This window comes from Xylocopa sonorina, chromosome 14 (assembly GCF_050948175.1).
Source record: "Xylocopa sonorina isolate GNS202 chromosome 14, iyXylSono1_principal, whole genome shotgun sequence".
In the NCBI taxonomy this organism is placed as follows: domain Eukaryota; kingdom Metazoa; phylum Arthropoda; class Insecta; order Hymenoptera; family Apidae; genus Xylocopa; species Xylocopa sonorina.
The window spans coordinates 3335255-4212754 of record NC_135206.1 but is presented as its reverse complement, the minus strand read 5'-3'; the positions used below and the strand labels follow the sequence as shown (position 1 = coordinate 4212754).

At 42.5% G+C, this 877500-nt stretch overlaps 70 protein-coding genes across 98 annotated transcripts in view; 31 read left to right on the top strand and 39 right to left on the bottom strand.

The window, feature by feature from the left end:
• Positions 1-14301: 14301 nt before the first annotated feature.
• Positions 14302-32443, bottom strand: Garnet (adaptor-related protein complex 3, delta 1 subunit-like garnet). Of its 2 annotated transcripts, none has more exons than XM_076906841.1 (14): positions 32440-32443; positions 19926-20023; positions 19681-19809; positions 19175-19585; positions 18691-18764; positions 18016-18459; positions 17523-17750; positions 17281-17443; positions 16817-16999; positions 16312-16693; positions 15790-16058; positions 15078-15656; positions 14582-15007; positions 14302-14507 (listed from the first exon to the last, which is right to left on the bottom strand). In XM_076906841.1, exons 3-14 carry the CDS (start codon positions 19801-19803, stop codon positions 14415-14417), a joined length of 3375 nt encoding a protein of 1124 aa, XP_076762956.1. In that variant the 5' UTR covers positions 19804-19809; positions 19926-20023; positions 32440-32443; the 3' UTR covers positions 14302-14414. The 2 variants fall into 2 exon arrangements, with proteins under 2 accessions (XP_076762956.1, XP_076762955.1); XM_076906840.1 differs by lacking the exon at positions 32440-32443 and adding an exon at positions 20156-20479 and having other exon boundaries at positions 19926-20021.
• LOC143430525 (uncharacterized) lies at positions 20918-24235 on the top strand. 3 transcript variants are annotated; one of them, XM_076906844.1, is made up of 3 exons: positions 20918-21237; positions 21764-22108; positions 22222-24235. In XM_076906844.1, exons 2-3 carry the CDS (start codon positions 21806-21808, stop codon positions 24160-24162), a joined length of 2244 nt encoding a protein of 747 aa, XP_076762959.1. In that variant the 5' UTR covers positions 20918-21237; positions 21764-21805; the 3' UTR covers positions 24163-24235. The 3 variants fall into 3 exon arrangements, with proteins under 3 accessions (XP_076762959.1, XP_076762957.1, XP_076762958.1); XM_076906842.1 differs by having other exon boundaries at positions 20919-21257; XM_076906843.1 differs by lacking the exon at positions 20918-21237 and adding an exon at positions 21313-21330.
• Positions 25449-26549, bottom strand: LOC143430457 (uncharacterized). The gene is made up of 4 exons (XM_076906764.1): positions 26414-26549; positions 26129-26320; positions 25845-26032; positions 25449-25724 (listed from the first exon to the last, which is right to left on the bottom strand). The coding sequence occupies exons 1-4, from the start codon at positions 26504-26506 to the stop codon at positions 25538-25540; spliced, it is 660 nt and encodes a 219-aa protein (XP_076762879.1). The 5' UTR covers positions 26507-26549; the 3' UTR covers positions 25449-25537.
• On the top strand, positions 27456-27983 carry Borcs7 (BLOC-1 related complex subunit 7). The gene is made up of 2 exons (XM_076906784.1): positions 27456-27619; positions 27717-27983. The coding sequence occupies exons 1-2, from the start codon at positions 27482-27484 to the stop codon at positions 27894-27896; spliced, it is 318 nt and encodes a 105-aa protein (XP_076762899.1). The 5' UTR covers positions 27456-27481; the 3' UTR covers positions 27897-27983.
• LOC143430511 (ubiquitin thioesterase otubain-like) lies at positions 28226-29942 on the bottom strand. Its single transcript, XM_076906826.1, has 5 exons — positions 29621-29942; positions 29502-29554; positions 28970-29269; positions 28691-28891; positions 28226-28633 (listed from the first exon to the last, which is right to left on the bottom strand). The coding sequence occupies exons 1-5, from the start codon at positions 29661-29663 to the stop codon at positions 28436-28438; spliced, it is 795 nt and encodes a 264-aa protein (XP_076762941.1). The 5' UTR covers positions 29664-29942; the 3' UTR covers positions 28226-28435.
• Positions 30318-30964, top strand: Pole4 (DNA polymerase epsilon subunit 4). Its single transcript, XM_076906779.1, has 2 exons — positions 30318-30584; positions 30757-30964. The coding sequence occupies exons 1-2, from the start codon at positions 30351-30353 to the stop codon at positions 30895-30897; spliced, it is 375 nt and encodes a 124-aa protein (XP_076762894.1). The 5' UTR covers positions 30318-30350; the 3' UTR covers positions 30898-30964.
• A 281-nt stretch (positions 32444-32724) lies between the features above and the next one.
• On the bottom strand, positions 32725-36679 carry LOC143430468 (uncharacterized). Its single transcript, XM_076906776.1, has 6 exons — positions 36378-36679; positions 34390-35944; positions 33848-34289; positions 33531-33746; positions 33026-33255; positions 32725-32938 (listed from the first exon to the last, which is right to left on the bottom strand). Exons 2-6 carry the CDS (start codon positions 35928-35930, stop codon positions 32812-32814), a joined length of 2556 nt encoding a protein of 851 aa, XP_076762891.1. The 5' UTR covers positions 35931-35944; positions 36378-36679; the 3' UTR covers positions 32725-32811.
• Positions 36680-37077: 398 nt separating this feature from the next.
• LOC143430497 (uncharacterized) lies at positions 37078-38027 on the bottom strand. Its single transcript, XM_076906808.1, has 5 exons — positions 37889-38027; positions 37681-37803; positions 37453-37563; positions 37290-37369; positions 37078-37216 (listed from the first exon to the last, which is right to left on the bottom strand). The coding sequence occupies exons 1-5, from the start codon at positions 37941-37943 to the stop codon at positions 37079-37081; spliced, it is 507 nt and encodes a 168-aa protein (XP_076762923.1). The 5' UTR covers positions 37944-38027; the 3' UTR covers position 37078.
• A 125-nt stretch (positions 38028-38152) lies between these two features.
• Scf (Calumenin B scf) lies at positions 38153-39902 on the bottom strand. The gene is made up of 4 exons (XM_076906815.1): positions 39656-39902; positions 38894-39461; positions 38698-38813; positions 38153-38632 (listed from the first exon to the last, which is right to left on the bottom strand). The coding sequence occupies exons 1-4, from the start codon at positions 39752-39754 to the stop codon at positions 38444-38446; spliced, it is 972 nt and encodes a 323-aa protein (XP_076762930.1). The 5' UTR covers positions 39755-39902; the 3' UTR covers positions 38153-38443.
• A 771-nt stretch (positions 39903-40673) lies between these two features.
• On the top strand, positions 40674-42125 carry Tsp2a (tetraspanin 2A). Its single transcript, XM_076906773.1, has 5 exons — positions 40674-40774; positions 41236-41433; positions 41499-41675; positions 41754-41939; positions 42044-42125. The coding sequence occupies exons 1-5, from the start codon at positions 40688-40690 to the stop codon at positions 42119-42121; spliced, it is 726 nt and encodes a 241-aa protein (XP_076762888.1). The 5' UTR covers positions 40674-40687; the 3' UTR covers positions 42122-42125.
• Positions 42126-43049: 924 nt separating this feature from the next.
• LOC143430427 (uncharacterized) lies at positions 43050-46473 on the bottom strand. The gene is made up of 7 exons (XM_076906711.1): positions 46305-46473; positions 45981-46216; positions 45740-45904; positions 45184-45562; positions 44941-45100; positions 44269-44848; positions 43050-44189 (listed from the first exon to the last, which is right to left on the bottom strand). The coding sequence occupies exons 1-7, from the start codon at positions 46333-46335 to the stop codon at positions 43050-43052; spliced, it is 2691 nt and encodes an 896-aa protein (XP_076762826.1). The 5' UTR covers positions 46336-46473.
• Positions 46474-53342: 6869 nt separating this feature from the next.
• On the top strand, positions 53343-55715 carry LOC143430428 (tRNA (carboxymethyluridine(34)-5-O)-methyltransferase alkbh8). The gene is made up of 7 exons (XM_076906712.1): positions 53343-53450; positions 53552-53783; positions 53894-54016; positions 54127-54324; positions 54430-54815; positions 54895-55050; positions 55147-55715. The coding sequence occupies exons 1-7, from the start codon at positions 53418-53420 to the stop codon at positions 55693-55695; spliced, it is 1677 nt and encodes a 558-aa protein (XP_076762827.1). The 5' UTR covers positions 53343-53417; the 3' UTR covers positions 55696-55715.
• Positions 55716-55763: 48 nt separating this feature from the next.
• On the bottom strand, positions 55764-58852 carry LOC143430429 (uncharacterized). Of its 2 annotated transcripts, none has more exons than XM_076906713.1 (7): positions 58485-58852; positions 57680-57756; positions 57291-57453; positions 57076-57194; positions 56860-57002; positions 56609-56783; positions 55764-56517 (listed from the first exon to the last, which is right to left on the bottom strand). In XM_076906713.1, exons 2-7 carry the CDS (start codon positions 57713-57715, stop codon positions 56455-56457), a joined length of 699 nt encoding a protein of 232 aa, XP_076762828.1. In that variant the 5' UTR covers positions 57716-57756; positions 58485-58852; the 3' UTR covers positions 55764-56454. The 2 variants fall into 2 exon arrangements, with proteins under 2 accessions (XP_076762828.1, XP_076762829.1); XM_076906714.1 differs by lacking the exon at positions 58485-58852 and adding an exon at positions 58342-58364.
• A 703-nt stretch (positions 58853-59555) lies between these two features.
• On the top strand, positions 59556-61595 carry Rrp45 (exosome complex component Rrp45). 2 transcript variants are annotated; one of them, XM_076906763.1, is made up of 9 exons: positions 59556-59716; positions 59801-59895; positions 59980-60202; positions 60286-60503; positions 60593-60820; positions 60905-61038; positions 61115-61194; positions 61294-61420; positions 61503-61595. In XM_076906763.1, the coding sequence occupies exons 1-9, from the start codon at positions 59651-59653 to the stop codon at positions 61562-61564; spliced, it is 1233 nt and encodes a 410-aa protein (XP_076762878.1). In that variant the 5' UTR covers positions 59556-59650; the 3' UTR covers positions 61565-61595. The 2 variants fall into 2 exon arrangements, with proteins under 2 accessions (XP_076762878.1, XP_076762877.1); XM_076906762.1 differs by having other exon boundaries at positions 61294-61426.
• A 90-nt stretch (positions 61596-61685) lies between these two features.
• On the bottom strand, positions 61686-63315 carry Sap30 (SIN3-associated polypeptide 30). Its single transcript, XM_076906851.1, has 3 exons — positions 62780-63315; positions 62184-62411; positions 61686-61988 (listed from the first exon to the last, which is right to left on the bottom strand). The coding sequence occupies exons 1-3, from the start codon at positions 62948-62950 to the stop codon at positions 61860-61862; spliced, it is 528 nt and encodes a 175-aa protein (XP_076762966.1). The 5' UTR covers positions 62951-63315; the 3' UTR covers positions 61686-61859.
• Positions 63316-64623: 1308 nt separating this feature from the next.
• LOC143430496 (uncharacterized) lies at positions 64624-72521 on the top strand. The gene is made up of 5 exons (XM_076906807.1): positions 64624-64729; positions 64872-65009; positions 65083-65088; positions 65195-65392; positions 71205-72521. The coding sequence occupies exons 1-5, from the start codon at positions 64624-64626 to the stop codon at positions 71279-71281; spliced, it is 525 nt and encodes a 174-aa protein (XP_076762922.1). The 3' UTR covers positions 71282-72521.
• Positions 72522-72674: 153 nt separating this feature from the next.
• On the top strand, positions 72675-80996 carry LOC143430531 (high mobility group protein DSP1). The gene is made up of 5 exons (XM_076906850.1): positions 72675-73643; positions 78045-78272; positions 79439-79602; positions 79714-79888; positions 80020-80996. The coding sequence occupies exons 1-5, from the start codon at positions 73035-73037 to the stop codon at positions 80128-80130; spliced, it is 1287 nt and encodes a 428-aa protein (XP_076762965.1). The 5' UTR covers positions 72675-73034; the 3' UTR covers positions 80131-80996.
• Positions 80997-82902: 1906 nt separating this feature from the next.
• On the top strand, positions 82903-115195 carry Msps (msps cytoskeleton-associated protein 5). 2 transcript variants are annotated; one of them, XM_076906864.1, is made up of 31 exons: positions 82903-83159; positions 83627-83693; positions 83800-83993; positions 84115-84321; positions 84408-84527; positions 84616-84791; positions 84872-85095; positions 85172-85366; positions 85456-85636; positions 85725-85837; positions 85944-86154; positions 86229-86389; positions 86465-86616; positions 86693-86911; positions 87000-87387; positions 87466-88473; positions 88572-88775; positions 88857-88992; positions 89075-89268; positions 89349-89557; positions 90261-90428; positions 90533-90704; positions 90781-90939; positions 91016-91203; positions 91330-91492; positions 91577-91750; positions 91843-91992; positions 92070-92244; positions 92314-92457; positions 92585-92603; positions 115185-115195. In XM_076906864.1, the coding sequence occupies exons 2-29, from the start codon at positions 83637-83639 to the stop codon at positions 92430-92432; spliced, it is 5817 nt and encodes a 1938-aa protein (XP_076762979.1). In that variant the 5' UTR covers positions 82903-83159; positions 83627-83636; the 3' UTR covers positions 92433-92457; positions 92585-92603; positions 115185-115195. The 2 variants fall into 2 exon arrangements, with proteins under 2 accessions (XP_076762979.1, XP_076762978.1); XM_076906863.1 differs by lacking the exon at positions 115185-115195 and having other exon boundaries at positions 92585-92971.
• LOC143430541 (putative divalent cation/proton antiporter TMEM165) lies at positions 93651-95902 on the bottom strand. Its single transcript, XM_076906862.1, has 6 exons — positions 95515-95902; positions 95233-95431; positions 94848-95023; positions 94554-94736; positions 94367-94472; positions 93651-93756 (listed from the first exon to the last, which is right to left on the bottom strand). Exons 1-6 carry the CDS (start codon positions 95653-95655, stop codon positions 93680-93682), a joined length of 882 nt encoding a protein of 293 aa, XP_076762977.1. The 5' UTR covers positions 95656-95902; the 3' UTR covers positions 93651-93679.
• Positions 96697-98975, top strand: LOC143430540 (KICSTOR subunit 2). 3 transcript variants are annotated; one of them, XM_076906860.1, is made up of 10 exons: positions 96697-96745; positions 96897-96984; positions 97103-97249; positions 97327-97478; positions 97540-97680; positions 97740-97878; positions 97960-98153; positions 98238-98388; positions 98478-98588; positions 98678-98975. In XM_076906860.1, the coding sequence occupies exons 2-10, from the start codon at positions 96904-96906 to the stop codon at positions 98846-98848; spliced, it is 1287 nt and encodes a 428-aa protein (XP_076762975.1). In that variant the 5' UTR covers positions 96697-96745; positions 96897-96903; the 3' UTR covers positions 98849-98975. The 3 variants fall into 3 exon arrangements, with proteins under 3 accessions (XP_076762975.1, XP_076762976.1, XP_076762974.1); XM_076906861.1 differs by lacking the exon at positions 96697-96745 and having other exon boundaries at positions 96812-96984; positions 97960-98024; positions 98088-98153; XM_076906859.1 differs by lacking the exon at positions 96697-96745 and having other exon boundaries at positions 96812-96984.
• Positions 98912-102862, bottom strand: LOC143430539 (WD repeat-containing protein 3). The gene is made up of 14 exons (XM_076906857.1): positions 102670-102862; positions 102394-102603; positions 102128-102325; positions 101871-102038; positions 101586-101788; positions 101365-101500; positions 101091-101281; positions 100814-101009; positions 100513-100740; positions 100160-100429; positions 99835-100077; positions 99600-99760; positions 99281-99503; positions 98912-99199 (listed from the first exon to the last, which is right to left on the bottom strand). The coding sequence occupies exons 1-14, from the start codon at positions 102838-102840 to the stop codon at positions 99035-99037; spliced, it is 2763 nt and encodes a 920-aa protein (XP_076762972.1). The 5' UTR covers positions 102841-102862; the 3' UTR covers positions 98912-99034.
• On the bottom strand, positions 104048-106131 carry LOC143430510 (uncharacterized). Of its 2 annotated transcripts, XM_076906824.1 has the most exons (3): positions 105866-106131; positions 104437-105693; positions 104200-104318 (listed from the first exon to the last, which is right to left on the bottom strand). In XM_076906824.1, exons 2-3 carry the CDS (start codon positions 105660-105662, stop codon positions 104315-104317), a joined length of 1230 nt encoding a protein of 409 aa, XP_076762939.1. In that variant the 5' UTR covers positions 105663-105693; positions 105866-106131; the 3' UTR covers positions 104200-104314. The 2 variants fall into 2 exon arrangements, with proteins under 2 accessions (XP_076762938.1, XP_076762939.1); XM_076906823.1 differs by having other exon boundaries at positions 104048-105693.
• Positions 115196-135610: 20415 nt separating the features above from the next.
• On the bottom strand, positions 135611-136633 carry LOC143430498 (uncharacterized). The gene has a single exon (XM_076906809.1). The coding sequence runs from the start codon at positions 136604-136606 to the stop codon at positions 135611-135613; it is 996 nt and encodes a 331-aa protein (XP_076762924.1). The 5' UTR covers positions 136607-136633.
• An 11329-nt stretch (positions 136634-147962) lies between these two features.
• LOC143430444 (uncharacterized) lies at positions 147963-148872 on the bottom strand. Its single transcript, XM_076906746.1, has 3 exons — positions 148577-148872; positions 148304-148508; positions 147963-148241 (listed from the first exon to the last, which is right to left on the bottom strand). The coding sequence occupies exons 1-3, from the start codon at positions 148870-148872 to the stop codon at positions 147963-147965; spliced, it is 780 nt and encodes a 259-aa protein (XP_076762861.1).
• A 1882-nt stretch (positions 148873-150754) lies between these two features.
• Positions 150755-152874, bottom strand: LOC143430495 (uncharacterized). The gene is made up of 9 exons (XM_076906806.1): positions 152725-152874; positions 152499-152624; positions 152318-152438; positions 151949-152210; positions 151742-151864; positions 151540-151630; positions 151334-151470; positions 151025-151204; positions 150755-150965 (listed from the first exon to the last, which is right to left on the bottom strand). The coding sequence occupies exons 1-9, from the start codon at positions 152866-152868 to the stop codon at positions 150755-150757; spliced, it is 1395 nt and encodes a 464-aa protein (XP_076762921.1). The 5' UTR covers positions 152869-152874.
• A 1263-nt stretch (positions 152875-154137) lies between these two features.
• Positions 154138-162861, bottom strand: Gyc88e (Guanylyl cyclase at 88E). Of its 4 annotated transcripts, none has more exons than XM_076906730.1 (13): positions 162739-162861; positions 157945-158138; positions 157594-157807; positions 157168-157441; positions 156955-157078; positions 156709-156850; positions 156487-156613; positions 156207-156411; positions 155820-155966; positions 155512-155644; positions 155213-155440; positions 154747-155076; positions 154138-154679 (listed from the first exon to the last, which is right to left on the bottom strand). In XM_076906730.1, exons 2-13 carry the CDS (start codon positions 158110-158112, stop codon positions 154270-154272), a joined length of 2502 nt encoding a protein of 833 aa, XP_076762845.1. In that variant the 5' UTR covers positions 158113-158138; positions 162739-162861; the 3' UTR covers positions 154138-154269. The 4 variants fall into 4 exon arrangements, with proteins under 4 accessions (XP_076762845.1, XP_076762844.1, XP_076762846.1 ...); XM_076906729.1 differs by lacking the exon at positions 162739-162861 and adding an exon at positions 159708-159944; XM_076906731.1 differs by lacking the exon at positions 162739-162861 and having other exon boundaries at positions 157594-157637; positions 157700-157807; positions 157945-158073.
• Positions 162862-163687: 826 nt separating this feature from the next.
• On the bottom strand, positions 163688-166219 carry LOC143430445 (sugar transporter SWEET1). Its single transcript, XM_076906747.1, has 6 exons — positions 165916-166219; positions 165273-165350; positions 165008-165131; positions 164327-164482; positions 163933-164052; positions 163688-163853 (listed from the first exon to the last, which is right to left on the bottom strand). Exons 1-6 carry the CDS (start codon positions 165990-165992, stop codon positions 163746-163748), a joined length of 663 nt encoding a protein of 220 aa, XP_076762862.1. The 5' UTR covers positions 165993-166219; the 3' UTR covers positions 163688-163745.
• Positions 166220-166608: 389 nt separating this feature from the next.
• Positions 166609-221704, top strand: Sem1 (Suppressor of exocyst mutations 1). Of its 2 annotated transcripts, none has more exons than XM_076906751.1 (4): positions 166609-166766; positions 166862-166958; positions 167120-167195; positions 221690-221704. In XM_076906751.1, the coding sequence occupies exons 1-3, from the start codon at positions 166667-166669 to the stop codon at positions 167166-167168; spliced, it is 246 nt and encodes an 81-aa protein (XP_076762866.1). In that variant the 5' UTR covers positions 166609-166666; the 3' UTR covers positions 167169-167195; positions 221690-221704. The 2 variants fall into 2 exon arrangements, with proteins under 2 accessions (XP_076762866.1, XP_076762864.1); XM_076906749.1 differs by lacking the exon at positions 221690-221704 and adding an exon at positions 214903-214917.
• On the bottom strand, positions 167250-171122 carry LOC143430450 (uncharacterized). Its single transcript, XM_076906755.1, has 9 exons — positions 170923-171122; positions 170064-170738; positions 169662-169992; positions 169247-169569; positions 168948-169173; positions 168522-168860; positions 168280-168433; positions 168035-168198; positions 167250-167963 (listed from the first exon to the last, which is right to left on the bottom strand). The coding sequence occupies exons 2-9, from the start codon at positions 170678-170680 to the stop codon at positions 167676-167678; spliced, it is 2442 nt and encodes an 813-aa protein (XP_076762870.1). The 5' UTR covers positions 170681-170738; positions 170923-171122; the 3' UTR covers positions 167250-167675.
• LOC143430509 (uncharacterized) lies at positions 174449-177381 on the bottom strand. Its single transcript, XM_076906822.1, has 10 exons — positions 177287-177381; positions 176786-177182; positions 176474-176704; positions 175999-176414; positions 175631-175893; positions 175384-175535; positions 175162-175309; positions 174877-175105; positions 174599-174798; positions 174449-174512 (listed from the first exon to the last, which is right to left on the bottom strand). Exons 1-10 carry the CDS (start codon positions 177310-177312, stop codon positions 174472-174474), a joined length of 2103 nt encoding a protein of 700 aa, XP_076762937.1. The 5' UTR covers positions 177313-177381; the 3' UTR covers positions 174449-174471.
• On the bottom strand, positions 177962-179609 carry LOC143430460 (venom acid phosphatase Acph-1-like). The gene is made up of 7 exons (XM_076906766.1): positions 179596-179609; positions 179348-179540; positions 179089-179264; positions 178758-179004; positions 178565-178691; positions 178297-178499; positions 177962-178234 (listed from the first exon to the last, which is right to left on the bottom strand). The coding sequence occupies exons 2-7, from the start codon at positions 179534-179536 to the stop codon at positions 178091-178093; spliced, it is 1086 nt and encodes a 361-aa protein (XP_076762881.1). The 5' UTR covers positions 179537-179540; positions 179596-179609; the 3' UTR covers positions 177962-178090.
• On the bottom strand, positions 181682-183673 carry Acph-1 (venom acid phosphatase). Its single transcript, XM_076906816.1, has 6 exons — positions 183544-183673; positions 183305-183415; positions 182973-183238; positions 182617-182900; positions 182335-182543; positions 181682-181996 (listed from the first exon to the last, which is right to left on the bottom strand). The coding sequence occupies exons 1-6, from the start codon at positions 183649-183651 to the stop codon at positions 181763-181765; spliced, it is 1212 nt and encodes a 403-aa protein (XP_076762931.1). The 5' UTR covers positions 183652-183673; the 3' UTR covers positions 181682-181762.
• On the top strand, positions 188223-190304 carry LOC143430512 (venom acid phosphatase Acph-1). The gene is made up of 6 exons (XM_076906827.1): positions 188223-188318; positions 188465-188581; positions 188837-189050; positions 189111-189319; positions 189445-189786; positions 189999-190304. The coding sequence occupies exons 1-6, from the start codon at positions 188223-188225 to the stop codon at positions 190263-190265; spliced, it is 1245 nt and encodes a 414-aa protein (XP_076762942.1). The 3' UTR covers positions 190266-190304.
• Positions 190340-193038, bottom strand: LOC143430494 (uncharacterized). The gene is made up of 3 exons (XM_076906804.1): positions 192711-193038; positions 190861-192278; positions 190340-190794 (listed from the first exon to the last, which is right to left on the bottom strand). The coding sequence occupies exons 1-3, from the start codon at positions 193036-193038 to the stop codon at positions 190345-190347; spliced, it is 2196 nt and encodes a 731-aa protein (XP_076762919.1). The 3' UTR covers positions 190340-190344.
• Positions 193782-194612, top strand: LOC143430467 (mitochondrial import inner membrane translocase subunit Tim13). Its single transcript, XM_076906775.1, has 3 exons — positions 193782-194000; positions 194078-194146; positions 194478-194612. The coding sequence occupies exons 1-3, from the start codon at positions 193896-193898 to the stop codon at positions 194574-194576; spliced, it is 273 nt and encodes a 90-aa protein (XP_076762890.1). The 5' UTR covers positions 193782-193895; the 3' UTR covers positions 194577-194612.
• Positions 197183-200443, bottom strand: LOC143430476 (uncharacterized). The gene is made up of 6 exons (XM_076906785.1): positions 200270-200443; positions 200068-200121; positions 199641-199910; positions 198753-199551; positions 198475-198683; positions 197183-198163 (listed from the first exon to the last, which is right to left on the bottom strand). The coding sequence occupies exons 1-6, from the start codon at positions 200363-200365 to the stop codon at positions 198086-198088; spliced, it is 1506 nt and encodes a 501-aa protein (XP_076762900.1). The 5' UTR covers positions 200366-200443; the 3' UTR covers positions 197183-198085.
• Positions 200716-201662, bottom strand: LOC143430464 (EEF1A lysine methyltransferase 1). The gene is made up of 4 exons (XM_076906772.1): positions 201470-201662; positions 201248-201395; positions 200962-201171; positions 200716-200897 (listed from the first exon to the last, which is right to left on the bottom strand). Exons 1-4 carry the CDS (start codon positions 201617-201619, stop codon positions 200764-200766), a joined length of 642 nt encoding a protein of 213 aa, XP_076762887.1. The 5' UTR covers positions 201620-201662; the 3' UTR covers positions 200716-200763.
• Glnrs (Glutaminyl-tRNA synthetase) lies at positions 201841-205252 on the top strand. Its single transcript, XM_076906847.1, has 10 exons — positions 201841-202126; positions 202330-202634; positions 202706-202896; positions 202966-203221; positions 203362-203659; positions 203728-204107; positions 204195-204513; positions 204577-204797; positions 204868-205060; positions 205136-205252. Exons 1-10 carry the CDS (start codon positions 202004-202006, stop codon positions 205184-205186), a joined length of 2337 nt encoding a protein of 778 aa, XP_076762962.1. The 5' UTR covers positions 201841-202003; the 3' UTR covers positions 205187-205252.
• On the bottom strand, positions 205483-206595 carry LOC143430529 (parkin coregulated gene protein). Its single transcript, XM_076906849.1, has 4 exons — positions 206278-206595; positions 205900-206218; positions 205673-205822; positions 205483-205577 (listed from the first exon to the last, which is right to left on the bottom strand). The coding sequence occupies exons 1-4, from the start codon at positions 206380-206382 to the stop codon at positions 205573-205575; spliced, it is 579 nt and encodes a 192-aa protein (XP_076762964.1). The 5' UTR covers positions 206383-206595; the 3' UTR covers positions 205483-205572.
• LOC143430527 (DNA-directed RNA polymerase III subunit RPC1-like) lies at positions 206738-212791 on the bottom strand. 2 transcript variants are annotated; one of them, XM_076906846.1, is made up of 20 exons: positions 212534-212791; positions 212132-212267; positions 211924-212073; positions 211509-211844; positions 211101-211433; positions 210891-211028; positions 210623-210820; positions 210308-210544; positions 209880-210213; positions 209555-209804; positions 209266-209495; positions 208827-209177; positions 208601-208769; positions 208197-208536; positions 207937-208124; positions 207716-207863; positions 207485-207637; positions 207226-207426; positions 206996-207134; positions 206738-206884 (listed from the first exon to the last, which is right to left on the bottom strand). In XM_076906846.1, the coding sequence occupies exons 1-20, from the start codon at positions 212575-212577 to the stop codon at positions 206877-206879; spliced, it is 4083 nt and encodes a 1360-aa protein (XP_076762961.1). In that variant the 5' UTR covers positions 212578-212791; the 3' UTR covers positions 206738-206876. The 2 variants fall into 2 exon arrangements, with proteins under 2 accessions (XP_076762961.1, XP_076762960.1); XM_076906845.1 differs by having other exon boundaries at positions 206738-206891; positions 207001-207134.
• Gnf1 (germ line transcription factor 1) lies at positions 213172-217706 on the top strand. The gene is given in 15 exon segments (XM_076906754.1): positions 213172-213218; positions 213276-213416; positions 213618-213767; positions 213829-213931; positions 214060-214436; positions 214612-214791; positions 214897-215458; positions 215532-215747; positions 215860-216083; positions 216165-216502; positions 216572-216790; positions 216877-217050; positions 217149-217221; positions 217292-217468; positions 217547-217706. Coding segments are annotated over 15 exon segments (3078 nt in total). The 5' UTR covers positions 213172-213209; the 3' UTR covers positions 217682-217706.
• LOC143430434 (angiotensin-converting enzyme-like) lies at positions 217688-222662 on the bottom strand. The gene is made up of 9 exons (XM_076906733.1): positions 222454-222662; positions 220755-221118; positions 220364-220682; positions 219944-220168; positions 218983-219346; positions 218699-218860; positions 218380-218634; positions 218109-218284; positions 217688-218011 (listed from the first exon to the last, which is right to left on the bottom strand). Exons 1-9 carry the CDS (start codon positions 222462-222464, stop codon positions 217899-217901), a joined length of 1989 nt encoding a protein of 662 aa, XP_076762848.1. The 5' UTR covers positions 222465-222662; the 3' UTR covers positions 217688-217898.
• A 2866-nt stretch (positions 222663-225528) lies between these two features.
• On the top strand, positions 225529-227385 carry LOC143430442 (actin, clone 205). Its single transcript, XM_076906744.1, has 2 exons — positions 225529-225688; positions 226187-227385. The coding sequence occupies exon 2, from the start codon at positions 226208-226210 to the stop codon at positions 227336-227338; it is 1131 nt and encodes a 376-aa protein (XP_076762859.1). The 5' UTR covers positions 225529-225688; positions 226187-226207; the 3' UTR covers positions 227339-227385.
• Positions 227386-230088: 2703 nt separating this feature from the next.
• On the top strand, positions 230089-232766 carry LOC143430522 (actin, clone 205-like). Its single transcript, XM_076906838.1, has 2 exons — positions 230089-230241; positions 231360-232766. Exon 2 carries the CDS (start codon positions 231386-231388, stop codon positions 232514-232516), a length of 1131 nt encoding a protein of 376 aa, XP_076762953.1. The 5' UTR covers positions 230089-230241; positions 231360-231385; the 3' UTR covers positions 232517-232766.
• Positions 232767-234801: 2035 nt separating this feature from the next.
• On the top strand, positions 234802-236727 carry LOC143430523 (actin, clone 205). Its single transcript, XM_076906839.1, has 3 exons — positions 234802-234900; positions 235449-235599; positions 235689-236727. The coding sequence occupies exons 2-3, from the start codon at positions 235474-235476 to the stop codon at positions 236691-236693; spliced, it is 1131 nt and encodes a 376-aa protein (XP_076762954.1). The 5' UTR covers positions 234802-234900; positions 235449-235473; the 3' UTR covers positions 236694-236727.
• A 4152-nt stretch (positions 236728-240879) lies between these two features.
• Positions 240880-243095, bottom strand: LOC143430474 (annexin B9). Of its 2 annotated transcripts, none has more exons than XM_076906782.1 (7): positions 242929-243095; positions 242734-242788; positions 242117-242498; positions 241890-242042; positions 241641-241814; positions 241378-241559; positions 240880-241308 (listed from the first exon to the last, which is right to left on the bottom strand). In XM_076906782.1, exons 2-7 carry the CDS (start codon positions 242761-242763, stop codon positions 241255-241257), a joined length of 975 nt encoding a protein of 324 aa, XP_076762897.1. In that variant the 5' UTR covers positions 242764-242788; positions 242929-243095; the 3' UTR covers positions 240880-241254. The 2 variants fall into 2 exon arrangements, with proteins under 2 accessions (XP_076762897.1, XP_076762898.1); XM_076906783.1 differs by having other exon boundaries at positions 242734-242785.
• A 606-nt stretch (positions 243096-243701) lies between these two features.
• Positions 243702-245504, top strand: LOC143430443 (ribonuclease H2 subunit B). The gene is made up of 5 exons (XM_076906745.1): positions 243702-244124; positions 244331-244569; positions 244653-244938; positions 245006-245226; positions 245301-245504. Exons 1-5 carry the CDS (start codon positions 244037-244039, stop codon positions 245391-245393), a joined length of 927 nt encoding a protein of 308 aa, XP_076762860.1. The 5' UTR covers positions 243702-244036; the 3' UTR covers positions 245394-245504.
• A 391-nt stretch (positions 245505-245895) lies between these two features.
• On the bottom strand, positions 245896-247423 carry Bys (Bystin). Its single transcript, XM_076906741.1, has 3 exons — positions 247261-247423; positions 246263-247194; positions 245896-246172 (listed from the first exon to the last, which is right to left on the bottom strand). Exons 1-3 carry the CDS (start codon positions 247402-247404, stop codon positions 245944-245946), a joined length of 1305 nt encoding a protein of 434 aa, XP_076762856.1. The 5' UTR covers positions 247405-247423; the 3' UTR covers positions 245896-245943.
• A 422-nt stretch (positions 247424-247845) lies between these two features.
• On the top strand, positions 247846-250939 carry Mcm7 (minichromosome maintenance 7). Its single transcript, XM_076906759.1, has 10 exons — positions 247846-248013; positions 248106-248314; positions 248388-248551; positions 248635-248815; positions 248872-249009; positions 249065-249250; positions 249337-249550; positions 249630-250107; positions 250171-250322; positions 250410-250939. The coding sequence occupies exons 1-10, from the start codon at positions 247974-247976 to the stop codon at positions 250823-250825; spliced, it is 2178 nt and encodes a 725-aa protein (XP_076762874.1). The 5' UTR covers positions 247846-247973; the 3' UTR covers positions 250826-250939.
• A 927-nt stretch (positions 250940-251866) lies between these two features.
• Positions 251867-324238, top strand: Dally (division abnormally delayed protein). The gene is made up of 8 exons (XM_076906735.1): positions 251867-252166; positions 255388-255528; positions 273410-273980; positions 276047-276248; positions 304758-305026; positions 320906-321050; positions 323694-323895; positions 324044-324238. Exons 1-8 carry the CDS (start codon positions 251935-251937, stop codon positions 324151-324153), a joined length of 1872 nt encoding a protein of 623 aa, XP_076762850.1. The 5' UTR covers positions 251867-251934; the 3' UTR covers positions 324154-324238.
• A 10361-nt stretch (positions 324239-334599) lies between these two features.
• Positions 334600-338753, bottom strand: Ipk2 (Inositol phosphate kinase 2). Its single transcript, XM_076906743.1, has 5 exons — positions 338625-338753; positions 337313-337635; positions 336793-336969; positions 336388-336648; positions 334600-336062 (listed from the first exon to the last, which is right to left on the bottom strand). Exons 2-5 carry the CDS (start codon positions 337479-337481, stop codon positions 335374-335376), a joined length of 1296 nt encoding a protein of 431 aa, XP_076762858.1. The 5' UTR covers positions 337482-337635; positions 338625-338753; the 3' UTR covers positions 334600-335373.
• A 628-nt stretch (positions 338754-339381) lies between these two features.
• LOC143430508 (zinc finger HIT domain-containing protein 1) lies at positions 339382-339933 on the bottom strand. Its single transcript, XM_076906821.1, has 2 exons — positions 339792-339933; positions 339382-339712 (listed from the first exon to the last, which is right to left on the bottom strand). The coding sequence occupies exons 1-2, from the start codon at positions 339931-339933 to the stop codon at positions 339390-339392; spliced, it is 465 nt and encodes a 154-aa protein (XP_076762936.1). The 3' UTR covers positions 339382-339389.
• A 40-nt stretch (positions 339934-339973) lies between these two features.
• Positions 339974-341201, bottom strand: Tfb5 (transcription factor B5). Its single transcript, XM_076906820.1, has 2 exons — positions 341057-341201; positions 339974-340160 (listed from the first exon to the last, which is right to left on the bottom strand). Exons 1-2 carry the CDS (start codon positions 341089-341091, stop codon positions 339974-339976), a joined length of 222 nt encoding a protein of 73 aa, XP_076762935.1. The 5' UTR covers positions 341092-341201.
• Positions 340195-341014, top strand: LOC143430506 (meiotic nuclear division protein 1 homolog). Its single transcript, XM_076906819.1, has 4 exons — positions 340195-340428; positions 340502-340607; positions 340670-340816; positions 340875-341014. Exons 1-4 carry the CDS (start codon positions 340205-340207, stop codon positions 341010-341012), a joined length of 615 nt encoding a protein of 204 aa, XP_076762934.1. The 5' UTR covers positions 340195-340204; the 3' UTR covers positions 341013-341014.
• Positions 341202-341628: 427 nt separating the features above from the next.
• Cytc (mitochondrial cytochrome C) lies at positions 341629-344015 on the top strand. Its single transcript, XM_076906748.1, has 4 exons — positions 341629-341780; positions 342877-342926; positions 343255-343396; positions 343467-344015. The coding sequence occupies exons 2-4, from the start codon at positions 342888-342890 to the stop codon at positions 343610-343612; spliced, it is 327 nt and encodes a 108-aa protein (XP_076762863.1). The 5' UTR covers positions 341629-341780; positions 342877-342887; the 3' UTR covers positions 343613-344015.
• A 552-nt stretch (positions 344016-344567) lies between these two features.
• On the top strand, positions 344568-349053 carry LOC143430448 (uncharacterized). 2 transcript variants are annotated; one of them, XM_076906753.1, is made up of 2 exons: positions 344568-344873; positions 347546-349053. In XM_076906753.1, the coding sequence occupies exon 2, from the start codon at positions 347548-347550 to the stop codon at positions 347788-347790; it is 243 nt and encodes an 80-aa protein (XP_076762868.1). In that variant the 5' UTR covers positions 344568-344873; positions 347546-347547; the 3' UTR covers positions 347791-349053. The 2 variants fall into 2 exon arrangements, with proteins under 2 accessions (XP_076762868.1, XP_076762867.1); XM_076906752.1 differs by lacking the exon at positions 344568-344873 and adding an exon at positions 345174-345537.
• Positions 349054-352558: 3505 nt separating this feature from the next.
• On the top strand, positions 352559-447405 carry LOC143430432 (rap1 GTPase-activating protein 1). Of its 4 annotated transcripts, none has more exons than XM_076906725.1 (10): positions 352559-352837; positions 408331-408436; positions 408523-408615; positions 438410-438718; positions 443141-443323; positions 444532-444770; positions 444887-445165; positions 445472-445637; positions 445740-446582; positions 446666-447405. In XM_076906725.1, the coding sequence occupies exons 1-10, from the start codon at positions 352608-352610 to the stop codon at positions 446825-446827; spliced, it is 2610 nt and encodes an 869-aa protein (XP_076762840.1). In that variant the 5' UTR covers positions 352559-352607; the 3' UTR covers positions 446828-447405. The 4 variants fall into 4 exon arrangements, with proteins under 4 accessions (XP_076762840.1, XP_076762842.1, XP_076762841.1 ...); XM_076906727.1 differs by lacking the exon at positions 352559-352837 and adding an exon at positions 370598-370755; XM_076906726.1 differs by lacking the exon at positions 352559-352837 and adding an exon at positions 387111-387325.
• A 5522-nt stretch (positions 447406-452927) lies between these two features.
• On the top strand, positions 452928-462183 carry Dlg5 (MAGUK family member discs large 5). 9 transcript variants are annotated; one of them, XM_076906720.1, is made up of 13 exons: positions 452928-453061; positions 453727-453832; positions 454445-454462; positions 454796-454943; positions 455070-455418; positions 455746-456165; positions 456379-457461; positions 457553-459497; positions 459669-460695; positions 460782-461023; positions 461100-461329; positions 461622-461841; positions 461918-462183. In XM_076906720.1, exons 2-13 carry the CDS (start codon positions 453790-453792, stop codon positions 462022-462024), a joined length of 5832 nt encoding a protein of 1943 aa, XP_076762835.1. In that variant the 5' UTR covers positions 452928-453061; positions 453727-453789; the 3' UTR covers positions 462025-462183. The 9 variants fall into 9 exon arrangements, with proteins under 9 accessions (XP_076762835.1, XP_076762833.1, XP_076762834.1 ...); XM_076906718.1 differs by having other exon boundaries at positions 453592-453832; XM_076906719.1 differs by having other exon boundaries at positions 452932-453566.
• Positions 462184-470908: 8725 nt separating this feature from the next.
• Positions 470909-473632, bottom strand: Spz4 (Spaetzle domain-containing protein 4). Its single transcript, XM_076906736.1, has 6 exons — positions 473579-473632; positions 472904-473082; positions 472379-472534; positions 471549-472313; positions 471229-471351; positions 470909-471159 (listed from the first exon to the last, which is right to left on the bottom strand). Exons 1-6 carry the CDS (start codon positions 473606-473608, stop codon positions 470913-470915), a joined length of 1500 nt encoding a protein of 499 aa, XP_076762851.1. The 5' UTR covers positions 473609-473632; the 3' UTR covers positions 470909-470912.
• Positions 473633-476259: 2627 nt separating this feature from the next.
• LOC143430493 (monocarboxylate transporter 14) lies at positions 476260-479610 on the bottom strand. Its single transcript, XM_076906803.1, has 7 exons — positions 479519-479610; positions 479109-479379; positions 478373-478617; positions 477835-478093; positions 477340-477567; positions 476522-476716; positions 476260-476441 (listed from the first exon to the last, which is right to left on the bottom strand). The coding sequence occupies exons 1-7, from the start codon at positions 479597-479599 to the stop codon at positions 476260-476262; spliced, it is 1461 nt and encodes a 486-aa protein (XP_076762918.1). The 5' UTR covers positions 479600-479610.
• A 3314-nt stretch (positions 479611-482924) lies between these two features.
• LOC143430438 (monocarboxylate transporter 2-like) lies at positions 482925-668793 on the bottom strand. Its single transcript, XM_076906738.1, has 10 exons — positions 668790-668793; positions 485703-485807; positions 485260-485386; positions 485049-485192; positions 484755-484882; positions 484525-484659; positions 484164-484455; positions 483419-483574; positions 483155-483346; positions 482925-483084 (listed from the first exon to the last, which is right to left on the bottom strand). The coding sequence occupies exons 2-10, from the start codon at positions 485781-485783 to the stop codon at positions 482933-482935; spliced, it is 1407 nt and encodes a 468-aa protein (XP_076762853.1). The 5' UTR covers positions 485784-485807; positions 668790-668793; the 3' UTR covers positions 482925-482932.
• On the top strand, positions 490802-494265 carry LOC143430461 (uncharacterized). Its single transcript, XM_076906767.1, has 9 exons — positions 490802-491018; positions 491110-491236; positions 491860-492074; positions 492132-492222; positions 492393-492661; positions 492724-492980; positions 493222-493514; positions 493596-493790; positions 494002-494265. The coding sequence occupies exons 1-9, from the start codon at positions 490824-490826 to the stop codon at positions 494178-494180; spliced, it is 1821 nt and encodes a 606-aa protein (XP_076762882.1). The 5' UTR covers positions 490802-490823; the 3' UTR covers positions 494181-494265.
• LOC143430451 (cytochrome P450 4g15-like) lies at positions 494625-497639 on the bottom strand. Its single transcript, XM_076906756.1, has 8 exons — positions 497519-497639; positions 497241-497451; positions 496884-497180; positions 496334-496748; positions 496188-496256; positions 495216-495384; positions 494969-495143; positions 494625-494820 (listed from the first exon to the last, which is right to left on the bottom strand). Exons 1-8 carry the CDS (start codon positions 497637-497639, stop codon positions 494625-494627), a joined length of 1653 nt encoding a protein of 550 aa, XP_076762871.1.
• Positions 495479-496063, top strand: LOC143430452 (cytochrome c, testis-specific). The gene is made up of 2 exons (XM_076906757.1): positions 495479-495605; positions 495879-496063. Exons 1-2 carry the CDS (start codon positions 495479-495481, stop codon positions 496061-496063), a joined length of 312 nt encoding a protein of 103 aa, XP_076762872.1.
• On the bottom strand, positions 500923-507751 carry LOC143430499 (uncharacterized). The gene is made up of 3 exons (XM_076906810.1): positions 507123-507751; positions 506636-507042; positions 500923-500977 (listed from the first exon to the last, which is right to left on the bottom strand). Exons 1-2 carry the CDS (start codon positions 507749-507751, stop codon positions 506649-506651), a joined length of 1023 nt encoding a protein of 340 aa, XP_076762925.1. The 3' UTR covers positions 500923-500977; positions 506636-506648.
• Positions 555966-556949, bottom strand: LOC143430470 (uncharacterized). Its single transcript, XM_076906777.1, has one exon. The coding sequence runs from the start codon at positions 556866-556868 to the stop codon at positions 555966-555968; it is 903 nt and encodes a 300-aa protein (XP_076762892.1). The 5' UTR covers positions 556869-556949.
• Y-y (yellow-y) lies at positions 630722-635377 on the top strand. Its single transcript, XM_076906802.1, has 6 exons — positions 630722-630983; positions 633351-633480; positions 633955-634117; positions 634295-634654; positions 634729-634917; positions 635159-635377. The coding sequence occupies exons 1-6, from the start codon at positions 630722-630724 to the stop codon at positions 635375-635377; spliced, it is 1323 nt and encodes a 440-aa protein (XP_076762917.1).
• Positions 641364-761121, bottom strand: LOC143430439 (lachesin). Of its 2 annotated transcripts, none has more exons than XM_076906740.1 (10): positions 761058-761121; positions 677724-677821; positions 657899-658106; positions 657532-657690; positions 653841-653969; positions 653631-653768; positions 644954-645103; positions 643978-644043; positions 643810-643911; positions 641364-641611 (listed from the first exon to the last, which is right to left on the bottom strand). In XM_076906740.1, exons 2-10 carry the CDS (start codon positions 677775-677777, stop codon positions 641400-641402), a joined length of 1218 nt encoding a protein of 405 aa, XP_076762855.1. In that variant the 5' UTR covers positions 677778-677821; positions 761058-761121; the 3' UTR covers positions 641364-641399. The 2 variants fall into 2 exon arrangements, with proteins under 2 accessions (XP_076762855.1, XP_076762854.1); XM_076906739.1 differs by lacking the exon at positions 761058-761121 and adding an exon at positions 736299-736487.
• LOC143430513 (abaecin) lies at positions 747019-747937 on the top strand. The gene is made up of 3 exons (XM_076906828.1): positions 747019-747035; positions 747522-747709; positions 747813-747937. Exons 2-3 carry the CDS (start codon positions 747545-747547, stop codon positions 747822-747824), a joined length of 177 nt encoding a protein of 58 aa, XP_076762943.1. The 5' UTR covers positions 747019-747035; positions 747522-747544; the 3' UTR covers positions 747825-747937.
• A 41068-nt stretch (positions 761122-802189) lies between the features above and the next one.
• Positions 802190-877500, top strand: part of LOC143430437 (zinc finger protein Elbow) — a 219128-nt gene continuing 143817 nt past the window's right edge. The window contains exon 1 of the mRNA XM_076906737.1: positions 802190-802194. The gene's annotated coding sequence lies outside the window, so the exon portion shown is untranslated. The remainder of the gene's footprint in view (positions 802195-877500) is intronic.

Below are 877500 nucleotides of genomic sequence, written 5' to 3'. Positions count from 1 at the left end.
AACCTAACCTAACCTAACCTAACCTAACCTAACCTAACCTAACCTAACCTAACCTAACCTAACCTAACCTAACCTAACCTAACCTAACCTAACCTAACCTAACCTAACCTAACCTAACCTAACCTAACCTAACCTAACCTAACCTAACCTAACCTAACCTAACCTAACCTAACCTAACCTAACCTAACCTAACCTAACCTAACCTAACCTAACCTAACCTAACCTAACCTAACCTAACCTAACCTAACCTAACCTAACCTAACCTAACCTAACCTAACCTAACCTAACCTAACCTAACCTAACCTAACCTAACCTAACCTAACCTAACCTAACCTAACCTAACCTAACCTAACCTAACCTAACCTAACCTAACCTAACCTAACCTAACCTAACCTAACCTAACCTAACCTAACCTAACCTAACCTAACCTAACCTAACCTAACCTAACCTAACCTAACCTAACCTAACCTAACCTAACCTAACCTAACCTAACCTAACCTAACCTAACCTAACCTAACCTAACCTAACCTAACCTAACCTAACCTAACCTAACCTAACCTAACCTAACCTAACCTAACCTAACCTAACCTAACCTAACCTAACCTAACCTAACCTAACCTAACCTAACCTAACCTAACCTAACCTAACCTAACCTAACCTAACCTAACCTAACCTAACCTAACCTAACCTAACCTAACCTAACCTAACCTAACCTAACCTAACCTAACCTAACCTAACCTAACCTAACCTAACCTAACCTAACCTAACCTAACCTAACCTAACCTAACCTAACCTAACCTAACCTAACCTAACCTAACCTAACCTAACCTAACCTAACCTAACCTAACCTAACCTAACCTAACCTAACCTAACCTAACCTAACCTAACCTAACCTAACCTAACCTAACCTAACCTAACCTAACCTAACCTAACCTAACCTAACCTAACCTAACCTAACCTAACCTAACCTAACCTAACCTAACCTAACCTAACCTAACCTAACCTAACCTAACCTAACCTAACCTAACCTAACCTAACCTAACCTAACCTAACCTAACCTAACCTAACCTAACCTAACCTAACCTAACCTAACCTAACCTAACCTAACCTAACCTAACCTAACCTAACCTAACCTAACCTAACCTAACCTAACCTAACCTAACCTAACCTAACCTAACCTAACCTAACCTAACCTAACCTAACCTAACCTAACCTAACCTAACCTAACCTAACCTAACCTAACCTAACCTAACCTAACCTAACCTAACCTAACCTAACCTAACCTAACCTAACCTAACCTAACCTAACCTAACCTAACCTAACCTAACCTAACCTAACCTAACCTAACCTAACCTAACCTAACCTAACCTAACCTAACCTAACCTAACCTAACCTAACCTAACCTAACCTAACCTAACCTAACCTAACCTAACCTAACCTAACCTAACCTAACCTAACCTAACCTAACCTAACCTAACCTAACCTAACCTAACCTAACCTAACCTAACCTAACCTAACCTAACCTAACCTAACCTAACCTAACCTAACCTAACCTAACCTAACCTAACCTAACCTAACCTAACCTAACCTAACCTAACCTAACCTAACCTAACCTAACCTAACCTAACCTAACCTAACCTAACCTAACCTAACCTAACCTAACCTAACCTAACCTAACCTAACCTAACCTAACCTAACCTAACCTAACCTAACCTAACCTAACCTAACCTAACCTAACCTAACCTAACCTAACCTAACCTAACCTAACCTAACCTAACCTAACCTAACCTAACCTAACCTAACCTAACCTAACCTAACCTAACCTAACCTAACCTAACCTAACCTAACCTAACCTAACCTAACCTAACCTAACCTAACCTAACCTAACCTAACCTAACCTAACCTAACCTAACCTAACCTAACCTAACCTAACCTAACCTAACCTAACCTAACCTAACCTAACCTAACCTAACCTAACCTAACCTAACCTAACCTAACCTAACCTAACCTAACCTAACCTAACCTAACCTAACCTAACCTAACCTAACCTAACCTAACCTAACCTAACCTAACCTAACCTAACCTAACCTAACCTAACCTAACCTAACCTAACCTAACCTAACCTAACCTAACCTAACCTAACCTAACCTAACCTAACCTAACCTAACCTAACCTAACCTAACCTAACCTAACCTAACCTAACCTAACCTAACCTAACCTAACCTAACCTAACCTAACCTAACCTAACCTAACCTAACCTAACCTAACCTAACCTAACCTAACCTAACCTAACCTAACCTAACCTAACCTAACCTAACCTAACCTAACCTAACCTAACCTAACCTAACCTAACCTAACCTAACCTAACCTAACCTAACCTAACCTAACCTAACCTAACCTAACCTAACCTAACCTAACCTAACCTAACCTAACCTAACCTAACCTAACCTAACCTAACCTAACCTAACCTAACCTAACCTAACCTAACCTAACCTAACCTAACCTAACCTAACCTAACCTAACCTAACCTAACCTAACCTAACCTAACCTAACCTAACCTAACCTAACCTAACCTAACCTAACCTAACCTAACCTAACCTAACCTAACCTAACCTAACCTAACCTAACCTAACCTAACCTAACCTAACCTAACCTAACCTAACCTAACCTAACCTAACCTAACCTAACCTAACCTAACCTAACCTAACCTAACCTAACCTAACCTAACCTAACCTAACCTAACCTAACCTAACCTAACCTAACCTAACCTAACCTAACCTAACCTAACCTAACCTAACCTAACCTAACCTAACCTAACCTAACCTAACCTAACCTAACCTAACCTAACCTAACCTAACCTAACCTAACCTAACCTAACCTAACCTAACCTAACCTAACCTAACCTAACCTAACCTAACCTAACCTAACCTAACCTAACCTAACCTAACCTAACCTAACCTAACCTAACCTAACCTAACCTAACCTAACCTAACCTAACCTAACCTAACCTAACCTAACCTAACCTAACCTAACCTAACCTAACCTAACCTAACCTAACCTAACCTAACCTAACCTAACCTAACCTAACCTAACCTAACCTAACCTAACCTAACCTAACCTAACCTAACCTAACCTAACCTAACCTAACCTAACCTAACCTAACCTAACCTAACCTAACCTAACCTAACCTAACCTAACCTAACCTAACCTAACCTAACCTAACCTAACCTAACCTAACCTAACCTAACCTAACCTAACCTAACCTAACCTAACCTAACCTAACCTAACCTAACCTAACCTAACCTAACCTAACCTAACCTAACCTAACCTAACCTAACCTAACCTAACCTAACCTAACCTAACCTAACCTAACCTAACCTAACCTAACCTAACCTAACCTAACCTAACCTAACCTAACCTAACCTAACCTAACCTAACCTAACCTAACCTAACCTAACCTAACCTAACCTAACCTAACCTAACCTAACCTAACCTAACCTAACCTAACCTAACCTAACCTAACCTAACCTAACCTAACCTAACCTAACCTAACCTAACCTAACCTAACCTAACCTAACCTAACCTAACCTAACCTAACCTAACCTAACCTAACCTAACCTAACCTAACCTAACCTAACCTAACCTAACCTAACCTAACCTAACCTAACCTAACCTAACCTAACCTAACCTAACCTAACCTAACCTAACCTAACCTAACCTAACCTAACCTAACCTAACCTAACCTAACCTCTACAACAATATGACGTCACTTCCGGTGGTCCCGAGTGTGATGACGTCACTTCCGGTTGTCCCCGAGTGTGATGACGTCACTTCCGGCGGTCCCCGAGTGTGATGGCGTCACTTCCGGTGGTCCCCGAGTGGGGGTGACGTCACTTCCGGTGGTCCCCGAGTTGGGTGACGTCATTTCCGGTGGTCCCGAGTGTGATGACGTCACTTCCGGTGGCCCCGAGTGGGGGTGACGTCATTTCCGGTGGTCCCGAGTGTGATGACGTTACTTCCGGTGGTCCCCGAGTGTGATGACGTCATTTCCGGTGGTCCCGAGTGTGATGACGTCACTTCCGGTGGTCCCCGAGTGGGGGTGACGTCACTTCCGGTGGTCCCGAGTGTGATGACGTCACTTCCGGTGGTCCCCGAGTGGGGGTTAGGTCACTTCCGGTGGTCCCGAGTGTGATGACGTCACTTCCGGTGGTCCCCGAGTGGGGGTTAGGTCACTTCCGGTGGTCCCGAGTGTGATGACGTCACTTCCGGTGGTCCCCGAGTGGGAGTGACGTCACTTCCGGTGGTCCCGAGTGTGATGACGTCACTTCCGGTGGTCCCCGAGTGTGATGACGTCATTTCCGGTGGTCCCGAGTGTGATGACGTCACTTCCGGTGGTCCCCGAGTGTGATGACGTCACTTCCGGTGTTGCCCGAGTTGGGTGACGTCACTTCCGGTGTTGCCCGAGTTGGGTGACGTCACTTCCGGTGTTGCCCGCGTTGGGTGACGTCACTTCCGGTGTTGCCCGAGTTGGGTGACGTCACTTCCGGTGTTGCCCGAGTTGGGTGACGTCACTTCCGGTGTTGCCCGAGTGGGATGACGTCATTTCCGGTGTTGCCCGAGTTGGGTGACGTCATTTCCGGTGGCTTCCGAGTGGGATGACGTTACTTCCGGTTTGCGCATGCGCGAGCAGATGACGTCACTTCCGGTTTGCGCACGCGCGAGCAGATGACGTCACTTCCGGTTTGCGCACGCGCGAGCAAATGACGTCACTTCCGGTTTGCGCACGCGCGAGCAAATGACGTCACTTCCGGTCTGCGCACGCGCGAGGAGATGACGGGATGACGTCACTTCCGGTTAGGTTAGGTTAGGTTAGGTTACAATACTTGCCGGAGGGTGTAGGGTTATCTAAGTTACTTCCGTAGGGGTTGGGATTGTGTTAGGATAAGTTAGGTTAGGTTAGGAATGTTCCGGAGGGGTGAAGGTTAATTTAGGGTAGGTTTGGTTACATCCGGGGAGGTACAGGTAGGTTTAGGATAGGTTAGGTTAGGTTAGCTTACTTCCGGTTGCGTTTGGCAAGCGGTTAATGCATTACTACTTGTATTTTGTGTCATTGGTAGGGCCAATTTCATTGATGGATAGATCATTTCTTACCGTGGGCGTACAACGCCCTTCTTTACTTAAGAATCATTACATAATTTCATGATTAATTAATAATTTCATAATTATAATTCAATTTTGGCGCCATTGTGGCGCCATCTCTTCGGTAATTTTCGAAACAGAGGTGAGAACAGTTTAAGCAGTTTCACGAGAGATGCCGCCACCTGTCAGTAAACAGTACTTCCTTGTACATTTCGATTAAAGTTAATAATTATAAAATATGCATTGCAATAGCTGTTAGTTACTTAAAATTTAAACAGTTTCTTCATTGTTAATGTAAGGAATATGTTATTGTGCAGTGATTCCATGTTTTATCCCGTTCCAAACAATTATTGAATGCACGTGCTTATAGTTGTAACATGTGCATTATTTTTTTTTTTTTACATCTGTACCCCTACTTTTATATTCAATTCTGCTGGTTTCTGTGTTCTGCAAGTAATCTCCATAAGGATCAACGTATTCCTGAGTAATCTGCATGCGCGTTGTCTAAAGCGATTCGTTAATTTCTTTCAGAAAGTGCATTTTACAAGTTGTTTCGTGTTTCAGGATTGAAATGGGTCATTCTTGGTTATTTACAAGTGTTATTAACGATTAATTGGTGATAATAGAACATTTATTTCAGATGCTTGACAATTAAAGAATACAAAAAAGTATCCGTACCTGCGTAAGCTTATAAATTAAATTTATAAATCCACGTATACATAGTATGTTATTAAAAATTTTGATGTTAAGTCTTACCAGGTACATTTTACGCCATTGTCTTTGTAAACAAGTGTAAGATACATCCTATGCGAATAAAAGCGATGCCAATTTATAATGGGAACCTGTAGATTAACAATTTATATTGCTTCTTCTTCGTCGTTGATCCAACAGTCCTTCGTAACTGCTTCAAGACATAGAAAATCTTCTTCTAACTGTGATAAGAGACTGACTGTTAATCTCTTCTATCTGGTTATTGTAGTTCTTGCACCGTTACTCTCAGCTGAACACATGTAATTGTTAGTCGTAAGTCCTTGGAGATGCTTCGGCAGACATTTGTACACGCGATTAAAGGCATACCCATGTGCACAATTGATTGAGATACCATACTAAACAAGAGAAAAGTCAGAAAAAAGGATTACAAGTGTCAGAATGTTATTAAATTTCATTGTTTAATGGAAGAAATCCTTCCAATTATTTATTTTTTCACCACTTACGACATAGTCTCGTAGTAGAAACGCATTTTTTTAATGATTATACGTATTCTATTATCGTTAGGATTCTAACATTGCTGATTAAATTATTAATTATCATCATTACTTTATTTACGAAATGGTGGCGCCATCTCTCATGGAACGGCTGAACCCTGAACGACGAACAGTTTCAGCACTTTTTACAGAGATGGCGATACCAGTCTTCCTAAGTGTCGAAAAATGTGAATAGTGGCTATTAATTAATTAACTCGCACTTTCTTTCGTAATTAACGAGGAAGGAGCAGTAATTTGATAGTGAATGTAAATAAGATGTTATTAAAAAAAAATGATTTATCGTTTTATTCCCCTCCAGACATTACTCTTGTGCTTGCAGTGATTACAACGTATCTGTGTAATATTTGTATATTTATGCCCATTCTCTTATAACTATTTTTATTAGTTTCTACGTTTCTGTGCTTAGTTCTCTGATTATACGTATTAACAGAAAGTATAAGCAATCTGTCCATGCAATTGAACGCATTCCCTACTAATTTCTAGACACGTGGTCGCATGCAATTCATTTATTTGGGTTTGGTACAATATTGTACTATTATTTCGCCTCAGACATTCAAATAGGTTATTCCAGGAAAGTTGCGAAGGTGGTTGAGTAATTGAACAGCTCATTAAAGGTAACAGAACATTTATTGCAACTTCTTGTCAATTTACAGAATACAAAAGTGTTAGCTTATAAATTAACTTAATAAATACGCATACGCATAGTATATTACTAAAATTTAAATGGTAAGACTTAGTAGATGCATTTTACAAAGAATCTCAGGAAGCCAGTGTACGACACATCTACGCCTAACACTCATGTCAATTTGCAAGGAGATAATGTAGATCAGCCATTTCTGAAGCTTCTTCTTTGTCGTTGATTAAATAGTCCATTATAACTGCTTCAGGACTCTGCGATTCTTGTCTGAATAGTAATCATAGGCCAACTGTTAGTCTTCGTTGCATGGGTATTATAATTTCATTTCTGTGACTCTTATCCGATGTAGACATGTAGTTGCTTGAATAATAAAGTCCTTTGGGATGAATCGTCAGACATCTGTGCATAAAATTAGAAGCATACACATGTAAGCAATCGTTTGATGTAGCATGCTAAACAAAGGAAAGGTCAGAAAAAGGAATGATTACAAATGTCAGTACATTATTAACTTTCATCATTTAATCGAAGAAATCCTTTCAATTATTTTGATGCATCTACCACTTGGAACATATTCTCGTAATAGAAACGCGTTTTTAATGATTATATGTATTCTATTACCATTATAGTTTTAATATTGCTGATCAATTTATTAATTAATGTCACCATTAATTTTTTACGACACGGTGGCGCCATCTCTCGTGGAACGGCTGAACCGTGAACGACGAACAGTTTCATCATTTTCCACAGAGATGGCGCCACCAGTCTTCCCGCGATTTTTTTCTGACGTAGTATCGAAAAATGTGAATAAACATAAAACATTCCTCGTTGCAGCTATTAATTAATTAGCACGCAGTTTCTTTTGTCACGTAATGATGGAGGGAGGAACAGTAACTTCATAGTTCGTGTAAATAAAATGTTATTGAAAAATGATTCGTTGCTTTATTCCCTTCCAGTCATTACTCTCGTGCTTGCAGTGATTGCAACGTATGTGTGTAATATTTCTATAGATTTATACCCATTCTCGTATATCTACTTCTATTAGTTTCCCTGTTCTGTGCTTGTTTCTCTGAATATACCCATTAGTAGAAAGTACAAACGATCTGTCCACATAATTGAACGCACTCGCAACTAATTTCTACACACGTGGTCGCAAGCAATTCATTTATGTGTGTTTGGTAGAGCATTATACTATTTTTTCGCCTTAGACATTAGAATAGATCATTCCAGGATCGTTGTGGAGGTGATTGAATAATTAAACCGGTCATTAAAGATAACAAAACGTTTATTGCAACTTTTGACAATTCACAGAATACAAAAGTCTTAGCTTATAAATTACCTTAATAAATACGCATACAATTAGTATAATACTAAAATACTACACATAGTATATACCTAAAATTTAAGTGGTAAGGCTTAGTAAGTGCATTTTACAAAGGATCTCAGGAAGCCAGTGTACGACACATCTTGTGTGACTAGCACTGCTATCAATTTGTAAGGAGATAATATAGATTAGCCATTTATGCAGCTTCTTCTTTGTCGTTGATTAAATAGTCCATTATAACTGCTTTAGGACTTTGCGATTCTTGTCTGAATAGTAATAATAGCCCAGCCATTGGTCTTTGTTCCATGGATCTTATAGTTTCTTCTCTGTCATTCTTATCCGATGTAGACATGTAGTTGCTTGATTAATAAAGTCCTTTGGGATGCATCACCAGATATCTGTGCATAAAATCAAAAACATACACATGTTCACAATTGATTGAGGTACCATACTAAACAAGAGAAAAGTCAGAAAAAGGGATTATTATAAGTGTCAGAACATTATAAACTTTGATCATTTAATCGAAAAAATCCTTTCAATAGTTTTGACGCATTCACCACTTGGAACATTTTTAATCATTATACGCATTCTACTATCGTTATAGTTCTAACATTACTGATTAATTTAATAATTAGTATCATCATTAATTTATTTACGTCATGGTGGCGCCATCTCTCATAGAACGGCTGAACCCTGAACGGCGAACGGTTTCAGCACTTTTTACAGAGATGACGCTACCAGTCTTCCCGCCATATTTTCTGACGTAGTGTCGAAAAATGTGAACAAGCATAAAACATTCCTTGTTGTGGCTACTAATTAAGTAACACTCAATGTCTTTCGTCGCGTAATTAACGAGGAAAGAGCAGTAGCTTCATAGTTCGTGTAAATAAAATGTTATTGAAAAATGATTCGTTGCTTTATTCCCTTCCAGTCATTACTCTCGTGCTTGCAGTGATTGCAACGTATCTGTGTAATATTTGTATAGATTTATACCAATTCTCGTATATCTACTTTTATTAGTTTCCCTGTTCTGTGCTTATTTTTCTGAATATATCCATTAGTATAAAGTACAAACGATCTGTCCATACAATCGAACGCACTCCCAACTAATTTCTACACACGTGGTCGCAAACAATTCATTTATTTGTGTTTGGTAGAGCATTATACTATTTTTTCGCCTCAGACATTGAAATAGGTTATTCCAGGATCGTTGCGGGGATGGTTGAGTAATTAAACAGATCATTAGAGGTAACAAAACGTTTATTGCAACTTCTTATCGATTCACAGAATACAAAAACTTTATCTTATAAATTACCTTTGCAAATCCACATACGCATAGTATATTACTAAAATTTAAATGATAAGCTAGAGTAGATGCATTTTATAAAGGTTTTTATGAAGCCAGTGTACGTCACATCCACGGTTAACACTGATGTCAATTTGTAAGGAGGTAACGTAGATCAGCCATTTCTGCAGCTTCTTCTTTGTCGTTCATTAAACAGTCCATTGCTACTACTTCAGGACTTTGTGACTCTTGTCCGAATAGTAATAATAGGCCAAACGCTAGTCTTCGTTGCATGGATATTATAGTTTCTTCTCTGTCATTCTTATCCGATGTAGACATGTAGTTGCTTGATTAATAAAGTCCTTTGGGATGCATCACCAGATATCTGTGCATAAAATCAAAAACATATACATGTAAGCAATTGATTGATGTAGCATACTAAACAAGAGAAAAGTCAGAAAAAAGGATTATTGCAAGTGTCAGAACATTATTAATTTTGATCGTTTAATCAAAGAAATCCATTCAATTGTTTGGACGCATCTACCACTTGGAACATATTCTCGTAATAGAAACGCGTTTTTAATGATTATATGTATTCTATTACCATTATAGTTTTAATATTGCTGATCAATTTATTAATTAATATCACCATTAATTTTTTACGACACTGTGGCGCCATCTCTCGTGGAACGGCTGAACCGTGAACGACGAACAGTTTCATCATTTTCCACAGAGATGACGCTACCAGTCTTCTCGCCATGTTTTCTGACGTAGTGTCGAAAAATGTGAACAAACATAAAACATTCCTTGTTGTGGCTACTGATTAATTAACACTCAGTGTCTTTCGACGCGTAATTAACGAAGAGAGAGCAGTAGCTTCATAGTTCGTGTAAATAAAATGTTATTGAAAAATGATTCGTTGCTTTATTCCCTTCCAGTCATTACTCTCGTGCTTGCAGTGATTCCAACGTTTCTGTGTAATTTTTGTATAGATTTATACCCATTCTCGTACATCTATTTCTGCTAGTTTCACTGTTCTGTGCTTGTTTCTCTGAATATACGCTTCAACAGAAAATATAAGCGATCTGTCCATAGAATTGGACGCATTCCCAATTAATTTCTGCACACGTGTTCGCAAGCAATTCATTTATTTGCGTTTAATACAGCATTCTACTATCTTTTTGCCTCAGACATTAAAATAGATCTTTCCAGGAACGTTATGGAGGTGATTGAATAATTAAACCGATCATTAAAGTTAACAGAACGTTTATTGCAACTTCTTGTCAATTTACAGAATACAAAAGTCTTGTTTTATAAATTATCTTTATAATGCACATACGTATAATATATTACTAGGACTTAGATGGTTATACGCCTACAATTTTCATTATAATCTCCAACATCCTTGATTAATTAATTAATTAATATAAATTTATTTGGAAGCGTTATCGACTTCCACATCTTAGCAGATTCGTTCACTGCCACCTACTTCCGCCCCTCGGAAGGTACAATTTCCTACAAACAATAAGTCTTTAACAAGTAAGGTAAACTGAAGTAGAAGCTTAGAAAAATCGCGTATATGCGTCCATAGAGCTCTAAGGGTTCAACACAGCTAACGTAGCCGCACGAGCTATCGTGTCAATTGCATGTCCAGCGGCCTTGCAGTCTTCGCTACTGGCTTCGGTTATTATCTGCGGTAACAAAAAACTTATCCGCGAACCGTACAATCACTGCCTGTCGCCGTGTACGTAATTAATTTTGTTTCGACTTTATTGACAGAGATATTTGCACTGTTTGAACGTGGACTCGAGAGAACGTTCCTGGAACATGGTGCTGGTTCTCAGTTGATAATCGTGATACAGGATTAAACGTCGCGTAAAAAGTAACTTCTTATATTTTCATGTTTCTTATAGAAAGCGTAGAAATATAAGCTAAATATAAATCTAGATTTTGTAAAGAAAAATTATGATGTGATGTCTTTGATGGCGCAGAAATAAGCGAATAATATATTTTAAAAATGTGTAAATTTGAAAGACGTAGCAAACGAGAGTCTCTTTTTTATAGATGGCACGAATTAATCTTTAAACAATTTCCTACTGAAAATGTACCTTCCGAGGGGCGGAAGTAGATGGCAGTGAACGAGTCTGCTGAGATGTGGCAGTCGATAACGTCCCTCGGAGGTAGATGGCAGTGAACGAGTCTGCTGAGATGTGGCAGTCGATAACATCCCTCGGAGGTAGATGGCAGTGAACCAGTCTGCTGAGATGTGGCAGTCGATAACGTCCCTCGGAGGTAGATGGCAGTGAACGAGTCTGCTTAGACGTGGCAGTCGATAACGTCCCTCGGAAGTAGATGGCAGTGAACGAGTCTGCTTAGACGTGGCAGTCGATAACGTCCCTCGGAAGTAGACGGCAGTGAACGAGTCTGCTGACATGTGGCAGTCGATAACGTCCCTCGGAAGTAGACGGCAGTGAACGAGTCTGCTTAGACGTGGCAGTCGATAATGTCCCTCGGAAGTAGATGGCAGTGAACGGAGTCTGCTGAGATGTGGCAGTCGTTACCGTCCCTCGGAAGTTGATGGCAGCGAACGAGTCTGTTGAGATGTGGACGTCGATAACGCCACAATTTACGTCGTAGAGTGGCCCCATATCTTTAAGAACGACTGAACCTTGAACAGCGAACGGTTTCAGCACTTTCCACAGAGATGGCGCCATCGGTCCGAAAATAATAGTTTGTCCCATAAAATTGGAAAATATTAATGTAATAGCTATTATTTACTAAGCATGCAGTGCTTTTCGTCATATTATGAAGGAAATTCAAAGATAATTCAAACCAATTATTGTTATTGAAAAATAATTCGTGCCTTTGCTTCCTTCTGAACAGTTTTCGTAATATTTGTAAAGGGGTTCTATTTTTATTGTAATAAAATTGTAATATAAAATATTTCCCAAGTAAAATAAGATTTAATTATTGGTCATAATAGTTTGAGAGAAAATAACGATTTTATACATTTTTAAATGAGAAATATAGCTCTCTACGTAAAATATATTGTCAAAGATAAGATCCATTTTTTCCTTACGTATCTAGTATATAAAAAGTAAGACAGTTTTTTTTATCAGTAAATTTAACATTATTATTATTCGTAAAAATGAATATTATAAACATCATTATACAGAAACGGTAGTTAATGTGAAACATGATGTCAATAATCATTGTAAAGTAATAATGTATTCGATATTATGTATAAATGCAAGAAAGAAACGAAAAGTTATTGGACTTAAGTGTATTATCATACTGTAATGCTTGAAGGACAAAGTTTGTTACCGATCAGTTATCTTTTGGCACAGTAAATATTATTGTAACGGAAAATGAGAATGTATATTTACGTTTTCGCAAGTATAAGGATAAAAAAGAATAAAGATTTGAAAATTTGCACAAGAAAAAGTGTTTAAAGTAAGAAATTTAGTGAAATACCAATATTTATGTTATTGGTACACGTAATACTTGTATCTATTTCTTAAATGTATCTAAACGGTATGATATTATACAATCTCAATTATCGCAAGTCATGTGATACTGACATTTATACTCTGTTATTTTTGTTCGCAAATGCAAATATAATTAAATAATAACTAAGTTGTTCAATGTAACACGAAGAGTGATGCTATGCACAATCGAATTACTTATGGAACGTAACTTCTTTCGTGCACAAGTAAACGTGAAATTGCCTTCTTTTGGAAGATATTTAAAATAAAGATATAGTTTATCAGAGCACATACAAGTATTAACTATTTACATTTGGTGTTTCATGTATTACTGTATATTACGTATTTATATGCTTATTATAAATCCTTATATATATTAAATTATTGATATTACAAAGTCATTACATGCAGGAAGTATATACTCTGCTGAGAGACATCGATGTACGTACACACGAGTCGCGAGTATCCATGATGTATTTTACAATTTAGTAAGGAGTTCAACAATATAATTATATAATATTAATCTTCTAATAACGCGAAATTGAAGATACCAGTGTATAAAGTAGTTAATTTCCAATATAAAATGTTTGTAATTATTTTTCATTACGATATTTTAGATTACTTTACAATTGAAAAAAAAATATATTCTTAGAAATAAGATGCGTAAAAGTTTTATCGCGCTTTTCCTTTACTTTGGCAAAATAGTTTAATATTTTAATGTTATGAACTGTACAAGTATCGTTTACTTATAATTGTATAAAACAAGACTAATCTTTAAGCGGATTGTTTTCTTAAAATTGCCACAAAAATTGATAAGTAATATTTACAAAGCTTATTACTTAAACGACCACGAGATTGATTAAAATAAATATTTTCATTTTTATCGTTTTCTACATTATGTTATTGCACTTAAACTTGCGACGCGAAATTAGACGTAAATAAAATAAACTACTTTCATCCTGATGTCTTCAATTCTTGATAATAAATCTCTTTCTTCCATTTTCTTAAAACGTTACCTCTTACACACATGTATAGATAATTACACGTATGCCTAAATATATGCATGTATACTTCCACATGCATATATTAAAAATTTGTTTACCTAAATTAGATGTATGTAAAGTTTAGGTAAGACTTCTCTCTGAAAATATTCGATAAGTTTGGGGGTAGGCATTATCGATGCTGTCGAATGTTCGTTTCCATATCGAATTATGTAATGAACACGACTGCAATTAGTGAGGACAGGACTCGTAAAATACGGACATTTCATTTCATATCGATATTATGTCAGGATCCTTAAAATTTCTTCTCCAATACCTGACAGTAACGTGTTATTATCACCTTTACCTTCGATTACCAAGTGACTTGACGATTTCTACGAAACAAATTTAAGTGAAAATCATCGTTAATATTAAATGTCACAAAAAGTAAAGTGTGTATTTTACTTACGCTATATTTTAATAAAAGGCACACATGATGTCCTTTTAAGGAGTGTCCATACAAAGATGCGGTATCATTAATTTGTTCCACGAGACTAAGATTGCATTTGCAACATATTAAATTCAAAGTGACATCGAAATCTCGGGAAAGAACAATTTCTTTTCGAACTTTATGTACAAGTTGACCACTTTTAAGTAATTCTGTTAATATATCCTTGTGTGAAAGATGGCCGATCATGAACTTACTGCACGTCAAATGCATAGTGAAATCAAGTTTCTCTTGCAGTGTACTTTCCTTGCTTTCTAACATGTACGTTAGCGTGCCTCTCAACCTCTGAGCAAATGTTACGTCTGAAATTAAAATAGTGAATTGTGTTTCTTTAGTAGTTTGCGGAGGCAATTGGAACGGCAGTTTTATACCAAATTCATCTCCAATCTGAAAAAAAGTGTATGCATATGTATAAAACATGTAAAAAGTGAAATTATTTTTTATCGTAGCAACTTACATTTCTCACTAATCTCAACGACGATGTATCTGGAACGTCAAAAACTAATTCCTTGACCAGTTTCTGACAATTATTTTTAATGAGTACCGACGCAGTTAGTTTGTTAGATTCATGGGGAATTTGCTTTAATTCGTACATTATATAAAGCTCTTTGTTTTTAGCCAATTCTTCGTACGAGGTAAACGATTGCACCAAAGTTGTATTATCTTCGGAATTAGTAAAATTATATGTTAAATCCGGTAATATCTCTTTCGACGGTGTTGAGATTCCAGCGGTTTCTTCGTAGTCTGAGGATTTTTTTGAAGATTCCTTTCTGCTTTTAGACTTCTTAGATTTTCGATGCTTCGAGTCCTCGTTGGTCGTTTTTTTATGCTTCTCTTGACTTTTCAACTTTTTCCGTTTAACATCTTTTCGTTCCGATTCTTTTTCACTGAAAACCTCGGTGTACTCATTAGCAACGGGAGACTGAATTTTTTCAGTGGAAGTACTATTTTCCAACCACATATCTGTAAATTCTAATTGATTGTCGTAACGTTTCTCTCTAGCTTCCTTAACTCTTTTTTTCGATTTTTTATGTCCCTAATAAACAAAATGTAATAAATAAAATAATACATGATTTTCAATTACTTTCTTTCGTCAAAAATAACTAATATTTTCAGTAGAGATATATATTTTGCCACATTTAAAACATAAATGATAGAAAAAATATTACTTTTTCCTTTTTCTTTCCTTTATTTTCAGTAGTTTCTTGGACTAAATTATTTTCGATAACTCTATGTTCTAAGACAGGTAATCTTTCATCGTCCCTCAAAGGTAGATCTAGATTAATATTTAAGGCTCTGTGTGGATCGTTTACGTCCACCTGATCGTAATCGTCACTATCGCTTAACTCTGCGCCTGGTGGTAACTCGCCGATACCAGTATTTACCACTTGAACAGGATAAGTATCATCCTGTTCATCATCCGAAGCAGGCTTTTTACCTGATTTCAAAATTACGCTTTAAAGTCGTATAATTGACGCGAGATGTATAATATACACACGCACACACCTTTCACAAGTTCCGATACAAACTTTTTTCGTGTACTACCACGTAGATATGTTTTTTAAACTTTTTAATAAAATATTTATGAACTTCCATTGTATGACATTTCAATTTTATTTTTAATCATAGAACACGGTAAAAAAATTTGTAAGGAAACCGATAATGAAATGGAACGATATACTTGAACATACTTTTCTTAGACTTCTTCTTCTTGCCGTGTATTTTATATCTTTTATGTTTGTCTGTAATCTTTAACGAAACTGGAATATTTAACTCTGCTATGGGAATGTTCTCGAACTCCTCGTAAATACTCGATGAATTGTGATACGATGTAGAATTCTTGAATGTGCCTTTTAAATAATGCGGATTGTTTTGCTGTTCCAATTTTCTAGCCTCGCGACGCTTTTGAAGTTCTTCTGCCGTTGGTTCGTTAAATTCTTGTTTAGAATAAGAGTCGTTCATCTTTTCGGTCTTAACAAAGATATCATTCATGTCTAAATCTTCTGAATCCGAACTTTCCGATGGCGGATCATTAATCCACGAATCTAAATTTAAATCTTCAGGAATTGGCACCTAAGGATAAAAATATAATAAACGAATAATTACATGATACATATTTATTACTTTTATTAATTGAACAGAAAAGACAGAGAAAAAGTTTAAATAACATAAAATGAACGCATAAATAATGTTTACCTTTCTTTGTGCTTTTGGAGCAACAGGGTTCAGCTCTCCTTCGAACGCTTCCATCAACTCTTGCGCCAAACCAGGATTTTCTTTTAAACACTCAAGTAAAACTAATGCAGAACTAGACCTTTCTTGAACTTCTAAGTCCCCACTGCACACAAAAGCTGCTATTTTATCTTTCAGTGCAAAAATCTATAAAATATAAAAAAAAATCACATATTCTAATAGCGTCATAATTCTGAACAAACCCGATCGACATTGTTGAATAAGTTAATAGCGCGTGTTTAAAATACAACGTAATTTTAATAAAATGAAAAATATATCGACTAAAACAATTATATTAATTGCGCGGTTGAATAGTATAATGGAAAATTAATTACAAAAGATACTATTACCGTTTACCACTATTATTAAACATTCGAGAAGCATTTCGTAAAAAGGAAAATACAAAAATTATATAATTAATAACATACCTGTTCCATAGTCTCTGTGTCTTCGTCTTGTTCGGCCTTGCATAACGTTGCTGTCGCAAGCTTCAAAATGTTATGAACATAAACTGCTTGAATATGTCCTGGCAAGCTGGACGCTTGTGATCGTAACATTGATTGTAACGTTGCTATAGGATTTTCTAGTTCGCTGTCAATTTAATTTGTTATCGATTACACATTAACATCAGAGAAAATGAATGTGAACTGATAAACAGATTGTACCGTACCTAGAAAATTCCCCGCAAATCCATGCAGCAGCGTATAAAACTTCGGACATCGTTGCTCTTGGTTGGCCTGTTAGAAGGTACGAGTTTTCTAGCAGTAAGGCACATTGTTGAACTGCGTATTTTCGTATAGCTTGTACGCGAATTGCTACATCGAGCAATTGAGTTGCTACTAATGGTCCATGTTTGGTACCTTCCATTCGAGTAAGTTCAACTAATACAGATATGTACCTATAAACAATAGTTGAAAAACACTACACACGTATAAATGAAATGCATATTGTTGGTAAAAGATGTTAAGTTCGCAAACGCTGATTTCTACTTTACGACGAGGAAAACACATGGAAAAGTTAATCGATCTTTTTTTTAGGATAAGTGAAAGAAAACCTTCGGAAACTCGATTTCTGAGAAATTCTATGGTATGCGGATCTAGCATCTTTTACCGGTGTTATCAAAGATATTCGTCAATAGATGTAGATTTAACGGATTATTTTACCATTCGAAAAAAGTGACAAACTGGTAATTATTTTGCGAACAAATTTGAATAATTTTCGACAGTAATTCATCCCTGTAAGCAGTGCCTTCAGCTTTATCCATATGCACCATCAACTTCTTAACTATTTCCATTAAATTTTTCTTTGAAACCATTCCGTATAGTAAATCCAAGGCACGCAATCTTATACTTTCATCTTTGTCATCCAAACATTGCATTATCAGATCCTTATGAGCCTGTACACTTTTCGGATGAGTTTTTAATATCTTCGACATTGCCAACAGTCCCAAATACTTCAGATTTTGATCGGAATCTTCTATTAATATCCTCAATTTTTGAACACATAACTGTATCGAATCAGAGTGATTTGGCATACCGGATGAAATTGAAATTAATACAGCTATTACTGTATTTATACATTCGTACAGTAAGGACATTGCCGACGTACTAAAAATCAGTAATATCGTGTAATCAATATCAAGTTAAACGATCGATGGTAGATTTAATGGTAATTGTAAGTGATTGACTATTTAAAAAATTAAAGTAACGGCGAACTACGAGAAAGAAATTACATTAGAAAAAAAATGTCAGAGAAATTTCTAACAATAATAAATCGTTAAGATACTTTACAAGCAAAATGATAAACCTAGTATGATAAACCTTAAGTACATTAAATACCTGTGTATCAAATTTGTAAGGGGTTCTATTAATTTTTTGCCAAGCCTAGGTTCTAGAGGTGTCAACGCGCCAAACTGGAAATATAATTACAATCTAAGAAATATGATGATATTTAACATATCGAACGCTTCTAAACACAATTTACGCAATGTACAATGTACGGGCGGATATTAAAAATAAATGCGAGCTACTGATGCGTACTGCTAAACTAACATCTATAAATTGGCTATATATTTAGTAAAACGGAAAATAATCAACTAATATGAGAACCTTGAAATCAGGTCAATTAGCGGTTGCGTAAGTCGCCGACCCATTTTTGGTTCGATCAGTGTTATAGTGGAGAACTGAGTAGGTGAAACAAGACCAATATTATTTGGCTCGTGTTAATCATAATATAATTATTAATTATAACAATGAGCCTATATTTCGATTAATCTGTTTCACTTTATTCGTACAAGATTTTAAAAAGATAATATTTACTTACCAATTTAATAATTTTTATTAACATCCAGTTGTTGGTAGAGGTGGTCATGAGTTTGAAAAAAACAGGCGCTAAACTTAAATAGTTTTTCGGATTTTTCCTTGCTAATTCACAGACTACATTGACAGCAGCGCTTTGTACGCCGCTATCCGGATCTTCCAATTTCTCTTTCAATCTAGGAAAAGCAGGCCGTAAGGCCTCTGGAAATCGCAAGAAAACCTTGTACATCATTAACACTGCTTTCTTGCGTAGATACGGCTTTGTAGACGTTAATAACGTCATTATATCGTTAACTAAGTCGCGTGCAAGATCCGAACTTATAAAACAAGAAAGTCCACTTAGAGCCAGGCCAGCGTCGTATTGATTTTGGCTGTTTAGATCTTTGCGTATCATATTGGTAGTTAACATCAAAAGCTGGAATAAATTGCATCGATAATTTGCATTTGTTAGAGATGATCAGATTCCTTTGGGAATTAAATTTCATCTAAATTTTAACAACAATGTCGTACTTCTGTATCTGCGTGAAAACTTTGACTCGCTGCTAAGTATCCGATTCGTTTGTACGTAAACTTTGCAGATGACATCACCTCGATTATATTGAAACCAGCCCAGCTAATATCGTATCCCAACATTTGTAGCTATACAAATTAGAATACACTTATACACGTATATATACGTATAATATATAGATATATACGACATTAATGATATTAGAAACGCAACCGAGGATAAATTATATAAATGGGAAGCTTACATATGTTAGCTTTGCAACGGCATTTGCCTTGACCGCAACATTATCTTGACGTAATTCTTGTTTAATTTCTTCTATACACTGTGCGATATACTTTGCCTATAACCATATAATGGCGTGTAGATTGATAAAAAAAAGTTGTATTATTAACCGAAACGAAGAAGGTTATGTAAACTGAGAAATAGAGATGTTTTCTAGTGAAAGACTAAAGGATATAATTAGAGAAAGTTTACCTCGTTCTCTTTGTTATTTCTAATCCCACGCACTAAATCAGTCAAATTTTTGTCGAACATGCGTTCAAAATTCCCTTTTACTTTACGAAGAGCCATAATGGCATTTAAAAAATAATAGATATATTTCGAATATCGCTTAAAGGGTTTCTTTCTACATCCATCCAATGTTCCGACTTAATCGGATAACTTGCACCGATTGCATTACCGTATGTTAAAAACCTTAAACTTCAATCAGTTTTACATTTACATTTTTTGACAGATCGGCGGATAAGAAAGTCCAACGACGATCAAACCTAAGAAATATCGCAAATAGACTAACCACTTGACAAAATTTTCCGACTATAAAATTCCCAAGGTGTTGTACATTCGTAGGTCTGCGCTAGTTATAAATCGTTTGTGTACGATTGGTCGTTCGATAGAAAAATGTTAGGTGTTACGATTAATGCAACCGGTTTCAAATCAATTTATCTATCGTAGTTAATTGAAAACGTTACTACAAGATATAGGGAGCAGAAGGGAGTTTCAAATCCGGTTACATAAATGTATACAACACTCGAGGAGTACATCGCTCATACACATCGTTCTTATTACGAATTACATTTAATATTTAATGAATATGCATTCGCTCTATCGCTTACTATCAATTGTTAAGTAAGTAAGTAAGTAAGTAAGTAAGTAAGCAAGTGTAGTAATATAGACTTTCATTGTATTGACCCATTCACATTTCACCAAGTTCCCTAGTTTCATACGTTCGTGAGTTCATTTCAGATTGCTCTCAACTTTCGTGGTAGTTGTTTGCAGATGTACATATAGAGAAGCCATTGAACAAAGAAATAGAAAAGTGTTATATTTTTTTGTAGACAAGTGTCGCGTAAACGAACATTAGATAACTAATAATGAAATTACTCGTGACATTGTTCTTTAGCGTGTGGTAACGATTTAACGAGAATTGGAGGATTGCAAAGATCTGAAATACACAAGTTATCTAGAAGAAGGTCCGATGTATTCGTCTGGGCATCACTGTTGTTGAAGCATCGTCTTAACATCGTGGCATGTTTTCGTGGTACATAAAAGATCCGAAGGTTGAGAACCTCTCATTTTTGTACGTTAATTTTTTTTTTTTTGTTTACGTTTAAAAAATAAACTTTTTCGAATAAACTATTTACATCGTACATGTACGTTTCTATTTTCTTTTCATTTCTTTTTTTCCATGTACATGTTACCAAGTAGTACGTTCACTCGTCTGTATATTCGCTACTCTCTCAGAATGTTTTCAAACTTTTCTAATTCTATTTCTTATAATGTGTTTTTAGTTTCGTTATTTTATTTCCACTATATATATATATATATATATATATAATACACATGTATACGTATCGAACAAAATATTTGTGATTTCCCTCTAGTGAGATCAATATGAATGGATTACTACACGTACAAGCTTGGATTTTAAACGAATCCAATGTTTATGTTATAAACTATATTTTTCTTTTTAACAAGTTTAAAATAATGTAACAAGTAAAATCGAAGCGAGTATTTCTTTGGCCAAAGTAATTGTGTTTGTCGATGAAATCGTTGGGTGACATTATTTACATGGATTATTTCCAGAAAGCACATTACGGATAAATTGCTTCTTACTTTCGACAAAGAATGACGGAATATTTTGACTTACCGCTCAACATGGACAGAATATGCAGAATTTGCCTTACGGAGGGTACCAATTTGTCTCCCATTTTTTGTACCGATCAAGAAGTAAACGACTTTTCTAGTCTTCCACAAAAGATACAAGTTTGCGGATCGATAGAAATTCACGAACAAGATGGGTTACCTTCGTTAATTTGTGATATCTGTATTTATAAAGCTAGCGTCGCTCATGAATTTAGACAGCAGTGTCAACATTCTGATGCCAAGTTAAGAATGTATTATAATAAACCGCATAAAGTTACTATCGTGGTAAATATAGTACATTATCTAGATAATATATCTATCAGTAATGACATTTTTTTAAAATAAAAAATGTATTTGCGACAGCGTACAATGGAATTAAATGTTTTTAAATATTTTAGGACACGTATACGCAAACAGAATCAAAGATACCGAAAAAGCATGTCGATCAACAAGATTATTTTGTGAAAGAAGAGATGCAAGCGGCATCAAATTCCCAAGAATACATTCATAGTAATGATTCGTACTGTAGGGATGAATCTAGCTTGACCACCAGCCAAATTGATATGCAAAATGAGAAACTTTTTATTTGTTCTATCGGATTTGATGGATCCAAAGAAATTGAAAAAGACCCTTGCACCTCGGAAAATAGTATAAATGAAACGTCGATTACAGAAGAGAGTAACAACGTTATTCCCGGAAGTATAGATCTGGAAAATAAGCCAGAAGATAGCCGAGATATCAATCAGAACTCGGAGGAAGACGAGAAGAAACAAGATGTAGAATATTTTGATGAAACAATATTGGATGAGAATGTCAAAGAGGGAGAAGGTATTTTACAAAAACGCACTTCTACCAGAAAAGTGAAATCAGTGCCTAATAAAACTTATAGCGAGGACGAAATTGACGACAATTATTACGACTCGAGTAACGATGGTCAAGATTCCGTAGAATCGAAATTTAAATGTAAAGTATGCTCAAAGTCTTACAACACGCAAAGGGGCTTGAAGAAGCATTCCCTTGTCCACGAGAAGAAGCATAAATGCAACATTTGTTCGAAAATGTTTTACAAATTAGAGAACATGGAGAATCATAAGAAAATACACGCGTCGAAACCTCTTGCTTGCCAATTGTGTCACGCGTGTTTTTCTAAACCTCAAAGTCTGGTACGTCACTTAAAGTCTCACACGGAGAAAGTGAACAACATGATCAAGCAAATCAGTACCGACGAACAGAAGGATACTAAAGAACCGAAAAGAGAGATGAAACTGGAAGACGATACAGACGACGAAAGTGGCACTGTGAATGAAGTTTACGATTTTGAGAATGCACCTGAATTGTACAAATGTGAAATTTGTAGTCAATATTGTTCTTCTTTGAAAAATCTGAAAAGACACACCCTCGTACACGGAGATAAAAAGTATTCCTGTACCGTATGTAAAAAGTGGTTCTTCAGGCCGGACACGTTGAAAAAGCACGCCGAGAAACATGGTCATGGATTGTTAGATAATTTAGTAGACGACAATAAATTTTTCGACTCCGACGATGATTCTTATCCAAGTGGTACGCAAAACACTCTGCGGGAAAGTGAGAATGTTAAAAAGGAAGACAGCGACGAGGACGGTTCTGGCGAATACAAATGTCAACATTGTGATAAAATCATGGCTACGAAGAAAGGTCTCAGGCGACACGTATCGATGCACAAGCCGAAAGCTGAACCGGTTACTTGCGAGATTTGCGGGAAGGTATGTGCTAGTCAAGCTCGTCTTGTTCTGCATCAAAGGACACATAAACCGAAAGAAAAGGTTCCACGAGAATATTTGTGTCACATTTGTAGTAAAGTGTACCCGAGCAATTCTTCTCTAACGTATCATATGAGGACTCACACTGGCATTAAACCGCATGTGTGTAAAACTTGCAACAGTGGATTTACTACGACAACCAGTTTAGCTAATCACATTAGGATTCATACCGGCGACAAACCGTTTGTCTGTCACGTATGCAGCGCAGCATTCGCTGTCAGTTCGGCGTTTAGGCGACATTTAACTCGACATACCGGTGAAGCGAACTATTTGTGTAAAACATGCGGCAAAGCGTTCAAAAGGCTAAGTACTTTAAAAGAACATACTTATACTCATTCTGGTGAGAAACCGTACGTGTGTAAAACATGTGGTGCTGCTTATAGTCATAGCGGTAGTCTATTCGCACATCAGAAACGTTGTCGAGCACAATACGGGGACACGGTTGTAGATGAACATCATCACACGGTTGCTCATCATATCCATGTAAATAATATGCAGTCTGCAGTACGATCACTTGCTGTGATAGGACAAATGTTTTAAAATAACAAAATTTATATTGTATCGACAAACAATAACTTTGCTTGCGCGTTATCAAGCTATGATTCTTAAAATATATATAATACAATACATTACCATAAAAATTGTGCACTTGTGTAAATATATGGGCAGCTCTTTTTTTTCTTTTTTTTTCTTCTTCTTTTGCAAAGAAAAATCACTTCAATAATCGTATTCTTAAACTATGCAAATTACTAAATATTTTATCGCAAGAATATTTATCGTTTCCTTTAAGCAATTATTTAAATATTATCCTGTAACCATCTGGGGGGGATTTTCCTTCTTTTTTTTCTTTTCTTCTTTAATCCGGCCAACATCAAGATAATATGTTTAGTATGACTTAAAACGTACATATTTATTTACAGAGTGTCCGAAAATCATATTGAATATGAAAATGAGTAGATTACTTAATTTTTTTATATGTGTACAGTTAAATTTAGTTTGAAATGTATTAAATTTGCAATACAAAATATTTAAATTTCAAGTAATTAAACACGTATTCATATGCAAGGGTTGCATGCGATATATATTTTATTCTTATGTACTATGTACAGATTTAATTACATTTTCGATAACTTTAATGTATATTAATCGTGTCTTACTAACATCAATGAATTATAATCGTACGATATATGCATTTTGATTTTCCTCTGGTAAGATATGACACATCAATAATTTGTTAATCGTTTAAGTTTCCATTTTTGGATTTTAATTTACTGAATAAATGTAATGAATAAGATGTAACTTTTATAATTCTATTATTAAAAGTAAACATGCAGCATGATTTCGGTCATATATTATAATTGCATAAGCATACGCGATTAAATTACTCGTATAATCTTCATTCCAAATTCCATATAGTTGTATAAATATTGTCAAAGTAATCTATTAAATTTTTGCAGTATTTTACATTAATACTCTTGTTAAATGTCTCGCACTTGCAGAAATTATGTTTTATATCTTTCGTATTACTTGCGTGATCATCATATTTATATAATAAGTAAATAATGCACGTGTCGTGCCATTGAAAGGAATACAAGTAATACAAACTCGGGCAAGATTATTCTCTCAAAGTATATATGTGTATATACCGCATTAAAATACTGTTTCAAAATTTACTTTTACCTTTTTATTTTAATTATGTTAATATACAAGCTATTTTTTTAATCTTAAATGAGATTTTTAAATTAATATATACAGTGTATGTGATTTTTTAACACAAAAACACAATGCATAGTTACTCGGTATTATTGTATATCACATACTCTATGTTTAATAATATTTAAATTTATTTAAACAACTAGGGAGAAAAGAAAATCAGTTGATACCTGCTAATTAACGTATAAGCTATCGTACAAAGTTAATGTAAATTGTATGAGAACTTGGTGCTTCTCTTATGTTCTTTCCTAAGCAATTTGTAACGGCGCCAAATAGCAGCTCGAGTTCGTTTTAAAACTTTTGCCAAGTCCGAATACTTTCGTTTCTTATCAAGGTTTACATTGCGCTCTAAATGATCTAAAATCATTTTATCCTCTTCCGGTCGGAACCTTCAAATATAAAACAGAGGAGTTAAATATAAAGGCAAATAAGTATTATATTATTGAATGTGCAAAGTAAGTTATAGAAAATTCGATTCTAAATTATCTAAAATGTTTCGAAAATTCTACCTTCTTTGTTCAAGGTCTGAATACAAATTCTTAAATCTGTGATATACGCTGTATAAAGTTCTGTTTGGTAGACCATCCGCTAAAAATTGTACAAACTTCCTTCTTTGTTTTTTACTGCGAATATGTGTCTTTTGATTGTCTCGCAAAAGTATAAATGGTTCCACTTTTTTGGGATCCCAGTTATGTAACTATGAATGTAGAAGCGACGAAATGTTTTCAACTTAATTACTCCGCATGCGTATTAAAATGCATAAACACGCAGGAAATATTTTTGTCGGGCATACTTTACAGAATGTTGTCCAGTTATGAGTAATTATTTGGTCCTCCGCAAAGTTATAAGAACCTTTCTTAATAGCTACCAGTTGCTTGAATTTCTTTGTTTCTTCTTGCGTCGGAGGACGAGATCCGGCACGGGATTCAATTTCGTGTTGCGGCAACACAGGATTCCTTAAGTTTATATGCAGGTTTTTTAAAAACTATATAACAAACAAGAACTTTTCATTCTTCTGAGTCTAACGAATTAACATTAATATCAATTAACTACTAAAATACATTACTAAATACATTACGTGTTGATCGTCCATGGACAGTCGAGTCGATTCTTTCATTTGTTGAGCAAGTAAAGTAACATCGGTAATCTCCGTCTTTTGATCCGTCTCCATTCCTTATTTTAATTCCTCCAGTGTAATGCTCTACATATTGAAAGGAATTAATCTGTTAATAATATATTATTTGTGCACAATAAGAAATATAATAGAATAAAAATAATATATTACATTTTATAAATACCACTAAAATATTTCACTCGATTCCTTTTATATAAACGTATTTTATAGATTTTTTTTTTTTACGTAAACACACTGTTTATAAGTTTCTTGTTTTGCACCATATAATGAAGTATGTAGTGTACAAGGTTAGAATTTTGAAGGAAATACGGTTACACGACGATATCAATACGCGTACGTATATTTATATATATATATATATATATGATATTTGTTTAATTATTGACGCAAAAACATTAACGTAAAGGTATCGCGATGATAACACAGTGATAGAAGTTTATAGAAAATGCGTAAGTATAACCAAGTATTGCCTACTTCACAGTACATGACACATACAGTTATCGATACAGTTTTGAACACATCGCGTTGAGAAATGTCATTACGTACAATATCTATTGTCTTTTAGATAAAAGAAGAGTTATGTACATCCACGTTATGTATAGTTAACCAGAATTTTATCGATTTAAATCTAACATTACATATTTCGAATCGAATATTATGAAAGTATTCTGTATGTTTTGAGTACAGTTCTATTTTCTAACCCGATATATATGTGTGTGTATGCGTGCGTGTGCGAATACATATATATGTATATATAAAGTTGAAATATAATTAAATTCATTGAATGAAAATGGACGTATAAATTATTTGGTACACAAATAAATATATAGTTTTGAACGAGTGCAGAAAAGTATAAAATAAAGAATATTTTGTACATTGATTATCATTAAACTTATCATTAACCATTGCAGATGATAAAATAATTAAGTTGACAAAGATATACGTGTATAACAATCAATTAAGTAAATTGAAATTTATCTTGAGAATTGAAGGACAGAATTGATATACGGCATGGCTTCAGCTTCGAGTACAAGCGCTAGGAGCTTATTTGTTGAATCTAAAATGAGACTAGCCGATAGAGTACAAGTTAATGTAAATAATATCGCATCCCTAGCAAGGCAAATACAAAGAGGTTCGAAAAGTAGTGAGGTAATATTTTATTATATTTCTCTGTATGTGATTATACTACTCGTATATTTTTAATACTTGAATGGTAGTTTTGTTTCTCGTTGTAACGTACGTATAGATATTGATGCATAGCGCGAGAAACTTTGCACAGCAAGAGCATGGTTTGGAAACTGCGGAAGCTAATTTAAAAAAAATTGCTCTCGTAACGAATCACTTGGAATATCAAATGGAATCCATTAATCGAAATTCTATGATTTTGGAAGAAGTTACAGAACAAGTACGTGCGATGCAAAGATAAAACATAGTAAATGTTTATCGTATGTTACTAATATAATAATTTACCACTGTATATTTTGTATACTTACATCTTATTGTTAGCGACTAACGAAGAAAATTATTTATTCGTTGAATCTAAAGTAATGACGAGTATATAAAAATGTATGTTACTTAAAATTAAGTTCCAAAAGCTTGTATATCGTTGTACAGTGTACAATTTGTATATAATAAAATTTAAAGTATATTATATATAATATACTTGATTCGCAGTCTGAATTCGTATTACAAATAATAGAGATGGAATTAAATTTATATTTTTTTAAAAAAGATACAATACGTATACAAGTACACTTTCTCTTTTACGTAAAATTTTATAATTTTATTGAATATTCTATAACGCTTAAATTAATTACTTACAACTTTAATGTTACGTTAAACCAAACCAGATTTTTATGAATTTCGATTACATACACAAGATATAATAATTTGCTAAATAATTAATCTTTGTCATGAGAAAGATTGTTTTTAAAAAAATTGTATACAAGTTTAACGCACAATTTATCAAGGATATAGAATATCGTAATGACCAGGACGATAAAGTAAATGAACAGCTGGAGTGGCACCTTCTGGGAAATCGTGTGCAGTTACTTCAGTTCCCGCACCTCGATCCATATAACGAACGCGTACCCCAGTTCCTAAAGCAGTACTCATAGCTATAATGTGAATGTGATCGGATTCTTTGTACATTGGTTCTACTTCCTAAAAAGAGAAAGATTTGTAAACGGCGATAGAAATTAATATTTAAAGTATACCTACTTGACGACAAAATTCTGAAACTGTACGTTCTCCTTCGATAAAATGCTGATAGAAATCAGCTTCGCGCCGTAATTGACCAGAAGTAATTAACCTAAGATATACAACGACATAATCGGAACAACCTTGTTCGTTGAAAAGTTTGTGTAGTTCAATGTAACCCGAGTCTGCGTCGCCTCCCACTTTATCAATTACGTCCATGAACTGAGACAGAAAAATTGAAAATTTCAAAGCAATATGTATATATGTATTGTATAGAATTATCGTTAAACGAATATTTACCGTATCATGGAAATCTTCGACCGTAAATTGAGGAAAACCTAACGCTACCAAACTGTCTTTACTGTTTAAAGCGAGTTCCCTAAATTTCTCATACTCATCTTTGTTTCCGATTAATTTTTCAAGATACGCGTAACTAAAAGCTCTGAAAAAGCAATTTCCATCTGGCCTAGTCCTCCTAATATGTGAATACTTTTGACCCAACGCTTTAGCTTTCGAAAGATACACTTCATCCTCCGAATATTCACGTTCCAAACTTTTTATGGATTCTTTTTCTCCGACTAAAGCAATGGTTTCAGAAATCTGAAAAATAATACAATTTAATTCCACATTTTCTTCTCTTATCGATACAAAGACGATAAAGGGGGAAATTGTGGTGATACTTGTTGATTTACTAAAAGAAAAGAAAAGAAAATTATTATTAAATGTAGTAAACGGTAATTGGTAATTTTTAAATAAAAACAAAATGAACGTTCGTTGAGAAGGAAGCTTCGAATACAAATGATTTTCGAAAGTGACGAAAATACATATTAACCTCCATTTCGATTCGCCTTTGTTGCTGAAGAATCAACTCATCTTGGTTAACATCTATAATAAAACAAATATGATAAGTTATGTATAGACCCTTTCGAGTCGTATTTTATATTTAAGAACCTGTATTTTCCGTTAATTGCTCTTTGCAAGATTTCTCTTCCATATTTCAAGAGGTTTTCATAAATTTTGAAACGACTGTCAAATTATCAGTCGTAAATAAAAGCCCGATGTCCATGTGGAAATTGAAAAGACATTTACCGTTGTATCAAAATGTTTTAGATTGGTAACTATATCTCTCAAAATAGAATAGGCGCATAAATATTTATTGGGACATACTTTTCAACAATTTCTTTTACACTCTTGTACGTGTTGTACACTGAAAGTTAATTAAAAGAAATCTCACAGAAGAAATTGCAGTCACACGCACACACGCACACACATACACACATACGTGTACAGATATGCACGTAGGCGAACGCACACGCAAACGCTTTCTTTTAAAAGCAAACGATGTAAATATTATATTCCACCGCTAGAAAGACGTATCTATCCTATTATTGCTATTATTACTATTATTACTATTATTACTATTATCACTATTATCACTATTATCACTATTATCACTATTATTACTAGGTTGCTTCGAGCACGTGTAAAACGTTAAACGAACCATGAACATTTCGGTGATATAGTAATCTCCAATAAAATGTTCAATTCATAATATAATGGAAATGAAATTGAATAACATTATTTCTGACCGTTACAGATTTAAAACACTCGTCATTTTCAATATTATTTAAACATGTTTAATATTATTTAATGTCAATCGTCGACATATCTAATTTTTAACATGGAAAATTTTGAAAACGAAGAAAGTGTAAGTGATAAAGAATTAAATGAAAGTATTGGAGGAGAAAATTCTCACGATTCTCAAGAGGAAGTTGAGAATAATGCTCGTATCGACGAAGAACAAAAAGAGAAATTAGTAAGGTTACCATTAGGTAGGATAAAAACAATAATAAAAATGGACCCCGAAGTAAATATTATCAATCAAGAAGCTGTTTTTCTGATTGCAAAATCTACGGTAATTCTAACATACATGCTATTTATTCACAGACTATTCGTATATAATGTAACCCTCATTAATAAATGTTAAACAATTTTTGATCGGTTAATATTAATTGTAGGAATGGTATTGTATTCAAATTGTCATGTAATACGATACTAGTGTGTTAATATTGGGCGTTACGTTGCAGGAACTTTTCATCGATTCTCTTTCTAAGGAGTCATACAAATATACAGCGCAAATGAACAAAAAGACGATACAAAAAAGAGATGTAACAAGTGCGATTAATAATGTTGACGCACTTGTATTTTTAGAGGGAATGCTTGATTAATGAAACTTAGTGTCCTTTAATCGTTGCATTATAACATTATGTAATATGATATTACTTTTATACCTTTGTAACAAAATTGTATCGTTGTACTAAAAGAAATTATACGCTATTTCCAGAGTTCTGTACGTAACGCAATTATAAAACATACCGATAACGTGACTGAATAACAAAAGTGACATATATTTTTAATTTAAAGGTAATATTTTTGAAAAATTCTTATTAAATTTATTGCATGCATAAATTTGATTGAAAGAACTAAATCCTTTCTAGTAAGTAAAAGTAAATTTGACATGCTTTATTCTATGAATTCTTAGGTGAAGGGACAGAATATTTGTCTTTTTTATTCGATAAAAAGATTAAATATTGGATGTATTTGTTTACATTTATATTAAAATTTATATACTGCATCTTTAACATGTATCTTTATTGCAAAACTCGTTTGATACACAGTCATATAATTTCATCTGCATATACAAAGCATTGCGTAATTTTATTACTATACAAATAAAATATATATTTTGTAAGCATTTTATTATTTTCTCTTAATATTTTTCTAGATTATCGGTAATATACATCTTGTATAATGCAGAATGAAATATGTACATTGTAAATAATTTTAATTTTCAATTTAATTATAGTATCCATCTAGAATTTAAAGAATTAACTCTTTAATTTCTCTTATATGAAATATTAAGAATATTCTTCACGCAGGAAAAGGAGTATTTTAAAAGTTTCTATCTAAAAGGATACGCAACTTATATACGAGTAACATATATTGAGAAAAAAATCAGTCTTATTCCACATATGCCAATTATTCAGTTTTTATGCTACCAATTGCAAGCGTTTAGAGATCATGATTTAAAATAAATAATAATACAAAGATATGTAGCTTTATAGCGAGATAATATACAACGTAAACCTATGAAGTGAAAACAGTTACATTCTTTCATTACACTACTGAAAAAAAGGAATAAATATATTTTATAAAATTAAGAGAAAAAGATTTGGAAAAGAAGAAAGATGCGAACCGTAGCTGTGCTTTACTCATTATATTAAAATGCTATTTTATCATTAATATTCGAGTATTTTATTTAGAGTAAACTTAAAGACCGTTCATATCTCGTCGAGTATTGAAATTGTTATTATTGTATATATATTTCTGTGTTGATTGCAATTTGAAATCTAAAACTAATGTATCGATAAAGTTTGCATTTATATAAATACAGCGTGAAAATGATTCTTATACGGGGTGTTCTCATTTTGTATGGATCAAAAATTAATTATTAATTTTTCTGAAATTTTAATTCACAGTACACTTCAACAGTACACTTAGTACGATTCAAATTTGTATTTTAAAATACATCCAAGTTGTATATCTCTTATTAATCTAGAAAAGTACAAGTAAGTTTTCGTTATTCATATATAAATCATTAGATAAAATAATTACGTTTCAAATAATTTTTCTAATGTCGAACGGGTATTCGTCACATGGTTGTCAAATAAATTGTACTTTGCAATGTTTTTGCGCAAGTGTATTCTATACGTTTTCTTTCCGAAAGAAACTTTTTTCTCAGTGCGATAACAAAAAAAATATAGATATATATATATATATATATATATATGCGTGTGTGTGTGTGTGTGTGCGTGCGTATACATATACAATACGTATACATACATGCATATATATATAGATATAGATATAGATATATAGATTTGTGACAAAAGTACCGTAAATGTACATTTAAAAATTCAGCCTAATACAGTTAAAATATTGTGCTAAAGTTAATGAATATTATCTAGATCTTTACGAAGGAAAGAATATAAGAATTCGTTAAAGAAGTATGTATATTACTGTATAATTATACATAACGGACACTAAAAGTTAGGAAGTACTCAACTTGCCATGTTAGTTTTTTACTTCTTGCGTTTGGCTTTACGACGCTTACAGTCCCCGCCAAAAGAATTTTGATCCGGTGTGCTTGTATTTCCGGTCTTGCTATGGTTGTATAAATTATTTAAGAAGTCTTCGAAATCTGTTTCACTATTTAACGTAGACAATTATATACAGTATTCGTATAGTATTTAGAAGAAGGACAGAGAAACATAAATATAATTAAATGTTTAATACCTCGTATTTGGGTCTATTTGTTGACGTCTTTTACCATTATTGGCCGTTTGCGATGGCGGCCGTTGACCTAAGACAATTCTGTACTGAACACTATGCGTATTTGCTCTTAGATGTTTCAAATTTCCAGCTTGACAAGCTGCCCAATCAGTAACATCGTATACCGCTCCTTCCATACAGGCATAATAATGCCAAAGAAAACCCATTAAACGAGACTCTGCCCATATGTCTCCCTGATATCAATTTGAGTAAAATCATTTACCAGATAATTCAATAAATTTGTTCATTTTATCGTCTCCCTTATGTAATTTAATACCATGAATGTACAATTGCGTAAATTCTTCAAATTGAGATAAAAAATGTCTCCAGTGATTTTAAAGTTAAAAATGACAATTTAGAGTTTAACCGATGATAGAATATCAATCATCATTTATTTGTAAATGACGATGCGAATTTGCACACTCATGGTTTGGCATACGCGAGAAAGATATGTTGCTTTGATAATTACTTCTTTCGCGCTATGGCGTATTTTACATTGAGCACAAAATCGTGCCGCGTAACAGGGACGCTGCGTTGGAATTCTTTTGTGCCTCAGGCCACAATTTGTACATCTTATCGTATTTGCCGCCTGTTCCATCTTTCTGTGAAGTTGCGAGAGCAAATCGCTTAATACACCCCAAGCCGCTTCAACTTGCCTAGTTTGATCGAATGCTTGTCTGCGCTCCTAAAATATATGAGGAAGCGTTTCATTCAATTATAGCGGTAATTGGAATGTTATAGAAAAAAAAAAAAAAATATATATATATATATATATATATATAGTACCGGTTCACCAATTATATCGAATGCGTGCACGAGTATTTTGAATGCTTCCTCTGCACCAGGTTGATTATTTTTATCTGGATGAACTAGAAAAGCTTGTCTCTTGTAATACTTTTTAATGTCATCGTCCGAACATGTCGGTGTAACGCCAAGTATACTGTAAGGATCTTTCCCTTTGCAAGCTAACAATCTTTTCATAGCTTCTTCACCGGTACTGGGTAACGCGATATTAGCTTCGAGACCACCGTGAATCCAATTGCTGTTTTCTTCTTTCTCTTCAGTTTTAGCTTTTATTTTACGCCAAAAAGCATATTTACTATTACCAAACCAACTATCCAGTTGTTTACCAATAGCATTTAAGATACGAATTTTTGAAAACGTCATAGCCATATAAACCCACGAATACTTTAAATATAGCGTGGTATGATACCATCCACATTTGCCACTAAAAGTGTAAAATAGTGTAAACATATGTATTAATTATTACAAGTATTCCAAGTATATATAATGGAATCAGAACAGTTTTCAAGTTAAATATTACTTACAGAAGAATCATAAGATTAGCGCTCATACCAACTACATCGGATACTAAATGTAATAGCCAATTAAATATTTTTAATCCAATTTTTATCCAATGACTGGCGTATTTATTGAAATTCTTATATAAATCTTTGACCGGAGATTCTCTATTCTCTCTTCTTCTGTTTCTCTGAACCTTTTTCATTTGTTGCGTCTTTTCAGCTTGGAAGCGTTTAGAATTCTTTTCCTTGGTTACCTTTTTCCCTTCTTCTTTGTTCCCTTTATTCGCAACTTGTTGGTTTTTCTCCATTTTTTCCGGAGCAACTGTTTGGCTAGAGGTGTTTATTATATTTAAATTATTGTTTATTTGTATAGGGCGTTTAGGAATATTTCCAGTAGATTTAGGATTATTATTTGGAACTTTTGAGTTATTAAGCGTTTCACCTTTTTCCACCTTTTTATTAGGCATTTTCGAAACTTTTTTCTTCTCGAATTGATTGGTTCTATCGAAAGTATTAATCTCATTGGATTCGGTTGGTGTACCAAGATTATCCAACGATACCCAACGTCGTGGAAGATTCGAATTGTTTTTCTCCAGTAAGACTTTCCGTGGTATTTGCATTTTCGGTGAACTATGATCATCGCTTCCGGATGAATTTTGTCTCTTGAATGTCGTGGATTTCGATTTATTCTTGGAATTCTTATTAGAAATCTTCTTACTTACTGATTCTGGTTTCGGTTTCATGGATTGAACTGTTAAGGGAGACGGAGGTGTCGGAGCAGATTTAGTTAGAACATCAGAATACGAGGGTCGCATGGGTTTCACCTCCGCTACGGCACGAGGTTTCTTGTGTTGAGACTCGGTTGAATTCCTAGGCAATTCTTCAGACTCCCTAAGGTCTATGTTCGACTGCGGTACTGGTGTTACGTTCGGTGATCCACCGAAGGGACTATAAGTACCAGACTGATTCGGTACCCAGTTGCCGACTAAATTTTCAATTAATTGCTTTCCGTTAAAGTTTTGAGGTGGTAATTCGGGTGGAACATTTATATGTCGATCGTTGAAAAGACCGTATTCTCGATCGATCGTATTTTGATTTCTATAAGGTGTCATATTCGAGAGTTGACACTGTTCTGCCATGATTTGCGAAGCATTCCCGTAAATTACATTAATGTAATTGCCTCCTCCGACGTCTATAGTACCGATCAGATCGTTGTTTTCATTTATACCTAAATGATTTACGGCTTGAGGTGGAAAATAGATCGAGTCTGTTGTAGAGTCATAGTTTGGGATATCTTGCATATAAAGAGGAGCGCCCATCGGTGTCATCGGTGTTCCGCAGGATTGCATCGTAGCTGGATTAGAATGAGGCGGTTGACTAGCAATGTAATGTCTGGTTTGACTCGACGAATAATGTCCCCAGTTATGAGATGTAGTTTGTTGCGGATTTACGCCGAATTGAACGTAATGGCCGTTGGAACTTTCCAAATCTGAAGTCATAGCTTCTATAATTTTATCTAAAGACATACGTTTAAAGCCAGAAGGCGACTGTTGCTGCTCTGCCATATTGCGGTAGGTTTCTTTAAAGAAAAAGAATAACATCACTGAAATGTAGATTGTAGAAAACAAAACATAGATTGTACAATTGTTCCGTCTTATTCTGAATTATATAACGAAAAATAGCGATCTACGAGAAAAGTTAATCCATAGAGAGATAAATAGACAAAGCTTTCTACAAGTTAGCAATAGCAAGCTACTCGGTGGTAAAAACTTTTAGTTCTCGTTTCTCTTTGATAGGATAAGGGATAACTAGAAACTGTTTATGGGTTATATACAAAACGAATGCAAGAAATTTGTATAATAAAGAAGAAAAGCATTAAGAGAGATGTAAATGAGTTTAATTGTAATCATTAGTAATATATAAAACAGATTGAATTTTACAGAGTTTAGTAACCTAAAATAAATGTTTCTTTGTAAAAGTATAACAAGTGTAATATGTAATTCAATGCTTACATCTGTCGATAAGTATATCACTCTTGAATATTCATTTACATTATATTCGAAATAAATGGCTGTTTAACATATTAAAAATAAGATATCATGTATTTGGGTGATATATACCATTTTAAACTATATACCATGTGGTTAATACAAAATCAGTCACTATATTTTTTGTTCGTGGTCCACACTACCAGCAGATTCGTAAACGCGGATCACATAAATAGTTTTCTCTCTGTATACACACAATCTTGTTCGTATACAACGTAACTGCGAAAAGTTCCTAGATAAACGGACGCATCTAATTGCTAAACTATTGCGACTTCGATTTTATTCAAATTCTTACCTTTCTACGTATCGTATATTCCATACCTCTGCGTATGCGTTTTGCCCAGAAAGCAATCAAATACAAACACAAAATACATAATCGTAAACGATAAAGGTTACACCATTTTACCAGAGTTCTATCATTATATTTACTAGTCACTAGTGTGTATACGATATTTATTATTTAAACTTTGCTCTTATTATAAAAAGGTAAAATTTTATATGTGCGACATTAAAAGCGGTAAAAAGTAATGATAAATACAGGAGGAACAAAATGTGTCGTGCGATATAATGATGAACGATGATATAAAAATACAGTACAACATAAGAATGTTGGAATTTTCGAAAAGTATCCCTGACAAAGTCTTGAAAATTATTGTCGAATTATATTAAATAAATCTTGCAGATATAAAAAGCAATAATGTAATAACTAAAGTAGTGGAATATTTTAATTCCACTGACATGTTACAAGGTTCCTGGCCTTTTCTAGGTAGGCAAGCACACATTCTAATTGTAAAACCGTTCACCTACAATGTAACAACAGGTTCAGGTTTACAAACTATAATGAAATTAGTAATAAAAATAATGATGCCTACTTACATATTGTTCGTAGCATCCTGTTGTAACAGGCCCTAGTCCTTCTTCTATTACTTTTCCAAAAAACAATGTTGTATTAACGACTGCAAACATTTTTAATTCTATAGAGACCATTTTAAATTTTCCTCTTCGGTACTAATTATCGCAGTGTGATGCGTATACTTACTCTTGTTATCAAATATATAAGTATATTTTATACAAACATTGGAAAGCGGAGGTGTACGATAATACGTTTCATTTCTTGATTTCCATAACTCTGACGTATTTGGTGGTGTTTCTAATGATTAGTTAGGTAATTAGGCTTATTACTTCTAATGCTTGTATTCGAATCCAAACGATGGTGTAGAGACATGTTTTTAATGAAAAACAGTTGTAGCGAGAAGTGAAATTTTACCTGAGAGAATCAGAGGTTCAACGCAGGGAAAACCTTTGTGTTCTTTACAATCGTACATGGATATATTATCGTATTTGGGTTCTACCCATCTGTATTTAAAGCAGTACGTATCGTTTGTTTCATCTATAAAATAAATCAGAAAAATGATTTTAATACTTTTTCTTAAATTCATACACACACACACACACACTACTTTAAATATAATCACCCGCTAATAAAAATTGTACACAAGTAATTAAAACTAGGCACAAAATTTGTCTCATTTTGAAACGTACAATATCTTATTCTGACAATTACTGTACTCTGATTCATTCTCCTCATCATTCTGTACAGTTTCTCTTATCTCACGAACGTGGCCTTTATCATAGTGATCAATCACATATCAGATATTGAAACTGTTGTATAGTTTCACGTTACACGTAGAGCTGATATAGAAAATATATTTCTTTAACTCGCAAAGGATTAAGGCAGATTAATATAAAAAGATTATTTTTTATTAAGAATAATATTTAAAATACATATTTTTCAAATTTATTACAGTGACTAACACATATATACATTTTTAGAAGAATGATATAATCATTTTTAAGCTTAAAATATCAGGAGATAAGTAGAAATCAGCCATTATAAAAACAATCATGGTCTATAAGTAAAGATAAATATCATTAGTAAATGCTTGGTACCTTTTGTTCTTTTAATGATCGGATTACATCCTTCTGTTTGTTTATAAAAGTACTGTTTAGGAGTTAGGTAAAAAATTTTGTTAAAATTCGTCATGCCTAGCTAATGCTTCGCCGAAATCAGTTGCTTGAGAACCAACAAAAATATCGTATTTTTTCAATATTTCATCCTTTGTAAGTTTTTGATCTGCATCCGTATCTGCTTCAAATATGAGATGTCGAGATTCAGCTTCTGCGTGATCAAAATCGACTGGCATTATCCAGGTTTTCACCTAAATTGAAATTTATCATTTTATATACACGGATACGTTATATTGCATGTTAAGATATATATTACCTCGTCAAAATCTAAGAATCCATTACCATCTTTATCGCGGTACATAGAAAATTGTTCTTTTTCATTTTTTACCCATTCTGGTTCTTCTTCTCCTTCCGCACCATCGTACATATCACCTGTTACAAAATAGATACATCTCGGTTACGACAAATGTTATAAATTACGAGGATTTATATGCACGATGCAAACTTGTTACCGATATACTCTGAAAGAGATATCTTTCCGTCTGTATCTTTATCCATATCTTCCATAGTTTCTAGTACCACGACATCCTTCATGTGATCTGCTTCTTCTGCGTGAACGAAAGCAGAAAATTCTTCTTTCGTAAGGGCATTGTCACCGTCCAAGTCCGCAGCTGACCAACGCCTGCGATCTTTCTTCAGCATAGCAACATACGAAAGAGTATTATCTTTGGATTTGTCGTCGTTCTCTGCTTCGTGTTCATCCATATCTCCGTAGACCATTGCTAAAAATTCTGTCCATGGAAGTTTCTCTTTCCCTTCGGGGTTATGAGATTTCCATTGTTGTTCGATATTGTCTCGTATGTAGCGTTTTTGCGTATATAATATCCAGTCTTTGAGTTCTTCTCTGGTAACGTAACCATCATTATCTTTATCTATTTTATCAACTATTATTCCCAATCTCCTTGTGCTTTCCTCGGGAGTAAGCTGATCAAAAGTTTTTGCCTCTTCGCCAAGAAAAGCTTCATGATCGTAAGCTGGATTATGTTGAGAATTAATATAATGTTCTTCCTTGTTTGGTTCCTAAAGGAAACGAAAGGATTGAAGAAAATCGAGAACGTTAAAAATCGAAAATCGAGAATATATCGCACGGAGAAGGTTATGATTGTAGATTTGTATACTGTTCAGATTGAATTACGTATGATTTTAAGCGATCCGAATAAAAAGTGTTTCACGAAACACAATTAGAGAAATGTTGAAAAATTTTAGGGACGAACCTTATTGATGACTCGGTTATCTTCGTTACCCGGCTTCGGAATCGCTGTCGCTAAGACAGAAAAGCCAATTAAAAGCTGGAGGAGCATAAATTCTTGCATGACTCGCGTGAACACAAAAGGAGATTGTGTTGATTACGAGTAGAGAAAATTGGTAAACGAACGTAGTTAGTAAAATGGTAAACGGCAGAAAGGTAGTTTCGTTTTTAGCTTGAGATCAGCTTACTCGAACTTCCACATCAGCAAAGCTTAATGTCTTGCTTGACGCAGCATCCCCACTTCCCAGCTATACATATTCGTTTTAGAAATCATTTCTGATGCTGATGCTCTGGCGTAATATATCATGTATTTGCAGCAGGTCGCAAGCATCGTGACCGATTCTAGCTCTCTGATCGATATCGAATTAACCCGCCTATGATTACGCGTATTGCACCTGTGCTACTCTACTACACGTAGTCCACGTGATTGTCGATAATAAAATTATATAATCGAAACGACATATTTTAATGGTTTATTTAAAACTAGCGAAATTTGATTTATTATTAATTACGTGGTATTAAGGAGGTACTTAAAGTATAATACTAAACTAATTAATATTATTAATCTCTTAATCTTAATATTTTTCATTTATATCATTATACAATATATATATATATATATATGTATCATGGTAATCAGATTGTTTATTTGTATCTTTCAACGATATACGCTGCAAATAATTTTAAATGCCGTTCACCCCTTTTCCAAAACTGGCAACCTTTTGATGATAACAATGTGATTTCGTGATATGAATGAGTCACTTGCAACGATTCTTTTATCTAGGACGCCCTTATCCGGTTATCTCATATTTGTCGATGATAAAGAGAATACTAGGCGGAATGGAAGAATCAGGTATACATCGTCGTGTATATGTTCATAACTGCGGAGTTTATTAAGCTATTTTAACGGAATAATTCTGCGTTAATACACGTGTATAATTCGTTTTCATAAAATTTGTTTGGAAGTTGTACCAGCGTTGAGATTAACGCTTAAGAAATGGTTGCGAAAACTTCCGGTCCTCAATTGGAACAACGTATTCAGTGTATAAAGTTTACCATCTTCTGTTTGAATGCCATCATATGGGTAAGTGGAAGAATTCAAAGTAAATGCAAGCAAAATTTAAGCAACAAACAAAAGGCTTATTAAAGAAAGAAACTTGTTACGAATTGAAAGGTATTAAAAGATGCGAACCCCTTTTAAAAGTGGCTGTGTCTCGATTTCTTTCTTTTCTGTACTTTTGTATTTTTTTATATCTTGGAAATCGTCTATAAAGATATCTTGGACGAAGCAAACAAGAATAGATTGTAGTCGATGCTGTACTATGTAAATGTACTTGTTGCAACATACATCCTCGTTACATTTGAATCAATGTGAGTCAGATCCGCGGTTTATAGCAATCGTATCTGTATTTATCAGCATGGTGACGAATACGAAACTTGAATGGCTTAACAACTAAATGCTGAAACCGAAACTATTTGATAAAAAAATCCGTTGAATTTTTACTGCTAAATTTACTGTTGGGTAAAAGTGGAAAATGTTTTTAGTTACTGGGAAGTGCAATGTTCGGATTGTGTATGTGGCTAAGACTGGATTCAAGTTTTCAAGATTGGGTCGAGTTCCTCGAAATATATGAATTTTACATCGGCATCTATGTTTTACTGGCGGCTTCGATATTCGTCGTAATTATCACGTTCATTGGTTGCGGAGTCGCTCTTATGGAATATATTCTTGGTCTCTACATCGTAAGTGACATTGTATTTATCTCGTATATCAATGGAAATATCTATTGGATTGGTTTCTTTTCAAGTACGCTGGACTGCAATTATTTTCGTACGCCCTCGGTCTGGCGGGGACTACGGTTCTTCTCGATTACTCCACCTACGACAGCAAAATTCAACCGCTTATACGGCGATCTATGACTGCGCTTATCAATAATTACCACGATCAAAGAGCAACGTATATTCTACAGTTGATACAAGAAAGCGTAAGGAAAACGATTCGTTATTGTTTGGCAAATATGATACGATGCAATGATTTTGACGATCGAGTGATTTGAAAACAGATCGGTTGCTGTGGCGCTGATGGCCCAATGGATTATTTGACTTTGAGGAAACCATTGCCCACCGAATGTAGGAATACGGTTACTGGGAATACTTTCTTTTACGGATGCGTCGAAGAGATTTCATGGTTTCTGGAGGGCAGATCTGGCTGGCTCGCTGGTTTGGCATTGGCCCTGTGTATGCTTCATGTAAGGAATTGAACGTGTTTTTCATAAAAATATTTTTTTTATACCGTACGCTGGTACGGATTTTCGAACAAGTATCTATTTTCTTACCGGATGAAATTTTTCAGGTAATAATAGCTGCCCTTAGTCTAACGCTGATTCGAGCTATTAAAAAGGAAGAGCAGTATGTAACGAGTAAACGCTAATTTTTGCAGACTTGACACCAATTTTTATACATTTACATTAGACGTAGAGGCTTGCATATCGCTAAAAAATAGCATAATATCGATCTCGTTAAATGAATTGGAAAGAATAACGACGCAAATTCAAGAAGCACTGAAATGATATGGTAATTGTCTCGTATGCTCTTTAATTTTGTGCAACAAAATAAAAGACCTGCGATATTTTTAGGTGGTTTATTTACAAAATTTCTAATATATCAATACAATGAACGCTACATGTAATTGCTAATTTATATATGTACAATGTATCTGTTGTCAACGAATAATACCGTCGTTGAAACATTTAAAACATTGGAAAGAGAAGAGAAAGGAGAACGAGCGCGGAATTCTCCGCGTACCGATTACCGACGAGGATGAAAAGATAATGAGAAATAAGGAAACGGTCACGCATTTTTAAGTTTTTACATTTCGGTATATACCGAATAGTGGATCCGCTCTCTATTCCTCGAAAGTTGTACGGCAGTAGTGTGTAGATTGTACCTTATGTGTTAATATTAAATGCTAGATTTTAAATAGCTTAAATAAAATTCTACTAGACTAAAATATTAAATGCCTGAACAGCAGCAAATAACGATCGATCTCGAGATCGATCGAATTAGAATGGAATTGTAAAAAACGAATTTTGACGATTATTATCATATTTGGTTAATTTATATTACATCTACTTTCGAACCATGCCTTCGCACCATGATAGCGATGGTGGTAGTCGTCGCGGCGACGACGACTTTGCTTTCCGACCTGCACCTCCAGACCGAAGAAGGGTGGTGGTTCAGTGTTCATGTTCAACAAATTGTGTGTACTTGGAAAATATCATTCTCCAGGCGTCAATATGTTAAGAGCACGTTATATCTGCAGTTAATCCGCGCGTTTAGCGGGATTCGATGCGACTGTTTTATCCAACAAAGGGAAAAGGTGGATAGCCGACAGGTGGAGGATAGTACGCGGGGAATGGTGAAACGGTCGGTTGTATAGGCACGGTCGTCGTAACGTAGGTGGTGATTTCAGTTGGGACAACTCTGCTGGAGAAGAGCGTGGTATAGGCCGTTTTCGCGCCAAAGGTCAACTTGAGTATCTTAGATTCGGAAAGAGTCGCTAACGTTTGCGTGACCAGTGGAGCGCTGGTCACCGTGAACTGTGGTTGTTGCGGGAACAGGGGCAATTGCGGCGGTAATTGCGGCGGTGGTAATTGAGGCGGCAGAACTGGCGCGATCGTGGACGTTCCAAATTCATAGGACGTCCGTGGCACAGTGCCCACTGGTCTGGATAACGTCGAGTAAACGGTGTTTCCGTTGTTCACTACTGGAATCACGTGCGATTCATAGACCGTGTCGAGAACAACCACCGGTCGCGAGGTGGTGATTACCTGCGGCTGTTGTTGGCCAAAATACTTTAGCAGGGCCAATTGGTCAGGGGTTAATTGCGGTTCGATGGAGCTGGCTGGTGCGTCTGATTTTAATTTCGAGGGTGAGATCGATTTGAATGGCTCCAAGTCGGAATCCATGTCCGCGCTTGGAGCCACCACTCTCTTGGGTATGTCATCGTCGTCTCGACCTTGGTCGCCATCCTCTAACTCGAGGTGAAGTTCGCTACCCGCTTCGTCGAGTTTCGAGTTAAACTCGTTGAGTGCTTTGCTAGGAATGAAATGATAAATGTCCATTGGCGGAAGGGTTTTCGTAGCAGTGACCACGCGTGCGATATTGTAGGTTTGTACGAGAGTCAACTTGGTTGTGTTGCCGCCGTGAATCACTGGAAGTAAATACGTCTTCAACAGAGTCTGAGTAGTAGAGAAGGTTTCGGTAATGGTTTCCAATGGTGGAGTCGCTTGGCCCGATTCCAACGATATAGCTGGTAAAGTAGCTACCGCTGAATCGAGGGGTAACGTTGTCTCGTACGCTGCCGCGGTATTCGCTAGGAGATTTTCGGTCAAAGGTTCCGATGGTGATGCCAGAGTAGAAGTTGGATCTATCGTTGAAAATAGTTTCTTCATCGTCGAGGTAATCGTGACGTAGCGCGTGTTTCGCAAGGTTCCAACCTGTCGAATCCGGAAAGGTTCGAGTTATCTTTGCAATGAAAGGGAAGGGCAGAGAAGAGAGGTAGAAGGGAAGTCTTACCTGGAACGTGTACGGGGATTTAATGGTGGCAATTTCAAAATAGACGTTACTCATATCGGCAGCCGTCGATATTTCAGCGTTGATTGTCTCGACCGGTAAAATTTGTTCAGCGTGTTGATCTTGAACGCTGACGCTAGCCACATCCTCGCTTTCGCTCGGGTCTAGTTCGTCATCGTTCGCCGCCTCTTGAATTTTCCTCTGTACGTTGGCTGGCTGAGCCGCCGTACCGATGGTGGTTGTTGTCGTGGACGTGGAGACGGTCGACGGTGTAGTTTTGCTGTCATCCACGTTCGTTGGGCTCTCGGTTATACTAAAAGTTTCCGATGTTGAACGCTGCTCGTCGTCAACGTCGATCTGTTTTCGAATAGCGATTCTGGGTTTAGGGGTAGTTTTGTAAGACCAACGACCCTGCGTTCGTGGCAGCTTCAACTTGGGCACGGGATTCGGACTGACCGGTTGTTGTTCGTTCTTATTCTTGTTCGTTTGCTTCGACGGCAAACTTGGCTGATTGTTGGGCCGAAAACTGCTGCGACGGCGTGTAACAGGTGGTTCTGTCGTGGTCGTCGGAGGACTTCGATTTCTGATACAATTTATATCGCGTATTTTATATTAGCGTACGTAACTAAATGATAAATAAAACATTACGTCTATGCGATGTATAACGATACCAACTTGTAACCTGGTCTAGCAGTGGTAGGTGTTCGATTTTTGCCCGGCTTGGTTTGCTGCTGCACTTCACCACTCCCATCGTAATCGTCGTTAATTTTGTTGCGGAACTTTGGACGCGACAAGTTCGGAGCAACGTTCTTTCGTGTACTTCTTACCGTGGAACCTCGAATATAGAATAATAATAGAATTAGAAATCCGTTCGATTACGATTCGCGAGTAACGCGAGTGAACTCTCTGTGCGTTTACCAGCTGGTGCACTGAACAAAACTTCCAAGGGTAACGATGATTCCTCTTGGTGATTGATCGGTGTCGGTTCCAGTTGCGGTCTTAGCTTTCCCTGGTGCGGTCCGATAGTTTTCAAGATCCGTTGCGTGCCAGAAGGACGAATTTTCCCTTCAGGGATCGGTGGTGTACCGGCAAGAATTCTCGACGAGCTTTGAAGCACCTGGGCATACTTGCCATTTATATAAGTACCGATCACGCTGGTTTCGTGAACGGTAGTCAGTCCATCTTTAACGATAGTACCACCGAGTTTCGTGACCAGACCAGTTGGATTCTCCTTCTCTCGTCGCGGTGTGGGTCTGGGTTTCGTATGTGCCTTCGAAGAAGGTCTCAAGTTAATCAGCTGTAACATTGAAATGTCGTCAAATTACGTAGTATACGTATATTCTAGTATACGTAGGTGCGTAATGTGAAGTTAACTTTCACGCGGTTCATGGCCGAGTATCGGTATGTAAATAATGTAAATATTAGTATCTAATTTAAATGGGAAATATTTGCGAACGAATTAACGTAAGCTTACTTTGTAGGTCTCGTCGACCACTTCTGCAGGTTGCTTCGAGAGAAAATCGTATTCAGGTTCTGCGAGATTATTCTTAACGACTGCCGTTTCGTCCTTTGATTTAACTTGCACTTGCGAAGATACCATTGGACTCTTGGTCATTAGCGAGGGTTGAATCTTTGCTTCCTTTAGAATATAATTAAATGAAATATAAGAAGAATGTAAGGAAGAAGTTTCAACAACAGCGAGAGAGTAGTCTCACCTGACTTTTTGGTGATCGTAAACCCTGATTATTATCGTCGGAAGGATTAATCACGTTCTGTTCGATTACGGAACTGACAACAACCTTTGTGCCTTTAGCCTGTTTTTTCGTTTCTTCTTCGGAATTTGTCTTGTGCGTTTTGCTCGGTTGAATATCAGGAACCGAGGGTTTTTCCTTCGTCTCGGTTGGTTTCGTTTGAATAATGGAAACGGTGGTTTTCTTTTCGTTTTCACCGTCTGAAAAAGACGGGCGGGATCGATGAGTAAAAAGAAAAAAGAAAAAGAAAAAAATCGGGCGTTTACTCTACATCGACTAAATAATTACCTGGTGGTGCAGTTTGCGGACTAAACACCATCACCGTGTTCCCAATGGTAGTGGTGAAATCTAAGAATCCGTAGACGGTTTGCGTAATAAAATCATCGTTTATAATCGGTGGTTTGATTACCGCAGCAGTTTCGACCGAGTGACTCTTGTAAACTTGGGCCGCGCATTCTGTAACTGAAAGTGGAAACGAAATATTCGATATGAATAGTTGTTAATTTAGCATCCGAATAGCGTGTCTCGAGCAGCAACCGATGGTGCAACGGCAAACGAGCAAGGCCCTGGCTTACGAACGTGGCAAGTGTGGGAAAGAGTAGCCATTTGGTAATAAAGAAGAAACGCCTTAGGCATTCCAACTAAGGAAACCTTTTCGACGAACGACAGTGAAGTAATGAAAAATATACTCACCGTATATCAGCGATACGGTGACGATCAAGTATATCGATGACATTGTATTCAGTCTGATTTCATTCTCGGTTGAAACGTGAATTTTCGATCTGAAACAGAAGGGGTAAAAAAATATGTTGGCATAGAATGCGCAAACAGTTTTACGCAATAGAAATGTGGTGTAATGGAGGATTCCGAGAAGATAATCATGGTGAATGCCATGAATAAATAATGGGATTTTCAGCGATAATTGTCTCGAGGAAAATGGACGGAAGATGACGCGGTGTTTGAAAGCGTATGAATGGTGGATGAGGAGAGGATGCGCTGTCTCATCACGCACGTAGCCACGAAACTCGTGCACCGTTAAGAAGGTAACGAAATAATTGCATAAGAGATCGTAGGTAATCGGTTAGCGTGAAACAATAGTAAAAGGCAATACCGTTCCAAGTTGGATGGTTAACGGGCATGACTGGAATTCTATTATAGAAACGGTATCATCAATTATACGTAGTTTGCACGCAAACGGTTATTTAATTGGAACGTTGGGATTTCTTTTCTTTTTTTTTCTTTTCTTTTTTTTTTTTTTTATGCTCTTTTGCGATTTTTCCAGCCTATACAGTCTGTACAGACGTACTACTTGTAGAGAGATGGATATATAGACGTTGGAAACCCAGCATAGTTGGAAGAAGTATCGCGAGTTCCTTTCACTCGTATTCTCTCAAGATATTGCAGCAAGTTGTTTGTTTGTACAATATAATCCTGCAAGCGTGCGGTAAAAAGCGCGGGTAATCGTTGATGGAATCTGAATAGAATAGTGATAATAGAATAGTGAAAAGTACATAGAGAGAAACGGGTTGAAAGAGATTTGGATGAAAAGCAACGCGCAGAACCAACCGTGGCTGCTCCCGATCGCTCACGTGCCCGTTGCATTTCCTCGTTTGGCGCAATACTGCTGCTGCCCGTGTTTCGCAAAGAAAAAGTGAGCGGACAAGCAACTATCTCGAGGCGTTCACATATCTCCCTGGAGCGATTTGAAACGTGGTCAAATTTATGTCGTTCGATCGGTAGAAACTTTCCAGTTGCCAACCAACAACCGACAAACTAAACAAGAGAGAGAGAGAGAGAGAGAGAGAGAGAGACTCCAAGTAATATCCCTTTCAAGGCGATCCGGCTGAAAAATCTCTCTTCTCTTTCAGTTCAATAAACGATATCTGGTTAAACATTCATTTATATGATAAACATATTGTTACGTATAGCATTGTATACTTCCTGAACGCTGAAACGCGTCAAAACCGGTCATCAATGGAGAACGGGATTTCTGGCCAAGATCCAAGATCATGGCCGTTTCTCGGACCATCGACCGGTTCCTGTCGACGAATACTTTCTTAATTCTATTTAAATGAATTTCAACGAATTTTAGAATATTTACTAATTGGTAAACGCGACTGTAAACGCGACTGTAAACGCGACTATGAACGCGCGATTGTGAGAATCGTTGGGAAAGTACTTTCCCATGGATGAGATGTTGACGATACAAGTTGGATCTTTAAAGGAAAGGGAAAGGTTAAGGGGGTCAGGTCAGGGGGAAGTCGGGGGAAAAATTCTGATAGAAATGTTTAGTCCCCTCGCAAGGTCAAGAATCGCGTGTGTATACTCGAACCGAGGACGTATATTTTTGTTCCGTTCGAAACAAGTTCTCGAGAGTTGAAAAGAGCAGCTCTCCTCGAGAATTTTCCTCGAGAATTTTCGAAGAATGAACAATCTTCCACGTTCACCTGGTGTACCGAGAGCGAAGCAGATTCATTCAGCCCTTCGCTGAAAGATGTTTTAACGTTTCGTTGACAGAGAATGGATGTCGTTGCCACATCGAGTCTAGTTTGCGAAGCGAGCGTTATTTTAATTACTTCCCGTTGAAGCGTGGCAGTTTTGGAGAGGCAATCGACCTGAATATTTTTCAACCAGTCTCTACCAAATACCGGATGAATCTCGATGGCGGAAGCTTGATTTCACCTCGGAGCGTCTGTTACGGCAAGTAGATTCTCCATTTTCAGACGTAACGAGCTGTTCGCACGCTTTACTTGAAAACTTTTTCTTCGTTTTCCGATATTATTAGAGAAGATCTATTACTTCCGTTTTTCTTGGAGCAAGTAAAGGAGAAGGAGAAAGTAAAGAGAATGAAACTTTCACTCGATTATAAATTGGTAAGATATTGAATTAGCGAAACGTAGTCGCGGGCCGGGGCACGTGTCCGTGTGGAGAAATATCCGCGTGGTTTATGCGGCGGTGCACGTGACAATCGGCGTTAGAAAGCAAACGCCGATCAATCGCGGCAATGCCTTCGAATGGAAACCCGCGAGGCTGCCTGACAGAGGAATGCACCTTACCAATCGAATCGGAAAAATCGTTTTCTCAAAGTCACCAGTAGAGTAGCTGGCTAGCTAGCTGGCTAGCTAATCAACTTCTGCTTTCCGTTGCGCTTTCGTTGTCACTTTGCAATGCACATCCTCTAAATGATAATAAACCTAATGTCCCAATTATATAATTAGAGGAACGCACTTTCACTTGGATCTCGTCGAAGAACAGACGGAGGTAGTAGAGAAAGATACATTTCCTTAGTTAGTGGAACTGGCAAGGACGCCGGTTGAAAAATAACATCAAATCATTCGACATTTCATTCTTTCCCCCTTTTTTTCGCCGAATTTAATTACCGCTACTAATTAGTTTCTAAACGATATTGTATCAGTACCGTTACATAAAACTGCTTAAACGATGCTCAACGCGCTGTAACTTTTGTTACATCTATATCGCGTATGCACCTTTCATTAATCGGTTTACCGTACAATTTCCCCCAATTAACTTATCGTATTAATCGTATTAAAAAACAAGCTAAAAGTAAAACTAAATAATGTAATAATTCAAAATTGAGAACGTAAGACCAGACGTATACGAAATTCATTCGTTTCTACGTACCATGTAGAGTCCGATTCGCTTGCAACATCTTTTCTCGAAACAAGTTGATTAGAGAGATTTTTTTGGAGGATGGATGGCACTCACCGAAGATGCGTCGTCGACGGTTGTCGTAAACGAAACGCTGATTGACGAGAGGGACGTTCGATGCTCGTTGATGTTCGTTGTTGTCGCGATACACGCCGTTCGACATTCCTTTCAGCTTGCCTTGGAGTAACTGGACGGCAAAGCGGTTTCCCTCTCTCGATTCGCATCGGCTTCTTTACATTCTACTCCAGCCTCGATCATGGCTTTCACTTGATCCGTCGAGGAAATGCTGAGAACGAACCGTGATCCGTGTGACGTCGCGCCACGGTGGTGTTCTTCTTGGTCCAGAGACCCTCGCCGAGTAGAACGTAGCGGGACGCTTTCCCGACCACGAAACACAAAGTATTTTATCAACCCTGCCATTTCCCTTCGAACAACAATTCATTAACGGATCATCATTTTTATCGTTACATATTATTAATTTTTATAGATTCGATGAAACGAGTTATCGTATAGAGAATAAACCCATTTATTCTTTCTCGCTTATGTTCCACATATATATAGATACATTGATACCACCGCGATAACTTTTATTTTTGCGTTAATAAATTTCTATCTATACGTACGCGGTACAATATGATATATTTAAATAATGCTTTTAATTTTCGCGCGCACTCCACTCACCGTTGCTGGCGCCATCTCTGCAAAAAGTGCTCAAACTGCTCGCACAGCGTTACCGACAGCGAACTGAACTACCCTCGACACTAGCGCCATCTCTGTGAGGATCGCTGAAACTACTCGCCCCCTTTAATTCCACCGTTTCTCACAGAGATGGTGCCACAGGCGCTGAAAGCGCGCAAAAATTAAAAATCTTAATGAAGCCGTATAAATGAATTACATCATTAAATAACGAGAAATATGGCATCTATCATACACCAAATGCTACAGAATACCCTAATTAACAATAATTCGTTAATACATATCAATTAATAAGCGACTATTACTGCTGTAGTTACAAACATATTCCAACACGTTTTATACATGAAAATAGTTGTTAGAATACGAATTCTGTTAATTCTAATCCTTTAATTAAGTACATGGAAGCTTCTTCTATTAATTAACGCGAGAAATTTAATTATAAACATTGTCTGTCAAAGGTAAAATAAATAAAACGATGATACACTAAGCTATCGTATTTAATTCAATACAGATTGAATAAAATGCATTCCCTATTCATTAATTAATGCAATCTAATTGATTTAGTATGTTGAATATCCCCTCTATCCTGTTTTTTAATAATATAATTAATTTAAATGATTTCAATTATCTTTTAATTTTTGCGCGTATTCAGCGCTGGTGGCGCCATCTCTGTAAGAAACGCTGAAACTACTCATCAATTTAGTTCCACCGGTCCTCACGGAGATGGCGCCACCGATGTCGAATGCATGCAAAAATTAAAAATCTTATTGAAGCCGTATTAACGAGTTATATCATTAAATAACGAGAAAAATGGGATCTACGGTACACGAAGTGCTACAGAATACCCTAATCAACAATAATTCGTTAATACATATCAATTAATAAGCGACTATTACTGCTGTAGTTACAAACATATTCCAACACGTTTTATACATGAAAATAGTTGTTAGAATACGAACTCTGTTAATTCTAATGCTTTAATTAAGTACGTGGAAGCTTCTTCTATTAATTAACGCGAGAAATTTAATTATAAACATTGTCTGTCAAAGGTAAAATAAATAAAACGACGATGCTGTAAACTATCGTATTTAATTCAATACAGCTTGAATAAAACGCAATTCCCATTAATTAATTAATGCAATCTAATTGATTTAGCATGCTAAACATCCCCTCTATCCTGTTTTTTAATAATATAATTAATTTAATTGATTTCGATAATCTTTTAATTTTTGCCCGCTTTTAGCGCCGGTGGCGCCATCTCTGTGAGGAATGGTGGAACTAAATTGGCGAGTAGTTTCAGCGTTTCTCGCAGAGATGGCGCCACAGGTGCTGAAAGCGCGCAAAAATTAAAAATCTTAATGAAGCCGTATAAATGAATTATATCATTAAATAGCGAGAAATATGGCATCTATCGTACACCAAATGCTACAGAATACCCTAATTAACAATAATTCGTTAATACATATCAATTAATAAGCGACTATTACTGCTGTAGTTACAAACATATTCCAACACGTTTTATACATGAAAATAGTTGTTAGAATACGAATTCTGTTAATTCTAATGCCTTAATTAAGTACATGGAAGCTTCTTCTATTAATTAACGCGAGAAATTTAATTATAAACATTGTCTGTCAAAGGTAAAATAATTAAAACGAGGATGCTGTTAACTATCGTATTTAATTCAATACAGCTTGAATAAAACGCAATTCCCATTAATTAATCAATGCAATCTAATTGATTTAGCAGGTTAAACATCCCCTCTATCCTGTTTTTTAGTAATATAATTAATTTAATTGATTTCGATAATCTTTTAATTTTTGCCCGCTTTTAGCGCCGGTGGCGCCATCTCTGTGAGGAATGGTGGAACTAAATTGGCGAGTAGTTTCAGCGTTTCTCGCAGAGATGGCGCCACAGGTGCTGAAAGCGCGCAAAAATTAAAAATCTTAATGATGCCGTATAAATGAATTACATCATTAAATAACGAGAAATATGGCATCTATCGTACACCAAATGCTACAGAATACCCTAATTAACAATAATTCGTTAATACATATCAATTAATAAGCGAGTATTACTGCTGTAGTTACAAACATATTCCAACACGTTTTATACATGAAAATAGTTGTTAGAATACGAATTCTGTTAATTCTAATGCCTTAATTAAGTACATGGAAGCTTCTTCTATTAATTAGCGCGAGAAATATAATTATAAACATTGTCTGTGATAGGAAAAATGAATAAAACTATGATATTCTAAGCTATCGTATTTAATTCAATACAGATTGAATAAAATGCATTTCCTATTAATTAATTAACTCAATCTAATTGGTTTAGTATGTTAAACATCCTCTCTATCCTGTTTTTTAATAATATAATTGATTTATATGATTTTAATGATTTTTTAATTTTTGCGCGCATTCAGCGGCAGTGGCGCCATCTCTGTAAGGAACGGTGGAACTAAACGGGCGAGTAGTTTCAGCGTTTCTCTGGTAGATGGCGCTATTGTCGATTACAGGAGGGTTGCAACAGGTATTAAAAGTGAGAGGATTGTCGATATTAGTTATAATATTTATACTTACGTATTAATATAACTTGAAGCGCCAATTAGCACCCAAAAATTAGGAATGCCAATTGATTGTCACATTAGGTAATGAATCAGAGAAATATAAACGTTCATTATGTACACACATCGTTTGACATGTCAGGTATAACCTTAGTTGTATGTTACATGAATTTTAATTATTCAAATATGTGCCACAGGCTATAATAAAGTAGGTATTATAAATGTAGGACAATTGTGACAAAATATAGGGAATGTATTTCTTAATTTCTATTCTATATTTTTATCGTATATACAACACGTTACGTGAAATGAATATGAACATGGTTTTCTATCGATATGTACAGGTGCATATAATTCAGCATATTTTAATGTTTTTATAAATGGAAGGAATGGAAGGTACGTTGGAAGGAAAATTAAATAAGAAAAGCCGACGCAAACAAAAACGAGCGTATCACAGATTATTTCAGGATATGCATATTAGGTGCTGTGATAATCTGTCACAGGTTAATATATCTATTTGTTAACATACCGACAGTAATGTTTAACAAATTATTTCATAACTGTACCGACAACATATACATTATTACTTACCATTTTTCTATAGTATATAATGATTTGCAATGCTGGTTTAGTCACGGGATTACAAAGAGAAACATTAGAAAGTATAATAGATCAGTTTGTTACTAACTATGATCTAATAATGCCACAGAATAAATCGTATTGTTTCATTAAATGTCAGTCGACGAAAGATGCTGACTGTGTATACAATAAAATTCATGGTAAAGTTAAAGTGAACGAACAATGTACACCCCTGTATGCGACATTTACAGAATCAGGTATTCGATTTTAAATTTAATTCAATTCTAAAACTTTCAATGAATTACCTAGTAACGATTAATGTATCGCACAAATTTCATGATCCAATGATATTATCGTTCTGCTTTAGTTCCTGACTTAGGTAATTATACATGCCATCAAGATTTTCCTTGTGGTCTTAAATTAATAGAATACTGTCTTACCGAAGAAGATGAAAAAATGTTGTTAAATACAATCGATTGGAGTAACGAAGGTGATGAAAATCTTATCATATTCGTAATATTAATATAATATTATGGGTAACTGATAAACAATAATTTAAATAATTGAAACTAAATAAATGTATGCTTTCAAATGTAGCAGAATCATCCGATTTAAAGCACAGAAAAGTGAAACATTTCGGATACGAATTTCAATACGGTTCGAATAAAGTAGATCCAGATAAACGTATTACACCTATTCCTGACAATTATCACTTTTTGCAAGTATTATTCAAAAAATATCACAACGTTCCTTACGAATATGATCAACTGACGATAAATCATTATTTGCCTGGCCAAGGTACGTTATAAAAGATTTATCGTTTACCGATAATTACAATATTAATCTATTACAGTATTATATATACATGTATTTATATAAAACTGTAACATTTTATGCTTCGAGGTATTCCTCCGCACATTGATACGCATAGCGCTTTCGAGGATAGTATACTATCGTTGTCGTTGAGTTCAGCATGCATAATGGATTTTAAAAAGGACGATGAGAAAGTTTCGGTTCTATTACCACCGCGTTCATTATTAATTATGTCAGGAGAAGCTCGTTACGCGTGGTCACATGGAATTTGCCCTAGACATAATGATATAATAAAAACAGCAAATGGACTTACAAGTCAACCGCGAGGAACGAGAGTATCGTTTACATTTCGGAAAGTACGAAGAGGAAGTTGTTGTTGTAACTTCCCAAAATACTGTGACGCAGAGCGAAATAACACCATTACTTTTATTGATAATAAAATAGCTTCAGGAATAGAAAATTCTTATGTACATAATGTATGTATTATAAAATATATACGTATTATATATATGCGTATATATATAGTTGAAGAAAATAGCATAATTTTTCATACAGGTTTACGATCAAATTTCAAATCATTTCGATGAAACAAGGCACAAGCAATGGCCCAATGTATCAAAATTTCTGCAGAGTTTAAACACAGGTGATATTATATTAGACGTGGGATGTGGGAATGGCAAATATCTGTACCAACAGGAACATATATTTAAGGTATACACTGTTTGAAACGTACATTCAATTTTATACACTGCGATAAAATATAAAAAATAATACACAAGACACTTTAAATAATGTGCACGTTGGCAGATTGGATGCGACAGAAGTTACAATTTAATGAAAATATGTCAGAGTAAGAATTTTGAAGTACTTCTGTCCGACTGTTTATATTTACCGTACAAAGATGATAGTTTGGATGCCGTAATATGTATAGCTGTAATTCATCATCTTTCAACACATGAACGAAGAAAACAAGCGATCCGTGAATTAGCAAGAATTCTTAGATTAAATGGAAAATGTTTAATTTACGTATGGGCAAAGGAACAAGAAAGGGATTCCACTGAAACAGCTTACTTGCGATACAAGGGTACAAAGAGGAAGGAGAACGTTTCTTGTACGCAAAAATTAACGGAATACGGTGTATCATTACCAGTTCACGAAAATCGTACTAAATTCCTCTCGAACGATATGCTTGTTCCTTGGAAAAGGAAAGGGGGAGGGAACTTTCTTAGATATTATCACGTATTCGAGGAAAATGAACTGTTAGAATTATGTTCAAACGTGCCTGACTTCATCGTTAGAGAAGTGTATTACGATCAAGGAAACTGGTGTATAATTTTACAGAAAAAAATGGAATAAATTGATGGAAATAAACTTTTGTCGAAACCTCTTTTCAATCATAGACATTCGTCGATATAAGTTAAAAATGTTTTAAATGATTTTATCTTTATTGGAAAAAGAACAAAATACATGGAATATGTGTTCTATACAGGGTTTTAGATATAAATAGTCCCTGATATCTAATTTTATCATTATAAACATGAATAATGCGTAATTAGACAAGAAAAGTGCACTGTACAAAGCTCACTCTGCTTGACTTATACTTGCTATTGTGCTTCACTTGTGTATAACATATTTTTAATAGCAATATAGATTATCATTTTTATCATTATCATCATCATCATCATCATCATCATCATCATTATTATTATTATTATTATTATTAATATTATTATTATTATTATAAGCATTATAATTTTCATTATTATTTTCAGCATTATTACTATTGATATTAATATTATTACTTGTATTAGGTATCATTTGCGAATACATTAGCACACCTTATTCACAAAAAGATTGAATCCAATGAGTAAAATGAGTATAGAGCAACAAAGTTGTTTCCGAATGCTATTATCAAGAATTATTACAACCAAATCTGCTGAAGAGTAGTAAATAGTTTTCTTTAGGTTCGTCAAATGTCAACAGTGTATGTAACATATACAACGATTGACAATACTAAAAACTATTAGTAAAATTGTTATACATTTTTAATTGGCGAGTGCTTGATTTAGGACAAAATACACTGTCCCATTTTTCTTTCTCGATAGATGCAAAAACTTATACAGGTCCAACTTCTTCGGGATCATAATTTTTTACTCTTTTATTGTACGCAATAATTTCCTAGATAATTTCAACATTTTTTAAAGTCTTGCCTTAAATATTAAATTCAATAAGAAATATCAGTGGGCAGATGGTAATATTTTAAACTCACTCTTTCGTATCTGGCTCTATCTTCCTCTGCTATTGCCATGTACTTTGATTTAGTTTGAAGATCTGTACTCATCCACAGTTTGCCCAGCTCTTTAGCAATGTCGCCTACTCCCATTTCTGGATGCAATTCCCTCATCTTTCCACGCAATTCTTGGCAAAAATAGAAGAAGGCAGACCTGAAATAACACATATGAAAGCTGCAATACACGCGATACATGCGATATACAAACTGCGATACATGCAAACACATACAATGCCCTTTTAGGTGCATCCTTATCTCTGTATCTTTTTGTTCCCCTGCGCGTTGGTCTCTCTGTTTCTTCATGGCTAGTATAATGTCTATCGTAATAATACATTTTCTTATTGCAATGTGCTCCGTCTTCGAGGTGAACGATCTAGAAATATAGAATATTCCATTAACGTACAAGTTTCTAACAAGCAACTCGTTGCTCACACTTTTAAGCTTACTTCATTTTTCACTGGTACCGCGTTAATAATAAAATTTTTACTCTGAGTATTTGACCACTTTGCCTGATTGTTTGAAACACTGGAGACACTTCCAGGTTTCATTACAGCCTCGCCACATTCTAAGAATCAAACAGTCGATCACATACTTGTCCTCTATAATTTAATTCTTCGATTCTATCTATAATATTCTTACGTTATACTTTTGGTACTATTACCTGATGTCATGTTTGTTTGACCGACGATCATGCCAGAATTTAAAGTATTATCACCCGTTTTTGTAAGATAAACATTTTTCCTGTCATTCGATTCCATGATCATAAAATCTTGCTCAGAACTTTTTGCCCAACAAATTAATGATTTATCCAAAATCACAATAATCTAAATACATAATATTTATATAATGATACCATATTTATTGATCCATTACTTTTACAGTTATTTCATGTATAAAAGATGTAGAAATGAAATAGCGTATAATGAAACTATTTTAAAATATTTGAAAGTATAAATTTTCAAGGGGTATAATATAATTTAAAGTCGATTGTAAGCATCGCTGTAGAGAAAAAATAGATGAATGATTTAATAATAACAATTAGGTACTTACCGCAAATATAGAAAGCAGATAACAAACTGTTGTCATGACCTTAATAAAACAGCATCATGGATAACTATTTTCAAGCTCTGCAGAGATATGAAAATATTCAAAATTTATTTAATCTCGCAGCTAATGAAATTCTTGTTTATAATATTTCACTTTAAATACGCATACAATTTGAGATATATATTGTAAATAAACTAATAGTTTATTAATATTTGTAACAGTAATGATGCTTTATGTTTTCTATAAACATATGTACATTTGACAATGATACTTTGACAAAGAGAAGAACTGCAGAATTCTATAAACACGAAATTCTTCCATTCGGACGTAAACCGAAAGGAAGGTATACATTATGTATATAACGTGTATATACATGTGTATAGGAAAGGAGGGAGGGAGAGGGTGAGGGAGAGGGAGAGAGAGAGAGAGAGAGAGAGAGAGAGAGAGAGAGAGAGAGAGAGAGAGAGAGACAGACAGACAGACAGACAGAGAAAGAAAGAGAGAGACAGAGGATGAATTTGAAAAAAGGAAAATATTAAACAAAATCACTAATAAAAATAACATATAATATTACTAACGGGTAAGAAACAATTGAACATTGAAATATGATAAAAATGAGCATATAGAAGTGATGAAGCTGGTGAATGTAACATGTAGATATTTACCTACAGATGACGTACAAAGGCAATCGGTGTTACAACAACACACAATATAAAAGCTGTCTTTTGATGCAGAAATCGTAAGAATGAAAGAATGGTAAACGGAATAATATTAAAGAGGGGAATACGATGATAATGGAATAACTTACCGGTAATAATTAAAGAGAAGCGCTCTAAAATAGTTCGAAAAAGGTGATTATAAGCAACGCGAACCGTAACTTATTAAGCATCCATTCCACAGATCGACCCTATCTATACGCATCTATTCGTACGTATCACGCGTACCGTGATCAGCATTATATACGGAACGCGTATGATACCTAACTGCACGACTTTTACCAAACACTCGAGTTGAGTTTCGTTAAAATTCTAAAATATTCCCTCGATACAATATATTCTTTAGTTATCAAACCATGGAACTCGGATTATTGACGACAAGGCTTTACGTTAAAAAAAAAAAACAGATCGTATAAGCCAAGCTGATTGAAGTAGATATGACCGGGCATGGCCACTTGTGTGGTATGCATATACATATACAATGCGCGCGCGCGCCTGCACTCATACATGCCACACACGAGTTTTATGCCAATTATTTACTTTAAACAAATTTTAACATTCTGTATTTCCTCTTATTGTTCGACAATTGTTCACTTTTCTTTTCATTCTCACTATTACAAAATACATCAAAATCTTTAAAAGGAATTCAACGAAAAACTACGTATTCCGATTGTTAAAGGCAGTTCATACGTCCAAGTATAAAAGAGATGGTGTCAAATATTATGATGTATATATATATATATATAATGCCTATATACATATTTTAGACAATATTGATCAGAACAAAATCGTCTATTATTGGCGAAAATCAATCCAGTAACTGCCTTCTATTAAATCGTAAACAAAATAACGCAATATTAATCACGCTTAAAAATCAATCGTTATATTTATACGAATCTTATTTCTATTCGTTCAAATATATGCTATATATATATATATATATATAATATATGTATATATGTATATGTATAGCTGTAACAATTAATTTTTAAACATTCTTGTACTAGGTATATTTTCTTTTGTATACACAGGTACACTAAAATTTTAAAAATAACAAAATATTCATCTATCGTATATATGTAAATAGGTCTTACATTTGTGGAAATCGAAAAATTATATATATCTATTTGGATGCTATGATTGCTATGTATGTAACGATAAAATTTATCTGACAAATTATACTATTACTTGAATTAAAGGTTATATTTACGTTGAATATTTTACACGTGGTTCACGTGTAAATAAATATCTTGGAATCATGAAGGAAGTTTTATTGTCAAATTGTGAAAGAAATTTTGTAAATAAAGCAGTAGAACGTGGGACGGTACATGTTTTTTAATACTTTAATATCTGGTAAAGTTATAATATAGATGTATATATTGATAAAATTAATTATTCTATTTTTTAGCGGTTAGATGGTAGAAATTTATTAGAAGCGCGTCCTGTCAAAATTTATTTTGGATCGAATTGGGGTAGTTGTATGGTATTGCTTGGTCAAACTCGGTAAGATGAAACTTTGTTCAACAGCTTAGTTGATAATTCATTAAAACAAGTTACCTTACAAGTGAAGATGCGCAATTCTTGCAGAGTCATAGCGCAAGTAACGTGCGACATTCAACAACCAAAGACTTCGCGTCCTAACGAAGGAATGTTGCACATAAATGTTGAACTTAATCCACTGGCTGCGCAACACTTTGACAGTGGTAGACAATCAGAGTTTTCAGTATTGATTAGTAGGCAACTTGAAAAATGTTTTCAGGATTCAAAGTGTGTAGATTTAGAATCATTATGTATTATTGCTGACAAAAAGGTAAACAATTTATTGCTTACCTTTTGTGTACGAATAATAGCAAGAAACATTAAATGTTTGTAAACTTTTTAAACAAAACATAGGTATGGAATTTAAGGGTTGACATTAATATTATTAATCATGATGGAAATTTAATTGACTGCGCTTCCATTGCAACATTAGCCGCCTTATCGCATTTCCATAGACCCGATGTAACTTCGAATGGTGAAGACATTATAATTCATCCATTTTCTGAAAAGGATCCTTTGCCTTTAACATTGTATCATTATCCAGTGTGTGTTTCTTTTATTACATTCGAAAGGTTAATTATTTAAACTGTTCATTAAATATTTCATCTTTCAATTATATCCTTATTAAATAATTGTAATAAAAAAAGCTGTACGCTTTCAGTGGAAACACAGTTATGGATCCAACATATTTAGAAGAACGAGTCGGAGTAGCACAACTTACTCTTGGTATAAATTCATACAGAGAACTTTGTAGTTTACATTTTAATTATATGACTAAAACCATGACCGTGGAGGATGTAATATCTGCAGTTTCTAGCTACGCTGCAAACTATGCTGTAAAATTGGTACAACAAATTAAGGAGGCAGTAGTTTGTGATGTGGAAGCAAGGTGAAAGTTTAAACTTTTCAATTATTTCTCACCCATTTAAAGCTACCTGCTAGATTCCTTTTTATTCTGAACATGCGCGTTTAGGTACAAAAAAGATGATCGTAATACAAATCGTTTCAAGGAATGTATAGCGATGAAGAAGTTGACTACAATGAACGGTGAACATATTAGTATTAAATTACGGAAATTGAATCAAGCGGAGAAGATAGAATCTCATGGTAAACTATTCTTTGGTTTTAAAAGTATAATATGAAAGAGAATATTGTAATATTTATGTTTAATTGTCTTTACAAGTTGATATGGAAGAAGAAGAGGAAAAAAAATGTACAATTATAAAACCTGGTGAAGGTTCTGCTGAATTAATAATGGATACAGTAAGTATCTGTTCAATTGAAAGATAATTAATAATTAAGGTGATATCGATGATGTAATATTTAAAAATTGTTTTCTTACGTGTATGTATGTATGTATAGGGTTTATCATTTGGCGAAGGTGGACCTAATACATGGAATATATCAGAATCATCCGGAGAAGAAGCAAGCGATGTCGAGATTACTGCTGAAATAAAGAAAGATGTAAAGGAAGCTACAAAGGATATAGGTATAGGTATTTTACGGTATACTGTATTTATTAACCTGTTGTGCTTATTGAGTAATTAATATTTTAATTATCACCATTTTAGTGTTAAGTGGAGATAGTGAAGAAGAAACAACCGAAATGTTAGAAAGAAAAGATTTAATATAATAAACTAATAATATCATCGACAAAATTTAAATGCAATGGTGTACAAACGTTATTTTAACTCTGTTTACTTAACCAATATATAAACGTATTATGCGATGAAACAAACGGAAATCAAGAGAAGTAAATAGACAATATTTCAGTATGTATCGTTATACATATATTTTTTAATTTGTTTTATACATAGATCTTATAAAATACCTATGCCTATTAACAAGTAAAAATCCATACATATATTTTTGATCTTACTAATAAAATATTATTACATTAACAAAACTGACGAGAGATCGAGTCTAGGCTATGTAGTATCATTACTCAAGCCATTTTTTTGATCCAGCTTATTAGCATTAGTCTTTACTGTATAAATAAAAAAACTTAATGCTTCTTTTTCAACTACTGGAATAGTCTTAAAATGCTTCATAAGAGTCTGAAAAAACAACGTAATGTGTTAAGAATACACATGTATTTTTGAAAAGCTTTGTAATGCATTTATTATCTGTAACTTGGCATCTTTCACAAGGAAACGATACAGCATAGAGAGGGTAAAGTACTTTTAAGAAGTGATACGTACTACAACTTTTAAAAAACTTTCTAAAGTTTATATTTTTTATTACGTACTTACATCAGCTAACTGAGCTTTATTTAAACCTGGACGTGTAGAAACTTTATAATGCCTTTTGTATCGCCTTAGTGTACCAACTTGTAACTGGAAAAGATCAACTTCAGGAAGATCATTATCTGTTTCACCCGAGTCTTCCTCTGAATCCTTACGTCTGCGCTGTTGCTGTTGCTTCGATCTTGCGCATTGTATCACTTGCTTATGGTAGTCACAAATGTACGTATGGCGTGCCTACCAGAAATAAGACATGAAATGGCACGTCTTCATTATTTAATTACACGCACGCACTTGTGTACACACAATAAGGTTTGATAAATAATCATTTTTCCAATTTGTTATCTTTAAACAATTACAGAACTGATAATATTTTATCGCATAACCGTACAATTTACACACCAATCCGTATAATTTGTGAAGAATGTTAAAAATTGAATTCCTATAAATACCAAGGTCATATTACAATCTCTACAAGAATAACAACAATCTATTCTTTACCGATGGAATCTAATGTTGAAATTCATAGAAAGAGAAAGTAATTTCGGGCCTAATTAAAAGATTTTCTTCTTCTAAATTAAAAGAAGTTCTTAAATATTACTTACCACTTGATCGAGATTAAGTTTCAGTCGCCGTTGAGTTACAGTTTTTTGAATACGTTTGCTATAAGAAGCGTTGCCAGCTGGCCGAGTGCATCGTTCACCCTCATCTACAAGGCAACAAATTTGATCAGCAGCTCCTCTGGAATCTTCTTCACCGGTGCTGAATCCATTCATTTTTTTTTTATTCTTAACATCAACAAAAGCGGTATGAAGAGTATTTAGAACTTTAACAACCTCGAAATGTTTCAACTTCGATGTATGTGTTTTGCGTCAAAAAACAGCGTGTCTGAAAGTAAAATATACTCGGCAATCTCTACTTTTCACAATCATAATTTCCCGTCGAATCTCATTTGTTATCAACAATTTGCCAATAAAGTGCAATATACAATATATCTCGGTTGCCGGTGTAAAAAGGTTTTTAATATATAATGTTTACTTTCTTGTTTAATGCAAAGATTCAAGTTCGCAAATCGATCATTTAAATAGTAGAGTTTGCGTATTATAAAGACCTCAATGTTAAAAGAAGTATATATATTGTTTCACTATGTTTCACTTTCTTTCGCTTTCAAACGATTTAACGTATGAATTATTTTTATTACTTCTATTATTGAAAATGCTCTAAAAATTATATTAAAATGAAACGTTTAACACTATTTTCACGCAATGAGTCTATGTTCTTACAGATTTCTTTAAAATTTTACGCTACAGCACTTCACCCGTCTTCACCGCGTTTTATTATTTACACATTTACACTGACTCACACGATATTGCGCGAAGGTGCATACGTATATAAACATCTACGTGTCCCCATACGAATAACATGGTTTAGAGCTTTGAGAAATTTCTATCTAGCCAAATTCAATCTTGCCAACTTTAAGTTTTGTCACGCGGCTATTGACAGAAGATAAAACATTTTTAACTACCGATATATTATTAACATTTTTTTTCCTTTCCTTGCTGTATTTGTTGTACCATATGTCTCAATTTGCCCAATTTGCCAAGTGACTTTACTTAGTCATAAGATGTATAGTAAATAATATTTAGTTTTTCAAACGAAATACTTGTAGGGATTTTACTTATCATTTAAAACGTATATAATACTTAATAGTTTATTTATTAATCTATCGATACATTTATTGGATAAAATTTCTTCTGGTTAATCCGCCACGCTTCGTGTCCGTTTGTCATCTCGAAACAGTATAGGTAGATGTATACCTTGGCAATGAAACTGTATTTCACTGTATAATACTTTACGATGGCTCGGCAAAACGGTCTTCACGTGTATTTTTCAGCAATTCCTGACGATCCTTTTTACAAAGAACAATATGTTTCATAGTAACGAGAATACAAACAAATAGTTTGGTTTCTCGTTTAGTGCGACAGCAACGCCAGGACTGCAGCTCGTCATTATGGAGAACTGTACGCACCAGGACGATATCAATCATTAGTTATCATTGCTTCGGAAGATCAGCGATTTGCGCATACGCAATGGACAGTCTCATGTTACAGGAAAGCGAGGTAAATGATTTTTTTAATTACACGTATACAGGCTGTTACTTACTTCCGATTGTGTTCGTTAAAGTTTTCATAACGAAATTTGTTCTATGCTTTTCTTCAAGTGAATTATGCATTATTCGGATAAACTTTTATGGGAATAATGAACAACGAAGAAAATTTCATTCGATTTTAATCTGTTGTATTCATTGTTTGATATAATTTTTGTTAAATATCGATTCGATACATTCGTTTCGATACATCATACCTTGTTTGCTCGAGCTCGACTCGAGCGCTCTGTGATTGGTCATTGTTCCCCTCTGGTTTGTTTCATTAACGAAACCCGAATCAACATGATCGTAAAAGAAAAATTTCAGAAAAAGTTCACAAACCATCCGAAAAATAATCTGTTAAACTATACCCGCGTCATTTTTAGGACAAACTGTATGTATGTGTCAAGTTGGCGGTACTGCGATTTGCGCCTTAACTTTTACCTTTAGGAATGTGACGCCATCTACAATAATAACAGACTCTAACCTTAATAATATAAACTATTTATCCTCTAAAAGCGATTGCTATTTCAACTACGTATGATAAATAGGATTTATTATTGGAATAGTATTTACTGAAATTGCTAAAAATGAAATATTGTTTATTAGGAAACGAATGATAGAAGATGGGCGGTTTTCCACGCATGATTTTTCCCGCCCTTTCCACCAGCAGACATTTTATTGGGGGGGTAAAAAGAAACGCTTCAAAACATAAAAGGTTGATGCTGATTGGCTTACTTTTTGCGGCTTATCTGAAATAAGCCAATGGTAATACAGATTTTCCCCATACACTTTCATATGCCGCACAAGTGGCGTGGGGTCGCGATATTCGAAGCTGAGAATCCTTTTAGCTGTAGAGGACCGTCCAGGTAAGAAAAATCCAAATATTTTTCTTTTCGAGTGTTGACAGATTTCAGCGACCAACAACTGATTACTAGGCTTTCACCGTCATACGATACGCCTAATATCAACAATTATTTTGTGAAGTGCTACTGTGCTGCGTACTGTGCATATACCTTTTATTTCTACACAGCCGTCATAGCAAATGGCTGCCCGAAGATGTGTTTAGCAAGTAGGTTCTCGTGTACCTTGTTATCGTTACGTGCTGATATGTGAAGAGACTTAATGTGACAATTTTTGCTGTTGTGGAAACCTAGATGTTGTAGATTTGCAATGTAAAATGTCGGCGTGGCTTGTTTCACGAGTGTTTCGTCATAAATCAGCCGTCAAGGCTATAGTCCGCGTACGATCAGTCTCTGTTTGGCTACTTGCGCCATGCATTGGCATATATGGGATCTTGTAGTATAGTACTCGTCATAGTTTTATAACGAATAATTTGCTGTTTAATGTTCAAGTTACGGTGATGACCACGATGTTGTTGGAAAACTTGTAAAAAATAAGAGGGACTTTTAGTCATCAGTTTGTTATCCATTGCGTAGTTCACAATAAATCACAAAGCTTTTGATTTCCCGCTCGCATCCAATTCTCTAGATTCTCTGAAAGTACTGTGTACGTGATCAACAGTATCAGATTTATGCTTTAGGTTATTAGCTGTTATACGATAGTGTAAACTTGGTAGCATTATCATTAAGTTATTCACGTTGTTTTCAGTGTTAATCGTGTTAATCGAAAAGTTAGAAGTTAAGTAGAAGAAAAAGACAAACGTTATGCACAGTATGTTTACACGTAAGCGTCTATTTTTTTGCTTCTGCCATATCGATAGAACGTACATATGTTCTATATAAGGCGCCAAAATAATTTTGCTTTCGTTCTTCGACTGATATTGAGATTTGATCATTTAGCGTACGATATTCTTGTCAGTCTCTGAAATTTGTCGACGTTGTTCATCCTTCATATAAAATTGTGTACGTGTAATATAAAAAATTTCTACTCTTTATTATATATATATATATATATATATATATATATATATATATATATATATATATATATATATATATGTATATGTATATACACACACACACACATATATGTGTGGTATATATGAAGTTGATTATATATAAAATGGTGGGAATATAATCAATGTACGGAAGACATGTTTGCAATACGCAAACGTCACCGTACTTGTGTGTGCGTAATATGAGCTTACATGTAGCCCGGTGGGAATGTATACGTGATATTATACTTATTCGTCTTTTTTACTCGTATTCACAACACGTTATCAAAGCACAATTTTTTTTCTGAGATATACATTCTTATTTTTTTTATATCAATGATGCTTGAATATTAGAATCGTTGTTCGTTGAGACTACAATATTTTTTTTTTTCGATATCGCCGGTCCTCTAAAACTATACGTTACATCTATATTTACGCATCTAGTTGAAAATTGAACTGACAGAGAAATTAGTGTAATGTTTCAATAAATTAGAGTATACAATTCGCGTCGTTCTTTTCGTGTTCCAAACGATGAAAGTAGAAGTCTGATAAATGTAAAACACGGAATTATTATAATGTATTGTAGTATTTTGAACGCGCAAGCATTCCATTTTACATTGAATTCTTATTTTATGCATTTTTATTTCGTGCATACTATAATATTACCTTATCTGGGAAACGTAATAAATTTACGTACGTAAAATCTGTCTGACAGAGAGCATACAATATTATGAAATCGAGAGCAAACCAGTTATTTAATTTTAAGTACATATGTATGACGTAGGTACATTATAGGTAGATAGACGACGGAGGGTATGATATTACCATCGTTCACATAAATCGCCAATTTTATAGTATAAATACTTTTATTATTGAGCTGGTACGAAAGACCACTACTAATGGATCAATGTCGGGACAATGTGAAAACTAATTGTGAGTAGATTGCACCGTGTAGTATGTTCTCAGTTCAATTCTTATTTATCCATATCACTGTAAAGTGTATTCAGCTTCAAGTTTTCAATATGATTTCTACATATACAGACATATCAATTAAAGTATGAATTCATAATCGTTCCTAATAAAGTAGAAACTAACGCAAATAAAGGAGAAATAATTATATATGATATTTATATTTTTCAGATTGTATATTTTGAGCTAGTAAAAGGAACTGATAAGTGAAATTTTGTTTACCGTGTCTGATTAATAATGTATATTGAATGTTATTGTCGGTATCCTATTATTCTACTAACGCTACTTATACGACAATCTGATCTATACGATTATCTGATGTAAAGTATAGCTATGTCACACGATACCTCCACACGTAACGTATATTAACAATCGATTATCGAGTATCAACATTTAACCGATGTTTATATGTTATAAAATTTCTACGTCGCTATTATTAATACTCGGCCTGCATTGTTAAAGTTGTATAAATTTTACGTAAAACTGTGCAAAGCAGTGTGTTATTGAATTGAACAATCATGTGGTAACTAATGCGTTCTGTAAATAAAAATTTAGGAAATATGCAGGTATCGAAAAGTAACAAATCATAAGCTTCTTGTTAATACAGATTTGATAGTGTAATGTAGTATTTTGTGTAAACTTTAGATCAATATTGCATCCCATCAGAATCATTGAAGAAATGTAAATTTCGATAATTTCCTATATTTGATATTGTTGGTAATAGTTGCGTAACATTTTTCGTAGCTTTATCATAGTTTTATTTTCATTTTATACAGCATATTGATGCAATTTAATTGTTCTGTTCTGGAACACACTGTAAGAAGTATCGTAATTGTCACGTATATCTATCTATCTATATAACAAGTCATTGATTTAAAATGTATTTTTTACTACATTTTAATAATTATTTTATCAAGTATCGATTATAAGACATACTTTCATATTTCCGCGGTCCATTGACCTACATAAGAGTTCCTGATACTGTCTAATTGACGATGTACATCTATCTGTTCAAAGATTGTAGTTTCAAAGTTATATTGCAGTTGCCCAAATGAAAAGTGGTCAAACTGGTAATTACAAAAAGAGGGAAGTCGCACTTAGAAAAGAAACTGTAAACAATTATTTGTATCGCTCGAAGAAGAAGCTGTTCTACAAGGAAAGAAAAATGTTTACATATTTTTTTTTGTAAATACTAATTCATTACAATATCTGCTACCGAGACTTTAAATTATTCATAATTTTATGAAGCATTATTATCTATGTAAACGTAACTGTACAACTATGTAAGTATGTTTGAACGGAATTTATATGTTACAAGTTTTTCGTTAAAATATGTTGAAAGACTTTCGCTCAAGTCGAAGGAATTATATTTACACGAACAATATAAATGATTGTATACAATTGTTATTCCTTTCATTTTGGTAATTACCTGCTTGATCAGTTTTTGTTTAGGTAATTCCAATGTATGTTCGTTTTTTATTTAAGTACAAGTGTTGCTTCCCAGGAGTATATACACAAAACATATCGTCTTAGTTGCTATATAAAGGAATTATGTTATTCGCATACGTATTACGTATTATTGCGTAACATTTTTAGAATTTGTACATACAGTTTTCAAATGATCTAAATGTTTCGTGTGTAACATTGTAGATGTTATATTTTCTTAATTGCAAGTGATTATTTTAGCAAATAAATTTTATTTGCTATTCAGTCAATGATTCTTTAGAATTTATAACGTTAAAAAATTCAATTTTTCACATAAAAACATTCTGCTTGAATTATAACGGGACGCAAGAGCAGTTTCAAATATAGGAATAATAAAATTGAAAGTGATCTTGCGTAATACTGACTGGCACGTTCAGCGTTATATACGTGTAGTTCGCAATTACCATTTATTCGATGTTAAGAAAAAAACAGGAGAACGTTACATAGAGATATATACACATGATGATGATGAATTCGCTCGTATGAGAAAAAATACATTTACACGGAAAAAGATATCAAGTATTTCACATTGCCTCTTTGTACAGGTGCATCGGATAAACGCACATATGTACGTGTATAAAGCAAGTATGTATAAATGTGTACATACATGTATTTGACATTGGTCCATACTACATGTATCACATTCCTTTTCTTCGGTCGTAAAACATTAAAATTTTGAATCGCGTGGTAAAAAGTTGTAACAAAGCATTTATTATCGACTAAATTGACAAACGGACAAACGGTGACAAAGAATTTTAAATCGCAATTTCATAAGATTTGTAAAATGTTGATTTTTAAAAATCGATATAATGGAAATGCTGTTCTGAATGTTTTAAACTCAACTGTGTGTCATCTATGAGTTTATCATCTATCAATACATATATTAGCTGCCTAGATTGAAATACTAATGCGAGCTCAGCTAATAATGTATATTTATTTAACTAGATATATGCGTGTAATGATTGCAGTCTCGTAAATAATATTGTATCTTGTATAACTACATGGCGATTAAGCAGATACGATTATCGTAAGACATTTCTTATATTTTCTGGCCAATTTCCAAAATTCTTTTTTACAAATTTTCGTCAAAATCTACAAAATCTGTCTCCGCTAATCCACGTATAAATCGGTGTTCTGTTTCATTGAATCTGTTGCTTCTTAATATCGGGGTTTCATCCTAAAATCATTCGATTAGGTATTTTTCATTCTGACAGTCTTTCAGAATCTCGTGTATTTCGAGGGAGATCGGTTTGTTTCGGACAAAATCGGTTGGCTTCGCTTGAACGAACATCACCGGTACCAACACGAGTTGAGAATTTGAAGCCAGGACTCTCGTTGCCTGCTGTGCCTTTTCTCTTTCGTCGTATGTTTCTTTTTCCTTTCTCTCTTTCTCCTTCCTTTCATCATCGGTACCTCTCTTTTTCTTGCCATTCCACCATTTCCCTTGTTCACCGTGCCCCTTCTTGCATTCGTTCGTTCGTTCGTTCGTTCGTTACGTTGCCTAGCCCTGGGAATGCGCGGTCTCTCTACCTCTCTCTTTCTCCAATGCGCTTGCTTGCTCACACGTTCTCTCTCGGTTTGTCTCTCTCGTTCCATCTCTGTTTCACTCGCTCATGCGTCTTATTGACCCGGACCCGGTTCTCTTCTCCTCTCTCTCTCTCTCTCTCCCTCTCTCTCTCTCTCTCTCTCTCTCTCTCTCTCTCTCGATTTGCCGGGTTACCTCCGACTCACCCGCCTCTTGATTGGGGGTTGAGTGGGAAGAAAGGAAACCCAACATAGAAATCCTATGATATACATTTTTATTTTGTCTTGTACGTGTATGATTTGTAAAAAATAGTCGGAATTCTGAAAGTTTACGCAATTTCATATTTCTTCTTAGTTACGTTAGAAATTTCTCGTGGAGTTCAGGTTGGCTGTTTAACATAGCAACGCACGGTGATCGTTCCCACGATATGTTTCCATATTAATAGATTTGATCTTTATTCTGATAATAGTTGGAAAATTACGGGGCATATGTTGGTTATGAGGTACGAGTTTATGGGGTACACGTTAGAAATAGCGTTTAATATGTGGCATTATAGTTTACGTTCTGTTTGCATAAGCCTGATATACTTTACTTGGTACAATATTCTTCATTATCGTGGTTGTACCGTGTAACAGGTAAAGCTATGTTGTTTTTACGATTTTCTCGAGGATTTGACAATTGTACAATGTATATGTTGCATCGAACAATGGATGAGAAAGGTATATCTGTCTAACAAATATTTCATTTTCGGTTAAATTTCTAAAGTTATAACAGGAAAGGTTTTTAACGAGCATCGAAAAGAGAAATTTGTAACATCAGAAAATGTACAACGAAATGTTGCATGATTAAATAATGCATACGTTCTATGGTATATATAATATGCAGACTCTAGTATCACATTTGAATACATTGGTATAGGTACTCGGGACTTATACAGAAAAGTGAAAGCATAATTTAGTCCAGCTTAAAGGAATATTATAAAGAGTTGTTTCGCATCTTGTTCTTCAGTAAATTTTAAAAGTTCTTCCCTATCGACTGACAAATGGCACGGAGTAAGAGGTCTTCGGTCGGTAAAGCCGACTTGACACGCAGGAAAAAGGGTGCGCGAAAAGCAGGAAGTACCAATGTGGAGCAAATTCCAGTGACCGTAGCAGTGTAACGAAACTAAGAAGGGTAAAAAAAGGCGCGAGAAGAAAGAGCGCACGGCGACAAGTCAGAGTTGGTATCTTCCTCTCCCTTTCGCTCTCTTTCTCTGCCTAAAAGTTGACCTCGAGTTTCAAGGGTAGAGAAGGGTTTGCAGTCGTTTGCCCCTCTACCTTACCGGGGACTACGAGCCATGGCTCTCGAATTCTCTACGAACGGAAGAGAGAAAGCGACGTTGCCCTGATGTCAGTAGTGGTAGACTCCCGCCATCCCCACCATGGCTAAAATGTAGTTCGATTGGTCGACGTACTCGGGTTTTCCTTTGTGAGCGGGCGGGTGAAAGCGTGGCTTGGCAACGCTGCACAAGTTCGCCGGCGTCCGCTGGAAGGAAGGCTAAGCTCACGCGAGTGGAAAAAAGACAGAGAAACGCAGAGAAAGAGACAAACAGACAAGTAGCGAGTGAGACTTGGAGCCAGAGTGGAAGGGGACCGGGTTGGAGAAAGAGAAAGAGAGAATATACAAGCGTCCAGCCAGCCCGTCCTCGCCAGCTTCGCCCTCTGTGTGTGCGGCATCGCGTGTAGAGTCGGTAGCGAGAGAAGCAATCCGCGCGTAAGCTTCTCCATGTGAAAAAGCTATTACGCGTTCCACTACCACTGTGCAACAGCTAACGTCGGTGTGCATATATACACGTAAAAGAAGCATCGCGTCTCTACGCGAGCGTGGTGTCGCATAGAGTGCGTAATTAGCACTGTGTGTACGAGCAAGTAGGAGAAGAGACGTCACGTTTCCAGGGAAGAAAAGAACACGATGTATATATATATATATACCTTTGCGTAAGGGAAACGATAGTGCACGCATAAATGAATGAAAATATACACTTATGCCTAATACTTTTATCGGTGTCTCCGGGAAGGAAAAACGTTATGCCTCTCGAATGAAAGGCTCCGTGAGTACTTAGGGGAGGGAAGAAAAAGGAGAGAGACGGAGAGAGAGAGAGAGAGAGAGAGAGCGAGAGAGAGCGAGAAAGAGAGAACGAGGAGAGAAGAGACGGCAAGAGAAAAAGAGAGACGGAGAGACGCACTGTATCTGTCGATGGTGGGGAGACAGAGGGAAAAAGAAAGAGCTAGAAGGGGAGAGAGCGCCCTCCCCTACCCACCCGCCCGCTCTCCTCCTCTACCCGCCATACCTACTCACGGAGCTAACGAACGGTTGAGCGTAGCGTCGAGTAGACCGCATCCCAAGTATAACGTACGTATTCACGAGGACCTTCTCTATACATCGTGGAAAAAGCGTGTATGAAGCCGCCTGTGCTACCAGGAGTACTAGTAGTGATCGTGTAGTGCGCCGGCTGGACAAGAGAAACGTGGTGTGACAGTGAGAGCACGGTAGCGCGTGCGGTGCGTGTCGCGATACACGACGGTCACGAACAGGACCCCGTACGAATGTGTGGGTGCGTGTGCGTATGTGTGTCTCTATAGAAACCTTTTCGTAAGAGCAAGCGAGCGAGTGCGTGCGCGCGCGCGCAGCGTTCGCGTGCGTATGTGTGCATGTCCTGTATGAGGGAGACAGAGGAGCGTATGTGTGGTGCGTGAGTGCGTGTCGTGTAATTTCTTCGTGCATCCTTCTTTTCCTTGTTGGTGGTACCGTTTGGTAAACGAGGCTGAAGTGACAGACCAGACCATCCGCGTGTACGATATGTCGGAACACCACCGCGTAGCCGGTGGCTGGGGCACAGCGAGCCCAGGAAGCCGCGAGGATGCCTCCGGTGGTACCGCCTGGTGGCCTTCGGGTTTGAACACCGTATCGGCCGAACAACAACAGCAGCAGCAGCAACAACAGCAGCAGCAGCAGCAGCAACAACAACAACAACAACAAAATCTACATCAACACCTGATGAATCAACAACAGCAGCTTTCGCAACAGCAGCAAGCACAGCAACAGCATCATCAGGATATCGTTAGGAGTACCGCTGCCGCTACCCAGCAGCTTTTCTCCTACAAGATGGCCTCCAGCTTTCAGAACCCAGCCACCACGGGCACGCAGTCGAATCCCGTCTCAACTTCAACGCCGGTTGGCTCCTGCATGAGGGGAGGCTATGATTATAGATTAGGAACGGGGCCCGGAACAGGCGGAGGTGTACCTGGTACACCTTCCGCACCACCGCCTGGCGTACAGTGGTGGTACCCAGGTGGAGTTATGGACGCCGGACAGAACAACCTGCATCAGCAATTGCAGGGCCAACAACAGCAGCAGCACCTCTCGCCCATTACCACACAAACGTCCACGCCCCCCGTTATGTCCCCGGTATGTTACGACCACGATCGACCCCCTTTATGCTTCCTCTTTTTCTCATCATTGCTTGCTTCTCAATTTTATACTCTTAGTTTTTTCATCCTGTATAATTATACATTTATACGTGCAGCTTACTACTATTTGCGCGGGATTCTTTTATGCACTCGAAGGAAGAGCGCTCGGATGGATCTTTCATATATTTCTTATCAATCAATTTTGCTTTGGTAAAACCTTTTGTATTCTAACTTACTGAATATGTTGCAGTTTCTTTTAAATGGTTACATCTCGTTCTTATATCAGTCTTTCTTTTTTTTCTTTTTTTTTTCTTTTTTTTTTTTTTTTTTTTTTTTTATGTAGATCGAGCGAGAAATCTATTGGCGATCTGTTAGTAATAACTATTCAAAACACAGAAAACACGTTTTCTAGCGTATTTTTCTTTCAATATGCGCTTACTTACATACACGAAGTAATAATTGTAGCAGATGTTCGGGCTTAATGGACTTTTTCTTCTTTTGAGAACTAATCGATTTGAACTAGTTGGGCAAGCATCAGTATTTCATTCTGTCTTTGAAATGAAAAGAAGTAAAGCAACGAGCATAATTACAGTAATTGTGATGTAACACGTGACCGAACATCAGTCTCTCCTTAGTTGTAAGTATGTAATATCTTCTTAAAGATATGCTTTAATACAGAGGCATAATTCTAAGAATTTTGAACTTTTATTGTTCTATTTGTCTTGGTTATAAAAGTTTAAACGGTTGTCATCGTTACGGTTATACTTTGACTTGAACCATGTTTTGAATCATTATATCCTCGGCCATGTGTCGAGCTATTTACTTTAGCATTATATCAGGGAAAAAGTGTTTGTTGAGAATAATCTAAATTGGTTTGTATTTAATTTCAATTTGTATGACATCTAGTGTAATTACACTAATGAAAATGACGTATTTGATGATTTCCCATCGTCGGATACATCCCATTTTTAGTAATTGTTAATCTCCGGTTTTTTTTCTATTCTATTGAATTCTAATAACAATTCACCACGGTATAGTCGGTAAACAAACTGTTTGATGATATCCAAGTTACATAGATATCAATCTTCAGCTGTATTCATGTTCAAAAAATCTTAATAACCGATTCTATCGTGCTTGCTTTCGTACTCTACCTACCGTCTGCGTTTCATCCTGACTCGCGTCTCTTGCCCCACCGACCGTTGTCCGCTATTGATTCCGGGTTTCGTGCGGCCTTCTTCGTATACGTACGTTCGTTCGTACAGCGGCTCTTGCCGCGCCGGTTCCCTTCTTTTTTTTTCCTTTTTTCGATTCCTCCGATCGAAGTGTTTTAGTCATTCACGATTAAAAACAAGAATTCCAATCTATTGTCCCCCTCTTAATAAACTATGACTGTTTTCTCTTTTTCCTGTTTTAACGTAAAAAATCCCCCCCCCCCCCTCTCTCTCTCTCTCTCTCTCTAACTCTCTTTCTCTCTCACTCTCTCACCTTGATTCTTAGTCTTCATTTACTTTTAATCCAATTTTCGTCGTATTCCTTCATAAGATTCATCCTCTTGAGGAGATGCTCTTTTATAAATGCTTTCACATTCTTCGGGAGATCTTTCATTTCAAAGTTCATTTTTGTCTTCCTGATATGTGCTGTAATTCATGTTCACGGTTAAACAAAAATACCGAATTCCTATCTTCCATATAGGATAAGAAAAATATGAAATTTCACAACGTGTAAGAAAGAATTTCATGTTTCAGAAATTCTGGCCGATTTGAGATTCATTGGTAATCTTCATTCACAAATTTGATATCAATGAATAAGAGAAGTTCCAACTGATCGTGTTTTCAAATGTGTCGTAAAAAGATATTGTCGTGAAGCGAATATAAAATTTATTTCTATGGTTCGTATTTTGTTCATTTCCATGAAACGTAGGGAACATTTAAGATTATTTATAGATTAAAGTAATCTGCAAGCTTTTCTTGCAGAATCTCTACATTTTTTCGAGAGAGAAAAAGGAAAGTAGAAAAATGAAGAGAAATCTTCGTCAATGATCTTACAAATTTAAACAATTTATTTCCCGATTGCTTTTCTTTAGATCATCTATCTTTTTAGATTTTATTTTCGCAGTTATTCCTATCCAGAATAGAGTAGTATATGTATTTTTTCTTCGTTCATTTCCATTTGTTATATCTTTTTGGTTTGATTAAGATCAGTTTCACCACACTATCTTGTGAAAATTTCGACAAATAATTTCACATGTATATTATTGTATAGCAATTGTTGAATATTGCAATATTCTTCAAATTGTTTATTCGTTTATATTATGATTGTCTCGGTATTATCTCAATTTGTACAATTTTTATTTCTTTCCGTTTACGTTCTAGTCTAATTAAAGAGGAACTCGACACGCGTTTAATAATACAATTTAATATCTGTATTGCGTATCTTTTAACAGCAAAATTAATTGTCTGTTTATGAATTATTTACGAGTTGAAAAGCAAAAAATGCACGTTAATTAGACTGTTTCAAATGGCAACACTGTTTCTTTTTCTGCATCTTTCAGCGATAGAGATTTAAGAATCGACTTAACAGAGGTAGAGATAGAGATAGAGATATGTTGATTTGAACATTCGTACATTCGAAGCACAATTTAGTGTATCAAGTTCGAATTCGTGAGAGGATGTCAACAAGTTGTCGTCGAACCTCTCGTATACGTACGTGATAGACGATAAATAGATTTTTTACTATATTATGCCATTAAAGGAAACTATGACGATCCGATACGAGACAGACAGTGTCATGCTCTGGCTATCGATTGAGAAATATAAAAGATTCTTTTCCCACTGTGAAGTGTTCAGATATAATGCAGAGGTATCGAACATGTATTTGGAACGATATTAAAAGTGGGAACCAAATGAAAGTTAACGATTAAAGTCGGTATCCATCAGGTGAGGAGAAAGTCGGAAAGTGGTCCGAAAATTTCAGATTACAGGAAATAAACTTCCATTAAAAGTTGCCGGATATAAAAAGTTGGAGAAATGTTATTCGAAGAAAACTACTGTGATTGATCGCATTTTGATATCACAAAATAATAATAGGCTAATTAAAGCTAACGAATATTTGCAATGTTAATTAAAACGGCACGTGACGATACCTTGGAATGTATATTTAAAATGCAATGATAAATCTTAGCTTAAACTGTATGAAATAATCCAACATGGATATCAATTTCTGTTTGGTCGTATGGGTAAATGTTTGTTAGGTGTACGTAGTAACGTGCAATCTAAAAGTAATTTTAGCTGATGCCGAAAACATGATCTAATTTAACGAAGTAACGAATTTTATGTCTATATCACTAACGATATTCGTAAAATTGTGTTACTTTCTCGCGGTGTCTAGTGTTCATTTTGAAAATATACCTCTTTCATAGTATTTCTGCTTTCATTGTGATATAGAGTGAAGTAGGAGATGAAATTCTCTTTCCCTGTTAATGTGAATTGCATTTCGGAACATGATTGAGATGCGCTACAGAATAAATTTCTTTCCAATAGCTATTAGAGAAACAATAATACGTATGTTGTTATAATTTAAGGTATAATAACTTGAAATGAATGCTCTAATTGTGAAATTCTCACATTAGATGCATTCCTTGTTCCTATTTTAAACTATAGTGAAACATGATGCACTCTGATGGCGAGAAATTGTATATGTAATACGAAAGGATTTTGTTTCTTGCGTACATCAAATTTTAAACACCTGGCTTCATAGAATGATAACATGGCTGCACGCAATACTATCATGCTCGTGGTACTATTATTTTAGTCTACGAACGAACGCTTTGCACGCAGGGAGGAGATCTGATTAGAAATAGAGATTAGAGAATTTTCTACAATTTTTACTAGAATTTCCATTAGAAGTTGTATTAGTAACGTTTAACTATCAAACTAACATAAATCCTAGGTAGGTCTCGATACGCGGATTAACTGTTGAATGTATTTTTTTTTGTAAACACATTTGTTGAGACAGTGGAGAATCCTTGGAGGTATTGGTACATTTAAGATTTCAGATGATAAAATGTAAAAAATTGGCAAAATGTTAAACAGGAGAAACAATAGTATAAGTATGCCTAACAGTTTTAATACTGCGGCTTAAACCTGATAATTTTTTATCAATCTACATACGCACGTACATATATACATACATACATGCATAAATAACGTAGAGAGAATAAAAGCGAAAAAGTGTTTTTAATAATCCCTCCTTTTACGAGTTTCGTAATAGATGTAAAACACCAGCTGCGTTGGAGTCCTTTGAGAAATATTGTTTAAACGAGGGTTAAGTGGATACTGAGAATTGCCGTTGTTGTTACGTGCACTAACGCTGTTCTTCTTCTTTGTTTCTTCGATTGCAGCACCAGATACAACAGTTGTCGCAGCAACAAAATAATCTTCAGCAAAATAACGCTCAGAGCTTACAACAGCGAGACAACATGCCGAGGGGAAAAGATTCGAAGCCAAGGGGACGAATGACCGCATACGCGTTCTTCGTACAAACCTGTCGTCAGGAACACAAAAAGAAACACCCTGAGGAGAAGATCGTTTTTAGGGAGTTCTCTAAAAAATGTGCAATGAGGTGGAAGGTAAGGAACGCCATGAAATACAATAAATATACACAGTTGTTGATTTTTATCCAAAACTTTATCCTCGCGTAAACCGCACCGAGAGAGAAAGGAAGCGATATTTTAAGCATTCAAATTTATATATCTTGACTTGTCATGAATACGGGATCTCGCGATTGAGTAAAATTAGTGAAAGCAGATGGGCATTATTACGTAAAATATCTGATCGCTATTAATTATTTTTATTAAGCTTTTCTATAGAGCTTTTCAAAGAAATAAATTGAACATGTTTCCGACGTTATTCGCTGGAGTAAAAGTGTAACTAATTTAAGTAGTAATTTACAGTTAACTGACCTCATCTGGAAGTTGCTGTGCGTTGATTTCTTTTAAGATAACTTGCCTGTATCTTTTCATACGTAAGGCCGACTTTAAGATAGTTCCAATAAACGTACAAGACTTTACAATAGCGGACCGAATGATTTACATTTTCGAACGGATGAAAAATGCTTAGCATTTGAGCACAAAAATTGATTGAGAAATTGACAAGTGAGAGTTATATTGTAAAATATCCAAAGAAATATAGTTTTTCGGCGAGAGGAGTTGGAAGTTGTGAAATAACATCGTTTTGAACAGGTGCGAGTACAACACATCTGGCCATCCCAACCCTCGCAAAGGGAGACACTTTCAGTACACTCCTCTTTTAGACTTGAGACCAGATGGTCTTTAGGATTAAAGACATTGACCTCCCGTTATCTTGGCAAAATGTTTGTTTCAGCAGCTGCAAAATGTTCTTGCACGAGCTATTATTTCGTTGTCAAGTGTACTTTTAGAAACAGTATGCTGATTATTGCTTGTAATTTTACCAATTTTTAGTTTTCAATCAATTCTGAAGTCAAGTTTCGTCCTCCTTCTCCTGTCGTACGATACGAAAACTTAATTCCCCTTACAGTGTTGTCCCAAGCTCATCGCCTACGATATCCTAGTTATCTAACTGTTAAACATTTCCATAAGAAGACATGGCCAAAAAAATGTAGGTACAAGTACTCGAATGTATGGTTTTCTGTACTACTTGCCTCTTTTGATTGGACAAAAATCACATTTACCACATACGCTGCTGCATATTTCGAATTGAAAAGTACTAGAAAACTCTTTCCGATGATACACGTTCTTCTCTCGTGCTTGTGTAGACTATGTCGGACAAAGAAAAGAAACGTTTCCACGAAATGGCAGAAAAAGATAAAAAGAGATACGATACCGAGATGCAAAATTATACGCCACCGAAAGGGGAGAGCAAAGGCAGGGGCAAAAAACGCAAACACATCAAAGACCACAATGCTCCTAAAAGATCGCTGTAAGTAAAAGTGTGATGAGATTCGATTAATCTTAATCTAATCGCGATTGGATGGATACATTTCCCAAAGAATAAGTATTTATTAACGATCCTATCATTTTCTCCTATCAGATCTGCCTTCTTCTGGTTCTGCAATGACGAGCGTGGAAAAGTGAAAATGTTAAACCCTGAATTTGGTGTAGGCGATATTGCCAAGGAGCTTGGTAAAAAGTGGTCAGACGCTGATCCTGAAACCAAATCGAAGTACGAGGCTATGGCGGAAAAAGACAAAGCTCGATACGAAAGAGTACGTATACGTATGATTATTGTTTATTATTATTCAATGTTAGATGTAGATAGTTTGATCAATGATAGATGTTTAAATAGTGTTGGTAGAAATCTATTAAAAGGATATATGGTGTGTCTGTTACGCTTTAGGAAATGACTGCGTACAAAAAGAAAATGAAAGATGGCGCACCTGTAGTAGGAGTACCAGTAAATACTGTAAAAAGTGACAGTGAAGAAGAGTATAAAGAAGATGATGAATAGCGGATACACGAAAAGATGTCATCTATCACCCCGTGTCCTTGATCCTGAAAGCATACCTCACCTACTGTACGTACCATTGATCTTAGCGTGAGCGTACTTACACCACTAGGAAAACAAATAACTAATCACCAGTCCCCGATTATTTACAATAATAATTAAATACCCGCGATTATGATAATTATTTTAAAATTGTGCGTATGAGTGGTGCGAGAGAAGACCGTGTGAATGACATTTGTATTTTAACATATTGATAGTAACATGTAAAATGGCGTAGGATAGCAGAATGAAAAGATATGGTGCCCACTTTCTATCAGGTGGAAGGCGCAGGGGCTCAATCACTGTTGACGTTGTCTCCATATTATGTTAAAACTTATAAATATAGTTAACAAATAAAACGAGGATACGGCGGCTCCATAGTTGGGCTGAATCATTCGAAATAGTTTGATGATATTTATCAGTTCAGTTCATTCGCTGCCAGTGTAAGAAGACTTATTGTATATCCTTGTACAGAATATATTTCTTTAAATCAAATCTGTCGCAGGTGGGGCATGGGGCTGCTTTGTATGAATGTAATTGATTTAAGTACGTGTCGTATAGTTGTAAGTATTAGGATAAGTATATATATTTTAATGCAACTTCGATTCTACATCTGCGTCAACATGTGATAGTTTCCATGAACAATGTATTCTAAACCACGAGATTGAGCCTTATAGCTTATAAGTAATTGGAATCGAAACACACAAAATGTCTAACTCGCAACTTTACTAAATCAAAATTGGGACGATAAACCCAGCCATGGAGCGGTGGTATTTGTAAAGTATTACATACAAAGGTACGATACGCGGATAGTAACTTTTATTCGTGAGAAAGTGGAGCATAGAGACGAATCTAACTAATTTGTTTTACACAATTGATAAGAAATTTCGATTTTATGTTATTTTAGTAATAATTATAATTACAATTTTTGTTTGTTTCTTTCTTTCTTTCTTTCTTTCTTTCTTTCTTTCTTTCTTTCTTTCTTTCTGTTCTTTTCTTTTCCTTTTTTTTTAATAATACGAAACGATGCATTTTTGTTTGTTTTCTTATCAAAATTAATGACACTCATTTAAGACAGACTAAAGTAATAGAAATTTTATTTTGACTTTTAACGAATTGAAGTGGTCCCCCTGCCCTTACCATCGTCATCATCCTCCCTCTCATATTCATTTTCCAATAAAAGAAAACGGAAAAAAAAAACAAAACAAAACAAAACAAAAATACTTTAAAATCCTTTCAGAATCATGTGATTCCGTTCATCGTTTAAGAAAGTAAGATAAGGCGTGTCTTGTATTGCCTCGAGTCATCTGGTGTACAGCAGGCTGTATTATAATAAATTATTATTGTGGTTTCTTGTAATATTAACATTCCTAGATCCTAGTATGTACAGAACTTAATCAATTGAGATTAGAGTCAACTGTGTAAGAAGCATACCAAAAAGATGCAGGCTAAGTAATGCAAATATGAATTTCTTCGTGGCCAAGGTATGCGAAATGAATATACAAGAGGCTTCTTTACAGTCAGACTGACTTGCACCTTGATTTGGCTCAACAGGTAAACACTACATTTTTGACGTGAAAGCTTTTCATCTCCCCTGCACATTGTCATGTAACGGATAATTGTATGATTATATAAGCAAAAACTTGTTCTAGAGGGAGCTAGAGGACGAATACTGTAAAATATGAAATTGTAATATTTTAATACTGATTTGCAGATGTGCATAATTTTAACATAGCTGGTTAAAATGAATTGTACTGATACAAAGGTATCCATTTGATGGAGATAATTAATAAAAACAAATATTGAAAATTATGGCAGAATTTTCTGTGTTATTATAGGGGAATTATAACAGTTACGAAAGAAATGTTTGTTTTGTATATCTCTTAGGATAAATAAACTTTTAAAAAAATGTGAATATGTTTCTGGTACTGCTCCGAACGAACCTGTTTACATGTATCTGAAATAATTGACTTTTAAAGCAGTACTAGATTCAGAGTAGTAAAAGTAAGTATATACCGTGTGTATATCTACAATATTTGATTATGCCATAAAGATATAACAAATTTGTTTATGCTGGTGCTGATAATCGAGTTTCAGATTAACTTGAACCCGAACAAGTAACGAGTGTCGGTACTTTTTTATAGATCCCAGTGATTTTTTATTATTTCATAAGCATAAATCATCGTTGATTATAAATGTACCATTTTTACATATTATAATAATACTCTTAACGATAGATTAATAATTATTGTATATTATCGATATAATTTTTTTCATTCGCAGCTGCTATTTCGTACATACCTACATCGCATACTACATTAGTTGACAATGTGGATACGTAATACGCTAACAAATATTATAATATATATAAATATTCGCTTGATTTATAATTCTGTTGTAATAAAATGGGAAACGAAACGAGTAAAGGATTTACTTGAAACATATACGGTACTGGACAGAGAATCAATCCTACGTATTTAGTAATTGTAATCTATGGGATAAATGCTGCTGCTGCTGCTGCTGCTATTATTAACACGTAATATGTCAATTGTTACCTTTTAGCTTTACAGCTTTTTACCCTTTACTTATCGTATCGTTATAGAACATTAATTGCTAAAAGATTCCTAAGGAATTGGCTAAGGTTTTCGCGCGTACTGTTATCAACGGAAGAATCGAAAAATAACTAGAAGAATCGTTGAAAATTTGCTCTTGGTACCATCTATTGAGACGAGTGGTAAACTGCAACATTGACCGGGTTCAGAAATTGGTAGTTTCGAAAGATACAGTTGTCTTTTTGTTTGCGTTCAGCTTGACGGTTGTAACTTGAGGACTTGTATTTGAAAATTAAATGTAAAAGACTCAACGGCCGCTGAAAGGTCACCACGGGCCTTGCAGTCTGGTTGCGTGAGTGAGACTCTAATGAACTGAAACGATTGTCCTGAGAACGTTGAGTCTCCTGTCAAAAGTGTCCTCGTATATATCCCTTTTGTAAGGTACGTTCGAATTTTTAATTACGTATCCTTCCTGTTAAATTCGATGTCCGAAATCTCCTTTGTCCTAGGCTATCGTTAATCTTAGTTTTTCGTTTATTTCACCAACTACGACTATCCGTGTAGTAGGAAACAGTAATAAAGCAATTAAATATTTTTGTTTGGCCCATACCACGAAACATTCAATACTAAAATACGTTAGGTATTGTGCAACAAATTTATCTACAATTTACAACACTTACCAGTTCAATTCTCGATTTTTCATACAGAAATTCGTTCGTATCGCACATAGAATTCGAATCTAATTAGAAAATTGCCAATTGTTTATATATAATGTATCGTTTATAAACGTTATAATTATACGCAATTGCAATGAAAAGGTACAGCTATCGATAGGCATATGAATTATTGTTCTGCGAATGTGTCTTCATTATTGATTGTATGCTTTCTTTTAATACATATCCGTGTAGGTTGCGAAATATGGAACAAGACACAGAGTACGTTAAACTACCGCTAGAAGAAAGATGCGTTCATAAGGTGATATGTTTCTTAATATAATATTGAAGTTTTTGTATTTATCTCTGTAAACATTGACCGTCTATTATTTGTATTATTTCATTATTTAATCGCCAATGTTTTGTAGTTATGGAGAGCACGGTTGCACGGTTACAAAGAATGCGTGAACACATTCCAATGTATAGATGATGAAAAGTCACCCGAGTGGAATAAATTTCTGGGATTTATCAAAAAGTTTGTATCGGACAGTAATGCAGCTGCTCAAGAAAAAGGATTGGAAGCGACACTTGCTTTTGTTGAAAATGCTGCAGTTGCAGGAAAGTAAGTATCATGCCTAAAAGACAATGTGCCTTGTATGCAATTTATTTTTGTGATATCCCTGATAAAAAAGTGCTATTTATTAGAAATTCTGAGATTTTTAACAAGAACATTCATTTTGCAGAACTGTCGGTGAAGTTATGAATGGAATAGTTACTAAATGTATCGCTGCACCCAAAGCTAAGACAAAAGAACTAGCAGTGCAAATAACATTGATGTACATAGAAATTGAAAAGCACGATGCTGTCCAGGAAGAATTATTAAAGGGAACGGAAGCAAAGAATCCAAAAATTGTCGCTGCATGTATATCTACGCTAACATTGGCTTTAAAGTAATTACACAATGTTTACATTATTATTGATATTACTATTATTATCATTATTATTCTTTTTTTATCCGGGTCCATTTACTTTATAGGCAATTTGGACCAAAAGTAATTAATATAAAGCCTTTGATAAAAAAGATTCCTGGTTTTCTCGAGGACAGAGATAAAACTGTTAGAGATGAAGGCAAATTCATGGTCATTGAAATATATAGGTAATCTATTAATTTTATTTCCATGAACATTAGGTGTAATACATAATTTTACTTTATCGTTTTTACGTTTTTACTTTATCGTGTCTAGATGGATCGGTGCGCCTTTGAAGCAGCAATTAAATACATTGAAACCAGTACAAATTACAGAATTGGAAGCCGAGTTTAATAATTTAACACAAGAAAAAGTTGCACCTACTCGATTTTTGAAATCGCAAAAACCAAAAGCTGTCTGTATTACGGATTCTACAAGCGATGCTGGGGAAGGTAAACAGTGTTTAATTTACTTCTCGTTAATTTCGTCGTCCTCGTCCTTAATTGCAGTCCTAATTTATTGTATTTTATAGAAGGCAAAGATGACGCTGATGGCGGCTTGGTACCAGAAATTGATGCTTATGAATTGTTAGAACCTGTCGATATACTTTCTAAACTTCCAAAAGATTTTTATGATAAAGTAGAAGCTAAGAAATGGCAAGAGCGAAAAGAAGCTTTAGAAGCTTTGGAGACTCTTGTGAAAAATCCTAAATTGGAAAATGGTGATTATGGAGACGTAGTAAGAGCTTTAAAAAAGGTATGATGTAGTGTGTATGGTTTTTTTTTTTTAGTCATTAATATTTTATTTATCTTTTTGAATGTTGTAAACGCAGATCATATCCAAAGATATTAACGTACTAGTTGTCGCATTGGCTGGAAAATGTCTAGCGGGGCTAGCAGGTGGTCTTAAAAAACGATTTCAACCTTACGCAACTGCATGTCTATCGTCGATTTTGGAAAAGTTTCGCGAAAAGAAGCAAAACGTTGTGCAAGCACTCAGAGAAGCCGCTGATGCTATTTTTCTTAGCGTAAGCGTATACGTTATATGATGTGTGCGTAATTATTGGGAAATCTAGATCAAATAATATTTTTTTCATATTTTTTGGCATGGTATTAGGTATCTATCGATGTTATATTAGAGGATACACTTGCCGCATTAGAAAATAAAAATCCCGCGGTAAAAGCAGAAACTGCCGCTTACTTGGCGAGATGTTTCTCACGCACACCACCACCGAGTTTAAATAAAAAGTTGCTGAAGGCTTATACTGGTGTACTTTTAAAAACATTAAACGAACCAGGTATAGATTTGATAACATTTATCGAGTGTACCGTGTGTGTCTAATAGATATTTGTTCAAGTCTACGATTATTCCGTTATTCGTTTTAGATCCAACTGTTCGAGACAGTTCCGCTGAGGCTCTTGGCACAGCTATGAAATTAATCGGTGAAAAGTCTATGATGCCGTTTCTTACAGATATAGATAATTTAAAAATGACTAAGGTATTTTATGATTAATCTTAATGGTATTATGGGACTATGTTATACATATTCTTTATTATAAATCTGTATATCTTAATTTTTGCTCTTCGTCCGTTTCGCGCATTAGATAAAGGAGTGTGCAGAAAAAGCCGTAATATACGTTAAAGTTCCTAGTGCACCGAAAGTGGCTGTAGAAAGACCAAATACAGCACCAAGTAAAATTGAATCAACAGCAAAAGTGAAAGAACCAGAGTCAAAAGCTACAAAGAGGCCTAATACCGGTGCAGCTAAAAAACCTTCGTCTAAGAAACCATCTGCGTCGTCTTTAACTAATCTAGGTAAACAGTAAAGTTTAAGGCAATAATAAAAATTGATTACTGTTGCATTTAACTGTTGTTACATCTGGTTACAGCTGGTTCTAAAAAATCATCTACCAAAGTCCAAACAGAGAAAAACTATAGCGCCGAAGAAGTGGAAGAAATGGCTCTTCAATTTTTACCAAGCGATATTCTTTCTGGCCTTGTTGATAGCAATTGGAAAACACGATTAGCTGCAGTCGAACAACTTTTAGAGGTAATTGACAGCATAAGCGTTTGTTTTTTAATTAATGAACGTGTATAAATAATAAAAATGATGACATTGTTGTAGTTTGTAAAGCAAATGGATCCAGTAGAAATACCGATACAAGTGATCGTGCGAACTTTAGCAAAGAAACCAGGTTTCAAGGATACAAATTTCCAAGTTTTAAAGTTGAGATTGGAAATAGTAAAATTTTTGGCCGAAAATTACCCGTTTTCAACGTAAGTTAATTATATTTAACGTTGTATTGGGAGAAACGGGAATTCGTACAAATTGTATGATTATCTTTCGTTATAGTATCGTTTGCGAATATTGTATTATGGATATAACTGAAAAGCTAGGAGATGCGAAAAATAGTGCAATCGCGGGTGAAACCCTTTTAGCAATAGCAGAAGCGATAAGCTTGGAATATGTGGCAGATGAGATAACAGCATTTGCCTTTAATCAAAAAAATCCAAAGGTTCAACAGGAAACGTTGGTATTGCTATGCAGAGGTCTTACAGAATTTGGTTGTGCGTGAGTAATAATTTGATTTAATGTAATAATTCCTGCATAAATAAGAATACACAAATAAAATAATATACGTAATAAATATGTTTTATAGTATCAATGTGAAGTCGTTAATGGAAAATATCAGAAAAGCAGTTGCAGCAACGAATCCTGGTGTTCGTACCGCGGCTATTACATTGCTAGGTATATTATATTTATTTATGGGTAAACCATTGCTTATGTTCTTCGAAAATGAGAAGCCTGCTTTACGTCAACAAATCGAACAAGAATGTGAAAAGCATAACGGTGAAGCACCGCCTATACCCATTCGAGGAGTAAAAAGCAAAAAGGATAAATTAAGCGATGACGATGAAGATCCAGAGATGGATAAAAAATCGAGCAGTAACAGTGAAATTGATATTAATAATCTTATTCCACGTGTCGATATCAACAGTCAAATAACAGAAGGTCTCCTTAACGAATTATCTGATAAAAACTGGAAGGTAAATCTAACGTTATTTAACCGTTTCTGTTTGATATTTGTCCAGTGAATAAATTTTGTCGAAATTTGTCTGAATCAGGTGCGAAACGAAGGTCTACAGAAAGTAAGTGCTATTATATCCGAGGCAAAATTTATAAAAGGCTCTATTGGCGATTTACCGCAAGGTTTAGCATTACGATTGGTCGACAGTAATAGTAAAATAGCTCAGTCAACATTAAGTATTTGTCAAGCGTTAGCGATAGCTATGGGCCCTCCAGCAAAACAGCATATTCGAGCCCTTTTCCCTGGTTTTGTACAATGTTTGGGCGATAGCAAGAATTGGATCAGAACTGCAGCTATTTCGTGCATAAACACGTGGGGAGATCAATGTGGTTACAAAGAATTTTTCGACGGTGAAATGATTGGTGATGCTTTGAAATCTGGCTCGCCCATACTCAGAGTTGAAGTTTGGAATTGGTTAGCACAAAAGTTACCGTTGATCCCAGTAAAACAGATTCCAAAAGAGGAACTTCTTGTATGTCTTCCATATTTGTACAACAATTTAGAGGATCGTAACTCTGACGTACGGAAAAATGCTCAAGAAGCAGTGTTAGGATTTATGATTCACCTATCGTACGAAGTGATGGCTCGAAACACGGAAAAGTTGAAGCCTGGATCAAGGACAGTTGTACTTGCCGCGCTAGATAAATCGCGGCCAAACTTACCTATCAAACCACTATCATCGAAAAAACAACCGCCGGAAGGGAACAGCCAGAAAGTTGTTAAAAGCGCGGGAGCTGTAAAAGCAGCCAAGGCAACAGTGAAACCTAAACAAAACCAAGCAACCTCGAAACCTGGTAGTGCGCGTAAGAAGGACGACGATATCGACACTAGTCCTTTGTTGGCTATCAATAATCTTAAGCATCAAAGGTTGCTCGATGAACAAAAGTTGAAAGTGTTAAAGTGGAACTTTACCACGCCTCGCGAAGAATTTGTCGAACTTTTAAAGGATCTTATGACTGCTGCAAATGTGAACAAAACTTTATTAACGAATATGTTCCATTCAGATTTTCGATACCATCTTAAAGCGATCGAGGCATTAACAGAGGTACAATCAGTTTAAACGCTTTATTTTAATTTCATTGCTTTCTCAACTTTAAATTAAAATATTTTTAATATCTCCTTTTTGTGTGTATTACATTACAGAATTTGCCTGATAATAATAAAGCATTGGTGTCGAATTTAGATCTTATTCTCAAATGGTTGACGTTGAGGTTTTTTGATACCAACCCTTCGGTATTATTAAAGGGTTTGGAGTATTTGCGAATGGTCTTCAATTTGTTAATAGAACACCAGTATCATATGTTAGAGAACGAAGCCGCATCGTTTATTCCGTATCTTATCATCAAGGTAAAGTATTCTCCATTATTATATATCGTATATTTTTATTAACAATAAATGTTAACGTATGATAATTTATTTTTCGTTTAGATCGGTGACCCAAAAGACGCAGTACGCAATGGAGTTCGCGCGTTATTTAAGCAAATAGCGTTGGTTTATCCAGTAAGCAAATTATTTTCATACGTAATGGAAGGCTTAAAATCGAAAAATGCTCGACAAAGAACAGGTAAACGTGTAACCTGAAAATAAACAAATTCACGTAGAAAGTATGAAACGAACGAATGAAATGATTAATGATTTATTTTCAGAATGCTTGGACCAGTTGGGTTCACTCATTGAGAATTATGGATTGTCGGTTTGTCAACCGTCTCCATCTGTGGCGCTAAAAGAAATCGCAAAACAAATTGCAGATCGCGATAATTCTGTTCGAAATGCCGCTTTAAATTGTATCGTTCAGGCATACTTTCTTCAAGGAGAGCGTATATATAAGCTTATTGGTCAGGTAATTATTACTTTCTTCGAGTTGATCTTTATTTAGATCTTTCGAGACTTTGCTTGAACGGACTTTTAACTAACTTTTAGATATCCGAGAAAGATCAGTCATTGTTGGACGAGCGTATAAAAAGGGCTGCAAAAAATCGCCCAACAAAATCGGCTTCTACAACTACACTATCGGTACCGACAAACGCAACACCTATCCTTTCCAGTGAAGACGTTAAAGCAGAATCTGAAGAGGAAAACGAAGACGTACCCGAGCCAGAAATCCCTGCACCGCTTCAAACAAATGAATTGTACGAGATGAATTTCCTTCATTATATTTCGCGATAAAACTATGCTTTCAATGGTTCAATCTCATTACGCGGTTTTGATGGAATTTTTAGAGTACTTTTCTAATAATTGCATTTTAGTTTCTTTTCTTTTTTTATTTATACATTTATTTATTTATTTATTTATTTATTTATATTGGTATGAATTTGTTTTTAATGATTCTCCAGGCCACATGTAACAGAGACTGCAAATGTAAAAACAAAAGACACATCTGACGAAGTACAGGACTGTACTGAAACTAATGAACCTTCTCCAGAAATGTTACCAGAAATACATATCTTACCTCTAAATGACCATGAAGACGATACCGAAACGTTTGTGCTTCTTGTGATTTGTTTTCAGTGTGTGCTGTTTATGAATGGTGATGGGTATATGGGAAATTGGTTGTTCCGTTTTCAGCGAAATTGTATAACTTTGTTTGATATATGCGTATTCCTCTTTTTTTTTGTTTTTTTTTTGTTTGTTTCTTTTTTTTTAATATTTTATTTCCATTTCCTAGATGAAGAAAAGAAACAAATAACGGTAGATATCGACTAGACACGTGTCTTGTGGTCTAAAAGTGATATGAGATATGTAATGTGTTAGATTAGAATTATGTGTAGCGAATATCACGTTTCATATGTGACGGGCAATTTTACATAATTTCTATGTAATTTTAACTTTTAGACGTTCTCCAACATCGACGCAACCAAAAGTATCGGGTCCATTTGGACTTGATATGGATTTGTTACAAAGAATTGAATTAAACGCGCCTGTGAAGTATACAAATCCTGTTCTTCTAGAAGTTAATTTAGATTTGATTGAAACTACAAACATGAATCCACCTAAAGTACCGTAAGTACTTATTTATTTCCTTATTTTAGTTTGAACTAATTATTTTATACCGTGTGTCACATTACACGTTAATTAGTTACATTCGATATTTGATGTTTTTCCAGGGTAGTCCCTATATCTCCGCCAAAACTATTGGTGTCAAAGTCTGCGTCAATTACGCAGCAACAGTTAAGCCCGGCAAACCCTAGCAAAGAGGACAGTCTTGAACGTAAAATTCTTGCAATGGCTAGTTTAGATTTGGCAGTCGCGATACAGTCAATGAACGGTATAGAAAATGTTCGTATTTCGAATACGTATTTCCCTATCGATTTACAGACGTTCGTGGTTCTAATTTGAAATGAAATAATTTTAGCTAATAAAGTCTCATCAAATTTTGAGTCTTCAATCGAAAGAAGACAAATTTATTGGTTCTATAAATATGCAATTGAAGCTTCTCCAAACTTATCCTTTACAACAAGGAGGGGCAGATATATCTAAAGGTTTTAGGAATACGTTTATGGTTTTACTGGTGGTAAGAATTAGTTATACACGGTACACGTAGCGTAACGAATATAAAATTTTATTTAACATACAATTATCTTTAATAGTTCTATGATACCGGAATCCTCGGAAAGAATGTCCCGTTGATACATTTGAAAGAGCTTGTGGATCAAATGATCAGTTTATTAGCAGAGCACAAATTGCACCATTTACCTCAGGCAGAAGCGTATTATCGTGTAATTAACAATATTATGTGTAAAATAATAGACAACTCGAATCATACTACTATCATATGGTAATAGCTTTAAAAATTTTTATCCTGTATATCAGTTGCTAATTTCCCTATACAATATATTTACATTTAACAAACTCTTAATTAATTTGAAGATGATACTCAAACAATTTATTCGTTTAATTCTAGTGTTTTAATAAAATTACTCCATGGATGCGCTGAATCTACTGCTCCACCGAAATATGAAGAATTGGTTATGAAGTGTTTGTGGAAAATAGTGAAAGCAATTCCAAATTGGGCTGCGGACTTGGATTACGATACGATTCTCTTAGAAGTGCATCGCTTTCTCAAGGTATAAAGGTTTTCATAAGGAAAAAACCATTGGACGGGATAGATGTTACTCTACTTTTTTTTTTTTTTTTTTCAATCCCCGCAGGATTATCCGAGCGTGTGGTGGAAAAAACAAAAATCTGACACACCTTTACGTACAATTAAAACAATTCTTCATAGTATGACTCGTGTGAAGGGTAGTACGATACTCAGCCACTTGACGCGAATAAACAATACAAACGAGTCGGAATTACATTCTTATCTCATCAGGCTAATTGCGGTTAGTTGATTTAAACATTAATAAAACATTAAATATTACAATGTGTGCGCAAAACTAAACTATTTAATATATTTCATGGTAATGTTTGGCAGACTTTTAAGCCAGACGAGATTAACAGCAATTCCAGGACGACTGTTAAATCTAGCAGCACCGGGAAAACTCAAGAACACTTGTCAAAATTTACTCATCAACAATTGTCCGAAATATTTAAAAAGATTGGATCTAAAGAACATACACAAGAAGTATAACGATTAATAATAACTCTAATGAATGACTAACCAATACATTTTCGATTTCATGAAATGTATATTTTGTACAGGGTTTAATGCAACTTTATGATTTTAAACTTCAATATCCTGAAGCGGACGTGCAACCGTTCTTGGTAAAATCTCATCAATTTTTCCAGGATTTTATAGAACAAGGATTAAGAGATATCGATCAAGCACGAAAAAATCAAAATCTTATAACGCAAACTAATAATCAATATTCGACAGGTAAAGATCGATGTACGGTATGCGTAATTTTAACGAGAAAAGTTTAACCGAGGAATCGATGATCTATAGGGACCGCTGAATCTACTGGTTCTGAAGAGAAAAGCCTAATGGATCCACTGCACAGGCTCGAAAAACTTCGAGCATCCGAAGCACAATGCAGAGCTACCAGTCAACCGAGTCCAACATGAATTAACTTCAATTAATACTCATTAGGTAAGAATCAAATGATTACGAATGAATAATAGCTTAACAATTCGTGAATCGTTTCAATCTGTTCGCCTTGGAAGGAAATTGAAGATGCATTTATTATTTATGCAAGTAGATGAATTTTATTTTACAGGGTTGCAGTGCTTAAATAATTTGTTGATTAAGAACCGATACATAAAATACAATATTAAAGAAAATAGAGTATAGATCATGAAGAGTAATTGTACCTAATGTATTGTACGTAATGTTACGCTGTCCAGTGCAACATTAACTGTGTAGCATTTACGTTTCGATTTTCTTAATAGCTACGTACACATCAAAATGCTACTCTAATTACACAAAGTTTATCCGTTCTAACACACTTGATATAATTGTGAACGTGTTGTATTACTCGTATTTATCGATATTCGAAAACGATTATTAAGCTGTAAGAAGCTAGTATTATGCTGTCCGTAGACTGATTTTACAGCCAATTTATAATTTCGTTATTTCATTTAAAATAAATCCACTCATTAATGTATATCGTTAATTCTATATTTATAAAAAAAAAAAGTTATTACATAATCTTTGTTATTTAATTAATTAAAATTTAGCCTTAATATGTTTCTCTCCATATTTATAATCCCGGTATACGATTGTAGATTTAATATGTTAATTTTTCATGAGGAAATAATGTGTTGTTAGTAAATTAATAATGAGGATGATGATGATAATAATAATTATTATTCGACATAAAGCGTCTTTACACGTTACTTGAACAAATTATGTAGTGTCGATAGTATATATATATATATATACATATACATATATATATTCTAACATCTCAAATATTCAACAATAAAATATCCAACGATAATACTAATCATTATTTGTACACTGTAAAGTGTTGTTTCAATTCTTGATTGCTACATGTTACAAGTAATATTTTCTGAATATGTACATATAAGTACTTTTCCGATGAATTTGTATGAAATTTATCAATTGTCTTTCTTTTTTAATTTATTATTTACTTTAACCACCATGAATAATATCATTGTTTAATACACAGAAAATAGTTTCGGATATGATGAAAAATTGATCATTGATTAAAACTTTTTTCTCGCATTATTATGTACAATTTATTTTTAAAAAATTTAGAGGCTATTCAAGTAAGTGTTACTGTATGTACATTATTCTGTAGCAAAATATCTTTAATGATGTACAACTTTATCAATACTGTTTATTGTTTTTATACATTCTCCATGGGACTAACAAAAAGTGCTGTTACGGCAAACAGTAAGAAGACAAATCCACCGATTATGGTTACTGTAAAAAAAAAAATATATATATATATATATATGTAGTTTATTTGTTTTAAGTTTCATCACTGTATCGCTAATAATTATTGATATATTTATTTATATACATATATTTACAAATTGTAAAATTGAATATGCTTCTCAAAGCGTTACATTAAATATTCCAAGGATGTAAAGACAAGATCATCGCGGAAGATACGAATGCTCACACGTTAGCGACTTCTTCTTCGCGAGACGGAAAAGATTAAAAACTTAATCAAAGATTGAAAGCTATCAGTAAGATAATATTAATGCAATGATAAAACTTTATTATTATCTTTTTGTTTTTTTTTTTTTTTTTTTAAATAAAGATTTCATCACATTAGACACTGCGATGATAAAATGAAGATAATCGTGTTATAATTCGGATCATTTATAATTCATTAAAGAGCAACTAATAATCAAATAATTTAACAGCTAATAATCAATTATTTTATATAAAAGTGTTTCATCATCGCAATAATATTATTACACTGATATAGCCGATCTTTAATCTTTTTCGTTGAATTGTTCGCATCCATCCATCGAATATTTACTGTTTTCGCTTTAATATGAAAAAAAAGGGACTCTCGTTTTACCTGTTCGTACTGAAATTTTTTGAGCTATCATTCTACCTCCTAATACTGCTAATCCTGTACAAAATGAATGTCCTAATATCCCACCTATTATAACACCGTAAACATCCTAAAAGAATAAGTAAAGTAATAGATAACAGAGCTTGTTAAAACTGAAGGCAAATCAATTGTAATGTAATGTTAACTTTACTTCTCTTGCAGCGAGTATAATAGTTGTAAGCTGCGAACGGTCACCCCATTCTGCAAGAAATGTTAATGTAAATGCTTGAAGGAATATCCTAGAGAGGAGCATCAGCGCGCTAATTTTTGTCGTTTTTCTTACAACACCGGTTTCTGGATCTTGTACTAACGTGCTAACTGTTTCCTTTTCATACTGAAAGTGATGATATTTAAAAATTATTTAATTCCTGTAAAAATGTTAAACGAATAGTTTCAAAACAATGATCTCTCGTAAAAATTTAAATTCTTAACGGCGACGATATACCTCATCATCTCGTTTTCTTAAGTCAGATTGTACTTCTTCCAATTCCTCTTGAGCTTCGGTTGCGGACATCTTATAACCATCCCTTAACATTTTCAAGCCGAACAATGCGAAAAGAAGCGTAGAAATATAGTATGTGTAGACACGAGGAATTATAGTTACAGCATATCCGAAAAAGACTAGAGATCGGAGAGAGAAACATAAATGATTTTTATTAATTTTCATAAACGAACATATGTATATATATATATATACATGTATCAAGTTTCAACATTCAACAAGACAACATTTCAATATTGGATGTGTCCTAGAAACTTGTGTGAGATATCTAGTGTTGTGCATGTATATACATGTACAGGGAAATGAAAATGTTTTCGCGTATCCGTACCCGAAAGGATGGTCATCACAGCTAAAGCCATGATTGCTCCTGCGAAGACTGTCAATCTTGGATGTTTCATAGCCATAATAGCAGCAATAAAAAAAGTTTTATCTCCCAACTCGGAAACAACGATGACAGACAGAGAAGCTATAAACGCATGTATAAAATTAAGATCCTTGTTTTGAGGTGGCATCGTATCTTCGGGTTTCTAAAATCACGCATATAAATTATTGTTAAAATTAAACTCGGAGTAGTGTATCGGATATTTAAAATAATGAATGAAATACTTGCCATAGACGTGATAATTTTTCGAAATCTATCATCGTATATAGGTTCGCTCTCGGCTGACACAGTAGACGAAAGGAAACAATTAATCACGTGTATAAACAGAAAACACTGGATCGTTGTTGTTAAAAATTGGTTAAAGCCCATCTTCCTTGATTTAATATGATAATACTGTGGGCTTTAACCTTAATTTTCTGTAGAAGACACGTTATCAACACATCTAAACTTGCGCACGCCAAAGTAGGAGAAATATAGGCTATCTTTCAAGCTCCGCAAAGCAAATTCTATATTATAAAATCTGCACGATTGGCATAATCGTTATCTAATGTTTCCAAGATAAGCCATCTTCGTACGTAGAAATATTTAATATAAACATGGTAGGTGCACGTATCTCTTTACTTCACACAAATCAGTATTGGTAGGACTCGCCAAGGTTTGAAAAATATGTCAGCCTTTAATTTTAAACAGATTTATTTTATCAAACATATGTATCAACATTGTGCAGCTATATATACACACTTGAAAAGCATCAGTGTATCACGGTGGCGCCTCCAGGTTCCATAACGCCGCAGGGGCATCACCAGGAGTACGCGCGCTTGTTTTTCATATTTTTTATTATCCAACTCGATGCAGCGATTATTGGTTGCGAGTGAGAATGTAAAGCAACGTAAATATTCTTTATATTATTAATTATAATTTTGTAATTTCCCGCTTTAGAGGTAAGAGAGAGAAAGATGGTATAAGAAAGCTATAGGAAAGAGCGAGACGGATGATGGTGAGTCTATTGTAGAACCCGTGGCGCCATCTCTGTAAAAAGTGCTCAAACTGTTCGCACAGCGTTATCGACAGCGAAGTGAACTACTCAAGAACTACTAGCGCCATCTCTACGGAGAGAAATGAAACTGATGCCCGACCAGTTTCACCGCTCTTCCAAGAGATGGCGCCAGAGGTTCTACAGTAAGGTCAGCATCATCTGTCTTACTCTTTTTTATGGCTTTCTTATACCATCTTTCTCTCTCTCTCTCTCTCTCTCTCTCTCTCTTTCTCCCTCGTACTTCTAAAGCAGGAAATACACAATATCTCTTGTCCAATACCTCTTGTGTAGGTAATGTATAATGATAATTAATGATTGATAGTATTGCGTTAATTATTGTAACAGTAAGATGGTATGTTCACGATATTTAACTAGATAAACGTAACTAACCAATGAGAAATGATGTCATTACGTAAAGGTTAGGTAAGGGGTCGCTGTAATCGTAAATAAGTAGCATACATCGAAATGAACCGCAGTTTAGTTTAGCGCAGCTATACACCACCAGAAGATTTTTTCTAATATTTAGAAATATGAATAACGAAAATAATTATAAGCAATTTTGTTATAAAAATAGATAGAAAATGGATCACGAGGAAGAATTTCTTAATACATTTTTTGCTCAAGTTGCTCAATTATGTACCGACAAAGCTAAGGAATTAGTTGTAAGTAATCACTGACACACACACACACACACACAAAAGTATGTTTATGTTAATTTATTATAGTTCTTCCCAATAGTTGTAGCATGGGTAAGAAAGGATGATGTTTTTTAATATTTAGGAAAAGGAACGTGGATCGTGTCGGCAGGCGCAAATGGGCCCTTGGGGAATGTTACTTATGCATTTGCCACAAATAGCTGTAGCAGAACATTCGTACGCGGATCTAGGTTTTCTCCATACCAAGAACAAAGGATTTCTGAGGAAAGATGTAAACTAAACAAAGTATTTGAGTTTAAAGAAAGACTCATGGTCTTGAAATGTATATAGCGGATACTTTTTTTCTAGAATTCGCTAAGAACAGTATACGAATCGTTGAAATCCGATTTGAAACGAGTCGAAGAAATGACTAGAGGAACCAATTCTATTGGTGCAACGGTTGCCGAGGTTTCTAATCAACTGTGTCAATATATTACAGCAAAAATACAGCTGATAGATTTGTTAGTATATTGTTGATTCAACTTGTTTTTAAATATCTCATATAATATTGTTTTATTACAGTTATGAAAAAATGTACAATATGAGTATCAATAGTAAAATAATGAAGTATCAGGAATTATTACAGTGCGTCGAAGGAATAGTAGATGTTCATTCTTTGTCCTGTTCGCATCTAGCCTTAACTGCTATTAAAGCGAGCTTAACGTAAGTTACTGAAACTGAAAATAAAATTATCATCGGGAAATTAAATTTACTTTCATTAGTTTAGAGTGCGAAATATTACTGCAACTAACGAAAGCACAAGTTGAACTTCAACATTGGAGGTTTCTATCGACATTAATGGCTCTTTATGGTGCCCAAACACGAATGTCAGCTTGGGAGAGAACTTTACAAAGTAAAGAGGTGACTAATATTGATAAAACGTAGAAAGGTTTAAGAGTAAAATTAAAAAAGATTCTCAATTTTGAAATATAATGTTTTTAGTCGTGGAAATTAGGATTCAGTGCTTCTTTTTTAAAAGCAAATCAACAGCCAGCATTGTATCAATGGTTAGTGAAACTACGTAGTAGCATATTAGCTAAATGCTCTTTATATTTTCATACTACTTTAAGTCAGCAGGCTAGTCCAGGAGAAATGAGAAGTATCATGAGCAAACAGAATGTGGATTATTACCATAAGTAAAACATTTCTAATCGTTTAATTTCAATATTTGTACAGCGTTAATCATCGAGAATAGATATATTACTGTATTTTTATTTTAGAATTCAAAGTTTTCAACGCAAGCATGATGTCTTGGCAGTTTTAATAGTATTCGACTCTCGAGGTGTAGAAGATGCAGGTCCAGGTTACAGGCATCCTCAGAGAGAACCAAATACATCTGAACAATTCCCTGTTGTTCTTTGTTGTCCTAGCGTAGGTTTATAATTACGTGAAATGAACAAGCAGCAGTACTGTCACGTACAGTGGTGCGATAAGTTAATATCTCTTTATTAAAATTTTAGGTATTTGTACAAAAACCATCGATTCACGTAGATAATATACAGAAAAGAATTAAAGAACGTCATACGGAACTCCTTGCCATGGATAAAATTATCTATTGTAAAAATGTAAAAGTATGTTAGTAAATATATTCCGAGAGAGAGAGAGAGAGAGAGAGAGAAAAATCAAATTAAATTTGAATGCAAAAACTTTTTCTTTTTAGGACATGTGTACATATGCTATGTATAATACCGATCCTAGGATGACATTGGTCACCGTGTTTGAAAGTGGCAAACAAAAAGACAAGGAAGCTCACGTAACATCATTTATGATCGACTTGTGTGTGCAAATTAGGTGTAATAAAATATATGAATCGTTGAGATTGTCAAAGTGAAGAAACACATAGATGTGTATAAAGCTGTTAAAAGTACCACCAAAGATTAGAGCGAAGGAAAAATCAAAAGTTACTCGAGTAATAACAAAACTTGTTGTGTATTAATAAAATTTTTATTCTTGTTTAACCATGTACTAAATTAATCTGTATTAAGAGGAAACTCTTTTCATTGCATTTTAAACAATTTCATAAGGTCATAATTGCTCTCTTTAGCGCTTTTTCCTTATTTCTTTTCACTTTTTTCTTATGTTTACTAGTTCGAGTCGCATCTTCGAAAAGCTGTATTCCTTCTTTCTCTTCAAGAACCCGTTGCATATGCATCATTCCATGTAAGTTGAATCCAATCATATCCTAAGCAATTAATTTTAAATTAATTTTTAACTTTTCGCTTCAATTATACAAGTACAATGCACGTAACAAAAGTATCTTTACCCTCAGTTCAGAAACTTTCTTAATAGCAAGTTTTTCAACAGTTTCCAAAACAGGCAAAAGTTCTTTAGTAGCCGTGACTGGACCATGGTGAGCTTGTACCAAACATAATGCTAGTCTTGCAATTAATTCCGTATGATAGTTTGATTCCAACAATTTAGGAAGTATCTTGAGAATTTCACAAGCAGCTGAATATGGCAACAATAGTAGCGTCTCTTCTAAATCGCTGTAAAATAAATTGTATCGCGTATTTTATTTTTATTATATTTCTATTTAAATACAAAAAAAAAAAAAAAAAAAAAAGAAGTTTAGGAAATCTTACCTGCCTCTAATTCGTCTAACTGTTTCTAATAAATAATCTTGCGTAGTTGTACAATTATAAGCTTGCATTTGTAAGGGAACAGCAAGCGTTTTATCCGCTGCTTTGAATAGTTGCTCGTTATATTCTTTGGATACCTCTAGACATTCTAATATCAGTTCAGCCTGGAAATTAAATAAAATTGATTATATACAGCGCTTCAAATGGAGAATGGATTATTAAATTTAGTTGTACTTACCCCTTTTTCACTGGATACGGTTTTTCTCGAAGGTAAAGATTGTTGCTTTTGTCCTGGAACAACTGTACTTTCACCAGTAGCTAATTCATTTTCTTGACGTTCCCTTTCCTCTTCTTCTTCGTCTTGAAGAACTAATGGCTCTGAGGTTCGTTCGTACAATCTGACTACTTTATCGGATCCGCAGGAGACGATATAAAGACCGTTCGGTGAAACGGTACAATTCCACGCTTCACCCGCATGTCCCTATATACGAGAAGATTTCATATACTTTATTGCAATTGTTAGCTTGCTATTTTTATATATTGTCTTTTAGAAAATTAGCTACTTGTAGCGTCACAATTTTTTGGAAAATATCGGCATCCCATTGTTTTACTTTCCCATCTTTCCCACAAGTAAAAATGTAATGTGTTCCAGGTACAAACAAAAGTCCTGTGACGGAGTCATCATGAGCGAATATTGATTTGTGACAATCACCAAAATCTAAACCCCAAATTTTAATATTTCGATCAGCAGAACCAGTGGCGATAAGCGTTGAATCACTTGATATATCCATACACAAAACAGGTAATTTATGCCCGTAAAGGGAAATGAAAAACTGAAATAAAGTGGTAAAAATATTTAAATATCGTACATGCCGTGATAAAGTGCACAATGTGCTACTTTTAAGAGAGTATTTACCTTAAATGTATCAAGAAAAAAGATTTTTACAGTAGAGTCGAGCAGTGAAACTGCAACAAATCTGTTGTTAGGACTTATTCTTACACATAACACGCTATCTTCCAGTTTCAAAGTTCTTAAATGCAAAACAGACAAGACTTTTGCTTTTATTTCTCTGTCAGGATCTTCGATAAGCTCGAAATTCCAAAATTTTACTGTTTGATCTCCACCACCACTAGCCACTCCTTTCTATACGAAATAACAAAAGAGAATAATTATAAAATTTTAATACATACGCATATATATGTATACAGAAGTCTACCTTATCGGGAAACAGTGTAACACTCCAAAGTTCTTTAGAATGTGCAGGTACTTCCTCTAAAATGTCACCAGATGCGATATCGATAATTAGCATTTTACCATCTTTCAAGCCTACGATTAAATGCCTGTCCCCTGGTACAAAAGTTGCTGTCAACGCATAGCCACATTGTACAGTACGTAGACACGCCAGAGTTGGTCTGTCATAGAAATCATTGCATTGTAATCGACAAAAAGCCAACAAACTTATTTATAAATAGTTATACATTTTATTTTACTACCTATTCCATAATTTTACGGAATCACCGCTTGCTGTCGCAAAAGCTAAATTATCGGAACTAAAACAAACGGCACGGACGTCCGAGCGATGACCGTGATTCGTTATCGATCTTAAATGCTTCACATCAGCATCTTTATCCTCCGTCAACAGGGAATACAAGTCGATAGAATTGTTATTTATTCCTATACAAATCTAAAATAATAAGATTATATAATAAGAGGGCGAAATTTTCAGTTATCTTCGAGGGAAACTAACAATTATTAACTCGAACTTACTCTAAGTTCACCATTTCTACCCATTACCATACTTAGTGCTTTGACCTTGGCAGATACTTTGATAACAGGTAGACGAACGATTTCATCCTTTATAGTTGGTGTTTCTGAAGCAGTTGCTTCTGTACTGTTCTCACTCCTGTTTGACAAAAATAATATAATGTGGCGGTAAAATATTTGAATTTTATGATTATATTACGCACATAAAAGACATTTTTGCATACCTTTCTTCCTTCTTCTTCTTCTTTAATCGTTTACGAATGTTGTCCTCTACTTTGGCATCGGGTAACAAATAAAATAATTCGACGGTATTACCCAAACCATAACATCCTATAACAGTATGGGTTGTATCAGCTTCAAGGGACACGACTCGCCCGTTACCGCTCCTTAATATACTTCCAGCCTTTTCACATCTTAAAGGATGTTTCTATACAAATGTAATTTTATTACGTATCTATGAAAAAAATCATATATCGTATAGACAAATATGAATTCTAGAAAATGTATACCATGTCGCTAACTTCACTATCATCGGTGATGGTTAAATCTTGTAAATTAGCACCAAAATCTGTTGCATTACTACTCTCACCGAATGAAATTTTCCATAAATGTAGTTCATTATTATTACAACCACTTATTAAATACCGATCATTTTTAACTAAAGCAAGACTCCAGACCTTAAACAATAAAATTATAATATATTTAAATTTCAGTTTGCATTTGAACATTATATATATATATATATATGTATATATATAATATTTACCTCACTTCGATGACCAACAAGGGTTTTAAAGTTATGTTCTGTGTCTAAATCCCAAAATTTGACAAACGTATCTTTGCTGGAACTAACGATAATATTATGATCTTTCATAAATGCTAGTTTAGTTATTACACCTTTATGTCCAGTTAATCGACATATTCCTGTTTCTGCTACTACATCCCAGATTATAATATCTGTATCCTTAAATATATTTTATAGGGAAATAAAATTATAATATATTTCCTGTGTATCATATCACATTAGTTTACCTTAGAACCAGAAGCTAATCTATGCCCTTTGTTATCATATGCCAGAGTTGTAATTTCAGATCGATGTCCTACAAATATGCTTACATTTTCTCCGACATTTAAATCAAACGTTTTTACAATACCATCCGCGTAACCAACTGCTAAGTGTTGCTTATTGGGAGATGCTGCTAAATGTGTTACATTTACCTTATCCCCCGATAATACGCGAGCCTAAAATATAAAGAGATTATTTGATCATTTCTTATACAAAGAATGCATAGATATTTCATACTTTACCTTTTCTCCTAATCTTAAGTCCCATATAAAAACATGTTCGCAGGCTCCAACTGCTACGAATCTACCTTCTTGGCCTTGTAACGTTACAAAGACGATGTTACAAGAGGAACTAACGATTATATTCAAATTTCCAGCAGGTACATACTTTAAATATTGTTTTGTTAAACCCATTTCTTAAATTTTCTTATCGTATATTATACACACGTGAAGAAATATATTTTATTTAAATATATTTCTATAGTAATAGTAATAATAATAGTAATGTAATATTTAATGGGGTTTAATTATGTGCTATGCAATTCATATTTTATTAACGAATGATTTTCTTTCAAATAATTGTTAATATTGTTGCAATACTGAAAACGTTAAGCATGCTTTATCATTTAGGTTAAAAGGCGCGCGTGGTGAGTGTATTTAAATATTTACTACTACTACATAATGAAAATAGAGAGCTATGATTGGTTGACGTAGAACCAATGATGACTCGATACCAGAAAGGAAAGGAAAGGAAAGGAAAGGAGTAGGAGAAGGACGACTTGTTATTCAAAATGTTTGCAAGCAGTTCGGGTTGTTTACTGTGTTTATTGAACAAGCTGCGTTGTTATTTAGCTGTGAAATAGTATTTTGGATTCAAGTGAGATAAGTAAAGTCAATTTCTCGTATCGTCAGTCAGTCTTCGAAGTAAAGATTGCTAATATTGTTTGCCTTTTAGCATGCATTCGTCGCAGTCGTATTAGACGAGCGTCGATCAACATCGCCAGCGTTGTCCACTTAAATGGTGTAAGTTTTCGAAACAAAGTTGCTTTTTTTCGATAAAATACACGAATAAATAAAGTCATACCATAACATATCCCCTTACTTTATTTAATACAAAGGAACTGTAGAAAAAATTACGTTACAGGGTATGTATGTATACTTTAAGAAACAGTTAAATTTCCATCAGAATTCGTATTTAAATAATATATACATATGTATAAATATCGTTTGAATCACATTACAAATTGCTTTTGTAAAACAGTGAACGAAAAGGCACTGTTAAATCCTAACTCTTTACAATCTTAACATCTTAACAAACTTTTCTCTCTAGCTTGTATCAACTAGTATAACATTACAATATTACTATACTTTTTGTACACAGACATGCACACCGCACGCATACATATATCTTAAAATATCAAATACTTTTTAATTATCGTAATTTACCACCGACTTCTTCTTTATATCAATAAATATATTAAATAACAAGTTTTAACATTCCCGACGATATATAAGACGATGCGATTGTATCTAATTGAAAATTTAAATTACACTTAAGATTATTATATGATATAGATTGCAATGGTCATAGAATACGGTTTGCTATTGTATTTGGGCGTAAATACAATATATCTTAGGAGAGACACCTACACCTAAATTATACGCGATACAGATACCGTATGATTTGTTTTACGTATAGAATATCGTTCAGAATATCTATGTACATATTACCAAAGGTTTATCATTAGATCAATTTTTTATCCATTACTCTCCGATTGAGATTTGACGATTTGTTCTCCAACATGAACCGGTTGGACTAATGAATTTTGGAACCACATCATCCAGTTGCTCAAATAATGACCACCCAATTGATTATCAGGATTCTCCTTTATCTGCACATTGTTTAATTCTTGAAAATTGCGAACCGTTTGAAGTTCAGTGAAATTGTTATTCACCGAATGTCGTCCATGCATTCTTACCTCCCTCTTTCGAAGAGCATCTTTTACTAACCTTTGTTTCCGCTCCTCTTCCGTTTCAATAGCAGATCTAGTGAATCTCATTTCTCTAACTCTCAGCGCATCTCTTTTCAACCTTTCTTTCCTCTCCTCTTGCGTTTCTTTAGCATACTGATTGAGACGAGCCTCCCGTCGTTTCGCCGACTCTCTGTTTAATCTCTCTCTCCTTTGTTCGGGAGTTTCGCTAGCGTACAACGATAGTCTTTTCATTCTTCTTCTCTCCGCTTCGCGATCTAACCTCTTCCTCCTATCTTCGGGTGTTTCATTGTACATTCTATACTCTCTTTTCCTCGCAGCTTCGGCATCTAATCTTTTCCTCCTTTGTTCCGGTGTTTCGTAGTACATTCTCATCTCACGCCTTTTCGCCGCTTCTTTGGCCAATCTTTGTTGCCGTTGTTCTTCGCTTTCTTGCTCGTACAATTTCTTTCTTTTCTCTCTCATGCACTCTGCCTTCCTTCGTAATTTCTCTTTATAATCTTGCAACGAGTTTGATCTTAATTTTAATTGCCTCTTAGGTCTCTCCGCGTTACCCTCGTTGGTATTCGAGTTATTAACATTTTCCACTGTCTGGTCCTTCTGTTTGGTCAATAATGTTATCGTGGCGTCGATATCGGTAGGAACCTCTTGAATCTTGCCCTTGCTATTCTTAGATACTTTCAATCGAAGATCAGTCTCATTGTCCACGTCGCATAACCACTCCGTAGTATAAACTGCTTCTTGCTCCAGCTCGTTCTCCTTTTTTATATTAAGATTTAGCCTTAACAGTTCACTGGGTATAGTGACTGTTGAAACGCTGTAATTGGTCGTTTGTGCTTCTTCATTTTGATCGATAAAAACTTTGGCAATTCTATTTGTCGGTTTTTGTATCTCTATATTTATATTCTCGTAGTCTAAGTCTTGTAAATATACAGAACCATTTAAGATACCATTGATATTACAGGTTTCATTTTGTTGGGCAACATTTAACGTGGAGCTTGAATTATTTAAGTTGTTTGCGTTTTGTATATAATCTTTATTGTTTACATACGATTCTCTATTGTTATTAATTAGAGTACATACTTTACTTTCTTTAATTTCAATAGCACAGAAATTTTGAGCTGCACTGATTATTTCTATGTCATTGAAATCTGTCTCGCGTTCATCGTTCTCTTGTTTAATATAAACAGGTATAAGATCTATGGAACAATCTCTTATTTGTACGCTAGTTTCAGTCAATTCCATGACCTTATAGTCCAACGAATGGCGCCAGATACTGAAATGTTAAACATACAAATAAATTGCGATGAAGTTAAATTATAACATTTACATTATACAATAATTTCATACCGATAGCGTGCTTTAAACATTTGTTTGAAATTATGAAAAGTGTTTATGAAAAGGAAACATTAAAATTCGTAGATAAAGCGTCAGAAGATAAAGTTTACCTGCGTATCGTCTGCTTATGACAGCTGATTTAGAGACGAGATGCAAGTGTTTAGAACATGTTCATTTTTGCTGCAGATCGCAGACTTTCAACCGTTATCATTTTCCTGTATGTCACATGTTAATGCAGCGTAGTCGACAGAACAAATAAGTAGCCATAAATACGAGCTTTTAATTTCCCACAGTATCAGTTTGTACGTCGAGCTACTTGCTGCTCGTTTATCCACGTCGGCCGACATTAGGTTTATTCGCATTGACTGCATTTACTGCACTTGCGCAAAAAGTAGAACCAACTATTGGCTCATTCTTGTAGTTCGAAAAAGTAACCAATGTTTTCCGCATAGATTATAAGATATCGAATCGACCAATCGCTGAACGTAATTTAAAAAACATATGCATCACGCCGCATGCGCGGATCAGTGTTCGTGTGCATTCGAAGGAAAGTCAGGTACGCTCTTCCATATTTCAATTTGGTTGCTTTTAAATTAATCTACCGTTTACCAAAGTTGACTAAACTTGTTCCTAATTGTTCCTAGCGAAACATCGAAGTCAATACGTGAGTATATTCAGAGAATCTAACGATAATGTTTCTAATTAGGGTTATTTAGCACCATTTTCTGTTCGAATACCTTTAGTTTAACAACAGACTATTTCACATATATCATTCTATGTATTCTATACTTAATCATTATACACATGTTGTCGTGTTATTGTGGTATGTCACGAATATTGTAAAATCATCGAAGTAAGTTGATGAAACTAAATTTATTTTTCTATTTAGGATAATCGGAACTACCGCCATTTTATTCTGACGCGTAGGCAACCGAAAATCCTATTACTCGACGCGTCGCCGGGTTGCCAACATCCAGGCGCAGCTAGAAATACTGATAAGTAGGTAACATAAATATATACGTTTACGTACATATTTGATAAGATAGAAATGTAAATGATTTTCCGATTTTTCATATTCCTTTTCGTTAAAGCATTTCCTCTCCACTCCACGGGTTCATTCGTGACATCCTGCTCATATCCTCTAGCACGACTTCTTTTCGGGTATCCTGCTCGTCCTTCCTGGTGAGTCGCATGTTTTTAAGTTCCTTAATGATGTCGTGGGATAAAATCGTTGTTAAAATCGACGCGGATGACTGGTTGTATTATCATAATACATTACCAAAGACATTGGTAGAGTTGACAAACGTTTGGTTACATGTCATTCGATTACACCCAATTACCTCGGTGTATCTCACTTCCAAGTCAGTGGCGGATCAAGTATTCGAGCGTCTTACCCTTTTCGTACGAGGATCTTACCCGTCTTTGATCTCGCTTTAACCGTCGCGGATGTATAGCGGATGTATAGCGCCGCTGAGAGACGGTCCTGGAGTCTCGACGGTGGTTTTTGTTGGCCACTACGTGCTCTGATAATTAAGACATTTCCATTTAAAGTTGACGTCCGTTGACATGCGGCGATGTACCAGGCGCATGTACGTTTTCGGCGGTCCGCGGTTCAGAAAAACCTAATCCTCATGCATTGTGTCGATAATTAATGGTGTATGATCGAGAGCCCCGTTCCTGGAACGACGGAACATCGGCCGCATAAGAAAGAAACGATACGTGTGTATCTACCGCGAGAAAGATTTATTAGTTTCGCGTAATAGCGAGAGAACCGAGGACCGATACCCTTTTCGATACCGAGTGGCATTTAAGGAAATAATTGGGCGCTTATGTTTTGTATAGCAAAACAAGGAGGTTGATCTCTTTTTCTCTCTTCTACTTTTGCTTGGTTTTCACTTTGGTCGTTTTACTATCTTTACTGATGCGAATTTAAAAGTAAAATAATGTAATGATTTTCAGAAAGTTACGATCATTAGGGAGTAGGAGTTTCGTAAAGAGGCATGATCCAGGCTTTATCCAGAAAAACTAGTCGAGGCGTAATTAATGAAATTGAAGGATGTTGAAAAAAATCATTCTACTGTCAGCTATCTCTCGCGTATAATTGTATTAGGTGACGGGTTACGATCCGTGAAGCGTAATTTACGAGGGGAACCCCATCGGTTAACCAAGCGTGGTTACAGCGCCAAATTCGAATGCAGAACGAGTCACGACGGAATGTTGGCAGGTTCTTTTCATCCTGGCTTGACAAAATCATTAGGGGGCTAAATCCAATAAAGGGGTCCGGTCCCCTTGCCTGTCCAGAGATCTTGAGGTAAGAAAACATTCTCGGTGAGGTGATCGGTTGCATCGTAATCGATATCAATCGATTTCTCTACGAGAAATGTCGCATCGATAGTTGAAAAAAAATTTCCTTCACACACGTATCCCGTCTATTATTATTCTCTGTTTTAGATAATTTAAATGTTTTAGTAGACTTTATTATTAACTTATGGCAAGAGTGTTGATCTGAAATAATTCTCTGGCGCGTTTCATTGAACGCCACGCGTTCAAGGGAACCGGTTCTAACGATGGTTACAAAACATGCTCGCAAATGGACTCCTTTCTTTCTGTTACACCTTTGGCCAATCTTTGGTTACTCTTTTATAATTAACCAACTAAACGACTCGTCTCTGATGTTTCTGAAAACATCAGGGTACACAGAGATATATAATTGAATAAATATTCAGCTGGAGGATAAAAGTTTTTAATCAGAGTGGAGAAAAAGCGCGGCAATCCTGAGGGGAATCCGTCCGACTGGGAAGATTGAAAAAATCAGCCCGAAACGACACTCTTTAACGAATCGTAGGATGGATCGTGTGGTCTAGAAACAGGAACCGCGCGGACATTGGCTACTCGGCTCGATCGGAATTGGCCCGAAGGCTCTGCTTGATGTATGATCGGCGCAGAAATGGCTGTCGTCGCAAGGCCGCGTCCCGATAAATCTCTTGGCTTTTTCTCCGCGGACGGACTTGTCGTTCGCGTATAAATGTATCGTTTTCATCAATATTTATGTCGGGGTGGGGATGGGAGACCAATTGGACCGAAGTTCTGTTGATCTGCCATAGCGGAACGTCGTCGTTGGGACGATACTACCATCGACTTTACCTCTCCCTCCGATAATAAAGATATCCATTATACCCGCCGGCTTCTTCTTCCACGGCCAAACATTTCGTTTTGTCGGGCCCACGATGCGTCCTCTTGTGTCTTTCGTTCCCGTTGCGGATTCTACCACCCTTTCAACGCACTCCGGCTCGCCGTACGATGAATATTGTATACAACGTACGCCCCCTCATGCGAACCTAGCTCGGCATCGTTTGCATACCAGCTAATAAAATCCGTTCGATCTCATTAAAATCCATTCGGGCTGGCATTCATATTATAGAATCTATCTTCTTTTTCCATCTTTTTTCTGTATCACAGTTTCGTTACAGTGTACATCGGGTAAGAAGCAATCAAGGCGAAGTCGAAGCGCTGACTCTAGCCTATACCTTTATTCGTACTGTCTTTCAGATTGAGATTGATGTATCGTTATCGATCAATTTCAGGATACTTGAATCTAATCGAAATTGAATTACACGAGGCGATAGAATGGAACAGAATAGAATAGAATAGAATAGAATAGAATAGAATAGTTGGTCGTCGTCGTCGTACGAAATTCGGAAAGAGCGTAGAAGCGTGTTGCAGGTTGGAAGATCGTTGCGCGCGTTTCCATATTTTCAGCCCGTTCGTCGGCCACGGTTTTTGCCGTTTCTTTTTCTTTTCTCGTTTCTTTTTCACAGACAAGTTTCCTTTCATCCGCACCACTGTCTCCCGCTGACACAATGCCGCTGGCATTAGAAGTAGATAATAATATAGGAGTCTGGCTGCATTCTCGGCAGCCCGAGTTTGCCGTGAAAGGTGATTGCACACGATTTAAAGAAGGGGTGAGGCGCAGCAGACCTCTTCTCGGTTCGTGGTTCATTTTCTCCGTCGGTCGCCAGTCTTCATCATCACACCATCGTCTCTGTTGGTGTTTCTTCATTTTTCTTTTCTCCCTCTTTTTGCCCGCTGTTTTTTCTTTTTTTTCTTTTTTTTCTTTCTTCTCTTTTCTTTTCTTTTCTTTTCTTTTCCCCCGCTCTTTATATCCCCGTCTCCGTTGCTCCGTTTCCTCGGCTGTTCTCGTCGTCACGCGCCTCGGATGCGGTTTCGTGTCTCGTGTGTGGAAGAAGGCCACCGTCACGGTGGTTTTTCAGGTGATTCGCAATACACACGCCGCGAATCAGGGCCCGCTTCGCCGGGTTTTATTTGGTGGTTCATCACGATAGAAATCACAGAAGGGACACGCATCCGTTGGTCCTGGTATATACTGTCTGTAAACAGTCCGTCCTCGCGAAATTGATCGGAAGGATCCTAATTTAATCGAAAATTGAGATTACCACGGGATTCGGTCTTGTCCTGAGAACTGGTAAGTTACAGGGCTGCTGTAATGATGATAATATTTTTAAAACCGTATAATAACGCTTGTAATTCTAGCGACGATGGAGATTCTAGATTCGTTTATTGTTTCTGCTGAATCATCAGAGAAAAACTATAGTATATCCCATTTAGCTTACTCGATTCGAAAGAGTTTTATTGCGAGAATTTTCAATTGCTGCTTTCTATTCGTTAATTTTTTTTTGTGCTCATAATATAAGTTTATTAAATTGAAAATACGGAAAGTTGCTTGCTCATGAAAGATTTTATGGTACGAGCGTTACAACTTGTTCGAGTAATGCGTAAAAATCAATTTCTTTTGCGTGTTGGATTGGAAAAGAAACCATATGGTATCTTACATACCAGTTTTCCACTTAACTTCATTATTCGAATATTACTATAATTCTTTTTTAGATTCTCTCTCTCTCTCTCTCTCTCTCTCTCTCTGTCTGACTTTGTCGTGGAAATATTATTTATTAGACGTACGCGTATGTACGTGAATGCTGTGTTACGACGATGCTCTCAAAGGACTGGATGGTTCTACCTTATTTGGATACGATATAAAGTGTGCCATTTGTAGCTGTAAAGTACGCTATCCTTGGTATACGGATACATGAAATTAATGTACGACGTCATTGATTCTTGTTATCCAAGCTAATAGGGTAATATTAAATTATTATAATACTTTATCTTTTAACCCACGACACCAATGGTAATTTCAATCAACGTTACGATCGTATCCAACTTGCGACGAGTATCTATACATAAATACCTCGAGTGTTTAACTTTGAGTCAAGTTGAACGATGAGTACTCGAAAACTCGGTCTTTCGAAGAAATAACTGTGCATAAATGCTGTTTGCTCGCAGCTAATATCTTTAACGGGTATTCTTAAAGCGGTTGTGACAGCCACCGTTTTGATCCTCGCGTACGAAGTGATACTCTGTAATAAATTATATCTCCGCAACGGTGGTGGGTATTCTCTTGACCACGAGGAGGAACGTGGAACATTTATTTGTCATTTTTTGGCGAAACGTATCATTCGAAATGAAAGCGGTCTGACGAAAAGTAGGGAACGATTTTAATTCGATTAGAAAGCGCGGGCAAACGTGTTCGTTTAGTTAAACGCAGGGTGACATCCAGTGATTTCACTGTTGTACCGCGTATAATTACGTGATCGGTTAGTAAATCTTGGAAAGTCTGGCGAGCACGAGGATTGAGAAAGAGGCGGAAAGGGGAAAAACTTGTGGTAAATTACACGATTATCCGCGCCGGTCATTAATGTTCCTTATATTTCACGTGACCCGTGTAAGTCGTAAGCGCGTATATATTATTGCCAAGTTTCTCGATGTGTTTCTCTCTACCATTAGTCATCGGAACAATGCTTCCACCGCCGCATAGCTATTATTTTACTCCACCTCCGTACTTCGAACTATGATCTATACGCTCGAATGGTACAGCCTCCATACTCGTGATATATTTTCTCTCGTTTCTTTCCTCGCTTTTGTCGCCTACCATTTACATTCGAGCTACCAATTAGAAACTATTCCCTCTTAAATTGTGCGTAAATTCGTCTAATGCCACACACGCGAGCAACTGGCACTCGCAACAATATTTCACGAAACGTCACCGCTTAATGACTTATTCGAGTTGATTGCATTCCTCGCGATGACTAAGTGTTTTCTGAGTTACCTTTGCGGCTTCCAACATCAAACGGGACTATTAAAAATTAGCAGAACGCAGCTGATTACTCGATACTATGCGGTACACGGTCTAACAGTAAATACTTTTTTTTTTATATCGCCGATGAAAAGCGTTCTTAACTGTCCAACACGGTTCATGGTGTATAATAGTTTGGAATGTTGCGAACCGGAATCGCCGTTTGTAGAAGTTACAGGAAACATGTCCGGGTTCAAACGGTCATATTTCACGAGGCGAACTCCCGTAAGGAGAGAATCCTTTCAAAGGATTCCAGCCAACAACAATGTATTTTTGGTGTTATTTTCCTGTGCTTTTGTAGCAAGTTGCCAAGCGGCAGGACGCGTAGAAAAATGACTACGGACACGATGTAAAGGCAGACGAATTTCGGTGAGCTCGAGTTCGAGGAACACATGTGCCGTCTGGTAATGATCATTACCGTGTAATGACCGGACGAATCGATTGGCTTCGATCGGTCTTGTAAATTGGTGGTTCCCAACTTTGACTTCTACTTTCGTAGAAACCATTTTCCACCCTAGATTTCCGTGCGTACGCCAACGACATTAAAGGATATGAAGAGTATCTCGATGTCCCGATCCGACGGATCAATCGTAGAACGTGGTAGGTTTCCTGCGTAACCGTGATCAGATTCTGGCGCATCATCGGCGATTAAGGTTGAAAAACACTGGGTGCGTGGAAAGTTCGCACCTCCGCAAAGAGCCATGCCCTACCGCGCAACACTGCTCGTTAAGCGAATTAAGTAGTTACGGTTTGTTTAATCGGGGCTACGGAGGCCTGAATTAAGTTGTTACCGCGAATTAGCTGATTATACCGAGGGCCGCGAGGTGTCGAGTTGATTTGTTGTTGCGAAATATGGCACGAGGTTTGTTTATGCTCGCCACGCCCCACACCCCTTTGCCGACCTTTCAGCTCGTTTACGGCTGACCTTAAATAAAGGTTTCCATCTGGATCCTCGAGGAGCCCACCCCTTTCACTCACGCTGCGAACGAGGGGATGGATAATGATTGTCTATAATGCTATGATAACACTCCGCGCGCATGATATATCACTAATGGTAGGAGACGCGCGGTTAACCGTGCTCCACCTTTTTCGAGAAACATGATACATTTTTTCGCCAGGCTAAAACTAATATTGACCGTGGCGTGCACTCTGCATTTTATTTTCTTTTTTTTTTTTTCTTTTTTTTTTTTGCAGTTAAACAGCGGTATCGCTTCTCGATGGGGTAGTTTAATGGCTGACGGTAAACGTTTCGATCATTGATGAGCAGTGCTCGACGGTAACTCGACGGAGGAAATACATTTGCATTAGTTGGAAAAATTTCACAGCTCAATTACCAAGTTTATACAGATACGGTAAAAAAGGAACGCGACGACAGCGAGGAATTCGTAGTGAAACGACGCGTTATGGAAGCCAAGAGGAAGGAAGCGAGGAGGAGGGAAGGTCATCGACGTGTCGCGTTGAAGTGCGGTAAAAGGGTTCTTGGCCATTTTCCACGAAAATTATAGCCATCTATGCGCGTAATCCCGTTTATAGCCGCGTTGCATCAAATTATAACTGCAACGGCGCGCGCTTCCAGCCTCGCGTTTCTCCGCGCTTCTCCTCGTTCTCTTCTCTTTTCCTCTTCTCATCCACGTCCGTCGTTTTCTGCTTTTTCCGTCTCCTCGTAGGTACGCGTCCTCGAAGCCTCGTAAAACGGCACATTCCGCCAATCATCGCGGCACATCGACCAGACACGTAACCCCTCGACCCTGAGTCGCGACCTAGCTTAACTTAACCCCTAATTCCGCCGTTCGATCCACGTGGACACAACGATAAATCGATAAGCCATTGGTATCGGACGGAGTATCTGCGTCCGCGATTCGATAACTGTACGCGGAAACTGTACGGGTCTCTGGAATAACGCGTGTCGCGTCAAATTCAATCGTTTTTAGCCAGGTTGAATTATTTTTTGAAATATTTATCCATCGCTAATGTAAAAACTACTTGGAGCGATCGAATGTTTACACGTTCGAAAGCAGGTGTCTGTATTTAGTAGTTGCATCGAGGCACGCGTGGTTAAATTACGAGCATTATCGGGGAGATTAAACGACGGATATCGATTCGAGAAGTACGAGGTTTGTAATATATCTATAGACGTATCGACCCACGTCGATCGATCCACGGTTCGTAAGATTACTCGCGGTTAACGACCGTGAACGCGAATAATCATGGGGGGTAATTAAAGGCAGTTGATCAGAACACGGACGCGGACGCGTTATGACCATGCTCGTAAATTTAATATTTGATGCGCGATGAGATACGAGCTGTTTTCGAAATATGAAGTCGAATCGTTGAACCGTAATAAAAATGTCTTCGACCCACCCTCTCGCGTCTCTCGAAAACGTTCCTGAAGACGTTCTTCAACTCGGAATCCCGTGGATAGAAAAAGCCACGATGGCACCGGGAGGACGTGCCAACCTGTAATTGTTCTCCGATGTAATTGCCCTCTCGGCTTCTCCGGTTCGTGCTGCGTGGAAGACCTGGAGTCCCCTCGAGTCCCCTCGAGTCCCTGTCTCTCTGCTTCGAGCTGAATTCTCAGGAGAAGGATTGGGAGTCGTTTGATCGTTATGAAATCGGGAATCATTCCTCGACGCGAATTTGTCTCGATTCGGATCGAAGGCTGGAAGGGACTACTAGACAAAGTGCAAAACGGAGAGATGCGAGAAAAAGGATGAAGAGTAAAAGAAGAGGAAGGTTAAGGAGAGGTGGCTAAGGATACGATGACGAGGGAGTAGAAGAGAATCGGAAGAGGGAAGAGGGGCCCAGACCTGAATCGGGAGAACAGTTCGATACGTTTATGGAGAGGTTCGAAGTCGTGGAATAAGGGCCGGGAACATAATTATCCGCCAAGTCAAGGAACCCAATGGCCGAGACGGAAAGGGCGAGAGGGAGAGAAGAAAGAATCTTATTCTTTGGTGCGGCTGGAATCCGAAATGTTCGGAGGGCGCATTATCTTCTTGCCGCGGTCGGTCAGCGCCACTCGCGGATTCCATGATACGACGGTGTATACCTATACAATCTTCGATTATACGTGTATGTCCGTTCCCATTACAACCGTGTTACATTTAACGAATTGAATTAGACTACTATATAGAGCTATGGTCGATCGACGAGTCGTTGTCGTTGCCACTGCTCCGTCACTTTCGATGAAGAGAGCTTTTCGAAGCTAAAATTCAGTGGTCCTCGATTAAGAAGCATGGGCATATACATATAAAACCGTGTCGGGTTAGCATCACGCCATATTCCAAGGTACATAGCCGGTGACTTTTTGCCGTCCCCCGCGGCAAGGTGAGAAATTGAAAAGTGGCTGTCCGGTTGATAATTAAGATTTCGGCTCTTTGTATCGTACGAAGAGCCTACGATCGCTGATCCGGTACGGTCCCGGTATAATAACGCGTTATTATCCAAACTGTATTTCCGTTGTAACGTGTAAATTGCTGATCCTCTTCGCTGCATCCTCGATTAGGGCACGCGTCTGGAAAACTACCGGTTCTCGCGGATAATGTGTTAATTTGAATCCGATTCGTGATTGAGGAGAAAAAGAAAGGAAGGCGAGGCTGGTGGATAGAGTCGCCGATTGACCCCGTGAACGAATCCGGGGAAGAGGTATCGCGGGCAGAGTGCCGATTCCGTAGTGGTAACGAGTCGAGATGGCCGAGAACATCGGCGGTGCCACTTCAAAGCGGGAATCCCGCGCAATCAGATTCTCTTGCTCTCCCTGCTCGCTTGAAAAACCGAGCGAGGGGCTACCACTCTTCGGCTCTTCCTTCTTCTGTCCTCTCTTTGGGCTGACCGTTCGCGCGGATACCCGAAGGCAACCACATCGAGTAACGATCATCTAGTGGCCGTCCAGCGATCTTCTTCTTCTTCTTCTCCTTCTTCTCCTTCTTCTTCGTCATGTATAATATTTTTTTTAACACCACCGTATTTCCATCATTCCCAACTCCTGCAATCGACGATCTTCGGGAAAAATCTTACAGACGAAAGTTTTCTTTGATGCGTCTAGGGGGTTAACGATATTTTTATGAGGTAAACGCGTTGCCCGTGCATTTTTCGCGCGCGTAGGAAAATATTCCCGTAGGCAGTTACCAGTAATTATAGTCGTATAAAATATTGCACCTATATTAATACCAAGTAAGTACCCCCATATAATTGAATGCATTTACGCGTTGACGTCATAAATTCGCGGTTTAATGTCCATCGTTTCTTCGCAAATCTAATTCGGTGTACTTTCGAACTCGTCACTTGGCCAATCAGCCAACAGCTTGCGAAATATTCTTAACGGTATTTTTTTTTAACACTCGGATAATTAACGTGGAAAATCCACGAGAACGCGCTTTCAGATTCGCGTTCCCCTCCGCCTTCCGCCTTCGATTTGCCCTTATCATATTTCTTTTTTTTTTTTTTTTTTTTTTTTTTTTTTATCATTACGATACGTTTTATATGCAATTCCGTTAGAAATCAACATGTGTGAAATAACTGGTGGAACGATTGCTGTTCGTTGGATTGTCCGTTGTACGTTGAAGCTTAGAAAAGTTCGGGCCGCGCTTAGAAAAGTCGCAGTAAATCTGATACGGCTATAAACGATGATACTGTGCGCATACAGCTCGTGGTATACGCGTGAAAACCCCGAGAACATGCTTGTTATACCTATCTATAAATTCATTTTAAATCACGGGATTTATATACCGCGTACATTTCCGAGGGCACGCTCGTACCGTGAAAGATTTCAGATGTCAGGAAAGATTAATCGTGCAATTAAACAACAGACCACGGTTCGCCACCGATAGTAAAAAGTCCCGTTTTGACCCTCTAATTTCCTTATCTGTAATACGCGTTCCCGATCTACTTCGAGATTTTTCGGAAATCTATTAGAGAGTAAGGATTCTCTATCTATTATAATAAGAGATATTGCAGAATCACCTGTGCATCCCCACACGTCGTAACGTAGATATCAAAAGATATCTTTCGTTATCTCGCGGCTCGTACGAGACTAAGATTGCTTTTATCGATATGATAGTTGCTCGCTGTGACTAGTCGAGGCCTTGTTTCTCGATGATTTTCGCTGATCTTTCTCCAACCCTCCTTCCTTGACTCCTTTCTTCGTTGATTGCATCGCTTAACTTAAACGTCGGTATAGACAAAGCGCAACTATTGTTCAATTTTTCAACGTGTCAAACTCGAAATTCACTCGGTTCGTTTAATCGATGGATTTGACACTCTCGCGTTGCTATCTCTGGATTATTAATTGTCTGTCAACGTTTATGTGTTTCATAATTTGGAATAATACCACCTCGGGCATTTTCTGTGTCGGACATAAATTATCTTCTACCTTGTAATCAGCCGTGTTCGAATAGCAAGTAGTATTTGGATGTCGAACGGTGTTTCTATGAAAGTTTTTGACGTTTACAAAATCCCGCGGAACGTGTCACTCGATAAATACGAAACTATTAATTTAATAATAGAGCCGGTTCAATAACCCCGTATCATCATTTCGCGCCTACTTAACGTCCATCATCGGAATCGTATAGCACCTATCACCCGTGCTTTTTACCGTTACACTGCCGGATAAATAAGATATGATGTAAAACTATAGCTGTAAGAGTTATTAAAAAGAGGCTTGTCACTGTTTGACAGATAAGGAAGCTAAATCATGGCGCGGATCGTCCGGTACTCTATTCACTCTGGTATGGGTGAGTCGATTGAAATAGGGGATAGGGTGGGATCGAGGAAGGGTTAAGAACCAGTGGACCAGACGGGGCAACGACGGTAGCAATGAAAACGGGAACTGTGATTACGATCGACGACAGCGGACGCGATGGCGACGACGACGTCGACTATGACACCGATGATGAAAGATATATGAACGACGATGAATATTACCTTGACGCATGTAAAAGTACTTTCCGCGTTGTCTCCCTTTATCCGCCGGTCCTTTTACCTCGTTACGAGCAAATAAATCGGCGAGGTCGACGCCGAGGTCGGGTTCTATGGTCGCGAATAGGAGGTCAGCTAACGCTGATTCACTATTACCAGGGATATGGACGTCGCTTCTGGGTGGTAATTAGCTCCAATCCCAGTAACGGCGTCGTATATCTCGTGGCGATTTTTACACGACTCGGAGGCCCGACGTGCCGGCCCCTCTGTTCATTATTTTTATGCTATCGTTACGTATCCAGGGACAGGGTAGTTGGCAAATTTCAGCTCGTTCAGATGCAGTGTGGGACATTGATTTTCTTCCGAGAGAACCGTTCCTGTTGATTAGAAATGTTTCGTGTGAAGCATCGAACCCGTTTCTTCCACTTCGCCCTTTGGTGAGGTGTGGAAATTGTAACGACTCTATCATCGCGATGATCGGTAGGGGAAAAAAAAAAAAAAAAAAGATACCGGGGTAAAAGCGATGTGGGAACAAGGGTGAGCCTCTTGAAAGAAAGTGGGAGGTGTAAGAGGAAAAAAGGAGGAAGCGTAGGAGGAGCCGATCGAATAGATGTAAAGAGATTTTATTGAGAGACTATCGCTAGACGGATGACAAAAAATGGGGCAAAGGATGATCCGCGTAACAGGTGCCTAATTGTTATTTGTCAATCATTAAACATCGAGCCTTTACGAAGGCTTTCCTTCGACCGACTCCATCTTTGATCGACTGGGAAATGATCGCTCTATAATTATACTTAGATCGTGAATGAAGGAAGCACACGTTTTTTAATTGGGCCTCAGGTCCACTTTTTCTATTCTTTGATTTTTTGTTGCGATCCTTCTCTCATTCAGGATGGAGCGACTTGATAGTTGTCGACCGAAAGGGTCTCTACTAAATATACCGACGTAACTTCCGTTTTTCCCTGTGCTATCCAGAATAGTTTGGATAGTAATATTTAGGTGGTCCAGAAAAGATACAGTAGCTTAGTCGAGTCGGTGGATAATAGCGACCGGAATCGCATTAATTTCGACTTGGGAGGCATTTCTTTCGTCCGTCTGTTAAAAGTAGGAAGTTCGACGTGTCGAATCGCTGAGAATCGCGTCGATATAGTTGCGTTCGGTATATCTGTGAATTGCGTGGCTACCGAATGACATTGGCTGGCCCTCCCTTTTCAAGGGAAACACCACGGGAGGAGAGATGTGCAAACGAGACGGTTGAAAGCTTTCCAACGAGTCATCCTAGTCACGATCATGGAACATCCAGTCAATCTGACTTGGTGACTGTGCGCGAATCGAACACGAAAAGACATCGAAGGAAATCGAGGTAAAATCGCGCCGAAGATCTTATGAAATCGAAGCGGAAGTTCGTTCTCCGGTCTTGTTCGATTTCTCCTGTGAGAGATGAAAATATCTGTGGAGCATCTCTGGTTTTCAATTTTTCCTCGGTGAGTAGATTTTTATTATCGTTGAACAAGATGAATTTTCACATTTTTTTCCCGATGTCCTTGCTCAAGGACATTTTCTTGCTTTCTCGAGAGGCGCTTGAAGCGACTCTAGGGAACACGGAGGGTTTCATGGAAGAGTACCGTTGCCAGGTTTATTGACAGATCTTTCGCTGGATACGCGTACCTCGTGTCGTTGTCGATGCGTCTCCATAAATCACGTTCGTGAAGATCAAGGACAAGAAGTCAGCGCGAGCGAACGACCGGGTAGTTGACGTGTTTTAGCCGCGGAAGCGGGGAAACAAGGGGAGAAAAATGTCAAAAGTTATAAATTAAAAGTCCTCCTAACTGTCATTTCCTTATAGCCAATCGATGCGCGTCGAACCAATGCCTCGTCGAACATTCGAGCCGTTCGTTTCGACGGCTTTGCAGGTTGCGAACAATCAGCTGCGTTAGAGGCTGGTTTTAAAGCCAAGAGAAACATCTACAATGTTATCCCTGTGCGGTGGGGATCAGAATACACCCACAGTATCCCCTGCTTGTCGTAAGAGGCGACTAATAGGGGCAAGAAAGGGTTAACGAAGATGTAGAGAAGAGCAACAAATTTCATTTCAATTGAATCAAAAAATCCAGTAGAAGATACTGAACCGTAAATAATTAAACGGTATCTAGAATATTCCCTCTCCTTCGCGCGACTTCTTTCTTCGAGCTTTAATGAAAGGAACACGAGTTCTTTACGGCCGCAAGTCGATACCTGGTGGTTCGGAGGAACTGGACCAGTGTTCTGGCACAGCCATTATTTCAAAATTTCCAGATCCCATAGGTGCATTGTGACTTGATTCACCTTCCCGCTACGACCACGATGGGTGGTCGGTCGGTATAGATTTCCTTCGTATTTCCCATAAGAGCGCACCCCGTTGAGCGTGCACAAACCACAAAAGGAAATGACCCTACTGGTGCATCGTTTCTTCCAATTTGATGTGCTGTGTCCGACGAGCAGTTTCGATGTTCCTGTATTTTTTAAATATATTTATTAATTGCGCAGGATAATTAATTGTTGTAATATTATAAATTTGCACAGCTAAACAGACAGAGATGATGAAGGAAATGTTATTCTGCAGCTTGGAAATGAGTTTCTCTCGGCTCCAGTATCGTGAGAAGGCCATCGCATAAAGGATTGAAACGAAATGGAGGCTAATAGATGTATTGTATGTAGGGCACGGGGGAGGAATCGCGTGAAAACGTGACCAGTCGACGCACTGCCCTTTTCCACGTGGGTGGCTCAACTGGGCGCATTACACGGGCTTTTAGGGCAGTTTAGAAACCGCTTACGGGCGCCCTGTTAGACAATGCTAAATCTTCGGCACCGAAGATGCGCTGCTTTCTTCAGCCTTTGATGTTGCGAACACCTACCATGATTCTCGTGAACGCCGCACGGAGACCCACTGATCGAGTTCTTGATTCAGCTATAGTTTCACGTGAAACATCTTCATCGGGCCAGATACTCCCCTTTCCTTTCATCTCCCACAACAGAGAGCGTTTTCATTCATTTTCGATTGTAGGCCATGCGATGACTCGTACGTTCTTTCAGGATGTGGCATGCCAGATGTGTCCCATCAAACTTCCCGATCGTGTGCACCGGAACAGGGTCCGACGCGATCTCGGAAGGACTTTTACTGCGGCGAGAAATTCGATTACGATTCCCTTCTGGGCCGGGTGTAACGTGTTAATCTCCACCCACTGTTAGCTTTTCTTTCTGTCTTTCTTCCCTTTCTTTTCACGAGAGGAAGACACGAGAAGAAACCAGGTGTGATCTTCGCTAGTGAAACTTTATATCTTCTGTTGCGATATTTCTTCTCCCCTGTTACCTTCTCCCCCTCTCTAAATCCTGGACCCCGTCCAAGTTTCCTTTCTTCCTCCAATTTAACTAACTTGGAGAGAACCTTTGGGCCTCACGATCGATCCCTCCTGCGTACAGTGTGTAATCACGGTCTTTCTTCTCGTTGCTTCCGTACCGCGCGATACCCTGTAGTTTCGGGTACTCGCTGCGACGACACCGGACCCCGCTGTATGGAACACAACAAATCCATCCCGGGGCGTACGATGCGCCCTCGGGATTCTCGATTTTTGCGGAAGCGAACCGATCCCCCCGTCTGTTTCTTCTCGCTTATTTGTTCTTCCAGAAAAACAAAGAAACAGAAATAAGAGAAAGGTGGAGAGGAGAAGAGCAGAACTCTGGGATGCTGGCGTTGGAATGAATAAACGGATAGTAGGTAGGAAGAGAAAACGAAGAGAAGGAGTGAAAGTGCATCGAGTGACGAGACAGGCCATTATACGCGTGTACTGGAGGTCTGTTATAATTTTCGTGCGTTCATAACACGACCGGAGATTGCATGCCTTGTGACGTGCACGCTTGCCAGTTAGGCAGGGGTTCGAGGTGCTTCGATGATTATGCAATTGCATCTGGGGAATATTGATGGGCCAGCGCCTTTGGAAAGTGATTTCTTTGATTGGTTAGCCGGCGCTTCTGTCGCGTCACGATTACAATGATTAGCAAGCGAGGAGGGGAAGGTGTGGATCTGTTGGGTTTTCATTTTTTTTTTTCGGGAATTCGTATTCCGTCGGCTTTTCGTTGAGGAACAATTGAACGGATTGGACGTCACGTATGCTCGATACGAATAAAGTTATTAAAAAGTTTGCCAACATTCATTACTCTCTCGTGTCTGTTCGGCATTCTTCTCGCAACGTTTTTATCCGCGGTTAGGTGGCATGGTATGACGCAAGTCCGGATCTTCGGGACTTGTAATTTCTCGTATCCTTTATCCATTCACTCTATTTCGAGCGGCAGCATTGTACTCGCAGCTTGTTGTCAGGTGCATCCCTCAATAAGACCCGAAGAAACAAAGAGTTGCACACGCACTTCCGTTTACGCAACATCCTTCCGGTACCGTTTTGTACGTCGCGCTTACATTGTTTCTGGACCGCAAATTTCGCGTTCGTATCTGGATTTTTGTCAGTATCAATTTGTCAACGACAGAAATAAGAAGACGCGCGGTACTTTGGCCATTCCGCAAGGTGAGGGTGAGGTCTACGCGAAATCCGACAATTACTAATTTCCCGATGCTAGTACGAGATATCCCGATAAATCTTACATTATACCCGGTCTATTGCTCCGCGTGAGTGCCGTTTAATGGAGGGAACGTTTACTTATATCTGCCCAAGTACACACAGGGTGTACCCCAAAAGTCCATCACCGCTAACTGGCAAACGATCAATCACACTCCTCGTCTCCTCCTCGTCCTTCCCGAAGATAATCAAACCTTTCAAGTCAATTTTTCCATCGTACGCGGCAAAAAGACTCGACTATACTATCGTCGAGGCCGAAATTGATTTAACCCTTGCGTGTATTTGAACGAGACCACCGTGTGCATGCGTGCGGATGCACGCGCGCGCGTCAAGATCTATGCGGAAATGCTTAACTTATGAACTCATCCCGCGGATTGCCAGCAATACACCACGGAACCACGCGCGGCACACTGAATAGAAACGTCTTTGGACGCGGATTCCCGCGTTGGATCTCTTCGTTTCCTGGATCATTGCCAAGGTGAAAACATCGGTACGTCACAGTCACAGCGAGCGGAATGATTAACGATCGTTCGACAGCGGCGCGGAGCGAAGAGGAACGGGGCCTTGCGCATCGAGCAGCGGAGGCTACCCTTGCCAAGGGACCAAACGAACCTCCGCGTTCGGAGTAATCAGCCACTGCTACCGATTGGTACCGCGAAGAGAACTGTACTGGGAATTATAGTTCGGTGACCTGCTGCTGGCTGTCGTTGAGCGTCACGCTACGACGATGCATTGTTGGATATTAGCTCCAAGTAGCGAAGACAATTTTTCAAAAGGGAACAAATTACCATCGAATAATCGGAACGAGAGTCTCTCACCGACGTGCAACGATACGTACGATACCCATTCGTTCTTCGAAGGAATCGACTGTAAAAATATCAGAGTACGTATCGAGTCTTCTACTAATATATCCCCTATCAACGGAACAAATTTATCCTATCGTTCCTCGTATTGGCAGACTCTACAACAAAATACCGTTAGTGGACGTCTAAGCTATCGTGGATTATTGATTTACATACGTATGGAAATCGCGTAAGTTGACGTTTATGCCTGTAACCATTCGGGTCCAGTGAGATATCGCTTGCGATTCATGGATGGTAAAAAAGATGAATGATTCGGCGGTGAATCTGGATCGTGAGCCGGTGACGATCGCATGTATGTATCTATGTAATACCTTCGGAAGCCGTCCTTCGCAGCAGAGGTCAGTCGTTAACGCGTCACGAAAAGATGGACGAGCCACTGCCGGTGTCCGCGGGCGCACAATGCCATATTAATGGCTGTCGGTAGCGGTGATAAATTCCTAGGCCGAACCCGCTCTCCCGCAAAAGCGTTCCTCTTCAAGTTCGCGGCTTGCCTCGCGTCGCATTCCCGTCCTCTCTCCCCCTGGGGCCGGGCAGCTTGGAACGGTGACAATGAGCGGGAATAAGTCAACTCGATGGTCGGTCGAGGAGGAGCAGATAAAGGAGAGGAGACGAAGAATGTTCATTATCGGTGGGAGGATAGAACCTGTTGTTCTTTGCGGTCTTGTTTTCGCTTCGGACTGATCGTTTAAGGGATGTTGCGCTATGAAAATTGCACGTCCCGTGGAAATTGGACAGTGATGTGATAAATGTTTCCAACTCTGTGCATCGCTGTTGCGAGCAACAGTCTGGTCATAGAAACCCACTGATGATGTCATAACCCAGATAATAATCGTGACATGGGAATCCAGCGGCGGCCCAGAGTCGAGGATAAAAGTGTAGCCCGGATAAAACGTAACTACAGTTAAATGGGTTGGATGGAGAGAGATAGTGGGACTTGAGTTAATTGCCGCTTCTAGTTCTCCATCCTGAGATCGATGCTAGTTAACCCCCTACCACCAGCTCGCACGGCTTTCTTCGCTTTATCTCAAGCACTCTTTCCCTCTTCCCGTGCGATGAGCAAGATTACGCTTAAGCATTCACACGACCTTCGTCGCGTGTACCCGCGCGTATCTCGAGTGCGCGGAATCGCGACATTTCCGACGAGAACTCGTTGGGGAAGGTCAGTGGCCGTTTCAGAGATTTCCACCGTGGCCGTACCTACGTTCACCTTGCTCGACATTTTTTTCTACGCATTGCGAGCAGGTTCGTTTCGTTCCTACGTTTTTCTTGCTTTTTCTTTCATCGAGAGACGAACCGTGTACGTCGTTGAAGTAATCGCGAATTACTACACCACTCGTGCAACCAACAAAGATATCTACTTATCGCGCGCGTTGAAACGATCGCAGATAATTGTTATACTATATATAATAAACGCAAATCTCTCTCCACGATATGCCTGATGCGAGATTCCGCGATATGCTTGATCCCGTCAGAAGAGGAACGAGAGAACCTGCATCGAACAGTTTCGAGTTAGACGCGACACCGCGCATCTGTTAATTGCACAACTCTTAGCCGCGCATAGAGTCGCGAGCTAGATCGATGGATTGATTATAAAGCGGCTAATTTCAATTTCGAAAGCCCGGTAAACGTGAATTATTAGTTGGGCGGAAGAATAGAAAGTACAAGTGAATTATTTCGCGTTGTAATATCGTCTCACGCGAGACGGCAGCCAGTGTTTCGAGATGCGGACGAGCTGATAATATGAATCAGCGTGCGTACTTACTTCCTACTCTGTGCCCTCGCAGAGAGATCACAATTTGCCGTCGTCGGCGAAGCAAATCTACTGGGCAATATTGCGTCACTTCAACTCGTCGAGGAAGAATGAATCGCGTTACTTTGCATCGCTATAACGCTTTATGGCTCAGAAATTATTCATCGCTTTGGCGTACTTTTAAAGCTTCGTACATTGATTTTCTTTGCTCAGGGTGTTCAGAGGAAGAACACTTTCCCATTGAATAGTGTTTAGAGGAATCGGAAGGTCGGGATATTAAAAAACTAGCAACTAAGTGTAAAATTAAAGCCCTGGTTTTTGCTGTTTCGGCAAATAAAGGGGTAAGATCCGCGGGCACACTCCCTGCGACGCTCGAGGCTACGAACCACTACCTCTGGATGCAGAGGGACCTTCATTAAGTTGTTACGTTGGTTTATCTTCTGGTGCGCTGGGCATCGTCAATTAATCACCGTCTCAGTTCGATGCAACGAGATTTTGCGATCCCTCCGTTGTGTTTTATCCAAGGGGAGCGTTAAGGATCTATTTACAAGTATCAACGACAGTGACAGTTCCGTGTCAGTGTGAAGACACGCATTTATCCCTTTCGATGTTCAATTCAGCCTGAAGCGCGTAGACGAGTCGAAGAAGCGCCAGTCGAAAAAGGCGTTCAACGACGACGGATACGAAGGTTTACGCCCTAGGACCCCTTTTGGGGGCCGTTTTCGTGATAGCTCAGAGCCGTTTATTAAGAAAGGTTTACTCGGTTGGGCCGTGCTTTCCTCCGGGCATCAGCGGGACGTTTCCGACCGATTTTTGGGTTTTTGACCGCTCTAGGAATTCACCTGGACGCGGATGAACGTTCGTTTGATGGTTCCTTCCCTGGCATTTAACGTGACTCCGGTTTCAAGAATTTTGTCCTCCAGTTAAAGGGTTCATTTCGCGGATTCTTCTTCTCTGAATTCGATGGTCGTTTCTGACCATGCGGAATTCCATTGCTCTTCCTTTTTTTTCTCCATGAATACCACTTTCCTACTTGGAAAAGTTCGTCAGTTTGATTCCTCTCATGTAGAAGCAGGTTTATGTACGAATTGTCGGTTCTATGATAGTATTGGGAAGCGTCATTTTCGAGGGACATCCGGCAGAAGGCGCGTGCTGTTTTTTCGCAATCCGCTCGCTACCGCGAGGTCCTCTTCTGCGAATCCTGTTCGGTTCGGTCGAAAACGTTCGGTTCCCGTTGCTTGTGCGGCTCTTATTTTACGGCGCTCTGTGCAAATTGCCCACGGATTAGAATCGCGAGCATAGGCTGCGTGCTGCGTGCCCCGAGGCGATGAATTATTATTGTCTCGTGCCTCACGCAGCCACGCTTCACGTTTTATGGAACCGTACGAACGTCCTCCGACCGTCGAAATAGCGAAAAATAATATGGAATAACTGGCACGGTCCTATCGTGGCGCGATTAGTGTGTTGGTAAAGCGAGAGTTCAACAATGGTCGCGGTGAAAGAAAAGGTTGCCCCGCGAATACGGCCGGCCGGTTTTCTGTTTCCTCGATCAGATCTAGTCCAGGATTTTTGCGGTACGACGACTGTTTTACGCTGGTCGCGAACACGAGGAATGTCCCGTGGCTCGAGGTTCCGATTCCATGAAGACATATCAACGCACACGTGGCTGCATGCGCGAATACGCGCGCCAACCTCTCGACGATACGTCACCGTGCACCCACATTCATTGTACGCCACAGCGATTTCTCATTGTAGGTGGAGGAGGCACGGTACGAGTTATTGACTTGTTTGATCCTGGGTTACGCCCCGACCTACCTTAACTCTGACTTACTATCTTGCCACGAGAGGTTTCGGCCCACGACCAGGGCCGTTCGCGAGCACGGTAACGTCGGATCCTTTCGATTTCTACGATCGCACTCGAGGCCACGGATAACCGTGCCACTTTGTACTCGCATATAATAGTAACTACGAATGTTCGCGCAACGGGTCCAGCGAATATTCTGGCACGGTACGAAGCATTTCTCAAAGGATCCTTCGGTGCAGGACTTCCCGACAACGCCCATAGGCCAATAAGATCGCGAATGCAAACGATAAGGGCCCATCGTGGCTGCCGGGTGCCGTTTAACAATGAACCCTCGGTAAGCTCGAGTTCGCCTACCGCGGACGCGGGCCCGATCGATGATATAAATCGCCGGGTTCGTTAGTGAAATCAGCGCAACGGGACCGGCGGCGCTTAAATGCACGCCACAGGACGAAAGAGCGATAGCGTGTTGCGTTAACGAGAGAAAGAGGCGCGAAAGAGAAATGGGTCGGCGTCCGCTGAAGGCATCGCGCTATGTATCTTTGGTACTTGGTGCCCTTTTCGACTGTCCCAACTGGTACCGTCCGGCCTACCCGTCTCACGCCACTGGCAACACGGTGCAAGTAGAGAAAAAATGAGCCGACAACGTGTCGGGGTAATGAGAAAAATGGTACGTCGGCCCTTGTAATGAAAAACTCTTCGATGGAATTATGGCGAGCGGGATGCCGGCGGAATTGATAATCATTCTTCGCGCGTGAGATATTGCCCTTTCTGTCTGGCGGTAGGATTTTAGGCGCGACGAATCGTATTGTGGAACGTTCTTCTGCACGCGTCGCTCGTCCATCGATGTCTTTAAATAATTGCAACCGGAGCACTATATTCCCGGACGAGTGATATCTATACCAATATTTCTCGAACAAAGAACCTATACTCGCCGATAGCTAAAGGGGGTCAATCCTTCGCATAGTGATTACTAAACAATTTTACATAGACACCACGCCGGCTCGACAGATCCCTTTCTCTCTCTGAGAGAGAAACGTGTTATTTCCGAAATGTATGCATCGTGTTTTATATTCGACGTTGTACAATATATTATCACGAGAGGCGAGACGCAGACGTACGACTTGATCCCCTTGGAGGAGATGGTGAAACGGAGGGGTGGGAGCGAGGCGAACAGGATGCACGCCACCCCAAATGGAAATGAAAGCGGATCAAGGCGTCGACGTGGCTAATTGGCGCCTCTTTAATATTGTAAAACAGTAATAACTCAACGGTAGACCGTGTAATTAAGCATGATAAGTCACGGTTCCAGTAGGCGAGATGCATCCCCCTCCTAGAGACGAATAATAATTTGCATCCCTGGAGGCGACTAAGACTGGGAAGATGGAACGCACGGGCGAAAGAGGCGCGCGTAACGCCGCGCGAAATCAGTTTCAGGATCTGCCACCGATCTACGACCGTGGCCCTGGCCACGGGGATCCGACCTGTTTTTCGCGCTCTTTTTCGCGCATCCATCACAATGCTTAACTAGGCGTGTCCGCCGGCTCCGGGCGCATCTTGGAATCTGATGTTCGGTACGCGTCGTCTAGAAACTCTTCCCTCGGAGGCCATTTCTTTGCTCATCGATACACCCGATACGGCAGGTGTGGCTGACGTTGTCGACCTCCGGGCAACTACCGACCGAATCCTTTGATTTTTCGCCCTATCGCGATCGTCACCCGCTATTGCGTCTACGCGCGTTTATACGCAGTATCGTTCGTAAAGAAATACGAAGAAAATTAAGACAATTAACGAGTTCGTTCAACTGAACTTGATACCAAATGGCCAATCGAACGCTACTAGAGGGAATGGGTCAACAGTTTGACTGGTGGATCGTTGAAACGTTCGCAGGCTCGGAGGCGTAGGAAACGCTAGGAATTTCAAGATCACGTCAATCGGACGGGCACGAAGCGTTTCATTGCCTGGACCGTGAAATAGGGGAACAATTTAGCACGTGACGTCTTTCTCCGTGGTGAACGTCCGCGAACGGACGTCCGCGATGGAAGTTGGGTACCAAAGATAAGAAGAGGCGCGTGGATGCTCGCGCGCTCGCGGAACCGGCTATTTAATTATCGACGCGATCGAGACCAGTCGTATATTCGCACACGATAGGCGATACGGATCGACGGTAAACCGTGGTTCCGATCTGTTATTACGACTGTACGTACACGCATGCTTCTGCCCGCGACTATTTATAAAGCTTTGATTCAGCGCTGCGATACGCGAGACTGTGTCATAATTTTGAGCAAAGTATTCGATACCAAATGAAAAGATTGCTATCGTAACGTTTAAGCGATGGTTTCGTGGCAATTGTACAGATCTGGTCGACAAAGATCAAGACGGTTCAGCCAATTCCAAGTAGTCCAAGTAAATGCAGCTCAAGTAGATTCGGTCAGGCCACGGTCTTTAAGTAGATTTTTATGAAATCAGTCGGACATCCGGGCTGCACGCCTGGTGCTGAGACCACTTACGGTCAAGCAAGCAACCGGACAGTGGCATAGAGGGTAGGCGAGGGTAGAAAAGAGAGACGGGAACGGAGATAGCTTCCGTGTTCGAAGCCGAGAATATCTGCGAGCGAACTTGAATTAATGATCGTACGGCCGCGTATTATCGCCCGCCCCTCATCTTCTTCCCTCGTCCCGTATTTCTTCTCCCGATATTCTTTCTCGGGTACGCGCGTCGTTCGCCACCGCTTTGTCCGAGGCTGCGGCGCGGCAACGGTTACGCGGTGACAGTGCGAAAACGCACGGTCAATGAATCGCGACGTGGATGACGCGCGAAAGAGAGATGTACGCTGAACGCTACTCCATCAAATTATAGCGCCGTGGACACTGCTCGGCCCGTCGAACCGTTAAATCGATTAATCCCAGTAGGAATGCACCGACCGGGCAACGCGTTCGCCACGGCCGCGCTTCTTCGTTGCTTTCCCTGCTGCTTCTACCAGCGACGGGACCTGTTAGTTTCTCGCGATTCTATGCGTGCATCGAGTCCAACTTTTGTCAACTCGACTACGCGTTGTCTCCTGGGTGACCGTTAGCGAGGTCTGCTAGCAACTTTTCAAGACCAACGGCATCAGCTGCCACGTTGGAGATTGTCCACCCGAGCAGGACATGCTCCGCGCTCCGCGAGATGCACAGTGCGTATTGTCAGGGGGTTCGTTCTGTGAACGCGTGGCTAGAGATTTTGTTATTCGACGACGGATGTGGAAGGATTGAATTGGTACCAGGCTGAATGGTACTTTCCCGCGACAGATTGCTGAAACTTTCATCTTTTTGCGGTTTAACGCGAGCAACTAATTGATATTTGTAAACGCTCTGAAATGAAATTTAGGCATAGAATTGCTTTCTAATGATAAGTGAGCATTGATGGTTTCTCAACGACGGGCACGAGCAACGCACAATACAAAAGCTGACGTGTACCAAACGAGATCGAGGAGGGAAACGGCAGAGTCATGTAGACATTAAGAAACCCGGACTTGTCCTACTGTCCCGCGTGGTGTAGGTCCGGGGAATTTAAAGAGATTTACGTACGAAAATCTTTGCACGCAGAGTTAAACTAGTATCGAATTCCATTGATACTGACTCGATACATTTATTTGCGCAACATTTTCCAAAGGCGTTGCTCCCCGACGTTTCAATTTTCTTATCACCCTTCGTGTATTACTATTTGGACAATATCAAGGGTCATTAGACTATCATACATTTAACGCGTCTCTGCATGGTAAGGGTAAATGTGTGTTCGCTCGCGCGGACTATTAATTTTCATACATCTACGCAAACATTCACGGGTTCTCGCATTTGAAAGCGTAATTCATGCTCATTCCCGCTCAACGAGCTTACCCCGAGCAATCCTCATAATTGCAATAATAACAGTAATTGTGATAATGGCGGTTTACTTCATTGTACGGGGAGTACGCGCATTAACTTTATTATCGCGGCTTGCAATCGTCACCGACTGAAACACTTGAGGGCTGCTACGGTGTATCTAATTCGGCAACAAATTGCGGGCGCGTCGTCGCAGCTGCTGCACGATACCGATGTAAATTGAAACGATGAGAAGTGGTACGGTTGGAGTTCGCTGAGAAGAGAAAACCGGGAAAGTGTGACTCGAAGGTGGAACAATAGATCGAAGGAGAGGATCGAGGCTCGCTATTTCGAGGTTTTTAATACGGGATTGTAAGCGGTGTATAAGCTAGCCGGCTCCGATCTTTTCCAGCGGCGGCGTATCGAGGTCTGCGAGTTATGCGCCCGTACTTACTGGAGGTACGTAAGATACCCCCGTGTACAGGCGGGAAAGATAGGGAGAGTGAGTGCGTTGCCTGGTATCAATTTGTCTGGCTGGTAGCAGGTTCACTCGACCAGACGAAGGTCGCTTTGTGCGAGCCGCTATCCGGCATTCTATCAAACCCAACAACATTCGCTACGATCGATTTATTCTCCCAACGGCCGCGTAAGATACCAATTACCTGTTGCGCGTACGCTACTCACCTTCGGATGGAAATCGGCAGTTAAGCGATCTTCTTTCGTTTTGCGCGCGTTTAGCAGCGTTGGATTAAATTCAATCCGACCGAGCCCTTGTTCAGATTACTCGAGAGTCGAGTTATTCGACTCGAAGTCGCTCGAAAGTTATTTACGCGACTTTAACTTAAACTTGAACTTAAAGTGGATACGCTGTCGTGCGTCCTCGGGGTAGAAAGGGGGAACGTTTAGAATATTCGACAAATCGCTACTTATTTTTCGTCGCGTCCGCGAAATCGTTGCCGCAGTTACGTTCTAGGCTTCCTAGAAAGAGGCGATGGCCTCGAGGAACAGTTTAGGCGGTCCTGCTCTCGGATGTGCCCTCAAAGTCAAGCAGGAATGTGCATCCTTATGCACTACGGTCGTCCACGTCGATCGACTCGTTCGTCCCGCGAGTTAGAAATTCGAAAAAAAAATGGAAAAAGAAAGGCAGACTCGATCGATTTTGATAATCTTCCAGGTCCCAATAGTATACTTACGAGTGTTCCCGATGATCCGGTGGTTCAAACGCGCCCCGCGAAATCTGCATAATTCTCTCTATCGTGTCTGATATATCTAGTCGGGCGAACAGTTATTTTGTTTCCTAATTTTTGTCGATAAACTATTCGTTTGCATGGAGAACAGATGGATCGCGGTAGAATCAGGTCTAATACTAAAAGTACAAGTAGACGGTTTCAATTTTTCAAAGTGTTTTTATTCAACATTGCACATTCTTAAATACATTTGGTCTCGACAGAGGAACATGATTGGTGGGAATTTGTTTTGCCTATTTGAATGGAATCTCCTCTTAAATTAACATTATCATCTAGGATAAGAAATATACAATTTATTTACAATATTATTCGATGGCAGTGTTACCGGTCTGAGATATAAACGCATCTTATAATCTATAATATAATATAATAGGTGATCCGTTCGCGTGAGCAGACGTCGGTCATTTCTGCTGATAAAAGAACAACGATATTCGTTACGACTATAGTTCGATCACTTCTCGAATCTCCATCCAATACTTTTGAAAAACACCGTAATTTGAAGGGCGCCGCTCGAAAAATACCCCTCAGTTTCTTTTACGTTTCTCTCGTCGCTGGTCTGCAAATTAGAAGCGAGTTATGATAATATCGTCTAAGACGAGCACGCGAGAGGAAACGAATCGCGCATTTCATCCAGAAAATGAATGGAAACGACGGGACTTGATTCGAAAATAGGAGTAATCTTGCTAATCGTTAAAGTCGCAAATGTCGACTTCGAAAAGAGAACGCCTTATTAATCCGGGCTACGTCGTGTTTTATGGTATCTTCAAATATTAACTATCGCAAACCATTCGACCTTCCACCGAGAAGAAGCTACGATAAGTTGGGAAAACAGCTGTTTTAGCTCGAGTATTCTAACGCTTTGAACATACGAGAAAAATGATACAGTAAACCGATGGAAGGTCTGTAAACCGATAGCAGCAAATAAGTGAACTATAATAGCTAAGAAGGGCAGTCTATTTCTTTGTATCTAGATGGAATACTTGGAAACAAATTTTGCTCTTTTTAGACGATTGGAATGCTACTTTGTTCCAAAGTTCTATGGACAGACACGCCCAGGAAACTCTCAAACGAATCAATCACGTACGTCTCCTGAGGATTTCTACCCCGAACGCGTTCCGCTCGGGTGACACGCTTTGCTCCGCGACGTTTGCTCGCTTGCACGCGCTACATTTGCGCGAATAAACAAAACCCCGCGTGTCGAATGTGCATTTTCCACGGCGAATAACAAACTGCCTGCGTTACCGGAATCGGCCGAGCTATAGTAGGAAATCGTTTTCTTTCGCACCACCGTTTCCTCCTCGACAGCCTCTGTGCTCTCCTCCCAAACTTAACACGTAACTATTACCTATAGGACACGAAGCGTACCGAGTATCCTCGCATTACTTGGCCGTGCAAAATCCCGGACGGAAGACAAATAGCCAGGCTATACGATTGAAACGCAACGTGCAACAAATGAAGACGTTGCGACTGATTAGCGCCATCCTGCGTGCATTGTTTCGCATGCTCGACACCACCCTCTCGTAAAGAGTCAAGCAGATTAATCAGGTTACTTGAATTCTAATCGTTTCGCTTGAAATATTCGAATCGAAACGACTCGAAGCGAAGTTAACTTGACTAATCTGAACAAGTCGTGAACGAGTCGATGAATAATTAGCCTTTTCCCTCTAATCGACGAGCGAATCGCATAAATTTCTATCGGCTTAATTGAGGAAGCTACGTGGAAATAGATTCGCGTTTAGCCGCGTGCAAAGAGGCTGGGTTTCCCTTTGTTCGAGCCTCGATTAATCGCGACTATCGTCTCCGGGCTACCTGGCAACCGGCTAATTTCTAGGGCTTAATTAGGCACGCGCGATAATGCCGCGTTCGCGTTTTTTCGCAGGTTGATCTTTTCGCTTCGGATGATGCTGCGGCCGATTAGTTGGCCTGCGTGATTACGATCGCGTACGTTGATGGTTGTGAACAGTTTTAATCAAGTTTCTTTTAAGCAACCACCTCCCCTTTGACTCGAAGATGGAGAAAATCATGTTTTCTCTGACAACCATCGAATTGTTAATTGAAAGCTTAGAACACAAAAGTGCTAGGTGATATTTCTCAACTCTTCAGTAAAATTAGAATACCTTAAGTAGGAGGATTTACGCGCAGCGTCGTTGTTCCGTGGAAAGATCGGTTTGCGATTTTCTCCGGATGGAAAGGATTAGCGATATTGGTCGGAGAAATCGGTTCGGTGTGCTTGTACTACCGTCAGTCGCCGCTTGACTTTTGTGTTTCCGTCCGTCCTCGCGTTTCTCGGCTCGAAACGAAGAGAAGTAGCTTTCTCACAGCGTTCAGGGAAGGAAGGTAACTCTCTTCCGTCTCTATCTCGCTCTTTCGCTCCTCGACTTCAACTTTTCTTCTCCCTCACTCTCTCTCTCTCTCTTTCTCTCTCTTTCCTTTCCCTTCTTTCTCGTTCTCGATGTTTTCGCGTCTGGCCGGCACCATCTATCATTCTGTCAGCTAGGAGATTTCAATTTGCTCTCTTTTTGCGCCATTACCGGACCCCGAAGCTCGCGCAAAATTGTATTTAATTGTGATTGACTGCTAAGTGGAGGTGGCCGACCGTCGCCATTTGTCCTCTGATTTTTGCATATCCCTAATTGCGAGAGGAACATCGCCGCTGAATCGCCGCGCCGAATGAGACTCCGTATCATCGTTCTAGCGAAAAGGAAGCTTTGAGTAAGCTTCCCTCCGCTTCTAGTTTTCAGTTTAGTTCGGAATTTTCAGTTGAAATCAGAATTTTTCTTCAGAACAGTAATCAGGGCGGCACAGTGTCTTCCTTAGCACCTACGAATTCTTTGGTGTGCCTCGGTGTTCTTTACAATCGATAAGGTACTCTATTTTTTGCGACGTCGTTCGAAACGATTCGACCCTTCCACCGTATCGTGTGTATTGTACAGCATCGTAATAACTTAGTCGCGTCTAATCAGATATTTACAGAAAGCTTACAGGTAAAACACGCCACGCGATAGTCTATTTACAATTACAACTGTTCACGCGCAATCCTAACCAAAGAAAGAACCCGTCTCGGATATGCTTTATGCCGCGTCTTCCATTTTCACTCCCTTGCGGTAGCACCCCTTAGGCTACCGAGCTCATCGGACTTGTTCCGTTTCGCGTATCAACGATGTTATCGCGGTTTCGATCTGCTGGAAAAATGCCCTGGAATCCGCCAACAAGGCTGCACGAGGGAAAAGCATTAGCGAGGAGCAACGCGCACCGTAATTATTGCTAATTAAACTATCCGCCGAGATCGAAACTGAAATTCTTTCCTCGAATGCCTCGAGAATTGCGGCTCGACTATGGTCTATCTACGAGAAAATTGGGAAATTGAAAACGCGTATGCTGTGTCCTACGTACCACTTGATTTGGTGGACCGATTAACGTCGTTCAGTTGGATCATCGATCCGTAGGTATTCCCATTCTTCTTCGACGTTAGACGATTCACATTCGCCCAGAGAAAACCACAGGTGTCTTCCTCGACGACCATCCTCTTCGTCTCTTCGTCTGGTTTCTATGATAGAGGACTTGGCCGAGGGGTTGCAAGTTTGCCGAAAACTTTTAGACTTATCACTTATACTGGCATCGTCACTCTCTTTGCAGCAGTTCGTAGAGCGCCGCGATGTACGTCTGTGCCATTTGCAGTGTCTCGAACTTGCTGAGCTTTCTGTCGTTACCGAGACTCGGCACCACGTCTCTGAGCCTGTCGAACGCGTCGTTCAGACTGTTCATCCTCCTTCTTTCTCTGGCGTTCGCCGCCAATCGCCTTTTCCTCAGCACCTCGATACCCGGCGTGCCGTTTTTGATCTTCTGCATGGCCTCCTTTGTCTTTTGTCCGGCATACTCCATCGACGCGATGCGAAGGGAGTCGGTTTTTTTATGATACCTCGACGGCTCGCACTTGCCGTCCGGCTCGTTCTGAACGTAGCTCTCGTTCCTGTGGACGGTGTACGCGGCGCCCAAATAAAGAATGTCGCCCCTCTGCCCGTATAGATTGCCGTTATTCCTAGGCAAAAAACTGTCACCTTTCGGAATACCATAACTCTTCGCGGCGAAGAAGCTCTCCTGGTTCTGGCCAAAGTCGCACCTGCCGTTACCAAACGTATTGCTCGCGTGGTGGTGCTCCATCTTTGGCGGGACGTCCGGATTCTGTTTGGTCGTCGGACTCTCGTTGGAGAACTCGGTTCGGCCGGGGACACCTTCGTAAACGTTCTCCGTACACTCGTCCATCCTGAAAATCACCTTGCCCGGCTCCTTGGCCGTTCTCACGTTGTTCGGATGATGGCCGATTTGGTGCTCGTTTCGGCAGCCTTCCTGGTAGTAACCCTCGTAGAACTCGGTGAAGTTGAAATGACCGGTTGCGGCCACGTGAAAGCTGCCATTCGCGGTCCCGATCTCTTGGTACTCGCGATTCTGACAATCGATCGAGCTGACGCTTCCGCAGCTGCTACCCCTCGACCTAGGCGGTTGAGGGTAGATCTCTTGATGGTTCCAGCCCCGTGGATTCGATTCTGGGCTACTCGCGGACCCATAACCCTCGGAATCTAATAGATCGTACTGTTGGAAACTGGCGTAGGTGGTCATTCTCACGGAACGTCTCTCTCTCTCTCTCTCTCTCTCTCTCTCGCTCTCTCTTCTCTTTACTTTAACGATTGCTACTATGGCTGGCGTTTTAAAACATAATACACTAGAACTGCCCGATGGATAGAATAGCTTCTCAATCAACTGTCATCTCGTTTAGACGAACGATATTTTCCGAGACATTCTCAGACGATCTGGCTGATCCTGTCGCGGGATCTCATGTTTCCTCGATCTCTCTCAGACTGGTCGAAGGAATCGAAAGGACTCTCGGGATCCTCTGGATGACCGTGTATGCTTCGCGTACGGAAGCGTTGCGTAAACTGACTTTACCTGGCGATCTCGTGGTCTGGACCATGCTGCCCAGTTTTCTTAGGGCCCGATGGTGGGGACGGAGGACTCCTGGGACCCACGTGGAAGGGATTCCGAAGGAGTGGAAGGGGTCCACAGGGAAGTGGGCATCTCTTTGTAGAAGCCGCGCGACCGGACACGCCCCTCGTCTTCCTTCGTCCTTCTTCTTCGCTGGGGGCTCTCCGAGTCGGAGTCAAAAGACGATCGACGCGAAAGAAAGGCGCTCTATCAAGTGGGCACGCACAGCCACGGGACGAGGCGCCGCGTTCTTGACATTTGAGACACGGCAACTAGCCCTTTTTTGGCTCTCTCCATTTCGATTTTCCCCTTCGAACTCGTCTCGATCCTTCAAAGGATATTCCTTCTATTTACGAGCTAATGTTCCATTCTTATCGCAGATCCATTTTCCGTAAAACACGTTAATCGCGTTACCGTCATCGAGTATATATTTGTATTACAAAATGCGACTTGTATAATAGGAATAATAACACGGGTATTGCATAACGAACCTAAAAATAGCGACAAACTAAAAAAAGCCGTCGACATTTCAAGTTCACGTATTCCAAGCCACGTGAGATTTACGTTTGACGTGTTAGCTGGTTAAAGTTTGCGCGAAAACGTCTTTATTGACGAATCTTATTGTACGTGATTATTTTTACTGACGCAAATAGCTGCGTTGGTCCCCGAGCTTGTCGTATCATTTAGAAGTGCGACAGGAGTTTATGGACAATTCTATTAGTTTTTGACCTTACATTAACATATTGACCAAATTGTTAGAAACACGATGTTAATTCAATTTCATTGATCATGTAGAATTCAGTTAAAATCCGATTACTAGTAATTGCAAAGTTACACACCTGAAAAAATTCTCGTAAAATTATTTATTGTCGTGTACACATTTAAATTTATTTAAATCTGCTTCTCACACATGTGAAAAACACTGCACGAACCAAAGAAAAGTAAGTATGCGTCACGATATCGACGACCACGTGAATCAAATATTTACGCTCTTTTTACCTCTTCGGATGACACAAAACATATGCAAAAAGACTAACCAGAGAGCAGAGTGTCTCGAAGATAAGAGACGAGAAAGAAACGAACGAGGTGAAATCGATTAACTTTCGCTCGGTTGCGGACGCAAACCCGTGATTTTCAAAATTCTCGAATCCCACAAAAACTCTGGCCAGGGACCAGGGTGTGTAGGCGTACCTCGTTTGCTTTTATCCTTGTTTTTCGGAAACTCGAAGTCACTCGGCCGTTCGCAAAAGGGCGGCAGCCTCGAGAAGCTCATTATCCTCTGCTAATACGCAACAAATGAGCCGCTTCCCCGTACCCGACCCAGAACGGAGAAAAAGGAGAGCGTACAAGCCGCGGAACACCGACGAGTTTACGCCCATGGCCGCGTTTTAATTTGTAAAAGGGTGCCTGTCGTCGGAATCTGCTCCGATGCGCGAGTTATCTCGTTGAAATCTTCCCATCTTTTCCTTCTTATTTCCTCCTCTCGGAGATATTTAGGAAAGCACTCTCACCGCCTCTCCGTCAGTTTGCTTTTTCTTCTCTTCCTCTTTCAGAGTACTAAATTTATCGTTTGAAGCATCGAAGCACAGTTAATTCTGCATTCTGCGTTAGGGATGGCGACAAGTAATTATCGTGTCTTGTTTACGAACTTTATCACAAAGAAGCGAGGCGATGAATGGTATACAAAGTATCATTGGAGGCTGTCTCCTCTACGTCCCATCCTATGTATTGATTTTCATACTTTTTAATGCTGAATCGCGTCTCACAATTGAGCGATAAGTTTAAGCATCGCGATAGGGGTTTCATGACCGAGACATTATTTCGTCGAGACTTGACGCTATTACGCTAGACAAAATTGGTCAATCATAATGAATACGAGTAATTTGCGTCAAATGAACCCCACCAGGAACTGTCCCGGGCTCGAGCGTGACCGTCGATCGATCTATCGATCCTCGTATCCACTGAAGGACCATTATGTTGCAACTTCTTTTCTGTGCAAAAGGATCTAGCGATGTTCGTACATCTATCGGGTGTGCTAGAAATTTATCTAAACGTTTAAGACTAGATGTACGCCAGTCGCGTCTTTCAATTCCATCGGACGACAATAGGAGATAGAAAGAGGCTTAACCGCGAAGATAAACGTGTACCGATCTCGATTCTGTTAGCTGGCCAAGGTTTGATTTTCCCGATGATTTAAGACAGCAATTCCTCGGGGTTCATTCAAACATGACCTCCGTAACAGGGCTAGATTTATGGCAAACCCAGGCCCTTAATTAGAATCACACCGAGGTGTCCTAATTATAGGCTTAGCCGAAGCTGCGCCCTCGGCGCAAAACGATGCCGAGTCCTGCCAATTTCTGCCCTTTTCCACAAACGGCTCATTAATTGTAGAAAAAGTAGACAGCCGTGGGCGTTGGCTACTTTGGAATTTACATCTGATTAGCTCGCACCATATCTGACACTTTGTTACAGCCGCAAATGAACCACTTTACGGCATCCTTTGTTTGTGATCTTTCACAGCGTATCCGGCTTTTCCGTTAATTGCCCCATAAACGAACACTATACGAACATTTTCTAGTACAGAACCGAATCGCACACGTGCGATCTGCATGGGAAACGATCAATTTCACGGTCGCAGGATAAATTGCAGGAGTAATAAATTTTGTCGCAACGAGGTCGATCGTCGAATCAATTTTGCGCAGTTGGAAGACATTCATTAATTTCTCACATCTAACGGTTTCGTATCAACGATTGCAGTCTGAGAAAGCTGATCGAGAGAAAACGACACTGCCGGTTCACCATTATCCCGATGGATCCTTCCCGCGATACACGCGTTGAACAATATGCTCTCTGATTTCGGTGGACGAAACGAGTACGATACGTAATCGTGCAGATTCTATAAGAGTAAATGATGGCAGAAGGGTCAATTATCTTTCTGTGGAAGACGTAACGCACGTAACGCTGGAAATGATATAAAGAAAGCGCGGAGAATCTCTCTCGACACGGTTCTCTTTGAACGTTACGCATTAACAAATCCACCGAAACTTTTGTAATAATTCGCCTCGAGCGTTTTCATTTCCGTGAAATCACGGTCCGTACGTTACGTCGCCCCGGAAGATAGATGTACGCGCGTTGACGTGACCATTTTTTACAGCCGTGTCTAGTGTTGCAAACGTACAATCGATTCGAAAATCGGTCATTCAACCGGCACGTAGGTTCAGCGCTAAACAGTAATTTGTTGCATTAATCGAGGAATCATAGGTGCAACGACGTTATCCTGGTCATGGATAACGGGTGACCAGGTGCTTTGGTACCATCGCCACCTAGGAAGTGATTCCGACGGTTTGCTTCGTCATCTCGAGGATACTCGTCGGAGGACCCTCAAGCGAGGCGCTGCCTTCTTCTTTAATTTATGTCCCCCGAGTGATTACTATGATCGCGGCTTAAAACAGCGAGGTGCCCGTTTTTCTTTGACCATTACCGCTCGTCACGATTCGTCACCCTGGTGCTCGAGAAGCTACCAGTGGTGTAATGTCGTCGCGTTCGAAATATTGTTCTGCGGATGATCAGCTGTTAACATTATAGGGATAACTGTGTATCTGGTGAATTAAGGGTAAACGAGAGACAAGTGCGAGTAGTATAATTACTGGCAAGGTGTACCCAGCGACGTGTAAAGATGGCAGACGGATCAATTAGAGCGATGCCTCTTCTCCGATAAGTAAAATAAAAAGAAACCTGGTTGCTCGTCTTCGTTGCCCACTGTTTCTAGCGGTAACTTCTTCGTTAGGGACAGAATAGCTGTGTACAAGATATAAGGAGTGGTTGTCTGGAGATTATCGATCGCGTGATCGTGTTACCGAGAATTGAATGGCGATGGGGCATGACAGCGTTCGCGTGGAGCGATTTTGGCCAATTTATAAGTCATTGGTCAGAGTTATGGATCAAATTGGAATCGATCCACCCTAAAGAAGAACAAAATTTGGTCTCGAATGCGCTATGGTAGATGACAAATAGTATCCGTAATTATCCCTCTGGAGGAGTCAAATTTCACTTAGCAGAAGCGATGGTAGTCGGTAGAAAGGCAGATATGTATGCAGTGAACTAATACGTCATGGTTGAGAGAGAACGGTCTGTTTTGGCGGGAGATTTTATAGATTAGCCACGAACGAGTGCAGCCGTCTCGAGCGTAACGGTCGAAATACATCGGGCTCATTGGAATTCACATGTAGATACAGTGAATAATATACCTTCATCGACGGCATCCTCTTCAAGGCATTTGCACGGGTCGTTACCCACGAGTACGCAACGGTCGCGTGATAGCTGTAAATCAAATTGCTCGAATTAAATCGCTTGGGTCCTCGTCGCGTGTCCTGCAGAATCCTCCGAGTCAAGCGTCGGTTTTAACACCTCGTTGCTTTTTCCAGTGAGAAGTTCAAAGCTCTGTTCCGTTTTCATTTCTCTAGGAAATCTTGCGATTCTTGCCGTCGATGATATATGGTAAACGTTTATGCTCGAAAAAGACGATGCCGTTACACGAGATCGACTCTTCCTTTGTAATCACACGCGTGTTGTTTAACGATACAATGTTTTTTCTAGAATAATTATACATTTGTGCTGATTTCACATTAATCTTCCCTTTATGTCCAGCCTTTTGATCGTCTCGTTTACCGTTAGGAAGTTTTAAAAACGTAATTATTCGACTTTTTTGCTCACATTTTCTATCGTCGTTCTATTAATATTGATTTATTATTGGATTATGGTATTATCGACGCGAGAGTATTAACTCTTTGTCAGCGTAATCCCTTCGATATAATTAACGTCGAATAAAATTACTCCGGGATGATCGAGGAGACGTCAATCTAGAAATTTCACTTGGAAACATTATTAGCACGTTCATGAAGAATGCGTTCCATATATTTCTTTAGAAAGTTGTTACTCGAAAGTAGATACTCGAAGAAAATGTTCCAAATATGATGTTGAATGTTATCACGTGCTTCTTCTCTCGAACAGTTACCTTGTGGCAACGATAAAAAATGAAGAAGAGTTTGATTTCTAATCATGGTATTAGTCATCTATGCGCAAAATTTCCGTTCGCATAGTATTACAGTAAATGGAAAGAATGTAAATCATAGCTTGATAGCGATGAAAAGCGGGAGGACGGAAGAGAGGTGCGGAAAGGAGACAGAGGACGATACTTAAGATAATCATACGGTCATCATCTTCCCGTTACTAGCAATACATTCTAAACGAAGAACAACGGATACGTAATTTCGAAGAGTCACGATGTCTCATGCGTTAATTTCTCGCCATCTCTAACGTAACTTTTAAATGTCCAAAACTGCCCGAGACTTTCTACATTGTTAGAAGCAATGTCGAGTATTTTTCGACCTATTTACCGGAACAGTGGAAAAAATGAAGAGTTCGTTGGGCCTCGTAGAAAGCTTGCCGATTCAAACGAACCTCTTCAGAACATCATAGTGTAATAAATCATTTCAGCTACAACCGCTAATCAAACAGTATCCATCCTCCTACTTTCTGCGCGCGGGTCTATTTGCACTATTCGTTTAGAGACGAGCCGATGACAGGCCCATTTCGAACGGATGAACATTTTTATATTTTCTCGCGTACAAGTCGAAGAAGCTGAGATAGCGCTAGTCAAGCTCGACACGGCAGAAGTTTAGAGCATCGGAAGTTCCCTCGAACGAAGCGGTGAACGCTCGCTCCGCATAAAGAGGAGGAAAAGGAGAAAGGCAAAGAGAGGAAGAAGAAGAAGAGGCTTCCGTGGTCGCGTGCCGTCGTGCTCCGGTGAGCTCAACGATCTCTCGCACATGACATACCGGAATAGGACATTACGAGATGGCGAGCGACATCGCGGGCCCCTTCGTCGGTTGGTGCCACGCGACCGGCACGTGGCGTGGGCCGCAATTGCACCAGCCTGCCCCTCGGTCACGCCCCGCTGATTCGCCTCGGTTGCCCTTCGCGTTCGCGTGAACCTACACGATCATTTCTACTCGCGGACTCTGTTAACCCTCTGTTACCCCTCGCGGATAAATGGACCCCCGGAATATAATACCTCTCCCGGGTTGTTATTTCGCGCCACGAACCGCACACTTCTGCCAGACGACACCCTGCCGCGGATATATGCCCGGAATTACAGGGCCACGCGAACCGTCATGTGACGCGAGGAAGAACCTATCGTTACCTCGAAGGGAAGAAACAGGTACCGCTTCTCAACCGGAGGAATCCTCTTCCACTCTATTGTCACGCGATATAGAAGTACGATGGTAATTGTTCTTGCGATATTAGCCAAGACGTATACCCCCAAACCGTCGATTCGTCGATTTTTCTTCCTCGTATCGTCTCGCTTCTTCTCGTTTCTTCACCTCTCGAGGTCGGTCGACAATCGGCGGCAAGAGCAGCGGTAGTCGAAAATGCGTGCTCGAACACGGTACTTCACTTAGCCGGGACGTCCCGGACAAATTTTCGGCTGATCCTGTTTTATGACGGGTGGCGGAACATCGTTGTAAAATTACCTGACGATTCGGGAGCCTTGCTACGAAAAGCCCTGGTGTTACCTGTCGCCCGTTGCTCGCTGATAACTGCGACTTTCGTAGCAATTGTCGGATAAACGAGAACAAGACCGGCGTGGTGAGGCAGAGGAATGAAAAAAAAAAGAAAAAAAGAAAGAAGAAGAAGAAGAAGAAGAAGAAGAAAACGGGTACCGTGCCATAAATCGTCGTCTAGTGGCACGCTAATGGACATTTCCTGTCGAACCTCGAGGAATCGTCGCGAGCGTAGCCGCGAATATTCTCCCGACGACATTGTGCGAAGTGCCGCTCGACAAAGCGAGGATAAAGACTTGCCATCGTTATACCAGGCTTCGTGTACGGTACTTGGCTTTGGATACACGCGACTTAACCCCGACGAGATAAGCTCTCGGAACGCGACCAGCTTCGGGGTTGCTGGTTTTATCGCACCCCGTTGTACGTACTCATAGGTTCCTTTGGGTTCGCCAAAGTCAAAAGGTATATATATACGTATCTGTTCGGAAGAGAGTGCCGCACGATCGTAAATTAGGTATACCGATGACGTGTCGGAAGATGGTTCCACGTGGACGAGGGGACGAGCCACATGGCACGAGTCTATGGGGCGGAGAATAAATGCGGTATCCCTGGCGTAGTGATAGCTTGGGTGGTGGCATCGAGAAGCCGGTGTCATCTGTTGCATCGGTTACATCCTGACCGTCGAACCATGACCGTGCTTTGAAACTGGCTGCTACGTATAAACGAGGTGCACAGGGGATTAATTACCTCCTAATTGCCCAGTGCAACGCTGTCTAGACTGGGGATCGACCGTTCAAAATTGTTTTATAACGAGCGTTGTTCTTTTGGCGAAGCAATTCCTATTTTATTCTTCTGAATCTCGTTCGATCAGTTCGGAACACTTGTTTGACACACGAAACTTATTCATCTTCCAGTAATTCTGGCATCATCCTCCACGGAACGATGCCTACGTGAATGCACCTACTGTTTTCAGGGCATTCATCGTGGTCATCTGTTCGCCATATTTCGGACAGGGCGCGTGCTGTGCCCCAGTAATACGATGGTACGTGTTCAATGACAAACGGTAACAAAATTACAGCTCCGAGGAATCGATGTCGAGCCAATAATTTATACGAACAGTCGGACGCATGATTCTACGGTTCCGCCGAATTTTAATCAGGCAATGCTTCTTCGGTAGCGACGCATCTGCCATTTTTTAACATTATTATAAAATCTATAGTTGAAAGTCTTTTCACTGTTAGTGTAATAGAAATGATCATTTCACAAGCGCGTGTATCGACACGAACATTTTTCTTTCCACCCTTAACCACCGCCGCCTCCCTAAAGTCTGCGGTGGCACACGGTCTGCTGAAAGCGTCGTCTAAATTGCGCTTCGATTAGAGTGATCATCCCAAGGATTCCTAATATCCAGTTGCGCTCTCGTACGATAACCGCAAACGGCAACAGAAAACGAATTATGCCACTGTGCGACTTTCACATTTTTAGAAAAAAATGGTTGCTTCCCTTTCAATGCGAGTTTCGTATGCCCCTCCCTTTCATCCTATTCTTTTTCGCGCTTTTTCAACCCCAATCGACTCGTTCTCATTCGTTCCCGCATAATTAGAATTCTTCGAGGTGTAGCGTCAGTTGTTGCAAAATAACAGACGAGACATTTTCACCGCGTGATCCCTTCTCCCCTAGCCGAATTTATTTCGCTTTTATTCCTTTTTTTCATTACACCGATAGTGCTATTATTGAGTACAATGTGTAGTCTTATCGGTTGCTTATCATTGCCCCTAACGATAGGCTAACAATTGTAGGAATGTTTTTCAGCGCGGTATACAGATGTCGTAAAAGTTGTAACTTTCTCGTAAGTACTCGATCGAGATACTGGTTAGTATATAATAGAGAATCGCGGTCGTTGTTACTCGGTGGGGTCCGTGACGTTTGCAAACATAGCGAACGGCATTCCAATGTTCTCGCAATACTTCTTCCCTTCCTTCGTCCGTCTCCCTTCCATTTCCGTGTACGGCTCTTGTGTCTCACCCAAGTGTCCGCGTCATCATCGTCATCCGAGTGTGTGAATCACAGGCCCGAATGGCAGTGACCATTGGTCTGGGTTCCCTCTTTACACACTCAAAAAAAAAAAAGCCATCACTCAATGAAATCTTTGAGCGAGCAAAAAAATAATTTGGTTAAATGACGTGTGAGCGAAAACCATCTCCCTTGTGTTGTGTGAGTACGAATATCTGCTATTCGTGAACGTGTATGCTGTTCATTCAGCATGTAAAATTCTAGTTCAGTGCGAAATATATTTCGTGCACAGAGGGACGATGGTGTTAATTCCTCCATTACATTGCCGCAATTCCATCGGAAAGTGCCTGAGAAACGTCACGGTACACCCCACCTTTTGCTATTATTGATTAATTTTTGGTAATCGCTGTGAACTTCCCAAGTAACGCAACGTAGTGGAATGTAGAGAAACGTGGCGCCATGGGAGTCTTCGAGACGAATTTTGGCGGCGTTGTTCTTCCGAAGCTAGGCAACCGTAGATTCTCGAGCAAGAAACCCCCATCCCTTCAGATCGGTCAACGAGCGTTTTAATCACAGAAGGGGTTAACGAGTTCTGCGGTCGATCCGTAGAGAAAGAGAGCGGTGGCAAAATCTTTCGACACGGTGTCAGGTGGCTGGAATCGTAATTCCGTCTAGGGTGTTGCCTTTGACACCATAAGGGTAGCGAGGTGTCGCAAAGTCCTCGATGGCCCGTTCGATGGTCTCGCAGTCTGGAACGAATCGCCCTTCCTTTCGAACTTGGGCATAGAACAGCGGCTACGGCTCGTTATCGAACAACACGTTCCAGTAATAAGGGAGTAATTTTTCCTGGAGATTCTTTGGTCGTGTGCAAGTTTAACCCTGAAACCGCCCTTTCGTCGCAGTTCTAACTTTCGAATCGTATCGAAACGCGAGACATTTTAATTGTTTCGAGTAAACGACTTCTCTTAGTAGCGGAGAAAATTTACCAAGAAATCAGCGAGAAGTGGCAAGATTCCTGTTTCGTAGCTTCAAATAAACCGACGAGGAAGATCACTGGCGGCACGAACTTTACCTGAAATAGCAATTTCGAAAACTCGACTATCTTTGGTCACGCCCAAAATCGAACTCTGCACACGGGCAGATTCGTTTCGGGACTTTTCTTCTCGCTTATTCCGAAGACAGCGCTCGAACGTGTTGTCTTTTCCGCAAATTTCACGATTCCACTCCTTTGGCAACCTTCGTTCTGGTCGCTAACTCGATCACACGGAATCGGGTCTGTCATTATAATTAGTGCTCACTAATTACCAGGCAGCTGGGATTCAAAGGAATTCTTATTTGCTACAGAAAGATGGATCTTCGTTTGGAGAAAGAGAGAAATAGAATAAACACGAGAAACCGCTAACGAGTTCTATTGTAAGGCACGTGCTCAGCTATCCACCCACACTTTTCGAAACGGAAATTTTCTCTTCCAAACTTGCCAATCTACCCTCTGGTAAAGGGTTACCGATCACTGTCGTCCCTTTCTTTCCATCCGATCACCGCCCACCTTTCTTTTCAACCCTTTTCATTTTATGATGTTTGGAAAATTTCCAGGGAAACTTCTTGCGTGATGTTGATTCGTTTGAATATTCGGGTACTTTATTTACAATATTTTACATTCACATCAGTTTCGTCAATCTTTGTCTCTTAGTCTATTAAATAATTATAAATATTACCGCAAGTTCGGCATCTATCTAGCGTTACGTTACTTAACTATAAATTATCACTTTTAAGATATATTAATAAACGTACATGATTGTTCTTCGTTACATACAATCATTCTTTGGCTTCGTACGATGCTTATCCTACTAATGGACGGTTCGAAAAGTTATCGTTCCAAGTCGTACGAATTTTGAAGTCGCTTTTCAAAATATCCCTGACTAGCTACACGATAAATATGGTATAAAGATATATATTAATAAACGTACATAATTCACTAGCATTTATAACTCATCGTCCTCACTCTTACACTCAATTAAATAATAAATCCAATGCACTTATGGTTTCGCAAATATTTCTTTGGACTATTAGCCGTCTTTGATCGTGTATGATTTGTGACCAACGATACAACGATAGATTACATGCAAATCAAATCTCGTTAACACTACAACACACATTACACGCTCGTAAAAAATTAAAGGATGAATAAAAGTAAAGACATTCGTTATATTCTATTTTACATTTTCGTAGCTACTTACGATACTTAACGATAATTAAAGTTAATCGATGGATCACTTCCAATCACCCTCCTGCATACTCTGATGCAACTTCAAGTTTAATTATCTTACATTACGTCGAACTATCCGAAGGTTACAAATATCGGAATTCGTTGCAGAATTACTATCAAAGATGATCACTGTGCAATTTCACTGATCGGATCATTGCCACTTTTCATCGTGCCTTTGAAGAAGATCGCACAGCGCCGCTATGTAGGTTTGTGCCATTTGCAACGTCTCGAATTTGCTCAGCTTGTGATCAGCTCCAAGGCTAGGCACAACCTCGCGTAATTTATCGAATGCGTCGTTCAAACCATTCATGCGACGCCTTTCGCGTGCATTTGCAGCCAAACGGCGACGCTTCAACACGCTCGGCGATGGTGGTATGTCTCTGGATCGGCGTCTTCCTTTCCGAGGGCTGTTAGTAGGTGATATTTGCTTCTAAAAATGGCCAAGGGATCGTCAGTATCAACCCCTTCACCGAGAACAAGTCTTTTGCTTACCTGTGCGGATGTAACAGGTTCCCAACAGTTCCTCCGCTGATCGGCCATCATTTGCATCGACTCCCCGCCTTCAAGGGATTGAAACTTTTGCTCCTGAGGCGGCGTTTCGTAGCAATAAGCTGGCGGATGATATTCCACGGAATTGTCCTCGTGTAGCATCGATCCTGGTGAAGCATTGTGGCTTATCGTATGCTGTGACTCGTATCTGTTGAAACTGCAACGAATCTCGTGAGATCCTTCCTCGTATGGTTCTCGAAACCGAGGCGCACTTACCTCTGAGGTGTTACAGGTGTCAGAACGCTAAAAGAGCTTCTGTCGTATGTCTCTGGTGTCCTCGAATATCTCGCAACAATCTCCTTGCCATAATTGATCGCCTCTGCTTCTTTTCGCGGGGTGATCTCACCTTTCTGCGGGTAGTTCTCTCCGTACGGAACTTTGATGGTCTCGTAACTTGGGGAATTGTACGGCGAAGGATACAAAGTGTCATTACTCCTCGTTGAACTTGGATACGTCGTTGTTATCATCTCATTCGGGATTGGGTACTCGTGATGATTTGACAGAAGAGCCATTTTCTTTACGATTGCCAGTTTTATCTTTTCCTGCGATTAAATATCACTCGCATTTCATGAACTCGTTTCACATGTATTCGTCCGCAAAGCCACTCGATTTCACTGCCAATCACTGTCGGTGTCCCCTCACGTTACACCAAACTAATCTAATGATCATCGTTCCCAATGGCGTATCGTCATCGTCGCTAGAAATGTTACCGTCGAGGTGTCGTATCCTCGAGAAATCCAGCAGAAACACGGTGGAATCACGTAATCGGGTATGGATAGAGCCTCGATGGCCCTGTCATCGTTCTAGCAACACTAGCGACAGCGATAATAGAGAGAGGAGTCAGCGATCCTCGCGATGTAAAGGCTCAAGTTTGAGTGTGGCGCGTGCCGCGTCCTTCAGCGCATCAACATATGGTTCCCACTTCGTTTTATGTCCATTCTATAGGTGCACCTGGTGGCCCATTCTGGCTACTTCTGCATCTACCCTCTCCTCGTCTTCGCAGACACCGCTTTACCCCGTAGGAACCCACCACCACCACCGGCGGCTCGCGGGCTCTTTTTCGTTTTTCCTTTCCTGCGCCGGGCCCTTTATCCTGCGTCGGCCGTCTACACAGGAGCTGAACGCTTCCTGGAGAACAGGGGAAAGGAGTACCTGTTGATTTAGATAACGGACGAATGGGAGGGAGTGTACGCGTTGCGATAGAAAACGGGGGGTACGGGGTGACGATGCATTCCACGGTGATAATTTATTTCGAATTTCCGATTTTCCGGTCCCGGTATCGTTTGGAGGAAACGCTGCAACAGACTTTCATCGCTACGCTCCTCCATTTCGGTTGAACGACAGATGCCTTTATAATGGAGGCTGCGGAAATATAGTAATTGCATGTAATATGCGTAACTTATTCGTCGGTGCGAATAAAAAGAAGTCAGCGAGGAAGTGAAAACAAAGAGTAGCCGGTATACTTACACAGACACGCGAATCGTCATGGTACATTCGGTATCCATACATTTTATTACATATCCGTTACACTGATATTGGTATCACGCTATCGTTAACAAGTTACAAGGTAAAAACGACTAATACTAACTCCGACAACTTTGTCCGCAACTAAAATTCCACGAAGAGAATTAACCGTAATTAATTTAATTAACCGCGCGATTGGTCGCAAGGAAAACGACGGCGAAATGGAAGGAAAATTATCGGAATGCAACGGCCGTTCCTCGAAGGCGAATCGCCTTGAGACAATTAGAGATATCCATCTTGGAGCGGGATCTACCCCTGGTAAGAAGGGGCCCCTGGTCCCAGACACGGCGCGTGCCCTACGCCAACGAGCAACTGGGACGCATGACGAAAGGAGCTGCAAGGTGTTACCCTGGTGAACGCGGCAGATTTAAGGATAAAGAGCACCGACCGATCGGGTAGAGAAAAAAAGACCCTGTCTCGAGAGCACTCGAACGTGAACGGGCAGTCCTTCCGAGGATTCGAGTCCGTTAACCCAGCAAGGACGTAATTTACTCGGTAACATGCTAATTGGTGAGGGAAGGTTGCGTTGTCGAGTCCTCTACTCTCGAACACCCCAGTTAAAACCTACGAATGAATTCATTTCACCCTTCGATGATTAAAATTGCTTCCCGATGACCCCTGTATGTACCTTGTGCTACGCGCTGAGTCGTTAACAAGTTTCGATCGACATTCGAATGACTTGTTCAATAGATAGGTGAACGAAAATCAATTAAGCCCAGGTGGGAGGTGTGGCACGTGCCGGGCTCGTGATAGATCGGTGTTGCCGTTTTCCGGTGTCGACAATCTATTTTTCTCGAAAAGGAATCGATCCCTGGAAACCATATGGTACACCAGACGTATGATACGATTTTTTTCGAGCATTTAATGATTTCAGAATCTCTCAGAATTCCTTCGGAAAATAATAAAAAGTAACAAGAAGTATAACATCGGTTGCTCTATTTTTGTTTCAAGTACATAATAAGTTTTCTTTATAAAATACACTTCTTTTGGTATCAATGAACGTTGGATGTATAAATCATCGTTCGGATAATTATTGAAGGGAGCATAGAACCATGGTGTAAGAGAATGACGTTCGTGCAACCTTAAACAAGTCCCAATAAAAATGTAAAAATCGAAAAAATTAAAAAAACAGATTATTACAATCTAGAAAGACGTAAGTAATGATGGAAACGTGACGCAAATCTTACCGCACTGAAACTCTCTAAATTTAAAGTGTAGAGCTTGCAAGCTGTTAGTTTCAAAGGTGCTACACTCTTTGATAGCATTATCATTAAAAGTTTCCTACAATTAATTGACGATTGATACCATTTGCCATCTGTCCTGAAAACATGCACGCATCTCTGAATTCTTAATTTTGAACAGTATCGTTTCTTCGTCCAAGCCTTCGTTAAAATAAAATCAATACAAGCTGTTGCTGTTCGAGGTAATCAAGTAAAAAGAAATTCTTACGTATATCGAAAGATACGCTCGGTATAATCTGATAATTGTTGCCCAGGCCAGCTTACAAACAGAAGATCGCACAACAAGCAAATGGAAACTGAAACGTATCTGAGGACCATGGCTGGGTCTTCTAAATTTATTACCGCCTAATTATAAAGGAAGCAATCACTGAATATTTCATTTCCAGTTGTAGCACGATTACAATCGAAACCGACCTGAAACTGTGTGAAGCTCACGCAGATCATGTTCAATCCTAACTGAAGCAAGTAAGACGTTGTGTTTGCATCCTCGAGTATCTTTGCGAATCTTCGTTAGCGAACATGAGATGGAAAGATCGATATTTTTATTTCATTTCAATATACGTTTTTTCATTTTACTACCCTTTGAGAGTAATTTTAGATAGCTAGTAGTACTGACTCGATTATGTGTTTGTGCAACAGTACACACTCCCTGGCATTTCGATACCATCTGTCTTCGTGCTTGTCGGGATGTAGATTTATGTCCATACTGTCATCTTCCACGAATTTTTCTAGTTTGATTCTAAACAATTAGGACTTTTTACATAGAGGAAGGTTCCGTGTAACAGCACCAAAAGCTACGTTGAGGACTAGTAGTTAGGATTACCTCAAAATTTCGCAGAGTCCGCATTCGTGTCTGACGTATACAGCTATTATCGAATTGATAGCTACAACAATCGCGGTGTATGCTACGGTACCAAAGTACGAGTGTACCAAAAGAGGGTAGTAATATTTATCCACGTCCAGGAAATGTTCAACTCGAAACGCCAGCGGTCTATTGTCGGATAAGTTGCACAGTCCTAAAGCGTCAGCTGCATTGAGCAGCAGTGGCATCGCCGCGAACGGTGTTATTAACCCAAATAAAAAAGCTGTTATTTTGCTTTTTAGCTACTTTTTGTCAGAAATTTTTATATACCAACATTCATATAAAGCATCCATATTTACTGATGGAAAAGAAATTAGAAAACCACCTTACTTGCGAGAGTAGTGGTGAGCTTTCTTCCGACCGCGTATTGTTCACAAAAAATGTCGAATTCGTTTTTAGTCTTCGTGTATATTTTCCAGTCTTCTTGCATTATATCCAACAAACGCTTCATCTATGCGATTACAGATGAACATTAACGTTAACGTCGATACCGGAAACGTGACGGACGTACCTGGTCAAAATTGTAAAAGAAATTGATATACTTAGCGAGACACATTAGACTAATGGTGACTGGTGCGAAACTTTCTAAAAACGATTCGATATCACCATCGACCATGGCTGTAATCATCCCACCGATCTGTAAACGTCACGTAATCTCTTTAAACAGGACACACAAGCAACAAGGTACACTAAGTATCGCGAATAGTAGATAAGAAGCAAATCATTTCAATTGATACCTGTACAATCACTTGAGTGGAAATGATCGAAATGAAAATAATCCCAACGAAAATCCTTTGCAGAACAGTTTGATAAGGCCACGTACCGATTGCAAACAGAAGGTACTTATTAAGTCGCAAGTATTCGTACTGAGCAGTGTCCATCCTCGGAAATCTTGTCTCTCCGGTGATTTCTAGTCAAATACTGGCCTAAGAACCTTTCCTGTAGAACGTCGACAATCCATTCGTGAGGGATCATAATTATTCCCATCGTATATTCTCTTTGAGACCGTGGTATTCTACGAATAATTACGCAGAATCGATTCGTTCAATCATTCAAGCAAACTGTTGCAACGGACTGTCCAATCTCGCGGATACAATTTTGTCAATTAAACTGTGTCGTATGTTCCAAGAAATGAATAGCGTAAACGAGAAATCTGAAAAGTAATATTCCCGAATCGATTACGCACTAAAGCCCCAGTCGGTCTTTGAAAACGTGGACTTTGATTCAGTTTGTAATTGGAAAATATAGCATCGAGAACTAACGTACGAACAGGTATCTGCTTGTGCAGCAATCTCTTAAAAAAGCACACTAATTATTATTTTATTCCTCAAAGTTGCTAGGTGGTTTATTTGTGTATAAAGTTTAAGTTTAAGACGAAATTATAAAAAGTATTAAAAATATCAGCAGCATGGATCGTAAATAATTTGTGAAAACAAAAAGCTCTGTAAGTTCTTTCCGTATTCTTTGCTATTCATAAGTACTTGGTTTTTATACATTTTGTATCTTATTTGATCGTAACGTTTCACGAAACAACCCGTATAAGTTGTTTAAGCCCCGAATGGGCTACAAAATTAATCACTCTGAAATGAAAGTGAACCATTAATTTTAATATAATTAAACGTATCGGGTAAAAGTTAAATCCAACTTGAACCCAGAAACACACTAATTACTGAAAAAGAAACTAAATATTCGGTCCTCGTGTTCGAGAATTTTGCCATTCGTTTCGCAGCACTTCATCTATCGCGCAAATCTTTTATCGGTCAGTGACAAAGTTTTCCTATGTTCGACAAATTTAAAGCTATCTACACAATTAATCGTATTCGTGCAATATTTAAATGGAAATCGAATTTAAGGGGGACACTTTTCACGGAGATTAAATTATCTGAAACTCCTGTTGCACCACTACTCTTGCATTTTTCAACTATTCAGTTTAAGGTGCTCGATATACGGTCATATCAAGATTAGATTACCTGACAAGAATATACCATATATTTTATTTAAAACACCTCTGAGTGCAATCTTCGTTAATCGCTGAACGTAGGTGTCACTTAACAGCACATGCACACACACACACACACACACACACACACACACACACACACAGTCGATCTTTATAATTATAACAGTGACTATGGCTAAAGCAGGTTTCGTCTTCTAAAACGATCGGATCGTTAAGGATATCTGGGAAGTCGAATGTAAAAGATCTACCCTTAAAGTACGAGTTCGTTCGCGGTTTAAAAACGAGGTCGACTCGAGAGATTCAACGAGAATCCCCCCAACGTTTAGGCGATGCTGCACCCGTTATTTTGGTGGCGCGTTTTTCCGCTCTTCGTCATCGTGAAACCGGGACAGCATTGGTCCTGTTGCGTCAATGACTGCGAGTTGCTGATGTCGCTGTGGAACGTCGAATAATACTCTTTGCCCTTCTCGCAGTGCTCGTTTTTCTCACGTTTCGGGACCTCCACCAAGTCAACGGACGCTGCTCTGTCCTCGTGGGACTCCACCGAGGACGAACTCGAATTCCCGCTCACGCTCACTTCCGGTTTCGAATGGATCCCGGCCGATCGATTCTCCGCGCGAGGCGATAGACTGTCCCTGTGCTGTCTAAAATGTTCCTCCGTGTCGCTCAGAAGGGATCCGAACATCTCCGAGTTCCTGTTGATCACCGCTCCCATTGAATTCGACCTGGACTCTGTGAACAGGTTTGCGTATAAAAAAAAATTCAAAGGTGGCTCGATGGAATGGCTCGGTCACTTTACCTCTCGTATCGTTATTCTTGGTTGGTGAATTTGCAACCGATCTACGCGCGACATCTTGGAACGTAATGGGCGAGTAAATTCTTCTCTCTTCGGGGAGGAATGACGAGTCTGTGGGCGTTGGCGAAGCTATCTTGGAGCCTCTCCTAGAAGCCGTGTCCAAAGAGTTTTGATTCTCGTAGACGGTTGATGCCGTGAAGACAGCGGGCGTCGCCGCTGAAACTCTTTTCTCGGTGCTCCTCGTGTGCCATTGCGGTGGTTCTTGAATAGTGATTCCTTTCGTCGACGACGATCTGTGCTCCCGTTTTTCCAACCAATAGGTTTTCATAGTCCCTAAAGTATAAACGCTGTCAGTTTAGTGGCGCTACTGTAGTATTAAGTTAACACGGCATCATCAAGTTTGCTTCAGCATCTAATACTCTCTTCCCAAGAGACGCTCCTGCCCGCCAAAGCGATTTAAAATTCATACCTTTACCCTTTACTTCTATCTCCCCCCGTTCTTTAACTTTGTAAGAGGGTGACAATAGTTCCCGCGTAGATTGTGATATGTGTATTTGCATCGCCTGACTAGTTGCTTCCATACGAGATGCTGTGTTCACCGAATCGCCGAATAAACAATATCGTGGCATTTTTAAGCCCACTATACCAGCCACCACGGCACCACTGTGAATTCCAACTCTTATTTGAAGATGAAGACCTGAAATAAACGGTAAGGATCACGTTGTACCATTCGCGGAATTATTTTTCTGGAATCACGGGCAATCTTACCTGTAGAACGATCTTTGAGATCGGTTATCGCCTCGACCATATCAAGTGCCATATCGCAGACACGATCCGCGTGATCGTTTTCTTTTACTGGAGCACCAGACACCACCATGTAGGCATCGCCAATAGTCTCAACCTGACAAGAGAGAGGGAAAGCATTGATACGAGAGTAAATCGAGTATTTTTAATATCCTAGGTGAGAAAATCAAGAGTCAGAATACGTTAGAAAGATTAGAAGTTAACAATCGAAAGAAAGAAAGCGAATATGATACGAGGACGAATAAATGCTAACTCTTACTACCTAAGAATACCTTATACACCCGGTTCCTTTCCGTTAACGTGTCGAAAAGGGAGTACATCGCGTTTAGCATGGACACCACCTCCATCGGTGTGATTCTGCTGCAGATCTCTGTAAATGTTACTACGTCCGAGAATAAAATTGAAACGCTGTCGAACATCTGAAATAGTCATGATAGTGAAACGTGTTAATTAACGACAGTCTGAGATCGCTAATTCCGACATCTATCACTGTCGCGTGGACATAGCGCAAGTGTTTATTGGAGAGTGGATAAAAGCGTCTTGTTGGTCTTTAGTCAGGTCAGTTTTAACGTCATCGGTCATCTTTTTAGGATAATTGTACATCGAAGACACGAGTGAATGTGGAATTCAGTGTAAAAGTAGGCAATAATGTCTCTTACCTCGCACGTATCTATCGGGCTCTCTCCGTTTCTCAAACGATCCGCCACCTGTTTCGGTATCATTTGGTACAGTAATTCATCGGTACGTTTCATTTCCTCGTCCAGCTTTCTCATGGACTCTTCTAGCTTTTTGCTTTTCAATTGCTCCTGGTCCAAAGCTAATTTCAGCTCGACCGATTGCTGTGTACCAGCCAACATCAGATCCCTGTAAAAGGGAACAATTTCCTATGTGCTGTGGATTTAACAAAGAAGTAGAATAGTAGATAGAATAGTAGGTTACCTGCTAAAGTCATGCATAGATAAATCGTTTATATAGAGGCCCGTTGCAATTAATGCGTTCAAGTCTGGCATGACTGGGGTCCCAAGGTACATCATCATCTTCCAATTATCCATGTATATCATTTGACCTAAGAATTGAAATTTCGATAAATTATAAAAATACAGCAATAGTATAATGTAAAAATATTTTTCTCGCGAGTCTCGAAAGAAGGAGGAGAGATACCTTTCAATCTCAATGTTCTATCGTCCACCGTACCAAGCTCGTCGCTCAATAAAATTTCATTTCTGTGTCGATCTGACGGTCTCTCCGTGAGAATTGGCTCCACTGTTACTAGCTCGAAAATGTTATTCGTTCTGTTTAATATCTGCAACAGATACGATGCTTACTCCGGAGAAAATCGTTCCGAACGAATCGAACTAAGCGCGAAATGTAAAAATATCAAAGCGAAGCTACTTTAATCGTCCTTACAGAATGAAACTTGAACGCAATTAATGGTCTGACAAGGTCGAAAAAATGCGTTATCTTTTTACCAACGAGGTCGGGTAATATCACCATCAGCGAATTTCCAATGCTCCTTACGATCATGTCCGATCTGAAAGAAGAACGCTTCGAATCATACACGGTGCGTCCAAGTAAACGACGTAATCTAGTATCTAAATTGTCTTCATCTATGAAACGCACCCGAAAACGATACAGAAAGGGAATATTTCGAACAAGACGGAGGCTCCTATAGGCAAATGCTTCTCCTCGCGTGTCATCGCCAATGAAGCCTGCGTGAATGCCCTGTTATCAAAGGTGAGCTGAAATGTGACGTGCACCGTGTCGAAGAGGACCTCCTCGCGCACCAGCTCGATCTGTAATTCCTTGTGATAAAAATGACGAGCCACCTCTCTTATCTGACCCATCGTGTAATAAACGAATCCGCGTCGTTTGCTTCTGTAATGGAGGGTCAGGCCTGCAATAGGGTGGTTGGATAAAAGTAAATTTAGATCGCGAATTCTATTGTTAGCCGATGATATTTTCAATAGCCCGTCTATTTTCTGTACGGGCTATTTCGGACACCCACAGCTCGATCAAGCTAAGGGAGAGACTAGAAGGGCTCTTTACCTTGCCGCGTCTCGTTTTCGCAAATAAACGAAGGAGCTCTCATCCTGGGGTAGGAGAATTTCAGATATTCGTGTAAATTGTCCAAACCGTTAAGGAAATCTCTTACGTGACGTCCAAGTACTGAAAGCACACGATCATAACCGTACTGGCCAACGAATCCTACGAAGTGTACACCCATCTGATCGAAAAATTCTTTTTCCGTTACGCCAAGTACCTGTGGTGTGAGTGAAAAATGTATTCGATTGAATTAAACGACACGCAACACGGAAGGTGTACACAAATGCCTGATACCTAATGAAACATTGAATGAAATTCATGAGAAAATTGAAGGAAATCATACGTATCGCCTACCTGAATAGCCTTTTTCGCTAATCTCGGTATAAGATTCTCAGGGTAAACTTGATGAACGCTGAAACTAGGTTGGTCTACGGACGCTTGTCGCCGGATTTCTTCCCATCTATCTTCCCCGTACATCTGCCGTATGTACTCGGACATGTTTTCCAGAATTAGGCCGTACATGTTTGCTAATTTTCACTTGCCTCCAACTGCAAAAACAATGTCCGTTAAAGACGCGAACCTCTCCGAACTTTATTTTCACTTGATGAGCAATCTTGCTCACTCTTGCATGGCAGATCACTTTTTGAGGACAGTATAGTTTTCTTGTTCGCAAGTCTTACTTATGAATTTAGTTTAAATACGATGAATATCACGTACCTACTTAGCATTCCGATTAAACGTCAAAGCAGAAAAGACCGATGTTATAAAAATTAAAAGTTGATGCAAGGCGTGTGCGATTAACAACTCTTGCTTCAGTTTCAATAAACGTGTATACACGGTACATAATTTAAAAGAATTTTTCTGTAAAATATAGCTTCCATTTCGAAATGAAGAGTCCTCTATGAATGGGTAGCGCAAGATTTACGACACAAAGCTCATAATATTTCACCACTTTACATCTGTATAACGATTCAGCATGGAATTAGAATGAAATGCTTGTCAGATATGGGCACGGTGCATTTGATTTATTTTCGTAATACTTTACATTTCAAATGTTTCAAGTTAATCTTCTCTCTTTTTTTTTTTCAAGTACTTGGTACATCGTGTACGAAAAGAAGCAAAAAACCAGAAGAATGAATATACGTGGAAACAAAGACAGTATAGGCTTTACATTCCACTTGTGAACGGAAGTGTACAGGAAAGACGTACTGATTATCATCACGGATGATGCATCGAAGCTTCGCTCGCTATTTTCATGACAATGAACAATTAATTTACGTCGTTTTCCAGAAGCGGTAATATATGGTTCAATTATTTTTCTCTCCATTTTCCTCTTGTACTGGCTACTGCTGTCTCGATGGCGTCGCGAGACGAAATCTTTTTACCATAACCGACGAAAATAACTCAAGATCAAGGAATTCGTGTGGAACGATCTTTCCCGTGCGATTCGATGCGGATGATTTTGACCGTTTTCGGATGCTACCCGCGTTTTTCGATTATGATGATCACTGACCCCGCGCACCAAAAAGGACGAGGTCTGGGCCGACGGTTTTGCTTGAATTAAAATCAAGCGTCCATATAAGTAAGAGTCTGGTTATTATTAGACCGTTCACAATTTCGCTCACGTATGCACCTTCATACCGATGGATATACCTACATACGCGGCTAGATTCGACCACGTATGAAAAACGAGAGTCCTTTGCGGGTGCACGCTCGCTCGTCCCATCGCCAATTTCCTCTGTTCACTTTTACTTGTCACACTGGGTTTATAAACAACTGCCATTCGCTGCCAGCACAACATTTTGCGATTGCACGGGCATTGCCATTTCTGTTGCAAACAAAATTAAAGAGGTAAACTCGCAGCGGATGTTGGCAGCGAATGGGTTATTGAGTAATGAATCAAGTAATGAATCCTGTAATATCTAGAATAGTATCGCAGTCTAAAATCTGAAGAAACAAGCTTACTACTACATCTTCCACCCCCTGGAACTATCCTTCTAAAGTTGCCGTGCAGTCAAAGTCGACAGGGTGGTGACCCAGAAAATCGACAAACCAAAAGCTGCGGTACAAACACGAAACAAACCGATCAACGGGCGGGAAAACAATCTCACACTCACGTTTCATGTATTTACGGAAGGAATTGCAGCGTTGTCGCGGTGCAAAACGATATCACTCGAATTTCATAATACCATCGATGCCCGTTCTCGCTCGTCATTCGTTTTCCTCCCTTCCCACCTTTTCTATCCTCGCGATCAATTTCTAACGATCAGTAGAAGCACACATATCTCGCCAGCTGCATCTGCAACTTCTATTTATATGATCGACTAGCGGAGGACCGCGGAGTCACTAGAAAAATATCCTGAAATAAACACCCTCCCGATTAATGATTTTGCTTTGACGAGCAGTGTCGCGAACCCCAACTACGATACAGTTAAATTTCCGGCTGAAACTTTCAACGATTTAGGGCAGAGAGATGAGGAGTCGCAAGTGTCGAATCGGGACTCAAAGATCTTTTCCTCTTCCTAATCAGAAAAAAAAGTAGTAAGTAAGTTCGAAGGTAGGAGAGTAGGAAAGATTAATTACAAGTCTTTTTCCGATTCTACTTTTTCTCTTCTTCGAAAAGCTCTACGATTTTATTCCTCTGTCAGCTGGAAGGATTTTAATAGCCTTCGTGTACTCTCGATGCTATACCGCGGCATTTCGTTCCACTTGTATTTAAGTTTTTGCATTTTTTGTAATAACGCATGCATGCCTTGAATACTCGCTTTTTTCGAGCACACGTCACGAGCATGTCCTGGCGATTTTCATCTTTTAACCTCGAGTGAACGATACCGAGATAATCCTGTCTCGTTTCTCATCTATCGGCCATTCAATTATTCCTCTTCAACCCTTTCACTGTCGTCGCAGAGTATCCCCAGTATCCACTGAACCTTTGATTACAATCAGCTGGGCAAACTCCTACAATATCATCTAGAGCAACTTGACCATAGAGAGACAAGTTCTTTTTTATTCTGGATAATGATAAAGAAATATAAGAAGTACATAAAATATTGGTAGCGTAAGCCTACCCCTAGCCTCTTGTAGGAAACCTTCAATTTCCCGCAATATGGTACATATTTAATCAGAAACAAGACATATTAAAATAGAAAATAGACATATTAATCAACGAAAATCGATACGGATGATTTAAAAAAGAACGAAAAGATTGATCGATAGACAATCAGCGTCACTTACGTGAACTCTTCGGAAATGGATCGACAGGATCGGAAGCCACGATCGGTGGTAACGCGGCTAGGAGAGGTGTTAAACAATTACCGGTGAGGAGAGATTCTCTCCAGGACACGGTGCGACCGTAGCGATCTATCGACGATGTCACTTCACTTGCGTCACTCGTTCTGGTAAAGAAGAGCCGGAAACTCACGCGCATAAAAAGGAATCCTCGGTGAAACTGCTCGAGGATGAACCGCGGCAGGAGGCGGACGCTTCGTGACGGGCTGGGAAACGAAAAAGGGAGAGAAGACAGCCGTGGGTTTACAGTGATACGTTACACATTTCGCGAAAGCGTCGATTCACGTGTTCTGCGGGATAGTGTGCCGTCTACGGAATAGCCGGCTACCTAGGATCTCCCTCTTTTTCCTACGTCTTATCCTACTCATCCCTCGTGCCATATCCTGGCCCTCCCCGCTCTTCTCCACCCCTCCATAACTTCCTCCTACCCTTCGTTGCTTCCTTCCCTTCTGTACAGACGACTCGTCGGGACTACAGAGTCGTCAAAAGTTGCAGATCTCGGCGTATTTCTCGGGAAACCATTCTGTTTCAAGCCAGAGCCGACCTTAGCAATTTTAGCGTCCTGCGTGAATATTTTCACAACGCTTCTGCGTTCCCAACTACCATCCAACTTTTATTTAAACCGACAGGAAAATCATGGACTAATAAAACTTTCGTCATCTGAAAGTTTCCATAAATATGAGTCAGAAACAATTTCGTAACATCTGTCACCGCACTACAATATCTAACTTTGGATTCTGGGTGCACAGTAGTTGCGACCTACATTTAAAACGGAGGATAATTAACCCTTTTTTTTCCAAGAGTTTGGAAATTAGACCGACGACGCCATTTTGGTCCCCTTCTATCTTGAGATCATCTAGACGTACGTACACACGTGCACCGTTTCCCTTTCTTATAATCCATTTCTCTCGTCCCTGTTTCATTTTTGTTGGGAATTCAAGATTTAGCGTGTCTTGTTAGCTAATAAGATCTATAAGGGCGCGTGTTGCAACCGAATGAGCGACTCGTGCGGCCTCGCCTTTATTGGATACGGTTATAATTGTCCTGGTATACTTAACGAACGTTCAAACAAATTACACGGCATCGAAATACTCCCTGTATTGTGCTCTAAATTGATATTAAGTCTAATGGAAGAGAGGCTCCCGTTTCTGGATGAGTTTCTGCCATGTGAACGCAAGGGGGAAACCTTCTAATACTTCCCGTGACGGTTATAATTTTGCGGACTTGTCTCGAAAGTACGACTGAAAAATTACTTACGTTCTTCACGATGACAACCGGAAAGATATTTCTAAATTACACGAAGGGTTTAGATTTTAGTAAATGTCGTTCTCGATAAGATCTAATTTATTAATGTCCACGAAAAGTCGATATTAAAGTTAAAGCCATCGTTTCGATGTTTCGGCTGATTGTTTTTTAATTGAGATTTAATTGACTCTTGTTTGATAAATACTGCAATGAACGGCCCGCTCTTGTAATCACATAATCGTATACGCATTGATATATGTATCTCGTATCAAGTGGAAACATCAAGTAATTTTTTATCATGTTCAAGCACACATATCAACCGTATAATTAGAACATTGTCCTTGTCCAATAATTATAATAATTGGCATGTTAGTCATGCAGCAAATTGGCAATACATGCGAATCTTATCAATCTCACGTCAATCATTTTATTCATGCTCGAAATCGAATTCGCATACATTTCCCATCGTGTCCCAAAAAAAGAAAAGAGCGAGGGGAGCACGTGTACGCGCAGGATCATCGACGCTCGACGATTCGAAATGCTCCAATTCGCGAAAACTACGATTCTTATCGTTCTCCGAACTCCTTATCCGAGGGTATGTCCTCTTATACGAACCATCAGCTGATCCACATGACTCGAACGCGACGAAAGCCACAGAGGATGCAGCAGGTGTTATAACGAGCCCACACCTCCACACAACAGAACCACGTTCACCGTTAACCAGTTGGTTTCTTGTGTGTGAACATACCAACAACCAGCCGGGGCGCACACTCGGGATCAATCACGTAGAGAAAACCGTGCGCGGACATGAATTTCATGGATGCGCAACATACACACACGCTTGTTCCTCTTCAGCCGCGATCGAACCACCCTCGTGAATAGATTTTTCGCGATTGAAAACCATTACGCTAGAATCCCCCCTTTCTTCGATATATATATATATATATATATATATATATATATATATATATATATATATATATATATTGCTTGTAAAAAATCTTTTTTGCAATCTCTTTCATTTGCCTATTCGATCTCAATCGACCGCAGAAGTGTGTAGAGTAACCGGTGTCCGTCGAACGATCGGACTGACGTTACTGCTGGCCACGATATACCAGATGCACATGCCACTGTCTGCGTAGAAGGTCACTGTTTCCTGCTATTAGCTGGCAAACTCGATCGGAAAGTCGATGATGTACGTCGCTCATATAATAAGCCGATACCAAGAGCGACTACTAACGAGCCGTCGCAGACGTAAATCGCGGCCTGTTGCCAGGAGAATCGCGTTTGCATGCTATGCAACGTGGCCCCCGCGGAAAATAAAATGGTAATCACCTTTCGTTATTCTTAATAGCGGCAGATCCATCCTGAGACCCGTGTCGGCCATTCAGAGATATTAGAGTTACAACTGAACTTATACACAATGAATTCTATTCAGGAACAAACGCTTCTCTGTTTACGGCTAGTGTCGCAATGTTTATATACGCCTGTTTAGGATTAAAAAACTTGCGCGAATAATTAGAAAAAGATATCGTTTATTTCAAGATAAAGTAGTGTGCTTCTGAAGACACTATTCTCTAGGGAATTGTTACGTACATTTGTATTTGTACAGTGCATCGTAGTTACTCGATTTTCCCTTGACTGGTAGTTTTGCCTTTCGATTTGGATGGATATATTACGAACAAGGACATTTGCGACACGGATAAAACAAAACCTACACAATTCTGGAACTGCAAAAAGCACCGCCAATTAGTAATAAATAACATATAAATAGATTGAAACAGTAGAGGGAAGAAATGATATACTTACGATGACGAAAAAGTCATTAATTATAAGACCGTATAACAGCCACAAGAATTGAACAATAGTTCCCATAAATATTAAAGGGAACGGTAGTATATCCGTATTTTTGGTCCTTATGATCTCTTTCTAATGAATGAAAAGAAAAGACAAGCATTACTTCGATGTAATAATAATTTAGAATTTTTATTGCAGTTTCACTGCTTCTATTCGCGTAATTGCACGCTTCTCGCATGGTTTATCATGGCTTATGACTTTTTAGAATTCCTTGTCGCAACGAAGGTACATTGCGCAATGATTGCGCAATTCCTGATTAACTTTGGACGAAATTATTTTACGGGAGAAATGGAAAATTTATGCTTTTTTTATTATTTATTTGAAATAAATGAGGAATTATACTTACGAGATGTATGAGAGGTGAGGCTATTAAAAGCAGCAGTAATACTGTTACGATTAAACCGAATCTGAATTCGATGTTCTCGGGCTTTTCCATTTGTGCATACGCTAGGAAGACCATTACAAATGCTGTTGCTTTGCCTATCAAAGCAAGCGTATCCTTCTAAAAATGCGTAATACATGATATTAAACGTTTATTCCATATACTCCCATTTCAATTATAATTGTTCAAAATTAAATAAAAGTATGCATGGCTGCACGTTAAGCCGCATATTTGCTAGCCTTCCAAGAAGTCACGTAATCATACGTAATGCGTATCGACGATAACAATGGTCTCGAAATACTGATATCGAATTACTCGTAAGCGTTTCGTGAACACTTACGGACTTGTTAGGCAGCCAGTCGATACGCGACTTTAATAGATTCACCTACATTTGTATGATACATAATATTATTATATAACAGAATATTACAAGTGTATGGAAATGTGGAAAACGTTTCAAACTTTATACACGCAACACGTAATAGCAAAAATTTTATTAACTTGGGTTAATGAAGATTGCAATCACTCTTACAGTCCTTGTGCGTGTTTCCCCTCATTGAAACTAATGGATAGTAAAGGAACGTGAAGTTCATTGGAGGAAGAATGTAACAATATGCGTTTTAGTTTAGCAGTATAAACTCGTACCGTGTGTGGAGAGTAATAGTAATATACAGTCATGTACAATGCGTTTGTGAGCACTCCAAAGACATTGACATTAATCATTGCAGGATCCCTGACAATCAATGCATATTGAAGCATCAAAATACACCTACAAAAAATCAATCGGTTCACTATGTACAGCATTTTTGCGATTACAATTGCATTTAAATTCCAGTTATTTAAGAATGAAACAAATGGCCAAACATTTTGGATATTAACTTTTTTATTAATATTGAAATATTGTACTTACATGCCTGTGCCACCCAAAAAAGGCATGGGATCAAAACCTTTGGATGAACCCTTCCGATAAATATCCTTACATATCAATCTATAATTAAATCACAAGTAGATTAATGGTTTTATTTTTAATAATTTAGTTTGTATACTTTAGTACAAAGAAACAGTAACAGTTTTCTAATTCCTTCCTTTTCTAATTTCTCTAATAAAAATTTGTTATTAAATACTTCAAATAACTGTACGAACACATAAATATAAAATACATGAAATATTAAGGTGATGCAACACGATGAAAATGCGATAACTTTAAAGGAAGCCAGAACGAACGTTTAAAATCGGTGTATCAGCTTTCTTAAGGATTCTTTCATATTTTCTGAATTACATAACTTATAGTTCATAGTATTTTGCATTAATAACACATTGTTCGTTAATTTCTCGCTGATATATTACGGATAGAAGAAATAAATTTTCGAATGTGTCACGTGGAGGCTCTGAAAGCAAATTCGAATGTCAACGATTAAAGTATAGTTACAGAAACTACGCATTTTATTTCTCGGGTATTTTCCACGTTTTAACATTAACATAACGTTTTAACATAACGAAATATAAAATGAACGAAACGAAAAAGAATTTAATTGAGTATTTTTGCAACTTACGTTCCGGATAACATATGACCCATCGTGCAAATTGTGGCACACGACGCCACAATTTCTTTGTAGACCTCTAAACCCATTGTACTTTAACCGTTAGCTTCCTCTACACTCGGACAATCGCTACGGATAACTGCATCACCGTGAAATTGAACGAAACGTTCCCGGTACGAACAGGGAGATTACGAAAAAAAAGATAATAACGATTAGTCGTTTGATTTCCATCTACATCGGTAACGTGTCGCCTCACTGCGACGCGAGAGCACACTTTTTGGCTTCTCGGTACATCCATCTTTAATTTTCGGTAATGTAAATATATTTTAGACGACAGTCATGTTGCAACACGTAAGACAGGATATAGGAAAATTTCCATTACACGTGATAAAGTAATCAAACGTATGTAATTATCTCTAACGTTGAAAGCATTTGCTCAAACTCAGGTATTCGATAAGGTTAAGTCGCGCGTACACAACATAATTTATAAATTACATCGCGTTTTCATAGAAATACTTTTCTGTGCAACGTAACGTAATTATAGAATTGTATATTTGTTTGCTTTTATACTTGAGAAGACAAGGAAATAGTATAGAAATAAAAATTAAATTATTTTTCTTTATGTCTAAGTTAAATCACGGCATATCGATAATTCATGTGCAACGTGTATTTATGTACATGTCATCTGATTAAAAGGTAATAACCTTTGGAGGAGGACTCTTCTAGAAAATACAAGCTCGTCTGGTCGTACAGTACGTGTTTTATGTCAAACCTCACCATGTCGGAGAACAAAAACGATAAAGCAAAAGTGGATTTAGGATTATTGGAAGAGGACGATGAATTCGAAGAGTTTCCCGCAGAAGGTCGGAGAATTTTAATATCGTAGATATCTAATATTTCCCGTTGAAAATACTCCTGTCCAATATCCTAACCTGAATTTTGCTACATGACTCGGTAGATTGGACCGCGGTTGACGAGGACAATGAGGATATTAGTGTTTGGGAAGATAATTGGGATGACGATGATGTAGAAGATGACTTTAATCAACAATTAAGGTACACGATTAATCATCTCTCATCTGACAAAGCTGTCATCTTATTAAAATTATCTTGTAAATTACTAAATTATAATATAACAAGAACGTAATGCGGATGCCGCGTGCGGAACCCGCGGATAATGTCGAGGACCAGTTCTATATTATAAAATTATGTTTCAGGGCACAATTAGAAAAGCAAAAGGCCCAAAACAAAGGAAAGGAATCTTAATTAAATTATGAATAAAATATTATATTCGTAATAATAAATATATACATATATTAATCTATTAAGATTTTACATACATTTAAATTTCATATATTAATAGACTTTTATTAATTGTGAAATATAATAGTTTTACGTAAACATTTGTACAAAACTTAAATACAAATGTACAATTTAAATGCGTGTAGTACCGAGAATGTATAATGTACACCATACAACTCGTGTGTCGTACATTATATTAATGGAAAAAATACTTGGCATTCTTGTTGTAAATATGTAATCAGGTACACGGTCTGTTTTTGAATGTTGTATATAATTCTACTACATTATCAAATCAACAAATTTAGTACATATGGCACGTCAATTCCTTTTTGACTAAAATATATTTAAAAAATATAACAAACAACTTTTAATGTCAGTAATTTAAAGAATAATGTTTTGGTAAAATTAGGAATTAAATTCGATCGATGTCATTAAATTAAAATAGGTGAAAGAAATAATAGAAGAGTCGCACTATACGTACGACCTACACGAAATTAAGAGTTGCGATGCTAGAACGTCTAATACTTGTAGAATTAAGTCTATATTAATTTTTTTGATTTCACAAGATGCAAGTAAATACTTGAGAACATTTAATGTGTCGTCCTCGCCAAATATTAATTTTATATCATTTGGAATTTTAACAAGTAACTCTTGCAACAGTCTTTCTTTTAACAGTGTGAATGGTTCGTGGGAAAATTTGCTCTGTATATTATCGAGTGTCATATTACCCAAATGATCAAAAATTCGTGAAGTGGCAATCTGTAAATTACAGGCGATTTGTAATTAAATGTAAAAGTAACAGTGTCTGTAACAATTGGAAAAATTATTACTTGTAGTATAGGTTCGGTAACATTTCCAAAAAGTAATTTTGTCCACCTAACAACAGCTTCCTGTTGGAAAGTATTGCTACTTCCAATTCCAGTCAATAATTCACAAATAAGGTCTACAGCAACAGACGTTAACATTAGATGGGAATCTAATTCGTCAACATCTTCTGCAAAATAAAAGTAAAAAAATGCAAGCACTTTAGTTGTGTGTACTACATCTACTCTGATAGTATACGTACTATGTTTACCTTCGTAAGAACTTTTTACTGTTTCCCACCAATGATTTAATAATGCAGAATCATTGGTACCCTCCATCGAGTCGACTGCTTCATAAGCCGAATCCACGCAAGAATACACCGTTCTCTCGGTTATTAATTGTTGAAGCTCTGTCGCTAAGCTTTTCTGTGTTACGAGACAATTTTTATTTAAAATTTTTAATTGTAATAAATTGTATCTCCATTTTTAGGAATCGGTAGATAATTTATATTACCGATTTAATATCCTCGACGAATCTCCATGGTATGTCGGCCAAAGACATTAACGTAGGTAACGGGACAGCCTCTTCTTCTTGTTCGATTTCGAAACCTGGAACGACTGTTTTCAAGGTGTTGAAAACACCACTTACTGTTTTCACTAAAAATTTATCAAATCGTGGCGCAACCACGTCTGCCTTTTTATTGGCACTACTACTCGGCCGTAGAAAATGTCGCAACTGTGGTGGACATTCATTAGCCAACCGTGTAGTTAAAGTTCTTAAATATTTTTCTAATTCTACACGACCACCTTCTGGTAATATCAGATTTGACATAACAGATGCCAGTTCTGGAATCTATAGATTCATTAGGTATACATTGGATGAAATGAACCGTGCAAAGCGGAATAGAAAATAATTGAAAATAATTGAAAATAAATTCACCTCTTGTAGACTAGCATGTAACTGAGCAAAATCGCGGTATTGTCTTCTAACAGTAGCGGTTGTAGTTTCAAATAGATCAACCCCGCGTTGTTCCACATCATCAAATTGAATACAATACAGTAACTGTTGCGAACCATCAAGAGCCGTATGAAATTCTGTCCAAGGAATAGATAAATTTGTAAATTGACTACCATCGTATACTACGCAAGACTTCTCCTCCACGTGTCTGGAAAGTATTACATCGGAAGATATTCAATTAATTGATAATAGAGTAGAAAACCCATTATATTGATACCCACAAAGGTGTATTCACAGTTGACTTTTGTTGTAAGACAGTTCTAAGTCTAGCAATGGTTGTAGCAAAATCTGTAGGTTCTTCGTACATGGGAGAAATTTTATCCTCTTCTATTTCAGAATCCATTTCTGTTAAACTTTGACCCCAAAGACCTCTGGGTTCTACAGCTAGACTATCTAAACGTAAAGTGGGTCTCGTATTATTCACGGGTAACGAGGTGCTACTATTAATCTCGGTTAAAGGTGAACTGAATAATTCAGATTTCCGACTTGGTAGTGACTGTGGAATCAAAGTTGCTGTTGCAGACGTTACACCATCTCCCGTGGTCTTGGATATACTTTTCTGAAATGTTTGATTCGTTAAATGAGATAGCGATTCGATGAAAAAATTAATCGGACGTTACAACTGCGCGAACATACCTTCGTATGTGTTGGATTTTTTTTCTGTTCCGTTTGAATTTTGGCGAACAGTTGTGGTACAGGTTGCAGTACATCTGATAAACTTCGAAACAGCCAATTCGGAGAACTTACTGTTTTAATACCTATTAACAGCTTTTTCGCTACGATAGACAGTAGTAGTTTGCACGGCAATGAACTTGTCAACTCCCATTGTAAAAATTCTTGTGCTAAGATATTAACCATCTGATAAAGCATATGCTCTAATGCCGTTGTATTACGAGAGCCAGGGTGTAAATACTTGAATGCTTCCTCTACGCTTGGCGCAGTTCCTTTCTCTACACGGCGTAGTGCTCTGTAATTATAATTTCCACTTTGGCGAAACAATAGTTTACTCCAGAAAGGTGTATAGAAAACATTGTATACCTGTGGTATTCTTTTAAATGTAATAAGAACACATTAGACAGCTTATGGGTAAGCTTTGTTTTGTCCATTGAACTGATCTTATCGAACAGTGTGGTCAGTAATTTTCTTAGTAGCTCTTGTGCTTCGTTAGGGAATAATTTATCGTCGCTGATGGATTTGTACCAAACATTTACGCATTTTAAATTGATCTCCTTTATTAAATTATTTATATCCACTGCTCTTTTCCTCTTCAAAGAGATATCCTCTTTCCTTTTCTCGCTAGATACTGGCACAGAATTTGTATCTTTATGTACTTCTATCTTATCTCCACGATTATCATTGTTTTCGCTTTCCTTTTCTGAATCGTACAATTTCAGATTGCTCGCCAACTTCTGATACAGCCAGTTATTAAGAAATTTAAAGTCCAGTGGATCATTAGCTTTCAACGCCAGTTGAAATAAGAAACAACTTAGCCATACGGACGTAATAATAACAAAAATAGCCCACGAAATGGAAATGTATATTGGTAACGGCGTGAGACCAGCCCATTCTTGAACAACTAAAGATAACAATGCGCATAATATACTTAACAGCAACAATATCTGGTTCAACCAGCTCATTGGTATAACTTTCTCCATTGTAAATGTAATAGAAGAATATTTTTAATATTACATTTTGTGCCGATAGAATATAAATCTGAAAAACAAATACCTTTAATTCCTTTACAGTGAAACATATTATTCGGTAAATACAAAGTGCTAGGATCACGTGCTTCGAATAAATTAAGCATACGCGCTAATTTTTTTTCTTTCTTTATCAAACTATGTAAACGTTTCTTTACATTGCACACAGAAAGTTAATTAATATTCGTAACAAATACCTTATACTCTTAAAACATTTCTGCATTACTTGTACTGATATATTGACGTTTTATACTGTAACCTCGGCATGGTTAATTCTCACTGGCATTCGATCGCCAACTTCTTGCAGGAATGTTAGTCATTGTAACTTTAATAAATACAATTCACAGACTTATACCATTTGCGCAGATACGTATTTGAAGTAGTACAAGCATTGTACTTTTATTTCTATACGATAACACATGGATTACATTGTAAAAGAATGGCGGTCTTCGTCATTGTATTATTTTTATCTTGACATGACGCATATCATAGCGATAATCATTCTATTCTTCAGATTTTCTACATATCTAAACGTATAACTGTTTATTTAACAGTAATATAGGTACAAGAAATAAATAATATAGTGCCAGTCTAAATTGTCACAATTAAACATTGTTAATTCTGTCTATCTCTCAGTTTCTGATATGGAAAACGATTTATAAACAGAAAGGAACTGCAATTAATTAGTCAACATAATTTAAAGTATTTAATATACCCAGCATCTGCTCTCACACTCTTCCTAATAAATTAAAACCTATATATATATTATAAAAATTCTGAAATAACATTAAATTTTAAAATTCCCGCGCCTATAACCCGTGGCGCCATCTCTGTAAAAAGTGCTCAAACTGGTCGCTCAGCGTTACCGACTGCGAAGATAACTAGCAGCGCCACCAGCGCCATCTCTGTGAGAAACGCTGAAACTACTCGCCAAATTAGTTCCACCGTTCCACCAGAGATGGCGCCACCGGCGCTAAAAGCGCGCAAAAATTAAAAATTTTATTAAAGCCATATAAATGAATTATATTATTAAATACGGAGAAATACGGGTTCTATCGTACACCTAATGCTACGGAATACCTTGATTAACAATTATTAATTATTATATATCAATTAATAACCAATTATTACGCCAGAAGTAACAGACATAGTAAAACACTCTTTATATGCGATAATACTTGTTATAATAGGAATTCTGTTAATTCTAATGCTTTAATTAAGTACGTGGAAGCTTCTTCTATTAATTAACGCGAGAAATTTAATTATAAACATTGTCTGTCAAAGGTAAAATAAATAAAACGACGATGCTGTAAACTATCGTATTTAATTCAATACAGCTTGAACAAAACGCAATTTCCATTAATTAATTAATGCAATCTAATTGATTTAGCATGTTAAACATCCCCTCTATCCTGTTCTTTAATAATATAATTAATTTAATTGATTTCCATCATCTTTTAATTTTTGCCCGCTTTTAGCGCCGGTGGCGCCATCTCTGTGAGAAACGCTGAAACTACTCGCCAAATTAGTTCCACCGTTCCTCACAGAGATGGCGCCACCGGCGCTAAAAACGCCCAAAAATTTTATCAAAGCCTTATAAATGAATTATATTATTAAATACGGAGAAATACGGGTTCTATCGTACACCTAATGCCACAGAATACCTTAATTAACAATAATTAATTAATATATATCAATCAATAAGCAATTATTACTGCAGAAGTAACAGACATAGTTAAACACTCTTTATATGCGATAATACTTGTTATAATAGGAATTCTGTTAATTCTAATGCTTTAATTAAGTACGTGGAAGCTTCTTCTATTAATTAACGCGAGAAATTTAATTATAGACATTGTCTGTCAAAGGTAAAATAAATAAAACGACGATGCTGTATATTATTGTATTTAATTCAATACAGATTGAATAAAACGCATTTCCTATTAATTAATTAGTGCAATCTAATTAATTTAGCATGTTAAACATCCCCTCTATCCTGTTCTTTAATAATATAATTAATTTAATTGATTTCCATCATCTTTTAATTTTTGCCCGCTTTTAGCGCCGGTGGCGCCATCTCTGTGAGAAACGCTGAAACTACTCGCCAAATTAGTTCCACCATTCCTCACAGAGATGGCGCCACCGGCGCTAAAGCGCCCAAAAATTTTATTAATGCCTTATAAATGAATTATATTATTAAATACGGAGAAATTCGGGTTCTATCGTACACCTAATGCTACGGAATACCTTAATTAACAATAATTAATTAATATATATCAATTAATAAGCAATTATTACTGCAGAAGTAACAGACATAGTTAAACACTCTTTATATGCGATAATACTTGTTATAATAGGAATTCTGTTAATTCTAATGCTTTAATTAAGTACGTGGAAGCTTCTTCTATTAATTAACGCGAGAAATTTAATTATAAACATTGTCTGTCAAAGGTAAAATAAATAAAACGGCGATGCTGCAAAACTATCGTATTTAATTCAATACAGCTTGAATAAAACGCAATTCCCATTAATTAATTAATGCGATCTAATTGATTTAGCATGTTAAACATCCCCTCTATCCTGTTCTTTAATAATATAATTAATTTAATTGATTTCCATCATCTTTAAATTTTTGCCCGCTTTTAGCGCCGGTGGCGCCATCTCTGTGAGAAACGCTGAAACTACTCGCCAAATTAGTTCCACCGTTCCTCACAGAGATGGCGCCACCGGCGCTAAAAGCGCCCAAAAATTTTATTAATGCCTTATAAATGAATTATATTATTAAATACGGAGAAATTCGGGTTCTATCGTACACCTAATGCTACAGAATACCTTAATTAACAATAATTAATTAATATATATCAATTAATAAGCAATTATTACTGCAGAAGTAACAGACATAGTTAAACACTCTTTATATGCGATAATACTTGTTATAATAGGAATTCTGTTAATTCTAATGCTTTAATTAAGTACGTGGAAGCTTCTTCTATTAATTAACGCGAGAAATTTAATTATAAACATTGTCTGTCAAAGGTAAAATAAATAAAACGGCGATGCTGTAAACTATCGTATTTAATTCAATACAGCTTGAACAAAACGCAATTCCCATTAATTAATTAATGCGATCTAATTGATTTAGCATGTTAAACATCCCCTCTATCCTGTTCTTTAATAATATAATTAATTTAATTGATTTCGATCATCTTTTAATTTTTGCCCGCTTTTAGCGCCGGTGGCGCCATCTCTGTGAGGAATGGTGGAACTAAATTGGCGAGTAGTTTCAGCGTTTCTCACAGAGATGGCGCCACCGGCGCTGAATGCGCGCGGAAATTTAAACATTTACTAGAAATTTTTAAATATATTATATTATTAAAAACCAAGAAGTAGGAGATGTTTAATACACCAAATACAATAGATTACGTTAATTAACAATAAATAATTATATATATTTCAGTCAATCGGCAATTATAACAGTAGAAGTAACAAACATAGTTATACATACATAATAAAAAAAGATACCTGTTACAATATGATTTTTAAGAATATTTATGCGTATTTTATAATCGAAATCCTATATTTACACAAATTGTTGCAAATTATATAGATATATAACAATCTTATAAAGTATTATCTTATTTATTGTTATTTCTCTTACGTTAAAGCTAGCCTTATAAATAAAATTAGAACTAAAAGTATATAGACATCAAAACTGTTTATTTTTTACATATTTCAAAGAATTTGTATTACTTTTTCTTCTTGTTCCTTAAACTTCTTCGTACTGTTCCTAAAAAGGTTAGCGACACTAGATTATTTCCAAATAAAATACTCAATGTATTGTAATGTAAAAAGTAGACTATGCAATACGTATACCTGTATTAGGTTCCTTTTTCTTTTTATATTTCTGATTTCGACGTATTATATTATTATTTGACGGATAAAACAAAGCTGGCATCCTTTGAAAACACTTTTGCATAGGAGTTGCTATTGTTTTATCCAATGGTATCCATGGGTGGTTTTGTAATGTATGGAACTTTTCATCGTACATTGAATGCATATCGAAAATGTTCTTCCTGTAAATAATAACTAAGTGATTAATCGTGTCATAAATGTCAATTATGCGAAACAACTTCATATTTTCAATGGCTTACCCTGGACTTTCTACTGCTTTGAAAATAGTAGCAAATGCACCGTTTCTTACCGTATGTCTGATAACATACTGTCCTGGTGATAAATTTGCAACAATCTGAATAGTATTATGCAAAATTATCAAACAATCTTCAACTTTGATATCATAAAGTCTTTTAACTTCGTTACTTATAGATATTGCTGTACGATGTTCTATTTGTAAAACTTCCGACGTTTGTGCGAGTATTCGAACTAAAATCAACAATATTATGTTATCTTTGTAGCCTTATTAATTATAAATAATTTACCTCGTGCAAGAAATGTATGAGGCCTAAATGTTAAAGATATCCATTGTTTCAATGCTTCTTCTAATGTTACAACTTCAGCTCCAAGATCACCCTGATGCTCTAATTTCGGCGATAATTGTAACAATCTCTGTGTATTATTTTTTAAAGTCTACAAGAAAATTAAGCGAATGATCCTTTATTTTCGAGAATTATGTTCAATTCAAACATGTTCAATGTACAAACCTCATATCCATCTGTTTTTGTTCGAACTAATATTTTATATTCTTTAATAACATCTTTCATTAAATCGTTCTGTTCCGACAGTTTTGGCCCAATAGTAAACAATTTGTATGATACATTGTCTTTTGCCAACTGAGGTTTTTCATTTTTTGTATCTATTAATTCGTCAAACATTTGAAATATAATTACTTTTGTTGATTAAAAATTTCAGAAATATAATGCCAGAAACACAAAAGGTAGATACTATTACCTTTATTATTATTTATTGAAGTGTCAGAAGAATTAGGAGTAGTATGTAAACATTCATTGGAATTTAATGAATTTCCTGAAGAATTTGCATCACTTTTAACATTTCTGGGTTCTGAACTATCTTCGATATGATCATCTTTTTTTGGTACAGTTGAACACGATTCGTTATTCACTTGTGCTGAAGTATGCTCATATTTTTCTTCTAATTTTAATATTTCTTCAGAATTAAAATCACCAAATATATTATCATTATATTTTTCTTTACTTTCTTTACTATCTTTACTATTGTACAATCAAAAGTATAAATTATCATAATATTAGTAAATGGAATAATGAAGAAATATAATTTCAATGAAATTTTTATCATACCTTTTGAAAGTTGAATGTATACTATTAATACAAAAGTATTTAAGAATATACTTATACACCAAATTATTTTTTTCTGGAATTGTACTTCCAACTGGTGGTGCTGCCTTGTCTATATAAATGACATTTTTATCATTATGTCTTTTTATAACTATTGGTAAAAGCCATGAATTTGAATAATTTGGTCCCATATTGTTCAATAAACAATTAAGGCCGCTCGACGAAATTACTAAATCCACATTATTGTCTTCAGCCAATTTCTGACAATTTATGTCTTCACTTACAGGTAATTTAAAACAAGCTGATGAGTTGTTGGAAGTATTCTTCTTAGGAGGAAATCTTTTTTGTAATTGTACCAAACTTACACGTAACATGTATGGCTTTGTTAAAGGTGGCAATATTATGTCTGGTATCTCACCCTAGTAAATAAATTTATATAAATAATTAGTGTGTAAATAGTTAATGGTTCGTTACTCACCATTCGTAAGCACTCGGAAATAAATTTCATTTCAACATTTTTATTTGTTACGAATGGAATGTCTGTTACTTCGGCATAATACTTTGGTAATTTACGAATATGTTGTAATTTCGTATTCCAACGTAAGTTTATATACTTCTCATGCATGATGTGAAGAGACCTTTCACTCCATTTGCTTCTCGCAAAATTTAAAAATTCATCTTGCTCCTTGGATATTACTTGTTGTAAATCCTGTAGCACAAATTATACAAGGTTTCAATGTATAGGAAAAAATAATCCAAACAACTCTTAGTAGCAATGTATTTTATGTACCATGTATATTTGTAACTCTTCCCTTTCCGTTTGTGTCATTTTTGGCATATTACGTGCAGAAAATCTTAACAGAACTCTTAAACATATCGCTTGCTGTTCTTTGTTTAATTTAGACCTACAAGGAAACCTAAATCCAGGTTTAACGATACCAGGTATATAAGGCTTCTTTGCTTCTATAGGTTCGCCATTTTCATCTAATTCATTCGTATCATTTTTTTCCACTAACTCTGGGAGAATATTTTGTATTAAATCAATTTTGACATCCTTATAGTCATCTTCGATATCTTTAAACGGGTCTGTAAAGTTCCCAGTCATAATTCTATGCATGACGCTTTCCTTTTCTAATCTTTCTTCGTTAATGAAATTATTGTCTATTATGTCTTCCAATAAAGGATTCCTATTAAATATTAATTATGTTATTATATACATAGATCAACAATTTTATAACTATTTTATAAATAAAACGAGTATAACAAAGTTAAATTAATATTTCGTATTTACCAATCGATATTTAAAAATCTATCCATGATAAGAAATTTAAAATAACTTATCAATAAATATTATAATACGTTGAAATTATTTTGATAAATTATTTTTAATTTTATTCGATCTTTCTGGGTGCTGCTTGTTGATTGGTCGAGGTTATGGTCCTGACGTCACACAGTAGCAGCTGCGAGTCCAGTAGTGTCATGGACGTCGAGCGGTGTGCGTCGTACGTGTGGCTGGGAGTAATTTCGTTGCTTCGTATGGTTATTTTACGAATAATTTGTGTCTCCTGATTCCCATCACTCGATCCTTATTAATTTACAAAACCGTATACAAAGAAATCAAGATACAGGCTCTATTATTAACGAAGTAAGACATTTTATTATGATTTTATTTTTAATACGACGCTGCGTGTGTTTACATTTGATACTGCGCGGTCACAGTATGTTAGTTTATTGTTTTTCTCTGCAATTTTTACTGAAATATACTTAAAATAGTTTGACCGAATTTATATGTATTTATATTTTATTTCAATTAGTTTCAGTTTACGAAAATTTAGAATTAAACTTTGTAACAATTGCTGGAGAGTTACTTTACAAGGGAGAGAGAGCGTATTTATCTGAAGAAGGTCATCTTTACTGGATGTTCTTTTACTCAAATAATTTCTCATTTTGTGTACGATTTGGAAGCTTAGAGAATTGAGCATTTAATAACAATGCTATATTTATTAATTTAGATTTATACGAACAACTTATAAAACATAACACAAATCCCTTTCACCAAACCAATTATAATTTAGTGTTAATTCGATGTATTCTTTTAAATGTATTTTCCGCACATTGCTGTTGGATTTGCCGGTATTATAGGCTTTACAATTTTTTTGAATACGTCTAATGGACACATTTTATCTTCGCAACCAGGAAATTTAAGATTTCGAACATTACCCTCGTTTCTATAAAACATCTACAAAAAAATAATAATAATTTTGTTTGTGCGTATATATATGTATATAATTACATAATTACCTGTATATAATACTCATTATTTTCTTTGTGTAATTCAAGCATGAGACTACTGCTATAAGAAGGAATTTTATTATCAAAGTTGTCCAATGTTGCAAGTATAACAGCAATATTTAGTTCGTGTCCTGCGTACATTAATGCCTTTCGTGTATCATTTTTATTTATATGATTATCGATGTGGTTTAACCATTCTTGAATCCATACCCCTATCAAACAGAACAATTGTATGCACGACAAAACATTCTAATAGTAACGATATCATTCTACTTACCGCCAAATAATTGTTTCAATTGCGTTGTACGTGTTCGAATGTGAATATCATACGCTGCTAGTTCATCCAATTTCCCATGTGGAAAGACTGATTTTGTCCATTCGGGTAATTCTAAACCAATATCTTGCTAAAAAGGTTTACATTATGAGTTTGTGTTTTCCATTTCTATATCAATCCTACGAGTATCGAATACCTGTGCATACAAGAATGAGCGCAAATCGAACACATTGGATTGTGTAATATTACCACCTGTATGTTCAGACAAATACTTGTAAACATGTTTGTTCTCTTTTTCAAATTTTGTGACACCCGTATCCATTTTCTCTACGTCATCTCTCCATTTCTTATAATTTTCACAATGTATGCCATTGAATAAATGATCAGTCAATATTGGCGGTGCCCACACAGGTATAGGTTGCCAATTTAAATCAGTATTCCATCTAGAAAGTTTATTACATTTTTATAAATCACCTTATATAGACTGTGGCTGCCTTAATGGTAAAAAAATGAGTTCAATTCACGACCTTTGTTCTTCGAATGGTGGATATAACCCAGCTGCCACTAATTGTCCAGTCATTACAATTCTATCTATTTCATCAGCACGAAACCAAACATCTTTCTTTGTATAAATTCGATCCAAAAAGTGATCATATCTTTCACGGAAGTATTGGCCAAGCTTATATGAGGACATTTTGCCAACCTACGTTGAGATAAATACAAATTGACATTGCAAAGATATTTTGTTCAAGACAGTATGACAAAGACTATAGAAAAATAACATACATTCGTTAAACCTCCTTGTCCTTCTGGTTCATAATTATGATTAATGTGAGGATCTTTAGGATAGAAAGAATGCTTCACAGGCATTCTGTTTCCATGTCTAAATAATGTCTGAACAAGTTCTAATTCGGCAAAAGTTACTTGACAATAAAGCAAGCAAATTAAAATCCCTAATGCCCGTGCAACGATCATCTTCCTGAAATCAAATAATTTCTAGAATTAAATAAGTTATTTATTAAAATATCAATTACCTTTGTATTATGGATCCAACAGATTATATTACCCTACAGAATCTTGATGGATATAATTTGTTCAATTGGTTTATATATACTTATGCTATAGAATCTGATAACTGACAAAGATAACAGATAAAAGTAACACAAATTAAATAGATTGCTTAATGTAAGTACCTTGATACGAAACAAACAATGTACTTCCGGAACTTCACTTCAATATTTCAGTCGTCACGAAATGAAATAAACTACTAAAAAGTTTTGCTTGATAACGAATAAGTAGATAATGCACTGTGAAAGAAATACATACACTAGGTACGTGTGTATATATATATGCACAGGAAGACATCTGTCTCTTTGTATACACAATCTTTTTTATAATTTTTTTCAATTAGTCTTACACATGTCTATTTTGGTCATATATTCCATCTGCTGCACGTGTCGACACACTGACATTGAGAAACATATAACGAACAATGTTTTTACAGCTGTTTTATCTGTATTAAAATTTTGATAGCTGTGAAGTTACTTCGAGTATGTTTAGAAAGTACACCTTAGGTAACTAATCCTTGAAATTACCTTTGTTAATTTTCATAGGCATACAGCACCGTACTGTCTTAATCTACAATCAATTTATTCCATTACACGATAGTGGAATATATAGAAAAGTTTTTATATCTGGTTCTGCAAAGTTTAATAAACTTTTGCTTGCCACTTGCGATCCAGACAAAAGCTGAGTTGTCTTGGCAAGTGTACCATCTTCTCTGCACACTTTTACGTAACAAAGTGTACCACAATTTACAGTCAGTGTCATTTCAATGTAATTTAATGACACCTAATTAGATTTATAGATGTGCGGCAGTTTAACATGCGAACGTAGGTGTAGGATCCTTCACCTTTAGCTTAGTTGAAAAGAAGAAAGAAGATACGCTGGACACCAAGTTAATTTAAGGCTGATTGATTACAACATACTCTTTATAAATTAATTAACATAATTTAAAGCACTTAATACACGATGCATCATTTCTCACGCTATTGTTAATAAATTTAAATAATTCTAGTAATGTTTGAAGTTCCCGCATGTATGACACCTGTGGCGCCATCTCTGTGAAGATTGCTGAAACTGGTAGCCGATTGCTATGTTATCGGCAGACCCGTGGCGCCATCTCTGTAAAAAGTGCTCAAACTGGTCGCTCAGCATTATCGACAGCGAAGTGAACTACTATCGATACTAGTACCATCTGTGCAAGTATCGTTGGAACTAAATTGCGAGTAGTTTCCGCAGTTATCTCACAGATGGCGCTAGTATCGCAAGTAGTTTACTTCTCTGTCGATAACGCTGAGCGACCAGTTTCAGTACTTTTTACAGAGATGGCGTTGTACACGCGGAAATTTTAAAAATTAAATATTTAAATTTATTCGTAATAGTTTGAGAGGAAATACTTCGTATATACTTTCAGGAGTCGAATAAATCATTCATTAGACTATTTACGTCTGTAAATACATTAAATATAGAATAAATTACACAATATGTGTTTAAATATGATATTATTAGCTTAAATTAATGTAAATTTTACAAAGTGATAATAATTTCACCATGTTGCTTACACGTAGTATAAATAATTAATGTACGAAAGTATTTTGTACATTTATTGTACGATGAAATTTTGTAAATTGTTTAGTTGTATATATAAGTACATGGTTTCTCTCTCTCTCTCCAGTATTCCTTTATGTTCAGTGCAAAAATCAAATTCTAAATCTAGGAATATGACAAAAATACTTTTAAAAAATATACTATAAAGTCATTTGTATTGTTTGGTCAATTAACATGAAATCATTCGATCTTAATTCGATGCGGTGATATTAAAAGTTTAAGGAATGAAACAAAACCAAGTTTAAGTGCAATAGGTGGAGCAGAAAGTGATAATTTTTGCAATAATACTGTTTCTACGCTTAAACCTGGTTAAGTAATACCATTTTCATAAATTGACCAACTGAACAAACGGATATTATTTATAAAATGCTCTGATATAATTAGAGAAATTGAAATTACAGTCTTAATATCTAATGCTACTGCAAGAGATCAAAAAGATGTGTAATTTTACGTCGCTGACTTATAAATTTCCAACTATTTATACTTCCTTTGGTTTTAAAGCAATAAAAATTAAAGTACGTGTACACGTCGTTAAACTTTAACAGTTCGTGCTGTTCTTATCAAGTTGTACTTCAATAACTCTAATTCTTCGACCGTCTTCTTATCTGCGAATTCTTTCACCAGGCCTTTGTTGCAAATCAAGTCGTCGTTTGACGGTATTACTTGCTCGATCAATTGAAGATACTTGTCCAAGGGGCAGTATACCCCACAGCCAGGCATTCGAATTTCCCTTGCTTGAGCCGGAATGCCCAAATAATTCAGTATCTGCAATAATAACCAAGAAAAGTTTCAATTTAAAGCGTTCACCGTATAATAATTCACATTATCACAATTGTAAAAGTATCATGAACCATAAATGTTGACTTTGATTTGAGCCTCTGTATCCACACATTTACGAACGTATCTTTACAAGCAAAGCATCAGAACAAAAATGAGATAAGTTATTAATACATTTATACATTTCCATGATTGACTCTAGACTTTGACAGTTAATCGCGCAAAATATATTCATGTCTCGTCGCTCTCTTGATTCTCTTACACAAAATTATCTTGTATATTGTAACAAATTCTTGAATTGAAGACGTTCAAGCGTTAGGACGTACCCTCACGTAATACACTTTCTGGATGTAATGACACTCCATAATGAGAGCACTGGAATATTCAGGCACATGAGGATAATAAGCACCGAGAGCGTGTAAAACAGCGGCAATGTTGCTCTCGTGTCCACTGAACAGATGTATCTTTTCATTGCGCTGCTGTGTACCCGTTACTACATTTAACATATTTCTCGTAACAATTCTGAGGTACGGACCTGAAATCGATACAAATATTTTATATTCAAAGAAACATCGACCAGTGAAAAGATGATTGAATAACGATATTACCTCCATAGAGCTTTCTCAGTAACGGAGTCGAGCTGGCAATGTTATACGAAAATACTGTCGCATTCCATAATTCTCCGTATGGAAATATATTTTTAGCCCAAGCTGGCAGAGTAAGACCTAGGGACTGTTCCGCCATCAGTGTATGATAAACGTAATATAAATCCCATGGTGTACTTATGTTTTTCCCGGTCCATCTCGTTAATTGTTGCATTAGGTTGTTATATTTCGACAGTTGTTGCTTTCCTTCCGGCGATTGCAATACTCTCTCGTACTCGATTGAAAACCTGAGCATTAAGTAACTATTTAAAATATCTAATTCACTCGTAAGAAGTGCGCTGGAACTTGGTTTCACTCACAATAAACAATTTTCCGGAAGGAAGACATTGTCCTCGTATCGTCGCAAGTATGCAGCAGGGATAGGTTGCCACATTAGATTATTGTTCCATTGTAATAGTTTATTTGGCGGGTAAAGCCCAGCAAGAACTAATTGCAGAGACATTTTCGTCCTGTCGTAATCAGAACTAAGAGCAGAGACGGACTCTGGTGTATATAAATCTCCTAAGAAATCTCCATATTTGCTTCGCAAAAATTGTCCCAATGCGTACTCGCGCATCTTTCCATTCTAAAACGCAAACACCGTTCGAATATTATTAATTGATGCGTTTAATAGATAGAATACTATACTCACGTTGGTCAGTTGACCACGACCCCAAGGGAAAAAGTCATCGTTCAGGTAAGGGTCGTTCGGATACCTTTCGTCGTCGGTATCGTCCGGTGTTCTATCTCCGTGTCGAAATATCTGTAAATTAAATATACATATTTTTATAGAACAACACGTTATGCGAATTTTGGATGAACAAGTTCAATATCCGGACGAATGTGCCTGGCAAACTGAAAGCTAAATATAAGTAACCGTGTTATACTTACCACATTCACTAGTTTAAGTTCTGCATGAACGGCTGTGACACCAATTATTGCTGCCAAAGCTACGATTATACAGATCGAGGATCGTCTGCGGTCGTTGAACGAAAGCATATTGTTTAATCTGAAACCAGAAAAATGTTCAAATCACTTTTAACATCATTGGTAAAGTTATTCTTGTTCTTCGAGTCTCTTTACGCTTCGTATTTCTTTCTCACGATCGAAGGAGTCGAAATGGAAATAAAATAAAAATTTCATTTGTATCGTTACCACTTGGTCTCTCTCGATATCGATTCGCAATGTCTCGTTCTTTCAACTCGTACGTGCAGCACAGTGATGGATGAAAAGTAAAGTAAACGGTTCGCTTATGGTCCGCACTGTTCGGTTTAATGTCCAGCAGGGTAGGCAATAAATAATAGCAATGCGTAAACCGTGAGACCGCTCGACAAACTACTGGGCATATGGTCTCGGTGGAAATTATTTAAATGGTGAAAAATGCGTCAAACGGGACATATCTTTCCACGGAACGGTTTGTCAATTGTCGATTTCGATGTCGTTAGGATTGCACCGCGGGCATAAAAAATGGAAGTTCCCATTTCTTGGACGTGTGCGCGGTGTATACGTACGGGCCGTCGTCATATAATTGTCCGCAGGACGATAAGGAAAACCGTATTAGAGGTTTTTAAATGGTGACGTTAGCTGTAGAACGCGTTCGTATACATCATGGGAATTATCGGGATATAGCCACGCATAACAGGAACATTTCGATAGAGAGCCAACTTTCCTGGTTAGCTCATTCCTTTAGTCCATTTCCGCCTGGTTTTCTTTTAATTGCTCAACGAATCCTACGTACTACACACTCACCTATATCGTCATACAATGACGATCGAATAATTTTTCAATCCTTTTTAAAATTCGTCTTCAAACATCTTCTCTCTCTCTCTCTCTCTCTCTCTCTCTCTCTCTCTCTGTTAATTCATTCAATTTGAGAATAACAACGTAACGAGTCCTATAATTATTAAGTATAACGATACAGTACTAAAAACTGATGACTAATTATAAACAGTGAAACGTTATTTCATGTAACTACTTCAGAAGGAAATAAACTTATCGCGAGAAGTATTTGAAGATTTCTCTCAATATTGATTTAGAATATTGATATTCGCTGAAATATTGCACCAAGAAACAAGTCATCATCGATTTATGAGATACGCGAAATCTCGTTCAAAATCAGAGCATAATTATTTTTAGATTCGTCATATCTTAAATACGTATTATCGTTTATAGACATCGATTTCAATGATTAATTATATATTTTTATCAAGGAACGTTAGGCAAATGTTTCACAAATTATTGCAACCGAATCGATCGATCAAATGTAGAGAGAAAGGGTTGATAAAAAAAAGTGAAAGAATTATTATGCATCGAGTACCTGTATAAAAAAAAAAACATGTTCACAATGTTTGTTATCGTTATCTAACTCAAAGAATACACATGCTTAATAACTGCTTTACGATGGATAGTCTATCATAAAATGAGGAAATGTATAAACAATTTAGTGTCGGTATCTGCATTAACTTCAATGTCAATGTTGAGAAATTCAAGGCTACCCTTACTTCTACCTTCTCTTCGGCAACAAAATTGTCTTCGAACACATAATTTCATTATCTGACCTGTCAATTGCGCGTACTCTAGATAAATAATATCGAGCCAATGTTTCAAACGTCTCCTTCATAATTTATGCATTTAATAATTGTGAACTTAAACATTTCAACGAACTCTTGTTAGACGGAAGTAGTATACCGTATAAAATTAGAGACTGAATGGAACAAGATCGTCAACACTTTCCTTTCCTTACGCTATTTCAACATTGTACACCGCAAACTCCGAGCAGAGCGTACAGTTGCGATTAGAAATTTTTATTTCACGCGTTACACTCGATTTCCGCTCAGGAAACAACGATCACAGGTATCTTTGATTATTTCGACGAGGCGTAAAAAACGTGCAGGCAACTATACGCGACTCTCGGTAAACAATAAAATTGCGACCTAATCTTTAGCTGAATCGTTAAACCGTAAAATCTATAGAAACGATGTTCATGAAAGATAAGCCGAGAATTTATACGAAAAGTTAGCCGGCGCGCGATTTCGTAGATACAAGTCTCCAGTTACGTAAATTGAAAGAAGTGATGAATAGGACGATCGCATAATATATTATAGCAGTCTGATTGGGATTTAATGCCGAACGAATGGCATCGAGGAATCGTTGGCTCTCAATCAAACAAAGACTTATCGGCAACACGCCAGTTTTTGTCAGGATAATTATGACTAATTAAACGGACTGTGTGCAAAGATCTGATCGCGCCTGCAAACTTGGTTTCATCTTAATCGGATTTAATCACGAAACACCATAAATGAATCTGCTATCACAGAGTACGTTCGTTAACAATTGTTTCATTAATCATATCGCATTCCAATATTGTATATCACGGTAGAAATAGTCAAAGTACAAGCTCGTTGTCTTTACTACAGTATAAAATCGTTCCGGAACTAACAGGGTATCGAATTTTCGGCGAAAGATTTACATTCTCATTAAAGTCCACGACAGACATTGCGCATAATATTTGAAATATTGACAATATTCGTAGTAGAATAAAAATAAAACAAGTTTTATGATATGTGTATACATATTTCACTGATATAATAATTATAATGAAATGTAGTAATATCTCGATAATTATTTGACTAGCATTTTGCAATAGCTTCTTGGAACTGTACGTGGTAACGTAAACTGATTTATGTTTGCGATAAATTCGAAATAAAATTCAAAATGGGAAATTATTTAAGTAACTTTAGTATATAGTGAATTTTCACAAAGAGTAGCAAGGTAAAGAAAGTGGAACAATATCATAAAGATTATTCTTGAAGTGGATAATCGCGTAGAATCAATCACGTGAAGTGGATGATGTAAAGCATTTCCGTGCTTCAATGAATTTCTTGTTTAATGCCAGCATCGTAAAGACCGCAATGTGCCTATTATTGTAACCATTTAATGCATGCTTAGCACGTGGCAGCGTGTTTTATCACGTGAACAGAAGCTTCGAAGTTGAAATTTCTGAATGATAAGGTCCACGATTTACACTATCACTAGTATACGACACAAGAACTGGTTTACAGAAACTGGTTGACGATAAAGAAATGATTACCAGGATAATTGTCCTTTTCACTATTGCCACGGATGAGCAATGTATGTTTTGCATTCTGTTGAAATAAATGGAGGTACTTAAAAAGGTCGGAAGGCAATTTAGTGCTACAGATATACAGCGTGTACAGGAAAATTGATCTTCCACTTTCCTTTCTTCATAAATCATTGAAACGCAACTAAGCATTTTTTAATTACGATGCGAGCAGCCAAAATCTCGTACCAGTTTAGATTAGATTAGAGGAAGAAATAATATTTATTGATTCCACGAATAATGTACGTGGAATACGTTTTATCTGAAATTCTATTCAAACAAATTTATGAAATACCTATTATCTCCTATATTGTTCTATCTGACGTCTAAGAACATTTTCTTAGAGATTGTTACCCTATATCGTTTTGTATAGATTTATCTAGTTTTAATTGACTGTTGCAGAATTAAAAGTCCTTGCAATTTTTTCGCAAAACTTCACTTTCACTTTCAAAAAAAAACCTACAACGAACAATCCGTCGACTTGAAGTTTAAAAGAATTAATTGGTTTGTAAAAAAAAAACTTGGCGAGACGTCGCAGTAAATCGGTAATGTCTTTTCAAACATATTCAATTGCAAATTTCTCACGTGTTGTGTTCTTCGTGTACAAAATAACAATGTTGAACAATTGTCTTCCTCGACAATTTTCTAGAGTTAACTATTATTATCCTGTAATTCTATTCTCGACTAATCCCATTTCCAAACACGCGAGGAACAGGTCGAAGGAAATTGTAACAATCTTGAACAGCTTAATGTATCGTATTGCAAAAAGCAACAAACGATTAAGTGAAAACACTCTTACCGCGGGCTCGTCGGATCTCTCTCACAAAACCAATGTTAGATTCGTTGTGTGTGTCACCAGTCTAAACAATCCGGACGGAGAACGCTTTCATTTTATAAGATCCGTGATCTTTTGATTGCGAAGCTTTATAATTGAAACCGAACTGATTGCCGGGAATTATACAAAGCTCGTTAGATTGCCTACTTATGATAAGTTGACGATTTCACGCGAAGGTTACCGATATTTAACGCGACCAACGCACGAACGCCGGTGGAGGTACATCGAGGAATGCTTTATCTGATTGCTATCATCGCAGACCAAGGAGCAGACACCGAGATGCGGTTACCTGGGTAGTTGGAACAAACGTTTACTTCATTCCTGTATTGTGGTGAACACAAAAACATCGTCTGGCAGCCAGCTATAAACGCGCAGACGAATACTCCAAGTCGAATGCAGTAATTGTGTAACTGTGCACAGAGGCAAACTATGGTTCATTATTAACAAAAGCTCGAGAAGTAGGTGAAAGCATTTAGAAGAAGTAAAACGTAATCCAAATGGTTCCTAGTTTTTTGCTATCTTAGATAACAATCGCTAAACGTACGCATGCATACGTAGAAGAAAGGAAAGTGGAGTTCTGTCCTGTATCACCAAATAAAAGATCGATATCGAAAAATGAGAGTGGTCGTGTCTGTGCTAACGATAAACAGCGTACTATGCATCTTAACGAATCCTGCTAATTGCATCCCAGAATTACAGCTACTGCAGATTGTGAGAATCCAAATTCTTAAACGCGATAAAAATATAATCAAATCAAATAGTATTTGATAGATTACATTTTTTTTTTGTTTACGTCAACGAAGTGAAAGACTATAATTGAACGAACGATTGGTGTAACAGTTGAACTATTTTTCCAGGTGTTTGCCCATAAAACGTACGCACCAATCTTGGACTTGATAAACGGCAATGACACGAATTTACCAAGCAATTTAACTTACGAACACTTTAATACCGCTCCACTCGGCATGCCTAACGTAAGTTCGCATATTTGTTCGGATCGTTAAGTTCATTACGATCAATTTGGAATGATCTCTTTTTCATTAATTTCTTAAACGAATAGGATTAATATTTGGCATTGAAAGATACGTCTACTCCCAATATTTGCATGTTGTTACATACAACATTGATAAGCGAGCAGACATACTTATTATCGCAAACTTCTTTTTATAATGTTCCGAACAACAGAAAAGAAAGCTTAGTGGGTACCTTAAATTAATTTCCTTCGTTAGACCGGCATGCTTAACATGTACAACCTAGGAGTCCATTTACGTGAGGTGTACGATGAATTTTTGGGCGAGCTTTACACGCACGAAACGATGAAAATGCAAACGGCTGAATACTCGTTGTCGATGATGTCCGGTCAATTGGTGAACGCTGGTCTTTGGCCTCCGTCAGGGATTCAAAAATGGAGCGACGATATGAACTGGCAGCCAATACCCACAGGTCGGTAATTAACGAACCACCTGCAAGAAAATAAACATTCGAGCTCTATCGTTTTTCTAGATTACGTGATCGCAGAGAAAGACACTCTATTACTCGGTGTACAGTGTCCAAGTTTCGTCCTCGAAATGGGAAAAGCGTTGAACGCGGATGAAATGCAGGAACGATTGTCGCGTCATTCACTTTTGTTCCATCACGTGTCCCAGTACACTGGAAGAAAAATCGAAAAACCGACAGAAATAGCTCTATTGTACGCTGTTCTTGAAACGAGAGTAAGATAGATAAAGTTTTTCATTTTTCTACCTATGTAATTTATTTCGAATTACCTTAAGAATTACGCGAGCCTCACTAAGCGAAAATACGTACCGGGACTAGATGTAAATAAGTGGTATTACAGGCTGATTTGAATCAATCGCTTCCAAAATGGGCAGAAGATATTTTTCCCGATGGCGAAATGTACAATGTGTCTTTGCTGGAATACGATCTCCTTGGGCAAACCCTCCTGCAAAAGCAGCTGAATGGTGGAACGATTATAAAAGAAATATTAGCAAATTCGTTAATGTACATTCACGGAAGCATACCTAAAGAACGAAAGCTTATGATGTACAGCGGTAACGATAGAAATATCGTTGGTATCTTAAAAGGTTTAAATTTGTGGACACCACATATTCCTAACGAGGCTGCTTCTGTCATTTTCGAACTGCATTATGACAATGAGACAAAAACTCATGGAATTAAGGTACATTAGGTATTGAAAGTAACTGAAAGATCTGTCTTGTACTAAAAACTAGTGTAGTACAGATAATAGTGTACGTGTATATCTTGGGTGGTACTGACCTTGAGTTTACATAACTTCCTAGTTATTCTATAATTTTTTGTATTACTCCATGCATTTATACATCACTTTTAACGTCACTTTTACGTTTTCATAGATGCATATTATTATTTCAGATCAATTATTACACTGGAGTGGATAATATCACTATTCCTCTGAAAATATCAAATTGTACAGAGATCTGCCCCATCGAAACATTTTCATCTTTGATGTTGGAAATGTTACCAGAAAATGCAGAACGATTATGTAATTGGAGGAAGATCGATCTCTCTGATAATCAGGTGGTATTGAATGATGCTATTTACAATAGATCTGCTGTTTCGCATAAATTTGAAAGTATTTTATTTATTCTTTTACTGATTATTACTACGTCTGTAGCTTAATAGACTTTGTCTAAATTCATTGCCGCTGTAAATGTTTAAATGATTTTTAAAACCTTATCAAATGCAGCAAGAAAGTACTCTATTTGCGTTCGAGTAAATTGACTAAGTTTCGCGATTTTTTAGCAAACTGAACAAAATCCTTTGCAGCGATCGCTGTAAAGTCGACAAAAATCTTTAACCAACGTTGTTCTCTTATTTTGATATTATCCTTTAGTATTTCACTTTCACAATTGATTCGTTTCTTCCATAAATCAACGACAGGCGGTATACTTTTCTCTTCGTATAAATTGGTTTCTTTGTTCGGGAAAACCAATCGATATTTTTGTAAGCAAGAAGTTAATGCGAAAAACATAATGTGTAACTGATTGTGTATATTATGCACACTTGCCATTTTATCATCCGTTACGGCAATTAAGATATTCTCATAAGATTTTAGTTCTTCCGTTAAATAATTTATTATTTCGACACAAACTTGCATAGAAGTACAAAGTTGTAAAATAATAGAGATTTGATGGGTCAATATTGTAACCTAAATAAAAAACATGTAATATTGAAAATATTCATTCTCAATTATAATACAAGTTATATAATTTACCTTATTCATTTCAGTAGTTTTTATACTCTTATTCAAAAGGCTCTTCACTACCCGAACAATTTCTTGCGTGCACGCATTAGTTTTATTGGTGGCTTCGAAGACATCGCAAAAATTTAATACCGCGTCTATAGCCTGTTCCTCTAAGGTATCCTTCCAACACCTTATTCTCATATATTGTTTCGCTATCTTCTCGTTTTGGAGAACGGAAAGTATCATTTTTACAGACTGAAAAACAATTTCGTCCGCGTTTAAAGCATCAAACGTAAACTTTAACCATTTCGACGAAATCTTTTCTTCATCCTCGTTGGTTGATTCATGAACAAAGTTCAATTTTCTTTTTTTAATTTCACTTGCTGTATATTCATCATCTTCAGTGAAATGTTCGCATCCTTGTGACTGGATACTACTATAATTCTTCTGTTGCGAAGAAGATAAATATTGTCGAATGTTACCGGAATACAAATTATTCTCGAGCATATCAAAAAATTCTGTATCGTCTCTGGAAAGCATTTCCAAGTCGCACGTGTCACTTAAATACTCATCTTTCCGATAGGGCGTAATGTTATCGATTTTTTGGCTCAAAAACATTACATCCTCTTCTTGCTGAGTGCAATTTGACATTGAGTTACGTTCTGCGTGCAATTGATAAGTATCATAAGCGCTATCTTCTTGAAGAAACTTGGTAGCGTTAATCTGATTCGGAACGATAGGATCTTTGCTATTAGAATTTGAATCACAAGCTTTCCGTGCTAATGTCTGTTTGTTCGATTCTAAGATTAATTGCCTGCTTAATTGATCGTAATATTGTTTGTACGATGAACGATCTTTACTGAATAAAGTAATACACGAAAAATTAGTATCATCTGAAGAAATCGATGCAACGTCTTTGGTTTCCTTTAAATTTTCGCTATCCTGATAAGTCCATAAAAACTCTGTTGATGTTCTTTCAATGATAAGATTTCTATTCTCAAGTGCGTTATGATTTTCTTCAATTTTTACTGAGTCATTGACTTCACGACTCTCTTGAGAATCTCTAAACATATCCGATTCTGAACTGTAGCTATTCTCTCCACACGAATCCAAAATAATCCGATTCTTCGATGTTATATTTTCTTGTTCAAAAGATTCCACGCTAAAGGATCTTTCAATGGTTTTGTAAGAAGTAACGTTGAAAGGACTGTTATTTTCTTCAACAAGAATTTCATTTTCCTTCGGTTTCTCTTCCCTCGACTTGTAATCATTTTTCTTACGCGATACATCGACTAATATCTTAATACTACTGGTGTCGGTGTAGTCACTTGAACTGTTTCTGAAATTCATACCATCTTTCTGGATGTTGCTTAATTGAGTAATCGATTTCAAATCAGTTTCGTGAACTTCGGAAATTGGACTACCACTACAAGAGCTAAAATTGTCTCCTGCAAAAGAATATAGTTGCAAGATACAATTTCCATATCTATCGATTGATCTATATATATATATATATATATATATATATATATATATATATATATATATATATAAATTATTTCGTCATCTGAAAAAAGTATCAATTAAATTGCAAACGATATTGACACGATAGAATTTGTACGATAGTTGGAGTTACCCCTGACGCACAGCAACCCTCCGTACAAGCTCGTAGAACAAGTCACCGGGTGTTTGCTGTTATGTAATAAAAATTGCTTAATCCTCTGATATTACTTAGCATTAATCAGCAATAAATTTATCTAATGAATTCTCGAACGATTGTTTTACGAATGGATAATTAGAAGGTTTTTTTTCCTTTGTGGGGTTACTCGTTTCAATTTCATAGTTTACAAGAATATAAAACGTATATCGAATCTTGTTACCTGTAGTCAACATATTTTGCCATTGTTTGTGAAATGCCAAATGAAATTGTTCTACGGAGATGTCTCTCATGGACATTATAGCTGACTTTAACCAAACTATAGCTTGTACGAAATTTAAATCAGCCATACATTCTTCCGTCCAATCTGATATATTTTCACAAGTGTCAGAGAGATTTCGCGGTACATTTGAGAAATGTTTGCAACGATAACAGTGCATATTGTTATCAAATTCCTTTAATTCCATCGTGTTCGTCTCTATCGAAAGATCTTCGGTAACAGACGAATCACACTTTTTGTTTCTTACCGATAAATTATTTATGCCTCGCATTTCTACTTTACCTGAATTAATTAATTACATGAAACTTATCTATCGACGTGTATTATCGAACTATTTGATAGAACTTTTTTGGGTAACCTGAATTATTTAAGCGAGGGGGTAGATACGTTTCATATATTAGTTTTAATTCGAGGAGTATTTTATTTCTACCTTTACTGTGAACTTCCGTCTGTTTATCAATAGGATCGCTCATCTAAAACAGAACACATTGAATAATAAAACTAAAATAATAAAAATACCATTCTACGAGCAGTGCTATATACATATATCGTGCGCCAGAATATTTTTTAAGTAATACACGCACTTTGTTACATACAATCTTGTACAATGCGTCAGATTATTTAAAAACAAGGAGCACATTAATCAATTCGTTAACGCAATAGTATTAAATGTTTAAATAGAATTAAAATTTTACGAATACTCGTGTACCAAATTCCAAACTCCCACATTTATGATCGTAGAAAGACTAACGGTAATGATCACTTGAATAGTCAAGACGACCAGTAGGAAATAGTTTCATCTAGTATTATCATTTGTGATTGGACGAGAAAATTATTAATTTTCTAAAATCAAAACATCCAATGATAATATGAATAATTGATTAAGTATCGATAATTCAGAAATTTCAGTTATTTTCGTGATTAAAGTTATAAATGCAATACACATTGGATAGTCCTAACTCGAGGACGGACACTGTAAATGGGATTTTAAGGTGCAGTTTCACGTGCTTCCGGTTTATCGATTAAACCCGGTAAGGACATGGTGGTTTCAGATTTGTAACGGGGGCAAAGTGTGATTTTGATATTTAATATTGCTACATAAAAAGGATTTAATAAACACTTGTAAATATGAATGCACTTGCGCCCGAAACCTTAACCGAAAAGGAAAAAAGTGAACTTATGCAACAAATTAAACAAGAAGTTGCCGTTGCAAATGCACAAGAGTTACTTTCGGTACGATTACATTTCTCTCTTTTCTTCAGGCTTCGAATGTGTGAATGAATAGTGGATGTTTGATCTTATATTTTCAGAAAATGTCAGAGAAATGTTTCAAAAAGTGCATTGTCAAGCCAGGCACTTCTCTCGATAGTTCCGAACAGGTAATTCTCCACATTCACGGAACCTAACCTAGTCATAAACTATAACCTTTCACGTTTCAAGCGTCTTAAAACCTAGCTTCTTCGATTTGCACTTTATCCAGGAATAAAATGTTATTTCTACTACTACTTGGCATTAACTAATAAATGGTATAAAAGCTAATAATAATATATTTATACAAAAATGATTTCCATAAAATTTGCACAGTAAAAATAATATTTAAACAATACCTTTGGACTAAAGTTATTAGTTAGAGAAAGAGAGGCTAATTAAACATGAACGCGCAAGTGCGGGTTCGCTAAAATTAACGAGTAATTTTTAATTTACTTACAGAAATGTGTAGCAATGTGTATGGACCGATATATGGATGCATATAATCTTGTATTAAAAACGTATAGCGCTCGAATACAAAGAGAGCATGACAGAATGTAACAGTACATATTATTAAATAAATTGTTTCTGGTTGTACATTTTGTAGTTGTGTATCAACTATTTTCCAAATATTGTTTAGAAAACATAGCAATTGTAATTACTATGTACATTTATCATTAGGTTGGTATAAGACGTTGTAAACCTATGCTGTTTATAAATATTAAATAATTTTGTACATAAAAGCATCAATTTTAATTAATTTATAAGATGAAATAGATTTTTATATTTGTAAATTTTAAAAACTGAATTACAATGTTACACAGCACTGCCATCTTTGTAAACGCATTAATATTATTAAATAAATCCACATAAAACAATAAATGCTTAACACGAAACTTACTTTCTTCTATAACTTTAAATAGGAACGAATGAAGTAATGTAGACAAGATTTGCAAAAGAGAAAAATCTTTATAAAATAAATAACATATACATGAATATTGTTATACATAGTACTTCAAAATCATAAATAAGTAACTTAGTTATTTTTGTAAATTCCGCAATTCCATAGTATGTATTTGCATTGTTTCTTATTCATACATACTAAAAGGCACGATATAGCTACCAATACTTCAACGTGGTTACAAAAGTAAACCTCTAGGACTATGTGAAAAAATATTGTGAGTGGCTCATTAATACTTCATCTGTTCGACTTGATTATTATAAATTAGTAAATAACAATGATTACAACTATTTCATATCAGCGTTTGTAAAATCTATAATTAATTTGCATACCAGTGCATTAAATGCTGTTATCTTATATACAGATCAATACAGACATTTCATAACATAACAAATCGATGTCATTAGTTATACATGATTACTTTTCTTTTTTTCTTTTATCAAAGACAACTGCAAACATATATGTATATGTATATATCAAAAAGAAATTAATACTTTTTCCAATTTGAAAAAATATATATTTTCAACTTTTTGACTTATACTGTATTTATTTATACATTTGGAATAGAAGGTAAGAGGTGTATTTATTCCGCCCATTTTAATTAAAAATCCTATCTATCATTTCTTGTTTCCAAAATATTCTTAATCGCTTTCACTTCTATATGTTTTTTACATTTTTTAATGGAGTTAGTATGTCCTATGTATCCGTAGGGCTTTAGAGATAATTTGATTTAATAGTCTTAACTGTTTTACAGTTTGGTAGTTTCATTAGTTTATAGTATCATTTTGCTGAGACGTTCGAAACAGTTAAGCTAAAGAGGACAGCATTATGTACTGTGTACACAGACACCTTGCACATTTTCCAAAGGAATAAAAATATAAGTATAACAAGATGATTACATTTACTAAAATGCGTATAGAATGTGTGACCACATATTAATCGGAATAAGATTAAATACGAAATCATTTTAAAATATATAAGTATAAAAATGTTTATGTACCCTGCAATAGAAATCCTTATAAAAAACAATGTTTAATTTTATCAGAATGTAAATTAAGGTCTGTTAACATACTGTGATAAGTTTTGTGAAACATTTCTTAAATTACTCTCTCACTCTCCCTTTTTCTCTCTCTCGCTCTCTCTCTCTCTCTCTCTCTCTCTCTCTCTCTCTCTCTCTCTCTCTCTCTCTCTCTCTCTCTCTCTCTCTCTCTCTGCCTTTTTGTAATATTTTCTAGTGAAAAATACTTATTATATAAATTTCTTTACTAATGCTAACAATACAACAGAAGTGCAATAATCTTAATAACAATGGAATGTATGTAATGTTTTACATTCTATAAAGTGTAGGAATGTTCAGTATCATCCTGAAATTGTTTTTATAAAATTATATGCTATATATCAATATTAAAATGTAACCACGTTGATTGGTCAGGAATTCACCTGCTTTAATATATACATAGAGATAAAAGTTGATTCAAACTAAGGGATTTCATCATATCCAATATTTTAGAAGTAAAAGTACCAAATTTTATAATAATATCATTTAAAATTTTCAAACTAAAACATTCATTTATTTTATTTTTGATAATTATTTGAATGCAATTATTTGAATAAGTTCAAATATAAAAATTTGATAAAAGAAATTGATCTCGTACAGTTAAAATTAAAAAATGTGTTAATCAATTCTGAAATCTCTTTGTTTGAATCGTTTACAGTATTTACTATTGATGACGCTACAATAATCATGTGCTACTAAAAGTTTTGTGAAGGAAGCAGACTGTACAATCGTTACAAACAGATTTTGATTTGTCAAGCATCCAGTTGATCCATTATGAATTGTACTTAGTTATTGCATCTTATTTGGAGCATAGTATATTTATACCAATATATGTTTATATCAAAGTACTGGATTGCCCAAAAATCGTATTACTTAATCTAAAATTTCCATTAGTTATCGGATGCAAGAAAATGTATAAGCACCTCTAATCATTTATTGAATATCAACTTCAACTTTTATAAATACTTTTAGTTTTATGCATTTAGCACCATTACCCTTGAAGAAAAATAATTTTATGTATATTTTTTAGGCAATCCACTTTTAGACGGATGATTTACTGATATTGCTATCGATACTATACCAGTAACTTTAGTTAAATGAGGTAATTAATGACGTATCAGTCATAAAATCAGACACAGGAATTATTCTGGTAAATACAACAAAATTGTTACAAAACATTTTTTTAGAAAGATATAACTAAGTATTCAACAACCATTAATGTAACTGATTACTTTTCACTTTGTTTAAGGTATTTTAACATTGAGATAATTGGCTTTAAGAGTAATAATACTATATATATTTACAGAACAACGTAGAAGGCAGTTTGTCTGAAGGTATGCAATCAAGTTTCAATATTACACTTCTAGATTGGTTAACAATGTATCATAATTAATCAAACAAAAATACAATAGCATAATCGATTCAATTAAATTCTGTTACTTTCGAATAATGTAACTAAAATTTTGTTAAATAATTACCGTTTAACTAGAGTACAAATTTATAAATATGCGTACAACACGTATCTTATAGAAATTCTTCCTTGGAACTTTTACATTTATAATTACTATTTTTAATACCCTCGATTACAAAAAATATAATTTAACATCTTATTACAGTAATAGTAGAGAGCGATGGCAGTCGGTTTAGTTTATAATATTTGATTCCTTTCAATAACATTTTTATAAAAAGTTGAACATTTTCATGTGATAACCAATGTGCTGTTAGATCCATAGAATGCTTATTTAAAAACTGTCATTTCTTAAATACTGCTAAAATAAGGTATCGTGATTTATAAAAATATGTTTCTGACAAGAGATATATGTATATATATATTCAGACATTTCCCTTCTACGTTCTTTGCGGAAAAACTTATAAGTATTGAGCCATAAATGGCAGTGCCACGTTAAAAAACAAAATTTTGCAAATTTACGAATCCATAGCAATTTGCATTAATATATTTGATGCCCTGGCATAGGATATTGAATATTAATGTTATAAACGAAATAACATTTTAAAGTTCTTACAGCAACTCTGTAGCGATACAGTCCACGATTATAATTCCTTTGCACAATTTGCTGTAATACCCGCCGCAAAATTTGATATATTTTTTTCCATATTTATGTCTTCAAGCTAAAATAAAATTACACATGCAATAAACAAAATACTTGTCGTTAGGTTACTCAGGTCAGAGAGAAATTTTAATACTCTCAGTGTAGATAATGATATATACACGATGATTAATTTTTGTAACATCGCTACATGCTCGCATGCTTATCCGTTTGTTTAGACCGAGCCTTCTTAGAAGCAATTCTGTTACAATACACTTTTTATTTTTCTTATATACAGCTTGTAGAATAATTCTTTAAAATTTCTCCCTGGTGTGACAAAACACTCTGCATATTAAAGGACAGATTGAAATCCATGCAAAGCTTCTTACTTACACACGATGTACTGCTTAGTATATCATCTATATCTTCAATTTCTTCGCTTATATCCTCGCTATGAGCACTGTGAATTTTATCTTGTTTTTTCGTTTGTAGTTTTATCGGACTATCCGGCTTTTCAGGATCCTTAGAAGGGCTTTGATCGTAAGCACTGCCAGACGCGGATGAGATAAAATCCTCTTCGTAGTTATCTGTTCCATCAGTTCCTAAATGCATTACATTCAAGCTAAGAATATTGTAAGAAATACGTTTAATTAAAATATGCATCAACATACCAAGCCCGATATCCATCAGTTCTTTTAAATCATTAATATTAGTTTTTTTACCATTTAGCGGTGGAAGATCGCTAAGTATAGAATGTGACTTTTTATTTAAAGATGGTAAATCTTGTAAAAAGGTTTCGGTATTACATATATCATTAATATTCTCTCTTTTTCCATCAACAATAATTTCTTCAAAGTATACAGTTTTCCCGTAACTATTCCCGGTATTAAGTGGCTTTTTGTTTTGTACATTATTTGCTATTTGTAATTCCAAACTATTTATATTATTTTGCATACTTATATCTTCATTTTGATTTGTTTGCATCTCAGTAACTATAGATTCGTCAAACTTAATTAAAGGCTCGGTTTTATTTAGTAAATTTGTTTGGACAGGTGTGTCTATCTCAGTCTCCTTTGTTGTATGATTCATCACTGTACTTGTGCCATTTGGACTTGTAGGGAGTGTATCAAAATTCATACTATTGTTCCCTTCGCTATCAATTCCATTGTTCTTTTCATTGTAATCCAAAGTTGTATTATTCCTGAGAAGATCGGTTTGCTTTTCACTATTCGAGTCATCCGTTGAAACGTGAACAGATGTTTCTTTGTTTTTTTTATCAGTTATTGTCACATGTATTGGAACTTTTGGACTTTGTTGTGAAAAACTTTCTAATTTATCCGATACATCATTATCATTTGACAACGACGCAGTTTCGTTATTTAATACTTTTGGAATGGTAATTTCAAACGTTGTATTAGCAATATTTGTTGTAGTTTCATCAGTTTTACTAAGTTTACTGTCGGTTTCGTTCTATAAAAATATTTACAATTGTAATAGAAAATATTTTATCTTTTACCGGTGCTTAAAACTATAGATTATCTCGATGCACATGTAGATACCTTTTGTGTGTTATTAAAGGCACTGTTCATGCTATTTTTTAAAATCTCTCCAAGCAATGGCTCATTCGATTCGATACCTAATTCCTCGCATAATTTATTTCTTCCAACATAATTATATTCTTTTCCAAAGTAGGTTTCTGGATCATATACAGATATTGTATAGTCAAGACCAAAATATTCTAGGAACTCCCTAACCAAGGAAAACAATAATTTTCCTTCTGAATTAGCCAGGTACTGCTTTACGGTTTTGTTGAGAAGTGGTTCTGGATTCTGAAATAATCGAAGGTCTTAATTACGGTAGACAACTTTTATATCTTGTGGGTCATAGTAATAGGAATATGTAGAAAATATATTTCTATGAAATAGTGCATGAAAGGAATATTTTTTTTTTATTTATCTACTGTAGAACACTCTGAAAGAGACATACCATTACAGATTCTTGTTCCTCTAATGCTAAGAACACACTTGCCCTGAGTTCTGCCTATAACATTACAAGAAATTTAACGCAATCAATCTTAGAGAAAAAAAAAAAAGGGAAAAAGATAAAAATTCTTATGGTAAGAGTTCTTTGACGTGATCTACATAACCTATGCAAAAGGCACGATTTTTAAAATATTTTTTTAGCATACCCGCACTTTTGCAAGAACACCATTATTTTCAAGTGTTTGCACCACCAAATCCCGTAATTCTGTGTCCTCCTCCATGGAAATGTTTCCGTCTATCATGATTATAAATAAAAATTACTCTCGCAAACACTCAAGAAATGTAAATATTTACGCTTTCCATCGCGTGTCTTCTTTTCACATCTGTTTACCTAGAGATTATTTTTTCCTATCTAGGGAGTTCGAACATAGAAACTCGAGAAAAAAAAGATACTTTATATCTATACAATTACCTTAATAATTCTTTATTTAAATTAATATTCATTATATATCGGTACATGTAAAGTTAAAACAGTAGAAATTATTTAAAACGCAGTACAATATTGTTCTGATATTATAAATGCAGTAATGTGATGTAATTCTTCTCATTCTAGAAATTATTTAAATAAGTTAAAAATTCTAAATTAATAATACATGATACATTAAAATTCTTTGGTATAATTTGTTTATTACACATACTTTTATTTTAACATCTTATCAAAATCAAAATTTGAATAACAAGAAAATTCATTTGCAAGATTATTCCGATGGTGAGGTACAAAATTGCAAATCTTTACATCTAACAACCTTTCTGCTAGTTCGCTCATAATAGTGCCTGTAAAATAGAAATAATTAATCACACGAACATACAGATATATACAAATATTTTTCAAACGTACCTGTACAGAGTACAATATTCCTCTTGGCTAAAAACTTTATCGTAAGGGCAGTTTTAGTTAAACATTCGTCAGAGAGAAATGGTGGATCAGCTATGACCAAGTCATAGGAATTTGACGATTCTCTGGGTATATTCAAAGGGAACTTATAGTCATAGGGAACAAAGTCAGAATCGTATACTTTAAAGCGTACATCATACTCAAAAAGAGTAACTGTCAATAAGAAATTAATTTAGTATGTTTAATAATATAAAAGAGTCATTAGGTGGCTAATAATATAACTTGATACCTTGTCTATCACCACAATTCTTTTTAAGTTTATTGTAAAGTGTAGGGCATGATATGAGAGCAATTTTTCCATTTGGCTCTGTAGAGTTTATAGCACCTTTTACAAGAGCGTCTGTTGTCTCATCGTCATACCAGAACTGACTTAATTGCTAAAATTTAAAGTAACAAAGCATTAAGAACCTTTAGTTGATTTTACTGTCACGTTTAATAAAAATTAATTTACCCAGTCTTCCTCAAAAGAAACATCTAAATTTGGATTCTCTAAACTACATTTCAGTTGATTTTCTCTTTCTTCCTTCTCTTTAAGAAATTCATTCAAAGCAGCAAGTGTCGTAGGGCATAATTGTAAATCATCGTCATCACTTTCATACATTTTTTATACTTTCTTTTATATCCATGAAAATTCATATATTTTATTAGTAAACAAGAATTTTCTAATCTGATTTATCAATGCATTGTTCTTGTTATTTATGTGATTATTTTGATATATGTGTTCAAACTATTACTCTTTAATTAATGAAGAAAAATAATGTTTCAACATAAAGTTATAATTTGTTGCATGTACAGGGAGTAATAACCATAAACTCACAAGTTTTGAAGCTCAGAAAATGAAAATGATCTTTCGCAATGAAGTCTATATCCCTTCTCTTTCAATTATAACATAACCCACGTATTTATCAAGTATTTTGTACACGTAACAACAGATTTGCCGGTTAGAAAATCATATCAAATCCTGCTCTGAAGAAAAGAAGAAAATATGACGATGGAATCAGAAGAGGACTCCAAGCTGTTTCAATCTATTGGTTTAAGCGAATTGAAGGCGAAAGAAACTTTAAAAAACAAACAAGTTTCCAATAATTTGAAACTTGCTATAACAGAGGTTAGCTAATCATTTAAGGATATGATAAACACACATTGAATGATATTTGTTTCTTAGTTATTTAAAGAAGAAGCTGATCAGCATTAGATACATGTACCAAATATCTTTTGTTATTGTTCATTGAAATAATTATGTTGTATTTATTACTAAATGTTACATCTCTGTATATCTAATTTAACGTACCATATGTGTCTTAATTCTAGGCTGATAAGCACGGTATTATTACACCAGAAATTGGAATTTTGCTGTATCACTTAGCTTCAAAAATTAAGAATCAAATTGCGGATAAATCGCCGTTTCTCGCTAAATACATAGCTGAAAAGAAATTGGATACGATTCAAAGAGTAGACGCCGGTTTAAGCTACTTGCTTAATCATATAAAAGAAGATGTTAATGTATCTGATTTTGAGAAGGAATGTGGAGTGGGTGTTGTTGTATCACCAGAGGAAATAGAATGCGAAGTAGAAAAAGTAATAAGTGCACATAAAACAGAAATAATAGAAAAAAGGTATGTACCCTCTGCTGGATATTTCATTCACATACATGGTTCATATGGAGATTAACTCGAATTTTGTTCAGATATCACTTTAATGTAGGGCCGTTGATGCAACAAGTACGCAACACTCTAAAGTGGGCAGATGGGAAAGCAATAAAAAATGAATTTGATGTTCAGATGCTTGACTTATTGGGTCCAAAATGCGATTCAGATCTTGCACCACAACCTAAACCAGGAAAACAAACAAAAACAAAGAAACCAGAGAAAGAGAAAGGTAAATTGCTCAATTATTAATAAAAAATGTGTTTAAAAGCAATCATTGAAGTATCACAAATGTCTTTAGTACAACAGAAAAATGTGGCAGTAGCAAATGAGAAAACAGATGTTCAAACGATAAGCGAGTTAATGAAAACCAAAGTTCACTTCCATAAGCCAGGAGAAAATTACAAAACTGAAGGATATACAGTAACGCCAAATACTCATAAATTACTTAAAGAGCATTTAAAAATAACAGGTGGCAAAGTGGTAACTAGGTTTCCACCAGAACCTAATGGAATTTTACACATTGGTCATGCAAAGGCAATTAATATCAATTTTGGGTATGCTATTTTTAAATGCAGTATTATCTCCAAATGAGCTATCTCAAATTATTTGTGTCAGTTTATCACAGCAAATGAAAGGGCGGAGAATGAATAATCTTGAAATTTGTTCAGTCTGTATAAGTATAATTTCATTACAGTTATGCTGCAGCTCATGATGGGGTATGTTATTTACGTTATGACGATACAAATCCCGAGAAAGAAGAAGAAAAATTTTTTACCGGTATACGCGAAATGGTGGAATGGCTCGGTTATAAACCTTATAAAATTACTCATTCTTCAGATTACTTTCAACAGTTATATGAGTGGGCCATTGTGCTTATAAAAAAGGGTTTAGCGTACGTCTGCCATCAGACTAGTGAAGAAATAAAAGGTTTCAATCCACCTCCGAGTCCGTGGCGGAACAGACCCGTTGCAGAAAGTTTACAATTATTCAGTGTACTTATTTTCTTTTTTCAAATATGATTTTGCTCTAAATAATGCTCTAATATAATATTTATACATAGGATATGAAAGACGGATTACTAGAAGAAGGTGAAGCTACATTACGAATGAAAGTAACATTAGAGGAGGGGAAACAAGATCCGGTTGCATACAGAATAAAGTACACTCCACATCATAGAACAGGGGATCAATGGTGTATTTATCCAACTTATGATTTTACGCATTGCTTATGCGATAGTATAGAAAACATTACCCATTCCCTTTGCACCAAAGAATTTCAATCAAGAAGATCGTCGTATTATTGGCTTTGTAATGCCTTAGATATTTATTGTCCTGTACAGTGGGAGTATGGTAGATTAAATGTAAGCTATACGGTTGTTTCTAAGAGAAAGATTGCTAAACTGATTGAGGAAGGCATTGTATCTGATTGGGATGATCCCAGGTATACTTATATATTTCGTAAACAAAAGTTTATAGTTACTATCTTGACAGCTGAAAATGTGAAACACTAAATTGAGACTTTTTACAGATTATTTACATTAACAGCTCTTCGTAGACGAGGTTTTCCATCTGAAGCCATAAATAATTTTTGTGCGCAAATGGGTGTAACAGGCGCTCAAGCGATTGTTCACCCAGCTGTTTTAGAGGCATGCGTTAGAGATGTTTTAAATTTAACTACAAGTCGACATATGGCAGTTTTAGAGCCGCTAAAAATAACCATTAGTAATTTTCCTCATGAAAATCCTACAAAAGTAACAGTATGTAACTTTCCTAATGAACCAGACAAAGGGCAACACGATATTGTCTTCGATGAAATTGTGTATATCGAAGCATCCGATTTTAAGGAGGTATGTAATACATTTTTAATTCAGTGTATAATAAGTGAAAAATGATCCATTATTCTTTTACAGAAAGCAGAAAAAGATTTTAGACGTTTGACGCTAAATCAATCTGTTGGTTTAAAATACATAGGAGTAGTATTGACAGTCCAAAATATCGAAAAAGATGATACCGGTAATATCATAAATGTGGTTGTTAAACAAGAGTCTATTTCCGAAACCAAAAAACCTAAAGCTTTTATACACTGGGTATCCAATCCTGTTTTGGCGTCCATTAGATTATACGAACGTTTGTAAGTGTTAAATTAACATCTGCATTTGTTATTATAATAATTTTCAGCTTATATATAATACAACTTCCAGATTTAAACATAAAAATCCTGAAGATCCCAACGAAGTACCGAATGGTTTCTTAAGTGATATTAATCCACTTAGTAAAAAAGAAATTGTCGGATATATCGATGCGAGTTTGGCAAATGTAGCGAAACCTTTTGATAAATTTCAATTCGAACGTATCGGCTTTTTCTCAGTAGATCCGGATACTACACCAGGAAAAGTAATTCAATTGAAACTATAAGATTCAAATTGAAATAATATCACGTACAAAAATAATTCGATTCGTTTGTTACAGCTCGTCTTTAATAGAACGGTAACATTAAATGAGGATGCAGGAAAAGTGTAAATAAAGCTGCCCTATAATGGCGAAATACTATAATATATGAATAAATCAAGTTGACGGCTTCTATAATTTGTTTGTAATATTTGGTATAATATTTATATAAACAACGACTATACATATATATTTAAAGGAGACGATATACAGGTTCTTTTTGACATTTTTAGAGTTTTACAACTTAACATCATTGTTGGATCATCGGTGGACAATATATAAACGGTGCTTAATTCATCATGCATGATTCATATGTAGGAACCATATATTTTATATTTATAAAAGCATCTTCGCCCCCATATATTTCAAGTAATTCAAGTGTTTCTTGAATAATATCTGCAACATTCTCTCCTTTTTGTTGCGAATAATCGATACCTTCTCCAAGATTTACTGAAATTTTAAACTTAATTTCTATTGTTTTTGCAGAGGTATTAAGTTATCCAGTAAGTTTACGACGATTTAAAGTCAATTTCATATAAATATAAATTACAATCTTACCATTTTTATCTTTTAATAAGTTTAGAACTGGTAAAATTTGTCTAAAATACGGTACCAATGCTTCTCCAACACAATCTGCCGAGCGTACAAGATTCTGAACAGCTCTCAACGTGGTACAAATAATTACAGGCATTTTTGTATTTAAAGCTTCTACATAATATGAATTTTACACAAAGAAATATAAATTGATATTGTAAAATTATATAGGATAAAAAATAGCAAATTACTTTTAATAGGAATTATCAATTGTGGTACAACCGGTAAAATTTTTGGACCTCCATTTTCTAACATATCGGATATTCCTTGTTCTACTATAAATTTAATTGGTTGTTCAGTTTCTGTTAAGCCATCGAAAAATAATGGCAAATAATGGTGAAAATCTAAATCCTCGATATTAACTTTCCAGCTAAGTTTTGTACCATATTTATCCTTTTCTAACGCAACTGGAAATACGCCCCATTCATAGAATTTTCGAAAAGTTGATGGTTTAGGTGGTTGAGGTTTGTATAGTCCAACACGGGGAGGTTTTTCAACTACGGTATTTTCCTAAGTACATGTAGAAAATATAATCTAAACCGAAGTAAAATTAAATATAAAAACATTACCTGTAAAGCTTGAATCGTAAAGGCAGGTACAACTCTGGGTTTCCTCTTTTTATATTGCGGTATATCTTTTCGTATTTCGTGCCACAATTCTCGTTCATTTACCATTACGATGTTTTTCTTTTTTTTTTGCGTAAATATTTAATAGGAAGGAGACTTTCCAAATGAATCGTTAAAAAGTGGTTTAAAGAATTTTATTCATTCGAAAGGTACCAAAATCTTATACTAAAAGCGCGTAGCTGTATTCAGTAACATTGATTTATACTAGATGATGTATCGCGGTATAATAATTTAATGCATAACAAATATGGATCAAACACGTTGTTTCTTAGCAACTACAGATAGCTTATTCGATGAACTATGTAGTAATACACTTATGTTTGTTTAAAACTCTATTTTTGTTTGAAGAGATAAGCTTTTTTCCAAAGGAGGAAAACTACGAAGTATAAAAATGTTAGTCACATTAATATACATCTTCCCATTTATATACATTAAATATTTTATTACAAAGTAGATAACAATTATTTTACAATTTCGTTGCTGATCTGCTAATCTTCTTGTGAAATTGTGGATCATCAAATATTAAATCCCTCTTCTGTGGTTCATCCTTGTCACCTGTATTTTATTGATAAGGAAAGTAATGTGTATAGAAAAATGTTATTAATATTCTAAACAAAAAATGGATTAGTTTTGCTGAATGTACAGAAATAAGTTTGAAAAGGATATTTGTGAAGCAGTTTAAATATTCCCGTCCCTACAGGAACTGGTATGCCCATTATGATCGATTCAGATACGCCACAAATAACATCCTTTTGTCCATAATACGCTGCGTCGAATAAATGATCGGCTGTTTTCTCGAACTGTTAAATAATTATTCGTTAGTATATTTCTAACTTTTTAGTTGGAAAAAATTTATATTAAGAAAATAGATATGTAAGTAACAAGTATTACCGATGCCAAATTTAAAACAGATTCCTTCATTTTGGCTAAACCTTGTCTCGTGATACCTAATACTTCTCCTCTGCTAGTCATCAAATCTGCTACAAGCATTGGATGTCTTCGATCAATGCTCATTCCATGATTTTCCATCACTAATTTAATTTCCGTCATTATAGTTGCTCTTGCAGCCTCGATTCCCAATGTTCTGAAAACCTGAAAAGTTCCATTAATACGCATGTTTCTAATAAACGTGCTTTAATGTTATATTTACCTCAATTGTATTGTTCGAAGTGGTCTTTTTCCCTAAAACACCGAGAGTTGCCATTACTTCTCGCATATTGTCTCCTTCTACGAATAACTTATATCTCGTTTTACCACTTGAATCATCATTATGAATTACAGCTCTAGAAACTGATGGTAAACCCTGCAAGTTGTACAAATAATGTTTACGAATGCAGAAAATATTGCTTAAACAATGTGTATAATTTTCCATATCTCTTACTTTTACAACAATATTTGGAATTGTTTCTTTTAGTTGTGTGAGAGCATAATTTAAACTATATTTGGTTTTGCTAGGATTCACAGTAATAATAGAATCCCCCCTAACATTCACTAATTTTGGATTTAGTCTTAACTTCGATGTACAAATTCTGTAAGAATTATTATGTAAAGAATTTAAGCGTATATTTTTATATATGCAATTCTTGCTTCATGCACACTTACGAATAACGTATAGAGTTGACATCTACTTCTAATTTCAATAATTTTATTCTATCAACGTCTAACTTGATCAACAAAAAACAATCGTCGGGTAGATACACCTCTTCGATATATTCTGTCACTTCTCCTAGTGTAGTTTTTTCGATTCTACCCTTTACTCTTCTGGCATATTCTGGATCTATGTCATTTTCCTAGTAGCATAATGAAGTAAAAAATTGAAAAATCATGCTTAATTTCAGCGCATGTAGAATGTATGAACTTACTAAAGCTGCTGTAATGATCGGAGTACTAATTTTTGGATTTGCATTGATAATTTCTTTAATTCGTGGTACACCTTGAGTAATATTCATTGATGCTACACCAGCGAAGTGAAACGTTTTTAATGTCATTTGCGTGCCTGGTTCACCAATACTTTGTGCGGCAAGCGCACCTACAGCGGTGCCTGGTTCTATCTTTGCTCTCATATACTTTTCTTTGCAGGTATGAATGAATTCCACTAACTGAGAAACTGTGAGCCGTTCAAGTTGTAATATTATGGGTACATTCGATGGAGCATTATGTCGAAGGCGCGCTATTTTACGTGCTACAGTCTTAAGGAATGTACTGCAAAAGTAAGTTAATTATCTTTACTATTATTTAACTGAAACAACAATAATAATATACTCACGACAATTCTTGCTTAAATTCTTCACTGAGACATTCATATTCTTCAGAACTTAACAACTCGGTTGTAGCTTTAATTACACTTGGGCCATCTAATGGTTTCTCATTTTTACACGGTGACTTAGCTCTTACATGATCCAATACTCTCTTATAATCCACTGGACAGTCTTTCCCTATTGAAATGCTCGTCTTATTACTTTGTCTTTGATGCTATAAATTTGTAGTCTTACCTTCCATGTATGTAGGATCTAAAGCATCTCCACCGTATAATATCTGTACAATATCTCCCACGGAATTGCGAACCGTCATATCATAATGAAGGCACAGATCTTCTAAACTCTTAACTAGTCGCCGTTGCATATAACCAGTCTCCGCAGTCTTAACTGCTGTATCTACAAGACCTTCCCTTCCACCCATTGTGTGAAAAAAAAATTCTGTAGGCGTTAAGCCAGAGTAGAATGAATTTTCTACGAAACCCTTGGCTGCAGGAATTTTCGAATGCCGTTCAAAGTGTGGTAAAGCTCTGTCTTCGAATCCGTTTGGTACTCTATGACCGCTAATAGCTTGTTGCCCTACACATGCTGATAAAAGAGGATATATAATAAATAACAAACACTACTCAATAAGAAATGTACAAAAGGCATTATATGTAAAAGTTGATAGGCATACCAATCATTTGAGAAATATTAATGAAACTTCCTTTGCTGCCAGATAAAGCCATAACTAACGGACTATTGCTTGGATGAAGCTCTTTTAAACACGCTTTACCAGCGTGATCACGAATTACTGAAAGTTCCCTTAATATCATCGCTTCCAATGTTTCTTCTTCTGTACAACCTGGTTGACATACAAGGCGTCCTTCTTCCATTTGACGAATATATTCTGTACATTTAGAGTATCTAAAACGTGATAAGCGATAAATATACGCTTTCTTTACAGCGTTTCAGATTACTCTTACCCCGCATTTAATAGTTCGTGTTTAGCTTTCAGAAGTCCTTGTCCTGGAGTAACATCACCGATACCGATAGAAAAACCTCTGTTCATAAGAAAGTAACTTGCCATTCTCGCTAATCGCCACATAGCTATCGTTGCAATATCTTCGCCCCAATCACGTAATAAAATATAAAATATATTCTGCTTTGACCCCGAACCTAAAGTCGACTTGTCCATAGATCCTGCTAATAATTCTGAATTTCGAATGATAACATCTGCAATTTATCGTTACTTTCATTATTTCTCTATCACTTTAATACATTATATTAACAAATATATTATATACGTACAAGAATCATTGATACATAATTCTTCGTTAGTAGTGTAAGCTCTTCCTTTAGTTTTTAAATTAGCTTTAATGTTACAAGTATTATTAGGTCTTAATATTAAACTAAAAATTTGTTTTCCAGTCCATAACGTAGTTGGTTTTAATATAGCTGGTTCGGGAAGATCTATAGACATGCCAATATCAGGTCCTGCTAGAAGACAACCAGCTAAACGATTTGCTTGAGCTCTATTTAAAAACATATCCTTCTGAGTCAAAAGGTATCCACCAGTAATAAAATCCTGTGTTGCAGCTATTAGTAATTCTCCATTGCGAGGTGTAACTAAATTTGATTTATTCTAAAAGTAAGTATGTAATATCATCATTTGTATGTTAATAAGATATACAGGGTAATAAAAAAAAGGTATAAGATTGTAGAATCGTGCTAGTTACCCCCATTAAAACTAAAGCTTCTGCTCTTGCTTCTTCAGTTTGTGGTAAATGTAAATTCATCTCATCGCCATCAAAATCGGCATTATAAGGAGTACAAACACATTCGTTAAATCTAAATGTTCTATGATCCAATACTTTTGCTTTATGCGCCATAATACTCAATTTATGTAAGGAAGGTTGCCTATTAAACAATACTACATCGTCGTCTCTAAGATGCCTTTCGACGATGTCGCCGTACTATTGAACAAACAAGGTATTATTTATATTGTCATTTGTTGCTTATAAAACATACAAATATTTTTTATAAACAATTACCTGTAAATCCTGTGCAATTTTCTGTCGATTACCGTATCTCAAATATTTCTTAAATTGTGTTTTCCCTTGTTGTATAAAATTTGCACCAGGATGTATATCTGGACCATTTCTAACTAGCTTTCGCATCAATTCTATATTTGATGGATTTACCTTCTCTGGATACGTTAAAATTTTGGCAACATGAATAGGAACACCAACCTATGATAAAGAATACATTATATGTGCATCCTTTGAGTGTTTAAAATAATTTATTAAAGTAAAATCTTACTTGTTCAATTCGAAGATTAGGATCTGGTGAGATAACAGTACGACTAGAAAAGTCTACGCGTTTACCGGATAAGTTGCCGCGAAAACGACCCTGTTTCCCTTTTAATCTTTGAACTAATCCTCTTCCTGATTTCTTGGGCTAAAGATATAATCAATATTCAATTAGTGATTTCTTTTTATAGAAGGAAATATCTAATTATTAAGAACTTACTTGCATGTTAAGGGGTATACCAGACATTTCACTATTTATATAAAGGGCACAATGCAATTGCAGAAATTCCCAATCTTCATTGTACATTTGTACTTTAGCTCCACTTTGTCTGTGTTTTTGAATCACATCATTGATAAAAACTATTTCTGATAATTTCATTGTTAAATGATCCTCTGTCGTACCTGCTTTCAAATCAGATACAACACTAGGTCTGATACAAATTGGGGGAACAGGTATTCTTGTTAGTATTAAATCTTTTGGTAGTGCACATTCTGGATTCATCATTAACAGAGGAATGTCACTTTCTGGTATTTTTTCCAAAATACTTTGTACCTTAAATTACAACATTTGGATTTTTAGGGTGAATATCATATAAATGTCATAAGTCATATTCTTTTTATGGTTTACCTCCAACGGATTTAATACATTAACTAATCCGCTTTGAAGTACTCCCTCTAATGCCTTATTATCTTCAAGCACATTGTTGTATTCTGCTAACTTCTGTTGTACAATCGCATCGATTTTCTTTTTTGCTTTATACTTTTCATGCACTATTTTAAGCAAGCCAGCCTTCTTAACAGTCCCATTAAGATCCCCACAATTCTGACAAATTGTAGTTTTCTTAGCTTTATCCAAAATTTGTTTACGTAATGCTTTGCGGGCTAGATATCCCAAGTTAGGATTTAATACTCTGGTTAAATAATGTTTTTTGTCTACTTTAGATAACATGACATGAGAACAATTCTATAAATGAAAATATTATGATTATTGTTATGTTTTATGTAATAAGTAAGAAGTTCAAATAGAGTTGATGATAGATTACTTTACAAATGGACTGAAGGATACCAATGATAGACCTAAAGTAACCAACATGAAAAACTGGTAATTCTAAATCAATATACCCAAAATGTCCAATACATTCGTTCAAAGCTTTACCACACGATACACAATTGGTGGTATTATTACAAGTGCCCTAAAAATAAATAACAATAATTATTTAAGAAGCCAGTATTTATAATTATTTTAATTACCATTCTTCTGTCAAGAACACCATATGGAACTGGAGTATGTTCGACGTCCTGATTATACAAATTTTTAGCAACAACATGCATATGAGCCTGCCTTTCCATGTTGTGGCGGCTGTCCACTCCAAATGATACATGAGAGCTAATCGATTATAAAAGTAGTTTAAAGGTATATGAATAAGACAGGTCGAAAGTAACGGATATGAATTAATTTACTTTAATTACTATAAGAATTATAACAACTTGTAATCTCTACAGAATTCCAATTAATTAAGTAAGCATAAGCATAAATATTCAAAGAGAAAATGCAATTGATATTTTGTTCTTTTTACAAAGTATGTAGCATTGAAGATACGGAAGGGATCATAGAAAATTCATTTTTTAATAGCATTATAGCAGTATACGTACATTTTTCTCGCTACGTCTGTTTCTCTAAATTGTTCTTTAACCATCGTGGAGGTTATACTTTATTCCCTCTGATGTTTAATATATTATTTAACACGAATTTTGTTTATGTATGTTATACAGTAAAAAATATTAGTAAATTCTAAGCTATTCCGAGATGTGCACTAGTTTTTTGCATAAATAATTTAAACGCTCAAAAGAATTCAGAGAATTCTTCAAACACGTGTTGTTCTCTGTTCGTAGTGCCATCTCGAATTTGACAGTTTGGTACGATCTTATGCCATATTATAACAAATGCGAATCATCCGGTTATCGTATCATACCGATACAGAGATTTTCTGTGAGTATTCAATGGCAAGTCATTCATTATTTTAAATCAATTAGACTTTATTTGCGACTGGGTTATGTTTCGTAGAGAATAAAATTTGTAAACAGGTTTCATTTCATCGTCAAATATATTGTTTCAGGTTATATAATATGCGTGTATACAGACGCGCGTTTATATGCGGCAACCTCGTGAAAACGCGTGTGAATTACATTTCTTATCTCTTCTAAATGAAAGATATCCGGTTGTTTCAAAGTTTTCGATTTAGTTTGAGATTCAGTTGTTTCTTCTAAGCGAAAGACATTAAGTTGTTTCAGATATTGCGTTCGTATCGAGTTATAATCTACCTGAAACATGCCACGGGTAAGTTTTGTAGTTTCCAATTAAATAATAATAATTAAATTCAATCGGATTTTTTAGGATATAAGATCCTATTTTCAATCTACGAAAGCGAATACTACAAAAGCACCGTTAAACATTGCTTCACCGAGAACGAAAAGACGAGTTATTTCATCCGATGAAGATGATGAGAGGAGACAATCTCCGATTAAACGATCCAAGGTTTCAAACATTTCTTTATGTATGGAGAATATAAACACTTCTGTATGGGCTGAATTAATTTTTATTGTTAAAACGAGTCTATGATTTTCAAGTTGTATTGTTACATTGTCATTATGTATTTCATTTCTGAATTATTATTACAGTACTAGCATGTACTGATAAGATTACTTTACCGATAACAAAATATCTTTTATATATTAGAAAAGCAAGACATCGGAAAAGAGAAGTATTGGATCTGATTCTGAAGAAAATGCTAATAAAAAAAAGATTGTTTCCCCTGCTGCTATGTTTGGTAATACTCCAATAATCAGACAAGAAGCACCAAAAATATTAAAAAGAGTACAAAAGCAGGTAATATAATATATTATTGATATTACAAGATAATTATTAACTTTGTTTAATAATATTATAGGAATCTAAGACTCACAATGATCAAGATTTTCAAGCTACTTTAAGTCAATTAGATACATCTGATATTGAGCAGCAATATTTAACAGAAACTAAGAATGATAAAGGTATTGATACAAGCAAATTATGATAAATATAATAACTTTGATCATTTTACATATCTTCGTTATTAAGTAGAGATATGGGCCAACTTTTTTTACAAATTCATTAAGTTATTAATAATTTATACTTGTAGATTCTGAATTAGATGAAAATAATGTGAAAAGTAAGGAAAAGAAAAAGACACCTGTAAAAAAGAAACAGAATATTAAAGAAAAGAATATACCTGATCAAGTAAATGTAGAGAAAACTGGCAAAAAAAAATTACCTACTCATGAAAAACATTCTAACAGTAGTTCAAGTGAAGATATCGAGCAACGTTCTAAACCTTCCAAGAGTATTTTTACAATGGAAGTGATATATAAAGAAAAAAAGGAAGTGTCCCCCAAAGAAACAGAAGCTTCCAAGGTATTTGAGGAAAGAAGTGAAAGGCGAAAACAACGTCTTGAAATGTATCAGCAGTATCTTCAAAGAGGAGGACCTAAAAATCCAGGCTCAAAGGAAATTCCTGTTGTGCGTAATAAATTCACAATACTATATCTATAAAGAATACTAAACTGTTTTTCATTTGTTAGAAACTAATAAAATTTAAATGTTTATAATTCTTTCCATAAACATTACAACTCCTCCCTTTGTTTGTGATATTTATATATTTCATGCTTCTAAAAAGGATCATCATTTTTTCCAGGGTGCTGAAGATTGTCTTGCAGGATTAAGTTTTGTGATAACTGGTGTGTTGGATTCATTGGAAAGAGAAGAAGCTGCCAAGCTTATTGAACAGTACGGTGGACGAACTGTACATCAGGTTTCAAAGAAGACTAGCTATGTTATAGTAGGCGACCAACCTGGTCCTGCAAAAATAGCAAAGGTAATCTGCAATCAAATTCTATCAATTTGTATATTAATTTTATTTAAATTTATTATATTATATATTACAAAATGTTTTTATTACTTATTTAAAATATACCTTTAGGCTAAGAGCTTAAATATACAAGAGATATCAGAAGACGGTTTGCTACAGTTAATTCGAACAAGGCATGCGAGTCAGATGGAAATAAATCAATCTCATATAATAGCAAAATACAAAAAATCTAAACAAAAATCTACAGATTCAGAAGAGGCATCGCTACTAGACGATTCAGATGTGATTGTAATTGAAGAAACACCAAAAAGAACAAAAGCACGTCCTACGGGGGAAAAAGAATCTTCTGTTAAACAAACAGAAAAATCACCGCGGAGACAAGAACCTAGCAACACGGAGGTAGAGAAATCATCGGAAAAAACATTACCACAGAAAGAAGAATCCAGTAATAAGGAAATAGAAAAATTATTGCTTTGTGTTATTTGGATTTTGTTCTAGATGAACGAAGATACGTCAATGCAGGCGTTGGTTGAAAAATATAGACCAAAGTCTATGAAACAGATTTTGGGGCAGCAGGGAGATAAAAGCAATGCCAAGAAATTGTACACTTGGTTAATGAATTGGCATAAAAATCACAAAACCAAACGAAATCAAGCAAAACATACCAAATCTAGTAAGCTAATTTTTTATTAATAGATTGATATATTTTTGGTACCTGTTTGTAATATTAATTTTATTCATATCAGCTACTTGGTCAAAAAGTGATGATGGATCCCTCTTCAAAGCTGCGTTATTATCTGGTCCTCCTGGAATCGGAAAGACCACAACTGTTGAAGTTGTTTGTAAAGAGTTAAACTTGGATCTTCTGGAATTGAATGCTTCGGATACTAGAAGTAAAAAACTTTTGCAAGAACAAGTATCCAATTTTTTATCTAATACTACGATAAAGAGTTACTTTAAAGGTATGTTCATTATATTGGAAAGAAACTCTAGTAATAGATATATTAAAAGATATATTATGTACAAAAATTACAGCAAAATGATACTGATATTTTCAAATGTCTTATATTGCAGATATTAACAAGTCATCATTGAAACAAGTGTTACTAATGGATGAAATTGATGGAATGGCTGGTAATGAAGATCGTGGTGGTCTACAAGAATTAATTGCTATGATCAAATCAACTGATATACCTATTGTTTGTATATGCAATGATCGATATAGTTCTAAAGTGCGGACACTCGCCAATTATTCATACGATCTTAGATTTACATCACCTAAGTTGCTACAGATTAGGGTAAAATAATATCAAATTGAAACTAACAGCTACTTGTTCGTTATCAGGATTCTTTATTTAACATCATTTTTTAAAATTTAGGCTGCTATGAAATCCATATGTTTTAAAGAAAATATTGATATATCAAACGAAGACCTTGATCGTTTAATTGAATCAACAAATCTGGATATTCGACAAGTCCTGAATCATCTGTCATTATATGTTGGACAAACAGCAGCTCCTCAAAGCAAATCTAAGAAGAAACATGTTAACAAAGACGTGAGACTGGGTCCTTGGGATGTTGTGCGACAAGTATTTTCCGCTGAAGAACAGAAAAATATGAATTATTACGATAAAAATGAATTATTTTTCCAAGATTACAATGTAGGACCATTATTTGTACAAGAAAACTACTTACGAGTGGTACCTCAAGCTCCAAAGTACGTATCCATTCTCCCGTTTATTTGTTGTGATATTACGTAGATTTAATTTAATTAATCGTTACATAGGGAAGAGTTATTGGAAAGAATAGCACAATCTGCTGAAAGTATAGCTCTGGGTGATATAGTGGAAAACCAAATGAGAAGCAATAATTTATGGTCTCTTTTACCAGTACAAGCTTGTTTTTCTTCTGTGATACCTGGAACAACAATGGCTGGCCATATTGATCGACAAGTTACTTTTCCAGAATGGCTTGGACGCAAATCAAAAGCTGGCAAAGTTGATCGGTATTGCGATAATTATTAATTTGAATTATTTTCCTCTTAAGTTCCCTATGTTATAAATGAAAAAATTTTAATAATACGATTTGTAGATTACTGCAGGAAATTAAAGTACATACACATTTGGCTACTGGTGCAAGTAAAGAGGCTATAAACTTGGATTATATTAAACCTCTTAGGAATGCTATTCTCAGACCTTTAACAGTAGGTGATACTGAGAATGTAGATGCGGCAGTGGATGTTATGAATCATTATCACTTACTTAGGTTAATAGTTTATTTTATTGAACCCTACGATACGTACAACAATTCGAATATTAACGTTAATTATTATCCTTAAACTACATTGTATTTGTTATTAATAGGGAAGATTTAGATTCCATAACAGAAATTTCTACATGGTCCGATCGACGACCACTACCTGCTATAGACAGCAAGGTATGTTATTTTTCGTGATGACCGAAATATTCTATTACGAAAAAATGTAATATAAAAGCTGATCTTATAGGTGAAAGCTGCCTTTACAAGGGCATATAATAAGAATTCCAAGCCTTTACCATATGCAATAAGCACCATGTCAAAGAAGAAAACTGCAACATCTAATTTACAAGACGAAGTTCTTTTAGATGAAGAGGCAAACTCTGATGAAAATGATGATAACATTGATATTGATAAAATGATTAAAGTAAACAAAACAAAAAAGCTTCAAAATTGAGGCACGCAACTACGATTTCATTTATTAATTAAAAAATATATTTTTCAGGCGAAGAAGGCTAGCGCAAACAAAAAGGCTGATGCGAAAGATAAAAGTGATAAAACTAATAAAACTGAAACAAAAGGCAAAGGTAGTAATGACAAATCTAGTAAACGTGGAAGAGGACGAGGTAAAAAAAATTAACGCAAATATTGGAAAACTGGAACGTGTTTTTTACTTGGAAAAATGTAAGAATACAATATTTTGAAATTTGCTTGTTTATTATATTCAGATTTGCATCAGGTATATATTTTTGTTGTCTATTGTACGAAAATGAAGTCGAAAATTTCTTAACGTAGCTCTCACGACAAAATATAGAGACGCCTTTTAAGAGGCAATACTATTCACAAGGAAGTACTTTTTATTCGTTTGCTTCAGTTGCTTCAATTGTTTCAGTTGTTTCAGTTGCTTCAGTTGTTTCAGTTGCTTGAGTTTCTTCGAAAGTCTTGAGTTCCGATCTGGTTTGCACACATTCTGAAATAATTAGCACGTATCATATCATAATTACTAAAATACGATGTTATACATTTCTGTATTGTATGGGGGAAATACGAGTTGTATGTTATCGTACTGCTTGCTCTAGGTTTCCATCCAATGTACTCGTTAGTTTTTTTATTTTCTTCTGTAAGCCAATCGGTCAATGGTTTGAAGTACTCCAGAAGTCCTGCCGAGTCCATGTTTCTTTGGCCCGTAATCTTTTGCATCGCGTCTTGCCAAGGTTTCGAAGAGCCTAACTCCAACATGGATCTATGTTACAATAATAAATTTTCATGAATTTCAATATCCATAATTTCACGAGAAATTCGTTCTGTAGAGAGAAGATAGAAAAAATAGAGATTTACTTCAATAAGTTTCCTGCTGCTTTGTTATTATAAATATCACATTGGTGTAGTGGTTTTGAGTCGGGATTCTGTGAGTCATACTGATTTGCTTCTATGCAAAGCGCTTTGTGGAACTGGAATTGCACAACGAAGCTTACATAATATCTGATATACTCTACATTTGCAATTATATGATACTTCGCGCCAGGATCAAAGTCGTCTTCTGATCGATGCACTGGCGGCTCGATACCTTGAAATTCTTCAGCTAGATCCCACCTAAAAGTTAAATGTGGAAAAGGATAAAGAAATTAATTGTGTTAATAGTAAAAACGTTACTAACCAGTTACAATTATAATTATCTGGTGTAACTGCTCCTTGGAATACATTCCAACGCCATTTGTCCATCATATATGCAAATGGTAGAAAAACGATCTTTTCAAGTCCTTTCAAGTAAAGATGATTAATATCGGCTTCTATATCGGTTGAATCATCATCCAACAATCTAAAATATATATATTCTTAATAGCTTGTAGTCAGATTATATATGCATATTCTGTGAACTTTAAAAATTTGTTATATGTTAAACAATGTTTTCAAATTATGTACAACCAACGTTTTATTTACTTGATAGCTTTCAGATGGCTTGGAGTAGATGCGCTGAGTGCTATAACATCGCCAACAGCTTCGTGGAATCCGGGGTTCGCACCCTCTTTATAGACTGTGGGCTGATTCTTGTATTGCAAATAATACTCAACGTGACCCATTTCATGATGAGCAGTTAGCAGATCTTCCATGTTGACCCTAGTACATTGTTTAATTCTAAAGTCCTTGCCATCATAGAAGTCCCAGGCGCTGGCATGACAGATCAATTCGCGACCTTCTGGCTTTTCCAATATCGATCGTTGCCAAAATAGATCCGGCATCGCGGTAAGATTGATCGAGGTGAAGAAATCCTCCGCCACGCGGAAAATCTTTGTTGCATTGTAGCCTGCGAGAAAACGGTTTTGTTAAAATCGGAAGAATCTATTATATTTGTAAGTATCACGGTTTCTAACCTTTTTAGGCGTTAGAAATAATTACTCATTAAATACAAGAAAAGTATGCCGGATCTGATAATATTTAAGAAGCGTAGCTGTTATAGTAGTCTTTAAATATTATTTTGTTTCAGTTATTATATTCCCTCAAAATATTTTCATCATTTTTATTTTTGTATTATACAAAAACGTAATACTTTTATTTTTGCATTATAATTCTGTTTTAGTATTTTTCATCATTTTCTTGATAATATTGGCACGATGTAAATTATATATTGTCGCGTATATTGAATGCAAAACTAAAATCTCAAAAAGAATAATGAGAAATCTGAGAATACAGTATTATGAGTGAAACATGTTAAACCTTGAAATATTCTGCTTATTTATAATAAAGGGATTTTGTATTGAAAATGTAAAGTACGCGAATATACAAACAAACTAAACCTATTTAAAATAAATACGAGTTTGTATTGATAATATTTTTTATGGCATAAAAAGCGTTACTTATCCTATAAGTATGTTGTCAATATGTATTTAAGTGCTAATCAAACCTTGTTTAATCATCGCATCAGTGACTTGCGGCAATTGTTTTCCCGGGTATGGAATCGTAAAATCTGCGATGTTGCTCCAACTCTGGGCCCACATATTGCCCAATAAATGTGCTGGAATAGGCCCATCCCTCGAGACGATGTCTTCACCATACTTATTTCGGAGTTCTCGGCGAACGTACGCGTGCAGTTGCAAGTAGAGTGGTTTCAATTGCTGCCAAAGAGCCTCTGAAAACGTTTTATTATTAAGTATAATATCGCACATTCGTTATTTGCCATTCCTGTTATAATGTTTGAGAAAAGCAAATTTATGTACTAACATTATCTTATTTTTAGATAAGAGCCTGAGGCATGCTGTATGTTCCGCAGTGATTCGTCTCATTGAATCAAAATTGCGTTATCAACTTTTAATATTTTATTTACCTATTTGATCAGGGAAGTCGTCAGCCTCGTAATCTTTCATCCAATAAGCCGCGCTGTCGGAATAATTATTCAACGTGGCAGCCATATTACTCAATTGAACATATCTCGTGTATAAAGATTTCATCTTTTCACCGGTTGCTTTCCTCCATTCTATCCAGATATGTTTCAGTTCTCGAGGATCTCGGCTTTTCATCAGGATTTCTGTAAGTTCTGGTTCCAAAGCAAGATCGCATTTATTTTTATCTTTGTAGTCGCAAATTTTTGCGGTGCTATAGATGTTTTCCATATCGCTAATAATTTTCTCATATTCTTGGTAAAGCTGTAAAAAGTTCTCGACTAGCTCTCATCGATCATCGTACACAGGCATACGCTTAATTGCTCTAATTATTACCTCTTCAGGAAGTGCTGCGGTGCCCAAGACGCTGAGCTTTGAGAATTGCCTCCTAATATTTTCATCTTTAATATCCCTCCAAGGGAACTTGTTCACTTCCTGCCAAGCGGATTTGTAATACCGTGCCGCCTCGGAGGACACGTTCAACTTCTTCGCCAAATTCTCAGGAGTCAAATCGGACGCGTAGTTCCATTCGGTGACCGTTTGCTTGTTGTTCCATTCTGCATATTCCTTGTCAAGTTTGTCGAGGAATTCTTGGGCCTGCTTCAGTATATCTTCTGGTGTTTGAGTAACTTCATGTTCGGTGACGTTCGAGGTTGCCGGTATTCCCCAAGCCAACGTCACTAGGGCTGCCACTAGTAGTCTACAAATTTCACGTGAGTTTTATACCATTTAATATATATTTTTTTGAAATATATTTATTTTCTGAAAAGTAAAAAGATTCGCTTGTAACATAAACTTTGCCACGTTCTATGTAACTACACGAAATCGATTCGTTCCTCTAATTACAGTATTTTTATATATAATGATATTTAGACATATAAAATAGTGCGCAAAAAGCTCGACTTTAAACTGTTCAATTAGTGCCATTGCTGCAGATTTTATACTCGATCATATGTGACGTTGGACAATTAAATAGTCGGTGGGTTGAGTGCAATCGTCTTGGTTCACCGATTCGAAAGTCGTTGCAAGTGCATACGTTCGATGCAACTATATCGCAAACAAAAGTTCCTTAAATAGTTTCTACCTGGCCCGCCTCTATTCTTTTAACTATAACAATCGCTACGTCGGTGCATTCCTGTTATGCATTAGCACACACGAAAACGGATCATGGCTTTAAGAGAAGACGGTAGAAATCGTCCTTCGGTATATTTCAATCTAAACTCACAGTGAAATCTTACCTTTTTCTCGTTTAAATTACGGTGGAGGGTAAGGGTATAAATATACATTAAAATACTGCGTTGATTGGGAAATAAATGGTTGCATTGAACGAATAAACATTCGGGCATGAAAAATACAAAGCATATTCTCTCTCTTTCACCGTTTGCTACGTACAGCATGGCTGCAGGCAGTAAAAGGGTGCTTGTGGTCATAGTGCCTTAATCAGACGCAGTCTTTGTGTTTTCCAATCGACTTAAATAAGATAACTGCTTCTAACAAGCGATTGTGTGGTATGTACTGTAACATGATGGGAATAATGGTACAGATCTTCCAAAAAATTTGTTTTTCGGCAAAGTATATGGAAGAAACATCGAGTAATTGTGTCACACTAACGAATCCGGAGATCAACTCTATAAAGCATATTTATCTAAATTATTCTTCAGTTTTTTTATCAAGAAATTAAACTTATTGTCGGTAATTTATTTCATTCATGTTAAGGTCTGTATATCTTGGATTCCTCTTCTTAATATTACGTCTATCTGTATACGTATATTTAATATAGATAAGCCACGAGATTAGTATTTTATCTTGAAGAAACAATCTGTTGCGCATTTCTGAGCGATTTTAACAAATATTGGTACTTCCTGACTATTATATCATCGTAATAATCACATAACACTATCATAACTGTCAGAAACGCCCAGATTGGAGAGAGAGAAGAGCGAGAGAGAGAGAGAGAGAGAGAATGTTTGAATAATGAAATATTTTAGATATTTGTATATTTTGTATATACGCGGGAGTGTCTCGTAATACTCACGGGAGCAGCATTTCCTTTCGAGACCCGTTGAACTTTGCCGAATCAATGGAGAACAGTTGACCGACGATTGTGGCCGATTAAGGAGCAACTTTCACGAGTCTAACCAAACGCCGTTTCCCTGTACAAAGTAGACCTGTCTACCGGCTGACGAACACTCGTCGAGTGATGTCGAACCGCGAGATATGCTAACTTTTATGCATATTCCCCACTCTTTCGTGTTAGTGTTTTCCTGACCGCGGGCAAACGCGACGTTATTCGCAACGGACCCATTTGACTCTTCGCATTGATAGATCCACCGTCTCGCATGGTAATGGGAATTTTTCCCCTCCAAAGGAAGACTATATTTTTTTTTTTCATCAAGTATCACTCCTTTTTATCTAAAAGTTTTCAGCTATCAATACTTAGAATGATAAAGATCCAATGATAAAGAAGGCAAGGTCTTACAGATTCATTTTTATCGTTTATTCCTAGTCGAAACCAACGACCCCGGTTGTTTCGCATTAATAACCTCCCGTTCAACCATGTCAGACCAGTTTTACATTCCTGATTCGTAAGATCGAATGTCCTTGCCTGGTCACACCGTAACGTCCTCCAGTTTCTTTTCCAATGTCTGCACGCACGCCCACGATCGTGTTCTGTACTTCCACGGGAACGTGCCATCCTCGACGATCATGTTCATTTCAAGGGCTATCCTTACGGGAATTGAATGCAAAAAGTCTCGTGCATTTATCAGCATCGTTGCCCGTATAGGAACCATTGCTTCCTAGGAGATCACCTATACACGGACAATGGTAACATGAAAATTCGTTTTGTAGTTCAATTAATATACAGTTAATATACTGTTTCGTTACATGTTTTAGTGCCATTTCAAATGGTATGTGGATATATCCGAACAGAGGAATTCAATTTGGTAGGAAAATAAATTTGATGACCCTAATGTTACTCGAAAGTTTATTATTGGCGCTAATATATACAACACCCTCGTAAACCACAGTGGAACCAGTTTCGACTACCACCATCGCCCAAGTTCTTTCTCAGCGGCTCTAAAACTGCAGTTTATAGAATAACTTTTATTCGTCCCATCAGTTGCTTCTTCTTAGAGAGGTATCGTAATTGCTTTCGCTCAAACATTTATTATTTATAGTATAAAAATAAAATAAAATTATTCAATTCATATGCCCAGAACAATTTATCACCCGTAAGTTGTATCGAATGCCGCGAAAGATCGAAGGATCAGAGAAGAGTAATTATACTGATTTATGAAACACATTACTGTATATCTTAATTTTTTCTGCAGGATGAAATCACAATTTTCTTCACTTGAAATATTATTATCCCTCTTTGACAGGATAAAAAAATGTTAAACGACAAAAATGGCCAGTGTTTGACCATGATATTCTTTTTGCAACTGGAAGTACAAAAAGGATTTCAAGGTTAATTCGATTTTTTTGTTTAAATATCTGGGTTACCTTCGAGTTCTTTTAATCGCTACGCGGATTATTTCATCACTTCTCTGTTCTCGGCATAATAATTGTTAGCGCACGAGTACATTTTTAGAATCTACTTAGTATCATTTTGAAATAAATTTGTTTGCTCCACTAAATTATGTACTATCAGAGAGTAACTATTAACATTCAATAGGCAATTTCTCTTCTCTCACTTGTGCATACACGATTATCGACGAATAACGTAAAATTGTTTGTCCTCGTGATCGATCCGCTGTTTTCAATACAAATGTTCTAGTGCGATCCATTATGGAGATTAAAATTTGCAGTTTTATTTAAGTCTTCTATCTGGTACAAAATTTTAGGCTAAAAATTTCATAGAATAGAAAATAATAAATCATTTATGCACAACATTTACTTCGAACAAGTAAGAAGAATTGCAGCAGTTTTGGTATACCATGCATCTACATAGGAGGTCGACGTAAACTTTAAAATAGCACACTCGACATAGTAAAAGCATTATTCATGATCTTACTCATATTAGTGAATATAACAGTGTAATAGTGAATATAATAAATTCTAGAGTGCATGAATAAAGGACGGGAAACAATGAAGGCTTGACCATGCCCATTGACAATGAATGCTGAAATTAAGTGAAACGCATCCTTCACGAGTCAGACACAATGGAACAGTGAATCTCAAGATTTACGCGATTAAACAAAAGTAGGGATGTTTTCAGTGATGCTTTCACGAACGCGATGTAACAAGGAAATAAATATAATAAATATTTATTTAAATATAGGGAAAGTTTGCTGATTTGGAAGACACTCGAGTTACATAACGATGCGCCATTACTCCGCGCGCATATTTTTGTACACGATATCCGAATGACGAGTGTAGCAAATTTAACACGATAAACGACCAACTTTTCTATTATTTGCAATGTCCTCCAAAATATAGAAATTCCTTTTGTGCATCGCTGGATTTATGCGTACAGTTTTAACTTGGAAACAGAAAGAAACATTTGGTACGAACCTCGAGTGGTTCACTAAGTCTGTTTGAACACTAGGGAAGCTATAAAAAATGTTACGAGTTTTCCAACAAAAGCACTACAAAGATGAATACATGAAAACACATCGACTACGTTATCTGTGTCAACAATATCCGAATTCCCAAACCATACTAATCTGGAAGGAAGAAACGTCAAAGGGATGTAATCTTACCCGTTAGAAAGCACAATTATCCATCGTGAAACGTACAAAGAAGACACACCAACCTACACGATGGACGCTATCAATTTCCATAGTTATACGCTGTTTATATATAATGGATTACTCAGGAAGCAACAATTTGTATAAGCGTCATGCTCAAACTCGAATCTTTCTTTGTTCAAAAATCGCAGATACCAATGGGTAAATCGAAAGACTAATTCTAGCCAAGATTATGCGGTACTTGGGTAAGATTGGAGAGCCGGTGGGAGGCAGGCACATACATAATTCTCACCGCTGTTCTCGGACGGCTAGGGCCGTCCAAATTCGTAACGCTGTCCACCCTCTACCGAAATTCCTACATCGGCGCTATACTAATTTCCTGGTTCGTAGCGTGTCTGATCCGCAGACATCGTTACACGAAGCTTTCGCGTGGGCAGAGACGCTGGCCAGCCCTGGAGGCGTCCCGCGTGCCCATCTTCGGTAGCGTCGCGTACGCTGCGGATGTTATATCTGGCGTCGCGGCGCCGCCGAGCCTCAGCCGCTCCTCAGCCGCCCGTCGATTCACAACTCACCCCCACGGTTAGTAATTCTGCGAAGTACTTGCTACTGTTACACTATACTTTCTTTCTGATCCGCAAAAGCGAGCTTTTAACGAAGTTGTGTAGTGTCTGATCGCCGGTGGTCGGCGCTTTGTGGTGACACAAGTGATCAACTAGCGAATCGATCGATTACATTTTCTAATTGCCTTGTGGGAATAGCTGTGCGAACATATATTGTATCAAGTGCGGAGGATTATTATATTGGGTTGGATAAAGTAGAGAAACCTCGCCGAAAAGTGTGAACTCTAGTACATGTATCGAATTTCATTCATTTCATTCAAAAATGACCCGTGAATCGATCGAATTATTATATAAGGATAAAAGTTCGATAGTTGAGAAATTTGTATTCGTTTTCATTGTATTCGAAAAAGTGGCATTATAGAAAATAATATAAACGCATTAGAATCACGTTAGTTAATGACTGGAGCTAGTAGGAAAGACGATATTATTATCTAACCGAAACAACATATTTTTTCAGAGATACTAAAAAAGCAGCAAAATGTGCGACGACGAAGTAGCAGCCCTTGTTGTCGACAATGGATCCGGTATGTGCAAGGCCGGTTTCGCCGGAGACGACGCTCCTCGCGCCGTCTTCCCCTCGATCGTTGGCCGCCCCAGACATCAGGGTGTGATGGTCGGTATGGGTCAGAAAGACAGCTATGTCGGCGACGAGGCCCAGAGCAAAAGAGGTATCCTCACCTTGAAATACCCGATCGAGCACGGCATCATCACCAACTGGGATGATATGGAGAAGATCTGGCATCATACCTTCTACAATGAACTGCGTGTCGCCCCCGAGGAACACCCAGTCCTTCTCACCGAGGCTCCCTTGAACCCAAAAGCCAACCGCGAGAAGATGACCCAGATCATGTTCGAAACCTTCAACAGCCCGGCCATGTACGTCGCTATCCAAGCCGTGCTGTCCCTGTACGCTTCCGGTCGTACCACCGGTATCGTTTTGGACTCTGGAGACGGTGTCTCTCACACCGTACCCATCTACGAAGGTTACGCTCTTCCCCATGCCATCCTTCGTCTGGATTTGGCCGGTCGCGACTTGACCGACTACCTCATGAAGATCCTTACCGAGAGAGGCTACAGCTTCACCACCACGGCTGAGCGAGAAATCGTCCGCGACATCAAGGAGAAACTCTGCTACGTCGCCCTGGACTTTGAACAAGAAATGGCCACCGCCGCTGCCAGCACCTCCCTCGAGAAGAGCTACGAGTTGCCCGATGGACAGGTGATCACCATCGGTAACGAGAGGTTCCGTTGCCCAGAAGCTCTCTTCCAACCATCCTTCTTGGGTATGGAATCCTGCGGTATCCACGAGACCGTGTACAACTCCATCATGAAGTGCGACGTCGACATCCGTAAGGACCTGTACGCCAACAACGTACTCTCCGGTGGTACCACCATGTACCCTGGTATCGCTGACCGTATGCAGAAGGAAATCACCGCTCTCGCCCCATCGACCATCAAGATCAAGATCATCGCTCCTCCCGAGAGGAAGTACTCCGTATGGATCGGTGGGTCCATCTTGGCTTCTCTGTCCACCTTCCAACAGATGTGGATCTCCAAGCAGGAATACGACGAATCCGGGCCAGGCATTGTCCACCGCAAGTGCTTCTAAGCGCATCGTCGACGATTCATCAGCGTCGCACGAACGTCGAATAAATATCGATCGACTACTAGGAAATCGAGCGTACAATCCATCGGTTTCCTGCCAGCAATTATCATGCTGCAATAAGGAAACGTTTTTGGAGTATCACAGTATCCGTATCATCATCAGATCTCATCGAATATTCATCATTGTGATCATTTATGCCGCTGTACAAAATATAGCGAGCTGATTGATCACAGTGTTGACTTTGAAGCTCTTTGAGGAGTTTTGAAGATCACGTTCATCTGTCACTTCATCAAGGCCGAGGAAGCCGGCGAAGGTGTTGGTTCTCGAGACAGAGCTCACTCGTGGATGGCCAGTTCTCATCCAGCATCGAAACGAAGTTCGTAAACGATGCCAGATCGGCTGACATATCTACCAAATGCATCTTTCGATCGAGAAAGGGACATTCTGGATACGTGGAAATGAAAATGGGATCTACCAGAGAATTGGACCAACTTCGGGGGAAGCTATGCTTTTTTCACTGTTTACGAGATTCCTGCACCTCCAACAAATTTCTTAAAACTTACCACAGCTAGAGCCTGCTAATCAAAGCAAATTCACCATGAATAAACTTCTATTTTAATTTATTTTGTAAATATTATACACTATATTGCTATATTGTTATACGATATATCAAAAGGTGGAATTAAATATACATTCTCTCATACCATTATTTATACCTTTTAGGTTCGATGATTTCAATTATTCGTCAATACATTCTTCTTCGATACGATCAATGTCCTGATAGAAGTCCTGTTTGAGAAAGTTTCACTCACGATTTCACATTTAAAAAATGCTACGCGCCATTACACTATCCTCGTGGTATCTGTTGATGCAACATCTGTAATATGGATTTGCAGTACGTCGAATTCCGTAGTGCACCGTCAACGTCACGGAATTCGTATTATTTATAACTAAGTTTGGGATATAGGCATCCACGAATCGACATATACATGAATTACAAACAACGAGGAGTATATTCTCATTTTAAGCGACACACGAATCGATAAAATCGACATCTGTTATCTGTTGCCAAATATTTACATGAGAATTTTTACCTGCCACCTTCCATCAGCGATTTACTTACGCGTGTCTTCTGTATATATCTTTTACGTATCTGTGCGCACACATAAACACGAAAACATATACAAAAGTTTATGTAAGAAAGAATAATCGTGCTGTTTTCTCAATCCCGAATTTGTTTGTGGGAACAGCGTAAAGCCGACATTCAAGTAGTTTTAAAATAACTATTGTGACGTCGACTTGACTGATGACCTTGGCCTATTATGACTAATCTACTCTCGAATGGTTCCCTTTGCCACACATTTTCTTCTCAACCCTAGATAAGTACCGCCTAAAAAAGAAAGGAAAAAGAAAACACTACTGGAACTTTATTTTTCGCCCAGCTGATTTACGATCCCAAGCGGTAGGGGAAGTTTGGTAATTTTTTACCAAGAATCACCTCGCTGCATTCCACGAAAGCCTTTTTCAACGATAAGCATGTACGGTCGGCCGATAAAAGAGCCAGAGATCCTGCGATTTATTTTCGTCCCGGTGCGTAATCTCGAAATATTCCTCCTACTCTGATATCTGGCGGTAAGAGGAACGTGTATCGCGCGAGTGATCAAACTCGATCCTCTATCAGCCTTCAAATTAAATTAACTCCGTTCGAAAGAATGTGGAAATATTGGAATTCCAATCAATTACTGTCTTCGTCCAAATATATATCCAATTAGATTAAATTCAATCGAATGAAATGAAACGCCGAGATTCTGATCAATTGCTGCCTCCATCTAAATGTATACTTACTTTATTGTATTTAAGCGTGCGATGTGTACATTAATATGGGTTACAGAAACATCGAAGAGTGTACTTTTACAACGGTAAATGATAGATAATGTTAGAAGATATTAGATAGTTGGATACTTAACGTTTGAAGTAGATGATAAATAGCGATAAATATGAGAACACACGTGCAGATTTTTAGTGATAATGAAAGGTACAACTAATTTAATTAGTTTCACATGCTACGTTGAAATGATTTATTTAGCGGAAAGACCGAGACATTTAATTGTCGAATAATCTGCGAAATTTCAGCAATATCCTATTTGTTCAATGGATAATGAATCAACGTTCACGCTTTCTGCTTACATCATTACCTATGGAATCAAATCGCAGCCAGCTCTCTTACATTACTCGGCAGCAGTGTCTCAAACAAGACAACTTAAGCATGAAATTCTACTTCCGTAACAAAACAAGACCAGCATTAACACGGTACTTCGACTACTTGGAGAACCAGCAACACACGCTCTCAATCGAACCGCTGTTAGCGTTGTAACAACAAAAAGAAGCTGTGGAGAACAAGTCCGGAGCACAAGTAGTTCGCCCCCAAAGAATTCGATCTGGACGGTCTACCGCTGATCGAACGCTTCGTCATCCCTTTCTAAAACAGGAGAAGAAATCATGACTACGCAGGGAACAAACTTCCACGGGAAATCCTATCGTGGTACGAGAACCCACCCAAGTATCAGCCAAGTGGAATCGAGAGCTCCTCTATTTTAAACAAACTTTTTTCTCGAGGGAAATAAAGGGTCGAGAAGAAGAGTCGGCGAAAAAGCGGCGAAGAGTCAAAGAACTATAAGAAGAAACGGTATTGAGCGTTTCCAAAGCGGCGCGTTTACCTCAGCTCGGTTAGGGCCTGGGGCCGCCTAGTTCGGCGAGCGTCGCGACGCCACGCGAGGCAAGCCTTTTTCGTGCCTGTCGGGCAAGCACCATCCCACGAGAATGCGGGGGCGTACTGACGAGAGCATATATTCGACGTCGCGACGCTCCCAAGGCACAGACGCCACTCCAACTCTGTCCCGTGCACGGTACGTAGAAACTGTTCTCTGGAAACGATATTTCGTACGCTACGGATACTATCGGATACCACCAAAACATTTTCCCGCGGTCGTGTTGAATTTTTTTTTTTCTTTCGTTTCATCGATCGTCCAATCGCGAGTGGAAGAAAGTCTTTCGGGGGCGTAGCGGCGCGCTGGTGGACTTTTAAGGGAGCGGTCGAGTTTCCTTCCGGTGCCTCGGATCTGGAATAGCACCGATGGTTAATTGCATTCGTGTGTATTACAAATAGAAAGTAATACCGTAGTTGTATCGATTTAACGTAATGGATTCATATCTTTTGTTCTGATTCGATTGATACTTTGAATTCATTCCAATCGGATATCGCTGCAATTAATTAATCTTATTCTCGTTTCTGTAGCCGGAAGTATCCAATGCTATATTATCGCTTAACAGTAGCGTTTAATAAAAATTTCGTAAATAGTTGCAAGCGACTAACTCTTTGAAACGAGACATTTGTGTAAAACTATACCGTTCGTTCGACCATGGATATCTTCTCCAGGTTTTGAAATTGTTCTACGCAAGCAGCTAATCATGGCCGCTGAAAATACGCGTACGGGGCGAATGGCCGACCGTATCGTCATGTTTAGGCATATTCGAGGTCTTTGCCCGTGTGTGAGGCTCGTCCTTTTGTGTGCGGAGCATAATTTTGGCACGCGCGGGCCTCGTCGTTATGCTTTATCCCTCGGGCTGGCCGAAGCGGAGACGGTGTAGTCCGCCATAATCGACGCTTGCACTTATTAGGGATCGTCCGTCGGTCGTACGTCTAAAGTTAGCGTCGCGGCGCACCGAAATAGTGCCGCGACGCCGGAGCCGCTTGCCTATCGTTTTATAGGCAACTGGGTCAATTCTGGCGAGCGTCAGCGCTTTCCGCGAAAACTTCACAGCGACTTTAACAAATAATTTTTTATATCTGACTCGACACGAACACACGTACCACGCATATTTTACACAATTTTCGCGAGGAATCCGGGAAGCGTCTCAAAGCTAGAAATGCAGAGTATTTTGAAGACACTAATCGCCAGCCTAATCGCAAGATACCCAGCAAGCGACAGCAAAATATCAACAGCGACCACAATTTTTGTTCCAGAGCATTAAAATCGAAGAAGAAACAAAATGTGTGACGACGAAGTAGCCGCCCTTGTTGTCGACAATGGATCCGGTATGTGCAAGGCCGGTTTCGCCGGAGACGACGCGCCTCGCGCCGTCTTCCCCTCGATCGTTGGTCGCCCAAGACATCAGGGTGTGATGGTCGGTATGGGTCAGAAAGACAGCTATGTCGGCGACGAGGCCCAGAGCAAGAGAGGTATCCTCACCTTGAAGTACCCGATCGAGCACGGTATCATCACCAACTGGGATGATATGGAGAAGATCTGGCATCACACCTTCTACAATGAACTGCGTGTCGCCCCCGAGGAACACCCAGTCCTTCTCACCGAGGCTCCCTTGAACCCAAAAGCTAACCGCGAGAAGATGACCCAGATCATGTTCGAAACCTTCAACAGCCCGGCCATGTACGTCGCTATCCAAGCCGTGCTGTCCCTGTACGCTTCCGGTCGTACCACCGGTATCGTTTTGGACTCTGGAGACGGTGTCTCTCACACCGTACCCATCTACGAAGGTTACGCGCTTCCCCATGCCATCCTTCGTCTGGATTTGGCCGGTCGCGACTTGACCGACTACCTCATGAAGATCCTTACCGAGAGAGGCTACAGCTTCACCACCACGGCTGAGCGAGAAATCGTCCGCGACATCAAGGAGAAACTCTGCTACGTCGCCCTGGACTTTGAACAAGAAATGGCCACCGCCGCTGCCAGCACCTCCCTCGAGAAGAGCTACGAGTTGCCCGATGGACAGGTGATCACCATCGGTAACGAGAGGTTCCGTTGCCCCGAAGCTCTCTTCCAACCATCCTTCTTGGGTATGGAATCCTGCGGTATCCACGAGACCGTGTACAACTCCATCATGAAGTGCGACGTCGACATCCGTAAGGACCTGTACGCCAACAACGTACTCTCCGGTGGTACCACCATGTACCCTGGTATCGCTGACCGTATGCAGAAGGAAATCACCGCCCTCGCCCCATCGACCATCAAGATCAAGATCATCGCTCCTCCCGAGAGGAAATACTCCGTATGGATCGGTGGATCGATCTTGGCTTCCCTGTCCACCTTCCAGCAGATGTGGATCTCGAAGCAGGAATACGACGAGTCTGGCCCTGGCATCGTTCACCGCAAGTGCTTCTAAGCAGTTATGCTCGATCCAAATTATTATTACTATCAATATTGTTATTGCTACACCTTTCCCCAAAGTACACCGTTCACTGCCGTACCGCTTCGTCTAGTTGTGTCTCCGTTAGTTCAATTCTATCGGCACTGTTTCTACGTGGCGGTGAGATTTTTTCCGACGAACATGGTCCGAACATATACGTCATCTTTTGTATATAAGTTTACATCTACGGAATAAATCAGTCTTATATTCTTACAACGAATCAAAACCCAGCACCTCATGTTAGGAGGACTCCCTGCACATAAATTGCTACTCGATTCTGTTTTATATTTTTAGAATATCGCTTTGCACTACGTTCTATACATTACGATAAGGTGCGGATCTGGTCACTTCTTAACGTGCATATACAATTGTGCATAGTAGTAACAGGAAAGGAGGACTGATCATTAATACATATATTAATATACATGTACAAATGACTGTGGCTAGATAAAAAATGCCACATAAATGAAGAAAACGGGACGAGAAATAGAAGCAACAGGTTCAAATACTGTCAGGGTTCTACAAGAAGTTCATTTATTAAATGCTCGTACAAAATGCTATCGATACTTTTGTACTGAACATGAATAATATTTTGGGAGGGGTAGTAGCATACATGATCTACCATGCATGGGTTGAATTATGCGGAGAAATGACTCATTGCTTCTATCAAAATTACCGGGCTATCCAAACGAGCTTCCCCTTGCCATATAACGAACGTTGGTGCCAATTTCTGAAAGATAGATGCACGCTCATCCGGGAACACACCCCCTCGTACTACTGGCTTTCTTCTTTAGCGTAGAAAACATGTTGAGTGCTTGTATTGCTTGTGTCTTGCGTACTTCGATCTCTGCAAAATTAGATTCAAGATGTCAATCATAAGATGTCAATTATAAGATATAAAGTTCCACTGGCTGTTCAAAAAAATACTATTAACTGTGATATTAACATCGTACATAAATGAACCAACAGTTTGAAGAAGAGAATAAGAACGAAGAATCATTAAATGTCTTGCTTTTGATACATCGAGAAATGATACTTGTCGAAGAGAAAAAGTTTTTAGAAAAACTACGAATTGAATTGAAAATCTGGTCACCTCGTTGAAAGATTCCTGTCATCTTGAAGCACGATCAGGAAAGTTGCGAGCCGTTCGTCGATCGATCTACGTGTCTCGCCAGACGTATACGCAAGGGGTTCCGTGTGAAAGTTCGTTTGCGACAAAGACGTGCCGCGTTTCGGGGTTGAAACTTAGCAATGCGAATCTGCGAATCGGTCTCGCACGGTTCAACGACGGCTCTTGCAAAAAGGTGGAGGGGATCGGTGGTGGATCGAGCTACGTGGTCGCCCTGTGCATTCCCAATTATAGAAAGCAGCCTAATCGCCCAATAATTTCAATCTATATACTTGTCATCGACCGTTTAATGGAGCCATTTGCATTGACAGGTGGAACCACGAAATTCGGACCGTTTACCATTGAAAATGGTGCGAGTCCACGACTATAATCAAAATTATTATTGTTGGCACACCGCGGCACGTGAACCTATACGCTTATGAGCATGAATGACAGCCGCGAAACGAAGACTTGTACGCTAGTTTCTAAAGGGATTTTAATATTACGCACACGTACACGCGCAGATCTTACAGCTGACGTTCACCTGATGTTTTTCCCCCATTAATCGAGTACTCTCATACCTCTCATCAATTAGAATAGAACAGCCTCCGCCACACGTCTCATAATTATCCCCATTTATCAAAACCAGGCTCCATTCCAAGTCAAGCATCTCATTGAAAAGCAAACCAGTTCAAAGGTCCCACGCTCGGGTTATCATTAAATGCACGCATCATCGGCAACGAATTTCATCCAATCTATATCTTATCTCGAACTGTTCGAAAGTGTCTATTTAAAACCAACGAAAGAATCGCGTTCGAAGCTTATGCGATGATAACCATGCAGAAGTTGTAATTAGTACAGTTGGGCATGAAACGAAGGGTGAATCGAGTTGAAAGTCGGTGCCCTTCGACCCTAGATCGATCAGCGCCCATCGAACGACGCCCCTGGCGCGTGACGAGTCCTTATTTGGATTGGGGGGCCGTCGGCCGCCGCCTCGTCGCGACGCACAGCGTCTCTCCCTCTTGGCGTCGTTTGGTTAGGGCGGCTAAGGACTAGGCGGTGGCGGCGGGTCGAGACGAGTGTTAATGCACGATAGATTTCCATCTAAGGGGCGGATCGCTATTTTCGGCTGCGAACCGATATGGATAAAGGGACCCCACAGAGCAGGCACTGTGCCACTCGCCGCTCTCGGTCTCTTGCACAACGTACGCCCTAAGCGACTGTTGCCGATCTCTCGAGTCATTAGCCAACGGTAAATCGAACGTGCATCCCCCGTTAATTTGCATCCACTCTGAGAGGTGTTTCCGTGCATGTCCTGTACCTTTCTTCCTCGCTCCTCGAGGCAAGGGTTGCGCGTGGTGCACGCGGACGACTGCGGTTCGGTCCTTGTGCCTTGGAGAACGGAAACAGTGCGTGGAGAACGGTAAAACACGTACAACTCGCAGCGTTTCAGTGACTTTGCGAACGAAATCGGTGACTACATTCTCCGTAAGACTGTTGGAAGGACCGAGCCTAGTCGATCGTTTCCGGGGACCTTGCATGCCAACGTAATCGATTTGTGAAGTGAAGTTTTCCGCGTTTGTGTTGCTTCGATGCTTGTGCTCTCGTAACTGTTCGACGCTGCGACTTTTCATTCTATTCGTTTAACCGTTAGATGGTAGATTTTCGAACGTTTCGACGGACTCGAAACGTTTAACAGACGGTTGTGAGATTAACTGATTTGACAGAGAACTGAAACATGTAACTAACAAGAAGTAAGGAAAAATACGTATCCTAATACATTTCATTCAACTTTCACAGAAACTAACAAAAGTAAACAACCAAAATGTGCGACGACGAAGTAGCGGCACTAGTCGTGGACAATGGGTCCGGTATGTGCAAGGCGGGATTCGCTGGAGATGACGCACCGCGTGCTGTCTTCCCCAGCATCGTTGGCCGACCACGCCATCAGGTACGTCAACTTCGTCCACTTCGAATAATTATATAGAACTCTGATCTCTTAACGCGCGGTGTTACTCACGATTCAATCGTTCGTTCCAGGGTGTGATGGTCGGTATGGGTCAAAAGGACAGCTACGTGGGAGACGAGGCCCAAAGCAAAAGGGGTATACTCACGCTAAAATATCCTATAGAACACGGTATAATAACCAACTGGGACGACATGGAGAAGATCTGGCATCATACCTTCTACAATGAACTACGAGTCGCTCCTGAAGAACATCCAGTCCTTCTAACCGAGGCTCCCTTGAACCCAAAAGCCAACCGCGAGAAGATGACTCAAATCATGTTCGAAACCTTCAACAGCCCGGCCATGTACGTCGCTATCCAAGCCGTGCTGTCCCTGTACGCTTCCGGTCGTACCACCGGTATCGTTTTGGACTCTGGAGATGGTGTCTCTCACACCGTACCCATCTACGAAGGTTACGCGCTTCCTCATGCCATCCTTCGTCTGGATTTGGCCGGTCGCGACTTGACCGACTACCTCATGAAGATCCTTACCGAGAGAGGCTACAGCTTCACCACCACGGCTGAGCGAGAAATCGTCCGCGACATCAAGGAGAAACTCTGCTACGTCGCCCTGGACTTTGAACAAGAAATGGCCACCGCCGCTGCCAGCACCTCCCTCGAGAAGAGCTACGAGTTGCCCGATGGACAGGTGATCACCATCGGTAACGAGAGGTTCCGTTGCCCCGAAGCTCTCTTCCAACCATCCTTCTTGGGTATGGAATCCTGCGGCATCCACGAGACCGTGTACAACTCCATCATGAAGTGCGACGTCGACATCCGTAAGGACCTGTACGCCAACACCGTACTCTCCGGTGGTACCACCATGTACCCTGGTATCGCTGATCGTATGCAAAAGGAGATCACCGCCCTCGCTCCATCGACCATCAAGATCAAGATCATCGCTCCTCCCGAGAGGAAGTACTCAGTATGGATCGGTGGATCGATCCTGGCTTCCTTGTCCACCTTCCAACAGATGTGGATCTCGAAGCAGGAGTACGACGAGTCCGGGCCAGGCATCGTCCACCGCAAGTGCTTCTAAGGTGTTGCACCCAGCGCGGGGATTCACGATTGTTCACCTGCTTTCTTTTCTTTTTTTGGATGTACGCGGGAGGGTTGAGCGAAGAAAAAGGGAAGAAGGTAGAGGGGGGGTTTAGGGGGTGGGAGGGACGAGGTTTTATGGGAAAGGAAAATTACTAAAGTGCTTTTATTCTGAAACATTTATCAGACTATACTTTACTTTGTAGTTTGTACAACACGACTGTTTGTTATTGACGTTAATTAATTTATTGATAATAATCTCCTCGGGCATTGCAACGAGCCCTTCTCGGCCCTATTAGACACACACGTAACACACGCACACGCATACAAAGTCTTTCTTGGGATCGTAAGCGCACGTAATCTGGCATTTGCGATACGCACGGGGTGGTAATCGACGAGAGTGAAGTATACGATATGGAAAAGCATAACCAGGCGCATCGACGTCAGCTCATATTGCTGCCTGGCGTATCCTTCTTATTATATCATATGATTAATGGTAATAAAACTGTATTATATAATAATTTCATGTCGGATTAGCTGTGAGAGCTTCGTTGACTAAATTTTCATTTAATTCAATAGTCCTAGAAACGGATGCCAAACGCGAGAGATAACAGCGACGAGTTCTCGAAAATAGAAATAATATTATTTATCTTATTTGTTCCTTCCCTATCCTGGAGATGTAATTGTTCTTTACCAAAGGGATTCTATCTTGGGTTGTTGATTTCGTCGAGAGGAAAGCCGTAACCGAAGACGGGCGGTAAAACTGTGGTACAAATAAAGAAATAGCAAAAATAGAGCGGCTACGTGGATGTCAGAGGGTGCACGCCGGGGGTGCCCGGATTGCCTCCTAGCCTTACAAGGCCCCCGGCTGACTTACGCTTATTCTGAAGCTTCGCCAACTAAAATTAGAGCCCGTACTCTTTGGGACGCGTATGCACGCGTACGTGCACCTGCATGGGGTGGACGTGCACCAGTTTAATCCGTCTCGAGAACACGTGCTAACAACGAGTAGCTTTGCTTACTACCGCTACGATTACCACGATTAGCAGCTCTTTAAACCATCGTTTTATGAATGGAGGGATCCAACCAGGGGAATGTATACGAATACTATTTAAATGCCTGTACGACTGGACGCGTATCAAGTGGGTAAAAAGTATTTGCTCGTTACTATTCGTTTAAAAGATAAAGAATCGAAGATATACTTGGATTTAGAATATTTCTTTTCAAGAGATCAAGGGGGAAACGGTAGTCTATTATTTTTCTCTGTAGAGAAATATTTCCAGCTGCTGTCTCTTGCCTGTCTGTATGATACCCATTGGTAATTATAATTATTTATTGATCAATTTGACAGTAATTAGTCTCGCAGACTTTCTATATCTCTCCTACTTACGTGGATGTCCAGAAACTGTGCGATGCAGCTGGATTTCGTTGGAGAACATTAAGAATTCGTTGAGGAATTAAGACAAGAAGGACCAAGACACCATTAAGCAATGGTAGTTAACTTCTTCATCAGGATTGAAGGCGAATTTAGGAAAATAGATACAAATTTTAATTACATAGGGTCTATTGTATATAGGTTTAGATAAATAATTTATAAAAATCAGCAACATAGTTAAATTAGTAACATTACGTAACAGAAAATGTGCAGTTTTCATGTTCAAAAACTGCAAAATTTGCGATTGCATAGTATTACGTTACATTACGTAATATTATGTAACACCAAATTTCCAATTCTTGAAAATTTTACTCTACATCAGGAGAACATGACGTTTCTTTTCGAAAATGAAGTCATTCATTATAAATAATAAAATATATAATAAACTACGAACATGAATAACTTACAAAATAATCGTTTTCGCACTTCGCTGTACAATTAAGTATGAATTAAACGCTATAAAGTAATCCACTGCAGAAGGAAAACCTCTGAGAGTTCTGAAATATGACATACTTGTTGAATTTCTCTACGAATTTGCTTGCCAGTGGCAAAATAATCTATTATTATAATAGATAATTAATTAAAACATATTTCTTACTAATCAATTAACGTAAACTAAAGCATTCAGTGTACAAAGCACCTCCTCTTTCTCATTTTTTAATCATATAACTTATTCATATGGTTTCAACCATTTTTAAATTTTCGCGGGCAATTTAAACTTGCGAGCTGATTGCGCGCAACAATTTAAAATCACATGGAAACAGAATAAATGAATTATATTATTAAATAACGAATAATATGAGACGTTTTGTACACCAAATGCTACAGAATACCTTAATTAACGATAAATAACTAATATATATCAATTAATAACCAATTATTACCCCAGAAGTAATAAACATATCTAAACACTTATTAGACACGAAAATTCTTTTTATAATACGAATTCTGTTAATCCTGATGCTTTAATTAAGTATATGGAAGCTTCCTCCATTAATTAACGCGAGAAATTTAATTATAAACATTGTCTGTCAAAGGAAAAATAAATAATACAAGGATACTGCAAACTATCCTATTTAATTCAATACAGATTGAATAAAATGCATTTCCCATTAATTAATTAATGCAATCTAATTGATTTAGCATGCTAAACATCCCCTCAATCCTGTTTTTCAATAATATAATTAATTTAATTGATTTCAAACATCTTTTAATTTTTGCGCCGAAACGGTGCCGGTGGCGCCATCTCTGTGAGAAACGCTGAAACTACTCGCCAATTTAGTTCACCGTTCCTCCGAGAGATGGCGCCACCGGCGCTGAAAGCGCGCAAAAATTCAAAGATGAATGAAATCATTTAAATTAATTATATTATTAAAAAACAGGATAGAGGGGATGTTTAACATACTAAATCGATTAGATTGCATTAATTAATTAATGGGAAATGCATTTTATTCAATCTGTATTGAATTAAATACGATAGTTTACAGTATCGTCGTTTTATTTATTTTCCCTTTGACAGGCAACGTTTATTATTAAATTTCACGCGTTAATTAATAGAAGCAGCTTCCACGCACTTAATTAAAGCATTAGAATTGACAAAATTCGTATTCTAACAAGTATTTTCTTGTATAACACGTCTTTAACTATGTTTGTTACTTCTACAGCAATGAATGCCTATTAATTGATATATATTAATTAATTATTGTTAATTAGGGTATTCTGCAGCATTAGGTGCATGATAGAACCCATATTTCTCGTTATTTAATAATATAATTCATTTATACGGCTTTAATAAAATTTTTAATTTTTGCGCGATTTCAGCGCCGGTGGCGCCATCTCTCGGAGGAACGGTGAACTAAATCGGCGAGTAGTTTCAGCGTTTCTCACAGAGATGGCGCCACCGGCACCGTTTGGGCGCAAAAATTAAAAGATGATTGAAATCAATTAAATTAATTATATTATTAAAAAACAGGATAGAGGGGATGTTTAACATGCTAAATCAATTAGATTGCATTAATTAATTAATAGGAAATGCATTTTATTCAATCTCTATTGAATTAAATAGGATAGTTTGCAGTATCCTTGTATTATTTATTTTTCCTTTGACAGACAATGTTTATAATTAAATTTCTCGCGTTAATTAATGGAGGGAGCTTCCATATACTTAATTAAAGCATCAGGATTAACAGAATTCGTATTATAACAAGAATTTTCGTGTCTAATAAGTGTTTAGATATGTTTATCATTCCTGCAGTAATAGTAGCTTTTTAATTGATATATATTAATTAATTGTTGTTAATTAAGGTATTCTATAGCATTAGGTGCACGATAGAACCCATATTTCTCGTTATTTAATAATATAATTCATTTATAGGGCTTTAATAAAATTTTTAATTTTTACGCGCTTTTAGCGCCAGTGGCGCCATCTCTGCGAGGAACGGTGGAACTAAACTGTCGAGTAGTTTCAGCGTTTCTCACAGAGATGGCGCCAGTGGCGCTGCGAGTTACCATCGCGGTCGGTAACGCTGAGCGACCAGTTTGAGCACTTTCCACGGAGATGGCGCCACAGGTGTTAGACACGCGGGAATTTAAAACGTTGGTATTATCTACATTTATTAAAAAAGCCTAAGTAATGATGTCTCTAATGTTAAATGCTGACGTCATTTATGACTCATTTAATCACTTTTCATAGAAAGTTCCATGCACTATGGAACCACCCATTGATACCATTGGATAAAACAACATAACGAGATAACGTTTTATAAGATAATTGTATTTGTATATAATTCACAACAATTTGTATAAATATAAGATTTCGATTATAAAATACGCATAAATATTTTTAATAAAAAATAGTGTATAACATTAGGATGTGATTAAACATTTCACAAAAAATAAATTTCAATTCGTCGTAGAAAGCATATTACAGCACTGCTGAGATTTTGAGATTCTACAATTATTTAAAAAATGTAATAAAATGCATGATTGTATATATAATTAATTGATAGAACTGGCAGAAGCATTTTAAGCAAATGTGTTTCCCCGTAATATTAAATATAAATTTGTCACTCATTTGTGCTAGTAACGTTTAACACTTATAAATCTTGGTGGAACCATTTAACTTTGATTAAGTCGAAACAAGCGAGAGTAATGCTTTCTTGTAATCTCCAGACGTATCACCCTAAAATAAAACAGCACATCAGAGTGATTTAATTATAAAATGTTGAACAAACATTACACGAATACGTACAGCAATCCAACTTTCCAATGATTTTCCATATCGTTCTTCGAAAGCCTTTTTAATATCACCTAAATCAATTTCACTACGAGAGACGATAATGCGGATCAATGTTCGATCTTTTGTACCGATACCATGCATGCTGGCGTACAATCTTTCAGCAAAGAAACCAACTTTTGATTTCACACATTTCACTGTTACATAAAATTCGAAAAATTTATATTAATACATATAAGATTAGATTACTACTTGATTTTTAAACAGAAGGTACTGACCTATTCCAAGCAGACCTTTCTCAATGCTTCCAGAGAACTCTTTTTTAATAGCAACTTCGATATCGTGTCCAGATATCTTTTCGTATTCAATAAAAGTCTGTCTTAATTGATGGTAACTACGGGTTACTAATATAGCATTAAACTGTGATTCATCTGTGCCCCACTGCTTCTCACCTATAGAAATCATGTTATCGTACGATAATTACCAAATAATAATTTATTAATTTAATAATTTATTAATATTCGTACCAGCTTCGTAAAGTACTTGAGCATCTGCTAGAGCTTGAGCTTGATCTATTCCTTGGTTCTCATCTCTGTTTGCTTGGACAAGGGAAACTAGCAATCTCTTGAAATGTCCAGAAGTGTCACCCTTCAAATCACTTTCAAGACTTTTACCATATACTGTTACAATAATACGTAAACAAAATGAATTACAGAAATTTAAACAATGAAAATATATTAATTGCAGAGCTTACAGTTTTCATAGAATGCCGCAATGGTTCGTATTCCATAATTGCTTAGAGTGCATAAAATTTCTACGATCGCTTCTTCGTCTGTTCCTAACCCACTGACAGCATCGTGCAATTCTTTAGCATAATAATGCGGCAATGGTGTCATAAGAGCAATTATAACGTCTTCCAATTTCCCTGTTAATTCACTTTTCAATTCGTTGATCAAATCTTTTCCGTACAAAGTTTTATAGGCCTCTGCGATTTCTAGTCGTTGAACAATTCCCCTTCGTGTAAGTACATCGATGATAGTTTTCTCATCAGTACCGAAACCTTTCATCGCTTTACGCAGCAGTGCAGCATCTGCATTTGCATCAAACGGATCTGCAGGGTATACTGTAGGAGTGCACTGTAATATAAAATCGAACGTTAAATAAAATTGTTTTTTTTTTATGTAAATTAATATTTTCTGTGCTTTGCTTGTTTCTATAATAATATATATATATATTACAATTTATCGACTCAATACGCCGATTGCTCCGTTCGAGCAAAGCGACGTTAAAAATACAGCTAATCAATACCCACGCCAAAAATAGATCAATCTGATGAATAATTCAATTCCTCAATAATTAGAACATACTTACTTTAAACGGGTAATATTGTTGTTGTGACATTTTGGTCTGCGTAAAGAACGGCCTCCTTCGAAAAAGTAAAGATAATTGTTTAATCAATGACGAGAGACGAAGTATTATTTCAGTGCATTATATACCGTCGTATAATTCGTAATATTGTATTTTACGTTTACTCGACACTGTCTACGTGGAATAAAATGTACTTACAATTAATAGGTGGTAAAGAATTCGACTGATAAGAATTTTCAGAAAGCAAAACCGCAGGGAGCCTCTCCGTTTGATAGACGATTAACCAATGGTCGGAACATTGGGCACACCCACTTTCGCATCACGTCATCCGTGGTTCTTTCAAGGTGCTTACACTACCAAGAGAATGAGTAATGAGTAAGAAAAAAAAAAAGGCCGCAATGCTTCGAATGACAACATCGAGAGATATAAGTGCCAAAGGTCTATATACTTGCTTCTATTGTACTTACTCATCCAAACAAATTTAGGATTCGCGGAATGTCTGTTAATATACTCTGTACATTGTCTCGTACGTTTATTAATATACTGGAATATCTGCTTTAATACGTACTTAAAGAACGTACTTCAAAATTACAGACTTATTTCCTACATTTTCTTTACTCGAACATGGAGATGCAACAAAAACAATTATATTTAAATATATACCTAAAGTCGAGCTGTAAATATAAGGATAACATAAAAATTGTTGTATATCCAGATATATAAGATAGTATATGAGTATAAAAAAAATATTCTTTGGTAACAATTTACCTTTAATTATACAGTTAAGTTAAAATGCATTAAAGTCAGAGATGCAGATGGTTTCTTTTGATAAACCTAAAGAGAATGGGTAACGTTTTATATATAAAGTTTCGTACGAATTAAGATATACTGTGAAGATATACTGTGAAAAGATATCTGTGAAAATAGTTTAAACCCTTCACACTAGAGTACGATTTTAATACATCTTTCTTTTTTAAAAGATGGCTCGTTAGCGCGGTAACGCCTCTTCTCTGCTGATCCTCCGATCATCGACCATTCACTGATGTTCGACTACGCATCGAGATTTCAAATGTTGTTTCCTATAACATCGGCGGCATGTCGCGTTTAACTTGTTTATTTATCAGAAGCGATACGCAGTACAGTACACGCCGACCGTCAAATAATAAGGCATTAAGATTCGGTTGTTCTACGAAAAATGGCTGATCGCTAAATTTGTGTATGTATATGTATTAATACACGAGGGAAAATTGTGTGAAAGGAATAAATAACCTAACGTAATATCGATTTGTGTAAAACGCGGGTAAATATGCCGCGTACCAAAGCATCACCAAAAAAATGTGTCAAAACAACTAATTCACATCCAGGCACAAACACATGGGTTTTTCTAATGAAAGGTGGGTAAATAAAGGTTGTCTGTCACTTAATAAATGACCATGCTTTACATTTATTATAATAATTATAGATACCTGCGTGAAATTTCCTTTGTGGCATCGAATATTTTCTCTTCTTTATTATTACTAACTCGATTATATTGTATACTCGAAAAAGTGTAGCCATAAAATAGATCAATATATTCTTTGTGTGTGCGTGTGTGTTTTAGGTGATAGCTTAGATGATACAGATGGTGGTGTACCTGATGTTATTAAGTTAAGGCATCCAGCCTCGAATCAGCCTGCAATGTTTGTATTTAGTCCGGGTAATTTGACAGTACAAGAAGTTTTAACATTCGACGAAAACAAAAGGTCATGGTTCATAGATGATAATGTCAAATCCGATGGGAAACTACACTTATCCACTCCTTTCGATCCGATATTTTTAGTATTACCTTACTTAAGAAAGGTAATCCTACGTGTAGATTGATACAGTTACAATTTAATAATATTAAATACCAGTAAACAAAAGGTCAAATATTACACTTGTAGTCGCAACATGCACAGCCATTAGAACAATGTCTTTGGGATGAAGATTTTCCAGAAACGTCTCGTCTTATGCAGTGTCAGAATTTAAAACTGGCATTAGTTGCCGATCGTAAAGGGGATGAATCGCTGCATGCTTATAAATTTAACGAGGAGAAAACATTGCTCTGGTTACGTAAGAAAGTAGAAAGAGTAGTTGAAGTATTAAAACAGAAGGGTATTCATGTATCACAGGGTGCTATTAGTGCTACTTACGTTAAAAGTAGTAAGCTTGAAAGCGCTTCAGAAATTGGTAAGAAATGAATTGAACTTTGTACAATTCCTTTTACAAGCGTTTAAACAATTTCTTGTTTGTTTAGAATATTTAAAATATGCGCATGGTATTGTATCAGAGTATCTTGCGGAAGATTTATCAAAAAAGTTAGCACAGCATTTAAATTTATCAGATGAAATGGAACATAAAAAACGCAAATTAAGTAGTCCTAAAGACTCGACCGATGAAAAGAGATCTAAGAAAGATACGACTGAAAATGAAACAGTATTAAAACCAAAAACAACAGACTCAACCAAATTAGAGAAGGTAATAATTTCATTTCTATGTATTCGAATACATTCTTAAAGCATATGTTTTTACAATGTTCTTCGATTATATAGCCTCAAAAAACTGCTATTGGTAAGAAGGAATTAGCCAGACAAAAAGCAGCAACTGGATCCAAAAATATTACTAGCTTCTTCAAAAAAAAATAAATCTTAAATAATTAAATAATTTAAGGTACATATAAACTTTGAAATTTCAAATATTGCAATACATATACATTCGACTTTTAGCACTGTTAAACAAAATAGATAAAAACTGTGCGAATGGCACGCGAAACGTTTATTTGAAGTACTTATAATTTTTGTACTATTAAATATTTCTACATTGCTATCCCAAAAATGAATCTACTAGTACAACCACAAAAATAACATCTGTTTTTAGCATTTAAAAGTCGTCAATATTTTTGTATATATTTTGTACATCCATATATGTATAGTTAAGTATTTCAACATTTGAAAGCATTTGTATTTATTTGGCATATTTTTACTCTTAACATAATTGTAATCGATCAGTACTTTTTAATAAAAAGATAAAAAATTCAGTAGATTGTATAAATGTTTTTAAACAGTTACTAGTGTAACAAATTTTTCTCTTTTTATTCAAAATGTGATAATAATGAATTATATATGCATTTATATATTCAGTATTAATTTTTACCTACATAAGTTTAAGTTAACAAATTACTTAAGATATGGTCATTTAATAAACCATCGGCTCTGGTTTAGGTTCCGTGATTTCTAGATCTCTGCATTTCGCATGTTGTAGTTCTCTCCGTATTTCGGGTGTAATTGCGTGATGCGATTGTTTTTTCAATAATTTTAACAGAGCCTCTTTCTGTTCCGAACTAATATCACCTTTATAACGTTGTACAAAAGTTAATAATGCCTGATGCCATAAAACGGGTAGCTCTCGAGGATCTTTTTCGAATCTAAAAATAAATATTATAATTGTAACTCGATTGCTACTGGGAAATTACAATGTACACACAATGTAACTGAAACTGAAATTGAATTTTTACCTAAGGAAATGAAATACTACAGCATCTATAACTCTGTATGGTAGTGCATATTTTTTGTCAAAAAATATTCTAAGAAAAATACTATTAGCCCCGGTATAATCCATTTCTGCAATTTTTAATATTGCAGCAGAAGAATGTAAAATTGGTATTGAATTTTTTGCAATTACAGATCCGATAATAACAGCTTCTCTTAATGTGCATGTTCCAGATTCTAAAAGTGGAAGCAACACTCCTTTCATGAATCCAGCAGGTTTAAATAATGCTTTCCGTAATGCTTGGTATAAATGAAAATTCAATCTTTTGTATTCAACTAAGTCATCTCTAATTCGAGGTAGCAATACCAAGTTGTAAAATCTTTGTGCCATTTTTTCTTTAAGATTAGAGGCAAATATTCTAGTAGCTTGATACATTGCTGCAGCCGACCATTTTGGTGGATCGGTAATGTACAATATTTGTTCCCAATTTCTTAAACTAGGAACAATCTTGAATGCTTTGGGTAATTTTCCACTGCGATATTTTGTTAATACATCTCTGACACCTTCGTACATTGCTTTAACTCTTGGATCCAAGTCTTGCATTTGAACAGAGCCTGCATCTGAAAATTGAGTTTCAATTTCTGTTTTCTTCTCTGTTAACTTTTCCAATATTATATCAGCTAATGTTTTAACAGGGGCAGGATCTTTGGACATGAACATTTGTATAGCGCGTTCATCTTCTTCGTTTATTTCAATGTTCTCATAATATTGTGAAACATTAGTTTCATCTTCGCTAGAGAGACTTTCTGAGTCGCTAATATCAGCATTGCTATTGAGTGATACCAGCGGCTTTTTTGTGGAATCTGATGTATGCTCAATTCCGCTTTCCTCCTCAATTTCCAATTGTTGTTGTCTCGCTTGAGATAGAATTCGTTTCGTGAGGGAAGGGTCCACAAACTGCACAGTTTAAATTGAAGACCAATTATTTATAAACTTAAATACTGTAAGTATAAATAGACTAACCTTATCATCCTCATCTCTACGAAATCTGATTTTGTGCCTGTTTTTTGATTTTACGGTTTTTTCCCTTTCTATTTGATCCGCTAGACCCACTTTAGGTTGCTTCGATTCACCTTTAGAAACCTTTATCTTTTTCGCTTTTCCCATATTGTTATTTTATTGTGTTATGAAAGAACCATGTGATATGTAAATCTAACTTTTAACTCAAACGATTCAATGAAATTATTTCTAACTCGATATTTTAACAATACAATCGCATAGCTGCATTTATATAAACTTTAAAACAATTGAACGTTGTAGAAATTTAATCATTTAATAAATAAATTTTTAATTATCCTGTAGATTGTTCCGCACTCTCCGCATAGATGGCATCTGCGGGGAACAAGATAATTAATATTGCGTTTAGCTGTAGTTTAATTTGATTTATTTGCGTGAGTTTTTATTCCTATGTATTCTTAAATGTATTGATTATATTTATAGATTAATTATGTCTGTAAATAACACAAGTTTTTATTTTTATTTATTAGAACAACCGTTTAGTTACAACAGTGAAGAGTATGGTACACACATCCGGTTGGTTTAGGCGGGAAGAACCTTGAGAAGTATATGTTTTTCTAAGTCCACCACAGTTTTGCCAGAAATTGAACTATTTAAGCGAATAACAAGAGTATAAAGTAAATTTTGGAATCTGTAATTGTAAAAATAAATCTAGAAATATGCCATCAAAGGTTGTAGAGGATTATGCGAAAGTGAGAGGTCGGTATTTATACTGTAATTGGTATTGTCTAACCACAACAATTTAAATTAAATATTTGATGTATTTCTAAATTGTTATCATACCATTTTAGAACAATTTAAAACCTTTTTGACGGAGTTTGTAATAGTAAATGATACAACAGGCGAAAAAACGTTTAAATACCGAAAACAGCTCACTGATATTGCTCACCGTGAACAGGTGGATTTAACTATAGAATTAGATGATTTACACGAGTTCGACGATGAATTAGCAGCGTCTGTTGCAGAGAACAGCAGAAGATATGTCAATTTACTTTTAGATGTAAGTTTGTATTCATAATGTGCGTGTAATGTATATACAAATGTTTGTATGTTGTACACTTACACTTACACAGCTTATTCAAGAGATGTTGCCTGACTTTAAAGAAAGGCATGTACCATCAAAAGATGCTTTGGATGTGTACATTGAACATAGATTACTGATGGAGAGTCGTAATAGGCATCTGGGAGAGCAGCGTGATCCAAGAAATAAATATGCTCCAGAATTAATGAGACGCTTGTCAGTTACTTTAATTGAAATTGCTATTTTTGTATACATGTACATATTTATGAAATACTAATGAATACTTATGTATTTTACAGTGAAGTATATTTCAAAAATTTTGATACAGCTAAAGAATACTCGGTGAGAGATATAAAAGCTAGTAAAATAGGAAAATTGGTTACAGTGAGGGGTATAGTATCTCGATGTAGCGATGTGATGCCACTACTTGTTGTTGCTACGTATACGTGTGATCAATGCGGTGCAGAAACATTTCAACCAGTAAGGAATCAATGATATTTTTACATCGCAAGATTTAGTAATACAAACATTTTTAGGTCCATTCACTCAAATATATGCCTTTACGAACATGTCCTAGTGAAGATTGTCGCTTAAATAAATCTGGTGGTGTGTTAGAAATGCAAACAAGGGGTTCGAAGTTTGTGAAATTCCAAGAGTTGAAGATACAAGAACATGTAGGTTTTTGGAACTACAGTTAATATTTATTAGTAACTTTTATAATTATTTTAGAGCGACCAAGTTCCTGTAGGTCACATCCCAAGAACACTGACAGTATATTGCAGAGGTGAAACTACAAGAAAATGTTTACCTGGAGATCATGTACTAATCACGGGTATTTTTCTACCTATTATAAAATCCGGTTTTACTGCTCGCGTGGGTGCAGCACTTCTAAACGAAACATATTTAGATGCACATGTATGGAATTGTATATTGTCATAATTCTTTTATAATGATTCATTTAATTTTACTTGTTTAAATGTAATATATTTTCTACGATTTAGAGGATCGTTTGCCTTAGTAATTCACAAACTACCGATGAGAACTATACGGATTTAACAGAGGCAGAAATGAGTTTGTTAACTGAGAACGATTTTTATGACAAATTAGCTCATTCAATAGCGCCAGAAATTTACGGGCTAGAGGATGTAAAAAAGGCATTATTATTGTTATTAGTTGGTGGTACAGACAAACACAGAGATGATATTAAAATTAGAGGTTTAATTTTTTACACATTTATTAACGTCATATTTATGTTATTCTTTATCTTTTTCACTTCACTGTGTGTTATTCGTAGGTAACATTAATATTTGTTTAATGGGTGATCCGGGTGTTGCCAAGTCTCAGTTACTTTCATTTATAACGAGATTGGCTCCTAGATCTCAATACACGACTGGTAGAGGATCATCTGCAGTAGGTTTAACTGCTTCGGTTATGAAAGATCCTTTAACTGGCCAAATGATGCTCGAAGGCGGAGCTTTGGTATTAGCTGACCAAGGCGTTTGTTGCATCGATGAATTTGATAAGATGGCAGACGCGGATCGAACTGCTATTCACGAAGTAATGGAGCAACAAACCATATCAATTGCCAAAGCAGGAATTACAACTCGCTTGAACGCAAGAGTTTCGATATTAGCCGCGGCAAATCCTGCTTATGGCAGATATAATCCAAAGAGGTCGATAGAACAAAATATTCAATTGCCCGCTGCTTTATTATCCCGATTTGATTTACTGTGGCTAATTCAAGATCGAGCAGATCGTAATAATGACTTAAAGTTAGTATCTACGGATATGCGCTTACATTTCCGTACTATAATTCTATCATTGTACTTTTTCAGGATGGCTCAACATATTACCTACGTTCATCAACATTGTATACAACCACCTACTAAGAGTCAAGCATTGGATATGCACTTAATTAGGAAATATATTATGATTTGTAAAACAAAGCAGCCTGTTATTCCAGAAGATTTGACTGATTATATAGTTGGTAAGAGTATTATTAAATATCAAATGTTGAGGTTTTTTTTTTTAATCTGTTGTATACTATATGGTGTACAAAATTGATTATTTTTAGACTCCTATGTAGAAATGAGACGAATGGCGCGTAATAGTCACGACAAGACTTTTACGTCCGCGCGTAATTTACTAGCGTTATTACGTTTATCGACTGCACTCGCACGTTTGAGATTATCAGAAATCGTCGAAAAAGCGGATGTCATTGAAGCGAACAGATTAATCGAGATGTCTAAGCATTCTATTAACTTTTCTGAGCTAACATCGGGTAACTTTAATCAAAACCCGATCGGTAGAATTTTCCGTGTTATCAGAGAAGTAGCGGGCGAGAAGAAAACGGTGAAAGTCTCAGATATATTGGAACGGTGTACTGCCAAAGGATTTAAGCCCAATGAAATTAATGATTGTATCGAGGAATACGAGGCATTGAACGTATGGCAGGTGAATCAAACACGAACAAGAATTACGTTCCTTTAAGTATTTAATTCCGTGTAAATTCGACGCGCGACGTATGTTGCTTTTTATACTAAAATAATTAAAAAAGTATTTTGATCTATATTTTTACTCGATGCTCCATAAATAAACTTTATATCTTATAAAACTTTTTAAATGTTGTATTACTTACAATATACGGTCAGTTGCAGAAATTTACATGTACCTTCTAAATTGAATGATTATAAAAAAAGAGTACGCGTAAGCTGCTACGACTGACCGTGCGTTTGTCAGTAATGTTATTGTGTATCCTATTTTAATGAATAATTAAAATGAATATAGGAAAGAAGAGAACGGTCAGTGGCGGCACGTAACGTTTCTTGAAGGCGTCAGAAGCGTCGGATCGTGTTGATAAGTAAGAGTACGTAGGAGAACGAAGGGAATTCAGGACGGATTGAAAGTATGGCGGGAGGGGACACGGAGTATTCGGTCGTCGGTCGAATACGCCGCGCCGCTCTCGGCACTTCAGTTGCATCGAGCTACTCGTGGAGCGTGTGTCGTGTGGTGCATGCATGCATGCTTGCGTGCGGTTAAACGTGCGTGCATGTGTGTGCTTATTATTGTGGTGTATTCGAAGTGATCGCGTGTGCATGTGTGCCCGTCGTAACACGGTGTTGCGCGGTTTCGACAGTGCATGTCGTGATTATTATAGCCGTCGTCGTCCCGTCTCTCCGTCCATCGCGATCGCACCAAATGCACGTCTCGTGCTCCTCGAGATCTCACAGTAACACCCGTGGTCGTTGCCGTGCCGTTTGACAGCGCGGCCGATTCGAAGAACGAAGAGGAACAGAGGGGAACCCGCGTCGTCTCGTACCGTGGTTGATGACTCTTCGAACGATCGTGCCGAATAATCTACGACGAAGGAGGAGAAGGAATTGAATTGTCTCGTTGCTCGTGCTCTGTTTCTTTCTCTCTCCCTTTGCCTCTCTCTTCTCTCACTCTCTCTCTCTCTTTCTCTTTCTCTCACACACACTCTCTCTGTCTCCCTATCACGGTCTTGAGCACGATTTTCGGAACTTACCCCACGGTTTCTTTTTCTCTCGCTTTTTGCTACTTGTTATCGGTTCGTCCTGCCGATTGGCCATTTTGCCAAAATGAAAATAATCCAGAGGCATCGACGTGCTATTCTGGCACCTGTGTCGATCGTGATATTATTATGCGTTTCCACCGATCTCGTCTCGTCGCGGTCACCGCGTTCCGCCGAACATCCAAAAAACGAGACTGACCTTCAGCCCGCCGATTGTGATCGCGTCAAGCACTTCTTCGAGAGCAAGAACATCACGATCGCGATTACGAAATCAAGTACAGCGGAGGATGTTGCTAAAAGTAAGTGATATTGTTGTTCGATTATACGGACAACTTTCTGTTGCCTTCCTGATAATTCATATTGGTTGAATTGCGCGTAATAACATATTTGATTATTTCGTCGCGCCATAATCTTAGCGAGATGAATCGAATCGAATGGCGTCGCATTGTACAGATGGCTATCGTTTTAAATTGACCAATCGTATCGCGTCCGTGAGGTCAGGCTGATTTGATTATTATCTAAAAATTTTGCAAACGCGCGAAACTCGTAATTGGCGGTGTTTTTACAATTCGTTGGAGGAAATGAGCTGGAAGTCTTGATTATAGCTGCTTGACTCTAATTACGAAGTTTTATTTAGTAGTCCTTCAGAGTCGTTCCATTAAACGACACTTAATGTTATTACATCAAATAACACTTGAGTACTTCTTGTAAAAACCCGTTTCAATTGTCGTGTGAACGATAAATCTTACATCATAGATAGGGTTAATGTGGACATCAAATGGTTCATGAAAAGTAAGGGAAGAAAAAACTAATGCGTACGCTTACATCAGCAGATAAGAGTGTTAGAGAAGAAAGAAGTAAATATCCGCTGAAAAATCATGATTTAGGAGATTGTAGATGAGCAGAGCGATCATTTGATAACCAACACCTACTGCGAACGTAATCTTAAAGTATACGGGGGAACACGATTATCCTGAGATCTTTTAAACGATAGTTTCGCTGTCTGCATAATACATAAGCTTGTAAACATCCTGATAAAAGTTAGATAAAAGCACAACGTGAAAATGATACATTAAACGGAGTAATCGACGATGAAATTATCAATGAGGCGGAGGAAGGATGGAATAAATGTAAGAAGCTTCGAATCAGATTATAATGCGGTAGTAAAAAACCACAGAAAGATAATAAGTTTGAACCAGTTCGGAACTTAGCTTAGAACTAGCTCGAATGTCGCGAAGATGTATGGATGGGACCACGTTGCACGTTAATTACACGCTACAGCTTCGAAAATCTAGTTAACTATTGGCGATCTCCAGTCATAATCGATGCGAGGTCCACAGTCGTATGTAAACGAAACCGATACCGCAGTATGCGGTGAGGTGGTTAAGGATCTCGTTTATTCATCCCAGGTTCTGTGGAATAATCTTGAGCTGGCCGGAAGTGGATCGTTAATTGGTAGCGTTAGCAGGGACCATTCGGTTTGTGAAGCGTTTACTGCTAGATCACCGATTGGTTCGCAAAGTTACGAACGATATTAACCGCGGAAGGTATCGCGTGCCGATTTCCTATATGTTACGCTGGTCGCGGGAGGGTTGAATGAACGAATGGCTCTCCCTGGACTATCGTATTCTAACCCACTTTACACAACTGTAACCACTCGTCGAATCGAGGCCGAAGGGTCGCTGATGTAGCTTCCGGTTTTATGCACTTCCCTGCGTCAAGTGCCGTACATCACACCTACCGGAGAAAATAGAGAGAGACAGCAGAGAGAGAGAGAGAGAGAGATAATTGTATACGCGCGCGGAACGGCCGATTCGAGTGGCATGAGGCTAATGTTCTCAATTTAAACCGATAAATCGCTTACAGAATCACTTCGTCGCTCTTTTCGGCGGTTAACATCGTTAACTCTCCCTTGAAAAAGTATTGAAACCTCTGTTTAATTGCAGTGGATGCGATATAATCGTTGGAAAATAATTTATTCCTAGTTTGAGTTGTTTTTCTGAAATCGAATTATTTTTGGTCAGGCAAACACCGGTTTTCGTCGTTTACTCGAGGAATTTCAACGTCTTCGTTTTCTCTCGGACACCTGGATGGAACGTTCCATAAAACCGGCGTGGAATCGTAAAGTTTCCTGTCACGGGAGACACCGTCCCAATGTCCTTCCTTCTTTTTCTTCCTCGCCTCTCTTCGACCCTTTTGTATTCGCCACTAGGAATACCTTGACCGATCTGGGTAGCGCCACAGAGAATGGCCAGGTACCAAGAAAGAAAAAAAAAATTCCTCTCCTGTTTTCCACCGCGATTTTTCATGATTCATCGACCGCCTCGTATTGTTCGGACGCGTCCACCAGGGTTGAAGCGGTCTCACCCTGACGATTTCCACCTCGGTCGTGTTACTGCGCGAAACTTCTGGAGCTCGCAATTGGGTCTTTTCATTTCGAGGACAGTGTGCTCGCTTGCCTTCTGTTATTTTGGCGGTTGTTGCACCGGGACAGTTTAAGTGATACTAAATGAAATTAAATTGAGAGAAGCGTCTGGTACTCATGCTTGCGAACGTTTCAACCATAGGTGTGTACACGCGTTGCTTTACGATTTGAAGAGCGGTGGACGAAAAGTAGAGTAAGGCGAAAAGTAGCTATTGAAACGAGTGCCAGGATCTCTCGTTCTATTTGTCCGTTCATGACCTTTGCGACATAGATGCTGGTCTATCGTATTTTATCGAGCAATCATCGTCGCGCCCTGTAATTGCATGGGGTGAAACGAGGGCGCAAGACGGTCCCGGTTGCACCGTTTTCGTGTCACGGTAAATTGCCCTGTGGAAAGAACCGTCGAACGATTATTGAAATCGTTTTTCACCGTTCCCCGATCGATTAACGTTTCACCGTTGAACGACTGGGGCTACGTGCCCCTCGAAAACAGCGTTACCTATTTTATTTGCCCGGATGAAGTGTCATTCGTTAGGCCGCCGTGGTACTCCGGAGACGGATAATTTTATGGTTTCTTTTTACGGTTCTGGTAAAAGTCCTTGGATAATTCTAGGCTTTACGACGGCTATAAAAAGCATTTGCGCGCACTAGTGTTTCCTGTAAAACAGTCGGTTCCTGTAGACACTGTCTGCGTAGACAGAACTCTGCGCGTGTATCAGAAAATTGCATAGTTTTCGATTCGTGCAGGTGGGCCTAAATATCGAATCACCTGCACAGTTCTACCTGCGCGGATTTGACCGTGTCTACGAATAAACGACGTAATTTATAGACCCCTGCAAGCTGGTCTAAACGTTCAATCGTCCTTTGTACGACCAGTTTGCAAGTCAGTTCTACTTGTGCAGGCATGACTGTGCAGGTCATTCGATTGTGTCCAGCGCATCCACTCAGGTTGTGGGAAAAGAGGGAAGAAAGTGGAATATAATGGGATGGAATGGTGGCCTGAAAAACTAACCTGCGCGAACTTGACTTTCCTATCTATTTTAACCAAGTGTCCGTGGACTTGGGGTGAAATTAATAACGCGAACTTTATTTCAGCAACTTGCAATGGCATGTGCTGCGATCGAGACACCGAGGAGCAGTTAAGACACCAAGCCAGGGCAGATTTTCATAGCTTGATCCATCATCACAGCAGAAGTTTGCAGGGTCTTCTAGCAACAACGGCGGTGGCATTAAGGGGTAAGTCCAACACATTTCAACGCATAAGTTGAACGACTAAAACTTCCTAACAAGCAGATAGAAAACCAGAAGATTCTTCTGCAAAATGTTACGCGATAAGTAACGATGTCGACGAAGTAATATATTGCTAAAGATAAAAGGTATCAGAGGGAACAAACAAGTATAGCAGAAATTATACAGAGAAGTTTCCTGTTTTCTATATTTTGCATAACGACAAATTGGATCGTTGATCGTTGAATCATAACGTAGAAATTACTTTATTTGAAGTATTTTTCATTCCTGGAATCTGGCTCGTTTATTCGGAGTTGTATTCAGACCATAATTGTTTTTAGCGACGCAATATTTCCTTCTGCAGTAACATAACGAGAAGATTCCTCGGACGGTAAAATATATCAGTCACAGCAGTCAACAGACTGCTATAACCAAGCCGACTGGGTGGAAACCAGGGAAGGAGCACGGTAACGATAGACGATCGTACGAATAGGGCGTTTTGTAGCCTCGACGAGAGCTCCAGAAATGGGATTGAGCGAAACAGTTTCTTAAATTGGCAAAACCAAACCGAGGTTACTATTTTTACGTGCCAACTGGAACGTGCGGACGTTCTCTATCCATTTTCACATACGCTCTCTTTATCGCTCGATCCCTCCATCTTTCTCTGCTGCTTCCTCTTGTTTTCCATCTCGAGTCTTTCGATAAGTATCGTAATTGTCGAGCTATAGATTTTGAAAGTATTCCAACCGCGTACCCGTGAATTATAGCTTCGTGCCATGGAATTTTAAATGGTATCCCATTGCGCGTAATTAGATTGCAAATGTTTGCGCAGATATAACAAGTCACGATATAGATGCAATGCGCAAGATATCTTGGCACGTGGATATCGCTAACAAATTTTGCGATTTTCCGTGAACGTTATCAAAAATATGACTAGGCAAACGTCGGACTATATTTAATTCCACGTGTCTTTCGTAAATCTGAATTTTTATACCTGCATCCCCTTGCGTGGGCGTTAGCTTTCCATTTTTAAAAAATAAAATTAAACGCAGGTTTTTTCGTTTGTTCTAATTTTTATTGAAACGGATTTAAAAGCTGCCAACAATATGGATAAAAGAGAAGGGACAATGTCGAATTTATATGACGCAAACTGCGTAATACCATTGATATAATTGAACCGTGGAGATTTTCCGTGGCGCGATGCGCTTTTCCTTGTTTGTCAATTGTTTTATATGGTCCGATTTTCCCGAACGAGATGGACAGTTGTACGAATATCCGCGAAACATGCGCACAATGTGCGCGATACGTGCCAAAACGCGTACACGTATTTTGCAAAATGTGCAAAACACCGAATAGAGAGCTTTTTGATCAGGGATTTCCCCGTGCAGATCCTATTACTGCTTCCTGCGTTTTCTACAAAAATACGCTTTCGCATAAACATCCGCGTTCTGCGCATAATCCATATTATTTGAAATAACAAGAAACCGATGAGATGGGCCTTGAAGAGCCTCCAAGAAGCTCGAGCGTTTCTTTTCCCTCGGCTGGCTTCTAATTTATTGAAGTACGCGTATCAGGGCTGTATCGCCGGCGAGATTTCCGTAAAATCAGAATCCGCAAAGGCTTTGGAGAGTCTTGGCGGGAAACGAATGAACGCGGCTAAATACGAATCGAGCTCTCGATAGCAACACTCGAGCAGACGTAGCGCCGGCGGCCGTGGCGTTCGCGGTGGTTTTTCCGCTCTTTTCTTCCTGTTTTTCTTTCTGCCCCGGGGCTCTCCAGTTTCTCCTCGTCCATTTTCTCTTCTTTCCAGACACGTTCGGCTCGCGTTGCAGCTTTCAAAGTTTTTACTTTCCCCCTTTCTTTCTTTTCGCGTTTTTCGCCCTTCCGATTCATTCCCTTCCCCTGCAGTCGGTCGGTCCCCCTCGATCCTCTCGCCTCGTCATTTTTCCGCCGCCGTTCGATTCATTTCACGATACGACAGAGAAACGGCGCGGGTCCCCCGTTTGAATTTCAGAGAACGGTATCCGTGAACGCGTGGCCGAGGTAAATTTAAATTCGCGAGTCGGGACGGGGAAATGGCAATGCTAAAACTACGCGATATCGTTGGAATAAGAAATGCACGGAACGGTGAACTTGAAACTTGGCTAGCCTCTATCGAAAGAAGTTGTTCGATTCGATGGCAGCGTCGGGTGGAGCTGAGAATTTCCGCGAGAAAAATAAGAAACCCTGATCGCGTTTTGAATACTGAACAGTGCCCTCGGAACTTTTCATACGAGTGTTTCCATGTTACGCGTTCTGCCTTTAAATTCCCCGCGTATTAGTTTATGAAAAGTAACGTGGCTGTACGCGCCACTGAAATGGATTTCGGCTCGTCATCTCGACGAAGCGAAACGTCCGCGGAAGACCTAGGAAGTAACGATAATAGAGGACGAGATCTAAAAAAAGGACAAGAGGGACAGAAACAAGTTGAAAATAGTCGGTTTCTAATCCTGGCGAAGTTCTTCTGCAGGTTCTCTCTTTTGACGTTCCAACGTAAGAATAGAAAAGCTTTGTGCAGCAAACCCGATCTATTTAGTCTATTTGACTTGAGATTTCTTTATTGTTCTTTAATCCTTCTATTACGAGCGAACTTAAGAGGATTGGACAATGGTGGCTTCCATTTCTCTGCTCTAAAAAATACCATTCGATCTCTGCCTTGAAAAGAATCACAGGTCGCACAATTTTTAGAACTCCTTTCCGTGCAAGAAGAAGAAGAACTCGATCGTGAACGCGTGAAAAGATCTCCAAAATTGGGCAGGCTGTGCCGCAAGATCGACAGCGATCTTGGTGACAATTTTTCCCACCGCCTCGCTCCTTTTCTGATCCCACGACGATCGATAAATGAGCGTATCCTGCGGTCGCAACGGCGGCGACCTGTCGATTGCACCTGGTCCGGTCCAGAGAGCTGCTCGTACACCAGTTCGGAGCCGCAGCATGGCATATCTGGTCCTGTTTGATGTCCAGGACCAGGTTCCACGGTCCGGATCAGAAGGGTTAACGACTTTGGCGAGAAGAGGCCGGGGAAGGAGGCAGTGAGAACCTCGGCTCGCTTTCTCGCGTCCGTATAAGGCCTGTGCGTGTATCGCAACTTCTAACGGTGTTCGAGCAGCTCTCACCATCCCCGTCTCTTTTCCACCGCGTGGAAAGTGCAGCTTGCACGAAACCTCCTCCGGGCCACGAATTCGAGACTGACCAGCCCATTCGACCACGAAACGTGCTGGTAGTAATTATCGCGTGGAAGGTTGCTTCGCCCTCTGGGCTCTCCCCTGTTCCTCCGTTGCAAAACGAGACGCATCGCTGATGCCTTCGTATATATAGGTGTTATTGAATTAACCGAACACCAGGGACCCGGTTTCAGACTTCGCTCCGTTTCGACTCCTGTCCAATTCGAATGTTCGCGCAGTGCCTTTTGTTAAAGGGATGTCGTAAACTTTGTTCGCGGTAACCGTGTTACCGCTAATGCTTCGGAAAGAGTCGGGCCAAAAGTCGTTCCGAGTGTATCCATGAATTTTCAATTAGATTCCGAGCCGCGCGGCAGCCCGTGGCGAATTGATAGTAACATTAACGCTGACGAGGCAGTCGGTACAATCGGAAAATAATTAAGTGGCAATTACGCGGATATTTTTTAATTAGCAGAGTGGACTCGCGAGGAAGGAGTTAGTTTTGTTCGTGCAAAGAAGGAACGGAAGAGTCGTCGAATTTATATTCAGAGGTAGGCCAAAAGTAAATTCATTTTCGCTGAGGCCAATTAATCTCGCTAATTATTGGACTTCCTTCCAAGAGGAGAAGATATACGAAAAATGTAAATTGCAATTAAATTTTGAGATATTACGACGGATCATTAATCGCGATTCATGGATAATCGACGGGCTGAATTTAGACCAATTAAGCGGCCTGAAACGTAAGAAAACTAATTATAAACACCGGAACCGAGTAATTGGTCCGTGATACGTGTATCTTCAGTGTGTGTGCCGGCCGTAAAGTGTCGGGGAGACGTGATATAAAAAGAATTTCAGACTGTACACAAAGGTCGAGCAAATATCCCTTCCTTGAAGACCGAGCTTATCACGTATTTGTACGATATCATTCTCGTAGAGGCGAATTTACATTAGCGAAACTGGGCGGAGCACGGATGCGCGTTTTACAGACCCATCAAGAGCTGTATCAAAGTTTATTACGTACAGTCGCCAGCGGAAAAACATGGTGTAGCTGGAACTCGTCGGATTTAATTCAGCCAGATTAAAATTCTAACAAAAACAGTGACCTTTTCAACTCGAAAACTTTCCTATAGCTCTGACGATATAATTAACATGTCGCGTTAACTTGACGGCGATTTTCGGTATCGCAGTTTCCGTATTACAATGGTAATGACAAACAAGGTGTTCAGAGGAAGGAAAGCTGTAATGATCGGAGAGTTACGTTCGTGTACGCAACTTTTACATCAGATATTACCAGTTGACCGTTGCGTAACGATTTTGTAGTTGCAAGATACACGGTGGATGATTAATCTAACAACATAATAGCGACGGGGCGACTGTGTTCTTTAGAGACGATGGAGAAAGACAAATTGGGTGAAGGCGTGGCTTACAATTTAAATTATGTGTAATCTGATCTTAATGCACATACCTTTCTGAGACTGAGCACGAAATTAAATGAAGTATACACAAGATAAGAGAGAAAACTCGTGTCTTTTCCTATTACGTGCTCGAATATACCATTGTAATAGCAGGGACAAGTATTTAGTATGTGTTGTTAGAAAATGTATGGCTGATGTTCGTCTCGAGAGAGGAATTTGTTATGAAAAATCACCTATTTTCAGATTGTTGGAAAACAGATAAACTTTCAAAATGTTACAATTGTAACATTTTCCATCTTCAGCAATTTATCGCTACAAGCTCGCTTCATCTTCGAACGGAACGTCTAAACAATTCAATTAACGACTTGGTTCAGAGTTCTCCACCGCCTTTTGGCGTATTTTCAAATATGACGAAGCTTGCAAGAACGCTCGTAATTTAATGCAAACACAAATTGAGTTGTTCAGCAACTCGAGGGAAACGTTCTCCACTGCTCGACTCTTGCTATTCAGGGTATGATAACGAATCTTGTAAATTAACACGTACGTTCTTCGTTGTTTCACTTTAACGTGCTTAAAAGGGAGCGTAATTAAAATTTTACAGCATTTTAATTATTAATCGCACAAGAAATATATACAGTGGACGCTTTAGTATCTCCATGATGCAGGGTATGCGTGCTGCTGGTGCAAGTAAAGCTTGGTCGCACGTTTACTCAATTTTTACCTGCAATTTCGTGTCCTTATTCGATCCGTCGTTGTTTATGCACAGTTGTAAACGTCTTTCATATGCCAAAGTATCCGAGATTTCCCTACAGAGTTGTTACTTATTTTACGACGCTTTCAGCTCTTTGAGCTCTACATTTTACTCCATTTTATATCCGCCTGGAATTTGCCTCTCCAATTCCGTATCCTTGCTAAACTTTCACGGTACACAAATTGCACGGTTGGGGTATCACATTTGCCGAGATACCGTCACGAACCGTGGATTTCTTGGACGACCCGATCCGATCTATCGAGATAATCGATCCGTCAATTCGAGGTGCTATCTTTCATTAAAAAAGCAAGCAAGTACGACTACGTAGGCGGTATATAGGAAGCGCAAAAGGGTACGAGAAATCAGTGGTCGCGACGCGTACCAACGATGCACGCAGTCTGAAAAGTCGAGGAGTCTCGATGCAGTCGTCCACCCTCAAGACGTTCCACGACCGGCACGATGACGGCCTTACAAAGGCACGCACCTTCTGCGCGGTGAAACGAGAAAATGGAAGGTGGAGGCGAACGACGAAACAACGCTCGAAGGTGGTGGTCGAGGAATCCGGAACGAACCGCCTACACGAGCGAGCCTCTCGTCTAGGGAATCTTGAACTCGTGTCCTGCGCTTTTCCAAGCACTTGCTCTCATTTTCTTTCCTTCCTCCGCGTCCTCGTCGTCTCGATGGGCGTGAGAGACGTCGCACAGCTACCACTGATCGTTCTTTGAGTGATATGGAATATTGGGGACGATTTATAGTATCGAAAGGGGTAATAATAGGGGAGAGCACGCTTCGAAGGGGTGAAATTTCGTTGGAAGCTTTATCGCGTGCGGAACTTTTCACCCACATTGGAAAGAGGAATTTGCCCACGCTTTGTTGGTCGCATAGAAGATATACTGAATACCTTAAAAACATGTTTATAGATATTTGTGGAGTTTCTATACACCGTATTTTTCGTTCGAGCCACCATCGACCAAACATAAATGTCTTCTGCGACCGACAGAAAATTTACTATCAGAAAGTTACTTCCTCATATAATATAGACTTTCGACCTTCGGAACTTTCTATGAATTGTATATGCAGGCGACAGAAAATATTTTACGGCGAAAACAAACTGCTGGGATACGAAAAAGTACAGAGTGGTAAGTTCTCGAAACATATTTCACTCTGTCGCAACTGGTTGTTGTTGCTGCGGAAGTATTCGAGAGATGGAACCATTTATTATCGTAGAACCAAATGTGCAGAATTGCAATTAGGTGTCGAATACTTGCTGTAATGTATATTACCCAAATTGAGTCGGATATGAATCATTTCATCAGCCATACTGTTATGTAAATCACAGAGTGATGCAAGCAAAGATTTCCATTTCGACGCGTGACAAGGAAGCGCAATTGTTCAATTTTTCTTCGCGAATGTATTTTATTGCTAATTTCTAAAACTTCCTTCAAGTTTTTCAAGCGCCCGTATGCATACGTTAAATGCTGCTTCTGGCATTCATCGTTGTTTGTTCTTACTTTAATGCGCGCAATATTTATCAACCGTTTTCTCGTATACAAAAAGTCAGAGATAAAAATATCAAGCTTGTATCGAACGTAAATACAGAGATTCAATGCGCATCACTGCATACGTATAATTCGATGCGTATCACGCCGATAGGAATGCATGCCAGGCATGACGATTTAATTCAGTCGTTATTCGAATTCGTAATCACGGATTGTATCAATAATACGATTTCGTATTGTTCGGCATTTTGCTGCCGGGCGAACGAAACAATCGCATCGTTTTTCGTTTCCACGTATTTTTCCTCGACATAGTTCAACGTTAGACTCAATCGAGGAGTGTAAGGACAGCTGATGATTTTCGACAAAATCGTTGTGCAAACTTAGGCCTTTCGCAAAGAAAAACCATAGATCTTGAGAACTTTTCAAGGCACGTGGAATCTCGCAACACCTTTATCGCGCCTCGATGAACACGAAATACGCCTATTGCATTTAGAAGGAATCATGGAATGATTTTTAAACGCGTAAACACCGCTGAACACGCCATTTATTGCGTAGAACAACCTAATTTAAAAATTTGTAACTAGTCGATTAGTAATCGAAGCGAATGTAATTGGTTTTGTTCTACCTTTCGATGAGTCGAGTTGTTTAACAAAACTTTCCTCTATTCATCGTAGTGTATCGATGATAACTTCAACAGGAGTATGCGTGTACACCGTGGGAAAGAAGAAAATACGGAAGAGTGCAGTTGAAACGCGTTTAAAACGACGCCCATGGTATCGCGGTGGCGAGTTATTTCCATGAAGGAGTGGCTGAAGGAAAGCGAACCGCCGTGGCGGAGAAAATGTACAAAATGCTGTGTTCGTAACTCGTGGCATTAAACCGCAGGTGACAATTAACGTTGGCGGGCCATTAATTGCCGGGACGGAAGAGGGGCTGAAAAAAGGAAGAATCGAGGCCCACCCCCTCTCGTCTGCCATCTTCCTGGTCTTCTTCGCTTTTGTCCCGGCCACTGCCTATTCTTCTATCTCATACGAGTCACGTTTGCAAGCGTACAATGGCCAGCTCTTATCTCTAATGATCCTCGCGGATCTGTTGTCCCCGTGCGGGGTAAAAAAAAAGGGAGAAAAAGTATCTATTGAAGCGATCCGCGGCGCTCGAAGGCGCGGATAAGTATCTCCGGAAAGCCTGGCTTCGCGGGGCTCTTCGGGATCTCGATAAATTCTGGGTTCGCGGCTTGGGGGGAGAGAAAGGGGTGGAGCCGCTTTGCCTCGTAATTTTGAATGCCGTTCGAAAGAACGCGCGCTGGGTGTGCCTCCGTGAAAATTCGATTCGCGCCGCCGTGCGAGCCCCTCCGCGATTTATCGCGATCGTTTTCAACGGTTATACGGGAAACTTATGAATTCGAAACTGCAGCGAAGGATTGGTACGAGTCTAATAACAGTGTGTCGTATGAATAACGAAATCTCGCGTCGCTTACCGTTCGGCTAATTCGACTGAAATACCAATTTGACGTTCGATCGCGTATAATGCCACTTATGAATAACAGAGTCGAGGCAACTATTAGTCCGGCAGGAGGGCCATGGAGGCTTGAGCGCGGCGCGATTATAAATTACATTATCTGCGAAAGATATATCGCGGGCACGTAGCTGTCATCGCGACGTTCGTGCGCTAACGTAACAGATGGTAACAAAAACAATTCATAAATTCATGAGGCCAGGTGCTAACGATCGAAAGCATGCGTTCCTCGCGCTCTGCCCGCGCGCGCTAAATGCGGCGCGCTGTAAGCAGCTTCGATGATGCAGGAGGTGGGACTTAATACGTGGGAAACGTTCGAGGAACGGGTAGTTCGGCACTTAAAAAGTCGTAAAATAAGTCTATTTTAACGTATACGCTACTGTTGGTAATTATTCGAGCCGTGGAAATTTCGTGCCTCGCTCCTGATCTGGCTTCGAAAGATAAAACAGAGCAAACGCTCCTTTCTTCTTGTTTAAATATTTATCCCCGTTTTTATCGCGCACTCCTTGCTAGCTACTGCGTTTTATTTGTTCCCAAATATTTTATTCTTTTAAACGACCTTATTTCAAGAAGGTCTAACAATACGGTACAGTCATGCTCGGCTAAAAAATAGTCTCCTTAGTACCATTTTTCTTTCACCCGATTAATAGTCGCGATAAAAAGGCTGCAACAACCCATCGAGTGTGTATAGAGGCATAAAAAGGCGTCGATGCGCCGTCGTGGACAATTAATCGCCCTCATCGAAGGATGTTATCGCGGATGGCTCGTAAACTGTCGCGTTTCGCCACGAAATCCCTCTCTAAAAGCTGATATTAATGCCCGTGTGTATATTACATCCCCTGCGTGCCAGCCAGCCGGACAACCAATATTGACGTTATTGACCGTGCGATAATCAAGACATTTGCGTAATTAATGTAACGAGCGCTGAGGACCCGACGGCGCAGCATCCGAGGAAACAATGATCAAGTTTTATCTCGGCGATGACGAACGCTCGCTCCATTAATGCCGGCAGATCGAAACGCGGCTCGCGCTATTAAAAGCACGGAAAAACGCGCGCGTTTCCGGCTTTCATTCAACCTTATCGAGTCTTGACAAAACAAGAAACTATCGAGTTTAATGGGCTCTTTGTCAAGACTTTCGCGGGCCGGTTTAAGTGGCTTGAAATTATTGTCACGTAAATATGGAATCGCCGTTGGCCCTCGGATAGATTTACGAGAAAGTCTTACTGTTCGAGCAGTTTTATGGTTGCGCGCCACTTATTTCTTACAGGTTTAAAAGATCCAATTACTGTCACCTTAAGCCTCATGGATTGACTTCGATATTCTTCGATACTCTCCATCGAACGCGCCAGTTTTTCGTTCGACGCGCGTTATTCCATAAGGAATTAGCAATTACACTCGGTTTTTGGATCGACCGGTTGGTAGCAGGGCGCGGAAGCGTTGCTCCTTTTCAATTTCCGCCCTCGAGGGATAATCCTCGATACTGGCGCAATTCTACAAGTCTCTGAGGAACTTGACGCGGTTGGCAGGGGGTAGTCGTGGTGATCAGGTAACACGTACGGGGCATAATAAAAGCGTCCAAGCGAAGGTATCACCTGTGTTCGCCCCTTGTACGTGTGTCGCGGTGCTAAACGGCTGGTTAAGCCGGAGATAAGCGAGATGACCCGTGTCGTCGGTAGCTTACGGGGCCATCTTTCTCTTATTTCGCCGTTGCCACAATGCCAGCGCTACTTTTTCACTCGACCGCCCCTATCTTTAGTGCCGTTTCGCTGGAGCTAGCCAGGGTTCCTTCGCGCGATCACGTCGACCATCGTTGCTGGAATTTGCGAGGACGATACTCCGCGACTTTGCGCAATTATCAACTCCTGGCGATCGTCGGATGTTTGTTTTTTGCGATGGAGATAAATACTCTTTCGCCTTCCACAGCCTCTCCCGAAAGTATCGAAGTGTTTTATCGCGCGCAATGAATGTCAGCGCATTATTCCGCTTTGTATTTTACTGGAGAACACCGATAATCGCGTTAATAAATTGTGCACTTCTTTTAAATCGTATCGTTAAAGAAAAGATTGGTAAAAAGGAGTGAAAAAGCGGCGCTGATAGAGTGACTGAATGTTAGTTAGCTGCAATGTGTTGTACGTGTAATGGGCTTCTCAGAAATTAAGTTATTTGCGTTATATTGTGCATGGTATCTTAACATATTACCAAGCGTTCAAGGAAATCGTGAACGAACCGAATGGGGAGATTTCCTATCGTCCACCGCGTCATTCATCGTAATCGATAATATTTCATTCTAATATCTTCTGTAAGTTCATTCTCTGTAACGTGGTACAACGAGCTTCAACCGTTTACAATCAGAATTTTGGTTAGAGAAAAGTTACTTCGAGTGTATATCGCCTGATAGCAGAACAATGATAATAAAATGCAGTGTCGCGGCGCTTCGTGACAATGCCCACTGTTCCTTTTGGAACAATCGACTGCGGTTGTGCCAGGCACCACAAAACCACCAATCTTTAGCAGCAAACCACTCTGCTATACCCTCAGCCTTTGTATCTGTCTTCGTCACGATTTTAACTTGGCTTTATTCCGCTCTACCTCTTATCAATTCATGCAGACTATATACACCACAGCTATCCAACTTCTACCGGTATTTTAACTTTCATAGCCTGTACCAGGTATACACTGCATCTTGTACAGCAAAACGGACAGACTTGCACCAAGTTCATCAGCATGTGGAGGATGAAACGACTGCGAAGGGGAAGACAATTTTCCGTATCTGCAATTTTAAAATGACGCTTATTTTTTCAAACAACTTAGTCTGGGGAGGTTTTGCGCGCGTGTGGCGGTCGTATATGCTGGGAAGTTCGTCTACGAAGAAGGAGGAAGAAGGACAGTATCGGATTCCCGCATTTACATGATCAGACTCCCCAGGGCTGCAAAGTTAGTCAGCCGTATATACACGAGCACACAGTCGACAATGCGGTCCACTCTAACCGAAACGAGGGGGGATTCTGGATGTAGCTAACCTCGTTGTATCACGTTCCCCCGCGAAATTCGCACCCTCAACTTCACGTCCGACTATACACGTCTCTATTCGCGCCGTGAGAATTAGACCGCCACGCGCACGCACGGGAACGTTTACCCTGGATGCGACGACCCCACAAAATTCTAACGAGTCCCGCGAAACTGCTGTTTCAACGGCCACCGGCTACCATGCATAGTCAATTGATTTTTTCCGGGAAGTTTAGAAAACCGAGATGCGTCGACGAATTTATGAATTGCAATTGAAAGCCTGACTCATAGTGTTTAAGAGAAAATTGCGCACAGAAACGATGCTCTCGTATATTCAGTCAGTGATCGAGATTACAAATTCGAAGATTGATCGAATCTTCATCCCTTCTGATTCATCCCACGCATATTTTCCGACTTTCCTCTCCAATTTCATTTGAATGCCTCGAGGTGTACAGAAGGGCTGGCTCGCGACTGCAAATTGGAACACCTTCGTCGTAAACTTTCACTCGTTCGTGTTTTCGAGAATTGCGTGGAGAACGAGGGAGGCATTGAATCGGAATCCAGAAACTGGATTCCCTCTACGTACGCTTATCCCGCGTCTGAGCCGTTTTACGTTACGTTCGCGGGCTCTGGCGTACGTTCTGCTGGATTTATTTAAACTTATGATAATGCAGTTAAACGGGAATCCGCATTTCGAACCCGCGCACCCTTTGCACTTTTCCGTTCGCGTCGCGTCGCGAAATCGCTGGGGTGGCGAACTACTAACCTGGGATTTTCGGATTTGCATCGACGAGGAGCGAAGGGTGCCTCTCGCACCCTCTTGGCGCAGTGGCGTCTCATAGATTTCTTGGTCATTAATGCATATAATTAATATTTAATAGACTATTAAAATTAGATATTAAATATTGCAGGCCAAGTTTCGCGTCGTGAGAGTTATAAATATTTATAAAAAAATTATCAGGTAGGCTGGGCGTGACTCCTCCTGAATAATTTACACACTTTATCTGGTCAGAATTTTACAAGTTCGAAATAACTTTTATCAGCGTGGCGTGTACGTATGCGTGAAAAGTGAAGTCGCGAGCAATTCTTCTCACACTCGAAATAGCTAATATTAACTCGTTCTTGTCATCCGATGATACGCGTCAACGATAAACAAAATATCTGCTGGGCGAAAGACTGTATTTTACATTAGCAATATTTTTCGCTATACACACGCTGGTACACACGCTTGTACACAGTATTTATTGTACACTGTTATCTTTAATCAGAGTCGCGTTAAAAGGCATCGATCACTCTATCGTTCGTTGATTCAGTTGTTAATCGAGTAACAGTGTATTTAACTGATACGCGCGTTCTCAGGAACGCAATCAGACCGATAAATGCGTATCGTCTTTATATCTGAATATTGCAATGCCATTCAAGCGGATTGGAATTTTCCTCTTCACTCGTTCCGCACAGAAAACGATTCTGTTTTCAATGTTTATGATTAATTTACACGATGCGCTGCGACGAAGCGTGACAGAATAATTGGAGCGAGCATGAACGCGCAATCAAAAACGCTTTGGACCCGTCGAAGGAAGTAAGAACGTCGGAACGCGGGTCTGGTTGGGAGTTTGGAGTTGGCATCTGGTAGAAAATCGCTGGGACGGTCTCAGTCTTGGACTGTACTTAGATAGACACGTAGGCAACGAGCAGGCTAACCCTTTTGGCATCGCTCGCGATAGAGGGACAGAGAGGAAGAAGGGAAACGGCGAGCGAGGCCGCGTCGCGCGGTTCGGCTCGTTATGTCGTCGTATACCCGTGATTTTCGTGCCGCGCGCGTTCCCAGCCGGGCGTACAGTCGTCGTTGGGTACGTTCGCCACGGTGGTACGGTAATTTCACACGGTGGAAAAGGTAAAACGGACCAGGACGGCACGGAAGTAGCAGAGACTCTGCGAAGAAAAGGGAGGACAGCAGAGGGAAATAGAGGGAGAGCAGACGAGAGTCGTGGCTGCGCGTGTCGTTGCCTCGGCAACCTAGTCTCTAGGCTTTCGTCTGGCCCGTTTCTATTTTCGATACCTGCTCGCGGAAAACGAGTTTCCACCGCGAGTTCGAGATGTTTATCGCGGCTGGTGAGCGCAAGCCTTTGGATTCCCTTGGCGTCGAATCGAAAGCACGACGCTCCGAAAACCTGCGGAGAAACCTGGCTCAAAATCGGATCCTCTGTGAAATTTTAGACGCTGGGTATTTGCATTTTTATTTCAACGAGACCAGTGAAATCTCAGTGAAAAGCTGCGAACAAATGATTCTTTTCTCACGCTGGAGCGCCCTCCGAATGTAGAACCAATTTATTATTTTCGAGCGAGAGAAGAGAAAGAGATATGAAAATTACAGAGCCTTCGTTCGTAATGAATAGCGAATAAATAACAGCACTATGATTTTCGATCATATTCTTTACGGCTTGGGAACACCGTGGCATCGTGCGCCGCGCCCATCGAGCCACGCTAAGGTCGTCGATGCCCAACGTGGGCGTTGATTCGTCCACGATTGTTCTTTCGGTCGAACAGGTTTCGTGGAAGAAGTAACGAATTAATTAGCATCGATTTCGGCTGCATTTCACGGTGCACACCTTCCATCTAGCCTCCATCGTTTGAAAACCGAGGATTTCGCACGTTCTGTTCTTAACATTTTGCTAGGAGTCAGTCCACAAATTCTGCACTTTAAAATCTTTCATTAAAGTCAAGCCTATCGTCGGAGAAGTATAATAGAGAACTTGTAACGAAGCTCAGAGTTCGAAAGCGGCCCTTTGACGATTATTTAACGCCATTCAACCCCCTCGAGATGCTAAGGTATCTCCTACGATGGCTCGCGAGCGGTTGAAAATTTCTCAAAGTAATTCCCCCGTAATCCTATTTAATTTTAATCTTATCGAGTGCGCTGCAGAGAGGCGAGGCCATAATGGTGACGGAAATTAGATTTTCGTCCGGCTATGATAATGGATAATTAATTAGCCTAATGGTAATCACGATCGAGTCTCCTGTTAAGAGACCGCGGATTATTTCGGTAATAATTATTCGTCGAGTGGACGACGTGTTCGCTACTCCTCGCCGCCACTTGAAATGGATAAGAGCACCCTCGTCGAACTCTCGAACCGACTCTTCTTTCATTCTATTGCGCATCCGCACGTAATTAAGCTTGCCCGTGCCACACGCCTACTTGGAAAAGTGTCACCCATCGCAGGCCACCATATATGTACGCGTTGGGTGCTCGCGTTACCGCAGTGCACCCTTCTTCTTGCAAACGATAAGCGTGCGGAAGGAACAGAAGAAGAAATGAAAGATTTTCTTGATTTTTTTTGACATCTTCGCTTTTTCGATCGAACAATTCAATCGAGAAAGTGTTCTAATTCCTTCGAACGAAGGTGTATTTGAAGATCGGCTACTTAGTCGCATACACGCTACGCGCACCTGTTCTATCTTCATCTTGATGCATTCTATTCTGTATTTCTGTTCAATGGGGTTTAGCTTGAAATAGTACGACGTCTCCCTCGTTTTGCGCCACTTTTGCGACGAAGCTCGTCGTATTTCTGGGTATTACATCATTGTTACAACAAATTAGCAAATTCTATAGGATAATCTTTACGTTGCTAAGGGTTTTTATTTTTTCGCATTTATATTCGTCGCTGGGGACAGTCTTTATCGTTTATCGCCAGTGAAAACGATTATTTAAACACATGTTAACACGACATTAATGATAACACATGTTATCGACTATCTGCTGTATCACATGTGTGTATATATTTTTTCAAATAGCTTCTATACAACTTTCGCAGTGTTTTTTTTCGCTACGGTATTATTCGATGCTTTAAGTATCGTTCGCACAAGTAGATCGTCGTCGTGTATTGGAGAAAAATGTCCTAATAGACGGACAACATTACCTTCAACCTTGACGCGCGATTTATTCTCTAAAATGTCCCCTCTGTTTGAGAAGTTTTGGACGTGACCGTTTATTCTATTCTTATTCATGCTGTCCAGCGAATTCCCCTTGCGTCGTTGTTCGTCTCTAAAGAAGAAATGTGGAGCGGACGCAACGTGGATATGTGTAAATCGACTCTAATTGCCGCATTAGTGTATGCATACACATATGCTTGTAATGCAAGACAGTCTCGAGTTTATTAGGGTGTACGTACGTAATATACTCGCATCTCTCGCGGGAAGAGTTACAGGGGCATAGGTCAGACTCGTATCGGCGTCCAAGTTAATCGAACGTGAATTAAAAGTTAAACATAATTGTGCGGCAGTACTCTTTTCTTTCTCTTTTATTATTGGCTGTATTTTTCCAATGCGCTCGAGTACACTGGATCATTATGCAACGGATTGCAGTACGTTTCAACGTAACTTCGTACACTGTCCGTGCAGTCAGACGTTGCGTGATTCTCGTCTCTCTCAGAAACGTTCTGGTAGAGGCATAAAAATTGGAATAATCAGCGATAAATCATCGACGAGGATCGAATCGCCTTGTCCATGGCGGGTTCTCCGTGGCTCGGATACGAAGCGGTTAAAATTTCGTTTGGTTCGAGGCCAGGTCCAGGCAGAGCGACGAAGTTGCGTGGTACAGTTCCCACGTACCTTTTGCACCCCCTCCGTGCTCCGCAACATGGCCACCACGCCGTTGGGTACCCATGCGAGCACACCGACATCGTGGTCCATCGGCCTCGCACGGACGAGCCTACGTGGGGTAGGGAAAAGGATGAGAAGAGAAAGAACGAGAGATGGAGAGAGGGACAGAAAGAGCTAGAGAGAGAGAGAGGCTGCACGGCGTGGACGGCAGAATCCGAAGAGAGGAGCAACCAGGCGGTGTTGGACAAAGAGAAGGACGGCGTTTCGGTCGACCGTGGCGGTGAAAGGAAGATACCCAGCTGGATGGAAGGAGAGCAAGAGAGACGGAGAGGCGTTCTCCCACACGGTGGCGCTAAAATAAAATGACCGGCGAGAGGAATGCCGAAGCTCTCCTCCGTGCCGCGGAATGGCCTCAAGTGCCTCAGGACGAGACGCGCCAAGAGGCGACCAAGAGGAAGAGGAGGAGAGAGGCGCTGAAATCGTGTGTATGCGTAGGTAAAAGAAGCCCTTCGAGGCGAAGGTGCCGGGAAGAGGACGGACGGACGTTCGAGTCGTATAGCAGGATAGTGGACACCGTGACGATGTTCTCTTCCTCGGCTCTCTCCTCTAGGTCCTCCTCCTCGTTCGACTCGCGCGCATAGTTTTAGCCTCCCGTTACTTCTTTTGCGCTCCACTAGCCGTTCTATCGTTCGCTCTCTTCTTTTACTCTCGATTTCCTCTTTCGCGGGGTATGCGAACAGTCGCAGGACTGCGAGCCGGAGCTGAAAGAAGACGAATGGAATGTTACTACTATTGGGGACCAGGGTGCGCGTTGGCAATTTGCTCTTAGTCATCGTCAGAGGGCTGCTAGATGGTCCTACCCGGTTTACACCGTACGGTCCAACTCCATTATTCTTCGATGGCCGCCGTAATAGGCTGATATTTGTTTTCACCCGTCGGGGATTCGAACCCCGTGCACGAATTCGTAGGCGTCCGCGTCGGTCTTTCGACGGTCCGGTTGTTTGATGTTTGGATAGCGTTTTCACTGGATTTTCAGAAGGATCCGCCTATGGGGGCCACTGTATTGGAAAACCGGTCGAAATTCAAATAACAGCGCGGCCAAAAATCTTGTTAGCGACGGATTCGTTGGAGGTTAGTTGTTTGAGGTTCGATTGTGTTTTATACACGGTCCTCGTACCTTCTGCCCGTGCACACACGCGTGTATTGTAAACGTCTGTGTGCGCGCGAAATTGTCTATTGACCGAGGAATTTATGCCAGTATCAGTTTTTGAACGCAGCTTTTTTTATATTCCTTCTTTATTGAATTTCACGCGATACGTTGGTTGAAAATAATATGTAGCTCGAACCCAGTAGAGTATTAAACGGAGGGCGATGCCTGATTTTAAGAAGCACCAGTTGCAGTTATCTTTGCATTCCAGCGTACAATGCTAGCGGTGACTACGAGATGTTCCATCTCAATAAATTCCGATTACCCCGGTAAATGTTCTCGTTAGCGTTACTACCTTCCCGTTACGATGTACGCGTTGTTGAGCTAACTATAAAGCCTTCTCGCCCTTGTAATTCCCAGCTACTTCGCGGAACTTGTTACTGTTACTGCGATACTTTTACGATCGATGTACCCGGGCGATAACTGTGAAATTTTCTTCCCTCTGTAGCTACCGCGTACTTCACGATCCTTTTACTCCTCCGCGTTATTAAAACGCGTTACTCTCGCCAGTAATTTGCATCTAACATAAAACAAAACTGATTCACGGTAAATCCAAGAAGAAGATCCAAAATCTCGCTGCAGAGGCGATCGACAAAAACGGATTTATTATCTTTTCCCGCGGCGGGTTCGCGCGTGAAATTCGCTGGGCCGTAGTTCTTGCAGGCCGCCTTTAACCTCGACGTTTTTGTTTTCCAGAAACCGTGACGATGCTCGCGAAGCAGTCGGAGAACAAAACCTTAACCCTGTTCGAGCAAGTGTACAGCACGATGGCCGTGTTGAGCAGGCCCTCGATAAAAGCGCTCTACCAGGCGATGATCGAATACGTATCGCCAAGCAACACGCCGGACACCTTGCAGCAGCCTCTGACCCGTGACATACTCCAGGAGCGTTTCATCGAGTTCTTCACGAAACTGTTCCCCATCGCGTACCACAAGGCGGTGAACCCGCGGCAGTACGAGCAGGATTTCACGGAGAAATTCAAGACCTGCCTGTACGAGACGATGGACGAAATCCAGCCGTTTGGCGACATACCGAAGCAGGTTGCTAAGTCGGTCAGCAAGAGCCTGGAGGCGACCAGGGTGCTCGTGCAGGCGTTGACTCTCGGGCAAACGGTCCTGGACAAGACCGACAGCGTGCTGTTCTCCGGTACCAGCCCCCAGCAGGAAACCTGCTACGGTGCGCTCCTCAGAATGACCTATTGTCCTAGGTGCAAGGGCATGGGACCCACCGTCAGGCCCTGCAGCGGATTCTGCACTAATGTCATGAGGTGAGCACGATTTATCCAACTTCAGTAATTACCACCAGCCTCGTGGCTGGCCTTTGTTCATTTTCAATCGCATTAGTCATCGTGACGGAGCCACGGCCCTGTGGGAATCGTTTCGAAGGCGGCGCGGTTCTCGAACACTTCCGGTGGCCTACGGTCGCGCGAATCTTTATGCTATCCTGCGAAGTTTAGAGAATTATTCGATGCTATTTTATTCGGCTAATTTAATATTAGTTGGTGTATTATATTATAAAGTTCATTTACTCGGAAATGAGTATTGCAATGATGTAGAATTATTTTCGTGAACGATCGTGGATTCTCGACTGCGATCGTGTCATTCGATGGAAAATTCTCAGTATTCTTGTTGCTGCTCGACGAGACTGTTATTACGTTTCCCACGCGTAACGCGACTACGATTCTTCGAAAGAATTCGCTCATATTATTTACGTTATTATCAGGCGTTTGCGTTTGCTATTCGGAGGACGTAGAAGACAGTTCAGTACGCATTCAGCTCTCGCGTGTAAGGCACGTATATACCTGCTATTCGTCTCGCAAATTATTCATCGTATACGTTAAGTGGAGTTAATTTTGAAGAACCGAACGAAGAAGCGAGTGCGTCGCGACGCAGTTGCAAACTCTGGCTGCATCGTTATTAAGGTAACAGCGTAGATGATTGTATCAGAGGTTAAGCGATGTCGGAGGACGCGTTTCTTGCACGTCGAGCGTCCATCTTGGCTGCAACAACTGCGGAGTCGATTCTTTTGCAGTTAATTTACCGTACACGTGTTCACGTCCGATGAAACCAGTGAAATTGCTCACTCGAGATCTAAATATACTCAGGGCACGTGGGTGTGAACCAAAATGCATTTTGAGCCGAAACCACCTCGTGCCTAGGATGATTTCATCGTGCCGGTTTTCGTTCCGCGAAATCGTTGTACGTGCAGCTTTCGTTTCTCGTTTTCTTTGTTTTTTTTTTAATCGTTCCTTCGAAACGTTCCAGCAAATTTCGCAACATCGATCGTGCCTGGCAGAGACGTACATTTAAGCAGTAGAAGAACGCATCGACATTTTTTTTTAACACCACTGTGAGTTAGAGAAGAGAAGAGAAGCCAGAGTTAGCTGTGAATAACCTAGTTACACTTCGCTATCGCCTCTGCACGTTGACACTTGGTTGAAAAATTCGATTTCGCCGTGGAAATTGCTTTTACATGCCACCTGACAAACTCGTTGAATCTATTTTAAATGATTTCCACACTTTTAATTGAGTTACAAGTTACTTTTGGCTCGCCCCAAGATTTAATATGCACGCGCGATCGATGAACTCGGTCTCATCGTGTTACACTGTTCCATCCGAAAGTACACTTTTCAGAAATTCAAATTAAAAAAGGAACTTCTAACCAGGTTAAGAGATAGCTGGCAGATAGCTGGTCGTATCGTTTCACAGACTCGTGAATCATTGCGAATGGAAAGTAGGATTGTGGGTTTACGTAGCCAAAAATGGTATTTAAAGTTCCGTTTCCCTCGTTGAACATGAATAAAGAACGACTGCCACGATGAAAGATGGCTCGTGTAATGAATAACCCCGAGAAGTTGTAACGATTTCAATGCAACTCTACTTGGTGACACATTTGTACAACTTGTTGCGTAAACTTGTAATTGCTTTACTTGGGACTTTGAATAGTAGTTGGTTATGTAAGCACGCTATGCTCGAGGAGAATGCCATCCTTCGGATATAAATCTTTTATTAAACCTTTACTTATGCCCGTTGTAAACTTCCGTTCGGTGCAACTAGTCCAAGGCATCGTTTCGATACTTCGTGCACGAGAGACGTAGCTTTAATTATTCCTCAAATTACACAGTGTCAGCTTTTTAATGAAGACCATCAGTTGAACGTCGACTGGTTCTGTGGATGGTTAAAATAATTGTGTAAATCGTAACGTCTGCGTGTTGGTACGCACGAGGAGGGACGAGAAGAGCGTCGAGGAAGAAGTTAGCCGGGAAATGTCGAGCGGATAAAGCGTCGTTCTCAGTGGGAGTGAAAAGCGACGCTGAAAATAATCTGATTGCAGGGGTTGCCTGACGAAGCCGGCATCCGAATTGGACCTCGCGTGGTCAGGCTACGTGGAAACGGTCGAGAGGCTGGTCGTGGCGGTCGACGGTCGTAACGACCCGTTGGGCCTGAATGCCGAGGGGGCTGTCAGACAATTGGACACCCGCATTTCGGCCGCCATTATGCACGCGATGGAGAACGGGCCGGCGCTCGAGGAGAAGGTGAGTACCCGCCAAAAGAATTCTAACACACACGTGTAATCTCCGCCGGATACACGGGGTGAATCCTCTCTCTGGTGTCTATTTAGTGTAGATACATTTGCATCGGTTTTATTCCTCGAAAAGCCCGCCCTTTTTATTCTGCCGTCCTCCTTTTAACCCCTTCGCAGTCCTGTATGAATAGATATGAGAGAGAGATTCCTGGTCCGCCCTGTCGAACACGGTACCGCGAGTTTCATACGCGCGATTCATCTCGAAACTGATCTTTGATTCTGAATACGTTACAATCACGCGTATGCAGAGTTGATAACTGTTTTAACAATCACACCGATCGATAGAACATTCACCTCTGCGAGCCGTTTCTACGTACGCAAGTAAGACGAACACAGTCCTCTCAGTTAATAGCCTCGCAAGAAACGAGCAAACACGTACAATTTTCGTTCCCCGTCGAATCGACTATGCCCAGCAATTAACTCATTTGCATCGTTAGCGAGTGTACACGCGACTTACTTGGCCATTATCACCAGAGCGTGCATATATACGTATTCACGTGCAAACATGCATTAGAACTTCTTTCTTCGTCGCATTGTATGAATAACGTTCGTATGAAATGAAAATCGAGGGTAAGGACGCGTCGTTCGTCGGTTGAACGGTCGAGGTGAAGTTTGAAACACCCGGTAGACGGGGAGAAGACCGCACGGGCGGTAAACTCGAAAGATTTTTCGGCGTTCCTTCGTAAAATAAACGGCGCCGCTTACGGAGACCATTCCAGGCGATTTCTCGAGCGCGCCATGGCTCGCAGAATTCCACCGATCCTTTTGATCCTTTTGTCAGTCCTCGATTCGCATCGCGACCGCTCGCGTCTACCTGCTCTCCGGCTCCTCCCGTGCATGCCGTATTTTTGTTCTCATTGTTATTGATATTAGCGCCGCGGATAGCCGCCCCAAGGAACGCCGTGGCGTTATCCCTCCGTTCCACGTATTTCCATAAATTCGCTTTTTATTTAGGCGGCCAGAGGCGGACGGGAGCAATTTGCGGCCGCGATATATCAAACCCCGCGCGGATTAGGGGGCTGTTAATATAAATGATCGCGGGAACTTTCCGGAAACTGCACCACCGCCTCGTTTAATCGTGAATTTAGGAACGGACCCAGGCGTAGACGCGAGCCTCCGAGCGCGTCGAACTTTCGAAAGGATTCGTTTCCATGCGTAATTGTCAACTCGCGCGGCGTTCTCTGGAATTTATGCGAATTTTCGAGCGACCTGTACGCGGTGCTCGTTTGAATTTCTCTGCTTTTTATCAATGTTTCTGGTCAAAAGGATGACGGATCGTACGAGTATTTTAACTGGAAGCAGCAAGGCGATTTTGATAAGTAAGAAATAAAGACATAGGCTATTCGAGCGTTTGTCGCTGCGTGCACAGAAGAAAGGATCGGCCGCGGGGCATGTTTGACGCGTATAACATTTCTGAAATTCTTTAGTGGCGTAGTTCCGTTTGAACAGGAATGCCCTGCAACGTGTACAGCGAGAGTGTGCGAAACGTATCGCACGGTAGCTGCCCGTATTACGCCTCCGGGTTATTTCTCGCATCGTTACTTCCTTTGATATCCTTTATCATACAGTCCGCATGCATCATGCAGTTATTGCATATTAAGCAGGCTAATTGCGCCAGGAAACGAGTAAATAAGCAATCGTGTCCCGAAATTGAAAAAGAATTAGTCGCGCGAGACGCTAGTGGCTAATTTACGATGGCCCCAAAGCTCCCATTATTATCCTACAATTCAAATTAATTCAGCGAGAATGTTGATTCCTCCACTCTTCTTTACTTGTACGTAACAAGTATTGGTGCAGGAAATTTTAAATCGCTGGTAGAATTGAAGGAGACGTAAGAAATAATAATTAAAGGGTGACTCGAGACTTTATGGACGGCTCTTCATCCTCGATCTGGTTCTGACGTATGAATAAACCAGGAAAAGCAACGGACAGCGCGATCATCTCTTCGATTCTTCGTTTTTCGTCCCCGTGATAGGATACATCAGACGTATCAGTCGTTAGACGGCGTCGATCAATCGCGCGCGTCAGCTGTTTTTGCCGGATGATCGACACTTCTGGCTCCGAATGGGAAATGCATGCTTGGCGCGGATCGCGAAAAAAGCAAAACCGGCTGGGAACGAAACGAATGCCGGCTATAAATTCCAGTGCGTGTTATAAATTTCGCAGCGAGACGCGATCATGCGAATTTTCGTACCGCGAGCCATCAAGCCGCGTTCATACGAAGGCAGCCAGCAGCATTGAAACGTGCGATACGCGAACGACGGCTAAGGGCGCCTTAACAATGCACTTTGAACGACTCGTATCGAGGTGGTGGCGAAAAGAAACGATTTAAAAACCGATTGAAATATCCACCCGCGTCCCGTCAATAATTATAGCTCGCAGATTGCGCGTTTTATTCCTCGCGCCAGATGTGCTTGACACGCGCAATCTGGAGTGCATTGTTAGCGAGGAAATTTTCGAGATAGAGTCGTTTCGAAATGCGCGGAATCAATCACGGAACAATAGGGTCGAATGTGCGACGCGATAGACAATTTTGTCACGTAATTTATCAAATGTATCTTCTTTATTGTGCTCGATCGAGCGCGGACTTTATTCACGGGAGAGCGTGACGTTATTAAAACTCGAGCGTTTTCCCTTCGTTCGATGGTAAAACGTCGATTACTTTTTCGAACTCGAGCAACCCGGCATCTTATTGAAACTTTGAAAAAGTTGTTCGAACCTCCATCGCCCGCGGCAGGTATTCATGCAGGCTGTTAAGATGCATAGCCATTTATTTTAATGGCCAGTCATCAGAAGACTTTTTTCATCCTGCTATAAACGGAAATGAATGATAACAGTTATTGAACTACTTCAAAGTAGTAGTGCGCCAAGTTTATGCGGATATTATACAATGTAGATATTCTAAACTGTTAATCAAGCATTTTTTCCATTGACAATCGGCTCGCGTTGCTCGCCAGTAAATGGCCACTCGCTAATCCCAAGCAAGATATTTATTAACGCAAATTTCCAATAAGACTGTCGAAGCACGGTGCAATTTTCTGTCGTTCGAAGTGAAACATTGTTTTCTTCTTATGATACAACGAACAAAATTAGAAAACCAAGTGTCAGTCAAGTGCTCTGACACTAACACTGGGTGCTAAGTTAATTGCATCTGTCTGATTAAAATCACTTAGGAATTAAAATCACTGGGAATATTTATTCCATCAATTGAATATTCCACGCGTTATCCTTTCGATCTCTTTGATTATTAGAATTGGAAATGTAGTATTTCCATGATATTTCTTTCACTCGTAAATACATAATGTATTAATCGCTTGATCAATGTAATGCAATCAAAGCATCGATAAGATTTACGAATACGATGTTCCTCATCAAGGTGTACGTATTTAAACTGGGAGAAATTGCCGACTGAAGGCTTTAATTAAACATAAATAGGAGATATTATAAATTGTAATGGTTTTCAAATATTTGAGGGACGACGGTCCGCTTTTTGCTCGTCGAGAGAGCAAATGTCTCTAACGAGATATCGGATAACTTGTTCAATCCCGCTGGTACTCGTACTTCTTTCAAACGTTTCTGGCAGCGTAGGTAAAAGCATTTTCCTGATATTAGAAGCTTTTCGGAAGTTGATTAAATTGGTATACCTGGCTGGAAGTATGTTTTCAGAGCGGATATCAGAGTGCATACACCTCTTACCATCGCCCTCCGCCCACGCTTTCTTCTCCATCTTCTGCCGCATTTACCTATGCTTGTTCCTGGCCCTTTGTTAAGCTGTTTGCCCTTTCGTAGCTGATATTGGATTCTTTGCTCGTGTCCCTTCGTCCCCCTTCTATCCTCGACGATTTTAATCCCTGGTAAAACACTTTGAATTTACATTACTATCACTCTCTTAAATATATCGTCACAACGACCCACGATCCGCAGTTAATACGTTTACACGGTTTCGAGCCGAGAAATTCCTCCTTCTGCTATAACTGAATTTATGCAAAATTTAACGACGAAAGTTTCAGTTTTTACGGGAACAGTATTACTCGATTCATAAAAGTTACACTGCTGAAGAATATTGCGCTCGCCCTGGAGGCAATGCACTTCCTGTTTAATTACGTTTAGCAATATTTATTCATAGAAAAAGTTGTGGCGTTATGTTAATATACTTTTTAGACGGACGTTTACCAGTGCGGCACAATACGTATATCAGAGGTCGATATCGAAGGCCCTCGTTCCTAATCGAGGCTACCTAATCTCCTCGAAGGCACTTGGTCCCACCAGACCACTTTTCTCCTCTGTCTCGCCCTTTCTTCGGCCCGTGTACCGCGTCGAAATAGGCGGCAACGCGTGGAACGCAATTAAAAGTTTCTCAGCGCAGACAACGACGAGATCGATCCCTTTTCGAGGGATTCCTACCCTCCTCGGACGATCCCACGGGCACGATGCCGGATCGATTCACAAGTGCATCAACCATTCCGGTTATACCTTCCCCCTCCGGCCGTTTAAAAAGGTATTACGCGGCCAATGCATTTTTAATTGCGACGATTATTCGGAATGGCTTTTAGCGGCTGGGATACGCGCATTATCCCGTGGACCAGGCTTTCTGATTCGAGTTTGCTTTATGGAAAGCTGGTCTCCGTGTACGCGATAGAGCCACGTTTTTTCTTTTTTTTTTTCATCCTCTCGCCATTCTATTTCCCGCGTGTTATTAACTTACGTCTGGTCGAGGAGCACGTGGAACCAGATCGATTCGTAATGAGCCTGGCTGACAGCGATTGGAAATTGAAATATTCAACGCCGTTTTCGCGCATACGCTACAGACGCATTGTCCGCGTTTCGAACCTGTTATTTTCTACGCTCGTTACCGTTTCATGCGACACGATTGTTTCCTAGCGGAATACTAGATTCGACGCCGCCGCTGCGTGTCAATTATTGCTCGAGCGCGATGTCATTAGCGTCTTGAAATTTTAAATTACATTCTCACAAACGTAATTTCGAAATTCGCAGCAGTGTTTTCCAGCGCGATCGATGCAGTTTTTAGATTCAAATCGACAGCTTCGTGCATGCTAAATGCGCCAAGTAATATAAGCGACGAACGGAGGAGGCAAGCCGTGTAGTTAGAATGTTAATTGGGACTGGCATTAAAATATATCCCCTCTTAACAAGACAGTTTCATTCTTATCTCGCTCGTATCTCACTTCATCTCTCGAGTTCCAATCTCGTGGCTCGAGCATTCCGCGTAATCGGCATTTTTTCTCATCAGCAACGGGAGGACACGATTTCTGAAGATTCCACGACGCAGCTGCAGTTTTCACGCAGGTATGCAGGGGAAATTTCTACGTGGTCGATCGTTAAAATCGAAGGCGTTTCACTTATTATATCCTAGTGCAATTTACGCCTTCGACAGATCGTCCTAATTACTTAAACGCGATCGATAGGAATCGATCTGTTCGGATCGAGGACAAAGGCGTAGCCAAATGACCGTGTGGGTGTGTGCATGCGTTTCGCGTGGTGGGCAGAAGCGGATAAAAAGTGGTACTTTTTGCAGGGTCCAAGGGACGACGGTGGGACCCGGGAGTTCGCGTACCTGTTACTACCTGGGGACTCATTCTCCTGTTCGTGCAAGTTTATACTTGTACGAACATTCTCTCGCGACCCTTCCCCGTTTGCGCGCAGGAACGGAGCCGCGTGCATGGAAATTCGCGTTCTACCTCGCGACACACTCCAAGGGCTTCGTTAAACCTGTCTGCGACGGATGCTCGTTCCCGTCGGGTTTAATTCGCCAAATTATTACCCTCGCCGCATTTTTTTCACTTTATCCTCCACGCTGAATGTTTAACTGCAAACTTTTGAGTCACTGTAGAAGTAACAGGAATTTTTCTATGTCTCTTTGAATTGAAGATTGTTTGAGAGATGATCAGACGAGAATAATTATCGCCACGCGTAGTCTTCTCGAGAGTGGATCGCGAAAAGAGCAAAAGAGAGGACTCTGGCTTCGTGTCCCTGGTCGTACCTGTTCCTAAGCCCACGCCCAGGGGGTCCCATGGGTCCCCTCGAATCCGGCAATAATTCCCTCGGCCAGGCGGACCGTGAGCGCATTCTGGTTGCGTTACGTGTCTGCATTCCACGTGGCCTTTGGCCCCACCCCGCCGCGGGGCCTCAGGGATCGTTAAGGTAGCACCTTAACGGCCCCTTTTACGAAAAGGCGCCCGGGGTGGCGTTCTCGCGGCCTGCCGTCCCTCATTATTATTCACCCTGCGTCCACCTAGCCGCCTCTATTCCAGTGCTGGAGCTACGTCTCGATGTGTTCGCCCTCGACCATCGTATATACCTGTCCGTCGAGCCGTGGTTCTTGTCGCAACACGGACCTTCGCTCTTGTTAATTCGCGCGAAAATTCAATCAGCCCACGGTCGCTGGTCCTGCCACGCTGATCACCGCCAATCTTTTTCGTCCCGCCATCGCTGTTCGTTCCCACGGTGGTGCCTTTTCTTTTTGGAAACTCCCAGAAATCGCGACCTCGGCGTCTCAACAATATCTCGTTGCCCTGCAGAGCTTCAATCACAGCTCGAAATTATCTTCAACTGCAACAACAACGATCACTCGTCGATCGATCTCGCACCGCTTGCCGCGTGTGCGAGGCATTGTTATGTACGAACAGCGTCGTCGATAGACCTCATTTCCTGTACTCCGTCGATCGCGCCCCGTGACTCCTGCAGCCGCTTTTCTCAACCGTTCCGGTAATTGGACGAGCGAAAAAGGTGGCATTGTCTCTGTTCATCCACAGCCGCTAAGCAAAAGGAATCATAATCCCTCATTATTATTCCTAGTGTTCCTCCTTTCCCACCTTCCCACCACTCCCCCTTTCGCTTCCTCCTTCTCCTCTTATCTCCATACAATGCAAAGGTCCTTCGCGTTACCTTGCTCCCTCGACCTCTCCCCTTCAAGCTCTCTCTCAGACTTTCGCCGCCTCGTCTTCGTCGTCTTCGTCTCGTCGTCTGGGACCAGCGCGTCGTCATTGGATCCATCGATCCCGGATTATAATGACCCGTGGATCACGGCAATCCGAGAAATCCTCGAGGCGCTTAGGCGGCTCGATTCTCCTCCTCAGCGACGCAGCCACTCCTGCGATAGTTTGTCTTTCGCGAAGTAATACGGTCGACGTTAATGTCTCGTGAAATTGTCCAGCGTTGTTTCAAGGGGCCTCGAAACGGCCAAGTTCGCTCGGTTGTGACGCGTCCACTTAATTGGGTTCTTTACAATGTCGATTAATTTACCGTGGTTGTGTCGCATTGGTGTTCAAATTGAATCATAGCCACGTGGCTAAACGTCTAACTTTGGCCAGGGGGTGGTTATGAATTATGCAATCTCGCAGAGACATATTCAGAGGAGTAATCGTCGATAACCGCTCGATTTCGAGGGTAAAAGCGTAGTCGTGTTCGAGAAACGTTTGAAAAACTTCCATAGAATCTTGAATATTATTGAAACGCACGAGGGCTGATATCGATGAGACCTCGCGCAGGCATTGAAGGGAATATTTAGAACGAACAGATCGAGAGAGCGAACGATTGGAGTAACTGGATCGTTCGTATAACAGCCGCTCGCGGATTACCCTTGCTACTCGTAACTTTTCATTCGAATAATCGGAGCTCGCATTCAAACGACTCGGTGAATTTACGTATTCTGTTTTTTAATGATGCGCGAGAGAGCCAGCTCTGATTTCTTCCCCCGGAGCTGGTATAATTGGGATAATGCTCGACAGCAGTTGAGATAATAAGAGGTCAGGGATTTATTGTAATTTTGCTTAATTAAGCTGGTTCGTACCGCGAATGCGTATCTTTCTTTATTAGCGGATGAAAGACGCGGACATCGCACTGGCTTTTAACCCCTTCGATCGGTATGTTTCTTGGTAGTTGAAAGAATACGACGTATAAGCTGCATCTGCATAAGAACGGTAAGCTCGAAACGATCTTGGATTATCCGATCTAGGCTGCTTTCAATGTCAAGATAATTCCACGGCGGGTAAAAAGAAAGGCGGACTCCCCGACGCGCAATTAGCGAGTTAGATTTCAACGGATCGTTAAAACCGGATGAATTATTTATAAAGTTCCTGCTGGTTTCCAGGCATTTCGAGCGCGAGGCTCCCTTCAGTGCATCTGGGCGCGTTCGAAAGGAATGCTCGTCGATCGGTACCAGCTCCAAGTGGCGTCGTTCTCACGCGTTATTGCTTGTCTACCATTCGGAAGCGCGTCTATTAACATTCCTCGTTATTATTCCGCGATCTTCCACGCGATTCTTTTTATCGTTCCGTCACGCAGTCCGTCACGGAATCGCCCTCTCTCCTCGATCCTGGCACCGCGTTTCGACGTTTCACTTCGCGAGCAGGACGCGAGCGGAGGAATTCGCAGTCGAATTCAATTTGGTGCACCGACGTCGTGTCGTCGTCATACGTGCACGGAAAAGAATATCGAGACCCTGCTGCCTCTGCCAGGACGCAACCGTCGCTCTCTCCTCCTTAACCCAGCACACGCTGCTCCCTGAAATTTTTTGGCATCGCTCGTCGCGGCCGTTTCCTACCCTCTTCCGCTATTTAGTTCGCTACGCTTTTACCCTATAAATCTCGATACATATTTCGCTCCATCCGCTCTCTGGGTCAGGTCAGCGATTCTCGAATATCGCGCGCAGGTCACGTCTCCCGAGGAGGACGACGATGGCTGTTGTAGGTGGCCTTTCGGTGATTTCACTTCTCGGTTGAACTGTTCGTCGCCCACGATGATTCACCAGGGGACTCTTCGAAAGTCCAGATCGAGGATTTGGTATTTTCGACCTGCAATAACGCGGATAAAATCCAGGTAAATTTGTGGTAATTGCAGGCAGCTCCTGCGTCGCGAATCAATTGTGTTACGGGCCATAGCACAGAGTCGTATGTATCGTCGACACGTTGATAATGTGCATGCGAACTGGTTGAGAACGTTCGCAAACATTTGTATTTCCCAGCGGAGGTCCCTGGTCGCGCAGGAATATTCATAGCTCGCGCGAGCGGACGTTCGTCAAGTTCAGTTGCATCAAAGAGATACGTGGTTCTCTGGTCAGGACGATTAAGCTACGCTGGTAGCCACGATTTCTGAATCGTCTGTGTAATGGAAAAATGTGGCGTCCACGTGGCTGAGACGAGAACGATTATGAAACTAGGAATCTTTCTTGGACTCTTACAAAATCTTGGCGCTCCCTCTTCGCCCTCTTCTTTCCGCTTACTTCAATAATAGGTGGTGTTAATATATCGCTGAAGTAGACTCGTAGGCCATCGTCGTGCGAACAATGAGTGTCTGTGCTCGAATAAACGAGAGCGAATGATTTATCGAACGTTTCTTGGAAATTATGACTCGAATGGATCTTGGAAGGGATGCAAGGGGTGAAACTCGAGAAAATTGCAGGCTAATAAATATAAACGCTTCTATTTTAGCAGGCGAGACTCATCGTTCTCGCAGCCACTCGTATTTTCATTAGGTTCATTGATTCATTATGAACATATCGAATTAAAATAACTGAAATAGGCGATAGATTTTTTGGAGGCGAAAAAAGACACCGCGTGATCGAATCTCCATGCGCGCGAGTGTGTTTGGAAGGTTCGATCCAGCAACAGAATTATAAATCGTCCGATATCCAAGAGGAGTTCTGTTTCCAAGCGGTCTGAGCTGGCTGTTCGTGATTGATGAGTAATTTTAACTCGTGTCCTCCTTTCGCCGGAATTTAATAGAGGCGAAATATAACGCATTCGAGCAGCTGCAAAATATAGATTGCCGGACGAGCGATCAGTGTGTTCGAGATAGAGCGTTAATCAGTGACAGTTCAATTATCGGGTGGCTCGTTTGTGATAGCGCGGGGATCTTCTTATTATGCATTCTCAGGTGTCGATGTTTTGTTGAACGCGATACAATAATAAGTTGGCATGATTCTATATTTATCACGAGAAACGATTCTCTATCGTCGTTTAAACGCTTAATTAGAATTTATGAGTGCTCGCTGCAACGAACTTTTGCAATTCTGCTTCAATTCTATCCGGTTCGAAGGTTCAACGACACGCTATTTGTCGAATAAAATGGACAGTGAAATGAAAAGTTGTTTGAATGGATTTACGAATATTTTTTTATACGCGAGAGGAATTCAATTCGCTGAAAGTCATCGAATCGAATGTTGTTAAAAGAGACATGAATTTTTTTGCAAATTTACCAGCCTTCTTCCAACTTGTTTGCATTGGCAAATACGCGTGCACGCGGGAATAAATATCAGCAACGAGCCGTTTCGAGGATGGACAATAGCTCACGCGCGTTATCGAGTCGCAGCTACGATCCATCAGTTTGTCCATCGTAAATCGTGCGAACACTTGCGATCGATTATCAGGAATGCACGCGGAAGTCGGGCATGAATTTTCTAGTCAGATCAGCTTGACGGTGCTTGGAGGTTCGTAATTCTCAGATGACAACGCGCGTGACTGTAAATATTCGAATTACAGCCGCGATTGCTCGTTTCGCACGCGAGAAAATTAAAATGGCACGCAGCAAAAAAGCAAAAAAAAGGAAGAAGAGAAAATAGCGGTCGACCAACTCGATGTACAGCGTAGAATCGAGGCGAATCGGGCGGAGAAATCAGCGACCTGGTACAATTCTCACTTGGACGTCCATTAATTAATTGAAACTCGATAGTCAAGAGATTATTGCTTAATTTGCATACGAGAGTTTACACGGCGTACAGTCAATCGGTTAATTAAACGTGAAACGTAATACGTCTGGTCCCCTATGCCGATAATCGTGGCCTGTGTACTGCAATTTAGTTGGCTGGCAGATCCGCGGATAAACAGCCGATTCCTTTAGGAGTTGTTGATTCATCTGCTGGTGCACTTGGACAGACACGCTCTCTCCGCGCTGCAATAACTTAATTATCAACCTATTTCGAAATGGCCGCCTAATGCCCTTACGATATTCCATTTCGATAATCGATGCGATCACGGATCCGGTCGAAAGTACCCTGGGTCCAGTTATCGCGTTGATAGGTTTGCCATGCGCCGTTGCAATCGCATTTCTCCTAACAGTCGTCCCCATTTAATGTGTTCGTCCAGCGAAACTGATGTTGCTTTTTAGTAGAACTCGAAATGTTTTAGCAGAATTTGCGTGGTCGTGTCTCGCGCGAAAGGTAACTCGGTTGAGAAACTTGAAATGATTAAGGAAGAAGTTGGCGTTCTCTCGAGAAGTTGACGCCGTTTTTCGTTCACAGCGAGTTACATTTTTTCCCCGTGGCAGAAGTTCGTTATAAATTACGAAAACCAGACCTACTTTCCGGCGGCTTTATACATTTTTAAGAAACGACGTTTCCGCGAAAGTCTGGACTTGCGCTTTCAGCGGTAAATACGTGCAACCGCTGCTCCAATTATTCTTTTACGTTCTCAGAAAAAACGTGGGCCAAGATTCGACTGTTGAAACGCGTTTTCACATTTTTAGCTTCCGCCAGTGGGCTCTTTCAATTATATTTTTGCTGGATGCCTCGCTAAATAGTATTCCAAAAGTTATCGTCCAGGCAGAAATGGGTATAAATGTTGTTTCACTGTTAGCACAATTATAAATGAATCTAATTATCGAGACGATGAAAAACCAGCGTTACTCCACTTTTAATCACCCCTGGCAACCTATATTTACCCAATAATCAGCCAAATATCCAGACAGCCTCGCCTAGAAGTAAAAGATGGAACTTTCGCTGGAAGGAAAATCAGTTCTCTCGATTATATCGAAATGGAATTAAAATTCCGTTAGCGAGATCGAATATTAAACGGGACGGTTATTTACCGCGCGACCCAAATCTGGAATCTCGTTTGAAATTTAAACGAAAACCGATACCACGAATAAAGTGGTCCTCGAGCGTGGATCGACCACGATGGTGGGTGGTTCGCGTTCGTATCGACGGTTGTTTCGACGTGGTGTCTGCTGAAAATCCGGGTGGACTTATTGGCGAAGGTCGCTCGAGGCTGGGAAAGCTCGATGGTCCCTTGGAGCGGCCAGGGGGTGCGATAAATATTTTTTTCGGCTCGAGATATACACCGAACTTAGCCACGACTTTGCTGGCTCCGCTCCAGCCTCCTACGCGGTCGATATAATCATCCGGCATCCACGACCCACGAAGAACGACGCGTGGAGACCGGCGAAAGGGGAGAAAAAAAGAATGGAACGGAGCAAGGGGGAGAAAAAAAAGGAGAGAGGCGAGAGACGAGACGGAAGAGACGGACGAAGCGGAGGAAGAAGAAGTATTGGCACGATGCCGGCCCCGAGGAATCAATGACCCATTCCTCCATCGGTATTTTCGGTGCCTACTTGGAATAATTGCACGCTGCGACCGCGGGTAAGCGACAAATTCCCAGCCTCTGCGACAGTGGTTCTTTGCCGCGACTTGGACGGGGTTGGATTAATCGTGTCGACCAGAGAAGCGTAGAAATTTGTGTGAGACGCGGTCGCAGCCAGGAAGGAAGTGTGTCGAGTAGAGGATCCGCGAATCTTCAAATGGAAAGGGGAGTGGCTTACGATTTAATAAAATGTAAATAGAGTGGGACGAGACTGTCGTAAGGAAGGAAGGCAGCGACGGGGGTAGTTTCTGACATGAAAAGAAGCTTATGCCCCCGAACGTGGGGGTATAAAACAGTGTATCCCGGCGTTGTAGTAAAATTTCATGCGGATTAAAGGGGACGAGCACGAGTTGTTGCGTCTGCTTACCGTGTACGCCTCGCGTCGGTGGCATTTTGATAAGCTTCGTTAAAAATTGATTAGATTTATTATTTATACACGTTGATGCACTTTGCCGCACTTTCACGCTCTCACGTTGCACAGTCAAGTGCACTCGTTCAATTTTAGGATTCTCTCGAAAACAGAGCCTTCTTCGTTCTTGTCTGAGATCATCGTCGCTCTTGGGACACTCTGCAGGATTAATTGATGATTGTCGTTCGATTAATCATCTCTTAGATTTTGTGTGAAGATGAAGAAAAGAGATGGAACCGCGTGCAACTTAGCCAGCGTTTACCAAGCAACCAAGGCAGAAAACCTGGGCTCGCGTAAATATTATTGCAAACAAACGTCGCGCAAAGTTTTAACCACCTTCGTGTGAACATCTTCGCCCGTGGAAGTTGGGTAAACTCGAAAATTCGAGCAAACACCCCGACACAGTTTATGAACGTTTACGTGTCCCCGATTTAGGTCGGAATTCAAAGTACTCGGGAGATCGACCATGTTAGAAGCCAGAACCACTCGAGTCGAGGAACTTTCCGACAGGGAAAGTAGAGAAGTAGCCACGTAGTTTCCTCTGAGGATATCGAGGCGCATCGCGTTACTTTCGAGTGCAAAAATTAGTCGAAAACGTGGAGTAACAATTTCTCGTTCGAGCTCTCATTTTTGAGGATACTGAGACTGAAGATCTGTTGAACGTGCGCTTGGCTAACTGCTCCACGGTTCGTGCAAATGTCGAGGGATTCGAATGCTTACGGATGAGTTTCGAGGCTGTATTGACACGTTTCGAAAATTAATTCCTTGGGCATTTAATCCATTTGAGTGGTTGGAACTCTCTGTTGAATTAATAGAACAGTAGCGTGCCATACATCAAAGATAATGAAATGGGTTGAGGTGAAATTCAGTTAATTTCCTCGAAAATGAGCGGAATTTCCATAAATTTTTTCGCATAGAACAATCTTCTTCATGGTTACGCATGCTGTGCATCAGAAGACACGGAGCTGCATACCTTCGGTACTTCGAGCTAACGACTGAACCTATTTGAGGTCTGTTTCGAGTGAAGATCGTTGGTTCTATTTGCATCGCGCGGCTAATACGTACCCGTGCAACGTGTTCTAGAATTAATTCATCGAGTTATGCTCTCTGCAGATTACAATACACACACCTCGCGCGTGTTATGGTATTTCATTAATTTGCCAAATTGAAGATTCTGGAATTAGGGGAGCATAATCGAGGGATCTTTGTTATTGGTGTACGCTGTATTAGAATGCGCGATTACGATCGACGATCTTATCCGAGGAGATCGTCAATCGCGATACAGAGAAAATGGTAAAAGGTTGATTTATCAGGCTGAAAAATGCATCGAAATAAATGATCTACAGGCCTTTCAAAGCATGCGTCGCTGGTGCACTTAATTTTCACGCGCGATTTAACAATAACTAGAAACAAAGTGTTCAATGGTATGTCACGAAGCAGCCCAATGAATATTCCACTAAGAGTCGAGCAGGAGATAAAGTAGAAATGACTATTTTTCATCGACGTATCCCAGTCGCAATTTACCGATACGAAGGCAGCTATGCTTAATCGGTTGTTATCGCGACCGACTGCGGAAGAATTTATACGGTGAAACAATTTTACGAACGTCTCAGTGAACCGTATCACCGAGCAGATACGTGTCGCATACTCTGGATTCGAAGCGCATACCTTGATAGCCGATTCCAGCGGGGCCATATTGTATCGACCGATGGCCAGACGGCTGGTCGATCTTCGTGGAAGCATTTGGACGTAACGTTGCTTTTGCTGAACGGAGCCACGGGTAACTTTGTCTGAGAAATCGTTATCTCGATGCAGAACCGCGGGCTCCTCGGCTCTCCTCTCTCTGTTTGCTTACGCGATGCAATTTATCGCGATACGTCCCTTCGCAATGGCACAATTGCTCGTCAGATCGGCTTGCAGATGCGATAAAACGCGATGTACGATCGCGCTGGCATGTAACGATGACGCACGATAACGTTTAATAACAGCAAAGTGGCGAACGGATAACACGCTGCGCGGGTACCTACATCGCGAGACGCATTTGCATATCAGATGCGTTTAATCAATATTTTAAGGCGCGATGCGCTCGTTTCTCGCGAGTTTTATTCGCGACAGACAATTAGCGCGGTACGTGGCATCCACAAATATTTAATTGCACGTTTAACGCGCCGCTCGCGATTTATCTCCAGCAAACAGAGGAGCTGTTATCAGTAAAAATATTGCAAAATTTCAGAGAAAATTTACGATTTAGCCCAATGTTTCTCAGAAGGGAATCTCGTTTTCGTCATCGAGGAATATTTCATCCGGTGTTCGCATAATTCACGAATCGATCCCCACATCGGGTATGTCAGGCTCTCTCGAAGATCGCAGCTGGGGTCACAGTCGATAATTCCACGGGTGTAAGGAACCGCCAGGACCCTCGAACTCCTGGTGTTACGAGCGTGTGTTCGCGGCAGAAATTCCCGAAAGACACGTATTAAGTCTCGATGAGTCGAGGACCGGGCTTGACGTTGGTCGTTGGCATGCGAACCTCGAAGGTGAGGAGGAAGAAAAAGGCAGAACGGAGGAGGGAATCGACGTGTGTGTGCGTGGGTTCGCGTGTGCAGGTACAGAGAGAGACACAATGGCTTGTATCTATATGAACGAGAGAGAGAGAGGTAGTCTTCCTTAAAAAGGGAGCTCGAAGCGAACCTGTTATACCCGAACGATCCTTCCACGCATCTAACTGTTCCCTCTCTCCCTCCATCTTCTTCCTCTCTTCTTTCTGAGCATACCTACCCGTGGTTCTCCACGTTGTCTTTATCGAACCTCCCACCTTCTCGCGCGCCTCTTTACCTTGTCTCATGAAAGTCCTCCTCTTCCTTTTCTTCGAGCGTCTCTTTCTTCTTCTTCTTCTTCTTCCTCTTCCTCGTCCTGGAGGTCCGACCCAGCGTTCTCCGTCCTCGTTCGTTGGGTTGGCTGGCCAGGTAGACCACCGCGCGGGACCAAGATGGAGCGCGTGGAATAGCTGAATGAGAGAGGGTTGGCGAACGGTGGGAGATTGCTGTTGCCATGTGACTGCGGACGCATCGACGACGATTTTTCCAGCCAATCGACGACCTTACGATTTTTCTTCGTCCACGCTGGTTCTTTCGCCCTGTCCTTGCGCCGTTCCTGTTTCTTTGCGCCTCTCCCACCTCTGGTCCCTTAACGTCTTGTTAAGCGGTAGTCGCGGGTTCGATTGCGACTACCACGCACGCTGGCTTTCAAAAGCATCGATCCACTGTTGGGAGTAAAAAACGTTTGCCTTCGAGTTGCAGGCTTCGAGAAAAGTCGTGGCGAACGAAAAATCCTATCTTCGTTCTATCAGATTATTAATCGAACGATCGTTCATCCTCTGCGTTCAATTATGTAACTAATACCACGGGTACAGGAATTTTGACGTTCACAGCGGCGATAATAGTCTCTAATTAACATCGTAATTAACGAATGCATAATTGATTAAATCGGGGAACAAGTGTCAATATTTAATTGGGTCGCGATGAAAGGTGGAGGATCTGGATGCTCCCAATAAAATCGTCGATAAACCGCGGTTTCGCGTATATATCTGCGATATCGGTCCACGGTTGGTTAATTACCTTCGGAAATTAATAACAATGCAACAATGGACAATCAATGGACACGGTGTAGGTAAAGCCACTGGTTCAGGATCGATCAATGAAACAACGATAAAACGGCACTCATTGTCTCGTGAATTAGTGCTCGTTGCTGGCCAATGCTTCTATGCTAATCAAGTTCCGTAGAGTTATCCGTTTTAACGAAATAAGTCTCGAACGAGACTGTTGTAGAAACAGAGGGGTTGAATTATCGTTTAATCAAACGGTTCCATTAACTTTGATCCAACAATAACGCTGTTAACTCGACCAAGTGGAGGACAAAATGCTCGAGTATAAAAGGTAGTAATTAAATCGTCATTTTCACTGTTCGTCCAGTTTTGTAATTTTGTAAATTCAGAAGCAAGTGTTTCGAGCGCGAGAGGTTAATCCTCAGCCACGGATTACGCGTTGGTCTTCGACGTAAAAATAGCGTTTCTCGGTCATTCTCGTCATCTCTGGCTTTAATTGCCAGCGAATTGTCAGCTCGCGACGAGTTAATTAGAAGCAGGGCAAAGTATAACGGAGCAATGCTTACTCGATCAACCGTGTCTGAGTTTGGCTCGAATCTGCCAGCGATTCGACGTGGATTCTCGTGCGTATCCGTTTTCAGAGACGTGTAACGAGTTCGTCGAGTCAAATTCATCGTTCTTTTTTTGTATTTTTTTTTTTTGCTCGTCTGGTTAATCCAGATGATCTAGTCGCGTCGAAAAAAATCGCCTGCCAGGTCGGTGACTCGTTTGCCTGGCGTGCGACGGCTTTTATAGAGACGTTCTCTGCGCAGGGAAAGGTCAGACCTGTTGGTCGCCCTCTGGAAAAGAGGGTTAACACTCGTCGAGCAAAAAGAATCGATTTCCAGCCGCTTCGCCGTACTCGACTCGAGATATCCTCGAGAGTGGATTTTCAATCGATTCGAGCCACTCTCATTGTTGGCGTGGAGTGGGTTAACGTGGAGGGAGAGGAAAGTTCGAAAACGTTGCAGTGGGTGTCACGTTGAAAAAATTTAATTAATTCGAGTAAACACGCGTGTCCGCTTTTTTAAACGGGCGTACTCTCTCGTGTCACGTAACGTTATTGCCTTTTTTGCTCGGACACTGTATTTGTTCAAGGATAAACGCTTCATTTATTTATCAGTTATTTTCCAGAAGTCAATTTTCTATTACCTCGAGCCGAACGAGAGTGGAAATCGTTTAACGAATCGCTCGCTTGTAAATTAATTCTTTAATTAATTAAATAAATTGCCAGTTGCCTCGCCATGGGCTCTGGCGTTTGTGTGTAATTTCGTATTAAAATTCGTCGGTCGTAAAAATATAATTTGCAGTGGATATTATCAGGAAATAAAGCGTACAGTGTAAGCGTTTTAATTTAAAAGGTTCGAACAGCGTTGATTAGTTTAAAGAGGCTTCTTAAACAGGGTTTTAAATCATTTTAGAAGCATTTAACTTAATCAGGAACGTTGTTCCATGCTCTTAGTGGTAAGGGAGATAATTGGGTGTCTTGTTTCGTTGAACCATTTTACCTAATTAGCGTTGGTGTGACTTAGTGGCATGGTATTACATTTCTGTTAAAATATCGTTAATCGCAGGACGATGCGAAGCCACAATCACTGTCTCGCTCCTTCCTCCATTATTTTCTGGTATTAAACGATAGACAAACCGTTATTTACGATTATTCAATTAGAAATAAATAGAATTCCTTGAACGTAATTAATTGTTCCCAAGCTATTTAGCACTTGTTCCACGACTATTATTCGTATCGCCAGGGAATTTACGAGTTCTCGACCGCGATAGCGTTTGATTTCGTTGAAAGGAATAACTGGTCGTCGTAGTTTCGATAAAAAAAAAAGAAACTCGTTTAAGAGGCCAACAAAATTATCGTACTATTTAAAGTTGCGCAATTACCGTTCTCTGTCCATTGTAGCCATTTAAATACCGCATATTTACGTCGCTGGTGGCTCGAACGAGGAACGGAAGCTCGTACGAACGACAGACAGCAATCAGCCTATTCTTTTTTCACCAATTAACCGAACATCTCGCTAATGATAATGAACGCACGCGTGACTACACAACGCGACACGCTTAAAAGCATCCGTCGCGAGTAGATCGCGTTATTATCTGACTATGTAACAACTGTGTAACAAAACAGACACCAACTGTATATTACATCCGAGTTACATCGATTCTGGAATCAACGTCCTTCCAGCCCCACCACTCGTTTCATTTACATTTAACACTCTAATTGTCTAATTACTTTACGCGAACGACTCTCTAGTTAATTGACGCGATCGAGGCGGAAGATACATCGAACGCTGCTCCAAGGGAGATTTCTTGCCACGGCCAGTCGCGGAAGCGATCCATCGGAGCCTCCTCGTTATTAAACATCCGCTATTTGTCTACGCGCGCGTACTATTTTGCGTGCGTACGCGTATACGTGCTTTTAATTCGACGAGTCACGATCGGAAATTTGAAATTGTGCTCTGCTTTGGAGTCTTTGAGGGTCGAAGGGTTAAGAAGAAATTACTGGAGGAATTAGAAGTCCCTCGAGCACACTTGAAAATGAAATCTGAATCGATCGTTGCCACCCTGGGACGCGCGAATCTCCTCGTGGACGTCCGCGTACCTATCCATGGGATATCATCGGGGAAAGTATTCTACGAATCGATTGGGAGAGTTCAACGTACCAACCGACAGCGGACAAGGGTCTCGCTGGTGAAATATAGCGAAGGAACGATGCAACGTCCAACCGACTGCCGATCGATTCGCGGATTCTGCTCGTTCGAATTCGATCCTCGTCTCAGCGGCCTCTCCAGTTGAAACGGCGTGTACAGGGTGAGTCACCTGGAGCGGTCTGCACGCGTCTGACAATATTGATCGAGCCTGCTCGTCGATAACGCTATCGATTTAATTCGACGCTTAAAGCAGTCACAATCGATGATTTTTTTCTATACTTGTGTGTATTTTAATATTCCAATGAGTTAATCAAATGATCGTGAACGGAATGGTCTCTTCTGTGATATAAATTCGTAGTTGGTCGTTAAGAGTAGCAGAGGCATTCTCGGTTCTAATCTTCCACGACCCATCCCATATGTGCATGCGGTAAAGTTCGCAACTCTGGCTGCTCGCTTGTAATTTTTTCATTGCCTTCGCCAGCTCGCCTCTGGACGCGATATACGAGTGTTTCGCTCCAGTTTCACAGACTTATTCCAAACTACAACTCGCTGGACTTACAATTAGCCGGGGAACTTACAGCTGGATCATTCGCGGATGCAACCACGCTGCAGTATAGTTGCCACAACTTTTTATCGGTAAAAATAGAGAGGAATGCTTCAATTTCCATGGACGAGAAACGCATCTGCCATATTTCAGTGCTCGACTGGTCATTGTCGCGCTGATTAATTCTCCGAAAAACCACCCTAAAGAAGAACAATTCACGCGGTGAAAAAAGGGTCCTTCTAGTATCAGATTCGAAATGAAGACGTCGTTGTTCGTCGTCCCAGCAATGGTTCGCAATCACTGATCGATAGCAGCGTAGAGATGCCTCGACTGGATACTCGTCGGTTGTAATAAGCCGAATTCCTCCAAAAGGGGACGGAGGTATCGTTGGAACGCGAAAGGTTAACGATTTCACGGAGAGCCGTGGATCGAAAGGCAAATCTGGAAAGAATGCGGCTCGTTTGACGAGGGAGAGAGAGAGAGAGAGAGAGAGAGAGAGAGAGAGAGAGGGAGAGGAGGAGAGAAATGAAGCTCGAGAGGCGGCTGGAGAACGCGCGCGCGCCGCGGTCGCTTCGACCTCGAGGCCCAGTCGCGAAGTGAAGCGGGAGCGGGTTAAGCCAGACCGGAGCGGAGGCATTGTCGGCTCCGCAAAATACCTACAATCGATAGCGTTCGTTCGAGTTCGATCCTCGACTACGGTCGGCGAGTCAAAGCGGCTCGCAGCGGCGAAGGATGCGTGGAATGCAATGGGCGCGCCGCGGGGTGGTGTTCTCTCCTCCACCCTCTACCACGCGTCTCTCCCCTCGCCTCTCTCGTCCAACCGCGTCCCTTCTCTCTGCTCACCTTTCCCGATACTTCTTCTTTTATCGTTTCTTCTGCTCGTTCTTCTTCTTCGTTCCTCTCTCCGCGTTGTACAGGGCGCGACGAGAATAACCGATTTTTGATCCCTTCGTAATTAACAGAAGAGATCATTGGAAGTTACATTCAAAAAGCTGTTCTTCTTACGTTTTACTGGTATTTTAAAGTTTCCACACGACTTTATTATCCTTTCACGCGCATCGCAATTTCGATTCGCCACGTGGAAATTACCAGCTCGTTCTTCTTCTTCGTTCCTCTCTCCGCGCTGTACAGGGCGCGACGAGAATAACCGATTTTTGATCCCTTCGTAATTAACAGAAGAGATCATTGGAAGTTACATTCAAAAAGCTGTTCTTCTTACGTTTTACTGATATTTTAAAGTTTTCACACGAGTTTATTATCCTTTCACCTGACGCAATTTCGATTCGCCACGTGGAAATTACCAGCTCGTCCTTGGTCCACAGGGTCCAACCATCCTACTTTTCACAGACACGCGATGCCGTGTCTCGTCGCGCACCCTCAATTTCGAATGTACAACCCCCATGGAAAATACAAACACTTTCGCTTTCATCGTCGTTGCGTCTCCGTCGTCCGCCACCCGCTTTTGTCGCCCAACCCCCGTGGCTGGTGGTTATCGCGAGGCTGCACGTAGCCAGCATTTGTATCGTTACGCGTACAGCGCGCATAACTACGTTGTTTATAAAGGGTTGTCTCCGGAGCGTAATAAATACTCCCTCTCGCGGGTTGCCAGCGTCCCGTGAAAGGGGTACGAGGCGAGACCGCGTGCTCTCGAGTAGGGATGGGCGCGAGTTCAATACGTACTTGTGAATACAAGTTAATTTCAAAGACAAACTTTTCTATAGCCCGTTTCGCGTCTACTTTTAACACCTCGTACCCATTGTTCTGTGTGGTTTCAATTCGCAGACGGTCTCTGAAATTATTCTTCGAAATGGTACCTCTATCTTTGAGCCATTTTATTTTTTTTTTTATTTAAACTGAAGGGACGAAGGAATTTTTGGGTTAGCCTCGACGTTGCTTAATCCCATTCGTAGTCTCGTGCGAAATTTTCGCCAAGAACGGGACCAGGCTCCTTCTTTCCAGCCGCTCGACGCCTGAGGGGGTTGAATCGAGTTAGTTGCTCGACTGCTTTGACGATCATTCGCACGGTTAAGTCCCGTGGTCGCCGCTAATTCCCCCGGAAGATTTTGCATGATCTCGTTCGCGTCCACGCCCCCCTGATTCTTCTAAATTGGCCAAATCTGATTCGCCACGCTTTGGTTAAACTAATTCCCGAGTTAGAGGCTAATTAAGCGGCGCACAGTGGACGACGTCGAGATTTATGCTGGTCGCTGCATGAAAATCAAGGGCATAATGATCATTTCGTTACGGTTACTTAACCGTCCGCGGTTTCTCAAAGAGGAAGCTTTAATTCGTTCTCTGGCGACTGCCAATTGAACGAGCGATTATTACTTTCCTGGCATCCGCGTCCACTTTTCATGCGACGTGTCCCGTACAATTGCTCTGCAACTTCTCTGTACAAGCACGCTGCGAACGACTACTCGAATGGAAGAAACGAACGCGAAGGGTAAATTAGAAAACCCGTTTGACATCGGTCCATTGACCGCGAACTTCCTGAAACGGCGCATGTGACTTTCGAACCGCGATCGATTAAAACGGTGGGGAAAAAACGGTGCTCCTTTGAAATAACATCCAGCAAAGTGAAACTCGGTATAAAGTCCGTCCATAGGAGGAGCAGAGCGGCGTGAAATAGCTGGGAGCATTCGTTGCTCTCGGTTTAATCGAATCGCTAATAACGAGTATCGACTCCTCGCGAATCCAATTCCGTAGCTCGATACCACCCCCTTGGACGGGTGTCTCCAGCGTCGACTATGTTAAATTGGCTGAACTTTTGAACTCGCGAGTAATCTCGTTCTTCCTGCCAGCTGGTGGAAGTCGAGGGACCACAGCTTCATTTTAACTCACAAAAACGAGGGACTATTCCTCGATTCGTCTTTGGTACACGCACGTGCGTATCGCAGCAAGGTGGCGGAATTGGCCACGAAGACGACAATAGCATCGCGATTATTGGATAATACAGAGAGCAGAGGGGTTGTAGAACGCGTATACGCGTTGCACATGGGAAATCTTAACTGGATCAGTACTGAGCGCACAGAGAGACGGACCTCTGCAAATGGGGATAATCTGTAGTTCCTGCTTAGGCGATGCTTTTGTGCGGCCGTTTCCCATTGAAATATCCCCCTCTGCTCGCGGGGGTCGGCCTCGTTTGTAGCTGGTTAAACGAAACGGGCATTTAAACAACGCTCGCGTTTGATAAACGAGTCGTTTCTGGGTGAAACGGGGGAATTAATTCGCAGCGTCGTCCGCGTCGTTCCTTATCGAATCGCGGCGCTTGTTCGCGACGCGTTTAATATTAGCTCGGAGAACCGGGTGCCAGCGGTCATCGCTCGAACCGGGTTAACGACCCGCGGAATGGAACACCGCGAAGGACCACCGTTTTCCCACGACGATCGATATTTATCCTAGCGACGATCCCAGGCCACGTTCCGGTAATGCTCGTCGAATGGGGAAGGAACGATCGCGCGCGTCGCCCGCATTGTTGCGTTCGAACGCGTGATGGATCGACGCCCGTGCGCCCATGCAAATCGCCGCGTTTTAACGAACGCATATACGCGAGCGCGTAGCCACGCGCGGACCGTCGCGAATCGAATGAATATAAATTGGACCGAAAGAGAAAGGAGCCTCGACGGTTACGTGTAACGCGTGAAATTACTTTTATTTATTTCACTTTTCTTTTGTGAATATTAATAACGCGCGGCTGGCCACGGGGAATTTCGAGCGAGATTCGTTCCAGATTAACTCGTTCACGGCTCATCCGTTTCCGCGCGAGGGCTAATCACGCGTCGAGGAACGCCGCCTCCGCCGTTATCCTTCGTCAGCGCGCAAGGAAGAATCCCAGACGCGGTTCGAAATATCCTCCAAATGTTCTGGAAATATGAAACATTCATGGTACACTGTGGAACGCACAATGCACACGCCTCATCGTCCCATTCGAATTTTAATTAACCCTCTCTTTATCCGTAATTTCCATAGACCGCGTCGCGACTGCCTCGCGCAGCTCGATTCGAAAAGGGTCCTCTCGCGGGCGGCGCCGTTACGATTCTAATTATCAAAGGCGGAGCTCGCGTTCACGGAGGAAGGGTTGACGTTCGTGTAAATGCATATGCATGTGTGAGGGCCCTGGTGGACGTCAGGCCATCCAATAGATATGGTATTTTATATTCCTCGCCATGGCTCGAGCCGTCTGGACAGGACACAGGAGGCGTCTCGTGTGTGGATAGCCAGAGAGGACCCTCGCCACGGTATTGTCTCGTAGGTAGGCCAGGATGCGTTATTCATCGGTATTTGAGGACAGGCCTTGCACTCTCCGCCTATTCTTTCCCCTCGATTTTTTTCCATTTCCATCGCCTGTCATAACGGTATGAATCTTTCAAATTCCGACTTCCACTTGTTGACGGAAGGAATTCAAATACGATATTCCATCGGGCGAAAGATACGTTTGGCTTTCACCGCGTGTCCTGCGCTGTAACAGCCACGTACGCGTGTATTTCTTGGAACAATTTCCCGTGAAGCATTGTCGTGACCAACAGAACACATCGAACCAGCCCTTCGAGTTACCTTCCTGCGGTTAAATTATTACAGGAGGTAAAGAAGCAAAGAGTCAAGTGAACAGATTCCACAAATTTCCAGAAAAAAAAGGAGGAACAAGTTCTATTCCTGCAATCCTCTTATATACTTTCGATCAATTCCCAGAGCCTCCTTCGAGCAAACCCAAAGATTACCAGAAGCGTCGCGGAGAGAAAGGAAGAGGGAAATTTTGGCGAAGTTCACCAGCAGCGGGTGAATTCCACGATCGATTTAACGGGGGACAACGAGGGCGCCGCGAAACGACGTCGTTCGTACGAAGAAAGTTTTCAACGGCGGGCTCATCTTTCATCCGCATTAGGATTCCCGCGAGCTACCAGGTGCGTTCAACGTTCGTTCGCTGGTGTGAACGTTGAACGGGGGCTCGCGTTACACCCCCTCGTACAACCCTGTACATTCCCCGCAATTATTTTCCGGGGCGAAAGTTCCCGGCACGGGGATGAATCTCCCGATATCGCACCCCTAACCGGTGAGATTCTTGTTGTACCAAGTAATGATCCCCGTATATTTCAAACCGTGGAGTAGAGGAAACTTTGGGTATATTTCACGTCGCAGGATTGAAAAATCGCCCTGCAGCCTCGATCCTGAAACGTTCCAGCCACTGCCACGTTCGATTCCCTCGAAAATCCGTGATTTTATGCCAACCACGAATAAATGTCCATCGAGTCAAGCGTTTAATAGTTGCAAGAATCATCGATTATGTCTTCCATCAACCCTTCCATGAACTAAATTTTTAAGCCAACCACGAATAAATATCATCCATCGAGTCAAGCGTTTAATAGTTGCAAGACTCGTCGATTACGTCTTCTATCAACCCTTTCAAGAACTGAATTTTGTTTTATTCGCAAAATAATGATTCGATCAGCGTCCAACTGTGACTCACCTGCGCGAGGGTGTCCCTGCATCGCGTGGATGCCATCGAAGCGAGAAAGAAAGGGTCAGAAAGGTAACCGCGGGGGTGGCGGCAGGAAGGAAGTGCAGGGGTGGCTCCGAATGAATCACTGTTGCAACACGTAAGAAATATCGCGTTACCTGCGAGCAGTGAGATTTCACGTCCGTGTCGCCATTAATGACGTTGCTCGTTCGTTCGAACGTCGTCTCGTTCACCCTTTCCAGTGGTCTCGTTACCGATATCGCGTTATCACGAGGATCGATGCCACGTCGTTGGTTTGATTTCGCGGTGACGTCGACCAGTTCATCGATCATTGAAAGAAGCCACCCTCTAACGATGGGGTGCGCAGAGTGTTTCAATCCGAAACGTGCAGTAACAGTAAAGAATGTAATAAAAGTAAAGGCGATTATCTTACTTCTCTATTCGAGTTCGAGCACCTGTATGGAGCAAACATTCAAATTATACGAGTTTCGCGTCTTATTACAACCCCTTGCGTAATCACAGCGAGATTTCTATCGAAACGAGTACGTAACGCGTGAGTAACAATTAGCTGGCAATAAATTAACAGGGAACTTTGAACAAGGTGCCAATAAATACTCTTATATAATGGTAACAAGTTCTCGCAGGCGCGTGGCACTCGAATGGTCGCTCCTTGGAGCTGGAACACCCTGTAGAGACGCGCACGAAGGGGATATCGTGTCGACGGGTTTTCTCAGTGTAGTTCGGTTGTATTTTTCTTCTCACGTCGGCGATCACGTAACGAGAAAGTTCTGATTTCGTGGCAGCGGCGATTATCGCGAACGAGGCTGCCACGTCGAGAACTATGGGGAATAATTATTTCCACGCTGGGCTCTCTGCGTGTACGTTTAACCCTGCGCAGGAACGTGTGGAAGTGGCATTTACTTGCCCGTTAAATGTCGCGAGATATCTTCCTCGTCTATCCATTTATAGCGCAACGAACATTAAAAATAATGGACTTTGAAGGATTGGTTCTGTGGTGGAGTAAATTAATAGACTTTGAAGGATCGTTGCAATATTGGAAAAATAATTGTTAGGATATTGTAAAAAAAGAATTTCTCTGTTCAATAATATAAAATGGAATCCTTTGCATTGGAGGATTCTGAAACTGAGTCATTTAAAATTTGTAGTGGTCGAGGAAGTAAGCACAACACGCATTAGGTTGATTATATTTTGCTCGCACTGAGATGCCCGCTAATTCTAAGAAATACATTTCCAAGATTCGAGGCGATGTCCTTTTCGAAAACAACAGCAGTCAGTCCCGCGTTGCCCTCGGGATCGGTCGCACCTCGTCGTCGCGCTTCTACGCGTTATTGTAAGTGAAATTTAGTGCAAATCATATCGAATTCGTACGCTTTTTAATTGTATCGCGTGTGCGATTAGTGACGCGTGTAGAACAGTGCATTCTGCAGCAGTGTTTCAAACTTTCTGGATCTAAACACTTCAGGATCTATCCTAATTCAACTTAGTTACGATGGCTGTACCTCACTGTACTACTCTACTTGCTGATTCAACTCTCGATGCAATGGTAAGAGTGCGTACATACTTTATTTCGAAGTGCAAAGGGTTATTACAAAATTTCCATCGAAATAAGAACCGTCAAGGGTACCAATATCGTTCCTACACTTTCCACGATCCATGGTACAGACTATTGTTCATATTCCACGATAAATCAGTGTGAAACGAGTAAAGATAAAGAGTAGAAGGATCGTGGAAGCGATCAGAGACGTATCTGGTGTGTTACTCAGCGAGTCTTCTCCCACGCGAGCCTGTGTCGCGAGACGTCGTTCTCCATCGTGATGCAAAATCGTTTCAAGTCCCCGACCACGCGGGCCATTATCATACATTATTAGAGGCGGCTGACGGTGTGCGCGCGCGCTTATCACGGCATAATCCGGCAATCTTCTAATCATCTTCATTTGAATCGCGGCGCAGAAACGGAACACGTTGTTATTATCGTTTACGCAGCGGGTCAAGGGTGACGACGTCTACCCAGCCGCCTCCTTTCTTCGTTCCTCGCGAAGGTGAACCGCCGCGTCGGAGGCGCGCGTGGGCGTCGCACGAAAAGTTAGCTCGTAACGAAGTAGCACGCGCGTCAACTTTAACCCCTTCCGGCCGGATCCTGGCCTATACGTGCGTGAACTCGCGTTTGAGTTTCGAACCTTCGAAACTCGCGTTAGCTGACGCGAGATACGCGTCTGCCGCGCACCTGATTCGCTCGTCGATGCATAATAATTGAGAAAAATGGCACTCTCTGGCGACGAATTTCATCTGTCGATCCTGAATAATTTCTTTAAGCTTCGAATCGATTGGTGATTGCATTTAATTAGGTGCACTCGTACGTGGGAACGAAACGTGCGTGCGAGCGTCCATCGAGTGGAAATCGATGGCACTCGAGAAGGAAACGAGCGTCGGATAGACACGACAGGTTCTAATTTTCGCGACGAACCGCTGGTTCTTCGACCAGAGAGAGGAAAAGAAACGGGTCGCCGTTTATCGTTCTCCAGTCATTACTCGTCGTTTCGCCGGTGTAATTGGCGTTGCAAAAGCACACGCGGCATATTCTTTGCTCCAGTTTGAGTTAACTGAAACTAATGCGCTGTAAAGTGAAAAAGATTCAACGTAGCCGGATCCTTCGCTCATCTGGCGATTACTGTATCTAGGCGAGTTAACTAGAACATCGATGCTCTTTTTCTTCTCTCATCCAGATCACTCGTGTCTCTACGTAATACCACATAATTAATAAAATAAATTGGTCGAGTGATCTGAATTCAACAAACTCGAACTGGCCTTTAGAAATATCTGGTGTCTTTTCGATAATTCGTTCGTAAATCGCAAATCGAGCGAAACGTCGATCGTTAACGAAGATCAGGGGCTGATTCGCGGTGGGCAGCGTTGACAAATGGATAGGAAAGTGAGAGAAGGACGCGAAGGTAACAAGAAGATAAAAAGTAGAACGGTGAATATGACGAGGGCGACGTTTGCACGCCCACGCGTGCCGTCTTAATTACAGCAGAGGCCCGCCGGCTGGTTTTACGATTATGCCGGTTCGAGGAGCTCGGCCCGCCGGCTTACTTCCTTTTATAGTCGACGTTAAAACGTAATTAGGACGAAGAACCGTGGAGAAGCGTGCAGGCAGATACGAACGATAACCTTAATGACGATCGTACATGTAAACGTCCGCGAGATAAAACGCGTCGCGTCTGTCGCATGAGAAATTCTCTCTCTCTCGATATTGCCAGCGATGGTCATCGAACGATCGCGTTAACGACGTGTAGATTTATCGAGCAAGCTTCGAGCGTCAATTTTTCTGGCTAAAACGTGGACATTGTGCGTTTCAGGTGAGAAAAGTCTGTGGTCGAGCAGAGCTGCAGCCATCGATTGGCGAGGCCGTGACGGACGCAGCTGCGAAGACGACGTCGAACGGACCCGAGGTGCACGCAGCTGCGACGTCTGGCACGCATCGAACACTGCCAACGCAGTTGCACGTGCAGCTGGGCAACTTCTTGGCCAGCGTCGTCAGGTCCCGGACCTTCTACGGCACCCTGGCGGACACGATCTGCGAGGAGTACCCTGACAAACGATGCTGGAACGGCGAACGCGTTGGAGAGTAAGTAAATCCACCAATTTCTTAATTACCACACGTTTATACTTGTTACTTGTTCATTTGCGAATTGCAGGTACCGTGGCTGTACTTGCTTCGACGTTTTGCGTAATGATTAATTGCATCCAGATGTTCTATTCTTCGTCGTATACGTGATAGAGCTTCATGGTCGAATTGAAATATCGAATAGCTTTCGAAAACGATCGACAAGAAGGAACGTAGGCTGTTAGGTTTAGTAAACCTTGCGTTAGGGATGAATACGTGAGATAAACGCTATCGAAAGCTAGCTTACGTTGCAGTCGCGATATCTTCTTTAGAAACGACGACAGAGGCGAGCATTGTGAATGCTATGCGACAGTTGCGAACACTTCTGAATTTTTTTACGTTCCTTTGGACACTGTTCGATTCAATTTGGTGGTAGACTTTGGCGAGCAATTAAAAGTTAAGACTGTTTCGCTCGATTCGAGTAGTAACTGGCGGTGAACAGGTGCGTGCGATCGTTCGCGAGTGAATGGCGCTCGGCACCGGAAAGGATCGGCGAGAAAGACGACTGGTACGCGCGGAGCATGTTCGTCAATGATCGAGTCATCGTCGAGGAACGATTTCCGAGCACGTACGCGGTTCCTCGCCTCCTCGTCCCTCTCGATTCGATCGTACGGTTTCACGCCCGCGATAGAATCGGCTTCGTGGACGCGTCCAACGAAAATGAGCTGTGTCAGAAAGCGCGAGGAGGAGGAACGCCCGTGACATTCGCGTCCCGTGATCGGACTTTGGATTTCGAGCGTCCACGCCTCGATTGTTCGATCCTAGTTCTTCCTTTTTCTCTCTTCTTTGTTTTTTTTAAAAGACAGCGTAAAGCACGGGGTGATTTGTAGTATCGAGCACGGATTTCAACCCAGCTCTCTTACGGGAATGCTAATCTTTAAATCGAGTTTGTTGTTTCAGCCTTTCTCTCGTCTGCTCTTCGCGCAGTCTTTTTTGTCACGCCGTCGAACTTCTGATTCGGTTCTTTCCTTTTGCTGGCTTCTCTCGAGATTCTCTAGGGAGGGTTGGACTTTGTATGTGACGCGAGTAGGGACCAGTCGCATGACTGGATTATACTGAGTCTACTCGCGACGCTCTTTCGACGAAACCCGAGCTATTCTTCGTTAAAATCGTCCATAAAGGATGTGGAAAAGTAGCAATTCGAGGGAGCAGGAATTTCAATCGAAATGCTCGCGAAAATTGTCTCGATCGTGAACGCAGTGTCCACAGAGAAACCAAAGGGGTGAAAAGGGCGAGGAAGATTTGGAAAAGTAGAAATTTCAATCGAAATGCTCGCGAAATTTGTCTCAAAGGGGTGAAAAGATTTCGATGCATCGTGTCAGAGTCGTTTAGGGGAACAGGAACAGGGATATCACCAGCGTCGGACATGAATATCAAGCATGTGTAAATTCGGAACAGGAAGCTGTCAACCAAGCGCAGCAGAGAGGATCGCTAGAGAAGCGAGCGAAGTCGCTGCAATATTTCACCATCGACAAAGCAAATTTTTTTGCTGCGCCCTCCCCAGCGTACATTGTTCCCAGGAATAAAACGAAACAACGACGAGGAGGGAAAAAAGCGATGGTCGAGGGTGGAGAGAAGAGGAAGAGAGAGGAACAGAGAGACGATGGAAGTAATGCTCGCAGGTTTTAATGCAACGTTTCAATTAATACGAGTGTTAATGATAACTGTGGGAACCGATGCGTGAAAAAGACTTTGTCAAACCCGACGTGAGCGTCATAATCAGAGCGTCAGTCGCTGGTGAAGGTTGCACGTGAATGAATCGCGCGCGATTTTTCTCAATTACTTTAATCCCATAGTTTTAGTTGGCTGGAATAATTTGAACGCCTCGTTACCGCTGCCAGGAATAACTGTTCCGCTCCCGCAAAGAAAGCAAGAACTTGGGGGCACTTGAACGAGAATTGTTTCGTCCTCAGAGCGAAACTTTGAAGCTCCGTAACGAAGGTTAAGTGCTCGCGCTTCACCCTTGCACGTTCGCCAGCGGAATTGGTCGGCACAAAGGGAGGACTCTCCAAGATCTGCCTCTATTTTCCTGTCCGTGCGCGAGCCGCTGCCAATGTTGACATTTCAAACCCGTTTCATCGTTGCATCCGAGGATCCTGACCGTCTCGCGAGCCAAGAAGACGTTCACATAGTTTTGACGAACGTGAACGACGATTTGGTGACGGAGAACGTCGAACTTCGTCCCTTTACCTCGTGTGGATGCCTTCGTTGCTTGTAATAATGTCGCGGACGAAGAATAAGAAGCACCAGTCGAGAAATATTTTATTCGAACGCCTTGCATTTATTCAGAATACGAATTCTAACTCGTGAAACGAAAGAAACAGAGTTTCTAACAGCTGAAGAGAGAATGGTTAATTCGCGGAGAGAAACGAACGAGCGGGGACGTTTATCGTTTAGGACCACCGATACGAGCATAGTAATTAAGCGGGGCGAGTGAAAAAGGCATCGTGGCAGTTTATTCGAGACATGCTTAACGAGCGAAAAAAGAAAGATTGCGAGGCTCCCGTTCGCCGCGTATTATAACGCGACCGTTTCTTTATTTATTAAACGGGGACGTTTCGAGCGCCTGCGGCTCGCGTTGCTTGTCATTTCTTATCGTATAATGTTCTTAATGAAATATCGCGGGATGGTAACCGGAGCAGGCTGGGGGGGACTAAAAATTCCGGTGACGCGGACGGAAAAATGTGCCATTGCTCTCGCGACACGCTGTACACTGGCAATGTTCGACGGGAATTTGGCAACACGTGTACATACAGCGCGTTGCAAAACATTTATTTTCGTTAATTACATAATTATAATCTGCTGACAGTTTTTTCAACTACTCTGTGGTGTTGGTTAATTAACCGGATCCAGTGAGCAGAGGGTGCACCACAAAGAAGAGGATCGACGCACGAGATTGTTTAATAAGTAAAGGAAAAAGTGGAGTTCGAGAGGACCATTTTTTGGTACCCAACGATTAACCCAATTTCGATTAGACGGTCGAGTGGCAGAGCTCGTTCGCAATGAACGTCACCCAGCGATATTTCGCGGGGCGTTACGGTTCGAGGGTTTGGAAGAACACGACGTAAGACGCGAACGAGGGTGGAAAGAAAGAAGGGGTGGGCGAGCACGCGTCGAAAAATAGCACAGAGGGAACGTTGCGACATCGTGACCTCGTAGCCGAGGCGTTTGGCCACGTTCGCGGCGAGCACATCAGGCCACGTCTCTGTTCCTCCTCCCGTACGTGTATACACGATTATACGCGCGCGTATACATATATACATATGCATATGTAACAGAGAGACAGAGGGAGAGAGGGAGAAAAGAGAGACTGCAGAATGTAGGCGACGTCGTGGCGCCCGTTTGCTCTCGTTGCCAGACTCTTTGGCGGCTTGGCGTCCCACAGGCTGCTGCAATTCGCTCCATCTCTCTTCTGCCCTGTCCTCCTACTGTTTCTTGCCACCCAGTTGTTTCTCAAGGCGAATTTACACGGTCTACTTTTTCCTCGAACTAGGACTCGCTTCGATTCGAACAGCGTCGCGGATGAGACGACGAAATCGCGTCTTCTTCGTTTCACCAAAGTCCACCAACTCGCGACTATTAATCGAGTCGAGTCGACCGCGTTTTGACAGTCGAATTAACCAGTGCGATCGAGGCTTTATCTTCGCAGACGCGTCCTCGCGAGCTGTTTGCTCTCTGCTTTGCAAACTTCGCCACCCACGCGGCTCTCGCAGCCGCCATCGAGGAGGACCTTCGACGAACCTTCCTTCGTTCGATTCCACCGATCATTTGTCATCGCGACGCGCGTCGAGGATGCAACGTCGACTCACCTCCTCGAATTCCTTTCGTTTATGATAGTGCAGGGTGAAGTTTAATTCCAGATGGTATCTCTGGACGCGATTACCTCTCTCGTTCGTCGCGCACGCACCCCCTCAGCTGTCTCACCCTTCCGTTAACCTCGCTGCCGCGTAATCACCGCGACATTCCTTTCGCGGTCTGTTTAGTCGTTCGTAAACCATCGTCGAGGCTGATTTCAGATACCAGCGACGTTTTACAGGCTAGATGAACATTTAGCAGAACAATATTTCGAAAAATTGCTGCTCTTCTTTTGGTCTGACTGCACAATTGACTCGCATCCCTGTTTCTTCTATTCTCACGTCAGAAACGCGAACTTCAAAGGGTTACTCATGCAAGTGGTTTATTAATTCAGTTAAAAACGTGAGGATCTGTTTAATTTTAATTAATGCTATGGCTCGCGCAGTAGTACGACCATATAATTCACTCGACGATTCATTTATTTTTAAGAGTTACACAGGAAATATGAAACTATTGAACTTCTCGAAGGTATTTTAAAGAACACATGTTCATTCGAGTGTAATATGTCATTTGACGCAGGCATCGCGACCTTTAAATTACCTATTTTCGTATTTCGTTGTGCAGCCACCAGGTCTGCGCATCTTATTGCTCTAATTTCTTCGCTTTCGTTGACCTGGATGCTGCACTTTTTTGGAAGACTGCCTTACTGCATACTATACATATCGATACCCTTTTCTCGCTTGCAATTGCGACGAACGTGTGCCTGCAATGCAGTGCTTGATGACGACGCGACAATCTTTAGCTTTAAGAGTGTAAATTATGAGTACAGTCATTGATCGATGGATCATCTTTCAGTGATGAATTTCCAGCATGCTATTCGCGTTTTCGAGGAAATATGCATTTGAAGGGGTAGCTTTTCGAGGGAGGCACGAGAACGTATTGGAAAATTCAATAAACCGAAGTGGGCAGAAAACAAAGTTGCGAGTCTTTTGACGAGGGACCGTTTTACAGCTGGCAATTTCGAAATGGAAAAGGATATTTTCGAGCACAAGGGCCCGCGTGTTGTTGATGTCGAAATATACGCGAGCGCGAAAAATAAGCCGTAAATTTCGCGGGACGAATGAAAAGAATTTTCGACGCGCCATTTTTCACCTTCCGCTACCCCCTCGTCACGGTGTATATGAAAAGTGTTGCATCCGTTTCGAGCAGCCCCTTGTCATGTAAATTTCTATTCGCAGCGCAACACTCTGCCGCTCGAATGGAGATTAATTTATATTTCCAAATGAAAGGTGGAATGGAAAAAGCTTGTTCCCGATTGATAGACTTCTCTGTTATTATTATATTAATGCGCGGAGAGCGTGGATACGAGCAAATAGGGAACGGTTCAAATGGAAGGGGTAAAAAATTGGAAACGGACGATCCTCGCTTTCAAGAAAACACGCCACGCGAAATGGATATACAACCGCCTGTACGCTCAGCTCAGAGCAATAGCTTCCCTTTATTTCCTCGTATAAATATACGAACGTTCCTAAAGCGTGTCACGCATTTCTGCGCGCGTATTCGTGGACCATGCATCGGTATCGTCCGACAGGGCCCTCAGTTTTCTCCACCTTCTTCTTACACGAACACCTTTTCCGGTTCCGCAATCCTCTTTCTCTGTTCTTTCTTTTTCTATCACCGTTCAATCTCATTTCGCGATACCCTTTCTTCGAGATACAACGAGCGTTCCATCTTTCGATTCGTTTCATAAATTTTTAGCAGAATCATCGTGCGAGAGGGTGCAGAAGAAATTGAGGGAGAGGATGGAAGGGATGATGAGTGATAAAAGAGAAGAACGATGGGGAATATGGGTTTGTTAATAGCTCGATAACTGCTGGTTCGAAGCATGAATCGTCTTGAAAATGGGGTTGCTAGAATTTTATCGACAAGCATAGATTCTGTCTTCAAATTTCTCAAAGTCGTGTGTTGCTAAGAACAGCTGATAACCCATATTTTCTTTCTCCTTTAATTTATTAATTTCTTACTGAGTCGCAGAAAGAAGACTAACGAAATAAGCGCACCGTGTGAAACATAAGAAGCGACACACCCCAGCTTTTATCCAACTCCAACCCCCTCCTCGACGCTCAACCCTGATACATTTTTCTGGGTAAAGGAAGAGCGTAACGCCTTCCGATTCGTTCGATAAATCTCGCGAACAGGCTTGCCTCGTTCGAGGATTATGCAGAGATCAGGCCTTGAGTAAAAGGAAGGCACGGACGATAACGGAAAGTGGGACTGTTGAGCGTCGAAGAGGGATGGCCTGTCGTCACGTTAACCGTCCGATCCTCGATTTCTACCCAGCTGAATTAATCCCCGCGGATTATTTGTTGAACGCTCGCGTGCATAATGCCGTTTCTTACTCGCCCAACCCTCGTTCCCTCGATAATAATAATTGTTTGTCGTCGCTCGCTGGAAGCTACGTACCGATCTAATTATCGAACGCGATCGCGTGAATCACGTTCGAGAAACACACGAGGTTGAGAGACTTCCAGAGCCGCCTGTGCTGGTTGAATTTTACGGTTTACACTGTGGTTATGGATCCTCTATAATGTATTGGTAAAGTGGTGGAGTAACTGCCAGAGGAATAATCTATTACCATAGTAAATCAATGTGTTATATAGCTCAAGATCCGCTGCGAGCTGTGCAAAAGCTTCTCGTCGTATCTGTGGTATGGTTAATTGCAATAATAATAACGCAACGAACGGTGAAATCGTTTGCGAACTAAAGTAATCTACCTTTTTACGATAATAAATTTTCTGTCTGCCAAAAATATATAAAGCAGAACTGATAATTCGCTTGACGTTGACTGGAAGCCTCGTCAAAGGGGTAGATTTTTCGTTTCGTTAGGTGACTCAGAGAATTCACGATTTTTGACCGCATTTTTGAAACCACTGTGCGTCGCACCCCTGCGTTCTCCACGCGCTTCAATGAATGTCACGCTCGGTTTTCTTCGACGCGAATACGTATTCCCCGGGTCATTTTGCGCGAAAGAAAGCCGCACACGAGCGTAGGAGAACGAGGGTTGCTGGAAGGAGAGAAACAGGAAGGGCTCAGCCGGAAACGAAGAGACTGGCAAAGAGGGTGGAGGAGGAGAGGCCCTGCGGAAGATCGAATCGAATTACCGTGGAGGGCGAGAAAGGCGGTTTCACTTTTCCCTCGATTGGCTACGAGGATTGAATCGTGGAAGCTCGAGGCTTCCTGGATCGAATCTCGTTTAGATTTTCATCGTGCGATACTAGACGCTTCTCTGCTCCTCCACGCGAACTGCAACCTGTCTGCGCGCTAATCGTCCGCGATTTAAGATCTCTTTGCACGTATCCGTTCCATTTTGCAAACCTACGTCAGCGATAATGTATATAATTTTACGTGCAAGCAAATTTGGATGCAAACTGGTGATTTCTCGAGCAGCTTCGTTGGAATTTTCAAAGACGTTCTCATCGAGAACGCGAAGCCTCGCACGCGATTTTGTCGTCCTTCATTTTTGCTTCGTTCTCGCCTCGAGAATCAACCAGCGAAGTTTCTCTCTGGGTCAGTGGAACACTGCGTGTAATATTAAACGAAAACTGGACCGACACACTGACTTACATAAAGTAATCTCGCGCGACAGTGTTCGATTTAAGTTTTTCGGGTCTCTGACTCTATTTAGCGTCTCGTTTGTTAAACTCCGTGGAACAGGTGGTGTAGCCCCCTTTTTCTCTTCAGATCACCTCCATTTCTCTTTGGTAACTCGCCTCGTGCTTACATTTTGCAGGCTAGTTTCTTGTTCAATTAGACGCGATGCATTATTGAACACCGTTAATGCGCCTTTACGTGCACGTGGCTCCATGGACCCCTTTTATTTCCTGGTATTTATGCGATACAGAATTTCCAGTCGCTTTCAATGCTCCTTAATTGTATTTGCCGCTTTTGTTTATTCAAACCTGCTATTTTCGCTGGTAATAAAGATCGTAAATTGAATGTAAAACAATGAGAACTTGGGAACGCTTGTAAAGCTGGCTAAATAGGTACATCGAAGTCGTTGAATATTCCTGGCGAATAATTTGTGTGTGATAATTAGTTTGGTTTCGTTTTAAAGTCCAGTGAATTCAGTTTCCAAGCAGTTATTGCTGGCAGAGACTGCGTTACTTAATTTTACAAGAATCTTCTGCTTCAACGCGAGTAATTATCGCGAAAAAATTTATTAACTGATAAAATATGGAACGATTCTTAGCGCAGGGAACGACAAGCGGAGGAAATTTATATATTTGCGATATAATCCGTGGAAATGTAAAATAATCGGAGAAATATAGCAGAAGAAGCGTATTTTATCAGCTCCTCCTCCCACCCCGAACAATATTTCACGCGTACGTATTTTCGCGAAATAAATAACGCGAGGCAACTTTGAAACAAGACAGCGGCTCTCTTTTTTTTTTTTTTTAGATATGCAGAGAACGAACGGTGACCCCCGCTATGTTCAGAGCGCGTAAAAATATTTCGAGGATGAATTAGTGTGTGCAAAAAAATGTTGACAACGATGACGACGAATATACTCTTGGTGAGAAATGTGAAAAAGTTAGGTCAACCAGAAATAATATACGTACCTTGCAGAATCTTTTTTCCATCGTTCTCTCAGTTAATACAGACGCGTTAGAATCGATTTCTTCTTTTAATCATCGCACGATACGACTTTGTGGTTCAAGATGCACATATTATTTATTTAATTTCTGTCTACCGCAAGCTTTTAAACACCCTCGCGAGCAGTTCGCCACGAAATACCAATGTAACGTCAAACTATACTTTAATGTTATTTACACTGCGCCCGTAAAAGGCACCCCCTCGAGCTTCTAATAATTTTCATCGATTTACGATGTTGTCGTCGCGTTAAAAGCTTCTCGCGCGTTCACCAGCCCTGAACAACCCCTTTTGATACTAAAAGCCGTCGTGACGAACGAACTTAATCGACAATAAAAATCATAGATTAATCGTAACACGTTCGCTCGAGAACGCTTCAATTTATCATCGAGCTTAGGAGGAACCAAGACTGTTGTATAAATTTTCTCACCCCCTAAGCACGCGTCCCCTAAACTTTAACCCTGATGATCGAATGCGTCGTACCAAAAAGTCTTCTTATTTTTTTTTGTACTGTGTAACATTTGTGTTAAAACGTGTACGAGTGAAAATGTGAAATTTGCAAGTAGCTACAGAGAATCTCTAATTGACTGTAGCTCGTTCGTTCTTCAGAAAATCGACTTCCGCCATTCCATCCGTCCGCCAGTGTATTCCTGGCTTCCCGTTCTCGCAACGAGCTATCGATTAGTATTCAAACAAAATACGGATATAGCTCTCAGGCTGGCGGTTAAACGCATTCCTTATCGATCGCGTTGCGGGGCTAATTTCGTGCAAGTCACCCGGTGATTGGCTCCACCTCTCTCTGTCTCTCTCGCTTGGTGAAAGAGCAGAGAGAATGAAAAAGGAAGACAGCGAAAGAAGGTAGAAAGAGTAATCATCGCAGATGGGTGTAACGTTGGTTTCGGTGTGACGGTGGCTTAAAGGGCCGCCGCCTGCTCGTTGATTAATAATCCCGCGAGCGCAAGCTGCTTTCACACAGTCTCCACCCTTCTGTGTCTTTCTCCCTTTCACCCTTCGGTTCCATCGCGTCTTTCTCCGCTTCTCTTTGTCTCCCTCTCTCCCACCCTCTCCGCGTTTCTTTCAACTTTGTTCATTCAACGAAGCCTGTCTCTCCATTCGCCCTGATGCCTCTTCTTCCACCCTCCTTCCTCCCGTTCATCCCTTTCCTTCCACTCTTCCACGCTTCTGTCCCGCTTTCAACAGTTTCCCGCCACCTACCCCGACTATTTCTCTTTCTCGCGGCTCTAGACGGACGTATGCGTGCACAACGGCTCGCTAAAAAGCATTCGATCGAGAATTATTTGTGAAATATTGGCTCGTAGTGTTAAAGTTCATCTTTCGAATATTTTGTACAGCACGTGAGCTTTGTTCCGCTTTCAACTGTTTCCCGCTACCTACCCCAACTCTTTCTAGCGGCTCTAGACATACGTAAGGGTGCACACAGGCTTGCTAAAGCATTCGATCGAGAATTATTTGCGAGACTTCGATTTGCAATGTTGAAGTTCACTTTTCTACAGCACAAGATCTCTCATTCGCCAGGATTCTCCTCTGAGAAGAATTCCTTAAGCGTGGATCATCTGGGTTCGAAGACGAACAGTTAATTACAGGGGGTGTCATTAATAATGACGGAAAGGAATTTGGGTTCTAATTCGTAGCCAAGAGTCGAGGGGTGGATCCGTGTTCCCGCTTGGCTGGCAGCTAAAGCGTGCTCAGCTGGATGAGTCCCGACGAAACGACCTGGATTCTTCGCTAATGGACCGGAAGCGTTCGAACGCGATCCGTAGTTGTCGCGAAATTGGTTTTTCTCGCGTGGGGTGTTTATTTGATATGGAGTGAGATATCGCGACTGTACATTCGAGACCCAAAACTGACACAAGCGTCGCCAGGATTAACTGACGACTCTCGCGTCTGCGAATCGAAATGTTCGCGCCTTCGTAGTCGACGTAATTGGCGTTGGAATGAAGTTATTATTTCAAAGATTAATGCATCGAGCACGCGATAAACGCCTCTCGCACAAGCTATTTAAGAGTAACAACGCGTGACCACGTTATGTACCATAAATTCGAACTTCGCCAAAGCGGAAAACAACATCCGTCGTTCTAACCGGATTGCAGGAAACTTTCGAGCATGCTTTCGAGTAAAACCTTGAAGAACGATCTTCTCGAAAGAAATTTATGCAAATTATAGCATCTGAAAAAAGGAGAAATTAATTAAGAATTATTTTCGATGATCTTCCACGCTAGATCTGGATGAAACAGAGATAATTCCATCAACCCCTTGACGCCTGTTTTTCCACATCCCAGCATTATAAAACCATTAATATAATCGTAGCAACAACGACGTCATTAATCAACGATCGCATCTAGAATCGCTCGCCTTTTTCCTTCCTCGCGTTTCTCGCGGCAGGTTCTCCGTTTCTCGAGGAAGGCTGCAATCCTCGCGATAAGGAGTCGACGGTTAATTAGGCAGACGGTGATCAATTAAGGGAGCAGCCGGACGTTCAGGTGTCTATTTTTCCGCGAACTTAACTCAGCTCGCAGCCTCGAAACCGAGACGCGTTTATTGATCGGCTCGTTTCGAGAAAACGTTATTAATGCTTCGCATACATCACAGCTCTGATAAGACGCATGATCGAACGTGTTCGAAACGAGTTACTTGTAACTCTGCGATTGGAATCCCGCGATAGGGCCACGAATCCTGCTGCAGCCTTTTAACAGCTGTCACGTTGCGCAACCACGCTGTTTCTCGCGTTTCTTTAAATAGCAATCGATCGCTCTAGCGTTAATTAATTTGCAGCGTTCGAACGATCTGAGAACTCGATCGTAGCGACTTTTCGCGAGGAAGAAATGGTTCTATGAAATATTTAAATTACGCGATCCTTTCTCGAGAGAATCTCAGAGAAGTCGAGCAAAGTGGTGCGTCTCGTTGGTTCCTTCGCTGGAAAAATGTTGCTCGCGCGTTACGCGTCGACAGTCTCTTGCGTGGTCGATTTTTCGTCCGCTCCTCTTTGTTTCTGGCGTAATTGCATTAGAGGGACGGAAGGGTGGAACAATAGTTCGAAACGAGCGGTTAAACAAGCCGAAACCACTCGGGGCACGAATGTTTCATGTGTCGCGGGGCTTCGCTACTTTTTCTTCCATTCAGTGGGACCCATAGAAACTGCGCGAACCTTGGAATGCGTAATTGTGCCTCGCTCGTTACTCAAAACCGTCGTCCATTACTTAGCTCGAGGCTACTTTTTCTATTTGCTCGCGTTAGATTATTAAACCTCGATTTAACGCATCGATATCGACTAATTTACACTCGAAATTATATTCACCGCGTGGTTACTTTGTGTTCTTACTTTGCTCGAGGCTGCATCTTCTACTTTCTCGCGTTAGATTATTAAACTTCGATTTAACGCATCGATTTGGAGTATCGAAATCGACTAATTAACACTGGAAATTATTTTCCTTACGTGGTTACTTTGTGTTCTACAAATCGGTTAGAGTATAATAAATTTTGCGATCTCTCGAGGCATAAATCAGGGCTAACAGGCGTATCAGTCGCGACTAGGAGAAGCGTACGAACAGAAGCCCGTTATTAGAATTACATGAGAGCAAATTAGTTCCGACGCGAGGCTCAATTAAGGCAACGCGGAAAAATCGTTCTTAGTAGTACCTCGAGGCGAAGAAGAGGATAGCTCGTGGAATGCGCGTACGTTGGTAATATTCGCGACGGCGCATCGACGCGTAAGCCAATTCCATTCGCTTTAATCTACACCAGCGTTGGACGTTATTCGTAGCCTGCGACTTGTAGCCGAAGAGGAAGGGTTCTTTGAATTATACACGAAGCCGGAGATATCCCGGGTTTTCGAAGTGTCTGATTGTGAGCCACGCCGCCTGACGCCATTGAAATATTAATCGGACGTGAATCACGTGCCATTTCGACTTCCTGCGCGGATCGATCGGCATGCGTGCATTTTTCCGCGCCTAATGTATGCGCTAATTACTTTCAAATCACCTCGAGACTAAATCGTATTATAATCCTTGCACCAAACACATTTATTCCTCCAAACTCAATCAAAATTCGTGTCCTTTGGACTCGCAGATCCTTCGATTCGCTCCTGAGAGACACGAACCCTCTAATAATCGTGACAAATTTCTTCTTCGCGTCTAACTATCTTGTGGAGAGGAGAGAAAAGCTCGTAGATAGCCAGAGAAATCGTAAACCGTCGGTTCACAAGCTATCAAACATCCATTACAGCGAGCGCCGCGTGTCAATTTCCTGTCACGCATTCCCAGGCGCAGACAGCACGCCACAAAGATGGCACGTATAGCGCATGCAGCTAATAGAGGTACGTGGTCGAATCCGGAAGGTGGGGCGTGCAGAGAGAGACACTCGCCTTTCAACAATTATTTGGTTTACCGCAATCGCGAGGGCACGAGCGGCTCGTTGTTCGCGACACGAGCAGACCGTGCGACACTCTGATCCTACTTTGATCCTGTCGCAGAAATACAGCGGCTGTCCGAGGAGGAACGGCTCTATCTCGAGCCGTCCTGGTAAAACCACTGAAGCCAACCGAGATCAAAGCCACCCAGAGCAACTATCCGCCATCCTCGTGGCCGAATATAAAGAATTTCGAGGAGAAGGTCCTGTGGTCCTTACATCCGCGTGTCCTGGCCACTCGTCGCCTCTGTCAGAACGGAGGATCTAAGGATAAAGAGATTCGATGGCAGTTTTTTCTTAAAAATACGAAAGTCCATTTTGTACGTCTTTGATTGAAGTGGTTTCTCGAAGAAACCGCAGGTAGAGGTTATGCAGCGTCATTCGAGGATCGTGGCAAGGTTAATCGAGTGTGTAACCAGCTCGTGACAGTCACGGATCGACGTCGAGCAAGTGCCATTGTCATTGACTGACCTGAATGCCATTGGGGGACCATCGCGAAATTACCCGGCGATTAACTGTCATAGAAACGCGCAAGGGTTATTCGCGTTGCGAGCGAACTGTTGCGCGAATGCGATCCAGAAATTCCACGCTGGAACCAGTCCAGTACTCTTTAAATCGCACATGCTCGAGAGTAGGGCGGAGGACTCGATAGCGTTCGATCGAACCAGTTTTTGCCCTCGCTGTGTTCCTCTTCTTGCTCGTTCCCGTTTCGAGACCGCCTGGAGATTGCATCGCTTCGCGAATTATCCTCGTTAACGAATGAGAGAGCGAGAGAGTGAGAGAACGTTCGATGTTTCGCGAAGGGGGTGGCGGAGAAGTCGAGGAAGAGAAAGGGTCGGTGAAAGGACGAGCGACCAACTGGAATCGACACGGAAAGGGAAAAGGGAAATAATAGGAAAGCAAAAGGAGACAAAGGCCGCGCGGATGCTCTTCGAACCCGGAACACTCGCGCAGAGGCGGACATGACAGGGCTGAGAGACGCGCGCGGATCGCGTTCAACGCTCGGTATTCCCGAGGATCCTTGAAATACGCGAAGATCGACTTAATTAACGGGCAGAGGCCGTGGTTTCCTCGACGTGCATGCCTCGGTAACGAGAGGAAAAGGAAGGAGCGCTCTTTCGAACGGGACTTTGACGATACGTTTCTGCCTTTTTTAACATCTCCTCCTCGTATTATCAGTTCGAGATCGCTGAAACGATTTTCTAAACTCTTTGCTAAGCATTTTACTACAAACAAAAGAAAAAATTGCAATTGACTTGGCAAGCAGTTCCTCTAAGAAGAAGACCTCGATACAGAATTAATAAACCACTGTGCGCGACCAATCCAGCGCTCGAACGATCGGCAATGAGGGCAATATCGAAACGGCATAAAGCGTGAAATGAAACGCTCGCCGACTACGCTTAATTAAATTTCGAAATTAAATTAGATCCCTCTCTCTCTCTCTCTCTCTCTCTGTCTGCATTTGACAAGCGCGCTTTCAGACGGGATAAACGGAGCGAAAAAAGGAAGCGACGGGAACGCGTACGCGCGTTAAAGAGCGCGTGCAAGGAGGGTGCGCGCGCGTATAAATACGACGTCGCGCCGCGGTGGAAAAAACAGGGGCGGAAGGTACGAAAAAGAGCCGAGGAGCCGGTAAGAAAGTAAATTAAAAACCTGGGATCTTAGACAAAGCTCGAAGGGAGACCTGCGAGGAGCGCATGGGAAAATAATTCACAAAGTGAGGAATAAAATGCGAAATGAAGCGCGAACAGGAAGGGGTGGAGAGGGGCCCAGGAGGCGAAACCAGGAAAGAAACGCGGTTTTCGCGTGATCGTGTGCACGTGTGTGTGAATGCCTGCATTGAGAAGCGTCGAGGAGTGCAGCTGCAGCGCAATGCTTGCACAAAATGTTTCCCCGTTGATACGCTGCCCCGCTGGTTCTTTCGAACTTCTCAGGCATTTTTCGCCTCCTCTTTCACGCTCCTCTTCCGTCGAAAAAAAAGCGCCAGCGTTTGGATTTTACGCGATCGAGCCGCTATTTCACTGTCGAATCGTTAAACAACCGATTCACACGGTTTTGCGCTTGTGGCTGACGACGAAATTAGTTTGAAAGGTGCTATTCCTCGCGAGTGGAGGCTTCGAGGCTCTGAAGGCGAGACGAGGCGTTCGCGCGTGCAACGCTCGTCAGGGTAATCGAATATTGTTTAAACATGATCGCGCAGCAAGAAACAAACAGATGGCGACCATACGCGCATCCGTATTCCATCGAGAACACCGAGCGCGGACGTGGCTGCTAATGAGCCGCGCGTGGTTAATGAAGTTTCTTGCTCGATTCGCGGGAAAAACGCGATCGATCATCCTGCGATTCGATATTAATTTGCAAGCGCGCAACACTGGACGCGATCGATCAAACTGTCGCCAGAGATCGAAACGAGGAGGAGGATGAAAGAAACTGCGAGCTGATTCGACGTGGATTAAAGAACGGCACGCGATACGCGAAAACGAAAAGCGACGATTCGAGAATCTGCGAACGCGAATAAAATGGCAGCTACTTCGCGTCCCTATCTCGTTCATAGACAACTCTTTTCTTCGAGCGAGGAAATAGCAAACGCTCGCGCCGCTGGGGAGATACCCGTAGTTTCTGCCCTTCCAGACGCTTGAACCCGAATACAACGTCGACTGTGACTTGTTGCCGCGCAACCTGCAACTTTCCACCGTTTCACGGTTAATTAACCGCCTCCCTGTTATTTACTGCTTTTGCGGAATCGTTAAACGGACCTGCTGATAAAGCGTCGAGGAAGAACTAGAGGGACGAGGTGGAAAGAAAAGTGGTCTATTACCGTGGAGAAGTTCGTTGTCGAGGAAGTGTTCGTTGCTACGAATTTTTCTGAATCGCACAGACCTTTGGTTCTCTCGCAATTTATCGCGTTTGCATAATTCAAAAAGAAATGAAATTTTTTAACGCGTATCGTACAATGATTTCTGTTCGCAGATACACGAAGACGGTGGTGGACTCGAGTTTGACGGCGCAGAAGTACAACCCAGAGTTCGCCATAACGACAGCGTCATCGACGACAGCTTCCTACGGCAACACGAACACCAACGTGCTCATTGACCAATTGAGGCACATTAATCAGGTGAGCCCAACCCGTAATTTGTTCCTCGAGCTCAGCCTTGGCTGGCCGCGTTTCCGATTGAATTGTGTCTCTCGTTCGCATCCTGTTTTCGACTCGAGCACCCGGATGGAGAAGATCGTTATCGTTTGCGAGAGATATTAGACCACGTCTGCAGAGAAATTTGTAGAATTCCAGAAAGATAGAGAAGGTACACTTTGAAAGCTTCTCTACGACTGCTAGATAAGTTTCTCGAGAGCCACGTTTTGTTAATCCACCCTCAAAACGCTTTTACATCTTCCACAATGGAGTAGTCGTCGGTTGGTTGTAATTACGAGGCAAACGGGGCATTCCACTGGCACTTTAGCTTCGCTTAATCTGGCCCGCGATTATTAGTTTAACGCGAAAATCGGTTTAAGCAAACGCGGATACCTGGCGGCGTTTAATCCAGCGTAATCCAAATGTACCATCCTGGGTCAGACAGTGTCGAGCATTGCGGTTCTGAGACGCGTGAAAGTTTAAGCTAACATCGCTCGTCGTTAACCTTGGAACAATCTTTGAAAAATAGAAAAAATATTCGAATAATTCTTTCCAAAAAGTGAACAAACTCTCCTCGATCCGTCTCGTCGAATCTTAGAGTTGAACACGGCAAACACAGTCGCGTGCTGCGACCAAGCAATCGCTTGGACGATCGAGTCGCGATGCAGAGAGCGACGTAGCCACCGGGTAGCCATAAATTACCTTCTAATCTCGAATTATTCATACGAGGTGAGCGCAACCGGTGGCAGAAGTCGTGGACAGACGGTAGGTGCGAAAGATCCGACTAAAAGCCGCGCGTGGGTGAAATCGGTTCCGCCATCCTGGCCAGGATTGTCCGTGATTACTGAACAGGTGCGATCGGCAGATATCCGATTGTACGAATGGAATTCAGAACGTCGACGTTCGATTCTTTCCGGTGAATGGGCCTGGTGATCGAGTGGGCGAAAAGAGGGTGTCCTCTCGCGTTCCAGGAATTTCGTTTGGCGAACGATTGATGATGCATACCAATTCCGTGGTATCTAAACCCAGTTTAACCCTTCTCGCACGACAATTCGTTCGATTCGACAAAGCGCAAAAAAAAAAAATCATTTTACGCATATTTTCATTACACCAGGTATAAATACGTGCAATTAAACACATTCTTTCTTCGCTCTATACATTCATCTAGTAATTAGACAATGAGTTTTCACTATTTAATAGAATTTAATCACCAAATTTTCAATAGAAAGCTAATTAAAGTCCTTATTATTTCGTATTGAAATTAGAAAAAATTCGAGGCGCTATATCTCCGAAGATAGAAATGGTTAGTTAACGGAACGGTGCTTGTTGGAAGCTGGGAACCTTCCTCTTGAAAACGGTTCTTGAATCGTCTCGATCGGACTTCCGGTTCCGGAGATACGATCGTGTAAAGAGAGGGGTAATTTTTAATCGGTTACTATCTCTGTCCTTGTCGGAAGGACTCGGACCTCTCGCTCGCTCCCAGACACACTGACCTACCTCAATGAACTGTCACGTGACCTGTCTAGACAGCTGCCAGACGGTTTTTACTATTACTATTAGTGCGTAAACAATTCCTGGAAACCACGTGGTCACGTTCATTCATAAATCCGCCCACCTGGGGCGTCAATGGGAAAAACTTTGAGCCCTTATATCTCAGGAACGGCTTGAGATATCGAGATGAAACAAAAACTGATATTATTGGTATCATTTTCTCTATCCACTGACGGGGTCTTGGTGACCAAAATTTTTCGACATCTCTTAGAGCTGTCTTATACCACGGCTGGGTGTGAACAGATTAAAAATTGAACTTTACTGAAGGAAACTATTTCGTATTTATTATGTATCCAGAGATGTTGACACGCTTCGAACCATTTATTATATATTTTATGTGCTCTATAACGCACGCGTGTGTCGTTAACCGGAAGTCGGCGGTGTTAGCTATTAGCAATTCGCGTTGTGGTGTCGATTAGCTGAATAAGTTGGCCATCGTTCATCGTGGCAGCCTCGTTCCATCGTTGGACTCGCGCGTAGAAATCAGGTCGACGGGTTTGGCTCGTCGCGTGTGCGACACCTGCTCGACGTCTCCGTCGAGCACCTGTGTAATCCAATTGGAACTCGCGCAGGGCCAGAAGAAGGCAACGGATACGTGCGACAATGTGCGAACTCATGAATGATTTATAAACGAGTCCACGCGACAACGTCCCCGGCGTCGTTCCTTCTGTTTCGCCTCTCTTCGCCGGCAAAACAAACGTTTATCCAGTTGCGATCTACATGCCGCGTATTATTCCTGCATATTGCATGTTACACGGCCGTGGTCGAACCGCTCGTCGCGCGCGTTGAGGTCGACCGACGCGGAGTCTGTAATTGACACTCGACACAGGGGATTCGTATCGTCCCCAGGGAAATTTTAGGGGATGATCCCTCTCAAAGTAAGACGGAAATCAAGAGAATAATAAAATTTCGTTTGCGAGGGAGAACAGTCAGCTTGAATAACTCTTTGCGAGAGTGGAAATGAAATTCGTCTAATTCTTAGCGGTTCGATCGAGTTTCCTATTTCTGTAGTCCTGTTCTGTACTTTTTAATCGTTGCGCTATTGTTTTGTAAACGTTTACGCTTCATCTTTCGCAGATCTTGCAGACTCAGCTGGCATCGACACCGGATAGTGGAATATTGCTGGCTGATGAAGCACGAGACGGTTCAGGAAGCGGCGATCGTCCATGGGATCGTAATCACGAGAAAATATACGAAGACCCTGATGACGAGGGCGGTGATCCTTACAATCGCGATGGCGACGAGGCGTCTGGGTCAGGAATGGAACCCACTACACTGGGTATGTTCTCCAACTTTCCACTTCTGTCGACAAATAGAACTGTGACCCCCAAATCGTGACTTTCTTTGCGTCTCAATTAGTTCGAAGCGAGTTGCTCGCGATAATTTCTATAAAAATTGCGATTAATCGAATCGAATCGTTGTTGCAGATCCAATATTGGAGAAGAAGCACGAGGACACGCACCCAGCCGGTGGCGCATCGAGCACCGTGCTGTCGTTGCTCGCGTTGGCGGTCGCCTGTGCGCCATTGATCGCCTAAATCAAATCCACACGTCCACCCCCTCGAAAGAATTGGGCGACGCGTCGGCCACCCGCGACCCAGACAAGACCCAGAGACGAGAAAGAAATAAGAGAACAGAAAAGAATAAACGATTTCCCGTGCCCGCGTCGGAGAACAGGATGATCCTGCTCAGAGACGCGGGATCGATCCGATCCTTGAGTCTTGAAGCTTCGTAGGTATTCATCGTGCCGCCTGGGAACGGAAACAGAGCCGCGAGGTCCTGTCGAGAGGGGAAAGGGGATGGAAACGAACGCGCGAGGGTGTCTGTTTTCGTTTGCTCGAGGGTGGTGATCGAAAGTTCGCCGCGCGTGCCGATCGATCGATCGAACGAAGACTGGTGCGCGTTCTAATCGAGGCTCGAGGTTCTGGGAATCGTTCGCGATCGACTGCTCGACCGGTTGTCGTTCGTACGCGACGCTGAACAGATATTTCTCCGGGAGGGGAGGGCAGGATACGTTCGACGCGCGGGAAGATCTGATATTTCCATCCGATAGCCGGAAGCAAGAGGGCGGACAGATCGAGACAGAGGGGACGTCGTCCAGCTTTCGACGATCTACAACGCTGCTCGCTGTCGCGACGAAACAAGGACGGAGAAGCGTGTTCTCGTTGCTCGATGGAATTTCTATTTAGCAAACTGTTCCTGGAGGAAATTAAAAAGTCGAGAGTCGGTCGAGATTGTTCGTGCGCAGAGCAGAGGATCGATTCGAGCGACGCTGATAGAAACGTTGCCTGTTCCTGTTCCACCACGCGACTGCGAGAGATTTTAGTGGGAGACCTCTATGAAATTGGACGCATAACTCTCGAAGGACGTACGATATTGCGTCCATAAGAAATCAGATTTGGTAACAACGGAAGGAGCCTGGAGGCGAGGAAGAAAATCTTTCTACGTTCAATTCCATTGTACATATTTATTCGAGATCATACTTGAGATAAAGAGAATGTCGAACATCTGAGTCGCTTGGAGAACAAATTGAAGAAGCGAGGATGGGAAGAGGAGGGGGGCCAGGCATGCAAGGTGCAACCAGAAGCAATAAACTCCATCGATAGTACGCACCCTTCGCTCAGAGAGCACTTTCTAGGCAACAAATCAGTGTCTTTCCGCTTTTGAAAGTACGAGACTCTTGGAACGGCTCGATGGATCCGCGGAGCCCAACGCGACGCTGCAACCCTTGTGCCTCGCGCGGCCACGCTTTTCGTCGTCGATACACGGACTAATCACGGGCTTAGCTCGTCGGTGATATCGCGCGTACTTTTGCCGTACGTCGAAGCTAACTGCCAGAACGACGGTCGCGTGGTCGAAGCTGCTTGCACGAGCTGGTCTGCTCGAGTTTCGCCAGGATCGTTGCTCCTCGTCGAGGCGAGGGTGCTCGCGAGACGAGACCAGCTTCGCCCTCGCGATCGCGTCGTTTCCTCGCGACCAAGATCGCCTGATCCCAACCATCAGGTGGTGGAGATGGAGTCGTCCTTTGGACGTCGATTATTTCGATTTTTTTATGAATCATCGAGTAGCATATTTACGCAGGGGTGCTTGATACGCTGTGGAAGAGATCGCGGATCAAGGACTCTACCTCTTGGACGTCTAATCGTTGAGGAGCTCAGGACCCGATGACGAGTGATTCGAGTCGTAATTGATTGGACTTGGGTTTTTTTTTCTTTTTTTTTCTTGTGGGTATTCCTAACGACGACACGATAGTATTTGAGAAAGTGAAGCATTCGCATGTTCGCGCGTTGTTGTGCAGCATTCTGTCTTCTTTTTTTTTTAACACTGGAATAGGGTGGAATAGGTGTTTCGAATTTTTTCTTTTATTTTATTCGTCGATGGAAAGTATCCTGTCTGGTTTGAAGTATCTGTTGCACGATGATCACGCGTGTGTCTGAAGTAAGCGCAGACCATGGAAGCAGAGATTCTAGTGTTGAAAAAAAAACGAGTCAAACTTTTGATAATCAACTATCCAGTGCCATAACTTTAATTATTATCTAATCGCAGCTCGTAGGAAAAAATCATCCGCATTCGTCGACGGTGACGTTCGATTACCGCGACGCAATCGCTTTTCGTTGGTCCTGTTTACGCTACATCGTACGTTTAAATATCGTCAAGTGCCAAAAGGAAAAAGAGTAAAACAGAAAAAGGAAAAAAAAGAGGTAAACGAAAGAAGGAACACGCGAAGTAGAGCGCAAACTGTGAAAGTTGTCTCGCTAGGCGCAGCAGCGAGAACTAGTTCCTCGATACGTCAACGCTTTAGACGTCTGAGCTTCGATTTTGGCGGTTTGCTCTTTCCCGACTTAAGATTAGAGCGAGAGGAAGGCGAAAAGGGGAAGAAAGGAGGAAGAGAAACGGACTCTAGGCTAGTGTAAGAAACTAGGGTGAGCCTGTCGGTGTGCAACCTCGTATGCGTCGACTCGTATGCGGCCGCACTGATTTTGTACATTTGATTTTGTCGGATCTTTGAGGGTTAGTGCCTTTCTGAATATCCCTGGCCGTTACGTCGTGCTATCATCTCACGCCCGACAGAAGGAGACGCGAGAGTGTGTGAGAACGAGAGTGCGAGAGAGAGAGAGAGAGAGAGAAAGCCATCGATATAAATACGACTGTACAGGGCATTCATGCTGAAGTAAAACGATGTGTGCGCGTGCGACCTCTTCTTTTCCTCCCTTCGAACTAATTCTGACAGGAGGGAGAAAATGGTTGCGAGTGTTTTTAACCTAGATAATCCTTAACCATCCAAGAGGGCTGATTACGTGGACGATGCAGCAATGATCGAGGTCCACTGCTGGACACGAACACGTAGCAACGACACTCGAATGAGGAACGATGATGGCGCTTCCTCTTCTGTCTCTTGACTGATAGAATCGCGAAAGAAGCTTCCGTCTCGCGTGTGAAACCAGTTAGTTTATCAGACGAATTCTTTTCGTCAATCATCGTCTCACGTTTGCTTTATCAATCAGGTCTCGCGTTTGCTTTATCAATAAATACGAACGTGGGGGGATAGGGCGGTTGGAAGTCAAGGGAAGAAGTACGACCAACGCGAGAGGAGCGATGGAGGCTAGCCAGGACATCGAGAGAGCGAAACCATGTACCATCCCTCAGCGGTTCGAGAATAGATCGAGCCAGTTTCAGTCGAATTGCAGCGTGATCGTGTTAAGCGAGATGGGCCCAGAATTATTACTCTCGTGTCAACGATCGCGGAATCGTTCGACGCTCTCTGCGGACGTGGAAAGATCCCGCGATCCTTGGGGGAAAATTCAGACGAGTCTGGGTTAATGACCACTGACGCGAAAGGAAAAGAACGAGCGACGCGTTCGAATCGCGTCGATTCAGGAGGGAGGAGGAGGAGGGGACATTGAATTTCCCTCTGAACTCGAACGCTGCGATCGTTATCGTTGGATTGGGTCCAGACTGCGTTTCGAGCGCGAACTTTGTAACGAGCAGACTTTTCGATCCAACGTCTCTCTTCTATTTTTTTTTTTTCTCTCTTCTCTTTTTCCAGCGCTAACGAGCGCGTGGCTTATTACTAAGGTTAATCGTGTAAACAATAGACGATACGCGGAAGAAACTAGTCCGCAGACTAGAGCAGATAAGATTAAATTATTTGCCTCGCTCGAAACGATGCTGCGTGGAGACGTTGATCGTTGATACTCGAATATTACTGCGCTCGCAGGGTTGATCGTAGACTAATCCGTGTATTTTCGAGGGGCAAATTGGAGTCTACGATGGTTCAACTTGCAGCAGTTTCGTTGAGAATGAAATTATTTGGGAAAATAGAGCGGCAGCTTCGAAACTGAGAGACTAGAATCGCGATTAATTCGACGAAATCGACTGCAAAATCCGTCTCGCTCGCAGCTAATAAATCGTGCTAACGCGGTTCGACACGCGACGAGCCTTTTCTCATCCTGAAAGTAACCCAGAGATTTCCTTGGAGTTCGAAATGTTCGCGTTGGGCGAGTTTGAGCAACGACAGAGGGTGAGGAACTGGTGTCGTTGCCCGGACGGTGCACCGTGACCTCTCTGATCGCGGTGATATTAATTCATCGTCCCTTTTAATGGCACGTGCCTCCCGTTAATCGCGCGCAGTAAGAAGGAAGTGGCCTTACTTTCGAGTCTCCTTCGCTTCGACCATTAAAACGCGTCGATCGGGACTCTCGACGAGAATCGATTCAGCTATTTATAAAATGCTCTTTGTTATACATGTTTTGTGGTGCTACATTCAATAAAATTGCGACTAAATAAAAGGTGATATATATATATTTAAGAGAAACGAAACTGTGTGTTGGTGCTCGGCTTAATTGAATTCGAGTTGCTCGAATTGACCCGCTTTTTTCTTTGATGCGAGCTGATCGAAGCGTCCTCTCTTCGACTTCGATTCGACTCGAAACACGTCCCCTTGAGTTTCTGAAATTGTGTGTAAATTAAAAAAAAAAGCCACGATCGAGGCTGTTGCTCGTTGGAGACGCAGGTCGAGCGTGACGGATTTCTCATCGAAACGGTCGAGGATCCTGGCTGAATCGTCCATTTATTCGAATCGAGGCTCTCTAACGAGACGTAGAAAAATTCATTTCTGTTGAATACAGCCGGGCAGAGCCGCGGGACGCGAACGAACGGGCCGGGAGCATTGAATGAACTTATTGTGCACGGTTAAATTGGCTCGTTGAACGTTGAATGGCTCCGATGGCGAATTTAATTAAAACGATACGCATTAGCCGTCTTGCACGGCTGCGACAGCTGCTCGCCGTCTCGGTTACTTGACAGAACCGCGTGAAACAGCGGAAAGTAAAGACGCGTGGTAGACACGAGGCGTCCGTGGACGCTGACACGCATCAGCGACGTGTCATCCTCTAATTACGCGTCGCGATGGCTGGCGGTCTTTATTAAAGTAACGCCGCGTAAATCCCGCGGGTTTCAGGCCTAATTCAATGTTACTCGTATTACGTTAATCACTGCGCAACGTACAATCGCGTGGATTTAAACCTCGAAACGATCCTCAGTCTGGCGTCATCGACGAAGCGCAGAGCCGTTATCTGGCTGCTGTTATCACATGTGTGTCTTGCAGTAAATCGCGTCCGAAATAGAAGCGTAGAACGAGCGAGCGAGCTCGTCGAGGCGACGCTGAGCAAAATCGCTGTTCGAGCCTCGCGAATGGCCTAGCAATAATAGCGCGAGCGTTGTCTCGTCGCGCGAGGATTCGAAGGGAAGTCGAGCCTGCGATTTTTCATCGCGCGGAGAAATAAACGTTCGTGGACGAGCGCGCAGTCTGGACTCTCTCCAAAGGGGAGACGACGATCGTCGCGTCGATGGGACACAGGGAGGGAAGAGGAGGCGTGTATGAGAAGGAGTAAGAGTACGAATGGAGCCGAGGGAGCCTGTACATATGGTGGATGCGTGATGTATTTATATGTTATACACGTAATATAGGAGCATATACGTATATACACGTGCGTGTACCTACGCGAATATTAATGTCGTCGACCTAAGAGTTTAGACGTAAGAACGCCGGAGAAAGTGAACGCGTTCCCGAGCAGGTAACCAATTAACCGTAACCGCAATTATCGCGCTAATTTACGTGGAAATAACGATGCCGCGAGGCGACTTGGAAGGTGCTTTAGAAGAGTCTCTAATCTCAGCGCTTTGTCACACGGAAAGCGGGGACGAACGATTGGAAGGATCCATCAGCTTCGAGTGTGAACGGTTGCGATTCGTTCTTATCATAAGAATTCTTTTTATCCCGTCGCTTTCGCTTTCAATCGATCGATTCTGTCGCGCGAAAGAGGGGAACAGGAGAGGTTCGAGATCCCAACAAGGACTCGACGAACAGAGACATTCTGCAACGAGGAAGTGTACGATTTTCTGTTCGTAGTAAAGTTAAGTTTATAGTTTGCTTTCTTCAATCAACCGAGAGTAATTCATTTTATTGACTAATTCATTTACAACCCCGAAATCTGCGATCGAAATGATCGATCAAGGGTCTGTGGCGAGTGGTCAACGAAGGACAACGCCAGGACACAATTACGAGATCCAATTTTCCACTGTTCAAGACTGTTACTTACAATTAGGATAATCACGGTGCGAAAGAAGAGAATTAGGTGCGGATAGCGTCGAGGAACGTCCTTGGAGAGGACGTGGCGGGCCCGTCAATTATTCTCGAATGGAACTCGAAACTCGCTTGGTAATCGCGACATTTCCCAGCGCGACTGTCCAGTTTGATATCAGTCTCGCGACCAAATTCGTTCCGACTCGTTACCCGCGACCCGCTTTTTACCACCAAACGAAATGTCAGCTCGCGTTAATCCGCGCAGGAGACGGGAGTTCCCCTTTCGACCGATTTGCATCGCTTCCGCCGCGACATTTCGATCCTAGGAGAGGAATAACAGCTCGAAGAAGGTCCTCGAGATAACGCGAGAGGATCCATTTCGTCTCGTTTGCCGCGGAAGCGTTTCGTTTCAGGCTCTGTCGCGAAATATTTTCGTAAATGCACCTTTTGCGTTCCCGCGGTAATGGCGGATTAGGTCCTCGCGGGATATGAATTTATGAAACACCTTCGCGTTGCTCCTTGTCCCTTTAGACTCGCTCATTTTTATTACACGCGAATCGATGGTTTACTCTTTTCTGTACGTCGTTGAAATCTGTGCCTTCGTTTCAATTTCACATATCCCCGTTGCTCGACTTTCTACGTTTGCATAACTCAACGAAAGTATAAATTTAAGCACGCGTTTTTAATCGTGGGATAAACTGCTCCATCGATGGCTCGAAAAACGTGGCCTGCGAGGATCGATCGACAGCCACATCGTTCTCCTAGTTAACGAGTGAAACGACCAAACAGCTCGATGTGGACAAAAAAAGATAGAAAAAGGGTCGTGCAATGTCTATTGAACGACGGTCACGTCCGAATTACTCTGCTGCTGGCAGGGTAAACGCAAAAATCAGTTCACCTGTAACTGACGCGGGTGGATCGAACCCCTCGCATGGAACCGCGGCAATACATCTTGCAATGGCGATCGTGTTAACCCGCCGCAAACATCATACGGCTCAGTATCGCGAACGATTGCGCCCAAACACGCGTCCAAATATATATATTTGCGAATCGACGTTCGCGGCGAAACGGCTCGAAATTATCGATCGACGCCCAGCCCAGCGTCCATTTTCAATTTGCTCGCGTGGACCGCGATAAATAACCGGGCGAAGGATGAGGACGCGTCGCGATTCGACATTATGCAAACGAATTCCAAACGCGGACTAATTTCTGCGGACCATGTTCGCGCGATGGGTTCGTTACCCGTGTCGATTCTCGATGACAGAGCTGCACTCGTCGATTATTGGCTCGTCGAGGGACCGGAAGTCATCCTGGCAGCCACTTTTCTGTGATAGCGCGAGAGGCGGATAGCAGGTACATATCTTTGTAGAGATAGCTGGGTCTTTTTCGTTGTCATCTCCTGGCGATTGATCGATTAATTTTTGTTGAAAAATTGTTTGCGATCGCTCGTTTGCCGTTAGACACACTCGCAGTCGTTAATTCCTGGAACGACGTTCGCACGCGGGACTGGAAAATTCCGTAGAACACAATTACGAGATCGATTCGAGCGTCGACGATTGTCCTCGAAGTGGTCCATTGGTTGCCTGGGGGGAAAAAATGATTACGCGGCATTGAACAGACTTGGCACGCTTTATACGCGTGTTCATTAATTTTATTCTCCGCTGCGATGGCCCCTTTACCGACTTTTCCGTCTTCGTCCGATTTCCACGCGATCCTCGCTTCTCCTTCCTTATTCGTAATCGATCTCGAATCTTTCTCTTCCTTTCAAGCCTCGAAATTTCTACAAATTCGTCGAGATTCATAATCGTTTCCACTTGGATAGAATGCAACTTCGAGAGCACTTTGATTACGATAATTAAATTTGTTTTCGATCAGACTCGTTGAAATGCAAGTCGATGGATCGTACGTGCCGTTGAAATTTTTGATACTCATTCAATGCGTAATTTATTATTAACGCACACGTGCCATTAATTAATCGTCGCAGCTATTTCACTTATCTATAATACGACGATGTAGGCGGCTTTATTATTGGACGGTGAAATTTAACATTGTGCAATTATACGATTATGGTACAGCATACTTGCTGTTGAACAAAGGAGCCAAAAGTTCACGAGCAAAAATTAATCAGCTGATAATTGTCGCAGATCATTTCTATATCATTTCAGAGTAGCAGAAATCGACGAATCGGATAATAAATATCTTCAACTCGATGGAACAACTTTGTACGCTAATCAATTAAAAGCAATGTGCAACCGATAAATTGCTCGCGCGTTAAGTAAATGATTTCTATGTATAGACACGTAGACACGCAGACGTAGACACTAATAGTTCTCTCGTTAATTGTCCTTCGAGTGAGTTGCATGCACTTTTATAAAGGAGTGATTCATCGTTCTTTTTCTATCAAATTTTTCGCCGATTAGTTTTCGTCTCGCAACGCTTTCCGGTGCGCCTTGTCGCGTTACCACGTACGAAGTTTCGTTTCGAAGTTTCGCGTGCAATTTTCCAAAGTTTCTAAAACAGCAAAAAAGAGAAGCAATTTCTAACGAACCGCGTAATCGACGTGCACCCTTCGCAACATCGTTCAGGGCCACGAAACGTGCATATATGCGAACGTTTCTTCCGGCTCTGAAAATAGTCCGCCACCTAATAAGCCCGCTCTAATAATAGTTTCCAATTTTATCCAGCTGCAATGTATTGCCAATTCTTTAACCGAGCGCGGCTCCCAGGCTGGTTGCTCTCGCGATAAATTTCGATTCCCTCGAGGCAGCGTCTCCGACAGAATAATTAAACGGTTTCGTACAGGCCCGCGATTAATTGCCAGCCGGTAATCTCGATATTAAACGACGCGCGCGCGCCTCAGCCAAGAATTAGACGTTACTCAAGCCTAACGCGACGCGTTGCATTCGTCATGCTCGGGTTTCTGTTTCGTTCGCTCGTTACTTCCGCCGTTTATTACGCGACACGACGTTACGGTTATTAATATTGATACGATCATCAACGCTGGTGCCATTAACGCATCGATTATCGTTCGTTATCGGTTTCTGTGCCGCGTACGCGTGGTTCGGATCGATGACGAGGCTTCCTGGAGCAACACCAACCGACGCATCGACGCTCGTCCCTGCGATATCAGACACTTTGCCGCTATTCAGAACGCGTAATTCAATTTGAGCCGCGAGGTAATCGCATTCGCGGATTGATTAACAGAAACCCCGCGCCCCGCGCCGCCATTAATTGCGCCAGCTGTAATTACGTTAGGTACCGATACCCTTCGAAGGCGGCCTCTCTCTGCTCAGCCGCTAATAATCGCCGCGAATTTATCGCGGCCGCGGTCCCAAACGGCGTGGAAAATTTATTGCGTTAGGAAATCGCACCCGACGATATTTGGCGAACGGGTCGAGATCGGTTCGAGCTCACGGCGAACAACCAGCCGTGTATTAAGTCCTGTTCTACACACTCACGGACATCGCCTGCGGACGTGTCCCTCGTTTACTGCCACTACGACATCAATCGAGCAGCCTGGCGCACGATTGTTTTTAGGATCGTTCGAATTTCTCAACTTCTCGACTCTCTTCTTTTCATTTCACGTTCGTTTCTCTGTGTCTGATCGAAGTTAATGTTCGAACGGATAACTTGTCGCTCCCATTGCGAGCGGAAGACAAAAGGCATACGCGAGACGCAGTGTCTGCGGACGCGCACAATAGACATTAGCTAGCAATTACCCAGGGAACATCCTCGACACGAGGCCGCCTCGCGTTCGATTTCTACTTGCGAGCGACGCCCACGCTTCCGGTCTTTGTTACACTTTGTTACGCGTTTCCTAACGGTGACTACCTTCGTCCAGTGTGCGTTGTTTCGAGTGGCGGTCTTTCACGTGAGAGAAACTTGAATCGTCGACGTTGTAGAATCGCAAACGAGGGACGATCGAGCTCGCGAGGAGTGCGAGTAAAGCGTGAGAGGGATGACAGGGGGTGTAAAATGGCTCGCGAGGTGTTTAGTGTACGACCAGGCGAATGATGTGCCACGTAAATCACAGTCGATGATCAAGCAAGCAATCTTATACATATATATATATAAAATATAAATATAAATACACAAATATAAATATTATATATATATATATATATTATTATAAATGTTACGAGAGATTAAGCAAATTATGAATTATTATTATCAGTTGACACGTCGTGCCCGGTGCGCTCGCGCGACTATTCGAGCGACTATGTAAAAACTGTTTACGAGTGAATGACGAATAAAATATACGATAACGAACGAGTCTGTTTAATCACCTGCTCTACGCGACAGGCTTAATCATTAATTTAATCGCTTGCGAATTCGCTGAACTCGTTACAAATGAAAAAGAGCATCGATTTCCATCAACACTTTTTATTTCTTCTCCTCGTTTACTTATCTTGATATAACAATGTACATGTTCGGTACACATGATTACAGTAATCGCATGGAAAGAACATAAGAAAAGTAATAGTACGAACATCCGATGGATACAACGATCGTTGCGCGGGCAACAGATTCACGTGCACGTACGGATACGTTTGTAGATATAAAACCAACTATTATATGATACGATCGTCGATGCCTGCCTTCCTCAGCCGAATTGTCGCAGGGATTTTTAAACGCTCGTAGACTGAACCAACCCTTCGAAGTCGTGCGACCATTTAAACCTCGCGTCTCGAAACTCTGAACAGTTTTCTGGAATAGGGTTAAGAAGGGGTGGAGACGCGTTCGATCCAAGGAAGGCGACGCAACGTGGAATCATTGACAAGTGAAAGGTGCGGTAAAGAATGCGAACGTTACATCTGGTGCGAAACAATTAACACTCGGCTCTGTTCGTTAGCTGAATCGCTTGGGCTACTAAAAACGTCCCGCGAAACGGCCCTCGACACGGTGAATATTTTACTGTCCGCTCGAGGGCGCACGCCACCCCCGATAAGCTTTCACGAAACGTTTCCTGGGCTGGTGGTTTACTCGCGAGCTAATGCGTATATATCGTCGCGGAGTTACGGCTTCCTGCTCGCGCGTCTCTGACCTAACGTCGAGGGAAACGGTCTAATTTTACCGGGTGGATAGAAAATGTACAGTCGCGGCAACGTGTCGCGTTGCGATTTTAAAAATGAGACCCGTTCACGAGCCCCTACTCCGCGACCGTGGCCATGGCTCATGCAGTCGCGTCCTTGGATACCAGGAACATCTCCACCAGCTTGATCAGGTTCTCGATGCCCTCCAGGTAATTTAAATCGAGCGTGTTCCGGTCCTCCGCTGGGAAGACGTGCGTGAAGTCGATCATATTGATTCTGACCCAGTTCTGCTTCTCCTCGGAGGAGCTGGTCAGCTCGTGGAGCAGGTCGTCGTAGTCTTCCTTCATCCTGATCATGTCGTCGTCGAAGTTGTTCGCGTACGAATGCGTACGACATATACCACCGACTCTGAAGTCAGGGCTACACGATCCGCTTCTGTTCAGAGTCTTCTCTTTAACCGTGGACTCGCAATCGTTGCTTAAACTGAAGCTTCTCTTCACGAAATGCACCCTCTCCGTCGCCCTGTTTCTACTGGGTCCTACGCTGCTCGCGTTGCTCGAAATCGAGTCGTTGGGCCCATCGTTCGCGTGTTTGAACACGCTGGACGTGGACACTTGACTGCCTGGTCCGTTTGGGTTCCTCTCGTTGAGGCGAAGGTAGTGTCGCAGCCTCTTCGTGTCGTACGCCACCAACAGGGAACTAGAATAGAAGCGGAAGAGCCGCTGGGCGCGAAAGAAGAGTAGGATCTTCCATAGAAAAGACAGGAGCTTCACGATCAATTGACGGCAGGGCGGTCTTTCTGGACTTATGTTCAGGAAGATTTTCAGCGCTGCGCAGCAAAGAAAATAGAGATAGGCAACGTTTCGAACGAGGTCTGAACGAGGTTAAACGAGACGGAAACAAACGCTACGCTTTTCGGGAAACACCTTCCAGTGTCTCGTTACGAACGTTCCTCGCAACGTATCCGAGCTAGCGATACTAGGCGCACGTGTGGTTCATTAATTCACGTATCAACAGACACTCGAATTATGAAGTTAGCTCACGTGTCACGATTGCGCAATGCTCGTTAATTGGTAACAGCCTCGTATACACACGGTACATAGACACACGGTTTTTCTTTCTAAGATAATTGAAGAAGTGAATATATGGTATACCTTCCACGACACCCTTCGCATCAAGGGTCTTGCCGTAATGCTTGCCAAACTGTTTTAATTGCCCGGAGGAGACGTTATACACCTGGAAGCCGGTTATACAGAATCCATAAGTGCGTTTAGACTCAGCGTACTTTAACTCCTCCGTTGCCCTCTTCTCTGGCGTGGCCAAAGGGTCCCACGTACGTCTACCTATCTTTATGTCCATCATGCACGGCTCAGCCATACCATCGGTAATATCTTTCAGCGTAAGGAATGTTACTCCTAATAGTTCATCAAAACGATTAATCTTAGTTGTCTGTCGGTTCTGTTTCGTTACATGCAATGAGCATTTGAAATGATACACTGATAAGGCGAATGAATGAAGCAAAACGGGGGTGTGTAAGGAGAAATTGGTCGATATCTTACGTCTGCCAAATATTTGCAGCTCTGTCGTGCCGTAATATCGTGGAACGTAATTCTTCAATTGCAACAAGATTGGATTTTTCGATATTTGCAAGTTTTCGTAGAACGAGATCTCCCTCTTACCAAGCAAGGGTTTAACGACAGGCTTAAATATACGGCCGTCCGACCTACGTAACATGCCTACAACATTTATCGTACAATCTTAATAATTATCGATCTTGAAGCAACTAAAAAAAAAATATTAAACAATCACGAATAAAAGTTTTAAAAACGATCGTGAACGTAAGAGGAGCTTCTATCCAGTTTATAATGAAATTTCTGAGAAGAAAAAGGATACCAGACGCTTGGTACCGTCTCGCGGAGGTCGCAAATTACATTCTCAGCGAGTTAAAAAGCAATTAACGAAAAGTATAACGCTGGTATTTTCCTCTCTCGTTAGCAAACAGTGAAACAGTTCAAGTTGAAACTGGTTCCAGGGTGTGTGTTTCGTCTTTCAGCGTGTTAAATTCGATCAGTTGCTTACCAATCGTCTGTCGCTCTTTGTCTAACGACGGATGTCCGGCGACCCGAGATTCCAACGGGCTTATCCCAGCAGGAAGTCCGCAGTCCGACGGGATTTCATTTAACTCCGTGTTCGAGTGCTTATCAAGATGGCATAAAGTTTTATCGGACTGCGAGTCTAAGGTCGTCATCGTTATTGCACTGAGCGGGGCGCAGTAATTACTTCTGCAATTAAAGAGTTTCACGGTTCCGCAAAGATCTTATCTTCGCTGCGAGATCCACCTCAGCCACCAGCGGTTACTCATCGAAGCTTATTCTAATTATCTTCGGCTGCCTTATTTCCGTCTATAAATACAAATTTCAGTTGATGAGGAGGCTCAACATACCAGCTAGATATACATCGCAAAACATACTTATAGATTACGATATTATTAAACTAGTTAAACGATAGCAGATTATCCGCCTACACCGCTAAAAAAAAATCGTCGATTACTAACATTTCTCGCGCGTAACTGCGTATTATTCGAAGCGATGCGTCTCAAAGTAGTCGCGCGGATAAAACGTAACAAGAACAGTTTACTTTCCCTCCATCGCGTGTAATTATGAATTAAACTCGTAACGAAACGATAAACCTTTAAAAAAAAAAATAAACAAACAAACAATTGTACATTTCCATCACCAAATTCCAGGTGTTGCGTGTAGGTAGCGTTTAAAGGGACAGATTGACGATGAAAATACGTCGCCAGGCGTTTTCACGTTTCAGTGTGAAAAACTAACGCGGAAATGGAAATTCTAGCCGCGTTACAGTGTGTCGAGTAAGTTGATTCTTAAAATAGACGTTACCTTCGATCGTTCCTTTTTCACTCAACCGTTGAAAATCGTCGATGATCGCAGGTAAATAAATTCGGTAGGCGCATTCTCGCATCGCACTGAATAAAGAACGGACACGCGAGCGCGCGCGATGCTCTTTGAAAAATGATCCGGAAACGAAAATATAAGTTCGCGAACGAGAGATTTCGCGCGTACACGTTTGAGAGGAGCGTGTCGAGTTGCGCGCGCGGGCCAGTAGAGGGCAGACCGTGCTCGCGAGAACAAGGGGCCTCGAAAATTCGCGCTTTTACCAACAAATCCTGATGCTCGTCGATGCTTTTCGAAAAACCGCGTACATCGCGTCGCAGAATGGATCGCGAATTAAATCTCGAAGGTTCACTGCGTCCACCGCGACGTATGCATGACCGTCGACTGACACGAGGTGCTTCCTTAAACGTTTCAGGAATCGACATTTCGAGCGCAAAAATGAATCATAAAATGCAACTCATATAAGGTATACGTACATTTATTGGAAATAACAGGTGAACAATTTATTATAGCCGCTCTTCTCTTTTACAATTGTTACATCTATGACATTTTAACATGCCTATTGTATTATTATAACCTATACGATTAATCGGATTCACAGCACAACAACAACGTACACGGGTACGCGTAACACTTTCACGTGGATCACTAGGCTCGTGTCCGTCCGTGCATCAGGCGGAACAGAGAGTACGTACACGACTTGAAACCTCACATAATTATAAACGTTCGCACGTCCTTCCACTAGACGTGTTTCTACTTTTGCTGTCTCTTTCGTCACACCACCGACACACTCCTCCAGACGCCGCCAGAGGGCTATTGTTTTTATGAAATTGACGCCGTTCCCGCCACGCATCCAGCACGAATTCTTAAGTAAGTCACTCGAAACTGTTTCCTTCGTTTTGACAGCGAATTTCGTACTTTCGTCTCAGCTTATTCTAACCTAAATAATTCAGAGCACCAGAGACAGGTCAGTGTTTATAGGATGTACATAATGGTCTCTTCTCGCACGTATATTTCACGCACATCGAATGGCATTGCAAGTACAAAGCCACAGATTGGGCCTCAGAAGGGTTCTCTCGCGATGCGAAGTAATGTCTCGACGAATAAATAAAGTAGACGAGGCATTGATGTACAGATTTCTTATTTCTAGTAGCGTCGTATTTACAATGAACAATCGAGAGTTGAAAAATATATTTCACGTGTGCGTATAACATATGTATTTGTAAGAAGTATTGTACATATTAAACTGTCCATTTCAAGCACCTCGTGTCGAGATGGGTGCCCAAACATTTCATGCTGCAATATCTAGCGCCGCAAGGGATACACGTGTAGTTGCTAGGGAAGCCACAGACGGCGCAGAACTGTCTTTCGGGGAATCGAGAGGGCGGTGCTTGGGCAGATGCGTAGTTAGGAGGAATCGGATTGATGTTCAAGTCTTCTTCTACCAACTGAGCAAACGTTTTGCGAAACCGTTGCTTGTAATACTCCGCTGATCTGGCCTTCTTTCTTCTGCCACCTCTGTTGTCTAATGTTTCTTGGAACTTGGGAACCTTCTTGCTCATTACTGAAACAATTATGTTTCTATGAGATCAATATATATATATCTAAATATTGGAATAGAATTATTTGAATCATATGCTTGCCTAAGTCAGCATGCGGGTCATCGTGAAAATTGTCTTGCTCCAAAGCTTCCAATGCTTTCTTCTGTCTACGCTTACGAGCGGCATCGTCTAGTACCCTCTTCTGATACGCATCCTTTATTCTACCAGATTCTCGTGCAGCCATGTTCGATTGTGTTAGAATAAATTCAATTTCTGTATGGTAATTAGATTCCCTTCTCTGCTAGAGGAAATGATATCTGGTCCATAAGATCGTCCACTTTGGTTTGTAAAATATCTAAGATATCAGCAGAGATAAACAAATGTCTCTCGTCCAGATCTTGAATAATGAATTTCCTTCCCAGAGCAAATGTCTCGTCCAGATGTAAAAGAAATTGCTTCATTGCTGCATCGCTGTGAGAATAATAAATAATATTCCTCAACAGTTAAGAATAAAAATGTCTAAACGAAGAGTTTCTCTGGATGAAAAACGCATAAGGATGCTTCAGATATTCTATGAGAAGAAAGAGTTCTTTACCTTGAAAGAATTAGAAAGAATTGCACCTAAAGAGAAGGGCATTGTAATGCAGTCTGTGAAGGATGTGGTTCAAGCTCTGGTAGACGATGGATTAGTGAGATCAGAAAAAATTGGTACTACTATATATTTCTGGACTTTTCCAGGGTAGGAACAAAGTACTTTCATCTTTCATGTTATACTCTAATACCATACGATTAAATCATATATCATTGTTCAGAGAAAATATTACCGCAATAGAACAGCGAATATCGGAAGCAACTAAAAAGATAGTAGAGGCAGAGTTTAAACTTCAGAAATTAAAAGAGGCTTGTGAAAAAGAAAAGGTAAAGAATCATTGAACACTATGCAGATTATTTAACATTTATTCTGGCAATGAAATATACAGGTAGGAAAGGAAGATACAGAGGAACGAGAACTTTTATTACGCGAATTAGAAGAATTAAAAGCCATAGAGGATCAGTTGAAGAAACAGGTTGCAAAATTCAAAGATGCTGACCCAGAAGTTATAGCTAAACTCGCGGAGAAAGCACAAGTATAAGACGATAAAAAAATATTTAATTTACATTAACCATAACTGGATTATTTTTCAGGAATACAAAGATGCCACAAACGTGTGGACAGACAATATTTTTGCTATTCAGAGCTGGTGTAAAAGGAAGTTTGACATATCTGAGGATTGCCTGAATAAACAATTCGATATTCCCGAGGATTTAGATTATAAAGAGTAAAAGTATTTTTAAGTATAATTTAGTTTTTCACTTCGTGTACGTACCACTCAACTAAAATTCCTTTCATAACGTTTACCATGTCTTTTAAGTTTGCGTTTCTTTCAGAAGAAACAAAACGTGCATTTCGTATTTACTTCGTATCGTCGAATCCTTTTGTATCATGAAGTTACTGCAGAAGGAGCAGAGTTATCACTGACTACGTTCAACTTTTATATCTAGAGGAAAGAACCGGTTTCGATGGTTGGCAGGCTCGGTTAATCGCTAGAGACGCTAGTAACAAATCTTGATGCAACTATATTTTTTAATCCCAAAGTAGAATACACACGTATAGCATAAATAAAAATGAGAAGGTTTAAGTTACAACAAATTTAGAATATTACTATATCAATCTTCCATTATGCAATCAAAAATCATAATGTTCCATTAAATATTAAGCACTGCAACTTGTGTGTTTGTACAGAGGCAAACGTTGCAAACTAATTGTTTATTCCTTTATCTATTTAATTAGAGAACAGAATTAGTTTCAGTAAGGTCTGTATTTAGTGGGAATTATTTTGCCAATCGTTGGAGGATTTTCGTTGGTATCGCACTTGGCTGCCCCCTTGTGACGAGTTTTACAGTCCTCGTGAAATGGTTGCATCAGCCATTAAAATACACTGAATTCAAGCCCAGAGGAAACCAGTAGTTACACATCGATCGAAGTATCTATTCACTGTTAGGCTACAGACGTCTGCGATACTCTGTTCACGCGGGTGCTAGTTGGGTAAAGTAAGTCTGTTATCCTTTTTTTTGTTTTAAATTCGAAAGTATCAATTATACCGTGCTCGTAATCTTAATTGAGTTGGTATCTTCTCGTGCGAGTTTAAAAATTTGTACAAGTTAACAAACCGTTTAATTCTGAATGATAATATTCGATGCGATTATCGTTCGTGCGAATGAATTATGTTTGTACAGTCCTGTAGCTAATGAAATTAAATATTCATTACATTTTCCTGCTCGTCTTCGGTTACTTTATCGAAGCATAGGATTAGTTACGTAACGCCATTAATTTTTAGCTATTCTATTATTACATTTTCATTAATGAAAAATTCGACAATTTCACGTAAAACTTGAGCCCCTTTATCTTAAATAATTTATATTAATAAAATTACCAGTAACATCTTAAAATGTGCTTTATTTGATTAATCATTTGTTGATATTCATAGAGCTACAGAGAGTGTTAACAATGAACTGGATTTTGTAGATTTCTCTTACATTTTGTGTGCTGATCTATGTTTCTTAAAATTAATATATGCAGTACTAATTACTACAATTCTTCCATTCATTAGATTAGATTAGGATCGGTCGTGTAACTGATATATGTACCTAACACACCCAGGTACATATATTTGACCTTCAAATGTTAGTTACGTCAGTGTCATCGTGGCACTTTTGATATTTAATATTCTTATATTTTAATTTAATCGTAATATTGTTCTAACGTGCGCTATCTCGTTTCCTCGACGTTAAAATAATCGTTCGAGCAGTATAACTTGGATAACCACGTTCTCTTTACCATACTGCCATGTTGGACCATGCTCTGACACGTGCCAAGTGGAAAGTCAATTATGTTTTAACCGTCGACTTGTTAATCCTGTCATATATTATATTTTCCTTCGATAGTTATTATCGTCGTACAAATATATGCAGGTTTCTTGTGCAATGATATTATGAAATCCAAGATTTTTGTTCACGCGCGTCGTGCTTACGTAACAAAAGAAGCATGAATTAGAGTTCGCGAGGATGTATCTTGCGAGCATGGTAGCCCAACGAAAAAGCGTTAATATGCATCTTACTGAATTTATACATAAATATTTCATTTTAGATTAGAGAGCAATGGGTGTACCGGCTGGAGATCCAGAGAAAGGAAAGAAGGTAAAAAAAAAATGAATATATTCATAAGTCTCAATGAAGTTATTTCATTGACATCAACTTCCTTGTTTTACGTATAATTGAGGCAGTTTGGAATTTGAGTCGCTTGAAGCTTGCATCCGATATTACGCGCGGAATTCCGATCTTGTGACGCGCGAAAACGTGGACGCGTGCACGTGATTGTACGTCACGATAATCTGAATTTCTCTGACTGTATGAATGCAGAGTTTTGACTCGATTCTAATGCTCTTTGATAATCGTACAACCCTTGCGAATACTTAGCTGGAATTCAACATTTCCGTGGTCTAAACAGAAAAATTTCTTTCGCTAGCTTTTCGTACAGAAATGTACGCAGTGTCATACAATCGAAGCTGGCGGTAAACACAAAGTGGGACCTAATTTACACGGGATAATGGGCAGGAAAACTGGTCAGGCTCCTGGCTTCAGTTACACGGAAGCGAACAAACAGAAAGGTACATCTTCCAGTCGCAATGTTTTCTCGTACGTTTGAAAGAGAGTAAACGCGAATACGTGCTGTTTTAGGTATCACTTGGAACAAGGAAACCCTGTTCGAATACCTCGAAAATCCTAAGAAGTACATTCCTGGTACAAAAATGGTGTTCGCTGGTTTGAAAAAGCCGCAAGAGCGGGCTGATTTGATCGCGTACATTGAACAAGCGTCGAAGTAAGCTCGATACACGTAAAAGGATGGTAAAGCACGCTAGACGTGCTCAGCGGGTATAGAGGAAACTAGTACTATTATCACTTAAAACCTCGCGAATAGCCCGCTACATCTCACACAAATCATTCATTAATTCTCCCCATCTGGTACTCAAGCGTTCGCAAAGTCTGAATAGTGACAAATTATTGTTCTTAATTATAAGTAGGTGTATCATGTATGTAATTAATGTACATTGACAGGAGTCAAGACGGAATCAGCTAGATCTGACTCTGCTTCATCATTAAAGATATTCGAGTGCTCTCTCGCTGTGGCTGAGCCATACGCAAATCGTGCACTGTTATTTATTTGTGGTTATATACTGTTTGAATTGACTGTAATGCAAGAGTATGGGAAATACAGGTTGAACGATGGATTTGTAACGTTCATTTTTGGTGCATTAAACGACTCGAAAGACGCAATTAAGTACAAAATGAAAAACAAATAATAGGGGAATACAGTGATACGCCCTGTCGATAATTTGGATGAAATTTTATTGATATTAAAAGAATTGTATTAATCACACGAATGAGGAGATAGTGTCAATAGTAACAGTTTAAGATTTCTATTCAACAAACTGAATGGAAGTAAAATAAAAGTTGAATAATCGAAAACCATTTTAATTGTAACGTTTGAATGTCGAAATCCACTCTGTAACTATTAGTTTAGTTTAGCCTTTTGCATTATTTCGATAAGCAAGGAGGAAGGATGCGGTTAACAACACACCAGGATGCGGTAAACAAAACCTAGCGCGAGACCTTTATATTACCTCCTAACACGATCTATCGCATTTCAATTTTACAGTTCGCGAAGTTACGTCCTGCGGAGTTAATGCCTTGAATTCGTATCGAAGCCAGAATGGAAAGTAATTGCGATCCCTGCGAAGAGCAGAAATCGTGCGATACCGACAATCACACCGCGTCGAAGGATAAAAGTAATTCTTTGAGACTTCGTTTCGCTCGAGTCTTCAGTTCCGGATCGTTGAAGAGCCCAAAAAGCCCTGCCGTTTCAAGCTCTCCAGGCTCGAGTCCTGGTTGCAATAGTCCTCACAGAAAAACGAGATACTCGTGGAACCTTCCCGTGTCTAGCGAGGAGTGTCGCATTCCCTGTTCATTGAAAAGCGGTCTTTCGTTCTCGTCTTCGAAGTCGAGCGTGAATAGTGCTGTGAATTCGCCAACCACCTCGCCCTCATCCCACGGGTCTTACTTTTCAAAATGGTACATCAACGAGGGGTAAGTGTCTCCAAATTTCCAACTGTACACATTCTTTCAAAGCGTACACCTGTAAGGCTCGATAACATACATCGCATATCATTGGAACTTTCTCAGCGAAGTAGCATGTAACCCTGACAGCGTTGCGAAACGTTTCTCAAAGCAGAGCCACGCGTTAGATTCGTGCTGCGGATTGGAAAGGAAGATCAGTGGACGTAGGATAATTGTAACAGTTAAACGGATGACAATCGAACAGTCGTCGATCGCACGCAGCAATCTGTGCGAGATACAAAAAAGAAATTGGCGCTTCGCAGCGAGAGAGCACACGTCGATGGCAAGGTGCAGATGGGTCGATGCAGCGCCGGCGCTGCAGGATATAACCAAGAAGACGAGCCTCCCCACCAGCTTGCTTCATCGTGGAAACGATCGCGTCGACGTGTACCCACTTTTCCCATCTAGCGCGCAAAACAGAGCGAGAAGAAAGAGTTTCTCTCTGCCTCCTCGATCGCCCGCTCGCCTCCTCGCTTCCCGTCTCCTGGCGGTCGCCGCGCGAACGCACCTTGTGCACCGCAGAGCATTACACGAAGCGCTTCGAACCAGTGTAGAACGGTTTCCAGCTAAGTAGAGCTGTTCTCGCGTACGCTTCCTCGCGTGGAATTAGGAATTGAATAAAACACTCGCACAGGTATGTACCAAACCGCGTCTCGTTTCTGCGCGTCGATTACATCTCGCTTGATTAGTTTCTTTTCGATTCTCTGGGAATTGTACGATGCACCACTCGCACCAACCGAGTTGCCGCGCTTTTACATCGAGCATCGAAGAGGTCGATTCGCAGAAATTATCCCGCAAAACGATCGCGCGCCTCGCGCAGAGCTCGCACGAACACGGATCGCGACAAGCTTTTGCTTGGACTCTTCCAAACATTGCGGAAAAATACCTTTTTTTCTGGTGATTCCACGGTGGTTCTGTTTTCAAATTAATCCATGGTCTTGACGCATTGCGTGGGTTTATTCGAAAAATCTGCCAGCCACTTACTCATTCGCGTAACGGTTTCCATCGAATACCGTGATGATAACCCATTATGGTTTATAATATATAATAAGTTCGTGCGTGCAAGCTGTAGTTTTGCTGAAATAACGAACGTTCTCGTTATCCTTTGCGTTACACATCTCTGTTCATCATTTTTCTAATTCGAGGTAACATTTGCTGAACGTAAACAGGACGATAGAAGGAATCTGCGTTCACAGAGCAAAGGCGTGCTTGATACTTTCGATTTTTCGAGTGTCCTGAGAAAGACCTCGAGCACAGAGAGCATAATTTAGGGCACGCGGCGTTTCCTAAAGTACGTAGGTACACTGTAGGACGAGGGGCACACGCATGCTCGTCTGCACACCCGCGTATTCCTCTTACTATACCTATTTGTAGCCTGCATCATCGCGCAAAAAGTAGGTCTAGGGAATCAGCTGTGCGAAAGAAGCGCGTGCGCTTCTGTAAAACCAGAGCAGACATTTGAAACGCCCACTAGACACCACCTACTCCGGAGGAACCCCGGAAAACGGGAGTCCTCGAAACGCGGCCACTGATAAAACCGCGGAAAAAAACCGCTTAATCAATCGCTGATTACACCAGCGTGCGCGAGGCACGTAAAAATACCGTTTTATATTTAGAAATATAGGCCGTGCATGTTTGATTTCGAGTACGCAGCCAGTGCTCGCGTGTCTCGCGCACCTGTAACGCGAGACGAGCACGAAAAGAATTATGCATTTCCATTAGACACGCGTAGGGGACGTATCGTGGAAATTTTAATATGGCCAGAGCGGCAGAACGTTCCTCGAGCTTTGTTTCCTGCCTTTTTTTCGCTCGCCAAGGAGAAGCTTTAAATTTAGACGTGATCCGTCTCTATTGTCGAACCGTTATATCAGCCGTACTGTGCACTGCACGCGTAATGGATCTTTGGCCATGACCGAGTGAGCGTTTGGCATTTAGAAACACAGTCAAGGTTGATACTGTACCGATATTTTGGTGAAAGAACGCCGTGGAATCGCACGTTTCTCTGGCAAACTCCTCTCCTTTTTGATAATCGAAGATAATCGACTTTTGTGTTCGTTCACGCGGGTCATTCGCAACACTCTCTTCCCGTTGCATAAAGCGGCTTTCTTAGACAAAAGAGGATTTGCCAGTGAAAGGAATTTCGCTGTTGGTCGTGAGAAAAAGAGCAGCGTGGTGACATACGGGAAAATCTCATTACTTAACCATACCGCCGCTGGCTTACATTCTGTGCTCGTAAAATCGTTAGACTGCCTTCGACCTCCGCGTCTCGCAGCTCGTTACATTCGATGCGAGTCAGTTTTCGACAGTTTTTCAAAATCATTTAACTCTGAAACTTCTCGAGCCAGCAAAGTAAATTCCTTTATTCTCAATCGAAAGGAGACTGACTCGCGTTTGAGAGCGCGCAACGAAAGCAAGTGACGAGTGTACATTAAGCTAATTACCATGCGTAATTTTCTTTCGTTCGCTGGTCTCAGAAACGAGTGAAACGCTTCCTTAAACGCGGCGCGCGGCTGCTTCCGCGTGGAACCCTCTCGCATGAAATCGCGCGCGACCTCTTCCCATGGTTACATCAGCCGCGTCAGGGCTCGTAGCTCGCGTTAGAACCGCGCAATCCTGATTAATCGTTCCCCTGATTTATCCAGCGATGAAGTACTCGCCGCAGCAGCAGCAGCAGCAGCAAAAGGAAAGGAAGTCGGAGAGCGACGTGTGCTCGATCGACGCGACGCCTGATCGCGGACCACGACGAGCCTCGACGTCCGTCGAGTGCAAAATCCAGTCGTCGAGCAGCACTGCGAGGAGCTCGATCTGTCGTTCACCGTCGACGGGGATGTTCGCCTGGATGCGCGTGTTTCGACTCGCCTCGATGCTCCACCAGATCGGCTGTTAGAGTCCAGGGCAGTGTTGTTTACCAGTTTGAGCGAGCTGAGCCAGGCCACGTGCTGCAAACGCAATTGATAGATGTATTTAACGGATTCAAATAAGAAACAGAGGACCGTGTGTACACGTGCGTGCGATCGTGGACGCGCCCCTGCGGTTATGCAACCCGCGGGACCGCGTTGCTTAACCGCGCCACGACGCGAGGCGACACGTGTTCACAGCTGCGACCCTCTCTCTCTTCTCGCTCGCGATTCTACCCCCATTTCGTAGAGGGTGGTCGGCTGGTTACGTAGCCACAGTCGACGGTAGCTCAACTAAGCGAACGCGTTACGCATAATTACGTGTTTAACAGCCACTGGCTACGTTTAACGCCTACTTTTCCGTAGAGATGACCGTCGCATACGCGTGTGCGTGCACGCGCGTGTCGACGAGGCACACGCGCGCACCTGGTCACGCGTTTTCGAACCGCGTGCGCAGCCGTGTGTCGTCGTTAAAGAAAAATTATGAAAAAGAAGAAAAAAAAAATTGTACCACACAGAGTAAATATTATAATTGGAGCGCAGTCCCAGTTAATCGATCGGCTCGTCGGCTGGTTAATTAGCCGGGAAGCTTTCGTTGCGGTCGCACGGTGCAGATCCATTCCAAGTCTGTCTCCTCCTCCTGCTCTTCTGTTCTCGTTTGTTTTTCGAGTCGAGTCTGCCATTGTGGATGACGGTTTTTTAGATTACACGAACAGTTGGATGAGGATACAACGTGGTGCTACGATTGAAAACATTCCGTGATCCGTTGCTTTGCGTACGATTAACTTCTTCGTTCCACCTTTTCTCTATGCGAGTATCGATTCTTTTCTGAATACGACAGCCTAGTGTATCGACTATTTTTGTACCTACGTAAATAATCGTACCATTTTCTACGTTCCCCCTGTTATCGATCAGGTTCGTTCGAAGCTGGTAGCTCCGTCGAACAAAAAATCAAAGCTGTCTGTAATTCGACGTTCTGTATTTTTCAATCCCACTTCGAGGGTGTCGTCTCGAAGCGTTTTAAAGTGTCGCGCGCGCTTCAGGTATCTACGTGTTATCACTAATCGATCGATATATATTTCTGACCACGCAGATCTCGAAATAAACCCGATACTCGCGCGATTCGCTGTTCCACGTGCGACAATCCTGCACCTCAGAGCAAGATCTCCGTTACTGCGAAACTCTGCTGGAACTGCGGCCAGGATTTTTAGAAGTACATTTATCTTTGAATAATAAAACGTTGTTCCGTGAAAAGAGTGATCGTGCTCGTTAATTATCCAACCAGTAGACGTACGCATCTTTCGTTTTTCGTAACTTGTTTGTTAATCGTTTATCGTTCTCGATGCGACAGTACGCTCGAGAACTGGGCTTGCAATTATTTTTCGTTTCGCCACTGTTTTTCTTTCTGAGACCCACGCACGCTTCGAGTTAAATCGCTGATGGAACGAGCGATTGAGTAACAGCTATGAACCATTCGTGGAGCACACGGGGGCAGAGAAATAATAAACGAAAATGAGTCACACTTGCGGGTTAAGAATAGGTATGCTCCTTTACATGGCTCGCGTTACAACGCGCGACGAAGAATAGAGTGTTCAGCTGTTAATTTCTAATTAATTCCATTGTAATTTCGATATTAGAAATTCATATGGTCGTCTCGCGTGTGTGTCATTCGTCAGCTCTCGCATGACGTATGCAAATCTATACAAAATGATTCATTATTCGTGTTAGAAATTTTTACAGCTGATACTGCACCTCAAAAGCAACAAAAAAGTTTATACAAACTTATATCCAATTTGCAGAATTAACAGAGAAAATTGATTTTATTGTTTTTGTCAGAAAAACAGCTGTTTCGCTCATATTTTTGATTGTATCTTCCAAACCGTAAGTCCTACAAGAAAATGACACACACTATCGAAAAGAGCAATCAATTTTCTATTAAAATACATCCTATTTTCTCTTTAAACTCGAAAACAGGCGGAGTAATTAAAGATTAAACTTATCTTAGCAAGCAAAGTTTATTAGTTACGCAAACTTTGATCTCCTATTTAGGTAATAATTCTTAGTCGTAGAAGACTGCAAATTGCACAAAAACTTCTTTGATCTCTAAGCTTTACAGTGATCCAATCAGTTTTTTATTTCACTGCACAGAAGCAGAGATATTTTGTGTTTTGTGTTAAGAGCACTTGAATATTTAAAAAAGTTCTTATTAGAACCCCTGGCGCCATCTCTGTAAAAAGTGCTCAAACTGTTCGCTCAACGTTATCAACAGCGAAGTGAACTACTGAAACACTGGCGCCATCTCTGTGGAAAAGGCTGAAACTACTTCTCGATTTAGTTCAGCACTTTTCTCAGAGATGGCGCCAGGGGTTCTAACAGAGTCGATATCATCTGTCTCACTCTTTCCTATAGCTTTTTTAATATACCTTTCTCTCTCTTACCTCTACAGTGATAAATACCCAATAAATTATAATAAAACTATTTAAATATATGTTAAAATACAATAAAACCATTTGATATACATAAATAATTACAATAAGATCAATATATTGTAATTTATTCCACATTTTATAAGTTTTATCATAATTTATTGTACATTTTATTAGCTTTATTGTATTTTATTGTAAATTCTACTTGTTTTATTGTAATTTGTTGTATATTTAAATAGTTTTGTTATTATTTATCGCTTTACAAGTAAGAGAGAGAAAGGTATATAAAAAAGATTATAAGAAAGAGTAGTACAGACGATATCGACTCTACTTTAGAACCCGTGGCGCCATCTCTTAGAAAAGTGCTGAACTAAATTGGCAAGTAGTTTCAGCACTTCTCACAGAGATGGCGCCACGGGTTCTAAAAAAAATTTTATTCAAATTTTTGAGTGTTTCTTCACCTTCTGAATTAAGTTTAAACTTTTATTTCTCTACCTGTTTTCGAGTTTCAAAGTAAAATAGAAACTATTATCATAGAAAATTTAATACTCTTTTCGATACTATGCGTCATTTTCTTGTGGAACTTATAGTTTTGAAGATACAATCAATAATATAAATGAAACAGCTGTTTCTGTGATAGAATCGAAGAATCCAATTTTCTCTGTTAATTTTGCAAATTCGATATAAGTTTATATGAAGTTTTTTGTTGCTTTTGAGACGTAGTATCAGCTGCAAATATTCCTCAGACGAATAGTGAACGCACGAAGTCTTTATACGACAGTGATCTCACGTTGACGGCTCTTTGCGTCATCGCAGTACAAGGTCTCACTTTTTTTCCTTCAAATTCCACAAGAAAAGAGCTAATCCTTTTCTTTATTACCCAGAGTACGAATAATTACAATAGGACTGATTTTGCATTGACAATAAAGCTTTTGCTAGTGGATTACTCAATTTATTATCACATAGTTACATAAGTAATGTATGTACTTAAACATTTCGCAATACAATTGCTAATTGAAGACATCTTCACAATCGACTTGTGTCGTATACTCTGTGAAACATTTGAAACTAGTCTCGAGGCAATGGTTTTCTCCAGGTTTCCAATCAGCATACATCTTGTGCTTAATTAAGAGGAAGGTTTGAGTGATCTTCGTGCAGTTTTTCCACTGTCAAAGTTATTGACAAATAAGTATGGTGCATTGGTAAAAAACAGCAAGACAGTTACGCAAGGGAAAATAATTAAATGTCCCTTCTTCCTTGTTTCCACTGTGAGGTAATGTCAGGAGAGCGTTTGTGCAATACTTGCAGTGCGATGTGCTTAGTTAATTCAAACCTGCGAACAAGAATCATAAGTGTGCAATTATTAAAGTTTAATGCATTTAATAAAATGAGTGCTCAATTATTAAACTTTAAAGCATTTAATAAAATGAGTGCGCAATTATTAAAGTTTAAAGCATTTAATAAAATGAGCGTGCAATTATTAAAGTTTAAAGCATTTAATAAAATGAGTGCCCAATTATTAAACTGCGTTTAGGTCGATGGATCGTTACTGCATTTAATAAAACAAGGAATACTCGTTTCAGACGTGCAAATGATTGCATCGATACATTATCAGTGCGATCCTCTCGCCTTATCTACTGTTTGTAAAGTAGGTCGTTGCATTCTGGTGCATCAGACAGTGGTTTGTTAGACTAGCTTGTTTTAATCATCCAACTATCATTTGAAGAGAAACATAGCAATCAGTAGCATTTGAGAGGCATTTTTCAGATTCCACTTATAGTTTACTCAACATTGCTATAACTTTCTGCTCGTATAAGATAAGAGAAACTGTGTTAAATGATAAGGTATCACCCTCTTCATCAAGTCCACAGCATTACAATTAGAAAACCTTTAATTACAGTTTGTGAACGCAGTTGATAAACGAAATATCATGCGAGTTTTTAAGTCCTGAACGAAAAGCAGCCACGATATCCACGAGTATCGATAAAATAGGGCACGGCTGTATCTTCTGCAGCTACCTGTCGCACCGACCAGTCACGTTGGGCATTCGGTACGGTTCAGAACAGTGGGTGGCAGGTAAGACAAATAGTTAATAGGGCTGGAGGGTGGGAGTCGCACGGTCGTAAACACTCGCGCAAGAAGTACGTACATAGTCTGTCGAGGACTCGTGCCGCGATTACGTCGTCGCAGGACCACTCGCGTGACCGACGTGCAGTGACAAAACGTGGACCAGTCTCGCGTCTCACGCGCAAATCCTCCTCGACTCTGCTCTCTGAAGGCTCGTCTCGCGTCGCGAACACGGATCGAGGGGATCCTGGTGCGATCTATCGAATTCGCGCGTCAGCATTTCGAATGTGCCGGTGAAACGGAGCTCTGGTGCGATGCGTCGTCCCCTGATTCGCCATCTCTCAGAGGGTGGTGGCGGTGCAGGTGACAATGCTGGGCCCAGGAGGCAGCAATCCATGAAGGAGGACGATCGCAGCAGTTACACGTGGAATTGTCGGGAGTACGGGCATCATCTTTCGTCCTGCGACCTCCTCAAAGTCCCCACGGCTCTTGGTTGTCGTGGACAGACGACGACGACGTCGCAGCCAAGGATCACGATCCACAGGTAGGCAGATTTCGATCATCGTCGCGTATAGCGTGCTGTGCGCTCCACGTTGGGAAGGGGAGGCTGGCCAAGGAATTGTCCGGGTCAGTGCCATCCTTTGGGGGCTCATCCTGGGGAACTGCGCGAGCGCACTGCACTGGTTATGGTCCAGGAAGGAGTTCGTTTGGCACAGTTTCTCTTGCGATTATTCGTTTTAGTGTCGATGCTTTCTGGGGCTGCTTGTAGGGGTTGCAACTTCTTGGATCGCGTATTCCATCTTCTTATTCTTTCCCAGTTAATGCCATTTATTTTATTAATGGTTCTCATGCTCGTGACTTGCACTATCGAGGCAGTGATTATGGTTCAGGAAGGAGTTCGTTTGCCATACTTTCTCCTTGCGCTTCATTTTGGTATCGATGCTTCGTAGGGGTTGCAACTTTTTGTATCGCGTATTTCATCTTCTTATTCTTTTCCAATTAATGCCATTTATTTTATTAATGAGTCGTGCTCGTGACTTGCACTATCGAGGCAGTGGTTATGGTCCAGGAAGGAGTTCGTTTGCCATACTTTCTCCTTGCGATTATTCATTTTGGTGTCGATGCTTCGTAGGGGTTGCAACTTTTTGTATCGCGTATTCCATCTTCTTATTCTTTCCCAATTAATGTCATTTATATTATTAATGGTTCTCCTCGACATTGGATCACATTTTCTGTATCTCATTTCACTGTCAGTCTTCCTATTGATATGAAAAATTGCTGTAAATATGCAGTAGTTTTTTTGTAGAGTATGTAGATTAGTATATTAGTATTCTAGTGTCCCTAGAACCTCTCTAGTGCCTCTATTGTACTTTTATCTGTGATAATAATCACGTTTGTCGATCGTGAAGCATCCCCTGCGATAGATCCAACAGTGTCCCTCTCCTGTATGTATCTCCAGGACGTACAAACAATTTTAGCTATCTCCAAATCAATGTCTCGTATATTTTTTTAAGTCCTGTCCAAATCCTGCAGGTAAATTGAGAGCCCAAATGCTTTGGATATTTTCGCAAGGATATTTTCGTATGCCACGTATTTTTAAGAGTGTTTCACCAGCACAGATGAATAAAATTTCGAGGGATAAGTGCCATACTGCTATTAATACTTGGTGTACTGATTCGCAAGTATATCTGCCATCGATTTTACTGAAACTTGGTACACTTGTAGAACAGGTGAAAATATTGGACACGTATTTTTTTTTTATTGGCAATGGCCAATGGTTAACGAGTGCAATCGACCCAAAAGTGGAAGGTGAAGGAGTCACAGGGTATTCCATGGAACCAGTGGACATAAAATCGACATAAAATCAATCGACAAGTGGTGTACAACATTATATTCGAGAAGTTTGAAGTTTTGGAGTACAAACCAGGATGTTATTCGCAGGATCATCAGATTTTTATAAGAAGAGGAGTCAGTGCATCGATATCTTCAAGAGGATACATCGCCTACACTTTGGATGCGTCACAAATTAGTTTTTAAGTCGTTTATATTATTAATTAAGTACTTTTATGTGTTAATATTAAAACTATTACCGTATTATATACACCATTTAGTTATAAGTCAATTAGTTACGTATTTATTGTATAGCGAATGTGAGAGCCTTAGTATTAAGTAATATCATTGTAAAATAAGTATAATTGTAAAGTAAGTTTACTTTAATTGTAAAATACCATTGTAAAACAAGTTTAACTGTAGAGTAAGTTTACTTTAATTGTAAAATATCATTGTAAAATAAGTTTAATTGTAAAGTAAGTTTACTATAATTGTAAAATATCATTGTAAAACAAGTATAATTGTAATGTATTGTATGTCTTATTAATTATTATGAATAAATTAACTATTTAAACTGCCTTAAATACGTGTTATCATTGTTATCCAAGTGCAACACTCCTAGAATAGCCAATCCCAATCCTTAAACGAGAAGAAACTCGTAAAAAATAGTCCTGAACCAAGATGAATTATTTCTAAGTCTCAATACTGATGCTTTCGTTCGAGAATTCTTGGAAAATGACGTCATTTCCGGGAATCGCCAAAATTCCAGGAATCCCCGATGACGTCATTTCCAAGAAGTGACGTCATTACTTAGCTGTTGTGACGTCATCATGGTCCCCTTTGCCAAAATCTGAATTTCAAAGTCGAAAATTTTGCTATTACGTAATATTACGTAATATTACGTAATGTTACGTAATATTACGTAATCGCAAATTTCTAACTTTTGAAAATGAAAGTCGAAAATTTGCGATTACGTAATGTTACGTAATATTACGTAATGTTACGTAATATTACGTAATATTACGTAATAGCCAATTTCTGACTTTCGAAAATGAAAATCGAAAATTTGCGATTACGTAATGTTACGTAATATTACGTTATATTACGTAATGTTACGTAATAGCCAATTTCTGACTTTCGAAAATGAAAATCGAAAATTTGCGATTACGTAATGTTACGTAATGTTACGTAATATTACGTAATATTACGTAATATTACGTAATAGCCGATTTCTGACTTTTGAAAATGAAATTGCAAAAGTTACTATGACGTAATATTACGTAACATTACGTAATATTACGTAATATTACGTAATAGCAGAATTTTCGACTTTGAAAGCCGCAATTCGCAAAGTGGAACCGGAAGTGACGTCATCGAGAGTTCTTGGAATTTTGGCAATAACCGGAAGTGACGTCATTCACCATGGATTTACCGAACGAAGGCGCCAAAATTCTATCTTACAACTAGTTTAATTGGGCCCAGGGCCATTTTTTACGAGTCTTTCCTCGTTTAAGGATCAGGATTGGTCTTTCTAGGAGCTTTCTAGGCTTACAGGGTACTCAAAACACCATTGTATTCTGTTTAAACCATTAATTTATTCATAATAATTAATAAAATATACATTAAATTACAATTACATTCGATTTTACAATAGTACAGACTTCATACACCTATAATACAATGGTATACACTTCATACACTTATAATACAATGGTTTTTGCTCTCACGATACAATAAATATATTGCTAACGCACTTACAACTAAGTATAATATAATAATACAATAATAAGTTTAATATTAATACATAAAAGAACTTAATTAATAATATAAACGCCTTAAAATCTAATTGGTAGCACGTCCAGGGGGTGCGCGACGCCTCCTCTTGAAGATATCCTTGCAAAGGCTGTCCCTCTTGATGAAACTCCTACGCGAACCATCTTAAAGTCCCTCGCAGATGCAATTCCAGTGATGAATTAGCAAAATGCATCGATGAACCTTCGATAACGCTGCTCTTATCGTTGCTGGAGACTGCGCAATCCATCTTAGAGTCCCTCACAGATGCAATTCCAGTGAAAAAGTAGCAAAACGCTGCTCTTATCATTGCTGGAGACTGTTCGATCCATCTTAAAGTCCCTCACAGATGCAATTCCAGCGAAAAATTAGCAAAACGCTTCGATAACGCTGCTCTTATCGTGGCTGGAGACAGTGCGATCCATCTTAAAGTCCCTCACAGGTGCAATTGCACCAAAAAATTAGCAAAACGCATCGAAAAATCTTCGATAACGCTGCTCTCATCGTTTCGAGGAGACGGAAACAGCGAGCATTTCCTGGGGCGGTTTATTCCCGCAGCGATTAAGGCTGCGCCCCATATTCCGCGACCCAAATCCCTTTGGGTCACGTCCGTGGAAGGCGCGTCTTCGAAATGGCGGCCGCTGCACTCGAGTGCGACCCCCTCTGGACTCGTCCAGCGGATAAATCGTTGGTCTCGCCACAGGAAATGTCCGCGACTTCGTTTTCAATCGTCGATCTCCACTTTTCGAAAGTGCTCGCAAGGTAAATCGCGTCTTTGGTTCGACTGGCCACCCCTGCAGCCTCGTGTTTGTTGCCTGATCCAGGCAAACAATCCTGGAAATGGGTCAACAGCGAGTTTACGACGAAACCATTGCCCATTGGACCAGCGAGCATTAAAAAGGGGAGGAAATTTCGCGTTAGCGAACCTCCATTTCACGATACTCGCATCATAGCACAAGAAAAAGACGAGGGATCGAAGAAATCGATGGATATTAATCCACGGTGCGTGCAACTGGCGCAACAATGGCGCTCGTTAAAGAGGAAGTCGAGAAAACAGTAAAGAATCGACGGAAGTTTGGAACTGGGGCCGCAATTCTGTCTCTTGTTCGACGATTGATATGTAAACGCTTTCAGGGTAGTTTCCTGAGCTCGCTGAATAAATATGAGGGGCTGCTGGGTGGGAGCTTATTCCAGCGTCTTCGAGGGGAGCCTCTGAAGCCGAGTGAAACACGAAAACTGTACAATTGCCGCGGCTAATTCCTTCGAGAGGAGTCAGAGGAGGCCTCGAGCGACCAGGTGCGCCAGTGGCGACTTCGCTTCTCTTTGGAATCGCGTTTGATCAGCCGCGAGGCTCTCTCGAAATGCTTGCTGCAACGCTGCGCGTTGAATATATTTGGTTACTGATAGCGATGATAGGCTCAGCGCGAGGGGAACACGCCAGAGCATTCATTTATTAAAACTTCGATAAAAGTGTCAGTGATATACGCTTGGGAAATTCTCGTTTTATTGATTTTGGGTGGAGTGGAATACCACTTTCTTCTATTTTTTTTTTTATCGGGAAACTGATAATTCCAACGTCGAATCTCTTTCAGTTTTCGATTATTCAGTCGCGCGATCGATGTTCCTCGATATATTTCCTGTATTTTTAGTCGAACCCCATTTTTCTCCCCTCTCGCAAGTTTTAATCGCGATTTTTCCATTAATAAAACACACTGACGGATAAAAGCAACTAACGTTAATGAGAAATACTTTTCTAGACGATATAGATGGAGTAAATGCTAAAAATACTTTGAGAATGTTCAGCAAGAACTTCATCCCCTAATCGCGAACGAGAGCCATCAATTGAAACCGATCAATCCCACACAAAACAACGTTCGAACTGGGCGAACAATTTTCAACTGATGGCTACGCGTTGCAGAATAACTTGACCCAGTTTAATCATCAAGTAATTCTATGGAAATAGTTTGAAATTGGTCGTCGAGCGTAGCCAGAGCTTCCAACCCCTTCGATGGCCGCTCCTCGACACTCGTTCATTGACGCTCTCTCGTTTAATATTTCTATGCACAGAGAGAGAGAGAGAGAGAGAGAGAGAGAAGAGAGAGAAGAGACGCTCTCTCGTTTAATATTTGTACGCACAGAGAGAGAAGAGAGAGAGAGGAATCATTCTTTTGCGTGCGATACGTGGCCACTGACGCTCTCTCGTTTAATATTTCTACGCACAGAGGGAGAAGAGACGCTCTCTCGTTTAATATTTGTACGCACAGAGAGAGAAGAGAGAGAGAGAGAGAGAGAGAGAGAAAGAGAGAGGAGTAATTCTTTTACATAATCGAGGGGGTCGCGAGTACCTCGATGCGGAGGACATCCTCATTCCACGCTGGCGATAGTCGATCGCTCGAGCGGAGATGATCGTTGAGTAATAAATTAGTTTTGCTAGGAGGTAACGCGGGAGATTATGCAATTGGTGCCAATAACTGGGCCAATCTGATGCCGGAACAGGGGATGACCTTGACTCAGCCCCGGAAACGGAAGCTGGGATGGGGTGGCTACGTTTGTTTTCGCGTTGAATCGAGTTCTCCCCGGGTCTCGCGGTGACTGTGGTCTCCTTCGACTTCCTCGACAAGGCAAATCGAATTTCGTGGACTGAATCGCTTCGATGAAGCAGTAACTCGTGACTCAAATTAGAGAAAGATGCTTCAATGCTAAGATTTTGATCTTTACTATTTGAAAATTACTGAAAACCTCGTCAAATCGAATTTCGTGGACGTAAGCCGCTTGGACGAAGCACTAACTCGTGATTTAAATTAGAGAGATTTAAAAATTACTGAAAACTTCATAAAATCGAATGTCGTGGACGTAAATCACTTGGACAAAGCTGCGACTCGGAGTTTAAATTAGAGAAAGGTGCTTCCATGCAAAGATTTTGATCTTTGGTATTCGAAAATAGCTGAAAACCTCACAAAATCAAATTTCGTGGACGTAAATCGCTTGGACGAAGCAATGACTCGTGACTCAAATCAGAAATGGATACTTCCATGCAAAGATTTTCATCTTTGGTATTTAAAGATTACTGAAAACCCCTCTCGCGACAATTTCAAACCCCAAACTCGAGTATCTTATCGAAAGGGTATGAATTTCCGCTGCAAACGTTTGCGTTTGATCGCGTGCCCCGCAGGGTATGAATCCTGGAACTGGGTCGCAGGTGGGGTTCGTCAGGATTAAGGGACAGCTCGGAAATTCGATTTGGCTCGCGTGCATCGCCATGGCTTCCACGAGCAAGGGAGAAAAAGGCGAATCCATGGGGAGCGTCAGGTGTGGTTGCACCGTGACACCTTTGATCCTCTGCTCCTCGTCCTAGGTAAATGCATCGCGTCCACTCTCTTTCTCTCTCTTTCTCTCTCGAAGCATCGCGAGCCACAGCCGCGCGCCATCGCGAGCGGATCTCGTCCTCTCTTTTTCAGGAATCGCATGCTTCAGGAATCGTCCGAGAATCCCGCGGAGGATCGTCCCAGCCGTGCGATTTCGCTTCGTAGATGGTAGCGTGGCCGAGTCAGGAAGTAGTTTCCCGGGAATTTCGTCTCGAACGAAAGAAACCGCGATACAGTTATCGCTGGGCACGTTTCCGTCTTGTAATTAACAAACTATCGCCTGATAATTCGACGAACGCTATCGATATCTCCACTTTCCTTTGAGACCTTTAATTATTCAATTTCTTCGGCTATTTCCTGGTTTAAATTTGGGTTAACGAAGGGAAACGACAGAGGGTTTGTATGCTGGAATAATACAGCTGATCAGAAGTCATGATTATTAATGAATCGATCGTGAATGGTTAATTGGACTTCGTAGGAAGAATAAATATTTGTGACTTGAGTTTGAAAGGAATATTTGATAATACTTTGTCTCTTTCGTTAAAAAATCGAATCGACAAGATTGTAGAATGGAAAATACAATTATTCGATTGCCTTCAGAAGTGAATGGACCGTTAATAATTAGTCCCTTTAATAATTTAGTTCTACGTTCGTCGTTGAGCCACGTTCGATCGAAGGGGTTGGCGCGAAACCAATCAGAGCTCGACTTCCTGGCGAAAATCGATTTCTGAAGTGGATGTTAAGCTTTTATTAAAGTTGCCATTATTCTCTTCACTCGTCGCGCGTTCGAATAATTTCTATCGCATTTTTATTACTCGACAATCGCGACTTTTCGCTCGACAGTTCGCTAAATTTCGAAGAACAGAGGGCTGGTTTTTGAAATCAGCGATGGGGGTGGGGATCGTGATTCGTCACGAAATCGAAATGAATCGTAATGTGATCGTCGCGCGAGTAATTACAGGCGACGGTGCATTTATGTTTTCCAGCCGATGAAATCGAATCCATTCGCTATTGGAATTTTAATTAAACCTTTCATTAGGGATGAGAGCTGGGTTTTCAAGTAACGCAGCATTTCAAGCGGGACTCTTCGCTGCCTTTTATGGCGTTATTGCGCGGGGAACGTGAATTAAATGTTAATTTCCTCGAATTGGGTCGCGCGGGATAAGACATTTGATTAACGCGTTGTTCATCGATTGTGGAATTGAAACTGTGTCTCTAAATGAAAATCGGATATCCTGTTCTCTACAATTGCATTATAATCTCGCTTAAGTATTCGTTTTTTTTTAGTATAATTAAATATACGCTTGGTGGTCGTGGAAAAAGTTGACGAGCCCTCGTAACCGTATTCCCTTAATTAATTGATCGCAGAGAAGCAAATGTGCATCGAATATACGAAAACGGCACGCGTATCGTTTACTTTAATAGCCCCATTAGAAAAATTCTACGTTCAGAACTCGATTTATTATCGTAGAGCCTCGACTCTGTTTAACGTGCTCTCATTAGAAGCTCATTATGCCGACCTTTACTCAACTGAATTCACCGCGGTAACATTGAATTCGTGCTTGGATCTTAGTTCGTTAAAATCGAGTCGCTGGCTTTCCATCGTATAATTTTCCTTTCATCCATTTCTGTCCTTTCGTTCGCGAACAGTCCTTCGCTTGTCGACGTTGCACACATGGGGTGGTTTCTATGAACTTGTTGCAACGACAGAAACAGAATTAATTTATCAATTGGACATCTAAGCACCAAGAACCTTCCATTAACCCCATAAACGCGATTTTTCATAAAAAACTACGCACCTCATGGTAGGCTTTTTCATACGAAGTGGACAGTTCATGGCTCAGACTTAACGTCGAGCTACCTAGCGCTCAAAGATTAAAATATTTCCTCTTTCTCACAATTCTCGCTAGCTAAAAAGCAACAGAAGCACTGCCCTCCACCATCGCTTCCAGATTACCCCCTTCGAACATCATCGAGCGTGTGGTAAAAAAAATAAAGGTAGAAATCCGTGGATCGACGGTTCTTCAGTCTCGAAATCGATACCCTCCGTTCCTGCGAGGTTCCTCGATTTTCTCTGTTTTTTAATCGTGAATCGATGAACGCGGCGGGGCACGCGGTTCAAGGACACTCGCAGCTTTCAGCGAATGATTAATGGTCGCCGTCAGAGGCGGAGGGAGCGAGATAATTCCGGTAAATTTCGCGTGCACAATGCCTGGCGAGATTGCCAGGAGGAAAGAAAAGCGCGAGCCACGCGCCCGTAATTGACTATTCTAGTCGAAATGCGCATCCCCGTTTCACCCAGTGGTCCCCCCGTTTTTTTCACCCCCTGTTCGAGCGCTCGCAGCCACCCTTGCGCTGGTAATTGAATCGTCCGAAACGAATCCATTCTTTCCGCCCTGCTGTTCCACTGCGAAAGGGTTGCGCGCGGCTCGATTTCGACCGCGAAACCACCCCCAATCGCGAGCCATCCTCCTCTCGATTCGACTTAGGGTGTATCAATTTAATTAATGATCCAGACACGTCGATGCGAGGATATCGAGAGGATTATGGGTACTAACCCTTTCATAGAACGCTGTGAGGATCGATATAAACTGGTATCATCAGCTACAGAAATTCGAGAGGCCAGAAACGAAATAATTCTCGCATAAACAGTCACGAATCGTAGGTAGATATTTTTTGCTGAGAAACAGTGATCGAATCGTGGTCGATGAAACGCGCAGTGTCTTAGTAAAGGACCGTGGGTGATCTCTCGATCCACGGGTCCAGATAGAGATCTTCTCGTAGGATGCACGAGGGTGCCTCGTGCACGTTGGAAAAAAACCGTAGCCACTGTGTGTGCGTGCGTTGCGCAAACAAGAAAAAGGGTTAAACGCGGAGATTTGTACGAGGTGGGAGGTAACCATTTATGGCTTCTCCAGATAATGCTCCCGTGGGGTCTTGGCAGGGCCGCTAGGTGTTCGTCAGATAAGAAACATCGAGCTACCTTGAACAACTACTAATCTCGCGTCCACTGTTACTCTCGAAACATTCGAAAGACCAACGAAAATAAAAAGAAAGAAAATTCCAATTTCTATATAGACACGAGTGAAGTATAAAAGGTTGACGTCACGACAAGAATACGACGCGAGGCATAAAAAAACGGAAGCGTTTGTAACGTACTAAAGTTTCTTCCGCAGCATGGCCGCTTTATCTGTTCCTCCTCGCGAGGGCAAAGAAATGTCGCTCGTATACGCGGGTAGCGGAACTTCCTCCCTCGTTATCTCTGGATGGCTTCCCCCGGGGGAATCTACCGCAAACAAATATTCGTACCTTCGTTTCTGTTGACTCGAGATTGGAAGAACGTGGCGCGCACGTTGCGAAAGGCCGTTGGTTTGTTTTTTCTTCTGTGATACCATTGGTCTCTTCGTGTAAACTGTGATTAGGCGAACGAGACGCTCTTCTTCAAATCACAGACCATTTTTTCCAATCGACTAATACCTTCTATCGACTAATTTCCATGAAAGCACAACTCAAGCTTCTAATTAGCAAAATAATTATTCGTACTGGTTTTAAATAAATAGTTTCTGGTGGAAGAAGTCTTTAGAAATATTCGCGCACCATGGGAAGCCTCGATGGACTCTCGCAGAATCACAGACGATTTTTTTCCAATCGACTAATACCTTCTATCGACTAATTTCCACGAAAGCACAACTCGATCTTCCAAATAGCAAAATAATTATTCGTATTGGGTTTAAATAAATAATTTCTGGTGGATGGAATCTTTGGGAATATTCGCACACCACAGGAAGCCTCGATGGACTTGCACGCAGCTCGTTGCAAGAACAATAAGGCATCGAAGACGCGTAACAACTAGCGCCATCGAGAGGGATTCATTACTTCCAATCAAACGGCTGTACCCAGCCTGTATCGTCGTGTTCCGATCTCTGATTGAGTCAAGGTGTACACCTCTCATCGCGCACGCCTCGCGTGTCCTGTAAATACTAATTACAAGAATCCCAACCGCGAGGGGTCTTGTAACGCGAAATGCAAACGAGACGCGAGCGATAATTGAATCTCGCGTAACATCGCTTGCACGCGTCGATCGCGATACGTTTACTTTGTTAATCGACCACGATTTTGGGTTACTAAATTATGTTTCAGAGAGTATGATGGTCCCTTTTAAGCTAGTCGATGGATTTTCAGAAGTCAAGACGATCTCAGATTCCAAGAAGCAATCGAAATCTTGAAAGTTCTCTGACAAATCGTGGAGGTTTGAAAGTCAGCCTTTCTCCTACGCTCGTTCTCGATCGTCATCGCTTGCCCAACGTCCTCTCCTCAGCTGTTCTCGTCGCGTATTTACCTTGATTCGAGGCGACGTAGCCGTGGCTTTCGAACTTATCAACACTTTCAAGGCTTCGAGAACTTCCTGTACTTTCGACACGCTTCCAAGCGATACGATTGTTCGTTGCACGCATGCACACAGTCACAGTGATTGCGACTGCTTTCAGATAACCACCTCGTTCTTTACGTTTCCGTGTCGCGTGTATAGAGAATTGTTTTTTACGACGAATTTAGAGGCGATCGAAGGGGCGACAGAGAAGTAATTTGAAGATCGTTGGTAATTGTGAGCCTGTGCAGGGTTCTAGTCGACGGTTAAACAATCGCGTTGCTTTTATGCTCGATTGCATTATGAATTTTACAACTGGCAGCGGACGAACTCGACTCGTCTCTGGTTGAGAGAGTTTCGCGACAGAGCCGCATGAATTATCTCCTTTCTCGAAAGAAACTGACTGAGTCAGTTCTTCTATTGGTTTAGCGACAGCTGCGATCTTTTTTCCGATGAGGCACCAAGTGGCTTCGATTAATATCTCTGCCTCGCGAGTGGCTGCAAATTTTATTACCCCGCGACGATGGAATTTAATGGTTTCTTTTAATGACCGCAAGAAACCTTATTAATGATTGTATTTCGAGGACATTTGTCTGAATTACGCGGTTATCGCGATGTTTCTGGATGGGACAGTGGTTTCCTTGGTCCCGTTTGACCGCCATCTTCCAAAGAAACGATCCTTTTTTACGAATATCGCGTCGTGTCGCTTTCGAGAAAGCTGAGTCAAGTTTTTCTTCCATTTTCAACGCTTTTCTTTCTTGCACTATTGCCAGAGTAAAACGAAGCAGCGTATTAATTGGAAACATTCTATGGTTGGTCCACAGTTTCGTGGAATTCAGGAAAAAGTGCTCGAAAGTAGTTCAACCAGCGCACGCAGATCGACGAAAATTAAAAAGTTCGCTGTTCTGAAACGTTGTTCCGCGAAGTTTCCGAAAAATGTTCGCCAGGAAGCGTCCAGCGTGCCACCGTTTCCCTTTGAAACGCGACGTGTCACTCTGCATCATTTACACGCGCGTCCTACATTTGGAGTGAGTTTTCGAAAAAGTGGACACCTCTGCGAATTTTCCTAGCTCTCGACCCTTTTTTTTTAATTCGTCCAGCAGTAAAAAACTGACGCTTCGCGAGAGAAAGTGTTGGTCGATTGTTACCAAGCGTTAATGTTGTTCGACATTTTATAAAATGTAAAATGTGAGCCACGATGATTTCTTTCGGTTCTACAGTGTATACCAACGCGATCAATACGAACGAGATGTTTATGGGTTTATGATTATGGCTTTTGGCATCTCCGGTGCATGGTGGCTGCATTCTTCTTCGAATTCGTCGACGACGTGGCCAGATGTCGACTGGTTTTGGTCATAAGACGGTTCCTGAAACGCTTCCACGGAATATTCTCCGTGTAATCATCGAAGCAACATTCCATTTCTAATTTCAGAGTGTTAATTCAATCGTCGCGACGTTTCCATCGACACGATCCACAGAAGAGTCACCCAAATCCATCGAACAACCGCTAGAAGCCCCAAAAAAACGCGCGATCTTCGAACGCACGAAATTACACGTCGATAAATAAACCATCGCGAAGCACTCGCCCCGAAATGAAGCCGTCGCGCGATGATGGCAGTCAGAAACTAATCGAGGACAGAACTAAAGACAGACTTTCCCATCGAGGCTAATTTTTCATCCAACGCGCATAAATACCATTATTTCGAGCCGCTCGACGTCAGATCCGTCAACGAAAGAGGCAGGATCCTTGTCGAGCCAATGGGGTTATGGGATGGTTAATCGCGCAGAGCAGGCCATTTATATTCAATGAACGTTGACGCGGTTAGTACAGATTCCGCAGCGAGCCGTGTGGGTACCGCGCGTCCACCATAAATATGCGATACCACCGTGTTGGTCGCCCCTGCAGACGCCACAGGCCCCCACGGTCTCACGAGTCCCCCCAGGAACGAGACGCGAGGGGACTAGCGGAGAGAAAAAAGGGTGAAACCGAGGAGGAGGAAGATCGCCGCCGCTCGAGGGCTGAAAGAGGAGGACCGTCGCCTGTGGCGATGAATTTCTGGAGAACCGAAATCCTCGAGGTAGCGCGTGTCCGCGGACGCGTCAGGGGTTAACCGCTTCTTTCGACGCGGTGGACTCCCTCGTTGACGATGAGGAATGCGTTCCACTTTGTGTGGTTATTTCATACACAGATTCTTCGAGCTTCCGTCATTGGGTTTGCTCGAACATCTTTAAATGGACAAAAGATAAAGGCCATGGAAGGATATTACAGTGAAGTTGAAGAAGAGCAAGAGTTTCGTTAATTTCCAGGTTGAATAATTCCGTCAGAGGCCTCTTTTAGGGGCTCTCGACTGGCAGACGCAAAGAACGATACTTGCACGAGTCCAGGCTGGCTTCCCTTGTTGATGATGAGGAATGCGTTCCAGTTTGTGCGGTTATTTCATGCACAGATTCTTCGAGCTTCCGTCAATTGTTTGACCCATTGGGTTCGTTCGAATATCTTTAAATGGATGAGAGATAGAGAGTATGGAAGGATATTAGAGAGAAGTTGAAGAAGAGCAAGAGCTTCGTTAATTTCCAGGTTGAATAATTCCGCCAGAGGCCCCTTTCAGGGGCTCTCGACTGGCAGACGCAAAGAACGATACTTGTACGGGTCCAGGCTGGCCGATACCCGCGGGAACGCGGAAAGTAGGTACCACTTCTTCTGCGTTAAAGAGGAGGAACGAATAATATGGAGCGAAAACTCGCGTTCCATTGAATCGAGTCGTATTTTCTGCTCGCTGGGGTTTCGAGCCTCTGCTCTTGTCTGTTTACCTTCTCTTCAGGGCGAAAGTCAGAGCGTAGGTGACGCTTTGAGGGTGGATAATGGCGGACGAGAACCGCGAAGGGGTTGAGGGTGAAAGAATCGCGCGTTGGATAGACACGTTTCACTTAAAGTAACAAAATGTAACGAACAGAGCTCTTTAAACGCGTCAATTTTTTGTTACAAGTAGCTTTTCCCTACTCGTTTTCACCTAGAAACGAGGCGCTAGAAACTCCCGCTTCCGCGTGACTCGTGCAGCCCGTGAAATGTATAATTTATAGTGAAAACCAGTAAAAACGGTTAATCGACTTTCAGAATTTCGCTGAAGTCAAACAATCCTCCAATACAGTAATTAATCGACGATTCTGATTTAAATCGCTGGTAACACTCGCGTCGAGCGTTAGATTTCGCGCTCGATTCGTCTTCGACGGTTATCGTCGTCGCAAATTGCCCTCGTCGACGAATCCACTTTCCATCAGGCGTACGAGCGTGTGGCTGCGGGTCTACGCTCGCTGGTAGCAGAGGGGCCTTTACAAGCGGTTAAACCGATCCACGTTTCGCGCGTTCCCTCCACTCGAGAGTGTCTCTCTCTCTCGACTCTTTCCCACTTTCGTGTCCCTCTGTCGAGCCTGCGGCTCTGTCAGACGGGAGGCGAGCGGAAAAGAGAGAAGAGAGCGCACCGTGTCGGAGGATCGAGAGAAGGGAGCGGGACCGCCACTGGCGATGCATCGAGCGGGCACTAAAACAGTCCTACGGCGCTTCGATCCGTTGTCAGGTCGAGTAGCGCGTGCCGATCGAGCGCAGACTCGCGCGTCAATCTCGAGGAACGGTCGATCGATCGATCGTCGCGCGCAGACCCGCCGGAAACCGTCGATCGGTGTTGCTCGCGCGAGAAACTGTCGCGAGCTTCAGCGAAACGTTCGATCGTCGTGTTTCGATTGGTAAACAAAGATCGAGGAATGGATACAGTGGCTGGCACGGAAGTCTGCGCAGGTGTGCGGTGCCTGGCCGGAAACGATCGTGGAAGCTGTCGCGGATCGAGTAGAATCGCGAGGGACGCGCAGTGACACTGGTTTCGAGCAATCGCGGTTCCCTCGATCGTTTCGCGCAGTGGTAAACAAAGATTCAGATACCAGACGTGAGTAATTCGACGGATATGGTAGAAATTCGTGGAAACTCGGCTCTGAAGGCTCCATCGTTCCGCGCGACGGACAAAGATCCAGGAATCGGCAGTGAGTAAGGCGGAAGCTCGATGCATACGCGGTTTCAACGACGGAAACGCTCGAGATAGTATTCGAGAGCCGATAAACTCGACTTGAAACGATCGCGTCGATCGCAGAGAAGGCGCACATCGATCGAACGAACCTTCGATCGAGTGTGGAAGACTATCAGAAGCTGGACGAACCTGTCGATCGAGAGAGCATCTTATTCGAAGGATCCTCCACGCGCACGAGAACGATGGAGCCCTCGACGTATCGTGGCCAATTGACCTGCCAGCTGGCGAACAATGTTATCAGCCAGTTGCTCGTAATTGCTTGAACGACAACTAATTAGCGTCGACCGATGTAGCGTACTAGGTTAATCTGTAGAGCAGCGAGATACTCGAGCGGATACCACCGCGGGACTGGAAAAATCGCATTTCACGCGACCGTAACGAGTCACTCGGCTCGCGGTAATTACCGCATCGTTAACGATATAATCGTGCCCCTTCGAGGAGCGTGATTCGCGAGGTGCGAAGCTCAGAGCTTCCCTCTTGGTCCCTGGCGTCCTGTCGCGTCCTTTTCTCGCGCTGATCGTCGCGTAAATCGGAAGTCGAGGCTGTCAGAGGGGAGGACGGATCTGTCGCGGTCACGGAATGCTCGAGGCGCGTGTAAAAAGGGACGAATGCCGCGGTTAGGCGCGAGACGCTGCGAGCGCGAGGAAAAAAGGCGTACGCGTCGTGCCTGAGCGTCGCTGGTACGCCTTGCGGACTTCCGGCGGGATGCGAGCGGCGGGGACGTCGCCGCTGCGTTAGTCGCGCATCCGATTAAATCGAGAAAGGAAAACGGGGAAGGAGAAGAAGGCGAAACGGGAAGAGGAGTATGCAAACGCGGGGCAAGTGTTTCCCGCGTGTCTGAAGGGGCGCAGACCATTCCAGAGCTGGTCCCAGCGCAGGGATCGGCCGCCATGCGAGCCTCGCAGTCTCGCCTAGAAAAAGGAAGGATAAGAAAGCTTCTTCCGTGTCCGCTACGCGAGCCAACGAACACATCGATAGAGTTAATCGATCGAGAACGATAACGGGACCATCGACGCATCGCGAGATCGAGTAACGAGTCCTTTAACTGCGAACCTACCCCCTTCGATCGATGGTTAAGAAACACAGCGATTTCGAAACGATCAGCCTGCGATTTCTGGTATTCACGAGGGTCGACCGCGTTTTAATTAAACCAGCACACCACGGGAGACCGCCTCGCTGCCAATCGGATGTACGCGCTTTTTAGCAAACAAGTGGAAACGTGCCTGGAGAAAATTGCGAGCCCAGAGAGAACGCGACTAAACGTCCTTCTTTTTTTCTTTTTTTGCTTCTATTCTCTAGAAAAGGGGAATTTAATTATTTGTTCAAAACTTCGAGCGTGAAGTTTCCTATCGCGCAATTAAACTGTATTCTTCCGCGGCTGGTTAATTTGAATAAGCTTCGTCGAGGAAGGGGAGGGTTCTCTCGAGCTCGAGGTTATCCTGGAGAGGAGGATCAGGAATATGTATTCAGACGGATAAGCTGGGGAGGCTTTAAGACGGATCGTTCGTCTTCAGTTCGCGGAGGGGGAGAGAAAAATGGGGGCTGAATATATTGACATACATTAGCCCCTTTTAGGCTGAAATTCAATTTCTTCTTGGACGTCGAACGCGGCTCGTTTCATCGCGTTTGCGTTTCACCAAGTTTTTATTTCGTTAACGAGGGAAAGAGGAAAGGGTGCAGGTTTCGAGTTCGACGTTGCGTCGATCGGATACGATCCCAGGAGAAGCTCTGCCTCGAGAACGGGATAAGAGGGCGCGTTTTATCGGAATTGTGTCATTCCTGGAGGAAGATCGAGAACGAGTCGCGACGTGTAATCCCATTTCAAAGGAGATCGAACGTTGATTAAATTTCAATTCGAGTATCTCTGTGTACTGAGCCTTATTGGCTGATTTATCGAGCGATTAGCTATCAAACGCGTTAATTGCAGCCGCTATTTTTATTTATTTTGCGTATTAACGCGCGATCGATCGGATACGAGCACGATATAGTTATTAAATTTCTTGTTAGTAAACGAGAGCTGATATCTCCATATTTCTCTCAGTTATTGCTCTGAAATAAGCTAAACTAATTTCTAGAGTTGCTAGATTACTGTATTTTTAGTCGTGTTGGTAGAAAATCGAGCAGTTTCCTCGCGAAAATTTCGACGAATAGTCAGGTGTCCAGCAGCGGATCGAGGCATCCGTTTCTGGCGCGATAACGTAATTGAAATGTCTCGAGGCCGCGGTTCTCGGAACGCTCCCGCATAAATCACCGCTGTCCGATCAACTCCTTTAAGTGGATCATTCGCTGAATGTAAATGTTGCAATAGAAATCTTGCCAGAGTCTGGCGGTTGTACAGATTTTTCTCTCTCTCTCTCTCTCTGTTCCTCGCGAGCCGATTACGTCCGTCGAGGCTGCTTCCAGTCCCTGATAACGCTCAGAAAACGTTCTCGATGCGCGTGCTTTTATCTACGCCTTTAAAGTGAATCACTCTGGTTCTTTCTCCAAGATTTAGCCTCTCTGCTTAACGCTCTCGAGCCTCGAACCCTCGAACTCTCTCGTTTCTCGTCTTTTGGCGATTTCAATTCGAAGCTGAACGACTCGCGAAACATCATGGACGCCAGGGATCCTCGTGACCCAACTTCCTGTCTCTGCTCTTCGCATCTCGCGAGTCTCTGACGCGAATAATCGTTCGTGTTCTTCGCGAAGGACAAGGCTGAGCAAAGACGAGCGACAAGGAAGATTCACAGCTCGCGTGGCACCTCGAGCGATCGAAATTATTCTTCGAGTGCATACACACGTGTCAGGGACGTGAGTCACGTAGAACTTGTGTCCGATTCGAGGCTTCGGGGACGTGGTACCGTTCGATTCCTCGTGTTAGACCGCGTTCTTGGACGATCGCGGACGGTGCTCGCTCGAGCGGAGGATTTCGCGACGCGCCAGACGACTTCGACGCGGTCCTCGTTGGATCCTCCTCGTATGGGACTCGTCTGCCACGCGACCACCCCGCGGAGATGCTGAAGATACGCATGCTGGACTACATCGGGGACACTGGGTGAGTGTTGTTGCCTCGCCAGATTCGTTGCCTGCGATTTAACTCGATTCGCATCGATGCGAGAATAAAAGTGAGCGCACGAAAGTAGACAAGATCGTGGTTTTGCTTCGAAATCTTTGCCTTCCACGAGGTGCACTTTTTAAGAACGCTGGTGTTTGCCATCTGAAATGGAATTATGATCGCGACAGAGAGAGGGACGCCAGATATCCACCGCTTGGAATACTAATGAACGCGTCGAGGAACAAGACCGATATTCTTTTTCCACTGCGGGTATAACGACCAGCTCTTCAGCTGGGTACTTAAGGTAGATCAAATTTAAGACGGAATTAGAACGAGACCCCATTTTGTCAAGGATCCACTGGTCGACGTTAAGACAGCCGAGCTTGCGCATCCCAAGGATTTGCGAGCCTGTTTGCCACGTAATTACGTCCCTGCTCTTTACATATCTGTCCTGGGATATTCTAATAAATCTCGAGATCGATGGATTACCCTTTGACGCGGTACAAGTTTGAATGCGGGTCATTCGAAAAGCAGCGGCAAAGATATTTCAATTGGTGGAGGTAGCGTGCAGGCTCGAGGAAATATCTCGAGTCGAGTGTAATTAAAAGAACGGAACAGGTTCGCGTTAATAAAATATCGAGGCAGCTGAATTAAGGTAGAAATTGTAGAGGAGGACAACGAATCGACGATTTTCTTAGCCGAATAACTTCAATTTCAGCGACTCTGTCGAAATAAATCAGATTACGGAAGCTGAATTCAGTTGACAGGCTTATCTGGAAGCGTTGTTCATTGACTGAGGCTTCGAATCAATTATTGTCCAAAAGAACTGAACAGGTTCGCGTTAATAAAATATTGAGCCAACTGAATTAAGGTAGAAATTTCAAGCTAGCTGAATTAAGGTAGAAATCGTAGAAGACATTAGCAGAGACGTGGACAACGAGCCAACGATTTTCTTAGCCAAAATACTTAAATTTCAGCGCCTCTGTCGAGACAAATCAGATTACGGAAGCTGAATCCAGTTGTCAGAGTTATCCGGAAGCGTTGTCCATTGACCGAGGCTTCGAATCAATTATTGTTCGCGGTCCATTCGGCTAATTTCGCGAGGGTAATTTTCCAATGGAGGTAAATGGCGTGGTAGTCGGGGGTCGCTTGGAATACGTTTCTAATTTCCTGTTTATTCATCGCGCGCGGCCCACACCGCGTCGATTTGTCCGCGATGGAAGTGACGGCCGGTTTGTGGGTGCCGTGCGTTGGCAAATTGATCTAACGAGGGCGTCGATGCTCGGCCAGGAAGGCGAAGAGGCCGTCAGGCGGTTTCACTCGGTGAAACTTTTCCGCGCGGGCAGAACGAGAGCGCACGCTTCGCGTCGCGTGTTTCTCAACTCGCTCTGGCGAGTTGTACGTCGCCGGGAGGATCGAGTTTATGTTCGAAAGCGCTCGATTTCTATGCGCGCGTGGAATTAATTGACCAGAGACAGCCAGGGGTAACGAACTTTCGGGATTAATTGAATTTTTCGATTAATAATAACCTCGCAGTGAATTCATCGAAGCTGTAGCATCCGTCTCGTTCCAACAACGACATTTAAATGGATTTTCGCTCGATTCGTGGGCGATTTTCAGGGTTGAAAAATAACCGCACCCTTTCAGAACGTTGACAAACTCAAAAATTCGCAATTTCGAATGAAAGAATACGATATCACCTCGAGTCGAACCTTTCGTGTCGAAATGTAAACGGAGACAGCAATTTCGTTTAGCCTCTTCTCTTCCTCCACGATTCGTGATCATCGCGGACGATCCGTCGTGATTAAACGAGGACTTTATGGAAGACGATACCACGCGATAGGTGACGCGAAACTTTTGATCGGTAATGTAGGCACGTAGAAGCGTCGCGGTCGTTCCGTGCGAAAGGAAAGTTGAAAAAAACCGCCGTGGCGGGTTTCTGAAGCCACGGTTACTTATCAGTGGGTGAAAACGAATAAATTCCCGCGAAATATCACGCGAACACTGTACACCGCCTCTCGTCTTCCCCCCTCGTCTTTATTTCGTTCACTAATCCACGGCCTGTAGGCATATGGACACGATGGTATTCATGGAAATGATACTTCGCGGGCAAGGTTGTCCGGTTCGTATAAGTGCGTTAGGTGCTGCCTACGTTTTCATGCGCCTAGCTTCTACAGAACGTTTCAAACTGGGAGTGGTACAGGCAGACGTTCGAGAATCTCACGTTCAATAAGTAGAAAAGTCCCCTTTCACGTTTAATTTTCACGCTACAATGCTACCAATATTAACGTACAATAATTCGCGTAAAAAGTGGAGAATAAATTTAATTTTTCGCCATGGTCGCATTTTAAATTCGATCAGCGATCCTTTCAATTTTACAGCGCGCTCTCGCAGATTTTTTGCTTCCTCCTAGATCGGCCAGATTATCCTGCGACTGTGAAATTGCATATTTTTCATACCGACTAAGCATACCGTTATGGCTGTTAGCAAAATCAGGATTTTTAATTTCATACACCTCAGCGTTTACTACTGGCTATGAATTATATCACGCGGTACAGTATTCGTTACCGCTAAGTATTAATTATTGCTCGAATAAATTATACAACCGCCGCTGCAAATTGAACGCTCGCCCGCTTTCTACGCTCGAATCTCGCTGGACTTTAATTTGAATGCCTTCGATTCTCGCGTGGAACAAAACTATCTCTTTCTAAATTAACAAAAAAAGAAAAAGAGGAAAGGAACGCGCCAAATCTGTTATCGATTTTTTTCTCCCCGATACGAATAGGAAACGTAAAGCAACGCAGTCGCGCACCAACGAGAAACTTTCTACGAAAAATGATAATTCAGAATTTCCTTCGAACCACGGATTCGCGATATGAAACTCCGCTGAAAAGTCAGTTGAAATCGCTGGCGAGAAGAATCATAATCGAGTGTTTTCTACATTTATTTTTACCAGGTCGTTCCCCTCGCAAATTGCATAGCTTTTTCTTTTGATTCGATGCGAGCAGGAGACAAGAAATCCGCTTCCGGACGCGAGTTTCTAAAGCAACGTTACTCGAGCGATCTCAATTCGCGAGCGTTAAAATGAGAAGAGTATCGTTAACGATCGATAAAATTTACTGGCTAAAAATCCGATCGAGCTCGCGGCTGCGGACGATTTTTCTCGATCAGAAGCCTCGTTGATCGACTCGAAAGTGGTGGGTTGTAATTTTCTATCGAAATAAATCGTGCACGCGGTCGATGATCGACCTTGCGCGTTCTAATGAATGGGTGAATGTGTAATTGGCTGGCGCAGTGCGATCGATTCGGTTTCAATTGAGCCAATGAATCTGTCGGCGCCAATGATACTTGGAAGGCAATGACGCCAGCTTTTGTCCCGTCAAGGCCGCGTCATTTCTTCGCCATCCGTTTCGACGGTCGACGCGTTCGTTAACGCGGAAGCTTTTGATTAATCAGTCGAGTGGAATTAACTGGGTTCGCAGAAACTAAAAATTCGAGGCACTAACTAACGACTGTACATCTGTTTCCATCGAAAGTGGTGAGAAACGTGGAAAGAAGAGGAATTCGTGAAATGTCGAGCGATATTTTCGATCTCTTCTGCATTCAAATTGGACGCGATGTTAAAAATCGTCGAGTGCTTTCGAAACGTGACAGCAAAAGCAATCGAATTGTCGCGCGCATCAGTTGTTTGCCTTTTCCAAAATTAAATCGTTCTCCACTTGAGCCTCTTCTTGCCGAGTCTCGTATGTAATTATAGAGACGTTAATCGACGTGAAAGGTGGGACGTAAAATTGAGACATAAGTTAAGAACCTATGAAAAAGGTGGAAAAAGTGTTTCGAGGCTCTGTTCGTAAATTCGCGAGCAAGCACACGTCGTTCGACGCGGACGACGTAAAACGAAACGACCAATGGTCACAAGGGGAGCGCATTACTCTTCCGCGTGGACGAGAACCGCTTAATACGCGGCCCTTGTAATTTTCGAGCGTTCTCAGGCGTCATTATGCAGATATTCGACTGATTTCCGGTGGAATTTATGGGCCAATTTCGAGGATGGTCCAGCTCTCGACCTTTTATCGCCGCGATAATTACCTCCCCGTGTCCACCGCATTGATCCACCCGTTTATATGCAACCGCGTGCACAGATTACTCTCTACATTGTAAGCAATTTGTACGACCGTTACTCGTTTCAATCACACGCGACTCGTCCTCTTTTCACGCGTATTACAAGGAACGAGCGATACACGCGAAGCCTGATGCAACGCACGTCCCGCGGGTCAATCAATCTTCGAAACTTGCGCTGATTACTTGCTTGCCAAACTGAAACACCGAATACCGTGTATTTGCATAATGAACAGTTGCTCCAGCGCGCAGGATCGGTTAACTTCTCTTCCCCTCTTTTTCCAAGTACTCGTTTCGAGCTGAGATCGAGCACTTTGGATATTCCTGAAGAAAGCTCGAAAGCTTCGCGTCTCAGACGCTTCGTCGTCGTTTCAGATCGGAATCGAGAAACTTTTGTCGCGTACTATATTCGCAGCAGATTTTTCAGTCGCGTGAACACCCCATAGAACGATCCTCGGATCGTTACGAGCCACGACATTGGCGTGGCTCGTCTGATCGCCGCGGTATGCAAATGCCAGTCGAGACCTGATATTATCGTTCTTAATAACCTTGTCGCGATCTTTTCGCACGTGTAATCGCGCGGTTGCGAGCCAGCGAGGTTGCAGCGATCCTCGACGAGCAGCGCCACCCTGGTCACTCGTCATCCCTCAGCCATGCGTGCACCAAGAATGGTCCTCGCGCGAGAACGCGTTCTCCACTAAATTCATTCGCGCAATTAATACGGATACGTTTAAAAATGAGTGGATGGTTGAATTCGAAAGGTCATCGACTGGTTCTTCACCAGTGAGACTGAATTTCGCAGTCGATATTATCCTCTTTAACGTCCTCGAGCGTCCACCCCTTTGAAACGCGCAATTTCGCGTTGATGACCAGTTGAAAGAGGGATATGAACTTTCCACGGTTGTTCGATGGTTTCATAGGAAGAGATATCTACGCTCCACGTGAATATCAATCTGGCTTGTATATCTCGAAGGATTTTCAATTGTGTTTCGTCTCTCAATGGCCAGAAATGCGTCGCATGGACTTCGACTTGGCAATTGCGAAATGAATGAGAGAACTCTCGATATCTTCGATGAGTAACGTTTAGATTCCATTATCGTAGAATATCGAGGTGACGAAAGATTCGAACGATCGCGAAATCGATGTTGGTCTCCTCGCGATGCGTTCGTTAATCGCATCGCGATTTATCGCCCTCCGTGGCGCAGCTGTGCGGAAACACAGCCTGGCGAGGACGCTAAAAAATCGGTGGGTTCCACAGTTTTCGATATCGCGCTTATTAATAACCGTGGATGCAATTCTCTCAGCGTGGTCCCTCCTACGTGGAAACAGCAACCGCGAGAGCCTGGCAACGGCCGCGAAGACGCGATTTCAATTTAACCAGCGTCCAGCCGTACACAAAGTTTGAAATATCGCCGGGATTCCGCGGCTTTATACCAAACAATTACGGCATTACGTCGGGTATTAACGAAATAACACGCTGCGCGCGGAAACTTGGCATCGTTGCGATGTAATTAACTTGATTGCGGGCATAAATCGCGCTCGATAGAAACTGGTGATGTCGATCGAGCACTGACGCGGATAATAACTTTATTCTTCCCGTTCAGTCCAGCTGATTTATCGCTGGCTCCCTCCCGATACGTGTACACTATCCATATCGATTAACGTCCACGTATGCGATCGAATTCGGTGTTTTAATCGAGTCCCCGCGTTGTCGCGAAATTGCTGCACGTTCGAAGGACGCTTTCTTTCATTTTTCTTTTCCAATTTCAATTCCTTTTGTCGACCACAGCTCGCTGCATCGCACAGAAACGCCTGGTCGCCGTTGAACGCTCGTCTCATTACCGCAAATGTATAACGATCGAGGCGTTGGTACAAAAGCGCGCGAGGCGAATTGACCGTAAGAACTGGGCCCACGTGCGAACTATCGATCTGCCGTGGTCCCCCTTTCAGAAAGGACGCGGAAGGAGCCCGCGGTGGGAACAAGATTTAATGGCGTCGCACGCACAGCGATATTATCGCAGCTTTAATAACCTTGTCGCAAACTTTTTCTCAGCGGACGGCGAGCATTGTGCGCCGGATGACGTGCGGAGATGCGAAATCTGTTCAACCGTCGCTCAGCTGGGCCTCGCGAGAGAGAGAAAAAAAAAAGGTGGAGGCCCTCTCTCCGCCTCTGGAATATTGAGGAGCGAGTCTCTCCGCGGGTCCTTTCTCTCTCGCGAGGCCCCAACGATATTTTCATGCACGCCCACTTCATTTTTACACTCTTCTCGTCTTACGTCCGCGGTGAAAAGAATCCACTCGTTGAAACGAGTCCGCGAGAATATTCGTCTACCTCTACAGGGTGTGCGTATGAAAATCCTCAGCTAAACCAAGAGAAACATCGAGAGTGAGAGGACTTCGTCTCGCGAAGAAATTACTTTGAAAGTGATTGAGATGCGAAAGTGGACGCTTGCGTCACTCGTTTATAAAAAAACCAGAGCCTCGATTCTAAATTTCTCAAATGAGGGAATAAATGACAAGAGTTTTCAGCTAGGATTGCAGTGCCACCCGGTATGCTAGAATTTAATCAAACGCGTTCAGAGGATCGTAGACGAACGATGGAAACCGGGACTAAACTGGCCCAGTACCTGCTGAACCTGCTGCTCTTTGTCCCAGCGCGATCCGTACCTGGTTAAAAAGGAAGTTGCAACGAAGAAGGGGGCGTGCACTGCATCCGGTGACCAGTTTCATTCGCGAGGGAAACCTTTTGAAGTGGCCCGGGTCTGCGCTCGGAGACGAGACGGTTACACTTTGATCATTTCGCAGCCTGTACGTGAAAAGGATTAAGAGTGGATGCGCCTTTCAAGTTGGTCTCGAAAAAATTGCTTTCCTCTCTCAGCGAGCTCTCGCGAGGCTGTTCAGCGGTGATTAATGCACTTCTGTCGCGTCGCGCGTGGACGCGTTAATTAATTGAAACTATGATCCAATGGGGCGGTTCAAAATACTTATCAATCCTCTGAGTACTTTCGAGCATCTCTTTGCGATCGAGTTATTGATATTACTTATTGCCAGTCATGGATCTCTTAAACCGTGCAATTAACGCGCGACTCTTCTCGGTTATGTCACTTTTCGCAGAGACGTGGCGGGAATTCGAAGCGAGCAGCGTTGAAACGTGAGCGTGGAATCGGTGGGAGAGCTCGCTGGGAGTAAAACTGTGTCAAGACGTGTAATTACCGAGGTTGACGCGGCTTTAACCGCCACGCAGCGTCCAGGAAAGTCGCGAAACCAGTCGCGACTGAAAGTAAAGACCAGAGATAAGATAGAATCGGATGATCGTCTATTCTCTCCTCGAGAATTCTGTTCGAATAGGAAACATGGTCGATGAGGTCGCTCGAAACGCCAGGAAACGCGGGTGTGTGTGTTTTAAAACGACTCGCGAGCGGCAAAGTAAGGAAACGCAATTACACGGGGCGATTTGTCCGATTGACAGCCCCTTGGCGCATTATTTATTATCACGCGGCGGAGGAATTATCGCGGGTGCCAGCTCGCCGCTTTTCAGCTGGCGGAATCCGCGGTTAAAGTGAAAAAAAAAAGTCAATTTGTATAATACAATGCCGCAGTTAATTTCCATAGCGGATACCCTCGGAGACGTTTCGCGGATGCCTCGCGCAGCGAGGGAGCCATCCTCTCTCCTTTCGCACGGCGAAATATAGTTAGGCCATTACCGCGGGGCGCAACCGCGTACGTACGCCATACAGCCCACAATTTCTCGAACAAAGCCACTAACAAGTGAGCGGTCTCTTGTGAATGAGGCTATATCTATGAAGTGTACAGTGACCCTTGCGGTGCTCGTGAGTTCGAGCAATAATCCCTTGACACCGGCCAGGAGAGCCTCCGTCGTCTGTACGTGTGCACGACCGTTCCACAGCGCACCCATCGCCTCTACAGGGTGTACGGGAACTGGTGTGAGGGACTCTGACCAGTCATTCTTCGCGAGAGCAAGTAACGAGCAGTGGAAGGCACGGAATTGCGTGTAACACGCTTGCTGCTATCGATACGGATGCGAGCCATTTTTTGGTTCACGTTCAAAGTATCGATTCCATGCGAATAGGATGATTCGTTGAATAAATTGTTACAGTCTGCCGTTTAAAAATTGTGGCAACGAGTTTGCAGGTTCTCTGCTGTTGACTAATTGCGAGCAGGACAAGATGTACTGGCACGTTTCCTAATTTTCAGCCATGGGTGCACCAAGAATGGTCCTCGCGCGAGAACGCGTTCTCCGCTAAATTAATTCGCACGATTAATACTCGTACGTTTAAAAATGACTGGATGGTTGAATTCGAAAGGTCGTCTACTGTTTCTTCAGCAGCGAGACTGAATTTCGCAGTCGATATTATCCTCTTTAACGTCCTCGAGCATCCACCCTTCTGAAACGCGCAATTTCGCGTTATGACCAGTCGAAAGAGGGATGTATGATCTCGAGCAATTTTTTGTTTCACGTTTAAAGTATCGATTCCATGCGCATAGGATCCGTTGAATAAATTGTAGCAACGAGTTGGCAGGTTCTCAAACGAGGAGTTTAAATCTGCTGTTGACTAATTGCGAGCAGGACAAGATGTACTGGCACGTTTCCTAATTTTCCACGCGCGTTACGATGTGGTCGCGGTTTTGTTAGCCAGAAACGAAGCTGGAATAGTTTCCCCCCTTTCTGTTCGTATTGTTCGCGGTTAAACGGGGCCTCGTGACAAACGGGCGAATTCCATGGTAGCCCACGACGCCTCGCTTCCATTGGACGCTCGCTTGGCGAGGAAAAATCGGCGCGGAACGCCCGTTTAAAAGTGAAAGCGATTTATACGTTGTAAACCGGCACAAAAGCCGCGAGATCGCGCGATAAGCCGTTTACACGCGATACCAGCGGACGCTGACGATCGTCGCGAGGAATAGCTTGGTTTCGCGTTGCGAAAACGAGTCGAACGAAGGAAATTCGAAGACCGTTTACGACCTCTCTGTGAACCGCATTACTGCCACTCGTTGATTGATTTACCGTCAGTCTCGCCAACTGTGTGCAACAGGTGCCCCTCCTCGACTCTGTCGCTCGATTTTTCTGCATCCACGAGTCCTGACGATGCAGCTCTAAACACGTAGAAAAAGAAAAGCGAGTGGCTGCTGGTGTGGCCAAGATGTGGAGCAAGTGAATCGCCTCTGAGGCTTCGTTTCTGAACAAATTGATCGGACGATAAAAGCGGTCAGCAGGCAGAACGAATCGCCGTGAAGGAACAGCAAATAGAGCGACGCGATAAGCGCGTTACTCCCCTGATTCACGTTCCTTTCCATCATATCCCACTTCCACGGCAAGTGTCTTTACACCTCGTTAGTCACTGTCTCGATGGAAACGGACGTCAGCTCGATTTACGAACCGCGGACAGGAAGAGGGATTTCCATTCTCGTTTTATCAGCGAAGGTGGGAAACGCAACGCGACGGCTCACACAATCCTGTCCGTTGGTTTTTAGCAGACTTATCAGAGGATCGATGGACCACAAATGAACGATGAAAACGCGCGACCAGCTTTCGACGAGATTCCACGCATTTCGTTCGTGGTTTATTTCGCGAGAGAATCAGAACGTTAATTAAATGAAAATTTCTGTGTGGAGTCGTCTGTGCGAATCGTTGATGCGGTCCCCAAAAATGGCTCGCGCTCCAATTGGGACGCAGCAGCGGAGGGAATCGATCGAGTACGCGTTACATTATTATTTCGATTGTTCGTTCGCCACGGTCCACGTGCCTCTTTCGAACCCCCCTGTCGTTCTGCATTGGCACTGCTTTTCGAAATCGAGCAGCCGTGCCGGAGCTCGTGTCAGAATTCGTCAAGCGCTGTCAAAACGGTGGACGCAACCGCGAAAAGGGGCTGCCACCCCTTTGTTTTCTTCTTCCACCATCGACGCTCCGCCTTTTTTCCCTTCTTTCATTTTCCTGGCTGTGCAGGGAGAGTTCCATTTGTCTGTGTTCCTTTTATTTGTCCCGTGTTCAGAGCAAAACACGTATGCATCTGATACAAAAGTAGTGATTCTCGATGAAAATCTTGCTCTTGCAGTTGCTTCTGTTGGCAAACTCGCACCTTGCGCTGGAGGATGATGAAGTGAAGTCGAAAAGTCGCTCGAAACCAGACAGTTAAACGAGGATTTAGCGAGAGAACCGATCCATTGTGACCCCTCTGGCAGCGACGCCATAAAAGGTCTGCCAGAGTTTCACAAAGGCTGGCAAGCGAGACTTAACTCGTGTCTGCAGCAGGTATCGAAACAGTTTGCGAGTTCCACGAGGACAAGTGCGTCTTCTTCGACTGTCGATCGATCGACAGGCAGTTCGTCGTTGCATTCCGCGCCTTACGCGACGAACGCAACGTGTCACAATGCGTTGCGCCATTTTGCGGTTGGCTCATTGTTCTTCTCTCTGGCTCGCTTGGTTTTCCTTGGGCAGGTTTCCACGCTGGTATCGTCCGTTCTCGCTGCGAGAAATCGCGGGGTACCGGCGAATATCATTTTCATATTAACAAGGATCGTGATTCACGATACAGGTTATCGCCTACGGCATCTGCGTTATCCGCGGCTACGCTCCGCTGTCGCCGCGTCCACGCCTCTTCGTTTATCGCTTCGTGCTGTAATCTTTACAAAATCCATCGTACGATCTTTACTTTATCTTCAACTACGAACAGATCATACGATCATATTAATCGCAGACTAATTTCTTATCCACGATACCTCGCATTGCATCGCAGAAGGTCCACAGTGATTTCACATGAGAACAAAAAAATCGTGGAACCGTGCACGCAGCTATGAACAATTTTTTCTTCTGCTCTTTTGTTCGAAGGCTGCTCTGTTCACAGATGAACTATTTAGACTGCAGTTCGATTCGCGACTGATCGTGGAACGGCGGTATTCGAGCCCTTTCTGCTGGCGTTAACGCTCCGCTCGCGTTAAGCGAGGGCAAAGCGGCGAGGAAACGGGACAGGTTAGGTGAATGGACACGTACGAGTAGGTGAGTAGGTAGGTAGGTAGGCAGATAGCTGGGGCAAGGCGGTTGTCGTCGTGTAGGCCGAGGGGACGTGCGCGCACATTGATGCACACGTGCCTTGCTGGCACGGTGATTCGAAATGAATGCACAGGATGCAGCTACCGAGTGGCATAATGGCCAGTCGTGGCGTTAATATCTGCTCATATCGCTTTCGAAAGAGAACCTTTGTCAGGGACGTCCGATCGTTCGCGCTGCGTCGACTTCCTCGAGGATTCGCGTGCTTTTCGCCACCCCGGAAGTAAGGTGATTCCCTCTGAGCTCCATATCAGTGCTTACTTCATGCGTATGCACTTTCATCTTCTTTCTTTGGCAATATTTTTAACGAATAAACGAGAATTTAATTTCGAAGAGGGTGAGAAAGAAATGATAGAGGATTTGGAGAAGATGCTCGACGTAGACAATGCATTTATCACGTGGATGGTATTTCAGACGCTCTATATCAGTGCTTACTTTATGCGTATTCTTTCTTTGGTAATATTTTTAACGAATAAACGAGAATTTAATTTCGAAGAGAGTGAAAGAGAAATGATAGAGAATTTAGAGAAGAGTCTATGCATTTACCACGCGGATGGTATTTCAGAGCGTCGCGAGAGCCAAGTGCCGCTTGTACACGTCTGGAACAATAGCAATCAAATCGAAGAGCCGCTATTGTACGCGTGTAGTTTACGAGTACCGCACATATGCTCGAACCTTTACCCAGTGTGCCATTACCGGTGTCTTCCGCGTCGGGACACTATGTCAGCTGCGGAGGAACCTGTAAATCACCACCGTGACGTTACTCCCAGTCCCTGCGATTCACTTTCCACCGTTCAAGCTCACGCACTCGTATTTCATTCCATTTCGTTCCATTTAACATTCTCACGAGCGAACTGTTCGTGTTAACTTAAAGCCAAAGACAGTTCCGTGGACGCGAAAACCCTCGAACTACTTGTACGATTTAATTAAAGCATCCCTCTGTCTGTTGCCTGAAGCAAGAGCAAGTATTGTACAGAAGATCTGCTGGAATAACTCGACAGAAGAATCCAATTTGATAAAACGAATGGAAATCGCGCGGCGAGTGACCTGGTGGAGGAACAACGAGTATAAAGGGTGGGTTAAGCGGTGGATGAGGGTAAAATGGCGGCGCATAATTGCTCGAGGGGACGAGTAAGGCACGATAATGATTTCTAACCGAAATATCCGGTTATTTCGAATCGAAATCGCTCGTGTTACCCTGTTACAGCGATTCGCAGTTTAATTTTCTCTCCCTGGTCGGTTTTCACCGCGGTCGCAGCCGATTTTCCAGCGATTTCATCCCCCACGATAAAACTAGCGCGCATATGTCGCGTGGCGTCGTCGAGTTCCCCTCGAAAATCGCCAGCTTTGTTCGAAAAAAGGGAAAAGAGGAAAGGCGAAGGGTTTCGAGCGCGTTTTTCCACTTATGTGGAAGTTTATGGACCGCGAATAATGGCGCGACAGTCGTTGAATCGCAGAATGCGTGCAGAGATAAATGTCCTTTGCGGTTTCACAGATTTCGAGGACTGTCTGACCGCGAAATATCTACGATTGCGATCATTTTCTGTTCTTTAATCGCTGCTTTCTCGAGGCTCCAAGAAGCAGGCGTAGAGCAGAGGCGAACTCTAATTAAAATGGCGTGCCACGTGCACGCGTAGCCGGTGAAACGCGTGAAAATTCGTATCCGCGAACGCTGCGGAACGGCGTTCACTGCGAAGCCTCGTTCGAAGTGGTTAAGCTACTTAAATTCAATTAGACGGATTTAATAGTCCACGCGAGCGGAGATACTTGGCTCGTTTCGATTTCAAGTCGAGATCCAGCCGCGAAATGAAGCAACAGACGATAGAATTGAACTTCAAACGAGCGTGTTCAAGTCGAACGAACAATGGTCTCGTGTATCGATAATTATTGAGGACTGGAGTCGATTCTATTCGAGTAACTCGACTAATCCTCGCGGATCTTGAGGCCAGTTCCAACTGTTCATTTGCATAAATGGAAATTTGTCCGGGTAATTGAACGAGACGCGTGCTGCATTTGATTTGCCACTGCTGAAACGCTATAATTAATATGATCCTGTTTTCTAGCCTGCCTGTGCTTCTTCTCGCTCGCCATTGGCCGCGAGACGAGGCACTGGCGGAATATTAAACGGCTGATTATTACCATCTAAATCCTTGTTTATCTCATCGTCTCGCGTGCCGCTAATTACTTATCGTTAGCATAAAAGAATAGTAGGAACAGTGCCGTCAATTAGTTATCTCGATTCTTCCGTCTCGAACACTTTCTACTCGCATCTATGGTTATCCACGAATCTTCCACACAGTGCTGTTCACAAAGTCTACCAATTTCCACCAGTAATTACACACGATGCGTAGCGATATGAATTATTGCTCGAATAAGTAACCAGCTAATGAAATTTCACAGTTATCTAACATAAAATAATTCTGCGAAACTCTGTTCCACGAACGTGCTTTCGTTTCACGATTTATCGTCGTTCGTAAAATAACGAAAAAACCTTTGAAATGGTAATCGAAACGCGACGAAACGCGACAGTAATTAAATAGAATTTCGCCAGCACGGCTCGAAGCAATTATCGTCGCGAGTTATCACCCGAAACGGGTATAGCGTAATGCATAATCGCGGTATCGCGAGTGGAAAAGAGGTCGTGGGTGGTCAAAAGTCTCCTCGATTTACATCATCGGCGATTACCACCTACGGTACCGAACCTCGCTGCCAACAGCCGCGGAAACGTATTATGCACGCGCATATTTAACACATAACGGCACACACGGTGCTCGAGACCGTGACACGGGGTTAACCTACAGAAAGTAATGGACGAGAGGCATAGAAAAAGCCAGCTTCAAAGGAAGAACAACGTTCGACATTCTGAAACACACGAGAGCATCAAACACCAAAGAACTCTCATTAAAAAAAAAAAAAAACTCTGAGCTATTCGAACGTTTTACTTAAACGCAGAGAAGATCGAGGAGGGCGGAAACGAGGGTGTCGAACGAGGAGCAAGCAAAGGGTGACGCGAAATAGATGGACATTGAAAGAAGTAGAAGACAAGAGAGATCCAGAAAGAGAAGGGAACGACGGTAGAGGAGAAAGATATTTCCACCCTGAGGGCCCGCTCGTTCATTTTCCCCTCCGCTTGGCCAGCGTCGTGCCCCCCTCCTGTGCAGTTGTGTCACTAGCACTGGGGCCTTACGAGCGCGTGACGCATGCCTTCTTGCTTCATACTCGGTTCGTCGAGCTGCGCGTACGCACGTGCACGTTCCTCACCGAGGCCCATTCAGCTGTACGTGCCGGAATCCTTCGGGCCTTGCTGCGCGTTTCCACGAGAACTCCAGCTCTTGTCTGCGCGAGAGAAATCCGGGAGATTCAAAGTGTTACGCGAGACAATACGATCATTTTCAATGAATCATCAGTGGAGAACTTTCGAGTGATATTCAATTTGCCACGTTTCTGCGTTTTTTCATCCCACGCTGAGATTGCGGTTCTCCATGCGTTGACTAAGTTCGTTGACTGTGTTTGGCTAACAGAAAGTTGACCAAGCAAGTGATTAAACGAGATTAAATCACCGTTAAATCATCAGTGATATTAAATTTACCACGTTTCTGCATATTTCATCCCACGCTGAGATTGCGGTTCTCCATGCGTTGACCAAGTTCTTTGACTGTGTTTGGGTAACAGAAAATTGACGAAGCGAGTGATTAAACGAGATTAACTCGAAATTGGAAGAAAAGAGTGGACGCGTGTGGCAATCATCGTCGAATTTCCCTGGACTGCTCGTGGGATTGTGACGGAGGCAACGTCTCGTTGATATTGGCGCAATCGTTCGCGAGCGTATCGTGCAGGCGCGGGCAGAAGCGTCGCTCGCCGGTATCTATCAACGTCTTGCAGCTTTTTTCCTCGCCTCCTCGAGCTCTTGTTGACTTTTGCCATTGGACTACCCGAGGAGGAGCTCCCCTCTTCTCTCGCTCGACGTATTCCGCCACGATCGTCCGACGATCGGCACACACGCTCATACCAAGCGACGCGACCATCGCGGTCGCCTCGTCGAGAGTCCTACACGTTTCTCGATCGTCTCGAGCGTTATCGATCAAGATTAGTTCGTGGTTCACCGTGGACGATTATCGCGAGGTTGGATCGCGAAGACCAACGAGCAGAGGTGATAACGTTCCGCGAAGACGATTTTCCATCGCGAGTGCTGTTGGACTGTGATACAGACTCTCTAAAGCTGTTCCTGAACTGGCAAAAGTGACACGAATGTCCCATCGAACTTCGATTCGTCGATCAAGAACGACTCGCAGAGTGTTTCATTCAGAAATTAGAACGCGAGGTTGATAAGCGTGACGCTATCGTTGGCCCGTTTGCGAATAAGACCAGCGACTCCTCGCGAATAATCCTGAGTTTCTCGCACGGGGACACATCGAGTGATAAACCAGTGGCCGCGGTTCTTTGTGCAGGGGTCGAGTGATTAATTGCTGGTGCACGTATCGTTCGTTCGCTCTCGCGAGGAGGAACGACGACCCTTGCGTGGCATCTCCGCGCGATAAGCTCGCCTCTTGGCTCTATCGTTCTGCGAGCGTTTCACGAGCAGCACCTGAAAGAAACGGAACCCTCGAAGGTGGACCCCCGTGGTACAATTTCGCGCGCGTTGGAACTCGATTCTCAGCAGAAGCTCGCTCTGTCAGCGCCGCTTTTGATCTCTGAGGAGGAAACAGTGGCTTCTTGCGAGCCGCGCTCGCGCTTATCTAGCGACGACGGCATTGCTGCGGGTCGAGGCGCAAGAAGCGCGTGCTTTTTTTCACCGCGCGGCCATCTTGGCTTGGTCGAATGGCTCGCGAGTAGATCCGCGGGGTGGAACGCGTCAAGAACTTGCTGTCCATCGCGAGAGGAGAGTTTTCGGTCACGAGGATATCGCGGTGGTTATATCGAGGAGGATCGTGGGTGTGGAGAACGAGCTCGCCTCCTCTCGATAAGGCTGGTGTATACCAGCGAGGATCCGTGGCGGTAAATCACGTCGCTGGTGGCTAGGAAAAATAGCCGACGATATAATTACCTGGTGCGTGAAACGCGATTAATCGTCCTTTCGATTATTCCACGCTCGAGCTGGCGAATCGTGGAGGCCTTTTTTTTTTTTTAACGAAGCGGGTGAAAAAGCGTGGAACGAGACGCGTGGGAGTGTGTGCTGTGCGCGGCTCGTTTATTCGTGGGCGGTGTTCAATGATCGCGGTCAGTCCGTCGTCGATTTTCACGTCCATCGACGCGCCTCGAATCAGTCTGGATGCCAGTTTTAGAGGGTGGCGTGGCTAAGAAGCGAAGCGTCGACAGGACAGCTCGCAAAATGAGGATGAGGCTCTGCACCGGGTCCAAGGAGTCGTACACGCTCCTCTCCAAGAAACGGTAACCTTCGACCATTTTTCATTTCGCCTTCAGTCAGACAAAACTTCGCGGCATCGCGTTCCACATTTTATTGTCGACGATAATTCCTTGTGTTTTGCACGCTCGCCTCATAAATATTATAATGCTGTTCCCTGGAATATTTAGCATACCTTTGCATATCGTCCGCGTGGTATATCAAATTGCCCATAAATGCATACAAACATCCGCGGTTGAATCAGCGATTTTTCACTGGTAAATACCAGTCGATCGAGCCGTGCAATTTGAATTGCACCTCGGGTAGGAGACAGACGAGAGCAGCGTGTCGTGTGATCGATTTCGAGGCTACCGTACGTACACGATGAGTAGGATGTTCACGAGACAACGCCTCGGTTAGTTTGGCTAGCTCGTGTACACGAGACGCGAGTTAGGGTAGCGTACAAATATCCTTCCCCCTACGGTGCATGTCGTTAAAAGTTTCGAGCATGCCCGTTACATCCTGGACGGGAGCGCACGAGCGTCGTCAAGTTTGCATGAAGCCACGTAACGAGCCGTAATCTCGCGGTAATTTACAAAATGACAGTCCATAAATATTTCGTTGGTAAATTGTGATTATGGGTTCGATCGACTGGTCGTCTCGCTCCCTTTCCCAACTGTAATCGCTGTTGGTACTGCGCGCGTGTAGCTGAGAGGGTTCACGAAGAAAAAGCGCCTCTGCTGGAGGGGGATGAAAAGCCAAGCGTCTCTCGAGCGTTCGAACCATCGAGTCGCGTTAAAAAACAGCTCCAACTGGGTCGTATCTCCGGCGTTCGAAGCGATTTCATCCAGCTCGTCGCTACGTCATCAAGTTCTGCAACACTGACCACGCTCAAACGACTCATTCACCGGCAGAAGGCCTACGCACGCGTGTCGCCGCGATACGCGTCACGGAGCCTCGTGTGTCATCAATGGAAATGTCCTCGTGTCTCTCAGTGTCTCTCAATACACCAGAAACCAGCTGCTCGAATAATTTCAGGCAAACGAGGTGCCTCTCGATCGCCATGGTCGCTTAAAATCCTCGAAGGACGACAACCGTCGCGGAAGGGGTTGCAGGAAGAGCCTGGCCTCGTGGCTTGGGCTCACGGCGCCCGATGGTTTATCGCAATCGATTTTAAAGGCAGACAACCAAGCATACCGATCTTCTTCCCGTATTATTCGATCCGCACGGACGTGCGCGTTCCTGGTGCCACTTCAGCTCGGTTCAAACTGTGTACACCACGTATACGTAACACGCGAGTCGTATCCCTCGTCGAGCAGAGGCATTCCCGGCGGTTCAGAAAATCGGAATGCACGCTGCAACGCGATACACGCGGATGCACCGTGTTCCCCGGAAACGTGCTCGTTTTTCGATGCGCCGCGGCGAACACGAGCGATTTTTTATGGCCACGCGTTTCACGTTAAGCCACGATTGTCCTTCGACCGCTTGGTTGCTCCTGCGCTTCGGATGGACGTCCATGAAGTAGCTCTGCTCTCGACTAGAGTCTTCCGTTCCAAAGTACCTTCGAATTATTCCATTAAAAGCAGTTGGTCGTCCAGTTTCCGTGCGACGCGACTCATCGATGGTATTTCAGAGGAAACGACGAAGAGGATGACTTGTGCTTCTCATTAATCCACTGCCTGCTGTTTTTTCCTCAGTTATTCACTGGTAAATCCGGGACTTTCGAAACGCGCGACACATTTATCGGATATCCGTCAGCTAAAACGGTCGATTCGAATGGAGACCCTTGTGCGAGGATAGATTCTATCCTTAGATGCGAGCAGTGGAACTAAAAAAAGAAGGAACCACGCTGGGATGACACTAATATAACTCCAGACGCGTCAGTCCCTTTGGCTTCTGGTTTCGCGATAATCCGTGAAGACAAACTGATCGAGTCGTGTTTTAATGGTTGAAAAATTCATCGACTGGTCTCTGTTTTCTATAGTGCTCGCATTTCAGTGTGCTTCCAGTAGTCGTGTCTTCGAGAAACGTGCCACGATTGCAATTTTCACGCGTCCGTCCCTTTAACTTCTGCTTTCGCGGTAATTCGTGAAGACAAACCGATCGAGTCGTGTCTCGATGGCAGGAAAATTCGTCGACTGATCTCTGTTTTTCGTTGCGTTTGTATTTCAGTGTGTTTGCAGTAGTCGTGTCTTCGAGAGACGAGTCACGATCGCAATTTTCACGCGTCCGCGTGTGAAAACGGCTCGCATCCTCGGCGCGCGTCTCCAACGGGGTAACCAGAAGTTGTTTTATGGCCCCCTCGCGCTTAAAAGGCGGTCCCCGCCGTCTGGCTCGGTCTTCTGGCGAGCACATTGCGCGCTGCGTCTCCCGTATTGTTGTCAGGGAGAAAGTTTCCGACTGAAAAATAGAGGAACGCGAGTAAAGGTGGCTGGTTCCTCTTTTGGTGACCACGCGGATGCAATTAAACGAGCCATCCGGACGTCTGTCTGGCGGAATCTTCTCGCGCGAGGGATTCGCGAAACGAGAAAACGTTGCAGCTATTTCTCAACATTTTTCTCTGGCGAAAAAAAGAAAAATCGCTTCGTTCATCTCGCGCACGCATCGGATGCTAGCTTAGAGGTGCGAGAGATGAATGGTCTGGCGAGACAAATGGGGTCCGCAAACAATGTCTTCATTAGAATAAGTATCTGCTCAAACAGAACCGTGTAGCTTTCTACAGAGGATTAAAGATCCTCTTTAAGCCTACTTAATACCTCGTCTCGAACGTATAAATTAACGCGTCCTATTAAAATATCGAACCCCATCAATTTCCCTTTTCACCACGATAAATCACGCAAAGAACTGTACGATAGATACGAGGATCGATCGCTGCCAGCCGATCCGATGACTCGAATTTTCCTTTCATCGACAAGGCAGAAGGGAAACGCGACGATTGGGCAAATTAGCCGACACGTTGCATTCTGACGAGAATTATGATATCGAATGGCAGCGTTCGACTCCCCAAGGGACATCTCTGGGCCATTAATACCGATTTAGTCGGGAAGAGGGCGGAAAGGGGTGAGTCTGGGACGCGTGCAGGTATATAAAAGGCGAACACGGTCCCCGTGTCGCCCTTTCGATAGGTTTTACGCGTGTACCTTCCGCAACGCGTGTCCCGCTCATTGAAAAGTCCGTTTAAGCCGGTCAGCGTTAAAGTCGACGGTGAACCAATAAATCGTGGGCCTTTTTCTCTCGCCGTGAACGCACGTCGCGGCGCCGCGAGCGCCCTTTGAAGTCCCATTTAACGCGAGAGACATCACGTGTACCTACATATGTGCATACCGTTACAGATGTATTACCCTGTGTATTTATCCTCGATACTGTTCGGTTATTTATTGCGTGTCGCGTGATAGATCCATTAGGGTCGCTGGGCTGCATTAAACGTCGCGTTTTCCTCGTCGTGCGTGGAAAAATGCGAGTAACGATGCGTTTTTAAGCGAACACGAGACCAAACATTCGAGTAACGATGGGACATTTGGCAGAGAATGAATTATCGCAAGTTCTCGTTGGCAAAGAAAAGTTTATCGAGAAGTTTAAGAAGCGTTTTGCGGGCAACTGTGACCACAAACCACGCCTTGCTTATGCTCGTTTAACATCTCCAACTGAATATACACCAAAACAGTAGAGGAGAGTGTGATTTATCTCGTTTTGAAGCAGTTCTGACTAAAAATGACGATTTGCAGTAGGTGTCGTTAACAATCAGTGTTAAAGCCTTCGACTGAGGAGATATCGTGGTAGACTTTGTAACGTGGTTGAAGAAGAATGTTCGATCGATTACTGGCGGAATAAAAAATTCGAATACCATAGCTATTCATGCGTGTACTCGCGGTGAAAAACTCGGTGGAATTCATAGGAAGATAAAATCGCGCGAGCGCATTTCAGAAACGAATGAAACCAGCTACTAATAACCGGCTAACAGAGTTGCACACTGTGCTATAAAAATGAGGGCGCGTCGCGCAGATGTCCGCTTCGAAAGTAATTTTCCGCCAACGGACGCTCGTTTCGCAGTTTCCATCGTTACAAGCTCACCAGAGAGGAATAAGTACTTGTGTTCTTCTCGTTGCTGGTGTCCCGTACCTTCTTATTATCCTCTCGATCGTCGTAAGCGGTGCGATACAGATAACCACGCTGATATCATCGCGGTTATTGGGATCGCTTTATTAGCTTTCATCGTCGTCTTCATCTCGCGAGCTCGTACCAAGTTTTATCGTCAGCAAGGATCTATCGACTGGCGAACCACGCAGGACAACGATCTTGTTGGAAACGTCTGTTCGTCCAAAGGGTTCGTAAAAGGATTAACACTATTCCTAGTCACAGTAAAAAATTCTAGCAGTCTTCATTTCCACAATCACTTCAATTCTTTTTTCTTAAACGTAAATTTGCTGGCTGGATAACCACTTCCGTCGAGTTCTATATATCCGCGAAATTGGTAGTCGAGGTCGTATAAAATTAACATGTAAGTCGCGAGGAACAAGTGACCGTATGTTCGCGATATCTCTGCGCAGAGTTCCCTCCCTTATCCTTCTCCTCGTCTTCTTCGCAGCTGCCAGAGTTCCGTCTCCGCCGTGGCTTTTTTCCGTCTGAACGCCGCCTCGCGTATCCGCCCTTTTGCGAGGCCTCGATCCCTCTGCGGATGAATCGAACCACTGTCAGAGTACGCCAGATTTCTCGATCGAACTTGCAACCGTCGCGAAGGAAGCCGTGTCTCTTAAAACACCGTTCACTTCCTGCGAGACGATGGGGGACGGATATATCTTGTAGGTGGCAGCTTTCGTCGCTGAGATAAGTTGCAGTTGCACGTAGCTGCGATATGCTGGAGTGTTGGCGACGTGATTATCGAGGTGGTTGGTCTCTCGCATGGAAATTGGGCGACACTGGCCTATTTTGCATGAATTAATTCGAGCAAGCGCGTCGAGGCGCCTCGTTTCTTAACTTGGTCGCATCGCGACGATACTCTTATCTGAGGTTTTCGTGGAAACGAGGAATAATGGAATAGAATGGTTCATTGTGTAATAGCAGTGACGATTCCTCGTGATTCCCAGAACTGCGAATCCCACTCGACTCTGCGATTTTTCAACTCACGATATTGCGATCGAGTGAGTAATAGCCTTTTTGAGAAACCACTTTCGTAACATTTTTCTCGCACCAACAGTTGATCCTCCGCAACGTGACGCTGTTGAAACTCTCCAAGTCTACGACTAGTCGTAAGTTTTTAGATAAATGTCGCTGTGGCTCGAAATTACCCCTCGTTCGTGGTCCACCATTTAAATCATTCATCGACCAGAAGTCCCTGCCACGCGATCGACCCTTGATTCGAAAATCCGGATCACGAGGGAGGATTAGCAGCGGCTTAAGTCGGCTGGGGAAGCCCCAGGATTTTTCTGAAGCCTGCTGAAGCGAGCTGCCAGCCGAATTCATCGTCCTCTAATGTATGCACTTCACTTTCCGCGCTCGTACATCTTCCGCTCTCGAATTACACGCGTGCCTTGTATATTTAGCTGTCGCGCGTTTATTGATTTTTCGGGTATTCCCGCTGATTCACCTCGATCCGCGTTCCTTTCTATTTCGGATTACCAGATCTGGGTCAAAGCTTCGACTGGGTCTGCTCGAGAGCTCAGTTTTTCGATAGCGCGTCGTTTTCGATGCTTCAAATTTTTACGAATCGCGCAGCTGGCTTTCCAAATCATCCACAGCTCTGTTTCTGATTCCATTATTGTTAAACCTGACGATTTTACTCTGGCTTGTTCCCCTCATCGATTTCACAGACAATTTTTCCAAACAGTCAGCGCAGCAGCATATGTCGCGCCATTATGCATGCCTGCAGCGATCTTTCTAACGCGTGCCCAAATTTTTTCGTCGATTCGCTACGCTTCTTTGCGTCAGACATCGCAGGGAATCGCGCACGCGTTTGCTTGGCGCAAACAAATCGCAGTAATCGATATCTTTTCGAATCTACTTTTTTCCGCGATATCGATTCGAAAGGAAACGAGATTACGATACAGAGAAGTGGCGTTGGTAACGTTTTGTGGAATAGCGTCCTCGTTTCGTCGCGTGAGACAGACCGGAAGGGAGTGACACGATCCGGGAGGAATGTGGAACGCGTCTGAAAATTGGACGGAATTAAGCCGGGTCAAAGATCCAGGGAGACGAAGCGAGAAAAAGAACGGTTTTTCAAACCATTGCGTCACCACTTGCCGGATCAGACGAAACGTATTTTATCATTAAGACTGGCGAGGAATTAATTAAGCATCTGCTTCCTCTCTCGCGACGCAAACGCACTGTCAGTCGCGCTCGTTCCGTCCCAAACGAGCTTTCTCAATTAGCAACAAGTTGGACTCTCGATTTTTGGTCCCCGCTGTTATCGAGAGAGGTAACTGTCAGCTCTGGCCTCTGCACAGGCGAAGACAAAGAGGAGAAAAGAGCAGAGGAGATCGTAAAGTCGAGCGTGAATCGGCACGAGACCCGTGCGGTGCGCGAGCACGAGCGCCCTGTAAAACGATCATGATTGGAATGCCATAAGAGCCGATCTCGAGGGCTACAGGCCCCTCTCTCGAGCCTTCGCGTAATAAAATCGGTGATTTAGTCGAGGCCCGTGCGCTGCGAGAAATCGAATAATCGAAGACGTGTAAAATTGATTTACATCGGTGATAGCTTGCTCGAGATAACGCAGCGCTTTTTTCTTCCCCTTTTTCCCTGCCACCAGGTTTTCCGTTTCCAGAGGGGTCGTGCTCGCGAGAATTTGCCCCTCTCGCTGTTTCAGTCGCGCGTTGTTCGCAGCCAGGCGTCAATGATAAATCTGTCCGCTGTTGATTTTATGCTGGCAACAAATTACACGCGCGCGATTATATTTTACGCTGCTCGTAGGTGCCAGAGCGTTCCCGCGAAACGCAGGCCACGGTTAAACGTCGTTGGAAAAACGAGACTGCAGTATATCGTGGCGAAACTGGCTGAATGATCGGGGATACTCGGTTTTTATGGCTCCACTGCGTGCCACGGTGCCACAGATTTCTACGCAAATACGCGTCGCCTTGGTGCGTGCGCTTTTTGTCGCTCGCGATCGTTTCAATTCGCAGCTACGTGTCACTTTGTATATTGCCACGTCGTTTTCTAACTGTCCACGAAATTAATTTCGTTGTACTCTCTGTTTGCGTTAGTACTTTGTCGCGGATCGTTTAATTAACCGATTAAGCAAACGCGATTCTCGCTCGAGAATCGATCGCGAGGTAAACGGAGCGGAACCAACAGCCGGCAAATGTACGATAAAACCGTCTAATCCCGTGGAATTACAGGGGAATCTATTCGCAGGGATCCCATATACGCGAAATCTAACCGAGATAAGCAAACTGGATTACGTGAACCGATCGTTCGATGCGATCCGCGCGTAGAAGCCTCAGAAACCTCGAATAATTACACTTACTGTGGCAGAAAAAGCTTTTCTTCTGCGTTGATTCACTGCTCTACAAATTACCTTTCGCAGAGTGAGCTAAAATTGCAAATAACGCAGAGAGATCGAACGCAACCTACCCTTAATCTTTAAAATCGGTCAGAGTCGCGATCAGCGCGAAGAATCCTCAGAGCTCTCGAATAATTACACTTACAGTGGCAGAGAAAGCGTTTCTCTCGCGTTGATTCATTGTTCTACAAATTGCCCTTCGCAGAGTGAGCTAAAATTGCAAATAACGTAGCAGAATGCTGAGCGCTAAGCAAAATCGAACGCAAGCCACCCCTTAAAATCGACCATAGTCGCGATCCGCGCGCGCTTTATTAAATAAATCCGATTAAAGCGGACTGGGGAGTCATGTTTGCACAAAACAGACGTTATCGAGCACGTAATCTTGGTGAATGGAGTCGTCACGCGTAACCGCAATTCCGTCGCATGTGGAAGCAACGGGCATAATGGCAGCGGGGCCCTCCCTTTCGACAATGCGAACGAGAATCGGCAGGGTGGGCACTTTGTGAGTCACGCGTCACCCACTGGCGCGCCCCTCGCGAGATCATCGTCCTGCGCGACCCCTGCGGCGAGCCATCGCTACTTTCCTCTCCTGGCTATCAAACTTTCTCCCCTCTCTCTCTCTCTCTCTTTCTCTGCAGAGTTCCTCTCTTTTTTCACTTTTTTTACCCGTAAGCGAGACTGACCGATTGTTATTCAAACGAAGCAGGGGATGCTGCTGGTGTGGCTCTCGTCCTCCGTTTTTCAGCGGCACCGTTTCGTTGGCTATGGATTTTTCATGGACCATGCGAGCATCGCGATAAACGGAAGGTCGAAAGTGCTTTTTTCGAGAGAATGGAATTTTTCCGCGATACCTGCAATTCCATGGATATCGTTTTCTATTATTTCCCTGGCGAATTTGATTTTCAATAATTTCATTCTAACAACAGAGAGAATTATGCAAGCCAGCAGGCTGATTTATTCAGGTTATTGCGTTTTCATACGTGAAATATGAGTTCCATTACGAAACGAACAGCGTAGACTGGTCACTGGACCCATTGTAGTCGCACGGTAATGATAATCGACGGGGTGTACAGCACAGTGGGCACTTTGTGAGTCATGCATCATCATCCGCTGCAACGACCCCAGAGATCATCATTGTCGATTCATTTTTTCCTGTTTTCTACCCTTTCTTTCGGCTGGTCGAGCTCGTAATCGATTTACCAACCAGTCAATCAGAAACTATATACATTACACCCCTGCGAACTTTATTGCGTCGAGCCAGAGCTCGGTGAACCGAACACTTTCGCTTCTGCAGTAATTTCTCTCGATTATTCATACGCGCATAATTCTGATCGATGCTAAATTATTTATTCACGCTGATCGCGATAATTTTGTGGCTTAGCAACAAGTGAATAAAACGAGAGACAGTGCTCGCTTCGAGCGTGAAAGGGGAGGACGGAAACCCTCGAAATATGTTCTCTCACGACAATAACGCTTTCCCAGTAACGCGACCGCTTTCTAATTGGCTCTATCCTGCTGACCGTGCCAGCAACGCGATCAAAAATCCAACGAATTTCAGTCCTCCCGCAAGTTTCTCGTTCAGGACCTCGTTTAATTCTGAATCAGCCTCTACGCGAGCACGTTCCGCTCGTGTTAACTACTCCACGTCGTGTTCGAGTTCCACGGTTAATACGAGTATGATCGTACGTGTCTGTATTTCACTGGAAGCTCGATGCTTGTGCAGTGTTGCGAGATAAACGAGGGATATAGACGAGCACCTTATCCCTTGGAAGCATCGAGGATTTTTCAGACCGCGTAATTTCGTTGCAGAATCATCTTCTCCATTTTATTTGGTATTGGCGTTTCTAAAGACTGTTGCTAAGTTTTAGCGAGCAACTCGAGTCTGTCTGAGGGTTATTAAGTTTGAGAAAGAAGAGAATGGGTGACAGATAGCAAATAAATTGGAGTTTTTCTGAGACTATCGAGTCTGAGAAAGAAGAGAGTGGGTGACAGATATCGATATCGATCGCGAGTCGTTGATTAATTAACGCGTTTCACCAGTGTTCGCGTATTATTGCCGCGAACCAAGCGTCTGATTATTTATGGGCGTTGCGTTCGATGTGCAACGGCCATTTAGGTGGCCGCGTGTAAACCGCAGAGGAAATCTGTTGAGCGGTCGCGATCTTGAATTATTGCTGGTATTAAATTATTGGTATAGGTTGCATCGAAATAACAGAGTACCGTGGATATTGATAACCGCTTTTTATTTGTAAGCAAGGGTTGCGATGCGGCGGCGGGTGCGTTACTGATGGCTTCGTCGATAGCATCGGAAGCGGGCATTAATCTCGCGCGAGGAGGTCGAGAAAAATCGAGAGGAACCCTCGATCGTGGTTAGACGGTGCGTAACAGATGTTCGACTTTCTCGATTGACGGAAACCCTTTTTATTTAACTCTCCAGGAGCCTAATTCAACCCTCGACCACTTCTCTATTCTGACAGACAAGTAGATTTTCAAGAAAAAATGTATTTCTGATGGTAACAGTGAAAGAGTCCTCTACGAGTGAATTAGAACGAAGCAATTACTTGTACAAAAGTGATCACTGCCTTTTGTTTAACGCTGCAATTAACGAAAGTAATTTTGAATTGGGTGGTGCCCTTCTTTTTTTTTATCTTCGATTTCACGTTGATTGGGTTCGATTAGTAATTAAGCTAAACGGGTTAAAACGTTCCCAGCAGGGTTAATTAATATTGTTTAACGGATCGAGCTGGTCCCTGTTACTGGGGCTATATTTGTGTAATTTATAATGGCGCGTTTCGAGCAACGGGGCTGAAATACGCGCTCCATTGTGAGCGGGGAAAGAGGTCACGTGAAAAATGAAATTGGAGGAACAGCAGATGTGTAAAATTTAATGCACATTTTATCCAATTTGCGCGAGAAAGGGTCGTGGACGTATTCAGTTGGAACGTAGCATGAATCCCTTTATTTAATTGAAATTTCCCGTGTAATCCTATAATTTATATTTGGGTCGCCAAGTGCAACACCCAGCACTGTATCTTTTATTTATCAAGGATTTAGCTCGACACGTAGACTAAATGCAGCTAACAAACGTGATGCAATGTAACGTGAGATTACACAAAATTTCGTACGTGTTTCGTAAACGAAAAAGCGGTATACAAAGTGGTACCAACGCTATGCGACAGCTTAGCAAGCGTTAATAATGTAAATACGAAATTCTTTCGATATTTCCACGTTCGAAATGCAGTGATACGATTAACTTTGAGAGAACACGTACGAAATGCAAGCAGAAGGAAGGTTAATCGATATCAACCCCTTAAAGAAGACGTTCGCGTCGCCATCAGGTACCAAAATGGCGGCGCCTCGTACTTCTTAAACACCATTCGGTAAACTGATATTGCGATCCAACATATGGGGGATAATGGCGTGTAAATAACGCGGGATTACAACACGTAGCAGCCGTTAATAACGGCGAGACGTGCCGCGTCTGTCGTTGGCTACTCGATGGAGGATTTCAGCGCGTCGATCGAACACGCCCCAAAACGTAACCCCCTGGCGATAAAGCGAATTAGCATCGCGATGGCCAGCCACGTAAACGGGCCCAATACGTTGTTTAATAATGAGGAACGCGTTGAATCATCGCGTCAGGCATTGTCTGCCATTCGCGTGCGCGTAAAATTACGCGCGACCTTTTCGAGCGTGTTCCTGGCGCATATGTGTCTGCTCGAACGGACTGCGTGTACCTGTTGCGTTCGTTCTCGTTGCAGGACCCAGATACGTATCTGCTCTTATATTTCTCTTTCGATCTGGAGCTGGAAAAACTGCTGCACAATTACGTCCACGTCGTGACGTCGATTAAATTCCTCTCGAGTGCGTACGCGAGGTTTGGTTATAGCTTGAAGAGCTTCGCGAAATAATTGTTCCTTGCGAGCTGCGATGAAAACTAGGTAGGATAGAGCAAGAGTAGCAAACGCAACGAGAGATCGAATACGAGAAACGTACGGTTAAACAGTCGCTACGTGCTTCGATCCACGGTTCGATCCGTTCAAGGTCTTGGCGATCTGTTGCCGGGCTTACAAGCCGTCCAGGTAATTACCAGCGTGGCACGAGGCAACGCGATATCGTACACGGTGTCGTTGCATGAAATCCCACCGCCTCGCAATAATATATTCCAGGTTGAATCATAGTCTCCAGGCATATGGGCATTCCATATGGTACTGGATGGTGTGGATCGGTTGCACGCGCGCGTCGATCGTTGAAATCGCGTGCCACATCCCGCGAGCAGTCGGCTCTGGACACAGAGCCCAGCTAAAGGTCCGTTCGCAACGAGAACGACCCGCGTTTTCCATCCTGACTTCTCAAGGCTCTCGCGTGCAGTCGTCGTTGAAATGCGACGCCAGTAGTCGCTTGTTTGGTGGTTTGACGCGTGCATACGATACGAGGCGGTGTCGCAGGCTTCGAGGACTTTTGTTCGCGACGATTCGATGGATAATGAACGGGGCACCTGTGTCGCGGTTGTAAGGAAATCGAGTCGCTTGGCTGGCTCGAGAGCTGGTACTGAACGAGCTCTAATTTATGGCACCCATCGTTACGTGGATCTTGGTGCACTCGATACGATACGACTCTTCTAGACGTAGATTAGAACAGTACTACTCGTGCAATAAACTATGGTGTATGATTGGCTTCTACAGCTCTATGATCCGTCCACATATGGCTAGAGACGATTTCAAAGTCCAATTACATGGAGATACTCTTCTCTAGATCTTCCTCAATCCTTTCTTGCCCCTATTAGTCGCCTCTTACGACAAGCAGGGGATACTGTGGGTGTATTCTGATCCCCACCGCACAGGGATGGGCCATGGAAGACCATCAGGGCCCATGTGCACGACGCTTGACCACGATAGAGGCGCGTACCGTGTGTGCTCGACAATCGTTCGCGTTTCGGGCGTCATCTGCACGGAACTTCGCTGGCTGTTAACAAGATTTCGAGCCGCACGCGCTCGTGACACTGCTCTGGAATGCGTAGAAATGTAACAGCACGCGACCATTCGCTAGTTTACGAGCGGTATCGCGGAGGATCGGCACGCAGGGCCCTCGTCACGCGGGATTGTTCCTCGTTCGTCCCTGTGCTCGCGTTTAATTAGCCTCGACCAGTCTGTCGCTACTCTCACGAGGCATTTTTTCGACTGCACATCCTCCTCGAACGTCCCCTCGATATTCCAAGGCAAAATCTTCGCGGTTGGATGGAGTTTCATCTGCTCTCCATACATATGCTTGTCCTCGTTCAGAAATATTGCAAATATTGCAAGTATTCTTCTGCATTTCGAATTATAAAAGGCTACCCTCGTTTCTGTTATCTGTTTCCGGTACACAGAGCCCAAAGAACGTTTCACTGGCACAGAGATATGTTTCTCCATCGTTGCGTCTAGTCTGCGACGCATGGATCTTCGAATCGGTTCGTTATCAGTTGACACGGGGGTGAAACGTGTCGTGGAGTTTGCGTGCGAGTGATAATGGGACGCGAGGATGATCTCGCGAGGCTCTCGAGCGGCGGGTGAGCTTCAAGGGTGCCATCGAGAGGCGTGAATGCTCTCTTTGTCGGCGGATGCAAATGTCGCCGGGTAGAGGGCCATTATGCTCGACGCACAATGCCGAAATGCTCGTAATAATGGTAATGAACGAAGAAATATGGGCTATGCAAATGCGTCGAGCCTCCAGAGACAGGGATGGCCGTGGAGGAACGTGGAGAGGGCTGAATTTTTCATATTTCTCTCCTCTAGATTAAAGGCACGCGTGCACAGGCGACATATGCTCGACGCGGGGTTGCGCGTATATATCACGTCGCTGTCAACCCCTCGAGCAGCGAGCTAACCCCCGAAATTACGGGGGCCACTGTTTATTATTTCTTCCTCCTCTTCCTGGTCGGCACCCTCTGTCCAAACATACGGCGCGCGACGACGATGCGCCTTTCGACCGATGTTAATTCCTGTTTAATCGTTTCTAGATAAACAAATCTGCCCGTGCCACGTTCCTCTGACGCCCCTGCTATTCCCTTTTTTTCTTCTCGTCGATGTCACGCGCGTACGTTCGAGAGGATTCAATCGTTTCGCAATTTGCTCGCGAAGGGTGCCATTCGACAACGTTGGACAAATATGAAGGACAGGGTTTAAATCGCAGCTAAATTACAGAGCTCGAGTGACGAAAAAAATGCTAAACGTAATCGAGAGTGGATCCTAAATGGCCGTTCGGAAGCGTCCGCCTGTTGAATCGATTGGAAGTGAGGCGAGTGCAGGAGCGAACCGACGCGCATCCGGGACGCCGTGTTTTTCACGAGCACGTGGGCGTCTGGGGAATTACGCAAGCGAGCTGGCGGCGGTTTCGACGGGACAATCGTGGCCGTTTCGATTGTCGAGGCAGGGGTCAACCCGGAACGGATCATCGGGGCCCATTCGAGGGACCCCCTGTCCGCGGAGACGGTGTCGTTAATATCGGCAAACTTGCTGGCCATAAATCACCAGGGGTAACGCCCGTTGCCGTTTCTCGCGTCGCCCTATCGATTCACCGGATTTACCGTGCATCCTAATGAAGTTGTCGCGAGGATCGGCTCGATTCCAGGTCGAACCAAGCCCTGCGTCGAGGGTTCGCATTTCTACATCGCAACAGCGTCTCACTCGCGCCATAATTTTTGCGAAATCGTACCTCAAAGCCAGACTGACACTTGGATTTTCATTTTCCAACGAAACAGCGTACTTTGCTCGCGGCCTACATTCCGTTAATTTATTATAATACGCGATAGTTAAGTGTAAATTTATTTCAACCTCTAAATGTATTGGAACGCGCACTTAACTTTTTGACCTCGCATGCTCATTTGCATTCTGCTCTCCTTCCTACGGTTCAATTATCCATAATGCATAAGCCAGCGGCCTGGTAATTATAAATATTTTTTTGCGCGGCATGTTTAAAGGATGAGCGAAATTCCATTTAAAAAGCTGGCTGAATTAACTACCAAGGCTGCTTGCATTTACTTATGTATACGCGGAGATAAAGTTATTACGGTTTCTATTTTAAAGACCACTTACGTTCCACGAGATACTCTGCGCTCTATAGCCAATGACTTTTAACAAGGAAAGAGCAGCGAGATGTGTAACATGATTTTAGCGGAAAATGGATTGTCTGGCTCGAAGGCAGGGCATTACAATTTCAAAAAGCGCGTCGCGTTTCCGTGATTGATCGACGTCGATGGGGTCTCGTCTCTGGTAAATATTTGCGCGCGGAATCGAATTCTGATGGGCATCGATCCATCGACGACGAGCCCACGCGCTCGAAATTGATTATTTTCTCGCCGTTTCCCGGAATGAGGCTCGCCAGAGCGATGTTGCAAAAATTTCTGCCCCAAGCTCGCGTGTATTTTTGCACGCTCGACGTACCACGGACTTTACAGGACAAAAAGCGTAAGCGCGACAGGCTATTGCTTGGTAATATGGCGGAGGCTTGGCTCAGCGTCGTAAACTCCGACACGATATTTCCTGATTTCCTTTATTCGTCTGTATTATTCTATTTTATGTCTCGCGTTAGGTTAACCGCGTCTTGGTCTCTCCTCTTCTACCCTCGTGTATATTCAACGATCGAAGTGTCTCAGTCGAACACAGACGCGTCGATCCTTTAGACTTACTAATAAGAACGACTTCGAAAAGGAAGGAAGTTGTTAACCTTTAACAGAAGGAACTTTTAGCGATCGAAAGCAACGACGTACAAACTCGGGTGTGTCCCCGTAATCGCGGTTGCCCTCGCGGCAAGAAAAAGGGTGTCTGGTGGGGAAACGATCGTATGAAAAGAGGAAGAAGAAAAAAAAAGCATCGAGAGGAAAGAGAAAGTGCGTTCGCGCGCGGTCGAGCTTTGTAATCCATCATCGAGCTGGCTTGTCGAGCAGCGACCGGCTGATACGCATTAACATATTCATGCGTGACATCGCGAGGATGCTCGCACCCTGGGCGCATCTGTCGCGAACCCTCAAAAAGATTTCTCAAACCGTCGAGAAATAAAACGCAGCGATCGAGGTTCGTCAACGAGCTCTGGCAGCCAGGCGTGCTCGAATAAATCGAAAAAAAGTGTCGAAATGGATGGAAAAAAGAGGCAGCAACGGGGTCTCTCGCGTGAAACTGATTTCGTAACGCGAGCGTTTTATCAACAGGGCGAAACATGCGTGGGACTGCGGTCCACTGTTCGGTGAATCGGTCGTTTCTCAATTGGGAATTGAAAAGGTCCGCGAGGCCAAGTGCCGGTGGACCGATTCGAAACGAGGTGAGCCAGGGCGTTTCGCAGCGTCCGCCTCGAACCCTCTGCACCACGATAAACCTTAATCGCAGGCGTTGGTAAATCTAAATGGTCCGCGGCGATAACTTTCACGAGATAAAATTGCTGCCGCTGGTTGGCCGCCGATTGATTTATAGAATCGTCCGTCGAGAAATCGGCGGCTGCTTGCATTAGACTTGTGCGCGAGTTTGGTGCCGCTCCAATTGCCTGTGGAACGTGCGCGAAAACGAGAGATCCATTAGGGTGTTTAGTCTGGCGTGCGTTAACGCGCGCCCTTTGCAGCAGTGCGTGGTTTAAGCTGGTCCAAAGCCTGGTCAGTGCTGCTACTCGTCACGAGCGCTTATTAAATTAACTCGTTTAATTGGACCCGTCCTTTTATTTCAGCAGACGAGCGCACGTGCAGCCTCTCTCGTGGAAACCCGATTCCTATGGGAACAACGACCGTCCCGCACAGTTTCCTTCGTGTCTCCTGCTGGCTGCCTTCCCCTTCGCTTCTTGCAGCGCCCTAACTGTTCTCAGCTTCCAGATGCGAGGCTCGTTCGTTTCAGAAATGCTTGGCAAGTTTCGCGAGACGGTGCAGTTTCGTTCGCGTGATAGATCTTTGGAGCACGCTCGACGATCTGGCGGTCGTCGATCGTGGTTCGATCGTCCTCGATCATCTCTCGAGTGGTGTGCAAGGTATACGATGAAGCACGCTGCTATCGTAGCTGAGGTTCTTGCACAATGCTTGCTTTTAGAGGGACTTATCGCCACGCAGTTGACCCACGGAATATACGTGACTTTTCTCAAAATTTCCATCGAGTATCTCTTAATAAATAGAACGATTTATCATTCTAGATAGATTTGGAAATTCACTGGGCACCAGTTTCAGTGACAAGCCTCGTCGCATCGTTTGGTTATCGTCAGTCGTATTAATTTATAATCGCGAGGGGGGAAAAAATGAAACGAGGCCGTAAAATTTCGAATTTCACGCGTCAGCTGTATTCGGAAGCAGGGATTACGACCGCTCTATAAGCGAGGTGAGAATGCATTCGAGATAAGACCCGGTATTTAGTGCGGTATAATTGAATTTACAACCGGATAAGACGATAACGTGCACGAAATACCGTGCTCCTGTACGGTAGCCGATGAAAAGGAATGCGCGATTATCGATAGCCTGGACGATAAGCTTGGCGAGCCACTTTGGATTCCGGCTCATTTGAGGATTAACAAATTGTCTTCTCGCCAACGGGACGTATCAATTACGCTGGGCCTTATTTGGATAAAAGGCGTTTCGCGTGTCTCCAGACAACTTTCGACTGCAACGAATCGATTTAACGATCTCATTGTTCCCACAGAAATCTTGATAATTGTGCGAGGAGTTTGTGTTTCTCATGGGAGGAGATTTTCGGACCGTATGGATTAACAGTTGCAACATTCATGCTTCAATAGAGCGTTCCTCGCGTTCAGCGAAAGCAGCAAAAGCACCAGTCGGAAAGTATGAAATCTTGATGCGATCCTCTCGACGGGAATTCATTCTGCTCTACGATCGACCGATTCCAAGTTCCGTGCACGAAGCGACTGCGAAATTTGTAAAAATAACCGCTATTTAGGTCGGCGATTGTGCTTGTCCAGCTACCTTCATAGTTCGTTGCCAACTCTGGGCACTTATACACGGTGTTCCCAAACAAATAGCAGAATTAACTCAGCATCCACGTATTCTGCATGCAAAAACGAGTCGAAAATGTAGAACAACATTTCACAGTTCTCCACTTCGTTTCTGAAAAAATCGCGCTCGAACACTTGCAACTCCACCTTGCAAACCCTAAACTCCACAAACTTTGGAGTTTGATTATCTCGAAAACGAAAGCAAGAATCGCAAAATTCTGTTCCACACTTTCGATTGACCTTTTCGCGTAGAATAATTGTGCCACGTCTGTTTAAAATGAATCCATTCGATCTGGCAAGACTCTGTTCGAGACTGCTCGCGTTTCGAGACACCCTGTACGCGAGAGTGAACTGCGGTACGTGCAGTAGCAGCGAACGTGAAATTCTTCCTCGCGGAAAACAGGAATTCCCCGTGGCGGTCTGTGTACACAATGTATGAATAATCGGGAACGGCTGTATCGGTGATCGTAGCCGATCGATCGAACGGCCGAATCGATCCGGCTGGGGAGCATAACTGTATCCCCCTGTCGCGCTTTGATTAGTCTTACTATCCGAGCTAACGACCGTTATTACGTGTGCACGTTTTGATCGATGTCGCTGGCAACGAGTCCGACGAGCTGCATCGAAAACGCTCACGTTCCCGTTCGACCGTCCCGCGTAAATGCCCGCCCGTAATTCCAAACTAATTGCCGACAGCTCGCCTCTGCGTCGATAGGATACGAGCATTATGCGCTGATGCATATCACGCGTTCGTTACGACCGGGATAATTCCAGAAATTAAGTCATCATCGCGTACGACGCTCGACTATTTCCTTCTTCTTCCCACCCTCTTCCTCGTTCTGTCCTCTTCTCTGTTTTTCTCGTGTCCCCTGCGATTCTTTTCGCTGCATTGCTTTCTGACGAGAGTGGAGCGTTCTTCGATATCCGAATCAGTATTCGGATGGCATTTTTGCTACTTAGCTGAAGCGAGTCTCACGCGTTATTAGCGAGATCGTGGTCCTTTTGCGCTCGAGATTATCCTACGGCCAATTTTCCGTCCTTTTTTTCGTTCCTCTCCAGCCTGTTCCAAGATCGATCTATTGTAGGCTCTTTTGCGTTCGAGCCACGTATGGGAAGTGCGAGTCTGCAAAAACCTGGGGGATATATATAACGTGGAAAAATGCACTGGTTTTTATGCTGGACAACTTGTTCTGGTAATTCTGTGCCCATTTTCTGGGGCACTCGATACGTTTGGTAAAAAGTTAATTGAATTCATAATGAAAAACGTACATTCTGATGTTATCTGTAAAATCTAGAGAGCTAATCAACGTACAGGAGAATTATCCAAATCCAAGTGGTTACAGAATCGTTTCGTGGCTTGAAATAATTTTTAAACGAATTTCGAAGGCGAAGCATTGTGTCTGAACGAAAGAGATCCTCCCATCGTTTCTTATTTTTGGTTGTTATTTATTTATTTATTTATTTTCTTTCTTTTTTTTCCTCATCGAACGTCGTGCGTGCCGTTTTCGCGTGGCGAGCCAGCTATGGCACGACACCCCGTGACTCGAACCGTGCGCCATTGCTCCTTTATGGCGCTCGACGAGGCGGAATGCGCGATTATCGACAGATACGACGATAAATGCCAGTCGCAGAAAGATTGCAGTTCGTTTTAGAAGCTCGCCTATTTGCCTTGTCGAGGCAGACCGGCTGGCTGGCCGGCTATCCGCTTTCTCGCTGGTTCGACCTTCTTTCGCAACGTCCAATTCCCGGCTACGTGCGCGCGTTGTTATTGAATCCCTAAATCATCCGTGAAAATCGCAGCAACAATGATCGTGCGCACGTTTTCCTCGTCGAACGATGGTCCACGATCTCATCACTCTGCACCATCCCTCGAAATCGCATAATTTTCAACAGCATTCGATAAGAAGAATCCTCTTCGTCTCTGGTCTCGATGGTTCCGCTAGATCTTGCAGATCTTGATAATCAAATGTATCTGGCAAGTGCGTATCCGTTTCGAAAGTTCCGATGAGTCTTGAAAAGCCTTGTGGCGTGCGATTGTCGATGGATCTAGCAAGCCTTGGGGATTTTTCAGGCCACATGGAAATCTCGATAGCCTGGAAAGTTGTTGGTGCTCTTAAGAGTTGTTGGAATCTTGATAAGTCTTGATAGATCTTGGCGAGTCTTCGAGGGTTTCCAACTTCTTGATAGATCTTGATAGGCTTCGTGGACTCGACGAACCGCTAGATTAGAATTAAATACGAGCATCTGGAGAGCTATCGAGGAGCCCTCCAGAGTTTCGAGTGCGAGATTATCGCGTCGAACAGCTTCGATTCGGATCCCCCTCGAAATCGAAGCTTCTACGCTCGTCCTTGTCTTCGTCTCGCGAAATTTCGCGTCGAACCACGATTTCGTGCGGTAATTATAACGTATCGCGATCCTGGCGTCGCCTTAAGGCGCAAAACCAGCCAACGAGAGAGACGTGCGCGCGAAAAACGAGCAAACAGGCAACAAAAAAAACTGCAAAACAAGGGGATAGAATTACCTGGTTTCTCAGCCGACCTGGCCACTTTGTATCTGTAATCGAAACGACAGGAAAATAAGGAGCAATCACCGGGACACGTCGATGCGAGGCTTGTTTGGACGCGGATTATTTAAATTACTGTCACGTCACAGAGCCCTCCTTTCTCTGCGATTGAAAGGACTGGCCGCTCTTCCTTTATCTCGCCTTGGTTGCGCGTTACGAAATACTGACGAGTGCTTGTCGGTTCTCCATTTGAGACACGGCTCTGACGATCGCGATCCAACTGGTCGACAGGTTGAGCCAGTCGCAAAAATACGTCTATCTTTTGCGATTATCCCTCGCGACAAAGCGATGACCGCGTTTTCAGGTCAGATCTCGAGGGATGAGATCTTCAGATGTTGAGAATGTCTCGTTGCATCGCGTTTCTCTTTAACTTTCGATACATCGTCGAGGCAAACGAGAAGTAACACGGTTAGATGGGATCGTGATGGTCGAAAAGTGAACAGCTGTTGCCAGATGGTTGTTTCGAGCCGTCTCCATAGGGGGGGCTTGAATTAGTTGATCTTGACGACTTTTTCGAGAGCGCAGAGAGTGATCTTCAACGACTGGATGCTCTCTGGGCCATCTGCTTCTTCGTGTTCCACGTCTAAGCTGACTCTAGCCTCGAAACCGTTCGATATGCACCGATAACGGATGATGGATGGTATCAAAAATAGAGTTGAGCTCGATTAGAAGGGCTTGGGAACGGAGGAACGTCGAACGAGAGCTTTGGACGATAACGAAACGTACGCGAGGATGATTAATTGGACGTGGGATTGAATCAAGTCGCAGACAAATCGGTGGAAGAAAAGTTTCACTCGACTAAACGTTTTCACGATCGATCGTGGCTGTGGTTATCAAAAATTCCATTTTCTGACGTCGCTTTTATAGAATATCGAGAAGCTTTGCGTTTCTCTTCTTCGAGGGACCGTTTCTTCAGCGATCGTATTGCAATTTAATAAAATCTCTGCACGATACACGCGACACTTTGCACGCGAGCGTGTGCATGTCGCGGATGGTCGACTATAAAAATGTTGAACTGGAATTTTTAATTTTCGTTTCAGGAGACAGCAGCTCGAACAATCCGTATATTGTGAGGCTGAATCCCGGCGTTCCACCGTCGAGGATGAAAGGCAAGATGTTCAAGGTGCCAACCAGGAGAAAGTCAAGGTACGAGGAAGCTTCTGTGCACGGATAATTGCCTTGGAAAAACAGTTAGAAGAGCTGGAGTGGATGTCGTGTGGTTTTTGTTGCAGAGTACCACGCAAGATTTGTTCGAGTTACTCGAAAGGGTGCAGAGTTCGCGTCTCGATGATCAACGATGTGTCCTGCCGCCTTACTTCTCTCAGGTAGGTGACGTATTAAGACATGTGTTTACCTTTCTCCTTGGTAAATGGAGTACTCGTGCTTCTGCAATTTCTGAATCGATATTTTAAGCGACGATCGATCAATCGTGCTTCTGATGGATGAGTACTGCTGCCACTCTTCTTTCCTTCCATCACGATTACTTGTAATCTCTTAAATTCACAGTGGCCATTTTTACTGATCGTTCACAAAGTAACTAGGAGTCGTATGCTAATTTGGATTAATTATCGTCGCGATAACGTGGGTGATTATTTAATAAAAAATACATCAGCTGGGCGACTCGTGTTAACGTCGAGAGATCCCTGTACTGATGTGAAACGCAACACGATACCCGTATATTAAATTAAAATGCCACCCGTATATCTCTTGGATCGCATTTCTCACACCCTCATAGTAATTACCATGTGGACAAATTTTGGAAATTTATCGTATCGTGACCGGTTAACAGCCTCGTAAACTCGTCGACGGAATTGACGATGATTTATCCGAACCCATTACCTGCCTCCAAGGCTTCATTTCATCCGAGCTCGAAACTGTTTTCAGTGGAAACTTTCTCACGAGAACGTCGATACGCTCGCCTCCTCTCTTCTCCTTTTTCCAGAATTTTTCGCTAAAAATCGTAGCAATTCGAAATTTACCCGAGCGATGGTTTCCACGGTCGACTATTGTTCAACGACAGACCACAATGGCGGAAACTAACCAACCGAGCTGGCAGTAAACAACGAACTTTCGCGATTCCACCGCGATAACAAAAAGTAAAGGGAATAAAAAGCGAGTCCAATTCTGTACATCTCGTCTGGCGAGAGGAAGGAGATAAAAAAAAAGAAAAAACAGGCCAGCAGGAAACATTGGCAGGAGGCCCGCGTAGTTAAGGGTCCATTGTGGTTGAAAAATCAGTTCGTATGCAGAATGAGTTTCGCCTGGCGTGCTCTCACTTGTCCAACCATCCACGCGCGGCTGAGAATCTCAATCTGTCTGGTTCGAATGACTCGATGATAAATGGACGTCATCATCCACGGTGCGAGAAGCAAAAACCCTTAGGACGAATCGTTTGGTCACGCGCTGCTTGAATTTCAATCAGGCTTGCCACGCAGCCCTCCTCTTCCGTTTCACTTCGCGGTGTCTCGAAAATTTTCGGTCCGCTGATCTCGAGGGGTGAATAGTTCCCAGTCACGTGTTAAACCGCCCCGAATGGAGGGTCCGCGTGACCAAAAGTGATCGCAGTGCCTCGTCCCTTTCGCGTGTCTCCGTTTCGTGTTGCGGTTGTCTATTAGACTAACGATCCAGGCTCCATTTGTCCGTTTCAGAGTGGAGAGGAGAGTTCAGCGGATGTCAGCATGATTTTGCGAAACTGGACGCTGACATACTTATTGGGGTGCATGGTGTAGGGTGCGCAGAGGGTGACTTTGGGTGCTGACTAAGAAATCCGTAAAAATCTTCAACTTTTTCCTTGCATCCCCCTCAAATCATTGACACTCTGTGATTCTCGAAGGTGTTGGACGAGGAATTTCGAGTGTGCTTATTTTACGTCACGAATGTAAACCTTTTCTTGCGCTTTGTACATGGTGGCAGGTTTTTTGTGACCTTTCTTCATGTGGCACCCAAATGTGACATGTGAGTAACACGTGTGGTGGCAGTGACGTGAGAAATTTGCACTGGCGAATGTTGGGGTAGAATTCCAAGTGTTCTGGTCTTCCATTTCCGGTCTCTGGTACTGTACTATGAATCGGTATGGTAGGTTTCTTGTGGAGATAGAACAGGAGACCTGCAGTAGATAAATGGGACTGTCAGAGGCAACTTCTCGACAGCAGATATGACGTACTGTCGGTTAGTATGGAATCTTCTTTTTCCATGGTGATCATCAGTCGTTGCTATGCTTTGAACCATCATATGGTTCTTATTTTACCATTTACCCACTTTGGATAAATCCTCAATTAAACTCAAAAAACTTGGAATTTAATTAAAACAAAACATACTTTTGAAATGGTTATTTAAATAACATATGATCTTATCTAAAGATTGTCTTAAGCTTTAATTGGACATGCAAATGATTTTTCTTTCACTTGTTGATCGATTATATCCTGCTTCTATTCAGATAAACATTTCCAGAACCAATCTCCAGGTCTTTTGCATGTCAATTGCGTCAGAAGTACAGATTTTCCCACAGTGAGTCACGCACAAATGCTTCCACGCCTACTAACTACCCAGCATCGATGCACTCTGGGCACGATGTTCAATTGTTTCATAAACGAACTTAAAGTTTCGTTACTAAAACGCCACGATCCACAGTTTCTTACAGAACAAATGGCCATAAAAAAAAAAAGAAACTGTAAAATTGTAAAATTGCTCGATGGTTTAGTGGAAAGGTTCGAAATGCGAGCTGTCGCTGGTAATACAAGGTACCAAATCAATTGTTTCATAAACGAACTTCAAGTTTCATTACTAAAACGCCACGATCCAAAATTTGTTACAGAACGAATGGTCTTAAAAAAAAAAGAAACTGTAAAATTGTAAAATTGCTCGATGGTTTAGTGGAAATGTTCGAAATGCGGGTCGTTGTCGCCAGTAATACAAGGTGCATATGCGATCCCCAAGAAACAAGGGGGAGGCGAGCGTTTCCGGCCGTGCAGGTACGCCGCCGGAAGCGTTGGATGAACCGCCACGGCTGGTCGTCATGGTGTGACTATAACCGAACGCTGGGGAACGTTTTCTGATTTCTGTCTGCTCACGAACCCGTGAAGATCGTAGATCCGAGTTTGGCGACGCTCGCAGTGAACAACAGGTTATTGTATCCGACGGTTTTTACGTGGGAACGGCCCCGAATCTAACGCGAAACAGAGACTGAACTTGACATCGTTGCGCCTTGGGGGTTTTATGAAATCGTACGCTCGTCTGACTCCACCAATTCTCTTTTTTTCGTCCGTATAATTTCATGGACGAAATTGTTCGTAATAGACATAATAGACATAAGCTCTATGCAAATGAACGTGACGGACAATTATTCGTGACGCATTCTAATTGAGCTGTTGATCACAGATAGCTGGATTTGTCGTAATCGATGCTTTCTAACAGCTATGTAAAGAGTTGGAAAAGGAGCGTTCAGTGATTCACTATCTAAATGGTGAGAAATTAGAAGAAATCTGAAAATTATGCTAAATGTGAGAGACTTTTTTTTGAATAGGGGTCATTCAATTTTCTGATATCTACGCTAACAGTTAGACGTGCGAACGACTATTGTCATGGTAATGAGCGGCACTCGTTTCTGTTACCCAATTTCGATTATTTCTGTGTCAGCAATGAAACGTAAATTACCTCTTGATCTGATACAGGCAAACGTTGCAAATGAGAAGGAAATTTTATTCGTCGCAATGCATATCTTGGACTACTTGCGAGCGACTACCTTGGTGCTTGAAATACGCGGTACGACACTCGTTCTATTCGAAAATCGGAAGAGGGATTAAAGGGACGCGTGCGTGATAATGTCTAATTAAGGATTCACGCGTGATACAACTAATTTCCAGAGAATTGTTTACGTAATTGCTCTCTCGATTGCCGCAACGGATTCTAAAATATTTTAAGCGCATTAAGATTATATTACTCCCGAGCGAAGGAAACCGACAATCAATTTCTCTTCTCCTGACAGTTATCGAGGGTCCCTACGATTCAAAAAGAGAAAGTAACAGACGCTCGATTGGTCAAATCCCAGGCTGGAATAAAATATCTGTGCATCGACAGATAGCCGCGCGTTGCTTTTGGACGATAGTAATTCAAATCGAGCGCACAGCTGTCTGTTATCTTGAATTTAAACCGTGTCCAGTAAAAACAGAGGGGATAAAAAAAAAGCGGAGATGAACAGCGCGGCATCGATGTCCATTCACACTGGCGGATGAAATTTTTATCGAGCTCAGCTCGCTCGAATCTCCGCTCGAGGCTTCCCCGTTCGCCCACTGATTGTAAATTACGACACGAATTTCGTCGCTGGAAAATTTCTCAGCCGACACCAGAATCCAGAATAAGACGAAAAGCGAGAATAACAAAGTTCAGCGCGGAGCCTCGTTTTCTAGAGACACGGCTTTTCGAACTCCGTCGAGCACACGCTTGGCACGTAGCCATACACCGTGATGGACAAACAATCGTTTATACGAAATTGCTTTTTAGATACTATAGACCCTCCCTGCTCGCTCTTCTACATAATCTTCTCGTTTTTTATCCTCTCACGTGACGTACGTGTTTGCAGAAAGTCTCGAAACGCGTGCCTCCGTTTAATACGAATTAATCGTCCTTCAAATTTCTACTCTTTTACTTTTATTAGTCGCGAGGTGAATTTCAGAAATATTGCTCAGCGATAAATTCCAGCGCAGCTATTTCCCTCTCTATTTTCGCTGTTTTTCTCGCGCTCGAAAATGGTGTCCCGGTGGCGAGCGTTCAATTTCATCGAACCATCAACCGCGTTGTTCGCCTCGGAGTTTCGAAAAAACGAAGCACGGAACGCTGCATCGTCGGTCACGTCGCCACTCGAATCGCCCCTAAAACTTTGCTACGAAACTCGTTCGCCAAACACCCGGTATACACACCCCAGGACCGGCTATTTCCGTGGAGAGAGTAACTTTGATGTCCCAGCGGGAATAAAGAAGGCGCTGTTTACCCACGGATCGAGACACCGGTTTCGAGATCGTCGACGCTCATTGCCCAAAAGTCTTTGACTTCAGCGAATGGTCGTTAAGAATGGAACGAGGTTAGCGTTTTCAAAGAGTCGCGACGGTGGCGCGCGAAGAACGCAGCGCAAAAGGGTGAGGAAGAGGGTTTGGTCGTGACGAGGTTAGAGGACGAGAGAAGAGGAAAACTGAGAGGCTGCGTAATAGAGATGGAGAAATATCGATAGTCGTAATCATTGGCTGTTTCGTTGCCCTCCTATTCAATAATTGACAACCATCGTTTGCCTCGAACGCAGTCGGATCTGTTTACTTCGAGCAATTTTTTGTCTAATCCTGATTCTCGCGAGTGCAGTTGGGGTTTCGTCATTTTACGAAGCTCGCGATAATTGAATTTCTCTCGTCTTATTCGGTTAATTAAAAGGAATGGTTCGATAATCAACCGTGCGTCCTGTCCTCGTGTTTCTTCCAAGGGAAATTAAGCATTCGATGCATATTCGTCTGTTGGAATCCATGCTTCTTGGAAATTCTTTACGCGAAACGTCGAACTTGCGAGTCGCGAGTGTATTCTCGAACGTGGATTCGATGTTCGAGTCGTTGAACGAAAAACGAGGATATTAGAGCGGAACGTTGCATATCGCGACATCCTGCGACTGGTAATTTCCTTCGTACGAATTTCATTAACGTTTCCGCGGGGATCAGCTGTCGAGGCTCATTTAGAGTGGCGTTGCGTCGTTTTTAGGCGCAGGAAGTTGGGTGAAATAATGAAAGAGGTGGACACAAAGGAATGGGAAGCCTTGATACTACCTACCTGCCTACCGGCAACGAAATAAGTCGACCACGAAATGACATCCGTTCTCTTGTCAGTGTCTGGCCGCCATGACAGTCCGTTTCCTCTTGGTTTCACCTTCCTTCACCTGTCGTTACCTTCCTTCGCATCGTGGACGGAAAAATTCGCCGTTTCGCTTCTTTGAATCGACGGAAGCGCGTCGTACGATCCGGCGTTTCTGATTTGCCAGGTCAATTCCTCGTCGACGTGCTCGCAGATTGCTTCAATTGGACGAATGCGTTTCGCGCGGCTCCTGTTTGGCAGCATCGAATCGCGGGTTGCTCGTTTGGTGAACCAACGATGGCTGCTTCATCTCGTTGTCTCGATCGATGCCTTTCGAAAATTAGAGAAAAACGTGGTAAAGCACTGTAGAGTAACGCACGATATTTCGTATTATTTGGCAAATCACCGTTTGATTACAACAGCTATTTGATTACTCCAACGGTACGGAAACATTTAACAAATGCGTTTCAGATTGATCGTGGTCGGGGCTAATTATAACTCGATATTCGTTTGTACGCTCGCACACTCGTTAACTGCGTTACTCGAATAACGAGACCGCATAATAACGCAGCAAAGGATAACGATGTGATTTTTTTTCGCGCAGTCAAAATCAGTGGGATCATCAAAGCGATGGAGAGGAGGAGGTTCGACTTGCACTCGATGGTTGTCGAACAAAAGCATCATCCTAGAGGGGTTGTCTCGCCTGTAAAGGAAAGCTCTTGTTCGAGTGTTTCACGGAATCTAACGAGAGTCCTGGCGCGCAATTATACCGTAAAATTACCAATCAATGTCCCCCTGGTTCAGACGTATCAATTATCGTTGGTGCTCGCGACACTGGCTTATTATATTTACGCGAGATCGTTGTATTTACACGTGTACCCGAGTTGGTTCCTGTTGGAAATAATATTTTGAAACCCTGCTGGCTCTCCGAGCCAACGATTTCCTAACGGCGCTAATCCAAAACCCGCTTCGATCGAGCGGGTCGATCGTTAATCGTGTCGCGGCGGGTGGGGATGGGGAAAAATGATCGAAGTTCGCGTGGAACCGAGTTTACGCGGTTGATGGCGACCATGGCAACGTTTGTTCACGACACGATAGCAGGATGGTGGGAGTTTTAAGAACAGCAGGACGTTCAAAGCCTCGGGTCACAGAGGGGTGGCGAGGAGCCAAGGGGGCGTTTGCGGTGGGGAAGCGGAGACGGCAGACGAGGCAAGCCTCGAACCGTACGGTCTCGCTTGCCAGTCGCGCTCCTGCACTTCTGCGTAACTGAACTCTTTGTACGCGTTCGTCTGCCGTCTACGTGTCGAGGTACATACCATTCGTCGAACGCGCCCACGGTGTAAACACTTTCTATTCTGACCTCGCTCGGCTGCGCGAAACGTGGGCGACGAAGAGAGCAGCCCAGGAAAAGTGACACGCTGCCGCTGCGCGTCGCGTTTCTTCGGATATCGTGCCGTGAAAATGACAGTGAACTTTAGTGAGGGTAGAAACGGACGCGGCATCGAATTCGACGCGAGCTACAAGAGAGTAGGATCGTAGTGAGACACGTACGAAGCGAGTTTCGGGTAAACGTGCGCGCAGGCAAGCCTGCTGGCGCCCATTGAAATTCCCATTTCGATCAGTGTCCGTGGGTACACACCTATCTGTGCGCTCGTAACAGTCAGTTCCCGCGCGTTCTTCGCCTCGAGCCAACGGAAAAGTGCTTTCAGAGTTTGATTTTACGTATGTCCCGGACGAACAGCCGTGCGGCTTGCGCCGACTTGCGCTTAGAGTCGAGTTCTCGTCGCAGTACGTCGACGTCGAGGCGTCTAAGCGGTTCGAGGATCAGCGTAGCTACGTAAAGGGTGCAACAGGACACTCGCGTCAGGTTAGGTCGTTGCGTCGGGATCGAACTGGTTCCCCTTCGGTGCGGACTGTCCTGCGGCTCTCGCAGGATACGTTAGCGCGCTTGGTGGAGGTTTAAAGCGCTACCGTGGGTCGAAACGAGCGGTTATGATGGGTGTACTGAGGTGGAGGCACGATCTCAGATCGGATGCCGGACAACAGCAGCAGCAACGGCCCAACAGCAACGCGGAACGCTCCTCGACGGGACACAACAACGTCGCGCACGCGCACACTCACACACTACCGAAACTGATATCGCAGGTGAGTTTTTCCCGCGCTCACTTGGAAATCCACCCCAGTGGAGGTCCCTTCGTTCGCCCTTCGTTCTCGTTCCCGCGAATTCGGCTCGTGTTTCAAGGTTCACTTCGATCGCAGCGTACCAGAGTCAACCATGCACTCGCATGGCCACATGGCAAGTTGTCTTATTTCCTCTTCTAATTTTGCATACGAAAGATCGCAATTTTCAACAAAATACAATCCTTTTTATCAGCACTGAAAGTTCCTGGTTCATTGAAAATTGCCTTCTAATAACGGCTGTTCATTTTCCCCATATTTTTCTTCCTCCCCCTGTGTCTTTTTTTTCTGTCAGTTCCACGCACGGGATTAGGCGGAATTTTTTCAGGGGGATCATGGGATTAGTTATCGTTCGAATCAGATTCGAACGGACAGAGTTTTTATTGTCGACAGATGTAGATCCGTGAAAGGGAAATATTGTATAGCTTACTGGCAACCTTTACGTTTTATGAATGGAACATATGTTCCACGAGTAGAGTTTTTGTAGGGACTATCACCGTGAAGTGGTACTTTATGGTCCTTTTGTTTGACTGCCTTTTTTAATGAAACTTCTGATCGACAACTCGGTAATACCCAAAGGGTTAGAACAATACGAGGATTTGCTTTTCGTTCTATTGTCAAGTCGCATCCACACCCTGCATCCTCGCGTGTGCCCACACAATCTAACCCAGCGAACGTTTCGCAATCCTGCTCGCAGATTTCTCAATAGATTCGCAAAGTTTACCACGGATCGCAGTAATTTTATCACGGTTACTGTTTACTCGATCGACTTCCGTAAACAAAATATAATTGTCAGCATTTCGAGGGGAAAACATCGGCTGAACATCTGGCGAAATTTCCTGATGTTTGGCAATGGTACAAAGGTGATCCAACCGAAATAATCCGCTATTATCCCTGCAACTTCCTCGACTCGAGACAAGCGTATTTCACGCGTCCAACTGATCGAACCTTGAGTTACTCGAATTCGAATACATTAGCTCTCTGGTCCGCCAGCTCGATTTCCGCGAACAGAAGCTTCGAATCGAGTCACTTGAATTCGAGTAATCCGATTAATCCGTGGTCTGATAGTCTTTACCCACGCAACGTTCGAAGCGGTTGTTCGCGCATTCCTGGACGATCCGTTCGCGATCTTAATTCCCCTTGGTCGCGCATGCCGAACACGCTTCCGCGTGTTTCGTTTTCGTGCGCCTCGGTGAAAAGCTTCGAGCAGCCGTTGTTACGCTCGTTTTTTGCGCGAGCTTTAAGCAGGTCGGCAGGAAAAGTAGCGGAAGACTCTAGGAACGTGGTGGACAAAAGAAAAGGGTTCGAAGTAGAGGGAGGTGGAAAGGAAAGGAAAGGAGCAGTGGCAAGAAACAAGCGCTCGGTAACTGTAACCACAAAGATCGGCTTCGCGGTAATTTTCCTCTAACAACCCGTTACTTCATCGTTCTGCGCCGCGAGACGCTTTAAAAAGTTCTGTTTTCCCATGACCGCCCGGCTGGATAGCGATGGGAGCGAGTAAATTGCATTCAGTTCGTATACGACTCTTCAACAGTCGAGAGCCAATGCTTCTCCGCTCGAGAAGAGCAACTACGCAGGCTCCAACCCTTTGCCACTGTGCTAGGTGTCCATAAATGATTGATGTGTATTTAATTCGCTGTGCCAGATGCATTATACATGCAATTTCAATGTTCTCCATACGAGACGCGGTATTTTCTTCCGCCTCGCGTCAGCTGGATTTTTGGTGTACATTCGTTTTAGTTGGCAATCGAGTTCTCTCGTCTGGTTGTTGCACCACGTCCAAAATTCGATGAATCATAGACGAACGCATTGAAGCAGTGTCTGAACTTTACCTGTGGAAAATTAAACACGTCTGGTTGTTCGAGCAGGTGCTTTAAATTGAACATCACCTCTCGTCGATGGTACAGTGAAGCTCCATTTGCTCAGCTCCGTTAGAGTACAAGCGGTTCATATACAATGGAATTCCATTTATCCGAATACGTTTAGCAGCCAGCAGTTCACATAACAGGAGTTTATTCTAATTCCTTCAATAGCTGCGATGTTCCAAGTCAAACCTCGAAGAAACTTGCTGAACTGTAGTTTCGCACAACCCTTGCAAAGGGGTGGTTTTATACACAGGGCACAGATTTTTATTTCACTGGACACAGCGTCACTGTGCACTCGAATTCCACGGAATGGGACCCTCGCCACTACGGTTTCACTCGAATTCGCGGGTGCATATCGAGATTGGCCCCGTCTCCACGGACCGGTTAAATTACGCGCGCGTAAGATGTTCGCCGGCGACACTGGTCCGCTTCGCACGGTTACACGTGAAAGCCCCTCGCGCGTAATTGCTCCAAGGGCCAACGGATAGCCAGCGAGAGTTAAAGGCTCGCTTTCAACGACTCGCCAGCACGTGCTCCCGGCACTTTACGGGCACTTTAATTCTCGTCGAAGACGAAGCGAGCCTGATTGGCAAGAATTACACTTGTCGCCGGCTCGAACACACCCGTTTTACCCTTTCAAAAGACGCAGCAGCGCGCCTGGTGCATCGTGCTTTCTTTTCTCAGCTCCTCCGCTCTGTATCTGATCGTTTCCTCTAATGAAACTATATTTTTGGGACGCGAGGTACGCGAAGAGGTCTTGGAAGTAGGAAAATACTCCGCGAGAGCATCGAATAAACTGCACTGTATCTGAAACAAGCGAAATTTCCATTCGTCGAACCTCCCAGCCAGTTATTTCCTCGATGTGTTTGCGATTCGCGCGAATTTAACGCGCACCAGGGACGACGTTGTCGCAACTCGGTGGAGAACAAATTCGTAAAACTTCCAGGATGACCTACATTCGGTTATTGGAAATTTTCAGCCAGAGTTTCGAATCAATTTTTCACGAACTCCTTGGGAACCATTCCCCTTAATGGGTCCATCGATTTTTCATGATCCAACGTACCTATCTTACTGTTATGGGGGACAGCACGAACCTGGTCTGTTTAACGATGAAACGGCATGTTCAGCGGCGTGTTCATTAGCAGATTGTTCCTCCACGAGGCAAGAACGAACTCGAAACCAGTTTGATTGGCAAGAATCCCTGATCGAACGATTAATAACTGAATAACGATTCAATTCTAAGGCCCTGACGCGTCGTTTGGCGCGCGACGAATGCCATTTATCGATGGAGATGGCTCGCTAATTTGTATTACAGCCACGGTATTGTTAATCGCTTTATCGATACGGATCTGATATCTCTCGTTTAATGCCATCGATGATAACGCGTGGACGGTGGATCTCGAGTGGCCCAGCGCTGCGAGATTCCTTCCTCTCGTCCATCTTTCTGTATCGCGTTAATTACGAATTACTTACACCGCGAGCGACTTTCGTTCATGAATTATTTAAACGTTATCGTAAGCGCGTGATCCGCGCCTCCGTCGAGGGGAAAACTGGAACGCGAACTTTTGCAGAAAATATTTCAGCGCAGACGTTTCGACGTTGGATAACTCGCGACAAAAGAACTCGTCATGCCCTTGAAATAGTCGATTCCCCCCCTGGCGTGATTCATTGCCTCTGCCCACTTCGCATTACCATGACACTGAGATCGATAATAATTTACGTAATCGACCGGCTAGTAATTTAGCTAACAATCTTTCCTCCGCAGCTTCTACGCGTCCGCAATTTAAATCGTCCTGGCTTTGTCTCCGCACGATCTTCTACCTGCGAGCGCGTCCTAAGTGCCGCGGCGTTCTCTGGTTTCCTTTTTAGACGACTCGCGAGAGAACCCATCCACCGTTAGGCCGCTCGTTAGCACTTTACAACTAATCTCTTGCATAAAGAAGTTTCCGTTTTTTTCATTCAGCGCCGCTCGCTTTATCCTGCTCCGCCTTAAATGGGTCGACGTGCTCGCATGGCTCTTCTTTCCTTCTTTTTTCTTCTCACGGAATCACGTAACGCTAATCTCTGATTCAATTATGTAATTCGACAGTTTCGATATCGACGTATCGAGCCGACTATGGATCGATCGCCTCGCCCTGCTCGCGCAATCTTTTCTGTGCCATGCCTCGCGAAACTTTTTCACTCTTGCACTCAGCTCGATTGTATAAAAGGAAGCGATTCTTTTTCCTAATTGCGATCGAGGATTTCCGTAACGATATCCGCGTTCTGTTCGATCCAAGAGAAAGAAGGCGCAACGATTAAATCGGTAACTCAATGAATCGCTCCACGGCGAAAGCTACGAGCCAGAGATTTTGCGCGTAAAACCCACTCTGGTTCATTCGATTTTCTATGAAATCCTCCATTTTCTCGGCTACTCTCTAGACGCTCCTCTGCCCCCCACTTCGTTCAGCCTGGCGCATTTTGTATCGACGTTCCATTCACTTTCAAATTTCCTTTTCAGAGCCGCTGGGAGATGCTTTCATCTCTCGTAACCTCCCCAGTAGTAGCTGGTAGCCCTCTGAATGCCTCGTGGAAAACAGTTGTGGCTGGTAAATAGCTACAACCGCGGATTCGTTCAAAGTTCTTCGTCCGCGAGGGTGTGTCTCGATAAAAGATCGCCACCACTGCGTCCACCACTGATACTTCTTATCCCTGTGTGCTGCGTTATGCTAATGCTCGTTGAAAATTGTCCTCGTAATTTGTCAGCTGAAAAGGCGAACTGGTTTCGTCCGACGGAAGTCGCAATTTACTCTGCGCAATTATTTCGTGTGTCGCGAGAACAGTTACTGGCTTATCATCGGGGAATTGCTTTCAGATAATGCTGGCCTTCTTACACGGAATTTCCTGTCCGCTAATTGTTCCGTTTGCGGAATACTCTGCGGTGTTATTTAGCGTATCGCGCGTTTCGTTTTGCTTTTCGCGATCGTGGAACCCCCTCAGCAGAAAGTGAAGGCGGGGTCGTAGAACGCGAGCGTGGATTACCATTAATTTCGCTGGTGATTTCATCGCTTTCGATTCGATTACGTCAACGAAAAACGAGCCGCGCCATTTGGCTTGAATAGTTGCACAGATAGCGAACGGGGTTTCCCTGCAATAACTGCACAACGGTTGCTCCAATTTCGCGAGTCCACACGCGTCTCCACACCTTCTCGCGTTTTCATATCGCGGTCCAGAGGCGATAAATATTAAGAGAAAATATATGGCAGTGCACGTAGCGAGTGTCGCGGTTAGAAAAGATTAAATTCCGCGGTGGATCGGACGTGCACGGTCGACGAGAACGTCTGTCGCAGCCGTGAAAGCCGCCTTGGTGTAATAGCAAGGACTAGTTTTAAAAGGAGCCACTGCAAAATGAAAAAAGGAGCCGCTGTCACTCTTTATGCGCACGCACACCTCTCGAGCCAGTTTTTATTGTGCGCTACTTCTCACGGACGATTACGCGCTCGTTAATGGCATAATAATATCGAACGTTTCGATTATTCAAGAACGTCGCGACCGTGAGCGACGCGAAATCGGTCGTTGCGACATAAACGGTCTGTCCTGCGAGCTACGCGCGGTCTTTTTAACGATAATATTTATTATACTTAATCTACTCGCTTTAAGGGAAACCCCAGCCGCGAGTACCAATTTTCACGACACGAATTCGCGCGCTAAATGTTTCGAAACTCTTTTTTTGCGCTGTCGTGGCCTTGATCGTATCGATACACGCGAGTTTATCGAGCTGCCGATCGCGAAATAAGTATGACAGCGTTCCCGACGGACTTGAACCATATTTGAAAGCAGCTCGTAATGGATTCGAGGATCGATGGCCAATGGTGACCTAAAAATTTCATTCAAGGAACGTTTTTTCGTCGTTTCTTCACGAACCAACTCGTGATACACCAGATAAAAGAGTTCCCTTGGAATTGTCGCGCGTAACGTGGAAAAATAATATTTCCAGAAGCACCGCGCGATAAATGCAGCCGTGGAAGAGAATTCTTTCTCGCGACTGCGAACAGGGCCACGCGTGTACCGCATCGGATGCATTTTAAAAAAGCAACGTGCAGCCTGTTTTAGATTCTCTGTTGCGCTGCTATTTTTCTCTTCCGCGCAAACTCTTTTAGAGTCACCGCGCTAGAGACATTCCATCTATTTTCAAGTATTTTTCTCTAGACACGATTGCACACGTGGGTTCTCTTTTTCATCAGCGATTCATCTTCCAGACGATCTGCTCAGCAGCTAATTGCTTCTATCCTGTCCCAAAGAAATCACTCTTACGACGTGGCTCATCTTTTTTCGGCGGTTGGTTTCCTCAGCTTCGTCTCCGCCTTCGTCAACCCTTTCTTCCCCCTTTTAGTCGCCTCTTACGACAAGCAGGGGCTACTGTGGGTGTATTCTGATCCCCACCACACAGGGATACGACACTCATTATCTTATATTTCGATATCCAGGCAGTATCGAATTATTCGTAATTCTTCCATTTCCTCGATTTCCCATAACTCGAGTTTACCAAGAAAGTTGTCGAAACCCGCAAGTATTCCGTGGTTCTGCTTTCAGTTTCTTAACTGGAATCTGTCCGCGAGTTAAGAAACTCTTCTGGGAGGACGAGGAAACTTCGCGAGCGGATGATAAAAATTGTATAAAAATTGTTTCCCCATTTATGCAGATTTGTCCAATTACGAAAGTTTCCAAACAGCGTCGCGACTTCGTTTCGATCTTCCAGCGAACTGCTTTAAAATCTCGCAGAGACTGACGCGAGCAGAGATCGAGCCACGTGAAAAACCGCTGCGTTTCGAAGCCGTAAAAGCCAGTCACGCGTGCGGATTGTTCAGCAATGTTTTTAAAAGGCGCTCCTCGCAAAAGGGGCCGCACAGCTGTTCGTGCATCCCCCCTGCTCGTCTCTGGACCCAATCGCCCCGCCGTTTCGACGTATAAGGCCCGAACCAGCCAAGGCGGAGGCCCTCGCGCGTATACTAGCTCACGGTTGCTCCAGAACGGGCAGATTTTCGAGCATATAACACAACACGACGTTGTAACGTCACGTCTCGAGCTGCTCGTCCGCAGTATGGACAGCCAGGTGCGAACAGTATCGCAGCTGTCAGCCCTTCTGCTTCCCGTGCAGCGAAAACGTTGTAAAATCGATCCATCCTAGACTGGTATCGAGCCTAGACCCAACGACTGACTCTGGATTACCCTATAAACCATCTGCAACGACGATACGTGTACGCTTCGCTGGTCTGACGCGAGGAACCAAGATGGTGGTGTGTTCACGAGTGTTGGATGAGAAGGACGTAGTCAAAGGGGTGTGAAAGATATTTCTTTATTTCTGAGTTAAAAAATAGGGATAGATTTGGTGTGTATAAAAATTTGAGGAGGAGAGTGAGTAACGAGGAACGACAGCTTGATAGTAGATTCTTGATAATAGCGCAGGAATAGTAATTAAACGTAACGAAGGTACTATGGCGTACACTGTAACTTAACTGTACATTTCAAGCACTCTTTACATTCCACCGTCCCGCGGTTTGTTAAGGATTGTTAGCCTTCGGGTAATTGAAAGTTTTCCCATTTGAAACGGAATGTTGACGTTGCATCCTTGCAAGTCGGTTCTCCCATACGTCGCCTCGACTCGATGCTCGCTTATTGATCATAGCTGGAGAATTAAAGAAGGGAAAAAGAAACGCGTACGCGTACGCGAACGTAAATTTCTCTCTAAAGCAGCTGTATGGTAATGTTCGTTACCTTCGTTTTACTTTCGCAATAACGCTGGTCGACTAATTTTACACGGCAACTCTTACATTTTACGATATACTACACTGTTTCTCTTTACATTCGCGGCTGAAGGAGGCTCGAGACGAAATATGGAAAGATCGTTTCGTGTAGAATCGAATTCTGAGGGAAATCCATTTCCTTGCGTAAGAAAAACGACTTCCTCTGACCACGCGAAAGCAAAGTGTCTCCTCGAGCAGGCTGGTATGGCTTTTCCTTGGCGATACAATAATGCATAGCATCGGTGTAATTATCGATCTTATCGCGGAATTCAAATGAACGAGCCTCGCAGGTTTGCGAAAGGTTATCGCGGCGGATCGAAAGATAACAGGCTCGAATTAGACTTAAAAAGTGTCTGCGTGTACGTGTGTGCACGTGCAATCTCGTATCGAACGTTTTATTCGACGCTTTCGTTGGAAACGGCTTGATATTTTAACTAGGCGTGCGTCACGTTTACGGGGGAGTCGTGTAACCGCTAAATTCACGTTTTCGACCTTAACCCGGTTTTCGAGCACGAGTATGGACGCCTGTCCGCGTCTCTCTTAAAACGCGCCGCTGGTAAGCACAATAAAAATTCCCATCCGCTGTCGGATAGGATTAATTAAGTTAGATTACAGCGAGAGGTTCGTGCGAACGATTAGCTTTCATTTTCTCTCTCTTTTTTCTACTCTTTGCACGTGAAATGAACTTGCAGCGAATTTGCATACGCGCAGTTAACTGTCGCGTAACACAGTTTCACTCGGATAAAAGAATATTTGAGAATTTATAGGCACGATCAGATAGGAAGAGTCGATAGAAATATGCCTCGACACGTCGACTATAATTATCGCTGATCTTTAACGCTCGTCGATTAATTAGCAGGCGAACGTTTTTAATCGAAGAGCCGCTACCAAGTTTCTAAATATCATATGGGCGCAGTTTTTGAAACCCGACTCTTTGTTTCGCAACGCGGGAATTGGTAAAGCGAGAACTAGTTGGTGGCTGGATTTCGAAAATGGTGAAACCAGTATAGCCGCGCCACGATTGGGGGCCATAGTCGGACAGCTGATGGCCTGATAACTCTAAATGCCATTCGCTCGATAGAATTGCCCATTAATCTCTGGCGGCTAACGAACCGTTGCGTTAATTGGTGTTGTACGTGTTCGATTGGTGCCCTGTTAAGCGCTACGTCTAACGTCTCGATCTTTTTCCGTCAGACCCGCTCAGCGACGATATTAAACGAGGAAACTGTGTAGATCTCACGCGAGGATGATCAAGATTCTGTCCTCCTGCGCGTAGAAACGGTAGAGAGCCAACTGTACTCTTTGAATTTCCCATCGGAGACACTTTTTAATGGCGTGTCTCCGAGAGAATGATTTATTAGAAGAAACTTGTGCAAGAACCAGACTCTTTCTCTCTAGAAATATTCTTCCGTTCTACCTTTTGCGAGCAAGCGTTCTACGCGATCTTTAATAATCTGCTCGCGAAATCGTCCCACCGGTTCTTCCTCAGCCGTGCTCCAACGCTGAAAGAGGTGCACGCGCCACTTCTGTGCACTCCGTTTAATTCTTCGTTCCGCAAATTAAGACGGGGATCCTCGACTGGTAAAAATGAGTCACGCGTGTTGCGCGCACCTGCAGCAGCGTCGCACACGTTTACGCAGGACTGACTAAGCTGGTAGAGTTCCGTTTAAACGCGTCTCGATTTAAGGAAGCGACATCTTCTCGCAGTGGTGGCGCGTCGAGCGCCAGCGCGAACGGAAGTCGACCGTTTCGCAAATTAAAACCCGATAAGGCCCGAAACCCGCGGACGCGGACCATTCGTTTAACCCGCTGGCACACGGATTGGGTGTCGTTAGTGGAAATGACCGTGGTTAACGACGACAATTTCATTCCTGGCACACCTTCCGCCTTTATGTATATACGAGAGACTGTACATGGGCGCGTCCAACTATGCGCGCCCGTCCTGAATTATTCATCCCCGCGGGAGACAGCGTCTCTCTTGTTTCTTTCTCCTCCTCAGGCCCATCGCCAGGGAGGAGAGCTCCTTTTCCCCTCGACTTTTCTTTCCTTTTCTTCCGCCATCCTTTCTTCCCCCCACCCCTTCGTTTTTTCTACTTCACTCGTGCAACCTGCGCCAGTAGGAAATCCGCTCTCTCAGCTCGCGAAATATCCCGAAAATTCTTCGAGCGGTATCGCCTTCTTTTATTCTCCTCCACGGTCTTTCCCTTTTCGTTGGTCCACACGAAGAGGCGTACTTTGAGAAGCGTTCGCAGAAGTTTGGGGAGAATTCGTCAGTCTGTTTCGTGAATGGAAATTCTCGTGGAGGGAACGCTTTTCTGACCTCTTTCGCGGTCTTCGCTGAAGGCGTTGCAGATTTTTTTGTCTATCTGCTGGATTTTTAAGGGAAGAAAAGTTACCACTCGCAAGTAGACATTCCGCTGATTAGTATAATCACGAGCAACGTTGGCCTCGCAAAGATTTCTTGCGGGAGAGGAAAGCAAAGCGGCGCACTATGTAATTAGATTTCTTCTTCCCTGAACTTGGTCCAGTCGCTCCTTTTTCCTGGTCGTGGCTCTCTCGCGAAAAAACACCGATCAGAGCTGATTGTTCTGCCTACGAACGCAATCTTTCCATCCAGCATTGATTTGCTGCAAGTTGTTTTACGTCGCAACATGTTAGTACTTAATTAAAACCGTGGTTGCACCGTGTTACGCGCTATCGTCACGATAGAGTTATCGGTTATCATACTCGATGCTGTTTAACCACGCTAAACCTAACCGCGAACAGCGTAAAAAACGAAGGTCGTCGATACTAATTACTCGAGGAGGTATAAGATTAATTGCTGATCGATGATACGGCACCCTGGGTTACAGTGGAATTAATTATCGCGGGTGATCGGTGCGTTCTCGATCACCGATACAATTAACGCAGACACTCAAGAGGTTTTTGCGTTATTCTCTCCCTCTTCTTGCACGATTCACGAGAATTTCGTGGAACGCCACTGGTATAAACCTAATTGTTCCGTTTTTTCTCGCGACACAGTTGCTTGGGTGTATAAAACTCGTCCACGAGCGTGAGACGTGTCTTCAGGCGTCGTATAATGAGTTCTGCAAGGTTCATACGAAAATCTGTGGTACACCCTGTATGTACAGTTCCGTTTCCTGTGGCTCTAACTCAGGCGATACACGTACGCTCGTGAATGGTTTTTCAATTTACTTCCATGTCCGTGAGAATTTACAAATTACGCCCTTCTCCCTTATCGTTTGTTGTTCCACCCCATCCCTGGCTGTTCTTTTCGTGCACGGTTCCTATTTGTCCGTTTCTTCCTGTTAATTTTACGTTCGCACGTGCAGACAGTGCGCCCTTTCCGCGTGCCTCCCATTCAGCCTTTCCGTGGAAATTGAATTTCCTTCGTGCCTTCGCGAAGAAAGGAAGCGTGACTCGTTTAAAAACCGCGAGAATACGCTGAAAACAGCTGCGTAACGCGTTCAACCCGGCACTGTCTCTTAAAACGCGATCCTCTCGCGTCCGCAGTCCTCTTTGCGAGCGAGTTTACGCGTTCGCGTACAATTAATCCGTCCATTTCCGTGCCGTTACTCGCCTCGAGGCGTCCATTAGCACTTATTCTACCGCGATTCGTATTCCAACGATAAATATCCCTCGTGTCCGCCGGTTACTCGCTGCTTCCGTCTGCCTGTCCGTTTCTGTCATCTCCGTATCACAATCGCCACAGGTAAACCGCTCGTGTGTACGCGCGGCGACGCGTTTCGACGCGCGTCTACGACTTTGTACGCTCGAACTGGCATCCACGTGGACATACACGTATGCACGTACGTATGTAGATCTCGCTGAGCATCGTAGAGGATATTTGCGGATGCATTTACGCCCGTTGTGCCGTGTCACTCGCACGCGGCAGCGAATCAACATCCCCTCTGACATGCACTTTCATTTTTTACTTAAAAGTCTCGGAATCATCCATCAGGGTCCAATAAAATTGATCGTTACACATCGTAGAGGATGTCTGAGATAACTAAACGAGGGTACCATTCGTATGTAACCACTTGTCGCCTTCTTTCGAAGAAATATTCGCTTTTAATCAACCTCGAGAGGGGTTGGTAAGGGTTGGCGTCTCTAAAAGCGAACGTACACCACTTCTAAAGTAACGAACGACTCTCGTGCAGCGGGATAGAAGAGTTGCCTCGTGAAACGCCAAGAAATATTCGATCTCGAAGGTGAGGGTGCAAGGGAAGTTGGCAGAGGCGATCGCTGCTGCATTATTCGCGACGCGATTTAGTCTTCGACTCTTCTGGTGGACTCGCGACCTCCTCGAAAAATGGGGGCGTGCAGCCACGTTTACGAGAGAGTACCTGGTGCACAAAGGTACGTAAATACGAATCACACGAGCAAAGTATGCAACACTGTGCCCCGTCTGTGTGGTCGAATAGACGAGACCATGGTTCGTGTACACGCAGAGGCGCTCTGACTAGGCGAAGGGGAGAAGAAAGGTGGAGACGGAGGAAGAACGATGAATCTGCACTCACGCAGTTTGCTTAGGGTCGAGGGATAATGCAGCAAACTCCCCGGTTTGTCAGGGGTTAAAAAGGCCCCTCTTTCTGCCGATTTTCCGTCTCGCCCTCGCCGCTTGCGTTATTAATACGCGAGTTGCGTTCAGCCTTTTTCCTTTCCACCTTTTCTATCTCCTCCACCTCTTCAACATCACCACCCCTTGCTCCTCTGTTCCCTCCATCGTCCTGTTTCTGCTCGATTTTTCTCTCTTTTTCCCTTCTTCCGCTCTCTTGTTTACCCTCGTCGGTCCTCGGCTAGCTAAACTACGCTCTCGAAGCTGCGCCGCTCGAAACTCTCGTTCGATCCACTGATTTCTACGATTCGACGGTGAATACGAACGTTGGGAGAAGTAGACGAGGTTTTGAGTCGTTCGATAAATACTTCTGAATTAAAGGGGGCAGTGATTCCTTAGAGAAGAGTTGAGTTTTTTCTATGGAGAAAAAGGTTCGTCGCGAACCGTCGAAATAAGAGGAGAAAACGAACGGATACGCGCTGTGTGTTTCAGGTATTTCACGCTGGATATCTCTTCCGCCTACGTATTAGAAAGTCTTGCATTATTTACTGATGAATCTACCCGGCGACAATCTGTGGTATTTAGTTATCGCGAGAGGAGTCTCTTTAATTAATATTTATTAGCGACGTATCGACGAGAAAATGTGACGCGTACGCGGCGCTGTGCAAAAGTGTTACAACGGGTCACTCGGCAGAAACACGTTTTACCATTTGAAAAAATGAAACGAAAGGTCTGACGCGGTTCTGCGACTTGAATTCGAAATTACACGCGTCGCGTTCTACTCGTTACATTTTAGTGGCACAGCCGCGAGCAGGACTTGCCATTTTTACGAGAGAACGCTCTTTAACTTTGAGCTTCCACCACGGCGCATCATACTTTGCAATTATGTTCGACTGCGTCATGCTTCCTGCTTAAAGAGCTTCTACTTCTAACTTGCAATTAAGAAGGATGTAAGTAATAAACCCCAAGCCCCATTATCTCATTGTTATAATCCTCTGGCGTCTCGAAAAGTCTATTGTTTCACAAAAACCGTGCTCGCTGGAAGAAGTTAGCTCCTCCTTAATTAATGCTGATTCCATTAAAGCCTGATTTGATTAAAACTCTGAAACAAGATTTCATTGAACGCAAAAAGTTTCCACGCAACTTTCAATATTCCGAGTGCGGCTCGACCGCGTTGCACGATACAGCAGATTACATGGTCTCCATAGAAATGCCAATATTTGAGTATAATAGACCCCGAGTGTCACAAAGGGACTGCTCAAGTCTGGACGAATAAAAGGAGAACCAATAAGGCTACGTGTACACACAATTTTCCCGCCGCGTCCCAAAGAAAAATGGCTCTCCTCGAAAGAGAGAGAGATAAGAATTCATAGGGCCCTTTTAACAAGTTAAATATCAGCCCCACCATAGATACATTTGTTCGACTCGAGTTTCGCAGGCGCACATTTCCGTGATCGAGCTTTATCAGAGTATTATGCCGCCTCAATAAATTCGACGTGGGTATTGCTCGCAATACATGAGTCAGACACGAAATTGGCCTCTTATCGTGACTACCCGCGGTTCAATCGATTCGTGGAGCCGCTGGTCTCTTCCTTAGACGCGTACATAAGAATCGTATCGAGGGTTGCACGCAGACGTCTATTACTGGTCCTCGCCTAGGAAACTTTCCTTTTTCTTCTCCCCTCACGGTCGTTTGCATTCTCCCCTAAAATTCTCCGAACAGAGATATGACTAAGATATAGCCAAGGGTGTCTCCCCCTCGTCTATCTTTGCCTCACTAATGACGCACGCGGTTCTACCTGGTACTTGTAGACTAAGCATTTTGTGGAAAAGAATAGAAGACGAGGGACACGGAAGCCAAATTGATCACCTGTATCGAGGGTTGTCGCGTGGTTTCTTTACAGTTAGGTGTCAAACGCGCATGGCTCCTAAACATACAGACACTTTTCGCGAGCAACTCTGTGCACACTCGTTAAGGCAATTAAGCGAACAATAGACTGGCAATCGGTAGATTTTGATTATTCGTTTGTACAAACACGCTTCACTGTCAGGAATACACGGCATCTGCGAGGACAATCGCCGTAGGAAATTACGCGGTACTTTGTGTTTTCCAGAGAAACCGAATTAACCACTATTTAACCGGGAAACCAGGAATAGACTGGTCGCATTTCCCTTGCACGCCTACGACACATCTAATTAAGCAATGAATGAATCGGATGAACACGCGAGCCGCGCGCGATCGACCATCCCAGCTGAGTCACCCCCAGGATTCTCCACTGGCCAATCGACATGGAGATCCTCGAGTTATTGAAACCACTGGTAAATTGGAACTGTAAATCGAGTCTGAGAAGGAGGAGCCAGTCAGAAGACACTCTGTCTACGCACGACTGTATCACGAGGGGGACTTTCTCCTAAATACAAATGCTCGCACGTTTGCTCTCGATCCAGCTTCCTGGTCCGCCATCCACTCCGCGAGTTTGCCCAGTTTCCTCGAGTTATAGCGTGTCCTCGTATTCCTCGACGCGATGGAGGATTTTCTACGGTTGCCACTCGATGACTCATGTCGCGCACCACGGTTATGCCTCTTGCTGAAGTCTTATCCCCTCGTCCTCGCCTCTTCTCCTCACTTCGTCATCTTCCTTGGTCTCTTTCTTGCGCTCAGTCTGCGAGTAGACGACTCGTCTTCTTGTCTCTTGCGCTCTCTCCTCGACGCTTCCCCTATATTTCTTTCAATTTCCTAGCCGAGCCCATTAAAACACGTCCATTAGTCTATCTCCGTCTAGAGCAACGGTTCTTTCTGGGTTAGCGAGGAATTAACGAGGCTCGCTCCACAGAGAGATTTCCTTTAAACGAGCACGATTTTTAGGATACGTACACTAGACAGAGGATGCGTCCAGCACGTTATTTCAGCCAGCCACGGGCGTCGTTATTTATAATTCAAGTGGATACGCTTCCTACTCGTCGATGTACAGGGTGGCATACATTCTGTATGACACGCATTCGCCTCGTTATGGTTTCTGAATATAAACAAGGAAATAACAGTTGTTGCGGATGAACGAACCGTGTACGGTTGTAGTCGCATGTCAGCCATTGACTGGCGTGGATTATCAATTAAATCGACTAATAAAATACTATTCACGATAACGCGTAACCACCAAGCGTCGAGAGTGGTTGCTGTTGGTACGAAGTTAGATGTGGGTTAGAGCTAAATTTCGTGATCAAATTTTAGCCTCTGCTTTTTATCTGCATCACGATTTTGTACGTACGTTTCTGGGCATCATCTCTGTTTCGTTTTTATCGCAGTCTATCAGTCCACCGCATCTCTCTCGTTTGCCTCAGGCTTGTTGCTTGCGCAGTTTATCGCGCCACGCCACTTTTTGTACCATTTTTCGACAGATTTTTCCAGGTCGTTTTTCTGCGGTTATCCGGTTTTCCCTTGGGCCAGCCTCGTAGTATCGTAATGGACACGCGAGCAAGTGCCATTGATACGGTAATTAAATGGTGCGCTCATTTTTAATTATGTTATACGGCTGTGCTTTCCGGAAAGCAGCAAAAAGGCTCGACAGAGTTACGCTTTTTTTTGCCTCTGACCCTCCAATTGTGTCCAATTAGAATGGCCACGATAACCACGTAGCTCAACCGTAATTAGCGTAGAAAAAAATTTGCGAACGTGATTACACGTGGAATAGACTAGCCAACGTTTGCAAGTGTAATCGTAGTTATCGCCAGTGAACACGGCCGACGTTTTACTTCGCAGTAAGTTAGTTAATTGTATGTTCATTATCGACAGGGGGATAAGAACAGGAACTAGAATTATCGCGTTAAAAAATTACTTGACGTACTGGCGACGACCTCTAACACGTGTGCCATAACGTGGTATGTACTTAGAGACCTGCTCGTTCTAAAAATTTCATCGACGTATAAAATAACAAATTGTTCGAGCTTTTTTAAAATATAATTGCTTAGACTCGGATAGTTCGACGTGAAGTCTCAAACGCACGGAATCATTGAACTTATTGTACTTGCTTAGCGATACCGTGGTTATCTCTGAAAAATGGCCACCTCTATCTTCTCAGATATTTTTAAACGCGCGTGTGAACATTGCGCAACGAAACGGACCCACGAAGTCGAGCCGAAATTGCATAAACGCGTGGCAGATGTCGATTGACAACAGCCTTTCAGTGTCGTCGCTCGAGAGACACTTTCCAGCTGCGGCAGTGACAGCCACTCCGTAATTAATTATGCCAGAAAGTAAATTTATGAAAACTGGAGAACAGTCGCTGAAGGGGCAGGAAATTAAATGCGAGGGAAAAATTCAATCATTTTTAAACACTTTTCGTACTTTGTTCGTGACTTTCTGGCGTGTACAAAAAATTATGCATCTTCAATATGCAATGACAATCGAGTGTAAATTTTAATTAACTTCGAACTGCGATCGAACTCGATGTCTCACGTTGCATCACGTTATACGGAAGTGGCTTTACCTGCATATATCTATCGCACAGCCGTTATAGGTGATATTTATTTAAATACCAGCCTGGTATTTGCAGCAACTCCAGTATCGTTCGATAGAAAGACCGCAGCGGGTTTTGAACCTTGCATTAGCGCGAGTACACTGGTCTCTAATACCACGTGGCAAGTTTCTAACACAACTTAATCGCGGGGTGCCTAACTTCGTTTCGTACGAACCCCGCCACTGTGTTCCACGAGTAAAAGTGAGACTAAAATGTCACGTAACGGAAGGTCTTTAAACAATTTACCCCAAAAACTACGCAGAAATGTGAGACAAAAATCTAGCTGAAAGAATATTGTACCCTAGGTTACTTCCACGAGATGTGTAACGAAGAAAGATGAATAGGTAATTATTCTAGCGATGTATCCAAGTAATTTTGACTCGATGCCAGATCCCCTGTCAAACCATCTGCGCGGAGACACTCGAGTGTACGTTCCTCGTCAAAGTGGTTGCCAGAGAGTCTCTGAAATTCGTGAAAGCTCGCATCCGCGGTTCTTTCGGTCCCTCGTTAATAAAAGATCGCCAGGGCGTGCATACAAAATGGTATTTTCCCATCGCTACACGCCATGGAATCGTACTTTTCGTATGCACACAGCGCGGCGTGTATAAATATTTGAATCGCGATTAAGGTCATCTCGTTTGTTGCTTCTGGAAGCACCACGACACGGACGCCCCGCGGGAAAAACAGGCACAATGGACACTCGTGTAATTGTTTTTTCATCCTCCCAGTGCAGTCAGCACGCGAACGTTATAATTTGTAACTGTTAAACGCAAGTGGAACGCCTTGGTCCCCCTCTGCGTCCGCGGTTCCCATCGAAAAAAGAAAGTTGCCGCGTGAAATTACCTCGCTCGCGATCGTACCCTTTCTCTCTAGTCGCACTCGCGTCTGTTCGAGCTTAGCTGAACGCAGCAACGCATCGCTAAATTGTCCAATGGACTGCGAAATTCGTAATTGCGCAGCTGGCTGGAATTATTCGGTGTAACGCAGCTTGGCGTTCGGACGGGCTATTTGTTTCGAGCATTAATTAAATCCGTAAACGAAATTCCGCAATTGAACCGCTCGTTCCGTTAGCTTTTCCATCATCCACTCGCGCAGGGGCATTAACGAAGGAAACAAAGAGAGCGTTTCGCATACAAAATGACAGCGCGCGTTCGAATGCGAGCAGAAGGAATATAATTTTCGAACCGTAAGACTTCTCCTTTTAAAGGCCTCGAGATTAACGAGCCTACTTAACGTGCTGCAAAAAGCAGCGGGCGTAACGCGATTGAAAAAAAACCGGAGATCTTTTTTACAAATCTCGCTGTACGTTGTGGACACGGTAGGAGGAATGAAGTGAACAAAAAAGAGAGGAAAAAGGAAAGCACAGCTTGTCCCAGCAAAGAACCTTTGCCCTCGAGAGGGTGGGGAGAAGACTTGGCCCGTGCGGGCCAAGGTTGCCCATGCCTGACTTAACCCCTTGCAGTCCTATATCGAGTCGAACTCGACGTTCTGCTCTCTCCTATTCAATTTCAACGTATGACGAAACATACAACGCCACCAAAACTTGATTTAATACGAACGTAAGCGTGTACTACAGCAGGATCTCGATAATTTAGTGTACAGTGGTTCAACATGCCCGATAGTAGCGCGACGCGTGTAGATTTGGTCACGACTCAGCCCGATGAACTAATTATTCGACGACACCAGCAACTAATTAGACCTCGCAGACTGATCGACGAGAAGAAAAGACAGAAGCAGAAGCAAACTGGCAGCGAGAGGGAAAATGTTAAATAGTAGGCGAAGAAAGGCGAAGGGTTGCTGGTTTCGGTGGCGGCGATAGAAGAATGGGGTTGAGGAGAAGACGAAGGGGCGCGAGACAACGGTGGAGTTTAAAAGTAATGCGGATGTAGGCGCTCGGATTACGTTTCAAAGTCTTCGTCGTCTGGCTTTAACTTCCTGCCAAGTTTCAGATCCCAGCTCGCGCCCTGAGGAGACCCGTTTCCCTTTTCGCCCTTCGTCCACTAATTTAAGTGCCTTTAAACGCGTGTAGAGAGGGGGAGAGGGTGGGGAAAATAGGAGAAGAAGAAACGTGCGAGGTGGTCTAGTCCAAATAAGAAGAAGGAGAGGATGGAACTCTCGCTTCCACCGTCAGTCTCCGTTTCTCTGCCGTTCCTTCACCGCCAAATATAAACTGGAGCCGTTCGATGCTTTGGGGAAGACGCGAATGGCGGCCAGCCGGGGAAAGGATCGTGGAAGTGGAACGGAAAAAGAAACGTGTCGAGCGGTGACAGTAACTCCATCGCGGCTACCGTTCGACTATCTTTAGATGGCTCGATTTTGGAATGGAATTCCGTTCGCTCGAGTTTTGTGATCGAAGCATCCGCGAAATCTGAGGTGAGACGATTATGGTACTCACGCTGGTATGGCCTGCCTCTACACCTGGACTTCTGCTGCCCAAACACGTCCACTCTTGGCAGCAATAATGCAAGTCTATCGTCTATCGAGTAACAGAAGCTGTGATCGATCAGAAACTAATCGACGTAGCTTTGAGCGCGCGCGGCCGAATTATTCAGATATGTATTAACGAGAACGTAATCTCGTTACACATAATTGGAAACGAAATGAATAGCGCCGGGAGCCGATGTTCTTGGCCTGTTAAACCGTTGCCCAGGAACAGCCGTCGACTATTTAATTAATGGGGGTAAATGTGTTTCCGTCACGCGCCTGAATAATCGTTTAATTATTTATTCCATGCATCCAGTTCGAATACAGTTCGAGCTCGAAAGGAGGAATAATGGAACGTCCAATGGTACCGTCGCGATGATATTCGCAACAACGAGGGGAACAAGAAGCCGCTAACGTGGCAGTTGATCGAACATTGGACAGGCGGGAAATAAATAAAAAGAGACCACCCATGGATCGAAATAGAAACGACGCGTATGCGGGGACACAGATGGAACCGCTGCTCTTTGAGTCCATGAACGAGGTCCATTCCTTTTTGCTTACGAAATATCTTCGACGAGAAGAGCGTCGCCGGCGCGAGGAACCAGCTGGAAACTGAAATAACCGATTGCCTGTTCAATATCGCGCGAGTAGCGATATTCACGAGCAGTCGTTCATATTATGGCACCACCTGCCGCAAACACCATATGCTCCTATTATTAGCAGTTGCGACCCTTTATAGTCGGCTCGTGTCATTCTCGTGATCGTCGAGCACCGTTCGATTCGAGTTTTCGACGAGACGATGGAAATATCGTTAACAAACGCGCGGACATCGAACGTGTGGCCAAGTTTACGCTTCGAGCTTAGATAACAACGAAGGCTCTGCGAGAAGAAAGTGTTTCGTCGCGCCAGGATATAGTTACGCAAATACCATTTCGCGCGACGATTCGATAATGTCCCAATGGGACGTTCGATAAGTAAACTATCGATATTTCTATCGGCTGTTTCCTATCTGCGATGGCATTAGAGACGCGCTAGAGTGTCGCGAACGTTGTGCATTTTGAATATGCGCGTGTCACACGTTCTGACACGTAGACGCATTCCAATTTGAATTTCTGTCCCTAAGGGAGCTGTGTCTCACTTCTCATTGACAGTTATGTAAATATACGTTTCCTTTTCCAAGTCTATACATAGTATTTTAACGATGATAGTGGCTGACTGTCCCTCGATGTTCTTGTTGCACAATTTATTGCTAGCTTCCTACATTTTTCTTCTGTTTTTTTTTTTTTTTTTTTATGGTGAAACGTGACGTTCCGGTAGACGCGAAACGAGAACGTCGGAATGCTCTAACCTTTTAAATAACGCGCCTGTAAAGTTCCATTGGGCGCCGAGAACGGCCTCAACAGTGGATTTCTAAATGGTCGTAGCTCCTATTCGCTCGCCAGAAACGTAGACCAATGCCTGGCCGTTAAATTTTCTACTAGGTGGTGAAATTAATTGGAATTACCAGGTTGGAAACGAGAATTTACGATTATAGTCGCGACGGGATCTGCGATTAGCAACATGTATCACGATATTGCTCCTGAATGGGTTATTTACCACGGGCTGTTGACTTTTTGGAATGAAATTGACCATTTTATAGCCGCCTGAATAACAATCATCGCACAACTGAGATTTGTTTGTCAAAATAACAAGTACTGGTCGTACTTGTATTTATTTTTAATAAAATATTCTACATATGTTTCTGTATTATCAAACTCGATGCTGGGTGGATGCGGTATCGTTAATTCACCTGATTAAATATTTGCGTTCGTAAGATATTATCCTGTAATTAGCTATTGCTGAATACGCGCTTTCCTTTTCCGCTGGTGTTATTTATTTTAGTTATTAGGTCATCTCGAAACATCGTCGTTAATTTATCACGTGCAGAGGGAACGTACGCGAATTATATCCGCATTAACATTGACCTTAATTTCAGATCTGCAATTACCGAGTAATTTAAAATTGTAATCCTTCTGCTGGAAAGCAGCAATCGCGTAATAAGCATAAACTGCCGTTACTTTTAACCTAATTAGGGAAACAAATAAAAGTGTATCGAAGTATTCGCGTATAACACATTGTCATCAAACGTGACGGTTTAATTTCCCTCATCTATGATCATTTCATAAGTAACACTCGAGCCTAATTGCTAAATGAAATTCATTGGCGTTTATTTTCTGCAACGATGATGTTGCTCAGTCGAATCATCGATTATGGGATCGACTTTTGGGATATCCTATAGAATCTGTTCGAAATTTCCGTCGACTGACGGTCATTGATGCATTTACTACGCTTCCTCTTCCAATCCGCGAAGCCATTCAATCGTTCCGGTCTCATGGACACGGTGAATTGTCGAAGACGTCTCGATTTCCGGTTACACGACCGTTTCTTTTACCGCTTCCTTTCCGCTGGGTCGATCGATCGCGTCGGAACTGCACGCTGGTCCCAACTGTGCTTTTCATTTATGTAAGAGACGAAGAAGCACGGTGCAACGGGGTATTAGATGGTAACGCGATCCCCCAGCATACATCAGGAATTTAAACCTATTACATAGTTGAGCAAAAGTTGTGTAATTGCACGTGAATTACATTGAAACCCAAGTTTCTCTTGTCTCGCGGCTATTGTCCTCGTTTATATACGAATTACACGATAATCGATTTATGAATTTGAAAATAAACGCAGTAAGGAGTGTTTTTACAAACGTATGCTTCGGTTATTAATTAAAATCTATGTTTATCAGTCCATTCTGATACTTTATTCTATCTCTATCTTCCCAGAGCTTGAAATTACGACCAGGCAAAGGCCTGAGAGCCTCTCGCGTACCTCTCTTTGAGGTTCGATTTAAAATTCCGGAAAGCCTTTTAAACGGTAGACTTTAAAGGAGCCGAAGGTTAGTCCCGTGAGCTCATATCGAACTGGCCCGTTCCTGATTACAGACCCCGAGGGAGGACAGGGCAGCGTCGAGTCCTGGTAATCAGAATAATCACACACCCACACCGTCGCCGTCACCAGTAGGCGATGCACCCGTTGGCAGGGCTCTTATGGAGGCTGCGCTTCAGCAAGCCACTTCCGGATCTCAGCCACCTCTGGTGGTGACACCGCCTGGTTACTGGGTCGATGGTACCGATCATCGACACGCCCTGGACTCAGCTGGCAGGGCACTACTTCCGGCGCAGCCTGCATGGCAACCAAGGATAGACCAGGACGACACAGCCAAATGCTACAGGCGGTTCTTCGTTGGCAGGGTAAGTAAATTATCACTTTCTTCGTCGTTTAATGTCTCTCTTCGTGGTGATCGTTCGTGTCTATCCTTTAAAACGCCGTCTCAATATCGAGTTCAGCTTCATTGTCGCGAGCACTTTGACGAAACGCTGATCGATAATAAAGGTCAGTAGTTATACTTAGTTCTAGCATGACATCTGCACGTGTAGAGTATCGAAATATAAGCTACTTAATCTTATTTGCAACACGGTTCGTGTCATTTTTCTACTGCTGAACTCGTTGTGTTTAAAAGTTAGAAGTCTCTATAATTACGAATAAATTCCCGTCGTTACGGTGAAATTGCGATTTTTTGAAAGGACGCTTTTCATTATTCCTATTCTGCTTATTTTCTCGCGAAGCATTCGTTACTGAACGTGAAACGCGTACACAAAGCTTTGAAGATCGCAATTATATCCTATCGGACACCGTTGTTATACCTTCCACCGAAATTAAAACTACCTACACACAGCCAACAAATAACATCGTGTCCAGCACAATCGTACAGAACGCCGCCCACAATTCATTCGCGTTTCGCAAAAAGTTGCAGTAATTTTCGACACGATAAAAGTTCATTACTGGTCCAACGTAGAAACGACGCGAATTGTAAACGCGTTTGGAGTTTCATAAATTCTGTTCCAGCCACGTATAAGTTCGGTATTGGTTATCGATCGAGAAAGAAGGAAAAATGGACGGAAAAACGGATACTTTGAAATTTATAGGGGAAGAGATTTTCTTCTGATATTGTTGGGGGAACGGACAATGCGGCCTGGGTAACAGAATGAATATCGTTGTCGAAGAAAAATGCGTACGCAACGGGAAAATTACTACGCTAACGTTGTACGTTGGTAGGACTTCGAGCATTTATTTCCACCTGATATACATCAAACTCACGGAAACGCATTCTTTCCAGAGAAGCAGCCTGATTGAAAAATTGTAAACTGTGCGATTTGAAATTCAATGAGAGCCAGGCTTTTTATGCGACTCATGGCGATTTTCCGCCACGATTTCTCACTGTTATTGTTATCACCAGAGAAATCAATACTAAAAGCATCATTATATTAAAATGCACAGGTGTTCAAGAGAGTACCTTCGCGATTTCTCGATGAAAATGGAAGCAACGTAACGCGAACAAATTACGAGTGAAATAGTATTTCGTATCGGTTAAAAGATCGTTTCCACGCGAGCCTGTTTTAATCGAATTCGGCTCGCGTCGAAGCGGTTCCGAAAAATGCATATGCGTTTCGTAGCACGGTCTACTTTAAATCGCAGGCTTACTTTGCAATCACCCCGTATGCGAGGCTGGCGTGTGCGAGGCGTTCCGCACACGTACGAATCAGCAGGGTGGATGAAAAAGGACGACGAGTCGCAGCAGAAAGGAAAAGAGAGGAAAAGAGCCGCAGGAAAAGGAAAAGAGCACTCTTGGGCGTGGGAGTGGGAACGTTCTCATAGTCTACATGCAATGCCTATATAAGACGAAACTCTCCTCTCTGCTCCTCTTCGACATGCCTGATTTTCATCCACAGCCGCTTTTAAGACGCCTCCGCGTTTCTTCCGCTCTTCCTAGGCCGTCGACACCCTCTTCGCGAATTATTTCCATTTAATCCACACGCGTTACGCGACCAGGAGGAACGTTACAATCGATAAGAATTACGATAGTTACTACGTGGCCTGATATTTTCATTGAGAACTCGGATCGGGTACTCGTTGAACCAGTTTCTGGATTACTCGATCCACGCTTCGAATAATTTATCCGCGCAGCTATCTAGAAAATGCATCGATCTGCTTACGTAAATATCTTAATCGTTTAAGTCGATGCGCCCTCCACGAGTTACTGGTTTGGACAAATTTTCCTGGTGCTTCTCTGGAATTGATTCGTACGGAAGTTACGTCTCGAAGGGGTGGCTGAACCATAATTTTCCGCGTTGTTAGCGTAGCGACGAGGATGTGTTTTTTTGAGGGGAACCCTTCGAAATGGTCAGAAGTACTTTTATTAAGACTTTCTCCAATTACTTATCCCCGTTTATCTATCGTTCGCTAGCATGTATCTGCGTCTCGATAACCGAGAGTGAAATGCCAGGGAATCGTCGTAAATATGCCAGCGATACACGATAACCATAGTTCACTCGAATATAACCAAATGGAGAAGCCTCGCACGAGAGAGAAAGCGTAGAGAAAGAGACGTGGTGTATTTTTTACACGCCTGTTGACAAAGTAACTTCTATCGGCAATATTCGAAGCGACAGAGGGTGGAGAGGAGCAATTAACAGCGTGGCGATAAGAAAATGATGTTAATGATCATATAAAAATGTTTTTCTTTGACAACTTCGTTCGAATCTGCACACTTCGACTTATGAATTTATGCGAATGCGATACTCTGCTCTTACTTTTTCACTTTTCGAGTTGGAAAAAAAATATGAACGCTGGCGCAACTACGCCTTGGAGCTGGCTGCGATACGACGTTACGAAAGTAAGAAACTGAACGAACGTGGCGTGAATGGAGTCCACGATAAATCTTATTAACTCAATTAAAAGTAATTAAAAAGGTCGCAGCGGCGTTTCGCTTCCTGGTTCGTTTCGAGCGACTGATCCCCGAACCTGAAAGCACGCGACACACGTTCACGCAGAAAAGGCCTAGGACAATGTTGGTTAGCATATTCTGCGCGTCAAGCAATTTACTAATAGCGTGCTTCTATTGTATTCAATATCGCCCGTCTAATTAACTCTTTCGCCTGACTGCTGCGCGCATTATAACGCAAAACCATTCAACCGTTCCGTCAATCGTATAACTTTATTAAAACATTATTCGCACAGCCAGTCACGAATGCTGGCTGCAACACGTATTCCTCAATTTATTCACGCACTGTTAGAAGTTGGAATAGATCGCTAAAAATAACAGAAACGAGTGTCAACAGAACTCGATTAATTATGTGAAAAAGGAAATAGAATACCGTATCGATGTTATCCTGGTTAAAAATAAACGTTATCGTTGAAGTCTGTTTTTAATAATTCCGCGTGGAACTGACCATCTCTTGTTGCTGCTTTCGAGAATTTAGAAACAGTAGAGTCGACGTGTACAAGCTATCTTTAATTAAAATCTTCGAAGAACTTAAGAACAGCTTCCTTGCAACGAGGAATTTCAGTTTCTGTTGGAAGAGCTCGAGCGTGTTTCAATCTGCTACGCGGCCAAATTGAGACTGCGACTAGTTTCAGCTAATTACGATCAACGCGGACAATCAATGCGAACTAATCAGGAGTAACGGGCGGGAGATCAAGCGGCGCGTATAATTATTTTTCTCGTTTTATGCGCGCAATGTGGGAGTTCCTCGACGGTTGCGTCACCGCGTAGATTTGTGGGCTCATTGTGCGTGCAAGCGTGCACGCATCCTGTTCTCGTTGCAGGGATACGAGGCAAGATATTTACGGTGCAACGCTTTCCTGAGTCGCGAATCAGGTCTAGGAAAAAATTCCGGCTCGTGAGACACGCTTTTGAAAGGTACACTGATACGGTTGATACCAGCGTTTCCATTTGAAACGCCAACTAAAGTTCATTCGCAAGGCCGCTTGCGAAACGATTAGTATTAACGCCAGGAACATTTTAGAGTATCTACTGGGACGTTAGATCTCCCATGAGATGCTGGCATCAAGAAATTTTGCTGTTAATTGCCATCCTGGTAACTCGTTGCAAATGACATTGCATTTTAGGGTAAACAAAAGACGCGATTGAATTATGCATCAGCTTGTAGCGTACGCAGAAGTACAATGAGCAGAATATTCAAAGTAAAGTAGATATAATAATATTTATTAGGGTAAAGTAAATATCTACTTGGGCCTCGTTCTTTAAGCTGAGCTCGTGAAAAAGTATATTTCAACTCTATTGATAATACAGGACACGATAACGCTAATTAATATTCTTTTATCTCATCGCGTACCTAATATTTCACACTGACACAAATACTTGTCTCCCATTAAATTCCATTATTTCGCGGTACAGTGATGTGTTACTTTAATAGGTGTTGTAATATACCGTAACGCGTTATCCTAACGTATGATAATGACACATCGCGGCGTGTTATGCCATAACGCGTATTGTGTAACGCGAAACACACGATGCATCGTGTGCAATATACATTTTTAGACACCATGGCGCGTAAAAGTGCCGTACGAATCATTAGAATTAAAAAGAAAGCCACTAAAAGGAAGTTTCTCAGGGGAACAGTTGTGCTGGACTTGATAAGAATCGCGGTAAGCCGCGCGTCCTGTCTTGCAAATGATCTCGTGGCTCTCTTCGTTTCTTATTCCAAATAACGTTCAGCCAACCACCACGCGAGGACGGTTGGCTTCGATCGTAAAAAGGCCCCGCTCCGTTTCATCCGCTCGACTTCAGCATCTCTCTTTTTCTTTTGCAGGAGCACGTGAACCTGGTTGGAAGAGACGGGGAGAACGGGCCGGTCCTCGTCTCGGTGAAGGCCGAGACGGTCGCAGGACAGGAGCACTGGAGGGTCCTGCTACGATTGCGAGCGGGTTCGACTCACGAATTGGTACCAGCCGCGAACCTCGGCCCAAATCCGTCACCCGCGAAAATGGTCAAGGTGAACTTCCGCTCTTTTCCCCTCTTCTTTCGCGTTTCCTCTTTTTTCTTCCCATCATCGACGAACTATAGAGAAGTTCAAGTACCCCTTTGTCTGTAATCGCGCGCTTTCACCGCGCCGCGAATTTCTCCTTTCGACGCGGTGTTTCCCCGCGCTTGTTTAACGTCCATCGAGCGGATGCGTCGTGCTATTTAATCCTTTCGCGATAACGAGTGCGCGATGGAAGGTCGTTTGCTCGAGGAAGAGACGAGTAATCGAATTATAATAACAGGTGCTGGTAGCGAAAATATTGTTCCCAAAATGGCGTTCACCAGCATTTATCGTACGACCTTCTGTCGCAAGTGTATCGTGCCGATATTTCATCGTATTTAAAAAAAACAACTGCGTATAAAATCCACGGTAAAAAAACAACTTGAACGTGCGGAACATTTTAAATTGCAAAGTAAACGGTGAACCCGCGTAACTGTGTTTTTATCTGCCTTTAATTTATGCGTCTGCTACACGTTAGCCAGTAGTAGATTGTCCAATAACGTGTTGACTTTTTCAAAGGTCTTTAAGGACTTTAATCGTGAACTTCTAATTGTCCTTAATTCAAAGCCATAAAGTAGCAATTCTAGTCTTCTTCCTGGGTATTAACTGCAACAGCATCAGCGTTTCCATTTATTGAAATTTATGAAGTTATGCACGTTACGCAACCGAGCATACTTTATATGCATATTGCTCTGGTAATTGCAATAATTAACTTTGAAATTGTGTTACGCATTTACAATTTAAACGATTAAGCAGAACTCCGTATTTTATGCGCGTACACGTTGCAAAAGTTCTTCACGTTTTCAGGAACAGCGATGTACACACTGTGAGTGTTGCTGATTAATTACCATTCGCTTAATTCCCCAAATTAAATTAATTGCATTAAAATTCGCACGCAATTATATCTGCAAGTGCTCTCCAACAGTAGATAGGTTGAATAGTCACTGCGAAACCAGTAATACAGGTGATCCGAGGCTTTTTCACAGTCTTGCATGTACTAGGAGGTTTTCGCTATAGCGTATCTTCATTTGCATAGTATTTCTGTTCGCAACATAATGGTTGAGAGTTCACTGCAATCGTACACGCAGCTTAAAACTAATTTCTCTCAGTTCCCTCTCGAGCGACTCAGCTGTTCCTCTTCGTGGACGCAAATTATCATTTTTCCTTTCTTTTTACAGGCGATCAACGAGTCCCTGAACGTGAGCACGTTGATGCCAGTTGTCTGTTCCGGTGCTGGCACGTTAATAGCGAGATATGACGAACACGCCTTGGTCTCGAGGTTTAAATTCGGTGTTCTTCATCAACGCGCTGGTCAGGTCACAGAGGAGCAGCTGTTTGGAAACAGGCAAATCACACCAGCCTTCCAAGAGTTCCTGGACTTGTTGGGTCAGAAGATCGATTTGAAGGATCACAAAGGGTTGGTATTTATCGTTGATAAGCGCGATGAAACCTCAGAATTGTTAAAAATTGTATCGTAACGAATTACGAGCTTGTTGGAACGCAGTGTTCAAACTCGAATGTCAATGTTCGCAGATATCGCGGTGGTTTGGACACACGACACGGTCAGACCGGCGATTCCGCGGTCTACGAGGTATTTCGAGGTCGAGAAGTGCTCTTCCATGTCGCGTCTCTTCTACCGTACAGTCCTGGGGACTCTCAGCAATTGCAGCGCAAGAGACACATCGGCAACGACATCGTCGCGATAATATTCCAGGAGGAGCCAACCCCTTTCAGTCCAGATATGATCGCCAGCCACTTCTTACACGCATTCATCGTGGTACAAGTCGTCGACCCCTGCACTCCTAATGCGAGGTATATTCTTAGATTCGTGTACACTCTGTGTACCTACGTATGTAGCAAGATCGCGTAAAATTCGGGTGCGTCAGTTACGAAATCGCTATTCCTAACTTCGAGCGAACAGGCTGATTAAAATAGCCCGCGGAGCGTTTGTTTTCGTCGACGTGAAAGAATGGATTCTTCTTTTCTATCACTTGCTGGAATTCAAATCCATCTTCTTTTATTCCAATTATTTCCAGCTCGAAATGGTTTCTTCTCATCTCGAAACGTTCTTCATTATTTTCTTTGAAGTAGCATTACTCACGCGAGTTCTATATGCAGGTACAAGGTCAGTATAACAGCACGAAACGATGTTCCCTGGTTTGGACCAGCTCTGCCAACGCCAGCTGTATTTTTGCGAGGAGTCGAATTCAAGGAATTCCTCCTGACGAAATTGGTGAACGCTGAGAATTCAGCGTACAAGGCTGAGAAGTTTTCGAAACTCGAGGTAATTGTTTCCACGTGCAGATACATCCATTTGCCGTTTGAATAATTAAGATCCTGCTATATATCTGTTCGAGCTCTAACGATATCCTGTTTGAACCATCAGTTGAGAACGAGGTCAGCTCTATTGGAGTCCTTAACAGAGGAGTTACAAGCGAAGACCGCTGAATTTCTTGGTGGAGCGATCGGTTTGGGAGGACCTGGTTTGGGATTCGGCGGGAATTGTCCAGTAAGCCCGACAGCGAGCGATGCGTCTGGCTCTGGAAGCGGTGGAAGTGGCTCTAGATTCATCGATACGGTTCGAAAAGCGCTGATATCGCGCGTGAGGAACGCCTCGACCGAGAGCGTACCTCAACAGTTATCGAAAAAGGGTCAGTCAGAGTCGAGTCCACCCAGCAATCGACAATCGACCACGAAGATCAGCAGCAAACGGTCCGTGGAGCCGTCGAGTCCCCTGGGATCACCCGACTTGACCCTCAGAAGAGATTCTGAGCGTGGGAGCCCCAGTTTAGGAAGTCAGGACAGCAGTTTATCCAACACAGACAATCAAGATAGCAGTTTAGCCACCCTGCAGCAGGACGAGGTCGACCGCAGAGAGTCCACAGCCTCGATTTGCGCCAGCAACGACACGACTGTGGCGGACAAGACCTCTGCGTCGTCCGTTCAAAGACTGACTCACGAGAACCTGCGGAAACAGGACAGATCCGAGAAGACGGAGACGACCCAGCGAGTTATATCGGAAAGTGATGACAGCTCGTTAAACAGCGAACTCGAGCTGGACCAGGCTGTGTACCCGGACAGCGATACGGGCCTCGAGTCGATGAGTTCTGCGGAAACTCATGACACCACGAGGTGTACCACCAAGGACGGTGTTTTAGAGAACGAGAACCTGCGGATGGAGGTTAACAGGCTTAAATGCGACAAATTGGAGCTGCTCAAGCAGAATGTTGTAAGTATAATGAAAACTTATACCAATTGGATGAATTAGCTTGCGACCAACGACGACTTAATCGCTCTTCTTACTTTTCATAGACTTGTCAACGTGATATAAAACGTTTACGAGAGAAGGAACTCCAATTGCAGTCGGATCTTGCGGCCGCCTCGAAGGAGATCCTTCGATTACGAGCCATGTTAAAAGAATGTTCAACGAGTATTCCATTGGACAACAACAATCAGCAAACGTCTACCGTTTAGAAATCTCTTTTTTTCAGCCAGGTTCGGCACGCCTTGCCGGCGAATAAACTTCCCGTTGCAATTATTAGATTTTAATGATTAGTTGGCCGCAATTGTTGAAAACTCTTGTATACATCACTTCCTCGAGTTCGCTTCTTTCAAAGGGGACTTTCCGAAGTAGTCTGACGGCAGAGGGTTCGAGAACTTGCAATCGAAATGCTTTACGTTAGGTTTTGACTCTGTGGTTGGAACTTCTTTAGATAGAAATTGGTACAAAACGCTGTGTATTATAAGAGAGAAAAGGGTCAGTGAAAGACGCTTAGGGAGGGAACGTTTCGTGCGATACATAATTATACATATAGCAACCGCGTCGTTTCGAGATATTTGCAGCGTAGGACGCTAATTGTTACTTGTAGAAATGTTTGTTTCACTTTTAATCATTATTATTTATCTATTAATTTATTAATAGACGTAAGTTAATCTCTAATAGTCAATATAGTTATATATAAATGACCACACAAACACACGCAACACGTAAATATGAATAGGAATGTTTAAAAAGAAAAAAAAGTAGGTACATCTTGTCATTACAATAGAGAGAAAGAGAGAGAGAGAGAGAGAGAGAGAGAGAAAGAGAGAGATAATTTAGAATAAAAAGTAAAGATGGCCTTTAGACTTAGCGTTTCCGAAATCGAGAGTAAATACACAGAAATTAATATAACATATTTTATCTGTAATAATTAAATGTTCATAAATCAAGATCGAGATATATATATATATATAATAAGTATTATATATAAAGCAGCAGTTAATAGCTCTCGTGTCGTTTTCAAGCGAGATAACTACGCGTTTGTCCCATAAAAAATAAAAAAAAAACAGTATAAAGTGACTGATAACAAAATGTCCACACACACACACACACACATATGGGCTGTAGAAATCTTTTATGGGCTATAGAAATCTGTGTTTTATCGATATATCTCTGACGTCTCACATTGAAACAAGGATATGTATCGTTAGTTACAGTATTCGCCGCGGTAAATCTACCGAAACCATTACTAGTTCTTCTTTTTTAGTATTAGTCCGAGGAAACAATTTTAGGAGATACGAGAACACCTCGTTAGTTAAACTTCCGGTAACGTTAGCCAATTTAAATAGAATACGATTAGGTTTTCTAGCCGTCTCAACGGCCGTAATGATTTAATTGCACCAAATTGTTTAATGGCACATAACGTATTAATGTGTCAGTAATATACAAGTAGGATACGTATTATCGTTCATTGTTCACTAATACGCAATGTAAACTAAGTGTACTTTCATTTGCTTAGTTAACGCACTCTTATCATTACTTTTCGACCAATGGTATTAATACGATTTATTATCATTATTATTATTACTACACATATTATTATTGCATTACTATTAATATTAATCTCGTTGTATTTTATATAGTTTTCTTTTTTGTAAATATTCGGCTATCTTTCTTACACGCGGAAAGATCAAAAGAAGTGTTGAAGAAAGAAAAGGACAGAGGGACACGAAAGTTCACTCATATATAATACCAAAGTTTATCATAGTTAAATCTACTTCTGTTAGTTTTCTACATTCCTTTTCATACTGATATTTGCCCTCTAAAAAAATCTGCGTATAAAATAGCATGTATACTTTCTCTCTCGAGAGCAAACAGTTTTTTCTACAAGTACAATTCTTCTTCTGAATTACAATGGAACTTTGTAAATCTTTACAACTACTTTGCAGATATATTACGATTTAACACTGCCTATACAATGTCGTTTTGGAGTGTCTCACGTTTTTCCATTATATACGATTTTTCTCTCGTTTGCCATTCGCGCGATGCAGCACGGTTCTTTCAAATTTCTTCCTACTATTTGCTTCTGTCAGAAAAAAGGAAAAAAAATGAAAAAAACACGTTCTTAAAAAAAAATCTTCTAATTCTCTGAGAGGATGGTAGTTTATGAAATCGAAGGGGGAATTGTCATTATAAAGAATGCTAAAACCCGAATAATGATCTTTGTAACGCCGGCTGAGTTATTTAAGAGAATAAAGCCTTCAAGAAGATGTATAAAAGCGAGAAACCGTTGCGGACACTTTCTGGTAATACTATTTTTAACTGTCGTAAAGATAACACACACGGTATATTTTGTACGGTTTACGATCGATGTATTTTTACAATGTTATTTTACACTGAGCGCAAAGTATGTAGGTCATCCGAAAACATTTGATTTCGAAGCGAAGTATATACTCGACACACTGTAAACTGGGGGAAATATTCTACCATCGGTTATTTTCAACGCTCAAAGTATAATTTTTGTGAACGAAACGGAATTCATATGATTCGAAAGAAGCACGCACATACACACACACGATACGCATGCGATAGAAAAAATCTGATGCTGCGGGGAAATGGGGGAAAAACATTTTAAGAGAATCTATTTTACTGCACTTGATAAGTACAGGTATCCAAAAAGATTGTATTACTGCGTATTAAATTTCGCGTTTACGAAGGAGCTCGTGGATTAATCGTGATTAATTTTACAAATGTATATAACGTTACAAATGCGTTTAAATAATGGGTCATCCGATGAGAGCGTCTCTTTGTCTAAAATTTAGAAAAAAAAAGACTAAGTTTACCATTCTCTAGTGTGATTTCTATGCTGGCCTTGCAAAATCAAAGAAAGATTATCTATATTACAAAGAGATATGTGTTATTATATTATGAAAGAGAGTGAGAGAGAAAGAACGAGTGTATGTGTGAATGCGAACGAAAGAGATAAACAAAATATTACTGCTATAAATATATATTTTGTATTTAATATTAATCGCCCAAATCTATCTAACAGAACTGCGAATACTATTATTCTCTAAACACTACGACACGAAAATATATGTTTCTTATGACTGGTGTAAGTATTCGCATTCTATTTTTTTTTTCTTTTCTATGCACGACTGTCAACTTGAAAATCAGTGGTAATGACGTTCGCCAATAAATAAAGTGATTTAAACTGAAACTAATTTCCAGTCCTGCTTTACGTACCAGATCCTTTCATACAGCTTAAAGCAATTTCTAAGCTATGGATTCCTATCAATATGTTGTGCACGATGCACTAGCATGTTGGTCTCAAAAAAAATCTTACAAATTAATGAAGATCATCTTATCCATCGTATTTCCCCATCCAAGTAGCAAATGGCCACATGAATGGCGTTTCTGGTGATGAACACAGCTTAAAGTAATTTCTAAGCTACGGATTTCTATCAATTATGTTGTGCACGATGCACTAGCATGTCAGTCGCAGAAAAAATCTTATAAATTAATGAAGATCATCTTATCCATCGTATTTCCCCACCCAAGTAGCAAATGGCCACCTGAATGGGGCTTCCAGCGATGAATATAGTCCAAAGTAATTTCTAAGCTACGGATTTCTATCAATATGTTGTGCATGATGCACTAGCATGTTGGTCCCAAAAGAAATCTTCTAAACTGATGAAAATCATCTTACCCATTGTATTTCCTCATCCAAGTAGCAAATGGCCACATGAATGAGATCCTTGGAGTGAACATGGAAGGAGTTATACCTGCAAATCTTGATGTAAATATGATTAGTATATCATACATTGTATATAACAAATGAATATCTTTCAAATTTATTCTTTATTTCATTTCTTTATTCAAAAGATTAATGTAAAGGAGAGGAGGATTGAGAGGATGTAAGGGAACTAACTACTTAGCATGTAATAATCTAGTATATACTAATTAATAAATAAAACGTAATTGTATGACCGATTTCGTCATCAAAGCAAATATTTGAGAGCATGAAAATAATATTTAAGTTCGACGTTTCGATTTTGAAATTTACTCAAAAATTATCTTTCCAACATTGCCCTCTATTCGTACTAAATGCTGTATCGCATAAAGATTGAATGACTAAATCACTGTACATGTGCAATAAATATACGTTAATTAATTTCTATGGTATGACATTGATATGAATACTAAACGACTAATACATGTAATATTCTCAGAAAATATGAACCACATAACTTGTATCTATTAGTTAAATATTAAGTATTATGTCACTGACGAATAGAAGACAATTCACGCAAAAGTATTTATATTTGTCACGAGTAATGAATCGCGTAAGCGTTCGTTAAGTAAAGTCGTTAATAAAATAGTAATAATCGTGAATACTTACGTGTATAAATTGTGCAGCAGGTTAGACAGTTCGACGCACGTTCTTCCGCCGGCACGCCAAAACAACAGTGTCCTTCCATTCGTATTTACGCATGCCTCTCCCCACCGCGACGCATTCTTCCGGTCACGCTGTCTCTCACTTCATTATCGTACGCTGTAACAGTAACATTATTCTCTCTTAACACACATATTTCAATATATATCGTACAAATACAAATATAACAACGCACATGTCACAATACATGCATCACAATACACTTTTACGTACGACAAAGAAAAGGTATAGTCAGATTTGTATTCAGTAACTTTTATCGTATATAAAATAACCAATTATATTAATTTACGATTCATATGATGAATATTACGAATATCGAAGCATATTACGTACTAAAATATTCGATTAGTATCGTAAAAAGACGAATATACAACAAATATTTATCTCTGAAGAGATAAAGCTCACGAGTTGGGAGAACGAAATATTTCAACTTACATTTCTCTGTAATTAGCTGGAAATTTACGTCGCAAATTAGCCCAAGATGTTCTCACAACTGTATTCTCACTTCTTTTTAATATTTCAAGCGTTGGAAACACTTTTTGTTTAACTTAAACGTGAAAATTTGAAGGAAGGACGCGAAGAGACGCTACTGCCATGACAGCTCGGGCTATTCTACGATCTTGCTACTATTTGAATTCTCAGCATTGAGATTGCTCGAACGTGATTGGTCGAAACCATTACGTCACATCATGGCTTCTTTTATAGCTATTGCAAATATACGTATTTCAATTAATTTTTATCGTATAAAGTAATTAACTATGCAGAAAATACTATACACAAGCTAAAATATAATAATAAAATAATATTTCAGGAAATTTTCTTATCGAGAACGAAATATTGTCTTAGAATTTTGTAATAAATATTGAAGAATTCATTAGCGCTCGCGATATTTAAGCAACAAAATTTCAGCTTAGATTTCGTCGAAATTAATTGCAAATTTATACGAAAAACTGCCATAAAATGATTTCGATGCTTACCTTTCACTCGATTTAAACATTTCAACCGTGCGAGAACTTTTTAATGCACTTAAAAATAATTATTTAAGGTGGAAGAACGAGGAGAGATGCAGTAACGATGAAAGAACGAACTAGTTTGCGAACAATTTGAATATAACAAAGGGAAACTTGAATACTTACAATTCCCACCATAGTTAGCGCTATAATTCGTTTCTAAATTCTGTTGATAACATTGTGGACGACACTAAAATGATAATTTGCCATTAGATTCCAAATTTCGGCAGCAAGGATACGTTGAATAATTCGTCTATTGTATAATTAACCTGTGCTCAAAGTCCTATTACAAAAAGGTTATTAATTAATTGATATTTTCTACAATATTCACCTATACTTTCTAATACAATATATCAATCATCATAATAACTATTATACTTATAAATTTGTAGATGTAAAACAATTTTTTAATTCGTATTTCGTTTGATTTTCAGGAAAAATGTTGAAGCATTTTAACAATTGCATACAAAGTTTGAAATACATCAGGTTAGCCCAATTTTATACCATTTATATTACCAAAAGAATATTTACTCGTAATCACGTGTTGTAAAACAAAAGATACACGTATTTCTCTGATTATTGTCCAAGGAAATATATAAAACTGTTATTTACCTCATAGGATAACTCGACTTTAATAACACGTGGACGAGAAACGTAGTTATTTGCATAAATCGATCCACTATTTCCGAATTACTCGGAAATAATTAGAAAGCATTGGACACACGCGAACGTACACAGGCACAGCTGGCGAAAATGTAAACATAGGGAAAATTTTGAAGCCAAGAGACGCATTATTCGAAGAAAACATCGCGCAAGGACGAACCTCTCCGAACGACATAATCGACTGATTCTACGTGGATGCTAGCGCTGCGTGGTTCGGTAACAAGCTCGTTCACAATGTATGTTTATTATCGACAATGCGAAACAGAGTGTAGTGGCGGAATGAAAATGGCTAATTGTCAGGTTCGTTGGTGCAGCAGGTGAGCGATCAATTATCGTTAATATCGGGACATTAGCCGCTTCGGGATGAACGGTGCGCAGTTCGCGGCGGCACGTACAGCCGGAATTAGTGAGAATTGTGTCGATTTTAGTGTTGTCGAGCGAGTTAATGGATTATCTGAAGAGGTGCGCGATCGAGATTACTGCTGAAAGGCTTGTTGGGCTCCCTTTTTTTTTTTTTTTACCACAGTGATAACAAGTTTTCAGTTTGTCAGATATGAGCCAGCCGGCGATCGTCGCTCGTCTACGCTCGTTCTCGCACTGGGATCAATAATCCCGCTGTTTGACAGGGAGAAAAAAAAAAGGAACGGACACGACGCGGTCTCGAGAGATCGGGAGACACATCAGCAAAACGTAGTAGATTAATTTATTACGTCCATTCAGAAAACATACGTCCACCCGTTGTTTCCTCCCGTATCAGTAACCGCGCGGAAAAAAGTGATGCATGAAAAGTCTCGATATTGCGGGGCACGTGTTTGTATTGGAGTAAGAGTCTATGTATGTGTGCAAGGTGCACTGTTGCATCCCTCTGATGAGCGCCATGCACCGTTTAGACCATAGCCGTAATGTCATCCCGAAGGCTACTTCTTAATAATTCACAAAGGGTTCACTCTTCCGTGAAGTACAGCGCATGGATACTTTCCAGGCAATACCTAGCGCGTACCTTGCTAGAGAAGTATTTGTGGTAGATCCTCGGTGAATCAAGAGTATGGCTTCTGGTGCGTCTTCCTTGGACAGTGCTGGAAGTAGTGGTGAGTGGGATTTTTACGTTTCAACCGTCGAGTGTTCATGTATATTTTTGCTTGCCAGTCGTCTACTTTTGTGCCGAGAGAGTTTCACCCAATAATTCCGATCGTAGTAAAAATGGTTAGTGTTAATTCCTTCTCCTTGAAACCACAGGAAAGTAATGAAAACAGGAGTATCTTAATTATGTTTCTGAATAAGAAGAACAGTGTCGTTACATAATTATTATTGTGTTATATTGGTTTATGTTATAGTATTTCATTTGGTATATTTGTCTGGTGTTATAAAAGTTTATTGTCAAGGTGAATTTAAATAAATTGTATAATATGTAAGCTGGCGAATAATGTTATAGCTCTAGACGTAATTAAAGCATCGTAGGTGATACTTAAAGACTATGCTATAATTTCACTTTGCAAAAAACAGTGAATCATGATGCTTACATGCGTGACATAGAGTTTCTTTCCTGGTGAAAGCTAACTAGACCTCTGATTATATTGTTCTACCAATTGTAACAATACAGTGTATCCAGTATAAATACAATCATTTCCCTTTTATGTTTACAGTGAAACAAACGCTATAGCAATAATTGATTACATTTTTGTATTTTTCATTTTTTACAGATGGAGCACTCAATATGGGTAAGTGCAATGCATAAAAAAATATATATATATATTTTTGTCAATCAAGTAGTATTGAGAACTGAATCACTCGTTGTAACTAGAGCAAATTGTTTGTTAGCAGTAGTTCACTAAGTTTGCTATTATTTGTTGTACGTTTTGTCGAGATATTTATTTAGTATCACGAAAGATATAAATCAGTTCTACACACAAACATTTGGTATAATTATTTTCAATTATTGCACTAGTGTTTTTTCTTTATACGGACATAACACCTTCCTTATATTTAATTGTATTATGTTTATTGTTTTATAATTTATATTATTGGATGTGACTTGCGTGTATCGCATGCAGAAAGAGATAGCGGAGGCTATGGCAGTGTTGGCAGTCCTGTCGGCGGTCCTGAATGTCGTAGTGATTATGACGGTTTGCAAGCTCAGTGTGATCAAGCCATGCATCAGCTTCAGCTACTTAGGCATAAGCACTCCGATACTATAAGACGGTTTGTCCTGGTTTTTTGTTTAACGCGATACTGTTTCATTTGCTTCTCTGTTGCCGTGTTTCATGTTTCGCACAAAACGAATACGGAACTGGAACAATCTGTTTAACAAATTGCTTTGGTACGCAGGTGTGAACATACTATGAAGGAATTGGAATACTACAGGGGACAACATATAGCAGTCATGAATCAGTTAGAGGCAACATCACAGGAGAGCTCCGCGTTGCGGGGCAAGTACGGAGATTTAGTAAATGACAAGCAACGCCTTGACCGGGAAGTTCAGGCGTTGCAAAAGGAAGTGTCCGAATTACGGTGTCAGAATCAAGAAGTGCTTGTTTCTGACGCTAGTAATAGCGATACTATGAATCAGCATTATTTATCCGCGCTTCGAAAATATGAAGCCGTTAAAGACGAGTACGATGCCCTTAGGAAGCGATACGATGACTTAATATCGTCGCATTCGTCAGCCGTTAACAAGGTAACTATATAATATTAATTCCTGTACACACGTTAGAGTCGTTTGAACGTTTCATACCCCAAGTGTGATGAAACACTGTTAGGTATTTGTACTTTGTGCTATATTCGTATCGTGAACTTTCCAATCGACCCTCGCAATACTTTTCTGAGCTAAAACGAATTATATTAAACATGTGTGCATATACGTACAAGTTGTTAATAAAAGTATCGTGTATTTTTACAAAATCGATATTAGATATTGAAATGGTGAAAAATATTTAAGCGTATAAAAGTTCCTTTGAAATTTTGTAATCTTTACATGTGTACATATATATGTAATTAAATTTAGTTGGAATTGTCTCAAGAAGAAGCCGCCAGATTAAAGAAACAATATGACGATGTTGTTCAAGAACGTAATAGCGCAGTTCGCGAGCGTAATGGTTTAAAACAACAATGTACCGCTGCGATTAGACAATGGGATATTGCGTTAAGGGAGAGGAATGAATATCGTGAAGCGCTAGCCAAAGTACAACAACAACACGAAGAAGCGGTAAAGGAAATTAATCATGCGATGGTGCTACGCATGAAGGCTAGTAAGGATATGAAACGATTAACAGAAGAAAGAAATGCTGCGTTACAGGAGTACAGTTTAATTATGGGCGAGCGAGATACGGTGCATAAGGAGATGGAAAAACTTGGTGATGATCTCACGCAAGCGTATACAAAGATAACGCATTTAGAAAATCAGAATAAGCAATTTATGGAAGAGGTGAGTTTACTAAAAATGGCTCGACAATATTTTTATTTAAATCGTTCAAGAGCGTGTTATTAATCAAGTACAATAATTTCTGCCCGGCATTGTTTTCTTCTCGTTGACTTTATATTGGTTTTAGTTATTTATACACCGTACATTACTTGCTACCACATGTACTATTTTTAAATTAGCGTTCTGTGTTTTAATACCTACTTTCCTTATTTTTAGAAAAAAGCTTTATCCTATCAAATCGAAACTTTAAGAAGAGAAATTTCATCCGCGCTGCAAGATCGGGACGAGGCTTTAAAACAATGTAACGAGCTACGTCAAAAGTTTGGCGATTACTCCGAAGGTTCGAACAGAGATTACAAAAACCGCATGGAATTACATTCGTATAATCGCGAACGTGATAATTCGAACAAAGAAGCCGAGAGGGAAAATAACGCAGCAGATTATACAAAACGTGATAAGGAACGTATGGATAACTTGGATCAAGCGAACTTGGAGTTGGATAAGCTTCGAAAATCTGTCGATAAATTGCAAACGGAACTTGAAGAGGCTCTTCAAGAGGCAGAGGTATCGAAACGAAGAAGGGATTGGGCTTTCAGTGAAAGGGATAAAATAGTTTTAGAGAGAGAAAGTATTAGAACTCTGTGTGATAGGTTAAGGAAAGAACGTGATCGTGCCGTTTCAGAATTGGCGAGTGCTTTACGTGATTCGGATGATATTAAAAAGCAACGGAACGAGGCGTCGAAAGAGTTGAAAGATCTCAAGGAAAAGATAGAGTCTGGCGATCACGCGTTGAGAGCAAGTCAATTCGCGCAAACTTTAGCACACGATTCAGCGATCGATGCTGATGTTAGCGATTGGGAAATATTTACTGTTCATTTGGATCTTAGTCGGCTCTGCTTAGACTCTGATCGCGATTTAGGACTGGCTCTAGTTGGAGGCCGCGACAGTCCGTATTATCCGAACGATACAGGGATTTACGTTGCTCAAGTAACATCAGGAACTGCCGTTGACGGCAAACTAAGAGTGAACGATTGTATTATGCGAGTAAATAACGTAGATTGTACATCCGTTTCCCCACGTGTCGTTATGGAAACGTTACGTGCCTGTTCAGCGGGATCAGCTACGTTGACAATAAGAAGACGACGTTTGACTAGACGATCATTAAGGACAACTCAATTGTCCGTTGGTTCAGTTCCTCATGGTATTTCTTTGGAACTAGGAGTATACATTTCGAAGATTTCACCTGGTAGTTTAGCTGCTAAGGATGGCAATCTTGCCGTCGGAGACAGGGTTTTGAATGTAAGTTCGTACACCTTTAAATTCATTTGTAAAAAATTACTCTGACACTGGTACAGGTTTTTTAATCGGTATAATGTTCTTGTTTCTGTAGATTAATAGTAAGAATATGGAAGGAATTAGTTCCAGTCACGAAGCGATGGCAACCTTAAACGATACGAGCACGGACGTACTAACTATAACTACCTTGAAGGGAATACCGTTACCTTCAGCAACTAGTTCCGAAACGATGACGATCGACGGTAGCTTTGGTACGGAGAAACAAAAAATGGTTAACAGTTGTTCGCAAACGGAGCAAGAAAGAATGTTGTTAAAAATTCCGTCGGATGATTACGAAAGGAGGCACGTCGCGGCGAACTTCGGCGATAGGAGTTTGAATAAAGTTTCGAAATCGTTGAGCGGCGAAAAGCCAAGCGGGATCAGCAACGCTTGGGACAATATACGCGAGAAGATCGATATAGTTCGAGGACGTAAGCACAGCAAGGACCGTGAAGAGAAGAAGAAGCGACATCGGAACTCAAGTCCGAATACCTTCGAGCAGGAACAGGATGCGATAGCGGAGCTGGATTCGGTGATAGAGAGCTATCATAAGAAAGCGAATAACGGAGTACTGAAACGAAGTAAGCGAAGAGGAACCGAGAAAGTTGAAAAGAATGGAGGTACGTGGCCAAAAGCGAGAGGTGGTCCTCTGATACAAAATGGTACTGGTACCATTTTGCATTCACCTAAGACAAAAGAAAGGCTGCCCTTAAGTGTACTCCTTAATCAACCGCCAAAGTATGAAAGTTATAATTATAATCGTATATGTAATCCCATCCCCTCAACCAATTTCTCCAATGTGAACAATCGGCATACAGTTTACAAACCTGTAGAAAAACCATTACCAAATTTCCTTAAGACTGGACCGTTATTTAGTCAAAAATTCGTTACTCCAGCTGTGCAGTTCAAAGATATACCGATAGATAAGAAACCGGCGACCGAGTTCGAGAACACGGAGAATAGGCTCAGTTCTACGCTGACACCCTCCGAGACTAGTATCGATTTCTCCGTCAAGTCGGGTAACACGGGCAAAGACGTAGAATATTTATCGAAGAAGCGAGCGCAAAAGTATACGGCGAGCAACGAGAGCCAAGTAGACACTCTCCAGCATAACAGAGCACAGTCTCAGCTCTATTCCGGTGCCGGATCGTCCACCTCGTCGACTAGCGGCCCCAGACAGCAATTGATTGGTAATTTTTCATTTCCCCCGTATACGCATCCGCATCCGCATCCCCATCAACAGAACTCTTTACCATCGAGATACCCGTCTCCTCCGTCTTTGCCGTCTGCACAATCCGGGGAGTCGATAGGGCTTCCCGATGCACGATCTTACTGTTTCGAACCCTCGTATAGCCCTGGCCCGCAAACGGGATTCGGGCATCTGCACACACCCTCTGTAGATTTGCATTATCCCAAGTCCCGCGCCCCACCGATCGGCACTGCGTACGACGTGCCAGCGTACACGCATGGTTACGAGGGCGGCACGTTCCCACGAAAGAAGGAGAATCAACGGTTTCGAATACCATCGAATCCTAGCGTGACATCGAAAAGCAGCGTCGGTAAATTGTCCACCGGAAGTATAGAGAGGACCTCGGAAAGAGGCAGCCCGATGCCAACGTTTCACGTGGAAGTACTTAACCCTGGTACTGGCGGAAGCAGCTCTGGTGGCACTGTCAGAGGAAGTAGCGGCAACAAACGGTCCAGCATGCCGGACTATTGTTACTCTGGCCCCAGGCCAGCGCCTGGAGAACTGCGAAGAGTTCACATAGACAAGTCGGTCGAGCCTTTGGGTATCCAGATCTCCTGCTTGGAAAGCGGCGGTGTATTCGTCTCCACCGTTAGCGAGCACAGTCTAGCGTCCCAGGTTGGCCTTCAGATCGGCGATCAGCTGCTCGAAGTCTGCGGTATCAACATGAGGAGCGCTACTTATCAGCTCGCTGCCAATGTGTTACGTCAGTGCGGTAATTCCATTACGATGCTGGTGCAGTACAGTCCAGACAGTGAGTACAGTGTTTTTCTGTTACACCGTGTAGAATCTACTACCCTGTCACAAGCTGCATTTTCGAACGAATTTTTCTTGCACCTTTCTCGTTAAATGTGATCATTACCATTATTTGCATGGTTTCCACGTTAATACAATATCATGCGCATATGTAATTCTTTTCTGTTAGAATACAACGAGTTAGAGGAAGGGTCTGCTTCTTCAAGTTCGTCGGAAGCTGGCGGTGCTGAAGGTGGTAGTCGTAGCGGGTCGCCAACTCCGTGCAATAGCCCTGAAGCACCGAGGAAAACAACCATCGAGCCATTGGAGAGTTCTGAACCTGAACGCGACGCTTCTACTAGTTTAAGTGCTGCACGGGACACCTCGAATACCTTAACAATTATGCGCGAGACGACAAACACGCTGGAACCGCCTCGTACGATCCGAGAGAGAGACATCAGAAACTCAGCTTCCTTGGAAGTACGAGGCACTCAGGAAAGAGAACGAGAAATCAGAGCGTCAGCGTCCTTGGATATCAATATCAGGAAAGCGGAACTTCGTAGTTCAGCCACATTGGATAATATGCGCAATTCCGTAACTCTCGATACGTTACGCGGTACTACCAACACTCTTACACGCGCGCAACTTAATCAAGCGGCGACCACGTTGCAACGACAGAATGCTACGATCAGAAGTCCGACGCAGGAGGACCAAAATCGTAAGAGTCCACCTTCGAGTGAACCTAGATACCTCTTCATCGAAACGAGGAAGTGTTCGAATCTAGGTATATCGCTGGTTGGTGGCAATGGTGTTGGAATATTCGTACATTCGGTCCAGCCAGGTTGTCTCGCGGAGGATGCAGGTCTCCGTACAGGCGATCGTATTTTAGAATATAACGGTGTAGATCTCAGGCAAGCAACGGCAGAACAAGCCGCCTTGGAATTGGCCAGACCCGCGGACAAAGTAACGTTGATCGCTCAATACGTACCTGAAAGGTATAACGAAGTAAAGGATAAACCTGGTGACAGCTTTTACGTGAAAGCAATGTTCGATCGAGTAAGCGAGGTTGGGGATAGCCTACAGCTTAGATTTAATAAGGACGATATTTTGTACGTCGATAATACAATGTTTAACGGGACACCTGGTCATTGGAGGGCTTGGATAGTTGATCAGTCTGGAAGGAGACAAACCTGCGGTATAATTCCGAGCAAATTCAAGTAAGTCGAAGAATACAAAACTTGGAAGTATTAATTTAGGATCGCGTTTTGTATTTCTATGCTAGCTAATGTATGATGAATATTAGGGTTGAAGAAGAGTTACTCTTGCGACGTTCATTGGGCGATTTGGAAACAGACACTACGAGAAGAGGTAGCACAAGCGCGAGGAGAAGTTTCTTTCGTCGAAAGAAACATCAACGTTCCTCCAGTAGGGACAGCAAAGAGTTATCGCATCTCACGGGAGTTAATTTGGGTTGGTACAGTGACAGTGGAACACTGAACGAAGAAACTCTTCTTGCAAGCTATCAACGCGTTGAAAGATTGGATTGTAAGTGTTCGTCGTGTCGAATAACTAGAAATAATTTTCTAATGTACTGAACTGTTAATCATTTTATTTGATGTAGATCCAGCCTTGAGACCAGTGTTGATTATTGGACCGTTAAGCGAATGTGTAGTGACGAAATTATTACAAGAATTTCCAGGGCAGTTTACTAGATGTCTTGCAGAAGCTATGCATTGTTCGCAAGCAACGCTCGAACAAGGTTTACGCGACTCGTTATACGTGGACTATAGAAAAAAAGGAAGCTATTTCGAGTGTACTACGGTACAAGCTGTCAAGGACATCTGTGAGAAGGTACTTTTTTTATTCAATGCGTATGCATTATTGATAACGCTATTTATAGTAAGCGTATAAACATACTAGATAGGTGAAACACCTAAAACTAGATCGTATAAAATTTATACAGTGTCCTGGTTTTTTTATGACCAAACTTTACGATTACATTTTGCGGGTATAAATAAAAAAAGAAAAATATTACATAAACATAGGTCGTTGAAAAAAACTGGGACATCTCACGTGACCCCATGGTTTTATTTTTAATCCTCCGCTAGGTTTTATCAAAACTTTATCGGGACTTTATTTACAGAATACTCATTGCATTTTGGACGTATCAATTGCTTCGATCGAGCGTCTTCATCGGCACCAGATTTATCCTATAGTTTTGTTGATTAAATTTAAAAGCACCAAGCAAATCAAAGAAGTGAAAGATTCGAGATATCCAAGCGATAAGGTTAGCGCCAAGGCAGCCAAGGAGATGTACGAGCAGGCATTGAAATTGGAAGCCGAATATAGGCATTATATTTCTGGTAAGAATATTAAATACAAATTTTTTTTATTCGCAGCTTGCTAAACTACTTATACACGTATCAAAATTATTTTCAGCTGTAATTCCAGCCGGTGTAAATGTCGCATATATATGTACGCAAGTAAAAGCTGCAGTAGACGAAGAGCAGAGCAAAGCGCTGTGGGTTCCTAGAGGGCCTCCCTGACATTTAAGGGGGGGTTCCCACAAACCACAGTGGAAATCAATCTAAATTCCACCAGGGGGCCCTTACGACGTACGATTGTACAAAATTGTTACAAGTTTATTTATTTATGGTCTCTTGTTTTTTTTTTTTACAGCACGCAAGAATCTTTCTTCATGGTTTTGTTGCTAAATCGTTTCAGTTATACGTGGACGCTTACTCTTACTTCATTTGTGGCGCAGCTGTGCAAAATTTAAGATGCTTTGTTTCCCCCTTCGCTTTCAGTACATTTTATCTTACTTTGAGGTTTGAGATACGAGTTAGACGTCTTACTTTGATAATCTTTTCCATATCTCGTGTGTATTTAAATGCTTAAGCAAATACTTGAACGGCATCCAGTCATAAACTAATACATATCGTCTCCTATGGAATTTCACGATACATACAAGACTTCGTATCGACAATTTTGATATTTAAACATATCGCACAGATATCCTTCGCATTGATCCTATGCTAGATTTGAAGTATAACGCCATTTTCTTCCTATGAGAATAGCAAACCTCTGTGGTAACGTTTGGGAAGCTTTTCATAAATCAGAGGGAATAAAACGTGTCGCTCGTCTACTACTTTGCTTCGAACCTCGATCGATCATAATTTCTCGGTAAGGACCGCTGCAATATGAAAGCTTGATCTATTACAGTTGATGCGAGACCATAAATGAATCGATGGTAGCAGATTCTATTATTCATCGTACCGTGGCCCGTAAAACAATTGGTGGATGAATTTAACCCTTTCAACGGTGAATAATTTTTCACTCTTCGTGCAGAATATATCGATCGTACCTGAAGTTTATTTGAAAATTAAAAAACCAGAGAAAAAAAACTCTAATAAAGTAAATATTTGTTGAGCGTGGAGGGAAAAAAGATAGTTTGTGTCGCTATTGTTTCTGTTTTTATTCTTAGACATAAAAGCAACAATATCGGACGCGTATGTAGCAGCGCTGAAAGGGTTAAAGTTGTTAATAGCGAATAAGTCTCAGCCGATTTCACTCGGCTGATGTTATTAACCCCTCAGATCGTTTTTGTTGTACAGAATAATTTCGCGTGATTAGTATTATTGTACAGAGGATGTAATATTATAAATTAAAAAAAAGTTACTTATTTGTATATAATTTACTTACAAAACTTATGGATTATATGCTTATTAATATTTAGTATAGTCAAATCCTTTACCGTTAAGCGATACTTTAGTCGTATTGTTTTATGAAAAAAATTGTTTATAATCCATTTGTTTAAGTTACGCGGTAACGTATGCGGTTTGAGGGGTTAACATCCTAATGTTGGGATAAAGGAGAGCATGGAATTGATCAAGAATTTTGCCATTCTCTGAGTTTGTAAATATCTAAAATGGTAACAAACGGTATATATCGGTGAGATAAACTAACTCGATATAAAATGGTACATAACGATATCGCGTTGCTGCTTTTCTATTTCTCTAGTTCGAATTAGTTTATGAATTTACACTATTACAAGGTTTCTTCAGTCGAGTTTACAGGCGCTTCGCAAGGTGCAGTAATTATATTTTCGGAAAATATATTTAATACGCGGTTACGTATCGTTACGTATCCGCGTTTAGAATTGAGTACACATATCTAATTGCATTCTAAAATTGAAAGATTACAATTTTCTCCATCGTTGATATAACGTTTGAACGTTCAAAATGAAACTTCGGTCGCACTCTTAGCTCTTCCGACATTTTCGCAGACACGGTGGAATTTTGTACGTTGTTTATAGTATTTAAGCGTAGATAGAAACTATCGCGAATGCTATCAGGAAAAGCAAAGGATACGTTAAATGGTTCTGAGAAACGTGTGACGTAAAAATCCACTATCGATGCTACGATACTTAAACGTATTATCTTCTTTTTCTATTCGAGGGAAAGCCTTTCCGATTCCAGAAGAATGATATCGACGTATCTCGAATATCAAATTGAGGGAGAGCGTGTTTTGTTCAGAATTAAGAGAACAATGTGGTTCGCGTATACTTCCGTAATTGTCACAGGTGAAAAGGTGATCGTTTAAATTTGTAACGCGACAGAGACATCCGAGTAAGAGCGACAAGCAAGAGGAATTTGATGTTAAACCGTTGCTTTTTTGTAAAACAGAAATTTAGTTTTCTAATGAGACAATATTTAGGCGTAAGTTATCAAAGTGAGACCAAAAATTAAGGGGATACTATGCTAATTCATAAGGATTACGATTAAATTTATTCGCCTGGTCGATGGCGTCGGTGTGATTGATGCGAAACAGCGTAGATGTATACTATTTGATATATTTGCGGGGTCATCGATACGAATTTCGCGATAGAAAAGGCTCGAAATGAAGGAAGAAGGGAGAAAATGTATGAATCAACAAGGGAAAACACCGAACACAGTTGGCAGCTTCTATTAAAACAAGGAATTGCGTTTCGATTCCAGGGTAGATAGGTCTTTTAAAACGCGATTGCGGACAATCTAGAGATTAAAATTAAGAATTCAACCTAGTTAACTAATATAACGAGATATTTTTCGGGAAAGGATATTTAATTCTTATTCTTTTAATAAGTAGGACGAATGCGATAATATATACATATATGTGTGTACATATATATTCTATATGTATATATTGTATATATTTGTACACATGTACGAATCTTGGACGTTATACATGCGTGGGGTGAAGTGTGTAAATTTTTATTTAAAATCACAGTCTTAACTATATTTATTCGACGACGATATTTTATCAATTCTGTTCTTCTCTGCTGATCGTTCTAACTATTAAATATGAGATATTATTTGCAGTAAAGGAATCGATTAAAACACTTAATTCTAAAGAATAATTAAAGATTAACGCGTGTATATATTTTCTTTAGTATACGATATTTAAAAAAAAAAAAGATGTGATCGAAAAATAACAAGCACAAAGTGCGGTATATTGTAAAAGTGGCGCGTGTCGTTCTTCTTAAATCCCTCGAGCAACTAATATATGTGCTTTTCGAAAATTTCGTTTCGCAATCCCTCAGATTGCCACGAAGAAAACAAAACTCTCACCCTTACATAAGAAGGTTGTATAACGCGTAAGATTCATTTATGGACAATTGAAATTGCGCAGCGATTATGTTTTCTCCCTCAACGCGTTTTTAAATGCTGTATCGCGAAGAAGAAGCATATGTAATTACACTATCGAGAGGAGAGAAAAATGAATTAGGATAGGTCGAGGGCGAAGCGAAAACGCCAGAAGAGTAAATTAAACGAGGATGAAAAGGAGAGGGCGGTGTCGAGGAAGGAGGGAGAAAAGATTAACTTTGTATTACGATTTATTCTCAATCACAGCACTGTGATACGTACATATAATGCTACTGTTTCAATGACATATCAATCTCACAATCCTTTTACACAACTATTATACATATACATACATAGTACGGAATTCATATTTTGGGCAATACTTATATATATATATAAATGTGATATATATATATTTAACTACGCACTTTTAATATTTTTCATAAGCACGTGGTTCTGAATCATTCGATACATTCGAGAGAGAGAGAAAGAGGGAAGAAAGAAGGGAGTGATGCACTTGCAAGCAGTTGGGTGTACGATAATGAGAAGAAGCATTAATTACTGACGATTATTGAATATATTTACGTAGGCGAGAAGCAGAGCTTTGGCGATTTGGTTTGAAGAATACGTGATGCAGATCATAGACGATCGTCGTTTCTGATTACGATTCGTTCAAACAGCGATCGCGACTAGTCTTCAATAGTATTCTATTTTCTATAATGAATTTTCCCCTCGCAGTATGCCCCTATCGAAATCCAGCACACATTCGCTACTTTTTCTGCTCTGTATTCACACGTATCGCATCATCTGCTTAATTAGCACCTTGTTATCGCTGAGAAGAACTTAGTCTCAATTTACGAAAGCGTATCGAACTCTGCGTTCGCAGTATCTCTTTAAAAATATTTTTTGCTAAAAATCTAGCAAAAATTCCCTGATGTTTTTATACAGTATTTACAGAACATTAACGAACGTAAATGTTAATCCAATTTGCTATTCGAATCGCGCGTCAGGAAAGAAGAAACGAGAAGTTGAACGTTCTCGCGAATGCGTGGCTGTTTGGTTCTCGAAGTTTCATGTCGACCAGCTCGAAATCGCCATATTTATACGCGTACACGCACCTTTTGTTAATAGACACACGCATATCTCGATTCTTGGCATAATAACGAACGATATCTGGTAGTTGTTTCACTTCTTCAAGCAGAATTCTGCAAGACCTCTTGCCTCTCATCTTGTTCGTCTCTCCTCGTCAGCCTGACTCAGAATATTACCTCATCAGCAATGAAATCAACATTTTTCTACTGCAGAAGAGCGTAGCATACGTAAAGAAGAAAATTCGACGTTCAATTCTTTTTATTTGCACAATGTCTGTCGGTCAGAGTCGCAAAGGAAGTTGCTACTCCTTTGAATGTACCAACTACGGTTGTTTAACGAGTAATAATAGCTGATATTTAGAGTGCATTAGATTCTAGTAAATTCGAGGCAAGCACAGTTTTCTAAAAAGCTAGATCACACAGTCGACACTTCTAGTTTTCTTTTTAATGAACATATCCTTGTGTTTCTACACAGAGTGCATTATTGAAACGGAATTGCATAGTAGCTAAGAGCATATAAACCTAGACTGATTTACGTGGCAATCGACCATCAATTAATCGACATAGAAAATTGAGAAAAGCGTGTCAACGATTCATCGATTCGCGATTAGAAACCATAACTGCGCGCTCCACAGGTTGTCGAAGCTTCCGTTTAGCGATGAGGAATCAGGATGAACGGTTGTAACGTTTCGTTCTGTAAACGCATTCACTGCCAAGTATCTATTTAATTTTCTCGCGAGAAAGTTAAACATTTACGACGCGAGAGAAGCACAGGAAGCGCGAGAAAGATCAGGCGAGCCGTTCGCATCGCGGTGGGAACCAGAAAATCGTTCTGTACAAAAGTGATGATTGTTCATAAGTGAATCTTTGAGTTGAATGAAAAAAACCGAAGGAACTCTTTTTGTTAAACTGTATTATATTGGTATAATATTATTCTACGCGACAGCACTAAACGATATTGTTCAGATAATATTATAGTGACATAATATCACGTTTTATAAATGCGTGTTGTACATACATGTGTAGCATATGCTGTGCGTAATGTATTATGGATTGTATAAAGAGATCATTTCTCGTATTAATTTTTAAGCGTGTCGTTTAGAGGAATCATTTTAATTTTGATCGGTAACGCGGTTATTTCATATGCTTCCACGAACGCGAGTATCGTTCTTATTAAGTTATTATTCCTTAGTCTATTTATTATTTATAATTAAAACCATTGCATATAGTCAGCAATAAACTCGATTGTTTATGCGCATAAGCAAGTGTTTTCTTGTTTTTCAAGCAGTCGTCCAGCGAGCTAATTGACGAGATCGAGTCCTTATGTCGCAGGTGAAACACGAAGCGGTTGTACATCTCTTATTTTACTCTTCGTCGAGCGTTGTAACGTTGTTTACCTGCCAATGCGAGCAATGACTAACAAACTAAAACCAGACACACTGTCAGAGATAATTCTAACCGAGTTGAATGTTTCTCGGAACGTTTAATCACCGAAGGTTGTAATCAAGACGTCCATTAACTTACTATCGATTAACTGAATGTCGCGTGATGTACATTTTGTATAAAATCCTACGTAAGTATCGCTTGTACGACTTAGATGAATTCGATTTCTCCCACCAGCGTGCTTTCCATGCGTCAGCTTTGAACAGTGAATGCGTGCATAATAATCGTCGATACCGTAGCAATCGCCTTTCGTTCGCCATCAGGATCAAATCGGATAGGATACTCGAGAAACTGTGATCAATGTATATCGACGCTCGTAGCCGGCACGAAAGCTTGTGATCGCATTAAGATGCAAATATTTTTTATATCAATTGGTGTACGACGTTAATCAGGGTTGCCAATCTGCTCGAGTGCGAAACGATCGAGCAGGATCTGTTCCCTGAAATGTATTGAACTTTAGATTTTTCACTCTCTCAAACAAATTGTCGCATGATTTCGTAAAAAAACTAATGTAACCATGGGATTAAAAGAGTAATTTAACGTTCTGTGAATTGTTTCAATCGTCTTGTGCTAGTTTAACAAGTAGAAAATGTCGTAGGACTCGTTAAGAGGATTTGACTCAAGATAGGAGAGCTTTAGTTAAATGATTTGAAGTGAAGTTCAAGTTCTAGCTGGAACTTTCGTGAACGTATGTAACGCGTGATCCAAATGTCCAGTTTTACAGAGTTTCCTTGAAAAGAACATCGTCTTCCTGCGTCTATTCCTGCCATGCGTTGACTGCCCTGAACATACTGTTTAACAGACTCCATAGTTCATCAAATCCGAGTACGAATAGATATTGTAACGTCACTTGAACAGTCGAGAAAAATAATTTAAACAATTTCTTATCAATCGCAGGCACCACATCGTAGTGTAAGCTAGTGTCACTCATTTTTCAATTCGTAGACGAATCAGCTGACGCAGCTGATCGTATCAGATACGATAGACTCTAATGCCAAATTGTGAACTGTAAATTAACGCGATACGAGTACAATTGCAAAAACGAGAAGCAATCTTAGCTCAGAAACATGCTTGCGAAGTTTAACGATTAATAAAGGTAATTTAAAATTCGTAGAAGCTTAGATATTGCTAAATTAGTCTCGAGAAAAGTGTGAAGTTCAGTTTCGTCAGGTTTCTTTTCGAGTAACATGAAAAATTCGATACGTTTCGTCGTACCATTCGATTCCCTCCCTTTATTTTGCAATGGTTTTGATACCAAATGTCCTAGCCCATAATTTATAAATATACATATAAATATATAAATATACTTCTATTTATAAGCATCTTCTTTATACACGTATAGATACGTATATTGGATATGTGTGTGTATATATATATATAGGGGCTATATGATATGTACATACATATATTTGCAACGCAACACGGATAATACAATCTTTGTAATATTATATATGTATATGTGACACATTGATTATTATGTACGATATATAACGGGTGCATCGTTATTGCTGTCGAAAGATTGTTACGACAACACGCGAATGCCCGCGAAGTATTAACGTATCGACGTTCGTTATTGTTTGTAAGCCTTCTTTCTTGTAAAACGTACAAGTTCTCTTATGTAAGAAAGCAAGGAAATAAAATCGATTGTAACGAGATAGCATCACCCCCAATTACTCTTTCTAGCAGAACTGGAGCAAGAGAGATTTAACTCTGCACGTAGATTCGCATTGTTCTTCGTCTCAGAGTTGTATTTCGTTTCTATATAATTTTTGGCAAATTCTTGCAATTATTACGTGCAGATATGCGAATAATTTATTTAGAAATCGTGGCTTTAGCGGAGCTTTGAATTTGAATGTTGCCGCTGCACTCGTGCGAGACCTAGCGGCAAGTTGTGGAACTAGAAAGAGCGCAACAGCCATGTTCAAACTCTGATTCTGATCTTTCGTACGGTTTCAATGATTCTGTTTGGATTTTAATGCGTTTATTTCTCGTTACAAATTAATATCGATACATGTGTAATCGCGTATATAAAATCAGTGAACAGAATGCGTTTTTACGTCCATTTCTTTTGGTATAAAACATTCATATCCTTGTAAATATCTAGCAACATTACAGATATAACAATATTAACGATAAATATGGTTTAACGTTGAAAAAAATACCGTTCCATTACCGACGTTTGTTACATATTGTAAATATAAATAATCGCGGTGATTAAATAGATATTAATTAGACGGAAATCATTAAGTATAGACAGACCAAAAACATGGCTTATACAGAGTCGTTCACGAGCCTTATTCATTTACGCAGCAAATGTTTAACAAATTATGGTTACTCCTACGTACGTATATTTATGTTACCACTTTGCGTTCAGTATTCGTTTCTTGTGATCCAACATGTAACAATTTTAATCACTTTTATTGTCACTTCTGTGCAAATAAGAGGAACACTGAACACACACGGGTAAAGTACAAAACAATAATGGAAATATTCTAGCGATAACTTAGCAACAAATTATATATCATAGAGTAATAAATTACTTTAGCGTGTTATCTATAATATCGAACCATAAACTGGTATTATTACTTTTTTTTACTGAATATGTTAGCTTTTAGTGCGTCCATTAACGATTGCAATGATTAATAATTCGACATGCAAACCTTGAAACATTAAACAGTGCCTTCACTTTCGAGCAGCTTCTCGAGATCGAAATATATTACAAATGTGAACCGATAGTCGAGGCACAAGTTTATTGTAAAGCAATTAGAGTGGCGATATCTGTAGAAACTGTCCATATGTACAAACTATAGCTCGAGTGGCATAAAACTAACACTTGTTATGGCAAATTGAATCTGCGCGAGAGAATGTCTTCGTTGCTCCAAACAGCAACGAAGACTAAAGTTCTTGACTAGGCTGGAGCCATTAAATTTTCATGAATCTTCAAACGTCATCGCATTCATATATTTTTCTTTTTCAGATTCCACGGCAGCACGTTCTTCTCTTCACACAGGACCACGTATCGAATCCTATTGGCACAAGATCAGGTTCGTGGTGCAACCGTGGACAACGTCATCGATCGAAGAAAACGGTAATTAACTCAGAACAGATTAAAATCGTCTCAATTTCGGTTGCACCATGCGGCTACCTCTTTATCTTGCGAGTTTCGCGACTCTTCGCTAGATCTCTCGTTTTCTGTAACCACGAGTCACTGTCCAGGTCGATGAGATTATTTACAGGATGCTTGGGACTGAGCAACACTCGTTAATGTCTTCTGGCTTACGTGTAACGAGCTCTGGGCGGTTGTACTTTGATTTCTTGATTCTGAGTGCGAGGAGAACGAGAGGTGACTCGAAATTCGAGGGGCAGATTGTAACAGCGACAGACGCAGCAGCTTGGGAACTTGAACCAGTCGCTGAAGATACCTCGACACTCGTTGTTAGGGTCGTACGCCAACAGTCGATGCAGTCTGTACTGCTGCTCGCATTTGCATCCGTCTCGACAGTACATCTGCTGATTCTCGTGCCTTTAAATAAACAAGAGTTCAACCTACGTCCATTTTATTTTTATAAAAAGGATATGCTTCGATACTCACGTGCATTTTTCCCAATGAACGTATTGTTCAAAAGGATACAAGTTCAGAAGCGCCAGAACCTCGCCTCTAGTATTGTTCGCCCAAAATGGCGCGACTACTTCCTCTTTCACTGGACAGGCATTGCTGTAATTAATGTACGCACACAGATTAATCCAGATTTATCTCAGTAAATATCGAGGACGCTTTAATCGCCTGGTATCTCGACTAACGATTTATCGTTCTAATTAATCAAGGGAAGAGAGACCAACAAGACCTGCGTCAGACAAAAGTGAAACACCCTGAATTTCTAATCGAACGCGAATAAAACGAGCGACACTTACACTCCTCTCAGCTTCAGAACCGGTTGTTCCTGTTGATCTTTCGCGGCGACGTCCTGGTACAGCTGGCCTTCCATAGTCGCTGCTTCCGGCTTGCTGGCGGGTCGATATTCCGGCCGTGGCCTGAACTCCTCCTGTTGGCTCGAGCTGGACGTTTCTGCTTGAACAGTCGTCTCCTTGGGCGTCGCGAACAGATCCTCCGCGTTCGCCAGCTCGACTGGCACATCCGTCGCCCCTGGCGAGTTCACGGTGGTCGCATCCTCGAGGCTCGCCTCAGAAATCTCCGCCACGCGATCCTCCACTGTCTCATCGATTCTGTCGATCTGCTCTGGGATCTCGTTGATGCTGAAATTCTGCTCCTTCGCTGCGTAAGAGCTCGCGACGCTGGGCGTCGTTATCTCTTCTGTCGAGTTCTCTTTTCTTCCTTCGTTGGTATCGTTCGATGGAGTAATTGTCGAGGGGGTGGACTTTGTGGTGGACTCACGAGTGCTCGAGATGGTCGTTGTTGTTATGGTTGATGGTGTTTCTTTGCTGGTGGTGGTCGTTGACGACGTGGTTGTCACTGTGGACGTCGACGTGGTGCTCTTTTCTGTTGGTCGAAAGTGTGGCCTGGTGTATTCGCTTAGTTTCGGGAATTTGTTTAAGCGCTTCGCTGCGTTGTCGTTGAAGGACCTGCTGGTGAAGGATCGCCCCTCGAACTCGTTGCTGTTCATCCTTAAACTATCCTCAGCCTCGTAGTACTCGTAATCGTGCGTGTATTGGTTTTTTCTAAACAGTTAGCGATAGTTGCGTGTGAAGATGGTGCAATGAGGGTTTCTTTTTGAAAAACTCACCTGTGGTCGTCTGAGAAATGGTGGTAGTAGTCGTCGTGCTTGAATTCGATGTCGTTCTTGTCGAACTCGGCTCGTAAAACGTTGAGATGCCTCTCGTCGCCGTACATGCGTCTCATTAATCCTTGGTTCTCCTGCACGAAACGACGCACCGCGTGCCTGAAATTGAGAAAGTGCTTTTTGTAACAAGAGACGAGTCTTTTGTATCCTCGAAGCCACGAGACTTCAAATCGAGCTGAGTACTATCGAGAGTAAAAGTAAAAGCAACAAGTCGCTTCCTCGACGCTCTCGCATTTCAGTCACGTACGATTTTAATAACTGAAAGCATTCGATACCTCGCTTAGAATTCACATCATAACAGAGTGAAACTCTCTACAACATTTCTAGGCGCGTTCTATTAATCAGCTTTCTATTTACAGCAGTTTTTCAGAAACGTTGCTGCTCGAGTCTCTCCCTAAATTTCACGTTGATCGATCACGATATTTAGTTAATTAAAAATCGATATCTTCAGGTCGTTCACCAACTCACCAAGGATAAGCATTGCCAGCGACGGTGCACCAGTTTTGCCGTCGAAAATCGCAGGGGAGGTTCGCCAGCCGTGCGCGACCTGCACGTGAAAACGGTTTACTGCAAGCTGAGGACGCATCGTAGCCGAAGGTGCTTGGTCCACCACCTCCTTGACATCTTACGAGCTGATATGCGATCACCTGTGCAAAGATAAGTATTTACTCCACGCCAGACGAAGGCAAGATAGAAATTCGTGACACTTTGGACTTCGCTTTCGTCCACCTTGCAGAAAAAAAAATCGACACCTTGGTGTCAGTGAAAGTTCTTATTTCTGACCATCGATGACCCACAATACGCGATACGCGTTCAAATTTTTTAAACCATTCCAGAACTACGATTCTACATTCCTGTAAAACCTTTACTTGCATGTTTCAGATCTCTTGGGACCCGATTTTCACGATGTCCAGGTCAACGTCCCTCTCAATTCGCAGTATACGTACAACCATCGCTCCAATTAAACGCTAAGTATTTTTATATACTCTCTAGATGCTCAGAATAAATCCTAAACACTTGCAACGATCACTCGACAACAGATAACCCTTCAAAACCTTAATCTCACCAGTAAACCCATAAAAACGCTCAACAATCAAGCTCGCTCCAGTTCCCGTCAGAGACGAAACGAAGCAGTCAGCTCACCTGAAGAACGAGATGCACGACCACGTTCATAACTCGCGTTTAAATGGAATGGAATCTCTGCTGGACGGGTCCAGCGACCGTGTAACACACTGTCTGCTCGCACGACGTACTCGATGACCGCGCGTTGAAGAGGACGAGTGGTGTCGTGGTCGTGGTCGATTCGCGGCTACATGACAGCACCACCACGCGCGATGAGGACGCTTTCATTACTGGCCCGTGTAATCAGTCGTCGTCGCGTGCGACGCCAGTTCGAGGAGGGTTTCGGGCCTGGTAAAAGTCGAGGTAGCGGCGGCGAGCAGCGGGGACGCTCGCGTTCGACGCTCGCTTGACCGAGAACCGAAAGAGGCGGCGGCGTAGCCGTCGAGCCGCGAGGAGGAGAGAAGGTGGGCCCGTTGAGGACGCGCGAGAAGGAACGAGGGACGAACTGTTGAAGAGAGAGCGCGCGTACAGTCGAGAGTAGGTCACCCGCGGCGGGTACCGTTAGATTTCGGCCCATTGATGTGTGTCACGGGCCCCCCCCCTCCGTCAGTGACGTAGCCAGGGCCTTCTGCGAGTCGCAACGGACCCAGCCTCGCGGTCAATTAGGAGAAAGGTGGCTAATGCCAGCCGTCCTGAACCAGCGGACGTCGAGATCAGGCTGCGGAGGACCAGCCAGCTTTTTCTTTCGTCCATCATCGACCACGCGCACGCGCGATGAATCGCGGACGCGTGTCCTTTCTCTTTAGCATCAGCTTTTGGTCCGCGATCGCGCCGTTCGAGGAAAGTACAGATCGCGTTGGGCCCTGATTCCCTCCTCGCCACTGTTTTCTTTGCACAGGCTGCGCGTTTCCTCTTCGATGCTTCGATTTTTCGTCGTTCTTCGCCGTCACGGTTCTCCTGGACGTCGTCGATGTTGACGTCGACCTCCAGTCGCGCGGAATTTACGACGCTTGTGTAATAGACCGGAAAAGAATGCGATTAGTTATACTTTAGCCGCTGATTCGCTCGCTGACGATGTTTTGAACCAGACTACTATTTAGTTTTACCTACCTACTTGGCCAATTGCGCGTGTAATCTTCGCTCTGCTACTGGACTGAGGCTTGGGATGTTTACTTCTGCGATGGGTTTGGTAATTAACGCTTCGATGAGAGGCAGTTCGTTAGAGTAATTAGAGACGTTGATAAATGGATTAGCGATTGTTAACGATTAATTTTAGTTGAAACGTCGCGTCTATTTAATTATTAAATGTCAACTGAATTCTGTTTTTAATAATAGATATGTACAGCTGATTGAAAGGTTTGTTGGCTACGATTGTTCTTATTGTACGTTAAGTAACAGCCTGTTGAGTAACGCCATAGTAAAAGTGGACTAATCTCGCGGTTGTGCCGTTTTTCTGTCGACGCGTTTATTTGTTCAAAGAGAAAGAAATCGCGGGGGTGACGATGGAGGGGGACTCTGATCGTAAATGCCGTTTAACGCATCCCACGAAACTTTCCGCGTGTTCCACTGACCTCGAAACCACTGTCACTCGGAATCTCTTTCACTGAATTTCCTTGCTTTTCTGGGATGCACCAAACACGCGACAAAAGGTGCCGCGCTTTCGTCACCAGCGCGCAGACACGCGCGAGGACGATCGAACCAACAGCCACGCGTTTGGTTTCGATTTTCTTCGTCGCAAATTCTATCATTTACGATCGAACTGACTTAAAATCGAGTCCTCGAAAAATACAGTTGCTCCACTTTCTTCGATACTCAAGTGGGCCAATATCGCTTTATGTATTTCCAAATATCCTGCTGAACGTGCGCACAGAATTACTTGAACATTTCTCTTGCTTGACCCGTCTCGAGTCCACGCAGACAACGTTTAAGCAGAAAATTTAGCACAATAAATCGTGGAGCGATTTGCATAGACGATAAAACGGTCGTGGATATTCCGTGCGATTCGAATGCGAACGTTTTGCACGCGCTTCCGCTCCCTCCGTGGCCTTCTCCTCGCGCGTTTAATGATACGTCTTAAAATCGCGGATCGCCTCGAGGTAATCGTATTATACTCCGCCATTCCGTTACGTGGATAGCATTGGATTATTGGAGCATCGTTTCGCCCGATTACTAGTTGGCAAAATACCAGTTTGCCGCAGCCGGCGAACGCAGATACTGGTTCTTGCATCTTCACCTAGAAGCAGAAAAGAAAGCTGCTCGTCGCGCGAGCACATGTCGTACCATTGACGATCGTTCGTTTTTTTTTTTAGAAATCGTTCAGCCTTTTTTCAAGTCCACGATTGCTCGAAATAGTTGCAGCACTCGCTCTAGGGCTTGGAATTTCCTGGAATATCAACTTTTACTGGAATCATCGCATCCAAATAAAATGCAGTGCTCCCGTTTCTGTTGGTCTTGGACTTCGAAACGAGTTAAAACGTGTTCTTTTAATTGTAAAGTATTTTATTATACAAAGGAGGCACGTGTAACAATATCATACATCAGTCGAAAATAGTTTCGTTTAACGCCATCACTACACAAGAGTAACAAACCTTAAACTACACTTAAATACACATAGGACCCATTTAAATCGTTGCCTTTTTGGTTTCGTCGATTTGGCTTATATTTATACTCCCTTAGAAATTTACATTAATATCCATTTAATACTATTTCAGGTATTCGTCACCTGCTTGAACACTTTCACAAGAAGATAATTCTCGCAATACTTATGCAGCCTGCTCGACAGCGTTCTCCACCTCGTCAGTTTTTCTTTTGCCACTGGAGCTTGCACTTGGCTCGCTAAACCTCCACAGACCTCCTATGTACCACAAGATAACGCAAGAGAGGCTCAGAACCGAAGTGAAGTGGAGGGCAACCACGTAGCTCATCATTAAGTCGTGCACCAGACCTGAAATGTACGTAAAAAGAGGAAGAAATGATTGTAATTGCTGGAAATTAAACAGAATACTGTTGTACGCAGGCACAGACCTATAAACGGACCAATGGCGATGGACAGTATACCATTGCAAACCATCTGCATTCCATACGCAGCTGGCAGTCTCTCGAGAGGCACGTAATCAGGAATGATCAACGTCTGGAAGACAGCTTTCGTCCCTTTCGCGACGCCAATTAGTAACGACACGGCAATTACCACCGCGTAAGTACTTCCCCAGGTCGACAATACTGAAATTGACGATATTAGCTTCAATTTTGGTCCATCAAACTCTTGACAATAACTATGTGGGCGTAATTAGTCATTTTTACATGTACAGCTCTCCATATGCGATCGACTACTAAGTTTGAGCTAAGAAATTTCGAATCAGTTGTGGAAGATCGTCTCGTGGCAAGAGGATCGCTTTCGTAATTGTTCGAAGTATATTTTAGATTTTAAAAATTAACAATTGCAATTAATTTTCAGAAAAAACACTGTTCGAGCGAGTAAACTTCGAGTAGATTCAGTTAAACGCTTTGTCAGTTCGAGAAGAGTGTCTGACTGAGCGTTTTGTGGCTGAATTCACTTGCAAGTAGCAGGACTAGCGAAGAAGAGGACACTTCGCAGGATGTAAACAGATTTTTGTGCGATTATTCACTACAAAAGCGATCCATTTGTGTAATATAAAACATTATTCGCTCGAGACAAGGTGAAATTGGTCGATGAACGATCCAGTAGGTCCAATCGTATCCAGATTAATTGGAACCACGTGAATTACCATAAAGCTGAAATCAACACACCCAGCAGATCGTAAATTGGTCGCCGTGAAGGGGTCGATTTCTCGTTTTCGAATATTTTACGTTGCTGTACGTACTGGTCCTTCCAAGGGTGGATCCGATCAAGGACAATACGTAAAGGTTCCTCGACGTCCATCCAGCTTTCTGCGCGAGAAACGGGACGCAGAGGCGTCCAACGATGTCTGAGACCGCTTGAACAGACATCACAGTAGCGATCGAGGTCCTTTCGAGTCCTGACAGCTCGGTCAACACGAAAGGAATCATCGCGTTAAAGTTCGTCTCTGCTACCAACGACACTCCCATACCTATCGCAAACAAAACCTGATAGAAACACTGTTTATACCAATTCTTTCTTCTAATTACACTTTCTTCCAATTATTTTTAGATCGTACAGAAAGCGTTTCATGTTCGTCCACCTCAAGTGTCCTTATCGATCTCTTCTTACTCGATGCTCCAACTGATACATCGATTCTCTTATCGATCAATGCACTCTCGAAACCTAATATTGATCGTCTATGTGTTCCATCGACAGATTCGATTCGAGTTACTCTCATTTTTTAAATGAACTTTACCTAATATAACTGCTACGTAACGACTGTCCTTTAGAAGAGCAAGATCCAGGTTCTCAGAGATCTTTGCGAAGATCGATTTCCTCTCAACCCTTGTTTCTTTATTTTCTTCGCATTTAGACATCTGTCGTCGCGGCTCCAGCAATCGACAATCAGCAATATCGTTCTCAGTGTCACTTTCGTTCTTTGCTTTCTGCCCTGCATCGCCGCCATTGCATTCTGCGGAAGATGGCGCGATGGCGTCCTTTGGTCTGCTTGTCTTCTGTCGCAAACCAAATCTGTCGGTGAACGTTAATCATTGCTGTCTGTAAATAACTTCTGCGATTTTAAGAAGACACTGAAAGGATGTGAGATGAGAATCGAGGAGATGAAAAGTCGACCAAGCTGGCTGATTTACTTTTAACAAAAATTCGAGGATCAAGCAACGACAGCAACGATAATACGTTGATTTGCAAAGCAACGATTGCTGAGAAATGCAGATTTTTCAGTGTCTTCTCACAGTAAAAATTACTACCCTTTCTAATGCCACCTCTGAACTCACTCTGTCTTCCTCAAATGGTTTCAGAAGCGACGCTCCAACTAGCGAATGCATAGCAATGCTAGCAAGGATCAGCAGCGTTCCTGTCGTAGCATAATCTTCCAATAGTTTAGCAATTAACAGAGGCATCAAAATTGGACCAAGACCAGTCAGAGTTACAGACAATCCCATGGCGATGTTTCGTCTTTTGCGAAAGTAAGTATTCATTGCTAGATTGGTGGCTGGGAATACGATTCCATGTCCAACACCTGCGAACAAGAACGCACCATTCGTTAATTATTTAATTAATTAGACTCTAAGTTTAGCAGGAGACTGCAGGATCCGTGAAAGTGTTCCTTGTTTGTGAACACGTGTTGCAATCTATTTAGGTTGAAGTTTACTGTCAAGATACTGCCTGGCTTCGTCGAAGTTGTATTATTGTCACATCCTTATCAGCTGTTTAATCTTTTATCGCGTGTGGTTCAATAAATCAGTCTTGTCGAGCCAACTTCAACTGACTCGAGCATGTAGAAGTCTTCGTTCGTGTATGTCAAAAATGTAATTGAATAACAGCAGATTATTATTAGATATCAGATGATAAGTTTCAGATCAATTGAATAATATATTCCATAACATTAGCTCAATGATAATTAATAATAGATCTTCTCGAGGTATTGCGATAATAAAATTGATTACTCGTCGACACTTTTTTCGAGTAACAGAGAAAAATGAAGGAGAGATAAACGAGTGGATTACTTACCAACGATAATGCAATAAGTGATAATAATGGTGGGCAGAGAGACTGCGAAGGCAGTGGCGCAGATGCCAATGGCCACAGTGAATCCACCAAGAAAAGCCACAGTTCTAAACGCCAACCTCTTCATCATGGGCCCGCTTATCAGGCCCAAACTGCAGGTGATCGTCCCGTTCAGATGAAGAATGAACGACGTCTGCGTGGCTGTGATGCCAAGCAAGAAGAAACGCTCTCTGAAGATCAGTCCAAAGCTCTGCTGTATGGGCAGTATCGCCAGCTGCAACAGAACTTCGATTTACCAATTTGTGTCTGTGTAATTGGCCGATTTACAGAAAGCTACGTCGAGTAGATGAATGCGACTTCAGCATGGCCAAATAGAGGGTGTCTATTTTTCTTTTGCACGCCAGAAAACTCACGTTGATGATTGTCACACCAGCGACGATTATCCATGCCCAGCCTCTGTCAGCTTCCTCTCCACGTGGCGTTTTGTCGATCATGATCAGAGGTTCGCTTCTGTTCCTGGTTAGCTCGTCTCCTCTGTCTCCTTCGTCTTGCCTTCGATGCCAGACTGCTAACTCAAAGTGTCGTCTAAATATAAGATGGGATCGAGCGGACGATAAGATAGCTGGTAGGCTGGGACAACTAGTTAGACGTCTGAATACGCTCGCGCAGACACGTGCGAGGGTCGATTGTTGTTCTTTATTTAATAATTGGAGCCCCTTTCTCTTTTTTTATGCTGATTATTAGCAGACGTCCACGTGACGAGGCTGAAAAGCAGCTGGTGCCATTTCTATCGAATCCGAGATCCAGCTTTATCTTATCGAGGCCTTTATTTTAATATTTGCGCTCCTGGGCTAAATTGTTTGGGGTAAAATCAGTGATAAATCGTGTTCACGAATTTGTGAGCGTACTTTGTATTATTTTATGCGACATACGAGTGAGTCACTCACTATTTTCCTTCTCTTTGATTAAATATGATTCTCGTTCGAGTGATTAACTTTTGGTGCGCGTATCTTGCCGATCTTTTATCTTCTATCTCTGGTTAAACCTTGACATCAGCTTCTCTGCTGATTCGCGAGGCGTTCTCTTGATTAGAAACGGAATAATTTGTGCGACGTCGACGTCGTCTGTGAATTATGATTGATAAACGAGTAGTGGAAACGTCCCTGAGTGGTTACATTTCAGTTTTGGAGTGCGAGTTCCTCGATGCTGCCTGCAAGATGAACGATTAGTCTCCTTTTAATAATAGCAAGCTCATTCGATACAAATAAAATTATTCTAAAGAAGCAAATAATAGATAACAGTAATAAAATGGCTATTCATAAATAACGACGACACGATTCTGATAAAATCGTTATCGCTTCATTTTTACGACTGCAACTTCCGCAAAAAAAAATAACGTACACATTAAAATACACTTTTAACAATAGAATATTTATTATACAACATTAAAAACAGACAAAAACGTTTAAAAACTCGTGCTTTCCATCGACTGATAATTAGCTCACGAGATCGCGAGAAATTTGTGTGGCGTGCACGCTGCTTTCGCATAAATACATAGTTAATAGGTCATTGAAACAGTTATCGATAAATGTGCTCGTTCGATACGTTTTGCCAGTGATCGAGAACAGCTGTAGCTTTAATTACGCGAGATAAACAGTGTACCTACGGTTAAATGGGTGACTGATTAAGTAACACGCGTAAGAACTCTGTTTACCAATTTCGAATCGACTACAGACACGACTACGAGTAATTAGAATTAACCTCTGCTCGTTCGAAGCGAGCTGGAGTGATAAAACGCGAGAGCAATCTGAAATTTCACTGAACGACTTCAACTATCATCTCTGATGTGTCCTATTTTAACAGATCGTTTAATAATGGTTTGATGACCCCCACAACTGGTCCCTGCAAGGATGGCTCAAGTGAAAACGATAAGGTGACAAATTTTCTTCAACTGGGACATTTAATAGGGTTCAATTGGCTGAGATGCTTTCTCGAAAGAGTCGATTATCTCTGCACACGCGCTTATCGGTATTTAAAACCGATACCACTCGGAGGAGGAAGGAAATCGTTCGTTTGTCAAGAAAGATTAAATTCCTATGCATTTCCGACAATATCGAAGAAAAAAGGCAGAATTGGACGTCGATTTATCAAAGAAACGTTCGTAAAAACCGCCAATGTGCGAAGCACGAATCATGCGAACACCTGACGCGAATATCCCTATTAATAAATCCGTTTTACGTAACGCGATGAATATTTATAAGCCAGTTTCCACGAAAACAACACGCTCAAACAGTCATTGTTCTCATCGATACGAGTCGCAATAGATCGCCAACGATCGCTCGAGGCTCACTTACGATTCTTTGGACGAAGCAGACTGGAATTCCTCATCTTCCACTGATTAGTCCCGAATTACGCTCGCTAATCGTGGCCAGCATCGTGATTCGCGTCGATCGCAAGTAAGCACGTCGTGTCACCATTGAAATCACGTCTGGTTTAACGAGCAGCGACGCTGTTGCGTTCTTATCAGCTCTGTCTCACTCGAGGGAACCGTGTCCCATGGCGGAGCGCGTTTCGAGGCGAACAGTCCAGGCTGAAACGAGATGATCTGACCGGCACCGTCGACTATTCGTGACTGGCTCGATGAACAGGCCTCCGTCGATTAAAACCGGCTCCGTGACTCGACTCGGGACTGGTCTTTCACTCGCTGCTTTATTTATACGTGCACGCGTGTGCGAGCGCCTATGCACTCCCGTTTCTTGGACGATTCTTGCATTTTTGATGAAGATGCGCTCGATTTTGAGGTGGTCCCTCGAAGTAGAGCTCAAAAAACGTTTTCTTTGGGATTTTCTGGTAGCACGCGTTTGATTTCGAGATGGTCCCATCATGTGGAGCTCGAAGAACGTGAATTTTCTGGTACCACGCGTTAAATTTCAAGATGGTGCCTCCAACTGGAGCTCGAGGAACGTTTTCTTTGAAATTTTCTGATAGCACGCGTTAGATTTCAAGATGGTACCTCGAAATGAAGCTCAAAGAACGTGTCCTTTGGAATTTTGTGGTAGCACGCGTTAGATTTCGAGATGGTACCTCGAAATGAAGCTCGAAGAACGTTTTCTTTGGAATTTTTTGATACCACGCGTTCAATTTCGAGATGGTGCTTCGAAGAACGTGTCCTTTAGAATTCTCTGATCGCAGCGTACGCGAAATTTCGATCGTACGTGCTCCAAAGCACGATTCACGGATGCGAACCGATAACGCTCGCAGCCTCTTGCGGAATTCATGTAAATTGATTTTATAATCGATGCAGCTCATTTACATACAGAACAATGAACCAAGAACAGCAAGAAATAATTGTCATTCTAATATTATTCAACAGCCTTGACAAAGTTCAAGTGAAATGATTCGCGATTTTCAATTCAGATGTCAAGGTTGCCATCAGAATGGATTAATCATAAGGGTAGACATTTCTTCTATATTTGTATGCTTTGATTAACAGTGACATTTAATTACAACGAAGATACAATTCCTCTTATTAACTCCTTCGTTTAGTGTTACGTATTAAAAGTACCTACGATGGTGCGAGATGTCAGGTACGTGTCATTCTATGGGGTGGTAATATACAAACGTGCTCGTAGAAAATCTTATAAGTACATTAAACTGAGCGCAGAGTTACACGAGTGTAGAACAGCTACTAGCTAGCTCGAGATTGATTAATTAGAAACGAATCGAAAGTGTTACTTGCGGCTGTGCCATTCGAACGAGTACGAGTTTCACGCGATTTTATCTGGCATGGTACAGGATGTTTTCCATGAGGCAACATCGTTGCTTTATCAGACATTCGCCGAGCTGCTGTCAGGCAGATACTTTTTTCGTAATATCTTGTACAAAAACTCGATACCCCACGTGACAAAAGTTATGCTTATCATTAGTGTCATAATGTGTATGCAAAGCGAGTAGCTCTCGCTGAGGTCTCTGATGTATCCTGAAAGAGAAGCAGAGAAATCAGAGAATATTTTGGTATTTATGGTATTGATTTTTTATGTTATACGTACCAATTAAAGGGCTCATTATCACGACGAACAAACCTTTGGACACCATGTAGATCCCAAAGGCGCTTGGCAGTTTCTTCAGCGAGCAACATTCAGAAATATTCAAGTTTAAGTTAACCAGAGTGGCGCCACGTAGAAATCCTATTATCACGAATGTTATGATCAACGATATTCCTTTTGATTGCTCAGCCATTACTGAAAAATACGCGCATATTTTTATAAAAATCGAGAGAAAAATAGCAGAAGAAATATTTAAAAGAGACATACTGGATCTTCCAATTCCAACGCATATGCAAAACGACCAGAAAATGGTCCTCTTCTTGAACCCAAGCTTGTCGAACACAGTCGGAAGCAGAAGCCTCGCAAGGATGTCTGTGAACGCAGTCAACGACAAACAGGAGGCGATTTCACCCTTGGTCAACCCTGTCGACCATCAATGTCTACCGAGATCCTAAAAAAAATGGCTCACAGTGGAACGAAACCCGATGGAACGCGATGAACCGCCAAAAAATCGCTTGTAGCATTTCACAGTTCAATTATTCAATTTAAATCGATCAGAAAAGGCAACATTATGATTATTTATTTTTATTGACTCGATTAGAAATTCTACGGTTGATCTCTTGATTGTTTCTCGCGTTCCTTCGGGTTTCGTTCCACTGTGCGCCGTAGCTGGGATGTCAAGCGATTAACACTTTGACGCAAATGACGGTTATAGCCGTCAGATAGATCTATACGCAAATGACGGTTATAGCCGTCTAAAGTTTTTTTTTTTTAGAAAAACTGGCAAAATGTGATAATTTTCACTTCCAAACATACAATCGAAAAAAAATGTTTCTAAGGGCGATCGTAAAGTGAAAAATGTTCGTCAAAGTGTTAACTGATCAGCAAACACGCGAATGGTAATTAATCAAGGAATTACGATCAGTGTTCGCTTCGAATTTCATTGTTTCTCGACAACATCCTCTGCTACGGTGTTTACTGTCTCTCAATTAATTCTTGAAACATCGCTTACCTATGCTGGCGAGAAAGAAAGGCATCATCAGTTTAAAATTCGACTCTGCGACATAATACAGACTCGAGCCAGCGATCACGTTCAGATAGACGCCATTTTTAAGCAGATCTAAATCGAACGTCTCTTTTATCTTCCCCAAAAATACGTTCGTAGTCTTCTTTTGTGTTTCTTCCGTTTTTCCGTTCATTACGATATTGTTTTGAGGGATGTCTGCGCCATTTTCCATTTTCTTGACTGCCCCGTTGCTGTTTGGGTGCAGCAACGTGTCCATTTCCGACAAATTGTGCGAATTCTATGAGAAATGGTAAGAAGTGATATTTTTTTATGTTCTTTAATTAATAATTGATGAATTGTGTGTCACCTTTTTCGCAGGTTTTCTTTTTTTAACCACGAGTGGTCGCAGCAAACAAGCGCCCACGATGGAGTGCATCGCCCATCCTCCAACGACCAACATGGCTCCTCGAAATTTGTAGGCGTCCAAGAGAACGCGTATGAACTGTGAAAAATAGAAATAATTGAATTCTTATTGTTATTTGGCTCTTTAATCGCGTTAGATGCAACAATTTTCAGGTAAAAAGTAAAACTTTGTACCTGGGGTACCAGCATCATGGCCAGGGTGGTCCCAGCCATCGAGAAACCAACAGCTTGCCCCCTCTTCTTGTCGAAATACGTGTTCAGCGCGACGAAAGCTGACGCAGTCGCTAATCCAGTTCCCAAACCTGCAACAAGCGCTAATTACGTATGCATATATACTTGAATACGATCGTTAGACAGAAAATCTCGATGTTTGCTGTCCAATGATCGAGTGAAACGATAAATTAACATATACGTTATTTAATCACTCTACGTGTTTCCTTTTTTTAAGTTGACTAAACTCGTTCGTACCTCCCAAAATACTGTAAGTGCAAATGATGTGGAACATGCTGTTGGCTCTTGACGTCAGGATCAGTCCAGTGCAGCTTAAAAGAGACCCGCAGAGCGCCACTGTTCGATACGAATATTTCTTTAACAGTGGTCCAACCAGTAGACCTGCGACAATTAAAGACAATGCAGACGATTATACGAAAATTGAAAATAATAAAAATCAGTTTCATACCTGAGAAATTGAAGATAGCGTCGAAGATGCTCATGATAAACGAAGCTCCAGTGGAGGCTATGCCAAGCTCCTCCAAAGGATCGTGGAAAAGAAGACCAAACGAGGGGTCCAACGACTTCAACGAGAACTATTTCCATAAAACGTCGATCAGAAAAATTACCTTCCGTATCTTCGAATTCATACGCTCACCAGCACGTGATTGAAAATGATCGAGCGTGATTAGTCCACAGATACGATATAAGAATGCCATTATATAACACAGATTTGCTTAAAAGCTTAAGATCGATCGTGTCACTGACTCAGTCGTTCGATAACTTAAACGCGATTACATAATCTATTTCTAATATCTTCGATTTTTATAGGAAAAAGGCGTGCATGGATTTGGAGTTTTGAGAAATAAATGAAGCTTGATTCGAAGAAATATCGAAAGTAGAAGTGGTTACCGTGATGAGGCTGCTGCCAAGGCAGACGAACCACCCCCAGCCGCCATCAGGCGCCTTCTTCTTCGCGTCCTCAGCGTTCATCCTTGCGTGCGAGTGCTTGAGAGGCTTCGTTGGCGACAAATGTTGGCCACTCGCGATTCTATCGGTCGATTATTCCATATCGCGAGGTACAGTTCGGTCACCGCCTCTTCATTCACTGCTTAACGATCCGATACGCGATCCAGCAGACCGGCTTGGCCGTTTCCCTCACCTCGACGCTTCAGCCGGAAGCACCACGGGACGATTCGTTCCGCGTCCACCCCTCTTTGCTCTGACGGCACGTGGAAAAATACGCGTTTAATTAATGGCTATTCAAGTCCGAGAAACGGTGATTCTGTTCACCAGCGACACTCGAAGCTGCGTTACTGACCACGATGCAGACAATTTTTTTACCTTTATTGCAACTTTTACAGACAATTGCGTGCGTTAAAATTCTGTCAAGGGCGCGTTTCACTTTCTCGAACGATTTAAACGAGGATAACCATCTATCACCTCCTCTCGCGATCATGCAAATTTATTATCAACGATTTTTAGCCGCAAGTAAAAAGTTAGAATATTAAATTGAATGCAGAACAGCACAGTTTCTTCGTCCAAAGTTTCTTTCGCTCGCACAGTATTCTAACTAATTAAATCTCTGTTTGAGCAGCTGCACAAATAACAGCAGAAATTAATTTCTAGTCGATAAATCCTTCGTGTTAAGCGATTTTAATGGTTTTTTGTGTTACTCCCAGGTCTCTTTTCGAAACGGTTTTTCAAGCTCCTCGTACGCAACTGTACGCGCATCGCTCGCAGCTCTTTATTAGCCTGGGCGTGCAATTTGCTCGTTTTCTTGATACGCGGCGAATTATCATAAGGAAATGGAAATTGTCGAGCGTGCTCGCGCGTCTTGCGCTCTATCGTCAGAGCTGCGAGCAGTAATTCCAGTTAGTCGGTGTAATTGCTTACGGCTAATGGAAAAACACTATACAGATGAAAAGGACGAGACTGCGAACGGTTCTTCGATCATTTTTCAGTCGATTTTACGAGATTTCACGCCTGATCGAGTTCTGAACTCGATGGTATCGCAAGTGTCTCGACAGACGCCAATCTGAAAGCTTTTCGAAACGAAAAAAATTGCTCAACCGTGCGTTACTTTCGCACAGCAAATCTAATTGCATTCGAAAGTATTTGGACACTTGTTAGTCGTGAATTTAATCAGCAAATTTGTTAAAATTAGCGTCGATTTCAGCATGAAATTTTCAAGAATTGTGCCTTCTATGCTTGAAAAATGATGGAGAATATTATGTGACAAGAATAGTATTTGGACACTTGTTAGTCACGAATTTAAACAGCAAATTTGATAGAAAAAATTTGTCAAAATTAGCGTCAAATCGCAAGACGTCGATTTCAACGTGAAATTTTCAAGAATTGAATCTTTTATATCTGAAAAATGACGAAGAACATGTACTAAATTTCACGTTTTTCTTGCAGATTCGCGCGTTCGATGGGACGAGGACAGAGTAAAACGATGAAGAGGAACGATGTCGAGATTTTTTCGAAGGAAGACAACTGTGAAGTATTTCGAGAGGAAACAATATTCCTCCAATGCCACTTAACCGCAGGAAATCGATCGCGAAAGATAAAACGGACACCCAGGCTTGAAATGGTGGAAAGGCCTTTTGCATCAGGTAAACAATCCTTTATTAATCAAATTAAAAAAAAGTCATTTATCGTTACAGACAAAGGTGCCACATTTCTGCATTCAAGACGCTATTTTATTAAAAAATAGCCAACTGGCGAGGACAGAGGATCTATCATGGCTACTCGAACCACCCTTTCGCGACGATCTTTCGTTTTAGACGCTCGCGTGTCGCATAAATCGCGGCGATAGTCGAAAAAGAAACGCTTTACTTACAACGACAGCTTTGACGAGCAAACGACGAGCGTGTGTCGATAAGCGCACTCATTGTCAGTCTTAAAACCGCGCACAACTGTTCGATATTCCACTATCAATATGGCGGTTATCTCTCGCGCGTTTCCATTAAAAACACAAGCAGAGTCCATCGAAGCGAGCGAGCTGAACTTATCCACCCCAAAAACTGCGTGTCCACAGTTCCACCCTTTCTGCACGCTCGCAGAAGTCTCGCACGAGCCACTCTGAAGCCGATTCCACTCGATTTCTCGATCTCGTTCGCTCAAACGAAACCAGTCACTGTTTTATCCTCTTCGTCAGGGTTTGACTTGCGTCGAGGACGCAGTGCATCGAATGGCGCGGATAGAAATGACCGTCTGCCTCTTCGTTTATCGTGGAGGAGGCAGAAGCATCGAGCAGATTAACGATATCTCGCCACTGCTCGTCCATTCCGTCGCGTCTCGCGATCGAAGTGAACGCGATCGATCGATCCGTCTCGAAAAGTTCCTCTGCGACTTGTCTTTGAAGCGTCGTCCACGAGTTTCTGTTATGTCCAGCGGTGGATCGAGTCAGCTGATCGCCAAGAGGATCCACGCGACGATCTTCGACTCGCGAGTGCACCAGTGACGAGATGCTGGATCGAAATGGTTCGCGTCTCGTTCGACGAGCTGTGGACCTTGTTGGCGGTCGTTTACTTCATTGGATGATGTAGAGGAATCGAGATGAAGATGGCGTATCGCTGGACGACGTGATAACGATTATGAGTTACTATCGATCTTTTCACTGATTTCTTGCGAGTGTCTGTTTTTTTTTTAGTTGGATAGCTGGACGTTGTCTTCGTTGGCGACGATATTGTCAGTAGTCTGCTAATTACTTTAAGGCTAATTTACTTGTGCGATTCGAAACGATCTGAGTGTGCAGACGTTGCAGATATGAAAGCTACGAGGCGTTGAGATTCAGTGGAAGTTACTTTTCTTCCATCGAAGAAAATACACTGCATTGATCCAATTTCAAGAAGCTTCTCCCTCTCTCTCTCTCTCTCTCTCTCTCTCCCTCGATCATCTTTTTATTATTTATTCTCCTTATCGTAGTATATCTCGACAAGTCCGTTGTGCATGTCACGTTAAAAGTTGATAGCACACGCGAATAATGGCCTATTTGTAATTGGATACTTTTACAACTAATACGTTGCACCAGCATCCTGGTTCTCGTACGAATGTGTGAGTAAAACTTAATCCTTCAGCTACTCGCGATCGCAGAATGCGTGTCGATCGGGTCGTCGCGATTGTTTGTCGAACAATCGCGGCACAGTTTCATCTCTCGTTCAATAATTATCGAATAACATCGTTCATTATCCGCGTGCGTCGTAAACGAGCGTTCGACGGATTAATTAATCCGCTAAGAATATTTTTTACCGCTGGTTTGAGTTACCTGCGGTGTCGACTTGCGGTCTGAACGGACATTTATTTCTCTGATCGCGCACGTCGATCGTGATCGCACGTCTCTCGACACCTTTGAATAATAATCTCGATCCATCAACGACGATGCTTTCGAGATCTCGAGCGAGCCTCTCGAGACGATTTTAAGGCGTCTCGTTCGAACGCCACGCTCGATTCGAAAGGAGCAGGCGAGTCGAAATGAAGATACTGAGTGGCAAAAGTATTTATGCTTCGCAACATAATTGCAGAGAGCAAGTTGTAGATCGCTCGACAATGTCAACAGGCGTTTAACGCGTCCCACGAAGCCGATCGATCACGCGACTCGAGAGCATCTATATGCTTTCTATTTTATCACGTTCGTACGTGATAAATGCATTCGCAACGCGTTAATTGACGTTGCTGAAGCCGCTGAGGAATCAATTTTATTCGCAACCGTGTCTGCGATTTTGTTCTCGTGTCGAGATTCATTATTTGGATTTTTGATAACGAATATTACGCTGGGCAATTTATTCGTGTTTTATGAAAATGATAACACGCTTTATGTAGGGTAGAATATTTATTACAAGTAAATGAAGTGGAGTTTTATTGATTTTCTCGAAGCATTTTAGAAAGATCACGCCTTGTCGTCTGCAACCGTATCGATGCTGCTGAAATCGTGCTGACATAATTCAGGATCATGTATTCTTGTTGAACTATTGAAATGTTCGATTTTCTAACAAGCAAACTAAATTTTGAGGAAGAAAGTAGAAGCAGTACAATTTTCTTAGAAAAATTCAATACAAAATTTGATTTTAGAGAGTAATTTAATGTCCAAAGCAGCAGTGCTATTAAAGGGGTAGTTTTATTTACTAATCATCCATTAAAAAAATTATTACAGTCTCTTCTTATCGTATAAATGCAATATACGTCTCTTATTCACCAAAAACATTGCAAGATCATTCGATAAAAATTAAAACAGAAAGAAGAACTCCTGTAAGAGCAGTGCTATCGCAGGGGTAGTTTTATATACTTTCAATTCACTAATCATCCACTAAAAAAATTATTACAGTCTCTTATTATCGTACAAAAGCAATATACGTCTCTTCTTCACTAAAAACATTGCAAGATCAGGCGATAAAAACGAAAACAGAAGAACCAAACGGAGGGGGTTGGTTTATCAGGCGCGTGAGAACGAGTCTCGCGACAATTTTTCCTATTATCTGAAAACTTAATCAGCAGAGCGTTGCAGAGTTCCGTTTGCAACGCGGCATTATTTTTTCTCTCTGATGATTTCCTAATTCCAGATGCTACGGTAGCAATATTTCATTCTCATTAAGGATAGGTACTTAGTACAGTGACATTGCGTACATAGATAAGAGAGAGTCTTCGAAATCGTTGGTACCCCGTTTCCGTTCAGTCGAAAACCATCCGGAACGGCTGTCACATGCTCCAGTAAGCTCAATTAATCGCGACCACAGCTTCTTTCCATCGAAAATCGAACGGTAAGATCTCTTCGGCGCGAGAAACTCGTTGAATCGCGATGCTGTTCATTCAGAGATGCGAATTTGCCATTCTTATCGAACGCAGACGGTCGTAATTGTTTTTGCGAACGCTCGATACGTCACTGTGCTGAATACATTCTTCTTCTTTCAAGTCACACGCGAGGATACCAATCGCAGAAATAATTCAAACTGAATGTTTCCTCACCCTTCGAAAAAACGTGCATCGAATTGAACGTTTATCTTTTATGGCGTGCACAGGCTAGATAAAAATATGACTGTAGCTAAGAGCAATGGCACGACGATGGGACCAACCGTGGACGTTTTCAACGAGGACGAGAAGAAGCTTCAGAATCACGCACTGTCTCAGAAAATAGACGACGACGAGGAGGACGAAATTACTTTGGAGGATTTGGCTCCTGATGGCGGATGGGGGTGGATGGTTGCGTTTGCCATGATCGTAGTGTTCGTTAGTGTCCATTTTGAGATAGAATACAATTTCTTCTTTCATCAATCAAAACTTGAACACTATTACAACGTGTAATTAATTTTTTTCGCAGATTACAGCGTTTGGACCATCCACGTCGTTCACAATAATATTTGGCGACTTCCTGGAAGCGACTGGCCAAGCTGGAGTAGCGATGACGCTTTTCAATTCCGTTTTTATGATCTCGTTTTCCACCGCTGGTAAGGAAACTCGTTTATAGCCAAGTAAAATGAAACAATTAATTAGAAATGAGATGAAATATTGTGAGCAATTTTTGAGTGAAAATATGACAGCATATTTAGCGTGTTATTCGCGTGACGAGTCGAAACACACGTTCTGTTTATTTGACGTGGACGTCCTAGGCGCCAGGAAGCGAAAATCGCGTCGTCGCGTACAAATAAGAAGGCAGCGTTGTAATTCACATCGTAATTACTCCGTTCAATGTCGCGTTCGTGTCACAGTAATTTACAATACTGGAAAAACTAACACGTATCCTTTAACAGAGCAGAAAATCGAACAGACAATTAATATATTGTGATTCCCATCGAGCTATCAACTGAAAACATATCCTCGCGTCAACATACGTGTGTCAATATTGAATAATTTTGTGCGTGGAAGTTTTCACGAGTCTGTATTCGTATTCTTGGGTGCATTGATACTGATAACAGTTGATTCGTGATAATAATAGCCCGTCCAGATGAACCACACTGTACCAATCAAGAGAACCAGTTCTCCTTTTATCTCTTTTATCATCGAAGTTCCCTAAAAATTCTCATAAAATCGCGCATACTTTTTTTTTAGCATCGATCTCGTACTGTTTCAGGTTTGATGACCAACAAATTGCTGAAGAAATATTCGATGAGACCAGTGGGACTTTTTGGCGCAGTGATCTTCTCTTTATCGAACGTCTGTCAGGCTTTCGTCACGAACGTCTACGAAATGGCATTCTTAAACTTTCTTCAAGGACTAGGACTTGGTTTGATCGTCACCATTTGCAATACGAACTTCAACGCGTACTTCGTGAAAAGAAGAGCTCCAGTACGTGAATTCCTCTAACGCAACATCCTTCGTTTCTTCATAATTCTTCTTTTTCAGGTGATGTGTGCAGCTCAAGTGATAGTTGGCTTAGGTGGCATCGCGTATCCCATTTGGATCGAGAGGATGATGAAAGTATATGGCTTCAGGGGTGAGTTCGATCGATTTATTAACCAGTTAACTGTGTTCAACGAGTATACTCGTCACAGAGAAGTGTTGGACACAAAACGGTGCCCTCTCAAACAAGGGCTCCACAGTTAGCTGGTTAATTAAATATCTCAGCCCAATTGATGCGAAAGAGAGATTGGCAATGTTAAACAGGCACAGCGTTGATGACAGGCGCGATGGGGTTGAACTGCATCGTTGGAATGACGATGATGCACCCCGTCGAGTGGCACGCGAAGAAACCGGAAGAGGTGCGAGCGCAGAGGGCGCGCGAGAAGGAAGAACGCATGTTTCGTGGCATAGTACTTTCTGATCGTCGTTACAGCGAGGTTTTGAGGGCACCAGCGAAGACCAGGTGGAGCAGTTTGACGAGTTTGAAGGGCGAGAGTGGCAAACAGGTCCCTCTTCTCATCGAGACGTTGAAAGTGAGTTCGAACTGTTCTTCGTTTCGATGCATCGCGATAATCGGTTACCATTTGGATCGCAGTCACCAGCAAAGAGGGTGGCCTCGATCTCAGAGCTCGAAGGCAGGGTCTACAATCGCATGAAGTCTGGATCGATGCGAGAATTGCTGACCAAACGACTGTCCACGTTCTCGTCGTCGAGTCTGATGAATTTAGTGACAGGCATTGGCAGTTTGGGGGACGTGAAGCAGCACCATCCTGAGAGGATCAAGGAGAGAGTGGAGAAAGAGGCGGATGTAATTTCGAGCGAGGAGGATGGCATTGGCAAGGGTCAATTGGAGTGCGTAAATTATGTTTCCTCTGATTTTAGAAACGCTTCTTCTTTTACTCTCCATTGGGAGCAGAGGCTTTGATTAATATCGCGAGATCGTGTTTGAACACTGATAGGCATCGCTATCGTATCTAGGACGCGGTTCGATAAACGTATGCAAGCCTATAAATGTTTTACGCGATGAAAATGGCGTTCGTTTCGACTCAATTAAGAAAGAGTAATCAGCTGATCGATATTTTCGTCGACGCAGAGAACTTTTTCGAGAACTGCTGGAGGTGTCGCTGCTGAAGAACTGGGGCTTTTTAAACATGTGTCTGGGCATCAGTTTCGTTCTGTCCAGCGACTTCACGTTCTCTTCTCTCGTGCCATTGATGATGGTCAACAATGGCTACGCGAAGAGCCAAGCAGCCCTCGCGATTACCATCAGCGCCACTGCAGAGCTGGTGTCCAAGATTCTGCTGACCATTTTCACTCTGGTGGTCAAAATCAAGCCAAAGTATCTGTTCTTCGTCGCCATGATTTGCATGGCGTTCGCGAAAGTTGGTCAGTGACTCGAAACGACGAACCAGAACGAAATCTTCAACGATAATCTCTGTAAATTATTTATTTAATTTACTTTTTTAGGATACTTGATGTACAACGATACGTTGACAGGCACGTTCGTGATGATCGCGGTTATTGGGATGGTTAAATCGTGGCTGTGGGTGCCTCAGCCATTAGTCGTTATCGAAGACATCAGTATTGATAAATACGCTTCAGCGTATGGGATTTATGGCGCTATAAGCGGTATTATCTCTATATTGTTTGGTCCAATCGTCGGTGCGTTAAATACACTGCATTTTAATTACTAATGATTAGCGAATTATTCGATGTTCGAATTTTTTTATTGCTACAGAATGATATTTAGGACACTCGCTAATTTCTAGAGACTTCTTCCATTGAATTGTCAAGGAGAAGCGTGCATTGAACGTTTTAAAATGGCGACAGGCGGCTGAAAGGGAATCTTGATATGTAAATGATCTCTTTTTAGGGTTCTTGAAGGACTGGACCAATAGTTTCGTGGTCTGCCAGCTTGCCCTTTTACTAATGAACGTCCTGTTCGTTATTCCATGGGCAATACAGTTCCTTTCAGTAGATTTACTAAAGAGGAGGAAGGAACGGGCGGATAAAATTGCTGCCCAAACTTCCGGTTCCCTTTCTGCGGATTGACACAAAAGGAGAGAGAGAGAGAGAGAGAAAGACCTTGTGCTTCGCGCACGTATTCGAATTTACTCGAGGGCAGAGATTTTTCTCTAAGAAAACTCGAATTAATACAATTTCTACGGAACGAGGAACAGTGTACCTGGCGAATGTGCACCAATTCATTTGTCTCTTCTCTTTTTTTACACACACGTCGAGTTAATTGTCGCGATTCACGTTTTTACGTTGTACATAGATTGAACGTTGTAAATGGAATTTGAAATAAATATTTTTTATTCGAATCGCTCGCCAGAGGATCCTGTTTGCAGCTGCTGTGAGTCAGATTGGGAAATGAGAAGAGAAGGAAAGTAGTTTGTAGCGTCTTGATAAGAATATTCTATTGCTTAGAAATTATCAGAGTCGTCTGGCTTTCGTTGTTTTCATTGCTAATTGATAATTCGATGAGAATTTTGTTCAGACTGTAGCCTTCTCGCGGCTCTTGTTTCGTGGCTCGATTTTTATTCGAAACCCGTCCACCCTCTTCAGAATGATATCAACCTTCAACCAGAAGTCCTTTTCCGTCAGATCCGACAGGATTCTGTAGTTTCTCAGGACCGTCGACAATAGGACCTTCAACTTTAGCATCGCGTACTTCCTTCCCACGCAGGATCTACAAAAAGTGTGCGATTTAGTCGCATCGAGCTTGAAAAAAAGAACTATGCTTCTGTAAATTATTTTATTTTTTTGCAATACGAATATCTCAAGTTTTAGACAACAAAGTTGTTAATTTACGATGGTTAATTATTTTTTAAACTCACCTAGGCCCAGCACTGAATGGAATGAAAGAATAATAATGTCTGTTCTGTGATTTCTCTGGCAGAAAATTGTCAGGATCGAACTTCAACGCGTTCGGATAGAATTCCTCCAATCGATGAATTAAAAATGGTAGAATTATAGCAGTGGCACCTTTTGGCAGCACGTAATTTCCTGTCACTGCGTCAAAAATAATTATTCAGCATCCTACGAGTTTCTAAGTCAAATAAAAATTATAAAATCGAAATATACCCAATTGCACGTCTTCGTTCAGCGTCCTGGCGATCAATGGGACTGGTGGGAACATTCTGAGAGTCTCGAGGATCACTCTTTCGAGGTACTTCATTCGCAAAGTGTCCTCAAAGGTGCAGACCCTGTTCGTTCCTTCGAAAATCTCGTCCAACTCCTCGTGGACTCGATTCTGTAAAATGGCAAGCTTGAAAATCGATACCAGAATCGAGCAACTTCCGATCAGTCGCGTAAACAGCTGATGATTGCATATTTTTCTCTCGAGAATGGGAAACGCAGAGAATGGAAAAGCGTTGTTCAAGAAAATGTGCGCGATCTGTCACACCACTGGCAAAGATGGCAAACACAGAATCGGTCCAAATCTCTTTGGGATATTTGGCAGAACTTGTGGCAGTACGTAAACGACAATATCCCCCTCCATTTGCGTCCAAAAAATAGTCTGCCATTAAATGAATACCTCAGTTTCTTCAATTTTCATTTAACACTAATAGGTTACACGTATAACCAAACAAAAACCATTTTCGATTCGTATTCTAAACTAAATCACTGTCATTTTGTAAGTACAATCAAAGACAAGTAACATTTATTCACGTTACGTTATTTGATTCGATCTTTCACCTCTTCACGCGCGATTTAACCTAAACGAGAGTCTCGTGGCTTCTTCAGCCGCAGTTGGATTCAATTATACGGAGCAGATGCGAAAAAAGGGCGTCGTTTGGGACGAGAAGACTCTGAACGAGTACTTGGAGTACCCCAAACAATTTATCCCTGGGACCAGAATGATGTTCAATGGCATTAAAAAAGCGGAGGAGCGCAGAGACATAATCGCTTACTTGGCGACGTTGAAGTGAAACTTGTCGAACGACGCGTCCTTAGAGCTCGTTCAGATCGAGAGAAACGAGTGTACGCACTGAACGAAATAAAATAGAAATAAACTAAACGATCGCGCGTGTGTTTACGTGTCTTATCGCTCACCTGGACGTCTTGGTGGATCCCAAGCAGACACAGGACGAAGCTCGAGGCTGCGGCAGTTGTGTCGTGTCCCTTGAACAGAGAACATCGTCGCATCTCGCGTAAGTACCACGGATTTTCCACGATTTCCACGTCGATTCTTTAATTACCTCGAACATTATCGTGTCCACTTCCTCTCTGACCTCCTCTTCAGTCAACAGCGTTCCGTTTCGCGACATCTCGATCATCAGATCCAAGAAGGCGAGCCTCTTCTTCTCGCCAACGTCGTTCTCGTCGATCTCGTCCAAATCGTCGTTGATGTAGTGCATCCTCGTTGGTTCTTCTTTCTCGTTCTTTGGCAGATCCTTCACTGGCGTTATTTGATCCTTCGATTTGTCCTCGTCCTCGTTTGTCGAACGATACTTCTGATAATATTCTTCTTTCTTCTTCTTGATCACTGTCCAAGATAATTTGTGGATCGTTTCGAGAAGCTTAGCTTGTCGTTTGTAGTTCTTCGTGCAGTTGAAGATAATGTTGCTTCGAAGTTGCATGTTGAAGTGTCGTCGATGGATTATGTCGCACATGCTGTGTTCAATGGCAAGAAATATTTAGTGACAGCTCATTGAAATAGTAAAAAGACACTGTTTAATTTCGTTTCACAAAATAGAGAAAGAAAATCTGTAGAAAAGAATTGAAGTGAATAGATTTAATTATAATTACTCCATAACTGCAGTGGCGTATTCGTAGCCATTATTGCACTTTTCAGTCGCTCGCATGCCCATCGCAGTGTCCAACAAAATGTCCACAGTGACTCCAGACATGTAATCGTGACAATCGAATTCTTTGCCAACTTTCTCGCGAAGTCTTATCACCAGATCTCTGCTATTCTGATAAAAGAATGGAACGAACGTTTTTAATATACTCTGATGGAACGTGGGCGCAATGATCTTCCTGTGCTGTCGCCATTTCTCACCACTGCTGATTAACAAACCGTTTCCAAGCCACGGTTTGAAGTAACTGCAAAAGAAGAACAGAAAATTAGCTTCTTCTTTTTAGCATCGAATTGTAGTGTCGTACTCGTAGTCTGCAGATTTTTCGATGTTCACTGTGCTCTTCAGGATCAGTTCGACGTCGCGTGGGTGGTACAGGAAGACGTACAATTTGTTTAGAATGAACGCTTTGACCACAGGTCCGTAGATGTTGTATTGAAGCCCCTTTTCCATGATGTTGTTTGGTTGCAAGCCAATGAAAAATAGCACGTGTCCTAGAAGAGGAAGTTTTCTTGGTCCTGAAACGAAGAATGGACAAATCTTTGCATTAAAATTAAAATTTCTCGTGTCTCAAGACTTGCATACCTGGTAGTTTATTTCCAAATCGAACGATGCGCTGATTCTCCACGTAAAGATGCATCGCGAGAAGAATTGCAGCCACGATTAACGAATAGAAAGTGAGCGTCTGAAAATGCGACGCAATCATCTCGACTTCTACCATTTTTCCTCGCACACTGCTTGGAAAAGTGTCGTTCTATTTCACTTTCGTAGAGTCACTGCGAACGATCGAGCGTTGTACTTTGAAGTGGCGACTGATTTGCATGGGATTCGAGGGAAATGTAATTATCGAACGGTATAACTCACAGATTAACGCTGACTAAATTGTACGACCGCTTTTATAGCCCACTCGCGCGCGTTTTAATGTACGTAAAACATTCCGCTGTTAACGAATATCCTACAGGCATATTATACGGTGACCTTAACTTTTTACCGCGCGTTTTCTTTCATAAATGATTATCCGGTCGAAAATATATATGCAAAAAGGGCCTCAGCTAACGACTGATCGTCTATTTTTACTTTTCACCCTCGAAAGTCGTAGAACGATGGAGCTAGATTTCTCTATGCGTTAATATTAATGCCAGAGGCTTACATTATAGATCATTATAGATTGATTATTCTAATTTAATCTGCCTCTTTAAATACACTTTGAATATCGAAAGTTTTATAATATTTCCAGTCGAGCATTTCTCTAGCCTTTTTTGCTTGTCACTTATTACAGCTGAAATGATCGAAAGTAATAATAATCGTATTTAACAGCGTTAATTATTAATAATCGAGACTCCATCGCACAGTGAATGTCCTGCAAGTGAAATTAAACAATTGCTCAATCATTCTTCGCTATCGAAGCTTTTATTAATTGCTCGAGGGACTGAGGGGCGGTTGCAACGATCAGGAAGTGACGTAGCGACCTGTTTCACCCCCAGCGCGAAGCGTGCCCGGAAATCGACCCTCGAGGATACGACAGAACGAAAGAGAGGCAAGAAAAATACAGAGAACGACCAGGGACAGGCAGACTGAGAGGGAGAAAGGACTTTCCCTCGCCAGGTTCGACTGAGCGCGACCAATTTCACGAAATTACGAAATTATCGACGGACCACCCTTTATTGCCACGATGCAGACTTCCTGGCGATTATTCACGGTCGACTGGAACGCATCGAACTCGAGCTTTTCGAGTTTCTTCGTTCTCTGCTCGCCTCTTACAATTTTTAATCGACAGTTAACATTTTTCATGAACAGATCGCGAAGGATTTGGCTCAATATTTCGTCGATGACGATAATTTGAATGCGATCGAAATTCAGACGAAGTCGTCACGAGTCTACGAGCAGAGAATATTTAATAACGCAAACGTGTAACTAAAGTTCTCTTTAAAATAGATCAACGTGCCCTGTGGAAGGAATATAATTAATCAACGATGGTAACGAATGCGAAAATTTCCTGTTGAGTTGTCCGGAAATAAACACGTGTAGACGTTCGTTTGAATTTTTGGGGGAAAGCAGCCGGTCAACGGTGCCATTTATTCGAAAACGAGGATATATTATTCAGCAAGGAAGTGAATTCGCTGCATTCTCAGCCAAAATTCTGACAGTCATTTAAATTGTCATTGTCATTCCTTGCTGAACTAATAAGAAGCGCGAGACGCTGGCTATTTATTTCGTTCGTTGGACGAAATTAATTAACGCTCGCGCGGTGGTTGAACTTCGACGCGATGATGAGTTGGAGGATGAAAGTCAGTACTCGAATCGTTCATCGATTCGTCGTCAGATTTCGAGTGCAAGGTTTGCATTCAACGAACAAGGATCGAGTCGTATAAATAATAAAATGTATTTTAAATATTTCGTAAAAACTGTTACAGAAGATACAAGTAGAATGCTTATCGTAGATGTGATTAAGGCACTTGTATTTACAGAGTTCTACTCATCGTGTCGCGCAACCTGGAATAATTTAAGACCTTTGTGCGACAGTCTCCATTTATACAATCGAACGCTCCAGCGCGTTTTACAATTTAAGCTCGCGTTTCATTAAGTTAATCAAAATTGATCAAGTACTTTAGGCTGAATCTATGTTTCTCGTCCTAACGAAAGAGGCGTTAATAAAATATATATATATTTATATAATAGTATACAATAAAAAACTCGATGACGTCTGCTTAGTGGATTACGAAAACAGTTTCCACTCGTGTAATAAAATATTCTTTCACGCAGTGGCGATTATTTCGAGAAAAGTTTCTCTGCGCTTCACACACACACACGCTCTCGAATCTCTGCAAAACATTCTTGCAAACCCACTGCAATTAAACGACGCGTGTAATAATCATTCAGACGATGGTAAAAAAGTTGAGAGTAGAATTTATAACAATATCATACAGTTTTGATTTTCTTTTCTTTTCTTAAGTAACTCGTTTCCTGTGTACGTACTCTTAATACTGAACGATCGAGAACCGGAAAAGCTCGCTTAAGTTCACGTTCCTCCTGATAACGACGCGTACTGACCCTTAAAAGTAGTTAATTAAATAATATCGCGGGGGGATTAACAGTTTCCATTCCTTGGCACGCGTGATTACCATTTCACTTTCGCGAAGCGTATCCATATCTTAGCTGCTAGTCGCGTGATGGACGACGTCCCGCATGGACGCGCAAAAATGGCGGCTACGTTCGTTTAAATGTACATTAAAAAATGTAGAGTAGAAAAAATACTTTCGTCGACCAGTCGCGATCGATGTTGGTCTTACTTTTAAGGCACACTCGTATCTACAGAACCTCGTCGATTTTGTTCTCCTGCACCTAATTTTTTCTTTATATTGCCTCTAAATCTAAACGATAAACTCGCGAGATACTAACATACGAACGATTAAACGTTATTCATCCTGGACGTGCGATTGTATATCACTTTGCGTAGATTTATTGCTCGATCAACGTCGCTAGAGTCAACTTCAACGGGAATACCGATTTTTCGACGCGCACGTGTGAACGCCTCTTAATTCTAAGTCGCAGTATCTTTTGAACGCCACCTTTCGCCAGCTCTGAAAATTAACGCGCATCGTTTCGATTGGTTTTCAAGGTATTTACAAATTTGTTTGGTCGTAGATGCCTTGAAACTCGCTCGATCGCGATCAACAAGATGGATTCCCTTTAAACGAGGAACTTTTGCGTACTTCCGTGAAATTTTTCTGTTCCTTTCGAATCGAATTAACGTGTTATCATTTTTTTTTTTTTCAGACGATCCTTCAATTAACGCGAGTATACGCTTGACAACGAGCGGATGAGTGGCAGCTGCGCAGTGCAAAATCGATTTTCGTACGTGTCGTCGAAGAGGAAGAAGAAGAGACGACACGGAAAGACATCGTAGGCAGTGCTGTCTTCGAGGAAGTACTTTCGTGCGGTAAGTACGAACTGGCGCCAAGTACTCGACTTTGATTTTTCTTCTCGAACCAGGTCTTCGTTCCGTGAGATCAGTCCAATTAGTCGCGCGTACAAGTTTAGACACTTCCAACCTGCGAAAATGAACAGAGAAATTAATAAAACTTATTATAACAAATATTCTGAACTCTTACACGTTAATAAAATTTCTTTCTTCTTTTAAAAATACACACATGTGAAGAATAATTATTTTTATGTTCTCAGATCGATTTTATTTGCTGGAGAGAAAAGAAGAAATGGAAAGCTATGGATTCAGAGACTATGCGACTGGATTCATCATTCGAGTTAATAAAATTTCTTTCCAAATATAATAAAGAATAATTATTTTTGTTATATTTTTGTGTTTTCAGATTGATTTTATTTGCTGCAGAGAAAAGAAGAAATGGAAAGCTATGGATTCAGAGACTATGCGACTGGATTTATCATTCGAGTTACTATAATTGCTTTTTTATTTTAAAAATACGTGTAGATAAAGAATGATTATTTTTGTTGCGTTTTTATGTTCTCAGATCGATTTTACTTGGTGCAGAGGAAAGAAGAAATGGAAAGATGATTAGCTATGGATTCAGAAGCTACGCGACTGGATTTATCACTCGAGCAGGGGACCGTTATTCCCTTGGAACCCCTGAAATCCATCCGTGTCGTGATTTATTTCAGAAAACAGTTTCCATATTCTTGGAGGGGAACGAAGGGTGACACGTATGACCCTAGGACAAGGTCCCACAGCTGGCCATTGTACTTAGGATCCTTATTTACCTGGATCAGTACGAATTGAACACGGAATCCTCGCGGACACCCTGCTACGTGCATCCCCAAAGGATCGTGGGAAAGGTACACGCATCCGGAGTGAGTTCTCAGCATTTTGTCACTGAGAAGAAAAATCTGAGAGCGTACTTCCTTCTTCCTTGTCGCAAATTTGGTACATCGAACACGTTTTCGAATTATTCTATGGTCTTTGAGTTTGCTCGCAAGATTAGCAAGGTTGGGATACTTTTTTCTTCCTTCTGTGCACATCAGCACGACTCTCAGTCCTTTAAAAAAATTCTCGAACGAAATAAATTTGCTCGCAAGCTTGAAGAACTTTTTTATGGAAGTTGGAATACTTTTTCTTCCTTCTGTGCACGCCAATATGAGTTTCATTCGTCTAAAAAAATTCTTGAACGTTCTTGAGCGTCCACAAATTTTCTTGAAAGCTTAGAAAATTTTTTTATAGGTGTTGGGATATTTTTTCTTCCTTCTGTGCATGCCAGAATGATTCTCATTGCTCTAAAAAAATTCTTGAACGTTCTTGAGTGTCCACAAATTTCCTTGCAAGCTTAGAAAATTTTTTTTCTAAGAGTATGGATATTCTTTCTTCTCATTCGTCAAAGAGAATTCTTTTACGTTCTCGAGCGTCCACAAATTTGCGAAAAAACTCAGATCTCGTTCGCGGAAAAGGTTTAATCATCGCGCAGCGTAATCGGCTACGAACCGACGCCGATACGCGCCGTCGCATTGTCATGCTGGTAATGTTCGTTGATAAGATAGTCGGCATGCGGGTTACCAGCATGACAGACCTTTAAAACTCTTTTGTTCCTCGCGAAGCAAGAGTCGAAGGAGAAGGAAAAACAGCAGGCGGCTGTTGGAAGCCCTCGTTCACGAGTTTTACGACGCAGTTCCATCTTTCGAAGGGTGGAAACGCGAGCGTCGTTAAAAACGAACAAAGCCCTCGAAATTTTCACAAAATTTCCATCCACCATTTCTCTTAAACCTTCCAAATCATTTCTCTCTCACTAAAAAAATTTATTTATTAATAAACAACGCTGGAGAAATTGGACTTTGTCAATTGAAGACATTTGCTTGGGCAATAAATAGAAGAGTCGCTGCCTTTTGGCCTTCCACCGCTTTAATCGAGATTATTCTTCACCAGGGATACCCGGAAGCCGTTCGACGCGGTTTCTTTTTCTCTTTACGAACTAATGATCGCGCGTCCGCGTGCGAGCGAGCGAAATTTCTCGCGGCTCGAGTAAAAGTACGCTTGGTAACGTCTCGACCCCTCGGTTAATCGCGCGGATTTTTCATGCGGACGCGTGACACAGAACGCTCGATTACCTTGGCTGGTAAAATGATAGGTACAAATGCGACTTTTACGAACGGACGCGAGCGGATATTACCGGTGGAAAGTGTAACGAAATCGCGACAGTATGTTAATCTCTGGCCAGCGGGGAGAAATACGCACGATTAAATTTCACCGTTGGACAATAATCATGTTAATTTGTTCCTGGCGTGCTTAATGCGTTCGCGTTTTAATAATTTCGCAAGCTCGCGACCCGTTGAATAATGCGATTCTTGGTGGAGCGTCCTGCATCAGCTGTTTGGGGGATTTTTTCGCATCGACGTCGAGACTTTTGAAGAGAAGAGGGTCGAATGGTTGTTCTATGTTAAAAAGAAAGCATGGAAGCTGTCTCAGAACGTTTTCAAAAGCAAAGAGATTCTCTAAAGAAGACAAAACTTAGTTCTTGTTCTTTTGAAGTGGTGAGAAAAATAGAAGACGCAACTTCGTTTAAAGTGATAAGAAGAACAGAAGCCACCAATTAGTGCCCATTTGACATAGACAACCCAATTCCTCCACCAAAGCAGACAAGAATCGACCAGAGAAAGAAACGACTAACCGAAAAGAGAGCCGATTCGCCTTCTCGTCGCGGTTAAACTGGGCGATAGCATCGCTCGCGGTAGCCGAGGAAGGAATTTATTAAATTAATTCGCCGCGGCGACGCATCTCGTAAATTTCATAGATGACCTCACTTTATAATTGTCGTGAATTACTTGGGGGCCACGGAGAGCTCTCGCGTGAGACTCCTCGGCTGCGTCCTCAGCTTTCGTCGACCGCCGCGGTGTCTTGGAGAGTTTCTCGTGAACTGGGCCTCCGTGTCAAAGATCGTGCATACAAAAACGACGCGACGAGGAGGACGAAAAAGGACGTGGCGGGAGGGCCTGAGCGGCGAGGTGGACCGCTTATTACCAGAAGCGGAACATTATTTTAATTCGTATGATTGACGCGAGCAATTCGTTTTCAGGCCACGGTAATTGAGCGGCACTGGTCAGGGGCTGCTTTCGTAAGGACCGCGAGGAACGCAAACACGTTAATGGCTGCTCTGGAAAAAAGAAAACAGCGAAAACCACCGCCTTATCGAGTCTGATCCGCTCGACGGGGTGCAGCGGAATTAAATCGCGAATTACGTGAAAGTTCAAATTGTCGGTTATTGTGCTTGGCTCACTGGCAGTTATCGAGACAAAAAATTGATGCGCGGATACGTACACATATTTTACGTGATACATCGAGAAGATTGCTGGGCTGTCTCGCGACTGTTTTCAAACGAAAGCAGCGGGCAAAAATTTATTTAAGAACGTTCGTTGCTGGACATATGGCAGTCGATCGACTGGAGCTTCTTAATCGCGGGCCATTACCCATATGCCATTGAAACTCGAGTGTCTTGCCGTCTAATCGAGTACAAACGTAATTATCGCCTGTTAATAAAATCGATCCAGAGTAATACGTTAAACAGCGCGCGGTTTTTCGAACGTTTCATCGTCAAGAGTCACGCGAGGATTCTCGAACTTTTCAATGTTTTATCGAGCTGAATACAAACGAAGAACGAGGGATCGCTAATTGATATGCGATTCGCGAAATTTGATCAGCGATTTATTATTTAAAACGAAAGCATCGCGACGGTTAGAGAAATTACAGCCTGCGTACCCGCTCGTTTCGAGTGGATTAAAAAAGATAATTACCACGGATGGTAATAAATGTCTTAATGCATATTATACGACTATATAATGAATCATAACCGATTCTCAATTTGATGCCAGATAAACGCGAGCTCGAGCGTGGTAAATATTATTATAACCCCCTCTCTAATTACGAATTACTGGCGAACGAGAGGCACAGAGGCGAAGGTTGGTTACAATTTAGCCTCGAAACGGTTTCCCGTATCCCGCCCTTAACGATCGCTTTCCTGCTGCCCATATGTTAAGAATACGAAAAGCCTCTGTCGCCTTATGGCAGCGTAAGTGCCGATACTCGCACACGCATCGAACGTATCCGACTTCGTTGCTTGGCACGTGGGTTACGAATGTTTCGAAGGAAATCATGACTTCTATTTGTGGCTCGTCGACTGCGCGCCCACCAGACCCGTTTCCTTTTTTCTCCCTCGATTTCTGCACCGCGCCCTCGTCTACTGCGCCACCAAGGGCAAAAATTGCTTCCACGCGACGCTTTTTTAAGCCATCTCCGCTGAATACTTGGAAACGCGTCGTTTCGCGACGATTTTCATCGCTGAAACGTCGAATTGAGAAGGTGGATGGTGTCTGGCTGGGATGTTTGATGTTAGAACGTTCAGAAATTTACCGAGGTGAATAACAGCTCGCCACGAGGATTGAGAAAGGTCTGGTCGAGAGATATTTCGAGGATAACATATGGCAAAACGGTGAGCCACTTCCGTTTGTGCGCCAGCGGCGTTTCGAAACGCGAGACCAGCCTGTGCGAGCCTGCGTGAACTTGAAATTTCTCTGCCACGTGTTCCTTGGAATGCTTGGCTTCCTCAGCGACCTCTGATTCTCGATTCCAAGACCAACTTCGAATTCTATGCAGATTTCTCGAAATTGAAACGAGGAGGAGCGTTTGAGGAAGCTTGCAAGCGATTGTACGCGCTCGAGGAGTGGAATGGCGATGTAACGCGGTGGCAAGTGCCGCGCAAAGTGGTTACAACGCGTAAAAGTTTATTTTCGGGAGCGTCGCCAGCCTGGCACGTGTTCGAGAGGGAACGGCGGACACGAGTTTCCACTTGGCGACGCTTCCTCGGAGTAGTTGTCACGTGCGTTGGCGCCGATCAACAGCACAGGCAGTTTCGAGCCACTTAAAGTGCCCACTTCGACGCGAGCTCTCTTCCTCGAGCCGTGAACATTTTACACGCCATTGTCGGCCATCCGGTGTGACGCGAGCGAAGCACGTGCAATGTGTCCCTGGTCCTCGATGGTACCCAACTGTTTCTTTATCGATAATTACTTCAAATAGTTTAATCAGTCTTTTGAACTTGAAAGTAACTTTGTTGCTTAACAACCCTCTTAAATTTCGTAAACGTGGACGCACGTGCAATGTGTCTCTGGTCCTCGATGGTACCCAACTGTTTCTTTATCGATAACTACTTTGAATAGTTCGATCAGTCTTTTGAACTTGAAAATAATTTTTTTGCGTAACAACCCCCTTAAATTTCGCGAACATTGCGAACAACAACGCTCGATTGCGATGCATGTGTAATGTGTCCCTGGTCCTCGATGGTACCCACGCGTTTCTCTATTGAAAACTACTTCGAATAGTTCGAGCGTGGCACAGATCAGTTTTTCGAACTCGAAAATAATTTTCTTGCATAACAACCCCCTTAAATTTGCGAATATTGACACTCGATTGCGATGGACGTGCAATGCGACCCTGGTCCTCGATGGTACCCACGTGTTTCTCTATTGAAAACTACTTCGAATAGTTCGAGCGTGGCACAGATCAGTTTTTCGAACTCGAAAGTAATTTTTCTGCATAACAACCCCCTTAAATTTCGCGAACGTTGACGCTCCATCGCGACATGTTCCTAATCCTCGATGGTACCCACGCGTTTTCTTATCAATAACTACTTCAAACACTTATTGACCTCAAAAATAATTATTCTGCACAACAACAACCCCCTCAAGTACGAACCTTTTTCCATTACACATGCGTGAGACGTTGAGCGTGTTGTTGATGCACCATTCTGCCTTGTTCCTGTTCCCACCAGCTGACAACGTCCATGAATTCACCAGACTCAGTGATCTCCTGTTTGTAATATAGCGCTCCAGAGAAGGTTTCAGGACTCGCAGCGTAAACGGTGGCTGCACCCTCCTCGCTGTCGCCACCTCCACTGTAAGGCGATAGAATCTGCGGCTCCAAATTCTCCTCGTTCTGTCCATAATACTCTGAGGGTGGCGACGCAACTGAATTAGGGGACAAACGAGAGAAACTCTGCGCGTTCGACAAGGTCCTCGGTTCTAAATTCTCTTCATCCCCTATCGAGGAAGCGTAATAATTGCGAGGCGATGGAGCCGTGGTTCTGTTTGGCGACAATCTGCAATTCGTCAGAAAAAATTGCAATCATTAGTATCCAACACGACACCAATTCGTTCTATCTGCAAATAAGAAAATTACTTGGACGTGGTCTTCAGCTTTCCACCCTCCTCGTCCTCCTCGAGCTGTTCACCCTCGTCGTCCTCGACGAGAACGTCGTCTTCTAAAACAAGCCTTTCACCAGACCCGTTGTGACTCGACGAAACGATGCTGCTGGTTGGAGAAGGCACGCATTGAGTCACGCTGACACTCGAGTCGTATTCAACCCCGTCAGCCTCTGCGAGCAGCCTCTGCAACCCTCTGATGTACTCCACCGCCATTCGCAGCGTCTCCACTTTCGACAGCTTCTTGCCTCTGTCTCCGTAGCCAGCTGCGATGTGGCTTGGAATATGCTGTCTCAGAGTCGCAAAACCATTGTTCACTTGCTTCACGCGGTTCCTCTCGCGAGCGTTCCTCCTCGCGACAGCCACTGGCGGGGGTTGGCCATTTTTCCCGTGCTTCTTCAGCCTCGACGGATCGTACGGTGGTAGAACAGTCGCAGAATTGATGTCAGAATTGTTGTTGTTGTTCTTAGGGACGATCAGATGAGGCTGGTTGCCGATTATGTTGCTCTCGTTGTCTTGCAGCGTCCTCAGCAGCATCAGCTGTTCTTGATCGTTGCCATTTATCTGCACCCTGTTGCAGAACACTGTAACGCCCATCGTAGTCATTTTGACGGGTCTTCTGGGTCTCTGGATCGAGAAGAACGTGTCGAATCTGGGATCGTGGACTGGGATTGAGATGGTCGTTTCTGGAGACTGTTTTCATCAGTTTCAGAGTTGATATACGCGGTCCAGATCGTCGCGATCGTGGAACGTCGTTTACGTCGTGAGAATAGCGAGGCTTATCGACTCTAATGCCTGTCGAGGACGAGTCTAATTGATAGACTTATAAATAAAACGCGGCTACCCTCGAAGATGATCGTAGACGATTGTTCGATTTCACGCTTGAATCTGGGTCGGAAGATTTTCCATCGATCGAGATCGTCGAACTTGCTTGCTTCTTACGTCGAATTTGCACTTTTTGTGCTGTGGATACAGCGACATCGAGGCACTGGGGTTTCATTAACGTGTAAACGAGTCAACGATTGATTAAATATCTCTCCAGCGAACAATAAACATCGAGATTACTTTTAACGATCGTTAGAATTGAACAGGTACGACGATTAGAGCATATCGTGGTTGAAAAATTGGCGAACGTGCAGGTTTCTGTCGTCGACGATCGTCGAAGCAAGCTTCGTCGTAGCTTTCGATAGTCCACGGGTTCTTTTTCTACCAAATGACGAAGCTGATGACCCGAACCAAGATCCAATTGTCTCGTTGTCGGTCAGAACGGCTTAAGTAAAGCATGAGGTCACCGTCTATTCTTCTCTCGCGACGGTCGTCGACTCCTTGGAAATTGTTCCTCGCGATCTCTGCGAGTAGTCGTTGCTCCTCGAAACGGCTCGAAATCGTTCGAGAATCAGCTCGAGCCACTCGAGAATCAGAACCAACGATCTCTGAATCGTGTTATCACAATATCGACTATAGTAATCGCGTGTAGCACCAGTTGAACGACTCGAAACAGAGACTTCAAACAATCATTTCAATGGTTTATCAAGGCACTTGTTCACGTAAGGCACGAATGCTTCTCGCACAGGTTTGATCTTCTTCAGAGGGTCGAACGACGCCTCGTCGACGCGACTCCATCCAGAAACCGTCGACACCCTCGAGATCGCTACCGATCAAGCAGTCGTGGAAGTTCGCGAACGCATCGCCTCGCGGTTCGCTGCATCGCGTTCGAAGTCGACAACGAGCGCGCGTGTTCACCAAACGGAAGACCTCGACGCGTCTAATCGTCGTCTCTGCGCCACGAAGCGACGCGGATGGACGCTCGAAACGGAAGACAGCAAAGGGCTGGAGAGACGAAGACAACTGCCACTCTGGTGGGGGTTTTAAGCACGCGCCGTAGCCGTCTAATCCAACGAGCAGGCAAATTGAACTGTCCTCGAGGTCGTCGTCAGCTCCAGTCCTCTCGATCCGCGTTCTCCAATCGCGCGCGCGACTCTGCACTCGCGATTTCCTCGCGATCTCCTCGTGGTCACTCACTGCAAGCTTCCTCTTCGGGTCACCACGGTATCCAACATCGATCACTGCTGCCTTTTTCCTCTTTTTATTCACGCGTATGCGTCTCGACCCTGATCAGACCTCCGTGCTACGCACCGCATGGCGTCCGCGTTGAGAATGAACGCGGACGTCCGATAGATGGGTTAGGTTTCAGCGTTTTACAGAGCGAGACGGAGGGCTGGTACCGCAGGGTGGCACGCAGAGGGGTTCGAAGGGCAGGGGAGGCTGGTGGGCCCTGCGAGGGACGGAAAGGACAGGATATGACACGACGGAGCGGGATAGAGACGATGCCAGAGGCGGTTGGTGGGGATTTTGAGCACGCGCCGCAGCCCCCTCGTTTCTTCTCCCCCGGAACTGAAAAGGGGACCGTGCGCGCCATATGCTGAGGGGGAAGCGCGTGTGCCAGTTGCGTGCGCCTCGTACGTGTCTATGCCAAGACCCGTATGCACTTATACGAGCGTGTACAAGCGTGTACGAGCGTGTGAGAGCGACGCGAGGCTCGTTTCGAGCGATCCAGCGAGTTGAGCCTTCTTGTTCCTTCGAAATGCGAGTTTCCTTGGGGGTGGTCGACGACCATTTTGCGTTCAGATTGCATTGAAATTCATCGCGTTTGGTAATCGCGAATGAATATTTAAGTCGCGTCCTTGAAGATAGGCGACCCTTCGAGCGTGTCGATAACGCGAAAGGAAGCGCAGAGCAACTGCTTTGTAAACGTGACAAACGATTTCGTGGAAGTTCGCAAAAATTACGAGGCTAATCGCGTATAGTCGAACCGTAATCTGGTTTTTCAGTCGATCGTGGATTATGCGAGGTCCTCCAAGCAGATATTCAAATGCAGACGCGTTTTCAGATCTAAATGGAGGGCAGATTAGCGAAACTGACTGTGCTGAACAGAGTTTCCCTCGCGAAAAAAGATTTCAGACGCGGAGGAAGGATTATTCCGTTGATCCGATTTACTTCATCCCTTTGTGCTGGCAAGTCGGTTGCGTAAAACGAAAACAATTTCCTCGCGCATCTGTCGATCGTCGACGGTTTTACGACGATCGAGAATCAGATCGAAGCGAGAGATCTCTTGAAGAAAGCTTGAAAAACCTTAAATCTCGAGTTATTCTTTCTCAAACGCTTCTACACGTATTGAACAAATTTAGAAAAAAGAAATCGTGCACGTTTTAACTTGAAATCAGTATAATTCTCATCGAAAACAATTTCCTCGCGCATCTGTCGATCGTCCACGATTTTGCAACGATCGAGAATCAGATCGAAGCGAGAGATCTCTTAAAGAAAGCTTGAAAAACCTTAAATCACGAGTTATTCTTTCTCAAACGCTTCTACGATTAAAAAAAAAGAACTTATGTACGTTTCAACTCGAAATCAATTCTATTGAATAGAATTCTTACTCGAGAACGTTGCTCTCTGGTTCGTTTCTAACGTAACGGCGCTTTCTCCTAATTCGAAAGGAGCAGAAGAAAAAAAATTGAAATAAATTCTCTCACAATTCGTCGAAGGGTACGCAGGAGCGAACGGCTCAGAGGGATTTGGCCTAGATCCAGTTTATATTCTGTATACCTAAGCCTGAGAGCGCGACCCAAACCCCACATAATGGGGGGCACGATTCAATTTATAGTGTGAAATATACGGACAACGCGCGATCCCTTTACGGTCCTCTCATTATAATAATAATTTGCGACTGGATTTACCGACAGAATTTATGCGAACTCTCTTCGTGGGCTTGAGAAACGAACCATTGCAACAACCACTCATTTTAATTTAACATTGCACAGTTCATCGACAACATTTCAATACAAATGTCTACGAATCGCAAAATTTCTGGTCTGCAATTAAAAAAAAATGATCGCAATTATCCTCTGACGTTTCATTTTGCAACATTTTGGAAACTTTGAAAGACACTCTCAGCTAGCGTCCTCTTTCAGAGACCCCATCTGCGATCAGAAAACTCTGAGGGTGGCTAAATAGATTCGACGACGAAGATGGTCTACAATTAAATATAAAAAATGCTCGCAACTATTCTCTGACGTTTCATTTCGCAACAAAGTGAATCTTGAGAACCTTGTAAGACACTTTCAGCTAGCGTCCTCTTTCAGAGACCCCATCTGCGATCAGAAAACCCTGAGGGTGGCTAAATAGATTCGACGACGAAAGCAGAGATGTCAGCTCCGCGAATTTATAATAGAAAACACGTAGGAGTCGCTGTGAATGGTCGAGGATCTTTGATCTCGCGCAGGATGGAAACGCCTCGCAGGATTACGAGCTTGAAAATCCTGGAGACTGCCAAAGTAAGGCCAGCATCGTTTTCGTGTGGGCTGCGGGGAATTCTCGCGAGCGTATAAAGTTATCAGGCCTCGAAACGGTCGAATAATCGCATCGATACCAGCGCGGATAATACCGTGGCTCCTAAATATATACGTGGTGTGAACGAGGCCTTAGCCACGATCGGATTCTACGCTGCGTTTGTCTGGATACGTAAATCCGGATGATAATAATTTATTGAAAGACCCCTTTTTACAGGGCCGTCTCTGGCGCCTCTTCTGGGAATCTTTTTCACAGCGCGTCCACGGTGGCAAGAATTAGTCCTCCTCTTCGTTTCAGACGTTCCTTTTCTACTGGATCAACATATTACTGGACTTTACAGCTTTTTGACAGGAGTTTCCTCGGTTGAATCGAACGGTGGCCATTTTTGGGGATTTTTGGGTGGGCTAACACAATAATCAATAATTTAAAGCTCGAAGAGATCGAGAGTGATCGAATTAGTCCCTCGACAACGTTTATTTTCTGCTGAATCGGCATATTATTAAACTTTATTGCTTTTTAACACGAGCTTCCTCGATCGAATCAAACAGTGGCCATTTTTGGAGATCGTTGGACGAACTCACGCAATAATCAATAATTTAAAGCTCGAAGAGATTAAGAATAATCGATTGCAACGACTGATGGTATTCGAAAAGATCGTCTCTCGAATTTGGCAAGGGTTGAACGCGATCTGTTGCTTCCTCGAGATGAAAATCGTCGGGGTGGAAAACTCGACGGGCGGTGGAAGAGTGAAAAAGCAGTAATAACGCAACGAGTGGTTCCGGCTGAGAACGTGTCGATGCGAATAGTCGACGGGGTCCTAGGCACGTACAAGAGGGAAAAAGGGATGGATAAAGTGGGGCAGAAAGGGGGTGGGCCCGTCGGGGCCTTTGTTAGGACGCGTGCCCTTGCACGTGTGCACGTCCAATGCCTACGCACTTCTGTTACAGGGTGCAGGGGCGGTTTTCGAAGCCGTAAATATTTTTTTACTTATCGCCAGCAACGATATTCGCTTTCGTACGCGTGCAACAAGTAATTTCACAGAGTTAAACCCAAAATTTATCTTCTAATATTCTTCTACAAGATCTCTCAAAAATTCAATTCAAAGCTCTCGTTTAAATATCCACTATTTAATTAGAAAATTAAAGAAGAGAATTTTCTGAGTTTCAGCATAAGAACAGAGGTATTATTTAGCTTGTAGTATTCAAAAATTTAATTCAAAGTTCTCGTTTAAACGTCCACTATTTAATTAGAAAACTGAACACAACAATTTTATAAGTTTTAGCATAAGAACAAAGTATTCCTCTTCACGATCTCTCAAAAAATTTAATTCAAAGTTCTCATCTAAATCTCCACTATTTATTTAGAAAATTGAATACAACAATTTTATAAGTTTGAGAATAGAAACAAAGGTATTTCAGCTCTTCGAGCAGAGAAACTAGAACGATATCGTTTACAATAGGAACCTCGCAGCCCAGAATCGAAACGGAACGGATTGGTCCCGTGGACAGAGGGTGGTAAGCCGAGCAGGGTGATCGTATAATTTTGCACAATGTAAACGGTGCCCATGTAGCCTCTACCGTGCCAAGGGAGGACTAGAATTACATTTTCCTAGCTGAATGGAGCGCACCTTCGTACCCAGGATCTCGCACAATCGCGCGTAAGTACACGTTGCGAATCAGGGGCGGATTAATGAGAAGCTCGAGCGGTAGAAAAAAATACGAACCGTGTATTTTCGAAAACACTGAACCACGTGGCAGGCACGACAATCGAAATCAGAAATAGTTGGATCGCATTGCGAGTGTTCTCCGCGATAATAGAGCTTTATCTCGAGGGAGTAATTGGTCGAGTGGGACACGCAGAAGCTAAAAATCCGAAGCGTTCCTCCTGGTTGGACTTGATCGACCGCAAAACGAGCAGAAGAAGACAGCAGAAGTCTCGTTTTTGCTCAGAGCAGTCGGAGGTATACGGTTTAATCCGCGCCAACGGATCTAACGCGAGTTTTTTCCACCTCCGGCGAAAATACCATCGCGAAGCAGAGCCAGGGCTTCCACGAACAGCCATGACGCATGTGCGACAAAATTCTGCGGAGGGTACGTGACTAATAATAATAATCAAGGGTCTGAGCTCTGAAGCCTCGCCGCTGGAAATCGTTCGAGTTGTTCAACTCAACTTCGTTTCGATTCTGCCCACAAAACTGTATCGAAGATCGATCAAAGCTATCCACAATTTATATCCTTCGATCGTCCACGGAATTTCGACCAAGTGCACGCGTAATGAAACTCCCTCGAACGTTAATTAAAATTCCACAGCGTAAATTCAACCCCATTGTCCAGTTGGACGTGAGGCAGCTTGCTTTCTCCTGAGAAATAAAATTTAACGAGACACTCGTATCGATCGTTAATTGACGCCGTGCTCTCGATTTCGTCTGCGCTGACCAGAAGCGTTGTTCGTCTTGGCTCACTTTCGCTAGGCCTGCGAGGCGTTTAAGTGCTCGCGTTACGCGCGCAGTTGTAAGTGCACGCTCGCGTAAAACGCTCGATATTTCGTCGAGTTTCAGGTCGTTCGAGTCTGGCTGTTATCGAGGATCGCCCAGAGCCGCGGGGACCACTTACGAGTTACGAGCGCACGGTGCACCAGAGACTTCCATATCGATTGGAGTCGCGTGGCTGAAGCGTGGCGCGTCATCCCTCTTCTTCGTCGCGTACGCGTTCCTGCGGCTCGCTCGAGGAGGTGCGACGAGGAACGCGTGTCGCGCGACGCGTACTCGAGGAGGACAGACCTCGTGAAGGGCGGAAACAGGGGCCAGAGGGGCAGAGGGAGAGGAGAAAACGCTTTCAGACACGCTTCGTTCGTGTGCCTGAAACGTCTGACGTGGGACCAGCTGCCCTTTGCCGTGGCTGTTGCGACCAAACGGAATCTCGTTTACCTCGCGACAATGCGACGATCCTTCGTCTCCCTTCCAGAGGGATTTAAAGGGAACGGACGCTCTGAGATCGAACCAATGGTCTAACATCTGATCGAAGACGAGCCTCGAGGTTTGATGTCGTTGCGAAGGGTACCAAGTGATTCTTTTGTAGCAATTTCTATATTAAAAGTTGCATAGTAGTCTGACTTGATATTTCCATTTCATTCGCCTCTAAATTTGGACTCTGAAATTTTTTAATCATTTTTAGATAGTCAGAGAAATCTAACATCTGATCGAAAATGAGCCTTGAAGTTTGTGCGTCGTTACGAAGGGCATCAAGTGATTCTTTTGTACTAGTTTTTATATTCGAAGTTGCATAATGGTCTGACTTGCTATTTCCACTTGATTCGCTTCGAAATCTGAGCTCTGAAATTTTTTAATAATTTGTAGAGAGTCAGAGAAACATTTCAACCCCTTCAAAGGCTTGCAAACGCTCAAGATAAATTCTTCCACTTATTTTTAACACTCGTGCATTCCAGTATCCTTCGATAAAGGGCGAAGAAAGTGCGTTTTACCTTGGCGTTGATCCTTTCCTCCGTTTGAAATGCGAGAGAGGCACGAAGGCATGCGAACGATTAATAATGTCGCGTGACTCACCTTTCGGTGGACGTTAATTTATGGCGCAATTTGTCGCCAGAATTTCCATGCGAAACGTATCAATACGGTTAACAAGAGCGTAATTGAATATAGGTTCGCGTAAAAAACACAATGGCTGTAAATTCACTATGAGACGAGGAAAGGTTGACTCGCGGGAGAGAAATTTTGTGGAAAGAAAAACGCGAGCGCGATGGATCGCTTAAAAATACAGGCCAGGTTTACGCAATGGTCATTAACTCAGGCTCCAAGTCATTTTGCACTGATTTGAAGGCTGTTTACTCGTCAGCGGCGTCGATAGTGAAACGCACTTTCGTACCCGGTGACTTGCAGGTACCGCCGCGCAAAGCAGGTGAGAGCTACTTGCACCTGGACACGCTGAAATTAACCGGGCAACAATCGAACGGACGGTTTTATCGGCACCAGAATCGTTTCGATTAATCGGCTAATTAAATAACCGCGAAACGTTCTATGAGAAATTTCGCAAAACCAATGAAAACGCCTTTAAACATTTTCGTTTCAACGTGGACCTCTCTCGATGCTTTCAAATTTAATTAATACACCCTCGTTCGACGTTACAAATAATTACAGCAATGCAAAAAAGAATGGCAAGAGAAATTTCGCGAAACCAATGAAAACGCCTTTGAACATTTTCGTTTCGACGTGGATGCTTCCAGATTTAATGAACACTCGTGGATGCACGTTCGACGTTACAAATCACGATTTGTGTAATGCAAAAAGAGTGACAAGTCGAGCGAGCATGGTCGAAAAATCACGCAACCCCAAGCGGAACCAGCGTGGCCCCTGGTGACCGTGAAATCCTCGATTTCTGCTCGAACCACGTTCCCTAATTAAGAAAAACACGCGTTTCCTAGTGTTTTGGGGGCTCGTGGCTTCCGACTTCCTCTGCTGGACGGACAGATAGGTTGGTTCCTGGTTTCCAGTGAACGGTTCTCTCTCGCGTCCAATATCCATGGAGCATAACATATGCGGGCAGATGGTTTCTGCCCCCTTCCAGCTCCCCCTGGCCACGTTCGATTTTGATCTTTCCCTCTTTCTTTATCTCCCTTTCTCTCTCTCTCTCTCTCACTCTCACTCTGTTTCTGTCTCGCTCGCGTCGTTTCCTTTCGTTCAATCGTACGCGCAGCGACCCGATCCAAAAAAGCCCGGGGCACCCTCTACGTAGAGTGCTCTTGCCTGTTGCCCACCCTAAAAATATCCTGGACTCATCCAACCACCCTGTGCACCCATCAGCCACGTGCGCAGTGGTTCTCTCTGTCGCTGACAACCACTTGTGGAGCCTCGCTTTTTATAGACGAGTCGTTGGTGCGTCCTCGATGTCGCGAGAATTCGAAAGTAACCACTGCCGATATAAATTTGCTCCCTTTAGAATAATTTTTGGCGATGTTGGTAGTTGAAGTAGTAGAAGAAAAAATTTACCAACAATTTGATCAAGTTTTGCAACGCTGAGGCAACCTTGCGCACGCGAGAGAAGCGTGGAATGAATTTTAGGGGTGGATTCAACCCTTTAGAATTATTTTCTAGCAACGATGGTAATTGAAGCGGTTCAAGAAGAAATTTATTAACAATTTGACCAAGTATTGCAACGTTGAGGCAACCTTGCACACACCAGAGAAGCTTAGAATGAATTTTAGGGGTGGATTCAACCCTTTAGAATTATTTTCTAGCAACGATGGTAACTGAAGCAGTTCAAGAAGAAATTTATTAACAATTTGACCAAGTATTGCAACGTTGAGGCAACCTTGCGCACGCAAGAGAAGCATAGAATGAATTTTAGGGGTGGATTCAACCCCATGGCATGCGACGTTATTCTTTTATGTCTTCGACCCCGCGCGTTCGCACCAGCGCCACTCTCTCTCTCTCTCTCTTTTACCTCGTCGAACCCACCCTGAGTTTCTCCTCGTTCCACTTCACGTGATTCTTTCTTCCATCGTCGTCCGTCCTCTTCCACGCGCGCTCGTGCGTCAGGGGTGCCACGCAACCCTCCATTTATCTGGGCGAGTGCCTGCACATGCGTGTTCGCACGAGGCCAGTGGTTTTCAAGCGATTAACGACCGCTCAGATGTTTGCGATTTTTTATTTTTTTCTTTCTTTAAATCCCAGCAGAGCAGACATCGTCTAATGACGGTACTGCGAGGAGTTATGTTTGCGCGACGAGAGTCGATCGTCGCTCTTCCGCCATCGCTGCTGCGTTATTAAACCGTCGTTGTTAAACTCGACGAATCGTGGAGAGAAAGTATTGTAAATTCTAACTGAGAACCGTCTTGTTATGCAAATTGATCTAACTGTTTCTTTGGGGTAAGACGAACTTTTTGATTGACTATGTGAGAGAGAAATAAAGGAAAACGCGTGGCAGAGAAGCGTTCAATTTTCTCTCGCTTCCTTCATCTACTATTTTTTTTCTTCTCATTCTAATTAAAAAATTAGGAAAGTACTGCGCTCGAAAGATAAAAGAAAACGCATAGCATAGCAAAGAAGCGTCAAATTTTCTCTTGCTTCGTCCATCTACTATTTTTCTCTTTTCGCGTTCCGATTAGAAAATGAAAATTAGAAAAATGCTGCGCTCGAAAAATAAAAGAAAACGCGTGACAAAGCAAAGAAGCTCTTATTCTTTTCCCTTCTCATTCTAATTAAAAAATCAGGAAAGTCCTGCGCTCGAGAGATGAAAGAAAACGCGTTGCAATGCAAAGTAGCGTCAAATTTTCCATCCCTTCGTACAGTTTCTATCTTTTTCTCTTTTCTCGTTCTAATTAAAATATTAGAGGGTGATAAGAAATGTAATAATTTGCGTTAATTCGTTTGAGGACCACTGTGTCACCGCACGAGATCGGTGCAGTTATGCCGGATCACGGTTCCCGTATCGTCGCGCGTTTCTGTCTGGGGCCCAGCACACATATGCCACCTGAATGCTGGAAATCAGTGGAGAGGGGGCTTCAGAGCAGTCAGGTTTCTGGATCAAGTCGAACTTTTCGGGGATGCAAATTGGGATTAGCCCTCCTGTGCCGGTTCTGCCAGAATGTGCCCTGCATACTGCGCGCGTATGCATTAGTCACGTATGCATACCTAATTTATCATTTTATGCGCCGATACGACTGAAAGGGGTGCCCCTCACGATTTTTTTCTCTTCCCTTCGATCCATTCTCTTTCTATTCGACCAGACTTTATGAAACGGTCGTGCGTACTCACAATAAACACGAGTCGCACACCAGACGACGTGTTTCCAGTATGTTTCGCTTTTGGAACGCGAATTATTTCTCGTTTGTTGGCTAACGTACATCGCGACGGTTTCTATTGCATTGTCCACTGGCGATGGACGTCGATAAGAGCTTCCACAGGCCTCACAATTCAACGTACGACTCGTAGTTGCTTACTTTACTGAGCACTCGTAAATTAGATTCTCAGAGACGCGTTATTTTTTTTTTAAATTAGACAGCACGGTGGTCGCGAATTTTTGAAACGTAAAACGCAACAGTGTGGACGTTTCTGAGGAAGGGGACACTCGCGTGCTGTCACAGGCGAATTAATGGCAATATTAAATAACTGTATGCAGGCGGCTGTTGGTGCGTGCGCTCGCATAAATAATTCACTGGCCTGGGTGGTGAGTACGGGGAAAAGTATCCGCCTCAGTCGAACGTTCTGTCGATGGTATCGTTCGAAAAATAATAGCAATGACCGTCGTGTCGTATTTAATGCGCTTAAACACGATATTTCAACCCTTCGATGAGACACGCGCGCTTCGAGTCGGAAAATGAGACATTTGCGAGCTCAATGTTCATAAAACGAAGCACCAAGCCTTTAAAAATTCTACAGAAATTAGATTTCTAAGGCTAATTGCTCAGCTCAAGGCAAGAACGTCAGTTACACGCGTCTGAGAGGAAGAAGAGGCTCTCGAAAGGACGCAGAGAGACGAAAACGCCACTGTTGAGGATCGACAATGTTTGTTCGAAATGACGCGATCGAAGAGTTCAATTTTCATAAAACGAAGCACCAACCCTTTAAAAAGTCTACAGAAATTAGATTTCTAAGGCTAATTGGCTGGCTCGAGGCAAGAACGTCAGTTACACTCGTCTGAGAGGAAGAAGAGGCTCTCGAAAGGACGCAGAGAAACGAAAGCGCCGCTGTCGAGGATCCACAATGTCCGTTCGAGATGACGCGATCGAATCTGGACAATAACGCGTCCCAATCGCAGAGATAAATCTCCATATCTGACACAGGGTGGAATGGATCGTTTTTCTGCGAGCAACCAAGGAAGAATACTCTTTCAGACCCAACGCCAGGCCCAACGAGAATGAAGAGAGACGAAGAGGTTCGCAGGAAAAAGCGACCAGACGTTTTCTAACATCGCTGCGAAAGAAAGCCTGCACGAGCCGTTGAGGGTAGAGAATGAAACCGTGCGAGTGAAAAGAGGAGAGGAGACAGGCCTGGGGGAAAAGGAGGAGAAAACTAGTGGAAGTAGCAGTTCATTCTCCCGTGGCACGGGGACCGTCTCGAATCCGCCTGTTCAAAGAGCTCTCCCTCGGAGGAAAAGGAGCGGAACCCTGGCTGGGATCGACTCCATTCGGTGTCTCTCGTCTGCGAGAAGCGGTGGAAGTGTCGTTTAATTTTTGTGCCCTTTCAGTGGCTACCAGATGGAAATTGATGGGCTATGATTCTTGTGGCTGAGACTTAGAAGATTATTTATAAAATATTCTGTTTAATTCATAACTTTTCTAAATTTCCTTCATCCTATCTAATAATTAATCGTTTTGTACCCTTCACTTGCTAATTAATTTGTAGTTTTGAGCAGATGAATAATCGTTGATGGGCGATGGTTCTTGTGACTGAGACTCAGAGGGTTGCAGGATCCAGCAATTTTTTAAAAAATTGTATCTTCTGTTAATTCACACCTTTTCTAAATTTTCTTCACCCTATCTAATAATTAATCGACTCGCAACTTCCTCTTGCTAATTAATTCGCATTTTCAAACAGAGGAATGATCATTAATGGCTGATGGTTCTTCTGACTGAAACTCAGAGGGTTGCAGGTCTCAGCAATTTTTTTTCATTTAATTCCCCCTTTTTAAAATATTCTACACTCTCTCCAATAATCAATCGTTTGGTACCATCCTCTTGCTAATTAATTTGCATCCTGAAGCGCAGATACGATCGTCGATCGCCCAGCTTTCGATTTTCAAGCAACGACACCCGACAAATCGTTTTATGGGCGCGGCCAAATTAATCACAGCGACAAAGTAACGCGACAGCCCCGTTATTTGCTGAACCAGCGTCGAGCCATATGTTTGAGCTTGAGATTTGCCAGGACGAAGGGATCGAAAGAAGTCCTCGCGGCTCGATTCCGTCCCTTTCAGCCGATTTAATCCTGCGAGACTGTGCTTGCGTAGCTGAATCAACTTCCGTCGCGTCGCGAGCTCAGTTTCGATCGCGATCTTCGAGTCGAACGCGGATAACCGCGTTTCACAGGAGTCTCAGAAGGACCAGGGCGAGTTTCGAGCGACCAGCTGGTCGCTGAATGGTCCAGCGCGATAAAAGCTGGGCCCTTGCAGATTTTACTCCCACGTCGCTTTGCAATTTATATGTGAGTTTCTCTCTCTTTCTCTCGAGAAAGCCATCGAGCGTTGACTGAATCGCAAACTCGAACAGTGTTGCAGGGTAAAATGTAAATTTTGCATCTTTTATGGTAACAATTTTAATCCAAACACTCACAATTTCGATTCAAATCTGATTGCAACAGGTTTCAACCTTCCACTCTTTACTCTTCTATCTCAAAATGATAAGAATTCCCTGCTTGAACAAATACACTTACACTGTAATTAGTAAAATAAGAAAAGCTAGCCACAAAAATGGCACAGACTCTCCACCACCGCAGGATTGAGTGGTAGCAAGAAAACAATTCGAAGTAGACCGCAGAGACTGTCCTTAATGATGCCCCTGTAGATTGGGATCGGTGGCTCTTAATGCGATCAGAAATCAACACAATTAGAGAGAACATGGCGGAGGGGGTTGCGCAGCGTTTTTCTACGCGGCTAATTTTCTGTTAGCGTGCCTCCGCGTCTCGCGCAGGAGCGTATTTCGAAGCGAGCGTGGCACGCGCCGGGGTACGTGGAAGCCACGAGAGAGAGAGAGAGAGAGAGAGAGAGAGAGAGAGAGAGAGAGAGAAGTTGCGGCGCAAGAAGCGGCCAGAAGGCTCTCTCGGATGGACGATCTGAGGGGGAGGCGGGGTTGCGCGAGAGGGGAAGACAGGTGCATCGCACCGCCAATTATATTTCGGTAGGGAAAAACGAGCGGCGCATAAAAACGGGAAAAAAGTCCGCAGGCGCGCGTACCGTCGCGGAGTGGGAAATCGAGTGGAGGGAGAGGTGGTTGCTGAGGGAATCGATGTAAATAAAAAAAAAAAAAAAAGAAAATAAAGTGCACTGTGAAAATTGAGAAACACCAGGAGAAAGTATATGTCATAGAGAGATCGAGTAAAATGCACCCTTAACGAGAGGGTGCCATTCGAAGTCTATTGCTTGCTGAGAGAATCGAACTAAATAAAAAGAAGAAAAGGAAAACAGAGTGCACTGTGAAAATTGGGAAATGCCAAGAGAAAGTATATGCGATATGGAAATCGAATGCACCCTTAACGAGAGAGTGCCATTGGAAGCCCATGTGTTCCAGTTATGATTAAAAGAACTATTGAAAGTGGAGTTTGTGGCTTCCTTTCGAAAGATATTTAAAAAAAATAAAGGAAAACAGAGTGCACTATAAAAATTTTGAAACTCCAAGGGAAAGTATATGTCATACAGAGATCGAGTGCACCCTTAACCAGAGGGTGCCATTGGAAGCCTAAATCTTCCAGTTACGATTAAAAGAACGACTGAAAGTGGCGTCTGATGCTTCCTCTTCAAAGATATTAAAAATCCATTAAGCTCGCGTGCGTTAATGGTAAAAGTCCGTAACAGGGTGCGACGCGTGACCATCTGAGCGCTCTGGTTCCACTCGCCATCGACTTCGAGGGTCGTTACCTTCTAAAAACAAGCCTCGTTAGAATTCGCAAGAGATGGTACCCAAAATTGTCCCTTCGAATACAAGTAAATGTCTCTGAAAGAACAACCAACGCAAAATAGAAAGTTTGTTACGCGAGTTGGTGCAGAAAACGGGACAAGAATAACCGAGAGACAAAGAGGATGCCGCGAGGTGGGCTCGTGAGACGTTTTAATCGCTCGAGCACGCGTTCCGCAAAGACAATATAAATTTTCATTAAACGATGTCCCCGTAAGAAGAATTCCGGTTGGAGACGCGGTCTGGTTGGCCTGGCAAGAAATCGAATCCACTCGAACCTGTCCACAGGCGAAAAAGCGTTGCGAAAGCGTCGATAAAAGGAGAACTGACGAATAAAAAGGCTCGATATATACGTCGAGTCGAGGAAAAAAAGTTAATAAGCGCGGCACGCGCCTTGCCTCTCCTTCCCTTTCTTTAATCGCTTGGCTCCGCGATATTCCACTTTCTTCCACTCACTGGCCATCCTCTCTGACCGTTTATTTTTTTTTTATTTTTCTTCCCACCAATCTCTACGAACGTGATCGAAATTGATATTTTCGTTATTACAAGCAACGACGTCCGCGAGTGTCTATTAATAATGGCCCTTGGCTGGCTGTCGTTGATTACAGGATACTCAGCAGCATTCAATAACTATATCCTGAGCTTCCTCTCGCTCGCGTAATTACAAGGAATTCCAGTCATTTGTTCAATTGATTCGAGCTACGAAAGTAGCTGCTTATTAAACGATCGCTCGCGGTTTTAAATCGAGGATTACTCGCGATTGCTTTCACGAATCCTTTCTCGATCCTGTTAACGAGTCTCCTCAGTGGTTGCACCCTGTCTCGCTGCACCTTTTCTCGAAATAAAACGAAAAAAAGGGTGACAGAAAATTGTTGTGCATCGAGTGCAACGAGAGCAACAGAGTCTGCTTCGTTAAATCGCAAGAAAACGAGCAGAATGAAAATGGCACTGATATTCGAGGAGTCAATTAAGGGGAATTAAAAACAGCGTCGACAGAATTCCACGGTTGCAATAGAGTGGAAGCGTTTATTGTCACAAACGAGGCGACATCGTGGATTAATCGAGTCTGGTGCCCATCATTTGATGGTTTTTCGTGTCGAGAGAGGAGGATGAAAGCACGTGTAGTCCTCGAATGAGGAGGAAGGAGAAAGCTGGGGTTGAAACAAGGGAGAACACGATGGAAGAGGAACGACTGGAGTTGGTGGCGTGCAAACAGCAGCTGCTCGACCTCTTCGTGAAAACTGCCGCTTCTCGAACACTCCTCATCTTTCCCTCTCGTTCGACTATCGACTTCGAACGGTTCTGAATGCCTCTGCGATTGGAGCCCTCTTCGAGGATTACGTCGTAACTCGAGGAGTTCAGAGGGTGCCAAACGTCCTCGCGACGCGAAGATCATCCCTTGAAATATGCCATAATATCGTGTTAACAATTTTTTAATAATTTAAGTTTCATTTTAAGTGTCTTTTTGTAGTAATTCAAGTTTTATTTTAAACGTTTCGAGGAGTTTGAGATTCCGTGGAGCAGAAGTGACGTGGATCGCTATTCGATTGGAATTCTGGCTGTCAATTACACAAGGATCGTGCTCAGGGGCTTCTTAAGGTTAATGATTGTTATTACTGGTAAATTCCTCCTTTCGTGCACGATCGCCTCGGATTTCAGCGATCTTAATATACGACTTCATTCCATCGTTTCGCGACGTATAAGACGGTAATGCGGATACTTTTGATGGTAACGAGAGATCGAAGCTTTCAGGAGCTGTTTTAATCCTGAAACGAGGAAATTCGATGAGTGCTGTGGTTGCAATTACTTTACTTGCACGTGTGTTTCTTGAAAATTGATCTTGCTGGATCGATCAATGGGAGTTACATCAATCGCGTTGCTGTGCGTTTCTCTTTTCAATCAGTAGGGGTAGATTTCAAAATACAAATTTATTACGCATACTTAGACCACGATTTTGAAGTAATTTTTTAGAAGAAATGCTCTGGTTGTACAAGAATTTTCAATTTTCTTCTTTAGACGTGTGTTTATTGAAAATTACTCTTGTTGGTTAAATCAAAGGGGGTTGCATTCGTCTACTCTTGCTTGAAACAGTTACATTGCTATAAGTTTCTTCTTTTAATCAGTAGGGGTAGATTTCTAGGTACAAATTTCTTTTAAAAATCTGTGTGCTTAGGCCACAATAATCGAAGAAATCCTTTTGAAAATTGCTCTGGTTCGTGCAACCAAAGAGGGTTGCATTCGTCCACTCTTCCTTGAAACAGTTGCATTGCTGTGCGTTTTTTCTTTCAATCAGTAGAGGTAGATTTCTAGATACAAATTTCTTTTAAAAACCATTGTACTTAGATCACAATTTTAAACAAATCCTTTCTACTAAAAACCTGTGAACTTAGATCACAATTTTAAACAAATCCTTTACAAAAAATACTCTGATCGCAACAAGACTCCCCAAAAATCGCCCCAGACCACCAGAATCCTCACAAAACAATAAACGAGCAATAATCTTGGTACGTAAAATCGGTTAATAGCAGGTCGTGTCCACAGTTAAATAGCGGGTATGATTAAAACCGAAGAGGACGATTGCCCCCGCCCCGTCAGGGGGGTAACTTTCGTAGCAGCCTCGCGACTTGGTCGTAATTAAAAAAGATAAAACTGTAGGATTACTTTCGCGGTTTCCGTGTTTATCTCGATGGTGTGCCAATCCATCGAGCGTTGGTCAGAGAGCACGCTTGCAGGCGGTGGACAGAGAGAACGCGTAGCGGTTCCAGCGTGGCTCATTAGCCCGCTATCGCGGTTGGCGCGAGCGAGTGTGTTGCCTTGGGCGATGGCACCTTGCGATCGCGACAGACAGGTGCATCTCGTATTTTCGTCCTTCTCGGTTGTGTCACGCGTCTGCTGGTCCCGTCCTCGTCCACTGGTCCGATAACGAGAACGGACTGCCGACGAGGAGGCCCTCAGCGGTTGAACGAGGACAGTCGAGGCACGTGGCACAGAAATAATCGTTTAAATTGCTCTCGCGACCTGCACGATATGCAGATGCCTCGAGGAATCGTCGAGCTTCCCGAGAAATCGTTGGGATTACATTGCTCGTTCAATTTCTCGAACCATCGCCGTGTCTAACGCAGCGGCTATTATCCTGCTCGTCGACAAGCCTCTGCAATTTACGCTCCACTCTGTCGAACCCTGACGAGCTTCCGATCGCGTTCTCCAGTCGAATCGTACAACATTTGATCGATTGTCACTGTCGATAGCCTATTTTTCAAGCCTGCAGACGCTCAAATGAAGAGCAGTGCTTCTTCTGGACGTTGAAGAACGATGGATAATTAAGTGAAGGGGTGCAAACGTCTCTAGTTAATGAGAAGGATCTTTATTGCAGTCGTCGTGTCTGCGGATCATTTTTATCGCGAATTAATTCTAGCTGAAGCATTACGTAATTACTTGACGTGTAATTGGTGAGGTACCACGAAATGGTTGCGCATTGCGGCCAGTTTGCACTGTACTTAGCCGCCATTATGGCGAACGAGTCGCGTCGAACTTCTTGTGATTTATTGCTCGCGAGTAATTTCCATATAATAACAACTGCACCGCTAACAGGATTACCATTAAGCTCTGATAATACTGTTAAGGTTGAGCGTGAGTTACGACGATTCCTGGCGAACCCACGGGACTTTACGAGCGCCGTGTCGCTGGTAATTCATGCGGCCATAGATCACGCGGCGTCGCGGATAAAACGGGGCCACGATACTGCGTATCGCGAGCGATTTCGCTCGATCATAATAAATTCCAGCTCGAGTAAAGAGGAGAAAAAACTGGTCCAGTCGGCAGTCACCCTGGAAAGGACTCGTAGAAAGTTTTATATCGCGCCTGAACGAAGACTGCACCGCGGTGCATCCGCGATGCAGACGCTCCTATCCTGCAGGCGGCCATTGAAAGCTCTCGCGTTCGCTTTTATGTTAACTGCATACTGGCTGGGATAAGGACAAACGATTGCTTTAATGGCTTCGCATCGTTAATCGTGCGAAAAACACCATAAAAATTTTTCTTCTATTCTTTAAAATCTTCTCTGCACTCGTCATTGATCCTCGCAAAGTCCAGAGACGCGAATGGAGCTTCTCTTTCTTCTAATTTTGCATTTTAACTGGTTTCGTGGGTTGTTAAAGAGATGGAAGGCTTCGAATTGTTAATCGTGCGAAGACCACCATAAAAATTTCTTTTCTATTCTTTAAAATCTTCTCTGCACTCGTCATTGATCCTCGCAAAGTCCAGAGACGCGAATGGAGCTTCTCCTTCTTCTAATTTTGCATTTTAACTGGTTTTGTGGGTTGTTAAAGAGACAGAAGGCTTCGAATCGTTAATCGTGCGAAAACCACCATAAAAATTTTTCTTCTATTCTTTAAAATCTTTTCTACACTTTTCATCGATGCTGACAATCTTCAGAGACGCGATTAGGTCTTCTCCTTCTTCTAATTCTTGCATTTTAACTACTTTCATGGGTTATTAAAGAAATAGAAGGCAAGAGACACAGTTTGTCACATGAATTTTGTAACAGATGTGATTCTTGGACAGTAAAATACAATTTATTGTGAAATTTTGTGGTAGATTTCTTGGTTAGCTTAGCAGAAGTGAGAAGTAAGTACGATATAGTCAGACGCTAGTAGTACAGCCACACGACATGGTCAGACGCCAGTAGAACAAGCAAACAATATATTCAGTCCAAAAAATTACATTTTTCAATACAAAAAGATACTGTGCCAGCAAAGTTAATATACAATGATACAAAATTAATAATATAAAGCTTGCAGCTTATTATTCTTCTGAATCATCTCTTTTGCTACACTTTTGCGAAAAACAAACGATCGATTAGTTAAGATATCGACGTTGCAAAGGGTTCCAACGAATTTGAAGAACACCAGCATCCCACGAAGACACAGAAATTCAGTTCCACCCATCCAGAAGCTCTTTTTCTACGTAATTCCCGTGGCAGTTAGAAGAGAAGAAGACAGGGGCCAGCTAACGACCAAAAAGTAGCGGCTGGCTCGCTGGCGAGGGGGTCGAGGGCCCCTCGAAGACGAATTCGTTGTCAAATTGTCTAACAGCGGGGTATTATTATCAAGATGGTGTTGTTCGAGCGCTATTGGCCGAGCCTGCACTCATCTCCACGGCGTACATACTCGAAACTGTGTTCGATTTATCGCTGGAGAGGATCTTGGCTATGTTCCTGCGCTTCCTACCCGGGTGTAACGCGTTCGAGGGTCGCCAGACGGAAAATTTGTCTTCCACCTTGTCCCTTCGTTGTCTTCCACGATCAATTCCAGTCGAATACGACTCGACTCGCGACAGTGTTGTCCTCTTCTTCGAGTTGACGTGTCAATTTGAACGCGTGCTCAGAGCATAAACAGTTCATCAGCGTCTCTGTTAATGAATCTTTAATAAATCAGAGACTCGTCAAGCACGCAAGCACGCGTGCAAAGCACAATGTATCCACGATAACAGTCGAGATTGAGTTATCGATCATCTGCAGAAGATCTCGATGAGATTGCCGCGCGAATCGACGATGGAAACGGAGAACGGTCCGTGGCGGAAGATCGACGACTGCGCGGATCATCCAGGATTTATCGAGCTCGAGGATCTACGGAGAAAAAGACGAACCAATCGCGGCTGGCTCTCGAGCAACCGGAGAAGAGACGGTGAATTTAACAAATAAGGTACACAAAAGATTGAAACGGGCTGCCATTATTTTCTATCCAAACGGAACCTTTTCAGGACGCCCCTCCGCTGCAACGAGCCTATTATTCGCGGGTACGGATAAAAATCTTGCTTTTTCCACGAAGAATACAGTCGCAAATTCTTTCATTTCGAGTTACACAATTTTAGAAACGAGTTAACAGAGTTTTATTCAGCTCTTGTTTGAAATGAAGCGTGCGTGAGTCAAAAACGAAGCAAACTAAATTGAAATACCACATTTTTTACGTGAAAATTGTCAGGAACTCTCGAGATTCATCGACGAATCGTCTTCGACTCTTTCCCCTGCAGTTACACAATTTCAAAAACGAGTAAACAGACTTTTATCGATTTCTTCTTTGAAACAAAGCATACTCAACTGAAAAACCAAGCAAACTAAATTGAAATAGCACATTTTGTACCTAAAAATTGCGAGTTCCTCGCGAGATGCACTCGACAGATAACAGTTCCACCCAGGCGCGAACAAGTGCTGGTTCACCGTTACCAGAAATCGAGGCACGATGAGCAGAGGTCATAAATCGCGATCAGAGGACTGCTCGTCGAGGATCGCGGGCAGGAGCTGGCAATTACTCAAAAGCAAACAGCGCCAGTAATTGCCTCTCGCGTGGCTCGTTCATTATTCGAAATAAAAGTGTATCTCATTGGCGAGATCTTCTGGACTCGATCGGATGCCGTTCGATTCCCTGCAGGATTCCTCAGCGAACGTGGGGTCAATTCTGCGCGCGAGAGTCCTCGAAAAAAGAGGACCACGCGCGCGCTCGCGCAGGAAGTGACAAGGCGGTGCAGCGGGTCGATAGAAGAGGAAAACCTGCTCGAGATGAGACGAGAACGAGCTGAGAGCATCGCACGCGAGTCCATAATGATGCATCGTCCTCAGAACACGCTCGCCTCTGATCCTGATGGCCAAAGCGAGTGGACAGTCCTCGCGAATCGATCCTCGAGGATCCTCAGCGACTTCTGCTAACTTTTCAAGAGAAACAGCCAACATCTGCGACGTGCGAACGCTCGCGATTAATGGTTCGAGGATGAATATCGTCTCGTAACAGTAATTCGTTCGTTTCAGACGGCTCGTTAAGCGAGCGCTGGCAAAATCAATCGTTCGACTGTTGAGGAAAATTCAATTACGATGGCGGACATCCTCGACTTCTCGCGACGCTCCACTTCGCAGAGGTTACTCGTGTAAGTGGAATATGCTCGTGTACGAGTTTACTTTCTATCTCGTTTCTCGTTTACAAGCGTCGCCCGTCAATTATTTGCATAAACTCCCGTGTGCCAGGGCTTCGTGGCCTGTTCCTCGTAATTGTACGGTTATGCCCCGCGGGTTTCCAGGAACGCTGTTCGTGGCTCTTCAAAATTTCGCCACCGATCATAAAAATATACTTCAGTGCGCTGTCGATTAAATGCACGATTCGTGTATACGTTTATTCGTCGCGTACACATCGAGAAACAATTTTGAAACAAACCTCACACGTGTGTTTCTCGATACTATAAAGTTCTTTTATTTTTAATATAATTTTTTTTATTTTTAATGACACTCCTGCTATTTTATTCCAATGATTCGTGCGTACGTTTATTCGTCGCGTACACAGCGAGAAACAATTTTGAGACGAATCTGAACACGTGTGTTTGTCGATACTAAAGTTCTTTTATTTTTAATATAATTTTTTATTTTTAATGACACTTCTTCTATTTTATTCGATCGACGCGTTTTTCCATTCGTGTTATTTTTACGTATCCAGTTAATTAAGTCGCCTCTCGCGAGCTGTGACAGCGCGAAATTACGACTGGGTAATGCACGTTTATTATAAAGCAATCAAATAGAGGGTCGTTAAAAATCTGGCCACCGACGTAATTACGAGACCCCGTACCCCTCGCTGTTTTTACGCGTCTCGTGTGCGAAGGCTCCTTGGGAAGTAAGTATCGCACGGTTTAATTGACACGAATGTCACGGCTTTTCGAGTCGTCTCGTTGCCTTGCGAGAGGGTGCAAAACGCGTCTCGAGGTGTCGCGTCCAGTTTTATCGTCGCTGTTACCATTTTAATGACCGTTTAGCCTGTCGTGATTTAATTGCGTACTCAGATCTCGCGCTGCGATACTCGCCTGTCGCGAGATATCGAGTTCAGATTGAAATTTTAAATCGGATGACAAGGTTGAGAGGGTTGAAACGGAGAGGGTTAGTCGAAAAATAGAGCTAGAGCTTTGCTTTTGAGAAGAATTTGATTAAAAAAAAAATTATTTTGAAGGTTCAATGGTGTTCATTTATAAAAAATTAATTTAAAACGTGACTGAGCAAGATTCTAAGGCGATAACCAAAAGGAGAACGAAAATAGCGTTGCTACTTCCTTTTGAGAAGAGTTTAGCTAAAAGAAAAGTTATTTTAAAGATTCAATGATGTTAAAATTTGTAACAAATTTATTTAAAACGCGACTGAGCAAGATTCTAAGGCGGTGAACCAAAAGAGAACGAGAATAAACGACGACTGAAGTACATATATACCTTGTAAACAATTTGGAAAGTCCCGTACAACGTCGCGTGTGTTCCCTCGCATATTTCACTCGCTTTGAACACGTGGTTCCGTGATTATCGATCGAAATTGCGGATCGATTGATAAATATCGATCCGTTGCTGCTCGCGAAAGCTCGTACAGGCGAAATCGACCGCCAGAGGGGCCCGTTTTTCTTTTCTTTTAATCCCTCCGTCTCTCATTTCGAGGCCAATAAGAGAATTGCACTTAAAGAAAGTGCTGTTAACGAGCATTGCGTAACTTCGTGCAGCGACAACAGATTTCCGTCGCACGGAATTAAACTCGAGTCCCTCGATAATCGAATAATCGCGACACAACTCGAGATCGGTTATTAATTTTTTGCCCAGATCGCGAGAAGCGCCAGGCTCACGTCTTTCACTCGAGATCCAGTTCTCGAGATTGCACGTATTATAATATTCAAAAATATATTTTATTACACTCGTCGCGTTATTTCTCAACGGTTCGCAGCGAGTTTCAGAAAAGACAGAGGCCACTATCCTCCTGCGTAACCACTTTCCCGCTTATTTCAGCGCTAAGTTATTCCCACAGCGCGACGATAATTCAATCGTCGAACGAGAGGTACACGAGTGTACCATTGCGCGAGGAAAGGGTGAACCTGGCGCCACTTTTCACCTCTGTCGTCAGTGAAAATAAAAATTGCTCGTCAACGAGATCAATTTCTCAAATAAATTCATTCACAGAAAGTACACTTTTCATATTCGCGTTCAGTTGGCGCCACTTTTCATCTCTGTCGTCAGTAAAAATAAAAATTGCTCGTCAAACGAGATCAATTTCTCAAATAAATTCATTCACACAGAGCACACTTTTCGTATTCATAATCGCGCCACTGTTCATCTCTGTCGTCATTGAAAATAAAAGAGATCAATTTCTCAAAAAAATTCACTTAAAATAAAATAAGTACACTTCTTAACTTAAAGTAAAATGAGTACACTTTTCAAATTCATATTTGCGTGCAATTCGCGCGCGATGCTCCAATTAAACGAGCGCCAAATCACTGTTGAAGTCGAACCGGAAGACGGGGTGGTTTGTACGGTTGGTGGGCGTCGCGTGGAATGAGTTACGCGCTTAACCCACCCTCTTCTATTTTGTTTCCCCGTGGCCGCGGTTACGTTGGTGCCGATTCCACCTGAGGCTCGTTTATTTTCACGAGGCAACAGTGTTTCAGCCGCTGAACGGAGGGCGAAATAAAAGGCAGGCCGCCTCGGGAGCGCGCGTTTCACGATACACCGGCTCATCGCTGGAGAAAAGGGTCGGGCACGGCCAGACAGAGACGAAGGATCCGGGTTCGGTGGGAACCCGAGAAGTTGCTGCCGTTCCCGCTCCCGTCGTCGCTGGGCTAGCGATGGCCACTGATCGCCCTCGAAAACAGTTCAGAACCAGCTCTGCCATCAACCATTTCCTCGATAATCGTATCGATCATCCACTGTACCAGTTTGAAACGCTTCAAATTTATCTAATTATCGTTAAAATTGAAAATTGCAAATATGGTAACTTTGAAATGCTCAGTGTCACGTCAAGTTCTCCAATGAACGGTTCAGAACCAGCTCTGCTATCAACCAACCTCGATAATCGTATCAATCATCCACTGTACCAGTTTGAAACGCTTCAAATTTATCTAATTATCGTTAAAATTGAAAATTGCAAATATGGTAACTTTGAAGTGCTCAGTGTCAAGTTCTCCAATGAACGGTTCAGAACCAGCTCTGCTATCAACCAACCTCGATAATCGTATCAATCATCCACTGTACCAGTTTGAAACGCTTCAAATTTATCTAATTATCGTTAAAATTGAAAATTGCAAATATGGTAACTTTGAAGTGCTCAGTGTCACGTCAAGTTCTCCAATGAACGGTTCAGAACCAGCTGTGCCATCAACCATCCTCGATAATCGTATTAACCTTCTACTGTACCAGTTTGAAACTCTTCAGTCTTGTCTAATCAGCGTTAACCTTCCACTGGATCAGCCTAAAACGCTTCAAACTCATCTAATTATCCTTAAAATTGAAAATGGTAACTTTGAGGCGCTCAGTGTCACAGCAAGTTCTCCAAACGAACTTAAATATCCGCAATCAAAGAATAAAACCTTGTTCTTCGTTATCAACGCTAATGAATCTGGGAATTTGTAGCATGTAAACGTTAGCCAGTGCAGAAAGTAACGCCATCGCTGGCTGGCGAACAACGGACGCGAATAGAATGCAGTCGAGTCGCGTTCCAAGCGGGTGTACCAGCCGTGTACGTGCAGAGAGGATCGCCTGAAGTGAGCGGCACATAGGCAGAGGCGTGCGAGAGTGAAAGAAGCGAGTCGAGAAGGCGAGTAAATCTGACGGCGCCCTCGAGGAAGGACAGAGAGAGGAGGAAGAGGAAGAAGAGGCTCTCGAGGGCGGCTGAGAAAATGGAAAAGAAAGTCGAGGAAGAGAGTGTTCCTCTCGCGAGAGGGTGGAGGTGAACCGAGATACTAATCGGTATTTCTTGATAGCGGGTCGAACAGAGAACAGAGACGAGTGAGAGAGAGAGAGAGAGAGAGAGAGAAAGAGAGATGAAATTGGAAGATAGCGAGGGTGGCGGTCGCGTGGCCGCGGTACCAGCCGCGCATCTGCATACGCTAGGCGTCACGCTCAATTTACCGTCTGCTTATCAACGCGCTAATCGCATACTAATTTTCCGTGTTGCCTCTTGTAATCGTTCGCCTCTTGAATATTCATTTCTCCTTTTTTCTTTGCACGTGTAATTGCGACTGAACACGATGAGACAGCAGGTATCATCCAGGAGAACGCGATTCCACCCTTTATTCTGCAGCTACGAAAAATTGATTTAATCTAGGTTAAAGTCAGACTGTACTACTGTTTATATGTAACAGTCTGCTGATTATTCATTTCTCCTTTTTTCTTTACATGTGTAATTGCGAGTGAGTGCGATGAGACAGTAGGTACCATCCAGGAGAACACGATTCCACCCTCTATTCTGCAGTTACGAAAAATTGAATTAACCTAGCTTAAAATCAGTCTGTACTAGTGTTTATATGTATAACAGCTTCTTGAATGTTCGTTTTTTCTTTCCTTTTACACGTGTAATTGCGATTGAATGCGACGAGACGATGGTACCATCCAGTAGAGCACGATTCCACCCCTTACTGTACCCTTAAAAAGATCTGCAGCTATGAAAAACTAACTTAACTTATCTTAAAATCAGACTGTACTAATGTTTATATGTAACAGCCTCCTAAATATTCATTTTTCCTTTTTTTTTACACGTGTAATTGCGATTGAATGCGACGAGACGATGGTACCATCCAGTAGAACACAATTCCACCCCTTACTGCACCCTTAAAAAGATCAGCAGCTGTGAAAAACTACCTCGACCAATCTTAAAATCAAACAGTACTAATATTTATGCCTAACACCATGAGAAACAAAAAGTATCTTGTCAATGAAACCTCGTCGCGACACGGGGGTGGAAAAAAAAACAGTAAAAAGCTCGCCTCTTTCACGTCCTGTCCTTTCCACCAATATTTCGATGACAGGAAAAAGCGTCGCGGCTACTCGCAGGAATGAAACAAGGTCTATCGGAGAAACGTGCGAGCAGTCGCAAGAACGACGAAGTGAAACGAAAGGGCCAGCGGAGATCCTCTCGACCCAGAAGCGTAGACGCCGCGGAAGAGGGACAGTGGCACGCGCGTCGCAGCAAAAAAGTATCCGGGGGAAACGCTACCGTACTTGGCGGCTCGGCTCGAAAACGAGTCGATGGTACTCGCAACGGTACCGAGAGTACTACGGGTGGCACGGCAGTGCCGGTGAAAACGAAGAAGAACCGGTGCGTATGCCATGTTCGGTAACTGTTACCGCGGCGCGTCGTCACGCAACAGCGCCTATGCGCCAGGAAAGAGCCAGCAGCGCTCGTGCGCCGCTGATCGAAGCTGGAAAAAAGCGGGCAAAAAGTCTGACCGAGTTGAGCGTATGCACGCGCGCACGGAATACTGGCGCGTCCCTCCGCCTTGGCGAACAGGTGTCGTCGAGCGAGCCTCCTCGCGAGGACGACCACGAGGAACGTACGTCGTTGTCGTAATCGGTCGACACGGTGTAAGTAGGCTTATTGGATGGTAAAACGTATGATATGCGAGCATTTTGGATTGGTACTTTTGATGGACATGAAGAATATGGAAACAGAGGGTGTAGCACTGTTGGATGGGTCGTTGAGTGGTTGATTTCTATGTACAATGTTGGTCCACGCTGTGGATCGAGTCTTTGGGTTTATAGTCTTTTTTAGAAATCATTTGTGCCATTAGAAATTGGCGTTGAAAACGTAAGTCGCAGTCGAGGATTTTGTACTGGTACTTTTACTGGACGAGGAGAATTTGGTACCAGTGAGTGTAGCACTGTTGGATGGGTCGTTGAGTGGTTGATTTCTATGTAGAATGTTGGTCCACGCTGTGGATTGAGTCTTTGGGTTTATAGCTTCTTTTAGAAATCACTTGTGCCATTAGAAATTGACGTTGAAAACATAAGTCGCAGTCGAGGATTTTGTACTGGTACTTTTACTGGACGAGGAGAATTTGGTACCAGTGAGTGTAGCACTGTTGGATGGGTCGTTGAGTGGTTGATTTCTATGTAGAATGTTGGTCCACACTGTGGATTAATTCTTTGAGTTTAGAGACTTTTTTTAGAAATCATTTGCGCCATTGGAAATTGGCGTTGAAAGAAACTGAGATGAAATAAATGTTTAGCTTGAATATCTTTAGTTTTTCGAAAGTCCAATGTTGGTCCACGCTGTGAATTGATTCTCTGGATCCACAGCCGCCTCTAGAAACCATTGGTGCCATTAAAAATCGAAAAAAAATTGTAAATCTTTAGATTTTCGACTATCATTTGCAGTAGAATTTTTTTTAGATGGATTAGAAGAGAAGACAGCGCATGGAATACCACTAGAAAAGTGAGTTTCTCAGTATCCTCTACTCCTTGACACTCGAAAGAAAATTCAACCACCTCTAGAAATTATCTGTGCCATTGGAAATCGAAAAAAATGGTAAATCTTTAGATTTTCGACTATCATTTGCTCTAAAATTTGTTTAGATGTATTAAAAAAGAAGACAGTGCATGGAATAACAGTAGAAAAGTGAGTTTCATAATACTTTCTGCTCCTTAGTCCTTTCAAGAGAAAATTGAAGCACCTCGAGTGCATTTTCAGCCGCAATCGACACGCTCGCACCAATTTCTTGCACTCTGCTTGCAGAACGAAGTATCCATCCGAACGTCGATCATCCAGCGACCTCAGATCCCGCTGGAGGAAGGATTAATTGGCGCAGGGCGCACGCTGAAGACTACTCCGTTTTTACCAGCTAAGATTACGAACTTTCACGAGAACCAGGTGAAGTACACGAATTATCCTAAAATGCTTATAATGGTATCCGTTTCAGAGCAGTCAGCGAAGGCTTTAAAAAAAAACAGAAGACGTGGAGGCGCGTTGGCTTTCGATTGGTACAAAAACCGACTTTTAATCTTCCTCTTTCGACCTCGCGTTGCATTCAGAATGTTCCTGGGTTCTGCCTCGTTACGAAATCACCGGGTAGATGCGGTCCAGGTATTGTTTAATCGTGCACGCACGCACAATGAGCGACTGGAATGGGTTTTTTCGAGGTTTCCAGCACGATCGACGATGCTGCTCGCGATTTATAGCGTTCGTGCGCCACGATGCAACTTTGCTCTCTTATTATACTTCTTCGAGGGCACAGCTATTGGGTTCTGCTTCGTACAAAGTGGCACGAATTGATCTACAGGTACGTTTGTAATTTTTCTTGGACTGTATTTGGCAGATTTACTCGAGAATATTGAAAACTGTTTATTAATTCTTGCTTTCTATTTTGTCTATAGATTATTAGGACCATGCATTGCACTTCTGTTGGAATTTTTAATGGTGCTGGTCGTTGGCAGACAGCTAAGTATTTGTGCAACTCTATTTTATTTGCTATTTCTTACTATTTTAGTTCTCTTTGGTTTTTTTTTAAAGTAGTATCGTAGAATTGTTATATCTACTATAAATTTCAATCATTAACTTGGAAATGTGTTGCAGGCCCTTAAGAATGAACAGTTGGAGGCATGCTCGAGAAAACAAGACAGCTAGGTACTTGTGCAACTCTATTTTCTTTTTAATTTCTTATTATTTTAGTTATTTTTGGCTTTTTTTTTAAAGTAGTGTCGTAGAATTGTTATATTTATTATAAATTTCAATTATTAACTGGGAAATGTGTCTCAGGTCCTCAAGAGTGGACAGTTGGAGGCCTATTTGAGACGACAGGACTCTTTCGCTGCTCCTCTGCAGGATTCAACAGTCACTTCATTACTTCTTCATCAAGAATAAAGAAGAATTTCAAGATATGTTGAAGAATATCAAGAATATGAAGAATATCAAGATGTAGTTTATATATTACGAACTTACATTAGTCTTAGTTGTATAAAATGTATTGTATATAAGTTTTATAACAAATAGTTTATAAAAATTAGCTCATAAGCCTTAGCTATTAAGTTCTAACTGCATAAGATGTATTTTACATAATTTTTATAAACTATTTGTATAAAATTTAGCTCATAAGTTATAGCTTGTAAGTTCTAATCGTATAAAATGCATTATACATAAGTTTTATAACAAATAGTTTATAAAAATTAGCATATAAGCCTTAGCTATTAAGTTCTAATCGTATAAGATGTATAGTACATAAGTTTTATAACAAATAGTTTATAAAAATTAGCTCATAGGCCTTAGCTATTAAGTTCTAATCGTATACGATGCATTGTATATAACTTTTATAACAAATAGTTTATAAAAATTAGCTCATAAGCCATAGCTATTAAGTTCTAATTGTATAAAATGCATTATACATAAGTTTTATACAAATAATTTATAAAAATTAGCTGTAAGAACAATTTGTAACAATTTGTAAGCTATAAAAGTTTATAATAAATGCTTTAAATATTGTTAATTAATTGTTCAATCATTGAAAAACCTGTCCAGCGCTCCTAGAAGGACCAATCCCACTCCTTAGACGAGAAAAGAACTCGTAAAAAATAGTCCTGGACCAAATTAAACTAGAATTAAGTCTAAATTTCATGGCACGATTCAATATTCTCGACATTTCTTGGAAAATGACGTCACTTCCGGTAATCGACGAAATTCCAGGAATCCCTGATGACGTCATTTCCAAGAAGTGACGTCTTTTGGAGTGACGTCATTTCCAAGAAGTGACGTCACAACACTATGAAGTCGAAATTCAAAGCTGAAAATTTGCTGTTACGTAATGTTACGTAATATTACGTAATATTACGTAATATTACGTCATAGCAACTTTTGCAATTTCATTTTCAAAAGTTAGAAATTGGCTATTGCGTAATATTACGTAATATTACGTAATATTACGTAATATTACGTAATCACAAATTTTCGATTTTCATTTTCAAAAGTTAGAAATTGGCTATTACGTAATATTACGTAATATGACGTAATATTACGTAATATTACGTAACATTACGTAATCACAAATTTTCGATTTTCATTTTCAAAAGTCAGAAATTTGCTATTACGCAATATTACGTAATATTACGTAATATTACGTAACATTACGTAATCGCAAAATTTTCGACTTTGAAAATCGGATTCTGGCAAATGAGACCATGATGACGTCACAGCTAGGTGGTAATGACGTCACTTCTTGGAAATGACGTCATCAAGAATTCCTGGAATTTCGTCGATTACCGGAAGTGACGTCATTTTCCACGAATCAGTGACTTAAGTAGCGAATATTCTAACTTTCAGATACTTTAATTTGGTCCAGGGCCATTTTTTACGAGTCTTTCTCTCGTTTAAGGATTGGGATTGGTTTCTCTAGGATCGTTGCGCTTAAAGGATAGTGAAAATACTCTCGTATATAGTTTAAACAATTGGTTTATTCGTTATAATTAATAAAATATACAATAATTTACAATTATATTGCATTTTACAATGGTACAAACGTCACACACTCATAATACAATGGTTCTCGCACTCGTTACACACGTAATTATGTTCGTACAGTGTTAAACAATATAATAATACAATAATTTCACAAATATTTCATAATCATCGTTTTACAATGGTACAGACGTCACACACTCATAATACAATGGTTCTCGCACTCGTTACACACGTAATTATGTTTGTACAGTGTTAAACAATATAATAATACAATAATTGATTTAAATTTAACATCTAAAAGTATAAAATTAATATAAAATATTGTTGTAACTTGTGTCCAGACGACGAGTAGTCTTCTTGTACAAAGTGACTTAAGTTTAACATATGAAAGTATAAAATTAATATAAAATCTTGTAACTTGTGTCCAGACGAGTAGTCTTCTTGTTAGAAGTGGTCCATCGATGACATCACAGTTGAGCCAATTAAATCTTACTCTATCTCACTTGCAAGTACTTGTTCTTCAGTCCTCGCATTCGTATTACACGTAAATATGTTGGCGCAGTACTGAAAAATGCGATAACACAAAAATTAGTTCAAGATCGACGGATAAAAGTGTAAAAAGAGCAAGAAATGAACTTAACTTGCGTCTGGACGGTGCTCTTGCTCTTCTGGTACAAACTGGTGCACCGTTAACGCCACACATGAGCCACCAATCAAATCTGATCCCATCTGACTTGAATCAGGAAAGAATCTCGAGTACACGAGCCACGTTTATTCCTTAACAAAATATATGCCTGCGTGAGAAATGTTTCATACCTGTTGGAGGGTTGCAACATTCGAGAACCCGCGTCTCTCTTAACCGCCTCAATTCTTGTTCACTCGCTGTCCTTGATGCTTCAAACGGAGCTGAAACCTCCGCGGCTGAAATGAATCAAGCGCGCGAGATCTCGTCTCGTACTTGAATACCTGCACACCAAGTTGCATGCTGCTGTTCGCAATTTACTATTAAACAGTGCAACTAAAATTATTTAGGAACGAAACATAAAATTCTCTTTGGTTCGCCAAAAATACTTACTGGAGAACAGCAAGATCTCGTCTCGTACTTGAATAGCTGCACTTCGAGTTGCATGCTGCAATTCACAATTTACTATTAAAGAGTGCAACTAAAATTATTTGGGAACGAAACATAAAATTCTCTTTGGTTCGCCAGAAATACTTACTGGAGAACAGGAAGATCTTTTCTGGTACCTGAATAACAGCACATAAAGTTGCTGGCTGCTGTTCGCAATTTACTATTAAACAGTGCAACTAAAATTATCTGCGAATAATCACAAAATTCTTTTTGGTTTGCCAAATACTTGCTGGAGAACAAAAATTGCACTTACAATCACATTCCATTGGTACCACGAGAGATTTAAATTCTATCTGGATCGCCAAATACTTGCTGGAGAGCAAAAATGGCCCCAGCAACTAATCCTGTTGGTACCACGAGGATTTCGACAATTTAAAATTCTCTCTGGTTCGCCAAATACTTGCTGGAGAACAAAAATAGCCCTTAGAATTAGTCTTGCTGGTACCAGGAGGCATTCGGTAATTTTAAATTCTCTCTGAGTCGCCAAATACTTACTGGAGAACAAAAATTGTACTTACAACTAAATCATGTTGGTACCACGAGACATTCAACAGTTTTAAATTCTCTCTGAGTCGCCAAATACTTTCTGGAGAACAAAAATTGCACTTCCAACCACATTCTGTTGATACCACAAGAGATTCGACAATTTTAACTTCTCTCTGGTTCTCCAAATACTTACTGGAGAACAAAAATGGCCAAAAACCACGTCTCACTGGTACCAACGATCTTACGCGCGAGTAAACACACTCGAATCCTTGGCATTAGACAAGTACAATAATTACCAAATCGATGGCCGTCGAAATAGCAGGGACTGGTCATCGACTGGTCCCATTAATTGGTCCTGCGTTAATTACGATACGTCGCGTATCGCACCCTGGGCACGCGTGCGTGTTCGTCGAGCACCAGGTACGCACACAGAGAGAGCGATCTGAACACGCGAGGGGTCGATTAAAAAAAGAAAAAAGAGAAAAAGAAGGAGTAGCCATGCGCTGGAGCGCGGGGACCACCTTGACCATTCTCTCTCTCTCTCTTATATTAATAATTACGCAGCCGAAACCTGTCCGGTATATACCCGCGCTGAGTACGCCGGGAGGAGCAGCAGCAGCAGCAGCCTGCTCGTTGCTGCTCGTCCAGATACTCGTAATTGTCGGAGGCCTCTCTTTGGATCCGCTCGCTGAATACCACAGACCCGCGAGATCGTTCTCCAAACGAAAACTGAGCACGCGCGACCATTTCTTCCCACTTTGGAGGAGCTTTGGAAGCTGTAAACGCTGCTAATGTCTTCTAAGTTGTAGATGACTTTGCGAGATCGTTCTCAAACGAAATCTGAGCACGCGCGACCATTTCTTTCCACTTTGGAGGAACTTTGGATGCTGTAAAAGCTGCTAACGTCTTCTTAGATGGAGATGACTTTGCAAGATCGTTCTCAAACGAAAACTGAGCACGCGTGAGGAGCTTTCGAGGCTGTAGAAGCAGCTAACGTCTTCTAAGTTTTAGATAATTTTGCAAGATCGTTCTCGAACGAAATCTGAGCACGCGCGACCATTTCTTTCCACTGTGGAGGAGCTTTGGAAGGCCGTAGAAACAGCTAACGCCTTCTCAGTTGCAGAAAATTTTGCTGTAGTTTGTTTCTACTGTGGAAATGGAAATTTATTGCTTTGGAAGATATAGAAACAGCTAATATCTTCTTAGTTATAGAAAATTTGAGAGATATGTCGCTTTAGAGAAGTGAGAAGGTGTTAGAAGAGGACTGTGCAGTGATTTTAATTTTTGCTACCGTTTGAGCCCCCACAAACGAACGCCTCGACTGTGAAAATGGCAATTTATTGCTTTGGAAACTATAGAAACAGCTAACCTCTTCTCAATTGTAGAAAATTTGAGGGATGTGTCACTTCAGAAGAGTGAAAAGGTGTTAGAAAAGGGCTGTGCAGTGATTTTAATTTTTGGTATCGTTTCAACCCCCAAAAACGAACCCCAGCGCAAGACATAACTTCGCATCGTAATTCAAGATTTTTTGATCCTTCAGTGCATTATCTCATTGCAGAAAATATTCTTACGAAAGCATCTAACTTTTATGTCGAAGAGAAACGAAAATTTCCCACAGGACGCGGTATTTTTATTCATCCTTGAAGACGCTAACGCCACAGCAGCAACAATGTGCATAATTGAAAAATACTGGTCGCATAAAATGTTTAAAGGTTGCTCGTCGAAGGACGATCACGTCTCGCCTGATAATTTATACGTTGCGAGAGACGTAAACTCATTTTATCGTATTTTGATACGACATCGGGACAAATCTGAGAGATATAAACCACTTGGAGGACACCTGTTAGGCATACAAGTTCCCTCGTGCGCGTTCGAGCAATGCTTGCGATGTACAATAATTTATTGCAGCTAATGACACGCCTTGTCTGAGAAATTCCCAGAAATTTTCCAGCTTTCAAACTCGCGGCGCGATTTGAATCGAATCACGATGCCAATTAGAGCCGCGTGTATTTTAATCGCTCGTGCTGTTACAAATTAGTGCAACGCGTATCGCAGGGTGAAGATCTGAGGCAGAATTGGCCGCCATGGCTGATGCATTCGAATTTAATTGCCATCTCGACGAGGCTTGTATCATTGATAGGATGACTGGTGCGTTTCGAGTGATACAGATATCCCTTCTCGATTAATCATCACTCATAAATATCGAATCGACGCGCCATTCTTGTCTTTCACACTAGCCGCATTAATCTGTTTGCGCAGCTTCTTCTCGTTATTTGCTTGTAATTTATGGGATCGATCGTGCTCGATTAATCGATAAAATAAAATTGTAGAAATATCGAGAGTACTTTTGTAAACACACTGTGTTCACAAATTCTGGAAATTCAATCAGTTACTGCTTGTAATTTATGGGATCGATCGTGCTCGATAAATCGATAAAATAAGATTGTAGAAATATCGAAAGTATTTTTGCAAATACACTATGTTCACAGATTCTGTGAATTCAATCAGTTACTCTTGGTTAATTACACTAATTATCGCAGTCGTTCGTTTGTAAGCATCGTATAATTTACCTTCGCCTCGATCCTTCGAGATTTCATATTCTTTTTATCAGAATTGCTCTGATTGCGTTGCGTAACCCGTGTTTCAATTACTCGAGCAATTACAGATTAAGATTGCGTGTAATTCGCTGGGACTTCAATCTGTTCCATCGAAAACGAACGCTCGCACTTTCTCCAATTTTCTCTACGATCTTCTTCAGCGATTCAATTAAAAAAAAAATATTCGTACTCATCTTTAATAATTTCTTAATCGTGTGTTATTTAAGAATGGACAAAAATCTTGAAGTCGCAGTCAAAAGGCGTGACACAGTCGCAAAGTGGCTGGTGTAGAACAGTCCCAAATCGCGTTGGCATTCTCTGTGAATTGAATGGGACACCGCAAAGGAATCACTCTCTCTCTCTCTTCGTCTCTGGATGGTCCATAATTCCGCGTGTCCCTCGCCATCGTTCTCATTTTTCCACCGCAAAACTTCCTTTTATTTCCGCCTCCCTCGCGGCGCGTCCTGCGAGGAAGGCGACAAAGAGTCGCTGTCGAAGGAGGAGAATGAGCGAGTGAATGGTAGCGGTCAATGGCGAGGCGTGAGAGACCCCAGGACGCCTCGTGGATTGTCCTCGAGGAGAGAAAACGAGGAGGAAGAGCTGTGAATGGGGATGAATGGCCAGCAAACGAGGCGAAGTTTCCCTCCCTGCGAGCGTGGCCACCCCTCGCCAGCCGTCGCTTGCGATAATATTTTCGTTTCGAGCCTGCGAAAACTCGATTGCGAACCTGAGATCGATTCTTCCTTGGACCATCGCTAGAAATCCACGAGGAGCCACCTCGCTTTCGAAAATTCTTATAAAATAAATATCAGTCGCTGGCTAATTCTATTTGGGGGTTGTTTAGCATTTGAACAACTTTTTTTTAGAGTTTCAGGTGGATTTTGATTTTTAGATTCATTGAAATCGAAGCAACTGTGATGTTAGTAATATTAGAGCTTGTTCAGTGTTTTATTTAATTGAATGGTTGAGAGAAAGCGCTTCTATCGATTGTCTGATGTTCCTCCAAAGCGTGTTCAAGAAGCTGGCAGGCTAAAATCGAAGCAGCTTCCTAATTCTTGCAGCAGATCGGTAGGTTTTGCTGTTTTTCTTATTTTTTTGGCCTTTTTACGGCTTCCCTTTCTAAACTTCCATCGACGTGTATATTTAGGGCTGCATTAGGCCCAGCCATCTTCTATGCGGTCGCTTATTAGCCCTGTTCAGGCATATTACCTTCGTAATGCAACTGGAGCCCCTTCACGGGTCCATCTTCTTTCCATCGTTCGCGTTTAATGGTTTCGGAAGCACGACTAACTCTCTTCTATGCCTTAGTGATTGAGTAATTACTGTGATGGGGTATCGATATTGATTATTTTTGCAATCATGCTGCGATTGAAACGCTCTCTTCTGTTGGAGAAAGTTTATGAAATAATTTTCAGATAATTCTTTAGAGAATTCTTATCAAAGCTTTTAGTTACTTTTAGCTTTTCACCATCAGAAAGTTACGAAATTTCATGTGAAAGAAAGTTGCGAAATTAATTTCAGAGAATTCTTATCGAATCTTTTAGTTACTATTCTTTTACGAAATTTCGCATCAAAGAAAGTTGCTAAATGAATTTCAGATAATTCTTTCGAGAATTCTCATCGAACCACATATTCAAAGCTTCCAGTTACCATTTTCGACGAATGAAAACTAATTTTTCTCTAAAAAAAAAATGAAGAAAATTGCAATCACGAAAGATGAATAACAGAATGCATAGTTCTAGATTTGTGGATGAATTAACAAGCTAAGATTGGAAACAGGGGATGGAACTACAGTGACGAGGAACACTTTGCCACCTCAGTCCTCGTCCAACTGGTACCAACTTCAACTACAGAGCAAAGGCGGTGCATTACGTCACGCGAGCACAATCGAGCTCCAGTCAAGCTGAATCGCGTTGTAATCGTAAAGGACGGCTAGCTAGGCAAATATTTAGAGTCACTTCCTGCCCTGGAAGTTTCTCACAGCCGTGGGATACTGGGGATGAAGGTGAACGCGTTTTTGCGCGATCTTCGAGGAGAAAAAACCAATCTTTAATCTCGACATCGTGTAATCTAATGGAAAATCTAGTCTCATCGACTCGACGTGGACTCAAACATTCTTTCAATGCTCAGAATAAGAACTTACGTTAAATCTTGAACTATTTCTCTTTTTTTTCATTAGAAACAGATGAAATTTTGGTCGCAAATGAATGAATTGTTCGCCTATTGACCTCGAAACCAGTCACTCATTTCACAGAGCGCATCCTCATTTTTTCTCCACTGTTCTGTTTAATACATCCAGTTTTTGCACGATCTTCGAGGAGAAAAACCAATCTTTAATCCACATCGTGTAATCTAATGAAAAATCTAGTCTCATCGATTTGATGTGCAGTCAAACGTTCATTCAATGCTCAGAATAAGAACTTACCTTAAATCTTGAACTATTTCTCTTTTCTTTCATTAGAAACAGACAAAATTTTGGTCGCAAATGAATGAATTGTTCGCCTATTGACCTCGAAACCAGTCACTCATTTCACAGAACGCATCCTTATTTTTTCTCCACTGTTCTGTTTAATACATCCAGTTTTTGCGACCTCCCAGGAGGAGCTGCAGGTGGTCCGTCGTCGAGGTTGACTTTCTTCCATCCTGCGCAATGATACGCGTGTTTGGTATCGGCAAAAATGATAATCGAGATCGAGGCGATCGATAGAGAGTTGGTGCGTCGTTTTCGATGGACTTCTGCTTGCCAGTTGCCTCCGTCCCCTCTTTTTTTCTGTTCCACAGAAACGATTAGAAAGTAATTAACGCGTGTGGATCGGTTGTGGACCCCCGTGGACGCCATTGATGCGTCGAACCGGATGCTCTCTGTTTCAACCGCGATCCTATTGTGTCCTCGAACCGCTTTCTCATCATCGAGAGGTAAACTCGAGTCTCGTTAAGGATTCTGACGTGCTCGAGAGAAACACGAGTGGAGAACTGTTCACCAAACGATTTACAGAGCCGCACACGCGCGTTTATTTATTTATTCGATGCGGTTTTACGAGCCAGCTGACGATCGTCGCGTTACACTGTTCCCTCGCGAGTCTCGCGACGCATAAATTCGATTTAAATAACGACGCTCAGTGGTAATTCGATGAGAAATTTGTAATTAAACGAGGCTCTTATTGAATCGCCGATTCGCTTGAAATTATTGCGTCCTCGTATATTACGCGCGGCCATGCACGCTGTGATGTATAATTTCTAATTACATCCTGCCCAGCGTTTATTACTGGAATTAAGTTGTCGTATGTTAATACAGTCGTTTTAAACCAGTTCGCGTTACGCCTGAGATTAGTTACTACTAGTCGGGGTTAAAACGAGGAACTGGAACGACGCTACCAGCGAAATTACTTTAAACGCCTCGCGATTGCTACTCTGATATTCTGTATAAACACTGTTTTAAACCGAGCGCTGAGAAATTGTGTGGTTTCGTTATTAAAATATGATTTTGTATTATTTCTGAAACAGAGTTTACTTTGATGAGAATTTTCAGGGCGCGTTACTGATCATCGCAGAGGAATTAAACTATTTACTTTATATAGCAAGAGAAACAGAAGTTTCTCAAATTATAAAATAAAAAATATCAGAGGCATTTTAGAAATTCCAATAATTTCAATTGGAGAAGCTTCGAAATTTTTCTGAACATTTGCAAACGCGTGAAGTTTCTTAGCAGAGATGTGATTCATTCTCAATTGAAGAAGCTTCAAAATTTCTCTGAATTTTTGCAAACGCTTGAAGTTCCTTGGCGGAGATTCAATGCATTCTCAATTGAGGAAGCTTCAAAATTTTCCTGAGCATTCATCGAGCAAAGTTCTTTAACAGAGATGGAACCAGAGCGGAAAGAAATCCATGGAAAGCAGAAAGTAACGAGGCCAGGTAATCCAGCGCGTGAGATGGCTTTTCCAGCAACAAAGCTCGAGAGGTTTTCGCGTCCCCTTTCTCCCCTCTCAGTGAACACCGTGCGATGAAATGAAAGGGAGGACATGGTAATTGAAGTTAAACGAGATAGCTAGGCCATTCATGGGTTACGGGATCGTGACAATGAGGCTTGGCTGTTGGTTGAAACGGTCGCTGGAGGCGACAGACAATGGCTCTGCTGGAGTTTATACCGTGTCCAGGAGTAACGCGGTAATACCCGTGGCCCATCCCGCCAGTTTCCTGTGTCCGGATGAACGCAGCCACCACCAAACGCGTCAGCGTTTTCCCTCTTCCGTGCGGTGTGAATGTCGCCTCGTACTCCCTCGATTTATCCGCGTCGTTCGCAGAGGAAGGTGCCATCCGCTTGTCCTCTCCGTTTATTCGTCCATTATCGTCTCGTCGATAAAATATAATCAGCAGGAGGTGGCGGTGCTCGTCGTTATTCGCTTTGATTTATCTTACTTTTCCAGTGGATCGCAAAATTCGCGAGTATCAAGTGGAAGGTTGATGCTTCGAGATGCATAGAGGCTTCGAGATTTGCAAATTAGTTGGTTTCATTTTGGATCGCTGTGCAGATGCGTTTTTAAATTCTTGTGGCGGTGCTCGTCGTTATTCGCTTTGATTTATCTTATTTTTCCAGTGGCTCGCAAAATTCGCGAGTATCGAGTGAAAGATCGATGCAAAGTCGAAGAGGCTTCAAAATTTGCAAATTTGTTAGTTTAATCTTGAATTGCTCTCCAAATGCGTTCTGAAATTCTAATGGCAGTGCTCATCATTATTGGCTTCTTCTTTCCACTTCAATTTATCTTATTTTTCCAGTAGCTTGCAAAATTCGCAAATATTGATGTAGAGGCTCGTGTAGAGGCTTTGAAATTTTCGACCTTGTTATTTCAATTTTGAGTAGCTCTCCAGATGGGTTGAACAATTCTAGTAGAAGAGACAAACGCGACGTGTGATCTTCATCTCAGCTGGTTTAAATCACAACGAGCCCTGCCAGCGTCGCGTAGATTCTATCCCATTTCCCAAGAATGCTCCTGGTGGCGTCCAGCGAGCGTCTCATCGGTCATCTGAAATTCGAGCGACCGCAGCGGGACATTGTCTACAAAGCTTCAGCTTTGTCTTCCGTGCGAGCTCGATCTCTTCGATCTGACGATGGTGGGTTGTGCGTCGAGCAGCGGGGGATGCTGTTCGTCTGGCTGCACGAGGCAGAAACTGGAGTATCGATCTTGTTATCTTGTCGCTTGTATCGTCGTGAATGTGTCGTGGCGGGTGATGTCTTACTTGTGGTATTAGTGGAGGATAGGGGTTGCTTTTGGTGAAAAAGAAAATGAACTGGTTACTCTCACTTAGTACACTGTAGAAACACAGAGAGTTGTAATTTTGACAATCATTCGCAATGAAGTCTTCAAATAAGCTTGGTGGAATAATCAAAAGTGATGTCATTAAGCAGAGACTTAGAATAGGGGTTGGTTTTGGATAGAAAGAAGATGAACTGGTTACTCTCACTTGGTGCACTGTAGAAGGGTTGTAATTTTGACAATCACTTGCAAGAAAATCTGTAAATAAGCTTGGTGGAATAATAAAAAGTGATGTCATTAAACAGAGACTTAGAATAGGGGTTGGTTTTGGATAGAAAGAAGATGAACTGCTTACACTCACTTAATACACTGTACAAACGCAAACAGATATAATTTTGACAATTTTCAGACTTCATAGAACAATAAAAAATGTGAGAATCTACGTAGCAAGGTTTAATTGGTCCCTGAGGAGCGCAGTTCGATCTTTGGTCCACGGATATTTCAATGGGAAGCAGTAGATCGTCGCGAGGTCGTAAATGTCTCGAAAACGAAGGCTGGTCGAAGTTCGCCAACGGCGATCGTCAGCGTCTCGATTGTATCTCGCAGGACGAATTCCAGGCGAAAGGCGGTGGAATCCTGGCGCGTCCCTCGAGGAAGCTGTGGAGCGTCGACCACCCACGACACTCGTGGCGAATTTGTAAGACGCGCGAGGGCACGAGCTGGGCCCCCTTTCATTCTCGCGCGCACCACCTTCGCTTTTTACACCCCCGACGCCATTCACGCGACGGAAAACTCTGGCTAAATGGAATCGAAGTGGAGAAGGAACGACGTGCGATTGTGGAGCGCTTCGTGTCACGACTGTGCGCCATTGTTGACCGCCAGGGGATGCTTTTCATGATCGCTTCCGGCCGTTCGATGACGATTTCATTAACCCTGACCATCGTGGATCAGGTGTGTGCGTGGGACGAAGCAATCTCTGCGTTTCTTTCAGCACACGAGTTACTTTAAACTCGAATTTGACGCTTAGAAATTTTGCTCTTTGCACTGAGAGGGTGCAGAAAGTGTAGATTGCAATATTTCACGATGAATTATGTAAATATATCGCAAAGAAGAGGCTCGCATCGAAGCATTCGCAAGCGATTTACTCGTGTATCAAACGTGCGCTTCTCTCAGCACACGACTTACTTTAAAATAAAAATTAACGCTTAGAAACTCTGCACTTTGCACCGAGAGGGTGCAGAAAGTGTAGACAGAAATATTTCACAATGTACTACGTAAATATATCTCAACGAAGAGGCATTCGCGAGCAATTTACATGTCAGCTAATAACATCTTCGCAGTCGCGTGGATAATAATCAATCTCTGCTCTCGTATTCTACAAATCGTCGAGAGTGAGCCGCGCGTTCATGAATATTAAATCGATTCTGTCGCAGGAATCGTTATCGATGGGGGTATACTTGATATCGCGCGTTTATAATTCCACGCGTGGCTTCTGATCTAACGGGACAAGTCGCGAAGGAGCGAAACTTGCTTTTAATTATTCGACTGGGCGCAGTTGGCAAGTGTGTGCATCGTCGTGCATCGTCGAACCGTGGATCGAGGGTGGGTTAAGCAGGAGGCGGGCCACGAGGAATATATTATGGACTCGTTCCTCAGGGACCTGCTACTCTCCGCGAAAATCTCGCGCTCGAGATAAATGACGAGCAAAACGCCGCTGAAACCGACGGGAATAAATTACGCGCCTGTCGCAATTAACATATCAGTCGTCTGAAAGCCCTCTCTCGATCCTCGCGGTTCTTCGTGCTCGCCAAACGTTAACCAAAGTTGCTAGCAAAGTGTGTAACAATTTTCTGTAACCTGCTTGCTCCACATTTGATACTTCGATGGATAATGAAGAAGGATTCGCTGAAGTTAAAATTAAATTTCTTCAGAGACGCTCTCAATCATTTCTCGAAGATTATAATTGCACATCCAACTGTGATAAACAGGAATATCCTGGCAGAAAGTGCTTGCAATTTACAGAAATCCTGTAAAATGAAATTTAAAAAATCACTTGTCACTGTATTCGACAAGATTATATTTTACATCGATCGAATTTCGCCAACCAGCCAGTCAAGTATCATTTGGTGAGCGTACAAACATTGTGGACGATGAATTTTTATGGAGAACGTCGCGTGTACTTCGAACGAGATTATGCGAACCCTCGTCTTCCACTTCCGCTCTTTCTTTTCTCAAAGCAATCGATCAAGATTCCATGGAAGAAATTTAGCAGAGAATCTTTCGAAACAATACACGTACATTTGAAAAACATCCTTACGCGTATAATTTCGAGCGCATCAACAGCAATTACCGTCGCCATCGATTCTGTTATCGCGATTTCTATCGAGAAGCATTCGAGCCTCGATTCGACCTCTCATTGGGACATTTTGTAGCTATCTTTATTCGTTTCACCAAACGCTGGTTCGTTTGAAGAAACGCCGCTAAAAAAGGCGAGAGAACCCTTGGGGAATGTATTAACTAATCTGGAACGTGGGATTTAATAACGAAGAAAGCGAACAACCCGCTCGATCGAGCGTATAATGGCTGGATTCCATTAACGACGCTGCAAGAGGATCGGTTTCGAATAATGCTTGATGGAGGAATATCGCTGGTATCGACGCTCGAATCCTATTTGCGACTTTTACGGCTGAGAACGAGGGGACTTTGAAAAATATTAAAGTGTACAAGTATTCGAGGATGAAAATCATAAAATCTCAGCTGAGTGGCGCGATTTAATCAAATTTGCATATTAAAATTCCACTTCAGCTTCAATTGACACTCAGCAACCCTTAAAACACAAGATACTTGGAACTCCAACATAGAAACGCGCCATTTTGAGTGGAATTCAAACACAGAAATGTGCCATTTTGAGCGTTTGCAGACTAAGCTGACAATATGGAACGTAAATAAAAAATTTGCACAAGAAAATTCCACTTCAGCTTCAATCGAACCTCAGCAACCCTTGAACGCAAGCTCGAACACGGAAACGCGTACCAACGCGCGCCATTTCGAGCGTGCAACCCTTAATTACGCCATCAACGATCGATCGAGAAGCACCATGGCTTCCATTGGCGCAATAAATCGAGAGAGGCAGCGCAAGATTAAAAGAATCGTCGAGCTGAGAGTTCCTCGAAGCGGCTCCGCGCAATAAATCTCGAAATTCAAATCCAATTGAACGTGCCCCTTTTTTAAAGAGGGTGGGCGAGGCGGTAACGAGGCGACGACGAGCGTCTTCTGGTCGTTCCTTACCGGCTAGACGGATCTCGTGGCGGTTCGTATGCTTAATGCACCCTCGAGGAGGAACGCGAGGGTCCTTTTAAACCCGCTCGCAGCAGCGAGGCGAGTTACAGCGTCGATTCGATCGTTCCGCGTACGTCCTCGCGTCGTGTTCCTCGTCTGGTCGGACGTCATCGATGCGGATAAGAGGATTTACTCGCGCGGACGCCAACGAGAGATTTCCAGGTAACGCGTGCCTACATTACGTGCCCTGCTAATGCGTTCACGCGATAGAGACGAGCTTTCTCGCCTAACACGTACCTCTTCCAACGTTCTCACCCTCTTCTTTCATTCACTCAACATTTAAGATTGCTCGAAGAACGATGTTCCTCTCTGTTTTAGTCACTGAAAGTGTCTTCGTCGATGACAATGGTAATTGTAACAATTTTCAGCGTCAAATTCTTCTCAGATGATGTTCGATTCTTCGTGTTGCTCGAAAATACATTCACGCGATAGAAACGAGCTTCTCACCCCCTTTTTTCATTGCTCGAAGAACGATGTACCTCTGTTTTAGTCATTGAAAGTGTCTTCATCGATGACAATAATAATTGTAACAATTTTCAGCGTCAAATTCTTCTCAGATGATGTTCGATTCTTCGTGTTGCTCGAGTATAGTTCGGTTTAACGTATCTATTTAGAGTAATGGCGGTTTTCAGCGAGTAAACTGCAGGTTCCTGGCACTGTGTCATTACGCTGGTACTAACGACTGGTAATGACAGTCGACGAGCGATCCCCGTGAAACGGGAACGTTTCTTCGGACGATTTTCCGAAACGCAACTGGCAATCATTGACCCCAGCTGATGTACGCCCCTCTTCGAGGCGTTTTCTTTCGCGAGAGCGCGCCGCGGAAGGGCGTAGCCCACCCTCGATTATCCCTGTCCGTTGTCCTTGCGGTTTTTAAGTAAATAACCTGTCCAAATCGCGGCGATCGTTCTCCTGTCGTCGCTTGCTCGGCTTTTGGGACCACAACGGACGTAAATCAACCGAAATCGACGATGTAAGGACGCGTTGCACGATCTGCGGTTTCCAGCGCGTCGTACAGTGCGCTGCAAAAGTTTCTTTGAACCTTCGTCGAGGGCTATTCGAAGTATCGTTGAGGAATATTTGGTTTGCTGATCGTTCTGCTGCCAGAAAGTTCATTTTTGAGTGGAGTGTTGCAGAGGGTGGTTTCTTGGGTGCAATTTTTTATTTTTGAGGGAATTAGGTGTTGAATGTTGTGTACTGTTCATTGAGAAGATGCAAAGCTGCTGTTTAATATGTTAAAAGAGTCGCAAATCTTCAAGTTAGAGAATTAAGAGGCCAACAACCCCCATAAATAGCTGTTTAATATGGTAAAAGAGTTGCAAGTCTTCAAGTCAGAGAATTAAAATGCCAGCTACCCTTAATAACACACTTTCTTGAAGAACTTTTGCACAGCACTGTAAGAACGCTCACGTTACCATTAATCGATAGTAATTATAAGAAATTAAACAGAGAAGAATTATCGCAATGCATAAATTTGCCAGCGTGAATTTAACTAGCGAAACGAAAAGATATTTGAAACAAGAATGTTTCTATAAATCGCACATAATATTTATAGATTATAGACTCGACGAAAACGAGTAGCTCGTCAATTATTCCCAACAAAAGGGCTCTTTGTATCGCGCGACAATGCTCGATTTATGCCTTGAATTTGCTCTTCCTATCGATGCAACAAAGTATCGCTGGCCAAACGTGGAGATAAAGTGCTCGAAAGAGACCCTCGACGATACTCCTCGACGATGCTTCACAATTATTGCTATTTTAAAATAAAAAAAGAGAAGACAGACACTCAGACCTTTCCACAAATACTAATTTAATTAATATATGCACTCTTTTCACATCAGATCGATTCACAAACGATCGACGATCCTCTCAACGTCAGAAAGGCTTCAATTAAAATTTCTACAACTCGTGCATGCTCTCATAAATCATTAATACGTTTATTCACAGTTCGTTTGGAATAATAAATATATTTCGAACGCCCCTCGAGGTCGAGCAACGTCGCTTAAGACCAACGAAGCTTAACGATCGATCGATACCTGGCCAACGGATTTGTACCTAAAACTATCTGGGCCCGTTAGGACAGGTTAGTAACAGGGGATCTACCTGGGAAAACGACACCAACAGTCGTTGCGATTCGTTTATTGAACAGGAGGAGGATCGATTCCACGCGATCGAGACGCGTTTCAACCGATCGGTACCGTTACTGCCCCAACAATGAGCATTCTTCGTGGATTCTGCTCGTTGTACCTGACTCTCGACTCGCCTTGGTCAGGTGTAAACGAAATTTCAACCGACCACGGTGCAAATAAATCACCCCAGCGTTTCATACTTTACTGCGAGGCTTCAGCGTTTGTTTAAAACGCTGAGAACTTTCTAATAAAGTCGATAATAATAATAAAACATCGTGGAGGGGGTTGGTTTGCCGTGGAGCTTAGAAGACGAGGATCGCATCAGGAAATAATCAGATTTCTCGTAACATTTTTTTCCATAACGTTGGTCAATATATTTAACGAATTATTTTTTATTTTATATTTACAAGAAGGCACTATTCGCTCTCGAACGTGAGCATCGACGATCTTCACGCTTCAATTTCGTCCTCGACACGCATAACATTATTACAAATCGTTATAGTACAATCAGGCACGTTTCGAGTTAATTTTACCTCGCGAGTAGTTATAAATATTTCATCGATTCTCTGAATTTACATCTCGACGTTGCGATACGATATTTTACACAAGAATACGAGAACGCGCGTATACTCTTTCGATTTCAAAGGTTACGAATTCGAATAAGGCACTCTGGAATGCTTCGCATCCTTCGAGGACGCGCGATCGCATGAATCCACCCCAAAACCCTGTCAATGTCGATACGACATCGCGTGGACGCTGCCAAACGTTCTCTAAAACCCGTTTCGTATGTACAAATGATGTGCGATGGACAGAGAGACCGCCAAAGCGCGTCTCCCCCCAAAACCACCCCTAAATCGAACGACAGAACCGACGTGACTCTCTCGATTCGTCTGTACAACAATATTGAAATATGACTAGATCACAGTGCACGGAACAGCCACTGTTCGCCTCCCTTCAGGTCCCTTCGACCCGTCACGCGTGCCCAGGCACCTCGACCAGCCACTTCTGCAAAAGAAAACGAACAAATGTCCACGTTAGCGCACAGGTCGCCTGCAATCGAGCCTCGACGAGAGAGAAAATGCTTCGACAACGATCCTCGATCTCGATTATTCCCACTGGAGAACGTTCAGCTATAATTCACGAGCGCGTTCAATACCAGTTTTATAAATTTATTCCCGTGGAAATTGGGATTGCGAGGTCCGCCAGGAGACACTGACAGGTATAGAGGGGATGATTTCAGGTAAGGGCGGTTTTACCAGCGGGTAGAGAGCGAAAAAGAACAAGTTGAAGGAGACTGGGGGCCAGAGGAGGAGGGGACGGCAGACAGAAAGAGAGAAGAATAGCGTACCGGTTGAAAAACCCACAAAGGGGGACTGAAATATCCTGAAAGATGCATTCAGGTTAAACGCAGCAGACGAAATCGTCTCTTGTCGAGGAGAGAGCGAGCGAGAGAGACGCGGTTGAGAAACGAGGAGGGAAGAGGCGAATGAACCGAAAAATAAACCGGGACGGCGGACAGGGGAGGCAAAAATCCGCGGGAAGCAACGTTTGGGGTTGAAACGGAAAATTACGAGATTGAAATCTTTCTGATAATTTCTAAACGAGTCACACGTTGACAACAATCAAACAAACAAGCCTCTAAATTAATACAACACAAATATGAATCTTTCAATTCGAGAAAAGCTGGCAAAAATGTTCAAAGCACACGAATTCGATGACTGTGAAGGTTGAAGGGTGAGGAGGGATGATGGAAGAATAAAAAAAAAAAGAAAAAACGTAGAGGGACCAGCACAAGAAGCCTCTAATCTTAATACAAAAATATGAATTTTCGAATTCGAGAAAAGGTGGCAAAACTTTCAGAGCAGACGAATTCGATGACTCTGAAGGTTGAAGGGTGAGGAGGGATGATGGAAGAATAAAAAAAAAAAAGAAAAAACGGTAGAGGGACCAGCACAAGAAGCCTCTAATCTTAATACAAAAATATGAATTTTCGAATTCGAGAAAAGGTGGCGAAACTTCCAGAGCAGACGAATTCGATGACTCTGAAGGTTGAAGGGTGAGGAGGGATGATGGAAGAATAAAAAAAAAACGGTAGAGGGACCAGCACACGTACACGCGAGCCGTGTGCACGCGTGTTGGTAGAGAGTGAAAGAAATCGGGCACAAAAGCGTCGCTTCTCGAATGTATACTCGGTGCCCCTCTGAATGGAGTCTGCGATTTGAATGGCTGGAGTTTCAGCGAGGGGTCGCGCGCGCCATTGTCACGGGGCAAGGTCACAAATCTGGTCGGAAATTTCTTTGAACTTCCTCCGTAACGCGGATGTTACCTCACGGGCGAAATTTACGGTCTGAGAGAGGCGAGGGAGGTGAGAAACTTCTCGAGAGGGGGGGAAAAAAAAGAAAATATCCTGAATGTGACGCAACCGTTCACCGTTCGGTTGAATAACTCGAACGTTTGATCGCTTTCGTGGTCGTTCTCGTGGAAAAGCAGCGAACCTTTCCATCCACGCCTCTTCTTTTTATTTCCTCGAAGCATTTTATCTTTCGCAATTAAACTGGTGCATCTCGCGCGAGAGTTCACTGAATCGAAAAGTATCGAAAATATTAAAAGAGAAAGAGAGTTGGATGCGACACGACACGTACCTTCGAGACGAGAAAGGGACCAGATCGAAGCCAACGCAGGCACCAGTTCTCTCATTGACTTTGCTGCCACCAAGAAATGACATCCAACAGCTCTTCGTCCTCTGGGCTCATTGGTTCGTAATTATCGTAACCATCAGAATGCGCAGCGTACAGCGTTCCTGACGTGCCGTACCCTTGACTGCCAGCTGACGACGCCTCAGACACGAAACTCGGCGTTGGCGAACTGGAGGCCTCAGAACAGGGTGCAGGCACGAACGTGGGGCTTGGATTCTGCCTCAGATGCTGATGTCGATGCAACTCAGAATTACTATGATGTCTCAGCTCGTTGTTCACGTTGCCACGAAGTCTCAGTTCAGTGGCTCGATGATTCGAGTCGATACCAACACCGTTGCTCGAGCTACACGTCGAAGAAGCTGAGGAAGCGGACGAGGGTGGCGACGAGGTCGGCGAGGACACACTGGTCACGTCTGAGCCGCTGTCGTGCTCCTCCAGAAGACGCTGCAGACTCCTGATGTACTCCACAGCCATCCTCAACGTCTCGACCTTGGACAGTTTCTTGCTACCAGCTCTGGACCCGCCGTGAGTGCCAGCTGTACTTCCGCCAAGAGCCTGCGCGACGCTCTGCGGTATGTGCTGTCTGAGAGTGGCGAATCCGTTGTTCACCTGTTTCACGCGGTTCCGTTCGCGTGCGTTTCGCCTCGCGACGGACGCAGGCTGATGCGGGACCGTGCCATACGGCCCAGTCGGCTGGCCGTAAATTTTCGAGCGTTTACAACCGTGCTGCTGGATCTTGATGTCATTGGCAGGCATGCTGCTGGTGGATACGATCACATTGCCGCGATGGGTTTGCGCACTGGTCGCGGACGAGCCGTGCAGGCTGTGGTGATGATGCTGTTGCTGCACGCTGAGCATGATGGGCAATACGTTCCCCTCCTTCGATCCCACTAAGGTCATATCACTGATTCGATGCCCCCACTACGAGAGCAGGAGTGCGCGGCAGCGCGTGCCGGGTGGCCTTGAGAAATAGAATCCTCAATGTACCTCCTGCTCGAGGTGCGACTCTGCACGCGAGCGATCTACCGCCACGGTTTTAACCCTCTCTAAACTGGTCCCCCTTCTACTCTTGATCGAGTGTACGCGCGACGCGTTCTCTGGGATGATTCGAGGAACGAAAACAAGGGACTACTGCTGCGAAGAACACTGTGCGACCAGACGATGGTTACGTGAGTCTCGAAATGTAAACCGCACCCTCGATGCTAACTGTACGGACCTGGCTCCCGAAATGCCTTACTAAGAAGGGTTCGAGGCCTTATATAGCCAGGGCGGGCACGCGCCTATCCCCACCGCTTGGTCCCATACTCGATCTCAGGCCCTAAACCCCCATCGTCCTCCTCTCTCCCCTTCCTTCCCACCCTACTGGCTTCCAGCGCCTCATACCCCTGCCACGTCCCCACCACTGTCGATCCAAAGGCCCTACAACGCAAGAGATTCTCATCTTCGTGAATCGCCCTCCCGCTTTTGCGAGCGCTCCAATCTGTTTGCTCGTTCGGATATTTAAAGATGATACCAGTCGTGCCGTTATCAGGACGATAAGTCGACTCGCGGTTCAGCTTTCTTGGAAGTCGCGCAAACGGCTCGTGCTCGATATTCCACGCATCGCAAAGCAAATTTCCGTATCGAGGAATAGCAGCGACCGGATGAAAGGAAAGGGTGAATCGAAACGCATGAACGAACCGCCATCGACGCCACTTCGTACAACTCGTCCGCAGAATCGCGTTTAAAATTATCGCACGCAAGAAATTCATCCGATCGCCCAACTAATTGTCGCGAAAGTCGAGCCAACAGACGAGGTTCCACGAAATCGAGGACACGAAGAACCCGCGTCACGATCGCGTTCATTCATCCCGTTCCACGAAGCTCGATCGCCACCCTCTGCGCGAGTTCCTCGCGACGCTCCTCAATGGAGACTCGCGGTGAGAGACACTGTCCTCGCGCGCAAGAAGGGTCCGCATCCCCACGCGCCTGGCAGTGTCTCAGGGATCGAAATTTGGACAGTTACCGGGAGAAAGAAAAGCTGGTCCAGAGACCGAGTGAGCTGGTCGAGAGAGAGAGGATCTCGCTGATCTTGCTCTCGTCCGAGGCACCAGACGAGGACGAGGCGAGAAGAGAAACCGGAGGAGGGGGTGGCGGTTGAAGAGAAGCTACGCTGGAAAGAAGAAGGTACTGGTCGCGTGAGTGGAGTAAGGGGATACGGAGGATATGTGGGCCCAAGTGGAGGCAGGGAAGTTGGGGGCAGCAGCGTTATGGGCACACAAGCGGCGGCGGAGGGGCCAGGGGGTGGAAGACGTGAGCCGTTGCCCCCACTTTCGCCTCGTGGCGCGCGCCGTGCCCCATCCAGAGGGCCTTACCCCCACTTTGACTCAGCTCTCGGTTTTATCCGCTGTATACGAAGCGTGCGCGTACGTGCGTGGCTCTGCGTGCGTGTACTGGGGCGCACGTGTGCTCGCTCGAGTCTCGTGCTTAAAGGGGAGGATGTGCGCGAGTGTGCGCGCGCTCACGCGTGGAACAGGTATATGCCCTGTTCCTTTCTCCGTTTTTTTTCTCCTTTAACGGCGCACTCTCTGTCTCCCTCCTTTTTTACGTTCTCTCTTCCACGTGGTTTCGTCTCTGTTCATCCGAGGCGGTTCGTCTTCGTTCGTTGGTGAAAAAGCGGCGCGTATGGGCCGCTGCGAGGGCCACTGCACGCTCTCCTGCGCGAGCTGCGCGCGTGGACGCTGTGATAAATATCCAAAGGCCGAATGTGTCGTCTGACGGTGGATTTCAGCAGATAAACGAACGCGTCGCCGCTTTAAACTAAGCTGTAGCCAGGTACGCGTGTAACGTCGATAACACGCGATAAGGTGGAGAGAGAGAGAGAATCCTCGTACGAATTTTACGACTGCCAGGGACTGACGCGTCCTTCGACACTCTTTGCTGCCATTTTTCATGCCGCACTCATCCTCGATTGTATTCCATCTTCGTTTGTATCAAAAAATCCAGTACACTCCAAGTAGAGACCAGCTAATCTTATTGAAATCTTAATTATCCTTTGCAGTAAATAAGTTTGATGAGTCGATACACACCAAGAGCGGGTTAGAGAATTGATGAGGCAAAGGATACGGTTGCTCGCCAACCTTCCAAGTGTGAAAAGTAGAACAGAGTGTTATTTTAAAGCGTAGATCGCTGGGGTCAATTACCAGCAGGTAGTTCGTCCTGTGCGCTTAGGAGGAGTCCTTCCTCCAGGAGAGCTCGATTCCTTCTTTAAGGATCCTAACAGCGAGGAGCCAGCGCGAAGATTTACGACTCTGCCCGCAGTATTCTTTCTCTGGCACGAACTCTAACCGGTCGACAAATTCTCGACCACAATGTTGCAGGTACCGGCATTATTGTCGTTCGTAGAGGCTTCTGCTGATGTATGCGGCAACCTGTTTTTTTAAGGAACGCCACTCGCGGTCCCGTTACGCTAACTATTAATTTTTGTTCCTCTCGAGGACATAAATACGAGCGCCTCAACTTTGTCGCCGCGAATATTGAGTGGTGTCATTAACTGGGACCGCATCCAGTTAATTACTCTCTCGTTATTTTGCTGTCTCGTTACTCTTGCAGCAGCTGCGAGTCGAGTATTACAATTTTCGACCGCTTTGTTCGTTCACAATTTTTTTTCTCCATTCTTACAACCTTCAATATCGAACGACACGATTTTAAATTACGGCTAACAGCCTCAGTTTAATTCTCTCGCTTTTCTATCGTCCTCCTCGCGCGACCAGCAACCCTCCTCGAACATTGTTGCCAGCCAGAGGGTGATTTACGCGTGCACGCTCGTTTATATTACGCAAGTAACACGCGCGAGTAATTACAGTCCCGTTTAATTGCCAGCGATCGCCAAATAAGGAGACAGTTTCAATTCTGCGCTCTTTTATCTCGCGTGATTCGAGCAGAGTCGAGAGGGAGGGGGTGGAAGAAATATGGCAGGCTGAAAGGGAGAGGAAAAGGATATTTTCCAGAACGTTGGACATCGCCTTGACTGTTTGACTCGAGAATTTATTCTGTAATTATATTCCTGGACCACGACGGCCAGTCTAGCCTCGCCACATCGCCGCTAATTATCGTGAAATTAATTACCAGTCCAAGTGGCGGGATGAGCGATGCGACGGGCCAGGCAACTTCAATTTTCTCCTTTAACCCTTGCATTACGTTGCCTCGTGGTCGTTTTAGCCGCGATTTCGACCACCTTCGCCTCGAGCTTTGATCTAGGAACCGGAGGATCGTTGTTACGACTGATCATAGAGATTAAAAACTCTCTGGTTCGAGAAATAAGCCGTGTACCTACTCAACTAGTCTCAATTCTTTTTCACAGCAACAAATATTAAGTTATATGGACGTTTATATTTTTTTTAAATATCGTTGCACTCGTAAAAAGTCCAAGGAAGATTGACAGACGCCAGATACATCGTGGCCATTGTCAAAGGGCGTGCTTGTGACTTAGCGTTCCTTTTAGTGGTCGAAGCGAGGCTGAGAAGCAGCTTCCCTCTGCTCCCCTTGATGAGAACGTACCCAGCTAATTAATGGAGCGAAGAAGCTCGATTAAAAGAGTACTCTGAGAGTTCGTTCGAAGGCTCAGCCGTTCGTACGACTCTGTCGTTACGCGAAACGCACGAAAGGGAGAGAATCGAGTAAACAGGTCCCTGGAATATCGATTTCCACGTGCTGGCATTCCGTAGCCGGCTGGCATATGTCGTGCAACAACGCAGGTACCGCTCGAGGGGTGGCCAGAAGGGGCCAACGCTCGAGGGTGGGAATTCACGCGCGCGTACACCTTCTTGGCTCGCGTGGGGTTGCTGCAGCTACCCATAACCTAATCGACCAAGCATATGGCGCACTGCGAGCGTGAATGAGCCCTTGGAACGTTGAACAGGTACTGGATATCGACTACGTACCCAAACACATGCCATTGCAGGTTACACGCGGATTCCAAGCGTTACTAGCGAATTCTTCAGCACATTTTTCCTCGTTTCAACACTTTGAGATGTGCTGCTAATTTCCACAAATTTAAAGAATGCCAGATCGATGCTGTTTCATTATTAATTAACCACAAACATCGTCGATCTATTTTTTAGAAAATTTTGAAGTTGGAAAAATTGATTTTAACGAGCAGCAGAATCAAGAGGAACCCAACTCAGTACATTTTTCCTCGTTGCGACATTTTCAGATGTGCTGCTGATTTCCACAAATTCAAAGAATGCCAGATCTGATGCTGTCACATCATTAATTAACCACAAACTGGATCTATCTTTTTTTTAGAAAATGTTGAAGTTGGAAAAATTGATTTTAACAAGCAGCAGAGTAAAGAGGACCCCAACAGCGAGGCTCCAGCACAATGTTACAAGCGTACGACAGCAACGATCGCGATTATCTCGATCGACGTAACAATTCGCGAGGCATGGGCTGGTGTCGAGGCGTCGTACGACAGAAACGGCTGCTGGCATGAATGAATTTATCGTTCCAGGCCGCGGAGACGATGAACGAAGAAGGAACAGCGCGCGTCTCCTCGCGGATTTTGCGCTACGCGTGCACATTGTTCCAACAGGTTCACCTTCGCGCGATATAAATCGCGGAGATAAATTCGCGTTAACAACACGGCTGCTGATTTTTCCAGCCTCCTCACCGCCGCACGCGAGAGAGCATTACTCGCAGGTGTAATATCCGAGGTATCGAGCCATCCGAGGGGACTTTAATTAGCCCATAAAGTATACGCTGTGTCACACGGATTTACACGAGCCATGATTTTTCGCAGCTCGGATAATGGACAAGGTGTGAATCTGGCTTATTGCGGCTGGCTGGGCGCGATTTATCATCGCGAGTAAATGGTTTGTGCGGCTGCCACGCACTCGCGTTGATAATTTATCGGTGCGTCACGCGGAATTCATTTAAGCAACGTTCAACCCTCTTCGAAAAGGGTCCTTTAATGTTCGAGATGGGTGGATTTCGCAACATTGCGATTTACGCAGTCAGAGATTGATATCGACGCGTCTCTGGGTGGAGATGAAAAAACGAGGAGAGCGAGAAGCGTCCTCGAGGAGACGTGTCGTCGTGTCCTCTCGTGGCTGGCGTCGCCACGCGTGCCACGTTGCGATTACTTGGCGAACGCGAGGCGCAGGACTCCACTACGATGCAGAAGCTCGTTTAAGCGCAAAACGACCAACATTTTACGGCTTCATCGCGGCTAGCGGAGCGCTACGTTGATTAATGATCCTGGACACGTCGTTCCGACAACGGGGTTGTCGTTTTCCATGCCGCGTGCCCGACCTTGCTGAGATTATCGCTGACCACCCTGTTTTCCTGGAATTACGCGGGACCAGAGTCGCCTCGAGGACTTCGATGACGAAGAATTCTGCTAACTGGTTGCTGAAACGTGTAACGTTTCGATTATTGACGATGCTGAAGGGTTTCTCAGTCGAAAGATTGCGTCGATTGATCTCTGAATTATAAACGCGTAGCGTTAGAAAATAATTCTAATTTTCTGAGAAAAATCGTAGAGATTATTTGGCGTCGAAAGATCACGTCGACAAATCTCTGAATTATTATAAAACGAGTAACGTTTCGATTATCAACAGTGCTGAAGTGTTTTTAAATCGTAGACGCGCTCTGTTTCGCATAGCGTTAAAAAATAATTTTGATTTCAAAGGACTGAACGCACTGCCTTAGAAAATATTTCTAATTTTCTCAGAAGAATCGTAGAAATCATTTGGCGTCGAAACATTGCGTCGATAGATCTCAGAATTACTATAAAACGACTAACGTTTTGATTACCAACAGTGCTGAAGTGTTTTTAAATCGTAGACGCGCTCTGTTTCGCGTAGCGTTAGAAAATAATTCTGATCTGTTCTCAAAAGAATCTAATAAAGATTATTTGGTGATTCTTTAACGAAGAGACGCGTCTCACGTAATTGCTATTAATATTATTAACTTCATTGAAGCAATAACACGCAGTGATAATTATGTAAGAGCCAAGGGACGTTGCAAAAAGCTCGAGAATTTTTTGTTCCTTTTTTTTCGTCCACGGATTATTACGTTTTTGAACAAGCAGTATAATTTGGTTACGTAACGTCATAATTGCGACAGGCACTGCCATACAAGCGCAGCCTGTCCCGATGTTACATTTCCATGAGCGCGTCATAAATCAGCCAGCCTATGTCTTTCAATAATGAATTCTTCATTAAATCCTGTCTACGCTTCTCTGATTACTTTATTCCGTTAATTAACGTCTCATTTAAAGCTGCTTTGCGCAACGGTAACGACGCTTATTAATCAGCGCGTTTACTTTTACGACCACCGCTGCAAACTTACGCAATCGTTCGTTGCATTCGCCAACACAACTCCGTTTCGATTCGAGAGACAATAACGTTTTATTCTAATTTTTTTCTCAGCTCGATCGTCCTGAATTTATTTTCGATCTTCGCAAACGTCTGCAGAAAATCGCCTACAATGGCGCGTCGTCCATCGAGCAATGATCGCGCGAGATCCGTCGCTGGAAGATTTATCGATCGACAGAAGTTTCCTTCACGTTGGTCGAAGCCACTGTCTCATCGACTTGCGAAGAAGCCGCGCGCGAAATTATCTTAATTCGATTTCTCGCGAGCGGTTCAGTCAGCAGAGGACGCTCGAGGAAGAATGGAGAACGCTTTTGATACCAGTTTTCGGCTCGAGAAGATCCGTGGCTTCTTGTCGGTCAGTTTCTTGCGCGCACAAGCTCGAGATTTATCGCGCCAGCGGCGGATGCAACCCTGTCCTTCATGTAACTGCGAGGCGGATCATTCGCAGAGTCATTTTTCACGTGGACGAACAAAGACTGTGGCTACGAAGGACGGCACACGTTACTATCGGCCCGGATCTGTCCAGGGGTGCGGTATTTCGCTCGGAATGCTTTGTGCCAGGCGCACGATCCTCGATCTTCACGCGATTTCCGAAACGAGGCGTTTCTCTGCGAGCTGACCACCGTTTCCGGTTCTCCAGGATCGAAGATGGACAGCACACGCGTTAAATTGACGAATACCAACATTATTATCGCCAAATATATTTGTTATTTGAAGCAAAGTAACTATTTCCAAATTTTCTGTCGTAAAAAAATTATTTAAATGCTGGAGAAGGTTTGCTAGAGCCACCATTTCCGGTTCTCCAAGATTGAAGATGGACAGCACACGCGTTAAATCGATGAACAACAGCATCGTTATTACCAAATATATTTGTTATTTGAAATAAAGTAACTATTTCGAAATTTACTGTTTGCTATAATAAAAATTATTTAAATATAGTGTAAGGTTTGTTAAATTATTGGAGGTTCTATAAAATTATTTAGCTACTTTGTTGGCACACGAAAGTTCATATGTTACAGCAGAACAGCTGGTAATTACTCGTACAACGAAACCTCAATTTTTATCCGCGTTCCTCTTCACAGCAGATGTAACAAGAAACGAAAAGGATACCCAAAGAGGATAATTAACCAACAAAGGCTTCACTCCACAAAATAATCGTCCATTATTCTCATTGAACGCGATCGAGAGCCACGTTTATTTATCCTCGCAATTATATCTCGCGTATTACCATTAATAACCGTTTCTGGCGACTAGCTAATTTATCGCCAAAGTTTAACGAAGAAAAACTATCAGAAATCCTCGATCAGATAAAGTGATCGACGGTTGAACGGCTGTACCCACCCTCGATCGATCTCGAGCGTTCAGGATTTGTCGAGTTCCGCGCGAAGGCTGTTTGTTTCGTTTTACGACTTCCCTGATCCTTCGAGAGAAATCCTGCGATGCAAGTCCTCGTGGTTCCTTTCGAAAGCGTTATCTAAATCGTCAAACGCGCGGTCCTTTGACCAGCGCACCGAAAATTAAATATTCTAAGATAACACTCAGATAAGTTTAATTGCAGGCGCTGAGATTGAAGGGCAGCCGTCGACCATTTTGGTACCGCGCGGGCCAAGCAAAGGCTGCAGCCATTGCTGCTAAATTACAGCTCGAATCGTTGCTAAAAATTAATTTGTCTCTGGTAACGAAATAACTTAACATTCGTGCGTGTATTAACCATAAATATCGTCGATATTTGCACGCAGATTTACGTTTTACGAGCAGATCGAGCGTGATGGATCGTCGTTCGCGAAAATCCACGCGAGTGAGCGATTAATGTAAAAATTAGTTTGTCTCTGGTAACGAAATAACTTAACAGAGATTAACATTCGTGCGTGTATTAACTGCAAATATCGTCGATATTTGCACGCAGATTTACGTTTTACGAGCAGATCGAGCGTGATGGATCGTCGTTCGCGAAAATCCACGCGAGTGAGCGATTAATGTAAAAATTAGTTTGTCTCTGGTAACGAAATAACTTAACAGAGATTAACATTCGTGCGTGTATTAACTGCAAATATCGTCGATATTTGTACGCAGATTTACGTTTTACGAGCAGATCGAGCGTGATGGATCGTCGTTCGCGAAAATTTACGCGAGTGAGCGATTAATGGAAATCGAAAAGGATAAAATTGCGAGGATTTTTGTTTCGAAACGACCATACGCGCCCTGTAAGGTCGCGTACCGGATGTCAAGGCCTCGTGGACAAGGACACGCGTACATCAGCCCAACTGTTGCGCCTCGCGACCCATGACCTCGCCGCTGCGCCTCTCTTTCCAAGCGACTTATGGATCTTCTCGCCAGGGATAATAAAACGTTTAAATAACTCTTTTCTTTGTCGATACACCTCTCATTCGACGTGCAAGCGTTCCTGGCGATAATAAAACGCGATTATTTTTAATGGCGCGTGTTTAAGTCGGACAAATTGCTCCGCGACTATGCGCGTCTGTTCGACGACGAGTGCCAAGCGTTCGATTTTATTTCGACAGAGGTTTCAGAGGATAATGAATTAATGGAAACTGGTACGAGGCGATTGAATAATTGATTCTATCTCGCCAGACAAGACGAACAGCATCCACGTGGATTGTTTTAAGCGTCAAGCGGACAAATTGCGCGAGAAAATGTGCTTTCTGACAAATCTCGCGCGCAAATAGACCGTAAAACGTTGAAACAAAAGTGCGAGGGTCCTTTTTTTCACCTCTGGCCAAGGATGACGGAGTGATAGCGGCGACGCAAAGGTCGTCGTTCCTTTTTTCCCCTCTTCTTCTTCCCCAGTTCGACTGCCATCTTTGGTAATCGGCTCATTATCCGCCAGGGGATAATTACGATCGTTCGAGGTGTAATTAACGAGGTACCGGCGTCAGAGCCTCAAGGAGATGCACTATACCGGCGTTATCTTCGAAATCTCCTTGTCTCCTCTTCCTCTTCTCGTTCCTTTCCTACTTTCGTTGCTCCCTTTCACTTAACTCGATTCGCACTTATCCGTCCCTTCTTGGCGCAGCCCTCCCTTTCGAGGGTTTGTTCTTCGTTATTACTCGCCAAGATTATCAACCTTTTTAGCGCCTCTCCTCCATCTTTCTCTTTTTTTTTTTGCCACTCTCTCTTCTTTACATTCTTAAATTTCGCGCTGCAATCTCTTCTTATCTGGCTTTATCAAGCTCCCAAGAGAGGATGACGCGATTGTATTCTGTTAACTGAGTCCCTTTCGCCTCCCTCGGAGACTGTTTCAACGGAAAAATTGATTTTTAATCGGTTATGAAGCACACGAGCGCGTTCAGTAGGTTTTAATTATAATTAACGATCGTTTTAAGTGCGAGAGGCGAGTTCGTGGAAATTGCGGTTCTCCAAACATGGACGATGGGTTCGTTTTCTCGATCGGCTGTTTTATACTGTTTGTTTATGCAAATATGATTCTCTGCACGATTTTACGTGGAGACTGCACGATGGATGGTTGCAACTGCCTCTCGCGTCGTTAAAAAAAAAAAGAAATTAGTCGAGTCACTCCAAGTTACATTTCTATGTTTGCAAATCTATTTTGGCTGCAGAAATTGCGATCGTCGCAAGCGGATATCAAAACCGTGGCGAAAGACAGAAGGGATTCATAATCGAGGCAAGAAAGAGATGGAACAGCGAGTACGGAGACGCAAGAAATCCGGTTGGAAACAAAACGGCAGGTGGATCTCGCTCGAAATTTACTCGTGGAGCAGAAAAAGGGTTTTCAAGGCTGGGGAAAGCGATGTCGTGCGTCGTTCAAGCGATAGACACGCTCGTACGAACGAAAATCAACGTGCAAACGAACAATTACACATTGTTCTACGTTCACAAACCCTCTGACCGACTCTGTGCGTCTCAGAATATTTTTGAACAGCGTCAGAGTCGCTTCGACGATCGATGACGTCCCTCGCAGAGCCCAGAACCCTCTCGAACGTGGAAAAACGCTTGAACGTGCACAATTTAATGCAGCAGTGGCGCAAAAACCGCGGTTAAGCGCGCTGGATCGTCCCAATTATTTTCGTAATGTTCGCATCGATCGTTTTTGCTCTTCCGCTGGCTCGAGCGGAACAATTCGCGATCGAACTGAAAGCGACGCGCGCGAGCGAGAGCCAGCTTTGGGGATTTTTCGCGGAGCCTTAATTGGACGCGTGCCCACGTTTCTCCCTTTGTTTCTCCTCTCTTCCTCTTCTTCTTCTGTTTTTATTTATTAGCTTCTTATTCCCAATGCAGAATACGCGTCGACACTTTGAAGATGCGGGTCCTCGAGGATACCAATTACGGCGGGCAGCTGCCGCATTGAAATGTTACGTTCGCGAACGCACGAGCGTTCGACTATGGGTCCTATGAGCGACTCGCGACGTTAACGATGGGGGTTGCCGCGCGGACGCCACCCTAAATCGCCGCCATTTTATGCGCCACGACGAGAGAAACACTCGCGTTAACTCTCGTGTTACTCGTTAGTTTGCAATTTTGTTATTCCGCGAACGCTCGTACAACGAGATGATCGTCTCGCGGTTTTAGAGCTGAAGGAATTTGCAGGGATCGAAAGGTGCGAGGGTGCAAGCTCGAAGCCGTCCTCTTCGAGGCGGCTGCTCAGAGGCGCGTGCTGCGCCCAGGCACGCACGCGCGAAAGAAATATCGTGCATCAGAATTCATCTTTGCTCGATGCACCTGCACCTGTCCTGGCTCGTTCACTGTCGCGCGTTACGTCAGACAGTGGGCTACGAAACCGCGCAGGCTGCATTCGAAATAGTCGCGTGTCTCTATGATCCAATTCACCTTCCCCACTGTGCGATCTACCTGGCTTATTATCGACGTAACACGCGGAGAGCACAAGGTTTCTAAATATAAATCGAAGGCGAACTCGGCTGTTCCGCGATAAGCCTTTATATCGCTGTGGATTTCGCATTCGCCAGCTAAGCGGCTCGATTTTCGCGGGAATCGCAGTGGCTGAGGAATTTTCTTCGTCTCGAAGACGTGTGGCTGTTTTAATTGATCGTGACGAGAAGATCTGCGCACCCTTCGAGGTACTCGAATGCGAGTGTTATCAATTTGTAGCAGTCGAAGTGTGTCAAACTGGAGATCGTATCGACGCGATTAAAAAATAATTGAACGTCGTGCGCGTAATGGACGCGTGTCCAGGGAAGAACTGATTTATATGGACTTGGGAACATCGATGGAGGCGGCGCGCGTGTGGATGCTCGCGAGAGTTCGACCAGTTTCTTTGATTATTCTACGCAGGGCGTTCGAGGTACAGGTGTGGGTCACGATGAAAGGTGCGACTCGATAAAACGAGGATGAGGAACAAAGTTACGATTGTACCTTTGTTTCTGAGAAGAGTGAGAGCAAGTGGCACGCGACGATCCTGGTTACTGCGCTTATGCGTCCCCACCCATTGGTGCGTCCATCCGACAGCAACTTTCAAAGTCGTTTTTGAAGAAAACCAAGCTTCGAACAAGATTTCATTGCTCTTCATTTTCGTCTCATTTCAGTCGAAAACGAAGCCTCGAATAAGAAAGATTTCGTTACTCTTCATTTTTATCTCATTTCATCCCATAGAATAACATCCTTCACTTTGCATTCCCATCAATCGATGCACTCATCCGCCAGCAACTTTCAAAGCCGTTTTCGAAGAAAACCAAGCTTCAAATGCGATTCTATTACTCTTCATTTTCCTCTCATTTCATCCCAAAGAATAACATCTTCCACTTGCAAACCACTCGTACCAAGACTATTGTTCGTGGAGGGCAGAGAAAGAAATGCAATGAAATTCTGCAACTACACTAAATTCTCCTTCAATAGAATTATTATTTTAAAATTGCGAGTGGTCCATAAGCGGTGCCAAAATGATCAGTAGTAATGTATATCATCGAATCGATGATTTCTCCAAGGAACCTCTTCATTTTCCTCTTATTTCATCCCACAAAATAACATTCTCCACTTTGCATCCCCATCAATCGATGCGCCCATCAGCTAGCAACTTTCAAAGTCGTTTTCTACGAAATCCAAGCTTCGAACAAGGTTTCGTGGCTCTACATTTTTGTCTCATTTCATCTCATAGAACAACATCCTCGACTTGCAAACCATTCGTACGAAGACTACTGTTCGTGAAGCAAAGAGAAAGAAATGCAATGGAATTCTGCAACTGTTCCAAATTCTCCTCCACCAAAATGATTTTAATTCAAATTTTCAATTACCCCAAAGTCTCGAGTGTTCCATAAGCAGTGCCAAAAGCGATCAGTAGTAAAGTCCATCATCGAATCGCCTCGAATTCGATGATTTCTCCAAGCAGCCCCCACCACGTTTCTCGAAGAAGTTAGGCAAGGTGTCGACGGTGGCCGTAGGACCGTTGGGAGTCTGGCAGTGGTGCAGGTGACGAGTCCGGTGGTCCTGTTGGACGCGCGCCCCTGCGCGCGTATGCGTGCGTGCGTGTCGCAGCGGACGAGGACGGGGAACGGACGTGTGGCCGTCGCGCGACGAGGAGGAAAGCTCGCAGGGTGTACGCTGCTGAGAGTGGGGCGAAAGAAGGCACCGGTGGACGAGGATCAGACGAGGACCATCGAAAAGGTGTAGAGTGGAGTGCGTGAAAGAGAGGGAAAGAGAGAAAGAGAGAGAGAGAGAGCAGCAACGACGTCGCGGACCTGTAAAATCGTATCCGAAGAGAGTCGTGCGGCGGAGGGCGCGTGGCAGCGAGCAGCTGCAGCTGCCGTTTCGTTCCCCGTGTGCGTACGCCAGAGTCCCTCTCGCTTCGAGACACGACGGGCCCAGCGTCCTCGTCCCGCTTGCACCCTCTTTTGACGCGCGCGCGACTGCCCACGGCCCGCCACCGTACCCGCTTTGATACTGTGGCGCGCGCCAACGCTCATTAACGCGAAACTCCGTCATCCTGCTTTCCCGCGTCTACACGCGCGAGCGCGCGACCGTTCGAAGCGTGCGCTGCGAGTTTTGGAGATTGTACTTCGATGGTCCACGCGGGTTTTCCAGCTTTCAAACGATTTTCTTTACTTTGCAACGAGATATTCATGGTATTGCTTTTGAAATGATTGTCTAAAGCGAACTCCTTAATCCTGCTTTCTCGCGGCTCCACGCGAGCGTTCGAAGCGTGCGCTGCGAGCTCTGAACACATCCTTCGATGGTCCACGCGGTTTTTCTAGCTTTGACTCGATTTTCTTTACTTTGTAACGAGAAATTTATGGTATTGCTTTTGAAATGACACCTTGTTCTGTGTATGGTCGTTCGTAGCGATCTTTCTTCTCGACACGAGCTATTTATAATCACAAACGTTTTCTCTTTGTAATTTTGAGGCACTTTGGCTGACCAGAGAGAATTTTTTGGCAGGCCAGTAACATTTTACAGCTTGTAATATTGGTATGATGTTAATATTGAGTGAAAACGTCTTAAACACTGGCAGCTCGTTAATTACCAGCTACCAATTTTTGCTTTACAGTCTCGCATTCAATTCACGCAGGCATACGCAAGGAAATTGCTATTCCTCAGGCTCGTATCGTGTAATTTTGTACAGTTCCGATCGTAAACTGTTGCTTGGGTAGCGGTTCGCGCGTGTAACGCGTTCGTTGGATCGTCCCATTTCGCCTGTCCAGTTAATAAACTGTAAGTCGACTGTTCTGAGGACTCGTCTCGCATTTTAATCGCGAAAATGGACGATTCCGGTCGAAGAGACTCGTCTCGCGTTTCAATCGAACTTCTCAGTGCGATATCTCGTTCGAAAATGAACGATTCTGGTCGTAGAGACTCGTCTCGCGTTTTAATCGAGCCTCTCAGTGCCATATCGCGTTCGAAAATGAACGATTTTGGTCGAAAATCGCAGAAAAGACTGCTGCGATTTCTGGCTAAAATCGCCAGTCGGCGAAAGGCAGCGCACAGATGCGGTTGGCGAAATAAATCATGGTATTCTATCGTTCCAGCCCGCGTCTGAAGGCGGCGTTTCGCTGGAGGCGACGTACCCGCCGTTCCCTGCGACCGTTTTTCATAACAGCGTGGCTTAATTAACGCGAGCCATCTGACGCGGGGCCCTGTTTTGTAATATCCCGCAAAATTTGGTAATAACGATACACTCCAGGTGATGCCCACGGCTTTTTGCTAAGAACTCGCTTTGAGATCACCGCGTGGCCACGTCTCGTTAACTCTGCTCGAACATTCTGACAAACGCGCGTGACAAACTCACTGCTCGATCTCTGAAACAGCAGCGAACGAAGAGTCTCGGAGAAAAAAATAAAGAAGAAAATTGGAGACGCCAGTCTCTTCGCGAGCTTTGCAATAAACTTTCGATTGTACTCTCAGAATTGACTCTCTAAATAATAATTACGCTTTGGACAATAAGAACAAGAATCGTTTCACTTTGTGTGACAAACTCACTGTTCAACCCTCTCTGAAATAGAAGCAAAAGAAGAAAATTAGAGACGCCAGTCTCTTCGCGAGCTTTGCAATAAACTTTCGATTATACGCTCAGAATTGACTCTCTAAACAACAATTACGTTTCGAATAACAAGAACAAGAATCCTCTCACTTTATTGACTCTACATGAATCCTCTAAATGGAAGCAGAATCTCTAATTAAAAGGCTGAAGAAGGCGAGGAACCAGATTAACCCTCGTCAGCAGACTTTAAGTACTCTCCTCGAATTATTTATCGCAATCAGGCTGGTACCAACGTGCTCTGATAATTGCACAATGAAACGCGTCCCTGCTGGTTCCTCAGCTCCTCAGAAAGCTGTGGTTCTTTCAATTTCGCGCGATTAAGCGTTCTCTCGTGGTCCACAATCGCGATTACTCGTCGCATCCTACGGTTTTTAGTACGCCTCAACTCAAAGTAAATCACCCTCATGCTCGACTAATGCGCGATTTCTCGAAACGCGAACTGGCTCTATAAAGTCGTCTACTCTTGGCTCTCGAATTTAGAGCTAACGACGCCATGTTGGCGCTTCGATAACGATTGAAAAGTATCCGAGAGACGTTCATCCGTGTATGTAGGGTAGGACGCCGTTTATCCAGGACCAGTTTCGAGGACAAGCAGTTCACGTAATTGAACCAGTTCACGTAACAAGAGTTCACTGGTTCTCTTAATTATCTACGATCTGTGCTCTCGATGGCTCGCGGAAAATTAGCACGCGGTAATAGGGAACCTTTATGCCAGTGTTAATTGGCTGGACTTCATTTTGAGTTCGATCTAGAGTATGCGAATGTTCGATCGAACCATCATTGAAATATTACACGTGTTTTAGGTTCGTTAAAAAGATTTGGACAGCTGTCTAAGTATGTTGTTCATGTGTTGCAATTTTTAGATATGAGATACGTTCGTTTCTTTTTTTTACAGCGATCATCATCAGTTTTCGAGGCTCTACATTAAATTTCACGCTTTATAATGTTCATTGAGACTTCGACGTTCGATAAGTAAATTTTAATAGATATGTAAACATATTCGTTTCCTTTCTTCGTAGCAATCACCATCAATTTTCGAGGCTCTACATTAAATTTCACGCTTTATAATATTCATTGAGACTTCGATCTGGAGTATGCAAACGTTCGATCGAATCAAGTTCGATAAAAAAATTCTAGCAGGTATCTAAATATATTATTTACAATCAGCAATTTTTAGAAATGAGATACGTTCGTTTGTTTTTTCACAGCAATCACCATCAGTTTTCGAGGTTTGTCATTAAATCTCACGCTTTATAATGTTCTTCTCGTCTTGTTGAGACTTCGATCTAGAGTTTGTCACACGTGTTTGTCCAATAAAAAAGAATTCTAACAGCTGTCTAAACATATTGTCTACATTTTGCAATTTTTAAATCCGTTTCATTTCACGCAGCGCGCTCATCGCGATCAATTTTGGAGGCATTGCTATAAAATCGCACGCTTTACAACGCAGTTGGCAAGGCGATATCGTCGTCTGGCCGAAAACTATACCGTTTTATCGACTTCCGTCAGTCAGCGTAAACGTCGCCTCGCGCGTGAGCCGACGATAAACCCGTTTCTTTACGCCTACGATTCCGTTTCTACGTCCGCGATGAAACGTGGAATTAGGCGGACGACCGGTGCTGGCATTCGTGAACGTCCTGGCGTGCTCAGACGCCGTCCAATTTCGGCGTTTAAAGATCGGTTAGAGGCACCGCTGATTGAATTAATAAGAGTTTACGACGCGCTGAGTCTCGCTGCAGTGGCTCTGGTTCCTCGTGATCGCCAATTTCGTTTCGACTGCGGCGACGCGTCGCGATTTATTCACGAAAAAGCACCCCTCCTCGTCGCAACAATGATCGATACATCGAAATGACCGGTTGAACGCGAAAAGTGAGACGCTTCCGAGCGTACGTCGTCAGGGTAGGACCAAGACGGTCCCAAGATGCCACCAGGCTCGTAATTAAACGGTAATTGGCACAAAAATAAGCGTAATCTGTTCGAGCAAGGTGATCTATATATCTTTTATGCAAAATATCCTACAAACTGGTTTGACGCAGAGCAGGTGACCGAACGAGAACAGCTTCGGCCTGTATTTACTTTATATGTCCTTCGCGCCGTTGATCGACGCCATTACTCAGTCACCCTTAATTAAACCGAGTTATTCTGCGTTAACCTCTAATAACCAGCGTTTTTTATTTCAATTACGTCGCGAGTCGCATTGAGAATCATTCGTTATGAGTGTCACTGGCTAAACAATCCTCGAACTTCCATTTGTCAGCTCTGTAAAAGTTCAATTCGCGATGCGACGCGATTTAAAGCGATTTGAGGCTTCGAACGCGTCCATCGAACGCCACAGGAAGGAGATTTGAACGCGTGGAGAGAAAGCATCGCATCGCGTCGCACCGCGTCGAGATCGAAATTGCAAAGAGAAATTAAAAGAAGTTGAAATCACCAGACGAGTGGCGTCGACCACTACCCAAACAATCCTCGAACTTCCGTTTGCAAGTTCTCCAAAACCTCAACTCTCGATTTAAAGCGATTTGAAGCATCAAACGCCTCCATCGCATCACAGAGAGACTCGAACGCATTTAGAGAAAACATCGCATCGCATCACGATCGCAATTGCCAGGAAGAGTTAAAAGGGGTAGAAATCACCAGCCAAGCATCGAGTGACGTCGCATCCGGCTAATTATGGCCTCTGCTGGGGCATTTCAATATCTAAATGCGAATAAAACCAACAAGGGTGCAGGTACTTTAAACTCAGGCTGCAATAAAAGCCGATTCCTCGCATTTGCAACGGCGATTCCTTGCAGAGGCGGTTCGAGACGCTGGTCCGCATAGAATTCGAAATAATACCATCGAGAAGGATCGCATTGTGCTGCATGCTCGACGATTTTGACGTGGCCAAGCCACTACACGTCCTTCTCCCTCAAATCCTGTATGCCAGACGAAGGAAACGCAGAAAAAAAGCATCCACATCGACGCTTCCGTTCCACAAACGGAAGCTTCAAACCCAACCCCTTCTCCTCTCGACAGAATCCAACTGGACACAGAAATTCCACGCCTGGAAAGAACAGTTAATTGAAACTGTCCGCAGCGTATCTCGCGGGCGAGTACGCGCACGTAGTCTCGTGGAATGTCGTTGCACGCGCGCGAGGGTAGCAAAGAGGAGGAAGAAGTCGAGAGGCGCGCGTAGAGGGGATGGTTGGCGCGTGGCTCGACTGCTTCTGCCCCCACTTTCGGCTCTCGTCGAAGTCGCGGGCCCCGTTTAGAGCGCGAGAGGGAAGGGGACAGACGCCTGGCCAGTTCTTTCGGGGCCTGGCGGCATTAAAGCCACGATAGAAGCCGATACCAAGCGGGAAAGGCTGCGAGGCGCACCTGCCGTACGCGCGCGGTGTCGGGTCACTTCGAACACGATCGTCCACAGCGCCTAACTCGACTGGCTCTGGCTCTCCATTGGGACTGACTGCCCCTATGCCCACATGCGAGCTAGCACGAAAAATCGTCAGGCCCGCCAGCAGAAAGAGAGGACTCGCGCGCGCGCGCGTGGCTGTCGCATAAAGTAGCCGCGTCATTAGCTGGTCCTCGCCGCGCAGGCCTCTCCTCTCGTTGGGCCAGCGCGATAACCGTCGAGAAAGAGGATTCGCGGATGGTTTGAAAGAGATCCGTGCGGAGATTGCGAGCGTACGCGATCCTTTTATCCTCCTGGATTTGAATAAATTATCATTCCAGCTGGGAGCGATATTGGCGGTCGACATTCCTCCAGAGAGGGACGAAGGATCATCCCTTAAAGTCGAACACCTTGCGTGCTCAGCAACTGATCGCCCCATTGTCTCTGCCTTAAAGAATAGCTCGAGTCTGAGGCACGTGCCAGAGGATCGTGCTCGTCTGTCTCTCTCTGTGACGCGTCCTAGATCGACGCTTTCGGTCGGTGGGATCAAAGGATCGAGGCTCGACGATCCTCGATGCGTCGACTCGCGTTTGTAGAAGCGATAAAAGGAAGAAGAGTCGAGGGAAGAGCGTGTAGCTCTGTGTAGGCCACTGGGTACAGACTGAGCGTACCCGCATCATCGAAATGAAGGAATAGAGAGAGTATGAGAGAGAGAGAGAGAGAGTGAGAGAGACTCAGGCAGTACTAACCCAGTGAACGTGACAACCAACAACTGCTGAAGGCACGCGAGGTCTGCGCTCTTCGAGTGTCCGCTGGATTTTTATCGAAGACCGGTCTAGCGATGTCTAGCGTTGGTCTACTCGCATTATGGACTCTCTTTCTCTCTCTCGTGGCTCTCTGGCTTGTATGGAAGAGAGAAAAGGAGTTACAAACGCGAGGACATCTGCGTGTTGAGTTCGAGCGATTTTTTTGGGCGCCATCGAGATACGATCGCCCTCGATTTCGATCTAAGGGATGATGGCCAGCGATTGGCGCTCGAGATAACGATAGAAGGATTCTGCGGAGTTTTTTTTCGAGTAACGGGAATTTTTATTTCGCTCGACGACTCGCGTTATCGCGTACCACTGCGTGATGAATGATTCAAAGTAGAGGTATCAAGGTTTTAATTGGTATCACTGGCTGGGATCGTTAAAGAGGTAATTTAAGCATCGCGAGCGAAACGTGAGGTCATCAGAACGCAATTTATGGCTTGATTAACTGGAACGGTATAATTAACTCGATTATATATCGTTTTTGATACGCGTAGGTAGAGCGTTCATTTGCATGAACGCGTGGATATGCCCGCGGCCATGTTTCAATTAGATACGACGTAAAACTGTCGCGTAAAATTCAATTCTCTCGCCGTGCACGATACAACGTTATTATCCTTAAACTGTGGCCATTTTTTCCGGATTTTCTACGATCAAAAATGCCAGGCGAGAGGCAAATTGACGTGCCTCGATCGAGGGTTAATTCGCTTATTAAATTAACGGCTTGAAAACCGTCAATTTTCGTAATTAATGCCTCGAACAGCTCGCGATCTCCATACTAACTCGAACAACGGGTCGAACTACTGTATTAATCACAGCAGGGAGACATGAATTACGCGCGCGCGCGTACCTTAACGTTTTAATATCTCGCGATAGCGATCGCAGCGTGTTGTGAGTCAGCGTCGCGAGCATTGCGACACACAGAAAGGGAGAAACAAACGTGGAGAACGGGGGTTGAACGCAGATTGCAGCCCTGTTCTGATTATGTCCGACATCACCTGCCCCCCTGCAGGTGGTTCTCGCCTGTCCCACGACACACACGCGAGGTATTTATCCTCGAGTACAATCGATGGTCGACCAACGACCAGCCGCTCGACAACCCCGTCAGAAGATAATTTCGATACGCGCGGCCACCCCCAAGATCGATCCGCCCTTTGATCGTCCACGATAGCCGCGTTTCCGGTCTCTGAACTGAACTGTGAGAGAGTCTGCGTGTGTTTTGTTTGAAATACTGCGAATACGCGCGTGTTTTTATTTATCGTGCAAGGGTTGATACGCGTGAAGCTATTGCAGAAGCTATTGGACGTTAGAAATAATATTGAGGATCTTTAAAAGAATGATTTTTAAGTTTGAGAAATTGTAGCGTTCTCTTTAGAGAAGAAACCATGTTTTAAAGGGTGAAATGGCAGGCTAAGAATTGATAGGGCTGAGGAATATGTTTTCACTTATCGTAGAAAGGGGTGTAAAGTTATTGCAGAAGCTATTTTACGTTAGAAATAATATTAAGGATTTTTCTTCAGAAAAGATTTTTAATTTTGAGGAATTTTAGCATCGACAGAAGAAACGATGTTTTAACGATAGTTTTGAAGGGTGAAATGGCAGGCAAACGACTGAGTGTGAAGGGGTGTGAAGTTATTATAGAAGCTACTGTACGTTAGGAATAATATTGAGGATTTTTTTTTAAGAATGATTTGAAGTTCGAGGAATTTCAGCGTCCTCTTTAGAGAAGAATCCACGTTTCAACGATGGTTTCGAAGGGTGAAATGGCAGGCAAAGAACTGTTAGAACCGAGGAATAGCCGAGAGACATCGGTCCAACTATGCGTTGGGTAAATCCTTCGATTATCAGCCGACTAGTCTGTTTGATCTGGTTTTATCACTGACCACACTCGTGCCAACGTATTTTTTCTTCCATCCACCCTCGCTTTCCCAACAATCACTTATGCGGGAGTTAACACCTGGCCACCCCCGCACGCGGTTTACACCTTTGGCCACCTTACCTCAAACCTATGCGTACTTGCACACTCGCTCAGTATCGTATTCGATCACTGTTACAATTTTCAAAACATCCACGAAAGAATTCGAAACTCTGCTTAATCAATCGATGGTGAATTTCAATTATTCCACAGTCTCGCGTGTCATTCTGACAGAGCAGCACACGCGAACGTTAATTCTCTTTCATCCAACGAAGGTTACGATCAATCTTAAAAGAACGACTCGTCCGTGAACCCATCTCGAGGCTTAAAAAAAAATCTGCTCAGTATAAACACGGGGTAAAGCAATTTTAATCGAGGCGGTGCGCAAACAAAGCTAATGGGCTGTCTCGTGTGGCTGCCAGGCGATGGCGAGCACCCGTGGATCGTCTGAAATGATACGTCTCAATCGAGGAGGATTCGTCAAGGCTCTCTCTCTGAGTCGAAACTGTTGACGTAGCATTGAACTCGAGAGAGAAGGTTCAGGGCGCGGACAAACAAACCGCAGGGCATCAGTGCGCCTCGATACGCGTCTGCGCGCGTATCCTGAAGAGAAGAAACGTTGGCCACCGCACAATCGCCGGTTCCAAAGCGAAAAATCAGGTAACGATCGCGGCAGATGCGAGAGCCACCCGTACGCGGATCCGCTTCCACACCTACGAGCCTTTTCTCCACCTACGGATAACGCATGATCGTCAATAATGCGTCCCTTCAACCCTTCTTCCGTCCACGCTCGAAATCATCCCCGTCTTCCTCTGGTTATTTGAACAAGACGCCCAGAAGGAGGCGCTGGCCAGCTGCGCGGCCAGTTTCGCCCTTTTTTCACCGAGTTTTCCACGGATTTTCGCATGCCACGCAGGTGATGCGGGCACGCGACCACCCCTTCTTCACCCTCGCGATCGTTCGACTACCCGCAGGAACCCTTTCGAAAACTGTCCACCCTCGTGAGTTACTGGCGATCCTCCAGCGAAGAAAAGCCAGCGTGGGTGGGAAAGGAGACGAGGTAACAGATGCCAGGGTTTTTCACTGCACCGCCAACTGTGTACGCGTCAAAACAGGATAATCCTGCTTTGTGACTGCAGTTTTTTTCTCTGTGAATCCTGTACTCTTCTTATTTTATTTCTCAATAAATAGCAGAGGGTTTATCGAGCAATATTTATTGGTAATTGAGATAGATAATGCTTCGTCACGATGGTGACTGTTTTCTGTAACGTTTCGTACAGTTTGTAACGTACAAAGCGATATCGTAACGGGCTATGCGGTTCCCACGCATTTTCGGTTGCGTGGCACAGTCTGGCACGCATAAAAGACCACCCTCGGTCCTCGCGTACCCTTTTAATGAGAAAAAAACTCCCTCGATTCGTATTTGCATGGAACCGCGTCGCGTAATTACCAAAGAGAGAGAGACTGGCAATAACAACGATCGCATCACCTACGCCATATGGCAGCTTTCTCGTCGAAGGTGCTCAACGGTCCCACCGTGTCGCGTATTCGTCGCTGGCCACCATAAAACCGGGTTTACGCCGTGTGTTTTATCGCTTTATCGCTTTATTAGATAGTTTTGATGGTTGAAAGTGTGGTCGTTGGCGAAACAGGTACGAAAATGAATAAAAATATAATTAATTAGTAATTTTAGTTTGATGGAATGTGTCATAGAAATATATGAAACTCTGAAGAAATTTGGAAGCTTAATTGCTGTTATTAACGCAGAATTTTTGTTGATATAACACGTGAAATAATGTCAGAAGGTACTTCAATCGCGATAATTAATTAACGAAGCAAAGAATAGAAAATTTGGAAGCATAATTGCTACTATTAATCTAGAATTTTTGTTGCTACCAGGTATACAGAAATTTTAACGATGACGATAACTGGGTTGGCAAAAGTCCTGCGCAGCTGTCAATTAAATTACCCTCACTTTCGATGATCATTACCATCTTTTTAATGCAAGCACTCGAGTGATATAACTCGCGAATTAACGTCAGAAGGTACTTCAATCGCGACAGTTAATTAACCAAACGATATTGAAAATTTCTGAGGTGAAACAAATTACTGTACCCAAGAAATGGCCCCAAAAGGGTGAAAAGGAGTCTGCAAGAGGGTTCGTCGTCCTGAGACGCACGTTATTGGCAATGTCAACTAGAAGATTCATCCAGAATGGATAGAAGCGAGGCAAGACTATAAACGGTCCCCAGACCGCCAGCCACATGTCATCAAAATGGCCACGCGGACGGAGGAACGCGAAATATCGACTTGCGAGGAATAATAGACGGGTTTGCGAAGGTGTTGCTCGTGAAAGGTGCTCCGTGGCGAGCGTTCAGCGAGCGTTCAACACCCATTGGGCAACATTTCTGCCGTTTACGATCTTTCTGCCGCGAAGAATGGAAAAAACAGCGAGAGAAAAGGGCCTGGCGCGAGAGTAAAACCGTTGCGGTTCATAGAGGGCTTTATGGCGTAACCCTGCGCTGTTATTAGAGACACTGCTCTCTAATAGATCCCCATATCCACGTTTTAATGGCTCGTGGTCGATCTCGCGACGTCTGCCCTCGTCTCCAGCGAGTATCGACCACGTTCGACAACGTGACACGCACTATTCTGCTCCGTTTGCTTCGTAATTACAATAAATGCCACTTAATCATGCGCTGTTCAATTACTCGCGCGAGGTCAAGGCTGCAAGTCAGACAGTGGAATAATTGGATGGTAAATAGTTCGAGGTGGTAATGGCACTTCCTTTTGAAAGTGCGATCGAGATAAATGTCTGCGTGATTATTAATTTCGCGATTGCCACGCTGCTGGTGTCCGTCATGTGGCCAATCAGAGGGGCTGGTTGATGTGACGTTTCATTAACGCGAGACGAGCTAGAGTAAACAGCTCTGTCAGTGGAGTTTCGCGTGGTGCCTTCGATTTTTCTTTTTTTTTAGTCTTCAGCAACAACCCTCGTGTTTCTTCGTTTTCTAATGCGATGGCACGACTCATGGTTGTTCAAATGGAACACGAAAGAGTATGTTTTGTAATTTCGCAGAATTTATTCCGCGACTGAGTCGATGCTCGAAGAAACAATGCGAAAGTTTCGTATCAGATGGCAGGGCTGGTGAACAGGACGATCGTGGACCATCTGGTGGTCCAACCCGGCATACGGCGAGCATCCGATCTGGAAGCGCACGAAAAAACGTCCAAAACTTGATACTCTCTCGATATAAGCCTAGAGGAATTTTAAGATAACCCAGGCGCGCGCGGGAGCACAGCTGTACCGGATAATCCCGATTAAACCGAGCAGAAACTTTGTAGACGAGTCGATAAACTATTTGCGAGACTATTGTGCTGATCAGATTTTAATTCAATTACTTTTATCCTCCTTTTATATGATTTTAATTAATTCTAGCTTCGAAGGTACCATTTTCATCCCCTTTCTCCTTGCATTTACCAATTGTAATTATGATTTTTGTGTAAGTTACGCTTGTCTATGATCGATTAACATTTTTCATAGAAGAAGGAACTATTTCATTTAGAAATTATGCGAAGAAAAATCTAATGCTATGAAAAGTAACGTTACAGTGGCTATTTCTAAAGTATTCAACCCTTATTTAGCTACCTTCTTCGCAAAGAGAATAACAGGAGAAGAAAAAGATGAAATATCCTCATAAAAGGAACAGTCGACAAGGTTTATGCTAAAAAGAGAAAAATGTGCAGAGCACATACACGCAAAGAAAAATTAAATGCTATGAATAATAGCTATTTCTAAAATATTCAACCCCTATTTAGCTAGCCTTTTCGCAAAGAGAATAACAGGAGAAGAAAAAGACGAAATACGTCCATAAAAGGAACAGTCGACGAGGGTTATATTAAAAAGAGAAAAATGAGCAGAGTATATACACAGGGGATATTATTACGAGATATTTGGGTCACAGTTGCACTGTGCGCCAGCGCAGTTTCAAGCCCTGACAGCCGTGAGCAAGTAGTAAAGCTGGAGAGCATTGTTTTCCAGGGTGCGACTGGGGCGAAATAAGACGGTTAACTAAATATAAGACGAAACGGTGACCGAGTCACGTCTGTGACCAGGCACGTGCAACACGCGTGCTTCGAGTTGGTGCACCGACAAAAGAAACCCCCTCTGTGGCGTTTCGCCTCTCGCGCGAGTAATATGCGACTGGTTAAATGCGATTTCGCGTTGCGGTGTCAAGGACGATTATTGGTCAGAGATTTTGCCAAGTGATTTTTCAAGTGAGGATCTATGGTGTGATGAGCGCAAGGTTTTTTGAGTCATTGCTGTGTTGCAAGAATGAGATTTCCATGCGTGAAGTTTCTATGAGAGAGGTTTCTGAGAGTAAAGTTTCTGAGCGCGAGATTTTTAAGAGCAAAGTTCCTAAGCGTGAGATTTCTGAGCGCAAAGTTTCTAAGCGTGAGATTTCTAAGTGTGAGATTTCTAAGCGCAAAGTTTCTAAGCGTGAGATTTCTAAGCGCAAAGTTCCTAAGCTTGAGATCTCTAAGCTTGAGATTTCTAAGCTTGAGATATCTGAGCTTGAGATTTCTAAGCTTGAGATATCTGAGCTTGAGATCTCTAAGCGTGAGATTTCTAAGCTTGAGATCTCTAAGCGTGAAATTTCTAAGCTTGAGCTTCCTAAGCTCAAAGTTCCTAAGCACCAACTTCCCAAGAGCAAACTTTCAAAGCTCGACTTTCCTCACCCAATTTTCTTAGCTTGCAAAAAACCACCAAGAGAGTAAAATAACATCCAAAGCACCATCACAAGGCTCCCTCTCGCCCCTCTCGCGAACCCAATCCCCAGCAATCCCATCTCCCTCGCAACCAGTGATAAATCAGTGCCAAACGATGGCAAGGAAGGAATGAAGAGAGGACAACGAAAGGCAAGGGAGGATCTGGTTGTCCAGCATTGTTTTGTCTCGATTAAAGCCTCAGTTTTTCCCTCCTTTTTTCTCAGCCATTCTTTGTCCGCTCTGGCGGCACGTACCCCAGTTTCGGTGGAGTGATTTACAAGTCACTCCAGCGTGAAGGCAGGTGACCGTGCCGCTCGAACGCTACTTAAGCGGTTGCACGAGCGAGCCCTGGCCAGAGGCCCTCTCTCCACCAGGAAACGCGTGCCGCTTTGGGTAATAACAATAATTTTGCTGCGAGTACGCCGCTGCGATCGGCTCGTTTCGTCGACGCATTATGAAAATCAGATGGGACCACGATGAAAACCGGGGCAGCGGTTAATAATACCACGATTAACGTCTCGTGGAGATGCCTCGATGGAAAACTGCGAACCATCACGAATCTGACGAGCTCTCACCCTTTTATTCTGACATCTGCGTCCATCTTGTCAAATAATCCTTGATATTTAAGGATAGAGAAATACTGATTGAGTACGTTGGATTTTTTTGAGACTTTAGTGAGTTGATTTGCTTTAGATATGTGTGTTTTTCTTTTTTTGGAGAGAAGAATAAAGAAGCAATATCCTGGACCACATCCCATTTACTCTGGTTCCGGTAAAGGTCGAATTAGTGCTATGGTGTCGGTGCAGTAGTCGTCAGACCATAAAATGATCGTCTCGAAGGACTATCCTTGAGTTTACCCCCCGTATAGCTGAGATTGATCCAAGTTACGATCGTTCAGATGTGACGAGAGAACTATTTTACAAAGAAAAAGCAGAAATCATTGAACTGTAACTTTGATGAGCGTCTATCGTCCGCCATTGATCGATTCTCGTCTCGAAGCTCGCAAGGTTCACTTAAAATTGATCTCGAAGCTCACAGAATTCTTTTACATCCTGCACTTCGCGTTGAAGACCAAGTCTAGCGTCTTTTGACGTTCAGATGTGACGAGAGAATTATTTTGCAAAGAAAAAGCAGAAATTATTGAACTGTAACTTTGACGAGCGTCTATCGTCCGCCATTGATCGATTCTCGTCTCGAAGCTCGCAAGGTTCACTTAAAATTGCTCTCGAATCTCTGAGAATTCTCTCGCATCCTCCCGTCGAAGACCAAGTGCATCGTCTTTGGACACGCTCTCGATGTGTTCCACGTTTCCGTTACAACCGCCAATAACGTTTCACTTACTGGCAATAAAAACGTCGCGGTGGCTAACAAGCGTACGAACTCGAGCAAGAGCGAGAAAGGGGGGCGAGTAACGGAACGATCCTAGCCGCAATTACCTCGAGGATCCGCGTGCACTTGAACGAGCCAATGTGTCAAGGCCACCGCCATTGCTGGAGCTTCGATAATTTCGCGTCTGCCGCGAACACCAGGAACGATCTTTAATATTTAGCCGCGGTGTCGTTAACGCGGCAGTTGCACACGTGGCTCGTGAGCAAAAGTACCGACACCCTTCAATTACACCTCACGTACCAAACGGAAAGCACGCGGATTATGGTTCGCGCTCACGCACTGCACGTCTCTGCAACCGTCGACACCATCAGGGTAGCCATAAACATCGGCTCGCACGAACATTGTCGACGCGAAGGTTAAACGCGGCCTTCCTTCTTCATCGCGTGCCACGTAAATCGATAATCGCTCGATCCGTACGCTCGTACGCGAGTCTCGAAGCTGTAATGGTCCGTTTCTGGTCGCCACTGCCTCTGTCATGGTCAATTCTCCGTTCAAATAAAGGATTCTGCGATATTAAAGTGAGAGAAGATTTCGAGAAACACGATGGTTCTTCAGGATGAGAGAAGGCAAACGAAATTTTTGAACCTTCTTAGTTTCTATCGACTCCGTTTCCGTTTGCCACTGCTCAATTCTCTGTTCAAATAAAGGATTCTGTGATATTATTACTGAGGAGATTTCGAGAAAGATCGTGGTTCTTCAGGATGAGAAGGCAAACGAAATTAGCGAACCTTCTTGGTTGCTATCGACTCCGTTTCCGTTGGCCACTGCTCAAATAAAAGATTTTGCAATATTATATGAAAGAAGATTTCAAGAAACACGATGGTTCTTCGCGATAATCGAAGGCAAACGAAATTAGCGAACCTACTGACTGCGATTCTGACTGCTATCGATTCCGGATGTACTCTTTTATGTATCGATCGTATTTACACACTATCTACATAGAATATATATCACTGAAGTTCTTCTAAGAACCTCGAGCAAGCTCCACAATCTAAAATTTCAAAATCTCTACCAAATACTTTCAAACTTGTCCAGCGTCCACCTCAGAGAAACCATTTCACCCCCTCGAGCCTCCATGAAGAGTAAAATTTGAAAATCTTTGTCAAATACTTTCAAACTTGTCGAGCGTCCATTAACACTGCTTCAGCCACGATTAATTCTTTATTTAAATAAAAACTTCTGCGATATTAAACGAAAAGAAAATTTCAAGAAACACGATTCTAAGAGCCTCGAACGAGCTCCACAATCTAAAATTTCAAAATCTCTACTAAATATTTCCGATTTGTGGGACTCGAGCGCACTCGAGTGTCCATAAAAGGTAAAATTTCAAAATCTTTGCCAAATATTTTCGATTTATCGAGCGTCCATTAACACTGCTTCAGCCACGATCAATTCTCTGTTAAACTAAAAGCTTCTTCGATATTATATAAAAAGAAAATTTCAAGAAACGCTATTCTAAGAACCTCGAACTAGCCAAATACTTTGCCAAATACTTTCGAATCATCGTACGTCCATCTCAAAGGAACCACCTCACCCCTCGAGCGTCCATCAAGGGTAAAATTTCAAAGTCTTCGCCAAATACTTTCAAGCTTGTCGAGTGTCCACCTTAAAAAAAACCATTTCACCCCCTCGAGCGTCCATCAAGGGTGTAACACCAGTGCTCGAGGCACGTGCTGTCGCGCACACTTCCCGCAACTTGCCGCTCTGGTCGCGCGGGCGTAGATACGACTCGATGTTTGTTCACGAAAGAAGGAAGAGGAGAGAGAAAAAAACGAGAGAAAGAACTGGAAAAAAGTGCGAGGTCTGAGAAGGTTGCGGTGGCGAACGCAGAGGTAGAAGGGCGAGGGTCTCGAGCGTTGAATCGGCTCGTTGTTAGCCGCCCCTCGGCTTTTATCTGCTTGGCGCGAGCCACGTTCTTTCCCGTTTACAACGTTTCCCTACATTCTCTCTCTCTGACGCGTTCTCTCAGCCATAAGTCTGTCTTTTTTCGATTCTGGGCGCAGGAAACGCGGCTATCTCTCGTGGCTATCTCGTAGAAGTAGAGTACACACTTGGTACGTCGAATCGAGAGACTTTCCGCTGGGATACCAGCGCTGGAAGCCGCTAAACGATTTCGTCACCTCGTGCTACTCGATTCGAAGCTCTCTCGAGTCCCTTGGGACTCTTTTCTCAGATAAAAGGGTTGCTCGTGGCTGGTGTTTTCTACGATCATAGGAAAACAATTTCAGTCGAAATTGAAAACTTCAGCGACCAGTTTCGGATTTTAATGAAGAACAAACAAATGTGTGGCTGGATTTTAAGCACATGGTGGTTTGAACACCTTCTGCTGGTCCATTTTCTGTAATTACGCGTTGTACGATCGATACATAAGAATAAATCAATTATCTGCACTCTCGTCAGATTGAATTTGAAAGCTTTTTAGGGTTTGAATAAAGAAGAAACTAACGTGTGGCTAGATTTTAAGTGTATGGTGGTTTCAACACCATCTGCTGGTCCATTTTCTGTAATTACGTATTACACGATGGAAATCAACGCACTCTCGTCAGATTTTCATGAATCCAACTCGAAACGCGAGTTATTTGCCTCGTTGCTCGTAGCCATACGTAAGTACACGGTGCGCTACTGTAAAAAGAGAGGAACGCCTCGAGAGGAGAGTGAAAACTGTGAAAACAGACGTGTCTTTAAGTCAGATTGAGGGTTGCTGCGAGAATAAGATTGGAGGTGCCTTCAAATAGCCACGGTTCTCATTGTGAATGCGATTTTCTGAGCTTTTTATTATTACTGAAGCAATATCGTGACACTGTGAGGCTATCTTCTGATCGATACTCCAATTATCGCGTCAATGGAATGATTACAGTCGTTTTCACGCACGAAAGTGTCAACTTTAAATTACCAACGACGCAAACATGAATTTTAAAAATCCACCATCGAAGCAATCAGCTGCACAGATAGTCAGCACCCTTGGAATTAATTTCGTTTCGTCGTTCGAGCTATAAAAAAAAAATCTCCTCGCACGTTTTAGAAGCTGTTAACACGTGATACGCGTCGAATTACAATTCGAGGCTGTTAATTAACTGTACAAGAATAAGCAATTTGGAGATCCTCGCGTTCGATTACGCGCAGGCCCACCCCGGAGGGGGATGGCGTTTTACATCCTCGCGAGCGGGTCGTGGAAACATTTAGCTACTATAAACGTCTCGAATGATCGCGTTCTCAGCCCTTAATATTCATGTCGATCATTTCCCCAGATTGTATGCAATTTCTGTATCGAAAAGATCGATACGAATCTCGCTGCCGCTGGCTACAAATAGTTTATGCAAATTCCCCGCATAGTCGTCCTCCGCCTCGAGTCTCCTCGCGTGAGCCAGTCGTTAACAAGCAGATACTCGGTTTCGTTAACAGTGCGTCGTTCGATATTATTAAACAGCCTGCTGCTTGTTCGCCAGGGATCGACAAGCTGTTGCAACGCGTATTAAACGGAGATCTGAGAGAGCTATCGTTTGTTTCTCGACGCTTTCGCGTTACATAAATTGCAGCTCGATGTTAAGCATTTCTGAAGTGTTTTAAGGACTCTCGACTTGGGTTCGATCGATTCTTCGACCCATTTCTATCTTTCTATCTAGTTTCTGAATCGATCTGACCCAGATTCGATCTCGAAGCAACCACTCGAGAGACGCGTGCGATAAAAGTAACTCAATGCTTCACAAAGCGTCTATTTTCTGTCGAACCTTGAAAAACAGTGATCTAAAGTTTAACAGAGATTGCAATTCATCAAGATTGAAATAATTTTAACTGTGAATATGATTGCTGAAAGAAATTTCCAGAGTCGAAAAGCAAGATCGACGATGGCTGGAATTGAAATTTGTTACGCGTTCTTCTGGTGCTTTAAGGACTCTCGACTTGGGTTCGATCGATTCTTCGACCCATTTTTATCTTTCTATCTAGTTCTTCAATAAATCTGACCCACATTCGATCTCGAAGCAACCACTCGAGAGACGCGTGCGATAAAAGTAACTCAAAGCGTCTATTTTCTGTCGAACCTTGAAAAAGGGTGATGCAAAGTTCGAGAGAGATCGCAATTCTCAAAGATTGAACGACTATAATTGCATATGATCGCTGAAAGAAATTTCCAGAGTCGATGGAGCAAGGTCGACTGACGTCTCGAATTGAAAATTCAGTTTGCTGCGCAGAAAACAACGGCCACTGCGCACCGTGAGAGATGCCATCAGACATTCGTGACAGGATCCTCGATAGTGGTCTCGTGCCATTCGAGTCCTTCCAGAAATTAGTAAATCCCACACGCAGCGCTCGCCGCAAGCTGCGCAACTGGCGCTTCGAGCGCGTCTCTTTCTCTCCTGATGGACGCGCTGGGAATACGAAACAGTGTACGCTTCGCAGTACGCCCACGCAAGCGTTATCGAGAGGGAAATATCGATTTCTCGCAAATAGTAACGTGTTAACGTCACGCGACAATATTTCACGACATAGAATTTAACGACAGAGTACTTTGTACACGTTTTGTGTCTCTCAGAACTGATTTGAGTCTTTTACTTTCGAGATGAGTGGAAATATCGATGCTAAGGAGTTGTAGAATTCAATGACAGAGTACTTTGTGCACGTTTTGTGTCTCTCAGAACTGATTTGAGTCTTTTACTTTCGAGATGAGTGGAAATATCGATGCTAAGAAGTTGTAGAATTCAATGACAGAGTACTTTGTGCACGTTTTGTGTCTCTAAGAACTGATTTGAGTCTTTTATTTTCGAGATGAATGCTAAGAAGTTAAGAAAATTGTTGAGGATCAAAAGAAATTGTGGTGGTTACGATTTGCTTGGTACCAGTCGAGCAGAAACGGATCGAACCCATCGCTAGCCGCTGTCTCTGCTTCTCAGTTATCTCTGTCCCTTCCCTGCCTTATCCCAAGGTAGTGAACGCACACAGACGCACACATAGCACCTTGCCACGCGCCATCTAAATGTACGCTGGACTTTTTCTTCTTATCATTTTACGCAAACATTTCCCTTTCACGCTTCTTACGTTTACTATACCCGTATATATCAGTGCGTCGTAAATTTCCATATTTCTTCCTTGTTTGTCTGCTCGTTTTCTGCTCTCTTCTCGCACTGAAGCGTTCTATTTATCGAGCTCTCATCAAAGATCGACGCTATCGACGCTGAATCGAAAATGGCGCGCGAGAGGAGGACGCGACGCGTGGTTCCTCGTCAACGAAAGCAATTACTCGAGTTCTCAGTCGCGTAATCCGTTAAGCACACACCTCGCCTTTTCGTGCGCCACGCGTGTGTCTTTTTTCCTTCTTTTTTGGCGAGAACGAGGGAGCAAACAGTCGACGCGATGGAATAAAGTCGCTTCGTTATTCGAGGTAAGTCCAGCTCGAGGCTGCTCCTGAATGGCCCTCGCCCTCAGGGCCCTCGTAAACCCAGACGCAAATAAATAATTTCTCGCGCGTGCCTCTCTTCCTCTCCTCCCTGTTGGCCAGCGTTCGAGAGATTAGACGATTAACGTCCAGCCCTTGTCGACAGCCGACGAGATATGCAAAGTTCCCTTTCCGTGGCGAAAAGGAACGACGGGGCTGCTGGCTTCGTGAGAATCGCGAGGAGAATACGAAAACGAGCACGTTTCCATCTTCCTCGACGCTCTGCTCATCATTACGTTCTATTTTTCCTTCGCCACGAAAAGGCTTCGTTTCGTGAGAATTATGGAGATCCCTCGAGGGTGGACCAAGGATCAGATCTCGAGGATCGTTTGTCGAACCGCAGCTCTCAGTTCGCTCGATTCATTCGAGATTCGTGGCTACAGCGCGCGCCTTTCGATTTCGAATTCCAGTCGCGACCTCCAATGGGGCTTCTCGTATATAAATGACCGATGGAGGTAGAAAAAGAACAGCGTTTCGGGGGTGGACGGTGGCTCGCGCGTGCCGCATGAATATGCACCGATCGCACGCAGCTGGCTTCTCAATTTCGCGAGAGACTCACGAATTTGATTCACTCCAAGTGCCGTCTGTTCTCTCAGCGTCGATGGATCGCTGGAAACGGCTCGATTCGAGTGCAGACGATCGTTTTCCAGGTATAACTCGGTTCTGGCGAAGCGATCCGTCCTTCGCGTGGGAAAATATGAAAATTCTGTGGCTCGCTGCTGGGCCTCGATTATAAGCGTGTACTGAACCCAAAATCTCGAGCAGTTTCTTCGAAAACTTCCGGCTTTCCCACGATTGAGAAGCTGAGAGATGTGTGGCCAATTGTGGGAGTCTTATTGTATCGTTTTTGGGCTTTAAAATAATTTTTTACGCAGAAAATGTCCATCAAAATACATTTTCATTGAAATGTACATCATTTTTAAATAATTTTGTGGATAAAATTATTTCTTTTAATATATAACAATTGACGCAGCAAATAAATGATTTGATCGTGTTATTTTGGTGGAAAATGATTAAAGAGGGTGCAAGAAAAGTATTTCTTCTCGCCACTAAACAAACAGCAGCCTCCGTGGAAAGCTTTCGAGGCTTTCTAACGGGTTCAGCAGGATTTACAGAGAAACAAAGTTCCATCCATTGGATTCAGCTGTGTCTAACGGAAACGTATCGAATTTTCTCGCCACCCTTCCTCGTTCTTCCCCTCTTCGACAACCAGAGGATCGTTACGTCACAGCCCCGTCAAAACTCGATCTTCCTTTACCTGGTCTCGAGAGATTCCGATCGCAGCGTAAAAAAGCGCTCACAGACTTTTTTCCCTACTCTCGACGCGGTTCCATCCCTTTCTGAAATCTTATATCGCTCCTCCTCTTTTCCGTTACCAGTTTTCGTCGTCCCACAATTTTTTACGCGAGCTTTTTGTCCAACTGCTCGACGAAACTCGATTTGTTGGTCGGTCACGAGTCGAGTTAGGGATGGAAAGTATTTTTTAATCAATTCTACCGCTAAACTAAAGCAAAACTAAGAAGATTTATCACTTTCACACTCGTCAACATCGAAATAAAATATCTAACTAACATATAAACGTATGAAACTCGATTTGTTGGTCGAATTGAGGATGAAAAATATTCGTTAATCAATTCTACACCCAAACTAACTCGAAACTAAGAAGATTTACCACTTTCACGCTCGTTGACACTAAAATAAAACATCTGATTAACCCATAAACGTAATTAATTAAAATAAAAGCACGTGAATCTCTGAAAGAGCGTCGAGATTCGAGTGAAACGTTCGCGAAGGACTTTCCACGCGGATCGAAGGAGCAAAAGGGAGGAGAGAGGGGACGAAAAACCGCAGGAGTCTCTCGAGCAAAGGGAGGAGTCTCGTCAGGGGGTCCGCGAGTGAAAATAATTAATACAGCTCGTTAGTCTGCGGTCGCGGTAATATGTATACAAAGCTGACAGGATACGTGTAACGGATACTCGTTCCAGAGCCTTGTCTCAACGGGGTGGATCTCTCGTAATCCACTTTCCAGCGGGAAACGAGCGAGCGATGAATAATTAGACGCGTTCACCGCGGGCGACGGGGCTCTAATAATCGCCGCCCAAATGAATCCTCACAGCTGAGGACGCAGGTGAAACAATTTCTGGGTTAATCTTTTGGGGCTGCTGAGATAGTATTTTTCTTTCGTGTCGAACTGAGCTCGTCTGGGGAGGCTACTGATTAAATGATTATTCTGGATGAACGTGAAATCTTCTCCTTCGTTCACTGAGGGAAGATTCAGAGTTTCTTGCCTTGAGTGACGAGATTTCACTTTCTTGCGGGATTTAGTAATGTTAAGTTGCAAGACTTGAACGATTATGAATTGTATGCGAGCAATTTAAATTTATATTCAGCGACGCATGGGTTTATTAAATATTTATTGGTTATTAGACTCAAGTTTTGAAGAATCCTGTCGAAGCAACTATTTTGCAGAAAGTATAATAATTCAAACTCGAACGATTATAAATTTTATACGAGTAATTGAAATTTATATTCAGCAAAAAATGGGTTAATCATTTGTTAATAATTAGACGCAAGTTTTGAATAGTTCTATTGGAACGATCGTTTTGCAGGGAGCAACGCGAAGACTCGCTGTTTCATCGCACCCCTCAACGAAAAGCCCCTCGTCACCGCTCGGTTGGGAAACTCGAAAACGTCAATTCGTCGAACGAGTCCATTTGTAGAGGCGACGTGGGTGTGCACCTGGAGCAACCCTTTCATCTTCGCGTGGAAACCAGTTGAAAGGGTTTGAGATTCGAGGACGGATGAATGGGGTTGTCCGCGAGGAACGATGCGAGCCTTGGCTGAGGGCCGCGTGAAACCGTCAAATGGTAGCGAATCACGATTCCACGCTCTGCGAGGCGTATTCTGAACCACGATTCATATCTGCGTGGAACTCGTCGCTTTGTGCGAGGGTGCGTTCACTCGCAAGCGAAAAAGGGTTGAAACTAGCTGCTCTGCAAAATTCTAAAACCACGAAGGATGCAGATCCATCGAATTTCATTGCCTCAGCGTGCTTTGTGCGAGGCTGCGTCCACTCGCAAGCGAAAAAGGGTTGAAATTAGCTGCTCTGCAAAATTCTAGAGCCATGAACTATGAAAATCCATCGAATTTCATTGCTTCAGCGTGCTTTGTGCGAGGCTGCGTCCACTCGCAAGCGAAAAAGGGTTGAAACTAGCAGCTCTGTAAAATTTTAGAGCCACAAACTATGAGGATCCATCGAGATCGAAACGAACATTCATTGCTTCAGCGTGCTCGCATCGAAGCCTCAAAAACTGGGCTTCTAATTTTCAAAGGAAGACCGCCATTGCACCTTTCCGCTGGTATCGATTTCATTTAGACACAAAAGCTTCAAACACACCATCGTGTTTACCTTGCTGAGTTTACGCTCAGTTGTTTTACGTAGCCGCAAGGAAGTGGTCCTTTCACGAGCGCACGCAGCTTGGAAAATCCCTAATCTCTGAGACTCTCGTAATCCTTGGAACCAAAGGTCAGCCTCTCGTTTTCAGTAACGCGATACCTTTTTGTGCGAACGCTGCGATATCGTGTTTCGAATCAGGGGGATGAAGCACATACGCGAGAGCGTTCCTCGACTTCGCGAAGGTCCTGCGGGAGCCAAGGACCGCGTAGACTCGAGACGCAACCGCGGTCAAGATTCGACAGGCTCGTGAAAGCGATGCGGGCTCCCGTCTCGCTTAACAAACCGACTAATGTAACGTAAAGCAAGAAGAGGGGCGGCAGTCGTTGAATATTTTACGCGTAAGGCAGGCAGCTGGCCAGAAAGGAAGATCGGATCGCTTTCAAATTATCCGGGCGACTTGCGACGAGTGCCCCCGCGCCTTGTTCACGCGTGCACGCGCAGCATCCGATCCTGCGCAGGGAAAAGGGAGCAATCGGAGCGGAGGACGCGAGCGGAATACCAGCTTTCATTATTTTCGCCTTTTCGCCACTGAAATCTGCCGGCCAAGCGGTTTGGCGGCGACAGTTTGTCATTTTTCCTTTTTTTTTTTCTTTCCTTTTCACTGTCGATCCTGCCCACCAGGTTCCTCGTCCCTCCTCGACTTTTTTTCGCGTCGTTTCGTCGCACGACATTCCACCTCGCGAGCCGACCGCGAGGCGTCGTAACTCGTTGGTCACCTTTCCAGTCGAGCGTCTTTACTTGCAACCTTGTTCGAGGAGCCTCGACGTTGTTAAGGCTGAGCTACACCGCTCGATTTTTCGTCACTTAAAAGTAATCGATTCGATAATAAAGTACGTGGATCGAATTTTGTATCGCTTTGCAATGATACAGTCGAAATGCGTGGAGAATGTCACGATAATTGTGCTTTTAAGAGTTTTTGGGGCTTAAGAGAGCGGCCATCTTGTTGCCATTGAACTCACGCGTGAACTATCGAGTTTCTGCGACTCTTCTTTTATAAAAATTCGTAACGCCTCGATTTTTGGGCGCTTAAAGTGGATGATTCGATAATAAAAGACGTGGATCGAATTTTATGTCGCATTGCGAGAATTATGCAGTCGAAATGCGTGGAGAATGTCACGATTTTGTGATTCTAAGTGGTTTTGGGGTTTAAGAGAGCCGCCATCTTGTTAAGATTAAACTCACGCGTGGTATCGAATGCTTTAGAGTCTTCTTTCACAAAAATTTGCAAATTTCCTTGGCATTCGCGAGATTGAGAGAACTTAGAAGACCAACTGGTCAATTCTACTTTGTGGAAAGTTGATTAAATATTATAGGCAGATGGTGGACGCTTAACGAAGTTCGAGAAGTCGTTCAATTTAACCGCTAAGTACACGATACTATCGCGTTTCCCTCCATTCGTGTCTGAACTGCAAACAAACGACCGTTTCATCCCGATAGAGCGTTATTAATAGTTGTTTTGGGCCTTTTTAGCGGCTGCCACGCCGTCAAGACGATGCAGAAATTTCTATACGAAAGCTAACGAAGGTATTAAACCGTGCGAGATATCGCTGCATCATTTTCCACCCGTGACTAGACGAGAAATAAATGATTGATCATTTTCAGGGAACGGCTACCAAGAAAAATCGACGCAGCCATCTTCCTCTCAGCGCATTACGGGCTTAATTTCGTTCCCAGAAGAGTGCTCGGTTATTTGCAGTGCCACCTTCGATTCTGAGGCTGAATAATTTTCGTAAATGACCTCGCGGTGCGCCACAAAGGGCGCATTGTTGCGTGAACACTTTTGTTTCTTCGAGCAGGCCCTTTTTCGACAGTCGAGCCGATCGCACGACACCGTAATTACGCTTGGATATCTCGAGAACGATACTTTAATTTTCTCGACATGAAAGCACTAAAATTCCTACGATTCCACACTTTTTCAATCGTCCTCTGATCCATCACAATTTATTATAAAATTCTGAACGAGACGTCGCGTCGAATTCAGAGCACAATTGAGAGTCGTACAGGAAGGACGAAAAAAGCGCACGGTGGGGTACAAAATGCTTTCACTTTCGCCTGGTGGATTCAGATTAAGATTTAATTAACCAAAACTTTCGCTCGTTAAACGTCTGTAATTACGCGCAAAGTCGCGAGTCAAGCACAGTGGAGTGAAACGAATTCTGCGAGCTTTCATCCCCTGTTTGCAACCCTCGAAACCGCTTTCGAGTCGCACGAAAAATTGCTGAGTGGTCCTCGATTAAAACGTCCGCCAGTGATAAACATATTGCGAGCGTAATCGCGGTTTTTGCACGATGTTATCCCATTTACGTGGCCTGGAGGCTTTTTGCGCGACTTAATCCACGCGGGGCGCCCTCGAGGGAACTCGAGATAATTATCGAGATGAAAAACGCAGCATCGAGAAAGTTGTCGTGCACCCAGCCACGTGCCTCGCATGGGATAATGAAAGGTGTCGTTCTTCTGGTTTCTGCCCCTCCCCCTCTCGCTGTCGAATTTTGTCGAGGCTTGCGAAAGGCACGGACGGTTCGCTCGCTCGACGCCAAAATTGGAGAACAAGCGTTCGCGTTCGTAACGCTTGGTACACGCTTGGTACACGCGTGGACGCGCGTTGTACGCGTTGCGCGCTGGTTACATTATTATTAAACGGATAATAGAACGCGGATGAAGGTATTACGCGAATTGCTTGCAGTGGCTTTCGTTAAAACGATCCAGGAAGAGAGATCGCTCGTTGGTATTCGCGAGAGCGCCTGCTCCTCTCTTTTTATCCTGTCTTCGAGCCGCCTCTCTCGTTCGTCTACAAATATGGCTGCACGACGGAACATTTGCTTTTACGGCTCGAGAACTTTGGATTTAATTGCTCCGTTTTTGCTTTCGGACTTTCACGTGCGCGATGAGTAATCGATGCGAGGTATTCAGATTTTCTACAGCGAGTATGCTCGTCGAAGTTGTAACTCTGATGAAATTGCTCAGCTTGAAATCACAGGAAGTTAAGAAATTTGTATTAAAGACTACCAGCGGTTATTTCTCGAAATTTCAGTTGTGGATGCCTCGAGATGAGAGGCAACTAGCGAACGTCAAAAATCTTGACGAGAAAATTAAAGTTTTCTCCATTCTTCGAGCCTCTGATTACTGGAAACGATTCTTTTTTCGTGATGACGAGGGGTGCGTTTAATAATCTGTTTCCTGGATATTTCTTGGAAGAAATGAGATCAATCTCGTTATTTGTAGAAAACACAAACATATTTCTACATCCTCAGCTTCTGTGGAAGAGTTTGCAACAGGTTTTTCACGCTTCATCCCCTTCGACAACGCGACTGATGCTCGCTCGCAACCCTCCTCGACGAGGTAACCTCGAGAATTTAACGAAAAAACTCTCAGCTGGGACGATATGCCGCATAATTACGCTGTGGATCGTATCGTTCGTTTTTTCGTTTCACTCCGTCCACCGTTTATTCCCTTGGCAACGTCCTCAGGGAGCAACGCGGCGGCCATTTGCATACCCGCCGCGGTATCCCACGGTGGATCCCACAAAGTACATCTTCGAGCGTTCTGGATGGCTCGAGATTCGCCCGTGTAATTTGTTCGCCATTAATTTGCTCGAGCTGCACGTTGAATAATGACACTGGCGGATGGATCTGGGCCCTGTTGGTCCCATTCGACACGCTGGCGCGGAGGACGCGTGACGATCGAGCCCCCATATTTTCTGTCCTCGTATTACCAATATCAGGAACCGTGGCGCAAACTTATGCAAATGTATCGAGAAAAAAGAAGCTCCAAAGGGAGCTCGAAAGTCGAGCAATAGATCGACGAGAGGTTGTCGCGAGGATCCTCGCAACACAACCGCCATCGATGCATATTTCATCGACAACTCTGATTACGTATTCGAGGATCGAGCCTCGCGAAAGCTTGCTCGTTCCACCTTTTTTTTTTCTATTTTTTTTTGGGCTCTTCAAGTCCTCTGATCTCGCAGCACGAAATTTCGAGTTCGCAGGTAGACGCTTCTCTGTCGAGGGATGAAGCTCAGGTCGAAAAAGGGGGATTCACTGTTCAGAATACGCGGTAGCCTCGCGTGGAATAGCATTAGACCTTGATTCTAACTTCGAAATGATTTCTGGATCGACCAGGACAGAGGGACGCCCTTTTTGAGGTGCTCGCTTCGTTGCTGACATAGGAACGCTGGGATTAAAGGTCACTGAGATGTGGGTTATGTGCGTGGATGCACCACAGCTTTGTACAAAGGGTGATCTTCAAGTAATAAACCAAACAGAATTAATCACACAAAATCACCAACTCTAAACAACAAAATTCAACTAAAAACTCTAAAACTACCTTTTACTCTCATTAAAAGCAATGTTTCTAAGCAAGTTTCACTCAAATTCGAACGCAAATATCTATAGAAAAATTGCAGAAGGACTTTCAATGCTTTTGAGCGCGTATGTGAAAGGCTAATCTCTTTTTATTTATTGCAAATGTGCGGTGTATGATTGAAGTAGATGTTTGGTGCCACCCGTTATATCTGGATCGACGATTTTCTCATTCGAGTTTAGAAAAAGACAGAGCAGAAGGGATGCAGGTAGCAAAGTCGTTGAATGATATCGCGTCTGGCGAAGCAGCGTTGCCCCAAATATCGTGATCGACGACGGGGCCCTAGGTCAGGCCCACGGAGACCTCAGCGCAGGTAAAACCGTTAGCAACGTCGTGGCGAGCAGACTCGCTGCCAGTGATTCGTTAATGGTTTATGGGACACTTCTTAGGGCGTACGGATCAGGGTTTAAATAATCAAGCCCTAAATTTGGGCCAAGAGGGTGCGCCAGAGGATCCTCCCCTCTTCGCGAACCGTTCCAACAGCTTTCTCTTTGTTTTGTCGCTGTAGAACTGGCTGACAATTCCTTTTCTACCACGACACTGACATTGTAACTGGCAGGAATAAATTAAAGTGACTCGAGGCGTCGCCAAGTTCATAATTGAAAGGAGCGAGCTGCATAAAACGACCAGTCATCTTCGATATCGACGAGAACTCACGCAAGGTTCAGTGGAAGCCAGGTTTAATCGTGAGAACGGCGACAATAACTGGGCCCAGTGAAGTCATTATCCGCGATCGTGGAATTAGAGATCGCAATTGTCGATTACCGTGCGCCGCAAGGGACGGAATCTTGCGAAAATCTGCGGCTGGGTTGGTTAAATTTCGAGTAATAGCCGCGTTTCTTGGTGGGGTGGTATCATGATCTCTAAATTCATCCCTGAGGGCTGGCGAGGGCTGCAGAGAGCGTTGGTAGTGGTCCTCGTGGCCACTGCTCGATTTACGAGCGCCGCAACGAGAAAAGGGAGTCGCGTGGCTCTCTCGAATTTCAGCCATCTTCGTTTAAACCACAGATTCGTGGATGTTGCCCTCTCGCTCGTCGATTTTATCCCATCGAAGCTGGGCCAGCGCAGTTCGAGCCTGCGGGACGAGCCAAGGAAAAGAACGCGATAATCTATGGACCTCGATGTGGACCCCGTTCTTGGGCCCTGGGCGCGATCTGCTTCGAGACTCGACCTGGTCGAATTGAAAATTTGTAAATGACCCTCTCTGAACACTCTCGCGATCATTTTTACGAGATTTAGAGCGTAGATTCAGCAGAGTTCGCGACTGTTTGAAAGTCGAGGAGGAGACGAGAGGAGACAACTCCCTGGAGCGGTGCTCTTTGAAGTTTCTCGAGAATTTGGAGACGCGATTCTCGAGTGGGTGGCTCGTTGATAGATTTTTACGACGCTGGACGCAAGTCTGCTCCACCCTCTGTCTTCTGGCTTTGAATTTATTTCACTGAGTTGGAAAAAGGCGAGGCTCGTGAATTATGACTGCAGCTGCGGTCGTGATGAACGCGTCAAAGTTTGATTTTATCGTGAATTCGATATGAAGAGTGGAGAGATTAGACGTGGCATCTGTTCTTTATGAAATTCATATTTCAAAAAAATGAACACAGTGCGATTTCACAGAAAATTGGAGTACGTTTTGCGGATGTTCTCACGAAACGAGAGAAAGAGCAGCAATTTAAACTGTCGAGGCACCATCGAAGGGTCCATTAAAGTCGCTAGGAGCGCCCTTTCCGTCGGAAGTCCCGAAAAGTGGACGCACTTGTGTGCACAGAGCGCGTGGGACGCGGAAGAGGATGAAATTCGAGGCGCTCCTTCAAACGAGAAACAGATTTCAGCGTTCTGGAAACGAGGGCTGATTTATGCGCGTGTTAGGAGACGAAAACTTCATTTGATCTTTGCGCTCTTCGTGAAAGATCGCTGAGACACTCTCGAAACGTTCGATTCGAGCGATTTTACTGAGCTTTTGCCTCTGTCGCGATCGTCAGAGGCGGCAAGTGACGTTCAAGTCGACTTCCTAGCCGGAAGAAATCAGATACGAAGCAAAAGGCTCAGGAAGCTGAAACGAGGGGGGCCAGGCGCCATGTCCCGTGGAGGACGCAAACACACAGGCGGGGACCAGGGACTTTAATTGATGCGACAATATTTGTACCGACTAAAAGTCGTCCGATTTATTTAGGACGAGCCTGGGCCCTCTCTGTTTCTATATACCTACTTTGTACCCACTTTCGTGCGTACACGCACGACGAGCAACCGTTCTCTAAGCCTCTTTCATCTGTACACGACTTCCCGTTGGGAATTTTTATCCCGTCTCAGTCAAAATATCGATCATTAGCGCGGAGTAAGTCCCTGTTTTGTTTAGTCGAGAGGCAAACAATCGTTAAAGCTTCGACAGACCAATCAAATTATTCAAATGACAGAGATGCAAGTTTCTGGGATGAAAATAAATTGTGAAAATCGAATTTTCAACTCGAATTGAGAATTTTTATGCCATCTCACTCGAAATATCGATCATTAGCGCAGAGTAAGTCCCTGCTTTGTTAGTCGAGAGGCAAATAATCGTTAAAGCTTCGAAATATCAATAAAATTATTGAAATGAGAGAGACACAAGTTTCTGAGATGAGAATAAATTGCGAGAATCGAATTTTCAACTCGAATTGAGAATTTTTGTCCCATTTTATTCGAAATATCAATCATTAGCGCAGAGTAAGTCCCAATTCTGTCAGTCAAGAGGCAAACACAATCGTTAAAGCTTCGTCTGACCAATGAAATTATTCAAATGACAAAGATACAAGCATCTGAAATGAGAATAAATAGCGAGACTGGAACAATCGAGGGTGATTATGAGACAGACGTATCGTTTCGTGCGTAATTCGTGAGTCAAGGGAGGAACAAGTGGACAGGGGGATAATTTATCGAGTCGAGGAGAAGCTCAGCAACTACCTCAGTGGCAACGAGGAACGGATACGATTCTATTGTAAACGGAAATATGTGGAGAAACAGAAGAACTCGAGGCAGAGCCGGTCGCTTTTAGAACGGGAGCCCACCCTTTCCTAATCGAGCTCACCCGACAGAGTAGATATTCCACTTTGTGTCCGAGTCTTTGTAGTGGCCGACCGTTCGATCGTCCATTAATACAATTATCTCGTAATTAGCCGGCAGGGAAAAGGCTGCGCCGCTACCTGTTTTCGATTTTTTTCAAAGATCTCTGATAAACGCCTCTTCCACGGTGGCACTTTTCTTAACTGGTTTCGTTGATGCTCTCGTGGAGGACAGGGATTCGATAAGGAGTGGCGAATCGAGAGAAAAATTGATTAAAAACTGATATTTCGAATATTGGTATGTAAATTTCGATTCGTCGTGCTTTAAAATCAATTGTGAGTACTGGTCACTAATTACAAATTAATATTTCGAATATTAGTACACAAATTGGTATTCATAACATTTTAAAATTTATCTCGGGTACTGAATCCTAATTAGAAATTCATATTTCAAATATTAGTACGTAAATTGGGATTCACAACGTTTGAAAATTTATCTCGAGTACTGGTTAACACTTAAAAATTAATATTTCCAATATTGATACACGTATTGGGATACACAACATTTTAAAATTTATCTCGACTACTGATTACTAGTTAAAAATTAATATTTCTAATATTGATACGAAAATTGGGATCTGCAACGTTTTAAAATTTATCTGGAGTACTGGTTGCCAATTAGAAATTAATATTTCTCATATTACTACTTAAATTGATGTCCACAAATTAATATTTCCAACATTAGTACTTAAATTGAGATTCGAAACTATCTCTCACTCCCTCTAAGTAGAAATTAATGCCTAGAATTCGTGTAATCGACGCAATCGACGAATCCAACTCTCGCTAACCGAATCCAACTAATCCAAAGGAATTCCAGGAGGCGCGCAGATGTCGACGATCTCCCAAAAAGGGGTGAGCGAGCGACGACGAGGCGTACGAATGAAAAGAGGGTAGTATCCACTTGAGCACGTGCTGCGTTCCACGAACAGATCTTGTTTTCCTATTCGAGACCAACCCTGCTCCATGAATGGGTTATGCAACACTTCACAGATATTTTCGTAGCTGTGCAATTGGAGGAAAAGGATCGGATATCTGTTGGTTCGCGCGCAACAGGAATCGAAACTGGGGATCCTCCCTTTCCACTGTTCTGGTAGCAGTGTTTGCCGACTTTCACGTTTGATGGATGCGATCATTGCGTTAACGAAACAGTGCCAATGTACAGGGTGCTCTTTGTAACTGTCTGGAAACCAGCGGAAACCTTTCAGTCTTACGTCGAATCAGAGACGTGAAGTCTGACTGTCTGACAACGAATCTGCTCGACTCTTGAACGATTAGTTCTGTTTTGTTGTACAGAACTCTTTGGCATCGAAAGTCACGTATTTTCTTGAGAAAACACACGTCTTGGAAAAAATGAACAATTTTTAAAAATGTTGGATGCGACTCAGAGGGCCCTCGAATAAATGTTTTGAATTGATTAATTAGTGAGTTTTGGTGCAACGCGTACAGAACTCTCTGGCATTGAAAGTTGCGTTCATAAATCAGACAATAATTAAATATTTTCTTGAGAAAACACACGTCTTGAAAAAAATGAACAATTTCGAAAAAAGTCGACACGACAAAGAGCAAAGTTTCGAGTCGACTAATCAGAAGCCTCGATGCAACGATCGAGCGAAACTACCCCTCTAATTGGTCCGCATCGAGAAGCATTACAATGACAAAAGTCGCGTTAATAAATCAGACAGTAATTACGAATTTTCATGAGGAAACACACGTCAGAAACGAAGAATTTCGAAGAAAGTCGACGCGACAAAGAGCAGAGTTTCGAGTGAACTAATCAGAGGCCTCGATCGACGAAAACGAGCCGTCTAATTGGTCCGCATCGAGGGGCATTACATCCGTTAAATGGATCACACTCAGGAACGTTTTATTCCCTGACTGGCGGTGATTACGGCGATAGCCAGGAGGGCCAGATGTTCGAACCGCGATGACGGGGTAAGATTCTCAATCAATTTTTATTACGTTTCAACTGCCGACGCCAAACGGTCGCGTGGCGTCCTGCGCCACGCGTGATTCAGTTCTTTCTCTTGGGTGCCCACCCTCTGCTCCTCCCTTCCCCTCCAACGCCCTGCCACGACACCCCTTTTCCTACGTCTATCCCTTTATCTACGCGGCTATCTCTCGTTTCTTTCCTTTGTACGTTTCGCCTGCTTCTTCACCTTTTCCTCTTCCTCCTCTGTTTTTTCTTTTCGTTCTCTCTTCTTCTATTATTCTCTCCTCTACATCCTTCTGTTCTTTTTTTTTTTTTTGTTCTCTTTCGCGATCCTTATCCACGTATCTTTTCGGTGGGCTCCTCGAGGATGAACAACTGGACGTGGAAACGAGATGGACAATCGTACAGCTGTTCGCTCGCGGGGGCGCATCTGCCTCCCCGTTTCGACTCGCGTGCAGTTTTCGGCTGGAGGAACTGTGGGCAAGGAGATTTAGTGACCTCTTTTGGCTACTTGCTCTTTAGATCACTGTGGTTTCCGTCTAGTTCTACGTTTTTCAGGGTTGCGAGTGTTAAAAGAGCGTTCAGACTTCCGAGATGGCCAAGTTGGGATGTGTGGAGTGCAGAATTTTAGATAGCGACTTTTGTTTCGTGAAACGAACGATTTCGGATGAAGAAAACCTTGATAAAAGCATAATTGCGAGCGTAGAAAATTCGAAAAGCATTGCTGATTAGAATGCCCAGAAAAAGACGAAACAAACTTTGATAAAAGCAACAACTGCTTCAGCCTACAAATATGAAAGCTCTTAGTGTACTATAAACCTCGAGAATCGTTGCAAGAAACCTCCAAAAAATCGCATACTTTGCGTTCCATCACAATCGATTAATTGAAACTCAAACACGCCTCTCATTGTAATCGCAAGATAATTGGCGAGAAAGATCGCCAGCACGGTTACACAAAGTGTAATGGACGCGAGATAACCCGCGATTACACGAGCAGATAACCGTGCAGGTCCGTGTGCTCTAAAATATAAGATTATCATCTTAATTGCGAGTGGCCTCCTATCGTTCGACGTCGTGTACATCGCCTATCAGATCGCGATCACCGTCGTTACGCGTAATCATCGATTACCACACGAAAAAAGCTAAAAAAGAGGCAGTCCCTCTGACAGAAATTACACAAATCCACGAGTAACCAGCATACGTAACGGGTAACCCCGTTCTGTCGCTTCGATAGCGACACTGCAGCTCTGCTTAACCCTCTCTCGTCCAGATGCAGATTCGCAGGTGTCCTTTTCACGCTGGCTAAAATATGCGCAATCGCATGACGGGCAGAAACGAGATAAAAGTAGCCTCGTGGAACGTCCGCCACTTTCATTTGCTCGCCAAGACGTATTATCTTATCCGTGTATTGTACGCGGTGACAAAAAGCATAAATTTCGCGGCGGAGATGCATAGCGCGAGCCGTGAAATTACCAGCGGATGACGAACGACGTTGCACAGATTGCTGGTACCAGTGTTGTTGTTCCCTCGCTCCAATTTCAATGCGTGTCGCCCTTTGGGTACTCAATTGCGAAATGAGTGAGAGATCTTACGCAATATCTTCTTCAATTATCGATAGAAGATTCGGGGCTTCAATTATCGATAGAAGGATTTTAGAAATCAGCAGAGAAGGGGTGGCAAGATTAAGAAGAAGATTCTTGATCGCTCCACTTTAAATTTGTGTCATTCTTTGGTTACTCAATTGCGAAATGAGTGAGAGATCTTACGCAATATCTTCTTCAATTATCGATAGAAGATTTGGGGCTTCAATTATCGATAGAAGGATTTTAGAAATTAGCAGAGAAGGGGTGGCAAGATTAAGAAGAAGATTCTTGATCGCTCCACTTTAAATTTATGTCATTCTTTGGGTACTCAATTGCGAAATGAGTGAGAGATCTTACGCAATATCTTCTTCAATTATCGATAGAAGATTTGGGGCTTCAATTATCGATAGAAGGATTTTAGAAATTAGCAGAGAACGGGTGGCAATATTAAGAAGAAGATTCTTGATCGCTCCACTTTAAATTTGTGTCATTCTTTGGTTACTCAATTGCGAAATGAGTGAGAGATCTTGCGCAAAATCTTCTTGAAGTATCGATAGAAGATTTGTGGTAATTATTTTTGGAGAATTTTGGAAATTAACAGAGAAGGGGTGGCGAGATTGAGACGACTGGGGTGGCAAGATTTGTGGTCGCTTTTTAGTTATTCAATTGCAAAATAACTAAAAATTCTTACGCAAAATCTCTTTAAATAATCGACAGACGATTTGCAGCAATTATTTCAAACAATTTTACAAAATAGATTCCAGAAATCATCAGAGAAGGGTTGGCAAGATCGAGACGAAGAATCGCAGTCGCGTTAAGGGATGATTGGTCCCACCTGTGATTTCCATTCAGCATATTAGATGTTTGGTTTAGAATTAAGTAGCTGGTCGCGTGACTGACGCGCATACGAGCGTAAACGAGCGTGCAACCGCCGACCACAAATCATCCCTCATCCCCATCTCGCAGTAGCCAGGATCCACGATGTCAATTAAGTCTTTGTCGAAGAGAAAAATAGCCGATTCGCGAAACCAGCGCGCCGTTTCGTGGAACGAACGATTCAGCGGTTAACGCGAACAATCATTTTCTGCGTGACTCGTCGCGTTGAATTTTTACACGAGAATCACGCGTGGGATAACTCTCGAAAGCGTGGCGTTACTTAATTACCCTGGCGGCAATTAGTTTGCAACAGATTTAATTGCGCATGAATATTTATAAGCGATCGATTTACGAGCCGCTTTCGGTTTTGCGTTCGCGCTTGTTCGTTGTTTCGTGTCGTTCGAACCCGGTGGCGAGCATTAAAATCCGAGGACAGAAGCGACGTTCTTAATAGGACGCGGCTGTTAATGAATCGCTGAAGGAGATGCGAGTTACTCGCAACAGCAGGAAAATACATCTTGCCTTGTGACAGCGTGCTGCGAGTTTTCGAGCACACCTCGTTCTGTTATTTCAGAACAAGCTTCACAACGAGACACCTTGCGCAATCAACGAATCGACTATTTTAAACTTTAAATAAATAAAATTAATTTTGCAAACAATGAGGGCCTTTCTCAATTTTTTAAGGCACTAAGAAGTTCGCATAGGACTAGAAGAACTTTAAATAAATAAAATTAATTTTGCAAACAACTAAGATCCTTCCCAAATTTCTAAGGCACTAAGAAGTTCGCTTACGACTCGAAAAATTGAATTTTAAGTAAATAAAATTAATTTTATAAGCAACGAGGGTCCTTTTAAATTTTCTAAGACACCAAAAGGTTCGCTTCGAGTTCGTCAGTGAACTCAAATAAAGATTTTTAAAGATGAACGCGAAGTGAGAAAAGAAGAATGGTGGCTTTAAACGCGAAGGGTAAATAATACACGCGAGAGAGAGAGAGAGAGAGAGAGAGAGAGAGAGAGAGAGATGCGTCCCTTAACGAGAGGGACGTTCCTCAGAACAGAGCGCGGTTTCCCACGAGATCCTCCTCTCCTTTCACCCGTTCCCGCCGCGCTGGTGAAGTCGTCGTCGTCTGCGGCGGCGGAGATGCGCGCAGTGCCAGGACCATTCGTCCTTCCGCGCTGAATGGGAAGGAAGGATAAGCCTGGGGGCCCCAGTCGAGTCGTCCGCGGAGAACTGCTAAACTCTGCGGGGGAATTTATCAACGTCCGGATACGAATCAGCCCGGCTTCGTTTACAAGACAAAGCTTGGCCGTGCGGTCGCCGCTCGAGACGGATACACGCGTCCGTTCATAGGCGCCGATCCCGTCCACCCTCGACGAATCCTTCGCGGTGGGATTGATCCTCTCTGTCTTCGATTTCATGCTATTTTTTTTTTTGTGAATTCGAATAATTAGAGCAATAGTAATTTTGGGATTTATCCTCTCAGTCTTCATTTTGGTGCTATTTTCTTTTAAAGAATTCGAATGGTTAGAGTAATTCTAATTTTGGGATTGATCCTTTGAGTCTTCGATTTGATGCTCCCTTTTTTATGGATTTGAATGATTAGAGTAAGTCTAATTTTGGGAATATCCTCTCAGTCTTCGATTTGATGCTCTCTTTCTTATGAATTCGGTTGATTAGAGTAATACTAATTTTTAAGGACAGTAGATGTCTTAGAATGAGGGTAGAAAGCTTCCACTTTCTTATATTATCTTTAAAAATTTTTTTTCCTAAAATTTGTTACGCTTTTCCACCCCCTCTGCCCCCTATTAGTCGCCTCTTACGACAAGCAGGGGATACTGTGGGTGTATTCTGATCCCCACCACACAGGGATTCCTCTAATTTTAATATTCCAAATTTTTGTGAAATTTCGAGCACTCAAACATAAACTTCAATTATTTCAAAGCAATTTTGAAAGCCTTTAGCTTTTCGATTCTCAGTGCCATCGACTTAAAAGCATCTCTGAGCAACAACATCAGCCAGGCTCGTGCTGACCAGCCAAACCACTTAACCTAATTAAAACATGGCGAATGATACCGCTTTGATGATTGTTTAGATATACACAGAGTGAAATAAAGCATGCAAATCCCTCGCCTCGTTTCGGTTTATTTCTGCGCGGCGCTCTTGCATGCAACGAGAGAAAGAAAGGGAGAGAAAGAGAGAGTCGAGAACCAGAAGATCCTTTTGGTCCTTTCGATTCTCCTCTTCGGTCCACCCACGCGGAGGACTTAATTCGCTCGATCGGACGTGCTGATTTAATCGCAAACACTCGCACGCGAGAGAGAGAGAGAGAGAGAGAGAGAGAGAGAGAGAAGAGAGAAAGCTGCGTGCATGCGTTTTGTTTGCAAGACAATGGCCGATCCGCCTGTGTCTTAATTAGTAATCCGAGATACGCGGCCCTCCGTGATCAAGACGAGCCAATCCTTCCTCCTCGTTCAGAGTCCTCTCGATTTACTTATGCGCATACCCTGTCGTTATTATCGTTTAAGGTTTGCTACCAGAGAAGACGAATTTTCTACGCCATTTTAAGTCTCTCTATTTCTTTTCTTACGTCTCTGTTATCATCGTTAACGAAGATTTTAGTATGAAAAGCGATACCATCTTTGCTACTGCCGATCACGAATTTTTTACGCCATCTCACGACTTTCTATCTCTTTTCTTACATCTCTGTTATCATTATTAACGCAAATTTTCCATTTTAAGTGGAAAATCCATCGACTGAGAATTTATCGTTCCAGGAACGAAGTAATTAAAAGGATAAATCTTATTTTATTACTGTCAGTTCTTTTTTTGAAAGGCAGTGTTTAAATCGACGTACCATTTAGAGAATTCCGCTTATTAGTCGTGTAAAGCACGCGCCCTCCAAGCATTTTCGAGAATTCATTGGTAGATCCGATCTGAAACGGAAGATAGGCAGGGAATATATATCTGACGTTTCGATCACGGTGGCTCGCGTGGATTCGAGAGATACTAATTAAGACGTTGGATGCCCGATTGTCTCCAAACGCAAATATCTCTATCGATCTTTTTCGACGAGGGACGACGATTAAATTCGTCTCCCAGGATACAATGGAGCCTCTGTCCTTTTCAAATCCATCTCTTTCCAACTAAACGCACCTAATTTCCTCAACTCCAAACACATTTACCCAATTTTTGCAAGAATTATTTATCTCGAACATTTTTTAATATTTACAAAAGACAGTTTGTTATTTATTCGCAAGAAAAGTGCTTCTTTGACTGTGATCCTCGCGTTCTACTCAGTTCGTCGATGCACGCGAGCAAAGCAGGCGACTGGTAATTAAGGGGCGTTTCACAAAGTTTATTGACAATTCACGGTACCAAAAGGGAGAGAGAAAACTAATTTAAAAGATTTCTCGAACAATCGAGAAACTTAATCGCCCAGCATTGTTCGAGAGAACGGTACCAGCGATCAGATTCGTTCAGCTTCCCTTTTTTTCCACTCTTTTCGTTGGTGGAGCGAGAAATCTCGCGAAATGAGGGAGAGACGCGTCGACGTATCGATGGGGTGTGGCGAGGCGTCGTTAAGGGTGCTCTCGCCAAGAGGAGCACCCATGGCTGGCGATAAAAAGAGAATGGGAGAAAGAGGTTTCGAATATCTTCGAAAAATCGTGCGCACCCGATAAATTGAGGTGCCGGAAGAAGGGTGTGGCCCTCTTGTGTTCCCTCGTACGCGGTGAGAATTCCTTTCGATGATAAATGGTCAGCGAGGAGGGCTCCTTCTTCTTCTTCTTCTCATCTTTTTGTCGATGCCTGTTTCCAGGGCCCTAGAAAAGGCCCTTTTAATGTCCGTTCTTATTTTCCACGCGGCCAGATCTCGTGCCCTTTGTTGGCGTCGATGAGAATTATGGAACGAGTTAGCTGGTGGATAACGCGATCGTAAATTGAGCCACTCGCAGTGGACGTTTCGACGACTCTGCTTCGATTTCTATTTAATATTTTGGCCACGAATTGATCAGTTAAATAATAAACGCGAAAGAGTGTGAAAATTTGCCATAAAATCGAAATAAAATCGATAAGTTTGCAAAGTAAGAAATTAGCGTATCCAATGTTGTTTTAAACCACGTTCCACTAAATTAGTTGCTTCATAATAATTCCAGCGACCATAGCAAAAGCAGGAAATCGGTCGAAAACTTTAGATTAGACACAGAGTCATGTCGACTCGCTAAATAGGGCCAGGGTATTGTCTGCTCGATCCCTCGAGTTTGTTTAGCCAAACCCAGTGATTAGTCTCGCGTTTCTCGAGATCTGGGCCCTCCATTCTTCTCTGAGCAGCCACAGTCACGCGTCATTAAGGTATCGAAGATTGTTTGACCTGAGATGTCTAAGATTCTGATGAAACTTCATTAAATCGTCCTCGTCACGTTTGCCTCTAAATTTCTTGCTCTTCGTCGCTTTTTCTCAAACTCAAATCATTACTCGATCGTACTGAATGTTTAAGTAGACACTTTCAACGATGTATCATTGTAAGTTTCGCAGAAACTACAAGTTTCTTTCTGCAAAACTAGCAGCTCCACCCACGCTTCACCTGACGCGAAAGTCGGCTAGCTGGTCAGCAGGAAACCCATGGAAAATTGAGTGAAAGGCACGCGTCGCTGTTGAAAAGAGCAAACGTTGCTCGCGATGAATGGAGCCTCAGCCAGAAAATTAATGTGACCTGGTCGCCTTCGAACGAGCGTGGCCGCTGGAAAAGACGCGCGAAACGTCGTCCAGGACGCTCTTCCCGTTAAGGGTCGTCGGCTAATCGGCTATTTAGAAACTAGATTAAGCCCCTGGCACCGTTCGCAGTTTTAATCTCGCTTTAACCGGGCTTTGCTCGAGTCTCGAGGGGATCTGTCGTCTTAGCGATCGTTTCGCCGCTAACAAACTCTAATCTCGAATTAAAATGCGCGCACGGGGATCGCGCGAGCCTTTAACGGTGCCTTTAACGTCCCTCTCGCTTAAACCTGCACCTGATCGCGGCCTCCTGGTGTCGAGTTAACACGGATCCCTCGTTGTTCGCGGGCAGGATTGGAACGTGTCGAGTGCGTGGACAAGCTCAGCGGTAAATCTAACGCTTTCAGTGGCCTCGACGCGGTGATAAATTGGCGTCCACCAGAGAAAGAGGGATTAAGTGAAATTACCTGGCCCCAGCAGCTTGCCAGTCGAAATTCCGTGGACCCACGCCTCTAGCGGACACTCTAAGCAACTATTCGACTACCTAAAACCTTCTACCTCCACTTTCTAGCCTCCTCGAATTAATATCCTTCGTTCTATCCACGCGTATGAGGTCTCAATCGATTCTTCTCAGCCAGGACCAGTGATAGAAGCTGAGATCACGATTTAAAGCCTTCTAGAATCGATATCCTTCGTTCTATCCACGCGTCTGAGGTCTTAATCGATTCCTCTCAGCCAGGACCAGTGATAGAAGCTGAGATCACGATTTAAAGCCTTCTAGAATCGATATCCTTCGTTCTATCCACGCGTCTGAGGTCTCAATCGATTCTTCTGAGCCAGGACCAGCAATAGAAGCTGAGATGACGATTTCAAGGCTTCTAGAATCGATATTCTTCGTTCTATCCACGCGTATGAGGTCTCAATCGATTCCTCTGAGCCAGGACCAGTAATAGTCGCTGAGATCCTCGCAGGATCCTCTCTTCCGCGAGGCGGTGGCGCGTTCGCAAGAATTCGTGCCACCCACGTGCAGTGCTCGCGAAGGGGCGCCCATATGATCGCGCGAGGTCGACGAACGCGAGCAGATCCACCTTCTTCTCCATCGAAGACGCTTCTTGGAGAACGAGTCGTGGCCCCGTCTCTCTCTGGCGCACGCGCGAGCGTAGCCAGCTCGACGAGCCGCGCGCAGCGCCTCTTCTGACCACCGCCGCCTCTTCTGCTGCCGTTGCTGCCGTTGCCGCCGCTGCTCCAGGCGGACGGTACAAAGAGCATTATGTACAAAGACGTAAAGCGAAATGGGAGCGAGATACTCGACCCTGCGCTCCAATGAATGGAGAACTGGCTGCGAGACGGACTTAAAGGGCGTGGGACGCAGGAAGAGAGATCGCGACTACCATGTAACCGTTCCTTCGAGTAAGGACTCTAGCGAGGGTGTCCTTCTTTTCCTTTATTTCTGATTCCTCGAACGCTCGCTTCGAGAAACCGTCCTCAGACTCCTCTCGAGAGGATCAAAGGCGAACCTGCTGTTGTAATCGAGAATACACAGCGAAACTATTATAAGAAGTCGTTCTTTTCAGCAAATATCGCTCGAGCGTGGATCTGTTTCCGAATATAGATCGGCGCGCGTTGCGAAACTCGAGTTAATTAGCGGTAAAAGCGGTTGTGCCTGGTACAAACATTAGCTCGCGGTTTTTAATATCGATGTGGAGGAATAAATGTTCGAGCAGTCGAATTTCTAACGCTTTCTATTCCCGCTGAGCGCGATTCGTTGCGCTTTAATTGATCCTGCTGCGAGAATCGCGACGAAATCGCGTGAGAGATGTTCCAGGAAGGGTGTCGGGGTTACTTTCTTGCTTTGTAAAGGATTGCCAACGCGCATCGAGATTCAGTTTCTTCTGGTTCAAGCAGTACTCCCGGAGGCACTAAATCAACTTCGTGCCGTTTCTCTTTCTTCTCGCGAACATGTGTACCAGCAGCCTCGCTCGATGCGTGTCTTCTGGCTCGTTCCGTGGGGGGTTGCCGCTTTTTCAACCCTTTCACCATCCTCAAACAACTCACTCTTCTCGTCTAGTTTCCTATTCGCGTACAGAACGCGAAATTAAAGAGAAAAAAAAAGAATATTCGAGTCAATTACTTTCTTATCTCTCTGCAGCTTTCGCGCAGCAAAAGTGAAACACGACTGCCTCGTTTACGATATTTAAACATTGTATAATATCGCAATGTTCACGGGAGCAAATAGGATCGCGCAATCTCGCGTTCGATCGAGAACTATCGTGTAACCAGCGACGCGTGTATGTAAGCGTTAATCGAGCCGCGTAATTACTTGGACTGGTTGAAAAGACACGCTCGAACGAGTCGAATAGTTTCTGTAAATCTGTTCGAGACGAAAATCAGCCAGTTGACATTCACATTTCCGTCGTACGCGGCTCTCGAGACGCGCATCGACGATCGTTTTCGGTAGACCGCGTAGAAGAGGCGGACGATCGGATACCCGAAAAAGGAATCGAATAAGTAGAAGCTTTCGCGGACAAGTAAGGCGATGTAAGCGGCTGGCTCGTTCCCAGGCTCGGGTCCGCGTTGCATCCGATCGTATCTCCTCGAGGATTTATTGTTTGGTAAATCATTTAGTCGCTGCTTCCCCTTCCTCTGAACAGAGAGCCTTGGAGGCGCTCTCTCCGTTCTTCAGCCCCTTTTTTATCCGTTTCCTTCCACCTCCGCTGGTGCTTCTTCTCCCTTTCGATTTTTATTCCCTCTCTGTTCTCGCGAGAACCAAACTCCTTCCATAAACCTCGCGAATATTAATTTAAATAATTTCTTACTAGCTCATCTGCTCGTCTATGCGATAATCAACGTCAGAGGAAGTTTGACGATTGAAAGAGTGGTTGAGATCGCGAGAGAGGAATTGTTAGATTTTAATAAGCTCGAAGGAGGCGACTCGTGAAAGGAGTCGCTGGAGAATCGAAAAGAGACGGTGGCAGCCGAATTTAAAGGCGAGGTAGGGGAAAAGAAGCACACGCCAGGCACGCGTCTCTTCTCCAGGAGGAATGCTTCCTCGCTCGCGCGTCTCGAACACGAGTAGGCTCGTGGAACGATCCTCGAGACACGAGGCGAGCGTGGTCGAGCGGACGGTGGGAGCAGGACGAGCGAGAGGGGGCCTGATGGGCCGCGAGAGATCGAGAAGGAGAGGCGAAAAATGCAGAGAGGCTAACCGTGCAGGGTACAGGTGCATCGGGCGATGACTTTCAAGAATTCGTGCCCCGATCCACCCTCGAGGAATTCTTTTTTTCCCCACGGCTGGCCCGTTCACGAGCCCTCCTCCTCGCTTACAAACACCAGCGAGGCTCAGACCAGGCCTCGAGACAATGTATTCCATTGATATCCTGCGACTCAGGACCAGCGTGTCACTCCTGCGACGGTGATCGTCGTTTAATTTTGTAATTCTCAATTTAATTCATTCTGCAAAGAACCAGGGTCCTTTGAAATTTTCTAAGACACTGAGAGGGTCGCTTACGACTCGAACGATCCAACTTTAAATAAATAAAATTAATTTTGTAAGCAACAAGAATCATTTTAATTTCCTAAGACACTAAACAGATCGCTTACGACTCGGAAAATCGAATTTTAAATAAATAAAATTAATTTTATAAGCAACGAGGGTCCTTTTCAATTTTCTAAGGCACTAAGAAGTTCGCTTACGACTTGCAGAACCAAACTTTGAAGAAATAAAGTTACTTTTTTAAACAATGTAAGTCCTTTTCAATATTTTAAAACATTGAGAAGTTCGCTTACGACTCGAAGGACCGAACTTTAAATAAGCGTGTCACTCCTGCGGCGGTGATCGTCATTTAATCCACGCTGTGCCATTTTTTGATAGCCAGTGCTCGAAATTTCACGTCGAAACCCAACTGAGATTCTTCTTCTCTTTTTTTTCACTTCTAAGTAATAATTTGTAGTAGTCTGTTGAAGAAAGAATGATACACTTTGACCAAACGAATCTATACTTTGACCATTACGAAACGAATGGAAACTAAATATCAATTACCATTTGAAAGAGGATTTCGATGAAATGATACTGCGGTTTTCTGTTTATTCCCATCGAATGATAGGGTAGACCGTTGTAGTTGGTTCGTTGGATGTCCTTCGAGGTCCGCGGCAGGACTCAGCCCCTTCTTTCGTCACTGAGGTACCATTAATTCGCACACCTATCATTTATTTGCGTCGAACGGATAGACGAAGCGTTTACAATGTTCGTTGGCGCGTGTGACGGTATAATTAAGGACGTTTCGTTCAACGACTCGCGAGAGGTTTACTTTTGCGGTCGCTGGTCGAAAGGAAAGCGACGGAATCCGAGTAATTACTGAGCAGGGCCGCGTGTTATTTCGAATTTGTGTTTTCGGCTCGAGCGTGTTCCCGGAATTCCCTCCGCGTGTCTCTCTCATTATTTTCTGATAGATTGTACCAATTACCAGCAGCGGAACGTTAATTAAACGCGGGGCAATGAAAACTGATGTAACGTTTGGGAAGTCGTGTAGAACCGAGCGTGAAGCTGCGTATCGCCGCAATTTATCGAGCAAATAGCGAACGCGAGCGTTCGCGAAACTCGTGGAAAATGTGAAAGAATTATCGAGCGCAGATATCGCGCGATATGATTCACGCAATTGGCGTACGGTATTCGCTTCCGTTTGCAATCGTGTCAGTCACAGTATCGAACGAATTTATCGTTTTCGTGACTTTTTCATTGATCGATCTATCAGCTGAAAAATTGTTACGATTGATTTCTTATTTCCTTTTTTTTTAAATTTAAGTAACGCGATTTTACGAAACTCGTCGACAGGATGAGGCGTGAAAATCGTTCGACGTTAATTAAATATCGCGATTTTAGGAATAAATCGATCATCGACAGAACGACGCATGAAATTCGAAGAAACGACGTGATCTTCGAAGAAAATCGAGAATAAAACGGATTAAAAACGAGCAGGCATGTTCGCCATTAATTAAAAATCGCGAGCCACGTGGCAGTTGGTAAACCAGTCGTTCGACAACTTTAGCCAAACCATCGACGCTCGTTTCTCAAAACAACCTTAATCCACAGTCGTCGCGACTGTTCGTGCACACTGGCAATTTTTCAATCGATATTCCATTGCGCAATCTTCGTCTGCTCGCTTCGAGAAGAATTTCGTTCTTGGAAAATATGTGTGAGAGAAGAGAAGATCTGAAGCGTGCAATTCGAGAGAAATGATCGAAGTTCATTCGAGCTTCGAGAGAAATGATCGAACAACGTTCAACGAACAAGTTCATTCGAGCAGCTCGCAGAAATAGCCGCGATTATTATTCTTCACTTCGTCTGATACGCGTGAGAGAAGAGAAGATCAGAAGCGTGCAATTCGAGAGAAACGAGTGAAGTTCATTCGAGCTTCTCGCAGAAATATCCGCGATTGTTATTCCTCGCGTCGTCTCGACGCTTGTCGAACGAGATCGAGGCGCGCCTAGCCGTGGGGGATGAAAACGAGGCGGCTCGCGAGGAATTGAGGAGGGACCCGTAGAAAGGCACGTAGGTCCCGAAATCCCGTGGCAGCGGTACGCGAGATTGGTAATTGCGGGCCGTTGAAATCGCGTGCGACCCAACTGGCGTCCGGTTAACGGGCGAGAGAGGCAGAGAGCGCAAAAATGCGCGGTGCACGTGCCTTTATTTATTTTGCATAATTAGCAGTGTACTGGCCGAGGTATCGTCAGCCCGACAGGTTCTCAGCTACGCTCCTCTTTTTAGCCACGGCCTCGTCAGACGCTTGTTTTTCGCTTTCGCGTCGCCACTCGCTTCGTTGCGTCCTCAGGATAGACAGAGTCCTCTGAATTTCCAAGTATCCTCCAATATCTCGTCCTCTTCTCTTTCTTTTAATGACACGATTGCGTTTGATACTCGAACCTCGCGTCATCGACGCAATTATGCAATTTTGGTGTCGTATCTCATTTTGGTATTTGTACGTATTTTAAGGGTCGAAGGTGTAATTGCTTCGTTGCGTCCTCAGGATAGACAGAGTCCTCTGAATTTCGAGGTATCCTCCAATATCTCGTCCTCTTCTCTTTCTTTTAATGACACGATAGCGTTTGATACTCGAACCTCGCGTCATCGACGCAATTATGCAATTTTGGCGTCGTATCTCATATTGGTAATTTGTAGAATATGTATTTTAATGGTCGAAGGTGTAATCGCGCGTCGTAAAATGATGTGCGTCCCGTTCGACGAGCGTAACTCGTCAACGCTCCAAGCCAGACGAGAACTTCCACCTTTCTCTTTATTTCCCTTTCCAATTTCTGTAATTGCGAGCTCGTTCCAGCGGTAGGCGAACATGTTAATGAACATATCGCAAAGTGGAGCACCACCGTTGCTGGCTCGCAGCCGTGGAATTGCGATTCGCGTCGAACTTTGGTATATTCGCTGATAAAACCACGAAGAAGCATTTCAAAAGCTGATTCGATTTGGTTTTGGACAGATTTTAGTCTAAATTGAGAGAAATTCTTCAATTTCTCGACTGTTTCTTCCCTTATTTTAGCAAGATTATTATTTAAAGCTTATCTTCAAGCACGTTTCGTTCTCTGAGAATAATTAAATTCCACTGTTTAAAGGATAACATTTTTAGATTCTGTTTATTGTAAGTTTTGGAGGTTCAAGTGTTCGAAATACGAGCAATGCGGTTCAATTTCGTTATCAAAAGTCTCGCGATGGATCGTCCTCGACGAGCAGGCCCAGCGTCTTTGGCCAAGAGCACCGAAATTTGCCCCCAGTTGGAAATTAGTATTCATTAGTGGTCCCCGCGAGATTTCCGACGAGTCATGTGGAAATAATTAAGGTAAATGCGGGGTCCGCGGTCCGGCTCGGTGCACGCTCGCCTAATGGCCTTCTCTTTCACTCGTCCGAGGGCAGCGCATCGCTTATTCCCACCCTGGCGCGCCTTTTTCTTCGCACGCTCACTTCCTACCATCTTCCTCTTCCTGCTCGATCGATTTCTCCTCTCGCGAGTCGCGATCCTTCAGCAGAACGCTTCCTCGCGGGCTGATTTCATCCCTCATGGCTCGTTTCAACCCTCTATGCAACCCTTTGATCGCTTTGTCGTTGAACAGCTGAGACGTTGGGTCTTTAATAAATTTGTAAACTTTCAAGAATGTTATTTTGTTAATTTTTTTCGTGTTGGAAGTTCCTCTTGCATTCTTTAGAGTATAATATTGTTATTTTGTGAGTTGCGACTGTTCAGCTGTCTGATTTCATACCTGACGGCTCGTTTCAACCCTCTACGCAACCCTTTAATTGCTTTGCTGTTGAACAGCTGAGACGGTGGGTCTTTAATAATTTTTTAAACTTTGAAGAATGTTGTTTTATTAATTCATTCTGCGCTGGAGGTTCCTTTTGCACCCCTTCGTCAATTCTTCTTTCGATCGCGGGTCGTTTCAACCCTCCACGCGCACTTCCATTGCTTCGACGTTGAACAGCTGAGACGTTGGATCTTTAATAATATTTTAAACTTCGAAGAATGCCATTTTATTAATTTTTTTCGCATTGAAGGTTCCTCTTGCACCCTTTAAAGTATAATATCGCCACGTAGAAAGAAACGAGGATGCTGTAAAGTAAGTATTATTATCTTCGATCACTCACAATTGCAAAATTTATCCCAGTTATTAAGAATTCGAGGCAGTCGTGAGAGATCCGCTTGCGCGACTGACGCAATAATAGATGGCACACAATAATTATCTACTAACGAACGAGGCGCTCGAACCGCGCGCGAGGCTATTGGAGATCTTGGAGGCAATCAGATCGAATCGATCGCGCGATTAATATTAAAATTGCCCGCTCGTTCACACGATCCATAAAAACGCCGCGTTTCTCACTCGTATCTCACAGTCCCGTACAATATCCATCGCTCGTTATGCCTCTCCGCTTTCTCTTAATTACCTTCACGGCTCCTCTCACGGGTCCTTTACTTTCTTTCGTCCCGTTTCTGCTCGCGCACGCTCTGCTACCAAAATTACAACAGCCTGAACCAGTTCCAACATAAAATGTTACTTTATTATTCGCCTAGTCGCGTTCGAGCTGCATGCCATTCAACATTCTAAAAAATCTAGCGCATTCCACTGTCAGTGAAAGTGATTGACGTTAGCTTTAATTAAATCAGAGGCGATCGATCGTGTCGAGTAGATCTTGCAAACTGATTATTGTCGAATAAACATTTTTCTATCGATTACTTCTTGATTGCTCGTCGAGGATGCGACACGTTCTACGGTTTTACAGATTAATTGTTGTTGAGTAAACATTTTTCTATCGATTAATTCTTCGATTGCTCGTCGAGAATCGCTCGAGAGGGAAATAATCGACGCTCTCGATGGTGGTCGAGGCTGGTCTTATTAGGGCAGACCGCCAATGCAGAATTCCGCCGTGGCGGCAACGAATTTCGCCGATGGCCGACCGTTTGATCTCATTTCAGGTAAATAAAATAACAAAAACTGTTGCTGGCTGCGAGGCTGGGACCGGTTGGATATAAACGGCACCGCGGAAGCTTCGTGGACGCGTGTCCAACCGACCCGTATTATTACTACCCGCTGCAACATCTTTATTGCCCTCGATTCCCCTCGCGGTTTTACATTTTCCTGCAGACGGGACGATCTCGTCGATTCCTCTAACGATTGCTAGAAATTTTTACTAAAAAGTATGAGTACAATATTTTTTCTGTTGATAATTCCACAATAAAATGATCTTTGCGTGTGCTGAATACGTTGAAATGTATGTGCCATTTTGTGGAGCAAGAATATAAGATTCGTAAGTCTAACAATTACCAGAAATTTCTATTGAAACTACGAATACAATATTCTTTCAGTTGGTGATTCCATTATAGAGTGATCTTCACGTGTGCTGAGTATGTTGAAATGGTTGAAATGTACGTGCCATTTTGTGGAGAAAGAATACAAGACTCGTAAGTCTAATAACTGCCAGAAATTTTTACAAAAATTACGTATATAATATTCCTTCTGTTAATAATTCCACAGTTAAGTGACGTTTGTGTGTACTGAGTACGCTAAAATGTACGTGCAATATTTTTGGAGCAAGGATACGAGATGAAAATATAAATGAGTATCGTCTCAGAAAGATCAATCGAAATTTGAGGCACGAGTGAAAGCCTCTCTCTTCTCAGACCACGAAATTATACGTTACATGTATTAATTTTATATTTCAGTCTACAAGATTAAGGGATGAACGTAAATCGTTTACCATTACGTGTGTAAATACAAACATGCATCTAGTAAAAGTGGAGAAAACAGAGAATGGTACTTACTGCAATTACAAACAAAAATCGAGCAATTCAATTGCCAATGTGCAACGATGCTAAAACATCGAGCAAACAATTTATCCACGTATTTCTCTATTTTCTGTCCTTTCGAACAATGCGTGAAGATAATAAAAATGAACAAAACTCGAGAAAAAAGAAAATTATACTTTCTGCAATTGCAAACGAAAATCGAACAACTCAATAGTCAATGTGCAAAGACACTAAAGCATCGAGCAAAGGATTTACCTACGTATTTCTCCGTTTTCTGTTCTTTCAAACGATGCGTGAAGTTAATGAAAATACATCTAATAAAAATGAACAAAACTTAAGAAAAACGAAAATGGTACTTTCTGCAATTACAAACAAAAATCGACCAACTCAATTACCAATATGCAACGATATTAATACATCGAGCAAAGAATTTCTCCACGTATTTCTCCGTTTTCCGTCGTTTCGAACAATGCGTGAAGATAATGAAGTTCCATTCCGTTTAAATGGAACGTTGGAACGGAGCGGCGATGATGGACGCACGCGCAGGAATCCCCTATCCAGGGTTAAATCGAGGATCCTGGAGGCTGGTATGTCGCTTCTAATAAACCCTAATCATTTCTTTTTGTGTGGAAATCGAGACGTTTCCCGCGTGGAGGCAACGATACCTGCCGCTGTGATGTACGACGCGCGCAGGCACCTGTCCCTTCGCCCTGTCCGTGGACATCAGGTCCTCTTTCCGTTTCACAACGGGCCAATGAATTTTATGGGTAGTCTAATGAAGTCGTTTTAAAACTCGCCACCCAGGACAGCGACGATCTTATCGCGACTTAATTGGACAAACCGTATTTCATCGAGCCAAATCTGCGGGTCCACAGAGCTGCTCTTCTCTTCCTTGGTCTCTCGAGAGACGAGAAAACTCGCGCACGCGAACTATGGTCGTTGAAAACACGAGTGTTTTCTTTAAAAAAATTAAACGTTGGACTGTTTTCGAGCATCGTGTAAACGAGTTACGATTACGCAGAGAGAAAGCAACAAAGACGGTTTCGCAACGATATAAATCGTGCACGTGGTCGTAACGAGCGAGTAGATACACGATAACTTTAAACGAGCTATTAATTACAAATTTCCCAGATGAGATCGATCTCCTTCACGACTTATTAACGCTGCGATCAGCCATGTGAACGACGTGGTTATTAGTTCTCACGCGTCGATGCGTTCGCGCTGATTATGCACGGAAAAATTAATTTTACACGTTACAAAACGACTAGCAAAATTGCTGATCGAATCCTCGAGTGTCTTCGACGATTGTTAGAGCATTGAGAAAAAAAGAAGAAGTCGTGGTTGGTTAAAAAATGCAACCGGATGAGCTTTCGAATGCGAACGCGTCTCTGACGAAGTCGTGCACGTTAATATCGAGCTCGAGACGACTCTTTCCAAGCGTTCTACATTCATCTTCGACGAAACGACGATATTATTCAGCAATTGGCGAAGTTATCTGGCGTTCGAGGAAGAAGTCCGCCGCTCGAGACGCATCGCGCGCGACTCCTCTCGATTTCTCCGCTCGTTTAATTGGAGCCCCGTCCTCCTGAGGCCCGTAAATGTCCCGGGTTTTTGGCACACGCACGCGTCCTCCGCGTCGCCGTTCGATTTAACGTCGGCTCATTTTCGCTGTGCATCATCCGCGTCTTTTTTAGTCGCGACAGTAATATTCCTCGTTCGATGATAACCCTTCTTTTTTCTGTCCTCCTCGCCTCTTCCCGCTTTGGATACGCTACTTTTTCTCATTTTAACCTTTCTGCTTTGTAATTTGGTGAAGAAATTACGAAGCAAGACTTCCTGAAGTCCTTTAGATTTCAAGTTGGAATTTTGGGGCCATTTTTGTAATAGAAAAATGTGCAGTAATATTCCTGTCCTTCTTTTCTGTCCTCTTCGCCTCTTCTCGCTTTGGATACGCTACTCTTCCTTATGTTAACCTTTCTGCCTTGCAATTTGCTGAAGAAATTAGAATTTCAGCTCGAAGACGCGAAGCAAGCTTTCTTCAACTTCTTTAGAACTAAAGTAGGAATTCTGAAGCCATTTTTTTGATAGAAAAATGTACAGTAATATTTGTCTTCGTTCGATCGTCTGTTTCTTTTCGTCTCTTCACGATTTAAATACTATTCTTCCTCATATTAACCTTTCTGCCTCACAATTAGTTAAAGAAATTACAAACCAAGTTTTCTAGAATCTCTTCAGATCTAAAGTAGAAATTTTGGAGCCAAAAAGCGTAGAACTCTTTAACAAATCGCTTGAGATGTAAATTCTCGACTGATTAAATCTTTATCGTTGATTCTCATCAGCCACCTCTATTTTTTTCTCTCACCTCTATCAGCTTTCTATTTCCTCCTCATCCCTCTCTCTCTTCCCCTCGTTTTTCTGTTTCCGTTCCTTTATACTTTCCCTTCTTATTTCCCGTCCCCTTTCTTTTACTACTTCTTTTCCTGTCCCTTTATTCTACCTGGCAGAAGGTAAAACTGCGCTCGTTAACCCATGCACCTGTGTCCGCTCGGGCGAGTACGAATTTTTCATACGGAACCCCCTTTCTGGGCCCTGATTGCACCGAAAAACGAGCCACAGAAAGGAAATTGTTCACGTGCCTCGCGTCAACGGGGCCCGCTCAGAATTTCGAGCAGGACCGCTCACTCGTTCCACTGATTTATTATAAAACCCTCTGGCGACTTAGAAACGCGCGTTTTCCCTCGAATTTTTGCTCTCAAAGTGGCAATTCGAGTTTCAAGAATTTCGCGAACTCGCGATTGATCTTCTTAGAATTCCAAAATCAAAGGATGAGGATCAAAGAGAGTTCTAGAATTCTCTATTTTGAGCGCGAGATGGTGCGCGTTTTTCCTCGAATTTCTAGTCTCAAAGTGGCGATTCTCGTTTCAAGAATTTCTCGAACTCGCAAATTGATATTTTCAGAATTTCTGAATTGAAGGGTGAGAATCGAAGAGCGTTCTAAAGTTCTCTATTTCGAGCTGAGGAGCGGATAAAATCGCGAGCAATCGAAACGAGGCGCGCGTTTTCCCTCGAATTTCTGGTCTCAAAGTGGCGAATCTCGTTTAAAGAATTTCTCGAGCTCGCAAATGGATCTTTTCAGAATTCCAGACTCGAATAGAGTTCTAGAGTTCTCTATTTCGAGGTGGAGAAGCGGATAAAATCGCGAACAGTCGAAACGAGGCGCGCGTTTGGGACGAAACCGAGGCTGTTCGCCGTAACATGAAATGAAACGCGTGCACCTGCCCGTTCCCTTCGCTCTCCTCTCTTTTTCCTCCCCTCTGTCCACAGTAACGTATCATTCGTGGACCCAGGAGCAAAAAAAGAGCAACGCCAACGAAATTTACAAGGCTATTTCGAAAATCCCCACGGTGATCGACTGAATCTGCCACGCGTGCCTCACACGCGACCAAAGTATCGCCAAGTTCAGTCGAGGCCCATCGCTCGACTCACGCGTCGACCCATCGACTGGTCCCATTAATAAGCGAGGTCGACGCCTTCGACTTCGAATATCAACAATTTATGAGCAAAATTCAACTTCTTTGCTCGATTCTTCAGAAAACAGACTCTATTTCTGCTCAAAGATGCAAAAAGATGGCTGACTAATCAGTGTTCAACTATATTAGACACCTTAAACGTAAATTCGAGGTATTTAAAGATCAGCTTCAAGTTTATTACGAGCAGTCAGCTCTCGCAGGTTCGTCCTAGCATCCAATTAATAAGCGAGGTCGACGCCTTTGACTTCGAATATCAACAATTTGCTAAGAAAATTCAACTTCTCTGCTCGATTTTTCAGAAAGCAGACTCTATCTCTACTCAACGATGACTAGTCAATTTCTAACTATATCAGACACCTCAAGCGTAAATTCGAGGTACTCAAAAATCAGCTTTAAGTTTCTTACGAGCCGTCAGTTCTCGCAGGATCGTCCTAGCAACAGCGGGTATCGCGAGCAAGGCCCAGGCCCGATGTTTATCGCAAATGGATCTGCATTTCAAGACTACGCCACTGCATTGTTCGTCCTTCGTCCTGGGGCGACCTTCTCGCGTCTCTTTTTCCCTCCTAAGCGGACGGGCATAAAATATAACCGAGGGAATCGTACGTGGTAACGCGCATCGTCTGTTGGGCCCGTTTCGCAGGCCCCTGAAGAGGAGCGGGCCGAAATCACGAGCGTGCTCGTCCGCCGGCGGCTCCCTCGGAAGAGAAGCTTGCGCGAACCGCGAGAGGGCCCCGTTTCGCATCCTCTCCCCACCCTCTTCTTTTTATCTCGCGAGGGGCCCCCACGGCTGGACCCGCGATGCGCGTGCCAGCGCTCGCTGCGTGCGTGTGCGCGCTCGTGCGCGTGCCAGAGCTGGGTACCAGCCAATGTGAAAGCTTCGATTAATATCGCTGTCGATTGTCAGGGAATTGTGGCTGAGAGTTGGAGTCTTCTTCAGTCGATTTCTTTAGAGTCGATTTCTTTCAGTGGTTTTGAGAATGTTCGATGGTCTTTTGGGGGACGTGGGTCAGTTGCAGAAGAAATTTTTGAGCTTGGATGTTCTGAGCTGAGGAAGTCAGCGTTGATTGGTCAGTTGTGAAGGGAATATTTGAGAGCTTGGATGTTCTGAGCTGAGGAAATCAAAGTTGATTAGTGATTATGAAGAGTGAAGGAGAAATGTTGCTGTCGAGATGAGAATTTTCTGCTGTTGAGAGATATTAGTGATAGAAAATACTATTTTTTGGTTAGATTTCTCGAATGTCTGCTGTTCTTTTGAGTTTCATAGGTCACTTGTGAAAGAAATCTCTGAGCTTGGATGTTCTGCTCTGAGAAAACCAGCATTGATTAGTAATTATGAAGAGTGAAATTATTTTTCTGTAATATTTTGGGAAATTTTGCTACTGAGATGGAAATTTTCTATTGCTGAAAGACGTTAGTAATAGAAAACATTGTTGAAATATTACTATTCGAGTTTCTTCAGCTTATCATTCAGAAGCGAACCAAGTACAAAGCGTTAATGAAATAACTGTACTTCAATTAACAATCAATCGTTTCTACAGAAACTTCAGAACCTGAAAATTACATTATTTGAGGAATATCGAAAGCTCGACGAGCTGCAATCCGCTGCATCAGATGACACTCTGGTTGCTGGACCAGGGGCTCTGGCGAGGATCTTGAAAACAAAATGGAGGATGCTGTGAATATTCTATCCATCATCTACCAGAGTGTTCACTGAAATCTAAAATTACATATTAAACGAGTGCATAAAAAAAAATACTGAACAGTGAACAATGAAAACTAAAAGCTCTGCAATCTTTCAAAATTAAAGTTAACTATTCAAATAGTTAAACTTTTTTTAAACGGTTAACTTAACTTTGAAAGATTGCAGAACTTTTATCTTCCATCGACGTGCAATTCTTTTTATGCGCTTATTAAAAGTTAAATAGTTTAGTTATTACAAAGTTAATCAAGTTAAATAGTTAACATAACTGTGCACACAGAATTCCATTAAACGATATTAATAAAACAGTTTCCAACGATCTCGCATTGACGCATAAAATAACTAATGATCCCACATTGATCGAATGCAACTAGAAAGAAAGTGGATTCGGTCAGTTCGAGTATAAACCAGTCCTACAACATTTTCGAATAATCAAGTAACGATTGATTTATTAATACACGAGATAAATTCAAATCAGTTTACTCTATTTCTATGCTCCTCTTTTCTTTTTTTTTTTACTACCAATCGTGGAAGTGGTCGATTAATTAGCGTTCCAGCAAAAGAGCCACGCGATTGTAAGACTGGAGTTACGCGTTTTTATGTAACCACGCGTGCTCGCGTGCAACTGGCTGCCATCACAAAACTGCAAGCTTCGAGTGCTCCTAATTGGATGTTAATTAGATCCACACTGTTGCTCATTTCCTTCGTTCGATCCGCCTAGTTCAGTTTTCGTTACTTCAATGCTCGCGTGGAAAGTCTCGATTTGAGATAAACGACGTACACTGCGAATATTACGTGGCTGATTCGTTTCCATTCATGGACAAACCCTTCGAGATTGTTAACGCTGTTTAGAAGTAACGATCGTTGCAACCACTGGTCAAACGAGCCGAGTTATGCCACTTTCTAACCGGAAATTCGCCTCCCGATCAGGACCTATCGAGTTGTGCAAATACGTTGCGTCAATCTGCTGATCCGCGTTGCAAATTCTGACACGCGTCAAGTTTTTATTCAAATCGCGTGTTTCTAAACGCTTGATGGAGAAAATTGTGTTGCAAGAAAGTTGCGAGACTGCTGCTGTGGGCGTGTATATCTTTGAGTTGTTGCATGACGACTTTTATGAGAGATTTGGAAGTTTATTGGATTATTAGATCAAGTTTGCCACGCGTGAGTTGGCTGAGAGCAGATTTTCTGAACGCTAGTGTTTGAAATGCCAGTTTTGTAAGAGCAAATTTTTCTAATGCAAGTGTTCGAAACGCTAGTTTTCCAAGCGCAAATTTTTCAAACGCAAAGTTCGAAACGCAAGGTTTTCTAAGCGCAAATTTTCCAAATGCAAATGTTTGGAACGCAAGGTTTTCTAAGCGCTTAGAATATCAAAAGTTTAAATTTTCCAAGCGTAAATTTTCTAAGCGCAAATGTTTGGAACGCAAGGTTTTCTAAGCGCTTAGAATATCAAAAGTTTAAGTTTCCCAAGCGTAAATTTTCTAAACGCAAATTTTCCAAATGCAAATGTTCGAAACGCAAAGTTTCTAAGCGCTTAGAGTAATAACAGCTTAAGTTCTCCAAGCGTAAATTTTCCAAAGCGTTTACACTATCAAAAGCTCAAGTTTCCCAAGCACTTACTTACAGCACCAAAACCACAAATTATTTAAACACCTTTAAATACCAACAACAGTCAAAGGATTAAAAAAAACAATTCTACAATCTCATTAACCATTCTATACAAAATCACATCGACAGTTAGTCATCAAACCTTAGCAATCAAACTTTCGATACTCAAAGCAGTTAAAAAACCTTGCACAAACAAACCAATCCACCTCTCATTTACAACTTCACACCACAGTAGTACAAACGAGTGATTAATCGCACGTGCACTCACACGACGTCCACTAAAACGATCTCTCGAACACTGACCTGGATAAAACAAGCTACTCGTCCAAGCCAAACATCGTTCATCACCGAAAATCGTTCGCAATCACATCTTACGCAATAATTCCACGCGATAATCTCGATCGAGATTTACTCGTCATGAGCATCGCATTGAAAACGAGGGCAAACACTCGCGCTCGAATCCTCCAAGCGTTAATTCTCTGTCTTTCACAATCGAATCGTCCAACGATGTTCCATTCGGCCAGTTGCATTTTTGGCAAAATCGCATTACGCTCGCAGCTGTGCGCTCGCGAGCAACGCTCAGCAATTATTTCATTACAATCGTCGAACCGCGCGAGACTGATCGCCGCAATTTGCTGCGGACGATCCGTATGGGAACGATTTTAATCCGCCTCGAGTGGAGATTTATACTCGCGCCGCGAAAAAGTAACGAGATTAACGAGCGACACGCACGGTCCTGCGTGTTTCCGACGATTTCGAGCGTTTCGTTACAAATCGCCCAGGACGTATCGCGTACACAGCTTCATTGAATAATTTCTGAGCCTCGACGAGGTTCAGAGAACGTCTTCAAATGTTCTCAGAGGCTGAAGAAATTATTGACGATGCGTGAATGTCGGTTGAAATAATCTGAGAGTAGTTGAGGGAAGATGTTTTGGGGAAAACTTCTTTTTTTATTAATTAAAATATATGCACGACGGCTATAACCGTCATTTGCGTACAGATAGATCTGACGTATATAACCGTCATTTGTGTATAGATCGATCTGACGTCTATAGCCGTCATTTGTGTATAGCTAGATCTGACGGCTATAGATGTCATTTACGTTTGTGATTACGCGTGGAGGATTGCGGAAGGAGGGTCGATAAAAAAAGAGGATCTCGAGCGTAACGCGTGATCGACGTCGAAAGGGATGAACTCGCGAGAGGGGCTCGTTAGCCTCTCACGTCGAGTGACGGATGAAATTGTATTTAGCCCTTTTCCAGCGTCGCCGCGGTTCCATTAATCACGAGGGGATCTCATCGCGAAGGGTGCAATCAATGTTTCTCGAAATGAGTAATTGCTGGTCGTACGCGAGCGAAAAATATGAAAAAAAAAAAAAACGAAGGATACGCCTGTAATCCAGCTTTAATTTCGAACGAAACAGCGCGAGAGGCGACGCAGACGACGATCGCTCGCGCGTGTTCCTCGACTCTGTCAGACTGGTATTTAAATCTGTGACAGTTATCGTGCAACTGGCTGATAATGATAGTAGTTTGGCGGCTAGCGCCAATGCTCTCGACGATAATATCGAGGTGTTATGTAATAAGATGAATGTTGATGTAATGATAGCGTTGAGGAAAGAGTGCAGAGAGGGGAACGCGGTTTTATAGCCTCTGTACATTTGAATCCACCTTCTTTGACCCAATTATTATTGATTTAAATAGTAATTACACGCGCAGCGAATTTTACGACAGTGAGACCTTCTGCTCGAGGCTTGTTTATCGAGTCGAACGCGATTTTTCGTCGTCCACAGCACGTGGCGTTTAATGAATAAATCATAACTCTGCGATGGATTGAGAAATACTACTTTTAGTTATTAATTTTGGGATGCAAATCTTCTTCCACGCGGAAGATTATTTTGTCTCGCAGTGATTCAAGTCGCAGACTATTTCGAGGAATTAGAAGCTTGCCTCGATGCTTAGAATTCTGACAATCATTGCCACTGTTTTGTACACACTCGTTTCGCCACGCAGTCTCGTTCAGGGAATCCACGACCGCTTGAAAGTCGAAAGATTGCGATAATACGTAGCTTAGTAACGTAATGCACGTGTTTGTCGAGTGAAGTAGATCGCAAATCGACAGGAAATATGCAATTTCGCGAGTAAATGTTCCAAGTTTGTGAAATATGTTCTCTATAAATCTTAACTTTGTAATATCAATGCCACTGTAACTATTAAACGACTCAACTTTGATTTCTATGGCGAAATAGAAGTATCGAATGTTTCTTTCTGCGAGAAATGCAAATTTGTCGAGCTGAGAATTCGTGAAAAATCACAAAATCGATGCAAATGGCATTAATGGTGCTCTCTTCAAATTTCTTTCAGTTTTCTAAATTTCTGCGCATGAAATTCACGAAACTCGACGCAGTATTGATAAGATTAACGGCACAAGTTTCAAATTTCGTCAGTTTCTCGAAAAGGGTGGGCAATTTATCATCAAGTTCGACGTTTCGTTTCGTCTGAGCGCGCACGACGAAAAATTAATGTCGATTCTCACGCACGATAACGCACAGGTTCCGCGAACGGCACGCACTTTCAGAAACCCGTTTCCCATCGGTGAAACGTATTCCTCGAACCGTCAACAATTAAACCACCCTACAGAGAGCGAAAGAACTCTATTAAACGCGATTACGCAACGAGGCTCGTCTACTCTTTCTTCCTCTGGCATTTCTAGAAACCAGAGGATCGTTAGCGTCACATACAGCTAATAATTGGCGTCAACAACCTGTGCATTCCTCTCTGAATGCACGACCACAGTCTCATCGCAGCACAGGCAATAAATCAACCGTACAAACACTCAGACATTCGTCTAATCGCGCCAGATCGCTCGGATACAATCGTTATTCACGATATCCATCGATCTCTCGAATACTTGTCCCAATATTTCGTTCGTTTCAGCTCACCACTGACCCCTTCGTCCACGATCCGTTGCGTTTAACGTTCGTTGGCGATCTCGTTTCCATTGGCAGTCGAATTTCACCAGGTGGGAGTCGATCGCTGCTCAGAGATTCGCGTCGAAACTGGCGCACGCACACGCGCGCGCGATCGGCGGAGACACGAACGCCTGGTTAAGAACTGTCGCGCTCGCTAGAAGTAGATATATACCTGGTGATCGCGCGCGGGAATCGACAGTTTAACACGCACTGCTCGTCCAACCGATTCTGTCACACGCGTGGACACAACAGACGCACTCGCTGCCGAACGCGAACTGATTGCTGAGTCGACACCAGCAGTGAGCTTCGACAATATTTGCGGATCGTATCGTAACTGAGGTACGTGACGACACCCCTCGCGGTCGAGTTTGTTTTGGAAATCGAGCCAACGACCATCTGAAGATCACTTCTCGTTGGCCAAACACAAGCTGATTTATAGTGCCTTGAATTATCGCGAATTTTCACTTTCATTTGGGAGAAAATACGTAGCCCCTTCGAGGGCGTACGTCGAGCTCTGTGCGATTTTTTGAGTAAAGAAACGAAAGAAGAGTCGAGTTTGTTTTGGGAATCGAGCGAACGACCATCTGAAGATCACGTTTTCGTTGATGAAATACACAAGTTGATTAATAGTGCTTTGAATTATCGCGAATTTTAATATTAATTTGAGAAAAAATATGAAGAGCTTGGGTCGAGCTCTGTGCGATTTTTCCACGGTTTTTTGAGTAAAGAAGAGTTTCGATTCCGTGTGGATGAACTTTTATGTGGATTTGTTAGTCAAAATTCGATTACTGATATTATTTTTTATTTTCAAATAGTGCAGTGCAAGAAAACTAATTTTGTGCAGTGATCTTCTTCTGAAATAAAATTGTAAAAGAAATTGGAAGTAACTGATCGATGAAACTGGTCGGATAAGGAACTGGGCACGTGCCGTTTTTCCATTTCCCTCGCGCGAACGATCATCGATCTGATACGCGTTTAAATCCAGCATTCTTGGTTGGTGTGCGTGCCGTGAAACGAGATCGACATGCGTATGAATAATTTAATGCACCGTGCGCTCGATTATCGCGTCGTGTGAGGGAAAGCCAGTTTACCTTTTAATTTGTTAACGCGTATTTACTTTCTTAATAACTTTGTTCCCCATCGCGAGCGAATTTCAATGATCCTGGCCAATAGTCGTTCCTTTCTGGTAATTACAGCTGTGCTCGTTATCTCTTCAAATAGCCGCGTATCTCATACTTTTTCATCGATGCAAGTTCGTGTATGCAAATTTATTGGCTTGACAAAATTTGCATAATATAGTGCACGCTCGTTTTTATTACTGGTTGACTCGTATATGGTTTTATGTGGCCATTCTGTCATCTCTCGTGCCATTTCAGACGATCCTTTCTCTACGTTCATTTCTTCGTTCCACTCTCGTCGCATAAATTATCGTTTTTCTTCATTAAAATTCTTTCTAGCCCCTATTAGTCGCCTCCTACGACAAGCAGGGGATACTGTGGGTGCATTCTGATCCCCACCGCACAGGGATTTGCTCGTCTTTTGGTTTTAAACGTTGCGAACGATGGTGATTTATTATTAGAAAAATTGGTAATTCTAAAAGTTTTATTTTTTGCTTAGAATGTTACAGTGAACTCGTGCAATTTTCTACATTTCGATCGTTATCCACAGCTGTTGGTTAAAGAAGAATTTGCAAAATTTCCATTTACACGCGATTCGTGTTCCTTCCACTAATTATGTTCCCTTGAATAATTCATAGAAAAAAAAAAAGGAACATCAAAAAGTGAGAGCCTCGGTTAACAACGATAGTCGTAAGACTCGTTTTTAACGAGTGTCTCAGTTTCAATAATCTCTACATTTTAATTGGCATAGGCGAGCAGTCGATGCCTTTCGATCGAATCTGAACAGTGTTAGAAAGCGCGCGAGCCACGGAAAACGAAAGTGCAACAGCCAATTAAGTAATTATTGCTAATCATATAATATTCTACCCGGCAGCCAGGTCGAACTGGAACCGTTCCAGACCAGCTGGACGGGTGTAAAAAGGGAGGAACACGAGTTTCAAGCTTGTACAACTGTGAAGCAAGTTCGTTCTGTTGCTTTCAAGGATCAGAAAGTCGGCTAGAGAGGGCAGAGAGATGCTTGGCGAGTTGCTTTTCGTTGCTCTGCTACACTTTGCAAGCTGTAGCGTCGATGGCGCCGAAAAATGGGGCACGCAGATTGGACAGGCGCCCCTGTTGGAGAGGTTCTTCTGGAAGACGATGGATTTCGCTTATCCGGACGAGGGCAGCAGAAAAGTCGCGATGATGAAGGGCGATTTCATCCCTGAGAACGCTCTGCCTGTTGGCATCGAGATCTGGAGGAACAAGCTGTTTGTTACCATACCAAGATGGCGGAATGGTAAGCTCGATCAATCCCTCAACTTGCAATTTTTATTTACGAGTATAGAAAGCGTTGAAAATATACGTGAACGTCCCTTAAATTAGTTTAATTAGCCTACTAAGGATGATATTAAAGAAATATCAAAAGATGTGGGTCATTCGTTATGATACCAAGATGGCGGATTCAATGGTAGGCTTGATTGACTCTTCAATTTTGCAATTTCTATTTACGAGTATAGAAAGAGTTAAAAATATACTTGAACGTCTCTGAAATTAGTTTAATTGATCTACTAAGAATAATATTAAAGAAATACCAAGTAAGATGAGTAGAGACGAGGATCGTTCGTTACTAGATCAAGATGGCGGAATAGTAAACTCAATCTATTCTTCAATTTTGCAATTTCCATTCACAAGAGAGTGAAAAGTATGGGTAAACGTCTCTTAAATCAATCTACTAAGAATAATATTAGAGGAGGAGGTTTTTTTCGTAAAAAAGTAACAGTACGGAAGTGTAAGAGAACCGGAAGCTGCCATAAACACAATGTACAGAAGATCAGCGCGAGCCTCTCGTCTGGCCGACTTCCGGTTCGCGACAAAAAGTGCCGAAAACCGCGCGAGCGATTTCAATGAGAGATTTCTGTGTCTCCATGGGTCCCCCGCCTTCGCCAGGACCCAAAATCCTCCAAACGCCGTGGCCCAGAGGGTGAATGGGCTTATTCACTTCCCGTGCTCTTTTATTTCCCACCTTTTCCCCTCTCTTGGGCACTCTTTATGCTTGTCGTACACACGTTGGCGCGCGCCAGACCATTATTCGTCGAATAAAAAGTCGACGAACCCGCCATCGCGAGCTGTCCATGATTTTTCTTGTTTTTCACACGTGGTTCCTCGATTTTCTGTCGGAGACGCGTTCAGCTGTTAATTTTCGTGGATAATAATTTTTTTTAGAGTTTTCGCAAGTCGACGAGCCCATCATTTTTCGAATTTTCGCGCGATTTCCTTGTCCTTCACGCGTGGTTCCTTGATTTTTTGTCAGAGATGCGTTTAACTGGTATTTTTCATGGACAGTAATTTTTTATGAGATAACTCAGCTGTCAAATTTTCGTGCTGATGGTTCTCGCATAATAAATTATTTTCTTCCGTTCTTCCTTTCTATTTAACGAAAGCTTCCTCTTCCTTTCTTCTCAGCGATCCTCTGGTTCCTTGATTTTCTATTAGAGACGCGTTCAACTGTTGCTTTTCGTGCACAGTAATTTTTTTGAAAGCACTGAGACAACTGAGCAGTCTTGAAATGATATTCATACTATTTGTTGATGGTTTTCGCATAACAAATTATTTCCTTTCGCGATCTGTTCTTCCGTTCTTCCTCTCCATTTGACGAAAGCTTCCTCTTCCTTTCTTCTCAGCGATCCTCAGCCTCGCCCTCGAAACCATTCACTCGACGTCTCTCGTTTACATTCGCTTCCCATTCCGGCCTTCTCAGAGTGCTCGAAACGCGTCAAAGCCCACCGTGGTTGGTATTGTTTTTACGGGGCCTGAGTCCTTTTTTCCGCGCCCGACGCTTTGTTCGACTCGCCCTTTCTTACGATGTCAGGTCCACTCGGGACGTCAGACCGGGGATATGAAATATTAAGGGAGGAAGAGAAAGGAACCAGAGGACTCCCTTCAATTAATGTCGTTCGCCATTCTTTCTGAGAACTCCTGCGATTTTCCCAGACCTGACTCCATTTTCGTGCGATCACCTTCTTCTGCAACGTCGAAATCCTTCTCTGCAATTTAATTTTCATTGCAATTTTTATTTTAAATAATTCTTGTCCCTCGCAGAGCCGATTTTTTATTCTACATCGTCGAAATCCATCTCTGCAATTTCATTTTCTTTGCAATTTTTATTTTAAATAATTCTTATTCCTCGCAGTGTCGATTTTTGGCGACAGTTCCTTCTGCATCACTGAAATTCTTTTCTGCAATTTCGATTTTAAAATAATTCATGTTCCTCGCAGTGTCGATTTTAATCTCGACCACATTTTTTAAAAGCACACCGTGTGACACGTTCTACAACTTTGTCACGCAAAGGCTGACACGTCGAGCTGCTGACATTTCCGATCGTCGATCCTTTCATACTCAGTATACCTGCTTGACGAACACTTTTTTACGACACTCGCACGTTAGATACGCGCTAGATGCACGCGGATAGGTCCTGAAAGGTGAGAAAGGACCGTTGTCAGTCACGCGAATCGTCAGTCGTGCGACAGGAAATCGTGTCGCGTGGTTTTTTATTTCTTTCAACCGCATTTGTCACAATATCGCTCAATCAAGCTCTAAAATTTAGAAATGCGTTTCTTTAGGATAATTTTATAATTAAAGAATATTTTTTGCTTTGATTTTGCAGGAATTCCAGCGACGTTGAATTACATATCGCTGGACGCAAACAGGGGTGGTTCTCCAAGACTCACCCCGTATCCAAACTGGGCGCAGAATAAAGCTGGAGCTTGTGGTAGCGCGATTACCACTGCATACAGGTGCGTACACAAAATTCTAACCAATTTCTACAAAACTGAAGAAGAATCGTGTCTGAATTGAAATAGAATCGCTATGGAAAATTTGGAAGTAACGCGATATTTCTCACTCGACTTTAACATTAATTCCACTCGCATCGCAATATCTAATAAATTATTTACAATTCTCTGAAGAAATATAATAACCAACAATAGTTTACAATCATCTCGAGACCACAGACGATGAATCGATTAGATCTGCAGTTCCTACTTCGAATACAATCGAACAATACGCTTATCCGTTGGCACACGCGTGAACTGTGAGAAAATTCGCTGGCTCTTCCTGGTGTTGCGCAATCGCGACGAGAGAAGAATTTCGAAGCGTGCAACGACTCGCTAAACGTGCAAATTACGACTTACTCAAGGCGATTACGCGAACGAAAGTTCTTAACGAGCACTCGTTAGCGTTCGAAATTAGATGATCCGTCGCTGTTTCAGGATACACGCAGACATCTGCGACAGGCTCTGGGTGTTGGACACTGGCACCATTGGCATTGGCAACACGACGATACAAGCCTGCCCATACACTTTGAACGTGTTCGATTTGACGACAGACAAAATTCTCAGACAGTACAGACTGAAAGCAGAGGATATCAACATGGTACTCGCAACTTTACTCAGTTTTCTCTGTAAACATCGACTTCCTCTGCGACAGCCTCCACTTTCTATCGATACTGTTGCTCATTCTAGTTAATTACTTCAGATCGCGAGATTATACTTGCAGATCGCACGTGAAAGCGCAGCACTTTCAAACGAACGTTTCTTTCGTTTTTCGCAGAACACTTTCATCGCGAACATCGCTGTCGATTTGGGAAAAGGCGGCTGCGAGGACGCGTTCGCCTACATGTCTGACGAGCTTGGCTACGGCTTGATCGTTTACTCGTGGGAGCAGAATAAGTCCTGGCGAATCACTCACAGCTACTTCATGCCAGATCCTTTGGCTGGCGACTACAATATCGGTGGTTTGAACTTCCAGTGGGGCGAAGAGGGCATTTTTGGCATGAGTTTGTCGCCTGTCTCAGTGAGTGGCTACAGAACGCTCTTCTTCCATCCTCTGAGCAGCAGACGAGAGTTCGCTGTGTCCACCAGGATCCTCAGGGACGAGAAACTGTCGCAGGACAGCTACCACGAGTTTCAGGTACCGATAATGTCCCCTCGCGTGGTTTCCAGTTGAAATAAGCACAGCATTGCATGGAAATTGATCGCGAACAGGTTCTCTCTGAAAGAGGACAGCTGGGGCATTGCACAGCTTCCGTGATGGACGAGAACGGACTGCAGTTTTTCAATCTGATCGATCAGAATGCGGTGGGCTGCTGGAATTCCGCGTTGCCATACGCGCCAGAGAACCACGCGGTCGTTGCTCGACACGACGAGGCGATGATATTCCCAGCTGACGTGAAGGTAACAAATTTCGCCATTTTTTTCCTTTTTAAATCACAACTTGACACGAAGAGGCCAAAAAAAAGGTAGAAAATATCGCCATTTTTCTTCAAGATCACAAAATCTCTCATTTCATTTTAAATTCGATCACTCGACACGAAGAGGCTGTGATATTCGCAGCAGACGTAAAAGTAAAAACTATCGCCATTTTCCTTCAAGATCACAAACCGCCTCGTTTCATTTTAAATTCGATCGTTTTCAGGTGAACCGTGGAATGCTGTGGATCATGTCAGACAGAATGCCAGTGTTTCTCCTGTCTACTTTGAATTACACTGACGTGAACTTTAGAGTATTGACTGTGCCAGTTCGAGACGCCATTGCTGGCACTGTCTGCGAAAGCTCGCCATGGGCTGTCATCCCCTGTTGCGGAAGCAACGACATCCGTTCGCGTAGCTGGCAACGATTACCCGTTTCCTTGTAACGATTTATGGTAATTGATTGATTCGTTAGAAATTCGATTGTTGTGTATCAGTGTAAAGAAACGAGCTATTAAATGAATTGACATGGAGTGGTCTGAGAATTGTTATTTGTCATCCTGTGCCATTTTGAACCTTTCACTTTCGTCAAATGTATCCTAATTTCGAAACAAAATGAAATTTGCTCTGAGAATCACCAGTCATCATCTTGTGCCATTTTGAACCTTTCACTTTCGTCAAATGTGCTCTAATCTCGAAATAAAATGAAATTTGCTCTAAGAATCACCATTCATAACCTTGTGCTACTTTGAAAAGTTCATAGAACCTTTTACTTTGGTCAAAGATACTCTAATTTCGAAACCAAATGAAATATATCGAACAGTGTTTCATGAATGGAACAATGTATACATAACTCTCATTCGTGGTCCAATTAACGCCTGACGCGAGTGAATTTCAATCGCTAGAGAGTCGATCGACCTTCCTCGCTCGATTTAACCCGTCACTGCGACTAGATCGCTAATTGACAACTTAAAGAAGCTCGAAAAGATGACCTGAAGTTTCGAGCACTGCAACCTTAAACAGAGCGTCCCAAAATTCTTCAAGAGAGATGCACGCCACGAAGATTTAACTTTCAAAGCACTGTATTCTTATTCTCGAGGTAAAGGATGAATTTCTCGCGCAAAATCGCCTATCGAGAAACACGGAGGATAGTTCTAGACGGGTTTCAGCCACGAGCAGAGAGGCGCGTGGCCATATTTTACAGGGCGAGGGCGTGAAACGGATAATTTCGAGGGGAGGTAGGAAGCGATAGCCGATCGTATATCACAGCGCAGAACGGTTCGGTCGCCTTCAAATTATCGGAAACAAGGGCCAAACTAATGGCCCAAGCCAGGCCATCTGGCTTTGCTGGGACTGGTCGATTCCACACCGATCCGATCGCTGTTTTCACGCCGCTGAAACCAGTGGAATTAGCGATCTGCTGCTCGACACCTTCGACACTGCGTTTCGTTCCATTCTCAACCTCACTGCTTCAAAAAAAAAAACGTGGAAATTCACATATCTAGTCGTAATGATGGGTTAAATCGAGCAAGGAATGTAGAAACTGCGTCTCGTTCCATTTTCGAGCTCACTACTTGAAAAAAAAGCATAAAAATGCGATTGAAATTGCGAAATTAACGTAAAAATCTGTGGAATATTTTTTAAACAAGGCTGCAGTCTTTAAAACCTAAAAGAGTCACATGAACCCTCGCAATAATTTTTCTAGCTTCTTCAAATTGCAAACTATCGCTAGAGAAACCGGAACAAAACTAAAATTGACCTAAAAATCCGTGGAACACTTTTTGAACGAAGCTGTATAAATCCTGGTTACTTTGTATTCCACGATCATAACGCAATTCTGGCAGAACCGATAATTCCATCGCGTAGAACGAGAAGTACTACCATTCCAGCCATGGTAGACGGGAATTAACCATCGATCGTATATTAAAGCAGAGGATCGAGATCGAGCGTTTTTGCATAGATCGCGCGTACGCGCGTCGTCGCCTGGGGTGGCGGTCAAATTACTTGGAAACTTCTCTCTGTGGCCCTTCTCCAACTACCAAAAGATTAAGAAAAAGATTCACGCCCCTGAATGCTAATTTCGAAGATCGATAGATCGCGATACTTCGCGCCCCTTAACTGGCGTTTAGAGAAGAGGAATAGATCGGTGGCCAGCGATACGGGTCCGCTCTTTTCAATTTGGAAAACAGATCTTTCGTCCATCGTGATAACGTGCGACCATAATGAGCTGTCTCGTTAACGCTTGAATACACGAGCCTCAAACTGTGTCGAATCTGTGCTCTCCATCTTGGAAAATGTTCGCCAATCTTTATTAAATAATGTCAGAGACAGATTCTAAGATTTTCTGAAAGTTAAGATGCCATTTTTAGATCAGAGAATTGTTCAGAAACAAAATGGTAATTATCTGAATGCACTTTTGATGAGTTATGGAGGATATAGGCTAGTTAAAGAGTGCCAAGGTGCATCTCAGACTACTAGATTCATCGTTTAGTTTGCTTCAAATAAACCTAGCGAACCATTTGCAAAATGTTGGCCAATTTTCATTAGATACTGCCATAGACAGATTCTAAACTTTTTTAAAAATTAAGATATAATTTTTAAATCACAGAATTGTTCAGAAACAAAATGATAATTATCTGAATGCACTTTGGACGAGTTATGGAGGACGTAGGTTAGTTGAAGAGGACCAAGGTGCGTTTCAGACTAGATTCAGAGTCGCAAGCATCGTTTGGATATCATTTTTAGACCACAAAATTGTTCAGAAATAACATTGTAATTATTTGAATGCACTTTTGGCGAGTTATCGAGGACATAGGCTAGTTAAAAAGGACCAAGGTGCGTTTTAGACTAGATTCAGAGTTGCGAGCATCGTTTCGTTTGCTTTAAATTAACACCTAGCGAACGACGCTCGCGGCACGCTTAACACCTTTTTAAAAGGTGGCTGCTCGAGCAGAGGCGCTGGTTCTCTCACCGGCGCCGGTAATTACAGGTTTCGAAGACGCGGCTCGTCGACATCGACGTGATTCTCGTTACGAATTACTCAGCTGGCTACTTCCAGCGAAACGTATTCCCCTTTTATTCGCTACGATCCTGCTGACGTGCTCAGGATTCTCTAATCTAGCCTCCGCATACGAACGAACTGATTAACCACGCGTCAGGTCGTTGGGACCAATTAAATGGTAACCAGTTGAATTTTGTTGCCAGCCAACAAGTCGCTGACGCTTTGCATTTTAAATAATTGGGTGCCATTATGGACAATGGAGCTCAGAAATGCAAATAAATAGTTCAGAAATTTGTTTTTGGTGATTTTTTTGCTTCTCTTAAAGTTTATCTGTGGTGTAATAAAAAAAAGACTCATTAATATATTAAATTTTGATGCTTAGATGGAATATTATTTCGAATTTGAATTTTGCTGACTGTAACTTCATCTTATTCCTAGTAAAATTATTTAAAATGGATTAATTTTAGTTCACAGAGCTACGAAAACCTTTCAGCGTTTCAAATAAGTCGCGTTGGTTCCAAGAAGATACAGAAAGAGACTGTAGCGTCCTCTGTAGTTGGGACTTCGAATTTTGCTGATGAAATGGCAAGTGTTACCCATTACTCACAGCTTTATCGATCCAAAGTAATTAAGTAGAGTTAATTAAACAATTTTACAAACCACAATATCAACTCTACTCGCTTCTATCAAATTTCTCCACACGTGCCTGGATTTCTGAAAAAAAAACGAGTAATAAATTATCTTTGACGAGGAATAGAAAAATGTTTACACAAAAGGGTAAAAGTTCTACTCACCCTTTGATTGATTGGGGTTGTTTAAGCAACCACAGCAGAAATCATTTCTTGAAAGTTGTCTGTAGCTGTTTTGGGACACCCTCGTTGATCCTGCTTTCACAAACGATCGATTAACTAATAAATGACGAGCACAGAAAAGAAAGAAATGCGAATACTCAAATGTTACAATAACGATTCGTGGAATGGTCTTTAATATTTAAATACAAAGTACTTTCTTTAATTACTTAAGACGTACTTCAAACTAAACCGCAATCGGAAAGCTTCTCTCACGCGTCTTGAGTAAAACTATCCTTAAAAGGTTCAAAGAGTAGGACGTCGAAACTGTTTTTAGGAATGCAAGCTGCTCTCTCGTAACAAAAATCTCGATTAACGTCACCCTTGCGAGGAATGTACAATTACAATCGTTTTTACACGACGGATTCGAACGTTCGCATCCCTTATTTCATTTCACTCCCTCACCAACCACTCACTGGTCGCTTTTAATTTAAACTTTCAGTGAAACTAAACCTACGTCGATGGAAAGGTAATTTTTACATCCATTTTTCTCTACGAAACTTGTCATAGAATTCAGTGAAGTATTTTTCAAGCAGCAACAATTGAGTTCGATGCCTTTTCATTAAAAATAATCTGTAAAAATTGATTTGTTCAGCGAAGAAAAGTTTGAAATTTCGAATTTTCAGAGATACGTAAAATAATGTTTGCTTCAAATAGCTTTTAATTAAATTTCGTAGTTCATAGTTTGCCAAAAGAGGAGTAAAACGAGAAGGCATCGACTTTAATCGTTGCAGATTAAGGAAGCAACAGCAATTTCACTGAGGTACTCCTTATTACCCTAATAGTCTAATCGACACAGTTGAACTTAAATTATTATGTTATAAATATCGCTATTCATATGTACAGACTTTACAGTAAATCTCGTTAACGACAAAAACAGAGACGTTGATAAATACCAACTGTTCATACATTTTCTCTATTATTAATATTTACAATCTAGTGAAACATCGAGAACAAACTATATACATAACCAGACGCAGGGAACTGCTAAATTGCTTGAAATAAAACATTGAAATCCAAAGCCAAAGTATATACAAACCAAAGAATATTAAGTGCATCGTTCAGAGACGCTTCGAGTGTTTCTCGTCGTTTCTTATGTACAGATATACATACGGAAGTAACTTCATCTCGAAGGAAATGTACACGTGACGCCATCGACACGAGAACTTATTCTAAACCGTGACATACGCACACTTGTATACGCGAACATGTACACGCGAGTCATAGAAAATTGTGTGAACGAGCAGAGACATTTCTCGTCTTGTCTGCCAGTGTGTACAGTGGATTATGCGTTTATCGTGTAACGTGCATCTAACAACGTACGCGCGTGACGCTACGCTAATTTAATTACACACAGATTAGGCCGAATACGCGTTGACTAATTAATTGGTGTGAGTCGTTCGATGACGAAGAAGTAGGTACGATATTTTTTATGTTTATATATAAAATGATATCTCTTGATTGACTGATGAGAATTAATGCGTTCGTCGATCCTTGAGGGAGGCTTCTTTAACGAAGCAATTTTAATTTGCGAATAATTGTACAGCAAGAGTTCGAGAATCGATTGAAATGCTCGTCGATGCTTCAAGCATCGAGCGTTCGATCGTTCTCAGAGAATAATAAATAAAGAATTGAAATAAAGATCGTGAAAAGATTGAAATTGTTCGCCTCCATTTTTAATTACCACTTCAGGGTGGTTGATCAACGGATCGATTAATTCTCAACGTCGCGACGCGAGTCTACTGTATAAAAATATTTACAAACCACGTTTTTACACAGTGATCGATACACTTTGGATTATTTCAAATAGTGGATATATTCGATAGAGATTTTATGGGAAATATTTTTTTTTTTTAATTATTCGAGCGCTTCTGTTCTTGCGTTGGGGTGAATCGGTTGATATTGGATCGATTGCGGATGGACGTGGTTGTGAACTTTTTTTTTGAACGTTTCTGCTATTTTTCACTTGCCAATGTCTACAAGCCAATTACACTGACAGAAATTAAACGAAGTAGTCATTCTCAACTTAATTAATGAAATTATTATAAGTGCAACAGCGTTCAGACATTCTTACTTAGAAAACCAACTGCATAATTGAAGAAGCTGGTATTAAAATTATTTCTGGACGAAAGAAAATTAATCGAGCACGTGAAAGAATTTTTCTGAACGCGTCTACAAGTCAATTACACTAACAGAAATCAGACGCAGTAGTAATTCTCAACACAATTGAAATTACTATAAATGCAACAGCGTTCAGACACTCTTACTTAAAAAATCAACTGCATAATTGAAGAAGCTGGTATTAAAATTATTTCTGGACGAAAAAAAATTAATTGAAGGCGTGAAAGAATTTTTGTTGAACGCGAAGACCTCTCAGAAACGCGTGAAACCGCGACCGTTTAATTACCCAAGAAATAACGCGAGTTCGTTGATTTCGAGTGGAACGATGGCGTCGAATAGTCGGCAATAAATCGGCTCGCCATTAATTGATCCCTTTCGCGGACGAGATAAATGACGATGAACAGGACGAATCTTGATCCCGAAGGATTTCCAACAGCACCCCCTCCCCTCGACACACACCTGAATAACCGTTCTTTTCGCTGGCAGACACTGACGCGACTACGACAGGGCGGATAGCAGGATTATGCAGATGGCCGTTCTAGATTGGAGCAGAAAATTCGCGGTGGAACCCCTGGATGACATCGATTCAGCCGTGTTGTCGATCCTGCGTGGTCGTGCCTCGTTTTCCACGCTTTTTCGCCCTTTTGTCGTGGCGCCGTTTTCAGCGTCGCTGTAGCCGCCATTGCTCGCCCTCCCATGAAGCCGTATATCTGAGAAAAAAGTGATCGACGTATCAGGGGACCGTGATAAAATTGTTTCGCACGTGGAAAACCCTTTTTTGCTTTTTTTTTTCACACCAGTGACTCTCGTCTGAAATGAAATTTATTCCACCGCAACATCTGTTCTCGCTTGCGATCGTATTTATTGCTCGACGATCTGTTTCCTAGAATTCAACAACAGCTTTCTAAGGGTTCTTGTAACCGTGATTGGTTAACGAAATTATATTACAGCTGAGTCGTTAATCGAACTCGATTTCGAACGATCAAAGCACGCGAAATGGCACTGTTTTAGACTTGCGATCGACTCCCACGACTTTTCGTCGTACAGAAAGCGACCATTGCATCGCGAGAGTGTTACCAGCGGAAAGTTGTCCAATTTCAAACTTCCATAACACCATTAAAATTTATCCAAAGCTATTGGGACAAGAAACTAGATTAAACCCCCGATCGTTTTGCTTTTTGTACCTGCAGGTCCACTTAATTTAAGTCGACGTCCACACCGCTGGGAGCTGAGAACGCGAAACCCTTAAAGCGAAAGATTATCAAATCGATCGAGTTTCGTCGATGGTTCTCGCAATTTTTCTAACTGAGAAAGTTCAATAATGAAGCAAGAATTCTATTGAGAAATCGAGAGCGTTTCATGCGAGTCTCTCGCGGGACCAAAATGGCCGCCTCTTGGCTCGTATCGCCAGACGATGAATTACAAACGAGAAGAACGCGAAAGATTATCAAATCGAATTTCATCGATGGTTCTCGCAATTTTTCCAACTGGAGAGGTTCAATTATCAAAGAAGAATTCTATCGAGAAATCGAGCGCGTTTCACGCGAGTTTCTCGCTGTCGCGGGACCAAAATGGCCGCCCTGCAACGTCCAACGCATCTTGGCTCGTATCGAGACGATGGATTACAAACGAGAAGAACGCGAAACGGCAGGAAAGTTTCGCTTTGCGAGAGATCAGATTACTTTTCATGGCTCGAGGGTGGTGGTTCATAAACCGCGTGGATTTCATCAAAATCCCGTTGAAAGCACGGCGTTTGTCGCCCAGCCGCGGAAGATCTACGGCGTCGTGGCGCGTTGGTGAAAGTTCGCGGGTAAATTTCACGCCTTCTCTCCAACTTCTCGGTTCGAAAAGTTTTGTTCGAGCCCCTCCACAGCCGCGGGTGCGTCGACCACTCTGCGGATGATTTAAAAGCGAATTTTCGCGGGAAATTTCTAAGCGAGATAACCTATTTACGTTAAAATACGAGCAGCCGGCTGTTTCCACTTTTCATTTACCTTCCGCTTCCTAATCGAATTCTGTAATTAAGCGGTAACAAGGCTGAGGGTGAATTGAATGAAATATCGCAGTGCTGGTCTTGCTTGCAATATTTTTTTCTAAGAAAATCGAGTCTGACCAAGCAATATCGACCACTAAATTCTCTTATCAATTAACTGAGGATGTTATCGAGTGATTCTTCCAAAATCAATCACTTGAGATCAACTAGAAAATAATTAAAAATTTACATCAAGCAAAATCGATTTTTTACTTTCGAATTTCTGCTCGCACGAAATAATAGCAACTGTGAGCAGAGTTAATTCTCGATGACGTGTAAATTGCTGGAACTTCGCAGACCCCAGAGAGAAATAATTCTCAGACTGAGTCGCGGGTGTATACAAATTTAATTATTGCTCGATCGAGCTTCAGTTAATTTCGCCGATCGGTTTCTCTCCCGCGAAAAGAAAGCGTTGGGGAGTTTCTGGGTGGCTGTGGACTGCGCCAGTGCCACGCGCGGCAAGTTTAATTGGATTTTTGTTCGCCAACATCCGCATAATCGCCGGCACAAGCGTCTGAACGTCGAAACTTGTTTCGACAACGCGGCAACTGTTGCTGGAACGACGGAACGCGAGCTGGAATCGCCGGAAATGATACCTGGGATGCGTTGAAATTTCTCTATGTGCGGTTGACGAGCGCGAGGCTCAAGAATTCCGCGATTCTGAACGCGAAACGCTCGCTAGAATGTTTGCGAGAGCATAACAATCGCGAGCATCGAGGATTTCCACTCTCTGGTTACTTTTAAATGTGCGATTGTTGAGATTAGCATGGATCCATCGTTATCAGAGCTTTGGCCAGACGAAAAGTGACTTTTGCCTAATTTTCTATGCTTTGATCTTGCGTTTAGAATGCTCAAACTATTTTACAAAGCACTCACCCTCGTTTCTAGCAACATTTGGCAACGAGGAGTCGGTTATCTCTTGTGGACTGGGTTCTACGCTGGGCAGTGGCCTCTGTCGCGAGTTTTGGATATTCTCCACTGCAACAGTTAACAATTATTTATTTAATTTGAATAAAAATTAATTTGTAGAATATTTAGACTCACCTTCTTCGATGGTGGACGTTGGAGTGGTTGTCGTTGTCTGTGGTTGCGTTGTAGGCGTTGGAATATCTGTAGAATACATATTTAACAATAAACAATACTTAAACATATAAATAGAGACGTGACAAATTTTTGTTTCCAGTTGTTCAACAATTATTCCAAATCTTTGTAGCAAAAGTGCGGCAATCGATCAAACGAGCGATTAAAAAGAAGAGCATCGATTCTGAACAGTCGCAGCTATTAACAAAGTTATTATCCAAGCCTGTGGATCGGATTTAACGTTGGTGGGTGGCTCGAAAATGTAAATGCGCGTTAAATCACGTAGCCACGAGGTGAACGATCCAAGGCTTCGCAGTAATCCGTCGATTCGGTGTCCGATTAAAGCGCAAAGCTAATAAGTCCCATCCGTGAAACGACCAACGCGAAGCGTGCAATTACAGCTCGATGGATGGTTCTTTTTCGCCAGCCAATGGCGATTATCCACGAATCATCTCTGTCTTCGGACAAGCACGATTTTCAAGACGAGATTTCAGCAACATTTCGTGCGATAAAAAATATCCACGCGTCGCTGAACAAAGATCCATATTATCCGTCAAGTAAACACGAAAAACCACCCCTCTTTGACTCTCTTTGTGCTCAGAGCTCTCGAGTTCCCCTTTTCTTTCCAAAATCGAAGCTTCGTTAATTGAATCGCGTTTTAAAACGCGTGTACAAAGCCCGTCTGATAAATTAATGAAATTCCAGTTTGTTTTTGAAACGCAGAGGGAAATGGTTCGCGTTCGAAGGCTGGCGAGGGTTGCACCAGGTGGTCCTGCGTCATCTTTATTAAAATCGCACGCGATTTCGATGATTGCTTTCGACAGAGAGTCTCTCGTCTCGAAATTACACACCTTCGATCGTTCGAGAAATGTTCTTCGAAATGATTTGCATCTCTGGTCGTTCTCGAACGATTTTAAATAAATAAAACGAGCGTACTTACGATAGAGTTTGATGCTGCCGTCAGTCTCGCCCAGCGAGTTCTTTGATATGCATTTGTAGGTGCCATAATCAGACATCTCCACGGACAGTATCGTCAGCTTCATCGCCACTTTGTACGCGTTGTCAGTGAGAGATTGCTCGTATTTGTCGCCTGTAAATGAAAAATAATACGCCACGTTTGTAATGACTGCATTGTCCACTGTTTTCATCCCCAATTCACTCGCAGCGCGATCAATGTTTCGCAGCAAAACAATTTTGTAACAGCAAATACAAATAAATATCACCGCGAGACTCGAACAATGGCGTGTTTTTCCAATTGTTTCGCGTGAAATATAACTGGCGTCGAGCATAAACACGGATAATATCGCGCGACATAAGAAACGCCAATAAGTCGCGTATAAAATCAACCGAACTGTCGTTGTTATCGCGCGATATCTGTTAATTAAACATCAGAATCGTCCGCAGTTTTCAGCGTCCGTTCGATCGGAAAATATGGCGTCGATGCGCGTAAATTAATACGCGACTGGCGTTTTATTTTTACCCCCCACATCCTCCACTGTTTCAATTTATCGCGACTCCCTCCTAATTCCGCCTCGATGCTGTTTTAAATAATGTTAATCCCATAAGCAGGATATCGCGTTACACGTTATAATTTTATAAACAAACCAGCGTATATGAATATTCAGCGTCATTTGAATATCGCGGCGATCGCGACATCGATCGTCGATATTTACAATCGAACTGGTTTCGAGAGTGGCCATTTAATCGTGCTCCTCGTGCAAGTTTATTCGAAAGACGAATAATTAATAATAATCTCGCGATCAGTGGCGATAATGAACTACGACGAGACGCACGAGAGTGTACGATGGACGATCTGTCGTCCACAGCGTGCAGGAAAGTTTCGTCGTTAAGCTAAAAGCCCTTAACGAACTGTCTTTCGAGGCACGTGATTAAAATCTCCTTTGAAATCGAATCGATTTTGAGAATCGTTCCTGCGCGTTTTGATTCAATGCGTCGTTAAATTATCGCGATCCTCTCGCGATCTTGGACGCTACATATTCATGCGCTCGAGAAGAAGGTACGACGTTAAGAACGAGAAAACTTTACAGCTCGTTTCAGTCAAAATCGAAGTAAAAAAGCTCACGCGAGAGTCGACTATGGAAGCTGACCACGCAATACGGTGATTACCGCAGAGTGGCGCATTCAGACGCGATTAGAATATTCCATGGCGTCGCTGGATTAATTTGAATTTCTAAGGGGAATCCAGTTTCCATTATTTCGTTAGAAAAAAAACTGCAACAACGTATGATTACAACACCTGGAGAAAAAATTTAGTTAATTCCAGGAGAGTTTCTTTCCACGCGAAAGTGCGAGGCACAGAAATATTTCTGGCGCTTTGGGGGTGGAAGAAAAATGGAGTGGTCAGTGGTGACGTGCAATAGAACGAACGAAGGGTGAAAGAGAGGAGAGAGGAGGGTCTCGTGATTAACAATTCGAGGTCGAATCAGGAGAGAGAGTGAAATCTATAGGCGTAATGATCCGTGGCAGAGAGCGAAGGGGTGTTTCCTCAGCTGGTGGATGAAAAGGGGTGGCTGAAGACGCTGTGGGATGGCGCAATGCATTTATGTAGTGGCTCCATCGACCGTTGCAAACGGAAGAAAAACTTTCGCCAGCCTCAGAGTTTGGAAAGCAGATGAAAAAGTTTAACGACGTTGAATTGCGTTGCTGAGCATCGCTGCGCGATGGATTTTCGGGTCTGAGGCTGGTTTTGCTCGAGAAGTTACACATTTCCAATACTCTCTGGCCACCATGTATACTTCCACACGTGCTAATTACTGTTGAACGATTCACTGGCTAATTAGAAAATCCCTCTCGCGTCTCAACGATTTTTTTTCAACCCTGTTAATCACGGACAATTAAATTGATTTTTCGCGAGCCATCGACGCGAGCGTAAAATTTCGATGGGGTAGATTTAATTAACTCGAGTGGAGATCTTCATTAACCACGTGCACTGGACAGTGGCGTAAATATCTGGTGACTGTGACCGAACGTAAGGCACAGACTCGTCGAAATAGAAATTAAACGTGGCTGGATTAAAAAATTGTCACCGTAAAAAACGAGAGCAAGACTGACGACCATCCAACCACTGAGATTCACGTCGACAGAGAGAAAACGGGGATCTAAGACGGTTTTTCAGCGTCGAAAGTGGGTCGCGAATATCTGAATGCCGGAGGACGCGATATGTTAAACGCGATGGACGCGTGCGGCATTCAGAAAGCCACCCCCTCGATGTAACGACACGCAGGGACAATCGCGCGGTAGAGAATTTTGATGGCTGGGGTTAGAGAAGGTTCGTTAGCTGAAACTTTACGCTCAGGAATTAATAACCGAGCGGACATCGTTCCGGCTGGGCAAACCGCGGGGTCGAAAAGAGCCGCGCAAAGAGCAGAAGTCATGACAATCACGAGTCATTAAAGTTGCACGAGGGGCGGCCAGGGCCAGGAAACGTCTGGTTTTCAGACGAAGGAAGAGGAGGGCGAGTCATCGTGACGCGGATAGGACCAGGATTGAGCGAGAGAGAGGTGAAAGGGCGGTAATGGCATTGGTAAGTAGCCTCGAGCGCTGCGCCCTTACATTCCACCCCAGAACCGAGCTTTAGTTTTGTTCGCGCGATACTCGACGCTATCCAATGATAATCCTGCTCCGCATCGTTGTTCTGGGATACATCCGGTCGCTGGGAATTGGTTTACCCACTCGGATGAACGTCATTCTTTATTAAACTGCTGCTTCTTCGTTGTTACACTCTCTCATACTATCTAAAAAAATTCATTCTTCTTGTATCTTCAATTGCATTAATTTTCTGTCATATATTTTGAAGAACTCAGTCTCTGGTAATTTTTAAAAAATATCAGAGCAATATTTGTTGGCTCAATTTGCAGGAAATGGGAATTGCAGGGCAATTTCTATTTATATGTTATTTGTGAATTATTGTAGAGAGATATGGGTAAAAATGTTTGAGTAGATACAGTATTATGTGCTGTTGATGCATTTCGACATCCACGTTGATTTTTTTTTATATATTTTAAAGAACTCAGTCTCTGGTAATTTTTAAAAAATATCAGAACAATATTTGTTGGCTCAATTTGCAGGAAATGGGAATGGGATGGTAATTTCTATTCATATGTTATTTACGAGCTTGTATCTTCGATCACATTAATTTTCTTTCATATATTTTAAAGAACTCAGTCTCTGGTAATTTTTAAAAAATATCAGAACAATATTTGTTGGCTCAATTTGCAGGAAATGGGAATTGGATGGTAATTTCTATTCATAAATTATTTGTGGATTATTATAGAAAGATATGGGTAAAAATGTTTGAGTAGATACAGTATTATGTGTTGTTGATGCACTTCGACACCCATAAGCCACTGCAAAAGGGATACCAACGCGCTGTGATAGGATTTTCTCACGCGTCGCCCTTTTTATTGACTTGCACTACTGACGCGAGCGTAAGCTTCGCGCGTGGATCTTCGAAGTCGATGTTTTTAGGGAGCCAAGATCGAAATGCACATTTACTGTCGCATTTCGACATCTACGATCCACTCTGCATCAATTTGCTTTAATATGAGAAGAAAATATATGTGCGTTAGAATATTTCATCGAGCAAGACACGTTGTAACATTTAATTTGATCGAATTCAATATTTTTGTAATATCCAACGGTGTCCAATAAATATGCATGAATTTTTTAACGCGACTGCGATCGAACAATTCGACGCAAGACATTTGCAAAGGTAATAAGCAGCGATTTCGTTGCGAACCAGTCCTCGTATTTTCGAAATCGCATTCCTCGTCGAACCCACCGTTCGATTTTCAATATCGTTATTCAACAATGAGTGCCAGCGCGACGCATAATTTTTCTGAATCAGACGAAACGTTCTTTTTTTCGACGTTGAAATAAACGAAACTCTCGCAACGAAACGAAGGCGAATAAATTGGTATAAAATTCAATCTGGTCTGCCGTTTACATGTTGGCTCGTTAAAAATTCCCTGTAACTCGTTAAGCTAATTTATCACTGGCCAAACTTCAAGTGCGCGATCGAACGACAGGTTCGCCGGAAGTGCGCGGCACGCGTCACTGCGCGGGACATAATCCGTCAGCCAGTGAATGTGTCTCTCGCTTTCGATGATAATCGCGTTCGTTTTCGACCCAGCTAAGCGACAATTATTCGTCTCTTCGTGTTATCACATTTTTACAGACCATGTGAAACGTATTTGTACTTTAAAATTCGAGTTTTCAATCGATTTGCAATTATTACGAGTGTGGTTCGAATTTTGAGCTGTGCGATGGAGTAAAATTAAGGATCGTGGTTCGAATCACATCCTAATTATCTCTCGTCGTTTTCACATATTTTCAGACCACGTGAAAAGTATTTTTGTAATTTAAAATTCGAGTTTTCAATCGATTTGCAATTATTACGAGTATGACTCGAGTTTTGAGCTGTGCGATGGAGTAAAATTAAGGATCGTGGTTCGAATCAAATCCCAGCTGTCCCTCGTCTTCGTTCGAGAATAGAATCGCAAGGAATACACGCATTAGCCCGTGGAAATTCGCGGAACATCCAGCTCTGATTGCTGCAGGACCTGGATCAGGCCACGACAGTTAAACGGGCGTTACTATGGATGCTGCTTATCTGCTTGGACCCTTTCTTGTCGCAGTCGTAGGAAAAAAGCTGGAGAAGCTTGCTCGCTTTTTTCGCGGGTAACGACGTTAAACTAAGTTCAATGCGACGCTCGAGCGCGCTTCCCCTCTGCGATTCGAGACGAGGATTTTCCGTGGAAATTCTCGAAACGATCCGATCGGGGAATGGAAATTAATCCGTCGCCCGTTAACGCGGAAAGTTTCGCGCGAATTAACTGGCGACACGATCCTGATCGAAGGAGGCGGAATCAGACGAGTCGCGACACGCAGTTCTCGATATTTGCTCGCACGGTTCCACCGTGTTGAATTCACATTAATGAAGCTGGATATCCGATGGACGTTAAATCGTAAAGCATGTCGCGCGCGGGAATACCGCAGGGCATTGTGCAATTAACACAGCGGCCGCGCTGCAACATAACTCGGCTAGATAACCTGTTTGTAATTTTCTGTTTCTCCGTTTCCGTTCGATGCACTAGCAGTTTCGTCCATTTCGCCATGCGAAACCTTCGAAAAAGGAGAAAATATATTTCTTATCAACTCAGGACGCTGTTCTCGCTTCGAAATTAATTTTTACGCAATCATCTTTGCTCCAAAGGGGTGCATCGACGCAAGGTTCAATAAAAACCCCAGATATTAACTAAATAAATTCACGAAACCTTTGAAAAAAAGAAGAATACATTTCTTATCAACTGAGAACGTTGTCCTCGCTTCGAAATTAATTTTTACGCCATCATCTAATCTCCAAAGGGGTGCATCGATGCAAGGTTCAATAACAACCCCAGAAATTAATTAAATAAATCCACAAAACCTTTGAAAACAGAGAAAATATATTTCTTATCACCTGAGAACGTTGTCCTCGCTTCGAAATTAATTTTTACGCCATCATCTAATCTCCAAAGGGGTGCATCGATGCAAGGTTCAATAACAACCCCAGAAATTAATTAAATAAATCCACAAAACCTTTGAAAACAGAGAAAATATATTTCTTATCAACTGAGAACGTTGTCCTCGCTTCGAAATTAATTTTTAGGCCATCATCTAATCTCCAAAGGGGTGCATCGATGCAAGGTTCAATAACAATCCCATCAATTAATTTAAAAAATCCACAATACGCTTGCAGAAAATCGAAGAACAGAGAAAAGCTACAACAAATACGACCAAATGACATCTAAAATAAATACCAAGAGGATTACTCCATCCATTAATTTAAAACTGCCATGTAAGACAGAGAAGTCTACCTGATTTAAATGCATCTTCCAACCAGTATTATCGATGGCGTTTCTTAGACTGTCGCTGGAAATTACTATCGATTCCATCTGTATCAGTGACGCGAGACGTTCGAACATGCCTCGCCCTGGAATCTCACGCAAACAGCGTTCGCAGAGTTAACTTAATTAGTCGTGCGATTAGAGAGCAACCCCCTTGTACGAGGCTCGCCTTCTTGCCGCGTCTCAGAAGCAGCCAGACGCATTTACGGTCGCGAAGAGACGGTTATTACACCGCGAATACCGTGTCTCGTTAACGGATATAATTGCAGGTACATGCATCCGCGCGTATTCGACGCGCGTAACATCGCGATGTCCCTTCGCTGCGCTCGCAAATAGTGATACTGGCGCCTTGATCAGTCGAGATAATCGTGCTCTGCGTTGTTTCGATAATCGATCGAGCTGAGAGGGATGATATTTTGGGGAAAACAGCGTTTAGAAGTGATTTGCAAAGCTTTCTTACAAGTATTTCACAAATTACTGATACGAACAGCTTATTTAAGCTTTCAGTGGGATAATTAAAAATTATGCGATTATTTGAAATAGTTAGAGAGAAAGGTACTTGAGAGAAGATATTTTTGGGGAAAAACAGAGTTCACAAAAGATTTGCAAAGCTTCTTATTTAATTTCTCAATGAAATTATTAAAAATCGTGCGATAATTTAAAATAATCGAAGAGGGCAGTACTTGAAAGAAGATATTTTGGGAAAAACGTTCCCAAAGCTATCTTACAAGTATCTCGCAATTCACTATTACGAAAATCTCATTTAATTCCTCAATAAAATTATCAAAAATCGTGCGATAATTTCTCCTAAAATTCCCTACAAAAGAAAGTCATTTCATCGACTTATAGAAAACACAGAATTTTCAATTTCTCGAAACGCGTGTCGCGTCACGAAATTCCCTACCAAAATAAAATAATTCCCAACCAAAAAACAGTCCAAAAGAAAGTCACTTCATCGATGTATAGAAAACACAGAATTTCCAATTTCTCGAGACGCACGAAAATAACCCAAAAGAAAAGTACTTCATCGACTTATAGAAAACACAGAGTTTCCAATTCCTCGAAACTCGTATCGCACAGTGGCGTCATTAGAATCGCGCATGGTGCGCGATAAAACGTCCAAGTAAATAATCGCGCCGCGTGAAAAGTTTAGCAGCGCTGGTCTCATTATTCCAAGTAATTATGGGGCCCATACATCCGCGCGTATATCCGACTGGGACGTTGTTAGACCGTGGCGTCGGTGATGTACGGGTTACATATGTGCCGTGGTGCCGTGTTGTGTACACTCGTTAATAAAACAGCATTAACTATGTTGGCCAGTACGGTTCAATCGGTCTTCAGTGAATTAGCAGTCCGGGAACACGTCCATTACAAACGGCGAAACGGAAAACTACGGTGGACAGCGCGTTTACGCGCTCGCGCGGCCCTCGTTAAACGCAACGGCCAACTTTTACTACGATTTTATTACACCTGCTCCCGCGTACGAGCGTTGCTTTTACTGCCACGGATTAACATACTCGTATAAGGTGATTACGAGCGAGAATGCGACGCAAGAACGAGAATTCTGTCGATTTTCGAGCTTCGATAATTGCACGGATTCGAATGCACGCTGTTTATTAATTGTTAAGCGAGATCGATCTCGCGTTTGCTATCGGACGAGGCTATTGAATAACGCGTGAAATTTCGTTGAACGTATGCAACTTCTAACGAAGTTCGAGCCTGAAATAACGCGCTGCGCGTCGAGTTTTGCTTGTAATATTGTTCGCGTTACATCGAGTGAAACGCGATTGAAATCGAGCCAGCTGAGTAAACAGTCGAATCGAGCAAATTTTGTTTTTAACCGCATCAATTTGCTATTTATGAACTTCGATATCGACGCTGGGAACGACTCGCGTCATTTTATGCAATTCCCCCTTGCGCTATCGGTTTCGCATCGAATTAATTAATTTTTCAATATCTCCACTTCGAGCAGAGTAGGCCATTAATTGTATTAAACTTACCGCGGCTTTGTTTGGGACAATCAATTTCGAGCGATCTATTTTTCACGAGAAACTGCCATTTAATTCCTTGCTTCGAATGATTTTCATTTTAATCACGCGTGACACAAGCAAAGTCGATTTATCAATTATTTTTGCTCTCAAAATTCATACCTGACAGTCGATGATTGCTTGGTCTGTCGTCTTCAGCAACAAAATGGCTGCCAACGTGGTCGTGCAGGAAGTAAAATGTCACTGTCACTACTTAAAACATCTGTCAACGTTCGATACTCTTTTCAATGACGTTTTCAATGGCAGATTTGTAATAATATTCGAGAAACGTGTCGATTTATTCGATAGAACGACGACGCGTGCGACTTGGTCGACGTCTCGCGACTTACTAACGCGTATTATTTATGTTCGACCTGAATGGCGTAACGTGTTTTCGTTTCGCCTTATCAGCACACCACGTTCTCGCACGATAGTGTTTCCAAGTAAATCGAAATTTCGTCTAAGATTAAAATTCTTAGAAAATAAATGACACTGACACGCGAGTTTGTCCTTATATTACAATTCTATAATTTTTACACGAACGAAAATTAATTTATTATCGCATGCGTCCATTGAATATAGAAAATTCGATTTTTCTGTGTATTAAAATTAATTATCGCATGCTTAACTAAAGAGAAAATTCTGCAGAAATAATTACGCGAGACAATCGCGTTGGAATTACCGTTTTTAATGATTTCGTTGTTCTCCTTCGTCCAATAATTGATCGATTTGGGAAAAGCCTCTGAATTGCACTCCAGAGTCATTCGTTGGCCCTCCTGCGCGCCAACTAATTGATTCTGTATCGAGATCATTGGACTGACTGCGAACAGGGGTTACGTTCGTTTCAATAACCGCGGATAAAATTGGTAAATGGCTAAAAGTAACTACTTACAGTGCACGATCAGCATTATCCTTTTACTGACTGTTGGTGGTATGCCATTTGAAGCTATGCAGAGGTACGCGCCCATTTGTAGTCGATTTATCTTGGTGATGTTGAAGACTGAACCCTCTACGATCCTCACTGCAACGAAAAAAACGCTGTAGTAAATTATAATTCACAAAAATTAATAAATAACGGCTCGCAGAGGATTTCTTTTGGCTCAGACCCTCTACGATCCTCACTGCAACGAAAAAACGCTGTAGTTAATTGTAATACACAGAAATTAATAATTAACGGCTCGCAGAGGGTTTCTTCTGGCCCAGCTGATCGAAATCAGCGTTCAGCTTGTTCTTCCGTTTAGCCAGTAAATGGACGATCATTTGCGAGCCAACAGCGTTGATTTCGCGCGCAAAAAGTTGATAATAGCGTGGCTGAAATTAATGTTAACTGACCCAGCCGCCCTTTGCTTCTGCACCTTCGATACAGCGAGCAACCCCCTCTCTTTTTGCCCCAGCATTTAATCCTAGCGAGCATTCGACGCTGCGAACGCGTTTCCAGCGAATTGCATCGCGGATGGCGACGCTTGTCGAGGGATTTCTTGCTAACCCAGGTTTACTTTAGGGGATGCTTGATTATATCCGCTGCTGGCGTTCGTAGTCTGATCGAAAAAGCTTTGTAGAACCTTGCTGAGGACATTCGTTACCCCTGCTCGCTCCATATTTGCTCACTGCACAATAAAAATTTATTTTCCAACGAATGCGCTCGAATTATCGCGATGATTTTATTGTAAACGATTCGAGCGACGTTCGAACAAATTTATTCTGATAAAAGTGCCTGGAAATGTTCGACAGGGGTGGCCTCGAAGGGTCACGATGGCCATCAGTAATTGGCGCGGTAAGACGGTAATGGCACAGCTAGTAATTAATTAAAGTGGGTACGCGGAGTGTATCGAGTGGTTTGGCCAGTGGTTTACAGTCTATCTCGCGTGCGAGTGATTACGCGGGGATACGAGTGCCGTTTCAATAACATAAATTGCTTCATGAAGAGATTAAGCGCTTAGCTGGACAAAGTCAGAGCTCGTCGAGTCGAAAATTCGAACGTGGATGTAGAAACGCGTTTTGCCTTTCAATTTTTCATCAAAACACTCACGTTCGTCATCGAGAAACGTTGATTGCCACTTGTGTGCGCCATTGGCACTGCTGTCTTACAAAATGGAGGATGAAACCTTTTTGACAAGCATTCATGGACGTTACACGCTTTATTTTCAAGTTCCACCACGTTTCTACGCAAGTTTTTCACGTTCTTTTCTTTAGATCGCTATTCTGCGTCCATTTTGTTTCTTTCAAGCCAATATGGCGATCGTAGGAGTCGATGAAGCGCGGGAATTCAAAATTGAACGCAATGAGCTGCTCCAAATGTGCTTCGTGTCCACTTTGTGTGACTTTTGATGTCAACTTTTCATTTTGCGAACGGATAAGACTTTAATTTAACTGCTAAACATCGTTCTGTCGTGGTTTGATCTCGCAGAGAGGTCAGTGGAACGCGATTTATAAGTTACAGTGCGATGGCACAGTTAGAAACGCTGAGCAAACATTTTCTTTATCGATACCACTGCTATCACAGTTCTAACCATTTTTTAAAGCGTCCACTGGTATTCATTGCCATATAAATTCGCTCATAACAATGTAACGTGTCATTAAAAAAAAAAATTTGACTTTAATCAAAAGAACGTAGAATATTTTTTTAGAAGCTAGAAAAATATATTTCTCGTCACTCTCTCCAGAGAAAATATACAAACCGTTTATCGAAGCTGAAAGTTTACGTTTCGACCCCCGTGGAAGAGAAAAAAAGGCGAAAGTTGTGCCAGCAGTCGACTTTAGCACAAAAAGGATGACTTTTCCCTTCGAAAAGCTCGCGACTGAAATGACCTGGTATGCAAACGGAGGGTTCGAGTTAAGGGCAGAAGAAGAAGGCATTCGATCCGCTGGCTTTAGCTCAGAATTTGCATATTCACGGTTTTAGCGTCGCACTGGCGATGCATTTTCTAGAGTTGCGACAAATCGAAGTGCGACAGGACGCAACGAAAAATTCTCGTTGTTGTAAATCGCGTGTAGAGTTGAAAATTTTCGGATACAAACACCAAGAGAGAAGCGCGATGAATACTCGTTATTGAAAATCTACAAGAACGAGGTCAAAAACTCGTAAAAGGATCGCGAAACAACGTGGCACACATTCGTTGAACTTTATTTCCCCTTTGTATTTGCGAATGGTCCCCCAACGAATAGCTTTTCGACGGTTTATTCGCGCGAACGCGACAAGCTGGGGAATAAAATAAATGGAACAGAAGCTGGCCAGGCATCGAAACTGTTCGAGAAGGCGCGAGAAGAGTCGAACGATCAAAGCCAGTATTTAATTCGATTCGAGTTACCGCGGTGCGAAACATTTTGCGCTCTTCTTTCTGAGGATGCGCGCAAATTGAATGTTCGCTGTCGCGGAAGACGAAAACTTTTTAACGCGAAGAACGCCTCGCGAGGAGAAAATCAGCTGAGAACAAGCTATTTGTGCAATATTCAAATTTCTATAGAAACTTAAAACAGAATGGGGGTTTAAATATTAAAACGCAGAGTGCGAGCAGAAATTGACCAAGTTCTGCTTTTTGGAATTTAGAAATACGACATTGGGGGGCATCGCAAGCCTCCATACGCTTGAAACTCGCACGAATTTCGCTGAGAATCGTTAAACACAGCTCGAACATAACAAAACGTCCTCTCGAGCCGTTTGTCAACGCGTTACAGAGCCTAGTCGAAGCGTCGAAAGCGTGGCAGAGATTTTTCGTAGCCGCAAGCTCTGCAGTTTCCTGCGGAAGAGGCAGGACAAAAGAGTGATAAATCGTTATCGCGCACGATCTTCGCGATTCTGCGCCTGTACGCGAATCAGGACGTACGTATTACCTGTCGTTATTGCGCGAAACCCTGCGAGTGTATTTCATCCTGGCGTCATCCGCGTGCCACACTAGCGCCGCCAGTCGTTAAATAAGTTCCAAAGCCGCTGGTGATTAATCAAAGCGCTACGCGATCGTCTTGAATTATTCCATTCTGCTGCTGGACTGTGTCGACATTACTCATTCGAGTTTAAACGATCGCTGCGTCGAAGAGGATCAGCTTTTGTATCGAACCAGTCAAGCACGTTTTTGTTTTTTAAACTGTTATTAATTGAGCAGAAGTTATTTCTTCTTTTTCTATTAATGAAGGTACACAGAATGGTTGTAGCTATTCTGAGAGTCAATGAATAGGAGAACTATGTATGATATTACACGTAGAATAAAAAAAAGTAACCGCAGCGTCGATGCTCGTCGAAGAGGATTATCTTTCACATCAAACCATTGACACACATTTTTGTTTTTTGAATTGTTACTAATCGAGCAATAAAATCATTTCTTTTTTTCTTCTATTAATGAAGGTACTCAGGATGATCGTAGCTATTCTCAGAATCAATAAATTCATTTTTAAAGAAGTACTTATTCTTTTTTGTTATTAATGAATGTAAACAGGATAATTGCAGCAACTCTGAGAGTCAATGAGCTGAACAAGGTCCTTTTTCATTCGCAAAGGAGTATTATATACAATATTACACGTGTAGAATAAAAAAAAACCTAATACGTTCTCTGTTTTTTAATTACACATTTTGTCAGCTCGCTCCTTACCTTCCTCGCCGTTCCCAAGGGGTATGGTCTCGCCATCCTCTCGCCTCCACGTAATATTTGGGGTCGGAGATCCTTTAGCAGCGCAGCGTAATGTCACGTTGCTGCCTTCTCTAACTACCATGTCCGTGCTTGTTAAGTAATCCAAAATGTCAGGCGGAACTGGAGGCAGAAAAATTGCAAATTTCCCGAGGAGAACAAATTATTTCGAGTCGTGGAAGGGGGGCAGAGATGTGAAATGAGCCGCCACGAGATTGCGCCAGCAAGGAATCCGTTTCTTTTCTTTCTTTTCGAGCGAATGTGAACCGCGAAAAATGTTTCTCGCCTCGTTTTCAAGCGAAACGAGCCTCTGATCGAACGAACAACGAACCTACGACTTCCAGATAGCCGGTTTGGCTCTTCATCGGGTCAGTATTTATCTGACACATGTAAGCGCCCCTGTCAGACTCGCGCACGTCGCGTATGTGCAGATGCCAGGTTTTCCTTTCAGTGTGAGTCACGCCAATCCTGTGATTCTTCGTGATCACGTGATTGGCGATGGTTAAAATCGTTTGCGTGTCCACTCTCAGCCATGCCACCTGAAAATGGCAAAACAGAGACACTGTTACGTATAAATAGCCATTTTAACATCGAAACGCGTTACATTATTAACCTTTTGGTCCATAAAAATGGAAGAATTCAAGGATAGAAGCTGCAGAAAATTTTGTAAGCTTCGTAAGAAGACGAAGAATGATCGATTTCGCATTTTTCCACGCGCATATTTTTCAGCTACCATGGAAGCATAAATATCTGGACGTTGAATGGCTCACGGTGCACGGACGGCAACAATGGTAATGCGTTCGTTATATTTAATCAAGCGTCCAACAATCGTGCACGTTGAGTTAAATGAGCGTTCTGTGTGACCACGAGTGCGGATAAAATGGTGGCCGTTTGAGAGGCAGCCCATCTGCAATGGCGATCGCCACAATGCGCGACCGATCCTGAAATGGTCCTCGCGTAGACCAGCCGTATCGGTTCTTACCATTGTGCAGCGCAGCCTCGCGTCGTAATGGAACGCTGCTTTGTCCGTGGACGCCTTCGCTTTTATGGATCGTCGATCGTGCGAGCGAAAATGTGACTCCTCGAGATCGAGCAACCCCCGTGGAGGTTGAACGAGCCAGAAACTTTTTTTCACCACCAGTAGAACGCGTGTAATTCGTTTTAATGAACTTTATAAATCCGCGCGAGGGAGGAGAAAAATCGCGAGCTGTGAAACGAAAAGCGTGGCTTGTTCTGCGGTGATATTTTAGTCTCGACTTTGAATTAAAATCGAAATTTCGCTTCGCGTGTCTCGGATAATTAAGGGTTTTCGTTCATTCTACGAGATCCATAAAAGTTCCACGCGTTACGAGGACTCGTGGACTGTTAAGAAAGAGATACGATGGAATAACATTTCAGTACATCGTTGCGAAAGTGGGTTGCATCCGTTGCAGTGCGAGGTGGATCGTTTGGACAGACAGTCTTGGGATTTTTCTTATGGCACACACTGTCTAACAGCTTATAGAATCGTCTCCACAAAATTCATCTGAACCATCTCGAAAAAAAAAAAATATTTCCATTCTGACACGTTGTATTTGAATTAATAGCAATGCGAGGAAGTACGAAGAGACCAGCAAGTGATTAAAACGAGGCAAAATAGTGGAACATGGCTGAAAAGCGTCGAGCAAGAAGAGGAACGAGTCAAGTTCGAGAAAAAGATGAGAAATTCTGGACTCTGTACAGAGACGGAAGGACAGAGACGCGCAGGAAGCGGTGGAAAAGAAAGCCAGCAAAAGATTTGGCACGGACTGATAGAAATGAGCAATGGTAGAAAAGAATGGCGAGACATATTTCAGCTGTTTCTTGCGCTATTAATTGCGCCATCAAACGAAACGCTATTCAAATATCTGCTGGTCGTTTCGAATAAAGTATATCTCCAACGAAATGACTCGAATAATCGCGCGATTCTCGCACGATCCTGAAACTTACTCTTCTTTCATTACACGCGAGCGTAAAATCGAATGAACAAACGCTGCCAAGTAATTACGTGGACTCGCGTATGCAATGTCAAGGAATATACGAGCAGGCCACCCAGACGAGTGCAAGAAACACCGCTCAGCCGCCATTATACTCTAATGCCTCTAAAACATAGAGATTTAGCCTGCAGGACCTCCTCTGCGTCGCCTTTCGCGAATTCCGTTTCCCAGGCTAATTAAAGCGTTCGTCAGAGCATTCCAGCCGCTTTTTGCGCTTAAATACTCCACTTGGCTGCGATGTGCACGCGTCTGCGTGCGTACAGTGCCACTTGCTAACGCGTTAAAAAAAAAAAAAAAATAGAGAGAGGGTGAAAAAGAGAAACGCTTGGTGAATCGAATTTCGATCGAGCCTCGAACGGGGGACCAGGAAATTCAGTTACCAACCGATTCGTTCGGTTACAATTACACGTCCATTCAGCTGGCGACGCTCTTCATACCGTAAGATTTTACCAGAGATTACGCGATCCCTATTATGCGATTCCTGCCTCGTCTGCTTGTTCCCTCGCCGCAGACAGAGACAAAGGGTCTTAATACCTTGAGCCTCGTTTCCCATTTTCGTGGCCCATGAGTGATTACTTTTTCAGGATACCACTCGAAGGGGATTACCACTCGGATCCGTTGCCAGCGATGGCGACATATTGCCAAGCGCGGAGGGCGGTCTCAGACTCTGTCGCGTGTCAAATGAAAACGCTGCGCTGGCCAACACGATGGATTTTAATTCCCTGTTAACCACTGTTCGACGCTGCATCGCAACGCGTTAGTTTTCTTAACACTTTCACGCAAATTACGGCTATAGACGTCAGATCTATCTCTACGCAAATGACGGTTATAGCCGTCGACAAAAATTGTGTTTCTGAGGACGATCGCAATGCTGAGCAAATGACGGTTATAGCAGTCGAAAAAAATGTGTCTCTGAGAACGATCGCAATGCTGAGCAAATTACGGTTATAGCCGTCGAAAAAAAAATGTTTCTAAAGGCAATCGTAAAGTGAAAAATGTGCGTTAAAGCTATGATGCTCGCAGAATCGAAAGTACCCTAAAATAAAAAAGATTCTGCGTTCAATTCATTATTAACCATTTCATCGTTGTAATTATATCAACACAGTATCGCAACGCGTCAGTTACTAAATCGCAACTTTTCTGAGTGCAACTGCAGAAAGTATCCCTCAAACGCTCGTCAGAATAAAAATGATTCCGCGTTCGAGAAAATACGTGCAACTACTCTGATCAAATTATCGCGTTACTCGTGACGACTGGCTGTAATTTTATTGAAGTTTTACTAGGCGAAACGACTGGAGATTATTAAACGCGCGTAAAGTTAATGCGCCCGTGGAGAAAGCAATAGGCAAGTGGAAAGTGTAATAACTTCGTTAAAGCAATTAAAAGACTGGCTGGCTACTCTCAAAGGAAAGAAACTCGCTGGAAGAAAAGCGTCAATTGAATAAATTCTCGCCTTGCGTGGGAAGCTTCCCGTTTAATTACTGACAGACTGGTGGAACCTCCCTGGCGGGGTATTTTTCAGGTCTAACAATCGTTTCTAGCGCGTGTTAAATTCTCTGAACGCAGAAAAATGTGTCGCGACTGTCCAAGATGTTCAGAACTGCCTAAACGCGTGGCCATTACGCGTCGCAAGTTCGAAAACCGCTCGAAAGACAGGATTCCATCGAGTATTCTGGTGCTGGTCGCTCGTCTGGCGGAAACTTCGACTACGCGGATGGCAAATTTCGTCTGGAGACGTGCTTTTTCTCGCCAGAGTTTCGTCGCAACTTTTGCAGGCTGTGTTCTGGTTAGTCTCGCGGAATTCCATTTATTTATCTGCATCGTGGAGCCAGCATCGTGGTTTCTAATAAACTCTTACCATCTCGCGTGGACAATATAGTCTTCGAGAAAAATGTACGAACGATCGCGAATTAAATGGAAAACTCAGTGTAAAATCTGTTTCCTTTCGAGAGGCAGTTGCTGGGGAATATAAGGAGCAGAGAAAGAGCGATTCTCAGTCGTTCCTGGGATTTTTCTACCGCTTTGTGCGAGCGTATTTCAATTCGAGCGGAATCTGACGCGCTCGAGCACAAAGGTGATCGATTCTGTGCGGAGTACGCGGTGGTACCGAATTTCCGCGGGAAATAAACGTTGAATACGGTTCCAGGACAGTGTACACAATGGCTGGTACCTCTGTACGTGTTAATGAACACTGCTGTTCCGTGGCGATGCCCGCAATTATCGTTATCTGGTGTGTACCGCGATATCAATTAGCAATGAAACGAACGCGATAGGGTTAATACCGTGATTCTGAACAGAAAGCGCGAAAGGGCCACGAAATTTTCAGCAGAGAACGCTCGCTTATCTCCTCCTCTTGCCGCTTGGCTCTCGTATAAAGTTCTTGGCGTGAGAAATGGAACCGCGCGCCAGCGGACTTTTAATTTTTACCGCTGCGTGTCCAGTTAAAACTTAGATGCATCTCACCTACGTGTATTCTAATGAAAAAAAAAGAAGAAGCATCAGCCACGTTTTTGTAATATCGTTAGAGACAAAACAGATTCCAACTTTAATTTCCGCCTCGCGTGGTGGCTTCTTCGGTTGCTATCGCGTCGAATGAATGGCTAATTTAATGTCCAGCATCTGTCTCGCGGTTCTGTTCCTTATTTTCACGCACGTGCGCTCTGAATTAACCGCGTGTCGGATAAGTTTCGATAACGTAGAAAAATTAATTTATCCTGCTTGGAAATATTGTCTAATTTATCCTAAACCAGAAGAAATGGCAACAGAATTATTTAATATCGCGCGCATTCGATTTTCGAGGCCCTCGTTTATTTGTCAGAACAGTGAATCGCCATTTTCTCGTGGGCTGGAAGAAATTATCGCCAGACAAAAGTGAGAGGGTAATACAGAAGCTGGAAAGAATACTGTTTCGTCATGTAAGTGATTAATAAACGGGACAGAGTCCCTCTCGCCGCCATTAATATTTTCAATTCCCCTGGCGCAAGACTTACGCCGGATAATCGATCATCCCCCTGTAATTAAGCGATAATTAATCAAGCATTCATAGCGCGCAGAATGAAGCAATTGTCGGTCTGCCTCGTGAAACTGTTACGCGAAACATAATCCCGTTCGATGCGATGCTCTGAAAACGATTCAAAAATCGCTCGATATTCCTGCCACAAGAATTTCAGTGCGCATTATCGTTAAATTCCGTCCGTGCAGCGAGTTAAACAATTTATACGCGAGCGTTTTTAAGAGAACCTGTTCTTATGGATCGTGAAAGTTACTGTGCCGTCGCGATACCTAATTCACGCTTATGGCTGGCGCGCGAGGGAGATTCGTATCGTCCATCGCGCGAAAATATATTTAGAAAGTTGAGGCTGTCGAAAGTTTTTAGGAGACAGGAATTTTAGGGCTAATTTAATCATTTCCAAAGCCATGGGAACACGAGCACCTGGTTTACGTCGCCAGTGAGGTAGCGATGGGTTCGATACGCGAACTGTGGCAGAAAAAAATTCTTTGCCCACGCGAGACATCGATCAGCTGATCGCGTAAGGTTATGAACGCATTTTGAGCCATTTAAATCGTAGGAACTTAAGGGTGGTCGCGTTCGCAAGCGCCCTCTGGCTGTTTCCTTAAGTGGAGCGAGATGAAATTCAGCGAGGAACGCGAGGGGCATAAAACCAGCCGCCACTAAACAATATCTATGTGCAAAGGAGTACAAGGGAAACGTCGACCTCAAAACGGAGCGGAAAGTTTCGCGAACAAATTTTCATTACTTCCACAAGATTCGCGTTCAGATGGCACGATTCCAGGGAAATAATAACGTAACATTTCACTTCGAGGCGATCGACTCCTCGATTGCCACGCGGATCCCACTGAGGGGTGGAAGTTGTCGCAACTAGTATCGCAATAAACATCGAATTCTTTTGAGTACGAAACTTCAGACGCACTCGAGCTCGATAAATAACAGAGCAGAGCTGGACAGTAACTTTGGAGACTTTCGTGATTTAAAAAAAAAGTGTGCTGGCGTTAAATTTCGATGAAATTCATTAAACAGCCCCTTCGTTCGTTGCTCGAGCGCGTTTAGCGCACTTTATCGGCCACAGTCGGTATACTAAAATTTACAGCGCTAATTTGGTGATTCACGTTGACCTTAATGAGAGAAGTATTCATTATTCGCGCAAGTTTTTCCATCCGGAAGACGCATGGCTGAGATATTCGACGTGAACGCCAGGCACGCCGTGGTTCAATTTATCGCGGTTCAGCGCACGTGTCCGATGCGTTTATGCAAATACTCGCGTCGATTACGCGTCACAGGCTCAAAGTGCTTGGTGCAGAATGCATTTCGAACTTGTTTGTTCTAATACGACGTTGATGCTCGGTAGAAACGGGAACGGGACCTTTGATAATCGTTTACAAATCTAATTACCACGCGATCGCGTAAATTAAAGAAACGAGAGACATTAAAACGCGTTTGCGAATCTAATTAAGAGGCGATTGTATAAATTAAAGAAATACACTCTGAAAACGCGTGAATGCGTTTATAATTTGTATGGAAGGGTGCGATAAATCGAGACTGCCCTCGAAAAAATGACATTTTCTTAAAAGGAAACGATACTCAAGTGCGGATGAAAAATTCTGGCGACTGGGGCTGTTAAACTTTCCAGGAACTCGACCATTGTAAAACAGCATACCAGAACAAAAGGAATCGATGATCGCAGGGCTACCAGAAAGTATCGAGAGCCGTCAGCGAAGCGTAACTGCGTTGCTATCTTGAACGCGAGCCAACCAGTGCATTATGCCACTGAATAATTGCGCAACACGGAAAAATAACGTTAATAATTAAGAACGTCGATGATTCTTAATCGAAGCGTCCAATTAAATTGCGTGGATGCATTGAAACGCAAAGTACGACTGTTAAAACAGCAGACGCGTCGAAGAATAATCAGTAAAATGGACAAGCTCGACTCGATTCTCGTTATTATCGCAGATACGTATTGCTTTTCGCATTTCTCGTCGCGTATTGCGTTCTCATTCTCTCATCAGCTCGCCATTTAATTCCAGAGGTACGCACAGTTCGATACATCGCAGCATAATTAATTCTCTCGCGGCTGCGCGAAACGATTTCCAAATTATCTTCGTTTCTCGCGACGCCATGGATTAACGCGTTTCGTATCGCGAGAGATGGAAGAAGAAACGATGGCGGACGATTCCTCGCGAGGACCAGAGCGTGGAATAGGTGTTGGAATCGTGGGTGACAACGCGTGTAATGAGCAAAGTGCAGACTCTCCTTCCAACGCGAATCTGTTCAGCAACCATGAATCTCGGCGCGTTGCCAACATCTTAATTATTCTTGCTCCGTTAAGCTCGTTTAATACATCGATTCCAGCGTTTCTCGTTACCCTCGATCTACGTGCGCGATTCTGAAGCTTCTTTAAAGACAGTAAAATAAAAATTTCATATTAGAATCGATCGTTCTTTTCGTTGCTTTCTTTAATAATTTCTCACAAGAATATTTTTCCAGCTTCTTCAGAGTCAAATAAAAATTTTTAAGTCAATAGATTTTCATTATTTTCTTTAATTTCTTCAGCCTAAATCTACGAGACCAATGGACGTGAATGGTCCACAGAAACGAAGAGGAATTAATGTAAATATCATAAGTAAATCACAAAGTTTTAAAAGACAGTAAAATAGAAATTTTCATATTAGAATCGATCGTTCTTTTCGTTTCTTTCTTTAATAATTTCTCGTCAGAATATTTCTCCAGTTTCTTCAGAGTCAAATAAAAATTTTCAAGTGGGTAGATTTTCGTTACTTTCTTTAATTTCTCCAGCCAAAATCTACGTGCATGGTCCGCAGAAACGAAGAGGAATTAATACAGATATTATAAGTAAATCACAAAGTTTGATTGGATTGATGAAACTTGATTTCGTGCAGAGATGGGTAACGGAAGTTGACTGAATGGTACAAGTTGGATCATTGTTCAGCAAAGATCGTGCCATTAAATCATGCTACACGGATGGCTATGGGGGTTGCCGGTTCCCATCGCGTATTTTTCCATCGAACGCTCCACGACGATGCTCCGACGATGGCATTTTCACGTGAATTTCGAATCTATTTCATTAAAAGCGTACGATTAATATTCCGACAAATTATACGTCGCACGTCTCGCATAAAAAGTCCCGCGCGTTCCTCTTTAAAGGGGAAGAAATTTGTTAGCGAGGGCGAAAATCGATAAACATTATGAAGCCCTTTTATCTTCTAAATTGGAGAAAATTTCATCTGGCGAATTCACAAAGAGTCGAGGCGCACTATTTGCGTCTAAAATTAACGAGGTTATTGTGCAATAACGCGTGGGTGCTTTAAACGACGATATTTTCGATAACCAAATTCAAATTTAACAAATTCATTTAAATCGAAGGCGTATAAACTATCGAAGGCTCAAGTTTCACCCTCGTTCACCATCGATACACGAAATTATTCGAACGTGACGATAACTCGGTTAACGCAACCTTCTAATTGACAATAATTTCCTCGTGGCCAAGAGTTTAACGAGACTTCACGATTTCGTAACAGCAATTTGAGACTCGAAGGCTATGAAACTAATTCCAAGATCAGAGGCAATCCTCATAGCACTTAATACGCAATTAGAATTGAAATAACTGGTTGAACATAAAATGAATTTTCCAGCTTTAATAAAAAAAAAAAAAAAGAAAATCAGGAATTGGACGACGCAGTTTTGTCAACGATTATTCAACGAACGCGTACACGAGAGATTTTTTTTTTTTATTTTATTCCGCTCGAAATAGACGACGAGGAATAATTACCTTTTACCGGAATTTTGCACTAATTAGCGGGGGAACTTGGTTCATTATAGTAAACAGTGGAGTAGCTGCATAAAATGCAGCATGCGCAATTAAAAGTACAGAAATCCGTAGTTTCGCTTTATTTCTTGCTTCGAAACTTTCCGCAGCGAGCGATCTCGCTGTTTACAACGCATCCCCATTTATTTACTTCGCTCGTTTACTTCAACGTGGAACACTTGAATTAAAACACCGACGGCGCTTGTTTTTTTCTTCTCAACGACGAAAAAGATTCATCGACGTAAGCGATATTTTATATTAATCCAATTACAGGGCCGCGGATATGCTAATGTGGGACACCTTAAATTTTCCACCCACCCCAGTTTGGCGATAAAATGATTATAACTTCGCGTTCAACTCGTTCGAATTAATTCTATTGTAATCTAAATGCACCAAGTTATAGACTTAATTCCAAGTTGGGTTGCACCCTCGATAGCGTGGCCTATAGAGCCTCTCGAGATCGTGTTCGCTGGTATGAATGTTCCTTGCTGTAGTCAGTAATAAATTATGTACACCAATTGACAATTGTGTACACCATTTGTGCTTGAAAATATCAGAATTACGTGTGTGTCGATTACTGGAATTTTTCAATATTTTAATGGCGTCAGATTATAAAGTAGAGATCGAAGAATTATTTTCAGCCACGGAAAAGTGTACTAATTAACAATTATATGCTCTGTTTATGCTTCTAAGTATTAGAATGACACTTGTGTCGATTATAGAAATTTTTCAATATCCTAATGGCGCCAGATGACAAAGTAGAAGAAAGAAGAAGCTTCAGCCACGAGAAACAAGACTATTAATATTCAGAGTACCACGATTTCATGATAATTACACAATTACATGCTCTCTCTATGCTTCTAAATATTAAAATAATACGTGTATGGATTACAGAAATTTTTCAATATTTTAATAGCGTCAGATGACAAAGTAGAAGAAACAAGAAGCTTCAGCCACGAGAAACAAGACTATTAATAATCAAAGTGCAAAGATTCCATGATAATCACATAATTACATGCTTCCTCTATGCTTCTAAATGTTAGAATAATACGTGTGTGGATTACAGAAATTTTTCAATATTTTAATGGCGTCAGACGACAAAGTAGAAGAAGCAAGAAACTTCAGCCACGAGAAATCCATCCATTCGAATTGGATATGAGGACCATTAATACTCGAAGCTCCCGTATGAAATGTAGTCGAACGTCTGGACGTTTTAAATATGATTATACCCCCGGTTATCTCCGCGACTTTTCCCCACGCGACGCAGGGAGGGTAACAAATGCTCGCGATGTATAACTGAGCCGATCCAGCCGCGTTTTCTTATTTGGTAGCCGTGTAATAGCCACGCTAGGATGATAAGTCCGCGAACGAATCGTTGGCATAGTAAAAACTGTCCCTATTTCCATAGCAGAGGGTGGCAGGGATAACTTCCGGTCTAACTCGCGCCGCGGGAAAGGAGACGTATATTTCTTCGCCTGGGGGGTGGCGTGGCCGCTGGACGGATAGATCAACCGACTATCAGATAATTAAATTCCTTGTGCACACCGCCGCGTTCTGAATATTTAATCCATCTGCGTCTGATTTTCAGACGGGCCGCTGAGAAAAATGCCACGCTTGATTAAAATACCATAATGATCTAACGCGTGCATTTTACGTTTTTCAACCCTTCTCGAGTCGCGTGGAACGCTGTTCGCGATGCAAGAAATTATGCGTTCACTTTCTCGTGATATTAGCGACTCGATTAGAAGTTCATTTATTGTACAGTGTGCGATGTAATTTACAGCTTTGATTAAGTAGTGACTGTTTGAAATTAGAAAGATTCGTGGAGCTGATAAAGAGAGCAAATAGCACCAAAAAGTTTCTATAATTATTCATATAAACCCTTTGCCTTACAATTAATTTTATTTCTCAACTTTTTAGTGTTTTTTTCTAAATTTTTACCTGATAGTTAACGATTACAGCAGTTCTCATGGTCGATACCATCCTCAACGACCAGTGGCTTCAAAAGTTGTCGTACAGGAAGCAAAACACCACTGTTATCACAATCACTATTAAAAATACCTGTCAGATCACTGCACACGACACTTGCAGAACTTTCACTGCCCTCGTAAACGCTTTTCGACGACACTTTTCTAATATTTTACGAGAGAAATGTATCCGCACGACGACGCGTGCGACTCGCACGACGCACCACGCCAGACTAACACGTATTACTTATGTTCGACCCTGAATGACGAACGACCTCTCCTTCTCGAATTGTTTGTGTATCGCCTTATCTTAATGTACTACATTTCTCGTAGAATATTCTGCAACGACTGAATTAACCAGCGTCACAGTTAACCCTTTGCGCTCGAATGGCGACTCTCACTCGCCACGATGTTTCGCGTGGCAACTCTCGCGGCTGTATTTACGTCGAATTTCATTATCTCCAATTGATAGATGCGAAGTATTGGTTCGAGAATGTGGTCCCTGAGGCTGTTTATGTTTTCGATCGGAAAGCGACACTGTGACGTAAATTCTACGACTGTAGTCCTGAATACGATGTGTCTAGCGTTAGTACAGCTTCGAAATTTCGAGCAATTGTAAACAGTAATCGTATCGGATGTGAGAAACAGAAAAAATTAGTGTAATAGACAGTGAATCCGGAAGTAGTAGCTATAACACAAGATCCTGGCACTTCAGAATGCCTTGGCAAGTGTTTTGTAAAACATTACGATAATACAGAACTTGAACTCCGATAATTTCTTTTTCTAAGTGTAAACACAGATAATATATCGATATATAACGCTTTCGTATGTTAATTCTTCTCTAAAAAAGTCGTCGAGCACAAAGGGTTAATACGTATAAAAATTAATACGTTTGTGGCGAATAAAGAATGGATTAAAGGGTGGTTACAGCTTAATTCGTTCGACGCCATGTTATCTTGGAATATCTAAATCCACGCACGAAGTCACCAACAGTCTCATTAATTATTCACGAGCAAATATCCCGCGACGTGAAAGCAATCAGCAATTGTTCCTGTCGTTTAACGCGCTGCCCGTACAGGACCATCGACGGTAAATATTAAACACCATTGGCCACCCCTATTCGCGGTATAATTATTTGAGCTGTATTTTGCGGCTGACTATACACAGGCTGCTACCCGCGTCTCTCATTAAACGAAGATTTACACACGCGTCTGAACAGTGCGGCTCTCAAACCGTTTCAGACGTCCAATTTCAGAATTCTTCACTCACTGAGGCACTGCAAATTGATAATTGGTTTAGACAATTATTTAACGATTTCAGAAATTCTTCACTCACTGAGGTACTACAAATCGACAAATGGTTTGGACAGTTATTTAAATATTTCTCACAGATTATAGTCAAATTTTAGATTTTTGTTTCGACGAAACCAGACACGATTTCAGAATTCTCCACTCACTGAGGTAGTACAAATTGATAAATGGTTTGAACAATTATTCGAATGTTTTCTGTAGATTTTTGTCAAGTTTTAGATTTTTGTTTTGAAGAAACTGTGTTGGTTTCGTAAGTTCCCAAAGTAATATCCAGCGCAGTTAACCGCGATCATCGATGCGCTCTTGGCACCGTTGAACTCGGCCAAAATAGCGGTGCCATAAGTGAAACGGCTCGAATTGGGCAAAGTCGGAGCATACTGGCGGAAGATAACAAGTCGGACGTTAGCCAACGTTGCCTAACAGACTTTTCATTTCTTCTCTTTGTGCGCTGTGCCAGGAACAATTATTTTTAACGAGTAAGATCCGGTAACCAGAGAAGACTCGCCTCTGCCTCTGCATTAAAATAATAAAACGTAACTCCCGCGCGATCCTCGTCCAGAAAACCGTATAAGAATGCGATCCGCGCGCGCTCTGGCGCGATTAATCGAGAAACACAGTGGACCAACTTGTTTCACGCTTCGATACCAAAATGGCGGACGCGAGAACTTCAACGCGAGCCACGCGATGCCTTTTAAGAGCGGAGAGATAAACGCGAGGGGATTTCCATTCGAAACGAGACGTCTTTGTCTTGTTATTCGCTCCTCGAACGACGTTAACCGTGAACGTGGCTGGCGCGATCGTTACTCTCGTGGAACATTGAGTCTCGATCTCGTTTCGCCAGCTTTTCAACTCTGATTACCTTGTCGACGTTAAGAAAAAAATCGTTAGAGACTGCGATGCGATTCAATACAGGTTAAGCCTTTCACGCCTCGCTAGTTTGCGAGAGAAAGGTTTCCAAAGGTGCTGAGAATTTTTCTACGCCCCTATCAGCGTTAGAATCGTCTGTCAAAATAGCATGGCGCAAGTGGTTGGAATTAGAGTGGAATTCGAAAGGAAATATTTTTTATCGCGACTGTTACGAGGCAATTTCGTTTATCGCGGAACTCGAGCGAGCTTTTACACTCAGAATGAAAATAGATGACCCAATTGATCTATTATTGCGCAGATGTGCAATGATAGATTAAGAAGAATGCTCGAAACGAGCTCGCGAACGCTCGTAACCGCACTTTGGTCCAAGTTAAGTTATTACAAGCGTCGATCGCTGTGGCTATCGATTAACAGATTATTAAACGCGACTACTGTCACAGAGAGGCGGAAATGACTCTGACGTATTTTCGAAAATAGTTTGAAAAGCGTCTGCGGGTGGAAGTTTAACATTAACGCGTGAGGGAAGTCGATAATGGGTTTGAAGAAGCCGTTAGCAGAGCATAGAGAGCAACCAGCAGAGATTTTCCCGAGCTAGTTACGTAGTTTCCGGTGTGTAGGCTCGTTTAAACGCTCGCGTGGTTTCAACGACACCGGGAGATCCTCTCAGCTCTAATTATTATACTCCACGATCCCAATTGCAACTTGCACAGCAACACAATCAGGCAAAGATGAAGAAGTTTCGCGTTGAAAAATAATTTAACCTGAGAACTGTCGTTCGTACAATCGCCATTATTGGATCTCGCGGTTCTTAATCGAGGCGTTAAAGAAATTCCAGCGAGCTTTGGCCCGGCGAAGTCGTGAGAAAGCGGTTAATATTTTAGAGGACGTGGAACGACGGTTTCGCGGCCCAGTTAAAATTAGTGCGGTCGTTCCATTACGCGTGATGAATAATTTTAATAGGCGACGTTCTTCTTCCGCGTAATTTTCTCTGCTGCTGGACTTCCACGAGTCGTTCGCGATCGACGTACGACCTGTAACACGTACGTGCGATTCGTGTCTGGGTTATAAACTCGACTAACGCGATGGCTGGCGGGGAAAAGCCGGAAATAAGTTCCCTCGATTTTAACAGCCACCATGAAAATGTTCTCCCGCGTATTCTTAAAATGTAACTGCTGTAAAAGCAACGCGCGTTATATATCGAGTCGCAAGAGATCATGCGAGTAACGGCCAAAGGAAATTACTGTTCGAGTCTCGGGGAATAAACGAATGATATTAATAATAAAAATCGCGGATCTTACTGTGAGAACTCGAAATAGCTTTCTGGTGTCTCTATAGAAAGTCGAATGGCGTTGCTATTCCTGAGAATAGCCACGGAACTCGTTCCACAGTAATACTGTTAACTTCTTCTATTGGATTATGCTGGATATCAACGATATCGGAAAATCCTCGCTTTTAGATCGTTCCTTAATTCTAGCTGCAGCTAAAAATCGCGTGAATAGACGGTTACCTGAGCGATACGATTGGGAAATCGATTTTTGACTGGAATACGCGCAAGTAGATTTCTATGGCTCGCGTTTATTAACGAATGACTTTCTATGCTTGTTTTAATTTACCTGTCGAATGGAACCATCATTCGTCTACCATTTTTGTATATTTAAATTGCCACATCTCCATAGATGTTAAAAAAAAAAAAAATGAGTTTTCTTGTTGTTAGAAAGTCCATCATTGCTCCAAACAGTGGTAATCGATTGACAGAACAGCTGTGCTCGTCGATCGATCGATTTTCTATGCTTGTCTTAATGTACCAGTCGAATCGAACCATCATTTTCGTACAATTAAATTGCCACGTTTCCACAGACGTTCTCCCCCCAAAAAAATGAGTCCTCTCGTCCACCACTGCTTCAAAGCAGTGGTAATCGATTGACAGCACAGCTGTGGTGGTCGATCGATGGAAGAGAAAGTCAGCCTATCGAAACGAGTCGCGCGTTACAATTCCCTGGTCGTGAAATCGATATTCGCGTGCTTTAGAGCGGACGGAAGTGCAAATGCGGCAATAATCCCTGGGCGCAATATATAATTACGCCTTACGTGGCACGTTATTACAGATATAGGGGTCGCACGCGACTCTTGCGGCTCAGGGGCGCAACCCTGGGCCCATTCTCTCTCGCCAGAGGCCGTTATCTTCTCCTCTCGGTGCATGTGCTCGGCTACCGAGTAATGCGAGCCTCATATGTAAATCCCATTCTGATTAACATCCACGTGTACCAACACAGAGAGCGCCCTTACATCACCGCCCCTTCTCGCCCTCTAAACCCTCTTAACTGCCGCTGTGTCACGTGAATGGCCACCATCGCGCGAGTTCGTTGATGCCAATATTAATTTCCTCCGTTTGACGATATCCTCCCGTTTTCGCCTGTGAAAGTCCTGCTGGAGGAGTCGATGCCACCCCTCTGTACGCATTCACGCAATTTAACTGCCATTTTGTGGCGAGGTTAACACGAAATCTGAGTTGTTTGTGGGTTTAGAAAAATAGCAGATGCTTTGGCGATTGGGTTTTGTGGCGTTTTGAAGGGTGCAGTAGGGGTTGATTGAATTAGTTTTTAGTTGAGATTGAGAATTGAATTGAGAGAGTGGTTTTTAGGGGATGCGAGGTTCGTTTAAGGAAGATATTTAGCGACTGTGGTTAGTTATGTCTATAGAAAGCAGTATTAACTCTGATATTACGAGGCAGAACAATATGGTGCACGAAAATCCTTTTGTGATCGTATCTACGTTAACACGGAAGGGGGTGAGGGACTCGTGACGTGAATGGCGGATCCAATATACAATTTCAGTGGTGACAGGCATGACTGCCTAAGATTGTCGTGTACGATCCACCTTTCTGTTGTCAGAAGCTATCGAGGCAGCGGATATTAAAGTTAAGAGACGATACGTTAGCTACCGCATAATGGCTCGTGATTTAGCGAGACTGGTCGCGATTGTTATTTAATATTAATCGACGTATCGAGCGAGGCTTTCGAGTGACGCGGATAATTGAGAGCTGGGAATTAATTAAACGATACAGAAATACAGTAAATAAAGTCCTGCGTTCTTCAAAGGATTTATTATCGCCACATTTCTTAACGATTTATGAGCTGTATTTGATCTCGAAATTGTTTTGCAATCGCGGCTTCGTTACGCGGTTAATAAAGTCTTGTCAATTTTCTTAGGCGAGCTATACGCGGGAAAATAAAATTTTTTTGCAACTCTCAAGCTTAGAAATTAAATGTATTCTGCTATTAATTAACTACAAAGATGTCTTACTATCATAGAAAAAATAATATTTTGAGAAAGTTTGATTAAAATATTTAGCAACCGCTCAAAGCTTAGAAATTAAATATATTCTACTATTAATTAACCATGCATTTCGCTATCATAAAAAAAAATAATATCTCAGTTTGAGAATGGTTGAAACAAGTCCAACTTTGATTAAAAGTCGATGGAAATCGACAGACACAAGGAAACCAATCCATCGTGTGTGCTCGTGGTTCTCAGGATTATCTCGAGCGTAGTAATTAGCGACGAACGATGATCCGCGGGCACGTTAATGGCGTTGCGTTTGGGGATCAAGCGAATCGTACGCGATAACGAATAAGTGATTTAATGTGTTCGTCAGTGATAAGATTATTGTTAATATTTAGTGGCGGCGAGGGTGTTCGTATCGCTGAATATTCTATTCATAAATCAACGGGTGCGGCTCCATCCCTTATCACATATGCATATAAACGCATTTAAAGGGAGGCGTTGACTGTTTACGCGTAGATAATCGCTTATGCGCGCTGCATTTAATAAATCGTGCACGATGCAACAGCCACTGGTGCTTCGTCATTCAATTAATCGCGACTACGAGCATTGCACGAGCATTGAAAAATAATTTTCCACGCGAAATTCCCTGTGCAATTAAAACGCGGACACTTTGTACGCGAGAAGACGCTTGAATTCGGATCGCGACTGATTAAAATGGTATTCAAGGTATTCGAGGACCCACTGGGAGCGCGATAGGAACAGTTCCCGTCAGCCATGACTCGTAATTACGTAATATCCTCGCCTAATCGGACGTAGCTAAGCTAAGTCTGCTCTAAGTCTGTCAAACAAACGGATATCCAAATATTTGAGTCCCACACGCGACTATTTCCGCGCGACATCGTCGAACGCGATCAGAAAACGCGACATTCGTCAATCGCATCGTCCTCGAGGGACCAAAGTCAAATTAATCGCGATTAAGTCCAAAGGAAAAACAACGCAAGCACACAAAAACGAGAGTAAATTTCTGGATAAATTCCCTGGACTGAAACTGACGCGATACAATCCTGTCAGAGCCGCGTACCTGGCGCTAGAATCATTTTTCAAGGGATTGAGGCGGGATTAAGGACTACTTCCGCCGGCTGCGAGCCGTGTCTTCAATTCGAGCGAAAACTTTCTCGCAGCGAGGAACGTTTCCAGAGCGGAACTGGAAGTTGGCGAGCTCCGTTCTACCCTTCTGAATAATCTTAAATAAACTAATATTAATCACGCGGCTCTCGCTAATTGCAAGCCTTGATACTCGTCGAACGAGGGCCAGCGGCACTGGTAACAAGTCTGCTCGAGAACTTGCGCTCAGGTATTTAAAAGAACGCTCTGAGGAGAGGCTGCTGCGCGCGAGATGGCGCTCGTGGTGGAACAACGCGGACCAGTTCCCTCCCTTTTATAATATTTACTCGCTGCTGCTCGAGTGCGCCCCTCCCGTTGACCTTAATGAACTCGAAAAGAAAGAGAGAAAGAGCACAAGAAAAAAAGGAGAAGCTTCTGAACGCACGCTCCATCCGACGTACGATTTAAGGCGGATGCTACGAGGCATTGTAATAACGAAGGAAATTACGAAAACGCTCGAGGGTGGCTGGCGACGTCTGCTGACGCTCGCGCGAGGGGGCGAGCGAGCTCTTGGAGAACGTTTGAGGGTTGGGTCGCGGTAGGAAACGCACCAGGATGACAGGAAGCGTCTTCGCCCGTCGCGAACCGTGACTGCGCAATACCCAGGCTTAAACTGACGCACTTAAGCTAAGTCTACGTCTGCTGGCAGGCTCGTTCTAGGACGTGCTATACTCGTTTCACCCCTGTACAGCTTAACACCCGGCCATTCCCTTTTCTAGCGAGTGACGCGCCGCTCCTTTGTATGCGTCGGCCATCCTCTTCAACTCACGCGATGCTATACGTGTATATATATATATTATAATTACTGAGATTCCTCGAGAAGACACGTTCGTTACTTCGTGTAAGATCACCAGCGATTTTTTTTTTATTTGACAATTTGACGCAAATGACAGTTATAGCCGTCGTGCATATATTTTAATTAATAAAATAAGAACAGTGTTAGTACCAATTGTACTAATGCATACATTTATTAAATCATTAAGTAACACGTCTGGAAAAAAAATGGTAGCGTGCCAGACAGCTTAGTAATTGTTTTTTTTTCGCTTTGGAACGTTTGAGTATCCAGAGACAAATGACTGCTATAGCAGTCGTCACGACGGTCATAGCCGTCATTTGCTTCTGGAATAGAAAAATGATATTCTGAGCAAATGACGGTTATAGCCGTCGAAAGTTTTTTTTTGGAAAAACTGTGGCAAAATGTGATAATTTTTACTTCGAAACGTACAACTTACACTAGATTTCATCTGGCAGTTATAAACAATCGAAAAAAAAAATGTTTCTCAGAGTGATAATCAATAGAAATTTTTGTATAATTGCTTAAGACGACGAGGTTGGCTGTCTGTTTGTTATCGCGATTACTCGCGCAGCACTTAATCAACGGAGTTTAAACTTGGCAAGGAGATTCCACGGTAGAGCAGCTTGGTCGGGATTGAATTTGGGTTAAATCGGCCCGCGACGTGAGAAGATGTAGGGCTGGATTTCGCGAGCCGTGTATTATGGATCTTTATTAGATTCTCTGACTGAGCGTTAGAAGAACGTTCAGTGGTGAGTAGTCAGTTGGAAGCATTTCGAAAAAATTGCTGCCATTACTTTCCGCGATGCTTCCATTGGAATCGCGATGGAACGATCGTTCAGTGAACTCGCGAATCGCTCGAAATACCATTTAACAAAGCCTCTATATTTTTCACTACTCTTCGAGCGCCTCGAATTTTTTATGCGACAGATTTCCTCTAATTAAAGAGCAGTGCTTGCGAAGGATCGAATCTCTTGATAAAACATTCAGAGAACACTCTGCGGAATGCACGCAAAAATCGAGCACTTAGTGCGCGATGATATTCTTCAATCTATCAGCATAAGTGCTTACGCGTGCTAAAATAGAGAGCGCCATTAGCAGAAGCTTCAAGTTCGCGTGCGTTCTAATTCGAAAAAAGGACCAGACGCGATCGCAGGCGCGTAGAATTTAATTTTCTGGCCGTTTGAGCCTCTTCGTAAGCGCGTAACCGGGGGAATAATCGAAACAGCCGCGATCTGAACGCCTGCAGCCTCCGTTTCCAAGCAGAAATTTCGCGATATTGCCAATTTGTTTCGCGCAAACGACTATCCGCGGCAGCGATTCACGATTACTCGAACGCGAATTAACGAAATTCGCTTACGCCCCAGTTTTTCGAGCCGCCCAGTTCGTTAATTGCTCGCGCGGGAGCGGCGTGTTCCGCGCCGCAGACGCTCGAGCCGAAAGGTTATTTAATAGAATCGGTTCTTGCGCGCGGATCCGACTTCCTGGTGTCCGCGTGTTGCACGCGTGCAGCGCGAAAAAAAAAACAAAAAAAACTCTGGCGTTTCGCTCGCGAGGCTCTCGTGTTTCGCGAAATCGACTCGAAAATTCGACGAGCGCGCTCCAACTGACCCGTAAATGAATATTATGCGAGCTGTACAACTGGCTGCGAGGTTATTCGATATTTAAAAAAAAAGAGAGTAGCTGAAAAATGTTCGACGAGATGAATCAATCGAATTTCCAACGGCAATTCAGTTAGAGTCGAAACGAGCTGATATCGATGTGGACACTGTTTTTTGGGGTTTAAAGGAGAAATGAAATTAATCGACGCCACGTATTGCGTTGGTTTGAGCAACAAGGCTGTACAATAAACTCGTCGAGCGTGGAAGACGCGTATGAAATGAACAAACATCGTTAGTAGAGAGGTTTACCTTGAAGGTAGACAGATTTGCAACGACGCAAGCGAGCACAGCTTCTCTGCCCATTGGGATCGTCACGTTTGTTATTGGCACGGTAAAGCTCGGTCCCTCTGAAACAGAAGGGTTCGTTATCTTCTAAACAGGTTCGTTTGTTTCATCGTGAAAGCTTAAAAAAGGGTTTTTTTTTAAGTTCAAGTTTTCGCATAAAAATGTGCCAGAAACTTGTTTTATTAGCGAGATTGAAGAAAACGTGGGCTGAAATTGAAATTGGTAACGTTACTGACGAGCAAAGTAACGCGAACGCCATTTTAATTAGAAGATACCACTGGTTTTTAGCAATTTTCTTACGCGAGCTTCTACGCGCGGATTAATTTCAGAGCTCTACTTAACGCGAGATCAAAGTTCTCTTGTTGAACGCACTGTCGCGAATTAAAATGTTTTCACGTCTCTCGAGCTTAGAAATGAAATATACTCTGCTATTAATTAACCACACGGATGTTTCACTGTCATAAAAAAAAAATATCTCAGCTTGAGAATCGTTGAAACACAAATGTTTATCGTTGAGTTTGATTAAAATTTCTGACCAAAGTGCAACAACCACTTTCCTTGGTCGTCTATTTTTCACCAAGCCCTAATTCTCGGCTACTTATTCGAACGCGAGCGAATCTTAATTAAATTCCGCGACTCCGTTTGCTCTTGGCTTTCAGCTCCAATTCGAGTCGCGTTCTAATTAAATAAAACGTTCGAACGGGTGCGATGACTGAACGAGGGGCTGAGTGTGTTTATTATCAGCCGCGGGGTGCGATAAAACTGCAGCACCCTGGCCAGTCGAGTCTCTTATAGAGAACGCCTCGTCTCCAACGCAAACACGTGACTCCTCTAAGCAACTGAGGATCTGCTGACGCGGAACAGTTTGGTTTTGCTCGTAACGTGTCGACGCGCCATCTACGGAGGCGTCCACCGCCAGCTGGACTCACTTGTGTACGCGATTAATCAAACTATCGTGCATCCACGTCTCAAATATGAAATTTAGAGAAGAAAATTTAGTTAATATTGCGTGTAATTAAAGAATTTGAGAGTCGAATGTGCCAAGAACGAATTACCACGGAGAGAATTGTGAATTGTGTGTTGCGTAATCGAATAGCGGCTCGAATATGCGTTCGAGAGGGGCTGTTATGGCTGGTTAACGAGTGTTCGGTTAGCAAAACGTTGGCGAGGATTTGTTACGCTAAGCAGGCATGTACGAGTCGCATAAAGGCGACGAGGAGACGAGAGGGGAGCGGGCGGATGTTGGCAAAGGGGTTTGAAACCCAGCGTGCGCCAACAGATAAGCACTGATCCCAATTACATGCTGGGTAGACCGGTTCCCAGGCTGAACGGATCACGGATTATTGACTCCATCTTGATTACTCAACTCGCGCGTCAATACGGGCGGTGGGATCGATGCGTCTTGAATTTCGATGCGCTCGACTCGTCCCTCGCGCGGAAAACGGTATCACAAAGAAACGCAACGAATCGGATACGTGACGTCTGACAAACTGAAACGCGATAAAACCGAGGAAAATTCGAGTTATCGAGCAGACGACACGTTTCCTTCGTGTCAGAGGGACGAGGAGCGAGACTGAGCGCGCAGAGGGTGGTTTCATCCCTCGATGTAATTCAATACAACTGCGATTCCTCCGCGTGCGGCTCGAGAAAATTGAATTAAGCAAGGAAAGCGAATCGTCCGTCAAATGTACACAGCCACACGTACTGGCACAAAGGAAACGATAAAGTTACCAAAGGATTCCTGTTACCCCTTCGCCTGTTAATTACTAGTTGGACCACTCGAGACGTCCAGCAAAGTAGAGATCTGACTATACTAACGTGAATTATTAAGGCATACATAACCAAGAGAGAGTTATTAATTTATTTATCAGTCGAGGATATCCAGGAGAACTGATATAAATTTAATATTGCGATTTATTCCTTTCAATTTACCAATAAATAAGATTTCTTCGCAGATATTAATTATGATCGCTGCGAGAGCAATGAAATCTGCGTTGACAGAAATTTGTCGCTCGCATAATGCATCGAGGCTGATCGCACGAATGAGATTTCATCGTCAATGTTTGGCGAGAATCGAGAGATGAATGTGCTATGATTTTTCATTCTCGATGCTGGTCGATTCGCATCGAAGCAGTGAAAAGAAGAGCGGCTAGTACCAACTATGGTTCTGAGCTAGGTTCATCAATATCCAGCCATTGAGAAGATATTGGCCATCCGTTATCATGCCATTTTTCACTGCATGCCACCAGCTCGCGCAAGATTTGCCCACTGGCGGATAGTTGAAAAACTGCGCTACATACATTTCGCGAGGGGGCAAAAACTGGGTCTCTTTACAATTTATCAGTCATCGACCATCAAGTACTCTCATTTACTAAAAACTTGTGCGCGTGCATTCATCTCCAACAGTCTTTCTTGCTACAAATCCTTTCGAATATTCTGTGAATCGTTTAATTCGACAAAAAGATGATTAAAAGCTTTGATAATGGAATTGTTTATCCCTCTGACGATCCATATCGATAGCGCTGGCGTTCAAACATCGCGAATGGCCGCCATTCTTCACTCGCGAGCGAATAACGCTGCAACGGAAGGTTCTCATAAATACGCGGGTATAAAAATGAACATATTGTCTTTGCAGAAGGCAGTTAGATCGTTCGCCAGGGTGGCAACGCTTTAGCCTGACGCGAGGATCGATGCCCTCTGGATCGAAGCCCACTTTTCCACCCTTAAAACTTGTACTCCATAACGCGCTTCGTTCGCGCGCCAGACTTGCCAATTTTAAACCTCCCATTCGCCATCATTTTTCCGATAATTTACGACTCCCTGATCGCCCTCTAAGTTGAAGCCTCAATTTTCAGAGCTCAGAGTTCGCTGTCACTGAAATTTACGAACGAGAGGCCGCTGATATTCGCCATCAGAGACTTCAAACGTTTTATTTGAGATTAGTCGTTAGTTTAACGCGAGAAAATTGTTGACAGATTGTAATACAAGCACTTCTGAAGGTATTGACTCATCGATAGCGATGAATGATTAGTTCGAGAGTTATTTCAACTTCAATATCGGATACTGGCACTGATAAATTCGCGTTCTCCCCCAAAGGTATTCGAATTTTCTCTTCTCATAAAAAAGCGCCATGACTTTTATCGAAGAATTTCTACAATAAGCCAACCGAGCATGTTTAAACTTCCACGTGGAATATACGCTGCAAGAGCGATATTTAATATCGGCGCTAAGCGTAGAACGAAAGTTAGAAACGCGATACCAGCGGCCCACACTCGAATCCGTGTCAGAAATTTTCTGGCGTAACGGAATTAAATTATCTGTCGAAACAACATTTTTCTGTATGGAAACGCTCGATCTCTCTGTTTCTGTTAATACGCCAGATAATATAAAATTTCATTAAAACAATCGAAGCTGCGGCTGTGTTTCCTCAGTCATATTTGAAATGCCAAAAATTGATGCAATTTATCGACAATTTTTTTTTTTTAAATACTCTGTCTATATTTTATTTAATTACTGGTGATTCGTAGGACCAGATATTTCATCAAAAAAATCGAAGCTGCAGCTATGCTTCTTCAGTCATATTTCAAATACCAAAAATTGACGTGGTTTATCAATTTTTTTTTTTTAAATTCTCTGTCTATATTTTATTTAATTATTGGTGATTCGTAAGACGAGATATTTCGTTAAAAAAATCGAGGCTGCAGCTATGCTTCGTCAGTGATATTTGAAATACCAAAAATTGCCGCGGTTTATCGTCAATTTTTTTTTCTAGAAAATATTCTGTGGCTATATTTTATTTAATTATTGGCGATTCGTAACGATATTTACTCGCTGTATAAGACGAGATATATCATTGTGCCCTCCTCCGTCTGACAATCGTTCACGTGCTCATTGTTTCCAGCCCCTGAACGAAAGTCGAGCGACGCAATCCTCTGGCGTGAACGGTTTTCTAGTCGATTAAAAGAAACAATGCCGGGGGTTCGTTAAAAGTGTAGAAAAATCAATAGTCGTCGTGGGTGGGGGTCCTTTTGAATGGTTTCAAGTTAATTTACTTCTCTGCGGACGAGCGAATCCGCCGCGCGCGCTCCCCTTTTGTGCAAATGTAATTGAACGAGCCCGTTCGTGAACACCGTGCATTTGTTGAGAAGTAAATATGGCAAAACAGCGTGGAACATTTTTTTTTTTTTTTTTAATGAATCAACGCGATTCGACTGGCTTTTAAAATAATTAAAAATCGTGGACTCGCGATTCTGGGTACCATTTTAGCGACGATCTTTGGCTGGCTGACTCGCGAGTATCGATCGAGCCCTTCTGCACCCACGAGCTGACTCGAAACTCTCAAATTTTCGAGAAATACCTGAAGCTGGGTTCTTTATTTTGCTGATGCGGAGAAACCACGCGCGTGCTTGTAGCTTGTGGATTTCAGAGAAGAAACGAGTGAAACGCGATATGAAAATGCAATGTTATACGCTCGCAGTGATCATACTTTTTTATAGCAATCGACGAGAGAAACTCTGAGAAACGAACGAAGAACACGCGATGGTTTCAGTAGAAATTCTCGAGAGATTAACCGCCATTTTCTGGTAAATAGATGGCCACGGAGATCACGCTTAGTTCCAGCAGACGTGGACATTCAATTCCGTCTCGTCTTCAGCATTAGCCGACTCGCATCCTCGATGATATTCAAAGCGAGTCTGAGTCGCGACAGAAAAACTTTCAGAACGAAATGCACGCGGTGGAGAGGCGTTCTCGCTGGTGGATTAATTAAATGAATCCTTTCGCCAACTATGAATCTCATTCGTAACATGAATCTTTAAAAAAAAAAGAAACTCCATCGAAATTGAGCGATGATTCTCGAATAAATCCACGAAATTCTTTCTGCTGCATTTCTGTCCAATGTTCCACGTTTAAAAAAAGAAGAAACTCGATTGATTGAAATTGAGCGATGAGGTTCTCCAATGAATCCAGGAAATTCTTAAAAAAATGTTTCTTTCGCCAACCATCACGTTGCATTTCTATCCAACGTTCCACGTACACTATTTAAAAAAAAAAGAAACTCGATTGATCGAAATTGAGCGATGAGGTTCTCCAATAAATTCACGAAATTCTTTAAAAAAGCAAATAATTCTTCTGTGCCGCCTTGTAAGCTGTGTTTGGACCTTTCTAACCTAGTTGAGACGAATGAGCGAAGTTCGCCATCATCCCCCGTTAATTGATCTCGCGTCAGCCCCGTCGTTGTATCGTCTGCTTGAAACTGAGTTAGTCAGACTTAGTTACGAGGGAACTTATGGGTTAAGTCGATTAAATAGACGCGATTAAAAATATCCGCGCAGCTAGGAACGCATCAGAGAGCGTTGTAGCGTTGCACGTCGAACGTGTGTCTGGTTAGTATGCTTCAATCTGCAGTTAACACTGGCAACAGCCAGCAACAATCGTATTTCACTGGTCCTCTTGGGGCCAGACGGTCATTTAAGCTTTATTTCTTTTCCAATGTTCCCGATATTGCTTCGCGCCGCGGAAATATGTTCTCGATGGAGGGGTAGCAAACCGTGGCTGAGCACTTCCGTTGTGTAACGCGATGGAAGTGGAGGAGCAGCGATCAAAAGTTTCATTTCAAATGCATTTATTTCGCCAGACGGTTCTGCGATTATTCCACGCCTTGCTGGCACTTTAAACGCTAATAGCGTTAAACAAAACCACAAAAATGATTGTAATTACGTGAAATTACAGCAACAGTTTCGTCTAAGCAATGAGAACCAACAGGAACTCGAGAAACAATTTTTATTATTTCGCCAGACGGTTCTGCGATAATTCAACGCCTGGCTGAGACTTTTAAACGCTAATATGATTAAATAAAAACGTAGAAATGATTGTGGTTATGTGAAATTGTAGCAAGAGTTCCGTCTAAGCAATGAGGATCAACGGAAACTTGAGAAACAATTTTTTTTTAGTGGAAGAGAGAAGTGTATGTTGAACAGAAGAATAAATTTAATCAGACGATTCTGTAGACAGCGTAAAGTATAAGATTTCGCGATATATCATATTCCAGTACGCCTCTGACGAGACTTAAATTAGTTTAGTAGCGACGCCACGGTGCCGTCTGGTTCTACGTCTCCCTTGAGGGTCACAGCCAGCGCGTATTACAAAGCGATTATTCAAGGGAACAGTTCCAAGTTGTTGAATCGAAGAGTGGGGCTGATTAAAACTCGCGAGTCTGCTAATTATTCGACAGATTGTCGAGACGGGTGGTTGAGACGCGACATTTAAAAGACGCGAGGGTGCAACTTTGAGAATTCTTACGAAGCTGTTCGAGTGAAATTCTGTAGATATGATCGAATTCTTTCGATAGAAAAATGACTGGTTCGAATTCTCTAATTATCTGCTAATTATTCGATAGATTATTGAGACAGGCGACTTACGAGACATTTAAGACGGGAGGGTGCAACTGTGAAAACTCTTGCAAATCTGTTCGAACGAAATTCTACAGATATGATCGAGTTTTTTTCGATAGAAAATGGCTCGTTTCAATTCGAGTATTAACAGAGAATAAACTCGAGTCTCGTCGATCGTTTTATTTCCTCGCGTGAAAGCGATTGCCGCGCGTAGTTGTCAATTGAATTATCTATAATCAACGGATTCGATCGGGGGGGCGCAGTCGGTTACTCGCGGGCAGAAAAATTCCCCGAGCAAATCTGTAGGCGCGTTTTAATTAACGCCTGGCGATCCACCAGCCTGGATAGTTTTATAAATCGAGTAATACATGATAAATCAATTATCCGAATTATCAGATTATTGCGCGGCCGTCCAGTATCGCCGCTCGGCTCGTTTACACGCCCGTTAATATCGAGCTGGTGTTTGCGAGCGCGTAAATCGTTAAACAGCCCCTGCGAAATGTTTGTCGCGAAGCTTCTTCGATCTGCACACACACACACACCCACTCTCACAGCTCGATTTCAGCGAGCGTTTGACGATCGTCTCGTCGTTTAAACAATTTTTATTAATTAAAGGCAAACTCGAATCGATCTCGTCTGTAACTTTTGTCGTGGCGAAACTGCGCTCAGCTGGCTCTGATAAAAGTCACGCGTAAGCGTTACGCGGCGAAGCAACGAAATTCGAGGAGTTTTGTATATTTTATTAATGACAGAGCGTATACTCAGTCACTGAGGATCGTTTGCATAATTGCAGTCCACACACTCTCGGCTACGTAACTCGCTGGAAGGAATCAGGTAGCTGTCGCGACGCGAAATAAATGGAATTATGCAGCGGCTGTGTAACAGATTTGAAAGTACAATTGTCCTGAGAAGCGTCGGTTTATTAAGTTCCTCGTGCGATCCTGTGTCTCCACAAAATCCTACAATTTGACCGTTTATTTCGCTCCGTTCGAGACTGAATAAAAGAACCAGTTTCGCGTCTCTCATTAAACGCAGTCGATTCCTTCAGTGGCGCTAATTAACGCGCTGAGCGAGTAATAAATTCGTTATTTAAACGCGAGCAATTATAAGCGACGTTTCGCATCGATTCGATTATTTCTTGGAGAAACGAGAGGAATCAGAGGACTTTCGTTACATCAGAAGTGCAAAGAGCGTCAGCTGTCGAGAGTCGAAAGAAAATGGCGGAAATCAGTCTTGAAGGGTTCGCATTATCATCCAGAATGCTGACATAACCTCAAACTATTTCCATAGTAATGCGTACGACGCTTGATTATAATTGTGTATTCAAATATGGAGCTCTGACGAATTTTTAAAGTGTTTTAGCCATTAATTATCGATATTAAAGATTGTACGCGATGAATAAAACGAGACAGAGCAAGTTGACTGTTCTAAGCAGCAGGTTTTATCCCACTTCGAGGAGCAAACAAGCGGAACGCATTACTGGGGACCGTGTTCGCGCATCTGCTGCATCTTTCAAGCCATCTGAAGTCTATCAAGGGACCCTTAGCGAGCTACTTCTTAACAATTCAATCGCGAAGAACGCGAACAAGAGCCAACGATAAGCTTGATTTCTGAATCGTTCCGCGTTACTGCTGCGCTGGCCACGAATTTCATTTAACAGCCCCTGAATAAGACAATGCGTCGAATTATGGAAGAGCAAAGAAGATCAGCGAAGAGTTCAACTGTTGGACCAGCTATTTCCTCAACGTTTTTCACAATTAATAATTAATTAAACAGCTGGCGTATTAAAAACCACGTTCAAGCGTTTATTTGGAGTTTTCAACCCCTAATTGGACGTGGATGTAATTTCAATTAGAAAACAGCGCGATTTTTAATTCTGACGTCTTCGTGACACTTGTCCACGTGATTTCTCGCAATGAAATAATTAGTTAATGCAGTAATTAGCTTTTATTTGCGAGAATCCGTGAGAAAATCAACGCGTAGGCGCTGGCTAGGTAAACAGGAGGATTTAATCCCCAGATCTGGATGCGCAGCGTTACACGAGGCAGGTTCGAGTTGTTGATTAAAGACTTGGTAGCAATGGGCGCTAAAGGTTAGGGTAAATACGCGTCAAAGGGGTGGAGACACTCATAAGTCCCGCTTCGCGAATTAGCGACACTCGCAGCGATCTGAGAGCAAACAGCGCCTCGTCGACGAGGTTCAATCTCGATTTGATCAGTCGCGTGCCACTTGGCGACGATCTACGTCGATTCTGCTTCGATTCTTGCATCGTTAGCTCTGAATAAATAATAAATCGGATCGCGAGTCCATCGAGTGTTCTCATATTCCAACGGAGGAGACGAGAGAACCACTTCTCGTGGAATCGCACAGATTTGGAGGGTAAGTGGGCAATAGAAGACGTTAAAAACGTCGCGAGTCACGCGATACGAGATATCAAAGGGATATAAAAACTTTCAAAGGCCTGATACTGCAAGATGCATCAAGAACCAGACGCTCAGATTGAGAGCGCAGTTTTCTTTGGCATCCGACGGAAAAGTGGCGTTCATTCAGCGACATGTCTCTCAAACAGCCACTTCTCTACGAGAGACAGAAATACGTACGCCAGTTTCCTTGAAAACAACGAACGAACCTTCTCTATCCTATTTAAATATTCCTTAAGAACGTCTGCGCAAATATGAAATTGTTTCTCGAACCAGTGGCAGAGAGAACGACTCCCATCGAAGTTTACGATGCAATTCGATGCGAGAGATTTGCATAGCCTAAGAGAAATCTTGTTAAACAGATATAGAACTTGTTAGCGGTGCAACAGCGAACAGCTCGACGCTTGTATCGACGTTCTCGAGCTGGATAAAACGCGTGTGGGACTCGTCGCGGGATCCAGACGCTCGCGAACGAAACCCTTGGGCGTTTCTGGCGATAACGGAAACGAAAACGCGAGGATCCCTCGAGTTTCCAAGGAGGATCGCTCCTTTTATGCGAGTATTATAAAAACAGCCGTGGAAAGAAGTGGTCTTCCATCGCTGACAATAAGCATCAGCTTGGTCCGCACGCTCGAGAGATCGAGAGCATTAGGTTTGGACGAATACCAAAACGAGAGCGTCAAGAGAGCCACCCGCGTCAAAGCGAGCGTGTAATCAAATCGCGGCCAGCCGCCTGTGCAAATGAACGGAACCGGGACAATTTCAGATCTCCAACGTTCGACGTGGCACGGTTATTAGACCCGAATCTAGTCCCCGTGTAAACCGTGTCGCCAGAGTTCAGCAAACATTTCTATCACTGGACAAATCTTTTTTTTAGATCTTCATATCTTCATAGTCGAACTAAATTTACTTCGAACGTTTGATGTGAAGGCAAATTGTGCAAATTCTAACAAAACTGTCGTCAAAACTGTGTGAAAATTTAAAGTTTGTGTGTGTGTGGAGCCAGAAAATCATCGAAGACCAAAACTACCCCTGTGTCGCGAGAGAAAAATTGTCGCCAGAGTTCAGCAAACATTTCTATCGCTCTGAGCACTGTTTTTTTTCAAATTTCCACGATTAAACTAATTTTATTTCGAAAATTCGATGTTGAGGCAAAGTGTGCGAATTCTGACGCTATTGACAGTAAAAATATCGTCAAAACAGTGCAAAAATCTAAACTTTGCATCTGTAGAGCTAGAAAATCATCAAAAATCTCGAAAAGAGTCTTCAATGTGTTTGCTATTCCAAAAATTGTGGATTACAGCTGGCAGTAACATTCTGAGAACATTCGAGGGAATATAGAAGACGATCCAACGCGAGGAGTACCAAAATGGCCGCCAGTTAGAGGCGCGTCGACTCGTGCTCGGTGGTCAGTCGAGTTCTCGCGCGAGAATCGCTTTCATAGTCGAATCGAGCCGCTTCTTTATCCACGCTCGCCTGCGCCAAGTGTAATGCCAGAGTATAATTCCCATGCAAATCTATCTACTCGAATCGCGGCGCTACTCGAATTTACGCGGCAGTTTCTTAAGGAACCGGCAGAATTGAGTTCGATTTTTCCGTTATCTGATCATGCGAAACGTATGTCGCGCGATTTACAGCCGCCTTATCCGCGGCTAAACGCGAACGTTCGACAATTTCTCACCGGATAACGGCCCAAGCGACTGGTAAATTCGAAATGAAATCTTTATACCCGACTTCGAACGCGAGAAATGGCGGAAATTTGAATATAGACTGTACGCGATATGATTCTTATTCCCACTGGCGAAGTTCTGATCGTCAGATACAGTAAATTGTGTCTTCTCTGTAAACACTTGCACTAATTTAAAACGTTCGAATGTGATTCATCGAAGTGGCGTGATTGTCGAGGCACTGTCGAGGCTTTCAGCGGTTATCGCCATTGGACTTTCGTAATCATCGCAGCCCACTTCATCATGATTCAACTGATACCGTGTGCGCCTAATGGGACGCGTTATTTCAAGCTCGCATTCTGGCTCGTTGCTCATTTCGCCATCGACTGTTTCCAGCAACATCGTAGACCTTCCAACGCGAGATTTAAAAGGCTGGAGAAGAGCAGAGGTGTTCGTTTAATTGTCTGTAATTAAGAGAACTGGTCGAGGAGCATCTACGAGACTGTTTGAATCACAATTTCGTTTGGATTGTTGCGTGAAGATAAACGTAATTAATTTGTAATTCTCTGGCTGGTAGCAAGAAACGATTAAAATCCATTGAGAGGAGCGAATAAAGGCGAACGAGTTGCGTTGCGTTTATTACAGAATAAATAATTACCGCCACCATATGGGTCTATTTTAATGCAGAAATTTCATTTCCCTCTTTGAAGCCTTTTTCGAGTCGCCCTGGTAAATTGCTCCTCGAGCCACGTAATTATCAGCAGAAATTTGCAAGATATTTCGTAGCTCGAGGTCGAAACAACGGGAAACTGAACCGGAAGCTGGCCAATCGATATCGAACTGCGCTCGTAACGATTATTACGAAACAGTTGGCGAAGCTCGTTTCACTCGAGCGAGGTGTCCGTCTTTGAGATCGTTCTCCTCCGTTTTTGTTTCGAAGAGAGAACAAAGTGGCGCGATTTAGTCGCGTGGACGTCGATTTCTCGATGACAGAATGCGTAAAGTGTCTTTAACTATTTACGAGAGCGACCAGTGGCAGCGAGAATCGTGTTCGCGCTCTACAAATCATATTTCAGAGCAACTTCTGCTCTCACGCGGGATCTGTACCCTTCAACAACGCTGGCAACTCTCTGACTGCGGCTCGACAAACTTGCTCGACGTGTATCGTCCTTGTCGCGACTGTTCAGCGACGATTAAACGCGCAGTGGAACAGTGGGAGGACTTGTCTTAATTAATCTGTGTATCTGAAAAGATCGAGGGCATCGAGGCGAGCGATTAGAAATCTGGAACGCGAACAGAAGAAAATTTCTGTTACTCAGGAACGGAATGAAAATAGCCACAGTGGAGATAGAAATCAGGGTAGCGCGAACAAACTCAGCAGCGAGCATCACCTGGTCGCGATAAATTACGAACGGCACTTTTCAATCTACGTAAGTGCATCAGTCCTGAAAGCAGCCTTATGAAACGAGCGACAGGACGCTATTCGATAAACAGAACCTTCAATCGACAACAAAAAGGCCTGCATCGCGATCGATGATCAATGAAACATGGAAGAATCTGTGAGGATGTCGAAATAGAGAGAAACTGTGGTAACTGGGCCCACTGGCGAACGTGCAAGGCCAAACAGTACCAAAAAGAATACTGGTATTTCTTCTATTAACTTTATCGTGTCGAAAATAGCAGAATTATATCGATTGAAGTGGCATATTGGACGTCAGAAGAATTGCTGAGGATGTTAACACTTTGACGCGAATGACGATTATAGCCGTCGAAAGTTTTTTGCGGTAAAACTGTGGCAGAGAAAAAAAATGCGCTTCTGAGGCCGATCGTAAAGTAAAAAATGTGCGTCAAAGTGTTAAAATAGTATAAAATAATAGTAACTGGCGAACGTACAAGGCCAAAAGTACCAAAAAAATTCTGATATTTCTTTTTGCAGCTTCGTCGTCCCAAAAACAGCAAAATTACATCGACTGAAGTGGTATGTGAACGTCAGAAGAATTTCTAAGGATGTTAAAATAGTATAAAACCGTGGTAACTGGGCCGAATGGCGAACGTACAAAACCAAACAACACCAAAAAGAACACAGATATTTCTTGCTGCAGCTTAGTCGCCTCGAAAACAGCGGAATTACATCGACTGGAGCGGCATATTGGACGTGGTGGCTGGGTGGAAAGGGCGAGGCCATGGCGAGGACGATGGCGGGTGGTAGCAAACAGGTGTCATAAAGTGAGAACGTGTGCTGGGGCGGGCGTCCCGGGTCAAAGTCAAGACGTGACGGGCTTACGTCCCGTTTCGCGTTCGGATCGCGACGGTTCCGCTGGCTTTGCACGGATCCTGGGCCCAGCCATCGTTTACGTAACAATAGCGCGCCTCTGGGAAGATCCTATCCGGCTGGATCGCATCGGAAGCTGGGAAAAAATTTGTCTACGAGGGACGCCTCTGGCTGCGTTTATTGCGTTCGACGAAGGAATTCTGATATCGAGCCAGCCTGGAATTTCGAGGCGCGTGAAATTTTCGTAAAGAAAGCTTGCCTCGAGGCTCTTCTGTGCTTTATCGTGAACGATGCGCGGTTATTTTTAACCAATCTGTTTCATTTCACGAGCCACTGGCTGGGGCGTGTACTGCGCGCCAACGACGCCTCGATAAATCTTGATTATCTCGCTGCAGTAATTGTTATGGGGTGTGGTTAATTACGCGAATCCGCAGACGCGCGTAAAAGTGTTCTGGATAACACTTACGTATGAAATGCGACGGAAATGAGGCGTGTTTTGTTGTATCGTCAAACGCAGAGATATTTGTATCTCGTCTGTGTTGCACTTGCGTCGCGAAGTGTGGAGGAACACGGCTTCGTTTTAAATAACAAGCTTTTAACGTTAATTTTTTAGCTGGACTCGATTGAAATTTTCCATCTCGCGACGAGATTAACTCGTAATGCACGCTGTGCGACGAGATCGCGTTATAACGTCGTTTAAATTAATGTATTCGATACATTAAGGTAAAACGCGGGGAACATTATTTTTTGAATAAAAAAAACCAACTTCCTAACCGAGTGTGTCGTCACTTTGGAGGGTCCTGAACGAGAATTAACGTGGATTTAAATTTGTTACGCGAAACGGAGCCCCCTGCTCAAACTACGAAGCAGATTCAAACATATAAATTCATGGTTCACGCGTTTATCGCGCGCAATGACAAATGCTGGTCCGTTGAATTACGAACGTAACTGCTATGCTAATTCGAGGCCGATAAACGTCAATAGAGATCTCCAGAATTCGCAGGCTCTGATTCCTAATGTTATATTACACCCGGATATCCGTCAGCCTAAATGGCGTGAGTCAAACACGATCTATGGACGGGGCAAAATATTGATCAGCTCATCAAGAATGACAACGTGGCTGACTTAACCGCCTGGTCCAATTAAATCGCAGCCACCCTCTGGCGGTGGCGTCTGTAATTGTTCGAGGCATGAAACGGTTCTCGTCAAAGGAGAGGAGAGAAAACGAGCCAGATTCCGGTGGAATGATTCTCAATAATTCCAGCGACTACCCAAGCCACGCTGCTGGCCATTATGCTGGTCGTTACACGTGGTATTACATTCCTTGGAATCAAAATGGATTCGATCGCGAACCGTGCAACCGACGCGTCCCTAAATAATACGACCACGGCTGTTCTCGTCTGCGAATTACCACGTCTGAGCTCAGACATCTTGGTTGGCTTGTAAAGGATACGTGGAACGAATTTCTCAACGAATTTCAACGTTTTTAATGCCAAAGCTTGAAGGAGATTTAGTGGAGATCGTCACTGTTTCGCGTTTAATGAAAGCTGGCGAAAGCAGTGACAGGTCCACGCAGAATGCTGTTAATTAGAACGTCGAGATTAGCGAGCGGTTGCCTGCGTTCACGGTTAACCCTTTATCGCGTGCAAAGGAGATGCTTAAGGAATTTTTAATACCTCTCTCTCGAGAGACACTCGACTCTCGTTTCGCCTCGTTATTTCTAATAGAACTCGATCTACGCTGAGCAGAGAGAGAATACTCTGCGGCAGGTATGCCTGGCTGATGGTTGAATTACCAATATCTTAGCGAGAACTTCTCAGCGAAGGGATAGAAAGGCGCTCGTAGCCTCGGTTGTACGGCACCCTTCGCAAATTACTTTCAATCTATCCACTTCCACCGCTAATTGCAAAACTCCCAGGTTTATTATTCGACACTCTGGCGAATTTAAATGGCCACTCACCTTCGAAACTTTATACTCGGATTTGGCTCTACTCCGCTCGAGGGACAGACCTTCTAATCCGAATTCTCTTCCAGCCAGCCGTTCATTAGCTTGCTCGAGAGAGTGTGCCTCGCGCAAGTTTTCGAAACGTATCATCGATAAATTAAAGCCAACAGTGTCTCACGATCTCTGATTACACTCAAAAAATACTAAATCTCTCTAAGAATATTACTCAAAGCTACCATTCACAATTTTATTTCCACGAAAAACTTCCTTTTCATTTGCATAACTCAGTGGATATCAAAGAACGCTGGGCATAAAATAAGCTGTTCTTATTATTAAAGGAAGGACTTGCTTCTTGCGATCTATGGAGTATATTAAATAGGAACAGTGTCTCACAATCTCTAATTATGCTTAAGAAATACAAAATCTTTCTAAGAATATTACTCGAACGTTCAGAACCATCGTTACAACTACCATTCACAATTTTATTTCCACGAATAACTTTCTGTTTATTCGCATAACTCAACGCTGGCCATAAAATAAGCTATTATTAAAGGAAGGCTTTGCTTCTCGCGATCCAAGGGGTGTATTAAATAGGGAAAAGGGCGAATTTATTATCGAGAATCGTCGCGAACGCGAATAGGCAGACACGTCCGTAATCCTGGCACGAATCGAGTCGATGGTGTTACGGAAACGTTCCCGTATCATACACACGATGGAGCGCGTCGTTCCTGCCTTTGGGACCGAGGCTGGGACGGTCTGCGCCGTGCTTGAATAGCTCGACTCTTCAGAAGCCGGATCAGACGACGACGTCCTATGTACTTTGAGCTTTCGATATTACACTCGTAGGTAAAAGGTACGCGGGAAACTAGAATCGAGAACGGCACGGATAAGATGTACGCGCGTGGATCCTGCGCTTCCCTCGGCTCTCCCCATCATCCAGATGCAATCCGTCACTATTTGCCGGCTGAATTCGCAAATGTCTGCAAAATACCAACCCACTGGCTTCAACGAATTCCACCTGGACTCTTCTAAAATATAATTCTCATGCGATGAAATAAAATTTATTTTGTACTCGCAATCGAAGTTCAATTTAAGATTATTTCTTGTGGAACACACTGTATTGTGTCGCGTCGATCGAAAGAGGGTTCGAAACTGAGCGAAAAAGTGTTAAGGTATGATTGGTTTAAAGTGAATATTTGCTGAGATATTTGTATTTGAAGTTTTATCCTTAGAGGTGCTAATTATTGACTATTACTACTGGTACTGTTAAGATAACGACCATATGCGCATTAATAAATTTAATATATTTTGCCTCAGTTTGTGTATTTCTGTGTGTGCAAGATCTATAGAGCAGAATTTGATGAGAAAGTAGCATACACGTCGTTTTTCTTTCATTTTCAGTAGTAACGCTCAATAATCAGACCGACCAAGATACAATGAAACTTTGATTCGAAATATCTCAGTAAATATTCGATTTAGACCTATCGTGCCTTAATACTTGTTTGCTCAGTTTTTAATGCTCCTTTCATTACCACAACTCAGTACAGGGTGTTCCATTTAAAAATCGCACAAAATGACTTTTAATTTAATAACAGCTACTTCTCTCGAGAATCGATAGCTTCGAATTAAATGCAGTTACATCGTTACAAAAATCGTTGCCACGTAAATTGCTAGCGACAGAACAAATATTTTTAGTTTCATAAATATGTATTTGCCCGCGCAAAATATCCGTCCCGCGAGTATCTGCATTTAGAAAAAAATATCCCAGCTTCCGCCCTCGATATATTTCATGAGAATATTCGCGTTGCTGTCACGTGTTTGCACAGATGTACAGGGTGTCGTTAAATCGCTACGAACTACAGATTCCCTCGCGCAATGCTCAGAGTACGTATTACATTTGCTGAAACGAATCTACTCTCGCGACGTTGGCGATAAACCTCGAGGAACTTCTTTCCAGATACCTTATTAAGGAAAAACAAATGTACCAAGAGGATCTGCTGGACTCGATGAAGGTAGAAAATTCAGTGGTCCCAAGGGGATGAATCATTTCCGGTCGAACTGGGGTCACGCCAGCCCATATCTCTTCTATACTTCTCCACCTCTGTCTTCTATACTCCCTGTACACATATATCCATCTCTTTCTGGCGTTAAATTATCCCAGCGTTCAGCCAGGTTTCACGTTCAAGCACTAACGAAGAAAACACTGGTTTTCAACGCATGTTAAATTTATAGTCCACCTAATGGAAGCTCGAGTTGGTCTTGCTGCTACGCGAGAGAGAGAGCTGCAGTCGATTTCTTAACATCTTTGATTATTAAACTCAATCGAGAAGACTAAATTACCTCAGCTAATATTAATATTAAGTATCTTCAATTTTTATTATAAGCATCCGAAAAATTGAAAAGGAATTTCTCTTCTCACTGTCAAAAAAGTGTTCTCCACGAAGACCAGTGTGGAGCAAGCGAAAATCGCAAAAAGACAGCTCGCAGTCAACAAGAATGCCAAAAGCGTGGGACAAAAATGAAGCAAGAAGGAAGCTTCTAAGGTTTGCAATTTCTCTCGAACTAACGCAAGTTTGCCTTCGTTACAGCACTCTTTAAATTCACCAGGTACGAACAATAACGCTCAGTTGGAGACAGGATCAACGTCAACGCGGCAGAATAATTAGGTCCAGGCGTGCGAAAAAGGGACGAAACGAAGAAAGTCCTTGTTAGCCGCAGGAAACGCGCTGAGCTCGATCGATCTATTTCGAACGGAATTCCGTGATATCCACGACGTTGTCAGAGTTCGAGAGAGAGAGAGAAAGAGAGAGTTAGCGGCGCCAGTCACGGGTTGCATCGAGTCGAGCGGGGGTTGGTTGCATCGGACACGAAATACGAATCGATCAAGTAGAACGAGGGGTCGTTGGTGCCGTCTAGCAAGACGACACGTCTCACCAGAGGCTGTTAAGTCCTCCACCAGAGAGACTCTCCTCTCTCTTTCGATCCAGTGGTGAATGATTGAACAGAGGATCGAAAGAAGTAACGATCGTACGCGTAAAACAGAGGCAGCATCTGGCGTTGCTCGCGTTCTGGCCACCTTGGCTGTTAATACGAGGGCCTGGTTGGCTTTCGTAAATCTCCTCGAGCACGCAGAGAGAGAGAGAGAGAGAGAGAGAGAGAGAGAGAGAGAAAGGGATACGTTGGACCGTTGCAATTTGTTTTTATTGAGAATCGTGAGCGCCAGGAGCTCTGGCTCGTGGGAATTACCCTCGCGGATATCTACGCGAGGGGGTGAGACGGTGAAATTTCCAGCCACGGATGGAAGTTGGCTTGCCACGGGGTAGAGGTCAGTCTCGCGTGATGGCTAACGAGCTTGGTGATCGTTGAAAGGGCGAAGGGGTAAAAGGAACGCTCGAAACGGCTACGCTGCGGCTTCAAAACCCGCCCAAAAACAATTTCGGTCGGCGCAGTTCGCTGCGTTATCCGAGCAGCTTGTTTAATGAACAGTTTTTATCCCCCACGCTTTGTTTATTTACCATAGAACGTGCACGCGCGCGCGTGCAGCGAGAGTTCCCATCGAAACCCACCCCTTTCGCCTCCTCTCAGCGCGTTCTCGCATCGGTTTCCAGGGTGGTCGTGAGCGCTAATAGCTAATTGAAGTTTTTGACACTGAAAGAAGGCTGGACTTTAACGAGAATAAAAAATAAAAAGGGTGTTCCTCTGTTTCTCCTGTTCAGAGCTGGCTGAGCACGTTTGGGCCGCGGAATTTCGCTGGCCATGCGCTTTCGTTTTTTAATAACTCGGTTAAGCGCTTCTGCGCGCGTCGATCCGCGAGAGTTAGTTTCTAAACGAACCTGTCAAAGCACCAGAACTATAAAGGCAGTTCCAGCTGGCACGCAGGGTGTAATTAAATTTTTTTATTCACCCAGAACCGGTGTCTCTTAATAAAATATAATGAACCGAGCTGGAACGTTCCGTTCGCGTGAATTTCATTTTCTCTGCGTTCGTAGCGAGTTGAGACACAATGCGACACGATCGAGAGGAAAAAAGGGCACGTTCTCAATGGAGAGAGGTTAAATCGGTTGCTCGGGAGAGACTCTCGAGGGATTATAACGCTAAGGAAACATAGCCCACTTCCAGAGCCTCTCGCGACCCTTTTTTCGCGTCCACTGACCCTGAATAGCATCGAAGCGAGGCAGAGGCTGGCAAAAGAACAACAGACGAACCATCCACCCTCGTAACGATCCCCAGGGACCCGCCAAGCGATTTTACATCGCGCTCGTCGATTCCACGGCATCGAAAACTCTTCCACCACCCTCGAAAGGACAAATTCTGAGGGGCGCGCGAGGGGAATCTGTGCTACGCAATACGAACGAAGCGGATAGTTCGAGCTGGCGAAACTGGTTGGCTCCCGCGAGCAGTATCTCCTTTTATTCCCTGGGAGATTTTTGCGAGACCTCACTTCGCCAACTGCACTCCATCCGGAAGACTCCTTTCTCATCCTCGAGATAAGGCATCTCAATTTCAGCGACTGTCTCTCTTTCTCTCCGCACCCCTCGCGCTTTTTCCACCGTCTTCTCGCCTCCATCGACCCTCTCTGTTCCTCCACCCTTCGTTCACCAGCGCTTCTCTCGCCGTTTACACTGTCCCTGCCTTTTCTGCGGATGAGACGAGGACTTTCTTAACCACCTCTATAACCAAACCACACGATATCGATTACAGAGATCGCTTTCATTTCCGCGAGACTGCGTACCTACTTTTCGTTGCTGCTCAAGAGTTATTAATCGATCGTCGAGGGTGAGTTCGAACGAGACGCTTTCAGAGACGTCGCGTTTAAATTCAGTTTTTATCGTAACGAGTTAATAATTTTATTAATGCAAAGAATAAGCAACGAGAGAAGAGTCGAGTAAACGCGATCGTGTAAATCGAGATCACTTCTGGTCGTTGCTATTTACTTTCGATATTTAATTCGAGGCGTTCAGCGCTCTCTCTTCGTCCTGATGGCACTGGTATCGCGTTCCGTTAAAGCTCTGCGTAAATATATGGTTATCATTAATCGCGTGTACATAAGCACATCAATTAGCCGGATGTAACGTGAAAAAATAGAAGAACGAGTAAAGTATTATAAATTGCTGGCTCACGGGTAGCAACGCTGCTGTTTACGTTAGAAACAAACTGAGAGAAATCTGTTCAATTTCGACTTATGACTTATGCTGGCGAGCTGCGTTTACTCCTGCGTGAAGAAATGAAACGAGCCACGTTTCTTCTCGAAACAAAAAATTCTGCCAAATATTTAACGCTCGAAAAACATATTTTCGCGTCTAATTTCAATCGAAATGCATTCAAATCGAGACGAGAACACTTCTTTATTTAAATATAAAATATTGATTTCCAGAAACGACGACCACTGAAGCAGATATCGAGCGACCAGCATCGATGCAAAGAAAATAAAGGGGAATTTTGTTGACGCAGTTCCAAACAGAGAGCACAAACACCGAAAAATTGCGCGATAAATATGTTAATAAACAGGTCATACGCTAGACAGGAATTTGCGTGCCGCGCGTGCACGTTGACGTATCGAACGGCGCTGCAAATATAATTTCAATATTTCAATAATACCGCGAGTCATTACAATACATGAAAATTCATATATAATATAACGCGGTGCCTTTACATTTAAAACAACCGTGGTCATATATTATTCATGCGTGTTTAGAATTATTACAACCAGTGGGCAACATATTCAGCGAATTACAATACGCCCATATTAATGAGACATTAGCGTGCGTGCGTTACGATCAATTAAAATTCCCGCTACTCTGTCGATAAAGTTGAACCTCGCAGGGAAGAGAAAAAAATAAAACAACCCCCTCGTGTCGTTAACCAGTTGACTGTGGAATTTAGTTTCGAAAGATCAGCACAGGGTGAGGAATTAAGAACGAGCAACGACGTGTGTACACGTCGAACGCAAGGCAAATTACATTTTTATTCGCCAAAAAAACTGACAATTCGTTTCTAAATACGTTAGTCTTACTAGAAGCTTGAAAATTGTCAAAAAAATAATAAAAATTGAAGATAGCAAGAATGAACAAGAAAAATAAGAAAATAGTTTACAAAATTTCAAGCTATGTATTTAAAGGGAATACATCACCAAATAATATTCTTATTACATTTTATTGACATTTCGAGTTTTTAATTTTTTATTTTACACGACGAGTATACACGTCAAACGCACTTAACTGGTCGAATCGACTGTTTTACACAGCGTGACGTTGAAACCACAGCAGATATTGTTGGTGGACGTCGAGGAACTTTCTCACAGTCGAAAGTCCTCGAGAAGTCCTCGAAACTGCGCTTCTGGTTGGCGCAGTTGGTAATACGGTGGTTAAAAAAAAAGCGACAGGGGAATAATAAGAGACAACGATGGCTGGCAAGATCGAGGGGCTGAAAAGAGCTTCGGATATGGCGAGTTAGGCGTCCTTTTAACTGGCAGCAAAGTGGCGAGCCCCGTTCCAGCTCGACCCGCTTAAAACCGAGAAACAGGATCGAGAGTTATGGCCTGGAACCGTCGCCCTTTTATCAGCGCTGTCAGATGCTCTCATATATTTATCAAATGAGATCGCTCGACCTTGCTCTCGCGTCTTATCCAGCTACGAAAGCTCACTTAGCGTAATTAAATTCGCTGAGAATGAACCGACGCGAGCGTCGCGTACGTCTTCGCGTGCCATCTCGAATGACGCGACGAAAAGCTGAGTTTGTACGTGAAAAAACTTGGAGAAGAATCTTGAAACGGTCGTGGCAAATGGGTTTGATGGTGTTTCGAGATTTAACGCTTGTATCAAAGCGAGCATGGCTGCTGGGGATAGTTTCGAAGGCCTGTCAGAAACTTAACCGTGGAGTCCAGACGGGAGCCTCCTGTCTTTGAAGCGCGAGCAGAACCTCGATTAATTGGAAGCCTCCAGTGCTTGAGTAAAGGAATACTTATTTTCTCTTGCTGCCATTATTGTGCGATTCAAAGGGGATGATGAGAGAATCGATAGAGAAGAGGATGGAATTTTAGATATAATTCAAGAATTAATTTGAGTGGTAAGTGCTTTTCTGATGGCGTTGCTGAGAAATTCTGGAAATGACAGTAACTAAGTTTTTTCCAAAAAAGAAGATAGAATTTTAGAAATAATTGTTTCCTTTTTTTACTGAGAGTGATAAGTGCTTTTCTGATAGTATTTTTTGAGAAATTCTGAAAGTGACAGTAACTAAATTTATGCTAATATCAGATGGCACTGATAATATCAGAACGCGTCTCTTCGAGGGAAGACCAAACAGACTGAAATATTCCTGTGACGGTAAACAAAGTTTCTGAAGAGGAAGCATCCTCGTTTCCCTTCTGCACAGCGACTTCCTGCACTGTGTGTCGGAAATATTTCGCCAGTTTAGCAATTTTGCGACTCGCAAGGCGAGCTTTCGTCGAGCGATTCTTTGCGCGATGGTTGAATCAACCCTCTCGCGTTGGCCCTGCACGCGACGTAGAATTTTAATTATCACGTTTTAAGTTCAAGCAAGAATTAAAGAAATTGAAAAATCTTGAATGACAGAAGATTTATGATTAATGACTGAGAATAGCAAAGTTAAATGTCCACAACTGCGATTCATCATCCATAATTTCAAATTTGAATTACTGCTTGGTTTTTCGAAAGCACTTAGCCTTGTCGCATTCGAATTAACGCAGCTTTTCATCAACAAAATCCACTTTAACACACGCGTTCACGATTAAATCGAGATTGAAAGGAGACGTAATTTTGCCTGTCTGAATTAATTTAATCATCGTCGAATCCCCAGCAGGATAATAAATACCTAAATCCATAGGAATAATAATCATTAACAGCCACGATTGACTAATAATTAAACAATTTTTAGCATCGATTCAGTCGTTGACAAAACCAACAGACGTTCACACAATCGTGCATCGAATCTGTACGTTGTAGGATCGCTGTTTAATTAGTTTAATATCGCGTTAAGCTGGTTATTGTAGTCTGAAATCCGGCGATACTCGAAGCATTCGGTCGATCAACGTTCTAATTACTCGTCGAGTGGCGTGTTTCGAAATAAAGGACCGTTTCCACTGGTTTCTCTGAAAACGAATGGCCAGTGGAACGCGCGAGGGCTCTGTCTGGTTTCGAGACAGACGAATATTTCTCTGAACCGGGTCGGAAGGCGCGGTCTGGCGTGAAACTTTCTCACTAAATAAAAACTCAAAATTCTGGCCCCATAAGTTCCGCGTTGGGGAGCTCTGTTTACGGAAACCGTGACGCGGAAAATGCAGAGGGTGCTTCGCGTGGCAACGCGCGCCTCCGCGAGCGTCCAGCATTGAAATTAATGGCCCGCCGCGCTTTATTTCAGCCGCGCGATTTTTAAACACGCCCGCAGCGCTTCCGTTCGCCGCCATCTTCTCCTTTAACCTCTAATTAATCTTGCGAGCGTTTCGATCCCTCGCGAGAGTCGAAAAGAACACTCACTGGAATTTCTCTCTTCCAGAATTTCGAAAATATTGTGCTCGCGAACGAATGAATCGCGAAACAAGTTTTTTTAAGTTCTTCTCCTTTAACCACCTCTAATTAATCTTGCAAGCGTTTGAATCCCTCGCGAGAGTCGCGAAGAACGCTCGATGGAGCTTCTTTCTTCCAGAATTTCCAAAATATTGTGTTCGCGAACGACTAAATCGCGAAACAAGTTTTTTTTAGGTTCGCCACTTTGAATCGCTGCCAAAGTTTCCTTCGCAGGGCTGGTGGCGCTCTTTTCAGCAGAGGCACGTCGAAAGAAAGTCCACGTAGCAAAGTTAGCAGCTAGTCAGTCAGCAAGTTAGTCGTCAGCAGTCACCCAGCTAACTTCGAGCACTTCGATAACGATGAGTTTCTCTCCGCAAAAGTGTCGCAATTCAAAGGAGACTCCTTAATTGCAATTAAGCTTGAACTCGAGTGCATCAAACGCACGCTTCGATGGCTGCACAATTTCGTACGTCATGTAGAAGCATTTTAGTCCTCGTTTAAGAATAAATTCTTTACTGAATTGTTTTACATGGAATAACGATTCAGAGTCTCTCGACTTTTTTGCAGACTCTCAGGCGAACGTAGCTGTCCTCAGTAACCGTGGAAAATGGCTGTCATCCAGTTTGCATACGCCATTCCATGCTCGCGTTATGCCCTCGATACACCGTTTCACTTTAAACGCGATCATTCGTCCCCATCGCGGGCTGCTCGCGTTTGTTTCGAGCGTTCAGCAGCGAATAATCCTTCGCGGGGGCCTAACAGGCAGCGAAGTCGCGTGAATAAAACATGCCAGTGGTTTCGCGTGGTGTAACGAATAAATAAAAGAGAATCAAGGAGGGAGCCAGAGGCGTGCGCGGTGAATTTGAATTTTACGCAGCCTCGAACGAGACGAAACGCGGTCGATCGAAATTGTTTTCAGCCACGCGCGACGTTGCGTTCGTCGACTGTAATTGTTTTGAAAAAAAAGTTCTGGCGTAAGTTAATTTACTCTTCGAGTGAGGAGCAAAGTGGCGACGGAAAATACGCTTGGTCGAGGCGAGGCTGTCGTTCAAAAATGGCGCACAGGCGTGACTCCTTAATTTCCAGCAGCAAAGCGAGTCCCTCGATACTTTAAGAGGGCAATGCATACGAGATCCGCGATAGGCTGCTGCATATTGCAACGCGCGGCGCACCTTCGTTCATTGACGATGCAGAACGCGGCGATAAGAGACGCGAGCGTGTATCAAACAAATCCACGCGAAACAAGGATAATGTCCGCTCGCTTGGAATGTTACGCACGCGTCGCGAAACTTTCGCGCGACCTACTAATTTCCGTTCCACCCTCTCGCGTCGTTTGTCTTTACCCTCCACCCTTTTTTTGTCAACCCTTCGTCGCAACGTTGTTGCATAAATTTGACAATAATTGCTTTCGATTCGTCGAGTGACACGGATCGACTCGTCTGTGTTGCTAATTTGGCTCGTTTGAGCTAAGAAAATTCATAAATTTTCTCTGAAAACCCCGATCAGATGAATTTTCACAGCAGAGGGTTAAAATTGACAAGAGTTTGACAAGAATTGCTTTCGATTCGTCTCTGTTGTTAATTTGACTCGTTTGGGCTAAGAAAATTCATAAATTTTCTCTGGAAACCCTGATCAGAAGAATTTTCGCAGCAAAGGGTTAAAAGGAGGAAACGTATCGTGGCTCTGCGATTTTTCAACACGCAGCTCGACGTATCCGCGTCGTGTTTCCTGTTTATGTAAATACCAGCGATAAATCGTATCCACTCATGAATTCGTTGCTTCCTGTCGGTTGGCTCCCGTTGGATCCGTCGTTGGCTGCGATTTCACCGAACTTCTTCGTCTTTCCTCTCGTCACTGGCGTGTATATGAAATCGAGAAAATGCTGGCAACGGCTCGCGTATCCACACGGTGTCTATGCATCCCCGACGCTCGTAAATACGGCACTGTACGAGGCCAGATGGCGCTGATGCGCCTCAGGATCAGGACTTATTGTTTCAGAAACAATCTACGTGGCGATCGTAAATGTGATCGCGTTTTTATCGCGTTTTTCTTAGTCAGTTAATGGAGAAACAGTGAATGATGGCATTAAAATTGCTAGATGGACGTATTTTATTTTAATTTCACGTAGAAGCGCTAAAATGGAATTAGTTTTGGGGCCATTTTGTCGAAATAGAAGAATCAAAGGATCCAGACTATTTTTAATAATTCTCAGTGTCTCAGATCGAAAATATAATCGCGTTTTTATCGTGTATTTGGCATTAAAATCCCTAGATGGACGTATTTAATTTTAATTTCACGTAAAAGCACAAAAATAAAATTCGAAGACTCCAATTTACTTTTAATAGTTCTCAGTGTCTCTAATTTCAGATTCTGACGCGTCCACGATGCAAAATACCATCGACATCCGTCGCAAATCCCCAGATTTATTTTCGAAGCTAGGCGATGCAATACGCATCGAGTTACAGCGATTTGATCAGCTGCTATGACATTCAATATCGCGCTGTGCAACTTATCGAGGAACGTCGTTGGCAAGCGTTCATAAAAAGTATTGAAATTCATCAACCGCTCGGAGGAAGCGCTTACTTTACGGCTATTGTACCTGCTGTTCTTCACCCCCGCTTTTTACGAGCCAATTTCGATCGAACGCGAAATCTCGCAGCTTCCACATCGAGACTTTCCATATGGCTCGCCTAGCAGCCCACTCGAGGAGTTATAATTGACTGGGTAGTTCGATAGAACGGGGGTAAGGAACGAAAATCGGGATTTATATCGAACTGTTCCACCCCATCGCTGAGAGGAGGCGAAAGAAGTCCACTTCGACTTTCCAATGAGCGAGAGAATTTTTTTTTCTTCGCCAAGTTAGTCTCGTCGAGTGTTTCTAATTAAAAGTTCCGCGGAATTTTTGTCTCTCGTCAGAGCAGACGCGTAAAGGCACTCGATCGAAGGCAGCCATGTTTGTCCAGCAACGACGACGTTTCAGAACGCGGTGAATTCTGTTGAGAAATTCAATCTCCTCGCGATAAACGTCGGAATTAAACCAGAGTAATGCGGTAACACGGCGCGTCCGCGTGAACACGAAATCGTGACTAGTTTTTTCTGCACCCCAAGCTCTGCCAATGACACGTAATTTCCGGATATCCAGAGGACTGCGAATCAGGCTCGAATTATTTAACATCGAGCGAGGAACATTTCCATCGCGAATTGAAATACAAAAATGAGCGACGGATTTGAGACTGGCGACGTGCTTCTCTGGATAATGGACTGACGGACGGGGATTTTTACCGGCTGGCAAAAATTGCGGCGCACGCTTCGCGTCGCTGACGGAATTTCGAAGAAAAAGCTGGGTCGATTTTTAATGTTACGAGCAACATTGCTCGCGAGCGTTTGTTTTTTTTTCTTTTAATAAATTTCCATCAATCCAAGAGTCAAGCTTTATCCTTAAAGCCAGGACCATTATTCCTTTTTACACGCTGCGCGAGGCACAAAGACGCGAAGAACTAAAACGCTTTAGAGGGTAAGCGAGACGCTGGTTAAATCCTGCTGAAATGATTTTCAACGTTGATTTTCACTCGTTCGATTATGATAATCGAGAACGCGCGACAGCCTAGAGCCAATGAATATTAATCGTCCGATTTACACGTTTGTCTTTTATAATTCGCGCGTATAAATGTAAATATCTGGTCATAATACGTCGCCAAAATATACTCGTTAATTTATGTATTCTAATTGCTTGAATAGAACTTCGAAGCTTAAGAAGAATTCAATTCGAACCGTCTCGTTAGCGTTAACGATCTCTGGTGATAATATAAACGCGATACGACGTTGCTTAGGGTTGCGATATTTGGTGAACGCGGAAAGAAAGGATTCGCATACTTCGCCACCATGCAAGCGAGGCGTTAGCAGGCTTTGCTTCACTTAAGCTAACATCCTTAAAGGTTCCACAGCGATTCAGAGGCCCGTGCGCGACGCCAGGCCATTCTAAAGGGCCACTTTCACTCGAGTGTACGTCCCAACGTTGTGTACCTTATCCAACAAACCAGAGGACTGATTACGAACACGAGGAACGCTCTCTTTGCGAAACATTTTGACACGCTGCGTGATTAACGAGCCTGTTTTTACCTCCAGAGCCCAGCTAGCTAATTAACGAACTGCAGGGGGCGAATTACAGTCTTCGTCGTCGTCTTTCTCGTTCGTCCATCGATTCGATCATCGAAAGTTCACTGATGGTACAAAAAAATGGTTGCAGAGATAGTTTACGCGAGTGGAATATAATTTCTGTTCTTCTAGAGAGCTTTCTAAAATGTTTCTTCGAAGGTTTCGACTGGCTTTAACCATCGTTCGTTCATGGCTGTTGATTGGCTCGCCTTAAGCCTTGGAACTTTCGCGTTTCCACCCTCAATTCGGACTGGTCTTTTTATTTCTTTTGTAGCTTTGTTTTCTTCGCTTCTCATTCGTCTCTTTCCACTCTGGCCATTCTTCTCTGCTCTTTTCCTAGCGTTCGAGCTTTGGCAGCTGTGCACAGTTGTTTGGTCGAACAGAAATTAAAAGGACAAAGTTAATTCACGTTTCGACGTAACGAGCGTAACGCATCGTCTTTTGGTGCAGTTTTTGAGCGAGCCGTGTACATTTCGCGTGGCGCACGTGGAGCTCGCATGCAGATGCGCTACTTAAAATTTGCGTTTCATCACGGGACGGCTACTTAAGGCCGCAGAGTGGCTGAAATGTTGGACGTCTCCTCACTCGAGCACACGAGTACATGCATATCGGTTAATCTCGGTTCGAGCGGTGCTTGGAACTTGTTTAGAACACGATTACGCGGTACTCGATTTAAAATACACCGCTGCGCGTCGAGTTTCCTTTTTTTTTTGGTACTTTTAACGAGATTAGAGGAGGATCTAGGAGGACCTTTGAGCTTTGAGTCATCGAATGACACTCAGTGCAATATTTAAAAAGATAGAGGAGCTTCCTTTTATTTTTTCTAGCTTCAACAAGGCTAAGAAAAAATCGAGAAGGGCCAGCTTCAAGGCATTGAATGACACCCAATGCAATATTTGAAGAGTCTCGCGTAAAAAGCTAAAGAATTGCTAAAATAATGGAACTTTCATTTTTTCTAGCTCCAACAAGCTTAAAAGAAGATCAAGGGCCTTTGAGCTTCGACTAATCACACGCAACTCAGCGCAATATTTAAATTACGCTTCAATTTCATATAAAGGAACAAAAAATCGCGATGAAACCAGTTCTGGCATTACACAGTGCTTCCTTTTATTTTTCTAGCTTCAACAAGATTAGAAGAAGATCGAAAAGGATTAGCTTTGAGTCATTAAACGACACCCAATGCAATATTTAAAGTGTCTCGCATAACATTCTAAAGAATTGCTAAAATAATGGAACTTTTATTTTTTCTAGCTTTATCAAGATCAGAAGAAAATTGAGAAGAACCTTTGAGCTTCGACTAATCACACGCAACTCAGCGCAATATTTAAATTACGCTTCAATCTCGCATAAAAGACCAAAAAATCGCGATGGAACCAATTCTAGAGTTACAAAATGCTACCATTTTTTTATTTTTAGTTTCGCAAGATTAGAAGAAGATCGAGAAGGACCTTCGAGCTTCGAGTCATCGCATTCACCCTCACCGCAATATTTAAATCACGCATCAGTCTCCCATAAAAGCCCAAAAACTCACGCTGCAACCATCCTACCACAGTTCCACGACATATCCAGCGACTCGACCGCGTGTAAATCAAACCAACCATGAACGACCGTGCAGCACACCGTCGAATCTATTTCGCGCGCCCCCACGCGTGATTGGAGAACACGCGAGCACGTCGGATGGCGCGCTTGTTTAACGTGCAAGGGCAGGAATACACTCGGGAGAAGTATTCGCCATTATATCGGCGCTGGTCGAACTGGTTCCATCGCAGGATCGCGGTTTTAACCGAGCACAATGCGAACACAGTGCTGTCTCGACAGGAAACGCGTGATACGTGCAAAGCACGCTCGCGTGATGTCGAATACATTTTCAACCAGTGGTATCAATAATTAAACCAACGTCAGCTTTCTCGCACAACATCCTTTATTCTCAAGAAATATTCTCAATCGATAAAGATTAGAGTCATCACCTTACTGCCACCTTACGCATCCTGTTGATACTTTATTCCCAAGAAATAAGATCGAAGACTTTATTTTCAATCAATAAGATTAGAGTTTTCACCCTGCTGGCACCCTGATTCCCAAGAAATAAGATTGAGATTAGAGTTATCACCCTACTGGCACCCTGAAGATTGAGATTAGAGTTATCACCCTAAAACTACGTACTATAAATGCTTTATTTTCAAGAAATATTCCCAATCAATAAAGATTAGAGTCATCACCTTACTGGCACGCATGCTTTTGATACTTTATTCCCAAGAAATAAGATCGAAGACTTTATTTCCAATCAATAAGATTAGAGTTATCACCCTAAAACTACGTAGTATAAATGCTTTATTCCCAAGAAATAAGATTGAAGACTCTATTTCCAATCAATAAGATTAGAGTTATCACCCTAAAACTACGTAGTATAAGAAGACCTGAGAATTGTCCAGTCTTTATTTTCAATTAATCTGTCGATCGATACTGTTGAGACTCTTGACAAAAGTTGTCGCGACATTTTACATAGTATTTCAAATATTATAATAAAGATTGCTCGCTGGCGTTTTATTTTGAAAAATCAGCTTCTAACATTTTGCGTGACACTCGCGTGTACACCGTTTTGAATGCTCGCGTGCGATATCCGCGTGGTTCGCAGAAGAGGAAAACGCGGAGCGCGTCGAGCAGAAGGGGTTGGCGAACGCGTTCGAGGGCCACAGCCTCTATAAACGAAGACGCGAGAGGAGAGAACGAGAGGCTGCGAGCTCGTAGACGAGCGCAAGTATCTCTGCGGCTTAGTTTCGAAGCCAGTTTCGCCGCTGTTTATACATGTGCGGCCGCTAACGGTTACAGAAGTGGATCCTTCATTGCGAGCGGCGCTCCTTTGTGCCACTTCGAGCTGTTACCACCGCCAGAGCCGCCAGGATCCTCTCCAGCCGCGTTCGTTTACGCTGCTACCGCGAAATACCGTCCATTCGACTGATTGGTATTAGTATCGAGTTCGAAAAATCGCGAGGGAGTTTTCACTTCTATTCAGAGACGCTCGTGACAGTGTTACACTTTGCTGAGAGTGTTTAATTCATTTTGCAAGTGTCTGAGACATTTTTGAGAGCTCTGCGAGCTTCAGCGACACGCGTCAAGCTTTTCTCAGCGAATAATCGAGGTATGTTAATTTCGCAAGTGTCTGAGATATTTTTGAGAGCTCTGCGAGCTTCAGTGACACGCGTGAAGCTTCTCTGAGGCTCTCGAAAGAGGAATAATCGAGGCGTTTGTCAGAGCAGTCCACTGAAGCTAATAAATCCAAGAGAGCTGAAGATCTACCGCAGGAAACGCGGATCGCTGCGAGCAAAGATGGTATCCTTAAACGCAGGAAACTTCCCGCCACGGTTGCGGTTATAAACGCAGATAAGACGTCCCATTAGGTTCCTCTCGAGCAAGGTTTACCATCGCGACTGTATTTAACTATAAGATCGCGAGACTGGACGATTAATCGTGATTAATGGCTGCCCTGTAATTCTCTGCTCCATAATCGTTCTCTGAATAATCACTGATCGAGGCTTCTGAAAATTTCCTGGCTCGCCTCGCGTTTCGTGGCAGAGATTCCCGTGCATCCTTCGAATTAGAAAATCCAGGACGCACAAAGGCTGGCGATCGCTCAAACGAGCACAGCGTTCAATAGAATATCACCGCCCACGGATGAATGCAAGCCTCGACGGAATATTACGGCTCGATGCAACAGACAGAGGCCTCCAACGGAATATCACGCGAGCGTGCGATCGAAGTGGAACTCCTGGACCAACGAAACCCGCTAGGCTCTAACAAACCGGTGAATTTAACGAACTTTCGCTGGCACAGAGTCGAGTCTAACGAACTTCGCGACCGCGTGAAGAACGCGAGAAATGGACGCACTCTGTTAACCAATCGAGGGTTCATCGAGATTTTTAGAAACAGAGAATGTGCGAGTGACTGAGGGGAATAATTCGTCTAATTGGCGTGGATGTTTCTCGTGTTATCACATCTTCAACCACTATGCTATGATTTCACGTTCTATTTATTTTGTTTGCGTCTACTTTGCCAAATAACAAGTGAGTCTGCTAAAATTATTTTTAAATTTCTAAAGAAAATTTTATCGCTTAAAAGTATTTTTTCTTTGGCCTTTAATCGAAGTTTGAAGCTTGTTTTCATTGAATAAAAATGTATCTTCATTCGCAGATGGACGCTCCACCCAAACCACCCCTCGTCGTTGCTCGTTTGCGCACGGTTATATAATCGACGGCTACGTTTTGAACTATTTCTGCTCCGCCTGATTAAGTGGCAGTCGCTACAATGTGCGCTTGGTTTAATGCATTTAATTACGCCCCGTGCTTTGACAAACACTTGGCCAAAGTGCACACACAGATTACGTAATGGACTGCCGATAGCTACGACGCAGCCAGCGGATGCGCTATCCGCGAAATTTTAACGCTGCTGATAATTTATGCCAATAATAGCGACGGGAGGGTAATCAACTCTTTCTGCTTGATTCATTTCGATAATGCATCAAGTCTGCCCTCTCAAACTACTCGTCTACGACCCAGAATTAACCACGTGTCTTTTTACTCCCATCAAAACGTAAACAAACAATTGTATTTATAAATAAAATTTCGTTTAACTTCACGTCCCTTAAAAAACAGTTCTCCTCAGTTAAAAATGAAAGGCTGAACGTTTAAATAGAAAATAAAATATTCACTGGCGAGGAATAACGAACCTTTTAGTTTTAATTGTTTCAGAATTACCGCGCGCTGATCATTAGAACAGTGTCGTATAATAAATTCGAGGAGCCAGTGGAAGGGCAATTTTCGAAACGCGTAAAACTGCGGGACTAGAAAACAGAAAAACAGCAGCAGCAGCGCGTAAACTGTGAATTATTTACCGCGTAAATCGCCGGATGAATATACAACGGAATTTGTCGAGCGCGGCTAGTCAAGCGCATGCATATCTAATAAATTTGGCAACTCGATTTTTTCGTACGCTCGCGAAACTTCTACGTTCTCCAATAATATAACGGCGCGACGACTCGAAACACCTTTCTCTAACGAGAGCAGAGCCTCTCAGAGAAACGAATTCCCGCGTTTTGATACGACAAAGACCTCGTCTCCAGCTATAATTCACATTCAAAGAACTAATTGAATCCGTAACTGTCTACAAACGATCTTTTTCTCGTCAACGGTAATTGGTTTCTCAAGTTTCCGGTTTCTTCTCGCGTGAGAGCAAAGTTCGCAGCGTGGCAGACGCGTATCCCGCGGCGGTGTTCAAACTGAGTTCTTTTTTTAGAAAAACGCGAGCTCTGCAATTTCGATCACGTGGCGAATCACGAGATATTTGCTCGATTAAGACAGAGTGCGATGACCTATCGATAGCCTGGATATTATTAAAGCTTTGGTTGACCCCTTTCGCGAGACAATAAAAATGAGTTCGTCGAATAAATACGTTTCATTGTTGTGGCGAGCTGATAGAAATGACGTGCAGTGTTCTAGGTTTCCTCGATCGTGGACGAGACCCTTGGAAAAACGTTCTGAACTGATCAGTTTGAGGCGTATCTCTTTCAGAGAGCGTTGCACTCATTTATGGAACGATATTGAGTAACGAACGCTTTTATAGATTCGAGATTTTTGAATTTTAGTGGAAATAGAAGGGGAACTTTGCGAGTATGATTTTACATGCGTCGAATATTAATGCAAATGATAGTAAAAGTAGATTTCTAGGCTGGCAAATTTATAATTAGATATTTAAATTTAATATTCTGATAATTAGATAGAAATGAAACGCTTCGAATGCTTCGAAGATGTTAATTTTTTTTTGCAGAGGATGGAATGAAGCGTCGAATATTTTTAAGCGGTTGAATTTACAATTAGATATTTAAGTCTAATTTTCTAATGTTAAGCTAGAAATAAAAGGCTTCGAGTGCTTCCAAAATGTCCATTTTTTTTTTTACAGATGGAACGAAGCGTCGAGTTTGTTAGAACAATTCGCGCAGGGATATAAATTTAAATGGACAGTTGGCTGGCGTCGGTGCGCGTTTGAGTAATGAAAGAATAACACGGAAGGCGGACTCCTCGTCCCGATTCGAACGGCTGTGGTAAGATTGTAATTTATAAACGTCCAGATAAGAAATGGAAAGAGCATATTTAATGGCCCGCGGTAAATAGGAACTGGAGTCGATGTAGTTGGCTATTTTCATAGAGTTACCACTCGATTTATGACCCACGATCGTTGCTCCTCGTTACAGATAATAGGAAATCAAGTGTCTGGGGAGCAGTTACATTTTTTTATTGCCAAAGACGGGCAATGTATCGCCGTTTATACGCGATTCCACGCGTGCCATTTGTTAGCACCGTGAAACACGATCTAGATATACTTTTCAGATGTTACTGTAACGCGTATTTCAACGAAAATTAAACGTTCATTAATCGCGTTCACAAATTCGTTGGACAGAATATAAATTCTAGCAACGAGATTTCATAAATTAAATGGTATCTACGAATTTCGTTGAGAAGGAGACTGAAGATACCCTGGCTGGATGATAAAACGTGGCTCGCTGTAAGGAGTGGATGTCACGTAATAATCGTAAGCTTACCTTGAAAGCTCGTAATGCCATGGCAGATAATAAAAACTGCTTCTTTTTTTTTTTAACTGAGCGTAACAGTTATCCAGAGAGGTAAGTGATAAGGGCACCGCACAAAGCCAGTCCAAGTCGCGACCGTGTTTTTATCTCAAGGATGCAGAAAGAACTTTGCTTTGCTCGTTTTTACCGGGGGAACATTAACGATAGAAAAACCGACTGCTCCACGGGCAACGGTTACTTTGAGCTTTTCGAATCGCTGCCAAGCTGAAACGTGAATAATAATGCCTGTCAAATATTCAAAAAGGTACGCACGCACAATTTTTTTGTATTATTTACCTACACAGAATTTATTTTCACTAATCAAACCATTTTCTAATAAAAATATGAAAAAATATGAAATTAATAAAGAAGAAAGTCTATTAAAATATTTAAGAAACCATTCATTAGTTGTTGAACGAATAAAGGTACCATCGAGGACGTAAGAAATGTCACAATTTGAAGTGAGAGAAATTTTACTTGAACTTTAGCTAAATAAAAAGTGTTCATTAAAACAGAGAGGCAAAATTGCACGATTTCTAAATCGCAGGTTAATTATACAGACAGTGGTGGTATGCAAAGCGAATCGAGACCGCCAAACACAGCAACCACTGCCTCCTGTTTAACTGCAGCAAGCCACATCTTATTCTCGCATACATATGTACGCGTGGAGCGTATAAAATACGCTGCGACATGGTCACGGTGCATATGCATGGATGCACGAGAGAAATAAATAAATACGCGTGTGTACCTGCGTCAGCCTATGGGCAGCTTGAACGAACGTACCAAGATCGAAATTCAACGGTTTCAAACTCGAATTGGAGGCTGTAAAATGGCATCAACCACTTTATTTCGTTAAAAATATAATTTACTTTTGCTCAATAACATCAGCAAGTTTTCACGCGTCAACTGGTATTAAGAAGAGAGAATTTAAGTCGCAGAAGCTCGACAATTCTGCTTTTAGTGAAGGCCCAAGGCACACTGTGCCCAGCTCGCGAGGACACCGGAAGGGGCAGCGATGAACGCGCGCCGTCAGACCCTGCCAGGATGCCAGGCCAAGATGCTCCGCGAGTTCACCAGCCAACTATTAACTGCATCTAATTACAAGGGTTGATGCAACATAGATGTTTAATTAATGGCCCTGAGATTTACACGGGGACGAAGTTTCGTCCGCGTTGCATAAGACGTCTCGATGATGAATGCCTCCTGCGTTTGTTCCCTGAACATTGCTCTCCGATGGCTCGATTTCGCTTTGAATTTCAATTTCGATGCGAATTGAACGCGAGTTCGAATTTTAAACAGTGAAGTTCAAGTCGCATCGCGAGATGTACTTTCTATTAGAAAATTAGTTTCAATTTCGATGCGAGCTGGAACTTTAAGCAGAGAAGAAGTTTCAGTCGTACTTTTTACTAGAAAATTAGCTGAATTTTAGATACGCGACAAGGTCCAATCGTGGTCGAAACACGAGAGCAATTAAACGGACGAGTTTCAGGGGTTTAAAAATTCCGCGACTGATCGTAACGTGGATATTTTAGCTTTATCGTCACGAAACACTAGCGTGAAGCATCGACGAGGCAGGGTTTGATTATACGAAAAAAATCGTCGGCAAATTTTAATGTCCCCCTCTCTCTGTTCTTGTTTATCCTTTTAACGCCGCTCGAATTCAAGCTGAAACACGTCGCGATATTATTTCGACACGTTTATGGAATTTAAAGAGAACCGTGAAATTTTATTCGCATGATCTATCTCTCTCGCGTTTGCTATTATTTTCATCGAGGGTTGTTTTCTGTAAAGTCGAAAAAAAAATATTTTTTATTGGAATACCAGAAGTTATAAAATTCTGCTCCATTGATTTACCGCGATATTAAAATTGAAATGTGGCTTGAGAATATTGCAGAGTGAAAGACGTATCGAAGCTCCTTAAATCGTTCTTTTGAAATTTCCAACAGCCATAATCGTATCGATCGATCATTAGAATCGCTCGCGATGTTTGATCAATGCCTGATCCCACTGAATCACCAAAGAAGTCTCCAACGGAAGTTTCGAGGAAAAGAGAAAAGGCCAGAAGAATCGTAAACGCGAAATTTCTGCAATTTAGCTTCGCGCAAGGAATTGGGATCGTCAAGTTTCCCGGTTAATGAGAACCGCTTTATGAATCTCCCATTTATTTGGCCCGGGTAATATGAAGGGTGAAGAATATTCGAAATGTCAAAGAGCCAAGATTGTTCCAAAGTTCGTTTGAAAACTTCCCAGCGGGAAGCTGACAAGTGCTCGCGACTGGTGGAACGCGTTAGAACTCCACCTCGAAATCTATTGTTCGACGATGGTATCGATCAGCTGGTTAAAGCTAACCGTTGTACCAATCTACGTGGACGTTTTACAATCGCAATTATACATTCAGCGGGTCAGAAGGTTGTCTATTCTCGCTGTTGCCACGATGGTAGCGTTCGAGTATTGATTCAATCTTTTTTTTTTTTTTTTGAAATAAAGAACAGAATCGCAAGATTTCTATTTTACTTCTTCGTTCAATCTCGAGTGGCACAGAATGGCTGGGCAGAAAAACTTTTTCCATTTTTGCCTGGCTAACTTTTTGATCGAATATGTTTCTCATCCGAGCATTTCGCGAATTTTAATACCAGCTTAAATTGCTACCTTGAGAATAATGATCGATACGTGATGATAAATTATAATTACGCGATGTAGACATTGTTAAAAGCGACGATTGGTATTCAACGAATTTCATTGGAAAGAAAATTTGATCGAACGCACCCCCTGTCGTTTTAAATCACACCTCGAGCGCAGTCTTCGAAATACGCGCGGCAGTTTATTGTCATTTCCGTTTTAAATCGTCTAAATATTTCAGTGAACCGAATAAACCGCAGACCTGGCCGGTGCACGCGATTTGCGCTAATTCATTAGCCTAAAACCGATAACGCGGAACGCAAACGTTGAAAGAGGCCGAATGACAGAGCGAGAAAGGGGTGTGCTGCTCGCAAAACCGAGCATAATCAGTTACCGTGGTCACTTTATCGATGGCTGCTATTTAGAAATTCTAACCGTGCGTATACAACGAATATTCCCGTGGTTCGTTCAAGAATTCGCGTCGACGATTCATTTTTACCTTGGCAAATCGCAAGTATGCACATTTCGATCTGATTTCAGCCAGCAATGCGAATAATGGCACGGAACGATCAACTTCGTTCAGCATTAAATTATACTTTATCTATGAGACTTGAAAGAAGGGTTCTGTCAAGCACTTCTTGCAATTTTAACTACGTTAAATTATTTCTTACTCGAGCTTCATTATCTTCTTCAACGACACTCTTTCAGCAGCGCACGATATTTAAAAACGCATAGATAAACAGAACACACGCGATACGATACGGTCCGCGAGAGATATATTATATAGATATTTTTTAATCAGAGAATGATATATCGCTTATTTTTACGTGACAGGTAGTTGGCGGGCAGCCTCTGCATGAACGATGTGTTTTCACGCGGGTTGCACCGACGCGCTCGCGCGCCATCCTCGCGATTTATTCTTATCTAACGATGTTTAACGTTTCTTCTTTCAACGATGGCTTTTTACTTCCCCTCGAACGATCCTCGATTTCCGTCTGAATCACATCTCTGAGAATCTGTACTCGCTCGAACGTACCGAGATGTGAATTCTAGAGACACAATTCCTCGTTTAAATACGAGTTTCTGCCCTTCTGTATTTCAGAGACGCCACTGTTCGAGCCTTTAGAAAGTGATCAACGTTAAACACGATGAATAAGAGAGAATTCGCGGATTCAGAGCTCGAAGCGTCGAAAAACGCTGGCAAAGTGGGCGAATCAATTTGCTCTGTTCTTGGTGGACGTGTTCTGGACCGCGATGCTCGCAAATATTGGTTCCCACGGCTCGAAGCGGGTCATTTTAATATCAGAAACCGCTGGGACACTGCGCGGATTCGAATGCGATCATTTACAAGTATCATCGAATGAAAATTTGTCGCAGAACTGGATGGAACGAGCGACTATTTCCAGACGATTGCATGAAAAATTCAGAACGATCCGCGTCGTTGCAACCGAAGCATCTTTGGGAAGAACAGATCTTGCGGCTCGTTCGAATGGAACAGAGCTAACGAGAAACCACGAAAATACAATTTGAGCTGGGAACAACAAAAAAAAAAGAGGAGAAACAAGAGTGCTTTACAAAAAATGAATTGTTGGGCACAATTGAAAGCGCCTCGAAAATGCAATCTATTTTTTTGCCAATCTTCCGCTCCACCCTCGATCCCCTTTCCAATTCTTTAAGCCCATATGGCAACCAAGTATACGCGACGTGGTTTCAAACAGTTTCAATTACACTTGCTTTTTTATTTCTGCCACCTGCGGTTTCCAACGAAATTTTCCGGTTCGCGTATAAACGAATTTCGAAGCGGTAGAGAAGAATGGACGATTATTGTGCTTGAAATCTTTCGATTAACCATGGATAAGACTGTATTATGCATATAAATCGAGAATTCGTTCGTATAAATACGATTCGCAAAAGCATATCGAAAATTTCAGATAAAGAGTCTTTTCTCTTTTTTCTAATTTTCTTAAAAAACGCAATTTATAGGATAAAACATATTTTTACTTCCTTTTACACATGTATCTAGTAAACTACCAATAGCTCTTAACGTTTGATAAAATTTAACAACAAAAAAACACAAAATTTTCAATAAAAAACTTAATTAAAGACCAGATTAACTCGTATTAAAATGCGAAAAACTTTGAACCGCGATATCTCGGAAGATACGAATCTCTGGTTAACGAAACACAGATCATCGGAAGCTGCGGACCTTCCTCTTGAAAATCGGTTCATGAATCGTCTCGATCGGACTTCCGGTTCCGGAGATACGATCGTGTAAAGAGAGGGGTAATTTTTAATCGGTTACTATCTCTGTCCTTGTCGGAAGGACTCGGACCTCTCGCTCGCTCCCAGACACACTGACCTACCTCAATGAGCTGTCACGTGACCGTCTAGACAGCTGCCAGACGGTTTTTACTATTACTATTAGTGCGTAAACAATTCCTGGAAACCACGTGGTCGCGTTCATTCATAAATCCGCCCACCTGGGGCGTCAATGGGAAAAACTTTGAGCGCTTATATCTCGCGAACGGATTGAGATATCGAGATGAAACAAAAACTGATATTTTTTGTATAATTTTCTCTATCTACTGAGGGGGTTTTGGTAATACAAATATTTTTGTATCTATTAGAGACGTGTTATAACTCGGTTGATTGTGAATTTAATTTGTGGAAGATGATGCGAGGTGTTAGAGTGTTTTGTATAGTTTTTAATCTCGTGATGGGTTTTGGTGTAATTGTTGTAGAATGAGAGTTATTTGCATTCAAAGTTCCATTCTTTGCAGATTTCGAAAGTTTTTTTTTGCTTTCGTAGTTTTATTGCTGGTGTAAATGCATTTTGCATCAGTATTAGTGGTAGTTCGAGTGATTTCACGCGAAGCATAGAAAATATACGTATATTTGTGTTTTATCCTGCGTAAATTATCCGCGAGACGTTTCTCGCAGGATCGACACGTAACACAATCTCAGGTAATGCGACCAGCGTCGTCTACGTGACTCTTATCATTCCACGATTCTATCCAGCGCGTATCGACTATCACGGAAGAGCCAGGCGACGTTTTCCAAGCTTTATGACACCGCGCACTTCAATTTTACTGCGACCTTCCAATAGGGGCGAGATTACCCAGTCAAATTGCGACCCTCGTTTACGAGTCGCTTTCGCGCGTCGTTGTTTTACTGTTTCGCCTATTGCAAAAGTCCCGTCCGTTGTCCGTGGCGGAATTTTTTTACGCGATGGACAGCCAGGAAACGGATCGTCCCTAACGACCAACGGAGCCCTCTCTCCCTTACGACAATCACTTCCGTCGCGACTGCAAATCCTGAATCGACTTTATCCAACGGAATGGATCTTCAGAAATAGTTTCAACTATTCTCGTAGACGATTTGGATACGTTCGAAGGCGCCTTCGACGCTCAGCTTTCTTCTCGCGTGATTATTCGCTTTTCGTAGTGAATAGCTCGCATGAAGAATTTAATATGCAACAATTAAGCGAATTAAAATGTGATTGACGAGAAGACGAAGGAAAAATGGCGCTGGTCATGTCTTACAGCTTTCTTATTCTAATGAAACGTATACGTTAAAAGTTGCGACAGTTTTTGGGAGTTTACGCGCGACCCCTTCGTAAAATCGCCAGTAAAACTAGGGCTCCCCGTTACAGCGTGGAATTTTTTTAAACCCTCGCAAACTCGCTCGAACTTGGGAAATAAAATTCTGCTAGAACGCTGACGAGCCTCGATCCCCCATTTTTAAGTGTAATTCGATTGCAGGATGCGAAAGCGAAGACGTGGACGATCCCTCTGTAAAAATTGCGAACGATCCTTTAATTTCGCGTCCCACTTAGACGCAGTCGCTCATAATTTTAATATTCTCTGGCTCGAATGAACTCGCGGGACGCGCTCGAGGGCTAATATCACTGTCAACCGGAAATTCCACGCTCGAGGAGCGTATTTACAGTTTTCAAGTGCACGATCGCGGCAACAACACTGGAAAACATCGCGAGAACCCTTTAAAACCTGCGTGCAGTCGAAATTCATGACTTTGAAAAAAACCAATCGGTTCCCAGACGAACCTGTCCGACAAATACAATCGAAACAACAAAGTCGATACGTTTTTATTTGTATCTGTAAGAGAACGCACAGCCAGCGATGCACTGCTGTTCCTGCGTTCGATATAAATTATTTAACAGCGGCTGTGTTCTCTATTGGCCCTACGACGGTGATAAAAATTGAAGCAACTAAAGTAGAATCCAATGGCGAACGTTTTCGAGCCTGTCTATCTCGAGTTATTAACCCTCTGTCTCTCTTATCCACCTTTTTCATTTCAATTGTTCCGTTTTTCTCTCTCCCCAGCCTTTCTACCTCGTCATATACTTACGATAAAATATAGAAACTGCTTCTCCTGACGGCGAAGAGCCGTTCTCTCCGTCCCATGAAAGCAGCAGTGCAACAATACCCTATTTATTACACGAATGTCCCTGGTGATCCTCGAAATTACGACAGAGGAATTTTGTCGCCATCCCTGATAGGTACGAAAACCGTGCGGGCCATAACGTTTTACGTACACCCGTGTTGAATAAACGTTCGAGGGCAGCAACTAAATAATGCTTCTCTGAAAGTAATTCCTGGTTCATTCTGCTGCACGCCGTTCCAACTATTTTTTACAGCGAACGATAACGCTCTATGAAAATTATTCGAAAGATATAAAAGTATATTTAACTTCGTCGCTATAGAATAATATTTCAGAGTCGAAATTTGAGCGGTGAGGGTAGCTGAAAAAATTCACTGAACACCGTCAAAGTGGTGGACGAGTTGAATCTATTTATCGTTGACTCTGAAGGGATTTGTAGATTTTTCGAAAGATATAAAAATAGATTTTAATTCGTCGCTATAGAATAATATTTCAGAGTCGAAATTTGGACGCTGAGGGTTGCTGAGGAATTTCACTGAACACTGTCAAAATTGGTGGACGCGTTGAATTTATTTATTGCTGGTTCTGAAGGGATTTGTAAATTTTTCCTATCACGAAAAGGGAGAGGGTGGCTTACCTTAACAGCGGCGTGTTCGATGACATCAGCCGCAATAAACGTTAAGGCAGGGTCACCGGGTATTAAGGCTGCAGCGAATATCTTAAAGCGGGAGATGAAACTTGGTACGGTTCATTTAAAGTAAGCGCGGAGGTTAAAGAGGGATTTCACGGTCGAGGGAGAAGTGAATTAGTTGCAACGCTAAGCCAATTTGATGCATGCCAACGGACGCGTACGATGGGAGGAAGGAATCGTTCCAATTTCAATTCGAGGCGATGGTTTATACGTGGAAACGTTTACGCGAAAGAAGAAGAGAAAGAAAGAAAAAATGAAAAAGCTCGCGGTAGAACGAAACGTTTCTGCGAGACGTCCGCCCCAATTTGAATAAAATTAAAGAAAGTCTCGCTTGGAAACGATAGAATTAAGAATTTAGGGTATAATTGGGGAACCAATTAGCCGTAATTACGTTACATAGCCGCTGGTGGCGGTACGGTTGGAAAAAATGCATCAAAGTAAACGTGGAGACTGAAACACGTAAGCTTCAGACACGTTTCTCGTGGTGTGGGGTATAAAACATAAATCATTTACGTCCACCCTCTTAAAACGTTTAGACAGAGAGAAGTTCCACAGACTTCACTAATAACTTAAAGTTTGAAAAAGTGTATCAGTGAAATTCAGCTGCAACTTTCCTCCGGTTTAAATTGAAGAAGTTTACAATAAAGTTTCGCGGGGGCTTTCATCAGAAGTGTTACAGCTTTAAAAACTTATTATACGCCGTTGACAAATCCTTAAAAGGGCGAGACGAGGCGGGGCGAGGCTTGAGTGTACGAAAAATCGCGTGACCCTGGCGATTACAAATTCAAATCGATTCTTCGACGACCAATAATCATACATAAAAAAAAAAGAAATGGTGCCTCATAAATAAAAAGAGTATCGCGAAGGAAAGCTAACTCATTAAAAGGGCGAGACGAGGCTTGAGTATACGAAAAACCGCGTAACTCTGGCGATTACAAATTCAAATCGATTCTTTGACGACGAATGATCGCACGTAAAAAAAAAGGGTGCCTCAAAAATAAAAAGAGCATCGCGAAGGAAACCTAACTCATTAAAAGGGCGAGACGAAGCTTGAGTGCACGAAAAACCGCGTAACTCTAGCGATTACAAATTCAAATCGATTCTTCGACGCGTAAAAAAAAACAGAAAGGGTGTCTCGTAAATAAAAAGAGCATCGCGAAGGAAACGTGAGGCGGGAAACATCGTCGAGCGAAAGTGAAGCAACCGCCTAGCAGCGAATAAATATGAAGAAACGCGGCGTGAAACAGAGAGTGGAAGGAAGGAAGGAAATGAAATACGGCCGCTGCCAACTGCGCGATGAACCGTGCGAGGATTCGCCCGTTGGAAGACCGAATTTACTGTGGCATACGTGAAAAGTGGTTCCAAGAGAGACACGGCCCGTTACCATAATCGTGAATCATTCACGTGTAATCCATACGGGTGGGTCAGCGTCGCTTTTAATATTTTACGAAACGGGCGTAGCCGCGAGAATTTATAAGTCGACGTTTGTTGCGCGTTTACACGATCGTCGTTAAAAGTTACACGAGAAAATGTAAAAAAAAAAAGAAAATATGTATACGAGTACATCGTTCGCTCGTCACAATTGTTCATCGCGTCAAACGAAAGGAATAAATCGCGTCAGTGACGTTTCAGCTAACGATATTTGATTTTCATAGATCCGCGATATTTTTTCTTCCTCTCTCTCTTCGTCTCTCATTCGTTACCCGCGCATTTCTAGATTTCTGTGTGGAGATTGAAACTAAAAAAAAAAAGGTGGCTACGAGCTGTTGACTTTGTATTGAAAATATTTCCTTTCTCCGCGGCAATATCAAGTTCAGCGCTTGTTTGTACCGTCGGAATCGATAAAAATTCAACTTTCAATCAAACTCGATTCACGCTGCGCGGGGCATTTTATTTGCCGCCGCGGGAAAATATGTACTACCAGCAAACATTTGAAATTCTCGACCTCGCAACTGCCTTCTCGCGGTTTCAGACCCCAAAAATACTGGCGTTCGTCAATGAACGCGATTTGTTAATCGAACAGCGATTAGAAATGACAGACAACAGCTTGTCGATCGACGAATGGAAGCCAGAGACGCTTCTTCATCCGCAAGTAGAATTTCGAGCATCGCAAGTAATGTTATCAGTGGCGTTAACTCTTTGAGAGACTCGATCTGCCAATAGTTCACTCGTGGTAATACGAAACTGATTATAACCCTCGAAATTACAACGTAGCTGCGATGTTACGCAACCCGTGCGAACGCGTACGCGCACGGAAAAGCAGAATTTACAATAATTGCACGCGTAATATTACCTGAATCGTTTTTGCCTGATACCTTCCGCAAATAACGATTTAATTCTGTCCAGCGTTCTTTGCCAGCGTTCTGCTGGTATTTATGCGGACATAACAATTATTCGCTCGCGTTGCTTCGAATAATGGAAGGGGTTGATACGTGGATCGTGTGTATGGACATTTTTCTGGTGCAAACTCGAGACAACGCTGGCTTTTTCTTTTTTTTTTTTTGTAATATAAGTGACACATTCTCTTCTATATTTCGTCGATCGAGCCATCTACACGTCCACTTGACGTTGTCTTTCGTAATAGCGAGGGGTTGGAGAGTATCAGATAGCTAATGGTAAATGACAGCTCGTCAAAGGTACGAGTGGACATGGAATTCTTCCTCTTCAGGGTGACTCCGTTAATATTAGGTTTCTGTGGCAGTGCAGTCGAAAGCAGAGATCGTGCTTCGATTCTAGAAAAAGAGTATCAGCGACTCTAACGATCGAAGGGTAGAAAAAACGCGGAAGAAAAGAATCTTCGACCCAAGTCCATAGAAATCTGTCGAAAATTGCGTTTAACGATACGTAGAAGCGATGAAGTCCGCGGTTTGATTTATGATGGAATACATCCGATTATCCCACGATTCCTTTTCAAAGTGTGCGTTTCATCCGTGTGCGTAGAGTTCGTAGCCGATCGTTCATCGCGGAACCGCGTGCGGCCGTGAAAGAGAATCGTGACAGTGATTGATCATTGTCTCGCGTTCCAATTGCAGCGCGTTTCGTTGTGCGTACGATTTAATTACCTCAACCCACGATCCCTGCAGCTGGTAACAGATGCCAGCGTGAAATCATAACAGAAACAGAGCCGCGATTCCCTGGGTTCTACTTTTATTCTTCGCCAACGAGATATTCCCTCCCCAGACGGTGACAAAACGAGAGAAAGGGGTGGGCAGAAATAAAAAAAAAAAAAAGGCCAGAATAAATCAAACGAGTTCGAACTGGCGGATGAAAGGTTTCCAAATAACGAAGAGTGGACACTTTAATTCTTCCATTACAATGACTGTCAATTCCGCGTGTGTGTACGCTCTCGCCTCGACGAATTTTCCATACCTACCCGCAGCACCCCTTCTGCGAACTGTTTCGTCGCACACGCGTGCGCCTCTGTTACATTTCGAATGTTTGTTCTCTACGATTGACACAATTTTCGCTTTTAATAAATATTGGACTTCTGTGTTTCACCGGGTCGCGGGTTTTTTCGCCTCTGGGAATATTTCATCCCCTAAATGGCCGTTCCCCCGTGACAAACAGCGATAATGAGTGGTGTACGAATTATTCTGGACATTTAGTGTCTCTGATTCTTTCTGACGTTCGCTAAAATTCGAATCGCAGTCTCTGGCGAGAAGGAAGCGAGTAATTCGTCGAAATTAGTCTCGAAACCCCCGCTCGATGAAATAAATCTGTCCGCGTCCGGTCGCGACGCGTTCTCCGCGTTAACACGCATGGCTTTTCGAGAGATTTCTCGAACAAAGAATCGCGCTGGGTAACAGAAACACGAGAATTTACTTAGCAGAGAGGCCCATATGCAGAATTCAGCGGATAAAAACACATCTGCGCGAGTTGGCGCTAGCAACAGACCGTGCTGCGCCAGCAACTTTCTTCTTTACGTACTTCTTTGACCGAGCAAACGTTGAAACGTTTTATTTTATTCTTCTCTGCTGGTCCTGATCCTCGCGCGGTGGGATTAATCTTCTCGACAATATTTTAATAAGATCGTTCGAGAATCACCAGGCGCGAAAGGGGGATGAAAAACGCGGGGCACCGTTGCTGGCGAGACAAATGCTCGCAGAGGCGAGCCAGAATATATCGCGGCCATTTAGCCGAACTGACTACTGACTTGGCGCCACGCGAAGTGAAAAATACACGAAACAATATCCGGGAACAACGGTTATCAATATTTCACCGCGCTCGCGTAGACACATTTGGCACTGGAATTTGTTGCTGGAGGATCGTTCGAGCATGAACGTCGCTAGTGGCGGCAATTTAGCTTATTAAACTCTGGGTTCTTCAAACTCTGGTGTTTTCAGCCGCTCTCGCGTGCGAGCCACGTTCAGGAAAATTTGTAAAGGGCCCCAGCAATCGTCCTTGGCGCGATCGAGGATTATCGCTGGCACGATCTCGAAAATCGTGGACTCTGAATCTGATCCCGTGCGTATCCCTGCTCTATCTCGATCCATTCCCCTGATCTTCACTTATCTATCTCCAACTCCGCTCTGGACTCTCTCTCTCTCTCGATCCGTTCTCTCAATCTTCGCTTATCTACCGGTTAACCTTCGCCTGGGACGATTCGAACCTCGCCTTTTAATTCAGGCTATCTCTCTCGCGACCTGGCACGTTTTATCGAGCAACGCGTGACGCTTCCATGGCGATGGCTGGTCATCTGTTTGTGGCTCTACTTGTCGATATGACGACTTCTCGAATGGGGCCTTAAAGCACTCGCGTTCGAGGGCTTAAAATTGCTTCAAGGATCCTCGAGGGTGAAATATTTGGTGTCGAATTTGGGGCAATTCTGTTGAGGGAGGCTGTCGAGGTTGATGAAAGCATTTCTGGTAATTATGTTCCTTTCTTGATGAAGTATATTAGTTTTGTATTATTTATCTCGTCAGATGTAATCTCGATGCAGCGATTTGGTTCCTAGTTCGCTGCTGCCTCGCTCAGTCAGCGGGATATATTAATTTCCAGTTGATCTTAAGGCTGCAGCTGCATTAAACCGTAATTCAGTTTCGCAGCGGGGCAAGTTTGCCCCGGACAGCGAAGTTGGAAATTCAATATCAACAAAAACTAACTGAACGACGCTGATAAACATCGCCAGCCGAGTACCGTCGTTTTATTCAACCTCTTCCTGATATCGAGTTCTCAATTCGACGTCGCTCGAGGAACATCCTCGACGAACTATGTATCCCCAGTAATTATCGAATTCGAGATCGTACAGACTCGTCTCGAGGCGAAACGAACGTTCATTTTTCTACTCTGGTCGCGTCTGCGCGTCTCAACATCAATATCCTAACCGCAATTCACGAGTTGGACGAAACTGTGCGCGTATCAGCCCCTTAAACAATCGTATTTCAGCCGAATTTTACGGTAACTCATGGCAGAGATAGATACGCGAGCGTGGCCATAGGCAAAGGGTGGAAACACGTGTACGCTCTTGCGCATAAATCACCGTGTTATCGCTCTGCGAATAGATTAACAAGACTTTAATATAATGCCGTTAACAGGTACCTTTATAACGCGCGAGCAATAACAATGATAATAACTACCGCGTCAACGATAACAGGCATGGTAATAGTAATTATATGCGGAGGAACGGTGGACGTAACAATTATCCGCGTTTCTAACTGCCGCCAGGACTGCTTTCGCGGAAGGTGACCGTATGCGCGCGATTACGCTCGCGAGCAGAAACGTATGGGCCAAGTTGAGCTTCCTTTTTCGAAGCAACGATTGTACGAAAAAAAAAAAGAATTCAGAAACATTTGTTACTCGAACGAGAACGCGCATCGAACGATAGTTAAACGCGATACGAGTAACTAATGACTCGCTCGATGATGCGAAACGAGATGTAAATGAACCTCGAGGGTAATAAATTGGACTTTCGATCACTGTCAGGGACGTCGAGCTTTTTCAACGCGAGTATCGACGGCTGCACGCCGATTACGTTTATTGCCAGCTTATTAACCCCGTTGAATTATTTAGAAACTGTTGCTGGTCTCGATTTTCCTTGAAACCTCGCGTCCCTGGGAATGTTTCTCGACTGCCATTCGACGAGCATCCCTCGACGAAGGGATGTAACGCAATAAAAAAGATCGAGGCAATTGCACGCGTATATAGCTCCCGTTTCCCGGTTTTTCCGCGAGAGTTCATCTGGAGGAAACCCTTCATATTTAAGCTCGACGAAGCGTGCTAATAGAAATTCCGTGTGACGTGTTCCCTCGATCGTAATAGAAAAACTGAATCCGTCGATTTGACGCCATCGCTACTATTTCAAACAAAGACGTCTACCCAGCAGCCCTCTCGATACGTCGTTCTCGTGAAATCCGCTCGATCCCCGTCCGTTTCGAATTTAGTACGCAATCGATGAATACCTTCGCGATACCGTCGCTCGACGAAAAGGCACGTGTCGCGTTCGTAAAACTCGAATGGAATCTTATTCTTATCAGATCAAATTCGAGCCAAGCTTCGAACGAAAAAAAGAACGTTGAAAAGCTCGATTAATTTAATTGCTTTGACTTTGGCGAGCTGATTATCCTCTTCTTTGAACATCTTTACCAAATCTCCGTGGCGAGTGTTATTAAATAGACGCGACAGAAAATTTCGAAGCAAACCACGAGATCGATACGTTAGCTTTGACGCTTAAAGATAGAACCTTCCGTATCGCGTTTATAGCCCTCCTTAAAAGCACTCGATACACATTTATCGACTCTGGGAACGGAAGGGCGTTCGAGGACTCCTCTTCCTGTTTATTCCATCGCGAATTCCCGTTGAAACGTGAAATTCGTCTCGTCGTTCGTCACGTTTCTGCTAATGTCTGTTGCGCGTGAATTTTTCAGCGCCCAAAATTTCACGCGATTCGCCAGTTCTTGTTTTTCCAGCGAGCGTTGTTCTTGGTTCGCGGAACGTTCTTGCGGATATTTGAACCAGAAGGGGAAACGGGGTCAACCGGTGTGTCAAGTGAATAATAAAAGAAGGATCGGAAATGGGTTAGCGACATAAATTCTGTATATTTTACGCGTGCGTTTCCTCTCCCTCGTGTAATACACCAGCGAGTATCGCATCGAAGATAACCAATTCGAGCAATTAACCGTTAAATGTAAAAATCTGCTGCGTTCCACGCGTTCTTTTTTTCTTTTATTCCCGCTTATCTTCGAATTTATATGAATTACTGGTAACCAAATTATTTGTCAGACGGGTGTAGTTAAAAACTATAGAAATATGTGCGTTTTTAGGTTGAAAAAAGCTGTAATTAACGGAATTTTTCGAAGACTTATAAATGAATAAAAATGTGACGTGTCATCTGTTAAAAATATTATTTGTAATTCCATCTCGCGGTAAATTAAGACGAATGAAAGTAACTTTGATAACGAGGGTAATTAGCAGCGAAATGACGCAGCAGCGATGTGTCGCGCGTTCGCCCACAAAAGTGTGTAACGAATTTTTTCTGGAAAAAAAAACTTTGGCTCAATTATTCGACTTAATTCGCGGGGATTGACGAATGCGTTTAATTAATGGAATTTCAGGTCGATTGTTTCGAGATACAAAGCCTGTACAGTCTCAGCTGAGCGCAGTGGCAGCGAAATTAATAAGAATCGTCGCTCGTTTCGCGACGGAAGTGCTCGAACGAACGAACAAAACGATTAAGTCGAAGCTCTCGGATTACGAAAGCTGTCGATATCGTATTAGAATTCCCGCGGCACTGACGGATTGGATTTCTCGAGTATCATCGACAGTCGACCCGTGGTGTTTTCCTGTTTCACTCTCGATGGCGTATCCCCCTTTCTCGTTCATTTTCCCGGCAGTTCCTCGCGCGCGTTTTCGCCCACTTCTATTAGAACGCACCCTCGCCCGCCCCCTCGCCACGATCCGTTCGAGTTTCCCACTTGGAAACTTCTTTATACGTTTTCTTGCCTCAAAGTTCCGTGACTGTGCCGATCTCGTTCTGGTGTACCGTAACTCGCAACCGTTACGACGTTCGTTCCCTCACTCGATGTCATTCCCTGTCATTCGGCTCCTCCGTCGTTCTGACAGCCGACTCAAGTGTTCCCCTTAATCTTTCACGCGTAACGGATGTCGGTCGTCTCTTGGAAACCCCGCCGTTTGCTTCTCCACTTGACACCCTTCCTCTCTCGCTGCCATCGCTCGTGATTGTTTCGAGTCCGTTTCCAGTCTGCCACGCGATCATTTTTATCCAGAAAAACGTCTCGTCTCGCTCGAAATTTGTTAACGTTCAATGAAGGGAGCAGAGTTGACGCAACAGGTTCGACGAAATCGTCACCTGGCGATTATGCGTTTGAGAGGCACAGGTTTCAAGGAAGTCGTAGATGTTTAAGGGAAGATACGAGGCTGAACGTGATTGTTGGTAGCATTTTTTCGCCTGCTTGTTATTATTGTAATTACTGTTCTTTTGGGACGCGGCTGGGTGGAACGTGAGAACGCAGACTAAAGGGGAGGGTCGTGAAGTTTATTAGGAAAGAAATGAAACTTTCCGGCTGTAGCTTTAATGCTCTCCTCCAACGTTTATACCGCATAATTCTGCCTAAAGGAGTTAAGGTTCGTACGCAGTTGCAGCCAGCGTGCATTTCTTCTCGACGAGATGCTTTTTCGCTGTCGTACCCTCTCGAAAATATAATTCAACGCTCAGCGAAGCAATTACTGCGTTCGATCGTTTGGAGAAAACTGCTGAAAACTGAATACGAGCGAGCTGTTCATCGACAGTCGTGGACGTAATTTCAGCGATTGCACTGGGCGAACAGAACAATAGCGTTTTAGTAGAGCGTAACACTTTTATCGTCTTATTATGAAGTTTCAGCGCGTGACTGCGCTGTTCGTTGCTGCAGGAAGGGCCAGCACGCGAGAGGGACGACATTTTCCGGGCATCGTCGACGGAAGTTCCTCGTCGCTGGCCACGGGAAATTCTGGCCTGCGTCGCGATTCATAAACCTCCTCCTGCCCTCGCATCGCGATATTTATCGCGTTACGAGCGGCTGTTCTTATCGCAGATCACCATTTTGATTCCACAGACGCTCTGGAATATTCTAAACGCTTCGAACGAAGTGTCACTGTCTATTAAAACGATCTATGGATCCAGTAGACGTTTTCTGTGAGTTCCATGGACGTGGCAGAATTAGAAGAGGCCACTGTAGAATTTGTTTCTCAGCGAAACGACGCAGGTAAGAATTTTTATTGCGTCCTGGGGATCGATTAGAATATCACTAGCTCGCGTTATTTATTAACAGCGCACGGTTGCATATTTTATGTCCAGCGGAATTTCATATGACTGCTAGCGAGAACCCCCCCGCTGGCCGATATTTCATTCAAATTATTCCCAGGATGCGCGATCCGCTTTATATTTACCCGAAATGTATGCTCGTGCATCGCTGTTACACGCGAAGCGTTTATGGAGACAGGTTGAAATGGAAGAGGTTAGGGTGGAGCCTGGTTTTAATCGTATATGTGCTTGTCGAACGCTTTCTTCTCTTTTGCACGCGATATTTAATCAAATGGTAGAGCAAACAAGCTTTAAATTATATAAATATACTCTGGAGATAGTATAGAAATTTCTAGAAGCACGTTGAACATCAAATTAATTGGTATATATCGGATTTAAAGGGACTAAGTGCAAAAATCAGTAGTAAAAGTCAACCATACGTCAGACTCACTGTAAAATCAGACTTTGGCTACAAATATCTCCATAAATACTCATTAGTGAATTATAAAAATCATAAATTAGTACATATTTGTTCAATTCTTCTAAGTACAGGTTGCGATATAGGGTGGCTATTATAAAATGATCGACGAACGCAAGCGAAAGCTCGCCAGCTCGTCGCGCCAACGAAACGAACGGATCCTTTTTTCCATCGAACCACCTCGTGCAATATTCACGGTTGTTTATGGGCTCGAAAAACAGCCGGTTGATTGAATCACGCTCCCCGTGGTCCCCGCGCGATTTAACCGGCCGTCGCGCTAATTAAATCGGTTTTATCGGTGCAGGATTCATTACAAATGAATCGCAGCGGCGATTCACGGTGGCTACAGACTCGAGCCAAAGCCGACCTGTCACACACGACCCTGGAGATACATCCATACAGCGTCCCTGTTTTAACCTGTTGCGAAGTTCGCGAACGACGACGCGTGATGCGCGCACCGCGGTACACGGGCCTGCTTAATGGATGTTTTCGATTAATTTCTAATTGACGATTCTGACGGGACGCTGTTTATCGGCGAAACGCCGGCTCACGCGATATCTGGGGGCTAACTTTCGCCAACAGAAACACACACGATCGTTCCAAGCGCTTCCTCTGTTAGCTCGTTGTTCCAGCGGCGCGCAACACGTTACACAACGCCTGGCCAGAGTTGCGGAAGGCCGGTCGATTCCAGTACACGCTCGCCAGTCGATGGATATGAAATTAGCAAGTTTGCTTGAAAAACAAAATTTCGAAAATGGTTTTTTACAGGTCTCCCGCGATATTATTGGTTATTTCATAGAAATAATTGAACAGAGAATTTTTTAAACGCATTCGTTCGTTTCTTCCTCCAGCTGAACTGGCTCGATTCGATGATTGGAAGCGAAACGAATGTTTGATTCAAAGATTTTAGAGAAATTAAAATTTTGAAAGCGGTTTTTTGCAAGTCTCCTGCGATATTATTGATTGTTTCATAGAATTAATTGAACAGAGAATTTTTTAAACGCGTTCACTCGTTTCTTTCTCCAGCTGAACTGACTCAATTCGATGACGAGACAGAACCTCGCAGAAAGAACGCGTTCAACGCGAACAGAAGAGGTGTGCCTGACAAATTATAAAATTTAACGATGGCTAACAGAAAAAGGGGTGTAAAAAGGTGTACAATTAGAATTATTAAGCGCGCACGGTGTCGCTCTCCTGTTTTCACCCCCAAACCTTTTCCTGTCCACCGTTTCGACCGCGTGCGGTACAATTTCGTGGGATAGCCTTGTCGCAACGCGAGAGAAAACCGTCTGCTCCCTTTCCGGGTACCACACTCGCCAATTTTCGCTGGTTTAGTAGAAAAGTAGAACCGCGATCGTATTAAAAAGGTGCACTCAACGCGAATACCACTGACAGTTAATAAAATATGTGCACAGTATCCAAGCAATAGCAAAGTTAGTTAAAAAAACTGGCATTAAAATGAATGTATTGCTCGATGCTTGTTGCAGATGCTCGTGGAAAATATCGCGAGAGCGTATCGTGGTCTCATGATTGCGTTCACCTAAAGTCGCTTAGCTCTGAATTAGAATTGTTGGCTCAAAACAGCGCCTCGATTCGAACCGGTAACTACGGTCATTAAACAACTGCGTTTTAACTGAAAGTAATTTAACTTATTCTTATCCACTCTGAGAACTTCAATCGATATAAAAACCAGTGCTGTGCTGGGAAGTTGCGTCGAGACGAACGCTTGGAATATCAAGATTAAAAGCGTGGCTATCGTGGAACGAAAATCAGACGTATTCGAACGAAAACGCGGTTCCACGTGTTCAGAAGGCGATCGCGCGAGATAATGGAAAGATTTTCTGGAAAATCGACTGATATCGAAAATAACAACGCGAGCCTCAATGGCGGATAACAAGATGTCTCGTTATTATTATTAGAACAATGCGAACTTGCAGCATTCCCAGCGAATATCTGGTTGCACGTTCGATACGTTTTAACGAGAAGACAGCTCGCGTTTTTGCAGATTATTTTCAAACAACCAACCTTCGTCCACGAAACGATACTCGAAATCTGACGCCACAGTGTTCGCTGCTGGAATTAATATAAACAATTGTACAGAATCGATACGCGATTCGTATTGTCGGCGCGAATAATCGCTCGATGCGGAGTAATTGTACATTTGACGAAGGTAGGATATGGAAGACGTTGATTGGAACGCGTGCGATTGTGCTGCCACGTCTCTTTACCCACGGACTTGAACGCGATGGCAATTCAACGTTACCGCGTTGGAACATGCAGTATTTGCATTTGACAGCGAGCCTGAAGCAGGCTACGAGATGTGTGCAAGCTTAATCTAGGCTCGACTAAGAGGATTACCATGAAAATGTTTCGATCGCGACTTTTGTCAGCGGCTCTGGATCGTCGAGATTAATTCGCGAATTAACCATCGCGAACGAGCCCGTGGAATTCGTTAATCGTTACCCATAATTATGCGTGATGTTGTTTTAATCACGGCTCGATATTTACTTGATCGATCGCCTAGACGATATCGACAGTATCGCTGGCCCAGAAATTATCTACGGTGTCGCGCGTTTAATTGCGCGAGAAGTTAAACGGGCCATATTTCGAATACTTTGATTTAGTCTCGACTTAATTAAATCTGACTCGAAAGTATCCAATACGAACCAGAATCAGCTAATCTGGAATTATCGAATTACGAATCTTCGAATTTTAATAAAGGAACAAAGCGTTACGTACGAGCACTTGAACGAAATGACATTGTATCTTACACGAGAATTGTATTCGACGGAAATGGATTTCGTTCGTTTTCGTATCAGTTATTTTAAGACCAACCTCGTCCAGTTTTCAGTCGATACGAGGGGCTCGTTCGATCGGAAGAATTTTTAAGAAATCCCAACTATTAAACGCAGAAACGTTCGCAGCGAAGCGTGCAATGGCAAATTGACCTGACCTTTTCGAAGCTTCGCTGACGTACATTTTTCCGTTGAACTGGATCGTCAGAGGCCCCGAAAAACGTCTCTTCGATGGCCCAGCAAAGTGTATCTGGCTCTTTGAACCAATTAGCCGGCTATGCTCGTCGAGATTAATCGAAATGGAAATCCGCGAGGATCGCAGTGAGCGTACGTTTGTACGAATTAGATCGCGAATTGATAATACACCAGCCTCGACTTGAATTTGTGAAACAGCCGATCGCTGAATCTGACCGATGCACCTTCTCTCGTTTCGTATGCACGCTTTTCCTGTACCCGCAAACGGGTTGGTAGCACGCGAGGAATAACTCTGCGAATAATTTCGTTGTCATCCATTTAAATGGTACCTCGAACGGCCATTATAAAGCGCCACGAGGAAGGCAAGACGAGGCTTTCTCGCTCAAACACTTGCTATTCGAACAGTCATTCGTTTCGACTCTGTTAATAAATAAAGTACGAAGTATTCGAGGCAGAGATTCTTTCGAATTGTTCGCAGAACTCGAATTTAGATGAGCAATCGGTTGCGTTCGTTTCTCGTCTCGTTTAATGAACGCGTTATCAAGAAATTGCACGTCAACATGTGTCTCGCGAGAAACATGGCCCAGGCAGAGGTCCAGAGTGTTTTCAAAGGGATCGTTGAAACAATATTTCACGCAAATACACTGTCTGCGTTATCGCGACAATTGCTTCTCAAATATGGCCGTGTTTTTGCGACATCCCTTGTAATTACCGCCTCCTTTTATTTTCGTTCGTCACGTGCTATTCGTGACAGCTGGGATAACAAACGTTTTCGTAACACCATTTATGTAGTTACTTGGGAAGATGGTTGAAAAAGTGGAAAATATTATTTTAAAATCGTAATCTTTAATAAAAAGGAAGACGATGAATCGACTGGGGAGTAACTATAATATTACACGCGAGAGAGGAAGCGAAAGGTTTCGTTCGAATCAGGAAATCGTATAGCACAGTTCTCGACAGTTTCTTTTTCGATAACTTGCTTCGTGTTATTTATAGTTGGCGAGAGAGTGGAGCATTTCTAACCCCAAGTGTGATCTCCAGTTAAATCCGAGCGAAACAGAGGATTTAGAGTTAATTTAACTTTTGCTGAGACTCTTCGAGAGAAGTCTAACGCGTTTATGAGTCCGACGAATCGAGTCGTTCGATCTGCCACTCTTATTTTCTATTTATTTTTATCGCACAATGAAAATTAATGCACTTAAATGAATTTTTCTTGTACTCACTTTCGCCTGCATTTTCTCTCTCGACAATGACGGTTTCCATAAATATGAGAAGGGGCAGAAGGAAGAGGAAAAAATGGAATAAAAACCCACACGCGAGAACGAGAGTATCCCTCTTTGTTACAAAGACCCGAGGAAAACCACGGAAACTTCAAAGATCGTTTTCCTTCCTTTGTACCCGCCCACGCTAATTATAATATTCGTTTAACACGCAGAAGGAGATTCAACGTTAGGGATATCGCGTGTTGCGCACTCTCGAATTCTTTCATGCGTCGTGGTCATCGTTTCCTCGCGGTAGAAGCGAGAAAAAAGAAACGAGAATAAAATCGTTTGAGCCCCTTTAAAAATATTAAACACACGGAGCACAAGAAACGACATAATCCTGCAATCTCTTAGCCTCTTAACTCTTTGAGGCGCAGGTGGTGTTAAAAGTGTGTTCCAGCCTTTTAATTTAATTTCCGTTTTATTTCTTTGACAACGAAAAGAAAGCGACTTTTTGATGAATCGAACGTTTCTCTGGGGTTTATTTTCGAAAATCCTGCGCCACGAACAGTTGACTGAATGCCCCTATCGAGCTAATATTTAAGAACTTTTCCACTGCTCTCGCAGACCGATTCCGTCGACCCTGGGAAATAAGCGTTTGCGACCGGAAGTCACTTCGGAACTGGAAGCCATGATGAAACTTTTTCAGGTCCTAGAACAAACTACCGCCCGACGGAAGCGAGTGCGCCAAGCGAGTCCCGCGCAGCCCAACTTCCCAGCGCGATTAATGAATACAATAATTATATTTATGCAATAATGGCGATCGATTTTCTTGGTTGTTTACGCAATGCGGGCGCTGGCTCGCCTCGCTAAGCGATTAAACGCGAACTTTCGCGGAACTTGAGAGTGGAACTACGACAGGACTGCCTCTCGCGAAACCATCGACAATTCATAACAATTTAAGCCCTTTATCGAGCGAGCTTTCAAACTTTTCATCCCATTCTTGCGAGACGTACGATAAATCGCCTCGCTGTTTATCATCCCGTCTGACAAAATTCACGCGAACGCGAATAACAGCTCCGATAGGAATTTGTTTGAACGACCTCGATACATTTTTGATTAGATCGTCGTTCAATCGAGATCTGGAAACAATTAAGAGAGCGAGAGAGGCTCTGGCGGGAATTCCTCTGGATCGATTGTTAGCAGCAAACCGTCGAGCAACTTTCAACAGCTATAACCGCTCTCAAACTCGTTTAACGGGTAAAACAATTAAGTTTCAGCGAATCGAGAAATATCCCATTGTCCAGCGGGATAGCGTCGGATAATTATTGTACGAAACTTAGATGACCTAATCGCCCAATCGCGGACAATCGCGGATGAAAAGGTGCGCGCTGTCGCTGGGCGACTGCTCGAATTAAAATGCGATCAGTCCTCGAGGAAGCTGCGAAACGAGAATTCCTTTTTTCTCGTCGCGTTGTAACGTTCAATTAGCGGCGTGTTCTCATAGTCGCGCGATTAAGAAACGGCAACGTGTTATATATCGCCTTGCCATAAATTTCGCGGTGAGTAACGAGAGAGAAATTCCATTACAAGCTCCTTATCGAGATGTGGCTCCACGCGAACAATAAAACCAGACGAGCTCGTAAAAATTTACGACGCATCGGAGTGAAATATCAGGAAGTAGCGATGAAAGAGGGCCACGTAACTGCAGACAATATTAATAATGTATACAATGCTTGAAAAAAGAGCGTCAGTCGTAAACGAAGGAGCAAGTAATCGTTCTCGTCGACAAGAAAACGTGTTTACCCTGTTTCGAGCGAACGCTGTTCGCCAATGACTTCAACACGAGCGTATGTGCGCGACGAAAATCTCGAAAACGCGTGCCGATGATTGCGTTCCCCGATAACGACGTTAAATCGCGTTTGCAGCCGCCGCGTCGCTATCCAAATAACTTTAAACAGTAATGATCCGAGCCATTGGTATTGAAATTGAACATAGATATCTCGTAAGCCTCGTCGATGGAAGTTTCACGCTGTTTACCAGCGAAACCTAATTTCACTCGACTGTTCGCGTGGCGAGACAATCTGCGTGGAGATAGCCTGCGTTTCGAGAGCAGGCTGCGATCGTGTGTTACAACTTATTCACGCGCCGTTCGCTCGGATCCACGATAATCGACACCGTTATCCATACCCCCATTTTTATATTATCGTATCTATTCATAGCTACTGCGAATATTTAATCTCAGATTTCAGAATTATACATATAAAGTATACTCGTCGCTGATAATGGTAACAGAGTGATCAGAAATTTAATTAGAACAGTCACGACTGATAGAAATAAAACGAACCACTGTTAGATTACGAATTCGTCCAAGAGAAAGATTTCTTCGACTATTTTTCTGAAAGTAACGCTTAAAATTGTCTCTTCGAAATCAACAGGAAGCAGTACTCTTACACCGCTCATTTTTGTAAGCTGTGTAATCGCTCAACCCGTCCGCGATGTATAAAAAAAAAAAAAGGAGGAAGTACGAACCCAGCGATCGCGGTGACAGATACAAACCGTGCGAACGGATATGCCATCGAGCGTGCGAAACGCGCTGCGAATCCCGTTTCTCTTTGCATAGGCGAACGATTTTTTATTTCCACTGCGCGACGCGACATCGAGAAGCATCCTCGCGTGAATTTGCGAGCACGAGAATTCCCGTCGTCATCGTTGGCAGCGACGGAACTGGTTCGATTTTTGGGCACGCGGTGGACGCGCACGTGCACGACTCTCTCGATCGAGCGTTCCATCGCGTGCAGAGAACCCGCTCACTTCGAACAGCGCGTATTCACGCTTCGAAACCGTGGTTTGCCGCCACCGGATGTCGAGTCTCGAGGAGCGTGCACCGCGTGACGCTCGCAGAGGGCGAATAGAAAACGCACTCACCGGAGTTGGTGATGTTATCGGTCCAAACACTTGCTGCGAGCGTCGATAGGAGGAAAACCGTGGTGAGGAGCCGCGAACGGTCCCTGATGGTCCCCAAAGCACGATTCACACGTTCACTGATCATCACGATACCAGATAGACGAGAAGATACGCGACCGGCATCCCGACTGAGGGATCGCGCGTTTCTCCTTCCCCTCACTCTGCCGGCTGCTGTCACACTGCACAGTGCTCTCCCCACCACGAGAGATTTCCCGCCACGAGCATGCGCTTTCTAACTCCTGAGCTTCCCTACCACCCCTCGACGCCACCCCGGCACCCTTAATACGACTCACTTATCTCTTATCAATAGATGACGATTAATTATCGTTGTACTTCTAACCGAGTCGGCTGCGACTTGCTTGTTAACCGATTCGAGCACCTGTGGAACGTTCTTTGAGCCACCCTCTCGCGATCTTTGTCACCAGCGCACCGAAATATCGAGCTACCCGGTAGAGAGACGCGATGTCTGTGATTATGGGACGAGAGGAATCGCGTTTCGCGATTTTGGGAATTATTCGTGCTATTGTAGGATGATTTGGAAATATTCTGGAAAATACTGGCGGTTAGTGGATATTTATTTTGTGTTATTGAATGTATCAGGTTGGTAGATGGTCGAATATTGGAGATGAATTAGGCTGAAATGTCAATTTGGCTAAAATTATGGGTTAGACCACTATTGTGCCGATAGCCTCAATTGTGCGGCATAATTTTGCTCCCCATCACGGCGAGCAAAGCGTTCGCGTGAATACAAACCGCGCTTGAAATAGTAATAAATGTAGCCGCGTGTCATAAATGGTAATTACAAGTTTTAAACTTGTCGTCATTCTTGGCCCCTCGCTCTGTTACAATCGCCTCGTTCAAAGTGTCTCACCCCCTGAGTCTCTGAGTTCGAAGGGGTAGGTAAATAACTCGAGAGAGCATTTCGCGATTGCAATTGGTAGTTCCTCATTGACACAGCTTAAATCTCGTCTGGAGATGCTCGCCGTTTCGCTGCTCTCTCCTGGATATTTGCTTAAAAACAGCGAGACGGACACGCAGATTAATATTCGATCGTTTCTTCGCGAACGTGGCGGATTTTATTCGAACGGCAGCCATGTTGGTCCCGCGCGAGGAAATATTTCGGACAACGCGCGGAATATTCATCGATCGAGGAGGAATGTCGATTATTCAATCAACCAGCACTACGGTACACTTAATGACTAAGATTAGGGATCGTCGAAGCTGCTTCTATTGTGATTACGATAGATCGTTAGGCGATATTAATCATCCCATCTGAACTGAATGGACCTATAAACGCGAGACGAGCAGGATTATATATATTGGACACCTGTATTAAATTTCGCGTACTCTATAAAATTCAGAAATGGTCACTGTCAATAATAATAATAATTACGCTTAATATTTATCACAATAGCAAATGTATAGAGAGACTGAAATTAATAATAGAGAAGCGTGAATATTATAAATGTTTAAACTGTTAACTAGCGTTCTACGATCTGGAATGTCGATTGCAACAATTACGTGTAAAATTTCTAATATTTTCATTACTATAATTGCTCACAGCTACAGCGTTAACTCCTCGAAAGCGTGAAATGGATACCTCCAGAAACACGTGTTACCTGAGGATACTGTTGAATCGTATTTATCGCGACAATTTATCAGCGGTTCTACTAGCTCGCGATACTTAAAACAACCATGGAGCTTGTGTAATCTATGTATCCACGCCTACGCGTGGCAAGATCACCGAGGGTGAACGATGGCCCACGGAGGTGCGGATTAGAAGATCGTGGCATATGGAAAAACGGCGAGGATAAGTTCTTACAGATGCCCACGGTGGAGGAGGCGTGTCTGAGAGACTCGAAGGCGCCAGAAGACACACTGCCATTGTAGCCTCCAACTTCTGACGACGCTCTGGCCCTCCTTTCTTCTTCTCTTTCGTTTCCTCGTCTCCCCAGGCCACCCCCCGCCGTCAACAGGAATCCTTTCTCTCTACTTTTCCGTACGTTTGCGCACCCCTAACTGCACGACTATCGCCTGCCAGTATCACGCTAGCCCTCGAGTCTTCGAGCACGAGCGAAAATTCACCCCCTCCTCCTTCTCTTCCTTTCGTCGATTCCGAAACCAATCGACCACGCTCGGCTACGACCCTCCATCCCCTTCAGCCGAAACCTTACCCCCAACCTTACCCCCAACCTTACCCACGAACGCTTTGCATTCTATCGCGAACCTTTCAATCTCTCCTCCTGCTCGCCTTTCTATCTCCTGTATCAGATTTGTCTCTATTTCGAATGGGTTTTAATAAAATGAAACGTTGTTAGAATCGTTCAGACAGAGATTCTTCGTTCTCAGAAGGATTCGTTCTCGCGAATAAAAGTCCTTCTGCATTAACGCGAGAAAATAGTTCAATTTTCTCTTCTCCATCTTTTCGACTTTGTTTTGAGATTTTTGTCTGAGAGAAAGGAGCCAGGAGACGAGATCATTTTACAGGATTATTTTGCCAGACTGTGCGTGCTTTTAATAAGGCGAAAGGTATATATAAGGGTGGACCGCGGGACTCTTAGTCATTCGCCATATTCCCCAGATATTACCCCCACCGATTTCCACCTATTCAAATCCCGTCGAAACTTTTTGAATGGAAAAACTTTTCGAAATGACAAAGAGGTCATTGGGGCGTCAAATTAATTTATTACAAAAAGGCGAGGCGTTTTCTGTTGGAAGGCGAAATTAAATTATAGCGCGCAGCGATGTAGTAACGAGAGTTTCCGCCACCTTTTTTTATTTCGATAATTCGTTGACACTGAACGCTGCGAGATACAGAACGACTCGCACGGAAGACGTGTCGTCGTATCGACGAAACGATCGATGCATCGAGTGTGGAAATAGTTACTGCGGATGGTGGTCGATACGTCGGACAATTGTTGGGGATGAAGTAGAGCCTAGCGCGGCGCGAGGCAGCGGAGCGCGTTTCAAGAAAAGAAGTATCTATTTCAGAGTCAAGTTTGCCCATCAAGTTACTATATAAACAAGACGATAAAAGGCTGTTCCGCTGGAATAGGCGATACGATCATTCACCGGTTGCACCGTCGGCGAAACGAGCATCGTCGGAGCGATTTGAGCGCGTGGCGAGAGAGCCTCTGGGAATAAATCTTGCTCGCCTAATTTGTCGTCGATAAATTATTCACTCGATTCGATCGTTCTTCCTTCTGCTCTTAACCCTTTCGAGTCTCGTCCGCTCGCTGGCTGTCGTTATCTCTAACGCGACCACTCGTTAAACCTTCTCGCGCGTACTCCGCGCGAGATCTGGGCATTTACAGTCCCCTTTCGATCGCGGATGGAGTAATGAGCGGTCTGTTTGAGCGATCAAAGTATCGATGCGTGCGTGATTCGGCCACCATGGCGGTAATTTCTGAAATACATGGGAAAATAATGAACCCCCCACGAATATCGGTCAGACGCGAGCTGGTAATGATTCAAAATGTCACTGATGGTTTTTGCAACTGGATGCGGACCTTTCTGTTGGTACAGCGTTTTGTGACACGATCGCTGCGATAGGAAGCCACTCGACAAGGAGAATTGATTATCGATTCGCGCGATGATAAAATTAATAACCGTAATCGCGATTTATTCTGATCTTTCGGTTGAAATCGAAAGTAAAATTGGTAAATCTTAAGCCGCAAGCATCGTTGGAATCCATTAAGAGGTGAAATCGCACGATTACGATCGATGCTCGAGCTAGGCTACTTATCTCCTCGTGCCCACTGTAGTTTGGACGATCGGATTACGTATACTTTGTATTCCAGCTGACTGTGCAAAGCAAACTTACGCAGGAGGCGAGCTTTTCATCGGAACTTGGCACGGTTGGTGGGTGAACGTGGACTCAGCTTCGTCAGTTCTCACAGTTTCATAACAAAACGATGGTAATTATAATTGTACGCCGTTGGTTATTCCACGAACGGAATAAAGTGGAGTGATCTCGATTCGAGGATGATTTGTCAGTGGAAAATGTCCGCCAGAGGTATTTTCCTCAGCCTCACGGCATTATGGTTCGAAACAAAGGTGTATAATACGATTTGCATTGGAGCCGAAACGCTTTGGAAGGCCACGCATCTTCGTGTTAGTAACCAAGGATGCTGGGAACATGACGCTTGGCTACTTCGAAAGCAGCAACCGATGCTCTCTACCGTGGATACAACGACGGATACGATGCCGATGTATTTAGGAACGCAGCACAAGGCAAGCTCCCCCTCTCTCTCTCTCCCTTCTATCTGCCTGCACACGGCCACAAAGTTACATCTCGCAAATTGCGTTTGTCAACAACGGCTAATTGCCCCCCTACCGGAAATGTTACTCGACTATGAAGAGGCTCATAATTAGGGCAATGGAACCGCGGAGAATTCAATTATTTTCCCTAGATAAACGTAAAGTAACTCGAATCGTCATCGATTCGATGCTTGCTGCCTTTGCGAACACTTTGCGAACGACTCTCGTCCCACGCTTTTGAAGTCGAGTTGAATCTGTATAACGCGGACTGATGGTCGAGCTGTATTTGGATTCAAGTAGTACGAATCAATGCTTGATCCGTCTGGTGAATCTCCAAAACTATACTATTTACTTGTAATTACTTAAATCCAATCGAAACGTTGCTTTTTATGGAGGAAAATTTGTAATTAGAACAGTTACAGTTACTTTTCCACAGATTTAAGTAGTACAACACTATATTCGATCAGACATACGCTGAATATTCGAAGCTAGCTGCGTAATCAATGATCCTGTGGAAATATCTTAATCATCGATGAAATATAGTTAATTATACATCACGAAACAATATCAGAGTTTATTAGTTTGTTAGAAATAACGATATTTCAGACTCTATATTAACTCCAACTTTCTCTCTCAATCTCTGTTTGTTCTACTTGTCGAAACTTTCCTGTTTCCATTTGTCTGGCTATATATGTCTGCCTCTACTTACTCGAGTTGCTCAGTCTACATCTATTTGCCTGATTCCTTTCGTCCACTTCTGCTAACCCGTTTCAACCCAGCCGCTTTTATTCTTCTGCATATGTGTCTGCATTTCTACTAGCTCGAGCGACACCGTTCGATTCAGCCCCCATCGTACGCTCAGATTTTCGTAAACTTCGTTCGAGGCACGCGAGGGAATTTTGCAGAATTCCAGTTGACAGAGAATCAACTGGCAGGCACGCGGTGATTCACAAACTTCCAATAGACGCGGTAACAGTAATCCCGATCCCGGAAACGCACCACCCTCATAGTATATATGCCATCCAGCGGTTAAGTTGAGTGGGTGACATAACGAGGTTACCAAGGAATGCAAGGACAGGCTTTCAGCGGAGTAGTCTCTGTACCTATAGACGCTGCCACCCTCGCACCCCTTGCTCTCCATCTTCGTTCGCCTCGCGCGCATTATAGCCAGCCCCCTCGACTCGACTCTTGCCCCTTCTGGCCCTCTGTTTCCAGGGTTTCCGCCTCTATCCCGTCCCAGCCTCGACACCCTCTACAATCCCGTGCAAACCTGCCTTTGTGGTGTACGGTGACCCGACCTACGCCACTATCCACCCGAATTACAACTACCCTATTCCCTCAAAGTAGCGACAGACGTACACCCCTACGTGCCACGCGGGTATATACAACAGTTTACGTGCTGGCACGATCATCGAGTCGCCAAACTCCATTTGTGTCTTCGCGGTATTTAAACAGCGGGCGTCGAACGGGGGGGTGGTTTTAGGGCGATGGACCGGATAAACGAATAGCCAGCTTGGCGAGAAGGGCAGATATCGATTGCTGAGTTTGAGTACGAGGTCTTTGCGAGCGGTTCGAGTTTGTCGATCTCGCCAGAGGAAAATACAAACGCGATGGCATCGCTGTGTAATATAAAATCTGTCGAAGCGGATCGTCGTCCACTTTGGCGCTCGCGATTGCGAGGAGTAACGACGGAACGTGACACTCGACGGAAATATAATCTGAGCGCACCCTTTGCCTTTCCCTTCAATTGCTAGACAACAAATTGCTCTCTCGAATAACAAGATAACCGCGGATGAAATGGAAATCAGTTTATATTTACCGGTAAAAAGTACTCGCTGTAATTTTGGATCGCAGGATCGAGCAAAGGATGATTTAATATATTATGAGAACAGCCAGAGAAAATGGAATTCTTGTATTAATATTTTCTATGTCCGCAGCAGTGATTGACTGTACAACTAATTAAAATATAGTGCTTTCTGATGCGCGCAGAAGAGAAGTTTGCAATTATCCTGGACATTTAAATGCCCGAGTCGAGCCGACAAAGCGACAATCGAACGCATTCCGAATTTTCGTAGCGCGAACGCGATTGAAAGCGCAACTAAATTCCGCTCGACGATACGGCGTCGGTTTTGAAAGAGATCGCGGAGCGTTATCGCGACGCTAAGGGTAGGGGGCAAGCGAAAACGGGCCTTTGTGCGGGGCAAGTTCGTTTTAGAAATATGTTTGAATAGCTGTCAATGGTATTTCACAAACGAGAAGTCATTTAAACGCTTATGAGCACTTGATGCTGATAGGAAAGTCAAATGCACTGTTTCCTCCTCCATCCCCTATCTGGTTCAACCCCATCTCCGCTCCGCCTCGTTCCTTTCTCCGACGCGGAACAACAAATCGCCCCGCGCGGTTTCGATCACGTCGAGCTTCCATCTCCTTTCGTGCACAGAATACAAACGAAATGTATTATCAATCCCAAAATTCCATCCGCAACATCAGAAAATATTTTTAAAATAAAGTGTCTCTTTTGCTAAAATAATTTATAACAGTTAATCAAGCAAGGCTGATCGCTTATTCTCGTCGCGTTCGACTCGAAAGCGATCCGAGGGGATTGGAATTTTGGAAATTTAACCCAGGATCATCGCGCAGCGACTTTCTCCGCGTGGCTCGCGCGACTGGCTGGCGAGGAACGAGGCGGATCCGGCTCTCGAAAATATTTGCGCGCGTAGCCGATCGCAAACACATAAAATAATAGGTGTGACACGTCCGAGGATGCCGCAAATGCGGCGCTACCGGGCTGCAGTTTTGTTTATTCCATTTTGTTTGCCCGGCTACGCGGTACCTCCAATTTCCAGGTCCGATATCGTCGTTAATATCGATCCCCACTGTGCTCCAGAGCGGCCACACAGTCGACAACGTCCGTATAATTATAGACGAGATAACTCTTCGCGCGTACACTTGACGCACACGACCGCGCGCAAATAGGTATTAATCTTCGCGGCCGATCATTAAACTAATGAATGATGCATACGCGACCCGGGAAATAGAATTAATACTATCTGTAGCAGTCAGAGGGGAGCGGAGATACGCGTGGCAGGGTTATCTTGCGGTATGCAATACTCGTCTGAGCGATTGTCTGAATAGCTAAATCACGTTCGACGCGCGTCGATTGAGAGCTGCGAGTTGATACCATAAGTGCGTGTGACCCTAAATGCTTGCGAGTTACGCAACAGTTACGACAGGCTTATTTCGATGGAACTTTGGACATCTTTAGAGTAGACGAGAATGTTAATTGGTGAAGGGAATCTTGAAAGAGTTGTCCTGTTAAGAGACGTCTGCGAGTTGGTTCTGGACGTGAAAAGAAGCGCCAGCTGACTCGACAGCTATTGTACCACAGTTTTTTATATAAAGACAGGTTACACCATTGTACCATCCATCGTAACCTCCAGTTTTCGTATCGAAAACTGCGGTACAATGGCTGCCAAATGAGGCGACGTTCTCGTTGATCCTTTTTTACGCCTACGAAAAGACTGCTCCACAAAATGCCAGCATAACCTCTTAATAGATCACCGTAGGCGAACTGGGAATATCCCTACGCCACGAAAAGACCTGCGCTATCGATAAAAACTCGCTGGGATCGTCGTGTCTCGCGATAAAGTCCGTTTAATACAGATTCGACGTTGAAGGATACGCGTCGCGCTTTTCACTCGCTTGGAAAATTATTCATAAACAATTAAGGGAACGAAACGTTCGGTTACTATTCATATTCGTGAAAATAGACGGAGGCGAAACATATTTGTCGGTCCTCTTTGAACTTATAAATATGAAATTTGCATAAATATTCTAGCGTTATGGTATCCGCGATTTAGCTGTTATTTATTTAGTCGAACTCAGCTTTTCGTTACGAGAGGCAGTGAAACATCCACTGGAATTCATCAAAAATTACCGCGACGATTGATTTATCTATTGAACTACGCGCGACATATTTCCTATGTAATTAACAAAATAGTATCCCCATCAATATCTACGTATTCTGGCCAGTGAACGATACTCGAATTCCAATTTTCTAAAATACAGTGGACGGTGCTCGAAACGAATAACGCGCGAATCCTTCGTCCCTTTTGTCACGCGACGGCCATTGTCCTCTTAGCGCTTCTTTTAGTGGCTGAAATAAATAATAGCGACGTAGTGACAAATCAGAGCTGGTAACGGGGGTTGTTCAACAGTGACCCAGTGTACTCGCGTCAATTTTTCTTCGGTTATGGCAGCGGGTAAGGGGTCTGGCGGTTATCACGAAGAAGCAATACACTGTGCATCGGGACATCGCGTCTCTCGGATCGATAAACTCCTCTGCCACTGGGTTTGCCTTACAATTTTCACCGAACCGATGGCCCATTCGCCATAGAACTACCCCACCATCAGAGAAATTAATAAAGCAACTTTTAATCGCAGCAGAACGAGACGAGCGTGGATGCATTTCGAGCGACGAGACGAATAAAATTTTAGCCTGCGTTGATTATAATTGAATGAAGAGAGGCGCGTGTATGGGCGGGTTATATGGATTTGCAACCCCCCCAGTGGGGCACCAGCGTAATCTATCTATCCGAACTGCCATTCAACGGGTGATAAACAAAAGAGCCGTCAAAAGGTTGAAGCTCGGTGAAAGAATCCCGCTCGTGACGTTTCCAAGCTTCGAAACGTGATACGTTACAGCCGCTTATTTCTTCCACGCGTGAAAATAATGCGCGCGACTGTATGAATATATTGCGCCAGGGTATCTTCCGGCGGCCCTTTATTGTCGCGAGCCACGGCGCACTCGGATAAACGTTCCTTTTGTTCCCTCTGATTGATTGTTATCGGACTGGCGCCGATATCGAAACTCCTCCGCCGGGAATAACAATTTTTATAGGCGCGCGCCGTCGACGACGCGAAATGTTTTACGTTTAACGCCGTTTTCGTTCGTGAAAGGTGGCGAGAAAAATGACGAATCTCGAACCAGAGAACGAGTGGCAACTTTTGTTTGTACTCTGACGTAAATTCTGGGCAATTTGTTCGCGGCTTAATAACTCGAAACCTATTCTCGCGGCGAGCAGAATTCGCATTTAATTTTCTCGACGTAACTCGAGGGTGGCGCCCAGTGAAAGGGTGACCAACGCAATTACCGATCGTGAGAATGTTTTTAATTTCAGCGTTCCGTCTGGCGGAAAACGCCTGCGGGTTATATACACACCGAGTAGTTTGCTCAGAGGTTCTCTAAGAATCGTGGATCCGTCCGTCGTAAGCTTTGTCTCTCGACCGTGCTCGTCGTATTTCTCGCGGCGTTTGTCGATTCAAAGCGTGATGGACTTGCCAGCGACTTATTAAACAGACTTCGCCATCAGCTCTTGAAAGAAGGAAGCGTATTATGACCAAGAACTGGCTGATAGATGAATTAAAAGCGAGAGAAATAGCTATGCGAAGTGACCACGAGTAACAGGTGTTGCAGACGCGACTGTTTTGAATGTTATTAATGTATTAGAACGCAATAAGTGCGTGGAAGTGTAGGGATGAAATAGCACTGTACCAGAAACTGGTACGTACACGAGTAGGTCGGGACGAATAATGGAGAACACTGTCAGAGACAACTCGCGTCTGCACAAAATCGGCAGAAGGTACACGCGAGCATCCGTCGGCTTTTTCTGTCTTCCACCCCCTCAATATTCACTATTGCCGTTCCTAATTGCAACTCGAGGGCTCAAGGGAGCAAAAATGGCACGATGATGCTCGACGTCGCTTCTCGTTTCGAGTGCATCGAGCCTCTCGCGATTCTCTTTCAACCCTGTGTAACTCTTTTCCCTTGCCCAACTTTGTCTTCCCGAATCAACCAAAATTTCCGCTCTGCGCTCCTTCTGCATTTAAAATTCACTTTCTCGAACGATCTGCTTGTAAACTATTCAATAGAAAGGAATATCTAACTGAAAATCCTCCATTTGTCACTAGTTATTCGAAAAAAAAAACTCTAACTAAATCGAATCTCGACTATCACTGTTGTTCTTTCATCAATCGTACGACTCGTCAGGCGATAAGTCATTAAAATTCACGATGACGCATGTACACAAAGGTCCACGCACGCTGTTCGTCGCAAGGTGAAGAACCGCCAAGGAAAGTCCATTCTTAGGGAGTCCCCTGTTTAAGACGCACGCACACACTTTCGTGGATAATCACGCATAAGCAGAACTGTGTGAACGATGATAAAACGAGACGCTGTCTGACACTGGCTCGCGCGACCCGTGATAAAAAGAGATCCGGTATTCCCAGCAGAACTGTGCACATATACACGATTCTGAAACACATGCACGAACTCCGTGTGTTGTGCAAAACACTGACATGGTAAGATTGGTATATAAGAGCTGAGAAACTGATCGTTCGGTACCAAAAGCACAGTGTCTCCTGCAGTCGCACAAAGAGGTGAGTACCACGTTAACATATGTACGTGTAATATCGTTGATTGCTCTGTACGTTTCGTACTTATTCAATTTAGCTCTACGCGTTCAAATTAGAGCAGATGGTGGATCTAATTCTAGTGTAAGCTGCCTGTTTTAAATATAGTCGCGTAAACGCCGTCAAAGTGGTCATTAAAAGCAGATTCTCCTCGTTACGCGTCCGCACAAAGTATAATTCACGTTCCTATCGTAACGGATTCGAATTTCATAATTTCCCCGAAACTGCGGGCCAATTAAACTGTTCGCCGCTTTGAAGAAATATCGTGCGTTCGATTTTAAATAAAATTCTATCCCCGCGTATTAATTACGACTTAATTACTTTATGAATTTTTTATTGGTACCCGTGCACGTTATTTATAACCATACAAATACGTAGGTGGAACCCTGAGAATTTAGTACGCGTTACGTTTAATGCATTTCGAGTGTTAATCATTCGCACGATCATTTTCAGATTACAGAAATTAAATATACAAAATGAAGGCGGTGATGTTCGTCCTGGCTGTATTTGCGGCACTCTGTTCAGTATTTGCATTTGTACCAACTATGCCGGTACCAACATCAAGACCAAGACAATTCCCAACATTCCCTGGGCAAGGACCGTTTAATCCCAAAGTAGGTTGGCCATACCCAAGGCCACAAGTAAGTAGAAGAAATGTCTACGAACGTTGACTCGATTTCTATTTCTTCTCGAAAAAAGAACAATCGTGGTAGATTTATATGTACATTGTCGTTTTTGTTGCAGCGAATGTTCTAATCCTCGATTCATCAACCACCCACGCGATTAAATGGAACAAATTAATTCCTATTACCTGACGCTCGAATATCGATAATGTAATTAATTTTATAATACTGCGATACAGAAGCCACAACATGGGATTACATCTTAAATGGAATAAATTATTTGTTAATTAAGTTATTCAGACTTTCTTCATTTCCAAAACACCATTTTTTTTTATCATTTAGCGACGTGATAATTAAGCCACTGGGAAGCTAAATTGATTATTGATGAATAATCTCTGAAGATTATATTGTGATAATGACTATACTATAATAATTGAAAATATGGGTTTCTAAGAAGATCGAGAGTCTGAGATTCGAGGACGAAAAGTGAACGTTGCGCGAGTTTCATTTTTAACTAGAATTATTGCATTTGTAGAATCGCTGTTTGCATTATTTATTACTCCTCTCGCCTGGCACATATATATTGCTGTATTATGTTTTTAATTCTTATGGAATTCGCACGCACAACTGGTCACGTAAAGCAATCAACGGTGAATATATATATCACCGTGAAAGCTTAATTTTAACAAGCACATTTTACCCGGGAACGTGATATTTCAATTAAACGTTCAATCGAATAGTAAATTGGCCATTGATATTTCCAGGCGTATATAAGCCAAGTTGATAGAGAATAACTTCACCCCACCCTAGATTATCGGTTCTTCTTTTTTTTATCGCTGCTAAAAAATCTAGAAAAAGATTCTCCTTCTTTTAATATTTAATCGAAACGATCGTTTCATGTCTGGACAAATTTTTTCTATCGATCGTTATGGAAGTACCGCAAAAAATCTGTACCCCAAAGCTATCAAATTAATCGGTTATCGCGAAGTAAATTTCGCGAAGATTTTCAATTTCATTTTACTCCTCGTTAAAGATACAAAACTGGAAGAGTGCAGGCACCAAAGTAGCTTAGCGTCTGCAGTACATTTGCATCCCTTTGTGCGATTACAAAAGTGGTAAGGGGTGAAATGTTCTTAAGAACGATGAGTAGGTAAGAGCGAGGCTGTCTAGCGCGATGAAATGAACGCGCATCCGAGAAAGTTTAGACGCCGCGAAGGGAAGTAATGAGTGCATTATAAAACGCGTAACAACTCTAAAAACAGGAAATACATTTTATTCGAATTTACGTTATAGCCACTCGACGTTGAAGTAATATTTTCCATTCGCGGTGCCCGCGATATTTTCATTTCCCTGTTCAAAAGCGACGGATATATATTATTTTCAATGCCAACAGCAAAAGTATCCTAATACATCGCTGACTCGGCCACATAAATATCGTACGTCCACGTTTTATTTTTATTTCGCATCTTACAAAGGGATCCTGCTCCTTTCTTCATCCTGCGTGTACGTACATCTTCCTCTGCGCGGATTTCTTGCTGCCAATATTTATATTTATCAAGTACCTTCGATTTTAATAACGCGAATGCTAGGAATCGACGCACGATCCAATCATATGACAAGTATATCGTTCGATTGGATTCAATTTTTGTAGCCAACAGCTACACATCGAAATTCTGTAACGCTGGCAGTATGTGGAGGGTAACAGCGTTCACGCATCACATCTAATGAGATCGTGTGCAACATTTGGCGCAGCTTGCGTAAAATAACGTCAACAGGGACCGCACAATTCCCTTGTATCGTTGCTGTACAATGGAACAGTAGAATTGTTAACGAGAAGTCTACGAAAATCATTGCGTTCAAACTCTCGCGAATTACACTACTTAGAAATTCAAGTAGATCAGTAAAAAGTGAAGATTACAAACTGGTATTAATTCACGTTCACTTCCATTTGCCCGCAATATTTTCTTTGCGACAATAGGAACGCTTGCCCTTTGATACAATCCCCAGCAGTAATTAAATACTTACGAACAGCAGCGGTTAACTACTGGTACCAGTAATTTCTCGTTAGAAAAAGGAATCACCCTCTCACTCTCCTCTCGCGACCACGTAACAGCGTACACAAAGGGTAGCTACGTTCCTGTCTCGAACACGTTCCACGTTCACCCTTTAAAACAGAACGCGCGCGCGCGCGCTGGTACAACCGTGTAGCCTGGGAATCTTTATCGGAAGACGATACACAATTACAAGAAAACAAGTTAATCCGCGAGGAAGGGCCGGATAGGGGCACATAACAGTTCGTGCCAAGAGTCGCGTACGGCGGCGGAATGTAAATGGAGGATTCGATGAGATCTTTCTCTTCGTAATGAACACGGCTGCGCTGGAAGTTGTTGGGCGGTCCGGTACTTTGCCTTGTGCATTTTACGGTATCCTCGCGTTAATACGATAAGGAGAAAGCAGTCTCGTTCTCGGGCGTACCTATAATTTAAATTGTCCGCCACCCTCGACGACCCACCCTCGTCGCTTGCTAATGTGAGGTGATACTTAAAGCGGAACAATTGGACGACGCGGATAACTCCAGCCTCCGCGTCTACCACCTACACGCGATCTACCCCATCTGTACAGCCAACTGCTGTTGCTGCCTTCCACGCTGACATTTTATCAACGTCGAGTTAACAATCGCAACGATGCAAATGTTTGCGATCGTGAACGTTGTTAAACATGTAGAATACACTATTCGATTCGCGGGAATGCGACTCGAATTGGAACACAAATGGACAGGATCGAACGCGATTAAATACGATCCCAGAAAAAAATTTAAATTAGCTACAGCGACTCTCGATCTGAGTTCTCAGGTTTTCATTTCGTTCCTCCGCGTTTGTTCACGGTTTTTTAAGGTCCAAGTAACCGTCGTTCGAGCAATCGGGGCTCGATACGAACGATCTCGCATCGACGTCGAGGGAGGACGAGTAATAAGTCGAAAAATCCGATAACATAAAAAGAGATTTAGCGGATAGCTATCGGGGGAGTGAGTGCAACCGGTGATAGTAAATATTTACGTAACAGAACGTTAATACGTAACCCCCTCGGGTGATGTAGAATCCCTCATTCCTGGCCTCGGTGGTTTCTCACGCGAGATAAGATGGCTGCGCCCGTGGTATAAGCGGCAACCTGAGTTGCAACGCGGGCGTCCTTTATTCAAGATTTGCGCAATAAGGATAACAACGGTTGGATATATATATATACGTTGCTTACTGAGAAAACTCTAACGTACCCGTCGATGGTCGAGCGTCTATGTACAATGGAGGGTTCAATTTTCAATCCTGAGCCATTTTTGTCGCTTCTCCAGAGGCACGTTTCCAGGAACGATTCTAAAACTTTATCGATACTGCCGTTCCCACAAGTGTAACAAGGTTACATAAATACAGGGCAGAAGCGCGGATCGTATTTGTACATTTTTATCGCGTTCGAGTATCATTTAAAAGCATCGCGGTGCCATTTCTCGCCCATCGCGCTCCTCACGCGGGGGTGGACGGTGGAAATTTAAAGAGTTTCCAACGGCAATGCATACGTAAGAGAAAGAAAGACATTTCCCCCGTCGAAATTGGACAGTTTTATATGCATCCCTTGAATATTTTTCTGGTAACCGAACCGGTCGATCAATACTACCCGGGTTATTCTTTTCAGTACATCGTCCCGGGCGTGTAAGAAGCTTTCGTTGTGTTAATCAGCCGGTAACCTAATTAGGTTCTTCACCTGCCGCTAAGTACCCTCCTTGGGAGGAAAAAAATCCTCTTTATCGGTACATTTTATTTTCCGCCGCTTCTTTCTACCTCCTATCGTTCCTCAGAAAAGTAACCTGTACTGTACCTACTTAACGATACGATATAGATGAATCAATTACCAGCGATCGTGTAATTAGTATTAAGTCGTAGACTTTCAGTCGATCTTCCTTATTTTCCCGTCGATGCTTCCGAGCAGCTCGTATTTTGGATCAGAAAATGTTGAGAGGATGATTTAATTGGATCTCTGCATGGGTTAAACAGAGAAATGGAAAGGTTCTAACATTTTTAACGCATAAATAATCACGGCGAGTTCGATTGCTGCGATACGTTTAGTCAGTGGAGTCGATCGTTTATGGTCAGACACTTCCACGAGATCTGTTTCTCATGGAGGGAAAATCGGGACAGTGTAGCCGACTTTAACGAGCGAACGGGACGCGGAATTCGGGATCAAGAAAATATCTTGGCTCCCTGGGCCAGACGCCATCCAGCTTTTCCGTATCAGCGAGTAAACGACCTCGAACCGATCGTCCTCTATTTCATGGAGAAGTTTCTGTTCCGCAACAGCTGCAGCCGCAGTCGATGCCCCTTCGGTTGTAACCGAAAGTCTTTCTGATTCTGAATGATATATAGCCGCTGGTACATTAGCGATACGTTCGAGTCGCCCAAAATTCCCGTGCTCTTTTCGTATCGACGCGCGCTTAGGTGAACTTCGTCTCGACAAGCGAATTACCGTCGAGTAACGTTACATCTTCGACGCTGCAAGTTGGATGTAGTTCCGATGCAAATTCTGCGCCGTTCCATCTTGCTCCAAGTATCATCTAATCAGGCACGAAGTTTGCTCGCGGAATCATCCGTCCCGCGAACGTTGTCACTCTCCAGCCGGAAAGTGTTCCCCGTCCATACTTCCATTTAGTACAGAATACGCGATTAGTTCGCGAGTACACGAAAGAATATTCCTATGCGTTGTCCGTGAAATTCTTGGGATGCCTCTGAAATTACTACGGCAAGAAAAGGGATGTTTCAGACAAGGGTTGAATGGTTTCGAAGGAACAGAGGAAGCTGGTAGATAAAGGGGATTTGATGCGGGTACCTTTTTATGGGCAGACATGCGAGGGATACTTGTATCTTTTTATAGAATCATACATTTTTAAATGCGTATGGTAACGTCAGCCTCTTTTAAGGAGGATATTTAACATTTTATGGCGAAAGAGAGACGTCCACGGTTAAATATCGCGCAGGAACGAGAATAATTTCGTAACATCCCCTCGTAACGCTTGGATCGATAAAACCAGAGTAAAATGAACCGTGTGTACCTTCGATTTCATCGCGACGATTCGAAACCACTGTGTGGGTATAGTAACAAGCGACTTGATGGACTCGTCGCGATCACTCGTGCTCCATTGTTCGCTAACTACTCTGCAAGCATCGCGCAGGTCGCGTAAAGCATCCTCTGTGTTCCGCGTAAACGAGAGGCGTTTCGGCAACTGCCGCGATTCTATAAACGAGTCACTTCTCTTTGTCCGCCTATCAGATAACGCTAATTACTCCAGTACATTACGCGAGTGTTAGCCACGAAATAACGAGTGCGCACCAGTCGACCCATGTGCACGCGTCCACGTTTACCTCTGGCAATGCCTATCGCGTAGGTAGACGCGGCTGTCCTAATTACCTACGGCCCGGCGAGACGCCTTCTTGCCTGCATGTAAACACCTTCATTACCACCGAACTGCTCCATAAAATATCCCTCCGTCCCGTCTACCATCCACCGCCGAATGGCTGCTCGATGCTGGCTGCAATTCGCCCAGCGATATTTTTCATCGACACCTTTTCTTTGCCCAATCGAAAACGATCGTGCAATATCCGAGAGATTCGACGATTATTTCTAAAAAAAAATCAAGAACAAACGTAGCAGAAATATTTAGGGGAAATTAATATAATTTCTGTGTAAAAGGAGGTTAATTGTGAAGATTTTAGGAGTTAAACGTGGAGCAGTTGTACACTGCAGAGTCGCGTGCGTCGAAGTGATATTTCGCTTGAGATTGTTACGTGCGCCTGATCAAACATGTTTGAGGAATATGTTATGCGATCCTGTGTATACGAACCAGAAAAGAAACGCTACATACTTCTCCCCTTTTAGCAATCGACAGACTGAACCAGCTCTATGTCTGAAGCTCTCCCCTTCAGCCCTTACTTGGTCTTTCCACCTTCACGATTGAACGTGAGCCCAACATCGGAATAAAACTACGGAGAATACTACCTCCATCACGTTAACGTCTCTCCTCCATCTTCTATCGTGCAGACCATTTATTTCGATCTTAACCAATGTCTTTTCAAGGCTCCTTTCAAATTGCAACGAACCGATTGCGGCGTTCGAAAAAAAGATCGTACGGGCGACCAGATTGCACGCTGCACGTAGTGCGATGCGAACGTCGATTGCAAACAACACGTAATTAATTATTAGAGAGTGTTAAATAATCGTACTTTTTACTTTTGAACTTGTACCTCGAATTCTCGCAACAATTGCTGCGAACAGTGTAGATAGTTTAATTAGATTTCTGTATCCTTTGTTTTATCACCAAATTTGCATCGAAAGTAACATTACAATTGTATGCAAGAACAAGTATAAATCTGGTTATTGAGTTAAACGTCGTCCACGAAATTTCACGACCACCCCATTCGCGATATTTCAAAGGAACTCCAATTTTCTTACTCGCTAGCGTCCGTTCCTTAATCTGATTTAAGACTTCATATTAGATTGAAGACGATTCGTCCGCGTTTCCTCTACGAGTGTTTCTTAAGATTGATCCAACTTCAACCGACTTCTTGATACTAAAATTAACGCACCGTCGTAGGATCGCTTCCTCAACGTTTCCAAAAGGAAATCACCACTAAACAAATGTATGGTCCCATAAATTCTTCGCGTGCCTCTGGCCTCGAATCGAATTGTCAGGCAGAAAATTAAGAAGATCGACGGATCCTTCTGCCTGTTGATAAAACGGCGACTTTACATCGCCAAGAACGCGCGCGTCGGATGTGAAAATATTTTCAGGGCGATAATAATCTACGGTTGACACCGGAAGAAGGTAGCGCTGTTATACCAGCGAGCGAAACAGTCACTAAAACTGCTATAGCGTGGATATAGTGGGGCTGGAAGTGGCAGCCGGCAGGCAGTGGCTGGGCAAAGGGGTTGTGCAACCCCCTTGGGAGCTAGCTCGGTTCCCGCGTGTTACAGCACCGTCTCCATGGCGCGATCTATCGCCCCATTGACCGCTACTCCATTATCAGGATAGTAATACCGTAACCTCGTATCCGTAACCCTGCCCTCCGTGTTATTCCCACCCCTTATTCCAACGCCCAACCCCCTCGTCGCCCCTTTCCTTCTTTCTTTATCTGGAAAGCTCTTTGTTACGAGCGCCTGGACACCTCGGGAAATATTACCCGAGCGCGGAACTGCTTTATATTTCCGGCGAATAACTTCACCTGGAATACATCTGTTCCCAATCAGCCGGGCGATTCGCCATTTTCAACGGGACGCGGCCCGAGTGGACGATGGAAACTTCTACCAGCGATCGTTTAACCTTCGCCGAAAGCGTGGACGGGTTTTAATCTAACTTTAATTGCGGATCCTGTTCTCGAACGATTCGCCATTTCGCCGCGTCACGATGCACCCCTGAACGCGAGGCTCCAAGTTTTAATTCAATAGTTTTATCTTCGCTCGCTGGACGGGGGTGGTTGTCTAGAATTCGTGGGTACCAGCAAAGTTTCGGATGTTTGGAGAAGATTTCGTGCACTTTAGATCGCTTAATATAAAAATAAAAAAACGAAGGAAGATGTGGAGGTTGAGGTGTGATGTATAATAATAATTCCAGTGGTGTGAAGATGTAAAGTGTTGGAAATTTTGTACTCAAAATCTGAAGTATAATATGTGATAATTTGTACGCTGCTGCACGGAGTTTTATGGCTCCATGACGATCGTGTAAGTAGATCAAGACGCGACAGAAGATCTGGGTCAGAGAAGCTGTGGAACCATGCATCTACAAGACCGCTGTCTCTTTGATCCTCCCTTGTGAATAATAAAAACGCGAACGAAGTTGCCACGTAATTAGATGAAATGCACGCATCTAGTAGTTTGCTCGATGCAAAGCCAGGGCTACGAAATTTCTGCTCAGCAGTGGAAAGGATCGACCATTCGGTAGTCATCCGTAAACGTTACGATTCGAAACGGTGGCGCAATAATTTTTTCAAGTTTACGTGCGGTTTTTACACGAACAGGGTTGGGAATGTAACCGGAATTTTGATCAGCGACATTGCGATGCCTAAGACGTTCCTCGCGCGATCCTCCGCGTCGCGTCTCGTTCACGAAATGATACTCGATCGATCGTAGGAGCGGATGTACTCGATAATTTTCGAATATCCCACGCGGGGGTGGCGACGGTCATTTAAGCTGCTCGCCGGGGCGTGCTGCGAATTTGTTTTATCGCGTTTGTCAGTGATCGTAAATAGCAGGGACAATAAATAATGGGAGTTCCGCGCGTCTGAAAGCGTAAATCATATGGACGCTTCGTTCTTGGCCAATTACCAAGAAGGATATATTCTCGCGGAGGAAAGGAACACCAGTTTACCAGAAATCCTCGCGTTACTGGCAAAAACTGATAATAGCTACGGGCCAGACGACTTCTGTTTAGAGCTTTCCCAATAATTTACCACGGCGTGTACCCCGAATGAGACTTAGGCAAGTCGTCAAACGCGATACCCGCCATAAATTTCGCGCCTCAAGTCGCGCTACACGGAAAGATAACCAACAAATTTATAGGGTATAAACAATCAGAATTGGGTCAGGATATTTTTCGCGCCTCTCTCTTAGAAAAGTACGAATAACGACAGCGATAAAAATGTACATATTTCACGCTAAATTGATCCATCCCCAATTTTATTTCATTTTGATTACAACGTAGGGGAAGTAAGCATCGTTATTGCAGCAAGAATGCGGAATGAGATTTGCGTGCTAAAACAATGCGAGGCTTGATTGCATCGATGCCGTAATTAAAGCTAAAAGCAAGCAAACGAAATATTAAATGCACGTAATTTGATAAATTAACGAAGAAAAATTATTCTCGATTACGCGCGCACGCTAACTTTTCACGTGTATTTTAACGAGCGTGCATTTTATAGTGTGTTTATATTACGATATTTCATATGTGCTTACGTATTGTTACTATAATTTTATTGCCGTGTTACGTACATGCGTACACTTAATTATTCTGACCCTACGCGACGGCTGATACGTTGATTTATACTACTGATACTTGCTGGTGCTAAGTACGCGCGAGATTAATCGATTCTCTTGCAAGAAAAAAGCGATCCACTTTCTCTACAGCGAAAGGATTAATTGTGAATGTTAAATGAGGGTAAATAGTGCTCAACTGCGAATTAAAACGAGGATGAAGCATCTAAAGGAGATCTCGCCGAAGGCAAATGGAGCCTCCACCATATTCCATCAATTTTTGATCGGTAGCCGTACCGTATCGAGAATCTAATAAATATTTACCGAATTCACGAGGAGTAACGAGTTATTGGTTTTATTTTTATCAACGATAGTTAAATCGTATCTCTCCGTTCCAGAAATAATTGGAGCTGCCTCGGATCAGTCGAACGAGGTGTCCAATAATGAACATTGCCGACGTGTACGCAAGTTTATTCCCATGAAACGGGATAATACATTCGTGCGCGTTTGTATCACAGATTTTAATAAACCTCGGGCACAATTTTTACCAGCAAATAGACGATTGAGACATTTTTATGGACATTTCTTTTGGATACCCTCACGCTGGGCTAAATAATGAAACAGCTATTACATGAAAATTCCGTTCCGATCATCCATTACCGACGACAATATAAAATTCTACCGGCTCGCTTTATCGTTAATGATCGGCTAATTGTAAGCCATCACCGGAGTTGTATGATTTTAATTAATGTAAGCTTCATTATGCTTTATCGGTAATAGCTTCCCTGCATCTTTCATCTCTGAAATGCTTTTTATTAAAACTGCGAACGGAGGTAAAAACGCGGAATAGTAACGTACCATCGCTTCATTATAATATTCAGTTACGCGTCCACGCGGAAATGAACGCGGTGAAAGCACGTATATCTCCCTTTTCTTACGTGTTGTGATATTAAAACCTATATTCCCGCTGTGGAAATGTTACAAATGACAAATAACGTATCGCAGCGAAACTTTGCACTGCGTTGGATAAAACGAACACGGTGTAAATATTTTAAAGGGAGCAGATATATATAATATAACACTACTGTGTCGTTCGAGGAAGTTACACCGGATGTTGAGTTGTTCTCGCAGAATTTCATAAGCCTGCAGCCGCAAAGATGCTCAAATTAATTAACGGACTTGTTTCTGATTCCGCTCCAAAGTGAATTCTGTCGCAATTAAATTATATTCGCTCTGTACATCGTTTACAAGGTTCGTAAAAGCGATCTTTGGTTGTCGCGAGACAAACTAGTAGACGAGTCAGCGACAATTTCTCGCGGTCTCACTGACATTCAATTACAATACGGGACTTTAATCCCTCTCTTTTTTTAATGGTACCCCATTCAGAACGCTAATGCAATCAGACATTATTATACAGTCCATTACTTCGTGATGGCCAATGCATTGTCAGAACTGTTTTTGCTTTGTTTCTTTTTTCTCTCGCGGGCATCGCGGCGTTGCGACGAGGCTAATGATTTTCCTATAAAGTGTAACGATTGACGTCGCGCTGTATCGAGGCACGCAGCTGTATTCGAAAATGGGTGAAAGTTAAAGCGGCGCGTGTCATTCGATGAACAAAATCGAGACGAAAAACGTGCTCAGTTAATTATCGAACCATCATCTGAAAACACGAATGGCTGGTACACATCGTGGACCAGATTTATCCCAAAAATAATTCGTCCACCGTTCGAAAATTACCTCGCACACGATCTTAAATAGGTGCACATCCGAAAATACGTATAAAGACTTGGCGCACGTAACCGCTATCAGCAGGCTGGTCACGTAGCTTTGAAAATCTCAACAGATAGAAGCGGACTCGGAGCACGGAGTCGAAACGCCGAGCAGTCCAGATGGGAATACACCCTTCCGTTCTTCGATCCGCTGTACATACGTCCGATTCAACCCTATCGCGCGAGAGGGGTCGGTGTCAGCGAGTTTCCAGCGTGAGAACTCGGACACAGCATCCGAACTCTCATCTCTGACCACTCAGACTCATCTCATTACGCGCGCAACAATCTCACTTCTGCCATTTTTGTCGCGCGACGATACAGATCGCATATGAAACACACGTGCAGACTGCGAATAGTGGATTCGCGTGGACAATGAATTTTTTTTTATTACTAGATAGACGTAACTATAGTGGTGATGATGGTTTAGAAAGATATAATTTATAGTTCGTGTCGTAGAAGGTTCGCAGATGGGAATTCAAATATTGAAACTTTACATTCGCCACAAATACTTTCATGAGACAGATAGGCCACTATATCACCCATATGCATTACGATTCGTGTCGCATAGCACAATATGCATAAGAATATGGCTTTCCATTCGGAAAAACGATTGTGAATTGTGAATGATCGTGATCCCGCCGCGCATCTTCGGTATTCTACGTTTATAAAACAAACACCGGGACCGTGCATCTTTTATTTACGCGGTTGCAACTTTTGAAATGTTTCTCGAGGCTCTAAATAAGTATTCGAGCAACTAAGTTCGAGCGTTACATAATTAAACACCGACCAGCATAAAATAACCGAGGTAGAGATAAATTTTACACGGTAGCATAATTTTACTGTTGAAACAGTTAAGTGCACCCTTGCGTCGAATTTAATTCAATTTAAATTTCATTCGAAAACTGACTTACTCATGCTTACCGCTGTTACAACGAGGAGTGGTTGTAAATTAGATCGAAGTGCTTTAGTTACAACAAGTAATTAAAAATTTAACCATAATTAAGGGTCTAGAGCAGACGAAGAGTCAATTAACGCGAATTTTTGAATTTTTACACAACGAAGATGAAAGAGAAGATCTACTTTCATTTTAATTTCTCGTAGATTGATGGTTTCCTATTTTAATTCACGACGAGAAACGTTTCATAAATCAAAATGTTATTAACCAAATTGTACATATTCCAAAGTTGAGCTGTTCTTTACTTTGTGGGAAATCGCGTTAACCGGCGTTAAAAAATGTGGTTTCGAGAGAAACGCGTTTAAAGTTCTCCGTCACGTCATTTCGCTAGCTGCACTTTTAAATCCCGGCCCGTATAACTTTGTTAATATTCCACGTTTCGCATAAACTTTTTTCGACGGATTATTTTACAAACCTTCACGCCAACCGTGAATAGGAAAAGAGAAGAGAATCCGATTCCCGGCGAGTGCAATATCATAAAAATATGCGCGGGTAATAAACATATTTTCCAGGGTAATAATCGTGATTGATTTTCCGATATAACAAGAATCTGTTACCTGGAAAGGAGACGCAGATGAGATACAGCTGCGGCAACCGTCGACCATTTATAACAGGACAAATACAGATGGAGAACTTCTTGAAGCGTGAGACGTCGGAAGAATTTTTCCAGCTTTCGACAGGCTTTCCTTTCAGCTCTCGTCGCGTACAAAGTAATAATGGGAAATCGAGCGAAAAAGTGTCCGTTCAGTTCCCCATGCATATCCCCGACACCATTGCTAGATCGAACTTTCGATAAAATTTCGTAGTGCCATTGAAACTTCTACGCGTTGCGAATAACAATCCTGCGAACGATCTTCCTTTGCTCTAATTGTACCTGAATTGATAAAACGTGTCGATATCATTTCCAGGAAGTGCCACTGTACGGTTTAAACGATGGAATTTGTATCGATAAAGTTTTATCTTTAACGAACCAACGATTTTCAAAGAACACTGACTCTGTGAAACTGATTTTTGCTTATTGTGGATTCTCTCGAAAACTCGGAAACTTTGGAAACTCCAGTGAAAAGTGACACTGACAATAAAACCAGTATTGGGTAGATATATTGAGTATTGATAGATTCCGGATGGCGACTGTAACATATACATATAAATGTATTTTTCTTCCGCGTCGCTCTTCGCCACCTATACAGGTATGTTAGATATTAAAAGATATGTTAGATATGTTAGAAAATTAAAAGCTTTGAGTGAAAAATGTTTAAACACGAGCTACGCCCTACACTAGTGCCGGTTTGAAAATTTAGAACAGGTCACTGGCAATAGGTGCAGTAGGTATATTGTTCACCTAAATGCGAGAGAAAAGAGTCTAAGTCTGATGATATTTCTGAAACTTTTTGACGAATATTCATTGAAAAACGTGTAACCAAATTAACAAAGTTCGAACTACAGGATTTAGTGTCTGACAGTGAAAATTATTGGAGATATAACCATCGACTAGCAGAAAAAAATTAATTAACTACACTTGCGACTTGATGAAAAATTGGGAACGTATTTCAAAGTGAAATACACACAGAGAAAATATAGAACTGTTCAATATATTGATTATTTGAGCTGCTTGGACGATCGCAAGCTCCCTTACCATCGACCAGTGTGGTTATCAACTAGCTTCTGTAGTATCCATTAAAGATGTTGAAGAACTCTCTAACGTTTGTGCCAACAAGAGGAAAGATTACTGCTGGTAGTCTACCGTTTGTGAATAAATCGTGTAAAGAATCCACAGTAATATAAAATGCATATAACTTAAATCTAATGCGTAGTCCTTAGCATGATATCGTTTACGAGAGATTAATTAATCTCTCGTAAACGTTACCAAGTACCCAGGTCCACCAACGAGGAGGTGACTACGCAGGGACCCATCCCTATGTCCCTAATCCCATCCACCCTCCATTACATCTATGTGTTCTCGGTACAGAAGGTACCGAGGACTGACTCTACTTGTCAATTTAAACGCGGAATCCATAATACATTCTCTAAGATCTAACATAGATTTTAGAGATTGCAGTATGGACTTAACGAAAGGGGTGATAAGAAATGCCATTCTCTTACCCAAAGTGAAATTTCTAAGATGACTCTACTCACACTTTAGCAAAATTAAAGTGTTCTACGGTACGATAATTAAGGCGATGACAAAATTAAGTTAAGTTACAGTTAAGAAAAGAGACTAATTTCAACTAAGAATTGAGATGAAATTCGCGACGCGATCAAAACGAACAAGTACCAAATAAACCTGCGTTACATTCTCGCGAGAGCATTCTAACCCGATGGTTCAGCACTAGTCACTAGGTGAACCGTACCCGACGCGAATCGCGAACAAGTTATGCCACGTCTTACGTCGAAACAATTGATACCACGCTCTCCCCAATGGTGAATGCGGGTACCATCAAGAATTCAGCGAGACTTAGCAGTAGGACGCATTGCTCAACGAAAGAACGAACTTCGCAGACCGCCCCAAGCCGTCTTACAGCAGGTCCGAAGACCCCAGCGGCACGGGGTAGGAGCTACTCGGAACGAACCCGCGATGAGCGCGTCCAATGTACTAAGCCTATACCCAAGTCGAGTACCCAACGGGCGTACCAATCGACAAGGGCTGCGAACTCTCAATGGGCTCCGAAAACCACATCAGTTTGATTGAGTATCGACTATTTCGCTGCGTGGAAATGGAAGACTAAATCTCGAACGGATAAGGAAAAAAGAAAGTACGTGAGGCGATTTCACGTAGCAGAAATTAAGAATGCTCAAGGGAGAATGTAACGCATGTTTATCAGGACTGACTAAACGCGATTGTAGAAATGGCTAGTTCTTACTTCGGATAGGAAAATGGATTTCTTTACAACTTTGTTACAATTCAGTTACAATTAAATTACTTAACTCTAAGTGCTTATAACTAAGGACGCACGCATCCCACGGCGATCCAACGATGATCCAGGGGTGATCCAGTGTGGAACGTGGAAATTGAAATAAAAAAAGAATGAAATGGATTTTTAACCATCATTGGAAAGAATTTTTGGAAAGAATTTCATTGGAAAGAATCTTGGAAAAGGTGGAATTCTAACGCTGTATTCACACGAAATACCATATTCTCATTTCCAAATGTAAAACCTCAGAAACGCCAAAATTAAAATAAAGTAGAGACTAACTCGATTTCCAATAATTAAACAATCCTCCGTTGAGAACAAACACCACAAAGAGATAGAAATTAATACAGATTAAGCTAGATTGTTTTAAATATCCCTAGTTCCGATCAATGGTGTTTATGAAAAGATAATAAGAATAATACTCAATGAAGTGATTAACAACGACCATAATTATGCTCGATTAAGATAAATTCGGGAAGTCAGGATAGAAGGGATTCAGGTTACACAGTTATAAAATTATATTATATAAATGTACAAATATATTCACTAAAATTAACTTAAACTATTTGCAATCCAACTTAAACTTTCAAAGTCCTGAAAAGGACTTGAGAGATTTAAATTGTACTGCAAAAGACTCGATACTAAAGGTACCAATTATTAAATTATTCTAATCTATTGCAAACTTAGTGAAATAATAGTTGGATAATGAAATAAATAAATGAAATAATGAAAGTAAATCTATGAAATCTTTATAGAAGACAGAAGTTATAAATTGTAATCTTCTAACTGACTCGGGTACTTTTAGTATCAAGTTTACAATTATACTTATGTCTACGTGCGTAGTCCTTAGCTTGATATCGTTTTCGAGAGACCGGTCTCTCGAAAACGTTACCAAGGAGCCAGGTCCACCCCGTGGAGGTGACTACGCAGGGACCCATCCCTATGTCCCTAATCCCATCCACCCTCCATTACATCTGTGTGTTCTCGGTACAGAAGGTACCGAGGACTGACTCTACTTCTGAATATCAAATAACCGGAATCCATAATACATTTTCTAAATTCTAACATAGATTTTAGAAATTGTAGTATGGACTTTTGCGAAAGGGATATCAAGGAATGCCATTATTTTACCCGAAGTGAAATCTCTAAACTTTACTCTACAAACACTTTGGAAAAATTAAAGTGTTTCGCAAAAGGGTATACGGTACGATATACTAAATTCTATAATTCTATTCTGAGATAAATTGAGAAGTATCTTAGTAAAAATGGAATTATAATTAAGTTAAACTAAAGTTAAGCAAAGAAATTTAGTTAAAGTAAAACTGAAGAAAAATTCGCGGCGCGACCGGAACGAACAAATACCAATAAACCTGCGTTCCATACTTATTTGAGCATTCTATCCCGATGGTTCGACACTAAGCGAACCGTACCCGACGCGAATCGCGAACAAGTTCTGCCACGTCTTACGTCGAAACAATCGAAACCACGCTCTCCCCAATGGTGAATGCGGCTACCATCAAGAATTCAGCGAGACTTAGCAGTAGGACGCATTGCTCAACGAAAGAACGAACTTCGCAGACCGCCCCAAGCCGTCTTACAGCAGGTCCGAAGACCCCAGCGACACGGGGTAGGAGCTACTCGGAACGAACCCGCGATGAGCGCGTCCAATGTACTAAGCCTATACCCAAGTCGAGTACCCAACGGGCGTACCAATCGACAAGGGCTGCGAAAACTTAATGGGCTCCGAAAACCACATCAGTTTGATTGAGTTTCCACTATCTCGCTGCGTGAAGCTAGAAATCGGAATTACGAACGAATAAAGAACGAGAAGTGATCGTGAAGCGATCCTACGAAACATAGAATTACATTGCTCAAACGTGTATGGAACGCAATAGTTTATCAGTATAACTAAACGCGAACCGATTTACGCGAGAACCATTAAGTTCTATTTTAATAAACGATCGGTAACGAATTATATAAATGGCTATTATTTCTCACTTCGGATAAGAAAATGTATTCCTTTACAATTTTATTATACATATAAAGAAGGGAAAGGAGTATAGGTGAATTACATACAATTACATTATATAAAATTAATTAAAACTAAAAATAAAACGCATCCCTCGGCGATCCAGCGGCGATCCAGCGTCAATTTAATGGCAATTCAGCGGTGAGAACGTAAAATTAACTTAATTCCAACCAGAAAACAACGACAACAAATTCAGAGAAAATACTTAAAATTTCGAGATTCCCTTAATAGTTTTTCTCGATAAGAATTTCAGACAACCCCTGTTTGCGTGAAGCAATCGGAAAGAATTTTGAAAAATGCAGAATGAAGATTTTAAAAAACAATACCAGAGTGATGCCTCCAACGTTATATTCACCAAAAATACCACTCTTCATTTCCACGTATGAATAAAATAAATGAAACAATAAAACCACTTTGCGACCACAAAATAAGTAAAAACCAAATCGTTAATCGAACTAATAGTTTGAAGTGAATTGTTGCCAATATAGATTATTTTATTAAGATGCTCCCATGAATATTGGTATGTAATTAAATATTAATTGAAACAAACAGAAATTCAGAAACGCAGAAATTAAAATTCCAACCACGAAACAACCCTTGATCAAGACCAAACACCAGAGAGAGATTAACAAATTATCATAGAGAAGTCGGGATAGAAGGGAATGGTCATATATTTATAAAATTACATTATGTGAATATACAAATATGTTCGCAAAAATTAACTTAAATTATACTATTTGCAATCCAATTTAAAGTTTCAAAGTCCTGAAAAGGACTTGAAAGATTTAAATTGTATTGCAATAGACTCGATACTAAAAATACCAGTGATTAAATTATTCCAATCAATTGCAAAGTTAATGAAATAATAGTTGAATAATAAAATAATAAAATGAATAAACGTCATGGAAAATTATTGAAAGTAAATCTATGAAATCTTTGTACAAGTGAAAAATCTATCTATCTCTATCAGAACGTTACGAATCACAATCTTTTAACAGGTTCGATATTTTTAGTATCAAGTTTACAACTAAACTTATGTCTACGTGCGTAGTCCTTAGCTTGATATCGTTTTGGAGAGCGCAATCTCTCGAAAACGTCACCAAGGAGCCAGGTCCACCCCGTGGAGGTGACTACGCAGGGACCCGTGTCCACAAAACGCTAGTCTCAATCACTATCCATTACGTACTTACAATCTCAGTACAGAAGGTACTGAGATCTGACTCTACTTGAGCGAATATAATTCCGAACGCCATAAAAAAATTTTTTAAATAATGACTCACCGCTCAGTAGACAGCTGATGTCATCAGAAATCAGCATACTATCCATCATCTGTCACTAGCACCCACTGTACAAACGTCCACCATCGTGAAGAGGAAGAATCGCTGCATGGTCCTCCACCTCCGGCCAAGGTCCTCCACCAACAGCTGAGGCCCTCCACTGAGTCCAACACCAATGAACGCGACACCCTCCGAAGGCCCCACTCACACCCGATCACTACCGCGGCCGCGCGAGAACTGAAGACACTCGCGGGGGCCTTGAAGCGGTCCACTGGTTACCCCTACCACTATAGTCGTATGGCGGGGGACCTTGAAGCGGTCGACTGATCACCCCTACCACGACAGTTGCATCGCGGAGACCTTGAAGCGGTCGACTGATCACCCCTACCACTATAGTTCTATCCTCACGTCACCATCGTTCACAGTTCACTGATTTCTGCATTTCTATATTAAATATGTGCTCTTAAGTATATAATTTGATAGTATATAATATTGTACATGAATTCTATGTATATTTAAAGTATATATATGCTCTTATAACATAATTGGCTGTCGAAAATGATTGAAATAATAGTAATTTTTAATTGAAAAATTTCTATTAAACTTAATTTTTGTTAAAATTAGACGGATATTCGATATTTTTAACTTATTTAATATCGAGATAAGTATATATATCTTAAAATACACCTGGATACATAACAGTATTTAGTTTTAACATGCATTTTACTATTATATTGCTCAGATGAGGTACGCAGATTGATTCTACTGTACGTAATTACTACTATTACAGTTATTTTTAATTGTAAGTAGAACCTTAATGCAACGTTTAAAGTGATCTAACTCTAGAACATTAATAGAAATATTACACCAGAAAAAAGAGATACTTACTTTCCCATTAGAAGCATTTCTTCTTTCAAAAGCAATATTGAAGATATTTTCTTTGTGTTTCATTTGAAATAATGATAATCTACAGAAATATAAATTCTTAGTATACGTATATTTAAATGATTAAATGTTACACTTTAAGAAATCTTTATAATAGAAAATGCATTGATATTAATACCTGATTTTCCTTATCACTGTAAGTTATATGTTTCAAATCCAGATATGATAGCACTTTTGATTAAATACAATCTCTTCTAAAGTTTCCAATATTTTAGATACTCCATTGTTATACGTATCATTAAAATTCTTTTACCAGCACTCTGCAAAGATGAAGATACTAGTGTTAACGGTTAAATAGGATAGACGTATTCAGAAATGTTAATCGCATAATACAAAATATAAGCAGTAAGAAAATAAGAACTAAGAAACAAGAACGACTTGAAGTAAGAAGAGATAATCTTCTTTTCTTCTTGCCTATGTTTCTTATTTCAATTGTCTGTACTTTTATACAATTATGGAACAGAAATTAGGATAATAACTTTCTTAGATTAGATTAAACAAGGTTTTAAGTGTGTTAGGCTAGATACATTGTAAAATATACTTTATCTGTAAGTAATTATTATTCAAATTAATCAGTAAAAGATATATGCAGATTAATAACATAAAAATTAATACAGATATTGTAATTGTTATTACCTGTGAGTTTTTAAATGAAAAAAGGCAATATTGGTTAATTCAGCTTCATAGTATGTGCAATATTTATATTCCTTTTTAATTGGGATAAAAACTGATTAAATTCTTTATTTAAATTTTGTGACACTTTAGAAATAATGCTGAAGTAACACAGTAGAATAAAAAGACAACACAAATCACAAACTATAATGTAAGATTAAACAAAAGGCAATCTCTGAAGTGTTCATCTATTTTTCTATAGATCACATTATCGATATAACATATAGATGATACAGTTAGTTATGTGTTGGTTTATTATATTGGTTACATGTTATTTTAACATAATGGATTTTAAATTTTTATTAAAAATAATTATTAGAATAGCTTCAAATTATTTTATTTCGTTGTATTAATAAATCAATTATAATTAATTGTAAAAGAAAATTTCGCAATATTAATCATATTTTGTTTAGAAAGGGTTGGTAGCCCATTCCAGCGGCAATGTCTCATTCAAATTCGACCAATCAGAACCGCCCAATTGCGTTGAGCGGAAAAAATTCGGTTCGTTCTTTCTTTTCGCCTGGGATCTCGTCGCGGGAGCATCTTCTGTATTTCGGTGAGTGATAATCTTTTATATATCTTATTAAATTGCGTTTCGAGTGTCGCAAATGTTAAAATACGAAAGAAGAGCTTGAAAGCTACGTGATTTTATAATTTTTCCGCGAATTATTCAACATTTCCATCCGAAATGTGTGAAAGAAAAAATAGTGCGTACGTATACGTACATAGATATCCTTGTTAAACTATACATCGTATAGTACATAATATTTCATCTTTAATGGCTAAAATTATTAGAATCTTGTTAAATAATTACATTTTGAACTATTCATGGTATATTTTTATATGTAATCGATTATTTTTCTTCACTGAAGAAAAATAATTTTATTTCGTTTATTTGTAAGAGTCCTTGCGGTAGCCATAATGGATGAGACATTTTCGGCCAATCACGTTCGAGCTTTCAAAGCTCTTCCAGAATAGTCCGAGCTTTCGTGGCGATAGCGTCTCTCTTCGTCAGTCCTCGATTTTGACATTTTTGAGTTATATAAAACGCGTTCGAACAGCTAAATTGTTGAAAAAGTGTGAAAATATAACTTCGCGAACGTGTTGTGATAGTTTTTGATACAAATTAACAACGATATACGGAGAAATGTAAGTTGAAACATTCCTTCCTTTCGATAGTTGAATTTCGCCTCGAGACAAAGGAATTTATTGCAACAAATTCCTTTCTACGACAATAATTCGAGTATTTCAGTACATAATGTGCTGCAATATTTGCAATTAACATTGAATAAATAATATCCCTTCCTTTCAGTAGTTGAATTTTCTTTCGAAAAATATTTATTGCAATAAATTCCTTATTACAACAATAATTCGAGTATTTCAGTACATAATGTACTGCAATATTCGTAGTTAACATTGTATGAATAATAAAATAAGACGTAGAGTGAAATATTATATGTGTTATACGTATTCACGTACGATCACAACACAACAGTGCGTACTCTTCTGAGAAAAATAGACGCGAGAATTTCCTGGAACTCCTACTTTTAGGACGTGCCTTTTGTAGTAGATTTTCAATTAGCTAACTTGTTTACAGTTGAAGCAGATAAGAGAAGCACCAAGGCCACCAAAATGAAACGTAAAAGCGTAATAAGAAATTACGTTCGAGCGCCTTCGCTCTCGTTCGGACGCCTTCGACCTCGCTCGGTCGTTTACGGAGCACGCGACGAGTGGCATCGGCAGTCAGTTCGTATCTTCGTCGACTGCTGGTAAGACATGGCCGTCCTCTGTAGTCGGTAAAATCTGTCAAGACACGCTTCTATTTTCAAGGTACGTTCACAAGCTTGTTTATCGACTACATAGTATTCTTTATTACTATTTTATTACACATTTGTTCCATTATAAACTCTATTTAATCATTATATACTTGATTAATTATTTATTGATCATTATCATTACGAATATGAATTTATCTTTGAATTTTCTTCTTGCTTTTCATTCTATAAGACGTTTCATTGTTCGTAGTTGTCCATAGACTTTGTTTGAACTTTGAAAATATGATTTATGAACTCGTTTACTATAAAATCTTAATATAAGTAATTATATTGATTCTAATTGTTTTGTTTTGTTATGTTACAGATTTTGAATCAATTACATCATTCAAACGATGAATATACTACGAAATGGACATCAGGATCATTGATACAACCAGGACGAATGCTGTCTTTTATGCAGATGTGGTAATATGGCACTTATTACTTATGGAGGTGTGACGCAGAGACTGTAAGACGTAACGTATGATATAAATTTATATTATCTTTTTATTCATCATTTGGTAAATATTTTATATATAATTCATGATGAACACATGATGTATGTAGCGAGTAATAATTTATTTTTGTTTAATAATTATTTTTGCAAGTAATTTTGAATATTTATGACATACAGTATAGTTCACTGATTAGGAGAATTAAATATGCTTTAAATTTCGATAACAAATAATCGTAATAGAAGTTTCATACATCAATCATAAATTCTTTATGTGTTCATAAATAGTTTATAATATTTGAATATATTTTACAATATATTTAAATTTTATAATCTATTTTAATTATATAGACATGTTTGTAGAATTCAATAGTCTAGAAAAAGTAATATTTTAGTGAACAAACGCTCGATCAAAAAAAAATGGAAAATAATACGAAAGTAAAATGTGTTGTCTTTATTTACCCTGTGTTCCCCCCTCAACTTTCTTTCAGCATATTTTGGTGACCGCGCGCAATGCGGTTGGTAGAGTCAGTGTTTGATACGATAAATAGTTATAGTATTCTTTAGAGCACAGCTGCTCTAATTTTAATTACATTTTTTTATAATTTTTATACGCGAACAAGTAGAGTCAGTGTTTGCTTCCGTAAATGGCAATAGTATTATAGTCTTTTATTTATATATTTTTTTATTCCTAATTTTTTTTTAAATATCTGATGCCTCGGTATTAGATTCAAATTGCTGCTCACCTAAAGGATCTAGCTGCGCTTCAAAAGCCACAAATGTAAGTATCTCATACATTACTTACAATTCCAAATTTGATAAACTTTTAATCTTTTGTTAATTACTAAATTAACATGTTTGTGATTGATTTATTGTAATCAATCATAAAATTAATTTCAATAAAGTAAATTAATAATAAAAGATATTAACAAGAACTTTAAAAGGCTAAATTATACTAATGTGGTTTCTTTTTTAGTTTTTCAGCTATTTCCACCATGGTTTCTACTACCGCTTCTACCCTGACGACTACGCCCATGATGTCCTTCCTGGAGGTAAGCAACATTTCTTAATATTTTTTCTTAACTGATTCATTATGTGGTAACATGAGTTTTAATTCATAATATGACTTTCTTTAGGCGCTTACCATACCTGCGATGACTTCACTCCAGACATCAGCAGCATCATCGTCTACGGTCCGTGAGTCGCATGCCTTTAAGTTCCTCTGGTCACTCAATCATGTCGTAGGACGAAAGGTCCAAATCGGCACGGGTGACTGGTTGTAATTACGTAGAACTTTCTTAACGAGCATAATGACCATGGATATATGATTATATATCCATGAGTAGTAACATTTATTTTATATGTGTTAATTATTAGTTCAGGATAGGTTTTCTTGCACTTCGCGTTTTTAAATCTGATAATATAATAGTAGTAATACTGGCAATTATTAAATAAGTACAAGTATTATAATATTTATGATACATTATAACTATAACTAATATTTAAATATAATATTAACTAATATCACATTATAACTAATATTGAGGATGTGTTAAATAAAAGTAATATTTTAGATGTAAATATATATGAGAGTTAAATGTTATGAATGTTAATAATTACATATACATGTGTATATGGATATAATATATTTTTATGATTAAATGAGTAATATATATTACAACTGCTTTGTCATAGCAGTACGTAGTGGTGAAGTCGGATACCCTCCGACTTCGTTTTTGTGATAATTACAATTATTGTGTAATAATGTTGAAATGTATCATTATTAATGTATTTATGTGTGTTTATATTTATTGCAAATTAAATATATAAAATATATGATAAATATATATGATAAATATCATATATATGAAATATATTGTAAACTTATAGTATACCTTTCGTTATAATTAAAATCTATTTGCTTGTTTGCCGAAATTATGTCATAATATATGTGCAAGAAAACATTTTGCGTCGAGTTGATTTTGAAATCAAAGCATCGAGCTTGAATATTATTTTCATACTTTAGAATGATTGCTTTGATGACGAGATCTCTCGACATTAGTACATTTATTATAGAATTAAGTTCAGTTAAATCCAATTAGATATTGCAATTAAATTCCATTAAATTCAATTAAATATTAGAATTAAATTCAAATATAGTTACATTACGTTGAATACTGATCGAGACAATGAGAGAGACGCTGACCAATTCCTTCTATCATTATAATGTAGGGAATGTAAAAAAATTAATTTTAAATTTAATTTTAATTTCGTACTTAACTCGAAATTTAATTTTGAATTTAAATTTAATTATTCTCATAATTAAATAAATGAACGTGAGTTCATTGTCGAGTAGCGTAGTGTTCCTACTATCGCGTCCCAGTATTGGCCTCTACCCCGTTGCGTAAGGCCCTTGGTTATTCCAAAAGGCAGACGGGGTAGTCCGTCACCCCCACCGAGGGCTTCGGTAGTGGTGGACTGCGTACTTAGATTACTGCACTGGGTTCACTGCCGGCTGATTGGGCGTATCCCAATCCCTGCCTCAAGGAGAGGTCGTGCCTGGGTGTCACCGTAGGCACCTGGTCACGTTAAACATTTCGCGGACGTGAAAATACGTCAAATGGTACTGGTGGCTGTAGTAGTAACCTCTTATGGGTTTGCTTTGCCTGTTTTTAACATCACATGGGGGGAGGGTCCGTTTCGAAGGAAGGGTTACATCCCAAAGGATGTCGTTCATTTTTGAGGGTGAAGAATCCTTCACTTTTTTCGCGTCGCGCCGCGCCTTTAATTCTATTCTACACATTATAATGTTATAATGAATTGTTAAGCGTCTTCATCATTTCTCGATCAATATTTAATAATTGATAGTTAGTTAGTCCACTGCATAGAGCATTTCCAGTTTTATGTCCGATTAGTTTGTTAATTGCCGCTATCGCGTCCCAGTACGGGCGCCCTGCCCCGTCCGTAAGGCCCTTGGCTATTCCAAAGGGCAGACGGGGGAGCCCGCCACCCCCACCAAGGGTATTGGTAGCTGCGGATCTCTCTTAGGGGTTCGTGGCGCGCTAATTGAGCGTATCTCAATTCCTGCCTCATGGGAGGCCGTGTCTGGAATGTTACTCGTTGACATTCTGGCCACGTTAACCATTTTCGCGGACGCGAAAATGCGTCAACCATACTGGTGGCTCTAGCGGTGAATCTAGTATATATTTGCTTTGCCAAAATTCTTACAGAGTGTATTTTTCTTCGGATAGAGAATGTTTGAGATAGAGTTGAAAGTAGAAACTCTTTAAAACTCTATGCAGCACAATAACTATCAATAAAATAATTTTTCAATGATTAGTTTGCTATTAGAATATTAGTATTTGATTAAAATGAGTACAGTAGAGTCAATCTGAATAGAGTCAAATAATAATAATCACTATATTTAGATCAGGATTTTCAGGTTTAACCCCTTCCGTGTTCGTTGCCAGGACCCCATTCACGTGCCCAGGTGCTACTTGGATGGGGGAAAGGCGATGGGCACGATGATTCTATATATGTACTAATCACATGTTTTTTCGCGGCTGACGTACTAGTGTATCGTGCACGACGTACTTTCCACGTTGTGTGTGTGTGTGTGTTAGGTCGTGGAAGTGCGTCGTTCCCATAGAAACAATTTGATATTCCTTATAAAAGGTACCAAATTTATTCTGAATCACGACAGAGGTACCAATTGCAATAACACTCGTATCACTAATTGAACTTCTGTATTTTATAAAAAAATATAGATTTGTTCATTGTCGCGATTTTCATATTAAACAGTCAAATAAAGGTAGATATGCTTTACTGGCATTGTACGCAATGGTCGCTAGTTTCGTCAGTCGATTACAGCTCTGGTACGTACCCTTAGAGTGTGAAAGTTGTGTGCCAAGCTCGGGTGTCGGAGGCGTCCCGGGACGTTCTCTCTAGTGTAGGCTCTTTGCGCCCGGGTGTTTGAATGAGAATTTTCCGGGGGTGTATGAATGTGTTGGTGTGAGTCTTTTGCCATTTTTAAATATAGCGCTAGGTAGGTAGGTAGTTTACTTCTGGAATGTTTGTCTGCTAGTAATAAGCAGGTAGGGCCGGGCAGGTTGACCACAGTCACCGATCGGGCAGGCGCGTTTTTTCTCGCGTGGTTCAACCTGTTTCAGGGAATTAGATTTGTATAATCGACGGTTTAGCTGGCACGAACGGGGGATGCTGTTCGCCACTGGCTTTACTCGATCGATTAGTCGAATCGACCCGCGGTCGCGGTCGCGATCTGCACGAAACGAACGATTTCTGCTCGAGATTTAGCACGCTTGCATGGACAACGATTTCTTAAATCGTTGCTCGTCCTGCGTGTGTTTAGAAGACTGGTTTCATGTTTTGATTCATTTCTTGAGTCATTGCTGGTTTTTGATTAGGGAATCTCGAGCTTAGATATAAGTTTTCAGGGTCCTGGGCTTCATGCCCGAAGAAAGAAGAGGCTATATGCCGAAGAGGCCCAGAGAAGAGGGCAACTACTAATGACTATGCATTGAGAGAAAGGCAACCCTCTCGATACAAAGTCATTTTAAGTTACTGTGTCATTATGCTCAAATTTGTGTAGTTAGTGTAGTATATTTTAGCTAGCAGAATGCTGGCTCAACAAATGCTGGGCGAATCGCGGATTCAATTGTAGTGTTGCGATAATAATTAATTGCGGTTCCAGTTAGAGTAGCGAATAAATCAAAATCGCGATTTTTCTTAGCGTTGCGAGTAACTCCAGCTCGCGATATTTATTAGAGTTGCGTAGTAATTAATATATCGCGCTTTGAATTAGAGTTGCGAGTAACTCCAGGTCGCGATTTTTATTAGAGTTGCGTAGTAATTAATATATCGCGCTTTGAATTAGGGTTGCGAAAAAATGATAATCGTGTTGCTCTTTAGTGTTGCGAACCATGAAATCGCGATTGTTTGTTGAATTTATTATTACTTGTTAATATTTGCTTCGCGAATATAATTAAATTGTATTTGATACTTTTAGAGTTAAATTGAATTTGATATTTTTCAATTGTTTAGTCTTTAAATCCATCTAGTGTTGCGATAAGGAATGACGCGTCTTTCTCGATAGAGTAGCGACTAATAAAAAGCCCAATCTTCCACTTATTCTGTGGAAAAATCATCACCACCGTAGCCAAAGGAGCTACATCGCACCAGGGTGCGATATCGCATTTATAAAATCTTCCATTTGCGTTATGGAAGTCTGATCTAGCAAAGAGTCACCACAGTAGTCAAAAGGACTACATTGCACCGTGGTGACATTGCACTTATGCAGATCACGGTTAAAAATCTCTCTTGTTAGCGTTGCGTAGTTAAATGATGGGTGTATAAATTAGTATTACGAATTAAGAAAAGCGTCCTGAAGTGACTGCTCGCGCATTGCTTTTTTTCTGACACACCCCGCGAATTAGTGTTGCGAATTACAAAGAGTGCCACAATATGGCTGTTTTCGCGTTTAATTTTGCTATGAAAGCATTTCTATTTGCGCTATGAAAGTCTGATCTAGCATAGAGTCACCACAGTAGCCAGAAGGGCTACATTGCACCGTGGTGACATTGCACTTATGCAGATCACGGTTTAAAAATCTCTTTTATTAGCGTTGCGTAGATAAATTATGGGTGTATAAATTAGTGTTATGAATTAAGAAAAGCGCCCTGATGTGGCTGCTCGCGCATTGCTTTTTTCTGACACACCCCGCGAATTAGTGTTGCGATTTATAAAAAGTGCCACAATATGGCTGTTTTCGCGTTTAATTTTACTAATTTTTGTTTAAATAAATATTGAAATACTTATCGCGATAAAACCTTCACATATTCTTCACTGATATTTAATATATGTGTAATATTTAATATATGACATGATATGATGTGTATATATGATATTTAATATGACATTAGTGTTGCGAATTATAAAGAGTGCCACAATATGGCTGTTGCCGCGATCAATTTTGCCTATTTCTGTTGCAATGAATTGTTATTGCAACTACGTTGAAAAATTTGCCGCGATTTTGAAGTATTCTTTGTTTCATGGTAAAATAAATAAACACATAAAAAAAAGAATACTTCATTCACGATATTGAATAACGATAGGAATTTTGATCGAGCGTTTGTCATCAAATGTTACAAAGTAAGATAGTTACTTTGTACAAATAGATACTTCCTGGTTTTTACAACCTTTGATATAATGTTGACATGTAATTAATATTTAAACATTCCAGTCTGCACTTCGTGTACTTCGTGAAATATTACAGAATAGTATAGTTATTTTGTATGAATATACACTCTCTGGTTTTTGCAAACTTTCAGGTAATATTAATTTATGATTGATATTTAAAATTTCTATTACGTGTTTTGTGTATCAGAATGAATAAGCATTAGAAGTCGAAAAGTATATTAGAATGCAATTACGTACAGAATCAAAATTCGTGTAGCTTACTAATACTTTTAAAAAGTATTTTGAAGTTGGTAATATTTCACATTCGTAACGATTCTTTTGAAACGAATGAAAGTTTAATTAATTTAACGAAAAGTAATGAGATATTCTATAGAATGGAATGTAAATTTTTGGTTTTATTACATGTTACATACATCATTTTTTCATGCTATTTCCATAAAATAATGTTTCTGTGTGTTTAATATTTGTATATTGTTTGTCTGTCAAATTTTCGTAAACTATTACTAATCCATTGTATAAGTTTCTGTTGTAGCTTATAGTTTTGGAGGATCAGGATGGAAATAATGCTATGAAGATAAAAGTATGATCATATATATGTAATACGAGTAAAAAAGGTAAAACTACAAAAAGGTAATACAATGAAGAGGTATAAACACTATAAAGTCATATTTATATTATTCGAACATGAATGTTACATATATTTTCAATTACGCTTACGCTTTTCTATGTGCATGTGTGTGTATGTGTGTATGGATATATTTTTTGTGAAATTTGTTAACCCGTATGTTACTATTTTACCTGTTGTACATTTCTATTTCAGATATTGCAGCGTTTCCTGCTCCGTTTATTATTTTATTATTACATGTACTTTTAATTATATTTACTTTATATTTATATGTGTATTTATTCTTGCATATATTTTTTGTGTAATCTATTAATCTGTATTATGGTTTCACATGTACATCTCTGTTCTAGATATTGCAGCGTTTCCAGTTTTATTTTAGGTGTTCCAGAGTATCCAGTGCTGTTTTAAATATTTCAATGTTTTTAATTCTATCGTTTCGTCATTTATATGTTGTCTTGCATCTTGTAAATTCGATTTTCTCTGTTCATCTGCGAAAAATATTCTGTTGTATTCTTCCTTTGGTGCTTCAGAGCTTCTTTTCTGTTATCTGCTTTTGCAAACACCTCGAGTTATTGAATACAAGTACTTCATGTACTGTATTCTCTTAGATCTTTTCATACGTAGGGTGAAACATTTTCGAACCTATTGATAGGTAGGAGTTACTTCTTTCAAGTTGATAGATTTTCCCAGTTAGGTTGATTGATTTGAAATTAAGGTCAATTATCGGTTAGGCAAGGTATTTGTTCCCTTTCATAGGTAACAATTGTTTCTCGCGTGAATTCCTTATGAAACTCTTTTCATTGTATGTTTGCATAGGGTTCAAACGTCGAACTTGCTGCAAATGTACATTGAAAAGAGGTTTTGTTAATGATATTTTGTATAAAAGGAGGGTGGATGGGACGCGGTTAGGGTGGGTCTCCATTCGCAGCAACCTCCACGTGGTGAGACCCGGGCTCTATTTATTTAATATATAATTATTAATTGCATCAGACGATACAATAAAAAATTATATAGCAAATAATTAGATGCGAATGGCTGCCATAGGTTAGTTTAATTTAAATTGATTTAGAATAAAACTTAGTAGGTCTAGAAGATTTTTCACAGTAGAAAGATCGAGCGATCGGTCAATTCTGCACGTCGTCGGTAACAATACCCTCAGTTTTACACGATCGGTATTTCAGGTTGTGGAACATGATCATTCTTGAGATAGTAAATCGATTGTGTGCCTCCTCTGATACTCCTACTTTTATTCGCCAACGCTAAAATCCATTTCTGCATTACTTGCAATTAGTATAACGGTAACTCAATTAGTGTTAAACATTATATTGAGATATACATGTATAAAATAACGAACAGACACGAGTTTATGTGATTTATTAATTTCATTTTAGTTAAATTTGAAGGAAAAGAGGCAAACTGTTTCCTTCAGACACGAAACGTTCCTCATAAACTATATTTGCATGGTTACTTTCAAAATGAATAAATAACATTAAAAGAAGGATTTAATTACGTGGAATACTTTGCGTAAAATATGATTCAGTGATTAATTTTAATTGAGAAATGAAGTTTCGTATGAGAAACGTCATTATAAATAACTCAGACCTTTAGTTTGCGCAATATATTACAAATTCGCCATTAATGTCAGAGGCAAGGTTAAAATACGAATTCAGTATTTTATTGCCTGTCGTTAAGTCCATGCACGTAACATGTATACGTATCGGAGAGCTTAAATTGAAAAATGACATTACTGGTCCATTCCTTCCTGCGGAGAATACATACATATGTATACTAAACAATTTATATTTAAACACGATCGTGGAATATTTTAAACACCGCGTACCCGCGGGCTTTCTCAACGATTATCAAGAAAGAGTCGGCGATAAAATAAAATGTGGATAGAGCTACATATTTCAGAGGTACACACGTCTCGAGAATGTAACGCGTTAGCTCTGATTCTACAAAGTTAAAGGGGAGATTTATTAGAGAAAGTTTCGTGAAATGCGCACTGGCTGCAGATGTTTATAACTGGCAATTTATAACTGGCTGCCGAATATTTATAACCGGCAATCAATCAAACCGTATCGAACGGTTCCGTTGCTTGCAATCCTTCTTCGCGCTCGACAAGGTGATTGTCCAACACGTGAAAGTCGCATTTTATCGTTCCTCTCTTTCCGCTGTTGCCGTCCGTCTTTTCAGGTCGCCTCGACTCGTTTTGCCCCTTTTATTCGCCTCTCGTTGTCCTCTTCCACCTTTCAGCGAATCCTCGCGGCTAAGAATTTTAAGCGGCGGTATACGAAATACCGCTCGCATTGAATTTAATGATAGCACGTCGAGGTGAGCGCTCGCTTGTTCGCCGGTCGCTCGCTTACACGGCTCTGCATCACATAAATTACCGAGGACATCCGTGCCATTTACAAAGCTGAGCCTTGATGAGTCAAATCGGCTGATTACCATATGTTTACCGTGCGCCAAGTTCTATAGCAGCGGGCTGCAATAATGTCAGATAAATTATACGGCTGTAATTCATTCCACGTCTCCCGTAGGAAAAGGAAACACGCTTATGAAGTTTTCACCCGGCATTGGCTGGTCGCACGACCACTGTCTTATTTTATAATGCACCGATGTGTTAATTGGCTCGTTACGCGTGGCATCCGAGTCGAGGATGCGACGCGCCTCGATCTACGCAGTACAATCAAATTGCACGCGCATCCTCTTTATCGCTTTTCCTCTTTCTTCTTCTCTATCTCAAACGAAAAGCGCCACGGGATGGAGACGTCGCATTACTGATATTAGGTTCGCGGTAAATTGATTTTCAAAGTTATTCTTCCTGCATTCCTTATCGAATCGCGATGCCACTGGCTTGCCTCTCATTCCTTATCCCGCTGTTTCACTCTGTTTCGTTCTAGGACAGCTCCAACCATTCGCGATACATTTAGAACGTTTTGGATTTTATAAAAGCCGATATTTATACGAGACTGGTACTCGCGGGGTTTCTTCTGGAACTGGTTCGTGGCAGTTCTCAAACGGTAAAATCAGTAATCATAGCAAATCGTTCCTCGAACGGTTCGTCTGCACGTACATACCGTACGATTCCAATCTCTCTGTTCCTGTTGGAATTCAGTTAACTCTGAGATCTCACTTTTCTCCCGCATGGAACGCACTTTGTTCTACGAGCGTGCATCAAATGTATTCTCGTCCGTGGAGTTCGTGACGCGCAGGGCCTTTTGATGTTACAATTATTAGGAACGAGGCGAGTTGAATTTTCACCACGAAAGTGTGGCGCAACACGCTCGTTCCACGGAGCTTTCGATTCTAGCTGGCGAGCATAACGTCGCGTACGCTCGGAAAATGGGTGCGCGCATACTATTACCCGCGGTATTTATGAAACGATCAAATGTGCGCGTCACGGAGGAAAAGCAACGTCGTAAAGTATTACATCTTATTACGACGCGGTTGCTTTAACGGCATCACGGGTAATGATATTCGAGTATCGTAAAATTAAATAGTGCGTGGCAAAGTGCTGCATCTCCTCGCGGCTAGGGAACGAAAGGCGGAGCGGGCACAAACACGGCGGGGCCGCGTGTTATTGCAAATAATAATAAACGTGTCGGCGAGTAAATGCTGTTACGGGTGCCGGGGCTGTTAAAAAGAAACGCTACATGTTATAAATCTCGGGCCAGTTGTTTACTATATTTATGAGGAAGTACCAGGAGGCAGTTTCCGTCATTTATTAGCGCGAACTTATCTCCGGCTGTTTGGCTCGTTCGTTTCGATTGGAAACGTCGAACACGCTGGCTCGATATAAATTACGATCGCTATCTCTCGCCTAGTCACCATCCATACTACTCAGATGCCCGTTCGGAATCCTGCTAATCCCGGGAGCGACTATCGATAACCCGGTTATATTTTGCGTGTCAACTCCAACCTTCCTTCCAGGTCTTATTCATCGGTCATTGCGAAACGATGTTTTATTGAGATTTAATTAAATTTCACCGTTGCTCGAACGAAAGATGTTCATAAATTATTCATCGAGCAATTGTCCCAGCGAGACTTCGATCCAATAGTAAACGTCGTCGTACATTCCTATAAATATATAATACATATATATATCTAATAATTAATAGAGGTACATTTAATAGAGAACGCGAACGTGTTTCCGAATTTTTTTCAAGAAAAACGTTGCTCCCTATTTTCGATACGTTTCCTGGTATTAATTTGTATTACACGTTATCATTGTATAGGAATTTAGATTTCTAACATATAAATGGACGTAACGGGCCAGGAGTGACTAATTGGACGTGTACTAAACGAGACAAGGCAGCATACTCCTGAAACTAGAATATCGGTTCGGTGCAATGTAATTCGTTCGGAAAGGATTTAGTGTAGCACCGTTTATTAGCTCCTCCTTATCTATTGCTGTTCATTCATTTAGATTGGAAATGCTGAACACGCGGGCCGGGTATAAATTACGATAGCTATCTGCTACCTTGTCACTATACATAGTACTCGGAGACCCACTCGGAGCCCTGCTAACCCCAGCAGCAAACTTTATCACGTGAGAATTTGTTATACGACGCTCGATTTACATACCAAGGCCGGGATCCTTGTAATTTCGGATGCATCATCCTCCAAATTGATTTTCCCTCCATCGAATTACAATCATTTTCCCTTTATCGTCCCCGCTTCCGTCATTACACCAGGCACGTAGACATTTTACACGCTGCTTTGCAAACGCGAATTACATTCCGCTTTGTTTCATCTCATCTCTGTCTTCAAATTGTAAATTGACACGAACAGAAAATATCGATTTTTCAAATATTTATCGACTCCCAGTTACGTATATTATGGACACGTCCAGATGTGTCCATTAAATAAATGCGATAATTTTATTGTTAATTCACACCGAGCGTAATTTTAAAAGCTCTAAAAGCTTTCTCGGCCCGTAAACTGGCGTTTAAACAATTTTCAGATCGCTCGAATAGCGTGCCAATAGATCGTGCAAACGGGACGGTGAATTTTCACGCTGAAATATTTCGACATCCGAGGTGTTATAAACAGAAGCGCGAAAGAAACTTAATAAAGAGTCGGGGCAGAAAAAAAATAAAACGCCAGGAGAGAACGATCCCATCGATTACGCTGGCAACGGTTAACCGTTCTATCAGGTCCAGCGAGGAATCTTTATGTCCATCTTTAGCGCCATCTTTTTCGCTGGTAATTAATGCGAGGCATTAATAACAATAACGTTCGGCAACGACAGGAACAATCCGGCAAATTTAATTTTTTGCACCGCCTCGCTGCGCCAGCGTGCGAGCCCCGATATCGGCCAGCTGAATAATTTATAAAATCTGCGCGGAGGTCTACGGCCTAGCTCCAGGGGAGTTGAAACGACGCCGCTTCGAGCCTCGAGGGCTTCGGGTCTTTATAATTAGGCAACGAAACGAATTGTGCTTGACGTCCATATCGACTACCTAACTCAAAACCTGACTAACGAGCTTTCGTTTCCTTCCTCGCACACACGCAGACGCGGCGTACACACGGCTGACTGCTAATAAATCTTCCGCCCGTATCTTCGTCATTATCGGCAAACGTTTAACTTGAATGGGATCACGTGGTCGCCGCTTTCATACACATTCGTTAAAGTCACCACGGTGATTTATATTTTGTTAGGACTCGTTGAAACGCCGCGTCGAACGTTGTTCGCCACAGTGGATCCGTTGTTCCTTATTGGTTTACAATAATGTTGCTCCGCGGAATCGACGCGAGCATCGTTTATAATACAGTCTTGGAAACGTGTTTTTTTTTTTTTTTTATTCCTCTCAAGCAGGTTGAAAACAACTCTCGGTTCGTGTTTCTCGTATTTTAAGAACAGTTTGCATTTAAATCTGCGCTAGGCTCGATAACGAAATAGGCATTCGTCGAAAATCCAGCGAATAAAATCATGTTACAAATATTCGTCGGATACGAAGTATTCTTTTAATGGCCACAATTAATGTCGTGGCTGCGGCATTACAAACTTGAAAATGACTCCGTCGAAAATACACGTTCGTTATTGCCTTCAACCTGTAATAAATTATAGTACATTATTGGCACTTTCGCGTTTACGTAATGCTCTTGGTATACCAATCGCAACCGTTATTACATATCTCGAGTGGCATTACCACTATTATTTTTGTCTGTCCGTTGCGCAATGCAAACATTTTACTTTCTAATCTTATTATCGGCTTGATAATCCCTGGAAACACGCGGCATATAATTAATTAGCCGACGTTCGAAAGTGGCGATGTCTATTCCAGGAGATCGCGACGTATGGGAACTACCCGTGAATCACAAATTTCTTCGAACAGGGTGTGTATTAGCGCTAAACGAATTAGTCGGTTTTTCGATGAGACAATTAATCGAACACTGTTAGATCAGGAACGGAAGGAGAGGAAAATCGTGCAGATTATTTGTAAAATATATACGCGTAGAGGTGCACGTAGTTCTATATAAATCGGTGGTAAGCGGTAATGCGGGAGAGTTGTTACTGACAGCAAATATGGCCGCCACCGCGGGCGCCTCGGGGTAGCTTAACAACTTCTCTCTTACCGGCGATGCAGCACCTTTTTGTGAATCACTCGAGCATTATTAATCGCTTGATGTGGATTTCAAACTTATTACGCCGGCTGACATGACAGACACGGCCCCGGGGCACCTTATCTCTCTGTTCCTCACCCACGAGCGTATCGCGGTGCCTGCCTCCCCTCGCTTCCACTATTTCATTTGATGTCCGAACCAGGTGCTTGTCCAATTGTACGCTCGCTCGTTTGCTTATACAGCCTCGAACTCGCGGGCTATTTCGTTCGTTGCCGCTTTAGCGGTGTACCATAACTTTTTGCGAAAATTACCACTCTCTGCCCTCGAGGGGAGATGTAACGTTCGTTGATTCTACAAGGCCGCGGTAAAAGGTGCACGGGAGGGAGCAGCTGCGAGGTGCGAGCCCCGTTGCACCACGTTGGATTCTATCGCGGTAATTAATCGCAATTGATACGCGCGTATATGAGTGCTGATTACACGGTGTAACGTGAAATTAATGTTCACACATTGTGCGCCTCCGTCCACGCGGCGAACACGACAGCCTTTGGTGAACATGTAGGTCGTTATTTCCTGGTTCGGTCTCGTGACTGGAATATACGAGCCGCGATACGCGTCTTAATCGTCGGGTAAAAATGGGACGCACGCTGAGAGATTACGTGCGTCAGCGTTTCAAATCTTCCCGGCTAATTGTTTAAAGGATCGAAACGTGTTACGAGCTTATCGACAAAGGTGTGGAAAGTTCGTCGAGTGCGCGAGAGATGGCGGTACGTGTGAAAAGAAAAGCAATTTGGAAGAGGAATTTTGAAAAATGTCAAGTGTTTCAAATCTGTCGATCGTTTCTCAAGAGGATGACCAGGGAGTGCTACTTTTCAAATTTTTAGAATTTATTTCGTTCGCTGTGGTACGATAATATCGTACAATCATCAACAAATTCATCTTATTTTTAAACACTATCAAGGAATAGTTATAATTATTGCAGAAGAAAATCTTTGTCGTACAGTATTCAAATAATCTACTTGCTGTTGCGAATTGACTTGTCGTTTTTTCCGCGTTGCAACTCGGCAGTATTTCAAGTTGCGAATATTGTTCGATTGAACAAATTCAGGGCAATATTGTCTAGAGGATTCAGCGGGTAAAATATGCAAACGATCAATTACTATAAAGTAATGAGATTTCTTGGAAAGCGGAAGCTAATATCGTGGCGCATGTTCGGAAACATCCTGTATTGCATCGTAGACGAGGATAAATCGATGTTGGTTTGGCAAGATAGCGAACGCGATTCCATGCCATCGAAGGAAATTGGGAAGAGAAATCATTAGACTAAATCGAGCTGCCAAGACAAACTAGAAGTCATACGGCTAACTGGAGCTGCCACGACACGACAGGACAAAGCAGGATACAGGAGAAGGAGAGTAGGGGACACCCCAAGAGACGTGTTCGTAGCAAACGCCCACGAACGGTGACAGCCAGCGAAGATTTATGACGCTATAAAATATCATTTGTATTTGATGTCAGAGCGGGGGCTTGATTAATGCACTGCTGGGCGCACAATGAATAACTGACGTGTTGTTATAGTAACATCAATCTGAAAGAAGCGCGGGGTGAGCCGGTACCCCGTTGATAAATTGTGTAGATTGGAGTTGCCGTTGCTGAGATACGATCAGCGAGCCTTCTACGATTCAATCATTAATGCTCTTTCCCTTGATAGAATCGTCGTGCATTTAGTAAATTGCCCTCGTAACGCGATGGTCCTTATCGAGTTATAGAGAGTTAACGAAACGAAGGTGGTGGTTCGGTGACATTCGTTGCTCGGATTATTCGTTTAAAATCGAAACATCGAAACGGAAAGATCCTCAGATATATTGTCCGATAGTTACGATGTGTCATAAATAAATTTACGATACAATGCTCCAGGCTATTCGAAATGTTTAAGGTGTAATAAACCAAAGTAGAATGCCGTTCGCTGGAACGGGCGTAACGTTCGATCTAACATTGCGAAACAATTACGTATCGTTGAACGGTTTGCCAGGGAATGTATCGATCACGGTGAACAGCATGAAAGTGTCGCGAAGTTTACGACATCCCCGAGACAGGGAACTGCGTTCCGTTTGCCCCCTTATAACACAATCATTAATCACTTACCAACAATGATTTTATTCGCGGCGAGCGGTCCGGGTGTAATGTACCGTGACGCACCCCGAATGCTGGGGGACGATACATCACCGCGATATGTAATATTGCTCTCGGCTCCACAAAGAAAGAGAACAGAGAGGAGAGAAGCAGAAGAGAGCTGTCCCGGGCCGACGTCGAGCCATCGACCGATCGCCCCATCGCCCTGAGCGGTGTCAATCGATCTTCCCGCGCGCGCCACTTTCAAACCGTGAAAACACTCTTGCCACGGAACGCCAACAAGAAACCATGGACCGTGAAGGAAGATTGATTCCTTGCGCGCATTGTACCGCCGTGATTTATGCATTTCCTACCCACGCCGTGTTGCCACGCACATCCAACATCGACACTGATTTTCGAGTCAAGCTGCGATGGGAACGAAGATGCAAAGGTGCGCGTCCGCTGAGACAGCACTTCGCGCGGGGTTTTAAAACGTTGACGATTTAAAGTTCGATCATCCCTGTGCGCTGGGGATCAGAATACGCCCACAGTATCCCCTGCTTGTCGTAAGAGCCGACTAATAGGGGGAATAGCAGTTTAACGAAGACGTAGAGACGAGTAAATTCGAAATAAAAAATTGCAAAAATTCTGCGATCGAATAGCCAAGCTATGTATGGTCTTTCGAGCTATGGGGTGTGAAAATAGGAAAAGGTTGCCGTCAGCCGGGAAGCATGAAGCGTCCATGACGAGGCAAAAGTAGTCAGGGGGTGAGGAGGTTACTTTATTGTATATGGGCTGATTATGCACGTAAATATTTCACCGGTGATGATTTCCGGAGTGGGGTGAACTCGGTTACGTGGCGCAAGAGGGGTACGAGCCGAAGGGGAAAATGACGGTAGGGAGAGGACGGGGATTTACGCGTGCAAGCCTGAACGCCCTTTATACGTCGTCGACGCCGTAATATATGACACCTATAGATCACAATTACGTGTAATGGCGCTCACTCTTGTATTCATGGCGATATTGTTTCTGGTCGCCTTCCATGGCCGTCGTCGGCTACACACGCTCTCTCTCTCTCTCTCTCTCTCGCTCACTCTTCGTTTCTCTCGCACCCCATCTTGTTCGTACGAGACTTCGGTCCGTATGCTAAGCAGCCGGTAATTCTAGTTTGATTTACTTTCCCGTCCACCCCGAAAGTTTGCAGCGAACGGCCTCGCCGTACTTCCAACCCCGGGAAAGTGATTATGCCGGATTGGGCGATAAGTCTTTTATGATCTTTGTTCTTTACGAGTCGCGCACTGGCATAACTTACATACACGCTCCCGTATAAGCAGGAAATTATTATTCCATCGCTTTCTTTGTTAGCTTTTCTTTCGCCGCCTCGCGAGTTTCCTTCGCAGATAATAGGATCCCTTTCGAAACGAACGATTCCGTGTTTTTCTGCAGGATGAATGCCTCTCGACGCAAATTGTACTCTCCGTCGTCGAATGGGATTATTTGCAATTTACAAAATGATGGCAGCGCCGTTTCTCGGCGGTATCGCGGGTTTAATCGGATGTTTCGAGAGTAATTGGCAGAACAAGATTGTAGCTCGAGACATGCATCAAGTATTAGTTAGCAGTATCCCTTTTTTGTGGTCAGAACATAACAGTATTGACGCGTACACAATGTATGTAACCGCAGTTAAGTAGATAACGAGCATAAGAAAAAATTCATTAAATCAAGTTATCGGTTTTCATTAATAGCAATTCCATTTAACTTATTTGCATACGTTTCATTGAATTATCAATACTTTTTGTCAGCCAAATGGCTAGTAATGTGTAGGTATATTCTGAGAAATTTTTATATTAAAAACGTAGTGCAGTCGTTTTACTTGCTCTGCCTCGAAGATAGTCGTATCCTGAATAATACTTGCAGACTGTTGCGTTATATAATTAGATTATGTATATTGTATTTAATGGAATATAATAATTCATCTATCTGATTGAAAAACAGGAAAAACGATTTGCAATAAGGGACAATATTAATAAATGAAAATTTCTATTACATCGATAAATGTAAGATCGTCTACAGACCGCTTGCAAAATTACAACGTGTAGTTTGCAAACGATTCCTCGATATTGCAACTAATTGCAAGTATACGTACGGCTAAGAATACCTCGCTCGATAGAGAGCGGATATTTTCCAAGAGAGACACGCGGACGTGTCGAGTCGAAAGAACGGGTAATAGCAGATCCTGAGCACCGTTTTATATATGATCTCTGGCTTATCTTATGCATCGAGCAGAATCATCGAGCAATTAGTTGAGTCAGTCAACGAAATCGGGAGATAGAATCAAATATGAAAAATGCAATTGCTTATTACTGGCACTGTCTATTAGCCGTTGCACGAGAAATGTCAGTGAGCAATCAGCCAGAGCCCAATGGACGCAGTTAACATAACTGGGAATGTGTTAGCGTAATGAGACGTCATTAAAGATCCAGCCATTACATGCAACGGGTGTTCACCGAACATTATGACAGCCAATGAATATTTGCCTCGTCCTTGTAGCCAGCAGAGATATACCGCGATACTGAAATGAAATTCCGTATCGCGATTGTTCATTGAACAGGAATTAAATTATATATTCCACTTAACACGCTCATTAAGGTAGCACGATGTAGCTGGCTAATGTATAATTAACAAGTATTTCCATTTCTTTTTCCATGCGAACGCGTAACCTCTTACAATGTCTATTTCAGTATCGATGTACGATTGAACAAAAGTTGTACTACTTAGACGTTGAATACGGTTAGAATTTTTTCGACAGACTCAGTCATGCGTTAGACACCGAAGATAGAAACTGAATCACGTATACACGCGGAGGTAGACGTAGTTTATTATTTCTGCTCGTTAATTCACATTTCTTACCATCACGAATTTCATAAATCCTCACCGCGTGTCATAACGTTGAATCAATCGCGCGCGCATTACTCGATCGATATTTATGTCCGCGACACGAGCAATTATAGGGACCGTAATTAGCAGCGAGTTGATTGGCGGCATAAAACGAGTCGTAAAGGCGACGTATGAAAAATTGTACTTTCATCGCCGGTATTGGCCGAAGAAGGACGCGGGGGCGCGAGTACGGACTGCAGAACGTCCATCGCGGAAGACGAGGATCCGCTCGTGAATCACTGCGCGAGTGCATTAAGTGGCACGGTAATTGAGCGAAGCGCCATGCGTCGCGGCGCTTCCGCGACGGCTACTCGAAGCCAGCGTCCATGGGGCTGCGTTTCAGCCAGCGCCAACCAGCTACTTGTCGCCGTCGGCACCGACACGTGTGCGCGTGCGAATAATAACCACGTACACGTTTCTACACCCGGAGATAACTATTGTCCCTGTCTCGGGGTGTAATGCCCTATTGTGAATTGGTCAGAGTGACGTATCGCCTGTCGTCAGGAAAGCGGCGGTTAGTTTATTCCATTTCGAATTCTCGTTCCGTCCCGTCCATACATATTCACGAGCGACGCGCGATCGAAATTAGGTTCGACCCGTTTCAATTCTACGTCGACGTGCAAGGGAAATCGGTCGCAACGAAGAAGCACCAGGGTAGAAAAATTAGGGGAACTTAGACGTGGTCTCGTTTGGTTTCTGTAGCTTCTTTAGTCGTGTTCTTCTTTTTTTTTTATGAACCTTCTGAGGTTTGGAAAGTGGTACAAAAAAATAATATGACACTTGAAATATTTGCCGTTTTTTCATACTGATTCAGTATTCAAATGCAAAAGCAATCGCATGATATATAAATTATCGATGCAAATATGCGGATATATTATTCTGTATTTAAAGTAATATTGAATTTATCAGTGGTGATGATGTTATCAGTGATATTTATATTCCAAAGGATTATAAATAATCAGAGCTGCGAACGTTATTGCTAAAATGCCGATAAGCTGTGTTTCAGTTAATTCTACTTTGATACACATGTATCATCGCGATATTATCGATAAATTACGGACGACACTGTGATTTCGACACCGACGTTAAACCAGGAATGCGATTTCAAAAATTTCGTTCTCAGCGATTCAATAATTCCAATCTGTCATCAATTTCGTTGCATCAGAGACGTTAGAAATTTCCTCGTCTCGTATATTTCATCCTTCACGAGTGAAAAACGTGCTAAAAAATGAGACAATGTTGAACAACAGTAAAAAACGAACTCTCGACTACAAGTTTACAACTTGAAGTACAATGTGCGCATAGTTACCCCCCTGAAAACGTTGTATCGCGAGCGGTACACGCGGTTCGGAATCGTAAAAGTTAATCTACTTATTTAAACTGGCGGGAATAATTGCAAACGTGACGAAGTGTACGTTTGAAAACGCACCCGGTCGCGTACGTAACAGCGGGGGGGGCGAGATTAGCCGGCCAATTTACGGTCCCCTGTTAATGGCCATCAGGAATCGCGCGCGACCGTGGGTTTAACGCGCAAGCGCGAGCCCGCGTTAAAAGTGGGATTGTTAGAAGTTCACGAGGTAAACGTCCCTTAATTGTTACATCGGCGTACGGCAGTATGGAAAAGCGGTGCCGTCGAGGAAAGCGTGTAACCCGGTGCTCCGCGCGCGCGTTACGCGGGACCCAGGCGGTACGTGCCCGCGCACAAACGAATCACTCACGTTTCCTGTAAATTGCGGATTCATGGTTTATCGGCGCGCAACGGGTCGAAACGTTTTACTGCTCGGCGATGCGCGATAACGCCGCGCTGACAGCGGAATGTCCCGGCCAAAATGAATCCAGCGTGTACACGCGAGACGCATACATGCGGGAAACGTACGCGCTCCCCCTCGTGCGTATTGCCTTTTTCCTTTTTCTCCTCCCTTTTTTTTCCCCCGTCCGCGGCCATGCTTGGAATATCGAGTATAGCGCGGCCAGTGGTGCAGGACGAAAAGGAGGAGAGGACGCGGCCGTAGGACTCGCGTCGCTCACCCAGAAACAGGAAGACGTCTCGCGGGGTGACAGTGCGCGCCGCGCGGCGACAGTGTTCCCTATCGTGACGCTCCTACTAATGTAACCGTGTAACCTACGACGTATGAAGATGTATAGACGGCCGTATACCGCCGCACGGTGTTAAATATTCTTTCTGCGGGCATGCAGCACCGTGGCTTGTTAAATATTCGCGCATACCCCGGGTAGACACGCCGCCGCGACACGCACGCATGTTACTCTTGATACTACGCGCCACGGAGGGGCGACGCTCCGCGATTTTATCTTCATTGAAGGTAATGGCCTAAATGTTGCCTACTCTGCGCGCTTTTTACTGCTACCTCGGGCTCCAACGCATTTCCTCAGGAGGATACACATTTTCGAGGAATGCGGTGATCGCGGTTTACGATCACGAGTCGTTTTCTAGATTTCATTTAAATTGGCGGCGGTTTTTGTTTCGTTTTAATGGCACGTTGCGTGTGAATAGCACGGAATTTGAAAATTGATTCGGGAGAATGATGTATCTCGTTTGATTGGAAACTTTACACAGAGAATAAAACTGTTAAGAAATATAATTTGTGATAAAAGGTTGGAAAGTTAGCAGTTCTAAATGTATGCCAATTACACTCTTCAAGATCGAATTACAATATTTTCATTCGCGGGCAATCAGAGTGTAACTAAATGTAACTATTAATCGTATAGTAGATTAATAAAAATGAAGCGCAAGAAAGTTAACAATTTGAAAAATGCACGATGAAAAGCAGCAGGTTGTTATCGTATACGAAAAGAAATTATCTGCAAGTCGAGTACTTTTTTTATCTTCAATTTTCATGTAACAAAGGAAATCGATGCACAATAATTATGGCAGGATCGAGTGCTAATTTAACTTTGCACGATGAAATTGATGCAGCGTGCATATATTCAGATAAATGCAGAGCACCTTTATTCTTTATTATCGTCCTTTAAAATGAACATTTTATCGCGTCACGAAAGGATACACTCTACAGTTATCCGTTTCAGAAACAAAGCATCACGATGCATGTTTTATGGGTCTTGATTGCCTTTAATTCTACCTGACTGCGCAAATCGTAAACAATTCTTTGATATGAATTACTCAGCGTAATAATTAAGGAAATTTATCGAACCCATGCGTGGCAAATTAAAATGGATGCGAGGAGTACATGCTTTTAAGTTCGGTACATTGGTTTCGCGATTTAAACATTAAATGGTAGAAACGTAGCCGGTATCAGAATGGTAAAGAGAATGGCCAGCTATCTTTGGAACGTCTAGAATCTTTTTCTACAAAATTCATCATTTTAATCGTTCAATTAAGTTATTAAAGAAATTAATTTCAATTTAGCATCGAAATCATCATTTATAATGCGATAACTATTAGTTAATGATAAATTAATAATGTATTTCGGCACCGATAGACTGCACGAGCTTTGTTAGTTTAATATAAAAAGTATACGGATATTATTAATGTACACGCATTAAATCGTGCATATTTCAAACTATACGCATCGATGGAGAATCAAAAATACACACTCATTTATCATGGAACCCGCAGCCGTCCGACAAAATATAAATTACCATTTCCCTCTTAACCGGATTTACAGTGTTTTGTTCGATTCGCACGTAACGGTCATTAATTTAATATCCAATTAAGCGTGTACTGGTTTCATTAAACGCATAACGTGACACATTAAATGTAATTGCTCGATATTTATTTAAACGGTGCTGACAAATGCCTACGAATTTAGAAAATACGAAACAGTGGGTTAATTTTGGTATACCACGAAAGAGGAAAAAGCAAAACGTTAGCCATTTTCCAGTAGACAATTACGATCGATAAATTTTGCAAATTTTCACGCAGCAATCGACGCGAACCCTCGTCGCTTCAGGAGCGTACGAAAGAAACGCGAGGGAACTCGTAAACGATTCCGATCCACTTACAAGGCGTTTCGCATTTTCATGATAAAAAGGTTTACAACCTCCTCCGTGGGTAAGAAACAGCCGTAGTTTTATTGCCTGGCAAGAAAGTCGAGCGATTGTTTCGCGATTGTTTCGAAATTTATTGGCGCGCACACCACCCGTTAACGAATGCTAATAAACTTTCCGTTTCTTAATAACCGAGCCGTAAATCAACGGTGAAAAATGATCACGGGTGCCCGCGACACGGGTGTGGGGAGGCAGAAGGAGAAAGAAAAAACAATCCTGTCCGTCTACCAAACCCTGCCGCTGATAATTGCATTGTCGCATTAATGCGCGCGTATCTAACGTAATGCAGTTTCAAGTCCGAAAGACAAACGATCCAATCTGTTAAAGAGTAGTGCCACCCCTTGATGCGCGTGCTTTCACATCGCCGGTTATATATTCCCCGAGGTCGAAATTTATTATCTACTAAAATACCCGTATTGCTGCAAGAAAGCGGCTGTTGACTAGAAAAAGCCGGTGTTATTAATTCGCATTAACTTAATAGCTGCAAGAGAGAAAGGGACAGAGCGGATGGGAGGGTTACGGGGCTAGAGGAAGCCGTCGAGAGCGAGATGAACCTCGGGTAGGAGGAGAGGGCGAGAGAGAAAGAGCGAGGCCGTAGGGGGGAATAAGGTCACGCCAGAAAGTGAGTAATGAAGGCGGTTTATCTCCGAGGAGTAACTAGCGGTGTTCGTGTAATGGGGGCATTCATCAACGCGATCTCACATCGCCTTTCCGTTCGCGTTTCAGAGTCTCATGACGATTTGCACTACGGAACGGACGGTGAGAAACGGAGCTGAAACGATTTCTTTCTAGCGCGCGTCTTGGAAAACCCGTTGCCACTTTGCCACGTAAGATTAATGTCGTCGAAGTGGAGTTTTCGGCGCCATTAATTTTTCTGGCACATTTATTAATTTCCCTTACCCGGCAGTCGTTCAGCTCGCAGTTTAAGATCTTGACATTAAGCTGACGAGTAATCGTCTTTCTCTCGTTCCGATTTCTTTTTTTTTTTTCTTTCATTTCTCGTTCTCCTTTTTCCCCGCCAAGGTGGACGTATTATAAAATCGAGTCGACGAAATTGGAAACAACCTGAGTCATCGTCTCGAGAAACTTCTGAGACGTGAAAAGAAAGGCTGCTCGTTTCGAAATTTCCTAACAAAATCTTTATCAACCGCTTTATCAACCGCGTCTGTTGTTCGAGTTCGTTCGATCGATCGCGTGGTATCTATGAAATTTCACGTCGCGCGTTTTAACCGTCATTTTTTGCGATACGCAATTGTTAATGCGCGACACGGACAGGATAACGGTAACAATAACAATAACAACAGCTAAAGGTATCAACAACAGACACGACGATATACACGCGCGGAACACGCAACGAGCACAGCGGGCAGCCATGTTATTACCGTCTTTTCGCAGTCCGCGCCTCTGTAATTATGATTTTATTTTTATGGACATAAATTATACAGACTGCCTAGCTGTGTCATTATATGGCATTTTAATTCAAGGTTGTAGACATAATGGTAACCCGCACCACGGACTCGCTGCTCACCTGCCTGGCGAGGAGGAGACGGTGGAAGAAGCGCGTTTGCACGCCAGGGGCCGCCTCCACCCCTGAAGGGGGACGGCCACTTTGCCTCTAGTTACTTGTCGTACACCTCTGCATTTATTTCGCCGCTTCCTCCTCGCTCTCGTTTCCTTACATCTCGAATCGACGATCAATCTACATAACGCTCGACCTTCTTAAATTATTGCTCCGCGGCTGGGCTCTTCGAATTGGGAACACGTCACGGCTCGTTTGTAAAGCAAACGAGAGAGAAACGTGAAACAAACTCGAAACTGCAGACTCGTTGATGGTAGATCTTCAGTTCTCGTCGTTGACACGGTCTGTCTACAAATTGGCTGAAATATTTCAGCAACGATTTTTATCGGGGTGCCGAATTTGGTTAAGTAATTACAGGGAGATGCGTTGGGTTGTATCTTTAATTTGTTTCCTTTTCTCGGTAGATAAATTGGACTTTTGGATAGGATTCTGTCAAATATTATGACAGATTTATGGCATAAATTGAAAAGTTATTCAGCACATTACGATATCCACCGGCGATCTCGCGTCGCGTTTGAAATAAAGTACGGATAAGGAATCTTCTAACAGAGACTAAAAAAGGAGCAGGCAGAAGATCGTATCATTTCTCGTGGTCTACATATTTATCTCTATAATTTGCGAGCTTCTTGTACTTCCGTTTCCTTGTAATCCTAACAAGCATGATCACGGGCTGATTAAAATCGTGTGACGCTTTTGCCCGAATGTAATTACACAAGTTTTTTTTAACGAACATTAATTATTCCCACTGATATCGTTACGGGCATTTCCGTCATGAGTCATTAAAAGAATTTCAAGCAAATCGTTTCTGCCTCGTTGATTTTGCGAAATTATGAAACCTTCTCTTGAAATGCCATTAGCGCGCGCGCGTTAGAGCATCTTTCAAAATTAGAGAGTTTTTCGTTCGCAATGATTTTTCCTGCACGATAGAATCGCAGGGTTGTATGGTGTATCTGCGGCGAGATACGAGCGAACGGGGAAAAAGGAGATATTAGTACGCCAGACATGACTTTGTTACATTCAATTATATGTAATGTTGTCTATAAATATAAGAAATTGCAAATATAATGCGAAATGTAGCAATTACGGCCCATTATAGGAATTTTTAAGTGGTTTGCACTTAATCGTTAACTGTTCAGAACGTATTACGTTTTCATGGATATTTCGAACGGCGCCTCGGTGTATGTGCACACGTACGCGAACGTATTTAACGCGGTGCACGTGAGTGATATTCGTCGAATATTGTATGACTGTAATTTAAGCGCAATTTTAAAAGGTAATACAGCGCTCCAGGGTCCTGGTGATTACGTTGAATAATTACGTACCGGTCCGTTGTTACGTTATTATGACTGTCGGAATTATACTTAATTTGTAGTCATAAGTATACCCTACTTTGGTTTACTTTTGACAGTAATCCGTAGTTTCTTGGAACTGCCGTTCCTATTCCGTTAAATAACGCCTCCCTAAGAATCTGGTAATTTATTTTATGCCAGCTTAACGAACGTGTCGGTAGATACACGTCATCGTTTCCCACGTACACCATGTTACCTCCTAATTGATAATTAAACCAGCCCTCGGAAGTTGGAAATTTGTGTAGGCGAAAATTTGTTAACGTTCCATCGATCGTCTAGATTTTATCTCGACGTTGCAAATAAGAATAAAATCGCGTAGTAAATTCGCAAACATTCAACCGGCGGCTATAAATTTCCAATAAACTCCGTCATTAAATTTTTATCAGCGCCATCAGCTTCCATTTTCGAAAGCGAGAAATTACATCGCGAGTAATTTCAATTCCTGTCGTACGGCTCGATCAATAATTCAAAGTCGGACGGAAAAAATGGCACGATATTTTATTCGAACGGGAACGGATGACAGTTTCGCTGCGAAAAAAATACGGAAGCCGCAAACAATACATAAACGATGAAGTATCGCAGGAAACGAACGTTGAATCGTTAAAAATGTTGGGAAATTGGTAAATGAAGAGGAAAGGGGGATTGAAATTAATAGAAGGACGACGAAGAAATAAAACGGAGGCGGCGGGGTAAAAAAAGAAAGCGGACACTCGAAAGGGAATAACAAAATCGATCGAGGCGACTGTTATTATTTATGAAATCGGGACGATAAGATAACGAGCATCGATCCTCGTTCCGCTAAAAAATGATCATCGATCTCGTCGGTCGAGATAGTACAAAGTCGGTAGTTCGTTCGGTTTTTGTCGATGAATGGGACAAGGATCAACACGTACGGTAGCCGGTAATACTCGATGTTGCGAACGCCCGGCAGAGTGGCAAGCTGTCAGCCCGCCGCCGTGCTGTCAGTCTCCTGTCTGGTTGCTGTCTATCTGTCATTCACTTACTCAACCCACTCATTCGGACAACCCATCTCCCGTACTTTTTTTGGCGCTCTCCCACCTAGCTCTCTCTCTCTCTCTCTCTCTCTCTCTCTCTCTCCCTCCCCTCGTTCTCTGTCTCGCTCCTTTTTTTAATCCCTCTTTTTCGTGACTGATGTTCAAACTCGTTGGCCCCGTTACAACGTCGCCCCGGTACGCATCTGCCTGCGAAAATATTTTTTCGCGGCTCGTGCTGCGCCGACCGACGCGGATGATATCCAGCCGCGATGTCCTGCGAAATATTCATTCCAGATGCGCGACGCCGCCGACGGTGGTCCGGAATTGTTTTCGTTACACCACCCGGGCCCAATAATCATCCGGCCGTTAATTAGCGGCCAGCGTTTCTCCGTTTCCCTTCGCGAATTCGGTTTTTGCAAGTCTTCGTCTTTCGAAACGATTTTCGAGACTCGATATTTTGGTATATAATCGCGTAGTTTCTAAATTAACGATAGTAGCGTACGATATCTTATTTTTTTATTTTCCTCCGTTCCTGATAATTACATTTTAACTGGAATTCTGGTAATAATAACACGATGAACGCGCACACGATTATCCGTCGGTTGGTCAATTTTTTACGAGGCTCGATAATTTATGCCGCACGGGGAACGAAATGGCCTACTTTCGACTTTTGAATTACACAACTCTGGTTTTAAGCCTGCTTTTCAGTTTACTACGCGCGGATACGCGATACACCGCGGAGCGTACGAGTCTACGAATGTCTTAATTACCTTGGCCGGTATTTATTGCGGCGGTAAATGTGCCTCGACGTCGGGCTATCATCGATTACGTAAATTAAACGGGAAACGGAAGCGACTTTTGTCTAGCGGAAAGAAATATGAAAATCTCCGAGCGACGGCGCTCGAACGACACAGGAACGCGCTGCGCGACCTCGTCTCGCGCACTTACAGACTGTTCGGTGGCATAAATCACGAGGATTTACGGCCACGGTTAAAAAGGGTAACGCGATATTTATAGTCATCTCGCGCAGTTACACATAACAAATTGAACTTTTATATAAACGCGCCGCGTCCCGGGGCTCCGATGCCAGGCACAGATTTTAATTATCGATATCGATTTATTGCCAATACATATTAATGCAACAGACCGCGCGCACCTTTACGTATACACCGGTGTTTATTCATATTGATGGAACCAGATTGAAACATAAACCGGATATGCAAACAGCTACAGGTTTAATCGGCCGATGGCGGTTGATAAAAAAATATGGCAATTTTACACGCTAGCCGGCGGAAAAATTGTTATTCTATGTACCTTTCGCTTTCCATTTGTTGTTAAACCACTTGGCGCTGGTCTACGCGTGTGTGCACGCGGCTCAACGGGACGCGAGAGTGTTAAAACAGTTGCTTAATTAGGATAAATGCTTTTTGAAATAGTTTATTGATATCACTTGTCGAGAGTTGCGAAGTTGTTTATTGGACGTGGCAACGTTTTAAAACTGTATCAGAGGCCCGAGCGTGTAATAATTAGGCGAATATCCCGCGGTACGAAAGAACGAAACGTTCCTAATTCGTTTCTAACGACGATCTTGAAACCACCGCGCGCACGGAGCTAATGAGCTTCGGCTTGATATCTAACAAATTAGCGATTGTATAAAACAGGAAATCCCCGGCGCGTTAATTAATCTCTTGTTTAATTATCCAACGCAGATGGACATACGCAACAATGAAAGGCGGTAAGTCATTTCGTGGCGGGGAGAACCATCTAGCGAAACTGAATTATACCAATTTACACACGCGATACAGTCGTTAAGGCATGATCCGGATGTTGGTTACACGGATAGGTGAAAATCAAACACAGATAACGAATCGCGCCGCTGTCAAGTGTATTGACCATGGCGTTGCGCGATAACCGCTGACAAATACCGCGACAAAAAATTAGCCGAGGAACCGGAACTCGCCAGAGTTAATAATACCGTCCATTTCCTCTCGCGTCTCGCGTCACCGCGCAAACAACTCGCGCAACATCGTAACCTCGCCGATTTCGAGCGAAACACCCATTCGACGTACAAATTACGGTGTCCTAACAAATACTCGTCGGATCCAGAACGGTCTGTCGTACGGTTTGCTTCTCGATTTAAAACGGGAACAAGCAGAGAGGGGAAAGAAATCTCTGGATCCAAGTCGAGAAGGGAGATGGCGTGTTTGTCATGTCGAATAGGAACGGGAGAGACAACAGAATAAATTGATAAATTGCTTGTGCTTTTCAATATTGGACGTCCGTGTCCAAGTTGCATCCTTTCCAGGAAAAGAGTATAAGAGCCAGCAGGAAAAGGTACAAGAGAAATAAAATGGGAAATACGATTGTCACGTATCCGTCGACAAGCATCTGCAGAGAGTCACTTCGTTCCTCGCGATATGTATTATTATTTTAAAGGATTTTACGAGAGAGATTAAGCTGGAAATCGACACGCGCGAATCAACACTTTGTCAGAGTAAAAATATATGATTAATAATACAAGAAAGAAGATATCTCGACGATAATTCATCTCAATAAAACGTGACAGCGTTCGTTTCTAAAAAGAAAAGTATGTCGTCGATGGCTCAACAATGTTCCACGCTCGTAACAGAGTGCCTTGAACCGCCCCATCAAAGAGACAGTTGATGCAAGCCAAAGATATTTGTCTAGAAATACTTTTCGCTCGAGGTAGCAGAATATGTACAGTAAACACTTTAAGTTGTAATAAAGGGAGTAGAAGACATGGCCGAGTAAATCACTGAGAGATCGCCGTGGTATCATCGTCGCTGCAACGGGCCGTGAAAGAAGCTTCGCTGAATCTCTGGCAGAATTCCCAGGCAAGCTCGAGAGGAGACTGATCCGCGGCAGGGAATAGCCTAGAAAGTAATAAAACGGTCGAAGCATCGCGAAGAAAGTTAGACGACTGCTTGTGTCAGACGTAACGTCTCCAATAAGTAAATTAAACCAAATGCGACAAGAGTCAAGGAATTAAAATCCTAAAAAAATTTCTCGATGGATTTCTCCAAAATAATCCGTAGAATCGAGACAAGTTGGGAAGCGAAGACGTTCTTCGCGTACACGCCACGATGCAACGAATCCCTTCGAAGTGCCATCAATTTCCCGGTTGCTGGGTAGACGGACTCGGGTGAGTAAATCGCGGCGTATCATCGTCTCTGCAACAGGGCGTGAAAGGGGCTTTACCGAATCTCTGGCAGCATTCCCGGAAAAGTCTGAAGGAAAAAGCCTCGCGGTGGGCGAGGTGGCGCGCGAGGGGCGGTCGAACAGAAGCAAAGGAAGGAAGATGACTGCTCGGTTGAGTAATGGATCAATTTATTTGCTGGCTGTAGGTACCTACCGGGGTAGTAGATACGTATATAGGCGGCGTATAACAGGGCAGAGAAATGGCTACGTTGGATCTCTCCCCCCGTGTGTCGGGTAGAAAGATGTGCTGCGGGATGCGGGCCGCTAGGAGACGATTTTCCTATCCCGTTCCGACCGCCGTTGGAACCCGCGTCCTCCTCCTTTTACGCTCTAACTACCCAGCCCGCCTCTCGTCAACGTGTTCCTCCGCCTCGCGTCTCCCCTCGCCAAAAAGATCGTATTTATTTCCACGGCGGTGAGAATGGATAGCGCTGCCGTGATCTATGTCCCGGCGCAGACACATCTCATTTACTCCGCGGAGCATAATTCCTTAACACTTTTTTGGGGGAAAGCGCTCGTATATCTTGGTTACCGCCGGCAAGTCGCGCGAACTCCAACGCCTGGCACGTTCCTGCACCAGCAATTCCAGCTACCGGCTCCTCCCTGTATCTTACCAGCGATATTTTATATTCGCCGTTTCTCTTTGGATTTGCTCTGGCTACGGTTTGATTTAGGCGTCGTCGCGGTCCCACCGTTTTAGAATCACGACCAGTGGTGTCGCGTCGCGACGGATTTTTTGGGGAAAATTGCGCGCGATTACGGAGAACTTTCTAGTCGGCTTGGTAACCAGGAAGTATCCTCGAGAAAGGAGAACTCGAGAGATCATAGAGGGGTTAAAAAGCGGAGCAATTCATCTCGCGGTCTTTCTACCGCACAATCCGCCTCGTTTTCGTTTTTTCAATCATTATCGTAGGTTACAATTACCGCGATTTCGTTGTTTCTCGGCTGAGCCAACTTTCTACGAGCCTGTTCACGAATTGTAGGAAATCTGGTAGATAAAACGACACGCGATATGTTAGATTTTACGGACAGGTTCCCAGCGGTTGTACCTTGGTCTGTTCCTTTTCGATCTGCCACGAGAAATGAGTGGTTCTGTTATCGATATATAATTTGTGTAACCAGGAAACTGGTGTATGATATCCGTGTGAAAACTCGTACGCAAAACTCGTTGACATAAATCCTCGCCACGTGACGTGGAAACGAATATAAAATGAAAAAAAAAAGAGCAGCTACTCATCAAGCAAGAAGCATAAAAAAAGAACGCAGCGGCAAGGATTTATGCGGTAGAACGCATAAAAACGTATAATTGGACCGTTTATAGCTTACTTTAGATCTTGGAAGTTGATTATACGCTTTTTAATTGTACTTATCGTGAAAAAATCTTAAATACTTCTAGCATGTTGAAATAAAATCGCTGCGGAGCGAACGTGAAACGTATAACCGTTAAAATATTAGGTACCATTACACGCGATAGATAAAATTATGGCCAGAGGCAACGAGTGCTACGAAACAGCCTTGTTACCAGAAAATTAATTTTTCATATTTTCATCCGTCGGTAATGGAAACGAGATTCAATCGAAAGAAAAGTTGCCGTGCAGTGTCTAATGCAGACACATGTTAATCGGAAGTATAATAGGCGTGCGAGTAAAAAGAGTGGCATAGTAATAGAAAAGAATATATCCAATTAAACAAGATGAATGCAAATAATTGACGTCATTTATAAAAATGCAAAGTATTAGAATCTGAGGACGTTGCGTATGACTTGCAAATTGTAGTTTAGTCGGATGATTAGCTCGCCCTCTTAACGCAACCACGATCACGCTGCGGTTTAACGGTTTCAGCGTGACTGCGTATTCTCTTTAATTACGAACATTTGCGTGCAAATGAGACTCTGAATATTGAAATTAGCTCAAAAAATGCAATTATTACAGTTCAAAACGGATAATTGTAACTAACAAGTAGATCGACGAACAGCTCGTTAACGACAGACAGCAATTCTCGATTGCGTTACCCAAGATTTGCGCGGATCGTTAACAAATCGCAAAATTTATCGCGTATAAAAATGATTTTTCAATCAAAACTCGAAGGATACAGTTTTTAGTACAATCGCCACTTTGATCCACGTTACGTAATTCAGTGAAGAAAACAGTAGCTCGCGATTTCGCGAGACCCTCGTGTTCCACGATGTCAGAAAAACGATCGACCATTTCCCCTTATTATCATGTCGCCCGTTCGAGCACGTTATTAGCCAGACGTTGATATAATATATCGATAAGGGGAATAATTGCGGAATGATGTTCGTGGAAACGTAACGCGCAAACTCGCCGCGCGGAATCGTAAATCGCGGGAGATTGATAATACGCGTTTCACGGCACGAAGTAATATCAGGTACGGAACGTGTATAAATTGTTCGCTGAGGGACGGCAATCGGATGTCGAATTAGAAGGTTGTCGATTGGCCGACGCCGCAGGTGGGTATTTATGTATGTACCATCAGAGGAGTACCTGTATCGCGGTCATTAATAAATAACGGCATTATGCAAATGGGCAATTTGTCTCCGGGCGGTAGGGCGCACGAGCCTTCTCCCCTGGTGTAGTTATTTTAAATATAAAATGAAAGTACAAACGTATAACCCCTTGTGCAATTTATTTCGGCTGACTGTCTCGTTGCGGTGGAACGGTGGCTCACATTTATAATGAGAAGACAAACGACGCGTTACAACGGTGTCCACATGCTCCTACGGGCGCGCGTATGAGCGCAACGATGGCCAGCCATTAATTTATCCTGGCCAGCAGCGACACGACGAAACTAGGGCTCCCGTCGACGAGTTTTTCGTGTCGATGTCAGCTTCGTTCTGCCTTCTCATCGCGAATGTTTTATCGCCCGCCCAAATGGAGACGGGTGCACCGCCTTTCCCTCGCGCGACGCCTCGTTTTCGATCTCTCAGATTCGTCACCGTCGATAGACACGCATTGGCGAGCATCAATTTGCACGAGTACCCGAATCAATTTACACTCGCGAGTGGTTTTATCATTTGTTAAGTCACCACGGTCGTTGCTTCGCGTGGACACTTGCAAATGTCTAGTCGTTGGTCTCCGCGCTGTTGTAATTCCTTTGATTTATGCCAGACATTAGACGAGAATAAGCATGCACGTAATTAAATAAATTAATGAAACGTACCGATGTAACGTACGCGTTCTTGCGTAAGGATTCATTAATGTATTCCCCGTTTACGTGGCCGTTCTCGAAACGTGTGGTCACTGCGAGTAGAAAAAAAAACGATGCATGGCTAAATGTTACCGATTCTGTTTAAATTATACGTAACTGCGTTGCGAGGAAAAGTGGGAGGATTACGAAAATGGCACGGTATATCGTGAATGAAGTAACGGCTGGTAAAAATGGTCTTTTGTGCTTAATTAGAGTCTCCGTAACGAAGCGGGGCTTTTTTGCATCCGTCGTTAGCATAAGTTCACGTAAACAATTTCTCGTACTTCGCACTGTAATTAGTACGTACTAGTAATTACTGTGACAGGTTCGCGGCCAGGTTTCTCCGTATTTACTGTATTCAGTTAATAGTTCATGAATTTTCCAGTCGGAAAAATTGCTACGTTACGAGGATAAATGTTTACAAAGGATTTTGTAACGCGCGTGACGCATAGCTCGAAATGAACGATGGAGCCGGGAGTTTTTCCTCGCGATACCATCGACACTATCCGTACACGACAACTATATCAAACAATAATGGTAAATAACGCTCGATATATCTCTTCGTGACATTTTCACCATTAATGGCCACATGTAATACGTCAACGTGGGCGGGAGGCAGCAGAAAAAAAGAGGAAAAAGAATACACACCGCATCGCGCAATGACTATTGTTTAGAAAATAAAATTCTACCGTGGCAAATAACGCGCGCGTATCTATTTCGAAGAAATATTGTTTCAACGAGAACACACAATGCTTCGTTCGTTTTTTCTATCGTATAAATATCACTTTCTATACGCGGACGCTCTCAGCGATCAATTTCTATCGAAGTCTCGTACGTTCACGATTATCAGTAATAAACCAGAAGTGATTATAATTATTTTAGAAAGTCAGAAACGGATGAACGTAATATAAAATGGAGCCAAACGTTTCTGCGGGTAATATTGAACAATTAGCTTCGCAAAGCATGGTTTCACTCTATCTCTGTCTCTCGCTTGGTCTCTCCATTGTATGCACGAGCTGGATTATACGTTGCACGTGTATCTGTTTCATGAAGCAACTTGTATGCAGCTCTGGCCTCGCACATTATTCCAGACTGTAGATTAGTTGTTACCAAGAGTTTAGCACTAACTTCACGCGCGTGATAATCTTCAGCTTACATTCGAAACCACGTATGATATTGCGTTCTATCGTGTCCTGCGAAAAAATGGCGCTCGCGTATCAACGTGTAACATCATCGCGTGTCTGTGCACTTTCTACGAGCATCGAATTAGATGGCAGTTTGCATCGAGAGGAACAAACTTTCAGTCATTGAAAATATACGAAAAATGGGTTCGGTTCAGTGTTGGTGCTGTTGCACTCTATTTGTTTATTTCTGCATTTTCTACGTGTCTTTTTTTGCGACTAGGATTTTTCGAGGAAAGAGAAATCCACGCCATTCGAACCTGTTCTAGTTTCCAGAAACGATAGAACTTTTTAATGGCGAAAACGACTGGTTTGGTCGAAGGATTTTAGCAAGGAATCATGGGAAAAAGAACGAGCGCTATGTAACGCGTTTCCCGATCTTAATCTTTCTGTTAAATATATTCCATGCGCAACTATGTGTGTTAGTACGAATGAACCTACGTCACGGAAGTGAGTGATTAATAGCGGTTAATAACAGGTTATTTCGAAATTTATTCATAATTCCTGTCAAGACTACCAACATAAACGCGCGATTTATTTATTTATGGTTCCTGTGTACGAGGAAACTAGCGTAGCTAGAAAAAGACCATTTTCGGGCGAAAGAAAAGTATGTAAACGGAAAAATAAATGACTCCTCCTAGGAGATATCAAACTGGTATGTCATTAAGAGTCATGTAATACAAGACAGATGTCTTTTTGGAGCTGGTAGAGGATAAAATGTGAGGTTGATCGAGCGGAACGTTTTACGACAATGCAAAATGACCAGAAATCGCGCCAAATCCAGTCAGAGTCTTCGCTAATTACGTTTAATTAGAGAATAAAATATCACGTTAGGTTGGTGATATTCGGATATTCGAGGGACAGGGAACGAGTTTCCTTTTTCTCCAATCTCGCGTCCAATTTGCAAGAAATTTCGATCCACGAAGCCGAGGAATGATTTAAAAATGTAGAAGATACAGATTAAACGCTTTCTCGTTTAAATAATTTACTGCCATCAGATAGCGGTGTAGTTGAAGTAATAAAATCCATTCCACGTTACAATTATCCTTTCGTAACGGTTCTATGCGTCGAGTAACGATACGGCGGGATGTTTTCAATCTGTTCGTGAACAACTAGATGTAAATTATTGTTATTTTAACGGCCTGAATATACGTATCGTTAATCACACGCGTATCGTGGTAATCGTTGCTTCGTCGGTATCGCAAGCCACTGTATCATACTCTAACAACATCCACCGAGAACGGAGAACAATTGGTAAATTTCGTTGGATGCAAAAGTCGAGGAATTTGTTCGTTCATACGCGATGCAAGCAGGCAGGGACGAGAAAGAGATCGAGAGAGAAGGCGTTGCGTAAAAAAGAGCTCGAATCAGGTTAATGGAAGTCGAGTGAAAAATGGTGGACGTTATTAATTCAAGGTACAGCTGTGTAAATGAATAAAATCGCGGAGCGTTTCATCATACTTAACGCGTCGATATTTCACGCGATCCAACGAAAGGGGGTAGCGGCCGCTCGTGAAAGAGAGGTTGTACACTTAATAATCGGATAAACGTTTAATTCCGATGCACCGCAGCCCGTAAATCAGGAATGATATAGTATCATTGTCGATGCGTGACGCGTGGAAATCACTCGGTTAGCGATTCGGATGAATTTTATGCCGACGTCGAACATTTATTTCGTGCGCGCCGGGCATGATAATTAATTGCCCCCAATCGGCGTGCATTAAGAAACGGCGGTATTGAGCCGCTCGTTAAGTATGCATCGTCGGACGTTTCCCTGTAAGGAAATGTGGACCTTCGGACGGTAACGGTTGCCAACGCCGCAGAACTGCTGGATTGCATGTACTGAAAGGTTACCGGCAATAAAATACCCCGTGTCTAAAGGCTATTAATGTCCCGGTGCAACGCCAAGCATCGTTTCCATCGACACTTTATTTCTATGCGTACCTCGCGTCAAAGAACTGAGGCCTTTCTACCGTGGTCTTGTAGCATTAGTCACTGACTGATTGCCGGGTGAAGCGTTTCAAAACCTTGCAGGAAATAACCTCCGCGCGCGGAGAAATATTCTACACGCTTTCCTTATACACGCTCAGCCGCGCGGTCGGCCTTCTCATTAACGCTTAGCGTTCAGGCTTACATTTTTTTTTGTCCTTTCTTTTTCTCCCTCTCCCTCCTCCGCTCTTTTCTAAGAATTTCTTCTTCTTTCTGCAAACGCGAAACTGCCGCTAATTATTATCTCGCGCGTTATCGCGCGGCTTAATGAACCGACCCGAGCGACGGGTTATTAACAACGCACGAATTTTAATCAACCAATTAATGTTGCGTCGAGTGTTACAAGAACGGTGCGCGAGGTGGGCGATTTTTGTCGAATTTCAAAACCGCCTGCCGCCACGACTGCTCCCGGGGAAGGTGAAACGAGGTTCTCCGGCGCGAACTTTCACTTTGCCTACGTTATTTCGCTCGGTGCACAATGCCAAATGTTTCTTAGAACCCGTACGCGATCAACGAGAGCGTAATACAGCCATTCTTACGTTACTGGGCGATTGCTAAAGGCGGCTTGACGGGTAACGTTGCTTAAACTTTACGATACTCGGAATACAAAAGACAATAATCGTACGTTTTAACGTTGTACAATATCGTAACGGCGCTCTGTTATTACGCAAACATTTATTATTCGTAACTCATCGACAAAGGATACAATTTGACAGAAACTTATCGTTCGAATGCTCTTATATCTTGCACGGGGTTTCGCTGGAACAATAACGAAGCCACGGGTGCGATATTTTAATGCTCGAACGTTTGTGTCGCGCGTTGACATATCGTCCTATTATATAGTTTCATCGATACGTATCGTACAGTCGCAAAAAAGATATCGACACGCTTTTTAATAGAATGTAAGACTATAATTGCTGGTAATTAAAGTTAAATAAGCACTTTATAAGCCATAATATTTACATCTGGTACAGTCCTCATTTTTTTGGTATATCATTCAAAGTATTCAATTTTGCTTCGAATATTCCTTCGCTATTAGTTCCTTAATTCACGCTGCAAGTAAATAAATAAATTAGGCTGTTTCTTGGAATCTTATATAAACGAAATAAGACGTAGCTCGTTTCAGAGCGTAAAAAGCCGCCTCGAACGATTATTACTTCTTACCACGTGGATTTAGCCAGTCTATTAGTCCGCGACTCTAAAACTCTGTCTTCCATTACTCTTCCGGTAATTATTCTATTCCCCTCCAGGCTGCACCTTCCACAGCGATGATTGTCGATCAATCATCGTACGCCACACATGAATCAGCTCGTGTGCGTGTCCACGCACACCCAGAACTCGAATACTCTAACGACACAGAGCGTACAGGAAGTCATCCGCAACCCTTGATTAGCGGTGCCAACCTCCAGCAGCTCCTCGCACCAGCAGTCCATCTTCCACGGCAGATTTTCTGAAACGTCGAATATTTTTAGACCAACAAATGATGGAATCTCTAATTTTGCTACGTCCGTAAGACTCGAACTTTACGAGAACAAGAACAACGCCGCGACTCGAATGACACACGCGTCGAGCAACAGAGTTACGTTAGTTAAAAAGTTTATTCGAGCGACGCGCAACAAACACTTCCAACGCCGTCGTGATCTAGTATAAACTCGAGAATTTACGAGGAGGCGAGGGGCAAAATCAAACGCTCGAAGACGCGCAGGGACTCGTCGAGCCCCGAAACCAGGTGCCTGCCTCGCAGGGACGAGCGTCGTTCTCCATGCTCGAAGCTTTACGCGACGCGTAAACTTCAGAACGCGATTCATAAAGCGGAATGGACTCCTTCGCGAGGAAAAACAATTTCCGGCAAAACAGGGAATTAAGTACTTATCTTTACGAGCGGCCGTGCGATCTTCTGAAGGAAGCTGGCGCGCGTCTCTCTGCCACCCTCGACGCCAAGCGTGTACCAGCTGGAAAAATTTATCGCGACCTCGATACGCGCGCGTTTCGAGTGCGTAACGCGTCCGCGGTTTCAAGTTATTCTCGATGCTTGGCGTCGATGCTAACGGCATCGCGATGGAATAAAAATCGCCACGATCGAAAATTCTAACGCGATTCGCGTGTCACTTCGCCTACCCGTTAGCACGATTTTTACCGCAAACTGCGCGGAGGTGATACACAGGGTGCCATAACTCCGCATTAATGCGTTACTCAGTCACCGACAATAAGTGGCGTGTCAGCGAACGTAATGGCCATTATATCCTATTAATAGGCCATTACATAGGCACACTTGGATTTCATAAATGTGATTAATGGAGAGAAATGAACGGTAGACTAACCGTGGGTACATCGATCCTCGCGTATAATGATCATGTTGTCGCGTTAACAAACGCCCGTTATTTATCGCGCCCTATAAACAGTTAACCGTCGCGTTTCGAGCGTTCGCATCCAGCGTGTATACCCAGGAAATTCCATCTCGTATTTTATTCCCAACCCCCCCTGGGCGGCGGTATCAACTGAAACGGTAGTAATTAGCAGCGTGGCCAGTAAATAAAGTTCCCACGCGATACATCTAATAACAAGTAGACAGAGGAATTTCGAACGATAACCAGCGGTCGTTCGAAGTGATAAAACCTATTTACGCGAAGCGGATGGTAACTATTACGTTTAAAAGCCGATTCGCACGGCGTCGAATCGATCCGCGCGCGTCGAATGCCCCCGAAATCCGGTTCGCCGCGTCGCGCCACGGCACAGAAACGACGCGCGGAGAAACGACGATCGTGTTTTCATCGGGCGTACGTACGCGCGCGAATGAAATCGAAGGATAGGAACGCGATACGCGGCGTTTGCCAGGGACGATTTGTTTGAGACACAAGCAGCTTTTATACGATACATAAACCTGAAACCGATCGGGAATAAAAGCCCGGAGACGTATACTGGCCGCGACCAAAGCGGATCCCCGATACGATGCGTTGCACAAACCAGTTGTCCGGAATAAACGCGCACCGGGCATAGGTTGGCGGCACGCCAGAGCACCTATCCGCGTGGGCATCCGTCTTTTCATCGCTCCCCGTCACGATTCGAGCCGGGCACGGATTGACGCGCGGCTTAAAACGCATCGACGAATGATCCGGATGATTCGAGCGCCCCTAATGCGCGGCGCGATTCAAATTTCCATCGGCGAGATCGCTGCCAAACGGTCGACGGTTGTTTTCGATCGTACTGACCGCGTTTTTTCACCCTTTCACCACCGTTCGACCCTCCAACGGCGCTTAGAAAACTCGCGCTTTGCATGTTGCGATCGTTTGTAATTGGTACGCTTGGTAAAACTTGGGATCGTAATATTGTAAGAGTAATTGCGTCGAAGAATTTCGTTTTTCCGAATAATCGAAGACGCAGTGTGGTACAAAGTTTTGCGTGCTGCACGGTTGACGAAACCAGAGAGCAGGAAGATGATCGTGATAAACGGATGCCCGCGAGTAACTACAGTGGCCTCTTGGAAACGTTCCGAGGCACCCTATAAATTCTAATTTAAAATCAGTGTCGCAACAAAAGGTCCTCGAAAGCGGCACACCATTTCTCAGAGTGTTCCTCGCATAGCTCATTCGTTTTATCGTCTTGAACGGCACGAGCGTCACTCCGACACCGTGATAAACAGCCGCTTTTGTCGTAAGTCAAGTCACCGTAAAATCTTGGGCATTACTTGTCGCGCTGTTTACCGAGTCGGAATGACTTGACAAGGTGAATATAGTTAGCGCTAGATCTTCGCCGTCGGCTCGCTTATTCGGCATCCGACGGCATTTATCATCGCTACGTGCCCGCGGTTCAAAAGATTGAATAATTGCGACATTTATACATACGGTTTAACGAATGTCGCCAACGTGAAACGATTCTGTCGCTACAATAAAGTATAGCGAGATACGACGTCCCTTGACATCGGTGCGCAACCACGCGGATTGCTGCCCGGGCATTTCCACTCGCGCCCTGCCAAGACCCAAACTTCCATGCGAACGCGAATGTTTTATTCGCTCGATGAATTTGCTCCGTCGATGCGTGAAACGAGCGGCTCGTCGATTCTATTTCATCTCCTTCGCCACAATATACTACCTGTTACGTGTGCCCTGAACATTCTTTCGCCCCTCGCGTAAGTCTGAAGAATAGAACACCGGGGGCCATTGTTTCACTCGAGATCTCTTGATTTATGCCTCGTCCACGTTCTCTTTAACGATACTCCAAAGATTGAAAGATCAAATATTCAGCTGCGCTTCGTGTTCTGTCAATACCACCCCCAGAGAGAGAGAGAGAGAGAGAGAGAGAGAGATCCAACCTTTCTCGAGCGTATCTCGTCTCTCGATTTTTCCTCGTACAATCTCGTACACGACGAAACGCCAAAATTACACCCACGTCTCTTGGTTAACTCCGCGTAAGTAGCGTGGAAAATTGCAAGTCGGTTGACAAGTGACGCGGTTATTTGTCGACACCAGGTACCGTTTCTCCCGGGACAAGCGTTTCGTCGCCTTCGTCCGCGATCACGATCCGCATCAACCGACTCGTAAATATTCATCATTCCACGCGGATAAAACGATCTATCCCCGTGGAGAACGGTGGTGTTACGATCTCTTAACAGCGGCGCACGCGCGCGCGAGACGCCGTAAAATCCTGAAAACGCATAGCTCCGATGAAATCGCGACGCTCGCGTATGTAACCCTCGCGGCTGGGGTTAATCCGGCGGGGTGACGTCGCGACGGCCTGGCTAATGGCATGCGCGACGCCGCCAACAATTTCAGACGACCAGTCGTCGGGCATCCGTCCTCTCTAACGACGAGAAGGAGGCAGAGGAGGTGGTGCCGGTGGCCCAGCGTCGCTTGGTATCGCGCGACCTCCTCGAGTGATGAAGTGAGTGCCGAGTGAGGCCTATTTTTGTGCCCGCCGACAAACAGCCTCGTAGATCTCGCGACACGTCGTTACGAGCTACGAAAATACCCTCGAAGCGGACGAAAAGCGTCGCGACGTATCCAGCCATCGGCTACCAGGCTAAGGGGGTTGGGAATTACCAAGGGATTACCCGCTGGTTTCCGTCCCACGCGACGACCATTCCTGTCGCTGCTCAACAGCTGATTGATGCGGCTGATTTGGTTTATTGCGACGAAACGTTCGTTTTGTTGGTTCTCTTGTTTATAAACGCGGTTGTTTGTCGATAGAAGCGTTCGAGTGGGATTTAATGGACGTCGTATTTCGATTAGACGCTTGTGTTTCGTCTTAACGAGCTTTCATCCGACGCGTTTCCATGGTTCTAGCCTCGGTACACGATTTCGTTAAATTACGACGTATTTAACGCGGTGTAATTAGGATAATAAATGGCGGTTTTGAAGTGTATAGCATAACACTAATGAACGTAATAAATTTGAAATTTTCTGGGTGTAAATTGTGTACGAAATTTCTCGACCTAGCGCTTAATTAAATTGTACTCTTTGCTAAAGATCGCGTTGTTAGGGAAACGCGTACCATCGAGCTTAAAGACTCTTTAAGATTTCAATTGAAGAGATCGTTGTCATAAAAAAATGTATATAGCGGGGTAGTTAAGTAAAACTCTAATTAAAATCGGCTAGCGTAACGAGCATCTTCCAGAATCGCGTACAATAATATTAACATACTACACAACATTGCTTCCGTCGGTTTTTTTTCTCCTTTTTCCCCGTATTAATTAAAACCCCTTCACCTGGCATTAAACAAACGAAAGATCAAAATAAATTTCGCTGTCCAGGTATTTCCGTATCAACTGGAAACTAAGTTCTACCTGACTCGAACCATCAGCTAATCACGCATCGTTACTTATAGCGAATAAAATTAAGCTAACGATGTACTTGATCGTAAACTCTCTGGGTTATTAACTTCAACTTGCCGTAGATTACATCGTGGAATTTATTTAGTACCGTTAATACGTATATATACCGCGAGGTCACGTATTAACCAAGTTGAAAAGGGAAAGATAATCCGTCTGAAAGTCTTTCGACTGGAACACATCTGCAAAGAAACAGACGTGCATCAGCGATCGTTTCATTGAGGATCGAGCTGAAATATTTTCGGACGAAAAATAGGTCAGCCAACGTTAATTAAAATTATAAGCGCTCTCGAGAATATCAGGAGAATCGATGACTAAAGCGTTGCACATAGATGCCTCAAAGCCAGAGCAACTTAATTGTCACCGCAGTGGATGGAATAAAAATCGAGTTCATAGTGACAAGGACCTAATCTGTGACTGTTTGTACAACTGTTTACGAGGACGAGAGATTTTCGGAACAAATCGAAACGGCCATACCTCCTACATCAGCTTTTCCATCGCCTCCCTTCCTGACAGTTGCTATAACGTTTAGAGAGACGCTTACAGGAAAAAGTTATGGCGAGCAGCTGCGCGGTTCTCTCTCTCTTTTTTCTCTCGATCGCTTCGTTTCCAGAGTGAAAATTATTATGTACCCGCGGAGACTTTACGCGTGCGATATAGGCATAACCCGCCGTCAGAGGAAGCCTTATATATGTAAGTATATTTCCCAGGACTAAGTGGCGGGGAACTAATGATAAACACGACTCTTCGCGGGCTATAAGGGGAAATTAATGTTCCGGACGTAACGGTAAATGGAGTAGAAAGAAGACAAGAAACTGTGAGATAAATGGTCCTCGGTTTGCCGAAGAATGGGCCGCCTTTTAGGAAAGACTGACGAATCAGATCCAACCGTGGAACCTCTGGTTATCGTTTAACCATTAACCGACATCAACAACGTCAGCTTTCGTGGAAAAAATTGGAAATACTCGCGTTGAAACGGCATTGCATTGGTAATATTGCATTGCAACGAGTCCACGTCGTGGGAACAAGAATGCTATCGTTGATCGAGGCAGGTTAGAAAAATGGGCCTCGTAATGGGGTTTCGCGGTGTCTGGAATTTTGCAGGCATTCAAGCGACCTTATTAGAGCGCTAAATGATACTTGGAGTAGCGTAGAGCGAGATAAAGTTGACATAGGCCGTTTTCAAAAGAGCCAGCTTGTTTGTTAGTGTTGAATTACTACCGTAAATTTTCATTACCCCAACCCCGGCCACTCTCGCCGGTTTTAATCCAATTTATTTTTTCGTCGCTGATTTACAGGCGCACGTGATACGTTGTTTTAATGCATAATTTAAATGTAACATAAATTTCTTATCCTTGCAGGATATTTAAAACAGTTGCGCAATAAGCGACTCCATAAAGACGTCAAATGTAAAGTATAGCATAGAAAATGTTCGGTGTTAATTAATGCATCGGCTCACAGGGCGATATAATTTCCCTCAGAGGCGTTACAGGCGTAGTCGGAATTTATCAGCGGCGCAATCTGACGCAAATGAATTTCATCTATCTTAACGTACAGGGTGTATCGTTTTAAACGAACCGCGCGAATCAGCTGCGGAACTTATTCGTTATACGAGAAGAGTGTTTCGAATAATAGTTACGAGGGAAGCGACTGCGCGATTAAAAGGAGAACAGCGCGATGAATCATTAATGGCGAGACTCGTTGGGATAATAACACGTTGGGGATATTAACAATCGTTTCTACTTTGCGCTAATTATTAACAATGTTACTACTTAGACGCAAACCGTCCTCATTAATATTCAAAGACGATAGCGGTATTCGTTGTTCTAATAGCGTTATGCTTGGGGAATTACATTCGTAAATGGTGTAATTATTTCTTGGAATCGCGTAGATACCCAAGATACATTTTTGATTCGAGCCTCGCGAAGATGTTGCGAGCTCCATCGTGTTTAACGATGTAACGCGATACTGATTACCGGAGTGCTCCCATAAAATTGAAAATGGCCGCCGCTCGGAAGATGTGCAGCGAAACGAAATTTGGATTGATCGCCAGGCACCACGCTGAGAGTAAATGCGCAAGGAAGTGATTGCGAATGATGGACGGTCGGGTGCCGAGGGATGATAAAGTAGTAGCGTGCGGTGGATCACATCGACGGGAAGCACCCCCATTTATCAGCTCCCTTTCCACTTCGTGGATAATCACCGCCTGCCAACCAAAGTCAGACTACGAGTAAGATCTTACGGGATGATCTAATTCTACTTCGATCGATCTGAAAGGATTACACGGGCTCGTATCGATGTTGTTTACAGAAGAATCTTTTCAGGAAAATTAGATTAGAGAAGAAACTTTTGCTTTGGAGATATCAATCGATGCGTGCGACTTATATTCGATTATGTTAAAAAAAACCCTTCAATGGATAGAGAAAATCATACCATTCGTATCAGTTTTCGTTTCATCTCGATATCTCAATTCGTTGTTGAGATGTAAGGACTCAAAGTTTCTTCATTGATGATGGCGTTCCAAGATGGCCGCCGTAGTTATGAATGACTTGACCCACATTTTTTCCAGGAAGCGTTTACGCATTAATAGTAATAGTAAAAATGCGTCTGCCAGCTGTCTGGCAGTGACCAACCCACATGACACACGATTGAGATAGGTCAGTTACTAGAATCGAGTGACAGGTTCAAGTCCTTTCGACGAAGAGGCAGATAATAACCGATTAAAAATTAGCCTTCTCTTTACGCGACGATATCTCAGGAACCGAAAGTCCGATCGAGATGATTTAAAGACCAATTTTCAAGAGGAAGGTTTCCAGCTTCCGATGAGCTAAATTTCATTGAACAGAGATTGTTATCTTGGGAGGTATGGCGCTTCAAATTAGAATGAACTTCACCTTTATTCGTGGTTGCATTCAAGTAATTAGATTGATCAAAGAATTCGAATAACAGCTCGAATCTTCGATGAAAAGAAGGGGTAGAACCTCTCGCCATCTTTTACCGAGCCGAGCATAGATCGAAGGCAGTTTCGACTTCAGTTTCGCGTCGATTCCTTCCAAGGGACCTTTCCTCTCCGCGTCTCGTCAAATGGCGCGCCTCGAAGGGGTAGGTTGGAGTCGTTCGACGCGTAGACACATCAGGAAGCATAAATTTGTCGTCGCAGCTCGGACGATCGGATTAAGCGCTCACTCCTCTGGCCAGCGGCTGCTGAATTCACGAATCTCTCCTCCGCAGGGCTGGATTCTTAGCGTACTAGTTAGACGCGAGCGGTGTGATACGCACCCATACGCGCGCCACGGAACGGGCGTCGGGTACGTAGAAACGGAGATCAGCATACGTCGCGTATTATTTACAATTGGCGGCGATTTATGTCTCTGCTCCGGATGAGGGCAGGCAACCAGGCACGGGGAATGTGGAAAGAGGGAAAGAGAAGCATCGAGCGAGAGAAGGGGCGGAAGGGGTGAGAGAGAACGCGGCCGCCTTGCCAGCCAATTCCCGGCGGCCCGCTATATTTACGAGGCCCATAAAGTAGCGGGCACGGCCGCGTATATTGCCGCGTAAATATCAGCTTATGGAAATATAGAGCTCAATATCTGCCTGCCTGCCTGCCTACCTGCCTACCCAACGCGTTCCGCAGCTTTCCTTCCCTTTCCATTCAAAGGACCATCCCGCCCCGGTGTCTGCGCCTGTGTCGGGGTAGTTTTCGTTCAGCTCGTTGGTAATCGCGCGTATCTTGCCTTGGAAAAATTATTTTTACTTCCACGACGCCCCAAAGGTTGCGAGGCAACTTTGACGTGTTATGAAATTTACTTCCATTCCCGGCTACGCGTACCGGAAGGGTGTAATTCTTGGTTCCTTGGGAGTTGCTGTTGCGTCTGTCGCCAGGAGGGTGAACGTTCCCCCTCGCTCATCCGGTTCCATCGCCAGTGTCTTTCGGTGCGCCTCGTCTATGGGGTCGCAAATGGTATCGTTATTGCGGGAAAGTATTAACGGTAGTCGGAGATGCTCGAAATGATAACGACACGCGAGTGTTTCCTGCGATTACACACCTGGACTTTCTCTCTGGCCATTTCCATGTAGACACGTCCCGTTCCTCGCTTCGATAACTCGCCAGCCGTGTACCACGCGCATTATTACTCGCTACTCTTCTCCTCCGTTGCGCTCAACACCGAACAAATTAACTTATTATATGCAGGTAGTAAAATCACTCGACCGGTACAACGGAACATCGACGATTAATCAATGAAATCTCCAATCTAGCATTCATTAACATTAATTACAATTAACCGCTGCTCGATGCCAATAATTGCGAACCCGTCTTATCGATAACATGATCACCCGGCATAATTCAAATCCTTCTTTCAACATCCTTACTGTCATACATCCCCGTGACTGTGTGTAGAAGTGCGCGCGTAAAAACCGTCGACTCTCCGCATAGGAACAATTGCGATTATTAATCATGCACGTTTGCTTGACTCGCCTGGTTGCAAATGGTAAACATAGAATCCGGTTGCACAACGCGCGGAATAAATTTGTTCTTTTATTAACAACTGATGAATAGATTGAGACTAGCGTTCCAAATGATCATCAATTATTAAGGACTAATTAATTTTGCACGCTTTCACTCCGCGCTAATTACGATACCAGTCAAGGCTGCTCAGACGGGAAAAGAATAACTTTGAAAAATTCCACGTAGCTCCGCTCTTTTCTGTATTTAAACGCGATAGGGAAGGATTTGGAAAATGATCTTTCTCAGAGAAAAGCGAGCCTCGTATCAAACTTTTTCGCGTTTATTCTCGTTCTCGCCCATAAGTTTGGAACGACGTAGACGCGCGGTTGAAAATGATCGCCGGGAGTTTCGCAGTGATTGACAGGCGTTCTCGAAAGGCTCGCGCGAACTGTCAAACCGAATGGGAGAGCGGCGTAGGCAGCGGAGCGTGTGATTAATCCGTGAAATCTTCTAATCCCACGGAAAGTGGGTGGACGGTTGCGATGTAAGCGTGGTTTCAATCTGGCGAAAGAGCCGGTCAGAAGTCTATAGTCAACGGAGGAGAATGCGACGAGAACGGCTGACGCTGGCTGACACCATTAGCGCAGCCATCCGTCACCATTAACACAGATGTCCGTGTGTTTCCGCGAACATCGCATTAATCACACCTATCCACATAAATTTCCGCCAGTCCAGAGCCGAGCAACGAAACCCGAGCGCGTCCTGACACCTTAATGGATGATAAATCAGGAATTCATTAAAGGAGGGGACAGATGCAACGTATTTATTAAATCGAATTCGACGCCAGCAAATGGCTGTATTTTAATCTGTCCCGTCTGCCAGTTACAGTACGTGACAGTCTCGAGTCGAATTCCTTACGTCGATTAAATCCACCAAATACCTCGATTCGATCCGCGTCGATCGTTGCTCACAGAATTGTCGTCGATTCGCTGGAAAATCTCTGCCCAGATTTATTCGATCCTCGCGAGTTAATCGAACGGTGCAATTATACGAGAGTAATTGCATTCGAGGAAAGAGTAACTTTGAAGAAGTTTTACATAGAAAAATGTGTGCACGTGTTCTGCAGAAGAAATTTGAATGTAGAACTCTTTAAATAAGTAGCGTCGGTACGTGGATGAGATTTACATGTGTTTAAGTATGAAACATTGTACGTGGCTACCAGCACTTTCATCGGTCGTTATGCATATTAGCTACTAAGAAGTCACTCAAATCATTTAAAAATGAAATTAACGCGGTAATGTGCGCCGATGCGAATTGCAAATTTATTAATCAGTTTTTTTTCTGTCGCACGCGGGCATAAATCTTAAGTAACGATTTCAAATATTAATTTTTATTCTATTCTGGTATTTGCATAGTCATTAAAAAATACGCACAGAATGCGATCGGTGATAATTTTAGATGTATCGAAGTGACACTCAAGGCTTCTCTTTAATGTGTGCACATATTTTAAGCGCGTCGGATTAAAAGTCCAAGGCTTCGCGACGATCTCGCTTTCAGAGATCTGATTGACGAAAACACTTTTCGAAACGTTCCGCGACGAGCTGAATTTTTCGAAAATACCTAGCGAACCTTCAGATGTCGATTTTGAACGGAGCAAGGCATTTAAGAACCTGTTCTCCTCGACGCGAATTTAAAAACGAGAATATTTATTATAAATACTCATCGCCAGGGTCCACTTTGTTGCCAAAACGGAAGATAACAATGTTCTGAAGTTTCAAGTTCCGGAAAGTTGTCCAACTATCATACCTCCCTCGTCGGAATATTTCAAGTCGCGATATAAACTTTGCAGGAAACGAAAATTTGCGATTTGCATAAAAGCGACTTAATGGAAATTGAAAGTAACGTTTTAACGACAAATTTCTCAAGAGCTTTGCTCTGTAGAAAATTCGAGACGCCAGACGTGTCACGTTTTCAGCGTCGTAAATAATATTCCTCGAGTACGTTAATTAACAATCGCCACCCGTCGATTAGATCGTAATAAATCAACGTCCGATTATTTTTCAGATACAGATTTCTCTGCTCGCTGTAGATTTCCAGCGTTCGCAGAATTTGGACGAGTAGTCGGGCTTTTTTCAATTCGTTCTTCTCGATATGTTTACGAGGACCTGTTGGCAATTAATTGGGATTTATGGGATACTTTTGCGCGCTGCTGGGTTCAGATGGATTCATCTTAAATACCAATCGTAACAGACAAGTTTAGGTCCGGTTAGGAACGGTCGCTGTTCCTGGCACTGTGTAATACCGTGTGGTTTTTATCAGAAACAGCTGCTGAGCGTTCAGTGGCTTCGTCCACCCGGCGCTGGTGAAAAAAAATTTATGCGATTTACAAGATCCCTGCTATCTTGTTCCCCCGCTAACATAACGTTTCTACGTCTGGCTGTTTACTTTAACAATGTTGGACGGGGATAAAGAATCGTATTTATAAGAGTGTCGGGCCCGATGGCGACGAGATAGAGTTTATTGAACGTAACGTCGATTTAATCTCGCCCCATCGGAGCATGATAAGCGACAGCGGGCTCGCTGGGCTCGCTGTAGACAACGAAATCGAGAAATCCTTAGGATTACGGCTCTGATTGAAACTCGGGCACATATTTCCCAAGCGTGTTGTCGCGTGTACCGTTTTAGCCAACGGTTTGCTCGAGGTGTAACGAGCAACCTCCCCTGGCGACTATCAAGCGTTACCCGAAATTAAACCTTGCTGAACTTGAAACCCCAAACGTTATTATCGCGCTGTTGCTCTGGCTAAGTTCGCGCCATAAGTCTACGTGCCCAGAGTAATCTGCTGTACCCAAATTATCTGTCGACCGTTTATCCGATTGAAGCTAGCGCGGCTACTTTTCATCGATGGATCGAAGATTCGACGTTGCGTACCAAGAGTAAAAGAAGATCAGCTTTTTCTCTGCGAATGGATGATTACACGCTTTCGGATCCTGTGCACTCGAGACAGTAATATCGAGAGGAGAATCTCGTCGAGGCTAAAATAACAAGGTTTACGCCCATTTCGAAGATCTCAGCGCGCCCCTTTCACTCGCAGCGCATACTTCCGCGCCCCTAAAAGTTGCCACTTTCACCAACGCTCCGCCCAATAATTACCGCCGTCCGTTAATGAATTGTTTAAGAGGGTCCGTCGATTTCTCTTAATTACTCTGGCGTTGCTCGAAGACGATTTAAAACCCCGCGATCGTCGCTACGCCTTATCGAACCACGTTCGTACGATCCACAAGATGTTGCGACGCGTTTCGTTCGTGCTGCCATCTTCTGAACCGACGCTTACCCAAGCGGACACCCTGCGCGAAGGCCAGCATAAATCGGAACGCGCATAAATACGTTGACGCGGCGTAGGTGCCGACTGATTATAAAGGTTTAATATCGCACCCCGTGCACTCGCGTTGAAGTAACGCAAGCCGCCGCGGAAGACGTACGAGGCTGGCCGCGAGAACAGGAAAGATAAACTGCGGACAAACGCGGCTGAAGAGAGAAGAACGGGTCTGCTGGTCGTACAAGCGAGAGAGGGTTCGCGTCGAAGGGAGCGAGGAGGGCGAGACGAGAGGAGAGTACGACCAGGTGAGGCGGACAACCGGTGGTAATGGAGCCAAGAGCCGACTGTAAATAATGCGGCTTATTGTTAAATCGCCGCGGTCCCAGCATCATTAACTCTATCGCAGATCTCCGTGGCGCAGCGGGTGTCGCGGTAACTCTTACCTCGAGTGGGTATGCGTGTTGCGAGTACAATGCCGGCTAATGATGCCTCGACGCCGGTATGTGGAGCGAGCGGCCCGACCAAGCGCGCAACGACTCGGATGGAACCGCAAAAAGAGACCAGGGTACCCTGGAGTCGCTGCGGCGAACGAAGACGGATGAACAGCGCGCGTACCACGACCTCTGCGGACGCGAGCAACCGACGAGGGGGGCCCCCGGGCAAAGACAACGTGTCACGACTTAACACCGAGACAAAACACGCCGTCGAGATCGAGCTGAACGGACACGCAAAAAGGTGGGCGCCGTATTAACCGCGTCAACGGAAGAATAACTTAATGGCTGGTGATAAGGGAAACGGGTGGTACGCGAGACTCGAGTTTAAACGACACCCTCGCGAGAGAATCGTGGACGTGAGAAATGGGGTTGCTGTAAGAAACTGTGATGGAGAGATGTGCGACAGAGGTATGAATTTAAGAGAGGATAACGCGACACGATTGACCGGGATCGTATGCAGGAATTAATGAAGACTAGGAAAAGAGCATAGGAGCCACGAAATGAACTCGAGCTCACGCGGGATTCAACGAGCCTTGGATATCATCCGTGTGCGTGATTCAATACAGTGGCGCGAGTCAGGGGTGTGAGTAAGACCACCACAAAGGACAACCCTTCATCAGCCGTCAATGGCGGTTCTCGTCCCCGTTCTACCCCCTTGACCACACGTAACGCCGTCCTGCCTATTGACTCACGCTGAGAGCGTACCCGCCGCTAACGAACGCCACAATACTCACGCTGAGCACCTCCATCTTTCGAGCCGTGCACCCCACGAGCATCAGTCTAGTTTAGTACCGTGTAACGCGCGGTGTTTAATCATTTTTAGATCCTGTCATCGCTCTCCTTTCGGTTCCTCCTTCCTTTTACGGCCACCCCTCGCACGAACAGCTATATAAGTTCGACCATTACCATTCGAACCAGAGGATTGGTGGACGCTTCGAGAGGTGGAAGATCCAGAAATTTTCAAGAAACATCGAGTCCTCGACCAGAGAGATGTTTTTCAACATTTTTCCATGAGCCATCGCCCCTTTATTCCCGGCTTGTAAATAATGCAACGCCATCCGCTTTATGTATTCAGCCCCATAATGACATTCGGCAGTAAAAAAAGGAAGTAGAGACGGAGAGTGCTATCGTCCCTATAAGTTTGAACCCCGGAGTGCATCTCAGGGGTGCGTTTCTATTGCGATACCACGTCTAGCGGCATACGTGGCGTTTATTGGCCACGTTTGTTACAATAGCTCCTCGGAGGATTGAAAGTTTTTCGATTTCGTTTCGTACGTACCATCATAGAGGATATTGCTTCTTGACCCGCTACAGCGGCGAGCAAAATATATATTTAGAATCTACCGGAGAGATACACACGTACCTACGCGAACAGCGAAAGAGGATTCCGAGGGGAAAGTTTAAACGACATTTGATTGCGACTATAACCACCCCTTTGCTCGACGTTCCATCGAATTCTCGCGCTTGTTGCGAACTTTGTCGCGGCATAAATCATCGCCAAGATATCTCAAGTGGCATCGAGAGAGAAGAAAAATTTCAAACGACGTTCAGAAGGAATTTTACCAAAATTATTACGCGCTCAGGTGGAAAAACATTTATTCGCAACGCTATCAGAGAATTATCACTTTATTTATCATAAAGAACGTTATCGAGGACGTCGCTATCTATCGTCGGAACAATAAATATTCAGAATCTGACAGGAGTACGTACGTAATGGCTGTCTATAGGACATTTGGATCGATTGTCTTTAGCAATGCTCGACAATGGCTGCGTCACGCGTGAATCCGGATAAAGAAAGAAGATATATATATACATATATATGAACGTGAAACACACGGGTTTCATGTGACAACAGCAGACCTACTGGACAGATAATTAATTTTAGTTAGACAAGCCTTGACGTGGGGTGGAAGGCAATATGTATCGAACGCGTCTCCCACAACGATGGCGACACGTTAGAACCCGTGCAGCAGAGTTCAACAGACGAACGGATTTATACAGCGCGTACGCTGCGATTTATCCGTAAAGAAGAAACAAATATTTGTACGATCCTGCTATAAATAACATTGTTGCACGCTGTCTTCTTGTTTTTGCTAGAATAAAAGACCGTTTCACATTGTTCAACGCGGACGTTATACATCTACAACTCGTTAACGCCCCATTGATATTCGCACTTTGATCGATGTTAAGCGTGAATAATGTCGCAACAATAAGAACGCTGTCAGAATTTAATGACACGTACAAGGATAAATCGCTGACGATTAAGAGTGGTTTCGATCGAGCAGACGCGTCGCGAGTGTGACAATTTTCGTTAACATTGTAGACGTCGTTTCGTAACAAAACTGTCTCCCTGCCAAAATGCTGAAACACACGTATTATCGAAGAAGAGCGAAGCAGAGAAAAATAATCCAACCGCCATCCACGAATTGCCTCTAAGAGACGTTTAATTTGAATACGATTGAACGCGGAGACGCTTGCTGGAGCGTCGCGTGCATACATTGTTTGGCAAAGTGGCGCAAAAGTATAACAAAGTTCCAGCAACGGAGTACCAACGACGGGATTCGGTGGTGGGCGTGGCGCGTTATTAATATTTCGGCCGGAAAACGTCCGCTCGGTCGTTCCAAGAAATTAAACGAATGGCATCATTTGGCAAAAGTTGTACCGTTACGTTTGCCCGGCATGTGTAAGGTAGTCTGGTAGATATTACGCCCAGGGTATCCTGGTTTCTCTGCCGCGTCCCACCACCAACTGGCGCCCCCTATTCGCCTGGAACGATGTCCAAGTCCGCGCGGTCCAACACCCTCGAGCAGAAAAGTGGTTCCTCGCGGCGTTGGGGTGGGCAGTGTGCGAGAGTGAGAGGCGAAAAAACGAGGATACGAGGAAGGTGCCGGGGCATAGACGATGTAAAGAGGACAGGAGGAGAAAGAGCAACCACAATTTCGCCGCGCAATCGTGTTACCGCGGAGGAGGAAGCGGTGCCGTGGCGAACGTCCCGCGGCAGAGGGGCGGACGGGGCGGACAGTTTTTGCTACGGTCAAAGCTGACCGCAGCGCTGGACACAGCAATACCGAGTTCCCAGTTTGGCATTTTACGAAGCCATTCGAACAAGATGGTGCGTGATAATGGCGCCTTATAGGGGAAAAGCAATTTCTGCCCGCAGACCCGTTGCAGAGAGGTACCCACTCGCCTCGAGCTTCGTGCTCGATCCACGTTACGGCATACCGCGAATACTACGATTCTCACCTTTTAACGGGACATCTAATATCATCCGCTCTCCGGCTGTTCTTTATCGCGAGCTCTGCCGGCGACTTAACAATTAGCCAGCTCGAGAGACGAGTCTGACTCTGACAGAGGAGAGGAGCAGCCTTTCGACATCGATCGACGATATTGCGAATATCGATCCGCGAGGCTGTCGCGCGGACCAAATAAGCATATCCTTCGTTCGAGGGGTGGCAGAAGAGTCCGCGCGCGATGCAATTAACGTCGATGTCACCGAAAACCGGTGACTCGATGCTTGGTGAAACGTAAAACAACCGTGACGTCGTCTTCGTCGTCCGAGGGAAGGGAAGAAAGGGCGCGGAAGGACGACGAAGGCTTTTAGCGTGAGTCTAGTTTATGAGTGTCGGTACGAACATTTGTTACGCGACAGCTCTCGGCCGTCGTCGCACGGAAAGAGCAATGCGTAATATTTCTCCTGCAGCCGACGGCGCGACGCCTACGCTTCGGTTTCAGTCATAAATCCGCCGTTTATATCGTGCAGATAATGTGTTTATCTTCTATCGAATATTCAAATCTCGCGAACGGGGCTTGCATCATCGCGTTTCAAAGTAATAAAAGTCCCACGATCGTACGGCTATTCAAGAATACGGATAAATCCGTTCGGGAAACTTTATCACCGTCCCGAGGAGCGCGTTTATACGAAGGATGAATAAATCTTTATGGGGGGAACGGAGCTAAATGTTGCACCGAACGAGAGTCTAGCTGCGTCATTTATTTCGACTGAATAGAACCGCTCCTTTGACCGAGTTCGAGGGACGATTTTTCCTCATTTTTTCCCGCCACACACGGATGGATTAATTCGTCGTCTCGCCGCGATAAATGCGAACGCGGTGACTCGTCTGTCCTATAAAATCCCCGCCACGAAATGGAGCGTTAAAAGCGTCTAACAAAATTCTTGGAAACCGTCGCGGGACACTGGTCGGACGAATCCGCGTTCAATTACGCGATCCACCGTAATAGAAACGAAACGCGCGAACAACGAGGCCAACTTTATTACTCGATGGGGTGCGCCAAATCTTTATCAACAAGCAGAATTCAATTAATCGAACGAGACGTCCGAGAATGCGCGTTCTTATCGAAAAGTATCTGAAAACGGCGAGTGTCGAGAAACGGATAGAGCGAGAGAGAGGGGTTGAGAAGAGCGCGAGGGGGATGATTCTCGAACGCGGCTAAACGAATCGGTATAACCGAGTGGATAACAGTAACCGGTTGGCCAGGAGCACGTGACCACCACTTCATATCCGATCGTATAAAGCGGAAACGCGGAACGTAACCTCCGATTTCGCTACTATAAGCTCCCTCGCGAAAAGTTTGCCCGACCTCCCCAGCGAGTTGCCTCCACGTTTATAACCTTCTCCACTCCACGCGATATGTCTACGAAGCCTGCTAGTCGGCTCGATCTCCACGACTCGCGCGCTGGCGGGTTCGACGAATGGGACGAAGAAGGTGAAACCAGTAGTAGTGGTGGTGGCGGAGGAGGAAGAGGAAGAGGACGAGGTGGTGGGCCGACAGAAGGGTAAAGAGAGAGAGAGAGAGAGCGAAGAGAGAGGGGTAGGAAAGTGTAGGAGGGCCAGAGAGAGCGAAGGCTACCAGATATAAATTTCCTGATATTCGACCGTTCGTGTCGTTTGAAATGGGGCAGTTTTCTCGGGACCTAATGGTTATTGCCTTTCTCGGCGGACATATTGCGTTCCATCCAGTGCAATGTGTGCGGCCGATATATCAGAGCTCTTCGCTCTCCCGGGTCGGCTCTCTCGGATAAGGGCGGTTGTCAGGGGGCCGCAGGGGCGTGGAGAGGCGAGAGGCGTGGATGTAGAGAGAAAGCAAGAGAGAGAGAGAGAGTGAGAGAGAGAGAAACGCAGAAGATCCGCGGGAGATGAAGCGAAAGAGAGAAGTTGGTTGGCGAAAGAGGGGTTGAGAGAAAAGGAGAGATGTCGACCGCGCGCAGTTACCGGAAACCCCTCCGCGGCGGAGCAGCAGTCCGCTCGGTGGTCGTGCCCTGCCAGACTGCAGACGGGAAGTGGCCGAGGTGTGGCCGCGGAGTTGAATTATTACAAGCTGCCCCGACATTCATACAGGATGCATGCCCCGGCCCGTGCCCGTAAATCTTCGCCGCTACGTCAGCCCTTGACTTTGCACGCCGCGCGCTCGCCGCCTGCCTCCTGCCGCTGGCTGATGTTATTATCGTTGGCTTAAGCGCGAATTGAATAACGCGCGTTCGCCTCGCATCGACCGGGAGTTAAGTGATTTTCGCATCCCCATTAGCCGATCCTCCTAGAGCCGCCTTTGTCATAAAACGCGGCCCTCAAATCACGCCGTCACGCGTACCTAAACCCTCCTCTCTTATCCGTCGTCGCTCGTCATCCGCACCCTCCTCTCGCCTCCCGGACGATAATAACTTTCTAAATGGATCCACCCGCCTATTCGTCCCCATTAAACTGCACTCTCATTATGTATTTCCCAAACTATCAACCACTTTGCCAATAACCAGAGGGAAACTGCCGTTCTAACTACTTTTAATCGGTATTATCGATTATCTAGCTCGATACCCGCGTCACCTCTGCGAACGATAACGGGTATTTGGTCGAATTTTGTATCGTCGCTGTTCGATATCAAAGATCGTCGAGGGTTAAGCGATTTTTATCCAACTTGTCACCCTCGCCTCTACTTGGACACACGTACGTATCCACGATCGAATAGTTGGATTTCCAGAGAACGTGGAAAGATGATTCAATTTGTGCGTAAATGAAACGCTAATTAAAATGGTCGCGACGCAGGCAACGTGCGTGTTTGTCCGACTCGTACGACTGACACGTAGGAAATTAATCGTTTTCTACCATTAATATTACACCCGGCACTAATGAAATATTAATAAGAAAAGAAGAGAGAGAGAGAGGTACGGTTATCCGGCGTAGAATAAAATCGAGTGCAATTTCAATTAAAATTAATTGCCTATGACGTACGGGTGTGTTGAGCACCTGCTGATATCCACTATTAGCATTTATGAAATATGCGCGTATTTATGCGTCCGATACCGATCTATTGTGTAACATCGAACGCACAAAACGTTACCGACAGCGCGTAGATGTAACGGCGGGGCTCGCTCGGTTGCAACGATGTTTGCTTTTTCTTAGAACCGCGTTTTCGTTTCAATTAACACGGGGCAGCGGTTGTCCCGGGGCCCAGGCCCCATTACTCATGCTAATTTATCCCCGCGGTGCCTGGCGAGCCGAGTTCCGCGGCGCGTGAAAAATCGCCGGCAATCACGGCTGCGATTTTCACCGCGGTGAAAATAAATCGCGCAGCGATTCCACGACAGCCGGTTAGATACCGCGACTAGTTCTAATCAACGTCGTTGGAATTATTGCCAGCCTCGAGCACCGTATAGACTTACAGCCGCGGGTATTTGGCAACGTTACTGGTTTCCACGGACACAATCCGCCGCTTGTTTTTATCCCATAAATCAGTCGAAATTTCCCTTTACCTTGTTGTCCCGCGTTATCGTTGCGTAAACCGTTCCGAGTAATATGCGAAATGACAGATACGCGTCATTAGCGGCATTCTAACGTAGCTTTCCGCGTCGAGCGTCAGCGCTGCTCTGCGCGTTACATTCGGCGATCCTCGCGGGTCCCGCACTCTCCAATTTGTTATTTCGAGGCTGACGCGCGCGCAACGCGAGGTGTAATCTTGATACAAAGTAGGGATACGAATTGCCTAACGGTTCATTTATCATATATATTAAACGGGAATTCGCGCTGACTCCGCCGTCGAAGACAAATTTTATTAAGCACTAAATACATCTCGCTCGGCGAAAGTGAATAATTTATTTCACCCGTGTATTAAAAAATAATATTCGCGTAGGAGATTCGAGTACACTTAACGACACTCTGGACGGAGATTTATGTATCTTGCGCGTTTAAAAATATTTGATTGCGATAGGTATCCGTTACGCGAGTCGAGTGTTGCACCCAAGTCGATTCACGCGGATTAAGAAATGTAAATATCCTTTTGGTAATTAGTATCAGCCACTTGTCGCGAGCGGAGAGAGCAGAGTAATTGCAACGCTATTACCACCGATATCCGCATTATGTCTGTCGTCGCGTTGAACTCGATAAGGGTTATTCGTCTTAATGTCTCATTCCCGCCTCGCCCTTGCGCCAGAATCAGCTGCCCTGTCTACGGGTTACGTCGGCCACGAATTTACCGACTCCTATATATTACGATATAACTCTTCCGACTTGTCAACGATCTGTTATACGCGGCGTAGTTACGTTAACGGCAATTACGAAATAAATGCTTAACGCGCACCAAACTAAATGTACGAAAGTAAACCTTACCACTGTACATTTCACGTTTATAACCTGATTTATATCAGCCATTAATAAACTCGCATTTTGCGTAACACGGAAGCGTAGTTCCATTAATAAAGATATTCAAACTGTGCTACTCTCGCACAGAGCTGTTCAATTAAACCACCTTCGAATTTTAGTTACGAAAATAAATGTGAAACCAGACACAAGTGGACGTGAGAAACGTGTACGAGACGAGGCAAGCAAATAAACGCAAAAATCTGTGAAGCACAGCCACTAATTTCAACCACGAGCCGCCACTAAGGTGGAGGAAGGGGTTGGATCGAAGGTGACCGGAAGGAAATAGCATACAATTTCGAGTTTTACCAACGGAACGAGAGGACTGAGTAGAACGGGGATGCTAAGCACGTATCGACAAGCCGGTCACCGTCGCGTTCAATGGCAACCCCAAATAGAAAGAAAGGAGAGAGGACGTCGTTGGCGTCGCTGGTACCACGGGACCATCGCCACCTCTCGATTTCTTCCTCCCATCACCGCTCTCTGGCACCGTACGAGCTCTTTTACAACGGTCACCAGCTCTCTGATGCCCGAACAAATCTCACTGACAACTCCTCGCGCTCCGTCCAATTTAACTAAATCCTCGACGCTTTCCTCGGGGCCGTGGAAGGGACGCCTTCGAGGCGAAGGGCGTGTAAGACGGTAAAGGACAGGAGGACGCCGTAGAGAGCCCATACGTGGAGATAAGATTGGAAAAGTTGTACGAGGGGCAACTTTAACAGCTATATAACCATTACGGTGCCGATAAAGTGGAATCTAGTGTCTTAACGGTCTGGAACGAAATTCCGGATATAGCGCCGTATATTCCAATGGAGTTAAACACGGCGTTCAGATACTAGTTTTCTACTGGCTGCCACGCGAAGACTCTGCGAGCCGCTTTATCGCGCGATCCGACCCGAAAAATGATTCCAACCGATCAGAGAAGCTATTTTTCTATACACGATGAGGTGTACCAGGTTTGCACGAGTATTAGTGGACGATCTTCTTTCGCGAATGCGAACGTTTCGACGATGGATCTATTCGAAGAATATCAAGGTGGACATGGTTCGTAACAGCCCAGAGAGCGTTTTCACGTAATTGAAGAAAATTAACGGGGATCTATTAACCGCGTACGCGATCCAGAGTAAACGAGAGCCACTAATTCCACGTCGTAACGAGCGTGTAATATAAAGAACGCCTGGCACACGGTAATACGTGTTTGCGCTGTGGGCTACGTCCGCCATAACTCATCTATGGGACTGACAGCTTGCATAATACCCGCGAAATTGGTTTTATAAGACGACGCCAAGCACTGCTTCACAACAATGCCATAAACGCCCCGGTTAAATTACGACTCAGTGGCGTAACAACGTTGGAAGGAGCGAACGTTCACCAGGATCGACTCGAACGTGTCCCTGGTTGAAAAATGTTCGACGATAAACGTTATACCCTGTTATTTCAATTTAACGTAAGTCACAGTGTACAATAAATTCGATGAATATTGGGGTTCGACGTTTTATACACGGCAGTAATACGTCCTTCGAGCATGTGAAGTGACATCATCGATTCGTCGATCTTTATTGCACTCTAATTGGGCGATTCGATCGAGACACGCTACTTGTCTTCCAATGCAATAATTGCGATGTGACAGAGAGAATTTCCACGACACTCGAAAGGAAAAATCAAGAGTCCAATAAAGAGTTTGTGCATCGTCGCGCGCAGATCGTTGCCAGCAGCGAGCGTTTGATATAATATCGGACACGTAGCAGGAAATTGAATAGCCTTCGCGTGGACAGCCATCATTTAAGCACACGTGAATTTTACGACAATGTCTGTTATCGATCCCACTATTAGCTTTTGGCAGCAGCGCGCTATTCGCCGCGAAATGGCTTCGAAACTGTAGTTACGAAACCGATAGACTCGCCTATATCCTCGTTTATATTTTCTTCGATTAGCTAATTCAGCCTGGCCAGACGAAGGATCACCAGCTGATAAAGCTGAGCTGTCATAACTTGGTCTAGGCGAAACCGTGCTGCAGGTGATGGCTCACGCACAAAGAACTTCGCTACCCGCTGAGTTATAATCTCTCGTATCATTGTTTTATGGTGGGACCATAAACAATTCAGACGCACGGCGCTATTCGCATGCGGGGTAAGCAGCCTCGAGCCATGATTTACCGAAAGCCGTAAATTTTTTAACTTACCGCCGGATTAGATAGCACCATCTGAATGTAAATTCATCCGGACAAAACTGTGCCAGCCACTGTTACGCCCCGGAACTTTATTCCCCGTTTATAATGGAGTTTCGCTCTTTTATGCCGCAGACTGGCTACGCCACTGTACATCATTTACATAAGATAAATACTTTTGGATCGCGGTCCAGCACTATTTAGCCAACGCCGGCTTAACCCCGTTTTCTATCGCGTGTTCTCTCCCTGTTTTAATAATCCCACCGATTTTCCACTTAGAACGCGGTCCATCCCTCTGAAATTACCGCGCGCCCTTTTATTTTCGCCCCAGCGTTTCCACGATCGTTTATTTATCTGGCAGCGTGCTCGAGAGCATTGCGAAAGAGCTCACAGAAGCTCGTAGATATTTTTCACGACCACGTTTCGACGTGTCACACTTTGGAAAATTGATATTCGTTTGTAGCCGAGGAATGTTAAGTAGTTTACAGTGGCGAAACACTTAGTGATAAGCTAGCTCGCGTAATTGTACGTATATCGAGCATTGTTTGCTGGTAATCGTCGTAAATTTTGGTAAATATATAGAAGAATTTTGCTGGTAATCATCCATAAAAGGTACGTAAAAGGCTTTCAAGAACGACAATTATGCGGACGCACAGATACCAAGAGCAATCGAACCACTGATAAACTCGATGAACGGTCGTAATTTCTCGCGCGTGTGAAACTCGACAAAAATTTGGAGGAAATCGATCGAGCGTGCGTTTTGGAGGGAAACAAAAATTGATTGGCGAGCAGAGCTCGCTCGTATCTCAGCAAGGGTCGAGGGGGATCCGTCGCGTTTCAATCGCAAACACAATCGATCCTCTTTCTGGGCCATTTGCTGGGCCGCGCTATCGTAAAGCGTCGCGAAGAAGAAGGCGTCGGGGGGCGATGCGCGTTCAAAAACATGTCCACTTTCACGGGACACGGGAACGGGCTCGAGAACTACCCGGGGATCGGTGTACAGCGCGCAGTAAGTAGCGGCCATGATCCGGCTATATGCGTACGGGCGTTGTAAGTTCGCCTGCAAACGAGCGAATTATTCAAATGCTCGCGGTTGCAAGTGGTCCTGCGTTACCGTGACGACGACAACCGCCGCGTTTGCGGAGTCATCCGCGGATGGCATCGCCGCCAACTTTCGAGTATCCCACGGCGATAAATTGGCGCCGATATCGCGGCCAATTTCCTGAATACGCTTAAGATACAGCCGCGGTAGCGAGCCTCCACCCGGGGAAAGTAGAACCTACGAAAATACACGGGACGAGACGTCAACGACTGCGCACCTTCCCTATATTTAGGATAATGTTATGTCTCGCTTGCATAAATAGCGCACCCCTTATCAACAAGCACGCTTCCGAGAATTGCATAAGGTTCCTCTCCACTGGACGATGCGAGCATTCTTTCGCGCTTCCACAGTAGTGCGTCGCGATGGAGGAAATTTTGTTGGTGATTTATGGAAACGCGTCGCACGGTACGTTAGTCGCGCAACCCTTGCGCCAGCCAACCCTAACGCGAAAGTTGACGGATAATCCGACACTTACGACCGGCCGCGTAGCAATGAACGAGCCAATTAATATCGCGTCCCTCTCGCGTACTTGCCGCTGCCTTTGACGCCCCGTTAGACCATCCCCAAGCTTATGTAAATAATTGCTGCACTGCTCGCGACTATATACTGTTTAGGCCCTGGCCACGTAATGGATAGACGTGTGTCATCGTTCGTTATGCAAACTCGGAAATGGCTGTCGGATAATTGTTACCGGCGAAAGGATTGTCGTCGATGGTAGAACATCCATAATTCATACGACGTGTCGTGGCTGGTTTTAGTTTACGAATTATCGACAAGCGTCCGCTAGATTTCTTCGCGCGAGGGTAAAAAGTCGAAGATTGTACAGCGTTGTTTAAAATTGTGCGTTAGACGACGGCGAAACTGGTAGACACGGCGATGTTGGCAACCTCCATCACTCGCGGCATTGTTTTAATGCTCTGCGTGATTCTGCGCCGGTCTGAGTGATGAGGCTTCCTAATAACCAGTCGCTCACACGTCTAGTTTTACCTCTCTCATCCTCTAACGGAGCCCTCCGACGTCACCTCGCGCCGGCTCCGACATCACCAACACCCCCTCAAACCCCCAACCCCCGTCTCGCGAGCTGCGAAACTGTGGCATGTCGGCTTCGCATCAATCTTGTTAAATTACCCGCCCGGCCAGGAGTCGTTCTCTCGCTCGTGGATTGATAAATTGCCCGATCCCGTCTTCCGCAGACACGTAACGCTCGACGTCGCGACCTCGAACATAGGGAAATGCCGGGGCTACCAGCCCTGAAATGCACCGAAGAAAATCGAATTAACGTACGCGCCACTTTGCCTACCGACCTCGTGAATCTTCCACGCGATCCCACTTCTACAATATCCCCGTCGAAACTGTCCTTTTAACGATCGACGCTGGCGCATTTCGATACCCTCGCGCATCGCTCGAAGAAAGTACTCTACGAATTTGCATCGATTCGCCTTCTCGCTATTTCTCAAGCCACGAAACCTCGTCTCTCGACTCTCGAAATAAGCGAGCAGACAGAGCAGTCCACTTTTGGAAAAGTAGCTTTCCTAAAAGTTGCAGATCGTAACGAGCTGGAGCGCGAGATCGTGCGGAGCATTCGCTATTAGTCGGTACGATCTTTGCCACGGCTGAAGAGTGGTCTACCCAGTTATCCCCATTCGGATCGGTCCTATCGCTTTCAACCGGGCACGATGAAGATAACTATCAGCTCGTTACATCTTTCGGGCACCGCAGACCGTCGCGGCCACTCGTGGTGTTGTAACCACGAGCACCACCTAGTCGGATCACCAGATGAGATAGAAAGAAAGCCAACTAAGCCATCGCTGATAGCGTCTCTAAGCTTGCGGAGCCTGGCTGGGCAGAGCGGCGCGCGCGTCACCCGGCTAATGGCTGCTCCGCGGCTTTAGCGCGACAACGCGGCCATGTTAAGTCGGACCAGCGTAATCCTTACATATGGCCAGATTCCCTGGGATTAGGAAAGCGCGAACCCATTGTGCTCTCTTGGTCCGTCTCTCTGTTGACTGTCCTCTCGATATTTAGTGGAAGCCGCGCCAGGGCTGCCTCACCCGAAACGACGCGCGGAATATTCACTTTGCTTATCCCTCGAGGCTGACTCCTCGAGGCATGCGGCGGCGTCGTTCGCTGGATATCTCGGCTTTCTAGAATTCTTATCATTTTTACGCGCTACGCGCCGTTAATTCTACTGTCGCGCGGTGCTTGCGTTCGCGATTAACCAACGCACGGGATTCTGACGCGTTTCTTCCCCTCCCCTCTGTTATTTCTGTAATACCGCCGATTATAATTGAAAGCCCATAACGATCGCGATGGCAGTAAGAACAAGATTTGATTGCAGAGTCACGTCGCGGGGTATTTTAAAAGAGCGCCGATAGCGCAGTCGAGCGTGTTTAAAATACATTGGTTTAAATTCGGAATGCGGAATGATTCTCTTTTTTTTCTTAGGACCAGTCGATTTCGTTTAGCGTCGATGGAGCATCGATCCGCTGAACAAACGTTACGAAAAGGGGGACGCGAATAGACACTCTGAATATATGAATCTTTTATTGGTTCAAACACCATTTACGTATCGATTTGTTTGTCAACCCACTTTAATATTTTTAACCGAACGATCGTGTCCTTTGAAGAATTCATCCGATCCTTCTCTCGCTGGAATCGCTGCCGATCTGTCTCTCGATAAATCGATACGATCGTCGAGATTATCATACAGTGTGTCGTTGGCGGCAAAGAATAAACGAACGCTAAAAATATCTGATTGACACGTCGTAGTCTTCGCTCGACAAGCAGGAGCCTAAACTTTTTACCGTTACACGAGTAACCGCCATGCGTATCTACAAATATAGCCGCTGTCATCTGTCATTTGTCGGATGACGGATGAACGTTATTATGGCATCGCTGGTTTTAATAAGTCCCGGCTAAATTGACTCGTACCAATGACTCGGACGTTCGATTCTGGATCCAGGCGACTACTGCGCGCGCGCGCCATCGCTCGAAGGCGCTTAGAAAAATATATAGCCAGCGTATCGTCGTTACGAGTGCTCATTATTCAAACTTACCGCGTTCCATCTATCTCGGTTTTACATCGCTCGAGGATGTGAGCCGCGTGACAATGTCGCCGACTAAAAATCCCCTGGCATGCATTATTCACGGTTTCATATTGAAATTGCACGGGGCACCGTTGCCCGCCCAAGAAAATGGAAATGCATTTTATCTATCGCCCCTTTGACGATCCATCAAACGATGCGTCGCGCGATGGACATCCTTGTTCTAACGTCTATGAATACCTTCGCATAAAGTGGGCGGAATTAATTTCTCAGCATGCGCATATTAATCACCGGATTCGTTCAATCCCTTCCTGGTACTTTATTAATAGATTCGAGGCGTCAGGGAATTTCATTTATTTACATCAGCTGTTAATTCTTGAATTAGCTGCGATACAACATTTCACTACGAGATACAGTTGCTCTTTGGTTAATTCAAACTCTCGAAAAGTGAGACGAGCGTCGAGTCTTTACTAATTACGGTCAGTCGTATCAGACGTCAATCACCTCCCGAAGTTTCGAGCGATGGAAGCATTTCGCGCAACCCAAAGTATCCAACCGTGACAAATATAAAACACAGAAGCTGTCACTTTTATCGACACTGAACGAAGCATAAATTATCCCTGTGAGGTGGGGATCAGAATACACCCACAGTAGCCCCTGCTTGTCGTAAGAGGCGACTAATAGGGGGAAGAAAGGGTAGAAAAGGGTAACGAATTTCAGCTGAGAAGAGAAATAACGTACGCAAAGGTATTAAACGCAATCTGTGTGCAAATAGAATGCATAGAGTGTCCCTTACACTTTTGCATACTACGCGCATCCCTTTTCCACGTTTTCTCCATAAACGCGCGGACAAATGCAACTGACAGTCGTTGCTGTATTTATACCCCTGCTTAGTCTTCTCGCAGCGAGTATTCGTCACTTTTACGAGTGGCGAACCGTACGATCCTCGTAACGTAGTTTCCACCGCGCGAATACGGCCGGTTAATAAAATTTGCTAGGCAAAAGTAAAAATAAAATGTTGCCATACGGTCGTAAAACAGAATCCGGGGGAGAATCGTAAATCGAACGGAACGTCCACGCTGAAGGAATGTTGAACAGCGTTTACGTCGCGCGGTTAATAATTCCTGGCGAAGACGCGTTACGAAACAGAGCTGTCATAGCGCGAGAGGCGGCTGATGGCGCGTTCCTTTCGGGAATTATTCCTCACTCGCGAGTGGTATCATTGACCATTCCTCGGCTCGGATGACGTACACCGATTAACTGGTCCAGTGTCCCCCAGTGACGTAATGCCCAAGGTGCGTCCATACCTGTTTCGAATAATGCACGCGGCGGAACAATGACGTGCGGTGATGTATGTGGGTTACGGGTCGAGCAGCTGTTGCTCTCGACAACTGGTTCCTCACACTCCTGTGGGCGCTCACAATGTCACAATGACGTGTGAGCACTTGTGACAGGATCGTGTGGGTACCAACCGTACACACCGCCGCGGAGTTTGTATTACAACCGCTTGGCTGCACGCAAGGGTGGCGCGACTCTTGACGCTCCGAGTGCAACCCCGCGCGTCTCCAAAACGTGCGATTTCTACCATTGTCGACGTCTCTCTTCGCCTCAAAATCTCAAACCCTTCATCACTCTCTTTGCGAATTTTCTTAAATTCCAATCAGAATTTCTCTGTCGAACGATTAAGCGAGTGCAACCCCGCGCGTTTCCAAAACGTGCGATTTCTACCATTGTCGACGTCTCTCTTCGCCTCAAAATCTGAAACCCTCCACCACCCTCTTCGCGAATTTTCTCAAATTCGAATCAGAATTTCTCTGTCGAACGATTAAACGTTGCGCGAGGTGAAGTGTCTGGTCGATCTCGCTGTCGTGACCCGTCGAAAATGCCTAATCCACGATCCATATTAATCTCGACGCGCAGTCCGGGCCAGCTCGTAGCTGCGGTGCCGGTAAGTAGTTCAATTTGGGAAGATACGTCACGTAGAGCTGTCCATGTCGATTTTAGCGCGGGTACGGTTTGTAAAGCCTCGGCAGCTTCGCCCCTCTCGACACCGTGCGCAAGGCTGCAGGGTTGTATTCGCTGGCTATCGAGTCTGGATCACGTCACGTCGTGTCGGATCGTGTTACGCTCTCGACACTGATCGGAGATTAGCACCACCGCCACCCCTGGCCCATCGACGGCATGGCAATTCCCTACTTTTACCCCCGTCCCCGTACGGCATCCCTCCGATTGCATTCAAATCACGCACAAAGAGCTCAACTTGAGAGAGCTCCTCCCGTAACCGCACGCTAGAGCCGCGCGCCTATCTGACAGCCGTATCTAACGGATTTTTAACGACCTTTTGTTGGCCAAAAAATGTATATAAGCTCCCGATAGTCGAGTACCGTCCCGTGAAGGAGACACCGTGCGGAAACGATGATCAGATATCGCACGGTCGAGCCTACCTTTTTTGAATATATCCCGGTTTAAATTCGTTGCCCTTTCAGAGAAATGTCCACGGCCCTTTTGTTTGCCCCCACGGTGAATGCGGACTGGTAGAGCAGCGTTGGAAGTAAAAATAATGACTCGGCTCATTCCACTCGAGGAACATCCGGTATTCATCAGGCCTGCCTCGTTTCGTTCGACGCTGCGTCCTCCTCGTTCGAATTGCTCGGCGTACATTTTGTCGCGCGGCTTCGACGAGCTGGGAAGGCGCGTGGAAAATTCACGCTCGCGCTGCGAGGAGAAAGAGACGCGCCTCGTCGAATCGAGAGTCGTTGTCGACGGACGTATCGATTACATCTTGGGATGAATTATTCGAGCGGCATTCCTTGTCGTTAACTTCTCGTTACAAAGCTCCCCGTTGAAGCGTAGCTCGTTTAACGTCACGTCGAGTTCTCAAGATGGCGTTGCGAACACGGGGGGACGATTTTGCGAGAGTCGTTAGCACGGTTCGGAGCCACGCCTTCTTCAAGAATGTTGCCTCCTTTTTCGTCCCGACACGGCGTGCTCCACAAAGCACCGGGGCTACTCGAAACGAGACCAGCTGCGCTCGAAAGACCCGCCAAGCAAGAAGTAATCATCCCATTATCAACAGCCTAACGAGCTTTCGCTCATTACCGGCTGTCATTTATCTACCCGGTCTGTTTGGCAATATTTGACGTTCAGAATTGAGTTCTTTTCGCTCCGTGTAATTTTAATCAATTCGAGGCAACTTCCACTCTGCTGCAAAAAATTCATCGCCCCTTCTACCATTCGCTTTATCAGTTCTTCGCGTATCAAGCGAGTGTCCTGTTCGACAGATCGTTCGAAATCGAAATTCCTGAAGCGAAGGCAATTCATGGCAGGCATTACGTGACGTTGGTGCTAAATAAGTAGTTATTAGAAGCAATTAAGAATCAATGTAACTCGCGATTAAGGTGGCAGGGAAAACACGTATTTATCCGGAACTGTTCGTCCAGTCTGGTTTTTCTCGATATGAATATTAAAAACATCGATCACACGCATCATAACGTACGCGGTTCTAATTATTCACGCGACTGGCTGTAAACGTGCAGCGGGGAATGCATCAATCACAGGCTGGTAACCGTTGCGATTCGCGGAAATTATTCAATATTCACCTGGCGATCGATAAATAAGGAAAAAGGCACCGCAGTGACGTTAGAGGACGTTAATGAGCTGCGCCCGTGCGCGTATCGATCCTCTCTATCGATCGCTGATTTCGCTCTCGACGAGAGAGCCGGTGAAAAGTTGTACGCGTAGGCCGCTGGCTGGCCGTTCGTTGTCGCGACACAATGAAAAATGGGCTCGCGTTTCGATGGAAACGGGTCAAGTCGAAATAGATATAGATAGGTCGATAGGCAAGCGCGGGACGATAGAACGGGCCTATGCATTCGTCCGATAAATAGCGTGATTGATCGATATTATATTCATAACAGGCAACGACTTGTCATCAATCATAGCCCGTCGCGCATAACTGCGGCTCTCTGTAATATACCTACCTGCCTGGCTGGTATAATACATTACGCTTCCAGCTTCGTATATCCAGTACACTGGGTGTTCGAAAACATTTGCACGCGGATAATGCGAGAGCTGTTGCCGTAAAAATATCGTTAAACGCGTGGGCGATGGAAAAAAAAAAAAGAAAAAAACTGTGCGTGATTTGCACGAACGGAAATGAAAAAGAAGGCGCGTGGTAATTGAATCTAACGAGACACACAACGCGACACATTTCGTTTGATCGACGCTTATAAATATTCAACTGGATTTTTATCGATCATAGAAACACGCGATCCGCACACTTCGCGATTGTGTAACGTTGGTTCTCGCAGGCTAAAAATGCGAGGCGAACATCTCTGAATTGTATCGCACTCGACGGAATAAAGAACGCACTGTGGATAGGATGAGGGGTTTTTAAATTGACGACACGCCGCGCACACGGTGTTTGCCGTGATAACAAAGGAGGCTTGTTCCCGTGGAAAGTAACAGAAAATGATAATAAAGAAGGGACGATTGTCTTTCAATTAGACGGCAGCGGACGCATATTCGTATGGTAGCACATGTTGATATTATAGCTGGATGGGCTGACGCGTGACAATGAGTCCAGCGCTGACAACGGTAGTCTTCCCTGGCTGCCACTCAAAGCCTCTCAGGTAATGCGATCCCGGCAGCCTAAATAAACAGGTTAGAATAAATAAGAGCTATTCTAAACGTCAGTTCAGTGTTTGCCTAGCTGTCAGGGAACTGGAGGGCACTCTCAGTCTCGAATGGATATCGAATCGGCCGTTTACAGCCCTCTTCCCATGTGTGTCGCGTTGTACACCGTCGTATCCGCCACTGGCATTTCACTGTGATACTCGATTTTTCGTTTTATCAATGGCCAGGGCCACGGTCATTCATGAAAAATCTCCAGGAACAGAACAAACAACCCTTGGTACGAGTCCCGCGAGGTTGTTTCCGGTCTCGACTTAATCGCTGATAAAATTGTGTAACCACCGCGATTACGATGGTACGCGCTGCGCGATTGATCCGTTGCACGACCAACAGGAAGCACAAATTACGAGTTTACTCAACGGTATCGGCGATATCGTCGAAACGAATGGTATCGTGGAATTCTTTAATGTCGCGCAGCTGGTACGCTCCATTTCACGCGTGAGGAATTGTTCCACAGGATACTTGCTGGCCAGCAAAGATTTTAATCCAAGGTGTTATCGATTTCGTCTAGAAAAGAGGAAGTAAGGAAGATTAAACGTGGAGGAGCGGAGATTTTTCGAAGAACAACCCCTCGTTTCACTTTCGATAAACATGCTAATATTCTAACGTTTAATTTATTATCATCGAGTAACGAATTCGAGTTGAATAGGTTTCAGGGGTTAGAATCGAGCGACAAACGTCGTTAGCGTCTCGCGTTCAGGGGATGTCAGGAGAAATGGCGAAAGATCGCAAAACGGAGCAGGTGAAGAGATAGATGGAGCATCAGCGAAAGAAGCAAATAAAATTGACAGTCGACGTCTGTCTGTGCCCGTCCCTCTCTCTCTCTCTCTCTCTCTCTCTTTTTCCATCTCACCCTCGTGGTCTCCGCGTAGTCTGTCTGTCAGCATGACATCGAGCGACGCCTTCTTTATTATACATTCAATTATTAGGCGCTGCGCATGACAAGCGCTATTGCATATTTATATCTACCGCGGCGAGGCGAGTTCAGCCGGATAAGAGGGTTCCTGACAACCCGTCAGGAACATACGTTAACATTCTTAATAACGCACTCCTCCGTATATACATAGACGCGAGACGCGCACGCAGACGTCCACGGACGAACGAAATTTCCACACTCGTGCAGGGCAAACGTATGCCATACATATATATAAAATACATGGTTTGCATAGCGACGCTGTACAGGTACACGTCTATATATACGCGAAGAAACCACCCCAGCAGTATAATTTCAATACACGAGGAAGCTATCAACCTTTATAACCTGTTTATTACGATAATACCGTAAATTTGCATCGCGTGTTCCCCGTAATCGGTTGCCGTGGCGGATGTCATATTACGTTAACTACAGTAGTTAAATAGGCATCCCGGGAATAGGCCAGAAAGCTGGTGTACCAAGGAATTCGCGTTCCACCCCCCAGCGTGTCTACCACTATTCACGTGTATCGATTTCAGGACGGTTTAATGAATTTCAACCGCTTCCACGTGATGGCAATTCCGATGCCTCGATCGTTAATAAATAACAGGCTTGTAAAATTGCCTCGACGTTAGCCAGCTTGTTATTACTACCCTTCTGCAGCTTTCGAGCACCCCGACGCTCTAGCAGCCAATTCGGTTTTTCGTACCCTTTCTTTCGCGTGGAATTAAAAATAGTCGCGCAAGCTTCTGCGGGAGGATGTCGCAAGTAGGTAACGTTGCACGGTTTTTTCTTCCTTTTTGGTTGTTTTTTTTTCGCGAAAGATACCCACTCGAACAATTAATAATTCCAGAACGAGGATCGCGCGAACGCGGTGGAAACGGCGCTGGTTTTACGGACGCCTCGTTTCGCAAAACGGCGATATTTATGTTATTCGTGTTCCCGGTAGAAAAATCGGAGCCAAGGGTAGTAGCTTTTTCGTCAACGAAACGGTGAACTCCGATCGTATATCAGACACCGCCCACGGCGACCGTGGCTCCATAAAAAGAACAAAAACTTTCTTATTTTCCCCGGCCATGGCCGCCTGCTTTGATATACGATACGTTTGTACCGTGTCGGGCAAAAGCCTTCGAAAGCCGACCATCCACCGAGCAGCATTTTTATGCTAAACTGCTCGGTGCAACTGACAAGAATTGACAGAATTCGAAAAACAGCTGACAGCCCGCCACGGGGCCGCTTCTCTATCCGTCGCCGGTAAATTTTCAAACTGTCCCCCGGTCACTTTTTTCCCATACGTTACTCGAACCTACCCACACACGCGTACGCGTTCGCACGCGCGATATTTCGCTGCACGGCTGCCATATTGTACCAATGATATACAGCCTGCGACTGCATTTAACACTCTCGCGACGACGCGCGCGCGCGGTACATTTAAAATCGACTCTCATCTCCGCGAATTGTTCCTTATTCGTGGGGCCACCTTTGGCTCTTGCGCTCGAGAGATTAAAGAAACGAACGATATCGTTGCTGGCTAATAAACGTCAGGTACAAAGTGTTTCTCGCTGGTCCGATCTAAATGTTTAGAAAGCGTTGAAAGATAGCGCACGGAGGGGGCACGTTCTCTTGTCGACGCTGAAATGTCAATTACAGTCGCGCTGTGTTAGATCCGTGTTCACAAGCGGACGTAGAACGGATCCGCAGACAGCTTGACGCGATCGACAAAAACTAATTTGCGTTAATCACGCCATTACACAGGTCGGTGGAGAATTTGCCACGCCTAAAAGGCGACGCCAGGGGAACGCGTAACCGCGACATTGCCGTCGATATGTTCACCGACTGTTAAAACGGTATTACATCGCAAAGAAGCTTACGTCCGTCGTGGAACATATTGGTAGCCGTGTAACGCGACCTTAGGGTGATCGAATCTGACTTACGCAACTTGTCGAGTGCAAAAAAAAGAGAAGGAAGGCCACGAATTCGCTACCATTTCCTCCCGTTCACTGGGTCAAGTGTATTCATGCGTGCAAACTTTAACCCGCTAAGTTATTCAGATTTATTCGTGGCCCCGATCCAACCACTTAATGAAACTGACATTAACGTTGACATTCCCAGCGTTCCATAATCAAACGACTGTATAATGGCAGTCATGCAGAAGTCGGAAATCATTTCGACTGGCGGTATCGCGACAGTATCTCAGATTAATTCTAAGCTGGGAAAAAAGTACTTGGAAAGTCCGCTCGAGTTCGCGGAGAAACGCGAACTGTTTATTTGCGCGCTGGAAAAAGTAGTACATTGTAGCTTGCACGATCTAACAGTTCTGTTCAATCAATGGAACACGCTCGTTTCTTAATTTATTCGAGATAAATCCATGCTTTTCGCAAATTTCGAAGGTTGCTGAACCGCATCAACCACCCCTTTCGAGAGTACCGCGTCCACGCGAGGAACAGATTCGGTTGGCGTTAGTTTTTCCCTTTTCACCTCGAAGTTTTCCACCTTTCCAAGGTGCACACGCCCGCAGCTACCGTCCCTGTCGTCGCTAAATAGTAAACTATGGTCGACGCTCGTTGTATGCCACCGTAGAGACAGGACAGTAGGGGTTGAAGAGGGTGGGGTGGCCGCACGAATATCAATGTAAAGCGAGACGGGTCCTGCTGAACTAGGAGCAATCTCGACAGTGCATCGGCCAGCGGATGACAGGTATCGACCTGGATCAACATCGTTTTCCTGTGAAGTGCCACCAGCCCTGTCCTGTCCTATCCGCCCCGCCTCCGCCTTCCCTCTACCCTGTCACTCTCGTCGCTCGCCATCCTCGCTCTCCGTCACCCTCGTCCTCTTCGTCCGTCTTTCTCCTTCTGGCTCGAGTTCCTTCCCGCGTGTTCGCCGCGTGTTCGTCTCTTCCTAGTCTATAACCCAGGGCGTGTGTGTACACGCTTCCACGGACAGAGAGAGAATTATTATCCGGCCACTCTACTCCGCTACCTACCGTGTTTCTTGATTACTATCGGCGCAGCTGCGCCCACAATTTGTGTTTCCCGTCAACTGTGCGTAAGAGAGCCGTCCGTCAACGTCGTGCCCATAACGATGCCAGCACCCTCCGCTAAGACGCCGCTGATAGTTTGATATAGACGTATTATTCATCGTAACCTTTGTACCGCGAGGATTCCATCGTGCGCGAATTTGTTCGTCGAGGCTGCGACTTGTCCCACGAGTTTCTCTTTTTTTTTTTTTTATGGTGTAGCAGGTCTGTCTTTGCGTGATTTTGAAAGCGTCGTTGCGCTGGCGTGCTCGACGCTGAATTTGTGGAATCTTGTGTGTCGGTGTAACAGCAGTTACGCCAGTGAATCTGGTGTTAAGAACACTCGAAACGTCTAATAACTTTATCCTCGATAAAAAGGCTGAATAACTGAATATTCTGTTAGACGAGGAAGCGAGTAATCAAATATCGCAGCCGATGAACGTAAAATATAAAACTGCTCGAAATAATTGCATCCTGCAACAACGTTGAACGGTTATGCATATTTATGGACCGTGGCACTCGCGTGTCTTAAATATTCAACGCGAGAGAATCTGTTGCAAATGTAAACACTGTTAACTCTTGGGAACAGAGCATTCTTTTCATCGTTGCAGTTTCCGTTCCCGTTTAATCGCTATTACATTGGGAACAATTAAACGCGGCCCGCCATCGTGTTCGCGCGTTGCCAATTATTCCGTTAATGCCATCAGCGTTACGGATCTCTGGAACAGAAAAGATCGCCTCGTCTTTTCGTTAATTAAGTAGCCAGTCGCGCGGTTGTATCGCGCCAGATCTCGCGACGCTGGTGCGACGCCATTTTCTCGTCAAACGTCCGTCTCGCTGTGCACGCCGCGCGGAATAATCGCGGTGCGTGCACGAGTGACTTGGTTTGATTAAAGAATCATCACGGCTCCATCGACCGTGTCGGAATAATTAGCGAGATTAGCAGAATGCACTTGACTGGTACGGCTCGCAAACGTTACCTTCGTTCGACTAATTCAATCCGACTAGAGGTTCAGCTGTTCTCCGGCAAAGCGTCAAGCCAGATCCGTTAATCTGCCCAGGCATGCCTAATTCCATCTGACGCGCTCTTTCGGCTGCCCTTGCGCTCGCGTTCCGCTCCATCCTGCCTCCCCATTGTTCCCTATTATCCAGCAAAAATAGGATATTCTGATGAAACAAGACTTTGTACATCGATACTTGCAACCATCCTACGAAAATCATTCGTTTCTGCTTTCAAGAATCTTTATTCTTATCGCTTCCAACGTTTATCTTAACAATTTTCAAGCAGCACATCAGCTCACAGTTTAATCTCGCGAGAGAATCGTCGAGAATAATTTGACATCTTATTATACAAAATACAATTCAACCAGCTCCTCCTCGCATATTTCATGTATTATTCAGCGGACCGAATTACAACCGAAAACTAGCGCACTGCTTCGTCTCACGTCCATGAATATCATTTTCGTTGAAAAGCAGCAGCCAACTCTCAGCCGCGAATCAACCACGCGACATGGTCGAAAAATATACTCTCCATTTGCCCGCAGTGGTAACCAAGATTCCGCAGAAAATTCATGGCCTCGTTAGGGTAGTTTTCAGCGTCCTTTGGTACACTTTTTCAGACATTTCATTTATCCACGCGTCATTGAAGTTGAACATGTTGCGAGAACTTCGTACCACCGTCGATTACGCAACGTTGCTGCGGTCTTTCCGTAGGGGATGCTCGAATTTCGACATGTGTATCATCAGAAAGGGTGGCGAGGCGGTGTTGGAAGAGGAAAGACGGTGGGACAGTAGCGCGTGGAGATTAGAATGTAAATTGACTTGGAGTCCCGTCACAATGCGACCTAATCTCGTTATGTTTATGAAATATGATGCTGATGGAGTGGTTGTCAGTCACTTTCGGTGATAGGAGGCGGCACCCATTGGTTAGGGAGCGGCAGCTGAATGCGGACCAGGGGAGATATATCGTTATTTATGCCGTAAATGTGCCCGGAACTCGCCTTCGAGCCACGCACAAAGGCCTAGTTCCGTGAATCATGACAAACTATTCTAATCCGGAATATTAATAAACCGCAGTGACACGGAGGTCTCGTCGAGAGTGACTCGTCTGAATCGAGGGACTTGGTTTCGTCGACTGAACGTGGCTGCGTGTAAAAATAAGAAGCACAAAAATAGTCTCGCATACGATATCCCTCCCTTAAAACTGAACACTGTCTGCTCGAACACGAGGGATCATTTGGACCTTCGAATAGAAGGTGGTGTTAATTTTTAAGGAGTCGTAACCTGTTGAGAATCGCGTAGTTGGCACTTACGCGAGGAGGCGCTGGCAAAACGTTAAACGCGAGGTAAAAGCGAGCAATTTTAAGAGGCCGCCTCGCTAAAGGGTGTAATTTCGCGTTAATCGCCCGCACAGCCTGTCGTTCCACCAGGGAACTCGAAGTAACTTACCATTACGTAACAAAAACGCAGCCGAAAACAGCCGCTGGAGTCGAGGCTCGACAGGTGCTGGCTCTGCGGCCGGAAGACGCGATAGAAGGGTTGAATAATAGCGAAACACGGGGACGCCAGCCAACTATTTCTGGCCAATGAATGGGAGTTACTACACCGCGACAAGTTGACGCGTTTGTACAGAGGCGAGCACGATCATTAACGAATAGCGTTACTACCCGCAAGGTACACGCCACACGCACCGCTGATACACGCGCCCTCCTGCCAGGGTGGTTCATCGTGGACACGAGTCGCTGTCCACCGCTTCTCACGCAACCCCCGTCAAATAATTTCGAGACGATGCTTCTTTAATTTTATCATCAACTTCTTCGTTGAGAAAGCGAACATTTCCAGTCGTGGTGGTTTCTTTTCGAAGAATGGCATGCTGGTGAATCTATGCTGGAAGAAAAGGGAATTCTGTTTTTATTCTTAACGATAGAATCGTTGGAATATGTCTGAATAGTTCTGCTGGTATGTCTCAGTATTTAGTTTAAATAAATTAGGATTTTTCTCGCGAGCCAGCGGTTTTATGTTTGCCTGAATTGATCGGCCACTTACGTAAGGTAGGCAGAGGAACGCGAAGTTTGCGCGTTACGATAAAACTATCGTATATCGAGGCGAATAAAAGGCCTTGGCGAACACACTCAGATAGCGGAGGATACGTTGATGGCTCGTTCGGATGGCTCGTAAAGAGAAAGCCGCGGAAGAATCTGTGGACGTAGCTTCGATGATATTCATAAACCGCCTTGGCAAGGCGATTCTGGAAACGAGGTTAATATTTGTCAAGATGTCTAGTTAACTCGAAACCCGCGCGCGGCGATGCTTCTTCTTGCGAACGAAATTATCGCGACTGGCTGACCTGAAAGCCAGGGGTACACGTCAGGAACTGACATAAATCATTGATAGCCCGCTGCGAGCCACTCAGCGGTGCGCGGCTGTTAAAAACGTATAATAGCCACGTAATTGCGCTAATTGACAGGGTAAAACGAGCTTATTCGAATAATATCACGTTCGTTACTTGGTACGCGCGCGTGTAGCCGAGGAACGCGATAAATCGCGCGGTTCCTCGCGAAGGAACGTATCCAAAGAAAAATGGAGGCCAAGCTATTCCAGTAACCGGGCAGAAGTCCCACTTTGGACAGAATATAATTTCTCTTTATTGGATATGGTATATCGTTCCCGTAGTGGATAAAAGCGCGGAGATAAAGCCAAAATTCTTTTGATATCGAGATACATCGTGAAGAGGGGGTGGAGAAAGGCGCGGGACAAAGGGGTGCGTCCTTCGCGGAACGCTTCCTCACCCTTGTGTCTCGAACTACCCGGGCAGCGAGCTGTATTAGCCGGCGGCATCTTGATATCATCCGAGGAACTTGCCAACTCCTTTATACAGACATTTATTTCCTGGCATATCTGTTACGGCCAAGTGGCAGTCTCGCAGATTGTACTACTTTGCTTTGCACACCCCCAACCTACCGCGGCGGTTCCAGCCGTTCCATTTCTCCTCCCCAAAGAACCTGAACGACCGGAGGAAAACATAATCGTGAGTCATTCGTTACTGCTATACCAGCGGTCTAGTAATTACTTTGCTGATAAAACTTGTACGCGAGTTATCACTCTTTCTACCCAGCGACTTACACTTTTCGCGAGCGTCCCTGGTGGAGGAGGGTGTGCGCATCCTTCGAATACTTTATCGAGCCAACCCGTTTATCGACGTACTCGCGTTTTTCTTTCGCGCAGTAAACTCGAGGCGTTTCTGCTTTTGTCTCGATCGCAATTAGGAAGCGATGTAATCGAGATGGAAACATGGAAATTGGAAAAGAAAGAGAGGAGATTTGTGTAAGACGAAAACTGTCAACCGATTAAATCGAACGTCGTTCCGTCGCGAAAGAAACGAGCGAGCCGGATTGGCGTAGCACAATTGAATGCTTAAGTGACACGCGAAGGCTGGAACGGTCGAGCTTAATAAGAATAGAACCGGAAACGTGTCATATTATAGATACTACCTGTCCAGAGCGTCCGCGGAGAACACATTAACCGAAACGTCGGTGTACAATAAAAGTCATCAACGGTCGGTAGAATACATTACAATTTCCAAGACAGAAATTTATGACCTGTCTGATCAGCCCGCCCAGTAATCATCGACAAGAATACGGCCTGCCCAGCACGCGGCCAGCCCCTTTCGACGAACGACAAAGACCCAGAAGAAATTAGTACTACTATTTCTGTGGATACCCGCCTCAGCTGGAAATAAATCATACTCGATCCACCGTCGATATCGATCCCATCGAGATGTTAATCTGCGTCGATCATAAAACGTGTCTCTTTACAAATCACCGCATAAACAGTCGGAATAGCTCGTAGAAAAATTCTTGGTCGTTACTGAGTCCCACGTGGATCCTTAATTAACTCGTTTCAATCGTCTAGGCGTTGAAACGAGCCTAAGCGTCGCGATCATCCCCTTGGTGGTTCGACTTTGAGGAGGAAGAGCCGATACGCGGTTGGTAACGTCGCTCAGCTGGCACCTCTGCAAGCGGAGGGCGCAAAGAGAGGAGTGGATCTCATTGTGACGGCACACCAGGATCATTAGTCATGACCTTTGTGCGAGCGAACGCGAAGATTAGTCGGTAGGCGTCCTCGTAGGCGGGTCGCCTCCTGACGCGCGCAGTCCTGCCGATCCTCTGTTGGAATTTGCATTGAATCGAACGACGACGCGGGAAAGCGGAAAAGCGGTAAAAGCGCCGGTGCTGGGACCGTTGGACGCCCCGTCGCGGCCCGCTAACGAGAGCACCGCTCGCCCAGGCATCCGTCTTTCATCCTGGACACGTTGACACGTTCCTGCCCCTCGTCGAGACGGAACAAGACGCAGAAACCGGCTCGAGCATCTGCCAGACAGTCGCTCGGTTGTTCCTTCGTTTCCTAAGCGGCACCATTTATACCCAGCGACGCGCCACCGCCGTCGCCTCGCGATTACTCACTACTCTCGACTAAATTTATGCCCTCGCGAAAATTTCACGCTCCGATTGCACTTAGCCTGTTTTATTATTCCTGGCCGGGATTTATTCGCGCGATAAAACATCTCGCGGCTATAAAGGAAACGCGGTGAATGATGGCGATGGGCGAAACCCGCGCCGCGTTTCGTTCCCGGTTCACCAAACAATCGCAATTTGTAGGTCTTCCGCTGTTCGCGAGGCGTCCAACGCCTGGCGAACGAAGAGGCATCGCTTTCAGCGCTCGCTGCGTCTACGCGAGCGTCTCTCTCGATCTTTTAAACATCGCCGCTATCAAACGTTACGTGGTATCGCGTAATAAACGCTCGCGTTTGTGGTACTCGCTTCGGAGGCGCGATTCTTGTTCTCTTTGCGAAGAAATTGGCTCCACCTTCGGACGAGGTTCCTGTTACGCTGCGATGGCGCTCTGAGATACGATTTTCATCGCAGAAAGAATCAGAATTAATTTATAGAGCCAGAGGAGGGTTGGTTATCGATAGGAGACGTTGACAACGAGCAGGATGCTTGCTTTTCCAGCAATGAAAGATACCAAGCGGTGTTATCAGCGCGTCACTTGATCCTCGATGAATCTAGCGGCAGATCATTAGGATGTAATTCCTTGTGGACACAGCTTACACCCGGAAGTCTCGAGAGTATACGGAATGGCTACGAGTGGAGGTATGCGCGTATGGTTTACGACACGAGCATTGTGCGTCTCTCGTTATGCCGCTCATCCGCGGTATAGATTTGTTAGGAGGAATATCTGCGCTCGAACGCGTAACGACCAGCAGGCAGGGAAGATAAGGAATGTCACGAAACGGCTTCGAGATAGATAAAATCAATTTCGAATACTTTAATTCACCGGCTAAGACGCCGTGGCATTAACTGTATTGCTCGTAACCAGAGATTTATGTTCTAATTAAACGTCGGATACAAAATAAGCAAGGAAATAGTTGTTTTACGCTCGCATGGCATCTTTTCTCTTCCAATGACGAGGCACGTTCGTTTCTGTTATTATCGAAACGAGATACGCCCACTCGTTTTAATGCAAAGTGGCGCGCGAGAAATTGACAGAAATTCAGGGATGCTGAACGTTCTCTTCTTTTTGTTATTAAATTCGTAGTCACTCGAGTATAATTATATTCTCAGTTGCAACGAGCATCGTACTCGCATAGTAGCTTTTACGAGTCTGTTCGCACAGCTGAAAGTGTTTTTAGCTGCGAATAATCGGACGAAGCATTTATTGTTTACGATTTTTAGCAGCGCGGCGATATTTTCGTCCATATTGAATGGGCCATTCGACTCGTGTACCCCGTGGAAAAATCGCGCGCTCCCTCGCAGTCGGATTAAGTTATGAGAGGCTCGAGAGCCGCTTTCCTAAAGTAGCCGAACGTATCTCGCGACACGATCAATGTGTGCGCGTCGTGTAAAAGGTGAAAGAAACATGTACCACTGTCGTTTTATATCATTCAACTTGTTCAGCCTACATGAGAACGTAAAATAAATTGACGCGACTCGGCGTACAATACAAAACGACGATGTGTAACGCGATCGTATCATAAACTGGCGAGGTGTCGACCGATCGAGTCCACGCTAATACATCTCCCGCACGGTCGAGGGCCGCGCGCATATGAAATTGCGCAATTAAACGGCTGAAAAACCGTGCACCGTGTACCGTTTCAGTATTTTCCAGCACTCGCGATCGTTTCTTAGATCTCCATTCAATGTTAATGATATTTGCGTAAACGCCCACGCGAGCATATAAATTCTCACGTGTAATTTCTGTTGCCCAAGATACGCGCGTTCTCCGCTTGAAAAATGATATCAACGACAGCCTCTCAGCCGGAAATATCCATCAACGATTAATGGGGATAGTTAGAAAATTTCTGTGACACGAGTTACATTTATTTTTACGCAATTTTTCAATCCCTTAATTACCGTCTTTACTTTCGAGTGTTGTTCCCTGTGAATTATTAGCAGACTGAGATTAGACTGCGTTAACAATTACCGTTAACGTCGTCAAACCGTTAAATTGCACGTCATTCGAGAGGAGAGTTATAACTGTGTTCAGACACCGTTCGCGGGGTGCACCCCCTCGAGAACAGTTACGGTTTAAGAAAATTTAATAGCACCTCGCGAGATCACCCTGCCCACTCACGATCGAAACGTGATATCGAAAAACTATGGGTTTCGTATTTTCATAAAACTGACATCGAATAATAGTAAGTTGGCCTGGGCGATAAAGGTAAAGCAACCTGATATTCCATTACGTTCCGTTTCCTATACGCGATAGGGAGACCCGTAACGACGGGAGTCTATGCACGAAACCGAACACTTCCCCAGACCAGGAACGTCACTCCCTATTCGACGCTGCCAACAATAAGACACGTAAGTGTCGACAGTAAAATGTTCATACGAGGCGAAGCGAATTCCCGTTAGCATTCTTCGCGCACCAAATAACCATGATCGCGCGATTCCGTTACCCTATCGCGACCTCACCCCCTCGAACGAGTCGAATTTCGAACGCTGTAACTAAAGGAGAGAATACTTGAAACGAATAGTCGATGATCAGTCGTGTTTTATTCAGCGACTCTGTGTTTCGTCGAGAAATTTGTCGACGTATTTGGTCGATCGAGAAATCGGTTCGCGAGAGCTGAGAACGATTACGATCTTCCTCGACGTGTGCACGCGTGGGTATGCAAATGAACGGCAGTGGGTATCGAAATTTTTACAAGTTCGCGGAAAGGCATAAATTATGGTTGATCATCGTAACGACGGATCGATCGAAGCTCGCGTCGGTTATTTATTTCATTACGCCGGCTTCCAGAGTCGGCTGAAGGTGTAATCGACGAAATGTGTGGATTTTTGTCGCGGCTACGACGATCGATCACCGCGTTTAGTCGACCATGCAAATCGACCTACCGATCCACCGTATTATTACCGCCAATTCGAATCGTTTCTTTTCTTTTGCAACACCGGCTGGTCTCATCGAAATTGATCGCGATTGGTTCTGCCCGTTTTCCTCTCGAGACGGCTCGCTCTCTGCTAACTTACGCAACAACGTACAATTACCCATATACCCATTTTTATAAAGTGTCCTTGACCACGCCTGTATTCGTGCGACCAAAGGCGATGGCTTTCCATGAAGAAAGAAATACGGACACGCGATACATCTGCTCTCAGGACGGAATAGTTTGCGTCTAAAATTGCTACGTCGACTGCTTTCATCCCCTATCAACGAGTCTCTTATTAATTTGTTCTCAAAGGTGACAAGTCTTTCTCGTATCATTTATAACCAGTAGCTTAGACCCACGTCCACGCAGCACATCTGAATCTACTTAAAAGAATCCTTGCTCCTCCTCACACTGTTCAACCCTATGCTCCATCCAAGTCACTAGATTTCAACGCATAGACACGAGCGATTCGAACCTATCCAAGTCGCTTCTTTGTTCCAAAGCCTCAATAATTCTGTGCCACATCCACATCCCCATCCCTTAAAAGACCCCACTGGAATGTCTTATTAATTTGTTCTGAAAGATGTCAAGCCTTCAAATCTTTCTCATATCATTTATAACCAGTAGCTTAAATCCGCATCCACATAACGCGTCTGAATCTACTTAAAAAAAATCCTTACTCCTCCTCACACTGCTCTATGCAAGTCATTGGATTCCAATGGATAAACACGAGCGATTCGAACCAATCCAAGTCGCTTCTTTTCTCCAAACCCTCAATAATTGTACACCACGTCCACCAATGCAGTACAGTCGAGTCTACCTCAAAGTAATCGCGGCAGTTTTTCGCCTGGCATTCGAAACCGTCGAATCGGATTCCGTGGCTGGCTGGGACGTTGCAGCCGGTTGATCCCATCGCTAGACCTTAATCGGCAGAGCGTACACGAATCGGTACACGCGTCAGAACACGACGACGTAGTTAACTACTTCCAGGAATGGTTTCTCGCTCGGTCCCGACACGCACTCGGTGACCATATCGAAGTTCCATCTGCGGCTACCGTGCCACGCCGACGGACGTTTCGCCGATCGGCAATCTCTGCCGGATTATTATGCCTGTCCATCGGCTATGATCACCGCGAACACGCCGGTATACCGACCTCATTAGCCGCCTCGAGTCCGGCTTAAGCCAATGAATAATGGGCCTCGACGCAGCGCCGCTGTCATGCTTGCTCATACCTTTCTCCAAGGATTTATTGTCTTCCTTTATTGGCCGCGAGCTAAGCACGCTTTATACATATAATCCGCACTGTCAGCCCCGTTCAATTTTTACCGAGGTGTCCCTCGCTTTCGTTTACGAAACACCGCGTCCACGATCGGGACTAAGGACGACGCCATTTTACGCGTGGCTCTTGCAAATTTTAATTAATCGATAGATCACTGGCGATTTTTCTCATCCTTTGGGTTTGTTTTGTACGTCGTCGGCGATAGAAATTCCTGAGGCTAAGAATTTTTTGCAAAATTTAATTCTATGTTCGAGAATCGTGGTTCAGAAGTTTTCTTAGCAGGTGTAAACGTCATCCTTTGGGTTTGTTGTATCCGTCTTTGGCGATAGAAATTCGCCAAAGAAAATCGCTTTCGTTTACGAAACATCGCGTCCTGGATTTTAATTAATCGACAGACCACTGGCGATTTTTCTCATCCTTTGGGTTTGTTTTGTACGTCGTCGGCGATAGAAATTCCTGAGGCTAAGAATTTTTTGCAAAATTTAATTCTATGTTCGAGAATCGTGGTTCAGAAGTTTTCTTAGCAGTTGTAAAAGTCATCCTTTGGGTTTGTTGTATCTGTCTTTGGCGATAGAAATTCGCCAAAGAGAATTCTGAAATTCGTGGTTCAGAAGTTTTCTTAGCAGTTGTAAAAATGATCCTTTGGGTTTGTTGTGTCCGTCTTTGGCGATAGAAGTTCCTGAGGCACAGAATTTTTCGTAAAATTTAATTCTATGATTCTTCAGAATTTTTCCTAGCAATTGTAAAAATTTGTAACTCAATGCAATTTTTTTTTATAACACCCAGGATCGATTAATCGTCGAACAAAATCTAGATAGAAACGTTACGTCGTTAGGGTGGTAATTATTTTCGCATCTTATCTGAAACGCGAATCGCTAGTCCGTTAATATCGAAACCACCCCGCGTTATGCCAGCAACGAGTTATTTCTTGCGGCACTTGACGTACGTACCTGACCATGAACTCCCACTGTGCTCGCACACGTATATTACGAATCGATGGCAGAGTCGTTTGCGATTAGGCTAGATTACAATTCTCATTAACCTCGATCCACGCGAATCGTAGATTAGATTATTGCGATCACTCGGTTTCCAAATGTCTTTACAATGTCGCCACGCGTGAAACCAGCGCTGCTGTCGAACCGTCGCTCGAACGCTTCTTACTTTTCTCGCGATTACGTTAATTCGACATCCTTGAACTGTACACGTGCGTAGAAAATAACGTGAAAGGCTTCTGATAGCAACCCAACTAAATACTACAATTAACAAAGACAGATGTCTATTACTTGCCCCGGAAATCCTCACTTGGAGCACTTACATCGTTACAATTATTCGCACAGTGTTCGTAGAACCTTGAACGACTTTAACCAGCGATTATTACAGAAAAGCCATTAACGATAGTGCGAAATAATTTGTTTCGCCTGTTTCTAAGACATGTGTCAGAAATTCGAAGACTGTAAGAGCTTTCAGAGCTTTCGTTATCTGCTTTCTGCTATTTGCTCGACGATTTTGGTATCCAAAGCTTTCAGAGCTTTCGTTATCTGCTTTCTGCTGTTTGCTCGACGATTTTGGTACCCAAAGGTTTCTTCAGCTCGCCTCGCATTTTTCCACGCGGTAGCCGCAACAATTCCGCGGCGCGTTTTGTCAGCGTGCGCAGCGATCGTGTCGCTTGTCACCGATCGTCAAGAATCGCATACCGCGCGACGATGATCGCCGGTATTCCGGCCTCATTAGCCGTTCGAAGCGGAGCTTAAGCCAATGAATAATGGGCACCCCGTCCCAATGCCACGGCAGCCGCCAGTATTTTTCTGCGCGGACTTATTGCGCCGACCCGAGGCGAGTCACGATTATTTATAACGCCGGTTCAAGAACGGCTTTCTTGCCTTTTGTCACCGGAATAGCTGGCATACGTCAAGGCACGGCGAAGCCTTAGATTCCCCCGTAACGTATCGCGTTCAACGGAAACTCCGCCACGGATGACGAAGCTGCCAACTTCCGCTTTTATCCTCCGCGTCGCGCACCCGTTTAGCCGCGCGACCTTACGCCTCGCGAAACCTCGTTTGCTCGATGGATCGAAGGGGTTTTCTTACGGTTTGATCGCGAGAAGTGGCTTACAAAGCGTGAGAAATAGATTTCAGGAAACTAAATCGTGTCGATCGTGGCTTCTGCGTTCAGATTTCCTCCACCACAGATGTTTATGGAAATTGGGATTTTCTCACGCTGGATATCTTCACTTTGCGCGCCATTTTGCATATTCAAAATTCCTCGTAAGTGTATAAAAGTTGCCAGTCTGCTCGTAAATGTAATCTACTCTAAATTCGATTTTCTTGAGCTGCGACTATGTTCTCTTTAATAAACAGATGTCTGGGAATTTCTACAATTTTTGGAGGACATTTTCAACATTCCAGACACGTCTTGGAACAGTTAATAATCGTCTGAGCGATTCACGCAGCTGGTATCCCTGCTGCACGTATAATACGACGCGTAATGATGTACAGTCGAGCATACGTCTGCAACAAAAGTGTATTATTTATGCGAGCGGCTATAGGTGATAGACGACGGGTGCCCCGCAGACATTTAACGCGCGTAAAGTATTAAGTACGTTTTCTGGAATAAAGGATGTGAATTTTTCCCGGGCATTGATAAACGTCCGTGTAACATCTGTGAATTATGTTTTCACGGCTAGTCCGTTACGGTCTTTCCTTAATACTTGAAGGAGCGCCGCGTTCGAAACACATAAATCGTGGCCACGGTGTACTTGAAACTACATTAGCAAATAAACGGTCCCGTGATATTTCTCAGAAGTGGAATCTAGGTCTAGACGATGGATCGGAAACACTCGGGAATTATCTTGCTCGACGGCAGCAATAATCGATCTTTTCGATCTTTCGTTGATTCACGGCGATGTTTGCCGCGAGACTTTTAAACGTCGATGAAAATTCGATTAACGCGGGACAAAGTCGATCCGTGCGCGTTTTATTTTCAAGACCAACAACGTCAGCCAAGTAGTCGAGTGTAAATTCTAGTTGTTCGAGATGTATTTCGAGTTCTGACGATTTCTCGAGCAAGATCGCTCGTTTCTTGGCAAATTGCACCTCGAAGATGTTAAATTGTTGTCGGTCCACTGGCACAGAAGACCTCTGAGGCACATCCAGCCTTTTTTCTTCGCGATCGATCGCGCGATTCGCCAAAGTATCGATGCGATTCCCTCGCGAACAATGCGAGCGAGCAAACGAGTTCTCACGGCAATCGTCGACGTCCACGCAGCTTCGTAAATTGCTCAGCAGACCATAATAAACGTCCCGCGTCCAATTCCAGGTGACAGCCTCGCGTCACACCAAAATGGCGGCCGATTAAAGCGCGAGCCTCGCCTCTGGAGCCTCCTCCGCTTGGCTCGCGTTTCAAATCGCGAGATATCGACGCAGAATTAATTACGCATCGCGCGAGAGATCGACTGTCGTAGATATTTCGAAAACGCTGCTCGTCGAATGTTGGCTCCACCTCCTCACAGAGAGCGCTATTGATTCCGCGCTTTCAGCGGTCCCTGGACGTTTGAAGAATTTAATGGCAGTCGTGAATAAACCAAAGAGTCTCTTACCACTTCGATGAACGGACATGGCAGTCCTGAGAAATTACTTCTTTCACATTTCATTTCGTGCTCGTTCTTCTGGGTGATGTCCAAGATACCGCCCACGCCACGTCTATAAGAGCCGGCTGATATATCGCCTCGTTAATGTTTCGCTTCATCAGATGTTATGACTGAACATCCTTTACCCTGCCACTGGGTGGTCATTTCTGACTGCTCTTGTTGCGAAACCCGCTGTTATAAATTATAGGGAATGGCGGGTATAGGGGCGTTCGTAAGTCGCGCGTTTCGTCTTTCCAGGGCGCATAAACAGACAGCGCCTCGTCGCGATCGAAGATTAATTCGCATCCCCGTAACGGCTTCATATCGATCTCGATCGAGATGAATGACGATGCTCGGTTGTTTCTCTCCTTTTATTCACTCTCTCTTCGACCATCGCGTATCTCTATTTTTCTCCTCAATTTGATATTTTTTTTTTTTTGTTTTTCACCCTCGCATCGATACACGTAATCTGTCCCCGATAATACATCTGGGAAAAATGACGCCACGTGAAAAATTGACGCAAATTATAGTACCCGTTGGCCGCGTTAATCCGTTATCGATAGAAACCAGGATCGATGGCTAGCTATTTAAGTGGCAAAGATGGAACGCTGGCAAATACGTCGTTTCTATGATATATAACGCATCGACGTTGCCGTGAAAAACGAGCCGCACAGGGGAGGGTTACTTTTAATTTTCGCCTGTAAATAGCGGGGTGGAGAGCCTGCAGAGTCGAGGATCGAATTTAATTAACGCTCGATTCAGTGGTTGCTCGAAACGCGCGTTTCAAAAGTGAAATCGTCGATTTTCAAAACGAACCATTGAATAACTTTACGTCTCGCCAGGGATGGAAAAGTATCGTCGCTACCGTGCGTCGTAAACGTAGAATTTAGTATGGTTCGCGAGTACCAATAACGCGATTTAATTGAATATATTCGTGCTGGCGAGTGCTGCCGCAGCCTCCGCGACGATATATTACGCGGCTCTTATCGAGGATGCGATCAGAAGTAAAGGAAGCGCATAACTGCGAGTGGGTAAAAAAAAAAAAAAAAGTCGCATGCAAATATGGAAACATTACGTGATAAATGTTATCCCGCGTCTCGAGCTATCATCCTATCCCATCCAATTTCCTATTCATTCCCTGAACTTGACAGTCAATCTATGCGTATTACGAAGGGCTCGTCGTAGACGACGTAGCCGAGGGTGAACGCTCTTCCTGCGCGGTGTACACACCGAGAGGCGCGGGTGAACGTCTCTGCATGCACGATACACGGGCACACGTACACGCGCGGCTCGAAAAATAGCGTGGGCCACGATCTCTGTAAAAGCGTCGCCGTTTAGATAATAACGCGCATTTTATCTCCCTCATAAAACCTAATTTATAGCCGCATCCAACGTCTATAGGCGTGTACGAACGGCCGTCGGGAATAGGAAGGGCTCTGACAGAGACAGTGCCGTAATTTTCTGGCCCCCAGCAACCCTTATCCCCTCGTCGAACGATTTCATTTCGTCCTGCGAATTTCTCGTCCCGCCTCTGATTATCGCCCAACGCGAGCCAATGAATAATTCATCGCTAATGCGAAGTTAAACGCTTGTAATTGGAAGAAATATCGAGTGGTGGGCTACGCGAGTGACTTAAGAGAGCCATATGTGCGTTTCTTTGCCTAAGAAGTGGCATCTTGTTCGCGAATTTCGTCTCGTTTCGATCGAAACACTCGAAACTGTACGTTGGTGGTTGAATTGCGGATGACGCTAGCGATTCTTCGGGAAATGGCGGCGAGTTTCGGACGACTGGTTACGGCACTGGTGACGCGGAGAGGTTAGGGGTGCATCGGAGCGAAGGTTGCTGAAAGTGAATAGGTTGGAAATATTATATCGGTGTTGAAACGTCTCCCCTCGGCATTTAGGTGACGAAAAATATGGGCCGTCACGTGTGTCTCGGTGCGAGAGCGCGCGCGCGCTCCTCCGCCTTCACGACGTCTGAATACAGTCCACCAGCGATAAACTGCATACGTGTTTACGTATAATCTCCGACGGACGGCTATAAATCCGTGATTTACTCTCATTACCTCGCCTCTGAGTGTTACGACTTGTGTTTACGATACACTACCATTCGGATAGTTTAATTTATTCATATTGACCGCGAAGCTTTCCTCGCACCGCCGCGTTCCACTTTGCTGCCTGCCCGCGCGCGCGACAATAACCAGACGTATTCGTCGTCGCCCAGCTCGCGGACGCCTCGCTAATTGAACGTCAGGTTTTATGAATTCACTTCCACGTCGAGTTTTAATAGAATCGCGCGACGATCGCGGAATAAAAACTATGTACCACGCCTTGCTAGTCCTGTTCGAGGTGTTGCGGACGAATTACGAGGTATGCTTAACACCGCGCGACGATCGAAAACTCTAACGCTCTCGTTTAACGAGAGCAGCCAGGTTCAACCTATCTCCTCTTTATTTCACCCTGCGAAGATAAGCTTGGATGTGTACATACATGACAGACTCGTATCTCGCGAGTGAAATGCTCTACTTAAATTCTAGAGATCGAATTTGCGAAATATCCCTTCTCGCTTGTTATTCGTCACTCGAGCGTTTGGTACCGCGCGAACTCTAATGGCGGACGCTTGGAGAACCGAAAATCACCGAACATGCAACGAATTTCGACTGGACCACGTCTCATATAGGAGTATCTCTTAAGTAACATATTCTATTTAAATTTGAACTCTAGAATTTACGAAAAATATCCCTTTTAGCTTGTTATTCATCACTCAAGCGTTTGATACCGCGCGAACTCTAATGGTGAACGCTTGGAAAACCGAGAATCATCGAATTCGCAACGAATTTCCACGGAACCACGTCTCATGTAGGAGTATCTCTTAAGTACAATGTTCTATTTAAATTTGAACTCTAGAATTTACGAAATATAACCCTTCTCGCTTGTTATTCGGCGCTCGAGCGTTTGGTACCGCGTGAACTCTAATGGCGAACATCTGGAGAACCGATAATCATCAAATTCGTAAGATGGTGAGCTCGTTCGTGTCGCAGATCGATGCTAAAGCAACGAATTTCCACGGGACCACGTTTCGTATGGGTTTTAGAAAGAGTAGACCGCGAGAGTAACCCAGAGCGATCGGAAAATCGGTCGAAGAGAGAGGGTTAAGGGCGAACTGATCGCGATGCGAACGAGGGCGCAAGGTAACATAGATCACGTCCCCGGTTTATGGTCCGATACGCTCGCTAGGAATTGGCACCCGTGCTGAGCTTTCCCGCAAACGCAAGGAACGCCGGGGGTACCTCGCAACGAGATACGAGGCGTTATGGCTCTTCCTGGCTCGTAACCTCTGGTCATAAAGCTACTGCGCCGCTGAAATATTGCCCGCCGCAACGTCTCCACGCCTACGCGTCTATCCGTCGATCTATCTTAACGCTATTATCGTAATTTATTAACGGCGTCGCCCGGAGAACGAATCGATCCTGGCCGTTACAAACCCGCCTCGAAAACGGATCGCAGATAATCCCTGGCGATCGTTCGTAATGAGGCCATTAAACGAAACCGATAGCGGGTGTTATTAGTAAGCGTCCACTCGTGCCTACGGCCCAACGATCGATCTCGATTAAAGAATTTTTTTTTTTGCTGTCTCTCTCTCGTCACTCTTTATATTCCTCTCCAAGGGGTGGAATAATCGTGACAAGGATATTTGCAGTCTTTCTGTTTTTTTTTATGGCTTCGCAAGTTTTCTCTCGTTGATGCTGATCCAATGAGCTGTAGTAGCGCGACCTTCGCATGATATTGGGCTAAAAAAATTCATAAATATCCGCGGATAGATATAAATGACGAGGCTGGCACGTTGGGGAGATTAACTGACCGGGAGCGAATTTATTTTAACGCCTAACTACGCGAGAGTGGATTTATTTGAACAGATGCACGGAACGAGGGCCACCAACTTCGATACACACTCGTAGATGATAAATCTCGATTCTTTGCGCCCTCTTGGTGTTTCCAAAAATATATACGTAATATTAGAAATAATTCTTTTAAGTCGCTGGATGTTTGTTCTTTCGCGTGAGGATTCTAATCGACGATAAATCGCGTGGCTGCTATCGTTGACGATTTGGCCAGCGCCTCGCTCTAATTAACCGCACAATGTACGCGAAACTCGACACTTTGATCGCTTGGACATAATTCAAAGCGGAAAATAGCATGGCTGGTCTATTAAACGCGCGGAGGAACTTTGTTGGTACGCGGATCTGGCTTGGATCGCGGTATTCCACGATTCTCTGTTCGCAGTCCAACCATCGTATCCGCTGGTAATTACCTCGCAACCTTTTCCTCGCGAAATCGTTCCTTCTCGTTGCTCCTCGCGCGTAACGCGCGCTGACGAGAACAGCTGATTCGGCGACGCGCTGAACAGTCTCGAGAGAAAAAGCACGGTTTACATGCGAATTGGTCGTCGCACTAAATCATCGTTCAATTATCATAAACCTTGATCGCGAGGGTAGCGAAACGACCGTCCGAAAATAATAAATTCCGTCGCCTGGGTCCATTAAACTCGCGACGACTGCTCGCTGGTAGCTAACGACGGTGCAAAAACCGTCGTCTCGCGAGACGAGAGAGACGCGAGCGATTTATAACACGCCAGATGGGACGAGACGAGAGCCGTCCATGGCTCCCATTAACAATAGAAGATCCGCGGGGTTGCTCGAGGCGCGCGCGTTCGAACCCTGTCCCAGGATTTGGGGTGGGCCAGGGCGGACGCGCGCGCTCGCGGATAGCCGCGCGCGTGTACGCGCACGATATTATTATCCCGTGATTCATAGCGCGCATTCATAAACGTTTCCCAAGCTGTAGAACGCCGCGGTACACAGCGGCGTGTATCGATTAACGTCGCCTCCCGACGGGATTTACAGCCGGCGACTAAATTATTTAAAGTCTTCATTTGTAGCGCGACGGATGGACGGACACGAGCTGTGGCGACCGCGTATCCAGTTCTTCTTCGAGCGTGCATGCTACTCGAGGTACAACCAGTGGCAAAAGTTCATTAGAACAGAGAGAAGAGAGAGAGAGAGGGAGAGGATACGCGCGTTGATATTCGTGCTAGCAATGTACGTGGGACCCATGTTGGGATCGACACAGTTTCCAACCAGGATCGATCGACGCCCCTGAATGTTTTACGCGACCGATGCCTCGTATTTCTTAGATCGAAACGTAGTCGCGTTCGTACCTGGCGCACGGACGCGCTGACGGCGACGCGTTGAATATTTATCCGCTGGAAGACGCGCAGCCGACTCGAGGCTGCTCCCGATGACATTTTTATTTACAGCCAGCCGAACGTAGAAATTGAAACTGCTTGAGATGCGTCTAACGCGCTCGACGAGGAAAAGGCTCGCGTCTCGCGAGCGTGGCGTGAAACGAAACGAAGAGAAGCGGATGTTGAAATTACAGTCGACTGGAGGAGAATCGCTTCAACCACTGCGCGTTGTGTCATAGAAACTCGAACAAGCTTGCAGGTTTTTCGAGGACGAAAAAACTTGCTCGAATCCGTGCTGCTTATCCCGGAACTGAACTTTTGCGCGCGAGTATACGCGCAGAGGAGATGGTCGGATTGCGTGGCGTGCCGCGGCTGCCACCGTCCGCGCCACGAACGTCCACGAATGCTCCAGCGAGGAGGCAAGAAGAGGAACAGAGAAGCGGACGAGTCGAGCCGATCGACTGAGAAACGGATAAAGACGAAAAGCTAAATAGAAAGGGAGGAGAAAAAAGGGATAAAACCGAGGGGGACCAACAGAGGAGGACAGAGACGAGGAGAAAGGGAGAAAGAGAGAAGGGAAAAGTGTTTGAGGCGCCCATGGAAGGCACGTCGTGCAGAACGTCGGCGAACTCGTGTGTGTTCCGTGTTCCGAATGCACGGAACAAGCGCTACTTGTCCGCGGCCACCTGAGTTATGATCGCTCTGTGCCCACCCTGGCTGCTCGGCTGCCTGCCTCCTCGGCTCCCTAACTGCCATCTTCTTCTTCACCCTTCTACTTTCTACAGCGGCCATCTTGACTCGCAGAAACCGGTTGGCTCCTCCGCCACGACGACACAGACGTGTACGTGTCCCACACAGGCGGCTGGTTTTATGGACACGTATAAACTACGCCCGGAACGAGTGTCCGAGGCGACATCGACGATTGTAGCGCCCTCGGAAGTCCTTTCGAGCCCGCTCGACGTTAATGGCCCGCGCGGCGCGAGTTCCTTTGTACCGTTTAATAACATCGTTATATTACCAAGCGCGACTCTGCCCACCGAGAGTCGATTTTTACATCTGACCGTCTCCAAGCGCCGCCAGACCCTTCCGTCCTTCCGTCCTCCACCTTTTCAGCCTCTCTCGACGACCTTGACGCGTCAGTGGAAGAGCTAGTTCCACTGGCTCGATCGAGCAGTGTACTTCGCGATGTTCCACGGAAATCTGGGCCTAGAAACGGCAGGCGTGCTCGGTTGGTACGCGTTGGTGCCGATTATTACGAAAGAAGGTGAGCCGGGCATTGTTTCGCCTGGTACGCGTGAACCGCGAGATAACACGGTTTAATATGCACCTCCGTGCACGTCTCGATTGTTGGATAAGATTTATCTTTCATTAGTAGGTAATTTGCATTGAATAGACACGTTATGGGTTAACGGGTGGCTCGTTAATTGTTTGTTCCTGTACGTTGGCCGACCGCTGACGCCCGATACTGCCACGGCCTGACGGTTTGACAAGGTACACCGTAGATATTACAGCGGTTTTGTAGCGTGGCGTATCAGGGCACCGCGGTATGCGAAAAGGTGTAAGAGAGCCAACCGCAGCCCACGGCAACGAGGCGTGGTCGCTGCAATTACCTCGATAGAGTTACAAGACTCGTTTTATGCTCTCGCACAAATTTATTAGCCCCATTCGCGTCAGTTTAATTACGAACACGATCCGCAGCGATTCTTTCTCCCTTTCCTACCGATCGTTTCCGCTCTCGCCGCCTCTCCCTCGCTCTCTAACCTCTCAGCCCCTCTAAAACGCTGGTGAAAGCGCGGCGGGCTGTTCCTGCTCGCGCGAGGATCGCGAACTTCATTTGGGACCCGCGACCAGGCCTCTACGCGTCTCCCAAGTTATGCACTCGAAGCAGAAGCGGCGGTTGATATCAATCGCGTCCATTTTGCGCTCGACGCATTCCTCGAAACTCAAGCGGTAATTAGTTTTACCGCTAAACGCTTAGCGGAACCCGAGAGGCTGCTAACTGCTTTCCACCTACGCGAGCGAGTGCTGCCTCGTTGATCCCCTTCTTCGTGTCTGCGATCCTCTCGCGCCACCCCACCAACCCTGTCGTCGTTAATTTCGACGCTTTTTCTCTCTCCGCCCACCCTCGAGCTGGCGAATCTACGTATTTACCACCGCTGCTCTGTCTGTGCTCTCTCTCTCTCTCTCTCTCTTTACCACTTGCCCGCTAATTGTGAGCAATTAAGCGGGGCAAAGCCCAAGGAATATTATGAAATTAATTATACCGCGAGATTGAAGCCGGTGTGCAAGGTGTAGATAAGCATTTAAATCGACGCGTTCCTGAAGCATTACGCACCGCAGCCTCAGTAGATATCAGGCCCGCGATAAACTTCGATTTTATTGCCGTTTCCACTTCGTGCCCTGCGCGCAAGTAGCTTTTACTACTAGATAGGTAAATAGCCTCGCCTCGAGATTTCCCTCGATAAAGTTACTGCACACTCTCGCCTCGAACTCGCCGCGGTCGTCTGCTCGTTTTTACTCTCGCGAGAAAATCCAGAGGTCTTCGTGTCGAAAAACTCCAAACTTTGATGCAAAAAAATCTCGTCGATGGTGGAGCAAAAGGGAATATCGAAATTGACGAGCGTCCCGTAGCCATCCGTCGAGCGAAGGGGGCAGCAAAAGGTTTAAAAGAGGAGAAGAAACAGCGAAGAATGTCAGTAAGCGTGCCGCTCGACACGGAATCGCAGCCCCTCCGCAAACGTGGAAGACAAATCGGCCCCGTTGGGTGCAAACGTCGTAATTATCGGAGGCGGTAATCTCTCGACGCGGAAGAGGAGGACGAGAAGAGGCGGCGGTGGAAGAAGAAGAGGCGCTCAGTGAAAACTGCGTGACAGAGTGGCTCGGCCTGTTCACCCTTGGCGTCCTCCGAGTTGGCGTACCCTTTTGCCCGGAGTGTCGGCCATACATTACCGCCGTTAGAGCCCGCCAGCACTATATTATTCCCTGACACGGCGTGGCGTGGTGAGGCATGGCGTGGCGTGGCGTGGCATACTGTAAAACGACGCGGAACGTGAGCAGAGCGAGCCATACCAGAAAGAGAACGCTCGACGCCAAGCCTGAGAGAGAGAGAGAGAGAGAAAAAGGATGAAACAGAACCTGGCCAGGTTGGAAGGGTGAAAGGCGAGAGGAAAGCCAGTGAGAGAGAGAAGAAGGAAGACGAGACGCGCTGTGTGCGAGAGAAATCCGTGAAGAGAGAAAGAGAGAGAGAGACAGAGAGAGACGGTGAACCGGTACACTCGACTGCTGATAAACTACCCTCCGCGCTCACTTCGCAGGTATAATAAAATTATATCTAGCCGGCTGTATCGCGATTCTGGCTGCGAGCGGCGAGTCCGGCACAAAGTTGCCGCCGGCGCGCCTACGGCGGCCGTGATAAATAACGCTACGCAGACCCGAGAAGCGGGCCTGGCTGCATAACCATCGGCCCTGATGCCACGTCGAGGCACTCACGGCCACGCCACCACGGTAAGCCGCACCGTGGCCACGCCGTGCCACCGCCGTGGCCCCGCAGTCTTGAACGCGGACGCGTACACGACCGTATACACAGGGTGTCCCTCGAATCCCTGGCATAACCCTTCAATTTCCTTCCACTCTTCTCTTCAAATGACGGAATTGGGCCCACTGCGAGGACTCTTTCGTTTTTTCTTTCAGTGAAGAGTAAAGTTTGCGAGTTCTACTCTTTCTTTGGAAGACGGAATTGGGCCTACTTCGAGAACTCTTTCGTTTTTTTTTTTTAGTAAAGAGTAAAGTTTGCGAGTTCTACTCCTCTCTTTGGAAGACAGAATTGGGTCCACTGCGAGAACTCTTTCGTTTTCTTTTAGTAAAGAGGAAAGTTTGCGAGTTCTACTCTTCTCTTCGGTAGGCAGAATTGGGCCCACTGCAAGGACTCTTTCGTTTTTTCTTTTAGTAAAGAGGAAAGTTTGCGAGTTCTACTCTTCTCTTTGATAGACAGAATTGGGTCCACTGCGAGGACTCTTTCGTTTTCCTTCGATCGAGTGAAGTTTGCGAGTTCTAAGTTTCATCTAGTTGTCTGTCGTGAAGTTGGTTTGGTTCTGACCGTCGAATTTCTGGGATACCACTTCAGCTTCGTTCTGCTCTCCTCTTTCAAAGACAGAATTGGGTCCACCGCGAGAACTCTTTCGTTCTCGTTGAGTAAAGAGTAAAGTTTGCGAGTTCCAGGTTCGACGTAAAGTTGGTTTGGTTTTGGTGAATGGAAGTTGGACACCGTGTATGCGATGGAATCGCTGTCGGAACGGTTGTTACTCGCGTCGATGCCACCGGTGCGTAGCTGGGATACGCGCGTAGAATCTTTCCGCGAGGCTGTAACAGCCGCTCCTCTCTCTATCCGTTTCGAACACGCTCGAGGCGCGCGCGGAGTTTGCGCGCTTCATTCAACCCGTTCGTAAATTATGAGCCGCTGGTAACGTGGGCCACGGTTGAAATACTGGCACTGACACGCGCAGTGGGGCGCGGACGTATAAACGCGCCGACGAACTGGAAAACGACGCGGCCCCGGCTCTCTCTCGAGCACCGGAACGTCCGGGACGTTCGTTCCAGTTAACGCGGAACGTCGTATATGCGACGTGAATACGACATCGCGTGACAGCGCGGCTCGTACACTCCGCTTCGTCAACTTTATCGGACGCGATACCGTGATTCAGGTATTCGACGATGGTATCATCGCCGCGCGCGGCTGCTCCTGCCTTCCAGCAGGTGAATTTATTCCTTTTTCACCAGCGACTTTAACATCGCCGCCGCCACGGATCGATCTTTGTTACGCTCTCTCTCTCTCTCTCTCTCGCGGTTCGATTTACGATCTCGTACAGTGATACGGAAAAATACGTTCAGCGTGGTTCAACGCCGTTAGATCGAGAGCCTTCTCTTCGCAAACAATTCCTGGAGAGTAAATAGTCGATGGAAGTTAATGTTTCGTAATAGTCCCATGGAGTAGCAGCAGTTTCGAGTTGAAACGCTTAGGTTGGATAGTCGAGGAAAACCGTGCCAGCGTGAATCTGAAATCCAGACTGACACGCGGCCGGAAAAGCTTGAAAGGGTCGGCCCATCCGTCAACGTTCAAAGTCCGTTCAAGATCCATTACCGAGCGTGTCCAGTGATTAGCGAAATGCCGTGGTTGCCAACGACAACCAAACAAATCGTGGCTTATCGCGGATTACATCTACCCTTGGGGGTACTTACCAGGACGAGGGCTGGCCCAGCAGTCTATATATACACACTCGAGGGCCTAGTTTCGAATATTATACCCCGTCCGCCTGTCACTTCCCGCTGCCATGGCTTATGTCACCCTATCTTTTCTTTAACCTGTCAGGTAGGAGAGAGCCCTCCTACCAGGGAACCACCTTTGCCAGTGTCGTCCGTTGGAGACCTTATTTACGCTCGATTGCACCCCCTAACTTTGGAAAATACCTTGGCGAAGAAACCAACGATGGCTTTTTACCCACTACCGGAACGTTTCGAGAGGGAATATCGATTATCCGATTCGACGATAACGTCCAAAGGTACCAGGGGGTTAATCTTCAGGGGTGTCGTCGTTGGAACTTGGCTTGTCAGCTTTCGATGGTTCTCTGCTGTTCCAAAATTCTATGCGAACGAAACTTTCTTTTTTTTTCATTAAGGGATGAAATCGCCTCGTCGCGAGCGGAGCTTCTTTATACGAATTCTCAGAGAAGCTAACCGAGTCGAAAGAGTTGTAAGCAGATTACAGTGAAAATAATCGTCGCGCGTTTCCAGAAAACGCGGTTAGAACTGGCTGGCTGGTAAGAAAGTTAACACAGTCATTTCGTAAACTCTTCTGTCAAACGTAGCAGGCAAAGTGGCAGGCTAAACGAAACCCGTGGATGCAATATGTATTATGCGCAGGAAGATAATATAGAGCCCGAGGGAGGTGGTGGCTGACGGAGTTTATTCCGAATGACAACAATAGAATGCATCGGTAGAGCGTATTGTATGCAGGAGGGCGTGGTATGGTTCACAATACCTGCTGCATTATGTATCTCATGCCGGTGGTTATCTCTCTGTGTTGTAATCCTAAGCAACAGTCTACACACACGCTCGAGCCTGGTAGCCGCGCTACGCCCAATGGCGTACCCGTTGTTCGGTTATGGGTGGCCTGGATCGTTTTTAAAAACTGTTCAACAGCAACCGCGCGAAATATCGACGCTGTTATCGAACCCTTTCAACTATCTCGCATCCGCTGCCGCGTTCTACACGACTCGAAAGAACGCCCCACACGAACGTGCGCACTCGTTTGGGATCGAACTGCACGTTCCGAGAGAGGCAATTAACAACTGTCGCGGCAGCTTTGTTTCAAGTGATGGCGTACTGTTTCGTTAAGATCGAGCAGACGCTTGAGCAACGTGCTTTGCGCGTCTACGTTTGTTCAACCGGTTGGCTAATTCGTTTCTAAGGTGGCGCGATCTCTACACGCGATTTTGGCTTCAAGAATTGCTCTCCAGAGATCTAGAGACTCGTGCGCGTACTGATCGGCTCGATTATGTAGTTTCTCAACGTCCTGACAAGAAGGTGTCCTCTGTTTTATGACGAGCGTCCGTTAACGCTATTAATATCCGTAAAAGTCGCGAGAAACCGAACGAGGCGCAAGATGTTTCGCACGACGAATTTTCGAAACATTTTCGAGACTCGTAGAATCCAGATACCCGCGTACAGCGACAGATCGTATCAATTTCACTCGCAGAAGACACGTAACAAATAGTTGGTAACGCGTTTAGTGGTTTCGCTTGTTCGAATATCCGCGCCAAGTGACATGGCTCGCGTTCGAACTAAAATTATCGAACATACTGTAGCTACTATAAAAAAAGAGAGCCAATCTTCCGTCTCAAATAAAGCGAACGTGGATTAAAAATGAAAGTGGATGGACTTGTATGTTACCAGCAGATCCACGTGCACCAACATGGCGGCACGGAAGCGCCGAAACGCTGCTTTTCCGGGCGCTCGCGATTATTCTTCCCTCTTAATAGTCGAAGGAAACAATTTCTCACCGCCTCTTCTTGCCCTGCTCGCTTATCGCGGTATTAATGTTGTAAAAAGCGTCCCACTGGGAGCAACGGATAGTTTTAATGCCGCTCTAAGTAAGCTGTAACAGGAAGAGCGTCGGCGGCGAGGGTAGAACGAGAGAAAAAAGAGTGGAGGACGCTTTGAGGAGCATCAGAAAGGAAGAAAATGGGTGTATAAATCTGGAGAGCCGGGAACAGCGTCCACCAGCTGGTTTCCGTCACTCACGCCGGCTCTCTTTGATCTCCGTCGTGTCTACCCCGCACTTAGCCGCGTTTTCCAACTTAATTTCAACCTCGATGGACGCGCGGTTGCTAACGTCCCTCCTCGGTTGCAGTTTGTTTCCGCCGCGGCGGGACGTCAAAGTCGTCCCAGCGGATCCTCGAACTCGTCTGGTTCCACTTTCGTTTCTCCTTTAAATCGAGCATTCCACTCACTTGTCGCGAGATTCGTCGCGCGACTGTACACCACTCAAAATGGCGCTTAGAACTCGAAAGCAAATCGAAACTACTCTCGCTGACGAATGACGAGAGAAACAGATTTTTACAAATTCCTAGAAAAACAACACGCGCGCTTTTTCGACGAATTTTTTGAAGCAGCTATCTCGTTACACGACTGGTTAATTAAAAGTTGTATCTCGAGCGATACGAGCGAGCCGCATACTTGATTCTACCCTCGACGCGGACTCCTCTTCGACGTCGCGCCCGAAAATAGTCGCTCGCGACGTATCGCGCGTATGCTAATGCACGGTAAATTATGCGAGGAGCCATGGAGCGGCAGAAATTACGCGGAACACGTAAAAGATATTTCGATCGCAGGGGTAATTGAAAATATTCTCGAGCCGAGCAGGGCGAGAGATAAATGGCCAAAGCCTTGAGAGGGGGTAATGGACACGTTTAAAAATCAAAGACGCGCTACGCCGACACACACACACTCTCTCTCTCTCTCTCTCGTCCCTCTTAATTAAGTCTCTTTCCCAGCCCTCGGATACGGGACGCGCGGTTGGCAACCTCGCGATGTCGGTGACGTCCAACGACGGACACAAAACACGCTGGGCACAGAGGCGTGCCATTTGTCATTCCCACAATTAAGGTCGAATTTGTGACAACCACTTAACGGAATAATGCATCAGGATTTGAGACTGGTTTTTGGCTCCTCTTAATAGTTCAAAGGTACACCGTAGAATGTTAATGCCTCTGGGGACGCTGTCGGACGTTCCGCCAGCCCCGAAACCAGTTTCAATTCTCACGAATATTCCAAGCTACAGGCGGTTGTACGTCGCGAGCTGTCACGTACGCGATCTTCACGATCTCGAATCCGCCAGCTCTCGATACTGTGTGTCGTTGAAACTAGTTCAACGGATGTATCCATTATACACGGCTGAGGTGATAAATTAGAACGCAGCGACACCTTTATTCGCGTCGAGCGATTTGGCTTTGTCACCCTCCTCCTCGAAACGCGCGAGAAGATTGTATATCACGATGATTTTGACAAATTGATGGCAGAAGGGAGGGAATTGAATCGTATTTTGCAACGCGTTGCTTCTGATATGCACACGGTTCGTTCAACTTTTGGTTGTTCAATGTCGCAGCACGTTTGGAGAAATTACGATTGGAGAGAATCCAGAATCATCGATCGTTATAAATATTATTCTCGTAGGAAAAGGCGGTCGCGAAAAGAATTTCCGTTCCAATTATTCCCGGTTATCGCTACGTGGAATCGATAGAAGGGAGAAAGAGACGGGGCACGGCTAGAAAATACGAATTTCGAGGGCATAAATCTCGCCGCGAGGAACGCGCGGCACGCTGTTGACTTTTTAAGGTAAACTGGATAAATAATAGCCGGGTAACCGTTTCGAAAATCCGCGGCGCAAACAAAATGGAGTAATACATTGCCCCGCGGACCGTTCGGGATCCTATTCGTTCTAACAAAAACCAGTCGATTACCATAATGCGTTCTGGTAACATGAGTTTCACGCAAGTCCGTTCCAGCGGAAGTGAAGTCACGTTCTGTAACGTTACAATGGTTCGTAAATAAGTCCGGATTCCAGTAAAACCCCCCATTCACCCGAAACGTACAATGCGATCGTGTCACGTGTTGGCGTCGGATAAACGGTTCGGTTAACAGTTGGACACGGGTCGGAGATGGCCCGATTTGAACCTTATAAAAGATACATTCCAACGAGCGACGATTTATACCAAATTCATTTACCATTCCACTGTTTATCGTCTCGTTAGAATAGTTAAAATTCCAAAATTTATTTCAATTTTGCAAAGTATTTTATACTCTGTGGATGTTTAAAGAATACCAACGAAGTGTCAACCCTTGGAAAGCTTGCGTTTGTTACACCATAGACTAGCTGAAACAACACTTTAGTTAAAAATTCGATAAAATTTCGCTCATCAACACGTATGTAAATTCAATGCTAGCCTTGTGTTAATCAATTGAATATAATCTGAGAGTTGCGAATTTATTTCAACTTTGCAAAGTTTTTGGACTCTGTGACTATTTAAAAAATATCAACAATGTGTCAACCCTTAGAAAGCTCAATCTGAGAGTTGCAAATTTATTTTGATATTCCAAAGTTTTTCGTTCTGTGACAATTTAAAAAATACCAACGATGCGTCGATCCTTGCAAAACTCTCGCTTATTGCACAGTCCTCTAACAGAGACAACGCCTGGCGACTCGAATACCAAGGGTAATTAGAAGAAATCGTCGGTAAATAGGAATCCAGGTTGGAGAATGCCGGGTAGGGTGCGACGCGTGTAGTCAGTCGGGGCCAAGGGTTCGCTGAAACAAATGAGCGTGTAGAACAAGCGGATCGGGGCATAGCGTAGCTCGGTTCCCTTAACAGAGAGCTGACGGAAAGGACGATGAAAGCCGACGGAAATTCATGACTGTCAGATCGAAGGCTTGTCCCGTGCAATAGCTAGGCATCGTAACTCCTTTACCCCGTGCCCTTCGTGTCAGCCCCCGTGGCACGTCGTAACGAGGTACGAAGGAAGGCAGTCAGCCAGAGTCAGGCAAGGCAGCAGGCGTCACGCCCGCCAGTCATCGAGCTCGTCACTCGCCCACGAACGCTTATAAAGATTCTCGCGGGCAGAATGTAGATACGAGCTGTCAGCTCGACATGAAGCATGCCGCCGACAGTGCACGGACAAACGGGACAGGCGCAGAGGATAGGCGAATCTGTCTCTCCCTTTTTTTTTTTCCACCATCCCCTTCTTTCGTCGAGCGTCGTACTCTCTTCAGCAACGGCTCGCCCCTTTCTCTTCGACTTTCGCCTCTTCCTCTGCGATCCTTACCCTCCTATACGTCCCACTCTGTCCCTCTTCGTCGCAACACGCCATCCTTCGAGCTCTCCTCTCTCGTTTTCCGATCGTGTCCCACACGCTGGTCCCGTCGTCTCTTTCCTGAGCGACCGTGCGCGTCCTCGTCGATCCTTCTCGCGTCGGACGTGTGCGCCTGTATCGACCTACGTGTGTATCCACGTCGGGTCCCCTGCTAATCATTATGCCAGCCGGAGCGGTACGACAAGGCACCGCGCGCACCTTCTTAACTTTTCATTTGCTCGCTAAGAAAGAACCCGTAAAAGATCAGTGGCTCTCATCTTGTCGCGCCCCGCATCGGGCGTCAGAGTTTCCAAGCGACGAGTAACGAGTACGGAGACGCGACTGTTCGTACAAATCGAGGCGATAACAGTGGCCAGTCCCAAGGAATTCGAGGCGGAAAAGTTTCAGCCCCGCGTTCGACGAGATAAGCTGAACGCGCGGTTCCGAGGCGCGTCGTGACTTCCACTCCAGGTGCTAAGCATCGAAATGGCACCGTGAAAATGGAGTTATTTTACGCCGCGGCTTACGAGGATCGTTGCGAAAGAAAGCAGGCCGCTACGCCAAGCGGAAATGGCCACCGTTCGTGTACAGGCTTGATACACGCGTTCAAATTTATACAAGCTGTTACCTCCGTGCCGATCGTCGGCCCCTTTCATCCGGCTATGATCGCGCCGCTACCGCAGGCAACCGAAATGGCCGATTTTCGTCAAAATGGCGCGGACGCGTAACGCGCGCTGCAACGTTCCGCCGTTCCGCGAAGGTGTCTCTCGATTTACACGCCTCGATGCTCGCGTTTCGCTGCCTTAGACACTTGTTATTACTCCGCAAAATTGCCAGCTGTGCGTTAACTTTATCACCAACGAACGAACGTAATTCTTACGAATTAATTGCTTTTTTTAAAGTATCAAATAAGAGGATTAGCCATCCCTGTGCGGTGGGGATCAGAATGCACCCACAGTAACCCCTGCTTGTCGTAAGAGGCGACTAATAGGGGGAAGAAAGGGTTAACGATGATGTAGAGGGAGAGTAACGAGCTTTGTACGCGATGAGAGAAGTGTGAGAGAGAGAATAAGAGCATTATAGTCTTCTAAACGACATCTACTGGTATTTAAAAGCACGAACGAGTGATTAGATTCCATTTTGGGGCTCGTACGTCGTCACCTTTCAGGCGTCTCGCGGTAATTCCTTTTCACGTGGACGTTGTGCAAACAGCTCCACTCACAGTTGGATAGGTTTCTATTATTCGAGCGAGGAACCGCATACATTTATCGAGTTACTAAATCTAGGGCTTTGTCGCTGTTTGCGGGCCGCGTAATGGCGGCTGCCCTTTTTGTTCGTCGCAGCAACAATGCGGCGAAGGAACGAGAGCGCCGCGAAGGGAAAAAAGGAGCTCGAGGTTACACAATTCGATGCTCGCATTAAGGTTGATCCTGCGAGGCATCTGCGCACCATTTTGCCTCCGCCAGAGCCTCTCCGTTACGACCCACCGTCGGCTACACGCAATTTTATCGTTTACCACTGCCTCTCCCTTCAGGGCGCGCAATCTCCCTCCTTTATTTCCCTCTCTTTCATTTCTTTCGCTCCTCGACGTTCCACGAATTATCATCGCCACGCGAAACCGCGAATTATCGCGAAGAACGCGTCGAATCGGTCAAATTGTCGCTTCGCGAATTTATCGACGCGTCCGCGAGAGGATTCGTTACAAAGTTCGCCGCGAAATTACGATCGAGGATTGCTCGCGATTTACGAGAATGTAAAGGCGACTGCGAACAGTGGCCACCCCAATCGTGAATTATTTCTCGAGCGATACACGCCTGGCGCGAGCGTAGAAAGTTAACAGGAAGACGCGAGAGCCCAGGCGTAATTGTTCACAGCTAGTGGCTGATAATTAATGGCCCTCGAGCCGATTAGATAAATTTCTGGCGAATATTATAAATACGTCGGGTTATTCTCGTACAAGGGGCCGCCTTATCGACTTTCTACTCGTAACTCAACCGAGCAGACCAGCCGTAGATTTCCGCCAACAATCGACAATCGCGCGGCGATTCGAAAGGTGCGTCGACGCGGTTCGAAAGTGCTCATTAAGCGGTTATTTCATTCTTTTTTTTTTTTTTTCTCGTCTTCTCCCCTCATTTTTACGTCGATTCGAACGGGAACAGTTCTCGCCAGGTCAAAACGCCGCGTCCCAGTCGACGATTATACACGCTGGTTGCTGGTAGGTTGATATAAATTCCCCTGGAACGCTCGGATAAATCCAAATATATTTAATTCCCTTTTGAATGCGCGTCCGCGCTTCGGCTATATCCAGGATCGTAAAACGTTTAAACGGGGGCCACCACTTTTATCCGTTATTTTATATGGGAAAGTTACGTTTTAATGGCACAGGAAGCTTTATTAAAAAAAAACAGAGAGACGTCATTTCGATCGATTGAGTTACTCGTCGCGCTGTGGTGAATTAAAATTAGCGTTATTTATATAACGTTCGTTATTTCTCTCCTTCTTTATTCGAACAGTAGACATTTGAACGTTCCAGATAATCTCTGTACTCAATTATAAAACGTTAAGGTGGAGCGATTACGGCGGTCGATACACAACCGATCGAGCATTTAAAACAAGTTCCCGGCTGTACAAAACCGGAAACGGGTTTATCTGAGGCAATAAATAATATCGTGGTTAAAAAATGTCCGAGGCTAAATATGACAGCGCGCACACCTCGACTTGTGTAAACGCTCGCGAATGACAAATGCGAATTATGATGGGTGATAAGTAGTATCAGTATTTTATAGCGAACTTTATAGATGGCATTACATTTGTTTCGCTCGCGCGCCGCTCGCTGACGGCGTCCTCTCGTCGTCCAGCCTTCCAGCAATTACTAGAAGCTCCCTGTAATTAATTAAAAAAAGCGACAATCGCAACGAGACTTCCGTCTCGAAATTACTCTACATCGTATCGCGTTTTACCGTGTGTCGACTTATTTCTCCGTCGTGTTCGAAATGAATCAGACTCTTAACGCGAGAGAGCTGTAAATGGCGGCGGCTGGTATCGCGCTGGACAGGAAGCTTGCGCAACCTCGACGCGAGGGAAATAACACTGTGCACCGTTTCGACGCCGATCCGTATCGAGCGACGACGCATAAAAGTGTCCGTTCTGTCGAGCTAACAGAATTTCATCGATGATTAGTCGAAGAAACGGCAAACGATCGTACGTCAGCGCGAACCAGTTCTCTCTCGGCTCGTTCCTATGCGCGAGATGGATCGACCATGGGTACACCTGATCGATTAATACCGTGGCTGCTTTACATAGATCGATATCGAGTAAAAGAGAGCCCGGGCGTGTGCGTTGTTAATTATTTGCTACGATCCGCCTCGCCTCGTCGTGCCCGCTCGCGTCTCGCCGCGGCGGCCACGCTCGGTTAGACGCGGCCCATGGTTTATTATCGTTATCATTACGACGCGCCATTACCGGGCATTATTACTCAGAACCGGGGCCGCATGTGTTGCACGCGGTATAATAATAATCTTGATTGTCTTTGGCCGGCAGCTCGCGCCATTTTGCCGCGGCCACGCGCAATTATACTCTCATAAGGGAGGCCGTTGCTTGTCGGCCAATGGCGTCGACGAAACCAGGGACAAACGAATCTCTGTGCCTCTCAGCGACTGCTTAAACGCGGTTACCAACTTCTGAGATTGTTTAGAAGCGACTGAACCTGCATAGATCGCGTCCTCTGTCGTTTTCGATTATTACATCAAACTTTCATAGACTATAAAAGTATAGAAGGTACTCATCAACCTTGCTAGAGACGTAATTGCATTGTTGTTGCGTTTTCTCTCTTCTTAACGAATCCAATTGCATGGATAGTTAATGCCAGCGACTTGATTGTCACGTGAAAATTTACGGATCGTGTCCTCTGTCGTTTTCGATTATTACATCAACCTTCCAAACACTATAGAAGTATAGAAGGTACTCATCAACCTTGCTAGAGACGTAATTGCATTGTTGTTGCGTTTTCTCTCTTTTTAACGAATCCAATAGCATGGATCTGATGCCAGCGACTTGAAAATTAACGTGGAGGTGGCTGACGATCGCACGCGTCCTCACGCGAAACTTTTCTCTCTTTCTAACGAATCCAATTGCATGGATAATTAATGCCAGCGACTTGATTACTACGCGAAAATTAACGTGTTGATGGCTGACGATTGCACGCGAAGATTTTATTTCTCGTCGATCAGAGATTGAACAGAAGTAATTTATCGCGAGTTTCGAAGGTAGAAAATCGTGGTCCACTAAGTTTGACGCTCGACGCAGCCACGCATCGCCGCGAGGATGTAATAGCCGGCTGATTACCCGCCGCGGATTTTACACGAAAATCAGGGAGCAGCCGATCGTTTCGCGTTGCAAAGACTCTCGCAGGCAGGCTGCGTCGCGTCGCACGGTAATTACAGGTAACGAGCGAATCGCGAGTAAATGACACGCGAGAGAAGGCAGTGGTCGCGTCGTGAGACGCATAAATTACATCGACGTCGACTGGCTAGCGGCGCTTGTCAGCCCAAGTCGTTACGTCAAAACTGCATGTTGACCTAGCTAGCCCTTGTCGCGCGGCTACGGTAATGAAAAGGCACGTTTCCAGGTGACATTAAAACTCGTGATTTTTTCCTTCAACGCGCCAGAGAGCTGCTTAGTTATCCTTGGTACCTTGGCTGGTAGCTCCTCTCGCGTGTAATTACCATCGCGTGCAGGTATCAATCTCTCTCTCTCTCTTTCGAGAATTCTACCATCCTCTGAAACAAAAACCATCGTCTGAACACGCCTGAAAGTGGTCCAAAAGCTCGCGATACCGGATCCAAGGACCACGAGCACACCGCGACTTCCACCTTTGCCACCGCTCGTGACATTTCGCGTGGCGATTTATCGTCCAGCACGCAGAAAAGTAAAAAACCATGCATGCCCACGTGGAAGTGGAGGGAAAGCTTGGCGGCGAGTGCGCGTAAGTTATATCGACGTTGCACGGTCGGTTAGCAGCGCTTGTAAAACAAAGTCGTTATGTCAAAGTGGCATCGCGAGCTAAGCAGGATCCCGTGGCGCGGACACGGGACTGACAATCGCAAAGAGGAGGAGGAGGTTCTCTGGGCAGTCGAGGGGCGAGGGTTGCGCGAAACGGGCGGCGAAGGGGACGGTAGGCACGGCGCGAATAAATAAAGCTATCTCGACTCGCGTTTATCATTCGCTATCCGAGCGGTCCTCGTAAATCTGCCCGCCATCCAGCCGGGGCCAGCCTTCCTACCAGCCACGGCTGTCTGCCCCTAGTCGATAAGAGTCGGCCACGGGGCAATATGTTGCGTCTCACCCCCGTACTGCGCTTCATACCCGAGCACAATTATGCTACAACCGCTTTTAACCTCTCCGCAACCGCGGCTGTCTCCTTCGCGCTTCCACGCGCAGCCTCGTCGTCGTCCGCCGCGTTGTTCGACCGCGAGCGAATCCCAGCCCTCCCTTCCCACCCTGTCGAACGATAAATATTCCTTGGAGGGGGCGCCTCGTCCGGATATTCGATGGGCCGGATGCAGATAACGAAACTGTACGTGTACCGCGCGCCGTTTGAATTGTACCTACGCCTGGCGGACTTGTACGTTTTAATTTTCCGCTCGGTTGAACACGTTCGAGCGTTACGCTGCCACGACGCGTCTCTAATTGTCCTTCGTAGCACGGTGTACCGGCCACGTTCGCGGCTGCCCTGATCCCTGCGCGATGATAAACGATCGCCTGCCTTTCAGTCCCGCCTGCGATTATTAATCCGTTAATTGCTCGACTCGTTTCGTACTCGCGCGTTTCTTCTTTCCAGCGATATTAATTCTTCCTCGATCTCTCGAGGAACGATCCATACGCGTTGGTTCTGGTTCCTCCTGTTTCCTCAGCAGAGGACGCGATTTTGGGCGAGAAGGTTCGTTCAGTCGTTTCGTTTCGTACTCACGCGTTTGTTCTTTCCAGCGATATTAATTCTTTCTCGATCTCTCAAGAAACGATCCATCCGCAATGGTTCTGATTCCTCCAGTTTCGTCAGCAGAGGGCGCCATTTTGGACGAGCAGATTCTTTCAGTCGCCTCGTTTCATACTCTTGCGTTTGTTCTTTCCAGCGATATTAATTGTTCCTCGATCTCTCAAGAAACGATTCATCCGCAATACTTCTGATTCCTCCAGTTTCGTCAGCAACGAGCACCATTTTGGGCGAGCAGGTTCGTCCAGTCGCGCGATCGAGTGAATGAATTATGGATCGCCTGGTCGAGGAAGAAATTGAATTGATCAAAAGGCGGCGTCGTTTGGCGGGAAGGTT

Coding starts and splice junctions, on each gene's coding strand:
- Garnet (XM_076906840.1), bottom strand. CDS start 20,251: ATGGCTCTTCGTAAAGTAAAAGGGAATTTTGAACGCATGTTCGACAAA. Junction 18,765..19,174: donor TAATAAAAATTATTAAATTG/GTAAGTAAATAT, acceptor TTATATTTCCAG/TTTGGCGCGTTGACACCTCT. Junction 15,657..15,789: donor AAGGAAAGAAAAAGGAAAAA/GTAATATTTTTT, acceptor TTTGTTTATTAG/GGACATAAAAAATCGAAAAA.
- LOC143430525 (XM_076906844.1), top strand. CDS start 21,806: ATGACGGAATATTTTGACTTACCGCTCAACATGGACAGAATATGCAGA. Junction 22,109..22,221: donor CGCATAAAGTTACTATCGTG/GTAAATATAGTA, acceptor TAAATATTTTAG/GACACGTATACGCAAACAGA.
- LOC143430457 (XM_076906764.1), bottom strand. CDS start 26,506: ATGGAGACGGATCAAAAGACGGAGATTACCGATGTTACTTTACTTGCT. Junction 26,033..26,128: donor ACTGGACAACATTCTGTAAA/GTATGCCCGACA, acceptor CTACATTCATAG/TTACATAACTGGGATCCCAA. Junction 25,725..25,844: donor TCAGACCTTGAACAAAGAAG/GTAGAATTTTCG, acceptor TTATATTTGAAG/GTTCCGACCGGAAGAGGATA.
- Borcs7 (XM_076906784.1), top strand. CDS start 27,482: ATGGCTTCAGCTTCGAGTACAAGCGCTAGGAGCTTATTTGTTGAATCT. Junction 27,620..27,716: donor GAGGTTCGAAAAGTAGTGAG/GTAATATTTTAT, acceptor ACGTACGTATAG/ATATTGATGCATAGCGCGAG.
- LOC143430511 (XM_076906826.1), bottom strand. CDS start 29,663: ATGGAAGAGAAATCTTGCAAAGAGCAATTAACGGAAAATACAG. Junction 29,555..29,620: donor GCAATTAACGGAAAATACAG/GTTCTTAAATAT, acceptor GTTTTATTATAG/ATGTTAACCAAGATGAGTTG. Junction 28,892..28,969: donor TCGAAGATTTCCATGATACG/GTAAATATTCGT, acceptor TTTCTGTCTCAG/TTCATGGACGTAATTGATAA.
- Pole4 (XM_076906779.1), top strand. CDS start 30,351: ATGGAAAATTTTGAAAACGAAGAAAGTGTAAGTGATAAAGAATTAAAT. Junction 30,585..30,756: donor TTCTGATTGCAAAATCTACG/GTAATTCTAACA, acceptor GTTACGTTGCAG/GAACTTTTCATCGATTCTCT.
- LOC143430468 (XM_076906776.1), bottom strand. CDS start 35,930: ATGGCAGAGCAGCAACAGTCGCCTTCTGGCTTTAAACGTATGTCTTTA. Junction 34,290..34,389: donor GCTAATCTTATGATTCTTCT/GTAAGTAATATT, acceptor TTACACTTTTAG/TGGCAAATGTGGATGGTATC. Junction 33,256..33,530: donor TACGCCATAGCGCGAAAGAA/GTAATTATCAAA, acceptor AATTGATATCAG/GGAGACATATGGGCAGAGTC.
- LOC143430497 (XM_076906808.1), bottom strand. CDS start 37,943: ATGAGACAAATTTTGTGCCTAGTTTTAATTACTTGTGTACAATTTTTA. Junction 37,804..37,888: donor TGTACAATTTTTATTAGCGG/GTGATTATATTT, acceptor TTTATTTTATAG/ATGAAACAAACGATACGTAC. Junction 37,564..37,680: donor TGAACCTCTGATTCTCTCAG/GTAAAATTTCAC, acceptor ACTAATCATTAG/AAACACCACCAAATACGTCA.
- Scf (XM_076906815.1), bottom strand. CDS start 39,754: ATGCAAGAATTTATGCTCCTCCAGCTTTTAATTGGCTTTTCTGTCTTA. Junction 38,814..38,893: donor ATCTCTTTCAGAGTATATCG/GTAACAAGTTTG, acceptor ATTTTGTAACAG/GTGATATGTACGATGGTGCG. Junction 38,633..38,697: donor GATTCTTAGATTTTGACGAG/GTAATATATATC, acceptor ATTTCAATTTAG/GTGAAAACCTGGATAATGCC.
- Tsp2a (XM_076906773.1), top strand. CDS start 40,688: ATGGTTGCGAAAACTTCCGGTCCTCAATTGGAACAACGTATTCAGTGT. Junction 40,775..41,235: donor GTTTGAATGCCATCATATGG/GTAAGTGGAAGA, acceptor AAATGTTTTTAG/TTACTGGGAAGTGCAATGTT. Junction 41,676..41,753: donor TACAGTTGATACAAGAAAGC/GTAAGGAAAACG, acceptor ATTTGAAAACAG/ATCGGTTGCTGTGGCGCTGA.
- LOC143430427 (XM_076906711.1), bottom strand. CDS start 46,335: ATGGTGTTTAGTCCGCAAACTGCACCACCAG. Junction 44,849..44,940: donor ACTGCTAGACCAGGTTACAA/GTTGGTATCGTT, acceptor AAATTGTATCAG/AAATCGAAGTCCTCCGACGA. Junction 44,190..44,268: donor AATCCCCGTACACGTTCCAG/GTAAGACTTCCC, acceptor CGGATTCGACAG/GTTGGAACCTTGCGAAACAC.
- LOC143430428 (XM_076906712.1), top strand. CDS start 53,418: ATGCATATTAGGTGCTGTGATAATCTGTCACAG. Junction 54,325..54,429: donor TCATTATTTGCCTGGCCAAG/GTACGTTATAAA, acceptor TTATGCTTCGAG/GTATTCCTCCGCACATTGAT. Junction 55,051..55,146: donor AACAGGAACATATATTTAAG/GTATACACTGTT, acceptor GCACGTTGGCAG/ATTGGATGCGACAGAAGTTA.
- LOC143430429 (XM_076906713.1), bottom strand. CDS start 57,715: ATGACAACAGTTTGTTATCTGCTTTCTATATTTGCG. Junction 57,195..57,290: donor TCAAACAAACATGACATCAG/GTAATAGTACCA, acceptor TTTGATTCTTAG/AATGTGGCGAGGCTGTAATG. Junction 57,003..57,075: donor CGGTACCAGTGAAAAATGAA/GTAAGCTTAAAA, acceptor CTATATTTCTAG/ATCGTTCACCTCGAAGACGG.
- Rrp45 (XM_076906762.1), top strand. CDS start 59,651: ATGAAGGAAGTTTTATTGTCAAATTGTGAAAGAAATTTTGTAAATAAA. Junction 59,717..59,800: donor AAGCAGTAGAACGTGGGACG/GTACATGTTTTT, acceptor TCTATTTTTTAG/CGGTTAGATGGTAGAAATTT. Junction 60,504..60,592: donor TCTTTTATTACATTCGAAAG/GTTAATTATTTA, acceptor GTACGCTTTCAG/TGGAAACACAGTTATGGATC.
- Sap30 (XM_076906851.1), bottom strand. CDS start 62,950: ATGAATGGATTCAGCACCGGTGAAGAAGATTCCAGAGGAGCTGCTGAT. Junction 62,412..62,779: donor AACTTAATCTCGATCAAGTG/GTAAGTAATATT, acceptor TATTTCTGGTAG/GCACGCCATACGTACATTTG. Junction 61,989..62,183: donor ATAAAGCTCAGTTAGCTGAT/GTAAGTACGTAA, acceptor TTGTTTTTTCAG/ACTCTTATGAAGCATTTTAA.
- LOC143430496 (XM_076906807.1), top strand. CDS start 64,624: ATGATCGTAAAAGAAAAATTTCAGAAAAAGTTCACAAACCATCCGAAA. Junction 64,730..64,871: donor AAACTGTATGTATGTGTCAA/GTTGGCGGTACT, acceptor TATGATAAATAG/GATTTATTATTGGAATAGTA. Junction 65,393..71,204: donor CCCGAAGATGTGTTTAGCAA/GTAGGTTCTCGT, acceptor CTTGTTCTTCAG/TAAATTTTAAAAGTTCTTCC.
- LOC143430531 (XM_076906850.1), top strand. CDS start 73,035: ATGTCGGAACACCACCGCGTAGCCGGTGGCTGGGGCACAGCGAGCCCA. Junction 73,644..78,044: donor CGCCCCCCGTTATGTCCCCG/GTATGTTACGAC, acceptor CTTCGATTGCAG/CACCAGATACAACAGTTGTC. Junction 79,603..79,713: donor AATGCTCCTAAAAGATCGCT/GTAAGTAAAAGT, acceptor TTCTCCTATCAG/ATCTGCCTTCTTCTGGTTCT.
- Msps (XM_076906864.1), top strand. CDS start 83,637: ATGGAACAAGACACAGAGTACGTTAAACTACCGCTAGAAGAAAGATGC. Junction 84,322..84,407: donor ACGCTAACATTGGCTTTAAA/GTAATTACACAA, acceptor TTTACTTTATAG/GCAATTTGGACCAAAAGTAA. Junction 92,245..92,313: donor TAATAATCAATATTCGACAG/GTAAAGATCGAT, acceptor GATGATCTATAG/GGACCGCTGAATCTACTGGT.
- LOC143430541 (XM_076906862.1), bottom strand. CDS start 95,655: ATGGGCTTTAACCAATTTTTAACAACAACGATCCAGTGTTTTCTGTTT. Junction 95,024..95,232: donor TGTGATGACCATCCTTTCGG/GTACGGATACGC, acceptor TCCGATCTCTAG/TCTTTTTCGGATATGCTGTA. Junction 93,757..94,366: donor AAAAATTTCAGTACGAACAG/GTAAAACGAGAG, acceptor TTTTTTTTACAG/TAACCATAATCGGTGGATTT.
- LOC143430540 (XM_076906860.1), top strand. CDS start 96,904: ATGGATCACGAGGAAGAATTTCTTAATACATTTTTTGCTCAAGTTGCT. Junction 96,985..97,102: donor ACAAAGCTAAGGAATTAGTT/GTAAGTAATCAC, acceptor TTTAATATTTAG/GAAAAGGAACGTGGATCGTG. Junction 98,154..98,237: donor AATGTGGATTATTACCATAA/GTAAAACATTTC, acceptor TTTTTATTTTAG/AATTCAAAGTTTTCAACGCA.
- LOC143430539 (XM_076906857.1), bottom strand. CDS start 102,840: ATGGGTTTAACAAAACAATATTTAAAGTATGTACCTGCTGGAAATTTG. Junction 101,282..101,364: donor GTAGAAATGGTGAACTTAGA/GTAAGTTCGAGT, acceptor TTATTATTTTAG/ATTTGTATAGGAATAAATAA. Junction 99,761..99,834: donor CCGTATCCAGTGAAAAAGGG/GTAAGTACAACT, acceptor TTTAATTTCCAG/GCTGAACTGATATTAGAATG.
- LOC143430510 (XM_076906823.1), bottom strand. CDS start 105,662: ATGGAATTGACTGAAACTAGCGTACAAATAAGAGATTGTTCCATAGAT.
- LOC143430498 (XM_076906809.1), bottom strand. CDS start 136,606: ATGACCACCTACGCCAGTTTCCAACAGTACGATCTATTAGATTCCGAG.
- LOC143430444 (XM_076906746.1), bottom strand. CDS start 148,872: ATGGCTCTTCTGTCAAATCATCACGAGTACCCAATCCCGAATGAGATG. Junction 148,509..148,576: donor ACACCTGTAACACCTCAGAG/GTAAGTGCGCCT, acceptor CAGTTTCAACAG/ATACGAGTCACAGCATACGA. Junction 148,242..148,303: donor AACCTGTTACATCCGCACAG/GTAAGCAAAAGA, acceptor GGCCATTTTTAG/AAGCAAATATCACCTACTAA.
- LOC143430495 (XM_076906806.1), bottom strand. CDS start 152,868: ATGGACACTGCTCAGTACGAATACTTGCGACTTAATAAGTACCTTCTG. Junction 152,439..152,498: donor TCTTTTACAATTTTGACCAG/GTACGTCCGTCA, acceptor GTAATCGCATAG/ATGAAGCGTTTGTTGGATAT. Junction 151,865..151,948: donor GGACTCTGCGAAATTTTGAG/GTAATCCTAACT, acceptor CTAATTGTTTAG/AATCAAACTAGAAAAATTCG.
- Gyc88e (XM_076906730.1), bottom strand. CDS start 158,112: ATGTACGGCCTAATTCTGGAAAACATGTCCGAGTACATACGGCAGATG. Junction 155,967..156,206: donor GCCCGATAGATACGTGCGAG/GTAAGAGACATT, acceptor TGACTATTTCAG/ATGTTCGACAGCGTTTCAAT. Junction 155,077..155,212: donor GATAGAAGTAAAGGGTAAAG/GTATGAATTTTA, acceptor TTTATACTTTAG/GGACTATGAAAACCTATTGG.
- LOC143430445 (XM_076906747.1), bottom strand. CDS start 165,992: ATGGGTTTAGAGGTCTACAAAGAAATTGTGGCGTCGTGTGCCACAATT. Junction 165,351..165,915: donor GGTCATATGTTATCCGGAAC/GTAAGTTGCAAA, acceptor ATTTAATTATAG/ATTGATATGTAAGGATATTT. Junction 164,053..164,326: donor CCTCACCTCTCATACATCTC/GTAAGTATAATT, acceptor TTCATTCATTAG/AAAGAGATCATAAGGACCAA.
- Sem1 (XM_076906751.1), top strand. CDS start 166,667: ATGTCAAACCTCACCATGTCGGAGAACAAAAACGATAAAGCAAAAGTG. Junction 166,767..166,861: donor CGAAGAGTTTCCCGCAGAAG/GTCGGAGAATTT, acceptor ATGACTCGGTAG/ATTGGACCGCGGTTGACGAG. Junction 166,959..167,119: donor GACTTTAATCAACAATTAAG/GTACACGATTAA, acceptor ATTATGTTTCAG/GGCACAATTAGAAAAGCAAA.
- LOC143430450 (XM_076906755.1), bottom strand. CDS start 170,680: ATGGAGAAAGTTATACCAATGAGCTGGTTGAACCAGATATTGTTGCTG. Junction 169,993..170,063: donor CATTTAAAAGAATACCACAG/GTATACAATGTT, acceptor TTATAATTACAG/AGCACTACGCCGTGTAGAGA. Junction 168,199..168,279: donor AGTAAAAAGTTCTTACGAAG/GTAAACATAGTA, acceptor TTTATTTTGCAG/AAGATGTTGACGAATTAGAT.
- LOC143430509 (XM_076906822.1), bottom strand. CDS start 177,312: ATGGATAGATTTTTAAATATCGATTG. Junction 177,183..177,286: donor AGATTTTTAAATATCGATTG/GTAAATACGAAA, acceptor AATATTTAATAG/GAATCCTTTATTGGAAGACA. Junction 175,894..175,998: donor ATACATTCAACTTTCAAAAG/GTATGATAAAAA, acceptor TAGTAAAGAAAG/TAAAGAAAAATATAATGATA.
- LOC143430460 (XM_076906766.1), bottom strand. CDS start 179,536: ATGATCGTTGCACGGGCATTAGGGATTTTAATTTGCTTGCTTTATTGT. Junction 179,005..179,088: donor CCACCATTCGAAGAACAAAG/GTCGTGAATTGA, acceptor TAAACTTTCTAG/ATGGAATACTGATTTAAATT. Junction 178,235..178,296: donor ATAATGAGTATTATATACAG/GTAATTATGTAA, acceptor ATTTTTTTGTAG/ATGTTTTATAGAAACGAGGG.
- Acph-1 (XM_076906816.1), bottom strand. CDS start 183,651: ATGCTTTCGTTCAACGACCGCAGACGATCCTCGATCTGTATAATCGTA. Junction 182,544..182,616: donor ACTGAGAAAGCTCTATGGAG/GTAATATCGTTA, acceptor TATCGATTTCAG/GTCCGTACCTCAGAATTGTT. Junction 181,997..182,334: donor AGAAAGTGTATTACGTGAGG/GTACGTCCTAAC, acceptor TTATTATTGCAG/ATACTGAATTATTTGGGCAT.
- LOC143430512 (XM_076906827.1), top strand. CDS start 188,223: ATGAGAGTGGTCGTGTCTGTGCTAACGATAAACAGCGTACTATGCATC. Junction 188,582..188,836: donor CTCCACTCGGCATGCCTAAC/GTAAGTTCGCAT, acceptor TTCCTTCGTTAG/ACCGGCATGCTTAACATGTA. Junction 189,787..189,998: donor CAAAAACTCATGGAATTAAG/GTACATTAGGTA, acceptor TTATTATTTCAG/ATCAATTATTACACTGGAGT.
- LOC143430494 (XM_076906804.1), bottom strand. CDS start 193,038: ATGCGAGGCATAAATAATTTATCGGTAAGAAACAAAAAGTGTGATTCG. Junction 192,279..192,710: donor GCAAAATATGTTGACTACAG/GTAACAAGATTC, acceptor ATTCTTTTGCAG/GAGACAATTTTAGCTCTTGT. Junction 190,795..190,860: donor AAACTACTGAAATGAATAAG/GTAAATTATATA, acceptor TTTTTTATTTAG/GTTACAATATTGACCCATCA.
- LOC143430467 (XM_076906775.1), top strand. CDS start 193,896: ATGAATGCACTTGCGCCCGAAACCTTAACCGAAAAGGAAAAAAGTGAA. Junction 194,001..194,077: donor ATGCACAAGAGTTACTTTCG/GTACGATTACAT, acceptor TTATATTTTCAG/AAAATGTCAGAGAAATGTTT. Junction 194,147..194,477: donor CTCTCGATAGTTCCGAACAG/GTAATTCTCCAC, acceptor ATTTACTTACAG/AAATGTGTAGCAATGTGTAT.
- LOC143430476 (XM_076906785.1), bottom strand. CDS start 200,365: ATGATAGACGGAAACATTTCCATGGAGGAGGACACAGAATTACGGGAT. Junction 200,122..200,269: donor GTGTTCTTGCAAAAGTGCGG/GTATGCTAAAAA, acceptor GTAATGTTATAG/GCAGAACTCAGGGCAAGTGT. Junction 198,684..198,752: donor ACTGATGGATATCGGGCTTG/GTATGTTGATGC, acceptor TAATGCATTTAG/GAACTGATGGAACAGATAAC.
- LOC143430464 (XM_076906772.1), bottom strand. CDS start 201,619: ATGTATGAAAGTGATGACGATGATTTACAATTATGCCCTACGACACTT. Junction 201,396..201,469: donor TTTCTTTTGAGGAAGACTGG/GTAAATTAATTT, acceptor TTTAAATTTTAG/CAATTAAGTCAGTTCTGGTA. Junction 200,898..200,961: donor GAATATTGTACTCTGTACAG/GTACGTTTGAAA, acceptor TCTATTTTACAG/GCACTATTATGAGCGAACTA.
- Glnrs (XM_076906847.1), top strand. CDS start 202,004: ATGACGATGGAATCAGAAGAGGACTCCAAGCTGTTTCAATCTATTGGT. Junction 204,108..204,194: donor TCTGATTGGGATGATCCCAG/GTATACTTATAT, acceptor GACTTTTTACAG/ATTATTTACATTAACAGCTC. Junction 204,514..204,576: donor AAGCATCCGATTTTAAGGAG/GTATGTAATACA, acceptor ATTCTTTTACAG/AAAGCAGAAAAAGATTTTAG.
- LOC143430529 (XM_076906849.1), bottom strand. CDS start 206,382: ATGGTAAATGAACGAGAATTGTGGCACGAAATACGAAAAGATATACCG. Junction 206,219..206,277: donor TTACGATTCAAGCTTTACAG/GTAATGTTTTTA, acceptor ACATGTACTTAG/GAAAATACCGTAGTTGAAAA. Junction 205,823..205,899: donor ATTGATAATTCCTATTAAAA/GTAATTTGCTAT, acceptor CATATTATGTAG/AAGCTTTAAATACAAAAATG.
- LOC143430527 (XM_076906845.1), bottom strand. CDS start 212,577: ATGGTTAAAGAACAATTTAGAGAAACAGACGTAGCGAGAAAAAT. Junction 212,268..212,533: donor ACAGACGTAGCGAGAAAAAT/GTACGTATACTG, acceptor ATAATCGATTAG/CTCTCATGTATCATTTGGAG. Junction 207,864..207,936: donor GTCAACTCTATACGTTATTC/GTAAGTGTGCAT, acceptor TAATTCTTACAG/AATTTGTACATCGAAGTTAA.
- LOC143430434 (XM_076906733.1), bottom strand. Junction 220,169..220,363: donor CGACTTCCCTGATCAAATAG/GTAAATAAAATA, acceptor AAACGTTTTCAG/AGGCTCTTTGGCAGCAATTG. Junction 218,861..218,982: donor AGCCATCTGAAAGCTATCAA/GTAAATAAAACG, acceptor TATATATTTTAG/ATTGTTGGATGATGATTCAA.
- LOC143430442 (XM_076906744.1), top strand. CDS start 226,208: ATGTGCGACGACGAAGTAGCAGCCCTTGTTGTCGACAATGGATCCGGT.
- LOC143430522 (XM_076906838.1), top strand. CDS start 231,386: ATGTGTGACGACGAAGTAGCCGCCCTTGTTGTCGACAATGGATCCGGT.
- LOC143430523 (XM_076906839.1), top strand. CDS start 235,474: ATGTGCGACGACGAAGTAGCGGCACTAGTCGTGGACAATGGGTCCGGT. Junction 235,600..235,688: donor TTGGCCGACCACGCCATCAG/GTACGTCAACTT, acceptor CGTTCGTTCCAG/GGTGTGATGGTCGGTATGGG.
- LOC143430474 (XM_076906782.1), bottom strand. CDS start 242,763: ATGTCACAACAACAATATTACCCGTTTAAA. Junction 242,043..242,116: donor TGCGGCATTCTATGAAAACT/GTAAGCTCTGCA, acceptor TTATTGTAACAG/TATATGGTAAAAGTCTTGAA. Junction 241,560..241,640: donor GAAAGGTCTGCTTGGAATAG/GTCAGTACCTTC, acceptor TTTATGTAACAG/TGAAATGTGTGAAATCAAAA.
- LOC143430443 (XM_076906745.1), top strand. CDS start 244,037: ATGCCGCGTACCAAAGCATCACCAAAAAAATGTGTCAAAACAACTAAT. Junction 244,939..245,005: donor TGAAAGCGCTTCAGAAATTG/GTAAGAAATGAA, acceptor TTGTTTGTTTAG/AATATTTAAAATATGCGCAT. Junction 245,227..245,300: donor ACTCAACCAAATTAGAGAAG/GTAATAATTTCA, acceptor TCGATTATATAG/CCTCAAAAAACTGCTATTGG.
- Bys (XM_076906741.1), bottom strand. CDS start 247,404: ATGGGAAAAGCGAAAAAGATAAAGGTTTCTAAAGGTGAATCGAAGCAA. Junction 247,195..247,260: donor GTAGAGATGAGGATGATAAG/GTTAGTCTATTT, acceptor TAAACTGTGCAG/TTTGTGGACCCTTCCCTCAC. Junction 246,173..246,262: donor GTAGTATTTCATTTCCTTAG/GTAAAAATTCAA, acceptor ATTTATTTTTAG/ATTCGAAAAAGATCCTCGAG.
- Mcm7 (XM_076906759.1), top strand. CDS start 247,974: ATGCCATCAAAGGTTGTAGAGGATTATGCGAAAGTGAGAG. Junction 248,552..248,634: donor CCAGAATTAATGAGACGCTT/GTCAGTTACTTT, acceptor TGTATTTTACAG/TGAAGTATATTTCAAAAATT. Junction 248,816..248,871: donor GTGCAGAAACATTTCAACCA/GTAAGGAATCAA, acceptor AAACATTTTTAG/GTCCATTCACTCAAATATAT.
- Dally (XM_076906735.1), top strand. CDS start 251,935: ATGAAAATAATCCAGAGGCATCGACGTGCTATTCTGGCACCTGTGTCG. Junction 273,981..276,046: donor TTCTGCACTAATGTCATGAG/GTGAGCACGATT, acceptor ATCTGATTGCAG/GGGTTGCCTGACGAAGCCGG. Junction 323,896..324,043: donor AATGGAACCCACTACACTGG/GTATGTTCTCCA, acceptor TCGTTGTTGCAG/ATCCAATATTGGAGAAGAAG.
- Ipk2 (XM_076906743.1), bottom strand. CDS start 337,481: ATGACGACCTTAGACTCGCAGTCCGATAAAACTTTATGCCATCTTGAT. Junction 336,970..337,312: donor CAAAGAGCGACAGACGATTG/GTAAGCAACTGA, acceptor TAAATGTTGTAG/GCATGTTACGTAGGTCGGAC. Junction 336,649..336,792: donor GCTGCAAATATTTGGCAGAC/GTAAGATATCGA, acceptor ATGAACTATTAG/GAGTAACATTCCTTACGCTG.
- LOC143430508 (XM_076906821.1), bottom strand. CDS start 339,933: ATGGCTGCACGAGAATCTGGTAGAATAAAGGATGCGTATCAGAAGAGG. Junction 339,713..339,791: donor TGACCCGCATGCTGACTTAG/GCAAGCATATGA, acceptor TAATTGTTTCAG/TAATGAGCAAGAAGGTTCCC.
- LOC143430506 (XM_076906819.1), top strand. CDS start 340,205: ATGTCTAAACGAAGAGTTTCTCTGGATGAAAAACGCATAAGGATGCTT. Junction 340,608..340,669: donor AGGCTTGTGAAAAAGAAAAG/GTAAAGAATCAT, acceptor TGAAATATACAG/GTAGGAAAGGAAGATACAGA. Junction 340,817..340,874: donor AACTCGCGGAGAAAGCACAA/GTATAAGACGAT, acceptor ATTATTTTTCAG/GAATACAAAGATGCCACAAA.
- Tfb5 (XM_076906820.1), bottom strand. CDS start 341,091: ATGGTAAACGTTATGAAAGGAATTTTAGTTGAGTG. Junction 340,161..341,056: donor AAAGGAATTTTAGTTGAGTG/GTACGTACACGA, acceptor TTATTCTCACAG/CGATGCAGCAATGAAGCAAT.
- Cytc (XM_076906748.1), top strand. CDS start 342,888: ATGGGTGTACCGGCTGGAGATCCAGAGAAAGGAAAGAAG. Junction 342,927..343,254: donor ATCCAGAGAAAGGAAAGAAG/GTAAAAAAAAAA, acceptor TTCTTTCGCTAG/CTTTTCGTACAGAAATGTAC. Junction 343,397..343,466: donor GGAAGCGAACAAACAGAAAG/GTACATCTTCCA, acceptor GTGCTGTTTTAG/GTATCACTTGGAACAAGGAA.
- LOC143430448 (XM_076906753.1), top strand. CDS start 347,548: ATGAAGTACTCGCCGCAGCAGCAGCAGCAGCAGCAAAAGGAAAGGAAG.
- LOC143430432 (XM_076906725.1), top strand. CDS start 352,608: ATGCGTCGTCCCCTGATTCGCCATCTCTCAGAGGGTGGTGGCGGTGCA. Junction 408,616..438,409: donor TGCCGCCTTACTTCTCTCAG/GTAGGTGACGTA, acceptor TCCTGATTACAG/ACCCCGAGGGAGGACAGGGC. Junction 445,166..445,471: donor CCCTGCACTCCTAATGCGAG/GTATATTCTTAG, acceptor TTCTATATGCAG/GTACAAGGTCAGTATAACAG.
- Dlg5 (XM_076906720.1), top strand. CDS start 453,790: ATGGCTTCTGGTGCGTCTTCCTTGGACAGTGCTGGAAGTAGTG. Junction 456,166..456,378: donor ATAAGCAATTTATGGAAGAG/GTGAGTTTACTA, acceptor CCTTATTTTTAG/AAAAAAGCTTTATCCTATCA. Junction 461,330..461,621: donor TCAAGGACATCTGTGAGAAG/GTACTTTTTTTA, acceptor CTTTATTTACAG/AATACTCATTGCATTTTGGA.
- Spz4 (XM_076906736.1), bottom strand. CDS start 473,608: ATGAACGTGGTCGTGCATCTCGTTCTTCAG. Junction 473,083..473,578: donor TCGTGCATCTCGTTCTTCAG/GTGAGCTGACTG, acceptor ATCTTTGCACAG/GTGATCGCATATCAGCTCGT. Junction 472,314..472,378: donor CATTTCTCAGACGACCACAG/GTGAGTTTTTCA, acceptor CTAACTGTTTAG/AAAAAACCAATACACGCACG.
- LOC143430493 (XM_076906803.1), bottom strand. CDS start 479,599: ATGATCGACAAAACGCCACGTGGAGAGGAAGCTGACAGAGGCTGGGCA. Junction 478,618..479,108: donor CACTTATTGCATTATCGTTG/GTAAGTAATCCA, acceptor TCTTGTTCGCAG/GTGTTGGACATGGAATCGTA. Junction 477,568..477,834: donor TTACGTAGCAGTTATATTAG/GTAAAGTTCATT, acceptor TGTTTGCGATAG/GTATGGGAGTGTCGTTGGTA.
- LOC143430438 (XM_076906738.1), bottom strand. CDS start 485,783: ATGAACGCTGAGGACGCGAAGAAGAAGGCGCCTGATGGCGGCTGGGGG. Junction 485,387..485,702: donor TTGGCAGCAGCCTCATCACG/GTAACCACTTCT, acceptor TTATGGAAATAG/TTCTCGTTGAAGTCGTTGGA. Junction 485,193..485,259: donor CGCTATCTTCAATTTCTCAG/GTATGAAACTGA, acceptor TAATTGTCGCAG/GTCTACTGGTTGGACCACTG.
- LOC143430461 (XM_076906767.1), top strand. CDS start 490,824: ATGACTGTAGCTAAGAGCAATGGCACGACGATGGGACCAACCGTGGAC. Junction 491,019..491,109: donor TTGCCATGATCGTAGTGTTC/GTTAGTGTCCAT, acceptor TTTTTTTCGCAG/ATTACAGCGTTTGGACCATC. Junction 492,075..492,131: donor TCGTGAAAAGAAGAGCTCCA/GTACGTGAATTC, acceptor CTTCTTTTTCAG/GTGATGTGTGCAGCTCAAGT.
- LOC143430452 (XM_076906757.1), top strand. CDS start 495,479: ATGGGAAACGCAGAGAATGGAAAAGCGTTGTTCAAGAAAATGTGCGCG. Junction 495,606..495,878: donor ATTTGGCAGAACTTGTGGCA/GTACGTAAACGA, acceptor TGGCTTCTTCAG/CCGCAGTTGGATTCAATTAT.
- LOC143430451 (XM_076906756.1), bottom strand. CDS start 497,639: ATGATTGCGTCGCATTTTCAGACGCTCACTTTCTATTCGTTAATCGTG. Junction 497,452..497,518: donor ATTTGGAAATAAACTACCAG/GTATGCAAGTCT, acceptor TCTTCGTTTCAG/GACCAAGAAAACTTCCTCTT. Junction 495,385..496,187: donor GGATCCACCAAGACGTCCAG/GTGAGCGATAAG, acceptor GCCATTTTACAG/AATCGAGTCCACGAGGAGTT.
- LOC143430499 (XM_076906810.1), bottom strand. CDS start 507,751: ATGACTACGATGGGCGTTACAGTGTTCTGCAACAGGGTGCAGATAAAT. Junction 507,043..507,122: donor AAGCTGAAGACCACGTCCAA/GTAATTTTCTTA, acceptor GACGAATTGCAG/ATTGTCGCCAAACAGAACCA.
- LOC143430470 (XM_076906777.1), bottom strand. CDS start 556,868: ATGACCTTAGTGGGATCGAAGGAGGGGAACGTATTGCCCATCATGCTC.
- Y-y (XM_076906802.1), top strand. CDS start 630,722: ATGCTTGGCGAGTTGCTTTTCGTTGCTCTGCTACACTTTGCAAGCTGT. Junction 630,984..633,350: donor CATACCAAGATGGCGGAATG/GTAAGCTCGATC, acceptor TTGATTTTGCAG/GAATTCCAGCGACGTTGAAT. Junction 634,655..634,728: donor ACAGCTACCACGAGTTTCAG/GTACCGATAATG, acceptor GATCGCGAACAG/GTTCTCTCTGAAAGAGGACA.
- LOC143430439 (XM_076906739.1), bottom strand. CDS start 736,422: ATGATCAGTGAACGTGTGAATCGTGCTTTGGGGACCATCAGGGACCGT. Junction 658,107..677,723: donor CAAATCTGTCTACCTTCAAG/GTAAACCTCTCT, acceptor TGCCATTTTCAG/GTGGCATGGCTGAGAGTGGA. Junction 641,612..643,809: donor AAATGTTGCTAGAAACGAGG/GTGAGTGCTTTG, acceptor CTTTTTTCTCAG/ATATACGGCTTCATGGGAGG.
- LOC143430513 (XM_076906828.1), top strand. CDS start 747,545: ATGAAGGCGGTGATGTTCGTCCTGGCTGTATTTGCGGCACTCTGTTCA.